The sequence below is a fragment of the Pinus tabuliformis genome, chromosome 9, assembly GCF_031772625.1.
Source record: "Pinus tabuliformis cultivar Carrire ecotype Pingquan chromosome 9, CPIR1, whole genome shotgun sequence".
In the NCBI taxonomy this organism is placed as follows: domain Eukaryota; kingdom Viridiplantae; phylum Streptophyta; class Pinopsida; order Pinales; family Pinaceae; genus Pinus; species Pinus tabuliformis.
This window is the reverse complement of record NC_142307.1, coordinates 226,015,661-227,107,993: the sequence shown is the minus strand read 5'-3', so window position 1 is coordinate 227,107,993 and position 1,092,333 is coordinate 226,015,661. Positions and strand designations below refer to the sequence as shown.

Here is a 1,092,333-nt window from a genome sequence, read left to right as displayed (position 1 = left end):
ATCTCTATGCATGGGTGCCACGACTTCAAGTTTGGGCTACATTTGTTGAAAGCAGTATCACATAGAAGACACATATGTCCATCTCACTCGCTCCGCTCCCTCATTATATATAAGGGACTCTGCTACTCATTCTTCTCAACGCAAATGATCACATTACATTACTTGTATTAGTGTTGAAGAAATCGATCGATCTATTAACAAAGATGGCGGAGCAGTGCAAGCAATATGGGCAGGAGAAGGCTGAACAAGCCCAGCAAACAACTCAAGTAATTTTTGTGTTTAGTGGTCATATTTCAACTCCTTTGATTTATTTTTGAAAGGACTATTTTTTTAAGGACTAGAGTGTATCAGTTACTATTGATGTTATTGCTGCTGGTGATGGTATTTTATATTCGTTATTGATGTTATTGCTGCTGGTGATGGTATTTTATATTTTGCATCATGAAGGGGATGAAGGATATGACTGAGGAGAAGGCTTCTCAAGGGACTGATGCGACCAAGGGAATGGGTCAGTCCATCATGGGAAAAGCCCAAGAGGGCAAAGAACAAACTGGCTCTTTCTTCCAACAGGTTGTTTTTTATTTCATGATTAAACAGGTAATTATTAATTGAATATGAAAGTGTATTGGATTTAATTGAGTTTGGATGATGTTAATGCAGGCGGGGGACAAGGCGAAGGGTACTACGCAGAGCTTCATGGACGCTGTAAAGAGCCCCTTGGGTGGTGAACAAAACAAATGATGACGACTGTGGTGCGGTGCTATGCTATGGCGTTATGTTGAGAAGGCAGATTGTAATAATTCTCCCATTTTTTTGTGGATAATAAATATTTGATGCACTATTTGGTAATAATTCCAAACAAATGTATTGGAATCTGAGAATCTGGCTATGAGATTCCGAATATTTGAGGCTCAGAAGTTTCGCAATTATGGAATGTCTCCCCTTTCTTTTGCATTAAGGAGCTATATATTTAATATTGCAATTATGGAATGTCTGCCCTTTCTTTTGCATTAAGGAGCTATATATTTAATAGGGGAATTATGCAGATTTTGCTTTAATGTATTTGTGGAGCTATATATTTAATATGGGAATTATGCAGATTTTTCTTTAACGTATTTGTGGAGCTATATATTTAATAGGGGAATTATGCAGATTTTTCTTTAATGTATTTGTGGAGCTATATATTTAATAGGGGAATTATGCAGATTTTGCTTATTGCAATTGTGGTTTTGGTTTTTGCAGTACTCTTCTATTTTCAAAAATAATTTCATAAATATTATATTTATATTTATATTTATATGTAATATGGGAATTATTTAATAGGGGAATTATGCAGATTTTGCTTATTGCAATTGTGGTTTTGGTTTTTGCAGTACTCTTCTATTTTCAAAAATAATTTCATAAATATTATATATATTTATAATTATATGTCATATGGGAATTATTTTCAAAAATAATTTCATAAATATTATATTTATATTTATAATATTTATAATTTATATGTCATATGGGAATTATGCAGATTCCCAGTTTTTTACGCCGTAAGGCGTTCCCTCTGAGATCAACTCCCCTCTCTGCCTACTTGTCATCTTCTAAGCCACAGGATTATATGTTAGACGATTGCAACAATTTCAGCGGTTGATTGTTGATTCAAAAGGGTTGCCCAAACGGTTTGGGCGTTTCATTTGGCATCTGTAATGCCGGCCAGCATGGCACCCCTCTGTCCATTGCTGTCACCACCTCCTTCTGCGTAACCGCGTCCTCGCTTCCACAACCCCCCTACTTAAACCTCATCCCTTTACTCTGCTCTTCAATCTCACAACCATATTTTCTTCCCTACCAGTAACTTCTTTCTTGACTGTAGCTTCTTTCTTCATTGTTTGATTCCTTTGGATCTCTTCTGATCGATCCATAGTGATAGTGAAGGTTGCAGGGTATTTTATCAGCTTGCCTTCAAATGGCTGCTTGTGGTTCGCGGCTTCGACTGACTGTGATCCTGCAAATGGGCGTGTTTTGTATGGCGGTATTGTGGGCATCCGCCGCTGGTGGTGGTGGACAGTCCAGGAAACTTGTTGCGTTGGTGGAAGAGCCATCTATTGTTTTGACTTACCATCTGTAAGGCGTTCCCTCTGAGATCAACTCCCCTTTCTGCCTACTTGTGATCTTGTAAGCCACAGGATTATATGTTAGACGATTGCAACAATTTCAGCCGTTGATTATTGATTCAAAAGGGTTGCCCAAACGGTTTGGGCGTTTCATTTGGCATCAAATAGTTTCATCTTCTCGAAATATCAGGTGTTTGAAATAGGCGTACGGGATACGAGGCGTAATGTGTTTTGAAAAAATTTCTCCGTCAATTTTTTTCTCTGAGTCTGAGTACTTGTAGCAGAAGGCATGAATTCTCAAGGAAAGGGTTTTACTAGTGCTTTACGAGATTCAAACCTGTGGCCTCACGTGTTGCTTCTATTGATTATTTGTGAACGAAGTAGCTCTTTCAACATATTAAATTTACAGGTTTTCTGAGCAAAGATTTGGAAGGTCTGCTGTGCACATTTTTGCTCGACGTTCAGATAAATCCGTTTACTTGGGATCATGTGAAAGGTCTGGTCTGCACATTTTACCTTGAAATTCATCCAAATCTTTTTACGTTGGTTTTGTAAAATTTTATAATAATTTTATCTTCAATTTATTTATATATTTTGCATATATATATATATATATCATATGTATATATATATAAATATATATATATATTATATGTATATATATATATATATATATATATATATATATAATATATCTATATATATATATATATATATATATATATATATAGTCAAATCATATATCATTTATCCTCACCCCAATGATGAAGGTATCAATTAACTAATTATGGTTATAAAGCTATTCAATCATTTATTTCAATAAAATGTTTGAGTTTTGTGATTATTTTGGTGTTATTTACTTATTTCGAGTGGTTTATTCTATCACAACGGGTATAAAAAGGTTAAAAAGAAGATTGTTTATTTATTGTTTTGATTGGCGTTCCCTCTGAGATCAACTCCCCTCTCTGCTTACTTGTCATCTTGTAAGTCACATGATTATATGTTAGACGATTGCAACAATTTCAGTCGTTGATCGTTGATTCAAAAGGGTTTGGGCAAACGTTGGGGGCGAATGGCATCGAATTCATCTTCTCGAAATATCAGGTGTTTGAGATAGGCGTACGGGATACGAGGCGTACTGTGTTTTGAAAAATTTTCTCCGTCAATTATTTTCTCTGACTATGAGTACTTGTAGCAGAACGCATGAATTCTCAAGGAAAGGGTTTTACTGGTGCTTTACGAGATTCGAACCTGTGGCCTCACGTGTTGCTTCTATTGATTATTTGTGAACGAAGTAGCTCTTTCAACATATTAAATTTACAGGGTTTCTGAGCAAAGATTTGGAAGGTCTGTTGTGCACATTTTTGCTCGACGTTCAGCTAAATCCGTTTACTTGGGATCATGTGAAAGGTCTGCTCTGCACATTTTACCTTGAAATTCATCCAAATCTTTTTACGCTGGTTTTGTAAAATTTTATAATAATTTTATTTCTTCAATTTATTAAAAATTATATATTTTGCAAAATATATATATATATATATATTATTCAAGTCATATATCATTTATCCTCACCCCAACAATGTGGGAAGAAACATGAGATTGGATTCGTTTGGAAAAGATCTGTCCAACAATTCAAGCCCTAGGGGAAAAACAAGATAACTAAGATGTTTCAAGAAGATAAAACACCAATAGGAGAAGATTTCATCAGACATAGGTTCGAGTCAAGTAGAAAGGAGAGTAGATGTGGTGAACAACATCCACGAATGTTCCCCCACACAACGTAAAAGCCGAAAAATCAACCAAGAGGCAAGAAACGATACCAAGGTACGTGAACATATTAATTATGCTACTTTGCTATTTGAAGTTAGAATATAGACACTATTTGAATAGAGTTTATAGAGTTTTAATACCTTTTTATTTATACACTCTTTAGTAGTCCTTTTCTTCTTAGCTATCTGAATTTTGTTATTTATATTTTTATTAAGTTGAAGATTGAGTTTAGGTTGGGCTAATTTCATGTCCGGTTCAGCTTTATGTTGGATGGAAGAATAATCTATTCAATTGTGTGATGTTGTCATTAAAAGTATTTAATGTTTGATCGAGTTTGGATGTTCCATAGGAGAGTTTCAATCCTCAACCCTTCACCAAGAAATTTAAACCTAGAGCCTGATAAAGATTAAACCCTACAAACAAACAAAAATAATTTTCACATTTAAATATGTCCTGTGCTTTAAATTTACATAAACATGGTGAAGTTTTCCTTCTATTTGTATATTTTTCAACATCACTTGATAGTCCCGTAATGCTAGGGAAAATAGAAAACCATTAATCAGCATTTGTAAAAGTCAGTCTCCAATATAAGAACAGGGTGGTTCCATGAAGATAATGAATGAGGGAACTAAACAATTGCATAGACAAGTCAGTGCAGCTTGACAAAATGACTCTCCATGCCCTTGAATGTGGTAGAAGATTATATTTTTCAACATTACCTGATAATCACATGATGATATGGAAAATAGAGTACCATTAATCAACATTTATAAAAGTCAAAGCCTGCAATAAAAGAACAGGGTGATTCCACGAAAACAACAAATGAGGGAATGAAAATTTGTCTAGACAATTGAATGCAGCTTGAAAAAATGACTTTTTTTGTCCTTGATTGTGGAAGAAGACACCATAATCAAATTCACCATGAAGTCATTTTCCTCTTCAAATACACTTAAAAATGCCTATTATCTGCCGAAACTAGTGATGTGGATGGATTAGAGTACATGCATCACTTCAAAGTAACAGTGTAGCAATCCTCATTTCATACTTCAGAATATAACTGCTCTCTATCATCTCTTTCAGTGTCTTGCCACAAGATTAATCTTGTGAATAAACATCTCTATATAACATGAGAGGATTAATCTTTTGAAAAATAAACATCTCTGTATAATACAAGATATCACATAGTAAATTATAAAGGGTTTGCTTTATCTACCTTCCTTAAACTGTTTTTAATTGAATCTACTGAACCTCCTCAAAGTTTAATCTGATCTTCAGCTTGTGAAGCCTGCAATTTATGGGTAAAACCAGCAATATACTAAAGTGGTTCCAGTTAATGGGGCATTGATTTCAATGTTTAATATATTTTTATTCCTTATCAAAGTATTTTTTGATCTATTTGCTTTTGTCAATTTATGCCTTACGGCGTTTCCTTTGCAACATCTGGTGCAAATGCTAGTTAGTAACCTATGGAAAACTTTACAATGTGGCTCTCCCATTAGAGGGAAAAACTATTATAGATGTTGTCATGCACACAACTTATCTGATCCAAGTTGACCATAATCACATTAGTTATCATCATTAGAAAAATTTCAAGTTTCTCATTTCCATTTCTCCTTAGACAACTTTATCCAACATATGCAATTAACCTTGAATCATGAAACCTCATGTAACATCATACTCAACATCATAACCGTTAATTAAACTAAACTGAAATCATAGTGTACGATTTAGATGTATCATAAAGTTTAAACAATAAAACATGCTTTTATATGCTCCATAAAAGTATCTGTCTTAGCTAAGTAAGCAATCCATCAATGGAAATTTTGATAAATTTGATAAGCAATCATCATTTCGAACCTCAGAAATCATACTATTGTTGGACTGTATACTTTCAGTGGTGTGTGCACTTTTAAATTTAATGCAAGGTGTATATCAATTGTTCTCGAATATCTCTTTTATGTATGCTTAGTACTGTGTATGTTATTTTAATCACAATTTGGAAGAGAAACACCTACAATATATTGTCTACCAACTGTTATAATACCACAATGAACCAACAAGTAAACTCATATGTCTTTGTGGAAATTTCTAAGATATTCTAAGTGGGTATCTTTTGACTATGACTGATATAAATGAGTATTTTTGGGGCTGGACCATTTCTGGGCAGAATATATGTTTCATGCTTGTGATTTAAATAGTCTACAATGTTCCTAAACTCCCATCTAAATAACTCGAGAAACATGGATGCTTGCTGTAAAGAAGACTTTGCCCTTAATATTAAACCAATTATTCAACCAGAAAATGCAACACTGAAATGCAATGAAAATGCTCTAATGAGACAATGTAGATCAAGAGTATTGAATAACCTGCTATCCAAGATTACAATATTACAAAAAAACTTTTCCAATGAATCAATAAGTTACAACAAAACTATATACCTTTAATCATGTGACTCATTTAGAATTTTGCTTTGTTATATGGTTGTAATGGAATATAAAGTGTACAAGCACAAGTAGCTAGAGATAAACAAGTTGTCCACAAAGAGCTATGTGAGCAACACCTTGGATTAATAAACTTTTAGATTAGTGAAGCACTGTCACACCTTTAGTTGTTGTAGTTGATTATAACACTGTTCATTTTGTGAAACAGCGTTTAGAAAATGGTAAGAGGATGCAAGCACAAAAAACTCAAGAAAATGAGATTTCTATCAGTGGTTTTACCATGCAATGAGATTCTAATAAGAGCAGATAACCACAGAGGAAAAGGCCGGTATCCAAACCAGAGAAGAAATAAGAAAGGAGGCTCATTCCAATACTAATGCAAATATCAATCTGTTGTCTATAAAATGGCACAATAATGCATGAGAAAACCAATGAGGAGCTAATGAATGCACCAAACTTTAAGTTATAACAACGTTAGTCTGCTGTCATGAAATCCGATTGTTGTAGCTTATTGCCAAGAATATATTAGTCCTTAGATACCAAAAATCAATAACTAATTAAAGCAAAACTGCAATGTGATGTGAGTCACTAGATGATCCAATCAGTCCACCAAATCACTTCTCAAATGATCACTGAATGCAAGATAAGGAGTACTAATGATCTAGATTCAAGCTTAGTGCCAAATGCAAAGGTAATGTATCATTATAATGTCAAGATCAGACCTATATGAGATCTCTAAGAAAAATCAGATTTCTAACAGTGAAATCAAGTCACCCGCATATGCATGCAATGATAGCCAAACACTTACAGTTGATCTTCCAAAACAGATGGTGATACCCCTGGAATTTCAGGTCTCACTTCCATAATTTAATATCAAACTTTTGTAATGATTCTAAAGAAATAAGCTGGCTGTAGCTAGTTTAACAAGTATATTAGTCTACCAAAGCCAGATCAATTATCAAAATGTGATGAGAAAGAGATTTGAAACTTGAACAGTAAGTAGGAGGTGCTTACTATGATGAGAAAGGTTCAAATCTTATGGACACCTTGTCCACCATTCATGAATGTGGCACAGACCAATAAAGTAAATTTTAACTTAGCACCAAGTGAAGGTATGCTAAAGTTTTGACGAGTGAGAAAAAACGATGCCACCGAAAATAGTAAACGATATACGGTAGAATTAATCGAAATGGCATTATAACATCACATGAGCAAGATGACGAGATCTATCATCCTGGGAAAGAAAAGGCCTGATCCATCTTAAACATGAACATGTTGGAAGTGAAATAAAAAAAAAGTATTGCAAGAAACAAACGTAATAGGTAGTTATAAAAGTAACTGAGCTTATTTTAAGTGGGACTCTCAGACCTTGCACAAGGGAGATTTGGGTGGCTGGAAAATGAGGAAGGAATGAGACTAAATAGCAATCTTCATTAAAAGATAACATAGGGACGTCCGAGGAAGCAATAACAAAGTGTTTTATGGTGCTCTATTCAATTGGACAACCAACAATCAGAAGGAAACACATTATGTGCTCTTTCCCTGTTTTTTTTTGTATAAGATTCCTTTGAATTTTTGTTGTGAGTGTTTGTTTACTTTTTGCAATATTTCTTCTTGCTTTAGGATTTGACCTACTGCAATCTTGCCATAAAACATCTTCAGCATAGAACCAAAAATAGATTAGGGTGAAAATCAATTTCAATAATGAAAACCTCAAAAAGGAATCTATCTTTAATCAAATCGCATTTCCTATTAATCTTGATCACAGAATAAGATCTTAAAAATCTAGCTTCTTTTATCAAATTCTTGATTAATTCCCCTTATACTTTTCTTTCTCCTCGACCAATTTCGGATTTAATTCACTTTTCTATCTATTTCAATTTTGATTCAAGAAGAGATTAAAAAAAACATGACTGGATAAGAAAAGAAAATTCTGACTTTAAGAGGCTATCTGGGTCCGACCTGTATAATTAGGGTAAATAATGATCACGGTGGAATCAAATTTGAAAATGAATTGTATGTAATTTTTTTTTTTAATCGCATAACTATGACATAATGAATAACACTAGATTAAAATAAAAATAAAAATTACATGTGAAAATAAGCTGATAGACAGAAAATATACCGATCTTTAAGAGAATTATACATCGTCAATTATGGGTAGATTATGACCATCCATGAGTTTATTAAGTGTGACCATAACTATAGAGCAAGAATTTATAAATATTGTCAAATCACACTGCTGAATTGATAACTTGCATGATCAACCAAACAATTTCAAATTTGGTAATGGTCTAATTGCATGCCATGCATTAGGGGAAAAATCTACAAAACAGGAGATTGAAATGAATCAAGAATCTTCAAAACTTTGTTGAATAAATTTGGCATGGTTAAAACATATCTAGTTAAAAATTCACTGCATAATTATCACAACAATAATCTAAGTATCTTGGCTCTTATTTTATGCTTCTTCAGTGATGAATCTTGATATTGAGTGACTGATAGTATTATCACAGTGTTTGGTTGCATTATTCCAATGGTGTCTTTTGAGCATACAAGGTCTCTACATCAACCTTTTTTTTTTTTTTACAGTTCATCAACTTTCTTTCTCATCACATTTTGATAACTGATCTGGCTTGGTAGACTGATATACCTATGAAACTAGCTACAACCAGCTTATTTCTTTGATCTTACAGTAGAATCATTACAAAAGTATGATATTAAATTATGGAAGTGAGACCTGAAATTCCAAGGGTATCACCATTTGTTTTGGAGGATCAACTGTAATCGCATGCATATGTGGGTGAAAGTCGGAGAATACTTGACAACAATAAATATTACAAGGTTGTATAATGTCAAAATACTTGACAACAAGAGAGTTTATAAATGTGCTGTATTACTTTTGTCTAAACTGTAAATGATATTATGAATTTCAAAATTTACATAATACACACACACACACACACACATATATTATGTAAAAGGCCATAAAAGATATAAAATAAAATTAGCACAAAATAGCATAAGTTGGCGCAAGCATACTATCATAAATCAAAAGGGCATATCATGCATAGCTACCCTGCTACATGTATAGCATGTTAACAAATAAGATACAATGAACAACAGACTACTACTAGCCTACTAGGCTTCAACCCCCTATAAGAATGGGAAATTGAGAGCACACTCAGAAAATAGAGCATTAGTCCCACAAACATGAATGAACTACATTGGCAAGATCTGGTATAGATGACTCATAAATCCCATGGTGGATTGTATTCAAGTAGCATTTGGCAAAGTGGCAGTAACCCCACTACAGGCATACAATGTTAACAAATACAATACAATGTGAAATAAACCACCAATAGGCTTTAACCCTTATTAAAATGGGAAATTGCAAGCAAAATAAGGAAATAGTGCAGTAATACCACAATCATGCACTGGTGAGCAATCATAAACTAAATGGTGACACTACAACATACAAAATACAAAATCACAAAAAGACATACTTATTACACGCAGACAATGAATGATTGCTTCACTCCAATGTAGTGCAATAACCTTGTAGCATCATTAGTTGCTCTGCATATGAGACACTATACAAACCTCGACAAAATTAATGGACCATGCACAAATTTAATTGCATCATTCCACAGTCAAAATTCATGAAGGGCTTGCTGGAAAGCTAGAGTAGGAAATCCACGTCTAGAAAGTTCATTTTTAGACACTATTGCATGCCATAAGGTCCAATATCAGAAACTTGGGATAGCCAAAACAATCATCAATTAGCACATAGGTACTGCAAATTTTATAAACCCACCAAGGATTTCAGTTTCATAAGCAGCTCCAAAATATTTCTAATACTGTTAATGTGAAGCAAATGAAAACAACTACTTCACTGATAGCTCAAAGCCTCAAGCAACCATCTAAGAGAATCTGGATACTTGAAATTTAATGAGTATAACGAGAATCTTACAATGGACAAGTGAAATAGCTATTTAAAACAACAGTTTTGGTAATTAATATCTACAGCCTATGAAGACACTTGGGCCAAAATGCCATCCACAATAATATAGATTCTTAAAATTCTGTAAGCTGATAAAAAAAAATCAGGAAGACCAACTAAAATAGCCTAAGTGTGGGAACTCAAAACTTTGCAATCTCACAAAATATTGGGAATTCAAAGAAGAATGACGAACCATGTAAACAGAGATTTGGAATTTAATAGCAGATTAGCAATTCCAACATTAATCAAAATCAATTGCAATTGTAGTCTACCAAATGAGCCTCGCAGAGATACGAAATATGTTGTTCAAATATCAGTATTTCAAGGATTATTGAGAGACATAAATAATGTCGTTGTAACATTAATATTCAACATCATAACAATTAATTAAACTAAATTGAAATCATAGTGTATGATTTACTTTGGTGGGTTTGTAAAATTTGTAGTACCTATGTGCTAATTGATGGTTGTTTTGGCTATCCTGAGTTTCTAATATTGGACCTTATGGCATGCAATCGTGTCTAAAAATGAACTTTCTAGAAGTGGATTTCCTGCTCTAGCTTTCTAGCAAGCCCTTGATGACTTTTGATTGTGGGGTGTGTGGAATGATGCAATTAAATTTGTGCATGGTCCATTAATTGTGTCGAGGTTCGTGTAGTGTCTCAAATGCAGAGCAGCTAATGATGCTACAAGATTATTGCACTGCATTGGAGTGAAGCAATCATTCATTGTTTGGTTGTAATAAGTATGTCTTTTGTGATTTTGTATTTTGTATGTTGTAGTGTCGCCATTTAGTTTATGATTGCTCACCAGTTCATGATTATGGGATTACTGCACTATTTCCTTATTCTGCTTGCAATTTCCCATTTTAATAGGGGTTAAAGCCTATTGGTGGTTTATTTCACATTATATTGTATTTGTTAACATTGTATCCCTGTAGTGGGGTTACTGCCATTTTGCCAAATGCCACTTGTATACAATCCACCATGGGATTTACGAGTCATTTGCACTAGATATTTCCGTAGTTCATTTATGACTGTGGGACTAATGCTCTATTTTTTGAGTCTGCTCTCAATTTACCATTCTTATAGGGGGTTGAAGCCTAGTAGGCTAGTAGTAGTATGTTGTTCATTGTATATTATTTGTTAACATGCTATACATGTAGTAGGGTAGCTATGCATGATATGCCCTTTTGATTTATGATAGTATGCTTGCGCCAAATTATGCTATTTTATTTTATATCTTTTATGGCCTTATATATATATATATATATATGCTATATATATATATATATATATATATATTATATATATATATATATATATATATATATATATATATATATATATATATATATATCTATATATCTATATATATATATATATATATATATAGATATATAGATATATATATATATATATATATATATTATATATATATATATATATATATAGAAATTCATAATATCATTCACAGTTTAGACAAAAGGAATACAACACATTTATAAACTCTCTTGTTGTCAAGTATTTTGACATTATACAGCCTTGTAATCTTTATTGTTGTCAAGTATTCTCTGACTTTCACTTAATTAGTTATCAAGCTCATGTATTTACTGATTCACAATATACAGGTTTTATCTTTTCTCCTCTCTTGACAAATATGGTATGTTTATCTAGGTTAGTGATTATAATTTACAAGTCACAACCTAGGATTGAATTTCAGTTTACTTGAGGAGTCATAATGATGACTTACAAAATTGAAGTGTCAACATTGGAATTTGTGAATACTTGTAAACTAGGTGGATTAATGAGAAAACATTGAACAAGAAGCATAAGAACATATGTTGTTGGAAATTATAAATGATACTTCAATAAGAATATGCACATTTGAGGATGTATAATGGATAACCAAAATATGAATAGTGATCATGAAATTTTAATTTTGGTGTTGAAGATTTAAAAAATAACTGTGCAACAAATAATATCTTAATGATGAATTTCACTAAATTTCATTGAGAAAGAAGAATACATGGATAAAAGTTATAGGCCATTTAAAGTTTAATGATGTACTTAAAATGAGTATACCTATGGGGTAAATGGGCAACTTAGTAGTTGGAAAAAGTGGGAATGATTATCAAAAAGTAATTAGTATCTTGATGAAAACATGACACTAATAAGATTGGTGAAATAACCTAGATCCTAGGGAGACGTTGAATAACCTTATTTCATAGTTGGTATTCAGAATTGATTCATGATAAGAATGATTATAGTATTATTGTTCTATATTTTATGTGTATTGAGATGATTCTCATATTTATGATGAGGTTTCATGATATGATGGTATCAGGATAATGATGCACATGTGATTCTTATAGTGATGATGTATCCTTATGATGATGCTGATATGCATAGGCATTATGATGTTATGTCGAGGTATATTGACATATTCATTTACTACGTGATGATAGGTATTTAATGTTGAATACTCATGATGGATATGATATGCATAACGTGGCATAGGAATTATGATGCTATAATATGAGGTTTATTGACATGTGGTTCATTTATTATGTGAAGTCATGATATGTCTTTGATTCAAATATGTTGATGTAATAACTTATGATGATATTTCATGACGTAAAGCATATGATAGTTGAATACAAATTTATGACATGCATGAGCATGGAGTTCGTTATTATTCATAATGTTGCAATTAACAATGATGAATGTTCTCATGATGACATGCAAAACTTGGCATGTGGATTAATTTTATGATACTATGATGGTATAGCTAATGCATTGATTGCATATTGAGATGTGGTGATTGGCAGGAAATCACAAATGGGCTGAGAGGGCTAGTTTATTTGATGATCTCGTAGGAGCCCATACCTGCGAGGGAGAATATGTAACACCATATGGGATGGGGACAAACTCAATCAACACTACATATGCCAGTGGTTCCTTTGTCTTGTGTAGCTCTTGATGGATAGCTCTTGAAGGGCTATGGGACCATCTTGAGGAGGCCAAGTGCCTGATGTTCTAGGCTAGGTGCCTGTTATTGGATTGGGATGCCGAAGTCTAGTGGGGGTGTAAGGACTTCGATGCCTGGGGCTGTGCACCTTAGTAGTTGTGGAGGGAGTGGGCCAGCCTTGCGAGATGCCCAGAGTCATTGAGTACCGTACTGGATGCCTGCCTTGGGGCAGATGAGGTTTAAGTCAGGCGCGAGCCTTAGGGCCAGCCTTGGACTAGGATACAGACTGGGGAGGCTTATGTCTGGTTCCTAAAGTGGAAAAAAGGACAGAGGTTCCTTGAGATTTCCCGAGTGTTGTGAAACTTTCGATGCCTGCTGGTTATACTAGTTCAACAGAGGGTGTAGGGCAAACATGAAGTAATAAATAACTAAATAAATAAATATTAAATAATTCAACTTAACTTCGGGACAAAGTTCCTTAAAGTGGGGAAGTATGTAATGTCCCTTAATAATAAATAATAATAATAATAATAAATAAAAAATAAAGAAATAGTAATAATAAAATAATAACAGACAATACTAAAGCTCTAAATAAATATAAAAAGAAATAAAACAAGAAAGCGGTAAAATCAGTAAAGCTATCAAAAAGTAAAAACAAAAAAAGTAATAAAGTTGTATGTAGACACATGGAGTGTGTGCATGTGGTTCCCCTTCCAATGTTTTCTCTATTTAATAGATGGTGAGGAAGATGATAGGCATTCCATCATTCCATGATTTCATCATCCATTCTCTTGGGAGAATAGTGTTATGAGACAAAGGATCCCTGACAGTAGTACGTTGATTGAGGGCTCGAGGGTAGCCAGTTATAGCAAGATTTTGTGCAACTGAGCTCACGGTTGGGTGGAGAGTCATCCCTAAGACTTTGTTGCAGGTAGCAAAATTCAACTAGCGTTAAAGTAGCGTTTCGCAGGTAAGTTGTCTCTCTCTTCACTCATATTTTTGTAATTTAATGTTAACTAGCTGATAAAGTGCTTTTGATTATAAATTGCTTGAATAATCCAATTAATTATATCTTGTTATTTCGGGGCTGTTACATATGATATCAGAGCACTTTATGTAATAATGGAGATCAAATAACTTTTATGCAAAAACAAATTTCCGAGAAGAATTGCAACTACAAAACAGAGGATTGACAGTTTAATAATGAGATTAACATAGTAATTTCGAAGAATTGCATTTTGCATTTGCTAAAATTAAGTGTTTCTTCTGAAATATCATAATAATTCAGTACGAATAAGATTTTGATAGAAGAGTATGGAGAAAAAGAAAAGAAGATTAAAATTAACGAAAAATTGAAAATTTTGGTAGTTAGCATACTAGAGTATTAGAATAATAAAAAAATGTCTTCCATTAAAAACAGAGTTATTTAAAAGAAATCGTACAAGATTATATTTAATTTGACACCAATAAAAGGAACTAAATATAGAACAAGCATGTTTATGGGTTAAACCCCCGAAGCATGAATTGTTTATGAAAGTGAAAAGCGAATTCAGTGTGCAGTTCCCTCCCCTCAATTACTAGCACCTCCAATGTTCTTCCTTCAGTGAATTAATCATCAAGTTTAGTGGTATTAAAAATCATTTTTGACGATTTGGGTACATTGGAGCAACTGACTGTATATTTGGGTATGGATATGATAAATGCCTTTCAATAGATAGGTCAGTTGGATATAAAAAAAATGCAAATGCATGCGTATAATATTATAATGATTTACCTCAATCAAGAATTATACTTTGGGAAGGAAGATTACATACCTAGTAACAAAAATTACTTTCACCATGTTATAAAAAAAAGGAATGACATTAGTACATTTTTTCCAATATTAGAGCAAATACCCACTACTAGCCATATTAGCACAAATAGAATACACAGAAATAAAAATGATCTAACGCTAAAATTGAGAGCTCAAAGTCATTTCTTCTGCAACCAGAAAAGTAAAGAACTTCAAAAGGCTTCTTCTGTACTAGTTGGTGTCACACAGTGCACTAACTTCCATGGAAATTTCCTCTGCACACGTTGGGCATTACATAGGGCACAAACTTCCATAAAGCTTGATCATGACAGATGCTAGTCTTTCCTCCAATGCCTAAACAGACTTAATAAATTATACGGGCTGCCAAACTTTTCTCAAATGTTGTGAGTACACATCCAATGCATTCTCAAATTAGGCATGTCAAGTACCTTCTTGAGCAGAGCTTTCTACTCATGCACCACTGTACACCCCTCATTATAAATATATTTGATTCAGTCCTTGCCAAAGTATTCTCATCATATTTAAATAATCCTCACATCACAAACTTCAAATTGCACACAAGTTGATATGCAAGGAATGGTAGTCTTGGTTTCACAGCCACCAAGGACTACAGTAAGAGACAAAATCTTGGTTGACATCCACCAATGCCATTTAAACCAGTCTAAAAACACAAAATAGTGCGCCTTGAACATGATTGAATGTCGGCTCTTGAGTGAAATACAAAACCTGAGAATTTGTAAGAATGACATTAGAAAGTGGGACACTGGGAAAAATGCCCTTTTTCCCCTTTTGAGAAAGGTAGGGCAATGTAGTTATCAATGCCCAAGAGACAACCAGGTTAGAGGTTAGTAGAATAAATATGTTGAAAGTTGAAACTAAATATTTACGCATTGAAATGGATGCATGTTATCTGTAAAGTAAGATTCTAAACTTTTGCTGCAAGACTAGGTTCATAAGGCATTCCAATGTGATTGTTTCACCCATTCAACTGTGATCTAGTTTGCGTGTAAGCCCTGTTTTCTGGCAACCACTTCCAACTCGGGTTCCTCATGTCGTAGATCAATGATTGCCACCCACGGTTCAAGTTCAAAACTATGGGTAGAACTCTTAATGTGATTTTGGTTGAGGTCTGCTAACTGCAACAAGGTTTTGGGGATGACTCTCCACCCAACCGTGGGCTTAATTGTGCAAGGTCTTGCTACAACTGGCCACCCCCGAACCCTCAATCAACGTAATACTACTAGTGAATCCTCTGTCTTAGAACACTATTTTCCCAAGGGAATGAATGATAGAATCTTGGAATGATGGAATGCCTCCAATCTTCCTCACCATCTAATAAATAGAGCAAACATTGGAAGGGAACCACATGCACACACTCCATGTGTCTACATGCGACTTTATTTCTTTCTTGTTTTATTTCTTTTTGATAGCTTTACTATTTTTTTTACTGTTTTCTTGTTTTATTTCTATTTATTTTTATTTAGAGCTTTAGTATGGTTATTTATTATTTATTACTATTTTTATTTTTATTATTCATTGTTTATTATTTATTTTCTCATATTTTTTTAATATTATGGTTATTTATTATTATTATTATTATTATTTATTATTAAGGGAGGGACATTACATACTCTCCCGCTTTAAGGAACTTCGTCCCGATGTTTAGTTGAATTATTATTATTATTATTTATTGTTTATTATTTATTACTTCATGTTCGCCCGACACCCTTTGCTGAACTAGTATAACCAGCAGGCATCGAAAGTTTCACAACACCTGGGAAATCTCAAGGAATCTCTGTCCTTTTTCCCACTTTCGGAACCAGACATAAGCCTCCCCGGTCTGTATCCTAGTCCAAGGCTCGCGCCTGACTCAGACCTCATCTGCTCCAAGGCAGGCATCCTATGGTTGGGTGGAGAGTCGTCCCCAAGACTTTGTTGCAGGTAGCAAAATTCAACTAGCGTTCCACAGGTAAGTTGTCTCTCTCTTCACTCATTATTTTTGTAATTTAATGTTAACTAGTTGATAAAGTGCTTTTTGATTATAAATCGCTTGATTAATCCAATTAATTATGTGTTGTTATTTCAGGGTTTTTAATACAGAAAAGCTCACTAAATCATTAACAGACCTCCAATATATCATCTAAAGGGTACCTTACTTTGGAACTTATATTTATTTGCTTATGCGCAATTGTGGAGATTTATGTATTCGATGTGTCAAAGAAGCTGGACTTAAAAGTATGATTACAAAGCAGATCCTAAAATATGTGAAGTTTGAAGATTCTCTAATTCACTATTGATATATCAGATTGAATTCTTGTACGATTAAGGCGTTTCTTGACAAATTGGATAGCAAAACCTAATTAAGCAGTAAGGTATAGTTAATATAGAAATGAGTGCAAACTAAGAATTGCTACTGAATTTTGCATAAAATAGACCCGACCAAAAAAATCAATTAAGACCACAGTTAATGCAAAAACAACTTACGAATCAGCTATTTAGCTTAAGTTTATATTAAAAAAAAAACCTAAAGCAAGCCAAAAATGGCTGGACTGACACAAGACATAAATAGGGATATCTATGATATAAAAACAATTTAGTGCTTTGGCTAGAAAATAACAATAATAGAAGATGAGACATCGGATAAAAAATATTGACCTGAAACCCGCGATGAAAAATGGGTATAGCAAATATTATGGGTTGAAATCCAAGATCAAGAAAAGAGATATTGGTCTAAAGGTGAAAAATATGATGGATGGCAGAGATGTTAGAGATGTGATAAAGCCTGTAAGAAATTTACTATTCACTCCTTACAACCCTTTCGGTTATGCCAGAGAAAATTCTTAAAACTCCTAATACGATGATATTCCGCTAGATCTTGGTCAATTAAGAGGAAGAAGAACCGTTGGCTTCACTAGAAAATTAACTAGTCTTGCACTCCTGGAAAATTTTGCAAAGGATTTTATTTATTAAATTCCTCACTAAAGAGCAGATCAGATATTTTAACGACTTTTAGCTGTTAGATTGGATTTTAGTTTTTTATTTTTTTTGAAAACCCTGAAATTAAAAATTACATGTACAATGAGGATTTGTAGACCAAAAGGGACATGCGGCCTCCCTGAAGTAATGATCCTGAAACTTTCAGAACAAGTTGAGTTAAAAAATCCCAACAAAAAAACTTTTTTTTTTTTTTTAAGATGCCTATAGGCCCTAAGGGTTGAGCCTAAGCCTCTGATACAATATGTAATAGCCCAAAACAAACATGTAATTAATTAGATTAATCAAGTAATCAACATGCAATTATCCACTAATTAACATCAAAGTTCAAAACTAAGAGTAGAGACACTTACCTATAATTTCAGTTGAAATTTGTTAACGGCAACAAGGTTTTGGGGACGACTCTCCACCCAACCGTAGGTTCAATTGTACAAAATTTTGCTACAACTGGCCACCCCCGAGCCCTCAATCAATGTACTACTACTAGGGTATCCTTTGTCTCACAACACTATTCTCCCGAGATAATGGATGGTGGAATCATGGAATGATGGAATGCCTCTCATCTTCCTCACCATCTATTAAATAGAGCAAACATTGGAAGGGGAACCCCATGCACACAATCCATGTATCTACATGCAACTTTATTGCTTTCTTATTTTATTTCTTTTGTTTTTACTTTTTGATAGCTTTACTGATTTTTACTGCTTTCCTGTTTTATTTCTTTTTATATTTATTTAGAGCTTTAGTATTGTTATTTATTATTATTATTTTTTATTGTTTATTATTTATTTTCTTGTATTTTAATATTATATTATATTATTTATTGTTTATTATTATTTATTATTTATTATTAAGGGACATTACACATCAGATCTAGCACATCACCATGTGGGTCTCCAATTGTCTTGGTGAGAAAGAAAGATGGCTCGTGGAGAATGTGCATTGATTACCGAGCACTCAATAAGATAATGATAAAAAATTGTTATCCCCTTCCTTGCATAGATGATCTATTAAATCAATTGAAAAAAGCTGTTTATTTTTCCAAGTTAGACTTGCATAGTGGATATCATCAGGTTAGAGTTGCAGAACAAGATGCATGGAAGACTGCTTTCAAAACAAGGCATGGATTGTACGAGTGGCTGGTTATGCCTTTTGGCTTAATAATGCTTTTGCTACTTTCATGAGAATAGTGAATGATGTACTCAGAGCTTTCCTTGATGATTTTGTTATTGTATATTTGGATGACATTCTTATATTTAGCAAAACATGGAAAGAACATTTAAAGCATGTTAAGAAGACACTAGATGTTTTGAAAAGAGAGAAACTTTATGTTAAACTCTTAAAATGTGAATTTGGTAAAACATCTTTGAATTGTTTGGGTCATATAGTAGGGGGTGGTGAATTGAAGATAGATCCCTCTAAGGTTGCAGTCACTGTAAACTGGCCTAAACCCAAATTTGCTATGAAAGTTAGAAGCTTCTTAGGAGCAGCACAATATTGGAGAAGGTTCATTTATAACTTTTCCTTAACTACAACTCCCTTACATGCTTTAACAGGATTGAACAAGGTGTTTCAGTGGGGAGGCAAACAGCAGAAAGCCTTCGACACCTTGAAAGAAAAGATTAGTACAACACCAGTACTAGCACTGCTTGATCTTCAAAGACCATTTGAGATCCAAACAGATGCTAGTGACTATGTCATGGGAGCAGTGTTGATACAGCACGGTAAACCCATATGTTATCATTAAGAGACATTTAATTCTGCAATAGGTAACTATCCCACATATGATAAAGAATTGTATGCATTCGTACAGAGTGAAAAAGTGGAAACATTACTTAATGGGCAAAGAGACAGTTATACATACTGATCATCAACCACTTCAATATGTACACTCCCAAACTAAGTTGTAGCAATCAAGACACTATAGATGGATGGGTTTTCTACAACAGTTTCATTTAGTCATCAGATATAAAAAGGGCATACACAATAAAGTTGCAGATATGTTATCTAGACTAATTATAAATGCATCCACTATACTTAAGAATAATTTGGTACTGCAAGAGAGCTATATTGAACAGTATGCTCAAGATATAGGGACCGACTCTTGTATCATTTGGGAAAGTTATGCATTCCACAAACTGAAAGAGTAAAGATAATTCGAGAAGCACACACTTCTCTAATATCAAGTCACTTTGGTGTAAGTAAAATGGTTGCGCAGCTGCAAAGATTTTGTTATTGGCCAAAAATGAATGAGACAGTTTCTAGATATATAAGAGGGTGTACCATGTGTGCTAAAAGACAGCCCAGCAATAGAAAATTAGGCTTGTACACTCCACTACCAATTTCTTCTCATCCTTGGGAAAGTGTTTCCATGGACTTTGTTGGAGGACTGCCTAAATCTAGGAAAGGTCATGACTATTTATATGTTGTTGTGGATAGGTTCAGTAAAATGTGTATTTTGATACATTGTAATAAACAGTTTACAGCTGAACAAACTGCAAAGTTGTTCTTTCAGCATGTATGGGTTCATTTTGGATTACCCACTTCCATTATATCCGATCGAGATACCCAATTTGTTGGGAAGTTTTGGTCAAGTCTGTGGGAACTGATGGACACCAAACTGAAGAAGACCACAACTTTTCATCCTTAAACAGATGGCCAAACAGAAGTGGTCAACAGGACAGTGATCCAGTTGCTCAGAGGCTATTGCAGCAAGCATCCCAAACTTTGGGATGAACATTTACGTTATGTGCAGCATGCTTACAACCGAGCTAAGCATTCTTCTACACAGAGATCTCCTTTTGAGACCTATTTTGGTTTCACACCAAGGTCTCCCTTGGATTTTGTCTTCGGTAAAGACATAACAGTTGATGGACATAGTGATGTGGACAAGGCAACCAAGTTCATTGAAAAAATCCAGGAGATTCACCAGGCAGCACATGAACAACTGGAAAAGAGCCAAGCAAAGTATAAGGCAAGGCATGACAAGAATCGGATGGAGCATAGTTTCCAAGATGGTGATCAAGTCTGGCTATATATCGGCAAGGACAAAATGCAAAGTGAAGGTAAAAAGTTAAAGCCAATAAGGTATGGACCTTTCAAGATACTTGAGAAAATTGGTGAGAATGCTTTTCACCTTGATTTACCAGCTTACATGCACATCTACTCAGTCGTTAATGCAGACAGCTTGAGGCTATTTGAACCTTCACTAATTGAAGATCCCAAAGAGCAAAGTCAATTGCCTTCTATTGATGATCTGTTACCTGAATATCTCAATGAATTACAGGAAATCACAGTTTTGGACAAGAAGGTGAGGACGACGTGCAGGGGAGATGTTGAGTACCTCAGGATTGGACTCAAGGGTTCAAAGCCAAGCAGTGCAAAATGGATGGAGATTGGACAAGTGAGACAGCTATACCCTCACTTAGTCAATGCTTGAAAACCAACTTTTGGTGGTCCAAAAGCTTTCTCAATGGGAAGGCCGTGATCCGAATTGGATCCTCAAACACTCTTACAGTTTCCTGAACACTGTAAAACTCATACTGAAGTTTCAAAGTGCTACGGAAGTCGAGCTTATCAAAAATAACCTCTGAACAATGGAAATTTGTGGTTAGCACGGAGCAACGAGGACCCTCAGTCAAAGCGCGCAAACCGTTAGCCCATGGTAACCGCGCGCTGGCGCAAATTGGCAAACGGGAGGTCAAATCCAAAAACAGAGGCGGTTGCCGATGAGTGATATCGCAGGGCGTCCCCCTCAGTGAAGGAAAACCCTGAGTGCTCGGTCACGCGGAAAGTATAAAACTGTACAGAAATCGTTGATTCCGTCAGAAAGCGGGCCTCAAGCTAAAACCGGCAAGATATCAGAAGGACCTCAAGTGGTAAGCGGGTTCGATTGAGTCCTTTCCGATGCCATACAGTGGGTGACACGCGTTCGATGGATGAGAGAGAAAACCGCTCACATCACGTGGGTAAAGGGCATGCTACTTACCCGCCCAATATAGATTGGACCATAGGATCTGGAGGCCCCAGATAACCGGTGGAGAAGCAATCCAATGGATGATCGGATTCAATAGGGAAATAGGCTGAGGTGGATAAGATTTGAGCTCTAGCATGACCGATGAGTTAGCAAAGGAAACAGTTTTGTGGGTGCTCTTCGTGCAATGGAAATAACGATCGTTCAAAGAGAACTGACACTAAGTTCGTGAGGAAATAGGTGACCACCTCTCTGTGAAGCGTTACAGTGATGATGACGCAGAGCAGGGAAATTCCAGCGGACAGAGGTAGGACATCCAGAGAGCTGGGAAGCATAAATGAATAGTCAGGGAGCAGATTGGCTTTAAGCCATGAACAAACAGAGGAAGCAGGAAAAGAGAGCAAAGAGAGAGAGAGAGAAGCAAAATTACAGAGAACAGAGAAGCCGAGCTGACCTGCAGAGCAAAGACAGCATCGAGCAGATAGAGATAGAGAGAGTCTGAGAGTTTATGAACTCCAGGGAAGGCTTGAGAGGTTCAAGCAACTCTTCTGTGTATATATGTTAGGTATTGAGTACCAAATTGGACTAATACCACTAAGACCAAGTTGAGGTCGAGTTTCAGTAAGGGGAGTCTGTGTACTCTAGAGACTTGGAGGATCCAAGTACAGTCCCACTGATCATCAATGTTGAGTTAGACTCAATTTGAGCTCACTGTTGTAAAACTCTTCATTTTAAGACACAATAGAAAGGCCACCACTGAAGGCTGGACTAGGAGATGTAGCCCAGGAGGATTAGGTGAACTCCTTATTAATCTTGTTGTGTTTTATGTGTTTGCTTATTGTGTTCTCTTATTGTTTTAGTGTTTGTGTATTTCACAATCTTATCAATCCGTTACATAAAATAAGATAGGCACACCCCAGCACATAAGTCTATAATACATTCATTAATTAACGAGTGATTTTAAATCATTTTTTCCATAATATTCTTCTCTAATGGTAAAATTACATTAAAAAAATTAAAACTAAAAATAAAATAAAGTAAAATTAATAATTTTAATAACAATGAGATAAAATAATTTTTGGGCTCTAGGTTTTCACAACTAATGGATTTTCCAATGGTATTCTTATGTAATGCTTAAATTACATTTAAAAACAAAACAAAATTAATACTTAATAAATAATAAATAAAATAAAATATAGTAAAAATAAGGATGGAGGTTTTTGGGCTCTAGGATTTCACAATTGGTGTCAACAAGTCGAAACCCTCAAATAAATGACCATACATTAACACCAAAAAAGATCAAACAAACACACACCTTAGATAAAATAAAATTAAAAAGCACACTTTTTTATTCACTTTAAAATATGTAAAATTTGGCCAAATTCACAATACAGACATCATTTTGTGCTTGACTACTTGCTTACACACTTTCTCTTATTCTCCACTCTAACATGCCTCATAGACTTACGTAGAATTATAAAAGTAAATCTGAAACTAATTTTGGTTTTAGATCCTAAACTAACTCCTACAATCTCTCTAGATCCTAAAAATTCTCTCATGATACACAAAATCCTCACCTAATCCTACCCTAAACTAACTCCAAGAATCTCTCTAGATCGTAAAAATCTTCCCATTATCCATAAAACCCTCACCTAATCCTCAAATCTCTCCAGCTCTCCCAAATATTCTCAAGATATCTCCTAAAGAGTAGATCTAATTACAATAATTATCATTCTCATACAATTCTCCTAGAACATAGGAAAATACATTCAAACTAAACAATTAAAAGCATAGAAATATAATTAAATTTGCAACATCATTCACTAAACATAAAAAGAACATAAAAGTTTTTATTTAATTTAATTTAACAAAATTAAATACATTCATAACATAAATTAATTTATTAAGACATAATAATGAATTGGGTTAATCATTATTAGTCACTAAGTATTAATTATTATTTATTTTTAATCATTCAAACATAACTTAAAATTAAGATAATCATATAGTTAATAAGAATTAATCAATAATACACACAATGATTAATTAGTTCATAATCACTAATTAATATTAATTATGGGTGTTAATAATTATTAATCACTGGGTATTAATTATTATTTATTATTTTTATCATTCAAACATAACTTAAAATCAAAATAATCATATAATTAATAAAAATTAAGTAATAATACACATAATTATTAATTAGTTTATAATCACTAATTAGTATTAATTATGAATTAATAAATTTCTAATCCTAATTTTAATCTTAAAGAAGAAAAAAAAAACTAGACATTTAATTAGGAACTAAAAATAAAACCAATAATTAAAATAAAAATAATTATGTAATTAACAACAAAATAAAAATAAAAATAATTATATAATTAACAACAAAATTAAAAATAAACAAATTTGAATTAAACCTGTGGGCTAGTATTCATTTCCAGACCAACCCTAACCTTATTTAGCAACCCTATTGAGTTCTGACTTATTCATTCTTGGATCTATTCCTGAAGATGAACCACTAAGGTTGGTTCGAAACATCGATTCCAACAAACATGATTGCGATGACTCCGGAAAATAACACTACACAAAACACAGATCACAGAAGCCTTAAATCATTAATTCAATCAAACTTTAGAAGCCACTCCCTCAGTGAAATGAAACCCTAGGTTAGATGCTCCTACATCATACTCCCCATGTAAAAGAAAGGCATGGTCTCCTGACCTTATGTCTTCATAAACAGATTAAACTCCTCCAAGATCCCACACTATAATTTGTCGTTGAGCATTTGTTCGGTCATGTTGTTGTTGTTCTATTGTTGTCTTCTTCTGCCTTCTAGGCTTCCAAAATTTATGTTGCAATTCCCATCTTCCTTCAGTCATTTGGAATCACTGTCATCCTTCCTTTTTATCTTTTTAATAAAGCTTTTTTGAGGCCCTTTCAATATCATCTTCCTCATTACTTCAATTTTTATGTCCAACTTCTCCTCTCGCTTGTATGAATTACTGCTTCCTTGTAACATTGTTGTTGTTATTTTCCACTAGCATCTTGATGCTTGAAGCTTCCTTAGTCATTTCATGCATTCCTTCATCTTTTTAAAAGGTGTTACATCTATGTTGGGATTGATTATTGTTGTTGTCACTAAGTGTTCTATTTCCTTCATGGAAAACTTGTCTTTATTTTCCTTTGAATTGTTGTAATCGACTATAATTTTGTTTACTTCACACTCTGTCCTCGATTGTCCAACCATTTTTCTAACATTCTCAATTTTGCATTTAAATATGCATTTCTAAGGTTGTCACTTCTTGCTTCACATGCTGGACTCTTCTCATTTATGTTATCACCCTCTTGTGTTGAATGAAAGAAAATGTCATTCTTGGGTTCTTTCATCAACTTCTTTAACAAGTTAACCTTGCTTCAAGCATAGTGTATGATTGATTCTCTTCATATCTCTGATCCTCTTTCTGACTATCATCATAAGGCAACTTTTCTCTGTTTACTACAACAATATATGTATGCATACGCAAATCCTCCTTTGATATATTCGTCTTAAGGTATTTATGCTGATTTCAGTCCTCCTCATCATTATATTCCCCAAGCAATGGTCCTTGATCTGGTTCTGAATAGTAAACTTTGTCTTCCTTGTACTCAGTTATTTGGAGTTCCTATTCCTTCAACCAGATTCTCATCACGCGCCTCATCTTCTTCCTTAGTTTCCTTGCAATTTTTTTTAATAGCCCATTTCACCTTGTTCTTCATTTGCCATCCACATATTCTTGCATTTTCTTGTAACAACTCCATTAGTACGCTAAGTTGTACTTTCATATCAAATATTCGTCATTCAATTTCCTCTTAAGGCATCCTCTTCATCTTCGTGCCATTTTCCTTGACATCTTCCTCCATCCTACTATAATTTTCACTAAAATCCTTGCCGTGAATATCAATAGCCATCTTCACTTTTCCCTATGTGAACTTCACCTTGTTCACTTGTGAACCACACTAAGCCTTTGCAATAACAAGTTTGTTTCACCCTGCTACAAGTAGCTCACCAAACTTCTCTCTAAACTTGGCCTTTTGGTAACACTAGTTCTTCCGTTAATCCTTCTTAGCTTTCTCTGCTCCTTTAGCCTTTGACACTCTCAAGAGCTTCACCTGCTCTTTCCCTAGACAATTCTCTGATATTTTCAATTTCTACTGCAAGGGTTACCATGATATCTCTTCCTCTTTCAACAGTCACTTATGGATAGTTCCTTTAATAGAGTTTATTTCCCAATGATTCTTCTTTCTTTGCTCCAATTCACGGCAAGGTCCTTTCCACTACCGATCTTCTCAAGTTTCCTTCAAACTGTCATTACAGTTGCCTAGTTTGATTTTGATAGATTTATTCTATGAGAACCCACATTCATGCTTGGAATATGGCACGGGGGTGATTGGATGAAGCGAGACTTGGTTCATCCAATCTATGGTCAGGTGGAACATGAAAGTCCCAGACTTGTTTGGCCTTTGCATTCATCGATAAGATCTCTCTTTCTCCTTGATATTTTATGGGTAAATATATTTGTTTATATGTGGCTTGTATGGCGGTTAAATCCTTGATATTTATGTTGTTGATATGTTGGTTTTGAATGAGTTTTATGACAGTAATAATGTATGGCTGTCATCATGTTTTGGTTAATCATTGAATGTACAATGAATATATGACTTAATAGATGGTAATTGAGTTATTGTGATGAGGCATCAATGATTCTTAGTGATTCTCAGATAAGTATCAGACCCCCATGTTCATATGTTGTTTAAATGTGTAGAATGCATATTTGTGACATGTTTGATGAAATGCTTGTCATGGCTAGTAAGGGTCCAATCAAGTCCTTGTTGAAGTATTTGCATTTGTACCATTGTTTTGATGTTACTTTTCATTTCTGAAAGTTTCATGGAGTTCTGTGAAGTTACCTGAGTCCTCGCCCTAAAAAAGTGTCACAAAATCTGGAGTCGCTGGCACAAAATTACCTGGAAAAGTCCCCAATCGCATGCATGCCCATGTTAAGGGAGAGACTAAGGCTTTAAGGCAGCAAAATGTCAGTTTGTCTCAGGGATTGGTCACCTAGATGGCTCGTGCGAGTTATGTTGCATGTGTGGAAGGTCAGCTTGTCTATGTTCCATCGGTTCCACTTCCTTAAATATTGCATAGGAAGTTGAATCATATCATGGTAACTCTTTGTCACATGTTTACCCCAGTTGACCAGTTGCGAGGAGGCTATTGCAAAGATTGAGTCAAGTCAGTTGAATTTGGAAATTAGAATTTGCTTATTAATAGGATTCTTTAGCCTTAAATGAATAAGCATGAGGAGAATAAAATACTTAGAAAATGGATTTATGAATTTGTTAGAGATTTTGGCATCATATTTGAAATGAATTGGTTACTAGAAATTCATTTCTAAATATTAAAGTTTAAAATAACCTTTTGTTTTGCCTTGTAACCAATTTGACATGTGTACGGTAGATAGAAAAATGCTAAAGAATTATTTATGTAATATTTTTATAAGCAAATTATCTTATTTAAAATAGAAACAAGATTATCATAGAATTTTGAAGGTCCCACTGTTCAAGTTCACAACTTTTATCTCGCAATATGTCATTTGCACATAGTATAAGAGTTTCGTAGTGAAATTTTCTTGGATAAAATTGAGAGTGCTCCATGCAAATCAAAGGATGGGCTGACCCGTTCTCATCCCTACCACTTTAATAATATTACAACTACCTTAATGGAAGAGGGATACATGCACAAAGGTAGTATTTCAATACTTCCCTAAGGGAGTATAGTTCAACATACCTAGTATTGCAAAAAATGTTAAGACAATCATTGTCCAAACTAGTGAATAATAAATGAGAAATAAAATCTCACTCTTTCAATATTAAAGAGATTAAGCTTAGAAAACCATATTTATGGGGGTTACTTAGCTTTGAACTTATGATTCTATAAATTCACAAAGATTAACTAAAACTTTGAATCTTATGAATCTATAAATTTACAAAGTCTAAGATATTGAGCTTACGAAACCATATTTATGGGGGTTCCTTAGATTTAAATCTTATGATTCTATAAATTCACAAATACTAACTAAAACAATGAATCTTATGATTCTTTAAATTCACAAAAAATAACTAAATTAAAAACCACTTCATCCACATGGTAAGATCATCTTTTATTTTCACATGCATGTCCTTTTAGGGTTAAAATAAAAAATACTAACTAAAATTTTAAATCTTATGATTCTATAAATTCACAAAGACTAACTAGATTAAAAACCCTTTCATCCATGTCCATGAGGTCTTGTATTGATGGCGATCGAGTGCTCTGTTAAGGCACTCTTTGATGTAAATTCCCTGTTTCAATTCCCCACCCCGATTAAGGTGATATATTGGACATGTTGAATATGTAGTCGTGTTAAGCTTACAAAAAAACCCTCTGTAGTAAAATTTATAGTAACCACATGATGTATGATGGAGAGAAACCCAACTAGCAACCAATGCTTGAGCTACACACTTTTAAATTTCAACTTAAAGAAAAATTGAAAGAAAATTAGACTAATGAATTTAAAGAAAAATTGAAAGAAAATTATATTACACAACCCAAATAAATGGGGTTGAAGTTCAATATGGGCTACATAGCCACCATGTGAAAAGAGAAAGTATACCATTTCATTTGTTAGTGAGATGAAGTATTGGAAAACAAATGAAATTTGATTTGAAATCAAATGTTAATGTAGCCAGAATAGCATGTGATTAATTATCAAAACTAAATAAATACAAAGAGCACATAAAATATAGAAAAATTTGATTTTTTTCTTTCTATCCTATGTTTTTAGCTCTTCCTTACCATCTCCTATGTGTAAATAGGTCTTCAAATTTTCCCTATCACTTGGGAGATGTAGGTAGGGAAACTAGTTAATTTCCTATCAAGGTAGGAAATTTTTTAAATACTTAAAAAAATGAACTTGATAATTTTCCTGAAGAAACTTAGACTTTCTAGCTAACAACTACCGTGGGTATGCAATACTCCAAGATATATATGCAAAAGTTATAAAAATATAAGAAACAACTACCAATAAGTAAAATAAAGAAGCCAAACTAAAGGAAACAAAAAATTAACCTAGCTAACCAATCCCTCAATGGAGATAACCGACATAATTAGAAAATACTATTATCCCTCCACCCTTAATAAACAATTATGCATTCCTAATAGACAAACATGAGAACAAGTGAGCACAAAATTAGTAGACACCTTGAAAAAAATCAAATGGCTTATATTCTTTTGTTTAACAAGTTTTTCAAAATAAAAAGGTTTTCATCTTATTTAAAAGGAAAGAGTTTTTTGGACCTCCCAAAAGAGGGACATCTTGAGCTCATTGTGATAGCATCAAATCTTACTAAGTATGATATCACAAGCTATGGGACACTCTTTTTGTTATAGTAGTAGTAGCTAGATTGGATCTTGGACCTCACCTAGATTACTCACATAAATTACCATTTCACAATGATAAAATGAAAAGAAAGACAAATAAATGACTGCAAAATATGTTGATTTCAATGTCAAGATGACAATTAATGATTGGATTAACTGAGATTGGTTTTGAATGAAAGGGGTTGTTGGAGCTAGTCAACAAAATTATGTAACTTTTCAATGGCCTCATATGTTAAAAATGTTTATTTTTGGTTATTTCACATTTTTATTTTATAATTTTTAATAAAATTAAAAAGTTAATCGATTTACATAATAATGCATTAATATATTTTATTTACCAAAAAAATAAAAAAAAATTATGTAATTTACACATTATGGACCAAGCCTATAAATTGGAGGGTGCGCTTATAGATTTGATTATAATTTCTTTTAAGTAAATAAAGAATATTGCATAATGACAAAGAGATGAGTTGAAGATGTATGTGAAATATCACATTGGAAAATTGAGAAATATATTCAATTTTTTCATATTAAGTGGTGTGGTATAGTGATCATTTTACTTCTAAGCTGGTGGTTTAATTGGCAGATAGGCTCTCCAAAGAAAACATTCAGAATATATCAAAAGTTAGTGTTAGGAATATGTGAATAAATTGTGTGAAATATCACATTGGAAAATTGGGAAATATATTCAATTTTTTCATATTAAGTGGTGTGGTATAGTGATCATTTTACTTCTAAGCTAGTAGTTTAATTGGCAGATAAGCTCTCCAAAGAAACCATTCAGAATATATCAAAAGTTAGTGTTAGGAATATGTGAATAAATGATGTGAAATATCACATTGGAAATTGCTAAATATATTCAATTTTTTCATATTAAGTGGTGTGGTATAGTGATCATTTTACTTCTAAGCTAGTGGTTTAAGATAGGCTCTCCAAAGAAACCATTCAGAATATATCAAAAATTAGTATTAGGAATATGTGAATAAATAGTTAATTGGATGTATTTTTTCACTTTTAACCTTTATTTTTATATAAAGGAATTTTATATATTTTCAATAGCTATATATATTTATGAGAAAATTGTACCTATTAAATATATATATATATTATCTATTTTTAAATTATAAATCAAATTTATAATAATCTTCTTAATATATATATATATATATATATATATTCTATCATAAAAATATATATAACAAAATTATCATATATTACCATTATATTTCTCTCTCACATATATATAGTTAACCAAAACATAATGAGAATAACACATGCTCGTATTATTGTAATACATAGTAATCCTACATGATGAAATACTGCATAATCAAGCAAATATGGCCATTCTAAACGAAAGCTTATATGAATCTAAGTCCATTCATTTAATTCACTATTCATAAACTGAAAATTATAAAAATGTCAACCATCTATTTCAACTATAATCATGCTATTAGTAACTTCTTATGTTACTTGTTATTTCATAATTTTATTTACGATTTGTAATAAAATTTCAAAAATTAAAACATAGATTATATTCATTATTAATTATAAACAAACAAATAAATGAAAAACACAATTACACTTGATATTATAAATAAATTTACTATAATATTAATAATAAATTTACTAAATAATAGAGCAGAGTAATCTCATGATAACATCTTCAAGTCCCCCCAAATAGCCTTGAAGAGCAGGAAAACGTGTAGCGCAAAATCGGAATCGGTACCTTTGAATATGCCTCCCCAGTCTCTTAAAATCGACAAGATTGAGAGCGGAAGTTCGAATTTTTTAACTAAAATCTAGCCTTGTCCCCGAATTGCAAGACGTGTAGGATCGGATCCACATTCGTTGTAAAAACACGCTCTCTGCAGTTTACTCAGGTTTAGTCTTTGGTTGTTTGGGGAAACGGAATGTTGGCGAGAGGAGACCCTCTGCCTCGGTCCCAATTGAAAATCAAAACAGATTTCAGGTAAAGCGCGACAATTAAAAGAATTCAAATTTCATGGACAATGTATCCATACATGAATGGCATGCTATGGGGTTTACATGAATGACATGCTATGCTATGGGGACTAAACCGCCTGGAGGGCGTAGCGGCGGTCGACTGACGGCGACGGACAAGAGACATCTAGTGACCAGAGAGAAAACCCCAAGCAATGTCACATCAGCCGGGAAAAAAGAAAAATCCGTTTGCCGGATTTCCAAAAAGTAGCATTATAGACTATGCCTTATTAAACACCTTATTATACCCTGCAGCAGCACAGCAGGAAGTGTTGTTCTGCTACCTTCACTTCAGATTTTCTCTGCATTTCAACGCGTTTTCTTTGCTGGTTGTACCTGAGTGCAGCTGTCATGTCAGCTCTGCTGAGACGTACCCTACACCTTTACCACTTTCAGTAACCCCAGTTGAACTGATCTGACTATACAATTATATTACATTCTGCTTTGACCTGTAATTTGTTTTCAGAATCGTCCAGCGCATAATCTGAACATCAAAGGGAGTTTAGCATAATTAAAGCACATCCCCCCATAATAAAAGTTGGTAGCCTACATTTCTATATTTGCCAAAATTATCTTGTGACAAAAGTGTGTTTTGGATAACTCTGAATTTTAGGGCTAATCTTAGCGACTTGAGTGGAACCCTGTGGCTTTAACCATACTCACTGTAACAGAATCATCTAAATTTCTAATATTGCATATAATGCTCTTAACGTGACTGTATATTTTTGTTCAAAGATGAAGGATTTGATATGATATGGATGATGCTAACATATCAACTAAGATGATTCCGACATCGACATCATTATCAACTTGATATATGCACACCATAGCGACGTAAAAAATTATTCCAAAAGCTCAATAAAAAAAGAATTGATATCTTTTAAAGTAAAAACATATTAACTTAACAACGCTAGGACACAGGAGATTGTTTACTTTCCCAACGGAAAGGAAAGAATTTTGAAAGAGAAACTAATAATGAGATCGAGGAAAGAATTTAGAAAGAGAAACTAATAATAATGAGGTTGAGACTTTGGCCGTATAAATGGGATTAAATCTAATTCATTAGGTTTCTAAGCTCATTTATATGCAATTAAATTTATTACAGTATTATGATATTATGTTTTGGAAATAATTTTCAAGTTAAATAATTTTATTATAAATATATGGAAAATAATGAAAAAATAAATAAGATTTGAGATGATGAAAAGGGTAAAGAATAATTTTATTAAAAATGTATAGAGAATAATGAAAAAATAAATAAGAATTGAGACGATAAAAAGGGTAAAGAAGTATGTGGCTCGACCAAACCACATTAAGGTACATCGGTTTTTGAAATAAAATTTCATGCGTACTTTGACATCTACAAATATATATTTCTTTATATACAAATGGTAATTTCTTTAAATAGGAATGGTAAGATAGAGGGATTGAGATTGTTTATTATCTCAAAGGAAAGGAAAGAATATCATTTGCATGGGATTTAGGATGAGTAACTAATAATGAGATTGAGGTTTTGCATTTATATATGGGATTAAAATTAATAGGAAATTTCAAATTTATAATTAAAAGTGCAGTAAATAATATTGATAAAATTAGAATAATTTTATTAAAAAATATATAAAGAATAAGGAAAGAAAAAACAAAATTATATAAGATGAAATACTATCATATCTTAAGAATCTTGGATAGGAAGGCATATTCTACCCCAAAAAGCATGTGTTTTGAAGGAGACACGTTAAAAAACAAGTCTTTGAAACAAAACTCTATCCTCAGTTCATATCTAAAGGCCCATTAATACCTTTATACAATCAATTGTCCTTTTCCTTCATCTTTGTAGGAGATTTCTCCTTAATACTAGTGTTTGGGCTTCCATAATGTTTGGAGATCTCAATACTTTGAAGGACTTTAAATTCGGCTTGATGGAGCTTGTTCTTTGGTTTTTGGTTTTGTTGTGGATTTTTGTTTTTGTTTTGCATGTTTAAATTTTTTTTGCTGGAAGTTTTTCATGTTGGTGTTTATAGGAGTTAAGAAATTTGCCTTAGTTTGGAATTATAACTTTTCATCCTTTGTTGTTTTAAATTATTATTATTATTAGAATTACTTGAGTTTAGTAATTTACATTAGACTTTAAGTCAGAAGTCAAAGCTTTATGCGTGGACTAATAAGACTCCTTTATCAAATAGGTATTGTTTGGGTGTAAGCATGATGACAAATATTTTACATGTGAAATTTAAGAGGTCAAAAAATAATTGAAGATTCAAAAGATTGGACTTATACAAAAATGCCATTGTCACTGTGAAAGCCTAGAACTCAAGAAGATACACTAGATAGGGAATCTTCCGTAATAATGGAATCACCTTCTCTAAAAGACTATAGATGAGATATAGAGCTTTCAAAGCATGATTCAAAACTAGATGCATTTAATTGCATGGTCAATTGTATAGAGTGATGGTGAATTGGTTCAAACAACTCCAAATTTCAGGCATTGACATAGTCCATTAGAACAATATGGACATAGATATCAAACATGTGTAGCTTTGTTTTTACATGATTTTTCAAAATATCTATATGCTTAGGGACTATGTTAAAATTGATACTTGCAAATTTGTAATATTTTTTTTGAAAAAGAATAGCACTATGTTAAAATTGATACTTACAAATTTGTATTTTTTGAAGAAAAAAAAACCCAATATAACTAGTAAAATCTCTACTTGAGTGTTCGTTTCACTTGTGTAAAACATATACTTTTTGTTCATATTTAGTATATATATATATATTTGTGATGTTTATCTTGAGCATATTTATATGTATTCAAACAAATGTAATATTGTGTAAAAATAGAATTCGATAAGAAGTTATATATATGTATATGTATAAGAAGTTTGTTTTCCGTTGCATTGCTAGCCTTGCCTGTTTATTATTCTCCCACTTTTCTTTCTTCGGTCACACTCACGTGCCTTCATGGTTTTCAGCTCTCCTGCTTTTTCTTTTCTTTGGTCACACTCATACTGCTTCCTTCCTTCCTTCGATATTCGTTCTGCTTTTGCTCTGTTTGCAAGTTTGTTTTTCGTTGCATTGCTAGCCTTGCTTGTTTATTATTCTCCCCCTTTTCTTTCTTCGGTCGTACTCATGTGCCTTCATGGTTTTCAGCTCTCCTGCTTTTTCTTTTCTTTGGTCACACTCATATTGCTTCCTTCCTTCCTTTTATTCTCACTTTTCCTTTTTCCCATCACATTCTGCCCAAAGAAAATCAGGAGAAACGACCACTGCTTGCTTTATATTAATTGGATTCATTGTTGTACTTATTCACCTCACCTTCCATACATATTATTTTGTTTGCAAATATCTACTGCTTTTTCATATTGCTTGTGCTTTTTCTCTATTTGCAAAATTTATTTTCCATATTGTTTCTGCTTTTTCCCTCTGCTTGCTTTGTCGTTGCAAAAGCCATGGAGGCCGTTTGCACTAGAGAAATAGCCAACATCATAAGCAACGTTGTTAGCGTTGTTATTTCTCCACCAGTTCAAACTATAGATGATGTTATTCGCTTGGAAAGAAACACACAGTTTTTGCAAGAAAAGCTAAGTAGTGTCAAAGTCTTCTTAGATGACATGGTCAACCAATTTCAACATCATCAAAGAATTATCCCTCCCCCTCTGAATGATGGGTTGGAAAGGCTCCAACTTTCCCTGCAAGATGCGGAGAGCATCATACAACACTCCCAACAACGGAAAGGTTGCTTAGATTGCCGCTTTTGCAAGCCCAGATTGTGTGGAAAAATTAGCGAATGCAAATTAAATATCATTGAGCGCCGCAACAATCTTGAAAATGCCATTTCAACCAGAAGTTCTACTCAATGGATTGTTTCTTCTAAGCCACTGGAAGCAGGGGCATTACTTCAGCCAGTACCGGAGTCTGGCTTTGTGGGATCTGGGATAAAAGAAGCGGAGATGTGGCTGAATAGAAGGCTTGAAGATGTGGAAGATCATCAATTTCAGGTAATAGGCATCACTGGCATGGGTGGCGTTGGCAAGAAGGCATTGTTGAGAATGGTCTTTAACACCCACAAGAAAGGTAATGTGTTTGAAAACATGATTTGGTTAACTGTTTCAGAAAAGTTTAACATTCAGGAGTTGCAGAGTGTTATTGCGAAAGAAATTAGTTTAAACTTGGGGATGGACAGTTCTAATGCTGAGAGGAATTCTATTGTTCTTAACACGCAAAAGAGGGAACTTTCTAATTATCTCAAGGAGAAGAAATTTCTACTAATTCTGGACGATGTGTGGAATCAAATCCACCTAGAAGAAGAACTGGGAATCCCTTTGGGAAATTATAAAGGTAGTAGAGTGGTAATCTCTACCTGCAGCAAAGAAGTGATTCGAAAAATGGTGGCAAATGATGACTACTCCATACAGATAAAACCCTTATCCATGGAAGAAGGATGGGGATTGTTTGGCAGAGTTGCCTTCAATGCAGGCCATGCTCCTACAAAAATTGTAGAGGATATTGCTAGAGAAATTGCAGAAGAGTGTAAAGGTCTACCTTTGGCGATAAATGTTGTTGCAGCAACAATGAAGGGTAATACTTCTGCTGATGAGTGGAGTTTTGCTCTAACTCAAATGAAAAATGTAGATCCTGATTTTTTAAAGTTGTACAGTGGCATTGATGAAGACCTCTATGGGCGACTCAAACGGAGTTACGATCGTAACTTACAGAACTGTTTTCTATATTGTGGTGCCTTTGCCGAAGACGCAGAGATTGAGGTGGAGCAATTGGTGGAGATGTGGATAGGGGAGGGATTGGTTAGTAGCATAGACAAAAGCCAATTAATGGTAGTAGGAGGCAGGTATGTAAATCTTTTAGTAGAACATTGCTTGTTTGAGCACGTTAGCAATGATACTGTTATTGGCCAAAAGAAGTGGATAAAAGTTCATGACATTCTTCGTGATATGGCGCTCCATATTGGTGAAAAAGAAGAGAAATGTTTATTTAGAACAAGTCAAAAGCTGGACCGGTTTCCTGTAGAACAAGTGATGGACGATTGTAAGAGAATAGCAATTCGCTATTATAATAATACTGCATTTATGCCCACAGATTTCAGATGTCCAACAACACTTGAAACTTTGATCTTAGCCCAAAATGAGGGTTTAAGAGAAGTTCCAAATGGCTTCTTACTCAATCTCCCCTCTCTAAGGGTTTTGGATCTTAGCGACACTAATATAACATCGTTGCCAGAGTCTATGTGGCAACTCAAATAGCTTTAGTTTCTAGGGTTGAATGTCACCAAAATCAGTACTCTGCCCGCTGAGGTATGCAATCTTTCTCGATTGCAATTTTTGCATCTTTGAGACTGTCGATGGCTAAAATCCTTGCCATGTACAATAGGAGAGCTGAAAAATCTCAAGCATTTAGATCTAAATGAGTGTGAGAGATTAGCAGGGATTCTACGTGGGATATCTCAACTTATGTCATTGAAAAAGCTAGGCTTGTTGATGGGAAAGGTTGTGCTGGGAGTGGATAAAGGTGAGAGTGGTATGTGCAGTTTGAAGGATTTTACAAATTTTCCAAATTTGATGGAGCTTCATATATATGTCAAAGCGGGAAAGACAATAGACGGAAAAAGTGGGTCCAATGGGAACTTGGTTACAAATGAAGCATTTGGTATTGCAATTTGATAGGAATGAGCATGAGGTAATGGAGGATCTTCCCCCAGACATGTAAAACATGAAGAACCTACAGACATTTGGTCTCTTCCGTTATGGACGGATAAGTTTGCCCAATTGTATTTGTGACTTTGAACGACTAAAGTAGCTGTGCTTGTTGAGTTGTGACCATCTGGAAGAGCTTCCACCATTGGAGAGATTGCCAAATTTAAGGGTATTGAGATTGTAGATGTTAAATAAAGTAAGGGAGTTGGGGATTAGGGGAAGCGTTGTGGATTTCCGATGTTGGAGCGCTTGCAGATGTGGAACATGCCAGTGTTAGAGAATATATCAAGCTCCTCCTCATCATCAAATGTTGCATGGACGGAGGGTACAATGCCCAAGCTTCAACTCTTGAATATATAGTATTGCAGGGCACTCAAGAGATTGCCGGTAGGAATCGAGAATGTTCCAAATTTAAAAGACATAGAAATTGAAGCTGGTGTATGGGAAAGATCCATTCAGGCAGATCATAACATAAAAATCTGCTTGGAAGAAAAGCTCAAATTATTGTAATAATAACATTTATAGTAAATGTTATTAATAGTTACAATTAAAGAAAATATGAGAATGTCATATGTAAATGAATAATTAAAGAAAGAATTATTATTACAACTCATTTATTTTTGGCCTGGAATATATTCCATTTTCACAATTATCCTTAATGTTATTAAAGAAAAGGGTTGTTAAAAAAATCACTATTAAGTTTTTCATTTAAAATTTTTAATAAATATTTTTAATATTATATTTAATATTAATTTCTATTTTTACACTTTATTTTATATTTTAATAAAATAGTTTAATTATTTTATACATAAATTATATTACTTTTTATTAATTTATCTATTTTGATTAATATTTTATAACTTTTTTTTTAATATGTTATCAACTGTCAAAATGATTTTATTAATTTTTCTATCTTAATTAATATTTTATAACCTTTTTTTAATAGGTTATTAACTCCATAAAAATGATTTTATTTATTTATGAACATTTATTTAATCTAAAATGAGAGAGGAATTAATATGCCGAAATAAAATTTAATGTGTATTTAAATTTTTCACGTTGCATTCAAAATATAAAGAACTTATTTATATTTAGATGTGTTATTGACATAAGGAATTTATTTAATATAGAATGTTAGAATACTTAATATTTGGAAAGGAAATTGGATTCAAATTTTTATACGTAAAAAATATAAAGAAAACATGTTTATATTTAATAATTTCTTAAATAATAAGAGATAAAAAAAATTAATTAGATTTGTGATTTTCATCCATTAAAATAATGATAGAATTTTTTTTTTAATTTTAATAAAGTGAAGTATTGTTTTTTTATTATATAACTAAATAAATATTTGAAAACGAAATTTTATTTATTTAAATGATTTTATAAATAATAATATATTAATCAATCTTTATTTTAAAATTATATTTATTTTATATTATAATTTAAAATGTTGATGTTTTTATATCTTGCATTTTATTTAAATAATAGTGAAAGGAATTTAGCTCAAGTGGTATGGTTCATGACTTGTGTTCCATGTAGTGTATTGCATTTGGGGCAATTCTCTTTGACATCTACATGTATTGCTAGTGTTTTCTTCGTCGAAGATGAAAGCATTCGAGTGGAGCAATTGGTGGAGATGTGGATAGGGGAGGGATTGGTTAGTAGCACAGACAAAAGCCAATTAATGGTAGTAGGAGGTAGATATGTAAATCTTTTAGTAGAACGTTGCTTGTTTGAGCATGTTAGCAATGATACTGTCATTGGCCAAAAGAAGTGGATAAAAGTTCATGACATTCTTCATGATATGGTGCTCCATATTAGTGAAAAGGAAGAGAAATGCTTATTTAGAACAAGTCAAAAGCTGGACCAGTTTCCTGCAGAACAAGTGATGGACGATTGCAAGAGAATAACAATTCGCTATTATAATGATACTGCATTTCTGCCCACAGATTTCAGATGTCCAACACTTGGAACTTTGATCTTAGCCCAAAATAAGGGTTTAAGAGAAGTTCCAAATGGCTTCTTACTCAATCTCCCCTCTCTAAGGGTTTTGGATCTTAGCGACACCAATATAACTTTGTTGCCAGAGTCGATGTGGCAACTCAAACAACTTGAGTTTCTGGGGTTGAATGGCACCAACATCAGTACTCTGCTTGCTGAGGTATGCAATCTTTCTTGATTGCAATTTGTGCATCTTCGACACTGTCGAGAGCTAAAATCATTGCCATGTACAATAAGAGAGTTGAAAAATCTCAAGCAGTTAGATCTAGATTATTGTGAGAGGTTAGCGGGGATTCCATGTGGGATCTCTCAACTTATGTCATTGAACAAGCTAGGCTTTTTCTTGTTAATGGGAAGGGTTGTGTTGGGCATGGATGAAGCTGAGAGTGATATGTTCAATTTGAAGGATTTTACAAAATTTTCAAATTTGATGGAGCTCAGTGTACATGTCAGAGTAGGAAATATAGTAGACGGAAAAAGGTGGGGAATAAAAGTGGGTTTAATGGGAACTTGGTTGCAGATGAAGCATTTGGTATTGCAATTTGATAGGAATGAGCTTGAGGTAATGGAGGATCTTCCCCCGGACATGCAAAACATGAAGAACTTGCAGACATTTGGTCTCTTTAGATATCAAGGGATAAGTTTGCCCAATTGTATTTGTGACTTTGAACGACTGGAGCAGCTGTGGTTGATCAATTGTGACCAACTGGAAGAGCTTCCACCATTGGAGAGATTGCTAAATTTTAGGGTATTGAAATTACAAATGTTAAATAAAGTGAGGGAGTTAGGGATTAGGGCTTAAGCTTTAACGCAAGGAACTTAGCAACAAGGTAGGTAGGACCTCCAATGGAGTTGACAATGGGCCTTAAGGGAGCTCCATCCTTGTGAATCTTGGGGAGACCTTAGATTCTAGGAGTGATAGGGTTGCTTTCAATGAGTTTATGGTGCAGGGAACTCATTGAGCTAAAGGATTTAATGGAAAGTGCCACATTCCTAGCAACCTTCTTTAAAGGATTCTTGGGAAGCTTTTTGTAGCTACCACTATTATGGAGATGATCCAACATCTTGCTGTGGTAATCAGGTTTCTTCAACTTGTCCATTGGAGGTCCTACCTACCTTCTTGCTAAGTTCTTTGCGTTAAAGCTTAAGCCCTTGGTTGGTCGTACGAAGTCCTTCGTTAAAGACTCTGCTTCCTTTATTGAGGAGCTCAAGGACATCAAGCTTGACCCTGGGGACATTCTTGTTAGTTTTGATGTTGTTTCCCTGTTCACTTGCATCCCTATTAATGAGGCCATGGAGGTGATCAACCGCCTAACAGATCCTGACACTGCTAAGTTAGTTGAGATCTGTCTCACCTCTACCTTTTTTTGTTTTGAGGGAGAGTTCTTCGAGCAAACCTGTGGGGTTGCCATGGGCTCACCCCTTTCCCCTGCCGTTGCTGTCCAAGGCTCTAAACACTTCCCGGCTCTTGCCAAAGCTTTGGAAAAGATATGTGGATGACACCAATGTTATCTCGTCTCACAACCAAGAAGAATTAGGTCTCTTCTTCGATCATCTCAACAATCAATCCTCAACCATTAAGTTCACTATGGAGCAGGAAGTTGATGGTTGCCTTCCGTTCCTCGATATTCTTATTTCTAAGAATAGTGATGGTTCCCTCGCCCACCAAGTTTTTCGGAAGAAAATGCATACTGAGTAATATCTTCATGCCAGTTCCCACCATTTCCTGGCTCAAAAGATGGGTGTTCTAAATACCCTTGCTAATCGGGCCCTAAGGATCTCAGATAAGAAGAGTTTTGAGAAGGAAAAATCCCATCTCCTTGATGTCTTTGTTGAGAATGGTTATAGTAGATACATGGGTCAGAAGGCTTTCCTTAAAGCTTCCAAGAATTCTCTGGCTCAAAGGGAACGGAAGGAACGAGTACTAGGTGTCCATCTTCCATATGTTCAGGGGACTACTGATAAGATTGGAAGGATTCTCAGGATGCATAGTGTCCCTGTGACCTTTAGGCCCCTGAACACCATTCGCATGTCCCTCAGATCAGTGAAGGATCCTATCGACCCTAAAGATATGAAAGGTGTGTACATGATCCCCTGTTCCTGTGGGACCCCCTATATTGGGGAGACTGGTCGCTCCATTAATCAAAGGATTAGTGAGCATGCAACAGACCTTAAGCATAGGCAAACTAAGTCTTCCGCTTTAGCTGAGCATGCTGAGAAAACCAATCATCATGTTTGTATTGAGGAGGCTAGTGTTATTGCTAAGGTTTCGCACTTCCATCATCGGAAATTTAGGGAAGCGCTTGAGATTGAAAAGAGGCCGAGCAATCTCAATAGAGAAGATGGCTGGAAAATCAGTAGGTGTTGGGTCCCAACACTCTCTTCCTAGTCATTTTTCTCGCTCCCTTCCACACCGCCCACCCCCCACCTTTTTTTTAGTATATTCCATCTACTTTCTTAATTAATTTTTATTATTATTATAACCATCTACTTTCTTAACTAATTTATCTATTTTTATTTAGATCAGCTTAATATATTTATTTATTAATTTAATTTTTTAAGGGCTTTTAAGTTAACTTAATGTTAGTTTCTCGATTTTATTTATTCTTATCTACTACTACTACTACTATTATTTATTTATTTTATTTTTCTCGTTTTTATTTTTGTTTTTTATTATAATTTATTTTTAAGTTGACTTATATTATTTTTCTCATTATTATTTATTTATTTATTCATTTTTTTTTAACCATCTCTTTCTTATTTTTTTATTTACTTTTTTACATTTAATTGATTTATTTAATTATGTATTTTTCTAGCTAACTTGTATATACATATAATTTATTCATATAAGAAAAGGTCCTTTTTATAACAAATTTCCATTTAAATACTAATTTAACTTATAATTTTTAATTATTTATTAATACTTTTTAACTAACTATTATCATTAATTTAAATCATTTTTATATATATTTTAAGGGATTGGTCCCCTAAGATAACTTATTTCTCTTAAAATTATTAAAAAAGTTTTGATCCCGGTCCAATAGTCAAAAGTAGTTGTTGGTCAAGTTAGCCGTTGGAGGCTCTGCTCAGTCTATTTAACTTGCTAAGCTGGATCTGTTTCTTCAACTTGTCCTGACAATGAACCACACTGATTGGTTCGAAACGCGTCGACAAATTGTATCTCATGTGTTCTTCGCCGAAAAATCTTTTGTAAATCTTCAATTAGTTAAAGAGTATCCAGAAATATTTTGTTTAAATAGAATAAATGAAAAATGAAATTAATTTAATATAAATGTTTTTTTATTTTTATTTTAATCATTATTATTATAATTTTTTTAAATATAATAAATGTAGTTTTAAAACAGTATGTTTTAAATATAAACATAAAATTTAAAAAGTTAAAAATCAATTTAATTTTAATTAAAAATATTCTTTTTTATTATATATATGAAATAAGAAAAATAATGTTATGTTCTATTTTTATAAAAAATAAAAAAAAAATTATATATATATATATATATATATATATATATATATATATATATATATTATAAGGTTTTGTATTAATTATTTTGAATTATTTTAATTTAATTAAAATAATTCAAAATAATTAATACAAGAACTTATAATATTTAAAAAATTATATATATATATATATATATATATATATATATATATATATAGATATTATTTTTTAAATATTATAAGGTTTTGTATTAATTATTTTAATTTTTATTTAGAGAGTTTTTAATTTTTTATCATTTATTTAATTTTATTATTATTATTATTATGGTTATAAACTAAATGTTTCTTCAATGTCTTTTTACCAATATTCAATTTAAAATATTTTTGTAAAGTAAAAACAAATTTTTAAATTGAAAATTTAATTGAATGAGTAAAGTCTGTTTAGCTTAATTGCATTTTTGGAACTTTTAAATTGAATATTTTAATTCAATGAAAATTTAATTTAATTGCAATTAATCTAAACCCACCTTACACATTTTAGAAAACCATGATTTTGTGATCTGAATTGGATCCTCAAACACTCTTACAGTTTCCTGAACTTTGTAAAACTCATACCGAAGTTTCAAAGTGCTATGGATGTCGAGCTTATCAGAAATAACCTCTAAACAATGGCAATTTGTGGTCAGCATGAAGCAACGAGGACCCTCGGTCAAAGCGCGCAGACCGTTGGCCCATGGTAACCACGCGCTAGCACAAATTGGCAAATGGAAGGTCAAATCCAAAAATAGAGGCAGTTTCTGATACATGCAGGGCATCCCCCTCAGTGAAGGAAAGCCCTGAGCGCTCGGTCATGAGGAAAGTATAAAACCATATGGAAATCATCGATTTCGTCAGAAGGCGGGCCTCGCGCTAAAATCGGCAGGATATCGGGAGGACCGCAAGTGGTAAGTGGGTTCGACCGAGTCCTACCTGATGCCACACAATGGGTGACACGCGTCCGGCGGATGAGAGAGAAAACTGCTCACATCGCGCGGGTAAAGGGCATGCTACTTACCCACCCTATATGGACGAAGACCATAGGATCTGGAGGCCCCATATCAATGGCGGAGAAGCAATCCAATGGATGATCGGATTTGACAGGGAAATAGGCTGAGGCGGATAAGATTTGAGATTCGGCATGACTGATAAGTTGCCAGAGGAAACAATTTCGCGGGCGATCTTGGAGTAATGGAAATAACGACCGTTCAAAGAGAACTGACACTCAGTTTGTGAGGAAACAGGTGGCCACCTCTCTGTGAAGCGTTACAGTGATGATGACACAGAGTAGGGGAATTCTAGTGGACAGAGGTAGGAGATCCAGAGAGCCAAGAAGCAGAAATGAACAGTCAGGGAGCAGATTGGCTTTAAGCCACGAACAGATAGAGGAAGCAGGGGGAAGCAGGAAATGAGAGCAAAGAGAGAGAGAGCAAAGCAAAATTTCAGAGAACAGAGAAGCTGAGTTGACCTGCAGAGCAAAGGCAACATCGAGCAGACAAAGACAGAGAGAGTCCAAGAGTCTATGAACTCCAGGGAAGGCTTGAGAGGTTCAAGCAACTCTTCTGCGTATACCTGTCAGGTATTGAGTACCAAATTGGACTCATACAACTAAGACCAGTTGAGGTCGAGTTTCAGTAAGGGCAGTTTGTGTACTTTAGAGACTTGGGTGATCCAAGTATAGTCCTAGTGATCATCATCTGTTGAGTGAGACTCAATTTGAGCTCACTGTTGTAAAACTTTGCTTTTTAAGACACAATAGAAAGGCCACCACTGAAGGCTGGACCAGGAGATGTAACCCAGGAGGATTGAGTGAACTCCTTATTAAGCTTGTTGTGTTTTATGTGTTTGCTTACTGTGTTTTCTTACTATTTCAGTGTCTGTGTATTTCACAATCTTTTCGATCCATTGCATAAAATAACATAGGCACACCCCATCACATAAGTCTGTAATACCTTCATTAATTAACTGAGATCATTCACGAGTGATTTCAGATCAAGTGGTATCAGAGCTCCTAGGTTGTTTAAGGTTAGACAAGCTTGTGTTGGATTTTGTTGTTGAATGCTAACTAGATCAAAGCTTAAATTAGGAGAAGGGGAGTTGGTCGAAACTAACTTGGAAATTGGAAGAGTATGTCCTAAGAAGAAAATGTTGGAAGAAAGTCCCTTGGGACTAGACCCCCAATTTATAGATAGTTTCTTGGCCATGAGGTCCATGGTAGAGGAAATTTATAGGGAGTTTAAGAAAGGTAAAGATGTATATTCATCACACTCCAAAGAAAAAGGAGAAGAAGAATCTCTCTTCCATGACCACTCAATCCTATCAATGCATGTAAAGGAGCTGCAATTAAGGAAAAGTTAGCAATAAACTTTCTCCAATATTGTGCTGCCCCTAGGAAGCTTCTAACTTCAGTAGAAGATTTGGGTTTAGGTCAGTTTACAATGACTACAACCTTAGAGGGATCTATCTTCAATTCACCACCCCCTACTATATGACCCAAATAATTTAGAGATGTTATTCCAAATTCACATTTTGATAATTTAACATAGAGATTTTCCCTTTTCAAAACATCTAGAGTCTGCTTTACATGCTGCAAATGTTCTTCCCATGTTTTACTAAATACAAGAATATAATCCAAATATACAATTACAAAATTGTCAATAAAAGGCCTGAGTACATCATTCATTACTCTCATGAAAGTGGCAAGAGCATTAGTTAAGCCAAAAGGCATAACTAGGCATTCATACAGCCCTTGCTTTGTTTTGAAAGCAGTCTTCCATGCATCTTGCTATGCTACTCTGACCTGATGATAACCACTACGTAGGTCCAACTTGGAAAAGTAAACAACTTCTTTCAACTGATCCAATGGATCATCTATGCGAGGAAGGGGATAACGATTCTTGATCGTTATTTTATTCAGTGCTCGGTAATCAATGCAAATTCTCCATGAGCCATCCTTCTTTCTCACCAACGCGATTGGAGATCCACATGGTGATGTGCTAGGTCTTATGATCCCTTTCTTGAGCAACTCCTGTACCTACTTCTTGATTTTTGCATTCTCTAAAGCGGATAACCTGTACATTCCGATGTTAGGCAATGGAGCATCTTGCTGCAAATTAATATCATGTACAATTTCCCTTTTTGGTGGCAGACCTCTAGGTTCTTGAAATAATATATCATATTCTGAAACAACTTTTTCTAAATCAGCTTGCTATTTAGCATCACAACCCTCAAATATATTGGTTCATTCAGGTTTCTTTTCCTTTACAACCATCAGTGAAAATTGCTTGCATGAATTTACAATCCTTTTCATCTGCCTTGAGTTTATGAGAGTGTAATTATTTTTGATCTGATGAGCTCTTACAATATATTATATTCCCTCTTTTGTGAGTTGATACTTATTTTTGGCTCTATAGAAAATAGCTTTTCTATCATACAAGTAAGGACTTCCTAAAAAAATTCCACATATATCCAAGGGAATGACATCTAACTCAACCTCATCTACAAATACTGAACCAATGGCAAACCTAAGTTTACATTGTCTAGTCACTTGTAGCTTTGTTTTATCACATAACCAACCTAATGGATATGGCTTCTTGTGAGGTGTGGTTAGCAATCCTAGTTTCTTTACAAATGCTTCAGAAATTAAATTTACTTGTGAGCCACTATCAAACAAAGTATCAATCTTTTGATGCTTAGAAATAACTCTAGTATGAAAAAGCTCATGTCTTCTTCTCTCATTTTCTTCACTATCAATATTTTGGGTAGAATTACTAGAAGATGCTTCAGAATTTTTACCTTGTATACTTGTGGCTGCAATTGTTGTTTCATCACTTCAGTCTGACCCCAAATATTTTTGTACAGCAGTAGCAACTTTCTTCTTCTTGCCATCGAACTTTTTGGGTCTCAGATCCGGATGCAAAATCCAACAGTGTTCATCATCATTCCCATCCTTCTTGTAGTGAGTGCAAGAAAGTTTAGTATTTTGTACAACATTAGCCTTCCTCTCTTTCCATTTCTGCTTCCTCTTTTCCTTGTTCTTACTTTCAGTGGGTTTGGATGATCCCTCAATCTCTGGGACCACATTCTTGCCTCTAGCCTCTAGATGGGTGGCTTGGACAGATACCTCATCTATGCTAGTAGGGTTAAACATGAGAATGGTATGTATCAAATAACTATGTAGACCACCTATATACTTCAACAAAGTTTCAAGTGAGTCTAACGGAATGCCTAGAATCAAATCTCTTTTTCGAAATTCCTGGGTGTATCTTTGTACACTTTGCCCTTTTAATTGGCGAAGAGTTTGCCAAATCATCACAGCTTGCTGCATATAAGCTAGTGGATAGAATTGCCTAAACAAATTCACTTCAGACAGAAAGAATTTTACCATGATTCTTCATGTTAGCTTGTGTTCGGCCTTCCCACCATACTAAAGCAATTCCTCCAAGACATAGGCTGGCCAGTTGAATCTTGCTTTTGTCTGAGTCAATGCTCTATACCTTGCAATACACATCAATCTGTCTAATCCAGTTATCCAGCTTCTCTGCATTCAACTCTCCATCATATATTGTCAAATCAAATTTAACATCTAATTTAATCAAAGATGCTTTCTTCTTTTTATTTTCAGGACTATCAGGAGGTGTGGGAAGCTTTTCTTCTTTCCCTTTGCCTTTAGAATGGTCATTTAGGGGAGATTCTTCTACTTCTTTGTCATGGGAAGTTGAAGAATCTTCTCTCTGACCCTTCTTAAATTCTCTATACATTTCCTCTACCATGGCTCTCATAGTCAAGAAACTATCCATGAACTGAGGGTCTGATTCCAAAGGAGTCTCTTCTGACATTTTCCTCCTAGTATAGACTCTACCAATTTCTGGGTCAAATTCAACCAATTTTCCTCTTCCTAATTTAATCTTTGATCTAGTTATCATTCACCAACAATCCAGCACAAGCTTGTCTAACCTTAGCACCTAAAGCTCTGATACCACTTCATCTGTTATTGATCTAAGACAATTAATGAGGAATTACAGACTCATGTTCATGGATGTGCCTATGTTATTTTTTGCAATGGATCAATAAGATTGCGAAATACACAGGCAACGAAGCAGTAAAGAAAACATAAAAGGCAACACATATAAACACAACAAGTTTAATAAGGAGTTCACCCAATACTCATGGGCTACGTCTCCTGGTCCAGCCTTTAGTAGTGGCCTCTCTATTATGTCTTCAAAGCAGAGTTTTTACAACAGTGAGCTCAATTTGAGTCTCACACAATAGGTACAAACCAGTAAGAATTTACTTGGATCCCCCAAGTCTCTCAAGAGTACACATACTCTCCTCACTGACTCTTTGTCTCTGTTGGTTACAATAGAATGAGCCCAATCTGAGACTCAATACATGACAGGCGTGTAGAGGAGTTAGCTTGAACCTCTCAAGCCTTCTCCCTCTGTATCTGTCTTAACTCTGGCTCGATGCTGCTTTTGCTTCTGCAAGTCAGCTTGGCTTCTTCTCTCTGCTTTCGGCTTACTGCTCTCTTACTGCTCTTGTCTCTGCTCTCTGTCAATCTGTGGCTTTAAAGCCATCCGCTTCCTGACTGTTCATTTCTGCTTCTTGAGTTCCTGATTCCCCGCCTCTGTCCGTCTGAATCCCTTCTTTCGGCGTTTACAGTCACTACATAACGCTTCACAGGGAGGTGACCACCTATTTTGTAATGGATGAGTGTCAGTTCTCTTGGACATGTTTGAATGGTTGTTATTTCCATTTGCTCCAAGAATGCCCGCAAAACACAAATCTTCTGCTAACACATCGTCCGTATCAGACTTCAAATCCCATGCGATCTTGCTCTATAACCTTGTCAAATCTAGTCATCCGTCGGGACACGTCTCTGCCGTTGATCTGGGCCCCCAAATCCTACGGTTGTCGCTTATATCGGGCGGTTGAGTAGCTTGATGGTTATCTGTCTGATGTGAGCGATTTTCTCTCTCTTCCGTTGGACGCATGGAAATTGCCATGTGGCATCTGGGGGGACTCGGTTGAAACTAGTTACCACCTCGAAGCCCTTCTGATATCTTGTCGGTTTTGTGGAATCCCACTCTGACGGAACCAAAACAATATTTTTCCGCGTTTCATAATTATTTCGGGTCCAGGTGCTCAGGGCTTCTCTTCACTGAGAGGTTTGCCCTACGATATGCGATTAGCGACTTGTCGCTAATCGTATATCGGAAACTGCCTCCATTTCTTAGATTTGTCCTTGCATTTTCCAGTTGGTGTTAGTGCATGTTACCATGGTACACCGCTCTATGCGCTAGATCGATGGCCCTCATTGATCCGCACTAATCGTCATTCACAACTGTCATGAGGATTCCTCCGATAGCTTGATCTTTATAAGAATTTGAATTTTTGGCATGATTTAAAGAGTTCATGAAAACGTTAGAGAGTGTTTTATGATCCTTTTGGATCAAGAGGGCTTGCTCTTGAAATATGAGAAGTTTTCCGAGTGAAAAGCCGACCAACTGACTGGTGCCCTGGCTGGGAAATGACACAATTTTTTGAAGGAGAGAGTGACAAGCACTTGGTGTCTGTCCAGCCTGTCTGTGGAATTTTCTCGGTAAGCAGAGTGGGCATGGTCCGCAGCCTCTGTGCAGTTTTTGAGGGGAGTCAGTCCCGGGGTGACTACCCAGTCAAAATCTCTAGTTGAGCAGCAAGAGGGTTGATTGATCGACTTGCGAGCAACACAACCTGAAGTGGCTTTCTGGGTGCTTATGCGCTTTTTTAGGTGACAGTTGGTTGAGTCGATGGTGGGGTCAAGGTTTGGTTGTTAGAGGGTGATCTGGTCATCAGAGCTTCAACAATACGACTAAGTGTGTGAGAAAGTGAAAATGCACATAAGTAATCTTGTAAACAAAAACTCACATGACTTGCCAACGAGACGACTCAAACCATCGAGACACACATGCTCAACATGACTGAGTGACGGTGTGAGTCGACAATTGTGTCATTTGTGATTGATCGCTAGATAACCGTGATGACACTTGTCCAGCAGTGTGTACGACTCTGTGTGTGAGAAAAACAGATGTTTACATAGCGAACACAACATTTGCACACGAAGCATAGACCTTGTGTATGACCAAAACATGGTCGCAAGCGAGACATTGTTACCAACATGCAAAAGCTACCCATTGAACAGTTAAGTAAGGCGGGTGCAAAGACTTACACGAGCCCACAAGGTGAGCCTGAGTGCATGCAATCATCAAGTAGAAACTCAAGCAAGGCTTTGAAATTGAATGCAAGCCAGAATTTTGGAGGGCATTGCAGCTGATACAATAGATTCCATAGAAAAATCCCATAAAAAAGGGAGTACATAAATTTAAAATCCTCGTAAATAATCCATCAAGTCTATAAAATTAGTTTTATTGAGTCTAATAATAAACAGTTGATGGAAACTAGCCGTACAAGGAAGTGAAACCATTGACTAAATGCAAATGGGATAACAAATCATTGAAGAAGGCTTAACACCAACGGGTTGTTATGAACTTCTCACACCAAGAAACTGGTAGTTAGAGATGCGTAATGGGTAAATGATGGTAACTCAGCTTACAAGGAAGTAAAAATTGTCAACAAAATCAAGATGGGATGGAAAATCATTCAAACATACCTAATGCCAATGGGTTATGAACTTCTTACGCCATGAAATTCATAGTTACGAGAGCCCGTAAGTAGATTCTTAGTAAAATCCACACACAGGGCAGAAGAAAAATGAAAATGTCCTTGACAGAGATAAATTTTGCATTTCTTAGGTAGAACTGTGAGAAAAAATGCAGAGATGGGTTTTGGAATTTTTGTACCAAGAATCCATACATCCATTTTGAATTTCTTAGTTAGAACTGTGAGAAAAAATGCGGAGATGAGTTTCTAAATTTTTGTGCAAAGAATCCATATATCCAACTGTAAGCTGCTGGTTGACTTCATAGGGCCAAGTATAGGAAAAATTATTTAAATAATAAAATTTATAATTTAATTGGTAATTAGATGATAGTTTATTAACATTATGTTAAAATTAGTATAGATTTATCTTAAGTCTAAAGATATAAGATGACCAGAAAGAAAATAATTTAACTTATTTTAGAATACAAAATATAATTTGTAATTTTTCATTGTTTAAATTATATATATATATATATATATATATATAGATAGATAGATAGATAGATAGATAGATATATATATATATATATATCTATCTATCTATCTATCTATCTATATATATATATATATATATATATATATATATATATATATATATATGAAGTTGATATCTTACATAAATGAGTTAACATACATTTCATTTAAATTTCTTGTTTAAATATTTTTGAAAGTTTAAACGTCTTACTCACACATTTTTTAAATTCTAATTATTTTACTTGAAATTATATTAATTGATACAGAAAACTAACTAAACATGCATATCATATTTATTTTTGTTTTTTTTATTATTATAGTTGACATATGATTTTCTATTTACAAAATATTTTATTTTTATTTTATAAAGGACACCAGTCAACTCCACGTTGGAGAATGGACTCAATTACACATCACCCTCACACTCGATAAACAATTTTTTTGTCCAACTGTGTGGGTTGAAGATTGAGAACAATTTGTTTTTCCAACTATATGGATTGAAGATTCAAGACACATTTTCTAAAATTTCATGTTCTAATTAAAAAAGAAATAATAATATTATTAGAAAAAATCTTCATGTTTATAGTACATTCTTAAAATAATAATAATAAAAAATAATTATCCAGATTCACAATACAAAATTAAATGTAAGAATAGGAAGGATCTCAGAATGAACATATGTAGACAGATTGTTTTGTATTTAGAAATAATAATAATTAGTGATCAAGATTTACACTAAACTAGTCATCCATATAAATGAAAAATATATGTAAAAATATGAGGTGTATGAGGATGAGCCTATTCAATCTAATGTTTTACATTTTGAAATAATAATAATAATAAGTGATATAATTCACTAATCATTGATATAAATGAAAATTAAATGTAAGAATAGGAGTCTTCTCCAATGAGTACATGTAGTTTGATTGTTTTACATTTTTGAGATTTTGTTTTTGATATTTTTTAATTAAAATTTGGCTAAATTTATTAAAATCACCAAATATAAAATTCCTATAATCTAATTACACATCACTGGGGTCTTAATTGTCTCAACTTTATTTTGTTGGAAAACTAAACATTCTACCACAAACTTTTGAATATCATATTTAAGGCCATCCCAAAAAATTCCTTCTTAACCCTGTGGTAAGTTTTTAAAAATCCTGAGTGCCATCCTATGGGAGAGGGTTGCAATTCTATAAGAATCTTGTGTTTGAGTTGGGAATTCTTACAGAGATATAAGCGATCTTTGTACTATAACAAATTATTTTTCCAGCTAAATGTATCAGATGTACTGGGATTTTCCTGCAACTTTTGAATGAGTGACCACACTTGTTCATCATTCTTCCATTCATCCCTTGCTTCGGTTATTCATTCTAGTTGGATAATAGAAATGGCACAAAGCAATGCTTCCACATCCTCATCCTCCAATACTCCAATGAAACATTCCACCTCCTATACTCCAAAGAAACATTTGGAAGTTTTTGTAGATAATTGTTTCTCCTCCAATAGCTTGAGCACCCTATCAACATGTTGAACACGATCCTTCCAAGAATTGTTGTAGATTAGTATATCATCAAAAAATAATAACACAAATTTTCTAAGGAAGGGTTTGAAAATGGAATTCATGAAACCTTGAAATGTAGAAGGTGCATTGGTAAGGCCAAAAGGCATGACCAAAAATTCATAATGACCCTCATGAGTTCTAAATGATGTTTTAAAAACATCTCTGATATTCATTCTTATTTGATGATATCGTGAATGAAGATCCAACTTGGTGAAGTAAATTGCTCCATGTAATTCATCCAACAATTCATCAATGAGAGGAATGAGAAATTTATCTTTAATAGTGAGCTTGTTAAGCTCCCTATAATTCAAACACATGCACCAAGATACATCCTGCTTGTGCACCAATACTCTTGGAGCAAAAAAATAACTTTGACTAGGTTGAATTATACCAACCTCTAGCATTTTTGCAACCATATGTTCAATTTAACTCTTTTGGGCATAGGGATATCTGTAAGGTCTGATGTTTGGAGGAATACTTCCAGAAATCAAATGAATAACATGATCATGATCAAGAATAGGTTGGAGGAATTTGGGAGTCTCAAATACCTTGGAATGATTGTCCAAGACTTTTTGGAGGTCTAGAGAAATTGATGATTTCGATTTTTGAACCTCTAGTGAACATAATTGTGCAATTATGCCCCGTTTTTCTTTCTTTAAAATATTTGTCACGCTATTAGAGCTGATTATATTTCATTGTTTCCTTGCGATACTCCTTAAATCAACTTCCTTTCCTTACCAAAAAAAATTCAAGAAAAGTTCTTGGAAATTAAAGACTATCATACCCAAAGATTGTAACCATTGGACTCCTAGTACAACATCACCACCACCCATTGGAATGGAAGGAATTGTACCATTCAATACATATACTCCCATGGATAGCTTGATATTATGGAACTTTCTAGAGAAATTTATCGTTCCTCCTTTTGCAACCATCACTTGACAATTTGGTGCTGGATAAAAGAAGCAATTTTATTCCTTAGCTATTTTAGAATGAATAAAATTATGGGTACTACCCGAATCAATCAACATTATTACCTTTTTCTTCTCAATATGTCCTTCTATCTTTAGAGTTGGAGGAGTGGTAATTCCTATTAATTCATTACAAGATATGGTCAAATTCATTTCTTTTTTCCTTGGGGTTGGTTCTTAGTGTATATCCTCTTCTTTTGACGTTTATTGTTCCTTTTCTTCCTCCTCTTCACAATCAATGTAAAATAATTTCTTCTCAGCAAACTTATGAACTTTAGTGTATTTTCTATCACAACTGTAACAAAGCCCTTTTGATATTTTTTCTTCCAATTATTGTGGTGTGAACCTTGTAGGTTTTGGAAGGCCAAGAGCAACCACACATCCATATTTATAGTTGTGAGTGGTAGGCTTCCTTGTTGCCATAATATTGCTTTCAATTTTTCTTTCCAACCTGAATTCCTTCTCCAATGAATTAGGTTTCGAAAGGCATACCTCATGTTTGATTTTATACTTTAGAGTTCCTATGAAGACATCAATCCTATGCTCCTCTGAAATATCATTTACCCTTATATTCAATTTTTGGAAGTGCTCAATGTGCTCCACTATTGAACCCTTCTGTGTGAGATTTATTAATTGGCTAAAGAAGGTGTTACTCTTTATATCCTCATAATGTGCTATCATTTGCTCCATAAAAATTGACCAAGTGACAATATGTTTATGAGAGCAAAGCCATTGATACCATACAAACTGATTGGGTTCTAAATATAAAATTGCAATGTGTACCTTTTGTGTGTTTTGCACATTATAAACTATTGTTCCATTTGTAGTATCCATGTTATGAGGTCCTTGCCATCAAAGTTCCTCATATCGATCTTTGGAATATGGTGGGTCTTCAATCCAACATTAGAGTCTATGAAATCATGATTAACATTTCTTTTGTTCTCATCATGAGTTTTGTGTACTACTTTTCACAATTAGGAAGCATTTCTTGTAGCAACTTTGCCAAACCTCTCTTCAAACCTTCCATGTATTTCTTCAAATCTTCAATGTTTCCTTTTATTTTTTCTTCTATACCATCCATCTTAAATTCCATGCCATTCTTCAAACCATTCATCTTAGCTTCTGTTACTTTTTGTGAGAGTGAAATTTGTTGCACTTGGTCTCATAATTTTGAAATATCATGTTGCATTTCGTCCTCTTCTTCATGAGTCATAGTAGAGATTTTGGGTTGTTACTAGGCGTTGCCATTTTCTTTCTTCGGGCATCAATTGATGATAATTTTCTTCACCATGTCCTTTTAATTACTTCAAACTAATTCTTCAAACAAAACTCATGCAAATTTTTTAAAGGACTGCACCTTTTTTCTACTTTGTAGGAGATCGATATTGAACATGTTGTATCTCTGTAATTGCAGATCTCTAAGGTCTAAAATTTTATCTTGTAGTATCCCTCTGAGTCCTCTTTCCAACCCCACAAGTCTAATCAATATTGGATTTTCCAAGAAATAATTATGCCCAATCTCCCACAATAACCTGATTATAGACTCATTCATTAGAGAAAACTTGTATGAAGTTCCACATGTCACTATTTCGTCCTTTGTTGGCTTGTTGGGGCTTGACCTAGTTTTATTAGTGAATTAGCTGAACAAATCCCGAAACTACCGGCCCTTTCGGCAACAGTCCGCGGTGCGCGGACTGAGGTCTCACTTGAGGTAGTATGGGAGGGTGCTGGAACTACATTTGTGCACCCTTGGGATATATTGATGAGTCTTAGAAAGTTCGCGATCTGAATCTGCGCGCTGCGCTGCTTCCGCGCAGCTGTCTATCTTGTGCAACTACCTTTATGTGGCTAAATGAAGAGTGCGAAGATCCTTTACTCTTATTATGCTTAGTATTATAGCTCTTAATTAAATTATGTAGGCCCAATATTCTTTCATTTACCATATGACATGTACATAGATGCGCGCAATCATAAAATTGTAAAGAGATGCATAAACATAAATACATGAACACAGATACATAGTATTTTAGAATCAACTAATCTTATTAATGCTTTTCCTTCGATTCAACTCGACACCGCCCTGCGCACTCAACTGCAAGGGTCCGTGCACACGCTGCGGACTCTACTAGGCCTTTGCGCACTCAGTTGCAGAGCCTCTACCTACTCCTACGACCTAAGACTCGGACTTACAGACTCTGAATTATTCAATCATCCATTACAACTTTTCATTGAACTACTTACTCCTTTACATTGTAGAGCCTCGCTCTATTTATACGCTCCCATGGTTTGGATACCATGGGTAGGCCGACTCACTTTACATTAAATTACATTATTTTAGGGCAGACAATCCTTTGACCTATCTTTTCATTTCACACTCCGCGCACTTTGCGGAGTCTTTACAATAAAATTTGACCCAAAACTCGGGCTTTAAGCCCCAAAACCATTGTGCAGGGGATTCGATGCCCAACAAGCCCCCAACAGAAACATCGTGACTCACCCTCGAGTCACTATGCGACAATCTTAGCATGGAGCCCCTTCAACTATTCCTGAGCTACGGGAAGGTCCACAGGGGATTGTTCTACTGTCTACTGGATTTTCTCTACTTGCTCGGCTGAATACTCGTTATCAGGTGTAACTCCCTGTCTGAGAGCTTGCAATTCTTTCATCTGTGCGATCTTTTCTTTGATGGCGGCAGTGATGAGGATGACCTCATCAATCCAAGGTTGGATGTGTGCTTTAAGTACAACCTCTTTCTAGCGTGCTACATCCACTTGCTCCTTCAATGCCTTCGCTTGTTGAAGCCTCGCGAGCCGCTGGGTCAAGACTATTATCTGTGTTGTCCCGTGCACATTATCATACTGCATTTGAAGCTCCCACGCCTCCGTTTCTAATCGTTGTATGGTGGGGTCCTCCTATAAGACTATGAGGACCTCAAAGGATTCTTCCAACAACGTGGTACAGCTCTGAACGAACTGTGCAATTTCTTCTAGTCCTTTGTAAATCTCGATGGCATGTTGTTACCAAACTTCCAGGGGTGTGGACGTCTGTGCCTTTAGCTGCAGCTCTGCAATTTGCAGGTTCAGCTCCAACTGAACCTTTTCCGTTTCCTCCCAGGCTTCATGGACTCCAGTTGCAACCTATAGACCCGCTCTACTGTTGGGAGCTCTGTTGACACGCTAATTCTATAACGCTCTTGCATGCATCTTTTACAACCTGTTCCAGTCCGCGAGCCTACACAACCCACTCATCTCATTGGATGATGAGCTGGTCAATGTGGATTTTCTACTCTTGTAGGACTTGGATCGCTTGGCCTTCCTAGGCGCAAAGCTCTGTAATTACCCCATCCTGCAGATGATTCATGCGGAAGAGTGGCCAAGTTCAATCCAACATCCTTCATGCTGTTGATCGCAGCCTAGTCCTCCTCGCTTGCTATTGCCAGCGCATCATCTGTTCAGCCTCAGCAGTTCCTGCTGCGACATACTAGGCCATGGTGTCTGTTTGGGGGTGCTATACCTGTAGACCTTGGATCTACGCGTTGAGTGCCCCAACACAGTAGTCTGCTCCATCGACAATCCCTGGAGCGTGTCCTGTGCAACTTGATGAATCATTTTGCTGAAGTAGATCACCCTTCGTAAGCGTGATCAGATCAGCGGACATCTTCTTGGCCTTTCCCTTCTTCCGGGGAGCTATTTTCTTAGGTCTGCGCGGTCACTTGAGCTGGGTTGATGTGGAACCAGGATCCATGCGTTTGTTTGTGTTTTCCCCTTCCCCGGTCTGCTGTCCCATGGATATCTCGTGGTCCTCCTTGGGCTCTCGGGGTGGCGTGGTTGTAGTTTCTGCCATCTAGATTGTTGCTGCTACATTAGTCGCCTTCTACTACGTGACTGCTTCTTATTCCTGGTGCCTTCTTTCAGCCAGTTGTGCGAGGCGCAGCTTGGTGTCCTTTTTTCATTGCTGAGTGGTGATCTTCTCCATTTCTGCTAAATATAGGGCGCAGCATTTCGAAGGCCATGATTCCATTACCCCAAAGATCACATGATTTGTTACGATGAACAGAAGCTTCATCTAGGTCCATGTGGGATCCTTGCACACCCAGATATACGGGTTATGCATATCTGCCTTGAACTCTTCCACACTTTGCAAGCTGTTATGAACTGTAGGGGATAAGCGCAGCCTGTGGTTGGTCTATGTTCGTATGCTCACCTCCACAAACACCCAGAACACCTTTATCTCGCAAATCCTAGTCTCGTCTTTCGTAGCCCAGAGCGAGGTGTACCTCGTGGCTTCAGGTAGGTCACCCTCAACAACAGGAAATTGGTTGTCCGTCGATAGCTCCCCTGCAACCAATAGGATGGATAAGAGCACTCACACATAGTGGAATGTCTTACCCTCCTCTTGGGCCTCCCTACAATTCGTCAAAAACTTGTCATAGAGGAACTGCACCCCCTCAGCGCATTGCTCAACCAAGGAAATTATAGAAGCTGGCACTTCATCGGCACAACATTTCCTCATTAGCTTTCCGGCTAGCATCTGGGTGGCTATGCGCACCCCTCGGTGCTTGATGCTTGCTATCACGTACCCTCGCTTTCTCTTTTCTAACTTATACTTGGCCTTCATAGCTTCTGTGAGGGTTGAGTCACTGCTTTTTCCTGTGATGGCCATGGGGTCATTGCCTTTGACTAGTAATCGAGAGATTCGATGAATTAGATCGATCGTGATGGGAATCAGCTCCTCTAGCTAGAGATACCCATCATGCACCAGGCACAACAACTGCCGGATGACAAAAATGGTGATGGGCGCGTGGTGGTTGAGGGGTATCCACCGCAGATGGAGTAACCCAGCCTTCTCCACACTACGCAACCATTTCTGCTTCAGTAACCTCTCTGAGCCAACTGTGGGAACTTCTCACTGTCCGCAAGGTCCCAATCCTCGAACTTCATAGTGGGTACGCGTCCCAGCAGTGGAGTGTCAAATCTTGTCTTTTTGTATCTTGGCTTTCCCCTTCCACGAGGGGATGTAAGGAGGTAACTTTATCACGAAGGGAAATTGGGAGACATTTTCTGCCTCATTATCATGCACCTCAATTTGGGTGATCAGAGCTTGCAAGTCTTCCTCTTCCTCCTCTGTTGCGATAGTGGCGACTTTGTCTTTCTCTGCTGTTACACAGTAATTTGTCACCATCCCTGTTACTCCTCTTGTCATACCTTGGAGGACCCATCCCAGGAGTTATAAGAAGTGACAAAGTCTAAAAACACTTGCATTATGATTCCAAGTATTCCAAGTTCCCTGAAGACATTTTCTGCTGATTACCCCTGGAAAGTGATCTTTTTCCATTGGCGCCAGTTCACAGTATTATACCCGCGCCAATGATGAAAATCCTCAAAAGAGGGCGCGACCATTGGCGCCCTGTCTTAGAGCAACAGTCGCGCCAACCAAATTTAGTCATGCTTTTTGCCTTAATGCACGTCCGACTATTGTTTCCTTCATTACATGGAGCTTTTTTAGGATAAAAAGTCAGTCTTTTGTCGAGCTTTATCCATCTTTATGGTTTTTGAAGCTTTTCATGGATTTTTCCCATTCACAGAAGTGTGTCCTTGTACATCGAACCCTTCTACCACCTTCAACTATAAAAGCTTGTCATTGTCCATTAAGACAAGCTAGTTTGGAATAGAGTTTGTGATGGAGTTTGTGAGACTTCTGGAGTAAGAGTGCTGTAGATATTGAGTTGTCAGAATCATGCTAGAGAGGTTATGCTGCCGAGATTCTGAGAGAGGGAGAATGCTGCTGCAGGACATATAGCTGCTCGCCCAGTCAAAGGGAAAGTTCACAGCGTCGGAACTTGGTTGTAATTTTTCCTTTCTATCATTAATAAATGAGCGACTGTTATTATAGTTCCAATCTCGTTATTTATCATAGTAACGTGATTTATTTCCTTTCCGACTGAAGTATACTTGTTATTATCAGTGAATTGTATGCTTGTATCTGTCTCTTCGTTTGCCTGTGCAGGCGCTCACCTACAAGGATCGTGAGGACTGTGACTTGTCGGAACGAGGAAGAGGGGATACGAACTCAACTGCTTCAACCATAGCGTGGACTACAGGTTGGTCCCTTCAACTCACTTTTAATATATAAGTAGGAACTTGCGCGGCAGCGCGGACTGTTTGTGGCTAGTTCTGCATTAGGCTAGTGGGATCGCCTCTATCCGCAGAGGGGATTTACCTCACCAACAAATTGGCGACTCCACTGGGGAGATCGTTCCGTGTCTCGCATGTCAGTTGTTCTATGCCTTGCATGTCAGTCTTTCTCGCTTGTCATAAACTTTCTGGGTCGATTCTGAGATTTCTACTTGCTGTGTGAATCTTCTAGTCATTATCAGTCAGACCCTAGGCTGTCCTATTTTCAGTCAACTCTCCTGGCGCGGTTTTTCTTCTCACAGTCGCGCCAGTTGGCGCAGGTTGCTCCACATACACCAGCGCCAATTCCCTCTTAGCGCGAGTTGCAGGTTCACAGTCGCGCCAACCCTGTGAATTTTGCCTGTTAGTACTTGACAGCCCTTCAAACTCTGCTTTTCATATATTTTCCTGCTTCTGGGAGTGTGCTGGACCTTAGTGTGGCTTTGCATCGAGTCAGTTGGTCATTTGTTTCCCGCGCACATCTGGTAGTTGTTGGAATTTGATATCCTATATTTTCGAGTGAGTTACCTCTATCTTGCTTGGATCTTACTTGACTTGATTGAACGTCTTCGTGTTCCTTTGCTTGACAGTTTGTCTTCTTGTTTCTGAAACGTTTCTGTGTCCATTGACTAAGTTGTGTTTGTGTTTGTGGATATCTCCTAAAAAGTTTGTTTACATGCATCATGCCATTTTGAAAAAAAATAAAAACAAAACGAAAGAGCTTTTTGCATTATTAGTTAGCTTTTCTTATTGTTTATCGCTTTTGAAAAAGGAAAAAGAAAAACTTTTATTTCCCGTTAGTAGATGCATTAGGATCTGTGGTGCTTGTTTGTCATTTTGTTGGAAAAAGATCTCTACCCTTCTGTACGTAGGATTCATCGAACAAAATGGTATAATTACAGCATATAGATTGCATTTAGGAACTTTGGAGAGACCACATACGGTAGGACCAGAAACAGAGACATAATTAAAGATAAACTTTAAAATGAACTCAATGAACATAACAACGCATTGGAACATAACGCAAACACTCTAGAGGTCTAGGTTAGGGACGTGTTCCAGCGTCGTTAAACCTGGTAGTTTATCGTCGAGTGGTTGGGTGATTCCTCCACGGTGAAACGATAAGTGCCAATACGGACTGTGCTCCCACGTACCGTCGAGTATATAGGGAGACCCCTATAGGAATAAAGCCTTTATCCATAGGAAGCCGTGTCAGCCGCCCTACGATTCGCAATGCAGTGAACACAACATTCACGAAGATCGACCACCCGTACCCTAAAAAGTATTCTGTGGTTTTGCGAAAAGTTTGGCACACCCTCTACCTAGAATTCCAGAGCAGTCACTTTTGATCCTTTTCGGACTCCCTAAACGAAAAGGTGCCCGTGAGCTTCTTGTCACTTCGTGCTCATTAAACATTCGAAGGAGACTAGAGTCATCTTTTCGCCCTTTTCTCGACTCTTAAAAAGTGAAAAGGACAAGTTTAAGTCGGTGTCTTAAAATTTATTTGACCACGATTACACATCCCGGTTAAGATTTGCTTAGCTTGAGTAGGACTCTTTCTTAATGGCTTCCTTCTCCCCCGGCTGGTCCCATTCCTACTGTCAGAAATGTTGGGGTTCAGTACATGGCAACTTTGTCTTTGCCCGGATTCACCATCGGTTTGCCCGTATGGTTGTTTCCAAATACGATGGTCTCAAGTGTGGTAACTCCTGTTCCGCCACCACCGCCTCCGCCGGAACAACATCATGTTCGTTCTAAAATGGATCCCTCCCCTTCTTCGCCTACGGTTGCGTCTTCATCTTCCACTTCGCCTGGTGACAATGTCGATTTTAGTAACCAGGTGGCTAAGAAGAAGAAGAAGAAGACCAAACAGAAGGAGTCTCCTAAGGGAAAGGTCGTATCTACCACGAAGCTATCAGAAGTGGAACCACCTTCTGCTTCTCCACGGAAGCTTCGGTCTCCTTGTCGACTATGCAAAGGGGACCATTTTCTTTCTGATTGTCCTAGTATTTCCAGGGTCTTAGACATATGGTCTCGTGACCCGACTTGCCCCTTGCTTTCGAAAGTCGACGATACCTTACTAGTTGGTAACAGACGAGGGAAGGTTCGTTTCCCTTGTCGACTTTGTGGAGGTAACCATCTCCTTCGCCTTTGTCCACTTATGCCTGAAGCTTCCCGTCTTTTGGCAAGTCCGTCAGATTCCTTACCCCGACTACCTGCTGCATATAAGCGTCTTTTTACAACTACAGAGCATATCTCCGCTAACCAAGTGGTCAAACATGATTCTTCTTTGGTACAACTTCCTCTTTCTGAACCTACTTATACTCCACCTGCCCCCGGCCAGTCCCTGGTCGGGACGAGTGTTGATTTACCTTCATCGTCCACACCCCGCTTTGTTCCCGAAAAGTTTCTCATCCAAGGTGAACCATCTGAATACAAACCGAACGAAAGTCCAAAGGTCCAGCTCACAAGTGACCCGGTCTTTCAAGACGTCCAACTCACGAGTGACTCGGTTATGTCTTCAGATGATGAACCACCTGAGTCCAAACCGAACGAAAGTCCACAGTTCCAGCTTACAAGTGACCTAGTCTTTCTTTTGCCTACAGAAGTTCCGTCTTTAGGTGCTCTAAAACCTGAATCCAAACCAGACGAAAGTCAAGCGGTCCAGCTTACAAGTGACCCGGTTTTGCATTTAGAACTTCCAACCCTAGATGATCTAACATCTGAATCCAAACCAGACAACAGTCGAACGGTCCGGCTTACAAGTGACCCGGTTTCGCATTCAGATGTTACCTCCTCGGATGCTGTTATCACTACCAAGAATGAAGAACTCACTACTCAAATTCTGTTCATTGACATAGACGTTAATGATCAAGTGAGCATCCCTCTCATTTCTTCACAACAGGAAGAAAGCCCATTAGAGGCATATCCGGCTGTCTATCCAGTCCCACCTCCGAGAAACCTAGTTATTTCCTTTAATTGGGATCAACTAGTCAATCCTCGGTTACCAGCCTCCATACCATTTCGAATTATAGTTCAAGTCTATCGCATGGTTATGGCTGGTACAATTATTGATGAAGGATCTCCTGTTAGTATCCTTTCTTCAACAGCTTGGGAAGCACTTGGCTCCCCACTGCTTCTGCCTGAGATGAGAAGCCTTGTAGGTTTCCATCGAGAAATCACTCGACCTTTAGGAATTCTTCCCAATGTACCTATCACGTTAGAAGGGAAGACTACCCAAATGGGTCTCATGGTGGTCCAAGGTCCATTAGATTACAATTTGCTCCTTGGACGAGACTATATTTATCGCATACGTGCTATTGTGTCCTCACTCTTCAGAGTGATGTGTTTTTCGCATGAAGGAAGAACGATCAAAGTCGTAGACCAACTTTCATTCCCCGGTTCACACTTCACATATAGCCATTTGCCATTCCTAAATGGTCTTATTTCCACAGGAAATGCCCCAGCACCAACCCCGTCATTCTGATGACGGCAGCTCACCCGGGCGCGTGACTGAAGCCCGGGGGGCATCCTCCAATCGAGTCTTTCCAAGTAAACCTTCATTCCATCCACTCCGTGAATGCCATGAAGCTTGGGGGGCATCTACCTCGATTCGATTGGTATTATCATGCTGGGGGCATGCAACAATTTTTTTTTTAACAAGCATAGTTTTTCATTTCAAGCTTGTGTAAACATGAAATCGAATCCAAGCATAGTTTTTCATTTCAAGCTTGTGTAAACATGAAATCGAATCCAAGCATAGTTTTTCATTTCAAGCTTGTGTAAACATGAAATCGAAACCGAGCATAGTTCTTTTCCTGTGTCAAGCTCGTTAAAAAATGAAACAAATCCTCCTCTACTTGAATCGAGAGTTTGACTAGATCTCAAATGTTAAGTTGAATTTTTAGGTTAGTTAGTTTTGCATAATTTTCTTATAGTTTAGGTCGGGTCTTTCAAACGATCTCGTTCATGAACCTTCATTTCATCCATCTGGTTGAATGAAATAAAACTAGGGGGCATCAAGCACAGTTTTTCTCTGTTTCAAGCTTGTGTAAAAATGAAACTACTTCCAAGCACAGTTTTTCTCTGTTTCAAGCTTGTGTAAAAATGAAACTACTTCCAAGCAAAGTTCTCCATGGTTCAAGCTTGTGTAAAAATGAACCTATACCTGATTTACATCCCGTGATTGCCTTTTATCTGCTAAATTCTGCTAGATAAGCCTTGGTTGTTTCATTCCATCGCCACCATCTCTTTGGCTGATCATATGCTTTCACTTGGTTGTTTATCCTTTCCTGAGGAACCGCAGCGATGAGTGGTCTTATTAGCCAGCCTCTTGACCTTTACGTGTTTCAAGTAAAGTTCCACCATTACCGGAACCAGTTGCTGTCCCTTATACCACTCGTTCCTTCAGGACGAGTCACCTTTATGCTCTTTTCTGACTCGTAAAATATGAAAAGATTGCTGAGTATTTTTCCCTTTTTGACTCGTTAAAGAAAATAAAAATGGAAGGTCTTCTTTCAGCTCTTTTCCGACCCTTTAAAGAGAAAAAGATTGCCGAGTTTTCCCTCTTGACTCGTTAAATGTTAATAAGGGGCGGTCGTTTTAAGTTCTTTTTGTCGACCGTTAAAACTTAAAAAGATTACCGGGTTTTTTCGTTTCGAACTCGTTAGTGGTCATGAAGCGACGTGGTCTTGACCGCTTTTTTATTTTTTCGGGTCAAAATCACTATTTACGAAAAGTACTCCTCGATTGTAATGATCGGGCGGTTCTTTCGGGTATTATTTTATACTTTTTCGGGCCCGAGAGACACAACTTTACGAAAAAGGACACCCCTGGAGTTTCCTTTTTGCGGTCTTTTCAAACTCTCTAAACGTGAAAAGACGCCGAGTTCTTCCTTTGTCAGACTCGTTAAAACTTAATGACATCGGATTTTGTCCCAACACAAGCATATGCTATCCCCATCAAGCTTGTCAAAAATAACTGGGGTACTCGCCAGAAATGGTGGGGGAAAATAAAATTTTTGGAACCGTAATTATTACCGTAACGGCAGTATGTCGCTCTTGAACATGGCACTTTTTGCTTTCGTGTCCAGGGTGGGGATATCTCATATCGTTCACTTGCTTCCATGGATTTGGGTACCCTATTTGACCTCTCATTCACTCATTGCCTCATCATAATGACCTTTGATACATTGATGTCAAATACTGCCAATTCCGTTAATGTGCCGCCGATATGTTCAAGAGAAGTTGACCTCTGAAAAAACAACCTCCCTCTGATAGCTCACACCATCTTGATTCACAACTTTCTGTCTCTGTCTCGTGTCGATGATGTGGGAAACATTATGGCCCACCTTCGATCAAGGTCACTCCCTGTCGACTTCAGCTCATTATCCAGGAAGTTGACCTAGAGACTCCCTTTCGGTGCCTTGGAGCCTGCATGCCTCAATGGCAGGTTCTTCGTGTTCGACGTGAGGTTTTCATCATTGGCCTCCGATCGAATGATTCTACAGGTGTTCGACTTCAGCTCATTAATTCACACGCCGTAGATTGTACCTATAGTACCTTGAGGGCCATTGTCATTATTGGTGGTACCTCTCGCGTCTGTTAACGGTTTCCATTATTGACTGGTAATCAGACGATGTCCATACATGTTCGACTTCAACTCATATATTCACATGCTTGGACTTGTACTCTTGTTCGGGTCGAGATGGAGCGCAAGACCCTGGATTGTGTCTGTTGTAATCCAGGCGTGATTCTTGGTACTTGACTCATTCACTGGATGGCTGCGACCATACCTGAGTCAGTTCATTGATCCTCATCAGATGGCTGCGTCCATACTTTGGATCTATTTTGTTATGTACTCTCCTATGGATGGCTGCGACCATGCCACGTACATCATATGTTTGGGTTATCAGTACAGGTTCTCGGCAGCGGCTATATATGTTCTTGCAAAGCTCTTCACCCCTCTCTCTCGCTCGGGCCTCATGCTTTGGGGGGCATCTGTTACACAGTAATTTGTCACCATCCCTGTTACTCCTCTTGTCATACCTTGGAGGACCCATCCCAGGAGTTATAAGAAGTGACAAAGTCTAAAAACACTTGCATTATGATTCCAAGTATTCCAAGTTCCCTGAAGACATTTTCTGCTGATTACCCCTGGAAAGTGATCTTTTTCCATTGGCGCCAGTTCACAATATTATACCCGTGCCAATGATGAAAATCCTCAAAAGAGGGCGCGACCATTGGCGCCCTGTCTTAGAGCAACAGTCGCGCCAACCAAATTTAGTCATGCTTTTTGCCTTAATGCACGTCCGACTGTTGTTTCCTTCATTACATGGAGCTTTTTGAGGATAAAAAGTCAGTCTTTTGTCGAGCTTTATCCATCTTTATGGTTTTTGAAGCTTTTCATGGATTTTTCCCATTCACAGAAGTGTGTCCTTGTACATCGAACCCTTCTACCACCTTCAACTATAAAAGCTTGTCATTGTCCATTAAGACAAGCTAGTTTGGAATAGAGTTTGTGATGGAGTTTGTGAGACTTCTGGAGTAAGAGTGCTGTAGATATTGAGTTGTCAGAATCATGCTAGAGGGGTTATGCTGCCGAGATTCTGAGAGAGGGAGAATGCTGCTGCAGGACATATAGCTGCTCGCCCAGTCAAAGGGAAAGTTCACAGCATCGGAACTTGGTTGTAATTTTTCCTTTCTATCATTAATAAATGAGCGACTGCTGTTATAGTTCCAATCTCATTATTTATCATAGTAACGTGATTTATTTCCTTTCCGACTGAAGTATACTTGTTATTATCAGTGAATTGTATGCTTGTATCTGTCTCTTCGTTTGCCTGTGCAGGAGCTCACCTACAAGGATCGTGAGGACTGTGACTTGTCGGAACGAGGAAGCGGGGATACGAACTCAACTACTTCAACCATAGCGTGGACTACAGGTTGGTCCCTTCAACTCACTTTTAATATATAAGTAGGAACTTGCGCGGCAGCGCGGACTGTTTGTGGCTAGTTCTGTATTAGGCTAGTGGGATCGCCTCTGTCCGCAGAGGGGATTTACCTTCGTTTTCCTGTGCAGGAGCTCACCTACAAGGATCGTGAGGACTGTGACTTGTCGGAACGAGGAAGCGGGGATACGAACTCAACTGCTTCAACCATAGCGTGGACTACAGGTTGGTCCCTTCAACTCACTTTTAATATATAAGTAGGAACTTGCGCGGCAGCGCGGACTGTTTGTGGCTAGTTCTGTATTAGGCTAGTGGGATCGCCTCTGTCCGCAGAGGGGATTTACCTCACCAACATCTGCCATTGACAATTTACTAAATTGTGGGTTTCATGGTGACACAAGAACTGACCCAATTTTTTTCTTATCTTTCTGTGGCCGTGGTGTGCGTGGTGATTTTGGAACTTCTAGCACAATTGTAGCCTCTCCAAGCTCCTCATGGGCCATATGAGTGTCCACAGTAACTATGACGAATCACACTCTTGTTCTTGCGGCTGACATTGTGTCTACACTTGAGGGTGGTAAGAGTAGACGACGCTCAATGCTCGGTACTTGTTTAATTCTCAAACAACCAAGTGTTGCCTTGTGGCTAGCCTTGGTGGTTTTATAACATCTTTTGAATTTGAATTCGACCCTTCCCCCCTTTTTGTATCATTAATGCATTCTTGGCGGCAGATTGTACCAAATCTAGCTCTTAATTCGTGTCTTAGTTTCCCGTCGCCCGCTCCTTTTTGCCTTAAATTGGACCTCTTCTCATGAAAAGTGACACCAATGGTCACTTTCCCGCCTATTCGCGTAGCAATGCAGCCCCCTCTATGCGGCCACGATCCCTATGACATACCGACTCTACGTGCACCCCTGTTGTCGTGCAGCTCCTGAACAAACTGTTTTATAGTCCCGCACTCTCTTTCAATTGTCTAGAGCGGTGAGACTGTCCCTTCTCCAATTAGTCAGGTGGTCGCACCACCATGGATGGTGTAACTCTATCACGCCCCCTTGGATGGTCCACGAAACATCTTCTCTCTCGTGTCCTTTTGGTTGTAGCGTGCTCTCCTGATTTTGTCGTAGTGTGAGATGTGGTCCAAACCACGACATTAGACCGACTAATCTTCGTCGATATTCCTTCCTTTCATCAGGAAGCGAGCGCGCATCCACCTCTACTAGTCGACATTTTCCACCAAGAAAAACTTTCTTCAGTTCATTCCCTAACTTTGTGATCTTTGCTTCCAGCAACATACTCTTCATTCTCAGCAGTACCCTGTCTCTTTCCAGTTCGCGAAGTTGTTCGTTCCCTTGCTGAATGGCTTTCTGAAGTTTTTCATACTCCTCTTCGCGCGGCTTTGTGATTTCTTATGTTAGGTCATTCCGCGTTGTTCTTTTCACCGGCATTATTACAACCAAGGCCTTCTGTGGAGGTTCTTCAGGGAGACCAGTTCCTGCGTCATTCCACAACCTCGGAATCGACTTTGTGGCCAGGCTCTTACAAGAATGCTGTATACACCCATTTGACCGCTGGGACATGCAGATCCCATTTTGTACATTGTATCTTATGTCCCCTATTCATGACTTCACATATCTTGGTGAATGCTTCTGTCCTAATAGTTGGTAATGCAAACCTTCTTTTCTACCAACGTGCCCTGTTCCGGCTTTCTATTTTGATATTGGTGTGCATTGGAACAATCTGTCTGTTATATGTCTGTACCCATCGGGAGAGTTGTGCGCATAAGTTATTTTTCCTCTTATAACCGGATTCTATTACGAATTGAGGTTTTCCAAATTGCATGAGCATCAATTTTCTACATTCGCGCTAGCTCTCCAAATTTCCTTGATGCGTATCTCACCATCTTGGGAGTGTAGCATGCAGAGCCCATTTCAATGCATCAACATGTTGTTGTTGAAGCACTGCATTTTCAAATTCGTGCAGGAATTCCCCCACCGTGGTTAACCCATCATATATCGGCAGGTCGCGTACCTTTGTAGTTACACAACGCAGTGATCTTATCAGCGTATTGCAATGAAGTGTTGTCACCTCATGTAGTTGATTCTGCCATCTTTCTATTCCGTCATCTGAATCCGAGGTACAGGAGTTGTCGTGCTCCCACAAAATTCTACCATCAGATTTAGGATTCACTGAATCTTGTTCATGCGCAGTGATCTGATACACGCAATCAAGTTCATCCTCATTATCTTTGTCGCGCACCAGCTCAGTGTATCACGTGCTCTCAGCTGGGTCCAATTGTACGACCACACGCAACACCTTCTTTTTGAAAATCATCTTGCGCTTGCTCAAATTAATAATTCCATTCATATCAGTAGCCCAATCGACGCCTAGTAGCGCGAGATAGGGATTGCTATCATAAAAAATCTCTATCACTTCAAAGTCCGCCAACACACTTGTGCCTTCAATATCAATATCTACTCCCTGCAATTGCCCCATTGGTATGATTTTCTACTGGTTCGCCATTCGCAACTGAATGGGAGACCACTGCAATGCGGGCTTCCCCATTTGTTCCCAAGTCTATTTCGGGTAGTACATTTGCATCTGATCCTAAGTCCAGAATTACCTAGTCCATTTCGTATTCTCCTATTTGCGTAGTCAACTACATTTCCCTTCTTGTTCGCGAGGCATGCATTCCTAATTTTTGGACCATCCACGATTCTCTGGACCCTGCGCACCTAGTAATAAGTTCCTGTAACCCTTTTACCGCCCTACTGTCGCGCAACAATTTCATACATGTTTCCAGAAAGGTAGTGAACATGGAAGGATCCATTCCTGCCTCTGTTTGATCTTGACTACCTTAAGTGGAGGCCTCCGCGAAGCTCTTTGTAGCTTCCATAAAGGTTTCCTTCCCGCTCTCCAAATCGAATTCTGGTTCCTTTGCAAGAGCCTTGTGAACCTAATGATTTTCTTCAGGTTGTTTACCCTTATCCTCCCCTATCGTGAGACCACTTCTAAGCATCATATTCACCATTGGTTCTTCTTCGCGCGGTTCCGAAATCATCATCTGTACATTATGGATAGGTGGTGGCTAAAGGACCCCTTTCTCGTGCATCTGTGCTATCAACGTAGGACAATCTATCATTTCATGATCAAACTGAGAGCAATATGAATAGGATATTCTTGTCGGGTTGGTACAATTGCAGGTGTAGTGCCCAGGCCCTTCGCAATTATAGCAAATTAACTGTCTGCGACCCCTTCCGGGTCCCATTCCTCCTCTTCGTCGTCCACGTCCTTGGAATCCACCGCACACTACTGCATTTGAGTCCAGCGCTCACGTTTCTGTATGCATTCTATACAATAGGGTTCAGTCCATCATTAATTCATAACTCCTGCAAGTGCGCTCGTCATTCCCTACCGACCTACAGAAATTGCAAAACAACTGTTGTGATGTCGGCGTATATTTCTGCAATAAATGACAGTTGTTCGTATTATGTTTTCCTCCTATCTGACATATCGTGCACCACAAGGCAGGTGTTGCGCTGGGCCCTGCTTGCGCCTTGGGCCTTATTGGCATAGGCCCCCCTCCTACTATATAGTTCGCAAAAACAAGATAGTGATCCTTGTCATGGCCTTAACCTTTACACTTTACGCACTAGACTTCTTTGCGCACTTCTGGTCATGATGTCCTTTCTTGCTTCAATATTTGCATCTCCAAACATAAATTTTGTAATTGCGCATGAATTTGTTGGACTCCCAATGCCAGGTCCTAAATAGGGGTCTTGTGCAGCCTCATTTCCATTTCTAAAGCCTCCGCCTGCATGGAAAGTTTCATTGTAACAGTGTTGTTCTCAAATGTGGTGATAATGATGCTGTAAACCAGGCGCGGTGCTGCACATCGGTCAATGTCATATTTGTTTCGCGAATCATGCTTTTCAAACTTTGATTCAAGTCATAGGGGGTCTCGCCCAGGAGCATTGCGCTTTCCTTAAGTTCGATAATCGACTATGTTTTTGATTTTGATCGGTTGAACTCCCTATTCAGCGCGGCTTGCACTTCCGTGATCCCTGCGTTCGGGTGATAATTAGAATGTTTGATATGCCATGTTAGCACACGGTCCTGTAATGCGCTCACCAGAGTTGCCTTATTGAAGTTATCGTCTACTACAACGTCTGCTTCCCATACTACGTGTACCATGAACCAGAACAGGTCTAGATCTGCATTTCCTACTTCCTTGAACACTAGCAGTTTAATTGTGCTTGCCATACTGAACGGTGATGGTCGCGGAGGCGGAGTGGGTGGAGATATCGATGAAAACGGTGAGGTGGGTGGTGGTGGCAATTGCAGGATCCCCTCCCTTATCAAACTTACCGCGCTCCTCGGCGAAACTGCCGCGAGTTCTTTTGCGCTTTCCCTTCGTGGTGAAATCAGAGGACTATTCTCTATTCCTTCGCTTCTATATGGTCTTTCACTTCGCATAGTCCCCAACATTTATTTACTCGCATAACCCATTTTTCACACAACAACATTTTAATCCAAGTATTCAAAGACCTGATGTACTTACCTGGCAGACCCTTGAGAAACCATCGCTCTGCCTCGCTGTAGTTGACAGTCGTATCTACTGTGAACTCAGTGATGAATCCGCCTATAATTCGATCTAGCCAATGATCTACATCGCACACGATCTTATCTTCCGAGGCTTTGAGTCTGCACACTAACTCTAGAGTCCACAATATTGGTTTATCCAATTTGCACCTCCCTTGGCTGTCTGCTAACTCCGCGATCCACTCATATAGCTCAACTGGGAAGGAAGCGAAGGAAATTTCGTGCACTTTTGTATATAGGTAGCGATCCAACCATTGCTCGTTAGATATTCGTGAATTCCTGTTCTCCTATGTTGTGAACTCGTGAATATTTTTAACTAACCACTCTTCAACTTCTTTCTTCGTTGGATTCCAATGTTCCGACATCAAACATCCCTTAGGCAGATCCTGGTCCTAGCAACGGAACCATTTGTTGGCTTGTTGGGGCCTAACCCAGGTTTAATAGTGAATTAGCCAAACAAATGCCGAAACTATCAGCCCTTTTGGCAATAGTCCACGGTGCGTGGACTGAGGTCTCACCGAGGTAGTATGGGAGGGTGCTGGAACCAGGTTTCTGCACTCTTGGGATATCTTGATGAGTCTTGGAAAGTTCGTGATCTGAATCTGTGTGCTGTGCTGCTTCCGCACAACTGTCTATCATGTGCAACTACCTTCGTGTGGCTAAATGAAGAGTGCGAAGATCCTTTACTCTTACTGTGCTTAGTATTATAGTTCTTAATTAAATTATGTAGGCCCAATATTCTTTCATTCACCATACAACATCTACATAGATGCACACAATCATAAAACTGTAAAGAGATGCATAAACATAAATATAGGAACATAGATACACAGTATTTCAGAATCAACTAATCTTTATTAATGCTTTTCCTTCAATTGCAACCCAACACTGCCCTGCGCACTCAGCTGCAAGGGTCCGCACACACAGTTGCGAACTCTAGTGGCCTCTGCGCACTCAGCTGCAGAGCCTCTACCTACTCCTACGATCTAAGACTCAGACTTACAGACTCTGAATTATTCAATCATCCATTACAACTTCTCATTGAACTACTTACTCCTTTACATTGTAGAGCCTCACTCTATTTATACACTCCCATGGTCCATGGACCATGGGTAGGTCGACTCACTTTACATTAAATTACATTATTTTAGGGTGGATAATCCTTTGACCCATCTTTTCATTTCACGCTCCCCGCACTTTGTGGAGTCTTTACAATACAATTTGAGCCAAAAATCGAGCTTTAAGCCCCAAAACCATTGCGCGGGGGATCCGATGCCCAACACCCTTTGACCCTGAACATGATACCCAACAAACTAAAGTCTGTCCTCTTTCTGTCTCTTTTTATGAAATTGGAATCTAGTGCTTAGAGAAAACGTTATGAATATTTTTCCAAGGTCACCTGTTTGAGATGGAATTTAGGAACCTACCAAAACCCTAAATTCCTCGGTTCATATATCCGAAAATATAATGATAAACAATCTTAAATTTAGACATGAAGTTTGTCAAGATTTCTTCTCAAATGGGTTATTTTTTTGAGTCTGGAGCTTTGTAGAAAAAAGTTATTCCACGATGACCGGTTTGAAGCAGTGAAGCCCTATAATCCAAAGCTCTGATACCAAATGTTATTCAACTAGCTCGCAAAATAGAAGAAAATATAGATCAACGACTTCAAAATCAGCCTCTTCGAGGGGGAAACCTCATTTACATTACACAAATTAATAATTCTTGGATAATGAAAATGACAAAAGCTCCTTTTCTATATAAAGGGGTCTAAGGGGTCACAGTATAATCAAAGCTGACATAACAATAATAATGTAAGGGAACAACAATAACAATAGGAAAATTCTATGGGGCACACTAATAACAATATGGGGACAACATGGGCACAAGAATAACAATAAGGGCTACAATGACAATAATAATGGGGGCATACACTAGTATTATAGGGACCTAATAGAGAGAGATTGGGGGAAGATAAAGGGATAGAGACGAAGGACAAGATAGAGGAGGAGAGAGGGATGGAGATAGATAAGGAGAGAGGGAGGGACAAAGAGATGGAGTCGAAGGGGAGAGAGGGAGGGAAGAAGAAAGACATAGAGAGAGGGAAGTGGAGAGAGAGAGAGAGAGAGGTAGTGACAAGGGAGAGATGTAGAGAGTGTGTGCATATTTGGGATGAGATAAAGAGACAAAGAAGGTGAGATGGAGGGAGATATAAATATAGATGGAGGGGGAGAGAGGGAAAAATATTTCTTACACAAGTACATTGATTTTAACATACATTGTGATTTCTAATAATGTTTCATTGCTTGCACTAGATGCGTTAATTTCAGTGTTAATGTTGATTTTTAATGATATTTGATTGCTTGCACTAGATGCATTGATTTCAATTTAGATGTTTTCTAATTCTATTTTATTGCTTGCACTAGATGCATTGACTTGAGTGTAGATGTTGTTTTCTAATTATATTTGATTATTTGCACTAGATGTATTGATTTCAGTGTAGATGTTGATTTCTTATTATATTTGATTACCTGCACTAGATGCATTGATTTCGTTATAGATGTTGATTTCTAATCCTAATTGATTACTTGCATTAGATGCATTGATTTCAGTGTAGACGTTTTTTTCTAATCATATTTGATTCCTTGCACTAGATGCATTGATTTCAGTGTAGATGTTGATTTATGATTTGATGTAACTAGATGTATGATGGTACATTAATTTTAAAGTGACTAGATTAATAGTGTGATTTATTTTAGTGTAAGCACAAAAAAATTATTGACAATGTGCATTGATTTTTGTGTTTTTTCCCCTAGGAAAAAATCGTAATTTTATTCATAATTGAAAAAATTACATTTTGTAGATGCCGAGGCATATGCAAATGGCTGATCCTGCAATGGCAGGCAGCGAAACAGAGACAATAACACTAGGTAGCAAAAGAACTATACCTGTAAATACAGGTAAACACAGAGTAACAGTAAAATGTAAATAATGTGTTCCAGCGAGCTTATACTTTCCTCCCCTTCTTCTTCTCCACTCGACGCCATCCTCCTGAGTCAGCAGTGGGTGTGATGATTGCTAGCTGGTTTTCCATTGTGATCATTTGAAGTTCTTTGTTTGATTCTGAGCCCTCTGAACTGTGGGTTCTCTTTATACCACTTGTTTCCATTTGTAACTCCTGATGTGGATCTGTGATGATCAGTCCCGTATGAGTAGATGGGGTATTCGCTTCCGGGGTTTGTTTTTGTCCCATTGGAGGGGCTGGTTCCGCCTGGTTCCCTGTGGGCTCCTCATCTAAGTCCTCATCTTCTAATGGTTCTGTGTGCTGCCATCCTTTGGGCTTTTTTTGTGTTTTCTTATTTTTCCTGGGGTCCTTTCGAGCCAATGGACAGTTGTATTGTAGGTGCCCTGTCTGCATACAAATCCTGCATCGAAATGCTGTGTTTTCGTAGTCACGCTGCTGTATCCATTGTGTATTGTTGTAGTTCAGCGTGATATGATAAGGTAGTCCCTCACTCAAATCCACTTCTACACAAATTCTGGCGAATGTGAAGATTCCTCTGATAGTTCTTTCTTCGTCCATCTTTAGGAATTTCCCCAAAGAGTTCCCTATGGCGATTAACACTTTTTGGTGCCAGAAGTGTAGTGGGAGTCCATGTAGCCTCACCCATACAGGCATTTTTGAGACTATCATTGTAGCTGCATCGAAATCCGAGAACCAGGGGGTGATGAATAGACCGACACTGCCCCAGAACCAAGGGCCCTGGTTGATTATGCTGTCTCTTTCCTGTTCTGTATTAAATCTAACTATGAAAAACCCTTTAGGGCAGAGGTAAATTTCAGAGTTAGGTGACCATGTTGAGTAGATCCATTGGTGCAGGGTATCTGATTTAGGCCAGAAGCCGTTGAATCTACAAATAACTGCAGTATTAGATAAATCTGTATATATGCTGTTTACCTCTGGCATAGTTACTTGTAGAGTTGGTGATTCTGGTTTTTGTTCAACGATGTAGGGTCCTGGCAGCTCTGCTGGTGGTACTGTTTTGTTGTCTATTTTTTTCCCCCTTACTGCATCCCGGAAAGAGCTGGTGTTTTTTGAACTGGTTCCGCTGCTTCCACCACGCAGTCGTAGATTAAGAGTGATGGTTGAGTCGTTGGTAATGCCGTAGTGCTGGAGTGTTTGGCTGTCCTGTAAACTATACCCAGAATATATAAGGTTTTGATATTGTGTTGGGGTTCCAAGGTGTTCCTGGATCCACATCTTTAACTCGTGTACGTTCATCCCCTTACTGAGTCTGATACAATTGTGTTTGCCTTCAGTAGATCTAATGAAAATTTGGAGCAGATCTGCATTCTTGGTGTGTAGACCCTGATTCACTGGGTTAAGAGCCAGATCTGGCGGAAGTATAGTAGATCTGCGGTTCACATGTCTTCCCACTGTGGGAGAGGGAAGGACGTCTCCAACCGGCGGTTTATCCAATGCAGTTTCCGCAGATTCGACGCCGGTTGCTGCAGATCCAGCTCTTCCAGCAATGACGTTCATAAGAGAGCCCCAGATCTGGCCGTCCCCATTCTGTTGGGCTCCCGCACATGTATTATTCCCCAGCCATTCCGCCTTTCCCTTGTCCAGCAGCACGCTTTGCGGATCTGGTCGTTGGTAGTCTCCGAACCCTCTGTTTGAGCGATGCATCAAGATGTTGAATGCCCAGATCTGCATTATAGTGTGCAAAAGAACCCCAAAGTACCAAGGAAACTCCATGCTCCCAACCCATACTGTATCTTCAACCATGAGAAAAGGCCCTATCTCAATAGATCGGCTCCACGGCATGCCCAATAGGGATATGGGGTCCTTCATATGCCTCGGCTTCCCATTCACGCAGGCAGATCTGCCGGTGTTATGCAAGGCGTATGCGTAGGAGAATGCTTCCAGACGGAACCTCGTCCAGAAAGAAAAACGTTCCGGCTTCTGTTCGTATTGATTCGGATCTTGTTGATCTTTTCCATCTGACGATTCCGCCCTGGGCCAGAGGAATGCAACGATGCCTGAGGGTCCTGCCATCAGTGTTCTGCTCGCTCTACAGCGAAGCAACTCTTTAGGGCCTGCGGCTGCGGAGAGCTGTTTTCCTGAAACCCTAAATCCGCCTGCTACCTCCATCGCTCCTCTCCCTTTTCAAGGAACAATTCAAATGCTCCCTATCCTATCCTCTTGATGAAGCAAGTTTTTTCCCCATTGATTTTTGTGTTATAGTAATTCAACCTATTAATATTGGAGAACAAGAGAGAAAAGGTAAGATGTTTACTATAATAGCTCGAGTTAAAGATTTGAATGGTTTACGATTTCAATTACGGCTTTCATATAATCGATATGAAAATATGGAAAAAATAACAGGGATGAAAATAAGAATAGTAGAAGAAAATAGTTTAGATTGATCACAATGAAGACTATTTGTGATTTAGTACATTCTTATTATTCACATCTTTTGCCATTCAACACTATTACATTGTCACTTTGCATTCAAAAACTTTATTTCATTGTTTTTCATAGTTAAAATTATTAACAATATTTATCATCTCAAGAGATTAAGGTAACTCAAAAAATTTAACATTAAAATTACCCTTCAAGATATGTTTAGTAATACTTGAAGGGACACTATTAAGAACTAATTAGTTGTAAAAAATTGTGATACCTAAAATTAAATGAAATGGATGTGCAATATCAATCCTCCTACAAGCTATTGACAAGATTGTCTTCCTTCATCATCACCAACTAATTACTAATAGACAATTATATACACATGTAGAAATATAACACAAAAATTATAAAAATCACAAACATTACCATCCAAATCCAAACACACAAACCACTCAGAGCATCCAAATACAGACACACACAAACCACTAAAAACATCTAAACAAAGACACACAAACCATTCAAATAAAGAAACATAGACTAAATTAAAAGGAAACATAATGTAAATTTCAAAGTACGAAGTTTATCTCAAACATATACATAATAATGATAATATAAGAATATGACATTGCTAACTAAACCTTTCCTCAAATTCTACACTCCAAAAAGAAGTTTTTCACCTCGATGGATCGCGGAATGATAAATCCAGGGTTAGATAAATCTAGACTAGTAATTTAGAATAATGCATGCTTACTTATTTAAAACGCAGACGAACGAATTAGATATACTCTTCCGTTCAAACTGAATCCTACTGCATTCACATAGAAAAATACGAACTCACAGCCATTGAAGAAATTAAATTCAAAGCATTGATTCTCTTTATCTATTTGAAAATTGTACCATATTATCGATTATGTCAAAATTATTCGTGAAATTTGATTTTCAGTTACATAAGACAACTTTAAACATATTGTTTATTTTGGAAATTTAAGTTTGATTTAAAATTTGATTAAAACATATTATAAATATGAATGGTTAATTAATATTAGAAAATTTAATTAATTAAAAATGTGAAATTCATTTAAATGTTAAAAAAATATTTAATTAATAAATTTTATAATTTTATTGGTAATCACATTTTGATAATTTATTAACATTGTGTTAAAATCAGTATAGATTTATCTTGAGCCTAAAGATATGACATGACCACAAAGAAAATAATAATAATAATTAGTGATCAAAATTTACACTATACTAGTCATCCATATAAATGACAATTAAATGTAAAAATATGAGGTGTATGAGGATGAGCCTATTCAATCTGGTTGTTTTACATTTTGAAATAATAATAATAATAAGTGATACAATTCACCAATCATTCATATAAATGAAAAATAAATGTAAAAATAAGAGTCTTCTCCAATGAGCATATGTAATTTGATTGTTTTAATTTTAGAGTTTTGTTTTCATATTTTTTAATTAAAATTTGCTCAGATTTATTAAAATCAACAAATATAAAATGCCTATAATCTAATTGTTTTAAAAGAATTTCTTTACTTTAAATTCACTTATATATTCAAAAATATATTTTAAAAAAAATCACTAAATTATTTTGTTATTCCAAAAAAATAATTACACAATACCTCAAAAAAAATTGCCTAAAATCGTAACCAACAAGGAATAGGTCACAGATAAAAGAGGCTAGCAATTATCTACGTAAATATTCTGCATAGAATCAGAAGGTTATTGATATGGCAAGCTAGCAATTATCTACATAAATATTGTGCATAGAATCAGAAGGTTATTGATATGGCAATTTAGAACTAGGAAATGTATTAATATTTTTTAAACATTTTATTTATTTTTTAATTTCAGATTTGATTTAAAATTTGATAAAACATATTATGAACATTTATGCCGATTGAAATTACATAATTTAATTAATTAAAAATTCTAAATTCATTTATATATTCAAATATTTTTAAACAATAGAAAATTATAATTTTATCATTAAAATAATATTTTAAAATTTTGTCAAAATAAAAAACTATGGAATGATTTGTTTTCCAAATACATAGATTAAAGAGACATTCTCCAAAATTTCCAATTCTATTTATATATTTCTTTAAAAAAAAATCCATCATATTTACACTTTTCTTTATAAATAATAATAATAATAATAATAATAATAATAATAATAATAATAATAGATGATTTAGATTTAAAATACATTAGGCATCTATATAAATGAAAATTAAATGTAAGAATAGAAAGCTTATAGCAATGACCATTTATAGTCTGATTGTCTTACATTTTGGAGTTTTTTTCAGAGATATTTTTCAATTAAAATTTAGGGGAATTTATTAAAATTAGAAATGTAAACTTTGTATAATTTAAATGTTTCTAAATTTTCTCATTAAATTGAATTTATTTATATATTTAAAAACATATTTTAAATCATTTAAGAAAAAACAAAAAAATTGTCTTGTAATTTAAAAAATAAAATAATTACAGAATACTTTGAAAAAAAATTATACAGGGACAAAACAATTTGCAATTTGCGTGGAACAGGTCACAGAGAAACAAGTTGGAAATTATCTTAAACAAATTATCTGCGTGGAGTCTCAAGGTGATTGAAGTGGCAGGTTATAACCCTAAAAAGTTATGATCCCTCAACATGCATCTGTGATTTTATCTTATTAAAATAGTTAATTTTAATGATAAGGAGAAAAGTTGTTAACTGATATTTACGATCAGTAAATTAAATTAAAAAGATAAATTTACATTAGTGTCTAATCTCTTATATATATATTTTAAAAAATGCATCTAATTATTTTCAATGAAGAATCCTTAAGATCTAAACGCATCATAACTCAACCATAATAGGATACGTATGGTTGAAAAAACAAAAAAAACTATCATTCTATAGATATATCTTGAGTTCACTATTTCCGATTAACCACACATTATAAAACATCATGTAGTTCACTATTTCCGATTAACCACACATTATAAAACATCATGTAACTTTCGCATTAATAGTATGCTGATGACGTAATGGATATACAACATTACTTGCATGCTTTTGTTGCTTTCGATTGCAGGAATGCTCACCAAAGATAGGAAAGTTGCATTAATACTCTAACTTTCTCTGCTCTGCTCCACAAATAGATGGATGGAGTATATTGTATAAGACCTCAAAATAGTAGTGAGTTATGCCCTTCGAAGTTGACGAGGACAGCAGTTTTCCATGAACGAATAATGAGGAGACAGCTGATATGACATTCTATTCTCACAAGCAAGTTGGGAAGGAATGAAGTGTCCAGGTACATTTCTGGTTCGTTCTCATGTTCAGTGGTCTTTGAAGGATAAACTGGTCAACAATATGCTGTACAGATAAATGCAAAAATCCGGGATTGAACGGTATTCAATTCCAGTGAAATTGAAATTGAATGAAAAGGACAGGGACGGAGGTGGTAAGACATAGTTCATCTGGAGAGTAATTGCGGGCAAGCCCAGCCAAGAGTAGGAGATTGAAAGGGAGGGGTGGTTGAATTCAGATAGCGGGAAAAAACACGATCATCGTGATCTGCATCCCCCTGCCTTGCTTTACTTGATGACAGAATCCCTGACTCTCCTGACTCGTATCTGGGTATCTAAAATAGTATGCAACGTATTTCACTTGCAACTAGTACCAACCCTAATTGGTTTGGCTAGTCCTTTTCAGGCATCAAACCCTAATTGACGGACTGTCGTTTCCTCTTTCAGCTTACCCACAAAGGCCCCTCTGGCAAGCCATGATAATGAGACTAGGGTGGACTGGTTCAAAGCCCATTAACGCTGTTCTGCATTAAAAGTAACAGTAAAATTGGAAAATTTAAAACTGGAACACGTCAGGAACAGGTCAAAGCCACGGTGAAGACTCTATGAAAAGAATTTGAACCAGATGACATTATGAATTGGGATTTGTAGATCAGTGGGCAACAAGGCATTGCTGGTGTTGCTGTTTCTGTGCGCGTCTTCTTTCTCCCCAGGGTAATTAACCCACATGACATGAGGCTAGCTGATCCCCTATGTCTATGCCTAGGCCCATAATTCCTCTTCTCTTTTCTTCCTTCCTTATTTTGAAACCCTGGATTGTCCTTTGATCTCGTCAATTAGAATTTGCAGATAGTGCACGGATTGATTCATCCAAGAAAAGTTATTACAGCCTCCTAAAAGTGTATAGCTGAATCAAGCAAATCGGCAGCATTGGGCGCGGAAAGATGGAGATCAAGAGGATCGAAAATACCACCAACAAGCAAGTCACTTTTTCTAAACGCAGGGGTGGTCTGCTCAAGAAAGCCCACGAGTTATCGGTCCTCTGTGATGTAGAACTTGGGCTCATTATTTTTTCAAGCACCGGCAAGCTCTTCGAGTATTCCAGCGCTTCTTCTAGGTTGGTGGACATTAACCACTTCCTTCAAGTTAAATCTCTGAATAAATTCATGTCAAATGTTATATGTTCCTTTATTAATTGTGATTGTCATTCATGATGAGATAATAATTGCTCGCTTTTTCAATTTCTGATAATTGGCAATGTCTAGGCTGGTTCACTCTGATTAGATAATAAGATTGATTTTCTTTGATAACATAGTGTTTTTCTTACGCTCTTGTCTTTCACCGCAAAATTCTCTGAAGAGGCAATATGCTGCTTGAAGAGCCTTTTAATTTGTCCATTGAGATATATGTTAACTAAACTAACATGCCTAACTGATGTCTGTTTCCACGGTGAGATTTAATCTGTTTCCCAACAACAAATTGTGTGATCAATTATAGTCATTTAATACGATTTACTCTTTAGGCGAGCAAATAAGGTTTTAGATGATGAAAAGCTCTGGTGGTATATTGTGTGATCGCGTTGACATGTTCGATTTTTTGGGTGAACACCCATCACATATATTTTTAACTATGAAAATCTACCTGCTAAAGTTTTAGATACTTGTTTTCCATGGAGTTTTAGACTTTCTAAGGACTTCTGCTAGGTACCAGTATAAATGGCAGCCTTTCATCCACATGATACCGCAACTAAAAAAAAGAGCCTGGAGTTTTCTTAACACTGGAACCTGATCAGAATACTAGGTGATTGTTGTAGTAAGACGCGGAGAGATATGAAAACCCTACAAGTGGTGCAACCCAAGATGGCTGGACAATTTTGACTAATATTCATTTAATTAACTTGGTTTGGTTCAGTTGGAAAGGATTGTCATTTTGATGAGGAAGATTAATGTCTATTAAGATCAATAAGAAATCAATATGTCTATTAAAACCAATATCGATTATGTCTAATAGGGGATCTGACCTTAAATCAGTATGAAATACTCAATGTAAATTAAAACTAATATCACTAGAGTTTCGTATGTGACCTAGTCGTACTGGCTGACAAACTGACCTGAGTATGTTAGGTGAGTCGAGCAAAATGAAGAGTGCACGGATTGAGTTTTGCAATCATTACGAGTGTACAATGAAGGCCCACTTAGAGTTAGCTAAACGCGCCTATGAAATTGGCCACGAACAGGTTCTACCCGTCCAATAAAAACACGACCGCTCAACTAACTGTGGCTTTGTATGTTTATATTTATTGACGTGAGTTGCATGCGATCGGGGCAGTATTCCATAAATAATAAAGGTGGGACTGGGCAATACTTCAAGATCGTATGAACGGTTGGAAGCTTAAAAAGTGACGCAGGAGGACAAAATGTTCTGAGAGTGTGTAAGACGTGCCAACCCATTATTTACACAAAAGCGAAACAGAAATAATATAACTTTCTATAATTCACAAATTCCCGCCGTAATTTCTAAATTATAAAAAAAATATATTCACAAATTCCCGCCGTAATTTCTAAATTATAAAAAAAATATATTATTTATTTGTCCAGAGGTTAAACATGTTTAGTGATATGTGCAAAAAAACAGATTTAGATTTATCTTATGAACATAAAATTACATTACTATGAAAACCATATTCTGTCAGCTTCACTTCACTGTGGGGTAGCTGAAAAACTGGAAAACATGGTATTGACAGAATCAGTTAGCTTTACTGTGGAGTAGCTGAAAAACTGGAAAACATGGTATTGACAGAATCAGTTAGCTTCACTGTGGAGTAGCTGAAAAACTGGAAAACATGGTATTGACAGAATCAGTTAGCTTCATGTTTCGTAACGTGAAGAAAATTGAATTCGACGCCGTTAGCGAACCAACTTACTTAGAATTAGAGATTTATGAGCTGGTGTGATAGTGTAACAAAGGGGAGAGAGCTGTGAATGGACGAGCCCCTCCCGCCGCCCGTCCGGGAATCGACGAGCCCCTCCCGCCGCCGGCTGGTGGGGAATCGACGAGCATTAGAGATTTATGAGCTGGTGTGATAGCGTAACAAAGGGGAGAAAGCTGTGAATGGACGAGCCCCTCCCGCCGCCCGCTGGTGGGGAATCGACGTTTTTTTTTTTTTTTTTTTTTTTAAAATTAAAACATTAATATTTAATAAAAAAATTAATAAATAAAAAATAAAAAACTTTAATAATTTTTTTATATACAATTATAATTAAATTTTTAATATATTAATTTAAAAAAAAATTATTAATTTTTTAAATTTTAAATTAAAAAACTAAAATTTGTTTTAAAAAAATTAATTTTTTTTATGATTTATATTTTAAAATAAATAATATATTGTTTTGAAACAAAAGTTATAAAAAAAAATAAAATTTAATTTTGATTAAAATATTTTAATAAATTTTTTATAATTTTGTTTTTATTAATTTTTTAATAAATTAAAATTTAATAATTTTTGTTGCTACTGTTTAATGAATTTTTTTCTTTCAAATTAAAAAAAAATTACATTTAAAAAAAAAATTATCTTTAATTTTTTTTGTTTGTTTTTAAATAAATAAAAAAAATTTATTTATTTATTTATTCTTAAATAAAAAAGACTACCTATATTTTTAATAATTTGAGCTTATTTTTGTCTTTTTATTTTAGTCTACATGTTTTTAATATTAATTTTACTAGTTTTTAATTTTATTTTTTTTTGTTAATTTTCTATTTTTGTTTAATCTAGTTTGTTTTTTTTGGGCTAGTTTTTGTTAATGACTTTCTTAATCTTTATATTTTTACTTACTTAAATTTATATATATAAATTTTTTTATTTTTTATTTTATTTTTTTTCCAAATTCTTTTATTATTAAACATTTTTTTTTTAATATTTTTTATTTATGTTGTCTCATATATATGTATTTTTACATTTATTTTTTAACTAACCATCATTTTAATCTTAATTTCACTAATTTTTATTTTTTATTTTTGATTAATTTTTCATTTTTTTTTTTTAAATCTAGTTTGTTTTTAATTTTAATTTTTTTTAGTTTTTTTGTTAACGTTTTTTTTTTTTTTTTTTTTTTAATTTTTCTATTGTTACCTATTTAATTTTATATTTTTTTAAATGTGTTTTTTCTTTTTTTCCCAAATTTTTTTATGGTTTACATATTTGTTTTTACTTCCAATTCCCACCCGATTTTCAAAAGCCGCTGAGCATTGCAAACTTGATCAACCATTCATCGATTAAGTGGAAGTGGTAAGAAACTTGAGAGACGACTTTAATCTTCCACTTTATTAATAATTTTTTTTTTTTTTTTTTAAATAATTGAAGTGATTATAAATTTCCAGAAATTTTTAATCACTATACAAAATTATCTCTAATTTCATATCAAGATTTTGTAAATATATATAGTTTAGTACTTTTATTTTCTTGAGAATTAGACCAGTGATAATGACGCATCATAAACCCATAAGAAAAAAGTATATTGGCATTCATATATCAAAGCACTAAACTTCACACAAACTTGGAAAAAACAAGTACATTATTTTTTCACATTTACTTTTAGATGGAATCTCAATATATTAGTTAGTAATTTTCTTTCCTCTTCATTTTTTTACAAAATATATAATTTTATACCTTTGTATGTGGATAAAGGGTTTTGTGAAATCTAGGATGATGTTAAAATGTAAAAGTGTAGTTTAATTATCTAATGTTTTGATTTTTTTTTAGTAAATTTTGTGGTTAATGGATTTGTTGGATTGTAAGTTTTAGTTATATATTCCACACAATTTAAGTGCTCTAAAGGTTTCTTTGGACATTCAGTCCATTTATGCATTCAAAACAAAATATAAATAATGGAAAATTATTTTTTTTTCAAAGAATTTTATCATCAAATTTTGACAAAAAGACCAAAATATAGAACAATTAAACTACATCAAATATTAAGAGACAAAAGCATATATACATACTTTCCATCATAAAAATCACAAGTCTGGCTTAGGCACCATCTCCATAAGACCTATGAAAGGGTAATAATATTAATGGCTCTCATGAGACCTTGAGCTCATGATATAGAAGCTAAGATTAATGGCTCTCACGACACCTTGAGCTCATGATATAGAAGCTAAGTAAGAGAATGCCCCCCAACAAAGAAGGAAGCACTAGAAAGAAAACACCAATTAATAAAACTGTTAACAAACACACTTGTTCTTGTTCTCTTTTTAGTGGAGGTGAATAGACATGGAAAAGTTTTTAGTAGAGTGTTTTTCGAGCACATAAACTTTTAAAGTCTCAACAATTACATTTTCATAACACCCCTCTCTCTCTTATAGTTATACATCCTCCCACGCTCAATTTTTGTAAAATACATACATTGAAAAAGATGCAACATGGTAAGGAAAACATATAATTTTCCTGATGCTTGTTATTAAGTACAACACACATGTACATTATGTTACCAAACATGCTAGTTTTAGGGTTAATACAAAACCTAAATTTTGCTAAAATGACAATTTAAAAGGAAGAGGCACCCATTTGTACAATGCCATGGACACTACATTAGGCTAACATTTGATAATAAAAAAATGTTAATGCACTAAATAAATAGCTACATTGATTCAAGTGATACAATGCCTAGTATAATAAGTTTTAAAATGATTGTTGTGCAATGTGCACTAAACATACCATTGCTCTAGTGTGCTCTAAATAGACCATTGAATTGATGTATCTTTATACAAGGAGCATTGCATAAGGTCCCATTAAATTATTTTATTTAGAAAATGGATTTTGAATTGTACTAAACATAGCTACACATTGGTGCATAACACAAACATATCTAACAAGGTAGGTTAAGATATTTTATGGAGCAAAACATGTTAGGGATATGAGGCACATTGGAGTAGAGTAAAATAAAGCACCGACCAAATTATTGTTTTAATTTTCCTTTAGTACTTCATACATGTTCAAGCTTCAATGTTGTGTGAGAATGTAATAATGAAGGAGAAAAGCATAACATAATCCTATGACATGATGTTAGGAGATCCACAAGGTCAATTTATTAAAAGTTTAGTTTTTTATTTTTTTAAAGGTTTAGATACTATGCATTCAATTTTATTAATATTCGTATGGTCAATTTATTATAAGTTTAGTTTTTTTAATTTTTAAAAGGTTTATATAATATGCATTCAATCTTATTAATATTAGTGTATCTTACAATCCAAAGCAATGAAAAAATATTTATAGTAAAATGTATATTTTATCTTTATATCCAATAGTATATATTAGATTATGTAGACCATAACATAAACCATATTAATTAATCTACTTTGAGTTTTTATTGATAACAATGAATAGTTTTACTTTGTTAGTCATCTTATATATCTCATAAGATCTTCTTAGTCATATGTCATGTACGTTTTAACCCCATACAGAAATTACCTGCATATGAATTCTAAAACACAGAAAATAAACAATGCGAGAGCATAACACACAAAACACATAACACACAGAGATTTTCCCCTGGATCCCAAAACTGGGACTACCAACTTGATTTTTCATTATGTTCCTTTCAATATTACAATACATATTTATACATGCCGAAGAATCCAATACCATGGACCGAAAACCATCACGTCCGAAACCATGTGCGAAAATCATGCAAAAAACCATAGGTGGGTCTACCGCGGACCCCATGAAGTGGGGTTACGAGTACACCTCAAACCCCCTGTGATACCCCCGCTCGCTACACAATCGGCGCAACGAAGGGGGTTCTTTGCCCCCCCTCTAACCCCCCGGTTAACTATGTGGGCTAGTCGTGGAAAGAATATAACACAACCCAACATTCTCCCACTTGTTGTTTTCTTTCCACAGGGGGCCACAAGAGAGCTTAGTCATTTTTCCAGCCCTGAAACACCCATTGTTTCTCTACACCAAGAGAACTTCTCAGAGCTCACAGATTTTGTCAATGCATCTGCAATATTCTTCAAAGTGTCCACCTTTACCATCAACACCTTTTTGTCTTTTATCATATCCCTCACAAAGTGATACTGAACATCAATGCGCTTTGTCTTTGAATGAAATGCAGGGTTCTTTGCCAAGAAAATTGCACTTTGGCTGTCACAGTCTATCCTTATAGCTTCCTGTATTAACCTCATACTTGAACACAATCTATGCAACCAAACTAATTCCTTGCTTGCATGAATGGCTGCCATGTATTCTACCTTTGTAGTTGATAATGCCACTATAGATTGTTTCTTACTCATCCAACTGACTACACCTCCAAATAGGTTAATCACATACCCACTTGTAGATCTTCTCTGATCCAAATCTCCAACCCAGCCTGCATCAACAAAGCCATGAATATCCAACACTCTGTCCAATCCTGGTCTTCCTTGGTAGCATAAACCATAATCAATAGTGCCACGCAAATACCTGAAAACCCGCTTCACTGCTGTCTAGTGCTCCTTCCCTGGTTTTGACATAAACCTGCTCAATACTCCCACTGCATGTGCAATGTTTGGTCTAGTACAGACCATTTCATACATTAGGCTACCAACTGCACTTGCATATGGAACACGGGACATGTCCTCTTCCTCTTCTTGAGTCTTGAGACACTGTTCAGCAGATAACCTCACACCTACAAGAATAGGAACCTTCACCGGTTTACTATCCTGCATATTAAACCTCTGCAGTATTGTCTCGACATACTTCCTTTGGTTTAACTAGAGCTTCCTCTTTGTACGATCTATTTTAATTTCCATGCCCAAAATATAGTTTGCAGCACCAAGATCTTTCAAGTCGAATTTGGAGGACAATTGGGTCTTCAATCCTGGATAATTTCTTTGTCATTTCCAACTAGCAACATATCATCCACATACAAGACCAAATAAATAACACGGTCACCAATTAATTTAAAATACACACAGTGATCCACTTTGCTTCTGGTGAAGCCAAGTCCCCATATAAATGTATCGAATTTTTGAGACCATATCCTTGGTGGCTGTTTTAACCCATACAAAGACTTCTTTAACTTGCATACCCATTCTTTCTTACCCTTCACCGCAAAGCCTTAAGGTTGCTTCATGTATATTTCCTCTTCTAGATCCCTGTGAAGGAATGTTGTCTTCACATCCATCCATTCTACCTCAAAATCAAAAGTAGCAACAACAGATAAAAGTAATCTAATAGAAGTTACCTTGGCAACATGAGAAAAAAATATTCCCAAAATCAATTCCCGACACTTGGGAATAACCTTTTGCTACCAACCGAGCTTTGTATTTCTCCACCTTTCCTTCTGCATTTGTCTTCTTCTTGAACACCTATTTGCTGCCAATGGGTTTCCTTCCAGCCGGCAACTCCACCAGAGCCCAAGCTTCATTTTTGTGCAAAGATGCCATTCTATCAACCATGGCCTCTTTCCAGAGTTTTCCATCTTCTGAATCTATTGCTTCCTTCATAGTTCTGGGATCATCGTCAGTAATAGATAAAGCAAAATTTGAACAAAAAGCAGATGGACTATACTTTACTGACTGCCTTGTTTCTTGAACTGATCTTCTCATAGCCGGAGTTTGTGGCTCTTCCTCTTCTCATTCCTCCTCTGCTGTAGAGTCTGATTCTTCCTCCTTTAGCTCAAACTCTATCTTATCAGCTTCCTTTGGTTGGAATTCATGTTTAATAACATCTTTTACCTCTCTGAACACCACATCTCGGCTGTACACAACCTTCCAAAGCTTATAACCCTTTAAACCATCCTTATACCCAATAAAGATGCACTTTTCAGGTTTACTATCCAACTTGGTTCGTTTCTCCTTTGGAACATGTACATATGCATCACATCCAAATACCCTCAGATGTGAAAGAGAGGGTTTCTTACCAGTCCATACCTCTTATGGAGTCTTATCCTCCAACGCTGATGAAGGTGACTTGTTGACCAGGTAACATGCAGTATCCACTGCCTCTGCCCAGAATTCCTATCCTAACTCGACACCACTGAGCATGCTTCTTGCCCTTTCCATCAACGTCTTATTCATTCTTTCTGCAACTCCATTTTGCTGAGGTGTATATGGAGTAGTCTTCTGTCATGCTATACCACATTTCTTACAAAATTCTTCAAATTCCTTGCTGCAAAACTCTCCACCATTATCTGTCCTTAGCTCCTTTATCTTCTTCTCTATCCGATTTTCCACGAGAGCCTTAAATTCTTTAAAACTGTCAAAGGCTTCAGATTTCTTCTTAAGGAAATATATCCATGTATTCCTTGAGAAGTCATCTATAAATGATACATAATACACAAACTTACTCAGTGATGGAATCCTCATAGGTCCAAACACATCACTGTGCATAAGGTATAATATATGTTTCGTCCTCTTACCACTAGAAGGGAAACTCACCCGACTCTACTTCCCGTATACACAATTTTCACAGAAATCAAAATCCAGAGAGCTATCACTCATACCTTCTACCATACCTTTACCATGAAGTATTCGAATGCCCTTCTCTCCAATATGTCCAAGCCTTTGATGCCACAACATGGTCTTCTCTCCAGAGACCACTAGATTTCCTGCTCCACTTTCAGGAACAACAGAATTGTTGCACCCATCAACCATAGTGCTACCTTGTAGCTTGTACGGAGTTACAATCCAAACTCCCCACATCAATACTAGTGCTCCTTGAACCATCTTGCAGGTATCCTTCTCGAACACTATTTTTACACCTACCTCATCTATCTTGCTAACAGAAATCATATTTCTGGCTAGTGCAGGAATAAGTAGAACACCCGGAAGTGTTCTAACCCTTCCACCTTGCAGCTTCAACTTTACTTTTCCACGACCAATGATTCTAGCCTTCCTGTCATCCCCCAAGAAGACATCGCCACCATCATATTTCTCATACTCGCAAAACCACTCTTTGTGGGGAGTGAAGTGAAAGGAGGATGCACCTGAGTCAATCAACCATGCCTCATGATCTACATGTGTACTTGAAGAAGCCAAGTACACATCCCCACCTTCATCTGAGGTGGTTTTCACCTCTGCAGAAGGAGCATCATCAGATCCCTTTCCTTTATCAGGAGCCTTAGATTTACAGTCCCTTTTGTAGTGCCCTTCCTTTCCGCATTTCCAACACACCACCTTTATAGGTTTTCTTGGAGATTTAGATCTCCCTTTAGATTTAGATCTCCCACTCGATGACTTATTTTTGTTTATGTTTTGGGACCATCCTCATATAGACAAGGCATCACTATTCTGGCTCTTCGTATTTTTTTGTCTCATCTCCTCCATCAGCAAGGATGAGACTATTTCATCAAACTTCAAGGTAGTTGCATTACTACCTATTGCAATAACCAGACTATCCCACGAATCTGGTAGAAAACACAACAAGCTGATGCACTTATCTTCATCTGAAATTTTAATATCAACAGACGCTAACTGACTTACCACAGTATTAAATGCGTTCAGATGCTTTGTCACCGAGTCTCCATCTTTCATCCTCAGGTTATACAACTTTTTCTGTAGGAACAATTTATTCACCAGAGACTTAGATTGATACAAAGTCCCTAACTTGTCCCACAAAGCCTTCGTCGTAGCTTCCCCTGATACATTTAGCAATACTGAATCTGAGACACACAATCGTATTGTGCTCTTTTCCTTCCGATCCAAAGTCTTCCATTCTTCATCGGACACTCCTATTGGTTTAGTTCCCGGATCTACCACGATCCCTTGATCTTTATCCACCAACAAATCCTCCATCTTGAGTTTCCACAACTCAAAACTTTGACCATTAAATTTCTCGATCTCTATATTTCCACTGCTCGCTATCTTCTTTCACCACCATAATCGATCTCGCAGATCTCCCACTGAATAGGGTCTACCACAGGCCCGAGCGAAACCCCTCAGCAACAAAGGCGTCCCCTTGAAGCCAAAACAACTCTGATACCAAATGTAGGTTTTAACTCTGTACAGATATTACCTGCATACGAATTCTAAAACACAGAAAATAAACAATGCGAGAGCATAACACATAAAACACATAAACACAGAGATTTTCCCCTAGATCCCAAAATCGGGACTACCAGCTTGATTTTTCATTATGTTCCTTTCAATGTTACAATACATATTTATACATGCCGAAGCATCCAATACCATGGACCGAAAACCATCGCGTCCAAAACCATGTGCGAAAATCATGCACAAAACCATAGGTGGGTCCGCCCAACCTAACATAGGGTCCAAAACCAAAATTTTCCTGGGCGTTGCCTCGGACCCCATAAAGTAGGGTTACGAGTACACCTCAAACCCCCTGTGACCCCCCCTGCTATAGAATCGGTGCAACGAAGGGGGTGCTCCACCCCCCCTCTAACCCCCCGGTTAACAACGTGGGCTAGTCGTGGAAAGAATATAACACAACCCAACATGTCATATATACAAATGCAATGGCATGTCAAAGTCAAAGACATTTGGTTTCAGGTTCCAAAGATTTTATTGTGAGTGTTCTATGCAATTTCAAACCAAGATTCAATATTTAATAAGTCATTTGTCTATTATCTTAATTTTGTTTGTTGTGATATATATGTGAAATTTTTTAGCATAATTATGTTATTAAAGGTTAAATTTTTAATTGAAATTTTATTGGTGAGGGGTTAATTTATTATGAGAACATCACTTTTGAAGGGAAAAATTTTAAACATAACATTTCTTGATGACATCAGGACCCAAAACATAAAAAAAATATTGTATGTCGAGTTAAGAGAAATCCAAATTCCATTATATGACGGGTTAAGAGAAATCCAAATTCCAACCTTGATGCCAAACATCAAATTGGTGTATGAGACCCCCTCGTTTGTGGGACAAGAGGTCCACCTCCACGCAATTCTAGTTAAGTGAAATCCAAATTCCATTATATGACGGGTTAAAAGAAATCCAAATTCCAACCTTGATGGCCAGACATCAAATTGGTGTATGGGACCCCCTTGTTTGTGAGACAAAGGATCAACCTTTGTGCAATGATTTCACTACTAATTCTACGAAGGAATACATACTCTAGCCCCTCTGGTTTCGAATCTGTGATCTCTTAAGAGGAAACACATAATCTTAACCATTAGACCCACTTAAGCTATAAAATAAAGTAATTAAAAATATAAAATTGTTTATTGTATAAACAAATATTTAAAAATAAGAAACAAAAACAATTAAAAGGGAAACAAAATTATTCCTTATAGTATCTTAAAATACATATGTTCTTAAGTACTCACCTTAAATTAACCTATGTCATTTAAACTCATATATATATATATATTATTTTTAAAATTATTTTATATTAAAATTATTTCTTATTTTTAATTAAAACATTTTAATAGTGTATATATAAAAAATTTATAATTTTCATAGAATTGATATATTGTATATTGTGTATATAAACAAGTGCTATGTAGTAGCTAGTACTTGCCTCTTAATTTAAATATAATTAAATTGAAGTGAAAAACAATGATTTGGCATAAGACAATTAGGCATATAAATTTTTAAAAATGAAACAAATTCTTGAGTATGTTTTAAGAATCCCACATGTCCATGAAGTTCAATTGACTACACAACATGAATGTATAATTTTCTAAAATGTGCTCTGTTCTCTAATTTGTGATATAATATATAATAATGTGTAGATATAAGGTTTCGAACTAGTACCAACCAAACCTAATTGCCAATTTTTTTAGACCAAAAATTGAATAAAAACAAATAAATTTTTTAACTAAATATCAACTAAATTAATATGAAAAGAATAATATAATTTTAAAATCTTCTTAAATAAAATAGATATTGATTATCTACTTCAATTTTTTTTCTAGAAGAACTTTAAACTTTCAAAAAATTGATGAACAATCTCAAATTAGTCACATCTTAGTTTGGATTTTCTCATTGGTGGGCAATTTGTTAAAAACTTTAATGAGTCTTTTACTAAATGCTCACACTTTGAATGTTAATATGAAAGATCAAACTCCTTCAAATCAAAAACATTTGATATATTTTACTCTTTGTATATGGAAAAAGGAAATTGAAATATGAATTAAACAATCATGTTCAACTTTTTCAAATAAAACATTTTCTCAAATTGTTTTCAAAAAATTGTTCAATGGACAAGTCTATAAAATTGAAAATTTAAAGATTGAAAAAATTGACATGATATATGAATTTTAAGAACCTAAATAATAGAAAAATTTGACATGATATATGAACTTTGAGAACCTAAAAAAATTGACATGATAGATGAACTTTTAGAACCTAAATAATAGAAAATTTTGACAACTTTAAGAACCTAAAAAATAGCTAGTGAAACAAAAAACTAAATGCTTAATAGCATGCTTGTGGAAAGTATAATAATATAACTATAAAACATGACCAACACAAAAAATTTAAACACTAATTTAGGAAAATTTCAGTTACAAAACACTAGCTTTTACTCTGAAATGAAATTTCCTATTACAAGAACTCCTAATACACTAGTTTCTTAAATATTTAAAAGTAAATTTATATTGTTAAAAATTATATCTCACTACACCTAATTATTTTCTAAATAAATAAAATTAAATTAACTTTTAAAAAACTACGTTATTGATTAAAAACTGTAACCAGAAAACAAGATCAATTTTAAGCACCGACACAGAAAAGATTCACTTACAAAACACTTACTCTAAAATGAAATTTCTTACTATAAGAACTCTGATGTGACCCAGCCCACGCTTCCACGTAGCCTCGGCTTTACACCTGTTTCGGGCTTTATGATGTGGTGTGTTTGGTTGTTGTTTCGGCGGTTGTATGCAATATGGATAACATATAATTTTTTTGGAAACTGGGAATAATTAAATGCATTAATAAATGCTCACCTACGATCCTCGGGTCTGGTTCCCTCCGTTTGGTCTTTGCCCAAAACGTTTTTGCCTTCCGGTCATTCGCGATGGTTCTGTTCTGTTGGGCGACTCTGCAAGGGTTTATTTGTCACAACATATGGTTTTTGCTCCGGCACATATGGCAATCTCTGGTTTTTCTTTGGGTATGGCTGTAAGTGAATGTCGGCCTTCCAAACTTGTTTGTGTAGTTGTCAATGGACTTCTCCTGTGGCACGAGTCTGTCTTGGCTCTAGAGGTGCGCTTGCTCGAATTCTTTTCACACAGTAAGTTCTTGGTCTCGTTCTGTCATTCTTCTGCGGTTTGGTTTCGGAATCTGGTCTCTCGTCCGATGATTGTCACTTGTTGTTGTTGTTATTGTCCTTTGTCTCTGCTACGATGTGTAAATCGATTAACTTTTGGTGCCCATGAACTCAGGTGACAGCATGATGGTCTTCCGTAGCTACAAACTAGGTAAATAGTTGATTGTGGGGTGTGTGGAATGATGCAATTAAATTTATGCATGGTCCATTAATTGTGTCGAGGTTTGTGTAGTGTCTCATATGCAGAGCAACTAATGATGCTACAGGGTTATTGCACTACATTGGAGTGAAGCAATCATTCATTGTCTGCTTGTAATAAGTATGTCTTTTGTGATTTTGTATTTTGTATGTTGTAGTGTTGCCATTTAGTTTATGATTGCTCACCAGTTCATGATTGTGGGATTACTGTAGTATTTCCTTATTCTGCTTGCAATTTCCCATTTTAATAGGGGTTAAAGCCTATTGGTGGTTTATTTCACATTGTATCACTGTAGTGGGGTTACTGCCATTTTGCCAAATGCTACTTGTATACAATCCACCATGGGATTTATGAGTCATCTGTACCAGATCCTGCTAATGTAGTTCATTCATGACTGTGGGACTACTATTTTCTGAGTCCGCTGTCAATTTCCCATTCTTACATGGGGTTGAAGCCTAGTAGGCTAGTAGTAGTATGTTGTTCATTGTATATTATTTGTTAACATGCTATACATGTAGTAGGGTAGCTATGCATGATATGCCCTTTTGATTTATGATAGTATGCTTGCGCCAACTTATGCTATTTTATTTTATATCTTTTATGGCCTTTTACATATATATATATATATATATATATATATATATAGATATATATAAAAATTTTGAAATTCATAATATCATTTACAGTTTAGACAAAAGTAATACAACACATTTATAAACTCTCTTGTTGTCAAGTATTTTGACATTATACAGCCTTGTAATTTTTATTGTTGTCAAGTATTCTCCGACTTTCACTTAATTAGTCATCAAGCTCATGTATTTACTGATTCATAGTATATAGGTTTTATCTTTTCTCCTCTCTTCACAAATATGGTATGTTTATCTAGGTCAGTGATTATAATTTACAAGTCACAACCTAGGATTGAATTTTAGTTTACTTGAGGAGTCATAATGATGACCTACAAAATTGAAGTGTCAACATTGGAATTTGTGAATACTTGTAAACTAGGTGGATTAATGAGAAAACATTGAACATGAAGCATAAGAACATATGTTGTTGGAAATTCTAAATGATACTTCAATAAGAATATGCACATTTGAGGATGTATAATGGATAACCAAAATATGAATAGTGATCATGAAATTTTAATTGTGGTGTTGAAGATTTAAAAAATAATTGTGCAACAAATAATATCTTAATGATGAATTTCACTAAATTTCATTGAGAAAGAAGAATACATGGCTAAAAGTTAGAGGCCATTTAAAATTTAATGATGTACTTAAAATAAGTATACCTATGGGGTAAATGGACAACTTAGTAGTTGGAAAAAGTGGGAAAATTTATTAAAAAGTAATTAGTATCTTGATGAAAACATGACACTAATAAGATTGGTGAGATAACCTAGATCCTAGGGAGACGTTGAATAATCTTATTTCATAGTTGGTATTCAAAATTGATTCATGATAAGAATGATTATAGTATTATTGTTCTATATTTTATGTGTATTGAGATGATTCTCATATATATGATGAGCTTTCATGATATGATGGTATCAGGATAATGATGCACATGTGATTCTTATAGTGATGATGTATCCTTATGATGATGTTGATATGCATAGGAATTATGATGTTATGTCAAGGTATATTGACATATTCATTTACTACGTAATGATAGGTATTTAATGTTGAATACTCATGATGGATATGATATACATAACGTGGCATAGGAATTATGATGCTATAGTATGAGGTTTATTGACATGTGGTTCATTTATTATGTGAAGTCATGATATGTCTTTGATTCAAATATGTTGATGTTATAACTTATGATGGTATTTCATGAGGTAAAGCATATGATAGCTGCATACAAATTTATGACATGCATGAGCATGCAGTTCGTTATTATTCATATTGTTGCGATTAACAATGATGAATGTTCTCATGATGACATGCAAGACTTGGCATGTGGATTATTTTTTATGATACTATGATGGTATAACTAATGCATTGGTTGCATATTGAGATGTGGTGATTGACAGGAAATCACAAATGGGCCGAGAGGGCTAATTTATTTGATGATCTCGTAGGAGCCCATACCTGCGAGGGAGAATATGTAACACCATATGGACCAGTGACAAACTCAATCGACACTACATATGCCAGTGGCTCCTTTGTCTTGTGTAGCTCTTGATGGATAGGTCTTAAAGGGTTATGGGACCATCTTGAGGAGGCCAAGTGCCTGATGTTCTAGGCTAGGTGCCTGTTATTGGATTGGGATGCTGAAGTCTGGTTGGGGTGTAAGGACTTCGATGCCCAAGGTTGTGTGCCTTAGTAGTTTTGGAGGGAGTGGGCCAGCCTTGTGAGATGCCCAGAGTCATTGAGTACCGTACCAGATACCTGCCTTGGGGCAGATGAGGTCTGAGTCAGGGGCGAGCCTTGGGCCTAGCCTTGGACTAGGATACAGACCGGGAGGCTTATGCCTGGTTCCTAAAGTGGGGAAAAGGACAGAGATTCCTTGAGATTTCTCGGGTGTTGTGAAACTTTCGATGCCTGCTGGTTATACTAGTTCAGTAGAGGGTGTAGCGCAAACATGAAGTAATAAATAACTAAATAAATAAAATATTATATAATTCAACTTAACTTCGGGACGATGTTCCTTAAAGTGGGGAAGTATGTAATGTCCCTTAATAATAAATAATAATAATAATAATAATAAATAATAAATAATATAATATAATATTAAAATACAAGAAAATAAATAATAAACAATAAATAAAAAAATAGTAATAATAAAAAAAATAAAAAATAACAATACTAAAGCTCTAAATAAATATAAAATGAAATAAAACAAGAAAAGCAATAAAGTTGTATGTAGACACATGGAGTGTGTGCATGTGGTTCCCCTTCCAATGTTTGCTCTATTTAATAGATGGTGAGGAAGATGAGAGGCATTCCATCATTCCATGATTTCATCATCCATTCTCTTGGGAGAATAGTGTTATGAGACAAAGGATCCCTGGCAGTAGTATGTTGATTGAGGGCTCAGGGTGGCCAGTTGTAGCAAGATTTTGTGCAACTGAGCCTACGGTTGGGTGGAGAGTCATCCCCAAGACTTTGTTGCAGGTAGCAAAATTCAACTAGCGTTCAACTAGCGTTCCACAGGTAAGTTGTCTCTCTCTTCACTCATATTTTTGTAATTTAATGTTAACTAGCTGATAAAGTGCTTTTGATTATAAATTGCTTGATTAATCCAATTAATTATGTGTTGTTATTTTGGGGCTGTTACATATGGTATTAGAGCACTTTATGTAATAATGGAGATCTGAGAACTTTTATGCAAAAACAAATTTCCGAGAAGAATTGCAACTACAAAATAGAGGATTGACAGTTTAATAATGAGATTAACATAGTAATTTCGAAGAATTGCATTTTGCATTTGCTAAAATTAAGTGTTTCTTTTGAAATATCATAATAATTCATTACGAATAAGATTCTGATAGAAGAGTATGGAGAAAAAGAAAAGAAGATTAAAATTAAAGAAAAACTGAAAATTTTGGTAGTTAGCATACTAGAGTATTAGAATAATAAAAAATGTCTTCCACTAAAAACATAGTTATTTAAAAGTAATCATACAAGATTATATTTAATTTGACACCAATAAAAGGAACTAAATATAGAACAAGCATGTTTATGGGTTAAACCCCCAAAGCATGAATTATTTATGAAAGTGAAAAGCGAATGCAGTGTGCAGCTCCCTCCCCTCAATTACTAGCACCTCCAATGTTCTTCCTCCAGTGAATTAATCATCAAGTTTAGTGGTATTAAAAATCATTTTGGACGATTTGGGTACATTGGAGCAACTGACTGTATATTTGGTTATGGATATGATAAATCCCTTTCAATAGTTGGGTTAGTTGAATATAAAAAGAAAAATGCAAATGCATGTGTATAATATTATAATGATTTACCTCAATCAAGAATTATACTTTGGGAAGGAAGATTACATACCTAGTAAGAAAAATTACTTTCACCATGTTATAAAAAAAAAGAATGACATCAGTACATTTTTTCCAATATTAGAGAAAATACCCAATAGTAGCCATATTAGCACAAATAGAATACACAGAAATAAAAATGATCTAATGCTAAAATTGAGAGCTCAAAGTCATTGCTTCTGCAACCAGAAAAGTAAAGAACTTCAAAAGGTTTCTTCTATACAAGTTGGTGTCACACAGTGCACTAGCTTCCATGGAAATTTCCTCTGCACACGTTGGGCATTACATAGGGCACAAACTTCCATAAAGCTTGATCATGACAGATGCTAGTCTTTCCTCCAATGCCTAAACAATCTTAATAAATTATACGAGCTACCAAACTTTTCTCAAATGTTGCGAGTACACATCCAATGCATTCTCAAATTAGGCATGTCAAGTACCTTCTTGAGCAGAGCTTTCTACTCACGCACCACTTTAGACCCCTCATTATAAATATATTTGATTCAGTCCTTGCCAAAGTATTCTCATCGTCTTTAAATAATCCTCACATCACAAACTTCAAATTGCACACAAGTTGATATGCAAGGAATGATATTCTTGGTTTCACAGCCACCAAGGAATGCAATAAGAGACAAAATCTTGGTTGACATCCACCAATGCCATTTAAACCAGTCTAAAAACACAAAATAGTGCGCCTTGAACATGATTGAATGTCGGCTCTTGAGTGAAATACAAAACCTGAGAATTTGTAAGAATGACATTAGAAAGTGGGACACTGGGAAAAATGCCCTTTTTCCCCTTTTGAGAAAGGTATGGCAGTGCAGTTATCACTGCCCAAGAGACAACCAGGTTAGAGGTTAGTGGAATAAATATGTTGAAAGTTGAAACTAAATATTTACCCATTGAGATGGATGCATGTTATCTGTAAAGTAAGATTATAAACTTTTGTTGCAAGACTAGGTTCATAAGGCATTCCAACGAGATTGTTTCGCCCATTCAACTGTGATCTAGTTTGCATGTAAGCCCTGTTTTTTGGCAACCACTGCCAACTCTGGTCCCTCATGTCGTAGATCAATGATTGCCACCCACGGTTCAAGTTCAAAACTATGGGTAAAACCCTTACCTATGATTTCGGTTGAAGTCTGCTAACCGTAACAAGGTTTTGGGGACGACTCTCCACCCAACCGTAGGCTCAATTGCGCAAGGTCTTGCTACAACTGGCCACCCCCCAGCCCTCAATCAACGTAATACTGCCAGTGAATCCTCTGTCTTAGAACACTATTCTCCCAAGAGAATGAATGATAGAATCTTCGAATGATGGAATGCCTCCCATCTTCCTCACCATCTAATAAATAGAGCAAACATTGGAAGGGGAACCACATGCACACACTCCATGTGTCTACATGCAACTTTATTGCTTTCTTGTTTTATTTCTTTTTGATAGCTTTACTTATTTTTTTACTGTTTTCTTGTTTTATTTCTATTTATTTTTATTTAGAGCTTTAGTATGGTTATTTATTATTTATTACTATTTTTATTTTTATTATTTTTTTATTCATTGTTTATTATTTATTTTCTTGTATTTTTTTAATATTATGGTTATCTATTATTATTATTATTATTATTTATTATTAAGGGAGGGACATTACATTCTCTCCCACTTTAAGGAACTTCATCCCGATGTTATGTTGAATTATTTATTATTATTATTATTTATTACTTCATGTTCGCCCGACACCCTCTGCTGAACTAGTATAACTAGCAGGCATCGAAAGTTTCACAACACCTGGGAAATCTCAAGGAATCTCTGTCCTTTTTCCCACTTTTGGAACCAGGCATAAGCCTCCCTGGTCTGTATCCTAGTCAAAGGCTGGCCCCAACGCTCGCGCCTGACTCAGACCTCATCTGCCCCAAGGCAGGCATCCTACGGTTGGGTGGAGAGTCGCCCCCAAGACTTTGTTGCAGGTAGCAAAATTCAACTAGCATTCAACTAGCGTTCCACAGGCAAGTTGTCTCTCTTTTCACTCATTATTTTTGTAATTTAATGTAAACTAGTTGATAAAGTGCTTTTGATTATAAATTGCTTGATTACTCCAATTAATTATGTGTTGTTATTTCGGGGTTGTTACATATAGAAAAGCTCACTAAATCATTAATAGTCCTCCAGTATTTCATCTAAAGGGTACCTTACTTCGGAACTTATATTTATTTGCTTATGCGCAACAGCGGAGATTTATGTATTCGATGTGTCAAAGAAACTGGACTTATAAGTATGATTACAAAGCAGATTCTAAAACATGTGAAGTTTGAAGATTCTCAAGTTCACTATTGATATATCAGATTGATTTCTTGTACGGTTAAGGCATTTCTTGACAAAGTAGATAGCAAAACCTAATTAAGCAATAAGGTATAGTTAATATAGAAATGGGTGCAAACTAAGAATTGCTACTGAATTTTGCATAAAATAGACCTGACCAAAAAAATAAAATAAGACCACAGTTAATGCAAAAACAACTTACGAATCAGCTATTTAGCTTAAGTTTATATTAAAAAAAAACCTAAAGCAAGCCAAAAATGGCTTGTTTGACACAAAACATAAATAGGGATATCTATGATATAAAAACAATTTAGTGCTTTGGCTAGAAAATAGCAATAACCGAAGATGAGACATCGGATAAAAAATATTGACCTAAATCCCGCGATGAAAAATGGGTATAGCAAATATTATGGGCTGAAATCCAAAATCAAGAAAAGAGATATTGGTCTGAAGGTGAAAAATTTGATGGATGGTGAAGATGTTAGAGATGTGATAAACCCTGCAAGAAATTTACTATTCACTCCTTACAACCCTTTCGGTTATGCTAGAGAAAATTCTTAAAACTCCTAATATGATGATATTCCGCTAGATCTTGGTCAATTAAGAGGGAGAAGAACCGTCGGCTTTACTAGAAAATTAACTAGTCTTGCACGATGAATGTTAGAAGAACTCCTGGAAAATTTTGCAAAGGTTTTTATTTATTAAATTCCTCACTAAAGAACAGATCAGATCTTTTAACGACTTTTAGCTATTAGATTGGATTTTAACTTCAATGGGATGGAGTGGTAAAGGCTGCAACTTTCTCTTACCTTGAAAATCTGACATTCGTGGCAGCTGGTCACTGTTTTGTACACATCGGCAAAAAGAGTTGGCCAATAATACCCCGCTCTCAAGATTTTATTGGCTCTTGTCTTCCAGAAAAGATGGCCTCCACAATCTCCCTTGTGAAAGTCTTCCATAACCTGTTTTGCCTCTTCTTCTACTAAAAAATTCAACAAGACACCACCGGGGTCTTTCCAATAGAGTGCATCATTCATAATACAAAATTTTGCAGCCTTCAATTTTAGTGTCCTACTTTTATTCTTAGCCATTCCAGGTGGTGATGACAGATTTTGGAGTACATAAACAATGTTCGAATACCAAGGAGAAAGAAGGAAAATTGTTGATACTTGAGAGGGTAGATTCTCTTCATCTTCCTCAGACATAGCAATAATTAGATTAATGTCCAAGGCATGCAAATTTGAATCAGCCATTAGTTTAGCCAGCCCCTGTCCTTCAATGAGTTTTGTCGGTTTGATTTCCATGTCATACTCCAGCAAGGCAGCAATCCATTTGCCTCTTCTCCCTTCCGGATTTGTTTGCACTAAGACATCCTTAACAGCAGCATTAGGGACATAAGCAAGGATGTGAGAATGGAAGATATAAACAGAAAAATCTTTCAATTCTTTTACCAAAGCAAGGGCCTCTTTTTCAATAATATTGTACTTCAATGTTGCATCCCTTATGGTTCTGCTGAAAAATGCAATTGGTTTCTCAAGCTGGTCTCTTTTCTGCATCAAGACCGTCGCGATAGCATGATCCGAGGCAAATGAAAACAAAATAAAATCCTGAGTATAGTCCGGGCTGATCAAAACTGGAGTTGAAGAAAGAACTAATTTCACCAAATTGAAAGACCTAACTGCTTCCTCAGTCCACCTTAATGCACTATCTTTTTTGAGCATGTTTGTGATTTCTCTTAAAAGTTCTGCAAGATTGGGCACAAAGCGACGTAAGAAATTTATCTTACCATTGAAGGAGTGGATTTCTTTCTTACTTCATGGGAAATCAATCTTTTGAATGGCCTCCACCTAAGCTGGATCGATGCAGATGCCCTCCTTTGAGATAATATGCCCGAGAAGCTTGCCTTCATCCATGGCGAACAAACTTTTCTTTGGATTGAGAGAGATGCCATACTTCCTACACCGCTGAAACACAATCTTCAAATGATAAAGGTGCTCTTCATCTGAATTAGAGAAAACGGTTAAGTCATCAAGATAAACAACTAGAAAGACATCTTTTTCATTAGAAAATGTTATATCCATCGCCTGCTGAAAGGTTGCACCAACATTTTTCAATCCAAAAGGTATCTTCGCATAATGAAAAGTTCCCCATGGAGTGGTGAACGTTGTTTTGTCTCTATCATCCTCATGGACCAGAATTTGGCTATAACCCGAATAAACATCGAATAGCAACATGCGGGATGCTCCAACTACTCTCTGAAGTATGTGATCCATCTTAGGCAATGGATAGTTGTCTTTCAAGGATACTTTTTTCAAATTTCTAAAATCAATGCATAACCGGATCTCACATGTTTTCTTGCAGACGGGCACCAAGTTTGAAATCCAATCTGAAAATCTTATGGGGACTATGATACCAACTTTATACAACCGATTCACTTCCTTCTCGATTGAGGGTAGCAGCTTCAGATTTATTCTTCTTAGCTTCTGACAAAAAGGCTTTTGATTTGGCTTGATCAGAATGACATGCTGAATTATGCTTGTGTCATATGCCTTCAAATCTGAATAATCCCAAGCAAATACATCAGTAAAAGAGGATAACAAACTGATATACTTCGCTTTTACCTGTGGAGGCAATGTCTTTGATAATTTCACCATCTTAGGATTTTCAGCTGATCCAATGTTCACATCCTCAACTCCTTTCTCGGTTGGCAGCAAGCTCGGTTTCCGGGCCACATCATCCTGATCGAACAACTCCTCTAAAGGTATTAGACCTTTAGGAATGATGTTGTCTTTGAGCTGCAAAACTTCCATTTGATTTACTTCTATATCCGCTTCACCATCATCGTACTCCAAATCAATAGAAGTGTCTTTGAACTTACCTTTATTTTTCAGAAATTCATCAATCTCATCATCATCTTGAAACACTTGCCAATACCTTTGATTGTCGGGGACAATTGGGCGATGCTTCACGTGAATCTCAAACTTGTTGTTTAAGTTTATCGGAATTTTCAAATTACTTGCTGCTGTTGCAAGTGAATCTGCAATGACATTTTGTGCACGGGGGACACATGTTAAAGTATAATCAGAAAATACTTTCAAGATATCCAACACCGCATTGTGGTAGGCCCGCATTCGAGGATTCTTAGCTTGGTTTTCCCCTTTCACCTACTTGATAACTAACTCGGAGTCGCCATACACTGAAATCCTCTTAGCATTCAATTTTCTAAGAACTTTCAAACCAGCAATTAAAGCTTCATATTCAGCCTCATTATTTGAACAATCAAAAGCTAGTTTATAAGAACAGACCCTTACATTGCTTGGCACTTTGTTTGGGGTGAAAATAGGGCTGCGTATCCAAATACCAATTCCAGCACCTTCCCTTCCTACTGTGCCATCAAAATCCATGCTCCACAGGCCTGCTTCATCCTCTTCCAAATGCTGAAATTCTGTTTGTTTTGTTTCTCTTCCTTGCTGTCCATTAATATGTTGCTACTGTCAGAAGGCTGATTGCTTAGCGGTACTATCAAGTCTTTGCCTTTCTTGTTTTAAGACTTCTTTGAAATTTTCAGTGATCTCGAGAATGTCTTCTACTTCAACTACTTGGCTATTTACATCATTAAAGCTATCTGAATACAAAACAAATGATTCTAAATCAGTATGTACATAGTTGATTGGATGATTTACCGGCTTCTCCTTGCTAGTGATCATGTACTTCATTTTTTGTTCCCGGTATAGTTTCCTCATCTGACCAAACACAGGAATGGTAGCATAGGAGAAATCAAGCTGCATTGTCCCTTTAATATTTGCTCCCAAAGATCTGGAAAGAAGCATGCAAAGTCTAGGAGATATATCCGCCACCACCACATCCATCAAAACATTTTATCCATAATCTGATCCAAACTGACAACCAAATCCTTGATAAGACCAATGCACCTTACTCTACCAGAATCAAAAGAGTAAAGGTCATGATACTTTCTAGTGATATCCAATCCCAATTTCTCCATGATGACCTCAGGCATGAGATTATGAGAGGCTCTGGAATCAAACATAGCATTATGTAACACAAATTCATGCACCCTGAGACTGATATAAAAAGGAATGACATCACTATCTTGAGACTGACCTTCCAATGCTAGCCCAAAGATCAGCTCGGGACTGTGATCCTCCATATTTACCATGTCGGATGATGGATCTAAATTCAAAATTTTAGACATTTGACCTTTATAATCGCTGTTCTTCATCAACTCAGTTAAAGGAATGGATATTTTCAACTTAGCAATTTCATTTTTTAAGTTAAAAACTGAGACTTTTCTACCTCTTTCGCTGAAACATCCTTCTTTTCTTTTTTCTCCTTTGACACATTTGGATGATTGGGTCTTTCACTTGCTGATGGCGTTTTGTTGGTGTTAGGGTTAGCTGTCTCTTTTCCCTTTTTCTGCACAGTGGGAGGATCATTCTTTGACGCTGCTGCCTCCTTCCTTTCTGAATTGGATTTATGGGCACATCTCTACTTCGGAGTGAATATTGTCGCTGCTGAGCTGACAAAGCATTCATGTATCCTCTTTGGTATTCATCGGACTCTTCCTCAAGAACTGTTTCATTTGCTAGAATGAAATTTTCATCCCTCTGTTCAACTGAATTCTCGGAGTACTCCTCATCTTGAGTGATGAAAATTGGCATATCATCGGACGTAAAGAAATGATTCTCTTCTCCAATTACATTCTCCTCCTCATTTGATTCCGGACCATGTACAAAATTCTGTTGCAAGGGTGTCTTCACCTGCTGCTGCGTTGCTTGATCTTGTGCTCGCTGCTCTCTTTGTTTTATCCTAAATTGTGGCTACTGCTGGCCACGGAAGTTAGGATTTCTGACTTGTGGTTCAGATTTGTCAATTGTCAATCTGTCGAACATCTTCTCCATCTTCCGAAGCACTTGATCTAAAGTGGAAACATTTTCCTTTATTGTTACCTTCTTTTCAGCCTTTGCTTTAGCTCTCTTGGCAAGGAGATTAGCTTCAACGCTGATTGCAATTTTTTGCATGTCTTCCAAAGTAGCCGGATCTCTCTCTCTTAATTGATAGGCCATATCAGTATCAAAACCGTCCAGAAACTTAATCAAGGCCAGCCCCATAGGTGGCTTTATGCGGTCAGGAATTGCATTGTAAACTGAATTGAATATAATACAGTAATCTTGAACAGACTCACCAACATTTCGCTTGATGTTCTCATATTTGGAAAGGATTTGAAGAGGATTTTTCTTCACTTCCCAGCGATCCAAGAATTGTCTCTGCAGATTAGCCAATGTAGTGATACTTGCAGCCGACAAAGCTCTAAACCATTTCCTCACTTCACCACCAAATGTTTGTACAAATAGTCTCATGGTCACATTTTCTGCATCAATCTCATGGAGGTCAAAGAAATCTGTCATCCTATCCACATGTTGCTGAGCTGTAACACTGTGAGGAGTGCCGTCAAACAATGGAATTTTACTTTGATAATCAGCGGGCATATCATCCAAATTTTGAGGCAGCACGAGGGGTGAAAAACGAGCAGCCATTGCTCTTGGTGGATTTGCAATCGGTCTTGGGGATGTTGGGGGAGTGGGTGGAGCTGATGTATGGGGTGTATGAGGAGGTGTGTGTGGAGGCGAAGCAATTTTGGATGTTTGAGGAGTAGAAGGAGTGGATGGAGGCGACACTACTGCAGATTTTTTATCAGAGACAGTAGGCTGCACAGGAATGGTAGGAATGAAAGGAGGTTTGGTGGGAATTCTTGAGCTAGATGCTATTGCAGATGACCCAAGGGTTGCAGATGTAGTCTCTAAGAAATCAACAATATTAGAAGCCACAATTGAAGTCTGGAGCTGATTCAAGATATAATCATCAATAGATTTATTGGCCCTTTCAGTTTCAAGATTTCTAACAAACTCTGGATTTAAGGCAGTTGAAGCAACAACGCTTTCAGATTTGGTTTCAAACAAAGACAACTCGAACTGCTCATCAAACTCAAGATCCTCGAGATACTCAAAACCAACAGGACATGAATGAGATTTGAACACGGGAATCACAGAACTTCCTTGACAAAGGATTCTCGGAATAAGATTGGGATTTAGTACACAAGAGGCGGATCTGGATCTGGATTAGCTCTGGTGTATCTTCTGGAAGCCAGTGTGCTATCATTTCCAAGAAATCAAATGGACATTAACAACTTGTTCAACCTATCAAATCCTAAACTTATCATCCAAAATCTTAGAATTATGAGATGTACTGGGGTGATTTGCAAGTTATATATTCCGTTTATAAGACTAGATCGGAGATTGACTGAAGTAGCATTTATCTACTTGTGCTAATGCAAAGCAAAAGCGTTTTGAAGGCTACCTGGCTAATCTTCAGACTTCATCTGTAGTTTATAAAACGAAGAACACTAACAAACAAACAATCTCTTCCCCAGTATGGTCGCCACTATGTTAGTGCCTAGATTTACCTCAGGCTGAGAAAGGTAGGATCCAGGGCCAACATCAAACCATGCTTAACCTGGTAGCTAGCCCTACCAGGTCGGGAGAAGGCTCTCTCCGGGTCAATCTCAACAAATTATGATCACTAAGGGCTTGAGATATGATTGATTTAACTACTGATCTTAGGCTAGGTATATGTGAAAAGAATTTGATTGGATAAAATGATGTGTTTGTTGGCTCTAATGGAAACACAGATTTTGGATGCGGGGAATGAGGCTCAGTCTTGTAGAGGTCTCAATGGGGAAAGGTAGGCAACTGATTTTGGCACTTAAAATCGAATGAGATGGAGGGATTAGACAGGTGAGGAGTTGAATAGGGCAAGAGAAACCATGAATCCTCTCCAAACAGCTGAAAACATCAAGAAACTAAAGCAAAGCTCAAGTAGAGCACTGCAATTTCAATGGATTCTACTTACACTCTTGTTTGATTTAGTTAGGAAGAAACAAGATAGATAATGTCATACATAACACATAAGTAAATTCAAAATTACAAACAAAAGCACTGTACCAAAACAAAATGCCACAGGGATCCCAAAGAGTGCTGCAAATCCTGGTCTCAATTCCTTAGTCAAAATGCTGATATAAGTGTACAATGAAGCTCAAGGCTTTCTCAAAAGTACAACCATGCTAATGACTGAAAAACTACATAATATAGACAAACCATAGCTCATCCTAGCCTCTAGGGGTCGAGCTCACATGTTTAGGAGCTGTTTCAACTAATTCTAAACTGAGAACTAGAAATCAGGCAATAGAACAACATGCCTCTAGAAACAAGGGAACTGATTCATTCAGTTTCAAACAACTTTTAAACTGATGAATCTACCTCCATAAGTGAAAATTTGACATATTTACATCATGATCCATCCATGTACATTGAATTACATCACAAATTTGACACAAAGAAGGTGAAAAAGTCAAACTGGCAAAAGATAGGCGAAAAACAGAGCATTCCTGGTCAAACTGGTCCAAATTTCCTCTATGTGCCGCGCCTGATTCTCTATGCGTAGCACCTGTTTGGAGCCACTTTTGAAGGCCTTCCCGGTGTCCAAATTTGCTCCAAGTGTGCTTGTTTGAAAGGTATACTTGTATACTTTCCAACCCAAGTGGAATATTCCAATTTGGCCTCCATTTCCCCTCCAAAATTCAGTTCTCCCAACACTGCTTCCTGTGTGTCAAAATAGGGGCAGTGAGGTGATTTTTTGAGTGTTTTTGACCTTTTTGAGGGCTCAAAACCCGTCAAAATTTCTTGGCCATTGATAGGCAAGCATATTTTTTCATGCCAAATCCAAAAATGCTGAGTTTTTGTCATTTGGAGGCTCCTATCAAAAGCGAGCGCCAGGTGGCGCGACGCATAGAGCAAAAAATCCTGTTTTTTGTGCCAAAAATTCCAAAAATGCAAAAAAGTGCCCCAATTTTTTTGAAATTTGGGCTGAGACTTCTTCAAAATAAAAAATAAAATAAAATAACATTAGCATGCATGCCCTGTCAGTGAAGTCTTGAGTAGACCTAAGTGATAAGGGAGAGCCTATGTAGATTTCCTCGGTGAAGTTTAAAGGGGGGAATGTTACTGTAAGTTTCAAAGTTGTTAGGTTCTTGTCTGACACATGTGGGGAATGTTACATTAAGTTTCAAAGTTGTTAGGTTCTTGTCTAACACCTAAGTGATAGGGGAGAACCTATGTAGATTTCCTTGGTGAAGTTTAAAGGGGGGAATGTTACTGTAAGTTTCAAAGTTGTTAGGTTCTTTTCTGACACATGTGGGGAATGTTACAGTAAGTTTCAAAGTTGTTAGGTTCTTGTCTGACACATGTGGGGAATGTTAGAGTAAGTTTCAAAGTTGTTAGGTTCTTATCTGGCACATGTTTCTGGTGGCTCGTGGTATTAGAGCTCATGGATTACATGTGATAAAGTATTTAAAAGGCTTGGGGACTCTCCATTGTAATGTACCCAAATTCAATAGAGGGTTCCCATGGATTACATGTGATGAAATATTTAAAAGACTTTGGGATTCTCCATTGTAATGTACCCAAATTCAACAGAGGGCTCACTTGGCCACTTATGATGTTACTAGCTTAGATTTTTTTTAGTCTTAGGCATGACATGAGGAATATTAGATTTATTATTCACAATTGTTTTATCCAAGGGTTTCCATGATAAAAATATCATTTTTATGCTTTATTTTTATTATGTATTTATTTCTTACTTGTTTTTATTAACACTATTTCCATGAACAACTCATAATCAAAAGTAAATTATTTATTATTGTAATTCTATTTATAATAAATAATCTTTTATATTAAGTTATGATAGAAAAGATTATTTATTATAAATAGAATTACCATAGAATGAGACAGAGAAGGGGAGAGTCCAGTTATCAAACTATCGGGTGGGATTTTTTAACGGAGCATGTGGGAGTGGCTTTTGCTTAAAATTGACAGAAGAGCAGGAATTCTGGAGTCACTAGTTTGGGGGAGAAGGAACAAGTATGAAAGCAGAAGCTGTAGCTTTATGGGGTCTATTATGGTTTATTAAGTTCTTGGATATCCCTCAAGTACAATTTTTTTTGGATTCCAAATGTATAATAGACCATGTTAATGGGAAGAACAATATTCAACAAACTTCACTACAAGGTTGGCTGAGACGTATAAAATGTATTTGGAGTTCCTTTCAGAATTCTTCCATTGAGCACATTAGCAAGGCACATAACAAAGCAGCGGATGAATTATCGAAAAAGGGACTACATGACACATAAGAAGGTATGCACATCATGATGAAAATGGGAACAAAGGAGACAGAAGTAGAAAATCTGAAAGTGTCAGGATAAATCACTCAAGCGAGATCAAAAAAGCAGAACCTCATAGCAGGTAAGTCCAAATCAGATTTTTGTCTCTTTTTGTTTTAAGTTTTGTATAAATTTTGTATCTAATTTTGTATAAAAATCATATAAGAAAAGAATACTTTAAGTATGTGATCTTCCACATTTTAGCCCTTGTGTAAATTGCAAAAATGGTTGAGAGCAAATAGTACCATAAAGTTGTAACTTCTAGACAATAGAACAAATTGATGTAAGCGGAGAAGTTTTTCCCAAGGTAGTTTATCAACTTGTGTATTTCTTAAGGTTTATGAGGACAATTTGTCCATGATAAGAATGTATTATTTTATCCATAATATTAAAACACACGGTTTTTTTCCTATTGGAAAAGATAATCTTTTCTATTCATAATTCTATTTCAAAACATAAATCTTAAATCAATTGTATCTTTTATATTTAAAGTCAACTTGTGTTTTTTTAATGACACAATGTAATGATCTTTCCCCAAAATATGCCGATACAATTTCATGTAATTATGACTTATTGTTATATAAAATGTGATTTTGACTGCCCAAATAGATTCAATACCTTGTAAACCTCTAGGCACTTGAACTTTGCAAATTAAAAACTTAAACTTATGAATCTTAAAAATTTCTACACGTTTTTGGCAAAATTGACTAGAAAAAATGCCCAAGAAAAAAACCATTTTGTTTATTAGTCAAATTACCTTTTTTTAATATAATGTTATCTAATATTAATGTGACAACATCTCCCCTATATTGGAATGTAAAGAGCTTCTTTATTCCAGGTGCAATGAATTATGAATTAATATTTTTTAATTTTAATTATTATTATTATTTAAGTTCCGTCAATGATTTATGAACAAAAAAAATAAGTCTCTAGTATTTTTCTTATTCCAAATTAACTAAAAAATTATGGAGTTGTTTTTAGTGCAATTTTTTGGACTTTATGTTGCCGCAATCGGTCGGAAAATTTTTAGGTGAAATCTTGATTTGTGTTATTTAAATTGGTTTTTTTACTGTATATATGAAAAAAACCATAAGTTTGTGTTTTCAATATGGAAAAACTATAAGTCTATGTTTTCAATAAATTCCTACCTGATTTTAGAGAAATTAGACCGGAAAAACCCACCAGAAAAGCTTCCAAAAAATCTCACTAAAAACAACTCAAAAAATTATTTTATTTCCCCAATAAATTTAAAACTCAAAATAATAATAATAATTATTATATAATAAATTAATAATTTTATTTCTAATTATAATTAAAAATACAAATCTAAATTTAATTTAAAATTTAATTATATAATTTTACTCTAAAGCATTCAAAAACCCTTGATGATGGATCCCGATTGAGATTTGAAACATGGGCAGAAAACGGTTTTTACTGTGGATTCTCCTGAAACTGAATCAAAATATATTTTTACAAATTTATATAGAAATATATTATTATTATTATTTAATATAATTTTCCCTATAAAAACATATACTCTAAAACAATTATATGTTTTTATACTCTATAATAAAATTTTGGTATTTAGTTGGTTTTACCGACCTCCAGCCTTCGCCACCATAATAACTCTATAATGAAATCTTGGTATTTAGTTGGTTTTACCGACCTCTAGCCTTCGCCACCATAATTTATAGAATCTGTCATTGATGGCGCCTGCGCAAAGGCTCTCGGGAACCCAAAGGTAGGTTTTGGGTTTATGTAGAGGATTTTTACGAGCAGGCCGAACCAAAGGTTCCCATTTAAAATAGGTAAATATCTATTATGTTAAATTTATTAAATTTTTTTATTTATTTTATTTTATTACTAAAATATATAGTTTAATTAAGTTTTCTCGATTTATTTTAAGAAAATTTAACAGATTTTTTTGGAAATCTTAGTTACCATGGTTAAATTTTAGGGTTTTGGGTGTTACCTTACCAAATTTATTTAAAAAAATAATAATAATAATAATAATTCAAATACTCCCACCATTAAATTTGTTAAAAACTTTCTTACCTGAACAAAAAAATTATAACCTCACTGAACAACTTTCTAAAATACGCCGAATTTTGTCCATCAAGATCACCTTTTCTCATTTGCATTGGTATATTTGTTGAAATACACAACACAAATGTGAACATAACCTCTGCTTTTGAACTTTGCAATGTGACACAATGTAATGATCTTTCCCCAAAATATGCCGATACAATTTCATGTGATTATGACTTATTGTTATATAAAATGTGATTTTGACTGCCCAAATAGATTCAATACCTTGTAAACCTCTAGGCACTTGAACTTTGCAAATTAAAAACTTAAACTTATGAATCTTAAAAATTTCTACACGTTTTTGGCAAAATTGGCTAGAAAAAATGCCCAAGAAAAAAACCATTTTGTTTATTAGTCAAATTACCTTTTTTTAATATAATGTTATCTAATATTAATGTGACAACATCTCCCCTATATTGGAATGTAAAGAGCTTCTTTATTCCAGGTGCAATGAATTATGAATTAATATTTTTTAATTTTAATTATTATTATTATTATTATTTAAGTTACGTCAATGATTTACGAACAAAAAAGACTTTCTGTTGCCGCAATCGGTCGGAAAATTTTTAGGTGAAATCTTGATTTGTGTTATTTAAATTGGTTTTTTTACTGTATATATGAAAAAAACCATAAGTTTGTGTTTTCAATATGGAAAAACTATAAATCTATGTTTTCAATAAATTCCTACCTGATTTTAGAGAAATTAGACCGGAAAAACCTACCAGAAAAGCTTCCAAAAAATCTCACTAAAAACAACTCAAAAAATTATTTTATTTCCCCAATAAATTTAAAACTCAAAATAATAATAATAATTATTATATAATAAATTAATAATTTTATTTCTAATTATAATTAAAAATACAAATCTAAATTTACTTTAAAATTTAATTATATAATTTTACTCTAAAGCATTCAAAAAGCCTTGATGATGGATCCCTATTGGGATTTGAAACATTGGCAGAAAACGGTTCTTACTGTGGATTCTCCTGAAACTGAATCAAAATATATTTTTACAAATTTATATATAAATATATTATTATTATTATTTAATATAATTTTTCCTATAAAAACATATACTCTAAAACAATTATATGTTTTTATACTCTATAATGAAATCTTGGTATTTAGTTGGTTTTACCGACCTCCAGCGTTCGCCACCATAATTACTATATAATGAAATCTTGGTATTTAGTTGGTTTTACTGACCTCTAGCCTTCGCCACCATAATTTATAGAATCTGTCATTGATGGCGCCTGCGCAAAGGCTCTCGGGAACCCAAAGGCAGGTTTTGGGTTTATGTAGAGGATTTTTACGAGCAGCCCGAACCAAAGATTCCCATTTAAAATAGGTAAATATCTATTATGTTAAATTTATTAAATTTTTTTATTTATTTTATTTTATTACTAAAATATATAATTTAATTAAGTTTTCTCGATTTGTTTTAAGAAAATTTAACAGATTGTTTTGGAAATCTTAGTTACCACAATTAAATTTTAAGATTTTGAGCGTTACTTTAACAAATTCATTTAAAAAAAATAATAATAATAATAATTCAAATACTCCCACCATTAAATTTGTTAAAAACTTTCTTACCTGAACAAAAAAATTATAACCTCACTGAACAACTTTCTAAAATACGCCGAATTTTGTCCATCAAGATCACCTTTTCTCATTTGCATTGCTATATTTGTTGAAATACACAACAAACCTCTGCTTTTGAAAATGTCTCCACAATTAATGTCTCCATTTACTATTATAGTATGAGATGAGCATGCTTCCTTACATCATCATTCTCTTTTCTTTTGTATTACCAAATTTTCCGCAAATGATTTTTCTTAATACTCATTTTACATGCTTTGTTTATTTGAATATTTTGTAATTTTATATTTATTTTTGTTTTTAGAAGAAATATATATATTCTATGTTTATAAAAAATTATAGCAAAGGCGTATTAATGGTTTACATAAATAAATAATTATTTTTTTATTCATGATTTACAATTCAAAACCCCGTATATTGATTTAAGAGATACAAAGAAATTGAGACCCTCCAAATCAAAGAATTGATTTGTTGCTCATTAATTAAAAACAATCTCATTTATTTTGGAATAAGATTTCTAAAAATTTAATTGTATTTATTTTGGAACATGTTTTCCATCATTTTAATGTCATTATTAAGTGATTGGAATTTAACCTCTTTGGATTATTTTAGAATATTCTTTGTAATAGTGAGGGATGAAATGTTCAAATTTAACTCAAAAGTTGTTATGCTTGCCTTTTTAATTAAATTGATTAATTAAAAAAAATGTTGTATGAACAAGTGTCACATGAAATGAGTTATGGTTTTTTTGGATGTGGTATTTGATAAGCTATGGTATCCACCCATAGTATCATAACAAAACCAATTTACATTTCAAAAATCTCCACAATAAAGGGTGAGTATTGTTAAGAATCTTGTGATATGTTTTATTAAATGTATACATGTTTAACTATATATTAATAGAGCAGTCTAACTTATAGATGAAATGACTTTTTTCCAAAGCATTTTTCTGGTTAATTTTAATCAAAATCCGACAGAGATTTTAAAAAACTTTAGTTTAAGTTATTTAATCTGAAAAATTAGAGGGAATCACAATCTTGCTTGAGATTTCCGTCTATAAGTTAGACTACTTCTATATTAATTATTTATATTTAGTTAATTATTATTATTATTTTTGGCCATGGTAATGTAAGATGTATCATGAAGTAAGTGTTTTGATGTTTATTATGAATTGATACATATTGACATTTATCAACTATTTATAGACGAAATGACTTTTTGGATGCTATACAATTTTGAGTAAGATTTTGATTTCTTATTGTTTAAAATGCACTTTTGTATGTACCATGAATTGATACATATTGACATTTATCAACTATTTATAGACGAAATGACTTTTTGGATGCTATACAATTTTGAGTAAGATTTTGTTTTTATTATTATTTAAAATGCACCTTTGAATGTTAAATTCGACACCCTAAAAAACTTGAGACACTCTATCTTTGTAGATTAAACAACTTAAACTTATAATTTTTGAAAATCTCTTTAGGATTTTGGACAAAATTGACCAAAAAAATGTTTAGAAAAATGCCATTTATCTATAAGTTAGACTACAGGTTTAATTTATATGGGGTAGCTAAATTGGCTCGGGAGTTATCCAATTTATTATTATGCTATCACATGTGAAACTATTCAATGTAAATGACGAACAATGTAAATATACCAACTTTTATCAATGAAAGGTGTTTTTTTCCTATTCAATTCATTTTTCTACCAAAATTCTAATTCCATTAAGAATGGTTTCTAATTTGAACCTTTGTTCTAAATTACATGTGTTTCAAGATAATATATAAATCCCTTAAAATAAAAAGAAGGCTTGGTTGGAATGTACGAGTTACAATAATACTTTGTAAAAAGTACTTTTTAAAGGATGTCTTTTGCTAAATTGTTGATAAAAATTCATAGTTACCGTAAATACTATCCTCGGATTATTCTTATGAGATAAAAACACTGCCTTATAATTATTTATCTATAATTTTTTTCATTATTACATATAGATGAGACAAAACTACACATGGATGTAAAAATGGAATATCTATTTCAATGTGTGTCCCATAATAGCAATAGCAAGGAGCTAAAGAATTTTGTTATGGAGAAGTTTTATAAATGGGTATGGGGAAAAGAGTTGGGTAGAAAGAAGAAGTACTACATTAAGGAAACCCTACGTGCGATCTCCAACAAAAAGAGTACATTCGAGCTAACATTCCATGGAGGGCAAATGTTCTTATTACTCAATTAAGAACCAACTGGCTTTGTTATGGAGAAGTTTTATAAATGGGCATGGGGAAAAGAGTTGGGTAGAAAGAAGAAATACTACATTAAGGAAACCCTACGTGTGATCTCCAACAAAAAGAGTACATTCGAGCTAACATTCTGTGGAGGGCAAATGTTCTTATTGCTCAATTAAGAACCAACTCACTTCAACTTCGGTGTGAAACATGATGGTGGAAAAGGCCTAAAGAAGCTTGGGAAGAACGAGTGTGTACATTTTGCGTGGAATTAGTAAAACATTTCATTTTGGAATGTGATGGGTCCAAAGACGTCATAGGAAGTTATGAGAATACGTTAGTATCGATTTATTGACATTGTCTTTTTAGCAACCGAGATTCAATAGAATCAGAGGTTGTGCTAATGAGATGGGACAAGAGTGGCAATGCGTCGTGTGATGCTTCGGCTGTAAGCCTTGTCGGAGCCCTAAGATAAGAGTGGAAATTCTGGCTTTATTGTTGTACGATGATCTCAAAATCATCCCTTGAAAGCCGTAATAGGGGGCTTCACTCGTTTCTTCCCCCTAAAGGTCGCCAAGGGTCGGCGTGCCCTGCCGGCATGTTCCTGGAAGACCGCTTGGGTCTTCTTGAATGAATCCATATCTCCTGGTAAGATGCTCCAAGGGTCGGCGTGCCCTGCCGGCATGTTCTTGGAAGACCGCTTGGGTCTTCTTGAATGAACCCATATCTCCTAGTAATATGCTCCAGGAATATCCGCCAGAGGCTTAAAAAAATTTAATGTTCCGATAAACATTAAAATCATATTTCATTTACAATTTCAAATTTAATTCTAAACATTATACATATATATCTCAAAATATAACTCAATCTCATGGAACTGCCACTGGCTGAATGGTAACGTGGAGGTCCGAGAAGGGAGCGGGGAACATAATGTTGACCAACGTTTTGAAATTTCAGTTTCGCGTGAAGTGGTCAGTGAAATGCTTCTAAGATGAAATTTCCTGTAATATTAAAAATTTGGAGCGTGAAGACAAAGTGAAAAATGAATTCAACAATTTATTTATTTGCGCTTTATTCGATATGGTATACAAAGGCTACAACAGTAACAGCGCTCAGACGAGCAATTTGCTGAACGGAGTTATGATCGGACGTCTCACAGATTCTTAACCCTTAAACGGCTCGTACTGACCGTACGATTGGGTAGTAGCACTGTTCATAAATGCCATTCACACACCACATATAGCAAATATCTGTGTGCTTACAGTTTGTGGAAGGAGGGCAGTGACAGACACACAGAGCATATTCAGAGCCCCGTAAAATATCTGTTCAGAAAGAAAGGGAATACATCAACAAGGAGGAAGCGGAGCGAAGCCACCGCCTGCGTCAAGGGCAGTGACAGACACAGAGAGCATATTCAGAGCCCCGTAAAATATCTGTTCAGAAAGGAAGGGAATACATCAACAAGGAGGAAGCGGAGCGAAGCCACTGCCTGCGTCGTGTCCACCGCATGAAATCTTACAGTCTCCAAGCGTCCAACCACCCAGTCGAGTCCTGCGAGGAGTAAGCCATCCAAAGCGCCACCATTCGCGAACGCCTGACAGGTAAAGGTCATGCGGTAAGCGTTTTGAGACATTATAATAACATCTTTCGCAGTGATAGACACAGAGAGCATATTCAGAGCCCCGTAAAATATCTGTTCAGAAAGGAAGGGAATACATCAACAAGGAGGAAGCGGAGCGAAGCCACCGCCTGCGTCGTGTCAACCGCATGAAATCTTACAGTCTCCAAGCGTCCAACCACCCAGTCGAGTCCTGCGAGGAGTAAGCCATCCAGAGAGCCACCATTTGCTGGTCTTCGCGAACGCCTGACAGGTAAAGGTCATGCGGTAAGCGTTTTGAGACATTATAATAACATCTTTCTGTCTGTGCCACGCTTTTGCACTGGTTTATTGGCTCATTGCTTGGAAACGAGCTCTGTATCACTCTCCGAACCCTAATCTTCCTTTTCCATGCGAATACCAGCAGTTACTTGCTACCTCCTGCATCCGTTTAGGCTACGCCTTTTTCCTGGAAACCATTATCTTGGCCACCTTTTCCTTTTGAGTTCCAGCAGCTAATCTGCAAAACGATCTTTGCTGAACCATCTTCCATACAGAATTCCCACTTTCTTTAACCAGTTTTAATGCTTTTGTTCTGGCCGGGTGGATGATGGATGTATGGTTTTTGTCGTGTGTACGCGCTAGGCGTCGTGGCTTCGACTCCAAGTCAGTTTTATCTTCAGCTTTAAATCATTTCTGTGTTTCATAAAAATCAAAGCTCTTATTCTCTTCATAGATGAATTTTCGATATCCTGTGCTTATATTATCTGTTTTCTTTCAATAAAACCCACGGTTTCTGAATACAGTAGTAATGATAAAGATATAGCTCGTCTTATTCCCATGCCAAATTTATAGTCTGCCTCAGGATGTTGAAATCTCTCTACCACAAACTCAGGAATCTTACAGTCTTTTACAAACCTTGCAATGATGTAAGGTTCAAGATAGGTTACTAGTGGTGCACAGTGAAAGTTTACTGCTGCTGTCTGTAATGTGACGAGTCCACTGCTCAACCCTAGAGTTTTTTCTCACAGGTCCCGATTTCAAATTCTGGTAATTCCGGGGTTCCATTGTTTATTTTTAACCAGTTTTCCTGCATGCAGCACATCTGAAAGGTATACCCCAAAAATCCAACGTTTGGTTGATGATCTGATTCTTCCAGCTGATCTCGATATGGTCCGGATAGCCCCCCCCTAAAAGACCTTTGAATAAGAATCCAAGCTATTCGTTTGTCTCTTTCACCCATAGACCATGGGTCCACATAGACAAAACGACCAATAGCATTGCCTATCATCTCCAAGGATTCATTTGACCAAAGTTCCAAGGGCAGATTTGGACACTTTACCCAAATTAAATTGTTTACAGAAGTGTTTTTCAGCGGGTTGAAACCTATGTACCATCTATACAGAGCTAGAAAGCTCCTTCTGAGTACCCAAGGCCGATTCTGTATGGCTTCAGCATCAGCAGCGCTTAAGAAATGGAAGCAGTACCAGTCCTTCATTAGGCTGGAGATTACCGGAACGTAACCAATAACCGGTTTCCAAAAGTTTGCTAGCCAGTTCCTCATATCACTGTCAGACATTTCCGGGAAATGCCATTTCCCGATCAGGGCCATTTTCTGAAGACTTTCTATTCTTTCGTCAAGTTGGGCTATGTCTATCCTCAATGCCTGAGGCGGGTGGGATGTTTTAGCCGGTTTATGCTGTTTGTTATATTTTTGGTCCTTTTCCATTATGGATGGGCCCCCTCTTGACGAGGATGGCTTGATTACCAACTCGTCCAGCGTGGCCAAGGTGGCTGCTGACCAAGCATGTTCAGCGGCCTCGGCAACATTTACAAGGTCTTCTGTTTCAATGGAATCGTAGATCCCTTCCATGCTCCACCAAAGATAACACTCCCGAGGAGATATGAAATCTCGAGAGATCCAAGACTCAAGTACGTTCAAAATATCAGAAAGACCTACCCCCTTTCTCAGTCATCCCGTGCGATATAAATGGAAAGCAGATGAAGAGAGGATAAAGGACATAGGCTGTAGAAATCGAGAAACAGATATGTCAGGGAGATCCGCTGGGATATTAATGGATATGGATAGAATAATGGATTGAGGACAGGAAAACATGTACGTATGATGACAGAGCTTCTACAGACGGGCGTAAATGGCCGTGGCTATACCTTCCAAAATTCCAAAACAGGTATGTTCCAGGATTCAGATGTAAGGTCCCGTACCGAAATTAAGCCAGTTTCGCTTCCTCCTTGATGCCCGTTGAAAATTGAGCAAACAGAAAATGACGTTACTAAAGATTGGAACCCCGGAATTATCGGAATTTGAAATCAGGACCTCTGTGAGAAAAAACTCTAGGGTTGAGTAGTGGACTCGTCACATTACAGACAGCAGCAGTAAACTTTCACTGTGCACCACCAGTAACCTATCTTGAACCTTACATCATTGCAAGGTTTGTAAAAGACTGTAAGATTCCTGAGTTTGTGGTAGAGAGATTTCAACATCCTGAGGCAGACTATAAATTTGGCATGGGAATAAGACGAGCTATATCTTTATCATTACTACTCTATTCAGAAACCATGGGTTTTATTGAAAGAAAACAGATAATATAAGCACAGGATATTGAAAATTCATCTATGAAGAGAATAAGAGCTTTGATTTTTATGAAACACAGAAATGATTTAAAGCTGAAGATAAAACTGACTTGGAGTCGAAGCCACGACGCCTAGCGCGTACACACCACAAAAACCATACATCCATCATCCACCCGACCAGAACAAAAGCATTAAAACTGGTTAAAGAAAGTGGGAATTCTGTATGGAAGATGGTTCAGCAAAGATCGTTTTGCAGATTAGCTGCTGGAACTCAAAAGGAAAAGGTGGCCAGGATAATGGTTTCCAGGAAAAAGGCGTAGCCTAAACGGATGCAGGAGGTAGCAAGTAACTGCTGGTATTCGCATGGAAAAGGAAGATTAGGGTTCGGAGAGTGATACAGAGCTCGTTTCCAAGCAATGAACCAATAAACCAGTGCAAAAGCGTGGCACAGACAGAAATATGTTATTATAATGTCTCAAAACGCTTACTGCATGACCTTTACCTGTCAGGCGTTCGCGAAGACCAGCAAATGGTGGCGCTCTGGATGGCTTACTCCTCGCAGGACTCGACTGGGTGGTTGGACGCTTGGAGACTGTAAGATTTCATGCGGTTGACACGATGCAGGCAGTGGCTTCGCTCCGCTTCCTCCTTGTTGATGTATTCCCTTCCTTTCTGAACAGATATTCTGGTTAAAAACTGTCCTATGTGGAAAACTATTGGGAAACAGAAGGTATAACAAAAAATCATTCGTTAACGGCAGTCAATCCTCTCCAATCTCATCGTCATTACAGCTCCACAGTCCTTGTAGTCCAAAGTTCATCCAGATCTTCATACCCACATGGAAGATCATTCTCAGAGCTTGGAACCTGTTTCTGGGCGCCCATGTTCAGCCGACAGCCCTTCCACCGTTAAGAAGTCAGGGATCCTTAGGTCTCCCTTTACAGAGCCAAAGGAGGATAGCCCTATTCCCCCCCGCCTCCCATGCAAAAGGATGATTTCATTGCGGACTCTACTCCCGGGCCATCGAAGGGGGCTAACTTTGCGGTTGGTTCTATTCCCATATCAATTTCCTACTCCACTCCAGAACAGGCTGACCAGCATATCCACAAGGGGAAAAATAAAGAAGGCGGCTCGACCCCCTTTAATTCCCCGTCGTCGTCTCCGCTAAACCTCTTTGACAGCGACTTAGACCATTTGCTCAACAGAGAATCTCTTGAATTAGAACCGCTCACGATTCATAAGCCTGGTCCTAGCCACATGCCCTCCATAAGCTCGAACTCGGCTAGAAATATTACGGTTCGGAAAAAGTCAGAGGAGGGAGCCGTCATTTTAGAGGTAGGACTACTGTTTCAAATGAAGGCATCACAAACTTGTCCCTGGTCGAGATTCCTATCCTTGAAGTCTCTGAATCACAACCCCTTAGAGCGAGTTTGGCTGCAGAATCATCCAAATGATCCCTATCATTTCTTTCAATATTCAGGGTCTTGGCGTTGATCCCAAATTCATAACGCTAAAAGACTTATTTTTTCATTCCAGGGCCGCTATCATTCTAATTCAAGAAACAATGCACAAGAAGGAGGACACAATCTCTTATTTCAGAAAAATGCTTCCTAATTGGTTCATCGTCGCTACAGAAGCTAATGGATTGTCTAGAGGTACGGCTACACTGTGGGATCCTTTCCGGGTAAAAGCTAAGGCATACAAATGCTACGCGGGGATTATAATTTCGGCCTCTATCAGGGGATATGATTTTCCAGTAAATGTTCTCAATCTATACGCTCCATACAAATCCCGCATAGCTTTCTGGAATAGACTATTTGATTCTGAGCTGCTAGATATCAATAATCTCCTTATGGCTGGTGACATGAATGTGGTCTTGAAATCTAATGAAGTATGGGGTAAAGGGAAGATAAACAATGGCCTCGCGGATTTCATTAATGCTGAGATGCTCAACAGAAACATGATCGACATAACCCCAGTGGTCATGAAACCGTCATGGTCTAATGGCAGAGTGGGTGAGGCCTACATAGCAAAAAGACTTGATCGAGTCTTTATTCACTTTGATATTATCGATAAGATTGGTATGCCACGCCTTTCCGTGGAAAATGTCCTGATCTCGGATCATAATCCCATCCTCCTATCTTGGTTTGCTAATATCTTTAGAAGAGGTTATTCCTTCAAGTTTGATCGGGGCCTCCTACAGGATTCCGCCTAAAATGAATATATTCAGAATGCTTGGAAAAGGATAAAGGACAGAGACAAAGATTTTATTTTCTCCTCCTTCAGAGAAAAATTGGTAGAGATAAGGGGTCTGATAAAAAAATGGCAATTTCAAAAACATGAGAAGGATAAAAAAGACCTTCTATCGATCCAACAGGAATTAGATCAGCTTATGGCATCTACAGACTACTCCACATGCTCTCTAGAGATGAAAAATCGCATCAGGATCTTGGAGAAAGATAAACACCGTTTGCTGCAACAAGAGGAAGCCAAATGGAGGCTAAAAAGTAGAGCTCTGTGGATGAAGAATGGAGATAAAAATACGAAATTCTTTCACAAATATGCAAACGCAAGGAGAGCAAGGAACTTCATATGGAGAATAAAGGATGACCAGGGCAACTCTGCGGTCTCACAGGAGGATATTACTAAACAGGCCGTGGATTTCTTTAAAAAACAATATAGCAGGAATGATGAGATTGCCTTCAACGACATAAGATGGGGCTTAGATTTGGTGCCACAGATGTTTGATCAAGCGAAAAATGAAGCCCTGTTCAGCCCAGTAACAGAGAAGGAACTCCTTGAGATAATGAAATCATTTAAAAAGGATAAATCCCCTGGCCCCGATGGATGGTCAATTGACTTCTTTATTCATTTCTTTGACCTATTCAAAAGGCACCTGCTCAGCATGGTGGAAGCATCCAGACTCTCGGGCAGTATTCATTCATACACCTCTTCTACTTACATTGCTCTTATTCCTAAGAAGGAAGAGCCAAAAACTTTTCTGGACTTTAGGCCCATATCCCTTTGCAACATAACTTTCAAGATTATTTCTAAGATTATTGCAGAGAGAATCAAGGGGACATTGGCATCTTCTCTCTCCCCTAACCAACATGCATTTTTAAAGGGCCGAAATATTCTTAATGCTGTTGCCAACACGCAAGAATGTATCCATTCCATGGCTATGCACAAAACAAATGCAGCTATCATGAAAATCGACATTCAGAAAGCATACGATGTCCTGGACTGGGGATATCTGCAATGCCTCCTTACGAAAATAGGCTTAGAACGGGGTCCGATCCGATGGATTATGGCCTGTTATGAAAATGTAAACTATGCTGTTTTGATTAATGGTTTTCCCTCTACGTTCTTCCAGGCGGAAAGGGGCTTACGACAGGGATGCCCGCTGTTGCCACTTCTATTCATATTAGCCATTAATACTCTGAGTTTGCATATCAATCGTGCTGTGGAGACAAATGAGTATGCTCCGATTAGAATATGCAAACACATTCACATGTCTCATAACCTCTTCGTAGATGACGTTCTACTTTTTGCTATGCTTTCTAAAGTCACCTGGATATGCATCAAGTCCATTCTTGACCGGTATCAAAAAGCATCTGGGCTCGCCATCAACAAATCAAAATCGGTCCTGTTCCATAATGACACTGATGAGGTTCTTACAAGCTGGATCTCCCAGCGCTTTGGGATTTACTCCAGGTCGCTATCCGAAGGAATTAAGTATCTTGGATTCCGCCTAAAGCCTAAGCCATATTCAAAGGATGATTGGAGATGGCTAATTAATCGATTTCACAGTAAGATTTCACTATGGGAGTACAGGTCTTTATCTCTGGGAGGAAGGGTAGTTCTTGCCCAAGCAATATTGATGCAGCTATCAGTCTTCTAGGCTCACCTTTTTCTTCTTCCGGCTAGCATTTTACAGGCCATGAATAGGGTCTCTGCCAATTTCATCTGGGGGGCAAAAGCGGCAAGGAGCAAAATCCATCTTTCAAAATGGGATTTCATAACACTGCCAAAAAATTTGGGTGGCTGGGGTCTGAAGGATATAAGGATTTTTGGGAAATCCCTTCTCTGTAAATCCTTATGGAGAGGCCTTTTTGATTCAAATCCATGGAGTGCTATTATTCGCCATAAATACCAAAAAGGGAGGAGCGTGGAGTTCTGGTACAGGTTTGGCGCCATCGGTATCAAACAGGGGTCCGCCATTTGGCTAAGCTTTAGGAGAATAGAACATTACTTCCTAAACAGTCTCAAATGGAGGATTTTTTTTGGTTGTAAGATCTTCATTGGCCTCGACCCTCTTGCTGATTACAAAGGACTTCCCCAGATTCCAGATTCTCTTCTTTTTCATCTCCACAGGTCTGGTTTTTTTACGTGGAACAGGATCATTGATAAATGGAATGGGCTCTATCCTGTGATCAAGAGTGCAGCTGATCTCGACATCCCGCAGGCATTGTCTTCGCTATGGGATAACCTCAAATTATCTATTGAACAAGTAGGTTTGAAGTGTGCTGGGAATGACGATCATCTGGTCTGGTCTTTTTCCTCCTCAAGAGCAACTGTCAAGGATATTTACTCGGATCTCATTTCCAAGAAAATAATCCCAGCTAGAAAGATCTTCCCATCGAAATGGTGGAAGCTCGCTTGCCCCCTAAAAGTGATCATATTCTCTTGGCTTGTCTTCTACAACAAGAATTTAACTTGGGAAAACTTAAGAAAGCGATCTTGGTATGGTCCCAGCAGATGTGTATTTTGCAATATGGAGGAGGAAACCAACTTCCATATGTTCTTCTCTTGCAGGCCATCCCAACAAATCTGGTATGAACTTGCCATGCATTTTTCTTTTCAACTCCCTAACTTCTCTTTTGTGGATGCAGCTTTTCAATGGTGGGGACGTCAAGATGTAAACAAGCGCCCTGTCCTCCCTACAACAATCTGGTGCCTGTGGAAATGGAGGAATTTAATTTTTTTTGAGAATTCAAACATTTCCTTCAAATATGTGTTGTCGTCTGTCACAGCACTCTATCCTCCTATCACATGACCGCAGATCGTCCGGAGGGTACAATGCTTATAATTTTGATTCTGAAGTTTGTTTATAGTTTGGCTGTGGGATTCTTCCCTCTCCTGATGTTTTAAAGGAGACAATGGTGGTGAAATCTTTTATCGGATTTTAAATCTCCTCTTATGTGATGCTTCAGCTCATCTTTTTCTGAATGCCATACTGTCTTTCCTGGACAGTCAAGTTTTCCTGAGAACTCATCAAGTATATGTTGTATATATTGCCTCAATATAAATATAATGCTTTTCTTTCTGAAAAAAAGTATGGAACTCGTAACCTCTTGGATTATTTATGCATTTGCATTGAGAATTTTTTCGGCTGAACATGCATGTTATGTTGTCTGGATTCTTTTCTTGCATTCCATGACAATGTTTTGTTTTTCCTTCGGAGTTTAACGGTGAGTTCTGCAATATTTGGTTGCTTTGGATACGAATAATGCAACTCTTTGAAGATTATTTGCTTCAAAAGATGTTATTTCTTGTTTTTTGGATAAACCCGGGAGTAAGGTTTTACCTATCAATTTCTTTTTTGCATAACATTATTAGGTGCTGCTTTAAAACCTGCCATCGTTGTTGTTAAAATCAGCTTAATAATATGTGAATCCCTGTTCGTTGCTAAGAGAGCATGTTAGCAAGTAATTAGGCAATACGACAAAACGCCGTAAGGGCCAAGGGTTTGTCCGCCTAGGGTTTTATGTTCTTGGCAGTATTTAACATGCAAAGGATACCGTGGCTAATCTTAAGCTTGTAATGTTTTGCTTAGTGACTCCTTTCTGGGCGAAGAAGCCAAAACTTAATTTGTAACAAGTGCATGCCTCGTGTTTAGCTCTGCGATGACTATGGTGCTTGCCATGTTGTAGTGGCTGGGGGGTTGCATATAAGTTGAGCTAAATAAACTGAAAATTGAGTTTATTTTTGCGCTTCTGGGAGGTTTCTGTTCAGACCAAGTTGACCAATTTCTGTATTTGAGGGTGCTTCTGGCCATCTACGTTTTAAAGAAATGTTTCATGTCAAAATATTGGTTAATAATTTAATAAACGAATGAATTTGCATTCTCGGTATTCATGGCATCAGTGTTCATTTCGAGGAAAGCCTGCAATAAATTCTGAAACACGGAACTCTTCCTACTGTATTTCCAGTGTTGGTTAGAGAAATTAGTGTCAGGAAACTAAGTTCCATGTTTTGTCAAAGTCTGGCAACATTCCAAAGCTGTAAAACTTATCTTAATCAACAAAAGTAAAATGTAGAATCATAGCTGTTGAAATAAGGAGCCAGCAGAGGTTATCTATTGCACCAAATTCACTCAGTATCAGTAGGGCTTTCTGCCTGGTGTGGGATGCAATTGTTATCCGTCCGTGTGGATGCACTAATTAATTCCATTGGTTGCATTCACACGACAACATGCCTTCGGGGGCTTTGGAACTTCGGTTTAAGTTTTAACAACTTAGGCACAGCCCGCTTTACTTACAGTTTTGGCGGGTCTTGAGGAGAACATAGTGGTGGTCTCGGGTCATAATATGCATTCATGGGTTCATCCGCGGCCTGTCAATGTCAAAAGTACAACGCTTACCTCCAGGTGCTTCCATGGTTGCGTTGATGTGGCAGGTGAAGGCCTGGGAAGGCAATGTGGGCAATGATGTTCACGGTAAGGAGCATTTGGGGGTGGGTTTGGGCCCCGATAAGTACATATGGGTCTTCATCCTTTGGTTTCAAGTTCTAGTCTCATGGGAATGAACCTTGACCATCAATGGTGAGAAACTGCTCACTCGGCGCCATTTTTTCTTATACATGCAAACACTTTTGTTTGATCTGTTGGGAGCTATGAACCCACCATACTAATACCCACTTTAACATGGGGGAGAGAGATTTGAACCTTGCACTTCTCCACTGCACAAGAGCAATGACTTTACAAATTTATCATGGGGTAATTCTGTCTTGCTTGCCATCATTAGTCCCCAGTGTGTTGGGTTAAATTTCCTTAGGTGTTAAGGAGAACATGGGGCTGGCCCAGGAGTTTTAATATGTTTACAAGGGTCATCACATCTTGGTGTCATAAGTTCAAGCCCTACCTCTGGGTGCCCCGTGGTTACTTCAAGGAGCTGTGTGAAGCCCGTGTGAATGGAACCTTGTCAGTGGTGTCCATCTAAAGGAGAATGTGGGGTTGGGCTTGGATTCATAGTTACCTGGGATCATAGCTTCAACCCCTGCCTCCAAGTGCTTCCACAACTACCTTAAGTTAGTGGGAAAAACTTGGGGAATAGAACCTTGACCAATGGTGTTAATTCTTGCTCCCCATTATTAGTTTCAAACCTGTTGGGCATTGAACAATAAATTGACTTTTATATGTACATTGAAAAATGTATTGAAATAGAACAAAACATTTTGGCACTTATTGGAACAAAGTTAAAGCTTTTCTTGATAAATGCTAGAAAACATTGTACCATGGGAACCAGTATACATGTGAGTCATTATTACCTGGGATCATAGCTTCTACCCCTACCTCCAAGTGCTTCTACAACTACCTTAAGGTTGTGGGAAAAACTTGGGGAATAGAAGCTTGACCAATGGTGTTAATTCTTGCTCCCCATCTCTAGTTTCAAACCTGTTGGGCATTGAACAACAAATTGACTTTTATATGTACATTGAAAAATATATTGAAATAGAACAAAACATTTTGGCACTTATTGGAACAAAGTTGAAGTTTTTCTTGATAAATGCTAGAAAACATTGTACCATGGGAACCGGTATGAGTCTTGGTCAAGAAAATGCTGATTGACTTCAAAACGTTTTCTAGAAACTGCAATAAACCGTAAGGTAGCTGACAACCTGCCTTGTAACTATTGTAAGGAGCATAAGAGTGTTTATTATGCTAGGCAACATAGCTGTCACAGTCCTCTTGTAAAGGTCCCGTAGGGGGTGCCCCAAAGGTACTTGTAAGTAGCCTTGAGAAATGCACCTTTTGCATTTTATGTTTTGGAGTTATGTTTTATGCTAATTATCAATGATTTATCTTAGTCATAGGGCATTTGATATTAAGCTGTAGTTGGTGGATTTGGTCAATGGTGGTTAGTGGTAGCTGGTGAATCTTCTGGCCCCAGTTCAATGAATGGTGTGGTCTCTTTTGTGATCTGGCAGTAGTCCAAGAGGTCTGAAAAGCTCAAACTCTAGTTGCTCCAGAGTATCATCTGTCTGGGCCAAATAATGGACTGCTACAGCCTGCTCTACTTTTCTTTCCTTCATAGCCAAGGAAGGTCTTAATTTTGCATCATTGACATTAGCTTTTGTTTCAAGACTTGGAGTCTTCATGCCTTCACCAATTTTGTAGAGTTTGTTGCTAGTTTGCTTGAACAAGAAGAATGAACAAATATGTTTTTAATATCAATACAATCTGCAGCAATACGGCAAACATTCTTCCACAAACTCCTGTCTCTAGTTGATAAAAATGTACCATTTTGAGATGCCACTATATCATCAAAATCTGTCAGCATGATCACCTCTTATGCTAGCAACCCTTGAATAGGCGATCTGTACACAAGAATCTCTGCAATTTTTTTTACTTGCAGTGAATACAGACACTGATGTTAGTGCTACCATTGCATTCAAATCTGGCAATGTTGACTGCATGGTACAGGATGATGTACACTGTTGACTGCTATTAAGAGGACCTGCACATGAAGTTTTCTGTTCCTCTTAAGCAATGCTGCACTATCAAATGAACAGGTCCTTGGCTTTCACTGACGTACTACAAATAGTTGCAACAAGGCATAAACAAATGGCTTTACTAGCACCAAATTTCTGGTCATGACTTGTAGATCCCTTCTTTTACTTCTTAACATTATTTGTATGAATTATTTTCTTTTCACTAGGCACTGGCTTAGTTTTTGTTCCAGTGAAGCCAAAATCACAGTCCTAGAGTATCGAGTTTGTATCAGTGATTGCAACATTTTGCTTAACAGCATCATTTCCAGTGTGCAATGCAATAATCCTTGATTATTTGGCAGAATCCTCTTCTCCATCTCGTTAACAAATCCTGAAGAAGCATTGAGAAAGCACTCACAAATTTCTCGAGCATGTGAGGTGCGAACTAGGATGTTGACTTCATCTTTATAATTCTCAAGATGACCTGAATGTTCCTTGTCACCTACTAATTTCGCTGTAGATTTTTCAAGTTCATAGAACCATCTCCTCTGATCTTCTTCATAAAGCATTGTCCAATTCTGGAGCATTTGACTTGTGAACTAGGGTGTTGAATTCATCCTTATATTCCTCAACATGATCTGCATGTTCCTCATCACCTGCAGATTTCCTTTCTGTGTAATCTTCTAAGTTCTTAGAGTCATCTCCTCTGATCTTCCTCTAAGAGATAAGATAAGATAAGATAATTATATTTATGTCCAACTAATGACCACAAAGTAGGTCAAAGGGACTGTTGAGTACACTGATGTATATACAAAGCGGGAAAACCAAACGGTCTCCTATAAAAGATACAATGCATGAAGTAAATCAACATCTGGCCCTAGCGGAGAAGATCCAGGAGCTAATAGGTCTGAGGATCAGACTCATCTCTCCTAACATCTGAGGCTGAATGCCGAAGATATTCTGAGAAACTTTCTTCATTATAAGATTTAGATAAGCTTGAATATTCATCGATGAGGGCTAATAATCCGTCTGCCTCTCCTCTTGTAACTTCTTTGCATCTAGAAAAGCTGCCATCGAAGGTGTGCACCTGTGAGGCCAAGAAAGGTTCTAATAGCATTGTTATGAGCCTAAAATTGTTACCAATGAATTAATATCATTGACAACAGAATCACAGATTCACATAAGAGCACTAGGAACAACAGCTAAATCATAGAGATTTCAGCACAGAAAAACTTCAAAACTGAACATTTGTAAATCTTAACAGAAAATTAATGTGCATTTGATTATGATATAGCTTAGAAAACCATGCATATAATAGAGGAATTTTCCTGAGAAGAGATGGTCATCAATTCAGGCCAAGATTATCCAAGGGAACATAGACTCTGCAGTTGGCCCAGCTTTGTCTCTTAAGCAATATGTGCAAAACCCTAAATCTCTACAGCAGATCGCTTAGTCAAATGCCAAGCCTTTTATTTATACTTGCTCTTCCTACTCAACGCTATGATTGCTTCAAGGGCAAAGCAATTCAAGGAGGGAACACTGTTATGATGCTGAAAGGTTATGCACTCTGTGCAGTTTATGTTATGTAGTTATTTGTTTTTTGAACTAATCTACCTTTGATCACAATGGTGCTAATACACCCAAATTTTCAAAACAATTGGGTTATCTATCGTGCCAAAGTCACCCAAGACTTGCACCCTGCCCCAATCTCTATTGCGTGCATTGTGGTGCATCCACATGTGCAAGCACAAGCACAAGCACGAGCACAAGCACAAACACGAGCAAGTGTGTTACTTGGTAGGACTTACCCTCTCTTGATTGACCCGACAAGCCACCATTGATGTTTTATGAACTAAATAGTATGCTGTGTTAGCTTATTATTGTTTTATGTTGCACATTATGTTATTCATAGGGGTTCTATGTTATGCTTAGAGAAAATAATATTTGGAAAGTATCCTAATTGCAGAGCAATAACAATGTGGTACCTTTTTATACTTAGCAGGTACCTTGTAGTTGTGTTTAGAGTCTAAAAACTTAAAGGGAGAAGATTAGTGAAACCAGAAGCTATTTTTATTAAAACTTTTAGCATATTTGGTTTCAGAATCAGGAATAAGTGGTAGAAGTGGCAGTAACGTTCAAGTTAATATTCCAAACGAATGCACTTGGAAGTTGTTTATTGAAAGATGTTAGCTAGATTGCTTGGGAAAACAGTTTTTGTCAGCCAAATCGCCTACTCTTTGGCTAACAAATTTCACTTTGAGGGATAAGTACCGTATTCAAGCATATTGTGACCACAAGTGTATATGTAAATATGTTAACATCTACTCTAATCTATTGATATTTTTAGTAGCTAATTGGTGTGGGTCTTGTTATTGTTCGTTGTGTGACTTCCACAACCAGTGTTGGTGCAAATTTCAATGTGACAATTGCTATCTTTTCCTTGTTGGCAAAATGATCCACAATGAAGTAGCTTCAATCTATTGCAACCGTATGTTTAGAGACTCTATGCTGATCTTACCTTCAAATTGCATAATGCCAATATTGATTTGAGCCTTGAATGGGTTCTGTGCCCCAAAGCTGCATTGTCTAAATTATTTGTAAGTTGCACGAGTAGTTGGGGGTCAAACTACTTCAATAATTGTGCAAATTGGTCAAGAATTTGACAACTTTTGTTACAATATTGTAGGCTATCATTCAACCACCCTCCTTAGGGAGTGTAACACACCCAGCCCTTTAATGCCTGATTAAGGCTATGGGGTACCTAGAATCGACCTCTGAGATCACCTTAAGGAAGTGGGGTTGCCAAAATCCTCTTTCTTTAGCCACCTCAAAACTTATTTTCGATGCCACCGTTGTCTTTTGCTCGTTGAGAGCATTCAAATGATCTACGTTTTATCTTATTTTGAGCTATGACCAGAAAGTTATGCCCACTAGAAGATTTGCCCCTTAAAGGGCCACATCAGCATCCATATAGAGCCACGTTGGAAACATGTGGCAAACCTGGCACATGTGTTACGATCACATTGGTCCATGGCTTGTCAGCTGCCACAATGCCCTTCACAGACCAATAATTGTTACATTGGCTGCCGGCCCACCAAGCAATACTTCATCGAATTAGCCTCATCCATTTCCAATTCTGCCCAACTTGATACTGGGTTGGTTGACGGAACCTGGCCTTCTGTCATTTGTTGCTTTGTCGACCGTGCAAAAAGTTTTTGTATGCTGTAGCTCACCCAGTGTCAGGTTTTTGCATGTAGTTTAATGCCCAAACCCAACATTACATGTAGCTGATATAGATGTTAGACATGCATTCAATCATGAAACATAAGACTACTCTACCATTTTTACTTTTACACAGATGATACAAGATATAAATGCAAGCGCACACTTGAAAATAGACACAATATTTTTGGTCTAATGATCTTGGAAAAACCCACAAGGGGAAATCTGGTTCTAACTTCTAAGGAGGATTTTAATTGCTCTTGAGAAAATAAATGCACAGCTGAGATCAACAACTTATCTCCCTTTTTGTGTATACTGATGTCACTGTCAGATTGCATAGAAATTAGAGCCTCCACACAGTCACAACTCAGACTGATTTTTTTGCCTCAAATTCTGTGCCTAAACTCTCTGACAATGCCTCAATTTATGTGCCAAACACAGCAGAAATTCTCCTGGAAATTCGTGCCTCAACTTCTGCCCAGAATGCTTTGATTTATGTGCTGCTAGAGTCTCAAAAAACTCACTAACAGACCCAGATTTAAATGCAGAGACAGGCCTTGATTTTAGTGCCAGACTTCCTGCCTCGAAATGCAAGTTCTGCTTGCTGAAGATGCCCTCGAATTTCAGGCCAAAACTACTCCTGAAACTGCCTTGAAATTTGTGTCACACAGTCCAATTTCTGTGCCTAGAAACTTGTACTGTCTTGGGATTTGAGCCAGCAAACTTCTTGGGATTCGAGCCACCAGTCTCCTTGAAATTCGAGCCCCTTCTAATGCTGAAAGTTTCTCTTGCAATTAATGGTTGCTCCTCCTCTCAAGTTCCCCTTCTCCTCTTCTCAAGTCTCATTAGAATACTGAATGAGCTTCTCCTTTCCCTTTTCTCTTTTTGTCTCTCCCAAAGATGAGAACCCTAACCTTAGAAATCAAGGGCTGAGATTAAATCTCAGCCGATGAGATCAATGGATGAGATCATGTCCCCATTTGACCCCCTCCCTCATGTTCTCCCCCTCAATTAATGAACCTCCTAGTACTTTTTAATGTTTTGTACCATGTGCACATTTTTTCTCATAAAGTCACTATTAAAACATAAAAGTCACTTTAGTAATATAAAATGTACTTAGTACTTTGTCACTTTTATAACACACGTGACTTTAGTAAATTAAAGTACATAGTACAATAGTACATATCTCATAAAAGGTACTTTGCTCTTTGACATTAATAAAACTCATAATGTCTCTAGAGAAAAGGGTCATTAATGTGTCTTCCTAGGCCAAAAGGATAAATGTGCTAGGAAACACCTCTTTGGTACCCTTATTTTCAACACTCCCTCTTATTGAGGAAGGTGTTTCTCACCACTCCCATCCTGTCTTTGAAGAATACATGTTGGGCCCTTGGCAATGATCTAGTGAGAATGTCTGCTACCTGTTCATCAATGGATATATACTCAAGCTTCACAACTCCCCTCTGAACCTAATCTTTGATGAAGTGGTATATGATCTCGATATGCTTTGAGTGATCATGAAACACTGGATTCTCGGAGAGTTTGATAGAACTTTGATTATCTTACGAAGCCAAAGTGCCTTGCAACTAGCCTGACCAATTGCCACATACTCTACTTCTACGTTGCTCAGTGCCTCTGACCTCTGTTTCTTGCTGAACCATGACACAACTGCTGAGCCCAACGAGAAACAACATCCATAAGTACTCTTCCTGTCACTAGCACTGCCAACCCAATCTGAGTTCGTGCAACCAATCAATCTAACTCCATCACCCCTGACATAGTCCAAACCATAGTCCACTGTGTCCTGTAGGTATCTCGATACATGTTTCACAGCCACCCAGTGCACTTTCCTGGGCTCCATCATAAACTGACTGAATGTATTGAATGCAAAACAAATATATGGTTTAGTGTTGACCAAATACATTAAAGAATTGTTCAACTGACAGTACAAGGTGGGGTTCACCAACTCGAAATTTGAAGCATGCAACTTCTTCCAATTGGTGATCATAGGCCTGCAAGCTTCCATACAAAATCTGTTATGAATATAATTAATAACAAATAAAATAAATAATAAATAATCAAATAATGATTATGTTAAATAGCTATTAGGTTAAGTGAAAAGGCATGTCTAAAAGACATGCCCAATAATGAAAATACACCTGCCTAGGTGATGCCCAATCATGAAAATACACTTGCCTAGATGATGTAGGAGCATTCAGACTTAGCCAGCGATGTGATTGTATATTCACATGTTGTGGCTAACATGAGATGAATTTCATTGACCTGAGTGGTCCAAAATTAGTTTTAGAAGAGAGGTTTGGATCTTTCCAATTGATCTTTACTTCAATTATTGTAATAATTATTGTATTATTTTTAGAATAGGAGATAAGTGTTAGAATAGGTGTGTCTCAGAGCTTGAGAATAGGAATTTAATTGTTAAACTGATAAAAATAGAGATTGAGTTGTCAATGTTGTTAGGATAGGATTTGATCCATAAAAGAAAGGAAAAAAATGTAATGAGAGATCGAATGGAATAGGAGAGTAAGTAAGCGAGAGATTGAGAGAGAGATAGGGTTTGTGAGTGAAACAGAGGTCAGACAAATTGTTGTAATCAAGCCGAGAGGGCCAAGACTTTGTAATTTCTATTTTATTGAAATAATTGATTAAGTGTGGCGTTGCGTATTATTCCTGGTGTGAAATTCTCTTGAATCTGTGTATTGGTGTTCTGGACCCTAATCGGGTATTATTTTTTGTTTGTGCATTTTATTGATAAGTGTTACCATTAAGGGTTATTTCAGGCTTAAGCACTAAACCTTTGTTAAAACGTATTTACTAAAAGCGCGTATTAATCACGTGAGCATATTCCCAAGTGGTAAGCGGTATCTCGTGCACTTAAAGAATGGTAAATGGTATTTCTCCAATGCACGCGATTAACCTAAGCTGGTGACATGTAGCACGAGAAAACCACTTTTCTCGCGCGTTCCCAACCTGATATCGGTTGTGCAAGAATTCACGCGAGATTGTGCAATAACCATTGGATCAAACCAGACAGATCGACAATGGAGATCGTTCGGGCTAGTTGGCGCGTGACACGACGTGATATTCGTTGGATCTGAAGGAGCCAGATCAACGATGGAGATGGAAGCGCTCAGGTGGTAAGAAGTCAAAGTGGGACCGACGGTGATTGGTCAGCTTAGCGGGACCCTCGGGAAGAATACACGTATAAAATATGCTTAACACGCAACTGATTGGTATTTAAGTGAACCATTAGTCTAATTGTAGACTACCACATCAATTTTGTCAACGTCCCACATCGTTTGGTATCAGAGCCCAAGGATTAAGTTTGCTATAGTAAACATGCCACCTAGGAGAGGAGCTGGCATAGGTCGGGGGAGACCTGTAGCGAATGCAGTTCTGCTAGAAGAGATTCGAAATCTGCGTACAAGGATGGAGACAATGGAAATTGCTCAAAGGAGAGCACCTGATGAAGGAGATGCTAGTGCTGTAGAGGAATTTTCTGAGGAAGAAGAGGATGAAAGCAAAGCTACCAAAGTTCTCAAAATGTTGGCCAAAGTAAGTGGAAGACCAAAGGTGGAAATACCTTTGTATGACGGGAATCTCAATGTAGAAGAGTTGATGGACTGGATCAGTTCATTGGACAAGTATTTCGACTATGAGGAGGTTGATGACAAAAAGAAGGTGAAATTTGCAGTTACCAGATTGAAGGGTCATGCAACTATCTGGTGGGATGAACTACAAACATCCAGAGCAAGAAAGGGGAAGCCCAAGATTAAACAATGGGATAAAATGGTGAGTAGGTTGAAAGGTAAATTCATGCCAAAAGATTATCAGTTAAATCTTTTCAGACAATTACAGAATTTGAGACAAAAGGGGATGACTGTCAAAGAATATATAGAAGAATTTTATAAGCTGAGCATTAGAGCAGGACATGCAGAGGATGACGTAGAAAAGGTATCCAGATACATCAATGGCTTGAGATATGACATACATGATGAAATCAGCTTGCTGAGTCTGAAGACAATTGAAGATGCCTATCAAGCAACTTTGAAAGCAGAGGAGAAGATGTTGAGAAAACAAAATCAGAGGAACAGAGGGAAAAGTTCAGCAAGAGGTAGAGGAACTACCAGATCAAGATTTTAGCACCCTCAGGGTGAAGTAGGAGGTTCAAGTAGTAGACCACCACAGAGAGGAGACTTTAGTAGAGGAATATTTGCACCCAGAGGAAGAGGTCGAGGAAGAGAAATTCGGTGTTATACATGTGGAGAATGGGGACATGGATCATGGGACTGTCCTCATAATAAAGCAACAAATCAGCGGAATGTGAATGTGGCTGAGGCAAAGGAAGAAAAACCTCAAATTGCAAATAAGGAAGAATCACCCGAAGTAGGAGAATCTTTGTTATTGAAAAGAGTATTGCTTAAAGCAGAGAAAGATATAGGAGAACCAGCTTAGAGGAAGAATCTATTCAGAACTACATGCAAGTCCAAAGGAAAATGCTATAAAGTGATAATTGATAGTGGAAGCATTGATAACCTGGTTTCTACAGAAATGGTGGACAAGTTGGGATTTGTAAAAACAGTACACCCTACTCCTTACAAAGTGTCATGGCTGCAAAAAGGACATTAGCTTATTGTGATAGAACAATGCAAAGTAGAAATCCAGATTGGTACTTATAAGGATGTGGTATTATGTGATGTAATGCCAATGTATGTATGCCATGTATTGCTGGGAAGACCTTGGCAGTTTGATAGAAAAGCCATCATGATGGTAGTAGAAACACCTATACTTTGGAGAAGGATGGAGTGAAGCATACATTGCTGCCATTAAAGGATGGAGCAGACAAAGGAACAACTGTAAATAGTGTTATGCTGATGAGTGGAAAGGAGCTATTGCAAGAAGTTGGAAAAGGTGAAGAAATGCATTTTGTTGCCATAGGGAGACCTAAAGTAATTTTGACTTCTACAAACTTGGATGATTTACCTGAAGAAATCAAAACTCTGTGTAATGATTTTGCTGATATTATTATGGATCAGTTGCCAAATGCATTGCCACTAATCAGGAGTATTAGTCAAACAAATCAGCATACAAATTGACTCCTTAGGAGAATGCAGAAGCTGGGAGGCAAGTGCAGGAGTTGTTGGACAAGGGGTTGGTTAGAGAGAGTCCATGTGCTGTGCCAATAGTGCTGAGCCTGAAAAAAGATGGTGAGTGGCGCATGTGCACAAACTCCGGAGCCATCAACAAAATCACAATCAGGTATCGTTTTCCTTTACTGCACATGGATGATTTGTTGGATTGTTTAAGTGGGTCAAAGTATTTTACTAAAATAGATCTGAAGAGTGGATACGATCAAATAAGGATTAGAGAAGGAGATGAATGGAAGACTGCATTTAAAACAAACAGTGGGTTGTATGAGTGGTTAGTGATGCCTTTTGGACTTACTAATGCACCTAGCACGTTCATGGGATTGATGAACAAAGTCTTGAAGGAATATGCAGGCAAGTTTGTCATTGTTTATCTTGATGATATTCTAGTTTTCAGTAGAAGTAAAGAAGAACATCTGCAGCATCTTAAGTTGGTTCTAAGAACTCTGCAGAAAGAGAAACTGCTTATAAATTTGAAGAATGTAGTTTCATGAAAGAAGAATTAATCTATTTAGGGTTTGTAGTTTCTAAAAAAGGTCTGAAAATGGATCCAGAGAAAGTCCAAGCAATTTGAAACTGGCCTATTCCAAGAAACATATTTGAGGTAAGAAGCTTTCATGGTCTTGAAAAATGTAAAAAGTTGTCTATATTCTGTGCATGTGTGATTTATTGATGTTTATATTCCGCTGTGCAAAGTAGTATCATTGAGATTCTTGGTTTGGTTGCATTAGAGTTTTTAAGATTCTATTCTAGACCCAAGATCATGGAAATTCAACATGGTATCATAGCGTATCTGAGCTACTTTGAGGACAGTGAATCCGAGTGTGCACAACAAAGCAACTTAGAGGGAGTTGTGGGTGTCGAGATCATGGAGCAGAGGGTTCAATTGAAGACATGGACATGTGGCCTTTACTGGCTTGGCAACGAGATTGGCTGGTAGTTATGGTGGAATGGTGGTGAGCTTGGTGAACAACAGTTTGTTGTAGGGCAAATCGTTGATCATGGAGTTCCATTGACTTGTCATGGATGGTTGGGACAACTCGAGGGTTTCTTTGGCATGGACGAGATCAGGTTGATCAAGATGGCTTCATGTGATGGACTAGATATTGGTAGGCTAGAATCTTCATCGGATCGTGATGTTGCATATCCGAGATTGGTGGGATTTGCATGAGTGGTATTTGATCCAGGAGGATGAGTGCTTGCAGGATTGAGCCAATGGAGATCGTGTAGTCTCAGAGGGAACAACCCTATGGAGGTTCGGGATCTTCAGGTTCGGATGTGATGAGGAAGAGGCACTACCGAGATTCCCAAGTTCATTCTACAGGGTATGCTCTAGTGATGGACGCCAAATGGGCTAGTGTCGTCGGAGATGATGATGGTTACTTCTTAGTCTTGGAAGTACCTCCCTCTCTAAGAGCGAGTGTTGATTTTTGTGTAGCTTGGGAGGTACTCCAAGCCCTAGGGTTCGAGGATTGGAGGGCAAAGCGCCATAAGTAGGCTTGTGGAGTTGGAACCCAAGCTTGGGGTTTTGCACCAAATTGTGTTTTGGGCATTTTCGGGAGCACATTTCTACATGTGATGGTGTTAAACATACACATGGCAGAGACAAAATAGGAAAGATAAACATGAGATACCATTTCTCATTCACAATGATACATATTTATAATACATAGGAGTGACCCTTGGTTTCATATTCCAAGTGGTCCCTTGGACTCCTTTTGGCTGTTCAGCTTCCACAACAACCCTTAGAGGATTAGGTGTCCAACATTCCCCCCTTAATCCGAAGGGTTATGTATGAGTCCAAGAAGAGAGCTGTAATACAAAAATTGCAAAAATGCATGGTGGCACTAGGCTGAATGTGCTCTTTGAAATGTTGGTATAAGGGAGGTGGTTTAAGGATGACCACCAACACTGGAATGTTTAGTGCAGTTCCCAGAACTCGTCCAAGTCTAGCATGAAGCTCAGGTCTTCTGCTAGAGGAAGTGTTCTTGATGTTTTGAAAGAGGGAAACCTTCAACCATGAAAGGGAGGTCTCACCCCGCATAAAAGGGAGAACCTCAACCTGAAAAGGGAGGCCTCAACTGTGATGGTTTAAGGATGACCAACAACTCTGGAATGCTTAATGCAATTCCTAGAACTCTTCCAAACTTGGAAAGAAGTTGAAGTCTTCTGCTAGAGGAAGTGTCCCCAATTCTTTGAAGAGGTATCACTGACTGAAGGCGTGCTTAGGGGCATAGTTGTCTCAGGCTACAACTCTGAATCTCATATGGCAGGTTGTGGCTCAGGCTTGCTTGATGTGGCTTTCAAGCTTGTAGATGACCATCATTTCCCCTCCTGTCAGATACAAGGTGAGATGATGGAGAAAATTCAATTGCAATACTGTCCAATACTCTAGAACAAGTTCTGACATATGACTAGAATATCTTCTTGGCTGTTTATGCCCATTGCCAAGAAGCGATCCATCCAAGATGAATCTTTGTTCTTGCAGGAGCTTTGTTTCTGGAGCATTTGTTTGAAGAATGAATGGTTTTACGACAATGCTTACATGGATGAAGATCAAAACAATGATCTTTCATATGGCCAACTTGGTCACAGTGTTGGCATTTCACAATCTGTTGTTGTTGCTGTGGAAGAGGAGCATAATTTGGAACAACTGAAGGTGAACTGTCATGAAGGAATCCAACACTCTGAAACTGAATGGGCTTTGAGTAATCTGGAATATGAAAGGAAACCTCCTTATCATATCCAAGACCTGTTTTGTGCTTGTTATGGATAAGCTCTTCCCAAGGTCTGATGATCGACTTGGGAAGTGCAGACTGAACTTTTGCATTTGCATGTAACATTGTTGCTTCATTGGGCACTGGATTTGAATCAACTGCAAAATTATTGATTTGTTGTTTATGGGAGTTTGTTTGAATGTTTTGAATAGAAACAAGGCCAGAATAATGACTCCACTGCTGTAATTCTTCCTGTTGTAGTTGAGATTCAAGTTGCAAAAAATCAATCTGTTCTTGTGCATTTTTCACGCAGATTCGAATGTTCGTGAGAGTGATTTTGCCAATTTGAATTGTATCATGAACATTGGAGTGGATTAAAGTATTTAGCAACTCTAATAACTCGGTAATTCTGGCCATTTTCTTAACTGCTCAAACTTATGAAATGAGGTTTTTCAACTTCTCAATGGTGCATATATTAAACACCAATTCATTAATAGACTGGCTTTGATATAAGTCTCTAGACTGTCAAAATATGTAGCGATGAGGTGATGTCTTTATAAAAAGACAAAACCGTCAAATCACACTATTAAAACTAACACCGATGCAAACACAAACAATTCGATCACTGTCTTACCTTCTAGCTTTGGGTTCTTTCAACGTAGGAGCAATCTCAAATATTCAACACATATCGGATACCAAGGAGTCTTCAAATGTATGCACAATGACCGTGGATGGAGTTTAACTCACCATTCGCAATGCCTCAACTCAGTAGGAGTTTAACTCACAGTCGCTTGTGAAACAACAACACATAAATAATTCCATGCATAAAATTGAATGGAGACCTTCATCCACATGAACTCAATCAATGATTGCACGATTCGGCAAACAACGCACGTTAGAATACAGTGTTCCACGGGGACGCGTACCCCAGGGTCAGGTGCATGCACCCCTCGCACCCCATGCACCTGGGATGGGGGTACCTCTGGGGAAACGTTTCCCCATGTCCCCCTTTTGGGGAGACGTGGGGAGACGCAAGGGGGGCGTTTCCCCAGTGTGGGGGACGCGACTCCCCAAAAGGGGGATGCCCCCTTAAATTGGCTTGTAAACAATGATTAATGACGAGGGAAACCTAGTATTTGATCATATTGCCTATTAATGCTATGCAATTCATGGTAATGTTAAATTCTTAAAGTAAAAGTGACATTCTCCTTTATCTTTCGTTTTCATCATTTTACTTAAATTTTTAAAATTACCATGAAATGACTCAGGATGTTTGAGAGTGGTTCCGACCTCATTGGATTTCATATGGAGAAAGTAGAATTTTAGATCTCACTCAAAATCTAGCAAACTTTAACAATTTTTTAGGAATTCAGGATTCGATGGATTGCAATGTTTCCATTGCATTTTATCATGTACAAGGGTATAGAATTAGTATTTAATCAAGAGCACCAAGCCCTCTGTGTACTTTAGAGGGATTTTTAGACTCCTCACTCCACTGTTTTTGAGTTTAGTTATATCAATTTACTATTCCAGTCTTCAGATTTCAGTATCTATTATAGTCTATTTTGCTTAGTACTAATTAGATTCTAGAATGATGAATGATCAATTTTAATTTTAAATCAATTTAGAACCTAGAGTGATGAATGATGAATTTAACTTTTAAATCAATGTAGATTCGAGAATGGTGAATAATGAATGATGAATATGTATCAGAGTATTTCATTATTGAATCTCATGGTCTATGGATGAATCATGTATGTTTTAGTAAGGATGATGAGTATGGATCAATGTATTTCATTACTTAATTCAATTGTGTATGTATCGTTGTATTTATGCTTTCATTATTGAATATGAATTTGAAATATATATATATTAAAAAAAATTATATACCTCAACGTCCCCCCGTCCCCCCTAAATTTCCCTAAAATTTGAGGGTGCTCCCACACGCCCCCCTTGTGCATGTCCCCGCACTCGCGTCTCCCCGTCCTGGAGTCCTGGTGGAACATTGTTAAAATATATATCAATGTTAATATACCATATAAGTTCAGTATTAATGTTAATGCAAGGCGTGGTGCTCAAGTGGTATGAGAGAATATGAATGTTGTATTCTGGAACCGAAGCACTTAACCTTGGAACTATGACTCATTGTCTCACATTCAGATTCTCAATAAAACCCAAAACCATGTGCATCGCGCGGTTGCATTCAGACTATTTAACACAGTGACCACTCCAACCATATTTTCTGAAATGTTGTCACCTGTCCAACATTACCGTGGGGCCCGAACCCACCTATTCTGCGTTTGCGTGGTTTGTATGACCGTCTCCAAGGAAAACAAGAGATTTTTGTTTGTTTGTTTGTTTGTTTGGTCCGGTTCCAATCGCCCTGTATCATCTAACATTTTACAACAGCCATAGAATGCAAAATTCTGTAGCTCACCGATCAGGGAGTTGTTGAAGCATAGGAATAATTACATTTATTGTCTTGCACAATGTGATTGATAAGGCTGTTGCATATGGTGCGGGGTTCCTGCTTGCCCACATCGACTTAGAGTTATGTCGCTTGCTCTCAGAAGATGCAATGATCACAATATAGAGCGAAATCATTGAGGAAGTTTGAGCGGGAGTAGAAAAATGGCAGAGCGAACATTAAGGTCACAGAGCGTTGGATCATGGGCCAACGCCAGTGTTGGAGCAAGGGAAAGAAAGTCCAAGGGTTGCAGGTGAAAAGCCTGACAAATTCTGAGCACCCAGGTCTAATTTAAAATAGGAGTTACAAAAAAATAGAGTTTTGACATCTCAGAGAAATGGCAGTGAAATGCAAGGTTTAAGCAACGTAGTTCTCAGACATAGGAAAACTGAGCAGGTGGTATAGGGGTTTTGGTGGCCTACATCCAAACATAGATATCACAAGCTCAGGAAGACAGAGGCCTTTTGAGTCAAGTAGCTTTGATGGTTCTTGTTCACTGGCTTCCTTATGCAACACAAACAACATTTCTCATCTGAAGATGAAAAAAGGCGAAAAAAGGACGTTCAAAACTCAGAAATATATCTCAAACACTGCTTCCACAACGAACATCTACTTTTTCTCATTTTTTTTGCCTCTGCAACCTTCTTCATCCAAACTCCTACCAATCGCTTGTTCATTCTTTCGACACGCAATTTAGCATATGATTTAAAGTTCTTTTTTTTGGTTCTTATTAATTCTTTCATCTGTAACCTTGATAATTTCGACTGATGGCTTTTCTTGGCTGATCGGAAAATATACTCCTTGAACTTGAGTAGTTGTAGCCAACTTTTCAGGACTAGAATCACCTGCTTTAAGCTTGCGAGCACTCCTTGGGAAAACAACCAACTTCGCTTTGTATGTTTTTAGCCGCTGAACATTGGTTTGAAGACCCTTTAGGGAGCGATTTCTCTGGCGATGATCTACTGCAATACCTATTGTAGGTGCATTTTCTTAGGAATGCCTGCAACCTTGAGCTCTTCAAGTGAAAATCCTGTCCCCGCACAAATTTTCAGAAAGAAGATATGGAGGCTCGACCGATGTTCAAATCCAGCAGCCAAAGGATCATTTCTTAACATTTCAGCAGGAGGAGAGAATATGAAACGTTGTTGACATATAAGGCAAAGAATATGCACTGCTCAGAGTGGCACATCTGACCAATTTAGAGGCAGATTTGACAGGCTTGAAAAAGAACTCAGCAAGATTCATGTTGAGAGGTCAGAGCAATAGGCGCGTGGCAAGGAAAATATCTATTTCAGAGAAGTTGCTTGAATGTTGGTGCACATCCTAGGAAATCCAACGGTCAAGAAATACGTTATAACGGAGGCCTTATATGGTATGGTAGAGTATACGTTATAACGGAGGCGTTATGAGAGTTTCTTCTGTAGCAACCACCAAATCGCTCTGCAACTTCAGAGATGTTATCAATTAGAGTGGTGCAGAGATTTCAGCTTGAGTCTAGCTGAGATGACATTCAAAAGTGTAGCACTAATAGCATAAAATTGATGGATATAATGTCAAATTCATGCAGCAATAAAATAGGTAGGGTAGCAAGATGACCAGGAATGCAGCAAAATTGATAGGTAAAGAAAGACCACAAAAATGAGTGGCTCAAATTTAAGCAGGGTAGGAATCAACCTGCAGCTTTGATACCATGTTAAACATACACATGGTAGAGACAAAATGGGAAAGATAAACATGAGATACCGTTTCTTATTGACAATGATACATATTTATAATACATATGAGTGACCCTTGGTTTCATATTCCAAGTGGTCCCTTGGACTCCTTTTGGCTATTCAGCTTCCACACCAACCCTTAGAGGATTAGGTGTCCAACAGATGGCATGAGACGATAGAGGGCAGAAAGGAGAATCCAACGCTTCAAGAATCGTTGAATTCCGAGTTGTAGAAGTGAAGATATGAATTTTTGAATGTAATTTTGGGGTTGTCACCATAAGTGTCAAGGTTGACCTAAGGTTATGTTAGGCTCATTACAGCTGGACAACCCTAAAATGTGACATTTTGGAGCCTCTCGCTTTGGTATAAATAGAGGGTGAGTATGAGGCTTATTCCTCGTCCATTTGTGCAACGCATGCCTTGAGAAAGCAACTTGTTGATGGAGGAAAGCTTTGGTTTGAGGCCGTAACAAGGGAGGCTAGGGCAGCGAGAATTGGAGGTCTGTTCAAAGGGTGGATAGGGGTCCGAGTTTGTTGTTTGGAGGCCGAGTGTTGCTGGTGGAGAGGCCAGGGCCTGAAGAGCTAAACGCTGGCTTGTTTGAAGCCAGAAGAGGTGCTGTCTTAACTTCTTAAGGGTCGTAGGCCTGTGCTTGGAGCTGTAGCCAAGGCGTTTGGAGGCTCGCTGGAGGGTGGACAGTCCTCCCAAGAGGTTTCTGCAGTCCTAGTTAGAGTGCTGTAGGGTGCTGCAGTACTTTTAGGGAGACAATCCCTTGTTTTGGGTTGAAACTACCCTAAAAGAGTAACATGAAGGGCAACATATACTTGGAGGACAACCGCAACAAATAGGAGCAATTCTGGGCTAGTTTGTTGGGTTGTTAGGGACTGTGGTTAGTGCCCTAACTAGTCCCAAAATTGCAGTATTGCAGCAAGTTCATAACAACAACATTTGGAGGTGCGTTGGGTCAAGGAGTTGACCGGATTTGGATCAGTCTACATTGCAGGTTGTTGGGAGCCATTTGTTGGAGTTGCCTTAGGCATGAAGGAACTCCAACTAGGAGCAGTTCTCGCTATGGAGTGATGTAGGTGTCCTAGTGTGGATAGAGTTGTTGTAGCCTGTGGAAGCCAAGGAGGTGGGGCTGACGTGACATGTTAGAAGCCCTAAGCAATGGGCAGTTTCAAAGTGAAGATTGGAGCCTAGATTTGTGCAATAGCTCCTCTATTGCAAAGCAAAGGGAAAATGTGGAGAATTATGTGGTCATCCGTGTGTAAGGGTCTCCTATGTGTGAGAATGCTCTGACTAGGTGCAAATGCTACAATGTGGACTTGGTCACTTGTGGACTGTTGTAGGGCAGCGTGAGAGTGGACAAAGTGTGGACGTGATTGGGCACTTATGGTTTGCTGGAGGACAGATTGATAGTGTCCAAGTTGGAGCCCGGTGAGAAACACCTTGATGGATTAAGGTATTTGCGGGAGAGCCAATTGTTGAGCTCAAGGGTCTGATGAACCAAGAGCAGTTTGTGGAGCCCGAGACTTGTGTGTGGAGAAGGACTTGTACAACAGATGATTGGTAGTCCTCCTAGCTTGTGTTCATTGTGGGAGATAGACATCTTGTAGTGATAAATGGCAACCCTTCGTGCCCTATGTTGGTCTTCATCAACGCAGTGCATGAAGACCATAGTGGGTTGAAGTCGCTGAGGAGCAACAGTGGGCAGTTGAGAGTTTTTCACAAGTGGAGTTGTGAACAACTCGACAAGAGTCTCGATGGACGAACGATCAACTAGTGAGCATATTGATAGCTGAGATTCAATGACCAGATGGACTTGGAGCATTGATAGAGGCAGGAGCTGCAGATTGGGAGCCGAAGGATTGAGCAGGTATAGGGTACGACCAAGGGGAGTTGAGAGAGTCGACTTCATCAACCAGATGGTGAGCGTATCTTGTTGAGGGCAGATTGGTCGTCGATGTACTGACACCAAGCCCCAGTTTGTATCTTGTACTAGTGGATGTATGAGGGCCATTATCCCTTGTACGGGAGCCCTAGACTGTTGTATTATAGGTTGTTTATATAACGAAGTTGGATTGAAAAACGTAAAAAGTTGTCCATATTATGTGCATGTGTGATTTACTGCTGTTTATATTCCACTATGCAAAGTAGTATCGTGGTTTGGTAGCATCAAAGATTTTAAGATTCTATCTTAGACCCAAGATCGTGGAAATTCAACATTACATGGCTTTATAAACATACTAGAACCATTTTTACAACGGCCACTAAGGGTTGTAGAATTTGGATTGCCTAACTTTGATAATCTGTTGAATGATGATGATGAATTTTGGATGTCTGAATGCTCGAACATGATGGAATGCCTTCAAAAAATGTATTTTGCTATAGGGTAGTTGACATTAAGTGGTCAACACTACCCTTGTCGTGCATTCATACTTGAATTTTCTTGGGGGATGCTTTTGTATCACCATGTGAGTTGGGGTATGCTCTTGCATCACCATGCGAAGAGTGGCTTTTCAGATCCACATGGGGTCTTTTTTTGAAGGCATTCTTCTAATTATAGTTCCTCATGCCTCATTATCCTTGATCAAAGTTTAAACCAAACTTATGGTTATTCAACTTGACCTCGTAGGAAATACTTGCATTTATCTGTGAACCATTGCCTACTTCTTTTGATTGGGATCTTAATTTGTGAGCAAATGCTTCCACATCTAGCCATGAACTTTTAGATGTATTAATGAGGCAGGGAATGCAAATTGTTGGATTGTAATGTGCAAAACACATAATTAATGGAAGTAGAAACTAAAGGGCACTTCTTGTGATCACCCGAGGATAAGAAATAATAGTCTTTGATAATATAATTAGACTATTTGTACAGAATAACATTGCTAAAATACAGAAAATGGTGTTGCAATAAAGGGACTTGTACAAGGAAAGGATGCAAAACATGCAAATTATTGGATGAGACGTATTTTACTGCAACATTATTGTTTGCATCTCAGTGTACATGCAAGTTGTTTTAAAAAATATCTATGTTGCATGAGGTCTTGGAATAGGGGAACGTTTGGAACTTTGGTACAGGTGTCGAGAAGGGATAGAAGTTTTCCCAAAATTTATAGGAAACGATTGGTCGAGATCGACAATATTATATAATAAAATATTAAAAAATATAAAAAATAAATATATCATTTAAAATTCTTATATTTTTAAAATTTTAAAATATCAAAAATATCAAAATATCATTGTTAAATTAGTTTAGAAAAACATTATATTTTTGATATCAATAATCAAAATTAGTTTAGAAAAAAACATTATGCTTTTATTTTTGATATATACAAGCAAAAAGTATCAAAAATATCATCTACCCTGCAGGTTTTCTGCGTAAAGGAGAGACACACCAACAACATTGTTGAAGTAGAAAACTCAATAATTTATCATAAAAGATATATATATTATTAATAATGAATGACTTGATGATTTACAAAGTGAGAGGCTCGGGCTTAAATACAACCCTACGTGCCTCTTGGTGAATGGGCATGATCTTTGATCATGCCCTATGCCCTAATTAACTAATAGTTTTACAGAATACTAATTTTTTTATATAACATTGCCTTCCTCCCAAAAAGATGCTTTGTCCTCAAAGCATACGTAACGACGGATGTTGTTGACGAAATGCTTCAGTCTCCCAAGAAGCTTCTTCTTTTGGTAAGTCCTTCCACTTGATCAAGTATTCTTTGATTACTCGTGATTGAAGCTTCTTTTCCCTCATGGATATGATACCTTCTGGTTCTAAAATGACCCTTCCTTCATCATCTAAGGATGGAAGCATTGTTTGTGCTGATTGATGGTCACCAAGTGCCCTTTTAAGGTAGGATACATGGAAGACGTTGTGGACATGACTTTTATCCAGAAGGCTTAAACTATATGCAACTTGGGTGATCCTTTTGTTGGTTTGGTATGGTCCATAGAATTGGTGCCAACTTATTTATCATTTTTGTTTTAAGGATAATTGTTTGTATGGTTGGAGCTTGACAAATACCCAATCTCCAACTTCAAATTCTCTCTCAGTTTTATTTCGGTCAGCGTGTTGTTTCATACGATTCCTTGCATTATTCAGATTTTCTTTTAGAGTTGCACGACTTTTTGGGTTTTTTCTAACTAGTTTTTAACAGTTGGGGCCTTTGTCTCGATGATAGAAAAGTCCTTCCATTTCGTAGGTTCATAACCGTACAAAGCTTGAAAGGGAGTCATTTTTGCAGATGTGTGGTAAGTGGAATTGTACCACCATTCGGCAAGATGTAACCATTGAGCTCACTTGTTTTGTTTGTTTGTGGCATAACAACACATGTAGGCTTCCACACATTTATTGACATACTCGGTTTGGCCATCTGTTTGAGGGTGGTAAGCGGAAGAACTCATGTTGAGGTAGGTTCCTATATGATTGAAAAATTCCTTCCAAAAGCTACCCTTAAATTTAGCATCTCTATCGCTCACAATAACCTTGGGAAATCCATGTAATTTGTAAACATTTTTGCAAAATATTTCAGCGATTTGTTTTGCTGAATCTGCTTTCCTCATTGCAATAAAGTGAGCATACTTGGTGAGTCTGTCGACTACTACAAGAATCTTATCCTTACCATCAGATATAGGTAAACCTTCAATAAAGTCCATTGATATTTCTTCTCATTTTTGATTTGAAATGTTTAAGGCATGAAGTAGTCCGGATGTCATAATATTTTCACTTTTATTCTTTTGACATTTATCGCATTCTGCAACATATCTTTGAATATCATTGCTCATTCCCTTCCAAAAGAATGACTGGCGTGCGTTGTAGCAGGTTTTAAAGTATCCTACATGTCTGGCCGATAGTGAATCATGCGACTCTTTAAGAACCTTGGCTTTAAATTTTGAATTTGCATTCAGATAAATTCGTCCCTTGTACCATAGAATATCGTTCTTCCATTCAAATTTTGAATTCCGAGGAAGATTATTGATTATAGCACTTGTTTCTGGATCTTTTGCATATTCACTTCGAATCTCATTAAGCCATTCGGGAATAACCACTGCCACTACGAGTAACGATGGTTCTTCGTCTCTCCTCGACAAGGCATCAACTACTACGTTATCTTTCCCTTTCTTGTGTAATATATGTTTGGTCAATTTAGTGATGTCTAAATTGCAACTTTTAAATGTCAACCCGGGGCTCGTAAGCTGATGAAGTGAGGTGTACTATATATACCTAGGTAACCGTTCTCTTAGTCTTTCGTCGTTTTTAGCTTTTTTTAAGTTTGTTTTCGGATGTATCTTTCCTATTGTGATGTGATGAAAGTAATAAAGCAAGTGAAATGTGGATGATTGTGGTGGTCTCTAAATGATTTCTCAAAACTTAAAAAGTATTCTACAAGAAAGCTTGAACAACAACTGCAATAAAATCAACTCTTGAAGAAAAATAAAGACATCAAATAAAGGACTAATGACATCGGCCCAGTATCTCTGCTGCTGAATGAAAATGAAAATGAAATCTATATTAAATCCAACTAAAAGTAAGAACAACTATCTCACACTATTTCAACTCTTCAACTTAATCTTCTCTATGAAAAGATATCATGAAATGTTAAGCAATGTGAAATCTAAGCGAAACTACATAAAAGAGACTAGTCACAACACTTTAACTTTCTCTTAACTTTTTGCCTTTCAGCTGAATTTATCATGTAAGAAATAGTTATGAATAAGTCAAGTAATGTGAGTTCTAAAGCAAACTAAATCAAGCTATACTAAGTGATATTTTGGCTCCCAATAAAGTTATTTGATTTATGGAAAAGGAACCATCAATAGATGAACAACTTGATATCTAAGAGCAGAAAGTAAATATGCAAGTTAAAGAAATGACAGTAAGGAAAATCAAAACTGCAAAACAATGAATGTCAGCAACATAGACAAGATGATCACGCATGCCACTAGTTATGAAAAGAAAAGAAGGAAAACTGTCTCGGGCTTGCCTAAGAAACCTGCATAACACACTGATCAGTCATGAACATAAAAGTGCAGAAATGTAAATCAACAGAAATCAAAGTTTATGTACAGCTAATATACATGTTGAAAAGAAATAAAAACGCAGCAATTTTAAAAGACATCTGTACAGCTATTATACATGAAACAAGAAAAAGAAATGCTGGAAATTAAAGGTTACTATACAGGGCTTCAGCAAACAGGGGCCCTCTGCCTACTTCAGCCGGTTCAAGGAGCAGTTATACGCTTAAATGCAAAACAGTCTTCTCATGTATTGACAACGAATGTAAAAGTACAGTGGGGAGCTCAAAATTACATACAAAAATGATTACCAAACGACTAACTCTACAGCGTTCAAGGACGCTTTATTTATAAGGAGAAAAGCAAACTACTTTAACGAGATCTATGCTATTCAACCAGCTGTTTAAAAACACGTGAATCCTCTGCGTCCCCGGATCTAGGTAACTGTCATCGTGTTCATTCAATCTGGGGAATATGGCTGTTGGATTCGTGCTTCTATATTGTCTCCGTGGCTGAGGATGATGCCACCTAGCTTCACGTGCCCAAAAACAGAGCAACGCAGAGCCGTGCCACCGCTGAACACTGTTGTTCACCGGTATTTGCCTCCTCGTTGACCACGGGCTTTTATGGCTGTTCTGGGTGATCTGGAGGGACACGTACCATGTCCTTGACCCCTGGAACTTGCCCATGTGGCTCATCTTCTCAGAGGACACCTGCAACATATCGTTTAATAAAACAGCTGCGGAATCCTGTGCGAGCTGCAGAAACCTGGATCAGCTGCGGAAACCTGTGTTGGCTGCGGAAACGCAGCACTCTGAACCAAAATTCTAAACCAAACAACAGTCACTTAGCATAGTTAGAAAATCATGTAAAAAGCCCTAAAATACAATGATTTAATCAATTTGGTGGATGAAATGAGTGGGAAAAGGAGGCTGAGAGGTATATGGGAAGGTACAGGTTCAAGGCTCTACATACCCCCACTGTGAAGGTGTTGCATGTCCTCATGCAACCAAAACTTAGTTCTTTTCCTCAATCCATGTGCTCTGATGCTTCTGCAAGAACATCCAGCCTTCTTCTCTTTCTCCTTGATGCCAAAATGGTCCTTGGTTTCTTGACTAGACACCTGAACTTCAAATTAATCAATGCCCTGCTCAGCTTCTTACACTTTTTCTTCAACTTTCTATTCTTCTTCTGCCACAGTCCTAAGTGAAGCATGGTATTGTCATGGACAATCTTGTCCACTTTACTTTGCTCTTTTAATGCTTCATTTTCTTGTTTAATGTGCCTGTTTAGGACTTCTAGCTCAAACACTTCCTGTTTTAAAGACTGCACTTGTGCATCAAGTGGCAAGGTAGTGCTTGGTCCTGCAGCTGATTGTTCCAAGGACTCTAAGTAGTTATATGCTTCTTGCTGGGTGGAATCTACCTCAGGTGTTTTTCTCGGCCTGAACTCAAATTCTGGTAAAGGAGGACTGTTTTCTCTTTCCAGCTGAAAAGGACTTTCCTCACGTGGAGGACTTGCCTCTATGTCTTGCTGAGCTGGACCTTTTTCAGGTGTTCCTTCACCTAAATCAATGAAGTGTGATTGTTTTTCTTGGGTCACTTTCTTCTTTCCTTTGAGCCTACTGCTTCTTCTCACATATGGACTAGTGCTTACTTTCTGGGCACTCTGTTTTTCTTTTTGTTTCTTTGCTGAGGCAGCAGCTTGAAGATGTGCTAACCTCTCTGCCAGGGTTTGAGACTCTTCTTCTACAGATGGTTCAGGGGATGGATATGTCTCTTGAACAGTTATTTTACCTTTGTCCTTTTTCTGCTTCTTATTTCTAGCTCCCTCTTCTTCTTCCTCCTGAACAGTTTCCTGAGTGTCTTTTGTAGGAGAGTCCTGAGTTGTAACATTTCTTTCTTTCCTCCTACTTCTTTTTGGGATTTTTGGGGAACTACTGGCAGAGGCTTCAGTCACTTCTTGGAAGTGATTTCTGATTAAAAACTTTTCCCAAGTATCGTTATTATTTTTCAATTGATCTTCAATGAGAATTCTAATGAGCCCGTGATGGTAAAGGTGGGATTCAATATGGCCTACATGTTTCTGAACAGTAGAGCTCATTTTCTTTAGGCTTGCTAACAGAAAGTAAGGTAAATTAAGGGCATGGCCCTCCATAAAATTCATCATAATCCTTGCATGATACATGTACATAGTGCCAAACCGACCCTCGCATGTAATAAACTTCTGAACAAGTAATAACAGCGTAGACCATTCTTCTTTGATTATATTCACAGGAATTCCTTTGGTAAATATGGAAGTATCCATACCTGGGTTCTTGAGCATGTCTTTCCATCCTTGATCATCCAGACCTCTGTTTTTAAACCATCTGTCTCCCTGTTGTGGTAAACTGGTTGCTGCTGCTATTGTGGCCTCTGTTATTGTAAATTTCAAATCCCCTACCTCCACTACGTGTCCATTAAAGGACCGAGCAAAAGCTTTAGTGACTTCCTTATTATAACCTCTGAACTTTTGAATAAATTTCAGCCACTTTGCTTTCTTCAATGACTCCTTTGTCTGCGGATACCCCTCCAGATATTTTGGGCCCTCAGGTTCAGCTCTGAGTAACTTTCCCATTCTCGGCTTTCAACCCCGGCTGAGAATTTTACTGTGTGTGGACGTTAAAGGGAAAACGAGCTGATTACGGGATGCTTAAGGGAAATGGAGTGGCCGTAATCGAAATGCAAAGCGTATGCAGTGACTGTAATCAGGGTTTAGAGCAGAGCTATGGAGGTTGCAGCGGAAATGGAGAGCGGAGAATGGTATGAGCACGAGGGAAGCAACAGTCACGGGTTTAGTATCAAATGCATGCGGGAGTGAAGTGATAACTGGGCAGTATAACGGCTGAGTCCTTTCGAATCGGTTTGTTTACGCCACGTCTCAACGTTGGCTGCGGAAATTATGGTGGAGGAGAGCCGTAGTACAGTAGGTCACTTCTTCTACGTACGGCTAATAAATGAAAGAGCAACCCCATTTCGAGTTTGAATTAAGAGCGATTATGGGACCGTTAGAAAGGAATGAGGTGGATGGATTATCATCGTGGAAGAGGAGTGATATGAATCTTGCCGTATCAAATCATTGTATTTAGTGGAATTTCCATGATCTAATAACTATGCATACTGTTAGTGTCGGTCTTGAAAGCCCTCCATCAGTGATCAAAGCTCTTTGCATTTGCATTAGTAGGTGTCTCATCAGTGTCAAAATTCGCATCCCGTTAGGCATGCCATAACCCTGATGGAGGAGCTGGTCTATTCATATCCCTTTTCGCTTTGCTGGATCAGGTCATATCAGGTCATTGAGTTCGTCAAAATGCTCTTGTTTGGTCTTAATGTCAAAGTTCTAGGTCTAGGGTTTTGGTCAGTTGTCTTAGCAAGGTTAGCAAGGTCATGCTTCTGAGAGTCCTTGAGTGACCAGCAAGCCAGAGGGAGGATGGTAAACATGTTCCTTTGAAATTTTCATCATGTATAGCTCATTTTTAACCTTGGATTTAAAAACCCTGTTTTTAAAGCCAAGGTCATGATAATTTTTGTAAAAAGAATAAGTGTCCAAGAAATCTTCAGAAAGGCAGCAACAACCCTGGTCCCCTTGCCACAGTCCTTCAGATGATCTCTCTGCAAAAAGAATCAGGTGAAAGCACTCAAAAAATCAACTTCAGGATAAAGGAAACCAAGAAAATCAGTGTTTTTAAAAAGTGACCAAATAGACTTTATAAAGTGGGTTTTGGATGAAATTTTTTCAAAAGTGAGATTATAAAAGGTAATTCTCCCTCCTTTAACTCTCATTGTGCATTTCGAGCTTCCAAGAGTGATTGTGAGAGCTTGCAAGGAGAAGGAGGCGAAAATATAAGGGTTTCAGGCAGTTTACAGGTGCGCGACCCGTCCAAGCTCGTGCGCGACCTGTTGGGCGGTGCGCGACCCGTCCAAGCTCGTGCGCGACCTGTTGGGCGGTGCGCGACCCGTCCAGCAGCCTCCAGCAGTGCAAAAACACAACAGGCGCGACCCGTTGAGCTGTGCGCGACCCGTTCGTCTGCCAGCTTCCAAAACTGCAAACAAATTCCCTCATTCCTCTTCAAACTTGCTAAATCGATCGAGGTAGGCACTCAATTCATGAATGTTGATATGGGTGGTGAAAATAATGATGTGTGTCATGGTTTTATCATTTAAATTTGCAAGTGAATGGATTAATATGGTTGTTGCTAATGTTTGTAAAATGCTAGGGTTTTGTGACTGTTTCAAGTGTTTATTGTCCCATTGATCCCTTCCTTTTTCCCCTCTTTCATTAATAATCATGCTTGCATCTCTGTCCCATTTCATTTGCACATAAAATGTTGCCCTACCCCCATCCCTAAGTTATAAACCCTACCCCTCTCACAAGCACTCAAACCCTAATTCCCTCTACCATACACATGCAAAACTAAAACAAAAAAAGAAAAGATACATTTGTAAAGAAAGAAAAGAGTCATGTGAAATTTAATGTTGCTGTATATTTAAAAAGCATGCACAAACCCCTATATATCCTTGACATCCCCTTGTACATGAAACACTTTCCCTTGATGTGAAAATGATGAGTATGTACCCCTTAATGTGCATGTACTCCTTAAGAACAGAAAAAGAGCAAAATTTGCCTTATGACACACATGAACTCCTAAGTGAATTTGGTGTATGGTAGCCCTATGTCCCTATTGATTCATGTATGCCCCTTCTTGTTCATTATTATACATGTTTTATCCCATATGAGATATTCTTTGCAAATGATTTCCCAATGTTAAAATTGTGTTCCTATATGCATGACAATTTGTAAAGTTTCCCTTAAAAAATTCCCTGTTATTATCATATATTCCCATTCCTTGTTAAGAAATTCCCTCCCCTAACATTCCCCTCATGTTTTTCCCCTTGAAACAGCATAGAGTTCAGTACTTTTGCAGGCAGAGGCAGCAGTTCATTTTCTCCTTCAGTTTGCCCACCTTGCTCCAAAACCATGTCAGATACCGAGACTTATGAGCAAGGTGATGACCATTCATCATCTACAGAGATTGAGGAACAGAGGAGGCCTCGTAGAGGGGGTAAGGGAGGTCACCATAAGAGGGAGGAGCCTACTTCATTGGCAGAGTTACAGGCTTGTCCTTTGGCACTGAGTTGTTTCCAGTATATGTCATGCTACCAGTTTTGTGAGAGGCTCTCTCAGATTCAGCATCATAGAGAGTTGGCCCGCTTATTTGTCTTGCACCTCCATGATGGACATGTCACTCTTGCAGGGGTGAATTTCATATTGACACCTGAGGTGATCTCAGAGGCTACAGGTATACCGAATGTGGGTGAGGTGTGGTCGAAGCGCAGACTTCTTGATTTTGTTCACTTTGAGCCCTATGTCCGGCCAGCATTTGTGAGACTGTTGACGGGTGTTTTCCCATTCAGATTTCTTCGGAGTGAGTATGCCCCCCTCATGAGACTCATCATGCATTACTTCACATGTGAGGGCAGATTTTCACAGGTGTATTCATATCACATTCGCCTGTTGATGCATTTCACCCGGGTGAGGATGATGAACCTCCCGGTCTTCCTGTTTCAGAACATTCAGAGGATGGTACCCATGTTGCAGAGGAAGACCCCGGCCCAGCAGTACAGGAGTCTTTGTCACTATGGTTTGATTCAGCTCATTGTTTTGCATCAGTTGACACAGCAGGGCATCTCATGGGAGGAGTTTATCTCTCGTGAGTTTTTCACAGTGCCACCTCAGCCACATCAGGAGGCTATTCATGAGGAGGGAGGACCATCTCAGCAGCCCGATGCTCCCATCACCCGACATGTCAGCTCTACTCCCATGGTCACCTATCAGAAAGGCCCAAGGGCCTTATTTGCAGCAGCTAGGCGAGTACTATCTCCACAGCAGGTGGAAGGGGTCTCGCCTTCATCGTCAGAGCAGCGAGTGTTATCTCCACAGCATGTGGAAGGGGCCTCGCCTTCATCACCAGCAGATGTATTGCAGAGGGGAAAAGAGCCCATGGTTCATGAGGATCCAGTGATCGATCTTGAGGTCAGTTCTCCTAGCCAGGAGGCAAAGGAGATCATTCAGCAGCTCAGGGCCGAGAATGATACTTTGCAGCGGAGACTTGAGGGTGCTCAGTGGACCATCACATATTTAGAGCAGCGGAACACACAGCTGGAGGAGGAGAAGGCCCTTGATGAGATTTGGAGGATTCGTAGTGATCGAGTCCTAAACCGTAGGAGGCCCGGTGATCCATTGCCTGTTGACCGGGAGTCTTTGCTTATTCAGGAGAATGCCCATTTGGAGAGGCTGTTGGCTAAGGCCAACCAAGAGAAAAGGTTGTTAAGGAACATGAAAAACCACTATTGGGCTAGGATGCACGTTTGTAAAGCAAAGATGAAGGTGTTCCAAAGAAGATTGACCGAGGCTCTTAGGAGGAAGAAGAAGGCCAACCCACTCCGCATCTTGGCCGAGGCTTCTCTCACTCATCATGACACCCACTAGCCTCTTCACAGCACCAAGTACAAATTTTTTTGGAAGTTTTGGCTCATTTTTGGCATTTTTGGGCAATTTACAGGTTTTGGCCTCTCAACGGGTCTCACCCCCGGTGAGACCCTTTGTCATCGTAGCCCCGTTTTGCGGAAACTCAGCATTGATGGATTTGTCATGCAAAGTTACATATGCCCATCCATTACCTTGAGCTTTCATGGAGTTTTGGGCCTCCAAAAGGTCAAAATACAGTCAAATTTTGACTTTCTGCCCCTTTTTTGAGCTGCAGAAGTAGTCTTGGGAGAATTGACTTTTGACTGGGCAAATGACCTCCAAATTCAAAAATTCCGGTTGGGTTGGAAAGTAGACTCAGAGACCTTTCCAACGAGCTATCCTGCACCTCATTCTGACATCGGGAAGGCCTCCAAAGTGCGCGACCCGTTGAGCTGGATGTGCGCATCCTGTTGAGCAGATTTGACCAGTTCAACCCAGAATTTGCAGATTAGCACCAGTTTGACTTGCTGAGGTCGATGATGATCCTTTTGACTGTACTTGTGGCACTTTTTGGGTACTTTTACTCTTGTTTTACTCTTCTAGAAGTTTCTCTCATGTAAAAGGGTAAAATTGACTGTATGAACTGGTTTCCAAGTTTTTAGAGGCAAGTTGTTTTGACTGCCTATTTTGTAGTGCTTAGATTAGAAGTTGTTCAAACAGCTCCTAGGATAGTGAGCTCGACCCCTAGAGGTGGGGAAAGATGTTAGATCATCTATATTATGTACTTTCATGCTCATTTTCATGGTTGGACTCTTGAGGGAGGAACTATCATTGTATTATTCACTTGTATCTCTGCAATTTTTGGCTAAGGAGGAGTCAGGACCAGGGTTTTGCAGTCATCATTGGGATTCTTGTGGACTCATTGTGTTGATGGTGTGTCTCTTCACGTTATTGTAAGCTTTGTTATGTGATTCATTTCCTTTCTATACTGCTGCATATTAAACAAATGAAGTGATAAAGTTAGAATTCATGCTTGCCATGCTCTGCTTTCAAATTTGTTTAATTTCTATGTTTTCTGTTGTCTAAAGAGAATTCAAATCCATTGTTTGCTCTCTTTAGCTTTCTTATCTTTCTTCCTGATCACCCACTCCAGCTAAAGACATCTACACAAGCTCCTACCTTGCCCCAAAGACCTCCCTGCAGAAACTGTGTCAAATCCCCGCACCCTAAATTGCAGATCCTCAACTTGCCACCAAAAACCCCAAAAACCTCCAAATCAACCTTTTAATCAGTTTACTAGCCTAATATCAGTGTTACCTTTGATTGGTCATCTCATCCCATTGAAAATTTGCCGAGATAGACCGGAGAGAGCCTTCTCATACCCCGTAGGGCTAGCTACGAGGTGAAATGGTTTGATGTAGCTTTGAGATTTGCCTTCTCAGCCTGAGGTGAAATTTCAAACGCTAACACATACAATGACATTAAATTGTTATTTGGTAGAGATTTTGATCATACCTTTGGAAGTTTGCAACTTGTTGATTAAGGCTTCTGACCCATTATTGCTTTTTGATCTTGCAGATGCCTCATATCTTTGCTGCCTTTGGTGATGATGATGCTAACCTTTGGCTGTAAATTTTTTTTGAAACAGAGTGCTGCTGGTTGTAGAGACAGAGTGATGCTGGCTGCAGAAATCGTTTCGAGCTGCGGAAACTGGTGCTAGCTGCGGAAACTGAGATAACACCCCTTTAACTGCACAAAATAGTTAGAAAAAGAACTAACTGAATGAAATAGTCCTGAGAGGGACTTTTATTGATGGAATGGAATGAAATGAGTGGAATGAGATGGAAGTGAAGTGGAATGGAGATGAAGATGAGATGGAGGTGAAGATGGAAAGGAAGAGAGATTTTTTTTTTGGAAAATATAGAGTGTCAGGTGTCCCTGATTTTCACTCTACATTTTCTGTATAAGACTGCCAATCTATGATTGGTTTTCAGGCTTATACAAAAGATATTTTTTTTTTTTCTTTTTTTTTTCTTAACTGAAAGAAACAAAGATTAGGCTGATGGAGGAGAAGAATTCTTCTCCACCAGCCTCATTGCAGAATTTTCTTGAAACATTTTGACAAAGTCCTCTTTTGAGAGTGGCTTATGATAAATTTTCAATCGGTGGCCATTCACAATGAGAGGAGTTTGAAACTCATCAATAGTCTTGACTCGAACTGCTCCATTGCTAAAAACTTCATCAATCTTATATGGTCCAAGCCAATGAGTCTGAAATTTTCCTTTGAAGTCTTTAAAATTGGAATCAAACAGTAACGCCCAATCTCCCTTTTGAAACTTTCTCTCTTTGATATATCTGTCATGCCACTTAGTTCTTTGGTGCTGAACTAGATCAGTCCTTAAAATTGCATCTTGTCTTATTTCATCTAGCTCATTCAGGCGCTCCATTCTGTGCTTTTGAGCTTCTGATAGATTCATCCCCAACTGAACTGCCATCTTGAAGGTCTTGACTTGAAACTCAATGGAGAGCAAGACTTCTTTCCCATAAACAAGTTCATAGGGAGAATGTCCTGTTGTGTTCCTCCATGTAGTTCTATAGGCCCATAAGGCTTCAGGAAGCCTTTCTGCCCAATCTCTTCTGTGGAGATGAACAGTTTTGGTGATGATACTCTCAAGAACTTTATTTGTAGATTCCACTTGACCATTTGCTTGCGGATGGTATGGAGTAGATTTTCTGTGCTTGATTTTGTATTCTTCCATCAGCTTCTCCATCAAGTTAGATGTAAATTGACTTCCCTGATCTGTCACAATTTCTCTTGGGACACCAAAACGAGTAAAAATATCCTCAAAAATAAATTCAACAACTGAATTTTCAGTGGCAGAAGGCAATGCCTTGGCTTCTACCCATTTAGTAACATAATCAGTGCAAACCAATATATACTTCTTTTGTCTAGATGGTGGATTAATAGGTCCAATGAAATCTAAAGCCCATTTTTCAAAGGGCTCGATGAGTACCTGTGGCTGTAATGGCATTTCATTTGAAAGAGTTGGTCTCTCAACTCTTTGGCAGCTGTAACACCTTCTAACATATTGTTTTGCATCTTTGAAGAGAGAAGGCCAATAATATCCTAAAGAAAGGATTTTATAGGCAGTCCTCTTGTCAGCAAAGTGTCCACCGCACGGTTCATCATGACATGCCTTAAGGATGTCAGGCATTTCATCTTCCCGAACACATCTTCTGATCACACAATCTAGCCTTGTTTTGAACAATTCATTAGAAATCCATGAATATTTTGAACTCTCCTGAATGATTTTCCTTTTCTCATTAGGAAATAAGTGTGGAGGTAGCTTCCCTGTAACCAAATAGTTAGCAATATCTGCATACCAAGGAGTTTTAGTAGTTACTGCAAACAAATATTCATCTGGAAACTTATCCTCTACAGGAGAATCTTCGTTAGTATTTTGGATTCTAGACAAGAAATCAGCTACTGTATTTTGTTTTCCTGGTCTATCTAACACAGTAATATTGAATTCTTGTAAAAGTAAAAGCCATATTGTAAATCTGCCATTAGTAACAGGTTTGTTCATGAGATATCTAATTGCAGAATGATCAGTATGGACAAAAGTTTCATAGCCTGTTATATAATGTCTAAACTTGTTGATTGCATGAACAACGGCTAAGAACTCTTTTTCAGTCACAGTATAATTTAACTCAGTGGGAGTCAAATTTTTACTGGTGTAGTAAATGGCGTAAGGAATTAAATCCTTTTGACCCAACACAACTCCTAGAGCTGTATCTGAAGCATCTGTAGAAATATGGAAAGGAAGTTTCCAATTTGGTCCTCTCAAAATGGGTGCTTCAGAGATTCTTGTTTTTAAAGTTTCAAATGCAGATTGACAGTCAGGATCCCAATTGAATTCACAGTCTTTTGTAAGTAATTTGAAAAGCGGAGATGCTATCTTAGTGAAGTTTTCAATAAATCTTCTATAATATCCAGTAAATCCAAGAAAACTTCTAACATCTTTTTGACAATTTGGAATAGGTAACTTGGAGATGACTTCAACTTTTGATTTATCAACTTTAATTCCATCTCCTGAAATATGATGTCCTAAAACAATCCCTTCAGTAAACATCATAAAACATTTTTCATGACTTAATGAAAGATTTGTTTTTTTACATCTTATAAGGACTTTTTCCAAATTTTCTAATGCCTCTTCAAATGAATTACCATAAACTGTAAAATCATCCATATAGACCTCTACACAATCATGAATTAGATCAGAAAAGACCCCTAGTACTGCCCTTTGAAATGTTGCGGGTGCATTACATAATCCAAAAGGAAGTACTCGGTAAGCAAAAGTTCCCCATGGACAGGTAAATGTGGTCTTGTCCTGATCTTCAGGTGCTACCTGAATCTGATTGTAACCGCTAAAACCATCCAGAAATGAGAAATACTTTTTGCCTGCTAAAGTATCTAATACTTGATCAATAAAGGGTAAAGGAAAGTGATCCTTCAAAGTTGCTTTGTTCAATTCCCTGTAATCAATGCAAACCCTCCATTTACCATTCTTTTTAGGTACTATAACCAAAGGAGAAACCCACCGGCTATCTGAAATGGGGTAAATGAAGTTTACATTAAGTAACTTTTGGAGCTCTTCTTTCACTATCTCCCTAAGGTTTGGATTCATCCTTCTTTGAGGTTGTCTGATTGGTCTACTGTTTTCCTCAATGTAGATGTGATGAATGCAAGTCTTTGGGTCAATACCTTTCATATCAGTATACTCCCATGCAAATGCAGTAGAATGTTTTTGCAAGAATTTGGTTAGCTCTTCCTGTTGTGATTTTTCCAAGTTTTTGTTGATATTTAATGTTTTTCCTGGAAAAATCTCAATCGCAGAACTACCAAACTCTTCCATAGAGAAAAGAGACATTTGTCTAGATGATAGACACTCAATGTCAGAATCCAACTGAAATTGTGTGTGGTCATATTCTAAAGATGGTTCAAAATTTTCTAATGTGTTCAGAATTTGACTATCTTCACTGATCTCAGAAATGGTAAAGACAGGTTGTATAGTATCTTCATCATCAACCCACTCATTATCCCCTATTTCTGTAATTGCTTTTGCTGGAGGATACAGATTGAACTTCTTTGTTGAATTATCATCAGAAATATACATATCCCCGGACCTACAACTTATGAAAGCATCAGCTGTGGCTAGCCAAGGTCTTCCTAAAATAAGAGGATGTCCTCCTAGATTACTCTTGGGAGTTAAAATCATGAAATCCACTGGATATTCCCAAGAGTCTAGGGAGACTAGAATGCCTTCTAATACACCATCTGGTTTAATAATTGATCAATCTGCAAGTTGCAATAAAGTAGGTGTAAAAAGAAGATTAGGAAGTTTTAGTTGTTCCATAGTCTGTCTACTCATGATGTTGATAGCAGCCCCTAAATCAATCAAAGTATTTGGTATTTCTACCCCATTGATATGTGTTTTGACAATTGGACTAGCGGGCTCTACATATTTCTGCATAGTAATTTTTCCCATCATGATATCTGCAATTTTCCCTACCAGGTGGATCCTTCTGGTATCTCTTGGTTTCCTTCCTGGTCTTTTAAGACTCAACTCCTTTATTGTTTTTGCTAGAATAAGAATCTCTTTAATGGCTTGTAACAATGAAATCTTGATACAGACATTCTTCAATTCATCTAGAAAATTATAGTCAGGCAACCAAATTTGTTTTTCCACTCCTTTGTCAATTTGTAATCTTTTAGGAAATGGAGGTGTGGATAAAGATTCAGGTTGCTCAACTATGAGAGTTGTGGGGGTTAACTCTTTTTCTTTTTCTTTTTGAGTGTTTGGGTTTTGAAGAGATGCTTCAGAACCCTTATTGGCTTCAAGAGACTCTTCCTCAAAAATGCTTTGCTCTTGAGCATTTATAGAAGGTTTATCTAGGACTCTACCTGATCTGAGTTGTACTTCATTGAGAGGAACAATCATATAGGTAGGAAATTGTTGACCTTCCATCATGTAGGCATTTTGAGGGTTTTTATTATTGGGGTTTGGCAATGGCTGAGAAGGAAGTTGATTTGACTTCTGTTGGAATGGAAGCAAGAGTTGAGAGTTTGGATTCTGTTGAGAAGGTTGTTGTTGTTGTGGAAATGGCAATGATAGTTGTGGATTTTGATTTGGAAGTTGTGGAGCTTGTTGGTTTTGAAAAGATGGAGGATATTGGTAAAATTGAGCAAATCTCCCATAAGGATTTTGCATACCTTGTACCCATGATTGAAAAGGATTTTGAGGTTGGGACCAAGGTTGTTGCCAAGGATTCCAATTTTGTGGGGGTTGAAAATTCATAGAGTTGCTAAAACCTTGATTTTGTTGCCCCTGCCAAGGTCTCCTTGCAACAAAATAGAGAGATTCGCTTGTATTTGGATCTTCTTGAAAGACAGCTTTGAGTCCAGGAATTGAAGGACAATCCTTGGTCTCATGATTCTTTGAACAAATTACACATGTTTCTACAACTTTTGCATCCAAGGGACATTCCCTTAGAGCATGTTTCTTCCTACACTTTGGGCAAAAGATGGCCAAAGCCTCAGCTTCTGCTTTCTGCTTATTGTGAATCTTAAGGGTGTCTAGTTGCTCACTAAGACTCCCTAAGATATCAGTTTTGAATTCATCAAGCATGTTGCCAATCTCAGCCCTACTTACCGATCCAGTTGCAGATTTATTTGCTCTGATGAGAGAAGGATTTCTAGGCCCTTTTTGAGTTTTAGATTTCCCCCTTGAGAGATGGACACATAATTCTGCTATGTCAGAAAGTGGAAGTTGAGATATATCTCCTTTTCCCATCATATTCAAAATATCTATCCATTCATCTCTAATGGCTTTTAATAAAAGGGCTTTCAAGGTCTCCTCATCCAGGTTACTTATTTTTGCTCTTTTCAGATTATATTGAAATCTTTCAAGTAACTCCTCCAAGTTTTCATCTTCTTTTTGCATCATTTTGAATACCTCATCCTTGTGATTGGTGGGCATACAATAGTCCAGGTACCTATCCAAAAATGCCTGTTTCATATCATTCCAAGACCTAATGGATTGAGTGAGTAATCCCATGAACCATTTCAAGGCTGCTCTTTTCAATGTTTAAGGAAACAATTTGAGTTTTTGAGAGTCTTCCAAATAATCATAAGTTCGACACACTACCTCAAACTCAAATAGAAATGTTTCAGGGTCCTCATTCCTAAACCCATGGAAGTTTGGGAGGACAGATGGTGAGATGTTTTTCATTGTAGCTCGGGAGTCCTCATCAACTATAGGAAACCCGAATGAGTTATCCCCATCCCTATTTCCCCCAATGTTACCTCTACCTCCTCCATTGTTTCCTCCTCCTCCTCTACCTCTACCTCTACCAAATCCAGTTGCTCCTTCCTCTGTCATGGTAGTTTCCCTGGAGACTTCAGAGTCTTCTGGTTCTTCTACTAAGGGTGTACGAGAAGGAATTTCTCCCTCTTCTTCAGATGATTCTACTTCTTCAATTACAATTTGTCTCTCTGTAGAAGGAAGGAAAGAATCTCTTTCTATTTCAGATTCGATGGAAGGTGTGGGAGAGTCGACTCCTGCCTCTTGAATTCCAGGAATCCTAGGGCTAGGAGTGTAAGTTGGAGATGATAGAGGTGTCTCTTGTCTATTCCTTGAAGTAGATGGAGTTGTAAAAATCGAACTTTTGGCTCTAGCTAAAAACCTTCCCCTAGAATCTCTTGCTCTATGCATGTCATTTTTATTTTTTCTTCAAGTCGGGCTAATAATTCTCTTTCTGATCTTCCAGGTCACTCTAGGTGCAAGAAGAGAGCATACTCAAGAAACTATTAAACCAATAACTCTCTCTTTTCTGATCCTCCAGATCACATTAAGTGCAAGAGGAGAGCATACTTTGAGATGTTATCAATTTCCTTCCTTGAAATTTTCTTGTTTTTTTTTTTTTAAGAATTTGGCTACCTAATTTCACTTCCCCGGCAACGGCGCCAAAATGTTTGGTCAATTTAGTGATGTTTAGATTGCAACTTTTAAATGTCAACCCGGGGCTCGTAAGCTGATGAAGTGAGGTGTACTATATGTACTTAGGTAACCGTTTTTTTAGTCTTTTGTCGTTTTTAGCTTTTTTTAAGTTTGTTTTCGGATGTATCTTTCCTATTGTGATGAGATGAAAGTAATAAAGCAAGTGAAATGTGGATGATTGTGGTCGTTTCTAAATGATTTCTCAAAACTTAAAAAGTATTCTACAAGAAAGCTTGAACAACAACTGCAATAAAATCAACTCTTGAAGAAAAATAAAGACATCAAATAAAGGACTAATGACATCGGCCCAGTATCTCTGCTGCTGAATGAAAATGAAAATGAAATCTATATTAAATCCAACTAAAAGTAAGAACAACTATCTCACACTATTTCAACTCTTCAACTTAATCTTCTCTATGAAAAGATATCATGAAATGTTAAGCAATGTGAAATCTAAGCGAAACTACATAAAAGAGACTAGTCACAACACTTTAACTTTCTCTTAACCTTTTGCCTTTCAGCTGAATTTATCATGTAAGAAACAGTTATGAATAAGTCAAGTAATGTGAGTTCTAAAGCAAACTAAATCAAGCTATACTAAGTGATATTTTGGCTCCCAATAAAGTTATTTGATTTATGGAAAAGAAACCATCAATAGATGAACAACTTGATATCTAAGAGCAGAAAGTAAATATGCAAGTTAAAGAAATGACAGTAACGAAAATCAAAATTGCAAAACAATGAATGTCAGCAACATAGACAAGATGATCACGCATGCCACTAGTTATGAAAAGAAAAGAAGGAAAACTGTCCCGGGCTTGCCTAAGAAACCTGCATAACACACTGATCAGTCATGAACATAAAAGTGCAGAAATGTAAATCAACAGAAATCAAAGTTTATGTACAGCTAATATACATGTTGAAAAAAAATAAAAACACAACAATTTTAAAAGACATCTGTACAGCTATTATACATGAAACAAGAAAAAGAAATGCGAGAAATTAAAGGTTACCATAAAGGGCTTCAGCAAACAGGGGCCCTCTGCCTACTTCAGCCGGTTCAAAGAGCAGTTATACGCTTAAATTCAAAACAATCTTCTCATGTATTGACAGCGAATGTAAAAGTACAGTGGGGAGCTCAAAATTACATACAAGAATGATTACCAAACGATTAACTCTACAGCGTTCAAGGACGCTTTATTTATAAGGAGAAAAGAAAACTACTTTAACAAGATCTATGCTATTCAACCAGCTGTTTAAAAACACGTGAATCCTCTGCGTCCGCGGATCTAGGTAACTGTCATCGTGTTCATTCAATCTGGGGAATATGGTTGTTGGATTCGTGCTTCTAGATTGTCTCCATGGCTGAGGATGATGCCACCTAGCTTCACGTGCCCAAAAACAGAGCAACGCAGAGCCGTGCCACCGCTGAACACTGTTGTTGACCGGTATTTGCCTCATTGACCGCAGGCTTTTATGGTTGTTCTGGGTGATCTGGAGGGACACGTACCATGTCCTTGACCCCTGGAACTTGCCCATGTGGCTCATCTTCTCAGAGGACACCTGCAACATATCGTTTAATAAAACAGCTGCGGAATCCTGTGCGAGCTGCAAAAACCTGGATCAACTGCGAAAACCTGTGTTGGCTGCGGAAACGCAGCACTCTGAACCAAAATTCTAAACCAAACAACAGTCACTTAGCATAGTTAGAAAATCATGTAAAACGCCCTAAAATACAATGATTTAATCAATTTGGTGGATGAAATGAGTGGGAAAAGGAGGCTGAGAGGTATATGGGAAGGTACAGGTTCAAGGCTCTACAATATATCCATGTCAAAGGTAGCGATTTTTTCTATCCATTTTTGTTGTTCTGTAGATAGCGTTTTCTGCTAGAGAAGATGTTGAAGACTATTATGATCTGTTCGTATTAAGAACTTACTTCCCAAGAGATATTGTCTCCATTTGGCTAATGCGTGCATAATAGAAAGCATTTCCTTGTTGTATGTAGACTTGAGACGTTCGTGCTTATTGAGCTTTCTGCTTTCGAACGTGATTGGATGACCATCTTGCATTAGTACTGCTCCTATGCCAAAACTCGAAGCATCACATTCAATTACAAATGGTTTTGAGAAGTCTGGAGTTGCTAATACAGGGGCATTAGACATAACTTCCTTCAAATCTTCAAAACACTTTCCTGCTTCATCATTCCATCGAAATGAGTTCTTCTTTAGAAGGTTTGATAGGGGTGCGGTTATATGGGCGTAGTTTTTAATAAATCTTCGATAATATCCAGTCAACCCTCAGAATCCTCTTAGATTGGAGATATTAGCTGGTATGGAAACTCCCTTATAACCTTGATCTTGTTAGGATCTACTTTAACTCCTTCCTTGGATATTATATGTCCGAGATATTCTACTTCTTCCTTCCCAAAGGTACATTTGGACTTCTTGGCATAGAATTGATGCTCTTCCAATAATGTAAGAACTTTCTTCAAATGTTGTCGTTGCTCCTTCCAAGTTTCACTGTAAATTAAAATGTCATCAAAGAACACTAACACAAACTTCCTTAGATATGGACGGAATAACTTGTTCATGGTAGTTTGGAATGCTGCTGGTGCATTGGTTAACCCAAAAGACATTACTTTAAATTCATAGTGACCTTCATGTGTTCGGAATGTAGTTTTTGGTATGTCTTCCAACCTTATTTTGATTTGATAATACCCTGACCTTGAGTCCAATTTTGAGAAGCATTTAGTGCCATGTAGTTCATCCAGCATTTCATCGATGAAGGGAATTGGGAACTTGTTTTTAATTGTTATTTTGTTTAGTCCTCGATAAGCGATGCCCAACTTGAATGATCCATCTTTCTTCTGCACCAACACAACTGGAGCAGCATACAAACTTTTACTTTTTGAGATGATGCCACACTTTAAAAGATCTTGGATTAATCTCTCAATTTCTATTTCTTGATGAGGTGGATATCGATATGGTTTGATGTTGACAGGGTTTGATCCTGGTTTGACTTCTATTGTATGTTCGATTTCTCTATTAGGAGGCATTTTCATGCGTAGGTCTTGGAATACTTTTTCGTGCTTCTGAATTAGCTCTTGTACTTCTGGTGCATCTTTGTAGGTCAATTTTGAAGTTAACATTTCTAATTGGTGGCATTGTACTACATAGGCTAGTGCTCTTCTTCGAATTATCTTCATCATTTGGGATGATGATACAATTTTATTCTCAGGTGCTTGGAATCCATATAACTTGTATTTCTGCCCTTCCCATTTAAATTCTATAAACTGTTTTTGATGGTTGGTAGAGTAAGTACGGAGGGTTTGTAACCATTGGATACCTAAGACCACATCTACTCCTCCTAAAAGTACAATGTAGAATTGAGATTCTAAATTAAAGTCTTCAATTTGCAATTTGACTTTATGGCATTTCCGTACCTTTTCAATCTTCTCACTGTCCGCTACCATCACCTTCATGTTGGGCATGGGAAATGTGAAATGTTGAGTCTCTTTGCCATGGCTGAGTCCCAAAAATTGTGGGTGCTACCGGTGTCGATGAAAACCATTACACTGTTCTTGATATGTCCTTTTAATTTTAATGTCTGAGGTTGTGATATACCTATCATAGCCGATAGTGACACTTGCGGAATGCTTTCGTCGTCTAGTTCTGGAGAGAATTCTGGGGCATCTTCGATTTCTTCTACGTCTGATTCATCACTGTCTGAATCATTAGTTGCTTCACAATTATATAGATTCTTGGTCTCTTTTCTTTTAGCACACCTATGTTTAGGGTCCCACTTTTCACCACAACGTTTGCACTTGCCCTCTTTCATCCTTTGCATTTCCATGTTAGATTTTTCTCCTTCATGAAGATGTGGTGGAACATATTTTGTGTTATTCGTATTCGCAAACTGGGGAAATCTTCGTCTCGAATATACTTTTTTAGCCTTTGACCACAACATCTTTTCAAATTTCTTTTCAGCAACTTTTGCTTTTTGTCTTGCTACTTCTATCGACGTAATGTCATGAAGCTCAAGTTCTGCTTGTACACGGGTTTTAAGTCTGGGGGTGTACGATTGGATTAGACGAGTTTTTGATAATCCATGGACTCATGTTGCTTAAGTCTCCCATTCTCGAGTGTATTCGTCCACATCTCCTTTTCGTTGCAATCTGGTGAGTGTTGAAAAAAACTCTTCTTCCTTGACACCTTGGAACCTTTTAAAGAACACATCCTTAAATTTTCTCCAACTGATAGCAAGTGTCATCTTCTTCCACCACATATACCAATTATATGCTTCGCCTTCCATTTTCATGGAAGCATGCCTAATCTTTTCGTCATCATTGTCAATATCGTAAATCTTGAAATATTCTTCTGCTTTATTGAGCCAAGCAATGCTGCATTTTTCGTTACCGTCAAATTTGGGTAGCTCGATTTTTGCTCTTCGTTGATATGTTGCTAATGGTGGAGCGAAAAAGGGGTATTGATTTGAAAACGACATATTGGTGTATGGATTCCAGAGTTGCTTATTTTGAAAGTTCGTGTTACTATTTTCTTGATTAAGCGTGGAAGATGTCTTCGGAGACTCAAGTTTCTCATGTGCGTCTAATGATTTTGACGAATCTGGAGAATTGAGATGTTGAGTTGCTTCATTATTCTGGGGTATTTGATCGGGTGTAATCTTTATGCTGGTACAAATACAACCCAACATCACTATAGCTTGATCCACTTTAATTGAAAGGTCTGCCTGATCTTTTTTAAATTCATTCTTGTTCTCCTTGAGCTAACTCTTTATTCCATTTGTTTTGTCCTGCAGTGTCTCGATTTTGTCGCTATGTTCGGTCACCTTAGCCTCAAGTTCTATCAATTTTTTATTGTAATCGGCCATCGACATTGATGCAGCCATTGATTTGGTATGCTCATCAAGTGCTCAAAATTAGGCTCAAAAATCAGTGTCAAAATCTTGATAAACTTAGCTTCAGATTGAAGAGCTCGTCATTCTGATTCCAATGGTGCAAACGACACTCAAATTCGAGCTCATATGCAGAAGTTAGAGCAAGTCAAAGTTCAGGTTTGACTTGGACACATGGCAGGATTGGATGATGTGGCAAGGTCCTTCAACGAATGAGGAGGCGCCAAGTGGCAAGCTGCCATTGGCCCCCGCATGTCGCAAATCGCAATTGCAGGCGGGTCAGTGTTAAAAATCGGCCCCAGAACAACCAAGGTGTGATGTGATAAGGCAGGCGAGAAGGCTTTCAAGAATTGGCCGGAGGCGCGATGCGATGGATCGCAATCGCAGATTGGCGAAGGGAAGGCATTACGGAAAATCGGCCCCAACGTACCCGGGTTGCGATGCGATAAACGCAATCGCAAATCGCAGGAAAACAAAGTCCTGCATTAGGTTATCCGCCGATTTCGAAATGCGAAAGGATCCTGGATGCGATGCGATTGTAGGTTCTAGTTAATACTCCCGTTGGGTCCGCCACATCGCAATCGCACATTGCTTGCCGTGTTCACAAGACCATAAGACCACCGGGTTTTTACGCCGATTGCGATTTGCTATGGACCGTCAGTGCTGACGGATTATGGCCCGCTGCACGGCAAAATTCTCGCTTGGTTAGTGGATTTTTGGAGCGAAATTGTGGGTTCTTGTCGGATGTGGAGCAATTTGTGGAATGAATATTGGGAGAACTAGGAGAAGTCATAACTTCTTCAGTTTTCCACCAATTTGGAGACAAAAAAAGGCTAGATAGCCATTTTTGGACATTCTGAACAGATTGGAGCAGGTTTCAGAAGCATTTGAGCATTGTAAACACTTATTTTTACACTTTTGAGCATAATAGAGAGCCCCAAGCCATTAGAAGCTGAACCAAGGAGACGTAGCCCAGGAGGGGTGAACTCCTTTATCATGTGTTTGTTGTAATGTGTTTTTGATGATGTTTTAAATTGTTTTGAACTTTTAAAATTGTTTGTAAACCATTTTAAAGCGCTTTAAATTGTTTTGAGTTGTTCTTAGAGCATTTTAAATTGTATCGAAAACATTTTAAATTGTTTTGAAAACATTTTATATTGTTTTGAAAGCATTTTAAATTGTTTGTAAAGCATTTTGAAAACATGTTAAAGCTGTACATGTTTATGTTGCTGTGTAGTTTCTGGTTTATGTTAAATTGCTCATAAAATTAACATAAAAACTCTTCATTTCACTTGCAAAAATTCATGAATCCTTAAGCACAATGAAAGCATTTTGTTAATAATCCGAGGAAGATCTTAGCACTGCAAACTAATATTCTAAATCAGATCAAATTTGGTATTAGAGCACTAGGTTTTGTTTTGTGAAAGAAAGATTTAATTGTTTACGAGTTTATGTCATGCTTACAAGGTTAAAAAGCAAAAGAGGTGAAGGAAAGCTGGTTGGAAGCCTTGAAGTTGGGTCAAGGGGAAGGAGAGCAAGGTTGCCACAATCTCCAACACCAGTTCAACCTCAAGTTGCAGTTGAGACTCTAGAGATCATGTCTCATGAAGGAGAACCTACAAATATGACAGAAGATGAGAAGACCTTCATAAAGGATTTCTTTGATATGACAGGGATTGTGAAGGTCCTGTATGAAGAAAGGAATAACAGGTTGCAAGGAGAAAGTTCCAAACCTCCCAAAGGAAAAGGCTCTTCAGGAGGAGGTAATTGGAATGGAGACAAACCTCCACCCTCTCCACCATCTTCTTTATCTTCTTTTTCACAAGCATCTTCACACTCTTCCACTAATAAAACCCTTATTCATATGCATCATCATTTTTCAAAAGGAACTGTTAAATCACCTTTTTTAAAACTTGATGTTAAATTCGAGCTACCTATGTATAATGGTGAAGTGAATGCAGAGAAGCTTGATAATTGGATTCGTCAGTTGTAGGTCTATTGCAAGACTCAAAACCTTCAAGAGGATGACATAAAGATTCAGTTAGCTTCCTTGAGAATGGAGGGTGCAACACTGATATCATGGGAATCAAAGACTCAGGAGGAGATTAAAAAACACTGTAAGATCTCAATTTCTTGGAATGATTTCATTGTTGCAATCAAAAGACAATTCTACCCTCTAGCTTATATGTAGAAAGCCATCATGAATTGGCAAAACATTAGACAACAAAAAGGTCAAAATATGCAAGATTACACCCAAGAATTCAAAAAAAGGTCTTTGATGTTAGGTGTTGATTTACAATGACAAGACACTTTGCTGAAATATATAAGGGGTTTACGCAGTTACCTTAGGCGTACTATCTTAATGTTTAATCCCAGTAATCTAGATGATGTGTGTGTGCAAGCCACTCATCTCGAGGCAAGAGGCAAAAACACCCCAAAAGAAGGTAGTAAAAAGCCATTTAAGGGTAAAGAGAAAGAAAAGGGTTTCAAGGGGAAGAAAAATGCATCCATTAAAAAGGAAGGAGCAAAAAAAATATGTAAACATTGTTCCAGAGAGGGTCACGATGAAGCTCACTATTGGAAGCTTCATCCCGAAATGAAACCAAAGAAATTCAACAACAAAGGAAAAGAAAAGACAGCTGCCATCACTCAAGAGGATTTGGGATCCGAATCGGGTGATGAAACAAAAATCACAGCCATGGGGTTTCAAGGAAAGGAATCCATTGCCAACACTATTTCTTCAAACTCGTAAAATGAAAAGAGGAGAATAGAATTGTTTCACATAAGGGTGATCTCAAAACATAACAAGATTGATACGTTGTTTGATAGCGACTCTCAAGCCAATCTTATCTTAGAAAACATTGTCAAGAGTTTAAATCTGGAAACTGTTCCACATCATAAACCGTATCCACTTGGATGGGTATGTGACAATGCGCAATTGCAAGTTACGAGAAAGTGTAAACTGAAATTCACAATCACTGCAAAATTCATAGATGAAGTGGAGCTTGACATTGTGCTGTTAGATATCTGTGGCATCGTTTTAGGCAGCCTGTACCTTTATGACAGAAAAGCTATCTTCCATAGATATGAAAACAATTATCATTTATTTAAAAATGGAGTAGAATATTGTGAGAGCTCACAACACAAAAACAAATATTTCGATTGTTAATGCAGGGTAGATGAAAAGACTGGTGAATTCGAGCAAGAATCTTGTGCTTCTCATGATCAAACCCGAGAATGATATTGATTATGAAGCATTTGATGGTTGTAATTCGAATTTGAAAACTGATTTGGTTGACGCTGTTAACCAATCTGATGAAATGTTTCAGGAATCAAAGGGATTACTTCCCAAGAGGGGAATCCAACCTGAGTTATAGTTGCAGCAAAAGTGTCTTCTTCCTAACATTGGCATGTATAGGATGTTAGTGATGGAAAGCTGCAAAAATTAAGACACAAATCCAGGGATTGTTGAATAAAAGGATCATTCGACCTACTCCTTACTGTGTGGTGCACCTCTTTCTTTGGCGCCCAAGAAAAATGGTAAGCATTTCGTTGAATGGGATTCAAAAAGTGGTTTTCATCAAGGTAGAGTTGTTAAAGGAGATATATGGAAGACGATATTTAAAACCACACAAGGTTTGTTTGAATGGCTTGTTATGCTTTTCAGTGTTTGCCATGCTCCTACTACTTTTACGCATATGAAGAAAGATGTGCTGAAGCCATTTCTAGACATGATAGTCTACTTGGATGACATTTTCATTTTTAGAAAATTTCATTATGAACATGTCATGTATGAGAAAAAAAATACTTGATGTCGTATGTCAAGAACATTTGTTTCTGAAGATGTCAAAGTATATGTTGGATAAAACTTCTTTGATGTACTTGAGTCATGAAATTGGTTCTTCCAAGCGTGTTTAGGTTCCCAAGGGACTTTTGGCAGTCTATGTGGCACGTGGAGAAGGTGAGCTGAAGTTAGACCTCTCTAAGATTGAAGCTGTAACAGTCTGTGGTGGTATTGACTCCATTCCTGCAGACACAGGTGAAGGAATTATACATCCTCGTGAAGCCGCAAACGCCTTTGCTCTACTTGCAATTTCCACAGGTAGGCTCAAGATAGTGATTTGGATAAGAGGTTTTTGGGGAGCAACCTAATGTTTGAGGATAAATTTTGTTAATTTTTCTTCAATTGTAGTTCATTTTCATTCGTTGGCAATTGTGAAAAAGGTTTTCCAGTGGGGAGGCAAACAACGAGAGGCATTTGATGTTTTAAAACAAAAGATCAGTATAGCTCCAGTACTTGCTTTTCCAGACTTGAGACAGTCATTTAAGTTTTAGGTTGTTGTATGTGACTATGCCATGGGCGCAGTCTATTTGCAATGTGGTAAGCCCATTTCTTTTCATTTAGAAATTTTCAATGATAAAGTGTTTAAGTTGCATTGACAAAGGTACTTCCATTGGATGGGTTTTCTTCTATTCCACTCGTTCAAAAGGTATAAGAAAGGTATAAGCGACAAGTTTGTTGATGTACTTTCTAGGCCTATAGTTTGTATAACTATTTTTCTCAAGCATCATTTTGTTTTACATGAAAGTTATGTTCAGAAAAATACATACTTTCAAGATGTATATTCAAGCTTGAGTCAAAGGAATCAAGTGGAAGAATTTGTTTACCATTTGCATCATAATGTATTGTATCATCTTGGTAAGAAGGATGTTGCTACTAATAGTAACATGGACAAGGCCAAAGAGTTCATTGAACGACTCCAAACGATACATCAAATAGTGCAAAAACAACTTGAAAAGGTTAAAGGCAAGTACACATAAAGGCACGACAAGAATCGTGGAGATCACAAGTTCCAATTCAGTGATCAATTGATCGAGATTGGAAAGGTGAGGGAACTGTACCCTCGCTTGCTGGTCAATTGAAAGTGATCTTTTGGGGTCCAAAATTAGGCTTAAAACTCAAAATTAGGCTCAAAAATCAAAGTGTTAGAATCTCGATAAACTTAGCTTTAGATCGAAGAGCTCGTCACTCTGATTCCAACAGTGCGAACGACACTCAAATCCGAGCTCATATGGAGAAGTTAGAGCAAGTCAAAGTTTAGGTTTGACTTGGACACATGGCAGGTTGGATGATATGGCAAGGTCCTTCAGCGAATGAGGAGGTGCCAAATGGCAAGCCGCCAATGGCCCTCGCATGTCGCAAATCGCAATCGCAAGTGGGTCGGCATTAAAAATCAACCCCAGAGCAACAAGGTGCGATGCGATAAGGCAGGTGGGAAGGATTTCAAGAATTCGCTGGAGGCGCGATGCGATGGACCGCAATGCAAATCGATAAAGGGAAGTCATTATGGAAAATCGACCCTAGTGTACTGGGGTTGTGCTGCGATAAACGGAATTGCAGATCGCAATCGCAACTCGCAGGAAAACAAAGACCCGCATTAGGTTATTCGCCGATTGCGAAATGCGAAAGGATCCCGGATGCAATGCGACTTTAGGTTCCGGTTAATACTCTTGTCGGGTCCGCCACATCGCAATTGCACATTACCCACCGTGTTCATAAGACAATAAGATCGCCAGGTTTTACGCCGATTGCGATTTGCGATGGACAGTTGGTGTCGACGGATTATGGCTCGCCGTGCGGCAAAATTCTCGCTCGATTAACAGATTTTTGGAGCGAAATTGTGGGATCCCTGTCGGATGTGGAGCAATTTGTGGAACGAATATTGGGAGAACTAAGAGAAGTTATAGCTTCAGTTTTCCACCAAATTGGAGGTAAAAAGAGTCTAGATAGCCATTTTGGACATTCTGAACTGATTGGAGCAGGTTTCAGAAGCATTTGAGCATTGTAAACACAAATTTTTACACTGTTAAGCATAATAGAGAGGCCCAAGCCATTGGAAGCTGGACCAACGAGACGTAGCCCAAGAGGGGTGAACTCCTTTATCATGTGCTTGTTGTAATGTGTTTTTGATGATGTTCTGTACATGTTTATGTTGCTGTTTAGTTTCTGGTTTGTGTTAAATTGCTCATAAAATTAACATAAAAACTTTTCATTTCACTTGGAAAAATTCATGAATCCTTAAGCACAATGAAAACATTTTGTTAATAATATGAGGAAGATCTTAGCATTGCAAATTAATATTCTAAATCAGATCATATGCTGCAGAGTATACTTATCCAGCCTTTACTATTTATTTATTTATTTATTTTTTGTTTATCTATATATATATATATATAGATATAAAATTAGATATATAATATAGTTATATAAACATTAATTAAAATTTATATAACTAATCGTATATCATTTGAATTGAACCGGTGGTCAGACAGACGATCAACCAAATGGAACGAACACGTCGGATGGTGATTTGATTGTGAAAAGACTTGGTTGTCGGGATCGGAATTCGAACGCTACAACGGATAGTGATTGCGGCCAAGAGGCAGCCTGACGGACGGGTCACGATATGGACGGGTGGACAGTGCAGGTTTACGGTGGAGAGAGGGAGGTCGAATGACACAGCGGAAAGAACAACGTACAGGGGGGTTGACAACAGACAGTGACGGTAGGTAACCAGAGTGCAGCGGAAGTGTTGGAACGCTGCACTGGATGACTGAGTAGAAGAGGTCATATGCAGCTAGAATGCCAGCAATCGAACCCACCCTGATACCAAATGAAGTAGAAAACTCAACAATTTATCATAAAATATATATATTATTATATTATTTCGGATTCGCTCTTAGAAGGCCACGTGTCCGAATCTGTCAAATCCGATACGATTCGACCTAATTCGTGTTTGAATTTCATGACACGTCGTGTCCGATTGGGACATGGTCGAATCCGGATCGTGTCCCGATTGGGCACATCGTGTCTTGAAATTGGGACACGAATCCAGAAATCTAGGACCCGCACGACCAATAAAGGGCGGAAATGACTCTTTTTTTCCTCATTTGCTGTCATTTCTTTTGCAATAGTTGAGCTGTGGGTTTGCTATGAGGAGTTTGGAGCAAGGAGCCAAGGGTTTGAAGCGTTTTCAAGGAGATTCAAGCAACAGGTAAGTGCATTTCCTCTCTATTTTTTTGCATTTGTATTACAATAGTTTGTATATGGATTTCTTTTACAAATTTGTGCATGTTTTGTTTATCTTTTTACAGTATTCGTAGCTCAATCAAGGGCAGTGGGTAGGGGGCAAAGGAAGGGGAAGAATGTCCCCTTTGGAGATGCCCCTTCTCCCCCAATTTCATCATAGTTTGCTGCAGGTAATGTTGAGGGAAGACTTCCTCCTAAAGGTAACATTGAGAAATATCCCTTGTGGAAATATGTCACAAGAGAGGATGGGCCAAGCAGCAAGGTGAAGGGAGGAGGCAATGTGAATTGGAGATGCAACTTTTGCCATAGTACTTTCACAAGCACATATTTTTGTGTGAAAGGCCTTTTGTTGGCTTTACAAGGTTGTGGAGTTGGAGCTTGTACACAAGTTCCTTTACAAAAGAGGAAAGAAATGGAAAAAGAGTTCACTGTTGGTATGGCAAATGTGGTTGTAAAATAAAAAAACCAAGAATGATGACCCCCTTTCATTTTTGAGGAAAGGCAACAACAAATTTTCATTTGAGAGTTCTAGTGGGGGACAACCAGCGAAAAGATAGGCAATTTCACTCGTTCCAATGGACAAGATTTTTCAAAAAGATAAACTGGAAGGGCTTGATCTCACCATTGCCTTTTTTCTATCAAAACTTCATATCCTTTAATGTTGCACGCTCACCTCTATTTATTGAGATGTGTCGAACTCTAACTCATGGGGCTCTATATCATGGTATGTGCCTCCTGGTTCAGAGAAGCTTAGAACCTCATTTTTGACGAAGGAAAAAAAAGAGGTGCAAAAAATGCTTGAGCCTATTAGAGCATCATGGCCAACATATGGGGTTAGCATTGTTTCTGATGGATAGACAGATCTAGCATGACACCCACTCATCAACTTCATGGTGTCCCTTGAATGGTCCAGTTTTCTTGAAAGCAGTGGATACACTTGGAGAATACAAGGATGCACAATATATGGGTGAGTTGTTTATTAAAGTTATTAAAGATGTAGGTGTTGATTCTTGTGTGCAAATCATTACAGATAATGCACCTGCTTGCAAGGTTGTTGGCATGATTGTGGAAGTTGAATATCCACAAGTGTTTTGGACACTTTGCATTGTCCATTCATTGAACTTAGCACTGAAATCCATTGCTTCTGATGTGCTTTGGATTGGTAACATTATTGAGGATGCACTGCATATCCGTAACTTCGTACAAAATCATACAAATGCCCTCACTATCTACAAAGAGTACAACAATCTATCATTCTTGAAGATTGCAGATACACGGTTTGCCTCTTCATTCATCATGTTGAAGAGGTTGAGGGAGGTCAAGATTGCTCTTGGGGCCATGGTTATTTCAAAGTTTTGGTCTTTTTGGAGAAAGACAGATCAAGTAGCCTCTAAAAGAGTGAAGGACACAGTGCTAGATGATGCTTAGTGGGAGAGGGTAGATCTAATTATTCAGAGCATGGACCATATCATTTATTTGCTTCAATTTGCAGATACAGACAAACCCATCCTAGGAGAGGTTTATGAGGGATGGTATTCCATGATTTAGTCTGTGAGGAGCATTATTCTACAGAGTGAGTGCCCTGGGTATGAGACATCACCAGAGGCCTTCTGTGGTACTATACAGGATATTCTTGTCAGCAGATGGGACAAGAATTGCACACTTTTACATTGTTTGGCTCACTCATTGAACCCAAAATACTACAACCATGAGTGGCTGATTGATGGACCTTCTTGCAGATTCACTCCTCACATGGATGGTGAAATCTCACAGGGGAGGAAAGATGCATTCAGGTGAGTTTTTTAGGATAGAGCATTGCTTGATGAGGTGGATGATGCCTTTGCAGAGTTTTCCATTGGCATTGGTCAATTTGCAGGATATGATGTGATTAGAGACGGGGGCTAAGAAGCCCTATTCTTGGTGGGCAAATCATGGGGCAACAAGCTCTCCTCTACAGTAGTTAGCCATGAGGCTCCTCTCTCAGGTGACTTCATCCTCTTGTTGCGGGAGGAATTTGAGTACACATGGGAATTTGTATATTGTTAAGAAGAGCAGGCTTGAGCAGTCCCAGGCAAAGACATTTGTGTATGTGCACACCAACCTTTGTCTTATTTACAGGCAGAGGGAAGAGTGGTTGAAGGGAAAGACAAAGATGTGGGATGTCTTTCCCGATGATATGGGTTTGGACAACAGTGTTGAGTTGACATTGGCCAACATGGATCTCAATGATCTAGTGCTAGAGCCTGTTAGATTTGATGATGGTGATACTGTAGAGGGGTCATCCTCCACACCAACAGATGCAGAGACGGCCTTGGATACAGGGGAAGGGGAGGATGCAGAGGAGAGCAGTGGTAACCATGATGGTGACGACAGTGATGCTGATTTTGATGATGACTCATGAGTCATGGGCTACCTACTGCCTTGAGGCTTGTATACTTGTAGTTGTTTTGTATTTTCTATTTCTATTTTCCATTGGCATTGCACTACCTATGTAAGACATTTTGATTTTGATGACTTAATGAGAAAACTACAGTTGTCAATGTCTTTATCTTACTATCTTGTCTTTCTCCTATTGGATCATTGATGAATTGAATATGTATTATGACTCATCATTTATGAATTTAGAATTTATGATTCATTTATTTATCATTTATGTGACATGAATTTGAATTTTGTATGTACTATGCATGCTATAATGTTCCTAACTTACTTTGTAGACAATAAAACTTACATCTAGATGAAGATCTATGTTTGAAATCAGTGAATTTCTTTCACTATTGAGAATTTGTATTTTTTTTAATAAAATAATATATAACGTATCCGAACGTGTCTTGTTCCGGGGGGTCAACGTGTTTGAATCTGACACTCGAATCCCCATATCCGACAAATCCTAAATCCACGTGTTAGGTTACTTAGTTAATAATGAATGACTTGATGATTTACAAAGTGAGAGGCTCGGGCTTAAATATAGCCTAGCGTGCCTCTTGGTGAATGGGCATGATTTTTGATCTTGCCCTATGCCCTAATTAACTAATAGTTTTACAAAATACTAGATTTTTTATATAACAATAGTCACTTAGTCGCTTACACTCACATGTCCATTACCCTCGATTTTGCTAGCCCTCAGATAATGACCGTACACAATTTTTCTGTCCTCTAGTTATACGTCGCTCCTATCTTCTATCGTGCCCGACACGTTATCAGCTGGAGTTCGTTCCATTCCATTCTATTTAATGACCAGACAAAGACTGAACTCATTGTTTCATCCGTCCTTGTAGTCTTCCTGGATCCATTCAGAGACGAACCATGTGAGCTTGAGGAGATGAAGAGTGTCTTTGGTATCTTCGATTTCGATGGAAATGGGCTCATCTCTGCCGATGAACTTCTAAGGGTTTTCCACAACTTGGGAGAGTGGTGTTCCCTGGAAGACTGGCGGAAGATGATAGCAAGCGTCGACTCCCATTCTCGTAGTGGAACATGTGAACTCCAAATTAAATATAAAAGAAATAATACATTTCTTTTGTATTAGGCTCATACTACACTGTAAGAAAATTTCCTACACAGTGTAATTTAGATGTTCATTGAATGTGACAAACTATAATGAAAATAAATTATGAAATAATGAAATTGCTCAGATGATTTTTCTCAAAAGCAGATTTCCACATTTTCCAATATTTTAACCAAAATCCCTGTGAACAAAATTCCCAACTTAAAAATGGAACTATAACTTAAAGCGTATTTCCAACAGGATTTAAGACTAAATTTTACTTTAAATGCTATTATAATGTATCTATCACCATAATTGATTTATTGGCTCAATGAATCAATTAAATTTGGTTGCACATTCCCCTATAACACTGGCATACACAACGAATTGATCCATGAGGTGGCATGGCCTGGCTTTGACGCGCAACACTTCTCGGTGCAAGCATGTATTACATCCCTCCACATTTTCACGCTGCCTCGTCTCTTGAAGCTGCATCGATGGCAAGTGACCGACTGAGCGCCTTACCAGATAACGTACTCTCATCTCACATTCTCTCAAAACTTTCTTTACGAGATGCAATGCGATGTACTGTGCTTTCTCGACTCCCACAGCTGGAAACGCAAAAAAAATGCTCCCACATTCTTGAATCAATGACTTTCATGTGCTAGAAACATTCCCTCTCTCCCCTCATCGTTCCCTGGGAAAATGGAATGTTTCACTGCTATTTCGAAGCTCCCAGAAATGCAGGAACTGGTGGAATGGGTTCCCTACATGTTAGGAGTGGTTCCTATGTAACTAAGAAAAATATATATTTTGTTGGCTATTTAAAAAATTTGTGATTTTAATGTCATGGTTCATTAGTCACTTTTACTTGGGGAACATGTATAAAACTTTCAAATTTTATTTTTGATCGTGTGTTTCTAGCTCATTGAATAGTTTTGGTGAATCTTAAAATTTGATCGGGCACATGATAAAAGACCCTGTCAAATTCACAGTCAAATTTGTGATGCCTTCATCCTAGAATATGCACTATATAGATTATCAATTTGTAATCGGTACTTTTCAAGGATTTATTTTGTCCATGCTTATAGTCATAGAATCATTATTCATTAGTTACATTGGTTTTTTTTTTGAAAACAATAATGGAATGAGGGTATGTCCTTAATACTGTGTGATGCACTAAACTGGTGGCAAATCATAAAAGCTGCTACCAGGTGGTGATAAGATTGATTTTCACAATACTTTGGGGTCAATTGTGAAGCGAACAAAGTTCCTTCTTCAGATTAATTACTCCAGAAGACTTGGAATATAAAGATATCCATTGAGGATACAAATACTATATATTAAATGTATGAAGAATGATGATACAAATGAGAGTGAGAGGCCTGCTTATATACGAGGCAGGTGCCTCTTCATGGAGAGTCATGTCTCATTAGGCATGGCTCATCAACCTAATTACCAGTTAACTAATCATTATCATTTACATTATTTCCTATATATTTATTCATAACATTGCCTTCCTCCTCAAAAAGCTTTGTCCTCAAAGCTTACTGATGAAAGGCTTGATCTATTTTTTCTATTTCGGATGTCTTCTTGTCTCGAAATTGTCATCTTTGTCGAAGCAAGACGATATGATCCTCTAAGTGACAAACAAAACTGTTGCACTGAGAAGGGATTAGACCATCCTAGATTAATCTTCTGCGGAATATTCTGATCATTGGAATTTTGTAATGACTTGTCATCATAGGACTAGATTGAGGTTACATCATTATTCTCTGGAACATCAGTTTGTTGTTTCTGTTTTGAATGGTCCCAATATGTAGCTTGATTGAGTTGTCTACTCTCATGATTTGGATGTCGATAGGGAAATTTTTTGGTTTGACTTTCCCTTATTAAGTGTGGAAATTTTTTGATTTACTTCAGGTGACGATGTTGTTGAATTGGTTACAGAACCTTCACTTGGGGTGTTTATCATCTAAACTGCAACATCTAAGTGCATCTTTTCTTCAACTAGTTTGCATTCTTCTTGAGTTATGATATTCACTGGATTGGTATTCGTTCCCTTATCTTCAACTTGGACTGTTACCACTGGAGATTTCGAAACTTCTTCACGAGAAACTTGTTCTAACTTGTCTTTTAATGCTTTCTTATCATCCTTAAGTCTCTTAATTTGAGTGAGTAGATTTTGATTATGGTTTCTCAGACGTAAAAGTTTTTTGATCTCTGATTTATCAACCTTATTTTCAGTGTTTTGATTTTTAAGCTTCTCATCTTTTAGATCTCTGATTTGTTCTAATAAATTTTTATTAAGGTTTTTTAAAAATAAATTTTCTTCTTCTTGTTCTGATAAGTGCTTCTCGAGTTCCTTCTTTGTGACCTTAGTCTTCTTGACTTGTGCAATTAATTTTTCAAATTGGTCCTTGAGGCGAGAAATTTCTTCGTCCTTTTCCATTACTTGTTTGTAATGTATATCTGAAAGATCTTCATATTCCTGTTGTGACCTTAGTCTTCTTGACTTGTGCAATTAATTTTTCAAAGTGGTCCTTGAGGCGAGAAATTTCTTCGTTCTTTTCCATTACTTGTTTGTAATGTATATCTGCAAGATCTTCATATTCCTATTGTAACGCTTCTTTGTTTTACCGAAGTTTGGTTATTTTGTCTTTCTCTTGATCTTCCAACTACACTTTCTTGTTACGCTGGATTACATCGTTTTGTAAGAGTGATGATGGGCTTTCAACTTGCAATGTGTATTTTGTTTTCTTCATTTCCTTATTAAAAATATGTAGGTTGTCGCCTATATATTGCCATTAATTGTTTTATATCTTTTGCTATTGATTGTTTTTGTGCATCACTTAGAAATTCGACCAAGGTAAAAGTTTTGTAACATTTTATGCAAACCACATTTTGATTTCGGAATGGCTCTTGACAATTAGAATATTACTCTGAACAAAACAGTGATTTTGAAAAAAAATCGTTGCTTTTGGTGGACATCATCTTTTTGTTTTTCTTCACTTATTTTATCTCCCTTTTTTATTATTAATTTTTATTGTTATTCCTTCTTATTTTTATAAAAAAAAAAATTAACTTTTTCTTAACCTTTTTAATAATTTTTTCTTATATATATATATATATTTTTAATATAATATATATAACCCTTTTTTTCCAATCTTTGACTTATCTTTTTCTTGTCTTTTTAATAATTTTTTTCTATATATATATATATATTTTCTAATAATTTTTTTTTAAAATATATATTTTTTTTGAAAATATTAATATAATTATAATTTTTTTTATACTATATATATATATATATATATATATGATCAAATTAATTACTTAGTTAATTTATGATTATATAATATAATCGTATATATTATAGTTGTATTGCCTTGTTGTAATCATATTAACATAATATGAGACTGTGATTCACCTCACAGGCGTGACGTTTCACATCCATACACCCTGCGTAACGTCTTCCCCACAGTCAAAAGTCAATGGAGACCACTGCCTGTGACAAAGAGTCGTCCCAAAGTGTGCTGCTGTCAACGTGTAGGTGATGGTGTAACAAGTATATGGGGTCGAGCAAGCGACGAGTTCCTAGTAAGTTCGATAGTATGGGGTCGAGCAACGTGAGGTTGCTATGGGATAGGGGTACCAGTGCAACGACGAGAGGGTTGTGCAGAGACGGGGGAATTGTGTAGATAGCAACACAAGTCAGCGGACAAGGAAATATGGAATAGGCAGACGGTGTTGATTTTTGGTAGCATCGGATGTGCTCTAGCCTTGAAATTTGGAGGAGAGGCTAAGGCACATGAGATCTCCAAGACCCATAAATCGTTTCAAGAAATTTCATCTGGATGAGGAGTTATTAAAATAATTAATATTTTTAATGGGTTCCTAAGTCTAAACTTAGGAAAATAAAAATATTAATGGGTATTAATAAAGATAAGGATGAGAAGCTTCTAAGAGACGAGGATCAATTCTGTTTTAATCTTAGCCATTGATTAGGGACTTAATCTCGGCCGTTGATTCATCAACAACAAAATCATAAGAGAAGACTTGAGGGTCATTTGGAGACACACCGACAAATACTAAGTATCTCAAGGAAATTCAATTCTCAAGGAAGAGGAGATTGATTTTAGAGGGAGTTGTAGGGTGGAGGAAGAGGAGGGCTTCAACAGTGAGCACTAATCAAGGAGAAGGTGGCGCAGGGGCAGTGGAAGGTAGTGCAAAAAGAGAGACACAACCCAGAGGAGAGACGCAGGGGCCTATGCTCGCTGACGCAGAGGAACGCAGAGCCACTCAGAGCCACGCTGGGTTAATCAGAGTGACGCAGAAGTGGGAGCAGGGTCTCCTAAGTGTCAGATGGTCTCAGAGGGAAAGTCTCAGGTGTTTTCTTTTACTTTCTCTATATGTCAGATGGTCTCAGAGGGAAAGTTTCAGGTGTTTTCTTTCACTTTCTCTATAAAATCATTCCTTGTAAAAGCAATTGCCGTGAAGATTAATAAAGCCCTCATCTGCTATATCGGTTTTCCCGCATTGGGTTTTTCTGGGGACAATTGTCCCAAAATAACTGTGTCGATGTGATTGATTCTTGTTTTTCCCTGGGTAATTGTGTGATAACTGCAACAGAATTTCTTATAATATTTGCTGAAGGAATTTCGTAAATAACTTATTGAGAATAATAAGTAGGTGAAATAAATTAGTTGCTGCACTGATAGAATTTCAGTTTAGAAATTTTCACATGGTATCAGAGCAGAGATCCGACAATAGGAAAGGAAAATCGATTATGGGTCAAGAGCATGATGCAAAGGCATCCACTCAAGGGACTTGCGCAGATTTCAAGAAGAATGCACAAGGGACGGATATTCGATATTAGCTTCCAGATTGGAAGAAGCTGCTCGTCTTGCAAGCTCTGCCTCCTCAGAGGTTTTGTATATAGAGAGTGGACCTTCTTGGCATATGACAGGAATCCGAGAATGTTTTTCAGATTATCAGAAAGAAAGAATGAATTTTCAGATCACCATGGGGAATAAGGCAAAGTGTACTCCAATAGGAAGAGGTACCATAGTTTTTCAAACCGAAGCAGGAGAGAGACTTCGGGCAACCAATGTGCTGCATGTGCCGGGATTGGGGATGAACTTACTTTTCGTATCTCAACTTCAAAACAAGGGCTATGTGGTTTTCTTCATTAAGGAGAAACTATATGTCAAACACCCAAGTTGGAAGAAGAAGGCTCAAATTGGAATTAGAAGTAACAGATTGTACAGGTTACAGTTAGAATCACCAATGGCACTGATAGACAATAATGGAGACAAAGACTTGAATGTGCTATGGCGTTGGAGGATGGGACACTTATACCATCGGGCTCTGAGAATTCTCAAGAAAACAGTATTAGGAGTTCTAGAACTGAGTACTGAATGGGATGATGTATGCAGAGGGTGCGCTCTGGGCAAGTATGCCAAAGCTGCATTTTCCAGAAGTAACAATAGGGCGAAGAGCGTGCTGAGTACTTCGTCAACTTCATCGATGACCATTCCAGGAAGACTTGGATCTACTTTCTGAAAACCAAGGATGAGGTTTTCGGTCGATTCAAAGAGTTCAAGGCTCTAGTGGAGAATCTGACAGGAAAGAAGATAAAAGTGTTGCACTTAGAAAATGGTGGAGAGTATGTTGACAAGGACTTCACCGATTTTTGTGCTAAGGAAGGCATCAGAAGAGAGTGGGCAACTCCCTACAATCTGAAGAAGAATGGAGTAGCAGAAAGGAAAAATAGGACTATTGTGTAAGCAACTAGGGCAATGTTGTATGATTAGGATATGCCTAAATTCCTGTGGGCAGAAGCATGCAACACGACAATTTATGTCAAGAACATGACTCCTCACAGGGAATTGGGCAAAATCACTCTGCAGATGATCTTCACTGAGAAGACACCTGAAGTCAGTCATTTTAGGATATTTGGGAGTTTAGCATATTGTCCTATACCCGAAGAGAAGAGAAAGAAATTAGATCAAATTGCTGAAAAAGGATATTTTGTGGGATATAGCGAGAATGCTAAGGCATATAGAGTATATCTTCCAGGGAGTAGGAAGGTCGTAGTTCGGCGGGATGTAAAGTTAATGGAGGATAGAACTTTCAGAAAATCTCAAGAAATGCCTTTTGAGGAGCAATTGAAAGACGAACTGTTGGTCAGACCACTTCAACCAGTGGAAACTGGTACCAGAAATCCTCCTGAAGACAAGGCTTCAGAATAGGAGGAATCTCAGGAAGAAGAGGAGTTGATAGATGTACCTACTACCAATGGAAGAACGAGCCGGGAACTCCGACAGATTCTATGGGATGCAGAAGACTTCATTGGTGCACCCAGAAATAGTAAAAGGGAGCGAAGACAACCAGACAAATACCAGGCCTTAGTAGCTCAAGTTGGGGAACCTTCTAGTTTTCAAGAGGCCGTTCAGCGTCAAGTATGGGTAGATGCTATGGTGGAGGAATACAACTCTATAATGGTCAATGATGTCTGCGAAGTGGTACCTAGGCCTCAGGACAGATTAGTGGTAGGTTCGAGATGGATCTATAAGGTCAAATATGCTGTAGACGACAGTGTGGAGAAATACAAAGCCAGGTTCGTGGCTAAGGGGTATGCTCAGAAGGAAGGGATAGACTACGAAGAAACCTTCGCCCCAGTAGCCAGGTATACTTCTATTAGGACTGTGATATCTCTTGTAGCGCAAATGGGGTGGGAGATTTATCAGATGGATGTCAAGACGACATTCTTGAACGGGGTAATAGAAGAGGAAGTATACATCGAACAACCAGAAGGTTTTGAGACACATGAGAAGAAATCTCATGTATGCAGATTAAAGAAATCCTTGTATGGGCTGAAACAGACACCTAGGGCATGGTACGGTCGAATTGATGGCTACTTGCAGAAGATGGGGTTCGTCAAGAGTGACACAGACCCTAATCTCTACTATTTGGTTGTAGAGAATGAGCCTCTAATCCTAGTGTTATATGTGGATGATCTCTTCCTGACAGGATCATCCAAGCTCATTAAAGACTGCAAGAAGAACCTAGCCACAGAAATTGACATGAAGAATTTGGGACTGATGCATTATTTTATGGGGTCGGAAGTTTGGTAGCACAAGGGTGAGATCTTCCTGGGACAAGGGAGATATGCTACAAAAATCTTGAAGAGATTCCGGATGCAGGACTGTAGACCTATGGCTACTCCAATGATCACCAACTTGAAGAAGATTGATGCATCAGAAGATAAAGATGTTGATCCCACCTTGTACAAGCAACTCATAGGGTCCTTGATGTATGTGGTCAATACCAGGCCAAACATTTGTTACGCTGTGAACACCCTCAGTCAGTTTATGGTAGAACCTAAGAGGGCACATTGGGCAACAACCAAACATGTTCTCGGATATATACAAGGAACAATCGAGCATGGATTGTTGTACACCAGAGGCAATGACATCAGGCTGAGTGGGTTCACTGACGCAGATTGGGTTGGAAGTTCAGTAGATCGGAAAAGTACAATTGGGTATTGTTTCAACATTGGATCAGGAATGACCTCCTGGTGCAGTGGGAAACATAAATCCATGGCTCTGATCTCAGCTGAAGCAGAATCTATTCAGGAGAAGGATGGAAGCGACTAGGAGCATGTGTGATAATCAAAGTTGCATCAAGCTCTCTGAGAATCCAGTATTTCATGATCGGTCGAAGCACATTGATATCAGGTGTCATTTTGTCAGAGATTATGTCCAACGAGGGTAGTACAGTTGAGGTATACTCCTATAGGAGAATAGGGGGCAGACATCCTCACCAAGGCTCTAGGAAGGACAAAGTTTGTTCATTTCAGGGAGAAGATGGGGATGGTAAAGAATCCATTTCAATAATGGGTAAGTATCAGAAGTTGCAGTGCATCGATTAGCAGTGACAGTGCTATGGGCAGCAAGTTTAGAGGGAGCAACAGTACAGGAGCAACAGTGGCAGTGGCAGTGTCATGGGCAGCAGTACAGTAAGCAACTGTGCAGGGGATGTGAGGCAGCAAGCCAAGCACCCGTACAGGTATCGAGCATTTCTCACTAATAGGGAGTGTTGATTTTTGGTAGCATCGGATGTGCTCTAGCCTTGAAATTTGGAGGAGAAGCTTTGGCACACGAGATCTCCAAGACCCAGAAATCGTTTTGAGAAATTCCATCGGGATGAGGAGTTATTAAAATAATTAATATTTTTAATGGGGACTTAATCTCGGCTGTTGATTCCTCAACAGGAAAAGTATAAGAGAAGACTTTAGGGTCATTTGGAGACACACTGGCAGATACTCAGTATCTCAAGGAAATTCGATTCTCGAGGAAAGGAAGACCGAATTCAGAGGGAGTTGTAGGGTGGAGGAAGAGGATGGCTTCAACCATAGGCAATGATGGAGGAGGAGGTGACCCAGGGGTAGTGTAAGGCAGTGCAGAAAGAGAGACGCATGGCATACATTGGCTGACGCAGAGGGACTCAGAGCCACGCTGGGTCAATCAGAGTGACGCAGGGGTGACACAGAAGTGGAAGCAGGGTCTCCTAAGTATTAGATGGTCTCAGAGCGAAAGTCTCAGGTTTTTTGTTGTTGTGTTTTCAGTTTCTCTGTAAAATCATTCCTTGTAAAAGCGATCGCTGCCGAAGATTAATAAAGCCCTCATCTGCAACACTGATTTTCCCTCATTTGGTTTTTCCGGGGACAATTGTCCAAAAATTACCATGTTGATGTGATTGATTCTTGTGCATGTATTTTTCTCTGGGTAATTGTGTGATAACTGCAGTAGAATTTATTTTAATATTTGCTGAAGAAATTTCGTAAATAACTTATTGAGAATAATAAGTAGGTGAAATAAATTAGTTGCTGCAGTGATAGAATTTCAGTTTAGAAATTTTCACAGAAGGAAATACAGAAGCTGGGAGAACTATGCAATGGCCCAATAATTGTGACAGAGAAGGCCGCTGCGGTGAAGAATGGAAAGCGGTCGAGGGTGAGTGTGATTGTACGAGTGGTAGTGGCGGCAAGGGCAAAGCTTTGGAACTTGGACTGCCAAGCGGCTAGATGACCAGTTACTGTCGAGGCTATCAGGCTGTGGTGGTTTGTTGGCGCAGGTAAGTTGTTCGATAGCAAAGGTAAACAATTATTTATTTATTTATTTATATTTATTTTAGTTTTTTTATTTTTAATATATATATATATATATATATTTAAACGAATGTATTTATTTTTATTTATTTAATAAGCAATTTTTTTCTTAATTTTTTGTGTCTTTTTTTAAAGTAATGGCGAAAGGCCTGACAGTAGAATGGAGAACCTCTAAATACTTCTATGGCTAAAACCCTAAATTCCAATGGCAACGAACTTGACAAAGGGTTGATGACCAAAGGCCGGGATCTGCCAACATGGCTCTGATACCAAATGAAGTGAACAAAGTTCTTTCTTTGATTAGTTACTCCAGAAAACTTGGAATATAAAGATATCCGTTGAGGATACAAATATTATATATTAAATGTATGAAGAATGATGATACAAATGAGAGTGAGAGGCCTGCTTATATACTAGGTAGGTGCCTCTTCATGGAGAGTCATGTCTCATTTCTATGCGTATTTTTTTTAGCTTATAGTTATGTTTGCAGTAGCCTAGTGCAGTCTTATCTTTATCACCTATTGTACGCCTAGATCCATTGACCTGCCTTTTTGGACATTTGTTGGACTTGAATAAAATGATCTTATCTCATTAATGTAATCTTTTCAGGTATGTCCAACCCAGTTATGTTCAAAAACCAGTTGCAGGAGTATACGCAGAAGCATTCTCTTTCTGCGCCTATATATGAGCATGTAAAGGAAGGACCTTCCCATGAACCAAATTTTACAGCCACTGTAATTGTGAATGGAATAAGATATGATTCTCCAACAGCTTTTCGTAACCGCAAAACTGCAGAGCATGCAGCAGCTCAAGTTGCTCTTCAGGAATTGGGAAAGGCAGCAAATGTAGCAGGAGGCATTCCCAACCCAGTGGTAAAGTTTGTTTTTTCTCCTATCCACTCTTGAACATTTTTCTTTTTTTCTTTCTTATTTATTGGAAGTGAATATTTCCATATACATGTGCCATTGAGGACATAAATGATGATTATTTGAATAGGATTTTTTAACAGTGCAGTTTTTCCTAATGACTTCGAGTAGTGATTAGATGAAAGTTATGGATTGTTTGTTGCTTTTTTTTTGAATAGATGAATGTCCATTCTTGAAGAGTTTTCTCTTCTTATTTGTGGGAAGCGAGTCTTTCCATAAACGTGTGTCACTTAGATGCTTATGTACTGTTTTCGCTTTTTCTTCTTTTGCCTCCTAGTGTTATCTCTTAGATGAAATGTTCGTGTAACTAGCTCAAGAGCTGGTTACACACATGTACCATATATTTGTATCATTGGCGCGAATATAATTGAATGGGTTATGCATTCTTTTCCATTTCTTGAGATTCTTCTTGTTTGTGTGAATGCTAGGTGTTACTTAGAGCTTCGTTTCTTTCAATTGGTATTAGAGATATACACTATATCACTGAACAATGCAGCCCCCTGTAATGTAGAAGTGAAATTTTGCCCTAGTTTTCCCCTAGGGATTTAAACCAAAATTCATATATATGTATGCAATCAAGAATAAATAAACAAATGGCCAATAATTCGTCAATTTTTCTATTGTAGCAACAATATTATAATTCAACGATTCCACAACAGCAACTTCAACCCACCAATTACAGTAATCCAATTATAACTTCACTTATGCAGCAGCATCATTATTAGACAGTTCATTGCAAACAGTTTATAATTCAAATGCTTCTATTCTATACAGATTTCGTGACCTATAGATATCCCCAAATCTCTTACTGGTCTATTTGATGCTCCTGTGTGGGATCCAACTCATATGATCTGCAGACAGAAACCCTCGCTGTCCTGTATAAACAGTGCTTTTCAATGCAGATGGATTGGAACACTCACTATACGCTGTGACTGACCTCCACAACAAGCTGCCAGAATTGGATCATGCATCTGCAGGGTGTCTTCACTGTCTACTGAGTTGTGTTTTCTGTGCTAAGCTTCAAACTACTTCCACATGAACTTGTGTTCCTCCTGCAACTGCGTTTCCTGCCCAGAACAGACTCCGCTTCCCAATCAAATTTGTTCTTGCTCTTTCCCTGGCCCATTTCAATATTTGCTCTAGCAATACCACTTATTTTACTGACAGAAACTTTCTTGTGACCAATTTTCCTGTTCTTTATCTCATCTTTTGTCACCTTCAAGCTCAAATTATCAGGTGCAGAACAATCCTCCAAGGTGGAGTTTAGGGTCAAATTCAATTTCAACTCCTCTAGCTCTTGATTATCTTCTGGGATTGAGATTTCACCTTCACTGGGCAAGACATTACCAGTATGACACCCCTCTTGAGAAAAATTCTCAAGGAAATCATATATAATGGATTCTGAAGAATCATTATATCCACCATAATCAACACAGTATTTGTCAAGAAAACCAACTCAAAATGTATCTGATCATCTTTCAAGTTCAGCATTTATATCGCTTGCTTTACGGTTCCCTCATATTGAAAACACTGAAGTTGCTCCATATGATGGCAAGGAATTGGAGAGATTCAAGCCAAAGGACGCATTTTGCCGGACTGAAAATGAAATGATATCAATTGGCGATGAAGTAAACCATGAACACTGTTCTACCTATTATGATGTAAGCCATGGCGTGGATTGCCACAACAGGGCCTTGTCATATCCAAAAGCAGGGCCTTTGGATGGAGCCAAAATTAGCGTTGGTTTTCTTGACAAATACTGTGTTGATTATGGTGGATATAATGATTCTTCAGAATCCATTATATATGATTTCCTTGAGAATTTTTCTCAAGAGGGGTGTCATTCTGGTAATGTCTTGCCCAGTGAAGGTGAAATCTCAATCCCAGAAGATAATCAAGAGCTAGAGGAGTTGAAATTGAATTTGACCCTAAACTCCACCTTGGAGGATTGTTCTGCACCTGATAATTTAAGCTTGAAGGTGACAAAAGATGAGATAAAGAACAGGAAAATTGGTCACAAGAAAGTTTCTGTCAGTAAAATAAGTGGTATTGCTAGAGCAAATATTGAAATGGGCCAGGGAAAGAGCAAGAACAAATTTGATTGGGAAACTATATCGAAGAATACAAATGTAGAAGATTGTAGATTAAAAAGAGAAAGGGACTCAAATACCAAGGATGCTGTGAATTGGGATGCAGTCAGATATGCTGATCTTGAAGATATTGCAGATGCCATCAAGGAACGAGGGATGAACAATGTTCTTGCAGGGAGAATAAAACGGTTTCTTGAGATGCTTCACACAGACATTGGCAGCATTGACCTAGAGTGGTTGAAGGATATTCCACCTGATGATGCAAACTGGCCTTTCCTGCCGATAATGATATGGACTCCTTGATGCTGTGAATTCCTTGATGATATGGACTTCCTGATGATGATAATATGGACGAGATTAACTCCTTGAAGAGTTGAACGAAAAGGAGTTGACGTATTCTCTAGAGATAAGTACTTTCTTGAATATTTTGATATTATGCTTTTAATTATTATTAGTCTCTTGTAATTGTAAATTTTGCCTGGATGTATTCGTTTTTATTATTATTTATGCTCCAATAACAAACAATTGGTAATGATGTTTATATTCTTACAAACTTCTAGATATTCATTTTAAATGTTTAGTCATCCTCCTTTATAATTACTAGGGGACTCACTCCTCTGATACCATATGTAATGGCCGTACTAAATTAAGAGCCATTACTGAACTGTGAAACTGTAAAGATTGCTGAAACTGTCTGAAATGGTATTAATAAATTTGATGAAGTACTTACCTGGTCTGCTACGGCTGTTGCGATGAGGATGCTGCAGAACTTCTCCAGCGCTCTCGTTACCGAATGACCAAAAACCACCCAGCCAAACCGAGTATACCTAGATACTCAATCCAGTATGCTTCTCAACCGATGCATACCGTTCCCCCGTGCCCAGAGACTTCAAAACAAGTAAGGCTCAATAGTTCCGAATTATAAGCAGTATGGATAAATTTCCTCTCCTTCTTCCTTCAACAACACCCGGTTCAGTTTTTCCACTTACAGCAAATACAATCTTCCCCATGCATAGGCAAAGAACACCCCCCCTCCCCTCCAAACTCCTCCTCGCCATCTCCTTATGTACTGTTCATCAGTGGTGGTTGCTCTCTCTCCACCTACGAGCCCACCGCTTCCTTTCCCAGCGACACCTCCTCAACATGCTCAGTCGAATCTTTCTTTTAAGGATAATTTGACATGTGTGATTTTATTTTGATTAAAATTTTATTTATTTAATTAATATGTCCTAAGTTCATACATAGGAACTTTACTTTGATTTAATTTATCCCTTTAATAATTTATTGACATACTTTATTAAAATTCTGAGATAGATAATTATATAACCTGATTTTTAAGAATTTACATAATTCTTTACATTTATTTTCTTTATAACCCTTCTACTTTATACTTTTAAACTTAATATCATTGGTAATCGCTCATTAATCATGAGGCATTAAGTAATATGTGCTGATGGGTGAATATGACTTTTCTATTTGAAGGAGTGTCAGGATATTTAATATTTTAGGTAATTTAGAATATAGTTACTAGTGCAGTGCATGCGATACATGCATATGTAGCTATCATATGCATGCATCGTATGCATGCTAATATTCTTGAGCTCTCTATATTAATGATGGGTCACTACACACAGGGCCTTGCTTATCCAAACAAGACTCTTTACTCCAAATCACAGGCCTCATTCTCAAGAACAGAGCTTTGCTGCTCCTCGCTGTCACAAACAAGGGTGTAGAATCTAGATGACCTCGCGGCCTCAGGGAGAGTAGATCATGTAAATTGCTGCCATAAATGGAAACCAAATGATTCTGCTGTACACTGAATGGATCTCGTTGTCACAGGGAGAGGCCTAGATAGATCCACAGCCTTAGGAAATGTGGACTGTGTACACTTGCTGTCCCAAATGGAGCCCAAATGAACTCGTTGTCACCAAAAACCCTGTACAGTTACCTCACTGCCACAAGAGGACTCACTGCCTTCTGCACTGTGTTAAAAAAAACAGAGTCGTGTTGCTCTTTAATCCAGCTTCAAATCACCACAAGAACTCGTTGTCTCAAGGATTTGCGTTGCTGCCACAGAATGAGATCAAAGAGGGACCCACAACTTCAAAATGAAGAACTCACATCCTCAAGAAGTTGTACCAAGCCTTAGAGAGGTTTTTCTGCCTTTAGATGCAAGCCAATAAACCATAATTCAATTTCCCAGCCAAATACCCTTTGCCCAAAACAGAAAGAAGAGAGAAGAGAGGTGTCAACTAGGGTGGAATCTTTCACCACTGAAATTGACAAGGAAAAAGGGGTCCTAAAACCTTAGTTACCAGGATGTGGATCCGGATACGGATACGGATTCACCATTTTTTTTAAAGCTAGGATCCGGATATGGCAAAAAACCAATGTCCCAACAAGTTTCCGAGACATGGCGGCGAGGGAGCGGGGATATGCAGGGGCAGCCTATGCAAAAGCTCCCCACCAATTTTTAGGAAACGTGGGGGGATGTCAGGGTCTTAAAAACTTATAAATATAATAATATATCATATATCATTGAAATTCTAATATGTATAATGTAATTGTCTTTATCATTATATAATATATAACACTTGCATCATGAAGGATAAATGATAAATCGATGAATCATATAACTGAAGTCTGAAACAAATTTAAAATGAAAAGCATGATATCATATAATCATAAATCATACATGTAAATTTGTAACTGTACAGTGTAACTACTGACAATTTACAATGAAAATAAATGTTTAAAGTTTTAAAGTTTAAACCATATTGAAGTTCCAACTATGAACACTGAATATTGAAATAAAAGTTAAGTTTGATACATCAAGAGTCAAATTTTTATAGTCAGGACTCAAGTCTAATACATCATATATCAAGATTCAAAATAAACTGAAGTCTACAACTGAAGTCTGAAACATAAAAGCAAATGTGAAAGGATGACTGAGCAGATCGATATCATGAAAAGATGAAACAATGTGAAATGAACATTGAAAATAAAGTTTAAACCCTTCCCGGTTCATAAAAATTAGGGATTTTTTGTTTCATTAAAAAAATTTCCGAACTTTGTCTAGGGAAACGCCCCTCACGACCCCACATGCCCCCTTTCGCCTAGGAAACGACCCCATTTGGAGGATTTGACCCAAAAAAATCGAGGAAACACTCCCTTAGAAGTTTCCAAGCATACCCTGCTTTTTGGGAGCATGGGGAAATGACTCTAAGTCGTCCCCGAGTCCTCGGGGCGCGAGGGAGCTAGGAAACTTGACCCCGAGGTGGGGGGACGCGACCCCGTGGAACACTGAAAAAACAACAAGCACAAATAGTATAAATATATTTTTGTAGTTTTTGAAAATAAAAAACATATATAAATATCTATATCTATTATTTGAATATATTATATAATGTTTATAATAAATTTCATGTATATCATTATTCATACAACCTTTGTTTATATAATAATAATATTATTTTATTTATAAAATAATATATATTATGAGACAAAGTAATTAATTTCATATATATATATATATATATATATATATATATATATATATACATATATGAAATTAATTACATTATCTCATAATGTATTATGAGGAACATTATAATAAGGAAGATTTTGTTGACTGAGATTTTGATACATACCTGCTCCGCGTGGTTGCCAATGTCTTCGGGGTGCAATGTTGTAAAGTGATTTTGCATTTCCAGAGTCTCCTTGGTAAGTTGCTTTTAACTTAGGTTATGTCGGACATTCCTCAGTTTTATGTGGTTCTGCACAAATCAAACAAACTTGAATGTTATCTAGAGGGCACTTTTTTAATGGATGCTTCTTTCGACATTTAGTACAAAAACTAGACAAAATTGATTCTTGCACTGATTTCTTTTTCCTAATTTTCAAATCATCTATTTGAGAAGTAATAGCATTTAAAAGATTAGTTTTGAAACCCTCTAACAAATTTCCTAATTCCGCTCTCCTGACACCTCTAGTAGCCGATTTAGTAACTTTGGTAAGATGATTTCTTATCCCTGCACCAGTTTTAGCTTTCCCTCTTGAGTATTTTCTAGACAAATTACTAATCCTGTCAAATGTTAGATGAGAAATATCACCAACAACCATTAAATTGAGTATAACAATATATTCATCACAGATGCCTTTTAGGAATATTGTGCGGACTGTGTCAGGACTCAAATCATGTTGTTTTGATTTCTACAAATTATTCAAGAATCTTTTTAGGTAATCTTCTAGGCTTTCATCTTCTTGTTGCACCATTCGAAATATATTCTCTTGAGAATCTCTAGGTTTGCAATAGGGTTGGTATTTCTTCAGGAAAGCTTTCTTCATACCATCCCAATATGCAATAGTACCTCCACCTAATCCCATGAGCCAACGTAATGAAACTCCTTTCAATGTTGCAGGAAATGAATGTAATTTCTGTGCATCAATATTATAAACATAACTACTACATAAAATATCAAATTCAAATAGAAAGAAGTTGGGGTCTTTAGTTAACCTACCATACAATGTTAGCAATACAGATGGTGGAATGTTCTTCATTCGGAGTACAACCCTTGGAATCTCCACAATAGGTAAACCAAATGTTGCTTCTCTATGATTGTCATCACCTTCTTGTGGTGGTCCATTTCTTCCTCCATTTCCTCATCCTCCACTATTTCTTCCAATCCTATGTCCATTACCTTCACCTCCTCCTATATTAGATCCTCTTTCCTTGTCTGCCATATCTTTGTTCCAAAACAAAATATATATTGTATTACAACTGTCAGGAGGAAGACGAGATGTAGTTCTAATTGGACCCTAGATGTATCACTTGATGTACTTGATCCATTTTGTGCTTCCACTGAACTATCAAATTCCCTTTCTTCTCCTGCAGTCAAGTCAGTATATGGGGGAATTATATCTTGAATTCTTTGAATTCTACCTCTACCTAATGATGCTATAATAAATCTTCCTCTTTTATATCTTAATCTATACATACAATATTAAACACAATTGGTTTTGTAGGACACACTATGGTGGTGGTACAGGTTCTTACCTCCCGTCTTATATTCCTACTCCCCCATATTATTTTTTATATTTTAAGCCAAAGTAAAGAGAATTGCTAAATATTTTTGTGTTTTTCTTTTTAATAAAACAAGCTGAATTCCCAGGCACCAGTTAGTTTACAACTCCCTGATAACTGCGCCAAAATGTCAAGTTGTAAAGTGGAGTAAATAATTTAACATTTGTTAGTCAACCCAGGTAGGTAAACTGTGAGGTGAAACACAATATATGTAAACTGGCTACTTGGTTATTTCCTATGCAAAAACAATGAACAAACCAATCACAAGTAAATCTCAGAGTTGATTCTAGCTTACAGTGGTTTTCATAATTCTAAATTCAATTTGTGACCTTGTTGGAACAAGATTGCAGATTCAGAGAAATGCATTGCACTTTCTCACCAAATGCTCTTCTTGAAATAGCAATTGTTTGGTCAAAATTGATTTAAGAATTGTAATGGAAAATAATTCTAAGTGAAATCAACGTTCCAAGATTATAAGCAAATTCACTCAAATACAATGAATAATTATTTTAATTCAAATGAAAACTTCACTAATTTATCACTCTAATCACTATTTCAAGCACACAAAACTTAACTAATTTTGATGATTTAAATTTAAAATACAATAAATTCTAATCAAGGAAACAAATCTAACTAAATCCTACTCGCTACGTTTTTATCAAATTGGACTACTACAGGAAAAATAGAGCACACATTACAAGAATTCTGTGTGATTACAGAATCACTACAGGAAAATTACAGGAATTCTATGTGATTACAGGATCACTACAAGAAAATTGCAGGAAATTATTACAGGAAATCTGTGTATTTACAAGAAAAAGTATGCACATTTTTGAGATATATAACAAAAATGATAAACAAAAATCACTCAAAACATGGTAGAACTGATAAAATACATGACAAAAGATATGCAACAGATACCAAGGGGCCCTCCTGGTGTACGTTGCCAATGAAACACCCAGAAACTACATAAAACTGTGCACAATATTAGAAAAGTCCTTGTATTAATGAAAGTCACAAGCTTAATACATAATCGCCAGTTTGTTAAGAGATAATAACTATAGTATATGCTGCTAACCTATATCTTCTTTATGCATCGACTTTTATACAAAAAATGTGAAACTTAAATTGACTTTCCCAAAACACAGGGTCAGTTCAACGCTTCAAGCTAAGCTAAAATGATTACAAAGGAAAAATAGTGATCTTGCATGGTCTCCTTGATCCTTCATGACTCGTATGCTAATGTCCAAGTACAGATGACCGAATTCCAACTGATGGTGAGGATTCAGGCAATTTCTTAAAGGGCTTGCAAGATTTGCTGAGTGGATATGATGCATTAACCAACCTTTGACTTATGGGTTGCAAGCAACTACGAGAAGGTCAGATAGATACTCCTCCATTAGATGAACATCTTGATCATGCTCCATGTGTTAGAATCGTGTTAGATGACATGGACCTCCACAAAACTTGAACGAATTACAAGAATTATGCATTTGTTAATTTCCTGTAATTACAGAAATTCCTGTAATTTACAGTTTTACCCATTAGTACATGAAATAAATGTATTTAATAAATATTATGAATTAAAAAGAAAAAATATTTTCCATGAAAGACTATTATCTTCAATTTATCCTTTTTATGACATTTCCTTCATCAAATTGGTAAAGGAGAAGGATTGAAGGTTCAAATGGAGGATGAAAATGTCAAAAATGAAGTGGACAAGGTTACCAAAAATTGTTCCCTACACTTTTCACTGTGCAAGAGGTCGAGATGGGTATTAAGAAGTTGGGTGTTTGAAAAGCAAAAGACTTAGTTGAACTTCAAGCGGAGAATCTAAAGTGGGGTTTGAAAATTCTTGCACCTCACATTACAAAATTTTTCAAGAACATCATGCAGTAGGGGTTTCCAACAAATTGAACAACTAGCCTAGCAATACCTCTTTTCAAGAGTGGTGATGTCTATAATCCCTCAAGTTATAGGTCCATAATGATAAACCCCTTGTTTGCAAAGCTATTTGGAAGCATGCTAGAAAATAAAATTAGCAAGTGGCTGGAAGAAAGAGACGAACATGCTAAAGGGCAACCGGGTTTTAGACCTAATCATTCAATGGTTGATCACAGTATAACTTTAAGGCACATCATTGAAAAAGTTTGGGAGAAAAAGGAGGAAGCCTTTTGTTGCTTTGTTGATTTCAAAAACTCTTTTGAGATGGTCCCTAGGGATAAGCTTTGGCACAAAATGGAGGAACTTGGGGTTCCTAAGCATCTTGGAGTATTTGTTCATATGATGTATGAGGAGGTGAAAGTCAAAATACGAACTTGAGTTGGCATCTCCTAAAGTTTTAGGAGTGATATCGGGGTCAAGCACGAGTGTCGATTGTCCCCTACCCTTTTTGGTTTATATGTTGACAAACTTGAAGAGTGGTTATACTTACAAGGTGGTGATGGTGTCCATTTGGGCGAGTTTGTTATAATGCTTCTTTTGTATGCGGATGGCCTTTTTTTGATTGCTTAATTTTCTCTTGCAAGCCAAGAGAACTTACTTTCCCTTGAATTTTTTGGTAGAAGGGTGGAGATGCAAGTCAATATTAGCAAAGACAAAAGTGGTGGTTTTTGTTGGAAATATTGAGAGGGGGGTGAATCAATATTTCACTTACAATTAGTTAATTTTCTTTTGCAGAGCATTAATTAACTTCAAAACCATAGATTAGACCAACCACTGTGGGTTCCCGTACCAGGGACAATGACCCACTTACAAAAGTTTTCAACAAAACCCTTACGGTAAACCCTTGTTGCAAATAAAATCTCTACTGCCAATGAAGCCATTACTGCAAATAATCTTTGGATGTACAATGAGACAATCAAACTTTTACAATGACACCTGAACAATAATGAATACCGTGCTGGACTCTGTAAACAACTGATGCCAGAACTGCCTTCACCTCTTATTCTGTCTTGAAGCTTGACTTGATAGTTGAAGGTTTTTGAAACCCATACTGAACCCTTACTGTTGCAAACTGGTAAAGAGACCACAAAACCCTTACTGCTACAAATTATTACCTCAAGGCTAGGCTATTGAATGATGAAATGCTTGCTCAAATTGAACTCAAGAATATGCTTCAAAATTACATAGACCAACTTAAAATGTGATTAGGGCGTACCTCCACATCAATGCTTCTTAGTGTCTACTGTAAGACACTGATTTGGATTTCTTAGAGAGACAAAACATGCCTCAACCTATAACCCAAGGAGAATAATACCAAGACTGAACTTCTTTACTATCCAATTAAATGGCAATCAAAATCCAATAATCTTGTCAATGGATCACTATAATGTAAATCTGTTAGTCAAGGTTGTCATTGATGTCAATATAGCATTGGCTGAGGTGGCAAATATTCTTGATATGCCTAATGAATATCATGAAACCCTAGAATGAGATGATAAGGTTGAAGACAATAGATGCCTGGTTCCAAATGATGATGTCATAACTCTTGTTTGATAAGAATGCCATCAATTAATATGTCAAGCCACTAATAAAGAAGTCTTGAGAAGTGCCAAGTGCCAGGTGTCAATCATATGCCAGGCAAGATGAAAGGCTCTCTAAGAAGGGCTAAGAGGGTCTTAGGGGCTAGGTTTAAGGAATGAGACTTCTTGAGGAGGGACCTAATCCTAGAAACCCTTATGAAGACTTGGTTTCTAAATGGTCTTTGAAGAATTACCTTCCAAACGTTATGGGACCACACGAGACTAAGTGGACCCCAGGTTAGGTCAAGGGGATAGGATTGAGCAACCAATGATGTGCTTGAATTAATTAGGGAGGAGAAGGGGATCAAAGAAAGAATTTTCAATGAAAGGTAATGCAATGATCCCAATGAGGTCACTAACCAAGGGAAACCTAGGGCAGGAAATGGTCCTTGAGCTAGGGCTCGCAATATCTCAAGATCCCGCTGTCTTATTTGCTTCAAACTCAGAGTGCCTCTAGAGCAAACTCTAGCGCAGTTAAATCGAAGTATTTGGATCGCTGGATTGTGAGATAAGTGTTGCCCAATGCAACCTATGTAGGCCAGGCCTAGAAAGAAAGGGAGAAGGTGAGAAAAATATGCTTTAAGGCGATCACCTATGGAAGACTAGTGCCTTTTCCTTTGGGAGAAATGGAGTCAAGAAGATTTCAATGAATCAAGGAGGCCTCTAGAACAATTTCGCATGACAATTAGGGCATGATGAAAATTGCTTCAAGGTCTTTATACTTCAATGTGCAATATGTGATGACTTATCGAGATAAATTTCAATGAAATATCTCTAGGAAGATTCACTTATTCAAACATGGCCCACAACATGATGCAATGCTAATATAATACAAATTTATACCCTTTCACCAAAGAAAAGCAACCAAATTTCGGCCTAGTATAGTGAAAATCCTAGCATCATTTATGTGAATAGAAAAAAATGACAAAATGGCATTAAAAGAGCACTTACATGTGATAACAAGTATATCCAATCATCAACATATGCCAATATAGAAGCTCCAAGACTAAAATGAAGATATTCAAATATCAAAATTCATCCATCCATCCAATTTCGTCCTCCAAAAAGAATAATGAAAATCTCTTAAGAGAGAATGATTAATCCAAGTGATGATGAGAGAATGAATTAAGTGATCATCTATTTGTACAATGTGTAATGAATCTGATTTAGCTTATTTTGGCCTAATTTAGCCCTTAGAATAAAATAATGTGCAAAATAACAAGTACTTTTGGTGACAAGCCCACCAAATAGCTCAATAATACATGAATAAGCCTCTCAAGAGGGTTGAATGATGAATTAAGTGAGTCGTTGGACCTTTGAGGAGGCCTAATGAAGTCCAAAGGGTGCCATGATGTAGAAATGGACTCCCAACATAGTGGACAAGGGGTTGGCCCTTTGTTTTCCAAGCAAAACCTTGTGGTGCTCCCAAGTGGATGTGGGGGGCACGAGGTTATCCTCATGGGTATCCAAATGGATCAGAAATGCTTGCAAACCATCTGTAAGGGCTGGAATGATGACATAAGCCTTGTCTCTGTAGCGGGGAACAATCCTTTGGGCCCTGGAACATTTGCCAAGTGTATGGTGCATTTGTGGAACCCACTGCGCATGGTGATCTAGGTTTATCAACCTCGTCCAAAATGTGGAATAAGAGTAATCATCAAACGCTGCTGGGGATCCAAGAAGTAATCTCGGCTATGGTGGAGGCGCATAGCTCTCAACACCAACCCTACAAGTGCCAAAGTGTGTTATAGACATTTTTGTGCCTTGCAGCTCCAAGCATGAAATGTCCATAAACCAAGGGCTCCTAAGTCCCTAAAAGTGTTGTTCTAACCCCTAAAGGAACAAGGTCAACAAATTACAGCTTCTCCCAGAAGTTCTCCACCAGAAACTACTCAGAATAAGTCAAAACAGGATCATTTCAGCTGCTCCACTGGCTAGCTGCGTTGCATAGCACCTAAACACACTAGCTAGGTGCGTTGCAACGCACCTAAATACACTATGAGGGTGCGTTGGGCGAGAAATGACAAATGGCAGTGTCATTCCGCGAGGTGGAGAGACAATGGAAGCTTCCAGAATCTTCTCCTATGACACTTGCCTCACTGAATTCGACCAAGGATGAGTAAGAGGCCTTCAGTCTCCAAGTGGAAGCAAGAACTGACAGAGAGAAGACACTAATCAAATCACAAGCTGACTCATCCTCCTTGCATACATCTATATATGGATCCCTCATCCTAGAGATCCAGAGGTTGGAATTTTGCACATTGTAAGGAATTGTTGTTGGTTTTGAGACAAATATCAGAGTATTGGGTCATTTATGCTTTGTTGGAGGTGAAGAGGGGCTTCTTTGCTGGGAGGTTGATGCTGGGTCAGGAACCATCGGTTGTAACTCCTCCTGGATCTTCTTGTTTATCAATAAAAACTATTTGAGTTTTTCCTCCATGCTTGTGTTTCATTGATGCTTGTTACATTTGTATGGTTAACTTAAATCTAATCCTAAGTTGTTTATGAATATAGATCCATGTCTTTGTATAGTTTTCTTTTTCTGTGATCTTACAGGTACTTGGTGAAGCTGGGCAAGTAAGGCAGCAAGGAGTTGGAAACTGTCAAAGAAGAGAGAGATTGGATCAAAGGATTAGCGCAAGACACAAGTTGGTTCTTTCTATTCCTCTCTGTCTATAGTTCATAAAGGAAATACAAAAGTAGTTTTTCTCTGTTTGTTTCTAAGGCAGCTATCACACCTTAGTGGGATAGAGCAGTTCTAAATAGACACTTTTCCCTGTAACAAAGTGGCCCTTCGAAGGGCTAGGACTTCGTATAAGGAGACCAAGCCCCAAATGGCAATCCACCTACAATCCTACATAAGATCAAATGCATCCCCTTGCCCTCCAATATAACAAATCATTTGAATAATCAAGTAGAAGAGTTTACAACTCATGGAACCAGTGGGGCAGTTCATGGTGGCATGCCCTTCCATAGTGGGCTTTCGCATGTATAAGTGTCTCCAAGCTCAATAGGGGGTTAGCCAAGGACCCTATAAGATGGTTTCAACCTCTAAAGGGGATGACATGTCCATAGTGCATCCTTCAAGTGGAAGGTGGCAAATGATATAGTAATGGAATAGAGTGGGGATCAGGGGAAACATCCGGGTCACATGTCAAGGTGCTAGGGTAGCTATAATAGGGGAATCCCATACTTGGGTATATAATTGCAGGAGGGAGCAAATCGTGGTACATGAGTTACCTTGACCTTTGTTTTTCCACCCTTCATCATATGCCTTTTGCCTTTTATTGATTTTTCTTCATAACTGCTCGGGGCTCAAGGGAATGAGAGCATGATGTGTAAAGTATAGCAGTGGACACCCCTTTTAAGGTGGGGCAGTTCATCGCCCACTAGGGGTTGGGATAATCATGGGTTTATGAATGATAGAGGAAGCTCATCTAGGGCCTATAGGAACCAGAGTGATGGGCATGGAAGGGGGTATAGCTCATGTATTGGCTTTTGCCCAAGTGCTAAATATGTTTGTCCCGGCCATCTTTTGCATTTTGTGGTACAATTTCCTGTTGAATGTGGCCAATTATGCTTTGTCTTTTATTTTTAGTTGCATCAACCTTCGGGGCATCGTTCCAGGCTCGACCTAAGGTGTGGACAAGGGGAGACGAAGGCTAACTCCATGTGGACCAAGTGGACACATGTGGACCCAAATGGGAAAATGGATGAATGGGGGTAAAATGAGTGGAAGGGGAGTGATGTATGTGGTATTGGGAAGCGGGACCACGCAACCAAAATTGGGATTTCCTGTGAAGTGCCAATCCAAAAGCCAAATGGTCAGTAAAGGAGATCCCACGGGACTAGAATACAAGGGTAACCATGAAATCAAGCAATGGAGACAAGAATATAAGCTTAACCCACTCTTTCTGCCAAATCCCCCCACCAATCTGTGTCCAAAAGTGCCATGACAAGTAAGGAAAATTACTCAACTATACTAATGAAAAGCCATACCTTTGTAAGGCCCACCTTCAAACATACATTCATGACAAGTGGTTGAGGGACCACATAACCGGCTCAGGTGGCGTAGAAAATGGCACATCGATCTATCTAGTGTCTACAAGGGGTTGTTTGCTGTCGATTGAGGACCATCTAGGAGATTTTTTTTCTCCCATACACACTACCCACAGGTGGTGGGTAACAACCCTTACTTGTAACTTGCATCCTCATGAATTCTTCCTCGATCAATTGTCTTACTAACAATCTCATGTTTTGCCTAACTAACCTTTCTGCTAATTCATAGGCAACAAGTGAGACAATTTGTTCCTTCCTTTAAATGGGCAACAACTTGGACTGTTGTAGCTTACAAAAGGCATCATGGATACCCATAACTTTGGCCATGATTTCTAAAATCTTGAGCCTCTTTCCCCAGGTAGGACCCATGGTGTTATGCAACCCTTGCAAGATTTCTACTATCATTTGGAAAACATCCCTGATAATGACATCATTGTAAGAAGGTATAGGTGAAGTTATCCACATGATCTCACGAAGACATGAGGCAACCATAAGTATTATCACTTCACAAAGGTGTTCTAAGAACTTTTTCTGTATCAAGGTAAACATTGATGGTTTTAGGGCCCAATTTAAATTCCTCCAGTTTTATTGTTTTACCTCAAAAAGAAGTGAGTCTAACTTCTCCAATTAAAGAAGGGATTTCACGATCACCTTCATGATCTTCAAATCTGACCCTTGTGCAAAGAGCAAATTTCCCACATCCCTTTCTTTCTGCAGATCCCTTCGCTGCTCTAACTGTCGAATAACATGGACTCTTCTTGAGAAGGGTTTGTTGTTTTGCCTTTTTCTCTGATTATAGCAATCCAAAAAACCAACAGATGCGATGTTGCGTTGTTGCCTTCTCTCTAATTTTTTTCATGGCATTTTAAGCATAAAAACCGATAGCTTGTAGACTTGAATGTAAAAATACACAAGAGGTATTTGTAATAATAATTTATTATATATATATATAAATGTATAAGTGATGATTGCTACAATGAGGACCCTCATATATATATCCAAGCAGGTGTCCTTTTGTGACAGGGCATACCTTAGACATGCCTTTTCACTTAACTTAATGACTAATTAACCTAATCAATATTTGATTATTCACTATTTACATTTATTTTACTTGTTATGAATTATATTCATAACATAGCCCCTTCCTTTGGGAGCTTTGTCCTCAAAGCTTTAATGCTGTGGATTTTCTTCACTTAGTGTCTGTCGTCTTGATGTCTATAATCTGGCCAACCTCTCGTCATGTAGCTCATCAGTAATATTCCCTTGGATTTTTTTTTAAAAGCTGTCTTAAAGCTAGGATTTCTCTATCTCCACTTTATTTTTATTTTTATTTTTTAATACTGAACTCTTTTCTTTTTTTACTGTTTTTTTTACACTTGTTTTAACTGTTTGTTTTTTTGTTTTTGTAAATGTTACTACACAATAAGAAATATATATGTTATGGGCTGATAATCATAATTATAACATTTGAGAGTTCATTTATGAGTTATTGAAAGCCCAAGGTACTTCACGCGTGATATCCTCCAGCTCTGGTGGAGTAAGATCATTTTTAATGTTGAAAACTCTTCGGCAGACCATGTCGAAAAGACTCCTGATATGCAAATATTGGGCAGCGAGTGCAAGTTGAAACAGAGTCGAACAATCCACCTTGACAAGGTCCACATCCCACGGGTCAACATCGTCTGGGGTCTCCATGGGACATGGGGGGTGATCGACATGATGTGTGCAATATTTGATAATATTTTCTAAAATCTCGCTGGACATAGACAACAGAGGAATGGGATTTTCAGAGCCGAAGTCCTCCACCATCTTCTTTATTATCACCGACTACAACGCCACTGCTTCTTGCACATTGAATACTTTTCTATTGGAGGTCTTCAGTTTCACAATCTGACCATTGCGTATGTCCCCCCAACACAATTTACTCTGTATGCACAGGTCAAAGGTGTGTTGGGTGTGGGGTTTGTCTGCAACATGGTTGACGCTGACGGGCTCGATAGACCACGCAGCAGAGACAACAAGTACCCACCGAACATATATATACATAGAGCCCAATGAACCTACGCAAGACATGTTGTTTGACCTTTGATAGAAGACACACCCCTCGTCACACCTGCCGACAGAGAATTTACAGCAGAAGAATGTGAAAGAGAACGATGTGCTAGTGTAGATGCAGACATACTCAAGTCCAGTCATTTCCGTCCACTCTATTCGTTGTACCTCCAGCCCATTTGTTGCGATGTTTTCTTCTCTTGTCGTGGAAAGACTAGAAAGACTCGCCCGTGGACATTTGACGGGTAGCGGTTTGGAAAGCTGCATTGGAGTGGATACTGTCGAAATGTTGGGCGGATTGAAGACGGGATTGAGAGCAGCGCGGAGTGGGAGTGGCAGAGTTTCGTGGGCAAGGGTTGAACATCGGATAGGGTAGCGGATGGGGACACGAGCGACGGTGTGATTGGAACGATGTTAGCCGACTGAAATACGCAGCAGATTGAAATGTCAGCGGGTAACCCACGTGGATGGTTGACTAGCTTGTTATTTAAATTTGCTGTAAAACTTGCTTGGATTTCCTTTGAAGCAGCGAAACCATTTAGCATGCCCTGCATCTTTAATGTCAATTTATTACCACACTGCTTCTTCAACTCGAACAATATGTTTTGTTTACCTCTCCCATTTTCGCTTGTAGGACGGGCAAGGATTGATTGCAGTTGATTTGAATTCAAAACATTCTCGGAGAGAAAAGTTGCACAGTGAGGCATGAAAAATAGCGTTGGTCTATCCACTGCCCATCTGCAATTTTCGTTGACAGAGAGACAAGTACAGTCGAGGGCATTTATGGCAATTTCGTCGAATGAAGACACAAGCGGATCATACACAACGATATCATTAATCCATTCAAATTTCTCCCTCATTAAAATGGCAAAAGCCAACTGCATGCAACTACACTGTACCTCATACTCTCTCACGTAATATTCTTCGATAGGCTCGAGCCCTCCAAGGCCATAGAGAACTAGTTGTAACTGTAATATTCTTCGATAGGCTCCAGCCCTCCATGTATGCACGTTATTTTTTAACCCAAAGTCAATGCCAAACACTTTAAGGTTTTTGGCACCCATTTTGTCTGCAAAATTGTGTATTTTTGGTAACTTCTCTTTGTGAATCTGATCTTCATGGCTGTTGTTGGTGAAGGTGATCTGATCTTCTTTCTTTTTCTCCAATTCTTTCCCACTGCTCTTAATTTTTTGTGTGATCCAAGAGATTGCTTCTTTCAGCTCGAGGAGTTTTGGTTGCTTATCAAGTTTAGCTTTTTTCCTTGCTGTCTTCTTTTCATAAAGCAAGACCTCCTTGAGATATGCAACTTGCTCTTTTTTATCCTTGATTTGAAGTTCAAGGTTCTTTAGTGATTTTGACACATTGTCAAGGTTTTCTTTCTCCACTTCAAGCGCTCTTTCATCTGCCAACTTTGGATCAAAATCTTCTTGTTGTCCCAAATCTTTCTTTTCTTTCTGTGCCTTTTCTTTCTGAGTCGCCTTCTCTTTCTCCTCGTCTAGAATATCCATTGGTTCTAGCTGACTTGGAGGTGGGCGTAATGGAAACTCCAGCTCTAAGGGAGGGACTACTGGTTTCTCCTTTTTCCTTTGCTCATATTGTTGTTCTTCTTCTGATTCATATTGATCCACTTCATCATGTATTATATCATCCTGATGTAATCCCCTTTGTTCACTTCTTCCCTCCTCTGAAGTAACCCTACCAACACTTTGCTCTGGACTATGTTGAGAAGCATATTCAGGTTGTTCTTCCTTGCCAGAATAACCAAAAACATCATGCATATCTATTGTTGAACGAGTTACATGGTGATCATCACCTTGATCACTTAGTTCTCTAACTAGCTCGGTATCTGCTCCTTCTCCTTTACTTTCAACATCAACTTCATCTGAATCATCATCTTGATCTTTTTTAATTTCTTCATTGTTATTATCATCTTCCTTATTATTGATTTCCTTTCGACATTCTTTAACTTCTGCATATGATTTTTCTAAACGCTAAAATGCTTCTTGAATTTTACTAAACTGCTCAACGCATTCAGGACATGAACGTAATGGCACATTGTGCGGCGAACAATGTTCAAAGACCCACATGATTATATTGTGTGCCATGGCTCTGATACCACTGAAGCATAAAAACTGATAGCTTGTAGACTTGAATGTAAAAATACACAAGAGGTATTTGTAATAATAATTTATTATATATATATAAATGTATAAGTGATGATTGTTACAATGAGGACCCTCATATATATATATTCAAGCAGGTGTCCTTTCGTGACAGGGCATGTCTTTTAGACATGCCTTTTCACTTAACTTAATGACTATTTAACCTAATCAATATTTGATTATTTACTATTTACATTTATTTTACTTGTTATGAATTATATTCGTAACAACATTTTTCGGGCCTTCTAAGGCCTATTTCCATCTCTCTGACTCAACAAATCTCAGACAGACAATAAAAAATATGTATGCATTGTACTACACTTTCAGCAACATATACCATGACATCAAGACACAACTATACAGAGCCTTTGATAATAACCATGACTAACATATACAGTGACAGCAAGCAAGACTCTGCTGCAAGTGTCTGTAGAGGTAAACATATATGTATATGCTTGGTCACCAATCTATGGTCAATCCAAGGGTAAATTACACAACAAAACATAATGCACCATATTCTGGCTCCAATAGTTATACACACTGTCACTTAACCCTGGTCGAACCAATAGTTGCACGCACTTGGTTTCTCTCTTTGCTACAACAACACTATACCATTTTCTATGTCTGCTACAACAACACTATTTCTTCTCTGGTCGATCCAATGCTTAAATAAAGATCAACGCCCAACCGATCTGTTGTAGGTATACACGATTGCTGCCATTGGTCATAATGCTATGCCTTTGGGTTTTAAACCTCAACTTGTAATAATAAACACTCAGTTGCCACATAGAGGGGATAATAAGATATTAGTTTTGATGTTGCCGAAAGTGACCACCTTGACCTTCAGTAGGAATGAATCAGCCTTCTGAAAAGGAAACCAATGTTTCTTAGGTAAGAATAATTATGTTGCTATTTGAATGATGACTGGCACAAGGGATGTGATTTCAGATATGTGACCTTTTGGACAATATCGCACTAGATGACATTACACCGCTCCTAGCATTATTTCCTAGAGATTACTGTGCAATCAAATCCGAGCTACCATACTGTTGCAAGGAGGTTTGATAGGCAAGAACTATAACATTATGCCCAACAATCAATCGAAACCCCATACATCGACATAGGTATAGAAACACAACAATGTGTTAGAAAATCAGAAAAGCAGAAAGATAGTGCAACAACAATCAATCGAAACCCCATACACTGACATAGGTATAGAAACACAACAATGTGTTATAAAATCAGAAAAGCAGAAAGATAGCGCAGATTCTTGTCCAAGCGGATTTGAAATACCCTAAGGGATTTCGTAGGGTGCCCTAGCTAGGCCGTCTATGATAGGAGGCCGAAAATTTTGGAGGAGAAAAAGAGAAGTAAAAGAGGGGTGATCACTATTAGAAAATTAGAAAGGCAGAAATATTTTCTTGATATATATAATTACTTGTGACTTTCATATCTTTATGTTCTTCTTTTATCTTTTAGTTCATCAAGCAATTACCAAAACAATAGCACAAAGCTCACAGACACCAGATATAGGCGGACAACCATGGAAAAACCCCTTTCTAGGGGAAAGCCCAGTCAACAACTCTTCCTTAATAACTTCTTGAGATAATCCAAGACTTTTGACCTAGACACAGACTTCCTCCACACCAAGTCAGCCCTTTCTTCCTTCTTGCAGATGATATTTCTTTAACAACAACTTGCACTAGTAAATTTCGACCCAGCATCTGGCAGCAACAACAACTACAACTTCGATTTGACAAGAGAGACTTCGATCTCCTAGAGGAATCCACATGAGAGAGAGATAGATAGCCCAAAATTTCGATCTTGACCTTTTCTTCTTTCTTTTCCAACTTCAGACTCCTTTTAGCCTCCTTTTTCAACTTTGCACTTTTCCAGCGCTTCTTCTTGGATATCGAACTTGAGTGAGAGAGTGTGTTCCAAATGAATTCGGATCGCTTGTATTTATAGGCTTCTGGTGAGGTCGAATTACCCAGATTGAGGCCGACTTGATCTCCTTGAGGCCGACTTGGTGTGGAGGTGACAAATAGCTTATTTGACTCAATAATAAACATTTTTACATGATTCAAAGGCCCAAGTAGGGTCTCTTTTAATGGATAATGACTCTAATGACTCAAAATAAATCCTAAAAGTCCTCAATGGGGATTTTGACCTAAAACATGATGACCCCAACATGGAATTCATGCTTTAATAAGTCATATTAATAATAATAAAAATTTCTTTTTCTTTCTTTTGATAAATACAATTCATTATGACTCAAATACAATTCATGAAGATTGAACTTGGTTACTTTTTTCAACACAATGCACAACTAAATCACATTAGCTTTCCATCGACCAATTACACATGAATTACCTGATCAATCCCACATGCTGGATGTAATCCTTAGCCCGATGCACAACATATGCTACAAGCATATTTTCTTTTGCACTTTCGATCCCTTGTTCCATACACAGGCAAAAAACAAAGCGTACTTTGTCCATCAACATACATTATTCAGACACATCAATACAAATCGTAGAGCATCTTAAACCTTCCTTGCTCCCATGCATTCCTCGATGGCACGTAACCACACAATTACCATCCATGCACGTCTCTTAACATTGTAACAATACACAATCTGAACCACAATCATTGCGAAGGGGCAATTGGATTTCCCTTGATATGCCCTAATCCCTCATGACACTATTTTGGCTGGGATTGAGTTGCTGAGAATGGATATCTGCATGTTCTCTGATGCACTTGTTTAATTGCTAACATTGCTCGTCTCGGTAGGTGCTACTATGACATGCATGTCTAGTGTGAAAACATATCCCAAACGCTATCCAATCTTAAACTCCTCTCGCAACTAGAGCGCAACTTTGCTCTATGGGTTACTTAACCCTTCAACTATCAACTCGATCCTGCTAAAATTGGAATGAAACCCTTCATTCCCCAGTCTAAATGAGTTTCGATCTACGAATAGACCCTCATGCATCTTGAACTTGACATTAGTTTCCTTCAAATCCACAATTGGCAAAGATCATGCTTTGATACCACTGTAATATTCCTTTTGGAATTTTGCTTAAAATTTTTGCTCTGATTCCATTGTAATATCCCGAATAATAATTTGACAAAATTTTCTAGAAATTTTCTTCAAAAAAACACACCATAAAATTTTATTTAAAACACAATGAATTAATGGTACAAGTAGTAAATTTGGCCATCTTAAATATGACAACTCAAAATAATCAAAGACACATGCAACAAATCTCAACCTTATTATATATTAATATGGAATCTGATATTACATGCCAATATAAAATAGCTAGAAAATGGCTGTGATGGCATCCAAAATTACTCGGGCAATATAGCTCACGGCCTCCCAAAATTGAAACTGGAAAGGGAGTCCAAATTGTAGATCTGGGTGATCCCCACTTCCAACCCACAAATCTACTCTAGATTGAGTCATCAACTGATGCCGATGAAGCTTAATGAGATTTCTGAATGAAACCTCCACAATAGTGAGTCGGGGTTTCGTCCAACACACCAAGAAACCCAAGGGTTTTCGTTCTAGGGCTCTCTGAACCTGAAAACCAAGTTCTCAAAAGAACTCTCCAATAGAAAATATCCAAATCCAAGATGACCCCAAATGACTTGCTTCCTCCCTTTTTAAAAATCTGATGGATCTCTCCAATCTTCTAGATGCACCTTTATTTTATTATTTCATTTCCATTCTAGAGGCTTCTCCCTTTTATTTTATTTAAGTGACTCTTTTAATTTTATTTTATTTAAGTCACTTTTAATAGTGGAAAATGGTTAATCTGCCTCCACGATTTTTTTGGCCACTGAAAGTCATTTTTACCATCTGATCCTATAGATCTCTTCATCCTGGTTCCAATGAGCGACTACACTAAGGTGTTTCTCCAAATATTCTGTTCCAAATAACGCTTTTAGAGAATTTAATTAAAATAGGTTGATAATAAACCAGTTTTACTGGAATTGTCGGAATGCGACAAAACCGGGAACGAACTGTGCAGAATTGACCTTGATGATGAAATATAAGCAAGTGAACCCCGTTGGGCCCCATAAAACTCCTCCAAAACCCTCTGGGCCCACTTATGACGTAATCTCGCTCCTGTGACCTGGCCGTTCATAAATGGGGATATTACACAATTCCAGACAGATAAGTGTTCATAAATGTATCTAGGAAATGTGTTGAACTAGTACTGAATTGTTAATGTTTCTGCAATGGTTGAAGTAGTTACCAGTTTGTTCTTCTAACTGCCTGTTTTTCCCTGCATTTATGATTTATGGTTTCGTGAATAATTGAATGGTTACATCTATGATGCATAAATCTGTTCTGTCATGCTTGCTTATGGTAAATAGTTAATAACAAAACAATGAATTCGGTTTCTTAGTATATTGGTGGGAACTTGGGTGGTTAAAAGCAGTGTGGAAAAAGTCGCGATTAAATCGGCAAAGTCCATTTTTTTGGACTAGCCGATTTAATCGGCCGACTTTTTGGCAATTTTTTCCCAGTTGAAAAAGTCGGGATTAAATCGGGACTTTTTCCAAACAATCGTGAGCGAGGTAGTTTCTTTAACGACTTTTTTTTTGTTGTTGAAAAAATGGGGATTTTATTGAAAAAGTCGAGATAAAATCGGGAGTTTTTCCAAAAAATCGTGAGCAAGGTAGTTTTTTTAACAATTTTTTTAATATATATTTTTAAAATGAATATTTTTGTATTTTTTTTTTTTAATTTTGCCGACTTTTTCAAAAACCTCGTGACTTTAACGACTTTTTCAATTTCTGGACCCTTGCTGATTTAATCCCGACTTTGAGTTTTTCCACATTGGTTAAAAGTACCCAATATCCTCACAGTGCACATTGGGCATTGGGTACATTACACAGCACATATACCTATCTGAGGGATCCGAGAATCTGTTTCTAACAATGTAATTTCGCCAACATGACACAAGAATACAAGAGCCAAGCATCACCTATATGATGCGAACAGTACCACGCCAGTGGCATCCCCAGTGTCATGTTTACAAGGATATCTACTGTTTTCCCAAAAGAATATCTTCTGCTGACAATGTTGATGTTATTAGTTGGAATTTATATGTACATTTTGATCGTTCCTCTATTTTTTTTAAAGAAGTGTAGGTGACTGTTATGAAGTTTTCGAAAAAGCAGCAAAGCTCCCGCCTTACGCATTATGTTGTCATCCCAGTTTGAGTCAGGACTTTGTAAAAACCTACTTCAGGAGTACGCACAGAAACTGAACTTGCCAGTTCCTTCTTATTGTTGCAAAAAGTCAAGGGAGGGACATACAGGCATCTTTATTTCTACTGTCGAGATTGCAGGGATTTCCTATGTAGGAGGTCCTGCAAAAAACAAGAAGATAGCAGAAATTAAGGCTGCCCGAACAGCACTGTCAGAAATCGAAACAAAGTATTGTAAGTTTCTCTCTATTGCTGATTATTTTTCATTCTCTTGAAACTTCTGATAATGCTCTGTTTTACTTCTTTACCAACTGTTGTAAATACGGAGCAAAGTACTGATGATCTGCCGTGGTGCTTCATCTGGTGAAAGCTAAAAAGCGGAAGAGTGAGGATCAAGAGATGGTGGTGAGTGCCGGGGAAGAAGTGAAGCAATTAGGGGTTGTGATGGTTGATGCTCTGGGGGAGTCTGAACAACATAATCAAGGAGACATCATAACAAATGGCCTGGGAAAAAATGAACAAGATAAGCAGGAGGTAGACCATGAAATTCATAAATTTCCATCAAATAAAGAAGAAAAGAAGAATGGAACCCCAGATTTTCCAGGGAGTGATGAACAAAATAAGCAGCTGTCAAACCAAGGGACTGAGAAACTTCCAGTGGAGAAAGAAGTGCAGAAACTGAAAGAAGAGCACGAAGAGCATGGGACTCAAGAGGAGATCTCTCCTCTTGAATAGAATGGTCATTCTCATTAGCCAGGCTTGGTCGTCTTGGTATGTTCAGGTATATTGCCTTTTGATATTCATAATTTCAGATATATGCCAGTAGTTATCTTTTATTTCCATGCTAATCTCTAGCACAGAATGGACATTCTCATTTGCCAGGTTTGGTCATCTTGGTATATTCAGCTAGGTTGCCTTTTGGTATTAATCAGTTCATATTTATGTCAGTAGTTATTTTTTGTTTCCAAGCTATCTGAGGAGTTTAAACTGGTAGTCCATAAATGTAATTTGTGGCTTAGGGAAAACAAATATATGCACAGATATTCAATACTCCTTAAACAATGGTTCAATTGCAAGAATCATGGGAAAAAGGTATTTTAAAAGAGATTGTTCTTGTGGGAGTAACGAGGTAATTTGGCATGAATCTCCAAGAAGATTATTGAATCATAGTGGTCCATGTCTAAGATAGGTGGAAATTTATCTTGAATCTCTGCATGTTTGGCGATTGGTGGTTCCCAAACTTGATCTGTTGTTCCACATGTTTTTGTATGAATTAGCCACATCGGAACCTTAAGCATACGTTCATGATAACTTTCTTCAGGATTTTATGGAGAACAAAAGGTACAATGTGTCAAAGCAGATTACTTGTAATGAAGATTTGCTGACTGTTGTAGCTTCCCTTTTCGTTCTACCTCCAATTTGTTTCTTATGGAAAATTCTTGGTAAACTCTCGAAGATGAGACACCTGATGATGTCTTACAGAATCACCACTGTTGGGGTGAACCCCAAATCAGTACTACTGGTTTGTAAGTCTAATTGGATTTCATTAATGATTCAAAGACAAGTGTGCATAGACAGCAAAGTTGCCTTATTTCCATCTGGCAATCTTCGTTTCTGATTATTGTTGGTAAGGTGTCTTAATCTTGTGTATCTTTGGTTCATTTACTTTTTATCTTAGAAGCTGTCAACCTGTGGGTGAAGTAGTTTGTAGTGGCCGTACTAAATAAAGAGCCATTACTGAACTGTGAAACTATAAAGATGGTGAATCTGTGAAACTGTAAAGATGGTGAAACTGTGAAACTGTAAAGATGGTGAAGCTGTAAAAATTTACCGAACTGTTTGAAATAGTATTAATTGATTTGATGAAGTACTTACCTGGTCTGCTACTGCTGTTGCGATGAGGACGCTGCAGAACTTCTCCAGAGCTCTCGTTACCGAATGACCAAAACCACCCAGCCAAATCGAGTATACCTAGATACTCGATCCAGTATGCTTCTCAACCGATGCATACCGTTCCCCCGTGCCCAGAAACTTCAAAACAAGCAAGGCTCAATAGTTCTGAATCAATAGTTCCGAATCATAACCAGTATGTGTAAATTTCCTCTCCTTCCTCCTCCAACAGCACCCGAATCAGTTTCTTTCCCACTCACAGCAAATACCCTCTCAAGGCAAAGAACACGGACCCCCTTCCCCCTCCCTTCGGCCTCTCCTTATGTACCCTTTATTAGCGGTGGTTGCTCCCTCCACCTATGAGCCCACCGCTTCCCTTCTCAATGACACCTCTCAACATGCAGAGTCGTATCTTATCTTCAGGATATTTTAACATGTGCCATTTCACTTTGATTAAAATTTTTATATGTTTAATTAAAAGTCCTAAGTCCTATGTTTAATTATTTGTTCTATGCTTTATTTTGATTTAATTTATCCCTTTAATAATTCATTCACATACTTTATTAAAATTTCTCAAATAGATAATTATATAACCTGATTTTTAAGACTTTACATAATTCTTTACATTTATTTTCTTTATAACCCTTTTTACTTTATACTTTTAAACTTAATATCATTGGTAATCGCTCATTAATCATGAGGCATTAAGTAATATGTGCTGATGGGTGAATGCGACTTTTCTATATGAAGGGGTGTCAGGATATTTAATATTTTAGGTAACTTAGAATATAGTTAATAGTGCAGTGCATGCGATACATGCATATGTAGCTATCATATGCATGCATCGTATGCATGCTAATATTCTCGTGCTCTCTATATTAATGATGGGTCATTACATACACCCCTCCTTCAGAAAACTTCGTCCCGAAGTTAGAGTTCAATACTTATAATAGTGATTAGTACATTCTTGTTCGGATTGAGTATTGAGGTTAAATTTTTACTTAATGTGAGAACACTATAAAATTGGTGTTTTGAATACTTTTAGGTTTATAACTTAATGATCATGTTTTACTTCATCAGGCCCCCCCCAGGCTATCACTACATCATCCTATCCTTCCTAATCTCTTCCGCTCCCATCCTATCCGTCCTCTACTTGCTGTTCAACCATAGGCCAATGGACTGCTTATGTAAATCAGTTGTAAAGCAATATAAACCATCTCAAATAAATTGATCAACTATACCACCACATGTTAGCATGCTGATCTCCTTTACCCAACTATCGGATTCCTTTGTAATTCCAACAATCCATCAATAAATCTAACATCCTTAACATCATATATAAAATCTTTTATTATGTTCACTTCGAGTTCTCCGTTCACTTTTCTTCATTATTCCAAACCTTACTCCTACAAAATATTATCCAAAAGCGATACCTCCCCTGTGATCAAAGTAGTACTTTATGATCATTGTCACCATAAAATCAGCACACAAACAACATTAGCCGAGAATATATTACTAACTATGCAACTACGTAAAACATCGTTTTAAAAAGGATCAAGTGAGTGCAATCACCATAGAGTTTAAGGAATAAACTCACGCAAAAGATAATAGAATCAAACAGAAGTGCAATATAGAACTGTACAAATAAAGTTATCTTTGTAAATGCTAGGATTGATTCATCCAATGATAGAGTCAATTTATGTTTTAAAACACTTGAGGGAACTATTAATGTTCAAGCTAAAAGCATTACATCATCCTAAAGTTTTAAACTATAACTGGTACTTGCTCTCAAATTTATAGCCTTTTTCAGTAGAGAAAGCAACATACGAAGCATATTATTCTGCTTTAGGAGCGGCACGAAATACTTGACAGCATTTCTGAATCATTCACATTAACATCTATTCCACTTGCCATCCAAACTAATTCGTATGATTGTCATCTAAACTATTTCATTTCTCTACAACCATTGGTTGCATTGTCTAAATAAATTGTCATAAATAATCAACCAAGTTCTTGTTGGATTTTGGAGCTATGTTCGGTCTTCAGAATTGGTCTTAGCCCTCCAAAATAAAGAGAAATAACAAATATGGATTGTATTTCAAGCCACCCTAATTAATTTTCTTGGGGTTATAAGGTATGCTGTGTTTGCCCTCTGCTGGTTCTAAATGTCATCCCTTTAACGGTCAATGACAATTCCATTTTACTTTTTCTAATTATTCCTCTCTTCTAGCTAGTTTAAAGAAAATAACTTTACCTGATTTATATTGTACTTAGTAAGGGGTGGCTTACCACATCCAGCAGATTAAGATATTAAGTTCAATTTAGAATTTGTCCAGCTTATTATGTGAACACTCTTTTATGATAAGTCTATAAAGTTTGATTCAGTCCAACTAATTTTAACCTGAAAAAAAAAAGTAACAAAGTGTACTTTTTAAAAACATATTCTTGCAGCAACATTAAATCCTTGGCAAATCTGTATTGCCTTCGAAATATTATACACTGTAAATAATAATAATAATTTTATGGAAAATGTTTGACCTTTTTATGTTTTATCTATTTTATGGAGTATACGCAATATTTCTAATTTAACTCATTAATTTTGCACCCATAAGGCATGTCTCCCTTTTCAATTGATGAATCTTTCTCTAGAAGTCTGCCAAATGGAGTACTTTAATTTAGCAAGGTAGAAATTTATTAAGCATGTCAAATTGATACAAGGCTAACAGACCTCAATTTCAACAAATTCACCTGTTTAAAAAAGGTTGACCAAAATGACCCTAAACCAGGTGAATTAATTTTCCAGGAGGCTAAAAGTAGACCCACAGTAGCTAGTTCATCATGTCCTTCAATACACTAATAAGTCTGCAATTTCAGTCTAAATATAGTTCAACCACACTTACAGAATGCAATGTGAAGCTACAAACAACCCAGACAAATGATGGTAAAATCTGGATGTACCCACTGAGGAATTACAGAAACATAGGTGAATCAAGAAGAGATAGCTATTACCTCATACTATCTGTATCTTTCAATATGATAAGACATAGGAACAAGGGAACAACTAAAATGAACCCCTTAATTTGCTCTAAGAGAATGAAGATGACTAATTTGAAGCATGCATCTCTAGATACAACAGAATCATGTGTCAATAACCATCGCTATGTCACAACGGTGCCACCCTTTATGACAGGGAAATCATTGTCGATGAAATACAACATTCATTCATAAAACTAACACGACCTAAAATCTATAGACTATGAGTGCATCAATCCACAATAAAACCAGTATTTGCAGGGAATAGAAGAGTACATATGGTTAATGTCTAGAATTCAGGAACGAACAGTGTGCTCTAACCAATGTTTCTCAGTAAGACTGGCATAAATTATACCCACAAGGCAAATGAAAATGCACGAATACATACCTCACTAACCCTGGAAGGGTGAAAGACGGGAGTTTCAGATGACCCAAAGTCAGCAGCCATGCATTTTTCCGGCCATACAAAGACCACTTCAGGCAGAGAAGGGCACGGGCAAAAGGCCAGTGTGGATCCTCCGAGAACGATACCAGGAGCCAGACCAAGGACGAAGAAGATAAGGCAAGCAGCAGCCATGTCAGTCCAAAACAATCAACTGTAAAAATTATAAAGATGAAGACCCCACTTAACTTCGATCCGGTGCCCTCGTCATCAGCATAGTCCTCGGCATCCTCATAGTAGCACTTATATTGTGGGTAGCTGATTCCCGACTGGTAACGGTTGGATTTCAACGTCCGGAGGTTAAAATGCCGTATATACAAAACAAGAAAACGCTTTCTCCGGAAAAAATTTATTCAATTTCAAGGGCAATCCATAATATTTAGAGTCTGACGAAGAAAGAGCAGGGTACTGGAGTCCTCTTCCTCCATAAGAGACCAAACGGAGGCAGTTGGCAGGTAACATTTCGAAAAATATAAGACAGACACCTTCAAAATAGCATATACGCCCTAAAGATTCGCGTCCCGTTTTCGGTTCTCGCTGAAACCTTGTTTCTCGCCATTCTTAAAGCACGCACGCACGCCCGTTCCGTGTGCAATCCTGCCAGAACCTCCTTCATCGCCATTGTTGGGGTTTTAACGTGTTGGCATGTTAAGATGTTCTCTCTCGAGGACGGTGATAGAAAATTGTTGGCCGTCCATCTGCCACTGGCCATGAAAATTGCTGTTGAATGTAATTTGATACATGTTCCAGACGAAGAAGCTCATCTTCAGCAGATAAGTGATGCATAAAAAACTTCAGGAACATACTGTCCAGCAGCTGTGGCTGCTGTGGCTGCAGTTTCATGACTGATTGTCTTTAATTCAGGAGTTGTGATGAAATACTCCGATGAAAGAATCCTGTTCAGTCTCTCCCTCAAATTTTTATAAGAAAGAGATGAGTTTGTGTGAATGGGCTGGTCCGAGTCGCATAACCACTGCCTTGCATGATGCACACAAATCTGAAAGGCATCCTTGTGTGAAATAGTTGCATTAGGTGGCCTCGATGTCATAAATGATCCAATCATCGATAATGCATCAAGATCTTCTTCTCGGAGATGATCTGTAGCATCCTTCGTGACATAATCATAGGAAAGACAAGAAATTCTTTCATGCGTTTTTGTCCACATAATTGATGCGAGTCTATTAAGAGAACAGACATTGAATAATTTTGCAAAATACAGAACCTTCAAGAGGTCTGCAACGGCAATTATATCGGGAGCCTCTTTGTCCATTGCAGAGCTCTCCTCGTGGTCCTTTCTAGATTCTTCGGAGCATCCATTTGCCATAATTCCTTTCCCGTCAGAGTCCTCATTATTTAAGCCTCCATCATCGGCGAAGCTGTGTTCTTTATCGGTTACAGAACTGTGTTCTTTATCATTTGTAGAACCGCCGTCTTCATCTGGTCTCTTGAGAACAAAATCCACGAATTCCTCCTGCTCTTTGTTGATAACCTTTCCGTGTGATTTGTTCTCTTCAATTTGCAGAATCCGATTATACTTTTTACGGAGGGCTCTTATACGCTTGTTTAACAAGCAGACAACAGAACTTTCTTTGTGAAGGGATGAGGAATTCACAGAACCTTCGGGTGTTCCAGGAATTACTTCGGAATTCGCCATAAAAATACCTATCTCATCAATTGCAAATTTCACCCACTGTTACGCGAAAATATCATCCACTGTTACGCGCCTTTGTGTAAAGCTGGTTCACATCTCTGCAATATCATGAAATTTGAGAAACCGGAGAAATATTTACGTTCTTCTTAGCAGCGAACCAGCATAATTACACAATTAGTCCTTTTAGGGCAAATATTTATTTTTTTTTTTCCGCCCTAAACATTGTTTAGGTACGTTTTCCTATTCTTTCCTCCAAAGTTCGCCTTATCTATGCACAGCGCCTCTTCTTTTCTGATAATTTCTTGAAGCTAGCAGATTCTTAAAATAATTGCTGCCGTGCTCTCCTTTTCTGAATTTCTTGCAGTTTCTTCGCCTTTCACATATATGGTAAAATGCTGCGCAAAATTGCGGAGATTGCCGCGTTGCGAAATTCAGGAGAAAACAAATTTACGGCTAATTTACAGAAGATGACTATTTGTGCAGTGAATCGAAGCAACCACAAAATTGCGTAGGGCCTCTGAGGTCGCAGGGTTTGAACGAACGCTCTGATACCATATGTAGTGGCCGTACTAAATAAAGAGCCATTACTGAACTGTGAAACTATAAAGATGGTGAATCTGTGAAACTGTAAAGATGGTGAAACTGTAAAAATTTACCGAACTGTTTGAAATAGTATTAATTGATTTGATGAAGTACTTACCTGGTCTGCTACTGCTGTTGCGATGAGGACGCTGCAGAACTTCTCCAGAGCTCTCGTTACCGAATGACCAAAACCACCCAGCCAAATCGAGTATACCTAGATACTCGATCCAGTATGCTTCTCAACCGATGCATACCGTTCCCCCGTGCCCAGAAACTTCAAAACAAGCAAGGCTCAATAGTTCCGAATCAATAGTTCCGAATCATAACCAGTATGTGTAAATTTCCTCTCCTTCCTCCTCCAACAGCACCCGAATCAGTTTCTTTCCCACTCACAGCAAATACCCTCTCAAGGCAAAGAACACGGACCCCCTTCCCCCTCCCTTCGGCCTCTCCTTATGTACCCTTTATTAGCGGTGGTTGCTCCCTCCACCTATGAGCCCACCGCTTCCCTTCTCAATGACACCTCTCAACATGCAGAGTCGTATCTTATCTTCAGGATATTTTAACATGTGCCATTTCACTTTGATTAAAATTTTTATATGTTTAATTAAAAGTCCTAAGTCCTATGTTTAATTATTTGTCCTATGCTTTATTTTGATTTAATTTATCCCTTTAATAATTCATTCACATACTTTATTAAAATTTCTCAAATAGATAATTATATAACCTGATTTTTAAGACTTTACATAATTCTTTACATTTATTTTCTTTATAACCCTTTTTACTTTATACTTTTAAACTTAATATCATTGGTAATCGCTCATTAATCATGAGGCATTAAGTAATATGTGCTGATGGGTGAATGCGACTTTTCTATATGAAGGGGTGTCAGGATATTTAATATTTTAGGTAACTTAGAATATAGTTAATAGTGCAGTGCATGCGATACATGCATATGTAGCTATCATATGCATGCATCGTATGCATGCTAATATTCTCGTGCTCTCTATATTAATGATGGGTCATTACATAGTTGGCCATTGTGCTTTTCAATTCCAAAGGTGATTCATGATTATTCAGCCCTCTTGTATTTGGTCATTGTGTGTACTGTTATTTATTCTAGGTTTATGAGTCTTATAGGAACAAGGATACAAGAAGTGCATATTTTCTGAACTTTAGAAAAAGTTCTGAAAGCTTATCTTAATCTGATTTAAGGTTTTATCCAACTATTGTGTGTTAACTCGAGTGCTTTTTTGGATGGGTATGTTATTTTGTTCCATCGAGCTAAAATGTTGTTTGAAGCTTTATGAGAAGCTAAGGAAAATATCGCCATTTTTTGAGAAACCAAGTGCTAGATAGTTTAATGCTTTGATTCTTCTTTCTTGATAATTACTTGTGAATTTTAGATATCTTATTATTTTAATGTTCTCTTCATCAAGCAATTATACAAATGTTCAAAGTATAAAGATCACAAAGAGACAAAGAGTACCTGTCACTCCCTTAAAGGTTGAAACCACCTAATAGGGTCCTTGGTTAACCTTCTTCTTGAACATGGAGACACTTGTACAATCTAAAGCCCATTATGGAAGGGTATACCACTATGAAGTGTGTTGATTTGGGGTAGCATTGCATGTGCTCTAGGCCTCAAATTTTGTAGGGGGGCTTGGGCACATGTAATCCAAAGAACCCAGAAAGCGTTTTGGGAAATTCCACCCAGAAATGATTTTATTAAAATAATTAATATTTTTAATGGAGTTTCTAAATCTAAACTTAGGAAAATTAAAATATTAATGGTTATTAGTCTAATTGCGTGTGTAACTTCTAGAAGAAGACAGAGATCAAGCCAAAACGATCTGAGCCTTTGATTAGGAGTTAATCTAGGCCGTTGGTTGTCCAATAGAAAGATATAAGATGGGGCTTGAGGGTCATTTGGAAAATACACTAAGAGATCAAGAGATCAAATTTCTGAAGTGAGAAGTTCTCTGGAGGAAATTCGATTGAGGAGATTTCTTGTAGTTGAGGGGCAGGGATAACATCCAGAGAGAGTGATTTTCTCAGCCGGAGAATCATCAACAGAGAGAGGCAGAGAGTAATCTAGCAGTGGTAGCATTGAGCCAGAGGGGTTGACGCAGAGCCACGCAGAGGCAGCGCAGAAGCCAAGAGGGAGTCCAAAATTTGCAGAGGGAATTTGAGTTTCAGAAGCCGGGAGCCGGGGTGTGAGACTGGGAGGCAGAAATCGAATCTCATGGGCAGAAAATCGACCAACGAGAGGATTGACGTTGTCCCCAGAGAGCTTGACGCTGGGTTGACACAAAGGTAGCGAGAAAGCGGGTAATCATTCTAGGGCTGGATCAGCCAGGATTTCCAGTGATAGTGCGAGGTAATCTCACAAATCTTTCTACCAATATTTCTCTCTCTGTAATTGAATAACTTGAGAGGTATTCAGAGATGTATTTAGAATTTGCTACTGCTTAATAATAATAAACCCTCAGAATTGCTGCACCGGTTTTCGTGCATTGGGTTTTTCCGGAGACATTTGTCCAAAAATAACGATGTTTATTGTGTTGTATTTTCTTTCTTGTTCAATATCTTGTTTCCACTTCTAATTTAATTAAGTGAAGGTTGCTGTGTATGTATTACGATATTTGCCGTAGCAAACTGGAAGTAATTTGTTTAAAGGAATTTAAAAAATAGGAGTAATATTATCAGTTGCTGCAGTAGGAGTTTTGTTGAAGAATTTTCATAAAGTGTCCACTTGGTTCCATGATTTTTAAACTCATTTACTCAATTACACTGATGATTGGTTGCACTGGAAGGTAAGGAGATGCACTGGATCTTATACAGGATCACAGATGGGTCTTCATCTGGGGTTTGGTCTCCCTATACGGGGTCTAAGCCCTCCAGAGAGTCATATTGGCATTTGTAGGGCAAGCGTTGAGAGCCATGGGTCTCCACTATAGTAGAGAGCAAATTGCCACACCATGGGATCCAGTACTACTGTCCATTGCTTGCTCGTGTTCCACTTATTTGATGATGATGATGCACCCGTCCATAAATTCTCCTTGCATGGCTTGCATATAACAACTTAGCAATCATTGATATTTTCCACGAAGAAAAACATCTGCAATCTTAACTGTCACTATTATTTGGTTGAGTCACACGTCATCATCAACACAAACTCATAGACATATAGATATCCTTGAAACTGGCCAATCAAATTATAGCAGTACAAAGTATTTCTAATAACGACGACAAAATGAGCGTTGTCTGCAATGTAACTCAACATGCTTCAGTGAGGCGATTAGTTTAAACAGGTCGTGATCTCATATTGACTACTATAGCAACCAAACCTACTTACATTAACAACTGTTAATTTTAGTTAACAATGGTATGTTCTGTGCTTAAGAACAATTTACTTCAATTTTTCTTATTAGCCCAATATCAATTTCCAGATTAGCAATCACATTAACATTGATAGTAAATGCAGATAGAACATAAATAATAAGAAGAAGACAAGCCAAGACAAGAGGACACAATATTTGGCGGATGCCCGGGAAAAACCCCAATGTGGGGAAAACCCTCTGATCAAATCTTCTTATTATTCTTCAAAAGTTCAACAGAGAGAGAAGTTCAATATACAAAATTTACTTGCCCAAACACTATCAGAACTGTCCAGTCAAACTGCAGTCAACAAGATGCCTTAACCAAAATGTTAACATTGGTCAAACCAACAGAAAAACCCAATCAACTTGACCTCCAAAAATGGTCCAAATCAGCCCAAAACAGTCCCGAAATTCTTGGTTAAACCTGATCAACACACAATCAAATCTGCGGTCAACAACTCTGCAATCAACGTTGGTCAAACAACTGCAAACACCTTGATTTTGAATTCCAACACTAAATATATTTTATACTTGAAGTATACACATTGTCTTGATGACTTTTTCGACATTTGTTGATATTATGCAATGTTTGGACATGGATTTATTTGATATCAATGAAAAATGTTTTCTTTTAATTCAATATACATGTATATCTTTATTTATTGCATTCACCGATTGTTTCCCTTTTTTTCCTGATCCCATTTAAACCCTTTGCTCTTTTGCGTTGCCGATTTATTGTCGATTCCGAGTCTGGTAACATTGCTCAGAACATACTAAAGACCTAATCTTTGGTCTTTGTAAGATAAATTTAGGTTTATATAGAAGACTTACTAGTGAAAGAAACATATAGATCTTACTTGTCAATGAAGATGATGACGTGAGTCCCCATACATCCAAATGTAGCAGATCCAAATCCCCTCTAAATCTATATGCACATTGCTTGAAAAAGTAGTCTTGGCATTATTTTAGAGTGCACATCTCTTGCAGGCTCTTGTCCTCAATCTGAAAATCCTTGCATGATCTGTAAGCTATTGCAAATATTCCACTGAAAAGTTTGTCACAACATATCTAATAAAAATAAATCGAAACATGAAATTTATACTATGAGGGTTAACTTTTCCTTGGATTTCTGGATTTATGAATTAATATTTTTTGCTTATGCATGCAATAGATAAATTGTGGAAAATAGAGGACAATGAAATACAAACACACACCAAACACCATGAACACCATGATATGATCTGGGAAACCCTTTTAGGAGAAAACACAACTAGAAGGTGATGTCGCTCTGCTTACTTTTTTCTGTAGTAGAAATGAGGCAAATGCAAAGAAGTAGATACTCTCTATGGAGTTCCTTGAGACTTGTGGGCTGTTAGATAACACAAACTCCTTTGTTTTAATTCTCTCTATCCATTGCCAACTACTTTGCTTTATTATGGAACAAAATGCACTTGAATAGAATCGAACCACTTTCCCTCTTAGTGGCCCAATTATAATACAACTCTAGCCAACTAGGGGTTAAATTTCATCCATTCAAACCTCAACATGAGTTACAACTCGACCCTTCTAGAGTCTTCTTCATAGTCACCATGTGGCTAGCTCCTTTTCCATGAGTAATGGGGGTTGACGTGGCATCCTCTCGAATTATGGTACTTAATCATGATAGGTCAACTTCTGGGGGGCATAGCTTTTGAATTCAATTTTCGATTGATGTTTTTCATGGACCATTGGAAGGTCTTTGTGTGTATAATAGCATTTGGGGCGCAACATTTACTAACAAAGTTTGAGCACCAAAAAACATCATTTAAGGCATCAAACTGGCCATGGAAGGATTTTGACCCTAATTCTCCAAACTGTTTCCTGCAACTAAACTACTACTGTAAGTTGTTTTCTCTAATTTTTCCACCCTAGAAACATCTAGATGGATGAAAAACAATATAATAATCCAATACAGTTTATTGTAGCATGTTTTTCAAGAGAGTCAACTACATAATGTAAGTGACCTAATTTTTTATGCCAAAGCTTTGAGAAATTGTTATTGCTATGTGCCAAAGCTCCATGCCTAATAGTATTTGCTAGCAATTTGTAAAGGCCATCCTCATGGGCTCCTCTAGCCAAAACGCGACTAGGATTAGGGTTGTTCTTTTTGATGATCACTCGTTGATCATCAAACTCAACGATACACATTAGATATGTTAGACAAGAAACCAAATGATTCTTGGTTAAACCTGCAACATACAATATCTCATGTGAATCAAGAGCCTTCCATTTTGGCATGTAGAATGAGATAAAACCTATCCCAATCATCGAGTTCCACTGGTTTGATATAATCTTGTTCTTCTAATTTGATAGACACTGATTTGTTGATTGTAATGTGTCTAGATGCTCCACTCTCCACATATCATTTGACTCTAGAAATAGTGTTAATTGAAAGGCATGACACTATGGAGAAGTTTATTTCTATTCTAAATGCAAGTTCATCTACTCTCAAGGAAGCTTCTACACTTTTACAATTTCTTTCTGCTACTATTGCTTGCCCTTCCTTTTCTTCTTCTCAGGACATTAAGTGTTGATTTGGGGTAGCATCGAATGTGCTCTAGCTATGAAACTTGGTGGAGAGGCTAAAGCACATGAGATCTCCAAGACCCAGAAATCGTTTTGGAAAATTCCATCCGGATGAAGAGTTATTAAAATAATTAATATTTTTAATGAGTTCCTAAGTCTAAACTTAGGAAAATAAAAATATTAATGGGTATTAATAAAGATAAGGATGAGAAGCTTCTAAGAGACGAAGATCAAGTCTATTCTAATATTAGCCGTTGATTAGGGACTTAATCTTGGCCATTGATTCATCAACAGGAAAAGTATAAGAGAAGGCTTGAGGGTCAGTTGGAGACATACTGAGGGAGACCAGTCAGTTCGATTTCTGGAGCGGGGCTTGCTGAGAAATTCGAACTAGAGGTCTGGATTGCAGCAAGAGGTAGCGAGTACATAACAGAGAGGCAGGAACAATGCCGGAGGACCAACGCAGAGTTCAGAGAGGCAGACGTAGAGCTACTTAGGAAGACGCAGAGGCAACTGGACTGCGCAGTCACTGGAGGGCTTGTGTGGGTGACGTAGAGAGGCCAAGTGTTGACACAGTGAGGTAGATGCCAACGCAGAGGGTCTAAGAGCTGCATTGAGGCTAGATGGACAGATGTTGAGCCTAGGGGAGGCGCTAGAGGATTTGTCTCTGTTGGGTGAGCCAATTTGGCACCCTAGTTGTACTCGAGAAAAGCTTAATAATAAAATCCTCTTCTGTCACACCGATTTTCCCGCATTTGGTTTTTCCAGGGACAATTGTCCAAAAATATTTGTGTTGATGTGTTTGATTCTTGTGCATGTATTTGTTTCTATATTATGGTGCAATATCTGCAGTTGAATTTATTTTAATATTTACTAAAGGGTTTTCGTAAATAACTTATTGGAAAATAAGTAGGTAAAATAAATCAGTTGTTGCAGTACTAGAATCTTCACATGGTATTAGAGCAAGTAATCAGAGACAGGAAGGGAAAATCAATTATGGGTCGAGATCATGATGCAGAGGCATCCACGTTAGAAGACTTGTGCAAATTTTTAGAAAATTGCACAAGAGACAGTAATTTCGATTTCTCTATGCTGGCTTTCAGATTAGAAGAAGAAGTTGCTTGTGTGACAAGCTTTGCATCATCAGAGGTATGGTATATAGACAGTGGAGCCTCTTGGCATATGACAAGAATTCAGGAATGTTTTTCAGATTATCAGGAGGAAAGGATGAATTTTCAGATTACCATGGGGAATAAGGCAAAGTGTACTCCAGTAGGGAAGGGTACGATAGTTTTTCAAACAGAAACAAGAGAACGATTCTGTGCTACCAATGTGCTGCATGTGCCAAGACTGGGGATGAACTTACTTTCCATATCGCAACTTCAAGGCAAGGGCTATGACGTTTTCTTCATTAAGGAGAAAGTATACGTCAAACACCCGAGCTGGAAAAAGCAAGTACAAATCGAAATCAAAAGTAACAAGTTGTACAGGTTACAACTAGAATCACCAATGGCACTGATAGGCAGTAATGGAGACAAGGATTTGAATGAACTATGGCACATAAGAATGGGACATTTGCACCATGGGGTTTTGAGAATTCTCAGGAAAACTATAATAGGAGTTCCAGATCTTAGCACAGAACGAGATGATGTATGCGGAGGATGTGCTCTGGGCAAGTATGCCAAAGCAACATTTCCTAGAAGTAAAAATAGGGCCAAGAGTGTATTAGGATTGATACACTCAGATATCTGCGGACCTATGTCCACTAAAGCTCTTAGTGGTGCCAAATACTTTGTCACCTTCATTGATGACTACTCAAGGAAAACTTGGATTTATTTTCTGAAAACCAAGGATGAAGTTTTCTGTGGATTCAAAGAGTTCAAGGCTCTATTGGAGAACATGATAGGGAAGAAAATAAAAGTTTTGCGATTAGATAGTGGTGGAGAATATGTCGATAAGGACTTCACTGATTTTTGCACTAAGGAGGGCATCAGAAGAGAGTGGACAACTCCTTACAATCTAGAGCAGAATGGAGTAGTAGAAAGGAAGAACAGGACTATCATGGAAGAAACTAGGGCCATGATGTATGTTTAGGATATGCCAACATTCTGGTGGGTAGAAGCATGTAGCACGACAGTCTATGTCCAAAATAGAACTCCTCATAGGGCATTGGGCAAGATTATTCCAGAGAATGTCTTCACCGGAAAGACACCTGAAGTCGGCCATTTCAGGATATTTGGGAGTTTAGCATATTGCCGTATACCCGAGGAGAAAAGGAAGAAGTTAGATCAAACTGCAGAGAAAGGATATCTAGTGGGATATAGCGAGAATGCTAAGGCATATATAATCTATCTTCCAGGGAACAAGAAGTTAGTAGTTCGACGAGATGTGAAGTTCATGGAAGATAGGGCCTTCAAAAAAACTCGAGAAATGCCTTTCGAGGAGTAGTAAAAAGATGAGTTGTTGGTCAAACCACTCCAACTAGCGGAAAACAAGAATTCTTCCTCAGAACTAGAAGAATCACAGGAAGAGGAAGAGCTAACAGAAGCACCTGCTCCCAGAGGAAAAACTAGCAGGGAACTTTGATAGATTCTGTGGGATGCAGAAGATTTCATCGGTGCACCAAGAAACAATAAAAGGGAGTGAAAACAACCAGATAGATATCAGGGATTAGTAGCTTAGGATGGGAAGCCTTCCAGTTTTCAGGGGGCCGCTCAACATCAAGTTTGGTTGGATTCGATGGTAGAGGAATACAACTCTATAATGGTGAATGATGTTTGGGAAGTAGTGCCTAGGCCTCAAGACAGATCAGTGGTAGGTTCGAGATGGATCTACAAGATTAAATACGCTGCAGATGACAATGTGGAAAAATACAAAGCCAGGTTTGTGGGTAAGGGGTATATTCAGAAGGAAGGAATTGATTACAAAGAGACCTTCGCCCCATTAGCCAGGTATACATCTATTAGAACCGTGATATCTCTTGCAGCTCAGATAGGGTGGGAAATTCATTAGATGGATGTCAAGACGACATTCTTGAAAGGAGTAATAGAAGAGGAAGTATACATTGAACAACCAAAAGGGTTTGAGACACATGAGAAGAAGTCTCATGTATGCAGATTGACGAAAGCCTTTTATGGGCTCAAACAGGCACCTAGAGCATAGTACGGTTGAATTGATGGCTACTTGCAGAAAATGGGGTTCGTCAAGAGTGATGTTGATCCCAATCTGTACTATTTGGTTGTAGAAGGTGAGCCTCTAATACTAGTATTATATGTGGATGATCTGTTTCTGACAAGTTCATCTAGGATAATCGAGGACTACAAGAAGAATCTAGCCACAAAATTTGACATGAAGGATATGGGACAAATGCATTATTTCCTAGGGTTGGAAGTTTGGCAGTAGAAGGATAAAATCTTCCTTGGACAAGAGAGATATGCTATAGAGATCTTGAAGAGATTCAGGATGTAGGACTGTAGTCCGATGGCTACTCCACTAAGTCACCGGATTTGTCCTAAACCCCCTACGAATCCCGAATCCAACGAATCCGACACGATTCGGTCCGGATTCGTGTCCAAATCATATGACACGTAGAATCCGAGGTCGTGTCACGATTTTCAAAAGCGTGTCGCGATTTTGGGACACGTGTCCTGTTTCTAGGACTCGCTAAGCTTAGTGCGGGAAAGAAAAGGGCGTGTTTGCTCATTAATATTTTCATTTGGCAAGTGATTTGTGCTATTGCAGCAAGGAGTAGAGCATTTTGGCAGCTTCATGATCAAGTCTAGGCCCTAGAAAGCAAAAGTTGCTGAAAAGAAGCACGAAAAAATGCAGTGGCCAAAAGTTGAAAGAGTATATTTGAGACAGAGATTTCCCCAAACTGCGAACATGGATAATACAAAGTATGTTCCACCACATCTTCGTGAAGGAGACAAAACTAATTTGGAAATGCAAAGAATGAAAGAAGGTAAGTGCATATGTTGTGGCGAAAAATGGGACCCTAAACATTGATGTGCTAAGGGAAAAGAAACCAAGAACCTGTATATATGTGAAACAACCAATGATTCAGGTAGTGAAGAATCATACGTAGAATTTGAAAATTCTCCACAATTTTCTCCAGAACCCGATAACGAGAATATTTCGCAAGTGTCATTATTGGCCATGATAGGTATATCTTAGCCCCAAACATTAAAGTTAAAATGACATATCAAAAAGAGCAACGTAATGGTTCTAATCGATACCAATAGCACCCACAACTTTTTGGACTCAACTATGGCAAAAAGGCTCAACATTTTTCCATTTCCCATGCCCAACATGAAAGTTATGGTCGTTGATGGTAAGAAACTTGTAGAAGTAGGGAAATGCCATAAAGTCAAATTACAAATTCAAGACTATAATCTAGAATCTTCGTTCTACACTGTACCATTAGGAGGAGTGGATGTGGTCCTAGGTATTCAATGGCTACAAACCTTAGGCACTTACTCTGCCAACCATCAAAAGCAATTTATAAAATTTAAATGGGAAGGGCAGAAATACAAGTTATATGGGTTCCAGTGCCTTGAGAATCAAATTGTATCATCATCCCAGATGATGAAAATGATTCGAAAGGGAGCACCAACTTATTTAGTGCAGTGTCATCAATTAGAAATGCTAATTTCGAATTTGGTTAACAAAGGAGTCCCATGAAGTTCAAGAACTAATTCAAAAGCACGAAAAAGTGTTCTAAGACCTTCCAATGAAGATGCCTCCTAAAAGAGAAATCGAGCACATAATAGAAGTCAAATCAGGACCAAATCTCGTCAACATCAAACCGTATCGATATCCACATCATCAAAAATTTTAAATTGAGAGAATAGTTTAGGATCTTTTAAAATGTGGTATTATCACAAAAAGTAGAAGTCCATATGCTGCTCCAGTTTTATTAGTTCGAAAAAAAGATTGATCGTTTAGACTATGTGTAGATTACCGAGCGCTAAACAAGATAACTATTAAGAATAAATTTCCGAATCCTTTTATCGATGAAACGCTGGATGAACTACATGGAGCTAAATACTTTTCAAAATTAGATTTGAGATAAGGGTACTACCAAATAAAGATAAGGTTGGAAGACATAGCAAAAATTGCTTTTCGAACACATGAAGGTCATTATGAATTTAACGTAATGCCCTTCGGATTAACTAATGCTCTGACAACCTTCGAAGCCACCCTTAATGAGGTATTTCGTCCGTATCTAAGGAAGTTTGCGTTAGTGTTCTTTGTCGATATTATAATCTATAGCAAAACATGGAATGAGCATCTACAACATTTGGAGCAAGTTCTCACTATATTAGAAGAACATTAGTTCTATGCAAAGATGTCAAAGCGCACCTTCGGAAAAGAAGAAGTAGAGTACCTCAGACACATAATATCCAAGGAAGGAGTAAAAGTAGATCCTAATTAGATCAAGGCTATTAAAGAATGGCCCAAACTAGTTAACATCTCCAAGTTAAGAGGATTCTTAGGGTTGACTGGGTACTATCGAAGGTTTATTAAAAACTTTTCCCATGTAACTACACCTCTAACAAACCTTCTAAATAAGAACTCATTTCGATGGGATGAGGAAACTGAGAAGTGTTTTGAAGATTTGAAGGAAATTATGTCTAATGCACTTGTATTAGCAACTCCAGATTTTTTAAAGCTGTTTGTAATTGAGTGTGACACTTCAGGTTTTGGCATAGGAGCAGTGTTAATGCAGGATGGTCACCCAATTGTGTTTGAAAGCAGGAAGCTCAACAAGAAAGAATGTCTCAAGTCTACATTATAACAAGGAGATGTTTGCCGTTATGCACGCATTAGCCAAGTGGAGACAATATCTTTTGGGAAGTAAATTCTTAATATGAACACACCATAACAATCTTCAACAATTCCTCCAATAGAAAACACTATCTATAGAACAACAAAAATGGATCAAAAAAACTGTTGGATTCGACATGGATATATTACATAAGAAAGGGAAAGACAATGTAGTAGCAAATGCTCTATCCAGGAAAGACGAAGAATCATCATTACTTGCAATTTCAGTTGTCCTAGAATGGCTTAATGAAATTCGAAGTGAATATGCAAAGGATCCAAAAACAAGTGCTATAATTAATAACCCTCCTCAAAATTCAACATTTGAATGGAAAAATGATATTCTGTGGTATAGGGGGAGAATTTACCTAAGTCCAAATTCCAAATTTAAAGCCAAAGTACTCAAAGAATCCCATGATTCATTGTCAACCGAACATGTAGGTTGCTTTAAAACCTACTATAACACACGTTAGTCTTTTTTCTAGAAAGGAATGAGTAATGATATTAAAAAATATGTAGCAGAATGTGATCAATGCCAAAGGAATAAAAGTGAAAGCGTTAAGACCCCTGGCCTACTCCATCCCTTGAATATTCCTAATTAAAAGTGGGAAGAAGTATGGATTTTATTGAGGGATTATCCATGTCAGACGGAAAGGGCAAAATTCTCATAGTAGTCGATAGACTCACAAAATATGCACACTTTATAGGGATGAAGAAATTAGATTCAACCAAAGAGATTGCTGAGATGGTTTGTAAAAATGTCTACATATTACATGGTTTTCCCAAAGTCATTGTTAGTGATAGAGATGCCAAATTTAAAGAGAATGTCTAGAGGGAACTCTTCAAACATGTTGGGACATACCTCAACATGAGTTCAGCATATCATCCTCAAACAGACGGACAAACCGAGACTGTCAATAAATGCTTAGAAGCTTACCTTCGTTGTTATGCAACAGATAAGCAAAATAAGTGGGCTCAGTGGTTACACCTCACTAAGTGGTGGTACAATTCAACGTATCACACCTCTGCAAAGATGACCCCATTTCAAGCTTTGTACAACTATGAACCTCCTAAATGGAAAGACTTGGCCTTCACCAAAACTAGAGTTCTGATAGTTAAAGACCAGTTGGAAGAGACCCAAAAAATCCTTCAAGCATTGAAAGAAAATCTAAGTATTGCAAGGAATCGCATGAAACAACAAGCTGACCAGCATAGATCAGAAAGAGAATTTGAAGTTGGAGAGTGGGTATTTGTTAAGCTTCAACCTTACAAACAAGTATCCCTAAAGCAGAAGGGTAAAAACACGTTGGCACTGAAATTCTACGGATCGTACCAGATCAACAAAAAAATCAGCCAAGTGGCATATAGGTTAAGCCTTCCTGATAATAGTAGAGTTAACAACGTTTTTCATGTATCTTCTCTTAAAAAGGCATTGGGCAAGCACCAATCAGCACAAACTACCCTACCAATGTTAGATGATGAAGGCAAGCTCATTCTAGAACCAAAGGGGATCATCACCACCAGAGAGAAGAAGTTATGTTCACAAGTAATTAAAGAATACCTTATCAAGTGAAAGAATCTACCAGAAGAAGAAGCCTCTTGGGAGACAAAAGCATTTTGCCAAAAACACTTGTCGTTACGTATGCTTTGAGGACAAAGCATCTTTTCAAGAGGGAGGCAATGTTATGTAAAAATTATTTAGTGTAATTAGACGAAAGGCCACGATCATAACTTTGTCCTCAAAGCTCACTGATGCAGGGGCTTGATCTCTTTTCCTGTTTTGAGTGTCTTCTCGTCGTGGAATTGTCGTCTTTGTTGACACAAGACGGTAGGATCCTTCAAGTGATAGATAAAATTGTTGGTCTGAGAATGGATCTGGCTGTCCTAGATTAATCTTTTGTGGAATGTTTCGATCATTGGAAATTGGTAATGAATTGTTATCATACGACTGGATTTTGCAAACTTCAGTATTCCTTGGAACATAAATCTGTTGCTTCCATTCTGATTGGTTCAAATATGTAGATTGATTTAGTTGTCTACTTTTGTGATTCAGACGTCAATACAGAGTTCTTCTAGTTGGACTTTCCCTTATCTTGTGTGTGGCTGTTTCTTGATTTACTTCAAGTACTATGGTTGTTGAATTAGGTACACAATCTTCGTTTGGAATTTTCATCATTTGGATTGTAACATGTGAATGTGTTTTTCCTTCAACTGATTGATCCTCTTCTTGAGTTTTGCTATTGACTGGTCTGATACCAATGTAATGAGCAAAGTTCATATACTCAAAGGAATGCTCTGATACCAATGTAACGAACAAGGTTCATATTGATCCGTAAACTGCCGTGGATATTCCACTGGACAATTCGTCACAATAGATCTGATAATATTATATTAAAAATCCGAGATTCTACACTATTATAGTTCTATTTAATTTCTAGATCTGTAGATCTTACTGTAATTAGTGCATGCATGTAAAAGTAAATTATGCAGAAAAGAAGAGAATGACAAAATAAGCTCACACACACATAAGACACAAGATATGGTCTCTGGGAAACCCTTTCGGGAGAAATCCCAGCTCGAAGGTGAGGTCGTTTCGCTCTCTTTCTCTGTCTGGAAATATGGTTGCAAGTACAAAGAAGTAATGCCCGTGGGCTGCTATAGTGTACAAATCCTCTCTGTGTGCTCTACCTCCTATCTCTGCTGGCTATCTTTGCTCATCTATGGAACAAATGCTCTCGAAAGAATGGAATGCCTCTTCCTCTCTAGTGGCCCGGTTATAACACAACCTGATAGCCTACTAGTGGTTAAGTTTGACTACATCAACTCTTAACTAGAGTTACAAAATAGACTCTTATAGAGTCTTTTACATCACAAACATGTGGCTAGCTCTTTTTCCATGAATAATAGGGGCTGACGCGGCATCTTCCCGAACTATAGGTGTGAAAACATGAAGGTCAACTTTTGAGTGGCATAACTTTTGCATACAGACTCCGATTGACACGATTCTTGCGTTGTTGGAAAGCTTTATGTGTGTAGAACATAGTTTTCAAAACCGTTTTAAAAAACCGGTTACCGGTCTAACGGCCGGTTAGCAAGGCCGCCGATCTAAACCGGCCAGAAAACCCGGTTGGAAAGGCCCTTTCGCCTATTTTTTACCCTAACCGGTGAAAAACCGGCCGGTTTAGGACGGAACCGGTCGGTTTTAGGCATGCCCACCGAAACTTGCAAAAAGCGTATTCCTGATTGTGGTTTAGGGGTTTTGGGGGGAAACTAAGGGTGTTTCAACCCTAACAATGTTGGCAATTAATGGTAATGCTAAATTCTTAAAGTAAAAGTGACATTTCCTTTAATTTTTATCTTCATCCTTTTACTTAAATTTTTAACATTACCATGAAATGTCTCAGGATGTTTGAGAGTGGTTTCGACCTCATTGGATTTCATATGGAGAAACTAGAATTTTAGATTTCACTCAAAATTCAGCAGACTTAATGGTTTTCAGGATTTCATGGTTTGGGGGTAAACAATAAATGCAATCAGAGCTCCAAATGATGAGCAAAACTCCTGATCTAGATCCCATTGTGTTGGACGATATTGATCCAACATCAGAATGGGTGGAGGAGACTGAAGAACCTGTGTTTGAGGCTGATTTTGATATCGACATGGCTTTAGCAGGGGTTGAAGCAGATTATGTGGTGGCATCAGAACCAGGATCAGTAGCGGCATCAAGGAAAGGCAAAGAAGCAATGGAAGGCACTAGTCATGCAGGTCGACAAACTCGTGCTTTCATTAGGTCCACTCCTATTGTCATTGGTGGCATTGATACTGAGGTTGCAGATCAGGCTGAGGCATCCTCAGACTCTGAACCAGATGATGTCTATGTAGCTCCTGATGATGATCTTGTGTCTAGTAGTGGTTATGAACTTGATGATTGATCATGTGTACACTGTAGGCTTGTAGTAGGCCAATGGCCTCATAGCTTACAACATTGTTTTTAGACTTTATAGGCCATTTAGAGCCTCATTTCTTATGTATTTTTCTATTTTGTCGATGATATGTATTGCACTCGGTGCCATTTTGATATATTCACCTTTACATGGTATATAAATGAGCAAACTTTGCATATTTTGTCTCTATTGGCTTGGAATCATGGTTTTACATCATAAAAATAGTTTTGTTTCATTAAAAATTAATTATTTAATGTATTTTTTTAAAACCGGTTCGTTTAGACCAAAGCAGTCCCGGTTAGACCGGTTCCGGTCGGTAAACCGGTTCATTAGGTGGACTGGTCCGATCACTGGTTCCGATTTTAAAAACTCTGGTGTAGAATAACATGAAAGGTGCTTTGCTAAAGCGACCAAGTTTTACCCTAAAAAAACGTCGTTTGATGCCTCAAAACGCTCTTGGAAGGTTTCGAACCCCGTTTCGCCGAATTGGGTCCCGACAGTAAAAATGGTCTCGTGAGATGATTCCTCCATATAGTGATCCAATTTGGATCACACCTCCCCATTTTGGGAGGCTTTTGGTCCCCAAAAGCTTTTACTGAATGAGGTGAGGAAAATTTTCCTCCACCTTCTTTCTGGTGTACCATTTAGCTTTTCCTGGAGGTTGTCCCTTCAACCCAATCTGCCAAAGGTCAAGCTGCCCCTGTCTTGTAGTTCTGGACCTCTTTTGCAAAACCGTATCTTCTATCAACTTTCCCTGAGCATTTGGTGCCAAATCCTCCACAGAAGGTACGACTTGTTCCTCTTCCTGATCTAGCATGGAAGGCTCATAGAGTTTCAAATTCTCCATATTTACAACTGAGTAAATGCGCATATATGGTGGTAAACTGAGTCGATAGGCATTATCACCCACCTTTTCCAGTATCTTAAAGGGACCATACCTTAGAGCCTTGATTTTCTTAACATGCCCCTGCAACCTCTCCTTGTTCAACTGTAGCTATACTCTGTCTCCCACCTTGAATGTTTTCTCTGTTCTTTGCTGATCATGCCCAACCTTATACTTCTCCTGCGACTGCTGTAGTGTTTCCTATACTTGTATATGGATCTGCCTGATCTTCCCTATATATTTTTCAGCCCTCAAAGCATCTCCTGTAAGATCTTCCCTCACTCTTCCTTGTTTCCCATATGCAATATCCAAAGGTGAAGGTGGAAAATATCCAAAACAAGTTTCAAATATGGACTTTCCTGTAGAAGTGTGGACCACTCTGTTATAAGAATGTTGTATATATACCAGATTTTCGTCCTAGGTCTTCGGATGCTTCTGTTTGTAACCCCTTAGAAGCTGCACCAAAATCCTATTGACTACTTCTGTCTGCCCATCTGTCTGTGGATGGAATGTTGTAGATCTCTTCAACTTCGTATCCATCTTCTCCCACAATGTAGTCCAGAATGAACTGAGAAATCTTGTATCCTTGTTTGAAATGTTGCTCCTTAGTATCCTAAAGTGTACCCAGAGCTGTCCAGAGAACAAGTTTGCTGCTTCTTGTCCTCTGATGGTCTTTTTACAGGGCATTAGAACACACATCTTGCTGAACCTGTCAACATCCACGAACATGTAGTCATGTCCCTTCCTAGTTGTCGGTAAACCTCCCACAAAGTCCATGGAAATGCTTTCCCAAGGACGAATAGGTACAGGCAAGGGATGATACAGACCCTGTTTCTTGTTGCTAGGCTTGTTGGTACAACAAAGCATGCATCCTCTTATGAACCTAGCTACTTGTTCTTGCATCTTGGGCCAATACAAATACCACTGCAAGTTAGCCACGATCTTCTCTACACCAAAGTGCCCTGCAACCCTGGAGGTGTGAGCCTCTCTAATCAGCTGCAAACGTTCACCTTTAGGAACACATAGCTTATCCAGCCTGGAGAGTAACCCATCCTGGAGATGGTAGTCAATGGTGTTGTAGCCGTCATGCACGTCTCTGACTTTGCAACTATTGATACACTTCCTTGAAGTCCTCATCTTCTGAATATGCCTCTTTGTATGCATCATGGGTGAATGGCTCCATGTGCATAAGCATCCCCAAAGTTGTAATCTTTGATGTGGGTGGCGTTGAAAGCATATCAGCCAACTTGTTTGTGTTGTCCTTCTTATACTTGATCACCAAATGAAATTGCTGTAAAAACCCCATCCACTTGTAATGCCTGGTCTGTTGTAGCTTATTCTGGGCCTGCAGGTATTGTAACGACTGGTGATCGATGTGGATTATTGTCTCCTTTCCCATCAGATAGTGCTTCCGCTTCTTCACATCTTGCACCATGGCATAGAGCTCCTTATCATAGGTAGGGTAGTTAAGCACTGACCCATGAAAAAATTCAGAGTGGTAACATACAGGCCTTCCTCCTTGCATCAAGACAGCTCCCATAGCATACCCACTCGCATATGTCTCCACTTAAAAGGGTCGTTGCAATTTTGGTAATGCCAGAACTAGTGCTTCACTTATCTTCTTCTTTAACTCATCGAAAGCCTTTTGCTAACCTTTTCCCCACTGGAAACTTTTGCCACTCACTGTTATGGCGTGAAGCGGTGCTGCTAATTTTGAAAATGAGGCTATGAATTTCCTCAAGTACTGTGCTGCTCCAATGAGACTCCTAACTTCAGTAACATTAGTAGGCACTAACCATTTCATGATGGCCTCCATCTTGGAAGGATCTATCTTCAATTCTCCTCCACCAATCACATATCCCAAATACACCAAGGATTGTTGCGCATACTCGCACTTCTTGAGATTTGCTAGCAGCTGGTGCTTCTTCAATGTTTCCAACACCTATGTCAAATGTGAAATATGCTCCTCCCAGGTAGCACTATATACCCATATATTATCCAAATAGACAATAACAAATGAATCTATAAAATGGCACAATACATCATTCATTAATCTCATAAATATTGGTGGTGCATTACATAGGCCAAATGACATAACTAACTACTCATACAAATCTTGCCTGGTTTTGAAGGCGATCTTCCATGTATCTTCTTCTTTGACTCGAACTTGGTGGTATCTAGACTTCAAGTCTAGTTGGGTGAAATACTTTGCTTGCGGCAACTGATCTAGCATATCGTTTATCCTGGGCAGGGGGTATCTATTCTTGAGCGTGATTTTATTCAACGCCCTGTAATCTATACACATCTGCAAAGTCCCATCCTTCTTTGGCACAATGATGATGGGTGAACCACATGGTGATGTACTCGGTCGAATGACACCTTGTTCCAGCAGCTGCTGCAACTGTTTCTTCACCTCACTTGCTTCTATAACACACTGCCTGTAAAACCCAATATTTGGCAATGGGAAGTTTGGCAATAGCTGGATCTCGTGCTTCACTTCTCTCTTAGGGGGTAGCCCTTTAGGTTCTTGGAACAGGTCCTTGTATGCCTGTAACAACTCCTCCAATTGTTGTTTTTGTTTCTTAGTACACCCCTCTAGGGATGCCTTGCCTCTTATTGACTCCTCCACAGACTGATTTTCTCTTAAAAACAATAAAACATATTTCTTGCTGGAACTGATAAATTTCTTGGCTTGGTTGACACTTACCAGTGAAATTTTCGACTTGCCTTTGTGTGCATTGATGATGAATGATTTTCTATCCTTGATGAGTCGGCACTGGTTAGCTCTCCTCATGAATATTGCTTCACGCATGTACATGTATGGACTCCCAAACATGACTCCACATACATCAAGGGGAACCACATTTAGATCTACTTCATCAATAAAATCAACATTGATAGCAAATCTAATTTTACACTGTTTTGTTACCTTCAGTTCTGCATCCTTATGTACCCATCCCTGTGGATATGGGTTTGGATGATCATGAACTTCCAGCCCCAACTTCTTGACTAGATCTGTTGCAATGAGATTTTCTTGCGATCTTGAGTCAAACAGAGCATCAAGCTTCGTCTTCTTGACCTGTATCTTTACATGGAAGAGTTTGGTCATTTCTTTTTCTTCCTGTTGCTGAAGGCTACTCAGATTCACCTCCTTCTGCACTGATGTACAAACGATCTTCTCATCCACGTCCGAGCTGCTTTCAACTTGGTTGCTCGAATCAGTGGCCATGAGATTCTTCTTCTTATTATCTTTCTTCTTGTTCTTCGGGTTTAGCTATGGATGCAACTTCCAACACTTCTTCTCTGTATGGCCATCAATGTTGCAATGGTTGCTAGGATCTTTGCACTTGTGTGCTGTGGCTGCCATCTTTTTATCTTTTCCCCATTTTTACTTCTTCTTCCCATCCTTAGAAGCGTCTTGTTGCTCCTATTGCTTCGATCCAATTGATTGCGCTCCTTTCAGGCCTATGTTCTCCAGGTACTGTGCCTGCACACAAGCCCCGTCCACTGTTTTGGGCTTGAACAACATCACTTGCTTACGCAGATGGCGGTGCAAACCCCCCAAATACTTGAGGAGTACATCTGGGTTCTTGAAGAGATACCCAACATTATAGCCATCTTTCTGAATTTTGTGGTGTACTCCTGCACGCTTTGGCCCGACTTTTGCCTGAAGTAATGCCACCGGATCCACTGGTCTTCCACGATCTAAATGGGATAAAACTATGACTTAATGAGGGTTTTGAAATCCTCCCACTTAGTCACTGGAGGTTCTCCCTCCAACCTCAGGGTTTCCTTGTGGCTCTCCCACCAAGTCAGTGCATGGCCCTCCAATTGCAGCCGCGTGAATGAGATCTTCTGCCCTTCCTCGATGTGATGGACACTGAAATAAATTTCCAGTTGCTGCAATTGGTGGTTCAACTTTAGAGCGTCGATCTCGCCATGGTATGGCTTGATATTGACTTTTGCTTTCACTTTAAACAGGGATTGGTTCACGACACTCGAACTGGGTTGATCTTTTCTGGGTTCTTTCTTCAGCTGGTTAGCTACGTCTTCTCGATCCCCCTTCTGATTTGTCCTCTGCATTTGAACCCCCTTCTTCTCCAAATATCCCCAACTTATTGCTTAGGGCCGCCATGAGGAGGTTTACATTGCAGTTTATATCGCAACTTGTTTTTCGAGCCGCGAAAACCTCACCTTTGCAAGATCACGAGGTTCATTTACAAATTCGTCGCCCATGATTAGGGTTTTATGATTTTCAGCCTAGCTGATCTAGATCCCTGCAATCTCCACAAAATATCCAAAGAAACCTGCTCTGATACCAAATGATCCGTAAACGACCGTGGAGATTCCACTGGATAGTTCTTCACAACAGATCTGAGAATATTATATTAAAAATCCGAGATTCTACACTCACAATTTTATTTAATTTCTAGACCTATAGATCTTACTGTAATTAATGCATGCATTTTAAAAGTAAATTATGCTAAAAAGAAGAGAATGACAAAATAAGCTCACACACACATAAGACACAAGATATGCTCTCTGGGAAACCCTTTCAGGAGAAAACTCAGTTGGAAGGTGAGGTCGCTTCGCTCTCTTTCTCTCTCTGGAAATATGGCTGCAGGTACAAAGAAGTAATGCCTCTTCCTCTCTAGTGGCCCGATTATAACACAACCCGATAACCTACTAGGGGTTAAGTTTGACTACATAACTCTTAACTAGAGTTACAAAATAGACTCTTCTAGAATATTTTACATCACAAACATGTGGCTAGCCCCTTTTCCATGAATAATGGAGACTGACGCGACATCCTCTTGAACTATAGGTGTGAAAACAAGAAGGTCAACTTCTGAGTGGCATAACTTTTGCATATGGACTCTGATTGATGCAATTCTTGTGCTGTTCGGAAAGCTTTCTGTGTGTAGAATAGCATGAAAAGGTGCTTTGCTAAAGCGGGCAAGTTTTACCCCCAAAAAACGTCGTTTGATGCCTCAAAACGCTCCCGGAAGGTTTCAAACCCCATTTCGCCAAACTGGGTCCTGCTGGTAAAAACGGCCACGTGAGCTGATTCCTCCACTTTTTCCACTCCAAATGTATCGAGATGGATGACAAACAATATAATGATCCAATTCAGATCACATATATGTAGCGGAGTAATCTTCAAAAGGCTTGGAAGACGTTTACATCCATAATAGGATAATAATTGTACATTAAATATTATATAAAAATTGATGAGATATGAGATGATTACAATGAGGGTGAGGGTCTGCGTATATACCTTAGGCATGTACCTTTTCACCAACGTTTATGTCCTTAGGGACAAACCTTTTCATTAACTAGTTATTAATTAATCATTATTTATTTATTATTATAGTTTTACATCATTTATATTATTTTATATGTATTTTTATTTATAATACCCTTTCCCGAAAAGGTACCCATGGCAGTATATAAGCCCCAGGGACCCTCATTGTAAAAAACCATCATTCAGTTCATTAATAGTATATATACATTTATTTAGTAAAAATCAGAGTTATTCTCTCCACATTTATTGTCATTAAATTTTATGCCAAATTTTGGAACCAACAATAGTGCAGCCTTTACCAAGACTTCGGGACTTCAATTTCAGGAGGACATATCTCCTCAACAGTGAGGAACTACGTGGAGTGCTACCTACCATTGGAAACGACATGATGAGTACTATTAGATGATGATGGTCTAGCATGCATTATCATGTTCATTTTCCATAACAGAAGCGGGAAATGTAGGGCTTCTTCTGTCTTCTACTGGAGTTGACATCAATGACAACCAATTTTCAACATTGTATCTATATGAAAATGTTACTGTAGCCTTTTGATCTGATATCTTTTACATATTGTTTCATTTATTTTATGGTTGCAGATTACTTGGGTAAAGCATATATTTGTATTATTTTAGTTGCAGCAACTAGCTTACATTGAAATATGGTTGCCCATTTATGTACAGTCTCACCCTCCCTCTTTATCGTATCCCATGACCTAACTTCTGTCAATGCAAACTCATTGTATGAGTTTTCGGCACGGTGCAAAGAGTGAGCAACATACGTTGCTTATGTCGCTTGCAGAGTTCTCGTCATTGGTCTCATCTGTTTACACTTGTATGTATGACATGTTTTTCATTTGTCTCCTTTCAGTTTTAACATCGTTCTTTCATATATTTTTGATCAGCGTTAAATTTAATGTGAGTACATGAGGGAAGAAGTGAAAGGTATCATTCTTATGTGACTGATATTATTTTTACATGGTATTGTGTTTTGCCATATTTCTTTGGATGGAAGATATTCGGTTTGAACATCTTTCTTTCATCCTTTTTTTAATCAATGTTAAAGTTTGTAGTAAAAGAATACGCAGGGAATGAGTGAAAGGCATCATTTTTGTTTGTCTAATCTTATTTTATATGATATTGTGTTTTGCCAGATTTCTTTGGATGGAAGGTATTGGACCACAGGTCTATTGAAAATGCTTGAAGATGTAATTTCTGAAAGTATTTGTGGATGGTTAAGTCCTTTTGCTGCACATGGTTTCTGCTTCTCCCATGTCCAATGGAGTAACAAGCATCAACTTGCACATTTCAGCAATGATATTGGGTGCTGTTACATTTCCATTCAAGGATGTATATCATAATGAGGTTTAGTGGCAGAGTGTCTGTTAGGCCAATAGACCTGTACATCTGTTATTACATTTTAAATCTTGCAAGTGCAATATCTGTAATTCATTATGTATGGGAGAATAAGCTATACTATAATGAAATAGTTTTAATCTGGCACTATGTTTTTTTCTTGAACTTATACAAGCTTCGGATTTTCCATTGGTTTTGTAATAAAGTTTTGAGTTTCTAAATTTTCTTTGTGCTATTTGTCTTGATTTTTCCTTAAATAGCTTATCCAAAGATTATGTTCTACAAAACATATTGGAGTCTTTTAAGCAACATAAATATTTTGTCCATTTAGATTGTTGAAATAGTGGAGGATTAGAGTTTACTTCCTGCACCAGTGCTTATATTGTCGTTTCAAATGTCTTCATATACATGTTTATTGGCATTTAGGTTAGAAAATGACGAATATCTCCCATCTAGAATTTTGTCACTTCCACAGCTATCTAAAATCTTCCACATGGGTTGATGATGGTTGGTCCTAGATGTATGTCTTTGATATCCAGGGGTTTGGTTTTTGAAGCGTTTGCTGAATCACTATCACGTTTCCAAGTGTTTTTTTGGGTGTAGTTAGGCTTCACTATGTTAGTCAAGTAACTTTTATTTTCCAGGTCACTCATCTTAATTGTTTGTTAGTCAAGTAACTTTTATTTTCCAGGTCATTGTTTGTTAGTTGTTTCTGGTTTCCCTTTTTCTTTGCTCCGTTCTAGGAAATATCCTTTTCTTACATCCTTCACTGGAACTTCTCAATATATATGCCATTGTTCCAATGTCTTCATATACATGTTTATTGGCATTCAGGTTAGAAAATGACGAATATCTCCCTTCTAGAATATTGTCACTTCCACAGCTATCTAAAATCTTCCACATGGGTCTATGATGGTTGGTCCTAGATGTATGTCTTTGATATCCAGGGGTTTGGTTTTTGAAGCGTTTGCTGATTTGCTATCAGGTTTCCAAGTGTTTTTTTGGGTGTAGTTAGGCTTCACTATGTTAGTCAAGTAACTTTTTTTTTGCCAGGTCACTCATCTTAATTGTTTGTTAGTTGTTTCTGGTTTCCTTTTTTCTTTGCTACGTTCTAGGAAATATCCTTTTCTTACATCCTTTACTGGAACTTCTCAATGTATATACCATTGTTCCATGGGGATGTCCCCCAGTGTGGGGGTGTGCCCCCCACATTTCCCATGCCCGAGGGACTGGGGCACCGAGGAACACGTTTCCCCACATCCTCCTTTGGGAACAATTTGGGGAAACACATGAGGAAACATTTCACAAGTGTGGGGGATGTGTTTCCCCAAAAGGCAGATGTATGGGCTCCCCCCCCCTGAGAAGGGGGTTTCTTGGATGCTCCCCCTTAGATTTTTGTCCAACAAACCTGAAAATAGAACAAAAGAGGGAATAAAGCTTTGAGGGGCACCAACCTATAGTTAATGCACTTTGATGAAATTGTCAATTCTTGAAATAAATGAAGAAAGCATTGACTCAAAAATAAAGGTATTGTTTAGTGTAGATATTGGGTTGGTGGGTGTGCACCCATGCCCATTCCATTTAATTCCCATGACCCTTGACCTCCCCTCATTGTCAAAACCCTTCAAGCCCGCATTTGACATTAGATTTGTGGCAAAGAGTTGCCTTGATGGGCATGTTCCCGAGCCACTTCCCCTTGATCCCTGCAGAGAAAGGTGAAACAAACCAATCAACTTTACCTAAACAACATACACATGTATATATTTGCACATGGAAGCATGGAACTTAATGAAAATAATGGAAATAACTCATTAAAGGAACGTGCATCCCAAGTATCCCAAATTAAAGTGCCATACATTGTATGATTGGGTGATTTATGCCTTCATTTAGAAATCAATTCAACATTCAAGCATCTTAATTGTCTTCCTAATTACAAGCGGTTGTGGCATTATATGAGGCCCAGGGTAATTTCCAACTCATAGGATAAATACCTAGAAATAGCTTGTTAATGTATATCTGAGAGTGAGGACAGATTCAGAACAGGGTTGGACCTTCAATCACATATTCTAGAGTTATAAGGATGCAAGGGAAAAATATAGTTCCCATAGACCCTAACGCACGTGCTGAGGTGAAGGATCTATCAAGGACCTGAGGAAAATGTGCTGCTATGAATCCCACGATGATGCCATGTGATTCCGATGGGAGCGCACCCCTAGAGGCATGCAGATATGGTGACAACAGGGAGGGGATCACTCTTCTAACAATCTAGGGTTTCTCCTAAACCCTAATATTGTCACTCTTACAGGAAGCCACCTTGAACACATGCTTTTTCAAATATAACACATCCACTGAACATGATGCGTATCATCCGAAGATGAGTTTTAAAATCAAGAAAGACTCTTAACGCATCAATGAATCCATTAACCTTCAAAACCCTAATGCGATTTCTGAGGACTATATCTGAGATAAAACATGATGCATAAATGTGATACATGAAACGTGAGTGGGCATACCAAAGGGGTTGAATAGATGAGGTCACTGGGAGAGCAACTGGTTGGGGCCCTATCAAAAAACCCTAGAAGCTCGGGGTGAGTAGTGGGGTACCAAAAATTTTGAATATGCCCAAAAATTTGGGTGGTGTTGTAGCAGCTACAACAAGAGCTTTGTAAGAGAATCTACTGACAATGGCTTAGCTGAATCTAGGATTGTTACCAAGAGAATTTGGGCATTGGCATCAGTTGTGATAGTTATAAAAAATTCACCATTGAGACTTGTGATATCTCTCTGGGAGGGGACATAACTCAATTGGCACCAGGAAACTAACTAAAGGAAAAAATGGCTCTGTGGGAACATGACCTGAGGTAGGGTAAAATCCCACATATTAATTTCATCGCTTTGGTCAAGGAATTTCTGTTTTAGCCAAATATGAAGTTCGAACAAGTCAAATTCACAGTTGGTTTCAGAGATTTTATATTGCGGGTCCAATAAGGGTACATTACCTAAGTCTACATGTGGGGGAACATTGGGTTCTCTTCTGGTTTCTTTCCCTTTTCTTTGGGGAGCTTCATTTGAAGCAGCATGATGACTTTGATGAGATGAGAAAAGGTCACGGGTTACCTGGAGTAGGAAAATGACAGTGGAATGTTGAACTGGGTCCCTGGTGATAGTTTGAAATAGTAATGGATGGGAAATTTAACTGGCCAATGTTGTGGCTTAAGAATCTATAACAGGTTGTTGATCATACGACATGGTGAAGGAAAGAAATTTTATGGTTTTAGATCGTTTATATAGAATGATTTCCCAATTAACCATTAATATACCGTTAACGGGCAGTGAGTTTGTTCCATAGGGAGAAGAATGGAGCTAATATAGTAATAGCTTGCTGACATGGCGAGAGGGGTGCCAGATGGTAGCATGGGATTTAGAGGAAGTGAATCGTCAGGAGAAGTTTAATGGTTGGGATTAGTCGTGAGAGTGGGTTCCACGAGGGTGAGGTGGCAGAGAGCACGTGGAGGGAAGGTGTGCTGAGGTGGTAAGTATGGTGGGGTCTGAGATATGTTGCGGCATGTAGGTATGATGGAATGTGGGGACAAGAGGTCCATGTGGAGGGCAATGAGTGGAAGTGGAAGGGGCGGAAGTAAACAATGGAAGACTTTTCGGAAGGGGGGAGGGCGCACGATGAGAAGAAAGTGAGGAGGCAATGTGAAATTCTAAGAGGTCACCATGAAGCAGGAGCTTCGGACCCCACCCCCCCCGCCCCGCCCATGGAAAATCGAAGTTGAGCTTAGGGGGCCGGGGGGCTAAAAACCTTCCCTCGTTGTTGATTCGGGCGAGGGGGCAATCTAAGCCATTTATTTTATTCTAAAGACCAAACTTAGGCTAAATAACTATTCCCATTGAACATTATTACAAGCACATTAAAGTGTGATTAATCTTTACTTAAGGTAAAGTTAATCAAAAACTATTTTTTTCCTAAAAATTATTTAGAAACAATTGAATGCTACATTGGAACTAGCAGAGCATATTTTTACTAATTTTTTCCCATCGTTTAATCACAATTAAACCAAATGACTAATTTATTCACTAATCTAACCTATTGTATTCCTATCCTAATCACGGTTAAACAATGTGATTAGCCCAAATTATTTCTAATTTTCTTATTTACCAAGTGGCGTTTAAACAATTTGCACACTTTATTCAAAAATTTTAGATGTAAACTGATGCAATATTGATTTTTCTTGGTGGCATTTATATTTTCTCACCTAGGGGGACATTTTCACACATATTTTTTTCTATTTTTTGTTTTTATTTTCTTTATTCTGTTTTTTTGTCCCCTAAAATTTATTTTCTTTTTTCTTTTTCTATATATATATATATAATTCTTTTGGAAATAAATTTCAAACATGAAACATTATTTACATTTTTCAAATATAAAATCATCAGGTAAAAACAACTCCTCCTATGAATTATAGGACCCTAATAGTGGCTCCAATGGGGATGGAATCCTCCTTGTGAGGTGCCAAGAACACCATAGATTCAGTAGCTTTGATCCAATTGGCATGCTGCAAAAATCTTCCAACTAAACTGTCTAACACATCTTTTATTCATATCTATGGTAACACATCGAATAGAAGCTTAGGGTCTTCACTACGGGCTTCAACTTCTGCTGATAGTCATGTGCACTCTTGCAATATAAAAGTAAAATGGTATTTCACAATGGTGATGAATGAATTGACTTACTATGATGGGAAATAATGCTTAAGATGCCTTCCATTCACTAATTCACCTGGCAGCTCTTCGTCGTTCAAATTGATTAACGGAAATGCATTATTGCCCCTGAAAGCTTCAATCTTAAAAATTCCTTTCCATAAGTTGTCAAATTTTCCATGTTTTCCTTTATACTCATTCCTGGAATCCCATTTCAAAAGAAGATCATTGAGTTGAAAATCATATGCCTTAGTCCTTCTATCATAAATCCTTTTGATATTTTCTTGGGTAACTTGGGTTTTATGATAGACTTCTTCCCTTGGTTGTTGTAACTGAATAGTCTGGCTTATCCTTCTTTGCATGTCATTGGTCTCCACCTGATCTTCTTGTAGAAGTTTTAACATTGGAATTCCAAAAGAAGTTGGCAAAACAACATCTGTCCCATACACTGTCTGGAATGGTGACATTCCAATGGATTTCTTGAAAGTAACTTTGTTTTCCCATAGTGCATTGATTATTTTTTTGTGACATGACTTCTTGTTCTCCAGCAATAATTTCTTGATAATGTTAGCCAAACTCTTGTTTGAGAAATCAGCTAACCCATTCCCCCAAGGGTAATAAGAAGTAGAGTGCCCTAACTTAATATGATATTTGTTATAGAAACCTATCATATTTTTAGACTTGAAAGCAACAACATTGGCAGTTATGATTTTATGTGGGCAGCGAAACCTAGACAGCATATTTCCTTCTATAAATAGGGTAATATGGTATCAATGGCTTGTCTAATGGGAATTGCTTCTATCCATTTAGTAAAGTATTCTGTTGCTGTCAAAATCCATTTCTATTGGCTTGAGGAACTGGGGTGGATTTCACCAATGAAGTCTAAACCCCATTGCTGAAAAAGGAATTCTACTGAAATTGGTTTCAAGGCTAGAGGTAGCATCTTTCTTTTACCTTCAAATATTTGGAATTGATGACAAGAGGTGACCCTTTTATGTACATAAGAGAATAGGGTAGGCCAGTAAAAACCAGCTCTAAGGATTTTATTGGTTGTGGATTTCCAATATAGATGGACACCATAGTTTCCTTGATAAAATTCCTCTAAGACCCAGTGTGATTCATCTTTCAAAAAACACTTTAGTAACATTCCTCCAACATATTTCCAATATAAATTGTTGTTAATAATGCAGAATTTCAAAGATTTCATTTTAAGGAACCTTGCTTTGGTTTTTATTAAACAAGGAGGATCATATAAGTTCTGTAAAACAAAAATTATGTTAGCATACCACAGTGATGTGGTGAAAACATCTGAGATCGATGTAGTCACTTTTTCTTCCTGTTCATCTAATTCTGCAATAAAATTTATGTCTAATATATTACAATTGGACCCTGCCATGAGTTTTTCTAACCCTTGATCCTTGATATTATTTGTTGGTATGATTTCAATATTGTATTCCAGAATGGTGGAAATCCATTTGCCCCTTCTACCATTTGGATCTGTTTGTGTGAGTATGTCCTTGACAACTGCACTTGGGACCAAAGAAATAATGTGTGAGTGAAAAATATAAACCTTGAAATATTTAAGGGCCTTTACCAATGCAAATTCCTATTTTTCCATGATGTTGTATTTCAGCGATGCATCTCTCAATGCTCTGCTAAAAAAGGCAATTGGTTGTTCATGTCCTTCAACATTCTTCTGCAACAACACAACTTATATTGTATGATCAGATGCAAAAGATAATATCATAATTTTTTTTGTAAAATCAAGACTTATTAAAATGGGTACAGTTGTTAAATCTTTCTTGACCTTAGTGAAAGAATTTGTTGCATCATTATGCCATTTTATTTTGGTTTCCTTCTTTAACATGTATGTTATTTCTTTTAGGATTTCAACCAAATTTGGTATAAATCTTTGAAGGAAGTTTGTTTTTCCAATAAAGGATTGGACCTCTTTCGTATTCCTAGGGGGGTCTATTTTCATTATTATGTCCACTCTGCTAGGGTCAATTTTTATGCCATCCTTTGAGATGATGTGTCCTAGCATTTTTCCCTCTTATGAGCCAAATAGTCCTTTCCTAGGGTTAAGAGAGATACCAAATTTTCTACATTTTTCAAAAACTCTCCTTAAATGGAGCAAATGTTCCTCATATGTCTTTGATAAGATAGTGATATCATCTAAATAAATGACTATAAACCTACCTAATTCATCTACAAAGGAAAAATCCATTTCTCTTTGGAATGTAGCCACAACATTCATTATATTGAAAGGCATTTTTACATACATGAAAGTGCCCGAGGGTGCTGTAAATTTTGTTTTCTCTTGGTCATAAAGATGTACTAGAACCTGGTTATAACCAGAAAATTCATCTAATAGATAAACGCTAATCCAACTACCTTCTACAGGATGTTGTCCATTTTGAGCAAAACATAGTTGTCTTTTAGAGAAGCTTTATTTAGATTTCTAAAATCAATACATAGTCTAATCTCCCGAGTCTTTTTCCTAGTAGGAACTAAGTTTGATATCCATTTTGAAAACTACAAGGGTACAATGATTTTGGCATCATATAGTTTTTTAACTTCTTTCTCAACTAGGGGAAAAATCATTGGGTTGATCCTGCTAAGTTTCTGTTTAAAAGGTTAATGGTCCTCTTTAATAGGAATTTTATGTTGTATAATGTTGGTTTCATAGGAATTTAAATCCTCATAATGCTAGGAAGATACATCTATGGATCCTTTGAAAAGCTCTATATACTTCTTCTTTTCAGCTGAAGGCAAAGATTTGGATAAATTAACTATTTTAGGCTTTTATTTGGTTCTTGTGCTACATTCTTCCACATCGACTCCAGTAGGTAATATTTTAGGTTTTTAAGCCACATCATTAAAATCAAATAACTCTTCCAAGGGAACTAACCCTCTAGGCAAAACATTATCCTTCAATTGAAAAATTTATGACTCTTCTTGAACTTTATCCAATTCATTCAATTCTACTTGATTCATTATTTTATGTACATTATCATCAACATCACAATCTATGTCTATATTGGCACACTCAAGTTCCTCTTTTGACTGCAAAAAAAAAATTCAATATGTTCATCATTACCAAAAACATGCTAGTACCTGATGTTATTCAGGACAGCTGGTCTATTTCTAACTTCGACTATGTACTTGTAACTTGGGAGATAAGGCATTTTACACGTACTAGCTGAAGTAGCCAGACCAACAGCCATGATGTTTTGACCTCTTCGAAATATAGATACCTCATACTCAAAAAAAATTCAAGGAAATCTATAACAATATTCCTATAAGCCCTTAACATTGGATGTTTACTTGAATATTGCCCTTTGATTGGTTTAATTATGAGTTCAAAATTTCCATGAACTGAAATTATTTTAGCACCTAATTTTTTCAAAAGCTGCAATCCTAGGATTAAGGCCTCATACTCGGCTATATTATTTCTACATTGAAAATTCAGTTTATATGAATGTCCTCTGGATTTTATAGTTTGTGAATTGAAAACCCACACACCTATTCCTGATCCTTCCTTTCTTATAGCCCCATCAAAATCCATGTTCTACAAAGGCTCATTTTCTTCATCCAGTTTTACAATGTCTGTTTTTTTCTTCCAGCTCACACAAATCAATTTCTAGGTTAGGGATTTTTCCTTGTATACCTCCATCATTATACAAGATGAAAGAGTTTAGGTCTGAATGGACTGAATACAAGGGATGGTTGTTTGGTCTATCTTGACTACTAACCATGTATTTCATTAGGGTCTCTCTATAAAAGTCTCCTAGGCTAACCAAAAATAGTTATGGTAGCATACCCCATATCCATTTGCAAGGTACTTTGCAACTCCCCCCCCCCCACACCCCCCGATGATCTAGAGAGTAGCATTCCATACTTTGGGGTTATGTCTTCCACTATAATATCCATGACTATGCTTTTGGCAAGAATTTGAGCTAGGGTGACACAGAGGTCTTTAATGAGACCAAGGCACCTTACTTTGTTGGAATCAAAAGAATACAAGTCTTTATATGGCCTAGTAATGTCAAGATTCAATTTCTCCATTGTGGCATTGGGAATTAAATCTATGAGAAACTAGAGTTGAGCATGGCATTATAAAGAATTTTATCAAGGATATTAACACTGACAAATAAAGGGGGAACATTTCCATCTTGGGGTTTACCTTATACCTCTAGACCAAACAGCAGTTCATTCTTGTCACCAGCGAGGTTTACAATATATGTTCCTTCTCCTACTTTTAAGTCTTTCATTACTTGTGTCTTGTATGCATTCTTATTCATCAGTTCAGTGAGGGGGGTTGAAATTTTAACTTTACCCAGTTCATTTTATATGACGAAAAAGGTTTGTGGCTTCTCTATTTCCCTGATGTTCTAATCCTATTTTTTAAGGTTTTCTCTTTGAGTATCTTATTTGGATTGAGTAGAGGAAGGAATATATTTAGTTTGACTAGAAGAAGGGACATCAGTATGAGTTTTATTTGGTTTTTTATCGATATCCTTTTTGGAAGGAGTATCAGATATTTTCTTAGGAGAAGCATTAGAAGTTTTCCCATTCGTGACGTTGTATTACCTATGCACTTCCATTATGGAATTCTGATAACCTTTTTTGTATTCTTCAAACTCTAAAGGAATTGTCTCCAATTATGAAAGAAGAAATTGATCTTGCTCTTATTTACTCAAAAATATATGATCAATTTTTGTCTCCCCAAACATATTAATTTGGTTTTTCTTTGTATATTCTTCTAGTTCGACTTCTTTTTTAGCATAGTTTTCGTAGAAAGGAGACCTAAGTTGTTAATCATTAGGGCCCTCTGTTCCCTATGTTTTATCAGAGGTGGATTTCTTCTGAGATCATGATTTCTGTTTTGAGAGTTTTCTTGGTTATCCCTAGGAGGGGTTCTATCAACCACTATCATCCTCTCCATCATTCTTTCCATGGTTTTGACTAAATTATCTATTTTTAATTCTGATGAAGAGGAGGAAGGATCCTTGATGGTAACCCTTCTTTTGGTTTTAATATTGGATATTTTTGCTAATAAATTAGCCTCTAATTTGAGAGTGTTACTTTGCATTTATTCAAGTGTGGTAGGGTCTCTTTCTCTTAATTGGTAGGCCATGTTAACATCAAATCCTTCAAGGAAATGAATGAGGACTAACCCTAGTGGGGACTTTATAGTAGCTGGAATGGCATTATAAACTCGATTAAACCTATCACAATATTCTTCAACAGTTTCATTCAGCCCTCTTTTTAGATTTTTATATTCATTTAAAACCTGGAGGGGATTCATTTTAGTTTCCCATATGTTGAGGAAAGACTTATGAAAGGAAGCAAGATCATTAATGGTAGCTATTCGTAAATATTTAAACCATTTTCTAACCTCTCCATTAAGGCTTTGAAAAAAAGCCTCATCTTTACATCGTCTTCATCAACCTCCTGAAGGTCAAAGTAGTCATTCATTTTATGTACATGTTGTTATGCATTGATGGCCACAGTGCCATCAAACTAAGGAATCCTACTTTGACTATGTTGAGGCATGTTATGTAATTGGGCAGGTAAAACCAGGGGATCATATCAAGCTTCCATGAGTGATATATGGGGATGGACAACAGATGAACTTGTGTGAGGTGTAGATGTGGAAGGGATTAAGATAGTATGTATTACACTTTTTGATATCAATGGAGAGGTAGTGGAAATTGTTGAGGAAGTGGAACTAGTGGAAACAAGATGTAAAGATTGTGTGATGGGAGAAGAAACCAAGAATGATAAGGATGAAAGTTCAACTGATTGCTGGATGTAGTATTTGTGGATAGCTTGATCTAGGTTTGTCACTAGGTCTTCTAATTTTTCAAACTGCTGGAGAGATTTTTTGTCAAAATTTTGGTCTACAGAATGATGTTCAGATATGTATGGTCTTAACACCCACTCATCAATGAAAGTTTCATCTGCAAAGCTTTCATACTTGCTTCTAAACAAACTGATTTCAAAGGGTAGGTCAAATTGAATATTTTCTATGGTAAGAAAAGGCTCTTGGAAGAGGATTTTTACTCCCTTGACATTCAATCGAGATTTTCTTCCTTGTCAAATTCTCAGATTATCTAGGATATTGCAAGGATTCAGATCTGGATGAGCTCTGATATGAATTATTTTAGGAACTAGATCTATATAGTATTTAACACACAATTGAAGTATGTACAAAAATTACTACCTCAAGAACATTTTTTATGAAAAATAAATCTTAAATTTTTCTAAGAAAAAGTTTTTGGAACGAGGGAAATAAAATTTCAACCAAAGATTCTATGTTCGATCCGCAGTATGGTCACCAGGATGTTATCACTCCATAATTTTTGAGGTTGCATAATAAATTATAAAGGTACCCTTAGAACCACTTTTGAAACTAGGAATCCAGCCCTTCCAGTTTCAAAGAGGGATCTCTCTTTATTATTTAGCTTTGTTTTACAGATGATCGTAGCCTAGTTATCATGTTCAAGTTTGAGTTTTTTGTGTTGTTAGGTTGAGATAGTGGAATTAGGGGATCAGGTAATGTAGTCATGGTTTTATATTAATCAAATGCAGAGTATACAAAATAAAATTACAAGGCAGGGTAGGCAAGTTGACTAGATCCTTTAAGATCTATGGTGTGAAGGAGAAGAAAAATATTAAGAAATCCAATTAAAAACAGAGAAGTTAAGAATTATTTTTTTTAATTTTCATAAGAAAACATGGAAATTATTCATAAGTCAGATACAGAGTGTACTTTTAAAAAAATTATGTTTGTACTTTTCTTAGAATAATTTAGATTTCAAAAACATATATGAAAAAATGATGAAAACATTTAATAGAGAAAGATGCACTTCACCAATGAAATTGACAGAAGAATCATGTAATGCTTGCACTGTATTACTGAAATATGACCAATAATATCTCTGTGAGCTTCTTTACAACATAATTCCTTTCTTCAAAACTAATCCCAACACTAATACTTCGATTTTTGAAGTATTTATACAAAAATAATTACAAAATATCTTGATTCAAAAGATCAAGATGGAATCCTATTAATGTCTAAATTGATAACAAAATTAGAGAAAAATAATATGAATCTTAAAAGATTTGCATGTTGGCTCTGTTTTATAGGAAGACTGTTGGTGACTGGGCCTCAAAATCTACTATGTTGTTTTGCCTTGTTGTCCAATTACGAATTACTCCAGAAATTCGCACAATTTATCCCAACTATCTTCACTTGGGATTGAAAACTTAATCAATTTCATGTAGCTTTCATCCACATCTGTGTATTTCTGGAAATTTGGCTTGATGATGAATAGGTGCTTGACCTCATGACTGATAAATAAATCAAAATCTAAGGCCTCCATGAATTCCTTCCTTGTGATATGCCCTTTGATCCCTACAAACATTGATTTGTCTTGGGCCCTCTTGCTTAATATGTCCTGGTACTCTATTAGGATCATGAGATCATTCTCTGCATTAATTAAATTTGGAAGACCTTTCATATTTAGCACCTCCAACTTCTTATGGAATATGTCTATGTTGGTTTCTAAGTTCTGTCATTTTTTATCCAATTGATTCATAAGATTCCTTTTGGTCTGCATCCTTTTCACCTCCAGGATGGTCTCTGTTCTGTCCTAAATTCCTATCTCCTGTAGTTCTTCTCTGTTCCTGGAATTCAAAAATTTGAATATGGTTGTAGCTTCCCCAGGTTTCTGCCCCAAGTCTATTTTAACCTACCTGATCACCTCCTCAGATTTCTCCACTAACTCCTGTTGTTTAAAAATAATCTATATAGAAGGCCATATTTCTATGATGGCTTCACTAATTTCTGTCCATATATTTTCCCTGTCTTGGACCAGAGTTTGACCCATAACTGATTCACTATGCAACTGCTCAATTTTTAGATTTAACTTATGGGTTTTAGGCAACTCTGCCACATAAAAATTATTAATTTTTAACTTCTGTTCTGATAATGTCTTAAGTTGAGATTTTATCTTAGCATTTTCTTGCTCCTGGATAGTTAGACTCTCCATGGCTCTGACTAATTCACTTTTTGAATCTGTTGTTGTTGCTGATGTAGATGCAAATGCTCCTGTAGTTGTGGTCACTACAATTGGAGCTGTAGTAAGAGGAACTATGGCCAATTGCTCCATCTGCTCTTTTTATTTGAGAAGTTTCTCTAACTCTATCTCCATGTCTCTTATTTGGCTATTTATCTCGATGACTATCCTAAACATATCCTCTTTCTGATTCTCACTCTCTCCTAGATCCTTGGCCTTGGGATCCTTTGTAGTAGGCAGCTTTAATTGTTTTCTCAAGGCTGCTATGTCAGCATCCTTTTTCTTCAGGAGTTCTAAATATTCCTTGATATTTGTGGGATTATATCCCAACTTGGTCACCAAGTCCTCCAGTGACTTGATTCTAGTATCCTTGGCTAAGGATGAAATCCTCTCTAACTTAAGTTGGGAATATACATTTGTAGTGTCTTATCTAGGGTGCTAGATTAGGCTATATTTATTATCGACCAGGATAAGTAAACTTCGAGGCATGCGTCTATAATCTATAGACATAAAGGGTTCCTAACTAAGTGTTCGTGATGGTAGGTTACAGAACTTCTTTACGGAAGGTTGAGGTATGCTCCCTATCACCTTAACACTCAGGTCACTCAACTCATCTAACTATTCTAAAAACATTGTGTATTACTTAAACCAAGATTTCAATCCCCTTACGAGGATGTTGTGCATAAAACCCCTGTTCAGTGAACACTCAGCATTCAATGTTTATCATTCATGAAAGATTGAGACATACTGAAATCATAAGCACACTTAAAATTCAAATACATGGGAAGCAGGGTTCATGAAGATGCTCTAAAAAGATAACAAAAGATCAGATCCCTTACAAGATACAGTTCGATGATCTCAGCGATGAATCCTTCAAGCCACCATCATAAACATTACTTCATAAGAATTGCTAATTAAATCAACGAAAGCATAAACCAAACTCTAATCATTGTGCATACTATTGAATATTCAGAAGTTGCAAATGAAATAAAATGACAGTATACCCATTCCACGCAGGGCCCGTCCGTGTTTCAAAGGTATACTGGAATGCGCTCAAGCAACTATAGAATCAACGCAATAAAAAAGTCGTGACTGCAACTGAGTTTTGGTATTGAGTTCAAAAGCTTTGTTTTTCAAAACGATATACAGATCGTAACAACTAACTCATAACTGTGTTTACATATGTCTTTTTTAAAAAACTAACACCGTTTACATTTTGGAACGAATGTACATTCGTTATGCGGCTGTTGCCGCTTTTGTTATGGAATAATTTTTAAGTTGTTTCCATTCTGAACCGATTTCACAAAGGAACAAAACAAAACTAGTTTAGAACCTTATGTTGTTGCTGCTTTTGTCACCAACATGCTAAGCTTTGACCATCATTGACCGCACGACCAGGAGTGTTGGTTCTGCTGTAGGATAGATTTTCGTCCATGCTTGTACATTCAATTTTTCGTCCCTACCCTTTGCTTTAGCTTACTTGTCATGCCATATGTCAAACAATAAACCATTTACAGGATGTTGTAACTTCCTGTAGTCTTTTTATCAAAAATCCCTAATTCTTTAACATAAAACTCATAAATCAATTTTAATGCATTTAACAACTATAATACTGTTAACTAATCAATTTCAAGGGGTCTAAGAGATTTATGAAGGAAAAAGGTAGGCAAACGATGTGTTTCAGGAGGAAAAAGGAGGTCATGGAATGGTACCAACATCTCTCCTCGGCTTAATGAATTAGCATGTCCTCATGCTAACCTTGATGTGCTTCCTCTGAACTCTGTCCCTGCCTGTACCTCTGCTGCCTTCAACAATGTATCCACATTCTTCTTCACTTGGGCATCTTTCTGACCATGGAGCTCATGCTTTAAACTTTTGTACTTTTCCTTGAGGGCCTTCTTTTGGTTCTACCATGTAGTGGCCCACTTACAAATATCTGTTTGTTCAGCTTCAAGTTCATTGATTCGTTCCCTTAACTTCTCATTTTTCTGTTGAGTTTCTTTACTCTGTGCTCTTAGCATTTCATTTTCTTTCTTGATGACTTTTTCCAGCATATTGGCCTCCATTAGTTCTTCCTTTAACTTCTCAATTTGCTTCTCCAGTTTCTTCTGTTTCTTAATGGCAGGTTGTGAATCTTTTTCTTGCCTATTGTTGCTTTCAACTTCCATCTCAGCTCCTGGTCCAGGTTGTGAGTGAGCACTACTCTCAATATCCATCGGTATAGGTACATTTGATTCGGGTTGGTCTTCTTGTAGCTAGGCTTTTGATGCTCTCCTGGTTCTTCTTGAATAGGTGGTAAAAATTTTATCTTTCTTTGCTTTCTGAGCATCCTCTTTTCTCATTTTCCTCGTCCTTACACTGCTAACGGGTGGAGGTACCTTGCTTGCTTTGTGTATAGGAATCTCTTCATCGATATCATTCATAAATCCTGAGTTCTCCTGCGGTTCTTCCTTGTCCTCTTCATCTTTAATTTGGTTGGCAGCCAAGAATTCCTTCCACGTTTTTCCTCTTCTTTGTAACTCATATTCAATAAGAATTTTAACTAGCCCAAAGTGATATAAGCTCTTGTCTTCGTTACCTTTCTGTTTTTGAATGGTCTTCGACATTTTGGTTAGGCTTTGCAATAGGAAGTATGGTAGACTGATAACACACTACCCTTTCAAATGTAACAGTAGTTTGATATGGTACAAGTAAACAATAATTGAGTCCATGACTTTTCTTTGAATTGCTTTGTCTTGAAGTATTTCTCCCCTTCTGGGCTGATCCCTAGGGACTGAGCTATGGTGTCTTCCGAAACCCTAAATGAAAAATTACCTATCAGAGCTTTCTCTCCATTGAATGTAAAAGCGAATTGTTTGGTGACCTCCTCATTACTTCCACGAAACTTCTCTAAAAAGGGCAGCCACTATATTTCTTTGAGAATTGAAATGCAGTCTCCGTGGTACTGGGAACTGTCGAATATGCTTGGCTCGACCCTATTGGTCATTTTGGCAGAGAATTTTGCTCTAACTCTTCTTTGTTTATACTTTGCAAATTCAACAAAGAAGTTTTGATTTGTTACCTTTTGTCTTCCGCCCCAACACTGCTGACCTGGTGGCGCCCTCGGCTCTTCAATGCTAGCTCCTTTAGTAACTCAAGTGATGCCCAGATGACTGTCTTGTAATTATGGTGGAGGTCGAACCCAAATGACTATATTTTCCTTTCGTAGCACTTGCTACTTTCAGTCCTTACTGTTGAAGTCACAGGAGTTGAATGCTAACATAGAATAACTGAGAATGATAATGAAATAACCGGCTTAACTTAATTCATAGCATATTCATCTTTTGAAATAGAGGAATGGCTGTATTGGTCGTATGGATACCATCATAAAAGCGCTAGAAGCATACATGGAGTACTGGGACATGATTTCAGGTAGTCGTTTGCATCATTTGGCTTCGTCAGGTGGTTAAATCATAATTCGGTCGTTTCAAACATAATGAACAAGCCCGCATAGCATTTGGTTTTCAAATAATTCACCACGTGTCCTGCTTTTGTTGGTACCCGGCCAAATAGAGATGTTGGAACGGCTGTAGGGTCTAATTGGTGTGACAGAGGTTGAAAAGTTGGATATGAGAGGGGATTAACAAAATCATATAAGTATGAGATAGGATGGAGTATTGGGAGATGATAGGAATTAACAATAGGATAAGGGGTGATAGGTATGGAGGTGTCTCTGAAATTGATCATAACAGTCACAGTTATTAAATTTAACATTAAAAATTAATCTAAGAATTTAAATGTTAAGAACAAGGAATACATTACACTTTTGTTGGTTGTTCAAGCGTTGCATTGGCATGCTAGGTAGGACTAGTCTCTTTTGACTACTCTTTGCTGTTTATACAGGTCCCCCTGGAATAGATTCGAATGCAACTGGTCCCTCTGAGATCTGGAAAATGTTCATGCAGCTTCTTTGAAATCCGGAAAAGAACTATATGTATACAGGTTCCTTGATCTTTGGTATTTGATGAAGTCTTGGTGACTAGCAACCTGTGGATCCTTGTTGAAACTTGATGAAGCTTTGTTGAAGTAATCTTGAAGTAACAATCTCTTAACAGATCCCTTTTATGTGTCTTGAACAGGTCCCATTACTGCTGGTATTGGTAACATGGTCTTCTGGACAGAACAGATCCCCCTGCGTAATGTTTTTAACCAGGTCCCTCTGAGATAAAACAATGACAAAAACAACTTCTTTAATGAAATCTGGAGTGCTGAAACAACTTCTTTGGAAATTTACAGTGAGGAATTGAAACAAGAAATTTACAACGAGGAGGTAAGATGAAAATACTGATGCTTCTCCCCCACAAAAATGTTGACTTGTCCTCAAGTCATGAGTGAATTGAAACAGAAAAGAAATTCTTACCAGCCAACGAATTGGTTTTCAAGTAAAAATTTTGGTAATCATTTTTTTTATTTTTTATTTTTTTTTATTTTTTTATTATTGTTTTTTCCTTTTTTTCTCTTTATATATATATATATATATATATATATATATATATATATATATTGAATGGCTAAATTGAAATAAAATGAACTAAGGCAGAGATACTGCAGCTGAAGGCTGCAATATCTCAACCTCTCTTTGTTGAGATACTGTTTGGAGAAAATTTTGCTTGTTGATGGGCTTATTGTAAAGTTTCAGGTGATGACCATTGACAGTAAAGGAATGACCTTCTCCATCAATGGTGAAGAGTTTGACTGAACCATTGTCGTAAGCCTGAATAATTTAGTATGGGCCCATCCAATGTGTGGTAAACTTGGATTTATGATCTTTGAATTTAGAGTCAAAGAATAAAACCCAGTCTCCTTCCTTGAACTGTTTCTTCTTGATATGTGCATCATGCCACTGCTTCCTTTGTTTTTGCATGAGGATTGTTGTTTCCTCTGCTTGCTGCCTCATTTCATCCAGTTGATTCAACTGTTGAATTCTTTCTTGTTGTGCTTGGTTCAAATCAATTTGCAAATCTGCAGCCATTTTAAAAGTATGTATTTGAAATTCAATAGGAAGCATTACCTCTTTGCCATACACCAACTGGTATGGTGTAAATCCTGTAGTATTCTTCCACGTAATTCTATAAGCCCAAAGTGCATCTTTGAGCTTCTCTTCCCAATTCTTTCTATTCATTGCCACAGTTTTAGTGATAATCCCTTCCAAAGTTTTGTTTGTGGACTCCACCTGGCCATTGGCTTGTGGATGGTAAGGTGTACTTCTTCTGTGCTTGATTTGGTATTTTTCTGTGATGTCCTTCACTAACTTTGAAGTAAATTGAGTACCTTGATCAGTCACTATCTCCCTTGGTACTCCATACCTTACAAAAATCTCTTCAAAAAGGAAGTTTACCACTGTTTGTTCGGTGGCTCTAACTAGTGCTTTTGCTTCAGCCCATTTTGTTACGTAATCAGTACATACTAAGATGTATTTCTTACCATTGGAGGTTGGGTTAATGGGTCCTATAAAATCCAGAGCCCATTTTTCAAATGGCTCAAGGTGTACTTGGGGCTGAAGTGGCATCTCATCTGTAGTTGTTGGCCTGCCCATTCTTTGGCAGCTATCACAACTCTTCACATACTTCTTGGAATCCTTAAAAATGGATGGCCAGTAGTATCCAAGACTAAGAATTTTGAATGTTGTTCGCTTAGCTGAAAAATGCCCACCACACGGTTCATCATGGCAAGATTTTAAAATATCAATTATCTCATCATTTCTTACACATCGTCTAATAATCATAGCATAACCAGTGTAAAATAAATCGCCATTAATCCATGAGTATCGAGCACTTTGTTTGACTAGTCTCTTCTTTTCCTTTGGAGTAAAGTATGGAGGTGTCCTTCCTGTAGACAAATAATTGGCCAAGTCAGCATACCAAGGATTCACTATGGAAATATTGCAAATAAATTTTCATCTGGAAAAGAATCTTCAATCGGAACAGTCTCACCTGGATTTTGCAGTCTAGAAAGAAAATCGGCCACCTGATTCTCTTTACCTGGTCTATCTAACATTGTGATGTTAAATTCCTGTAACAATAATAACCATCTGGTAACTCTGCCACTAGTTATTGGTTTATTCATTAAATGTCTAATGGCAGAATGGTCAGTATGTACAAAGACTTCATAACCAGTTATATAATGTCGGAATTTATTCACAGCATATATGATGGCAAGTGTTTCCTTTTCTGTGACTGTGTAGTTTAATTCTGCAGGTGTTAGATTTTTGCTAATGAAATAAATGGCATAATTACAAGATTCCTCTTTTTGGCCTAATGAGGCACCTACTACAGTGTCAGATGCATCTGTAAAGATATGAAACGGTAGGCTCCAGTTAGGCCCCTTTAAGACTGGTGTGGTTGATAACTTCTTTTTGAGTGTTTCGAATGCTCGCTGGCAATTCTCATTCCAGTTGAAAAGTATGTCTTATGTTAGAAGCTTAAACAAAGGTAAAGATATTTTGCTAAAATGTTCAATAAACCTTCTGTAATAGCTTGCATACCCAAGGAAACTTCTTACCTCTCTTTGATTCTTTGGAATTGGCAGATCAACAATGATCTGTATTTTTGCTGGATCAACTTTAATGCCTTGAAAAGAAATATAGTGGCCTAATATTATCCCCTCGTTTAACATCATAAAGCACTTTTCATTGCTCAGGGATAGATTAGCTTCAATGCATCTTTTCAAAACTCTTTCAAGGTTTTCTAATGCATGTTCAAATGAATTGTCGTACACTGAAAAATCATCCATGTAAACTTCAACACAATCATGAACTAAATCAGCGAAAATAGCTAATACAGCTCTCTGAAATGTAGTTGGAGCATTGCAAAGTCCAAATGGCAAAACATTATAAGCATAAGTGCCCCAAGGACAAGTGAATGTGGTTTTGTCCTGGTCTTCTGAGGCTATCCTGATCTGGTTGTAGCCACTGAAACCATCAAGAAAAGAGAATGATGATTTCCCAGCTAATGTGTCTAGCACTTGGTTAATAAATGGTAGTGGGAAATATTCTTTGAGCGTTGCTTTGTTCAATTGTCTGTAATCAACACAAATTCGCCACTTACCATTTTTCTTGGGCACTATTACCAATGGGGATACCCACTGACTGTCAGAAATAGGATATATGAAATTAACTCTCAACATTCTTCTCTGACAATATCTTGGAGCATGGGGTTCATTCTTCTCTGCGGTTGCCTCACTGATTTGATAGTACTATCAGTATAAATATGGTGAGTGCATGTGTCGGGGTGAATCCCATGCATATCGGTGTAGTCCCAAGCAAATGCTTTCTAGTATTTTCTCAATAGTTGAATCAATTTCTCTTGCTAAGTTGAGTCTAGGTGATTGCCAATGTTCAGAGTTTTCCCTGGACTAATCTCTATGATCTGACTCTGTGTGTTTGTGATGGATTGAACGAGAAAAATATCATGAAATGTCGTTTGCAAAGATTGAATAGTGCATGTTTCTTGAAAATTTTGGGCTAAAAGCACATCTGCAGCATGATATTGGTCGTTTCTCAAATTTTCGGAAATATCAGGTAGAGAAAGGAACAATTCTACCAAATCATTATTATTTTGTTCTTGAAAATCATAGATTTGGTCGATGCTAAAAACAGATTGTACTTCTTCTTTATCATTGTATTTATCAGCAAGCCATAAATTGTGTGCTACTGCTGGTGATTATGCCGGTGGATAAAGAGTGAGTTGTTTTCTTTCAGTTCCTCGTGAAATGATCATATTGCCCGATCGACATCCTATGAATGCATCAGCAGTCACTAACCATGGTCTACCAAGGATGATAGGGTGCCTTCCTAAATTGGATTTGGGTTGAAGAACTAAGAAGTCCATTGGATACTCCCAAGAGTCTAGTCCAAAATCCCTTCAGGAATCACTTTAGACCTATCAGCTAGTTCTAGAACAATAGTTGTGTGTTGCAAATTTATGAGCTGGAGTGTTCTTATGGTTTCAAGAGTCATGACATTTATTGCGGCCCCAAGATCTATTAAAGTGTTTGGAATATGTATGTTGTTAATGATTGTAGTAACTCTAGGGATACCAGGATCAACATACTTTTCCATTGAGATGGTATTTGTCATAAGGCCAGCTAAATTTCCTATAACATGAATGGTTTGTGGTCAATCCTTTTCCTAGTGGGCTTCTTAAGGCACATTTCTTTGATTGCTTTAGTGTATATGGGAATGTCTTTTATGGCTTGCAGTAGCGGAATCTTTATATAGACATTCTTGAGCTCATCTAAAACATCAAACTGTGATATAGACATTAGAAGTTTCATTTGGACCAATCGGTCTGGAAAAGGTGGATGCAATGGTTGCATTTGTTTATCTTTGGTGTCATCGTTTAGTTTTCTTTGATTTGTCATTTCGTTTTCATTTTCTGTGTTTTCCTCTTGTTTATCAGTTGTTGGAGAATCTTTGTGGAGTACCTCACCAGACCTCAAGTTGATATTTTGCAAGGGGAGTGTGGGATATGAGGTTCCCTCTTCTACATTGTAGGTTGGCCTCTCTGCTCTGTTATTTGGATTTGGGACAGTTTGAGAAGGAATTTGAGTAGGTCTGGGAGGTTGTGAGTTAGATGGAAATTGCAATTGTGGTGGATTTATTGGTGGAGGAGCAAGCAGTGCTTGTTGATTAGGTTGAGGTTGATGTTGGTAAACAACTTGCTGTTGAGGGTATTGCTGATATGATTGAGGATGTGACGAGTATGGCTGATGATATTGTTGATATGGCTGCGAATATGGTTGGTATGATTGAGGATATGTATGATATGATTGAGAGTATTGTTGAGATGGTCTCCATTGTCGCTGTGGGTGATTTTGGTGCTGCCATGGCAAGGGTACATTCCATGAATTCTGAGCATACATTTGATCATTCACAGGAAATTGCAAATTCTTAGTACCTCAAGTGTCGACATAGTGGACGGCGATTGGGCCAGATCTTCCACTATATTATAATGTTGTGCCGCTCTGGCACGAGGATTAAACGTCGATTTGTGTACTACTCCCTTTGGTAGTTTTATCGTCAGTTCAGGAGTGATGGGTGGTACAACTTCGGTCGAAGTTGTTGTCGAACTACTAGTTTGATCATTATCCTTGTTGTTCGACATCTGTGCATTCCCGTAATCTTTGCTCCTTGTCGATATCAAAGCATCATTTTGCTGCTTCGAAATAGACAACATTAGCACTTGGGACGGGGAAGCATTATCACTAGCAACCATATTTGTTCCTGGATTCGGAAACGGATCAGTCAATACTGCCAAGGCTTTTGTATTCTTGAAGAATTTTCTAAGCTCAGCTTTATATGGACAATCTCTCGTCCAATGATCCTCATCACATATAAAGCATGGATGACTCGGTTTCCTATCTCCAGAAGGGTTTGCAGAAGATTTTTCAAGAGACGACTCCTCCTGTTTCTTCTTTTTCCCTTTCTTTTTCTTCTTGCCTCTTGGTTGCTTGGGTTCTTTGCCCTTGTCAGTCAATACGGCATTTACTTCCAAGGCGAGAAGTTCTTCATTTGCATTTTCACTTGAAACCGTACAGGCCTTCTTTAATGTAGCCTTTACGGTTTTCGTGCTAGTCGTACCTATCACGCCATCGCCAGCATGAGAGTCTTTGTTTGATTTAAGAGGGGGAGGAACAGAATATTCCGGTCTAGGAGCATCAGGGATTTTAGAGCGTGCCAGACAGAGTATAGATCAAGTCTAGATATTGTGCACGAGCAATAACTTGCTCTTCAATGACGACTCCTCCCTTTGCCACATCTTCTGTAATAGAAGGTAACAATGACTTAATAAACCATTCAACCAACAGCTGATCAGGAACATATGTTTTTACCATTCTACGACAACGTCGCCACTCATGAATATGATTGGATATGTGAGTGGCCATCATTTATTTGAAATTGGTAAGAATCTCTATTCTTGTTTCGTACCTTATGATAACTGAAAATGGGTTTAAAAGGTTGTGGCTAGGGCACTGAAGTTATCAAATGAAGCTCTAGGCAATTCGATATACCATTTTGCTATCGGTCCAGTTAACGTTCGCTGAAAAAGACGAAGCCTGATCAAATCATCGTTAAGAGTGTTGGACGAACACCATAGATGAAAGGTCATCACATGATTCAACGGGTCTTCACCCGGATTTCCATTAAATTTAGGAATATTTGACGGAAGTTTATGCGAAATCGCTGACCACCAAGGGGCGTAAGCAATTGGATCGTTCGTTAGTCGATTTAGATCTGGTAACTCTAAAGTTGCCACGAAAGGCAACTGTTGATTCAGGTTTGGCGAAGCATACCCAGGATAAGATGGGATCGCCTGAGCAGTTGGTCTTTGCATACCAGCATAATGCATTTGATGTTGGTAACTTTGGTAAGGTTGATGGGCATGACCATTATGATATGATTGGTGCTGACCGTTTTGAATATACGGCTGCCCATTACTTGCAAAGACTTGTTGCTCAGGTCCTTGGTAAGCTTGTTGGAATTGCGGTTGTTGGTATTGCACCAGCCACGGTTGTGAAGCCATGAGCTGTTGTCCAGTACTGACTGTTTGACCAAGATGAGGGGTAATGGTCCCCGTTTGAACCTGGGTCATCCCACTTTGGTGGTTGCGGTTGCGTCGCAGGGACAAGAGGTTGTTGTATTATGACTTGAGAAACTTGAGGTTGGCATACAACAGGCAACGCTTGTACTTGCGACACCGTCACAATAGCCGGCGTAGTGGGGATATTTGACACAGGTAAACTTTGTTGCATTGAGTATACAACTCTTGGTTGTTGAGGCAGGATTGCACCCAACCACTCGATGTAATTCCAACATAACCTGAATTCTGTTGTGAACTCTCGCATACTACCCTCCATATGGCGGTAATCCAGTGCTCAAAGGAATGATTTTCCTTTGGGGACCGGATTGCCCAAATTGACACTGCAAAGGATCAATTTGTTGAGACTCAACATAAGAGATTCCAGATATTAATCTGGACGAACAAATGGGAACAGACCATACTGTCGAAACAGCCCCTGGATGGACTCCATCCAGCGATTGAGAGCTAGTTGGGACAGATGGTATGCCAGCGAACATTGTCAGAGTAGCAGCAGGAAGTTATGCCGCTGCTGTGTTAGATGACACAATCCTAGATGTCAACGGTTGTTCAGACCTATTTAGTCTATCCAAAAGATTCCTCAGCGATTCTTCAGGAACTTCCGATGGCGGGAGACTAACTTCTGATGAAGAAGGATATAGGGTGATCCCGGCTCCGAATTGCGATGGAGCGCTAGATGGAGGATCCTCCACAATCTCTTCTATGGCAATCAATCTAGGGGGAAGAGGTAGACCGTCAGGTTCGTAAAATATTTCCGGTGCCGGAGAAGGTATAGGTTCTGTAGCGACAGATGTTTGGGGAATAACACCTTCTGAATCAGCTGTAGATGGAGCCGATGCAGGAATATAAGTGTTTACCATCACACTAGGATCAGTTGTAATGGCCTTTTGTGGCTGCGGGATTTCTTCTGTAGAGGCAGGGATACCAGAAATGTTCGGAGTAACCGGAGCCTCTGAGGATGTTGGAGTACTTGTTCCAACCAAACTAGGGGACTTCGATCTGGTTAAACGAGTTTGCTTTGTCCGGAATAGCTTCGTTTCCGGAGTCAACGACAGTTGACTCATAAGCCTCCACAAACGTCAGGGTTTCATTGACTTTCTTCCACGATTGCGGATTACTTGATCAACTCAAATAAAAGGGGAAAATGATTCTGAATTAAATGAATTTTAAACGCTTTGACACAACTTGTTTTTTCAATTTTTAAGAGTCGAGAAAAAACAAAAGATGACTCTAGTCGCCTTCGATTTTTAATGAGCCTGAAGTGACAAGTACTCAGATGGACCTTTTCCTTTAAGGAGTCTAAAAAGGAACGAAAGAGACTACTCTGGAAATCTAGGCAGAGGGATTACCAAACCAATTGCAAAACTGCAGAATACTTTTTACGGTACGGCAGTTAATCTTCTCGAATGTTGTGTTCAATGCATTGCGATCGATAGGGCAGCAGACATGGATTCCTAAGGATAAAGGATATAGCCTATTATGGTCTCCCAATATATACTCGATGGTACGTGGGAGCACAATTCCGTACTAGCACTTGTCTTCTGAAAGAGGAGGAATCACCCAACGAGCAATGAGAGTGATAGTTGCCCGGCCTTTATGACGCCAAAATACGTCTCTAGCCTAGACTTCTAAATGTTGTGCGTTAAGTTCCAAAGCATTTTTATGTTCATTTAATTTATTTTACAGTTGATCTTGCTTAAGAATTTTCCTTTCAGGTTCACCGCGTGATGTAGATGTATAATTCCTAAAATGCAGCCTAAGATGATAAACAATCGTTTAATCTTCTTTTTGCAATGAAAATCCTAGCTACTAAGGAAATAGAAATGAGATTCTTTCAATCATAGAGCACAGAGCACACACTATATGCACTGTCCTAAATCAAACCAACAAGTACTCTAAATGCAAATGCACATGCATGTATTTGTTTTTCTCTTTCTTAATGTGTGAATGACATAAAGAACGCTGAGTACAAATCTGAATTATCTTTTCAAAGCGACAGTACTAACAAATTTCTCTTCAAAACGAAAGGAAGATAATGACGACACCTTGCGATTTTTGAATTGAAAATTGCTTTCGACACTTGAAAAACCACTAATTCAAATCAAATACAAGAGTAACAGTATAATCAACCATTAAGAACAATAGGATTCTTTTCTTTGACTAGAAACGACACTTGCGACACTTTCAAACCAAGAAACGACAGTTCGATCACGCTACTTCTTTGTAAAAGAGAACTGAAAATGGCGCACAATCCATAAAAACATTCACAGTTCTTTGCACAATGGAGGTGGAATGATGGAAAGGAAGGGGGTTTCCACAGAGGTATATTGATCACAGACAACAAAACTCCTGAATAGCGCTGAAGAGAGTGAAGAAAAACCAAAGTCTAAAGGCAAAATTAGCCTTACCTGATCATCGCACCTGTTACATAGGGAAACAGGGATGCATCTCACCTACTGCACACGGGAGGTACGATGCACACTGATTTCCTTGAAGAGAGGGTGCGATGGTACCAGTACAAGACTTTAACTTGGTTCTTGATCACAGTTTGAAGCTCAGTTCAAGTATTTAGACCGAGAAAGTGATGTTTAGTAAATATAAATCACAGGGGTTGATCTAATGAGGTTACTAGAGCCAGCCCCAGGGCAATTAGAATGTTTACAAATCGACTGTTCAGTTTATAAACAAAACCCGGAGATAGACGGAAGCAGCATTGATCTACTTTGCACTTGCATAGCAAATGCAGTTCGAAGGCTAGCTGGCTTAACTTCAAGCTCCATCTATAAGTTTATAAAACAAACAAATATAAACAAGCAAACAAACTATTCTTTTCCCAGTGGAGTCGCCATTTTGTTATCGGGAAATCTAGTGTCCACTCAGAGCTGCTAGTCCCACTAAGACGGGTAGCTATCTTAAAAACAAACAAACCAAAGCTACTTTTGCTTTCCTTTATGAGAAGTAGATAAGAGGGAAACAGAAGATACCAACCTCAGTCTTGCGCTTGGTTCCTTGCTTGGTTTCTCTCCCTTCTGATAGATATTTGCCGCTCCTTCCTTGCTTACCCAGCTTCAAAGAGCACCTGTAGAGTCAAAGCAGCACAGTACTATCAAAGAACAGAGATCTACAATCATAAACAATATAGGACCAGATATATATTGACCTCAAGGGCATTAGCCCTCCCCCTGCAATATAATTCACGAAGACGGGGCAGTGCTCTTTATCATTCCCCTAGCTCTTACACTTGAGGCACCAGACTTCCTCGCGCACCTCTGACCTAGCCTCCCCATTTTCAAGCTTTGCAATTCCAAGTAGAGCTTCTGCAACTGCGAGTGAATCTGTTGAACTACCAACATCGGGTCCTGAATAGGCATTTCATGCAACCTCATCACGATTTCCAGGGCTTCTACCTTGGTTCCTATCTTTTGTTGTGACAAAGAAATTCTCAGGTGAGGCAGAAGCGAGGCTATAAACCATTCGTGGTGCTGACCATCCGTGAGTTGCATATTAGCTTCATGGATTACACATTTCATCCTTTGATTTAACTCCCAGGGTGTCTCACCAACCATCATTGTGATTTCCTTGAATCCAATTATTGATTGTGAGTCAGACTTAGGATTGCTAAATTCTTTGTTCAAAGCAGCCTTAATGTCTGCTAATGATGCCAAAGGGTTATCGATGCAGTACTTAATGTACCATTTCAGCGCGCGATCCTACAGAGCAGTAACCAACTATGTCTTCTTTATATTATCATCTGTAATCTATTGCATTGTCCACACAACTGATGAGCATTAGTATTGTAGCAACAATGCTACAACTCCTGGGCTACCAGCTTTACTTTGTCAACCTGGGGTTCGTACAAACTTGGAGGTGACAGTGTTGTATACACAAGTAACAGTTATGGTTCTACCTTTTGTCATGGTTCAGCTGGCAAAGGACCACTGGGGTTTTCAAGCTAGACTTCTATGGAGTTAGAAGAAGCTTGGTTTATTGATGGAATAAATGGAAACCTGCTCTAAGGGAGAGTTTCTCTACTGCAATAATGGAAAACACCGAAATTCAATGCTAAATCACACCATTTCCTAATTAACTGCCAAGAAACTATGCTTTGCAATAATGCTAAATTATCATGAACCAAATGCTACTATCTAAGCGTGGAAGTAAGAAGCATCAAACATCACTAATGTGCAAGTAAAGGGATTGAAATAAATATGTTTTTGTCTTTTTGTCTTTTCATGCAAAATCAAGTATGAAAACTAATTTATTTTGGTGATGTGGCAGGTGAATTAAGGATGTTGGAGGATGGCTGGAAAGGTTAGGAGATGGTTGTATGGTGCGGGAGACACTTGGGAGGCTTTTGGTGACTTCCTAGAGGGTTTCCCTCAATTCGGCCTCAAAACATGTCATTTCAAGAAAACCTACAGGATTCCCCGTAAACCTACAGGATAAGGCCAAGAGAAAAATTGAAGGTGTTGGAGGTGATGGAAGGCTTAGGGAAGGTGGTATATGGGTGGAATGAAGTGAGGAAAGGTCTAGGATCACTTAGAAGTCAACAGCAAAGATAGAGGATGGATGGATTCGCTCAATGTGCTTGGAAGAATTTCTATGAAAAATGATGAAAACTAGTGAATGCAATGGTGAAAACAAGGAATGAATATGTGGTGAGCACCAATATTGCAGCAATAATGCTGCAACTTCTGGGCTGCCTACATTAATCTTATCAACCCGGTAGTTCCTAACAAACTTGGAAGCGACGATGTTGTATGCACAAGTACTAGTTCTTACTGCAGGTTATCACTTGGTCAGCCGGCGCAAGATCACTAAGAGCTCAAGCCAACTTCTATGGATTCCAGAAGAAGCTCTATTTGTGATGAAAGGAAAAATAGATTACTCTACTGATGTTATTCTACTTGCAGAAAGGAAGATTGAAATGTAAAGCAAACCAAGGAAATCCTAGTTAACCACTAATCCTACTTTTGCAGAAAGCGTTATGAAAACCATGAAAAGAATGTCATTATCTACTCAAGGAAGTAAACAACATCTACCTAAGCTATTTCTGAAAGTAAATGAGCAAAAAGCATCTTTTTTTATTTTTATGTATTTTTATGTGAATTTGTCGTGCATGTAATTTATTTGTTTGTGAATGTGGCAGCGAATAGGTGGCGATGGAGGGCGGTTTTGGGACTTGAGAGGATGTAGGATGGTGTGGATGGGTCCTATGAGGTCTCGGGTGGCCTACTGGAGGCTTTTCTCAAACTCGGCTTTCAAAAGAAAGCCTACAGGAAAATCTACAGGAGGACACAAGAAATCTACAGGAGGAAAAACAGCGTTCTACAGGAGGCCTACAGGAGGAGGCCGAGAGCAGTTTTCACTGTTTGAAGGTGTGAGAGTGGGTGGAGAAGGTAGATGAAGGTTGGAATGAGGTGTTAGGGCACCTAGGGTCTACCAAGAATCATTAGGAGAGAGAAATATGATTGGATTTTCTCAAGGATAGAGGAAGAAATTCTATGGAAAATGCATGAAACTAAGGCAGAATTAAGGGGAGACTTGGGCGACCTGTAGGGAATGAATCAGATGGAGGATAGAATGGCTGATAGGCTGGCCTACTGCTAGAAGATATCTGCTGCATAAACAACTAACAGTCAACCAATGAGATTAAGCAAGCAATGAAAGAAGTGCATCTAGAAAACAAAGTTTTTGCATCAAAGTAAATGATAATCTATGAAAGGAAATGTTGATAACCATTGCATGAAAGGAAATCATGAAAGAATACTATTGCAAATAAGGAAATGAGCATGATGAAGAAGTTTTGAAGCAAAGCAAACTAGACTATGAACCAACTAGAAAGATGCAAACACCAGAAGTCCTATGAAGGAGGAAAATCTGTGTTTTTGGGGCAGAAAGAGGGTCTTTGCCTCAAATCATTGTCCCAAATGGAGGAAGAGAGGCCAAGGCACTGTTGCTAGCCTTTTGGATCTTTTATTTATCACTGCTTAACCTGCTATAGAAAGCACAAATGGAAGCAACCTACTGAATCATCAAAATAAAACTTTTCTTAACCATAACAGAAATGCATCTAACAGCAACCTAATCTACAAACTGAAATGAAATATACAAGTCCAAGTAAAGAGGAGCTTAGCTACTTGGATTGGGCCCTAACCCAAGAGCTTCAACCCTTTGAGGTAACTCAGTGCTAACTCAAAAAGGATTTCATCTTTATTCTCAAAACAATAACAAGATTACATGAACTATCAAGATAATAAGCTCGAAGTTGAGCAGAGTTTACATAAGCAAAACTAAAGCAAAAATCCAACAAAAATCTAACCCTAGTGAGGCCCTAGGCCTCTCTACTCATACAAATGAAGCTACCAACAGCGTCCTCAAAATCAGGGAGGCTTGGCTCCCAAAACTCAAGATAAACATCAGTTATCCTCCACTTGCTTGGCTGCCTGCTAATGCATGACTTGGTTGCTTGTACTCCGAGCTGAATGAAGGGGAATTCGAAGTGAGGAGTAATAAATGAGGGGGATTCCCTCCTATAAGTCCTCTCCTTTGTCCACTTCGAGTTATTGCTGTCATTTCTCGACTGGATCCCTGACTTTGACCACAAGAATCATCAATAATCTGCATTAAACACATATTAGACCACATGGCATCATAACTAATTCAACTCACTCTATAAGCATAAATATAATTAGAAAATCATACAATAAGCTAAGAGAATGGTTGATTTGACTAGGTTAGGAGGTAAAATGAGCCCATATAATTACCCATTTATGAGGCTCATCATCACCCCCTACTGAAAGTGTTGCTCATCATCTGAGCAACTTAGTCCATCTCCTCATCTTTTATGGCCCTGTTAGCCTCCCTAGCATCCCATGCTTCTGATATGGTTTTTTCTTCTTTGTCATAGAATCTTGCCTACCTGTCTACCTCTTCCCACTTTTGTTGCTCTTCTTCTTCTTTTCTACCTTCTAGCATGCTTAGTAGCAGTGGGGAACTCAATTTGAGGCCAATCCAATTGACCTTCAACCTCTGCATGGAGCACTTGTACATTGGAACTCTCCTTAATGCCTCTTTCATCCTCATTGGGAAATGATATTCCCTGATCTGCAGACTGTGTGGTAAGGTGTTCCACCTCCTCATACATGCATGCACACAGTCATCCCTAAGTAACCTTTCCATATCCTCAAAATGTGCAATGGCTTGAGCCTGATCACTGATATATCTAGGGGCAATCTGAGGATTATGTGCAAGCAAGTTATGTGTGTTGATGAGTGCCATGGGGTCTGATGGCTCAGCTCTGATCATTAAGGGCTCATTCTGTTCCTTTATCATCAACCTTATTATTTTTGTTGCCCTTAACTCTTCATGGTTCATCCGTGAGGCCATGGCCATTAGTTGCAGGTCCCCTAGCCTAGCATTGGGGTCCCACACATTCATGCCTGTGAGGGCCATGTTATGCAGATAGAATTCTGCCATCTTTGCCTTATCTTCTGATGTGCCATGGTCACACAGGTCCATAAATTGCCTGTAATCTTGGAAAGGCATTATGCCTCTTTGTGCCAAGGTCTTTATCTGAAATTGCAACCATTGGTCCTTGAGATATAGACCATAAGACTTTGTTGGTGTCCTACATTGCAATGCCTTCATGGACCAGCTGGCCATGCATGCCAGTTGGGTCTCTTTCTCTTGCAGTTGTCTTCTTAGCAATTCATTTTTAGTTTCAAGGTAATTTCTTGTGATTGCTTCCCTGTGTTTGACAACACTTAACTCTCTGCCCATTTCTCTAAGTTTGTTATCCATATGGCCAATATCCTCAACTCCTTTGGATTTGGCTATTTGCATCCACCTATGGGTCCTTATTCTTTCTTTCTCCAATTCAAAGAATAGTGGAATTGAAAATTTTTATGGAATGACTCTTCCCCCCCAAGAAGATTGTAGTAAGAGCCAAGACTAGGCTGGGGATCAGGTTCTTGTGCCTCTTTTGCTTCCTCCTTTCCCTGTGGATGTCCTTCTACCCTTTTTTCAAGTTTTTGGGTCTCCTGTAGTTTTGACAGGGTCTCTTGTAGGACAGTTTGTGCTTCCTGTAGAACTATTTTTGAGTCCTGTAGTTCTACTTTTTCTTTCCATGTGGGTTATCTAGGAGATCCCCTTTCATAAGTGATAGATTCCTTGGAAGGGGATTCTTTTCCTTGGATAGAGGGTGAATCTTCAATAATGATTGGCACTTTAGAATAAGGTTGGGGTTTCCCTGTTTTGATCCTTGTGCTCTTCCTGGCCCTGAAATACATTGAAGTCTGCCTCTTCCTCTTTTGTTTTGGTTTAATTGGTGTGCTGAGGGCAGTGAGAGTAGCTGCTGCCTCTCTTTCTAGGGTCTTAACAAACACTTATGTCTTTTCTGCCCCTTTTTCTCCTCCTTTCTCTTTCTATGTCTCTGTTTCTCCCCGCTCTATTTCTTCAGCTTTCTCCTCCTCTATCTTGGTTTCTTCCTTCTTCCCTTCTTGTTCTTCTAACTTCCCAGCTGCTTCACCTTCTCCCACTTGCTACTCTTCCTCCTCACTACCAGTAGGGCTAATATCATAGGTCAAGGCCTTTATGTCATCCTCAGCAATCATGTTTCAGAAAATTTCCCATGCTATAGGGATTATAAATGTATGGAGGACTTCTTCCACTCAAATTTTGATAACCCATGATGAGATAGCTGCTCTAGATTTCCTGCTTTTACTTTAGTACTGGAGTCAATGAGGGACTGCAGGAGGAAGTAGGGAATGTTGAGCTTCTGAGGGGCTGGAGTATCCATGCCATACCTTAATTCATGCATGATTCTAAAGTGGTAGCCATAGACAATGTTGTACCTCCCCTCACAGGAAATATACTTGATTATTTGGTAGCTAACCTCATCCCAAGGATATGGTATGCTAGCCCTTCTTATGCCATTCTTATCTTCTATAGGGGTTTCATTGTTTTGGAAGAAGTTTTTCTTGGCAGCCTGGCCAATTGGTTTTTCATCCTTACTCCAAGGCAACCCAAGAGGAAGGGTAGTGACCCTACTGATAAACTCGGGGGTTATCTCCATGGAAAGGCCTCTAAAGGTGACAGTAGCATGTGTTCTAGAGTGAGGGACCAAAGAGTGGGAAAATTCTTGAGCAATTTCCTCATCAAACCCTCGAAACTTCTCAAAAAATTTCATCCAATTGGCTCTTGTGAATATGTCCACTACTTGGGGATGTGCATGGAGCCTAGAGGAGTTGGTGGGCTCCTTCCTCATAAAATCTCCTATCATTTTGTTTATGTTTCCTTGGAAACCAAATATGGAAGTGGAGAGAACAATTTTTCGGAAGAAAAACGGAGAGACAAAGAGACTGTTGTTTTTTTAAGAAATAAGCAGCAATTCTTTTATGAATTTCCTCCACCCAAAAGTTTTATTTCCTCCTCAAAATTAAACCACTGCTTGCATATTTCAATATTCAATGGAGGTATGCCAAGAACCTACCTCTTCAGCTCGAGAATTGTGCTAAAACTAGTGTTTTCCCTCTCCAAAACATCTTACTGGCCCTCCTGTAGAAGACTGCTAGCCCTCCTGTAGGATTCCTGTAGGTTCTCCTGTAGAACCTGTAAGTGCTCCTGTAGAAAATGCCGAGAGCAAGGATATGGGAGAGATCAGTGGAGAACAATGGTTATGAGGCTGTGGGGGTACGAGAAGGTAGCAGGAGTGGAGTTTCGAGGACAGAATGAAGGAAAAAGATGGTGAGTGTGCTTCGGGGAGGAGTACTTATTGCTTGTTATGGATTTTTCCAGTGATGGAGGGTGAGCTGGCCAAGTGTACATTAGCCCCATTCAAACCATTGGTCCTCACCTGCCTTGTCATCATGGCCCTTTCCTCATAATCATCCCTCATGATTGCATCAGAGTTCACACCACCTCCACTACCTGTCCTTAACATCTCCCTTGAGTTTGACTAAGCACACGTGTGGGTGACATCTTCGGATGAGTGAAGTCAACTAGATGAAGGTGGACAAGTTAACTGGCCACCTCAACCTCAACCAACCTCAACCATCTCGTTGTTGTTGCATGCCCTCAAATTATACAAATGCAAACAGAGGAGCGGGTTAGTTACTTACCTGAGATCCAAATGCGTTTTGCTGTGAGGTGTTATGGCTTTTTCCTTCTGCTGCATGCCTTTATTTCCTTTGATGCATGCTTGTCTGCTTGCTGATGTGTGGTTGTGCTTTGTGCAGGTTCCTCTCTAGCTGGATCGGATCTTCAGGTATCTGCTTCAACCTTCAGATTTGCACCCTCATGCTGCTGATGCTAGATTTTAATGGGATCAACTGCTACAGGAATTCCTACAGGAGCTCCTGTAGCTGCTTCTCCCTTTGAAACATTATCTTTTCTGTGCTTGGAGCTGTGAGGATGATGCCAAAAATGCAAATAGAGATGGATAGGTAATAGGTAGGCTTCAGGTGAGGTGGATGGTGTTGTTCCCTTTCTTATTTTTTCTTTTTTCTTTTTTCTAAAAACTGTTTTTTTTGTGTTTTTTTCTTGGGCAGGAAGAAGAATAGTGCTTGGGATGTCATGCAGGTCTAGAAATGATGGCAAGGAGGTTTGAAGATTGCAGGGGGATTTATAGATCCCTTATGAAGCTTCCCTATTCCTCAAACTGCCTTTTAAATCCATTTCTGGCTCTCTGTAATTCCTACAGGAGCCTCCTGTAGAAAACACAGTTTTTGGAAAAGAAGCACAGTGAGGTGAAAAGAATGCCAAAAATGTTGGAGAAAGGTGTGGGAATGTAGGATAGGTGTTGGTATTGGTTTCAGAGCTCCCTTGGCACTTTCTGCTGCTTTCTGTAGTCCTCCTGCAAACCTGCAATGCAACTGGAAATTCATCTTTCTTTTTCTTTTTTCTCTCTTTATTTTTTTTTGAAAAACAACCAGGGCACCTCAGGGAAGTTTTCAGCCTAGCTACCTGCCCTGCGCACCTCCAATGGAAGTTTTCACCTAGGGATCTTATTTCCTTTCTTCTCTTTTTTTTGACATCACTGGGCCGCCTCAGAAGTGGTTTTCAACCCAATGATGGGACTCAAGCTCCTCATGGAGGTTTTCACTTGAGTCCTTTTTTTTTTCTTCAGTGAGTGGGTGAAGTGGAGGCTAAGACATGCTCCACTACCATCATTGTTTTATCCAATCCTTCAATGAACTCTTGCTTAGAGAGGGGTTTCTTGTAGACTTTCAAACGACGTCTATTGACAAGCATGGGGATGGCTTCATCATCAATGGTTCTGATCAAAACTGAACCATTGTCATTGCATTTTTCCACAGTGTAGGGTCCCAACCATCTTGTCCTTAGCTTGCCCTTGAAATCTTTGTATCTTGAATCATAGAGTAGTGCCCAATCTCCCTCTCGAAATTGCTTCTCCTTGATGTTTTTGTCATGCCATATCTTTCTCTGAGGCTGAAATACCTCTGTATGGAGAAGGGCCTGCATTCGGTGTTCATCCAATCCATTGAGCTAGAGTAATCTTTCTTTCTGTGCATGGCTGAGGTCTAGGTCCAGCTGAGCTGCCATCCTCAGGGTATTGAATTCAAATTCTATTGACAGCAAAGCCTTCTTCCCATAGACCAGCTCATAGGGTGTGAACCCTGTAGTGGTCTTCCATGTTATGTTGTAGGCCCAAGTGGCATCAACTAATTTGTCTACCCAGTCTTTTATGCTGTTGCTCACTACCTTTGTTAGGATCCCTTCCAATGCTCTGTTAGTGACCTCCACCTGCCCATTGGCTTGTGGATGGTAAGGGGTGGAAGTACTGTGCTTGATTCTATGATGTGTGAGCAGGTCTTCAATCAAATTGGAAGTGAACTGGCTGCCTTGATCTATGACCAACTCTCTTGGATACCCGAACTTGTAGAATATGTTCTCTCTCAAAAATTCAGCTACTTTTTCCTTTGTCACTGCTTTGATTTCTTTTGTCTCTGCCCACTTTGTCAGGTAGTCGGTGCACACAATGATGTATTTCTTCTGTTTTGAAGGAGGGCTAATAGGCCCCACAAAGTCCATGCCCCACTTCTCAAATGGCTCAAAGGTCACTTGAGGCTGCATGGGCATTTCATCCTTTGGAGTGGGTTTCCCCATCCTTTGACACCAATCACACTGGCTGACATATCTCCTCACATTCTGATGAAAAGTGGGCCAATAGTAGCCTACTTGCAGTATCTTGAAGGTAGTTCTTTTGGCTGCAAAATGACCTCCACAAGGCCCATCATGACAGGTCAGGAGGATGTCAAAAACTTCCTCCTCCCTGACACATCTTCTCAAAATCTGATCTGGGCCAAGTTTGAAAAGATTGCCCCCAATCCAAGTGAAAGGGACACTTTTCCTTACTATCTTTCTCTTCTCTTTTGGGGATAAGTGTGGTGGGAACTGTGCTGAAACCAAGTATTTTGCTATATCAACAAACCATGGAGAGAGTACTGAGATAGCAAACAGGTGTTCATCTGGCATTTCATCATCCACCATTCCTTCTTCACCTGCAGGCAAATTTACTCTAGACAAAAAGTCAGTAAAAACATTTTGTTTACCAGGCTTATCAACAATGGTCAAATCAAATTGCTACAGTAAAAGCAACCATCTAATAATGTGAGCATTTACATCCGGTTTGTTCATTAAATATCTAATTGCAGCATGATCAGTGTGCACAAAGGTTTGATAGCCTGTGATATAATTACTAAATTTGTTTAAGGAATGCACGACAGCTAGGAGCTCCTTTTCGGTGACTATATAGTTTAGCTCCGCCTTTAACAAGTTTTTGCTTATAAAGTATATGGCATAAGGTAACTTTTCATCAATTTGTCCCAAGGCTGCTCCTATTGCTTTGTTTGAGGCATCGATGTGAATGTGGAAAGGTAGGGACCATTTGGGCCTCTCAAGATTGGGGCACTCACGAGTTTGCTTTTCAAGGTATCTAGGGCTTCTTGACAGTTTTCCGACCATATAAATTCAACATCTTTTCCTAAAAGACCAAACAACAGAGAGGCTAGCTTACTGAAATATTTAATGAATCTCTGGTAATAGCCATCTAAGCCTAGGAAACTTCTGACATCTCTCACCTTTAACGGATGTGGGACCCTTTGGATGATGGAAATTTTGTTAGGGTCCACCTGCAATCCTTGTTGAGATATTGCATGACCTAGCATAGTCCCTTCAGTCATCAAAAATTCACATTTTTTCGGACTGAGGGACAGGTTCATCTCAATACTAGGACCTAGGTTAGATAAAGCTTCCTGAAAGTCAGAGCCATAAGGAGTAAAGTCATCCATGTATATCTCTACTACATCATGAACTAATTCGGAGAATATACTCAGTACCGCTCTTTGGAAAGTGGCTGGAGCATTACACAAACCAAAAGGAAGGACCCGGTATGCAAAGGTACCCGAAGGACAAGTGAAAGTGGTCTTATCTTGGTCTTCTGGGTTGATTTGAATCTGATTTTACTTGCTGAACCCATCTAGGAAAGAGAAAAACTTTTTCCCTGCCAGACCATATAACACTTGATCTATGAAAGGTAAAGGGAAATGGTCATTTTTAGTGGCTTTTTTCAATTCCCGATAGTCGACACAGATTCTCCACTTACCATTTTTCCTTGGCACTAGCACCAAAGGAGAGACCCATTCACTATCAGAGATGGGATAGATGAACCCTGCATCAAGAAATTTCTGTAGTTCTTCCTTAACAATATCTTTAAGTGTTGGGTTCATCCTCCTTTGAGGCTACCTAACTGGCTTACAACCCTCCTTGATGTATATATGATGAGTACAAACTGAAGGGTGCACTCCCTTCATCTCTTTATAACTCCAGGTGAAGGCATCTAAGTGCTTTCTCAGCAGGCTACACAATTCCTCCTCTTGGGAAGTGGATAGGGATGGATTGATTTTCAAGGTTCTTTCTAGACCGAACTCTATATTCTTAACATGGAGAGAAGTGGAGTCAGACGCACAGAGATCAGTTGGGGGGTTGTTTTGGGTTTCTCTTACTATGTCCTCTAAGGGCGATACACTGGGAGGTGGATTCTGAATCAGATTTTCAATCATATCATCCTCATCTTGTTGTTTTCCCCCCATGGTGATTCCTAATGTACAAAGTGGTGCAGAATAAACTTCATCCTCATCTTCCTCCTCCAACCAGAGTGGTATATCATGTTCTAACAAGGGTTGGGCAGGAGGATATAGGATTAACTGCTTGGAAATATGCCCGTTCTTTATGGTCATGTTCCCAGCTCGACAGTTGATGCAGGCATCGGCGGTAGCCAACCAGGGTCTTCCCAGAATGAGAGGATACCTAGTGAGCTTTGCCTTGGGCTGGAGAACTAAGAAATCAGCAGGGTACTCCCAAGAATCAATGGAGACCATCACATCTTCAACAATCCCCTCGGGGGTCATGGTGGAGCGGTCTGCTAGTTGTAGCATGGTTGTGGTCTTCCTCAAGGAACCCTGAAGGTTGAGTTTGAGCATTGTGTCCTTTTTCATCACATTAATGGCAGCTCCCAGATTAATCAAAGTGTGTGGGATCATGGTGCCATTGATGTGGACATCAACTACTGGGATTCCAGGGTCTAGATATTTTGGACATACTACCTGCCCCAACATCAGGTTGAACAGTTGCCCTATGACATTGATGGTTGGGGCATCACTCTTGCACCTTCCTGGATGCCTAAAGCACTTCTCTTTAATCAACCTATTGTAGATAGGCACATCCTTTATGGCTTGGAGAAGTGGTATCTTCACACAGATGTTTCAATTCCCTCAGAAGCTCGGTTTCTTCTGGGGTAGGCTGAATTGTCACGGATAGTCTTTCAGGAAAGGGTGGAATTTCTTTAGGTTCACTTTCCTCTTTATCTTCCTCAACCTCCCAAGGTGGAGGCTGACTATCTAGGAGAACTTTCCCTGATCATAAGTTAATTTCCTGGATCTCCATAGCATAGGTTGGGCATGATGGTTCCCCACTATAAACTTGTTGAGCCTGTCTATTGTTCGGGTTCGGGTTCAGCTGGGTAGGCATTTGGGGTTGCTTTGGAGGCACAGGAGGTAATGGTTGTGGTTGGGAAGATGGCGGAGGCAAAAGAGTGGGAAGAGAGTTGTATTGGGGCCTCCACCCCTGATGAGGTGCATTCCACTGAGGTGGTGGCTGAGCATAGGATTGAAATGAATGGTTGGCTGGTTGGGCATGATATTGAGATGTGAAGGACCAAGGAGGAGGTGTGGACCAGGAAGGATAAGCAGGGGGGCCCAAGAAGGTATGGAAGTGACAGTGTTGAGATTGTAATATGCTTGGGATGTCCCTTGCATCCCCTGCTGGTATGGTCTAGGTCCATGAGGCATTTTTTGGTTTATGTAATAGAGTTGTTCAGTGACTCCCTCGACCCCCTGATATACAGCTTTAAGTCCAGGCAAGGAAGGGCACTTATCTGTAGAATGATTCTCCTCACAAACTGAACAAACCTCTATGAAGTTCAATGGGCATTCATTCCTAGGATGCCTCCTAGTGCATATAGGTCAAAATATGGCCAAAGCCCTCTCTGCTTCCTCTTGTTTCCTTTTGATATGCAAGCTATCCATTTGCATGGCAAGAGTCTGCCAGCATGGTTCCAATTTCCCCCTTAATGGATAAGTTAGAGGAAGAGGTATTGGCTATGGGTTGACTCCCCCTACCTTTCTTTCTGGTTGCTCTAGAATGGTTTCTAAATCTTCATAGGAGAGTTTGTAGATGTCTCCCCCGGCCAGTAGATGGAGGGTTTCTAAAAGATCTTCCCGAATTCCCCTGAGCAGGACCATCTTCAGAGACTCAGAGTCAAGTGTACACCCGGCCCTTTTGTAACTGAGTTGGAACCTTTCCGCATAGTCTTCCAGGGACTCATCACTTCCTATAATCATTCGGAAAATTTCCTCTGTAGTATCTTTTGACCTACAATAGTCTCGATACTTGTTGTTAAAGGCTTGCTGCATCTGAGCCCAAGTTTTGATACTATTGCCAGGTAATCCCATGAACCAGCACAATGTTGCATCCTTGAGAGTAGAAGGGAACAGTTTCAACTTTTGCTCATCTTTTGCATAGTCATAGGTTCGACAAATAACAACAAACTCAAACAAGAAGGTGTCAGGATCTTCTGTAGTCAAACCATGGAAATGAGGTAGGGCATAAGGGCTTATATTCTTCATTTTGGTGCCCCCATTGGTCTCCCGAATAGGAAAGGTACCCTCGATTCTTTCTCCATTCCCCCTAGCATTTCTGTGTTCAGCCATTGGCTCTAAAGGAATGTCTTCTTCTTCTTCTTCTTCCCCTACAGGTTCTTCAAATATGTCTGGATGTTGTCCTAAAGGTTCTTCTTGGTCGCAGCCACCAAAGAAGAGAGAAGGTTGGCTATGTGAAGCAATGGGGGTGTTGGGCAAAAAATTTTCCGGAATTATCTATATTCCTACGATGCATGAAAAGAAATCTTTTTGGTTGGTTTTTGTTTCTTTTTCCCCACACTGATAGTACCTGCAAAACTGAAATTGATTGAACAAAACAATTTGCACTAACTGAAATGAACTTGCTGAAATGAAATTGCAGAATTGAAGAGGAAAGAAAAAGAAATGCAGAACTGAGAGCAAGGAAATGACTACTCTACTTTTGCTGAAATGGAAATTGCAGAATTGAACAGGAAAGCAAGGAAATGCAGAACTGAAAGAAACGAAATGACTATTCTACTTTTGCTGAAATAAACTATTAGCAGAATGTTGCAAGAGAAAATAGAAGAAAGCAGTGATCACAAAATACTTTGACGCTTCCCCAGCAATGGTACCAAAAAGTGGTGAGCACCAGTATTGCAGCAATAATGCTGCAACTCTTGGGCTTCCTACTTTACTCTTATCAACTTGGTAGTTCGTAACAAACTTGGAAGCGATGGTGATGTATGCACAAGTACTAGTTCTTACTATAGGTTGTCACTTGGTCAGCCGGCGCAAGATCACTAGGAGCTCAAGCCAACTTCTATGGATTCCAAAAGAAGCTCTATTTGTGATGAAAGGAAAAAGAGATTACTCTACTGATGCTATTCTACTTGCAGAAAGGAAGATTGAAATGTAAAGCAAACCAAGGAAATCCTAGTTAACCACTAATCCTACTTTTGTAGAAAGCACTATGAAAACCATGAAAAGAATGCCATTATCTACTCAAGGAAGTAAACAACATCTACCTAAGATATTTCTGAAAGTAAATGAGCAAAAAGCATCTTTTTGGATTTTTATGTATTTTTATGTGAATTTGTAATGCATGTAATTTATTTGTTTGTGAATGTGGCAGCAAATAGGTGGCAATGGAGGGTGGTTTTCAAACTTAAGAGGATGTAGGATGGTGTGGATGGGTCCTAGGAAGTCTCAGGTGGCCTTCCAGAGGCTTTTCCCAAACTCGGCCTTCAAAAGAAAGCCTACAGGAAAATCTACAGAAGAACACAGGAAATCTATAGGAGGAAAAACGACATTCTACAGGAGGCCTATAGGAGGAGGCCGAGAGCAGTTTTCACTGTTTTGAAGGTGTGAAGGTGGGTGGAGAAGGTAGATGAAGGTTGGAATGAAGTGTTAGGGCACCTAGGGTCTACCAAGAATCATTAGGAGAGAGAAATATGATTGGATTTGCTCAAGGATAGAGGAAGAAATTCTATGGAAAATGCAGGAAACTAAGGCAGAATTGAGGGGAGACTTAGGCGACCTGTAGGGCATGGATCAGATGGAGGATGGAATGGCTAATAGGCTGGCTTGCTGCTAGAAGATATCTGCTACATAAACAACTGACAGTCAACCAATGAGATTAAGCAAACAATGAAAGAAGTGCATCTAGAAAACAGAGTTTTTGCATCAAAGTAAATGATAATCTATGAAAGGAAATGTTGATAACCATTGCATGAAAGAAGACTGTTGCAAATAAGGAAATGAGCATGGTGAAGAAGTTCTGAAGCAAAGCAAACTAGACTATGAACCAACTAGAAAGCTACAAACACTAGAAGTCCTCTGAAAAGGGAAAATCTATGTTTTGGGGGCAGCAAGAGGTTCTTTGCCTCAAATCATCGTCCCAAAGGAGAAACAGAGGCCAAGGCATTGTTGCTAGCCTTTTGGATCTTTTCTTTATCACTACTTAACCTGCTATAGAAAGCACAAATGGAAGCAAGCAACCTACTAAATCATCAAAAGCAACCTATCTTAACCATAACAGAAATTCATCTAACAACAACCTAATCTACAAACTGAAATTAAATATACAAATACAAGTAAAGAGGAGCTTGGCTGCTTGGATTGGGCCCTAACCCAAGAGCTTCAACCCTCTGAGGTAACTCAGTGCTAACTCAAAAAGGATTCCATCTTTATTCTCAAAACAATAACAAGATTACATGAACTGTCAAGATAATAAGCTCGAAGTTGAGCAGAGTTTACATCAGCAAAACTACAACAAAAATCCAACCCTAGTGAGGCCCTAGACCTCTCTACTTATACAAATGAAGATACCAACAACTTCTTCAAAATCAGGGAGGCTTGGCTCCCAAAACTCGAGATAAACATCAGTTATCCTCCACTTGCTCGGCTACCTGCTAATACATCACTTGGTTGCTTGTACTCCGAGCTGAATGAAGGGGAACTCGAAGTGAGGAGTAATAAATGAGGGGAATTCCCTCCTATAAGTCCTCTCTTTTGTCCACTTCAAGCTATTGTTGCCATTTTTCCACTGGATCCTTGACTTTGACCACAAAAATCATAAATAATCTGCATTAAACACGTATTTGATGACATGGCATCATAACTAACTCAACTCACTATATAAGCATAAATATAATTAGAAAATCATACAATAAGCTAAGAGAATGGTTGATTTGACAAAGTTAGGAGGTAAAATGAGCCCATATAGTTACCCATTTATGAGGCTCATCAATATGCTGGATGGAGTGGAATGTGATTGTTGGCTATGAAGTATTTGTCTCCTCCTGAAGCACCCGCTCTACATAAAACATGTATAATTCCCAAAAATCTAGGTAAACAAGAATAATTCTCATAAGCTAGAAAATCAGAATTAATGAACTAACTTCCTACATGATGCATGAGGAAAGTTGTTGAAAGGAATTGAAAGCATGGATGAGATTGACTACAAGAGTGAAGATAGAGGAGATGGCAATGAAAACCTACTTTGCAAAACTGATCAAATGCTAACATAAATACAGTAACCTCTAAAGCTTATGCAAGAAATAGAAATCTTTGTTTTTGGGGCTGCATAAGGGTCCCTTCCTGAAATCATGATCCCAAAGGGAAGAAATGAGGCCAAGACATGCACTGAATACCTTGTGGTACTCCTTTTATCCCTACTAACCTGCTACTGAAGTAAGGGACAAATGGAAGCAAACTAATAAACAACCAATCCAATCTACATTACTTGCAATGAAAACACACCTAAAAGCAATTTAACAATGAAGCTATGAGACTAATATAAACATACATATACAAGAAAGACTTCTAGGGTTGGGCCTTAACCCAAGAGCTTCAACCCTTTGAGTTAACTTAGTGCTGGCTCAAAAAAAAACTCATTCTTATTACCAAAACAAAAAATTACATCAATAAAACTTTCACAAGTCTAGAGCTCAAAAATAGCTTAGAGTTTTACAACAAAAATTCGAATCCTAATGAGGCTCTAGGCCTCTCTACTTATACAACTGAAGTCCCCAATGACTTCCTTAAAATTAGGGAGGCTCGGCTCTCAAACTCAAGATAAACTAGCTCTTTATCTCTCACTTTCTCGGCTGCCTTCTAATCCTCATGGCTTGGCTACTTGCACTCTGAGTTGGTGTGATGGATGGAGGAATATTCGAATGGGGAAGAAGTAAATGAGGACGATTTACCTCCTAGAATTCCTCTCCCTTGTCCCATTCGAGTTTTAACCTTAGTATTTGCCAAAATTCCTTGATTTTCTCCCTCAATCTTGCATTCAATGCATATTAGTCTATTAGGCATAATATCCAACTCTAACTCATCTCATAAACAAAATATAATCAAAAACATGTAATAAGTTGTGATAAAAGTTGATTTGACTAAGCTAAGAGATGAATTAAGGCCCATATAATTACCCAATGATGAGGTTCATCATCGCCCCCCCTACTGAAAGTGTTGCTCAGCCTCTGAGCAACTTAATCAATATCCATATCCTCATAGCTCTAGTGGCCTCCCTGACATCCCATGCCTCTGTTGTGGTTTCCTCTTCTTGTTCACAGAAGCCTGCTTTCCTTTCTACCTCCTCCCACTGCCTCTTTTCTTCTTCTTCTTCCTTCCTTCCTTCTAGAATTCCTAAGAGTAGTGGTGGACTGAGTCTCAGGCCAATCCAATTGACTTTCATCCTTTGCATAGATTTCTTGTACATGGGTGTCTTGTTTAGTGCTTCTCTCAATCTTTGAGCAGAGTGGTACTCTATTATCTTTAAGTTGTATGGCAATGTCTTCCATCTCCTCCGGAAAGCATGTATTCTATAATCCCCTAATAGCCTGAACATGTCCTCAAAATGTGAAATTTCTTGCTCTTGGGAAGCAAGATATCTAAGTGTAAGTTGAGGATCATTTGCAATCAAATTATGGGTACTGATGAGGGCCATGGGATCTGACTATTTAGCTCTGATCATAAGAGGTTTAGTTTGCTCTCTTGCCAATATCTTCTTCATCTCTACAACCCTTGATTCCTCATGGTTCATCCATGATGCCAAAGCCATCAACTATAAATCTCCTAGCTTGGCGTTAGGGTCCCATACATTCATGTATGTTAAGGCCATGTTATGCAAATAAAAATTAGACATCTTCACCCTATCTTCTAGTGTGATATGATCACAAAGATTAATGAACTGCATGTAGTCTTGAAATGGCATGGTACCTCTCTGTGTCAGGGTCTTGATCTGGAACTACAACCATTGTTCCTTGAGGTATAGGGCATAAGACTTAGCTGGAATCCTACACTGGATTGCCTCCAAAGAGAGACTGGCCATACATGCCAATTGATTCTCTCTTTCTTGCAGTTGTCCTCTCAACCATGCATTTTCTGTTTCTAGTTGATTTTTCATTATGGCCTCTCTGTCTCTTAAGCTACTTAGCTCTATGCCCATCTCCTTGAGCTTCTCCTCCATGTGCCCAATGTCTTCCACCCCCTTGGATTTTGCAATTTGCATCCATCGGTGAGTTCTGGCTCTCTCCTTGTCAAACTCGAAGAATAATGGAATAGCAAATTTTCGAGGTATGACCCTACCTCTTTCAATAAACCTGTAATAGGAGTCAAGGTTAGGTTGGGGGCTAGGTTCTTTTGACTCTGGGTTCTCTTCTTTAGTTCCTTGTTGTTGGCCTACATCCTTTTTCCAATTTTTGTGTCTCCTATAGGTTCAGCAGAGTATCCTGCAGGACTTCTTCTATTTCCTGTAGATTCTGTTGTGTATCATGTAGGATTGCCTTTCCCTTGGAGGAGGTTGATCTAGTCATAGGCCTTCTCACATAGGTGGTAGGAGACTTAGGGAAAGGAATTTTCTCCTTTTTTGTAGGTGAGTCTTCAATCACAATCGGAATTGTGGTTGGTGTTTGTGGTTTCCCTTTCCTTATTCTTGTGCTTTTCCTTGTCCTAAAATATAAGGGGGTCTGTCTCTGTCTTTTGCCTTTTTTCTTGATGGGGGTGCGAAGAGCAGTGAGGGTAGTTGCTGCCTCTCTCTCAGTGGGCTCTGGAGACACCCTAGGTGACTCCTCCCTATCTTATTCACCCTCTTTCCCATTGCTTTCTTCACCTATGTCTTTCCTTTCTTCTTCCTCTTACTCTTCACTGACAGTAGGACTAACATCATATGTGAGAGCTTTGATGTCTTCCTTTGCCTGCATGTCTCTGAAAACTGACCATTGTATAGGAATTCTGAGGTTTTGGAGGGCATCTTCTATAAGGATTCTAATTAACCCATGGTGAGCTAACTATTGGGAATTTCCCTCTCGCACTTTGATGCTTGAGTCTATCAGTGATTGCAGTAGGAAGTATGGTATGTTGATCCTATGGTGAGGGGATGTTTCTGCTCCAAATCTCAATTCTTCAAGAAGCCTAAAATGATAGTCATAGACCACACTATACCTACCCTCACATGAAATGTATTTGATAAGTTGGTAACTTACCTCATTCTAGGGATATGGCAGACTTTCTCCCCTTTCTTAATTTTTGTCCTCAGTGAGTTCCTCACCTTATAAAAAGAATTTCCTTTTGGAAACCTGGCTATCTCCTTTGTCTTCCTTCCTCCATGGTACTCCTAGGGGAAGTGTGGTAACTCTGTTGGTGAATTTAGGGGTGAGTTCTATGGATAAACCTCTTACCACAACAGTGGCATGGACTCTGGTGAGTGGAATGAGGGAGAGAGAAAAATCTCAGGCCACCTCATCATCATACCCCCTTAATTTTTCGAAAAACCCCATGCAATTATGCCTTGTGAATATTTCTAGTACCTGAGGGTGTTGTTGGATTCTCACAGTGTTAGTGGGCTCCCTCTTATTAAACCCTCCTATCATCTTGGTTGGTGAGGTTTTCAGGAGATGAGATGGTTGATACAATTTTCAAATGTAGAAGTAAAAAATGAGATGACTGTGTGGACAATTCTCTTGCACAATTGTCAAATTCACTCAAACTAGAGGATTTTTTTGTTCAATTTACTTAGAAAGAGGAATGTAATTATAGAGCCTACCTCTTCATAATGTTTGTTGTGGTCAATCCCTGTGTTTTCCCCTCTGAAACTCCTCTTGACCTATCTTGTAGACTGTCTTTGTGTATCTACAGGAATCCTATGTGCAATCCTATAGGATTTCTTGTGCAATCCTGTAGGAATTCCTGTGCAGAAAAATGATGGTGTCTTCCTTGCTGTAGGTTGCCTGGGTATGAGAGCGACTTGTGAGAGCGAGCCTCGAGGAATTGAATGCATGAATGCATGGGGACAACGATTATTTCCTCTTATGGTCATTTGGGGTGAGGTGGTGTGCTGGCACTCGAGGTATGGTTTCCATTTTTAGATCATTGGTCCCCACTACCACCTCATCATTCCCCACTTCCTCGTAATCAACTCCCACTTCATTCTTCCATAGCCTTAATTTCTTCTATCCTCTTTTCTGTTTTTTGAGTTTATTGTTGCCACGTGTGAGAGGACAAATTGTTTTGTCTTTGTTGACTGATTGAAGGTGGCCAAGTTAACTAGCCACCTTTCGCTTACAAACCAACTTACTCATAACCTTTACATATTTTGACTACATTATGCACATGATAGAGCGAGCGGGATACTTACCTGTGGTGCTTAATACCTTGCTACAATGGTTGAAGACCCGAGGTGCTTGCTATGTGTATTAGCTGCATGCTAGTCTTCTTCCCTTTTTTTTTGTTCTCTGATGATTTTTTGTGATGTAGGTACCTGGTGTTGAAGATGATGGTGTTGTTGTTGCTTTGGAGTCCCTTCTGCTCTTAGATCATCATGTTGGAAGCTTGTTGTTCTTATGATTTGTATTCTGTGGGATAGGCTGCTACAGGATTTCCTACCAAATGTCCTATAGTTGCTTCTCCCTCAAAACTCTTAGTCATACCTTATGCTGGGAGTTTGAGGATGGTGACATGGATGGAGAGGGAGACTAGGAGTGTGGAGGAAAAGGAATACTCAGGTGATGCTCCCCATTTCTCTCTATTTCCTTCTTTTTCAAAGACTGTGAATTGTTTTTGAAAGTGATATATTTTTTTAAAGGTGAATGCAGGGGTGTTGAAGGTGGACATAGGTATGGTCATGGAATGATGATGTAGGGGTGTTATTTTATTGACATAGCAGGTCATTTTTTCCTTTAGGGTCGCTTTCTGTAGGATTTCTAGGTCACTACGATTCCTACAGGATCATCTTGTAGGTTTTCAAGGGATCCTGTAGGTTTACAGGGGATCCTATAGAAAACATAGTCCCCTTGTAAACTGAAGGAAAGGAGTGGAAAAAATGAGAGAAATGGTAGAGTGATGAATTAAAATGAGTGGAAAATAAAATGTGAGTGAAATAGCTCTCTTGGTGATCCTCCTTTGCTCTCTGATCGTCCTTTTTGCTGACCTGCAAAATAGAAATTTTCATGATTTTTCTCTTCTTTTCTTTTTTTTCTTTTTTGAAAACAACTAGGCTGCCTTTGAGAGGCTTTCATCCTAGTTGTTTGCCCTGGGCGCCTCAAGAGAGGTTTTCACCTAGGGATCTTTTTATTCTCATTTTTTCTCTCTTCTTTTTTTATATTGACACCATTGGGCCGCCCCAAGATGTTTTCAACCCAATAGTGGGACTCAAACACCTCATGGATGTTTTCACCTGAGTCCTTATTCTTTTTCTTTTTTCTCTCAATGATTTGATGAGGTAGGAGCTGAAACTTGCTCCACTACCATCACTGTTTTATTGATATCATCAATGAATTCTTGTTTTGACAATGGTCTCTTGTAAATTTTCAGTCAGTGCCCATTAACAAGTAAAGGAATGGCCTCTTCATCTATGCTTCTGATCTGTGTTGAACCATTATCATGGCATCTTTCTACAACATAAGGTCCTAGCCATCTTCTCCTTAACTTGCCCTTGAAGTCTTTTCACCTAGAATCATATAACAAAGCCCAATCACCTTCTTGAAATTGTTTTTCCTTGATGTTCTTATCATGCCAAATCTTTCTCTGAAGTTGAATTACCTCTGTATGTAGGAGGGTTGGCATTCTGAATTCATCCAAACCATTCAACTAGAGAAATATCTCTTTTTATGAACTGCTAAGATCCGGATCTAGTTGGGCTACCATCCTTAATGTGTTATACTCAAATTCAATGGACAGCAAGGCCTTTTTCCCATAGACCAGCTCATAGGGTGTGAATCTAGTGGTGGTCTTCTGGGTGGTATTATAGGCCCAGGTGGCCTCAACTAGTATATCTACCCAATCTTTCCTTTTGATGCTTACCACTTTGGTCAAGATGCCCTCCATCGCTCCATTGGTCACCTCTACGTGTCCATTAGCTTGTGGATGATAGGGAGTGGAGGTTCTATGCTTGATCTTGTGCTGGCTGAGCAAGTCTTCAATCATGTTGGAGGTAAACTAACTGCCTTGGTCTGTGACCAGCTCTCTAGGGTACCCAAAATTGTAAAATACATTCTTCATTAGGAACTCAGCTACCTTCTCTTATGTTTCTACCTTAATTTCCTTGGTTTCAACCCACTTAGTCAGATAGTCATTGCACACAATGATGTACTGATTTTGTTTGGAAGGAGGGTCAATAGGTCCAATGAAGTTCATGCCCCACTTTTCAAATGGCTCGAAAGTCACCTGAGGCTGCAGAGGCATTTCATCTCTTGGAGTAGGCCTTCCTATCCTTTGGCACCAATCACACTCGCTAGTATATATTTTCACATCCTGATGAAGAGTGGGCAAATAATAACCTACTTGTAACACTTTGAATGTTGTCCTATTTGCTACGAAGTGACCTCCACAAGGCCCATCATGACAGGTCGAAAGGATGTCAAAGGCTTCCTCCTCCCTGACACGCCTTCTCAAGATTTGATCTGCGTCAGGTTTGAAGAGATTTCCCCCAATCCAAGTGAAGGGGGCGCTCTTCCTCACTATCTTGCTCTTCTCTTTCGAGGACAAGTTTGGTGGGAACTGTATAGATTCCATATAGTTTTTTATATCAGCAAACCATGGAGAGAGAACTAAAATAGAAAATAAGTGCTCATCCAATAACTGGTCATCAACCATTCCTTCTTCGCCTGCAGGAAAATTTAATCTGGACGAAAAGTCTGCAACAACATTTTCCTTACCAGGCTTATCAACAATAGTTAGATCATACTGTTGTAATAAAATTAACCATCTTATAATCCGAGCATTCACATCTGGTCTATTCATTAAATATTTGATTGCAGCATGGTCAGTATGCACAAATGTTTGATAGCCTATAATATAATTCCTAAATTTTTTCAATGAATGCATAATAACTAGGAGTTCCTTTTCGGTCACTGTGTAATTTAGTTTAGCTTTTGACAGATTCTTACTGATAAAGTAGATAGGATAAGGAAAATTTGCATATATTTGACCTAGGGTTGTTCCTATGGCTTTATGTGAGGCATTAGCATGAATATGAAAGGGAAGGGCCCAATTTGGGCCTCAGAGAATTGGTGCAGTGGTTAACTTGTTCTTTAGGGTGTCTAAGGACTCTTGACAACTTTTTTACCATATAAACTCAGAGTCCTTGGCCAACAAACCAAATAAAGGAGAGGCCAACTTGCTGAAGTCCTTTATGAACCTTCGATAGTATCCAGCTAACACTACGAAACTTCTAACATCTCTCTACTTTTGAGGAGGTGTGACCCTTTGGATGATAGTTATTTTGTTTGGGTCCACCTACAATCCTTGCTGTGATATTGAATGACCTAGCACGGTCCCTGCAGTCATCAAGAATTCACATTTTTTGGGACTGAGAGACGGGTCCATTTAAATGTATTTGTGCAATAATTTTCCTAGGTTGGACAGAGCCTCTTGAAAATCATAGCCATAAGGTGTAAAATCATCCATATAAATTTCCACGGCATCATGGACTAACTCAGCAAAAATACCCATGACTACTCTTTGGAAAGTGGCAGGAGCATTGCATAGGCCAAAAGGAAGGACCCTATAGGAAAAGGTACCCCAAGGACAAGTGAAGGTGGTTTTATCCTAGTCTTTTGGGCTGATCTGGATTTGGTTGTACCCGCTGAATCCATTTAGGAAAGAGAAAAAAAAATTCCCTACCAGGTGTGGTGAAGTAAAATTATAAGTGCAGACACAAACAAATTCCTCTAGCCCGATAATGGTTCTAACCACAATAGGTACATTCTATGGAAGATTTCCTTTGGTTATAACCAATTAAGAGGGCCTACTTCTTTGTACTCTTATCCCGTTTGATGATGTCCTTACTTGCTCGCTCCAGTTATCTCTCGCTTCCTTTTTCAAGCACCTGAGACAAGTAAACAAAAGCAAACAACAACCATGATAATAGACAAATTGTAATTCAACCTACTTAACAAGTCAAGAAACATTAAGCCATGCCCACGGGGCTTTGGATTGACGGTGAATGGGTGCCTTGTTAAGACACTCCTTGCGATAGGTCACTGGTTCAAATCCCCCGTGGGTACTTAGGTTAGTCTTAACATAGAAAAAAAAAAAAAAAACATTACGCCATGAATATGTAAGATGAAAAATCATGTAGGAAACCAATCGATAGTTGCATATATTAACATCAAAGAGAGATTACAACCATTGTCTTGACGTTGCAGTCCTCCTCTGGCAACACCAGGTTCCCACACACTTATGCTAACATTCCATGATGGCCTCAATCCACAATAGTTTTAAGGCTCTTCCCTTTAGGCTTCACTCCAAACCAAATCACACTTCTCCCTCACACAACTAGATAGCTACAACTACGAATACCTTGTTGTTTACTCCAATCCAAAATAGCACTAGCACACCAACATTAACACTAGCTTGTGATTGGGAAGAAAGAAGGTTTATATAGGATGAATGGATGGGAGATGGATCCTTTTCTCATAAGAGATGGTCTTATCCCTTGAGGTAGTTCCATCATTATAGCGGAAAGGAGCCCAAACTAACATCCTCGACCCCATCCGACCAAACCATTTACCATACTTTCGTTACAAAGCTTCTAGAGCTGGAAGCTTCGGCTCCTAATTTAAAAAACTTTCCATAACAGGACCAGCACGACTGGAACACAGCTCAGTCGCTCTGTTTAGCGCTAGGGATAGTGCTAATCTCTGCACATCGGCACGGGAAAGAGAAAGGTAATTAGCGCTGGTCTTGTAAACTGGGAAAAACAAAAGTTTTAGGGGAAATGGTGCAAAAGGGAATTGATATGCTCATGAAGAGGGACACAATGGGAGTTTCTTCATGAAGGCAAAGCATGCAGGGTTCACTATAGAGGTCCTCTAGGATCAAGAAAAGGGGAGTACAGGGACAATGACAAAATTTTGTGTAACAGATGCCCCCTAAAGTGTGAAGGCCGAACTAGAGTGAGGGATGAAATGCTTTATGAATCAGTGCGGGGAACCGTAGTCTGCCACCGAAAACCTGCAAGCAAGTACATATATGTATACATCACTGAGAACTCTGTCAAATGATACATGAATCGTGGCATGGACGCAACCATCCAAAGAATGATCATGTAAATGGATCTAGGTATGGGCGCAGCCATCCGTCAAAGAGGACCATAATGAAACCAAGGTATGGTCGCAACCATCCAAAAATGAGAAGGATCACATATGATAACTCATGGTATGGTCGCAGCCATCCATATGAAAGAGACATGCATATCATCATAACCATGTCACATCACTTCACAACCTTGACTTGTGTAAGCTGAGTCCAGGGTCTTGCGCTCCAGCATGACCCAATCAAAGTACAAATTCTAACATGTGAATAGATGTGTTAACGTCGAACATGCTAGAAAGTCACTTTATTATGTAGAAATTTTGAATAATTTAACACATATTCAACAGAGATTATCCTGATCATGTACTATTGCGGAATACATACACAATACATAAGCTCCTCTACGTTGATCATCAATATAGCAGCATCAATAACAATAAAACATCAAGAGCATTCACACATTAACACAGTATGTAACCCGAGGAAAGCATCTCGCTAAAAACCCCAACTATCTGTATATTAATGATTGAGACCATGTAACATTACAAAGTAAAATGCTTATCACAAGCAATCCAGTACCAGCTCCACCTATTACACAGAATACAGCTAAGATCTGATCTCCAAATCTATTCCACTGCTTGCCTGCCTCCACTGCTCAATACCTGCTCAAGAATGAATGAGAATGGTTTACCAAACTCGTATTTCACCTCCAAAGAATCACTCACACTGTGTAAGACGTGAGCAGAGGCCATAATACTGGGCAAATACATGAGCAAACGCATTGGCATACTCAATCCCTTGATTGTGCAAGATCTGATGCACAACTATAGTCACAACTGATAGCAATCTGATTCTCTAACACCTGTCCCTGCTGAACTGAACATGCACTGACATGCAACTGAGTAAATTGATATATTCTATAGTTGTATTATGAGTTAATAATTAGTTTAACAACTCATCATTAGTCTATTTGCAGTTAGACTAACTACAACTAGTTTAACCAAGTCAAACTGAACACAACTCCATCAACTCCACAATCAACTCCACCAAACTCAACTGATTGAGTTCTAACTGAACTCATGCATGCAACAACTCAACTAACTCATTAGAAAAGCATACTTCCTTCTGACAGCTGCATGGGCCACATCTGTAGCTCAAACTGAAGTGCTCCAAGAGAATAAGATCAAGTTGATAGTCCAAATATTATTATGAGACAATAATATTTGACTTTTCTATTTTTGACAACCAGTCTAAAAATAGACTTTGATCACTCATACTGTAATCACCCACACTGTGGTCACCCACACTGTGATCACCCATACTGTGATCATCCACACTGTGATCAAAAATAGAAACTTGCACCATAATTTTCCTGCGGGCCCACTTAGTGAAGGCGACTCTTTTCACTAAGCTCCATCATCTTGTTGCAATCTCAACACTCCCTCTCGACAAGATATGGATTATCAGCAACCCCTATCCTGCCTCGGTGGTACTCGAATTTGCTCCTGGTGAGAGCCTTCGTCAGAATATCAGCATCCTGATCCTCCATTGGAATGTATGAAAGCAACATGATCCTCCGCTGCACAAAATCTCTGATATGATGGTACCTGATGTCAATATGCTTAGATCTATCATGAAATACAGGATTAGCCGAGAGTTTAATGCAACTCTGGTTATCACAGTAAATCACAGTAGGATCCAAATGAGAACCGAACAAACCAACCAGGATCTTCCTCATCCATATAGCCTCGCATGCAGCCAAACTTGCTGCCATATACTCTGCCTCCGCTGAACTGAGTGCCACGGATCTCTGCTTCCTGCTGTACCAAGAAACTGTTGTCGATCCAATACTGAAGACCCCTCCTGATGTGCTCTTTCTGTCCGTTGGGCTCCCTGCCCAATCTGCATCCGTGAAGCCACATAGCTTCACCTCATCCTCCTGTCAGTACCACAAACCATATCCCGATGTGCCTCTCAAGTAGCGCAATACATGCTTGCCCGCCTTCCAGAAGAGCTTGGTAGGCTTAACCATAGCTTGTGAAAGTTGGTTAACTGCATAGCATATATCGGGTCGTGTATTGACCAAATACATCAGCGATCCCACCAACTGTCGATAAACAGTAGCATCCACTTCTTCTCCCGTGGCATCCTCGTTCCTTCAACCTCCAGAAAGAGGAGTATCAACGGGCTTGCAGCCATGCATGTTGAACTTCTCCAGTATCTCCCGAGCATACTTGCCCTGAGAAACAAACAGTCCACCACTGCGCTGCCATATTTCCAATCCTAGGAAATAGTGAAGGAGGCCCAAGTCCTTCATCTCAAACTCTGTAGCAAAATCCTTCTTGCATGACAGTATCAACAGCTCATCACCCGTTAGAATCAAATCATCAACATACAGTACAATGATAAGTAACTTACCCTCCACCACAATCTGGTATAGGTTAGGATCCGCCTCGCTCTTGGAGAATCCAAGTCCTATGAAATAGATGTCTATCCGTGTGTACCAAGCACGTGGTGCTTGCTTCAACCCATACAGCGCTCTCTTGAGCCTGCACACATGCGACTCGCTACTGAAGACCTCAAAGCCTTCGGGCTGCTCAATGTACACCTCCTCCTCAATGACTCCGTTGAGGAACGCAGTCTTCACATCCATCTGATGAATGTGCCATCCCATCTGCGCTGAGAGAGCAAGAATCGTCCATATGGAAGAATACCTTGCGACAGGTGCAAAGGTCTCCTCATAATCGATCCCCTCTATCTGTGAAAAGCCTCGGGCAACAAATCTTGCCTTGTACTTCTCCACACTCCCGTCAGCTGCCTGCTTGACCTTGTAGATCCATCTCGAACCCACCACTGATTTCCCTTCCGGTCTAGGAACAATCTCCCATGCACTGTTTCTGACAATAAAATCATACTCTTCCACCATGGCGTCTACCCATGCGGGATCCCCACAGCTTCCTCGAAAGAGGATGGCTCAGTCACAACACACTTGCTCATCAGAGCCATGTATCCAGTCTACCGATCAGGTGACTGTCTCTGCCTGCGTTGGGCTGTAGGTGGTCCTACAACTTTCTCTGCATCTTAAGCCAGTCGCTCAGCTTCTGTCAAGCGCTTTCGCCCTCTGATGGTTGGTGCTGCATGAGTGGTCTCTTCCACTCCATGAACCTCATCCTGTGGCTGATCCACGTCTTGAAGCTCATCCTTAGGAACTAATAGCTCCTCATCTGCATGCAAGTGTAGCTCCCTCTCAAGCGAACACTTCATGGCTTTCTCCTCCTGAAATTTTATATCCTGTCGTACGACAATTTTACCACTGTCTGGCAAATACACACGATAGTTGTGGAGCGTATCAGTGTACCCCACAAATATCCCAACCTCTGCGATCGGTTCCAACTTCTTCCTGGCATCCTTCGTCACATGCGTGTAAACGTTAGCACCAAAAATCCTCAGATGAGAAAGGTCAGGCTTCTTACCAGAATAAGTCTCCTCGGGTGTACTCATGCCAAGTATCCTATGAGGACAACGGTTCTACACATAAATTGTTGTATTGCATGCTTCCGCCCACAAGTGAAGGGGTAGGCCCTGATCATGCAACATTGCCCGTGCAGCACCCACAATCGTTTTGTTCTTCCGCTCAGCTACCCTGTTCTGTTGTGGGTTATGGGGAGCTATGAGCTCTCTACGAATCCCTTCTGCCTTGCAGAAATCCTTGAACTCGTCCGAGATGTATTCACCACCATTATCGCTCCTAAGAGACTTCACCTTCTTCCCCGACTCCTTCACGACCAGTGCTTTGAATTCACAGAACTTTGAATATGTCTCGCTCTTCTTCTGCATGAAGAAGATCCAGCACTTACGAGAGAAATCATCAACAAAAGTCACATAATACCTGTGTTTTGCTGTCGAAGCAACTAAGAAAGGTCCACACACGTCTGTGTGAATTCTCTCAAGGATCGTCGTGGCGTGACTATCCTTCTCGTGAAAGGTGGCTTTCACAAACTTCCCCAAAGTACACCCCTTGCACTGATCTGACTGCGCAAGTGTGCCTTTAGGAAGCCCTGTAGTGATCTACTGCAGTATCTTCAAGGCTCCATGGTGAAGGTGACCCAATCTCCTGTGCCACAACTCACCATCATCCCGGCTCACCAATCCTTCTGCCTTGCCCGCCATTGCTGCGCATCCATCTACATGCAACTGATAAAGGTTCCTCACTCGAACCCCTATCTTCCGGGTCTCACCAGTTGTTTTGCTACGCAGGAAAGCCTTTCCCTCGTTGAAAACAACATCATACCCCTTGTCTTCTAACATCGCCACTGAGATGAGATTCTTCTTCAATCCTGGAACATGCATGACTTCCTTCAATACGAAGGGTTTACCAGACTCCCTCTCAAAGGAAATGGTACCGATACCGGTCGCACTGTATCTACCATCTTCGCCCATCTCGATGTGCACTCCAAGATCTTTGTCCTCCAGATCAGAGAACAAATCTCTATCTCCCGTCATGTGAAAAGGCGCACCACTGTCGAAGAACCACACCGATCCCATCACACTTGAAACCAAGCATGCGATCAATGAAAAATCAAGCTCAAACTGTGAGGCTAGAGCCTCTCCTGCTGAAGATCTAGCAGCCTGCTTGTTCTTCTTCTTCTGCGGACAATTAGTGGCATAGTGTCCATGCTGGTGACAGTGAAAACACTTCACCTTGGACATATCCTGCTTCTTACCTTTCGCACCAGACTGAGAAGCTTTAATTCTCTTCATCAGCTCCCTTTGACAAAGATCCGTCCCTGGTACTCCGCCTGATCTCCTCCTGCACAAGATCTGACCATAGTCTTTCCCATCCTGGCAATTTCTCCCGACCATTGACAGAGTCCTGATAGGAATGCCAACTCTTTGGAAGACCAAGGAGAGCCAAGCTCACCAAGTCCTCATCATCGACAATAACCCCCACACTTCCCAGCTCATCTCGACACTGAGTGAACTTCGTGAGATACTTGGGTATACTGTCACCCTTCTCGCATTTGATGTTTCTGAGTTTATCTTTGAGCACCAGCTTCCTCTGATCACTCTTGCTTTGGAATAATTCTGTTAATGATTTCCACATCAAATATGGAGTAGCCTTTCCATGGAGGCTGGACACAATCTGATCCTTCACGCCTTCCAACAGAATCCTTCGACATTTTGCGGTCTTCTTTTGCCAAGCATCAGCTTGAGTAGCATCAGTAGGCTTTGGGATATCCGTATCTATGAACTCCTTCAGCGCATTATCATCCAATACTGCCTCCATCCTGTCCTTCCATGCAATATAGTTTGAGCTACCCTCAAGAGCATACTCCAATCGCAATCCGTTGAAAGACATTGTTGCGTTGTCACCAAGAAAACACTGCTGCAAATTCGAATTCCACCAGCAACCAACTCAACCGCCTCGGATCTAAGATTCGTGAGAACACAATATTTCTCGTACAGAGATTAACTGTATGGGCATTCACCGGATATCTCACCTTCCAAAGGAAGGATGAATCCAGAGGCTACCTGGCCCGATTACAGACTCTGCCTGAAGAAATAGAATGTAAACACTTCCTGAATAGTAGATCTGATGATCAACAGCTCTGATACCATGTAGAAATTTTGAATAATTTAACACATATTCAACAGAGATTATCCTAATCATGTACTATTGCGGAATACATACACAATACATAAGCTCCTCTACGTTGATCATCAATATAGCAGCATCAATAACAATAAAACATCAAGAGCATTCACACATTAACACAGTCTGTAACCCGGGGAAAGCATCTCGCTAAAAACCCCAACTATCTGTATATTAATGATTGAGACCATGTAACATTACAAAGTAAAATGCTTATCACAAGCAATCCAGTACCAGCTCCACCTGTTACACACAATACAGCTAAGATCTGATCTCCAAATCTATTTCACTGCTTGCCTGCCTCCACTGCTCAATACCTGCTCAAGAATGAATGGGAATGGTTTACCAAACTCGTATTTCACCTCCAAAGAATCACTCACACTGTGTAAGACGTGAGCAGAGGCTATAACACTGGGCAAATACATGAGCAAACGCATTGGCATACTCAATCCCTTGATTGTGCAAGATCTGATGCACAACTATAGTCACAACTGATAGCAATCTGATTCTCTAACACCTGTCCCTGCTGAACTGAACATGCACTGACATGCAACTGAGTTAACTGATGTATTCTATAGTTGTATTATGAGTTAATAATTAATTTAACAACTCATCATTAGTATATTTGCAGTTAGACTAACTACAACTAGTTTAACCAAGTCAAACTGAACACAACTCCATCAACTCCACAATCAACTCCACCAAACTCAACTGATTGAGTTCTAACTGAAATCATGCATGCAACAACTCAACTGACTCATAAGAAAAACGTACTTCCTTCTGACAGCTGCATGGGCCACATCTGTAGCTCAAACTGAAGTGCTCCAAGAGAATAAGATCAAGTTTATAGTCCAAATATTATTATGAGACAATAATATTTGACTTTTCTATTTTTGACAGCCAGTCTAAAAATAGACTTTGATCACTCATACTGTGGTCACCCACACTGTGATCACTCATACTGTGATCACCCATACTGTGATCATCCACACTATGATAAAAAATAGAAACTTGCGCCATAATTTTCCTGCGGGCCCACTTAGTGAAGGCGACTCTTTTCACTAAGCTCCATCATCTTGTTGCAATCTCAACAGATTACTAGTCAATGATGTAAATTGTTAACAAGCATGAGAGAAACCACCAATAATGACAATGGCCCTCAAGGTACTATCAGCACAATCCACAGAATGTGAATAGAGGAACTGAAGTCGAACACCCGTGAAATCACTCGATCGAAAGCCAATGATGTGAACTTGTCGTCGAGTGTGAAGAACTTGCCATTAGGGCATGCAAGCTCTAAGGTACTGGAAGGGAGTCTCTCGGTCAACTTCCTAGATAATGAGCTGAAGTTGATAGGAAACGACTGTGTCGAATGAGGGCCATAATGTTTCCCACATCATCGACACGAGACAAAAGGATGCAAATTGATTCTGGATGATACAGAGAACCAGAGGTAAGTGTAACTATAGAAGGACAACTCTTGAACATATCAACAACACAACTGGAAGTTTAGCAGCTTTTGGATCCATGGGATCGGTGGTCATGATGACATGGCAGAGATCAAATGGAAGGCAAAAATGAACGGCCCAACCCAAGAAGGTCAATGATACAAAGGAGGATATTCCAACCCGACACGAAGCAAGGAGTGTCATATTCAAGAGTGAGCTGCCAACACGACTGATAGATTTCCAAATTTTCCCCCACCATTTCTGGCATGTACCCCAATTATTTTTAAATGCAAGCTTGAAGGGGATAGCATATGCTTGCACTGTAAGTTCATCCTTCGAACGAATCTAACCTAGTAATTTTAACGAGCCCTAGCAAGGAGAAGCTCATGTTCATCATGACGATGACTCCCATGTCGTTTTGATAGTTTAACGAGTCCGATAAAGGTGTAACTCGGTATATTTTTCATGTTTAGAGAGTTTCAAAAAGACACCTAAAAGAAAACTTCACATGGTCCCCTTTCGTACATTTGTGTCTCTCGAGCTCGAAAAGGTATAAAACAATACTTGAGAGAACCGCTTGACCATTTCAGTCAAGGAGTACCTTTTTCATAAATAGTGCATCCCAGCCTGAAAAAAGGGGTAAACTTATAATGGGCACACAATGTTTCGCATCCTTAACGAGTTCGAAATGACAAGGGCTCGGCCATCTTTTTGCTTTTAAAATTTCAAAAAAGATCTTGAAAGCAGACCACCCATTTTATTTTCTTTTACGAGTCAAAAGGGAAAAACACTAGGCAATCCTTCCATATGAGCTTAACGAGTCGAGAAAAGTGCTAAAACATGACTTGTCATCATCGTCGAACATCCAACACCTGTCGCTGCGCAAAAAGGTAAAGTGTATTTTCTAGTTCTTGAGGCAAAATAGGTTAAAATATTTACAAAAACCTGATATTTTCATGAAAAAATGAATAAAAAGGAGAAAAGTAAATATATTTTTACCATTTACCATTTTACCTTGTTGTGAAAACTTTTACTCACTTTTGCCCTAATTGTTCCGGAGCAAATTGCGAGAGATCCTAGAGGTCAATCGACGAGTCGCCAGTTCCAGGTAAAATCCAAAGTCCTGAGCTCCATTTTCATGTCCTTTATTTCTGTTTTTAACCATTTTTTTAGTTTTCTGAGGGGGTTTTTGGAAAACATTTTCGCCCTCGGTCGATGCGACTTCCGAGCACGGAATCACGCCAGCCGAGGGTGATTAACAAAGATAGCCATGCCATTTAGCGCAGCTGTTTTTAAAATAGGCGTGATGGCACCGTGAATAGGGCAAAACCCTATTTCCTCAAAAAATCACCATTTAAACTCAAATTTTATAAGCCAAGCATGATTGTTGACTCAAATAATGGCTTTTGCAGGAAAGAATCGCTGAAAATGGTGGACTGGAAAGAATGGGAACATGAGGATGTTGACACCTAGGCAATGAATGACCCAAATTGGCTAGAAGCTTTGAGGGCTTGCGGGCTCCTCAAATTCTTTTGCACGCCAGGGATGCGGGCCCAACCCGACTTGCTTCGGTACCTTATTAGTCTTTGGGACATTAATCGGGAAATATTTTTCATTGGTGACCAGGAGCTAGAGTTGGAAACTTCATATATATACTTCATCACTGGACTTTCCCGTGGAGGGGAACTAGTGAACTTGTATGGGTCACGATCGATTGGGGAAAGCATATCTTCATTTCTTGTTGAACATTGCCTTGGGCCCTAAAATCCAAAAGTGGGAAGATTGAGATTTCCAGTGTTCAGGATTTGACACTGAGAGTGCTTCTGTTGACAATCAATAGAGTGGCGGGGTCTCAGGTGGAACATGAGACCAACAAGTCAAAGTTCCTTTATGCTATCGACTATACAACTCCTACAATTTTCAACTAGGCAGAGGCAATGAAGACCAACATCAAGCGCCAGTGTTCAAAGCTAAGGCGTGGAATCTGAATCAATTTTTCTTTGGATCTGTGCTCGTGACCTTTTTCTTGGAACAGGTACCACTGTTCCAGTATCAGCTGACTAAGGTAGATCCTCCTATGCCACGCGATCCACGGATGGCCCACTCGAGTCGTTTGATGCCTAGGATCATTGAGGGTCAGCACATGTCATACCAACCTGCATCCTTTTCATGGATATGACAACAAAAAATCGTCATGGGGGACTAGCCATACAGTAGAACCGATTTCCATGACGATCCAGATATGTCCTTACGATATGGAGAGGACTTCGATGATGAAGGTAAAAAATAAACTTTTTGATTTTGAGATTTTTTAATTGTTTTTGGTATATATGTGCTTATAACATTTCTCTTTTTAATGCAGACGTCGGACCAGAGCACCATGCTGGGATGTCCCCAATAGCCAGGCGCATCCCCTGCCCTATTGATGTTGTCGCTCCTTATCAGGAGGGGAGTGACAACAAGGAGGAGATCACGAGGAACCTTGAGGGGTTGACTCGTGGCATCCCGAAGTATGCTCGGGTAGGAGACATTCCTTGTTAGTACCAGAGACACACGGTGGGAGTCTCAGATCGGATTCGTCGATTACTGACTCGTGTTGCACGAGCCGTATCATGCTACCACGATCACCATGTTGATTAGTTCCTAGGTCCAACACTTACATTTTTTGAGGCCTGCATACCACGGATATATGAGGCCTGCGAGCCGTCGATGTTATTTTTGACATACATATTATTTTTTGGGTTCTGATGTATCAAACATTATCACCATATATATATATGCTATATTTTCTTGTCTACTATTGTACAAATGGTTTGTTTTATCTTTTCACATCTTTCATAAATGTCTATCCAACACATTATTAGCTAATGCATTTGTCAATGTATTCATGTGTCTAGGAATATGATGATATGTAATGTAATCAAAATGTCTTTCCAATAGATGGATACGGAGATACATTCTCAATATTTGAGGGTTTCTGACAAAATATTGCATGTTGAGTTGAAGGACGATAAGCTTTGAATCCAGGTTAACAACCAACTCTCTGATGTCTAGAGAGATGGCTTCTGACAACAATTCGATGACCGCACTGTATTGAGCAATGTTGTTAGTTGTGCGACCTAGATAGATACCTTGAAGGTAAATCAACTTACCGTTAGGGTCATAAATAGCCCATGCCGCGGATGATAGGTTCCAAGTACTATGGCAAGCACCAGCAGTGAAACCAATGTGGGGAGTCGCAGACATCTGCAAAGCAAGAAAAGCATAGTAAACAAGAACGTTGTGTGAAAACTACCACACAAAACCACACTACACAAAAATGAATGACACACTAATGTACATGAGTAACCATGCAACATGAACTAAGCATAGTACTTCTTGAGGTAGAGCCTGTTTCAGGGCTTATCGAGAGGATTTCCTTCATAACCAATAAGCTCATAGGATCCTTTCTGCAAAATGCATTTCACAATGTAGGGCACATGCCACATGCGTTCAAACTTGCCTACCCCCAGCTTATCATTAGCTTGGTCGTATAGTAAGACAAAATCACCCTCATAGAATGCGTGAGGGGAGACCAACTAATCGAAATGGGATTTGACCCGTTTCTTTTGTGCTTCGATGACCAAGTCGGTGAGACGATGAGTCTCGTCCAGTCGTTCTAAATATAAGAGGCGTTCCTCTTGAGGTGACATTTCACGGAGGAGTGCAGAAACTAACTTGAGTGAAGGAATCTCGCATTCGATCGGCAATGTTGCTTCCAGATCATAAATCAGCTGGAATGATGTGAAACATGTTGCGTCTTTGGTTGAGGTTCGGTAGGCCCACAGAGCTGAAAAGAGCATGAGATGCCAATTTGACTTGTACATCCCAATATTACACTGAAGTATTGTGACCAAGACCTTGTTCATGACTTCAACTTGGCCGTTGGCCTGAGGGTAATATGGGGTTGAGCCATCATGGCGCAAGCCCAATGCAGATGCCAGCTCAGCCATCATGTAATCTCTGAAATGGGAGCCATGGTCTGTGATAATGGCTTGAGGTACGCTAAACCTAGAAATAACATGGTTGAAAAGGAATTGAGTCATCGTCTTATCGTCTGTCGAGTATGTAGGCATCACTTTGGCCCATTTGGTTACATGTCATATAATCTAGCCATGCCCCCCGGCTGAACGAGGGTTACATGTCATATAATCTATGCCCCATTTGGCAAAAGGACCAACGTTAATGACAGGGTGTAGGTGAGCGGGTGGGGCACGCATCTTGCGTTGGTAAATTTGGCATTCGTGGCACTTGCGAACAGCAAGAATGCAGTCCTTGAAGATAGACAGCTGAAAATAACCAGCGCGAAGGATTTTTTGAGCTGTAGCATAACTAGACAAATGACCACCACAGGCCCTGGAGTGGCAATCATTGAGAACTCTTTTAGCTTCCTCAATCGTAAGGTATCGGCGAAGAACTGAATCAACACCGACACGGTATAAAGTATCGCCAATAATACGGTAGGGCTGGGAGTGATGCCAAATCCTTCGGCGATCATCCTTAGTCAATGCGGACCAAAACATGGACATCTAGAGATACACGATGATATCACCGTACCATGGATCAAAGGTGCTAATCAGAAAGAGGGTCTCATCTGGAAGCTATTCATCTGCACTAGTAGGAAGAGACTTGGAGGGAAGGGAACAAATCAATTCAGCGAAAACAAGTGACTTCTTAGATTTGGCAGTAGTAAAGACCAAATCGAATTCTCAGGATCATGATCCATTTAGAATATTTTCCCCCCATCAACTGACAAGTCAGGATATAGGTCATTGGGTTACATTCAGAAATCACCGTAGTCATGCGCAAAAGGATATAGTGCCAAAAGCATTGAACAGCCTAGACGGTAGCCAAAGCCAACTTCTCGGCATGTGCATAACGTGTTTCAGTGTCGAGGAGATTCTGACTAAGGTAGTAGATCAAATGTTCATTGCCTTCATCGTCGTCTTGGACCAAGACCATAGCAATGGTGCTAGGGGTCACGGCTAGGTAAAGGAAGCAATCTCGATAATAATCCGATGGGTGCAACAGAGGAGCATTTACGAGAACAACCTTGAGATCGTCAAAATATTTTTGGGCCACCTTGTCCCATACAAAGGGCGTTCCTTGTTTTAGCAACCGGGTAGATCTTGTGGCTAGTTGAGCATAATTGGGTATAAAATGATGGATAAAGTTGGCCTTTCCTTGCAGGCTCTAGAGTTGGTGCAATGAAGATGGAGGGGGTAAATTTACAATGGCCTCTACTTTTAGCAGATCAAGGCGAATATCATCCTTGGAAACGATGAAGCCAAGGAGTCGTCCTGATTCGACTCAGAAAATGCTTTTGTGCGGGTTTAATAGAATGTTATAGTGTCTGCAGGGCAGAAAAATCTGTCGAAGATGGTCTGGGTGGTCTTGGCGCTTACGAGAATGGGCGGGAATTTCATCCAAGGCTCGACAATGTTGTGAATATCATGAAACGCATAGGACATTGCCCACTGAAATGTAGCTCCATCATTTTTGAGGTCAAAAGGGAGCTTCTTGTACACAAACGTACCCCAAAGACAAATGTAAGCTATATTTTCTTGATCGGTCAGTGCGATGTTGATCTGATTGTAACCAAAAAAACCTTCCATAAAGGAAAAGATCTCGCTCCCGGAACATTCATCAATGATTTGATCAATGGAGTTGGATAGTTGTCTTTAGGACAGGCACAATTGAGATCTCAATAATCAATGCAAACGAGGATAGTGCCCTATTTTTTAGTAACCAGGACAATATTGGACACCCAATCTATAAGGGGGATGGGATAGATGAACCCAGCATTGAAAAGCTTTTCAACTTCACCCTTAATAGCGGCGGCATTCCTAGGGTGCACCAGGCGAAGCCGTTGGCGAACAGGCTTCGCATGCGGATACGTTGGTATTTCGTGCACTACAATGCTAGGATCAATGTTGGGCATTTCTTCATAGGACCACGCAAACACATCATGGAATTCCTGAAATAGATGAGTATATGTCTTGATCTCATCTGGAGAACAAGATACCCCGATATGAACATGTTCAACAATGCCGAGTTTGATAGAAATATCAATCAGCATCGTTTGGGTAATATTACCCAAATTTCCTTCCAACCATACTTCGCGAGTGAAGATCGGTAGCAGAAACAGAGAAGAGGATTCTTTGAAAATGGTGGACATGACCACCGGACGAGGCAGGAATGAGGAGTGATGATGAGTATTGATCCGGGTTCTGGCTCTTTCCTGCGGTTTTCTTGGGCTCCTCCTTATCCGCAGGCGGTTTTTTATGTTCCGGTTTTCGTTAACCTTTTGTTTCCCCCAAGTGGTTTCTTGGTCCCCCACTGACTCTCCCTCTGGCAGCTGTCAGCTTGTTTTTTATAGTCGGTTATGGAGGCTAACGTTTTCTCCACGGCTTCTTCGGAACATACGCCGATTTGGCCTCAGACCGGATCCTCTGTGGATGACTTTCTTTCCTTCGAGCAGGAACTAGCTTCTGAAGTGGAAGCCTTTCCCCCTCTCTCAGCAGCACATCCCCACCATTTCGGTTGCTCCTGAAGCAGCGGCGATTCGCGATTTTGTTGGCCCTCTTCCGCCTAGGGTACCTTTCTCGCAGGTTTGGGGAGGCAGTGCGTCTGGCTCTCAGGTTCTTGAGCCGAGCACTGGACCTCAATCTGAGGGGCATGCTTTGTACAAACCCTCGGTTGGGTCCCATATTGTTCCTAATAGCAGTGCTTCGATACCAACAGCGCCTCTAGATCAGGGAACCCTCCCTCAGGGAAATTTCTCAGATATTAGCATCATTTCGGGTTTCTTCGACGACTTACAGGATAAAGGACCTCTACCGGAGAAAGAACAGGCAGCGGCTGGGGACGCCCAGGCGGATAGGACGACGGCAGCTCTAAACAAGAGACCTTCAGGGCCCTCTAACAGGAAGAAACGCCTACCCTCGTGCAGCAACGAGCTCTTCTTGAAACTTGCCGAAGACACTCCTTTCAGTGACGCAATGGACTCGGCTGAAAGAGTTCTGGTTGGTCGGGTCAGGGGCAGGCACTATAGTGTGGAACATTTGCAGAAGTGGACGATGGAGGTCTGGGGACATCACCTCTCGGAACCCCCTCGCGTCCAGACCTTTGTGAGGGGTTGGTTTGCCCTCTGTTTCAAGACCATTGCCCAAACTAATTGGGTCCTTACAACTATTTGGCACATTGATCAGGCACCGGTCCTCCTTCGTAGATGGACCCCGATGTTCGACCCTGAGACTGAAAAGGCAGGGACTGGACCGGTTTGGGTTCATCTCCCAGGTCTTCATGTACATTTCTGGTCGGAGCAGATTTTTAGTCAGATTGGGAACGCCATGGGAAAATTCATCACATATGACAAATCTTATATCTCCACAGGCAAAATGGCTTATGCCAGGATTTTAGTTCACTTGGACCTCTCAGGTGGACTCCCGGAATACATCAACATACAATGGAGGAACTCGACTCGGAGACAAATGCTGGATTACGAGGGGGTACCCTTCAGGTGCAGACGCTGCCACAAGGTGGGGCACCTTTTCAAAGACTGCCCACTGAACAAGTGGAATATCAGGCACTCAGAGAGGCTTTCGCCCCAAGTTTCGCCAGTTCAGGACGCTCTGTCTCAGGGAGACCCCGCCAGAGATGATTTGCCTCGTGCCACCGAGGATCTTCACCGTCTTTCTACTCCTCTCTCTGGGGGCACTGACACTTTTTCGAGTCTGGGTCAGCGTTCAACGGAGTTGGCAGATAACACTCCGAGGAAGCGTGGTCGTCCGACGATTCGGCCTCCTCCACCGGCTCTTGGTTCAGTTGTGACGGCCTCGGGTGACTGCTTTTCTTCGGGGAGCGGAACACTGAGGTTGACCGCCTTTCCAAAGAAGGCGCGAACAGGGGGCAAGGCAATTGGCTGATTACGGAGCAGATCGACGGAGCTAGTTACCAGTATTATCATAGACCATTTATGGACATAATGGTCTAATTTTTGGACAGTTCTTTTTATCAGACTTTGTACATATTTTTTTCTACTATGCTGCTTATATATTGTTCAGTGGCCAATGGGATTGGCTCGATCACTCTATTTTGGTATTATCCCCCTGCGTGGACCAGATAATACATATTTTCACTGTTTATGATCTCATCCTGGACTTTGTTGGGTCTACTTCTCATATGTTTTTCTGGGAGTAGCTTTTTGATATTTTCATCTTCTGTTCGATGAAAATATTGGCATATGCATATGCATCTACAAAATGTAATTTCTTCCATAAATGAAATTACAAATTTTTCCATGGGAAAAAAAAAGTTGGAACGGTTTGGGGTTCGACTAGGCTACATTGGAAACTTATGTTTACCTGTGTTGTTCTTACCTGTTACTCGAGGACTGGATTTGTTCTTACCTTTTACCTGCCAGCGTCATTTCTTACCTGCTCTGGGTTTTTCTTGACCGCCATAACTGTTTATGGTTACCCTCTCCCACTCTGGTTTATTGAACTCCCCGACGAACAAACCACGGTTTATTGTTGCTTTGCTGTCCTCGTCTGGCAGCTATCATAACTTCCCCCGACAATCATGGATGATCTGGACAATTTTCTGGACCCTTTGGAGGATGTGCCCTCATGGTCCCCCACCAAGACCATTGCTGCCGGTCTCTTCCCCTTCTTGTCCGAACTGACTGACGAGGTTGAAGCCTTACCTCCGATAACTCGACCTCTCATCTCGCCGGTTACCCTACCAGAAGAAGCGGCCTCTCCCCCTGTGCTCATCTCTCAGTCCATCTTACCGTGTACACAGGCACACACTGCTTCGTCGCTTAAACCAGTTTTACAAACCCTAGCTCCTAAAATCGTTCCGACCTCACTCCCGGCGGTGTTCGGATACATTACTCCTGATCCCCATCTGGGCATGAAGGCGGTGGTTTCAGGTCATTCTACTGCACGGACCTCCTCGGTTCCCTCACAGGGACATTTCACAAGCATTGGGCCCATCACTGGTATTTTCGCAACCATCCCGCAAGAGGCGTCGGAAAACCCTAGGGTTTCTCCGAGACCTACATTCCCCTTTTCAACGCAGGAGGCGACGAATGCAGGGGTTACAGGACAGTCGAGGAAGAAACAGGGTCCAAAGATTCGACCCTGTGCAGCGCCACTCAATATTGTTGAAGACATCAAATTGCTCGATGCCATGGACATTGCTGCGAAGGTCTTGGTCGGCCGGGTGAGAGGTAGACATTACAGTGTAGCCAAACTACAACAATGGGTTTCGGATGTCTGGGGAGATAATCTAAAGGAGACTCTGAAGGTTCAAACCCTAGAGAAAGGGTGGTTCACACTTCACTTTAGCAGCTTGGAGCACACTAACTGGGTGTTGTCCATGGTTTGGCACTTAGATATGGCCCCGGTTCTTCTCCGCCAATGGACTCCCCTTTTCGACCCAGCAAGGGAGAGGGTGGACGCAGGACCGATTTGGGTTCGTTTACTCGGCTTACCATTACACTTATGGACAGAGGATGTTTTCAGACTCATTGGCAATGCACTCGGTATCTACCTCACCTTTGATGAATCTTATCAGACCTCAGGGAAGTTAGCATACGCAAGGGTTTTGGTACATTTGGACCTATCTGAGGGATTGTTGGAGTTTATAGATATTCGCTGGAGGAACCACACCAGACGGCAATTGCTAGACTATGAGGGAGTCCCCTTTAGATGCCATCGATGCCATAAGGTCGGGCATCTTTTCAAGCACTGCCCTCTGCTGAAAAGGAAGAAACATCAAACCACTGAACAGGAGGTGGCCTCCCATCAGCGTATTCATCAGGAAGCACAGCCCAGAAGTCAGTTTCCATTGGCCACATTGGACCCGGTTGTAGCAGAGATCTCGGAAAAACAACATAAGATCTCAACAGTTGAGGCAGTGGCACCTCCACAGCCGAAGAAGCGTGGGCGGCCTCAAAATCGTCCACAGGCATCAAAGTCTCGTCCACAGTCGCCAACTGAGGGCCTGCCCTCATCAGGTATGAACTCTTCCATTCCTGTCCCCGCTTGCAGCTCCTCTCATACCTGATGAGGGCAGGCCCTCAGATGGCGACTGTGGACGAGACTTTGATGCCTGTAAACGATTTGGAGGCCACCCACGCTTCTTCGGCTGTGGAGGTGCCACTGCCTCAACTATTGAAATCTTATGTTGTTTTTCCAAGATCTCTGATGCAACCAGGTCCAATGTGGCCAATGGAAACTTACTTCTGAGCTGTGCTTCCTGATGAATATGTTGATGGGAGGCCACCTCCTGTTCAATGGTCTGATGTTTCTTCCTTTCAGCAGAGGGAAGTCCTTGAAAAGATGCTCGACCTTATGGCATCGATGGCATCTAAAGGGGACTCCCTCATAGTCTAGCAATTGCCGTCTGGTGTGGTTCCTCCAGCGAATATCTATAAACTCCAACAATCCCTTAGATAGGTCCAAATGTACCAAAACCCTTGCGTATGCTAACTTCCCTGAGGTCTGATAAGATTCATCAAAGGTGAGGTAGATACCGAGTGCATTGCCAATGAATCTGAAAACATCCTCTGTCCAGAAGTGTAATGGTAAGTCGAGTAAACAAACCCAAATCGGTCCTGCGTCCACCCTCTCCCTCGCTGGGTCGAAAAGGGAAGTCCATTGGCGAAGAAGAACCGGGGCCATATCTAAGTGCCAAACCATGGACAACACCCAGTTAGTGTGATCCAACCTGCTAAAGTGAAGTGCGAACCACCCTTTCTCTAGGGTTTGAACCTTCAGAGTCTCCTTCAGATTATCTCCCTAGACATCCGAAACCCACTGTTGCAGTTTGGCTACACTGTAATGTCTACCTCTCACCCGGCCGACCAAGACCTTAAAATTGGATGAATAAGAGCTAGGGAAGTTAATTATTTGAATTTGATTTTTTTTAATAGGGGGATTTATTTTAATTGAAAATTTTGGAAATATTGTGGAATCTGATTAACTGTAAAGTCAGTTGCAATAGAGAATATTTGAGAATCTTAAATAAAACAATTGCGGTGGCTGCTGAGATATTCACCCATTCTGAGATTCAGATAGATATATTGGATGTTGCTAGATATTCACCCAATTTGAGATTTAGATAAAAATATTGGATATTGCTATCAACTTATTTCTAAAATATTCCAAAATCTACAATTAAATTAAATACCATCATCTACTTATTCTTGTTTTACTTTATTTTCTTTAAAAATAACACAATAATCTGCTTACATGCGGTCCTTTCCTGACTTCAACACCTACTTTGGAGATAGATATTTTGCTAAAGTCATTGGAGACATAACTATATAATGTCCATACCATTAGTCCCACGAATATAATGAGGAGTTCAGCTGCAGATACAAATCCCGACGGTTCTCGAATGAAAATTAGACGACGAGATAACTTAACTTGAACCTTCTTTTTGGCTCTGCAGCTCAAACGTCTTGATTAACATAAAAACTATATTAAAAATTCTTCTCGTGGATTGAACGAAAAGCAATATAACTTACCGGCTTAAATCCTGATAACCATGGGCCTGCAGATATATTGCACCCAGCCCCGCTCGCAGTATCGATGAGAACGAATAGAGGAAAATATCAGGGCCTGTGCGCATAGCATAGATTTATGTTAAATTGGATCGAAGGCAATATAACGAATTCTGACTAATACTGGTCGTTGTTTTGATAGGGTGAACTTATTTGACTAATAAGTCTAAAAAACCATACATACTCTATCCTTGGTTTTTAAACTTGTGACCTCTTAAAAGAAAACACATACTCTTAAGAAAAAAACACCCAATTTATAAAAAAAAAATTACCCACAAATACAAAGTCTATCAAATTTACAATTCCTTTAGCCCCACACACACACACACACACACACACACATATATAGATATATATCAATTTAAACTCCATTGGCTTGACTATGCTAAGTTCCATGTACTGCTTTTATATATGTACGTGATAATTACTTTTGATGTTGATCTTCTTTCAAATTATTCCAATATAGCAATTATACTTCAAAAATTCAACCATACAAGAATAGTAGAACAATAGAGATCATAATGCAGAAAGAGAACACAAAATTTACCTTGGAGAAACCCATAAAGGGGAAAACCACAACAACCTTTTCAATAGAGAAATTCTTTTGTTCAACAAGAGAGACACCCAAACCTTCTAGATATCAACTAGGTCACGCCTGGTCAAATCCTCTAAGTCAAACCTCCCAATCTGATCCAACACTTTTCTCTGCATGATCTGACCCAAAATTCTGACCCTCCTGCAACTCACAGAATCCCAAAATTTCACACCCTTGCAATTGCCCAAAAATTTCATCCTTTGTAATAGAAATTGCCCACAAATATGATAACTGTAGAGAGAGAGAGTCCATCCATGCACACAAGCTTGAAAGAGATGCAATTCGTCTTTTTTTTTATCTTCCTTGTCCTTCTTGATCTTCACTAAGATCCCAATAGAATTTTTTCTTGAGAGAGTGTGAATTGGTAGTGAGAGAACGAGGTTGAACCATATTTATATAGTGATCTTCCTTGGTTGAAAGGGTGTGACTCTGCTTGGGTTGAGTTGACTTGGAGGGAGACCTACTTGACAAACTTGGTGCCAAAAATTTCAATTTCAAAAATTCAAAATTTTTTCTTTCAAAACTCAAAATGGGACTTGACTTAAAATATAATTTTCTTTTAAAATTAAAAAATATGTTTTACAATAATCAATATAGGCATTTAAAATATGGGCATTTAAAATATGTTTTACAATAATCAATATAGATACATCAAAGGCCAAATATACATTATGAAGACTCATCGTAGTTACAAAATTCAATACTTCTTACCTTCAATATTGCTATGTTGTAAATCACAATCATGTTCAAGTTGACCATGCATTTTAGCCAATAAGATGAGATTGGATTCAAGAAGAGTGTATCACCTCCACTTATGTCTAAAACTCTTCACAACATTCCAAATCCAATTAGGATCAGCCTCTAGAGAGACGTATTCAATTTTTGGGTTGACTATGTGATTGAGAGATCTTCACCTAGTTGAAAGTATCCCATAAGGATTGATCCAACCCCAAGTTCCACCTTGGTCCACTCTACAACTAGAGTGATAAAGATGACTAGTGCACTCTTCATCCTCTTTATGTGGCTATGTAGCCCTTCAATGTATCATCCCTCCAAAATTTGTGTAATCCTTCCTAGTTATGAATTATTTTATTTGATAGCCCCATTAGAAAGTGTGGTAAGTAAACATTAAATAAAAAGAACCAAACCACACAATAGAAACAAAATATTTGAAAAATGAAAGTTCTAATTTATGGCATAATAGTCTTTTCACAAATTAATAACAACTTCAACTAGAGGAGAGGCTAGCTTTTTATAATATTTTTTAAATTTTATATAATGACTAATTGAACCTCTCTCTAGGAAAATAATAGTACTTGTCATCCACATGTCAGATATTGAGGTAAAATTAAATAAAATATTACATTTCATTTCTTTGCACACTTATCGAGTTTAATTTGATTCGCACATGACCCTTAGAAGTCCAATATTCCCCTTTTCATTGACCCAGGAGATGAAGAGATGAATAAAGATGGTCCAAAAATACCTAATTATCCACTTTAGAGGTTCAACATTCCATTAGTGGTTAGTTAGGAATCTCGACTTGGTCCTCTTGAAGTTCAATTGTTTGATTGAATAATTCTTTGACTCTCCACTGGCTACTTTTGTGTCCATGTTGTACCAAATGGTTTTTTTTACCCTGACAGTTCACCTCTTAACCTTGTGATGAATACTTTTGATCTCCAAAAGACTACTTTCCTTGACCATAATAGCTAGCAATAAGTTGACTTAGCCATCTTGACTAGTGCTCTAATGTCCTTAGGTAAATTGACTTGATTTCACCTTATTTACCTGCTATTTTACCTTGACTCTGATAATCCCTAACTCTCCTAAGTTGATAAACTTCAAGGAGTAGTGGCATATTCTAATGGGCTACATGCACAGAAAAGGGAGTGCACTACTTGGGTTGTGTAGGCTAATGGGGGAGGAAATACTATTAGTTAGAAGTTGTTGGAGTCATCTACCTTGACATGTTACATTTTTTTATGGATTTGTCGACTATAATTGGCTTTATGTGATAATTTACCCTAGTGGAGTCATGGCCCCAACTTGAGGGTGACCCATTGCTGAGAGACTATGAAAAATGTGGTCTATGGTGGGGTGGAATGTCTAAGATCTATAGCTAGTTTGTGCTATATTAATAAGATAAGTTTTTCTCTTGTGTTTATTTATTTTCTGGTATGTGTATTTCATGAATTTACATATATTTCACATGGATAAATGGTTTGAATGTGCCTAGTATTACTTTACGTTAGATACATGTTTGCATTGCATAATAGAATGTCTTAGAGTTGCATGATAGAAATTGTATGTGCAAAATAATTGAGGAAAATTTTCGGAGCACAAGTTTGTAAAGGCGGCAATATGCCTACTATGTGATTGGGGTGCTACAAAGTGGTATTACAGAAAATATTACAACACTAGGGCCATATGGACCAAACTTCATTTGCCGACGAAAATTTAGAGGTTATATGGCAACCGTTTGAGAGAATTCCATGGGGAGTGGAAATTGGAAAATTCTCAAAGATTTTATTAGATTTGTAATGAGTAGATAATATGTGGAAGATAAGTTGCCATAGGAATATATATGAAAAATGCATCACTTTAGGAGTGGTATATCAGAATCAATCATGGAGGAGGAGTTTCAAAATGGAATGAAATTCTCAATTCTAGATAGAATTCAGAGGAATAGAATTTGAAATTTGAAAATTTTGTATGACAGTGAGGTAGCAATGCAAAGCAATATTCAAGTTGGCACATGGAGGACAAGTAACAAACAAGTGTCATGATTGAATGCAATAACAAGTTGATGGATTCCTAAATCTCCTCTATCTTCTAATCTAAGATTGATTTGGATTGTTGGATTAGGAGGATATACACCATTGAATCATCAAGTGCACAAGTAAAAATTAAGTTCTTCACAAGTCCACACCTAGTATTGATCTAAACCATCAATCTTATGGGATGTCGAACATTCGATCCATTGGGCATACACATAAAATTTAGATATCTTGCATGTCCACATATGATATGCATCTGGACTGTTGGATTGAGTCAATCATGGTTGTTTAGTCCATTGAGAATGAAAATTTCTATAAATCATTGCACATGTTGCCACCAAGTATGGGTCTAGACCACATGATCAAGATAATCATGGATATTTGATTCATTGGGAATGCAAGTTTATATAAACCATAATGCATGTTGCCATCCAATGTGAATTTTGGGTCGTTGATCAACTTTTGGATCAACCTTCACATTTGCAAGTATGCAAGTTGCATGCTATTGAAAGAAGTGAGAAATTAACCATATATGTCATCTTAACCAATAAAAGAATACTACATGGAAATATGTGAAATGAAGTGGGACCCTCCCATCTTGGAAAAGCTCCGTAAGGCACCACGTGAACCACAAGGCCCAATTGAGGACTAAAAGATAGATAAAACAAGTCACATGGGTGCTAAGTTGATGAGCACCAGTATTGCAGCAAGAATGTTGCAACTCCTGAAGCTACCAACTTTACTTTATCAGCCCAAGGTTCATACAAACTTGGAGGCGACAATGCTGTATACACAAGTACAAGTGATGTTTTTGCCTTTTGTCACTATTCAGCTGGCGAGACACCACTAGGGTTTTGAAGCCAAACTTCTATGGATTTAGAAGAAGCTTGATTGTTGATGAAAGAAAGAGATATCTACTCTAGGAGAAGGCTTATCTACTGCAAATAATGAAAATAATTGAAATTCTATGCTAAAAATACACCCTTATCTAACTAACTGCTAAGAAACTATGCTTTACAAAAATGCGAAACCAACATGTATGAAATGCTAGTATCTAAAGCATGGAAGTTCAAGAAATCAAACATCACTATTGTGCATGTAAAGGACTTAGATAAATATGTTTTGTTCTTTTTATTATTTTTCTAGAAATTCAAGTGTAAACCCTAATCTCTTTTGGTGATGTGGCAGGAGGTTTAGTGACGATGGTGGATGGTTGGGAGGTTTAGGAGATGATTGGGAGGTTTGAAAGACCCTTGGGTGACCTAGTGTGGCTTCTTGGACATTTTCCTCAATTCGACCTCAAAACAGACCACTACAAGAAAACCTACAGGATGTACTAGAAACCTACAGGATTCCTTATATTTCTACAAGATACAACAGAGAGAAAAAATATGGTTGCTGGAGATGATGGAAGGCTTAGGGAAGGTGGTGGATGGGTGGAATGTAGTGAGAAAATGCCTAGGATCACTCAGAACTCAAAACCAAAGTTAGGAGATGGTTGGATTTGCTCAACATGTTTGGAGGAATTTCTATGTAAAATGATGAAATTGGTGAAGGTCTTGGTGAAAGCAAGGAATGCTTATGGATGGATGAAGTTGGAAGGTAGTTGCCATATATGAGATCCCTTTAGATTTTTGAAGCACCTGCTCTGCATCAAACATTTATAATTGCCACAAAGTCATGTAAACCAGAACAATTCTAACAAGCTAGAAAAGCAGAAGTTAATGAACTATCTGTCTACTTCAAGCATGAGGAAATTTGCTGAGCAAAATGAAATCATGGATGAGATCTAGTGAAAGACTGAAGATGGAAGAGATGGAAACTAAATCCTACATTTGTAAAAATGATCAAATTCTAGTTTAAGTACAGTAAACTCTAAATCTTACGAGGAAATGGAAATCTGTGTTTTTGGGGCTGCGTAAGGGTATTTTCCTCAAATCATGATCCCTGAGCGAAGAGGTGAGGCCGAGACACCTACTGACAGCTTTGTGGTGCTCCTTTTATCTTTTCTAACCCGCTACTGAAGTAAAGCACAAAGGGAAGCAAGCTAATAAACAACTAATCAAATCCACAGTACTTGCAATGAAATACTTTTAGAGACAATTTAGCCATGAATCTATGAAACTAAACTAAGCATACAGATACAAGAAGAGGAGCCTTTGCTGTTAGGGTTGGGCCCTAACCCAAGAGCTTCAGCCCTCCGAATTAACAGTGTTGGATCAAAAAAAAGCTCATTTTCATTATAAAAACAAAAAATTACATCAATGTCTTCCACAACTCTGGAACTCGAAAATAACTAGTGTTTTTACAACAAAAATTCAAATCCTAATGAGGCTCTAGGCCTCTCTACTTATACAACTGAAGTCTCCAACAACTTCCTTATATATAGGGAGGCTCAGCTCCCAAACTTGAGATGAAATAACTCTTTGTCTATCACTTGCTCAACTACCTTTTGATCTTCATGACTTGGCTGCTTGCACTCCGAGCTGGTGTGACTAATGAAGGAATATTCGAATGGGGGAGGTGTAAATGTGGAGGATTTACCTCTTCCAATCTCTCTCCCTTGTCCCATTCGAGTTTGAAACCTTAGTCTTGCCAAAATTCCTTGATTTTCTCTTCCAACCCTGCATTCAATGCACATTAGTCCACTAGCCATAATATCTCACTTTAACTCATCTCATTAAACCAAATATAATAAAACGTGTTATAAGTTGTGAGAAGAGTTGATTTGATTCAGCTAGAAGGTGAATTAAGGCTCATATAATTATCTAATGATGAGTCTCATTATCACCTCCCTACTAAAAGTGTTGCTCATCCTCTGAGAAACTCAATCAATATCTATGTCTTTCATAGCTCTGGTGGCCTCCCTAACATCCCATGCCTCTATTGTAGTTTCTTCTTCTTGTGCATAGAATCCTGCCTTCTTTTCTACCTCCTCCCACTTCCTTCTTTCTTCCTCTTCCTTCCTTCTAACATCTCCAAGAGTAGTGTGGGACTGAGTTTCAGGCCAATCCAATTGATTTTGAGCCTTTGTATGGATTGTTTGTACATGGGTGTCCTATTCAGTGCTTCTCTCATCCTTTGAGGAGAGTGGTACTCTCTGATTTTCAAACTGTATGGCAATGTATTCCATCTCCTTAGGAAAGCTTGCATGTTTCCATCCCCTAATAATTTGAACATGTCTTCAAAATGTGTAATTGCTTTCTCTTGGGCAGAAAGATACCTGGGTGCAAGTTGAGGATCATAGGAAATTAAATTATGTGTACTGATGAGTGCCATTGGATTGGAATACTTAGCTTTGGTCATAAGAGGCTTTGTTTGTTCTCTTGTCAATACCTTCTTCATTTGTGCAACCTTTGCTTCCTCATGGTTCATCCATGATTCCAAAGTCATCAACTGTAAATCCCCTAGCTTTGCATTAGGGTCCCATACATTCATGTCTCTCAAGGCCATGTTGTGCAAATAAAACTTAGACATCTTGGCCCTATCTTCCAATGTGCTTTGATCACAAAGATCAATGAACTGTCTATAATCCTGGAATGGCATAGTGCCTCTTTGTGATAGCGTCTTGATTTGGAACTACAGCCATTGTTCCTTAAGGTATAATGCATAGGACTTAGTTAGCATCCTACACTGGATTGCTTCCAAGGAGAGACTGGCCATGGATGCCAGTTGATTTTCTCTTTCTTACAGTTGTCTTTTCAACCGTGTATTTTCTGCCTCTAACTGATTTTTCATGATGGCCTCTTTGTCACTATTCAGCTAGCGAGACACCACTAGGGTTTTCAAGCCAGACTTCTATGGATTTAGAAGAAGCTTGATCATTGATGAAAGAAAGAGAGATCTACTCTAGGAGAAAGCTTGTCTACTACAAATAAGAAAAATCACTGAAATCCTATGCTAAAAACACACCCTTCTCTAACTAACTGTTGAGGAACTATGCTTTACAAAAATTCCAAACCAAAATGTATGAAATGCTACTGTATAAAGCATGAAAGTTCAAGACATCGAACATCACTACTGTGCATGTAAAGGACTGAATAAATCCGTTTTGTTCTTTTTATTATTTTTCTAGAAATCCAAGTGTAAACCCTAATCTCTTTTAGTGATGTGACAGGTGGTTTAGCAATGATGGTGGAAGGTCGGGAGGTTTAGGAGATGATTGGGAGGTTTGGGAGACCCTTGGGTGATCTAGTGTGACTTCCTAGAGGTTTTCTCTCAATTCGGCTTCAAAACAGGCCACTACAAGAAAACCGACAAGATGTACTAGAAACCTACATGATTTTCTATATTTCTACAAGATACAACCAAGAAAAAACAATGGTTTCAAGAGGTGATGGAAAGCCTAGGGAAGGTGGTGGATGGGTGGAATGCAGTGAGAAAATGCCTAGGATCACTCAAAATGCAAAACCAAGGTTAGGAGATGGTTGGATTCGCTCAACATGCTTGAAAGAATTTCTATGTAAAATGATGAAATTGGTGAAGGTCTTGGTGAAAGATGATTATGGAGGGATAAAGTTGGAAGGTGGTTGCCTGATATGAGATCCCTTTAGATTTCTTAAGCACCTGCTCTACATCAAACATTTATAATTGCCACAAAGTCATGTAAACAACAGGAATTCTAACAAGCCAAAAAATCAAAATTTAATAAACTAGTTTTCTACTTCATGCATGAGGAAAATCGTTGAACAAAATGGAATCATGGATGAGATCTACTGAAAGACTGAAGATGGAAGTGATGGAAATTAAATCCTACACTTGCAAAAATTATCAAATGCTAATTTAAGTACAGTAAACTCTAAATCTTATGAGGAAATGGAAATATGTCTTTTTGGGGCTGCCTAAGGGTCATTTCTTCAAATCATGATCCCTGAGAAAAGAGGTGAGGCAAAGACACCTACTGACAGCTTTGTGGTGCTCCTTTTATTTCTTCTAACCTGCTACTGAAGTAAAGCACAAATGGAAGCAAACTAATAAACAACTAATCAAATCCGCGATAATTGCAATAAAATACTTCTATAGACAATTTAACCATGAATTTATGAAACTAAGCTAAGCATACAAATACAAGAAGAGGAGACTTTGCTACTAGGGTTGGGCCCTAACCCAAGATCTTCAACCCTTTGAGTTAACTTAGTGTTGGATAAAAAAAAGATCATTTTCATTATCAAACTAGAAAATTACATCAATGTCTTCCACAAGTCTAGAGCTTGAAAACAACTAGTGTTCTTACAACAAAAATTTGAATATTAATGAGGCTCTAGGCCTCTCTACTAATACAACTACAGTCTCCAATGAATTCCTTAAATCTAGGGAGGCTCTGCTATCAAACTTGAGATGAACTAAATCTTTGTCTATCACATATCCAGTTGCCCTTTGATCTTCATGACTTGGCTGCTTGCACTCCGAGCCGATGTGACTAATGGAGGAATATTCGAATGGGAGAGGAGTAAATGATGAGGATTTACCTCCTACAATATCTCTCCCTTGTCCCATTTGAGTTTCAAACCTTAGTCTTGCCAAAATTCCTTGATTTTCTCTTCCAAACCTGCATTCAATGCATATTAGTCCACTAAGCATAATATCTCACTTTAACTCATCTCAATAAACAAAATATAATCAAAACATGTAATAAGTTATGAGAAGAGTTGATTTGCCTAAGCTAAGAGGTGAATTAAGCCCCATATAATTACCCAATGATGAAGCTCATCATAACCCCCTACTGAAAGTGTTTCTCATCCTCTGAGCAACTTAATCAATATCCATGTCTTTCATAGCTCGGGTGGCCTCCCTAACATCCCATGTCTCTGTTGTGTTTTCTTCTTCTTGTGCATATAATATTGCCTTCTTTTCTACCTCCTCCCACTGCCTTCTTTCTTCCTCTTCCTTCTTGTTGAGGTGAAACATACCCCCCCCCCCCATTTTTTCACTTTTAAATCTCACATGGGGACCCTTTTAATTAATCATTTGGTAATATTACTATCAAATTATGAAAATGTGGATGGCCTAAATGAGTTCGACATGTTTTTTCCTATCTAGCTAAATTTGTTTGACCTCATTTGGATTAGTTGTTTGCGAATTATGCTTGTTTCAAGATTGGAGGTGTTTTAACCGCTTGACTTGGAGGCTTTCTCAGGGGTTAATCATCACTGGGTTGTTGCAATGAGCTCCTTGTTTGCTTGGTGTTTAGCTTTTATAATCATGACCATATTCCATTACTGGTCACGATAAAGTGATATGGCACCCGCTTGACTTGGAGGCTTTCTCAGGGGTTGATCATGACTAGGTTGTTGCAATGAGCTCCTTGTTTGCTTGGTGTTTAGCTTTTATGATCATGACCATATTCCATAACTGGTCACGATAAAGTGATATGGCACCTTCAGTGGCAACATCACCACACATTTCACATTTGATCATATGTGTTGCTTGGCTCTCCTCAACTACATGACTTAATACATGCATTGATTAAAATGACTAATCATTACTTAATCATTTTTGTAAATAGATTTTAACACAAATTGTATATATTAACATATATTGTAAATCTAATATAAAATAAATTAGAGCTTTTTGTAAAAAATATAAAATAAATTTATTGTAATATAATATACATAATAAATCAAATTTAATATAAAAAAATAAAATAACAAAGTTATTGTTAAAATGTATACATATTAAAACACATATGTAAAAAACTATATTGTATATAAAATGCGACTAAACAATGTGTTGACTCCAGCACAAATCGTATAACATTGATGGCGATGTAGGAGAATCTAGAATCCTACATGTGATTCATGAATTTGGCTTCACACTAACATTCTCCCACTTGAAGCCAAATAAGAGTCATCAAGTCACACTGAGTCCTACCATGCCTCTACATAACTTATGTTTATTTCATGGTAGAATCTTAGTGAGCATATCAGTAGGGTGAGAATGGGAATGACTCCATCTTGACTGTTTATTGGCTGCCTGCCCATTATTTTATTTGATCCAATATTAATATCAACACCTCCCTTGGGGACTTTAGAGGAGTTCCGAATCATGAAAAGAATAGCTCTTTTGCATAAACGCCAAATTTTTGAAGAGTCTCTAATAGGGATATCTTGATCTAGAAGTTGCTACCTGGGGAAGTTTAAGTATTTGACTTCCGACACCTATTTCCAACAAGTAGAAAGGGCCAATGATAAGCCTCCAAACAATCTTGCTTCCGAAAGCAAGGTTAAGAAATTTGAGAGATCTAATTCCAAGACCACCTCTGTCTTGGGATTGGATGACCTGTTTCCAATTAACTAGATTGAATTTCTTTTTGTCATTTTTCCCTTCTTGGCAGAGGAATTGGCAAAGGATGACTTCCATTTTATAATGAAAAGAGGCCGGAGCTTGAAGGAGAGAGAATTGATATAGAGGCAAGGAGGAGATCCTTGATTTAAGGAGGATGGGGTGGCCAGCTGGGTTGAGCCAAATGGTGCCCCAACATTGCACCTTTCTCTTCATCTTGTCAATAACAGTGTCCCAAACTTCTGCCTTCAAAGGTCCTATACTTACTGGCAAGCCCAAGTAAGTGAAGTGAGTCCAATCATAGTTGCAAGAGACTCCAAAGATATTAGGAATGCTGTGAAGAATCTGAGCTATGGTATTCCATCCATAAATGCAACTTTTTCACTGATTGACCAGTCCACCCGAGTATCTCATATATTTGTCTAAAAGAAGCTTAAAGCGTCGGGCTATTATTGTGGAAGCTCCTCCAATTAACAAGGTGTTATCAGCGAATTGAGAGTTGTTAATGTTCTTTACACCATTCCCAAATTCAATTCCTGTAATGAGGCCAACTCTTCGATTGAAGTCCAGAGCTTTGCTAAAGGATTCGGCCATCAGAATAATGAGATAAAGTGAAAGGGGGCAACCTTGTCTAAATTCCCCGAGACGATTGAAAGGCAATTCCAGGTCGACCATTAACAAGAGGGGAGATCTAGGGCCCAGAGATGCAAGCTTTGATGAAACTTAAAAAAACTGCATCAAATCCCATTTTTTTTAAATAGCTAGGAGGAAGGAGTGCCTTACTCTATCAAAAGCATTGGCTAAATCAAGTTTAAGAATAAATCATTTCCCATTTCTAGATTGGCTCGAGTGAACAGCTTCTTGTATGAAGATGATAGAATCAGTAATTTGCCTATTAGCCAAAAAAGCCCCTTAGAGATGAGAGTAGGGAGAAAGGATTCAAGACGAGAAGCAAGGACTTTGGATAGAATCTTATAAGACGAGTTGCAAAGGGAGATGGGCCAAAATCGAGCACAGGAGGAGGGTCGATTTTCTTTGGGAATGAGGGCTAAATGCGTGGCATTGGTGTAACCACCGATTTTGCCTTTTCTCTGGACCCATTTAAGCATTTTGACCAGATATCTTTTGATGATTCCCCAGAAGGCTCGATAAAAACATATGGGGAAGCCATCAGGCCCCGGAGCTTTATCCAGCTAGAGAGTCCAAATAGTTCTTATCTCATCCTCCTTAATTTCCTTATTCAAAGTGTCGTTCGTTTCCTTAATGATTCCATTAGGAAGATGGCTTCTTGGGTGTTTTGAAGTATGCCATTAGCATCCAAAATAGAACTTACAGTTTTTCTTATTTTTCGAACTGTAGTCTGCTTGTGAAAAAATGTTGTATTCTTGTCCTCTCCTTACAACCAAAGTTGCCTCAACTTTATCCTCCATTTTGATTCCTCTTCTCTATTTACACGGCAAAGTTGTAAATATAGGTCGCTTTCTTGCTCTTTGTTCTCTTGAAAGAGAGACCCTACTCTTCTATTGTTTTTTGGATGTTGTTTAGAGGGATTTTGATCTCCTTTTTAATCTCTTCGGGCTCCTTATAGTTGGTTTTCACCTAATCTTTTATCGCCTGTTTGGTGTTTCTCAACTTGGACACCCAAATGTATCCAGTAGAACCTTCTACATGCAGACTCCACGATTTTTCCACAATGTCTTTAACTGTTGGAATACAGTTCCAGAGGGAACTGTACTTAAACGAAATGGGTCCAAGTGGGTAGTGCATTTCCAGATTTAGAGATATTGGGTAATGATCGGAAGCTGAGCAAGGAAGAATGTTTGCATACCCAACAGAGAAGGAAGAAAGAAGTGTGACGTTGATTAGAATTCTGTCCAATCTCTCCATAATGTTGCCTGTGCCTAGCCTGCGATTGTTCCAAGTATACCTCCTGTTTTTTGGAATGATATCAATGAGGTCATGGTCATGCATAATGTCTTCCAGCTGAATTCTGAAGGGATCAGGGGAGAAACTACCTCCTCATTTCTCGTTAGCATGAAGAATAAGATTGAGGTCTCCTCCTAATACAATATTAGGGTTTTCTTCTGCATCTACGCTGGCTTTGAGGTCCTCCCGGCAGCGCTCCTTATCTCTGTAATGATTAGGAGCGTAAATGTTGTATATGACTATAATTTGCTTATCTTCTTTGTTTTCTAAAACTGTTTTGACCCAGTGCTGGTTGACAATTTCCGATTTGTAATTCTATATGTTATGATTCCAGAGTGTAGTGATTCCTCAGGAGGCTCCTCTGGATTCAGTGATGCTTCCATTGTACGGCCTGTTCTGGTCAATGATTTTAATCATTTCCTGTTGGCCTTGCTTTGTTTCCTGTAACAAAAAGATTCCTGGTTTTTCGCAATGAATAAGAAATCTCAGGGCTGTAACTTTGGAAGGGTGCCCTATACCCCTACAATTCCAAAACAAGATTTTCATCATTGGGAATGTGGGGTGCGGAGAGGTGCTCACCCCCCTTGGTCCTTGTGTGTTATCTCTTTTTCATGTTGTCCTAGGATGTAAGATTCTATTAGGTTTTGTATACCCATTGCATTGTCTTTCTGGGCATTCTCATCTCTATGTTGCTTTGTTGATTTCCTACCCGGTCCGAGTTTCTTGAGAGAGTCACTAGCGGCTCCATGATCTTTGGAGGAGCTCCTAGTAATCCTAGAGAGGGGAGGTTCAAGGGAAATCTGAGAGGAGATAACCGGGGGAGGGGAAGGATCAGAGGCAGCTGATAGAATCTAGGGAGGGAGGAAGGGATCCAGGGAAGGAGCTTCATGGGGGGATAAAACCGAGAAGGGATTGGAGGTAGAAGGGGCCAAAGGTGGGGAGAGGGAGGGGACGGAGGATAATGGAGGGGAGGAAGAGGAGGGGCGGGTCACTGGAGGCTCCATGATCTTTGGAGGAGCTCCTAGTAATCCTAGAGAGGGGAGGTTCAAGGGAAATCTGGGAGGAGATAACCAGGGGAGGGGAAGGATCAGAGGCAGCTGATAGAATCAAGGGAGGGAGGAAGGGATCCAAGGAAGGAGCTTCATGGGGGGATAAAACCGAGAAGGGATTGGAGGTAGATGGGGCCAAAGGTGGGGAGAGGGAGGGGACGGAGGATAATGGAGGGGAGAAAGAGGAGGGGCGGGCAACCTTAGAGACAAGAGGGTCAACTTCAGGAGGGGATTTGGTTGAAGGAGCCGACTTCCTTTTTTTAACTGTTTCCCATTGTTCTTCTTGTGGGCCGTTTTGAACATCAACAAGAGAAGGACAACGATTGGTGAAATGGTCGTATTTGTGACATACCTTACATTTGAATGGTATTTGCTTGTAGTCCAGCTGCTGAATATGACTCCAATCGTCCACTTTGAGCTTGATGGCTTCGGGGAGACCTTTGCCAAGGTCCACTTCCACACAAATTCGCACACAGGGTTGCATATTATCCTTTGCCTCGCTGTGATCAATGTATTTGCCAACAACGTTACCGATTGCACGAACCGATTCGTCTCCCCAGCAGTGAAGAGGGAGGTGAGGGAGTCTGAACCAAATTAGGACAGCGCTGGGAACATCTTTGGGTCAGGATCAAAATCTGGAATCCATTTATTTAGGTACAGGCCTCTGAAATCCATGAAATAAGGCCCATTCAAGCTTGCATATTATCCTTTGCCTTTGTTGTGATCAATGTATTTGCCAACAACGATCCCGATTTCACGAAACGATTCGTCTCCCCAGCATTGAAGAGGGAGGTGAAGGAGTCCGACCCAAATTGGGACAGCATTAGGAACATCCAGTGCTGGATCAAAATCTGGGGTCCATTTATTTAGGTACAAGCCTATGGAATCCATGAAATAAGGCCCGTTCCTAAATTTAAATACTTATCTTCTTTAGATTCAAAGTGGAAGGTAAAGTACCCCTTCCCACAAGATCTGATGGAGATTTTACCTTGGATTTTGTCGAACCAGTTCCTTTCAACCCATCGTTGTACAGTGTTTGGAGATGGCCAGAGGCCCGTGAATTGTTCGATGAGACCTTTTTCAGCAAGTGAGAAGGCTGCCATGCGAGGAAGGGTGGGAGGTAAGTTAACTTCTTGTAAAATATCCAACATTTTTACAAATGTGGATACTGATGGATGGGGGCACTGCGGGAACAGAGAATTAACAAGAGCTGAGAAGGCTTGCTAAGGATCGGCCCCCTTCGGTGAGAAGTCTAGAGGGGCCATGGCAACAGGTCGAGGGCCAAGGATCTCACGCAGCAGAAACTAGGTCAAGGCGCGAACGCAGCAGCAGTGGGGGTTCACCTACTGTTATATATTATTATCAAAGGTATATTGTTGAGTAAGATATAGCAAGAACATTGTTGGACATCCAAGATACTATGAAATAATTTTGGCTATAAAAGGTTAATATTTTTGGATAGTTGATTATATTTCTAGGTTTTAAAATGCCACAAATTTAAGTTTGAACATAGAAATATAGCTAGATTTCTATAGCTAATAGCCATTCTTGATTTGAAAGGGGAATTGTTTCTATTAATTTTATTACAAATTTGCCCACGAATATGAGGCAACATGATTCTATCATGCTAGTGGTGGATAAGCTCACTAAAGTTTCCCATTTTATTATAATGAAATCAACACACAAGACAATAAATATTGTTGAAATATATATGAAGGAAATTGCAAGGCTACATGGTTGAAATATATATGAAGAAAATTGCAAGGCTACATGGTGTCCCTAGGGAATTATTTTGGACAGGGATCCCAAATTTACATCAAACTTTTGGATAGGTTTATTCAAGGAATTTTGAACAAATTTGAATTGTTTCTATTAAAGGTTAATATTTTTGGATAGTTGATTATATTTCTAGGTTTTAGAATGCCACAAATTTAAGTTTGAACATAGAAATATAGCTAGATTTCTATAGCTAATAGCCATTCTTGAGTTGAAAGGGGAATTGTTTCTATTAATTTTATTACAAATTTTCCCACGAATATGAGGCAACATGATTCTATCATGCTAGTGGAGGATAAGCTCACTAAAGTTTCCCATTTTATTATAATGAAATCAACGCACAAGACAATAAATATTGTTGAAATATATATGAAGGAAATTGCAAGGCTACATGGTATCCCTAGGGAACTATTTTGGACAAGGATCCCAAATTTACATCAAACTTTTGGATAGGTTTATTCAAGGAATTTTGAACAAATTTGAATTGTAGTACAACATATTATCCAACCTGAGATGGGTAAATGGAGAGACTTAATTAGATGATTGAAGATATGTTGAGGATTTATTTGATGAATAAACCATGAAAGTGGTAGGAGTATTTGAACTTGGTGGAGATTGCATATAACAATGGGTGTCAATGATCTTTGAAGATGAGTCCATTAAAGGCCTTGTATGATAGAAAATGAAATGCACCTATGAGTCGGGTCATTCAGTTGATGGGGCCATTGTTGGGCTAGGTTTTCTCAAAGAAATGGTAGAGAAAATGGTGAAAATCAAATAGAACTTAAAGGTTTCCTAGGATAGGAAGAAAATATATGTAGATAAGAACAATATAAACAAATAATTTAGAGTTGAGTCATTCAGTTGATGGGGCCATTGTTGGGCTAGGTTTTCTCAAAGAAATGGAAGAGAAAATGGTGAAAATCAAATAGAACTTAAAGGTTTCCTAAGATAGGAAGAAAATATATGTAGATAAGAATAATATAAACAAAGAATTTAGAGTTGGTGACCATGTTTTCTTGAAAGTATGGGAAATACGAGCTCATTGTGATATGCAACCAACTCACAAAATAGAAGAAAAGATAGATCAATGACTTAAACATATCATTTTTTAGGGGGGAACCTCATTTACATTACATAGATGAAAAATTCTTGGATGATACAAATGATAAGACTTCCTTTGTATATATAGTAGTCTAAGGGGTCACAATATAATCAAAGCCTACATATTAATAATAATTAAGGGTACAACAATAAAAATGATGGGATTCTATGGGGCACAACAATAACAACGTGGGTGATACATGGGCACAATAATAACAATAAGGATTCCACTAAAATGCTCCTCTCCTTTAAAAAATTGTTGTCCTCAATGCTTCAAAAGATTTGGAATCTTATGTATAAAATTCTCATCCTCCCATGCAGAATCTTCAACAGGTAATTTCTTCCACTTAACGAGATACTCTAAAATTAATCGAATATGTAGCTGTCGAGTTCTTGTTTCTGTGACTGCTTTAGGCTCAAATATGATTTTTCTTTCTTCGTCACGTTTTGGAAACATTGTTTGAAATGGGTGAGTGCAGTGTTGAGTGAGTTTCTTAGAAGAAAAACATCATGAAATATTTTGTAAAGCTTGCTTAAACCCAAATAAATTTAATTTGCATAGATACCTTCTTTAGAATCACCTAAATTTGAGTACTTAGAGGAAGGAGGAGTTAGATCAAGGTGGGTTGGTCCTTCCTCCAGATGTGCATAAACTACACAGAGGGAAAGTTTCCAATTGCGATGGCACCTTTGGTGCTGGTTCTGCAACAATAACTTCCTCTTATCCATAGAAAGAAAACGTGTTAAGGGTTATAACAATCTTCCTTCATACACTATCATTTTGCTTGATGCCATCAATGGCCACCTCCAACTTGCATGTTATCTACATGACAAGTTTACTCCTACTACAGACATTGCATATTGTCTAGCTCCTTCTCGTTAGGACCATTTATTGTTGCTTAACGTGTATCTAGTTGGGAGGAGGCTCCCATGTTGCATCTCTTATTTTCTAAACAAATTTGAAGCCTTTGCTAAATACGGACAATGAGAATACATAATGATGGGTTTGTACGTCTCACTTTTAATTATTATAAAATTCCTACGTCTACTAAATTATATTATTCATACTTTATCATGTATGGTGAATGTCACGATAAGTCCTTTTCCAGGAAAAAGTACTCCAGTGATGTTACACGTCTCATTTATGATGCCTCCATTACACTTTGGCGTTGGCATTGTCTATTGAGGTACAAAATGAATTTGACGGGCAAATTACCTGTCAATGGGTGATTGGACCATTATATATAGGTAAGAAATTTACAAAATCGTCAAATTTTTTTGTTAAAATTGTAAATACTGGTAGCAAAAACCGTCAAATTTGAGAAGTGAGTAGTCTATAATGCGACTTTTTGAGATTCCCGGTCGCCATTCTCTAGCTGATTCTCCGGTCGATGTGACATCGTCGTCATCCCTTCCACCATAAATAAACATGGTATGCCAATGACCATATCCCTGCATCCGAATACAGACAATGTCAATGACCATAGACCTGCATGCCAATACGGACGAGGAACTAATTATGGATGTGCACAGAGGAATTTTTTGTCACCTCGGTCATTCCTGCCCTCTATAAAGGTTTGGTATGAAAATAATGGAAGAGGCACGATTCGGACATCTTGTCTATGGTTTCGTTGCACACATTTACGCCATGCAGCAATAGGTAACTTAAATGTTCACTGCTTTTTGAGAAAGTTTATACAATGTGTACATGTCGATAGCGTCTGCACATGCATTTTTTGTTTTTTATATTTGCAAAAATTTTCTTGCAGATGCATTTTTTGTTCTTTATATTTGCAGAGATTTTCCTGTTCTTTATATTTTTAGAAATCGGTTCTGAAGGTGTCTCAGGACTCAAGATATGTGTCATCAATGTATTACAGGCTGCAAGTTTGCAGGTGGGGTTGGCATTAATGCAAGCACAACTCGTGAGCCATGTGTCATCCGGATTAGCATCTGCCTCCGCGATTTATCATGTCATGTCTGCTTCATCGTATAGGCAACATCCACATCAGCTCCCTGCATGCTACCATATGATCCCCCAGCCATATAACCCTCGAGTCCTTGGTGTGAAGCAGGAGAACGCCTGTGGTTTCGCTAATTCCATGGACTGTGAATTTTCCGTGTCTCCCAATGATAATTCCTCGCCACAAATGGAGGTCCTCTAAAGATACAGAAATCTTGACAAAACGAGAGAAAATAGCGAAGAGTTGGAGGCTCTGGCCTGTGCTCTTCTTCTGAGAGGTTAAGCCCCCCCCCTCCCCCCCCCCAAATTGCGTCAAGACACATTTGGATTTGCTTTGGTTTAGCTTTTTTATGGCAAAGGAACTACAAAGAGTGCCAATCTGGGGATGAATTTGGAGGAAGATACTTCGATGGTAGGTGGTTTTGTAAAAGGAATATGGATAGATGGCGACGAATTTGGACGACTTTGTAAAAGGAATAGGGATAGAGGGAGTAAGTTTATAGGTAATGAAATGAAGGGATGTACATTTAAAGCCATATACCAACCGTGCAAAGGAGCGAGAGATAGAATTCCGCATTACGTTTATGTGTAATATATTTTAACCCAATTAACATTTCGGTCCCTATCGTCTTTCACGACAATTATTCATTCCTCTAATTCAATAGCATTCAAAAATATCTCCTTTTCTGTTTGTGCCCATTGAAATGAAATTATTGTCATAGTTTGTTTGTTATAAGTTTTTTCATATTTTTAATTAAATTTGTTAAAAATTTTGGGGGAATTTTTGAATATTTTGTAGATATATTTTTTAGTTTAATTTGTTGAGAATTTGAAGAGATTTGTTGAAATCACAAATTTAAATTGTAAATTTTTAGAAATGATGGTGAATATATATATATATATATATATAATAAAAATAAAAAAGATATTTTAAATAACAAAATATTACAATTAAAAAAAATTATTAAGCCACAATTAAAAACTCCAAAACTTATAATATTTACACAATAAAAAACCAAAATTTACTTTAAAAACCTTTGTCCAATAGATGGTCAATTTTCTTGGATAACTATAAAGTTAACTATTACCAAGCTATTAACTCTGTGGTTGACCCTTGGATGAACGAGAAAGAAAATCAATAATATAATCAATAAAATATTCCATGCATCTTCCATCAAAAATAGATCGACCAATAGAAATTTAATGAATGGCTTTAAGCTCTCCTTGAAGATTTTGATGGATGGCTTTAAGCTCTCCTTATAGTGATTTTGTTCAGGTGTTTGTATACCTAACCCAAGTTGAACACAATCAAACTCAACGTTGATTGGGTTACTGGGTAATGATTTAAGACATTCGTTAATATACTACACAGCAACAAGCTGGATACAGTCTCAAACTTCTGTCGCAGTGTTTTCGGAGAAAAATAGAACGAAATCGCATAAATCAAAAACAGCATATTCCATGGCCCTAGAAAACATTTTAGGCATTTGGGTGGAAGTCAATCTTTTTTTAAAGTGGATATCCAACCCCAGCTTATGCAAATCTTCAACCGCTACCTGAGCGGCGGCGTTCTCTGCTTCCTTCTTATATTTAAATCCTGGAGGCGAATCACATCCGGCGGCATTCTCTGCTTCCTTCTTATATTTAAATGCTGGGGGCGAATCATATCGTGCGTCGTTCACTGTCACACTACACTTGAACTCAGGAAGATGGTCTTGGCCTTCATTTACAGTGGTGGCAATGGCAAAGAAGTCTTCTGGGCGTACTCTTGTAACCTGTTTTTGAACATTTCCGCAGCAAGGCAAAGGGATCGAAAAGCAGAAATGAGGTCGAGAGAAAAAAGGAGAAAAGAGTGTGGAACAGAGAAGCTAGGGTTAATACGGGCTCCCAATATCCTAATCTAATTTCTCCCAACCGTGATAAATTCACTGGGGTTTAACAAAACTGAGAGGATTACGGCCCATATGAATTCACGAAATTAGATGAACACATGGACATTAATTTTGGAAAAACTGTATTTCTACTAGCAATTACCTAAAAAGGTGCAAAGAGAGGCCGATAGAAATGTTAAATTGAAAGAATTGTATTTTGGTTCAAAATAGTAAATATTATAATAATTCAATCATTCAAACTAAACCTAGTCAATAAAATGCCCAAAATAAAATAAATCCTTAATCAAAATTATACAAATTATTATTCTTGGTTTCTCTCAATTATTTATATAATAAAATCCAATCAATCACTCAAAATTTTGTAATAATAACAATCCATATGGTTCACATGTGACTGTTGAGAAAATTTGAGCCACTAAATTACAATTCAAGTCCAGCATAACCTAGAACTTCAATATAATCCAAACATATTGAATCCAAATATCATCTATATAGCAGTTAAATGCACTTTGTAGCATAGGTGTTTTTCTATATAGCAGGTCAAGGGAGTCTAAAGCAACATCTTGAAATGTATACACTAACTAGAATGCACGATGTATAATGGTAGTTCAATGCTATCATTTGTTAAAGTCTTGAATGAGTAAACATTGATCAACTGTTACGACCCTTTAGCCAATGTAAAGGATCATTTGTGCAAGTAAATGGTACGTGGGTTGATTGTGAGATTAGTATATATAAGAGATACTCTCCTTTTAATTAGGATTTGCAGTGCGATGCATCGTCATTATTCTAGTTTCCTGTCAGCAGGTACCAAGTTCAAATCTCTGAGCTAGATGCACTAATCTACACCAACAAGTTTATTAGAGATGCCATGCATCCCTTGGGTTACCTTACAGGTTTTTCCTTGGAGAAAAAAAAGCCCATTATCATCATTCTGCTGGGAATTCCCAATTCACATTTAATTTTAGCATATTCAGAATAAAATATGTTATTTTGGGCTTATAAAGCATTAAAAATGGTAGCAGAGAATTGGTGATTGATTACATCTACTCCGTAGCAGAGTTTCCACCAAAGTTCTTTGACATATGTTTTCTACTTGACCTTCGGGGTTTAATTGAGGTAAATCCAGAGAAATCTGACGAAAAAAAAGGTTTAAAATTTAAATTGGTACAGTGGAGTCTGAGATTTATATGAGCAAGTGTTTAAACCTCCATACAACCGAAAATATACAACAGTAAACAGAGAGAGAACTACTTACGAAGTCGAGGGGTTTCCCTTAGCTCGTATTTCATACGTGACTGCCTGGCCAGCATAGCATCATCAACATCTTGCGACTGCGACATGACATCAATCTCTATTTCTCTCTGCACTTTAGGAACCTCGTGTCGAGAGGTTGCCGTAGCCTTCACAGGATCCAGATCGTAGTCAAGGAGATACTACATAACCAGTGTTTGAGATCAATTGAAGTAAAACTAAATCAAACATTGATGTCATGTAAATTCAACTTGAATAGATTTTCTACACCTAATTCCCATTGTTTTTGAAATACAAATGCACATACGTGTGTTTCTACTTCCAAAACAGTTTAACTTAACAGGTAGACACTTATTTTTGAGCCAATCTGGTCAATTTTCAAAGCACTTAACTGAAAAAATAATGAACTCTAGTAAAGTAATGAAGGCTACTAATAAGCACCCCAGAAAATCATTAAATGATTTTGTTTTATTTTATTGCAGTACTTAGTAAACTGATACATTTTTAGGCATAGCTCATGAGTAATAAGCATGAAATTCTGAATAACAACTCAAAACATTATTCATGGGGATGTCAGCAATAAATTTTGATATGAAGTTGTATACATCTTAACCTGATATAGATGTAAGTAATTTCCCATCGACCAGTTTCAATAATTAGTAGAACAAACTGATAACCAGTTGCAGAGAAAAACAGGGCTAGCTTATCCAAAGAAGAGAACTTACACAGTATTAAAGAGATATGCCTTCCCATGCCTACAGTGAAATGTCTGGCAAAATAAAAAACAATAAATAGTGAGTTTGTCTTAAACTACAGACAAAAACAGGAAAAAATTCACGTATGGCAAAATTGTAATCCGCAAGCTTGAAATGTTTATTATCACACCCACATAAAACAACAATGTGTATTAGCTGAAATCTTAATGCATATGCAACGCTGCATCTTAGGTCGATTTAGCAATACGTTGATGTTAGTTACAATTATTTCTTCACAAAATGCCAGATCACTTGCTAAGGCTCGTTCCATCCTTGCCTAGAAAAGCACGGAAGACATCGAAAATGTTAAAAACAATCTATCAACAATTTAAACTAGTAATTAATACAAGGATCTTTCTAGGGTTTCCTGCTGCTTTCAGAAATTCAACTTGAACATTAGGACTTTCTATGGCAGCTTTCAGAGAGAATAGTAGGCATAAAAACTCTAAGTGGTCAAATATTGATAATAAGTTGTGAATTTGTGATACGTTATTAGTAATTATATTAGTAATAGGTAGGTAAAGTAGCTGTCAATTGTGTTATCTAGTGTGGTTGGGCGAAATGGCTATTATCTTCCCCATTAGTGACATGATGAGCTATAATGCCTTGACAAATATTGTTGTAATGGACTTGTGCCTATGAATATTGTTGTACTGGTTTTGAACCTTGTGAACTCTTAAGTGAGTATACCTATGGCCTGGCCTGGTACCATAGGTATCAGCAAGCTCACTCTAGCCCTTGGACTAAGAGGGAAGCTGATTCCTTTCCTCGGAAGAAAAAAAGATAGGCAAAGTACCTGTACTTCCAGGAAAGAATCTATATTTTTATACATGAAATAAAAAGGTCAAGCAACCTTAGGAGACATTGCATGAGAATGCATACTATCAAGTTGGGGAAGCCCAGCAACCCTTGTACTCTATTACTCTTTGAACAAAGAACCCCACTCGCTTATTTATCATTTCTGATATTAAAGTGTCTGAACCCTCTCCCAAAATATGGCACTACTGCAGTTACAGATTTGGGTGATCACTGAAAGAAGGAACAATCTCATTCATGTGACTGGGCAACAACAGCATATCGAATGATGAAAACATTGAAGACTTAAATAATTCTGAATTCAAGGCCAATTGCATGAAATAAATGAAAACAACTGAACTACTTATTGTCGGTCCATGTTTTTTTGGGAAATCTATCAAAATAGATAATGTGTTGTAATTGTGCAAAGTAAGGGCTTGAAGAAATTCATAGCTGAGATGGTAAAATTGGACAATGCTGGGATTACCAATGCCCTGTCTCAATCATGAACATTCATGGATTCTTTGTTTAGCCACTTTTCAATATCTCCCTGCACTCTCAAACCCATGCTTGGGTACAATAATACAACATTAAGAATTTTACATTTCAGGTTTCATATGCAGTGTTATCTTGGAGGTATGGCTTTAGAAAGCAATAATATTTAGCAGTTTCCAGCAACATTTTCAGTTTTTTATATTTACATTTTTAGTGAGAAATAACAGTTGATTGAAATGGTTGCAGTTTTTTATATTTACATTTTTAGTGAGAAATAACAGTTGATTGAAATGGTTGCTAAAAGGGCCACAACTAACATAGGGGCCTCTCAAATAGAATACCTGGTGGCCTCTGAAGAAAAAAGGAAGCTATCTCGGCACCTAAAAGCATTGGGCCTTCATGTGCACAAAGCCCCGGTGATTGTATTAAAGCCATAGCCACTTACAGTCTTACATATCCTACTGACAATCTTCGAAGTCCAGATTTGATCTATTTAATCATGGGCATTTAGCCATTGGTTGAAACTTGGGACTATGTGCAAATGGAATAAACAAAACTAGAAAGTGCAAAATGGCTTATTCAACTATCTTGAGAGGGCACTTAATATTGGTTTTTCCTCTGAACCGTAGAGATAAAGAATGAGATAGTGTTAAAAAGGGGGTTGCTGGATAGCAAGATGATTAGGACTTACATAAAACTTTGGACCATGAGCTTCAACACATTTTCACAGGTAGGAAACCATTTGGCACATATGTGCCCAAATCAACATAAATTGTTGGGCAGCATTCTCAAAGCTTATAGGAAAAAAAATTATCATCCATAACTTAAAAAACAAGCAGCAGCTTCCTCAGATTGGTAGGAATGAAGGAATAAGTCTTCAAAAGCTCTAAGGGAGCCAGCAAAAAAGACTACTGCAAACAAAGCTCTAAGGGAGCCAGCAAAAAAGACTACTGCAAACAAAGCTCTTGGTGGACCACACAGCCCAAACTGTTCTGAAACCAAAGAGACCTCAAAAGGCTCAGTTGCATGGAAGCAACTTGGAAGGGGGGAAAGAGACTCACAGATCAACCACCGGTGCAGTTCAAACCAAAGGGTCAAAGTTTGCAGCTGCACATAGCAATGCTAGATGCCACATGCCAACACATTCCAAGTCAATCTTTCTCAAAAAGCTACCGAAGTATAACAAGATCTTTCAACTCCTTCACAAGAAGAGGATCAACAGATGAAAGATGTAAGCACCCCAAAGAAAACCTGTTTCTTTTTGGGTCTTACATCCAAAATGGGGGACAGATTTCAAGCTGAGAGTAGAAAATCAGCAATGTATATCAAAGAAGTCCATGACCACTTGCCATTCATCTATACTTTTATGCTCTTGGGAGAGCAGTTTCCATTGTGTGTTATTTCAAAAACATATCATATAATTATTTTTTACCGGGAAAAGGGCTTGAAGGAATTGGTTACCATATTAATTCATTTCATCCTCCTTCACCGCAAGAAATAAGAATGGAATGATAGTTGTTAAGCTGGAATAAGTAATCTTTGGTAATTCTTTCCATATTAATATAACAAGTTGGAAAGAAAGTCATTGTCCTGGGCATCCTCCGAAATCTGAGATATGGGGGCATCCCCTAATTCCCAAATGGTTGCCCAACCAACCCTTCAACTGCCATTAACATTGAGAAAAATGGCATCAAAAGGGAAACTTATTTTGTCATCCTAAAGAGAATCCGGACTCTCTTATGTCAAATATGCTTATAACCCACCCCCTCAAAAAACCATCAACCGCATCCTCCCATCTGGGCCCTATTATTTCTAAATATGCTTAAAACCCACACCCCTCCCAAAACCATCATCCCATACAATTGAAGACTTTCAAGAACGGCATTCCCTTGCTAGTCACTACATTTTATGAAAGACTTACCCTAGAGTTTCCACTGTTATTGCAAGCACAATCAAGGGTATTAAGACACTAGATCATCATGCAAATAACCCTAAATTGGGATTGTAGCAAATATTGTCCATGTGTCATAGTCACAAAGAGCAGTGATTTGTCTAGAGAAAAAAGTGTAAATTTTCCAGCCATACCATACTCATCCAGAAAATTGAAAATAAATAAATAAATAGTTTGAAAGCTGGTCAAATTTTGACTTGTTCACCAAGAGCAGTTTATCGATAGTCCCGTGGACTATAGTCTAACTTCTCTTGCCTCCGAATCCATGCCAGCCTTGCATTTACATGTTGGTTTCGTCATCACTCAGTTGTGGTGGAAGTAGATGAAAATAGCCATTTGACAGAATAATGTGGAACATCAAAAGCTCAAGTCTCCAATTTCAACTCAGCTGAGCATTGAATATTAACATAATGTTGCACTCTTTTTGGAACTGATTCAAGAAACATGCTTCAGGAACTGCACAAAAAGGAGTGCACTTCCTTGTGATCAATCGCCCATAATCACCAGAGATACATTCCGCTATAATCACCCATGACTTGCAACCAACCTCATCATTTTCAAACGCATGCCATCTACCACCGTGATAATGGAGCTTTTGTGGATGGCACAACAACTCAACATCATCAGTGAACCAATAATGCCCTGTTTTGACATAAATTTGATTGTGAAATTGTGTTGTGTATCAAACATTCTTTACTGTCCTTTTTCAACAAACCACAAAATAGGTAATCCGAATAATGTATGGGACTACTTCCTCACAGCACACTGTAAAACAATAAAAATCTGGAGCAAAAGCACAAGCATGCACTTCAGATAGGCCCGGCATTGCCCTAACATAAAACTCTGGCAAAAACTGAAAACCAAGCTAAAAAGCATCCCAGTCATAATGCAACAAAAACGATCACGCCACCTACCTTGGACAGGATCTGATCAATATTTGCAAGATGGCTATGCCATGATCAGTAGCAGTAAATCCGCCCACTTAACTGAACCAAATATAACCTCCCCATTTGAGATGCTGCTTTCCCAACAATTTTCTCTCGGTACTTAATGTTAGCCAGACAATTCTCCTCTACCAGAATTCACAATATATGATAACCCCAATCAATCTGCCAAGCAAAAAACAGAATTCAATTACAAAACAAGAAAACCAAAAACCCATAGATGCCCGCCATATTCAACAGTGACATTGGCAAGCCCGGTTTCTCTGGCTTTCTGTGCAACAGATTTTTTGCAACTATTTTTTAGTTATTTCTATATTTTGCAATATGATGCCATTTTGAATACAAAGACGTGCATGAATGATCGAGGGATGCTTGACAGATGTTAATAAGAGAATGAAAGTGTTGACGAAGAAGTTGATGCATAGGAAGGCCTATCGGCCTAACTAGCAATTGCACCACATGTTGCAACGGAAACGCCGTAAGGCTGTAGCATGTTATAAGAAATTTTAGAAACTAGATAAATATTGAAAAGAAAGTATTTAATTAGATCATCCATATGAAGTTTTCTTTGACTTCTTACTAAGAGAATATTTTTACAAAGTTGCCAGGGATATAGCGAAGATTTTTATTAGTATTAAAAATGATGAGGAAAGCCATTATGGAGTAAATTACTATGTTTTTTACTCGATTACATCATTTGCTCATATACTATGTATTAAAAATGATGAGGAAAGCCATTATGGAGTAATTTACTATGTTTTTTACTCGATTATATCATTTGCTCGTATACTAAGTAATAATAAAGCTAAAACAAATCATAAATGTGAGCACATGACTTTTGTGGCCCATGGTCTTAGAGCCTGTCGATTATATGTGATGAAGTTGTTAAAATATTGAGGATTCTCTATTGTAATATTCCTGAATTGATTGGAGGGCTCACTTTGGCTAGTTTGGATTCTTTTAAGCCATGGAAAATAGTAGATATATTATTCAATTTTCTCGTAAGGGATTCTAGGGTAAAATATGGTGTTCGTGTATTGTTAATTGTTTATGTGTTTTTTTTTTGACAGAAACGATTATGGAGTATTTATATTCATCTTGGCCTGAATGCCGAAAGTCTGATTACATTGAGGATGTCTGTTTCCTGTTGCATTTCCCTGCTAAGAATGAAAATGCAGCTAAAACTTGAAGACTTCTTCCTTGATAAGGAATCTATAGTTTCAATTTCAGAAATTTTTCCCCACTTGAAGATACAAACAAATTTATTTAAGAGCAAGCAGTAAAACATGGCAGTAATCAGCTTAAGGGATGGGTTCCCATGATTCTTCTTCGTCTTTCATCTTGACCCCGGTGGAGAGGAGGGCAGCTTTGTTGGCTTCAATGTCCGCCTCTTTATTATGAGTTCTCAGCACATGGTAGTAATTCCACTTCTGAAAAGCGTTTTCCAAGCCCTTGATTCTGGATATCAGCCTTGCTAGTTTAAGATCCAAAGCTGGGGAGTTGGAAATCATTGCGTTTATAATGATCTAGGAGTCACCTATAACATTAGCTTCACTTATATTTAAATATTTGAAGATCTTGAGGCCTTGGAAGAGGGCCAAAGCCTCAGCTTGAATGCTGGATGAATGTCCAAGCCCCCAAGCATAGGAATGAATTTTTTCCCCAAATGGATTTACAACAACAACTCCTGCACCAGCTTTGCCCGGAGTGCCCTTTGCTACCCCATCAAAAAAGAGAGAGTGCCTTGAGTGCGATTTGAGCCAGTCTTGAAAGTCCGTTTCAGATTTCCTTATTTGCCAGTCTTTAAGAGAAGGGGCGTTTCTAACTGCTAGTTGAAATTGCAAGTCAAGGAATGATCCCCAAGCGATGTCCTGTTGGCTGAGATTAAAATCATCTTTTATATCAGTCAAGCACTCCTTTAAATGACATTTAAACTTGATTTCTAAGACCTTGTCATTCTGATTAGTATTTCTGAAAATTCTTCTGTTTTGTTCTAGCCATATCTGCCAACAAATAACCTTTGGAAGAACAGCCCATGCAATTTTGATTACCTGATTTTTAGGAGTTGGGCCAGGATATCTGATTGCCCAATTAGAAAAAAGATCAGCAGTGGAACAAGGAAGCGAAAAGTTGGGATCCAAATTGTGAATAAAGGAGAACCAGAACTGCTTAGAGAAGTTGCATTCAAGGATTAAATGGACTGTTGTCTCTACATTTTCTTTGCACAGCGAGTAGATGGAGAGACCGTGGAACCCTTTCCTCTGCAACATGTCATACGTTAGGATTTTGCCATGGCAGAGAAGCCAAGCAAAGAAGTCAACTTTGGGCCATGAGGGAAAAAGCTAGACACCCTGCCATGGTGCTGGATCGAGGGGGACGTATGGCCTCTCATTCAGCTTGGCATATCCCATGGAGACAGCGTAGCCTCTGTCATTCGGCCCCCAGCCTTTCGAATCTCTTTTCCTCATGTGCGTGGGCGCCAAGCCGTGAAGAAGATCAAGCAACGTGATCCATTCATTGAGCAGATGAGCCAGCACCTCAATACGTTTCCAACCTGCCCAAACAGAATCGCACCAAAGCAAAATATCCCACAGCGAACTCAGCCCCTCTCTATCCATCCAGCATCACAGCGCTCTAATGGAGGCTCTATCTTCAATTGGGTCCATATTCATGATTTTATCAGTCCAGATGTTGATCTTTTTGCCATTTCCTGGGATCCAGTAGAAGTGCGCATTGATTAAGGGAGCAGCTTTAACATATAGTTTAAGGAAAGACGAGTTAGGCAAATGAATCACATTGCCTAAATAGCTTGAACGAGGACCTCTGAAATACTATTTCCAGAGAGCCAGTTGGGCCCAGCCCGGCTTGGGCGCAATGATCCTCTAGATAGTCTTAGTTGCCATAGCCACATTCTGCTGATAGAGATTTTTGAACTTCAAACCACCCTCCCACAGTGGCTTGGAGATTGTTTCCCAGCTGATAAGGGGAAGCTTGTTTTCGTTCTGTTTTCCGCCCTTCCAAAAGAACCTCCGCATGAACTCTTCCATTTTTTTAATATGATTGCCGGAGCAAGAAGCCCACCAAATTGAAATAGAGGGAGGCTGGTGAGCACAGATTTTATTAGGACAGATTTGCCAGCAGTGTTGAGCCAGGAGTAACCCCAAGCTTGGTTCCTAGTCTTGAATTTTTCAAGCTGAGGGAGCCAGTCTTTGCTTGTAAGTCTCTTATGAAAAACAGGAAGGCCCAAGTATTTGAAAGAGGTTCAAGAAGAGGAGGCTGCAAAACCCAAACATCTAGAAATAGCAGAGAGCAATCTGGGCAAAGTGTTCCAACTGAAGATGTGACATTTGTTCTTATTTACAACGTTGCCTGTGGCCTCACTGAATTCATCCAGAACTGCTTTAAATTTAGAGGCAGAGGAAAGAGAGGCAGTACCCAAAAGTAGAGTGTCGTCTGCAAATAAGTCGTGATTTATGTTTTTGACCCCTCTTGCAATACACAGCCCATTAATATCTTGATCTTGCATCTTTTTGTCTAATAGGAAGCTAAGAACAGAGGCTTGGATGACAAATAGCAGAGGGGAAAGAGGACACTCCTGCCTAAGTCCTCTCGAAGCTTTGAAAAAATCAGTGGCTCTTCCATTTACAAGAAGAGCAATTCATGGCTCCAAGATGCATGCCTGGATCCATTTGATGAAGTTTGCTCCAAAACCAAACTTGCTCATGACTTTTAAAAGAAAACTATGATTTACTCGATCAAAGGCATTTGCTAAATCAAGTTTAATCACCATACCTTGTTCTTTTCGAAGAAGACTTGAATGGATTGCCTCTTGAACGAGGGTGAAGTTGTCCACGATCTGCCTTCCTTGGATGAAGCCTCCTTGATTCTCCGGAATTATTTTGGGAAGAATGAGCTTCAGTCTATTTGCAATTACTTTGGTGATTAACTTGTGCCCAGTATTGCATAAGAAAATTGGACGGAATCTACTGAAGTTGTTGGTGCCTTTTTCCTTGGGTATGAGGGCTAAAAAAGCAGAGTTTGTGCTGCCTCCTATTTTCTATGTATTTTGAGACTTTTGAACCATTTTGAGAAGATCCTTTTCAACAATCGACCAATAAACTTGGAGAAACCTGGCAGAGAAGCCATCTGGCCCAGGGGCCTTGTTCGAATCCATATCAAAAAGGACCTTTTTAACTTCATCTTTAGAGACTTTGGCCTCAAGGATCTCGTTCATATGAGGGGAAATTGCTGAAGGAATAATGTCTAACAGATCTGAGTATTGGAGCAGATCCTTATCATCACTATACAAGTTTTGGAAGTGAGAAAAGGTTGATTTCTTAATATCTGCAAAATCCTTGTGAATGTCGTTATCCTTCTTAATCTCAGAAATAGTGTTGAAGCATTTCCTGGCCTGGGTTTGTTTGTGGGAAAAAGCAGTGTTCTTGTCCCCTGCTTTGAGCCAGATATTTCGAGATTTTAATCTCCAGTATTCTTCTTTAGCTAAGCAGGCCTTATGAAAGCACTGTTGTAGATGAGCCTCTTGATCTAACAGCTCCTCAGTGACTAAAGCGTTCTCCATATGAATTTGATGAGAGGCAAGAGAGGCTTTGATGGCTTTCCTTTCTGTAACAGGGTTGGACAGGGTTTTGGCCCAACGTTTTAGAACTCCTTTTACCCTTCGCAGCTTTTCCTCCTAGATGAAGAAAGGAGATCCTTTGACAGGCTGGCTCCAACAATCCTTGACTGATTGCATGAAGTTTGGCTCCTTGACCCAGAGAGGACTAAATCTAAAGGGAATAGGACCCAGATCTAGATGGGCTAGGAGCTCTAGCTTTAAGGGCTTATGGTCCGAGACACTGCTAGCAAGAATGTGCATTCTGGGTTCTAAACCTAGTAACAGAAAGGAGCTTTGAATGAAAAATCTATCTAATCTGACAGCAATATGACCTGGGCCGACTCTTTTGTTAGACCAAGAGTACTTACCAGAAGAAGGTTTGATATCCAGCAAGTCCCAGTCCTGCATAAGATCCTCCGCCCATTCCCTTGCCGGATCTCGGACTGCGCTGCCTCCGCTTTTTTCGGACGAATGAAGAGTGAGGTTGAGATCTCCAACAATAATTATATTTTACAGGTTTATCAAGTCTGCTTGGTGCCTTATAGAATCCCAGCAATCCTTTTTTTCCCCAACATTGACTGGAGAGTATACATTGAAAAGACAAAAGATTTCCTTGGTATCCAGATTCTACATTTTCAGCAGCAACCAATGAGTATTACTAGCCTCAAAGATGACTGCAAATTTGTTGGTGTTCCATAGAGTGCCAATCCCTCCCGAGGCGCCCCAGGCAGAGGTTGCTCTTGCTTCACTTTTAAACCAAAGTTTCTTGCTTGCTTGCAGGAAGACTATGTCTTCCAGCTTAGTCTCCTGGACGAGAAGTATGTCTGGAGTTTCTATTCTTATTAAGCTTCTCATGGCTTCTTCCTTAACTTTACTCCCCATACCTCTACAATTCCAGGAGATGACCTTCATTATTTATGTTTCTGGTGGGCTCCCTTGGAGCCTTGGGGCTGATTTTTCAACATCTTAGGCTTTGAGGCAAGTAGTTTTTCCAGAGTTGGCTGGCTGCCTTGTAGCTTGTCTTTGTAAGTCTTGTTAGCTCTGCTATGCAAAAGGATCAAAAATGGATTCTAAACGCTCTCAAAGTCTACAAACACACCTAAATTCATGCCAAAGGATCCATTGTTGTTGTTGAAATCCTCAAATTTCGGTTAAAAGCCTTCCACCGATCGAAATGGTTGCAAAAGAAAAGCCCTTAGGAGGGAGGAAATACACTATCGGGAGGCAAAAAACACTCGAAAACCATCAAAAACCCAAATCGCAGGCTTAAAGGTCCGAATTCACAACAGCCATTGGATCTAGCCGATCAACGGTCCAGATCGCGTCGGCAAATCGCAATCGGCGCAAATAGGCAGTGGCAGCGGTGCAAGACCCCGCCGATCAGCGATCGCCGATGATCGGATCGACGGTGTCGCAATGAAGGACTTACAAAGAGGTCGAGGCCTTTATATCTTGCGATATGCGATCGCCGATGATCGCATCGGCATATCGCTATCGGCGTTTTCAAAGGGGCGGGGCCTTTTGCACATACATATTGTCGATGCGATAACCCGACCCGACGGTTATATACGCTCCAGTGTATATTTTTTCAGTTCCGCCAGCGGCCTTTTTCCCATATTTGCAATGTTTTCCAAGTATAAGGCCAAAATCCATCGCATCGGCAGGTCTCAAATCAGCATTTCGCTATCGGCGCAACCAAAGGGGCAGGACTTTCATTTAAGTCATGTGTGCAACCCGATGAGCCGGACCCGATGGCGCTATAAGTGATCTTTTATAAAATTTCAGGTCCACGCTCAGGCAATTTTCAATGTATTTTATGTGTTTTCAATGTATAAAGGAAATACACGAATCCGCAGAGAATCGTGTCGGATTCGCTCGATTTGCGATTCGTCAAGGGTTTTGGACGAATCCGGTATCTTAGCTTGAGTTATTGTCATTAATATCCTTTTCATTCTTGTAAGTGTTGAAGAAAACCTTGGTTAATTGTTTTAAGTAGCATTTTGGATAAGTGCTCTAATCTCTTTTGCTTGCCATCATTGTCATTATTGTTTCATGGTTAAAATCTATTGTGGGTGATAATTTTATCCTTGGCATATTGGTGATTTGTTGTTAAGAGCATTTATCTCATTTCTTGAGCAATTACCTCTTGGTTAGATTTGATACATCTGGTGGGCATTAGTAATTGAGCACTTTATCTTGTGTTTAAGATTGTCTTTCATTTATTATTAAGTGCTCTTTGTCATAAGATAAATCATAACTAAGTACTTAAGAACATAAACAATCTTAACTCAAGATCACTCAAATCAATTTTGTATTCGCATCCTAGGCCTAGTCTTGCATTAATTAAACTTACCTCCAAGCATAAGCTTGGTTGATAGAAAGATAGGAACACCCTTCATCTCTTGCTTGCGAACGCTAGACCCTCTCTAGTGGTTAAAACAGTGACCTTGCAGCCGTTAGAGCCACAGTCTCTGCAACGTCGGAGGCACCGGGTATGTTAGATTTCAAGGGGAGGTATCGTTAACCAAGTCTTTGCTTGCTTCGCATTGACTTCTCTTTACCACTTACTTTTGAGACTAGCCTCGAAATAGATAAGGATCAAGGGATACACTTAGCTAGGCATGTAATTAATATCAATCAAGATTGTTGCATCTCACCTACATCATACGATTTGCATAGCATATAAGATAGTGAAGCATCTAAGTAGTGGTTTTTCATCTGGTCACCTGGTATTTAATTGATCTAAAGCAAGCAATTGACTCCATAAGGCACTGATCTGATAAATAATTTAATCTAATCCTTCAACTTGCTATAATCAGCCAAGTGACTAGGCCATTCAATCGTGTCTCACGGACTTGTTGGTTGCCAATAAATATTGCATTTCCATCTTCCATAGGGACTACCCCCCATAGCATGTTGTTGGGAGACAGCTAGAACGGAGAGATCGAGGATCAGGGTGACCTGAGTCATTGTTGCACTATGCTTGTACAATCTGAGCGACAACAGGTCCATCTGGGCACATCATCAAATAAGCCAATGCCTTGGATTCCTGGTACAACGTTTCAACCTCTAGGGGTGTAGCAAGAGGGGTACAACCATGTAGAGGCTCCTTAAAGCCCAACGTCCATCTCAGGAAGGCGCTATTGGGGCTACAATGTCATATCCGCTCTCAAGGATGGGAAAAATGTCCTCTAAATGGTGTTGGATAAGTGTCAAGTCTCCCTTGAAAGAATTTTTGTTGCATGAGTGATGAACCACCTAAAACATACCCTCAAGATCGAGTGAGATCAACATCATCAAGAATAAAAACCTAAATTAAAGTATCATTGTGAACCATATTCAATGTTAGGGGCACAAAAATAGTTCACACAAACCCTACCTTCTAATGTCTTTCTTAGGAATCGTAAGCAAGTTACCAGACTTGTGTTGGATATGATTATACCTTCAGCCCTATTAGGTGCTTCCAATCCCTAAGGGGAAGGACATTTCACAGGTAAACCGATCAATCCATATGTGCATATGATAATGGTGGTGATGGAGTAAGGAATACTTCAAGGAAGATGGCCATAGCCATGCTACCAGCTAGAGGGCATCCAACATCTCTAAGTACTATAATGAGAAGAGGGAGAAATCATGGAGGCATGAGATACCCCTTTCCTCAGTCTACTTTCTCCACCCCACTAGTGTGCCTTTTAGTTTTACTTTAGTAATTTATCTTTCTTTCTTACATAACTTAGGAGACCAAGCTTGCTTTATGTTTTTCCAACACCCCTTAAAGACATAGTAGTTTTTCGCTCATCAAGGTTGGGACATTCAAGGGTTCCTTTATGATGGAGCATTGATATGCTAAGGAACTAGGTAATGGCCAATAAGGGGCTAGAGCTCATGCTAGTCTTTTTCCCATATGCTTACTAAGTCCCAACCATCTTTTGCATTTTTCTTTTCTTTAATTGTGATTTCATATGCTTTAATCATTCTTTCAACTGCATCAACCTCTTAGGGAAAGTTTCAATCCGTGACTCATAGCTAAGGATATAAGTTGTCAATGCCAATTACAAATGACAATCAACCAAAGAATGGATGTGAATAATAAAGGAAACATGGAAGGTGGTAAGTATGGATTACCTTGGGCATGCTACTTCAATCAGTCCATCATATTAGCACCCCTCTTGAAGGAAGGACCTCAAGGGAGATCACATTGGACTAGGGGAAAACAATAACCTCCCAAGTGAAGTATGGGAACAACATTACAATCAAGAGCAGTCAATCTTACAGCTTGGCTTGTGATCCATATTGGTATGCCCCAAAACATTAAATGAAGGAACATGATTGCAAAAATGGTTAATGTTCCTTTTGATAAATGACCCACCTTCCTTCAAGAAGAATTTTAGTTGGGAGAGAGCATTGACTGAAGCATAAGTGAAGAGCTCCATGTAAAGTTATCTATGGACCATCATAGGGTTGCTGGCTAACTTGTTGACAAATGAAGAGAAAAAATTTCTCCTATGGGTTACCCACTTTTGGTGGGTAACAGTACCTAGGGCATTCCACCATTGCAAGGCTCTCAAGAAGTAAACCTTGTTGATTTCTGGTAGCATCGGATGTGCTCTAGCCTTAAGATTTTGCAGGGAGGCTAGGACACATGCATTCCACAATACCCATAAATCATTTTGCGAAATTCCACCCGAAAGAGGTTTAATTAAAATTATTAATTATTTTTAATGGATGCCTAAGTCTAAACTTAGGAAATTAAAATAATTAAAGTGTATTAATTAAACTGGGTGTGAATCTTCTAGAAGAAGACGAGGATCAAGCCAAGATGATTTGAGCCATTGATTAGAATCTAATATGGGTCGTTGATTGATCAACGAAAAGATTATAAGAAGAGGCTTGATGGACAATTGGAAAATACATCGAGTGAGATCAAGAGATCAATTTCTCAAGAGAGTAGTGCAACAGTTGCAGGAGAAGTCATCGAGGAGATTTCTTGCAGTGAGGGGCAGGGATAGTTTTCCGGTTCGAGAGTTCCCTGATCTGGGGATACATTTCAGAGGAGGCAGAGAAAGATCTGGGAGAGGCAATGTAGAGCCACGCTGGGCAGCGTAAAGCCATGTTGAGGCAGCGCAGAGGCCTTGAGGAGATTCGTAAATTTGCTGAGGAGCAAATCAAATCCAATGCCAGGAACCGGAGTGTGAGACCAAAGGGCCAGAGGATAGAGCATCCAGCCCAATGTGCACGAAGCGGGGACGAAACGCGGATGTTTTTTGGAAGCAGGTCCCAAAATTCTAGGAAGCGAAGCATCTCAGAAGCGTCTACTATATATATAAAAAAAATTATATTTTTTTTCATTTATATTAAAAAAACATCCAAAATACCAAATTAGTTGTAGAAGATACGGAAGCATGCATATTTTTACATAAATCAAGATAGATATAGCATCCATTGTACATTAATGATTAATTATTCGAGCATCAACCATTTAGATGCATCAACCATCTAGAATCTAGATTCTTCTCCTCTTGTCTAGCCTTTGCCTCTACCTCGATTGTCTAGGGATATTAGTCAACATTGCCCAATTTTGATCAAACTACCTAATCCAAGACTTAAAATATGGTAGAAAAAGCTTAACATGCTTGATCGATGATTTTGACTTGATTGAAAGGTAATTTTTTGCTAAGGGCGTGACAAAGGAGTTCAACAATTAACACCACCAAAACTAGGGTACATATAGGGCTTGGTGCTCTTGATTACATGCTAATCGCATACCTTCATACATGATATAATCTAATGAAATGCCACAATCCCATTGATCCTGAATTCCTGAAAACTATTAAGTTTGTTGAATTTTGAATAGTATATGAGATTCTATTTTCTCCATATGAAGTCCAATGAGGCTGAAACCACTCTCAAACATCCTGAATCATTTCATGGTAATGTTAAAAATTTAACATTAGAACCCTGTGAAACCCTGTGGAACCGCCTGTCTCCCTTCGGATCTGCTTGGGATCTATGACCTATCCGTCGTGGATCCAAGGAGGATCCGTCATCAGATCCACAGTTCGGGCTGGCACGGTTCCGAATTTCCAGGAACCGTCTTCGCCGATCCGATCTGCGGTTTCGAAATTCCGAACCGCGGATCCGATGGTGTATCCCCCACGGATCCGTATGGGTCGCAGGTCCCAGTTTGGATCCTTGGGGGGGATGTTTCGTGCAACACTGATCCAGCCAACAGATCGATCAGACAGAGGGAGTGACGCAGTCCCTATTAGTTGTGACGCAGAGCAGCGCAGTGACTGCACAAAGGCAGCTTGGGGCTAGCAATTCAGTGGCTGGATCGATGTTGGATCTCCAGTGATAGTGTGAGGTATTTCTCACTAATTCTCTGCCAGTCAAATTCTCTGTATCAGATAGCCAGTAAGGCATCCAAAGACTGTATTCAAAAACTTCTGCATAATAATTAAAACCCTCAGCTGCTGCACTGGTTTTCCCACATTGGGTTTTTCCAGGGACATTGTCCAAAAACAATGGAATCAATTGTGTGTGTGTTATTTCCTTCTTGCTCAGTACTTGTTTCCGCGGTATTTTATGTTGTGAAAACTGCAGTAGATTTTATTTCGATGCTTACTGTGTAACACTGTAAATAACTTGATTCAGAAATTAACAAGTAGGAGAAATCTAATCGTCACTGCAGTAGGGAATTGGGTTTCCGATTTTTCACAAACCTCAGTCAACAAGGAGAACTGAAGGTCTCTACCAACAAGCAAACCTTCACCCAGGAAGCAATTTTAAAAGAGGTCCAAGCAATGGATAAAGAACAAGTGCTAGTGATGGAACATCTTCATACACCAGGAAACCTAGAAAACATTTTGTAATGGGGAGAGCAACCAATCCCCCAATCAGCTGATGTAGTTGCATATGTTGAGTTTATTGCTTATGATCGCAAGGGACAATCCATAGTCAGGAGGACACAAACAATAGGGAAAATAACCATAAACAGCGGCATACTTTGCACTTCAGAAGAAGTTTTATTTGATGCTAAAAGAGCCAAAATGACTAAGCTTGTTTCAGCTTGGTCTTGACATCTCTCATGCCTCATTAGACAAAGCAAAGAAGCAGGAAAAAGAATCGGAATATGCAGCATCAGTCCAAAACCAAGTACAATATTATAAGGGAGCTATAGACGCTGCCAATTTTGTAGAATATCTACTGGAGGAACATCAGAAGTACAGAAAATGTCAATATATTTTTGCAAAAAATGTAGATTTCCAGGAGGGAACACTTCAGTTGTCATTTGAGCACAAAGAGATACTCCAATGGAAGGAAACAGGGGCCAGAGTGTTGAACTAGACCGATTTTATTGCAGAAATTGAAAAGGCTAAAGGAGATGAGGATCACGACATTCTTCAATTGCATGAGGATAACCTGAATAGGATGTGTGCAGCCACAAAGTATTGGGTTGCTTTAACAGAAGAACCAACCCTGATCATGGATGAAGAGTGGTCGGCATGTCAGAAAACCTGGGAAAGAATTAATAGAATGATGACTAATCTTCACTTACCTGTTTTCAACTCACCTGATGACTTTCAGCCCATTGAAGCAATTTCGACAAAGTTCAAGTGAAGTGCCAACCAACAAGAAGATGAAATCAAGCAAGTGATGTCAATTGAATGCAAGCATATACAGAAGTTCCTGTGAACTACATTAGACCGAATGATGGGCTGGAACATTTAATTCCCAAAATAGAAGCTTACACTCAGGGATACAGTGCCAATGAAGAGAACTTGAGTTTACCGATGGATCAACACAAGTTCCCTCACAGTAAGAAGTGTGAAGAGTTGTTTAAACAATGGGTCATCTTTGATGGCGAAGAGGCAAACCATGGGACACCCAAATCACCTGAGTTACCTTAACTCAACTACTGTTTACTTTTATCAGTTTCTGTTTCTACTAAAAGTTCTATTTTTAGCAAATGTAGGGAAATAAATGGATGTTTTGCCCATTGTTAAAGGGGCTTTTTGGTTGAGAAGGTTTTATTGTCCTGAAATCTGAAGAAACTGTAGAATTATTTTGAAAAGTTAATTAAGAAGCTCCTCGGGGGCCAGGGGTTTATTGAGTCTAGTGTGGATATATTGTCTAGTGGATTGCTCTACATGCAGAACTTGATATGTCTAACTCATCTAGTAAGTTCTGATTATTCTTTCTTTGCATCTAAAATTTACGTGAATGATTCAAACTTCATTAAATTTAATGTGTGGTATGCTATAGGATTAATTCTGTGTATATCTCATATGAATATTTTTTGCATTAAGTTAGATAATCTCCACAGCTCACCTAGTTAGTCATCTTCTAGCTGATTATGTTGTGGAGTTTTCCTTTTAAATTTGTTGTCTGTTTTAAGCCACTGTAGCGGGCTATCCCTCACATGGTGTAATCATCGGAGTAAAGATTGACTTCTTTAGAATAGTTAATAAACTTAAAAAAGAAAAGAAAGGGCGGAAAAGAACAATCAAATCACCAAAAGGGAATGACTAAAAGTTAAAGTCCATCAAACAGGTAGCCAGACCTTTACCCCAGAGGATCATTTTACTTAAAACAAGAAAGAGTTTAATTGGGGCTCATTGGATCTGACCCTATTGTCAAGTTGGGAATCCAGCCCCCTCAACACCTTGGGATCGTTTTAACTTTCAAGTGAACCATCGCAGAGATTTTAGCAAGCAGGCAAGGGTTATGGCTCTAATCTGGTGCCAGTTAGCTGGATCATTACATTCATGGAAATCCCCATTCCCTGCAAATTCACGAAATCTGTGGTGCACTATCACTGTATGTCAGGATGTGTACTATCCGACCTAACATAGGTCAAATGAGGAATTTGTTGGTGTGAGAAGGAAGTAAGAGGCAAGGGAGGCAATTGAATCTTGTCAATCAAATGCAGCGACTAGAAGATAACTGGAATGGAAGGTGGCTAGTAGAACATAGGGAAATAGACAGGGGAATGATGGAAGTAAACGTTTTCATGCACGCTTCACAACAAAAGCAGTATGAATTGGAGGATTCCCTGTGGTTCCTTGACTCAAAGGTTGACAAGATTATCTAATACCTGAGCATCCCAGTTGACAAAGGTGCTCAGCCTGCCACAGCTGCAATGGAAAATGCCTCTCTTCAGGTGACTATGAACGCTGTTATGGATGCAAATAAGACCCCTACAAGAAAATAAAAGTAGAGGATGGCAACAGTGGAATGAACTCCATGGAGAAAAAGACAATAGAAGCTGAGACGGTAGACCTATCTCTTTAATCCTTGATCAGGTAGCTTATGTACTGTTGCTTTGTATTACTTTTACAGTAGTATGTAAAAGTAAATATTCATACCATGTTGGAACTAGTAGTCATAAAATAGGATGGGGGGTAAAAGAGAACTGGAATTTCATTGTAGTTTTGTCAGAATGGCTTTAGCCAAGACAGTTCAAATTTTGTATTACATAGCTGTACAGTACAGCCGAAGCCTTTTTTCTAATACAATTGTAATTTGTAACCATTCTTGTAAAAAAAAAGCAGATAAACAATCAGAAGAAAACAAATTCAATCATGGGGGGTGGCAGGAGTGGGAGGGGCAATTTTTTGCCCCAATGAACAAATAAATATCCACTATGCTTGGGGCCTGGGGGTCACCTCCATTAACCAGGCGGAATATCTAGCTTTGTGGGGCCACCGAAAGAAAATTTTCCAAAATCTCAGTGTTTGGTGACTCCTTGATCGTAATTCGACAAGTCATTAAAGCTCAGAAAAAATTGAATCCAGATCTCCCCTCAGTTCTTCAAAGATATCACAGCAATTCGAGCACATTGAGTTTTTTCATGTATAGAGGCAAATGAACACCAATGCAGATCAAATGGCCAAAAAGGAGCATCCCTATCCCAAGGAACCATAGAAATAAATGATGTAATTTTAAGCATCCCTCATATATCATGATATTCCAAAACATATTATTGAACACTAGCCACATTAAGGCTGAATCATGTCTGTCAGTTCAAGGATGTCTGCCACTGGTGGATGACTGTCAGTTCATTAAGAGTAGACATGGAAGGATGGTTGATATTAAATTTGTGGCCTGGATGTGACAGGGGAAGGACTCGAGGAGCTCACACATTCTCCATCTGTAATAAGCAAGATGCCTTCATTCATTGCAGGTGGAATGCGAACCTTGATTCGCAAGATTTAAAGGCTCTCCCCTTTGGAAGATCGGCAATCTAATTTCTCATCAAATGAATCCATTGTTGCACCCTAACCGTATCTGTAGGTTGGCAGCCCAAGGAATGTTCAGTACTCAAAGCCTGGAAGTGGAATGTTTGGAATTTTATGACTCAGGTGGGCACATTCAGGGTCGGGTTATATTTATATGGGAAGATGGCAAGCCTCTTTGACCTCATCATTTGTCGCTGTGTCAATCTCGGCTGTTAAGAGCTCTGTTGCTTGGCATTAATTGTGAAACTATGAGGGGCCTTCATACGGAGATTTCCAGGGAATCGTCCCGTGAAGGAGAGCTGGTCAGGTTAAACAGTCTCCTGGAGAAGTTATTTGAATCCCTTGAAGGTGTTATGCAGGCTCAGTTAAACAGGGTTGTCGTGAAGGAGAAGGACAGGTTGGCATTTCAATTGCTGATGGCCAACAAACTGGAACTCCTCCAGAGCAAGATGGACAAATTGCAGTTGGAACTGCACACTGATATGGCCATAATGAATGTAAGGTTGGCGGAAATTAACAGTCTGGTCAGCATGGGAGCAAATTCAGTGGAGATCGCAGCTGGAGCTAGTGAGGATCAGCCTCAGAAAAAGCACCGTACCAAGTGAAGCATTAGGAGCGCATCAGGACCTGGGCTTTGCAGCTATGGACAAGTTGGATCTCTTCTGACTTTCAACTTTTACTATGCTATGTAAATATCAACTGTTTCTGGGGTTTTTTTGTCAGGTTTACAGTAGATTATACCACAGAATTTTGGGTAAATTTTGTTCTAGGCCCAGAAGCTTCTTTTTGTGGGCAGTAATATGTAGCAGTACTCAGATGGAAGATGCAAAATGTAAGGGTTTTGGCCCGGTCTCCAGCTTTATTTTCTAATACAAATGATAACCATGTCTTTGAAAAGAAAACAAAACAAATTCAATCATACACAATATCATAAAAAGCACAGCTTGAACAAACACCCCATGGAAAAAAAAAATCTATAACATGCTTTTATGTCCATAAGTTCCAATCACTATTACTAGAGCTGAAATGCACAGTACTTACATTGTTACCAGAAACCATGCCCTGAGGAGGCCGTTTCCGGCAAAAAGATCCCAAAACCAAAACTTCACCAGAAACCCATTTCTAACATTTATTTGTCGTTTTTGGAGGGGAAACCCATATTTGGAGAGATGAACAACATTTCTGCTATCCATTTTTTGCAGGTTTCTGGTCTACAAGAAACAGCCAATAGAAAAAGCCCTGGTTCAAATTTCTATCATTAAAGTTTCAACCAAAACATATCCATTTCCTTACGCATGTCACTTGTTCATCAACATGTTAGCTAAATTGGACTGAGCGTCACTTTATCTATTCTGTGAAGAGCAGTCGCCTAACCTCGCAAAAGGTTCAAGATTTGAAATGTTCGCTTAAACCTTTGCCTTAATAACACGATAACAAGCAGACCACCATTTTGCACCCAGTAGAGTGTGGGATTATGGAAGTTCTCGGGACGATGGTGACGATTACTTGTCTTTAAAGGGATTGCAGGTGAATGCAGAAAAGACGTTAGAAGGCCGCAGTCATATTAATACTACTGTTCTGGAACAAAGATGGATTCCGTACATCAGTCTGTTTGTGAGCTGATTTCTCGTTTATGAACCAAATAGAGAGCGTTTAGATAATTTGCATTTTTCCAAAATTCCTGTTATGAATATGAATCATGCTGCTGTTGAGCATGGCCCGACTTGGATTTCGTTACACTGTGATTATGATATCTCCTTTTAATTTTACAAATTTGAATAATTTACCCCGAAGAAAAATCGATGGTTGAGAAATTTAATTATGTTTGCGTGAGTATCAACAAAAACGCTAAAATGTTTCTTGTAACAAACTCGATTATTCCAATTTCATATGTTCAACCCATTTCTCGCTTCGTTTCGCATTTCTCAATTAAAAGGCAAATAGGTGCATTTAATATCATGACAGGCCGCCTTTCCTGTTTGAATGAATGTATGAGTAGACATGTCTAACTCAATTGTTGTGTTGTTGTTTTGTCTTGTATTTCTATGGGGTTCGCTAAAGCATAAAGACTTGCCTACCATGCATCACATGTGCAACTTCTCAACAAATTTGGTCAACTATGGGGTACATCATTAATGAGAGGGGTGTGCATGTGGACCCACCCAAGATACAAGTTATTTGAGATTGGCCATCCCCAACCACTCTAACAGAGCTTCGCAACTTTCTGGGTCTTGCCAATTTCTATCGTAGGTTCATGTTGGGATTCTCTCATATCACTTGGCCTTTGAGTCAAGTCACCAAGGGCGAAGAGAAAGCAAAGTTCTTTTGGTCTAAATCCCAATAGAAGGAATTTTTCGAGTTGAAGCATCGTCTCTGCTCTGCACCAGTTTTCACATTACCATACCTACAACAACCATTTGAAATTGAGATAGACATCTCCGACTATGTTATTGGTGCAGTTATTACCCAGCAGGGGCATCCGGTGGCATATCACAATGAGACACTTTCAGATACAGTCTAAACCTATCCCACTTTTGATAAAGAGATGTATTTTATTATGCAGTACTACTGACAATGTAATCATTACATTTTGGAGAAGGAAACGGTCATCCACATAGACCACCGACCCCTGCAGTTCATACAAACACAAGGGAAGTTATATAATGATCGCCATCAGAAATGGTCCACATATCTGCAACAGTTTCATTTGAACATCAAGTAAAATAATGGTAACACCAATAATGTTATAGACTATCTCAGCTGACCATCAGTCATGTGTAACACCCTCCTCCCACATCCACCCAAATAACCATGCCAACTGAGGTAAACATGAGACGAGAGGCTACTATGATCAAATTCGACCTCCTAGGTAACCTTAAGAAAGTGGAATCGATGAAACATCACACACATTCATCCAACATCATCAACAGAACCCTCAAGAGACAAGTCAACCACTTAGATAGCTTGTCCCTGGGTCCCACTGTTGTTCTGGACCTCTGAGGCCATAGTCACTCTCATGCTATGGGCAAGGGAGCGACCAGAGACCTAAAGTCGCTCTCATAGGCCTACCTACCAACGACTGTGAACTAAAGTTGCCAAATTTGTGCCAGCGACCCCAGGATTTAAGCCACTTTTTCAGGCCCAGAGCCCAGGCCACTGCCCATAATGGAATGAAAGCTCATAATCAAGTAAAGTACAGGGAAACAATGATGCAAAAGCAATAAGTTGATCAAACCTTAGCCAGACCCCTACTAGCCATGACAGACATTTCATCAAACATATTGTCAACATGTAACCTATAGGTGTAAACAACAGAATTAAATGTAGGGATCTCATACTTAACTGAGAATCGCTACGAACCATTGTTCCCTCATGCCATTAGTTGCCTTATCACTTATTAGGTCATAGATACCATATCCATTCAAAGACAAGTACAAACATGCTAAGAGCCAAACATAGTTGTTGTCATAAAATATACATCTAACCAACATAATAGGGACAGAAATACAATAGATATATCAGTCATCAAAATCCATATATACACTAGTAAATTTACACATGAAAATCAATGGAATGAATTTCTCATTAATTAATGTAATGAACCAACCGAAGATGTGACTACCAGGTTCCACCTGACCATAGATTGGATAAGCCAAGTCTCTCTTTAGCAAATCACCTTTGTGCCATATTCCAAGCATGAATGTGGGACTCATAGAACACATCAAAAACATCAATCAATGTGGATGCCACCAGAGTCCTCCGTCTACACCGTGAGGAATTTGAGTGCCTCTTATTCTCTTGGGCTTTACCATGCATCCGTAGTCCAATCCAGGGATCACTAGGCCCTACACCGAGACATACTCTCTAGGCTTTACCATGCATTCCATCCCGGAATCACTAGGCCCAATGGAGAGAAAATCCACCTCTTGGCTTTACCGTATATCCCGCCATTCACCGGCAAGGATTCCTAGGCCCACCGAGGCACACAATCTGGCTTTACCGCAACCCACAGTCTAGTTCAGGGGTTACTAGGCCAGTGGCTTCGTGCATCCTCAATCCGGTTCAGGGACCACTACACCATGTGTTTGTCAATTTGAAGATCCACCCCACTCAGCTTCGAATCCAATCCAGCCATCCCACATAAACCGAATGAGAGAACCCATCTCATCAAAGCTATCAGGAAATGGCAAGGCTAGGCTAAAAATACTGTCACACCTGGCAAAACCCATGCCATGGTAGAAAAGAAACACATGCAATCCCATGCATGCCAAATCTAGCAAGGAAAATACACATGCAAGTCAATACCTGCAATGAAGTTTGTGGTAGCTGCTTGATCCTGCCTTTCCCTGCTTGATCTTTGCTTCCTCTTGCCTTCTTTGCCTTTCTTGCTCTAATGCCAAAGTTATCCAAGAAAACTACAAGTGTCCAAGAGTATGAGAGAGAGAGAATAATGAAAGAGCTCCAAAGCTAAACTAACAAAAGGTTACCAATTGATCCTCGTAAGCCTTTTTATGGATGAGGCCTCTATTTTCTTCATTTTCCATTATTTTCCATTATTTTCCTTCATTTTCCTCCTCACATGCAACCTGTGACCTTTCACCTCCTTTTTCTCCTAGTTTCCATTATTTTCATAAATAATTTTGCCAAAAATGCCATTTTGCATTTTCAAAACCTTAGCCATTGTCTTTGCCAATTTCCTTGGCCATAAACAACCAAATGAACACCCCCTAGGATGCCTTGCCCAACATTCAGCTTGGAATAAGTGTCCCATTCATATGTGGTTATTGTTTTTAACTTTTATTACATGAAATTTTCACTAGGGATGTTATAGAACCCTTCCCCTTGGGGGACACCGTCCTCGGTGTTCAATCACACATATACCTCAGCAACCCGTTGAAAGAAGACATACTGCTCATGGAGCTTTATAACACAGCTCGATGCAGTATTTACAATGAAATATTTTCTCAAGAGAAAAACATCATGACAACATACCGCATAGTGGAGCTTTATAATACGGCCCATTACGATATTTACAATGATCATCCTGCCGAGTGCCAACTCATATAACACCATAACATCATGATAACATAACCACATGATAGCATAATAGCATGACACCCGTACCGCATAGTGGAGCTTTATAACATAGCTCATTACGGTATTTACATCCATACTGTACATATAACAACATCATCAAAAATATAGATACCAAAACATATGCCAAACCATATACCAAAACATATATTGTTGAAAGTGTGCAACAAGAAATGCTAAAAATAGCACTGTTATAAATAGCAGTTCAGCCACTAGAGGTCTTAGCTACAATGGGTGAAAAGTGAAAGTGCTAAAAATAGCACTTCGGGATCCCTTCTTATTTTAGTCAGTCCCTAGACTAAACATAGGAAGTAAAATTCGAATTTGATATCAACAGTAGTTTGGAAATTAATTAATTAATTCATCTTGAGTTAATTAGTTAAGGAAATTCATTCTTGAAGTCTATGTGAGGACATGCAACAATTTCTTCATCAATTGAGGAATTTAACCTTCAGTTAAAGAGATAAGGATGAGTTGTAATCAGTTGACTTAGTTTAACTTAGTCAAGTCCAGTTAGATTAATTTAATAGTTTGTTAAATTAATGAGAGTTCAGTTAGTTAATGCTTGCATGCATGTAACTACTGTATTTCAGATAACTGAGTGTCCACTCATGGATAACTCATGCATGTCAGTTCAATCAGAGACCCACTTGAGATCATATGGAGGGACAATGTACTATCAGTTGCTAGGATATTCCTTGGTGAATATTCCTTACATGCAGAAGGAATATTATTCCTTATGGATTGCGCAGTTGGACCTGAGGTTACAGTGAGTGTGATGAGGCCAATTCACACATGTGATATCATTGGACCCCAATTAAAACTGCGCAAGGAAATAGGAGGCTTGGAGGGCTTGAGGAAGATATATTCTATGTCTATTGTGTCTATGAGCTGTATTGTTTGAGTGCAAAGAGATCAGGATAGCTTGAGAGCTAATTCTTTTTGTAACTTGAACAAAATTTCCACTTGTATGATAATATAGAGTTGGGGTTTTAGGCTGGTGCTTTCCCCAGTGATATATCTTCTATGTTATGGTTGATTACTTCTCATTCTCAGTTATATTTGTTCATGCTTGATGATGCTCGTATTTGTTTAAGCTTCCGCAAAGTTTATGGTAGAAGTAGATCAAGTATTATGCTTTAGGACATTGCATATATTAGGTTGATCTACATGTGAAAATTCTACATGGTATCGGAGCAAAGGTGATCAAATCAGAACAGTATACAAGCAGGAGAAGTACGAAGTTTGGTTTCTGAATATTGAATTGAGTTCTTATCACATGTATTTCACCGATGGCATTCAGTGGCTTAAGACTCGAATATGCCCTTGATGGTAGTTCGAATTATATAGCCTAGAAGGATCGCATGGAGGCAATATTGGAAGATATCGGTCTCAAGGACTTCATTGATCAAGAAATCCAAAAGCCGACCGATGCTACTCAACTAGCGGAATGGAAAAAGTGTGTGGCTAGAGCAAGGAGAATCCTCCTGGAGGGAGTTCGAGATCACATTGTCTCGAGCTTCCATGGGAAGGAGACTCCGTTTTCGATGTGGAAAGCATTGAAGGATCTTTATCAGAATAGCAGCGATTAGAGTAAGCTGGCGCTAAAGGACAAACTTCACAAGATCAAGTGCAAAAAGGGCAACACAATCTCTATGTTCCTGAACAAGCTCACCACCTGCAGGGATGAGCTTGCAAGTGTAGGGGTTGTGACTGCTGATGATGACATGGTGAGCCTAGCACTCCTCAGTCTTCCAAAGAGCTGGCATAGCTACCAGGACTCGATTAATGGAAGAGAGAAACTGCCAAATTGGGAACGACTTTGGTCGGACCTAATGCAGGAGGAGATAAGGCGGAGCACCAGGGATGGATCTTCATCAAAACAAGATGATGAAGAAAATCTAGCTTTAGCGAGTAAAGCTAAGAAAGGGAAAGGGAAGGCGTCCCAATCCAAATCTTCTCATGGTGGGAAGAAGGTTGACAAGTCGAAGGTGTGATGCTTTCACTGTCATGAAGTGGGCCATTATGCTATGCATTGCCCACAGAAGAAATCCAAGAAGGGTTCCTCAAAGGGATCTGATGGTGATGCACTAGCTTCACAATTTGAGTTGGATTTTTCACTTATCACATGCATGGTTTCATCCATGGTGGGATGTGTTTAGTACTTGGACAGTGGAGCTTCTTTCCACATGTCGAGTGACAAGAATCTTTTCAGTACATTGGAGGAGAAGGATCTCCAGATGCGGATTGAGATGGGCGACGATGGAAAATATTGTGTCTCAAGTGAAGGTACAGTTGTGTTTCAGAGGGAGCATGGTGCTCCTCTCACCCTATCTGCTGTTAAATATGTACCAGGTTTGAAAAAGAATCTTGTGTCTATTGCTATGCTAGAAGATAAAGGCTATGATGTAGTCTTTAGTAAAGGAAAAGTGTTCCTGAGGCATATCGGCACCGGACAGACCAAGCGAATAGGGATTCGAGTAAAGAATCTCTACAAGCTGGAGGTAGATGACTGTGCTGCACTGAGTTCCAAAGCAGAGGTGGTGCAAAGCCAAGATGTTGGCAAGCTATGGCATAGGAGACTGGGCCACTTGCATCACGGGGCCTTGAAGATCATGCAGCAAATTTCTACCGGCTTACCCAAGGGAAAACTAGAGCAAACGGATACATGCAAAGGATGCACCCTGGGTAAGTATGCGAAAGCTTCCTTTCAGGATTGGGATAGTAGAGCTAGAGCAATCCTGGAGCGAGTTCACTTAGATGTATGTGGACCATTCTCTACAGCCTCCACTACTAAACAAAGGTACTATGTTATTTTCATTGATGATTTTTCTTGTAGATGTTGGATCTACTTTATGCAAAAGAAGGATCAGACCTTCTTTGGGTTTTGTGAGTTTAAAGCCTCGGGATAGAAAGAATCTGGGAAGAAAGTAAAAGCCTTGCATAGCGACAATGGTGGAGAGTATGTTTCCCAGCAGTTTAAAGACTTCTGTGTTGCAGAAGGAATTAAATGGGAACTGACGGAACCTCATAACCCACAAGAGAATGGGGTGGCTGAAAGGAAGAATAGATCTATTGTGGGAGCTGCTCGAGCAATGTTGCATGACCAAAGCCTACCACTTCATCTGTGGGTTGAGGCATGCAATACAGCAGTGTATCTTCAGAACAGAAGTCCTCATCGTATTTTGGGGATGAAGACACCTATGGAGGCTTTTTCGGGGAAGTGACCAGATGTGAGTCACTTCCGCATCTTTGGATCACCAGTTTTTTGTCATGCGAGCAAAGATGCTCGGAAGAAGCTAGACCCAACAGCTGAGTGGGGGATACTTGTGGGGTACACAGATACACCCCAAAACTATCGTGTGTTTCTACCTGCCAGTCAGAGGACCATAGTGCGCAGGGATCTGAAGTTCGACGAGCAAAGAGCCATGCGAGTGTCACTTGAGAGGGAGCTCAAGTTGCATGGTGATGAGGAACTTTTAGTTCGAAAGGAGGAGGAGCCTCCTGATGATGTGGATCAGCCACATGCAGAGGATCTAGTAGTGGAGACCACCACTCCTGGAGAGTCTTCCAGAGACGGGCGGAAATATTCACGGGAAGCTGACAGATTGATGCAGGATGCAAGAGAGAATGTGGGGCAGCCATCCTCTCAGCGCAAACAGAGGAGATCTCCCGCGAGATACACTGGCTACATGGCCCTGGTTGGGGAGTGTGTAGCGTCTGAACCTTCTTCTTTTCAGGAGGCTGTGCAGCAACTAGTCTGGGTTGATGCAATGGTAGAAGAGTACGATTCTATCATGTGGAACACTATGTGGGATGTTGTCCCTAGACCTGCGTACAAGTCAGTGGTTAGTTCCCGATGGCTTTACAAGGTAAAGCAGGGAGCTGATGGCAGTGTTGAGAAACACAAGGCAAGGTTTGTTGCCTGAGGTTTCTCACAGGTTGAGGGGATCGTCTACAATGAGACCCTTGCTCCCATAGCAAGGTACTCATCTATCAGATCGATGCTAGCTCTATCAGTTCAGATGGGTCGGAAGATCCATCAGATGGATGTGAAGACGACGTTCCTCAATGGGAAGATTGAGGAAGAGGTATACATTGAGCAACGCGAAGTATTTGAGACCTTCGATCGCGAGTCGCATGTCTATCGACTCAAGCGAGCATTGTATGGGCTGAAGCAAGCACCCCGTGCTTGGTATACCAGGATCGACAACTATTTCACCGGGTTTGGATTCACCAAGAGTGAAGCAGATGTGAACCTTTACCACATCATGGTAGAAGGTAAGCCATTGATTATTGTACTTTATGTCGATGATCTGATTTTGACAGGTGATGACCAACTGATACAGTCTTGCAAGGAGGACCTTGCAAGAGAGTTCGAGATTAAGGACATGGGCCTCATGCACTACTTTCTAGGCATGGAAGTGTGGCAGAAAGATGGGGAAGTATTTGTGTCTCAAAGCAAGTATGCCAATGAGATACTCAGGTGCTTTCACATGGAGAAGTGCAAGCCCATGCAGACTCCTCTAGCTGGGAACTGGAGGAAGGAGGATGTTACTTCAGGTGAGGTAGTAGTCGCTACTGTTTATCAGTAGCTGGTGGGTTCACTCATGTATTTGGTGAACACACGACCGAATTATGCTTTGCGGTGAACCAGCTAAGTCAAGCTATGGTTCAGCCTACCGAGTTGTTTTGGAAGGCACCAAATCATGTGTTGAGATATCTCAGAGGCACTACACAGTACGGATTATGGTACAGACAGATAGAGGGAGTGAAGATGCAAGGCTTCACAGATGCGGATTGGGCAAGTAGTCCATCAGACCAGAAGAGCACTTCTGGAGGAATCTTCAACCTTGGTTCAGCTGCAGTTTCTTGGTATAGCAGGAAATAGAGATTAGTTGCACTTAGCTCAGCAGAGGCTGAATACATGGCTGCGAGTCAGGCAACATGTGAGGCGATTTGTATGCAGAAGATTCTAGTGGGATTGTTTGGTCAGATGATGGATCCAACAGTGATATACCGTGATAATCAGAGTTGCTTAAAACTCTCTGAGAATCCAGTGTTTCATGATAGGTCCAAGCATATAGATATCTGTTACCATCATCTACGGGACTGTGTGATCAAGAGGATCATGATGTTGCAGTATGTTTCGACCAAGAAACAGGATGCAGATATTTTGACAAAGGCATTGTCAAAATGCAAGTTCGAGTTCCACAGAGACAGGATCGGGGTTGCTGATAATCCCTTTCTTGTTGAGAGGGAGTGTTGAAAAGTGTGCAACAAGAAATGCTAAAAATAGAAATTGCTAAAAATAGCACTGCTATAAATAGTCGGGCTATAAATAGCAGTTCAGCCATTGGAGGTCTTAGCTACAATGGGTGAAAAGTGAAAGTGCTAAAAATAGCTTTTCTAAAAATAGCATTTCGGGATCCCTTCTTATTTTAGTCAGTCCCTGGACTAAACATAGGAAGTAAAATTCGAATTTGATATCAACAGCAGTTTGGAAATTAATTAATTAATTCATCTTGAGTTAATTAGTTAAGGAAATTCAATCTTGAAGTCTATGTGAGGACATGCAACAGTTTCTCCATTAATTGAGGAATTTAACCTTCAGTTAAAGAGATAAGGATGAGTTGTAATATTGAGTTGTAATCAGTTGACTTAGTTTAACTTAGTCAAGTCCAATTAGATTAATTTAACAGTTTGTTAAATTAATGAGAGTTCAGTTAGTTAATGCTTGCATGCATGTAACTACTGTATTTCAGATAACTGAGTATTCACTCATGGATAACTCATGCATGTCAGTTCAGTCAGAGACCCAGTTGAGATTAGATGGAGGGACATTGTACTATTAGTTGCTAGGATATTCCTTGGTGAATATTCCTTACATGCAGAAGGAATATTATTCCTTATGGATTGCGCAGTTGGACCTGAGGTTACAGTGAGTGTGATGAGGCCAATTCACACATGTGATATCATTGGACCCCAATCAAAACTACGCAAGGAAATAGGAGGCTTGGAGGGCTTGAGGAAGATATATTCTATGTCTATTGAGTCTGTGAGCTGTATTGTTTGAGTGCAGAGAGATCAGGATAGCTTGAGAGCTAATTCTTTTTGTAACTTGAACAAGATTTCCACTTGTATGATAATACAGAGTTGGGGTTTTAGGCTGGTGCTTTCCCTAGTGATATATCTTTTGTGTTATGGTTGATTACTTCTCATTCTCAGTTATATTTGTTCATGCTTGATGATGCTCATATTTGTTTAAGCTTCCGCAAAGTTTATGGTAGAAGCAGATCAAGTATTATGCTTTAGGACATTGCATATATTAGGTTGATCTACAAGTGAAAATTCTAGATATATCAAAACATATACTAAACACCATGTCTAAGCATATATCAAAACATCACATATAATATATCAAATCATCATAAAGCAAATACCAAACCACCATAAGCAAATACCAAACCACCATAAGCAATTACCAAACCACCATATCAAGTTGCTTTGCCTCAACCGACAAACAAGGAAGGATACATGGCCCGCATCTAATCTGCCATCTCCTATGTAGCTTCATTGGGCCCAAAGTGCTTCCATTGCAATTTAACTTGCTCGATTGTTCGGTTCTGGACAATGAGCACCTTTTTCTGTAATATACACTAAGGCTTTAGTTGGAATTCTCCATCTGGTTCCACCTGCAATACAGACCAGTCAATTACATGATCAACATCCTTAATATATTTTTTAAGCAAAGATACATGGAAAACGTCGTGGACTTTCACTGTCGAAGGCAGTGCAAGTCGATAGGCTACTAGCCCAATCCTCTCAATGATACTAAAGGGTCCACAAAATTGTGGTGCCAGCTTGGCACATGAGCCAATCCGCAAGGAGCTCTTCTTCGGTTTGATGTGCAAGTACACCCGTTCCCCAACCTGGAACTCCTTGAACAACCTGTTCCTATCTACATAACTCTTTTGCCTATCCTGTGCTTCCTTTATATTCTTCTTGATTACCTACATTACATGTTCCATGTCTGCCAACATATTTGGTCCAATCAATACCCTTTTAATTGGATCACTCCAACAGATAGGAGTGTTACAACTCCGCCCATACAATGCCTCAAAAGGACTCATCCTTAGTGACTCCTGATAATCGTTGTTGTATGTGAACCCTACCAAAGGGAGATACTCTTCCCACTTCCTTTGTTGATGCATCACATACATCCTCAACATATCCTTTAATATCATGTTGACCCTCTTTTTCTGCCCATCCGCTTGCAGATGATAAGTTGTGCTAAAGGCCAACTCTATGCCCAATAACTTCGTGGCTCTGGTTAGTGCCTTTGCCTCAACCCATTTCGTGACATAGTCAGTGTAGACCAAGATCTACAAATAACTCCTTCCAAAACTTGGAAGTGAACTTCGCATCCTTGTCCAACATAGTCTTCTTTGAAACACCATGTAGTCTAACCACGTCTCTGATGAACACCTGTGCCACATCACTAGCTGAGAACATAGACTTCACCGGAATGAAGTGTGCAACCTTTGTTAACATGTCCACAATTACCATGATGGAATCATGTTGATTCACTGTCTTTGGCAACCCTATGATGAAGTCCATGGAAATGACCTCCCATTTCCATTCTGGAATTGCAATCAGTTGTAGCAGTCCACTTGGATGTTTACACTTTGCCTTCACTCGCTGAGAATCAAAACATCTAGCCACAAACTTTGCTACATCCCTCTTCAAATTCAGCCAATAGTAATATCTCTTCACCGTTGTTAGTGTCTTCTGATAACCTGGGTGGCCTGAATATGGTTTCGCATGAAATTCCCTCAATATCACCTTCTTGAGCTCACTTCTATCCAATACATATATCTTGTCTTAGTACCTGACACATCCATCTATTGTAAGACAATCGTCCATGCCCTGTGCACCTATACCTGTACCTGTACCACTACATGTGCATGTACATGTACTTGTACTATCACCCTGCTACAACCTATGCACAATCTCCATATACCTGACATCCTACTGACCTGCCTGCAAGATCCTATCTTGCAAGTCTGTCCCACAGGAGCTCATAGTTGCCAAGTGATGTACATGTACTTGTCTATTGAGAGTATTTGCCACCCTGTTCTCTTTACCTTTGATGTACCTAATCTCAAAATCAAACTCTTTGATCATGGCCAACCATCTAGCCTACATGGCATTCAAATTCGGTTGGTCATACAAATACCTCAACCCAATGTGATCACTCATAAGCATAAACCTCCTGCCAAGAAGATAGTGCCTCCACATCTTCAGTGCATGTATAATCGATGCTAACTCAAGATCACGTGTCGGGTAGTTCTGCTCGTGCTCGTTTAGTTTCTGGGACTCATAACATACCACCTATCCATCCTACATAAGGACTCCACCAAGCGCTCTCTTGCAAGCATCTGTGCATACCACAAAATCTTTGTCTGAATCTGCAATCTATAGTACTGGTGCATGCGTAAAAAATTGCTTAAGCTGCTCAAAGCTAGCTTCACACTCCTTTGTCCATTCGAACTTCTTACCTTTCCTTTGCAATGATGTAATGGGATAAGCAATATGTGAGAAGACCCTGATGAGCCTCCTATAATATCCTGCCAAACCCATGAAAGATCTCACCTCATCCACAGTCTTAGGAGCTACCTTCTCCATGATGGCCCGTATCTTCTTTGGACCTACTACAATTCCGTCCTTGGAGACCACATGCCCCAAGTAATGTACCTCAGTCAAAAAGAGATTACACTTCCTGAAATTAGCATACAATTGATGCTCTCTCTACTGCTAAATGTTGGGCATGCTCTTCCTCATATTTAGAATATACCAGTACATCATCAATGAACACAATAACAAACTTATCCAAATACGGATGCAACACACTATTCATCAAACACATGAATGTAACTAGAGCATTAGTTAAGCTAAATGGAACAACAAAAAACTCATAATGCTCATACCCGGTCTTGAACGCAATCTTTCATATGTCCTCCTCTTTGATGCGTACTTGATGGTATTCGGATCTCAAGTCAATCTTTGAGAACATTGTTGCTCCCTTCAGTTGATCGAACAAGTCATCAATCCTCGACAAAGGATATATGTACTTGATAGTCACTTTGTTCAACTGCCTGTAACTAATGCATAATCTGAGGGTACCATCTTTATTCCTCACAAACAAGACTGGTGTGCCCCAAGGTGATACACTTGGCCTAATGTATACCTTGTCCAACATTTCCTTTAGCTGCAATTTTAACTCAAACAATTCAGGTGTGCTCATCATGTAAGGTGCTTTCAATGTTGGAGCTGCAATAGAAAAGTCTGCCTTCCTGAGAGGTGGAAACTCTTTAATGTCCTCAGGGAATACATCCTAAAACTGCTGCAACACTGGATATCTAGTCAACACATCTACATCCTCAACCTCCTTACCCTTATCACTAGAAATGTGCACTGCGAATAGCTTGCACCCTTTCCTACGGCTACGCTTTGCTTGCATAGTTATCACCATCCTAACTGATGTGTCTTTCTTCTTACCTTGCAAGACTCTTGGTTCTCCATTGTCATCAACACACTCAATAGCTTTGTCATAGCGGTCAACCTTGGTTCTATGTAGATACAACCAATCCATGCTCAATAACATATTGTATGATCCCAATGGTAACACATTCAAATGTGTTGTTGTAGGCATACCATTTAAATCAAATGCACAAGCTATAACCCAATGATGAACTCGCTTCTTTGTACCTGTAGCCAATTGTACGAACCAAGACTCTACATGCAATTCCTTATTCAAACCACACTTATCCACCAAGTCAGGACTAACATAACTATAATTAGATCCAGGGTTAATCAAAATAGAAATAAATTGATCACAAAGCTTATTGTCTATATCAATGTTATATGCATGTTGTTCTGCTTGCCCATTGTCCACTGCTGCATAGATACGTGGAATACTTTGACCAACATCCCTAATAGTCTGTGCCTCTTGTGCACTATATATCTTAGGCCTTCCACCCTGATGTTGTGGACAATCTCTCCTAAGGTGTTCCTCACCACATGTCCGACACTCCAACTGCCCAACTCCCTCACCTCTATGTTGTTGTTGCTACTGTTGTGACCCATGTCCCTGTCTCATTGCACTAAATCTATTTTGCGGAGCCACATTTTCTTTCCCATCTGCATGTTGAGGCCTTGTCCTCTTAGGCTACCATTTACCTCTATCTTTGTCTTTTCCCTTCCATCCATGCTGAGATTCATTCTTATGCTTTCATTTTTCATATCAATGCTTCAGTTTCCCAATAACTTCCTCAAGTGACTGAGGCTCATCATACTCAATCTGATCTCTAAATGCTAATGGCAAACCACTGACAAATCTCTGAACTTTAGCCTTCTCATCAGTAAGATACGGTACATACCTCAATAGTTCCAGAAACTTGGTCATGTACTCTTCGTCTGTCATTGATCCCATCTTTAACTCATAGAATTCTTTTGCCTTACTGTCATAGTACCTTTCTAACAAGTAATTCTTCCTTAAAAGCCTCTTGAATTCCCGCCAACTCAAGTCATCTATCCTGATGTCTCTAACCTGCTTAACATCTTCCCACCAAATGTCTGCTTTACCTTCAAACTAAAGATAGCTATTCTAGCCTTCATGTTATCTGTGCACTCATGCAACTCAAAGAATTTGTTCATCCCAAGTATCCAAGCCTCTGCATCTTCTGGCTTCTTCACATCTCCATCAAAAGTAGGTTGTTTTTCTTTCTTGAATTCATCTGGTAAGTACTCCCTATTATTCCTCTTGTAAGGATGATAACGACGATGATCATGATGTCTATCATAAACAGAACTGGAATAATACTTATACTCATTGCCCCTCCTTTCTGGAGTGTCCAACAACTTGCCATCTCTCACTGTGTCAAATCTGTCCAACATGTGTCTACCAAGAGATATACTTCCATATGCTCCATTAGTCCCATCCTCATGTTCATGGTTGATCCGAAGCGACCCTTGTCACTATAGTTGTGACAAACTCTGAAGAAGTATAGCATTGACCTCTACTTGCTTCTCTTATGCCTGTATGATCCGATCATTATCTACCTTACAAATCCTTATCTCTTCCTTCAAGCTTCTCAATGTATCAGCGAAATCAGAAGTATACCCCAAACCACGTTGCTCATTTAATGCATAGGGAGATTCTACATAATCTACCACCTTGCTAGCCATTTGATCTTTTTGTTCCTCAATGCATAACATGTCAGATAAACCAAATCACAATAAACAAATGTACCTTAGTATAGCTTGGGGAGGATACCCTGTCTGCAAGATCACCAAATTAGCATGATACATGCATAACATAATCATAACAACATATCGACATATGCAAGTAAATGTATCAACTCATAAACATCACTCTAACTAGGATCCAGTCATCAATGCAAGGCCATATCAACAATGCATGCTATGACCTCATGCATGACAACAACCATTACTCCATTATACACATTGCTACATGCAACTGACAATATGCATAAGCAATTTCTAGCCAACTACAAATACGCATAAATGCATGTAGTTGAACATAATCGATCAATTCTTGCAATCAACCTACAACATTGATACAAGTAATCAAAATATTCAAAATGTAACCTATCATACAAGGATGTAAGTAGGCGCCATAAAATCAACATGTAAGCGACATATAATCCATATGCAACCAGTCACATGCTCATGACAATTACTCTTCATGAAATCAATATAAAATCCTCCATGATAACCATATTACAACCCTAATCCAACATCAATCAATTGCAACAAGTATATAAGTGTAAGAGACACACACACAACTGACATGCATGCATGACCAACATATTCAACCCATCGAGTCCGAGAGTTGAACCATGCTCTAATACCACTCTATAACACCCTCCTCCCACATCCACCCAAATAACCATGCCAACTGAGGTAAACATGAGACGAGAGGCCACTATTATCAGATTCAGCCTCCTAGGTAACCTTAAGGAAGTGGAATCGACAGAACATCACACACAGTCATCCAACATCATCAACATAATCCTCAGGAGACAAGTCAACCATTCAAACAGCCTGCCCCTGGGTCCCACTATTGTTATGGACCTCTGAGACCATAGTTGCTCTCATGCTATGGGCAAGGGAGCGACCAAAGACCTAAAGTCACTCTCATAGGCCTACCTGCCAGCGACTGTGGACTAAATTTACCAGTTCTATGCCAACGACCCTGGGATTTAAGCCACTTTTTCAGGCCCAGAGCCCAGGCCACTGCCCAAAATGGAATGAAAGCTCAGAATCAAGTAAAGTAAAAGGAAACAAGGATGCAAAAGAAATAAGTTGATCAAGACCTTAACCAAACCCCTACTAGCCATGACATGCATTTCATCAAACATATTGTCAACATGTAGCCTATAAGTGTAAACAACAGGATTAAGTCTAGGGATCTCATACTTATCTGAGAATCGTTATGAATCATTGTTCCCTCATGCCATCTGTTGCCTTATCACTTATTAGGTCATAGATACTGTATCCATTCAAATACAAGTACAAACATGTCGAGAGCCAAACATATTTGTTATCATAAAATATACATCTAACCAGCATAATAGGGACAAAAACACAATAGACATATCAACCATCAAAGTTCATGTATACACCAGTTAATTTACACATGAAAATCAATGGAATGAATTTCTCATTAATCAATGGAATGAACCAACTGGAGATGGGACTACCATGTTCCACCCAACCATAGATTGGCTGATTCAAGTCTCTCTTCAGCCAATCAACCCCATGCCATATTCCAAGCATGAATATGGGACTCATATAACACATCAAAAACACCAATCAATGTGGATGCCACCGGAGTTCTCTGCCTACACCGTGAGGAATTTGAGTGCCTCCTATTCTCTCAGGCTTTACTGTGCATCTGCAGTCTGATCCAGTGATCACTGGGTCCTACACCGAGACATACTCTCTAGGCTTTACCGTGCATTCCATCTCGGAATCACTAGGACCAACGAAGAGAAAATCCACCTCTTGGCTTTACCGTATAAACCCGCAGGTGAATTTTAGAAAGTAAAAATAAAAAGTACATTCTAGAAACATAGTTGGTCAAATATTTCCTAACTGAAAGCTTCCAAGTGATGACTATTCAAACTATAACCCTTAGATGATGCATCTCCATCCCTTTTTTCATGGTAACCTAATCCCTCAATGAAGGAGTCTCATCCTCCTCTTGTGGATCTGAAACTTCCTCCTCTTGTCCTATAAAATGACTAGAGGGTAGAGTGATTAAGAAGGTCAGAACTCAGAGAAGACAAACTTATGATGTTGGTTTGAGATTGGAAATATTGTCATCTAAGGAGGAGATTGAAGGCATTTGGGAGGGACCTCACGACATCAAGGTGAAGTTTGTAAGGCTCCTCTTAATATTTGATTAATACAAATGAACACTTTCTCCCATTGATTTGTCTTAATGGAATGATGAATGGTTTACAATTGTTTATAATGTTTATTGAGGCAAATTCAATTCCGAATTTCCTTGATCATTAGGTTAAGTTGTTTGGATTATTATATCGCATGTGCGTTTGATCCTTTTATGGTCTATGTTTCCAGGTCTTATCAAGCATTAAAGAGCTTCATTGAATCACAACAAGGGATCTTCATCGAGCATTTCGTGAAAGAGGTAAGAGGCTCATCCATTAGCTTTAATTCTTATAATTCAAACGAGTTTGACTTAGGGAAAAATTAAGTTCAATTGTCTTGCTTGTTTCTAGTTTCCATCAAGGATCTAGGGAGATCGCTCTTATCCGCAAGAGGGATTGTTCGGTGTAACAAATTGGCGACCATACTGGGGAGCGTCTTTGTTCTCGTTTTTTTCTTAGTTTTGTTTTCTGATTTTTCTGATTTATCCAAACCTGAGTCTTTATAAATTAATGGCCTTTTAGGTCTGAGTGGTTGAATTTTCAAAATTTTTATTTTTCTTGAGTTTTCTTCCCCTGCATTGTTTCTGTTTGCTAACAGAGTGCAGCTCTGTGCCCTTTTTTCCGTAGCAACAGAGTGCATGCTCTATATTTTCTACTGTAAACTCGCGCAGGCCTCAAATTTTTTTGAAAATATTACTTTTGCTTCAACCCAAATCTGAATTTGTTTTTCTGAAAGTGTCATTACCTTTGTTTGGATTGTGTTGTGTCTCTTCTGAACTCAGTTGACTGCTTTGTTAATGTTTTTTGAGAATTATATCTATTTTAAAAGAATTACTTAGGGTTTTTCCTGGTTGATTTGTTGATTGATCAAAACAAGATAGAGTGTTTTTTTGCTTATGATATTCTTATTTTGTTCTATCAAATACACTGGTTAAGCCTTAGTTGTTGCTTATTTGTGGTCAAATTCACTTTGAATTGCAAATTAGGGTTTCTTAAGACCTTGTGCTTTTGTGAAAGAATTGTAGTTATTTTTGCTTGATAAAAGAGGTTGTTGCTTTCATCTTGGAATTTTTTTTTGCAATTGCACTATTATTATCATTAAATCAAAGCATTCATAGGGGAAAATGTCTTTTCTCCAACTCTCTTGATTGATTTCTATGTGCTTGAAAGTTTTGAGTGATTAGAGAAAAAGAGTATTTTGGCTTATTTGATGATTAGGGAAATTTGGAAAATAGTTTGTTCACTGCATTTTCATTACATAAGAGTGAAATTGGTTGCTTAAGAAAATTGGAAAAGTTGTGAGTTTTTGTATTTCATTTCTCAAAAAATCAAAGAAACTCTTCCTCTTCTCTAATTAGGATTTCATCGAATTTGAAAGTTGCTATTGCATTTTAGAGTGCATTAAGATTTCGAGTCGTGTCGTAGCATCATGCGTTTCACCTTCATCACCCATTGAGTAAAGAACAACTTAATAATATGACGTTAATTAAAATTCATCTAGAATTTTACATTTTTTAGGGCTCTTGTCACCTACAGTAGCTTAAGTGTAGGGCTTTGGAATAGGGAAGTAAGTAAACTTTCTAAAGCTACAAACAAACAATAGAATCTTGAGTTAGGGAGATAAAATCCAATTATTTCCATTTTTCTCTAGGAAGCTCTTGTTATACATGAGTTAAGCATGAGATCGTGTCGAATCTGGTGAAGTGATCGTACCCACTTCATCGACCTAGATATAGTGGTTTGCACGTATTACAACGTACCGAAAGATACTTGGGGTGACTTGAAAGTAAACCTCGAATTGATCATGTCGAGGAGTCTTCAAGGGGATTGAGCTTATTACTCTGCCTTTGCATGTACATGCGATATGCGACTATCCCCCAGGTAAAATTGTTGTATTTGGTAAACTTAGTGACTATAATCCTAGGGCTCTACCTAAGGTGATGGTAGAGGGAAGGTCCTGTTGTACCTGGAACAGACGTTGACTAGACTCACTTGGACTTTTTGGAGGGTAATCTTTGCTCGAGATGGTTTATAGCAGAGTTACTTGCACCAGACTGTTTCATTAAGTAGGTTGTCAGGTTAACGAGTTCCAAACACTCATTTCTATAAAGATTTTCACCTTGATCTCTGTGATGTTGGATTTCATCACCAACAAGTAATTATTGGTCTCTGTGAAGAGTGAGTTTGTATGGTTTGAACTCTTAGATTTTTAGCGCCTGTAACTTTATGTGTTGTTTTTAATTTTTAGAAATTTTAGGTGTAATTTAGATATTGTGTAATTGATTAATTGAAAATTTTCCATTGTGGCAGAATTACCAAGACAATCACGTAGGATACTTGGGGATCCCCTTGAGTATACGCTGAGTCAGTTAGAAAAGAAAGGGTCGAAAAATCTAAATCATCTGGATCAGCAACTACAACAAAAACTGAAACTTCTACTATAATAGATTCTGATGTAAGAGGAATTGAAGATATTCAACCAATAACATCTACTATTTTAGACCTTGAAGTAATAGAAACTGAATTTGGTCAAACTCAGAGATTATTGTCACAGTTAGAAGCAACTGATTTACAAATTACTAAACTCGTTCAAACTAAATAAGATATTGGAGACTTTTCAGATAGAAACTCCATTTCTGAACTAGATATTGATGAACCTGAGTTTGATATTTCCAAGCCTGAGATTCATACATCTGCTACAAAGCATATTCCAGATCCTCCACTTTCACCACGTGTGAAACTCATTATTATTGATAGTCTCCCTCCTAGTCTCATTGCCATTAAAGAACTTGTTTCGGACGAAGAGGAAGAACCCATAGTTTCTACCAGTGAACCTGTAGATATCTCAGAGCTTTTGTTTAGATCTCTTCACCCCGAACCTTGGTATTTCACACCCTTGAACTTTTTAGGACAAGGTATTCCGCGATACACGACTTCTTATTCTACCATACAAGGTTTTTACTGGTCTATGATGGCTTCTAGAAGTACCTCATCAGATACATCTATGTTTTCTACTTTTCCATAGTCAACATCATATGGTGGTTTTCTACCACCAGGATATCACTCTCTCGTAGGAGCTTATCCAGGAGCTTCTTCCTCGAACTCATCTTCAAACATGTCAACTGGTGTAATTAACCCTACCAATGAAGGTTTGACATCTGAACAATATATTAATATGATTTCCGGTAATGTTGGTAATCCACAAACCAACCCAACAGGTGGTTATTACCCGCCTGGGGGGAAACTGTCATATCCCCCACTTGGAGGACAACTTTTTGGTGGATCTTACCCCACAGCTGGGGGGAAACCCTCTGTCGAGAATTACCTTAATTATGCTCAAATGCCTCAAACCAGTTTTGGTCGGCCTGTTATGCCTCAACCCACCGTTGGAATGCATTACCCTGGAATGAATAAAATCTGGAACCCTTTGTTAAATCAACAGTCAATTCCAGTTGCTTCTCAAGTGCCTTTGTACCAACCTGTTCAACCTCTCGGAAAACCCATACAACAAATACATTTTCAAGGTATGCCTTTTCAAGTCCAACCAATTGTCCAGGTTAATCCATTGACACCTACCCAACAACCACTTCAGCGTCCTGGCCTGAGTACTCCTCAAACATTGGTGCAGTTTATTGTCTCAACGACTGTTCAGAATCCAAGTTCAGGTTCGCCTCAAACTCCCATTCCAGGAGTATCGCAGGTAATTGTCCCACTTACATCACAAGTTATTATGCAACCCCTTGTTCAGTCTTTACCTCAGGTATCTGGTGTTCAATCCATTCCTATAATTCCGTCAACACCCCAAATACCTGTTGTACAACCTAACGTCCCATATATGCAAGTACCGTTTCAAGGGCTACCTTTCCAAGTTTTACCCCAAAGTCATTTTGTTCAAGGACCATCTTTTCAAACTCAATTTCTCCAAGGTCAACCTTTACAAAATCAACCCTTTCAAGGACAATTCGTCCAAGGTCAAATGGGTCAGGGTCTCCCTTTTCAGAATCAACCATACCCAGGTCATACGTTTCAACAACCTATATAACCAAAATACGGTATGGCTCATCCTGGATATCCAGGAGGTATGTAGATTCCAACTGCTCAGGCTATCTGAGGATATCCTAGATATCCTCTTCCCGGTACGGGGCTCGTACCTCAGGGTTATCAGTATCCACCTCATGATCCTAACCGCCAGTTGCCCTTCATTGCAATTTTGGATTTGCTTGACCTCTCTCGACTAACTAATGATCCACTTTTTTATTTACCATTTTGGCCAGCCATTCCTACTAAGTTGCCCAGTGATATTCCTAAGTTTGAAAGTAAGTCGAGTGAAGATCCATCCAACCATGTTATGACCTATCATCTTTGGTGCACGTCCAACTCATTAATCGACTATTCTATTATATTACAACTTTTTCAACGAACCTTAACCGGTTCAGCAGCCAAATGGTATGTAGAATTGTCGCACACTTCCTTCGGTACATTTAATGCCCTTGCTACAGCTTTTTTGACCCATTTTCAGTTACCCGTTCGATATGATAATGGAACTGAACTTTTAACTTCTTTGAAACAGTCAATGTCAACCCATATCTCAGATCACATTCACGAATGGAGACGAAGACGTCGCCTAGTTAAACTTTACATTCCATACCAGATTCTAGACGAATGGTTCCTAAAATCTCTTTTACCAATAATAACTGAAGATGTGGCCAAAGGGGGTGTTGTAACTGAAGAGTAGGTAATTGCTCATGCTCAATACCTTGATCTTGTTTATACTCAGTCTGGTACTTTGTATGAAAAGATCCCATACTTACCCCAATCTAGTCAAACTAATCCAGCTCTTACAAGATCACATGCCGTAGATGGCATGATTGGTTCTGTCAGCCATAAATCTAAGAACAAAAAGAAAAATTCTAAGAAAACTCAGATTTCAGCTCTACCTGATTCACCTGAAGAAGATTCTTCTCTTGAAATTACTTCAGAAATTGACGTCGTAGAGTCATCTACCAACAAGGGTAAGTAATCTGGAGATAGGAAAAAGGGAAAAGGAAAAAATAAGCAAGACACTTGTTCAATGGAGAAGTCAATCAAGACCTAACTATCTGACGAAAAAAGGAAACCTCAGTATCCTTACTTAATTTGTGAGGAAGATCATTACACCAAGGAGTGCCCACATTGTGCCGAAGTTTCCAAGTTCGTCAAAAGTTCACCCACACCTGCTGTTTTGAAGGATCCTTTTCCTTCCCAAGAAGTAAAATGGTTTATCATGACCAATCCTCCTCATCCCCATCAACAGATATCATGATGATGTCTTCTAGAGTTATGGTAGCAACGAGATCCAAAGATTACACGTCAAAGAGTCCTGTTGAATATGGAGATGACTCCAGTTCACCTGGTCAAGCCTCCACATCTACTCCTCCTTCTTCTGAACCGTTACATATTGAAAAACCAAACCCTAATATGATAATTTGTCTGCCTCCTAAGGGTATGCTTCGAAAGTCAACCTTTAATCCTCATGCGAGGGTTTCTCAAAACTATAACATTGTCGAAGATTTAGCTATGTCACCTTCAACAATGTCTACCCTTGAAGTGTTGCAAACTTGTCCACCACAAAGGAAATAAGTATTATCACCCATAGGAGCAGTAGATCCTCAAGACTCCAATTTGATTGTTTTCGATCTCAAAAATCATGTCCTGCGTCTCCCACACCAACTGGCTTTTCAAATACCAGTTCACGTCAAAACTCGACAAGTTTTTCGAACATTTATTGATGAAGGAGCGTCGACATGTATTATGTCCATTGCCTATTGGAAAGCCTTGGGATCTTCAACAATCAATCAATCTCCCATGACTTTGAAAGCCTTCGATGGAAGAGGTTTTCATTCATATGGAATTTTAAATGATTTGCCAATTGGATTAGAGGGAAAAATGGTTGCTATAGTGTTAAGCCCCTATACTACTAGTGTAACCCCTTATTGTTATTAGTACAACCCCCTTATTATATTGTTGTACCCATGTAGTCCCCATATTGTTACTATTGTGCCCCATAGAAGCCCACTATTGTTATCATTGTGCCCTTACAGTATTATTGTTATGTCGGCTTTGATTATATTATGACCCCTTAGACTCCTATATATAGAAAGAAGGTCTTATCATTTGTATCATCGAAGAATTGTTCATTCGCGTAATGTAAAGGATGTTTCCCCCTCGAAGAGGCTAATTTCTAAGGCGTTCATCTATATTTTCTATCTTTTTTTGAGCTGGTTTCATAACATTTGGTATCAGAGCTTTGGATTCTAGGGTTTTGCTGCTCCAAACAGGTCATCGTGGAAGTTTAGCTATAACTTTTTTTCTGCGATGTTTCAGAAGCTACAAAAAAACCCATTTGAGCTGAAATCATTTTGAACCTGAGGTCCGAATTTCAAATCTTGTCTCACTATATTTTCAGATATATGATTTGAGGAACTTAGGGTTTTTGAAGACTCCCGAATTACATCTTAAACAGGTGACCTTGGGAAAATCGTCATAACTTTCTCTCTGAGGATCAGATTGAAATTTCATAAGAAGTTATAGAAAGAGGATGGACTGTAGTTTTTTGTGTGTATTTTTCAGATCCGAAGGTCAAAACAGTGACACGTGGCACATCATACAAGTTCGCTATTCTGAAAAGGTGTATAATCAGGTCATCTTGGGAGATTGTGCATAACTCTTTCTTGGAGAATCCAATTTCGATCAGACTGGTGGCACTAGAAAGAAGACACAGAGGACTACTACAGGTTGCCATTTTAGAACTGGGAGATCCTAAATTACAGATTTACAGTCATTTCAAGATCAAACTCCTAAAATCAAGAAAAAACGAGATGAGGAAATTTGATGGCAAGGATCTGGTAAATTGGATACTACAGATGGAGAAATATTTTGATCTACATGGTGTACCACTGTTACAAAAGGTATGTATGCATTTAATTAGAACCGAATTAATTTTTATGGTATAAAGGGCTTTGTTCTTATAAAACACTTGTCACGTGGTCAATTTTCATGGAGGAAATGATATCACATTATGAGGATACAAAGAGAAACACCTTCTTTAGCTAATTGATAAATCTCAAGCAAAAGTGTTCAATGGCAGAGCACATTGAGGACTTCAAAAATTGAATATAAGGGAAAATGATATTCTAGAGAAGCAGAGGATTGATGTCTCCATAAGGACTTTAAAGGATAACATTCAACATGAAGTTCGTCTTTGGGAACCTGATCCATTGGAGAAGGCATTCAGGTTGGCAAGAAAAGCGGAAAGCAAAATTATGGAAACAAGGAATTCTACCCCTCACAACTATAAACATGGAAGTGTTGTTTCTCTTAGTCGTCCACAACCTACAAAGGGTGACACCACAACAATTGGAAGAAAAAAGAGAAAAAGGGCTTTGTTACAATTGTGATAGCAAATGCACTAAAGGTCATAAGTGTGCTGAGAAGAAATTATTTTACATAGATTTTGAAGAGGAGGAAGAAAAGGATCAAGAAACATCAAAAGAAGAGGATATACACCAGGAACCAACCCCGGAGAAAGAAGAAATGAATCCGACCATATCTTGTAAAGCATTGGCAAGAATTACCACTCCTCAAACTCTCAAGATAGAAGGACATATCAAGAAGAAAAAGGTTCAAGAAGTGAAAGATCACATCGAGAAAGAAGAAATGAATCCAACCATATCTTGTAATGCATTGGCTGGAATTACCACTCCTCAAACTATCAAGATAGAAGGACATATCAAGAAGAAAAATGTTCAAGAAGTGAAAGATCACATCAAGCATCAAGAAATGAATCCGACCATATCTAGTAAAGGATTGGAAGAAGTTACCACTCCTCAAACTCTAAAGATAGAAGGAAATATCAAGAAGAAAAAGGTTCAAGTAGTGAAAGATCACATCGAGCATCAACAACAAGTTCTCCAACATTTAAAGGATAACACCACTTTGGTGCAGAATCGAAGGAAACAACAAGTAGATCAACATCGCAGTGAAAAATGTTTTGATGTAGGTGATTGGGTATTTTTACGACTACATCTCAAGCAAGCTATTTATGAGAAGGAAATGTTGGCAATATTACATGCACTCAAGAAATGGCGACCTTACCCAATGGGAAGTCACTTCAAGGTAAAAATGGATCGTGATAGTCTTAAATACTTTTTAGAACAAATATTATCTTTAGAAGAACAGAAAAAATGGGTCACAAATATGTTGGGTTATGACTTTGACATAATCTATAGAAAAGGGAAGCAAAATTTTGTTGCAAATGCACTCTCAAGAAAGGATGAGGATGTGGAAGCATTGTTTTGTGCTATTTCTATTATCCAACCAAATTGGATAAACGAAGAAAGGGATGAATGGAAGAAGGAAGAAGAAGTGTGGCCACTCATTCAAAAGTTGCAGAAGATGCCAATTCAAAAAATATTGCCAGAACTTGAAGAGGAAGGAAAAATCATATTGGAACCTGGAGCAGTCACAGAAATAAGAACCCGACAGCTACGAAATCGATCAATTTTAGAGTATCTCATCAAGTTGAAGAATTTCCCTGCTGAAGATTCCACATGGGAGGAAAATAATTCTATACAGAAGCATCAATAACTACTCAAGCGTTGAGGACAACACTTTTTGAAGGAGAGGGGCATGTTAGGCCCCTATACTACTAGTGTAACCCCTTATTGTTATTAGTACAACCCCATTAGTATATTGTTGTACCCATCTAGTCCCCATATTGTTATTATTGTGCCCCACAGAAGCCCACTATTGTTATTATTGTGCCCTGACATTATTATTTTTATGTCGACTGTGATTATATTATGACCCATTAGACTCCTATATATAGAAAGGAGGTCTTGTCATTTGTATCATCCAAGAATTGTTCATTTGTGTAATGTAAAGGAGCTTGCCCCCTCGAAGAGGCTTATTTATAAGGCATTCATCTATATTTTCTATCTTTTTGTGAGCTGGTTTCATAACATATAGACATTGAGGTTATTGATGCTCAAATTGACTATACCTTTTGCTTGGTCGGAGCTGGACTTATGCCATGGCGACAGTAGTCTCGTCATATTTTAGGATGATTATGTTTCTTCACAAAGGAAGAATTGTGAACGTAAACCAATTATCCTACTGTACCTCAGACCCTAATTCCACAGCTAGTATCCCATTTGTTGGAAAATGAACCACTCCATATGAAGAAGTTGGTTTTGGTCTCCTCAAAGACTCATCTTTGATGGGAACTTTTGCTTTCCCTGCACCCATTTTCCTTCATAATGAAGCACAAATTAACATGATTACGTCAAGTACTTTCGAATCGGGAGATCCGTGGAAAGTACCTTCAGAATCAGAAATTATCTTATATGGTGATGAAATGCCTCATAACCGTTTTGTGTTAGCCTATGAGGCAACTCAGTCTTTTTCCAACTCATCAACGTCTAAAAACAATCAAATGAATACGATTATTGATGAATACTCTCATTTGTCATGTATGGAACCAATCTTTATTCCCGATCCTTTTAACACGGTTTTTTAACTGATGAAGGGATTATGTAAGTTATGACCTTGGATGAAATGCCATGGAACTATACTCATCATCATTCAACTTTCTTGCCATCCTTTGAAAAAATTGAGAATAATTTATCGTCTATGTTTTCATCTGACACCCTTAGTGATCCTCAATGTTCGATATCTATCCTTTCTTCCAATTCTGAACAGAATTTAGGGAACATATCAGCCACGATACCTATAGACATCTCAGTGAAACCCGGGATAACTGAAGATATTCATATAGGAGCTTCTTGTTCCTTAGAAGAGATTCAGACTTACAAATCCTATTTCAGGAATTTCGTGACATCTTTTCCTGGTCCTACGAAGAAATGCCAAGAATCGACCCTAGCATAGTTGTACATGAAATAAAAACTTATCCGTATGTTAAGCCAGTTAGATAACGATTGTGTCCTATACATCCACGAAAAGCTGCTGCTATCAAAATTGAACTTGAAAAATTGCTAAAAGCAGGATTTATTTACCCAATTCCTTTAACCGATTGGGTATCAAATATTGTGCCCTTTAATAAAAAACAAGGAACTATTTGAGTATGTGTTGATTATCGAGATATTAATAAAGCCTGTCCCAAGGACAATTATCCAACTCCATATATCGACCAAATTGTCAATGGCTGTGTTGGAAATGAAATTTTTTCCTTCATGGATGGATTTTCTGGCTACAATCAAATAAACATACTCCTTTCCGATCAATATAAAACCACGTTTATATGCCCATGGGGAGCTTTTGCTTATCGCAAACTCCCATTTGGCCTAAAAAATGTTGGCACAACTTTTCAGTGAGCCATGTCTTTTGCATTCCACGATATCAAGCATATTTTCTAGCCTTATTTAGATGACCTACCGACTCATTCAATGGAAAAGCAGGATCACCCATTACACTTTAAAACAATTTTCATTAGGTGCAGACACTACAATATTAACTTGAATCCGCACAAATGTGTGTTTTATGTGCAATCAGGTCGAATTCTAGGTATCATCGTTTCGAAAGAAGGCATTTGTGTCAACCCCCTCAAGGTAGAGGCAATTTTGAATTTTCCTACTCCTTCTAGCCTTACTCAACTCCAAAGTTTGCAAGGGAAGGCAAACTTTTTGTGTAGATTCATCCACAATTATGCTGAACTAACCCAGGGTTTTACTCGATTGTTGAAAAAGGGCATTCCATTTTTTTGGGATGAGCTTGCTGATAAAGCTTTTGTTGCATTAAAACATGCACTGACCAATGCGTCGTTACTACATCCACTTGATTATGATCGAGATTACTTTATGTACTTAGCTGCATCCGATGCCACCATTGGCATGGTGTTAGTACAAGAGGAATATTCTAGCAACAAACATGTGATTTACTATTTGAGTAGGAGTCTCACTAAAACTGAGATTAAATACACACATGTGGAGAAGCTAGCCTTGGCAACTGTGCAAGTTGTTCAATGATTTTGTCACTATATACTTCTCCGAAAAACAACTGTCATTTCATATTGCAACCCTATGATGTACATTCTCACTAAACAATTGCTAGAGGGGCAATAATCCAAGTGGATAGTTATCTTACAAGAGTTTTATTTGGAATTTGAAAAATCCAAATCAAAGAAATCTTTGGTTTTCATCAAACTATTGTGTGATTTTCCTCATATTGATATAAGTTGTAGTAGAAGATTCTTTTGCTGATGAATCTCTCTTTCTTATTAGTACGTCTGTGGTATGGAGACATCATTATATATCTCCAAACACAAACATTTAGGCCTGAGTTATCCAAAACTGATCATCGTTGAATTCGATACCAATCCCAACAATACAATATTATTGGTGACACTCTTTATCGTCGTGGTGTCGATTATATATTCCGACGTTGTTTAACTTTGCAAGAGGCCAAAAAAATATTAAACAACTGCCACTTTGGAGCGTGTGGCTGTCACATGTCTGGGTATGTTACTGCCCAAAAGATATTACGTGGTGGCTATTTTTGGCCATCAATGTTTAAAGGTTTCATTACTACAGTCCGCAAATGCCATAATTGCCAAATCTATGATCGCAAAATGTGAGCACCTCTAGCTCTTGTTCACCCTATCATAGCTATCGGTCCTTTCGCCAAATGGGGCATCAACTTCGTTGCATGTAACCCTCACTCGGCAGGGGGGCATGGATACATTATCCTTACAGTTGATTACTTTACAAAATGGGCTAAGGCGATGCCTACATATAGATACGGTGATGAAACTGCAACAATTTTCATTTTCAATCATGTGATTGCTCAATTCGGTGTCCCACAAGCTATTGTTACAGACCATGGTAGTCATTTTCGTAACTTTATGATGGTTGAAATATCCACACAACTCGACCTTTGCCATGATATCTCTACTCTGTATTATCCAAAAGCTAATGTCAGGTTGAAGCTGTCAATAAAGTTTTAACCAATATGATTAAACGGATAGTTGGTATGCATAAAGGAAACTAACATTCTATGCTTTTTTTAGCATTCTAGGCTTACTGTACTACTGTAAAAACATCGACCGATTTTACTCCTTTCCAACTTGTTTATGGTTTGGAAGCAGTATTACCTATTGAATGTGAAATCCCATCCCTGAAACTAGCTATCGAATTATTACCTACTACCTCTGTGGATGAAGAACGCTTTGTACATCTAGCTCATTTAGATAAAAATCGTCGTAATTTCATACTCGCTAGCGAGGCTCACCAGAAATGTGTCAAAGCCCAATATGATCAAAACATTAATCCTCGTTCATATTCAGAAGGTGACCTAGTCTTGGTTTATGATCAAGCTCATGACAAGTTAGGTGCAGGGAAATTTGAGCCCATGTGGCATGGCCCTTATATCACAAAACGCATATTAGCTAAAGGTGCCTATGAGCTGGTTGATTACGATGATATTCCTTTGGGAAAACCCAGAAATGGTATTTACCTAGAGAAATATTTTGCATAAATTTTTGGTGAATATCTGTACATTATTTACCATTTTTTAGGTATGTGTGAGAGGTAATGCTTTTTACATTTTCTACTACTTCTTGTGCTTATCTCGTTTTTACACTTGATTTGCAGATGTTGATCATGATGTTCTCTTAAACTTACATTGGCTTTGATGATGACGCTAGTCATAGTACCCAGAATTTATCTTTCGCAGCTTGGGTTATCTATTCACCCAGTGATGAGCTAGTCTCGGTTAAAAAACAAACAATATAGTGGAATATAGCACAGTCATTGAGCTATTAGCTGATCCCATCACACGTGGTATCTGGTCTTTGATCGTTACGCTAGATTCACAGCTTGTGGTATTACATTTAAATGGTATGTATACATGTTACACAGTAATTTCTCACCATTGGTCACCGTCCCTGTCACCCTTGTTTCCGTACGTTGGAGGACGCATTCCGGGACCTGTGAGCAGTGACATAACCTAAAAACACTTGCATTATGTTTCCCTGAGTATGTACTTCATGTTCCCTGAAGACACCTTCTGCAAATTATCCCTGAAAAGTGCCCTTTTTCCATTGGCGCGGGTCCACAGTGTCTTACCCGCGCCAATCAATGAGATCCTCAAAAGGGGGGTGCGACCATTGGCGCTCTGTCTTAGAAAAACACCCGCACCAACCAAGTTTGGTAATGATTTTTGACAAACGCGCACCCATATGTTTTTTCCCTTCAGATCACGAAGTCTTTTGAGGATAAAATCCATCTGATAGAGGTCGAGAGTCATCATCTATCCTTGACATCTATCCACAGCGGCTTTTCGGAGATAATGTCAATCCACAATGGGTGTCCTGGTGCATTGTATCTTCCTCCCTTCTCCATCTATAAAAGTTTGTCCTCATGCATTAGACAAGCTAGTTTTTTAGTAATGCTAGTTGTGATTATGCTTGTCTTGAGTGATAGTAAGAGTCTTGAAGCATAGGGAGGTTATGCTGCCGGAAGTCTGAGAGAGAGGAGGTCTATTGCAAGACATACATAGCTGCTCGCTCAGCCAGAGGATAGGTTCAACGTCAGAACCTTGGTTGTATCTTTCTCTGCTTATTATTCATTAATAAACGACTACTATTATGGTTCCAATCTCATTGTTCATCATGATAATGTTTGATTTATTTCTTTTCTGACTGAAATATAGTTGTATTTTAGTGGATTTTATGCTTGTTCTCGTTTCGTTCTTTGCTTGTGCAGGTATCCATACGCGGGGATCGCAAGGATTGTGACCTGCCGGAGCAAGGGAACGGGAGTATCAACTCTTCTTCGACATTAGCGTTGGACTCCAGGTTGGTTATCGTAATCCACTTTCAGTATGCAACTAGGAACTTGCATAGTAGCGTGATTTGATTGTTGCTAGACCCATTTTGGGCTAGTGGGATCACCTCTGTCCGCAGAGGGAATTTACCTCTTCAACAATTTGGCGACTCCATTGGGGAGGAGCTATTTGTTGTTTGATTCATAAACCTTGGACAGAGTCTGAAGCACGGCCAGGCAGCCTTTGAAACGCTATTGCTTTGCATTAGCGGAGTAGATCAACGCCACTTCAGTCGATCTCCGGTTTGGTTTATGAACCGAACGGCTTGGAGTTTGTCTTGCATGTTAGTTTTTTCTTGCCTGCTTGTATGAATGAGCTTTCTGGGTCAGCTTTGAAGTTGTTTTCTGCTGTTCGATCTGTCTCAGTACTATTGACCAGACCCTGGGTTCCTTTATTTATTTTTTGGGCCAGCAAACGCGGTTGGCGCGTTTTTTCCTCTGACAGTCGCGCCAGTTGGCGCATGTTGCACAACAGCAACTCGTGCCAATTCCTTGATAGCGCAAGTTGCAGGCTGACAGTCGCGCCAGCTCTGTGAATTTTGCCAGTTTGTTTGTTGGAAGCTCTTTAAACTCAGATTTTTGTCTTTGTATATCTTTTGCAGCTTCTGGAAGTGTGTTGGACCTCTGTTTGACTGGTTGTTACCTTTATCCTTCACTTGTTTGCTTATTTCTATCGATTTTGTATCCCAGCCCTAGAGCATCTAGTGGCTTTGCATGTCGAGCCTTCTGTGGGAAGTTTTTGCTTTTTGATTATCCAGTCAACTTTTTGGTTGTTTTCCGCACCTGTCTAGTAGTTGTTAAAGCTTGTTATTATGTGCTTCGGTCAATTCACTTCTATCTTTTTTGGATTTTGCTTGACTTCATTTGAACTTAGATCACATGGTTCATTGAAGGTTTGTGCGCTTTTCCTTGTTTTGATAGTTCATCCTGGTGTTTCAGATTTGGTTCTCTTTGCATGGAGTGAATTTTGTTTGTTTATGCTTGTTAATATCTCTTGAAATTTGTTTAAATGCATTATGCCATTTTAAAAAGAGAAAAACAAAAGATCTTTTTGCATTATATTAGTTAGCATTTATTGTTATTTGTTGCTTTTAAAAAGAAAAGAAAAGAAAAAGTTTCATTTCTTGTTATTAGCTGCATTAGGATCTTTGTTGTTTGTTTATTGTTCATTTTGTTTGTTTGAAAATCTCAACTCTCCTGTAGTTAGAATTCATTGAACGAAATGATATAATTTTCGCATATAGTGTGCATTTAGGAAGTTTTGAGATATCACATACGGTAGGACCAAAAAACTGAAACTTAATTGAAGATCACTGTAAAATAAACCGAATGAACCTAACAACGCATTGGAACCTAACGCACATATTCTAGAGGTCTAGGCTAGAGACGTGTTCCGGCGTCGTAAAACCTGGTAACTATTGCCTCGCTGATGATTGGGTGATTCCTCCTGAGAGACAATAAGTACCAGTACGGACTGAGCTCCCACGTACCGTCGCGTATATACGGGAGACCCCACTAGGCTATCATCCTTTATCCATAGGAAGCCGAGTCTGTCGCCTTACAAGCCGTAATGCACTGAACACAGCATTCGGGAAGATTGACTGCAGTACGGGAAGTCCTTGGTTTTCATCTGATTGCCAAGGTGTATAAGCAGTTTTACGGATTGTTTGGTAAACCCCTTGCCTAGAGTCTCCAGAGTAGTCACTTTTGATCCTTTTCGGACTCCTTAAAAGAAAAGGTGCCTGTGAGCGTCTTGTCACTTCGTGCTCATTAAACATTCGAAGGAGACTAGAGTCATCTTTTGTCCTTTTCTCGACTCTTAAAACATGAAAAGGTCAAGTTGTGTCTTTGCGTCCTAAAATTTATTCGGCGACGATAACATTTACCCGGTTAAATTTTGTTTGCGTTAGTTTGAGTAGGGATTTTATCTCGATAGATTCCTTAGGTTTTGTGAAGTTTCATCCTGGCGGAATTACCAATTTCGTCTTCTTCCGAGATACCAGTTGTGAGTCTTCCTGTGGTTCCGAGTATACAACCAATTAGTTCTCGCGCCCCAGGCGACGAGACTTACCAGTTTCATTGGAACCCTACTTGGGAACCTTCTGAGGACGGTGTCCCTTTTTGGGACTATACTTCTCCTCGTGTATCAGTCCCACCTCCTTCCTCTGACATGGAGGATCTGTCCCCTACAACGACTGATGAGTCCGTTGCGACGAGCGGTGAAATTCCCACCGCAACGGACCCTATATTTGTCAGTAGCACTCCCACTATTGCAAACCTACCACCAGGCTATAAAGCTTTAAGGGATACTATGCCCTCTGGAACTCCTTTCACGGGTTCTATTTGGTCACCACTCACTTTTCCAACCACGGAGCCTTTTACTCCGCAAAATCGCAGTACATCTGTTACCTCAATCACAACCGCTCCAACGGTCTGTGCAGCCTCTTCGACTCCTATTTTTAGTCGTCCTTCGGCTTCCTTATTCGGAGTCTTTGATCCCACGTCAAATGCCCCAACACAGGGGCCATACGATCCGTATTTGTCATCTCAACTGGTTGTTGAGGTATCAGTTCCGTTGTCAATTGAGTGGGGCTCCACCTCTTTTCATGGTGGTCAAGTTTCATCTGCGCAATCTCCAAGACAACCTCCTCAAGACCAACAAGGGCAATCCTTCCATGGAAACCCTTTCGCTTCTGGTGGTCCGTTTTTCTCTTCTTATGTTCAACCTTCTGGTAACTCAGGTCAGTCTTCTGTTCAACAAGCCCAACCTGGTATCCAGCAAGGTTATCCTACTGGACAAATTGGTCAATCAACTGTTAACCCAATCCAACCCAATGTCCAGTATGGTCCAATATCTGGACAAGCTGTTCAACCACAGGGACAGCCTACCGTCCAGTATAGTCAACCTTCTGGGCAAGTCGGTCAGCCTCAAATCCAATCAGGCCAACCAACTGCCCAGCCCACTCAGCCATCTGGTCCGTCAGGACAACCTTCAGTTGTGCAAAAACAACAACTCCATTCCCAGCAGGTACAACCTTCTGGGCAGGGAGCTCATCCCCAATATCAACAAGGTTATCCTTCCGGCCAGATAGCCCAACCTACAGGACATCTTTCTGGTACTGCTCAACTTGGATTTTCGCCCCAGGCTGGACCCCAGCCCCCGTCTGGTTTTCAAATGCAAGCTGGGGTTCAATCCCAACTGCTTTATCAACCTCCGCCTACTCCTCAAACTCAGTTTGGAGTCCAGCCACCCTATGGTTACCAGCAACCTCAAGGGCAACCTTTGTTTGCCCCGTATCAAAATTACCAACAACTGCAGATGAATCCTTATTATCCACAACCATATGGTGCTTCTGCAGGACCGATTGGTAATCCATGGAGTGCTGGGGGGCAAAACCCAAATCCTTATGGACAAAATCCTATGGGGCCAAATCCGTCCGGACCAAGCCCTTGGGGGCAACCGCCAGTTGGTTGGAACCCTGGTGCTCCATCCCAACAGCAGCCCCAGATGTCCTTTAATCCTCAATTACCTTTCTTAGCGACTTTAGAATTACCGGATGTGTCTAAATTGACCAATGATCCTATTCTACATAATCCATATTGGCCTCCGGTTCCAACGAAAATTCCCGGTGACTGTCCAAAATTCGATGGTAAGCCTAACGAGGATCCACAAGCTCATGTCATGACCTATCACCTATGGTGCTCATCCAATTCATGGCTTGATGATTCAATTCGGCTTCGCCTTTTTCAAAGGACTCTCACCGGCTCTGCCGCTAAATGGTATATTGAGCTCAATCGCGGATCCTTTCAGGATTTTAACTCTTTGGCTATGGCATTCCTCACTCATTTTCAGTTGCCCGTTCGATATGAAACGGGTACACACCTCCTCACATCCTTAAGACAAACGACGGCTACGCATATCTCTGATCATATTCATGAATGGAGACGGCGTAGACGTATGATCAAATTTTGGATTCCCGACCAGCTTCTTACCGATTGGTTTACGACTTCGTTCGTTCCTCCAATAGCTCGGGACATCGCCATGGGGGCGTGTGTCACTGAAGAGCAAGCTATCGCGCGAGCTCAGTACCTTGACTTGGTTTATTCTCAGTCAGGTACATTGTATGATTATTTGCCTGATGCCCCTAGACCAGGAACATCCAAAGCCCTGCCAACACCTACTGTTGACGGTATTATTGGTTTTAAGAGATCTGTGGTTTGTGTCTTTTGAATTAGTGATCGGAGAATCCACAGTTTGAACATCTTTATACCAACGTTTCAAATCCCAAGTGGGATCCATCATCAGGGTTGAAGAATGATGATACAAGAAGAGCAAAAAGGGCAGAATAAATACTAAGGAGGAAGAAGCTTAAGGAAAAACACAGAGTCGGCTAGAAATATTAATTTATTTTATATAATTTTATTAGAATTTATAACTAATTAATATTTAAAATAAAATAATTATTATAAATAATTAATAATAATAATATTTTATTGTTATACATATTAATTATTATAAATAACTAATATTTATAATAAATTAATAATTATAAATAATTAATAATAATATTTTATTGTTAATCATATTAATTATTTTTATTTTTATTTTACTATACATAATTAAATTTTTTTATTTATAATACATTAATATAATAATTAATATATTAATTAATAAAAATTGATATAATACTAATACAATAATGATCAATTATTGTATAATAAATAATTAATTATTATTGTATACTAAATTATTAATTATTATTGTATATTAATAATTAAATATTATAATTAATTAATTAATATAATTATTATATAAAGAAAATTAATCTAAATAAATTAATTAATATAATAGCTAATAAATAAATTAATAAACTATTAATCTAATATTAATCAATTATAATAATTAATTAATTGCCATTATATAATAATAATTAAATAAGTATTATAATAATTATTAATTAATTATTATAATAATTAATATAATAATAATTATTTATTAATCTAATAATTATTAAATAAGTTAAATTAAATTAACATATTTGAATTATATTATAAATAGTTAATATTTATAGCTAACTAATATAATTTTTCAAGTATTAATTAATATAATAGTTAATAAATAAATTAATATAATATTAATCTAATATTAATCAATTATAATAATTAATTAATTATTGATATATAATAATTAAATAAGTATTATAATAATTATTAATTAATTATTATAATAATTATTATTTATTAATATAATAATTATTAAATAAATTAAATTAAATTAATATATTTGAATTATATTAGTAATTATAAATAGTTAATATTTATAGTTAACTAATATAATAATAAATATATTAATTAATTAATTAAATTATAGAACTCTAATGATGTAAAATTGGGTAAAAAATAGAGAAAGAAAAGGAAATGGGACAACATACCAAAGGGATGCCTTACCTGGGGATGGGTTGGCGACTTTTAATTTCTTTGATCAAGGGGAGCCAGCTTCCGCTAATTTCCATGCCATTGTCTCTATTCAGGTTCTGAGGATGCTTCATAATTTCAAGAGCTTCTCTGATCTTGCGTCTTTGATGATGTTCCTCTCTTGCGATGATGGATGCGTTTTCCAGGCAAATATGGTGTTTAGTCTTCAAGGAGTGTTCTGCCAATGCTGAGGTACGAGATCTTCCATTCCTGATATCGATTGCCATGTTAAATATGTTGGTGAATTTCAAGTATTTTCGATTGCCATGTTAAATCTGTTGGTGAATTTCAGGTTCAGTGAATTCATCGCAAGCCAGCAATCCAGTTGTCCGATCCGATCACCTCTTTATCCACCCGAACGAACTCCGACCATGTGCTGCTGCGGTTTAATATTACGTTTTTTCTTTTCTCTTTCTCGGGCCAAGGCCAGGGGGGCGTGGAGGGAGGACCAGGGTGAAATGGAGTTAATGGAAGTCAAGGTGAGTGGCTCCCTGCGTGCAGAGAACACTATCACCCCCGGGGAGTCCGAGTCCGAAAGTTGAAGTTGCTGGGCAAAATGCTAACGCTCTTAACACTTGAAGTTTTTAATGTTCTGTAATTTTTTTAAAGACTTATGTAAGATCGAAGTAGATAATCCAACTTGTGACCGACAATGAGAAAGGATTGTAATGGTAAGGTATTAAGGTATTAATGAGAAAGGATTGTAATGGTAAGGCAAAGGTTCTTCTTAATACCTTACCATTACAATCCTTTCTCATTGTCAGTCACAAGTTGGATTATCTACTTCGATCTTACATAAGTCTTTAAAAAAATTACAGAACATTAAAAACTTCAAGTGTTAAGAGCGTTAGCATTTTGCCCAGCAACTTCAACTTTCGGACTCGGACTCCCCGGGGGTGATAGTGTTCCCTGCACGCAGGGAGCCACTCACCTTGACTTCCATTAACTCCATTTCACCCTGGTCCTCCCTCCACGCCCCCTGGCCTTGGCCCGAGAAAGAGAAAAGAAAAAACGTAATATTAAACCGCAGCAGCACATGGTCGGAGTTCGTTTGGGTGGATAAAGAGGTGATCGGATCGAACGACTGGATCGCTGGCTTGCGATGAATTCACTGAACCTGAAATTCACCAACAGATTTAACATGGCAATCGAAAATACCTGAAATTCACCAACAGATTTAACATGGCAATCGAAAATACCTGAAATTCACCAACAGATTTAACATGGCCTTCGCCCCCCTTGCATCAGTGTAATCTGCATAGGTTTCAAAATTTAAAACAAAACACATTACAATTTGTATTTAAAATGAGACAAATGAAGCAATCATACCTGCTCGAAAACATAAATAAAACTTAAAACATTTCTTATACTAGTCATAAATTCAAATGCATATAAGTGTAAAGATAACTTTGGAGAATTTTCCTACCATTTATAAGTGATTTGTTCATATGGTATCTAATGATTGATAGATATATATGAACAAACAGAGGAAACCCAATAATATATTAGCAAGTTTTATTAATAGCATAAAATACTGATAAGAACTCCTTCTTAGTCATAGTGTAATTCAGTTATGCAGAAGCAAGATTTTTGTTAAGGTAATATATTGCATGCATTGCTGTATTATCCTTCTATCCTAACACAACAACCAAACTCTAATCAAATGCATTAGAATAAATATGAAAATTTAAATCTCAATTAAGTCATTGTAGAATAGGAGCAATAGTTAGCTTGTCTTTTAAAGTTTCAAAAGATTGTTAACATGCTATTGTCCAAATACATTCTACATCTTTAGAATGTAGAACAAATAATGAAGAAGTTGGTTTACTAAAAGTTTGAATAAATCTTCAATAGTAGCCAACATGACTTAAGAAGCTTCTCACATCTCACTGTTTTGTAGGCACATACAAGTTTTTAATAACAACATTTTTTGCAATATCAACTTCAATAGATTTTGAAAAAACATGGCATCCTAATACAATCCCTGTAATCATCATTAAAGCACATTTTTCATTACTTAAGGAAAGGTGATTTTCTTCAGAGTTTTGAAGAACATCCTACAATCTAGATAATGCTTCATCAAATTCATTTCCAAAAGTTGTAAAATCATCCATATAAACTTCCATGAGTTCAAGAATTAAATAAGAAAATATACTCAAAACAACTCTTTTATACGTTTTTGATGCATTCTTGTTAATTTTAAGTATGTTCTATGCTTAGAGCAATTTACTTCAATTTTTCATATTAGCCCAATGTCAATATTCAGACTAGCAATCACATCAGCATGATAGTAAAGTGCAGATAGAACATAAACACAAATCACAGAAAACAAGCCAAGACAAGAGGACACAAGATGTGGCACCAAACAGGGACAAACCCCAATGTGGGGGAAACCCATGATCAATTCTTGTTATGTTCTTCAATAGTTCAACACAGAGAGAGAGAGAGTACAAATACACAAATCAAATATTGTATGACAACAACATTAATTTCATCATTATGATAACGATGATTGTTCTAGGATGCAGCACCGACAGACTTCAAGTCACAAGGAGTATTGTAACTTATCCTTTTAGATTATCATTAATGCAACAACAATATTCCTCTAAATGCCTTCTCCTGCAATTCTAGATAGGGCACAAGGAGAAACTCGGTAACCTTCCACGTTGTAAGACAACTAGCTCCTTCAAGGGTTGCAATCCACCTAGGAGAGACTTTCCTAATTTATGCTGCCACCTGAAGTCAATACACACTGCAATGTTACCTTAGGACAAGCTTAACTGCTTTCTATGGCTTGCAACATAGCAAAGCAACTAGCTGTAGCTTATAGATTCTTCCAACAAGCCTAGTTAAATCTTGAATTCATGCTTATTCATGACCTTGATACAACGTTGTCACCTACTGTGATTCTGGTTGCATTTATGGCTCATCAACAATGTCTTGAAGCCTCTCTGTTGACTGTGTTATTATGGCCTTCTTCTATCTATGGAGTGTCTCATACCACTCTTACTGATCCAAAATCAATTCCAAATAAGAGTGTCCCATACCACTCTTACTGATTTGAAATCAGTTCCAAATAAAGAGTGTCTCATACCACTCTTACTAACCCGAAGTCAGTTCCAATTGATCCCAGATCAATATCATCCTAGCATAGGGAGTGTGATAGTACATGATGCGTCCATCAGTAGTACTATGGTCCTGATCCTCATTTCCCTGCTCATTGGCCAGATGAGGGGTACTTCCCATGAGTCCTAGACTGCATGGGTAGGATGTCTCAGCAGGAGAAGGATGAACCAATCATCCTGTCTACATGTCACCATGGGGTATCCCAGGGGAAGGCTGAACCACTCACCCTCTAGACAAAAAATCACTAGGGGAAGGCTGAACCACTCACCCTATGGTTTCTCATCACTCCAAGAAGTACCCCAAGCCCCCCAGAGCTCCTAGAGCTCAATATCCATATCATACAGGACCCTCGGGAGAGGGTCCCTCCACGAATCCTAGTCATTCTCGGAAAGTTAAAAAATGGACCTTTCCCAGGGGCTTCATCTTAATATCAACGACCTGCATATCAGTCCCAGAGTGATGGAGCCTTCTTGCTCTGTGTTGTACCATATCCCAAATAAAGTGGTACCTGATGTCTACATGCTTGGAGCGATCATAGAACACAAGATTCCTCAACAATCGAATCCCACTCTGGCTGCCACAAAAGATCATTGTTGTATCCATCACGTGTCCAAACATCTGAAGAGCTTCCACAACCAGACAGCTTCACAAGAGGCCATACTCTTAGCTATGTATTCGGCCACAGCGGTGCTCAAAGCAACCGACTTTTGCTTCCTTCTCATCCAGGATATCGAAGCAGAACCCAAAGAGAACCAACACCCAAAAGTTCTCTTGTGATCCTCCACACTGCCTGCCCAATCAACATCAGAATAATCATGCAATCTTACATCTTCGGCGGTGTCTCTCAGTCCATGAGTGATTGTGCCCTGAAGATATCTCAAAATATTCTTGGCACCAATCCATTGAGGCTCAACCATATATGAGCTCAACATGCTAATTGCAAAACATATATCCGAACGAGAGTTCACCAAGAACATCAATGCTATTATGAGTTGACGAAACTCAGAGGCATTTCCCAAATTAGGTCTGACAACACTACCGCATAACTTCTTAAATTCAAGCTCCATCAGGGTAGACACGGCCTTCCATTCCAAATTCAGAATCCAACTCCCTCTTACTTTTGCAAATGATAGGGTTTGTACCTGTCAGAAAGAGGGTGCCTTCACAGCGTACCAGTATGTGTGGTCTATCATCCACAACCCTCAAGTAAGGGTTTGGATCAACGTCACTCCTAGTTAATCTCAACTTCATTAGATAGCTATCAATCCTCTCATACCAAGCTAGGGGTGCTTGCTTCAAACTATAGAGATATTTCTTCACCCGATCATGAATCTCAAACCCCTCAGGGTGTTCCACATCTGTGTTCTTGCTATTACATGAGGGGAATAGTCCCCTTGTAAGTTTTCCTTCAGTACATCTCAGACATGTGCCTTTGTGCTCTTCTTTGAATTCAGGCACCCCTGTCACCATCTGTTTCACATCGGGTAGGGCCTTATAATGAAGATGGGCAAACCTCCGGTGCCATTGAAGAGATAAGTCACCCGTCATGGTCCCCAATGGAATTCCTACAACTTGATACAAATTTCCAATCCTGAACCCAAGAGTAAAATCATCTTGAAAATTCCTTTTCCAAACACTTACCTTTCCATCAATGAACGCCACCTTGTAACCTTTGTCTTCCATTGCCGAAATGGACACCAGGTTCTTCTTAAGATCAGGTACATAAAGAACTTCTTGTAAATGAATCGTGTTACCCTGATTCAATTGAAGGGTAACATTTCCTACACCCTTTACGGGATAGGTGGCATCGTCTCCAAGAATAATCTCCAAGTTTGTTTCCTTCTCTATCAGATTAGGGGGAGTTTCCTTATATCCGGCGAAGTGCCTTGAAGCACCACTCTCAATAAGCGAATTTCCCAAAGAGTCCAGAGGAGAGGTAGTGGAGAGGGTCGATATAAGATAATACTCCTTTTTCTAATCAGGAACAACATTTGATTCTTCATATCTAGAGTTCCTTGCTTTTGGAGGGTCGACCATTTCCTTGATGTCTTGCATTCCTTTTTCCTTTGCCATTGAACCTGTCATTCCTTCAATCATTGTTGTTGAAGTTGCCCCTGGAATGATTGTGATCATCATCATGTGATGTGTCCCTTCTATTTGGACACTCCCTCGCATAGTGGCCAAACTTATTGCAATCAAAGCATCTGCCTTTCCTTCCACCCTCAGATCCGGGCTTTCCATTGAAATGACCTTTAGACCCTACATCACTTCTCCTTTTGGCATGAGCAGAGAAAGCAATAGAGTTGCCTCTATTAAAATGCATTTCTTGCTCCACCACCCTGGTTTCTTCTTGAATGCATCTTGACATCAATTCTTCAAACCCCTGGAATTCGATCATTATTGAGAATAGTGGTTCTAAATATGTACCACTCGGGAGGGAGTCCTCCAAGGGTAATGATAGTAAGTTCCCTGTTAGATATGATTTCTCCAATCGATAGAAGATCATTCTTGATCTCAGTGATCTTTAAGAAGTAGGATTGAATATCCTCATTCTTGCCCTTCTTAATATCCTTCAACTTATTTTTGAGGAACAAAACTTGATTTGCATCACTAATCTTAAACATGCTTACCAATCTGTCGTAGATCTCTTTGGATGTGTTCAAATTGGAGATGTAGGCCACCAGACGCTTGTCAATGGAATCTCTAATAATCTTCTTCGCTTTGACTCCACCCTTAGTGTACTTGTTCTTTGTATTACTTAGTTCATTTGGTGGAGGCTCGGGGATTTTACCCTTCACACAATCCAACACTTTTTGCTCTTCTAATGTCAGATCCAAAGACATCTTCCGTCAGTGATAGTCAGAATTTTCACGGAGCTTATCTTCAACTGGGAAGTGGGATGATGAACCCATTGAGCCTTTGACCTTGTCCAACTGTCTTCAGTGATTTCTCTTTCACTCTTGCTTAGACTTTGTATTCACCTCAGCTATGAAACCATGTTAATTTTAGGTATATTCTATGCTTAGAGAAATTTACTTCAATTTTTCATATTAGCCCAATGTCAATATTCATATTAGCGATCACATTAGCATGATAGTAAAGTGCAGATCGAACATAAACATAAATCGCAGAAAACAAGCCAAGACAAGAGGACACAAGATGTGGCACTAGCCAGGGAAAAACCCCAATGTGGGGAAACCCTTGATCAATTCTTCTTATATTCTTCAATAGTTCAGTAGAGAGAGAGATAGTACAAATACACAAATCATATATTGTATGACAACAACAGTAAGTCCATCATTCTGATAATGATGACTATTCTAGGATGTAACACCGACAGACTTCAAATAATCACAAGGAGTACTATAACTTATCCTTTTAGATGATCATCAATGCAGCAACAATATTCCTCCAAATGCCTACTCCTGTAATTATAGATAGGACACAAGGAGAAACTCTGTAACCTTCCACGTTGTCAGACAACTAGCCCCTTCAAGGGCTGCAATCCACCTAGGAGAGACTCTCCTAATCCACGTTGCCACCTGAATTCAATACACACTGCAATGTTACCTCAGGACAACCTTAGCTTCTTTTTATGGCTTGTAGCCTAGAAAAACAACGAGTTGTAGCTTATGGATTCTTCCAACAAGCCTAGTTAAATATTGAATTCATGCTTATTCATGACCTTGATACAACGTTGTCACCTACTGCGATTCTGGTTGCATTTAGGGCTCCTTAACAACGTCTTGAGGCCTCTCTATTTCACTGTGTTATTATGGCCTTCTTCTAGCTATGGAACAAAACCTCACTAGCTGTGGATAGGTCACTTCTAGATAATGTTCAAACTTCCTTGACTGCGGCTAGGTGACCTTGCACATGTTGCGGATAAGTGTTGCACTTTACAGCGGATAAGGGCTAGACATGACAGCGTTAAAGACTCCTTGTTTGGACTGTGAATGAGGACTCTACAATAGTTGTGGATCAGGCATACGGTTAGAGCACTTAGGGCTGCGTATCTTCAGCTGAGAATAGGCCCCCTTCACTATGGTAAGGACAGTGGCTAGATGCCCCTCTTGGTTGTGGATTAAGGCCTCCCCTTTACTATGTATAAGTGCCTCCTCTTGCTGCATAAAAACCCTCATTGACTGTGGCCTAGGGCACCCTTAAATGATGCGGCTAGGGCACCCTTAAATGTTGTGAATAGAAGCCTCCTCTAGCTGCATATAGAACCTTCCTTGACTGCGGCTTTGGACAGTGTATGAGTCTCCTTAGACAGCGTATGAAGTGTCTCCTAAGACTGCATAGAGCCTTCTCCTTTTGACTGTGTCTAGGGCTAGGGCATCTCCTCTAGGGCAACGTATTCTCCTTTAGATCTCTCCTACCACCAAAACTCAAACAAGTGGAGAGAGATCACAAGAGATGAGTGTGTAAAATGACTTGAAGAACTCTTCTATTTATGGTGAAACATTGAGGATAGGTTGGGGTAATTTGGTTGTTGGATGACCTTGACGAATTGTCACATAACACAAATAAATTCATATCTCCATGAATACATGTCAGGATCGGATGATCTTTAGATCAATCCTACACCTCTCGACGAGAGGAATCCAAGAAAAATATCAGCTGCCATAAATAGGAAGACCCACATGGAGTTTGGCCCTAGTTGCCAATTTTAACAATTCCATAATCCAAAAGGCCAAACTCTATAAGTAGATGTTCCTTAGGGATAGGTGAACGTAGTTTTATCTTGATATTGGAGTGTAATTTAGATTTGATTGTAAACACTAAAAAAAAAAAAAAAAAAATTATTTACCTACCAATGAAACGAAAACTTAGGAAAAGTGATATTTTTTAATAATCTTATTAATTTCTCTATAGTCTACGCAAATATGTCATTTAACCCCCTCCTCCAGAATCATTATAAGTGGAGAAATGCAGTCACTCTATGAAGGAGGGTAAATAAGTCCAATTGTTAAGAGCTTTTCAAGTTCTTCCTTTACAACATTTTTAAGTATTTTGATTCATTCATTATTGTAGTTAACAAATAAGAGTTCCCCCATCTTAAATACAGATATGATGCATACAAATTGATGTATCAATCCCTAACATGTCCTTATAGTCCCAAGTGAATGTTGAAGAATATTTATGCAATTGTTGATGCTAAAATGGTTGTAGTTGATTATTAGTTTTAGGAATTCCCCTAAAAAGAGTTTTAACTCTGCTATTAGTTTATTCTTCCAAAAAATATTCATTTAGATATCAATATTGGAATTTGTAATAATAATTTGTGGATATGAATCATAAAAATTAGTAGATTTTAAGTTTGTACTGGAACTTGCTTCAGTTTGATTGATTTTATTTTATTTTTGAAATGTTTTTTAAACAAAGTGGCTATTTATATTATATTAAAAGATTGGTTTCCATGCCCAGTTCCATTTACGTTTAGAGTTACATCAAGAGATTCAGAATTCTAGTACAACCAGATCTTGGTTTTCCTAGTGCTGTAGTTTTTCTATTTTACAATATTACATTGAAAATGTCTATATATTCTACAAAATTGCCTCAAAAAAATTTCATATCTGCGAAATATACCACATTATCGTCTAATATTCCCTAGAAGGGCCAAGGTCTAACTTGTTCTCAAGTGTCACCTTCTTTCCACAAGTTACTCCATCATCTCCCTTTGCTCTTGCAACAACCACATCGTGCAAAGAAAATATTGGTTCCAGGGAGCCCTGTTTTTCTTTATCCTCTGAGCTCCATGTCGACTCTCTCTGCTTAGTATTCAGTAGCAGAATTTCCATCTCCATATGTATGAGCCTACATTCCATACAAGAATGCATTGAATTCAATTTATTGTCCACCATCTTTGCATGATCATCCCTCTCCTTCTCCATAAAGTCCAACCTCCTGCCCAATAGTTCATACATGCCTATCGATTTTTTAAAGATATTCCCTACTACTTTCTTCTAGTAGTCGAAATCCCCAGGAGCGTCATGATTCTCCATCATCGTAAGTGACCAATGTTGGCATTATGGCTAATGTGTTTTCCTTGATGACAACCTACTCGATAAAGATGTCAACATTGTGATAACAAGACGTTTATGCAAAGTGATACAAATGCTACAGATGATATGGACAAAGGAATGTTAAGTTCAAAGAAAAGTGGATGGTAAAAGTAAAGTTTGAGAAAGTATACGCGGATCTTGAGAAACAAGGTTGCGTACATACACATGTATTGTGAAGAAAATTCGCACACAAAATCCGCACCATGGTAATTTGGATACCAGGGGTCTTTACCATGGTATTGACCCATAGTAGTGGAATCAACAACGATTATTTGATCTTGTCAAATAATACTAACAATATTACCAGGGGATTTGACTAAGTTATTAGCTAAGGCTAAATTTATATAAGGAGATGGAGATCAAGGTGTTAGGTGTGCATGTAATGGGTTATTCATGTGTGGTCTGATCTGAAATAGGTGTGCATCAGGGAGTAAGGAGAAGTCTCAAATCTGAAAGATTTGAAATATGTTGACATATATGTTTGATTGATTTACTTGTTGCAAATGTCTAAGTAGCTGACATTGATGAAACTATGATGATGGTAATACCATGGTCTAAATGAATTATTCATAAGTTTGATAGTAAAGGTTGCGGAATGTGAAATTGTCCTTGCAGTGAAGGTTTTTTTCAAATTTGTATGTAGGTATTGTTAGCGCTTGGAATTCACCTAGGCTGAGATAGACAAACTCTCAGGGCTACATCAAACCATTTCACCTCGTAGCTAGCCCTACGAGGTATGAGAAGGCTCTCTCGGGTCAGATTTGATAGATCTTTCAATATGATTAGGCTGACCAATTAGGATCAAAGATATTAGGCTAGTAAATTGATAAGGGGGGTTGATTTAAAGATTTTTTGGGTTTTTGGTGGCAATTTGGAGGGAGTGCAATTTAGGGTGCGGGGATTGAGCTCAGTTTTTGCAGGTGGGTCTTTGGGGCAAGGTAGGAGTCTATGCTGATGCCTTTAACTGAAAGAGATGATCAGGGAAGAAAGAAGAGAGGCTAAAGAGGGCAAACAATGAATTCGAATCCTCTCTAGACAGTGGAAAACATAAATTTTAAACAAAATTGAAAGCTGAGCATGGCATGCATGAATTCAAACTTTATCACTTCTTTTGTTTAAATAGCAGCAAGAGATTAAGAAATGGAACACATAAACACACTTACAATAACAGTAGGAGACACACCATCAACATAATAATCCACAAGAATCCACAATGAAGTCTGCAAAACCCTGGCCTTCCTTTTCCTCAAATTGCAGAAAATACAAGTCAAAAATACAATAGCACTTCTCCCTCTAGAGTCCAACCATGAAAATGAGAAAAAGAAGGCATAATATAGAAGGTCAAACCTCTTTCCCCACCTCTAGGGGTCGAGCTCAGCTTCCTAGGAGCTGTTACAACTAATTCTAAATCAGTCACTAGATAATAGGCCAGCACAACAACTTGCCTCTAAAAGTTAGGAAGCCTATCCATGCATTAAATATTAACTATTTACATCAAAGAAGCTTCTAGAAGAGTAAAGAAAGATAAAGCCTATCAAAGTACCATGAAAATATTACATTCATCCATCATCTACAAGTAAAAATGGTCAACCATAGTCAAAACAGTGTTTTTTGACCGAAAATGACAAATTCTGGCAATTCTGGAGGTTCTGGTCGCGCCCCTGGAAGTTCTGGTCGCGCCCCTTTACAGCTGCTTTTGAGTGGGTTCCACTGATCCAAATCAGGTGCAAGATGGCTCATTGGAAAGCTTGGTCTGTCTACTTTCCATCCCAAGTGGAATTTCTGAATTTGGTGTTGATTTGACCCCTCAAAAACCATTTCTCCCAAGGTCACTTTCTGCAACTCAAAAAGTGGGCAGAAAGTCATTTTTTAGGTGTATTTTAAGCTTTTGGAGGCTCAAAACTCAAAATTACGCTGCCCCCAAGTACTGGTAATTTTTCTTTTTGCATGCCCTTTCCAAAAATGCCAAGTTTGCAAAATTCCGAGCAGCCCTTCAAAATGGTCTCACCCGGGGTGAGACCAAACCGTGGGCAAAACCTGTAATTTTACCAAAAATTTGCAAAATGCTCCAAAATTCTCAAAATTTTCAGATTTTGATGCTAGATCAAGGCTGATCAGTACCATGATGAGTGAGGGATGCCTCAGCCAAGATGCGGAGTGGATTTGTCCTTTTCTTCTTCTTCCGGGCCTCTGACAGCTTTCTTTGGAGAATTTTCATTCTCGCCTTGCAAACATGTAATCTTGCCCAGTAGTGTGTCTTCATGTTCCGGAGCAGCTCTTTATCACGGTTTGCCTTGTCTAACAGTCCCTCCAAGCGCCAATTTGCTCGGATGAGCAATAACTCTCTATCCTTGGGCAGTGGGTCCCCAGGCCTCCTGCAGTTGATGACTCGGTCGAATCGAATCCTCCATAACTCATCCAACTCCTTCTCGGTCTCCAGCTGTTTGGTCCGCTGCTCTAAATAAGTGATAGTCCACTGAGCCATCTCAAGCTTCCGCTGCAACACAAGGTTCTCTTCCTTGAGCTCATAGAAATCTGAAGAGGAAGGAGAATGAGCATCACGACCAGTGAAATCATCATGTGCCTCGCCAACCGCCTCATCCTCAACCATGGGCTGCTTGCCCTCTCGTACTGCCTGTGCCGATGAAGAAAGCGAGGCCCCTTCCACCTGGTGTGGAGATAACACTCGCTGCTCTGATGATGAAGACGAGACCCCTTCCACTGGCTGTAGAGAAAGTACTTGTCGGGCTACTGCAAATAAGGTCCTGTGACCTCTCTGATATGTGACCCGAGGAGAAGAAGCCATGTGTCTCGGGATGCTGGTCTCGGGCTGATGTGATGGCCCTCCCTCCTCATGAACTGCCTCAGGCCCTGAATGTGGCTGTGTGAAAACATCTCGGGAGATGAAATCCGCCCAAGGGATGCCCTGCTGGCTCAGCTGATGGGAAACTACTAGCTGTATAAGACCATGATGGCATAGGCTCCGGAGCTGCTGTACTGGAGTCTGTCTCCGAAAGGTAGTGGCTATCCTCTGAATGTCGTGAAATAAGTATGCCGAGATGTTCATCATCCTCACTCTGGTGAAGTGCATCATCATGCGGATATGACAAGAAAATACTCGTGAGAATCTCCCCTCACATGTGAAGTAGTGCATAATGAGTCTCATGGTGTCTATATACTCTGCTCGGAGGAACTTGATAGGAAAGTTCCTTGTCAAGTGATGCACATAGGCAGGCCTAACATATGGCTCATAGTATACCAGGTCCACCCACTTGCGCTTCGGCCACACCTCACCCACATTGGGTATCCCGGTAGCATCTGTGATAGCCTCTGGAGAAAACACAAAATTCACCCCTGCAAGGGTGACCTACCTGTCATGGAGATGGAGGACAAACAACCGGGCCAAGTCTCTGTGATGCTGGATGTGTGACAGCCTCTCACAAAACTGAAAACAAGCCATCTGCTGAAAGAAAGATACTGCCAATGGGCAAGCCTGCAACGCTGTCAGTGATGTAGGCTCTTCCCTCTTGTGGTGACCACCCTTGCCTCCCCTACGAGGCCTCTGCTGTATCTCAATCTCAGTAGATGATGATCAGTCATCACCTTGCTCATTAGTCTCAATGGTTGACATGGTGTTATTGAGCAAGGTGGAATAAATAAGTCAAAATGACCGCTGCCCTGCCTGCAAAATGCTGTGAAGTATGCTGTTTTCAAGGGGAAACATCATGAGGGATATGTTAGGGGAGGGAATTTACATATAGGAAAGGGAAAAAATATATATATAAGCAGGGAATTCTGAAGGAAAACATCACATAATGTTAAACATGCCATCTCATCTTTCATCATTTGCAAATCAATACTTTATTAAGGGAAACTGTGATTTTTAATCACCAAGGGAAAGGACAATATAGAATTTTCATCATGATGGAAGGAAGGATGTCATGGGCATAGGGGGATAAGGCAGCATCAACTATCAACATTTAACAGGCTGCTCATTTCATTTTGTCTTTGAATGTCTATTAAGAGCATACTCTGTTTTTTATAACTTTTAAAATGGTCATTGATGCTTTTGGGAAACAGGGACTTTGTATGCTTGATCACCAAGGGAGGGAAGGGTTACTGTAATAAATTTGCAAGAAAAATGGGATATGATGTGTCAATGGTATTTAGGAAGATGAGGGTGAAAGGGAATTAGGGTTTAAGGGGACAATGAAACCCCTTTATCAATCACTACCAACTACTTTACATAACAGCAGTTCTTTTTTAATGCTGGCAGTTTCCATCATGCTTTACCATAGGGAATTAGGGTTTCTGATTGTAAGAGGAAAGGAAGGGGTTGTTGTGATCATTTTACAGTGGAAGGGAGAGGGGATCGTAACATAGGAATGAGGGAAAATAGAAGATATTAGGAATTAGGTTTAGGGGAAATAATGGAACCCATCAACAAAGTCTGCTGCCAATCAATTTTTGTAACAGCAATTCATTAAAAACAGAGGCAGCCTTATTTTTTCATTTGCCATGAGTAATCAGGGTTTCACTGTGTGATTTGATCATAGGGAGGGATATTCAATTGCCTAGAGAGTTTAACTGAAGGGACAAGCAATTAAATTAGGGTTTACATAGGGAATTAGGTAAGGGAAAAAACAGAGTTTTAAGGAGGGGAAAAAAATACCATGTTACTACAAACCCTAACCACAGCAAGTCTGATTTCTTTGATGTCTATGCAAATGAAATTTTGTCATGACCTTATTGAGCTTTAAAGCCTTTGACATATACCAAGATGACCCTTTTCCTTTGTTTTTTCTGAGGCTATGCAAAATGGCAAATTTCACTGTTTTTACAATTCTTTGAGTGCATGCCTTGTCATCACTGTTTTATTTGTTTTTTATAATGTTTCTTTTCATTCACTGCTGTACATTTACATAGGCATTTTGCTGTGTTACTAGTGCTTTAGGGTTTGATCATTATACATGGGGAAAAGGTAGGGTTTATAGGGTTTGAAAGGACTAGGGTTAGGGTTTGATAGGATTAAGGGGCAGGTTTGGTATGACTAATTTGCAAATGAGATTAACAAATATAACATGTTAACATATGTAATTTAATTTTGGGAAAATGAATGGAGGGATATAAGGAAAAAATTGCCTTGAAAAACAAACAAACTGTCAAACATATGCATGCAAAACATCAAGTCATTTCAACCTATTTTCTATGGATTCCTTGCATAAAATCATGACCATAACCTTCCTTTTCAATCCTAACCCATCATCAAACATGTGAATGAGGCATACCTGAACAGTTGGAGAAAATTCGAGGGTGAATTTGGCGTTTGAATAAATTTTACAGCAAACTGATTTTTTGGTCGCGCAAGCTCCCAGTTTGGTCTCACCCCTCCGTTTGGTCACGCCTGTGTAATTTAACACAGCGCGTTGGCCTTTTTTTGGTCGCGCTCCTCCGTTTGGTCGCGCTCCTCCAAAAGACTGAAACTTCTGCAATTTGCCCAATTTCGCCCTCTAATCGCCTTTTGCTTGTAATTTCTTGCTCCAAATGCACAATGAAGACCTTGCAAGAGGGAATTTGCTTTTATAGGCTCATATTTAAAAAAAATTGACTTTAAAAACCCACTTTATAATGTTTAAACCTTTACATTGTCTTTAACACTATTTTAGAGTCTTTTTGTCCTGAAATAAGCTCTTTGGATGCGTTTGACTTCGTTCTTTTTGCAGGTTGACCGCCTGATGGACTGTAGTGAAAGAACCAGGGTTATTGCCGGCACTTTTACAAATTTTTGGGAATTTCTTTATTTATTTTTTTTTTTTTTAAATTCCACATGGCCTTGGACTTAAAAACAGGGTTTTTAAATCCAAGGCATAAAATGAGCTATAGCTGAAGAAAATGATAATGAAACTTATGTACAAGACTCCTTCCGGCTTGCTGGGCACCTATTGACCATGACTCATGACCTTGAAATGATTTTGACTCAAAACCCTAGACCTAAGACCATGGGACCTTAAGACAAAAACAAGAACAAGCCTGACTCAATTACATTGTTGTATGACCTGATCCAGCAAAGCCAAGAAGGGAACAAAGACCAGCTCCTCCATTCAGTGTTATGGCATGCCTAGCGGGATGCAAAACTGACACTGATGAGACACCTATAAATGCATATGCAAAGAGTTATTGATCACTGATGGAGGGCTCAAGACCGACACTAACAGGAGGTAGATCAGCATAGATCCATCTTAAATAGGGATTTAACATGAGCTAAGAGATCCAATTTCTTCACATGCAATTTTTTTTTATAAGAAAACATTGTTTAAATGAGCCTCTAGGTTCTATGATATTTTTCAAAGCAGAGATTTTGTAACCATTTCTTTCTCTTAAAAACTTGTAAGTTTTGGGTCTTTGGTAAAGGGTCAAGATAATCAAATCATGGAAGAGGCGAGCAAAAGGGCTAAAATGACCTAGCAGGAACAAAGCATCCCTGGAGGTGGACAATTTGTAGGGGTTGTCAGGAAGAGGAACACCCAAACATATTTCAACAAGATTTGAAACCCAAGTTGTAACCATTCTAAACCGCCACTGGAATGGGAAAACTAGTGAAACTAAAAGGGGGCCAGGAAAATCAGAAGTGGTTCATGCATTTCTCGGTTCATGCATTTCTCACTCAAGAGAAGAAGGATTCAAAAATCTAACAAGGCACTGGGGAAAGCCAAAATCATTGAATAGATCAATGCTAGTTCAGTGGGAGAGGAACACCAAAACAAATTTCCCACGAGATTTGTAACCCAAGTTGTAATTGTTTCAAAGAGAGCCTCAAATGGAAAACATAGTGCAACTTAAAAGGGGGCGGACAAATCGGTTGACATTTCTTTCTACTTCTTTTTGTCTATCATAAGTGTTGTGGCCCAACTAGTTATAAGATTCAAAAAAAATTCTCTCAGGAATAGGGAAAGTTCAGATATCATGAGTGTTATGGCCCAACTAGTTATAAGGTTCAAAAAATTCTCTCTCATGAATAGGGAAAGTTCAGATCTTAGGTGGCAAGAAAAAAGAGATCAATCCTAGTTCAGTGAAAGAGGAACACCGAATCAAATTTTCCATAAGATTGGTAACACAAGTTATAATTGTTCTAAACAAATACTCAAATGGAAAAAATTGTGAAACTTAAACAGGGACGTAAATCAGTCCAGATTTCTTTCTGCTTCGTTCTGTCTATCATTACTATTGTGGCCCAACTAGTTATAAGATTCAAAGAAATCTGTTTCAGAAATAGGGAATGTTCGGATCCTAGGTTGCAGGGCAAAACTATGAAACATGCCCCTCAACATGTTTATAATCTCTTTCAAGGACGGGGAAAGTTTGGCTCTCATTACTGTTGAGGCCCAACTAGTTATAAGATTGAAAGAAATCTGTTTCAGAAATAGGTAATGTTCAGATCCTAGGTGGCAGGAAAAAACTATGAAACATGCCCCTCAGCATGTTTATAATCTCTTTCAAGGACGGGAAAGTTTGGCTCTGAATTGATAACAAGGACAGGAAAGTTTGGCTCTGAATTGATAACAAGGACAGGGAAAGTTCGGCTCTCAAGTGACAAGAAAAATATTAGATGGTTCGAAACATAAAATTCAGATGATATGATTTTTACTGAAATTTTTCGTACTTTTCATAATAGAGACACGGAAGCTTAAATTCAATTAAAACACTATTGTTAACATGCCCTTCAAGATGTTGATATTGAGCGAAAATGTCTTAATTTCCTAATCAATGGGCTATCTTGACTTGTTATTTACCCATCTGGGCAGCGATAGTCCCTGTACCTCCCCTTTTTGATAATTTGTATCTTACTTTCATCCGATCTATTAGAACTATCAAAAACCAATCTGAATCTAGATATGCACCGATGCCATGTAAGGCTAGCAAAGCTTGAGGTGGCATATCTCAGGTTCCATATCTAGTAAGCCAACCATTGGTGTTCTGCAGCCACAGATAAAACCGCAAGAAGTTGGGAAATTTGGGTTCAGAATCCAGATGGATTGTGCTAATATCACACCCTCACCAAGCCTAAAGAGAAGCAAGAGGTTCAGCTTAAATTTTCTTGCCTTGTGCTAATATCACACCCTCACAAAGCCTAAAGAGAAGCAAGAGGTTCAGCTTAACTTTTCTTGCCTGCCATAAATCACCCGCTGACAGATATTTCGGGGACTGAGTAGCAGTAGGATATAACCAGGAAGTCTCACAAATAATACCACCTAGAAGACTGAAACAACAGATAAAACAAGCGGATGGATTTGACCCCTGACCTTCCAGAGTCTCAAAGCTTCAAGAGAAGGCCAGTTGCCATCTCACAAAGAACAAAGAGAGTTATGGATTCCCCCTGTCCCCACCCACTCCATAGAAGCATCCATATTTTTCACCTTACTAACAATCTACCTGTAATCTATGGTCTTCAAGCAGCCATAAATCCTTACAGTGGAGGTTCTCAAATTTCAAGATAGTGGTTAACTGAAGTCCCTTTAGCGTCCAGTTATTTATGGCCCAATTACAAAGATACACAAACAATTTCATGAATACAGCTAACCAGCCTGGGATTGGAAGATGAAATCAATTTAAACAACCATACTTTAACATACCCTCCCTGTAAATGTAACTAAAGCAATAGATTTTGGTTAATTCAAAATTTTGCCAAAGGACAAGGTTTAATTCAACTTGCAAGGTAACTGAAACAAAAATTAAATTCAGCATAAGTGAAAAGATTTAGATGTATGTGCAAGACCACCAAGAATTTCTGCCAGATAACAAAGTTTCTGGCAGAATTCCATAAATCTAAGTCCCATGAAACTAAAGGCATTATTGTGGCAGAATAAAGGTAGTGAAGATACTTATAAAATCAAAACGCACATACATACCTTGTAAACTTCATCGAATTTGTCATACATGAAGCGAGTGATAATGCTGGTCTTGCCCACGGACTGGTCTCCCAAGAAAACAAGCTTGTACTTCACCAGAGGCGAGAGAGAAGCGGTATGCCTCACCATCTTCCTGATTCGACTCTCTTTCTCCTTGGTGCTTTTCGAACCCTCGATGCGCAAACCCAAGTCTTCAAGGAAGTCTTGCAGGAAGGTGCAGGCAGAGCTCTGCCGGTCTGTTTGCTATTCTTGTTCGTCGTGAGGAACGCGCGCTGCATTAGATTAGGAAAATTTGAATATTTATATCACGATTCGAGATCGTTTAGCTTTCAGTTTAGAGACAATCGAATCATGTACGATGATCGGGCACGTGGCGGTCTCTAAGTAAGTAATCAACTTTGAAGCTGTAGCCTAACCATTATTTTTTTTGTTTTTTTTGGTAATTATGGAAATTTCAGTTATATTTATAAAAAAAAAAAAAAATGGTAGGGATTTTTGTAAATGTAAATAAAGGTTGTTAAAATTTATAATTTTAATTGTTTTGAAAGTTTTTGATGGTGCTGAATCTATTTCCATCACAAATATTTTGAATTTTTTTTACGTCGATATTGTTTGGGCAATGCTCCTAGCTTCTTGACAAATACCTCTTTAAATAGATTATCCCAACAACTGACAGAATATTTGCATAATTTTGTCTATTGTACTTGAAACTCCTACATTCTAAAATGAATTTTTTAGTTAAAAAATATATACTCCTTCCTCCTACACTTCTTTTAGCGTGTTTTAACACCTATTAATAAGTAAAAGTAACAACTAACTTTAAGTTTATATAATAGTTCAAAGTAATGGATAAAATGTGTTTTATTAATTAAAACTATAGATATATAATTGTTGTATTAGCTCTATATAAGGATAGTATCTGAGATAAGGGAGTATTTATATAAAAGAATATTATAAGATATGTTTTCTTTATTTTAATGGGAAAGAAATTTTAATATTATAAAAAATTGTGATTTTAAAATAAAATGTTAATTTTATTTAAATAGTTTTTTCAAGTGTTTTATATTGAATATTTTAATTAATTTGTTTTTTAAATTTGAAAATATTTAAATCTAATAAATACTTTGAACAATTTGACTTTTATGGTTGAATTGAGGCTTCTATAATCCATAACAATTATAAGAAGAAATTTCTGGGTAAATCACACTTAGAAGTAATTTGATTTTTCTTTTTTATTGAAAGTTTTTTGGAAGTTTTTTCTGTGGGTTTTTTCAGTCTAATTTCTCTAAAATGGAGCAAGAATTTATTGAAATAACATGCTTGATGGGTAACCCCTGCATAATCGAAGTGCCGTAGAAATAGTGTTGAATCCATGTAAAGTTTAAAAAATCACACCAAAAACAACTTAATTTGAAAGTATTTACATTTTAAAACCAAAATAAGTTATGGTTAAAAAAGAAAGTGAAATACTACACTTTAGAGTGTCATTATACCAAATTAATATGCCCATCCATTATCTTCCTCTATTATTTATAGAATAATGTTTTAGAAAAGTAAATTTTCATTCTCAAGTGTAAGGTTTTAACATATATAAAAATTAAATATATAAAACAATTTTTTTAATGGAATTTTTATTTTTAAAAACAAATAAATATTATATAGATTAAAACAAAATAAAATAATATCTAAATTTCATTGTTAATTTTTAGAGTTTTAAATATAATTAATTTTAGGATATATTTATTGAACCAAATTATTAACTAATTCAAATGTAATCGATTAATATGATAATGATGATGATAATTAACGTTTATTGAGAACAAACTTTAAGAAACAAATTATTTAGTTTGATTTAAGATTTTATTCCTATGTTGAAAAAGCTTGGAGAGAAGCCTCCCGATCTCACTGTAAAAGGCTAGGAAGGTCACTATTGCAACAAAGATTTTGAAACTAAAATCTAATGTGGTTGTAAGCGGGGCACTCTAAGAGGAAGTGATTTTCATCCTTGATGTCTCACAAAGATGGCAGAACCTTTCCATCCATGGTGTTTTAGGAACTACCCAACGACCCGTTTCACTATGGACCTCATGGGAGTTCGTTCTAAATTTGGCTATACTAATTTTCTTCTTTGAGATAGCTGAAACAAAGAGATACTTTTGATCTTCTACAGTGGGGTTGATGACCTCCTTATAATATCTTAATTTTCTTTTAGCTGTTAAATCTTTCTCACGCCACATTTTTCCTTTGAACTTAGAAGTAACAATATTTTTAATGTTATTCTGGTCATCTCCCAATAGTTTAACCAAGCCCTTGTGTCTTTATACCAACCTCGTTTAAACCTTAAGTGGTCTTTATAATATCAAATTCATATAACATTATTAAATTCATTTACATTTAAAGCTTAAAATTTCTTAACCAAAAAAAATATAATGTATTGAATATTTAAATTATTATTTAATTGAAAAATAAACATAAAACTTTAATATCACATTGTTCTATAATCTAAAAAAATACTTCATCATTACATTTACTAACATTCCCTCTCACCAAACATAGCATTCATTTCCCAATTTAACAATATTATATTAAATATTTTTCATATAATGGATTTACACTAAAATTCTTTGGTTTAAAATATACAATTAAAATATATTTATTTTATAAAAATCGTTTTAAATCAATTCTTAATTCTTATTATTTATATTAAAAATCATATAATTTATTTAGCTTTTAAACAAATTTAGGTTAATAAAAAAAAATATAATTTTTTCATAAATTTTTAAATTTCTTATAAAATAATTATAATAAAATTAAAAAAAAACCCTTAAATATAATATTAAATTATAACTCTTATTAAATCATAAATATATGTCATTACGTTATAACCCTTATTAAATCATACATATCTAAATAATATTAACATGGGAATGATTAAAAGAAACCTTTCAAACCAATCAAACCAACTTCAATTAACACATTAAAGTTTAGCATCAACTTCAATTAACACATTAAAGTTTAGCATTGTCATGATGTTTAATGGAGTCGGGGATACTCAACGGCGACTCCTATTTTTAACTCTATAGCAAATGCTATTTGAAATGTGAGAGAAATAGTCATGGAATGCCCTCTCTGTCATTTACAAAGCAATAACTATTTCACTAGCATGTCAGATAGCATTTATATTGTTGTAGAGTTGAAATAAGGATCGCCAATCCTCAACCCTCGTGATATCATTTTCAGGTGCAATGAAGGGTGCTTGGCTTTTTGCTTTAATTATAAATGAAACACACCACAATCTTCTAATAGGGCTTGCATAAAGACAATAGTGACTTGAAGAATGTTGTGCAGGAGCTCCATGATTTCACGAATAACAACACCACTGTACCAAAGGACAAGACATTAAGTATAGTGCACTTGAGAAGATGAGGAACGCAATTATGTAATTTATTGCTCTCTGAAATATTGTATAAGTAATATTTATAATTTTATTTTATTTTATTTACTTAATTATTTATTTTGTAATTAAAGGAATTGATAATTAGATTAATTTTGTACTAGCTTCAAGTATAGTCAAACTTAAACTAGGTCATTTTCAATATACTATTTACCAAGGGATTTGAACTCAATTTTTTTTTAAATACAATATTTTATTTTTATTTTTATAATCATTATCAATTAAATTATTTTAAAAATTTTATAATATTTATAAATAGTATTTATTAAATATAAAAATAATTGAACTTTAAAATTAGAATTATTTATATAATAATAATTTAAAATAAATAAATTAAAGTAAGAAAAAAGAAAATAATTAGAATTATTTGTATAATAATAATTTAAAATAAATAAATTAAAATAAAATGGAAAATAATTAAATTAATTTCATTTAGATTGAAAGATGTAATATTTTCGGAATGTTTAAATGATCATTATAATATGCCACCAATTATCTACATCATATTATATACTATAAGTGAAAAATATATTTTTACACCATGTAGAATTTCTATTGATTTCAACTTATTTGATATAAGATTGTTTGATTGAGCTATGTCATCCGAACAAAAGATTGTATATCAAATACATTGAGTGGATCTAATTTTTATGTGGTTTAGATATGCTAGTAAAAAATAATTGCATGGTGTATAATATTTTTACTATATTATAGCATATAGCATTGCATTTTATTGAATTGAAACAATTAAAAATTTATCATCCTAAATTTTATTACTTGGATTTTTTTAACTTTAATTAAATTATTTACAATTACATATTCATAAAATCAATATGATAAATCAATTGGATATTTGATAAGGATTCCATTCTTCTTTAACCTTTTGTAAAAATTAACCATAAAAAAAAACATACTATATAAATCTATATATATAAAAACACATAAATCTATACATATAATTTAATTATTTAATTATTTTTTATATATTTATAATTAATTTTATAACTCTAACTTTAAAATGGGCTTCATATTACTCTTATTGAATAATTTATACAAATTATTTATAAGTTTGAAAACCGCCCATTAAAAAATCCCATACTACACAAATATACACATAGAATTAAATAACATAATTACTTTTTATATAATCATTATTAATTTTATAACTCTAAATGTAAAGTTAACTTCATAATACACCTATTGAATAGATTATACTAACTATTTATAAACTTATTATTATTTCAATTATGTCATATATCTAATCACTAATTATGTCACGTCTCTAATCAACAAAAGTAACCAAAATAAAATTCCCCCATTCTATATATATATATATATATATATATATATATATATTCTTGTGCATTTAGAAAACAAATTAAGCTATATAAAAAGATTATTGTTACATTAAACTAATTTAAAAAAAAAAAAAAAAGTGAATGATTGAGAATTCATTCCATTTAGAATGAGTAATGTTATCATATTTTTATGAAGTCGGTTTAAAAACACTCTACAACTTAGGGTTTGAGTAATACATATTTTTCTCTCTAATATTAGAAAATAGAGAGATCAGAGAGCGATTGATTGCACACAACAAATCACACTTGATACTTTTATTTATCACTACATATAGAAATATATAGGACATAATTTACCGACTTCAACACATATAGATCATCATTACAACTCATACATTCGAAACAACAACTTCTAGACTGACTCCTTGTAACTCCTAATGACAACTACATATGACATGGAAGCATTACTTCCAACACCCTCCCTTAATTCTTACATGGAAAAACACTGAAAACACATAATACAACAACAATATGATATATGTCTTGTTATCACTCCAATATTTCTCTAGAATTGTTAAGAAAGAAATGATTAGAGGTAACCACAAACCAACTTTGGATATTAGGATGTAGCCATCCTAATTCTCAGAGAGGACTCTCTCTTTATGATTTAACTTTGTTTAGTTAATTGATTTTAGGCTAGTTATGATTGTACTTGGGTTTTGATTTAGATTTGGTGGGATCACTTACTTAAATGGATAGAGGGATGTTTTTTACCATTGGGCTATGCAGTCAAATGTCAAGAAAACAGGACTGAATCAAGTTCTAAAAATAGTGTCTACAGGGCAAGGTAGCTAAGCTATTTCAGATCTTAAGGCTGGATGGTGAAGTTGGTTTCAATCGGATCCAAAGAGAAACTAAGGGTTCCTTAGGTGAGATTATGAAAGAAGTGAAAGAGGTCAACGGAGATGGGAGAGCAATTAAGGATTCTCAAATCCGGATATCAGAAGAAAACATTGAAATGATCAACTGTTCAAAACAATGTGTACTTAAACAAATTCTGAGATAAATTTCCAATTAATTCATTCACTTTAGATAACATGTAAGTTTGTGAAATACATAAGAAGATAACAAATTTGACAAAGAAAATACTTCATTGTAATAGATCAACACATGAATCCTGCAATGCAATCTCTTTATTACTTAGTCCAGTCTATTGAATTGAAAATTTGGTACAATAACCCTCAGGTTTATGATCAATACAACTCTACAAATGTATAGCAATCCACATTCACTAATTTGAATTATGAAGTATTTATACAAAAATAGTTTACAAAATATCCCAAATTGTCTTGGGAAGTAATCTAGGAGAAAGAATTAGCTTCATGCAAGAAGATAGAGGCAGATGTTCAACAGCTGTATGTTGTCCTTGTTTATTAGGGTGTGTTGTTCTTTATGATCTGATATTTTTCTTTTTATTCTCTGCCTTGTTGTTTGTCTTCACGCCGACTCTTCTTTGTACTTTGACCTTTCAACTAATACTCTTTTACTTAGTCGATTTGTCATTTTCCTTTTACTATGTCGTTTTCACCCTTAATGTACATTTTTACATTTTGACTATGTATCTTTACAATAAGTCATTCAATTTCTCCCATGTTTCTACATCTAGTAATTGGATATTTACCATTTTCTTGTATATTTCATCTACTTCAGTTTATTTGGCAAAAGTGGGTTTATTTACAAAAAGGTGTTTTACCTCATGTTGGAGGTAAAACAAGTTCTCAAAGGTCTGATACAGGACCTTGCCAGTAGGCATCCCCTTCACAGAGGAAGTGTTTACCTGATCCCTGGCTACTTCTCTAATTCTTCGGTTGTAGTCTTCGTGTGGCATCAATTTTTCATTTATCACCAAGGGATTTGGTAGACCTTTCTGCCTCAAAACATCAAACTTAACCATGAACCTATCTATAGCCAGCTGCATGGTTCGGCATTTATATTCAAGGTTCATCATCAAATTCCTCTTGGTGAGGACCTTTTTACGTCTAGTATTGTGCCAGTCCTGTCAGGTATCTCCAGCTCTTGCAATTCATATTTGTTTGTCGAGTTGAAGAAATGAATTATTCTAGTGGCTTCCTTTGGCACGTCTCCCAATTCTGCTTTAACTCTCTATATGGATTCTGTAGCCTCTTTCACTAAGTCACTTTGCTCAAAAATTACTTGGATGGATTGCCAAATATCATTGACAAAGTCAATGATATTGGCTCGTAACTATTCCTTGGCTTGGTGAAGTGGCTCCTTTAATGTTAGCTCTTTCTCCAAGCTCTTTATCCTTTCATTCATTTTGGTTGCCTTCTGTACTTCTTCTTTGTGCATAATCTCGGAAAGCTTATAGTCATTCTCCAGACTGGTTATATTTTCCTTAAGCTTGTTTATTTGTGTGGTTTGAATGGACATGTCTTCCATTGCCTTCATCAATTTACTAGCCTCATCTCCTGGCTAGGCTGTTGCTGATGTCGAGCCTGTTGCTGATGCAGATGCTGTGGCAACTGGTAGTGTTGTAGCCATTGGAGTTGTAGGAGCCAATGATGCTGCCAAAGTGGATGGTACTGTTGTGGTAACTATTGGAATGACAGTGGCAGGGGTAGTCTCAAGGCTGGCCTGTTTCAGCTATATCAAGTTGTCCAACTCCTTCTCCATCTCTTTCAATTGATTATTCAATTGTAAAACGAGTTCCATCATTTCCTCCTGATGTGTTTGGCTCTGTGGATGCTCTGAATGAGGAAGTTCCAGTTTTTTTTTAGAGCAACAATGTCCTTGTTCTTTTTCTTTATTAACTTCTCAGCAGCCTTGATATCATTGGGATCATGTCCCAACTCAATCACCAAGTCTTCTAGTGACTTGATCCCGTTGTCCTTGGCCTGTGAGGAGGGCTTTTCCAATTTGTATTGTGCTTTAATGTTGTCCAATGAACTTTGAAGCTTATATGCAACCATATCTTTACTTGTCAAGGTGGAATAGATCATCTCACCTGCCTGTTTGTGAAAATCAATTTGGTTAATGGGATGAACATCCTTGGCCAGAACCTCAAAATGCGTTTTCTTGTAGTCAGCTGATGTTTTCGGCTGCTGGATTGTAGATTGCATGAATGACATCTACATTTTTCCTATTTTGATGTCAAAGGTTGACATCAACCTGCTTTGATTTGCTAGTGTCTGCTTGAAGTATTGGGCATAAGTTTTAGCCTTCAACTTCTCATTCCTCAACTTGATTTCCTTGTATCTATCTTTGATGTCCTTTTCTTTATCCACAGGCCTAGTGAATGAAGAAACCTCAACACTGAGCTTTCTCTTAATAAGTTGAGTGTTTGATGTTAAGGGATGGTGAGTTTCTCCTGAAGTTGTTGTGCCTTTGCTTCTTTCCACCATTGTATCAGTATCAATGATTTCCACTGAGTCAATGGTGTCTTCTGCTTCGGTTATAGGATTAATCTTGGGCCTCTTCCTATAACTGATCTCAAATTGTTCACTTGTGGTTTCCATAGCTGAACTGAAACCTTATTCCCTGTTTCTCTTTTGATTCCCATCTTCATTTGCTGGAGTCTATAAAATAGTATGAATATTCATTAGTTCTCCTGGTTCTGGAACCTACAGGAATGAACCTGTATCAGTCTGTTTCTCTACATCAATCAATGTACTCTCTACATCAACTATAGTACTGTCCATGTCTATTAGAGTGTTTTCCAACCTTTATGATTGGTTAGAAAACCTCTCAATGTTTGGTTTGCGATGATGGACGAAAGGTCCCAATTTGACCTTTATCCTTAGCTTGTTTATGACTCCATGAGGGTCATACTCCCACATAAAGTTGTTATTGAAATTCATTTGTTGCAAAATCCTATCTGCCTCTGGTCCAACTTCTCTCGTATTACAAATGAAGGGGAGCAATTGACTTCTCATTTTGAATTGGGTATTCTTCCCAACTGATAGGAAGTTGACTTCATGAGAATTTATAATCTGCTTAAAGTATTCTAGATGACTGATCTTGGGTTTCCTTTGTTATCCAACTTCTGAATGCTGACAGGAAACTTGTCTAGCTAGTTGTATAAAAACATATGGAATAAGACTAAAGAATACTTGAAAACTCTCTCGGTTGGTAGTCTGGTAAATTGTTCGTGCATCCTATCTGGTATGAACTGAGCATAGTTGTAAATTACAACAAGAGGCTTGCCTGGGCTAAAGATGGAAGGGAAAGCAAGGACAACCTCATCCACATGTCCATCTGTTGTGTATCATAGAATGCAGGAGACCATGGTTATGATTTATCTGCCTCTCTCTGAAAAAATGGTGGCAGCATATGGAGGAGTTTCTGTAGGAGTATGACACTCCTCTATGATGAAATTTTGGAAAATTTGAGATATCCTAGGAGGGTCTAACTTGGTGTAGAGGTCAAGCAAGCCTTAAATAGAAAGGGGGATCTCATTTTGGCTTGGTTTGACTTGCAACATTTGGTTAATGGATTTTGCAGTGATGGTTAATAAAACTTGCTGGTCGGGGGTGATAATGGCTATTTGGCTGGGAATGTAGCAAACATGACAGGAGTGGATGATTTCTGGGAATGGGTGCACTTCTGGAAACAAATACTTGTGAAAATTAGACTCCTAAAGGTGAATGTCATCATTCAAGAATTTTTCCTTACTCCAGCAGTGGAGCTTTAGAAGGTAGACAGGGGAAGCTGTGTCCTTTATTTGGAAATCTTTGTCTGCTAATGCAAGGTGGTCGATGTCTAGGTGAGGGGTTTGCAGAGGCCTCACATATAGAGAGGTTTGGGAAGCCATAATTGGGTATACATTTATGAATTAGTCTTGTAGTGGATTAAAGAGTGAGGTTTAGAAGCTATGGTAGAGTGGGAGGGTAGTTACAGTCTGTAAAAGAAAGGTTTTGGGTATACAAATAATTTTTTCTTCAATTCAGGCAAGTTTCTTAATTAATTTTAATTAATTAACCATTCAATTTTAACTGTGCATTTTCAAATTCAGAGAGTCGTTCTAGTTTTTCCAAGAATACCTGGAAATTGATGGTTTGACGTGCAGACTGGGTTCAGTGGTGAATGCAGAAGGTACTCTAGATTCAATTGTCAACTGGTTGCTCCAATTGGGTATCCGGAGCATCTTCAGTGGCAGAGGGTGGTCAAATCGGTCACAGAGGTTCAGGGTGTCACAAATGGCCGCAAATGGCTTAACATCAGTTTACAGTGAAAATGCAAGAAAAGAGCGAATTGGGGCTTTTTCAGCCTTTTAATTGGTAACGATCACATTTTGGCACGGAAATTATAAATGAATAGTGGGCAGCTTTTGGATTGGGCGGGGACGTGGTCTTCTCGGCCATCCCACCGCTTTTGGATGGCGGGCTGTATTTTTCCCAACCACACGTTCTAGCCTGGTGCCTCCATGTAGCAGAACACTACCCAGGTAAAACCACAAATCTTGTGTGCTCTCGGGCTGTTATCGGTCGGATAATGAATCCAAGTGATATGGTTGTACATCATCAGATCTACGGGCAGGAGATCAGAGGGCTATCACATAGTTGAGTTGCACGGAGGGAATCGAGAAAGGGATTTACGAGGCCCCGGATTTAATTACAGTTAATTGTAATTATTTAACCAATAATGTCGGGATTTTTAATATAAACATATGATTAATTAGGTGGGACCATGGGTTATGTAGCGGGGTTTTTTAACTACCCCAAGGGTTGGTGGGTTAATATGAAATGAGGAAGTTAATTAGATAAAGCGGGGGCATAAAAACTTAGGATAAGGTGGTTTTTATGGGTTTTTGAGGGGAAAGAAGGGAAATTGACAAGGGGGAAAGTGATATTTGTAATGGGGAATGGGTTTCACACTAGGGAAAGGGGTTTTGGGAAGGGGGGGTGATTTTTGAAGGGTAATTTCTAGGGAATGTGTGAAACCAAGGGGTAATGGTCAAAATGAGGGAAAATGAGAAATTTATAAGTAATGAATGGATAATGTTGAAATTAGCAAATAAATATGTGGGGGTATAGTTCAATGAGGGGAAATTAGTTAAACAAGATTGGTGGATATCCTTTGCTTTCTCATAAATCCTCCTGCACGTGAAACATAGGATTAAGCATGATAAATGTGCTTTTGACTCAGCAACCTTACGCATTTGCAACCTTTCTTCTACCTACCCTTTATTTATCCTAACATTTTCTCTTGATTTATTGGGTGCATTTGAGCTTGCTGACCCTTTATTTCCTTTTCTTTTGACAAGCAAACTATCTAATTCTAACCTTATAACTTCCAATGGCTCAGATTAAACTGATGAGATCATTTTTATTCTCTTCCTAACTACTGACTTGCCAAGGTTAAATAGTTTGGCTAGATTTTATTCTCTATCTATCAACATGAAATTTAAAGCATGAACGAGTCAAGATTAAGGTATTTCACCGTCATGGATTGTGGCATTTCTGACAAGTTGCACACAACCTTATTTTTCATAGTAAAGTAAAAATTAGTGGCATTTGAATTTGCACACTTTCATGATCTATTTTATTTCTTTTTGGGGTTCATATTTTTCACTTTTTTTTTAATATATTTTTTCCTTTCTTTTTGTCCTTTGATTATTCTTTTAAGTCATACCCTCTTTACATTTTTTAATTTTTAATATGGAAAAAATTTTGCAGAAAGAAAAAGTATGTACAATATTACAAGACTAACCATAGCCAATTCAAAAGTATGAATCTTATTATTATAGGACCCTAACAGTGGCTCCCCATGGGGATGACATTTCTTGGTGAAATGTCAAGAACTTTAAGATTATTAACCTTTGAAACTGTAACTATAATTACCTTGTAAACTGCTCTTCTGTGATTCTTCTTTATTCATACTTATGATGGTAAACCTTTCAAAGCTTAGGGCCTTCTCTCCGGGCTTCAACTTCAAAAGATTACCATCCAATCCAATCTAAACTATGCAATGTTATATACAATGACTAAAGTAAAGTGAACTACTGTTAATTTGTGGATAAATAATGCTTCAGTATCCTACCATTGACTGGTCCTCCTGGTAGATCTGTTCCATCTAACTGTCTCAAGAAAAATGCATTGTTACCTCTGTAACCATAAATTATATAAGGGCCTTGCCATGGGAAATCAAATTTGTTGTTTACCTTTGTCTTCTCTTCTAGAATCCCATTTGAGAACTTTATCACCTATGTAAAAATCATCAGCTTTGGTCTTTTTGTCAAAAATCTTTTTGATTTTATCCTGGATAACTTGTGATTTGACATAGAATTCTTCTCTGGTTTGCTGCAAGTGTATTGTTTGATTTATCCTCCTTTGGATATCATTTGGTTCTACCTGCAACTCTTGAATGATCTTCATTACAGGTACTCCTAAAGAGGATGGAAAAACATCATCCATACCATATACTGGCTGATAAGGAGATGTTCCAATGGAGTTTTTGGTAGTTAGTATGTCTGCCCATAAGGCATTGACCAACTTTTTGGTCCATGTCTTTTTATTGTCTTCTTGCAGTTTCTTGATGATATTGACAAGGATTTTGTTTCAGGATTCTGCAAGTCTATTACCTTGAGGGTAATAGGCAGTGGAAAGGTCAAGGGTAATGTGATATTTGTTACAATAGTCTACCATTTTCTTGGATTTAAAAGCAACTGCATTATCATTAATGAGCTTTTGGGGGCATCCAAATCTTGAAAGGATATTATTTTCAAGGAATGAGATAATGACAGATTCTGTGGCTTGTCTAGAAGGGATGGATTCTATCCATGTAGTAAAGTAATCAGTGGCTATCAAAATCCATTTATGTTGGGCTGAGGAGGATGGGTGAATTTCCCCAATGAAGTCTAAACCCCATTGTTGAAATGGTACTTCTGTGGATACGGGTTTGAGAGGTAAAGGTAAGAGCTTCCTTTTTCCCTCAAATATCTAGCACTTGTGATAGGAGGTCACATATTTCTTTACATCTGCAAAAAGGGTGGGCCAGTAAAAACCTGCCCTCGGGATCTTGCCAACAATTGTTTTCCAATATAGGTGTCATCCACAATCTCCTACATGAAATTCTTGCATAATTTTGTTAGCTTCATCTTTCAATAAGTAATCTAATAGAATGCCACCATTATCTTTCCAAAATAAAACATTATCTATGAGACAATATTTCATTTATTTCATTTTCAAGAATCTAGCTTTAGTTCTAGATAAACAAGGAGGAGCTTGTAATTTTAGTAAGACAAATATGATATCTGCATACCAAGGTGAATTTGTAATAGGTTCACTAATCTATGGAGTCGCCATCTCTTCCCGGTCATCTAGGGCACCAATGAAATTTATATCTAAGGCCTGACAGTTTGATTAAGCCATGAGTTTAGCTAAACCTTGGCCTTTGATAAGTTTTATGGCTTTATTTCTATGTCATATTCCAAAATAGTGGTAATCCATTTGCCTCTCTTTCCTTCAGGCCCATCCTGTGTCAAAATGTCCTTTACTACTGAATTTGGAACATAAGTAATGATGTGTGAATACAAGATGTATACTCTAAAATCTTTAGTAGCTTTCACTAAAGCAAGTGCGTTTTTTTCCATTATAATGTACTTCAGCTTAGCATCTCCCAAAGATTTGCTGAAAGATAAAATAGATTGCTCATATCCTTGATCGTTATTTTGCAACAAGACTGCTACAATAGTATGTTCTGAAGCAAAAGAAAAAATTATAAAGTATTTTCAGAAATCAAGACTTATGAGGACTGGAGTTTTGGTAAGGGATTCTTTGATTGCTTCAAAGTATTGTTTAGCATCTACTGTCCACTTAAGTGTTGAATCTTTCTTTAACATTGTGTTTAGTTCTCTAATTAATTCTACTAAATTTGAAATCTCCTAAGAAAATTTATTTTGCCTAAAAATGACTGTAATTCTTTGATTTTTCTAGGATGAGTGATGATCAGCATTGCATCTATTCTAGTTGGATATATTCTAATTCCATCCTTGGATATTGTGTGTCCCAAGAGTTTACCTTCTTCTTGAACAAAGAGTGTCTTTTTGGGATTTAAAGAAATACCAAATTTTATGTATTTAATGAAAACTCTTCTTAGGTGATCTAGGGGTTCATTATCTGATTTTGAAAACACTATAATATCATCATAGTAGACTACTAGAAATTCATGAATTTCTTTGGAAAAGGCTATATCAATAACTCTTTGGAATGTAGCTCCTGCATTCATTAATCCAAAAGGCATTTTCAATACATGAAAGTACCCCAAGGAGTAGTAAATGCAGTTTTTTCTTGATCCTCTAGTTGAACTAAGATCTAGTTATATCCAGAGAATCCATCAAGTAATGAAATTCTGGATGAGCCTACTACCCTCTAAAGAATATGGTACATTTTTGGGAGAGGATAGTTGTCTTTTAATGAGACTTTGTTCAAGTTTCTGAAATCAACACAGAGTCTGATTTCTCTGGTTTTTTTTCCTAATAGTGACCAAATTAGAGACCCAATCTGAATATCTAATGGGAGCTATTATTTGGGCATCATACATCCTTTTTACTTCCTTTTCAATGAGTGGCATAAGAACTGGATTAATTCTCCTAAGCTTCTGTCTAAACGGATTATGGTCTTCTTTGATAGGTATCTTATGTTGAATTATGTTGGTTTCATAACACTTAAGGTCTTCATAACTCTAGGCAAAGACATCTTGAAATTCTTTGAATAGGTTTATGTACTTTAGTTTTTCATTTGGAGGTAATGCTTTGGATACTTTGATAAGCTTGGGTTTTTCTTCAGTTCCTATGTTACATTCTTCTATGTCTGCTCTTAAAGGCTCCATTTTTGGTTTCCTAGCTACATCATTTGAATCAAACAAATCTTCTAGCGGGACTAATCCCTTGGGAAAAAAGTTATCTTTAAGGTTTAAAATTTCAAGATCATCATTCATTATTTCTTCCGTTTCTACCTTTTCTAAGTTATCTATTTCTACTTTAGTGAAATTAGTGGGTTTATTCATATCTAAAGCAATTATATCTATTTCACTATCTATGTCATTATCTATTGTACAATATGTATCTATATTACAATTTTGAAACTCACCTTCAGCATTCACGAAATTATAAATTTGTGAATCTTGTGAGAAAATCTGTCAATATTTCAAATTGCTAGGTATTACAGGCCTATGTCTCACTTTTGTAGTGTACTGGTGGTTGGGTTGAAAAGGCAATTTGCAGGTACTAGCAAAAGTGGTTAGACTGTGAGCTTGCATATTCTGTTTCCTAGGAATGGCAGTAAAATCAGTTTCCAGAAGGTCCATAATCAAATCTAGGACAGTCTCTCTATATTGGCTACATCTGGGATTATTCATAGAGTATTCACCTTTGATTTTCTTTATAATCAATTCTGAGTCTCCCATGACAGAAACTCTCTTGTCTCCAAGTTTTCTAACCATGTGTAGTCCTAAGATTAGAGCTTCATATTCTGCCATGTTATTTTTGCATTTAAAGTTTAATCTAAATGCATGACCTTCAGAATGAAATTCTCCATGTTGTGAATCCAAACTCCTGCACCTGCTCCTAATCTATTCAAAGAGCCATCAAAATCTAAATGCCACAGAGACTCATGAAAAAAGTTTTCACTATCAGGTGTTTTGTATTTTTCTTCTACAACTATGATTTCATTTTTTGCACTGTCTAAATTGTACAAGATAAAAGAGTCCATATCAGAATGCATTGAGATATAGGGAAATTCTGAGGTTTTTCTGCACTACTCACCATGTATTTCATGAAGGTCTCTCTGCAAAGTTTCCTTTGTTGACCAAAAACATAGATAGTGGCATATGGCATATCTAACTGTAAAGATCCCTACAATTTTTCTCCCCATGAGCGAGATAATAGCATTCCATACTTGGGTGGGATATCAGCAACTACTATGTCCATGGCAATACTCTTTGTTGGGAATTGGACTAGAGTTACACACAAATCCTTAATCAGGTCGAGGTATTTAACTTGGCTGGAATCAAAGGAAAAGAGGTCCTTGTATGGTCTGGTGATATCTAAGTTTAGTCTCTCCATGATTGCTTTTGGCATTAAGTTAAGGGATGCCCTTGAGTCTAGCATAGCATTATGCAAAATTTTGTCATGAATGTTCAAGCTAATGTAGAAAGGAGGGATACCCCCTTGCTGATGTGTGTCATTTACTTCAGGACCAAACAATAACTCAGGTTGATCATCATTCAAATTTACAGCATCCTCTCCTTCACCTATATTTAATGATTCAGTGATTTGTTCTCTATATGATTCATTTTTTAGTAGCTCGGTCAAAGGAACTGATATTTTCAATTTTGCTATCTCAGTATTAATGTTGAAAGGCAATTGAGTTTTGCTTGATTGAATGATATCTTCCTTAGCAAATGTGGTCTGTGTATTTTTATCTTCTTTTTCAGTACTTGGCACTTCAGTCTGTGTTTGAGCAGTTTTGTTTGAATTATCTTATTTTGAATGACTTGAGTAACAATTTCATTTTGAGTTTCAGATGAAGTTATATCTACAATTTTTGGGCTGGAAGTCTCCTAAGTTCCCCTAAGGAGAATTTGTAGAACTTTGGTCACATAAGCTTCTGTTATCTTTTTAGTGTGGGTTTGGATTAATTTCTTAGTGGGAATTTCAGTATTCCTTTTGCTTCTAAGGTTGTATTGTTTGTGAACCTCATATATAGCAGATGCATAGCCTTGTTTGAAATCAAAGGATTCTCCAGATTCTAAATTGCAATTGTTGCAACATGTACAATTCTTGTTCTTCCTGAGTAAGAAAAACAACTTCTTCATTTTTAATCCCTAATAGGTTTATCTGGGTGTCATCCTCTTCTTCATGGTTTTGTGAACCCTCAGCATAGCTTTCCTAGAAGGGTGGTCTAATTTGTTGATCTGGTATAGCATTCTTTCCAGTGTTAGGATTCTTCCTAAAATTGGGGTTTCTTATTGGGGGTGGATGTTGATTTTCCCACTGAGTTTTTCTTTCCATGTTTTCTAATCTATCCATTATTCTTTCTACACTCTTTGTTAAACTATCTATTTTACCATCAGAAGTGGAAGTTTCCTCTTTAATGAAAAGTCTTTTTTTATTTCTCATCCAGGCTTTCTTAGCTAATAAATTTGCTTCTACACTAACAACACTACTACATTTGTTCTAATGTTTCAGGGTTTCTTTCCCTTAATTGGTATGACACATCAGTGTCAAAACCTTCAGGAAATTTGATCAATGCTAGGTTTGGTAGAGGTTTAATATTGCAAGGATTGCGTTGTAGATGTTATTGAACCTAGTACAATAATACTGAACCGATTCATTAGGAGCTCTTCTAATGTTATCATATTCAGATAGTATTTGCAAATGGTTTTTATTTCTTTCACATCTATCAATGAATAATCTATGAAAAGCAACTAAATCTGCAATATGATTAGCAGGTAAACCTTTGAACCATTTCTTAACATCTCCTGTCAATGTCTGGGAAACTAACATCATTTGGACAATAGAATCATCAATCTCATGCAATTCAAAGTAATCAGTCATTTTTTTCACATGTTGTTGATCAATATACTACCCAATAGCATCAAACAAAAATATTTTGCTTTGGTAATCTTGTGACATGCAATGTAGTTGGGTTGGTGAAACCAAAGGTTCATATCTGTCTGCCATGGCTGAGACTTTGTTTTGACTAGGGGGCAGAGTAGTGGTGCTAGAAGAAGGACTTGAGATGGTTGGAGATGAACTAGATGAGCTTGAGGTGTTTGGTTGAAGATGAAGATGAGGAATAATTGGTTTAGGGGAATGAATTGTGGTGGATATTATAGGTGAGGTGGTAGTAAATGAAGGTGTATTTACAGTATTTGAAGATTCTGCAGAAAGTTCAAAGACATCAGCAATGAGGGAATCTAATTCAACTAATTGTTGAAGATAGGCATCATCTATATGGCTTATCAATGTAGAGGTTAAAGCTTCTAGTTTGTCAAAATTTTCCAACACAAGTTTATCTAAATCTGGATGTATAGGCACATTTTTTGACTCAATGAATTGAATAAAATTAGGTTCTAATACAGTTTCATGAATTGAATTTTCTGATTTAGTTCTAAACAATGAAAGGTAAAATGACAAATCAAACTAAATGTCCTCTAAAGTTGATAATTCCTCAGAGAGTGAATTTTCTTTAACGAACTGGCTACTACTTGCTTGAGTTTCTACCTTTTCTGATTTCCTTAAAATTCTGTTAGGGTCATTAACTATTGTAGCAGGGATTGGATCTCGATTTTCCCTAGTATAATGAGTCATTTTGGGAGCCATAATTTTAGTTTTCTAATTGTTTTTTCAAACTTTTTAACCATAATTCTAAAATGACCTTAAGGGGCAAAAGATGAGAATTAAGATTTCCTTAAAGTTTTCTGGATTTGCGGTTGTATCTCGTCGAGCTTGCTGTCATTGCATTCATCTGCTGCTGCTTCGATTTGATTTCCTGGGTGATTTTCTGGATCTGCGGTTGTATCTCGTCAAGCTTGCTGTCATTGCATTCATCTGTTGCTGCTTCGCTTTGATTTCCTGGGTGATTTTCTGGATCTGCGGTTGTATCTCGTCGAGCTTGCCGTCATTGCATTCATCTGCTGTTGCTTCGCTTTGATTTCCTGGGTGATTTTCTGGATCTGCAGTTGTATCTCGTCGAGCTTGCCGTCTTGCATCATGATGGTTATCTGAAGCTTTTTTAATTCCTTCTTTAAATTTGGGATACCTTGGTAATATTTTTATGTTTTAAATACGAATATAAAACCAGCGATAATATTTTTATGTTTTAAATACGAATACAAAGCTGGGCGAGATTTAACAAATGTACGAAGATCAAACTTACCATCTAATGGGCAGGAGCACATTAGATATTAGATGTTAAGTTATTAGAAGATCAAACTTATTGTCATCGTTTGTAAATCTTCGTTCTGTGTGTTACGAAAAGAGATGAATCATCAAACCCAATCAACAAATATTGTTACTATAATGTTTTATGCACATCATAACCACTTTGTTGTCTGAATAAAAATTTTAACAGCAAAACCATATCCTATTATACTGTAAAGTCCTATAAAGATATCAAACACATGAAATCAGATAAATTTAAGTTGCAAAGCACAACATAACAATTAACACGCCATTAACAATACAACACATACTCAAAATCCCAAGTCTATTTAAATTCAAGTTTTTATTTAGGAGCTCAGCTCATGCCTGGCTTGTTTTCTTTGCTTACTTATATTTGTAAGCAAAGAAAAACAAGCCACGCATGAGCTGAGCTGGCCTGCTCAGGTTCTTGGCCAGCGCTTAGGTGGCCTGCTCAGGCCCACCTCCCGCACGGCGCTAACCACTATAAGATGGATTCTTAGGGCTCAGTTGCGACAACCTCAAATTGTTCCGGAGAATCAAATTGTTTGAGGGAAGATTTCTGGAGGTGTGTTGAGTGAACATGTGCTTTTTGATAATATGTATTTTGTTGTATCGGGCGTTGTCCCGGGCGGCTTGGAGGGAGCACTATTGCCCTCCCCACCCGGGTCCGCTTCACAGTGAAGTTGAAGTTGAAGTTGTTGACTTGCCTGCGCTCCACCTATGAACGTTACTGGGTTGGGTTGCTGTTGTGCAGATGTATATATATTATTGTAATATAAGGGGATCCCGATCCCCATTTTACGAAGTCAATTTTTCCATAAATCTGATGTATATATATATATTGTAATATAAGGGGATCCCGATCCCCATTTTAAGAAGATGATAGTTTCTTGTATCAGTTTTTTCCATAAATCTGTAAAATTGAGGCAACATTCTAATTTATGTCGCATAATTTTACTATGTGTTTATTGTATCAATTTTTCCTAAAATTGAGGCACCATTCTAATTTATCTCGCATAATTTGTTGTCTGGTTCAATACCACCATACCTTGGCGACATGGTAACTCTGCACCATTAGTAAAAATATCTGAATACTCTTTAAAAAATGGCCATGTCAACTGAAGGATATTTATAACTTGACGAGGATGGTAAAATGGCTTGTAAATCACATCCACAATCTTCGCAACAATGTTTTCAGTAAATGGTCCTACTTTGCAATTACAAATAAGCGCTAAGGTTTTCTTTTATGGTGCAGCGCAGTTTTTATGCCCAAAAGTTTTGACCACATAATGTTTCTGTGCCCTGTTATGCACTTTTCCTTTCATTAACCCGTTAATTCTTCGATTATAAGTACTTACATAAGGATGAAAGATTATAGAACTTAGTTATGGACAAAAATACAATGGGAAACATACTCCGCAATCGGGAGATATAACTGTGTGGAATTTGACTTCCTTACTCAATTTGGATCAATGGGATTTCATTACACGTTATACTTTTTTCTAGTTCCATGCATGAATGAAAAAAGAAAAATCCGAAGACAGGCCGCAGTCGATGTTGTGTTTGGAACTGAGGGAGTTGAGTGGCATCGTGGATTTGAAAATGAACAAGGCATGTCCTAGTCCAGGATTAAACAACCAATCGTGCACATCCCATAAGATTTGAACACGAACTCCTTCTACATAAATGGTATCGTTGCCCCTGAATTTCCAAGGCAATTGATTCACTTCCACCAGGGTTGGAATTTCGATTTGAAATTTATATATATTAGTGTTTTAAATATTTTTAATATTGACTTTATTGTTTTAATTATTTTTTTAATTTAATAAAAATTGTAATAATTGATTTTTTCTAACTTTAAAAAAATATTAATAATAATAATTATTAAAATTATATATATATATATATATATATATAGATATATATATATAGATATATATATATATATATATATATATTGTTTATAAATAGTATATAGAAAATAATATAATCAACCTAAATTATATTTTGCTTTAGAGAAAATAGGGGGTGGTTCAAAAAATATGGAATTGTTATATATTATGTTTTTTTTTTTTATATATATATGAGGATCTAATAAAATGTTGATAATTCTATAAAAAAAAATATTTCAAATTTAAGATTACAATTATACATAAGATTTAACAATATTATTAAGATGTTGAAATGCTAAGAAAATTTAAAAGTTTAACTATATAGATTAATATTCAAAATCAAAGTTCAAATAAATATTAATGTAGATATGAGGATTTCAACATATAACAACTTCCTTAATTTGATATGCCTTTGTCTTTACTTCTTCTTCAAATAAATATTAATATAGATATGAGGATTTCAATATATAACAACTTCTTTAATTTGATTACCCTTGTCTTTACTTGTTCTTCTTATTTTTCCATTCGAGTGCTTCCATCCTCTTCTAAGTCTTCACATCTTAGCTCAAACCTCTTCCTTAACCATTGCCCTTGTCTTTACTTGCTCTTCTTATTTTTCCATTGCAATGCTTCCATTCTCTTCTAAGTCTTCACATCTTAGCTCAAACCTCTTCCTTAACCATTTCCCTCGTCTTTACTTGCTCTTCTTATTTTTCCACGCCCAGTTCAAGATTGACTCCAAGGAAACTGCCAGGAAACTGCAAATTTGCACTTCAGGTTAGTGATTGATTTTTTTTTTCTTCAAACACTGTTGGTCTGATTGCTGCTATGTTTTAATTTTTGATTTAATAAGTAATTTAATTTTTTATTTCACAAGAGATTTGTATGTGTAACTGCTCACAACTCTTCAAAACAAGGGTTTATCATTATGCAGAATATGGTTTCTTGGGCTGGAAATTGACATTCCACTCAAAGTTTCTTTTGGTTTTTAAAAAACTTCTGGGTTTTTAAACTTATTTTACAGCGAATAAATCTGTTAAAACTTCAACCATCAGTGATAAAAACAAAAATTAATTTTTGTTTTTAAAAAGATTCTTGGCTAAATTATGTATGAGTGTTAATCGCCTTTGAAAATTACGAATAATATATGAAAATTTTCAACATAATTATTTATTGAATGGTAATTTTTTAATCAAAACTTTATTAGTGAAGGGTTCATTTATTATGAGAACATCACTCTTGAAGGGCAAAATTTTTAATATAACGTTTCTTGACGGGAAGCATAAGGACCCAAAACGTCAAAAAAAATTTGTATGACGGGTAAAGAGAAATCCAAATTCCAACCCTGATCCAATGCAGTCTTTATATTTATGTTTAAAGAATCGAATTTAAAATTTTCTATATTTTTTATTTGTTGATAAAAAATTGTTTTGAAGTATCTTATTTAATTTTAATAAATAGAACATTAAAAATAAATTAGAGCAAAGCTTTAAAAAAAATTGAAAAAGATTAATTCATTTTTATTTTAAATATATAAAATGTAAAATGAAATAATATTTAAGGATAGAAAAATATTAAAATTAAAAATTTATTTACAAATTATGTTATGATGCTAATACAATATATTTATAGAACTCATTTAACTATTTTAATAATAATGATTAAAGTGCATTAAGAGTTACATGGTCTAAATGACTTTATGCAAATAGGATATTAAGTATTATGTCTAAAAAAGAAGTGGGAGAACCTCTCCTAAATCATCATAATTTTGTTGAGTTACAAGTCAAGAAATTTGGTAGTGTGACAAATATTTAGAAAATTAAATGAGTGTGAATTTAAGATGGACAATATAAAAAAAATGTGTTTTTTAACTCTCCTAGGATTGCACAAGCCACAAAGTCAAGACAAAGAGATAATTTTGGTTTCGATACTGAGTTGGTCACTTCTTTATATTATTATAGTCTTATTTTTCTTTCAACTCGTTAGTTGCCCACAATATCTCCTTAAATATGGAAATAATAATATTTTGAATACTATTTGAATTTTGCAACATCATCTCCTCCTTTATTCCCCAATGTTCTGACCAAAGTCGGCAGTCCTTATGCCCTTCATTTAAAGTGTGGAATTTTGTACTAGAGTTAGAAGCAATTGTTAGGATATTCCGACACATAGGATATAGTTAAGTTCAACTTGGTCTAGTATAGAGTTAGGTAAAGTGTGTTTCTTTACCGTTGTACATTTTGTAACTTACAGTCCGACGGTCACGATATGTAGTGATCCGACGGTTTACTCTCACCTCGGTATTACCGACACTTGATCCGTGGCTTGACACCCGATTGGTCCATGAGTTCTATTTAAAGCGCATGTAGGGTCATTGTTTGGGTAATCCGTGCATGAGAGAAGCTTATGTAAATTTTCATTCTTTGATTAATAAATTGCCTGTAGTACCCACGTTGGGACAGGCCGTGGACTGTTTCCCTCCTTGCACTTTGAGGGTTTTAACCACATCAAAAATACTGGTGTATTGATTTGAGATCTGGTTGTGAGCGGTGTCCTTTTGGTATTCTTTCTGAGGAACTTACCCTGTAAATTCCTACATGGTATCGGAGCTATTTGAGGGCCGCGTCCGTTGGTGATCCAAATCTGAAGCCGGTAGAACTGCATGCGGCTGTCGTTTCCTAGATCTGCTGTTTCTGACTGCTTTCGGGCCGAGAGGACTGCTCTGTTGCGTTCGGAGCATCTGTTCCAGTGAGGAACCCCTTTCGTTTCACGCGAAAAGGTTTCTGGTAGCCCTAGCTGCGTCATTTTTCAGATCGGGAGGTATACAGTGTTTTTTTTTTGCAGTTTACTGTTATTTTCTCTCTGCTTATTTCGGTTTCGGTTTATTTAGCCTTTTTTTTAACCGGATCTATACCTTTCATTTCTGCGTATGCTCTTTACCCTGCGACTCTGTGCGATCTGGGCAAATCAGAAACAGAAAGGAAGGATTTTTCTCATGCGTATGCTCTTTTCCCTGCACCTTAGTGTGATCTCGGAAAATCAGAAACATTGAGAAAAATATTTAGTTTTTTCGGCTAAAGCTAACTTTGAGATTTTTTTTAAAATTTCTAGTTTTTTGGCTAAAGCTAACTTCGAGCCGCAAAGTTCGTTTTTCTTTGCATATTCGTGTTGGGTTTTGTGTTTTGTGTTTTGTAGGGAAAATAAGGTTTTTCAAGGCAAGCACGCAAACCAAGGCCCCCCTCCCCTCTCTCTCTCTCTCTCTCTCTCTCAAATTTTTTGTATAGATCAATTGGTTCAAAGCTATTTTAAGAGAGTAGAGGTCTTGGGTTCAAGTCTCCATTTTGTGGGGGCGGATTTTTTTCATTCCCGCACATTCACGCACTTTGCCGGCAACTTCAACAATTATTTTTCAAAAAGCCATAACTTCATCCGGAAGCCTTTTTCAGAGCCGTTTTTTTTAAAACCGCCTATTTTTTAGAGATCTATCCATTGGAACACTTACTTTCAACATCTTCAGCTTCAGTTTTTTTTTAAAATGGAAAGCCCATGCCAAGTCATTCTTGACAGCACTAACTACTTCAATGGGTAGCCTACATCGAAGATTTACTTAGAAGTAAAGGTCTCTTCAGAATAGCCACAGACCAAGAGAAGAAACCAAAAGATGAAGACAAGGCGAAAAAATGGGAAAATAGACAAGATCAAACACGTGGTTTGATAGGGATGTCTATTTCTCCTGATCTTAGATTCCACATTGCAGAACTTGAGACTCCTCATGAAGCATTAGAAAAACTTGCTAAAATTTTTGGGATTAAAAATGAAATTAGAGCCCATCAACTTGAAAATGAGCTGCTTAGTTTGGATCCTAATAATTTTTCTTGCATTGAAGATTTCTTGTCCAAATTCAAGAACCTTAGATATCTCCTGGAAGGTGTTAAAGTTAAGAAAGACGATGGTAACCTTATTTATTCCATCCTTACTAAGTTGGGACCAGCCTACTCTGTATTTGTTTCCACTTTCCATTCTACAAGAGAAGCTTTCATTTGTCAAGGACAAGACTACAAGGCCCCTTCCTTTGACTCCTTTTTTGATTCCTTAATAAGAGAACAAGAAAAAACACCTTGGTCTTCTTAATCTTGGAAACTCTTCCACGAAAGCGTTAGCCGCCCAGCAGCAACCAAATTCAAAGAATCCTAAGAAGTCATATCCTCAAAAGAATGGTCCTAAACCATCTCAGCCTCAAAATGAAAGATCATTTCAGCAAAATGATAAGACCAATAAAAACAAATGGAAGAAGACTGATAGACATTGTAACTTTTGTAATCGAGATGGCCACTTAGAATCTAAATGCTTTAAGAAGATGGAAGCCTTGGAAGCCGCAATGAAGAAACATAACATCCATGTGGAGCCTACTTCAACTTCAACTTCCGGAATGGCACTTTCTGCATGTCATTGTCAATCATCTCAGTCTGGTTATGCATTAAATGTATCTTCTTCTTCTTCTCATTCTCATGAGTGGCTCATTGATTCTGGAGCCTCTTGTCACATGGCCAAAAACCAAGCCATGTTTTCTTCTTTAAATGATTGTAACACCAAAAATATATATATTGGTGATGATAGATCTCTTAATGTTGTAGGGACTGGAACTGTTCATCTAGACAATGGTTAGTTTAATGATGTATTATGTGTTCCAACCTTATCCTGCAACCTTCTATCTGTCTATCAGATAACTCATTCAGGTGAAGGTAAAATTGTTGAATTTTCACCTCATGATGTTGTAATCAAGGATCTAAAAGATCCTAAACAGATTCTAGCTACTGGTCTTGCTGATGATTCCAAAAGGTTGTATAAGTTTCACAACTTTGGGTCATCAAAACTTCCCTCAGTATTTGTTGCTCATAATGATGAAGTGAGCAAACTTTGGCATGAGCGATTTGGTCACTTAAACTATCGCTCCCTTCAGCATCTATGTAAAGAAAATATGGTGACAGGTCTTCCTATGGTATCTTGCAGAGATGGTGTTTGTTCCAGATGTGTACTCGGAAAACATCATCGGGACAGTTTTGACAAACGTGCCTCTTGGCACGCCTCAGCCCCTTTACAGCTTGTGCACAGTGATTTATGTGGTCCTCTTCCTGTTGCTTCATTCTCTGGCTGCAAGTACTTCTTAACTTTCATTGATGATTTCTCCAGACGCACTTGGGTATACTTCTTAAAACTCAAAGCGAAGTATTTAACACTTTTTTGGCCTTCAAAGCCTTTGTTGAAAAACAATCTGGACATCAAATTCTTAAGCTAAGAACTGATAATGGTGGAGAATATGTTAAAAACACATTCATCAACTTTTGCACCGAAAATGGAATTCAAATGCAACATACTGTTCCATACACTCCACAACAAAATGGTGTAGCTGAAAGGAAAAATCGCACCTTAAAGGAAATGGCTAATTGTATGCTGCAATCTAAAGGACTCAGTCTTAGTTTTTGGGCCGAAGCAATTAATTGTGCAAATTATATAATCAATCGCACTCCTACTAAGGTTCTAGAGAATATCACTCCAGAAGAAGCTTGGAGTTCCATTAAACCAGATGTAAGTCACTTTCGTGTGTTTGGAAGTGAAGCATGGGCCCATATTCCAGATGAAAAGCATAAAGCTTTAGAACCTAAGAGTGAGAAATGTACTTTTGTTGGATATTCTGAAGATGTAAAAGGTTATAGACTTATTCCATTTAAGTCCAAAAATGTTATCATTAGAAGAGATGTAAAGTTTGATGAAAATAAATCGGCCTGCGAGCCTAGTCCGGCAAATGTGCCACCTCTTCCTATCTCTTCTACTTTTGAAAACATTTCTTCTTCAGATGATGAAAGCGAGGATGATAATCCTCCCCCACCTTCTCAGGATCCTCAACTTCCACGATGGGTCCGTGCTACTCGGGATGCAGCAGGTGATCTTGCCGGTGATCCTACAGATCAGCGACGTACACGTTCTCAGTTTGAAAGAGCCTCTTCTTTACTGGCTCAAGCTCCAGCAAATCATGATCTCGACACTTTTGCAGAAGCTTCAGGCCATCCACATTGGGAAGAAGCTATGAATGAAGAATATCATTCATTGATGACAAATGATACATGGGATCTTGTTCCTCTACCAAAGGGACGCAAACTTGTTAGATGTAAATGGGTTTACAGAACCAAGTATGGACCAGATGGGAAAGTTGATAAACATAAAGCTCGTCTCGTTGCTAAGGGCTTTTCACAGGTTGAAGGCATTGACTACACTGAAACCTTCTCCCCTGTTGCCAAAATGAACTCTATCCGCCTTGTTCTTTCCCTTGCTGCCTCTTTAAAATGGGAAGTCCATCAGATGGATGTTAAATCTGCCTTCTTGCATGGGGACTTGCAGGAAGAAATCTATATGGAACAACCCATTGGCTTCATACAAACAGACTCCAGCCTTGTTTTTCGACTTAAGAAATCCCTTTATGGCCTCAAGCAAGCTCCTCGGGCTTGGTATGCCAAAATGGATAGCTTTCTTTTAGAATCTGGCTTTTCTAGGTGTCATTCTGACAATACTGTCTACACCAAGAAAGTGGGCAACTCTCTTATCATCCTTGTTCTTTATGTTGATGATCTTATTCTTACTGGTAGTGATCCCAACCTTATAAACCATGTGAAGACCAGCCTTAAAAAGAAATTTGAAATGACAGACTTAGGACACTTACACTATTTTCTCGGTCTTCAAGTCTTGCAATCCCAGGAGGGTATTTTCGTTTCCCAGTCCAAGTATGCTTGTGATATTCTTCGTCATTTTCACATGGAAGACTGTAAGCCAACCCCTTCTCCCTTTCAGTCTGGAGTCAAACTTTCAGTCTCTTGTACTTCTCCTGAAGTTGATGCTACCTTATACCGTCAACTTGTCGGAAAACTCTTGTATTTAACCCATACTCGTCCTGATCTTTCCTTTGCTGTTGGCCTTGTTGCTCGTTTTATGCAAAACCCCCGTGAAAGTCATTGGAAAGCAGCTAAAAGAATACTTCGTTATGTTCGAGGTACAGTACAGTTTGGGATTCATTATAGTGCCAAAGCAGCTCCTCTGTTAGTTGGTTTCACTGATTCTGATTGGGCTGGTGACCCTGATGATCGGAAGTCTACTATCGGTTATGTCTTCACTCTTGGTTCAGGACCTATTACATGGGCTTGTAAGAAACAGGCTGCCATTTCTCTTTCATCAGTAGAAGCAGAGTATCGTGGTGCCGTGGAAGCTAGTAAGGAAGCCTTGTGGCTTCGTCAGATCCTATCAGAATTTGGCTTTGAGCAGCAGCATCCAACCACACTTTGGTGTGATAATCAAAGTGCCATTCAGCTATGCAAAGATCCAGTTCAGCATCAGCGCAGCAAACACATTGAACTACACATGCACTTCATCAGAAAGCTCATTCATGACCATGTTCTTGAAGTGCAATATTTTCCAACAGATGATCAGGTTGCAGACATCTTCACAAAGGCTCTCACAGAGGCGAAGTTCACTAAACTTCGATATATGCTTGGAGTTCAGGAAGTTGTCACTAAGGGGGGATAGGCTCTAGTGCCTCCTTCCTTCTCCTATTGTGTCATATTTGTAAATCCTTCAATCCTATCCCAAGTTGTTCTTAAGGGGGGATGTTAGGATATTCCGACACATAGGATATAGTTAAGTTCAACTTGGTATAGTGTAGAGTTAGGTTAGAGTTAGGTAAAGTGTGTTTCTTTACCGTTGTACATTTTGTAACTTACAATCCGACGGTCACGATATGTAGTGATCTGACGGTTCACTTTCACCTCGGTATTACCGACACTTGATCCGTGGCTTGACACCCGATTGGTCCATGAGTTCTATTTAAAGCGCATGGAGGGTCATTGTTCGGGTAATCCGTGCATGAGAGAAGCTTATGTAAATTTTCATTCTTTGATTAATAAACTGCCTATAGTACCCACGTTGGGACAGGCCGTGGACTGTTTCCCTCCTTGCACTTTGAGGGTTTTAACCACGTCAAAAATACTGGTGTATTGATTTGAGATCTAGTTGTGAGCGGTGTCCTTTTGGTATTCTTTCTGAGGAACTTACCTTGTAAATTCCTAGAGCAATTTTAATTAAAATCTTGGCATCCATGTTGTACAACTTCTTCTTATACTAGCCATACTCACGTTTTCATGGATTTGTTCAATCTTCATCCATGACTCTCTCAATATACTACAACTTCAAATTTCAAATCCATATAAAATAATAGAAGTTACAAGGCTCTCAAAGAAGAGGTATTTTATTCCTAATCCAAAGACCCAATTGTTTTCAAGCCCATCATTACCTTTCTAACCTCCGTTTATCTTTTTGTCAATGCTATAATTTCAATTGAGCTTATATGGATATCAATTCCAGATATTTGTATGAAGGAACTTCCTGTAAGGAACTGTTGTTCTAACTAAAATGATCATAGGTGATATTTTTTTATTTAATTATAATGAATTTAGTTTTCTCCGTATTTACATTCATATCATTATTGGAGTAGAAATTTTGGAGAATTCTAAGTTGTTTTCCATAATCGTAATGGTTCTTTGTCAAAAGAACAACATCATCAACTTAAAAGAAAAGAGTTATGACCATACAAGTGAGTGTAAGGTCAATGCAACCTTTATCCTCCAAATATTCTTCTAGCTTATTAATATACATACCCAAAAATGAAAGATAAAATATACCATGACTTCTCCAATAATAACATGAAAAAGTCATGAACAAAATTTATGTAGATTAACATTCTTTTATTAATATTAGAGATATCAATTTCTTTTAATTAAATTGGCACTATTTATAAGGAAGTTTGAATGGTAATTTAAATATGTTATGAATTTTGTGAAAAGGAAAAAAGCCTCTTTTTTAATCAAATCTTTAAAAAAATAATTAAGATAATATAAATAAAATTGTAATAACATGAATACATGGAAGTTAAGGTCATTTTCAACTAAGAATATAGTTGAAGATGAGCTAAGATGGAGAACGAGAGGAATGGAGGCAGAGGCGATGAGGGTTAGGGTTTGAGGTTGAACCACTGCGAGCAGATCGAAATCGAAGACCAGGTGCAGGGGAGGCCTGCTCCTCTTGCACTTGACCAAATCATAGATTGTAGATACGGGCGAAGGGTAGGAGGCAAAAAACTAGGGGATCTGATGGTGAAATGGAAACTGAAGCGGGGAGGGGAGAGATCCCCTCCTACAAAAACATAGCAGCAGGGGAGTCAAACAGAAACGGAGCGCAAAGCGGTTTAGGGAAAAACAACAGAGATACTCCGGTAATGGGAGCCCGATGGCAAGCGGGATTAAGCAGTAAGTGTCTACCAAGGGCATCGAAAAACCCAGGTTTGTAATTCCGAACAATAAACTCGAAGAATATAGAAGCTACATGAGAGATCATACTTTAATTTGTAAGTTCGTAGGGTTTTGGTCGTCTGAGAAGAATTTTTCCAAATGGATACAGTAGAGGTGGAACCTAAGGGGCATATAGATTTAAAATTGGGGGCAAAGGGTTTTTTCACAGTCATATTCTCTAATCTGGAAGGTAAGGAAAGGATTTTTGAGGGAGGAACCTACTTTATAAACAATGCTGGTCTATTCATGCGGCACTGGGAGGACTGCTAACCCAGACAAGGAAAAAATGTTAGCAACACCCATTTGGATCAGACTTTTTGGACTACCAAGGGAGTTTTGGGACCCAAAGATCCTAGAAGGAATAGGCAATACAATTGGGACATTTGTTAAAGTAGCTAAGACCACCAAAAGAGGGAGATACACATCCTATGCAAGATATCTATATACATGAATATAATAGAGCCGTTTCCGGAGTTCATCGAGTTAGAATACCATGATGAGGTTTGGCAGCAACCGGTGGATTAAGAACACATCCCATTTCGTTGTAGAATATGCTATGAATATGGCCACCTCTTCAAACAATGCCCTTTAAATACCGCAGAGGAATCAACTGAAAAGAAAAAAGAAGAGAAGAAGGCATCAGAGGCAACTGGAGGGACAGACGAGGGATTTAAAGAAGTGCCCACGAGAAGGAAATCTGAAAAAGGATCGCCCCTGCTGCAACCACTCGTCAAAACAGCGCCATTGGAAAATCAAAACAAGTTTAAGGCCCTTCAGGAAGAGGAAATGGAGATGGAAAAGGAAGATAGTGATGAAGAACCTATGGAACTATCAAAAGAAACAAAAGAACATGACACAATTCAAATAAACATGGAACAAGGAGGGGTAGAAGATAACATGGACTTGCTAAAAGACCAAACCCAAATGGAGGTAGATCCTCAAAAAGACAGAGGAAGCGAAGAGGAACGAATAATGAGGAGACTGTTACAGGAATTGAGATATCTAGATGAGAGATTTATACCAGAAGAACAAAAGAAATTATATAAAGAGTCGTTCCAAAAATACAACGAGAAGGTAGGAGTACTTTTGGCAAGTCAACCAGAACAACTAGGAGTGCAAGGAACTCAAAGTATCAGAATGGGCAGTACTGGCAAAGGAGGAAGGAAATGTGGTAGGCGCCCAATGAGTGAGACCATCCAAGTGGTAGGGGAGATGCTGGTGAATTCAGGAAGAGTTATACCTCTCTCATAGGTATTTCAAAAACTGTCAAAAATATTAAAATGATAATCACAAGCTGGAATATCAGAGGTCTCAATAGCAGGGGAAAACAAATATATCTGAGGGACAGGTTGAAAAAAGATAAACCCAGTATAATGATAATTCAAGAAACTAAGATTAGTACTCAGAAAATGGAAGAAATAATGAGAAGATTTAATACTCACTATGAGATAATGGGTCAGGATGCGGCAGGCAGTGCAGGAGGTCTAGCAGTCCTATGGAATCCTGAGGAAGTTCAATTCGAAAATTGGGTTAGCTTCCCTTGAATTCTTTCAGGAACTTTTAGAATGATAGGTTCGTCGGAATGGATAATCCTTACAGGGGTATATGGCCCGCATTTATCAAGTGAGCGCAGAAGCTTTCTTCAAAATATGAGAACAATTCGAAGGCTGTTCCCAGATATGCCATGGATTGCAGGAGGGGACTTTAACATGATTACAACCATAACGGAAAAACGAGGAGGATTGAGAAGAACAGACCAAGACATGGAAGCCTTTGGTGACATGATATCGGAGCAAAGACTAGTTGATATTCCCATAATAAACAGGATCCATACATGGAACAATAGAAGAGGGGGAAAAAATCAAATTGCTTTGAGATTGGACAGATTTTTAATATCGGATCAAATCATAAATAGAGATATATTCATAGAAATAATGATCCTTCCAGCAATGGGCTCAGACCACTGACCAATCAGGCTAGAAATTGACATTAAAACGAGCCCAAAAAGATGCCCTTTCAGGTTTGAAGCATTCTGACTTAGGAATCCGCAGTTCATGCCAAAGGTAGAGGAGTGGTGGACCTAGAGCCAACGAAGAGGATGAAGCAAGATGCAAACTTTCTAGCTAAAACTAAAAGAACTTAGAGAAAAAATAAAAAAATGGAACAAATATGAATTCGGGAATATATTCATGGAGCAACAACGTTTAGAACAAAAAATGAGAGTACTGCAACACGAAATTATAATAGAAGGCAGAAGTGAGGAAAGAAGCAGAGAAGAGGGCATAGTGATAAGCCAAATTGAGGAACGAAGAAAACAGGAAGAGATATTATGGAAGCAAAAGTCTCGAATAAACTGGCTTCGTGAAGGAGAAAGGAATACGAAGTTCTTCCACCAAGTCATGATCCAGCACCGACAAAGGAATATAATATTTTCCATCTAAAATGAGGAAGGGCAACATCTAACCCAACATAAAGAAGTATAACAGGTTCTAGTCGGACACTTTAAAGACATCCTTACTGAACCCCAAGTGAATAAGGAAGAAGCTATAGGAAGGATATGCAACGAAATCCCAAGAATGATCACCAGGGTCCGGAATTTAGCTCTGATGAGGGCAACTACCCTGGAGGAAGTGGAGGAAATAGTGAAAGGGATGAAAAGAAATAAAGCTCCAGAACCAGACGGATTTATAGTGGAATTTTACCAAGTAGGCTGGCACTTCCTAAGGCAAGATATCTTGGAGGTGGTAGAGGAATCATGTAGACACCAGAAGGTATGGCCTGGCCTAAACTCAACCCTTTTATCTCTTATTCCTAAATCTGCTCATTCAGAAACAGCTCAAGGTTTTCGTCCTATTGCTCTTTGTAATGTAATATATAAGATTATTGCTACTCTAATGGCTAAGAGATTGAAACCAATTCTATCTAGTATTATCTCCCCGAAACATACTGGGTTTGTGGAAGGGAGACAAATTCTAGATGGCCTAGTGGTATCTCAGGAAGTGGTTGGTTCTTTGAAACAAAAAAAGGAAATAGGAATGGTGATAAAATTGGATCTTTCAAAGGTGTATGACCGTATAAATTGGAATTACCTTAAAACAATTTTAATGGCATTTGGCTTTTGCAATAGATGGGTAAACTGGATCTATGATATGATATCCATCCCTAGTTTCTCCATTCTCTTAAATGGATCACCAACTTCAACTTTCAATGACACAAGGGGATTGCAATAGGGGGATCCTTTATCCCCATTCTTGTTCATCATAGCAGTGGAAGGACTGGGACGATACCTCAAAAACGAACCGAGGGAGAGAAAAATCAAAGGATTGAGGCCATGGGGAAACAACTTACCAATTACTCATTAGGAATTCGTTGATGACATTATGCTTTTTTGTGTTGTTTCACTAAGAGAAGTTAAAAGGGTTAAATGGATTCTTGGATTCTGGACCTCTCTATGGAAGCATCAGGCATAGAAATTAACAAAGACAAATCACGCACATTCCTCTTCAATACACCAGATGCGGTCAAAGCCCACCTAACCAGCACTCTGGGTTTTCGCTCTGGATAATTACCTACAAAATACTTGGGAAATCAATTAGCTTTAAATCCATTGAGGATAGCAAATTGGTAGCAAACCATTGAGAAACTCAAGAACAGACTGGCTAATTGGTCCTTCCGATCTCTGAATATAGCGGGAAGACTAGTGCTTCTTAAATCAGTTCTTCAAGCAATTCCTATCTACCCTCTCTCGGCAATGGCAGTCCCTAAAGGAGTATGCACAAAAATGACGAATATATTCAGAAAATTCATCTAGGGAGGACCAAAACAACAAAATATTTGGGCTTTAATATCATGGAAGGGCCTAATAAAAAATAAAGAGGAAGGGGGACTAGGTCTCAGAGACCCGTATACTTTGAACCAAGTTCTAGGAGCGAAGTTGTGGTGGAGATGGATGAGGGGTGGAGAGGATCTATGAAAAAAGATATGGACCCAAAAATACAATATGCCCTCAACTACTAAAGGCATTCTTAGACTGGAGGAAGTTCCAAGAGGATCCATAATATGGGACATGATTAGTCAAAACAGAGATATTATAGGCAAACATGCATTCTGGGAAATAAGGAATGGAAATGCAGCTAAATTTTGGGAGGAACCCTGGCAGAAAAAGAGAGAGAATGATAAAAATACAAGACCTGAAAAATAAATATTAGAAGGCTACAGCGGAGGGGTTAAATTATGTTACTGAATACTGGAAGGAAGAAAGGCAATATGAGACCTGGCGAACCTGGAAGAAGCTGGAAGAATGGGATAGCAACATTAATCCTGAACATAAATCTCTATTTGTAAAGGAAATGGAATCTAGAAGAATTAAAATCAGAACAGGTCCGGATATACTTCGATGGGGTAGATCCACAAAGGGAACTTTTACGGTACGTGAAGCCTATTATCTAACCACCTGACAGGAGCAAGAGGAAAATACACTCATGTGGAAACAAATATGGCAGAACAATTGGTGGCCAAAGGTAACCTTGTTCATTTGGTTAGTAGGAAAATGACGAATTTTGACTTGGGATCAGATACAGAAGTGAGGATTCCATGGACCTTCCAGATGTAGCCTTTATAAACAGGATAAAGAAACGTAAGAACATCTCTTGAACTCATGCCCTGTTGCCCAGTAGCAATGGGAAGAAATCAGGAACCTTTTTGGGAGGACAAACAGGGATTCTCATGACATTAAACAAACCATTTACCAATGGGGGAAAGGTCAATTCTCAAGCCCAGTGGTTAAGAGAGCCTGGAGTCTAGCAATGGGGTTGAATATATGGCTAATATGGAAAGAGAGAAACCAAAGAATATTTCAAGACAAAGACAACCCTCCAGAGATGATTTGGAAGCGAACCCAAAAATTTATAAGGGAAACTATCCTAGTGGAAGCCTAGGCGCAAGAAGACTGGAAAACAACCTCAGAAGAAGGTCGAATCCTAACAAATCTAAAACTGGAACAATGCATGGTTTATCCTCAAAAGAAAAAAAATTAGAGCATTCATAACTAGAGCTCAACCAAGTTCAAATGTCCTCGCGAAGACTTCATCAAACTAAATTTTGATGGGGCATCTAAAGGAAATACGGGGCCAGCAGGGTTGGGTGGCATTTTTAGAGATAATCAAGGATGGACCAGATGGGTTTGCGCTGATCGGGGAGGTATAATGAGCAATAACGAAGCTAAATTAATGGCAGTCTACCAAGGCATTAGAATAGCAATCCGGAACGGGTATACCAAGTTGGAAATTGAAGGAGATTCGAACCTAGTAATAGAGATGCTTAGAAAATTGAATAACGGTAAGGATTGGGAACATGTAGCAAAGAGTTGGAGGACGGCTGGACTAATTCAGGACCTGGTAGAAATAATGAAACACATTGACTACAAGATCATCAACCATGTTAGAAGGGATGGTAATAAGGCCGCGGATTTCCTAGCTAACTGGGGTTGCAATGAACGAGATGGAAAGATAGACAATATATGGGCAATTCATTTGGAAAAGTCACGATGGAAGACCTTCAATTTAATCATTACTTAGGATAATGATGAGATTACAGGTTCAAGATAAAGGTTACAGATGGTCCCTAATCGGGGTGGACGAGGTGGCGACGTGTGAAAATATGATGAAGGAAGGAAGATGGCAATGCAAGCCACCACTCAACATAATAATTCCACAGGATGTCGGGGTGGCCTGCAGGCATGGTAGAATCTCGAGGTATGGAGGCGACAGGGAAGTGGAGGAAGAAGTAGGAAGGAACAATGGCGATCGGACGATGGGATGTCGGGTAGGTGGCATAAGCTTAATAGGGGTAGGAGAGGGCAAAACCAAAGTTAGCATGCTACAAAGGAAGGAGACGAAGGGAGCTCGAGGCAGTCTGGAGTTCTCTGCAACTCGTCATAGAACGTGGTATGTATTTGTAAAACAATTCCTTGCCTTCTTTGCAATCTCCAGCAATATTAAGGAAAAGGGAAGGGGGTTAGTCGTTGCAGAAGGTAAACGAAGGGAAAGGGACGTAGAATCCTCCCCTGTTATTACTAGTCAGAAGATAGAGGGCGGGAGAATGAGAAAACCTAGGGTAGAATCCAGCAAGGCAGGGAGCTGAGTAGGTCAAGACAAATTCATGCAAGGATCAGGGTTAGATACTGATCAGGGACAATTGGAGACAGAAAAACAGATGTTTTGGGAGGAAGAGAAGACCCCCGAAAACATTTACCAATTTCATTCCAGGAGAGGAGGGTCAGAGAAGGCCAAATTTTTTGAAAAAGAGCAGCAAGGGGAGGGCACGAATTTGGAAAAGAAAGCCAAGGAGCCTGGAGGCGAGGAACTCACAGAGAATGCATCTTTCGCTATTGGGCAGGGGAGTCAGGCAGCAGCCAAGAACAAACCAGCTTGCCTAGGTCACAGAAGATGACGTAGAGGCAGAGGAAGAACTCGATAATAAAGCAGACATGAATTAAGAACCCCCTCTCCTGTATGTTAGAGACGAGGCCGTAAAACCATGAGACATATGGTGCAAGAAGCTAAAAAATCCTACAACGAAGGAACTGACGCAGATATCCGCGGGATTATTCAAGAATTAGAAGCAAATGCAATGCAGGAAGACTCGAAACCAGAGATGGAAGATTGGGGCAACCTTATTCCTGACCCGGGCAAAACCAGGGGACGCCTGTCCTTATACAAGCAGGCTTTACATGTATATTGGGTGTTGAGGAGATATCTTGCAAAGGCAATGGAGCAGGTTGCAGTGGAAATGGCAAAGATGGTTCAGGGTATACCCAATTTAAGGCGAGAAATGAAAAATCTCCAAATCACTATGCTCATGCAGGACAATACGTTGGAGGAAATTCAACAAGAGATGAAGACACTCCTTCTGAAATCATGTTAGATTAATCTTTCTAGTTGTTCCAATGGTTTTCCTTGTTAGTTCTTTGAGAACAATCTCCCCGCTTTCTTTTTATAGTTTCTAATGACGGTAGGTGTTGAGCCCTGAAAATACATCTCTCCTACACACTTTCCTAGACTTTTTCCCCTCAGTAGTACCTCATAAGCTATCAAACATCATTAGATATTGATTCTAAAAGAGCATTTAAGTGGTTTTCTAACTATGTTTTTGTGTTTGCTGTTTGACTTAGATTTTGCTCATTAGCTGCGGAATGCAGCCACTTTTCGCAGCTGATTTAACTTTCCGCAGTTGTTTTTGTTGATCTCTAGGTTACAGGTGTCGTCAAGCAAAATGAGGCACGTGGGCAATTTAGGAATGATCTGGACATGGATCAGGTCCTATTGGTTCAGCCAAATTCGCAGAGGAAGCCCTTGGTCAAACGGTGGTCAAACGAAGAGTTCTACGGCAAGCAAGACTCTGTTTTCAAACAAGTGAAGTATCCGGAACCGTTTCTAGATCCATGAGTTCATTTTGACAACTGTAGACTGTCCCCACGACGCAAATCCAATAACCACTTTTGATAGACTGAATGATCTTGACAACCATCATGCTGAGCTTACGGATGCTGTCTTTTTACGTGTCCTTAGTTGAAGATGTTTCATAGGAAAACAGTTATGTAATCTCCCTTATAAATAACGTGTTTCCACACGCATAGAACTAGTTAGTTTTTGCTGTTGTTTTGCTGTTAGTCATTGTATTGTGCCGTGAACTAGTCCTGCTGCTGTAACGAGAGGATTCTTCCTCTGTTTGCAATATAACGAGACTCTGTTTTATATGGCTGTGTGAGCGTAATTCCAAACTGATAGTGTGTTGACCAAGGCTGTGCAGAGGGCCCCTGCTGGCTGAGGTTTTGTTTTCTTTATTTTTGTAGAGTTTTTATGTGTTGTTTCCTTATTTCCGTTGCACATATTTCATAGTTTATCCACCTATGTATATTTCCCTAGTTATGATGTTAATATTTCATTTATGTACATGATTTTTCAAGCATTGTATATTGTTGCTAACACTGATCAGTGTGTGTGTTTCAAGATAGGCTAGGCCTGGGCATTTTCATCCAATTTTTGCAATAACTAGTGACATGAGATTAGCCTCTATGCTGACTTTGCTTTTCTTAGTTTTTTTTTTTCAATTTCAGTTATGCTTTGATTTTAGTCTTATTCACTTGCTTTGTTAGCTAGTTTAGATATCAAATTCCTCATATCATTGACGTTATCTCCAAAGCCATAGCTTAACCCCGAAAAGACTACCTGGCGAGCTATATGACTATGAATGATGTGATTTGATTTTAGTTTTATTTTTCTGCAATTAGATATCGAATTCCTCATATCATTGACGTTATCTCCAAAGCCATAGCTTAACCCCGAAAAGACTACTTGACGAGCTATCAGACTATGAATGATGTGATTTGATTTTAGTTTTATTTTCTGCAATTAGATATCAATTTCTCATGTTATGACGTTATCTCCAAAGCCATAGCTTAACCCCGAAAAGACTACTTGGCAAGCTATTGGACTATAAATGAAGTGAATTGATTTTACTTTTATTAGTTTGCAATTTTTGACTTGTTTGAGTGCAGTAGCTTAACTTATTTTTTCTGTATTTAGATGAGCAGTAGGGATAGTGATTTCATGATCAGTAGTTCACCATTTGTTTGATTTCAATAGCAGTACATTTCCATTCTTGTTTAAGTGTTAGTTTCATTACATAGCAGCACATTTCCGTTCTTTTTTAAGTGTTAGTTTCATTACTAGTATGTTTTGAGATCCTATGAAGTGTTAAGCCTTGGAAATCATCATAAAGGACATAATTGCCTTAAAATCTATATCCATACTTACCTTCTAAAGTATTCTTAAAACTCAGGAATAGGATTTCCATTCACATTAAGAGATAAACGAAGATAAAACCCCCAAAACAAAACAAAAATTGAAAACAATAAAAAGTAAGAAAGAGGTTGTCTTGCACATATAATGCGCCACACTTCATTAGTTTATGAATCCCAGATTGATAATTAATGTAGCAATTTAAAACATACTAAATTGGCTAAACATTTTGGCGCTGTTACTGGGGAAGTGTAACTAGGGAGCCGATCTCTTACATAAAAAAAAAAAGGAAAAGAAGGGAAAAATTGATAACTTCTTGAAGTATGTTTTCCTCTTGCACCTAGTGTGATCTGGAGGATTAGAAAAGAGAATTATTAGTTCAATAATTTCTTGATTATGCTCTCTTCTTGCACCTAGTGTGATCTGGAAGATCAGAAAGAAAATTATTAGCCCGACTTAAAAGAAAAATAAAAAATTAAAAAATGGCATGCATAGAACAAGAGATTCTAGGGGAAGGTTTATAGCCAGGACCGAGAGTTCGATTTTCACAACTCCAGCTACTTCAAGGCATAGACAAGATTCACCTCTATCTACTCCAAGCCTTAGGATTCCTGGAATTCAAGGAGCAGCAGCTGAATTAGGAGATTCTCCCACTATCTAATAAATTTGATCTAGGAGAAGAATCTTTCTTCACTTCTACAGGGGAACATATTGTAATCAAAGAAGTAGAATCACTTGAAGAAGAGGAAAAGGGAGAAACTCTCTGTCATCCACCCTTGGTAGAAGAACCAGAAGACTCTGAGGAAACTATCATGACGGAGGAACTAGTAGATGGATTTGGAGGAGCGGGTAGAGGTAGAGGAAGAGGAAATTATGGAGGCAATAATGGTGGAGGTAGAGGTAATAATGGAGGAAATAGGGAAGGAGATAACTCATTTGGGTTCCCTATAGCTGATGAGGAAACTCATACAACAATGAAAAACATTTCACCATCTGTCCTCCCAAACTTTTATGGGTTGCGAAGTGAGGATCCTGAAACATTTCTATTTGAGTTTGAAGTCTTGTGCCGAACGTATGACTATATGGAAGACTCTCAAAAACTCAAACTGTTTTCTTCAACATTGAAGGGAGTTGCTTTGAAATGGTTCATGGGATTAGTCACTCAATCTATTAGGACTTGGAATGGTATGAAACACATATTTTTGGATAGATACCTGGACTATTGTATGCCCACCAATCATAAGGATGAGGTATTCAAACTGATGCAAAAAGAAGATGAAAACTTGGAGGATTTACTTGAAGATTTCAATACAACTTAAAGAGAGAAAAAATGAGTAATTTAGACGAGGAAACCTTGAAAGCCCTTGTATTGAAAGCCACTAGAGATGAATGGATAGATATTTTAAACATGATGGGGCAGGGAGACATTTCTCAACTTCCACTTCGTGACATAGCAGAACTATGTGTCCATCTCTTGAGAGGAAAATCTAAAACGGGAAAAGGGCCTAGAAATCCTTCTCTTATTAGAGCAAACAAATCTGTAACTGGATCAGTAAGTAGAGCAGAGATTGGCAATATGCTTGATGAGTTCAAAACTGATATTCTAGGGAGCCTTAGTGAACAACTAGACACCCTTAAAATACAAAACAAGCAGAAAGCAGAAGCTTATGCCTTGGCCGTCTTTTGTCCAAAATGTAGGAAGAAACATGCTCTAAGGGAATGCCCCTTGGATGCAAAAGTTGTAGAAACATGTATGATTTGCTTAGAAAGTCATGAGACCAAGGATTGTCCCTCAATTCTTGGGCTCAAAGCTGTCTTTCAAGAAGATCCAAATTCAGTAGAGTCCCTTTGTTTTGTTTCAAGAAGACCTTGGCAGGAGCAACAAAATCAAGGATTTAACAACCCTATGAACTTTCAGCTTCCGCCAAATTGGAATTCTTGGCAAAAACCTTGGCCCCAACCTCAAAATTCATATCAATCATGGGCACAAGGGATGCAAAATCCTTATGGGAGATTTCCTCAATTTTATCAATATCCTCCATCTTTTCAAAATCAACAAACTCCACAACTTCCAAGTCAAAATCTACAACTTTCATTGCCATTTCCACAACAACGACCTTCTGAACAAAATCCAAATCCTAAACTTTTGCTTCTATTTCAACAAAAGACAAATCAACTACCAGCTCAGCCATTGCCAAATCCTAACAATAAAAATCCTCAGAATGCTTACATGGTAGAAGGACAACAATTTCCTACCTATATGATTGTTCCTCTTAATGATGTACAACTTAGATCTGATAAAGTTTTAGAAAAACATTCTATAGATGTTCAAGAGCAAGATACCTGTGAGGAGGATTCTCTTAAAGTTAATAAAGGTTCTGAGGAAGCATCTCTTCAAAACCCAAACATTCAAAAAGAAAAAGAAAAAGAGTCAACCCCCACAACTCCTATAGTTGAGCAACCTGCATCTTCATCCACACCTCCTTTCCCTGAAATATTACAAATTGACAAAGGGGTGGAAAAACAAATCTTGTTGCCTAACTATGATTTTCTAGATGAATCAAAGAATGTCTGTATCAAGATTCCCTTGCTACAAGCCATTAGAGAGATTCCTATTCTAGCAAAATCAATAAAGGAGTTGAGTCTCAAAAGACCAGGAAGCAAACCAAGAGATACAAGAAGACCAAGAGATACAAGAAGAATCCACCTGGTAGGAAAAATTGTAGATATCATGATGGGAAAAATTACCATGCAAAAATATGTGGATCCAGGTAGTCCGATTGTCAAGACACATAAATGGGATAGAAATTATAAATACTTTGGTTGACTTAGGGGCTGCTATAAACATTATGAGCAGACAGACTATGGAACAGCTTAAACTTCCTAATCTTCTTTTTACACCTACCTTACTGCAAAATGCAGATAGATCAATAATCAAACCATATGGTGTATTAGAAGACATTCCAGTCTCCTTAGATTCTTGGGAATATCTAGTAGATTTCATGATTTTGACCCCCAAGAGTAATTTAGGAGGGCACCCACTCATCTTAGGAAGACCTTGGATAGCCACAGCTGATGCTTTCATTAGTTGTAGATCTGGGGATATGTACATTTCTTGTGGTAGTTCGACAAAGAAATTCAATTTGTATCCTCCAGCAAAAGCAAATACAGAATTAGGAGACAATGAATGGGTCGATGATGAAGACATTATACAACCCGTCTTTACTATTTCTGAAATTAGTGAAGATAGTCAAATTCTGAACACATTAGAAAATTTTGAAACATCTTCAGAATATGATCACACACAATTTCAGTTAGATTCTGATATTGAGTATTTATCATCAAGACAAATGTCTCTTTACTCTATGGAAAAGTTCGGCAGTTCTACCATTGAGATTTTTCCAGGTAAAACATTGAATATCAACAAAAATTTGGAAAAGTCACACCAGGAAGAACTAACCAAAATCTTGCAAAAACATTCTACTGCATGTGCATGGGAGTATACCGATATGAAAGGTATTGACCCTAAGACTTGCATCTATCATATCTATATCAAGGAAAACAGTAGACCAATCAGACAACCTCAGAGAAGGATGAATCCAAATCTTAGGGAGATAGTGAAAGAAGAGCTCCAAAAACTATTCAATGTAAACTTCATTTACCCAATTTCATATAATCGATGGGTTTCTCCTTTGGTTATAGTACCTAAAAAGAGTGGTAAATGGAGGGTATGCATTGATTACAGGGAATTAAATAAAGCAACTTTAAAAGATCACTTTCCTTTGCCCTTTATCGATCAAGTTTTAGATACATTGGCAGGTAAAGAGTACTTTTCATTATTGGATGGTTTTGGTGGTTATAATCAAATTCAGGTAGCACCTGAAGATCAGGATAAGACCACATTTACCTGTGCATGGGGAACTTTTGCTTATCGAGTGCTTCCTTTTGGATTATGTAATGCACCCGCAACATTCCAAAGAGCAGTACTAGGAATTTTTTTCTGATCTAATCCATGATTGTGTAGAGGTATATATGGATGATTTTACAGTTTATGGTGATTCATTTGAAGAGGCATTAGAAAATTTGGAAAAAGTCCTTATAAGATGTAAAGAAACAAACCTTTCATTAAGCCATGAAAAATGCTTTATGATGTTTACTGAAGGTATTGTTTTAGGACATCATATTTCAGGGGATGGGATTAAAGTTGTTAGATCAAAAGTTGAAGTCATCTCCAAGTTAGCTATTCCAAATTGTCAAAAAGATGTTAGAAGTTTTCAGGGATTTACTTGATATTATAGAAGATTTATAGAAAACTTCACCAAAATAGCATCTCCACTCTTCAAACTGCTTACAAAAGACTATAAATTCAAATGGGATCCTGATTGCCAATCAACATTTGAAATTTTGAAAACAAGAATATCTGAAGCACCTATCTTGAGAGGACCAAATTGGAAACTTCCTTTCCATATTTCTATAGATGCTTCAGATACAACTCTAGGGGCTGTGTTGGGACAAAAAGATTTAGTTCCTTATGCCATTTACTATACCAATAAAAATTTAACTCCCACTGAGTTGAACTATACTGTGACTGAAAAAGAGTTCTTAGCTGTTGTTCATGCAATCAATAAGTTCAAACATTATATAACAGGCTATGAAGCTTTTATTCATACTGATCATTCTGCAATTAGATATCTAATGAACAAACCCATTACTAATGGCAGAGTTACAAGGTGGCTCTTACTTTTACAATAATTCAATATTACTGTGTTAGATAGACCAGGGAAACAAAATACAGTAGCTGATTTCTTGTCTAGGATTCAGAATACTAAAGAAGATTCTCCTGTAGAGGACAAGTTTCCTGATGAATATTTATTTGCAGTAACTACTAAGACCCCTTAGTATGTAGATATAGCTAACTATTTGGTTACAGCGAAACTACCTCCACATTTATTTCTTGGTGAAAGAAGAAAGATTATTCAGGAGAGTTCAAAATATTCATGGATTTCTAACGAATTGTTTAAAACAGAGCCAGATCTTGTGATCAGAAGATGTGTTAGGGAAGATGAAATACCTGACATTCTCAAAGCATGTCATGATGAACCATGCGACGAATACTTTGCTGACAAAAGGATAGCCTATAAAATCCTCTCTTTAGGATATTATTGGCCATCCCTCTTCAAAGATGCAAAACAATATGTCAAAAGGTGTGACAGCTGCCAAAGAGTAGCGAAACCTACCCTCTCAAATGAAATGCCATTGCAGCCACAGGTACTCATCGAACCCTTTGAAAAATGGGCTTTAGACTTTATTGGACCTATTAACCCACCATCTAAACAAGGAAAGTATATATTGGTTTGTACTGATTATTTCACTAAATGGGTAGAAGCCAAAGCATTATTTTCTGCTACTAAGCATTCAGTTGTTAGTTTTCTTTATGAGGATATTTTTACTCGCTTTGGTGTTCCAAGAGAAATTGTGATAGATCAGGAAGGTCAATTCACATCCAAACTGGTGGAGAAGCTGATGGAACAATACAAGGTCTACTCCTTACCATCCGCAAGAAAATAGTCAAGTGGAATCTACAAACAAAGTTATTGAAGGCATCATTACCAAGACTATTCATCTGCACATAAGAGATTGAATAGAAAGACTTCCCGAAGCTTTATGGGCCTACAGAACTACATGGAGGAATACAACAGGACATTCTCCCTATGAGCTTGTTTATGGGAAAGAAGTCCTGCTTCCTATTGTGTTGCAAGTTAAAACTTTCAAGATGGCAGTTCAGTTGGAAATGGATCTATCAGAAGCCCAAAAGCATAGAATGGAGCAGTTGAATGAACTAGATGAAATCAGACAAGAGGCAATCCTAAGAACTGATCTAGTTCAATATCAAAGAGCTAAGTGGCATGACAAATACATCAAGGAGAAAAAGTTTCAAGAATGGGATTGGGCATTGCTATTTGATTCCAAGTTCAAAAATTTTAAAGGTAAATTTCAGACTCATTGGCGTGGGCCATATGAGATCGACAAAGTCTTTAGCAATGGAGCAGTAAGAATCAAAACCATTGATGAATACCAAACTCCTCTTATTGTGAATGGTCACATATTAAAGATCTATCATAAGCCACTCTCAAAGGAGGAATTTGTCAAAATCTTTTAGGATAATTCTGCAATAAGGCTGGTGAAGAAGAATCTTTCACCTGGAGTTGTTAAACATCATCAGTGATAGGAACCTTCACCATGGTTTTTTAGGATCAATTGCAGGAGTGAAATCCCAATGTATCATGCGGCTTCTGAGATGCATCTGGCTGCAATTATTTTGCAAATTGGTTACACCCGGACTTTGACACAACGCATTCCGTCGAATACAATATTTCCACAAACCCATGGTTATACAAGTACAAAGATTAAGATTCATGGAGTAGAGGGTTTTTGTTGCCTGGTTTTGTGTGAAAAAGTACAAAGATTAAGATTCATGGAATGAAGGGTTGTTGTTCCCTGGTTTTGTGTGAAAAAGTACAAAGATTAAGATTCATGGAGTGGAGGGTTGTTGTTGCCTGCTTTTTTGTGAAAAACAAATAGTTGATCCCAAATGTATACCCACGGGCTCTATATTACAAAAAAATAATAACAGACCACAGCTAGTCCTCTCTCGCATAAATTTAACATAAAGAAATACAAAATCCCCAATATCGAAGAGAGAAAAAGAGTAGATACAAGAAACTCTTACAAAACCGAAGAAAGAGAGAGAAAGAACTTCAGAAGCAGGAGGTTAGGGTAAATACTAAAAACCATCGGGCACAAGCGGTGATCCTGAGAGGCGAGGGTTGTAGGGGTTGAGGAATGTTGCAGGGAACCTCGGTGGCTACTTTGTAGAGGTCGTACAATTCGAAACTTTCTGAGACAAGTTATGGATGCCATGTAAGAAGTGGCCACACCAAACCATTTCGCTTAACTCCATTCTCTCCACATCCTTGTGGCTCAAAAGGCTTCCACTGAAACCATTCGTTTCATTGCCGTTGACATCGATTTCCTTTACGGCATATCCGGGTTCGATAATCTCTTCTTCTACCTTGCACTCGGCTTCACTTTCAGCAAATCTCTAGGGTTTTGTCTTCATTCTTCTACGTGAATTCAACCTAATCGCAAAGTTCTTCGTTTTCCGATGAAACCCCAGAAAACAACTCCTCGGGTTTAGATTGCGGAACACCGCTATCTTGCCATAGAGTTGTATTTAGCGAGAATTTTAATTTTTTTTAGAAAAATTTGAAGTGAAATCTTTATTTATATTATTTAAATTGTATATATAGATTCAGCTCTGTGAAAAACCTTAGTATATTTCTTGCCCATCCATAAACTTGTGATTTCTTGCCCATTTTAAAGAAATTAGATCCAAAAAACCCATTAAGAAAAAAAACTTCTAAAAAAACTCCTTATATTTTCATCAGCTTCTTGCGCAACAAGGGCGAAGGGGTCGTCTGCCAGATGAAGCATCTTGCGCAACAAGGGTGAAGGGATCGTTCTCCAGATGAAGACCGTTCACGGCCAGAGCAGCGGGGGTGTACTTTGTCAGCGGAATGATCAGATCCAGGCAGACAAGCGACGTGAAAGTCTCTGCGCGAACGAGAGTGTTAAAATGGAATATGTTTAGAAATATCGGTGGAAACAAATTTATCGCTGTGTTGACTTACCCTGTCGTATGTGTTGTTAGTCTTTTCGTTTTCGTTGTTTACATTTTATCTACTCAATTTCGTAGAGATTGCATTTTTGGAATTGTAAATTTAATTCGTAAAATTTAATTAATGCAAAGTTTTTAAAAGAATTAAATTTATTTACATAATTTAAAAACACATTTTAAAAAATCGAAATTTATAAACACTATTTTATTTAATAATTTATTTTCTTATTTATAAATACTATATTTTGTTGAACTACATTTTATTAAAAATTGTTGTTGCACAATTAGGGCTTTATATTTATATTTTATAATTTTAATTATTACATAAATATAAATATATTTTTATTTTATAATTTTCAATTTTATTATTTTAATTATTATATAAATATATAGAAAATTAAATAAATTTTTTATATTTATTAAAGCAATAAATCCAGTAAACTTAGATACATATGGAACACAATTTTCGTTATAATTCAAACAAAACAGAAAAGGTATGTACATATCTAATCCAAAATAGAATTTATTTTAGATGTAGTTTAAAAGAAGGGCCATTCCCCTCTTCAAAGAGGGGCCATCATTTTGTTTATTCGTCAAATCTCTGTCAGAAATAACGAGAAAACATCTGCAAAAATGAACATTTCAGCTAACCCAGGGGCCTGCCTTTTCTTTATATTTAAGAAAAACGTGAAACATACATACTTCACATTTATCTAGAAAGTAGTAAACCTTGATACCGATACAGACTTCACATTTATTTAGAAAGTAGTAAAAACCTTATACCGACATATGTTTAGGAAGTAGTACAAACCCTAATACCGACACATATTGAACGACCAGACGTACGCATTAAAATGTCATGGGCATCGAAGAAAGGTCCAGGTGGTGAAGATGCATGCTGAGAAAACGAAGAAGATGAACATAAATAAACATCGTAGTAGCCACCAATACGACGAGTCCGTACGATGTCCAGATATCGCGAACCCTCTTCTATAGTTGGACAGCAATCGCCTACTCCTTCCATCTTGAACACAGTTGTTTAGTACCAAATTCCATTCCTGTTGATACTACCATTCAAGTTCGAGCAGCTTGAATTGCTGCACGAACTAGAAAACGACAATGACAATTGTTGTCGATGAAACAAGGGTTGACAGAACAAGGGCCGACAAAATAAGCCTATTCCACCACCCATCACACCCAACTGACTCCTTTATTTTCCTTGCGCAAGAAAGCATGGCACTCACAATCAATGCCAGGAAACCGACAGAAATAGTAAATGTCTTGTATATATAATCGCCATGGTTGTTGTAGTCGACTTTTACCTTGGAAATCTGTCGATCCCAATACTCCACACCTTGAATAACATAGGCCACTGTTTCATTCTCCGGGACATCGAGTACTACCATGGATCCCAAGCGAGCCGTAGGCATAGCCGTGGCCGCAGAATGGCGCCGACTCCCTAATTGGGTTGATTCGCCATCAGCAATTGATGACATGGTGAATTGATCTGCCATAACAACAGTTGACACAATTTATTACCCGAAAAATGCATTTATCTAATTCCAACTCAACTATCAATTAAAGCAAGGTGTTGTGGATGGAAAATCATGAACATAATGAGCTACATAAACTGGAATCAACATTATCTGTAAATTTTCTCTGAAAAAACATTATCTGTAAATTAAAAACCTTTATGATGAGCTCAACAATACCAACAAAATGACGAATTCTGAACCGGACTCTACACTCTGAAACAGCTTGGGCACGAGGATGTATTTGATCACTCTCTCGAAGCAGCTTGGGCGCGAGGATGTATTTGATAACTCTCTCTGAAGCCGCTTGAGCACGGAGCTTTATTTTTCTTAATGTTGTCTTGAATGGATCCACTCCTATAAATAGGCCGCCACACAGAAGTCATCTCCTCGCACATTCCTGTCCCGATATATTATTATATTAATAACACTCCTATAAATAGGCCGCCACACAGAAGTCATCTCCGGGACAGGAATGTGCGAAGAGATGACTTCTGTGTGGCGGCGTATTTATAGGAGTGTTATTAATATAATAATATACTGGGACAGGAATGTGCGAGGAGATGACTTCTGTGTGGCGGCCTATTTATAGGAGTGGATCCATTCAAGACATCATTAAGAAAAATAAAGCTCTGTGCTCAAGCAGCTTCAGAGAGAGTTATCAAATACATCCTCGCAGCCAAGCTGCTTCAGAGAGAGTGATCAAATACATCCTCGTGCGCCAAGCTGTTTCAAAGTGTAGAGTGGGGTATCTGGAATTCAGAATCCGTCGACATTTTGTTGGTATTGTTGAGCTCATCATAAAGGTTTTTAATTTACAGATAATGTTTTTTTCAGAGAAAATTTACAGATAATGTTGATTCCAATTTCTGTAGCTCATTATGGTCATGATTTTCCATCCACAACACCTTGCTTTAATTGATAATTGAGTTGGAATTAGATAAATGCATTTTTCGGGTAATAAATTGTGTCAACTGTTGTTATGGTAGATCAATTCACCATGTCATCAATTGTTGATGGCGAATCAACCCAATTAGGGAGCCGGCGCCATTCCACGGCCACGGCTACGCCTACGGCTCGCTTGGGCTCCACGGTAGTACTCGATGTCCCGGAGAACGAAACAGTGGCCGATGTTATTCAAGGTGTGGAGTATTGGGATCGACAGATTTCCGAGGTAAAAGTCGACTACAACAACCATGGCGATTATATATACAAGACATTTACTATTTTTGTCGGTTTCCTGGCATTGATTGTGAGTGCCATGCTTTCTTGCGCAAGGCAAATAAAGGAGTCAGTTGGGTGTGATGGGTGGTGGAATAGGCTTATTCTGTCGGCCCTTGTTCTGTCAACCCTTGTTTCCTCGACAATGATTGTCATTGTCGTTTTCCAGTTCGTGCAGCAATTCAAGCTGCTCAAACTTGAACGGCAGTATCAACAGGAACGGAATTTGGTACTAAACAACTGTGTTCAAGATGGAAGGAGTAGGCGATTGCTGTCCAACTATAGAAGAGGGTTCGCGATATTTGGACATCGTACGGACTCGTCGTATTGGTGGCTACTATGATGTTTATTTATGTTCATCTTCTTCGTTTTCTCAGCATGCATCTTCACCACCTGGACCTTTCTTCGATGCCCATGACATTTCAATGCGTAAGTCTGGTCGTTCAATATGTGTCGGTATTAGGGTTTGTACTACTTCCTAAACATATGTCGGTATAAGGGTTTTACTACTTTCTAAATAAATGTGAAGTCTGTATCGGTATCAAGGTTTACTACTTTCTAGATAAATGTGAAGTATGTATGTTTCACGTTTTTCTTAAATATAAAGAAAAGGCGGGCCCCTGGGTTAGCTGAAATGGTCATTTTTGCAGATGTTTTCTCGTTATTTCTGATAGAGATTTGACGAATAAACAAAATGATGGCCCCTCTTTGAAGAGGGGAATGGCCCTTCTTTTAAACTACGTCTAAAATAAATTCTATTTTGGATTAGATATGTACATACCTTTTCTGTTTTGTTTGAATTATAACGAAAATTGTGTTCCATATGTATCTAAGTTTACTGGATTTATTGCTTTAGTAAATATAAAAAAATTATTTAATTTTCTATATATTTATATAATAATTAAAATAATAAAATTGAAAATTATAAAATAAAAATATATTTATATTTACATAATAATTAAAATTATAAAATATAAATATAAAGCCCTAATTGTGCAACAACAATTTTTAATAAAATGTAGTTCAACAAAATATAGTATTTATAAATAAGAAAATAAATTATTAAATAAAATAGTGTTTATAAATTTCAATTTTTTAAAATGTGTTTTTAAATTATGTAAATAAATTTAATTCTTTTAAAAACTCTGCATTAATTAAATTTTAGGAATTAAATTTACAATTCCAAAAATGCAATCTCTATGAAATTGAGTAGATAAAATGTAAACAACGAAAACGAAAAGACTAACAGCACATACAACAGGGTAAGTCAACACAGCGATAAATTTGTTTCCACCGATCTTTCTAAACAGATTCCATTTTAACACTCTCGTTCGCGCAGAGACTTTCACGTCGCTTGTCTGCCTGGATCTGATGATTCCGCCGACAAGGTACACCCCTGCTGCTCTGGCCGTGAACGGTCTTCATCCGGCGGACGACCCCTTCGCCCTTGTTGCGCAAGATGCTTCATCTGGCAGACGACCCCTTCGCCCTTGTTGCGCAAGATGCTTCATCTGGCGGACGACCCCTTCGCTTTTTTGGATCTAATTTCTTTAAAATGGGCAAGAAATCACAAGTTTATGGATGGGCAAGAAATATACTAAGGTTTTTCACAGAGCTGAATCTATATATACAATTTAAATAATATAAACAAAGATTTCACTTCAAATTTTTCTAAAAAAAATTAAAATTCTCGCTAAATACAACTCTATGGCAAGATAGCGGTGTTCCGCAATCTAAACCCGAGGAGTTGTTTTCTGGGGTTTCATCGGAAAACGAAGAACTTTGCGATTATGTTGAATTCACGTAGAAGAATGAAGACAAAACCCTAGAGATCTGTTGAAAGTGAAGCCGAGTGCAAGGTAGAAGAAGAGATTATCGAACCCGGATATGCCGTAAAGGAAATCGATGTCAACGACAACGAAATGAATGGTTTCAGTGGAAGCCTTTTGAGCCACGAGGATGTGGAGAGAACGGAGTTAAGCGAAATGGTTTGGTGTGGCCACTTCTTACATGGCATCCATAACTTGTCTCAGAAAGTTTCGAATTGTACGACCTCTACAAAGTAGCCATCGAGGTTCCCTGCAACATTCCTCAACCCCTGCAACCCTCGCCTCTCAGGATCACCGCTTGTGCCCGATGGTTTTTAGTATTTACCCTAACCTCCTGCTTCTGAAGTTCTTTCTCTCTCTTTCTTCGGTGTTGTAAGAGTTTCTTGTATCTACTCTTTTTCTCTCTTCGATATTGGGGATTTTGTATTTCTTTATGTTAAATTTATGTGAGAGAGGACTAGCTATGGTCTGTTATTATTTGTTTGTAATATAGAGCCCGTGGGTATACATTTGGGATCAACTATTTGTTTTTTGCAAAAAAGCAGGCAACAACAACCCTCCACTCCATGAATCTTAATCTTTGTACTTTTTCACACAAAACCAGGGAACAACAACCCTCCACTCCGTGAATCTTAATCTTTGTACTTTTTCACACAAAACCAGGCAACAACAACCCTCTTCTCCATGAATCTTAATCTTTGTACTTGTATAACCATGGGTTTGTGGAAATATTGTATTCCACGAAAAGCGTTGTGTCAAAGTCCGGGTGAAACCAATTTGCAAAATAATTGCAGCCAGATGCAGCTCAGAAGCCGCATGATACATTGGGATTTCACTCCTGCAATTGATCCTAAAAAACCATGGCAAAGGTTCCTATCACTGATGATGTTTAACAACTCCAGGTGCAACATCTTCATGACGTTTTGTCATGTTTATTTGATTTGTCAATGAATGGTTTAGGATCTGCCGTTAAGCGTTTTTTGGATTTTAATATTAGTCAAAGACTTTGTGGATCTCAAAAATATGAAAGGTGTTTATTTGATTTGATGTTCTTGTGAAACACCATTCCATTTTTAAGAGAATCCAAGAGCACGCGACAGACCCTAGACACAATGTAGGACTCACACCAAACACCATATTCTTTTAGAAGATTCTAAGGTCCTCGTTGATCATTTCCATCACTATCAATTAGACACATTGTAGGACTCGCCCCAAACACCATATTCGTTTAGAAGATTCTAAGGTCCTCATTGATCATTTCCATCACTATAAATTAAGGGAAGCCATCAAAATTGAGAAGAGAATGAGTACTCTTAATACGAACAATGGATGGAAGATGAGCAATTCGTGGGTCCCTTCCATTTATTCCTAAGCCCTTGGTTTTTCTTCCCTCCTTTGTTTCGTTCTCCTCTCTTGGTTTGCCCATCTGTATGGGTTTGTATTTGTCCATGGTCTCCTTTCTTTTCTTTTATATGTTTTGATTTTTAATTATATTGTGAAATTTGTTTTTATTATTGAATTTATGGGTTTTATTAATATTTTTAGTATATATTATTTCCTCTTTCTTAATATAAAAATATAGCTTTTAATCAAACAATTATTTAATATTAATATAATTTTAATATATAGAGTTATAAATGGTTATAAAATATTACTAATTGTAAAAAATGCTGGATAAATAAAAATAAAAATTAAACAAATTAAAATTAAATTTATAAGTAATTACTTAAATAAATTATTTATTTTAATTATTTATTTGGATCCTATTAGCCTTGTGGGAAAACGGTCCAAAAATGGATCCAAGTATGCCCTTTTAGAGTCTCCAAATTTGCTCAAAATCACGCCAAAGGATCCAAGTATGCCCCAAAAGTCTTCAAAATCCTCTTAAGAATCATTCAAAGACGAAATGGTCGTAGGAGGAAAGCCCTTGGAAGGGCGGAAATACACTATTAGGAGGCTCAAAACACTATAAAACAATGAAAAACCATTATCACAAGCTTAAATTGGGCATCACACAGCAGTCGTTAGATCTGGCCAATCAACGGCTTAGATCTAAGAGGTAAATCACATATCGGTCAGGCAGAGGGGACAATCTAATCGCAGGCGCATGACACCGCCGATCAGCGATCGCCGATGATCAGATCAGCAGGGAGCATATGTTCTGTTATATTCTGGACCGGTGAACGAGCGACGCATGATTGCGATTTATCGCATCGCAATATCGCTATCAGCGCCAACCAAGGGGTGGGGCCTAAGCACAGGCATATGTACGACCCGATGGGTTGGACCTGACAGAATTATATGCAATAGTTGATAAGTTTTTAAGTCAGTGTGAAGGCCTACTTTTTATGTATTTTGTTGTTTAAACAAAATACAAAGGAACACATGACAACGTTGATAGCGATACAGCTTCGGGATTGACATTATATAATATTTGAAGTCCGCGGCTTGGCCATTTTTAATGCATTTTTTATATATTTTGCTATTTATCGAAATACACAAAAACCTTGGCAGCGCCGATAGCGATGAAGTCCGAACCCGATGGGTTTCAAAGTTCAAATATATACTGTTTCAGGTCCGCCAAATCCGATTTCACGTGTTTTTCAGTGTTCTTGGCGGATTTCCAAATACAAGGAAAACACACAGAATGCATACTTTTGCGAATTGCGATGGCGACTGGGGTAGACTCGAGAAAAGAATAAACCATTTTTGAAGACCTTTAAAGTCCAAAAGGACAGAGAAGGTGGGATTTAGTAGTGATGGTTGTGTTTTCTGTTTAGAGTAGAAATATACATCATTTTCAACGGAGGTCCACCACAGGGGCAGCGCTGTTCCGCCATAACAAAAGCATGCATTTTTAAATCATTGGAAGGGCCATAGCATGTTGCAGCCTGAAACAGAAAGATCAGGGAGCTTAGACGGCGCAACAGCCACACCAACAAACATTATGGAGCATCTTTGGCACAAGAAAACTCCCAAACATCGCAACAAGCCACCAAAAATATCTGAAAGCGGTTACTCTGCTGTCAGAAGTAGAAAACTCCACTCCCATGCTTGCCTAGAGGGCATTAAATCAGTTAGGAATGAATTTCACATAGATTATGACTCCAAGCATCTTAGAGCTCAAGAGCATTGTAAACAGGCTTTAAGTAACTATTCGTAAGATGTAATAAAGGTTCAACCTTTGGAGACTGTGGAGACTCTACTCCTCTAGCTTCTCAGCTGCATTCTTTAGTAACACAAGCTTCTTTTGTTGTTATATGTTCAATGTCCATTTCTCTTCTGTTATAAGCTTGCACTTGGATAGTTTATTCATGTTTCTTCTGTATCTAATGCTAGATAACTGTCATCTTATCTCTGTGTTGATAAATTAGACTTGCAAGCTTCTTTACTACCTGTAGCTAGCCATTTATATGTGTTATTATATATGCATCTGCCAGTATAGTTAGTAAGCTCATTTGCTTCCTGTAGCTAGCCATTCATATATGTTCATGTATGCAATCTGTTGGTACTGTCAGTATTCTCCATCTATCCATTAAATCTACAAACTATTGAGCATTAGTGGTCTAAATCCTTGTGTTGTTGAGGGTGTTCATGCATGTCTTGAGTGAGAATAGAGCTGAAATGGTTATCTGACTTGAGCCAAACCATCATCCATTCCAATAGTTCTTAGAACATTATTGAAGATCATATGTTACCACGCATCTCTGATATGTAACCTAGGAGAGTTTCCTGGAGTGCTAACATAATTGGCATTGTTGTCGGGGAGAGGAAACTAAAGCTTAGCTTCCCTGGGAAATGACATAGATCAAACTTTAATGATAGAAAAAGTCTGGGAACTTTTCTGGTTGGAATCATTTATCTAGCAACTCTGCTGGAGGTCGAACCTCTTGGCGACTCCACTTCATAGTTCTGGCTCAGTTTGTGAGGCATACTCGGAGAAATCCTCAAAAGCTACAAGATGAACCAGTACCTGACCCTGAAAAAATCATCAAAGAGAGAAAGGTATTGCAGAAAGGAGCATTAGGTTTAGGTAAACCTAAACAATCTCCCATATCTCTTCAATAACGGCTTGTAATAGAACAAATACATGTTGAGAGTATAGCATCTAATACTATTAGTGAAGAAAAACTCCCAGAGATTCATAAAGCTGCTTATTCTTTAGGTTCTCCTTTTGCTTTAAGCCCAAAGGAAGCCTCACCTCCTATCCATCATACTCCTTTAGTCCTGTCAGTCACTCCTCAGCCCTCTATCATTCAGACTATCAGTACTCTTTTAGCCACCATAGCTATGGCAGGTCCACAAGCACCTTCCAAAATGGAAAGAATCATAACTGCTAGGTATGGACCTCTAATGCTGCCCACTCCTTTGAATGCCATTCTTATTGGAGAATATCAGAAATATAGTCTTAAGTTCACTGGGACTGAAGGTGTTACTGCTGAAGAACATCTTGAGTCATTCTATAGCTATGCTAATAATCTGGACATTAGTAAAGATGATGTGTGGATGAGAGTCCTTATCCAAAGCCTAGATGGAGAGACTAGCAAATGGTTCAGGGAACTAACCCCAAGATCTATAGCAGATATTGAAGCTTGAGATGATGCATTCCTAAAACATTGGGGGGATAAGAAGGATCTCCTTTACTACCACACTGAGTTTGGGAACTTAAAGAGGGAAAATGATGAGCTGTTGTCTAATTTTAATAAGAGGTTTAACAGTATGTACAGCAAGATACCAGCTGAAGTAAAACCTACTACTACCTCTGCTAAATTCACCTATGCCAGTGCTTTTGATTATGATTTCTACCTACTGTTGAGAGAGAGGCAATGTGCTACTTTGGCTGACATGCATGATGCAACCTTGGAAGTAGAATCAAACATCATGGCTGCAGAGAAGCTTAAGGAAAATGTTGATAGAAGAAGACAGAGGGGTGAGTCTTCATCATCCTCTGATCCTAAGATAGATAAAATGACCAAAATGATCGAGTCATTAGCCTCTGAAATCTCTAAATTGAAGGTTGAGCAGCACCCAGGGAAAGGAATAATGCCTAATACCTTTGCCCCAAGAAATCCAAATCCAAATCCATATAGAAGAATTAATGAGCAGTTGCAAATTTTTCAAAGAAACAAAGATGCAAATGAAGACCAAAGGGTGAAGGCTCCTTTTTAGAATGAAGTCATGGAAGAAGAGAAATTTGAAGAAGATGATGAGATCCATTATCTGGAAGACAAAGGCAATGCTTCCTTTTTTACCTCAGCTGCCTATGAAAAGTCATTATGCAATGACCAGATCAGCCAAAAATTGGATGGTGAAGCTATTCTACAAACTGTAGATTAGCAAAGATATAATTTGAGGTCGAAGATAAATAATGCTAAGGAAACTCATGTTCAAAGAGTTGTTGTCCCTATAGTACAAAAAGCTAATAAGCAAAAACAAATGGCAGTTGATCCCATCATCCTCAAAGCTCCAGCTCATGAGGTAAGAGGCCTTGACAAGTCTCCTTATCCTTTCAGTTTTCAATCAGAAATTCAGAAGCTAAGAATACATATGCCCCTGATTGAACTAGTGAAGAATGAGTCCTTCAAAAGATCCATTCTTGACGCCCTTGAGCCTAAAGCCATCCAAGCCTTCACTAACTATGTAAATCCGCAAGATGATAAGCCAGTTGTTATTCTCAGCCCAATGATTGAAAATTGTGAAGATAACTCACCATCGTTCTATGTCTCCCTACGTATTCATGATAAAGTCCTTCAAAACTGCCTTCTGGACACTAGAGCTAGCCCTAATCTAATGCCCAAGGCTGTCATGGATGAGTTGGGTCTTGACATCACTAAGCCTTATCATGTCTGTTTTTTTTTTACTCTAGGAAAGTGAAATGTGTAGGATTAATCAAGGACCTAGCCATCACTTTGTCTCAGCTGCCTATGAAAATCATGATGATGGATATTGTGGTAGCAAATGTACCTCCCAAGTTTGGCATGTTACTTTCCAGAGGTCGGATCAAGAGATTAGGTGGATCATTACAAAATGATCTGTCCTATGCTCTTATCCTAGCTTTCGGAGGTGAGAGCAAGAGATTATATAGAGAAGCGTAGTTGGCTTATATAATCAGCGATGAAAAGAATCCCACCAATCATCCCATACATGTTGTTGACACTAATTTTGGAGCCTGTATCCTTCATACTGAAGAATTTCATTTGGCCTCCACGCAGCTCAAGAAACCAGTTTGCCAGATCGTTGGGGAAGAAAACCCACAGATTTGGGATATGTTTTTTGATGGGGCTTGCTCTAAAGAAGCTATAGGGGTAGGTGTAGTCCTTGTGTCCCCAACATAGGAATACATTCATTTATCTTTCAAATTAACCTTTTAGGTCACAAACAACATCGTAGAGTATGAAGCTTTGATTCTGGGCTTAAGCGTTGCTAAAGAAATGGGTATCAAAGCCCTGAAAGTGTTTGGAGATGCAAACATCATTATTCAGTAGGTAAATAAAACTTTCCAAGCTAAGCATTCAAGGCTAAAGGCATACAGAGATGAGGTATGGAGACTCAAGGATTCTTTTAATGATTTTAGCATTTCTTATATTCCAAGAATGAAGAACCAACTTGCCGACTCCCTTGCTATCTCTGCTAGCATGTTTATTCCTCCTTTGCCTCCTAAATTGACATATGAAGTTCAAGTAAAATGCAAATCGTCTCTGCTTGACAATGTCAAATATTGGAGGGTTTTTGAAGACGATGAGGAAATTAACAGGTTTATGCAAATCGTGGAAATTTTTTTTGAAACGCACATCGATCAAGAAAATGAAGCCATGGGAGAATGCAGTCAACCCAAGATAAAAGGCAAGATTGGCCAAGGAAGCATCATCCAACTGCCCAGTAATCACATACCAAAAGGATTGGTGCCTCTAGAGAAGCTTTTAGATCATAATGACGTGCCGTATAAGCCGGCAAAAATAGAGAATGAGTTTGTTGTCCGTAAACATAACATAGAGAGCCGAGCCCATCCGAAATTTATCAATCTGTCCACTCATGTGTCTTCTACCGAGAATTTTGAGTATTGCGCCCTCATGAAGCAATTCGCTAATATTTTTTCTTGGGAATACAATGATCTTAAAACTTATGACGCAGATGTCATACAGCATAAGATTCCACTGGAAAATAATAGCACCCCTTTTAAGCAGAAGCTAAGACCTATCAACCCTCTCTTATTGCCTTTGATTGAGAAAGAGATCAAGAAGCTGTTAGATGCCAAAATTATAGTGCCCATAAGGTATTCAAAGTGGATAGCCAACCTTGCGATAGTAAGAATGAAAAATGGAGAAATCAGGCTTTGTGTTAATTTCATAAATCTAAACAAGTGCACTAAAAAATATAACTACCCCCTGTCCAAGAGTCTCTAGGTATCACAGGTGTTCATCGGCCTCTCAACAGTTTCGGTACAATGGTTTCCAAGAGACCAAAGACGAGGGCACCATTTAGAGCACGCTTGGGGATGCAGTCGATCAAATGTCTATGAGCTTAACTACTCATGAAGACATCAAGTTGTTTGTAGACAAGGACATCAAGCAGTAGCATCACAATGAGAAACATCATGAACAACTGCTGAAAACAACATATCAAATGCAACGAATGGAAGAGGGGGGTTGTTAACAACACAGAGGTAGAACAAGGTTGCAAGCTCAAATAGGTTCATTGATGATGAAGGCAACTTTGGAGACTTCGGCTATGGAGTTAAGGTGCAACATGAAGATCGCGCTAAGGCGGAAGATGTAACAAAGAAGGATTTGCATGTGTTTAAACAACAACTCAAGAAGAACATGAAGTTGCGTAGACATACGAATAAGTTGCAACAGGATCAAGAACAAAGTGGGTGCAACGTGCACTCATGGATGAAACTGCACCTGGAGAAGTTAAATATTCATCCCAGTAGCTAACAAGGAGCAGACATGGTGACAGTGTGGTTGATTGCATGCAAGGGATTCAGCAGCATGCATGTCATTGTGCACACTCATGCAATCCAACCCATTCAACACACTCACCAAGGTGAAGACAAGAAGCATGTCCAACTGGAGCTGAATGGGTACTTCGGAAAGTTGATGTGCATGACCACCAACACACACTTGAAGATCAACATGGACACTATGCATCAGCGTGCTTCTGGTTCAGTTGTACCTAAGAACACCATGCACATCTTAGTAGACGAGTTGGATGAAGGGGCCAAACCAATGAACTAGTTGCAACAGAAGCAAGAATTTGCTTCAACAAGAGGTCACCATGAGATATATGCACACCATCCTAGACAACCAAGCTTGGCATAAACTCACCAGCTTCACCATCACAATCATGTCAAAGAGTTGGTATCACCAAAGCGGACTGAGTGCCAATGATGTCTTGCAAGGCTTGCTCAATCCATGTTTTTCACATGGGTACATGTGCATTGTAATGTTGGTTCATGTCAAGTGTAAGTCAAGTGTCAATAGTTGGATGTAACAGTCATAGAGTAGGTGAAGGGTCATGAGGATAGTTGAACTGTCAAAAAGGAGAATTTCAAGGGTCACCCCACCCTTTGCTATAAATAGGCCCTCACAACTCATTGTATAGGCTTTTGGTCAGCCAAGCTTCTACTGAGATTATCTCAAACAAGGCTTGGACAATATTTTAGCGTGCCTTGGCTTCTCTACTACATAGAGCTAGTACATCTCCTTAGAGGAGTAGGTGGATGTGGCTGTAATGTTCCACTATTGGGGCTAGCAGGTTTACATGGATGTATTGTATGATTGTAACTTACACTTATTTATATAATAAGAGCCAACACATTTTCATGCGTGATCCGAATTGGATCCTTAAACACTCTTAAAGTTCCCTGAACTCTATAAAACTCATACTGAAGTATCAAAGTATTATGGATGTCAAAGCTTATCAGAAATTACCTTTGAACAATGGAAATTTGTGATCAGCATGGAACAATGAGGACCCTCGGTCAAAGCGTGCAGACCGTTGGCCCATCGTGACCTCGCACTAGCACAAATTGACAAACAGGAGGTCAAATCCAAAAACAGAGGTAGTTTCTGATATGTGATTGCGTATCGTAGGGCGTCCCCCTCAGTGAAGGAATGCACCAAGCACTCGGTCACAAGGAAGAGGATAAAACCATATGGAAATCGTCGATTCCATCAGAAGGCAGGTCCCACGCTAAAACCTACAGGATATTGGAAGGGTTCGACCAAGTCTCGCCTGATGCCATACACTAGGTGACACGCATCCAGTAGATGAGAGATAAAACCAATCACATCACACGGGTAAAGGTCATGCTACTCAACTGCGTGATATGGATGGAGACCATAGGATCTGGAGGCCCTAGATCAATGGCAGAGAAGCAATCCGATGGGTGGCCAGATTCGATAGGGAAATAGGCTGAGGCGGATAAGATTTGAAATCCGGCATGACTGATGAGTTGGTAGAGGAATTAGTTTCATGGGAAATCTTGGAGCAATGGAAATAATGACCGTTCAAAGAGAATTGACACTGATTCATGAGGAAACAAGTGGCCACCTCTCTATGAAGTGTTACAGTGATGATGACATAGAGCAAGGGAATTCCACCGGATAGATGTAGGAGATCTAGAGAGCCGGGAAGCTTAAACAAATAGTTAGGGATCAAATTGGCTTTAAGCCATGAACAGATAGAGAAAGCAGGGGGAAGCATGAAAATAGAGTAGAGAAAGAGAAGCAGAAAGTCGAAAGGCAGTAAAGAAGTGAATTGCAGAGAGTACAGAAGCTAAGCTTACTTGTAGAGCAAAGGCAACATCGAGCAGACAGAGACAGAGAGATTGTGAGAGTCTGTGAACTCTATAGAAGGCTTGAGAGGTTCAAGCAACTCCTTTGTGTATACCTGTCAGGCATTGAGTACCAAATTGGACTCATACCATTGAGACCAGTGGAGGTCGAGATTCAGTTAGGGGAGTATGTGTACTCTAGAGACTTGGGGAATCCAAGTACAATCCTACTGATCATCCTTTGTTAAAGTGAGACTCAAACTGGGCTCCTTATTGTAAAAACTCTACTTTAAGACACAATAGAAGGGCCACCACTGAAGGTTGGACTAGGAGATGTAGCTCGGGAGGATTGGGTGAACTCCTTATTAAATTTGTTGTGTTTATGTGTTTGCTTACCATGTTTTGTTATTGTTTCAGTGTCTGTGTATTTCGCAATATTATCAATCTGTTGCATAAAATAGCATAGGCACACCCCAACACTTGAGTCTTTAATACTTTTATTATTTCTCTGAGGTCATTTACGGGTGACTTCAGATCAAGTGGTATCATAGCTGTAGGTTGTTAAGGTTAGAGAAGCTTGTGCTGGATTTTGTTGTTGAATGCTAACTAGATCAAAGCTTAAATTAAGAGAATGAGAGCTGGTTGAAACTAACACGAAAATTGGAAGAGTCTGTCCTAAGAAGAAAATGTCACAAGAAAGTCCCTTGGGACTAGACCCCAATTCATAGCTAGTTTCCTGGCCATGAGAGCCATGGTAGAGGAAATGTATAGGCAATTTAAGAAAGTAAAGATGAAGATTCATCACACTCCAAAGAAAAAGGAGAAGAATCTCTCCTGCATGACCACTCAAAAGGCGAAGGGAAAGAAAAAAACTTTCTCACACCTCCTAATAGCCCTGAACATAAAAAGAAGACATATTTGATTAAATTAGATGTTAAATTTGATTTACCAATATATGATGGAGAATTGAATGCATAGAAGCTAGATAATTGGATCAGACAAATTGATGTTTATTGCAGAGTGCAGAGTATCCACTCAGACAAGAGTAAGATTCAGCTGGCTAGCCTATGCCTTGGAGGCACTGCCTTGGTATGGTGGGAAGGCAGGACAAAAGCTGACATGAAGAAACATGGTAAGATTCTTTTTGTCTGGAGTAAATTTGTTCCTGCAATCAAAAATCAGTTCTATCCACTAGCTTACATGCAGCAAGCCATGATGAGCTAGAAAACTCTTCGCCAATTGAGAGGGAAAAGTGTACAAGGTTACACCCAAGAATTTAGGAAAAGAGATTTGATTCTATGAATCTATTTAGACTCACGTGAGACTTTGTTAAAGTACATAGGTGGTCTACATAGCTACATGAGGCACACTATCCTCATGTTTAATCCCACTAGTATAGATGAGGTATCTGTTCAAGTTACGCATCTAGAAGCTAGAGGAAGGAATGGGAACTCAGAAGTTGGAGGATCATCCAAGCCCATTACAAGCAAGAATAAGGAGAAAATGAAAGAGAAATGGAAAGAGAGGAAGGCAAACACTGCACAAAAAATCAAGTCTTCATGCACTCACCGTAAGAAGGATGGGAATGATGATGAGCACTGTTAGATTCTGCATCCAGAGATGAGACCTAAGAAGTTTGAGGGCAATAAGAAGAAGACTCTTGCAGCTATTGAGAAATATTTGGGGTCAGACTCAGGGGATGAAACAACCATTGCAGCCATAGGTATAAAAGGTAAAAATTCTGAAGCATCTACTAGTAATTTTGTACAATATGCTAATAATGAAGAAAAGGAGAGAAAAAGACATGAGCTTTTCCATATTTGAGTTATTTACAAACATCAAAAGATTGATACTTTGTTTGATAGTGGCTCACAAATAAATTTAATTTCTGAAGCAATTGTAAAGAAGTTGGGATTACTCACTACAACTCACAAGAAACCATACCCATTAGGTTGGTTAAGTGATAAAGCACAACTACAAGTGACTAGACAATGTAAACTTAAGTTTTCTTTTGGGACTCTTGCAGCTACTTAGAAATATTAGGGGTAGGACTCAGGAGATGAAACAACCATTGCAGCCATAGGTATAAAAGGTAAAAATTCTGAAGCATCTACTAGTAATTCTGCACAATAAACTAATAATGAAGAAAATGAGAGAAAAAGACATGAGATTTTCCATATTTGAGATATTTCCAAACATCAAAAGGTTGATACTTTGTTTTATAGTGGCTCACAAGTAAATTTATCTTCTGAAGCAATTGTAAAGAAGTTTGGATTACTCACTACAACTCACAAGAAACCATACCCATTAGGCTGGTTAAGTGATAAAGCACAACTACAAATGACTAGACAATGTAAACTTAAGTTTTCTTTTGGGTCAGCGTTTGTAGATGAGGTTGAGTTAGATATAGTTCCTTTGGATATATGTCGAATTTTTTTGGGAAGTCCCTACTTGTATGATAGAAAAGCTATTTTCTATAGAGTTGAGAACAAGTATCTCCTCATTAAAGATGGAATCGAATATATTGTAAGAGCTCATAAGCTCAAGAATAATTATACTCTCATAAACTCAGGGCAAATGAAATGAATTGTAAATTCATGAAAACAATTTTTATTGATGGTTGTAAAGGAAAAGAAACCTGATAAAACCAATGTATTTGAGGGCTATGATGCTAAAGAGCAAGTTGATTTAGAAAAGTTGTTTCAGAATATGATATCTTGTTTCAAGATCTTAAAGGTCTGCCACCCAAAAGGGAAATAGTGCATGATATTAATTTCTAGCAAGATGCTCCATTGACTAAGATTAGAATGTACAGGTTGTTCACTTTAGAGAATGTAGAAATCAAGAATCAGGTGCAGGAGTTGCTCGAGAAGGGGTTCATCAGACCTAGCACATCACCATGTGGGTCTCCCATCATTTTGGTGAAAAATAAAGATGGCTTGTGGAGAATGTGCATTGATTACCGAGCACTGAATAAAAAAACAATCAAAAATCATCATCCCCTTCCTCACATAGATGATCTATTAGATTAGTTAAAGGAAGTTGTTTATTTTTCCAAGTTAGGCTTGCATAGTGGATATCATTAGGTCAGAGGTGCAGAACAAGATGCATGGAAGACTACTTTCAAAACAAAGCAGGGATTGTATGAGTGGCTGGTTATGACTTTTGGCTTAACTAATTCTCTAGCTACTTTCATGAGAATAATGAATGATGTACTCAGACCTTTTCTTGATGATTTTGTTATTGTATATCTGGATGACATTCTTCTATCTAGAAAAACATGGGAAGAACATTTAAAGCATATTAACCAGACACTAGATGTTTTGAAAAGAGAAAAACTTTATGTTAAATTCTCAAAATGTGAATTTGGAAAAACATCTTTGAATTATTTGGGACATATAGTAGGGGGTGGTGAATTGAAGATAGATCCCTCTAAGGTGGCAATCATTGTAAACTGGCCTAAACCCAAATCTGCTACAGAATTTAGAAGCTTCTTATGAGCAACACAATATTGGAGAAAGTTCATTTCTAACTTTTCCTTAATTGCAGCTCCCTTATATGCGTTAATAGGATTGAACAAGGTGTTTCAGTCGGGAGGAAAACAACAGAAAGCCTTCGACATCTTGAAAGAAAAGATTAGTATGACACAAGTACTAGCACTACCCGATCTTCAAAGACCATTTGAGATCCAAATGGATACCAGTGACTACGCCATGGGAGTAGTGTTGATACAACACGGTAAACCCATATGTTATCATTCTAAGACATTTAATTCTGCAGTAATTAACTATCCCACATATGATAAAGAATTGTATGCATTAGCACAGAGTGTGAAAAAGTTGAAACATTACTTAATGGGAAAAGAGACAGTTATACATACTGATCATCAACCACTTCAATATCTACACTCTCAAACTAAGTTGCAGCAATCAAGACACTATATATGGATGGGTTTTCTACAACAGTTTCATTTAGTCATTAAATATAAAAAGGGCATACACAATAAAGTTGCAGATATGTTATCCAGACCAATTATAAATGCATGTACTATACTTAAGCATAACTTAGTATTGCATGAGAGCTACATTGAACAATATGCTGAGGATATAGATTTTAAAGATGTATATGCAACTTTAACTCAAGGCAGATGAGTAGAAGAATTGGATTATCACATTAAGAACCAACTATTGTATCATTGTGGGAAGCTCTGCATTCCACAAACTGAAAGAGTAAAGATAATTTGAGAAGCACACACTTCTTTAATATCAGGCCACTTTGGGGTAAGTAAAATGGTTGCACAGCTATAAAGATTTTGTTATTGGCCAAAAATGAATGAGATAGTTTCTAGATATGTAAGAGGGTGTACCATGTGTGCTAAAAGCAAGCCTAAAAATAGAAAACTAGGCTTGCACACTCCACTACCAGTTCCTTCTCATCCTTGGGAAAGTGTTTCCATGGACTTTGTTGGAGGAATCCCTAAATCTAGGAAAGGTCATGACTATTTATATGTTGTTGTGGATAGGTTCAGTAAAATGTGTATTTTTCTACCTTGTAATAAATAGATTACAGTTGAACAAACTGCAAAGTTGTTCTTTCAGCATGTATGGGTGCATTTTGGATTACCCACTTCCATTGTATCTAATCAAGACACTCAATTTGTTGGGAAGTTTTGGTCAAGACTGTGGGAACCGATGGACACCAAATTGAAGAAAAGTACAACGTTTCATCCACAAACAGATGGCCAGATAGAAGTGGTCAACAAGACAATGATCTAGTTGCTCAGGGGCTATTGTGGCAAGCATCCATACTTTGCGATGAACATTTTTGTTATGTGGAACATGGTTACAACCGAGCAAAACATTCTTCTACACAGTGATCTACTTTTGAGACCTGTTTTGGTTTCACACCAAGGTATCCCTTGGATTTTTTCTTTTGTAAAGACATAACAGTTGATGGACACAGTGATGTGTACAAGGAAACCAAGTTCATTGAAAAAATCCAAGAGATTCACTAGGCAGTACAGGAATATCTGGAAAAGAGCCAAGCCAAATACAAGGCAAGGCATGACAAGCATTGGATGTAGCATAGTTTCCAAGTTGGTGATCAAGTCTGGTTGTATATCAACATAGACAGAATGCAAGGTGAATGTAAAAAGCTAAAGCCAATAAAGTGTGGACCTTTCAAAATAATTGAGAAAATTGTTGAGAACGCTTTTAGCCTTCATTTACCATCTTACATGCACATCTACTCAGTGGTTATTTCAAATAACTTAACACTATTTGAACCTTCATTAATTGAAGATCCCTAAGAGTAGAGTCAATTGCCTTCTATTGATGATCTGTTACTTGAATATCTCAATGAATGGCAGGAAGACATAGTTCTGGACAGGAAGGTGAGGACGACATGCAGGGGAGATGTTGAGTACCTCAAGATTGGACTCAAAGGTTCAAAGCCAAGTGGTGCAAAATTGATGGAGATTGGACAAGTGAGACAACTATACCCTCACTTAGTCGATGCTTGAAAACCAACTTTTGGTGGTCCAAAAGCTTTTTCAGTGGGAAGGCCGTGATCCTAATTGGATCCTTAAAAACTCTTAAAGTTGCCTAAACTTTGTAAAATTCATACCGAAGTATCAAAGTATTATGGATGTTGAAGCTTGTCAGAAATTACCTCTGAACAATGGTAATTTGTTGTTAGCACGGAACAATGAGGACCCTCGGTCAAAGCACACAGACCGTTGGCCCATGGCGACTGCGCACTAGCACAAATTGACAAACAGGAGGTTAAATCCAAAAACAGAGGCAGTTTCTGATATTCTAAAGTGCTAATCGCCTATCGCAGGGCATCCCCCTCAGTGAAAGAAAGCCCCAAGCACTTGGTCACCAGGAAAAGCATTAAACTATACAGAAATCGTCGATTCCGTCAAAAGCCAGCTCCTGCACTAAAACCGACAGGATATCAGAAGGGCTTCAAGCGGTAAATGGGTTCGACTGAGTCCCACCCGATGCCATACACTAGGTGACACGTGTCTAGCGGATGAGAGAGAAAATCGCTCACATCTTATCGGTAAAGGTCATGCTACTCAACCGCGCGATATGGACGGAGAACGTAGGTTCTGGAAGCCCCAGATCAATGAGAGAGAAGCAATCTGATGGGTGATAGGATTCGATAGGGAAATAAGCTGAGGTGGATTAGAATTGAGATCTAGCATGACTGATGAGTTGGCATAGGAATTAGTTTCAGGGGAAATCTTGGAGCAATGGATATAATGACCTTTCAAAGAGAATTAACACTCAGTTCATGAGGAAACAAGTGGCCACCTCTCTGTGAAGCATTATAGTGATGATGACGCAAAGCAGCGGAATTCCAGCGGACATAGGTAGGAGATCCAGAGAGCTGGGAAGCAGAAACAAACAATTAGGAAGCAGATTAGCTTTAAGCCACTATTGAGGAACAAAGTCCCCTAGGCTCTTGTGTCAATACCCTAGCAGAGCAGGGGTTATCTACAATGAAAAACAAACATTCCACACAACCATGATACTAATATAAGCAAACTATGCGAAGAGAGGTGCACCTTGGGATCCTTCATTCAAGTAGATCCAGCCAGTGTCCCAACCCTCTTAGAGTTCCTTTCGATCCTTTAACCTACAAAACAACCAATTCAAAGAAGCATAACATTATATGGACCAAGCATCAAAAAGAAATTAACTTCATAGCATATTGAAAGGAAGTTAGTTATATAATTAAAACAACTATTCATATACAAATCATAACATTAATATCATAAGCATGAAGAATATTAATATCAGGAACAAGACAAGTGTTTCTTTTATTGTAGATAACTAAAATATAGTAAGGAATGATTTCACCTAAGTCTTTCCCTTGCAGGCTCCAAGCAGAACCATCCTCCAGATTCATATAATCTCAAACCTTCAACAAACTCCTTCCATGACTCATACCTAAGTATCTCAACTAGTGAAATAACATCAAAGCTCAAGGAAACAAGGGTTTCCTATAATGGGGGGAAGTGCTGGAAGCAAAAAGATCTTCAGACCTGGTCAGGGATAATCTCCGCAAAGTGATTTTTCTCTCTCTTCTCTCCTCCTTTAGGCCTTCCCATTGAAACCTTTTTATACTTCTCCCAAAGTAGTTTTTTAGTTGGGAATTCATTGGGAACAGTTAGACCATGGGCACGAACATCAACAGGTAAAACCTGTGATCTTGGCTCGAAACTAAGGAGATTTAATTTTTTTAAGAATTTTAATTCATATATGTGGGTTGGGTATATCGCAGACCCACGTACCCATGCATTTACCTCAGGGGAATGTCGCGTATAGGGAGTAAAACACTGTTTTTTAAGTATTTGGACCAGGTCTAGGAGGAGGGGTTGTCCTAGGCCATGAGTGTAGCATCACAAACATCAAGAGTGAGATTTGGAGCTATAACAAATTCCCCCTAATATATGAGGTCATAAGGGGTACATGATGGCTGAAATGTATTAAGTGCATGGAAAGCAAACTTGTCGAAAACTGAGAAGGACTTCACTAGAGTTCAGCCTGCCAAGCCACAAAAGGAGATCAGAAATAAACACTGTCTAAAGCAAGCATACCCATGCTTAGAGAAAGTAAAGCATGTCCGCATATCAAGCACAAGTGGATCCACTAAGTATACAAGTATAAAAGACTAGAAATTACATAATGGATCATTTGATCACGATCAAACAAGTACATGTCTGATGATGCTGAAAGATGAAGCTAATCACTGATATCAAACGCTGATCCCAAAAGTACCATATGAATATGATGGAGTAAGGTGGTACTACATTGAAAACTCACTTAGAGAATTTCCCCTTTGAGTGGAAACCTCAAATTTCCTTTCAACAAAGTCCACAAGTCACCCTGCAACTTGCCTTAATTTTGCAGCTCGGCTACCCATCGTGTTGGGTTTCCCACCGGGTCGGGTTGCCCATCGAGTCAAGGTAGCACCTATCGTGTTTGCGTGCCCAACTCTCGCCCTGCAGCCTCCACCTTGTCGGGTCGCCCAACCTTCGTGTCCACGCGCCCAACCTATTTGCGTCTACCCTTCGGGTCGTGTGTGCCCAACTCTGTGTCGTCACGCCCACTCTGCACTCGTGTTTGCTCATCAGTTCATGTATGCTTGCCTGTCTGGGTCGACGCGCCCGCACTCACCCGCTGAGTCCGTGCGCTCAACCTGCGTCCGCCTGCCAGGTCATGTGCACCTATGATGTCCGTGTCAAGGCGCCCACACCTGCAGTTCTTCAAAATTTCTAGTTGTGGATGCTTCGAACCTCGACCTTGTCTTATGCCCGCCTGCGCCTTATCCTCTTGCTTGTTCGCCCTTCCTTTGATGGATTTCTCACTTGCTTGAGTTCACTTGGATTGTGCCTTCTCTCCAAGTTTCCCTCCTCTATATATACGACGCCCATGTGTATGAGGGGCTCGACCCTCCTCCAAGCTGACCACGCTTCCATCATGTCACACCACTTGTTCACATCAGCGCAACCATATGTTTTCCTATCCACACGTCAGCCCAACCATATAAACTCTCCACAACCGCCCATCTGCCCAACACTTAGCCGATTTCACCTTTTCGATTTTCTGACCGCCGTGTTGACTCGCCCACCGTGTCGACTCGTTGCCTTTAACTAATGTTGCCAACTATTGCATAAAACCAAGCTCGGGTCCGCACAGCTCGTTGCATAAGACCAAACCACACAACTCATTGCATAGTTTGCATGACTCGTCGCACAAAACCGAGTTTGCCTCTAACTCATGTTGTCACACATAGCCGTGTCAGCTCGTGAAATTGACACACCCTATACAACCATGGCGAAGCGAAGTGGGGGCTCGATCGACGGGGGCAGGTCGTTAGCCTTAGCCCCGGGTTCGTGGCCCCCCATATGTCCGAAAATTTCGGAATTAAGGCCTTATAGGGCAATTACTTTGTATGACAATTTCACCTGGAATTAGGAAAAATTGACGCTTAGTTAGCGGAATTGGAGATGAATTTGTAGGATGGTACCGAATTTTGGAGAAATTAAGGTGCGATTAGCAGAAAGACTTGGGGAAGCCATATCTTCTTCAGTTTTTTACCAAATCAGGAGCAAAAAGAGGCTATACATGCATTTTTGGGCATTTTGGAGCCATTGGAATAGGTTTCAGAGCTATTCGAGCATTATAAACTGGTGTATTCACACTTTTGAGCATAATAGGGAGGGTTAAGTCATTGGAAGCTAGACCAAGGAGATGTAGCCTAGGCAGGGTGAACTCTTTCATCATGTGTTATCGTGATACTGTTTTGGTGATGTTCATGTATGTTATATGTTGTTGTTCAGTCATTTGTTTATGTTAAATTGTACATGCAATTTACATAAAAAAACACTCAAAATCTCATGTTAAAACTTGCAATTAACCTCGTGAATTCTTAAGCACTTTTACATATTCTGAAGAGGAATTTAGCACATCAAAACTAATTTTCCCATTTAGATCAAGTTTGGTATCAGAGCCCTTAGTTTTCTGTGTAAGGAGGATTTAGCAAGATGGTGTTAGACATCACTCACATGGCAGACGGATGGCAGATGGGATACAACACTGACATGGCAGACAAAGCCTTTTTTGCATGGTGTTTTATATGGTCCATCTTTAACATATATAATGCATGTGCATCACATGGCAGATCAAAGATTGACATGTTCTCTTGAATATGTCGTAAACTATGTTGAACATATAAAAAAATACATATTAGGTTGGACAGTGGAAAAAGGTTAATCTCGGTGTCCCCAAGATGAAGAAAAATAGGTGTTGTGATTAACCTACGTGTCAATTATTCTAGCAAAGGCAGCACACAAAAAATATCGATTCAAAATACATATATTTAATGTTTAATGAAAACATACAAGTCGGCTTCCCCATGGTCATGTCGGCCCTCCAGCCCAACTGACGTGTCTATTCATTAAAGGGTAAAAACTAGTATATATTGGAGTTTAAGTTCCTCATTCAAATTATCTAACTTGGTGATCTATTCGTAGCAGAAGACACAGAATTCAGACAAAAGGCAGAGAAGCGGGACAGAGGCCGAGGAGGACTAAAAGGTTACTGTTTGGGGTAAATTTTCTTTCTAGCTTGGACTATTGCAGCTCGGTGGCAGCAACCTGTGGAGACGTGTTTCAGGGCTCGGATTTGAAGGAAAGTCACCTGTTGGAGACTAACTCAAGCTTGGATTGTGATCAGTCTCTTGGAGGCACAGTTTTGGAGCTCGGGACAGTCCCCTTACCTCAGAATTCAGTTCAGATTACAATCCTATAGCTTATCTATGTTGTGGACTATCACAACAAACAGTGAACAGAAAGGCTTGGACTACAGCAATGGAGAAGTGTGAGTTTCCTGTGGGTGTTTTGGAGCTGTTGTAGGGTGGTACAACTGTAGGAGGAAGGCCAAGCTACTACAGCCTGTTGGGAAACGGTTGAAAGGCCTTGAAACAAGGTTGTAGGGTCTTCTAGGAGCAGTGAGTAGAAACAACATCATCTTGGAGCAAGGCTGCAGCTGTGGAAGGAATGGTAGGGCGGGTTTAAAAGGGTTGTAGCAGTAGGTTACTAGCTCTAACCAGCAACAACAATTATAGCAATAAAAGTGACCTACAAGCCTACCTTATGAGCAGATCTATTTAGATTTGGGGCAGACATAATTGACCTCTTGTGAAGCAAATTTGTTGACACTTTTGAGCATATTTTTTAGGGGATTCTTAAAGAAGCTTATTGAATAATTGATGTGCAGACTTGAGAGCAGCCTTTGGGCATTGGAGCAATTATTAAACTTGTAGCAGTCCTCTTGAAGAAGCCTTTGAAGAATTGATTAAAGGCCTTGTTGAGTCACATTGAAGATCTAAGATTGCAGAGAGTACTTGGGGCAGCCTGTCGAAAACCTTCTTGAAGCATAGCTTGAAGATTTGTAAAAGAAACTTGACTATTTGAGAATATTTTGAAGCAGTGAAGATACCTTGTAGTAGTTGATCTTGAAAGCATTCTTGGAGACATTGTTGACCATGATGTATTGCTGAAGTCGTCATGGAATAACCTTGGAGATTTTGTTTGGGTGACATGAAGAGCAGTGGCGATACCTTCTAAGAAGATAAGGTTGTCATTGATGATGTAGAGTGGAAGACTATAGTGAGCTGAAGATTGACAGGGCTCGGTGAAGAAGATTTTGGGAACCGTGAGTTACTACCAAACATATCTTGACGATGTATTGCAGTGGGTTGGAGCCCAAGAGGTTGGAGCCTCGAAAAGACAAGGTTGGTGCCTTGGAGAATAGGGTTGGAGCCCTAGAGGATTGGTGTTCTAATGAAACAAGGTCGGAGCCTATACCAGAGAAGGGTTAGTGCCCTAGGGGTTGGAGCCTCTAAACGCAAGGTTGGTGCCTTGAGAAGATGGGGTCAGTGCCCTAGAGGTCGGAGCCTCACTAAGGTCCAAGTTGGTGCTTGGCAACAGGTTGGAGCATGGGAGATTGAAGATCGGTGTCTTCATCTAGGATTGGAGCCCTACCTATATTGTACTTGATTCATTGGAAAGAATATATTAATAAAAGAATTTATTTCTATTGTTCATGTTGTGTTATAAATATAAGTGATCTAACTGGTAAAAGTAACAATTGAAAAGAAATACTAATTCACCTCCCCTCTTAGTATTTCCAACAGCAGCAAATCTGAATCTATTTCACCTACTTGATTTTTAAACTATATTCATCAAGTTATTCTTTTGAATACTAAAGCAAATTACTTCTGCAGCCTACACTAATTAAATTTGATCTCATGAAACAGAAAATAGAGCAAAGAACAAGATACATAGGACACACTTATTTTTTGACACAATAGTCCCCGTAAAAACCCAATGCGGGAAAACCATTGCAACAGCTCTGAGGGATTATTATTATGCAGGAGAAATATCTTAATACAAATCTACGATGATCATATAGCAATCCTTTACAGAGAAAATATTGGCAGAAAATCAGAGTGAGTTTTATCTCACTTCACCCGGCAAAATTTTGGCTAATCCGGGACAAGGCTGGCTAACTCCAGCGATTTTTGTGTTGCCTCTGCATCAGCCTTGAGTCACCTTCTCTGTCATCTGCGTCAACTCTCCCAGTTGTTCTGGCAGTTTCAGTTGTTCCGGCAGTTCTGGATTCTGCGTAACAGGCAGCTTTTCTGCGTCAGCTCTCTCCACCTCTTTGTTAGTATTCTCTGGAAAGTCCTTTCGGATTCTCACTGCCCCTCTGCTACAGAATGATCACTTAGTTTGAATTTCTCAATTTCCTAGCCCCAGAAATCGAACTCTGGATCAATTCTCTCCCTCTATGTGTATTTCCAAATAAACCCCAAGCCTCCATTTTATACTTTTCCTGATGAGTCTTCAACGGCCGAGATTAAGTCTCTAATCAACGGCTAAGATTAAAACATGACTTGATCTGCCTTTTAGATCATTCTCACCCATATTTTGATTAATATCCATTAATATTTTAATTTCCCTAAGTTTAAACTTAGGAATCCCGTTAAAAATATTAATTATTTTAATAAAATACAATCCGTGGAAAATCTCACCAAACGATTTTTTGGTTCTTTATAACTCATGCGCCTTAGCCTCTCCACCAATTTTCAAGGCTAGAGCACTTCCGATTCTACCAAAACTAACAATAGTGTCCTTCCACTCTGTAATAAGTTGTACCCTGCAACTGGGCCTTTTTTCCTCTGCATTGAATTGTCGTTGTTGTAGTCCACATGCCCATGGTGCCCTTACACTCTGCAATAAGTTGTACCATGCAATTGGATTCTTCCAACTCGATCTATGAGATGATTGCCTATATTTATCATTGTTTCCTAGTCCACATATGACAATGTGTCTTGCTTGGCAACTCTGCTATCCAGAAGGTCAACAATGTCAAGTCAATAAAGACATGTTAGTGTGTCTAATATTAAGTAAGGAATTGTCATTAAGGTCTAGGTAGTTAGGGAAAAGTGGGTAGCCCACCTAACAACCACATGAATATAATGATATCGAACTCAACTCAAAGTGACTCCAATAAATAAAAAGTTTATATTCCACATCTCTTGTAGCATGTGTATAACTAGAGTCATGGCATTAGACCAATACCACTATTGTGTGAAGACTGAAAGAAATATGTTCCAGAGTAGAGAAGCTTCAAGGGTTGTGATCATGGCAATTCCATGGAAAGAAATTATCAAAAAGGCAAGTCCAAGTTTCAAAGTTCAATTCGATTAATTAAAGTTTGCTTTTAGAAAAACATTTTAAGGGGAAAATTAGACTATGGGCAATGAACTCATCCCGGTGACTTCAATGGTGATCATTGTGCCCATAGCAATGAGGATGTGCACAAGGAAATGAACATCCAATGACTTTAGCGATGATCACCATGACCATGGCAATAAGAGTTAGAATTTCAATAACCCACTAAACTTACTTGCGCTCCCGTCCTAGGTAAATGGCCCAACTAAGAAAATACAAAACTGATCACCAGTCTCACTACACTCTCTCGGACCCAAACACATGCTCACTAAGAAGCCTCTCTCAACCTTGTGCTATTGTTGTGTCTTAGCTCCTCTCTTAGTTCCTCACTTTAGGCTTGATTTATAACTTTCCTAAGCTAAGATTGATGGCCAAGATTAGCTCGTCAAGTTAACTGAAGATAAGTGACTTTACATTAGTTAACTATCTTATCTTTAGCTTTTTCTACTTGAACTCAAGTACAAATCATAAATTTAGCTTTCTTTAAATGCACATGTCACATGCAATACATTCACATGCGTGCAACTCACTTGCACACTCTGCATATCGCATGCAAGCTCCTAAAGAGAAAATTCAAGGTCCTTCTAGTCAAAACACATGACTAGAAACATCATTTGAGCTACAAGGCTCAAAATTCCCTCTTAGCGAGGGAGATACTTCTGGAAGAACCTCCTACACCTGAATCTGTCTCTAACATCACCACACCATCTGTTGTTGTAGCTGCTCCCTCTAAAGTAGAAGACATCATGCTGCCTACTTCAGAATCTAATATGACGACCTCCACCTTCCAACCATGCTACTAGGATCCTTCTCTTGAGCATCTAACAATGTCATATCATACCAGTTGAGTCTCCTAACAGTACCTGAAGAATCACTCTTCCTTGCCACTTGCTCCCTCTCAACAAATGACATTGATCCTATATCCAAGATCCCCTCGGATATACCCACAGGTTGTCCCAGAAACCTATATGACTGCCCCTGTCTGATGCCAAGCACTACAACTGCATCCAAGGTCACTCCCTTTGAATATAGAAGCACTTGTCCATCTAGGAACAAAACTCTATATCCAGCATCTTCCAAGGCTGATACTAAAATCACATGTACCATCAACCCTGGAACAAATAATATCTTTGTCACCTCCAGAAATCCTCTTGACTCTAGCTGGAATCTGACAAATCCAATCCCCTTCGTTGCATGCATGGTACTAGTCCCACTTAACACACTACAATTTGAGCCATCTCTAAAACACTGCAAAACATTGACCTCATCCTCGTCATGTGACTGAACACTCTATTTTCCACTAGCCATAACCCACTGTCCTCATACACAACAATCTCACTGTTAGAAACACAAGCAACTAGAGAAATTTCTTCTCAAATTTCTTCGTAAGTCATCAATCTCACTTAATGTTGATGCAACCACCTGATCCTCCTTCTTCTTCTTGTATGGACACTAGCTCGCATAGTGATCAGTCTTGTGACACGCAAAGTACTTCACTTTGCTCATATCCTTCATGGAAGCAGATCCCCCACTTCCCTTTACTTTTCCTTTTTCCTTTACAACAAGAGAAAAATTCTCCTCATCATCCTTTTCACCATGTTGGCTTTGTAATTTTGGAACATCTTTGTCTCTTCCTATACAAAATCATCCCACAATCTATCCTAACTGGGTAGATTTCCCATGCAACAATCCCATATATAAAGGCATCTCATTTTGAATGAAAGCCACTCAGGGCTAATCTGACCAACTCTTCACTACCAATAGTTTACCCCACTGCTCCCAAGTCATTTCTAATCTGAGTCATCATGATTAGGTATGATGCAAATATGTCAGTTTCAGACATCTTGGTGTTTTCTCAGTTTCTCCTTCAACACCTTCTTTCTGTTTTGGTTTGTACTCTGGTACAACTTGGTTAAGGATGCCCAAACCTCAAAGGCATACTTCTTCCCTGTCACATGAGGTATAACAAGGTCTCTAATGGAGTCCAGGATTATTCTCTTAGCCTTCACGTTCTTCTTTTTAAACTCAACCAAATGAGTAGGATCCGCCGCAATTGGGACAAGCTTCTCCACAATTTCCCACAACTCCTGCTCCTCCAATCGCAGAACAATATATTCCTTCCATGGGTTGAAATTTCTCGCCCTGTCCAACATGTCCTCATAATGTAACCCCATAGTCATCCTTGTCAAACTAACCAAGAGTTAGTTTGTCAGTTGTTGCAGTCTACAAACACCTACCAACGCTATCGTGTTGCCATTGCCTGTCACTGCCACACCCTATCTTCTTTTCACGTTGTCTACAATTGCTTAAACTCCACAGCGTTTCCTCTTACAGTGTCAACTTCTCAACTCCCGACACCGCAGTCTAGCGACTACTTGCCAACAGCTTCCTAGCTCTTGACCTAACACTGCTAGCTCTGCGACTAGTCCTTTCTCTCTACAAACTGGGTTTGTGCAACCAATCGTTGCTCCATGTCGCCATCCAACACTTCGCGTCTGGTCAACTCCTATGATCCCCTATACTTGGAGGCTGGCTTGTTGACCACTTAGCTGCTAACCTCGCACTCTGCTTTGTAGCTGATTTGGTGGCCCGACAACCTTGTCGGCCACCAACCTGTTTGTTTCCTTCTCAGACTCTGCCTGAATCTCCACAGCTGCCTCTGCGCGATCTGCTCCACCCTCATGCCCAGCTCTGTCGACACCCCTTGTGCGTGTCTTACCTGTCTGAGTGCTTATCTGCAGCCGCAACCCGATGGGTGGTAGTGTTGTGTTGTGGTCCAACCTACTCGTTGCCCTGGGGGCGGTTGGCTGGGTCGGGCTGTCGGCCAACCACCACGAGCTCCCACCCCCTTTGTTATTTTTTATTTTTTTTCAAAAGAAAAAATATAAAAAAATTCCCACCCTTATTTTCCTTTATTTTTTTATTGTACCTTTTTCTGACTCAAAATTGCCCAAAAAATACTAAAATCAAATAAATCTCTCCGCACTGAAAAAAAAAATTCTTGTCGCTAATCAAATATCCGTTCATATGGTTCAAGCCAACTTGGCTTCGACAATCTGATATGAACTCAACAGCTATAATTCCGAGATCGATTGAGTAGGTGCTCTGGTACCATGCTAGAATTTCCCAAACCTAGCACCCAGTATTCAGTTCCCAGCAATTATTAATTGAACAAATACACAGCTAAGTTCTTAACCAAAATATTTGGTAGAAGCAAAATCACTCAATCTGAGTCACACAAACAGATTTATGCCCAATCAACAATTTTTCATTAATAAATTAATCACGGAACTTACTTTGGTTCCCATCCTGGGATAATGGCCCAATTGAGAAAATACCAAACTAATCACCAGCTTCACTACACTCTCTCGAACCCAACACATGCTCACTGAGAAGCCTCTCTCAATCTTGTGCTGGGGCACATATCAGTAGACATCTAAATGATCTTATCTCTGACCTGTAACAGGCAATTGCTTTAACACAAGGAAGTAAAGATTTTTTTAGACAGCAGCGAGCGAAGTGTGAACTGACCAAAAAGAACAGAGGTTTTGAAGCCATTACAAAGCATAGGTTTAGAGTCCAACACATAGCTCGCAAATTTGTTGGCCCATGAAATCAGAGCAGCCAGCGGACAACTGGCTAGTGCAAAAACAAAAATCCTACTTGAAATGCCTTCAATAAGGACACCCAGATAGCAAGGATTTTAAAAGCCATGAAATGTAAATATGGAAACAATTCAATCCCTGCACATACAATGATTTATAAATAAAGCGCCGATTAGGGAAAATCTTCACTCAGACAAACTTTTCTCATAAAATATACCATTAGCAGAAAAATCATAGCACATATCTTGCCACAAAAACACAGATGTTGCAGATTTTTTACACAGATATAGATGGACTAAATTTCTGTGGATTGTTTTAGACAGCAGCAAGCGAATTTTGAACTGACCAAAAAAACAGAGATTTTCAAGTGATTGCAGAGCACAGGTTTACAGTACAACACATAGCTCGCAAATCAGTTGACCCATGAAATCAAAGCAACCAGCAGACAACTAGCTAGCGCAAAAATAAAAATCCTGAATGAAATGACTTCAGTAAGGATACCCAGATTACAAGGATTTCAAAAGCCACGAAATGTAAATATGGTAACAACTCAATCCCTGCACATACATTGCTCTATAAATAAAGCATCCATTAGGGCAAATCTTCATTCAGACAACCGTTTCTCCTAACATATATCATTAGCAGAAAAATAATGGCATGTATCTTGCCACAAAAACACAGATGTTGCAAATCTTTTGAACAGCTATCGGTGGACTAAATTTCTGTCAAACATCAAGAAGACCATCCAGCAGCAGAGAAAGACACCCATACACAGACGCAGAGGGAGCCATAGTCATCCACTCAAGAAAACACAGATATTGTGGCAGCACCAATATTGGCATGGCAGGCAGACCTGGATGTATTTATTATTTTTGTTTCCCTGAAGCTCTCAGACATATCCAGTAGGAAAGTTCCTTTTGTTTTCTTCATGAAAATGGATTTTGTTTTATTCATGCAAATGGATTTTGTTTTCTTCATGAAAATGGAGAAACATATGTTAGGAAAGTTCAACGGAACAAACTTTCAAACCAGGAAAATCAAATTATAAAACTATACTTACTGAATTTAAATATATGGAGCATTGTCAGTGGGTTAGAACTTGGAACAAAAGCCCCCACAACAAGATAACATTTAAACTTCAAACTTGTCTAATGGACTAAAAGGATTGATAAAGCTAAATCCATCATCAGACTAGGAATCCTTGATATGTGATTACATCATCTCAACTTGGCTAAGAGTTTAAAAGAAATCTGGGATGAATTAAATCAGTTATGTAACTCAAAAGCACAGAATGCCCCCAATGAAGTATTCTGGAGACATGAAATTGATTGGGAGAACCTGTTGAGACTGATCTTGATGACCCCTTTAAGACATCTGTTGGAGCAATCTCTAGAATTTACTCAAAGAAGACTTGGAGCAGCAGTGAGGACACTCTTGGAGACATTCTTTGAAGACTTTGTGGGAGATATCATTCAGGACTTGTTGAAGAAGATATTGGAAGTCTTGAAGCAACATTTAAACCACCTTGAAGGATTGAAGCAGATTAAGAGGGTTGGAGCCCTAGAGGATTGGAGTCCTCACACAGGTTGGAGCCTTCTGGAAAACCAGGTCGGAGCCTAAACTGTTGAGGGGACTGGTGTCCTCAAGTAGACCGAGTTGGAGCTTGGATTGTACAAGTTGGTGCCTAGTCTGTAATTGAAGATTGGAGTCTTGATCTAGGTTTGGAGCCCTAAAGGAGTTATAGGTTTCATTTGTACATGAACCTGAGTTTTTGTCAGAGGATCGGAGTCCTCATCATTGTTATTAATAAAATTATTCGTTTGTGGTACATCACCTGTCCTAGTTTAAATTAATGATCTTAATTGGCATAATTTAACAACTAAAAAGAAATATTGATTCAACCCCTCTTAGTATTTCCAACAATTGGTATCAAAGTCAGTACCTTCAGTCTCAGCCTAACAACTGGTAGGTAGCTCCTAAGAACACAAATGGCAAAATCAAGGAATAAGGCCTCCAAACTTTCTGAAGATGTCTCCTCCTCAGTCAAGAAATCAAAAGGCAAACAGATGTGCAATGCCCCTATTGACCACACTTTGTCAACAGTACAAGATGCAGAGTACAAAGCACCAGACAAATTTTTCAAGGATCATTACCACCATTCAGCATCCAATTTCATTATTGTAAACCGAATGTCCGCAAAATTTATTGTAAATGATGCTAGTATCACCATTAAGCCATGTAATAACACCTAGGTAAGCCTATGATGCTTCTCAAATTGTTTCATCCAATTAAGCTCCCCAAATTATGTGTGTTTGTAAACACGGATAATCGGCAAAGTTTTTCTCCCACTTATAACCCCAAAGCTAGGATGGAATTCTTTGACGAGGTCTTAGATGAGTCCTAGTGTTTATCGAGTAAATGTAAAAGTGTGTTTAGGAATATTTTGGTGCATGGTCACTCATATTTAGACACTATGGCTAAATTATTTTATTATAGACACACTCGGTTTCATACTAGATCATATTGTGTCACAGAATTTGGTAGTATCTTGAGGGTCTATGTCTAAATGTGTATTTCCTCTTCTAAGGGTTAAATTATTTTGTAATATTTTGACGTAAAAAATATTTTAGTACATGGTTACTCATAGTTAGACACCATGGCTAAAATATTTGAGGGTGGAAAAAATTATTAATCCCCTCTAGTCAATTAATTAATTTTTCTGGCAAAGTTGAATAAAAATCCTAAGCCAAAGCAATAATTAATTCTAAGTCAAAAAATAATTTGAGAGAAATTAAATTCTCTCCAGGTGGAAAATAATCAAAAACTCGTGGGTCAAAGAAGAATTAATTTTTTGGGGTCCTCCACCAAAAGAAAAATGGATTTTTTAAGAGCCTTGGTGGTTAAGTCAAAGTGAACTTTTTGAGGATATTAGTCCAAAATATTATTTTTGGATTAATAAAAAGGGGGTTTTAAGATAAATTCGAATTTTTCCTCAAAAATAAAAAATCAACGGTGGAGATCAAGTTATTTTCAAAAGAAGATCAACAAAAAATATTATTTTGACAAGGATCAAGCCAACTAGTCGTCATTTCCACCAGGAGGGGTTTCATTCTCTCATTTTCTATATAAGGAAGCAATCAAACTCCTCATCTCATCTTTGGATGATGTAATCTGTAATGCATATACTAAGCCTTGCTCTGCTGGAAATGTATTTCTCATAATAGAAAGACTTTGGGGTTTCAATTCATGGTGTTCTTTTATCTGTTGATATGTGGCATGTGCTAGTAATTTTTCATGCTCTATATTATATGCGCTTTATAATTTTTATTTCATTTGTTGCATGACAGAACATCTATTGGTGCAAATATCTTGCCTTACGTGTTGGGTTTAGATCTACAGATCTAAATCTCTTATGATCTAACAATTCATCTTTTAAGTTTGAATACAGGTCTACAGGTACACTAGCCCTTGGTCTCCAAGTTCACACACTATGGGGACGAATAGATCGTGTTTGGATTCTGAGCTTTCATTGTGCAGGGTACTTTGCAAAAGGGTGTTGGCTGGTGATCACAACTTCATTACCATACCTCTCTCCACCTTGATCACCCCTGCATTTATCATTAAAAAATTAGTTTTCAAAAAAAAAAATCACAGTTTTAAAGAGAAAACACAGAGGAGAAAGAAATAGAGAGTAGAAGGGAACAACACCTAAGTGTATTTCTCATTATTCACACTCCAAGACCTCCTCTCTATCCATGTCATCATTGTCAAAGTCTCAGCAGAGGAAACGATTAAAAATTCTGAGGGAGAAGTAGCCACAGGACATCCTGTAGGAAATCTTGTTGCAACCTATCCCATAGAAAAAAATCATGAGTTGCAGCAAGCTTCCAGCATAAATATCCAAGGGCAGAAGAAGCTCCAGAACAACAGAAACACCATCACCTTCAACACCAGGTACCTACACATCAAGGGAATCATCAAAGGACAATAAAAAAATGGAAGGAGAAATAACAGACAACCAACACACAACAAGCACCTCAGGTCTTCAACAAACTGCAACAAGCTATTATCACCATAGGTGAGTATCTCGCTTCACTCTCTCATTTGCATAATGTAGTTAAAAGATGTAAAGGTTGTGAGCAAGTTGGATTATAAGAGAAAGGTGGCCAGTTAACTTGGCCACCTTCGTTCAGTCAGCAAAAACAAAATAGTTGATCCTCCCACAGGTGGCAACAGTCAAGTCAACAAAAAAGAGGAGGAGGATGAAAGCAGTTAAGGCTACGGATGCTCGAAGTGGGAGTTTATTATGAGGAGAGGAGAATGATGAGGTGGTAGTGGGGACCAATGGTCCAAAAATAGAAAAATGAACCTCGGCTACTAGCACACCACCTCACTCAACTCGACCATAAGAGGAAATAATTGTTCATCCCCATGCACTCATGCATTCATCTCCTCGAGGCTCACTTTAGCAAAGTCGCTCTCATACCCAAGGAACCTACAGAAGAGAAAAATTCCATCTTTCTCCTGTGCAGGACTTCCTACAAGATTACATAGGAAATCCTAATGATCACACAGGAATCCTACAGGATACAGTCAAACAGTCTACAAGATTGGCCGAGAGAAGTTTTTGAGGGGAAAACACAAGGGTTGGCTACAACAAACAACATGAGGAGGCAGGCTTTACATTTCCTTCCATTTTTCCAAGTGAATAGAACAGAAAATCTCCTAGTTTGAGTGAATTTGACAACTGTGTAAGGGAATTGTCTCCACAATTATTTCAGTCCCATTTCCTTTTGCACTAAAATTTGTATCAATCGTCTCTGCTCCTCAAAATTCACCAGACTAAATGACAAGGGGGTTTAATAGAAGGGAGACCATTAACACTATGAGAATTCACCAACACCCCCCTATGTTAGAAATATTCACGAGGCATAATTGGATGGGGTATATTGAGAAGTTGAGGGGGTATGATGATGAAGTAGCCCAAGATTTTTCTCTCCCTCATTCCACTGACTAGAGCCCATGCCACTATTGTGGGGAGAGGCCTCTCCATATAGCTCATCCCTGAACTCATACACAGAATTACGACACTTCCCCTAGGATTTCCTTGGAGAAAGGAAGACAAGGGAGATAGCCAGAATACCAAGAATAAATTCATTTTAGAGGGAGAGGAGCCCATTGAGGACAAGAATGGAGTAAGGAGAACAAGCCTACCATATCATACTTTAGGCTTCTTGAAGAATTGAGGTTTGGAGCAAAAACACCTCCTCACCACAGGCTTAGCATACAATACTTCTTTCTGCAATCACTAATAGATACAAGCATAAAGGTGTAGGGGAAACCCCAAACTCCAACCAAGGTTCCCATTGTTATTGAGGACTCACCTAAATAGTAGGAGAAAATGGCTCCTCCTATAAAAAATCAAGTAGAAGGATCCTCAACACAAACCTCCCCTAAGTTTCCTATCACCTATGTGAGAAGGCCTGTAACTAGATCTACATCATCCAAAGGAAAAGACATCCTACAGGATAAACAACAGGACCTACATGAAGTAGAGGTAGTCCTACAGAAGACTCTGCTAAACCTATAGGAAACTCAAAAAATGGATAAGGAGGGAAGTATACATCAAGAAAATAAAAGAGAGGAGCTAGGTGAAACTAGTCCCCAACCTAACCTTGACTCATACTACATATTTATTGAGGGGGGCAGGGTCATTCCACAAAAATTTGCCATTCCATTATTCTTTGAGCTTGAGAAAGAGAGAGCCAGAACTCATAGATGGAAGTAGATTGCCAAGTCGAAGGGAGTGGAGGACATTGGTCACATGGAGGAGAAGCTTAAAGAGATGGGTAGAGAACTAAGTAGCTTGAGAGGCAGAAAGCCCATAATAAAAAATCAGTTAGAGGCAGAAAATGCATGGTTGAAAGGACAGTTGTAAGAAAGAGAGAATCAATTGGCATCCATGTCCAATCTCTCTTTGGAAGCAATCCAGTGTAGGATGTCGGCTAAGTCCTATGCACTATACCTTAAGGAACAATGGCTGCAGTTCCAAATCAAGACCCTAGCATAGAGTGGCACTATGCCATTCCAAGATTATAGACAGTTCATTGATCTTTGTGATGAAAGCACATTGGAAGATAGGGCCAAGATGTGTGAGTTCTACTTGCATAACATGGCCTTGAAAGATATGAATGTATGGGACCCTAATGCAAAGCTAGGGGATTTACAGTTGATGGTTTCGCATCATGGATGAACCATGAGGAAGCAAGGGCTGCATAAATGAAGAAGATATGGCAAGGGAACAAACAAAGCCTCTTATGATCAGAGTTGAGCAATCTAATCCAATGGCTCTCATCAATACACATAACTTAATTACAAATGATCCTCAACTTGCACCCCAGTATCTTGTTGCCCAAGAGCAAGCAATAACACATTTTGAGGACATGTTCAGATTGTTAGGTGTTGACAGCGTGCAAGCTTGCCTAAGGAGATGGAATACATTTCCATATAGTTTGAAGATCAGAGAGTACCACTCTCCTCAAAGGATGAGAGAAGCACTGAACATGACACCCATGTACAAGAAATCCATCCAAAGGCTCAGAGTCAATTGGATTGGCATGAGGCTCAGTCCCCACTGCTCTTGGGGATGTTAGAAGGAAGGAAGGAAGAGGAAGAAAGAAATCAGTGGGAGGAGGTAGAAAATAAGGTAGGATTCTATGCACAAGAAGATGAAACCACAACAAAGGCATGGGATGACAAGGAGGCCACTAGAGCTATGAAAGACACGGATATTGATTGAGTTGCTCAGAAGATGAGCAACACTTTCAGTAGGGGGGTGATGATGAGCCTCATCATTGGGTAATTATATGGACCTTAATTATATTTTGTTTAATGAGATGAGTTAAAGTGAGATATTATACCTAGTGGACTAATATGCATTGAATGGAGGCTTGGAAGAGGAAATGAAGGAATTTTGGCAAGACTAAGGTTTGAAACTTGAATGGGATAAGGGAGAGAGATTGTAGGAGGTAAATCCTCCTCATTTACTCCTCCCCCATTCGAATATTCCTCCATTAATCATACCAGCTCAGAGTGTAAGAAACCAAGTCATGAAGATCAAAAGGTAGTTGAGCAAGTGATAGACAAAGAGTTAGTTCATCTCGAGTTTGGGAGCCGAGCCTCCATAGATTTATGGAAGTCGTTGGGGACTTCAGGATTTGAATTTTGACTATAAGAACTCTAGTTATTTTCGAGCTCCAGACTTGTGGAAGAGCTTGATGTAATTTTCTATTTTGATAATAAGAATAATCTTTTTCTTGATCCAGCACTAAGTTAACTCAGAGGGTTGAAGCTCTTGGGTTAGGGCCCAATCCTAGAAGTAAAGGCTCCTCTTCTTGTATCTGTATGCTTAGCTTAGTTTCATAGGTTCATGGTTAAATTGCCTTTAGAAGTATTTCATTGCAAGTAGTGTGGATTTGATAGTTGTTTATTGTTTGCTTCCATTTGTGCTTTACTTCAGTAGCAGTTTAGAAGGGATAAAAGGAGCACTAGAAAGCTGTCAGTAGGTGTCTTGGCATCACCTCTTCCTTCAGGGATCATGAATTGAGAAAAAGACACTTATGCAGCCCCAAAAAGACATATTTCCATTTTCTCATAAGATTTAGAGTTTACTATACTTGAACCATCATTTGATGAGTCTTGCAAGTGTAGGATTTAATTTTCATCTCTTCCATATTAATTCTTATAGTATATCTCATCCATGATTCCATTTTATTCAACAATTTTCCTCATGCATGAAGTAGACAGCTAGCTCATTAAATTCTACTTTTCTAGATTATTAGAATTCTTTTTGTTTACATGACCTTTTGGCAATTACACATGATTGATGCAGAGTAGGTATTTCAGAAGTAGAAAGAGATCTCATAGCAAGCCACCACCTTCCAACTTCATCCAACCATAATTATTTTGATTTCACCCAGACCTTCACCAATTTCATCATTTTACATAGAAATGCCTCCAAGCATGTTGAGCAAATCCAACCATCTCCTAACCTTGGTTTTGAATTTTGACTAATACTAGGAATTTTCTCACTCCATTCCACCCATCAACTGCCTTCCCTAAGCCTTCCATCACCTCCAACACCCATCGTTTTTCTCTCGGTTGTATCTTGTAGAAATAAAGGGAATCTTGTAGGTTTCTAGTACATCCTGTAGGTTTTCCTGTAGTGGCCTTTTTTGAGGCCGAATTGAGGGAGAACCTCTAGGAAGCCACAAAAGGTCTCCCAAACCTTCCAACCATCCACCAACATCCCTAAGCCACCTGCCACATCACAAAAAGAGATTAGTTCTCACACTTGATTTTTCATGGTAAAAATAAAAAGACAAAAATAGATTTAATTTAGTCCTTTACATGCACAGTAGTCATGTTTGATGTTTTGAAATTCCATGCTTAGGACAGTAGCATTTCATCCATGTTAGCTTAACATTGTTGTAAAGCATAGTTTCTTAGAAGTTAGTTATGGAATGGTGTGTCTTAGCATTGAATTTCAGTCTTTTTCATTATTTCAGTAGATAAGCTCTCCCCAAGAGTAGATTCCTCTTTTTTTTTTATCACGTAATCAAGCTTCTTCTGAATCAATAGAAGTTTGGCTTGAAAACCCTAGTGGTCTCTTGCCAGCTGAACAGTGATAAAAGGAAGAACCATCACTTTTACTTGTGTATACATCACTATCACCTCCAAGTTTGTACGAACCCCGGGTTGATAAGGTAAAGCTGGTAGCCCCAGGAGTTGCAGCATTTTTGCTGCAATATTAGTGCTCATCAACAAGCCTATATTGAGCTCCCCGAGCTCCAAATTAAGGCAGAAGTTGCCCTTATGGATAAGATTCAGAAGCTCACCGTTGCATTAAAGGAGTCACAAGTAGAAATCGACAAAGTTAGGTTTGAGCTGCAACTGCAAATCTCGGAGCTATAACTTAAGATGCAACCTGTTGGCATTATGACACAGATTTGTCACTATGACACAGGTGTTGTCCTTGATAGCAACTCACTCATATGATAGATCACATAGGTTCCCCACTGACCAAGGCGCGTGTACACGCGGGTTATCAGACCAAAAAGAGCGTATAACGTTAACATGCACTTTCACAACAGGAAAGGCGCGTAAATGTTGGAAAACTAAGTTTTGGTCTGTGGTATTTGGTCCATGGTATTTTGATCCATGGTATTGGTCCAAGGTATCTGGTCCGAATTGTTGACCGCAGGTATTTTGTCCAAGGTATCGGTCCTAAGTGGTTTTTGTTCCATGGTATTGAGTAAGGCCTAAGACTATAAAAGGAGGAGAAGATCATTAGGCAAAGGTACTCAAGTATTGAATACCTAACAAAGAGCAAGATCTAGTATACATGTTATTGGGTTATGGTGCATAGCTGGATCTGAACCAAGGATGAACCTTAGCGCTTGATAAAGGATAATATCTAATGATGGGTCAAGATCTTAAGGCTTGAAGAGAAGTATCTTTCTGTGATTTGATCATTTATCTGAATAACTAGTGCATGTTGTAGTCTGTAAATATGATGATCTGGGTATAACTGAAGTCTGGAATTGTTGTAAAGTTTAAATCATCATTTACAGATCTGTACGCAGGTTCACTTTAGAAAAGACGAGTATACATGCTAGTTCTGCATATCAAAACAACGTATACATCTTAAATTTGTTTTGCAGATTTGTACGCAGGTTCGTCTTGAGAAAAGTGCGTATGCACACAGGTTTGACACATTGAAGTAGCGTATACCTCATAAAATATGTTTTAGCTTCTTCTATTTGTTGTTGCAGTGTTCTGGATTCTAGTTACTGTATTCTGGTTACAGCATTCTAAAAGATTAGATAGAAGGGTTTTCAAAGTGATTGGTTGATTCAGTTGTGGTTGGTGCAAAGGAGATTGGTTGATTTGATGATTGAATGATGCTATTGATGGATCCAGTCTGAAAATTTATGAAATGTGGTCCTTGGAAGAAAAGAGAAGGTTGTAGCCTTCTATAGACTAGCACCTACGTACTAGTAAACATATCAACTAGTACAAGAGCTAGGGGGTTGTAGCTCCCTTCCAGAAGAAGCTGGAGAATGAGAGAATGTTGTAGCCTTCTGCAGGTGGAAGCCTGTCTACTGGTATAAGACTGCACCAGTACAAAAATTGTAAAAAGAAGTTTCCAATTCAAAAAAAAGATAGAGACGATTGCAACAGGTGGTTTTCAGCCACATTGGGTTTCCACCTTATATCTTGTGTTCATTTGTGTGACTGTCTGTTCTGTTTTTACTGCACCTGGTTACTGTTTATATGGTTTTGATGCATTGATTAAAGATCAACATATGATGAATTAATTGAATCATAAGTTTGTAGGATATACGCTAGTTACCTTAAAGACAATTGTGTATACACGCGAGTTCCATTAACTGAAGTAGCGTATATGAATCTGATTATGGAAATGAAAAATTATTGACTTGATAATACTGATTCCCCCCCCCTCAGTATTATCACCAACAATTGGTATCAGAGCAGGTCCTTCAAAAGAAACTTGATCGCTTGAAGGAAGATCCATCATCATGAGTAACCATGAAAGAGAGGGATCCATCAGACCACCAATCTTTGATGGGAGCAACTTCGTTTATTGGAAGGTAAGAACCACAGCCTATCTTCAATCTCTTGGAACAGATGTATGGGAAATCGTAGAAGGAGGATATACATTTCCATCAGCAATTCCTACAAATGCAACAGGTAAAAAGCAATATGAAACCAATGCCAAGGCTGTCAATACATTATTAGGGAGTCTGTCACAATCAGAAATTGTCAAAGTTATGCAGCTCAAATCTGCCAAAAAAATATGGGACAAGATCGTTCTAAGCTATGAAGAAGACACTCAAGTAAAGCGTGCAAAACTGCAAACTCTCATAATTCAATATGAAACTCTCAACATGCACAATGATGATAGCTAGTTACTTCTTACGTATAGGTGAGATTGTTAATTGCATGAAGAATTTGGGTGAAGAGATAAAAGAAGTTACTTTAGTTGAAAAGGTTTTAAGATCCTTGTCTACAAAGTTTGAATCAAAAGTATCTTCCATAGAAGAAAAGTAGGATCTTCAGACTATTACTATGACACAACTGCACGAAATCTTAACTGCCTTCGAAATGAGAAAAGGAGGTCCGTCAGATATGAGAGAAGCCACAATTAAAGCTTCAGGAAGAGAATAACTCAATGAATCAGGACATATTTCAGAAGGAGAGGAAGAAGCAAACTTTGTCAAGAACCTTCAACGAAGTTCCGGAAGATTCAGAGGTAAACTACCTTTCAAATACTTTGCTTGTGGAAGAGTCGGTCATTATGCTGCCAAATGTCCTCATAAAGATAAGCTTGATAAAGGTAAGGAATCAGCTAAATGGAATAGAAAACAAAGTGTAAGTAAGAAGAGCTATTATACGCATGAAGCAGTGATGGTTTATCAATTAGTGATGAAGATGAAAATAGTAATGACTATAGACTTATGATGGCTTTTGAAGATGATGATTTCTTGGATGCTTTAGATGAAGATGACCTTTATGAAGAAATATCTAAACTCAAAATCTATTTAGAAGAAAAGAATATGATTATAGAAAATTTGACATTCCAACTTGCTGAAAGAGAAAAACATAATGAAAAACTAGAATGTGAAATTGTGGGTCTAAGAAAGGATATTGAGAAAACAAAAGCTCTCAATCTTAGATTTGCTAAAGGATCAGAAACACTAAATGAAATTACAAAGTGCAACGTTCTCCTCTGATAAAGACAAGTCTTTGATATACTGAAGAAGCATCTCAAGCACAGAAGTCGTCAACCTCCACTAAATGCTATCTTGATGCAGCAAAGAGCAGTGAACAGTTTGACAATCATCTGCAAAGGCAAAAAGCAGATCACTAGGTAAATCAATCTCAATTTACTTTAAAGATCAACAGAAGCTACAACCAACCTCAGGTAAATCATACTCAATCTGCTTCAAGAAGGAATATCAATATAAACTACAATCATCAGGTCAGTAGTTTCGATAATCGCAGGAACTTCTTTAATGGCCAATGTTTTTCATGTCATAACTTTGGACACAAAGCTACTCAATGTGTTGCTTACAAGACCATCATGACTAGAGAAGCACGAAATCAAAGGAATGCGACAGGGATCATGAAACGGACCTACAATAACTTTTCTCTTCTTGAAAATGAAATAGAATGCTCTATCTATAACAACTTTGGTCATGAAGAATCTGAATGCAGGAGTAAATTTCGGCAAACATCTCAGAAGGAGCAAACTTCACTAAGTCCCAAAATATAGAGAAAGAAAGAACCACAAACAGAAAGATGTGGTATAGCCTTGTATGCATAAGCACAAGAAAATCAATGGTACATTGACAGTGGATTCTCAAAACACATGACAGGTGACAAAGAAAAAATTTATTCATATAATGCCTTAGAAAAAGAAAGGAAGGTCTCATTTGGAAATGACACTCATTCTGTCATAAAAGGTAAAGGTTTTGTTCTCTTAAAATAAAAAGTTAAAGCTCGGAATGTTATTTATGTTGATGGTCTAAAGCATAACCTGTTGAGTGTCAGACAAATGTGTCATCAAGGAAATGAAGTAATATTTCGATCAAATAGATGTATTGTTCGTGAGCTTGATACAAGAGAAAACGTGATCAAAGGCATAAGAACTCCAAACAACTTATACATACTCAAGAGAGGACAACAACAGTGCTATCTAAGAAAAAATGATGAACATTGGCTATCACATAGAAGATTGGGGCATCTAAGCTTCTCTCAAATAAGACAAGCATGCAGATGCCAGGTTGTTCGTGATCTTCCTAATATTAACATCCCAGAAAATACGATATGAAAATCATGTCAATTTGGTAAGCAAACCAAAGTGCACTTCCCTGAAAAGGAAGGATCAACTAGTAAGCCTCTTGAACTTGTTCATACTGATTTATGTGGATTGTTGACCACTACTTGTCAACTACCCATAGTTGTACACCCCCTTTTTTCGCAAAAGGGATAACGCTTGATTGATGTGTTTGTGCCATTCGATAATCATCGTCGACTTGATAAATTTATGTTGTAAACCCAGTCTGCATGTGTAAATTGTAAATAATCTTAACAGAGTTGAGTCATGTATGTAAATTGCCTAGGTGGACCTAATTTTCTAGTGATAATCTACATTCCGGAAGGCTTTTTGTCTCACCGATCCATGATCGACAAAGTTTTCCTTCAGCCTAACCCCAAAGCCGAAATGAATTTTGTCATTAGAATCTTAGAGAAATCCTAGTGTGTTGATCTGCTAGATTATATATTTGGTCGCAGAACTGGGTGTTCTATGAGGGTCTATGTCAAATGGGGTTTCCCCTTTGAGATGTAAAATTGTAAAAGTCATGATGTAAAGTGTCTTGAGGGTTAGAAAATGTTTTAATCCCCTCATAAGTCCTAAGTCCTAGGTCCTAGGTGATTTTTCCAAAGGCTAAGTTCGAGGATCCATTTAAAAAGAAATTAAAAATTAAAAAAAAAAAAAAATTGAAAAGATAAAAAACAATAAAAAGGAATATATATATAAAATAAATAAATAAAAATTAAAAAAAAATATTTAAAAATTAAAAAATAATAATAATAATAATAATAATTTAAAAAAATAAATAATAATAATAATAATAATAAAGTAAAAACTTAAAAATAATAAAATAATAATATTCTTGAGTAAATAAATGCAGAATTATCATTTTTTAATGCATGAAAAAATTCGACGGATGAGATTAAGAGATCTCTTGATCCTCATCGACGGTCGAGATCATTTTGACATGGATCACTCAAACTAGCCGTTAGGATTTTTTCCTTTAAATAGGGTGCGAGGGGTCATTTGAGATGAGATTAGATCTAAGAGTCTAGTGCTAAAGAAATCTCTCTTGTAGTCATTTTTTTTTGTGCAATAAAGAAAGACTTTGGGGTTAAAAATCTTGCTAGTGTTACTCTTCTGAAAATGGGGTAAGATTGTTTTATTTTTTTGCATAATTTTATTTTCAACCATTGATGATAGCTTAATGAAGATTGATCTAGGCACAGGTATCTTGTATGATCTTTGGGGTTTGAATGATAGTTTAGATTCTGAAATATAGTGGCAGGTATCTCCATTTGATCTGGGTTTCACTATTGTTTTCTCACTCCATGTTAATGGTTGATTTTAAGCTATGCAGGAAATCCTTTTTTTTAGATTACCGGGCGTTAGGGGAAGTTCTCGGCTGAACCAGCCAACTCCCGGATTGTGTTTGCTGAAAGAGCCCAGCCAGTTCTTGATCTCGGGCTTATCATTTGAATTTTCTTATGAATGCATGCAGGGATCTCTGAAGTGTCTCACATTAAAACTAAATTCTGAAAATATAACTGTGGATTATTGACAAATTTGGCTGCTAAAGAGCCTTAGATATGTAAATATTGTAAATTCGTAGCTGATTTGTAGGGTTTTATTTTTAATCTTTGCATATATTTTCTGGATTTTTGTTTTCCATTTGCAGGTTGCAAGTACAGGTTTTGAAATTTTTCTCAGGATCTCCACCAGGCAATCTGAAGCAGATTGATTTAAATTTTTTTACAATCTTTGAAGAACTTCAAGGGTTTTCTGCTGCTACCCGGAGGGTTTCTTTTATGCAGAAGGATTTTGAAATTTTGTTTCAGTGTGCACTGTTCAAGCTGCAGCACTAGCCATTCTCCCTTCGTTGCTCATTACCTGCCCGCACCTTGAAACTCAATCAACCCGCATCCACGTCCAGCAAACCCACCTCAACCTCACCGCATTTCCTTCTACGCCTCTCTTGCAGCAGTCACGTCCAAATCTTCAATACCGCTGTCTCTTCCTTCTACCATCGATCATTTGCAAAAAAAATAAAAAACACATCTGCATTCCTCACACCGCCGCCCACGTTTATCTGCTCTTTCCCGCAATCCCTCCACGCTGCAACCATTGCGTCCATCATCGAGCTGCGGATCTCCTCCGTTTGCCTTGATCGATTTCTTCAGCCGCCGCCCTCAAACCTGCAGTTGCAATCAAAACAAATCACTCGATTTTCTGTTCTGCTATACGTAAGTAAGGGTAACGTATTTTTTTGTTTGATTTTAGTATTAGGATTATAATTTTTGTTTTAGCGTTATTTACTTTAGGTTTTAGATTTGAATAGTTTAGAATTTAAATTAAATAAAAAATAAGATTTTGGGTTATGTTTTAGTTTTCCATTTTTTTTATCCATTTTAATTTAGTTTGGGGTTTAGATATATTCGAGTTTCATTTTATTTTTCTTAGTTAGATCTTTATTTGCTTTAGTTTTAGTTTAGATTTTAATTTTAAGTTTTGTTTTAAAAATATAACAATAAAAAGTCCATAAAAATTATAAAACTTTAAAAAGCATAAATATTTTCTTTTCTTATAGTTTATAGAAATAAATACAAGAAGAGCACCTACAGCAGTGTGTTTATAGACTGTTTGAATCAAACAGTTTATAAACACACTGTTGTAGGTGCTCTTCTTGTATTTATTTCAAATTTCAATGTATTACACTGACAACACTTAATGAAAACATAGAAAAAAATTGCAAGCACATAATTACATGTCTTAAGCTGGCCGAGTTCACACCATAAAGAGGCTGAGTTCACACCATAAAGAGGATGAGTTTGTGACCATAAGGAGGGCCACATTCTTCCTGTGTATAGCTGGGTGAACGCACTTCAGTATGGGACTGAGTTGAAGAGTTGCCTAGTGTATTTGGACGCAGAACAAGGAGACACATTTCTGTGCATAATGTCAGACTGATGAGGGGCTGAGTTTATTAATCCGCTCCTCATTTACTCTTAGAAGTCTATGATTTGATTAGGGTTGGTTCTATGCTTCACAAAGAAGAATCCATGATAAGTTATTTTAATAGATTTTATAATTTTCAAGCAGGTGAACTTATGGCTTGTACAAACATCTGTCATTCAATAAAATTGCAATCTCATTGGAATTTTGTAGTTGGTGTTGTTCCTGCACGGCTACTTTTTCGTCATAGTGGTCAAGCCTTTCTCGAACTTGCCTTCTAGCAGGCTGCTCAGCATTTTTATTTTTGTGCAGTTATCACTATAATGATACAGGGTTACACAATGCAATCGATTCTATGTACACGAATGTACAATTGACAACCTACTAATTAGTCACTATCAAAAGATATCGAATCTTTTTTTTATATGAAACATGGATTCATGTAACTGATAAATTACAGGGTTACACAATGCAATCGATTCTATTTATTTTTATATGAAACATGGATTCATTAACTGATGAATTACAAGGTTACACAATGTTATAAGTTGAGTTCACAATACAAGCTAGTTTGACCGCTTCTAAGTTAAACATTAAAGCAGTGAGACAAAAAGTTAGAATAGCTTCCTAGCACCTAAACGAAAACTAGACTAAAAGTACACTAGGAAAACAACTTTAGCAGTGATTCTTGACACGCACTGGAAATTCGCAGTGATTATGTCGAGCTCTAATATATTAGAAGTGATATATATATTATCAATTTAGCAGTGATTGTGTCCATCCTCAGCATAGAAATGCATAGCACCACCTTCAAGATAAGTTTTGGATCTGATAATGTTTCTCATACATGGTAAACACCAGTGGTCAAAGAGATTTATGAAAAGGCCTCCCAACAATTGTAGGCACGAGGCAAACTACCACTCAGTAGCCCAAATAACCAGTATAACTGGCACCGCTGATACAAAGAGATAGGACGCTGGAGCCTTCATTGCTGGTATAAACTATTAAACTCAGAACTGCGTTATCTGGTGGACTACTTACCTCAGAAGTTAGAAGTTATCTGGTGGACTACTTACCTCATTGCTGGTAGACTGTGGATGTTGGGTGGTCGATTCTCCTTGCTGAGAGTCCGCTCCTCGCTACAACAGCATAATCCCTTGCCAACTGACTTGCAAAATGAGCCGTCAACCGAGCAGACACGCCCCTTTAACCTAGCAGCAGTTCCGAGTCCTAGAAACGAGTCCGAAAAACAAGACACGTCATAAAAATCACGACATGCACTGGAAATTCAAGACACGTTACCGGACACGACGTGTCCTGAAGTTTGGACACGAATCCGCAGAGAATCGTGTCGGCTTCGCTCGATTTGCGATTCGTCAAGGGTTTTGGACGAATCTGGTATCTTAGCTTCAGTTATTGTCATTAATATCCTTTTCATTCTTGTAAGTGTTGAAGAAAACCTTGGTTAATTGTTTTAAGTAGCATTTTGGATAAGTGCTCTAATCTCTTTTGCTTGCCATCATTGTCATTATTGTTTCATGGTTAAAATCTATTGTGGGTGATAATTTTATCCTTGGCATATTGGTGATTTGTTGTTAAGAGCATTTATCTCATTTCTTGAGCAATTACCTCTTGGTTAGATTTGATACATCTGGTGGGCATTAGTAATTGAGCACTTTATCTTGTGTTTAAGATTGTCTTTCATTTATTATTAAGTGCTCTTTGTCATAAGATAAATCATAACTAAGTACTTAAGAACATAAACAATCTTAACTCAAGATCACTCAAATCAATTTTGTATTCGCATCCTAGGCCTAGTCTTGCATTAATTAAACTTACCTCCAAGCATAAGCTTGGTTGATAGAAAGATAGGAACACCCTTCATCTCTTGCTTGCGAACGCTAGACCCTCTCTAGTGGTTAAGACAGTGCCCTTGAAGCCATTAGAGCCACAGTCTCTGCAACGTCGGAGGCACCGGGTATGTTAGATTTCAAGGGGAGGTATCGTTAACCAAGTCTTTGCTTGCTTCGCATTAACTTCTCTTTACCACTTACTTTTGAGACTAGCCTCGAAATAGATAAGGATCAAGGGATACACATAGCTAGGCATGTAATTAATTTCAATCAAGATTGTTGCATCTCACCTACATCATACGATTTGCATAGCATATAAGATAGTGAAGCATCTAAGTAGTGGTTGTTCATCTGGTCACCTGGTATTTAATTGATCTAAAGCAAGCAATTGACTCCATAAGGCACTGATCTGATAAATAATTTAATCTAATCCTTCAACTTGCTATAATCAGCCAAGTGACTAGGCCATTCAATCGTGTCTCACGGACTTGTTGGTTGCCAATAAATATTGCATTTCCATCTTCCATAGGGACTAACCCCCCATAGCATGTTGTTGGGAGACAGCTAGAACGGAGAGATCGAGGATCAGGGTGACCTGAGTCATTGTTGCACTATGCTTGTACAATCTGAGCGACAACAGGTCCATCTGGGCACATCATCAAATAAGCCAATGCCTTGGATTCCTGGTACAACGTTTCAACCTCTAGGGGTGTAGCAAGAGGGGTACAACCATGTAGAGGCTCCTTAAAGCCCAACGTCCATCTCAGGAAGGCGCTATTGGGGCTACAATGTCATATCCGCTCTCAAGGATGGGAAAAATGTCCTCTAAATGGTGTTGGATAAGTGTCAAGTCTCCCTTGAAAGAATTTTTGTTGCATGAGTGATGAACCACCTAAAACATACCCTCAAGATCGAGTGAGATCAACATCATCAAGAATAAAAACCTAAATTAAAGTATCATTGTGAACCATATTCAATGTTAGGGGCACAAAAATAGTTCACACAAACCCTACGTTCTAATGTCTTTCTTAGGAATCGTAAGCAAGTTACCAGACTTGTGTTGGATATGATTATACCTTCAGCCCTATTAGGTGCTACCAATCCCTAAGGGGAAGGACATTTCACAGGTAAACCGATCAATCCATATGTGCATATGATAATGGTGGTGATGGAGTAAGGAATACTTCAAGGAAGATGGCCATAGCCATGCTACCAGCTAGAGGGCATCCAACATCTCTAAGTACTATAATGAGAAGAGGGAGAAATCATGGAGGCATGAGATACCCCTTTCCTCAATCTACTTTCTCCACCCCACTAGTGTGCCTTTTAGTTTTACTTTAGTAATTTATCTTTCTTTCTTACATAACTTAGGAGACCAAGCTTGCTTTATGTTTTTCCAACACCCCTTAAAGACATAGTAGTTTTTCGCTCATCAAGGTTGGGACATTCAAGGGTTCCTTTATGATGGAGCATTGATATGCTAAGGAACTAGGTAATGGCCAATAAGGGGCTAGAGCTCATGCTAGTCTTTTTCCCATATGCTTACTAAGTCCCAACCATCTTTTGCATTTTTCTTTTCTTTAATTGTGATTTCATATGCTTTAATCATTCTTTCAACTGCATCAACCTCTTAGGGAAAAGTTTCAATCCGTGACTCATAGCTAAGGATATAAGTTGTCAATGCCAATTACAAATAACAATCAACCAAAGAATGGATGTGAATAATAAAGGAAACATGGAAGGTGGTAAGTATGGATTACCTTGGGCATGCTACTTCAATCAGTCCATCATATTAGCACCCCTCTTGAAGGAAGGACCTCAAGGGAGATCACATTGGACTAGGGGAAAACAATAACCTCCCAAGTGAAGTATGGGAACAACATTACAATCAAGAGTAGTCAATCTTACAGCTTGGCTTGTGATCCATATTGGTATGCCCCAAAACATTAAATGAAGGAACATGATTGCAAAAATGGTTAATGTTCCTTTTGATAAATGACCCACCTTCCTTCAAGAAGAATTTTAGTTGGGAGAGAGCATTGACTGAAGCATAAGTGAAGAGCTCCATGTAAAGTTATCTATGGACCATCATAGGGTTGCTGGCTAACTTGTTGACAAATGAAGAGAAAAAATTTCTCCTATGGGTTACCCACTTTTGGTGGGTAACAGTACCTAGGGCATTCCACCATTGCAAGGCTCTCAAGAAGTAAACCTTGTTGATTTCTGGTAGCATCGGATGTGCTCTAGCCTTAAGATTTTGCAGGGAGGCTAGGACACATGCATTCCACAATACCCATAAATCATTTTGCGAAATTCCACCCGAAAGAGGTTTAATTAAAATTATTAATTATTTTTAATGGATGCCTAAGTCTAAACTTAGGAAATTAAAATAATTAAAGTGTATTAATTAAACTGGGTGTGAATCTTCGAGAAGAAGACGAGGATCAAGCCAAGATGATTTGAGCCATTGATTAGAATCTAATATGGGTCGTTGATTGATCAACGAAAAGATTATAAGAAGAGGCTTGATGGACAATTGGAAAATACATCGAGTGAGATCAAGAGAGCAATTTCTCAAGAGAGTAGTGCAACAGTTGCAGGAGAAGTCATCGAGGAGATTTCTTGCAGTGAGGGGCAGGGATAGTTTTCCGGTTCGAGAGTTCCCTGATCTGGGGATACATTTCAGAGGAGGCAGAGAAAGATCTAGGAGAGGCAATGTAGAGCCACGCTAGGCAGCGTAAAGCCATGTTGAGGCAGCGCAGAGGCCTTGAGGAGATTCGTAAATTTGCTGAGGAGAAAATCAAATCCAATGCCAGGAACTGGAGTGTGAGACCAAAGGGCCAGAGGATAGAGCATCCAACCCAATGTGCACGAAGCGGGGACGAAACGCGGATGTTTTTTGGAAGCAGGTCCCAAAATTATAGGAAGCGAAGCATCTCAGAAGCGTCTACTATATATATATATAAAATTATATTTTTTTTCATTTATATTAAAAAAACATCCAAAATACCAAATTAGTTGTAGAAGATACGGAAGCATGCATATTTTTACATAAATCAAGATAGATATAGCATCCATTGTACATTAATGATTAATTATTTGAGCATCAACCATTTAGATGCATCAACCATCTAGAATCTAGATTCTTCTCCTCTTGTCTAGCCTTTGCCTCTACCTCGATTGTCTAGGGATATTAGTCAACATTGCCCAATTTTGATCAAACTACCTAATCCAAGACTTAAAATATGGTAGAAAAAGCTTAACATGCTTGATCGATGATTTTGACTTGATTGAAAGGTAATTTTTTGCTAAGGGCGTGAAAAAGGAGTTCAACAATTAAGACCACCAACACTAGGGTACATATAGGGCTTGGTGCTCTTGATTACATGCTAATCGCATACCTTCATACATGATATAATCTAATGAAATGCTACAATCCCATTGATCCTGAATTCCTAAAAACTATTAAGTTTGTTGAATTTTGAATAGTATATGAGATTCTATTTTCTCCATATGAAGTCCAATGAGGCTGAAACCACTCTCAAACATCCTGAGTCATTTCATGGTAATGTTAAAAATTTAACATTAGAACCCTGTGAAACCTTGTGGAACCGCCTGTCTCCCTTCGGATCTGCTTGGGATCTATGACCTATCCGCCGTGGATCCAAGGAGGATCCGTCATCAGATCCACAGTTCGGGCTGGCACGGTTCCGAATTTCCAGGAACCGTCTTCGCCGATCCGATCTGCGGTTTCGAAATTCCGAACCGCGGACCCGACGATGTATCCCCAACGGATCCATATGGGTCGCAGGTCCCAGTTTGGATCCTTGGGGGGGATGTTTCGTGCAACACTGATCCAGCCAACAGATCGATCAGACAGAGGGAGTGACGCAGTCCCTATTAGTTGTGACGCAGAGCAGCGCAGTGACTGCACAAAGGCAGCTTGGGGCTAGCAATTCAGTGGCTGGATCGATGTTGGATCTCCAGTGATAGTGTGAGGTATTTCTCACTAATTCTCTGCCAGTCAAATTCTCTGTATCAGATAGCCAGTAAGGCATCCAAAGACTGTATTCAAAAACTTCTGCATAATAATTAAAACCCTCAGCTGCTGCACTGGTTTTCCCACATTGGGTTTTTCCAGGGACATTGTCCAAAAACAATGGAATCAATTGTGTGTGTGCTATTTCCTTCTTGCTCAGTACTTGTTTCCGCGGTATTTTATGTTTTGAAAACTGCAGTAGATTTTATTTCGATGCTTACTGTGTAACACTGTAAATAACTTGATTCAGAAATTAACAAGTAGGAGAAATCTAATCGTCACTGCAGTAGGGAATTGGGTTTCCGATTTTTCACAAACCTCAGTCAACAAGGAGAACTGAAGGTCTCTACCCACAAGCAAACCTTCACCCAGGAAGCAATTTTAAAAGAGGTCCAAGCAAAGGATAAAGAACAAGTGCTAGTGATGGAACATCTTCATACAACAGGAAACCTGGAAAACATTTTGTAATGGGGAGAGCAACCAATCCCCCAATCAGCTGATGTAGTTGCATATGTTGAGTTTATTGCTTATGATCGCAAGGGACAATCCATAGTCAGGAGGACACAAACAATAGGGAAAATAACCATAAACAGCGGCATACTCTGCACTTCAGGAGAAGTTTTATTTGATGCTAAAAGAGCCAAAATGACTAAGCTTGTTTCAGCTGGTCTTGACATCTCTCATGCCTCATTAGACAAAGCAAAGAAGCAGGAAAAGGAATCGGAATATGCAGCATCAGTCCAAAACCAAGTACAATATTATAAGGGAGCTATAGACGCTGCCAATTTTGTAGAATATCTACTGGAGGAACATCAGAAGTACAGAAAATGTCAATATATTTTTGCAAAAAATGTAGATTTCCAGGAGGGAACACTTCAGTTGTCATTTGAGCACAAAGAGATACTCCAATGGAAGGAAACAGGGGCCAGAGTGTTGAACTAGACCGATTTTATTGCAGAAATTGAAAAGGCTAAAGGAGAGGATCACGACATTCTTCAATTGCATGAGGATAACCTGAATAGGATGTGTGCAGCCACAAAGTATTGGGTTGCTTTAACAGAAGAACCAACCCTGATCATGGATGAAGAGTGGTCGGCATGTCAGAAAACCTGGGAAAGAATTAATAGAATGATGACTAATCTTCACTTACCTGTTTTCATCTCACCTGATGACTTTCAGCCCATTGAAGCAATTTCGACAAAGTTCAAGTGAAGTGCCAACCAACAAGAAGATGAAATCAAGCAAGTGATGTCAATTGAATGCAAGCATATATAGAAGTTCCTGTGAACTAAATTAGACCGAATGATGGGCCGGAACATTTAATTCCCAAAATAGAAGCTTACACTCAGGCAAACCATGGGACACCCAAATCACCTGAAATATGTATGAAGGAAATTGCAAGGCTACATGGTTGAAATATATATGAAGAAAATTGCAAGGCTACATTGTGTCCCTAGGGAATTATTTTGGACAGGGATCCCAAATTTACATCAAACTTTTGGATAGGTTTATTCAAGGAATTTTGAACAAATTTGAATTGTTTCTATTAAAGGTTAATATTTTTGGATAGTTGATTATATTTCTAGGTTTTAGAATGCCACAAATTTAAGTTTGAACATAGAAATATAGCTAGATTTCTATAGCTAATAGCCATTCTTGAGTTGAAAGGGGAATTGTTTCTATTAATTTTATTACAAATTTTCCCACGAATATGAGGCAACATGATTCTATCATGCTAGTGGAGGATAAGCTCACTAAAGTTTCCCATTTTATTATAATGAAATCAACGTACAAGACAATAAATATTGTTGAAATATATATGAAGGAAATTGCAAGGCTGCATGGTATCCCTAGGGAACTATTTTGGACAAGGATCCCAAATTTACATCAAACTTTTGGATAGGTTTATTCAAGGAATTTTGAACAAATTTGAATTGTAGTACAACATATTATCCAACTTGAGATGGGTAAATGGAGAGACTTAATTAGATGATTGAAGATATGTTGAGGATTTATTTGATGAATAAACCATGAAAGTGGTAGGAGTATTTGAACTTGGTGGAGATTGCATATAACAATGGGTGTCAATGATCTTTGAAGATGAGTCCATTAAAGGCCTTGTATGATAGAAAATGAAATGCACCTATGAGTCGGGTCATTCAGTTGATGGGGCCATTGTTGGGCTAGGTTTTCTCAAAGAAATGGTAGAGAAAATGGTGAAAATCAAATAGAACTTAAAGGTTTCCTAGGATAGGAAGAAAATATATGTAGATAAGAACAATATAAACAAAGAATTTAGAGTTGAGTCATTCAGTTGATGGGGCCATTGTTGGGCTAGGTTTTCTCAAAGAAATGGAAGAGAAAATGGTGAAAATCAAATAGAACTTAAAGGTTTCCTAAGATAGGAAGAAAATATATGTAGATAAGAATAATATAAACAAAGAATTTAGAGTTGGTGACCATGTTTTCTTGAAAGTATGGGAAATACGAGCTCATTGTGCTATGCAACCAACTCACAAAATAGAAGAAAAGATAGATCAATGACTTAAACATATCATTTTTTAGGGGGAAACCTCATTTACATTACATAGATGAAAAATTCTTGATGATACAAATGATAAGACTTCCTTTGTATATATAGTAGTCTAAGGGGTCACAATATAATCAAAGCCTACATATTAATAATAATTAAGGGTACAACAATAAAAATGATGGGATTCTATGGGGCACAACAATAACAACGTGGGTGATACATGGGCACAACAATAACAATAAGGATTCCACTAAAATGCTTCTCTCCTTTAAAAAATTGTTGTCCTCAATGCTTCAAAAGATCTGGAATCTTATGTATAAAATTCTCATCCTCCCATGCAGAATCTTCAACAGGTAATTTCTTCCACTTAACGAGATACTCTAAAATTAATCGAATATGTAGCTGTCGAGTTCTTGTTTCTGTGACTGCTTTAGGCTCAAATATGATTTTTCTTTCTTCGTCACGTTTTGAAAACACTGTTTGAAATGGGTGAGTGCAGTGTTGAGTGAGTTTCTTAGAAGAAAAACATCATGAAATATTTTGTAAAGCTTGCTTAAACCCAAATAAATTTAATTTGCATAGATACCTTCTTTAGAATCACCTAAATTTGAGTACTTAGAGGAAGGAGGAGTTAGATCAAGGTGGGTTGGTCCTTCCTCCATATGTGCATAAACTACACAGAGGGAAAGTTTCCAATTGCGATGGCACCTTTGGTGCTGGTTCTGCAACAATAACTTCCTCTTATCCATAGAAAGAAAATGTGTTAAGGGTTATAACAATCTTCCTTCATACACTATCATTTTGCTTGATGCCATCAATGGCCACCTCCAACTTGCATGTTATCTACATGACATGTTTACTCCTACTACAGACATTGCATATTGTCTAGCTCCTTCTCGTTAGGACCATTTATTGTTGCTTAACGTGTATCTAGTTGGGAGGAGGCTCCCATGTTGCATCTCTTATTTTCTAAACAAATTTGAAGCCTTTGCTAAATACGGACAATGAGAATACATAATGATGGGTTTGTACGTCTCACTTTTAATTATTATAAAATTCCTACGTCTACTAAATTATATTATTCATACTTTATCATGTATGGTGAATGTCACGATAAGTCCTTTTCCAGGAAAAGGTACTCCAGTGATGTTACACGTCTCATTTATGATGCCTTCATTACACTTTGGAGTTGGCATTGTCTATTGAGGTACAAAATGAATTTGACGGGAAAATTACCTGTCAATGGGTGATTTGACCATTATATATAGGTAAGAAATTTACAAAATCGTCAAATTTTTTTGTTAAAATTGTAAATACTGGTAGCAAAAACAGTCAAATTTGAGAAGGGAGTAGTCTATAATGCGACTTTTTGAGATTCCCGATCGCCATTCTCTAGCTGATTCTCCGGTCGATGTGACATCGCCGTCATCCCTTCCACCATAAATAAACATGGTATGCCAATGACCATATCCCTGCATCCAAATACAGACAATGTCAATGACCATAGACCTGCGTGCCAATACGGACGAGGAACTAATTATGGATCTGCACAGAGGAATTTTTTGTCACCTCGGTCATTCCTGCCCTCTATACAAGTTTGGTATGAAAATAATGGAAGAGGCACGATTTCGACATCTTGTCTATGGTTTCGTTGCACACATTTACGCCATGCAGCAATAGGTAACTTAAATGTTCACTGCTTTTTGAGAAAGTTTATACAATGTGTACATGTCGATAGCGTCTGCACATGCATTTTTTGTTTTTTATATTTGCAAAAATTTTCTTGCAGATGCATTTTTTGTTCTTTATATTTTTAGAAATCGGTCCTGAAGGTGTCTCAGGACTCAAGATATGTGTCATCAATGTATTACAGGCTGCAAGTTTGCAGGTGGGGTTGGCATTAATGCAAGCACAACTCGTGAGCCATGTGTCATCCGGATCAGCATCGGCCTCCGCAATTTATCATGTCATGTCTGCTTCATCGTATAGGCAACATCCACATCAGCTCCCTGCATGCTACCATATGATCCCCCAGCCATATAACCCTCGAGTCCTTAGTGTGAAGCAGGAGAACGCCTGTGGTTTCGCTAATTCCATGGACTGTGAATTTTCCGTGTCTCTGAATGATAATTCCTCGCCACAAATGGAGGTCCTCTAAAGATACAGAAATCTTGACAAAACGAGAGAAAATAGCGAAGAGTTGGAGGCTCTGGCCCGTGCTCTTCTTCCGAGAGGTTAAGCCCCCCCCTCCCCCCCCAAATTGCGTCAAGACACATTTGGATTTGGTTTGGTTTAGCTTTTTTATGGCAAAGGAACTACGAAGAGTGCCAATCTGGCGATGAATTTGGAGGAAGATACTTCGATGGTAGGTGGTTTTGTAAAAGGAATATGGATAGATGGCGACAAATTTGGACGACTTTGTAAAAGGAATAGGGATAGAGGGAGTAAGTTTATAGATAATGAAATGAAGGGATGTACATGTAAAGCCATATACCAACCGTGCAAAGGAGCGAGAGATAGAATTCCGCATTACGTTTATGTGTAATATATTTTAACCCAATTAACATTTCGGTCCCTATCGTCTTTCACAACAATTATTTATTCCTCTAATTCAATAGCATTCAAAAATATCTCCTTTTCTGTTTGTGCCCATTGAAATGAAATTATTGTCATAATTTGTTTGTTACAAGTTTTTTCATATTTTTAATTAAATTTGTTAAAAATTTTGGGGGAATTTTTGAATATTTTGTAGATATATTTTTTAGTTTAATTTGTTGAGAATTTGAAGAGATTTGTTGAAATCACAAATTTAAATTGTAAATTTTTAGAAATGATGGTGAATATATATATATATATATATATATATAATAAAAATAAAAAAGATATTTTAAATAACAAAATATTACAATTAAAAAAAATTATTAAGCCACAATTAAAAACTCCAAAACTTATAATATTTACACAATGAAAAACCAAAATTTACTTTAAAAACCTTTGTCCAATAGATGGTCAATTTTCTTGGATAACTATAAAGTTAACTATTACCAAGCTATTAACTTTGTGGTTGACCCTTGGATGAACAAGAAATAAAATCAATAATATAATCAATAAAATATTCCATGCATCTTCCATCAAAAATAGATCGACCAATAGAAATTTAATGAATGGCTTTAAGCTCTCCTTATAGTGATTTTGTTCAGGTGTTTGTATACCTAACCCAAGTTGAACACAATCAAACTCAACGTTGATTGGGTTACTGGGTAATGATTTAAGACATATTCGTTAATATACTACACAGCAACAAGCTGGATACAGTCTCAAACTTCTGTCGCAGTGTTTTCGGAGAAAAATAGAAGGAAATCGCATAAATCAAATACAGCATATTCCATGGCCCTAGAAAACATTTTAGGCATTTGGGTGGAAGTCAATCTTACTTTAAAGTGGATATCCAACCCCAGCTTATGCAAATCTTCAACCGCTACCTGAGCGGCGGTGTTCTCTGCTTCCTTCTTATATTTAAATCCTGGAGGCGAATCACATCCGGCGGCATTCTCTGCTTCCTTCTTATATTTAAATGCTGGGGGCGAATCATATCGTGCGTCGTTCACTGTCACACTACACTTGAACTCAGGAAGATGGTCTTGGCCTTCATTTACAGTGGTGGCAATGGCAAAGAAGTCTTCTGGGCGTACTCTTGTAACCTGTTTTTGAACATTTCCACAGCAAGGCAAAGGAATCGAAAAGCAGAAATGAGGTCGAGAGAAAAAAAGAGAAAAGAGTGTGGAACAGAGAAGCTAGGGTTAATACGGGCTCCCAATATCCTAATCTAATTTCTCCCAACCGTGATAAATTCACTGGGGTTTAAACAAAACTGAGAGGATTACAGCCCATATGAATTCACGAAATTAGATGAACACATGGACATTAATTTTGGAAAAACTGTATTTCTACTAGCAATTACCTAAAAAGGTGCAAAGAGAGGCCGATAGAAATGTTAAATTGAAAGAATTGTATTTTGGTTCAAAATAGTAAATATTATAATAATTCAATCATTCAAACTAAACCTAGTCAATAAATTGCCCAAAATAAAATAAATCCTTAATCAAAATTATACAAATTATTATTCTTGGTTTCTCTCAATTATTTATATAATAAAATCCAATCAATCATTCAAAATTTTGTAATAATAACAATCCATATGGTTCACATGTGACTGTTGAGAAAATTTGAGCCACTAAATTACAATTCAAGTCCAGCATAACCTAGAACTTCAATATAATCCAAACATATTGAATCCAAATATCATCTATATAGCAGTTAAATGCACTTTGTAGCATAGGTGTTTTTCTATATAGCAGGTCAAGGGAGTCTAAAGCAACATCTTGAAATGTATACACTAATTAGAATGCACGATGTATAATGGTAGTTCAATGCTATCATTTGTTAAAGTCTTGAATGAGTAAACATTGATCAACTGTTACGACCCTTTAGCCAATGTAAAGGATCATTTGTGCAAGTAAATGGTACGTGGGTTGATTGTGAGATTAGTATATATAAGAGATACTCTCCTTTTAATTAGGATTTGCAGTGCGATGCATCGTCATTATTCTAGTTTCCTGTCAGCAGGTACCAAGTTCAAATCTCTGAGCTATATGCACTAATCTACACCAACAAGTTTATTAGAGATGCCATGCATCCCTTGGGTTACCTTACAGGTTTTTCCTTGGAGAAAAAAAAGCCCATTATCATCATTCTGCTGGGAATTCCCAATTCACATTTAATTTTAGCATATTCAGAATAAAATATGTTATTTTGGGCTTATAAAGCATTAAAAATGGTAGCAGAGAATTGGTGATTGATTACATCTACTCCGTAGCAGAGTTTCCACCAAAGTTTTTTGACATGTGTTTTCTACTTGACCTTCGGGGTTTAATTGAGGTAAATCCAGAGAAATCTGACGAAAAAAAAGGTTTAAAATTTAAATTGGTACAGTGGAGTCTGAGATTTATATGAGCAAGTGTTTAAACCTCCATACAACCGAAAATATACAACAGTAAACAGAGAGAGAACTACTTACGAAGTCGAGGGGTTTCCCTTAGCTCGTATTTCATACGTGACTGCCTGGCCAGCATAGCATCATCAACATCTTGCGTCTGCGACATGACATCAATCTCTATTTCTCTCTGCACTTTAGGAACCTCGTGTCGAGAGGTTGTCGTAGCCTTCACAGGATCCAGATCGTAGTCAAGGAGATACTACATAACCAGTGTTTGAGATCAATTGAAGTAAAACTAAATCAAACATTGATGTCATGTAAATTCAACTTGAATAGATTTTCTACACCTAATTCCCATTGTTTTTGAAATACAAATGCACATACGTGTGTTTCTACTTCCAAAACAGTTTAACTTAACAGGTAGACACTTATTTTTGAGCCAATCTGGTCAATTTTCAAAGCACTTAACTGAAAAAATAATGAACTCTAGTAAAGTAATGAAGGCTACTAATAAGCACCCCAGAAAATCATTAAATGGTTTTGTTTTATTTTATTGCAGTACTTAGTAAACTGATACATTTTTAGGCATAGCTCATGAGTAATAAGCATGAAATTCTGAATAACAACTCAAAACATTATTCATGGGGATGTCAGCAATAAATTTTGATATGAAGTTGTATACATCTTAACCTGATATAGATGTAAGTAATTTCCCATCGACCAGTTTCAATAATTAGTAGAACAAACTGATAACCAGTTGCAGAGAAAAACAGGGCTAGCTTATCCAAAGAAGAGAACTTACACAGTATTAAAGAGATATGCCTTCCCATGCCTAGGCCCTACAGTGAAATGTCTGGCAAAATAAAAAACAATAAATAGTGAGTTTGTCTTAAACTACAGACAAAAACAGGAAAAAATTCACGTATGGCAAAATTGTAATCCGCAAGCTTGAAATGTTTATTATCACACCCACATAAAACAACAATGTGTATTAGCTGAAATCTTAATGCATATGCAACGCTGCATCTTAGGTCGATTTAGCAATACGTTGATGTTAGTTACAATTATTTCTTCACAAAATGCCAGATCACTTGCTAAGGCTCGTTCCATCCTTGCCTAGAAAAGCACGGAAGACATCGAAAATGTTAGAAACAATCTATCAACAATTTAAACTAGTAATTAATACAAGGATCTTTCTAGGGTTTCCTGCTGCTTTCAGAAATTCAACTTGAACATTAGGACTTTCTATGGCAGCGTTCAGAGAGAATAGTAGGCATAAAAACTCTAAGTGGTCAAATATTGATAATAAGTTGTGAATTTGTGATACGTTATTAGTAATTATATTAGTAATAGGTAGGTAAAGTAGCTGTCAATTGTGTTATCTAGTGTGGTTGGGCGAAATGGCTATTATCTTCCCCATTAGTGACATGATGAGCTATAATGCCTTGACAAATATTGTTGTAATGGACTTGTGCCTATGAATATTGTTGTACTGGTTTTGAACCTTGTGAACCCTTAAGTGAGTATACCTATGGCCTGGCCTGGTACCATAGGTATCAGCAAGCTCACTCTAGCCCTTGGACTAAGAGGGAAGCGGATTCCTTTCTTCGGAAGAAAAAAAGATAGGCAAAGTACCTGTACTTCCAGGAAAGAATCTATATTTTTATACATGAAATAAAAAGGTCAAGCAACCTTAGGAGACATTGCATGAGAATGCATACTATCAAGTTGGGGAAGCCCAGCAACCCTTGTACTCTATTACTCTTTGAACAAAGAACCCCACTCGCTTATTTATCATTTCTGATATTAAAGTGTCTGAACCCTCTCCCAAAATATGGCACTACTGCAGTTACAGATTTGGGTGATCACTGAAAGAAGGAACAATCTCATTCATGTGACTGGGCAACAACAGCATATCGAATGATGAAAACATTGAAGACTTAAATAATTCTGAATTCAAGGCCAATTGCATGAAATAAATGAAAACAACTGAACTACTTATTGTCGGTCCATGTTTTTTTTGGAAATCTATCAAAATAGATAATGTGTTGTAATTGTGCAAAGTAAGGGCTTGAAGAAATTCATAGCTGAGATGGTAAAATTGGACAATGCTGGGATTACCAATGCCCTGTCTCAATCATGAACATTCATGGATTCTTTGTTTAGCCACTTTTCAATATCTCCCTGCACTCTCAAACCCATGCTTGGGTACAATAATACAACATTAAGAATTTTACATTTCAGGTTTCATATGCAGTGTTATCTTGGAGGTATGGCTTTAGAAAGCAATAATATTTAGCAGTTTCCAGCAACATTTTCAGTTTTTTATATTTACATTTTTAGTGAGAAATAACAGTTGATTGAAATGGTTGCTAAAAGGGCCACAACCAACACAGGGGCCTCTCAAATAGAATACCTGGTGGCCTCTGAAGAAAAAAGGAAGCTATCTCGGCACCTAAAAGCATTGGGCCTTCATGTGCACAAAGCCCCGGTGATTGTATTAAAGCCATAGCCACTTACAGTCTTACATATCCTACTGACAATCTTCGAAGTCCAGATTTGATCTATTTAATCATGGGCATTTAGCCATTGGTTGAAACTTGGGACTATGTGCAAATGGAATAAACAAAACTAGAAAGTGCAAAATGGCTTATTCAACTATCTTGAGAGGGCACTTAATATTGGTTTTTCCTCTGAACCGTAGAGATAAAGAATGAGATAGTGTTAAAAAGGGGGTTGCTGGATAGCAAGATGATTAGGACTTACATAAAACTTTGGACCATGAGCTTCAACACATTTTCACAGGTAGGAAACCATTTGGCACATATGTGCCCAAATCAACATAAATTGTTGGGTAGCATTCTCAAAGCTTATAGGAAAAAAAATTATCATCCATAACTTAAAAAACAAGCAGCAGCTTCCTCAGATTGGTAGGAATGAAGGAATAAGTCTTCAAAAGCTCTAAGGGAGCCAGCAAAAAAGACTACTGCAAACAAAGCTCTTGGTGGACCACACAGCCCAAACTGTTCTGAAACCAAAGAGACCTCAAAAGGCTCAGTTGCATGGAAGCAACTTGGAAGGGGGGAAAGAGACTCACAGATCAACCACCGGTGCAGTTCAAACCAAAGGGTCAAAGTTTGCAGCTGCACATAGCAATGCTAGATGCCACATGCCAACACATTCCAAGTCAATCTTTCTCAAAAACCTACCGAAGTATAACAAGATCTTTCAACTCCTTCACAAGAAGAGGATCAACAGATGAAAGATGTAAGCACCCCAAAGAAAACCTGTTTCTTTTTGGGTCTTACATCCAAAATGGGGGACAGATTTCAAGCTGAGAGTAGAAAATCAGCAATGTATATCAAAGAAGTCCATGACCACTTGCCATTCATCTATACTTTTATGCTCTTGGGAGAGCAGTTTCCATTGTGTGTTATTTCAAAAACATATCATATAATTATTTTTTACCGGGAAAAGGGCTTGAAGGAATTGGTTACCATATTAATTCATTTCATCCTCCTTCACCGCAAGAAATAAGAATGGAATGATAGTTGTTAAGCTGGAATAAGTAATCTTTGGTAATTCTTTCCATATTAATATAACAAGTTGGAAAGAAAGTCATTGTCCTGGGCATCCTCCGAAATCTGAGATATGGGGGCATCCCCTAATTCCCAAATGGTTGCCCAACCAACCCTTCAACTGCCATTAACATTGAGAAAAATGGCATCAAAAAGGAAACTTATTTTGTCATCCTAAAGAGAATCCGGACTCTCTTATGTCAAATATGCTTATAACCCACCCCCTCAAAAAACCATCAACCACATCCTCCCATCTGGGCCCTATTATTTCTAAATATGCTTAAAACCCACACCCCTCCCAAAACCATCATCCCATACAATTGAAGACTTTCAAGAACGGCATTCCCTTGCTAGTCACTACATTTTATGAAAGACTTACCCTAGAGTTTCCACTGTTATTGCAAGCACAATCAAGGGTATTAAGACACTAGATCATCATGAAAATAACCCTAAATTGGGATTGTAGCAAATATTGTCCATGTGTCATAGTCACAAAGAGCAGTGATTTGTCTAGAGAAAAAAGTGTAAATTTTCCAGCCATACCATACTCATCCAGAAAATTGAAAATAAATAAATAAATAGTTTGAAAGCTGGTCAAATTTTGACTTGTTCACCAAGAGCAGTTTATCGATAGTCCCGTGGACTATAGTCTAACTTCTCTTGCCTCCGAATCCATGCCAGCCTTGCATTTACGTGTTGGTTTCGTCATCACTCAGTTGTGGTGGAAGTAGATGAAAATAGCCATTTGACAGAATAATGTGGAACATCAAAAGCTCAAGTCTCCAATTTCAACTCAGCTGAGCATTGAATATTAACATAATGTTGCACTCTTTTTGGAACTGATTCAAGAAACATGCTTCAGGAACTGCACAAAAAGGAGTGCACTTCCTTGTGATCAATCGCCCATAATCACCAGAGATACATTCCGCTATAATCACCCATGACTTGCAACCAACCTCATCATTTTCAAACGCATGCCATCTACCACCGTGATAATGGAGCTTTTGTGGAGGGCACAACAACTCAACATCATCAGTGAACCAATAATGCCCTGTTTTGACATAAATTTGATTGTGAAATTGTGTTGTGTATCAAACATTCTTTACTGTCCTTTTTCAACAAACCACAAAATAGGTAATCCGAATAATGTATGGGACTACTTCCTCACAGCACACTGTAAAACAATAAAAATCTGGAGCAAAAGCACAAGCATGCACTTCAGATAGGCCCGGCATTGCCCTAACATAAAACTCTGGCAAAAACTGAAAACCAAGCTAAAAAGCATCCCAGTCATAATGCAAAAAAAACGATCACGCCACCTACCTTGGATAGGATCTGATCAATATTTGCAAGATGGCTATGCCATGATCAATAGCAGTAAATCCGCCCACTTAACTGAACCAAATATAACCTCCCCATTTGAGATGCTGCTTTCCCAACAATTTTCTCTCGGTACTTAATGTTAGCCAGACAATTCTCCTCTACCAGAATTCACAATATATGATAACCCCAATCAATCTGCCAAGCAAAAAATAGAATTCAATTACAAAACAAGAAAACCAAAAACCCATAGATGCCCGCCATATTCAACAGTGACATTGGCAAGCCCGGTTTCTCTGGCTTTCTGTTCAACAGATTTTTTGCAACTATTTTTTAGTTATTTCTATATTTTGCAATATGATGCCATTTTGAATACAAAGACGTGCATGAATGATCAAGGGATGCTTGACAGATGTTAATAAGAGAATGAAAGTGTTGACGAAGAAGTTGATGCATAGGAAGGCCTATCGACCTAACTAGCAATTGCACCACATGTTGCAACGGAAACGCCGTAAGGCTGTAGCATGTTATAAGAAATTTTAGAAACTAGATAAATGTTGAAAAGAAAGTATTTAATTAGATCATCCATATGAAGTTTTCTTTGACTTCTTACTAAGAGAATATTTTTACAAAGTTTCCAGGGATATAGCGAAGATTTTTATTAGTATTAAAAATGATGAGGAAAGCCATTATGGAGTAAATTACTATGTTTTTTACTCGATTACATCATTTGCTCATATACTATGTATTAAAAATGATGAGGAAAGCCATTATGGAGTAATTTACTATGTTTTTTACTCGATTATATCATTTGCTCGTATACTAAGTAATAATAAAGCTAAAACAAATCATAAATGTGAGCACATGACTTTTGTGGCCCATGGTCTTAGAGCCTGTCGATTATATGTGATGAAGTTGTTAAAATATTGAGGATTCTCTATTGTAATATTCCTGAATTGATTGGAGGGCTCACTTTGGCTAGTTTGGATTCTTTTAAGCCATGGAAAATAGTAGATATATTATTCAATTTTCTTGTAAGGGATTCTAGGGTAAAATATGGTGTTCGTGTATTGTTAATTGTTTATGTGTTTTTTTTTGACAGAAACGATTATGGAGTATTTATATTCATCTTGGCCTGAATGCCGAAAGTCTGATTACATTGAGGATGTCTGTTTCCTGTTGCATTTCCTTGGTAAGAATGAAAATGCAGCTAAAACTTGAAGACTTCTTCCTTGATAAGGAATCTATAGTTTCAATTTCAGAAATTTTTCCCCACTTGAAGATACAAACAAATTTATTTAAGAGCAAGCAGTAAAACATGGCAGTAATCAGCTTAAGGGATGGGTTCCCACGATTCTTCTTCGTCTTTCATCTTGACCCCGGTGGAGAGGAGGGCAGCTTTGTTGGCTTCAATGTCCGCCTCTTTATTATGAGTTCTCAGCACATGGTAGTAAGTCCACTTCTGAAAAGCGTTTTCCAAGCCCTTGATTCTGGATATCAGCCTTGCTAGTTTAAGATCCAAAGTTGGGGAGTTGGAAATCATTGTGTTTATAATGATCTAGGAGTCACCTATAACATTAGCTTCACTTATATTTAAATATTTGAAGATCTTGAGGCCTTGAAAGAGGGCCAAAGCCTCAGCTTGAATGCCGGATGAATGTCCAAGCCCCCAAGCATAGGAATGAATTTTTTCCCCAAATGGATTTACAACAACAACTCCTGCACCAGCTTTTCCCGGAGTGCCCTTTGCTACCCCATCCAAAAAGAGAGAGTGCCTTGAGTGCGATTTGAGCCAGTCTTGAAAGTCCGTTTCAGATTTCCTTATTTGCCAGTCTTTAAGAGAAGGGGTGTTTCTAACTGCTGGTTGAAATTGCAAGTCAAGGAATGATCCCCAAGCGATGTCCTGTTGGCTGAGATTAAAATCATCTTTTATATCATTCAAGCACTCCTTTAAATGACATTTAAACTTGATTTCTAAGACCTTGTCATTCTGATTAGTATTTCTGAAAATTCTTCTGTTTTGTTCTAGCCATATCTGCCAACAAATAACCTTTGGAAGAACAGCCCATGCAATTTTGATTACCTGATTTTTAGGAGTTGGGCCAGGATATCTGATTGCCCAATTAGAAAAAAGATCAGCAGTGGAACAAGGAAGCGAAAAGTTGGGATCCAAATTGTGAATAAAGGAGAACCAGAACTGCTTAGAGAAGTTGCATTCAAGGATTAAATGGACTGTTGTCTCTACATTTTCTTTGCACAGCGAGTAGATGGAGAGACCGTGGAACCCTTTCCTCTGCAACATGTCATACGTTAGGATTTTTCCATGGCAGAGAAGCCAAGCAAAGAAGTCAACTTTGGGCCATGAGGGAAAACGCTAGACTCCCTGCCATGGTGCTGGATCGAGGGGGACGTATGGCCTCTCATTCAGCTTGGCATATCCCATGGAGACAGCGTAGCCTCTGTCATTCGGCCCCCAGCCTTTCGAATCTCTTTTCCTCATGTGCGTGGGCGCCAAGCCGTGAAGAAGATCAAGCAACGTGATCCATTCATTGAGCATATGAGCTAGCACCTCAATACGTTTCCAACCTGCCCAAACAGAATCGCACCAAAGCAAAATATCCCACAGCGAACTCAGCCCCTCTCTATCCATCCAGCATCACAACGCTCTAATGGAGGCTCTATCTTCAATTGGGTCCATATTCATGATTTTATCAGTCCAGATGTTGATCTTTTTGCCATTTCCTGGGATCCAGTAGAAGTGCGCATTGATTAAGGGAGCAGCTTTAACATATAGTTTAAGGAAAGACGAGTTAGGCAAATGAATCACATTGCCTAAATAGCTTGAACGAAGACCTCTGAAATACTATTTCCAGAGAGCCAGTTGGGCCCAGCCCGGCTTGGGCGCAATGATCCTCTAGATAGTCTTAGCTGCCATAGCCACATTCTGCTGATAGAGATTTTTGAACTTCAAACCACCCTCCCACAGTGGCTTGGAGATTGTTTCCCAGCTGATAAGGGGAAGCTTGTTTTCGTTCTGTTTTCCGCCCTTCCAAAAGAACCTCCACATGAACTCTTCCGTTTTTTTTAATATGATTTCCAGAGCAAGAAGCCCGCCAAATTGAAATAGAGGGAGGCTGGTGAGCACAGATTTTATTAGGATAGATTTGCCAGCAGTGTTGAGCCAGGAGTAACCCCAAGCTTGGTTCCTAGTCTTGAGTTTTTCAAGCTGAGGGAGCCAGTCTTTGCTTGTAAGTCTCTTATGAAAAACAAGAAGGCCCAAGTATTTGAAAGAGGTTCAAGAAGAGGAGGCTGCAAAACCCAAACATCTAGAAATAGCAGAGAGCAATCTGGGCAAAGTGTTCCAACTGAAGATGTGACATTTGTTCTTATTTACAACGTTGCCTGTGGCCTCACTGAATTCATCCAGAATTGCTTTAAATTTAGAGGCAGAGGAAAGAGAGGCAGTACCCAAAAGTAGAGTGTCGTCTGCAAATAAGTCGTGATTTATGTTTTTGATCCAGGTGGATATTGGTGGCCACCTGCCAGGTCCACCTGGACCCCCACCATTGTCTTTCTCAGCATTTTCAGTTTCCTTAATTGTAGCACAGTTTACTATTTTTAGCAGTTTTTCGGGTCCTGAACTTCTGGAGCCGTTTTGAGGCCCTAAACGACGTTTTTTTGGAATTCTGGGGCGACCGAGCCCTATATTGCCTCCCAAAGTGGTAGTACTCGGATAGATCTTTCTAACGAGCTATCATACGCGTCAAACGGAGATCGTATGCCAAAGTTACGACCCCGGGAAATTGATGTACCAATTTACCTAAACGGGGCCCACAATTTGGCGTTTCATCTTCTAGGGTTAGGTTTCGGTATGTGAAGGGTTTTCCATTGTTTCTCAACAATAAATAGGCCTTCGAGCCTCATTGTAATAGAGTTCGGAACAGTTCAGAGGCATGTAGCCGCACATCTCTTCTCAGAGATAGCTACCATCGCCCTAGCTGGTTTATTCCCATTTCTGGTTGTATTCAGTATTTTCCATTAATGAAATGAATCATTATTTCCGCTGCATATATGTGTTTATGGTTATTGCATCTCTGTATTTATGGTTATCTCTGTAATCTATTGCGTTCCTGTTTAAATCCGGATCAGTGGTATCAGAGCGGTCTGCTTTTTCTCTGTTTTTCTTTGCATGTCCCCAACGAGGTCGGGATATAAGGAGTTAGGGCTTGAACTGGTCGAACCTTTGCAAGACCAGCCTCGCAAATCCCGACGGCCTCCCATGGCGGATGAGAAGAAAGACGAGGGGGCAGGAGATCCTATCAAAATCTTGCTCGAAGAAGCGCTCGAGCGGCAAAGGAACGCGATGATGGATAGCTTTGCACAGATCCTTCAGCGGCTACCCAGAGGCGACGCATCGACTTCCAACAGCGACTCTAGAAACGCCACGCCGTTTAAGGTACAAGTTAATTTTGAAATCCCCATATTCGAGGGTCAGATAGACGCAGATGCCGTAGATAAATGGTTAAATCTGCTAGAGGGTTATTTTTCTGTTCATGAATTTTCGAGCCGGGAAAAGATTGTTTTCGCTCTTCTCAAAGCAGCCCCCCACATCAAGGACTGGTGGGAAACCTACTGCGAGCAGAAGGATGAAAGTACAGGATCACTATTTTCAGCCGCACCCACTTGGAATGACTTCCGGGATGCCATCAAGGAGCAGTACTACCCTGTCGGAAGCTATGAGGACAAATACATCAAATGGACCACATTGCGACAGGAACGAGACCAAGATGTGCCAGAGTTCACAAACATTTTTCATACCCTTCGCACACAGTTGGGTATCAAAGATTCTGAGCTGCATCTGGTACTCAAATACCGCGGCTGCCTGCATAGATACATCCAGGAAGAGATGGTGTTCTTGAACATCTCCTCACTCGGCACAGCATACCGATACGCTGTCAAAATCGAGCAAAAGTTCAAACAGAAGAAGCGAGACTTTGGATCTGCAAATCCGAAGCCCAAAGGACAAAGCCAAGGCGGGGTGACCCAAGACAACCCGTCGAAGCCGCAAGAAAAGAACAACACCACGAAGCCGAAGAAGGACACAGGAAAGTGGTGTGAGTTCCACAAGAGTCCCACTCATAACACAAGTGAGTGTCGGACCAAGCAGTCGCTCGTGGCGGAGTTGAAGGCTTCCGAATCAGATGCATGTTCCGACCCTGAGCCAGAACTCGACAAAGGGAATGGCAAAGGGAAGCAGATCATTGATGCGGATCCCAGCGCCATTGTTGCCACCGCCAAGATCCAGAAAGATGAGCCCGAAAATCCAGAGGAAGGCGAGCGTCTTTTCCACTCACAGATGTGGGTGAAGGGTTCACCACTGCGATTCATTGTCGACAGTGGTAGCCAAAAGAACCTGGTTTCAGCAGAGGTCGTGAAGCAGTTGGGCCTACCGACTACACCGCACCTGCAGCCGTACAGTATAGGGTGGCTTCACGAAGGACGAGATCTGAAAGTTCGCCAGCAGTGCCGCCTTCCCTACAGCATCAAGCCCTTCACTGACGAGGTATTATGTGATGTTACACCTCTGGATGTTTGTGATGTATTATTAGGCCAACCATACTTGTGGAGGCGACATGCTGTGTATGAGTCCAGGCCTCGTGCTGTCATTATTTCTTTGAATAATTCATTATACAGGATACCGGAGGTAGCCCCACCTACCGCCACATCTTTGATTACTACCAAGAAAGGCAGCAAGCTCATATCACAGACCAGGAAATTCATCTGTCTGGTTCACTCCCAAAGTAAGGGGAAGATCGTTGCTACATCCATGACTCCTACAAAGGGTTCCTCCACGCAGCAGCAGCAGCAAAAGGATACGGTCATGACAAAACACAGGAACAACTTCTCCTCACCCACATGGGTACCACACAAGTTTCAGGTGGGCAACAAAGTCTGGTTGCATCGACAGAAAGAACGCCTTACCAGAACCCATCAGAAGCTCAGATCACTCGGACATGGTCTTTACAACAGTACCAAGGCTATGGGGAACAATGCTTTGGAGCACATCATTCCTCCATTCCTTCACTGGCACCAAATGTTCAATGTGGACCATCGTCAACCATGCTTCCCATCATCACTGGACACATCAGAGATTGCAGGACAAGTTCAGCAGATGGAGGAACTCAACGCAATGGGGACCATTGCTTCCTAAGGGGGGAGGAATGATCCAGGTGGATATTGGTGGCCACCTGCCAGGTCCACCTGGACCCCCACCATTGTCTTTCTCAGCATTTTCAGTTTCCTTAATTGTAGCACAGTTTACTATTTTTAGCAGTTTTTCGGGTCTTGAACTTCCGGAGCCGTTTTGAGGCCCTAAACGACGTTTTTTTGGAATTCTGGGGCAACCGAGCCCTATGTTGCCTCCCAAAGTGGTAGTACTCGGATAGATCTTTCTAACGAGCTATCGTACGCGTCAAACGGAGATCGTATGCCAAAGTTACGACCCCGGGAAATTGATGTACCAATTTACCCAAACGGGGCCCACAATTTGGCGTTTCATCTTCTAGGGTTAGGTTTCGGTATGTGAAGGGTTTTCCATTGTTTCTCAACAATAAATAGGCCTTCGAGCCTCATTGTAATAGAGTTCGGAACAGTTCAGAGGCATGTAGCCGCACATCTCTTCTCAGAGATAGCTACCATCGCCCTAGCTGGTTTATTCCCATTTCTGGTTGTATTCAGTATTTTCCATTAATGAAATGAATCATTATTTCCGCTGCATATATGTGTTTATGGTTATTGCATCTCTGTATTTATGGTTATCTCTGTAATCTATTGCGTTCCTGTTTAAATCTGGATCAGTTTTTGACCCCTCTTGCAATACACAGCCCATTAATATCTTGATCTTGCATCTTTTTGTCTAATAGGAAGCTAAGAACAAAGGCTTGGATGACAAATAGCAGAGGGGAAAGAGGACACTCCTGCCTAAGTCCTCTCGAAGCTTTGAAAAAATCAGTGGCTCTTCCATTTACAAGAAGAGCAATTCATGGCTCCAAGATGCATGCCTGGATCCATTTGATGAAGTTTTCTCCAAAACCAAACTTTCTCATGACTTTTAAAAGAAAACTATGATTTACTCGATCAAAGGCATTTGCTAAATCAAGTTTAATCACCATACCTTGTTCTTTTCGAAGAAGACTTGAATGGATTGCCTCTTGAACGAGGGTGAAGTTGTCCACGATCTGCCTTCCTTGGATGAAGCCTCCTTGATTCTCCGGAATTATTTTGGGAAGAATGAGCTTCAGTCTATTTGCAATTACTTTGGTGATTAACTTGTGCCCAGTATTGCATAAGAAAATTGGACGGAATCTACTGAAGTTGTTGGTGCCTTTTTCTTTGGGTATGAGGGCTAAAAAAGCAGAGTTTGTGCTGCCTCCTATTTTCTATGTATTTTGAGACTTTTGAACCATTTTGAGAAGATCCTTTTCAACAATCGACCAATAAACTTGGAGAAACCTGGCAGAGAAGCCATCTGGCCCAGGGGCCTTGTTCGAATCCATATCAAAAAGGACCTTTTTAACTTCATCTTTAGAGACTTTGGCCTCAAGGATATCGTTCATATGAGGGGAAATTGCTGAAGGAATAATGTCTAACAGATCTGAGTATTGGAGCAGATCCTTATCATCACTATACAAGTTTTGGAAGTGAGAAAAGGTTGATTTCTTAATATCTGCAAAATCCTTGTGAATGTCGTTATCCTTCTTAATCTCAGAAATAGTGTTGAAGCATTTCCTGGCCTGGGTTTGTTTGTGGGAAAAAGCAGTGTTCTTGTCCCCTGCTTTGAGCCAGATATTTCGAGATTTTAATCTCCAGTATTCTTCTTTAGCTAAGCAGGCCTTATGAAAGCACTGTTGTAGATGAGCCTCTTGATCTAACAACTCCTCAGTGACTAAAGCGTTCTCCATATGAATTTGATGAGAGGCAAGAGAGGCTTTGATGGCTTTCCTTTCTGTAACAGGGTTGGACAGGGTTTTGGCCCAACGTTTTAGAACTCCTTTTACCCTTCGCAGCTTTTCCTCCAAGATGAAGAAAGGAGATCCTTTGACAGGCGGGCTCCAACAATCCTTGACTGATTGCATGAAGTTTGGCTCCTTGACCCAGAGAGGACTAAATCTAAAGGGAATAGGACCCAGATCTAGATGGGCTAGGAGCTCTAGCTTTAAGGGCTTATGGTCCGAGACACTGCTAGCAAGAATGTGCATTCTGGGTTCTAAACCTAGTAACAGAAAGGAGCTTTGAATGAAAAATCTATCTAATCTGATAGCAATATGACCTGGGCCGACTCTTTTGTTAGACCAAGAGTACTTACCAGAAGAAGGTTTGATATCCAGCAAGTCCCAGTCCTGCATAAGATCCTCCGCCCATTCCCTTGCCGGATCTTGGACTGCACTGCCTCCTCTTTTTTCGGGCGAATGAAGAGTGAGGTTGAGATCTCCAACAATAATTATATTTTACAGGTTTATCAAGTCTGCTTGGTGCCTTATAGAATCCCAGCAATCCTTTTTTTCCCCAACATTGACTGGAGAGTATACATTGAAAAGACAAAAGATTTCCTTGGTATCCAGATTCTACATTTTCAGCAGCAACCAATGAGTATTACTAGCCTCAAAGATGACTGCAAATTTGTTGGTGTTCCATAGAGTGCCAATCCCTCCCGAGGTGCCCCAGGCAGAGGTTGCTCTTGCTTCACTTTTAAACCAAAGTTTCTTGCTTGCTTGCAGGAAGACTATGTCTTCCAGCTTAGTCTCCTGGACGAGAAGTATGTCTGGAGTTTCTATTCTTATTAAGCTTCTCATGGCTTCTTCCTTAACTTTACTCCCCATACCTCTATAATTCCAGGAGATGACCTTCATTATTTATGTTTCTGGTGGGCTCCCTTGGAGCCTTGGGGCTGATTTTTCAACATCTTAGGCTTTGAGGCAAGTAGTTTTTCGAGAGTTGGCTGGCTGCCTTGTAGCTTGTCTTTTTAAGTCTTGTTAGCTCTGCTATGCAAAAAGATCAAAAATGGATTCTAAAGGCTCTCAAAGTCTACAAACACACCTAAATTCATGCCAAAGGATCCATTGTTGTTGTTGAAATCCTCAAATTTCGGTTAAAAGCCTTCCACCGATCGAAATGTTGCAAAAGAAAAGCCCTTAGGAGGGAGGAAATACACTATCGGGAGGCAAAAAACACTCGAAAACCATCAAAAACCCAAATCGCATGCTTAAAGGTCCGAATTCACAACAGCCATTGGATCTAGCCGATCAACGGTCCAGATCGCGTCGGCAAATCGCAATCGGCGCAAATAGGCAGTGTCAGCGGTGCAAGACCCCGCCGATCAGCGATCGTCAATGATCGGATCGACGGTGCCGCAATGAAGGACTTACAAAGAGGTCGAGGCCTTTATATCTTGCGATATGCGATCGCCGATGATCGCATCGGCATATCGCTATCGGCGTTTTCAAAGGGGCGGGGCCTTTTGCACATACATATTGTCGATGCGATAACCCGACCCGACGGTTATATACGCTCCAGTGTATATTTTTCAGTTCCGCCAGCGGCCTTTTTCCCATATTTGCAATATTTTCCAAGTATAAGGCCAAAATCCATCGCATCGGTGGATATCGCATCAGCAGGTCTCAAATCAGCATTTCGCTATCGGCGCAACCAAAGGGGCAGGACTTTCATTTAAGTCATGTGTGCAACCCGATGAGCCGGACCCGATGGCGCTATAAGTGATCTTTTATAAAATTTCAGGTCCACGCTCAGGCAATTTTCAATGTATTTTATGTGTTTTCAATGTATAAAGGAAATACACGAATCCGCAGAGAATCGTGTCGGATTCGCTCGATTTGCGATTCGTCAAGGGTTTTGGACGAATCCGGTATCTTAGCTTGAGTTATTGTCATTAATATCCTTTTCATTCTTGTAAGTGTTGAAGAAAACCTTGGTTAATTGTTTTAAGTAGCATTTTGGATAAGTGCTCTAATCTCTTTTGCTTGCCATCATTGTCATTATTGTTTCATGGTTAAAATCTATTGTGGGTGATAATTTTATCGTTGGCATATTGGTGATTTGTTGTTAAGAGCATTTATCTTATTTCTTGAGCAATTACCTCTTGGTTAGATTTGATACATCTGGTGGGCATTAGTAATTGAGCACTTTATCTTGTGTTTAAGATTGTCTTTCATTTATTATTAAGTGCTCTTTGTCATAAGATAAATCATAACTAAGTACTTAAGAACATAAACAATCTTAACTCAAGGTCACTCAAATCAATTTTGTATTCGCATCCTAGGCCTAGTCTTGCATTAATTAAACTTACCTCCAAGCATAAGCTTGGTTGATAGAAAGATAGGAACACCCTTCATATCTTGCTTGCGAACGCTAGACCCTCTCTAGTGGTTAAAACAGTGACCTTGCAGCCGTTAGAGCCACAGTCTCTGCAACGTCGGAGGCACCGGGTATGTTAGATTTCAAGGGGAGGTATCGTTAACCAAGTCTTTGCTTGCTTCGCATTGACTTCTCTTTACCACTTACTTTTGAGACTAGCCTCGAAATAGATAAGGATCAAGGGATACACTTAGCTAGGCATGTAATTAATATCAATCAAGATTGTTGCATCTCACCTACATCATACGATTTGCATAGCATATAAGATAGTGAAGCATCTAAGCAGTGGTTGTTCATCTGGTCACCTGGTATTTAATTGATCTAAAGCAAGCAATTGACTCCATAAGGCACTGATCTCGTAAATAATTTAATCTAATCCTTCAACTTGCTATAATCAGCCAAGTGACTAGGCCATTCAATCGTGTTTCACGGACTTGTTGGTTGCCAATAAATATTGCATTTCCATCTTCCATAGGGACTACCCCCCATAGCATGTTGTTGGGAGACAGCTAGAACGGAGAGATCGAGGATCAAGGTGACCTGAGTCATTGTTGCACTATGCTTGTACAATCTGAGCGACAACAGGTCCATCTGGGCACATCATCAAATAAGCCAATGCCTTGGATTCCTGGTACAACGTTTCAACCTCCAGGGGTGTAGCAAGATGGGTACAACCATGTAGAGGCTCCTTAAAGCCCAACATCCATCTCAGGAAGGCACTATTGGGGCTACAATGTCATATCCGCTCTCAAGGATGGGAAAAATGTCCTCTAAATGGTGTTGGATAAGTGTCAAGTCTCCCTTGAAAGAATTTTTGTTGCATGAGTGATGAACAACCTAAAACATACCCTCAAGATCGAGTGAGATCAACATCATCAAGAATAAAAACCTAAATTAAAGTATCATTGTGAACCATATTCAATGTTAGGGGCACAAAAATAGTTCACACAAACCCTACCTTCTAATGTCTTTCTTAGGAATCGTAAGCAAGTTACCAGACTTGTGTTGGATATGATTATACCTTCAGCCCTATTAGGTGCTTCCAATCCCTAAGGGGAAGGCCATTTCACAGGTAAACTGATCAATCCATATGTGCATATGATAATGGTGGTGATGGAGTAAGGAATACTTCAAGGAAGATGGCCATAGCCATGCTACCAGCTAGAGGGCGTCCAACATCTCTAAGTACTATAATGAGAAGAGGGAGAAATCATGGAGGCATGAGATACCCCTTTCCTCAGTCTACTTCCTCCACCCCACTAGTGTGCCTTTTAGTTTTACTTTAGTAATTTATCTTTCTTTCTTACATAACTTAGGAGACCAAGCTTGCTTTATGTTTTTCCAACACCCCTTAAAGACATAGTAGTTTTTCGCTCATCAAGGTTGGGACATTCAAGGGTTCCTTTATGATGGAGCATTGATATGCTAAGGAACTAGGTAATGGCCAATAAGGGGCTAGAGCTCATGCTAGTCTTTTTCCCATATGCGTACTAAGTCCCAACCATCTTTTGCATTTTTCTTTTCTTTAATTGTGATTTCATATGCTTTAATCATTCTTTCAACTGCATCAACCTCTTAGGGAAAAGTATCAATCCGCGACTCATAGCTAAGGATATAAGTTGTCAATGCCAATTAAAAATGACAATCAACCAAAGAATGGATGTGAATAATAAAGGAAACATGGAAGGTGGTAAGTATGGATTACCTTGGGCATGCTACTTCAATCAGTCCATCCTATTAGCACCCCTCTTGAAGGAAGGACCTCAAGGGAGATCACATTGGACTAGGGGAAAAAAATAACCTCCCAAGTGAAGTATGGGAACAACATTACAATCAACAGCAGTCAATCTTACAGCTTGGCTTGTGATCCATATTGGTATGCCCCAAAACATTAAATGAAGGAACATGATTACAAAAATGGTTAATGTTCCTTTTGATAAATGACCCACCTTCCTTCAAGAAGAATTTTAGTTGGGAGAGAGCATTGACTGAAGCATAAGTGAAGAGCTCCATGTAAAGTTATCTATGGACCATCATAGGGTTGCTGGCTAACTTGTTGACAAATGAAGAGAAAACATTTCTCCTATGGGTTACCCACTTTTGGTGGGTAACAGTACCTAGGGCATTCCACCATTGCAAGGCTCTCAAGAAGTAAACCTTGTTGATTTCTGGTAGCATCGGATGTGCTCTAGCCTTAAGATTTTGCAGGGAGGCTAGGACACATGCATTCCACAATACCCATAAATCATTTTGCGAAATTCCACCCGAAAGAGGTTTAATTAAAATTATTAATTATTTTTAATGGATGCCTAAGTCTAAACTTAGGAAATTAAAATAATTAAAGTGTATTAATTAAACTGGGTGTGAATCTTCTAGAAGAAGACGAGGATCAAGCCAAGATGATTTGAGCCATTGATTAGAATCTAATATGGGTCGTTGATTGATCAACGAAAAGATTATAAGAAGAGGCTTGATGGACAATTGGAAAATACATCGAGTGAGATCAAGAGATCAATTTCTCAAGAGAGTAGTGCAACAGTTGCAGGAGAAGTCATCGAGGAGATTTCTTGCAGTGAGGGGCAAGGATAGTTTTCCGGTTCAAGAGTTCCCTGATCTGGGGATACATTTCAGAGGAGGCAGAGAAAGATCTGGGAGAGGCAATGTAGAGCCACGCTGGGCAACGTAAAGCCATGTTGAGGCAGCGCAGAGGCCTTGAGGAGATTTGTAAATTTGCTGAGGAGCAAATCAGATCCAATGCCAGGAACCGGAGTGTGAGACCAAAGGGCCAGAGGATAGAGCATCCAACCCAATGTTGCACAAAGCGGGGACGAAACGAGGATGTTTTTTGGAAGTAGGTCCCAAAATTCTAGGAAGAGAAGCATCTCAGAAGCGTCTACTATATATATATATATATATAATTATATTTTTTTTCATTTATATTAAAAAAACATCCAAAATACCAAATTAGTTGTAGAAGATACGGAAGCATGCATATTTTTACATAAATCAAGATAGATATAGCATCCATTGTACATTAATGATTAATTATTCGAGCATCAACCATTTAGATGCATCAACCATCTAGAATCTAGATTCTTCTCCTCTTGTCTAGCCTTTGCCTCTACCTCGATTGTCTAGGGATATTAGTCAACATTGCCCAATTTTGATCAAACTACCTAATCCAAGACTTAAAATATGGTAGAAAAAGCTTAACATGCTTGATCGATAATTTTGACTTGATTGAAAGGTAATTTTTTGCTAAGGGCGTGACAAAGGAGTTCAACAATTAACACCACCAAAACTAGGGTACATATAGGGCTTGGTGCTCTTGATTACATGCTAATCGCATACCTTCATACATGATATAATCTAATGAAATGCCACAATCCCATTGATCCTGAATTCCTGAAAACTATTAAGTTTGTTGAATTTTGAATAGTATATGAGATTCTATTTTCTCCATATGAAGTCCAATGAGGCTGAAACCACTCTCAAACATCCTGAATCATTTCATGGTAATGATAAAAATTTAACATTAGAACCCTGTGAAACCCTGTGGAACCGCCTGTCTCCCTTCGGATCTGCTTGGGATCTATGACCTATCCGTCGTGGATCCAAGGAGGATCCGTCATTAGATCCACAGTTCGGGCTGGCACGGTTCCGAATTTCCAGGAACCGTCTTTGCCGATCCGATCTGCGGTTTCGAAATTCCAAACCGCGGATCCGATGGTGTATCCCCCACGGATCCGTATGGGTCGCAGGTCCTAGTTTGGATCCTTGGGGGGGATGTTTCGTGCAACACTGATCCAGCCAACAGATCGATCAGACAGAGGGAGTGACGCAGTCCCTATTAGTTGTGACGCAGAGCAGCGCAGTGACTGCACAAAGGCAGCTTGGGGCTAGCAATTCAGTGGCTGGATCGATGTTGGATCTCCAGTGATAGTGTGAGGTATTTCTCACTAATTCTCTGCCAGTCAAATTCTCTATATCAGATAGCCAGTAAGGCATCCAAAGACTGTATTCAAAAACTTCTGCATAATAATTAAAACCCTCAGCTGCTGCACTGGTTTTCCCACATTGGGGTTTTCCAGGGACATTGTCCAAAAAAAATGGAATCAATTGTGTGTGTGTTATTTCCTTCTTGCTCAGTACTTGTTTCCGCGGTATTTTATGTTGTGAAAACTGCAGTAGATTTTATTTCGATGCTTACTGTGTAACACTGTAAATAACTTGATTCAGAAATTAACAAGTAGGAGAAATCTAATCGTCACTGCAGTAGGGAATTGGGTTTCCGATTTTTCACAAACCTCAGTCAACAAGGAGAACTGAAGGTCTCTACCAACAAGCAAACCTTCACCCAGGAAGCAATTTTAAAAGAGGTCCAAGCAATGGATAAAGAACAAGTGCTAGTGATGGAACATCTTCATACACCAGGAAACCTAGAAAACATTTTGTAATGGGGAGAGCAACCAATCCCCCAATCAGCTGATGTAGTTGCATATGTTGAGTTTATTGCTTATGATCGCAAGGGACAATCCATAGTCAGGAGGACACAAACAATAGGGAAAATAACCATAAACAGCGGCATACTTTTCACTTTAGAAGAAGTTTTATTTGATGCTAAAAGAGCCAAAATGACTAAGCTTGTTTCAGTTGGTCTTGAGTCTTGACATCTCTCATGCCTCATTAGACAAAGCAAAGAAGCAGGAAAAAGAATCGGAATATGCAGCATCAGTCCAACACCAAGTACAATATTATAAGGGAGCTATAGACGCTGCCAATTTTGTAGAATATCTACTGGAGGAACATCAGAAGTACAGAAAATGTCAATATATTTTTGCAAAAAATGTAGATTTCCAGGAGGGAACACTTCAGTTGTCATTTGAGCACAAAGAGATACTCCAATGGAAGGAAACAGGGGCTAGAGTGTTGAACTAGACCGATTTTATTGCAGAAATTGAAAAGGCTAAAGGAGATGAGGATCACGACATTCTTCAATTGCATGAGGATAACCTGAATAAGATGTGTGCAGCCACAGAGTATTGGGTTGCTTTAACAGAAGAACCAACCCTGATCATGGATGAAGAGTGGTCGGCATGTCAGAAAACCTGGGAAAGAATTAATAGAATGATGACTAATCTTCACTTACCTGTTTTCAACTCACCTGATGACTTTCAGCCCATTGAAGCAATTTCGACAAAGTTCAAGTGAAGTGCCAACCAACAAGAAGATGAAATCAAGCAAGTGATGTCAATTGAATGCAAGCATATACAGAAGTTCCTGTGAACTACATTAGACCGAATGATGGGCTGGAACATTTAATTCCCAAAATAGAAGCTTACACTCAGGGATACAGTGCCAATGAAGAGAACTTGAGTTTACCGATGGATCAACACAAGTTCCCTCACAGTAAGAAGTGTGAAGAGTTGTTTAAACAATGGGTCATCTTTGATGGTGAAGAGGCAAACCATGGGACACCCAAATCACCTGAGTTACCTTAACTCAACTACTGTTTACTTTTATCAGTTTCTGTTTCTACTAAAAGTTCTATTTTTAGCAAATGTAGGGAAATAAATGGATGTTTTTCCCATTGTTAAAGGGGCTTTTTGGTTGAGAAGGTTTTATTGTCCTGAAATCTGAAGAAATTGTAGAATTATTTTGAAAAGTTAATTAAGAAGCTCCTCGGGGGCCAGGGGTTTATTGAGTCTAGTGTGGATATATTGTCTAGTGGATTGCTCTACATGCAGAACTTGATATGTCTAACTCATCTAGTAAGTTCTGATTATTCTTTCTTTGCATCTAAAATTTACGTGAATGATTCAAACTTCATTAAATTTAATGTGTGGTATGCTATAGGATTAATTCTGTGTATATCTCATATGAATATTTTTTGCATTAAGTTAGATAATCTCCACAGCTCACCTAGTTAGTCATCTTCTAGCTGATTATGTTGTGGAGTTTTCCTTTTAAATTTGTTGTCTGTTTTAAGCCACTGTAGCGGGCTATCCCTCACATGGTGTAATCATCGGAGTAAAGATTGACTTCTTTAGAATAGTTAATAAACTTAAAAAAGAAAAGAAAGGGCGGAAAAGAGCAATCAAATCACCAAAAGGGAATGACTAAAAGTTAAAGTCCATCAAACAGGTAGCCAGACCTTTACCCCAGAGGATCATTTTACTTAAAACAAGAAAGAGTTTAATTGGGGCTCATTGGATCTGACCCTATTGTCAAGTTTGGAATCCAGCCCCCTCAACACCTTGGGATCGTTTTAACTTTCAAGTGAACCATCGCAGAGATTTTAGCAAGCAGGCAAGGGTTATGGCTCTAATCTGGTGCCAGTTAGCTGGATCATTACATTCATGGAAATCCCCATTCCCTGCAAATTCATGAAATCTGTGGTGCACTATCACTGTATGTCAGGATGTGTACTATCCGACCTAACATAGGTCAAATGAGGAATTTGTTGGTGTGAGAAGGAAGTAAGAGGCAAGGGAGGCAATTGAATCTTGTCAATCAAATGCAGCGACTAGAAGATAACTGGAATGGAAGGTGGCTAGTAGAACATAGGGAAATAGACAGGGGAATGATGGAAGTAAACGTTTTCATGCGCGCTTCACAACAAAAGCAGTATGAATTGGAGGATTCCCTGTGGTTCCTTGACTCAAAGGTTGACAAGATTATCTAATACCTGAGCATCCCAGTTGACAAAGGTGCTCAGCCTGCCACAGCTGCAATGGAAAATGCCTCTCTTCAGGTGACTATGAACGCTGTTATGGATGAAAATAAGACCCCTACAAGAAAATAAAAGTAGAGGATGGAAACAGTGGAATGAACTCCATGGAGAAAAAGACAATAGAAGCTGAGACGGTAGACCTATCTCTTTAATCCTTGATCAGGTAGCTTATGTACTGTTGCTTTGTACTACTTTTACAGTAGTATGTAAAAGTAAATATTCATACCATGTTGGAACCAGTAGTCATAAAATAGGATGGGGGGTAAAAGAGAACTGGAATTTCATTGTAGTTTTGTCAGAATGGCTTTAGCCAAGACAGTTCAAATTTTGTATTACATAGCTATACAGTACAACCGAAGCCTTTTTTCTAATACAATTGTAATTTGTAACCATTCTTGTAAAAAAAAAGCAGATAAACAATCAGAAGAAAACAAATTCAATCATGGGGGGTGGCAGGAGTGGGAGGGGCAATTTTTTGCCCCAATGAACAAATAAATATCCACTATGCTTGGGGCCTGGGGGTCACCTCCATTAACCAGGCGGAATATCTAGCTTTGTGGGGCCACCGAAAGAAAATTTTCCAAAATCTCAGTGTTTGGTGACTCCTTGATCGTAATTCGACAAGTCATTAAAGCTCAGAAAAAATTGAATCCAGATCTCCCCTCAGTTCTTCAAAGATATCACAGCAATTCGAGCACATTGAGTTTTTTCATGTATAGAGGCAAATGAACACCAATGCAGATCAAATGGCCAAAAAGGAGCATCCCTATCCCAAGGAACCATAGAAATAAATGATGTAATTTTAAGCATCCCTCATATATCATGATATTCCAAAACATATTATTGAACACTAGCCACATTAAGGCTGAATCATGTCTCAGCATAACGGCGCTGGTTCCCATGGCGATGGGTGTAGATTTCATATCGCATAACTGGTGGATGACTGTCAGTTCATTAAGAGTAGACATGGAAGGATGGTTGATATTAAATTTGTGGCCTGGATGTGACAGGGGAAGGACTCGAGGAGCTCACACATTCTCCATATGTAATAAGCAAGATGCCTTCATTCATTGCAGGTGGAATGCGAACCTTGATTCGCAAGATTTAAAGGCTCTCCCCTTTGGAAGATCGGCAATCTGGAAAAACTCGGGCATCTAATTTCTCATCAAATGAATCCATTGTTGCACCCTAACCGTATCTGTAGGTTGGCAACCCAAGGAATGTTCAGTACTCAAAGCCTGGAAGTGGAATGTTTGGAATTTTATGACTCAGGTGGGCACATTCAGGGTCGGGTTATATTTATATGGGAAGATGGAAAGCCTCTTTGACCTCATCATTTGTCGATGTGTCAATCTCGGCTGTTAAGAGCTCTGTTGCTTGGCATTAATTGTGAAACTATGAGGGGCCTTCATACGGAGATTTCCAGGGAATCGTCCCGTGAAGGAGAGCTGGTCAGGTTAAACAGTCTCCTGGAGAAGTTATTTGAATCCCTTGAAGGTGTTATGCAGGCTCAGTTAAACAGGGTTGTCGTGAAGGAGAAGGACAGGTTGGCATTTCAATTGCTGATGGCCAACAAACTGGAACTCCTCCAGAGCAAGATGGACAAATTGCAGTTGGAACTGCACACTGATATGGCCATAATGAATGTAAGGTTGGCGGAAATTAACAGTCTGGTCAGCATGGGAGCAAATTCAGTGGAGATCGCAGCTGGAGCTAGTGAGGATCAGCCTCAGAAAAAGCACCGTACCAAGTGAAGCATTAGGAGCGCATCAGGACCTGGGCTTTGCAGCTATGGACAAGTTGGATCTCTTCTGACTTTCAACTTTTACTATGCTATGTAAATATCAACTGTTTCTGGGGTTTTTTTGTCAGGTTTACAGTAGATTATACCACAGAATTTTGGGTAAATTTTGTTCTAGGCCCAGAAGCTTCTTTTTGTGGGCAGTGTTGGGTATTTTTGATGGGGAAAATACCAAAAACCAAGAATTCAAACACACAGAGGCAATGCTCTGTTTCTACCTTTCCAGGATCTTTTGTGCTCAGGCAAGATTAAAATTTTTTACTGAGAGACATAGTATTTCACCACCATAAAAGATTTCTATTCATTAAAACAAAAAGAAACATTCACCCTCTGTCTCCATATGAGAATTTACACTGCTGGAAAAATTCCCATTAACATTTACTGCTGTAAAACCTCCGTTCACATTTACTGGTGTAAAACAATTTTACATACTGCTGTAAAAACAAAACTTACACAGACTTACAAAAACTCGCTCCACCATTTTCTTTATGCACTGCTGTGCAAAACCACACATGGTTTTTCTTACACCTCTATTTTACAAAATGCCACACAAAAACATTACAACCTGTTCATTAAAATTTCTTCGCACTGCTGTGCATACATCTCTCTCATTCTTTCTCGCTGCTGCGAACACACACACTGTTTTCATTGCCTCCCGTGTGCCTTACATACATTAAAAAAAAGTCAACACGCTCAAAAAACAAATATACGACTTCCCTCTTTTAAATATTACATTACATAAAAACGACCATACCTATCATTAAATGTGCCATACCTTTTACATACAAAACTTACGTGCTATATAAAAAATATTGAAACGTGCCCATAACATTATTAAAAGCATCTACCTAAAAACTACGAACAGCACATAAATTCATTAATTTCTTTCATTCGACGGTCAAACCATAAGTCTTTTACTCCACGCAATGCATTGATTTGACGTTTGTTGGTATGCAGCTTCAATCGATCAACGGCGGAGAACACGGGAGTAGATCCGACGGTGGAGAAAGATATCGGAAGGCCTCACGCTACAGAACTTTTTCTTCCGATAAATTACGTTGGCTGATGTCAGGTGAATGACACGCATCTGCACCAAATCGCATCGGAGCCAAGAATACGGAAACAACTTTTCGCTGGAAGGTGGTGCGATATCCTCTGGGCGGTTTTGTGGTTTCACTGTGGTGGTTTTGGAGTAGTACGTGCGCGTTGAAATTACATTTTCAACACTCCCCTTTAATTTCAACAGCTGGGCATTCGGTCATACCGAGACACTTCCTCAAAAATTCAAAGCTCTTCTGATCCAGTGGCTTTGTCAAGATGTCTGCTACTTGTTCTTGAGTCCTGCAATGTTCCAAGACAATTTCTCCATTGTTCACCAATTCTGTGATGTAGTGAAACCTTGTATCAATGTGTTTCGTTCTCTTATGAAACACTGAATTCTTTGACAATGCAATAGCTGAGCTATTGTCACAAAAGATGACTGTCGCTTTTGCCTGCTCTTGGCCTAAGCTTCTCAACATTTTTCTCATCCACACTGCTTGACATGCTGCTGCTGTAGCTGCCACATATTCAGCCTCTGCTGTAGACAATGCTACAATAGACTGCTTCTTAGAAGCCCATGAAATGGCTCCTGAACCCATATGAAATACATAACCGGAAGTGCTCTTCCGATCATATACACTTCCAGCCCAATCGCTATCTGTGTACCCAACCAAATCTGAATGTTCTGAGGCATGATATAGAATTCCAAACATTTTAGTGCCTTTGACATACTTCAAAATTCTCTTTGCTGCCTGCCAATGTGCCTCCTTCGGCCTCTCCATGAACCTGGAAATTAAACTAACAGCATACATTAAATCAGGCCTAGTTGCTGTTAAATACATAAGGCTGCCCACAATGCTTTTATACAAGCTAGGATCAAAATCCTTGCTGCTGTCCTCTCTACTGAGTTTTAATCCCATCACTGTGGGAGTGATGGCTGCCTTGCATTCTTCCATCTTAAATCTGCCCAAAACTTGATTTACATATCTTGCTTGAGATATAAAAATTCCTTTTTCATTTTGATCTACTTCTATGCCTAAGAAGTATCTCAACAAACCCATGTCAGTCATTTCAAATTCATCCTTCATGACTGATTTAAAATTCTCAATAAGATAAATATCATTTCCAGTGAAAATAACATCATCTACATACAAGACAACAATTAAAATTTTACCATCCTTTTCCTTGATGTAGACTGTGGGTTCTCCTTCACATTTGTCAAATTCATTATCTAATAGATATGAATCTATCCTGCTGTACCATGCTCTTGGCGCTTGCTTCAGCCCGTAAAGAGCTTTCTTCAACTTGCACACTTTGTGCTCTTCACCTTTCTTCTCATATCCGAGAGGCTGTTCCACATAGACCTCTTCCATTAACACTCCATTTAGGAATGCTGATTTCACATCCATTTGGTAGACTTTCCATTTGTTTTGTGCTGCTATGGACAACACTGCTCTCACGGTTTCCATTCTTGCAACCGGTGCGAAAGTCTCCTCATAATCTCTCCCATACTGCTGCTTATAGCCTTTGACAACCAGCCTTGCCTTGTGCCTTTCTATCTTGCCTTCAGCATTGCTCTTGGTCTTGTAGACCCATTTCACACCAATGACTTCTTTGCCTTTTGGTAACTCAACCAAATCCCATGTTTTGTTTCTCTCTATGGCATTCATCTCCTCATCCATAGCTTCTATCCATTTCCTATCTTTAATTGCTTCCTCGAAATGAATAGGATCATCAACATGACAATACAAGGCAAATAAGGAATTCATTCCTTCATCATAAATATCACTTAGATTTCTAAACTTCTTACCTCTTTCACTTGGTGTGCAAGTGCTTGAAGATGCACTTGAATTTCCTCCTTGTGGTGTGCTTGGAGAAGCACTCTCATTGATCCTCAATGGTGTCCCTTGCTGTCCTTGTGTTGGCGCTGCTGTTTGGGGATGCATTTCAGTCAATTCCTCTTCATCTTCATCATGAGAGAAACAGCTCTTGACATTCACTGTTTTCTCTATGCTTCCATCCCAAGCTTCTTCCTCAATGAATTGAACATCCCTGCTGACAAAGAACTTCTTGGCAGATGGAATGTACAGCCTGTAGGCTTTGGATTCATCATTGTATCCAATGAATATGCATTTCTCCCCTTTGCTGTCCAACTTCCTCCTTAGCTGATTTGGTATGTGTGCATAGGCCACACACCCAAAAACTCTCATGTGGGTGACTCCTTGCTTTCTCCCACTCCATGCCTCTTCTGGCACTTTGTTCATGACTGCTTTTGTAGGACACCTGTTCAATATATAAACTGCACAATGTACAGCTTCAGCCCAATACTCATTTGGCAAATGCTTTGCCTTCAACATGCTCCTTGCCATCTCCATGATGGTTCTGTTTTTCCTTTCAGCAACTCCATTTTGCTGCGGAGTGTACCGAGTTGTGAACTGTTTATGTATTCCATTTTCTCTACAAAACTTTAGGAATTCATTTGAGATATACTCACCTCCTCTATCAGTTCTCAAAACTTTAATGTGCAGCCCGCTTTGGTTTTCAACAAATGCCTTGAAGTTTTGGAATTTCTCAAACACTTCACTTTTGTTTTTAAGGAAATATATCCAAGTCTTTCTTGTACAGTCATCAATGAATGTCAAGAAATATAGGCTGCCAGCTAATGATGGAGCTTGCATTGGTCCACACAAGTCTGAGTGGATAATCTCTAAGGGTGTCTTTGCCCTTATGCTCTTCCCTGATGGAAAACTTTCTCTGTGTTGTTTTCCCAAAATGCAGCCTTCACATAGGCTGTCCGGCTTCTCTATTAATGGTAATCCTCTTACCATTCCTTTTCTGCTCAACAAATTTAGACCTCCAAAGTTTAGATGCCCGAATCTCAAGTGCCATAACCAGTTCTCATCCTTTGGCACGCTTTGGAAGGCCTCTTGGGTGACTGCTGCCATTTCCCTTTTGTTCTTCATGTCTGCCCTGATCCAGAGAGGGAACATCCTGTTCCTTGTCATCTTCACTTCAGCAATGCATCTTTTGCTGGGTGGTATATCCATGATGGTGCACACATCATTTACAAAGTAAACATTGTAACCCTTTTGGACAAGCTGTCCAATACTCAAGAGGTTACATCTCATTCCGGGGACATAGTAGACATCTGCTATGGTTTTCCTTTCTCCTTGTTTTGTAAATATTTTTACCTCCCCTTTTCCCATAACAGAGACTTTACTATCAGTTCCTAGTGTGACCTCTGATTTCAAATTCTGATTTAAGGCTGAAAAGAGGGTTATATTCCCTGTCATATGGTTGCTGCAACCTAAGTCTAAAAACCATATGTCCTCACTATGTGTTTCAGCCATGTTACAAGCTAACAGGACATTTTCTTGACTGTTGTTTTCTCTTGTAACATTTGCATTTTGTCTGTTGTTCTTATCATGTTGTTTCTTTCTACAATCACTAGCATAATGTCCATACTTTTTGCAATAATAGCATTGAACATTAGATTTATCATACCTTTGTCCTTGAGCCTAATACTGATCTCTTTGTTGGCTGCTGCCTTGACCTTGGTTCTGATTTGGATTGCTGCCTCTTCCTTGTGCATTTGATGGGATGTTCCTTCCACCTCTGTTCTGGCTTCTGCCTCTTCCTCTCTTGTTTCCTCTTCCTTGGCCTCTTCCTCTTCCAAAGGACATCTGGGTCTTGAAGGCTTGCTCAAGAGATGAGTTTTCATTCCTACTCAACCTATGCTCATGTGTTATCAGTGATGCATGTAGCTCATCAACTGAATAGTTTGAGAGATCCTTTGTCTCTTCAATGGTGGTGACTATGGCATCGAACCTTGAGGGTAAGACCCTCAATATTTTCTCCACAATCCTCCTATCTTCAATGGTTTCTCCATGAGTTCTCATTTGTGTGATTACACCAATCACATGAGTGAAGAATGAGTCAATGTTATCTGACTCCTTCATGTTCAAGTTCTCAAAATCCTTTCTCAGCAATTGTAGTTTTGCTGTCTTCACTCTCTCCATGCCTTGATAGGCTGTCTTAAGGGTTTGCCATGCTTCATTTGATGTTTTAGCTGCTGCTACCCTTGGAAATATACTCTTGTCTACTGCTAGATGCAACAATAAAATGGTCTTTGCATCCTTCTTCCTATTTCTCTTTAGGAGATCTCTTTCTCCCTGAGTTAATGCATTGAACTCAGTTTCATCTGCTGGTTCTTCAAAACCATCTTCAACTATTTCCCATAAATCTTGAGAGGCAAACAGGGCTCTCATAGTTATTGACCAGTATTCATAGTTCTTCCCATTAAACTGTGGGAGCTGGGTATTAAACATACTCATACCAGTGCTTGTGCTGGCCATTCCTTGACTGTGTATGTTTAAAAACAACTGACTGTTTCTTCAGCAACACAAAAAAAAAAGTTTTGAAATACCTGAATCCTTTGATGTCTGAGTCTTCTGTCTGCCTGAGAAGTTTTGCTGCAGCTACAAACCTTCTCCCTTCAGCTTCTTTAACTTCTTTAAAGAGCCTGGTCCTGCTCCGATACCACTGTTGGGTATTTTTGATGGGGAAAATACGAAAAACCAAGAATTCAAACACACAGAGGCAATGCTCTGTTTCTACCTTTCCAGGATCTTTTGTGCTCAGGCAAGATTAAAAAAATTTACTGAGAGACAGAGTATTTCACCACCATAAAAGATTTCTATTCATTAAAACAAAAAAAACATTCACCCTCTGTCTCCATATGAGAATTTACACTGCTCGAAAAATTCCCATTAACATTTATTGCTGTAAAACCTCCGTTCACATTTACTGGTGTAAAACAATTTTACATACTGCTGTAAAAACAAAACTTACACAGACTTACAAAAACTCGCTCCACCATTTTCTTTATGCACTGCTGTGCAAAACCACACATGGTTTTTCTTACACCTCTATTTTACAAAATGCCACACAAAAACATTACAACCTGTTCATTAAAATTTCTTCGCACTGCTGTGCATACATCTCTCTCATTCTTTCTCGCTGCTGCGAACACACACACTGTTTTCCTTGCCTCCCGTGTGCCATACATACATTAAAAAAAGTCAACACACTCAAAAAACAAATATACGACCTCCCTCTTTTAAATATTACATTACATAAAAACGACCATACCTATCATTAAATGTGCCATACCTTTTACATACAAAACTTACGTGCTATATAAAAAATATTGAAACGTGCCCATAACATTATTAAAAGCATCTACCTAAAAACTACGAACAGCACATAAATTCATTAATTTCTTTCATTCGGTCGTCAAACCATAAGTCTTTTACTCCACGCAATGCATTGATTTGACGTTTGTTGGTATGCAGCTTCAATCGATCAACGGCGGAGAACACGGGAGTAGATCCTACGGTGGAGAAAGATATCGGAAGGCCTCATGCTACAGAACTTTATCTTCCGATAAATTACGTTGGCTAATGTCAGGTGAATGATACGCGTCTGCACCAAATCGCATCGGAGCCAAGAATACGAAAACAACTTTTCGCTGGAAGGTGGTGCGATATCCTCTGGGCGGTTTTGTGGTTTCACTGTGGTGGTTTTGGAGTAGTACTTGCACGTTTAAATTACATTTTCAACAGGCAGTAATATGTAGGAGTACTCAGATGGAAGATGCAAAATGTAAGGGTTTTGGCCCGGTCTCCAGCTTTATTTTCTAATACAAATGATAACCATGTCTTTGAAAAGAAAACAAAACAAATTCAATCATACACAATATCATAAAAAGCACAGCTTGAACAAACACCCCATGGAAAAAAAAAATCTATAACATGCTTTTATGTCCATAAGTTCCAATCACTATTAATAGAGCTGAAATGCACAGTACTTACATTATTACCAGAAACCATGCACTGAGGAGGCCGTTTCCGGCAAAAAGATCCCAAAACCAAAACTTCACTAGAAACCCATTTCTAACATTTATTTGTCGTTTTTGGAGGGGAAACCCGTATTTGGAGAGATGAACAACATTTCTGCTATCCATTTTTTGCAGGTTTCTGGTCTACAAGAAACAGCCAATAGAAAAAGCCCTGGTTCAAATTTCTATCATTAAAGTTTCAACCAAAACATATCCATTTCCTTACGCATGTCACTTGTTCATCAACATGTTAGCTAAATTGGACTGAGCGTCACTTTATCTATTCTGTGAAGAGCAGTCGCCTAACCTCGCAAAAGGTTCAAGATTTGAAATTTTCTCTTAAACCTTTGCCTTAATAACACGATAACAAGCAAACCACCATTTTGCACCCAGTAGAGTGTGGGATTATGGAAGTTCTCGGGACGATAGTGACGATTACTTGTCTTTAAAGGGATTGCAGGTGAATGCAGAAAAGACGTTAGAAGGCCGCAGTCATATTAATACTAATGTTCTGGAACAATGATGGATTCCGTACATCAGTCTGTTTGTGAGCTGATTTCTCGTTTATGAACCAAATAGAGAGCGTTTAGATAATTTTCATTTTTCCAAAATTCCTGTTATGAATATGAATCATGCTGCTGTTGAGCATGGCCCGACTTGGATTTCGTTACACTGTGATTACGATATCTCCTTTTAATTTTACAAATTTGAATAATTTACCCCGAAGAAAAATCGATGGTTGAGAAATTTAATTATGTTTGTGTGAGTATCAACAAAAACGCTAAAATGTTTCTTGTAACAAACTCGATTATTCCAATTTCATACGTTCAACCCATTTCTCGCTTCGTTTCGCATTTCTCAATTAAAAGGCAAATAGGTGCATTTAATATCATGACAGGCCGCCTTTCCTGTTTGACATTAAAATAGCTACCCTGAGTATAATGATAAGGAAAAAAGAGAAAAACTTACTTCCTATCAGATTTCCGAGATGCGGAACATTGTTCACATAAGGAAGTGCACTCGTTATTAACACATTCCTCTTCCCCGGTATTGGCAACTTGGGAGCAGCAGCATCTTCATTCCCAATTTCTGAAATATCACCCATGCTTCCTGCTGATATGCTCGAAAACACCCGTAGCAAAACCAGAGACCTGATCAGAAAAACCAACGATAAAAAGAGCACAATTTATTCCCCTGCAACTATGGTTTGCGAGTATCTGATGGCAAAAGATGAAGAAGCAATCAAAAAAGCTGTGAAGATGCTACCTTCGAACACACAATGAAGCAAATTGGGCGCCCGGAATCGCAAAGGAAAATGGAAGTAGAGAGAACAGATCGCTCTTCCCGTAAGCGCACGCCACCTTCGTGAAGATATTTCAAAAGCATGTTTTGGAATGAGACAATACCAGGAAAGGGCAGGAAAAAGTGCAAATTCTGCGGTTAATGTCAGATCACACTCTTTCGCTGACAACTATTTTATATTTAAATTGAAAATACTCAGCTTTTGGTATCGTATATATTCATGCCGTCCACTCGCTAGTGGAAGGTGTGCTGTTTGTGTCCCTGGTCATCATTCCAATCTTCTTGTTGACGTTGAAATATTTATTTTTTATTTGGAATATTTACATAACAATGAATGTTTTTTAAATTTACATTTATTTTGATTAATTCAAAAAAAAAATTATATATTATATTATACAAGGTCGATTTTCATATATATATTATTATTATTATTATATATATATATAGATTATTTATGTAATTGTAAAAATTATTTTTATTAATATAAAATTTAAATGATGAAGTTGATGTTTATTGTTGATAAATTTTGGTCGGTAAAATTAAGTTTTGTATTTTATTATAGTTTAATTTTTATAAATAATTTTTTGTATTTTATATGGATTATTTTTTTGTTTAAGTGAATCATTGCAAGTTGGTGCAAAAGCATTGTAATGAATTTCTAATTAGATACATGTAGAGAATGCACGAGGAGAGTTGTAGATGTCAGAGAACAGGGAAAATGGTAATGCAAAGATGCAAATGGATGGTTGGTGTCGAGAAATGTATGCACAAGAGGACAAACTGTGGGGTGGTGAACAAAGTTAAAAGGTCATGTGTTGGAAGTCAAAGAAGCAGACGTGTGGCAGTGAAGCTGAACCAAGAAATGATGGAGATAGACTATTACAACAAGAATAAGGAGTACACTAGTTTGCCAAGATATGAAGACGAGGAGTTCAAAGTGCAAAAGGGTTATGGTCAAACTAACATCAATAGAGAGTGATATTATGGTGAAGATAGCTTCAAAGCACAAAAACTATACCTTGAAGAGACGCAATGAAAAATATTAAGAGCATTGTCATCAAGAAACAAGAAAACATAAGCATAGGACATAATAGTTGGTTGATGCAAGAAGATACTTGGAACTTCATTCTCTAGACAAAGGTTGAAGAGTACAAATGACTTATGAAAGCCTCAGAGCAAACTTGATGTGTAGTCTTACTGTAACCCTTAACATAATGAATGAGTAGACATGTCTAACTCAATTGTTGTGTTGTTGTTTTGTCTTGTATTTCTATGGGGTTCGCTAAAGCATAAAGACTTGCCTACCATGCATCACATGTGCAACTTCTCAACAAATTTGGTCAACTATGGGGCACATCATTAATGAGAGGGGTGTGCATGTGGACCCAGCCAAGATACAAGTTATTTGAGATTGGCCATCCCCAACCACTCTAACAGAGCTTCGCAACTTTCTGGGTCTTGCCAATTTCTATCGTAGGTTCATGTTGGGATTCTCTCATATCACTTGGCCTTTGAGTCAAGTCACCAAGGGCGAAGAGAAAGCAAAGTTCTTTTGGTCTAAATCCCAATAGAAGGAATTTTTCGAGTTGAAGCATCGTCTCTGCTCTGCACCAGTTTTCACATTACCATACCTACAACAACCATTTGAAATTGAGATAGACATCTCCGACTATGTTATTGGTGCAGTTCTTACCCAGCAGGGGCATCCGGTGGCATATCACAATGAGACACTTTCAGATACAGTCTAAACCCATCCCACTTTTGATAAAGAGATGTATTTTATTATGCAGTACTACTGACAATGTAATCATTACATTTTGGAGAAGGAAACCGTCATCCACATAGACCACCGACCCCTGCAGTTCATAAAAACACAAGGGAAGTTATATAACGATCGCCATCAGAAATGGTCCACATATCTGCAACAGTTCCATTTGAACATCAAGTAAAATAATGGTAACACTAATAATGTTATAGAATATCTCAGCTGACCATCAGTCATGTGTAACACCCTCCTCCCACATCCACCCAAATAACCATGCTAACTGAGGTAAACATGAGACGAGAGGCTACTATGATCAAATTCGACCTCCTAGGTAACCTTAAGGAAGTGGAATCGACGAAACATCACACACTCATCCAACATCATCAACAGAACCCTCAGGAGACAAGTCAACCACTTAGATAGCCTGTCCCTGGGTCCCACTGTTGTTCTGGACCTCTGAGGCCATAGTCGCTCTCATGCTATGGGCAAGGGAGCGACCAGAGACCTAAAGTCGCTCTCATAGGCCTGCCTACCAACGACTGTGGACTAAAGTTGCCAATTTTGTGCCAGCGACCCCAGGATTTAAGCCACTTTTTCAGGCCCAGAGCCCAGGCCACTGCCCAGAATGGAATGAAAGCTCATAATCAAGTAAAGTATAGGGAAACAATGATGCAAAAGCAATAAGTTGATCAAGACCTTAACCAAACCCCTACTAGCCATGACAGACATTTCATCAAACATATTGTCAACATGTAACCTATAGGTGTAAACAACAGAATTAAGTGTAGGGATCTCATACTTATCTGAGAATCGCTACGAACCATTGTTCCCTCATGCCATTAGTTGCCTTATCACTTATTAGGTCATAGATACCATATCCATTCAAAGACAAGTACAAACATGCTAAGAGCCAAACATAGTTGTTGTCATAAAATATACATCTAACCAACATAATAGGGACAGAAATACAATAGATATATCAGTCATCAAAATCCATATATACACTAGTAAATTTACACATGAAAATCAATGGAATGAATTTCTCATTAATTAATGTAATGAACCAACCGAAGATGTGACTACCAGGTTCCACCTGACCATAGATTGGATAAGCCAAGTCTCTCTTTAGCAAATCACCTTTGTGCCATATTCCAAGCATGAATGTGGGACTCATAGAACACATCAAAAACATCAATCAATGTGGATGCCACCAGAGTCCTCCGTCTACACCGTGAGGATTTGAGTGCCTCTTATTCTCTTGGGCTTTACCGTGCATCCGTAGTCCAATCCAGGGATCACTAGGCCCTACACCGAGACATACTCTCTAGGCTTTACCATGCATTCCATCCCGGAATCACTAGGCCCAATGGAGAGAAAATCCACCTCTTGGCTTTACCGTATATCCCGCCATTCACCGGCAAGGATTCCTAGGCCCACCGAGGCACACAATCTGGCTTTACCGCAACCCACAGTCTAGTTCAGGGGTTACTAGGCCAGTGGCTTCGTGCATCCTCAATCCGGTTCAGGGACCACTACACCATGTGTTTGTCAATTTGAAGATCCACCCCACTCAGCTTCGAATCCAATCCAGCCATCCCACATAAACCGAATGAGAGAACCCATCTCATCAAAGCTATCAGGAAATGGCAAGGCTAGGCTGAAAATACTGTCACACTTGGCAAAACCCATGCCATGGTAGAAAAGAAACACATGCAATCCCATGCATGCCAAATCTAGCAAGGAAAATACACATGCAAGTCAATACCTGCAATGAAGTTTGTTGTAGCTGCTTGATCCTGCCTTTCCCTGCTTGATCTTTGCTTCCTCTTGCCTTCTTTGCCTTTCTTGCTCTAATGCCAAAGTTATCCAAGAAAACTACAAGTGTCCAAGAGTATGAGAGAGAGAGAATAATGAAAGAGCTCCAAAGCTAAACTAACAAAAGGTTACCAATTGATCCTCATAAGCCTTTTTATGGATGAGGCCTCTATTTTCTTCATTTTCCATTATTTTCCTTCATTTTCCTCCTCACATGCAACCTGTGGCCTTTCACCTCCTTTTTCTCCTAATTTCCATTATTTTCATAAATAATTTTGCCAAAAATGCCATTTTGCATTTTCAAAACCTTAGCCATTGTCTTTGCCAATTTCCTTAGCCATAAACAACCAAATGAACACCCCCTAGGATGCCTTGCCCAACATTCAGCTTGGAATAAGTGTCCCATTCATATGTGGTTATTGTTTTTTTAACTTTTATTACATGAAATTTTCACTAGGGATGTTATAGAACCCTCCCCCTTGGGGGACACCGCCCTCGGTGTTCAATCACGCATATACCTCAGCAACCCGTTGAAAGAAGACATACTGCTCATGGAGCTTTATAACACAGCTCGATGCAGTATTTACAATGAAATATTTTCTCAAGAGAAAAACATCATGACAACATACCGCATAGTGGAGCTTTATAATACGGCCCATTACGATATTTACAATGATCATCCTGGTGAGTGCCAACTCATATAACACCATAACATCATGATAACATAACCACATGATAGCATAATAGCATGACACCTGTACCGCATAGTGGAGCTTTATAACATAGCTCATTACGGTATTTACATCCATACTGTACATATAACAGCATCATCAAAAATATAGATACCAAAACATATGCCAAACCATATACCAAAACATATATTGTTGAAAAGTGTGCAACAAGAAATGCTAAAAATAGAAATTGCTAAAAATAGCACTGTTATAAATAGCAGTTCAGCCATTAGAGGTCTTAGCTACAATGGGTGAAAAGTGAAAGTGCTAAAAATAGCACTTCGGGATCCCTTATTATTTTAGTCAGTCCCTAGACTAAACATAGGAAGTAAAATTCGAATTTGATATCAACAGTAGTTTGGAAATTAATTAATTAATTCATCTTGAGTTAATTAGTTAAGGAAATTCATTCTTGAAGTCTATGTGAGGACATGCAACAATTTCTTCATCAATTGAGGAATTTAACCTTCAGTTAAAGAGATAAGGATGAGTTGCAATATTGAGTTGTAATCAGTTGACCTAGTTTAACTTAGTCAAGTCCAGTTAGATTAATTTAATAGTTTGTTAAATTAATGAGAGTTTAGTTAGTTAATGCTTGTATGCATGTAACTACTGTATTTCAAATAACTGAGTGTCCACTCATGGATAACTCACGCATGTCAGTTCAATCAGAGACCTACTTGAGATCATATGGAGGGACAATGTACTATCAGTTGCTAGGATATTCCTTGGTGAATATTCCTTACATGCAGAAGGAATATTATTCCTTCTGGATTGCGCAGTTGGACCTGAGGTTACAGTGAGTGTGATGAGGCTAATTCACACATGTGATATCATTGGACCCCAATTAAAACTGTGCAAGGAAATAGGAGGCTTGGAGGGCTTGAGAAAGATATATTCTATGTCTATTGTGTCTATGAGCTGTATTGTTTGAGTGCAAAGAGATCAGGATAGCTTGAGAGCTAATTCTTTTTGTAACTTGAACAAAATTTCCACTTGTATGATAATATAGAGTTGGGGTTTTAGGTTGGTGCTTTCCCCAGTGATATATCTTCTATGTTATGGTTGATTACTTCTCATTCTCAGTTATATTTGTTCATGCTTGATGATGCTCGTATTTGTTTAAGCTTCCGCAAAGTTTATGGTAGAAGTAGATCAAGTATTATGCTTTAGGACATTGCATATATTAGGTTGATCTACATGTGAAAATTCTACATGGTATCGGAGCAAAGGTGATCAAATCAGAACAGTATACAAGCAGGAGAAGTACGAAGTTTGGTTTCTGAATATTGAATTGAGTTCTTATCACATGTATTTCACCGATGGCATTCAGTGGCTTAAGACTCGAATATGCCCTTGATGGCAATTCGAATTATATAGCCTAGAAGGATCGCATGGAGGCAATATTGGAAGATAACGGTCTCAAGGACTTCATTGATCAAGAAGTCCAAAAGCCGACCGATGCTACTCAACTAGCGAAATGGAAAAAGTGTGTGGCTAGAGCAAGGAGAATCCTCCTGGAGGGAGTTCGAGATCACATTGTCTCGAGCTTCCATGGGAAGGAGACTCTGTTTTCGATGTGGAAAGCATTGAAGGATCTTTATCAGAATAGCAGCTATTAGAGTAAGCTGGCGCTAAAGGACAAACTTCACAAGATCAAGTGCAAAAAGGGCAACACAATCTCTATGTTCTTGAACAAGCTCACCGCCTGCAGGGATGAGCTTGCAAGTGTAGGGGTTGTGACTGCTGATGATGACATGGTGAGCCTAGCACTCCTCAGTATTCCAAAGAGCTCACATAGCTACTAGGACTCGATTAATGGAAGAGAGAAACTGCCAAATTGGGAATGACTTTGGTCGGACCTAATGCAGGAGGAGATAAGGCGGAGCACCAGGGATGGATCTTCATCAAAACAAGATGATGAAGAAAATCTAGCTTTAGCGAGTAAAGATAAGAAAGGGAAAGGGAAGGCGTCCCATTCCAAATCTTCTCATGGTGGGAAGAAGGTTGACAAGTCGAAGGTGTGATGCTTTCACTATCATGAAGTGGGCCATTATGCTATGTATTGCCCACAGAAGAAATCCAAGAAGGGTTCCTCAAAGGGATCTGATGGTGATGTACTAGCTTCACAATTTGAGTTGGATTTTTCACTTATCACATGCATGGTTTCATCCATGGTGGGATGTGTTTAGTACTTGGACAGTGGAGCTTCTTTCCACATGTCGAGTGACAAGAATCTTTTCAGTACATTGGAGGAGAAGGATCTCCAGATGCAGATTGAAATGGGCGACGATGGAAAATATTGTGTCTCAAGTGAAGGTACAATTGTGTTTCAGAGGGAGCATGCTGCGCCTCTCACCCTATCTGCTGTTAAATATGTACCAGGTTTGAAAAAGAATCTTGTGTCTATTGCTATGCTAGAAGATAAAGGCTATGATGTAGTCTTTAGTAAAGGAAAAGTGTTCCTGAGGCATATCGGCACCGGACAGACCAAGCGAATAGGGATTCGAGTAAAGAATCTCTACAAGCTGGAGGTAGATGACTGTGTTGCACTAAGTTCCAAAGCAGAGGTGGTGCAAAGCCAAGATGTTGGCAAGCTATGGCATAGGAGACTGGGCCACTTGCATCACGGGGCCTTGAAGATCATGCAGCAAATTTATACCGGCCTACTCAAGGGAAAACTGGAGCAAACGGATACATGCAAAGGATGCACCCTGGGTAAGTATGCGAAAGCTTCCTTTCAGGATTGGGATAGTAGAGCTAGAGCAATCCTGGAGCGAGTTCACTTAGATGTATGTGGACCATTCTCTACAGCCTCCACTACTAAACAAAGGTACTATGTTATTTTCATTGATGATTTTTCTTGTAGATGTTGGATCTACTTTATGCAAAAGAAGGATCAGACCTTCTTTGGGTTTTGTGAGTTTAAGGCATCAGCATAGAAAGAATCTGGGTAGAAAGTAAAAGCCTTGCATAGCGACAATGGTGGAGAGTATGTTTCCCAGCAGTTTAAAGACTTCTGTGTTGCAGAAGGAATTAAATGGGAACTGACGACACCTCATAACCCACAACAGAATGGGGTGGCTGAAAGGAAGAATAGATCTATTGTGGGAGCAGCTCGAGCAATGTTGCATGACCAAAGCCTACCACTTCATCTGTGGGTTGAGGCATGCAATACAGCAGTGTATCTTCAGAACATAAGTCCTCATCGTATTTTGGGGATGAAGACACCTATGGAGGATTTTTTGGGGAAGTGGCCAGATGTGAGTCACTTCCGCATCTTTGGATCACCAGTTTTCTGTCATGTGACCAAAGATGCTCGGAAGAAGCTAGACCCAACAGCTGAGTTGGGGATACTTGTGGGGTACACAGATACACCCCACAACTATCGTGTGTTTCTGCCTGCCAGTCAGAGGACCATAGTGCGCAGGGATCTGAAGTTCGATGAGCAAAGAGCCATGCGAGTGTCACTTGAGAGGGAGCTCAAGTTGCATGGTGATGAGGAACTTTTAGTTCCAAAGGAGGAGGAGCCTCCTGATGATGTGGATCAGCCACATGCAGAGGATCTAGTAGTGGAGACCACCACTCCTGGAGAGTCTTCCAGAGACGGGCGGAAATGCTCACGGGAAGCTGACAGATTGATGCAGGATGCAAGAGAGAATGTGGGGCAGCCATGCTCTCAGCGCAAACAGAGGAGATCTCCTGCGAGATACACTGGCTACATGGCCCTGGTTGGGGAGTGTGTAGCGTCCGAACCTTCTTCTTTTCAAGAGGCCGTGCAACAACTAGTCTAGGTTGATGCAATGGTAGAAGAGTACGATTCTATCATGTGGAACACTGTGTGGGATGTTGTCCCTAGACCTGCGGACAAGTCAGTGGTTAGTTCCCGATGGCTTTACAAGGTAAAGCAGGCAGCTGATGGCAGTGTTGAGAAACACAAGGCAAGGTTTGTTGCCTGAGGTTTCTCACAAGTTGAGGGGATCGTCTACGATGAGACCCTTGCTCCCATAGCAAGGTACTCATCTATCAGATCGATGCTAGCTCTATCAGTTCAGATGGGTCGGAAGATCCATCAGATGGATGTGAAGATGACGTTCCTCAATGGGAAGATTGAGGAAGAGGTATACATTGAGCAACGCGAAGTATTTGAGACCTTCGATCGCGAGTCGTATGTCTACCGACTCAAGCGAGCACTGTATGGGCTGAAGCAAGCACCCCGTGCTTGGTATACCATGATCGACAGCTATTTCACCGGGTTGGGATTCACCAAGAGTGAAGCAGATGTGAACCTTTACCACATCATGGTAGAAGGTAAGCCATTGATTATTGTACTTTATGTCGATGATCTGATTTTGACAGGTGATGACCAACTGATACAGTCTTGCAAGGAGGACCTTGCAAGAGAGTTCGAGATGAAGGACATGGGCCTCATGCACTACTTTCTAGGCATGGAAGTGTGGCAGAAAGATGGGGAAGTATTTGTGTCTCAAGGCAAGTATGCCAATGAGATACTCAGGTGCTTTCACATGGAGAAGTGCAAGCCCATGCAGACTCCTCTAGCTGGGAACTAGAGGAAGGAGGATGTTACCTCAGGTGAGGTAGTAGCCGCTACTGTTTATCAGTAGCTGGTGGGTTCACTCATGTATTTGGTGAACACACGACCAAATTATGCTTTGCGGTGAACCAGCTAAGTCAAGCTATGGTTCAGCCTACCGAGTTGTTTTGGAAGGCAGCAAAGCATGTGTTGAGATATCTCAGAGGCACTACACAGTACAGATTATGGTATAGACAGATAGAGGGAGTGAAGTTGCAAGGCTTCACAGATGCGGATTGGGCAAGTAGTCCATCAGACCAGAAGAGCACTTCTGGAGGAATCTTCAACCTTGGTTCAGCTGCAGTTTCTTGGTATAGTAGGAAACAGAGATTAGTTGCACTTAGCTCAGCAGAGGCTGAATACATGGCTGCGAGTCAGGCAACATGTGAGGCGATTTGTATGCGGAAGATTCTAGTGGGATTGTTTGGTCAGATGATGGATCCAACAGTGATATACTGTGATAATCAGAGTTGCTTAAAACTCTCTGAGAATCCAGTGTTTCATGACAGGTCCAAGCATATAGATATCCGTTACCATCATCTATGGGACTGTGTGATCAAGAGGATCATGATGTTGCAGTATGTTTCGACCAAGAAACAGGATGCAGATATTTTGACAAAGGCATTGTCAAAATGCAAGTTCGAGTTCCACAGAGACAGGATCGGGGTTGCTGATAATCCCTTTCTTGTTGAGAGGGAGTGTTGAAAAGTGTGCAACAAGAAATGCTAAAAATAGAAATTGCTAAAAATAGCACTGCTATAAATAGCCAGGCTATAAATAGCAGTTCAGCCATTGAAGGTCTTAGCTACAATGGGTGAAAAGTGAAAGTGCTAAAAATAGCTTTTCTAAAAATAGCATTTCGGGATCCCTTCCTTTTTTAGTCAGTCCCTGGACTAAACATAGGAAGTAAAATTCGAATTTGATATCAACAGCAGTTTGGAAATTAATTAATTAATTCATCTTGAGTTAATTAGTTAAGGAAATTCAATCTTGAAGTCTATGTGAGGACATGCAACAGTTTCTCCATTAATTGAGGAATTTAACCTTCAGTTAAAGAGATAAGGATGAGTTGTAATATTGAGTTGTAATCAGTTGACTTAGTTTAACTTAGTCAAGTCCAATTAGATTAATTTAACAGTTTGTTAAATTAATGAGAGTTCAGTTAGTTAATGCTTGCATGCATGTAACTACTGTATTTCAGATAACCGAGTATTCACTCATGGATAACTCATGCATGTCAGTTCAGTCAGAGACCCAGTTGAGATTAGATGGAGGGACAATGTACTATCAGTTGCTAGGATATTCCTTGGTGAATATTCCTTACATGCAGAAGGAATATTATTCCTTATGGATTGCGCAGTTGGACCTGAGGTTACAGTGAGTGTGATGAGGCCAATTCACACATGTGATATCATTGGACCCCAATCAAAACTACGCAAGGAAATAGGAGGCTTGGAGGGCTTGAGGAAGATATATTCTATGTCTATTGAGTCTGTGAGCTGTATTGTTTGAGTGCAGAGAGATCAGGATAGCTTGAGAGCTAATTCTTTTTGTAACTTGAACAAGATTTCCACTTGTATGATAATACAGAGTTGGGGTTTTAGGCTGGTGCTTTCCCTAGTGATATATCTTCTGTGTTATGGTTGATTACTTCTCATTCTCAGTTATATCTGTTCATGCTTGATGATGCTCATATTTGTTTAAGCTTCCGCAAAGTTTATGGTAGAAGTAGATCAAGTATTATGCTTTAGGACATTGCATATATTAGGTTGATCTACAGGTGAAAATTCTACATATATCAAAACATATACTAAACACCATGTCTAAGCATATATCAAAACATCACATATAATATATCAAATCATCATAAAGAAAATACCAAACCACCATAAGCAAATACCAAACCACCATAAGCAATTACCAAACCACCATATCAAGTTGCTTTACCTCAACCGACAAACAAGGAAGGATACATGGCCCGCATCTAATCTGCCATCTCCTATGTAGCTTCATTGGGCCCAAAGTGCTTCCATTTCACTTTAACTTGCTCGATTGATCGGTTCTGGACAATGATCACCTTTTTCTGTAATATACACTAAGGCTTTAGTTGGAATTTTCCATCTGGTTCCACCTGCAATACAGACCAGTCAATTACATGATCAACATCCTTAATATACTTTTTAAGCAAAGATACATGGAAAACGTCGTGGACTTTCACTGTCGAAGGCAGTGCAAATCGATAGGCTACTGGCCCAATCCTCTCAATGATACTAAAGGGTCCACAAAATCGTGGTGCCAGCTTGGCACATGAGCCAATCCGCAAGGAGCTCTTCTTTGGTTTGATGTGCAAGTACACGCGTTCCCCAACCTGGAACTCCTTGAACAACTTGTTCCTATCTACATAACTCTTTTTCCTATCCCGTGCTTCCTTTATATTCTTCTTGATTACCTACATTACATGTTCCATGTCTGCCAACATATTTGGTCCAATCAATACCCTTTTAACCGGATCACTCCAACAGATAGGAGTGTTACAACTCCGCCCATACAATGCCTCAAAAGGACTCATCCTTAGTGACTCCTGATAATCGTTGTTGTATGTGAACCCTACCAAAGGGAGATACTCTTCCCACTTTGTTACACTAAAAAATGTCACCTTGACTACTTACAGTTAGTATGGCTCAAATCAACAGTCATGCTACCCTCTTAGGCAAGTCTTATGCCTCTGTTATCCATCTCAAACTCAAAGAAGAGAGAAAGTCTTGTAAAAACTATGTTTATCTCTGGGGTCGCAGGTTCTCTCTAGCCTTACCTGCGGGGACGCTGACCATGTTCACAAAATCTGCGTCCATGGACGCTCTGTATGTTAAGGGACAGGTGCGTCCCTCTGTAAAAGGCAAAATGCGCGAGTTTTATCTTGAAAAAGTTACTTGTGGTTACTTCTAGAACATTCTAGAGGTCGGTTTGATGAAATGGATGCGCCTCCAGTTGGTTCATGTATCTCTATTAAGGGGGAACTTATCCCATCAATAAGGGACCTATCCCACCCAAAGAGGGGGATGATCCCATTGATAGTGGACCTGAATAACCTCTTTACAGCACTATAAATAAAGGCATTGAGCCAGAAGGAGAGGAGGTTGGAGCTATACATTTTCTTTGGGTAAATGCTGCAGGATTTAGGTCTTCCATTTAGAACCTTTGTGAGGAGAGATTGTCTTTGCTTGATTCTACTTGGAAGTGGGTGAGCTTTGTCAAAGTAGAGGAAAACCCTTGATGGACCCTGGGAGGAACTTGCACAACACCAAGGCCAGGTTGTAAGAGTTTCTTTGTTTCGTTATTAATACAAACTGGTTTATTTTTCTCAATAGCTTGTGTTAATGAGTTATTTCATGTGTTCCTTGGTCTGCATGTTGAATATATGTTTTATTATATGAAATGCAAGTGCTTGGTAATTGTTTGATTGTTTGTGGTTGCAGGAATTGACATGAAGGAGGAGCTCATCCGGATCGGCAAGGACGGACTACAACAACAGCGTTTTGGAATAAGGTAAGCCTAAACACTTGTAGTTTTCATGTTTTAAAAGGTATATTTAGAGAAAGATCACTCCATTTTGTCTTGTTTGTCGCTAGAGAGTTTAGACTCCTAGGGAGGTCAGTTGTGTCCGCACAAACGACTTTTTCCGCCACGACAAATTGGCGACTCCACTGGGGATAGATTCCATTGATGAGAAAAGTCTTTTCCTTTATGTGAACTTTGCTTTGAGAAAATTGGTTTATTTTTCTGGTTTTGGCTCTGTGATTCTGTCTCTGGGTGGGTTAGCTTAGGATTAGTTTTATTTTGGTTTTTCTTGATTTTTTCAGACGGACGCACCCTCTGAGTACTGCACAGTGCGTCTTTGGACGCGCTTTTGCCGTTTGCACAGAGCGGGCCCGCGCCTGTTCTAACGGGTTGCCTGCGTCTTCCTGTAAAAATTTAGGAAAACTCTATTTTTGCTTTAATTGCTTTTAGATTTTGTTTTTCTTAGTTTTTTCTGCCCAGATTCATTAGTCCCTTGTCCAGAATCTTCATCTAAGCTTGTTCCTGCTCTTAGTTTTCATCAATTGGGTGTTTTGAGTCTCTTTCTTGAGAAATTCTTGATTTGATTTCCTTTGATCATTACTTGGAGGTTTGTCTCAGTCTTTTCACAATTTTGCATCTTTTTGCTTTTGTTTTTGCAAAAAAATTTCCCCCTCATTCGCCGGCGGGGGCTAAATTGTGTATGAGTGTTAATCGCCTTTGAGTGTTTTTATGTTTTGATCTTTGGAACTCTCACCCAATTTTCTCGACTTGCACTTGATTGGTTCTTAGATTACATTAGAATCATCTTGTGTTTGAGAATTCTCTTGCATAGATCACATTTGCATAATTAGAGTTCTCAGTTTCAGAATATGAATGAAAAATGTGCATAGATTACATTTGCATACTTTTCATGTGAATTGTGCATAGATTACAATTGCATAGTTTACATTCTGAAAAATCAATCGTAGATTTAGATCAGCTTTCTTTGATTTGAATTTACACAAAAATAAAAATAAAAATTGGTTTGGAATTGATTTGCATTAGTTTTTCTTGATGAAATTAGTGCATTAGAGAATTTGTTAAATTTTCTCTTAATGATCAATTTTTTGCATTGTTGGAAGTGAATGGAAACTCTCTCCTTACTTTAGTTAGGATTCATCGAATTGAAAGGATTGCATTATCATATTCGATTGCATTCAGTTGAGTCGGGTCATAACACCATTGGTTTCATCTCCATTTACCCATTTGAGTAATAACAGCCTTAATAACACAGCGCTTAATTAAAATTCATCTAGTAATTTTTACATTTCTAGGGCTCTGAAACACCAACATAGCTTAGGCTAGGGTCTTGGAGTAGTTGAGTACTTAACTCTCCAAGACTACAAAACCAAACAGATAGTTTATCTTGAGTAGAATAAATCCAATTGTTTCAATTGCACTCTGGGAAAGCTCCTCTTAAAGGAGAAGCACGAGCTCGTGTCCGAACCAGTGAGGGGATCATTCCCCCCTCGTTGGGAACGACGCCAGACAGTACGTATTACAAACGGTAAACCTCGGATTAACCATTGTCGAGGAGCCAGGGGTCACTTATCGGTAAACCTTGGATTGTTGTCAAGGAGCCGGTAAGGGGATTGAGCTTGCTACTCTGCCCTTGCGTGCTGTCGGAGTTTAGACTGTTCCCCCAGGTGTATTTGTTACTGTTGGTGACCTTAGTGACCATAATCTTTAGGGTTCTACCGAGGTGACGGTGGAGGGAAGGTCCCACTGTACCTGGAGCAGACGTCGGTTATACTCACTTGGATTTTCCGGGGGGTTCACTTCACTTCGAGACGGTTAAAGTGGAGGAACTTGTGCCGGTCTATTCATTAAGCAGGTTGCCGGGGTAACTGTTCCACCCGCCATTTCTGTACTGAATTCTGCGAGGTTGGGCTTCATCACCAACTAGTGTTTTCGGTCCGGAGAGCTTACTGTTTGTGTGTGGTTTGACTCCTAGATTTGATAGCGCGTGTTAATTTGTTTGTTTTTACTTTTAGAGACCATAGGTGTGAATTGTGAATTTTAGTTGTTAAGTGTGAATTGTGAATTGTGAATTTTAGTTTTAAATTGTTAATAAAATTCACTGAAGTTGAATATAATGGCAAATGTTCCGGAATTTATCAACCTAGGAACCCCTCCTAATGAGAATCCTAGTACTTTTCCTTACTTTGGAAATGTTGGTCCTCCTTACATGGCTACTTTGTCATTACCTGGATTTACAATAGGTTTACCGATATGGTTATTTTCAACTTCGTTGGCCCAAAGTACTCCAATTGTTCCACCTCAACCGGATGCTTCACCTCAACAGAGTTCACCATCTCAACATCACCAACCTTCTGTTGACCCTTTACCTTCTTCGCCTAATTTTTCTTCCTCTTCGCCTGGTAAAAGCCTTGATGTTAGTAACCAGGAGGCTAAGAAGAAGAAGAAAGGGAAGAAGAAGAAGAAGAAGAAGAAGCAAGATAAGAAAGAAGTCAACCAACCAACCATGGCTGTAAGTGTTAGTTGTGTTGAGGAAAATTCCGACATGCATCGTAAACCCAAATACCCTTGCAGGCTTTGTAAGGGTGACCACTTCCTTGTCAATTGTCTTGGTATTCCAAAGGTCTTGGAAGTATGGTCAAAAAAATCTCATCAACTTTCCATTGATCCATCAACCAGTGATAGTCAGATTCCTGGGAAAAAGGGTAAAGTTAGGTTTCCTTGTAAGTTATGCAAAGGGAGTCATCAAACTCACATTTGCCCTCACATGGATGAAGCCTCAACATTGTTGGAAAACCTTACTGTTCCACAGCAAGAATTTCCAACTGGTTACCGTAAACTTTCTCCCAACCTACCGTCAACTGACGGAGTGATTGATCTAAATTCAAGTACAGTCGATCACACTCTCCCATTGGAGAGTGAAACTCATGTCACTCAGGTTGATGATCCATTAGTTGATCAAGTGGTCGATTCAATTTCACATTCGGTCGATCACACTCTCCTTTTCGAGAGTAAATTTCATACCGCTGATGTTCTTCTTGTTACATCGGATTCTTCTATGCCGGGGGGCATTTCACCTGTTTCTACAGAACCCCCTCCAAGTACTGAGGTCTTTTCCTTTGATTGGAATAGACTGACAGAACCTCGTCTTCCTTCCTCCATCCCTTTCCAAATCATTGTCAAGGCTGGTGGTAGGGACATACATCATACTCAGGTAGATGAAGGTGCTTCTGTTAGTATTTTATCCTCAGCTGTTTGGAAAGCTTTGGGTTCCCCTCAGCTTGCGCCTATTACGCAGAATCTGAAAGCTTTTAACAGAACAATTAGTGAACCTTTAGGGATCCTTCCTAAGTTTTCTATTACCTTGGAAGGTAAAACTGTTTGTGTTGATCTTATGGTAGTTCGAGGTCCCTTGGATTTCAATTTACTCCTTGGGCGAGACTATGTTTATGCAATGAAAGCTGTCGTATCGACACTCTTTCGCGTGATGTCTTTCCCTCACAATGGCAGTATTGTGACTGTAGACCAGCTTTCGTTCCCTAGTCTTTTTTCAACTACCAATAATATGACACCCCTAAATGTTCGTGATTCTAAAGTGGTATCTACCCTGCCACGGGTTAATTATGTGGCAACCGGACCCATGATTTCAGTTACCGATGTAAGTGAGCCTCTCACTGTTTGCTCATCTTCCTTTGATTTAGCTCCGGTAATTGACATGGAAAACTCTATGGGATTACTTGAACACGATGTTCTTATCCCTTTTGAGTCCCTTGACATGTGTTCCTTCCCAAGAAGTATTCTTCCTTCGGATGAAGACCTCTTGGAAGCCATGATCAAGGTGTGTCCATTGACATGTCTTTCCTCCAGTTGGAAGCCATGATCAATGTTACGAGGATAGTTTGTTCCTCTCTCAACCTCGTTAAAAAATGAAATTGGATGGTAAGAGGAAAGTTCCTTTTACTGTGTCGACCTCGTTAAAAAATGAATCAGTGAGTACGAGGATAGTTTTTTCCTGTATCAACCTCGTTAAAAAATGAAATAGGCTGTAATGAGGACAGTTCTTTTACTGAGTCAACCTCATTAAAAAATGAATCAGCTAGCTTTTAGGATATGTAAGTAGGGTTTTGAGGACAGTTCCTGTTACTGAGTCAACCTCATTAAAAAATGAATCAGGTATGAGGATAGTTCCTGTTTCTGAGTCAACCTCATTAAAAAATGAATCAGGTATGAGGATAGTTCCTGTTACTGAGTCAACCTCGTCAAAAAATGAATCAGGTATGAGGATAGTTCTTTTCTTGTGTCAACCTCCTTAAAAATGAAACAACTCCTTTTTCAAGTTAAATATTGAAAGTAAACCTTCATTTCATCCAGCCGGTTGAATGCAATGAAGCCTGGGGGGCATGTGCCTCGCTTTGCATCATTATGCTGGGGGCATGCGAACTTCTTGAGCATAGTTCCTTGTCTTGTGTCAAGCTCTTTAAAAAATGAAACAAGGATAGGTTAGTTAGGTAGATTTTAGTGATTAGTCATGAGCATAGTTCCTTGTCTTGTGTCAAGCTCATTAAAAAATGAATCAAGGATTTTTGAGCACAGTTCCTTGTCTTGTGTCAAGCTCATTAAAAAATGAATCAAGGATTTTTGATCATAGTTCCTTGTCTTGTGTCAAGCTCGTTAAAAAATGAATCAAGGTTTTTAGAGTATAGTTTTTTGTTAGGTAGATTGTAGAGAGTAGTTATGAGCAAAGTTCCTTGTCTTGTGTCAAGCTCGCTAAAAAATGAAACAACTCCCACGAGTCTTTCCAAGATATTGAAAGTAAAGCTTCATTCCATCCACCTCATTGAATGCAATGAAGCTTGGGGGGCATGTACCTTGATTTGCATCATTATGCCGGGGGCATGTGAACTTGTAACAAGCATAGTTTTTCGTTTCAAGCTTGTGTAAACATGAAACCGAATCCGAGCATAGTTCTTTTCCTGTGTCAAGCTCGTTTAAAAAATGAAACAAATCCTCCTCTACTTGAGTCGAGAGATTGACTAGATCTCGTAAATGTTAAGTTGTATATTTAGGTTAGTTATTTCAGTTTTTTGCATAATTTTCTTACAGTTTTAGGTCAAAGTCTTTTAAATGATCTCGTCACTAAACCTTCATTTCATCCAAATGGTTGAATGAAATGAAGCTAGGGGGGCATGCACTCTAGCAGTTATGCTTAGGGGGCATCAAGCACAGTTTCCTCTCTGTTTCAAGCTTGCGTAAAAATGAAACTACTTTGAAGCATAGTTTTTCTCTGTTTCAAGCTTTTGTAAAAATGAAACCTATCTCGAGTCAATTTCAGTTATTTTCAAGACTCGTTAAACTCATGAAAATACCGAGATTATTTTGCTATCTTTGATTCTCGTAAAACAAATGAAAATGCCGAGATCTTTCCGTCTTTTCCTACTCGTAAATTAAATTGAAAGTTGGCCATATGAGTACATTTTTATCATTTTTTCGAACTCGTTAAAACTTACGAAAAAGTGAAAACCATGAGTACATTTTTATCCCTTTTTCGAACTCGTTAAAACTTACGAAAAAGTGAAACCTTGGAGTTCTCTTTTAAGCCCTTTTCAGACTCTTAAAACATGAAAAGATTGCCGAGCGTTTCTTTTACACTCGTTAAAACGGAATTAAAAGACGGTCCCCTTTTAGCTCTTTTCTGACCGCAAAATCAGGAAAAGATTGCCGGGTTTTTGTCGTTTCAAACTCGATAAGGAAATAAAACGACGTGTCCTTGATCGCTTTTTACTTTTCAGGTCAACGACACTATTATGAAAGTACTCCTTGGTCGCAAGATCAAGCGGTTCCCCCAGGTATTATTTTATACTTTTTCGGGCTTGAGGGACACAAATGTACGAAAAAGTTCAACTTGGAGTCTTCTTAAGTTTTTCAGACTCTCTAAAATTGAAAAACGCCGAGTTTCTCCTATACTGGGCTCGTTAAACTTTTACAGTAGAGGACCTGTTCAATTACAAACAGGAACGAACCACTCCTTCCTAGGGTTCGAATTTAAACTAGGTTGGACTCGTCCGAAGGATGAGCTTACAATCAAGCATATGTTATCCTCCTCAAGCTTGTTAAAAATAAAGAGGTACTTGCCAGAAATGGTGGGGGAAAAGAGAGAAGAATGAACCTGTTTGTTACCTTTTGTCTCAAAAGAAACTTTATTACCACTCTTGAACACGACACTGTTTCATTCACCTGGGTTGGGAAATCTTTTACCTCACAGTTGATCAAACCACTTTGAAAAGTCTTTAACCGGGTTCCGGGGATTAACTTTGAGTTATTCGTCACCAAGCCATCTGTCGTGTCGTTATGTGTTCAAGAGGTCTGCAAGCAAAACTTTCATCTGCAAAATACTTGTCATCCATTTGACCATCCCTGAGTCAGTCCTTACAGCAACATTTCTTCAACTTGAACAATGATTTCGTGTTGCGGGCTTGCCTGCAACGGGTCGCTTTCTATCGACATCGACACATTATCTAGAAAGATGACTTAGGAATCGACAGTACCTTGAAGTCTGCATGCATCAATGGCAGGTTTCTCGCCTTTGACGTCAGTTTACATCATTGACTTTCGATCAAAGGATTCCGTGAAGTGTTCGACATCAAAACATCTATTCACATTTCACGGGTTGTGCTTGGTACTTTGAGAACCATTGACATTACTGGTGGTCTCTCTCATGCTTGTTAACAGTTTACATCATCGACTGGTAATCAAGTGGTTTCTAACATGTTCGACATCGAATCATTTAATCACATGGCTAGAATCGTACCAATTCGGGAAGTAGAAGTGAAGACCCTGGATCTAGTTTCTACCATCCAGGCTGCGAGGAGTTTTGTATTCATTATCTATGTAGACTAATCATAAACAGATGGCTGCGTCCATACTGTGTCTACAAAAGTCTATAAAAATGATGTACTGCAAGATCATTCCTGTATCAGAATAGTTAGTCCATTAGTTAAAGTTTTGAATCTGAGTATGGGAATGCCTACCTCAGTGATGATATAATCTTATCCATGTATTTTGTGTTGAAAATTGCAGGTTCCAACCAGGCCATCCACAAGACAATCCTTGAAATGATAAAGCGCTTCACCCTTCCTAGAATTACAAAACCCTACTCTATTCCAGGCTTCGCACTTTAGGGGGCAATCTGTTACACTAAAAAATGTCACCTTGACTACTTACAGTTAGTATGGCTCAAATCAACAGTCATGCTACCCTCTTAGGCAAGTCTTATGCCTCTGTTATCCATCTCAAACTCAAAGAAGAGAGAAAGTCTTGTAAAAACTATGTTTATCTCTGGGGTCGCAGGTTCTCTCTAGCCTTACCTGCGGGGACGCTGACCATGTTCACAAAATCTGCGTCCATGGACGCTCTGTATGTTAAGGGACAGGTGCGTCCCTCTGTAAAAGGCAAAATGCGCGAGTTTTATCTTGAAAAAGTTACTTGTGGTTACTTCTAGAACATTCTAGAGGTCGGTTTGATGAAATGGATGCGCCTCCAGTTGGTTCATGTATCTCTATTAAGGGGGAACTTATCCCATCAATAAGGGAGCTATCCCACCCAAAGAGGGGGATGATCCCATTGATAGTGGACCTGAATAACCTCTTTACAGCACTATAAATAAAGGCATTGAGCCAGAAGGAGAAGAGGTTGGAGCTATACATTTTCTTTGGGTAAATGCTGCAGGATTTAGGTCTTCCATTTAGAACCTTTGTGAGGAGAGATTGTCTTTGCTTGATTCTACTTGGAAGTGGGTGAGCTTTGTCAAAGTAGAGGAAAACCCTTGATGGACCCTGGGAGGAACTTGCACAACACCAAGGCCAGGTTGTAAGAGTTTCTTTGTTTCGTTATTAATACAAACTGGTTTATTTTTCTCAATAGCTTGTGTTAATGAGTTATTTCATGTGTTCCTTGGTCTGCATGTTGAATATATGTTTTATTATATGAAATGCAAGTGCTTGGTAATTGTTTGATTGTTTGTGGTTGCAGGAATTGACTTGAAGGAGGAGCTCATCCGGATCGTCAAGAACGGACTTCAACAACAGCGTTTTGGAATAAGGTAAGCCTAAACACTTGTAGTTTTCATGTTGTAAAAGGTGTATTTAGAGAAAGATCACTCCATTTTGTCTTGTTTGTCATTAGAATGTCTTAGACTTCTAGGAAGGTCAGTCGTGTCCGCACCCTTGACCAATTCCGTGTGACAAATTGGCGACTCCACTGGGGAATCCATTAATGCGAAAGTCTTTTCCTTTGTGTGAACTTTGCTCTGAGAAAATCATTTATATTTTCTGGTTTTTGACTGTGAGAATTAGTATTTGGGTGGCTTAGCTTTAGATTTAGTTAGATTTTGTTTTTCTTAACTTTTCCAGAAGGACGCACCCTCTGAGTACTGCACAGTGCGTCTTTGGACGCGCTGTTGCCGTTTGCACAGAGCGGGGCCGCACCTGTGACAACGGGTTGCCTGCGTCTTCCTGTAAAATTTAGGAAAATTCCATTTTTTGCTTTAATTGCTTTTAGATTTTGGTTTTTCTTAGTGTTTTCTGCCCAGATCCTTTAGTACCCTGTCAAAAATTTTCACCTAAGCTTGTTCCTGCTCTTAGCTTTCATCAATTGGGTGTTTTGAGTCTTTTTCTTGAGAAATTCTTGATTTGATTTCCTTTGATCATTACTTGGAGGTTTGTCTCAGTCTTTTCACAATTTTGCATCTTTTTGCTTTTGTTTTTGCAAAAAAATTTCCCCCTCATTCGCCGGGGGGGGCTAAATTGTGTATGAGTGTTAATCACCTTTGAGTGTTTTTATTTTTGATCTTTGGAACTCTCACCCAATTTTCTCAATTTGCACTTGATTGGTTCTTAGATCACATTAGAATCGTCTTGTGTTTGAGAATTCTTTTGCATAGATCACATTTGCACAATTAGAATTCTCATTTTCAGAATATTATTGAAAAATGTGCATAGATTACATTTGCATACTTTTCGAGTGAATTGTGCTTAGATTACAATTGCATAATTTACATTCTGAAAAATCAATCGTAGATTTAGATTAGCTTTCTTTGATTTGAATTTACACAAAATAAAAAAAAAAAAAAAATGGTCTGGAATTGATTTGCATTAGTTTTTCTTGATGAAATTAGTGCATTAGAGAATTTGTTATATTTTCTCTTAGTGATCAATTTTTTGCATTGTTGGAAGTGAATGGAAACTCTCTCCTTACTCTAGTTAGGATTCATCGAATTGAAAGGATTGCATTATCATATTCGATTGCATTCAGTTGAGTCGGGTCATAACACCATTGGTTTCATCTCCATTTACCCATTTGAGTAATAACAGCCTTAATAACACAGCGCTTAATTAAAATTCATCTAGTAATTTTTACATTTCTAGGGCTCTGAAACACCTACATAGCTTAGGCTAGGGTCTTGGAGTAGGTGAGTACTTAACTCTCCAAGACTACAAAACCAAACAGATAGTTTATCTTGAGTAGAATAAATCCAATTGTTTCAATTGCACTCTGGGAAAGCTCCTCTTAAAGGAGAAGCACGAGCTCGTGTCCGAACCAGTGAGGGGATCATTCCCCCCTCGTTGGGAACGACGCCAGACAGTACGTATTACAAACGGTAAACCTCGGATTAACCATTGTCGAGGAGCCAGGGGTCACTTATCGGTAAACCTTGGATTACTGTCAAGGAGCCAGTAAGGGGATTGAGCTTGCTACTCTGCCCTTGCGTGCTGTCGGAGTTTAGACTGTTCCCCCAGGTGTACTTGTGGCCGTTGGTAACCTTAGTGACCATAATCTTTAGGATTCTACCCAAGGTGACGGTGGAGGGAAGATCCCACTGTACCTGGAGCAGACGTCGGTTATACTCACTTGGATTTTCCGGGGGGTTCACTTCACTCGAGACGGTTAAAGTGGAGGAACTTGGTCCAGTCTATTCATTAAGCAGGTTGCCGGGGTAACTGTTCCACCCACCACTTCTGTACTGAATTCGGCGATGTTGGGCTTCATCACCAACTAGTGTTTTCGGTCCGGAAGGCTACTGTTTGTGTATGGTTTGACTCCTAGATTTGATAGCGCGTGTTAATTTGTTTGTTTTTACTTTTAGAGACCATAGGTGTGAATTGTGAATTTTAATTGTTAGGTGTGAATTGTGAATTGTTAATTTTAGTTATAAATTGTTAATAAAATTCACTGAAGTTGGATATAATGGCAAATGTTCCGGAATTTATCAACCTAGGAACCCCTCCTAACGAGAATCCTAGTACTTTTCCTTATTTTGGAAATGTTGGTCCTCCTTATATGGCTACTTTGTCATTACCTGGATTTACAATAGGTTTACCGATATGGTTATTTTCAACTTCGTTGGCCCAAAGTACTCCAATTGTTCCACCTCAACCGGATGCTTCACCTCAACAGAGTTCACCATCTCAACATCACCAACCTTCTGTTGACCCTTTACCTTCTTCGCCTAATTTTTCTTCCTCCATTTCTTCCTCTTCGCCTGGTAAAAGCCTTGATGCTAGTAACCAGGAGGTTAAGAAGAAGAAGAAAGGGAAGAAGAAGAAGAAGAAGAAGAAGCAAGATAAGAAAGAAGTCAACCAACCAACCATGGCTGTAAGTGTTAGTTGTGTTGAGGAAAATTCCGACATGCACCGTAAACCCAAATACCCTTGCAGGCTTTGTAAGGGTGACCACTTCCTTGTCAATTGTCCTGGTATTCCAAAGGTCTTGGAAGTATGGTCAGAAAAATCTCATCAACTTTCTGTTGATCCATCAACTAGTGATAGTCAGGTTCCTGGGGAAAAGGGTAAAGTTAGGTTTCCTTGTAAGTTATGCAAAGGGAGTCATCAAACTCACATTTGCCCTCACATGGATGAAGCCTCAACATTGTTGGAAAACCTTACTGTTCCACAGCAAGAATTTCCGACTGGTTACCGTAAACTTTCTCCCAACCTACCGTCAACTAACGGAGTGATTGATTTAAATTCAAGTACAGTCGATCACACTCTCCCATTGGAGAGTGAAACTCATGTCACTCAGGTTGATGATCCATTAGTTGATCAAGTGGTCGATTCAATTTCACATTCGGTCGATCCCACTTTCCATTTAGAGAGTGAACTTCATACTGCTCAGGTTCTTCTTGTTACATCAGATTCTTCTATGCCGGGGGGCATTTCACCTGTTTCTATAGAACCCCCTCCAAGTACTGAGGTCTTTTCCTTTGATTGGAATAGACTGACAGAACCTCGTCTTCCTTCCTCCATCCCTTTCCAAATCATTGTTAAGGCTGGTGTAGGGACATACATCGTACTCAGGTAGATGAAGGTGCTTCTGTTAGTATTTTATCCTCAACTGTTTGGAAAGCTTTGGGTTCCCCTCAGCTTGCGCCTATTATGCAGAATCTGAAAGCTTTTAACAGAACCATTAGTGAACCTTTAGGGATCCTTCCTAAGTTTTCTCTTACCTTGGAAGGTAAAACTGTCTGTATTGATCTTATGGTAGTTCGAGGTCCTTTGGATTTCAATTTACTCCTTGGGCGAGACTATGTTTATGCAATGAAAGCTGTCGTATCGACACTCTTTCGCGTGATGTCTTTCCCTCACAATGGCAGTATTGTGAGTGTAGACCAGCTTTCGTTCCCTAGTCTTATCTCAACTACCAATAATATGACACCCCTAAATGTTCCTGATTCTAAAGTGGTATCTACCCTGCCACGGGTTAATTATGTGGCAACTGGTCCCATGTTTTCAGTTACCGATGTAAGTGAGCCTCTCACTGTTGATTTAGATCCGGTAATTGACATGGAAAACTCTATGGGATTATTTGAACACGATGTTCTTATCCCTTTTGAGTCCCTTGACGTGTGTTCCTTCCAAAAAACTATTCTTCCTTCGGATGAAGACCTTTTGGAAGCCATGATCAAGGTGTGTCCATTGACATGTCTTTCTTCCAGTTGGAAGCCATGATCAATGTTACGAGGATAGTTTTTTCCTGTATCAACCTCATTAAAAAATGAAATAGGCTGTAATGAGGATAGTTCTTTTACTGAGTCAACCTCATTAAAAAATGAATCAGGTAGATTTTAGGTTATGTAGGTAGATTGTAAAAAATAGGGTTTTGAGGATAGTTCCTGTTACTGAGTCAACCTCGTTAAAAAATGAATCAGGTTTGAGGATAGTTCCTGTTACTGAGTCAACCTCGTTAAAAAATGAATCAGGTTTGAGGATAGTTCCTTTTACTGTGTCAACCTCGTTTAAAAAATGAAACATTGTGTATGAGGATAGTTCTTTTACTGAGTCAACCTCATTAAAAAATGAATCAGGTAGATTTTAGGTTATGAAGGTAGATTGTAGAAAGAAGGGTTTTGAGGATAGTTCCTGTTACTGAGTCGACCTCGTTAAAAAATGAATCAGGTTTGAGGACAGTTCCGGTTACTGAGTCGACCTCGTTAAAAAATGAATCAGGTTTGAGGACAGTTCCTGTTACTGAGTCAACCTCGTTAAATAATGAATCAGGTATGAGGATAGTTCTTCTCTTGTGTCAACCTCCTTAAAAATGAAACAACTCCCTTTTCAAGTTAAATATTGAAAGTAAACCTTCATTTCATCCAGCCGGTTGAATGCAATGAAGCCTGGGGGGCATGTACCTTGCTTTGCATCATTATGCTGGGGGCATGCGAACTTTTTGAGCATAGTTCCTTGTCTTGTGTCAAGCTCGTTAAAAAATGAAACAAGGGTAGGTTAAGTAGGTAGATTGTAGAGAGTAGTCATGAGCATAGTTCTTTGTCTTGTGTCAAGCTCGTTAAAAAATGAAACAAGGATTTTAGAGCATAGTTCCTTGTCTTGTGTCAAGCTCGTTAAAAAATGAATCAAGGTTTTTAGAGCACAGTTCCTTGTCTTGTGTCAAGCTCGTTAAAAAATGAATCAAGGTTTTTTAGAGTATAGTTTTTTGTTAGGTAGATTGTAGAAAGTAGTTATGAGCATAGTTCCTCGTCTTGTGTCAAGCTCACTAAAAAATGAAACAACTCCCACGAGTCTTTCCAAGATTTTGAAAGTAAAGCTTCATTCCATCTACCTCATTGAATGCAATGAAGCTTGGGGGGCATGTACCTTGATTTGCATCATTATGCCGGGGGCATGTGAACTTGTAACAAGCATAGTTTTTCGTTTCAAGCTTGTGTAAACATGAAACCGAATCCGAGCATAGTTCTTTTCCTGTGTCAAGCTCGTTAAAAAATGAAACAAATCCTCCTCTACTTGAGTCGAGAGATTGACTAGATCTCGTAAATGTTAAGTTGTATATTTAGGTTAGTTGTTTCGGTGTTTTGCATAATTTTCTTACAGTTTTAGGTCAAAGTCTTTTAAATGATCTTGTTCATGAACCTTCATTTCATCCAGCTGGTTGAATGAAATGAAGCTGGGGGGCATGCACTCTAGCAGTTACGCTTAGGGGGCATCAAGCACAGTTTCTCTCTGTTTCAAGCTTGTGTAAAAATGAAACTACTTTGAAGCATAGTTTTTATCTGTTTCAAGCTTTTGTAAAAATGAAACCTATTTCGAGTCAATTTCAGTTATTTTCAAGACTCGTTAAACTCATGAAAATATCGAGATTATTTTGCTATCTTTCATTCTCGTAAAACAAATGAAAATGCCGAGTTCTTTCTGTCTTTTCCTACTCGTAAATTAAATTGAAAGTCGGCCATATGAGTACATTTTTCTCCCTTTTTCGAACTCGTTAAAACTTACGAAAAAGTGAAACCTCAGAGTCATCTTTTAAGCCCTTTTCTGACTCCTAAAACATGAAAAGATCGCCGAGTGTTTCTTTTTCACTCGTTAAAACGGAATTAAAAGACGGTCCCCTTTTAGCTCTTTTCTGACCGCAAAATCAGGAAAAGATTGCCGGGTTTTTGTCGTTTCAAACTCGATAAGGAAATAAAACGACGTGTCTTTGATCGCTTTTTACTTTTCAGGTTGAAGACACTATTATGAAAGTACTCCTTGGTTGCAAGATCAAGCGGTTCCCTCAGGTATTATTTTATACTTTTTCGGGCTTGAGGGACACAAATATACGAAAAAGTTCAACGTGGAGTCTCCTTTAGTTTTTTCAGACTCTCTAAAATTGAAAAACGCCGAGTTTCTCCTATACTGGGCTCGTTAAACTTTTACAGTAGAGGACCTGTTCAATTACAAACAGGAACGAACCACTCCTTCCTAGGGTTCGAATTTAAACTAGGTTGGACTCGTCCGAAGGATGAGCTTATAATCAAGCATATGTTATCCTCCTCAAGCTTGTTAAAAATAAAGAGGTACTTGCCATAAATGGTGGGGGAAAAGAGAGAAGAATGAACCTGTTTGTCACCTTTTGTCTCAGAAGAAACTTTATTACCACTCTTGAACACGACACTTTTTATTCACCTGGGTTGGGAAATCTTTTACCTCACAGTTGACCAAACCACTTTGAAAGTCTTTAACCGGGTTCCGGGGGTTAACTTTGAGTTATTCGTCGCCAAGCCATCTGTTGTGTCGTTATGTGTTCAAGAGGTCTGCAAGCAAAACTTTCATCTGCAAAATACTTGTCATCCATTTGACCATCCCTGAGTCAGTCCTTACAGCAACATTTCTTCAACTTGAACAATGATTTCGTGTTGCGGGCTTGCCTGCAACGGGTCGCTTTCTATCGACATCGACACATTATCTAGAAAGATGACTTAGGAATCGACAGTACCTTGAAGTCTGCATGCATCAATGGCAGGTTTCTCGCCTTTGACGTCAGTTTACATCATTGACTTTCGATCAAAGGATTCCGTGAAGTGTTCGACATCAAAACATCTATTCACATTTCACGGGTTGTGCTTGGTACTTTGAGAACCATTGACATTACTGGTGGTCTCTCTCATGCTTGTTAAAAGTTTACATCATCGACTGGTAATCAAGTGGTTTCTAACATGTTCGACATCGAATCATTTAATCACATGGCTAGAATCGTACCAATTCGGGAAGTAGAAGTGAAGACCCTGGATCTAGTTTCTACCATCCAGGCTGCGAGGAGTTTTGTATTCATTATCTATGTAAACTAATCATAAACAGATGGCTGCGTCCATACTGTGTCTACAAAAGTCTATAAAAATGATGTACTGCAAGATCATTCCTGTATCAGAATAGTTAGTCCATTAGTTAAAGTTTTGAATCTGAGTATGGGAATGCCTACCTCAGTGATGATATAATCTTATCCATGTATTTTGTGTTGAAAATTGCAGGTTCCAACCAGGCCATCCACAAGACAATCCTTGAAATGATAAAGCGCTTCACCCTTCCTAGAATTACAAAACCCTACTCTATTCCAGGCTTCGCACTTTAGGGGGCAATCTGTTACACTAAAAAATGTCACCTTGACTACTTACAGTTAGTATGGCTCAAATCAACAGTCATGCTACCCTCTTAGGCAAGTCTTATGCCTTTGTTATCCATCTCAAACTCAAAGAAGAGAGAAAGTCTTGTAAAAACTATGTTTATCTCTGAGGTCGCAGGTTCTCTCTAGCCTTACCTGCGGGGACGCTGACCATGTTCACAAAATCTGCGTCCATGGACGCTCTGTATGTTAAGGGACAGGTGCCTCCCTCTGTAAAAGGCAAAATGCGCGAGTTTTATCTTGAAAAAGTTACTTGTGGTTACTTCTAGAACATTCTAGAGGTCGGTTTGATGAAATGGATGCGCCTCCAGTTGGTTCATGTATCTCTATTAAGGGGGAACTTATCCCATCAATAAGGGACCTATCCCACCCAAAGAGGGGGATGATCCCATTGATAGTGGACCTGAATAACCTCTTTACAGCACTATAAATAAAGGCATTGAGCCAGAAGGAGAGGAGGTTGGAGCTATACATTTTCTTTGGGTAAATGCTGCAGGAATTAGGACTCCCATTTAGAACCTTGTGAGGAGAGATTGTCTTTGCTTGATTCTACTTGGAAGTGGGTGAGCTTTGTCAAAGTAAAGGAAAACCCTTGATGGACCCTGGGAGGAACTTGCACAACACCAAGGCCAGGTTGTAAGAGTTTCTTTGTTTCGTTATTAATACAAACTGGTTTATTTTTCTCAATAGCTTGTGTTAATGAGTTATTTCATGTGTTCCTTGGTCTGCATGTTGAATATATGTTTTATTATATGAAATGCAAGTGCTTGGTAATTGTTTGATTGTTTGTGGTTGCAGGAATTGACTTGAAGGAGGAGCTCATCCGGATCGTCAAGAACGGACTTCAACAACAGCGTTTTGGAATAAGGTAAGCCTAAACACTTGTAGTTTTCATGTTGTAAAAGGTGCATTTAGAGAAAGATCACTCCATTTTGTCTTGTTTGTCATTAGAACGTCTTAGACTTCTAGGACGTCAACCTCGTTCCTGTTATTGAGTCAACCTCGTTAAAAAATGAATCAGGTTTGAGGATAGTTCCTGTTACTGAGTCAACCTCGTTAAAAAATGAATCAGGTTTGAGGATAGTTCCTTTTACTGTGTCAACCTCGTTTAAAAAATGAAACATTGTGTATGAGGATAGTTCTTTTACTGAGTCAACCTCATTAAAAAATGAATCAGGTAGATTTTAGGTTATGAAGGTAGATTGTAGAAAGTAGGGTTTTGAGGATAGTTCCTGTTACTGAGTCAACCTCATTAAAAAATGAATCGGGTTTGAGGACAGTTCCTGTTACTGAGTCAACCTCGTTAAAAAATGAATCAGGTATGAGGATAGTTCTTTTCTTGTGTCAACCTCTTTAAAAATGAAACAACTCCCTTTTCAAGTTAAATATTGAAAGTAAACCTTCATTTCATCCAGCCGGTTGAATGCAATGAAGCCTGGGGGGCATGTACCTCATTTCGCATCATTATGCTGGGGGCATGCGAACTTTTTGAGCATAGTTCCTTGTCTTGTGTCAAGCTCGTTAAAAAATGAAACAAGGGTAGGTTAAGTAGGTAGATTGTAGAGAGTAGTCATGAGCATAGTTCTTTGTCTTGTGTCAAGCTCGTTAAAAAATAAAACAAGGATTTTAGAGCATAGTTCCTTATCTTGTGTCAAGCTCATTAAAAAATGAATCAAGGTTTTTAGAGCACAGTTCCTTGTCTTGTGTCAAGCTCGTTAAAAAATGAATCAAGGTTTTTAGAGTAAAGTTTTTGTTAGGTAGATTGTAGAGAGTAGTTATGAGCAAAGTTCTTTGTCTTGCGTCAAGCTCGTTAAAAAATGAAACAACTCCCACAAGTCTTTCCAAGATCTTGAAAGTAAAGCTTCATTCCATCCACCTCATTGAATGTAATGAAGCTTGGGGGGCATGTACCTTGATTTGCATCATTATGCTGGGGGCATGTGAACTTTTAAGAAGCATAGTTTTTCGTTTCAAGCTTGCGTAAACATGAAACCGAATCTGAGCATAGTTCTTTTCCTGTGTCAAGCTCATTAAAAAATGAAACAAATCCTCCCCTAATTGAGTCGAGAGATTGACTAGACCTCATAGATGTTAGGTTGTATGTTTAGGTTAGTTATTTCAGTGTTTTGTATAATTTTCTTACAGTTTTAGGTCAAGTCTTTCAAATGATCTCGTACTTGAACCTTCATTTCATCCACCTTAGTTGAATGAAATGAAGCTAGGGGGGCATGCGCTCTAACAGTTATGCTTAGGGGGCATCAAGCACAGTTTTATCTCTGTTTCAAGCTTGTGTAAAAATGAAACTACTTTGAAGCATAGTTTTTCCTCTGTTTCAAGCTTTTGTAAAAATGAAACCTATCTCGAGTCAATTTCAGTTGTTTTCAAGACTCGTTAAACTCATGAAAATACCGAGATTATTTTGCTATCTTTCATTCTCGTTAAACAAATGAAAATGCCGAGTTCTTTCCGTCTTTTCCTGCTCGTAAATTAAATTGAAAGTCGGCCCCATGAGTACATTTTTATCATTTTTTCGAACTCGTTAAAACTTACGAAAAAGTGAAACCTTAGAGTCATCTTTTAAGCCCTTTTCTGACTCCTAAAACATGAAAAGATTGCGGAGCGTTTCTTTTACACTCGTTAAAACGGAATTAAAAGACGGTCCCCTTTTAGCTCTTTTCTGACCGTAAAATCAGGAAAAGATTGCCGGGTTTTTGTCGTTTCAAACTCGATAAGGAAATAAAACGACGTGTCCTTGATCGCTTTTTACTTTTCAGGTCGACGACACTATTATGAAAGTACTCCTTGGTCGCAAGATCAAGCGGTTCCCCCAGGTATTATTTTATACTTTTTCGGGCTTGAGGGACACAAATGTACGAAAAAGTTCAACGTGGAGTCTCCTTTAGTTTTTTCAGACTCTCTAAAATTGAAAAACGCCGAGTTTCTCCTATACTGGGCTCGTTAAACTTTTACAGTAGAGGACCTGGTCAATTACAAACAGGAACGAACCACTCCTTCCTAGGGTTCGAATTTAAACTAGGTTGGACTCGTCCGAAGGATGAGCTTACAATCAAGCATATGTTATCCTCCTCAAGCTTGTTAAAAATAAAGAGGTACTTGCCAGAAATGGTGGGGGAAAAGAGAGAAGACTGAACCTGTTTGTTACCTTTTGTCTCAAAAGAAACTTTATTACCACTCTTGAACACGACACTGTTTCATTCACCTGGGTTGGGAAATCTTTTACCTCACAGTTGATCAAACCACTTTGAAAAGTCTTTAACCGGGTTCCGGGGATTAACTTTGAGTTATTCGTCACCAAGCCATCTGTCGTGTCGTTATGTGTTCAAGAGGTCTGCAAGCAAAACTTTCATCTGCAAAATACTTGTCATCCATTTGACCATCCCTGAGTCAGTCCTTACAGCAACATTTCTTCAACTTGAACAATGATTTCGTGTTGCGGGCTTGCCTGCAACGGGTCGCTTTCTATCGACATCGACACATTATCTAGAAAGATGACTTAGGAATCGACAGTACCTTGAAGTCTGCATGCATCAATGGCAGGTTTCTCGCCTTTGACGTCAGTTTACATCATTGACTTTCGATCAAAGGATTCCGTGAAGTGTTCGACATCAAAACATCTATTCACATTTCACGGGTTGTGCTTGGTACTTTGAGAACCATTGACATTACTGGTGGTCTCTCTCATGCTTGTTAACAGTTTACATCATCGACTGGTAATCAAGTGGTTTCTAACATGTTCGACATCGAATCATTTAATCACATGGCTAGAATCGTACCAATTCGGGAAGTAGAAGTGAAGACCCTGGATCTAGTTTCTACCATCCAGGCTGCGAGGAGTTTTGTATTCATTATCTATGTAGACTAATCATAAACAGATGGCTGCGTCCATACTGTGTCTACAAAAGTCTATAAAAATGATGTACTGCAAGATCATTCCTGTATCAGAATAGTTAGTCCATTAGTTAAAGTTTTGAATCTGAGTATGGGAATGCCTACCTCAGTGATGATATAATCTTATCCATGTATTTTGTGTTGAAAATTGCAGGTTCCAACCAGGCCATCCACAAGACAATCCTTGAAATGATAAAGCGCTTCACCCTTCCTAGAATTACAAAACCCTACTCTATTCCAGGCTTCGCACTTTAGGGGGCAATCTGTTACACTAAAAAATGTCACCTTGACTACTTACAGTTAGTATGGATCAAATCAACAGTCATGCTACCCTCTTAGGCAAGTCTTATGCCTCTGTTATCCATCTCAAACTCAAAGAAGAGAGAAAGTCTTGTAAAAACTATGTTTATCTCTGGGGTCGCAGGTTCTCTCTAGCCTTACCTGCGGGGACACTGACCATGTTCACAAAATCTGCGTCCATGGACGCTCTGTATGTTAAGGGACAGGTGCGTCCCTCTGTAAAAGGCAAAATGCGCGAGTTTTATCTTGAAAAAGTTACTTGTGGTTACTTCTAGAACATTCTAGAGGTCGGTTTGATGAAATGGATGCGCCTCTAGTTGGTTCATGTATCTCTATTAAGGGGGAACTTATCCCATCAATAAGGGACCTATCCCACCCAAAGAGGGGGATGATCCCATTGATAGTGGACCTGAATAACCTCTTTACAGCACTATAAATAAAGGCATTGAGCCAGAAGGAGAGGAGGTTGGAGCTATACATTTTCTTTGGGTAAATGCTGCAGGATTTAGGTCTTCCATTTAGAACCTTTGTGAGGAGAGATTGTCTTTGCTTGATTCTACTTGGAAGTGGGTGAGCTTTGTCAAAGTAGAGGAAAACCCTTGATGGACCCTGGGAGGAACTTGCACAACACCAAGGCCAGGTTGTAAGAGTTTCTTTGTTTCGTTATTAATACAAACTGGTTTATTTTTCTCAATAGTTTGTGTTAATGAGTTATTTCATGTGTTCCTTGGTCTGCATGTTGAATATATGTTTTATTATATGAAATGCAAGTGCTTGGTAATTGTTTGATTGTTTGTGGTTGCAGGAATTGACATGAAGGAGGAGCTCATCCGGATCGGCAAGGACGGACTACAACAACAGCGTTTTGGAATAAGGTAAGCCTAAACACTTGTAGTTTTCATGTTTTAAAAGGTATATTTAGAGAAAGATCACTCCATTTTGTCTTGTTTGTCGCTAGAGAGTTTAGACTCCTAGGGAGGTCAGTTGTGTCCGCACAAACGACTTTTTCCGCCACGACACACTTCCTCTGTTGATGCATCACATACATCCTCGACATATCCTTTAATATCATGTTGACCCTCTTTTTCTATCCATCCGCTTGCGGATGATAAGTTGTGCTAAAGGCCAACTCTATGCCCAATAACTTCGTGGCTCTGGTTAGTGCCTTTGCCTCAACCCATTTAGTGACATAGTCAGTGTAGACCAAGATCTACAAATAACTCCTTCCAAAACTTGGAAGTGAACTTCGCATCCTTGTCCAACATAGTCTTCTTTGAAACACCATGTAGTCTAACCACATCTCTGATGAACACCTGTGCCACATCACTAGCTGAGAACATAGACTTCACCGGAATGAAGTGTGCAACCTTTGTTAACATGTCCACAATGACCATGATGGAATCATGTTGCTTCACTGTCTTTGGCAACCCTATGATGAAGTCCATGGAAATGACCTCCCATTTCCATTCTGGAATTGCAATCAGTTGTAGCAGTCCACTTGGATGTTTACACTTTGCCTTCACTCGCTGAGAATCAAAACATCTAGCCACAAACTTTGCTACATCCCTCTTCAAATTCAGCCAATAGTAATATCTCTTCACCGTTGTTAGTGTCTTCTGATAACCTGGGTAGCCTGAATATGGTTTCGCATGAAATTCCCTCAATATCACCTTCTTGAGCTCACTTCTATCCAATACATATATCTTGTCTTAGTACCTGACACATCCATCTATTGTAAGACAATCGTCCATGCCATGTGCACCTATACCTGTACCTGTACTGCCACCTGTACCTGTACCACTACATGTGCATGTACATGTACTTGTACTATCACCCTTCTACAACCTATGCACAATCTCCATATACCTGACATCCTACTGACCTGCCTGCAAGATCCTCTCTTGCAAGTCTTTCCCACAGGAGCTCATAGCTGCCAAGTGATGTACATGTACTTGTCTACTGAGAGTATTTGCCATCCTGTTCTCTTTACCTTTGATGTACCTAATCTCAAAATCAAACTCTTTGATCATGGCCAACCATCTAGCCTACCTGGCATTCAAATTCAGTTGGTCAAACAAATACCTCAACCCAATGTGATCACTCATAAGCATAAACCTCCTGCCAAGAAGATAGTGCCTCCACATCTTCAGTGCATGTATAATCGTTGCTAACTCAAGATCATGTGTCGGGTAGTTCTGCTCGTGCTCGTTTAGTTTCTGGGACTCATAACATACCACCTGTCCATCCTACATAAGGACTCCACCAAGCCCTCTCTTGCAAGCATCTGTGCATACCACAAACTCTTTGTCTGAATCTGCAATCTATAGTACTGGTGCATGCGTCAAAAATTGCTTAAGTTGCTCAAAGCTAGCTTCACACTCCTTTGTCCATTCGAACTTCTTACCTTTCCTTTGCAATGATGTAATGGGATAAGCAATCTGTGAGAAGACCCTGATGAGCCTCCTATAATATCCTGCCAAACCCATGAAAGATCTCACCTCATCCACAGTCTTAGGAGCTACCTTCTCCATGATGGCCCGTATATTCTTTGGACCTACTGCAATTCCGTCCTTGGAGACCACATGCCCCAAGTAATGTACCTCAGTCAAAAAGAAATTACACTTCCTGAAATTAGCATACAAATTGATGCTCTCTCTACTGCTAAATGTTGGGCATGCTCTTCCTCATATTTAGAATATACTAGTACATCATCAATGAACACAATAACAAACTTATCCAAATACGGATGCAACACACTATTCATCAAACACATGAATGTAACTAGAGCATTAGTTAAGCTAAATGGAACAAAAAAAAACTCATAATGCTCATACCCGGTCTTGAACGCAATCTTGCATATGTCCTCCTCTTTGATGCGTACTTGATGGTATTCGGATCTCAAGTCAATCTTTGAGAACACTGTTGCTCCCTTCAGTTGATCGAACAAGTCATCAATCCTCGACAAAGGATATATGTTCTTGATAGTCACTTTGTTCAACTGCCTGTAATTAATGCATAATCTGAGGGTACCATCTTTCTTCCTCACAAACAAGACTGGTGTGCCCCAAGGTGATACACTTGGCCTAATGTATCCCTTGTCCAACATTTCCTTTAGCTGCAATTTTAACTCAACCAATTCAGGTGTGCTCATCATGTAAGGTGCTTTCAATGTTGGAGCTGCCCCTGACACTAACTCAATAGAAAAGTCTGCCTTCCTGTGAGGTGGAAACTCTTTAATGTCCTCAGGGAATACATCCTAAAACTGCTGCAACACTGGATATCTATTCAACACATCTACATCCTCAACCTCCTTACCCTTATCACTAGAAATGTGCACTGCGAATAGCTTGCACCCTTTCCTACGGCTACACTTTGCTTGCATAGTTGTCACCATCCTAACTGATGTGTCTTTCTTCTTACCTTGCAAGACTCTTGGTTCTCCATTGTCATCAACACACTCAATAGCTTTGTCATAGCAGTCAACCTTGGTTCTATGTAGATACAACCAATCCATGCCCAATAACATATTGTATGATCCCAATGGTAACACATTCAAATGTGTTGTTGTAGGCATACCATTTAAATCAAATTCACAAGCTATAACCGAATGATGAACTCGCTTCTTTGTACCTGTAGCCAATTGTACGAACCAAGACTCTACATGCAATTCCTTATTCAAACCACACTTATCCACCAAGTCAGGACTAACATAACTATAATTAGATCCAGGGTCAATCAAAATAGAAATAAATTGATCACAAAGCTTATTGTCTATATCAATGTTATATGCATGTTGTTCTGCTTGCCCATTGTCCACTTCTGCATAGATACGTGGAATACTCTGACCAACATCCCTAATAGTCTGTGCCTCTTGTGCACTATATATCTTATGCCTTCCACCCTGATGTTGTGGACAATCTCTCCTAAGGTGTTCCTCACCACATGTCCAACACTCCAACTGCCCAACTCCCTCACCTCTATGTTGTTGTTTCTACTGTTGTGACCCATGTCCCTGTCTCGTTGCACTAAATCTATTTTGCGTAGCCACATTTTCTTTCCCATCTGCATGTTGAGGCCTTGTCCTCTTAGGCTACCATTTACCTCTATCTTTTTCTTTTCCCTTCCATCCATGCTGAGATTCATTCTTATGCTTTCATTTTTCATATCAATGCTTCAGTTTCCCAATAACTTCCTTAAGTGACTGAGGCTCATCATACTCAATCTGATCTCTAAATGCTAATGGCAAACCACTGACAAATCTCTTAACTTTAGCCTTCTCATCAGTAAGAAACGGTACATACCTCAATATTTCCAGAAACTGGTCATGTACTCTTCGTCTGTCATTGATCCCATTTTTAACTCATAGAATTCTTTTGCCTTACTATCATAGTACCTTTCTAACAAGTAATTCTTCCTTAAAAGCCTCTTGAATTCCCGCCAACTCAAGTCATCTATCCTGATGTCTCTAACTTGCTTAACATCTTCCCACCAGATGTCTGCTTTACCTTCAAACTGAAGATAGCTATTCTAGCCTTCATGTTATCTGTGCACTCATGCAACTCAAAGAATTTGTTCTTCCCAAGTATCTAAGCCTCTGCATCTTCTGGCTTCTTCACATCTCAATCAAAAGTAGGTTGTTTTTCTTTCTTGAATTCATCTGGTAAGTACTCCCTATTATTCCTCCTTTAAGGATGATAACGACGATGATCATGATGTCTATCATAAACAGAACTGGAATAATACTTATACTCATTGCCCCTCCTTTCTGGAGTGTCCAACAACTTGCCATCTCTCACTGTGTCAAATCTGTCCAGCATGTGTCTACCAAGAGATATACTTCCATATGCTCCATTAGTCCCATCCTCATGTTCATGGTTGACCCGAAGCGACCCTTGTCACTATAGTTCTGACAAACTCTGAAGAAGTATAGCATTGACCTCTACTTGCTTCTCTTATGCCTGTATGATCCGATCATTATCTGCCTTACAAATCCTTATCTCTTCCTTCAAGCTTCTCAATGTATCGGCCAAATCAGAAGTATACCCCAAACCACGTTGCTCATTTAATGCATAGGGAGATTCTACATAATCTACCACCTTGCAAGCCATTTGATCTTTTTGTTCCTTAATGCATAACATGTCAGATAAACCAAATCACAATAAACAAATATACCTTAGTATAGCTTGGGGAGGATACCCTATCTGCAGGATCACCAAATTAGCATGATACATGCATAACATAATCATAACAACATATCGACATATGCAAGTAAATGTATCAACTCATAAACATCACTCTAACTAGGATCCAGTCATCAATGCAATGCCATATCAACAATGCATGCTATGACATCATGCATGACAACAACCATTACTCCATTATACACATTGCTACATGCAACTGACAATATGCATAAGCAATTTCTAGCCAACTACAAATACGCATAAATGCATGTAGTTGAACATAATCGATCAATTCTTGCAATCAACCTACAACATTGATACAAGTAATCAAAATATTCAAAATGTAACCTATCATACAAGGATGTAAGTAGGCGCCATAAAATCAACATGTAATCGACATATAATCCATATGCAACCAGTCACATGCTCATGACAATTACTCTTCATGAAGTCAATATAAAATCCTCCATGATAACCATATTACAACCTTAATCCAACATCAATCAATTGCAACAAGTATATAAGTGTAAGAGACACACATGCAAATGACATGCATGCATGACCAACATATTCAACCCATCGAATCCGAGAGTTGAACCATGCTCTAATACCACTCTATAACACCCTCCTCCCACATCCACCCAAATAACCATGCCAACTGAGGTAAACATGAGACGAGAGGCCACTATTATCAGATTCAGCCTCCTAGGTAACCTTAAGGAAGTGGAATCAACAGAACATCACACACAGTCATCCAACATCATCAACATAATCCTCAGGAGACAAGTCAACCATTCAAACAGCCTGCCCCTGGGTCCCACTATTGTTCTGGACCTCTGAGACCATAGTTGCTCTCATGCTATGGGCAAGGTAGCGACCAAAGACCTAAAGTCACTCTCATAGGCCTACCTACCAGCGACTGTGGACTAAATTTACCAGTTCTATGCCAACGACCCTGGGATTTAAGCCACTTTTTCAGGCCCAGATCCCAGGCCACTGCCCAGAATGGAATGAAAGCTCAGAATCAAGTAAAGTAAAAGGAAACAAGGATGCAAAAGCAATAAGTTGATCAAGACCTTAACCAAACCCCTACTAGCCATGACATGTATTTCATCAAACATATTGTCAACATGTAGCCTATAAGTGTAAACAACAGGATTAAGTCTAGGGATCTCATACTTATCTGAGAATCATTATGAATCATTGTTCCCTCATGGCATTTGTTGCCTTATCACTTATTAGGTCATAGATATTGTATCCATTCAAATACAAATACAAACATGTCGAGAGCCAAACATATTTGTTATCATAAAATATACATCTAACTAGCATAATAGGGACAAAAACAGAATAGACATATCAGCCATCAAAGTTCATGTATACACCAGTAAATTTACACATGAAAATCAATGGAATGAATTTCTCATTAATCAATGGAATGAACCAACTGGAGATGGGACTACCATGTTCCACCCAACCATAGATTGGCTGATTCAAGTCTCTCTTCAGCCAATCACCCCCATGCCATATTCCAAGCATGAATATGGGACTCATATAACACATCAAAAACACCAATCAATGTGGATGCCACCGGAGTTCTCTGCCTACACCGTGAGGAATTTGAGTGCCTCCTATTCTCTCAAGCTTTACTGTGCATCTGCAGTCTGATCCAGTGATCACTAGGTCCTACACCGAGACATACTCTCTAGGCTTTACTGTGCATTCCATCTCGGAATCACTAGGACCAACGAAGAAAAAATCCACCTCTTGGCTTTACTGTATAAACCCACAGGTGAATTTTAGAAAGTAAAAATTAAAGGAACATTCTAGAAACATAGTTGGTCAAATATTTCCTAACTGAAAGCTTCCAGGTGATGACTATTCAAACTACAACCCTTGGATGATGCATCTCCATCCCTTTTTTCATGGTAACCTAATCCCTCAATGAAGGAGTCTCATCCTCCTCTTGTGGATCTGAAACTTCCTCCTCTTGTCCTATAAAATGACTAGAGGGTAGAGTGATTAAGAAGGTCAGAACTCAGAGAAGACAAACTTATGATGTTGGTTTGAGATTGGAAATATTGTCATCTAAGGAGGAGATTGAAGGCATTTGGGAGGGACCTCACGACATCAAGGCGAAGTTTGTAAGGCTCCTCTTAATATTTGATTAATACAAATGAACACTTTCTCCCATTGATTTGTCTTATTGGAATGATGAATGGTTTACAATTGTTTATAATGTTTATTGAGGCAAATTCAATTCCTAATTTCCTTGATCATTAGGTTAATTTGTTTGGATTATTATATTGCATGTGCGTTTGATCCTTTTATGGTCTATGTTTCCAGGTCTTATCAAGCATTAAAGAGCTTCATTGAATCACAACAAGGGATCTTCATCGAGCATTTCGTGAAAGAGGTAAGAGGCTCATCCATTAGCTTTAATTCTTATAATTCAAACGAGTTTGACTTAGGGAAAAATTAAGTTCAATTGTCTTGCTTGTTTCTAGTTTCCATCAAGGATCTAGGGAGATCGCTCTTATCCGCAAGAGGGATTGTTCGGTGTAACAAATTGGCGACCATACTGGGGAGCATCTTTGTTCTCGTTTTTTTCTTAGTTTTGCTTTCTGATTTATCCAAACCTGAGTCTTTATAAATTAATGGCCTTTTAGGTCTCAGTGGTTGAATTTTTGAAATTTTTATTTTTCTTGAGTTTTCTTCCCCTACATTGTTTCTGTTTGCTAACAGAGTGTAGCTCTGTGCCCTTTTTGCCGTAGCAACAGAGTGCATGCTCTATATTTTCTACTATAAACTCGCGCAAGCCTCAATTTTTTTTGAAAATATTACTTTTGCTTCAACCCAAATCTGAATTTGTTTTTCTAAAAGTGTCATTACCTTTGTTTGGATTGTGTTGTGTCTCTTCTGAACTCAGTTGACTACTTTGTTAATGTTTTTTGAGAATTATATCTATTTTAAAAGAATTACTTAGGGTTTTTCCTGGTTGATTTGTTGATTGATCAAAACAAGATAGAGTGTTTTTTTGCTTATGATATTCTTATTTTGTTCTATCAAATACACTGGTTAAGCCTTAGTTGTTGCTTATTTGTGGTCAAATTCACTTTGAATTGCAAATTAGGGTTTCTTAAGACCTTGTGCTTTTGTGAAAGAATTGTAGTTATTTTTGCTTGATAAAAGAGGTTGTTGCTTTCATCTTGGAATTTTTTTTTGCAATTGCACTATTATTATCATTAAATCAAATTCATAGGGGAAAATGTCTTTTCTCCAACTCTCTTGATTGATTTCTATGTGCTTGAAAGTTTTGAGTGATTAGAGAAAAAGAGTATTTTGGCTTATTTGATGATTAGGGAAATTTGGAAAATAGTTTGTTCACTGCATTTTCATTACATAATAGTGAAATTGGTTGCTTAATAAAATTGGAAAAGTTGTGAGTTTTTGTATTTCATTTCTCAAAAAATCAAAGAAACTCTTCCCTTTCTCTAATTAGGATTTCATCGAATTTGAAAGTTGCTATTGCATTTTAGAGTGCATTAAGATTTCGAGTCGTGTCGTAGCATCATGCGTTTCACCTTCATCACCCATTGAGTAAAGAACAACTTAATAATATGATGTTAATTAAAATTCATCTAGAATTTTACATTTTTTAGGGATCTTGTCATCTACAGTAGCTTAAGTGTAGGGCTTTGGAATAGGGAAGTAAGTAAACTTTCTAAAGCTACAAACAAACAATAGAATATTGAGTTAGGGAGATAAAATCCAATTATTTCCATTTTTCTCTAGGAAGCTCTTGTTATACATGATTTAAGCGTGAGATTGTGTCGAATCTGGTGAAGTGATCGTACCCACTTCATCGACCTAGATATAGTGGTTTGCACGTATTACAACGTACCGAAAGATACTTGGGATCACTTGAAAGTAAACCTCGAATTGATCATGTCGAGGAGTCTTCAAGGGGATTGAGCTTATTACTCTGCCCTTGCATGTACATGCGATATGCGACTATTCCCCTAGGTAAAATTGTTGTATTTGGTAAACTTAGTGACTATAATCCTAGGGCTCTACCTAAGGTGATGGTAGAGGGAAGGTCCTGTTGTACCTGGAACAGATGTTGACTAGACTCACTTGGACTTTTTGGAGGGTAATCTTTGCTCGAGATGGTTTATAGCAGAGTTACTTGCACCAGACTGTTTCATTAAGTAGGTTGTCAGGTTAACGAGTTCCAAACACTCGTTTCTATAAAGATTTTCACCTTGATCTCTACGATGTTAGATTTCATCACCAACAAGTAATTATTGGTCTCTGTGAAGAGTGAGTTTGTATGGTTTGAACTCTTAGATTTTTAGCGCCTATAACTTTATGTGTTGCTTTTAATTTTTAGAGATTTTAGGTGTAATTTAGATATTGTGTAATTGATTAATTGAAAATTTTCCATTGTGGCAGAATTACCAAGACAATCACGTAGGATACTTGGGGATCCCCTTGAGTATACGCTGAGTCAATTTGAAAAGAAAGGGTCGAAAAATCTAAATCATCTGGATCAGGAACTGCAACAAAAACTGAAACTTCTACTATAATAGATTCTGATGTAAGAGGAATTGAAAATATTCAACCAATAACATCTACTATTTTAGACCTTGAAGTAATAGAAACTGAATTTGGTCAAACTCAGAGATTAATGTCACAGTTAGAAGCAACTGATTTACAAATTACTGAACTCGTTCAAACTAAATAAGATATTGGAGACTTTTCAGATAGAAACTCCATTTCTGAACTAGATATTGATGAACCTGAGTTTGATATTTCCAGGCCTGAGATTCATACATCTGCTACAAAGCATATTCCAGATCCTCCACTTTCACCACGTGTGAAACTCATTATTATTGATAGTCTCTCTCCTAGTCTCATTGCCATTAAAGAACTTGTTTCGGACGAAGAGGAAGAACCCATAGTTTCTACCAGTGAACCTGTAGATATCTCAGAGCTTTTGTTTAGATCTCTTCACCCCGGACCTTGGTATTTCACACCCTTGAAATTTTTAGGACAAGGTATTCCGCGATACACGACTTCTTATTCTACCATACAAGGTTTTTACTGGTCTATGATGGCTTCTAGAAGTACCTCATCAGATACATCTATGTTTTCTACTTTTCCATAGTCAACATCATATGGTGGTTTTCTACCACCAGGATATCACTCTCTCGTAGGAGCTTATCCAGGAGCTTCTTCCTTGAACTCATCTTCAAACATGTCAACTGGTGTAATTAACCCTACCAATGAAGGTTTGACATCTGAACAATATATTAATATGATTTCCGGTAATGTTGGTAATCCACAAACCAGCCCAATAGGTGGTTATTACCCGCCTGGGGGGAAACTGTCATATCCCCCACCTGGAGGACAACTTTTTGGTGGATCTTACACCACAGCTGGGGGGAAACCCTCTGTCGGGAATTACCTTAATTATGCTCAAATTCCTCAAACCAGTTTTGGTCGGCCTGTTATGCCTCAACCCACCAGTTGAATGCATTACCCTAGAATGAATACAATCTGGAACCCTTTGTTAAATCAACAGTCAATTCCAGTTGCTTCTCAAGTGCCTTTGTACCAACCTGTTCAACCTCTCGGAAAACCCATACAACAAATACATTTTCAAGGTATGCCTTTTCAAGTCCAACCAATTGTCCAGGTTAATCCATTGACACCTACCCAACAACCACTTCAGCGTCCTGTCCCGAGTACTCCTCAAACATTGGTGCAGTTTATTGTCTCAACGACTATTCAGAATCCAAGTTCAGGTTTCCTCAAACTCCCATTCTAGGAGTATCGCAGGTAATTGTCCGACTTACATCACAAGTTATTATGCAACCCCTTGTTCAATATTTACCTCAGGTATCTGGTGTTCAATCCATTCCTATAATTCCGTCAACACCCCAAATACCTATTGTACAACCTAACGTCCCATATATGCAAGTACCGTTTCAAGGGTTACCTTTCCAATTTTTACCCCAAAGTCATTTTGTTCAAGGACCATCTTTTCAAACTCAATTTCTCCAAGGTCAACCTTTACAAAATCAACCCTTTCAAGGAAAATTCATCCAAGGTCAAATGGGTCAGGGTCTCCCTTTTCAGAATCAACCATACCCAGGTCATACGTTTCAACAACCTATATAACCAAAATACGGTATGGCTCATCCTGGATATCCAGGAGGTATGTAGATTCCAACTGCTCAGGCTATCTGAGGATATCCTAGATATCCTCTTCCCGGTACGGGGCTCGTACCTCAGGGTTATCATTATCCACCTCATGATCCTAACCACCAGTTGCCCTTCATTGCATTTTTGGATTTTCCTGACCTCTCTCGACTAACTAATGATCCACTTTTTTATTTACCATTTTGGCCAGCCATTCCTACTAAGTTGCCCAGTGATATTCCTAAGTTTGAAAGTAAGTCGGGTGAAGATCCATCCAACCATGTTATGACCTATCATCTTTGGCGCACGTCCAACTCATTAATAGACTATTCTATTATATTACAACTTTTTCAATGAACCTTAACCGGTTCAGCAGCCAAATGGTATGTAGAATTGTTGCACACTTCCTTCGGTACATTTAATGCCCTTGCTACAGCTTTTTTGACCCATTTTCAGTTACCCGTTCGATATGATAATGGAACTGAACTTTTAACTTCTTTGAAATAGTCAATGTCAACCCATATCTCAGATCACATTCACGAATGGAGACGAAGATGTCGCCTAGTTAAACTTTACATTCCATACCGGATTCTAGACGAATGGTTCCTAAAATCTCTTTTACCAGTAATAACTGAAGATGTGGCCAAAGGGGGTGTTGTAACTAAAGAGTAGGTAATTGCTCATGCTCAATACCTTGATCTTGTTTATACTCATTCTGGTACTTTGTATGAAAAGATCCCATACTTACCCCAATCTAGTCAAACTAATCCAGCTCTTACAAGATCACATGCCGTAGATGGCATGATTGGTTCTGTCAGCCATAAATCTAAGAACAAAAAGAAAAATTCTAAGAAAACTCAAATTTCAGCTCTACCTGATTCACCTGAAGAAGATTCTTCTCTTGAAATTACTTCAGAAATTGACGTCGTAGAGTCATCTACCAACAAGGGTAAGTAATCTGGAGATAGGAAAAAGGGAAAAGGAAAAAATAAGCAAGACACTTGTTCAATGGAGAAGTCAATCAAGACCTAACTATCTGACGAAAAAAGGAAACCTCAGTATCCTTAATTTGTGAGGAAGATCATTACACCAAGGAGTGCCCACATCGTGCCGAAGTTTCCAAGTTCGTCAAAAGTTCACCCACACCTACTGCTTTGAAGGATCCTTTTCCTTCCCAAGATAGTAAAATGGTTTCTCATGACCAATCCTCCTCATCCCCATCAACAGATATCATGATGATGTCTTCTAGAGTTATGGTAGCAACGAGATCCAAAGATTACACGTCAAAGAGTCCTGTTGAATATGGAGATGACTCTAGTTCACCTGGTCAAGCCTCCACATCTACTCCTCCTTCTGAACCGTTACATATTGAAAAACCAAACCCTAATATGATAATTTGTCTGCCTCCTAAGGGTATGCTTCGAAAGTCAACCTTTAATCCTCATGCGAGGGTTTCTCAAAACTATAACATTGTCGAAGATTTAGCTATGTCACCTTCAACAATGTCTACCCTTGATGTGTTGCAAACTTGTCCACCACAAAGGAAATAAGTATTATCACCCATAGGAGCAGTAGATCCTCAAGACTCCAATTTGATTGTTTTCGATCTCAAAAATCGTGTCCTGCGTCTCCCACACCAACTGGCTTTTCAAATACCAGTTCACGTCAAAACTCGACGAGTTTTTCGAACATTTATTGATGAAGGAGCGTCGACATGTATTATGTCCATCGCCTGTTGGAAAGCCTTGGGATCTTCAACAATCAATCAATCTCCCATGACTTTGAAAGCCTTCGATGGAAGAGGTTTTCATTCATATGGAATTTTAAATGATTTGCCAATTGGATTAGAGGGAAAAATGGTTGCTATAGTGTTAAACCCATATACTACTAGTGTAACCCCTTATTGTTATTAGCACAACCCCCTTATTATATTGTTGTACCCATGTAGTCCCCATATTGTTACTATTGTGCCCCATAGAAGCCCACTATTGTTATTATTGTGCCCTTACATTATTATTGTTATGTCGACTTTGATTATATTATGACCCCTTAGACTCCTATATATAGAAAGAAGGTCTTATCATTTGTATCATCGAAGAATTGTTCATTCGCGTAATGTAAAGGAGGTTTCCCCCTCGAAGAGGCTAATTTATAAGGCGTTCATCTATATTTTCTATCTTTTTGTGAGCTGGTTTCATAACATTTGGTATCAGAGCTTTGGATTCTAGGGTTTCGCTGCTCCAAACAGGTCATCGTGGAAGTTTAGCTATAACTTTTTTTTCTGCGATGTTTCAGAAGCTACAAAAAAACCCATTTGAGCTGAAATCATTTTGAACCTCAGGTCCGAATTTCAAATCTTATCTCACTATATTTTCGGATATATGATTTGAGGAACTTAGGGTTTTTGAAGACTCGCGAATTACATATTAAACAGGTGACCTTGGGAAAATCGTCATAACTTTCTCTCTGAGGATCAGATTGAAATTTCATAAGAAGTTACAAAAATAGGACGGACTGTAGTTTTTTGTGTGTATTTTTCAGATCCGAAGGTCAAAACAGTGACACGTGGCACATCATACAAGTTCGCTATTCTGAAAAGGTGTATAATCAGGTCATCTTGGGAGATTGTGCATAACTCTTTCTTGGAGAATCCAATTTCGATCAGACTGGTGGCACTAGAAAGAAGACACAGAGGACTACTACAGGCCACCATTTTAGAACTGGGAGATCCTAAATTACAGATTTACAGTCATTTCAAGATCGAACTCCTAAAATCAAGAAAAAACGAGATGAGGAAATTTGATGGCAAGGATCTGGTAAATTGGATACTACAGATGGAGAAATATTTTGATCTACATGGTGTACCACTGTTACAAAAGGTATGTATTGCATTTAATTAGAACCGAATTAATTTTTATGGTATAAAGGGATTTGTTCTTATAAACCACTTTTCACGTGGTCAATTTTCATGGAGGAAATGATATCACATTATGAGGATACAAAGAGAAACACCTTCTTTAGCTAATTGATAAATCTCAAACAAAAGTGTTCAATGGCAGAGCACATTGAGGACTTCAAAAATTGAATATAAGGGAAAATGATATTCTAGAGAATCAGAGGATTGATGTCTCCATAAGGACTTTAAAAGATAACATTCAACATGAGGTTCGTCTTTGGGAACCTGATCCATTGGAGAAGGCATTCAGGTTGGCAAGAAAAGCGGAAAGCAAAATTATGGAAACAAGGAATTCTACCCCTCACAACTATAAACATGGAAGTGTTGTTTCTCTTAGTCGTCCACAACCTACAAAGGGTGACACCACAACGATTGGAAGAAAAAAGAGAAAAAGGGCTTTGTTACAATTTTGATAGCAAATGCACTAAAGGTCATAAGTGTGCTGAGAAGAAATTATTTTACATAGATTTTGAAGAGGAGGAAGAAAAGGATCAAGAAACATCAAAAGAAGAGGATATACACCAGGAACCAACCCCAGAGAAAGAAGAAATGAATCCGACCATATCTTGTAAAGCATTGGCAAGAATTACCACTCCTCAAACTCTCAAGATAGAAGGACATATCAAGAAGAAAAAAGGTTCAAGAAGTGAAATATCACATTGAGAAAGAAGAAATGAATCCAACCATATCTTGTAATGCATTGGCTGGAATTACCACTCCTCAAACTATCAAGATAGAAGGACATATCAAGAAGAAAAATGTTCAAGAAGTGAAAGATCACATCAAGCATCAAGAAATGAATCTGACCATATCTAGTAAAGGATTGGAAGAAGTTACCACTCCTCAAACTCTAAAGATAGATGGAAATATCAAGAAGAAAAAGGTTCAAGTAGTGAAAGATCACATCGAGCATCAACAACAAGTTCTCCAACATTTAAAGGATAACACCACTTTGGTGCAGAATCGAAGGAAACAACAGGTAGATCAACATCGCAGTGAAAAATGTTTTGATGTAGGTGATTGGGTATTTTTACGACTACATCTCAAGCAAGCTATTTATGAGAAGGAAATGTTGGCAATATTACATGCACTTAAGAAATGGCGACCTTACCCAATGGGAAGTCACTTCAAGGTAAAAATGGATCGTGATAGTCTTAAATACTTTTTAGAACAAATATTATCTTTAGAAGAACAAAAAAAATGGGTCACAAATATGTTGGGTTATGACTTTGACATAATCTATAGAAAAGGGAAGCAAAATTTTGTTGCAAATGCACTCTCAAGAAAGGATGAGGATGTGGAAGCATTGTTTTGTGCTATTTCTATTATCCAACCAAATTGGATAAATGAAGAAAGGGATGAATGAAAGAAGGAAGAAGAAGTGTGGCCACTCATTCAAAAGTTGCAGAAGATGCCAATTCAAAAAATATTGCTAGAACTTGAAGAGGAAGGAAAAATCATATTGGAACCTGGAGCAGTCACTGAAATAAAAACCCGACAGCTACGAAATCGATCAATTTCAGAGTATCTCATCAAGTTGAAGAATTTACCCGCTGAAGATTCCACATGGGAGGACAATAATTCTATACAGAAGCATCAATAACTACTCAAGCGTTGAGGACAACACTTTTTGAAGGAGAGGGGCATGTTAGGCCCCTATACTACTAGTGTAACCCCTTATTGTTATTAGTACAACCCCATTAGTATATTGTTGTACCCATCTAGTCCCCATATTGTTATTATTGTGCCCCACAGAAGCCCACTATTGTTATTATTGTGCCCTGACATTATTATTTTTATGTCGGCTCTGATTATATTATGACCCCTTAGACTCCTATATATAGAAAGGAGGTCTAGTCATTTGTATCATCCAAGAATTGTTCATTTGTGTAATGTAAAGGAGCTTGCCCCCTCGAAGAGGCTGATTTATAAGGCATTCATCTATATTTTCTATCTTTTTGTGAGCTGGTTTCATAACATATAGACGTTGAGGTTATTGATGCTCAAATTGACTATAACCTTTTGCTTGGTCGGAGCTGGACTTATGCCATGGCGACAGTAGTCTCGTCATATTTTAGGATGATTATGTTTCTTCACAAAGGAAGAATTGTGAACGTAAACCAATTCTCCTACTTTACCTCAGACCCTAATTCCACAGTTAGTATCCCATTTGTTGGAAAATGAACCACTCCATATGAAGAAGTTGGTTTTGGTCTCCTCAAAGACTCATCTTTGATGGGAACTTTTGCTTTCCCTCCACCCATTTTCCTTCATAATGAAGCACAAATTAACATGATTACGTCAAGTACTTTCGAATAGGGAGATCCGTGGAAAGTACCTTCAGAATCAGAAATGATCTTATATGGTGATGAAATGCCTCATAACCGTTTTGTGTTAGCCTATGAGGCAACTCAGTCTTTTTCCAACTCATCAACGTCTAAAAACAATCAAATGAATACGATTATTGATGAATACTCTCATTTGTCATGTATGGAACTAATCTTTATTCCTGATCCTTTTAACACGTTTTTTTAACTGATGAAGGGATTATGTAAGTTATGACCTTGGATGAAATGCCATGGAACTATACTCATCATCGTTCAACTTTCTTGCCATCCTTTGAAAAAATTGAGAATAATTTATCGTCTATGTTTTCATCTGACACCCTTAGTGATCCTCAATGTTCGATATCTATCCTTTCTTCCAATTCTGAACAGAATTTAGGGAACATATCAGCCACGATACCTATAGACATCTCAGTGAAACCCGGGATAACTGAAGATATTCATATAGGAGCTTCTTGTTCCTTAGAAGAGATTCAGACTTACAAATCCTATTTCAGGAATTTCGTGACATCTTTTCCTGGTCCTACGAAGAAATGCCAAGAATCGACCCTAGCATAGTTGTAAATGAAATAAAAACTTATCCGTATGTTAAGCCAGTTAGATAACGATTGCGTCCTATACATCCACGAAAAACTGCCGCTATCAAAACTGAACTTGAAAAATTGCTAAAAGCAGGATTTATTTACCCAATTCCTTTAACCGATTGGGTATCAAATATTGTGCCCTTTAATAAAAAACAAGGAACTATTTGAGTATGTGTTGATTATCGAGATATTAATAAAGCCTTTCCCAAGGACAATTATTCAACTCCATATATCGACCAAATTGTCAATGGCTGTGTCGGAAATGAAATTTTTTCCTTCATGGATGGATTTTCTGGCTACAATCAAATAAACATACTCCTTTCCGATCAATATAAAACCACGTTTATATGCCCATGGGGAGCTTTTGCTTATCGCAAACTCCCATTTGGCCTAAAAATGTTGGCACAACTTTTCAGTGAGCCATGTCTTTTGCATTCCACGATATCAAGCATATTTTCTAGCCTTATTTAGATGACCTACCGACTCATTCAATGGAAAAGCAGGATCACTCATTACACTTTAAAGCAATTTTCATTAGGTGCAGACACTACAATATTAACTTGAATCCGCACAAATGTGTGTTTTATGTGCAATCAGGTCCAATTCTAGGTATCATCGTTTCGAAAGAAGGCATTTGTGTCGACCCCCTCAAGGTAGAGGAAATTTTGAATTTTCCTACTCCTTCTAGCCTTACTCAACTCCAAAGTTTGCAAGGGAAGGCAAACTTTTTGTGTAGATTCATCCACAATTATGCTAAACTAACCCAGGGTTTTACTCGATTGTTGAAAAAGGGCATTCCATTTTTTTGGGATGAGCTGGCTGATAAAGCTTTTGTTGCATTAAAACATGCACTGACCAATGCGTCGTTACTACGTCCACCTGATTATCATCGAGATTACTTTATGTACTTAGCCGCATCCGATGCCGCCATTGGCATGGTGTTAGTACAAGAGGAATATTCTAGCAACAAACATGTGATTTACTATTTGAGTAGGAGTCTCACTAAAACTGAGATTAAATACACACATGTGGAGAAGCTAGCCTTGGCAACTGTGCAAGTTGTTCAATGATTTTGTCACTATATACTTATCCGAAAAACAACTGTCATTTCATATTGCAACCCTATGATGTACATTCTCACTAAACAATTGCTAGAGGGGCAATAATCCAAGTGGATAGTTATCTTACAAGAGTTTTATTTGGAATTTGAAAAATCCAAATCAAAGAAATCTTTGATTTTCATCGAACTATTGTGTGATTTTCCTCATATTGATATAAGTTGTAGTAGAAGATTCTTTTGCTGATGAATCTCTCTTTCTTATTAGTACGTCTGTGGTATGGAGACATCATTATATATCTCCAAACAAAAACATTTAGGCCCGAGTTATCCAAAACTGATCATCGTTGAATTCGATACCAATCCAAACAATACAATATTATTGGTGACACTCTTTATCGTCGTGGTGTCGATTCTATATTCCGATGTTGTTTAACTTTGCAAGAGGCCAAAAAAATATTAAACAATTGCCACTTTGGAGCGTGTGGTGGTCACATGTCTGGGTATGTTACTGCCCAAAAGATATTACGTGGTGGCTATTTTTGGCCATCAATGTTTAAAGGTTTCATTACTACAGTCCGCAAATGCCATAATTGCCAAATCTATGATCGCAAAATGTGAGCACCTCTAGCTCTTGTTCACCCTATCATAGCTATCGGTCCTTTCGCCAAATGGGCATCAACTTCGTCGCATGTAACCCTCACTCGGCAGGGGGGCATGGATACATTATCCTTACAGTTGATTACTTTACAAAATGGGCTGAGGCGATGCCTACATATAGATATGGTGATGAAACTGCAACAATTTTCATTTTCAATCATGTGATTGCTCATTTCGGTGTCCCACAAGCTATTGTTACAGACCGTGGTAGTCATTTTCGTAACTTTATGATGGTTGAAATATCCACACAACTCGACCTTTGCCATGATATCTCTACTCTGTATTATCCAAAAGCTAATGTTAGGTTGAAGATGTCAATAAATTTTTAACCAATATGATTAAACGGATAGTTGGTATGCATAAAGGAAACTAACATTCTATGTTTTTTTCAACATTCTAGGCTTACTGTACTACTGTAAAAACATCGACCGATTTTACTCCTTTCCAACTTGTTTATGGTTTGGAAGCAGTATTACCTATTGAATGTGAAATCCCATCCCTGAAACTAGTTATCGAATTATTACCTACTACCTCTGTGGATGAAGAACGCTTTGTACATCTAGCTCATTTAGATAAAAATCGCCGTAATTTCATACTCGCTAGCGAGGCTCACCAGAAATGTGTCAAAGCCCAAAACGATCAAAACATTAATCCTCGTTCATATTCAGAAGGTGACCTAGTCTTAGTTTATGATCAAGCTCATGACAAGTTAGGTGCAGGGAAATTCGAGCCAATGTGGCATGGCCCTTATATCACCAAACACATATTAGCTAAAGTTGCCTATGAGCTAGTTGATTACGATGATATTCCTTTGGGAAAACCTAGAAATGGTATTTACCTAGAGAAATATTTTGCATAAATTTTTGGTGAATATCTGTACATTATTTACCATTTTTTAGGTATGTGTGACAGGTAATGCTTTTTACATTTTCTACTACTTCTTGTGCTTATCTCATTTTTACACTTGATTTGCAGATGTTGATGTTCTCTCAAACTTACATTGGCTTTGATGATGACGCTAGTCATAGTACCCAGAATTTATCTTTCGCAGCTTGGGTTATCTATTCACCCAGTGATGAGCTAGTCTCGGTTAAACAACAAACAATATAGTGGAATATAGCGCAGTCATTGAGCTATTAGCTGATGCCATCACACGTGGTATCTGGTCTTTGATCGTTACGCTAGATTCACAGCTTGTGGTATTACATTTAAATGGTATGTATACAGTAAGGAGTCCAACCATGTTAAGAGTATTTTTACGAGTCCGTCTCTTGGAAAGGAAATTTGATTACATCAAATATCAACACATTCCAAGATATTTAAACACATTGACAGATGCATTGGCGAATCATGTGTTAAATAGACATTTGCAACATTTGTAAATTAAAAACAATATTCATTCATACATTGATCGAGATAAACATAGGTAAAAAGTAGTAGATATTTCATTAAAATAGAGTTTGTATAAAAGTGTGTGTCTACAAAATATGTCATCCGAGGACATAAGGCCACGTGGCCTTTTATTTTCTAAATATGCTGACACCAAAAATTCAAAATGTGGTCCTAGAAACTAGAAAAACTAAGCATGACGATGCTCATGATAACAAACGATAGCATGAACAACTCGACACAGCAAACGTCTAAGAGGCCCTCGAACCCCAACTACATGTCTTTGATAGGCGTGTGGAATGTCATCTGTCCCAGTCTCTCGGATGTTGGAAGTCAACCTCTCAAGGTTATGCTCCAACTCTGTCAGGATATCCTCTACCTTTGGGTTCGTTGCCGCAGCTATTATAGGCTGCTCACCTCGTCCATTGTATCGTCTCAGCCCGGCTGGTCGGGTTGGACCCACATATGCACATGCATTTCGGTTAATTAGCCTTTGAAGACCAAAAACACATAAAAAATATATTTTTTTTTTAAATATATCAAAAATGAGAAATTCTCACCTAGATCACCCAACTGAGTTCCGACTAGAAGTGGGATATCAAGATCACCTCTGTAATCCATCCCGGCATAAGAAAAGTCCTCAATCAAAACAATCTATTGGCCGAACCAATCAAAAAACTCTGTCGTATACATCACTACTGGTCCATCACCTCCATGGTGTGCCATCAATGCAACCCACCTCATCATGCGTGGATCCCTGGAACCCCCCTCGCTTGCTAAGATCTGTTGTGGTCGAAGGATAGGAATCCTCTCTAGGGAAAAAGCAACAAGAATGGCACCATAACCGAAATTCTTCAGTTTTCCATTCTTGCACCTAGTTAGCTGGCCCTTCATATTCACCACCACTGCCTCACACCAATTGTATACCGTGGATTCCCAGCATTCCACGGTTGTCTGCATGTGTGCTCATTTGGCTAGATGAAGGGCAGCACTGCCACATAGTTTGCAAATAGTGAAAGCAATGGTCCTTAAGGGTAAAAGCTCGATGGTCTGAATATCAATTCTTCCATCCTTGGGTGGTGTACCCGTGCAAAAGCATCGTAGATACCCATCAATGGTATCTCCCCCCGTCCTCGATCTGAATAGTGAAAGATTGACTCCTTTATGAGACAACCTAGTCAAGAAGTAGATGTCATCAACATCAATGGTAAGGTGATGATCGATAATCACAAAGCACTGTTCCTAGACATTCCAGGTCTTTACCAGCCACATCATCAGATATACCTGAGCTTTCATCCTAGGAATGACCCAGTGTTTCAGGAGGCCAAAAGTCCTGATAGGCTGCATGGTGGTCGGATCTACCAAAGCTGCCAAATCATTGGCTTCATGCTCTCTTTCCCTCCACTCCATTTTGAGCAATCAAATGACCTGAAATGACCATTTTAAACCAATTAGAATCATCTTAAAAACTCATCTTATGTTTTTTCTAGCTCAAAATCTGTTAAAAAATAAACCCCCAGTGCCTGTGCAACCGCCCTTTTACAGACAGGGTGCAACTGCGTGGTTTTTTCCTGCAGAATTCCACGCAGGCCGTGATTTTCTGTGTGGAAAATTTTATCAGCTTGCACGGGCCCGATTGAACAAAACCTGCGTAGGGTCGAGGGCGCATTTTTAAACAAAGTTTTGCTCTAAAAAATCAAATGAAAGATCAAAATGAAATTCTAAACCGGTAAAAAGCTAAGTTATGGAGAGATCTTCTACCTGGAAGAAACAGTGCGCGATTTCGTCGACTGGTTGGCTCAGAATTCCTGATGTAAGACTTGCTTGGGTAGGAAATTTAGAAATTTTTGTTACAAGCCTGTTAAGAGGTAGGCTCGGCCTGGAAATTAGTGCCAGAAATGTTCTGGCTACAAATAGAGGTCCTGAGATGAAGGAAATTAATGATTTTGGACTGACCATATGTACAAGGAAATCTGAAGATGAAAAGGAATATGGAAATGATGTTGTTGTAATGTTGTGAGGTTCACATCCACCTTTCTGTACCTAAAGCACGTGATATAAATTCTTAAAAAAACTTCTGATATAATAATGTAGTAGAATAATGTAACAGAATATGAGTTAAATTTAACCTTACATATCTCCTCTTGTAGTAGAATAATGTAGCAGAATATGCTACAAATTTAAGCTTACATATTTCCTCCTGGACCTTCCCCTGTTCCCACTATACCTTCTCCTTCACCTTTCTTTACCTACATTACAAGGGACGTGATATAAATTCTTAAATTCTTAAAAATGCTTCTAATATAATTATGCAGCAAAATAGGAGTTAAATTTAACTGAAAATACCTCATCCTTCGCCTTCGCCTTCCCCTGCCCCACTGTACCTCCTCTTTCTTCCCCCGCCCCACTGTACCTCCTCCTTCGCCTTCCCTGCCCCCACTGGACTTGTGACTTGTGAAATCTTCATCAGCCTTTGCTATGGCCGGAGATAATTTTCCAGCGCATTGAACCTAATGAAAAATAAAACCAAAAAATCTTGAAAAAATATTAAAAAATTTCAAAAATTCTCTTGAACCAAAACAGCACTGACGTTGTGTCTCAAAAGAGGACAAAAATATTAAACAGCTCCTTCCTTCACCTTCCTTGTTCTAAACTTTAAAACAAATCGCATGATAATTCAAGCATACCTTCGCCATCTGGATAGGCTCCAAAAGCAGGAGGAGATGGATACCTTCCCCCAATCTCTACAGAAGGGAATAACAGAAGACGTCTCCTGCGACAGATCTCTTTCTAGCTTTGGTAAATATCTAAGAGATAACTTCCCCTGAAACGGAAGAGGCAAAAGTCGGCCCATCCTCCTCTCTCCTTTTTCCATGCAAACACCGGACCCTTCTCTATTCGACTGCGCATTTGAGTGGGTTTAAACGGATGTTGTACTAACGACGTTGTGCGAAAACGGTGGATAGGTCTGCGAGGCCCTCGCCTTCGCCCCCCTTGCATCAGTGTAATCTGCATAGGTTTCAAACTTTAAAACAAAACACATTACAATTTGTATTTAAAATGAGACAAATGAAGCAATCATACCTGCCCATTGCATCAGTAGTATCAGTAGATCTTGTATCAGCTAGGTTATTTGTACCGCTTTCATTTTCCATCCATTAACCCCAGAGGATAAAAACTGTGAAAACAATAGATAACAGAAAAGACAAAAGGAGAAAGCAAACAGATACAACAAGATATCAAACCAAAAATCGGCATGGCCATGCTTAAAATTCAGAACAAAATAACTAGAGGGCCCGCAACACCAAAATCCTTGGAAACAGAAAGCCAAAAATGAAATTAAAAGAAACACAACAACACAGTAGACACCATAAACAACCAAGAAATGCCGCCATCATATTGCAGGAACTTTTGTGGTTTGTCAGCGGAACGGTACTCCATTCTTCGACCTCCTTGCCGGCTATATGAACCAGAAAATTGACCCGTCACAGGATAAAATGGATGGAGTAGGTTCAGGAGCATTTTATTCTTTTGGTCGGAGGAGATAGAATTACCTGTGAACAAGACCATTTATTCCCTGCAGCATCATCAGAGATACGATTCAAGCAGGAGGCAGAGCCATTCCATTGAGTATGTAACTTCTAAGTCTAGATGGTAGAGCCCTCTATATACCTGATGTTTCAAGCTGAATGCCCCAGTGAGTGCACCAAAGAAATTGATCTCGGGAGCTCAAGACTCATATTGGAAATATCATTTTTCTTGCAACTGAAGTGAATTTTGTTCTATTCATTCATTTCCCCATCCAAACTTAGGAGCATCGTATGCCGGAGTAGCTAGAGCGCTTCTCTCTGCATTGTGTCCCGGCCGACCATGAACACATCGTTGCATCGTATGCCGGAGTAGCCAGAGCGCTTGTTCATCGCTGCATCATATGTCGGAGTAGCCAGAGTGCTTCTCTCTGCATTGTGTCTCGGCCGACCATGGACACATCGCTGCATGGTATGCCGGAGTAGCCAGAGCGCTTCTCTCTGCATTGCGTCCCTGCCGACACCTCAAAACTCGATTATGTCACGTTGGGGAAAGACGGCAAGGATTTGGCATGTTCAATCAACTGGGCAAAAGATGAACCGAATTTGACATGTTAAATCAATGGCTGAAAACACTCCAATCGTCTAACGATTCATCAGACGAAGGGGAGAGATGACACGAGGGCAGGGAGGGGAATTCATTTTCATCAGACGGAGGGGAGAGATGACATGAGGGCAGGGAGGGGAGGGGAATTCATTTCAGAGGGAACGCCTTACGGCGTAAAAATCTCAAAAATATGTTAAAGCATCTATCGCGTCACCAATTGTTGGTCTTCTTTTTCTTGTCTCAGGACATAAAATTCTCGGTTGTATTATTGTAGCGTTAATAGCTCCTGAACTCTCGAGCCAAGACAAAGACTTTGATAACAGTAACATTTGAAATTTATGTTGAAGCTTTTCCCGTCTCGTGACATATATCTTAATGGATTCACAATTACCCATTTTAAAACACCAAGGTACAGATCGATTCACGGCACTTGATGTGTACAATTCCCGTGGAGTTTTCCCTTCTCTGAACATATAAAATCCTATCATTTTCTTAGCTATTCCCTTTCGTTTTCACCAATATGATTGCAATTCCAACCAGATAAAGAAGGGGCTAAAGGGAATCTCAATAGGTCACTCTTAAGACGCTGCAAAATATTTAATTGCTCATCCCGGAATACTTCCTTACACTCATATGATACGTTGGGCCATTGAAATCGTGGATACCACCAGGCGTTTAATGCATACACCTAAAGGAACAGTTGTCGGTTCTTTTCATTTCAGAGGGCAGGGAGGGGAATTCATTTGAGAGGGAACACCTTACGGCGTAATAATAATTATAGCCAGCCTCTGTATTCTTCCCTGAAAAACAGGCAACCTGTATATTCTTTGGTCTGTGTAATTTGGTATTTTGACAGGTCACATGGAATGCATTTGTCAGGTCACATGGAATGGGCGATTCCTATTTCCGTCACAGTTTTTTAATTAATGCCCCATTTGTCAGGTCACACCTAATGGGCGATTCCTATTTCCGCTACAATTTTTTAATTAATGCCCCCTGACATGGGGGCGCGATAGGGAAATATAACGCGAGACTGTTTTTTTTCCTCCTCCAATTTTTTTTCTCGCGTTATATTTCCCTATCGCGCCCCCATGTCAGGGGGCATTAATTAAAAAACTGTGGCAGAAATAGGAATCGCCCACGGAATGCATTTGTCAGGTTTATGTGTTCATCTTTGGAGTATTGATTTTCGAGATACAGATAATCAAAACCCAATCCAAAAGATCATAAATCCTTTTGATTTCAATGGGCTGGTTTCCGTTTTCTCCCATCGCAGGTAACTCTACTTGTAACTCACAATGAGCTATACTATTGTCATTTATCGTAACTCTGCCTGTAACTCATAATGCGCTATTCACAATAATATAAATCATTTTTAATATTGCCATCTATCGTGATGCTATTTGCAATACATGCCATAAATTTTAATAATTTGATCATGAGAGTTAAACAAAACAATTGGTTTCTTTTCTATTCTTTATTTAAAAAGATTTCCCCGAACCCTAATCAGATTAAGGTGAGTTCATTTAAGCTAAATGTTATTAGGAAATTGTATTGCAGGTTTAGAATTTCTATAATCAATTAATGGTATGCTTTTTCAATTTCAATTTTCCGTCAGTTAAATAGTATCTAGAAGTGTTTTGTTTAAATAGAGTAAATGAAAAATGAAATTAATTTAATATAAATGTTTTTTATTTTTATTTTAATTATTATTATTATTTTTTTAAATATAATAAATGTAGTTTTAAAGCAATGTGTTTTAAATATAAACATAAAATTTAAAAATCAATTTAATTTTAATAAAAAATATTTTTTTATTATATATATAAAATAAGAAAAATAATGTTAGGTTCTATTTAAAAAAAAAAAATAAAATAAAAAAAATTATATATATATATATATATATATATATTTTTAAATATTATAAGGTTTTGTATTAATTATTTTAATTTTTAATTTAGAGAGTTTTTTATTTTTTATCATTTATTTAAATTTATTTTTTTATTATTATGGTTATAAGCTAAATGTTTTTTCAATGTCTTTTTACCAATATTCAATTTAAAGTATTTTTGTAATGTAAAAACAAATTTTTAAATTGAAAATTTAATTGAATGAGTAAAGTCTGTTTAGCTTAATTGCATTTTTGGAACTTTTTAATTGAATGAAAATTTAATTTAATTGCAATTAATCTAACCCACCTTACACATTTTAGCAAACCATGATTTTGTGATCCGAATTGGATCCTCAAACACTCTTACAGTTCCTTGAACTCTGTAAAACTCATACCGAAGTTTCAAAGTGCTATGGATGTCGAGCTTATCAGAAATAACCTCTGAACAATGGCAATTTGTGGTCAGCACAGAGCAACAAGGACCCTCGGTCAAAGCGCGCAGACCGTTGGCCCATGGTAATCGTGTGCTAGTGCAAATTGGCAAACCGGAGGTCAAATCCAAAAATAGAGGCAGTTTCTGATACGCGCAGGGCGTCCCCCTCAGTGAAGGAAAGCCCTGAGCGCTTGATCACGAGGAAAGTATAAAACCATACGGAAATCGTCAATTTCATCAGAAGGCGGGCCCTGCGCTAAAACCGGCAGGATATCAAAAGGACCTCAAGGGGTAAGCGGGTTCGACTGAGTCCCACCTAATGCCATACAACGGGTGACACGCGTCCGACAGATGAGAGAGAAAACTGCTCACATCGCGCGGGTAAAGGGCATGCTACTTACCCACCCGATATGGACGAAGACCGTAGGATCTGGAGGCCCCAGATCAATGGCAGAGAAGCAATCCAATGGATGATCGGATTCGACAAGGAAATAGGCTGAGGCGGATAAGATTTGAGATCTGGCATGACTGATGAGTTGGCAGAGGAAACAATTTCACAGGCAATCTTGGAGCAATGGAAATAACGACCATTCAAAGAGAACTGACACTTAGTTCGTGAGGAAACAGGTGGCCACCTCTCTGTGAAGCGTTACAGTGATGATGACACAGCAAGGGAATTCCAGTGGACAAAGGTAGGAGATCCAGAGAGCCAGGAAGTAGAAATGAACAGTCAGGGAGCAGATTGGCTTTAAGCCACAAATAGACAGAGGAAGTAGGGGGGAGTAGGAAATGAGAACAAAGAGAGAGAGAGAAGCAAAATTGCAGAGAACAGAGAAGCTTAGCTGACCTGCAGAGCAAAGGCAGCATCGAGCAGACAGAGACAGAGAGAGTCCAAGAGTTTGTGAACTCCAAGGAAGGCTTGAAAGGTTCAAGCAACTCTTCTGCGTATAATTGTCAGGTATTGAGTACCAAATTGGACCCATACCACTAAGACCAGTTGAGGTTGAGTTTCAGTAAGGGGAGTCTATGTACTTTAGAGACTTGGGGGATCCAAGTACAGTCCTACTAATCATCATCTATTGAGTGAGACTCAATTTGAGCTCATTGTTGTAAAACTCTGCTTTTTAAGACACAATAGAAAGGCCACCACTGAAGGCTGGACCAGGAGATGTAACCCAGGAGGATTGGGTGAACTCTTTATTAAGCTTGTTGTGTTTTATGTGTTTTCTTACTGTGTTTTCTTACAGTTTTAGTGTCTGTGCATTTCGCAATCTTATCAATCCGTTGCATAAAATAACATAGGCACACCCCATCACATAAGTCTGTAATACCTCCATTAATTAACTGAGATCATTCACGAGTGATTTCAGATCAAGTGGTATCAGAGCTCCTAGGTTGTTTAAGGATAAACAAGCTTGTGTTGGATTTTGTTGTTGAATGCTAACTAGATTAAAGCTTAAATTAGGAGAAGGAGAGTTGGTCGAAACTAACCCGGAAATTGGAAGATTCTGTCCTAAGAAGAAAATGTCAGAAGAAAGTCCCTTAGGACCAGACCCCCAATTTATAGATAGTTTCCTGGCCATGAGGTCCATGGTAGAGGAAATTTATAGGGAGTTTAAGAAAGGTAAAGATGTAGATTCATCACAGTCCAAAGAAAAAGGAGAAGAAGAACCTCTCCTCCATGACCACTCAAAAGGCAAAGAGAAAGAAGAAAACTTTCTCACACTTCCTAATAGCCCTGAACATAAAAAGAAGACGTCTTTGATTAAATTAGATGTTAAATTTGATTTACCAATATATGATGAAGCGTTGAATGCAAATAAGATGGATAATTGGATCAGAAATATTGATGTTTATTGTAGAGTGCAAAGTATCGAATCAGACAAGAGTAAGATTCAGTTGGCCAGCCTACGCCTTGGAGGCATTGCCTTGGTATGGTGGGAAGGCAGGACACAAACTGACATGAAGAAACATGGTAAGATTCTCTCTATCTTGATAAAATTTGTTTCTAAAATCAAAAAGTAGTTCTATCCACTAGCTTACATGCTGCAAGCCATGATGAGCTGGCAAACGTTTTGCCAATTGAAAGGGCAAAGTGTACAAGGTTACACCTAAGAATTTAGGAAAAGAGATTTGATTCTAGGAATTTTATTAGACTCACCAAAGACTCTGTTGAAGTACATAGGTGGTCTACACAACTAAGGAACTTCATTCCGAAGTTAAGTTGAATCATCTATTATTTATTATTTATTATTTATTATTTATTATTAAGGGACATTACATATAGTTATTTATTACTTCATGTTTTCCCTACACCCTATGTTGAACTAGTATAACCAGCAGGCATCGAAAGTTTCACAACACCCGAGAAATCTCAAGGAATCTCTGTCCTTTTTCCCTCCTTCGGAACTAGGCATAAGCCTCCCGGGTCTGTATCCTAGTCCAAGGCTAGTCCCAAGGCTCACGCTTGACTCAGACCTCATTTACCCCAAGGCAGGCATCCAATACAATACTCAATGACTCTGGGCATCTCGCAAGGTTGGACCACTCCCTCCACAACTACTAAGGCGCACAGCCCCAGGCATCGAAGTCCTTACACCCCCACCAGACTTTGGCATCCCAATCCAATAACAGGCACCTAGCCTAGAACATTAGGAACTTGGCCTCCTCAAGATGGTCCCATAGCCCTTCAAGAGCTATCCATCAAGAGCTACACAAGGCAAAGGAACCACTAGCATATGTAGTGTTGATTGAGTTTCTCCCCAGCCCATATGGTGTTACTTATTCTCCCTCAAGCATATGGGCTCACATAAGATCATCAAATAAACCAGCGCTCTCAACCCATTTGTGGAGTCCTGTGAATCATCACACCTCAACATGCAACCAATGCATTAGCTATACCATCATAGTATCATAGAAAATAATCCACATGCCAATTCTTGCATGTCATTATGAGAACATTCATCATTGTTAATATCAACATTGTGAATAATAACGAACTGCATGCTCATGCATGTCATAAATTTGTACACAACTATCACATGCTTCACCTCATGAAATACCATCATAAGTTATAACATCAACATATTTACATCAAAGATATATCACGACTGCACATAATAAATGAACCACATGTCAATAAACCTCATATTATAGCATCATAATTCCTATGCCATGTTATGCATATCATATCCATCATGAGTATTCAACATTAAATACCTATCATCACGTAGTTAATGAATATTTCAATATACCTTGACGTAACATCATAATACTTATGCATATCATCATCATCATAAGGATATATCATCACTGTTGTAACAACTATATAAATATGAACCACATGTGCATGATCACCCTCATACCATCATATCATGAAACATCATCAATATGAGAAACATCTCAATACTCATCAAATATAGAATAATACTCTATAAGCATTCTTATCATGATTCATCAGAAAAATCAATTTCATTTACTTTACAAACTTTCAACTATGAACTAAGATTATTCAACATCCATCTAGGATCTATATTATCTCATCAGTGTTATTAGTGTTATGTTTTCATCAAGATACCAATTACTTTTTCAATAATCATTTCCACTTCTTTCAACTAGGAAGTTGACCATTTACACCATAGGTATAATCATCTAAGTACATCGTTAAATTTCACATGAGCCTCATCATCTTGAGTCTTAATCTCTCATCATATATTCTTCCTTCCCCAAGGAAATTCTGGTGAGATTCATTGTTAAGATGTTACTAGTCATACAATCATTATTTAAATCATCTATCTCAAAATTAAAATCCCTTGGTTTTACATCCATTTACCCTTCGACTTACTGATTCCAATACCGCTATATGTAATTGCATATAAACACTAGGTCATCATGATTTAATTTTATAGCACACTTAATTTACTTGCATGAGGGTTTGTTGATCCATGTTGACTTATACATACATCACTTAACAATTATCATTTTCATCTACAAAAATATTTCTTATCTCGTCAAGTTCCTATCTCAATACCACTTGATTGCTTTATCGTAAATTCACCCTTCTTCAAGTTGGACAAGAGATTCTTGCTCATTAAATAGTATCTTTATTTTAGATTTTGAAACAGTTGGAAACACTACTACCATCATTGTCCATGAAAAATTTAAATGTGTGGTGTTCTGTGGGAACAACCTATTTTAATGCTATGGGAACAAAACTTGATAAGTTTCTCTATGTGAAGTCCCACTCATGAAATAATGAGTGCAAATCAGTCAAGTACAACCTCTATTAATTGACTCTCACTTCTTTTGTCAATATGTACACAATCCCTCTCAAGGTATCCTTATAAAATTTCTAGCAACATTCCTTCTATACTTCAACTATTAAACTATGTAGATCATCACCATGACCATTACCAATCATGTTTCTCGGTCCACTCATCAATACCCTTAAAAGAACTTTCTTCTTAATAAAACATCCCTTCATTTCCTCCTACCCGATATTCATAGATATATTTTTATTTTTTTCTTCATCTTAATTTCCTAATATTCCATGTCTACTAGCTTCAAAAATGGAAACTTCTTCACTTCATTCTATTTTATTAAATTGACTTTAATTTTTCACCTCCAGTCATTGTGGTTTCTTTTCCTTCTCTCTTAGAAGCATAGCATTGATACACTTTGGAAATGTTGTTACTATTCCCCAACTTGGGTAATACCCTATAAATAAATTCATTAAGATGGCTACCAAATGTAATCTGCTTATCATTTCCTATTTTAAGACATCAACATAATAAAATTGCCTGATCATACATCTTGTTATCCATAATTCATAGTTAGTAACCTATGGAAAACTTTACAATGTGGCTCTCCCATTAGAGGGAAAAACTATTATAGATGTTGTCATGCACACAACTTATCTGATCCAAGTTGACCATAATCACATTAGTTATCATCATTAGAAAAATTGCAAGTTTCTCATTTCCATTTCTCCTTAGACAACTTTATCCAACATATGCAATTAACCTTGAATCACGAAACCTCATGTAACATCATACTCAACATCATAACCGTTAATTAAACTAAACTAAAATCATAGTGTACGATTTAGATGCATCATAAAGTTTAAACAATAAAACATGCTTTTATATGCTCCATAAAAGTATCTGTCTTAGCTAAGTAAGCAATCCATCAATGGAAATTTTGATAAATTTGATAAGCAATCATCATTTCGAACCTCAGAAATCATACTATTGTTGGACTGTATACTTTCAGTGGTGTGTGCACTTTTAAATTTAATGCAAGGTGTATATCAATTGTTCTCGAATATCTCTTTTATGTATGCTTAGTACTGTGTATGTTATTTTAATCACAATTTGGAAGAGAAACACCTACAATATATTGTCTACCAACTGTTATAATACCACAATGAACCAACAAGTAAACTCATATGTCTTTGTGGAAATTTCTAAGATATTCTAAGTGGGTATCTTTCGACTATGACTGATATAAATGAGTATTTTTGGGGCTGGACCATTTCTGGGCAGAATATATGTTTCATGCTTGTGATTTAAATAGTCTATAATGTTCCTAAACTCCCATCTAAATAACTCGAGAAACATGGATGCTTGCTCTAAAGAAGACTTTGCCCTTAATATTAAACCAATTATTCAACCAGAAAATGCAAGACTGAAATGCAATGAAAATGCTCTAATGAGATAATGTAGATCAATAGTATTGAATAACCTGCTATCCAAGATTACAATATTACAAAAAAACTTTTCCAATGAATCAATAAGTCACAACAAAACTATATACCTTTAATCATGTGACTCATTTAGAATTTTGCTTTGTTATATGGTTGTAATGGAATATAAAGTGTACAAGCACAAGTAGCTAGAGATAAACAAGTTGTCCACAAAGAGCTATGTGAGCAACACCTTGGATTAATAAACTTTTAGATTAGTGAAGCACTATCACACCTTTAGTTGTTGTAGTTGATTATAACACTGTTCATTTTGTGAAACAGTGTTTAAAAAATGGTAAGAGGATGCAAGCACAAAAAACTCAAGAAAATGATATTTCTATCAGTGGTTTTACCATGCAATGAGATTCTAATAAGAGCAGATAACCACAGAGGAAAAGGCCGGTATCCAAACCAGAGAAGAAATAAGAAGGGAGGCTCATTCCAATACTAATGCAAATATCAATCTGTTGTCTATAAAATGGCACAATAATGCATGAGAAAACCAATGAGGAGCTAATGAATGCACCAAACTTTAAGTTATAACAACGTTAGTCTGCTGTCATGAAATCCGATTGTTGTAGCTTATTGCCAAGAATATATTAGTCCTTAGATACCAAAAATCAATAACTAATTAAAGCAAAACTGCAATGTGATGTGAGTCACTAGATGATCCAATCACTCCACCAAATCACTTCTCAAATGATCACTGAATGCAAGATAAAGAGTACTAATGATCTAGATTCAAGCTTAGTGCCAAATGCAAACGTAATGTATCATTGTAATGTCAAGATCAGACCTATATGAGATCTCTAAGAAAAATCAGATTTCTAACAGTGAAATCAAGTCACCCGCATATGCATGCAATGATAGCCAAACACTTACAGTTGATCTTCCAAAACAGATGGTGATACCCTTGGAATTTCAGGTCTCACTTCCATAATTTAATATCAAAATTTTGTAATGATTCTAAAGAAATAAGCTGGCTGTAGCTAGTTTAGCAAGTATATTAGTCTACCAAAGCCAGATCAGTTATCAAAATGTGATGAGAAAGAAATTTGAAACTTGAACAGTAAGTAGGAGGTGCTTACTATGATGAGAAAGGTTCAAATATTATGGACACCTTGTCCACCATTCATGAATGTGGCGTAGACCAATAAAGTAAATTTTAACTTAGCACCAAGTGAAGGTATGCTAAAGTTTTGACGAGTGAGAAAAAATGATGCCACCGAAAATAGTAAACGATATATGGTAGAATTAATCAAAATGGAATTATATCATCCCATGAGAAAGATGACGAGATCTATCATCCTGGGAAAGAAAAGGCCTGATCCATCTTAAACATGAACATATTGGAAGTGAAATAAAAAAAATGTATTGCAAGAAACAAACGTAATAGGCAGTTATAAAAGTAGCTGAGCTTATTTTAAGTGGGACTCTAAGACCTTGCACAAGGGAGATTTGGGTGGCTGGAAAATGAGGAAGGAATGAGACTAAATAGCAATCTTCATTAAAAGATAACATAGGGACGTCTGAGGAAGCAATAACAAAGTGTTTTATGGTGCTCTATTCAATTGGACAACCAACAATCAGAAGGAAACACATTATGTGCTCTTTCCCTGTTTTTTTTTTTGTATAAGATTCCTTTGAATTTTTGTCGTGAGTGTTTGTTTACTTTTTGCAATATTTATTCTTGCTTTAGGATTTGACCTACTGCAATCTTGCCATAAAACATCTTCAGCATAGAACCAAAAATAGATTAGGGTGAAAATCAATTTCAATAATGAAAACCTCAAAAAGGAATCTATCTTTAATCAAATCGCATTTCCTATTAATCTTGATCACAGAATAAAATCTTAAAAATCTAGCTTCTTTTATCAAATTCTTGATTAATTCCCCTTATACTTTTCTTTCTCCTCGACCAATTTCAGATTTAATTCACTTTTCTATCTATTTCAATTTTGATTCAAGAAGAGATTAAAAAAAAACATGACTGGATAAGAAAAGAAAATTCTGACTTTAAGAGGCTATCTGGGTCCGACCTGTATAATTAGGGTAAATAATGATCACGGTGGAATCAAATTTGAAAATGAATTGTATGTAATTTTTTTTAATCGCATAACTATGACATAATGAATAAGTTAATAACACTAGATTAAAATAAAAATAAAAATTACATGTGAAAATAAGCTGATAGACAGAAAATATACCAATCTTTAAGAGAATTATACATCGTCAATTATGGGTAGATTATCACCATCCATGAGTTTATTAAGTGTGACCATAACTATAGAGCAAGAATTTATAAATATTGTCAAATCGCACTGCTGAATTGATAACTTGCATGATCAAACAAACAATTTCAAATTTGGTAATGGTCTAATTGCATGCCATGCATTAGGGGAAAAATCTACAAAACAGGAGATTGAAATGAATCAAGAATCTTCAAAACTTTGTTGAATAAATTTGGCATGGTTAAAACATATCTAGTTAAAAATTCACTGCATAATTATCACAACAATAACCTAAGTATCTTGGCTCTTATTTTATGCTTCTTCAGTGATGAATCTTGATATTGAGTGACTGATAGTATTATCGCAGTGTTTGGTTGCATTATTCCAATGGTGTCTTTTGAGCATACAAGGTCTCTACATCAACCTTTTTTTTTTTTTTTTTACAGTTCATCAAATTTCTTTCTCATCACATTTTGATAACTGATCTGGCTTGGTAGACTGATATACCTATGAAACTAGCTACAACCAGCTTATTTCTTTGATCTTACTGTAGAATCATTACAAAAGTCTGATATTAAATTATGGAAGTGAGACCTGAAATTCCAAGGGTATCACCGTTTGTTTTGGAGGATCAACTGTAAGTGTTTGGCTATCATCGCATGCATATGCGGGTGAAAGTTGGAGAATACTTGACAACAATAAAGATTACAAGGTTGTATAATGTCAAAATACTTGACAACAAGAGACTTTATAAATGTGCTGTATTACTTTTGTCTAAACTGTAAATGATATTATGAATTTCAAAATTTACATAATACACACACACACACACACACACACACACACACACACACACATATTATGTAAAAGGCCATAAAAGATATAAAATAAAATTAGCATAAAATAGCATAAGTTGGCGCAAGCATACTATCATAAATCAAAAGGGCATATCCTGCATAGCTACCCTGCTACATGTATAGCATGTTAACAAATAAGATACAATGAACAGCAGACTACTACTAGCCTACTAGGCTTCAACCCCCTATAAGAATGGGAAATTGAGAGCACACTCAAAAAATAGAGCATTAGTCCCACAGACATGAATGAACTACAGTGGCAAGATCTGGTATAGATGACTCATAAATCCCATGGTGGATTGTATTCAAGTAGCATTTTGCAAAGTGGCAGTAACCCCACTACAGGCATACAATGTTAACAAATACAATACAATGTGAAATAAACCACCAATAGGCTTTAACCCCTATTAAAATGGGAAATTGCATGCAAAATAAGGAAATAGTGCAGTAATACCACAATCATGCACTAGTGAGCAATCATAAACTAAATGGTGACACTACAACATACAAAATAAAAAATCACAAAAAGACATACTTATTACACGTAGACAATGAATGATTGCTTCACTCCAATGTAGTGCAATAACCTTGTAGCATCATTAGTTGCTCTGCATATGAGACACTATACAAACCTTGACACAATTAATGGACCATGCACAAATTTAATTGCATCATTCCACAGTCAAAATTCATCAAGGGCTTGCTAGAAAGCTAGAGTAGGAAATCCACGTCTAGAAAGTTCATTTTTAGAAACTATTGCATGCCATAAGGTCCAATATCAGAAACTTGGGATAGCCAAAACAATCATCAATTAGCACATAGGTACTGCAAATTTTATAAACCCACCAAGGATTTCAGTTTCATAAGGAGCTCCAAAATATTTCTAATACTGTTAATGCGAAGCAAATTAAAACAACTACTTCACTGATAGCTCAAAGCCTCAAGCAACCATCTAAGAGAATCTGGATACTTGAAATTTAATGAGTATAACGAGAATCTTACAATGGACAAGTGAAATAGCTATTTAAAACAACAGTTTTGGTAATTAATATCTACAGCCTATGAAGACACTTGGGCCAAAATGCCATCCACAATAATATAGATTCTTAAAATTCTGTAAGCTGATAAAAAAAAATCAGGAAGACCAACTAAAATAGCCTAAGTGTGGGAACTCAAAATTTTGCAATCTCACAAAAGATTGGGAATTCAAAGAAGAATGACGAACCATGTAAACAGAGATTTGGAATTTAATAGCATATTAGCAATTCCAACATTAATCAAAATCAATTGCAATTGTAGTCTACCAAGTGAGCCTCGTAGAGATACGAAATATGTTGTTCAAAGATCAGTATTTCAAGGATTATTGAGAGACATAAATAATGTTGCTGTAACATTAATATTCAACATCATAACAATTAATTAAACTAAATTGAAATCATAGTGTATGATTTACTTTGGTGGGTTTATAAAATTTGCAGTACCTATGTGCTAATTGATGGCTGTCTTGGCTATCCTGAGTTTTTAATATTGGACCTTATGGCATGCAATCGTGTCTAAAAATGAACTTTCTAGAAGTGGATTTCCTGCTCTAGCTTTCTAGCAAGCCCTTGATGACTTTTGATTGTGGGGTGTGTGGAATGATGCAATTAAATTTGTGCATGGTCCATTAATTGTGTTGAGGTTCGTGTAGTGTCTCATATGCAGAGCAGCTAATGATGCTACAAGATTATTGCACTGCATTGGAGCGAAGCAATCATTCATTGTCTGGTTGTAATAAGTATGTCTTTTGTGATTTTGTATTTTGTATGTTGTAGTGTCGCCATTTAGTTTATGATTGCTCACCAGTTCATGATTATGGGATTACTGCACTATTTCCTTATTCTGCTTGCAATTTCCCATTTTAATAGGGGTTAAAGCCTATTGGTGGTTTATTTCACATTATATTGTATTTGTTAACATTGTATCCCTGTAGTGGGGTTACTGCCATTTTGCCAAATGTCACTTGTATACAATCCACCATGGGATTTACAAGTCATTTGCACTAGATCTTGCCAATGTAGTTCATTTATGACTGTGGGACTAATGCTCTATTTTTTGAGTCTGCTCTCAATTTACCATTCTTATAGGGGGTTGAAGCCTAGTAGGCTAGTAGTAGTATGTTGTTCATTGTATATTATTTGTTAACATGCTATACATGTAGTAGGGTAGCTATGCATGATATGCCCTTTTGATTTATGATAGTATGCTTGCGCCAACTTATGCTATTTTATTTTATATCTTTTATGGCCTTATATATATATATATTGAAATTCATAATATCATTTACAGTTTAGACAAAAGGAATACAACACATTTATAAACTCTCTTGTTGTCAAGTATTTTGACATTATACAGCCTTGTAATCTTTATTGTTGTCAAGTATTCTCTGACTTTCACTTAATTAGTTATCAAGCTCATGTATTTACTGATTCACAATATACAGGTTTTATCTTTTCTCCTCTCTTGACAAATATGGTATGTTTATCTAGGTTAGTGATTATAATTTACAAGTCACAACCTAGGATTGAATTTCAGTTTACTAGAGGAGTCATAATGATGACTTACAAAATTGAAGTGTCAACATTGGAATTTGTGAATACTTGTAAACTAGGTGGATTAATGAGAAAACATTGAACAAGAAGCATAAGAACATATGTTGTTGGAAATTCTAAATGATACTTCAATAAGAATATGCACATTTGAGGATGTATAATGGATAACCAAAATATGAATAGTGATCATGAAATTTTAATTTTGGTGTTGAAGATTTAAAAAATAACTGTGCAACAAATAATATCTTAATGATGAATTTCACTAAATTTCATTGAGAAAGAAGAATACATGGCTAAACGTTATAGGCCATTTAAAATTTAATGATGTACTTAAAATGAGTATACCTATGGGGTAAATGGGCAACTTAGTAGTTGGAAAAAGTGGGAATGATTATCAAAAAGTAATTAGTATCTTGATGAAAACATGACACTAATAAGAATGGTGAAATAACCTAGATCCTAGGGAGACGTTGAATAATCTTATTTCATAGTTGGTATTCAGAATTGATTCATGATAAGAATGATTATAGTATTATTGTTCTATATTTTATGTGTATTGAGATGATTCTCATATTTATGATGAGGTTTCATGATATGATGGTATCAGGATAATGATGCACATGTGATTCTTATAGTGATGATGTATCCTTATGATGATGCTGATATGCATAGGCATTATGATGTTATGTCGAGGTATATTGACATATTCATTTACTACGTGATGATAGGTATTTAATGTTGAATACTCATGATGGATATGATATGCATAACGTGGCATAGGAATTATGATGCTATAATATGAGGTTTATTGACATGTGGTTCATTTATTATGTGAAGTCATGATATGTCTTTGATTCAAATATGTTGATGTAATAACTTATGATGGCATTTCATGACGTAAAGCATATGATAGTTGAATACAAATTTATGACATGCATGAGCATGGAGTTCGTTATTATTCATAATGTTGCAATTAACAATGATGAATGTTCTCATGATGACATGAAAAACTTGGCATGTGGATTAATTTTATGACACTATGATGGTATAGCTAATGCATTGATTGCATATTGAGATGTGGTGATTGGCAGGAAATCACAAATGGGCTGAGAGGGCTAGTTTATTTGATGATCTCGTAGGAGCACATACCTGCGAGGGAGAATATGTAACACCATATGGGATGGGGACAAACTCAATCAACACTACATATGCCAGTGGTTCCTTTGTCTTGTGTAGCTCTTGATGGATAGCTCTTGAAGGGCTATGGGACCATCTTGAGGAGGCCAAGTGCCTGATGTTCTAGGCTAGGTGCCTGTTATTGGATTGGGATGCCGAAGTCTAGTGGGGGTGTAAGGACTTCGATGCCTGGGGCTGTGCACCTTAGTAGTTGTGGAGGGAGTGGGCCAGCCTTGCGAGATGCCCAGAGTCATTGAGTACTGTACCGGATGCCTGCCTTGGGGCAGATGAGGTTTAAGTCAGGCGCGAGCCTTGGGGCCAGCCTTGGACTAGGATACAGACTGGGGAGGCTTATGTCTGGTTCCTAAAGTGGAAAAAAGGACAGAGATTCCTTGAGATTTCCTGGGTGTTGTGAAACTTTCGATGCCTGCTGGTTATACTAGTTCAGCAGAGGGTGTAGGGCAAACATGAAGTAATAAATAACTAAATAAATAAATATTAAATAATTCAACTTAACTTCGGGACAAAGTTCCTTAAAGTGGGGAAGTATGTAATGTCCCTTAATAATAAATAATAATAATAATAAAAAATAAAAAATAAAAAAATAGTAATAATAAATAATAATAAAATAATAACAGACAATACTAAAGCTCTAAATAAATATAAAAAGAAATAAAACAAGAAAGCAGTAAAATCAGTAAAGCTATCAAAAAGTAAAAACAAAAAAAGTAATAAAGTTGTATGTAGACACATGGAGTGTGTGCATGTGGTTCCCCTTCCAATGTTTGCTCTATTTAATAGATGGTGAGGAAGATGAGAGGCATTCCATCATTCCATGATTTCATCATCCATTCTCTTGGGAGAATAGTGTTATGAGACAAAGGATCCCTGGCAGTAGTACGTTGATTGAGGGCTCGAGGGTGGCCAGTTGTAGCAAGATTTTGTGCAACTGAGCTCACAGTTGGGTGGAGAGTCATCCCTAAGACTTTGTTGCAGGTAGCAAAATTCAACTAGCGTTAAACTAGCGTTCCGCAGGTAAGTTGTCTCTCTCTTCACTCATATTTATGTAATTTAATGTTAACTAGCTGATAAAGTGCTTTTGATTATAAATTGATTGAATAATCCAATTAATTATATGTTGTTATTTTGGGGCTGTTACATATGATATTAGAGCACTTTATGTAATAATGGAGATCAAATAACTTTTATGCAAAAACAAATTTCCGAGAAGAATTGCAACTACAAAACAGAGGATTGACAGTTTAATAATGAGATTAACATAGTAATTTCGAAGAATTGCATTTTGCATTTGCTAAAATTAAGTGTTTCTTCTGAAATATCATAATAATTTAGTACGAATAAGATTTTGATAGAAGAGTATGGAGAAAAAGAAAAGAAGATTAAAATTAACGAAAAATTGAAAATTTTGGTAGTTAGCATACTAGAGTATTAGAATAATAAAAAAATGTCTTCCATTAAAAACAGAGTTATTTAAAAGCAATCATACAAGATTATATTTAATTTGACACCAATAAAAGGAACTAAATATAGAACAAGCATGTTTATGGGTTAAACCCCCGAAGCATGAATTGTTTATGAAAGTGAAAAGCGAATGCAGTGTGCAGCTCCCTCCCCTCAATTACTAGCACCTCCAATGTTCTTCCTTCAGTGAATTAATCATCAAGTTTAGTGGTATTAAAAATCATTTTTGACGATTTGGGTACATTGGAGCAACTGACTGTATATTTGGGTACGGATATCATAAATGCCTTTCAATAGATAGGTCAGTTGGATATAAAAAAAATGCAAATGCATGTGTATAATATTATAATGATTTACCTCAATCAAGAATTATACTTTGGGAGGGAAGATTACATACCTAGTAACACAAATTACTTTCACCATGTTATAAAAAAAAGGAATGACATTAGTACATTTTTTCCAATATTAGAGCAAATACCCACTACTAGCCATATTAGCACAAATAGAATACACATAAATAAAAATGATCTAGCGCTAAAATTGAGAGCTCAAAGTCATTTATTCTGCAACCAGAAAAGTAAATAACTTCAAAAGGCTTCTTCTGTACAAGTTGGTGTCACACAGTGCACTAACTTCCATGGAAATTTCCTCTGCACACGTTGGGCATTACATAGGGCACAAACTTCCATAAAGCTTGATCATGACAGATGCTGGTATTTCCTCCAATGCCTAAACAGTCTTAATAAATTATAAGGGCTGCCAAACTTTTCTCAAATGTTGTGAGTACACATCCAATGCATTCTAAAATTAGGCATGTCAAGTACCTTCCTGAGCAGAGCTTTCTACTCATGCACCACTGTAGACCCCTCATTATAAATATATTTGATTCAGTCCTTGCCAAAGTATTCTCATCATATTTAAATAATCCTCACATCACAAACTTCAAATTGCACAAAAGTTGATATGCAGGGAATGGTAGTCTTGGTTTCACAGCCACCAAGGACTACAATAAGAGACAAAATCTTGGTTGACATCCACCAATGCCATTTAAACAAGTCTAAAAACACAAAATAGTGCGCCTTGAACATGATTGAATGTCGACTCTTGAGTGAAATAAAAAACCTGAAGATTTGTAAGAATGACATTAGAAAGTGGGACACTGGGAAAAATGCCCTTTTTCCCCTTTTGAGAAAGGTAGGGCAATGTAGTTATCAATGCCCAAGAGACAACCAAGTTAGAGGTTAGTAGAATAAATATGTTGAAAGTTGAAACTAAATATTTATGCATTGAAATGGATGCATGTTATCTGTAAAGTAAGATTCTAAACTTTTGCTGCAAGACTAGGTTCATAAGGCATTCCAATGAGATTGTTTCACCCATTCAACTGTGATCTAGTTTGCGTGTAAGCCCTGTTTTCTGGCAACCACTGCCAACTTCGGTCCCTCATGTCGTAGATCAATGATTGCCACCCACGGTTCAAGTTCAAAACTATGGGTAGAACTCTTAATGTGATTTTGGTTGAGGTCTGCTAACTGCATCAAGGTTTTGGGGATGACTCTCCACCCAACCATAGGCTTAATTGTGCAAGGTCTTGCTACAACTGGCCACCCCCGAACCCTCAATCAACGTAATACTGCTAGTGAATCCTCTGTCTTAGAACACTATTTTCCCAAGGGAATGAATGATAGAATCTTGGAATGATGGAATGCCTTCAATCTTCCTCACCATCTAATAAATAGAGCAAACATTGGAAAGGAACCACATGCACACACTCCATGTGTCTACATGCAACTTTATTTCTTTCTTGTTTTTTTTTCTTTTTGATAGCTTTACTATTTTTTTTTACCGTTTTCTTGTTTTATTTCTATTTATTTTTATTTAGAGCTTTAGTATGGTTATGTATTATTTATTACTATTTTTATTTTTATTATTTTTATTATTCATTGTTTATTTTCTCGTATTTTTTAATATTATGGTTATTTATTATTATTATTATTATATATTATTAAAGGATTTATTATTTATTATTTTTATTACTTATTATTTATTATTAAGGGAGGGACATTACATACTCTCCCGCTTTAAGGAACTTCGTCCCGATGTTTAGTTGATTATTATTATTATTATTATTTATTGTTTATTATTTATTACTTCATGTTCGCCCGACACCCTTTGCTGAACTAGTATAACCAGCAGGCATCGAAAGTTTCACAACACCTGGGAAATCTCAAGGAATCTCTGTCCTTTTTCCCACTTTCGGAACCAGACATAAGCCTCCCCGGTCTATATCCTAGTCCAAGGCTCGCGCCTGACTCAGACCTCATCTGCTCCAAGGAAGGCATCCTATGGTTGGGTGGAGAGTCGTCCCCAAGACTTTGTTGCAGGTAGCAAAATTCAACTAGCGTTCCACAGGTAAGTTGTCTCTCTCTTCACTCATTATTTTTGTAATTTAATGTTAACTAGTTGATAAAGTGCTTTTGATTATAAATCGCTTGATTAATCCAATTAATTATGTGTTGTTATTTCAAGGTTTTTAATATAGAAAAGCTCACTAAATCATTAACAGACCTCCAATATATCATCTAGAGGGTACCTTACTTTGGAACTTATATTTATTTGCTTATGCGCAACTATGGAGATTTATGTATTCGATGTGTCAAAGAAGCTGGACTTAAAAGTATGATTACAAAGCAGATCCTAAAATATGTGAAGTTTGAAGATTCTCTAGTTCACTATTGATATATCAGATTGAATTCTTGTAAAATTAAGGCGTTTCTTGACAAATTGGATAGCAAAACCTAATTAAGCAGTAAGGTATGGTTAATATAGAAATGAGTGCAAACTAAGAATTGCTACTGAATTTTGCATAAAATAGACCTGACCAAAAAAATCAAATAAGACCATAGTTAATGCAAAAACAACTTACGAATCAGCTATTTAGCTTAAGTTTATATTAAAAAAAAAAAACCTAAAGCAAGCCAAAAATGGCTGGTCTGACACAAGACATAAATAGGGATATCTATGATATAAAAACAATTTAGTTCTTTGGCTAGAAAATAACAATAACAGAAGATGAGACATCGGATAAAAAATATTGACCTGAAACCCGCGATGAAAAATGGGTATAGCAAATATTATGGGCTGAAATACAAGATCAAGAAAAGAGATATTGGTCTAAAGGTGAAAAATATGATGGATGGCAGAGATGTTAGAGATGTGATAAACCCTGTAAGAAATTTACTATTCACTCCTTATAACCCTTTCGGTTATGCCAGAGAAAATTCTTAAAACTCCTAATACGATGATATTCTGCTAGATCTTGGTCAATTAAGAGGAAGAAGAACCGTTGGCTTCACTAGAAAATTAACTAGTCTTGCACGATGAATGTTAGAAGAACTCCTGGAAAATTTTGCAAAGGATTTTATTTATTAAATTCCTCACTAAAGAGCAGATCAGATATTTTAACGACTTTTAGCTGTTAGATTGGATTTTAGTTTTTTATTTTTTTTTTAAACCCTGAAATTAAAAATTACGTGTACAATGAGGGTTTGTAGACCAAAAGGGACATGCGGCCTCCCTGAAGTAACGATCCTGAAACTTTCAGAACAAGTTGAGTTAAAAAATCCCAACAAAAAAACATTTTTTTTTTTTTTAAGATGCCTATAGGCCCTAAGGGTTGAGCCTAAGCCTCTGATACAATATGTAATAGCCCAAAACAAACATGTAATTAATTAGATTAATCAAGTAATCAACATGCAATTATCCACTAATTAACATCAAAGTTCAAAACTATGAGTAGAGACACTTACCTGTAATTTCAGTTGAAGTTTGTTAACTGCAACAAGGTTTTGAGGACGACTCTCCACCCAACCGTAGGCTCAATTGTACAAAATTTTGCTACAATTGGCCACCCCCGATCCCTCAATCAATGTACTACTACTAGGGTATCCTTTGTCTCACAACACTATTCTCCCGAGATAATGGATGGTGGAATCATGGAATGATGGAATGCCTCTCATCTTCCTCACCATCTATTAAATAGAGCAAACATTGGAAGGGGAACCCCATGCACACAATCCATGTATCTACATGCAACTTTATTGCTTTCTTATTTTATTTCTTTTGTTTTTACTTTTTGATAGCTTTACTGATTTTTACTGCTTTCCTGTTTTATTTCTTTTTATATTTATTTAGAGCTTTAGTATTGTTATTTATTATTTTGTTATTATTTATTATTACTATTTTTTATTGTTTATTATTTATTTTCTTGTATTTTAATATTATATTATATTATTTATTGTTTATTATTTTTATTATTATTTATTATTTATTATTAAGGGTCATTACACATCAGATCTAGCACATCACCATGTGGGTCTCCAATTGTCTTGGTGAGAAAGAAAGATGGCTCATGGAGAATGTGCATTGATTACCGAGCACTGAATAAGATAACGATAAAAAAAAATTATCCCCTTCCTTGCATAGATGATCTATTAAATTAATTGAAAAAAGCTATTTATTTTTCCAAGTTAGACTTGCATAGTGGATATCATCAGGTTAGAGTTGCAGAACAAGATGCATGGAAGACTGCTTTCAAAACAAAGCATGGATTGTACGAGTGGCTGGTTATGCCTTTTGGCTTAACTAATTCTTTTGCTACTTTCATGAGAATAGTGAATGATGTACTTAGAGCTTTCCTTGATGATTTTGTTATTGTATATTTGGATGACATTCTTATATTTAGCAAAACATGGAAAGAACATTTAAAGCATGTTAAGAAGACACTAGATGTTTTGAAAAGAGAAAAACTTTATGTTAAACTCTTAAAATGTGAATTTGGTAAAACATCTTTGAATTGTTTGGGTCATATAGTAGGGGGTGGTGAATTGAAGATAGATCCCTCTAAGGTTGCAGTCATTGTAAACTGGCCTAAACCCAAATTTGCTATGAAAGTTAGAAGCTTCTTAGGAGCAGCACAATATATAACAAAATTATCATATATTAGCATTATATTTCTCTCACATACATATATACATATATATATTCTATCATAAAAATATATATAACAAAATTATCATATATTACCATTATATTTCTCTCTCACATATATATAGTTAACCAAAACATAATGAGAATAACACATGCTCATATTATTGTAATACATAGATATCCTACATGATGAAATATTGCATAATCAAGCAAATATGGCCATTCTAAACTAAAGCTTATATGAATCTAAGTCCATTCATTTAATTCACTATTCATAAACTGAAAATTATAAAAATGTCAACCATCTATTTCAACTATAATCATGCTATTAGTAACTTCTTATGTTACTTGTTATTTCATAATTTTATTTACGATTTGTAATAAAATTTCAAAAATTAAAACATAGATTATATTCATTATTAATTATAAACAAACAAATAAATGAAAAACACAATTACACTTGCTATTATAAATAAATTTACTATAATATTAATAATAAATTTACTAAATAATAGAGTAGAGTAATCTCATGATAACATCTTCAAGTCCCCCCAAATAGCCTTGAAGAGTAGGAAAACGTGTAGCACAAAATTGGAATCGGTACCTTTGAATATGCCTCCCCTGTCTCTTAAAATCGACAAGATTGAGAGCGGAAGTTCGAATTTTTTTAACTAAAATCTGGCCTTGTCCCCGAATTGCAAGACGTGTAGGATCGGATCCACATTCATTGTAAAAACACACTCTCTGCAGTTTACTCAGGTTTAGTCTTTGGTTGTTTGGGGAAACAGAATGTTGGCGAGCGGAGACCCTCTGCCTCGGTCCTGATTGAAAATCAAAACAGATTTCAGGTAAAGCACGACAATTAAAAGAATTCAAATTTCATGGACAATGTATCCATACATTAATGGCATGATATGGGGTTTACATGAATGACATGCTATGCTATGGGGACTAAACCGCGTGGAGGGCGTAGCGGCGGTCCACTGACGGCGACTGACAAGAGACATCTAGTGACCAGAGAGAAAACCTCAAGCAATGTCACATCAGCCTGGAAAAAAGAAAAATCCGTTTGCTGGATTTCCAAAAAGTAGCATTACAGACTATGCCTTATTAAACACCTTATTATACCCTGCAGAAGCACAGTAGGAAGTGTTGTTATGCTACCTTCACTTCAGATTTTCTCTGCATTTCAACGCGTTTTCTTTGCTGGTTGTACCTTGTAGCTGTCATGTTAGCTCTGCTGAGACGTACCCTACACCTTTACCACTTTCAGTAACCGCAGTTGAATTGATCTGACTATACAATTATATTACATTCTGCTTTGACCTGTAATTTGTTTTCAGAATCGTCCAACGCATAATCTGAACATCAAAGGGAGTTTAGCATAATTAAAGCACACCCCCCCATAATAAAAGTTGGTAGCCTACATTTCTATATTTGCCAAAATTATCTTGTGACAAAAGTGTGTTTCGGATAACTCTGAATTTTAGGGCTAATCTTAGCGACTTGAGTGGAACCCTGTGGCTTTAACCATACTCACTGTAACAGAATCATCTAAATTTCTAATATTGCATATAATGCTCTTAACGTGACTGTATATTTTTGTTCAAAGATGAAGGATTTGATACCATACTCACTGTAACAGAATCATCTAAATTTCTAATATTGCATATAATGCTCTTAACGTGACTGTATATTTTTGTTCAAAGATGAAGGATTTGATATGATATGGATGATGCTAACATATCAACTAAGATGATTCCGACATTGATATCATTATCAATTTGATATATGCACACCATAGCGACGTAAAAAATTATTCCAAAAGCTCAATAAAAAAAAGAATTGATATCTTTTAAAGTAAAAAAATATTAACTTAATAGCGCTAGGACACAGGAGATTGTTTACTTTCCCAACGGAAAGGAAAGAATTTTGAAAGAGAAACTAATAATGAGATCGAGGAAAGAATTTAGAAAGAGAAACTAATAATAATGAGGTTGAGACTTTGGCCGTATAAATGGGATTAAATCTAATTCATTAGGTTTCTAAGCTCATTTATATGCAATTAAATTTATTGCAGTATTATGATATTAGGTTTTTGGAAATAATTTTCAAGTTAAATAATTTTATTATAAATATATGGAAAATAATGAAAAAATAAATAAGATTTGAGATGATGAAAAGGGTAAAGAATAATTTTATTAAAAATGTATAGAGAATAATGAAAAAATAAATAAGAATTGAGACGATAAAAAGGGTAAAGAAGTATGTGGCTCGACCAAACCACATTAAGGTACATCGGTTTTTGAAATAAAATTTCATGCGTACTTTGACATCTACAAATATATATTTCTTTATATACTAATGGTAATTTCTTTAAATAGGAATGGTAAGATAGAGGGATTGAGATTGTTTATTATCTCAAAGGAAAGGAAAGAATATCATTTTCATGGGATTTAGGATGAGTAACTAATAATGAGATTGAGGTTTTGCATTTATGTATGGGATTAAAATTAATAGGAAATTTCAAATTTATAATTAAAAGTGCAGTAAATAATATTGATAAAATTAGAATAATTTTATTAAAAAGTATATAAAGAATAAGGAAAGAAAAAACAAAATTATATAAGATGAAATATTATCATATCTTAAGAATCTTGGATAGGAAGGCATATTCTACCCCAAAAAGCATGTGTTTTGAAGGAGACACGTTAAAAAACAAGTCTTTGAAACAAAACTCTATCCTCAGTTCATATCTAAAGGCCCATTAATACCTTTATACAATCAATTGTCCTTTTCCTTCATCCTTGTAGGAGATTTCTCCTTAATACTAGTGTTTGGGCTTCCATAATGTTTGGAGATCTCAATACTTTGAAGGACTTTAAATTCGGCTTGATGGAGCTTGTTCTTTGGTTTTTGGTTTTGTTGTGGATTTTTGTTTTTGTTTTGCATGTTTAAATTTTTTTGTTGGAAGTTTTTCATGTTGGTGTTTATAGGAGTTAAGAAATTTGCCTTAGTTTGGAATTATAACTTTTCATCCTTTGTTGTTTTAAATTATTATTATTATTAGAATTACTTGAGTTAGTAATTTACATTAGACTTTAAGTCAGAAGTCAAAGCGTGGAATAATAAGACTCCTTTATCAAATAGGTATTGTTTGGGTGTAAGCATGATGACAAATATTTTACATGTGAAATTTAGGAGGTCAAAAAATAATTGAAGATTCAAAATATCGGACTTATATAAAAATGCCTTTGTCACTGTGAAAGCCTAGAACTCAAGAAGATACACTAGATAGGGAATCTTCCGGAATAATGGAATCACCTTCTCTAAAAGACTATAGATGAGATATAGAGCTTTCAAAGCATGATTCAAAACTAGATGCATTTAATTGCATGGTCAATTGTATAGAGCGATGGTGAATTGGTTCAAACAACTCCAAATTTCAAGCATTGACATAGTCCATTAGAACAATATGGACATAGATATAAAACATGTGTAGCTTTCTTTTTACATGATTTTTCAAAATATCTATATGCTTAGGGACTATGCTAAAATTGATACTTGCAAATTTGTAATATTTTTTTTGAAAAAGAATAACACTATGTTAAAATTGATACTTACAAATTTGTATTTTTTGAAGAAAAAAAAACCCAATATAACTAGTAAAATCTCTACTAGAGTGTTCGTTTCACTTGTGTAAAACATATACTTTTTGTTCATATATATATATATATATATATATTTGTGATGTTTATCTTGAGCATAATTATATGTATTCAAAAAATGTAATATTGTGTAAAAATATAATTCGATAAGAAGTTATATATATGTATATGTATAAGAATTTTGTTTTCCGTTGCATTGCTAGCCTTGCGTGTTTATTATTCTCCCACTTTTCTTTCTTCGGTCACACTCACGTGCCTTCATGGTTTTCAGCTCTCCTGCTTCTTCTTTTCTTTGGTCACAGTGATACTGCTTCCTTCCTTGCTTCCTTCCTTCCTTTGATATTCGTTCTCCTTTTGCTCTGTTTGCAAGTTTGTTTTCCGTTGCATTGCTAGCCTTGCTTGTTTATTATTCTCCCCCTTTTCTTTCTTCGGTCGTACTCATGTGCCTTCATGGTTTTCATCTCTCCTGCTTTTTCTTTTCTTTGGTCACACTCATATTGCTTCCTTCCTTCCTTTTATTCTCACTTTTCCTTTTTCCCATCACATTCTGCCCAAAGAAAATCAGGAGAAACGACCACTGCTTGCTTTATATTAATTCGATTCATTGCTGTACTTATTCACCTCACCTTCCATACATATTATTTTGTTTGCAAATATCTACTGCTTTTTCATATTGCTTGTGCTTTTTCTCTATTTGCAAAATTTATTTTCCATATTGTTTTTGCTTTTTCCCTCTGCTTGCTTTGTCGTTGCAAAAGCCATGGAGGTCGTTTTCACTAGAGAAATAGCCAACATCATAAGCAACATTGTTAGCGTTGTTATTTCTCCACTAGTTCAAACTATAGATGATGTTATTCGCTTGGAAAGAAACACAGTTTTTGCAAGAAAAGGTAAGTAGTGTCAAAGTCTTCTTAGATGACATGGTCAACCAATTTCAACATCATCAAAGAATTATCCCTCCCCCTCTGAATGATGGGTTGGAAAGGCTCCAACTTTCCCTGCAAGATGCGGAGAGCATCATACAACACTCCCAACAACGGAAAGGTTGCTTAGATTGCCGCTTTTGCAAGCCCAGATTGTGTGGAAAAATTAGCGAATGCAAATTAAATATCATTGAGCGCCGCAACAATCTTGAAAATGCCATTTCAACCAGAAGTTCTACTCAATGGATTGTTTCTTCTAAGCCACTGGAAGCAGGGGCATTACTTCAGTCAGTACCGGAGTCTGGCTTTGTGGGATCTGGGATAAAAGAAGCGGAGATGTGGCTGAATAGAAGGCTTGAAGATGCGGAAGATCATCAATTTCAGGTAATAGGCATCACTGGCATGGGTGGCGTTGGCAAGAAGGCATTGTTGAGAATGGTCTTTAACACCCACAAGAAAGGTAATGTGTTTGAAAACATGATTTGGTTAACTGTTTCAGAAAATTTTAACATTCAGGAGTTGCAGAGTGTTATTGCGAAAGAAATTAGTTTAAACTTGGGGATGGAAAGTTTTAATGCTGAGAGGAATTCTACTGTTCTTAACACGCAAAAGAGGGAACTTTCTAATTATCTCAAGGAGAAGAAATTTCTACTAATTCTGGACGATGTGTTGAATCAAATCCACCTAGAAGAAGAACTGGGAATCCCTTTGGGAAATTATAAAGGTAGTAGAGTGGTAATCTCTACCTGCAGCAAAGAAGTGATTCGAAAAATGGTGGCAAATGATGACTACTCCATACAGATAAAACCCTTATCCATGGAAGAAGGATGGGGATTGTTTGGCAGAGTTGCCTTCAATGCAGGCCATGCTCCTACAAAAATTGTAGAGGATATTGCTAGAGAAATTGCAGAAGAGTGTCGAGGTCTACCTTTGGCGATAAATGTTGTTGCAGCAACAATGAAGGGTAATACTTCTGCTGATGGGTGGAGTTTTGCTCTAACTCAAATGAAAAATGTAGATCCTGATTTTTTAAAGTTGTACAGTTGCATTGATGAAGACTTCTATGGGCGACTCAAACGGAGTTACGATCGTAACTTACAGAACTGTTTTCTATATTATGGTGCCTTTGCCGAAGACGCAGAGATTGAGGTGGAGCAATTGGTGGAGATGTGGATAGGGGAGGGATTGGTTAGTAGCATAGGCAAAAGCCAATTAATGGTAGCAGGAGGCAGGTATGTAAATCTTTTAGTAGAACATTGCTTGTTTGAGCACGTTAGCAATGATACTGTTATTGGCCAAAAGAAGTGGATAAAAGTTCATGACATTCTTTGTGATATGGCGCTCCATATTGGTGAAAAAGAAGAGAAATGTTTATTTAGAACAAGTCAAAAGCTGGACCGGTTTCCTATAGAACAAGTGATGGACGATTGTAAGAGAATAGCAATTCGCTATTATAATAATACTGCATTTATGCCCACAGATTTCAGATGTCCAACAACACTTGAAACTTTGATCTTAGCCCAAAATGAGGGTTTAAGAGAAGTTCCAAATGGCTTCTTACTCAATCTCCCCTCTCTAAGGGTTTTGGATCTTAGCGACACTAATATAACATCGTTGCCAGAGTCTATGTGGCAACTCAAATAGCTTTAGTTTCTAGGGTTGAATGTCACCAAAATCAGTACTCTGCCCGCTGAGGTATGCAATCTTTCTCGATTGCAATTTTTGCATCTTTGAGACTGTTGACGGCTAAAATCCTTGCCATGTACAATAGGAGAGCTGAAAAATCTCAAGCATTTAGATCTAAATGAGTGTGAGAGATTAGCAGGGATTCTACGTGGGATATCTCAACTTATGTCATTGAAAAAGCTAGGCTTGTTGATGGGAAAGGTTGTGCTGGGAGTGGATAAAGGTGAGAGTGGTATGTGCAGTTTGAAGGATTTTACAAATTTTCCAAATTTGATGGAGCTTCATATATACGTCAAAGCGGGAAAGACAATAGACGGAAAAAGTGGGTCCAATGGGAACTTGGTTACAAATGAAGCATTTGGTATTGCAATTTGATAGGAATGAGCATGAGGTAATGGAGGATCTTCCCCCAGACATGTAAAACATGAAGAACCTACAGACATTTGGTCTCTTCCGTTATGGACGGATAAGTTTGCCCAATTGTATTTGTGAATTTGAACGACTGGAGCAGCTGTGCTTGTTTAGTTGTGACCATCTGGAAGAGCTTCCACCATTGGAGAGATTGCCAAATTTAAGGGTATTGAGATTGTAGATGTTAAATAAAGTAAGGGAGTTGGGGATTAGGGGAAGCGTTGTGGATTTCCGATGTTGTAGCGCTTGCAGACGTGGAACATGCCAGTGTTAGAAAATATATCAAGCTCCTCCTTATCATCAAATGTTGCGTGGACGGAGGGTACAATGCCCAAGCTTCAACTATTGAATATACAGTATTGCAGGGCACTCAAGAGATTGCCGGTAGGAATCGAGAATCTTCCAAATTTAAAAGACATAGAAATTGAAGCTGGTGTATGGGAAAGATCCATTCAGGCAGATCATAACATAAAAATCTGCTTGGAAGAAAAGCTCAAATTATTGTAATAATAACATTTATAGTAAATGTTATTAATAGTTACAATTAAAGAAAATATGAGAATGTCATATGTAAATGAATAATTAGAAATTTTGGCTTGGAATATATTCCATTTTCACAATTATCCTTAATGTTATTAAAGAAAAGGGTTGTTAAAAAAATCACTATTAAGTTTTTCATTTAAAATTTTTAATAAATATTTTAAATATTATATTTAATATTAATTTCTATTTTTACACTTTATTTTATATTTTAGTAAAATAGTTTAATTATTTTATATATAAACTATATTACTTTTTATTAATTTTTCTATTTTGATTAATATTTTATAACTTTTTTTTAATATGTTATCAACTGTGAAAATGATTTTATTAATTTTTCTATCTTAATTAATATTTTATAACCTTTTTTTAATAGGATATTAACTCCATAAAAATGATTTTATTTATTTATGGACATTTATTTAATCTAAAATGAGAGAGGAATTAATATGCCGAAATAAAATTTAATGTGTATTTAAATTTTTCACGTTGCATTCAAAATATAAAGAACTTATTTATATTTAGATGTGTTATTGACATAAGGAATTCATTTAATATAGAATGTTAGAATACTTAATATTTGGAAAGGAAATTGGATTCAAATTTTTATAAGTAAAAAATATAAAGAAAACATGTTTATATTTAATAATTTCTTAAATAATAAGAGATAAAAAAAATTAATTAGATTTGTGATTTTCATCCATTAAAATAATGATAGAATTTTTTTTTTTTAATTTTAATAAAGTGAAGTATTGTTTTTTTATTAGTATAACTAAATAAATATTTGAAAACGAAATTTTATTTATTTAAATGATTTTATAAATAATAATATATTAATCAATACTTATTTTAAAATTATATTTATTTTATATTATAATTTAAAATGTTGATGTTTTTATATCTTGCATTTTATTTAAATAATAGTGAAAGGAATTTAGCTCAAGTGGTATGGTTCATGACTTGTGTTCCATGTAGTGTATTGCATTTGGGGCAATTCTCTTTGACATCTACATGTATTGCTAGTGTTTTCTTCATCAAATATGAAAGCATTCGAGTGGAGCAATTGGTGGAGATGTGGATAGGGGAGGGATTGGTTAGTAGCACAGACAAAAGCCAATTAATGGTAGTAGGAGGTAGATATGTAAATCTTTTAGTAGAACATTACTTGTTTGAGCATGTTAGCAATGATACTGTCATTGGCTAAAAGAAGTGGATAAAAGTTCATGCCATTCTTCATGATATGGTGCTCCATATTAGTGAAAAGGAAGAGAAATGCTTATTTAGAACAAGTCAAAAGCTGGACCAGTTTCCTGCAGAACAAGTGATGGACGATTGCAAGAAAATAACAATTCGCTATTATAATGATACTGCATTTCTGCCCACAGATTTCAGATGTCCAACACTTGAAACTTTGATCTTAGCCCAAAATAAAGGTTCAAGAGAAATTCCAAATGGCTTCTTACTCAATCTCCCTCTCTAAGGGTTTTGGATCTTAGCGACCCCAATATAACTTTGTTGCCAGAGTCGATGTGGCAACTCAAACAACTTGAGTTTCTGGGGTTGAATGGCACCAACATCAGTACTCTGCTTGCTAAGGTATGCAATCTTTCTTGATTGCAATTTGTGCATCTTCGACACTGTCGAGAGATAAAATCATTGCCATGTACAATAAGAGAGTTGAAAAATCTCAAGCAGTTAGATCTAGATTATTGTGAGAGGTTAGCGGGGATTCCATGTGGGATCTCTCAACTTATGTCATTGAACAAGCTAGGCTTTTTCTTGTTAATGGGAAGGGCTGTGCTGGGCATGGATGAAGCTGAGAGTGATATGTTCAATTTGAAGGATTTTACAAAATTTTCAAATTTGATGGAGCTCAGTGTACATATCAGAGTAGGAAATATAGTAGACGGAAAAAGGTGGGGAATAGAATTGGGTCCAATGGGAACTTGGTTGCAGATGAAGCATTTGGTATTGCAATTTGATAGGAATGAGCTTGAGGTAATGGAGGATCTTCCCCCTGACATGCAAAACATGAAGAACTTGCAGACATTTGGTCTCTTTAGATATCAAGGGATAAGTTTTCCCAATTGTATTTGTGACTTTGAATGACTGGAGCACCTGTGGTTGATCAATTGTGACCAACTGGAAGAGCTTCCACCATTGGAGAGATTGCCAAATTTTAGGGTATTGAAATTACAAATGTTAAATAAAGTGAGGGAGTTAGGGATTAGGGCTTAAGCTTTAACGCAAGGAACTTAGCAACAAGGTAGGTAGGACCTCCAATGGAGTTGACAATGGGCCTTAAGGGAGCTCCATCCTTGTGAATCTTGGGGAGACCGTAGATTCTAGGAGTGATAGGGTTGTTTTCAATGAGTTTATGGTGCAGGGAACTCATTGAGCTAAAGGATTTAATGGAAAGTGCCACATTCCTAGCAACCTTCTTTAAAGGATTCTTAGGAAGCTTTTTGTAGCTACCACTATTATGAAGATGATCCAACATCTTGCTGTGGTAATCATGTTTCTTCAACTTGTCCATTGGAGGTCCTACCTACCTTCTTGCTAAGTTCTTTGTGTTAAAGCTTAAGCCCTTGGTTGGTCATACGAAGTCCTTCGTTAAAGACTCTGCTTCATTTATTGAGAAGCTCAAGGAAATCAAGCTTGACCCTAGGGACATTCTTGTTAGTTTTGATGTTGTTTCCCTGTTCACTTGCATCCCTATTAATGAGGCCATGGAGGTGATCAATCGCCTAACAGATCCTCACACTGCTAAGTTAGTTGAGATCTGTCTCACCTCTACCTTTTTCTGTTTTGAGGGAGAGTTCTTCGAGCAAACCTGCGGGTTTGCCATGGGCTCACCCCTTTCCCCTGTCGTTGCTGTCCAAGGCTCTAAACACTTCCCGGCTCTTGCCAAAGCTTTGGAAAAGATATGTGGATGACACCAATTTTATCTCGTCTCACAGCCAAGAAGAATTAGGTCTCTTCTTCGATCATCTCAACAATCAATCCTCAGTCATTAAGTTCACTATGGAGCAGGAAGTTGATGGTTGCCTTCCGTTCCTCGATATTCTTATTTCTAATAATAGTGATGGTTCCCTCGCCCACCAAGTTTTTCGGAAGAAAATGCATACTGAGTAATATCTTCATGCCAGTTCCCACCATTTCCTGGCTCAAAAGATGGGTGTTCTAAATACCCTTGCTAATCGGGCCCTAAGGATTTCAGATAAGAAGAGTTTTGAGAAGGAAAAATCCCATCTCCTTAATGTCTTTGTTGAGAATGGTTATAGTAGATACATGGGTCAGAAGGCTTTCCTTAAAGCTTCCAAGAATTCTCTAGCTCAAAGGGAACGTAAGGAACGAGTACTAGGTGTCCATCTTCCATATGTTCAGGGGACTACTGATAAGATTGGAAGGATTCTCAGGATGCATAGTGTCCCTATGACCTTTAGGCCCCTGAACACCATTCGCATGTCCCTCAGATCAGTGAAGGATCCTATCGACCCTAAAGATATGAAAGGTGTGTACATGATCCCCTGTTCCTGTGGGACCCCCTATATTGGGGAGACTGGTCGCTCCATTAATCAAAGGATTAGTGAGCATGCAACAGAACTTAAGCATTGGCGAACTAAGTCTTCCGCTTTAGCTGAGCATGCTCAGAAAACCAATCATCATGTTTGAATTGAGGAGGCTAGTGTTATTGCTAAGGTTTCGCACTTCCATCATCGGAAATTTAGGGAAGCGCTTCAGATTGAAAAGAGGCCGAGCAATCTCAATAGAGAAGATGGCTGGAAAATCAGTAGGTGTTGGGTCCCAGCACTCTCTTCCTAGTCATTTTTCTCGCTCCCTTCCACACCGCCCACCCCCGCCTTTTTTTTAGTATATTCCATCTACTTTCTTAATTAATTTTTATTATTATTATAACCATCTATTTTCTTAACTAATTTATCTATTTTTATTTAGATTAGCTTAATATATTTATTTATTAATTTAATTTTTTAAGGATTTTAAAGTTAACTTAATGTTAGTTTCTCGATTTTATTTATTCTTATCTACTACTACTATTATTATTATTTATTTATTTTATTTTTTTGACTTATTTTATTTTTCTCGTTTTTATTTATTATTATTATTATTATTTATTTTTAAGTTGACTTATATTATTTTTCTCATTATTATTTATTTATTTATTCATTTTTTTTAACCATCTCTTTCTTATTTTTTTATTTACTTTTTTACATTTAATTGATTTATTTAATTATGTATTTTTCTAGCTAACTTGTATATACATATAATTTATTTATATAAGAAAAGGTCCTTTTTATAACAAATTTCCATTTAAATACTAATTTAACTTATAATTTTTAATTATTTATTAATACTTTTTAACTAACTATTATCATAAATTTAAATCATTTTTATATATATTTTAAGGGATTGGTCCCCTAAGATAACTTATTTCTCTTAAAATTATTAAAAAAGTTTTGATCCCGGTCCAATAGTCAAAAGTAGCTGTTGGTCAAGCTAGCCGTTGGAGGCTCTGCTCAGTCTATTTAACTTGCTAAGCTGGATCTGTTTCTTCAACTTGTCCTGACAATGAACCACACTGATTGGTTCGAAACGCGTCGACAAATGGTATCTCATGTGTTCTTCGCCGAAAAATCTTTTGTAAATCTTCAATTAGTTAAAGAGTATCCAGAAATATTTTGTTTAGATAGAATAAATGAAAAATGAAATTAATTTAATATAAATGTTTTTTTATTTTTATTTTAATCATTATTATTATAATTTTTTTAAATATAATAAATGTAGTTTTAAAACAGTGTGTTTTAAATATAAACATAAAATTTAAAAAGTTAAAAATCAATTTAATTTTAATAAAAAAAATTCTTTTTTATTATATATATGAAATAAGAAAAATAATGTTATGTTCTATTTTTATAAAAAAATAAAAATAAAGTATATATATATATATATATATATATATATATATAAAATAAGGTTTTGTATTAATTATTTTGAATTATTTTAATTTAATTAAAATAATTCAAAATAATTAATACAAGACCTTATAATATTTAAAAAATTATATATATATATATATATATATATATATATATATATTATTTTTTAAATATTATAAGGTTTTGTATTAATTATTTTAATTTTTAATTTAGAGAGTTTTTAATTTTTTATCATTTATTTAATTTTATTATTAGTATTATTATGGTTATAAATTAAATGTTTCTTCAATGTCTTTTTACCAATATTCAATTTAAAATATTTTTGTAAAGTAAAAACAAATTTTTAAATTGAAAATTTAATTGAATGAGTAAAGTCTGTTTAGCTTAATTGCATTTTTGGAACTTTTAAATTTAATATTTTAATTCAATGAAAATTTAATTTAATTGCAATTAATCTAAACCCACCTTACACATTTTAGAAAACCATGATTTTGTGATCCGAATTGGATCCTCAAACACTCTTACAGTTTCCTGAACTTTGTAAAACTCATACCGAAGTTTCAAAGTGCTATGGATGTCGAGCTTATTAGAAATAACCTCTGAACAATGGAAATTTGTGGTCAGCATGAAGCAACGAGGACCCTCGGTCAAAGCGCGCAGACCGTTGGCCCATGGTAACCACACGCTAGCACAAATTGGCAAACGGAAGGTCAAATCCAAAAATAGAGGCAGTTTCTGATACGTGCAGGGCGTCCCCCTCAGTGAAGGAAAGCCCCGAGCGCTTGGTCATGAGGAAAGTATAAAACCATACGGAAATCACCTATTTCGTCAGGATATCAGGAGGACCGCAAGTGGTAAATGGGTTCGACCGAGTCCTGCCTGATGCCACACAATGGGTGACACGCGTCCGGCGGATGAGAGAGAAAACTGCGCACATCGCGTGGGTAAAGGGCATGCTACTTACCCACCCTATATGGACAAAGACCATAGGATCTGGAGGCCCCATATCAATGGCGGAGAAGCAATCCAATGGATGATCAGATTTGACAGGGAAATAGGCTGAGGTGGATAAGATTTGAGATCCGGCATGACTAATAAGTTGCCAGAGGAAACAATTTCGCAGGCGATCTTGGAGTAATGGAAATAATGACCGTTCAAAGAGAACTGACACTCAGTTCGTGAGGAAACAGGTTGCCACCTCTCTGTGAAGCGTTACAGTGATGATGACACAGAGTAGGGGAATTCTAGTGGACAGAGGTAGGAGATCCAGAGAGCCAAGAAGCAAAAATGAACAGTCAGGGAGCAGATTGGCTTTAAGCCACGAACAGATAGAGGAAGCAGGGGAAGCAGGAAATGAGAGCAAAGAGAGAGAGAGCAAAGCAAAATTTCAGAGAATAGAGAAGCTGAGTTGACCTACAGAGCAAAGGCAACATCGAGCAGACAAAGACAGAGAGAGTCCAAGAGTTTATGAACTCCAGGGAAGGCTTGAGAGGTTCAAGCAACTCTTCTGCGTATACCTGTTAGGTATTGAGTACCAAATTGGACTCATACAACTAAGACCAGTTGAGGTCAAGTTTCAGTAAGGGCAGTTTGTGTACTTTAGAGACTTGGGCGATCCAAGTATAGTCCTAGTGATCATCATCTATTGATTGAGACTCAATTTGAGCTCACCGTTGTAAAACTCTGCTTTCTAAGACACAATAGAAAGGCCACCACTGAAGGCTGGACCAGGAGATGTAACCCAGGAGGATTGAGTGAACTCCTTATTAAGCTTGTTGTGTTTTATGTGTTTGCTTACTGTGTTTTCTTACTATTTCAGTGTCTGTGTATTTCACAATCTTTTCGATTCGTTGCATAAAATAACATAGGCACACCCCATCACATAAGTCTGTAATACCTTCATTAATTAACTGAGATCATTCACGAGTGATTTCAGATCAAGTGGTATCAGAGCTCCTAGGTTGTTTAAGGTTAGACAAGCTTGTGTTGGATTTTGTTGTTGAATGCTAACTAGATCAAAGCTTAAATTAGGAGAAGGGGATTTGGTCGAAACTAACTTGGAAATTGGAAGAGTCTGTCCTAAGAAGAAAATGTCGGAAGAAAGTCCCTTGGGACTAGACCCCCAATTTATAGATAGTTTCTTGGCCATGAGGTCCATGGTAGAGGAAATTTATAGGGAGTTTAAGAAAGGTAAAGATGTATATTCATCACACTCCAAAGAAAAAGGAGAAGAAGAATCTCTCTTCCATGACCACTCAATCCTATCAATGCATGTAAAGGAGCTGCAATTAAGGAAAAGTTAGCAATAAACTTTCTCCAATATTGTGCCGCCCCTAGGAAGCTTCTAACTTCAGTAGAAGATTTGGGTTTAGGCCAGTTTACAATGACTGCAACCTTAGAGGGATCTATCGTCAATTCACCACCCCCTACTATATGACCCAAATAATTTAGAGATGTTATTCCAAATTCACATTTTGATAATTTAACATAGAGATTTTCCCTTTTCAAAACATCTAGAGTCTGCTTTACATGCTGCAAATGTTCTTCCCATGTTTTACTAAATACAAGAATATAATCCAAATATACAATTACAAAATTGTCAATAAAAGGCCCGAGTACATCATTCATTACTCTCATGAAAGCGGCAAGAGCATTAGTTAAGCCAAAAGGCATAACTAGGCATTCATACAGCCCTTGCTTTGTTTTGAAAGCAGTCTTCCATGCATCTTGCTATGCTACTCTGATCTGATGATAACCACTACGTAGGTCCAACTTGGAAAAGTAAACAACTTCTTTCAACTGATCCAATGGATCATCTATGCGAGGAAGGGGATAACGATTCTTGATCGTTATTTTATTCAGTGCTCGGTAATCAATGCAAATTCTCCATGAGCCATCCTTATTTCTCACCAACGCGATTGGAGATCCACATGGTGATGTGCTAGGTCTTATGATCCCTTTCTTGAGCAACTCCTGTACCTACTTCTTGATTTTTGCATTCTCTAAAGCGGATAACCTGTACATTCCGATGTTAGGCAATGGAGCATCTTGCTACAAATTTATATCATGTACAATTTCCCTTTTTGGTGGCAGACCTCTAGGTTCTTGAAATAATATATCATATTCTGAAACAACTTTTTCTAAATCAGCTTGCTATTTAGCATCACAGCCCTCAAATATATTGGTTCATTCAGGTTTCTTTTCCTTTACAACCATCAATGAAAATTGCTTGCATTAATTTACAATCCTTTTCATCCGCCTTGAGTTTATGAGAGTGTAATTATTTTTTATCTAATGAGCTCTTACAATATATTATATTCCCTCTTTTGTGAGTTGATACTTATTTTTGGCTCTATAGAAAATAGCTTTTCTATCATACAAGTACAGACTTCCTAAAAAAATTCCACATATATCCAAGGGAATGACATCTAACTCAACCTCATCTACAAATAATGAACCAATGCCAAACCTAAGTTTACATTGTCTAGTCACTTGTAGCTTTGTTTTATCACATAACCAACCTAATGGATATGGCTTCTTGTGAGGTGTGGTTAGCAATCCTAGTTTCTTTACAAATGCCTCATAAATTAAATTTACTTGTGAGCCACTATCAAACAAAGTATCAATCTTTTGATGCTTAGAAATAACTCTAGTATGAAAAAGCTCATGTCTTCTTCTCTCATTTTCTTCACTATCAATATTTTGGGTAGAATTACTAGAAGATGCTTCAGAATTTTTACCTTGTATACTTGTGGCTGCAATTGTTGTTTCATCACTTCAGTCTGACCCCAAATATTTCTGTACAACAGTAGCAACTTTCTTCTTCTTGCCATCGAACTTTTTGGGTCTCAGATCCGGATGCAAAATCCAACAGTGTTCATCATCATTCCCATCCTTCTTGTAGTGAGTGCAAGAAAGTTTAGTATTTTGTACAACATTAGCCTTCCTCTCTTTCCATTTCTGCTTCCTCTTTTCCTTGTTCTTAGTTTCAGTGGGTTTGGATGATCCCTCAATCTCTGGGACCACATTCTTTCCTCTAGCCTCTAGATGGGTGGCTTGGACAGATACCTCATCTATGCTAGTAGGGTTAAACATGAGAATGGTATGTATCAAATAACTATGTAGACCACCTATATACTTCAACAAAGTTTCAAGTGAGTCTAACGAAATGCCTAGAATCAAAGCTCTTTTTCGAAATTCCTGGGTGTAGCTTTGTACACTTTGCCCTTTTAATTGGCGAAGAGTTTGCCAAATCATCACAGCTTGCTGCATATAAGCTAGTGGATAGAATTGCAGAAACAAATTCACTTCAGACAGAAAGAATTTTACCATGATTCTTCATGTTAGCTTGTGTTCAGCCTTCCCACCATACTAAACCAATTCCTCCAAGACATAGGCTGGCCAGTTGAATCTTGCTTTTGTCTGAGTCAATGCTCTATACCCTGCAATACACATCAATCTGTCTAATCCAGTTATCCAGCTTCTCTGCATTCAACTCTCCATCATATATTGTCAAATCAAATTTAACATATAATTTAATCAAAGATGCTTTCTTCTTTTTTATTTTCAGGACTATCAGGAGGTGTGGGAAGCTTTTATTCTTTCCCTTTGCCTTTAGAATGGTCATTTAGGGGAGATTCTTCTACTTCTTTGTCATGGGAAGTTGAAGAATCTTTTCTCTGACCCTTCTTAAATTCTCTATACATTTCCTCTACCATGGCTCTCATAGTCAAGAAACTATCCATGAACTGAGGGTCTGATTCCAAAGGAGTTTCTTCTGACATTTTCCTCCTAGTATAGACTCTACCAATTTCTGGGCCAAATTCAACCAATTTTCCTCTTCCTAATTTAATCTTTGATCTAGTTATCATTCACCAACAATCCAGCACAAGCTTGTCTAACCTTAGCACTTAAAGCTCTGATACCACTTCATCTGTTATTGATCTAAGACAATTAATGAGGTATTACAGACTCATGTTCATGGATGTGCCTATGTTATTTTTTGCAATGGATCAATAAGATTGCGAAATACACAGGCAACGAAGCAGTAAAGAAAACATAAAAGGCAACACATATAAACACAACAAGTTTAATAAGGAGTTCACCCAATACTCATGGTCTACGTCTCCTGGTCCAGCCTTCAGTAGTGGCCTCTCTATTATGTCTTCAAAGCAAAGTTTTTACAACAGTGAGCTCAATTTGAGTCTCACACAATAGGTACAAACCAGTAAGAATTTACTTGGATCCCCCAAGTCTCTCAAGAGTACACATACTCTCCTCACTGACTCTTTGTATATGTTGGTTACAATAGAATGAGCCCAATCTGAGACTCAATACATGACAGGCGTGCAGAGGAGTTAGCTTGAACCTCTCAAGCCTTCTCCCTCTGTATTTGTCTTAACTCTGGCTCGATGCTGCTTTTGCTTCTACAAGTCAGCTTGGCTTCTTCTCTCTGCTCTCGGCTTACTGCTCTCTTACTGCTATTGTCTCTGCTCTTTGTCAATCTGTGGCTTTAAAGCCATCCGCTTCCTGATTGTTCATTTCTGCTTCTCGAGTTCCTGATTCCCCACCTCTGTCTGTCCGAATCCCTTCTTTCGGCGTTTACAGTCACTACATAACGCTTCACAGGGAGGTGACCACCTATTTTGTAATGGATGAGTGTCAGTTCCCTTGGACATGTTTGAATGGTTGTTATTTCCATTTGCTCCAAGAATGCCCGCAAAACACAAATCTTCTGCTAACACATCGTCTGTATCGGACTTCAAATCCCATGCGATCTTGCTCTATAACCTTGTCAAATCTAGTCATCCGTCGGGACACGTCTCCACCATTGACCTGGGCCCCCAAATCCTACGGTTGTCGCTTATATCGGGCGGTTGAGTAGCTTGATGGTTATCTGTCTGATGTGAGCGATTTTCTCTCTCTTCCGCTGGACGCATGGCAATCGCCATGTGGCATCTGGCGGGACTCGGTTGAAACCAGTTACCACCTCGAAGCCCTTCTGATATCTTGTCGGTTTTGTGGAATCCCACTCTGATGGAACCAAAACAATATTTTTCCGCGTTTCATAATTATTTCGGGTCCGGGTGCTCAGGGCTTCTCTTCACTGAGAGGTTTTCCCTGCGATATGCGATTAGCGACTTGTCGCTAATCGTATATCAGAAACTGCCTCCATTTCTTAGATTTTTCCCTGCATTTTCCAGTTGGTGTTAGTGCATGTTACCATGGTACACCGCTCTATGCGCTAGATCGATGGCCCTCGTTGATCCACACTAATCGTCATTCACAACTGTCATGAGGATTCCTCCGATAGCTTGATCTTTATAAGACTTTGAATTTTTTGCATGATTTAAAGAGTTCATGAAAATGTTAGAGAGTGTTTTATGATCCTTTTGGATCAAGAGGGCTTGCTCTTGAAATATGAGAAGTTTTCCGAGTGAGAAGCTGACCAACTAACTGGTGCCCTGGCTGGGAAATGACACAATTTTTTGAAGGAGAGAGTGACGGGCACTTGGTGTCTGTCCAGCCTGTTTGTGGAATTTTCTCGGTAAGCAGAGTGGGCATGGTCCGCAGCCTCTGTGTAGTTTTTGAGGGGAGTCAGTCCCGGGGTGACTACCCAGTCAAACTCTCTAGTTGAGTAGCAAGAGGGTTGATTGATCGACTTGCGATCAACACAACCTGAAGTGGCTTTCTGGGTGCTTATGCGCTTTTTTAGGTGACAGTTGGTTGAGTCGATGGTGGGGTCAAGGTTTGGTTGTTAGAGGGTGATCTGGTCATCAGAGCTTCAACAATACGACTAAGTGTGTGAGCAAGTGAAAATGCACATAAGTAATCTTGTAAACAAAAACTCACATGACTTGACAACTAGACGACTCAAACCATCGAGACACACATGCTCAACATGACTGAGTGACGATGTGAGTCGACAAGTGTGTCATTTGTGATTGATCACTAGATAACTGTGATGACACTTGTCCGGCAGTGTGTACGACTCCGTGTGTGAGAAAAACAGATGTTTACATAGCGAACACAACATTTGCACATGAAGCATAGACCTTGTGTATGACCAAAACATGGTCGCAAGCGAGACATTGTTACCAACATGCAAAAGCTACCCATTGAACAGTTAAGTAAGGCGGGTGCAAAGACTTACACGAGCCCACAAGGTGAGCCTGAGTGCATGCAATCATCAAGTAAAAACTCAAGCGAGGCTTTGAAATTGAATGCAAGCCAAAATTTTGGAGGGCATTGCAGCTGATACAATAGATTCCATAGAAAAATCCCATAAAAAAGGGAGTACATAAATTTAAAATCCTCGTAAATAATCCATCAAGTCTATAAAATTAGTTTTATTGAGTCTAATAATAAACAGTTGATGGAAACTAGCCGTACAAGGAAGTGAAACCATTGACTAAATGCAAATGGGATAATAAATCATTGAAGAAGGCTTAACACCAATGGGTTGTTATGAACTTCTCACACCAAGAAACTGGTAGTTAGAGATGCGTAATGGGTAAATGATGGTAACTCAGCTGACAAGGAAGTAAAAATTGTCAACAAAATCAAGATGGGATGGAAAATCATTCAAACATACCTAATGCCAATGGGTTATGAACTTCTTACGCCATGAAATTCATAGTTACGAGAGCCCGTAAGTAGATTCTTAGTAAAATCCACACACAGGGCAGAAGAAAAACGAAAATGTCCTTGACAGAGATAAATTTTGCATTTCTTAGGTAGAACTGTGAGAAAAAATGCAGAGATGGGTTTTGGAATTTTTGTACCAAGAATCCATACATCCATTTTGAATTTCTTAGTTAGAACTGTGAGAAAAAATGCGGAGATGAGTTTCATAATTTTTGTGCCAAGAATCCATATATCCAACTGTAAGCTGCTGGTTGATTTCATAGGGCCAAGTATAGGAAAAATTATTTAAATAATAAAATTAATAATTTAATTGGTAATTAGATGATAGTTTATTAACATTATGTTAAAACTAGTATAGATTTATCTTAAGTCTAAAGATATAAGATGAACAGAAAGAAAATAATTTAACTTATTTTAGAATACAAAATATAATTTGTAATTTTTCATTGTTTAAATTATATATATATATATATATATATATATATATATATATATATATATATATATATATATATATATATATATATATATGAAATTGATATCTTACATAAATGAGTTAACATACATTTCATTTAAATTTCTTGTTTAAATATTTTTGAAAGTTTAAACATCTTACTCACACATTTTTTAAATTCTAATTATTTTACTTGAAATTATATTAATTGATAAAGAAAACTAACTAAACATGCATATCATATTTATTTTTGTTTTTTTTGTTCTTATAGTTGACATATGATTTTCTATTTACAAAATATTTTATTTTTATTTTATAAAGGACACTAGTCAACTCCACATTGGAGAATGGACTGAATTACACATCACCCTCACACTCGATAAACAAAATTTTTTTGTCCAACTGTGTGGGTTGAAGATTGAGAACAATTTGTTTTTCCAACTATATGGATTGAAGATTCAAGACACATTTTCTAAAATTTCATGTTCTAATTAAAAAAGAAATAATAATATTATTAGAAAAAATCTTCATGTTTATAGTACATTCTATAAAATAATAATAAATAATTATCCAGATTCACAATACAAAATTAAATGTAAGAATAGGAAGGATCTCAGAATGAACATATGTAGTCAGATTGTTTTGTATTTAGAAATAATAATAATTAGTGATCAAGATTTACACTAAACTAGTCATCCATATAAATGAAAAATAAATGTAAAAATATGAGGTGTATGAGGATGAGCCTATTCAATCTAATGTTTTACATTTTGAAATAATAATAATAAGTGATATAATTCACTAATCATTGATATAAATGAAAATTAAATGTAAGAATAGGAGTCTTCTCCAATGAGTACATGTAGTTTGATTGTTTTACATTTTTGAGTTTTTGTTTTTGATATTTTTTAATTAAAATTTGGCTAAATTTATTAAAATCACCAAATATAAAATTCCTATAATCTAATTACACATCACTGGGGTCTTAATTGTCTCAACTTTCTTTTGTTGGAAAACTAAACATTCTACCACAAACTTTTGAATATCATATTTAAGGCCATCCCAAAAAATTCCTTCTTAACCCTGTGGTAAGTTTTTAAAAATCCCGAGTGCCATCCTATGGGAGAGGGTTGCAATTCTATAAGAATCTTGTGTTTGAGTTGGGAATTCTTACAGAGATGTAAGCGATCTTTGTACTATAACAAATTATTTTTCCAGCTAAATGTATCAGATGTACCGGGATTTTCCTGCAACTTTTGAATGAGTGACCACACTTGTTCATCATTCTTCCATTCATCCCTTGCTTCGGTTATTCATTCTAGTTGGATAATAGAAATGGCACAAAGCAATGCTTCCACATCCTCATCCTCCAATACTCCAATGAAACATTCCACCTCCTGCACTCCAAATAAACATTTGGAAGTTTTTGTAGATAATTGTTTCTCCTCCAATAGCTTGAGCACCCTATCAACATGTTGAACATGATCCTTCCAAGAATTGTTGTAGATTAGTATATCATCAAAAAACAATAACACAAATTTTCTAAGGAAGGGTTTGAAAATGGAATTCATGAAACCTTGAAATGTAGATGGTGCATTGGTAAGGCCAAAAGGCATGACCAAAAATTCATAATGACCCTCATGAGTTCTAAATGATGTTTTAAAAACATCTCTGATATTCATTCTTATTTGATGATATCGTGAATGAAGATCCAACTTGGTGAAGTAAATTGCTCCATGTAATTCATCCAACAATTCATCAATGAGAGGAATGAGAAATTTATCTTTAATAGTGAGCTTGTTAAGCTCCCTATAATTCAAACACATGCACCAAGATCCATCCTGCTTGTGCACCAATACTCTTGGAGCAAAAAAATAACTTTGACTAGGTTGAATTATACCAACCTCTAGCATTTTTGCAACCATATGTTCAATTTAACTCTTTTGGGCATAGGGATATCTGTAAGGTCTGATGTTTGGAGGAATACTTCCAGAAATCAAATGAATAACATGATCATGATCAAGAATAGGTTGGAGGAATTTGGGAGTCTCAAATACCTTGGAATGATTGTCCAAGACTTTTTGGAGGTCTAGAGAAATTGATGATTTCGATTTTTGAACCTCTAGTGAACATAATTGTACAATTATGCCCCGTTTTTCTTTCTTTAAAATGTTTGTCACGCTATTAGAGCTGATTATATTTCATTGTTTCCTTGCGATACTCCTTAAATCAACTTCCTTTCCTTACCAAAAAAAATTCAAGAAAAGTTCTTGGAAATTAAAGACTATCATACCCAAAGATTGTAACCATTGGACTCCTAGTACAACATCACCACCACCCATTAGAATGGAAGGAATTGTACCATTCAATACATATACTCCCATGGATAGCTTGATATTATGGAACTTTCTAGAGAAATTTATCGTTCCTCCTTTTGCAACCATCACTTGACAATTTGGTGCTGGATAAAAGAAGCAATTTTATTCCTTAGCTATTTTAGAATGAATAAAATTATGGGTACTACCCGAATCAATCAACATTATTACCTTTTTCTTCTCAATATGTCCTTCTATCTTTAGAGTTGGAGGAGTGGTAATTCCTATTAATTCATTACAAGATATGGTCAAATTCATTTCTTTTTTCCTTGGGGTTGGTTCTTAGTGTATATCCTCTTCTTTTGACGTTTCTTGTTCCTTTTCTTCCTCCTCTTCACAATCAATATAAAATAATTTCTTCTCAGCAAACTTATGAACTTTAGTGTATTTTCTATCACAACTGTAACAAAGCCCTTTTGATATTTTTTCTTCCAATTATTGTGTTGTGAACCTTGTAGGTTTTGGAAGGCCAAGAGCAACCACACATCCATATTTATAGTTGTGAGTGGTAGGCTTCCTTGTTGCCATAATATTGCTTTCAATTTTTCTTTCCAACCTGAATTCCTTCTCCAATGAATTAGGTTTCGAAAGGCATACCTCATGTTTGATTTTATACTTTAGAGTTCCTATGAAGACATCAATCCTATGCTCCTCTGGAATATCATTTACCCTTATATTCAATTTTTGGAAGTGCTCAATGTGCTCCACTATTGAACCCTTTTGTGTGAGATTTATTAATTGGCTAAAGAAGGTGTTACTCTTTATATCCTCATAATGTGCTATCATTTGATCCATAAAAATTGACCAAGTGACAATATGTTTACGAGAGCAAATCCATTGATACCATACAAACTGATTGGGTTCTAAATATAAAGTTGCAATGCGTACCTTTTGTGTGTTTTGCACATTATGGAGATCAAACTATTGTTCCATTTGTAGTATCCATGTTATGAGGTCCTTGCCATCAAAGTTCCTCATATCGATCTTTGGAATATGGTGGGTCTTCAATCCAACATTAGAGTCTATGAAATCATGATTAACATTTCTTTTGTTCTCATCATGAGTTTTGTGTACTACCTTTTCACAATTAGGAAGCATTTCTTGTAGCAACTTTGCCAAACCTCTCTTCAAACCTTCCATGTATTTCTTCAAATCTTCAATGTTTCCTTTTATTTTTTCTTCTATACCATCCATCTTAAATTCCATGCCATTCTTCAAACCATTCATCTTAGCTTCTGTTACTTTTTGTGAGAGTGAAATTTGTTGCACTTGGTCTCATAATTTTGAAATATCATGTTGCATTTCGTCCTCTTCTTCATGAGTCATAGTAGAGCTTTTGGGTTGTTACTAGGCGTTGCCATTTTCTTTCTTCGGGCTTCAATTGATGATAATTTTCTTCACCATGTCCTTTTAATTACTTCAAACTAATTCTTCAAACAGAACTCATGCAAATTTTTTAAAGGACTGCACCTTTTTTCTACTTTGTAGGAGATCAATATTGAACATGTTGTATCTCTGTAATTGCAGATCTCTAAGGTCTAAAATTTTATCTTGTAGTATCCCTCTCAGTCCTCTTTCCAACCCCACAAGTCTAATCAATATTGGATTTTCTAAGAAATAGTTATGCCCAATCTCCCACAATAACCTGATTATAGACTCATTCATTAGAGAAAACTTGTATGAAGTTCCACATGTCACTGTTTCATCCTTTGTTGGCTTGTTGGGGCTTGACCTAGTTTTAGTAGTGAATTAGCTGAACAAATCCCAAAACTACCGGCCCTTTCGGCAACAGTCCGCGGTGCACGGACTGAGGTCTCACTTGAGGTAGTATGGGAGGGTGCTAGAACTACATTTGTTCACCCTTGGGATATATTGATGAGTCTTAGAAAGTTTGCGATCTGAATCTGCGCGCTGCGCTGCTTCCGCGCAGCTGTCTATCTTGTGCAACTACCTTTATGTGGCTAAATGAAGAGTGCGAAGATCCTTTACTCTTATTATGCTTAGTATTATAGCTCTTAATTAAATTATGTAGGCCCAATATTCTTTCATTTACCATATGACATGTACATAGATGCGCGCAATCATAAAATTGTAAAGAGATGCATAAACATAAATACATGAACATAGATACATAGTATTTTAGAATCAACTAATCTTATTAATGCTTTTCCTTCGATTCAACTCGACACCGCCCTACGCACTCAACTGCAGGGGTCCGTGCACACGCTACGGACTCTACTAGGCCTTTGCGCACTCAGCTGCAGAGCCTCTACCTAGTCCTACGACCCAAGACTTGGACTTACATACTCTGAATTATTCAATCATCCATTACAACTTTTCATTGAACTACTTACTCCTTTACATTGTAGAGCCTCGCTCTATTTATACGCTCCCATGGTTTGGAGACCATGGGTAGGCTGACTCACTTTACATTAAATTACATTATTTTAGGGCAGACAATCCTTTGACCTATCTTTTCATTTCACACTCTGCGCACTTTACGGAGTCTTTACAATACAATTCGACCCAAAACTCGGGCTTTAAGCCCCAAAACCATTGTGTAGGAGATTCGATGCCCAACAAGCCCCCAACACAAACATTGTGACTCACCCTCGAGTCACTATGCTACAATCTTAGCACGGAACCCCTTCAACTATTCCTGAGCTACGGGAAGGTCCACGGGGGATTGTTCTACTGTCTACTGGATTTTCTCTACTTGCTTGGCTGAATACTCGTTATCAGGTGTAACTCCCTATCTGAGAGCTTGCAATTCTTTCATCTGTGCGATCTTTTCTTTGATGGCGGCGGTGATGAGGAAGACCTCATCAATCCAAGGTTGGATGTGTGCTTTAAGTACAACCTCTTTATAGCGTGTTACATCCACTTGCTCCTTCAATGCCTTCGCTTGTTGAAGCCTCGCGAGCCACTGGGTCAAGACTACTCTCTGTGCTGTCCCGTGCACATTATCATACTGCATTTGAAGCTTCCGCGCCTCCGTTTCTAATTGTTGTATGGTGGGGTCCTCCTATAAGACTATGAGGACCTAAAAGGATTCTTCCAACAATGTGGTACAGCTTTGAACGACCTGTGCAATTTCTTCCAGTCCTTTGTAAATCTCGATGGCATGTTGTTCCCAAACTTCTGGGGGTGTGGATGTCTGTGCCTTTAGCTGCAGCTCTGCAATTTGCAGGTTCAGCTCCAACTGAACCTTTGTCGTTTCCTCCCGGGCTTCATGGACTCCAGTTGCCAACCTATAGACCCGCTCTACTGTTGGGAGCTCTGTTGACACGGTAATTCTAGAACGCTCTTGCATGCATCTTTTACAACCTGTTCTAGTCCGCGAGCCTACACAACCCACTCATCTCATTGGATGATGAGCTGGTCAATGTGGATTTTCCACTCTTGTAGGACTTGGATCGCTTGTCCTTCCTCGGCGTGAAGCTCTGTAATTACCCCATCCTGCAGATGATTCATGCAGAAGAGTGGCCAAGTTCAAGCCAACATACTTCATGCTGTTGATCGCAACCTAGTCCTCCTCGCTTGCTACTGCCAGCGCACCATCTGTTCAGCCTCAGCTGTTCCTGCTGCGACATACTAGGCCATGGTGTCTGTTTGGGGGTGCTATACCTGTAGACCTTTGATCTACGCGCTGAGTGCCCCCAACACAGTAGTTTGCTCCATCGACAATCCCTGGAGCGTGTCCTGTGCAACTTGATGAATCATTTTGCTGATATCTAGTAGATCACCCTCCGTAAGCGTGATCGGGTCAGCGGACATCTTCTTGGCCTTTCCCTTCTTCTGGGGAGCTATTTTCTTAGGTCTGCGCGGTCACTTGAGCTGGGTTGATGTGGAACCAGGGTCCGTGCGTTTGTTTGTGCTGCCCCCTTCCCCGGTCTGCTGCCCCATGGATATCTTGTGGTCCTCCTTGGGCTCTCGGGGTGGTGTGGTTGTAGTTTCTGCCATCTAGATTGTTGCTGCTACATCAGTGGCCTTCTACTACGTGACTGCTTCTTATTCCTGGTGCCTTCTTTCAGCCAGCTGTGCGAGGTGCAGTTTGGTGTCCTTTTTTCATTGCTGAGTGGTGATCTTCTCCATTTCTGCTAAATCCAGGGCGCACCATTTCGAAGGCCATGACTCCATTACCCCAAAGATCACATCATCTGTTACGACGAACAAAAGCTTCATCTAGGTCCATGTGGGATCCTTGCACACCCAGATATACAGGTTATGCATATCTGCCTTGAACTCTTCCACACTTTTCAAGCTGTTATGAACTAGAGGGGATAAGCGCAGCCTGTGGTTGGTCTATGTTTGTATGCTCACCTCCATAAACACCCAGAACACCTTTATCTCGCGAATCCTAGTCCCGTCTTTCGTAGCCCAGAGCGAGGTGTACCTCGTGGCTTCAGGTAGGTCACCCTCAACAACAGGAAATTGGCTATCCATCGGTATCTCCCCTTGTTGTAGGGAAAAGTATCCGACTCGGATGACCCTATCCCACTCTAAGGGTGACAGTTCCTTAGCAACAACTGTAAAACAAACTACTAAAGGTTTACTTCTTTATGAAAGCAAAAGAGAATGGAGAAATGCACTAACCGTTGCCTTGCGCTTAATGTCGAATCCAAACTCTTCTCTTTGGCCGCTTGCTCCTAGCTCCTTGATCTTTTGCTTGCCCAGCTACAATGAGATCCTGCAAAACAACAAAGAAGGAAACTACAAGAGGCATGCAATCATAACTGGTTCATGGATTAGTGTAAACCAAACATGCAATCATCACAATATATTATTGAAACAAGAGCACATAGAAGAACCTCAATAGCTTTTATTAATGTAGAAGAAAAGGTTCTGAGAGTATTACAACCATTGAAGGCTCCAACCCAGCAACACCTCCCAGCAGAAAGAATTGCTCTTCTTCACCTCTCTCAAACAATCACCCAATAATTCAATAGTAAAACCAACAGCATATCATTACTTTGCACAAAATTCCAGCCTCTTGAGCTCATAGGAGAGAGCTCAATATATAGATGAATTGAGAAAGGATGAGTCAGCTTGCAACTGATGTGTAGTTGCCTTGTGTCCTCTCTCTCTTCAGTTAATCTTTAGTTGATCTTCAGTTCTTGAGTCCACTTGGAGAACCTTGCTTCCACTTGGAGAAACAGAGCCTCTGACTCATCACAAGGCAAAATACCTGAACCAAGTGTCATTTTTGGAAGATTCCAAAGCAATGACTCATTGTGCCACTTGTCCCATCTCGCTCAGCGCAGGTGGCCTTTGTTCCACTTGCTTTGCAACGCAGGTACACCATGGAGCAACTGAGTTTCAGCGTAGAAACCTAGTGGAGCACCTGCTTTGATTTCAGGATTGCTTGTTTTTGAGTGTTTTCAGGTGGAGAACTGATTTGAGAGGTGTTGGTTTGCTGACCTTGTTCCTCTAGGGGTAGGAACATCATGTTTAGGGAACTTTGGATCCCTTGGATTATTGACAATTCATGCTTGTTGCTGTAAGGCACAAAATTGTCTATAACAGATGCCCCCTAAAGTATGAGGTCGTTTATCGGGTGAAATGCTTTATTGAGAGGATCCGAAGTTCATTCAATTTGCTGAGAAGTGTCCTGTAATAAGATACAATACAATACATTATTTTTTCATACATTTTCATGATCTAGCTGAGGCGGGCATTCCCATGCTCAGCTTTATAAATACATTTCGGTACATAGAACAGACGATCGTCTGATTGTAGACTGATAATTCTCTGCTGAAATTATCATCCTTTGAGAAGGATGATCATCTGCTGTAATGATGTACATATCAAATGTTTTTATGTCCTGAATATATATCGCAGCCCGGATGGATGAAACTAGATCCGGGGTCTTCAATCTCTTCTGATCTTCACTCGATGTACAAGTCGATCCATGTGAGAATTTCTTGAAGTCGAACATGGAAAGACATCGCTTGATTACCGGTCAATGATGTAAACCGTTAACAAGCGCGAGAGGAATCACCGATAAGGATGATGACCCTCAAGGTACGGCAGTACAATCTACATGGTGGGAATAAAGGACTTGGCGTCGACCACCATGCAAAATCTTCTGGTCGAAGGTCATTGATGTATACCTGTCGCCGGAAGTGAGAAACTTGCCATTGAGGCATGCAAGCTTCAAAGTACTGAGGGGGGTGTTCCTAGATCAACTCCTTGGATAATGAGCTGATGTCGACAAGGAGCGATCCGTCAAAGGAGGGCCTTAATGAATCCCACATCAGTGACATGGAACGGAGCTAGTGATTGTGATGAGGTGAAAACAAACTGTGATGTATGATTCAGGGTGGCGGTCATGAAGTGGATGAAGGATAATGTATGGCAGTGGGTGGAACACGGTTGACTCTTTTACAGAACCACATCTCTTGAACATATAACGACACTAATGTGATGGATTGGTAGCATTACCCCAATTGCGGATGGTGTGGCGAGGACCATGGTTATGAGACCGGTGAATGAAACAACCCAACCCGATGTGATACGGAGGACAAAGTGTCATGTTCAAGAGCGACTTGCTACCATTAATGCTGTGAGGTTCTCCCAATTTTTCCCCAGTCATTGTTGACCAGTACCTCTTTATTTTTGTCAAGCTTGAGGAGGATAACATATGCTTGTTCTATAACCTGCCCTTCGGGCAAGCCCATCGCTATGTTTTAACGAGCCTAGCGATAGGGAAACTCGTTCTCGTCTACAGACAAGTTTGTCGCTATTTAATCATTTTAACGAGTCTAACGACAAGGAAAACTCGGTCCTTTTCATTTTTAGAGAGTCTGAAAAGGTACGAAAAGTTAACTCCACAATCCCTTTTCGTCTTCTAATCCCTTAAGTCTGAAAAAGTATAAAACCATACAGAAGGGATGAATTTTCGATTTCTTTAACGAGCCGAACAAGACAAGCGCTCGATCTTTTTGTGCAATAATCCCTCAGGTCCAAAAAGATTAAAATCTAGAGGAGGGATGGCTCTTCTTGTCCTTTAACGAGCTGGAAGGCCAAAACTCGGCAAACTTTTCATATTTTACGAGTCAGTGAAAAGAGCTCAAAGAAGACTCGTCTTTTGTGGAACGAGTGATGAACAGGGATAGCAGCAGATTCCAGGTACAGGTTGGAATTCTCCAATCACGGCAGTGTCACAAGGATGGCTAAGTGAAATCACTCTTCGCAGCTGTTCCTCAAAATGGGTAAACACACATATGGAGGTGAACGATTGGCCAAATGAACGGATGGAGGTGATGGCATATAAACACGACCAGGGACTTTTAATATGGCTTTCAAAGGTTAAATTTCTCCAGGTTATTTACCGGTTCATTTTTTCTGGATGAGCTTGAACTACTAGGGAAAGATTGCTCACAACTTGTGTTTATTTTTTAACGAGCATGAACTCTGTACAAAACTGCTCGATTCTTGCGTTTATTTTTTAACGAGCATGAACATTGCTAAAACTGCTCGATTCTTGATGCCCCCAGCATAAAAATGCGGACGAGGCATATGTCCTCTAATTCTTAAGGGGACATTTCATTTTTTAATGAGGTTGACATTGTGAAGAACTATCCTCTTTACTCTTAGATCCATTAAAAATAGAAGGCTTCATATTCCGTTGCACCCATCTCCGCAAGATTACTTGGCGATGGTGGGGCCAAAGTGCCCATTAAAGAAGGGCCTTTTAGGAAAATTACTCCGATATATTGGAGAGGATGATTGCCTCCATGGATCGTTGGAATGCCTCTCGTGTTGGATGGTGGCACAACTTCTGTCGAAGTTGTTGTCGAACTGCCTGATCGACCTTTTCTCTCGCCATTCAACGACTGTGAATTCCCATGGCTTTTGTTTAATGTTGAAATTGAAGCATCATCTTGGCGCTTAAAACTTGACAACATCATAACTTGTGATGGGGAAGCATTTCCACTGTCAACCAGATTCTGACTTGGGTCGGGAAATGGATCAGTCAATACGGCTGGAATGTGCGGATTCTTTACGAATCTTTTAAACTCAGCTTTGTATGGGCAATCTGCCGTCCAATGATCATCGTCACATATGTGACATCTCCTAGGCATTTTCTCCTTTTTACGAGGATTTTTTCGAGGAGATGACTTTCTTTGATCTTTCTTCCCTTCGTTTTGATTCTTCTTGCTTCCTGGTTGATTGGTTTCTTTGCCCTTATTTGTCGATATGGCATTTACTTCCGAAGCAAGAACTTCTTCATGCGCATTTTGATTCGAATCCTTACGGGCCTTCTTTTGTTGGGTCTTTTTCGGATTCGTGTTTGCCGTGCCAATCACGCCATCACCGGCATGAGAGTCACTGTTTGATTTAGGAGGAGGAGGGATTGAAAACTCTGGTCTAGGGGCGTCTGGTATTTTGTCATAGAGCGTGCCGGACTGAGTATATACTAAATCCAAGTATTGTGCACGAGCGATAACTTGCTCTTCTGTTACGACTCCTCCCTTTGCTACATCTTCCGTTATGGCCGGAAGTAACGAATTTATAAACCACTCAGCTAAAAGCTGATCAGGAACGTATGTTTTAACCATTCTTCGTCGACGTCGCCACTCATGTATATGATCTGATATATGAGTTGCGGTTGTCTGTTTGAAGTTAGTCAATATCTCTGTTCCTGTTTCATACCTTATTGGTAATTGAAAGTGGGTCAAGAATGTCGTGGCAAGGGAGCCAAAATTGTCGAACGAAGCTCTAGGCAATTCTATATACCATTTTGCCACTGGACCTGTCAATGTCCTCTGAAAGAGGCGAAGCCTTATCGAATCGTCATTTAAAGTGTTCGACGAACACCATAGATGAAATGTCATCACATGATTCGACGGGTCTTCACCTGGATTTCCATTGAATTTAGGGATGTCAGATGGAAGTTTGTGTGGAATCACTGGCCACCAAGGGGCGTAAGCAATTGGATCATTAGTTAACCGATGTAAATCAGGCAACTCTAAAGTCGCCACGAATGGTAACTGCTGGTTCAAGTTAGGCGAAGCGTAACCAGGATACGATGGAATCGCCTGAACAGTCGGTCTTTGCATACCAGCATAATGGAGTTGATGTTGGTATGATGAATACGGTTGATGGACTTGACCACTATAAAGTGGTTGATTTTGACCATTTTGAATATATGGTTGTCCAGTATTCGCAAATATTTGCTGTTCAGAACCTTGGTACACTTGTTGGAATTGCGGTTGTTGGTATTGCACTATCCACGGTTGCGACACCATGGGTTGTTGCGCTACACTAACCATTGGACCAAGATGTGGGGTGGTTGTACCCAACTGTACTTGTGTTGCCCCACTAGTAGGCGATTGCGGTTGGGTCGCAGGGTCAAGGGGCTGTTGCATGAGAACCTGAGAAATCTGAGGTTGACATACAACAGGCATTGTTTGAACTTGCAACACGGTCACAATAGCCGGTGTAGTTGGGATGTTTGTCACAGGTACACACTGTTGCATAGAATATACAACTCTTGGTGGCTGGGATAGCACAGGTACCCAACTACTCGTTGCAACTCCGCCATAACTTGAATAAGGTTGAGAACTCCCGTATGGGTACCCTCCCGGAGGGGGTAATGAAAGGGCATACTGCCCCCCATACGGTAGCAACCCAGAACTCAAGGCAATTGATTGTCCTAGAGGACTGGATGGCCTAATTAGATTCCCAAAAGGGTCAATTTGATGAGTCTCACCATGAGAGTGACCAGACATTACTCCGGAACAAACAGGAACAGACCATACTGTCGAGATAGTCTCTTGGTGGACTCCTTCTAGCGACTGAGAGCTAGTTGGGACAGATGGTATGCCGGCGAACATTGTTGGATTTGCAGCAGGTAATTCTGCCGTCGCCGTGTCATTTGACACAGTCCTAGATGTCGACGGTTGTTCAGTCATTTTTAGTCTATCCAATTGATCACCTAGTGATTCTACAGGAACTTCCACTGGTGATGGACAAACTTCTGTTGTAGCAGGAAATAGAGTGACCCCTACTCCAAATTGAATTGGAGTGGATACTTGCGGTTCCTCTATAATTTCCTCTATCGCAATCAGACCAGGTGGAAGAGGAAGATTGTCAGGTCCGTAAAAGATTTCCGGTGCCGAAGAAGGGGTTGTATCGACCGCGACAGATGTTTGAGGAACAAAACTCTCTGGACCGGTTACAGATGGAACTGGTTCAGTCATACAAGTATTTGCCCCCAGACTAGGATCAGTATTACTGTCCCTCTGTGGCGATTGAACTTCTTCTATGGAGGAAGGGTTTCCAGAAATGTTTGGAGTGACCAGAATCTCAGATGTTGTTGGAACACTTGTTCTAACTTTTAAAGGAGATTTTGAACTGGTTCGACGAGCTCGCTTTGTCCGGATTGTTTTCGATTCCGGAGACAAAGACGGTTGACTCGCAAACCTCCGAGAATGACGTATATTCAATTGACTTTCTTCCACGATTGCGGATTACTCGATCAACTAAAATATAAAGGGGGAAAATTTGTGTTTCTGATTTGAATGAATTTTATTAGACGCTTTTAAACATAACTTTGCTTTTTCATGTTTTAAGAGTCGAGAAAAAGCTAAAGATGACTCTAGTCTCCTTCGATGTATTAACGAGCCTGAAGTGACAAATGCTTGGTCAGACCTTTTCAGTTATAGAGTTTGAAAAGGGCCAAAAGAAACTGCTCTGGAGATCTAGGCAGAGGGTGTGCCAAACCTTTCGCGAAACCACAGAATACGTTTTACGGTACGGGTGGTCGATCTTCGTGAATGCTGTGTTCACTGCATCGCGATCAGTAGGGCGGCCGACACGGCTTCCTATGGATAAAGGATAATTGCATATAGGGGTCTCCCAATATATACGCGACGGTACGTGGGAGCACAAATCCGTATTAGTGCCACCGACTCTCAGGAGGAATCACCCACCTTCGTAGAGATCAACAGTCACTATGTTTAACGACGCCGGAACACGTCTCTACCTAGACCTCTAGATGTTTGCGTTATGTTTCAAATGCGTTGTTAGGTTCATTCAGTATATTTTAAGTTGATCTTTTTAAAGTTTGCCTTTCAAGGTTCACCACGAGATGTATATGACAAATTCCTAAATGCAGCCTAAGATGAGAAGCAAGCTTTTTCAAATCTTTTTGACTGATGAAAATCTTAACTACTGAGGGAGAAGAAAGGCAAATTCTTTTCACACAGTTCATACAGCACAAACTAATGCACTTTCTCCTAAATCATCATGCAAACTTTTTCAAATGCAAAATGCACAATGCATGTATTTTCTTTTCCCTTTCTTAATGTGGATGGATTACAAAAAGAAAGTGGTTATATAACTTTGATTTCGATTTAGAGTGAAAACAAACAGGTTTGTCCAAAATCAAAAGACACCTTAAGATTCACTTGCTTAATCACTGGAAATACATGAAATCAAACCATACTAACGAAAGTAAAATGACCAATCAGCTATGGACAGCAAACAAGCTAACTCTTTAGACCAGCAAAACGCCTAACACAGGTTCAGATCTAAGAGGCCAAAAGCAAGACTAGTTTACTTTTCGTTATGGGAAATTGTAAATGAGTAAGAAATACAAAGAACAAGTACAATTTCGTTATATAACAGAGGCAGAATGATGGAAAGTAATATTGGTTTCAGAACAAGTACAAGACTGACACTTAGCAGTAAATCTAAGTGAAAATAGGCAAGAGAAAGGAGGAAACCCCAAATGCACTAGGCAAATTTGGGCCAACGCAGGCTCTCCACAACCAATCTAGCTCTCAGCGCAGGTAGCCCCTTCGGGACCTGCGTTGCAAAGCAGGTAGCCTGTGTACTACCTGCTTTGGAAAACGAGAATTGCGTTTTCACAGTTTCCGGGTCATAATTTTCTCAAAAATGCACGGTTTTTGCTCAAATCAGAGACAATCAGTCAAGCACACTCAAAGGGATGATTAAGAAGGTGCAAAGCTATCACTAAGAGCTTACAAGGATCTTTGTAGATCAGCTCTTCAAATCATGAATTTGCTTAGAAATGAGCCAGAGTAGCTGCCCTCTACTTCGCTTTTGATATAGTCAAAAGCTTTTCGATTTGGTACTCTTTTGTTCAGGAAATGAATAGCAAAAATACTACAAACACAATCAAACGGATACGATCCCCAGTGGAGTCGCCAGTTTGTTGTAGGGAAAAGTATCCGACTCGGATGACCCTATCCCACTCTAAGGGTGACAGTTCCTTAGCAACAACTGTAAAACAAACTACTAAAGGTTTACTTCTTTATGAAAGCAAAAGAGAATGGAGAAATGCACTAACCGTTGCCTTGCGCTTAATGTCGAATCCAAACTCTTCTCTTTGGCCGCTTGCTCCTAGCTCCTTGATCTTTTGCTTGCCCAGCTACAATGAGATCCTGCAAAACAACAAAGAAGGAAACTACAAGAGGCATGCAATCATAACTGGTTCATGGATTAGTGTAAACCAAACATGCAATCATCACAATATATTATTGAAACAAGAGCACATAGAAGAACCTCAATAGCTTTTATTAATGTAGAAGAAAAGGTTCTGAGAGTATTACAACCATTGAAGGCTCCAACCCAGCAACACCTCCCAGCAGAAAGAATTGCTCTTCTTCACCTCTCTCAAACAATCACCCAATAACTCAATAGTAAAACCAACAACATATCATTACTTTGCACAAAATTCCAGCCTCTTGAGCTCATAAGAGAGAGCTCAATATATAGATGAATTGAGAAAGGATGAGTCAGCTTGCAACTGATGTGTAGCTGCCTTGTGTCCTCTCTCTCTTCAGTTAATCTTTAGTTGATCTTCAGTTCTTGAGTCCACTTGGAGAACCTTGCTTCCACTTGGAGAAACAGAGCCTCTGACTCATCACAAGGCGAAATACCTGAACCAAGTGTCATTTTTGGAAGATTCCAAAGCAATGACTCATTGTGCCACTTGTCCCATCTCGCTCAGCGCAGGTGGCCTTTGTTCCACTTGCTTTGCAACGCAGGTACACCATGGAGCAACTGAGTTTCAGCGCAGAAACCTAGTGGAGCACCTGCTTTGATTTCAGGATTGCTTGTTTTTGAGTGTTTTCAGGTGGAGAACTGATCTGAGAGCTGTTGGTTTGCTGACCTTGTTCCTCTAGGGGTAGGAACATCATGTTTAGGGAACTTTGGATCCCTTGGATTATTGACAATTCATGCTTGTTGCTGTAAGGCACAAAATTGTCTATAACACCCCTGCAACCAATAGGATGGATAAGAGCACTCACGCATAGTGGAATGTCTTACCCTCCTCTTGGGCCTCCATACAATTCATCAAAAACTTGTCATAGAGGAACAACACCCCCTCAGCGCATTGCTCAACCAAGGAAATTATAGACGTTGGCACTTCATCGGCACAACATTTCCACATTAGCTTTCCGAACAGCATCTGGGTGGCTACGCGCACCCCTCGGTCCTTGATGCTTGCTATCACGTACCCTCGCTTTCTCTTTTCTAGCTTATACTTGGCCTTCATAGCTTCTATGAGGGCTGAGTCACTGCTTTTTCCTGTGATGGCCATGGGGTCATTGCCTTTGACTAGTAATCGAGAGATTCGATGAATTAGATTGATCGTGATGGGAATCAGCTCCTCCAGCTAGAGATACCCATCATGCACGAAGCACAACAACTGCCGGATGACAAAAATGGTGATGGGCGCATGGTGGTTGAGGGGTATCCACCGCAGATGGAGTAACCCAACCTTCTCCACACTGTGCAACCATTTCTGCTTCAGTAACCTCTCTGAGCCAACTATGGGAACTTCTCGTTGTCCGCAAGGTCCCAATCCTCGAACTTCATAGTGGGTACGCGTCCCAGCAGTGGACTGTCAAATCTTGTCTTTTTGTATCTTCGCTTTCCCCTTCCACGAGGGGATGTAAGGAGGTAACTTTATCACATAGGGAAATTGGGAGACATTTTCTGCCTCATTGTCATGCACCTCAATTTGGGTGATCAGAGCTTGCAAGTCTTCCTCTTCCTCCTCTGTTGCGATAGTGGCGGCTTTATCCTTCTCTGCCATTGACAATTTACTAAATTGTGGGTTTCATGGTGACACAAGAACTGACCCAATTTTTTGCTTATCTTTCTGTGGCCGCAGCGTGCATGGTGATTTTGGAACTTCTAGCGCAGTTGTAGCCTCTCCAAGCTCCTCATGGGCCATATGAGGGTCCACAGTAACTTCGACAAATCGCACTCTTGTTCTTGCGGCTGGCATTGTGTCTACACTTGAGGGTGGTAAGAGTACACGACGCTCAATGCTCGGTACTTGCTTAATTCTCAAACAACAAAGTGTTGCCTTGTGGCTAGCCTTGGTGGTTTCATGACATCTTTTGAATTTGAATTCGACCCTTCCCCCCTTTTTTGTATCATTAATGCATTCTTGGCGGCAGATTGTCCCAAATCTAGCTCTTAATTCGTGTCTTAGTTTCCCGTCGCCCGCTCCTTTTTGCCTTAAATTGGACCTCTTGTCATGAAAAGTGACACCAATGGTCACTTGCCCGCCTATTCGCATAGCAATGTAGCCTCCTCTATGCGGCCGCGATCCCTATGACATACTGACTCTACGTGCACCCCTGTTGTCGTGCAGCTCCTGAACAGACTGTTTTATAGTCCCGCACTCTCTTTCAATTGTCTAGAGCAGTGAGACTGTCCCTTCTCCAGTTAGTCAGGTGGTCGCACCACCATGGATGGCGTAACTCTATCACGCCCCCTTGGATGGTCTGCGAAACATCTTCTCTCTTGTGTCCTTCTGGTTGTAGCATGTTCTCCTGATTTTGTCGTAGTGTGAGATGCGGTCCCAACCACGACATTAGACCGACTAATCTTCGTCGATATTCCTTCCTTTCATCAGGAAGCGAGCGTGCATCCACCTATACTAGTCGACATTTTCCACCAAGAAAAACTTTCTTCAGTTCATTCCCCAACTTTGTGATCTTTGCTTCCAGCAACATACTCTTCATTCTCAGCAGTACCCTGTCTCTTTCCAGTTCGCGAAGTTGTTCGTTCCCTTGCTGAATGGCTTCCTGAAGTTTTTCATACTCCTCTTCGCGCGGCTTTGTGATTTCTTCTGTTAGGTCATTCCGCGTTGTTCCTTTCACCGACATTATTACAACCAAGGCCTTCTGTGGAGGTTCTTCAGGGATACCAGTTCCTGCGTCATTCCGCAGCCTCGGAATCGACTTTGTGGCCAGGCTCTTACAAGAATGCTGTATACACCCATTTGACCGCTGGGACATGCAGATCCCATTCTGTACATTGTATCTTATGTCCCCTATTCATGACTTCACATACCTTGGTGAATGCTTCTTTCCTAATAGTTGGTAGTGCAAACCTTCTTTTCTACCAACGTGCCCTGTTCTGGCTTTCTATTTTGATATTGGTGTGTGTTGGAACAATCTGTCTGTTATATGTCTGTACCCATCGGGAGAGTTGTGCGCATAAGTTATTTTTCCTCTTATAACCGGATTCTATTACGAATTGAGGTTTTCCAAATTGCATGCGCATCAATTTTCTACATTCGTGCCAGCTCTCCAAATTTCCTTGATGCGTATCTCACCATCTTGAGAATGCAGCATGCAGAGCCCATTTCAATGCATCAACATGTTGTTGTTCAAGCACTACATTTTCAAATTCGTGCAGGAATTCCCCCACCGCGGTTAACCCATCATATATCGGCAGGTCGCGTACCTTTGTAGTTACACAATGCAGTGATTTTATCATCGTATTGCAATTAAGTGTTGTCACCTCATGTAGTCGATTCTGCCATCTTTCTATTCCGTCATCTGAATCCGAGGTACAGGAGTTGTCGTGCTCCCACAAAATTCTACCATCAGATTTAGGATTCACTGAATCTTGTTCATGCGCAGTGATCTGATACACGCAATCAAGTTCATCCTCATTATCTTTGTCGCGCACCAGCTCAGTGTATCACATGCTCTCAGCTGGGTCCAATTGTACGACCACACGCAACACCTTCTTTTTGAAAATCATCTTGCGCTTGCTCAAATTAATAATTCCATGCATATCAGTAGCCCAATCGACGCCTAGCAGCGCGAGATAGGGATTGCTATCATAAAAAATCTCTATCACTTCAAAGTCCGCCAACACGCTTCTGCCTTCAATATCAATAGCTACTCCCTGCAATTGCCCCATTGGTATGATTTTCTACTAGTTCGCCATTCGCAACTGAATGGGAGACCACTACAATGCGGGCTTCCCCATTTGTTCCCAAGTCTATTTCGGGTAGTACATTTGCATCTGATCCTAAGTCCAGAATTTTCTAGTCCATTTCATATTCTCCTATTTGCGCAGTCAACTGCATTTCCCTTCTTGTTCGCGAGGCATGCATTCCTAATTTTTGGACCATCCACGATTCTCTGGACCCTGCGCACCTAGTAATAAGTTCCTATAACCCTTTTACCGCCCTACTGTTGCGAAAAAATTTCATACATGTTTCCAGAAAGGTAGTGAACATGGAAGGATCCATTCCTGCCTCTGTTTGATCTTGACTACCTTAAGTGGAGGCCTCCGCGAAGCTCTTTGTAGCTTCCATAAAGGTTTCCTTCCCGCTCTCCAAATCGAATTCTGGTTCCTTTGTAAGAGCCTTGTGAACCTAATGATTTTCTTCAGGTTGTTTACCCTTAACCTCCCCTATCGTGAGACCACTTCTAAGCATCATATTCACCGTTGGTTCTTCTTTGCGCAGTTCCGAAATCATCATCTGTACATTATGGATAGGTGGTGGCTGAAGGACCCCTTTCTCGTGCATCTGTGCTATCAACGTAGGACAATCTATCATTTCATGATCAAACTGAGAGCAATATGAGTAGGATATTCCTGTCGGGTTGCTACAATTGCAGGTGTAGTGCCCAGGCCCTTCGCAATTATAGCAAATTAACTGTCTGCGACCCCTTCCGGGTCCCATTCCTCCTCTTCGTCGTCCACGTCCTCGGAATCCACCACACACTACTGCATTTGAGTCCAACGCTCACGTTTTCGTATGCATTCTATACAACAGGGTTCAGTCCATCATTAATTCATAACTCCTGCAAGTGCGCTCGTCATTCCCTACCGACCTACAGAAATTGCAAAACAACTGTTGTGATGTCGGTGTATATTTCTGCAATAAATGACAGTTGTTCGTATTATGTTTTCCTCCTATCTGACATATCGTGCACCATAAGGCAGGTGTTGTGCTGGGCCCTGCTTGCGCCTTGGGCCTTATTGGCATAGGCCCCCCTCCTACTATATAGTTCGCAAAAACAAGATAGTGATCCTTGTCATGGCCTTAACCTTTACACTTTACACACTAGACTTTTTTGCGCACTTCTGGTCATGATGTCCTTTCTTGCTTCAATATTTGCATCTCCAAACATAAATTTTGTAACTGCGCATGAATTTGTTGGACTCCCAATGCCAGGTCCTAAATAGGGGTCTTGTGCAGCCTCATTTCCATTTCTAAAGCCTCCGCCTGCATGGAAAGTTTCTATTGTAACAGTGTTGTTCTCAAATGTGGTGATAATGATGCTGTAAACCAGGCGCGGTGCTGCACATTAGTCAATGTCATATTTGTTTCGCGAATCATGCTTTTCAACCTTTGATTCAAGTCATAGGGGGTCTCGCCCAGGAGCATTGCGCTTTCCTTAAGTTCGATAATCGACTATGTTTCTGATTTCGATCGGTTGAACTCCCTATTCAGCGCGGCTTGCACTTCCGTGATCCCTGCGTTCGGGTGATAATTAGAATGTTTGATATACCATGTCAGCACACGGTCCTGTAATGCGCTCACCAGATTTGCCTTCTTGAAGTTATCGTTTACTACAACATCTGCTTCCCATACTACGGGTACCACGAACCAGAACAGGTCTGGATCTGCATTTCCTACTTCCTTGAACACTGGCAGTTTAATTGTGCTTGCCATACTGAACGGTGATGGTCGCGGAGGCGGAGTGGGTGGAGATATCGGTGAAAACGATGAGGTGGGTGGTGGTGGCAATTGCAGGATCCCCTCCCTTATCAAACTTACCGCGCTCCTCAGCGAAACTGCCGCGAGTTCTTCTGCGCTTTCCCTTCGTGGTGAAATCAGAGGACTATTCTCTATTCCTTCGCTTCTATATGGTCTTTCACTTCGCGTAGTCCCCAACATTTATTTACTCGCATAACCCATTTTTCACACAACAACATTTTAATCCAAGTATTCAAAGACCTGATGTACTTACTTGGCAGACCCTTGAGAAACCATCGCTCTGCCTCGCTGTAGTTGATAGTCGTATCTACTGTGAACTCAGTGATGAATCCGCCTATAATTCGATCTAGCCAATGATCTACATCGCACACGATCTTATCTTCTGAGGCTTTGAGTCTGCACACTAACTCTAGAGTCCACAGTATTGGTTTATCCAATTTGCACCTCCCTTGGCTGTCTGCTAACTTCGCGATCCACTCATATAGCTCAACTGGGAAGGAAGCGAAGGAAATTTCATGCACTTCTGTATATAGGTAGCAATCCAACCACTGCTCGTTAGATATTCGTGAATTCCTGTTCTCCTATGTTGTGAACTCGTGAATATTTTTAACTAACCACTCTTCAACTTCTTTCTTCGTTGGATTCCAATGTTCCGACATCAAACATCCCTTAGGCAGATCCTAGTCCTAACAACGGAACCATTTGTTGGCTTGTTGGGGCCTAACCCAGGTTTAATAGTGAATTAGCCGAACAAATCCCGAAACTATCGGCCCTTTTGGCAACAGTCCGCGGTGCGTGGACTGAGGTCTCACCGAGGAAGTATGGGAGGGTGCTGGAACCAGGTTTCCACACTCTTGGGATATCTTGATGAGTCTTGGAAAGTTCGCGATCTGAATCTGTGTGTTGTGCTGCTTCCGCACAGCTGTCTATCATGTGCAACTACCTTCGTGTGGCTAAATGAAGAGTGCGAAGATCCTTTACTATTACTGTGCTTAGTATTATAATTCTTAATTAAATTATGTAGGCCCAATATTCTTTCATTCACCATACAACATCTACATAGATGCGCACAATCATAAAACTGTAAAGAGATGCATAAACATAAATATAGGAACATAGATACACAGTATTTCAGAATCAACTAATCTTTATTAATGCTTTTCCTTCGATTACAACCCAACACTTCCCTGCGCACTCAGCTGCAAGGGTCTACGCACACAATTGCGAACTCTACTAGGCCTCTGCGCACTCAGCTGCAGAGCCTCTACCTACTCCTACGATCCAAGACTCGGACTTACAGACTCTGAATTATTCAATCATCCATTACAACTTCTCATTGAACTACTTACTCCTTTACATTGTAGAGCCTCACTCTATTTATACACTCCCATGGTCCACGGACCATGGGTAGGCCGACTCACTTTACATTAAATTACATTATTTTAGGGTGGATAATCCTTTGACCCATATTTTCATTTCACGCTCCCCGCACTTTGTGAAGTCCTTACAATACAATTTGAGCCAAAAATCGAGCTTTAAGCCCCAAAACCATTGCGCGGGGGATCCGATGCCCAACACCCTTTGACCCTGAACACGATACCCAACAAACTACATTCTGTCCTCTTTCTGTCTCTTTTTATGAAATTGGAATCTAGTGCTCAGAGAAAACATTATGAATAGTTTTCCAAGGTCACCTGTTTGAGATGGAATTTAGGAACCTACCAAAACCCTAAATTCCTCAGTTCATATATCCTAAAATATAATGATAAACAATCTTAAATTTAGACATGAAGTTTGTCAAGATTTCTTCTCAAATGGGTTATTTTTTTGAGTCTGGAGCTTTGTAGAAAAAAGTTATAGCAAAAATTCCACGATGACTGGTTTGAAGCAGTGAAGCCCTATAATCCTTGAAATCTCTGATACCAAATGTTATTCAACTAGCTCACAAAATAGAAGAAAATATAGATCAATGACTTCAAAATCAGCCTCTTCGAGGGGGAAACCTCATTTACATTACACAAATTAATAATTCTTGGATAATGAAAATGACAAAAACTCCTTTTCTATATAAAGGGGTCTAAGGGGTCACAGTATAATCAAAGCTGACATAACAATAATAATGTAAGGGAACAACAATAACAATAGCAAAATTCTATGGGGCACACTAATAACAATATGGGGACAACATGGCCACAAGAATAACAATAAGGGCTACAATGACAATAATAATGGGGGCATACACTAGTATTATAGGGACCTAATAGAGAGAGATTGGGGGAAGATAAAGGGATAGAGAGGAAGGACAAGATAGAGGAGGAGAGAGGGATGGAGATAGATAAGGAGAGAGGGAGGGACAAAGAGATGGAGTTCGAAGGGGAGAGAGGGAGGGAAGAAGAAAGACATAGAGAGAGGGAAGTGGAGAGAGAGAGAGAGAGAGGTAGTGACAAGGGAGAGATGTAGAGAGTGTGTGCATATTTGGGATGAGATAAAGAGACAAAGAAGGTGAGATGGAGGGAGATATAAATATAGATGGAGGGGGAGAGAGGGAAAAATATTTCTTACACAAGTACATTGATTTTAACATACATTGTGATTTCTAATACTGTTTCATTGCTTGCACTAGATGCATTAATTTCAGTGTTAATTTTGATTTTTAATGATATTTGATTGCTCGCACTAGATGCATTGGTTTTAGTGTAGATGTTGATTTCTAATGCTATTTGATTGCTTGCACTAGATGCATTGATTTCAATTTAGATGTTTTCTAATTCTATTTTATTACTTGCACTAGATGCATTGACTTGAGTGTAGATGTTGTTTTCTAATTATATTTGATTATTTGCACTAGATGTATTGATTTCAGTGTAGATGTTGATTTCGTATTATAATTGATTACCTGCGCTAGATGCATTGATTTCGTTATAGATGTTGATTTCTAATCCTAATTGATTACTTGCATTAGATGCATTGATTTCAGTGTAGACATTTTTTTCTAATCATATTTAATTCCTTGCACTAGATGCATTGATTTAAGTGTAGATGTTGATTTATGATTTGATGTAACTAGATGTATGATGGTACATTAATTTTAAAGTGACTAGATTAATAGTGTGATTTATTTTAGTGTAAGCACAAAAAAATTATTGACAATGTGCATTGATTTTTGTGTTATAGTAATTAAACCTATTAATATTGGAGAACAAGAGAGAAAAGGTAAGATGTTTACTATAATAGCTTGAGTTAAAGATTTGAATGGTTTACGATTTCAATTACGGCTTTCATATAATCGATATGAAAATATGGAAAAAATAACATGGATGAAAATAAGAATAGTAGAAGAAAATAGTTTAGATTGATCACAATGAAGACTATTTGTGATTTAGTACATTCTTATTATTCACATCTTTTGTCATTCAACACTATTACATTGTCACTTTGCATTCAAAAACTTTATTTCATTATTTTTCATAGTTAAAATTATCAACAATATTTATCATCTCAAGAGATTAAGGTAACTCAACAAATTTAACATTATAATTACCCTTCAAGATATGTTTAGTAATACTTGAAGGGACACTACTAAGAACTAATTAGTTGTGAAAAATTGTGATACCTAAAATTAAATGAAATGGATGTGTAATATCAATCCTCCTACAAGCTATTGACAAGATTGTCTTCCTTCATCATCACCAACTAATTACTAATAGACAATTATATACACATGTAGAAATATAACACAAAAATTATAAAAATCACAAACATTACCATCCAAATCCAAACACACAAACCACTAAGAGCATCCAAATACAGACACGCACAAACCACTAAAAACATCTAAACAAAGACACACAAACCATTCAAATAAAGAAACATAGACTAAATTAAAAGGAAACATAATGTAAATTTCAAAGTACGAAGTTTATCTCAAACATATACATAATAATGATAATATAAGAATATGACATTGCTAACTAAACCTTTCCTCAAATTCTACACTCCAAAAAGAAGTTTTTCACCTCGATGGATCGCGGAATGATAAATCCAAGGTTAGATAAATCTAGACTAGTAATTTAGAATAATGCATGCTTACTTATTTAAAACACAGACGAACGAATTAGATATACTCTTCCGTTCAAACTGAATCCTACTGCATTTACATAAAAAAATACGAACTCACAGCCATTGAAGAAATTAAATTCAAAGCATTGATTCTCTTTATCTATTTGAAAATTGTACCATATTATCGATTATGTCAAAATTATTCGTGAAATTTGATTTTCAGTTACATAAGACAACTTTAAACATGTTATTTATTTTGGAAATTTAAGTTTGATTTAAAATTTGATTAAAACATATTATAAATATGAATGGTTAATTAATATTAGAAAATTTAATTAATAAAAAATGTGAAATTCATTTATATGTTAAAAAAATATTTAATTAATAAATTTTATAATTTTATTGGTAATCACATTTTGATAATTTATTAACATTGTGTTAAAATCAGTATAGATTTATCTTAAGCCTAAAGATATGACATGACCACAAAGAAAATAATAATAATAATTAGTGATCAAAATTTACACTATACTAGTCATCCATATAAATGAAAATTAAATGTAAAAATATGAGGTGTATGAGGATGAGCCTATTCAATCTAGTTGTTTTACATTTTGAAATAATAATAATAATAAGTGATACAATTCACTAATCATTCATATAAATGAAAAATAAATGTAAAAATAAGAGTCTTCTCCAATGAGCATATGTAATTTGATTGTTTTAATTTTAGAGTTTTGTTTTCATATTTTTTAATTAAAATTTGCTCACATTTATTAAAATCAACAAATATAAAATGCCTATAATCTAATTGTTTTAAAAGAATTTCTTTACTTTAAATTCACTTATATATTCAAAAATATATTTAAAAAAAATCACTAAATTATTTTGTTATTCCAAAAAAATAATTACACAATACCTCAAAAAAATTGCCTAAAATCCTAACCAACAAGAAATAGGTCACAGATAAAAGAGGCTAGCAATTATCTACATAAATATTCTGCATAGAATCAGAAGGTTATTGATATGGCAATTTAGAACTAGGAAATGTGTTAATATTTTTTGAACATTTTATTTATTTTTTAATTTCAGATTTGATTTAAAAATTGATAAAACATATTATGAACATTTATGCCGATTGAAATTACATAATTTAATTAATTAAAAATTCTAAATTCATTTATATATTCAAATATTTTTAAACAATAGAAAATTATAATTTTATCATTAAAATAATATTTTAAAATTTTGTCAAAATAAAAAGCTATGGAATGATTTGTTTTCCAAATACATAGATTAAAGAGACATTCTCCAAAATTTCCAATTCTATTTATATATTTCTTTAAAATATAATCCATCATATTTACACTTTTCTTTATAAATAATAATAATAATAATAATAATAATAATAATAATAATAGATGATTTAGATTTAAAATACATTAGTCATCTATATAAATGAAAATTAAATGTAAGAATAGAAAGCTTATAGCAATGACCATTTATAGTCTGATTGTCTTACATTTTGGAGTTTTTTTCAGAGATATTTTTCAATTAAAATTTAGGGGAATTTATTAAAATTAGAAATGTAAACTTTGTATAATTTAAATGTTTCTAAATTTTCTCATTAAATTGAATTTATTTATATATTTAAAAACATATTTTAAATCATTTAAGAAAAAACAAAAAAATTGTCTTGTAATTTCAAAAATAAAATAATTACATAATACTTTGAAAAAAAATTATACATGGACAAAACAATTTGCAATTTGCGTGGAACAGTTCACAGAGAAACAAGTTGGAAATTATCTTAAACAAATTATCTGCGTGGAGTCTCAAGGTGATTGAAGTGGCAAGTTATAACCCTAAAAAGTTATGATCCCTCAACATGCATATGTGATTTTATCTTATAATGTCACTTCACTGCTCCGACATAAATATGTATCATTATCCATTCTTTTGTTTTTCTATATTATTATTACCACTTTTCTATATATTATTACTAACATTTAGTAATTATTAAAATAAACAATATCATTAACCATATAATTATTATCAAGATTGAGTAATTATTAAAATAGTCAATTTTAATGATAAAGAGAAAAGTTGTTAACTGATATTTACTATCAGTAAATTAAATTAAAAAGATAAATCTACATTAATATCTAATCTCTTATATATATATATTTTAAAAAATTATCTAATTATTAAATTATTTTCAATAAAGAATCTTTAAGATCTAAACGCATCATGACTCAACCATAATAGGATAAGTATGGTTGAAAAGACAAAAACTACCATTCTATAAATATATCTTGAGTTCACTATTTCCGATTAAGCACAGATTATAAAACATCATGTAACTTCGCATTAATAGTATCCTGATGACGTAATGGATATACAACATTACTTGCATGCTTTTGTTGCTTTCGATTGCAGGAATGTTCACCAAAGATAGGAAAGTTGCATTAAAACTGTAACTTCCTCTGCTCCACAAATAGATGGATGGAGTATATTGTATAAGACCTCAAAATAGTAGTGAGTTATGCCTTTTGAAGTTGACGAGGACAGCAGTTTTCCATGAATGAATAATGAGGAAGAGACAGCTGATATGACATTCTATTCTGGGAAGGAATTAAGTGTCCACGTACATTTCTGGTTCGTTCTCATATTCATTGGTCTTTGAAGGATAAACTGGTCAACAATATGCTGTACAGATAAGACATAGTTCATATTCAATTCCAGTGAAATTGAAATTGAATGAAAAGGACAGGGACGGAGGTGGTAAGACATAGTTCATCTGATAAGACATAGTTCATATTCAATTCCAGTGAAATTGAAATTGAATGAAAAGGACAGGGACGGAGGTGGTAAGACATAGTTCCTCTGGAGAGGTGAGGGACATTTAATTGATTTGGGTTAAGCAATTATGGTGAGGGACATCCAAGATTTTGGTCACTTCCCGCAGTCATGTAAGCTCTATGTTAGAGCGTTGGTGCTAAGATTTATCTAGTCCGTGTGGAAAATATATATTATGTATTAAAGAACAACCGCATTGCTGGCTTTTAATAAGGTATTCTCCCCTATTCCTCTTAGCGTATATTATATCTATCACAAGTCTGGAACCCGGTAGTTTTGAAAGCCTTTTGGCTTAAGTGGTTGTGGTTTTATAAATAATGTTGTTTCCTTTTCTTTTGAATATATATATAAGGTTTGAATAGGGTGGTTTTGTATGGAATTTGGGGTTTTTATTTAAAATTTGTCCTAGTACTTATTGGTGATGATGACATGGAGCTTAGTTATTTTTTTGGCAAAGCGAGTTGAGCCTTTAAACAAATTCTCGATGGAGTCATTTTCTAACCTAAGCTAAAGTCTCAATCAAGAGTTATGGCTCGATTGAGCTATATTTTTCGATCTAGTGTTATTTCTTATTAAAAACCTAAGTGGGGACCTTCAAAAGTCATTTTTCTCAAATCGCAAGAGGAAAAGGAATTCGACGAAATATTTCTAATCTCGACAGAGATGGAGGAACTCAATCCAACTACCCATCAACCCCACCAATTACCCAAAGGCTCAAGCTGAGGTAGGCTTCCTATCATTTTTGCCTCTTTTATTTATTTATTTTTTGCAAAATAACATAAATTAATTTGAAAAAACAATTGACCATACAAAAACTACAAAAATCAATCACTAAAACCACCATGGAAACCACTAAAAAACACCAAGAAACCCTTGAAAAGCACCAAAATTAACTACAATTTAGGTTTTAATTTATTTTTTAATTTCATTGTATAAATTATCTGCAATGGTAACATGTTTGTCATAAATATTTTCTATGGTAAAAAAATATTTTTTAATTATTTTATCTTTTAAAGTTTTTTTAGGAATTTAGTGAAATAAATTTTCAAACTCAATTGATTTTTTGTTATTAAAAATGCATTTTAAATTTCGAACAACTTTGACAAAAAATATGCCCAAAAAAATTCTAAAATAGAAAACAATTAAACTATAACCAATAAATAAATAAATTAGGAGCTTTAAATTGACATAATGAATATGGTTGCTCATGGTGAACCTCTATTAAATCAAATAAGAAATTTTATTTTATTTTAAATTTTAAATAATTTTTAATACCATTTTTTATTTTAAATTTATGTTTTAAATCATTTTTATAATAAATATAGTAATTATTGTTTTTAAATTAATTGTACCTAAATTAAAATATTAACTAAATTAAAATTCCAAAACGATTATTTATTTATTTAATTAAAGTTTATGATGATGATGGTGATGATGATGGTTAACGTCCGGTGAGACCAAATAATGATCTATCGGACCTAAAAAGACAAAATTATTTATTTTGATTTAAGATTTTATTCCTATGCTCAAAAAGCTTGGAGAGAAGCCTCCCAAGTTCACTATAATTTTGGCATTGTAAAACGCTAGGAAGATCAGTATTGTAACAAAGGTTGTGAAATTGAGATCTAATGTGGTTGTATGCAGGACACTCTAAGAGGGAGTGGTTTTGATCCTCGATGCTCCTATTCTCACAAATATGGCAGATCCTTTCCATCCATGGCGTTTTAGGAACTAACCAGCGGCCAGTTTCATTATTATATATATATATATATAATAATATATATATAATGATGATGATGATACAACAACTAATATTACAAAGTTGTAGCCCCAAAAAAAGATTTGGGAGAGGACGGCGAACCTCTGCAGCAAGGAAGGTCTTTCGCAATAAATATTCGAGGATATAAGACTATGGCGTTGGAGAGTCAGCGAAGAAGGGAATAATTTTCAATGCTCTAACACAAGGTGACCAAAAACAGATCCAAGACAGTTTACAAGGCATCAAGAACACAAGGGCTTTGCTACTCCCTACCAATAAGGGTTTGATTGTCTTCAGGTCTGCATCTTGTGGCCAGTACACTAGATCATGTATCCATTACCATACCTTTGTGCCGGAAGGACTAGGGAAGCGTGGCGTTCATTTTCTATCGATTCTCTATAATTGATCTGAATCCTCTGTTACTTGCGCAACATAATGAATTTTACTGTCGTTATCGATTCTCTATAATTGATCTGAATCCTCTGTTACTTGCGCAACATAATGAATTTCACTGTCGTCTATCCTACTCTGGATTCGGCCCACATCTCCTCCAATGATGCTTGTTTATCCCTTCTACTTTGGGTATGAATGGATCATGGCATTTGTGAACAAGATTGATAGGATCTCCCATCCAAACTCTACAGACCCTCTGTATATTGAAGCTTCAGATAATTCTTCCCAGATCTCATGGGTGGAGGGGTATATCATTTCAAAGATCAATAATATTATCCTAGATCTCTCTATACAGGGCTAGACACAAGTAGATCTAAGGATCCTGCTTCCCTCTATGCCGAATCTGGCATATTCCCACCTCTGGAGCGCAAAAAACCACAATCAAGGCAGATCTGGTATTACTCAGAGACTATTGAAACTCGATCCATCATATCTGTCCTCAAATTACAAGGAAATATGGATACGGTAGATGCAGAAGATGCCCACATAGCCGCAAACTCAAAAACTGTCAACTAAAGCGTCAAATGACACTGATTCAAACATCGTTTCTTTCGACAATTTGGCTCAGGAGGTAAAGAACACTTTCCAATTTTTTATTAAATCCCCAATTGGTAATTCCTCATCTCTATGGGTTCGAGATTCTGATAAGATCCTACAAATGAAACTAAACATCATGCACAAGCTGGGTTACCCCCTCAAACCTGTAAAATTTGATCTGTAAGGTAGATCCCTGCAAGACAATCGTAGCCTACATGAATATAAAATTCAACCTGCAACCATCATCATCCTCAACCTAAGATTGAGAGGAGGTACAGTGGGAGCAAGTAAATCAAAATAAATAGGAAGCACCACTTGATCCAATCTACCTAAAGGTACAGTACCAAGCTAAGAATTCATAAATGATGGAGTCTCCTACAAAAACATTCTCTAAGGGAAATCAACAGCTACAACAAATCTAGAAATCACACATAATACTCCCAACCCCTACATAGTGGAGCAAGAAAATTATGAATGAGAACTCATAATAGATATACCAGAAACAGATGAACATCACACAAGCTATGAAGCCCAAGCCATCATAAGAAGATTCATTAGTTTATGGCCAAAACCAATGGATCTCTTTAACTGGATTTTTATCAATTGGACAAAAAATTGCGAAATACACCTCTATTCCAAACAAGGAAAATTTTAGGGGCTAATATTAGTAGGTGGGCTAATTTTCCATGTTTTTTCCAAAAAAAAGATTCGCCAATTTCCATTTTTTACAAATGATGCACCCACTTGTTATAATATAAATTTATTTTACTTAAAAAATCGCCAAAAATTTATATAGAATAATATAAAATCATTATAAATCTAATTTTTTTCACAAAAATATTTCCAAAATTTTTACAATTTCCATATTAGGGACTCATAAGATCCGCTAATGTTTCTAAACTTTAAGATAAACTTCCATCCTTAAAATTTTCCTTGGTTCCAAAGGATTCTTTATTGTAAATTCTACATCATCAGAGGAATGAGATATTATACTACATGAAGGTCCATGGTTCTGGGGATCAAGAGGTCTATTCATTACTCCATGGTTCCTAGATTTTGATGCTAATATCATGATTGTATCAAGAATGCTCATATGGGTTAGGATACATAACCTCCCACTTCATTTATGGCATAATAAAGTGTTGGGAGGCATAGGGAACATATTAGGATGATACATAAAAATAGATATTCAAAGAATGGAAGAATCAACCTATACTTTCGCATGAATATGTGTGGAGGTGGATCTTAGTAAAGGCCTGTCGGATCACATTTAGCTGACACACAACCAGCAAAGTTGGACTCAATCCTTAGACTTCGAGAATACAACTTTCAGAGGTCGCATATGATGACAAACATGACACCTACAAAATACATGCCCTGAAGCAAAAAAGAGTCACGAAGGAAGAAGAAACTAGAAAAGAAACCCAAAGGATGGAAATTTCCGCCAAATGAGCCAGAAGAGGAAGAGGAAGAGGAAGAAGCTTCCACAAATCCCATGCCACATATGGAAGAAAAATAACACAATAAAAAGAAGGAAAGAAGGAAACTACTCATGAACCAACGGATTTATGGGTCACTACGGTATAAAATAGGACACTATCTCAAGAAAAGGACATAAGAGGAAACAAACGTTACTATGCATCTGATCATTTGGATTCAGACAAGGAAATCTCAAGAATAGAAGAAAATCATCTAGCACTTGTCTCATCCACGTCATCTCAGGGAGAATGGCGAAAGGTTGAAAAGAAGAAATGGAGGAAATTTAACTTTCCTCAGCATTTTTTAGTTGATTATGATAGGAACTTATGATCACCAATCTTTGACTTGGTGATGGAACATTGGTCAAGCATCTACAACATGTAATTTTGTTTTCACTAATAAAATTACGATTTTCTCCTTTGGAATATGTATATATATATATAAAATGTTGTAAGGTATATCATAACTATATAAAATTATATAAAATAACATAGCATGTAACATAACTATATAACTATATATAACATAGTTATAGCTACAATATCTCTCTCTCTCTCTCTCACACACACATAACATTTAACATAGTTTTATAACTATTTAACTTAATGTGCTCTTCATAATAACATAAGATAGGTGATTCTCAATAACTTTTTAAGACTCGAGTTGATCTATAAACTGCAATTTTCCTTAAAATTTATGTTACTCATATTTGTATAATTATTTAGTATAATTATATGACAACTATATATCTCTTAGTTCCCACCCTTATTAAATTTATTCATTGAGTAATGATTTTGTAACTTACGCTTCCTATATTTTTATTTAACTGTATAACACAACATAGCATAACTATAACACAAACACACACACACACACACACACACATATGTAAGTTCAAGTTTCAATAATGCATCATTGATACATAAATTAAATCCACGATGAAAAGTGCATTTAAATTGAATATATAAGCATTTTGACTCTTTTAAATTTTGTACCATATTTTTTCATTACGTAGTATGTCGTACGATAAACATTGTCTTCATGTGCTTGCACCTAGTACATGTCAAGTGTCAAAATAAAAAATTATAAGAACTTGTTTAACTCTGTAAAACCCATTGAAAGAGAGGGGTGGTTGAAACTTGAATTCAGATCTTGACCCGTATCTGAATATCTAAAATAGTATGCAACGTATTTCACTTGCAACTAGTACCAACCCTAATTGGTTTGGCTAGCCCTTTTCAGGCATCAAACCCTAATTGACGGACTGTCTCCTCTTTCTTACCCACAAAGGCCCTCTGGCAAGCCATAATAATGAGACTAGGGTGGACTGCTTCAAAGCCCATAAGGTATATTTTGTTGATAAGGCATAATTTAGTTAAGATGGCATGGAATACATGATATGAATCCATACATGGCATCCTTGTAGGCAGTGGTCCCATGAGATATTCCAGGCAATCATCATGGTAAATGAAACATCTTTTTACTTCCAATTCCCACCCGATTTTCAAAAGCCGCTGAGCCTTGCAAACTTGATCAACCATTCATCGATTAAGTGGAAGTGGTAAGAAACTTGAGAGACGACTTCAATCTTCCACTTTATATATATATATATATATATATATATATATTTTTAAATAATGGAAGTGATTATAAATTTCCAGAAACTTTTAATCACTATACAAAATTATCTCTAATTTCATATCAAGATTTTGTAAATATATATAATTTAGTACTTTTATTTTCTTGAAAATTAGACGAGTGATAATGGCGCATCATAAACTTTGATCCTCTGCTATAATGATGGAGATTAATGCGGAAGCAAATATAATATAACATATAAATATATGTAGTTGGGTGGGTGATTTAGTTTGTTTAATTATTTTATGCATTTTCTGGTTTGAATATGTTTTGAGTTTAATATGAAGATAAAAGAATAAGAGTGTAATAATGTTATTTATGGAATATAAGAAATGTGATGATTATATAAAGAATTACAGAAACTATGAGTGAGTCAGTTGGAATCGTTTTAAAAAATAATAACGTGATAGTTGTAGTAAATTGTTTTTCTAAAAGATAAGTTGTAGTAAATTGTTTTTCTAAAAGATAACAAAATCTGCCTTGTTTTCTTTGTGAAAATTGAATAATTCAATCAATCTGTTACATCGTTAAAATAACAATAAAAGAAATTTGAATGTGGTTGTGTATAATAAAACTTACTTTTACTATACAATATATTAATTTAATTTTTTTGTTATGAAAATTTTTGAGATCTTTTATAAATGCTGTTTTTATTTATGTTGATAGGTAATTTTTAGGGAAGATTCTTATATTTATTTATATTTTAATCTAAATCTTTATCTAATGGTCATAAATGAAATATATTGATATATTCTAGTTATCTCTTATTCCAGTTATCAATTTGTATCCTTTTACATTTACCTAATACAATGATGAATTCACCACACAAATTATCAAATAACAAATAACACCATGTGAATCAACCCATTAATTGTAAAAGATAAAAAAGAATGATAAACCTATATCAATCATCTTTACTAATATAACTTTATCGATCCTAAATTTGTGAGTTCCTCATATTTAAATTATTATTAGTTATAAAAATAAATTTATTTGTATTTTAAATTAATTAAACATTAATGATTAAAAAATAATCATTCATATACAATTTAACTTTTTTCATTAACCCATAAGAAAAAAGTATATTGGCATTCATATATCAAAGCACTAAACTTCAAAAAAACTTGGAAAAAACAAGTACATTATTTTTGCACATTTACTTTTAGATGGAATCTCATTATATTAGTTAGTAATTTCCTTTCCTCTTCTTTTTTCACAAAATATATAATTTTATACCTTTGTATGTGGATAAAGGGTTTTGTGAAATCTAGGATGATGTTAAAATGTAAAAGTGTAGTTTAATTATCTAATGCTTTGATTTTTTTTCACTAAATTTTGTGGTTAATGGATTTGTTGGATTGTAAATTTTAGTTATATATTCCACACAATTTAAGTGCTCGAAAGGTTTCTTTGGACAATCAGTCCATTTATGCATTCAAAACAAAATATAAATAATGGAAAATTATTTTTTTTTTCAAAGAATTTTATCATCAAATTTTGACAAAAAGACCAAAATATGGAGCAATTAAACTACATAAAATATTAAGAGACAAAAGCATATATACCTACTTTCCATCATAAAAATCACAAGTCTCGCTTAGGCACCATCTCCATAAGACCTATGAAAGGGTAATAATATTAATGGCTCTCATGACACCTTGAGCTCATGATATAGAAGCTAAGATTAATGGCTCTCATGACACCTTGAGCTCATGATATAGAAGCTAAGTAAGAGAATTCCCCCAACAAAGAAGGAAGCACTAGAAAGAAAACACCAATTAATAAAACTTTTAACAAACACACTTGTTCTTGTTCTCTTTTTAGTGGAGGTGAATAGACATGGAAAAGTTTTTAGTAGAGTGTTTTTCGAGCACATAAACTTTTATAGTCTCGACAATTATATTTTCATAACACCCCTCTCTCTCTTGATAGTTATACATCCTCCCACGCTCAATTTTTGTAAAATACATACATTCAAAAAGATGCAACATGGTAAGGAAAACATATAATTTTCCTGATGCTTGTTATTAAGTACAACACACATGTACATTATGTTACCAAACATGCTAGTTTTAGGGTTAATACAAAACCTAAATTTTGCTAAAATGACAATTTAAAAGGAAGAGGCACCCATTTGTACAATGCCATGCACACTACATTAGGCTAACATTTGATAATAAAAAAATGTTAATGCACTAAATAAAATAGCTACATTGATTCAAGTGATACAATGTCTAGTATAATAAGTTTTAAAATGATTGTTGTGCAATATGCACTAAACATACCATTGCTCTAGTGTGCTCTAAATAGACCATTGCATTGATGTATCTTTATACACGGAGCATTGCATAAGGTCCCATTAAATTATTTTATTTAGAAAATGGATTTTGAATTGTACTAAACATAGCTACACATTGGTCCATAACACAAACATATCTAATAAGGTAGGTTAAGATATTTTATGGAGGAAAACATGTTAGGGATATGAGGCACATTGGAGTAGTGTAAAATAAAGCATTGACCAAATTATTGTTTTAATTTTCCTTTAGTACTTCATACATGTTCAAGCTTTAATGTTGTGTGAGAATGTAATAATGAAGGAGAAAAGCATAACATAATCCTATGACATGATGTTAGGAGATCCACAAGGTCAATTTATTAAATGTTTAGTTTTTTATTTTTTAAAAGGTTTAGATACTATGCATTCAATTTTATTAATATTCGTATGGTAAATTTATAATAAGTTTAGTTTTCTTAATTTTTAAAAGGTTTATATAATATGCATTCAATCTTATTAATATTAGTGTACCTTATGATCCAAAGCAATGCAAAAATATTTATAGTAAAATGTATATTTTATCTTTATATCCAATAGTATATATTAGATTATGTAGACCATAACATAAACCATATTAATTAATCTACTTTTGAGTTTTTATTGATAACAGTGAATACTTTTACTTTGTTAGTCATCTTATATATCTCATAAGATCTTCTTAGTCATACGTCATGTAGGATTTAATCACGTACAGAAATTACCTGCATATGAATTCTAAAACACAGAAAATAAGCAATGCGAGAGCATAACACACAAAACACATAACACAGAGATTTTCCAGTGCGTCCCAAAACCGGGAATACTAGCTTGATTTTTCATTATGTTCCTGAATCCTTTCAATACTACAATACATATTTATACATGCCGAAGCATCCAATACCATGGACTGAAAACCATCACATCCAAAACCATGTGTGAAAATCATGCAAAAAACCATAGGTGGGTCTACCCCGGACCCCATGAAGTGGGGTTACGAGTACACCTCAAACCACCTGTAACCCCCCCCCCCGCTACACAATCGGCGCAATGAAGTGGGTGCTACGCCCCCCCTCTAACCCCCCGGTTAACTACGTGGGCTAGTCGTGGAGAGAATATAACACAACCCAACATTCTCCCACTTGTTGTTTTCTTTCCACAGGGGGCCACAAGAGAGCTTAGTCATTTTCCTAGCCCTGAAATGCCCATTGTTTCTCTACACAAAGAGAACTTCTCAGAGCTCACAGATTTTGTCAATGCATCTACAATATTCTTCAAAGTGTCCACCTTTACCATCAACACCTTTTTGTCTTTTATCATATCCCTCACAAAGTTATATTGAACATCAATGCGCTTTGTCTTTGAATGATATGCAGGGTTCTTTGCCAAGAAAATTGCACTTTGGCTGTCATAGTCTATCCTTATAGCTTCCTGTATTAACCTCATACTTGAACACAATCTTTGCAACCAAACTACTTCCTTTCTTGCATGAATAATTGCCATGTATTTTGCCTCTGTAGTTGATAGTGCCACTATATGTTGTTTCTTACTCATCCAACTGACTGCACCTCCAAATAGGTTAAACACATACCCACTTGTAGATCTTCTCTAATCCAGATCTCCAACCCAGTCTGCATCAACAAAGCCATGAATATCCAACACTTTGTCCAATCCTGGTCTTCCTTGGTAGCATAAACCATAATCACTAGTGCCACGCAAATACCTGAAAACCTGCTTCACTTTTGTCCAATGCTCCTTCCCTGGTTTTGACATAAACCTGCTCAATACTCCCACTGCATGTGTAATGTTTGGTCTAGTACAGACCATTTCATACATCAGGCTACCAACTGCACTTGCATATGGAACACGGGACATGTCCTCTTCCTCTTCTTGAGTCTTGAGACACTGTTCAACAGATAACCTCACACCTACAAGAATAGGAACCTTCACCGGTTTACTATCCTGCATATTATACCTCTGCAGTATTGCCTCGACATACTTCCTTTGGTTTAACTAGAGCTTCCTCTTTGTACGATCTATTTTAATTTCCATGCACAAAATATAGTTTGCAGCACCAAGATCTTTCAAGTCGAATTTGGAGGACAATTGGGTCTTCAATCCTGGATAATTTCTTTGTCATTTCCAACTAGCAACATATCATCCACATACAAGACCAAATAAATAACACGGTCACCAATTAGTTTAAAATACACACAGTGATACACTTTGCTTCTGGTGAAGCCATGTCCCCATATAAATGTATCAAATTTTTGATACCACATCCTTGGTGACTATTTTAACCAATACAGAGACTTCTTTAACTTGCATACCTGTTATTTCTTACCCTTCATCGCAAAGTCTTCAGGTTGCTTCATGTATATTTCCTCTTCTATATCCCTGTGAAGAAATGTTGTCTTCACATCCATCTGTTCTACCTCAAAATCAAAAGCAACAACAACAGATAAAAGTAATCTAATAGAAGTTACCTTGGGAAAATGAGAAAAAAATATCCCCAAAATCAATTCCCGACACTTGGGAATAACCTTTTGATACCAACCGAGCTTTGTATTTCTCCACCTTTCCTTCTGCATTTGTCTTCCTCTTGAACACCCATTTGAAGCCAATGGGTTTCCTTCCAGCCGACAACTCCACTAGATCCCAAGCTTTATTTTTGTGCAAAGATGCCATTTCATCAACCATGGACTCTTTCCAGAGTTTGCCATCCTCTGAATCTATTTCTTCCTTCATAGTTCTAGGATCATCGTTAGTAATAGATAAAGCAAAATTTGAACAAAAAGCAGATGGACTATAATTTTCTGACTACCTTCTTTCTCGAACTGATCTTCTCATAACCAGAGTTTGTGGCTCTTCCTCTTCTGATTCCTCCTCTGCTGTAGAGTTTGATTCTTCCTCCTTTAGCTCAAACTCTATCTTCTCAGCTTCCTTTGGTTCGAATTCATGTTTAATAACATCTTTCACCTCTCTGAACACCACATCTCAGATGTACACAACCTTCCAGAGCTTATAACCCTTTAAACCATCCTTATACCCAATAAAGATGCACTTTTCAGATTTACTATCCAACTTGGTTTGTTTCTCCTTTGGAACATGTACATATCCATCACATCCAAATACCCTGAGATGTGAAAGAGAGGGTTTCTTACCAATTCATACCTCTTGTGGAGTCTTATCCTCCAATGATGATGAAGGTGACTTGTTGACTAGGTAACATGCAATATCCACCGCCTCTGCCCAGAATTCCTGTCCTAACCTGGCACCACTGAGCATGCTTCTTTCCCTTTCCATCAACGTCTTATTCATTCTTTCTGCAACTCCATTTTGCTGAGGTGTATATGGAGTAGTCTTCTGTCATGCTATACCACATTTCTTACAAAATTCTTCAAATTCCTTGCTGCAAAACTCTCCACCATTATCTGTCCTTAGCTCCTTTATCTTCTTCTCTATCTGATTTTCCACGAGAGCCTTAAATTCTTTAAAACTGTCAAAGGCTTCATATTTCTTCTTAAGGAAATATATCCATGTATTCCTCGAGAAGTCATCTATAAATGATACATAGTACAAAAACTTACCCAGTGATGGAACCCTCATAGGTCCAAACATATCACTATGCATAAGTTCTAATATATGTTTCGTCCTCTTGCCACTGGAGGGGAAACTCACCTGACTCTGTTGCCCGTATACACAATTTTCACAAAAATCAAAATCCAGAGAGCTATTACTCATACCTTCTACCATACCTTTACCATGAAGTATTCGAAGGCCCTTGTCTCCAATATGTCCAAGCGTTTGATGCCACAACATGGTCTTCTCTCCAGAGACCACTAGATTTTCTGCTCCACTTTTAAGAACCACAGAATTGTTGCAGCTATCAACCACAATGCTACCTTGCAGCTTGTACGAAGTTCCAATCCGAACTGCCCGCATCAATACTAGTGCTCCTTGAACCATCTTGTATGTATCCTTCTCGAACACTATTTTTACACCTGCATCATCTAGCTTGCGAACAGAAATTAGATTTCTGGCTAGTGCAGGAATATGTAGAACACCTGGAAGTGTTATAACCCTTCCACCTTGCAGCTTCAACTTTACTTTTCCACGCCCAATGATTCTAGCCTTCCTGTCATCCCCCAAGAAGACATCGCCACCATCATATTTATCATACTCGCAAAACCATTCTCTGTGGGGAGTGAAGTGAAAGGAGGATGCCCCTGAGTCAATCAACCATGCCTCATGATCTACATGTGTACTTGAAGAAGCCAAGTACACATCCCCACCTTCATCTGAGGTGGTTTTCACCTCTACAGAAGGAGCATCATCAGAGCCATTTCCTTTATCAGGAGCCTTAGATTTACAATCCCTTTTGTAGTGGCCTTCCTTTCCTCATTTCCAGCATACCACCTTTATAGGGTTTCCTGGAGATTTAGATCTCCCACTCGATGACTTATTTTTGTTTTTGTTTTGGGACCATCCTCATACACACAAGGCATCACTATTTTGGCTCTTTGTATTTTTTTGTCTCATCTCCTCCATCAGCAAGGATGAGACTATTTCATCAATCTTCAAGGTAGTTGCATTACTACCTATTGCAATAACCATAATATCCCACGAATCTGGTAGAAAACACAACAAACTGATGCACTTATCTTCATTTGAAATCTTAATATCAACAGACGCTAACTAACTTACCACAGTATTAAATGCGTTCAGATGCTCTGTCACCGAGTCTCCATCTTTCATCCTCAGGTTATATAGCATTTTCCGTAGGAACAGTTTATTCACCAGAGACTTAGATTGATACAAAGTCACTAACTTGTCCCATAAAGCCTTTGTCGTAGCTTCCCCTGATACATTGAGAAATACTGAATCCGAGACACACAATCGTATTATGCTCTTGGCCTTCCGATCCAAATTCTTCCATTCTTCATCGGACACTCCTGTTGGTTTAGTTCCGAGATCTACCACGATCCCCTGATCTTTATCCACCAAAAAATCCTCCATCTTGAGTTTCCACAACTCAAAACTTTGACCATTAAATTTCTCAATCTCTATATTTTCACTGCTCGCTATCTTCTTTCACCACCAGAATCAATCTCACAGATCTCCCACTGAATAGGGTCTACCACAGGCTCGAGCGAAACCCCACAGTAACAAAGGCGTCCCCTTGAAGCCAAAACAAATCTGATACCAAATGTAGGTTTTAACTCCATACAGATATTACCTACATACGAATTCTAAAACACAGAAAATAAACAACGCGAGAGAATAACACATAAAACACATAAACACAGAGATTTTCCCCTAGATCCCAAAATCGGGACTACCAGCTTGATTTTTCATTATGTTCCTTTCAATGTTACAATACATATTTATACATGCCGAAGCATCCAATACCATGGACCGAAAAACCATCGCGTCTGAAACCATGTGCGAAAATCATGCACAAAATCATAGGTGGGTCTGCCCAACCTAACATAGGGTCCAAAACCAAAACTTGCCTGCGCGTTGCCTCGGACCGCATAAAGTAGGGTTACGAGTACACCTCAAACCCCTTGTGACCCCCCCTGCTATAGAATCGGCGCAACAAAGGGGGTGCTCCACCCCCCCTCTAACACCCCGGTTAACTACGTGGGCTAGTCGTGGAAAGAATATAACACAACCCAACATGTCATATATACAAATGCAATGGCATGTCAAAGTCAAAGACATTTGGTTTCAGGTTCCAAAGATTTTATTGTGAGTGTTCTATGCGCTTTCAAACCAAGATTCGATATTTAATAAGTCATTTGTCTATTATCTTAATTTTGTTTCTTGTGATATATATGTGAAATTTTTTAGCATAATTATGTTATTAAAGGTTAAATTTTTAATTGAAATTTTGTTGGTGAGGGGTTAATTTATTATGAGAGCATCACTTTTGAAGGGAAAAATTTTAAACATAGCATTTCTTGACGGCGTCAGGACCCAAAACATAAAAAAAAATATTGTATGTCGAGTTAAGAGAAATCCAAATTCCATTGTATGATGGGTTAAGAGAAATCCAAATTCCAACCTTGATGCCAAACATCAAATTGGTGTATGAGACACCCTCGTTTGTGGGACAAGAGACCCATCTCCGCACAACTCCAGATAAGAGAAATCCAAATTCCATTATATGACGGGTTAGGAGAAATCCAAATTCCAACCTTGATGGCCAGACATCAAATTGGTGTATGAGACCCCTTGTTTGTGAGACAAAGGATCAACCTCCGTGCAGTGATTTCACTACTAATTCTACGAAGGAATACATACTCTAGCCCCTCTGGTTTCGAACCTGTGATCTCTTAAGAGGAAACAAATAATCTTAGCCATTAGACCCACTTAAGCTATAAAATAAAGTAATTACAAATATAAAATTGTTTATTGTATAAATAAATATTTAAAAATAATAAACAAAAACAATTAAAAGGGAAACAAAATTATTCCTTATAGTATCTTAAAATATGTATGTTCTTAAGCACTCACCTTAAATTAACTTGTGTCATTTAAACTCATATATATATATATATATATATATATATATATATATATATTTTATATTAAAATTATTTCTTATTTTTAATTAAAACATTTTAATAGTGTATACATAAAAAATTTATACTTTTCATAGAATTTTTATTTTCACTTAAGCGGGTATGTTTTATTAATTTGAGGAATAGATTGGACTCACGCCATGGTAGCCATCATTACATTACTTCTATTTCTATTTCTTATGTTGTTACAATATTTAGGATCCTCGTGGATTACATAGGTGATAAGAGCTTTCGCCATTTATGAGGAGTTGTCCTTTACCAAGCGTGCAACCTATGTTCGCCATCAGATCTGCTTCACTATTCAAGCTTTTGAGAATATGGAGGAATTTGTAGGAGTCAAAGTCAAGCAAGACACTCTTTAATCTGTTTAGAGATTTGTTGAGACTTGCATTGTTAAACACTTTGCCTGTGTTTAAATTTTTTATTAAGATCTTTGAGTCTCCAAAGGCTTGGAATTCTTTGTCACCTCTATCTTTGGCTATTTTACAAGCAATAAGGAGACCTTGAATCTCTGCTTGGTTGTTGGTTTTCTGTCTGATGCCCCAGCAAAAATTGTCCCTTCTTGTGCCATCCGGGGCATCGCTGACCCCTCCAGCTCCTGTTGTCCCAAGGTTGCCTTTGGAGGCTCCGTCGAAGAAAACTGTGGTTATCTTTTGTTGTCACCACCATTCTTGGAAGCTGACTTCAGAGTCTCTTTTGCGCCATTCCAGATTCACTGAATGAGGGGCTGTTAACTGCTTCCGAGAATGGCGGTAGAGGGGGCCCATCCACCTCTCTTCTTCGTGGAGGAGCAAAGAGTCTTCTGGAAAATATTGTTGTTGGACTGCTTCAAGGAGAAGGTATTTGGCCTTTACCACTGCCATGAAAGGAGTTTGCAGCTTATCATTGAATATCAAGTCATTCCGGGTCAACCAAATATGCCAGCATACAAACTTGCGGATAGCGTTCCAGACTTTTCTCCAAATGGACTTGCTGGGAATTTTGTGGGGTTAGCATTGATTCCATGAGTCGAATAGATCAACAATAGAGTTATGAGAGAGGGCTGGGATTTGTAACTCTTGTAGAATGAGACCCCATACTTCTTTGGCAAACTTGCATTCCATAAAGAGATGTCTGGCTGTTTCTGAGCTACTTCTACACAACTCGCATCTATATGGCCCAGCTATGCTTTTTTTCATCAAATTGTCTTTAGTTAACAACTTTTTGTGGATCAGCGTCCAAAAGAAGAAGTTTACTTTAGGTAGAGCTAGCAGTTCCCAAACTTTCTTCCAGAATTCTGGCGGTTTACTACTGTTCCTGTTTGGTTGAAGGGCATTATAAGCTGCAACTGTTATATAAATTCCAGATCGCCCCCATCCCCAACTATCCTTCATCTTTCTGTTCACTAGGGCTGCCTCCTCTAACAGTTCTTCGAGGACGCACTTCTGCTGATATAGTCGCTTTGGAACTCTAAAAAAATCCCAGCGTTGCCAGTCATCATGGCAATCCCAGTTTGACAGATCGTAAAGACTTTTTATAGCTGCGCGTTCACGCCAACATTTTAACTCTGCTATTTCATCTATTTCCGCAAGGTGGTCATGATTCATTATTTTGTCGTGCCACAAGTTTATGTGCTTGCTGCTCCCTAGGATCCTGTACGCGTTGCGCATGTAGAAACTCAAAGCTTTACTACATAATTTCCAGACCTGGGAGCTGTAATTTGAATGGGCTGTCTGAATATTTCTGAGCGGCACATTTTGAGCGTATTTTTTTCAGCATGACACAAATAGGGTGTTTGGGCTCTTTGAAAAGCTTCCAAATAATTTTGCCTCCCAACACCAGATTGGCTAATGCTAGATCACGAATTTGGAGGCCTCCTTTAGAGATTGGGCGCTTGAACATGCCCCATTTCACTAAATGAAATTTGTTTTGATTTCCTTTCCCCCCTTTCCAGAGGAAGTCCCGAAGAATTTTAGAGATTTGGTCTGTTACGCTTTTAGGGGCGAGAAGGAAGGCTGCTTGGTAGATTGGGAGCGCCGATAAGACAATCTTGATCAGGATGACTTTTCCTGCTTTTGTGAGCCAATATCCTCCCCAAACTATAAATTTTGTTTTGATTTTGCAGATGATTTCAGACCACAACGACCTCTTGTTGAAGCCGTTTGTGATGGGAAGACCAAAGTATTTAATCCTTTCCCATTTAGCATGTCCTTTAAAGCCAAGCAGATTGGAGATACTTGTGAGCTCTTGCTGCCCAATGTTCTAGCCATAGACTTCGCTTTTTTTTTCATTGATAGAGGCTCCCGAGACCCTGCAATAGCAATTGAGAACAGAGTCAAAGGCTTTGGCTATTCTAACTGAGGCACCTCCCAGGAGGAGGGAGTCGTCCGCGAAGAGAGAATGGTTCTGAGCTGGGGAAGAAGAGGAGGGTTTGAGGCCAGGGAGGGAGCTTGAGACTTTTTCAGCTGATAGCTTTCTCCTGAGGGAGTCCGCCATTAGGATGTACAGGAAAGGACAGAGTGAGCATCCTTGCCTGAGACCTCTCTGAGCTTGGAAAAAGGAGGTGGGTCGACCGTTTACAAGAGGGGCAATCCAGGGGTTGTGGGTGCAGGCATTGATAAGATTGACAAAATGAGGGGAGAAGCCAAAGGATAGGAGGACTTTGTAAAGGAAGGAGCGATTAACTCGACCAAAGGCATTGACCATATCAAGTTTTATCAACATACCTTTTTCTTTACCCTGATTGCTTGAATGGATTATCTCCTACACTCGGATGACATTATCCAAGATGTGCCTGCCTTCTACAAAGCCACCTTGATTGCTAGAGATCAGCCTGTTGAGCAGTGGTTTGATCATGTTGGCTAGAAGCTTTGCCAGAATTTTGTATGAGGTGTTACAGAGTGATATTGGCCTGAATCTGGTGAATTTTTCTGGATTGGTTTCCTTTGGGATGAGGGCGAGATAGGTGGAGTTGATTCCTCCCCCTACCTTGGCTTTTCCCATGAATCCTTTTACCATATTTAAGAGATCAATTTTGATAGTGTCCGAGCAGGTCTTATAAAAGTGTATGGTGAATCTGTTAAGCCCTGGGGCCTTGTCCGAATCCATAGACCAAATGACTTTGCTGACTTCTTCTTCAGTGATGTGGTTGATGAGAATGAAATTATCTTCAGGGCTGACCAGAAGAGGGATGTTGGAGAGGAGGTCATCAGTTTCCTCCTCATTGACATGGTGATCCAGATTTAAACAGGAATGCAACAAATTACAAAGATAACCATATACACAAAGATGCAGCGGAAATAATACTTCATTTCATTAATGGAAAAATACTGAAATATGCTTACAACCAGAAATGGAAATAAACCAGCTAGGGCGATGGTAGCTTATCTCTGAGAAGAGATGTGATGGCTACATGCCTCTGAATTGTTCTAAAAACTGTATTACAATGAGGCTCGAAGGCCTATTTATTGTTGAGAAACAATGGAAAACCCTTCACATCCCGAAACCTAACCCTAGAAGATGAAACGCCAAATTGTGGGCCCCGTTTGGGTAAATTGGTACATCAATTTCCCGGGGTTGTAACTTTGGCATACGATCTCTGTTTGACGCGTACGATAGCTCGTTAGAAAGATCTATCCGAGTACTACCACTTTGGGAGGCAACATGGGTCCATGGACCCATGTTGCCCTAGATTCCCAAAAAAAAGTCGTTTAGGGCCTCAAAACGGCTCTGGAAGTTCAGGACCCGAAAAACTGCTAAAAATAGTAAGTTGTGCTACAATTAAGGAAACTGAAAATGCTGAGAAAGACAATGGTGGGGGTCCAGGTGGACTTGGCAGGTGGCCACCAATATCCACCTGGATCATTCCTCCCCCCTTATGAAGCAATGGTCCCCATTGCATTGAGCTCCTCCATGAGATGAGGAAACTTCTGCTGAACTTGTTCCCTGGTGAGCCACTTGCCCTGCTGAAGGAGTTGGCCTGCTTTGACAACTCGATACAGTTGGATATTCTGTTGGCGAGTGTTCTTGATCTGTGTGTCCATGATCCGATTAGTTGCAGCTTGTTCCATGCAATTTGGATTTAATTCTGTGGGTTTGAGCTGTTTTGCAATGTCGGATGTGTCTAGCAATGGTGGAAAGTATGGCCGAAGGCGGTCCACATTGAACACTGGGTGCAGGCCAAGGAATGGGGGAATGCTGAGCTCAAATGCATTGTCTCCCATAGCCTTAGTAATGGTGTAAGGACCATATCGGAGTGGTATCAATTTCCGATAGGCTCCAGTAAGGCGTTCCTTTTGCAAATGCAACCAGACTTTGTCACCCACCTGAAACTTGTGTGGCACCCGGTGTTGATCATGTCGCTGCTTGAACTTGGCATTTGATTTCTCAAGAATGTCATGGACCTGCTGGTGAATATGTTGGATGCGCTCAATGAAGCTGGTGGCCTTATCTGTTTCGGACTGGACATGAGCTGAATTCATGTGAGTAGCTACAAGGGGCATGGCCACATCAATGGGGCATAGTGGCTGGAATCCCAAACCCACCTGAAAGGGGCTATGGCCAGTGGAGTTGTGAAGAGCTCGGTTGTAGTTGTGATGAACATAGGGGAGGCTCTCGTCCCATGTGCGTGGATGCTTTGAGTTATACATGCGCAGAATGTGCACAATCATCCTGTTGACAACCTATGTCTGGCCATCAGTTTGAGGATGGAAGGCTGTGGACTTCGTGAGTTTGGTGTCCAGCATTGACCAGAGACTGGACCAAAATGTGCTACTGTCCCGATCTGAGATGATAGACTGTGGGATCCCAAAGTGCACCCACACTCGTTCAAAGAAGAGTTTAGCAGTGGCTTCTGCTGTGATATTCTTCTTGCAGGCCATCATAATGGCCATCTTCGAGAACCTGTCGATGACCACAAAAACATAGTCATTTCCATGCTTAGTGGAAGGAAGGCCTGACATGTAATCCATGGAGATGGATTCCCAAGGTTGACTAGGGGTAGGCAACGGGGTATAGAGGCCGTGCTTCTCTATGGTCGGTTTGGCAATGGCACAGGCAGTACATGATCGGATTTACTTCCCAACATCCTGTCGAAGATTCGGCCAATGGAAATAATTTTGCAGTACTGCCACTGTTTTCTCGACCCCGAAATGCCGAGCAGCCCGACTGTAGTGTGCTTGCCAAATCATCTTGGCACGCTCGCTTGAAGGAACACAAAGGTGACCGAGGTGGCATAATAGGGCGTCCTGGAGGTGAAAATCTGCAACATGCCGACCCTCCAAGAGTGTCTGGTATGTGTGGCCAAATTCTGGGTCGCTTTTGTAGAGAAGTGGCCAATCAGAAGTCTCGTGCCCACAAGAGTTGAGCACGATGGTTAGCGCCATGATCGGTGGCCGACTAAGGCAATCTGCAACATTATTGGTGCTGCCCTTTTTATACTTGATATTCAAGTGAAACTGTTGCAGGTATGTAGACCACTTCTGATGGCGATCATTCTGCAATTTCCCTTGGGTCTGTATGAACTGCAGAGGTCGGTGGTCTGTGTGGATGACCGTTTCCTTCCCCAAAATTTAATGCTTCCATTGTCGGCAGGCCTGTACAATGGAGTACATCTCTTTATCATAAGTGGGGTACTTCCGGACTGTGTCTGAAAGTGTTTCACTGTGATATGCCACTGGATGTCCATGTTGAGTAAGGACTGCCCCAATAGCATAGTGAGAGGCATCTGTCTCGACCTCAAATGGTTGTTGTAAATCTGGTAACGCGAGCACTGGTGCCGTGCAGAGGTGATCCTTTAACTCCCTGAATGCCTTCTGTTGAGATTCAGACCAAAAGAATTTTGCTTTCGCCCCGCCCTTGGTGACTTGACTCAAGGGCCAAGAAATATGAGAAAACCCCAACACAAACCTGCGGTAGAAGTTGGCAAGACCTAGAAAGCTACGGAGCTCTGTTAGAGTGGTTGGAGAGGGCCAATCCCGAATGACTTGGATCTTGGTTGGATCGACATGCACCCCCTGTTCATCAATGATGTATCCCAGATACTGAACCTGGGTCATGCCAAAAGTGCATTTCTCCAAATTGGCACATAGCTTGTGTTGCCGCAAGGTTTGGAGAACCTGTCGGATGTGGTGGAGGTGCTCTTCCCAACTCTGGCTGAAGATCAGAATGTCATCCAAGTATACTACTACAAAGGAGTTGGTGAATGGCCGTAAGATGTCATCCATTAGCCTCATAAAGGTTGCAGGAGCATTCGTCAATCCGAAAGGCATCACCAACCATTCGAAGAGGCCCTCCTTGGATTTGAAGGCAGTCTTCCACACATCGGAGGGTTCGATTGGTACCTGGTGATATCCTGACTTCAGATCGATCTTGCTGAAATATTTCGCCCCCTTTAGTTGGTCTAGGAGGTCATCAATCCGCGGGATCGGGTACCTATTACAGACAGTGATCTTGTTCAGCGCCCGATAGTCAATACAGAGTCTCCACGTCCCATCCTTCTTCTGTACCAACACGATCGGGCTCCCACAAGGCGATGAACTCGGACGGATGTGACCTTTCTGCAGGAGCTCCTGAATTTGCCTCTTGATTTCATTGTTCTCCAGAACGGAGCGCCGATAAATTGGTCCATTGGGTAGCGGCGCACCAGGGGTCAGATCGATGGAGTGCTTGACTTGACAGTGCAGAGGAACCCCTGCCGGGGAGGTGAAGATGTCCTCGTACTCTTCCAAAACCTTGTCCATCTGTAGTTGTCATGCCGAGGGACCCCGTTTGGAGACCGCGGCCACTGTCTTCTTCTTTCCTTGAGGGCGTATCATCACGAAAACAAATTTCCTGGTTTTGGAAATGATCTTACTGCATTGTTTTGCAGTAATAAAAGAGATGGCGGCAGGTGGTGCTACCTCTGGTATCCTGAACAACTTATTTCCCAATGTAATAATAACAGCACGGGGCCTTGATTCATACACAGCATGTCACTTCCACAAGTATGGTTGTCCTAGTAATACATCACAAACTTCAAGGGGAGCAATGTCACACAATACCTCATCCGTGAAGGGCTTGATGTTGTATGGAAGGCGACACTACTGGCTCACGCGAAGATCTCGTCCTTCCACCCAATGGTGTATGGTTGTGGATGTGTTGTGGTCGGTAAGCCCAACCGCTTCACGACCTCTGCCGAAATGAGGTTCTTTTGACTCCCGCTATCAACAATGAACTGTATCGGGGAGCCCTTTACCCACATCTGGGAGTGGAAGAGACACTCCTCCTCCTCTGGATCTTCGGGTTCATTTTTCTGGATCTTTGCGGTAGCAACAGTGGCGCTGGGATCCGCATCAATGATCTGCTTCCCTTTTTCATACCCCTTATTGGGTTCTGAATCAGAGTCGGAACATGCATCTGATTCTGAAACCTTTAGCTCAGCCACCAGTGACTGCTTGGCCTGACACTCACTTGTGTTGTGAGTGGAGCTCTTATGGAACTCGCACCATTTTCTAGTGTCCTTTCTCGGCTTCGCGGCGCTGTTCTTTGCTTGCAGCTTCGGCTGGTTGTCTTAGGCTGTCCTGCCTTGGCTTTGTCCTTTGTTCTGTGGTTTAGGGGCACCTTTCCCCTGCTTTGGATTCGCAGATCCAAAGTCTCGCTTCTTTTGTTTAAACTTCTGCTCGACCTTAACGACATATCGGTATGCTGTGCCGAGCGAGGGGATGCTTAGGAATTTTATTTCTTCCTGGATGTACTTGTGCAGGCAGCCACGGTATTTGAGTATCAAATGTTGCTCCGAATCCTTGATACCCAACTTTGTGCGAAGGGTATGGAAAATATTGGTGAACTCCGGCACGTCTTGGTCCCTTCCCTGTCGCAGCGTGGTCCACTTTATGTATTCATCCTCATAGCTTCCGACAGGGTAGTACTGCTCCTTGATGGCATCCCAGAACGAATCCCAGGTGGGTGCGGCTGAAAATAGTGAGCCAGTACTTTCATCCTTCTGCTCGCAGTAGGTTTCCCACCAGTCCTTGACATGGGGGGCTGCTTTGAGAAGAGCAAAAACAATCTTTTCCTGACTCGAAAATTCATGAACAGAAAAATAACCCTCTAGCAGATTTAACCATTTATCTACGGCATTTGCGTCTATCTGACCCTCGAATATGGGGATTTCAAAATTAACTTGTACCTTAAAGGGTGTGGCGTTTCCAGAGTAGCTACTGGAAGCCGATGCGTTGCTTTTGGGTAGCCGCTGAAGGATCTGGGCAAAGCTGTCCATCATCGCGTTCCGTTGTCGCTCGAGGGCTTCTTCGAGCAAGATTTTGATGGGATCTCCTGCCCCCTCGTCTTTCTTCTCGTCCGCCATGGGAGGCCGTCGGGATTTGTGAGGCTGGTCTTGCAAAGGTTCAACCAGTTCAAGCCCTAACTCCTTATATCCCGACCTTGTTGGGGACATGCAAAGAAAAACAGAGAAAAAGCAGACCGCTTTGATACCACTGATCCAGATTTAAACAGGAACGCAACAAATTAGAAAGATAACCATATACACAAAGATGCAGCGGAAATAATACTTCATTTCATTAATGGAAAAATACTGAAATATGCTTACAACCAGAAATGGAAATAAACCAGTTAGGGCGATGGTAGCTTATCTCTGAGAAGAGATGTGATGGCTACATCCCTCTGAACTGTTCTAAAAACTATATTACAATGAGGCTCGAAGGCCTATTTATTGTTGAGAAACAATGGAAAACCCTTCACATCCCGAAACCTAACCCTAGAAGATGAAACGCCAAATTGTGGGCCCCGTTTGGGTAAATTGGTACATCAATTTCCCAGGGTCGTAACTTTGGCATACGATCTCCGTTTGACGCGTACGATAGCTCGTTAGAAAGATCTATATGAGTACTACCACTTTGGGAGGCAACATCGGTCCATGGACCCATGTTGCCCCAGATTCCCAAAAAAACGTCATTTAGGGCCTCAAAACGGCTCCGGAAGTTTAGGACTCGAAAAACTGCTAAAAATAGTAAGTTGTGCTACAATTAAGGAAACTAAAAATGCTGAGAAAGACAATGGTGGGGGTCCAGGTGGACTTGGCAGGTGGCCACCAATATCCACCTAGATGACATGGTTACTTGTGGTGTAGAGCTGTCTGAAATGTCTAACGGCTACTTCTTTTATCTCGCTGAACCCTTTGCAGATTTGCCCCTTTGTGTTTGTTATTTCAGAGATATGGTTTATGGTGGTCTTGCTCGATATTGGCGATGGAAGAAGGTGGTGTTCCGGTTGCCAGCCTTCAGCCATAGACTTTGAGATTTGGTTCACCAATACTCTTACTCCATCTGGAGAGATCGATATGTTGAGCATTGAGTTTTAACTTCTTTATCTAGGAGCGTTGGGGTGATATCTCTTCTTTCCATATCTACTTGCAAAGCCTCAAGGGACTCGACAATTTCTTTTCTTTGGCTGGTTGGATTTGGAGCCGATTTGTTTATCCAATCCTTCAAGGCTTGCTTTGTGGCTTTGATCTTTTGTTCCCACACGTAACTGGATGACCCAGTGACTGGTTTTGCCCATGCGGTTTTCACTGTATCTATGAAGCCTTCCCTTTCTATCCAAAGAGAGCTGAATCGAAAGGGGATTGGGCCAAGGTCTTCTTCATCTTCCAGAATGAGCTGGATTGGCTTATGATCTGAGGTCAATTTGGGCAAAATTTTGGTGATGATTATCTTCTTATTCATCACCAGTGTACCCTGTACTAAAAAATGGTCCAGTCGAGCAGAGATATGGTCCTCACCCACTCGGTTGTTGGACCATGTGTAGAACCCTTTGACCGGTGCGAAATTGAGAAGATCCCACTGCTGGATCAGGTCTTCCACCATGGGGAGCATGGGGTCTCTGTTATTAGTTCCTCCCCTTTTTTCTTTAGCTTTTAAGACTATATTTAAATCCCCGGCAAGAACGATGTTACTAGGGGAGTGCTGCTCAAGAAATTCAGTGAGAGATTTCCAATAGTCCCTCTTTTCAGAATACAGGACAGGTACATAAATATTGAAAAGGGAGATGGTTCGCTTTCTTGTGTAGTGCGTTAGTTCTGTGTAGATCCATTGCTGGGTCTCATGGTATTTGTTCAGCTAGAAGAGATCTTTTGTCCAAAGAGTTGCCAACCCTTCGGATGAGCCTCTTGCGCTGACTGCTCTTCCTGTGCTTTTCTTCCATTTCTTCTTGCTAATGTCTATCAGGACTTTCCCCTCTATATTAGTCTCTTGAAGCATTAGAATGTCTGAGGGTTCTATTGTGAGGAGATCCTTGATCGCTTCTACTTTCTAGGGGTTTTCGAGACCTCTACAGTTCCAAGGGATGAGGCACATTATTTACCAGGGGTAGGATGGGAGCCTCCCTTAAGGGGCCTTTTCCTGGAATTTCTCTCGATTGACATCTCTATTGTAGGCTGGCTCCCTTGAGTTTTGAGCCTTTTCGCCTCATCTTCCCTTTCTTCTCTACGAGATTTACTTCCAACTTTTCTTGTGGGTTGCTCGAAGGTTTCCTCCTCTCAGGAGTCAGAGCTTTCCGCTGGTTTTTTCCTTGTTACTTCTGCATATGAGGGGTTGGAGGGGCTTCCAGATGAGTCATTTCTACATCTTCTATGTTGGTGATAGGAGGATCGATCTGATCCACATTTTCCGGGGCTACTTTGGCTGACTTGCTCTGGCTGTTTTCTTTACCATTTGAGATCATTTCTTGGGTGGGATTGGAGCTGCTTGGAGTGTCTTTCGGAGTGCCTTTCTCGTTTCCTTTCTTGTGATTGGTGGTTTTTTGTACTTGGGTCCATTTCTCGCCGTTCTATTTGTCTAGCTATTCTTCCGCCTTTTTCTTGCAATGTTAGGTGAAGTGCCCATAGCCATGGCAGTGTCTGCATTTAAATGGCAGTTGTTCATAGTCCAACTCTTGGACATGCGTCCAGCCTGCGACTGTAAGTTTTATGGCTTCCGGCAAACCCTCTTCCAGGGCAACTTCGACACACATGCATGCACATGAATATTGATCTTTTATTACCGCCTGATCTATATATTTTCCTAAGCCATTGATGATGATCTGGAGAGATTTCTAGTTCCAGCAGTGTAGGGGGCGGTGGGGGAGGCGCACCCACACCGGTACAACTGATGGGACATCTTGGGTAGGGTGGAAATCTGGCGACCATTGGTTTAGGTATAGACCTTTGGGGCCCATAAAATAAGGTCCGTTTCTGAAGATTAAGCTTCTATCCTCTACACTTTCAAATACGAAGATGAAAAAACCTTTGCCTATGAAGTACCTTTTTATACCTTCTTTGATTAACGACTTCCAATTCCTTTGTGTCCAGTCCTATACCGACTTGGGCGATGGATAGAGGCCTGTGAACTGACCTATGAGGCCTCTCTCAGCGAGGTTCAAAGCTGCTTTACGGGTTTCTTCTTCAGGAAGGGCTACCGTGGGGATGAAATCCATCTTCTTGACGAACTTTTGCTGATTGATAGAGGGCGGGCGCTTGCATATTGATGCGATCATTGCTTGAATGCACTCACCTCCGGGGGAGGGGGTAGGGGAGGGTCCAATGGGTATGGGCCACCTGTGGACAACATGCCTAGGCGCAGCTGATCAAGTCTGGCAATCGCGTAGCAGGGAACAGCTTCGAACAGCTACAGTAGGCTGTCAAGGGGGATGGTGGCCCATGTCAGATGGAACGGGATGGGGCAAGCCCATCAGAAGGAGGCTGCCAAGCGGGGAGGCCGCTTGAGGCGGCTCAGGAAGGGAGGGTGGGCCGGCTAGGTCAAGCCAGCGATGCTGCGTAGCTTAAAAATAATAATTTGGATTTCGCCCACATTAAAAGGTGAGCGGGCTTGGCCTAGGAAACGAGTAACACCCGTGACTAGTCAATGCCCTCGCTCAGGTTTGAGCACAAGATCTGACCGTCTTTGCAAGTCCGACTTTACCAACCATCCGCCTCCGCTGACCTTATAGAATTGATATATTGTATATTGTGTATATAAACAAGTGCTATGTAGTAGCTAGTACCTATTAATTTAAATATAATTAAATTGAAGTGAAAAACAATGATTTGGCATAAGACAATTAGCCATATAAATTTTTAAAAATGAAACAAATTCTTGAGTATGTTTTAAGAATCCCACATGTCCATGAAGTTCAATTGACTACACAACATGAATGTATAATTTTCTAAAATGTGCTTTGTTCTCTAATTTGTGATATAATATATAATAATGTGTAGATATAAGGTTTCGAACTAGTACAAACCAAACCTAATTGCCAATTTCTTTAGACCAAAAATTGAATAAAAACAAATAATTTTTTTAACTAAATATCAACTAAATTAATATGAAAAGAATAATATAATTTTAAAATCTTCTTAAATAAAATAGATATTGAATATCTACTTCAATTTTTTTTATAGAAGAACTTTAAACTTTCAAAAAATTGATGAACAATCTCAAATTAGTCACATCTTAGTTTGGATTTTCTCATTGGTGGGCAATTTGTTAAAAACTTTAATGAGTCTTTTACTAAATGCTCACACTTTGAATGCTAATATGAAAGATCAAACTCCAAATCAATAACATTTGATATATTTTACTCTTTGTATATGGAAAAATGAAATTGAAATATGAATTAAACAATCATGTTTGTTTTTTTCAAATAAAACATTTTCTCAAATTGTTTTCAAAAAATTGTTCAATGGACAACTCTATAAAGTTGAAAGTTTAAAGATTGAAAAAATTGACATGATATATGAATTTTAAGAACCTAAATAATAGAAAAATTTGACATGATATATGAACTTTGAGAACCTAAATAGTTGAAAAAATTGACATGATCGATGAACTTTTAGAACCTAAATAATAGAAAAATTTGACAACTTTAAGAACCTAAAACATAGCTGGTGAAACAAAAAACTAAATGCTTAATATCATGCTTGTGGAAAGTATAATAATATAACTATAAAACATGACCAACACAGAGAATTTAAACTCTACGCTCCCATGGTTTGCAGACCATGGGTAGGCCGACTCAATTTACATTAAATTACATTATTTTAGGGTAGACAATCCTTTGACCTGTATTTTCATTTCACACTCTGCGCACTTCGCGGAGTCTTTAAAATACAATTCGACCCAAAACTCGGGCTTTAAGCCCCGAAACCATTGTGCAGGGGATTCGATGCCCAACAAGCCCCCAACACAAACATCGTGACTCGCCCTCGAGTCACTATGCGGCGATCTTAGAACAAAGTCCCTTCAACTATTCCTGAGCTGCGCGAAGGTCCGCAACGGATTGTTCTACCGTCTACTGGATTTTCTCTACTTTCTCGGCTAAATACTCGTTGTCAGGCATAACTCCCTACCTGAGAGCTTGCAATTCTTTCATCTGTGCGATCTTTTCTTCGATGGCGGCGGTGATGAGGAAGACCTCATCAATCCAAGGTTGGATGTGTGCTTTAAGTACAACCTCTTTCTAGCCTGCTACATCCACTTGCTCCTTCAATGCCTTCGGTTGTTGAAGCCTCGTGAACCGTTGGGTCCAGACTACTGCTTGTGCTATCCCGTGCACATTATCATACTGCATTTGAAGCTCCCGCACGTCCGTCTCTAATCGTTGTATGGTGGGGTCCTCCTATAAGACTATGAGGACCTCAAAGGATTCTTCCAGCAACATGGTACAACTTTGCATGACCTGTGCAATTTCTTCCAGTTCTTTGTAAATCTCGATGGTGTGTTGTTCCCAAACTTCCAGGGGTGTGGACGTCTGTGCCTTTAGCTGCAGCTCTACAATCTGCAGGTTCAGCTCCAACTGAACCTTTATCATTTCCTCCCGGGCTTCATGGACTCCGGCTACCAACCTATAGACCCGCTCTGCTATTTGGAGCTCTGTTGACACGCTAATTCTAGAATGCTCTTGCATGCATCTTCTACAACCTGTTCCAATCCACGAGCCTACAAAACCCACTCATCAGATTTGATGATGAGCTGGTTAATGTGGATTTTCTTCTCTTGTAGGACTTGGATCGCTCGGCCTTCTCGGGCACAGAGCTCTGCAATTACCCCATCCTACAGATGATTCATGCGGAAGAGCGGCCAAGTTCAAGCCAACATCCTTCATGTTGTTGATCGCAGCCCAGTTCTCCTTGCTTGTTGCTGCTAGCGCACCATCTGTTAATCCTCAGCAGTTCCTGCTGCGACATACTAGGCCATGGTGTTTGTTTGGGGGTGCTATACCTGTAGACCTTGGATCTGCATGCTGAGTGCCCCCAACACAGTGGTCTGCTCCATTGACAATCCTTGGAGCATGTCCTGTGCAACTTGACGAATCGTTTTTTTGATATCTATCAAATCACCCTCCGTAAGCGTGATCAGGTCGGCGGACATCTTCTTGGCCTTTCCCTTCTTTTGGGGAGATGTTTTCTTAGGTCGACGCGGTCATTTGAGCTGGGTTGATGTGGAACCAGGGTCCGTGCATTTGTCTATGTTGTCCCCTTCCTCGGTCTCCTGCCCCATGGATATCTCGTGGTCCTCCTCGGGCTCTTGGGGTGGCGCGGTTGTAGTTTCTGCCATCTGCATTGTTGGTGCTACATCAGTTGCCTTCTACTACGTGACTGCTTCTTGTTCCTAGTGCCTTCTTTCAGCCAGCTGTCCGAGGCACAACTTGGTGTCCTTTTTCATTGCTGAGTGGTGATCTTCTCCATTTCTGCTAAATCCAGGGCACGCCATTCTGGAGGCGACGACTACATTACCCCAAAGATCACATCATCTGTTACGATGAACAAAATCTTCATCCATGTCCATGTGGGATCCTTGCACACCCAGATATATAGGTTATGCATATCCGCCTTGAACTCTTCCACACTTTGCAAGATGTTATGAACCGTAGGGGATAAGCGCGGCCTGCGGTTGGTCCATGTTCGTATTCTCACCTTTACGAACACCCAAAAAACCTTTATCTCACGAATCCTAGTCGTTACTTTCGTAGCCCAAAGCGAGGTGTACCTCGTCGCTTTATGTAGGTCACCCTCAACAATAGGAAACTGGCTATCCATTGGTAGCTCCCCCGCAACCAATAGGATGGAGAAGATCACCCACGCATAGTGGAATGTATTACCCTCCTCCTGGGCCTCCCTACAATTCGTCAAAAACTTGTCACAGAGGAACTGCACCCCCTCAGCGCATTGCTCAACCAAGGCAATTACAGACGCTAGCACTTCATCGGCACAACATTTCCTCATTAGCTTTCCGGCCAGCATCTGGGTGGCTACGCGCACCCCTCGGTCCTTGATGCTTGCTATCACGTACCCTCGCTTTCTCTTTTCTAGCTTATACTTGGCCTTCATAGCTTCTATGAGGGCCGAGTCACTGGTTTTTCCTGCGATGGCCATGGGGTCATTGCCTTTGACTAGTAATCAAGATATTCGATGAATTAGATCGATCGTGATGGGAATCGGCTCCTCCAGCTAGAGATACCCATCATGCACCAGGCACAACAACTATCGGATGACAAAAATGGTGATGGGCATGTGGTGGTAGTGGGGTATCCACCGCAGATAGAGTAACCCAGCCTTCTCCACATCGCGCAACCATTTCTGGTTCAGTAACCTCTCTGGGCCAACTGTGGGAACTTCTTGCTATCCACGAGGTCCCAATCATCGAACTTCATAGTCGGTACGCGTCCCAGCAGCGGACTGTCAAATCTTATATCATCAAGGAGGAGCGGGGTCTGGATCACATTCTTCGTGGCCTCCAGGTCTTTTGGTATCTTGGCTTTCCCCTCCACGGGGGGATGTAAGGAGGTAACTTTATCAAGGAAGGAAATTGGTAGACATTTTCTGCCTCATTGTCCTGCACCTCCATTTGGGTGATCAGAGCTTTCAAGTCTTCCTCTTCCTCCTCTGTTGCTATAGTGGCGGATTTGTCCTTCTCTGCCATTGACAATTTACTAAAATGTGGGTTTCATGGTGACACACTGACTGGCCCAATTGTTTGCTTATCTTTCTGTGGTCACGGTGTGCATGGTGATTTTGGAACTTCTGGCACAGTTGTAGCCTCTCCAAGCTCCTCATGGGCCATATGAGGCTCCACAGTAACTTCGACGAATTGCACTCTTGTTCTTGCAGACGAGATTTTGTCTACACTTGAGGGTGGTAAGAGTGCACGACACTCAATGCTCGGTACTTGATTAATTCTCAAACAACCAAGTGTTGCCTTATGGCTAGCCTTGGTGGTTTTATAACATCTTGTGAATTTGAATTCGACCCTTCCCCCCTTTTTGTATCATTAATGCATTCTTGGCGGCAGATTGTCCCAAATCTAGATTTTAATTCGTGTCTTAGTTTCCCGTCGCCAGCTCCCTTTTGCCTTAAATTGGACCTCTTGTCATGAATAGTGACATCAATGGTCACTTCCCTGCCTATCCGCGTAGCAACGCAGACCCCTCTGTGCAGCTGCGATCCCTATGACATACCGACTCTACGTGCACCCCTGTTGTCGCGCAACTCCTGAATAGATTGTTTTATAGTCCCGCGCTCTCTTTCAACTGTCTAGAGCGGTGAGACTGACCCTTCTCCAGTTAGTTAGGTGGTCACACCACCATGGATGGCGTAACTCTATCACGCCCCCTTGGATTGTCCGTGAAACATCTTCTCTCACGTGTCCTTCTGGTTGTAGCGTGTTCTCCTGATTTTGTCGTAGCATGAGATGGAGTCCCAACCACGACACTAGACCGACTAGTCTTCGTCGATAGTCCTTCCTTTCATCAAGAACCGAGCGCGCATCCACCTATACTAGTCGACATTTTCCACCAAGAAAAACTTTCTCCAATTCATTCCCCAACTTCGTGATCTTTGCTTCCAACAACATACTCTTCATTCTCAGCAGTATCCTATCTCTTTCCAGTTCGCGAAGTTGTTCGTTCCCTTGCTGAATGGCTTCCTAAAGTTTTTCATACTCCTCTTTGCGCGGCTTTGTGATTTCTTTTGTTAGGTCATTCCGTGTTGTTCCTTTCACTGAAATTATTACAACCAAGGCCTTCTATGGAGGTTCTTCAGGGATACTAGTTCATGTGTCATTCCGCAGCCTCAGAATCGACTTTGCGGCCAGTATCTTACAAGAATGCTGTATACGCCCATTTGACTGCTGGGACGTGCAGATCCCATTTTGTACATTGTAACTTATGTCCCCTATTCATGACTTCACATACCTTGGTGAATGCTCCTTTCCTAATAGTTGGTAGTGCAAACCTTATTTTCTACCAACGCGCCCTATTCTAGCTTTCTATTTTGATACTGGTATACGTTGGAACAATCTGTCTGTTATATGTTTGTACCCATCGGGAGAGCCATGCGCATAAGTTATTTTGCCTCTTATAACCAGATTCTATTACGAATTCCGGTTTTCCAAATTGTATGCACATCAGTTTTCTACATTTGCGCCAACTCTCCAAATTTCCTTGATGCGTATCTCACCATCCTGCAAGTGCAGCATGCGGAGCCCATTTAACTGCATCAACATGTTGTTGTTCAAGCACTGCATTTTCAAATTCGTGTAGGAATTCCCCTACTGCGGTTAACCCATCATATATCGGCAGGTCACGTACCTTTGTAGTTACACAACGCAGTGATCTTATCAACGTATTGAAATTAAGTGTTGTCACCTCATGCATTCGATTCTGCCATATTTCTATTTCTTCATCTAAATCTGAGGTACAGAAGTTGTCGTGCTCCCACGAAATTCTACCATCAGACTTAGGATTCATTGAATCTTGTTCATGCACAGTGATCGGATAAATGCAATCAAGTTCATCCTCATTATCTTTGTCGCACACTAGCTCATTGTATCACGTGCCCTCAGCTGGGTCCAATTGTACGACCACGTGTAACAACTTCTTTTTGAAAATCATCTTGTGCTTGCTCAAATTAATAATTCCACTCATATCAGTAGCCCAATCGACACCTAGCAGCGCGAGATAGGGATTGCTATCATCAACAATCTCTATCGCTTCAAAGTCCGCCAGCACACTTGTGCCTTCAATATCAACAAATACTCCCTGCAATCGCCCCATTAGTATGATTTTCTACTGGTTCGCCATTCGCAACTGAATGGGAGACCACTACAACGCGGGCTTCCTCATTTGTTCCGAAGTGTATTTCGGTAGTACATTTGCATCTGATCCTAAGTCCATAATTACCTTGTCCATTTCGTATTCTCCTATTTGTGCAGTCAACCTCACTTCCCTTCTTGTTGGCGAGGCATGCATTCCTAATTTTCGGAGCATCCGCGGTTCTCTGGACCCTGCGCACCTAGTAATAAGTTCCTGTAACCTTTTTATCGCCCTACTGTCGCGCAACAATTTCATACATGTTTACAGAAAGGTAGTGAGCATGGAAGGATCCATTTTGCCTCTGTTTGATCCTGACAACGTTAAGTGGAGGCCTCCGTGAAGCTCTTTGTAGCTTCCATAAAGGTTTCCTTTGCGTGCTCCAAATCGAATTCTGGTTCCTTTGCAAGAGCCTTACGAACCTAATGATTTTCTTCAAGTTGTTTCTCCTTATCCTCCCCTATCATGAGACCACTTCTAAGCATCATATTCACCGTTGGTTCTTCTTCATGCGGTTTCGAAATCATCATCTGGACATTATGGGTAGGTGGTGGCTGAAGGGCCCGTTTCTCGTGCATCTGTGCTATCAACGTAGGATAATCTATCATTTCATGATCAAACTGAGAGCAATATGAATAGGATATTCTTGTCGGGTTGGTACAATTGTGGGCGTAGTTCCTAGGCCCTCTCCAATTATAGCAAATTAACTATCCGCGACCCCTTCCGGGTCCCGTTCCTCCTCTTCGTCGTCCACATCCTTGGAATCCACCGCACACTACTACATTCAATTCCAACACTCACCTTTCTGTATGCATTCTATACAACGGGGTTTAGTCCATCATTAATTCATAACTGCTACAAGTGCACTCTTCATTCCCTACTGACCTACAGAAATTGCAAAACAACTGCTGTGAGGTCGGCGTATATTTCTGCAATAAATGACAATTGTTTGTATTATGTTTTCCTCCTATCTGACATATCGCGCACCACAAGGCAGGAGTTGCGTTGGGCCCTACTTACACCTTGGTCCTTATTGGCATAGGCCCCCCTCCTACTATATAGTTCGCAAAAATAGGGCAGTGATCCTTGTCATGGCCCTGACCTTTACACTTTACGCACCAGACTTCTTTACGCAGTTCTGGTCATGATGTCCTTTCTTGCTTCAAGATTTGCATCTCCAAACATAAATTTTGTAACTGCGCATGAATATGTTGGACTCCCAATGACGGGTCCTAAATAGGGGTCTTGTGCAGCCTCATTTCCATTTCTAAAGCCTCCGCCTGCATTGAAAGTTTCTGTTGTAACAGTGTTGTTCTTAAATGTGGTGATAATGATGCTATAAACCAGGCGCGGTGTTACACATCGGTCAACGTCATATTTGTTTCACGAATCATGCTTTTCAGCCTTTGATTCAAGTCCCAAGGAGTCTCGCCCAGGAGAATTGCGCTTTCCTTAAGTTTGATAATCGACTGTGTTTCTGATTTCGATCTGTTAAACTCCCTATTCAACGCGGCTTGCACTTTCGTGATCCCTACGTACGGGTGATAATTAGAATGTTTGATATACCATGTCAGCGCGCAGTCTTGTAATATGCTCACCAGAGTTTCCTTCTTGAAGTTATCGTCTACTACAACGTATGCTTCCCATACTACACGTACCACGAACCAGAACATGTCTGTATTTGCATTTCCTACTTCCTTGAACACTGACAGTTTAATTGTGCTTGCCATACTGAACGGTGACGGTCATGGAGGCGGAGTGGGTGGAGATATCGGTGAAAATGGTGAGGTGGGTGGTGGTGTAGGTGGTGGTGGCAATTGCAGGATCCCCTCCCTTATCAAACTTACCACGCTCCTCGGCGAAACTGCCGTGATTTCTTTCGCGCTTTCCCTTCGTGGTGAAATCAAAGGACTATTCTCTATTCTTTCACTTCTATATGGTCTTTCACTTCACGTAGTCCCCAACATTTATTTACTCGCATAACCCATTTTTCACACAACAACATTTTAATCCAAGTATTCAAACACTTGATGTACTTACCTGGCAAACCCTTGAGAAACCATTGCTCTGCCACATTGTAGCAGACATTCGTATCTACTGTGAACTCGGTGATGAATCCGCCTGTAATTCGATCTAGCCAATGATCTACAGCTCGTGTGATCTTATCTTCCAAGGCTTTGAGTCTGCACACTAACTCTGGAGTCCACAATATTGGTTTATCCAATTTTCACCTCCCTTGGTTGTCTGATAACTTCACGATCCACTCATATAGGTCGACAACGAAAGAAGCGAAGGAAATTTCGTGCACTTCTGTATATAGGTAGTGATCCAACCACTGCTCGTTAGATATTCACGAATTCCTGTTCTCCTATGTCATGAACTCGTGAATCTTTTTAACTAACCACTCTTCAACTTCTTTCTTCATTGGATTCCAACATTCTAACATCAAACATTCCTTAGGCAGATCCTGGTCCTAGCAATGGAACAATTTTCTGGCTTGTTGGGGCCTGACCCAGGTTTAGAAGTGAATTAGTCGAACAAATCCCGAAACTATCGGACCTTTTGGCAATAGTCTGCGGTGCGTGGACTGAGGTCTCACCCGAGGTAGTATGGGAGGGTGCTGGAACCAGGTTTCCGCACCCTTGGGATATCTTGATGAGTCTTGGAAAGTTCGCGATCTGAATATGTGTGTTGTGCTGCTTCCATGCAACTGTCTATCCTGTGCAACTACCTTCACGTGGCTAAATGAAGAGTGCGAAGATCCTTTACTCTTACTGTGCTTAGTATTATAATTCTTAATTAAATTATGTAGGCCCAATATTCTTTCATTCACCATACAACATCTACATAGATGCGCACAATCATAAAACTGTAAAGAGATGCATAAACATAAATATAGGAACATAGATACATAGTATTTCAGAATCAACTAATCTTTATTAATGCTTTTCCTGCGATTACAACCCGACACCACCCTGCGCACTCAGCTGAAAGGGTCCGCACAAATAACTGTGGACTCTACTAGGCCTTTGCGCACTCAGCTACAGAGCCTCTACCTACTCCTACGACCCATGACTTGGACTTACAGACTCTGAATTATTTAATCATCCATTACAACTTCTCATTGAACTACTTACTCCTTTACATTGTAGAGCCTCACTCTATTTATACACTCCCATGGTCCACGGACCATGGGTAGGTCGACTCACTTTACATTAAATTACATTATTTTAGGGTGGATAATCCTTTGACCCATCTTTCTATTTCACGCTCCCCGCATTTTGTGGAGTCTTTACAATACAATTTGAGCCAAAACTCGAGCTTTAAGCCCCAAAACCATTGCGCGAGGGATCCGATGCCCAACACCCTTCAACCCTGAACACGATACCCAACAAACTACAGTCTGTCCTCTTTCTATCTCTTTTTATGAAATTGGAATCTAGTGCTCAGAGAAAACGTTATGAATATTTTTCCAAGGTCACCTGTTTGAGATGGAATTTAGGAACCTACCAAAACCCCAAATTCCTTAGTTCATATATCCGAAAATATAACGATAAAAAATCTTAAATTTAGACATGAAGTTTGTTAAGATTTCTTCTCAAAATGGGTTATTTTTTCGAGTCTGGAGCTTTGTAGAAAAAAGTTATAGCAAAAATTCCATGATGACCGGTTTGAAGCAGTGAAGCCCTATAATCCAAAGCTCAGATACCAAATGTTGTTCAACTAGCTTACAAAATAGAAGAAAATATAGATCAACGACTTCAAAATCAGCCTCTTCGAGGGGGAAACCTCATTTACATTACACAAATGAATTATTCTTGGATGATGAAAATGACAAAAACTCCTTTTCTATATAAAGGAGTCTAAGGGGTCACAATATAATCAAAGCTGACATAACAATAATAATGTAAGGGAACAACAATAACATTAGCAAAATTCTATGGGGCACACTAATAACAATATGGGGACACCATGGGCACAAGAATAACAATAAGGGCTACAATGATGATAATAATGGGGGCATACACTAGTATTATAGGGACCTAATAGAGAGATTGGGGGAGATAAAGGGATAGAGAGGAAGGACGAGATAGAGGAGGAGAGAGGGATGGAGAGAGATAAGGAGAGAGGGAGGGACAAAGAGATGGAGTTCGAAGGGAGAGAGGGAGGGAAGAAGAAAGACATAGAGAGAGAAGTGGAGAGAGAGAGAGAGAGAGAGAGAGAGAGAGAGAGAGAGAGAGAGAGGTAGTGACAAGGGAGAGATGTAGAGAATGTGTGCATATTTGGGATGAGATAAAGAGACAAAGAAGGTGAGATGGAGGGAGATATAAATATAGATGGAGGGGGAGAGAGGGAAAAATATTTCTTACACAAGTACATTGATTTTAACATACATTGTGATTTCTAATACTGTTTCATTGCTTGCACTAGATGCATTAATTTCAGTGTTGATGTTGATTTTTAATGATATTTGATTGCTTGCACTGGATGCATTGGCTTTAATGTAGATGTTCATTTCTAATGCTATTTGATTGCTTGCACTAGATGCATTGGTTTCAATGTAGATGTTTTCTAATTCTATTTTATTGCTTGCACTAGATGCATTGACTTGAGTGTAGATGTTGTTTTCTAATTATACTTGATTATTTGCACTAGATGTATTGATTTCAGTGTAGATGTTGATTTCTTATTATATTTGATTACCTGCACTAGATGCATTGATTTTGTTATAGATTTTGATTTCTAATCCTAATTTATTACTTGCATTAGATGCATTGATTTTAGTGTAGACGTTTTTTTCTAATCATATTTGATTCCTTGCACTAGATGCATGATTTCAATGTAGATGTTGATTTATGATTTGATGTAACTAGATGTATGATGGTACGTTAATTTTAAAGTGACTAGATTAATAGTGTGATTTACTTTAGTGTAAGCACAAAAAAATTATTGACAATGTGCATTGATTTTTGTGTTATAGTAGTTCAACCTATTAATATTGGAGAGCAAGAGAGAAAAGGTAAGATGTTTACTGTAATAGCTCGAGTTAAAAATTTGAATGGTTTACAATTTCAGTTACGGCTTTTATATAATCGATATGAAAATATGGAAAAAATAACAGGGATGAAAATAAGAATAGTAGAAGAAAATAGTTTAGATTGATCACAATGAAGACTATTTGTAGTTTAGTACATTCTTATTATTCACATCTTTTGTCATTCAACACTATTACATTGTCACTTTGCATTCAAAACCTTTATCTCATCGTTTTTCATGGTTAAAATTATTAACAATATTTATCATCTCAAGAGATTAAGGTAACTCAACAAATTTAACAATAAAATTACTCTTCAAGATATGTTTAGTAATACCTGAAGGGACACTATTAAGAATTAATTAGTTGTCAAAAACTGTGATACCTAAAATTAAATGAAATGGATGTGCAATATCAATCCTCCTACAAGCTATTGACAAGATTGTCTTCCTTCATCATCACCAACTAATTACTAATAGATAATTATATACACATATAGAAATATAACACAAAAATCGTAACAATCACAAACATTACCATCCAAATCCAAACACAAACCACTGAGAGCATCCAAATACAGACACACACAAACCACTCAAAACATCTAAACAAAGACACACAAACCGTTCAAATAAAGAAACATAGACTAAATTAAAAGGAAACATAATGTAAATTTCAAAGTACGAAGTTTATCTCAAACATATACATAATAATGATAATATAAAAATATGACATTGCTAACTAAACCTTTCCTCAAATTCTACACTCCAAAAAGAAGTTTTTCACCTCGATGGATCGCGGCATGATAAATCCAGGGTTAGACAAAAATAGACTAGTAATTTAGAATAATGCTTACTTATTTAAAACATAGACGAATGAATTAGATATACTCTTCAGTTCAAACTGAATCCTACTGCGTTCACATAGAAAAATACGAACACAGCCGTTGAAGAAATTAAACTCAAAGCATTGATTCTCTTTATCTAGAATTGTATTATTCAGTTCGAACAACTAATAAGTAAACAGACGTGTTTCTCATGCCATGTGAAATATGGTTCACAAATTCCGTTGTGCGAGTGGAATACATTTGAAAATTGTACCATATTAACGATTATGTCAGAATTATTCGTGAAATTTGATTTTTAGTTACATAAGGCAACTTTAAACATGCTATTTATTTTGGAAACTTAAGTTTGATTTAAAATTTGATTAAAACATATTATAAATATGAATGGTCAATTAATATTAGAAAATTTAATTAATTAAAAATGTGAAATTCATTTATATGTTAAAAAATATTTAATTAATAAATTTTATAATTTTATCGTTAATTAGATTTTGATGATTTATTAACATTTTGTTAAAATTAGTATAGATTTATCTTAAGCCTAAAGATATGACATGACCACAAAGAAAATAATAATAATAATTAGTGATCAAAATTGGTGTATGAGGATGAGCCTATTCAATCGGGTTGTTTTACATTTTGAAATAATAATAATAATAAGTGATACAATTCACTAATCATTCATATAAATGAAAAATAAATGTAAAAATAAGAGTCTTCTCCAATGAGCATATGTAATTTGATTGTTTTAATTTTAGAGTTTTGTTTTCATATTTTTTAATTAAAATTTGTTCAGATTTATTAAAATCAACAAATATAAAATGCCTATAATCTAACTGTTTTAAAAGAATTTCTTTACTTTAAATTCACTTATATATTCAAAAATATATTTAAAAAAAAATCACTAAATTATTTTGTTATTTCAAAAAAATATTTACACAATACCTCAAAAAAAAGGGCCTAAAATCCTGACCAACAAGGAATAGGTCATAGATAAAAGAGGCTCGCAATTATCTACATAAATATTCTGCATATGGCATTTTAGAACTAGAAAATTTGTTAATATTCTTTAAACATTTTATTTATTTTTTTAATTTCAGATTTGATTTAAAATTTGATAAAACATATTATGAACATTTATGCCTATTGAAATTACATAATTTAATTGATTAAAAATTCTAAATTCATTTATATATTCAAACATTTTTAAACCATAAAAAATTATAATTTATCATTAAAATAATATTTTAAAATTTGTCAAAATAAGAAATTATTGGATGATTCGTTTTCCATATACATAGATTAAAGAGACATTCTCCAAAATTTCCAATTCTATATATATATATATATTTCTTTAAAAAAAATCCATCATACTTACACTTTTCTTTATAAATAATAATAATAATAATAATAATAATAGATGATTTAGATTTAAAATATATTAGTCATCTATATAAATGAAAATTAAATGTAAGAATAGAAAGGTTATAGCAATGACCATTTATAGTCTCATTGTCTTACATTTGGGAGTTTTTTCCAGAGATATTTTTCAATTATAATTTAGGGGAATTTAATAAAATTAGAAATGTAAACTTTGTATAATTTAAATGTTTCTAAATTTTCTCATTAAATTGAATTTATTTATATATTTAAAAACATATTTTAAGTCATTTAAGAAAAAACAAAAAAATTGTCTTGTAATTTCAAAAATAAAATAATTACAGAATACCGACAAAACAATTTGCAATTTGTGTGGAACATCTCACAGAGAAACAGGTTGGAAATTATCCTAAAAAAGTTACGTGCATTATCCTAAAAAAGTTATGTGCATGGAGTCTCAAGGTGATTGAAGTGGCAGGTTGTAACACTAAAAAAATTATGATCTGAACATGCTTGGGTGATTTTCCTTACACAATACCTTGAAAAAAAATTATGTAGGGACAAAACAATTTGCCTGGAACAGGTGAAAGATGAAATTATCTAAAAAAGGAAATCTGCATGGAGTCTCAGGTGATTGAAGTGGCGGGTTATAACCCTAAAAAGTTATGATCCCTCAACATGCATCTGTGATTTTATCTTATAAATGCTCCAACAGAAATATGTATCATTATCCATCCTTTTGTTTTTCTATATTATTATTACCACTTTTCTATATATTATTACTAACATTTAGTAATTATTAAAATAAACAATATCATTAACCGTATGATTGTTATCAACATTGAGTAATTATTAAAATAGTTAATTTTAATGACAAGGAGAAAAGTTGTTCGCTGATGTTTACTAATTAAATTAAAAAAATTAGTGTGGAATCTTTTATTTATATATATATATATATATATAAATATAAATTATATATATATATATATATATAGATATATATATATATATAGATATATATATAGATATATATATATATAAATTATATATATATTTTTGAAATTTAAAAAGTTTATTTTTATTAAGTATTAATAATATTATTTTAATGATTTTGAGATAATAATATAATACATGTGGAAAAAATTATCTGATTATTAAATTATTTTCAATGAAGAATTTTTAAGATCTAAACCGAAAAAAAACTATCATTCTATAGATATATCTTGAGTTCACTATTTCAGATTAACCACATTATAAAACATCATGTAACTTCACATTAATAGTATACTGATGACGTAATGGATATACAACATTACTTGCATGCTTTTGTTGCTTTCGGTTGCAGGAATGTTCATTAAAGATAGGAAAGTTGCATTAATACTGTAACTTCCTCTGCTCCACAAATAGATGGATGGAGTTATGCCCTTCAAAGTTGACGAGGACACCAGTTTCCCATGAATGAATAATGAGGAGACACCTGATATGACATTCTATTTTGGGAAGGAATTAAGTGTCCGGGTACATTTCTGGTTCGTTCTCATATTCAGTAGTCCTTTTTGGTTGAATGAAGTATAAACTGGTCAAAACAAATTTACAATATGCTGTACAGATAAATGCAAAAATCCGGATTTACCAAGTTAAACAATATGCTGTACAGATAAATGCAAAAATCCGGGATTGAACGGTATTCCAGTGAAATTGAATGAAAAGGAGAGGACATAGTTCATCTGGAGAGGGACATTTAATTGATTTGGGTTAAGCAGGACTGGAAAGTAATTGCTGGTTTAACTCTGTAAAACCCATTGTGGGCAAGCCAAGAGTAGGAGATTGAAAGGGAGGGGTGGTTGAATTCATTCAGATAGAGGGAAAAAACACGATCATCGTGCATCCCCTGCCTTGCTTTACTTTATCTGGGTATGCAACGTATTTCACTTGCAACTAGTACCAACCCTAATTGCTTTGGCTAGTCCTTTTCAGGCATCAAACCCTAATTGACGGACTGTCGTTTACTCTTTCAGCTTACCACAAAGGCCCTCTGGTAAGCCATAATAATGAGACTAGGGTGGACTGGTTCAAAGCCCATTACTATTCAAAATATTTTTTATATGTATATTTTGTTGATAAGGCATAATTTAGTTAACATGGCATGGAAGGCATGATATGAATCCATACATGGCATCCTTGTAGACAGTGGTCCCACGAGATATTCCGGGCAATCATCATGGTAAATGAAACATCTTTTTACTTCCAATTCCCACTCGATTTTCAAAAGCCGCTGAGCTTTGCAAACTTGATAACCATTCATCGATTAAGTGGAAGTGGTAAGAAACTTGAGAGACGACTTCAATCTTCCACTTTATTAATATATATACATTTTTTTAAATAATGGAAGTGATTATAAATTTCCAGAAACTTTTAATCACTATACAAAATTATCTCTAATTTCATATAAGTATATAATTTAGTACTTTTATTTTCTTGAAAATTAGACCAGTGATAATGACGCATCATAAACTTTGATCCTCAGGTATAATGATGGAGGATTAATGTTGAAGCAAATATAATATAATATATAAATATATGTAGTTGGTGGGTGATTTGCTTTGTTTAATTATTTTATGCATTATTTGGTTTGAATATGTTTTGAATTTAATATGGAGATAAAAGAATAAGAATGTAATAATGTTATTTATGGAATATAAGAAATGTGATGATTATATAAAAAATTACAAAAACTATGAGTGAGTGAGTTGAAATCGTTTAAAAAAATAATAACATGATAGTTGTAGTAAATTGTTTTTGTAAAAGATAACAAAATCTGCTTTGTTTTCTTCGTGCAAATTGAATAATTCAATCAATTTGTTTTTAGTTACATCTGAAATAATAATGGTCTTTAATTACATCGTTAAAATAACAATAAAAGAAATTCAAATGTGGTTGTGTATAATAAAACTTACTTTTACTATACAATATATTAATTTAATTTTTTTGTTATGAAAATTGTTGAGATCTTTTATAAACGTTGTTTTTATTTATGTTGATAGGTAATTTTTAGGGAAGATTCTTATATTTATTTATATTTTAATCTAAATCTTTATTTAATGGTCATAAATGAAATATATTGATATATTCTAGTTATCCCTTATTCCGGTTATCAATATGTATCCTTTTACATTTACCTAATACAATGATGAATTCACCACACAAATTATCAAATAACAAATAACACCATGTGAATCAACCCATTAATTGTAAAAGATAAAAAATAATGATAAACATATATCAATCATATTTACTAATATAACTGTATCGATCCTAAATTTGTGAGTTCCTCATATTTAAATTATTATTAGTTATAAAAATAAATTTATTTGTATTTTAAATTAATTAAACATTAATGATTAAAAAATAATCATTCATATACAATTTGATTTTTTTCATTAACCCATAAGAAAAAAGTATATTGGCATTCATATATCAAAGCACTAAACTTCAAACAAACTTGGAAAAAACAAGTACATTATTTTTTCACATTTACTTTTAGATGGAATCTCAATATATTAGTTAGTAATTTTCTTTCCTCTTCATTTTTTTACAAAATATATAATTTTATACCTTTGTATGTGGATAAAGGGTTTTGTGAAATCTAGGATGATGTTAAAATGTAAAACTGTAGTTTAATTATCTAATGTTTTGATTTTTTTGAGTAAATTTTGTGGTTAATGGATTTGTTGGATTGTAAGTTTTAGTTATATATTCCACACAATTTAAGTGCTCTAAAGGTTTCTTTGGACATTCAGTCCATTTATGCATTCAAAAAAAAATATAAATAATGGAAAATTATTTTTTTTTTCAAAGAATTTTATCATCAAATTTTGAGAAAAAGACCAAAATATAGAACAATTAAACTACATCAAATATTAAGAGACAAAAGCATATATACCTACTTTCCATAATAAAAATCACAAGTCTGGCTTAGGCACCATCTCCATAAGACCTACGAAAGGGTAATAATATTAATGGCTCTCATGACACCTGGAGCTCATGATATAGAAGCTAAGATTAATGGCTCTCATGACACCTTGAGCTCATGATATAGAAGCTAAGTAAGAGAATGCCCCCCAACAAAGAAGGAAGCACTAGAGAGAAAACACCAATTAATAAAACTTTTAACAAACACACTTTTTCTTGTTCTCTTTTTAGTCGAGGTGAATAGACATGGAAAAGTTTTTAGTAGAGTGTTTTTCGAGCACATAAACTTTTATAGTCTTGACAAGCACATTTTCATAACACCCCTCTCTCTCTTGATAGTTATACATCCTCCCACGCTCAATTTTTGTAGAATACATACATTGAAAAAGATGCAACATGGTAAGGAAAACATATAATTTTCTTGATGCTTGTTATTAAGTACAACACACATGTACATTGTGTTACCAAACATGCTAGTTTTAGGGTTAACACAAAACCTAACTTTTGCTAAAATGACAATTTAAAAGGAAGAGGCAGCCATTTGTACAATGCCATGCACACTACATTACCCTAACATTTGATAATAAAAAAAATTTAATGCACTAAATAAAATAGCTACATTGATTCATGTGATACAATGTGTAGTATAATAAGTTTTAAAATGATTGCTGTGCAATGTGCACTAAACATACCATTGCTCTAGTGTGCTCTAAATAGACAATTACATTGATGTATCTTTATACAAGGAGCATTGCATAAGGTCCCATTAAATTATTTTATTTAGAAAATGGATTTTGAATTGTACTAAACATAGCTACACATTGGTGCATAGCACAAACATATCTAACAAGGTAGCTTAAGATATTTTATGGAGAAAAACATGTTAGGGATCTGAGGCACATTGGAGTAGGGTAAAATAAAGCACCGACCAAATTATTGTTTTAATTTTCCTTTAGTACTTCATACATGTTCAAGCTTCAATGTTGTGTGAGAATGTAATAATGAAGGAGAAAAACATAACATAATCCTATGACATGATGTTAGGAGATCCACAAGGTCAATTTATTAAAATTTTAGTTTTTTATTTTTTAAAAGGTTTAGATACTATGCATTCAATTTTATTAATATTTGTATGGTCAGTTTATTATAAGTTTAGTTTTTTTTAATTTTTAAAAGGTTTATATAATATGCATTCAATCTTATTAATATGGTATCTTATGATCCAAAGTATATATCCTATAGTATATATTAGATTATGTAGACCATAACATAAACCATATTAATTAATCTACTTTTGAGTTTTTATTGATAACAATGAATAGTTTTACTTTGTTAGTCATCTTATATATCTCATAAGGTCTTCTAAGTCATATGTCATGTAGGTTTTAACCCCGTACAGAAATTACCTGCATATGAATTCTAAAACACAGAAAATAAACAATGCGAGAGCATAACACACAAAACACATAGCACACAGAGATTTTCCCCTGGATCCCAAAACCGGGACTACAACCTTGATTTTTCATTATGTTCCTTTCAATATTACAATACATATTTATACATTTCGAAGCATCCAATACCATGGACTGAAAACCATCATGTCCAAAACCATGTGCGAAAATCATGCAAAAAACCATAGGTGGGTCTACCTCGGACCCCATGAAGTGGGGTTACGAGTACACCTCAAACCCCCTGTGAACCCCCCCCCCCCCCCCACAATAGACACAACGAAGGGGGTGCTTTGCCCCCTCTCTATCCCCCTAGTTAAATACGTGGGCTAGTCGTGGAAAAAATATAACACAAGCCAACATTCTCCCTCTTGTTGTTTTCTTTCCACAGGGGGCCACAAGAGAGCTTAGTCATTTTTCCAGCCCTGAAATGCCCATTGTTTCTCTACACCAATAGAACTTCTCAGAGCTCACAGATTTTGTCAATGCATCTGTAATATTCTTCAAAGTGTCCACCTTTACCATCAACACCTTTTTGTCTTTTATCATATCCCTCACAAAGTGATATTGAACATCAATGCGCTTTGTCTTTGAATGAAATGTCGGGTTCCTTGCCAAGAAAATTGCACTTTGGCTGTCACAGTCTATCCTTATAGCTTCCTGTATTAACCTCATACTTGAACACAAACTCTGCAACCAAACTATTTCCTTGCTTGCATGAATGGCTGCCATGTATTTTGCTTCTGTAGTTGATAGTGCCACTATAGATTGTTTCTTACTCATCTAACTGACTACACCTCCAAATAGGTTAAACACATGCCCACTTGTAGATCTTCTTTGATCCAAATCTCCAGCCCAATCTGCATCAAAAAAGCCATGAATATCCAACACTCTATCCAATCCTGGTCTTCCTTGGTAGCATAAACCATGATCAATAGTGCCACGCAAATACCTGAAAACCCACTTCACTGCTGTCTAGTGCTACTTCCCTGGTTTTGACATAAACCTACTCAATACTCCCACTGCATGTGCAATGTTTGGTCTAGTACAGACCATTTCATACATCAGGCTACCAACTGCACTTGCATATGGAACATGGGACATGTCCTCTTCCTCTTCTTGAGTCTTGAGACACTGTTCAGCAGATAACCTTACACCTACATGAATAGGAACCTTCACCGTTTTACTATCCTACATATTAAACCTCTACAGTATTGTCTCAACATACTTCCTTTGGTTTAACTAGAGCTTCCTCTTTGTACAATATATTTTAATTTCCATGCCCAAAATATAGTTTGCAACACCAAGATCTTTCAAGTCAAATTTGGAGCGCAATTGGGTCTTCAATCCTGGATAATTTCTTTGTCATTTCCAACTAGCAACATATCATCCACATACAAGACCAAATAAATAACACGGTCAACAATTAATTTAAAATACACACAATGATCCACTTTGCTTCTGGTGAAGCCAAGTCCCCATATAAATGTATCAAATTTTTGATACCACATCCTTGGTCACTGTTTTAAACCATACAGGGACTTCTTTAACTTGCATACCCGTTCTTTCTTACCCTTCACCACAAAGCCTTCAGGTTGCTTCATGTATATTTAATCTTCTAGATCCCCATGAAGAAATGTTGTCTTCACATCCATCCATTCTACCTCAAAATAAAAAGCAACAACAACAGATAAAAGTAATCTAATAGAAGTTACCTTGGCAACATGAGAAAAAAATATCCCCAAAATCAATTCCCGACACTTCGGAATAACCTTTTGCTACCAATCGAGATTTGTATTTCTCCACCTTTCCTTCTGCATTTGTCTTCTCCTTGAACACCCATTTGCTGCCAATGGGTTTCCTTCCAGCCGGCAACTCCATCAGATCCCAAGCTTCATTTTTGTGCAAACATGCCATTTCATCAACCATGGCCTCTTTCCAGAGTTTTCCATCCTCTGAATCTATTGCTTCCTTCATAGTTCTAGGATCATCGTCAGTGATAGATAAAGAAAAATTTGAACAAAAAGCAGATGGACTATACTTTTTTGACTGCCTTCTTACTTGAACTGATCTTCTCATAGCCGGAGTTTGTGGCTCTTCCTCTTCTCATTCCTCCTCTGCTGTAGAGTCTGATTCTTCCTCCTTTAGCTCAAACTCTATCTTCTCAGCTTCCTTCGGTTGGAATTCATGTTTAATTACATCTTTCACCTCTCTGAACACCACATCTCGGTTTTACACAACCTTCCAAAGCTTATAACTCTTTAAACCATCCTTATACCCAATAAAGATGCACTTTTCATATTTACTATCCAACTTGGTTCGTTTCTCCTTTGGAACATGTACATATGCATCACATCCAAATACCCTGAGATGTGAAAGAGAGGGTTTCTTACCAATCCATACCTCTTGTGGAGTCTTATCCTCCAACGCTGATGAAGGTGACTTGTTGACCAGGTAACATGCAGTATCCACTGCCTTTGCCCAGAATTCCCATCCTAACTTGGCACCACTGAGCATGCTTCTTGCCCTTTCCATCAACATCTTATTCATTCTTTCTGTAACTCCATTTTGCTGAGGTGTATATGGAGTAGTCTTCTGTCATGCTATACCACATTTCTTACAAAATTCTTCAAATTCCTTGCTGCAAAACTCTCCACCATTATCTTTCCTTAGCTCCTTTATCTTCTTCTCTGTCTGATTTTCCACGAGAGCCTTAAATTCTTTAAAACTGTCAAAGGCTTCAGATTTCTTCTTAAGGAAATATATCCATGTATTCCTTGAGAAGTCATCTATAAATGATACATAATACACAGACTTACCCAGTGATGGAACCCTCATAGGTCCAAACACATCACTGTGCATAAGTTATAATATATGTTTCATCCTCTTACCACTAGAGGGGAAACTCACCCGACTGTGCTTCCCGTATACACAATTTTCACAGAAATCAAAATCCAGAGAGCTATCACTCATTCCTTCTACCATACCTTTACCATGAAGTATTCGAAGGCCCTTCTCTCCAATATGTCCAAGCCTTTGATGCCACAACATGGTCTTCTCTCCAGAGACCACTAGATTTTCTGCTCCACTTTCAGGAACCACAGAATTGTTGCACCAATCAACCACAATGCTACCTTGTAGCTTGTACGGAGTTACAATCCAAACTCCCCACATCAATACTAGTGCTCCTTGAACCATCTTGCAGGTATCCTTCTCGAACACTATTTTTACACCTGCATCATCTAGCTTGCTAACAGAAATCAGATTTCTGGCTAGTGCAGGAATATGTAGAACACCCGGAAGTGTTCTAACCCTTCCACCTTGCAGCTTCAACTTTACTTTTCCACGACCAATGATTCTAGCCTTCCTGTCATCCCCCAAGAAGACATCGCCACCATCATATTTCTCATACTCGCAAAACCACTCTTTGTGGGGAGTGAAGTGAAAGGAGGATGCACCTGAGTCAATCAACCATGCCTCATGATCTACATGTGTACTTGAAGAAGCCAAGTACACATCCCCACCTTCATCTGAGGTGGTTTTCGCCTCTGCAGAAGAAGCATTGTCAGATCCCTTTCCTTTATCGGGAGCCTTAGATTTACAGTCCCTTTTGTAGTGCCCTTCCTTTCCGCATTTCCAGCACACCAGCTTTATAGGTTTTCTTGGAGATTTAGATCTCCCACTCGATGAATTATTTTTGTTTCTATTTTGGGACCATCCTCATACAGAGAAGGCATCATTATTCTGGCTCTTCGTATTTTTTTTGTGTCATCTCCTCCATCAGCAAGGATGAGACTATTTCATCAAAATTCAAGGTAGTTGCATTACTACCTATTCTAATAACCAGACTATCCCATGAATCTGGTAGAAAACACAACAAACTGATGCACTTATCTTCATATAAAATTTTAATATCAACAGACGCTAACTGACTTACCACAGTATTAAATGCATTCAGATGCTCTGTCACCGAGTATCCATCTTTCATCCTCATGTCATACAGCTTTTTCTGTAGGAACAGTTTATTCACCAGAGACTTAGATTGATACAAAGTCCTTAACTTGTCCCACAAAGCCTTCGTCGTATCTTCCCCTGATACATTCAACAATACTGAATCTGAGACACACAATCGTATTGTGCTCTTTGCCTTCTGATACAACTTCTTCCATTCTTCATCAGACACTCCTATTGGTTTAGTTCCTGGATCTACCGCGATCCCCTGATCTTTATCCACCAACAAATCCTCCATCTTGAGTTTCCACAACTCAAAACCTTGACCATTAAATTTCTCGATCTCTATATTTCCACTGCTCACTATCTCCTTTCACCACCAAAATCGATCTCGCAGATCTCCCACTGAATAGGGTCTACCACAGGCCCGAGCGAAACCCCTCAGCAACAAAGGCATCCCCTTGAAGCCAAAACAACTCTGATACCAAATGTAGGTTTTAACTCCGTACATATATTACCTGCATACGAATTATAAAACACAGAAAATAAACAATGCGAGAGAATAACACATAAAACACATAAACACAGAGAGTTTCCCCTAGATCCCAAAATCGGGACTACCAGCTTGAGTTTTCATTATTTTCCTTTCAATGTTACAATACATATTTATACATGCTGAAGCATCCAATACCATGGACCAAAAACCATCGCATCCAAAACCATTTACGAAAATCATGCACAAAACCATAGGTGGGTCCGCCCAACTTAACATAGGGTCCAAAACCAAAATTTTCCTGGGCGTTGCCTCGGACCCCATAAAGTAGGGTTACGTGTACACCTCAAACCCCCTGTGACCCCCTTGCTATAGAATTGACGCAACGAAGGGGGTGCTCCACACCCCCTCTAACCCCCCGGTTAACAACATGGGCTAGTCGTGGAAAGAATATAACACAACCCAACATGTCATATATACAAATGCAATGGCATGTCAATGTCAAAGACATTTGGTTTCATGTTCCAAAGATTTTATTGTGAGTGTTCTGTGCAATTTCAAACCAAGATTCAATATTTAATAAGTCATTTGTCTATTATCTTAATTTTGTTTCTTGTGATATATATGTGAAATTTTTTAGCATAATTATGTTATTAAAGGTTAAATTTTTAATTGAAATTTTATTGGTGAGGGGTTAATTTATTATGAGAACATCACTTTTGAAGGGAAAAATTTTAAACATAACATTTCTTGACGGCGTCAGCGCCCAAAACATAAAAAAAAAATTGTATGTCGAGTTAAGAGAAATCCAAATTCCATTGTATGACGGGTTAAGAGAAATCCAAATTCCAACCTTGATTCCAAACATCAAATTGGTGTATGAGACCCCCTCATTTGTGGGACAAGAGACCCACCTCCGCGCAGTTCCAGTTAAGAGAAATCCAAATTCCATTATATGACGGGTTAAGAGAAATCCAAATTCCAACCTTGATGGCCAGACATCAAATTGGTGTATGAGAGCCCCTTGTTTGTGAGACAAAGGATCAACCTCTGTGTAATGATTTCACTACTAATTCTACAAAGGAATACATACTCTAGCCCCTCTGGTTTCGAACCTATGATCTCTTAAGAGGAAACACATAATATTAACCATTAGACCCACTTAAGCTATAGAATAAAGTAATTAAATATATAAAATTGTTTATTGTATAAATAAATATTTAAAAATAAGAAACAAAAACAATTAAAAGGCAAACAAAATTATTCCTTATAGTATCTTAAAATATGTATGTCCTTAAGTACTCACCTTAAATTAACTTGTGTCATTTAAACTCATATATATATATATATATATATATATATATATATTATTTTTAAAATTATTTTATATTAAAATTATTTCCTATTTTTAATTAAAACATTTTAATAGTGTATATATAAAAAATTTATACTTTTCATAGAATTGATTTATTATATAATGTGTATATAAACAAGTGCTATTTAGTAGCTATACCTGCCTCTTAATTTAAATATAATTAAATTGAAGTGAAAAACATTGATTTGGCATAAGACAATTACCCATATAAATTTTTAAAAATGAAACAAATTCTTGAGTATGTTTTAAGAATCCCACATGTCCATGAAGTTCAATTGACTACACAACATGAATGTATAATTTTCTAAAATGTGCTTTGTTCTCTAATTTGCGACATAATATATAATAATGTGTAGATATAAGGTTTCGAACTAGTACCAACCAAACCTAATTGCCAATTTCTTTAGACCAAAAATTGAATAAAAACAAATAATTTTTTTAACTAAATATCAACTAAATTAATATGAAAAGAATAATATAATTTTAAAATCTTCTTAAATAAAATAGATATTGATTACCTACTTCAAATTTATTTCTAGAAGAACTTTAAACTTTCAAAAAATTGATGAACAATCTCAAATTAGTCACATCTTAGTTTGGATTTTCTCATTGGTGGGCAATTTGTTAAAAACTTTAATGAGACTTTTACTAAATGCTCACACTTTGAATGCTAATATGAAAGATCAAACTCCAAAAAAAAAACATTTGATATATTTTACTCTTTGTATATGGAAAAAGGAAATTGAAATATGAATTAAACAATCATGTTCAATTTTTTCAAATAAAACATTTTCTCAAATTGTTTTCAAAAAATTGTTCAATGGACAAGTCTATAAAATTGAAAGTTTAAAGATTGAAAAAATTGACATGATATATGAATTTTAAGAACCTAAATAATAGAAAAATTTGACATGATATATGAACTTTGAGAACCTAAATAGTTGAAAAAATTGACATGATAGATGAACTTTTAGAACCTAAATAATAGAAAAATTTGACAACTTTAAGAACCTAAAAAATAGCTAGTGAAACAAAAAACTAAATGCTTAATAGCATGCTTGTGGAAAGTATAATAATATAACTATAAAACATGACCAACAAAAAAAATTTAAACACTAATTTAGGAAAATTTCAGTTACAAAACACTAGCTTTTACTCTTAAATGAAATTTCCTATTACAAGAACTCCTAATACACTAGTTTCTTAAATATTTAAAAGTAAATTTATATTGTTAAAAATTATATCTCACTACACCTAATTATTTTCTAAATAAATAAAATTAAATTAACTTTTAAAAAACTACGTTATTGATTAAAAATTTTAACCAGAAAACAAGATCAATTTTAAGCACTGACACAGAAAAGATTCACTTACAAAACACTTACTCTAAAATGAAATTTCTTACTATAAGAAATCTGATGTGACCCAGCCCACGCTTCCACGTAACCTCGGATTTACACCTGTTGCGGGCTTTATGACGTGGTGTGTTTGGTTGTTGTTTTGGGGGTTGTATGCAATATGGATAACATATTTTTTTTTTTGGAAACTGGGAATAATTAAATGCATTAATAAATGCTCACCTATGATCCTCGGGTCTGGTTCCCTTCATTTGGTCTTTGCCCAAAACTTTTTTTCCTTCCGGTCATTCACGATGGTTCTGTTTTGTTGGGCGACTCTACAAGGGTTTGTTTGTCACAACGTATGGTTTTTGCTCCGGCACATATGGAAATATCTTGTTTTTCTTTGGGTATGGCTGTAAGTGAATTTCAGCCTTCCAAACTTGTTTGTGCGGTTGTCAAAGGACTTCTCCTGTTGTACGAGTCTGTCTTGGCTCTGGAGGTGCGCTTGCTCGAATTCTTTTCACATAGTAAGTTCTTGGTCTCGTTCTGTCATTCTTCTGTGGTTTGGTTTCGAAATCTGGTCTCTCGTCCGATGATTGTCACTTGTTGTTGTTGTTATTGTCCTTTGTCTCTGCTACGGTGTGTAAATCGATTAACTTTTGGTGCCCATGAACTCAGGTGACAGCATGATGGTCTTCCGCAGCTACAAACCAGGTAAATAGTTGATTGTGGGGTGTGTGGAATGATGCAATTAAATTTGTGCATGGTCCATTAATTGTGTCGAGGTTTGTGTAGTGTCTCATATGCAGAGCAACTGATGATGCTACAAGGTTATTGCACTACATTGGAGTGAAGCAATCATTCATTGTCTACTTGTAATAAGTATGTCTTTTGTGATTTTGTATTTTGTATGTTGTAGTGTTGCCATTTAGTTTATGATTGCTCACCAGTTCATGATTGTGGGATTACTACAATATTTTCTTATTATGCTTGCAATTTCCCATTTTAATAGGGGTTAAAGCCTATTGGTGGTTTATTTCACATTGTATTGTATTTGTTAACATTGTATCCCTGTAGTGGGGTTACTGCCATTTTGCCAAATGCTACTTGTATACAATCCACCATGGGATTTATGAGTCATCTGTACCAGATCTTGCTAATGTAGTTCATTCATGACTATGGGACTAATGCTCTATTTTCTGAGTCTGCTCTCAATTTCCCATTCTTACAGGGGGTTGAAGCCTAGTAGGCTAGTAGTAGTCTGTTGTTCATTGTATATTATTTGTTAACATGCTATACATGTAGTAGGGTAGCTATGCATGATATGCCCTTTTGATTTATGATAGTATGCTTGCGCCAACTTATGCTATTTTATGCTATTTTATTTTATATCTTTTATGGCCTTTTACACACACACACACAGAGATATATATATATATATATATTGAAATTCATAATATCATTTACAGTTTAGACAAAAGTAATACAACACATTTATAAACTCTCTTGTTGTCAAGAATTTTGACATTATACAACCTTGTAATTTTTATTGTTGTCAAGTATTCTCCGACTTTCACTTAATTAGTCATCAAGCTCATGTATTTATTGATTCACGGTATATAGGTTTTATCTTTTCTCCTCTCTTCACAAATATGGTACAGTTATCTAGGTCAGTGATTATAATTTACAAGTCACAACCTAGGATTGAATTTTAGTTTACTTGAGGAGTCATAATGATGACCTACAAAATTGAAGTGTCAACATTGGAATTTGTGAATACTTGTAAACTAGGTGGATTAATGAGAAAACATTGAACATGAAGCATAAGAACATATGTTGTTGGAAATTCTAAATGATACTTCAATAAGAATATGCACATTTGAGGATGTATAATGGATAACCAAAATATGAATAGTGATCACGAAATTTTAATTTTGGTGTTGAAGATTTAAAAAATAATTGTGCAACAAATAATATCTTAATCGTGAATTTCACTAAATTTCATTGAGAAACAAGAATACATGGCTAAAAGTTAGAGGCCATTTAAAATTTAATGATGTAATTAAAATAAGTATACCTATGGGGTAAATGGACAACTTAGTAGTTGGAAAAAGTGGGAATGATTATTAAAAAGTAATCAGTGTCTTGATGAAAACATGACACTAATAAGATTGGTGAGATAACCTAGATCCTAGGGAGACGTTGAATAATATTATTTCATAGTTTGTATTTAGAATTGATTCATGATAAGAATGAATATAGTATTATTTTTCTATATTTCATGTGTATTGAGATGATTCTCATATTTATGATGAGGTTTCATGGTATGATGGTATCAGGATAATGAAGCACATGTGATTCTTATAGTGATGATGTATCCTTATGATGATGCTGATATGCATAGGAATTATGATGTTATGTCGAGGTATACTGACATATTCATTTACTACATGATGATAGGTATTTAATGCTGAATACTCATGATGGATTTGATATGCATAACGTGGCATAGGAATTATGATGCTATAATATGAGGTTTATTGACATGTGGTTCATTTATTATGTGAAGTCATGATATGTCTTTGATTCAAATATGTTGATGTTATAACTTATGATGGCATTTCATGAGGTAAAGCATATGATAGATGCATACAAATTTATGACATGCATGAGCATGCAGTTCGTTATTATTCATAATGTTTCGATTAACAATGATGAATGTTCTCATGATGACATGAAAGACTTGGCATGTGGATTATTTTTTATGATACTATGATGGTATAGCTAATGCATTGGTTGCATATTGAGATGTGGTGATTGACAGGAAATCACAAATGGGCCGAGAGGGCTAGTTTATTTGATGATCTCGTAGGAGCCCATACCTGCGAGGGAGAATATGTAACACCATATGGTCCGGCAACAAACTCAATCAACACTGCATATTCCAGTGGTTCCTTTGTCTTATGTAGCTCTTGATGGATATCTCTTAAAGGGCTATTGGACCATCTTGAGGAGGCCAAGTACCTTATGTTCTAGGCTAGGTGCCTGTTATTGGATTGGGATGCCGAAGTATGGTGGGGGTGTAAGGACTTCAATGCCTAGGATTGTGCACCTTAGTAGTTGTGGAGGGAGTGGGCCAGCCTTGTGAGATGCCCGGAGTCATTGAGTACCGTACCGGATGCCTGCCTTGGGGCAGATGAGGTCTGAATCAGGCGCGAGCCTTGGGGCCAGCCTTGGACTAGGATACAGACCGGGAGGCTTATGCCTGGTTCCTAAAGTGGGAAAAAGGACAAAGATTCCTTGAGATTTCCCGGGTGTTGTGAAACTTTCGATGCCTGCTGGTTATACTAGTTCAGTAGAGGGTGTAGCGCAAACATGAAGTAATAAATAACTAAATAAATAAAATATTATATAATTCAACTTAACTTCGGGATGATGTTCCTTAAAGTGGGGAAGTATGTAATGTCCCTTAATAATAAATAATAATAATAATAATAATAAATAATAATAATAAATAAAAATTAATATAATATAATATTAAAATACAAGAAAATAAATAATAAACAATAAATAAAAAAATAGTAATAATAAAAAAATAATAAATAATAATAAAATAATAAATAACAATACTAAAGCTCTAAATAAATATAAAATGAAATAAAACAAGAAAAGCAATAAAGTTGTATGTAGACACATGGAGTGTGTGCATGCGGTTCCCCTTCCAATGTTTGTTCTATTTAATAGATGGTGAGGAAGATGAGAGACATTCCATCATTCCATGATTTCATCATCCATTCTCTTGGGAGAATAGTGTTATGAGACAAAGGATCCTTGACAGTAGTATGATGATTGAGGGCTCAGGGGTGGCCAGTTGTAGCAAGATTTTGTGCAATTGAGCCTACGGTTGGGTGGAGAGTCATCCACAAGACTTTGTTGCAGGTAGCGAAATTCAACTAGCGTTCAACTAGCGTTCCACAGGTAATTTGTCTCTCTCTTCACTCATATTTTTGTAATTTAATGTTAACTAGCTGATAAAGTGCTTTTGATTATAAATTGCTTGATTAATCCAATTAATTTTGTGTTGTTATTTTGGGGCTGTTACATATGGTATTAGAGCACTTTATGTAATAATGGAGATCTGAGAACTTTTATGCAAAAACAAATTTCCAAGAAGAATTGCAACTACAAAATAGACGATTGACAGTTTAATAATGAGATTAACATAGTAATTTCGAAGAATTGCATTTTGCATTTGCTAAAATTAAGTGTTTCTTCTGAAATATCATAATAATTCATTACGAATAAGATTCTGATAGAAGAGTATGGAGAAAAAGAAAATAAGATTAAAATTAAAGAAAAACTGAAAATTTTGGTAGTTAGCATACTAGAGTATTAGAACAATAAAAAAAGTCTTCCACTAAAAACATAGTTATTTAAAAGTAATCATACAAGATTATATTTAATTTGACACCAATAAAAGGAACTAAATATAGAACAAGCATGTTTATGGGTTAAACCCCCAAAGCATGAATTATTTATGAAAGTGAAAAGCAAATGCAGTGTGCATCTCCCTCCCCTCAGTTACTAGCACCTCCAATGTTCTTCCTCCAGTGAGTTAATCATCAAGTTTAGTGGTATTAAAAATAATTTTGGACGATTTGGGTACATTGGAGCAACTGACTGTATATTTGGTTATGGATATGATAAATGCCTTTCAATAGTTGGGTCAGTTGAATACAAAAAAAATGCAAATGCATGCGTATAATATTATAATGATTTACCTCAATCGAGAATTATACTTTGGGAAGGAATATTACATACCTAGTAACACAAATTACTTTAACCATGTTATAAAAAAAAAGAATGACATTAGTACATTTTTTGCAATATTAGAGCAAATACCCACTACTAGCCATATTAGAACAAATAGAATACACGGAAATAAAAATGATCTAATGCTAAAATTGAGAGCTCAAAGTCATTGCTTCTGCAACCAGAAAAGTAAAGAACTTCAAAAGGCTTCTTCTGTACAAGTTGGTGTCACACAGTGCACTAGCTTCCATGGAAATTTCCTTTGCACACATTGGGCATTACATAGGGCACAAACTTCCATAAAGCTTGATCATGACAGATGCTAGTCTTTCCTCCAATGCCTAAACAATCTTAATAAATTATATGGGTTGCCAAACTTTTCTCAGATGTTGTGAGTACACATCCAATGCATTCTCAAATTAGGCATGTCAAGTACCTTCTTGAGCAGAGCTTTCTACTCATGCACCACTTTAGACCCCTCATTATAAATATATTTGATTCAGTCCTTGCCAAAGTATTCTCATCATCTTTAAATAATCCTCACATCACAAACTTCAAATTGCACACAAGTTGATATGCAAGGAATGGTAGTCTTCGTTTTACAGCCACCAAGGACTGTAATAAGAGACAAAATCTTGGTTGACATCCACCAATGCCATTTAAACCAGTCTAAGAACACAAAATAGTGCGCCTTGAACATGATCGAATGTCGGCTCTTCAGTGAAATACAAAACCTGAGAATTTGTAAGAATGACATTAGAAAGTGGGACACTGGGAAAAATTCCCTTTTTCCCCTTTTGAGAAAGGTATGGCAGTGCAGTTATCACTGCCCAAGAGACAACCAGGTTAGAGGTTAGTGGAATAAATATGTTGAAAGTTGAAACTAAATATTTACCCATTGAGATGGATGCATGTTATCTGTAAAGTAAGATTCTAAACTTTTGCTGCAAGACTAGGTTCATAAGGCATTCCAAAGAGATTGTTTTTCCCATTTAACTGTGATCTAGTTTGAGTGTAAGCCCTGTTTTCTGGCAACCACTGCCAACTCCGGTCCCTCATGTCGTAGATCAATGATTGCCACCCACGGTTCAAGTTAAAAACTATGGGTAGAACCCTTACCTGTGATTTCGGTTGAAGTCTGCTAACTGTAACAAGGTTTTGGGGACGACTCTCCACCCAACCGTAGGCTCAATTGCACAAGGTCTTGCTACAACTGGCCACCCCCCAGCCCTCAATCAACATAATACTGCCAGTGAATCCTTTGTCTTAGAACACTATTCTCCCAAGAGAATGAATGATAGAATCTTCGAATGATGGAATGCCTCCCATCTTCCTCACCATCTAATAAATAGAGCAAACATTGGAAGGGGAACCACATGCGCACACTCCATGTGTCTACATGCAACTTTATTGCTTTCTTGTTTTATTTCTTTTTGATAACTTTACTGATTTTTTTACTGTTTTCTTGTTTTATTTTTATTTATTTTTATTTAGAGCTTTAGTATGGTTATTTATTATTTATTACTATTTTTATTTTTATTATTTTTTTATTCATTGTTTATTATTTCTTTTCTTGTATTTTTTTAATATTATTATTATTATTATTATTATTATTATTATTTATTATTATTATTATTATTTATTATTAAGGGAGGGACATTACATTCTCTCCAACTTTAAGGAACTTCATCCTGATGTTATGTTGAATTATTATTATTATTATTATTATGATTATTTATTATTTATTACTTCATGTTCGCCTGACACCCTCTGTTGAACTAGTATAACTAGCAGACATCAAAAGTTTCAGAACACTTGGGAAATCTCAAGGAATCTCTTTCCTTTTTCCCAGTTTCGGAACCAGGCATAAGCCTCCCGTGTCTATATCCTAGTCAAAGGCTGGCCCCAACGCTCGCGCCTGACTTAGACCTCATCTGCCTCAAGGCAGGCATCCTACGGTTGGGTGGAGAGTCGTCCCCAAGACTTTGTTGCAGGTAGAAAAATTCAACTAGCATTCAACTAGCGTTCCACAAGTAAGTTGTCTCTCTCTTCACTCATTATTTTTGTAATTTAATGTAAACTAGTTGATAAAGTGCTTTTGATTATAAATCGCTTGATTAATCCAATTAATTATGTGTTGTTATTTCGGGGTTGTTACATACAGAAAAGCTCACTAAATCATTAACAGACCTCCGGTATATCATCTAAAGGGTACCTTACTTCGGAACTTATATTTATTTGCTTATGCGCAACTGTGGAGATTTATGTATTCGATGTGTCAAAGAAACTGGACTTAAAAGTATGATTACAAAGCAGATTCTAAAACATGTGAAGTTTGAAGATTCTCAAGTTCACTATTGATATATCAGATTGATTTCTTGTACGGTTAAGGCGTTTCTTGACAAATTGGATAGCAAAACCTAATTAAGCAATAAGGTATAGTTAATATAGAAATGAGTGCAAACTAAGAATTGCTATTGAATTTTGCATAAAATATACCTCACCAAAAAAATAAAATAAGACCACAGTTAATGCAAAAACAACTTACGAATCGGATATTTAGCTTAAGTTTATATTAAAAAAAACCTAAAGCAAGCCAAAAATAGCTAGTTTGACACAAGACATAAATAGGGATATCTATGATATAAAAACAATTTAGTGCTTTGGCTAGAAAATAGAAATAACCGAAGATGAGACATCGGATAAAAAATATTGACCTAAAACCCGCGATGAAAAATAGGTATAGCAAATATTATGGGCTGAAATCCAAGATCAAGAAAAGAGATATTGGTCTGAAGGTGAAAAATATGATGGATGGCGGAGATGTTAGAGATGTGATAAACCCTGTAAAAAATTTACTATTCACTCCTTACAACCCTTTCGGTTATGCTAGAGAAAATTCTTAAAACTCCTAATATGATGATATTCCGCTAGATCTTGGTCAATTAAGAGGAAGAAGAACCGTCAGCTTCACTAGAAAATTAACTAGTCTTGCACGATGAATGTTAGAAGAACTCCTGGAAAATTTTGCAAAGGATTTTATTTATTAAATTCCTCACTAAAGAGCAGATCAGATCTTTTAACGGCTTTTAGCTATTAGAATGGCTTTTAGCCTTTTTTTTAAACCCTAAAATTAAAAATTACGTGTACAACGAGGGCCCTAAGGGTTGAGCCTAAGCCTCTGATACCATATGTAATAGCCCAAAATAAACATGTAATTAATAAAATTAATCAAGTAATCAACATGCAATTATCCACTAATTAACATCAAAGTTCAAAACTATCAGTAGAGACACTTACCTGTAATTTCAATTGAAGTTTACTAACCGCAACAAGGTTTTGGGGACGACTCTCCACCCAACTGTAGGCTCAATTGTACAAAATCTTGCTACAACTGGCCACCCCGGAGCCCTCAATCAAATTACTACTGCCATGGTATCTTGTGTCTCACAACACTATTCTCCCAAGATAATGGATGGTGGGATCATGGAATCATGGAAAGCCTCTCATCTTCCTCACCATCTCTTAAATAGAGCAAAAATTGGAAGGGGAACCAGATCCACACACTCCATGTGTCTACTTGCAACTTTATTGCTTTCTTGTTTTATTTCTTTTGTTTTTACTTTTTGATAACTTTACTGATTTTTACTGCTTTCTTGTTTTATTTCTTTTTATATTTATTTAGAGCTTTAGCATTGTTATTTATTATTTTATTATTCTTTATTTTTTTATTTACTATTACTATTTTTTTATTGTTTATTATTTATTTTCTTGTATTTTAATATTATATTATATTATATTATTTATTATTTATTATTCATTATTTTTATTATTATTTATTATTAAGAGACATTACACATCAGATGTAGCACATCACCATGTGGGTCTCCAATTGTCTTGGTGAGTAAGAAAGATGGCTCATGGAGAATGTGCATTGGTTACCGAGCACTGAATAAGATAACGATAAAAAATCTTTATCCCCTTCCTCGCATAGATGATCGATTAGATCAATTGAAAGAAGCTCTTTATTTTTCCAAGTTAGACTTGCATAATGGATATCATCAGGTCAGAGTTGCGGAACAAGATGCATGGAAGACTGCTTTCAAAACAAAGTAGGGATTGTACGAGTGGTTGGTTATGCCTTTTGGCTTAAATAATGCTCCTGCTACTTTCATGAGAATAGTGAATGATGTACTCAGACCTTTCCTTGATGATTTTTTTATTGTATATTTGGATGACATTCTTATATTTAGCAAAACATGGGAAGAACATTTAAAGCATGTTAAGAAGACACTAGATGTTTTGAAAAGAGAAAAACTTTATGTCAAACTCTCAAAATGTGAATTTGGTAAAACATCTTTGAATTATTTGGGTCATATAGTAGGGGGTGGTGAATTGAAGATAGATCCCTCTAAGGTTGCAGTCATTATAAACTGGCCTAAATCCAAATTTGCTATAGAAGTTAGAAGCTTCTTAGGAGCAACACAATATTGGAGAAAGTTCATTTCTAACTTTTCCTTAACTGCAGCTCCCTTACATGCTTTAACGGGGTTGAACAAGGTGTTTCAGTAGGGAGGCAAACAGCAGAAAGCCTTCGACACCTTGAAAGAAAAGATTAGTATAGCACCAATACTAGCACTGCCTGATCTTTAAAGACCATTTGAGATCCAAATAGATGCCGGTGACTATGCCATGGGAGCAGTGTTGATACAACATGGTAAACCCATATGTTATCATTTAGAGACATTTAATTTTGCAGTAGTTAACTATCCCACATATGATAAATAATTGTATGCATTAGTACAAAATGTGAAAAAGTGGAAACATTACTTAATGGGCAAAGAGACAGTTATACATACTGATCATCAACCACTTCAATATCTACACTCCCAAACTAAGTTGCAGCAATCAAGACGCTATAGATGGATGGGTTTTCTACAACAGTTTCATTTAGTCATCAGATATAAAAAGGGCATACAAAATAAAGTTGCATATATGTTATCTAGACCAATTATAAATGCATCCACTATACTTTAGCATAATTCAGTACTGCAAGAGAGCTATATTGAACAATATGCTCAAGATATAGATTTTAAAGATGTATATGCAACTTTAAGTCAAGGAAAACGAGTAAAAGAATTGGATTATCATGTTCAGGACCGACTCTTGTATCATTTTGGAAAGTTATGCATTCCACAAACTGAAAGAGTAAAGATAATCCGAGAAGCACACACTTCTCTAATATCAGGTCACTTTTGTGTAAGTAAAACGGTTGCACAACTGCAAAGATTTTGTTATTGGCCAAAAATGAATGAGATAGTTTCTAGATATCTAATAGGGTGTACCATGTGTGCTAAAAGCAAACCCAACAATAGAAAATTAGGCTTGCACAATCCACTACCAGTTTCCTCTCATCCTTGGGAAACTGTTTCCATGGACTTTGTTGGAGGACTACCTAAATCTAGGAAAGGTCATGACTATTTATATGTTGTTGTGGATAGGTTTAGTAAAATGTGTATTTTGATACATTGTAGTAAAACAGATTACAACTGAACAAATTGCAAAGTTGTTCTTTCAGCATGTATGGGTTCATTTTGGATTACCCACTTCCATTATATCTGATCAAGATCCCCGATTTGTTGGGAAGTTTTGGTCAAGTCTGTGGGAACTGATGGACACCGAACTGAAGAAGAGCACAACTTTTCATCCTCAAAAAGATGGCCAAACAGAAGTGGTCAACAGGACAGTGATCCAATTACTTAGAGGCTATTGTAGCAAGCATCCCAAACTTTGGGATGAACATTTATGTTATGTGCAACATGCTTACAACTGAGCTAAGCATTCTTCTACACAAAGATCTCCTTTTGAGACCTGTTTTGGTTTCACACCAAGGTCTCCCCTGGATTTTGTCCTCGGTAAAGACATAGCCGTTGATGGACATAGTGATGTGGACAAGGCAACCAAGTTCATTGAACAATTCCAAGAGATTCACCAGGCAGTACAGGAATGGCTGGAAAAGAGCCAAGCCAAGTATAAGGCAAGGAATGACAAGAATCAGATGGAGCATAGTTTCCTAGTTGGTGATCAAATCTGGCTATATATCAGCAAGGGAAAAATGCAAGGGGAAGGTAAAAAGTTAAAGCCAATAAGGTATGGACCTTCAAGATACTTGAGAAAATTGGTGAGAACGCTTTTCGCCTTGATTTACCAGCTTACATGCACATCTACTCAGTAGTTAACGTAGATAGCTTGAGACTATTTAAACCTTCACTATTTGAAGATCCCAAAGAGCAGAGTCAATTGCCTTTTATTGATGATCTGTTACCTGAATATCTCAATGAATTGCAGGAAGACATAGTTCTAGATAGGAAGGTGAGGACGACATGCAAGAGAGATGTTGAGTACCTCAGGATTGGACTCAAGGGTTCAAAGCCAAGTAGTGAAAGATGGATGGAGATTGGACAAGTGAGACAACTATACCCTCACTTAGTCGATGCTTGAAAACCAACTTTTGGTGGTCCAAAAGCTTTCTCAGTGGGAAGGCCGTGATCCAAATTGGATCCTCAAACACTTACAGTTTCCTGAACAATGTAAAACTCATACGAAAGTTTCAAAGTGCTATGGATGTCGAGCTTATCAAAAGTAACCTTTGAACAATGGAAATGTGTGGTTAGCACGTAGGAACAAGGACCCTCGGTGAAAGCGCGTAGACTGTTGACCCATGGTAACCGCGCGCTTGTGCAAATTGGAAAACGGGAGGTCAAATCCAAAAATAGAGACAGTTTCCGATTAGCGATATCACAGGGTGTCCCCATCAGTGAAGGAAAGCCCCGAGCGCTCTGTCACGCGGAAAGTATAAAACCGTACAGAAATTGTCGATTCTGTCAGAAGCTGGGCCCCGCACTAAAACTATGAGGATATCGAAAGGACCTCAAGTGGTAAGTGGGTTCGACTGAGTCCCGCCCGATGCCATACAACGGGTGACACGCATCTGATGGATGAGAGAGAAAACTGCTCACATAGCCTAGGTAAAGGGCATGCTACTTACCCGCTCGATATGGACGGAGACCATAGGATTTGGAGGCCCCAGAACAACGATGGAGAAGCAATCCGATGGATGACCGGATTCGATAGGGAAATAGGTTGAGGTGGATAAGATTTGAGCTCTGGCATGACCAATGCATTGGCAGAGGAAATAGTTTCATGGGCAATCTTAAAGCAACGGAAATAATGACCATTCGAAGAGAACTGACAATAAGTTCGCGAGGAAATAGGTGGCCACCTCTCTATGAAGCGTTACAGTGATGGTGATGCAGAGTAGGGGAATTCCAACGGACAAAGGTAGGAAATCTAGAGAACGAGGAAGCAGAAATGAATAGTCAGGGAGCAGATTGGCTTTAAGCCATGAACAGACAGAGGAAGTAGGGGGAAGTAGGAAAAGAGAGCAAAGAGAGAGAGATCGAAGAAAAATTACAGAGAACAGAGAAGCCAAGCTGACCTGCAGAGCAAAGGCAGCGATGAGCAGATAGAGACAGAGAGAGTTTGAGAGTCTGTGAACTCGAGGGAAGGCTTGAGAGGTTCAAGAAACGCTTCTATGTGTACCTATCAGGTATTGAGTACCAAATTGGACTCATACCACTAAGACTAGTTGAGGTCGAGTTTCATTAAGGGGAGTCTGTGTACTCTAGAGACTTGGAGGATCCAAATATAGTCCTACTAATCATCATCTGTTGGGTGAGACTTAATTTGAGCTCATTGTTGTAAAACTCTACTTTTTAAGACACGGTAGAAAGGCCATCACTAAAGGCTGGACCAGGAGACGTAGCCCAAGAGGATTGGGTGAACTCCTTATTAATCTTGTTGAGTTTTATGTATTTGCTTACTGTGTTCTCTTACTGTTTTAGTGTTTGTGTATTTCACAATCTTATCGATCTGTTGCATAAAATAACATAGGCACACCCCAACACATAACTCTATAATACGTTCATTAATTAACTGAGATCATTCACGAGTGATTTTAAATCATTTTGCCCACAATATTCTTATCTAATGGTAAAGTTACATTAAACAGAATTAAAACTAAAATAAAATAAAGTAAAAATTAATAATTTTAATAACAATGAGATAAAATAATTTTTTGGCTCTAGGTTTTCACAACTAATGGATTTTCCAATGGTATTCTTATGTAAAGCTTAAATTACATTTAAAAATAAAATAAAATTAAGACTTAATAAATAATAAATAAAATAAAATATAGTAAAAATAAGGATGGAGGTTTTTGGGCTCTAGGATTTCATAATTGGTGTCAGCAAGTGGACACCCTAAAATAAATGACCATAAATTAACACCAAAAGGGATCAAACAAACACACACCTTAGATAAAATAAAATAAAAAAGCACACTTTTTTATTCACTTTAAAATATGTAAAATTTGGCAAGATTCACACTATAGGCATCATTTTGTGCTTGACCACTTGCTTACACACTTTCTCTTATTCTCCACTCTAACATGCCTCATAGACTTAACGTAGATTTATAAAAGTAAATCTGAAACTAATTTTGGTTTCAGATCCTAAACTAACTCCTACAATCTCTCTAGATCCTAAAAATGCTCTCATGATCCACAAAATCCTCACCTAATCCTACCCTAAACTATCTCCAAGAATCTCTCTAGATCGTAAAAATCCTCCCATTTTCCACAAAACCCTCACCTGATCCTAAAATCTCTCTAGCTCTCCCAAATATTCTCAAGATATCTCCTCAAGAGTAGATCTAATTACAATAATTATCATTCTCATACAATTCTCATAGAACATAGGAAAATACATTCAAACTAAACAATTAAATGCATAGAAATATACTTAAATTTGCAACATCATTCACTAAACATAAAAAGAACATAAAAGTTTTTATTTAATTTAATTTAACAAGATTTTTTTTTTTCTCTAGTTAAGACTAACCTAAGTACCCACGGGGGATTTGAACCGGTGACCTATCGCAAGGAGTGCCTTAACAACGCACCCATTCACCGTCAATCCAAAGCCCCGTGGGATAATTTAACAAGATTAAATACATTCATAACATAAATTAATTTATTAAGACATAATAATGAATTGGGTTAATCATTATTAGTCACTAAGTATTAATTATTATTTATTTTTAATAATTCAAACATAACTTAAATTAAAATAATCATATAGTTAATAAAAATTAATCAATAATACACACAATTATTAATTAGTTCATAATCACTAATTAATATTAAGTATGGGTGTTAATAATTATTAATCACTAGGCATTAATTATTATTTGTTATTTTTATCATTCAAACATAACTTAAAATCAAAATAATCATATAATTGATAAAAAATAATTAACAATACACATAATTATTAATTAGTTTATAATCACTAATTAGTATTAATTATGAATTAATAAATTTCTAATCTTAATTCTAATCTGAAAGAAGAAAAAAAATAGACATTTAATTAGGAACTAAAAATAAAACCAATAATTAAAATAAAAATAATTATATAATTAACAACAAAATTAAAAATAAACAAATCTGAATTAAACCTATGGGCTAGTATTCATTTCTAGACCAACCCTAACCTTATTTATCAACCCTATGGAGTTTTGACTTATTCATTCTTGGATCTATTCCTGAAGATGAACCACCGAGGTTGGTTCGAAATGTCGATTCCAAAAAACATGAATGCGATGACTCCGGAAGATAACACTACACAGAACACATATTGCAGAAGCCTCAAATCATTAATTAAATCAAACTGTAGAAACCAGTCCCTTAGTGAAATGAAACCCTAGGCTAGATTCTCCTACATCATACTCCCCATGTAAAAGAAAGTTATGGTCTCCTGACCTTATGTCTTCGTAAACAGATTAAACTCCTCCAAGATCCCAAACTGTAATTTGTCGTTGAGCATTTTTTCGGTCATGTTGTTGTTGTTCTGTTGTTGTCTTCTTCTGCCTTCTAGGCTTCGAAAATTTATGTTGCAATTCCCATCTTACTTCAGGCATTTTGAATCACTGCCATCCTTCCTTTTTATCTTTTTAATAAAGCTCTTTTGAGGCCCTTTTAACATCATCTTCCTCATCGCTTCAATTTTTATGTTCGACTTCTCCTCTGGCTTGTATGAATTACTGCTTCCTTGTAACATTGTTGTTGTTGTTTTCCACTAGCATCTTGATGCTTGAAGCTTCCTTAGTCATTTCATGCATTCCTTCATCTTTTTAAAAGGTGTTACATCTATGTTGGGATTGATTATTGTTGTCATTGTTTTCTAACATTCTCAATTTTGCATTTAAATATGAATTTCTAAGGTTGTCACCTCTTGCTTCACATGCTGGACTCTTCTCGTTTATGTTATCACCCTCTTGTGTTGAATGAAAGAAAATGTCATTCTTGGGTTATTTCATCAACTTCTCTAACAATTTAACTTCGTCTCCAAGCATAGTATATGATTGATTCTCTTCATATCTCTGATCCTCTTTCTGACTATCATCATAAGGGAACTTTTCTTTGTTTACTACAACAATATATGTATGCATACGCAAATCCTCCTTTGATATCTTCGTCTTAAGGTATTTATGCTGATTTGAGTCCTCCTCGTCATTATATTCCCCAAGCAATGGTCCTTGATCTGGTTCTGAATAGTAAAATTTGTCTTTCTTGTACTCATTATTTAGAGTTCCTCTTCCTTCAACCAGATTCTCATCACGTGCCTCATCTTCTTCCTTAGTTTCCTTGCAATTTTTTTTAATAGCCCATTTCACATCATTCTTCATTCGCCATCCGAATATTGTTTCATTTTCTTGTAGCAACTCCATTAGTACGCTAAGTTGTACTTTAATTTCAACTATTCCTCATCCAATTTCCTCTTGATGCATCCTCTTCATCTTCATGCTATTTTCCTTGACATCTTCCTCCATCCTACTATAATTCTCACTAAAATACTTTCCATGACTACCAATATCCATCTTCACTTTTCCCTATGTGAACTTCACCTTGTTCACTTGTGAACCACACTAAGACTCTGTAATAACAAGTTTGTTTCACCCTGGTACAAGTAGCTCACCAAACTTCTCTCAGAACTTGGCCTTTTAATAACACTAGTTCTTCCATTAATCCTTCTCAGCTTTCTCTACTCCTTTAGCCTTTGACACTCTCAAGAGCTTCTCCTGCTCTTTCCTTAGATAATTCTCTGAGACTTTCAATTTCTACTGCAAGGGTTACCATGATCTCTCTTCCTCTTTCAACAATCACTTATGGATCGTTCCTTCAATAGATGTTATTTCCCAAAAATTCTTCTTTCTTTGCTCCAATTCACGACAAGGTCCTTTCCGCTACCGATCTTCTCAGGTTTCCTTCAAACTATCATTATAGTTGCCTAGTTTGATTTTGATAGATTTGTTCTATGAGAACCCACAATCATGCTTGGAATATGGCACGGGGGTGATTAGATGAAGTGAGACTTGGTTCATCCAATCTATGGTCAGGTGGAACGTGAAAGTCCCAGACCTGTTTGGCCTTTGCATTCATTGATAAGATCTCTCTCTCTCTCCTTGATATTTTATGGGTAAATATATTTGTTTATATGTGTCTTATATGGCAGTTAAATCCTTGATATTTATGTTGTTTATATGTTCGTTATGAATGAGTTTTATGATAGTAATAATGTGTGGCTCTCATCATGTTTTGGTTAATCATTGAATGTACAATGAATATATGACTTAACATATGGCAATTCAGTTATTGTGATGAGGCATCAATGATTCTTAGTGATTCTCAGATAAGTATGAGACCCCCATGTTCAGATATGTTGTTTAAACGTGCAGAATGCATATTTGTGACATGTTTGATGAAATGCTTGTCATGGCTATTAGGGGTCCAATCAAGTCCATGTTCAAGTATTTGCATTTGTACCATTTTTGTGATGTTACTTTTCATTTGTGAAAGTTTCATAGAGTTTTATGCAGTGGCCTAAGTCCTCGCCCTAAAAAAGTGGCACAAAATTTGGAGTCACTGGCACAAAATTACCTGGAAAATTCCCCAATCACATGCATGCCCATGCCAAGGGAGAGACTGAGGCTTTAAGGCAACAAAATGTCATTTTGTCTCAAGGGTTGGTCACCTGGATGTCTCCTGCGAGTTATGTTGCATGTGACGAAGAGTTACTATGAATCATATCATAGTAACTCTTCGTCACATGTTTACCCCAGTTGACCGGTGCGAGGAGGCTATTACAAAGATTGAGTCAAGTCAGTTGAATTTGGAAATTAAAATTTTCTTATTAATAGGATTCTTTAGCCTTAAATGAATAAGCATGAGGAGAATAAAATAATTAGAAATGGATTTGTGAATTTGTTAGAGATTTTGGCATCATATTTGAAATGAATTGGTTACTCGAAATTCAATTTCTAAATATTAAAGTTTAAAATAACCTTTTGTTTTGTCTTGTAACCAATTTGACATGTGTTGGGTAGATAGAAAATGCTAAAGAATTATTTATGTAATATTTTATAAGCAAATTATCTTATTTAAAACAGAAACAAGATTACCATAGAATTTTGAAGGTCCCACTGTTCAAGTTCACAACTTTTATCTCGTAATATGTCATTTTCACTTAGTATAAGAGTTTGGTAGTGAAATTTTCTTGGGTAAAATTGAGAGTGCTCCATGCAAATCAAAGGACGGGCTGACCTGTTCTCATCCCTACCACTTTAATAATATTACAACTACCTTAATGGAAGAGGGATACATGTAGAAAGGAAGTATTTCAATACTTTCGTAAGGGAGTATAGTTCAACATACCTAGTATCCCAAAAAATGTTAAGACAATCATTGTCCAAACTAGTGAATAATCAAATGAGAAATAAAATCTCACTCTTTGAATATTAAGGAGATTAAGCTTAGAAATCCATATTTATGGGGGTTACTTAGTGTGGAGCACCTGGAAGGTATGCTTTTTGACAAGAAATCTAGTGGTTTTTCAATACTATTTCTAACCTTTTCTGCATTATGAGTCTAAAAATATAAGGGTTTTGATAAATTGTGTGAAAATGGACAAACGAAGCTCAATCACTAATACTTGATGTTTTCTATGCAGAAGGACGCGGAAATAGGGAATTATCGAGTAAAAACGAGAAGCGAAAGGAAAGTAACTGCTGTCCCGTCGACAGGGAACCGGATGCGGACAAGATCAAGTAAAATTGGAGCTGAATAATCCAGGAAAAGAACGCAGGATACCGTGACGGAGAACGCAAGAAGGAAAGAGGAGAATTGAACGATTAGCGAATCCCTCAGGATCTTCGATCCTGAGGGGTCGCTGCTTTAAGCTTATCTTTTGTATTTAGACATCTCCGTCATTTCTGTTATATAAAGGTACCACGCCATCGAGCGTGGGGGATGACCGTTGTTATAATTATAAACTCAGAACAACTTTGATCACTGAGTTTTGTAAGATCTGATTTTGTATACTTTTGTTAATGCAATCAATATAAAGGATTTGGTGTTCACTTCGTTTCTGCATCTGAAGTAACTCTAAGCAGTGTACCATTGGTAGCCAAGGGCCCAGCTCCGACGGTCACTTGCTGTTGTATCATACGGTGATTTGTGTGGTTTGCTTATTTCTTTTGTTTCAGTAATCCGATACATCTTTTCTATGATAGACTATGCTTCTTAATTAATATTTGAATCTGAATAAGTTCTTTAATTCACATCTCTGTATTACACAAACTGAATCTATTCAAATTTCATTCATTTCTACAGCAAGTTATTGGTATGAATGTTATCATTATTGGATTCATATAAAATAAGTATTTGTGAGGCTTGAAGATAATATCACTTTGTTCAGAAACATAGTCACATCATACATTACTCTCGGATCGCCACAGTAGTATAGACCGCGTACATACTTCGGGGTTGCTGTTCCATTTGGGTTTGCTGTTCCATTTGGGTTTGCTGTTCCATTTGAGTTTGCTGTTCCATTTGAGTTGCTGTTCCAATTTATATGATTGACGTTTCCTGTTTATGATAGTTTGCTGTTCCATTTCATTACTGCTGTTCCATTTGATTACTGCTGTTCCATTTTAAGAATTGTTGTTCCATTTTACTTTCGCTAATCTGCCTTTATTGCTTTCGCGTGATAGCAGGCCTAAGGCTGTCGTGAGCCCAGCAAGACGCTGCCTAGCTCCCTGACCTATAAGCCCATGCTTTGGTTTTCTTTCTTTATCGGTTTCTAAAGGGAAGGGTTATTGGTTCCGTACCCTTGACTAATCAACTTCCTTGTGTGATTTCATTTTCTGAATTGGTTTAGTTACAGCTTAGTGTTTGTTTCCTTTCAAGTCATTAGAACGCTATACTACCGAGCACTACTTGGACAAAACAGCCTCGGATTGAGTTACTCCTTGAAAGAACAAAACGATCCCGGATTGACTTAATAATGTGGAATAATTGGTGGTGTGAGAGACCCTAGTTATTGCTCTACATTTTGGCGCCGTTCCCGGGGAAGGGGTAATAGCCATTTGTCCTTTATAGAGTAGTGCGCAAATCTGCTAGGAGGGAGTTGGATTTTAAAAACGGAAGGTAAGAACCTGCGTACGGAGCATGTAAAAGCCCTGCTCCACCGTCCGCTCTCTTAGTAGAATTGCTGGTTAAATAGGATTTAGCAGTTTAATTGGAGTGCATGACTAAGCAGAAAAAGTTAGAGAAAGATCAAAAGCCTCCATCCAAAGCTAAGGGGCCGGTGACCCTTGGACGAATGACCTTCATAGACGAAATCTATAAGAAAGCCGACTCTCAGCCATCAGTAGGTTATAAGAAAGTCAATTCTAAACAGCCTACTAGTTCCCTTCAGGTCTCGGGATCACCATCCGAAGCCTTTGCTGAGGTGCACAGTCGAATAGAGGAGCAGGATTTTTAAGAAATTGAAAATTTGACTCCTGGACCATTGCACGAAGGGACCCAAAGTAACCTTTGTGAAGGAGAAGGAGAAATAGGGGAAATTGAGGAACCTAGATCTCCTATTGAATTAAACCAGCCTTTGAATAGCCCGGACGAGGGAAGCGCTGTGAAAATCCTTGCTGAAGGAATTCATTCACCGCAGACAGTTGGGGCCATTATCATCCCTGATCAAGGGAGTGGTGTCAAGACAATCCCTGTTAAGACTACCCCTCCTCAACCAAGGAACACTCTCTTGGAAATTCCTGAAGATTACTGGCATATATTCGATCCCATGGCGCAGAACCAGCCAAACACCCAGACCTCCACATTGCAATATCCGATAGTAGATTCTGCAGCAAATGCGCCCATGAAAGCCATCCCTCTCCAGCATATTCCCACATTTCATGGCCTCACATCAGAAGATCCGGACGCATTCTTGTTCGAATTTGATGTATTATGTAAAGGATACGATTACACCATCGATCCCCAGAAAATGAAATTGTTCCCCTCTACATTAAAAGGGGCTACGTTAAGATGGTTTATGGGCTTAGGTGGTGGGGTTATTAACAATTGGGATCAAATGAAAGAAGCCTTTTTAAAGAAATATCAAGATTACTGTAGGTCAAGAGAACTAAAAGATGAAATCTTTCAAATGTCAGCCAGACCAAACGAAACCTTAGAAGAATATGTGGAACGTTTCCAATATAACCTGCAAAGATCCCCTTATGCATCGCTACCTCTACTTGATAACGTGTTGAAAACTGCATTAATTAGAGGTATGAAAGAGCAATGGATCGAAACGTTAAACATTATGGGGAAAGGAGACATTTATCAGGAAAATTTTGCTGATATCATTGATCTGTGTATCAGGAGCTCAAGAGGCAGCACGAGGATAAAACCAGCGGAATATGATCGCTTCCCCAGAGATAACAGAACATTAACAGAGGGAGTAACACGGGTGGAACTTGGAAATTTGCTAGAAAATTTTAAGACTGATATCCTGGGAACATTAACTACATAACTTGACATTGTGCAGGCTAAACAGAAGCAAACCGAGGCAGAGCAGAATCTAGCCATTTTTTGCCCACGATGCAGGAAGAAACACAACCATAAGGAATGCCCGCTGGATACAGTCCAAATATGTGCTATTTGCACCAAGGACCACCTGACCGAAAGCTGCCCTTCACTTCCTGGTTTGAAGGCAGTATACAAAGAAGCAGAAGAGGAGTCAGAACCAGAATATTTTGTTAACCAGTGTCGTCAATGGCAGCCTAGGCAATCAGGTATGTTTTCAGACCCCTCCTCTTCTTTTCAACCCCCGCAGTTCAATACTCAGCAACAGAACATGTGGCAAAACCAGTCTCAACCCCCGTTTTCAAATTGGTCACCTCAAATGTTTCCTACTCTGAATCCTTGGATGTCCCAATTTGGTTGGCCAAACTGCCCTTATCCTCCACCATATTGGCAGAATAGTTCCTATCCTCCACAGTGGACCCCTTCCACTTCGCAAAGCTCATCCTGGTAGACAAGCTGGCCAAGATCGACATATCAGCCAACAGGATCAATCCCACTCCCTCAACCAACTCTGCCAGCTTTACAACAAAATCCCCAGTCTAATCTGAGACCGCAACTCCCAGCCCAACCCAATCCCAATCCTAATAATAGGCCAGTCCAATCCATCCAAATCATAGACACATCAGAGATTGAGTCTGACCTAAGGGAGTGCAACGATCTTTAGTTAAGATCTGGACAAATAATAGAAACAGAGGGAGACAAAACAATTCATATTGAAAATCAGTTACCAATAGAACAACCCCCACAACGGGAGGATGAAAACAAAGAGCAAAACAATAAACAAGCAAGTACATCCTCTCCTCCTTTCCCAGAACGATTAGTCATATCTCGACCTATACAACCTCCAGAATTTGATATTTTGGGAGAATTACAAAATTTGTATATAAAGATTCCATTCCTCCAAGCCATACAAGATATTCCTATATATGCAAAAACCATAAAAGAATTATGCATCAAAAAATCAAGGAGGAATACAAATACTAACCCTAGAGTCCAAGTAGTTGGTACTTTATCCGGCCTATTATCAGGAAAAGAGACACCTATCAAATATGAAGATCTCGGGAACCCAATTGTAACCGTTCAAATCTATGGCCAAACCCTGACTAACGCTCTAGTCGACCTGGGAGCTGCAATCAACATTTTGACAACCTCCACCTGCCAAAAGCTTGGCATCACGTCAGTAGAACCTACCTCTACTCTGTTAGAATTGGCAGATCGATCTGTAGTTCGATCAGAAGGTACTCTGAATGATGTCATGGTTTCCGTAGATTCCTGGGAGTATCCCACAGATTTCCTGGTAATTAATCCTAAAACCCGACTAGATGGACATCCGTTAATCCTAGGCAGACCTTGGCTTGCTACTGCCGATGCCTACATTGGCTGCCGGCAGGGAAACATGACTATAGCTAAAGGACCAGATGTTAAAAATTTAATTTTATATCCTCCAACTCAGCCAAGCCTGCCAATGATTAAAACTAACTCTTATCCTATATCATATCTTGCTAACAACATCAGATCTCCATTAACTATACAGAAGGCTTTAGACTTTAAAGATCAAACAGAAGACGACGCCATTAACAATTTTATTAGTCAAACTGAAGCTAGAACACATATGCAGTGTTTTATGATAGAGGTAGCATTTGACAGTGAGCTAGAAGAAGATCCCTTAAAAAATCCGCATGATCAGACAATACCAGTAACTGTTGTTGCTAATATTAAAGTAGTGGAAATTGAACCTGGTAAAACTCTGAATATTAACGCCAATCTTACACCAGATCAAGAAATAAAACTTGTTAATCTGTTACAAAAATACAAGGATGCATTTGCGTGGGATTACCCCGACATGAAGGGGATTGATCCTCAATTATGCAAACATCACATCTATATAGAGAAAGATGCAAGACCTGTCCGACAGCCACAAAGAAGACTCAACCCTCACCTAAAAGAGATAGTAAAAGACGAACTTCAGAAGCTCTTAGATGTTAACTTTATTTACCCTATCTCTGACAGTAAATGGGTCTCTCCCCTTGTGGTGGTACCCAAGAAAAACGGTAAATGGAGGATTTGCGTCGATTACAGGGAGTTAAACAAGGCTACACAAAAGGATCACTTTCCCCTCCCATTTATAGATCAAGTATTGGACACGTTAGCAGGGAAGAAATTTTTCTCCTTTTTGGATGGCTTCAGTGGATATAACCAAATCCAAATTGCCCCTGAAGACCAGGATAAAACTACCTTTATGTGCCCCTGGGGAACGTTTTCCTATCGTGTATTACCCTTCGGCCTATGTAACGCCCCTGCTACATTTCAAAGGGCTATTCTCAGTATTTTTGCAGATCTAATAAACGATGGACTTGAGGTGTATATGGACGAATTCACACTGTATGGGGATGAATTTGATCCAGCTCTGGATACCCTGGAAAAAGTTCTACAACGCTGCATTGCTACCAGACTCTGCCTGAGCCACGAGAAGTGCTACATGATGATGACGGAAGGGCTCATTCTAGGGCACTACATTTCAGCAGCTGGCATCCAGGTAGACCCTGCTAAAATTCAGATTCTTTTGCTCATCCCTACCCCCACTACTCAAACAGAGGTACGTAGTTTCCTTGGATTTTTTGGATATTACAGACGCTTTATAGAACATTATTCACGAATTCCAGCACCTCTATATGCTTTGACAGGTAATGCCGATTTTTTGTGGACAGATAAATGTGACCAGGCTTTTAAAGAATTGAAAACGTTGCTGTCAATAGCTCCAGTCCTTCGAGGACCAAATTGGAATTTGCCATTCCAGATCTCATCGGATGCCTCGGATACAGCAATCGGTGCAGTCCTAGGACAAGAAGAGGATAAGAAGCCATACGCTATTTACTATATTAGCAAAAATTTATCCTCTGCCGAACTCAATTATACTGTTACTGAAAAGGAATTCCTGGCTGTAATTCATGCTGTTAATAAATTTAGGCATTATATTACAGGTTATCCTGTTGTGTTATATACAGATCATTCTGCTATTAAATATCTAGCAAACAAACCTGTCACGAATGCTAGAGTAACTCGATGGTTGATCCTGTTGCAGGAGTTCGACATCACGATTAAGGATCGACCCGGCAAGGAGAACCCTGTAGCCGACTTCCTCTCAAGAATACCCAAATCAATCGAAGCAGCAGCCGTGGAAGATCAATTCCCTGATGAACATCTGTTTGCCATTGCCATTCGAACACCCTGGTATGCTGACGTCGCCAATTACCTTGCAGTGGGTAAGTTACCACAACACCTAACCACCCCTCAGGAACGAAAGCAAATTGTTCAAAGAAGCACTCGATTTTCGTGGATTGGAGACCATTTATTCCATACAGGGGCAGACATGCAAATCAGGAGGTGTATCCGAGAGGATGAGGTCCTAGACATCTTAAAGGCTTGTCATAATGGACCATGCGGGGGGCACTTTTCCGACAAGAGAACAGCACATAAAATACTACAGGTGGGGTACTATTGGCCTACAATCTTTAAGGACGCGAAAAAGTTTGTGCAGCCCTGTGATAGCTGCCAGCGAGCAGGAAAACCTGGTCAAGCTGATGAAATGCCTCTGAGACCACAAGTGGTTATTGAGACATTTGAACGATGGGCTCTCGATTTCGTCGGGGCCATTAATCCACCATCAAACCAAAGGACATACATCCTGGTAGCAACAGACTATGTTACTAAATGGGTTGAGGCTGAATCATTAGCTAGGGCTACAGAAGATTCGGTAATACAATTTTTGTTCCATTTGTTTGTACGTTATGGACTTCCGAGAGAAGTAATTACAGATGGTGGACCACAATTTGTTGGAAATAAACTAGCTGCAACATTTAACAATTATCATATCCAACATAAGATTACAACCCCCTACCATCCGCAGGCAAATGGACAAGTAGAAAACAGTAACAAGATAATTGAGTCAATCTTAACAAAGACTATCGCATCACACAGGCGTGATTGGGCTGCTCGGCTACCTGAAGCACTGTGGGCTTATAGAACCACATGGAGAAGTACGACAGGCTATTCACCTTATTAATTGGTGTTTGGGAAACAACCAATCTTTCCTATCGAATTTGAGATCCAAACACTACGAACTGCACAAGAGGTTGGCCTAGATTTGAATGAGGCACAGATCAATCGACTACGACAAATCAACGAATTGGATGAGATTAGGATCTCTGCATTACAAAACACAGCATTAATCCAACAACAGCGAGCTAAGTGGCATGATGCACTTATAAAGAATAAAGTCTTCCATGAAGGGGACTGGGCTCTGTTATACGATTCTCGGTTCCAGGACTTCCCGGGGAAACTCCAGACTCGCTGGCTAGGACCATATGAGATCCAGAAGGTGCACGACAATGGGACCCTCACTCTGATCACGATTGACGGTTCTGGACATACGTTCAAAGTAAATGGCCACCGAGTTCGTCTCTATCAAAGACCTCTTACTCGGGAATCCTTTTGTCAACAGCTTCAGCAAGATACTGATTTGGAGATCTTAGGAGAGGAAGTGAAATCTTCCTCACCCATAACTTAAGCAAATCGTTTTTCATAATTTGTACATAACATCCTGTACATATGTTCTTTTCATCTTTGTTTGTAGTATTTTGGTTACCTTATTTTGCACAGCACTGGTTTGATTTTGCTGTTCCTTTTCAAAAGGAACAACACTTTTGGTGTTTTGCTATTCCTTTGCAAAAAGGAACAGCACTTGTTGCTTTGTTGTTCCTTTGCGAAAAGGAACAACACTTTTTGCTTTGCTGTTCCTTTGCAAAAAGGAACAGCACTTGTTGCTTTGTTGTTCCTTTGCGAAAAGGAACAACACTTTTTGCTTTGCTGTTCCTTTGCGAAAAGGAACAGCACTTTTTGCTTTGCTGTTCCTTTGCGAAAAGGAACAACACTTTTTGCTTTGCTGTTCCTTTGCGAAAAGGAACAGCACTTTTTGCTTTGCTGTTCCTTTGCGAAAAGGAACAACACTTTTTGCTTTGCTGTTCCTTTGCGAAAAGGAACAACACTTTTTGCATTGTTGTTCCTTTGCGAAAAGGAACAACACTTTTTTCTTTGTTGTTCCTTTGCGAAAAGGAACAGCACTTTTGCGTTTTGGAATTTTTGCTGTTCCTTGGCAAAAAGGAACAGCACGTTTGTGTTTTGGAATTTTTACAATTCCTTTGCGAAAAGGAACAGCACTTTGGCGTTTTGGAATTTTTGTTGTTCCTTTGCGAAAAGGAACAACACTTTTTGTTTTGTTGTTCCTTTGCGAAAAGGAACAACACTTTTTGGCTTTGTTGTTCCTTTGCGAAAAGGAACAACACTTTTTGTTTTGCTGTTCCTTTGCGAAAAGGAACAGCACGTGTGGATTTTTGCTGTTCCTTTGCGAAAAGGAACAGCACTCTTTGTGCTTTGCTGTTCCTTTGCGAAAAGGAACAACACTCGCATATTTCTTTTTTTCAAGATGCAGAATTTGGTTAATTTCGCTATTTCTTTTTCGCAAGATGAGTCATTCACATGCTTCGTGCAGAGAAGACACCATCAGAACCTTTCTGCTCCTATTTGGACGTTTTGCGATTATGCTCTCCTAAATCCTTTAGAGATAGCAATGACATTATGCAATGAACATAAAAGCATGATATACCGAAACCTGCATATCATAAATCGTTATTATTTTGACAGTCAGCATATATAAGAAGACAAGAGGAGGGACATTAACTTTCGTCTTTACTATCATTATCTTGTTCCCGAACCATGGTTTGGTAATTTTTATCATGTCGATCTCCCTAAAAACTTTCTTGATCATTACGGAGGAATATGAGCAAACGATTTACATCTGTCTGTTGGGATTGTAAGACTTCTTCCACCATTCCCTGCTCTTAAGGAGTGCGGAACCACCCTAATGTGTAATTGAACAAAGAAAAAATAAGTGTGCTGCAAAAGAAGAATAAAAGAAAAAATAAAAACAAGATATGAAATTGTCAAATGCAGGATAAGGGGTCTCATTCAGAGCCAGCCTACCATGATCATAAGGATGGAAGCGAAGTGGAATTCCCATTATGGCCACCACACCAGGTATATGGTCCAAAGGTAAAATAACAAGCAAACCTTGGAACAGGAGGTCTCATCACGAGCCGGCCTGACCACGTTTCGTGCCTACCTTGTGAATGGCATTATGGTTATCTGGTCACCAAGCCAGCATAATGGCCTGCATTTTGACAAAGCACTCTTCAGTAGATACACAAAGGATAATGGTTCCGGAGGGTGAGATAAACAACTTTGCCAAGGTTATGAACACCTGTTGGCAGCAGAGCTCTGTTAATGGCATTGGAGTCGTAATATTTACACCAATAGGTATGATATTAAGTCTGTTTGTCTTTTATATCCTTTGCATGTATCATATGTCACACCCTGATATAATTATCGCATGAACATTATCACCAATCATGGCAACAGAATTGACAATGACTACTGGAGACTTGGTACAGTTGACAGACGTCCAACCCTCGGTTCCTCATTATATCACACTGGCTTATCTTAAAAGTGATCCATTTTTCTGCCTCGATTTCGGTACTTCATTGTCCTTTTACAACATGGCATAATTTCTACCTGCTGTACTTTATGATTTGACTCCCGATTGGCTGCTCCTCCTCTCTTTGACGGCTGGGGGCAGCCTATCAGATCGTGGGGGGGGGGGAGGTGACCTCATTACTCCAATGGTTACGTGGCTGCACACCATTCGGGCAAAATAATGACATGATTTAACGGTATGATGATCTCATTCTACGGATTGCCATCCACGATCTTTCTCTTTGCTGCATGCTCTGCGAAAATCCTTCCTAAAAATAGCATCGAGTATCCTCTCTGTTCGGTAAATACTGCGGACAGTTGCTGTTTCATTCCCGAGTTTATTTCTGAGAGTAAGCTATGGGCGGGAAAATAATCCGAAGTGAACCACACAAGCTGACCGCGTCCGCTACTGCCCGCGAAATTCTGGAAAATGCAGGATGGTTGAATTACTTCAACCGCCTGCAAGAATCGAATGAGGCTGTAGCATTGGAATTCCTGCAAAATTTACAGGAAAACCACTCTATAGTCGGAGGAAAGCGGATAGAAGTTATGGAGGACATTATTGCAGAAACCTCAGGATTACCAGCTGTTGGACCCAGATGGGAGGTGAAGAAGGAAAGACTGCAGAAAGCAATGGAAATTTTCCAAAGCGAAGGCCAAAGTCTGACAGTCAAAGGGAAAGGAGTTCTGCCGACAACACTAGGGGAACCCTGGACCGAGCTGGCGAAGATAGTGCAGAGCTATATCACTTGCGAAGGGAGAAAAGATGTGGTAAGGGCTCGTCACTTAAAACTTCTAGCTGTTTTGAAGGGAAAATGTTTTGTAAATCTCCCTGCCTTTTAAATTTGTTATTACATGATGCGGCCTGAAGTCTGAAGAAGGCTCAGCACACAGAGACGGTTGTTAGCCACCACAGACTAATTCGGCTAATAATAAGCCACAGTCTGGCCCAATAGCAAGACACCTGGGAGGAATTGGTCGAAACAGTTAAAGAGGGACTGGCTTTACCACGAACTTCTAGCACACTAGAACGTTCAAAAGAACACAAGAAGCCAGCAGCAGAAAAGCATGCTGTTTCAAAACGAAAGAAGTCCTCCAGCACGCCGGAAAAATCAGAGAAACGTAAGAAGTCGGCGGCAGAAAAGCATGCTGTTTCGAAACGGAAGTGACCCTCCGATACGCCAGAACGACCAGAGGAACCTAGAGAACCTGTTGGCACTCCCAACCTGCCTTAAAGACCCAGAAAGTCAGCTCGATTGGTTCGAATACGGGGGAGGTTGGAAAAGATTCAGAAAACTACGGCCCAACCAATTGAAATCGAGGACGAACCTTCGGAAGAGGAAGGTGAATTACCCGAAGGAAATGCTGAGCAATCAGAGGCTGGAACTAACCAGCCAGAAGGAGGAATTGGAGAAGAAAACGCACAATCTATGGGTAGCCCGTTGCAAGACCCTCCAGGAGAAGAGGAATTGGCAGCAGTTCTGGCCAATATGGGAGGATACGGCCAAGCCTCCAGTCCAGGAGGCGTCCTTGATGGCCCCGCAGAAGAAGAATTACCTGAGGAAAGGCATGCAGAAAAGGCAGGGGAAGAAAACCTGCCTGGCTATGGTAATGAAGCAGAAGACATCAATTCGGGACAATCTGTCCCCAGGGCGCCAGAAGATGTTCCAGGAGAGGAAGAAGAAGTAAGATTGAAGGCCAAACCCTCTGCCGAGGCTAGGGAAATTGCAAAATTGAGGAAGAAGCACCAGAGGATGCTGGGCACGATAGCCAGACTTCGGCAACAAATTAGAATGTTGAAAGCCAGTCTGAGAATACAAAAAACTGCAAGGAAAAGGAAAAGGACCACGGCAGTAAGAACCCCGAGGGTTAGGGTTCGTTTTGATGGACGAAACCCCATCAGGAGACCTACTGTTGAGGAATAGTCTGTTGTTCCGAATGATAATGAAGAACAAGGTGTTGTTCCAATAGAAACTGCTGTTCCATCTGGCCCGGAGGAACGAATGGACATTCCAATGGAACAGTAAGAGGCTCCGGTGATAGGAAGACCGCAGCAACCCTTTGTTCGCATTAAAAAGGAAACAGATAGCAAAGAGGTTCAAACAGAAGCACCCCCCTCAGGTGTAATTCGGGTCCAAAATTCCAAACAACGTAATAGGAAGGTTCAGGTTAAACTTCCAGCTTCTACGGCTGTCTGGAAGAAAGACCCAAAAACCAGAACCTTGCATAAAATGATGAAGGAAGCCCAGCAGGAGGCCGAGCAGTTGCGAGAACAGACGGTCCCCAAGGAAAGATACGAAGAGCTCCAACAGCAACTTCGAAACATCAGTCAGTCTGAGAGCCAGGCCTTTGAAGGATGGCAGAAGGAGCAGGAAAAGGTTGTTAAGGTAACTCGTCGACTAGATAGTGTTGTTAAGCATATGGACACCTTGTGTTCCTTGTATACTGATGTTTTGACTTGTAGAGCCCCTGCTAAAAATTATGCTTTGTTTTCTCTTGAACGTTATTTGAGATTAAAAATAAAAGTTGTTAGGGCAGGAGCACCTATCCATATCAACACTGTTAATGATTTTATAGATTGCTGCAAGCACTATGGAGTTAAAGTTCAAAGGTTGTTATGTGAATTCTACCTGCACAATCTTGTCTTAGACCAGGAAACTGATTTGAATCCTAACCCTTTCATTGGCGATATACAATTTCAAGCCTTTATCTCATTTGGGGTGAATTAGTTAAAATGGCTTAAAGCTTACAACATCTTCCAGAGGCAAGAAAATAGTTTAGACCTATGGGTACGAGCTGAACCTAGGGACCCAGCAGCATTATGGAGAGAGCATAGGAGTATGATGAGGATCCCAGGTGTCATGAAGATATTAGGTCCCATGCATGGAGACTTGATCCGAAATGGTCTGGAGTATTTCCTGACTATTAAAGACCATGCCCTCCATGCTGCAAAATTTCGCTACCGAACCTCTAACCCAAACATTCAGGTCAGGGAACCCTTTAACTTTGAGAATTTTGAATTGGCTGCGAGTCGATTGAGTCTCTATGGGGAACGGATTCTGCGAGCAGGACCATTTTGGTTGGGGTATCGGTTTCGCAGCCCAATTATTTGGCATCCTGCAGCTGGATATCAGGCCCTATATGAGATGCCTGCAGATCAGTTAGATCAGTTCTTTGACCATCTAGTTGCTAATCATGGTTGTCGGCCTCTTCGTGAGATCCCTTCTCCTGCCTACTCTCTCACAGACCTGCATGTCAATTACAACGTTTTCATGAGGACATGAAACAGGGTAAGCAGGGGGGTGTGTGGAGCACCTGGAAGGTATGCTTTTTGACAAGCAATCTAGTGGTTTTTCAATACTATTTCTAACCTTTTCTGCATTATGAGTCTAAAAATATAAGGGTTTTGATAAATTGTGTGAAAATGGACAAACGAAGCTCAATCACTAATAATTGATGTTTTCTATGCAGAAGGACGCGGAAATAGGGAATTATCGAGTAAAAACGAGAAGCGAAAGGAAAGTAACTGCTGTCCCGTCGACAGGGAACCGGATGCGAACAAGATCAAGTAAAATTGGAGCCGAATAATCCAGGAAAAGAACGCAGGATACCGTGACGGAGAACGCAAGAAGGAAAGAGGAGAACTGAACGATTAGCGAATCCCTCAGGATCGAAGATCCTGAGGGGTCGCTGCTTTAAGCTTATCTTTTGTATCTAGACATCTCCGTCATTTCTGTTATATAAAGGTACCACGCCATCGAGCGTGGGGGACGACTGTTGTTATAATTATAAACTCAGAACAACTTTGATCACTGAGTTTTGTAAGATCTGATTTTGTATACTTTTGTTAATGCAATCAATATAAAGGATTTGGTGTTCACTTCGTTTCTGCATCTGAAGTAACTCTAAGCAGTGTACCATTGGTAGCCAAGGGCCCAGCTCCGATGGTCACTTGCTGTTGTATCATACGGTTATTTGTGTGGTTTGCTTATTTCTTTTGTTTCAGTAATCCGATATATCTTTTCTATGATAGACTATGCTTCTTAATTAATATTTGAATCTGAATAAGTTCTTTAATTCACATCTATGTATTACACAAACTGAATCTATTCAAATTGCATTCATTTCTACAGCAAGTTATTGGTATGAATGTTATCATTATTGGATTCATATAAAATAAGTATTTGCGAGGCTTGAAGATAATATCACTTTGTTCAGAAACATAGTCACATCATACATTACTCTCGGATCGCCACAGTAGTATAGACCGCGTACATACTTCGGGGTTTGCTGTTCCATTTGGGTTTGCTATTCCATTTGGGTTTGCTGTTCCATTTGGGTTTGCTGTTCCATTTGAGTTTGCTGTTCCACTTGAGTTGTTGTTCCAATTTATATGATTGACGTTTCCTGTTTATGATAGTTTGTTGTTCCATTTCATTACTGTTGTTCCATTTGATTACTGTTGTTCCATTTTACTTTCACTAATCTACCTTTATGGCTTTCGCGTGATAGCAGGCCTAAGGCTGTCGTGAGCCCAGCAAGACGCTGCCTAGCTCCCTGACCTATAAGCCCATGCTTTGGTTTTCTTTCTTTATCAGTTTCTAAAGGGACGGGTTATTGGTTCCGTACCCTTGACTGATCAACTGCCTTGTGTGATTTCATTTTCTGAATTGGTTTAGTTACAGCTTAGTGTTTGTTTCCTTTCAAGTCATTAGAACGCTATACTACCGAGCACTACTTGGACAAAACAGCCTCGGATTGAGTTACTCCTTGAAAGAACAAAACGATCCCGGATTGACTTAATAATGTGGAATAATTGGTGGTGTGAGAGACCCTAGTTATCGCTCTACACTTAGCTTTGAACTTGTGATTCTTTAAATTCACAAAGATTAACTAAAACTTTGAATCTTATGAATCTATAAATTTACAAAGACTAAGAGATTGAGCTTACAAAGCCATATTTATGGGGGTTCCTTAGATTTAAATCTCATGATTCTATAAATTCACAAAGACTAATTAGATTAAAAACCCTTTCATCCATGTCCATGAGGTCTTGTATTGATGGCAATCGAGTGCTCTGTTAAGGCACTCTTTGATGTAAATTCCCTGTTTCAATTCCCCACCCCGATTAGGGTGATATATTGGACATGGTTAATATGTAGTCATGTTAAGCTTACAAAAAAACCCTCTGTAGTAAAATTGACAGTAACCACATCATGTATGATGGAGAGAAACCCAACTAGCAACCAATGATTGAGCTACACACTTTTAAATTTCAACTTAAAGAAAAATTGAAAGAAAATTAGACTAATGAATTTAAAGAAAAAATGAAAGAAAATTATATTACACAACCCAAATAAATGGGGTTGAAGTTCTATGTGGGCTACATAGCCACCATGTGAAAAGAGAAAGTATACCATTTCATTTGTTAATGAGATGAAGTATTGGAAAACAAATGAAATTTGATTTGAAATCAAATGTTAATGTAGCTAGAATAGGATGCGATTAATTATCAAAACTAAATAAATACAAAGAGCACATAAAATATAGAAAAATTTGATTTTTTTTCTTTCTATCCTATGTTTTTAGCTCTTAATTACCATTTCCTACGTGTAAATAGGTGTTCAAATTTTCCCTATCACTTGGGAGAAGTACGCAGGGAAACTAGTTAATTTCCTATCAAGGTAGGAAATTTTTTAAATACTTAAAAAAATGAACCTGATAATTGTCCTAAAGAAACTTTAGACTTTCTAGCTAACAACCACTATGGGTATGCAATACTCCAAGATATATATGCAAAAGTTATAAAAAATATAAGAAACAACTATCAATAAGTAAAATAACGAAGCCAAACTAAAGGAAACAAAAAATAACCTAGCTAACCAATCCCTCAATGGAGATAACTGACATAATTAGAAATTACTATTATCCCTCCACCCTTAATAAACAATTATGCATTCCTAATAGACAAACATGAGAACAAGTGAGCACAAAATTAGTAGACACCTTGAAAAAAATCAAATGGCTTAGATTCTTTTGTTTAACAAGTTTTTCAAAATAAAAAGGTTTTCATCTTATTTATAAGGAAAGAGTTTTGTGGACCTCCCAAAAGAGGGACATCTTGAGCTCATTGTGATAGTATCAAATCTTACTAAGTCTGATATTACAAGCTATGGGATACTCTTTTTGTTATAGTAGTAGTAGTAGCTAGATTGGATCTTGGACCTCACCTAGATGACTCACATAAATTACCATTTCACAATGATAAAATGAAAAGAAAGACAAATAAATTACTGCAAAATATGTTGATTTCAATGTCAAGATGACAATTAATGTTTGGATTAACTGAGATTGGTTTTGAATGAAAGGGGTTGTTGGAGCTAGTCAACAAAATTATGTAACTTTTCATTGGCCTCATAGGTTAAAAATGTTTATTTTTTATTATTTCACATTTTTATTTTACAATTTTTAATAAAATTAAAAAGTTAATCGATTTAGATAATAATGCATTAATATATTTTATTTACAAAAAAAAAAATTATGTAATTTACAAACTATGGACCAAGCCTATAAATTAGAGGGTGCCCTTGTAGATTTGATTATAATTTCTTTTAAGTAAATAAAGAATATTGCATAATGACAAAGAGATGAGTTGAAGATGTATGTGAAATATCACATTGGAAAATTGAGAAATATATTCATTTTTTTCATATTAAGTGGTGTGGTATAGTGATCATTTTACTTCTAAGTTGGTGGTTTAATTGGCAGATAGGCTCTCCAAAGAAACCATTCAGAATATAGCAAAAGTTAGTGTTAGGAATATGTGAATAAATTATGTGAAATATCACATTGGAAAATTGGGAAATATATTCAATTTTTTCATATTAAGTGGTGTGGTATAGTGATCATTTTACTTCTAAGCTAGTGGTTTAATTGGCAGATAAGCTCTCCAAAGAAACCATTCAGAATATATCAAAAGTTAGTGTTAGGAATATGTGAATAAATGATGTGAAATATCACATTGGAAAATTGCTAAATATATTCAATTTTTTCATATTAAGTGGTGTGGTATAGTGATCATTTTACTTCTAAGCTAGTGGTTTAAGATAGGCTCTCCAAAGAAACCATTCAGAATATATCAAAAATTAGTGTTAGGAATATGTGTATATCAAAAATTAGTGTTAGGAATATGTGAGTAAATAGTTAATTGGATGTATTTTTTCACTTTTAGCCTTTATTTTTATATAAAGCAATTTTATATATTTTCAATGGTTATATATATTTATGAGAAAATTGTACCTATTAAAAATAATTATTTATTTATTTATTTTTATTTTTTATATTTCTATTTTTAAATTATAAATCAAATTTATAATATCTTCATAGTTAATATATATATATATATATATATATATATATATATATATATATATATATATATATATATATATATATATATATATATATATATATTTCATCATAAAAATATATATAACAAAATTTTCATATATTACCATTATATTTCTCACACACACACACACACACACACACACACATATATATATATAGTTAAGCAAAACATAATGAGAGTAACACATGCTCGTATTATTGTAACACAGGGTAATCCCACATGATGAAATACTGCATAATCAAGCAAATATGGCCATTCTAAACAAAAGCTTATATGAATCTAAGTCCATTCATTTAATTCACTATTCATAAACTGAAAATTATAATAATATCAACCATCTATTTCAACTATGATCATGCTTTTAGTAACTTCTCATGTTACTTGTTATTTGATAATCTTATTTGAGCCAACAAATGGTTTCGTTTTTGGGATTGAGATGTGCTTGATGGAGATGTGTGATGTTGCATCATTGGAATTCAACCAATAAATAAATTGAAAAGTGGTTGGATCAGAAGATTCACAAGTTTGCAGCGCAAGAAAATAGGAATTCGCGCCTATCGAGGGAAGAGTGGTTGAACAAGTATCTGTATACAAAGATACACGAGATATTCTTATGCACTTTTCCCATTGAACTATATGAGTTGTTAGCTAAATTAATAGATAGTCAAGGGAGTTGGAAGCTCAATAGTATTATAGTTTGGACTCCAGTATTAGTGTGCCATTTTAGAAGCTTCTGAAAACAAGAGCGTGCGGGTTGTTGATCATTGGATGAATCAGATTTTGGGAGGATTTCTTACAAAATTTGTAGTTGATACCTCGGTCAGATATAGCGAAGTGAAGTTGCAATTTTTCAAAGGATCGTGAAGTAAGTATTTAAGATCATTGAATACTTGGCTTAAAATGTTGTTATGTGAAAAAAGGGTGATGTCATTACCTTGATGTTCAAAGCTACGCGAAGTGGACGACTCTTTATAAATCGCGAAGGATCAGGACCAGAGTATAGTCCATTGATTGGACCTCCCTTAAGTGACGATGAAGGGGTGGAACGGACCCCGCCGCAAAACTCTATTCAGTTAATCACTCAGGGGATTCCTCGAGTAAATCATCCTTCCACTCCACCTCCGCCCTCACCTACATTGCATACACCTTCGCCCACACCTCCACCTCCACCACCACCACTCAATATGGCGAACGCGATGAAGATGTTGATTTTCAAGGGCATAGGGAATGAAGATACATAGCAGTTTTGGTTTGTTGCGAACGTTGTGTGGATAACGCAACAGATTACTGATGAAAAGACAAAGAAGGCACAATTTGTTACAGCTCTGCAGGATAATGTACTAACTTGGTATATTAAGTATTGTTCTGATAATCCTCTTGCATCAATAGTAGAGACTAGGGAAGCTTTAGACAAAGAGTTTAGTAAGCCTAAGTCTGACTCACAGTCAGTAATTGGATTCAAAGAAATCATGATGAGGATCGATGAGATGCCTTGGGAATTAGATCAAAAGATTGAAGTGTGAGATTCGAGAAGCTAACATGCAACTCAAAGATATGCAGCATCGTGAATGGTTTATAGCTTCGCTTCATCCTCACCTGATAATTTCTCTGTCACAATAAAGATAATCATATAGGCAGGAGCCTTGGAAATCACGATGAGGTTGCATGAATTAGCAAATAGAAAATATTAAGAAAACCTAGATGAACTCACACAGACCTTAAATAAACTAATTGTCTATGGTTTCATCTTGAATTGAAAAAACCAAAATTGTAGGCTCTAAACAATTACCGTGGAAAAAATCGTGGTAAGATTGAAGAAGTAGGACTTTTGAGCTAGCTGTTTTTATCGGTTGATTTTTTGACGACATTTTGGAAAAAGAAAAATTGGGATTTTATCAAAAGAAAAGTTCAGATAAAAAAGATTTTTTCCCAAACAAACTGAGTGACCTAGTTTTTTTTAACTATTTTTTAATTTTTATCTGAAAAATTCCAGATAAAATAGGAGTTTTTCCAAAAAAGCGTGAGTGAGGTAGTTTCTTGAATATTTTTGTATTTTTTTAAATTTTGTCTATTTTTTGCTGATTTTTTCAAAATCCTCCCGACTTTAACAACTTTTCCAATTTTTGTACTTTGCCGATTTAATCTCAACTTCAACTTTTTCCACATTAAAACAATACACTATGAGAATTTTCATAGTACTTTGTGTTGGAGGTACTACACAACTACATGTGGACACTTAGTTAGGGCATGAGACTACATGCAAGATTCCTTCTGTATGATTTACTCCCTGATTTGCTCCTTCCTTAACTCCGCAACTGGCTAGTTCTTCTGCATGATTTACTCCTTGATTTACTCCTTCTGTAACTCCGCAACTGGTTAGTTCTTCTGCATGATTTACTCCCTGATTTTCTCCTCCTTTCACTCCGCAACTGGCTAGTTCTCTCTGGAACTTGTTGTAGGTGTTGAGTCCTCTCATTGATCACCACTATAGTGCACTACCTTGGGATCTTCACCCAGTAATGCTATATCATGAGCGTTGTAACCTATTTTCTAATGAATCATTCTTTTGTTATTTCGATTTTCTTTTAGTGTTTTTGCTCTGCAAAGCTGTGCGTTCAACCTTTACTAGCTAGATTCATATGTGCAGGTTTTCTAACACATTTACATGGTATCAGAGCCCACAGTTTGCTAGATAAAAGGAGCACCAGTACTTTATTTTGTAGGTATTACAGCTTGGAGATTGAATATTGACAGAAAAATGGAGTTTCACAAAGCATCGATCCTAACACCATACAACTATCACGAATGGAAGGGCCAAATGGCTTAATACCTTCGTAAAAAATGGTTGTACAGGATTGCCATGATTGTAGAAGTGGAACCCACTTCAGCCATAGATAAATCCAACTACCTCAACCGCATGGATGAAGCCCACGGATTCATATGCATGTGCATCTCCCGAGAGTTGCAGTTTCGTCTATTTGCCTGGAATAATCCCATTGAGATTTGGAAAAAGGATGAAGAACTCTACGGGAGACAGGATGAGATGAAAGGACATCTTCTCAAACTGGAGCTGATGTCATTGGATCCATGGAACTATGATAGAATTCAAGACTTCTTCACCAAATATAATGATCTATTGCTGCAACTCAAGGGTTGTGGAATTGACAAATCCAAGGAGGAGAGTCGCCAAGTTCTCTCTATTATGTCAAAGCTTGGACTGGAATACTTTGTCTTTGTGTCTACATTTCATTCAGTAAGGCTCGCAACAGGTAAATCCTACACTATGCCTTCTCTCAAAGAGTTCATGGAATCCCTTACTTTTGAGCAAGATAAACTCATTGGCATGGAGAAAATCAAACCTCCAAAAGCGGATGCACTTGCTGTGCATGATGGCAGCCACAATAAAAATAACAGATCTGATTCAAATCAAAAAAATCAACAGAAAAAAGACAAGGGAAAAGCGCATTCCCATCCAAATAAGGAAGGGTACACCAAGCCCTTCAACGACTCCTCTGGCTCCAGAAATGAGAAAGGGAAGAAAGGAGACAAATGCACCTACTATCACCGAGGATTCCATCCAGAATCCTCCTGCATGAAGAAACAAATTGACCAAATGGCAGAAATCCTTGAGAAGCACAAACTTTGGGACCACATCCCTCAGGGCGCCAAGAAGAAAACTGAGGATCCATTACAGGGGAAAGGTAAAATTTTCCATGCTTTAGTTGCAATTAATTCTTCCCCTGATGCATGGATTATAGATTCTAGTGCATCACATCGTATGGCTACTACAAAGGATGTCTATTCCTCTTTGGATGCATGCAAAGGACCTCCCATCTTCATGGGAGATGCCTCACCTATTGAGGTCATCGGAAAAGGTAGAGTGGAACTTTTACACAGAAGCTTTGAAGATGTGCTTCATGTTCCAAAACTTTCAGTAAACCTGCTTTCAGTTTATTAGATCACTCATTCCAGCACCAGAAAGAGAGTGGAATTCACTCCAGATGTAGCAAACATATATGACCTGCAAAACAGCTTCAAAATTGCAACTGGTGAGGTAAACAATGGAGCAAGATTGTATACATTTTCTGAATTTATTGAATATGAATCCTCCTTATTTCTTACACATGCTGATGATAGTAGTAGGCTTTGGCACAATAGGTTTGGTCACTTAAATTACAGATATATGCAGCAGCTAAGCAAGCATGAGATGGTGGAAAGCTTGCCAAATATCAATTTCTCCAAAGGAGTTTGTGAAGGGTGTGTCCTTGGCAAACATTCTTGAGAAAAGTTTGACACCGGAAAGATTCACAGAGCATCCTCTCCTCTAGATCTGATCCATAGTGATCTCATGGGGCCTTTTCCTCATCCTTCCATCAATAAAGCAAGGTATGTGCTTACATTTATTGATGATTTCTCATGGTATACTTGGGTGTATCTTCTCAAGGATAAATATGATTTTTTTGCGCATTTTGAAGATTTCAAAGCACTAGTTGAGACACAGTCAGAGAGAAAGATCAAAGCCCTTCGTACAGACAATGGGGAGGAATATGTTAACACAACACTTCAGAACCTTTGCCTTGAGTCCGACATACAGTTGCAGTACACAGTTCCATACACTCTACAGTAGAATAGAGTTGCTGAGAGAAAGAACCGATCTCTCAAAGAGATGGCTTCCTACATGTTGCATGATAAGTCACTGCCTCATAAGTTATGGGCTGAAGCACTTAATTGTGCTAACTACATCCAGAATAGATCTCCTCATAGGTCTGTCAAGGATCAAACACCCTTTGAGGCTTCGAGCGACACTAAACCAGAGGTCACCCACTTCCATGTTTTCGGCTCCTGAGCATGGGCCAGGATCCCCCCTGAAAAGAGGAAAGCTCTTGATCCACAGAGAATTGAGTGCATCTTTGTCTTATACCCTGATGGTGTGAAGGGATACTGACGCTTGATTTCCTCTACGGATAAGCTCATCATTGAGTGAAGTGTCAAATTTGAGGAAAGTCTCTCGCATGCACCTCAATTGCCGCATGCAGACACCTTTTATCTACCTCATGTCCAAGATGATGACTCAGTACACTCAGATGCAGAGACAGAGTCTTCAGATACAAATTCATTGCATGCATATGATGATCCACATCCAAGCCTAGATCAAGCTTCCAACAGTGAATCAACTTCCCCTCTCATAAATAAGAGAACAAGGAGCTTACGTGAGATATATGCACAAGACCACCCAGCTGCTAGAAATGGTCTTGTGGGGGATAATTCTGATTCACGAAGGACTAGCTCAGAGTTTATTGAGCCTCATTTTGCCCTCACTGCCACCAAACCAATGCCATCCTGGCACTCTCATTTGGTTCAGTCTTTTGATCCGCAGTCTTATGCTGAGGCTGCTGGGCATCCATCTTGGGAGTCAGCCATGGAGGAGGAGTATAACTCCCTCCTTGAGAACCAGACCTGGGATCTGGTCCCCCTTCCTTCAAGAAGGAAACTTTTCTGATGCAAATGGATCTATAGGACCAAGACTGTTGCAGATGGGCAAATCACTAGACGGAAAGCTAGGCTAGTAGCCAAAGGCTTCCAGTAAGTGCATGGCATTGATTATGATGAGACCTTTGCTCCAATAGTAAATATGGATTCCATATGCCTTGCACTTGCCATTGCGACTACCCAGGGGTGGGAAGTACATCAAATGGATGTGAAGAATGCCTTTCTTCACGGAGACCTATCTAAGGAGATCTACATGGAGCAGCCACATGGTTTCATTCAAAATTCATCTTTAGTCTGTAGACTGAAGAAATCTCTCTACGGCCTTAAGCAGGCCCTGAGAGATTGGTAGGTGAAGATGGATTATTTTCTCTTATCACAAAACTTTGAAAGATGTAAGTCTGATTCAAATGTTTACATGCTCAAGACACATGATTCTCTTCTTATCTTAGTTTTATATGTGGATGATCTCCTGATCACCGGTAGCTCGGCTTCAGCCATTGCTGTAGTTAAGAGGGCCTTGCATGATAGGTTCTTGATGAAGGACATGGGTCCATTACACTTCTTTCTTGGTCTTGAGATCAGCCAGGATCCCACATGCATCAAACTCTCTCAGGCTAAGTATGCACAGGATCTCCTCGAGAGATTTCACATGATTGACTGCAAGCCAACACTGACTCCTTTCTTATCCGGGGTCCACCTTGATGATGGAGGTGACACTTCATTACGTGATAGTACTCTCTACCGACAGTGAGTGGGGAGCTTATTGTACCTCACCAACTCCAGACTAGATCTCTCATATGCAGTAGGGGTAGTTTCTAGATACATGCAAGAGTCGCATGAGCTACACTGGAATGCCGCCAAGTGTATCCTCCGATATGTGTAGGGCACAATCACCTTCGGGATTCACTATGCAGCAGGCACTGCATTGAATCTCCTTGCCTTCACTGATTCTGATTGGGCGAGCGACGACATTGATCACAAGTCCACCTCTGTATATTCACTCAGTCTAGGGTCTGGCCCTATTTGTTGGTCGAGCAAAAAGCAGGTTGCTATTGCTCTCTCTTCAGCCGAGGCCGAGTACAGAGGAGTAGTCAACATCACTATTCAAGCTCTATGGCTACAACACTTCCTCACTGAGTTGGTTGTCCAGTTCCACCAGCCCATTATCATCCGGTGTGATAATCAGAGCACTCTCAATTTTTATAGGGATCTAGTACAATGGCAGTGGACGAAGCACATAGAGATCCATATGCACTACGTCAGAGACTTAGTACATGATCAGGTCATCGATTTGCAGTTCTCTCCTTCATCAGAATAGACTGCAGAAATCTTCCCCAAGACATTCACTGAGCAGAAGTTTCGTTCTCTGCGCGATCGTCTTGGAGTTATTAGCCTCCTACTACAGCAGGTTAATCATCTTTCATGATCAACATTTTTACATGCCAAATATGTCATACTTTACTTGCTGCAATGCTCCATATTTTCTACAGATGGCTAGAGAAGTATCCATGAGAGTGCGCTAGTCTAAATGCCACTGCTGTGTTCCATTTTTTATGGGTTGATCCATTTTTTATGAGTATTCAACTAAGAGAGGTCCAAACAGCTTAATCTTGGCTTCCCTAGGTTTCAATTTCCTGTTGTAGAATATAGAGAATGAACATCTGTCCAAACAGATTAATCTTGGCAGATTTGTAGATAGGTAGAGAAACAAGGGTGCTCAACAGCTTAATTTGAACCCCTGGATGCAATAAGTCTAGTTGTATATAGGAGCACAAGCAAGAAGAAAAGAATGAAAAGCTGGGTATGCTAGTTCAAGTGCACCCAAACCAAAAAAGAAGAGAAAATGCTAGGCAAGTAGGTCGGGTAGGTAGCTTTGTGGTTGCAGAATCATGGATTGTGATCCATTTCATATTGTCAAGTGTTATATCTATCATATCACAAGTTTGAGGCAATTTTCCATTTGAAGGACTTCAAGCGAGGCATGACTAACTTCCCCTTCTTCCCCTTTCCCCAAATCACTCACTAACTTTCCCTAGAGAGGTCAAGATCTGCTTGCTACCTCTTAATTTCATCATTTTTCATATCATTTGCCTTGGTGAAGATCTGCTTCACTCAAGGAATGTTCACACTTCTTCTATCAGTCATTTTTCCCCATTAATAGCCTAAGACATCATACATAATGCTTTTCTCATCATTGTCATATGAACTACTAACACTACTATGTAACTCCCTATCTATTTCCCCTTCCCCTACTAAAACTATGTATATAACTCCCCTATATATTTATCCCTCCCCCTCGTTGAAAATAACCATATACATCCTTGGAAATTCCTAAGTTTATCTGAAACTCAGCAAGAATCCTCACTTCACCCCCCTAACTATCTTCCAAATGCATTAGGACTCATTCCTAAGCATAAAATCCCCCTCTGATTCCACAAAAGCCTCCCTTTAGTGTTAAAACCCTCCTCCGAATTCATTTGCCCCCCTCCGACGTGATATCGATGTCAGAGGTCGCAACGATCATTGTAGGCCCCCTTTTTATACCTCCGATCCATCCCTCGCCGATGCGATTTCGCAATCGGTGTATCGCAACTCATATGTGTACATATATATGCCCCCGACCCCTCCGCCGATGCGAGTTAGCGCCAGCTGTTGGATCGGCCCGCGCCAGATCCAACGACTATGATTTAATCTAATGAATAGTGATCGCTTCTACCCTAGTTGTGGTTAAATTTCATGTTTTAAGGCATTTTTGTCTTATAAAAGGAAAATGACCATTTTTCACAGGGTTTCTTCTAGCGCCCGCGCCCGGCTCCAGTTAAAGAAATTCATGCATCCTTAAGCCATTATGGATTGCTCCAAAGCCCTATTTAGCTCGAGAAGCCAGTCTCGGCCTCAGCACGATCACTAGCATGAAATTCCTCCTTTTTGCGGCATTTCTTCAGAGTTTAATACTATTTTGGATCGGCCAGCGCCGATAGCATCCCAAAGGCCACGGAAGTCTTTACAGCAGTTTTTTTTGCATTTAATTGGCAGATAAAGGGTCGATGGGACAGTCTAAAGAGTATTAGCGGTGAGAAAAGGCCCATATTCAGAGCCAAAGTGTATCAGGATGCAGCAAAGAGTATCAGTCCAATTTTTCAAAGCAGATGAAAGCAAAGCAAGCCCATCAAAGTCAACAAAGCATCATTCAGTCATTAAGGCTCACCAACACTTCTTTTGTTGCTTTAAAGCCACCTAAAGGCATAGATGAAGGCTTTCAAGGCAGAGTTATCGCAGAAACATTGTTCCTAGTCATATTTTTGGAGCAGCGCTGCTTCCTTAAATGCACAGTTATCAAACAGAGGATAACGCATGGCTCAAGGAACTCTTTTGATCCATTTATGAGGCAGCTGCCCCAGCGCAGCACTTAGATAAATATTTTAAGCATTTACTTCAAGATAAAATAGATTAAAACACTCATTTTCCTCAGATCTGCCTAAGATCTACTGTAATAGATATTTTGAGATGCCAGTTACCCCAGCGCAGCTGTTAGATAGATATTTCTGCCATTTACTTCTGTAAAAATTAGGTTAAAGGCATTTATTTGAGGAGATCTATCCCAGATCTGATGTTTGTAAATATTTTCTATTTAAACCACCCTCTGTAGTGTTTTAAGGGTTGGTTGGTCGATAACTTCCTCTCTAGACTTGCACTGTATTTTCTGAGAGTCTTTATAATCAAAGATCGCTGGAATGTTTGGGAGATGAACTGGTTGTTGTGTTTTAATGACTGAAGAGTGACTATGGAATCCTAACGCTTCTACATAGCCCAATAAGTGTTTCTTATCTCTGTTTATAGTTTATATGTTTTATGCCATCATTGTTTCACTATCTAAATAGCAGAAAGAAAGAATAGTTCAGAGCTCACTTAGTTGTATTCTGTTCTCAATTTATGTTATTTATCTATGTTCTCCTCTGAATTAGTCCTAAATATGAATATTGATTTGCTCATATTTACACTATTTCCTTCATATATGAATGTTGTTCAGGAATCCTTGATTTCTCCTATATAATGTTCATTCACCTTCCCTCTGTTAGCATAATGAGAGCTACTTAGTTGCCTTTCATTCACTGACCTCCATTCCATCCTTATTCCAGCTTGATATTGTTTTATGTGTAGCTATCCTGCTCTGTATTCCTCTTGTGACCAAGAAAACGCAACAGCAAGCCTAATCCATGACTCCATGCCCAATGGTTTGAACTTCTCACAGTATGCATCCCAACTCTGTTTGAAAGAATCCTCCATCCCACCAAAATCAAAACAAAACCCAAGGAAATCATAACTAGCCTAAAATCAACCCAAAACAAAGCTAAAGTATAAAGAGAGAGCCCTCTCTTATTGCAGGTAGGCTAGGACCTACAGTCCAAAGATTGGTTTGTGGTTACCTCGGCCGTATCCTTTAAGGAGCTTTAAGGACAACCTGAGTGATAACAGGAGTGAGGGACACAGTTGCTTAGAAGCTATCTTTTCTTCCTCTTTTCTTTTGATTACATTGTATTTTGAGGGGGGGTTTTCCCACGAGGTTTTCCTTCTTTCCTCAATTTTAGTACAAGTTGCACTGTATTTTGGGTGACCTTTGGCCTTAGTTTCCAAGGCCCATTTTCTATTTTTTCCCATAGTGGTGTTCAGGGGGGGTGTTGGAGGTACTACACACCTACATGCGGACACTTAGTTAGAGCATGGGACTACATGCAAGATTCCTTTTGCACGATTTACTCCCTGATTTGCTCCTTCTTTAACTCCACAATTAGCTAGTTCTTCTGCATGATTTACTCCCTTATTTTCTCCTTCTTTAACTCCGCAACTGGCTAGTTCTTCTGCATGATTTACTCCCTGATTTGCTCCTTCTTTCACTCTGCAACTCGCTAGTTCTCTCCGGAACTTGTTGTAGGTGTTGGGTCCTCTCATTGATCACCACTATGGTGCATTACCTTGGGATCTTCACCTAGTAATGCTATATCATGAGAATTGTAACCTATTTTCTAATGAATCATTCTTTTGTTCTTTCGATTTTATTTTAGTGTTTTTGCTCTGTAAAGCTGTGTGTTCAACCTTCACTAGCTAGAAATATTTTAAATATTTTATAATTCTAGAAAAAGTGATAATATCAACTTATGTTTATGAATTTAGTTACATGAGCTTTATTTACTATAAAAAAATTATAAGGTAACAAGTTCTGAAAACTGTGGAGGTTTTCCGTTACACCAAAACTACAGGTGTTGATAAACGTTACAAACCAGTAACTAGGATCCCCAGGGTGAAAATTACGGATTCCATAGAGGTGAGGTGATTCTTCCAACACTCCTCCTCAAATGCAACTCGGGGGAATTGTACCTAGGTCCAAGCTCTGATACCATGTGGAGGTTTGTCGTTACACCAAAACCCGTAGGTGTTGGTAAACATTACAAACCAGTAACTAGGATCCCCAGGGGGGGGAAATTACGGATTCCATAGAGGTGCGGTGATTCTTCCAACAAAAACAAGAAATTTATAATAGTGATAAGTTAGTGTTGTTGGAGTTTAGGTAGAAAAAAATCTCAAATTTTTTAAATAAAATGATTTTACAATTACAATGCTACCTTGAATAGTTTGAATGTGTTTTATGATTCAAAAACATGAATTTCTTCTTTAAAAATCACAACAAGTTCAAATCTAAAGAAAATATGGTATATACATTTTCACAAATTTTACAATAAAAACATGAAAATATATCTAATATATCACAATATTTACAACACTTAGATTATATCATTTCATCATAAAAGTCCTGTTTACTCCCCTCAAATGGGTCACTACGGTTGAAATTTAGTTTAATGAAGTTAGGTGCCACTGACAAGTTTTCAAGTTGAGCTAAATCTACAATATAGACTTGTAGTGGACTATTACCGAGTCTTAATATTTGATATATACAGTGCACTATAACCAACATCTACTTATCTTATTGTTAAGATTTTTTTAAAATGGAGATATAGCCAACTCTAAATTCCAATCCTAATATACCTGATTAAAATATAAAGTAATATTATCCAACAATCCTATAATTTAAATTTATGTATTTGATAGTGTATTACGGTGAAATTCCATTCCATTATAGTTAGGAAATACTTCAACCTTCCCAGTGTATTGAACATGAGTACTCCTATTTGAATTTAGAATATTTATAATTTACCATTGTAAAAACAATGTTAAATATAACTAAGTTGCAGGATTCAAACTTCACTGTAATTTGGTTTGTTATTGCTTGTGTGCTCCTTCACTGAAATAAACTTCACCATGTGGTTGAATGAATATGCAAGTAGCAAGAACATCATCTCTGAGTCTTTTCAAATGAGTTTCACTTGAATATTTGAATGGGACAAGTAGGGGTTTTAAGTAAGAGGTTATTTTGTAAATCGGGTTACCATCTGGGGCAAGGTGTTATTTGAATGATGTCACTATTTTATTTCGAATGATGTTACCAGAGAGGATAATGCATTTCTCGTATACGTTATTTTCGTTAAAATTATTATTTTATTTTGGAGTCAGATTTTTAATTGTTTTTGATGGGTTTATAATTTGTTTTAAATAACTTAATTGTTGAAGTAAATTTGATTTGGTGAAAAAGTCAAAATTGTTAAATCCATAATGATGGTTTTGAGCACATAGTTTTGGTGGCTAGCCATATTAAAGCCCATAGATTATATGTGATGAAGCCTTTAAAAGACCTACAGATTCTCCACTATAATGTGCCTCAGTTGAGTAGAGAGCTCACTTGGCTAGAGCAGGGTGTTGGCTGGATTGGCTACTTTTAAGCCATGAGCAATAGTAGATCTATTATTTCTATACTTTCTATTAAAAGTGGTATAAGAGCCAAGGGGTAAGGGGATGATGGTTCCAAATGTTAGTATATTGTATGTTGAGGTTGAAGCTAACAATGAGATGCTTTATTGTGATTTGAACTACAAATGTGAAGATTCCTTGAGATGAAATAGAGGTCTAGCATGGTAATATGCAACCATAGAAGTAATATTTGTGGAGGAGAGCATTTGGTGTGAATAGTTGTGCAAACTTGAGGCATAAGCGATGGAAAAAAGTAGCAAAAAATTTACTTTGAAGATTAAATTTGTAAATTACATGTACATGAACATACTGCAAAACCCAGTTAGGCATGCATACACCTGCTAGTAAAGTTTGGAGTAAACCTAGGTGATATGGGAGGAGAGCTTGTTGATTTCCCTAACCAAGTTTAAAGAGGGAATGTTAGGGTAAACTTGAGTTAATGAAAGAGACAAAGTTGCTAGGTCCGCAAAGGTGGTTTCAGGTACATGGTTTTTGTAGCCCTTGGTATTAGAGTGCAAAGGTGGTTCCACCTACATGGTTTTGGAAGCCCTTGTATTAGAGCCCATGGATTACATATAATGAAGCCTTTAATTTTTAAAAGGCTTGGGTATTGTCCATTATAATGTGCCTAATTTGAGTAGATATCTTACTTGGCTAAGTAGGATGTTGGACTCCTTGACTGCTTGTAAGTCAAAGCATGTCTGCTTTAAATTTCAAGCCATAAAAAATAAATTTATTATTAAAAACTCGTTTTCCCACAAAATTGTTATGTTAGAATATGTTGCTCTCTGCTCTTATGGTTAACAATACAATTTTTTTTTTTTTTTTTATCTAATTAGTGAACAAATTTTCTTTTTATGCACTAATACAGCAATAAATTGGATTACATCTAAGAATTCAATTAGTCTAGTACCTGAGTAAGAAAAATTTTTCCTAATTTGACAGAAAAATATATTAATTGCCATTACATATATCCCATTTTGTTAGTCGTACCTAAGCAAATGTATACATTTGATTTTTTTTTGAGAATTTGTTAAATTTGTGTCATGTTTTTTGCTTTTGATGCTCAATGGACCCACAATAATTGGAATTTTTTTTTTTTTTTTTTATATTGTTCTTTTTTATGCATTCTTTCAAATTAGAAAAACAAGCTGGGCTTTGTGAGTAGATTGTGCAAGTTTGCACCTATCAATGTTGCTAGTTTGTTCTTGTAAAGTTGAATCCTTCAGACAACGATAAGGGAACTATTCTTACCCATCTACCTTTTTTTTTTAATTTCTTTCTCTGAGAAAACTTGCCGAGCAAATTGTGCACGTTTGCACCTAACAATGTTGCTAATTTTTTCTTGTAAAGTTGTATCCTCGTACAAGGATAAGGGAACTATTCTTACCCCTCCCTTTCTTTTTTAATTTATTTCTCTGAGAAAACTTGCCTGCCTAGAAGGTCCTTGTGGTGGATACGGTGTTGTTTCAAGGACTATTCTCTTACGAAGCAAGCAAAATATGGTTGTTAAAATCAATAATGTTTTACCGTAGTTGTGATTTCTATAACCTCACAAATATGGTAAGCATCATATGAAAGTTTAATGATTATTTGGGAAATGAATTGTGGTACAGTAATGGAATTTTAAGGTTCTATATCCTTATTGCAATGGTTGTCAAGCTCATCTCTCAAGAAAATCTCGGAAGTTATGGAGTTAAAGAATTATAGTGAGTAATATCAATTTCAAATATCATATGTTTTTTCTATTAAAGTCACTTTTTTATGTTTTAATAAGTTTTAGTTTTTTTCCAACTTGATATTTGAGATTAAACTTTATAATATTTTTCCTTCTGGCTTTGCATTTCAAAATATCTGCTTGCTTTTGATATATATTGCTAATTACTACAGATAAGGGTGACTACCTTGTTCAAAAGGGTGAAGTTGGCAATGGTGTTTACTTCATTTGGAAAGGGGAGGTATGTTATATTGTTATTAATTTTATAATAGAAAGAGTTTGTACATTTTAGAATAATTTAAATGGACACCATTATATAAAGAAATGAGATATTAGATATATATAATTTTCTCAACAATTTAAAATTTTATAATTAATTTGATATGTAACTAATATTTTATTATTTTTATTTGATAATTATTTAGAAAAATATAATTTATAGAAATTCATTTTTTAGATTATGATTGTAAACAATATCCAGAGCAAGTTCAAAAATGGTATTAATGTAAGTGAAACATTAGTGAATTTATGTCATATGCTCTCTCTCCCAAGGGTTACTAGCTATATTATGATAACATCTTAAAATGCAAGTGATCAAATTAATCTATAGAAAATATTTTTTTTGGATTTTTTAAAGAGATTGGTTTTTAAGAAATGACTCACCTTGGACACAATTTCTTGTTGATTTTCTAAGTGCAATAGAGACTAACACAATATTTTTGAAAAAATGATAATTACTTTTGATGATGATCTTCTTTTATATTATTCCAATATAGCAATTATACTTAAGAAATTCATCCATACAAGAATAGTAGAACAATAGAGATCATGATGCAGAAAGAGAACACAAGATTTACCTTGGAGAAACCCATAAAGGGGAAAACCATAACAACCTTTTCAATAGAGAAATTCTTTTGTTCAACAAGAGAGACACCCAAACCTTCTAGATATCAACTAGGCCACGCCTGGTAAAATCCTCCAAGTCAAACCTCCCAGTCTGATCCAACACTTTTCTCTGCATGATCTGACCCAAAATTCTGACCCTCCTGCAACTCATAGAATCCAAAAATTTCATGCCCTTGCAATTGCCCAAACATTTCATCCTTTGTAATAGAAATTTCCCATAAATATGATAATTTTAGAGAGAGAATCCATCCATGCACACAAGCTTGAAAGAGATGCAATTTGTCTTCTTTTTTATCTTCCTTGTCCTTCTTGATCTTCACTAAGATCCCAATAAAAAATTTTCTTGAGAGAGTGTGAATTGGCAGTGAGAGAACAAGGTTGAACCATATTTATATAGTGATCTTCCTAGGTTGAAAGGGTGTAACTCTTCCTGGGTTGAGTTGACTTGGAGGGAGACCGACTTGACAAAGTTGGTGCCAAAAATTTCAATTTCAAAAATTCAAAATTTTCTCTTTCAAAAGTCCAAATGGGACTTGACTTAAAATATAATTTTCTTTTGACTCTAGAATTTAAAATATGTTTTACAATAATCAATATAGTTACATCAAGGGCAAAATATACATTATGAAGACTCACTGTAGTTACAAAATTCGATACTTCTTACCTTCAATATTTCCATGTTGTAAATCACAATCATGTTCAAGTTGACCATGCATTTTAGCCAATAAGGTGAGATTGAATTCAAGAAGAGTGTATCACCTCCACTTATGTCTAAAACTCTTCACAACATTCCAAACCAAATTAGGATCAACCTCTAGAGAGACGTATTACTTTTTTGGGTTGACTATGTGATTGAGAGACCTTCACCTAGTTGAAAGTATCCCATAAGGATTGATCCAAACCCAAGTTCCACCTTGGTCCACACTACAACTAGAGTGATAAATATGACAAGTGCACTCTTCATCCTCTTTACATGGCTATGTATCCCTTCAATGTATCATCCTTCCAAAATTTGTGTAGCCATTCCTAGTTATGAATTATTTTATTTGATAGCCCCATTAGAAAGTGTGGTAAGTGAACACGAAATAAAAAGAACCAAACCACACAATAGAAACAAAATATTTGAAAAATGAAAGTTCTAATTTATGGCAAAATAGTCTTTTCACAAATCAATAACAACTTCAACTAGAGGAGAGGCTAACTTTTTATAATATTTTAAAATTTTTATATAATGACTAATTGAACCTCTCTCTAAGAAAATAATAGTACTTGTCATCCACATGTCATATATTGAGGTAAAATTAAATAAAATATTACATTTCATTTCTTTGCACACTTAGCGAGTTTAATTTGATTCGCACATGACCCTTAGAAGTCCAATATTCCCTTTTTCATTGACCCAGAAGATGAAGAGATGAATAAAGATGGTCCAAAAATACCTAATGATCCACTTTAGAGGTTAAACATTCCATTAGTGGTTAGTTAGGAATCTCAACTTGGTCCTCTTGAAGATCAATTGTTTGATTGAATAATTCTTTGACTCTCAACTAGCTACTTTTGTGTCCATGTTGTACCAAATGGTTTTTTTTTTACCCCGACATTTCACCTCTTAAGCTTGTGATGAATACATTTGATCTCCAAATGAGTACTTTCCTTAACCATAAGAGCTAGCAATAATTTGACTTAGCCATCTTCACTAGCGCTCTAATGTCCTTAGGTAAATTGACTTGATTTCCCCTTATTTACCTACTATTTTACCTTGATTTCACCACGATTTCACTTTCTACTAGCCTCATTGGATATATCTATTCCTTTGTTGCCATTCCTTTGAACACATGTGCCACATCATCATGCATAGAAGAAATATCTCCAATGCCCTAAAGGAACCTTGGAATATGGCACCTAGGCTTTGTTCCTGTAATTGTGTAGACCACTTTTGACGTATTGCGAACAAAATTATGTTAAGTTTTGCCCCTATTTTTCCACCTGAAACCCCATTGTGCAATTAGGCCAACTTTGACTATCTGTTTTTTATTAATGCCTTCACTTTTTCAAAAAATTTCAACATGAAATGTCATCTTCTCTTCATTCTAAGCATTTTGAGACCAAGTTGACTTTTTGACTTCCAAGATAAAATGCATCGGAAAACATGAACTTCCTTGGTAAATGTGAACTGTTGAATTTGTGAGAGTGGCATGTGCACACTGTTTGAGGAATATTGCACCATGGTAAAGGCCACATAATGACTCAATGACATAGACCATGCGATAAGGCATAGGTGCATCATGACGTAGGTTGGAGTAGTCCATACACATTTATCACTCCTACATAACCAAGGATTCCACAAACCATGAGTCCCAATGAAATCCATCTAGGAACATAATGTAGTTTGACTAGCTATGGTCGACAATCACAATGCCTAAGACACCTAAATACAAAGACTCACATCGTTTTTGTAAGGATTTACTTGTGATTTTAGGCTTACAATGGTGATAATGCAAGGTGAAAAGATTTATGTACCCATACTGGCATGAGAAGAGATGCCAATTTCATATAGACAAAAGTTATTGAAAGAATATTTATTCAAGGAATATTTTTAAAAAGGTATGAAATTTGAAATTTGAAAATTTTGTATGACAGTGAGGTAGCAATGCAAAGCAATATTTGAGTTGTCACATGGAGGACAAGCAACAAACAAGTGTCATTATTGAATGCAATAACAAGTTGATGGATTCCTAAATCTACTCTATCTTCTAATCTAAGATTTATTTGGATTGTTGGATTAGGAGGATATACACCATTGGATCATCAAATGCACAAGTAAAAATTAAGTTCTTCACAAGTCCACACCTAGTATTGATCTAAACCATCAATCTTATGGGATGTTGAACATTCGATCCATTGGACACACACATCAAATTTAGATATCTTGCATGTCCACATATGATATGCATCTGGACTGTTGGATTAAGTCAATCATGTTTGTTTATTCCATTGAGAATGAAAATTTCTATAAATCATTGCACATATTGCCACCAAGTATGGGTCTAGACCACATGATCAAGATAATCATGGATTTTTGATTCATTGGGAATGCAAGTTTATATAAACCATAATGCATGTTGCCATCCGATGTGAATTTTGGGTCATTGATTGACTTTTGGATCAACCTTCAAATTTGAAAGTATGCAAGTTGCATGCTATTGAAAGAAGTGAGAAATTAACCATATATGTCATCTTAAGCAATAAAAGAATACTACATGGAAATATGTGAAATGAAGTGGGACCCTCCCATCTTGGAAACGCTCAGTAAGGCACCACGTGAACCACGAGGCCCAATTGAGGACTAAAAGATAGATAAAACAAGTCACATGTGTGCTAAGTTGATGAGCACTAGTATTACGACAAGAATGTTGCAACTCCTGGAGCTACCAACTTTACTTTATCAACCCGAGGTTCATACAAACTTGGAGGTGACAGTGATATATACACAAGTACAAGTGATGGTTCTGCCTTTTGTCACTATTCAACTGGCGAGACACCACTAGGGTTTTGAAGCCAGACTTCTATGGATTTAGAAGAAGCTTGATTGTTGATGAAAGAAAGAGATATCTACTTTAGGAGAAAGCTGATCTATTGCAAATAATGAAAATGATTGAAATTCTATGCTAAAAATACACCCTTATCTAACTAACTGCTGAGAAACTATTCTTTACAAAAATGTGAAACCAACATGTATGAAATACTACTATCTAAAGCATGGAAGTTAAAGAAATCAAACATCACTACTATGCATGTAAAGGACTAAACTAAATCTGTTTTGTTATTTTTACTATTTTTCTAGCAATTTAAGTGTAAACCCAAATCTCTTTTGGTGATGTCACGGGAGTTTTAGTGAAGATGGTGGATGGTTGGGAGGTTTGGGAGATGATTGGGAGGTTTGGGAGACCCTTGGGTGACCTGGTGTGGCTTCCTGGAGGTTTTCCCTCATTTCGACCTCAAAACAGGCCACTACAAGAAAGACTACAAGATGTACTAGAAACCTACAAGATTTCGTATATTTCTACAAGATACAACAGAGAGAAAAAAGATGGTTGCTGGAGATGATGGAAGGCTTAGGGAAGGTGGTGGATGGGTAGAATGCAGTGAGAAAATGCCTAGGATCACTCAGAACTCAAAACCAAGGTTAGGAGATGGTTGGATTCGCTCAACATGTTTGGAGGAATTTCTATGTAAAATGATGAAATTGGTGAAGGTCTTGGTGAAAGCAAGGAATGCTTATGGATGGATGAAGTTGGAAGGTGGTTGCCATATATGAGATCCCTTTAGATTTTTGAAGCACCTACTCTGCATCAAACATTTATAATTGCCACAAAGTCATGTAAACCAGAAGAATTCTAACAAGCTAGAAAAGCAGAATTTAATGAACTATCTGTCTACTTCAAGCATGAGGAAAATTGCTGAGAAAAATGGAATCATGGATGAGATCTACTGAAAAAATGAAGATGGAAGAGATGGAAACTAAATCCTACACTTGTAAAAATGATCAAATTCTAGTTTAACTACAATAAACTCTAAATCTTATGAGGAAATGGAAATCTGTGTTTTTGGGGCTGCGTAAAGGTATTTTCCTCAAATCATGATCCCTAAGCAAAGAGGAGAAGCCAAGACACCTGCTGATATCTTTGTGGTGCTCCTTTTATCTTTTCTAACCTACTAATAAAGTAAAGCACAAAGGGAAGCAAGCTAATAAACAACTAATCAAATCCACAGTACTTGCAATCAAATACTTCTATAGACATTTTAACCATGAATCTATGAAACTAAACTAAGCATACAGATACAAGAAGAGGAGCCTTTGCTACTAGGGTTGGGCCCTAACCCAAGAGCTTCAGCCCTCTGAGTTAACTTAGTGTTGGATCAAGAAAAAGCTCATTTTCATTATCAAAACAAAAAATTACATCAATGTCTTCCACAAGTCTGGAGCTCGAAAATAACTAGTGTTTTTACAGCAAAAATTCAAATCCTAATGAGGCTCTAGGCCTCTCTACTTATACAACTGAAGTCTCCAACGACTTCCTTAGATATAGGGAGGCTCAGCTCTGAAAATTGAGATGAAATAACTCTTTGTCTATCACTTGCTCAACTGCCTTTTGATCTTCATGACTTGGTTGCTTGTACTCCGAGTTGGTGTGACTAATGAAGGAATATTCGAATGGGGGAGGTGTAAATGAGGAGGATTTACGTCTTACAATCTCTCTCCCTTGTCCCATTCAACTTTAAAACCTTAGTCTTGCCAAAATTCCTTGATTTTCTCTTCCAAACCCGCATTCAATGCATATTAGTCCGCTAGCCATAATATCTCACTTTAACTCATCTCATTAAACAAAATATAATCAAAACATGTTATAGTTGTTAGAAGAGTTGATTTGATTAAGCTAGGAGGTGGATTAAGGCCCATATAATTATCCAATGATGAGGCTCATCATCACCTCCCTACTGAAAGTGTTGCTCATCCTTTGAGAAACTCAATCAATATCCATGTCTTTCATAGCTCTGGTGGCCTCCCTAACATCCCATGCCTTTGTTGTGCATAGAATCCTGCCTTCTTTTATATCTCCTCCCACTTCCTTCTTTCTTCCTCTTCCTTCCTTCCTTATAACATCTACAATAGTAGTGTGGGACTGAGTTTTAGGCCAATCCAATTGATTATGAGCCTTTGTATGGATTGTTTTTACATGGGTGCCCTGTTCAGTTCTTCTCTCATCCATTGAGGAGAGTGGTACTCTCTGATCTTCAAACTGTATGGTAATGTATTCCATCTCCTTAGGCAAGCTTGCATGTTGCCATCCCTGAATAATTTGAACATGTCTTCAAAATGTGTAATTGTTTTCTCTTGGGCAGAAAGATACTTGCGTGCAAGTTGAGGATCATTGGAAATTAAATTATGTGTACTAATGAGTGCCATTGGATTGGATTGCTTAGCTTTGGTCATAAGAGGCTCTGTTTGTTCTCTTGTCAATACCTTCTTCATTTGTGTAGCCTTTTCTTCCTCATGGTTCATCCATGATTCCAAAGTCATCAACTATAAATCCCGTAGCTTTGCATTAGGGTCCCATACATTCATGTCTCTCAAGGCCATGTTATGCAAATAAAACTCAGACATCTTGGACCTATCTTCCAATGTACTTTGATCACAAAGATCAATGAGCTATCTATAATCCTGGAATGGCATAGTGCCTCTTTGTGATAGGGTCTTGATTTGGAACTACACTGATTGGTCCTTAAGGTATAGTGCATAGGACTTAGCTAGCATCCTGCACTGGATTGCTTCCAAAGAGAGACTCGCCATGGATGCCAATTGATTTTCTCTTTCTTACAGTTGTCTTTTTAACCTTGTACTTTTTGCCTCTAACTAATTTTTCATGATGGCCTCTTTGTCACTATTCAGCTGGTGAGACACCACTAGGTTTTTCAAGCCAGACTTCTATGGATTCAAAAGAAGCTTGATCGTTGATGAAAGAAAGAGAGATCTACTCTAGGAGAAAGCTTGTCTACTGCAAATAAGGAAAATGACTAAAATCCTATGCTAAAAACACACCCTTCTCTAACTAACTGTTGAGAAACTATGCTTTACAAAAATTCCAAACCAAAATGTATGAAATGCTACTATCTAAAGCATGGAAGTTCAAGACATCAAACATCACTACTATGCATGTAAAGGACTGAATAAATATGCTTTGTCCTTTTTATTAATTTTCTAGAAATCCAAGTGTAAACCCTAATCTCTTTTAGTGATGTGACAGGTGGTTTAGTGATGATGGTGGAAGGTCGGGAGGTTTAGGAGATGATTGGGAGGTTTGGGAGACCCTTGGGTGATCTGGTGTGACTTCCTAGAGGTTTTCTCTCAATTCGGCCTCAAAACAAGCCACTACAGGAAAACCTACAAGATGTACTAGAAACCTACATGATTGTCTATATTTCTACAAGATACAACCGAGAAAAAAATGATGGTTTCAAGAGGTGATGGAAGGCTTAGGGAAGGTGGTGGATGGGTCAAATGTAGTGAGAAAATGCCTAGGATCACTCAAAATTCAAAACCAAGGTTGGGAGATGGTTGGATTCGCTCAACATGCTTGGAAGAATTTCTATGTAAAATGATGAAATTGGTGAAGGTCTTGGTGAAAGCAAGGAATGATTATGGATGGATAAAGTTGGAAGGTGGTTGCCTGATATGAGATCCCTTTAGATTTATGAAGCACGTGCTTTGCATCAAACATTTATAATTTCTAAAAAGACATGTAAACAAGAGGAATTCTAACAAGCTAGAAAAGCAAATTTTAATGAACTAGTTTTCTACTTCATGCATGAGGAAAATTGTTGAACAAAATGGAATCATGGATGAGATTGTTGAGATTGCAACAAGATGATGGAGCTTAGTGAAAAGAGTCTCCTTCACTAAGTGGGCCCGCAGGAAAATTATGGCGCAAGTTCTATTTTTGGACACTGCAGGAGTGACCACAGCAGGAGTGATCACAACAGGAGCGATCAAAGTCTATTTTTAGACTGGCTGTCAAAAATAGAAAAGTCAAATATTATTGTCTCATAATAATTTTTAGACTATAAACTTTATCTTATTCTCTTGGATCACTTCAGTTTGAGCTACAGATGTGGCCCATGCAGCTGACATATGGAAATACACTTTTCTCATGTGTCAGTTGAGTTGTTGCATGCATGAATTCAGTTTGGTGGAATTAATTGTGGAGTTGATGGAGTTGTGTTCAGTTTGACTTTGTTAAACTAGTTGTAATTAGTCTAACTGCAAATAGACTAATGATGAGATGTATAATTAATTATTAACTCATAATGCAAGTGATGAATACATCAGTTAACTCAGTGCATGTACATTTCAACATGGTCAGGTGTTATAGGATCATATTTCTATCAGTTGTGACTATAGTTGTGCATGAGGATTTGCACAATCAAGGGGATTGATTATGCCAATGATTTTGCCCAGCATAATGCCCAATAGATAGCATGTGCTCATGTGATTTATAGTGTGAGTGATTCTCAACAGGTAGATATGAGTTGCATTAATCCATTCTCATTCATTCTCTGTGGAGGCAGGCAAACAGTGGAGAAGATTTGAGGCTTCAGATCTGAGCTAGTTTGTGTGTAACAGGTGGAGATAGTACTGAGTACTTGGGAGGAGTATTGTAGTATGTATTGTTACATGTTCTCAATCATTAATATACAGATAGTGTGGGGTTTTCAGCTGTAAGCCTTCCCCGAGTTACATACTGTGTTAATGTGCGCATGCGATTGATGTTTCATTGTTTTTAATGCTGCTAAATTGATGATCAACGTAGAGGAGCTTATGTATTATGCATGTATTCCACAATAGTGTATAATCGGGATAATGTCTGTCAATAAGTGTTTATTATTCGAAATTTCTACATGGTATCAGAGTTGTTGATCATCAGATCTACTATTCAGGAAGTGTTTACATTCTATTTCTTCAGGCAGAGTCTGTAATAGAGCTAGGTAGCCTCTGGATTCATCATTCCTTTGGAAGGTTAGATATCTGGTGAATGCCCATACAATCAATCTCTATACAAGAAATATTTTGTTCTCACAAATCTTAGATCTGAGGCGGTTGAGCTTGGAGCTGGTGGAATTCGAATTTGCAATAGTGTTTTATTGGTGTCAAAGAAGCAATGTCTTTCAACAGATTGCAATTGGAGTATGCTCTTGAGGGCAGCTCAAATGATATTTCATGGAAGGATAGGATGGAGGCAGTATTGGATGATAACGGGCTAAAGGGGTTCATAGAGATGGATGTACCAAAGCCTAATAATGCTACTCAAGCTGATGCTTGGCAAAAGAAGATCGTAAAATGTCGAAGGATTCTGCTGGAGGGTGTGAAGGATCACATTGTGTCTAGCCTTCATGGAAAGGCTTCTCCATTCTTGATGTGGAAATCTTTGACAAAATTATTCCAAAGCAAGAGCAATCAGAGGAAGTTGGCGCTCAAAGATAAACTCATAAACATCAAATGCGAGAAGGGCGACAGTATACTGAAGTATCTCACGAAGTTCACTCAGTGTCGAGATGAGCTGGGAAGTGTGGGGGTTACTGTTGATGATGAGGACTTGGCGAGCTTGGCTCTCCTTGGTCTTCCAAAGAGTTGGCATTACTATTAGGACTCTATCAATGGTCAGGAGAAATTGCCAGGATGGGAAAGACTTTGGGCGGATCTTGTGCAAGAGGAGATCAGGCGGAGTACCAGGGACAGATCTTCATCAAAGGGAGCTGATAAAGAAAATTGCACTTTGGCTGCCAAAGAAAAAAAAGGGAAGAGCAAGAAAGCTTCTTAGTCTGGTACGAAAGGCAAGAAGCAGGACATGTCCAAGGTGAAGTGTTTTCACTGTCACTAGCACGGAAACTATGCCACTAATTGTCCGCAGAAGAAGAAGAACAAGAAAGCTACTGGATCGGCCATAGGAGAGGCTCTAGCTTCGTAGTTTGAGCTTGATTTTTCATTGATCTCATGCTTGGTTTCAAGTGTGATGGGATCAGTGTGGTTCTTGGACAGTGGTGCATCTTTTCACATGACCGGACATCGAGATTTTTTTCTGATCTGGAGGACAAAGATCTTGGAGTGCACATCGAGATGGGAGATGATGGTAGATACAATGCGACCGGTATCGGTACCATTTCCTTTGAGAGGGATTCTGGTAAACCCTTCGTATTAAAGGAAGTCATGAATGTTCCAGGATTGAAGAAGAATCTTATCTCAATGGCGATGTTAGAAGACAAGGGGTATGATGTTGTTTTCAGCAAGGGAAAGGCTTTTATGTGCAGTAAGGCAACTGGTGAAACTCGGAAGATAGGGGTTCGAGTGAGGAACCTTTATGAGTTTCATGTAGATGGATGCACAGCAATGGCAGGCAAGGCAGAAGGATTGGTGAGCCGGGATGATGGCGAGTTGTGGCACAGGAGATTAGGTCACCTTCACCATGGGGCCTTGAAGATACTGCAGTAGATCACTACAGGGCTTCCTAAAGGCACACTTGCGCAGTCAGATCAGTGCAAGGGGTGTACTTTGGGAAAGTTTGTCAAAGCGACCTTTCACAAGAATGATAGTCGCGCCACGACGATCCTTGGGAGAATTCACACAGACGTGTGTGGACCTTTCTTAGTTGCTTCGACAGCAAAACACAGGTATTATGTGATTTTTGTTGATGATTTATCTCGTAAGTGTTGGATATTCTTCATGCAGAAGAAGAGAGAGACAGATTCAAAGTTCTGTGAATTCAAAGCACTGGTCAAGAAGGAGTCGGGGAAGAAGGTGAAGGCTCTTAGGATCGATAATGGTGGTGAATACATCTCAGATGAGTTCAAGGATTTCTGCAAGGCAGAAGGGATTCGAAGAGAGCTCATAGCTCCCCATAACCCACAGCAGAACGGGGTTGCTGAGTGGAAGAATAGAACGATCGTGGGTGTTGCACGGGCTATGTTGCATGATCAGGTCCTACCCCTTCACTTGTGGGTGGAAGCATTCAATAAAGCAGTTTATGTGCAGAACCATTGTCCTCATAGGATACTTGGCATAAGTACACCCGGGGAGGCTTATTCTGTAAGAAGCCTTATCTTTCTCATTTGAGGATTTTTGGTGCTAACGTTTACATGCATGTGACGAAGGATGCCATGAAGAAGTTGGAGTCGATCGCAGAGGTTGGGATATTTGTGGGGTACACTGATACACCCCACAACTATTGTGTGTATTTGCCAGACAGTGGTAAAACTGTTGTGCGACGGGATATAAAATTTCAGGAGGAGAAAGCCATGAAGTGTTCGCTTGAGAGGGAGCTACACTTGCATGCAGATGAGGAGCTATTAGTTCCTAAGCATGAGCTTTAGGACGTGGATCAACCACAAGATGAGGTTCATGGAGTGGAAGAGACCACTCATGCAGCGCAAACCATCAGAGGGCGAAAGTGCTTGATAGAAGCTGAGCGATTGGCTCAAGATGCAGAGAAAGTTGTAGGACCACCTACAGCCCAACGCAGGCAGAGACAGTCACCTAATCAGTACACTAGATACATGGCTCTTATGATAAAGTGTGTTGTGACTGAGCCATCCTCTTTCGAGGAAGCTGTGGAGGATCTCGCATGGGTAGGCGCCATGGTGGAAGAGTATGATTCTATTGTCAGAAACAGTGCATGGGAGATTGTTCCTAGACTAGAAGAGAAATCAGTGGTGGGTTCGAGATGGATCTACAAAGTTAAGCAGGCAGCTGACAGGAGTGTGGAGAAGTATAAGGAAAGATTTGTGGCCAATGTTTATCACAGATAGATGGGATAGATTATGAGGAAACTTTCGCACTTGTCGTAAGGTATTCTTCCAAACGGACGATTCTTGCTCTCTCAGCGTAGATGGGATGGCACATTCATCAGATGGATGTGAAGACTGCATTCCTCAACGAAGTCATTGAGGAGGAGGTGTACATTGAGCAGCCCGAAATCTTTGAGGTCTTCAGCAGCGAGTTGCATGTGTGCAGTCTCAAGAGGGCGCTGTATGGGTTGAAGCAAGCACCACGTGCTTGGTACACACGTATAGACAGCTATTTCACCAGACTTGGATTCTCCAAGAGCGAGGAGGATCCTAACCTATACCAGATTGTGGTGGAGAGTAAGTTGCTTATCATTGTACTGTATGTAGATGATTTGATTTTAACGAGAGATGAGCTGTTGATACTTTCATGCAAGGATGATCTTGCTAAGGAGTTTGAGATGAAGGACTTGGGCCTCCTTCACTATTTCCTAGGATTGGAAATATGGCAGCGTAGTGTTGGACTCTTTGTTTCTCAGGTTAAGTATGCTCGGGAGATACTGGAGAAGTTCAACATGCATGGCTGCAAGCCTGTTGATACTCCTCTTCTTGGAGGTTGGAGGAAGGAGGATGCCACTTCGGGAGAAGAAGTGGATGCCACTGTTTATCGACAGTTGGTGGGGTCGCTGATGTATTTGGTCAATACACGACCCGATATATGCTACGCAGTTAACCAACTTTCACAAGCTATGGTTAAGCCTACCAAGCTCTTCTGGAAGGCAGGCAAGCATGTATTGCGTTATTTGAGAGGCACATCGGGATATGGTTTGTGGTACAGACAAGAGGATGAGTTGAAGCTATGTGGCTTCATGGATGCAGATTGGGCAAGGAGCCCAACAGACAGAAAGAGCACATCAAGAGGGGTCTTCGGTATTGGATAGACAGCAGTTTCTTGGTACGTCAGGAAGCATAGATCCGTGGCACTCAGTTCAATAGATGCCAAGTATATGGCAGAAAATTTGGCTACATGCGAGGATATATGGATGAGGAAGATTCTGGTTGGTTTGTTCAATTCTCATTTGGATCCTACTGTGATTTACTGTAATAACCAGAGTTGCATTAAACTCTCAGCTAATCCTCTATTTCATGATAGATCTAAACACATTGACATCAGGTACCATCATATCAGAGATTGTGTGCAACGGATGATCATGTTACTTTCATACATTCCAACGGAAGATCAAGATGCTGATATCTTGATGAAGACACTCACCAGGAGCAAATTCGAATATCACCGAGGCAAGATAGGGATTGCTAATAATCCATATCTTGTCGAGAGGGAGTGTTGAGATTGCAACAAGATGATGGAGCTTAGTGAAAAGAGTCGCCTTCACTAAGTGGGCTCGCAGGCAAATTATGGCGCAAGTTCTATTTTTGGACATAGTAGGAGTGACCACAGTAGGAGTGACCACAGCAAGAGTGATCACAGCAGGAGTGATCACAACAGGAGCGATCAAAGTCTATTTTTAGACTGGTTGTCAAAAATAGAAAAGTCAAATATTATTGTCTCATAATAATTTTTAGACTATAAACTTTATCTTATTCTCTTAGAGCACTTCAGTTTGAGCTACAGATGTGGCCCATGCAGCTGACATAAGAAAATATACTTTTCTCATGTGTCAGTTGAGTTGTTGCATGCATGACTTCAGTTTGGTGGAGTTGATTGTGGAGTTGATGGAGTTGTGTTCAGGTTGACTTTGTTAAACTAGTTGTAATTAGTCTAACTACAAATAGACTAATGATGAGTTGTATAATTAATTATTAACTCATAATGCAACTGATGAATACATTAGTTAACTCAGTGCATGTACAGTTCAACAGGGATAGGTGTTAGAGGATCAGATTGCTATCAGTTATGACTATAGTTGTGCATGAGGATTTGCACAATCAAGGGGATTGAGTATGCCAATGATTTTGCCCAGTATAATGCCCAATAGATACCCTGTGCTCATGTGATTAACAGTGTGAGTGATTCTCAGTAGGTAAATATGAGTTTGGTTAATCCATTCTTATTCATTCTCTTACAGGATTGCGCAGTGGAGGCAGGCAAACAGTGGAGAAGATTTGAGGCTTCAAATCTGAGCTAGTTTGTGTGTAACAGGTGGAGATAGTACTGAGTACTTGCGAGGAGTATTTTACTATGTATTGTTACATGTTCTCAATAATTAATATACAGATAGTGTGGGGTTTTCAGCTGTAAGCTTTCCCCGGGTTACATACTGTGTTAATGTGCGCATGTGATTGATGTTTCATTGTTTTTAATGCTGCTAAATTGATTATCAACGTAGAGAGGCTTATGTATTATGCATGTATTCCGCAATAGTGTATAATCAGGATAATCTCTGTCAATAAGTGTTTATTATTCGAAATTTCTACAGAGATCTACTGAAAGACTGAAGATGGAAGTGATGGAAATTAAATCCTACACTTGCAAAAATGATCAAATGCTAATTTGAGTACAGTAAACTATAAATCTTATGAGGAAATGGAAATATGTATTTTTGGGGCTGCCTAAGGGTCTTTTCCTCAAATCGTGATCCCTGAGGAAAGAGGTGAGGCAAAGACACCTACTGACAACTTTGTGGTGCTCCTTTTATCTCTTCTAACCTGCTACTGAAGTAAAGCACAAATGGAAGAAAACTAATGAACAACTAATCAAATCCACAATAATTGCAATGAAATACTTCTACAGACAATTTAACCATGAATCTATGGAACTAAGCTAAGCATACAGATACAAGAAGAGAAGCCTTTGCTACTAGGGTTGCGCCCTAACCCAAGATCTTCAGCCCTTTGATTTAACTTAGTGTTGGATAAAAAAAAGCTCATTTTCATTATGAAACTAGAAAATTACATCAATGTCTTCCACAAGTCTCGAGCTCGAAAATAACTAGTGTTCTTACAACAAAAAATCGAATCTTAATGAGGTTCTAGGCCTCTCTACTAATACAACTGCAGTTTCCAATGCATTCCTTAAATATAGGGAGGCTCAACCCTCAAACTTGAGATGAACTAAATCTTTGTCTATCACTTGCCCAGTTGCCTTTTGATCTTCATTACTTGGCTTCTTTCACTCCGAGCTGGTGTGACTAATGGAGGAATATTCGAATGGTAGAGGAGTAAATGATGAGGATTTACCTCCTACAATATCTCTCCCTTGTCCCATTCGAGTTTCAAACCTTAGTCTTGCAAAAATTCCTTGATTTTCTCTTCCAAACCTGCATTCAATGCATATTAGTCCACTAGGCATAATATCTCACTTTAACTCATCTCAATAAACAAAATATAATCAAAACATGTAATAAGTTATGAGAAGAGTGGATTTGACTAAGCTAGGAGGTGAATTAAGCCCCATATAATTACCCAATGCTGAAGTTCATAATCACCCCCTACTAAAAGTGTTGCTCATCCTCTGAGAAACTTAATCAATATCCATGTCTTTCATAGCTCTGGTGGCCTCCCTAACATCCCATGCCTCTGTTGTGTTCTCTTCTTCTTGTGCATATAATATTGCCTTCTTTTCTACGTCCTCCCACTGCCTTCTTTATTCCTCTTCCTTCCTATTGAGGTGAAACACAACCCCCCCATTTTTTCACTTTTAAATCTCACATGGGGACCCTTTTAACTGATCATTCGGTAATATTATTATGAAATTATGAGAATGTGGATGGCCTAAATGAGTTCGACATGTCTTTTCTTGTCTAGCTAAATTTGTTTGACCTCATTTGGATTAGTTATTTGCGAATTATGCTTGTTTGAAGATTGGATGTGTTTCAACTGCTTGACTTTGAGGCTTTCTTATGGGTTGATCATGACTTGGTTGTTGCAATGAGCTCCTTTCTTGCTTGGTGTTTAGCTTTTATGATCATGACCATATTCCATTACTGGTCACGATAAACTGATATGGCACCTTCAATGGCAACATCACCACACATTTCACATTTGATCACGTGTTTCTTGGCTCTCCTCAACTACATGAATTAATACATGCATTGATTAAAATGACTAATCATTACTTAATCATTTTTGTAAATAGATTTTAACACAAATTGTATATATTAACATATACTGTAAATATAATATAAAATAAATTAGAGATTTTTGAAAAAAATATAAATTAAATTTATTGTAATAGAATATACATAATAAATCAAATATAATATAAAAAAGAAAATGACAAAGTTATTGTTAAAATGTATACATATTAAAATGCATATGTAAAAAAATATATTGTATATAAAATGAGACTAAACAATGTTTCGACTCCAAATTTAACTTCTCCAAACGCTTTAATCCATGGGATGCACATAACATAAAATGATACAGGAATACAATAAATAATGTTGAAAGTTCCTCCAACTGAAAACACAACAAACGTTAAGGAATATGCTTCAAATCCCACACACAACGGATTCATACTCAGATACTTAGACGACATTAGCAGAGAATAATTCACAGAGAGACACATGGAGAAACAACAAGATTACTCAGTGAGAAACAACAAAATAGATAAAACAATCACCGAAGAACAAAATCACTTTGCATTACATAACAGGCTTGAGCCTTGGCTTGCTTTCCTTGGCCAAAGCAATTACAAATTTATAGAGGCAGAAGAAGGATCTATAATCCTGTATGTGATTCAGATGGAGATCTGGGATGATATAGAAACGAATGGCAGTGTAGAAAGATCTAGAATCCTAGAGATCTAGAAACTGATGGCGGTGTAGGAGAATCTAGAATCCTACATGTGATTCATGAATTTGGCTTCACACACAACATTCTCCCACTTGAAGCCAAATAAGAGTCATCAAGTCACACCGAGTCCTACCATGCCTCTACATAACTCATGTTTATTTCATGGTAGAATCTTAGTGAGCATATTAGTAGGGTTCCTATCTTTATGGATCTTTTCCAAGGATAATTGTTCTTCCTCCAACACATGACGGATCCAATGGTACCTTAAGTCAATGTGCTTGGTTTTGAATGAAATGCTAGGTTTTTGGCCAAGTTAATGGCACTATGATTATCACAATATAACACATACTTGTCCTGCTTTATTCCTATCTCTCCTAGGAATCATGGCATCCACAACATCTCTTTACAAGCTTCTGTTGCAGCTATGTACTCTGCTTCTGTTGTAGAGAGGGCTACTATTCTTTGTAGCCTTGACACCCAAGATACTATTGCACCTACAAAAGTATACAAATAACCTGTAGTGGACTTTCTGGTATCCATATCTCCAGCCATATCCGCATCTGTATATCCTTCAAGCATAGTCTCATCATGACCAAAACTTAAACAATAATGACTAGTACCATTGAGATACCTCAAAATCCATTTTACTACTTGCCAATGTTGTTAGCTTGGATTGGCAAGGAACCTAATCACTACTCTTGTTGAATATGCAATGTCTAGTCATGTGCATACCATGGCATAAGGAATATTGTTCATATCTTCTTTCTCCTTGTCATCACTAGGACATAATTCAGTACTCAGTTTGAAGTGGGCTGCAAGGGGTGTACCAATTGGCGTGGAATCCTTCATATTAAACCTGTCAAGAACCTTCTTGATATATTTTTCATGTGACAACCACAACCTTTTTTTTCCTGTCACGCATAATCCGCATGCCCAATATCTGTTGTGCTAGTCCCAAATCCTTCATTGAAAATTTGCTTCCTAGATCTTTCTTCAACCTATTGATCTTATTCTTATCATGCCCAACAATCAACATGTCATCCACATATAACAATAATATGATATACTTTCCTTGATCATACCTCTTGATATAGACACAATGGTCAGCTTCCAACCTCTGAAAACCATGTTCCAACATGAATGAATCAAATTTCTTGTACCATTGTCGAGGTGTCTGTTTCAACCTAGAAAGACTCTTCTTCATCCTACAAATAAGTCCTTCTTTGCCTTTTTCTATGAAGCCTTTTGGCTGCTCCATATATATTTCTTCCTCCAATTCACGATGAAGGAATGCAGTTTTTACATCTAACTGTTCACATTCTAGGTCTAAAGCAGCAACTAGACCAAGAATGACTCTAATGGATGACATTTTAACAATATTCATTTGTACAACGCTATATATGTTAACAATTCTACAAAACAAGGATATCGCCTTAACCTTTACGCAATATTTAATATTTAACCATGAAATAAATTGTGACCCGGATGTGTGGCAGAGTTATCGTTTTCGTTCTCATCATCTATTGAGCTTGCTTGGGGATATTGTTTTCATTTAAAGAAATATAATAACGCAATAAGTTGAGGATTTATCGCAATATTTATGGTGTGATGTGTTTGGATTGTAATTTCATTTGGCGTTATGTTTTAAAAAAATGATGCGTAGATACCTTGCTCTCGTATGAAATTTGTGTATTAAAATTGAAGACAAATTAAATTAAGAAGATTTGTTCCCATTCACATGGCTTCAATCATGGCACACATTTCTTCCGCAAATTACACAATGATATTTGGGTGTTTATATTGCCACCAAAACGGACTTTAAACCAGGGATTTTAATTATATTCCTTAGCATTTGTTGTGTTTTCAGTTGGAGGAACTTTCGACATTATTTATTGTATGTCTGTAGCGTTTTATGTTATGTGCATCCCATGAATTAAAGCGTTTGGAGAAGTTAAATTTGGAGTCGAAACATTGTTTAGTCTCATTTTATATACAATATATTTTTTTGCATATGTGTTTTAATATGTATAATTTTAACAATAACTTTGTTATTTTCTTTTTTTATATTAAATTTGATTTATTATGTATATTATATTACAATAAATTTAATTTATATTTTTAAAAATAGCTCTAATTTATTTTATATTATATTTACAATATATGTTAATATATACAATTTGTGTTAAAATCTATTTACAAAAATGATTAAATAATGATTGTTCATTTTAATCAATGCATGTATTAAGTCATGTAGTTTAGGAGAGCCAAGCAACACATGTGATCAAATGTGAAATGTTTGGTGATGTTGTCACTGAAGGTGCCATACCACTTTATCGTGACCATTAATTGAATATGGTCATGATCATAAAAGCTAAACACCAAGCAAACAAGGAACTAATTGCAACAACCAAGTCATGATCAACCCCTTAGAAAGCCTCAAAGTCAAGCGGTTAAAACACATCCAATGTTCAAACAAACATAATTTGCAAACAACTAATCCAAATGAGGTCAAACAAATTTTGCTAGACAGATAAAGACAGGTCGAACTCATTTAGGACATCCACATTCTCATAATTTGATAATAATATTACCAAATGATCAGTTAAAAGGGTCCCCATGGGAGATTTAAAAGTGAAAAAATGGGGGGGGGGGGGAGGTTGTATTTCACCTCAACAATGGCGACATACGAGAGAAGAACCAATTATCTACGATTGAAGATAATGAACTTTGATTTACCCAAAGATTAAAAATAATGGAGTTCATGAAACCATCTAACAGTAAAAATTCTCCATAGGTCCCGCATAAATAGATTAAGTAATATGATTTCGTAAAGATAAGTACTCAAAACAGATTTGAGTATAAGCCATGAATCGAAATTTGGGAATTTTTTTTTTAAATCACCTCATATAAACATAGAAGAAGGTAGAGAGAGGAGTTTTTGATAAAGTGTATATCCATTTTATGATTGTCTCTAACATCGCTTCGCTGCCAGTGAGCCTGAAAAGTACCCCGACGAAGTTGCCTTTTATGCCATACAAGCCTAGTCCCACTGCTAGCGAGCGTCTATAGCCTCGACGGGTTTACTTGTATTTCCCATGCTCCCTCTTTAATCACTCTTTTGATAAGCGCAATTGCAAGCTTTTAGTTTATGACGTATTTGAGTGAAAGAGGTGGGATGGTAATAGAGATTTATGTTTAATGGACATAATACTTTTATAATGTTTACTCCAAATTCTTTCCCTAGAACTATCAATTAGAGGTTTTTATGTGGAGGGGTGGGAGGGATTCATTGTGTGAAACTCAAATCAATTCTTTCGTTGAAAAAGTAAACTCAATCAATTAGTAAGGATGTGTGTTTCCTCATGAAAAATATTTGAAGCAAGGTAGTCTTATGATTCGATAAGAATATGCCTTTAATGATAAAAGAAATTCACTGGAATACATAGAGTTAAGAGATTTCCCATGTATGAAACCAGAGTTGGATTGAAATTCCTCTTAGTAACAGTTGATAATATTACTAAAAGAATATGTATGAGGATTTTCAAAGTAATTGAAAATAATCTATCGTGAAATGCACTCTATTGAAAGGGGCAAAAATTTAAATTGAAAGAACTAAGAATGAAGACAAACAAGCTTTTAATAAAACAACTCAAACAAGATGCTGATGTTTTGACTAAAACATTAAGTCTGTGTTTTCAAATATTCATCAGGCTAAGTTATTATTATTATTATCTTTTTTTAAAGTCATCCTATTCCTGATTTTATTAAAATCGAATCAAATTAAATGAAAGATAGCAAACCAGAAAGAAGATGATCAAGAGAATAGATCATAAGAAAATCTTTACAAGATAAAAAGTATAAAATGATGAGTATGTTTTAGAAATTAAATGTTATGAAACCAGCTCACAAAAAGATAGAAAAGAGAGATCCACGCCTTAGAATTCAGCCTCTTCGAGGGGGCAACCTCCTTTACATTACATAAATGAACAATTCTTGGATGATACAAATGACAAAACCTCCTTTCTATATATAGGAGTCTAAGGAGTCACAATATAATCCAGCCGACCTAACAATAATAATATAAAGCCACAAAAATAACAATAGAGGGATTCTATGGGGCACAGAAATAACAATATGGGGGTAATAGGGGCACAACAATATAAATAAGGGGTATAACTACAATAGTAATGGGGTAATCACTAGTATTATAGGGACCCAACATGCCCCTCTCCTTCAAAAAAGTGTTGTCCTCAACGCTTGAGTAGTTCTGGATACTTCTGCATAAAATTCTCATCCTCCCATGTGGAATCTTCAGCGGATAAGTTCTTCCACTTGATAAGATACTCTGAAATTGATCGATTTCGTAGCTGTCGAGTTCTTGTTTCTGTGACTGCTTCCGGTTCCAATATAATTTTTCCTTCCTCGTCAAGTTCTGGCAATATTGTTTGAATTGGGAGCTTGTCACCTATAACCTTCTTTAAACATGAAACATGGAAAACTGGGTGCAATCGAGAAGCTGCAGGAAGCTCCAATTTGTATGCCATAGTACCAATCTTTTGCAACACCTTGTACGGACCATAATACTTTGGTGATAATTTATTATCCTTCTTAGCTTGCTTTAGGGACATTTGCTTATATGGTTGTAGCCGTAGGAATACCCAATCACCTACATCAAAACTTCTTTCACTGCGATGTTGATCTGCCTGTTGTTTCATTCTATTTTGTGCCAACACGAGGTTATCCTTTAAGAGTTGGAGGACTTGTTGTTGATGTTCGATGTGATGTTCCACTGCCTGAACCTTAGAATTTTCTCTTAAATATGATGTGATGGATGGTGGTTGATACCCATAAAGTGCCATAAATGGGGTCATTTTTGTTGCTGTATGGAAGGAAGTGTTATACCACCATTCAGCCAGAGGCAACCATTTGACCCATTGTGTCTGTTTATCAGATACAAAGCAACGAAGATATCCTTCCAAACATTTGTTTACTATCTCAGTTTGCCCATCAGATTGAGGATGATAAGATGAGCTATGAGCTAACTGAGTACCAAGACAAGAAAATAATTCTGTCCAAAAATTTCCAGTGAAAATGGGATCTCTGTCACTTACAATAATCTTTGGGTTTCCATGTAGCTTTTGAACTGTTTCCATAAATGCAGTAGAAACTGTACTGGCTTTAAATGGATGTGATAATGCACAAAAGTGTGCATACTTGGTAAGTCTGTCAACTACCACCATGATGACACTCTTTCCCTCAGACTTGGGTAAACCTGTGATAAAATCCATTGAAACCTCCTCCCAACGTTGGCTTGGAATGGATAAAGGTTGTAATAGACCCGGTGTCTTAATTGTTTCAACTTTATTTTGTTGGCAAACCAAACATTCCGCCACAAACTTTTGAATATCTGATTTAAGGCCATCCCAAAAAAATTCCTTCTTAACCCTGTGGTAAGTTTTTAAAAATCCTGAGTGCCCTCCTAAGGGAGAAGTGTGCAATTCCATAAGAATCTTTTGTTTTAGCTGGGAATTCTTACAGAGGTATAAGCGATCTTTGTACCATAACGAATCATTTTTCCAGCTAAATGTATCAGAAGTACTGGAATCTTGTTGTAGCTTTCGAATAAGTGCCCACACTTCTTCGTCATTCTTCCATTCCTCCCTTGCTTCGTTTATCCAATCTGGTTGGATAATAGAAATGGCACACAACAATGCTTCCACATCCTCATCCTTTCTTGAGAGTGCATCTGCCACCACATTTTGCTTCCCTTTTTTGTAGATGATTTCAAAGTCATAACCCAACATCTTTGTGACCCACTTTTGTTGCTCTTCAGAGGATAATCTTTGTTCTAAAAAGTATTTAAGGCTATCATGATCCGTTTTTACCTTGAAGTGTCTTCCCATTAGGTAGGGTCGCCATTTCTTAAGTGCATGGAGTATTGCCAACATTTCCTTCTCATAAATAGCTTTGCTTAAAAACTTTCCCTTGATTGGACGACTTTCAAAAGCAATGGGTCTTTCATCTTGCATTAGAACAACACCAATTCCATTTCCTGAAGCATCACATTCCACAATAAAGGTTTTTGTGAAGTCCGGTGTAGCTAAGACCGGTGCTTGGCACATTGCCTCTTTAAGATGTTCAAAGGCCTTTGTTGCTTCCGGAGTCCATGAAAATGAATCTTTCTTCAATAATGTTGTTAGAGGTGCTGCTATTCTCCCATAATTCTTAACAAACTTGCGATAATACCCTGTCAACCCAAGAAATCCTCGCAGATGCTTTATGGATGTGGGGATTTTCCATTCCTTAATGGCTTTAATTTTGCTAGGGTCTACCTTAACTCCTTCATGAGATACAATATGACCCAAATATTCCACCTCCTGGACTCCAAAGAAACATTTGGATCTTTTTGCATATAATTGTTTCTCCTCCAATAGTTGTAGCACCCTGTCAACATGTTCAACATGATCCTTCCAAGACTTGCTGTAGATTAGTATATCATCAAAAAATACTAACACAAATTTTCTAAGGAATGGTTTGAAAATTGAATTCATCAAACCTTGAAATGTTGAAGGTGCATTGGTAAGGCCAAAAGGCATGACCAAAAATTCATAATGACCCTCATGAGTTCTAAATGCCGTTTTCGGAATGTCTTCAATCTTCATTCTGATTTGATGATATCCCGAACGAAGATCCAACTTGGTGAAGTAAATTGATCCATGCAATTCATCCAGTAATTCATCAATGACAGGAATGGGGAACTTATCTTTAATAGTGAGCTTGTTGAGCTCCCTATAATCTGGACACATGCGCCATGATCCATCCTTCTTGTGCACCAATACTACTGGAGCTGAGAAAGAACTTTGACTCGGTTGAATTATACCAGCCTCTAGCATTTCTGCAACCATACGTTCAATTTCACTTTTTTGGACATAGGGATATCTGTACGGCCTGATGTTTGGAGGAACACTTCCTGGAATCAGATGAATAGCATGATCATGATCACGCATAGGTGGGAGACCTTTGGGAGTCTCAAATACCTTGGAATGATTGTCCAAGACTTTTTGGAGATCTGGAGAAATAGATGATTCCAATGTGGAAACATCTAGCGAACATAATTGTGCAATTACACCTCTTTGCTCCTTTTTTAGAAGCTTTGTCATACCATTAGAGCTGATTATCTTTCCTGGTTTCCCTGCAATACCCCTTAATTCAACTTCCTTTCCTTCCACAGAAAATTTGATGAAAAGTTCTTGAAAATTAAAAGCTATTGTACCCAAGGATTGTAGCCATTGGACTCCTAGTACAACATCAGCACCTCCCATTGGAATGGAAAGCATTGGGCTAGTCAATACATATTCTCCCATGGATAGCTTGATATTATGGCACTTTCCAGAGCAATTTATTGTTCCTCCATTTGCAATCATCACTTGACACTCTGGTGCTGGATATAGGAAGCAATTCAATTCTTTTGCTACCCTACAATGAATAAAATTGTGGGTGCTTCCTGAATCAATCAACACTATTACCTTTTTCTTCTTGATTTGTCCTTCTATCTTGATGGTTTGAGGAGTGGTAATTCCCGCCAATGCATTACAAGATATGGTCGGATTTATTTGTTCTTCATCTAGGCTTTGTTCCTGGAATATATCCTCTTCTTTTGACCTTTCTTGCTCCTTTTCTTCTTCCTCTTCACAATCTATGTAGAATAATTTCTTCTCAGCACACTTATGACCTTTTGTGTATTTGCTATCACAATTGTAACAAAGCCCTTTTGCTCTTTTTTCTTCCAATTGTTGTGGTGTCAACCTTGTAGGTTGTGGAAGACTATGGGCAACAACACTTCCGTCTTTATAGTTGTGAGTGGTATGCTTCCTAGTTGCCATAATTTTGCTTTCCATTTTTCTTGCTAACCTGAATGCCTTCTCTAATGAATCAGGTTCCCAAAGGCGCACATCATGTTGGATATTATCCTTTAAAGACCCTATGAACACATCAATCCTATGCTCCTCTGGAATATCTTTTACCCTTATGTTCAATTTTTGGAACTCCTCAATGTGCTCCATTATTGAACCCTTTTGTTTGAGACTTATCAATTGGCTAAAAAAAGTGTTGCTTTTTGTATCCTCATAATGTGCTATCAATTCTTCCGTAAAAATTGCCCAAGTGATAAATTGTTTACGAGAACAAAGCCATTGATACCATACAAACTGATTTGGTTCCAAATATAAAGTTGCCATACGTACCTTTTGTGTGTTTTGCACATTATTGAGATCGAAGAATTGCTCCATCTGTAATATCCATGTGGCGGGATCCTTGCCATCAAACTTCCTCATATCGATTTTTGGAACATGGTGAGTCTTCGATCCAACATTAGAGTCTATGGAATCATGATTAACATTTCTTTTGTTCTCATCATGAGTTTCCTTTACTACCTTTTCACCATTAGTGACCCTTTCTTGTAGCAACTTCTTCAATTCTTCCATGTCTGTCTTCAAATCTATCTTCAAATTTACCATCGAATCCTCCACCTTAGTTTCCATGCCCTTTATCTTAGATTCCACACCATTTATCTTAGATTCCAGGCCATTTATCTTAGATTCCACGCCACTTATCTTAGCTTCTGTTAGCTTTTGTGAGCGTGACATTTGTTGCACTTGTTCTTGTAATTTTGATATATCATGTAGCATTTCTTCCTCTTCTTCATGAGTCATGCTAGAGCTTTCAGGTTCCTTACTAGGTGTTTGCATTTTCTTTCCTCGGGGCATCAGTTACCGATAATAATGCTTTACTATGCCCTTTGAATTCCGTTAAACAAAGCTTACATAAAAATTTAAAAAAAACTACACACCTTTTTTCACTTTATAGAAGCCTGATATTGAATCTGATGTATCTCTGTAATTTCAGATCATCCAGTTCTGAAATTTCTACCTGTAGTAGCCTTCTGCGTCCTCTTTCCAATGCCACAAGTCTGAGCCAAATTGGATTCTCCAAGGAAGAGTTATGTGAAATCTCCCACAGTGACTTGCTTTTAGACTGGTTCAGTAGAGCGAACTTGTACGACGTGCCACGAGTCACTGTTTCAACCTTTGAATCTGAAAAATACATACAAGAAACTACAGTCCGTCCTCTTTCTGTACCTTTTTACGAAATTTCAATCCGATCCTCAGAGAGAAAGTTATGACGATTTTCCCCAGGTCACCTGTTTTGAATGTAATTCAGGAGTCTGCAAAAAGACCAACTTCCTCAGATCATATCTCCGAAAATATCGGCGAAAAGCTCTGAAATTCGGACCCAAGGTTCAGCGCCAATTCTTCTCAAATGGGTTTTTTTTGCGACTTCTGAAACGTCACAGAAAAAAAGTTATAGCGAAAATTCCACGATGACCTGTTTGGAGCAGCGAAACCCTAGAATCCAAAGCTCTGATACCAAATGTTATGAAACCAGCTCACAAAAAGATAGAAAAGAGAGATCCACGCCTTAGAATTCAGCCTCTTCGAGGGGGAAACCTCCTTTACATTACATAAATGAACAATTCTTGGATGATACAAATGACAAAACCTCCTTTCTATATATAGGAGTCTAAGGAGTCACAATATAATCCAGCCGACCTAACAATAATAATATAAAGCCACAAAAATAACAATAGAGGGATTCTATGGGGCACAGAAATAACAATATGGGGGTAATAGGGGCACAACAATATAAATAAGGGGTATAACTACAATAGTAATGGGGTAATCACTAGTATTATAGGGACCCAACATTAAACATTTTATCTTTTAAGATGTTTGTTAAGTGCTACTCCTGTTTAAAAGCATTGATGCAGTTTTAAAACTTTTATTCGAACGCTTCAATAGGAATTTTCAATCTTTTGTCAATTTTGCTTAAAAAGTATTTTGCAAGTCTTTTAACGATCATGTTTTAAGAGTAAGACTAACAATTAGTTTCAAAAAGGATTGTAAATGAAGTAGGAAGCAAAATTTGGACAAGGAAAAGGAATTCCCTTTATGTATCATGGTGATTTTCTTTTTTGAATTTCTTTTTCTAGAAAAATCAAATCTTCAAATTGCACTCAGAAAAACCTACAAAAGAAAGAAAGCAAGGATAATAAAATATAACTAAAAAGAAAATAAAAGAAAGGAACAAAGGAGAAATGAAGATCAACATGTACACAGACCTGAGAAATATGCATAGCAATTTACCTTCTGAATCTTGAAATATTCATATGAAGAGTATATGAAAATAGGCAAGATTAGTCATATATATCTCTAAGTTTGGATATGTTGAAAATCTTGAATTATTGAATCTAAAAACTAAGCGATGCTATAAGAATTCTTCATATGATATAAAAATGAATTGACATATGAACAAAGTGGGATAAATATTGTATGTCATCATTTGAAATTTTATCTTGTGAATTTCCTTTATTAAACATTATTTAAAATGTAAATGAAATCCTATTGCAATTATATGAGTACAAAGTAGGAATGGACCCTATATTTGAGTTAACATCATAGAATGTGGGGTTTATCATTTCTTAAATGTAAAAAATTGTTTTACCAATGAAAACCTCAAAAATGAGAAAGATGCCAACTAAATGTTTGATAAGGTCCCATCCTTATTCATCATAATTGCATTATTTTGGAAAACAACAAAAATATGAAACAAAGTTAAATTTATTCCTACTCTAAACCTTTTGAAGGAAAACGACTAGGTATAGTCATATTTCCAATGTAACCAAGCACTAATATTTTTATTTTCTCAGTAAATACTAATTCTATTAAAAGGAAGTAAAAATACATTTACAAGGAGGTTGAGACCTCATAGCAGAGCTGAGACTGTCCATCAGCATATTGCAACTATCCCATGTATGGGAAGACTAGATACAACATTCCAGGACACCAGAAACAACATTCCAAAACACCAGATAATGAGAATTGTGCATGTTGGAAAACCATAGTAAGGTAAGGAGGTCAGCAATCAGGTTGTCTAATCTAACCAGATGCCCAAAGAAAAAAAACTGCATAGACGAAGACCTTTTGCCAAAAAAGAAACATTGTCAAAACTAGATAAACATAAGCAGCGACCTGGAGAACAGAGAAGAAAACTGGGGATGAAATCATGGCTGAGAAGGCAGCATACGACCGTGTCATGGTCTTTAAGTTCCTCCACCACTGGGCATGCAGGGCCCAAATAGACATCTCCAACTGTGGTCTTAGCCTTCAAACCGCTAGTATCAGGAAAAGCCACCGAACGCCAGATGCCATAGGAACAATTTGTTGGGTCAACAGAGCCTGAGATGCCCTAGAGGATGCCATCAGGTTGCTTGATGTCCTCAGGCATACCTCCCTCTGCCTGCATATTATCAGAATTGAAAATATTGCCTACGTCTTCTTCGTTCTGCTTGCCATCCTGAGACAGCGACGCCAAAGAATGCACCGAAGCGCTAGACTGAGCTTCTTCCTCCGAAAAAATGACAGTAATACTGGCCGAGAGGATGGGCTTGTTGAGACGACTATGAAATTTGAAATGGGTGGTCTGGAAGGAGTTATGCGGGAAGGGCCTACCAACAGGACAGTTCTGTTGAGGAGTTTCTGCAGGAGGGGAAATAGGAGCCATGGGGATAACAGGTGATGGAGCAGACTGAGATCTCCCACGACCTCCATGCCTACCACCGTCGCGACATCGACCACGTTCGCGCACCATACTCCAACAACAAAGACAACAAACAAGTGAATTGAGGCAGGCGGAAGCGAAGCGGGAGCCGAAGTGAGGGAGACACTTATAGTTCAGAATACAGAGATGCAAGGCAGCCTCCGAAGCACTACAAGGATACAGGGACTGATGCGAGCAACTGCAGGAAGGCCAGGGGAAAATGAGGAATGAGAGAGCCAAGGTCCCCATAATTAAAATCTTGGACGAAGTTTCTCGATCGACATGAGCAGTAAATGCAGAATGCCAAGTGAGCTGCCAGTACCCAGAGTGAGCGTGAAGAAGTGTGTGATCCTGCCACCTGCAGGACCATACGCCGGTGCATGAAATCCTCTCCATTAATGAGGCAATTAAACACCTGCATCCAGGTGTGTTTCTCCAGTCTGTTGCATTTCATTCTTCACCAAATTGTTGTAATCCAATAATTGGGAGTCGGAGACAAGGCCGATGAATGATCTTGTATGAAGTTCCAGCCCACATTCCACTCCAAGATTTGCAAGAAATTCCACCACTTTGTTTCCTTCTTCGCTAGTATGCTTAATAGATATAGCCCTGTGACTGGAAAGCCAAATATGAATGAGCTCCAGCCTTTTCACCATTCTCCATTTGTTGCTCACCTTGTGCGAGGGGGTACCTTGCATGATTTTGGAGACCATATTTGTGATGATCTGAGAATCCCCTTCTATGATAAGCGGAAAGAATCCTTTGTCATGAGCTAAGATAAGACCTTGCCACAAGCCTTCCAATTCCACTGAGTTGTTTGTATCCCATCCTTTTGAGCCAGAAAAAGTCAGAAGAGGAGTCCCCTGATGGTCTCTGAAGATTCCTCCAAAGCTTGAATTTTCGGGATTACCTTTTGAGGCTCCATCGAAGTTTAGTTGTATCATATGATTGGGAGGAGGGAGCCATATTTTGGGCAAACGGCCTAACGAAGGCGCTTTTCCTCTGGTGTTAAGCTCTAGAGTCCATTGAATACTCCAATTCGCCCAAATGGATTGTTCCTGCGGCAAAGAGGGAAGATCATCCTGAGACCAAGAATGGAGAGACATGGATTCTCTGATGTTTTGGCAGATGATGGACCAGAGATTCTCCATAGGCATAGATTGATCCTTGAATATCCTACGATTTCTTTCTTTCCATATGTTCCACATAAGGAAGCCTGGAATGAGCTTTCATAAGAAGTTTAGAAGTTTGCTTTGATAAGGTGTCTAGTCTCAATTGTGCACTGTAGTTGTGATATCTCCAATAAATCTTCCCTCCTTTTGACATCGAAAGCTAACTTTTTTCCAAAGTTTGCACGCAATACGGCAAGATTGCATAAGATGCTTAATGGATTCCTCTTCTTGCCTGCAATTGGGGCACATGGAGGGCCCATAATAATTTCTTTTTCTGAGATTATCCCATGTGAGGATCCTGTTTTGACATAGGAGACAAAGAAAGGTAGAGACTTTCGGCCAGTTGGAATGGTCCCACACTTTGCTCCATGGCACATCTTTGACCATATGCTGCTTGATGATTATATTATAAGCTTCCTTTGTGGTGAAGGTGCCTTTTTCTTCATACCCCCACCTGAGGATGTCCATTTCCTCCGAACAATGTATTTTCCTTTTCAGTAATTCTGAAGTAAGGGATTGCTGAGCCTGTTCTGTTCCATGTTTTAAGATCTGGTCCGCTTTAATCCATCGCCTATAATCCTGAGTGGAGGAGTTACTCCAGAAATTTCTGACCTTGTCATACACTTGCAAGTCCTGCTCCGGTAGCTGCATATGAGAAAGAAGGTCCTTAAGCTTTGGCAGTTGCTGCCAAGAGTCCCCCCAGAACCTAGCAGTGATGCCATTCTTGACTTCCCAAAAACTGTGCTGCTGAATTAGATTCCTGTGTTGTTTGGCCGAATTCTTGATTAGGGATCCCATGCTGACTTCTGACATATGAATTCACTCTTCTAATGGGTAGTTGCTTGCATATTTGGCGGTCCGTAGAGAAACCTAGGGGGTGAATGGCTCCGAAAGCCATCTCCACCAAATTCTAGCTCCCATAACTTCGCTGCTGTGAGATGGATCTCTCAACCCAATGCCACCAATGCGTTTTAGAAGGCAAACTTTGTCCCATTCGACAAGAGCCCATTTACAGGTAGGACCAGAGCTTCCCCATAAGAAGGAACACTAGAGTTTCTTGGTTTCTTTGAGAACCCATTTGGGAGCAGCCATTATAGAAAAGAGGTAGAGCGGCATGGAGTGAAGAACAACTTTGATTAGGACCAATCTACTCGCCATGTTAAGAGCTCTGTGAGTCCAAAGGAAGAGGCGTGCCTCCAGCTTTTCTAAGAGGATTTTCCAAGAAGAGTGCTTAAGAGTTGAGGCTGTCAGAGGCGCTCCTAAATATTTGGAGGGGAGAGCAGCAATGGTGAAGCCAAGAATACGCGCAATAGCTACTTGGGTATCTACAGGAGTGTTGAAAAAGAAGATTTGAGATTTAGCCTTATTAATGTTGGCTCCTGAGGCATCTGAGAAATCCGATAGCAAGGATTTGAGTTGATGAGCTTCCTGAACATACGGATGACCGAAAAGCATATTGTCATCAAAAAATTGTTGGTGAGAGAAGGGAGAGGTATTGTGAAAGGATAAGCCTTTTAGGAGCTGAGATTACAGGGCTTTTTTGATACTACGGCCTAATCCTTCTGCCATAATAACGAAGAGGAAGGGAGAGAGGGGATCTCCCTGCCTGATTCCCTAAGAAGGACGAAAGGTGGAGGAGGGAATACCATTAATTAACACAAAAAAGAAAGAGGAAGATAACAGACTCATTACCCATCTCACCCACGAAGGAGCAAAACCAAAAGCAGTTAAAATTTTCCGGATGTACATCCAACTTAAGCTGTCAAAAGCCTTGGATAGATCTAATTTGAAGAGAATACATGGCTTCTTGGATTTCTTCAACGAGTGGATTATTTCATGAGTGAGGCTAATTCCATCCATTATCTTCCTTCTTTCAACATATCTAGATTGCTTGGGCAAGATGATGAGAGGAAGCAACAGTTTCAGTCTAGATGCAATGATTTTTGAGACAATCTTATATATTATATTGCATAGAGTGTGTTATAGACATTTTTGTGCCTTGCATCACTGAGCATGAAATGTCAATAATCAAGGGATCCAAAGTCCCTAAACATGTTGTTCCTACCCCTAGAGGAACAAGGCCAGCAAACCACAACAATTCAAAAAAGTTTTCCACCTGAAAACACTCAAAAACAAGGCAATTCTGGATCATGTCAACTGCTCCACTGAGCATCTGCACTAAATGTCAACTTCTCCACTGTCTACCTGCGTTGAATGTCAACTGCAACAAAGGCTACCTGCACTGAGCGTAACTAGACAAGTGGCAGGCTCATTTCTCAAGGTGTCAATGCTCAGGAAGCTTCCAAAATGACACTTGCATCAAGGAATTCGACTAGTGATGAGTAAGAGGTTCCAAATCTCCAAGTGGAAGCAAGAACCTCCAAGTGGACTCAAGAACTGAGAGAGGGAGAGGACACTAGTCAGATCTCAAGCTGACTCATCCTCTCTCCAAACATCTATATATGGATCTCTCCTCCATGAGATCTAGAGGCTGGAATTTGGTAATTGCAAAGAATTGTTGTTGGTTTGTGGCTAGAAACATTGGGTGTGTGATGCTTTGAAGGGAGCTGAAGAAGGGATTCCATTCTGCTGGGAAGGAGATGCTGGATTGGAGCCCTATGGGTTGTATCTCTTCCTGAACCCTGTTACTTATTAATAAAGCTATCTTGATTCTTTCCTATATGCTGGTGTATTTCGTATGATTGCATTAGTGTATTTGATTTGCTTCTAATCCTGAACCATTTATGAATATGTATATTTGCCTTTGTATTGTGTTCTTCTCTTGCCGCAAGTAGCTGTTCTCTTGTCACAGGTAGCTGTTCTCTTGTGATCTCATGGGATTCAAGTAGCTGTTCTCTTGATCAAGCGAGGAGGCAAGTAGCTGTGGACACACAAAGAGAAGAGGATCTAGTTCGAGGGACAACCGGAAGACAACGGTAAGTCTGCCGATCTCCCCTCTTTCACATTTCATAAAGGAAGAAATCATAATAGCTGTATTCGTTTGTTGCTAAGGCGCTCTCACACCTTAGGTGGATAGGATCGTCCTACATAGGCATTTTTCCCCACAACAAATTGGCGACTCCACTCGGGAAAACTTTTTTATTCATTTCATTTGTGTTTCCGTCATTTGTTTACTTCATAGACTTGACAGCAACTATTGAACTGCATCCTTCCCGGATGCAAAGTAAAAGTTGCTGCTTTGATCCAGTTTGTTGGGCTTGTCTATGATCTAAACTAGATCCACAAATGATTTGATGATCCTTGTGATAGTCCTTAGTACCCTATCAAAGCATCCCTCTGTTTATACCTTGCTTGTGTTTCTGATTTGGCCTGAAACAGTTGATTTTTGAGCATTTTGTGACCCAGAAACCAAGGGAAATGAGAGTTTCTCCTTTCAGCGCAGGCACTGTGAAGGCAGTCTGCATTTCAACGCAGGTCCCGAAGGGGCTACCTGCACTGAATGTCAAACTGACAGTGTTAGACCTGCGCTGAACCAGTGTGGCCTTGTGCAGCTGGGGTTCTTTGTCCTCTGTTGCCCTGTTTTGATCTCTGTTTTTGCAGCCTTTAACCAGCATAGGTGCCAGCCTGATAAACCCTTTTCTTTGCTTGAATTCTGCCTCATTTTTGTACAAAAAGATTGTGAATGTTTTTATGTGTTTGTGGCGTCATTTACAATCTTCCTTCGCATGAGTAAAGTAGTCTTTCTGTAGCCTTTGATTCAGTTCTGATTGAGAGTGATCTTAGAAGAGAGTTCATTGGCTGTTTTCAGATCGGTTATAGATTTACTTTTGCTTATTGGTTTGAATTTGTCTCTTTCAAAGTGTCAAAACAAGTCTTTATTTCGAAAATCGCAAAGTGATTGTAATCTCTTCTACCCTTGTTGATTTCGAAGAAAGTGAACTTGTTTGTATTGATCATTTTAAAAGAAAATTCAAAGTTGTGCAAAAAGCTTTCTTTGTAGGAATTTATACTAAGAAAGTGGAAAACCAACACCTGCATTGTGCATTTTGCATTTGATAGTTTGCATGTTGGATTTAGGGAAAGTGCATTAGAGTGTGCTGATTTCTCTTTGAGAAAAGATAGTGTTATTCTTTTCCCTTAGTAGCTAGGATTTTCAAAGTTGAAATATAATAAAGCTTGCTTATCATCTTACACTGCATTTAGGAAGTTGTATCATACATCTCGTGGTGAACCTTGAAAGGCAAACTTTAAAAAGATCAACCTAAAATAAACTGAATGAACCTAACAACGCTTTGTAACATAACGCACAACATAGAGGTCTAGGCTAGAGACGTGTTCCGGCGTCGTTAAGCCTAGTGACTGTCGATCTCGAAGAAGGTGGGTGATTGCTCCTGAGAGACGGTAGCGCTAGTACGGATTTGTGCTCCCATGTACCGTCACGTATATATTGGGAGACCCCTATAGGCATATATCTTTTATCCTTAGGAAGCCGTGTCGGCCGCCCTACTGATCGCAATGCAGTGAACACAGCATTCACGAAGATCGACCACCCGTACCGTAAAAAGTATTCTGTGGTTTTGCGAAAAGTTTGGCACACCCTCTGCCTAGATCTCCAGAGCAGTTTCTTTTGGCCTTTTTCAGACTCTATAACAGAAAACGTCCATCCGAGCATTTGTCACTTCGGGCTCATTAAAACATCGAAGGAGACTAGAGTCATCTTTAGCTTTTTATCGACTCTTTAAAACTGAAAAAGCAAGTTGTGTCTAAAAGCGTCGTTAACAATTTATTTTAAACGGAACAATCACCCTTTAATCCTGCGTTGATCTTTAGGTTGAAAAGATGGAGCACACCAACCAAGGAGTTCCCTTGGGTGGAAATCCTAGTCCCTTCTCCTCTTGGGGAGATGTTGGTGAGCCCCACATGGCCACATTGTCTCTTCCAGGACTGACAATTGGCCTACCAGTTTGGCTCTTTTCAACCAATGTCGTTCAGAATACCACCATTCCTGAATAGTCGAGTCAACAGTTAGATAAGACAAGAGTTGCCTCCTAGCCTTCAACTTCATCTTCCTCCCCTCCTTCCTCTTCGCTTGAAGGGACTGGTCGAATTAAAAACCAGCTTCCTAAGGAGAAGAAGGAGAAGAAGAAGAAAGAGAAGAAGAAGAAGGAGCCTAAGGCGACTGGGGGAAAACAAATGTCATCTAACAAGAATCCACACACCGCACTCGTAAGGCCTAAATCGCCATGCGTCATATGCAGGGGAGACCACTTCCATAGAGATTCTCCCTGTATCCCGTGGATACTAAGAGACTGGTCCCCCCGTTTGCACAATTCGGTAGCATCGACCTCTGATAGCCATGTCGACTGCTCACCGTCAACTAGTGGGAGTGAAGCTCCAGGACAGAGTGGGAGAGCTAAATTTCCCTGCAGACTGTGTGAAGGCGATCACGCCATCCACCGTTGTCCCTTCTTAGACGAGGCAAAAAGAGTTCTGGAAAATCGCCCGATTTTACGAGTGCATCTCCCTCCTGGATATCAAAGACTCCTTCCAAGTCCCTCACTAGTTGAGAATCCAGCTGAGCCACTTAAGTGGTCAGCCGAAGCACCTGTCATTGAAGAAGAACCGTCTGGATCCATGCCTGACGAAAGTCAGAAGGTTGATACGGAAGTTGACCCGGTTTTGCCTTCAGAGGCTCCATCTTCGAATGACACCATAACAGAGGAGAATAAAGATGACACCGTCCAAATTCTCTTCATCAGCACTGACTCTGATGATCAAGGGGGCAATGCCACCATTCCTTTGTCGCAGAAAGGAAGTTCATCAGAGCGCTATCCGGCCGTATATTCGGTCCCACCACCAAGCAACCAGGTTGTGTCCTTTGATTGGAACCAACTAGGCAGACCCCGGTTTCCAGCCAGTATACCATTTAGAATTATTTGTCAAATATACATAATGGTAATGGCTGGCACTATCATTGATGAGGGGGCATTTGTGAGTATCCTTTCCTCTATTGCTTGGAAAGAACTTGGTTCGCCAGCGCTTTTACCTGAGATGAGAAATCTATCAGGTTTTGATAAAGGAACCAGTCAACCTTTAGGGATCCTCCCCAATGTGCCTATAACGTTGAAATGGAAGACCGTTCAAATGAATGTGATGGTTGTTCAAGGACCCTTGGATTATAACCTACTCCTTGGATGAGACTATATATATTGCATGGGAGCTGTAGTCTCCTCACTCTTTAGAGTAATGTGTTTTCCGCATGAAGGAAGAATGTTCAAGCTCGTGGACCAACTTTCGTTTCCCATATCACACATCGCAAATAGTCATGTGCCATCCCTAAATGGTCTTTTCATGCAAGAAGTGTCTCAACCCACGGTTCGTCCTCCTGATGAGCGTGAGTAATCCGGGAGCATGTGACTGGAACCCATGGGGCATGCGTCCTGGCCTGCTTCGGCAGGGAAACTTTGGGTATAAGGTAGGTTTCCGCGGGAGAATATGACTAGTCCGTACCCCGTCCGTGGTTGGAAGAGGGGTTGTTCTGGAATAGGATTCTTTTGTCAAAGTTATGTGGGTGGAATAATCTTTTTTTCACCCACCTCTGTCTATTTAGGTAGCCATTGATGAGGAAGTGTTTTGTTTGAAAGATTAACGAGACAATCTTTGGGTAACCTGAAAGAGGTAGGCCTCTCCCGGTAAAACAAATGCTTTATCTGCAAATTGAGGGGTAACCTTGAAATCGTGCTTTATACCTGGGGGCATGAAAACCTTTTGGAGTGCAAGCAAGGGGCGACTATTTATTTTTTAAATTTTTAGGTCCTCCCTTTAAACCTGTAGGTCTAACCCTTTAAACTTGTAGGATTAGTCGTTTCCGAACTTTCATAAAGAAAGGAGATGGAGCATAGCTTCGGTAAGGTGCATGCTCGATAAAAAATGGGATCTTCCATGAGACACTCTTATCAAATGACTGGGTAATCAAGCAGTTTTAGCATAAAGTTCATGCTCGTTAAAAAATAAACGCAAGATCCGAGCAGTTTTAACGCGGAATTCATGCTCGTTAAAAAATAAAACATAAGCTTGAGCAATGTTTGGTGCATTCAAGCTCATTAAAAAATGAACCTATTCCGGTAAATAACCATTGTGTTTGCACCTGCCACCTCCACTTTTCATTTGGCCGATCGTTCACCTCCATATGATTGTTTACCCATTTTGAGGAACAGCTGCGAAGAGTGATTTCACCTAGCCATCCTTGTGACACTGCCGTGATTGGAAAATTCCAACCTGTACCTGGAATCAGTTGCTATCCCTGTTTATCACTCATTCCTCAAAAGACGAGTCTTCTTTAAGCTCTTTTCAATTGACTCGTAAAATATGAAAAGATTGCCGAGTTTTGGCCTTCCAGCTCGTTAAAGGACAGGAAGAGCTATCCCTCCTCTAGATTTTAATCTTTTTGGACGTGAGGGATTATTGCACAAAAAGATCGAGCACTTGTTTTGTTCGGCTCGTTAAAGATATCGAAAACTCATCCCTTCTGTATTGTTTTATACTTTTTCGGACTTAAAGGATTAGATGACAAAAAAGGAATTTTGGAGTTGACTTTATGTACCTTTTCAGACTCTCTAAAAATGAAAAGGACTAAGTTATCCTTGTCGTTAGACTCGTTAAAATTATTAAATAGCGACAAACTTGTCTTTAGACGAGAACGAGTTTCACTATCGCTAGGCTCGTTAAAACATAGCGATGGGCTTTCCCAAAGGGCAGGTTATAGAACAAGCATATGTTATCCTCCTCAAGCTTGACAAAAATAAAGAGGTACTGGTCAGCAATGACTGGGGAAAATTGGGAAAAATCAAGAAAACTTTGATGGTAGCAGGTCGCTCTTGAACATGACACTTTTCCTCCGTATCACATTCAGGTTGGGTTGTTTCATTCACCGGTCACATCACCATGGTCTCGCCATACCATCCATATTTGGGGTAATGCTACCAATCCATCGCATCAGTGTCGCCATATGTTCAAGAGAAGTCATTCAGAAAGAGTCAATCGGGTCCCATCCACTGCCATACATTATCCTTCATCCATTCATGACCGCCACCCTGAATCATATGTCACAGATCGTTTTCACCTCCATTAAAATCATTAGCTCCATTCCGTGTCACTAATGTGGGATTCATCAAGGCCCTCCTTTGACGGATCGCTTCTTATCGACATCAGCTCATTATCCAAGAAGTTGATCTAGGAACACCCCCTTCAGTACTTTGAAGCTTGCATGCCTCAATGGCAAGTTTCTCACTTCCGGCGACAGGTATACATCAATGACCTTCGACCAGAAGATTTTGCGTGGTGTTCGACGCCAAGTCCTTTATTCACACCACGTGAATTGTACTGCAGTACCTTGAGGGTCATTATCATTATCGGTGATTCCTCTCGCGCTTGTTAACAGTTTACATCATTGACCGGTAATCAAGCGATGTCTTTCCATGTTCGACTTCAGCGCAATTCTCACATGGATCGACTTGTACTTAGAGTGAAGATCGAACGAGTTTGAAGACCCCGGATCTAGTTTCATCCATCCGGGCTGCGATATATATTCAGGAAAAATAAAGACATTTGACATGTACATCATTGAAGCAGATGATCATCGTACTCAAAAGGATGATAGTTTCGCCAGCATTATCAGTCTATCATCAGACGATCGTCTGTTCTATGTACCAAAATGTATTTATAAAGCTGAGCATGGGAATGCCCGCCTCAACTAGATCATGAAAGCAGTATGAATCATAATGTATTGTATTGTATTTTATTACAGGTCTCCTCCCAGCAGATGGATGAACTTCGGACCCTCCTGGATAAAGCATTTCACCCGATAAACGGCCTCATACTTTAGGGGGCAACTGTTATAGACATTTTTGTGCCTTGCATCACTGAGCATGAAATGTCAATAATCAAGGGATCCAAAGTCCCTAAACATGTTGTTCCTACCCCTAGAGGAACAAGGCCAGCAAACCACAACAATTCACAAAAGTTCTCCACCTGAAAACACTAAAAAACAAGGCAATTCTGGATCATGTCAACTGCTCCACTGAGCGTCTGCGCTGAATGTCAACTGCTCCACTGTCTACCTGCATTGAATGTCAACTGCAACAAAGGCTAGCTGCGTTGAGTGTAACATTTTTGTGCCTTGCATCACTGAGCATGAAATGTCAATAATCAAGGGATCCAAAGTCCCTAAACATGTTGTTCCTACCCCTAGAGGAACAAGGCCAGCAAACCACAACAATTCACAAAAGTTCTCCACCTGAAAACACTCAAAAACAAGGCAATTCTGGATCATGTCAACTGCTCCACTGAGCATCTGCGCTGAATGTCAACTGATCCACTGTCTACCTGCGTTGAATGTCAACTGCAACAAACGCTACCTGCGTTGAGCGTAATTGGACAAGTGGCAGGCTCATTTCTCAAGGTGTCAATGCTCAGGAAGCTTCCAAAATGACACTTGCATCAAGGAATTCGACTGGTGATGAGTAAGAGGTTCCAAATCTCCAAGTGGAAGCAAGAACCTCCAAGTGGACTCAAGAACGGAGAGAGGGAGAGGACACTAGTCAGATCTCAAGCTGACTCATCCTCTCTCCAAACCTCTATATATGGATCTCTCCTCCATGAGATCTAGAGGCTGGAATTTGGTAATTGCAAAGAATTGCTGTTGGTTTGTGGCTGGAAACATTGGGTGTGTGATGCTTTGAAGGGAGCTGAAGAAGGGATTCCATTCTGCTGGGAAGGAGATGCTGGATTGGAGCCCTATGGGTTGTATCTCTTCCTGAACCCTGTTACTTATTAATAAAGATATCTTTATTCTTTCCTATATGCTGGTGTATTTCGCATGATTGCATTAGTGTATTTGATTTGCTTCTAATCCTGAATCATTTATGAATATGTATATTTGCCTTTGTATTGTGTTCTCTTGTCGCAAGTAGTTGTTCTCTTGTCATATGTAGCTGTTCTCTTGTGATCTCGTGGGATTCAAGTAGTTGTTCTCTTGATCAAGCGAGGAGGCAAGTAGCTGTGGACACACAAAGAGAAGAGGATCTAGTTCGAGGGACAACCAGAAGGCAACGGTAAGTCTGCCGATCTCCCCTCTTTCACATTTCATAAAGGAAGAAATCATAATAGCTGTATTCGTTTGTTGCTAAGGTGCTGTCACACCTTAGGTGGATAGGATCGTCCTACATAGGCATTTTTCCCCACAACAGAGTGATAGGCATGTACTTATCAGGAGTGTTGGGCTTAGCTTCCTTGGGAATCAGTGCAATGAAATTTTCATTCAAGCTAGGGAACATCCATCTCAATGTACGTGATTCCTCCACAACTTGCCATACCTCCATTTTGATCAGGTCCCAGAAATTGTGAAAAAAATTGGATGTGAATCCATCCGAACTTGGCGCTTTCCCTGCTTTCAATTGATGGAATGTCTCTTCAACCTCCTGTAGGTCTACAGGTCTGAGAAGGAGTTGATTATGCTCCTCTGAGATTAATTTTGGAATGTTCTGTAGAATTTTTTCAATAGCTGGCAATCTATCAATATTTGGCTCTTGATGTGCGCGCTTGAAATAATTTATGAATTCACTCTTAATTTCTTCATGGGTTTCCACCTTTGTCCTTTGCCCATTTTGTATGTGGGATATGTTATTATTCATTTTGCATTGAACGGTAGTTCTATGAAAGAATTTTGTATTTTTTTCTCCGTCCTTAAGCCATTTTATTCGTGATTTCCGCCTCCATAAGGTTTCTTCCTGTTTTTCCCTTTCTAAGATCTGCGCTTCAAGAATTTTTTCCTGCTTTGACAGGTCCTCCGATCGTCCTTCAGTTATAATCCTTTGCTGTAAAATTTTCATGTCTTGATTGAGAGCATGTTGAGCCTGGAAGATATTACCAAAGGAAGTGTAGTTCCAGTGTTTGATTTTTCCTTTGAGATGCTTGAGCTTCTGCTGAAATTGAAACATCTTGGAGTCGCTAGGTGGAGAGAAGTTGCTCCATTCTGAGTTGATTAGGCTATTGAAGTCCAGATGAGACAACCAGAAGGCCTCAAATCGAAAAGGTCTTCTGACATTATGACCAGCGCGATTCCATTGGAGGGAAATTGGCCAATGATTGGATCTAGAGAACGACAAGATGGAAGCAGCAAATTCTCCTCCCATATGAATTGCGTTGTCTGATAGAAGGAATATGTCGAGACGAGAAGAAATCTGATGCGACCCTTCTCTGTTGTTATTCCAGGTAAAAAGACCATTTTTGGTGGGAATGCCAATAAGCCAATTGTTCTGAATAAAGTATTTTAGGTGACTCCCTTCTCTGTTTCCACTATTCTTGCCTCCCATTTTTTCTTCCAGCCTGGCAATCATGTTGAAGTCGCCCCCAGAAATCCATAGAGGGTACATCCTATTTTTGTTTATCTCTGAAAGGGTGTCCAGGATTTCTATTTTCTGCGCAGTTTCCTGGGGAAAATACACATTAGTTATATGTCCATATATGTTGGTTCCATTGATGTGAAAGCTAGCTTGGATGAAATTCTTATTTGCATGTATGTTGTCAAGCGTAATAGTGCATGCATCCCAAAGAATTGCGAGGCCGCCAGACGCCCCATAAGCATCCATAGTAGTTACCATACCTCCTGGCCAGGCTTTTGCTGCAATCTTTTCCAGAGCAATTGAGTTGCACTTGGTTTCTTGCAAGAATAGGAGTTGAGGATTTTCTTGCATGAGCATGTTATTGAGTAGTCTACCTTTCCTTGGGCTGTTGAGCCCTCTGATGGTCCAAGGTATCAACTTCATTGAGAAGTATTGGGGCTAGTGTTGAAATACTTTGTTAGTTTGGAGTATCTGCCTGACTCCACTAACATTTTCCCTATTCTGATAGTTCGTTGGAGATCTGTTTTCTTCCCACGTTTTTTGTTGCCTTTGGTAATACACTTTCCATCCTAGGGACTTCCAATCTGAACTCCCAAAGAGTGATGCCTTTGAGCCCGAGATAGGACTTCCACCAGGTTTTCTACTTGTCGATCTGGGATTTTCTCAAAGTTCCTTGTTTTACAAGCCTGCTCTAGACCTATAATATCAAGTTCTCCAATGTCTATGCTCTCTGGATCTTCCTCCATGTGCTGGGATTTGTGTAACTCTTCAGATGTTTCTACTACTATTCTAGAATCTAATTTTAGATTATCCACTTCCATTCCTTGGGAGACCCATGCAGGGGTCTTGAGCTGGGTAGGGGAGAAGGTGCTTTTGAGCAACGAATCTTCTGGAGGCGAGGTGAGATCTAAGTGTACTGCCTACTTATCTTTCTTTTTCTCCTTCTTAGGATGAGAGGGGATATCGGAGACTGGAGCATTATCTCGGGCTAAAACTTCAAAACTGTTGTTGGTGGAAGGCTTGGAAGAATTGGCTCGAGGAATCTTGGTGTTGGTTGCCGATTTCTTGTGGTTTCTTTTGCGAGTGGCCACTTTGGTGAATCCATCAGAGTCAGGCTTATCCGAGGCCACTTGGGAAGAGGGTTTTTGATTTAAAGGAAAATCTCTAAATAAATGGCCCAGATCATGACATCTTCTACAACGAAACGCACATGTTCATAATCGATCAACTGAACCCATTCAATATCATCATGGAATAAAATTACCGCATCCGGAAGTGCCTCATTGAGGTGCATGTAGACACATATCCATGCGTAGGAGGTGTATCTGCTAATTTTTGTTTCTTCGGCCACTTTGATGAACTCGCCCAGCACGTTGCCAATTTCTTATAGTGAGTCTTCTTCCCAATATTCCATAGGAAGTGAATAGAGTCTTATCCAGACTTTAGCCCAGCTGAGATCCTCCTTGTCAGGGTTGAAACACTCTACCCAGCTTCTGAGATACAGACTTGCCACGTTGAAGAAGTACGATCCTCCGTCCATAACCTTGTTCCGACCCTCTAGGCAATTGAAAATGGCTGTAAAGAACCCTTTGGGTCCTAGTTGCAATGTAATGTGACCTTTTGGATGCCATTTCGAAGGTATCTAGCACCGCAACCCCTTCTCAGTTGGCCAAAGAACTATAAACTTTCCTATTAGCACATGCTATTTCATAAACTGTATTCTGGCATTGATTCAGTGGCTTGGAGATTCCACTTTCGGGCGCTCAGAAGCCACTAGCTTGCATGTGCTTGAACTAACTTTGGGTTGATCTTGTTTTCCCTATTCCTTTCCCTGTTGTAAGCTTGGATCTGTGCTATCATCCGTCTGCACTTCTATTTTGTCTCTTTCCTCTTTCCTATGTGGATTGTTGTCATCCTTTGGGGGAGGCACAATGCCCTTCCCATGAGGGGGAATCCTTGAGCCTAAAACTTTCCTGCCAAAAGCTTGTAGCCGTAAATCTATTAACGCTGTCAAGCTGCAAAGGTCAAAATGGCTCTGCCGTAGAAGAGGTTACAGAAACTCTAGTGGGTAGAAGCTCCACGCGCTCTCATTCTCCAGTTCGACTTGCTTCATATCCTCTCAACCAAGCACTAATATTATTACCTGAAAAAATATACATTACATGTGTTAGAAAAATATAAATTTGAATTTTTAAATTATATACAAAAATCCTAAAAGCTTTATACATATGAATTCCTAAGAATTAAAATAGAAGAAATTTATAATTAGAAAATTTTATGCTAAAATGATTTTCTAACTGAAAATAAAATTTATCGAAATATTTACAATCTAAAGGGTTAGAGATATCACCTTTAAGGATCCACCAAGGTTCTGTTTTTGAAAATTGTGCAATATGGGAAGTATTAACATCAATTGTTTCTAAGATTTTACTTAAATTGTCATTTTCCCTTATGAGACGTGATCGTCATCATGAAGAGAAAAAGAAGGAAAATCCTTAGATGAATCTATTATATCATAATTAAGGCAACTAACCAACTCATGATTAATATCGAAAAATTGTAATAGAGTTTGATGATCTATATCATAATGGAAGGAGGAAATTTTGAGCTTAAAAGATGAATCAAATGATCTAAGCTCATAAATATCGTGATTATTAAAAATCACATCCTTTTCAAATGATTTGTAAGTATCTTGAATATTGTAGCAAGGATGGATAAAGGTTTCCAGATTCATATTGATAAGTAATTGATCATTTAAAAATACCCCTTGCATTTTATGATGTAATTCATTCTTATGTTTTGAACTAGAAAATATTCCAACAGGTTGACACGTACAATGATTAGGTTGCAAATAGTGATAATCAAAATGTAAGTTAGGTGAATTTTCTTCAAGATGATCATTTTTGTTTCCTTGGATTAATGATGTGTCATTTGTTGTCACAATAGATTTTAGCCCATTTTGAAAAGAAGAATTATTGTTATGATTGTTCATTAAATATTGTTGCTGTATAGAATTTGATCCTATTGAATTTGGGTGATTATCATAGACATTAGGAGGTACCATAAAAACATCTTCAGATGTAAGACTCTCTCCTGATGTTGATGGTTGAGATAGATTAGGATTTTCAATTAAGGATTCAATAGGATCAATAATAGAAACAAGATTAATTGTTGGAGGTTCCTTTTTGTGTTCCATATAAGTTTTTATATTATGTTTTTGAACAGAAGAAGTAAATTTCTCAATCAAAATTTTCTTAGGAAGTAAATCGTCATAATGAAGTCTGTAGCATAATAACATCAATCTATCATAAAGTTCACTAACAGTTTCATTATCAAGATTGTAAATTCATCAAATTCTAAGCACATCTTGTCATAGCTGTAATTTTGATGAGCAAAAAAGAATACCTGCATAAAGTGATTCCAAGAATGAATGCACTTAGCTGGTAGGATCTTGTACCATTCTCGAATCCTTCCTTGAAGTGTGAGAGTGAATAACCTGCAAATTTCGTTGTCTTTAGTGATGTTAAAACATTTTCATTGATGTATAAATTGATCAACATGATCTAAAGCAAAAATGAAGTTCTCACCATCATATTGCAGTTTATATATTGATTCAAGTTGTCTCTTGGGTATACCTGTGGTAGGCTTGCGTGAATTAAAAGCATGACCCAATGTAGGAATGCAAATAGGAGCCATGGCTAGTTTAAAATGTTAAAACAAGATTTCATGCAGATTAACTAGCTTAGGCCCTCCTTCTAGTGCCAAAAATGTTGATGCCTCAAAAATCATTGCAACGACATTGGGGGATAACCACTCGGTCCGGAGCTTAAAGCAGCTCCTTTTCCATTTGGAGTAGTGGCTCCGACTAGTTTAACTAGGTCCAGTTACCTTCTCTCAATCTCTAATGACTTAAAATATGAATTTCATTCATCAATGGAGAAGAGACATCAGATCAGCTCTCTTGCTGATTAGGCAAGAAAGTGATCCTTAAGCAGATTTGGGGCTCAGCTAAGCCACGACTAACATAAAGACTTTAACAATAGTGTAACATTATCATAGTGTATTTAGGATTAGCAATTAATATTAACTTAATACTATAAAGTCAGTTAGGTTATAATAGTTAGGCTAATTATCATAGTGTATTTAGGACTAACAATTAATATTAACTTAATACAATAAAGTTAGTTAGGTTATAATAGTTAGGCTAATTGTAAGTCATAACTTAATCGTGGCTTAGCTAAGCCCCAAATCAGCTTGAGGATCACTTTCTTGCCTAATCAGCAAGAGCATTGATTTGATATCTCTTCTCCATTGATGAATGAAAGTCATATTTTAAGTCATCAAATATTGAGAGAAGGTAACTGGACCTAGTTAAACCAGTTGGAGCCACTACTCCAAAAGGAAAAGGAGCTGCTTTAAGCTTCGGACCAGGTGGTTATTCCCCATTGTTGTTGCAACGATTTTCAAGGCATCAACACTTCCTTCCTTCTGACATCCCCAAGAGCAGTGGGGGATTGAGTTTCAAGCCAATCTAATCGATTTTGAGCCTTTGGATGGATTGTTTGTACATGGGTGTCCTTTTCAGTGCTTCTCTCATCCTTTGAGGAGAGTGGTACTCTCTAATTTTCAAACTGTGTGGAAATGTATTCCATCTCCTTAGGCAAGCTTGCATGTTGTCATCCCCTAATAATTTGAACATGTCTTCAAAATGTGTAATTGCTTACTCTTGGGAAGAAAGATACTTGGGTGCAAGTTGAGGATCATTGGAAATTAAATTATGTGTACTGATGAGTGCCATTGACTGCTTAGCTCTAATCATAGGAGGCTCTATTTGTTCTCTTTCCAATAGCTTCTTCATTTCTATAGCCCTTACTTCCTCATGGTTCATCCATGATGACAAAGCCATCAATTTAAATCCCCTAGCTTTGCATTAGGGTCCCATACATTCATGTCTGTTAAGGCTCTGCTATGCAAATAAAACTCAGACATCTTGGCCCTACCTTCCAATGTGATGTGATCACAAAGATTAATGAATTGTCTATAATCCTGTAATGGCATAGTGTTTCTTTGTGCTAGGATCTTGATTTGGAATTACAGCCACTATTCCTTAAGTTATAGTGCAAAGGACTTAGCTGGCATCCTGCATTGGATTGCTTCCAAAGAGACACTGGCCATGTATGCCAATTGATTTTCTCTTTCTTGTTGTTGTCCTTTCAACCATTTATTTTCTGCCTCTAACTGATTTTTCATGATGGCCTCTCTGTCCCTCAAGCTATTTATCTATCTGCCCATCTCTTTGAGATTTTCTTCCATGTGACCAATGTCCTCCACTCCCTTAGACTTGGCAATCTACATCCATCTATGTGTTTTGGCTCTCTTTCTCAAGCTCAAAGAATAATGGAATTGTGAATTTTTTTGGAATGACCCTGCCCCCCTCAATAAATCTCTAGCAGGAGTCAAGGTTAGGTTGTGGACTAGGATCCTCTAGCTTTGGGTCCTCTCTCTTTGTTTCTGGGTGCTTACTTCTTTCTTCATTCTATTTTTGAGTTTCATGTAGGTTTAGCAGAGTTTCCTATAGGACTGCCTCTATTTCCTGTAGGTCCTGTTGCGTATCCTGTAGGATTCCTTTTCCTTTGGATGAGGTAGACCTGGTTACATGCCTTCTCACATAGGTGATAAGAGACCTAGGCGAGGTTTGGGCTGATGATCCTTCTTGATTTTTTATAGGAGGATCCATCTTCTCCTGTTGTTTAGGTGAGTCCTCAATAACAATGGGAACCTTTGTTGTAGTTTGGGGTTTTCCCTACCTTATCCTTGTATTTTTCCTTGTTTTGAAGTATAAGGGGGTTTGCCTCTGTCTTTTTCCTTTTCGTTTGATAGGGGTGCTAAGGCAGTGAGGGTAGTTGCTGCTTCTCTCTTAGTGGGTTCTGGAGACACCCTAGGTGACTCCTTCTTGTCTTTTGCCTCCTCTTTTCCATTTCCCTTTTCCTCTATGTTTTTCCCCTCTTCTTCTCCTTTTAGATACTCATCTTGTTTATCAGTTTCCTCCTTGACATATTCCTCTAGTTCTTCATCACCTTCCTTCACTTTCTCCTCTTCTTCCTCCTCATCTATCTCTTCTTCATCCCTCTCTGCTTCTTCTCCATCTGTTTCAGTTTCTTCCTCATCTTTTTCATTGACAATAGGACTAATGTCATATGTGAGGGATTTGATATCCTCCTCTGTCTGTATGTCTCTGAAAATTTCTGATTGGATAGGAATTTTTAGGTTGTGGAGGGCATCTTCTATGATGATTCTAATTAGCTCATGTTCGGCTAACTGTTGGTGGTTTCCCTCTTGCACCTTTATGCTTGTATCTATCAGTGATTGCAGAAGGAATTATGGTATGTTGAGCCCGTGGTGAGGAGGTGTTTCTGCTCCAAACCTCAATTCTTCAAGAAGCCTAAAGTGATACCCATGAAGCACACTATACCTACCTTCACATGATATGTATTTAATAAGGCGTTAGATTACCTCATTCTAGGGGTATGGTAGGCTTGTTCTCCTTACTCCATTCTTGTCGTCAATGAGCTCATCTCCCTCTAGAAAGAACTTGTTCTTGGAAATATGGTTATCTCCCTTGTCTTATTTTCTCCAAGGCACTCTTAGGGGAAGTGTGGTAATCTTGCTTATGAGTTCAGGGGTGAGATCTATGGAGAGGCCTCTCACCACAACAATGGCATGGGATCTGGTCAGTGGAATGAGAGAGAGAGCAAACTCTCGTGCCACTCCATCATCATACCCCCTTAATTTCTCAAAATATCCTATCCAATTATGCCTTGTGAATACATAATCAAGGGGTAGACAGAGGAACCCGAATCTTGAGAGGAGGATGGAACACAAAGAAAAAAGACAGTGAAGCAGAGGGTTGAGCTAACCATAGGCAGTATTGAGAACCAGAGAGCTTGAGGGATTCAAGCCATCCTAGAGAGGATCTATCTGGACTGAGCATCACATTGGGCTCTTTCCATTGTAGACCAGAAGGTCACAAAACTAGTAGGCAAATGAGTCTGTGCACTCTAGTGGCTTGGGGAATCTGAGAACCACCCTGCCAATCAAATATGTTTTAGGTGACTAGTATTGAGCCCCTGCATTGTAATTCTCTGCTTAAAACACAATAAAATAAGGCCACCACTGAAGCTGGACAGGAGATGTAGCCCTGGAGAATAGGGTGAGCTCCTTATTAATTTATTGTGTTCTTGTATTTGATTATTGTATTTCTCTGTTGTCTTTCCATTCAATTGTCTGTGTATTGGTAATCTTATCGATATGTTGCTTAAATAACATAGACACAAACCAACATATGAGTCTGTAATACCTAAGATCACTCATAGGGTGATTATCAATGGCGGTTTTCTCTCTCCTTCACTTGCCACGCGTCGATCATTCTATGGGATCGCTCCAATTTCTCCAAAACCACTTACTGTTTGAGGGCGCCTCGATCAATACCACTGGTTTTTTGGAGCGTGGGTCCTGCCTTGTCCTTTAGCGTTTTTTTCGCTTTTTCGCCTGCAGTTCTCCGACTCCCCACGCATTTGAGTGCTCGAGGCTTCTCCATTTTGGCCCTTTTCACCCGGCGATGTGCGATTAAATCCACCTTGCATCAAAATCCACCTCTTTTTCCCGATCCGGGGCTCCCAGGGGCTAATTCGGCCTCTCGCGCAGTCTCCATGGGCCTCGGTCAGCGCGCTTTGACTGGGGTCCTTGTCATTCCACGCTGGCTGCCATTGCCACTGGTTCAGGGTGTTTTTGATCGCTGTTTTGGAATTTTTAGAAGTTTGTCCCAACCTGATACAGTCATGGTTCTCTTTGACATTCTTTGTGGATCCAATTCGTATAGCTTGATTACTGTCATGTGTGGGAGGACCAACTGTTTTGTCTTCGTCGACTGAACAAAGGTGGCCAAGTTAATTGGCCACCTTTCACTTATAAACCAACTTGCTCACAACCTTTACATTTTTTTACTACATAATGAAAATGAGAGAGTGAAGCGAGATACTTACCTATGGTGCTAATACCTTGCTACAGTTTGTTGAAGACATGAGGTGCTTGTTGTGTGTTGGTTGCATGTTACTTTTCCTTCCTTTTTTTTATTTCTCTCTGATGATTTATTTGATGTGCAGGTACCTGGTGTTGAAGATGATGGTGTTTCTGCTGCTCTGGAGCTTCTTCTTCCCTTGGATCTTCATGCTGGAACCTTGCTGCTACTCATGATTTTTATTTTGTGGGATAGGCTGCTACGGGAAATTTTCCTACGGAATGTCTTGTAGCTGCTTCTCCCTCAAAAATTTTAAACATTTCCTCTGCTATGATTTTGAAGATGATGACATGGATAGAGAGGAGGTCTAGGAGTGTGAATAATGAGGAATATACTTAGGTGTTGTTCCCTTTTGCCATCTGTTTCATTTTTTGTCTGTGTTTTCTCTTGAGGATTGTGAATATTTTTTAAAACTGATTTTTTTATGATGAATGCACCGGTGATCAAGGTGGAGAGAGATATGGTAATGAAGTTATGATGTAGGGATGTTATTTTTTGACATGGAAGGTCATTTTATCGCCCTAGGGTCACTTCCTACAGGACTCCTGAGCCACAGTAATTCCTACATGATCATCATGTAGGTTTTCAGGGGATCCTGTAGTTTTATAGGGGATCCTGTTGGTTTACAGGGGATCCTATAGAAAACACAATCCCCTTCTAAACTAAAGTAAAGTAATGAAAAAAATGAAAGAAATGGTCGAGTGATGAATGATGATGGGTGGAAAAATAAAAATGTGAGTGGAATAGGTCCCTTTTCTACTCTCCTTTCTTCTTTGATCGTCCTCCTACTGGCCTGCAAACATAAATTTTTCATGATTTTTTTTTTGTTTACTTTTATTCCTGTTTTTCCTTTTTTTATATAATTTTTTTTTAAGACAACTAGTATGCCTCTAAGAGGTTTTCATTCTAACGGTTTTCTCTGGGCACCTCAAGAGAGGTTTTCACCCAGGGATCTTTTTATTTATTTTTTTCTTTTCTTTTTTTTCTTTTTGACACCATTGGGCTCCTCCAAGAGGTTTTCAGCCCAATATTGGGACTCAGGCGCTTCATGGACGTTTTCACCTGAGTCCCTTTTTTTTTTGTTATTTTGTTTCTCTTAGTGATTTGATGAGGCAGGAGCTGAAATTTGCTTCACCACCATCACTGTTTTATTGATACCATCAATGAACTCTTGCTTTGACAATTGCCACTTGTAACATTTCAGTCTGTTCCCATTAACAAGTAAAGGAATGGCCTCTGCATCTATGGTTCTGATCTGCACTGAACCATTATCATGACATCTCTCTATAACATAAGGCCCTAACCATCTTGTCCTTAACTTGCCCTTAAAGTCTTTATATCTGGAATCATATAACAAGTCCCAATCACCTTATTGAAATTTCTTATGCTTGATGTTCTTATCATGCCAGATATTCCTCTAAAGTTGAGTTACCTCTGTCTATAGGAGGGCCTGCATTATGAATTCATCTAAACCATTCAACTGAAGCAATCTCTCTTGTTGTGCACTGCTGAGATCTAGATTTAGTTGGACCACCATCCTCAATGTGTTATACTCAAACTCAATGGACAACATGGCCTTTTTCCCATAGACCAGCTCATAGGGTGTGAATCCAGTGGTGGTCTTCCAAGTGGTATTATAGGCCCAGGTGGCCTCAACTAGTCTATCTGCCTAATCTTTCCTGCTGCTAGTAACCACTTTGGTCAAGTTTCCCTCCAGCGCTCTGTTGGTCACCTCCACTTGCCCATTAGCTTTTGGGTGATAGGGAGTGGAGGTCCTATGCTTGGTCTTGTGCTAAATGAGTAAGTCTTCAATCATGTTGGAGGTAAACTAGCTGTTAGGGTACCCAAATTTGTAAAATACATTCTCCGTTAAGAACTCAACCACCTCCTCTGTTGCTGCCTTTATTGCCTTGGTTTCAACCCACTTAGTTAGATAGTCAGTGCACACAATGATATATTACTTTTTCTTGGAAGGGGGGTCAATAGTTCCAATGAAGTCCATGCCCTACTTGTCAAATGGCTCAAAAGTCACTTGAGGTTGCTGAGGCATTTCGTCTCTTGGAGTGGGCTTTCCCATCCTTTGGTACCGATCATGCTGACTGGTATATATTTTCACATCCTGATGAAGAGTGGGCCAACAATACCTTGCTTGTAACACTTTAAATGCTTTCCTCTTTGCTGCAAAGTGACCTCCACAAGGCCCATCATAACAGGTCAAAAGGATGTCAAAGACTTCCTCCTCCCTGCAACATCTTCTCAGAATTTTATCTAGGCCAAGTTTGAAGAGGTTTCCCCGAATCCAAGTGAAGGGGGCGCTCTTCCTCACAGTATTTCTTTTCTCTTTGGAGGACAGATTCGATGGGAGCTATGTAGATACCAAATAGTTTGCTATGTTAGAAAACCATGGAGAGAGAACTGAAATGGATAATAAGTGCTTATTTGGTAACTGATCATCAACCATTCCCTCTTCACCTGTAGGAAACGTTAATCTGGGCAAAAAGTCTACAACAACATTTTCCTTGCTAGCCTTATCAATAATAGTTAGATCAAACTGTTGTAATAAAAGTAACCATATAATAATAATAACTGTTGTAATAAAATTTTATTTGTTAAATATTTTATTGCAACATGGTTAGTATGAACAAATGTTTGATACCTTGTAATATAATGCCTAAATTTGTTCAATGAATGCACAACAGTGAGGAGCCTCTTTTCAGTCACTGTGTAGTTCAGTTAGGCCTTTGACATATTCTTACTGATATACTTGCAAATCATTACAAAATAGAGTGAAAAAACATTATTTCTAGATTCAAGGAGTTACATTCGTATAAAAACCGATAATTTTTTTTAATTTTTGTCACATTTTCAGGTAACTAACTTGCAAAGCATTTTCCAGGCCCTCAATGATGTTTTTGGATGAAAGAATCCAACAAAATTATGTGTACCCTTGGTACACTTAGTGTCTTTAGCTAAAATGAAAGAGCTCGAAAAGATCTTTCGAATGGTATAAAAATAGAGTATGTATGAGGAAGTTATGATTGAAAGAGTAAATGGGAAAAATTAGGCAACAAGTTTCTTCTAGGAGACACAACTCTCTAACTAAAGTTCAGATTGCGGCACAAAAGCAGGCAATAGAAAAAACAAACAGAGAGTCAAATTTGAAACAGGGTTATAACAATCTCAAGGAAATGAGTAGAACAATGATGTGGCATAATAAGGAAATTTGGGAAAAATTGGCCAACCTTTTACAGGCCATCACTTTCAATCCATAACTTAGATTTGGGAAATTGGTAATAGTTAGCTAAAAGTTATTGAGGAGGGAAATAAACTTGTCAACCCATAGTTCTTAATTGGTTATCATTTTTTCTTAGGAAATTAAGATAAGAATGGTGTAGGACGTAGGCCACATGAGTTTGAAGTATTGTAGATGTTAAGAGGTCGTACAACCATGAAGAGGAGGTTAGCGGTATGAATGTTAGCATGGGTAATGTTGAGATAGGGTCAAATGGACATGGAAAACTTATATGCCATAAAATGGAGACTTAGAAGAGACCATGAGGAGCTCAACTATAAGGATGATAATGACAGGTTGATAAAGGAACAACGACAACAAATATTCTGATTCTACAAAGCTTAAATTAGAGGAAAATGGAAAAAATATGATTTAAGATAGATAGAGGAATAATATTCTCAAATTAAGAGGGAGAATGTTGGAAGTTCAAGGTAATATAGGAGCGCTGGTAGGAATCAACATCACTTACCAAGACATTCAACCAAGAGGGATTATGTTTCTTCAGAATATGGGAGTTGTCCAAGTATATCACCAGTGAAACAACAAAGGAAATCTGAATTGGAAAATTTGCAAGGAGAGTTTAGGAAGATTAAACCTCCTAACTTTGACGATGAGAAATATAAGGGTGAGGAAGTTGAACTTATTGGAGATCAAGAATTATCTTCAATTGTATAATTACTCATCCAATTCAGAGGCCTAAATTGCAACTTATCACTTGAAAGGAAAAGAAAACATGTGGTGGGAGTAGCTAAAGGAAGATAAACACTTGCATGAAAAGAAGATCTTATGCAAACAATTCAATAGGTACTTCAAGAAGACATATTTGTCAGAATAATACTATTAAAGGAAAATGCAGGAGTTTTTTGAACTCAAGTTGGGCAGGATGACAATGAAGGAGTGCAAAAGGAAAATCATTGAATTGTTTAGGTATGTTGGTTTTATTAAGGATGAAAAGATGAAATTTGAAATATTTTCAAGTGTTTTACCATGATAATATGGTGAAAAAATTAAATTTGATGATCTCTAGACTTTATATGAAGCTATGAGCAAGGCATCCTTTATGAGTAGGATAAAAATAAACCAACCTTCCAAAAAATTGGGATGGAAAGATGATCTAATTTAGAATATTAGTTTGCAATGCTAAGATCTTCCTCATATTATAAACAAAATGCTTTCATTGTGCTTAAGGATTCATCAATTTTTGCAAGTAAAATGAAGAGTTTTTATGTTAATTTTATGATAAATTTAACATAAATCAGAAACTGAACAATAATATGAACATGTACAAAACATCATCAATAACACATTGCAAAAAGTACATGATAAAGGAGTTCACCCCTCGTGGGCTACGTCTCCTTGGTCCAAATTCCAATGGCTTGGGCCTCTCTATTATGCTCAAAAGTGTAAAAAATTGTGTTTACAATGTTCAAATGCTTTTGAAACCTACTCCAATCAGTTCAGAATGTCAAAAAATGGCTATCTAGCCTCTTTTTGCATCCAATTTAGTGGATCACTGAAGAAGTTATGACCTCTCCTAGTTTCCCCATTATTCGTTCCAAGAAATGCTCCACATCCACGTGATCCTACAAATTAGTCCCAAAAATGCGCTAACTGGGCGAAAATTTTGCAGCACTATGAGCCATATTCTGTCAGCCGACTGTTAATCTCAAATTGCAATTGGAGAGGATTAGTAAGCTTTATCATCTATAAACGTGGCGGGTGATTGTGCGATTGTGATCTGGCGAACCCGACGACACAATTAACTCTAACTGATAGTCGCATCACATTTGAGAACCTATCGTACATCGTCATCGACGGTGAATCGTTGGGTAACATAAAACGGCCTTATTTTTTTCCCACGCTATGCGATTGTGATATGTTATCCATCGCATTGTAACCTGAGTATGTTGGGGGCCGATTTTTTGTAAATCCTTCCCTTTGCTGATCTGTGATTGTGATCCATCGTATCGCAGCTCTACCTGATTCTTGAAGGGATTTCTGCTTGCCTTATCGCATCGCCCGCTTCCTTGCTCGGGGGTTGATTTTTAACACTGATCTACCTGTGACTATGATTTGTGAATATGTGGGCCAATGGTGGCCTGCCACTTGGCACCTCCTCATTCTCTGAAGGACCTTGCCACATCATCCAATCCTGCCACGCGAGCAAGTCAAACCTGAACTTTGACTTGCTCCAACTTTTACATACGAGCTCAGATTTGTGTGTTTTTTGCACCATTAGAATCAGAATGATGAGCTCTTCGATCTAAAGCTAAGTTTAATAAGATTCAGAAACTTTTATTTTTTAGCCTAATTTTGAGCACCTAATCACTCCTCTCCACTAGAAGTCTTTGGGAACCCAAAATATAACTTTCAATTGACCAGCAGGTGAGGGTACAGTTCCCTCACCTTTCCAATCTCGATCCATTGATCACTAGATTGGAACTTGCGACCTCCATGATTCTTGTCGTCCCTTTCTGTGTACTTGCCTTTAACCTTTTCAAGTTGTTCTTCCATTGTTTGAAGTAAAATTTGGAGTGTTCAATGAAATCTTTGGCCTTGTCCATGTTACTATCAGTAGTAACATCCTTCTTACCAAGATAATACAATACATTATGATGCACATGGTAAACAAATTCCTCCACTTGATTCCTTTGACTAAAGCTTGAATATACATCTTGAAAGTATGTATTTTCCTGAACATAACTTTCATGTAAAACAAAATGATGCTTGAGGAAAGTAGTTATACAAACTATAGGCCTAGAAAGTACATCAACAAACTTGTCGCTTATATCTTTCTTATACCTTTTGACCAAGTGGTATAGTAGAAGAAAACCCATCCAATGGAAGTGCTTTTGTCATTGCAACTTAAACACTCTATAATTTAAAATTTTTGAATGAAAAGAAATGGGCTTATCACATTGCAAAAAGACTGCACCCATGGCATAGTCACATACAACAACCTGAAACTTAAATGATGTATGAAGTCTAGAAAAGCAAGGACTAGAGTTGTATTGATCTTTTGTTTTAAAGCATCAAATGCCTCTCATTGTTTGCCTCCGCACTGGAAGACCTTTTGCACAACTACCAATGAATGAAAATGAACTACAATAAAAGAAAATTTAACAAAAATTATCCCCCAACATTGGGCTGCTCCCAAAAAACCTCTTATACAAATTACTATCTTGAGCCTGCCTTCGTAAATTGCAAGCAGAGCAAAGGCAACTGCGGCTTCACAAGGATATATGATTCCTTCACTTGTGTCTGCAGAAATGGAGTCAATACCACCAAAAATTGTTATGGCTTCAATCTTGGAGAGGTGTAGCATCAACTCACCTTCTTCACATCCCACGTAGACTGCCAAAAATCCTTTGGGACCCTGAAAATGCTTGGAAGAACCAATTTCATAGTGCAAGTACATCAAAGAAGTTTTATCCAACATATACTTTGACATATTCATAAACAAATGTTCTTGACATACGACATCAAGTATTATTTTCTCATACATGACATGTTCATAATGAAATTTTTTGAAAATGAAAATGTCATCCAAATAGACTATCCTATCTAGAGATGGCTTCAATACACCTTTCTTCATTAGCATAAAAGTAGTAGGAGCATGGAAAATACCGAAAAACATAACAAGCCATTCAAACAAACCTTGCCTAGTTTCGAATGTCGTCTTCCCTATATCTCCTTCAAAAACTCTACTTTGATGAAAACCACTTCTTGAATCCCATTCACGGAAATGCTTACCATTCTTCTCTAGCTCCAAAAAAAGAGGTGGACCACATGGTAAAGGAGTCGGACGAATGATCCTTTTATTCAAAAATCGCTGGATTTACGTCTTAATTCCCGCGCTTTCTGCCACTGACATTTTGTACATGCAATGTTAGGAAGAAGAAACTTTTGTTGCAACTGTAACTCAGGTTCGATTCCCCTCTTGGAAGTAATCCCTTTGATTCCTGAAACATTTCATCAGATTGGTTAACAACGTCAACCAAATCAGTTTTCAAATTCAAATTATAACCATCAAACACTTCATAATCAATATCATTCTCAGGTTTGATCATGAGAATCATAAAATTCTTGCTCGAATTGACCAGTGTTTTCATCTGCCCTACATTAACAAACGAAAGCTTTGTTTCCTTGTTGCGAAATCTCACAATATATTCCACTCCATTTTTGAATATGTGATATTTGTTTTCATGTTGATGGAAAATATATTTTATATCATAAAGTTACGAGCTGTCCAAAATGATGCCAGAGATATCTAACGACACAATGTAAAGCTCCGCTTCATCTATGAATTTTGTAGTGATTGTGAATTTTAGTTTATACTTTCTCATAACCTACTATTGTGCATTGTCACATACCCATCCAAGTGGATACAGTTTATGATGTGGAACAGTTCCATCTTTAAACTCTTCACAATGTTTTATGAGATAAGATTCGTTTGAGTGCTGCTATGAAACATTGTATCAATCTTGTTATGTTTCGATATCACCCTTATGTGAAACAATTCTATTCTCCTATTTTCATTTGGAGTTTCATTTTTTGAGTTTGAAGAACTAATGTTGGCAATGGATTCCTTTCCTTGAAACCCCATGCCTGTGATTTTTGTTTCATCAACCGATTCAGATCCCAAATCCTCTTCTTAAGTGATTGTAACTGTCTTTTTTTTCCTTTGTTGTTGAATTTATTTTGTTTCATTTCGGGATGAAGATTCCAATATTGAGATTCATCGTGACCCTATTTGGAACAATTTTGATAGATTTTTTTCTCTCCTTCATTTTTAATGTATGCATTTTATTTTTCTTTACCCTTAAATGGATTTTTACTACCTTCTTTTGGGGTGTTTTTTCCTCTTGCTTCAACATGAGTGGCTTGCACACACACATCATCTAGATTATTGGGATTAAACATTAAGATAGTGTGCTTAAGATAACTTTGTAAACCCCCTATGTACATCAACAATGTGTCCTATTATTGCAAATCGACACCTAACATCAAAGACCTTTTTCTGAATTCTTGGGGGTAAGCTTGCACATGTTGACCTTTAAGCTGTCCAAAGTTCTGCCACTTCATGATTTCTTTATGCATATAAGCTAGAGGGTAAAATTATCTTTTGATTGCAACAATGAAATCATTCCAAGAAATTGAGATCTCACCGTATTTTTTAATCTCCTCTTGGATATTTGATTTGCACCATACCATTGTTGCACTCTCCATTCTCAAGGAAGCTAATTGAATCTTTATGTCATCGTCTTGAAGGTTTTGAATCCTGCAATAGACCTTCAACTGAAGAATCCAATTATCAAGCTTCTCTACATTCACTTCACCATTATACATGGGCAACTCGAATTTAACATCAAGTTTTAAAAAATGTGATTTACCCGTTCCTTTTGAAGAATGATGATGAGTATGCATAAGAGTTGTATTAGTAGAAGAGTGTGAAGATGATTGTGAGAAGAAGATGAAGAAGATGGTGGATAGGGTGAGGTTTGTCTCCATTCCAATTACCTCCTATTCCATTACCTCCTCCTGAAGAGCCTTCTCCTTTGGGAGAGTTGGAACTTTCTCCCTGCAACCTGCTATTCCTCTCTTCATAGAGGACCTTCACCATTTCTGTCATATAAAAAAGAGCCTTTCTGAAGGTTTTCTCATCTTTTGTCATGTTTGTATGTTCTCCTTTATGAGACATGATCTCTAGAGTCTCAACTGCAACTTGAGGTGGAACTATTGTTGGAGATTGTGGCAACCTTTCTCTTCTTCCCCTTGACCCCACTTCAGGGCTTCCAACCAATTTCCTTCACCTCTTTTGAGTTTTAACCTTGTAAGCATGACATAAACTTGCAAACAATTAAATCCTTCTTTCACAAAGAAAAACCTAGGGCTATGATACCAAATTGATCTAATTTAGAATATTAGTTTGCAGTGCTAAGATCTTCTTCAGATTATAAACAAAATGCTTTCATTGTGCTTAGTATTCATGAATTTTTACAACTAAAATGAAGAGTTTTTATGTTAATTTTATGAGAAATTTAACATAAATCAGAAACTGAATAGCATCATAAACATGTACAGAACATCATCAAAAACACATTACAATAAGCACATGTTAAAGGATTTCACCCCTGTTGGGCTACGTCTTCTTGGTCTAGCTTCCAATGGCTTCGGCCGATCTATTATGCTCAAAAGTGTAGACATTTGTGTTTACAATGCTCAAATGCTTCTGAAACCTGCTCCGATCATTTTAGAATGTCCAAAAATGACTATCTAGCCTCTTTTTGCATCCTATTTGGTGGAAAAATGAAGAAGTTATGACCTCTCCTAGTTTCCCCATTATTCGTTCCATGAAATTCTCCACATTCGGCATGATCCTACAAATTAGCCCCAAAAACGCACTAAGTGGGAGAAATTTCGCCGCATGGCGGGCCATATTATGTCAGTCGAATGTTCATCACAAATTGAAATCTGTGACGAACAACGAGATTTATTGTTTGTGAACATGGTGTGCAATTGTGTGATTGTGATTTAGTGATCCTGACGACACAATTAACTGTAGCCCATAGTCACATCGCATCCGAGAACCTATCATACATCGCAATTTATGGGGAATCGTCGGGTTAACATGAAGCAGCCTTTTGTTTTTCATGCGGTGTGCAATTACGATTTGTGATCCATCGCATCGCAACCCGAGTATGCTGAGGGTCGATTTTACGTAAAGCCTTTCGTTCGCCAATCTATAGTTGTGATCCATCGCATCGCACCTATGATCGATTCTTGAAGGCCCTTCTACCTGTCTTATCATATCTCACTCTTCCTTGCTTGGGGACAATTTTTAGCATCGATCCATCTGTGACTATGATTTTTGAAATGCATGTGCGAATGGTGGGTTGCCACTTGGTGCCTCCTCATTCACTTAAAGACCTTACCACATCATCCAATCCTGCCATGTGAGCAAGTCAAACTTGAACTTTGACTTCCTCTAAATTCTGCATACGAGATCGTATTTGAGTTATGTTCGCACCGTTAGAATCAGAATGACAAGCTCTTTGATCCGAAGCTAATTTTAACAAGATTATGACACTTTGATTTTTGAGCCTAATTTTGAGCACTTGTCACAAGAAGAGGGCCAAGGTGGAGCAAAAAAAGAAGGGATATAAATATTCATCTTTTAGGGGTAGTTCTCATACAAATCAAGAAGCCCAATTAGCCCTAAGTGAACTAAGGAAAGTTGATTCAATGCTAAAAACACAAATATTTCAGTCCATCATGTGCTAAGGTTTGTGAGGGTGAACACATGTACAAATATTGACCTCAAAGAGGAGACAAAATGAGAAATTTACACCATGTTCAAGAAGATGATACAATGAATGATGTGGGTAGAAGCATGCCTAGAATTTATACATTGTTGGATAGCAGGAAAGTTGATCAACAATATCACATGATCAAGTTGAAGACAAGATAAATAGTAAACCCATTACCATTTTAATTGATTTTGGAGCTACCATAGTTATATTAATATTAAACTTGCTGAGATATTTCATTTGAAGAAAATCAAGCATGGAAGGACTTGGTTGGTTCAACTAGCTATAGGGACAAAGATAAGGATCATTGAATTATTGAAGGAATGCCAAATTGACATCGAATGGTTTGAGTATAATTGTAGATTTAAGTAGATTTAAATATTTTACCTTTGGGTTAATATGTTTCCTAATTGGTGTGGATTTGTTGCGTAAGCACTATGCTATCTTGGAATACTATCATAAGACCTTCACTTTCCTTGATGAAGAAATAAACAAAGACTAAGTGTTGTGGGGAAAAGTATCCGACTCGGATGACCCTATCCCTACTCTAAGGGTGACAGTCCTTAGCAACAACTGAAAGTAAAGCTTCGATTATTTTCCTTTATGAAAGTACAGAGAAGGAAGAAAAGATTAACCAACCGGTGTCTTTCGCTTTTGTCGATCCTGTCCTCTCTCTTTGTCTCTTGTTCCCAGCTCCTTGCTCCCTTTGCCGGCCCAGCTACACACAGATCCTGCACAAACAAGAGAAGGAAACTACAAGAAACATGTACTCATAACTGATGCATGGATTAGAGTGAATCAGATATACAAGTAAATACAAAACATCAATGCAATACAAGTATATAGGAGAACATTCAAAGCTTTATTGATAGAAGTAAAAGGGTTCTGAGAAGGTTACAACCATCAATGGCTCCAATCCAGCAGCACCTCCCCAGCAGCAAGAAATCTCCTCTTCACCTCTAGAAAGCAATCACCCAATAGCTCTAACTGTAAACCAACAGCACCTCCTTGCTTTGCACAAAATTCCAGCCTCCTTAGACCTCATAGAAGAGCTCTATATATAGGATAGAAGAAGAGAGGATGAGTCAGCTTGAGACTGACATGAAGCTACCTTGTGTCCTCTCCCTCTTCAGATAAACTTCAGTTCTTGAGTCCACTTGGAGATCCTTGCTTACACATGGAGATCAAGTACCTCTTACTCATCACAGGGCGAATCTCTTGAACCAAGTGTCAGTTTGGAAGCTTCCTGGGCAATTGACACCTTACAGAATGACTGTGCCACTTGGCCAATCTTGCCCAGCGCAGGTAGCCTTCATTAGATTTGACTTACAGTGCAGGTACAAGGAGGAGCAGCTGCATTCCAGCGCAGATGCTCAGTGGAGCAGCTGACATGATCCAAAAAAGCCTGTTTCTGAGTGTTTTCAGGTGGAGAACTGATGGGGAGTGTTGTGGTTTGCTGACCTTGTTCTTCTAGGGGTAATAACAACATGTTTAGGGACTGAGGATCCCTGTAATTATCGACATTTCATGCTCCATGCTGCGAGGCACAAAAATGTCTATAACAGTTGCCCCCTAAAGTATGAGGCCGTTTATCGGGTGAAATGCTTTATCTAGAGGGTCCGAAGTTCATTCCAGTGCTGAGGTGGCGCCCTGTAATACAATACAATACAATACATTATTTTTCATTCTGCTTTCATGATCTAGCTGAGGCGGGCATTCCCATGCTCAGCTTTATAAATACATTTTGGTACATATAACAGACGATCGTCTGATGGTAGACTGATAATTTTTCGCTGAAATTATCATCCTTTGAATAGGATGATCATCTGTTGCAATGATGTACATGTCAAATGCTTTTATATTTCCTGAATATATATCGCAGCCCGGATGGATGAAACTAGATCTGGGGTCTTCAAACTCGTTCGATCTTCACTCTAAGTACAAGTCGATCCATGTGAGAATTGCGCTGAAGTCGAACATGGAAAGACATCGCTTGATTACCGGCCAATAATGAAAACCGTTAACAAGTGCGAGAGGAATCACCGATAATGATAATGACCCTCAAGGTATTGCAGTACAATTCACGTGGCGTGAATAAAGGACTTGGCGTCGAACGCCACGCAAAATCTTCTGGTCGAAGGTCATTGATGTATACCTGTCGCCGGAAGTGAGAAACTTGCCATTGAGGCATGCAAGCTTCAAAGTACTGATGGGGTTGTTCCTAGATCAACTTCTTGGATAATGAGCTGAAGTCGACAAGAAGCGATCCGTCAAAGGAGGGCCTTAATGAATCCCACATCAATGACACGGAACGGAGCTAATGATTTTAGTGGAGGTGAAAACAAACTATGACATATGATTCAGGGTGGCGATCATGAATGGATGAAGGATAATGTATGGCAGTGGATGGGACACGGTTGACACTTTCAGAATGACCCCTCTTGAACATATAACGACACTGATGCGATGGATCGGTAGCATTACCCCAAATGTGGATGGTTTGGCGAGGACCATGGTGATGAGACCGGTGAATGAAACAACCCAACCCGATGTGGTACGGAGGAAAAGTGTCATGTTCAAGAGTGACTTGCTACCATTAAACTTTGATGTTCTCCCAATTTTTCCCCAGTCATTTCTGACCAGTACCTCTTTATTTTTGTCAAGCTTGAGGAGGATAACATATGCTTGTTCTATAACCTGCCCTTCGGGCAAGCCCATCGCTATGATTTAACGAGCCTAGCGATAGGGAAACTCGTTCTCGTCTAAAGACAAGTTTGTCGCTATTTAATCATTTTAACGAGTCTAACGACAAGGAAAACTCGGTCCTTTTCATTTTTAGAGAGTCTGAAAAGGTACAGAAAGTTAACTCCATAATTCCTTTTTCGTCATCTAATCCCTTAAGTCCGAAAAAGTATAAAACAATACAGAAGGGATGAATTTTCGATTGCTTTAACGAGCCGAACAAAACAAGCGCTCGATCTTTTTGTGCAATAATCCCTCAGGCCCAAAAAGATTAAAATCTAGAGGAGGGATAGCGTTTCGGTTTTTAACGAGCTGGAAGGCCAAAACTCGGCAAACTTTTCATATTTTACGAGTCGGTGAAAAGAGCTCAAAGAAGACTCGTCTTTTGAGGAACGAGCGATAAACAGGGATAGCAACTGATTCCAGGTACAAATTGGAATTTTCCAATCACGGTAGTGTCACAAGGATGGCTAGGTGAAATCACTCTTCGCAGCTGTTCCTCAAAATAGGTAAACACACATATGGGGGTGAACGACCGGCCAAATGAAATGGAGGTGACGGATGAAAACACGACCAAGGCTTTTAAGGCTGATAAATTTACGATCGCAATGGTTATTTACCGAGATAGGTTCATTTTTAATGAGCTTGAACTCTGGTGGAAACTTTTGCTCACGCTTTTCTATTTTTTAACGAGCATAAATTCTGCGGTAAAACTGCTCGATTCATGGTCAAATTTGATTTTTTACTTTTACTAGCTTTTCTCTTTTCAAATGTAGTACTTCACATTCAATTGCTGCAACAAACTTTGTTAGAAATGGACAATATTTGCATGAAAAGGAGATTATAACCCTAATATTTAACTTTAAACTGTGTAAAAAGTCATAAAAAGGTGTTTTTACCTCTCATTTACCATTTCATTTGCATTTTGCTTGTTGGAGCTCTGGAGGTGCCTCTTCTTCCTTGATTTTCACCAGCTGATTCCGGGAGATTCTGTGGACGATTTTCGGCGCCGTTTGGACCAGGTAGGAGCTAAACCTTAGCCCTTCACTTTCATGGTTTCCTTTTTCAGTTTCATGCACATTTTTTAGGGTTTCTGGGCCCCAGGGGTTTCATCAGGGCGCCCTGGCATCAGCGCAGGTTTCCCTTTCGAAACTTGCGCTGTATTTCAGGTGGTCTTAAGGCAGACTGCCTCTCAGCGCAAGGGGGAGCCTCTCTGCCTGCGCTGGGCCTAGAAAAACTTATTCTGCATGTGTTTTTTGATGATTTTTCGCCAGTTTTTCATCAAAATTAGGAACTTACTCCTTCTCTTGTTTGCTTGCAGGGAACTTTGAACAAAATGTCCCTTACATGGCGAGAACGAGAACATGAAGCAGAGGACATGGTTGCACTCCATGACCCGGTCACGGTGAGCGCGCTTCGGAACTGTGGCCTACTGAAGTTCTTCCGTATCTCTAGCATGAGAGCACAGATTTCTTTACTGCAGTATATGCTTGATGCTTGGGATCCTGTTAACCAAGTATTCCAGATTAGGGGGAAAACCATCTCCTTGACCATAGAGGACATGTACTTCTTGACTGGGTTGTCAAGGCGGGGTGCCCCCATTTCTTTGTCAGGTACGGCTCGAGGGACTACTTCCACCAGAGACTATATCCGTCAGTATTGCCGGGAAGGTTCACAGCCGAGCAAAGACGGCAAGATCAATATCCGTGACATCACTGACAGGTCTCTTAGGTCCATTCTGTTTACTATTGGTAGGATGGCCGGTAGCGCAGCTTTACATGTTGCCAACAGATCTTATATGCAGCACGCCTTGGAGTGTCTCCAACCGAAAGTGTTTAACTGGTGTGATACAGTACTTGTTCAGATGAAAAGTCAATTGACCAAGGTAAAGGACGGAAGGCTGAAGAACTTTGGATTTGGTTCTATTCTGACTGCCATTGCCTTGGAGAAAATCCCATTGATGCAGCCTCAGTACATTATACTTGACTTGCCTTCTCCGACCGAGCCACGCATGCAGAGGTGGGTTGACCACATGTCCCGTCATGCTGGTCAACCTCAGATTACTTTCACTGAGGCCTTCTTTAGGTGGTTAGAGCGTCAGGAGATGGCGTTTTCTGAGTATCCATATGTGGGTATGGACTACCGAGGTGATCCGGACTTGGTGCTACCGGATGGCGAGCAATGGGGTGTTTTTGGTAAAATCTCTGACCATATTACTGTTTATTGTTTCTACTCATGATGTTACTGTGCAAAACTGATCAAACTCTTGGGTGCATGCAGATGTTGGTCCTGTTCGTCCAGCAGCTCGTCCACGATCGCTAGTTGCTGCCCCAGCAGCAGAGCCTGCTAGGCGAGTTGTTATTCGCGACCTTGGTGATACTGAGATACTTGCAGCTGTGCAGGAGCAGGTTGAGAGCCTTACTCGTGGTCTTCCGGATGTACAGATTGACGAGCTACCTTTACACTTGCAGCGGCACACTATTGGCGTGCCTAGACGATGGACTCGTCTCTTGCGCATGATCGCACAGACCGTGACGTACTTTCATGAGCACCACTAGGCTAGGGTGCCCCCTAGCATCTTTTTGAGTTCTAGGTCATATGACCAATTTTGTTTTGATCACAGCACATTATGTTCAAACTATAAACAGCTTTATATATTTTGATTTTCGGGGTTTATTCTGGTTTATTTGCGATCCACTTGCATAGCACCGATGCATCTCTTTTTATATATGTTGCAAATGTCTATCTAATACATAGTTTGCTAATGAATCTGTTAATGTGTTCAAGTTTCTGGAAATATGTTGTTATTGAATTGAATCAAACTCTCTTTCCAAAATCTTAACCCTTAGAAACATTCGATAGATAGCTGGATTGCGGACTGAATATATACCAGTGAGTTGTAGTATCACAAGCTATGAGTCCAGCCTAACAATTAGTCGGCGTATACCATGAGCGATGGTATCAGAGAGGAGTTCAATCAACGCGCTATACTCAGCGATATTGTTCGTTGACTGTCCAATACACACACCTTTGAAACTCACTAACTCGCCGCTTGGATCAAAAATGGCCCATGCCGCGGAAGACAAATTCCGCGTACTACGACTCGCTCCGTCGGCATATCCCACATATGTCTCAGAATAATTCGACATCTGCAACAAACGAGAAGGGTGGATTACTAAACCGAAACAAACACTTTAGCGAAAACAAACTACAACAAAAGCACTCAGGTTACTATTCAGGCATAGTAACGCTTGAGGTACAACCCGTTGCGGGGTTGCGCCAGTGGTATCCCGTCATAATCCATTAACTCGTAGGCTCCTTTTGCTAACACCCTTTTAACAATATAGGGACCCATCCATAAGGACTTAAATTTTCCTGCTCCTAATTTGTCGGATTCTTGGTCGTAAAGCAAAACCAAGTCACCCTCAGAGAAGATACGAGGTTTGACATTCTTGTCGAACTGTGCTTTGACTCGTTTCTTATGGGCTTCGTTCGCCAAAGCGGCGTCACGACGGTTTTCATCCAACTGGATCAATTCCAGGAAACGAGCCTCCTCTTCTGAGGTTCCGGGGAGGAGGTCAATTGCGAGTTTAAGAGACGAGATTTCGCACTGGATCGGTAAGACTGCCTCCAGGCCATACACCAATTGGAATGGTGTGAACCCAGTGGCGTTCTTTACCGAGGTTCGGTAAGCCCACAATGCTGAGTACAGGAGTAGGTGCCATCTTCTTTTGTGAACCCCGATCATCCTTTGCAACATACGCTTCAGGACCTTGTTGATTGCCTCAACTTGTCCGTTGGCTTATGGATAATATGGGGTAGAGCTGTCGTGCGATAGCCCTAGTTTGGCAGCTAACTCAACCATCATGTGATTGCGAAAATGCGATCCATGATTTGTCACTATAGCCTGCGGAACGCCGAACCTGGCGACTACATGATTAAAAAAGAAAAGGGCAGCTGTTTCACCAGTGTTATCCAATGTAGGCATCGCCTCGGCCCATTTGGTAAAATAGTCAACAGCGACTATAATATACCCATGCCCCCCGGTCGAGGTGGGGTTACATTGCATGAAATCGATGCCCCACTTGGCAAAAGGCCCAACAGCAACTATAGGCTGCAAGGGTGCGGGTGGTCTCCTGGTTTTGCTATCAAATATCTGACATGCATGGCAACTTTTGACAGCTATTATGCAATCTTTAAACATAGTTGGCCAGAAATATCCTGCTCGTAAGATTCTTTGTGATGTTGCATATCCAGATTGATGCCCCCCGCACGCGCCTGAATGACAATCATTCAGGGCTTTCTCGGCCTCCTCATGGGTAAGGCACCTCCTCAGAACCGTATCGACGCCACGATGGTAAAGTGTATCACCGACGATCATGTAGTCTTTAGATTGGTATCGTATACGCTTCCGTTCCGAGTGTGAGGTATTAGGCCTAAATTTTTGGGTTTGGAGATAAACAATGATGTCTCCATACCACTCATCGCTTACTGATATCAGAAACAAATTTTCATCCACGATTGACTCTTCTGATGTTTCATCGTTGGACGACGATGGGAGATCGCATAATAATTCCGCGAAAACTAGAGCTTTCTTCGATTTGGATTTTACAAAATCCAAATCAAACTCTTGAAGGATGGCTGTCCATTTTGAATATTTGCCCCCAAGCAACTGTCGCGACAGTATATATGTCATGGGGTTGCAATCTGACAGAACGGTAGTTTTCCTAAAGAGGACATAATGTCGAAACCTTTGAATCGCTTGAACAGCAGCAAGCGCTAGTTTTTCAACATAGGAATATTTACTTTCTGTGTCATTTAAGTTTTTACTTAAATAATAAATAGGATGTTCAATTCCATCGACTTCTTGCACTAAGACCATCGCAATGGTCGTATCTGCTGCAGCTAGATACAGGTTAAAATCTCTTTGATAGTCTGGGGCGTACATTAATGATGCTCTTACTAGAGAATCTTTCAGAGCGTCAAAGGAAGCTTGCGCAACCTGGTCCCAGACAAAAGGCACATCCTTTTTCAAAAGACGAGTATAACCTTTGGCAAGTTCTGCGTAATTTGGAATGAACCTCCTCAGAAAGTTTGCTTTTCCTTGGAGTTTCTGAATCTGAAGCAAATTTGAAGGTGGAGGCAAATTAATGATTGCCTGAACCTTACAGGGGTCGAGACGAATCCCATCCTTAGAGACTACAAAGCCAAGTAAACGACCAGAACCGACGCAAAACACACACTTGTGCGGATTGAGTCTTATCTTGTAGTGTCGGCAACGTAGAAATATTGCTCTCAAATGCCGCGGATGATCAGTCCGCTTCCGCGAATGAGTCGGAAGATCGTCGAGGTAAGGTTGAACGATGTTCTTGATGTCATGGAAGGCATAATTCATTGCCCTCTGAAATGTCGCCCCTGCGTTCTTTAAACCAAAGGGTAATTTTCGATAAGCGAATGTGCCCCACGGACAAATAAATGCAGTCTTAGACTGGTCCTGTGGGCGGATATTTATTTGATTATACCCGGAAAATCCATCCATAAAGGAAAAGATTTCACATCCGGCGCATTCATCAATTATCTGGTCGATGAAGGGTGTAGGGTAGTTGTCCTTTGGACAAGCTTGGTTTACATCCCTATAGTCGACGCACACTCTTATCGTCCCTTGTTTTTTCATAACAGGGACAATATTTGATTCCCAATCGGTTAGAGGAACCGGGTAGATGAATCCAGCATGGAGAAGTTTTTCAACTTCTGCCTTAATGGCAGCGGCTTTCTTAGGATGAACCTGGCGAAGCCGTTGTCTTACTGGTTTGACATCAGGATACATTTTAATCTCATGTTCAACTATGTTCGAGTCAATGCCTGGCATTTCATCATATGACCATGCAAAGACATCTCTAAATTCGCGAAAGAGAGCACTATATATTTCCAGTTCTGAAGGGGAACAACTTTTGCCGACATGAATATTCTCTACAACATCAGATTTTGTCGAGATGTTTACGGCTACAGTCTCTTCAATATTGGATAGGTTTCGCTCTGAATCCACCGTATTTACAGTATTTGTTAGGAATTCAAATACTGAAGGGTGATATAGGTCGTGTTGAGTTTCTTCTTCACATTCTGGAAGAAGGGAACGATGGTGGTGATCATTCCATGGTGCCCCCTCAATCATCATTGATTGTAAGATTCCTTCGTCAGTCCCATGAACTTTTGACCATGGATCTAATGGGGTACCATATTCTCTAGACCTATCTACCCAAACGCTTGATGAGCGTTGATTTGGGCTCGCCTCCCATGCCTGAAATATTGATTGCTACAATATTTCTATGGGGCTAGGTGGCAAAACCACTTGATAATCCATGACGACCTTGTCTTTTGCGACTTTCGAAGAAGATACCATGTTGCATGTTGCTACAAACGGGATGTTCCCTACATGGAAAGGAGGTGGCAACGCGAAAGTTCCCATCATTGTGGGATCTTTTAGCAAGCCTACTCCGATATCTTGTATTGAATGGTCGCTCCCATGGATTAGGGGAATGCTTCCAGTAACTTGTGAACCATTTGGGAGGAAATTCTGTTGATCAACGACCATAATCCCTCCTTCAAATGGGAATGTGATCTTCCTAAAATATGTCGACACTACAGCTGCCATGGCATATATCCATGGTCTTCCCAGTAGGATGTTATAGTCAAGATTGCCATCAATGGCTTCAACATCAATTTCCATTGTTTTTTCTCCTAGTTCAACCTTGAAGTTATTTAGGATTCCGTACGGAGTGTACGTCCTACCGTCAAATGCTTTTAATGTCGTCGAAGATCGCGACAAGATTGGAGATCCAAGAGTTTTCCAGCAACTCATCGACATGATACATGTCGACGCTCCCTCATCAATAATCGTTCTATGAACAGTTTTGTTGAGTGCTTTCACTTGAATAAGGAAAGCTAATTGCGCTGGTAACTGAGGATCATATCCTTTGTGATCAAAGGATACAAGATTGGAATCTTTAGGATCCACTCCACCAATTGCTGATAACAATGCCTGCCTTTGGGATGGACAATTTTGCAGTACCTCAAGAGTCGACATAGGAGATGGCGATTGGGCCAAATCTTCCACTATGTTATAATGCTGCGCCGCTCTGGCGTGAGGATTAAATGTCGACTTGTGTACTACTCCCTTAGGTGGCTTTATTGTTAATTCATGCGTGAGGGGGGGTACAACTTCTGCTGAAGTTGTTGTCGAACTACTGGGTTGATCTTTCCCTTTGTCGTTTGACACCGGCGGATTCCCATAATCTTTATTCCTGGTCGAGATCAAAGCATCATTTTGCTTAGAAACCGACAACATAAGCACTTGAGACGGGGAAGCATTTCCACTATCAACCATATTCTGACCTGGGGTGGGAAATGGATCAGTCAACACAGCTGAAGTTTGGGAACTTTTAAAGAACCTCTTTAACTCAGCTTTGAACGGACAGTTCTTTGTCGAATGATTTTCATCACATATTTGACATGGATAAAATTTCTTCCCTTGCCCAGGAGGATTTGAAGAAGTTTTTTGAGGGGATGACTCACCCTGTTTCTTCTTCTTCCCTTTGTTTTGTTTCTTCTTGCTTCCTGGTTGATTGGAGTTTTTGCCTTTATCCGTAGATACAACATTTACCTCCGAAGCAAGAATCTCTTGATTTTCTTTTTGATTCGAAGTCTTACGGGCTTTCTTATTTGAATCCCTTGTCGACTTAGCATTTGCAGTTCCAATCACGCCATCACCGGCATGAGAGTCACTATTTGATCCGGGAGGAGGAGGGATTGAAAATTCCGGTCTTGGGGCATCAGGTATCTTATCATAGAGCGTGCCCGACTGAGTATATACTAAGTCCAAATATTGAGCACGAGCAATAACCTGCTCCTCCGTTACGACGCCTCCCTTGGCCACATCTTCTGTTATAGCAGGAAGAAGCGACTTTATAAACCACTCAGCCAATAGCTGATCTGGAACATAGGTTTTTACCATTCTGCGACGACGACGCCACTCATGTATATGATCTGATATATGTGTGGCCGTTGTCTGCTTGAAATTGGTCAAGATCTTTGTTCCAGTTTCGTACCTTATAGGTAACTAAAAGTGCGTTAAGAAAGTCGTGGCTAGGGAACTAAAATTGTCGAAAGAGGCTCTAGGTAATTCAATATACCATTTGGCCGCCGGACCAGTCAATGTCCTCTGGAAAAGACGAAGCCTTATCGAATCATCATTCAAGGTATTCGACGAACACCACATATGGAATGTCATCACATGATTCGACGGGTCTTCGCCAGGATTTCCATTGAATTTAGGAATGTCCGAAGGAAGTTTGTGAGGAATCGCTGGCCACCAATCGGCATAGGCGATTGGATCATTCGTTAATCGATGTAAATCTGGTAATTCTAGGGTCGCCACGAATGGCAACTGCTGATTCAGGTTTGGCGAGGCGTACCCAGGATACGATGGAATCGCCTGAGCAGTAGGCCTTTGCATACCAGCATAATGCAACTGATGTTGATATGACTGATACGGTTGGTGGGCTTGGCCACTGTAAAGTGGTTGATTTAACCCGTTCTGAATATAGGGTTGCCCACTATTCGCAAAGATCTGTTGCTCAGATCCCTGGTACACCTGTTGAAACTGAGGTTGTTAGTATTGCACCATCCATGGTTGTGAAGCCATGTTTTGCTGTGCAACACTAACCGACGGACCAAGATGCGGGGTTATGGTTCCCGTTTGTATCTGTGTCGTCCCGACAGCTGGCGATTGTGGTTGTGTTGCAGGGTCAATAGGCTGTTGCATTACAACTTGGGGTTGACATACAACATGCATCGATTGAACTTGCGACACGGTTACAATTGCTGGCGTCGTCGGGATACTAGACATAGGTACACACTGTTGCATGGAATATACAACTCTTGGTTGTTGGGGTAACATAGGTACCGAACCACTCGTCGTTACTTCAGTCAAACCTGAATGTTGTTGAAAACTGCCGTATGGGTATCCTCCCGGAAGGGGAAGTGAAAGGGCATATTGCCCCCCATACGGTAACAATCCGGAGCTCAAGGGTATGGATGGCCTTGGAGGACTGGATGGCCCAAACTGATTCCCAAAGGGATCAATTTGTCTAGTTTCAACGTAAGAATTACCGGGTATTATACCGGATGAACAAACTGGAACAGACCAAGTTGTCATAATAGTCCCTGGGTGGACTCCTTCTAGCTGATGAGAGCTAGTCGGGACAGCTGGTATGCCGGCAAACATCGTCGGATTGGCAGAAGGAGCTTCTGCTGTCGCTGTGTCGTTTGGCACAGTTCTAGATGTCGACGGTTGTTCAGACATTTTAAGTCTATCCAATAAACTGCCTATCGATTCTACAGGAACTTCCTGTGGCGATGGACAAACTTCTGATGCAGAAGGAAAAAGAGTGGTGCCTACTCCAAAATGAGTTGGAGTATTTGCTTGCTGGTCCTCTACGATTTCCTCTATTGCGATCAGACCAGGAGGAAGAGGAAGACCGTCAGGTCCGTAAAAGATTTCTGGTGCCGAAGAAGGGGTTGCTTCGACAGCGACAGTTGTTTGAACAACAAGACTCTGTGGACCGGTTTCAGATGGAACTGGTTCAGTTATGCAAGTACTTGTCTTCAGACTAGGATCAGTACAACTGTCCCTCTGTTGCTGTTGAACTTCTTCAATAGAGGCAGGGATTCCAGAAATATTAGGAGTGACCAGAATCTCAGATGTTGTCGGAACTGTTGTTCTAACTTTAATGGGAGATTTTGACCTGGTCAAGCGAGTTCGCTTCGTCCGTACTACTCTCGGTTCCAGAGACAAAGACGGTTGACTCGCGAGTCTCCCCGAACGACGGAGTTTTAATTGACTTTCCTCCACGGTTGCGGATTACTTGATCAACTAAAATACAAAAAGGGGAATTGTGTTTCCGTATTGAATGAATTTTATTAGACGCTTTTAGACACAACTTTGCTTTTTCATGTTTTAAGAGTCGAGAAAAAGCTAAAGATGACTCTAGTCGCCTTCGATGTATTAACGAGCCCGAAGTGACAAATGCTTGGTTGGACCTTTTCAGTTATAGAGTTTGAAAAGGGCCAAAAGAAACTGCTCTGGAGATCTAGGCAGAGGGTGTGCCAAACCTTTCGCGAAACCACAGAATACGTTTTACGGTACGGGTGGTCGATCTTCGTGAATGCTGTGTTCATTGCATCGCGATCAGTAGGGCGGCCGACACGGCTTCCTAAGGATAAAGGATAATTGCCTATAGGGGTCTCCTAATATACACGACGGTACGCGGGAGCACAAGTCCGTATTAGTGCTATCGTCCCTCAGGAGGAATCACCCACCTTCGTAGAGATCGACAGTCACTACGTTTAACGACGCCGGAACACGTCTCTACCTAGACCTCTATTGTGAGCGTTATGCTACAATGCGTTTTTAGATTCATTCAATATATTTTAAGTTGATCTTGTTTAGCAGTTTGTCTTTCAGGATCACCACGAGATGTATTGGTACAAATTCCTAAATGCAGCTAAAATGATAAGCAAGCTTTACAATCTTTTTAGCTTTGAAAATCCTAACTACTGAGGGGAGAGAAAAACACTATCTTTCCACACAGAGCACAAAGCACAAACTAATGCACTTTCTCCTAGATCAGTCACGCAAACTTATCAAAATGCAAATGCAAGATGCATGTATTTCTTTTCTTTTCCCTTAATGTTGATGTAGACAAAAGGAAACTGTTGTATAATTTTCGAATTCAATTTGAAGCGTAAACAAACAAGTTTTGTCTAAAATGAAAAGACGCCTTACAGGTACTTGTTTCAACACTAAAAATGTATGAATTCAAACCATAAAATGAAAAACAAACAAACTTAAACAACCATGAACAGTAATAAAACTAGCTCCTAAGATCACAAAGACACTTTTACAGTTCAGGATCTAAGAGGCCACAGCTATACTGGTTCGCTTTTCACAATGGGAAACTGTAACTGAAGCAAGAAATACTGAAAGAACACTCACAGTTTCATCACACAACTGAGGCGGAATAATGACAAGGAAAGTTGGTTTACAGCAAGTACAATGACAAGCAATCAGCAGCCAAAAATCAGTGAAAACAGGGCTAAGACATTGTGGAGAACCTCAGGAAGACATAGCCTAACTGGATCAGCGCAGGCTCTGGTCTGTCAAGTTTTCTCTCAACGCAGTTCCTGAAGGGAGTACCTGCGCTGTAATGCAGACTGCCTGTGGACAGCCTGCACTGAGACACGAGAGTTGCGTCTACAAGGATTTTCGGGTCATAAAAAGCTCAAAAATGAACTGTTTTTGCTGAAATAAAAAGCTATAGGTCAAGTACAGGCTAAGGGATGATCAAGAGGATGAAAAGCTATCACAAAGAGTGCAAGAGTATTTTGTAGATCAGCTCTTCAAATCATGAATCTGCTCAGTGAATGAGCAAGAGTAGCAGCCCCTCTACTTCGCTTTTGATATAGTCAAAAGCTTTTCGATTTGGTACTCTTTGGTTCAGGAAATGAATAGCAAAGATACTACAAACACCAACAAGATACTAGGCTCCCCAGCGGAGTCGCCAGTTTGTTGTGGGGAAAAGTATCCGACTCGGATGACCCTATCCCTACTCTAAGGGTGACAGTCCTTAGCAACAACTGAAAGTAAAGCTTCGATTATTTTCCTTTATGAAAGTACAGAGAAGGAAGAAAAGATTAACCAACCGGTGTCTTTCGCTTTTGTCGATCCTGTCCTCTCTCTTTGTCTCTTGTTCCCAGCTCCTTACTCCCTTTGCCGGCCCAGCTACACACAGATCCTGCACAAACAAGAGAAGGAAACTACAAGAAACATGTACTCATAACTGATGCATGGATTAGAGTGAATCAGATATACAAGTAAATACAAAACATCAATGCAATACAAGTATATAGGAGAACATTCAAAGCTTTATTGATAGAAGTAAAAGGGTTCTGAGAAGGTTACAACCATCAATGGCTCCAATCCAGCAACACCTCCCCAGCAGCAAGAAATCTCCTCTTCACCTCTAGAAAGCAATCACCCAATAGCTCTAACTGTAAACCAACAGCACCTCCTTGCTTTGCACAAAATTCCAGCCTCCTTAGACCTCATAGAAGAGCTCTATATATAGGATAGAAGAAGAGAGGATGAGTCAGCTTGAGACTGACATGAAGCTGCCTTGTGTCCTCTCCCTCTTCAGTTAAACTTCAGTTCTTGAGTCCACTTGGAGATCCTTGCTTACACATGGAGATCAAGTACCTCTTACTCATCACAGGGCAAATCTCTTGAACCAAGTGTCAGTTTGGAAGCTTCCTGGGCAATTGACACCTTGCAGAATGACTGTGCCACTTGGCCAATCTCGCCCAGCGCAGGTAGCCTTCATTAGATTTGACTTACAGCGCAGGTACAAGGAGGAGCAGTTGCATTCCAGCGCAGATGCTCAGTGGAGCAGCTGACATGATCCAAAAAAGCCTGTTTCTGAGTGTTTTCAGGTGGAGAACTGATGGGGAGTGCTGTGGTTTGCTGACCTTGTTCTTCTAGGGGTAAGAACAACATGTTTAGGGACTGAGGATCCCTGTAATTATCGACATTTCATGCTCCATGCTGCGAGGCACAAAAATGTCTATAACACTAAGGGAATCCAAGTCAAATTTATATCAGAGTACTATTAGCTATACAATTGAAGAGGAATTTTGTAAACAGTTGCCAAATTTATGTAGTCCATATGGAAGAGGTAGCCAAGGACAAGGTATCAAGCCTTGAATAATTTCCTGTACTTAAAGATTTTGAAGATGTATTTACTAAAATACTAAGTTGAGGCCTTAAAAGGGATATTTACTCCATATATTTAGTAGTTGGAGCTACCCTAATGCCAAAGACACCATATGGGATCAGCACATCAGAAATTAAGGAATTAGAAATGCAGTTCAAAGAACTTTTGAAGAAGGCGTACATATTATAACGTGTGTCACCTTGGGGTGACCCAATTCTCTTTGTTAAAAGGAAATATGACACCCTGAGGTTGAATATATATTGCAGGAAGTTGAACAAGGTGATAATGAAGAATAACTATCTTTTACTTACTATAGGTGACTTCTTTGATCAACTAATGGAACTTAATATTTTCTCCAATATTAACTTGAGGTCAAGGTACCATTCGGTGAGAATTATGTTGGCATTATGATACATATGTTGTACTTGATGGTAACCCACTTATTTGGCATTATGATACATATGTTGTAATGGTGGCAACCCACTCATCTCAGATAATAAATTATAATGTAGAGAAAAGTTCACGCACTTTTATGCAGAGAAACGTTTATTTCATGTAGATAAAAGTTCACGCACTTTTATGCAGAGAAAAGTTTATTTCATGTAGAGAAAAAGTTCACGCACTTTCATGCAAGGAAAAGCGCATATATGTTGGAGAACTTACCTTTGGTCCATGGTAGTTAGTCCTTGGTATTTGAACCTATGAGGAAAATCGCGTATATGTTGGAGAACTTACCTTTGGTCCATGGTAGTTAGTCCTTGGTATTTGAACCTATGAGGAAAAGCGCGTATATGTTGGAGAACGTACCTTTGGTCCATGGTAGTTAGTCCTTGGTATTTGAACCTATGGTTATGGACCATGGTACCTCGTCAAAAGTGTTGATCTCACGTACTTTCATGGTTGGTTCATGGTATTAGTCCAACAGTTTTTTGATCCTATGGTTCTGGCCCGTGGTATTGTGAAAGGCCTAAGCCTATATAAAGCAAAGGAGATCACTTGGCTAATTCATTCTTGCAAATCGAATATCTTAAGATCTGAAATATTGGGATATTGTTTTAAAAGTTTGATCTATGAAAGGGAAGTTGAAAGCGAATCTGTGAAGGGTGATCTCTCAAGCGCTGTAGCTGCGGAAGTGCAGAGGCGCCACAGAAGGCGCAGTGCGGAGGCGCCACAGAAGGCGCAGTGCGGAGACGCCACAGAGGCACCACAGAAGACGCAGTGCGGAGGTGCCACAGAAGGTGCAGTGTAGAGGCGCCACAGAAGGCACAGTGCGGAGACGCCACAGAAGGCGCAGTGCGGAGGTGCCACAGAAGGCGCAGTGCGGAGGCGCCACAGAAGGCGCAGTGCAAAGGCGCCACAGAAGGCACAGTGCGGAGGCGCCACAGAAGGCGCAGTGCAAAGGCGCCACAGAAGGCGCAGTGTGAAGGCGCCATAGAAGGCGCAGTTCGGAGGCGCCACAGAAGGCGCAGTGAGGAGACGCCACAGAGGCGCCACAAAGGCGCAGCACAGAGGCGCCACAAAAGGCGCAGTGCGGAGGTGCCACAAAAGGCGTAGTGCGGAGGCGCCACAGAAGGCGCAAAGCGGAGACGCCACAGAGGCGCCATAGAAGGTGCAGTGCAGAGGTGCCACAGAAGGCGTAGGTGCGGTGGTCGCGGTGCCACAAAAGGCGCAGGTGTGGAGGTAGTACTGATATCCGCAGATCTATACCAGTGAAGTTGCGATCCCTGCTTAAAATTTGTTTTAACTACCTTTGACTATTCTGCAGGGTTTTGGGTGCATAACTGATGTTTGGTTACTGGTATTGAGTTCAGATAACAGCATGATTAATGACTTATCTTTATGTACTAGATCTGGTTGATAACTCTCATAATATCATTGTATATGTATGGATCTGGTGATTGGGTGATTCAGAAGGTTGTTTGATTATGAGCTTCAATGTTGTTGTTGGGTCCAGTATGAAAATTGGATGAAAAGTGGCCTTTCAGATTATGTGTTGTGCTTCAGTGTATTCAGTCTGAAAATGGATGAAACGTGGTACCTGGAGGAGAGAAGATTGTAGGCCAGTGCCTATGTACTAGTATCTAAGCTAGTACAAAAGCTAAGGGAGATCTTTGGAGCATTGTAGCAGGTAGCAGCCTGCATACTAGTAAATGGATCGGCTAGTACAAGAGCAAAGGGGGTTGTAGCTCCCGTACTGGTATAAGACTGCACTAGTACAAATATTGTAAAATGATTTTCTTATTAAGAAGAAGATTGAGATAACTTGCAGCAGGTGGTTTTTCTCCCGCATTGGGTTTCCACCTTATATCATGGTGTTCATGTGTCTGCCTTATGTGTGATGATCTATTCTCTATTACGGCATCTGTTATCTGATAATATGGTTGATAATGTTCTAATGCACTCATTGAAGATTAATTAACTTAATCATAAGAAGTTGTGGAAGTAGCATATATGAATCTGATTATGGAAATGAAAAAGTTTTATTAATGTGATAATACTGATTCACCCCCCCCTCTTAGTATTATTTCCAACAATTGGTATCAGAGCAGGTCCTTTGATAGAAGCTTGATCGCTTGAAGGAGATCCGTGGAACAATGGGAAAGAAGCTTAAGAAGAAAGCACCTAAGAGAAAGAAGTCATCTCAGAAGAACTATGAGAGTGGGAGAATCGATTGGGGATTAGGTATAAGAAGCTCTTCAGATTCAGAATCATTATCAGGTATGAATATATTATCCTCTGATCTTCCAGCTATCTTTCCTTTTGGAAGAGATGAAAGTGATAGCGAAACTACTGAATTTGCTCTTATGGGTGAACAAGAAAGATATCAAATAGAGGCAGAATTTAAAAGGCTGACAGACAAAATTAGAGATCAACAGGATCTATTGAACAAAATGGAATGTGATTTCAAAGAAGAAGATACCAAACTAAAGGCCCAACTAGAAGAAGGAAACAAGGTAAGAAAGCTACTCAAGGACAAGGAAGACCGATGTCAAAAATTGCAGCATGAAGTGACATCATTAAGAAAAGAAGTCAACAAAAGAAGCACAACCATCAAGAAACTCAAAGATAGATCCAGCTACTATGAAAATCGTGAAGCTACAATCCTCTCACTAAAAGGAGATCTTGAAGAATCAAAGAAGCAGAATACAGATCTACTCCAAGCTATTGCAAAACAAGAAAACGAAGTCACCGGCTTAAAATCTCAACTAGAATGTGCCTTCTGAGTTCGTCAAATGCAGCAGGATCTGAATGAAGAACAAGAAAAGGAGATTCTCAAACTAAGGGAACAAATGGAAGAAGGAAGGAAAGCTGAAGAAGATTTGAAAAAGCAATCTCTTGAAAAGGAAGAACAACTTCAGGTTGAGGTAAATATCTTGAAAGGTAAACTAGATGAAAAGGATAAGCTTTTACGATTTCAAGATAGTTCTAAAGTCTTGGATGATATTCTTAGTAGTCAAAGGTCTCCTGCTATAAAGACTAGTCTTGGTTTCCATGAATCTGTTGAAGGTGAATCTAGTTCACAAGGTGAGGCAAGGAACTCTAAAGAGAAATCTAAAGTGATCAACGAAGAAATGAAAGATCAATCTCATCATCAACCAAGAAAAGGGATTCCTCAAAGAAAATCCTTTAATCCTCCTATGAATAATGTTGAATGTTATGTATGTCATAATCTTGGACATGTTGTAGCTAGATGTAGAAGAAGAAGGGTTCAAGACCATTATGCAGAAAGATCATCACATTCAAGGTACTTTTATGGATATTGCTTTGCTTGCAATATGTTTGGTCACAAAGCTGCTGATTGTTACAGGAGGAATATGAAACATGTAAGATGTTATGCATGTAACAAGCTTTGACATATAGCTAAGGAATGCAGGAACAAAGTGTGGGCACCATATCAAAAGGAGAAAATGTCATCATCACGCTTGAAGATATGGAGGAAAAAGGAAGTACAGTCAGAAAAAGGCGGCACTGCACAACGTACAGACATACCAGAATCAGAGGGAGCTGAAAGTACAAAACTTCAGTGTCCTGAATCTCATATGCAAACTCCATAAAGGAAAGTTGCATATATACGCGAGTTAGTTACTGCACAGTCGCGTATATGATTGTTTAAAGAAAGGCAGTAGGGACATATTCAAGAGAAGGATCAGTTTTGCTCTAGTTAATAATAATGATGTGTGGATATGATGGTTAGAAGTGTTTTGGTTCTAACTTGATATTGATGATGTCTTGATACTTCTTATTGATATGCATGATCAGACAGATGGCACAGATTTAGAGGGAGCATATGGACTTAATGCATTATTGGCATTATGGTTAATAGTCCTTGGTGATGATACTTATATGGATAAATGATTCTTCTTGCTATGGTTATGAGTTGTTCACATGGTTCTTGGATCAGATTTATGGTTGATTCTCTAATGATGCTTGCATGGGAAGCACTAAGCTTGAATTCACATCTTCTTGATGTTGAGTCACTCATATGCTGTTGTCGTCATATGCATAAAGATCATATATTACAGTTATGATTCCTTTCATTCTTGGCACAAATGGATGAGGATTGTTGGCTGGATACAGGGATGATTATTCAAAGTTGCATTGTTGGAGACATGATGATAATGAGCTCTTATCTATATGATGATAGGATTGTTTCATACATATGTTGATTAATGCAGATGATACTTGATTCATGTAGATCTGGATGGCTATGATGTTTCTCACATAGAATGTGAAATTCTGTTGATGCGGACATACCTTGATGATTCATGCACTAATACAAGTTGCTGGTCTAGTTGTTGTTGACAGATACTATGGAGCAGATCATAAAGTTTTGTTGCTGATGTTCATCTTATTTAGGTGATGTCATATCAAGACTCATGATGTAATAGTGTCATCTCTTCAGGTCATGTAACGACCTATGGTGGTTTCCCCACTATGCCTGGGATGAAGATGTAATGTATTTGGTTTTCATTTTTCTTATATATCCCCACTTGGTTGGGTGATGGATGTATGTATCGAATCTTTTAGGAAGGTCATTTGTGATGTAGAACATCCTTTTGCAGACCTTGCTTACAGTCAGGGGGAGCCTGAGCATGAACAACACTATATAGCAGAGCAGACATTTCAACTTTTTCTCAGAAAGAGCATGATCAGATTGGTGCACCATGACATATACAAAGGGGGAGCTCATTCAGAGATTTCAACAGGTACTCAGGGGGAGCTTATAATGCATTGTTGGCATTATGGAGGACGTACAGAAGGAGATCTTGGATGTTGGTCTGATTATTACTGCAAACTATCTCTTTCATGGTCATGGATTATGGTTCTTCTTTGCAGATCTGATTTATAGTCAGGGGGAGCATAACCCTTTGCCCTTGATGTCAAAGGGGGAGAGTGATAGGTTGTTGTTTCCATCAAGTCCAAATGGGGAGATTGTTGGAATTATGATACATATTTTGTACTTGATGGCAACCCACTTATTTGGCATTATGATACATATGTTGTACTTGATGGCAACCCACTCATCTCAGATAATAAATTATAATGTAGAGAAACGTTCACACACTTTTATGCAGAGAAAAGTTTATTTCATGTAGAGAAAAGTTCACGCACTTTTATGCAGAGAAAAGTTTATTTCATGTAGAGAAAAATTTCACGCACTTTCATGCAAGGAAAAGCGCGTATATGTTGGAGAACTTACCTTTGGTCCATGGTAGTTAGTCCTTGGTATTTGAACCTATGAGGAAAAGAGCGTACATGTTGGAGAACTTACCTTTGGTCCATGGTAGTTAGTCCTTGGTATTTGAACCTATGAGGAAAAGCGCGTATATGTTGGAGAACTTACCTTTGGTCCATGGTAGTTAGTCCTTGGTATTTGAACATATGGTTTTGGACCATCGTACCTCATCAAAAGTGTTGATCTCACGTACTTTCGTGGTTGGTTCATGGTATTAGTCCAACAGTTTTTTGATCCTATGGTTTTGGCCCGTGGTATTGTGAAAGGCCTAAGCCTATATAAAGCAAAGGAGATCACTTGGCTAATTCATTCTTGCAAATCGAATATCTTAAGATCTGAAATATTGGGTTATTGTTTTAAAAGTTTGATCTATGAAAGGGAAGTTGAAACCGAATCTGTGAAGGGTGATCTCTCGAGCGCTACAGCTGCGGAAGTGCGGAGGCGCCACAAAAGGCGCAGTGTGGAGGCGCCACAGAAGGCCCAGTGCGGAGACGCCACAGAGGCACCACAGAAGACGCAGTGCAGAGGCGCCATAGAAGGCGCAGTGCGGAGGCGCCACAGAAGGCGCAGTGCAGAGGCGCCATAGAAGGTGCAGTGCAAAGGCGCCACAGAAGGCGCAGTGCGAAGGCGCCACAGAAGGCGCAGTGCAGAGGCGCCACAAAAGGCGCAGTGTGGAGGCGCCACAAAAGGCGCAGTGCGGAGACGCCACATAGGCGCCACAGAAGGCACAGCACAGAGGCGCAGTGCCGAGGTGCCACAGAAGGCGCAGTGCGGAGGCGCTATAGAAGGCGCAGTGCGGAGACGCCACAGAGGCGCCATAGAAGGCGCAGTGCGGAGGCGCCACAGAAGGCACAGGTGCGGTGGTCGCGGCGCCACAGAAGGCGCAAGTGCGGTGGTCGCGGCGCCACAGAAGGCGCAGGTGTGGAGGTAGTACAAATATCCGCAGATCTATACCAGTGAAGTTGCGATCCCTGCTTAAAATTTGTTTTAGCTGCCTTTGACTATTCTGTAGGGTTTTGGGTGCATAACTGATGTTTGGTTACTGGTATTGAGTTCAGATAACAGCATGATTAATGACTTATCTTTATGTACTAGATCTGGTTGATAACTCTCATAATATCATTGTATATGTATGGATCTGGTGATTGGGTGATTCAGAAGGTTGTTTGATTATGAGCTTCAATGTTGTTTTTGGGTCCAGTATGAAAATTGGATGAAAAGTGGCCTTTCAGATTATGTTTTGTGCTTCAGTGTATCCAGTCTGAAAATTGACGAAACGTGGTACCTGGAGGAGAGAAGATTGTAGGCCAGCGCCTATGTACTAGTATCTAAGCTAGTACAAAAGCTAAGGGAGATCTTTGGAGCATTGTAGCAGGTAGCAGCCTGCGTACTAGTAAATGGATCGGCTAGTACAAGAGCAAAGGGGGTTGTAGCTCCCGTACTGGTATAAGACTGCACTAGTACAAATATTGTAAAAGGATTTTATTATTAAGAAGAAGATTGAGATGACTTGCAGCAGGTGGTTTTTCTCCCGCATTGGGTTCCACCTTATATCATGGTGTTCATGTGTGTGCCTTATGTGTGATGATCTATTCTCTATTACGGCATCTGTTATCTGATAATATGGTTGATATTGTTCTAATGCACTCATTGAAGATCAATTAACTTAATCATAAGAAGTTGTGGAAGTAGCATATATGAATCTGATTATGGAAATGAAAAAGTTTTATTAATGTGATAATACTGATTCACCCCCCCCTCTCAGTATTATTTCCAACAAATTATAGAGGACATTAGAAAAACAACATTTAGAACTTGGCATGACATTAATAGTTTTTTTGGTGCCATTTGGCTATCCAATGCACTGGGTGTTTTATGTGCCTTATAAATTCATTTTCCATAATTTTTTAGACAATTTTATTATTTTCTTTTTTGAAGACATCCTGGTGTGCTCAAACTCTGAAGAATAACATGAGCAAGATTGAAGGATTGTGTTGCAAGTACTTAGAGAGCATCAATTTATGCCAAGTTGAGTTTACCAAAATGAGATTCACTCTTTGGTCCATATCATCTCAGAGGAAGAGGTGGCAGTAGGCCTCGAGAAAATCAAAGCAATCATAGAGTGGCTTGTTTTCATAAAATAAAGTAGGCCTTGAGGAGGGGTACCCTACAAGACAATCACTAGTCTAACTGAGAAAAATAAGGTAGTAGCCCATTGTCACCATAGCTACCTAACTCCTCTTTATAGACTTTCACTAGTGGGAGGAGTCCCGGTATGAGGTCTCCTAAAATGGATATTATAGGTTAGGGTTAGAAGGTGACTCAAAGTGAATCTAAGGGAAAATTCTACTAATATATAAGGCTCAAGCAATGGAGGGGAGCAATTTCACATTCCTTAGAGAGGCCAATACTAGGGCATGTTTAATCTCAGGTTTGATTGGTAGGTTATGAGTTGGAGCAACCTAAGGTCATAATGCAAAGAAACGGTTTCCCATAATGGTTTTCAACAAGACTATTGCACATGAAACCTTCAACAAGCCCTCAACATGAAGCTCGACCAACTAGGGTTTTCTCCTAAGGAAAAAAACTAGGGTAACAGAGTTTAGGGATGAAATTTAGAAGGAATGGCCACCAAAGGAAATGATTTTGAGGAAGCCTATATACCCCTGATGTTTGGGCCTTCTACTACCAAAAGTACCTCTCCCTAGCCAATTCGCTCCATGCCCTGATTGGTCTTCTTGCTTTTAGAGGGCCCGAGTTAGAATAAGAGAGAGAATGATTGAAATTTTGGATAAAATATGACTTGATCATGAACAAAGGATGGTCAATTCCTAGCCCTTGGGTTGATGGAGTCTATGAATGCTCAAGATTAGTTATATTTTGGAAAGGCGTAAGTATATTATGATGCCCTAGCAATAAAAACCCTAACTATAACCTTTTGAGGGATAAAAGTCACTTGGGATACCTACAAAACGAGTTCTCAAGGGGATTATAATCCACATTCCACGTATGAGTAATGCACATAATGAGAATACCTAGATCCTATGTAATTTATTTTCAACAAAACTAGGGCACAATAGAAAAACCCTAGATAATCATTACATTCCATACATTAGACATTAAATGAAAAATTATTCAAGAACAATGTTTATTTACAATATGAAATGCATGAATAATCCATCACTGATCCAAGGTAACTTCTCTAAAGATGACAAGAAAAATAGTTCCAATATGTAAATTCCATTCCATAAATCACATCTTGCCAAGATACAAGAGGCAAAAATTCTCCTATGAGATGTTTAATTCTCCAAGTGATGATGATGATCTATAAATAATCCTCTTCTCTACTTATATGAGGAGGAAAACGTATAATTTAGCCCAAAAGCCCCTAAATGTCAATTTAAATCACAACAATGCATTGGGTTACAATCCAACCCAACAACTTTCAACATAAAAGCTAAAACGATCCTGCATGTGTGAGGCATGAGGTCTTATAGGCTGGTGTCATGCATGCAAAGAGCTCCAAATGCCAAGTGTTAAGGATTTTGAGTGCCAAATGTGATGTAGAAGCCTCTGAAAATAATCCTTTGAGGGTTGGTCCTCAAATATCCCATCAATTGATATCTATGGTCCCTAAAGTGATCTAAGGCACCACAAAGGGGGCTCCTGGGTCTCCAAATATGAAATAAATGCCCATGTCTGCTCCAATGTTAATGGATTTATAAGTTATAGTTGCCCTCTGAAGTATTTGAAGGTGGGACTAGGCTCTGAATCATTTGTCATCCCTCAATTGGTGCTAAGGCCGACCTAGTGTTGTTCAGGAAATCCTTTCTGCAGACGGAAACAATCCCTCTAGTCTTATGGGAGGATCTAGCAACAAACAAAGACAAATATGTGTAAACTTTCCTAGTTTATACCAAATAACACAAATGAGGATAGATGACCTACCTCACTCTGATGCTAACATCCGTTGGTGTCTTCCTTTACTCTTTCGCTTCCACACTCAATCTCCTCTCCGCCCTTATGGATGAATACCTGCAAGGAATATCATGTGGAGACAACAAACGCATACATAGCAAAATTCATTGCAATATAAACCATGTAACAAATCAAGGAGTATTACACTAAATGAGTAATAATTGACTCATTTATGGAAAGAAAACACATAATGTATTATGAATAGGTGGTAAAGGGAGCATTACAACCACTGAAGCCTTGATGTTGGAAACCTCCTTTAGGTGGGTTTCCAAGTCCTTGCCTTAACCTTCAAGAACTCCTTTCTACTTAGCAAACTGGGTAGTATTTGGGCATAATTCAACACTAGGAAGACAACTGATCAATAGCCAACCAGTACTGGATAGTAGGGATCTCATTTATAGGGAAGGAGAGGGAGTTGAGGATCCATAAAAGGAGGGATAGGTTCCACATCCAAAGGTAAAGATCTATGAATGTAGGATCAAGGACTAGGAATGGAAGGTCTCATTTCAATCCTCATTCACGTGTAACTAGTTCGTCATTCTCGGGATTTATAATAAGAGAAGCTTCTCCTCCACTTTAGGAAAAACTTCCTGAAGAGGTTCAACACGGGGTTTCGTAATAAAAAGGCTCACTGGAAGTGCTAGGAATGTATAATGCAACTAGTTACCAGCACTAGTCACCATTTATGAAAAATGTGTTGATCCTGAAAACAAGGTTTTTTGACAAGTTTCTCTAGAATTATTTCAAGGTAAGTCTTCTTCTTTTCTTCAGGGATGCTTCTGAACATGTTTCATGATGAATACATTAACAACTTTCGTCATTTTTTGATATTTGTGGTATTAGTGACACAAGGTGCAACACTTCAGGATACGAGACAGATTGTGACAAAATATTGTATAATAGATGCTCCTTAAATCATGAAGGCAAAACGAGAAGCGATGGCTAAAGTGCTTTACAATCTAAGGCAAGGGCTTAGAGAAACACCATCGGAGACCTGCAAATAAAACATAATACAATATATTTTACACCTCTAATGTAAGTATGCCTAATAATACATCTTTGAGTAGGCATCTAACAATACATGAATCCACGGTATGGACACAACCATCCAAATAGAAAGGATTATGTTTATGGATCCACAACATGGACGCAACCATCCCAATAGAAGGGATCATGTGTACAATCATGAATACTTAATAGCTCCACAAAGCCTGGATTTATTAGAATAAACCTAGGGTCTTCATCTTTGTATTGATCCAACCAAAGTACGAATCCCAGCATGTGAATTGATGTGTCAGAGTCGAACATGGTAGAAACCAGTTGAATATTGGTCAATGATGTAAGCTGTTAATAGGCACGAGAGAAACCACAAATGATTGTGATGACTCTCAAGGTAAAACAAGAGAATCCACGAGTTTGAACAACGAAGTTGAAGTTGAACACTCGTAGAATCATTCGATCAAAGGCCAATGATGTAAACTTATCGTCGAATGCAAAAAACCTACCATTGAGGAATGAAAGTTCTAAGGTAGTGGAAGGGATTTTCTAGACCATATTCTTGTATAATGAGCTAGATTCGACAGGAACTGATCCGTCGAAGGAGGGCCATAATGTTTCCCACATCATCGACACAAAACATGAGATTTTGCAGAGTTGGAAAGAGTGATTCAGGCTTATTGTAGAAAAGGAAACAAGTTGTAAGTGGTTTGAATTGGAGATGGGACTTCTCTTGAACATATCAATGACACAACTCCAGAATTTGGAAACATTTTTCTCAACATAGGATCAAAGGTCATGGTGACAATATAATATAATGAGATGAAAAACAAATGGATTCCCAAAACCTAGTAAGGCAATTGATTAAGTGAGAATAACCCAAACCTGAGAGGAGATATAGATAAGTGTCATATTCAAAAGCGACATGTTTCATTTTATAAAAAATACATGATATATGTTTCCTTCCATTTTCCCCACTATTTCTAGGGAGTACCTCATTATTTTTTATCTCAAGCTTGAAGAGGGCACCATATGCTTGTCGTATAAGTTCATCATTTGGATGAATATATCCTAGTAATTTTAACAATCCCTAGGAAGTAGTAGCTCGGTCTCTTCATGGTGACAAGTCCTCTATCGTTTTAGTTTTACGAGTCTGACGGAGGGGTAACTTCACATCCTTTTCATGTTTAGAGAGTTTGAAAAATATGCGGAAATGAAACTCCAGATGTCCCTTTTCGTAGATAGTCTCTTAGGTCCAAAAAGGTTAAAAACAATACTCAACAGAACCTCATAGCCATGTTCGACTAAGTTATTCCTTTTTCATAGCTAGTCTATTTCAGTCTGTAAAAGGGTTAAACTTGTACTGAGTAGATGTATTTTCATTTATTTTAACGAGCTCGAAAAGACAAGTGCTCAACAATATTTTGATATTTTTGGAGTCTGGAAAGAGCTGAAAGAGGACTCAATTGGAGGAACAAGTGGTGTAAAATGATGGAAACTACTTCTGTTCATGATGGAATTGTTCAAAACATGTAAAGGTCAAGAGGTTGGCTAATTAGTCCACTCATTGCATATGTTCCTTGGGCAAGGTTAAAACAACCAAGTGAAATCATATGATCGACCAAAGAGATGGTGACGATGGAATGAAAAAACCAAGGCTCTTCTAGCAAAAATAGGTTAATAAAAATGACAATCACAAGAGGTAAAGTGGGAATGGTTTCATTTTTACACAAGCTTGAAACATGGGAAAGTTTGCTTGAGGATACTTGAAGATGGCTTCATTTGTTCAAAAGCTTGAAACATGAGAGAAAACAATGCTTGGATTTGGTTTCACTTTTACACAAGCTTGAAAGAAAGACAAACTATGCTTGAGATTAGTTTCATTTTTACACAAGCTTGAAACAAAGAAAAACTATGCTTGAGATTGTTTGCATGCCCCTAGAATAATGACTCAATTCGAGATATATGCCCCCCAAGCTTCATTTTATTCAGCTAGGTAGACCACTGGTTACTAATGGGTAGAGGGAATGAAAGTTCATTTACAAGATCATGTGAAAGGCTTGACTGGGAATTTACGCGATTTAATAAAAACTCAAATTGGAAGGGGATTTATTTCATTTTTCAACGAGATTGACACATGAAAAGAACCATGCTCATGAAACCTTGTTTCATTTTTTAATGAGATTGACAAAAGTAAAGGAAATGTTGTCTTGGAACCTTGGTTCATTTTTTAAGGAGCTTGACACAAGACACAGAACTCTACTCTGAGAAAATTGATTCATTTTTTTAAGGAGCTTCACACAAGACAAAGAACTCTGCTCTGAAAACCTTGATTCATTGTGGATTTCAGAGATCTGTGGCTTGAATCTTTTGAGTCAATGATCGGAGAATCCACAGTTTTAATATTTTTGTACCAACGTTTCAAATCCCAAGTGGGATCCATCTTCAGGATGAGAGAATGATGATGACAGAAGAGCAGCGGAGAAGTAATGTAAATCTGCTGCTCTTCTTGCTATCCTCACTCTCGATTTTTCGAGTAAAAGGATATCACTCCAAGTATCCCCTCCGTACTGGGACAAGATTATGGATTTCAGAGATCTGTAGCTTGAATCTTTTGAGTCAATGATCGGAGAATCCACAGTTTTAATATTTTTGTACCAACGTTTCAAATCCCAAGTGGGATCCATCTTCAGGATGAGAGAATGATGATGACAGAAGAGCAACGGAGAAGTAATGTAAATCTGCTGCTCTTCTTGCTATCCTCACTCTCGATTTTTCGAGTAAAAGGATATCACTCCAAGTATCCCCTCCGTACTGGGACAAGATTATGGATTTCAGAGATCTGTGGCTTGAATCTTTTGAGTCAATGATCGGAGAATCCACAGTTTTAATATTTTTGTACCAACGTTTCAAATCCCAAGTGGGATCCATCTTCAGGATGAGAGAATGATGATGACAGAAGAGCAGCGGAGAAGTAATGTAAATCTGCTGCTCTTCTTGCTATCCTCACTCTCGATTTTTCGAGTAAAAGGATATCACTCCAAGTATCCCCTCCGTACTGGGACAAGATTATGGATTTCAGAGATCTGTGGCTTTCAGAGATTCATTTTTTAAGGATCTTGATACAACTAAAGGAACTCTTTTACGACACTTTGTTTCATTTTTTAAGAAGCTTGACACAAGACAGGGAACTCTACTATGGGAACCTTGATTCATTTTTTAAGGAGCTTGAGACAAGACAAGGAGCTATGATCTGGGAACATTGATTCATTTTTTAAGGAGCTTGACATAAGTAAAGGAACTGTGCTCCAAAAACCTTGATCATGGACCATAGGTGGCCATGGATTCTAAGAGGTTCTCATCATATGGGCGAACAATGCTCTATAAGGGATACATATCAAGGGATCCAATGGAAAGATCAAGCTCCAATGCCCCTAGTACATGATGCACTATATGACTGAAAAGATCATCAACAGATACGGGCATGGAATAGGTGGCCACATAATTAACCTGTGGCAAGGGCGATACCACTTTCATACAAGGACCATTTAGGGAACATGGTTGATTGGGAGTCAAATTAGGACCAACAAACGAAAGATGATCAATGGTCACAATTCTTCCTTCATGTTGGAAACACATGACACAAAAGAGAGAAGAGACAAGAGCCCCCATGACGTAAACATAGTCATGGCCAAGGAGTAAATTAAAACCAAAAGGGCCTTGGACAACCATCACATTGATATAGACAATTTTTCCTCCCAAAGTAATAGAAAAATGAGGAAGGATCCCTAACGGTTGACTGGTTCCTCTGTAAAAAGCCAATAGGTTCTGGTTAACGGGCACAAGCTATGGAGAACCTAATTTTTTCCAGGTAGTTGAGGACATAATACTAATCGATGCACATTCATCTATGATTGTGCCAGGTACAGGTATATTATACACATGTTCTATGATATGAAATGGCATGTAAGAAGGAATACAAATTCCTTCCAATCGACTCCAATCAAAGGAAGTGACCATACTACTTGTAGGGGTTGCCATGGGAATGGGAGAAATACCCCCTTGTGCTATGGGAATGGAAGGATCGCTCCCCTGTACCATGGGATTGGGAGGATTTACCCCTAATTCATTGGAATTTGAAGAAACAAGGAGAACCCAACCGATATGAAGTTCACTCTATGGGAAAGGTACGATCAACGAAAGGTAGAATCGAGTCAAAATTTTCTCAACCAATGGTTGTTCAAGAACGGGCTCATGGGATTCACATTTAGAGAGATTGGGATTGACTAGTGATGAATTTTGATTGGTCACTTGATAAAATAGAGGAGGATCAGGGGAAATCTTTCGATAACTAGTTAGAAGACACGACTGAGAAGTTGTAAGGTTATCCAACACTTTTAAGGCTTCATCCATGTAAGTAAAAAAGTTAATATCATGATTCCCTTCACATAACCTACAAAGAAATTTGATTTTACCCTTTTTCCCATGAACCTTACTATCGTTAGTTAAGGGTTTGTCACCGGCATGATTTCTAGAGGCCGATGACATAGGCTGATGTAAACATGAGGACCATACTTCTAACACCTTGGGAATACCAAGACAATCTCTAATAAGGTGGTCACCCTTACATAACTTGGAAGGGAATTTGATTTTGTGAGGTTGATTGGAAGACTTTTCAACATCAATTGCATCTCTAGCAATGGTTTCTTGGTTGCCCCCTCACTTATTTATCTTATTATTAATCCTCCTTTTCTTCTTCTTATCCACCTCGTTACTTACTTGCAGGCTTTCACGAGATGATGAAGAAGAAGAGGAATAAGACCGAATAGGCAAAGAAGGAAAACAATCAAATTTAGGATCAATTGGAGATTGATATGGTGCAGGTGGAGGAGAACCCAATTAAGAAGCAGTTTGGACATTTGGAACCATAGGGGTCGAAAATAACCAAATTAAAAAACCAATGGTAAATCCAGGAGGGACAATGTTGCCATATAAGGAGCACCAATATTTTAAAAAGAATGAAAAGGACCAGAATTTCCGTCAAAGTGGTTTCCTTGATTGGTGAACTCAGGAACTATTTCCATTAGTGTCAACCTAATATCTACTAAGGAGTATTTCCACAAGAAGAATTTTTTTCCCTTGTCAATTAATTTATTTTAGAAATCAAGGACAAACAAAAAGCAAAGAGGGATAACTAGGGAAAAGTGTTTACCAAGCAACCGTTAACTACGATATACACCTTGGTGAACCAAGGACTTATTGGATGACAACAAATATCCCTGAATGTTGTGTTCAATGTATCATGATATATAAGGAGGTAGAATTTGTTACATATGAATGGATAAAATCCCATAGGAGAATCCCAAAATATACTTGACGATACGTAGGAGTGTAGTCCGTAGTAGTGTTTTATAATGCATAACCATTCGATGAGAGTGTTCCTTTATACTTTCATGCGTGGAGCATCATTTGATATACTTGAAGGTATGTGGAGAACGATCCTATACACTTATGTACGTGGAACGAGATTTCACCCCCAAGATGCAACACTGGCAAATAGCGGCAACTCCTACGTTTAATGATGAAGGAACATGTCTCTAGCCTAGACCTCTAGATGTTTTCGTTAATGTTCCAAACGCTCCTTAGGCTAATTGAGATAATTTTAAAGTTGATCTTGGATATGTTTTGGTTTCAAGGCTAAAAAATCGATGTCACCTTAACACACCTATGATGCAACTAATATGAAAAAATGACTCTTTTCATTTCAGTGAAGGATATCTATCATAGGGAAGAAGTTCGAAAATTGATACAACAACCAAGTACGCAAGAAACAAAGATTCCTAACTAGATCTTTTACTTTCACTATTCTGATGCATCCACCAAAAGTAAAATTAATTTCAATTCACTTAAATGAACATACATGCATTTTTTCACTTTTTTTTCAACGAATGAGAATGCCAGCTAAGAAAATGCAAATGCCATTTCTTTTATGGTTTTCAAAAGAACTAATAATTCTTTAACCAACAATAAATCAATATTCCTTCCACACATACAGGTAGCAAACAGTAAATTCAATTGACCCAAAGAAATAAAGACTCAACTAAAATTCACTTTCACTACTTCAAACAATGGGATGGACTTTCACAAAAAAATTTAAGAAATCAACAAAAAATAATGAAAATTCTATGCACTCAGAGCAGGAGGACACTTCAGAGATTAATACACACTAGGCCTTTCTCGTATAAACCCTAAAAGGTCTTGATTTCTATATATCATTGTGACTGTAATGGTCAAAGTCTGTGTTGATAAGGTTTTCAGCACGACTGTAAAGGCAAAACTAGTGCTAACATCGCAACTATTTCTGGACAAAATGCGATGATGAGAAAAACTTAGGAAAATGAAAAGAAATTCAAAGAGAGATCCAAACTTGACACTCTAGAGAACATACTACTCAGAATGTGGACCCATAAAGAACCTAAGTTACAGATCACTAAGAGGTTGGCCAAACTAAACTAAACAACCAAACATGAAAAGGAGCATTGAAGGGGTTATGAGCTCCCTAGTGGAGTCACCATTTTGTTGTGTAGGCAATCCTTTCTGCAGACATAAACAATCACTCTATTCCTATGAGAGGATATAGCAACAAACAAAGACAAATATGTGTAAACTTTCCTACTTTATACTAGAAAACAAAAAGGAGGACAGATGACCTACCTCACTCTGATGATAACAATGGTTGGTGTATTCCTTGATTCTTTCGATTCCAGGATCAATCTCCTCTTACTCGTTATGGATGAATACCTGCAAGGAAGATCATTCAAAGACAAAAAGCACATACATAACAAAATTCATTCCAATATAAACCATGTAACATATCAAGGAGTATTACACTAAATGATAAATAATTGACACATTTGTGGAAACAAACACAAAATGTATTATTAATAGATGGTAAAGGGAGCATTACACCCACTTAAGCCTTGATGTTTGAAGCCTCCTTTAGGTGAGTTTTCAAGTCCTCACCTTAACCTTTAAGAACTCTTTTCTCCTTAACAAAATGGGCAGTATTTGGGCATAGTTCAACACTGGGAAAGCAAACAATAAATAGCCAACCAATAGTGGATAGCAGGGATCTCACTGATAGGAAGGAGAGGGATTTGAGGATCCATAAAAGGAGGGAGCAGCTACACATATGAAGGAAAAGATCCATGAAGGTAGGATCAAGGACCAGGAATGGGAGGTCTCGTTCCAATCCTCATTCACCTGTAACCAGGCTGTCGTTCTCGAGACTTCTAGTAAGAGAAGCTTCTCCTACACATTAGGAAAGCCTTCCTAAAGAGTTTCAGCGTGGTATTTCCTAATAAAAGGTACGTTGGAAGTGCTAGGACTATATAATGAAACTAGTTACCAACACGGGTCACCAGTTATGCAAAACATGTTGATCCTGAAAACAAGGTTTTTTGATAAGTTTCTCTAGAATTGTTTCAAGGCAAGTCTTCTTCTTTTCTTCAGGGATGCTTCTGAACATGTTTCATGATGAATACACTGACAAATTTTTTCATTTTGTGAGATTTGTGGAATTAATGACACAAGGTGCAACAGTTCAGGATACTAGACGAGGAATGTGACAAAATATTGTATAAAACCAAGGCACATGTCAGTTCAAGTGCATCACCCTAAAGAATCATCAAATGTAGTGCAAAGTGGCCAAACGCTCTGGTGTAGGAGGTGTTCAGGGTCATAAGGGACGTGTTTCTATTTCTTAGAGACCTAAGGCCCTCAATTCTTCACATGTTAGTGCTAATATAATTATTTGGGGCCATGGGTACCTGTGGGAAAAGGTGCCCAGGACATGGGTTGTTGAACCACTTGATAATCACAACATAAAGTCTTGTGAAAGGAACCACTCATCATGGACAATAATCCTTTTTTCATCTAAGTGAACCAATATTGAATGTAAAGGGATACTCAATACTTCAAATAAGGATTCCCTTGCAAAATTGGGGCCTTGAGATTGCAATGGTGTTTCCTCCCTAAGGAGTAGTGACCAAAGGACAATCCTATTAGGTGCTCCCAATCCTTAAGGGAAGGTAACAGTTCCTTAGTCCACCCTTCAATTGATAGGTGTTATAGAATAATAATGATGGTATAGAAAGGAGAAGACCTCATGGTCAAGTGCCATGGTCAAAGGGACTAGCATGATGGGGCTCCACATCCCGAGTGTATAGATGTGAGGAGGGAGTAACTTTTTATGCATGAGTTACCATCATGACCATTATTTTTCCACCCCTGGTGTGCATCTTTTAATTTTTTTTTTAATTCTTTTTATTATTACTCATAGATCAAAGGGTTAGAGCTTACTTTGTATGATGTGGCAGTTATATTAACCCTTAATTATGAGATATTTCATTGCTCATCAGTTTTGGGACATGAAAGGGTTATTTTTCATGATGTAATAGAGTAACATGTGCCTAGGAATTGGGTGATGGCCATACCGAGTGAAGTAGAGCTCTTGCTAGACTTTTGCCCACGTGCTAGTGTGTATGTCTTGTCCATCTTTTTCGTTTTGATATTATTTATTTTATTTTGTTTGTGGTTATGTTATTATCTTTACTTTTCTTTAGCTGCATCAACCTCCTAGCTGAAAAATTTCGGGCCCTACCCAAATATGTGGATGTATGGGTGCAAAATCACCACGAACCAATGGTTAGTTGAACCCGAAGAATGGATGTGAGATAAGGGTTTGTAATGCATGATGGAAAGTGATAAATATGATATAGGGATAGATGGAACTTCACCATCTTAATCTAGGCTTCCAAACCAGTTCCCCTCACATACCCATTAGGCAATTATGGGAGGTCCCACTACACTAAGGTCAAAGTATAGCCTCCCATTTAAGGCGAGAGAAAAAAATCATGGTCAAAACCCCTCTTTCTTCCAGGTCACCCCATAATCCATATAAAATGCCCAAAACAAACAAGCATAAGCACTCAATTGCAAAATTATTAAAGTACATTTTGATTGGAAGCCCACATTTGTCCATGTGTTATTTTTGGATACTTCAAATGGATTCGATGATCCATACAATTCCTCTGAACCGTTCCTCTCCTTTGCATATTTCTTCAGAACTCCACCTTCTGTTTCCATTGCTCAACTTCTTCTGAGTTGAATTTCTCTGCGAATTCCCACTTCGCAACTTCTATAGAGCTTCACTCTAATCTTCCACTGGATTCTAAGATCCCTTTATGATTCCTCTGAATCATTCTACTCCTCTACACGTCCTTCAGAATTCTGCCTACAAGCATGTTACAGAACCTACGAATTCACATGTAATTCAGTGATTCAATATAGAATTTACACATTCACACAGTCCTAGAATAGACCTCTGTATAAACAAGTATAAAGAAATGAATACATTCAAGACCCTCTGTCTCTTACGAGCCTTTTATTTTATATCGGTGGCCTCCCCTGAGCTCTGCCCATAGGCTTACATTTTTTCCAGGAACTTTTGTTGAACTAATCCTGGTTCGACTCCTAAATCCTCTGAACTGACTCCTAAATCCTCTGCCCACTTCAAATTCTTTAAATTCCTAAAAGCTCTCCCTCTAGTTCCTCGAATCATGCAACTGTTTAAGAGTTGTAATTTACTTTGAACTCTTGTCATTTATTTACAACTCATCTTCTCATTTATTTGAGAGCATTTACATCTTCCTCCATTATCTAATTAAATCACTTAAAATACTAAATATTACATCATCTTGAGACCTAGGAAACTAACTCTCTAAAGATACATGACCCCCTATGTCTACTTATTTACGATGATTTTCTCTTGGGTTTAATTCTCCTGCATCAATCTTGGAGAATAAAGATAATATTAAAAATATTATTACTTCTAAATTTAAGGACAAGTTGTGGGATAATAAGGAGTTGGAGGGAAAAAAGATGTTAAGGTATTATAAGAATGTGATCAACACCAATCTTAATAAACATAATTATTTTTCTATCTTGAGCAATGCTAAGAAGGAAATGAACATTGCCAAGATAAGAACTAACTCTCATGAGCTTCAAAGTAAAATTAGGAATTTGTCAATTTCGAAAATACCTTGGGACAAAGATTTTGTCACCTTTGTGATACTGATGCAGGAGCATCAAGGGTTTTTTTTTTATTTTGTAAATATGTTAAAAGGGGTTGTGATGATTTTTGATATTTTATTAATTAATTTGCATAAAATAGGAGAAGGTGAGGATTTTTGTAAATATCTTTTTATTTAAAGGATATGAGGGAATTTAATTAGCTGAAAGATTTTAGGGATAAAGATCTATCCTTTAGGGATGTTTAGAGATTTAGGGGTTTGTTGAGGAATTGAAGGGATTGAGCATTTAATTAAATGATTATTTTTAATTATATAAATAAGAGGGGGTTTGAGAGAAAAAAAACATGGAGGTAGAATAGAATAGGGAGATAGAAGTGTAGATATGAGTGTGAAAAATGAGAGGCCATGAATAGGCCATGATTTCTCATGTAAATATTTTATTCTTTAATTAATTATTCTCATATTTTTATGTGCATGTGGTTGGTGTGATCTTTTACTTCAGTTTTATTGTTTTTATGAAGAACTATGATTAAAGTTGCTGCACAATTTTTGGTATGAGGACCTAGCATAGGCTTTATGCTGCCACATTCATATTCAGCATTGTGTGTGGTTGTATTTGTGTGTGAATGTGTACAAAAGCAGCACTCAGTGCTAGGTATCCATGAACAACGCTGCATCAAATTTGACAACAAGTGTGGCAGTCCAAATTGGATAGTGTCGGCTTTTGTTATTGTTTATCTGACATAAATAAATGAGAGGACTGTCAAAAAATAAAATTGTCACCAAATCAGTAGGAAAGCTGAAGGTTGCGGGCAAATTTCTGTCTAGTGAAGGTTGTCATCGTCGCCAACGTGTGACAAACAAATTCTGTTGACCGAGCCTTGTAGAATTGCAGTCGAATTTTGAGTTCAGTTATACAGCGTCATATCTTCTTTGACAGCTATGAATAAGGGAAGAGAAAAATCGATCAGTCTTGTAGAGACTGGATCGAATATCAGTGTATGAGAAAGTATACAAAGGAATTGTGCATATCCATTAACCGATCAACACATGCGGAAGGAAAGGTACAGTTTGACAGCGTTGACAGAATGCTGTTGGGGAAAAACGCACAATTCAATGTCAGTGGCATTCAGAATGTGTAGAAAACAAATGGAATTGTTCCAAAAATGCGGAGGTCATTACACAGCAAAGTAGATTCTCAGCGAAGATGAACGCAGTTTGTGAAGACGCATTCCATAATTTGGTCAGAACCACGTTGCAACGATCAATTGGGAAGATATAGAAATCAATGGAAGCGTAGAAGAATAAACAATAAATCGGTTTGAAATGGACCCGAGCAGAAACAATCTAACTCTGTCTAAATGTTTAAGGAGATGGCGCAATTGAAAGTGTGGAATGTTATGTTATAATGGTAAGCACGTTGATGTAAGCGATGTGTTCGATTGCTGAAACCTAGAATCTAAAGGCGCAGTCCAGAACGAGTTAGTTGAAATGAAAACTTCAAGCAGTTTGATGTTTGATATAGCAAACATATGAAAATTAAGCACTGGGGTTTAAAAGGTAAGGCGCACTCTTCAATCGAATCCAGTCATAATGCCAATGACATTTGTAAACAGGAGAAATTGCAGTGTAGTGAGTTAATTCTTAATTTCAAGAATTCATATACAGAATGAAGATCTTTATGCAACGAAACTGAACTCTAGATGTCTTGAATATGAGTAGAATGCTGGTATTAAAACAGTCAAGTCCGAGTCTTATTTAGACGTAGTATCATTTGTCCATGAGCTTTTGTTTGGTTGAAATTGGTTCTGACATAAAATTTGTATAAAGCCGCTACAAAGAATCGAGGTGAAATTGGGATAAACGAATGTAGGTTGTATGGGCCAGATTTCCCATAGGGAAAGTAAGTACATTACATGAGCGTAGATCGATTTGCCATATGAGTGACCATATTGTGTTATTTGGCATTTGAATTCTGGGTGTGTAGAAAAGTAAGGGCGCATTCTTGAATCAAGCCATATGTGAATGAGAAGTATTCAGATTGCTTATGGAAGCATTGACAGTTTGATGTGATTTGAATGATGATAAGTTTTCTTTGTGTAATGATTGTTGGGTCCTGATGTTAAAACATAAAATGAAAACAGTTTCCACAAGATAATGGCAAAGTGTGAGTTTGCCAAGTATTGAGGATTTTGATTTGGGGAAAAAGCTGTGATGTAAGTTGATAGGCAACAAATGTTTAAGATCCTGGTATTTGCAGGCCTAGCCCTGCGTCAGATATTGAGAGGGTTGAAGATGAAAAACACTTTCTCTTGGATTGCCTAATGTTTAATCACATCAATTCTAATTTTCAAAATCTTTGCCACACTACCAAAATTCTTGACTTGTTATGTCAACAAAACTATGGTGATCTAGGAGCATTTATCTCCCTTCTTTTTGATCACATAAATAAAATGTTAAAGTTTCTCAATTCATATATTTCTTTCTTAAGATCATATTGGCCATATTGTTCATAGTGAACCTTTTTTCTCATCATCATCATCATTGTCACTACCAACTTTCTTGACTTATTAACTCAACAAAACTATGGTGATCCAAAAGTGCATCACCCAACATTTCATGGATCACCATAGTTTTGTTGAGTTAATAAGTCAAGAAAGTTGGTAGTGACAATGATGAAGATGATGATGATGAGAAAAAAGGTTCACTATGACCAATATGGCCAATATGATCTTAAGAAAGAAAGATATGAATTGAGAAACTTTAACATTTTATTTATGTGATCAAAAAGAAGGGAGATAAATGCTCCTAGATCACCATAGTTTAGTTGACATAACAAGTCAAGAAGGTTGGTAGTGTGGCAAAGATTTTGAAAATTAGAATTGATGTGATTAAACATTAGGAAATCCAAGAGAAAGTGTTTTTCATCTTCAACCCTCTCAGTATCACAAAGGTGACAAACGCTTTGTCCCAAGGTGTTTTGGAAATCGACGAATGCTTAATTTTACTTTGAAGCTCATGAGAGTTAGTTCTTATCTTGGCAATGTTCATTCCCTTCTTAGCATTGCTCAAGATAGAAAAATAATTCTGTATATTAAGATTGGTGTTGATCACATTCTTATAATACCTTAACTTCTTTTTTCCCTCCAACTCCTTATTATCCCACAACTTGTCCTTAAATTTAGAAGTAATAATATTTTAATATTATCTTTATTCTCCAAGATTGATGCAGGAGCATTAAACCCAAGAGAAAATCATCGTAAATAAGTAGACATAGGGGGTCATGTATCTTTAGAGAGTTAGTTTCCTAAGTCTCAAGATGATGTAATATTTAGTCTTTTAAGTGATTTAATTAGATAATGGAGGAAGATGTAAATGCTCTCAAATAAATGAGAACATGAGTTGTAAATAAATGAAAAGAGTTCAAAGTAAATTACAACTCTTAAACAGTTGCATGATTCAAGGAACTAGAGGGAGAGCTTTCAGGAATTTAAAGAATTTGAAATGGGCACAGGATTTAGGAGTCCGTTCAGAGGATTTAGGAGTTGAACCATGATTAGTTCAACAAAAGTTCCTGGCATAAATGTAAGCCTACGGGTAGAGCTCAGGGGAGGCCACTGATATAAAATAAAAGGCCTGTAAGAGACAAAGGGTCTCGAATGTATTCAGTTCTGTATACTTGTTTATATAGAGGTCTATTCCAGGACTGTGTGAATGCATAAATTCTATATTGAATCACTTAATTACATGTGAATTCGTAGGTTCTGTAACATGCTTGCAGGCATAATTCTGAAGGACGTGTAGAGGAGTAGAATAATTCAAAGGAATCATAAAGGGATATTAGAATCCAGTGGAAGATTAGAGTGAAGCTATATAGAAGTTGCGAAGTGGGAATTCGTAGAGAAATTCAACTCAGAAGAAGTTGAGCAACGGAAATAGAAGGTGGAGTTCTGAAGAAATATGCAGAGGAGAGGAACGATTTAGAGGAATCATATGGATCATTGAATCCATTTGAAGTATCCAAGTACTCAAGCCAGAACTGTCGACTTATGACGATAGCCTGTCTATCGAAGTTTTATTGGATTGGATCAGTGAGATGGATAAGTACTTTGAGTGCGAGGAAGTCAACAAAGACCACAAAGTTAAGTTCAATGCAACAAAATTGAAGGGACACGCAGCCCTATGGTGGGATAGTGTCCAAAACGAGAGGAAAAGATTTAGCAAGGCACCGATTAAAACCTGGTCAAGGATGGTGGCGAAGTTAAAGGGTAGATTTCTGCTGAGGGACTATCAGATTGCATTGCACGGGCAGGTGCAGAATCTGAGACAGAAAGGATTGATGGTAAGAGAGTACATGGAGGAGTTCTATCCTATGAATTTGCAAGTCGGATATACAGAGGATACAGTAGAAAGAACAGCCAGGTATGTTAATGGGCTAAGCTTAGATATTTTGGATGAAATCAGTATTTTGTCTCTGAACAACACTGAGGAAGCGTATCAAAGTGCGATGAAGGCTAAAGAAAAAATTAATAGAAGACAGAATGCTCGGAGAGGGCGAGGAGCCAGCAAAGGAAAAGGCGAGTCCTATGGCAAAGGCCGGACTGCTAACATCAACAAGGAAGGCAGCAGTTCTAAAGCTTCCGGATCAGCAGACAGAGGTGATAGTACAAGAGGCGACAGGTCATCCCAGTGAGGCAAGGGAAATGGCCGAGGTAGAGGGGCTGGTTATCAGTGTTATAGGTGTCATAAATGGGGGCACTGATCGTTTGAATGTCCAGAAGTAGATCAAGCTGGACAGCGAGGTGCGTATGTGGCGCAACCGGAGGAAGCAGCAGCACCTCCCCAAGAAGCAGAGAGTGCTCCAGACACAGGAGAAGCTCTAGTCATGCAAAAGGTTTTGTTAAAACCAGTTAAGAAGGTCACCGAACAGATGCAGCGGAAGTCTTTGTTTAAAACAATTTGTAAGTCGCGAGGTAAGTGTTGTAAGTTAATTATTGATAGTGGTAGTACTGATAATTTAGTGTCCACAGAGATGATGGAAAAATTGGAGTTGAAACGCTCGAAGCATCCCAACCCTTACAAAATTTCATGGCTGCAAAAAGGCCATCAGTTGCTGGTGGATGAACAGAGCGAGGTCGAGTTTCAAATAGGCAGATATAAGGACAAAGTTGTCTGTGAAATCATGCCGATGGATGTATGTCACATATTGTTGGGTAGGTCTTGGAAGTACGATAGGAAAGTAGTACATGATGGATTGACGAACTATTATAAATTTGTGAAGGATGGAATCAAGCATACACTTGTGCCCATCAAGGAAGAAGGGACAACAAAGACTAGTGAACCAAGAATGTTGTTGGTTAGCGGAAAACAATTTTTGAAACAGGTTGAGGACAGTGAGATAGGTTATGCGGTTGTAAAGAAATCAAGGACAGTATTGTTGCATACAGAGGTATCAGATTTACCTACGGAGATCTAGCAAATGTTGCAGGAATTTACATACATAGTTACAAATGACTTGCCAGACAAGTTACGCCTAAAACGGAGCATAAGTCATCATATTGACTTTATACCAGAGCCAGTTTGCTGAACAAAGCGGCATACTGAATGAGCCCCAAGGACAATGATGAAATTAGGAAGCAGTTGCAAGAGCTGTTGGACAAGGGACTGATAAGGGAAAGCTTAAGCCTTTGTGCTATTCCAATGGTCCTCGCTCCCAAGAAGGGAGGAGAATGGTGGATGTGCATAGACTCAACGACCATCGATAAAATCACCATCCGGTACAGGTTTCCACTGTTATGGATGGATGATATGATGGATTGTTTAAGCGGGGTAGCTTATTTCTCTAAGATAGACTTGAAAATCGGGTACCATCAGATTCAGATGCAAGAGGGGGACGAATGGAAGACAACCTTTAAGATGAATGAGGGGCTGTACGAATGGCTGGTCATGCCATTTGAGCTGAGTAATGCGCCCAGTACATTCATGAGGTTAATGAATGAGATGCTGAAGGAGTACATTGGGAAGTTTGTGATAGTATATTTGGATGACATACTTATTTTCAGTAGGATGAGGGAAGAACACCCTCAACATGTGCGTAAGGTGCTGGAGAAATTATAACAGAATAAACTACTAATAAATTTGAAGAAATGTACTTATCTGCAGAAGGAATTGATTTGTTTGGGGTTTGCAATAGTAGAGAATTAACTGAAGATGGATCTGGAGAAGGTGGCAGCGATAGTGAATTGGCCATCTCCGAAAAATTTACTTGAGGTAAGTAGCTTTCACGGATTAGCAAGTTTTTACAGAAAATTCAGCAAGATTTGTGCACCTATGCTAGACACCATCAAAAAGGCCAGCTAGCCTTTTCGATGGACAGAGGCAGCGGAGAAAAGTTTCTAGTTGTTAAAGAGAAAGATTACTGAGAGGCCGATCTTGAGATTACCAGATTTCAAGAGGTTATTTCAAGTTCGCTGTGATGCCAGCGGGATAGCAGTTGGAGTTGTACTCAGTTTGGAGGACAAGCCTGTAGCGTTTTTCAGCGAGAAGCTGAATGAGAGTCGACAGAAATACTCATCGTAGGATGAGGAGTTCTATGAAGTTATACAGGCATTAAAACACTGGAGGCATTATCTATTGGGAAATGAATTTGTGTTGTTTTCAGATAATTCAACACTACAGTATGTAATGCAGTAGCACAAGCTGAACAACAAACACACCAAATGGGTGGAGTATTTGCAAAGTTTCAATTTCGTATTGAAGCATATTAGCAGGCAAGCAAACAAGGTAGGGTATGCACTGAGTAGGAAAGTTCTACTTCTACAAGAAAGCACTATGCAGGTGCTGGGTTTTGAGAACTTACAGGACATATACCAGACGGATACAGATTTTAAGGAAGCCTATGAGGCATGTCAGAACCCTTTAGTGAGAGATAATAGTCCTTGTTTGGACTACAATCTACAGGAGAAGTTGTTATTTAATGGAGGACAGTTGTGCATACTTGACTGCTCGATGAGGGAGAATATTATTCGAGAGAAGCATAGTGGAGGTTTGGCCGGACATTTTGGCATGGACAAGACCCTCGAGCAGCTTAGTCATTTTTACTTTTGGCCAAAGATGCGGAGAGATGTACAAAGATTTGTGGCCAGATGCAAAGTGTGCCAGTTAGCAAAGGGTCACAATCAAAACACAGGACTATATACACCGTTACCTATTCCAGGTAGATCGTGGGACTCAGCCAGCTTAGACTTCGTCTTAGGTCTACCTAAGACACAATGAGGATATGACCCGGTAATGGTAGTAGTGGACATATTCTCAAAAATGGCGCATTTTATTCCTTGTAGAAAAACCAGTGATGCCACCCACGTGGCCCACTTGTCTTTCAATGAGATTGTCAAATTACATGGATTGCCTAAATCTATCCTTTCGAACAGGGATTTCAAGTTCACAGGACACTTTTGGCGTACCTTATGGAAAAAAATGGACACACAGCTAAGCTACAGTTCTACATATCACCCGCAAACCGAAGGGCAAACAGAGGTTGTAAACAGGAGTCTGGGAAGCCTGTTACGAAGCTTGGTCGGAGAGAGTTCGCGGATGTGGGATCGAGCACTCGCACAGGCAGAGTTTGCTTACAATGACTCACCTAACTGCAACACAGGTTTCAGTCCATTTCACATCCTGTACGGCATGCATCCTCGTGGAGTGCATGAACTACGAGACCTTGGACTGCAGGAAAGACGAAGCACAGACAGAGAAGATTTCGCTAACACGATGAGATATTTGCATGAACATGTAAAAATTAAATTATAGGATAGCAACTTAAAGTACAAATAGAAAGCAGATTTGAAGAGAAGGGAAGTACAGTTTGACATGGGGGGCGAAGTCCTCATGCATTTGCGCAAAGAACGCTTCCCTGAATTATAAAAAGATAGGACCTTGCAAATTCCTTCAGAAGTTTTCAGCGAATGCCTACGAGATACAGTTGCCACCAGGAATAGGCATTTCACCTATCTTTAACGTAGCAGAGTTGTTTCCTTACACGGCTGACCCAGAGGAGAAGGAAGAAGATGGAACCACGTGACCTGCACGGAGTACCCAGGAAGACAGAGAAGCTTGGAAGGGACAGATGCCTTACGTTCAACCTATCGAGATCAAAAGCATTCTCAACACTTAGGTGGTTAAACGAACTCGACAAAAGGAGTATGTGCAGTACCTGGTCAAGTGGAAGAACCGTCCTATTGAGGACAATTCGTGGCTTGATGCTAGGAAAATTGAACAGACAGGTACCTCAGTCGAGAAGCTCATGGACCGGAGCCATGATTTTTTTTTTTGCCCTGGAAGCTTGATGCAGGAGCATCTAGCTCACCATGACCGGGTGAAGTCTCTGCCAGGTTGGAAAATTGTTTGATTATCTGGATTGTTTTTTTGAATTAGTTTATGAAGTCATGAGATAGGATTTTAGTTTATGTTTAGTCGCTATGTGGTCAAAGTTAAATGTCGGTTAGGGTTGTTATGGTTCAACAATAATAAATAGTAGTTTAGGAATTGATCTGTCAACATTAGAAAAGAAAAGACAAAATTGTCTAAATGTAGATCTTGTAATGACAACCGAACTGTAGTTACACAACCATATCATTTCTATTCAACTGACAAACAATTGCAGTTTCAATTAACTATAACTAAAATGTATAAAAGCAGCAATATAAGACAAGAGAAAGGTTCAGCAATTCCATAATAGAGAAATAAAAAGAAAAGACAGATCTTGTTTCAAAAATAGTGCATTTGTATCATTGTCTATCACTGTAATGTTATATTTTTATCTATTGTATGATTAAGAACAGTTCGAGCTGACCAGGATCGACCACTGCGGGTCGTATTTCTAAATATTCCCATGAAACAGTAATTCAAGAACGAATTCGCATAACAAAACAGAACAAGAACACGCAGTTGGAGAGCGTAATGAGAACAACCAAGCAGAGTGGGATTTCTAATGAAATTATAGCAGAACAGAGTGTTAGAGGTAACAAAATACAACATAGGTAACTTCTGATAAACCTTCTAATTCTCACAAGTAAACAAAGATTCGCAGAACTGTATCCATAACATTATTGTTCAAACCATACTTATATTATAGTCGCTTATAAACAAAAAGACGAGTGTCAGCGTCCAGAGAGGACAAACCCTAGGTTAGGGTTTCATAACAGGGTTCATTTCTTTTAACCAAACAGAATAGCTAACCAAAAACAAAAGTCGGAGCTAGGTTCAAGTCTCATCCTTGACAACGGTTCGAACTGAATATGACTATCAGAGAGCAAATGACAAACCCTACAAGGACCAAAACAAAACCCCTAACTGTAAATTGACGAGTCCCAAGCACCAGAGCCTACCGAAAAAGGGTCGTTGCATTTGAAGGCCGAATCATAAGGAACTGTGTGCCCAGGTCAAAGCACAAATTTGCATAATCCAAACAAAGTTATGTTAATCTACTACTACAGCAAAGCCTAAAATACGAAACTGAATGGAAGTGGAAGCCCTAACATACTTGAGCAAGCCAGACCAAGGAGTAGTGGAATAGAGTCGCTAACAAATTGACAGAACTTGAGACAGAAGGAGCATTCTTGGTCGGATTGAATGCCAGACGAAGGTGGAATTAAATTAGGGAGAGGAGAATTTACCTGTTCGCAGTTACAGAAGTATTTTACCCTATTACCTGTGTTCAAAAGCACGAAAAATTAAACAGGTTTACAAATCGAGCAGAGACCAGAAGCAGTGAGAACAACAGCAAGGGGAAAACACCAAACGACAGATCAAATTCTGGAAACTAAACGTCTGGACAAGGCTAAGGAACTTACTTCCTGGAAAGAACTTGAACAATCGCACCTCCAGAGCCCTGGCAGATTCGTGCCACAGAAGGGGTCCGTAGACAACCACACCGCCAAGCTGAGAAGGCCAGCATTCATTTGCAACCATAACCGAAAGAAAAACAGAGACTGCCATATGCGCCTGAGGCGAAGCCATACAGAGTAGCTATCAAACCCTCACCGGACCGCACAGCAGCATAGAAGAGTCGCGAATGACCAGACAACAAAGGAATTTTGGCAAAGAGTGAATGGAGGGAACCAGGCCTGAGGCTTGTAGCTGGGCATTAAATGTTGCATTAAAACGTTCCCATTACCAATGCAAAATAGCTATTACCCACACCACATACAACCGTCGGTGACAACAAACAAAATCTGCCACGTCATAAAGCCTGAAACCAAGTGTAAAGCCAAGACCAGGTGTAAAGTGTGGCTCGTGTGGGCTGGGTCACATCATAAAGTTTTTGCTGCATATGATACCTTCAAATCTCTGTGATAAACACCCTTGTTGTTGCAATATCGTATGGCATCAATAAGTTGCTGGAAATATTTTCTTGCTAGGCTTTCCTCCAGCTCATCGTTACACGATTGCACATGCCCGGAAAAGGGAGATTAACATCACATGACAAGAAAAAACTATAGACAATTATTGTAATACCCTTGGAGATCACACTCTCAATTTTGTCGAGTAATTCACGACTGTGAGAAATTCAAGAACCATGTATATTTTCTCCTTATTTGCCAATACCTCTTTGTTTCAGACACAAACCCCTAGTTAAATTAAGCTCAAGAATAAACCTTTGCAGACAATAATTTCCTGATCTGAAGTGGCGTACCTCGTATAATCTCACGAGATATGGATGGATGATGAGCTTCAAAGTGCTTATTTCACACTTGATCTGCATATGAATGATATTGATCACCAAAATGCCGACAAAACTGTGGAGACTTATTATAATAAAATAAAGAAAAAAAATAATGTTTTATTTTCCCTGTTACACGAGGGGAATCGACATATTCAACTCTCTTACATGATCACCAATCTTGTAATGGAACACTTTTTGCTTCTCCAATGTTTTCACGACATAGCTCTGTCATGTTTCCACGTCAATGGCGCACTTGGTTTTGGCGAAATTCCCCTCCCATAGTCCATCCTAGCTCATACTTTTCAATCCGGTTCTTAAACTGCATTCCTCCTTGTTCCTTTCATAATCAATATAGAATGCTCCCTTCTCCTAATCACTTTTCAAGCCGAGAAAGTGCAAAGTCCACAACCCTGATGATAGAAGAATATAAACTCTGATGATAGAAGAATATAAACTTTGTAAAATTGAGATTCTTGACGATTGAAAATATAAATCAAAAGGGTTTATGCTTGGTAATGAGATATACCAAGCACTCAATAAAGCGTGAAAATTTGTACATGTTATAGAATTTTTTCACACTCTTCACATAAAATTTTCGCAAATTTTGTTGTCACCCTTTACACATGACCCTGGCATACACACTGAAATATCATAATCTATTTTGCGAACGCAGTAGCTTTTGATCGAGATTCACAGTACCTTACATTCAAGATTCCTACTCAGATTCTCAAACTCCCATGCATTTTAACAAGCCTTTCAGACAAACAATGTTGAAAGCGGCTCGATGTTTTAAAGCAACTAAAGTCTGTGAGAGGATGGATATTATCAAAATAATTTCTGATTTGGTAACGTCAATTAGGTAATAAACATCATAAGTTCTCCATGGCGCGCTCCATTGTTTATGTATCAGAAAATAATATAAATAGCAGATTAATAGCTATGGCTCACCTTACATCAAAAGCCCTCCTCCTTAGTCATGAATATAAATAGCATATTAATAGATTAATAGTTGTGGCGCACCTTACGTAGAAATCCTTCCTTAGTGAGGAGGAGAAGTTTCTAGCTATATATAATAAATAAAAACAGTAAATGTAGTCAACGTAAAATCATACGTTCCTGTGGGCATGGTTTGAGATGTGAATCCTGTGGACATGCTTCTTCTGTTTTTCTCTTCGCCACGCCTTTCATGCCGACATCTAGAAAGTTGATTTGAGTGGTAGCCACTTGCTTATATAATAATTTTATATTCAATTGAGTGGCCTGGTCATATTATTCTAAATATTTTATGCAACATGTCATTGTTAGCATATATATATATATATATATATATATATATTTATTTATTTATTTATTTTTGAAACTGGTCATTTTCCGATGTGCCCGTCATTATGACACTTTTTAAAATTATTGACAAGTTACCAATGATGTGTTTATTTTGAAATAAAATGTATATGACGGCTAAAAACAGTGAAAATGTGTATACGGGCATCAACTTTAAAGCTTGGGTGCAGCATGAGATAGTAGATACTTCCGACCATATAACCAAAACACAACAACAACAAAAACACCAAATGCATTATAAAAGTTTGAACTTCATGGATGACATATTACAGTAGACAGCCGATTAAAAATTCCCCAAAAGAGTCAGCTTGTAAGAAAAGATCACATTTACCACAGTTCCAATAGTGAATTTCAGTGATACTCACAAAACAATTGGTCAATTTTTGTCTAATTTTACTTATTTTGACCCAACTTGGTTAACATGCATTTTCAAAATAGACTACTCACCTTAGAAAAATCTAATACAGGCTTACTCACCTCAAACCTTTGTTTTCCTACATTTGTGCCAAATGAATTTTGGTAGTAAATTCCTCACCTATGTGATTGTACTTTGAGGTTCTTTGGATTGCAACCACGGTGAATATAGTACTGAGATGGATGCTCGAATCCCATTGACTGAAGAGAGAATCTTACCTCAATCAGCTTTCAAACCTAGTCCCAACTTCCAACCAAGGTGAAAATAGTACTAAGATGGATGCTCGAATCCCATTGGCTGAAGAGAGAACCCTACCTCAAGCAGTTTTCAAACCTAGTTCCAATTTGAACGCATATCTAGAATGTCTGTTCTTGTATGATTTGCTCAAGCTGGTTTGGAAAATCCTCTTACACTATTCCTTCTTTATAAAACATAAGAATCCTCTCTCCCTTCAATGATTTGCTCAAGCTGGTTTGGCAAATCCTCTTACACTATTCCTTTTTTATAAAACATAATAATCCTCTTTCCCTTCAAGTAAAGTTCTTGTTCTTAAGTCACTTTTGAAGATTCCTACGCTCAAACTAGTTAATTCGATTGTGAAAATTTTCTTTACGTCTAAAAATGAAAGGGCCTCTACTAGTGACGGTCTCCAGATAATTAGTTCCTTTGTCGAAGTCAACTCATTAAACACAAGCAACCCCACCAAATCCATCGACAATAGACATATCCATTATAGCTCAACATGTGATACACATATCTTATTTCCCTTGAAAACAATGATGTCGTATTCATCGTCCGTTACAGTTTGGTCAATCACAGGTTGGAGCGCCCGCAACAATGATTACTCGAGTTCAAACCTAGCAAGCATGCTCCCGACGTAATGTGGTTGATCAAGTCTTTCGAGATATGGGATGTGTTAATGTGGCAACAATAATTCATGTGACAATGCATAGTGTGCTCTTAAGGTAGTCCACTGCCAGAATTATGGGAGTTCTACACTCGCGAGGTGTGCATCTTAGCTTTCACAATTGATGTTGCCCATCCATTTCCGAATTCTCTAGTCTATTAAGAGGAACATCATCAAAACCCAACCAGACAAACATGGGTGGAAGGTAAACTATTACTTCTTCGCTTGCAGGCCTTTGAAGTCCACAGGCATGGAAGCCAAGGGAAAGAATGTTGGAAATTTCTGGTAATTTCAAACAAATATTGAACGGAGGAAATACTCTGTTTCTGCCATAGGATCTTTAACACAGGGAAGCTAATAAAATTTCTGAGAACAGAGATTTTTTACACCCATAATAAACTTGTATTAATTTATAAAAGGCCTGATACAAATTTCTTCCTCTACTAGAGGGATTCACCAAGAACTTTCACCAAAACAAAATACTTTGTCTCTCTTTTACAAATGATTTTTACACTGCTATGTAAAATCTTCATTCACATTTTACTACTGTAAAAAAAACTTTTACATTTACTGATGTAGAATAAAAATTTACATGGATTTACTACTATAAAAAAAAATCCTTCACATTCACCCCTCTGTGAAATTTTCATTACATTCAAGCGGCTAATCATTCATATTTCATATTCAATTAAAAAAAACAACTACATTTGCGCTACTGCGCCACACCATACATTTCGTTTTAATGCATTTCAATGCATATGCTCCACAAGTTTATTCGCACTGCTGTGCGTTGGATTTCTTGTTCTTTTCTTTGTTGCCGCGAGCCCTCTTTTCATCCCTTGTTATATATTCACACTTTCGCACTGCAGTGCTCTATATTTTTTTATCCCCGTGTGAAATTACATTAAAGGGTCAACACCTCAAAACAAAACATATCACATACGATACCTTACCCATACTTCCGTAAATTAAAAAAAAAAAAAAAAAATTAAAAACGTTTACCAACTTTTACCTATGACTATGACAGTGCATTAAATACATTAAATAAAAATGGCGGTAAAAACAAAAACTAATGTTCTGGAAGGTTAAATAAGATCTATGTTCATTGACCTGATCAGGCGCATTTTGCACACCAACCTCACACAAGCCAAACGATGTTTAATGTCCGGGGAATTGGTGGTTTCAGAGTTGTACACTGCATGCGTGTCAATTGATCGGGGTGTTCAGAGCCTTTCTTACGGATACTGCTTTTTCCAATAGGTGGTGCAGGGAAGTCTGGGTGGTTTTGCCAAAACCATGCTGCAATGAATGTGCAGTTGAAATTAATATTTCAACACTCCCCTTTAATTTCAACTGCTGGTTTATCAGTCATACCCAGACATTTCCTCAAAAATTCAAAGATTTTCTGGTCCAATGGCTTTGTCAAAATGTCTGCAACCTATTCCTGAGTCCTGCAATGTTGTAGAACAATTTCTCCATTGCTCACCAATTCTCTGATGTAGTGAAACCTTGTGTCAATGTGTTTCGTTCTCTTATGAAACACTGAATTCTTGGATAATGCAATAGTTGAGCTATTGTCACAAAAAATCACCGTTGCTTTTGCCTGCTCTTGGCCTAAGCTCCTCAACATTCTTCTCATCCAAACTGCTTGACATGTTGCTGCTGTAGCTGCCACATATTCTGCCTTTGTTGTAGACAATGCTACAATGGACTGCTTCTTAGAAGCCCATGAAATGACTCTTGAACCCATGTGAAAAACATAACCGGAAGTGCTTTTCCGATCATCTACACTTCTAGCCCAATCACTATCAATGTATCCAACCAAATCTGAACATTCTGAAGTAGTATATAAAATCCCAAATCTTTTAGTACCTTTAACATACCTCAAAATCCTTTTTGTTGTCTGCCAATGTGCTTCCTTTAGCCTCTCCATGAATCTAGAAATTAAACTAATAGCATACATTATGTGAGGCCTAGTTACAGTCAAATACATTAGGCTGCCAACTATGCTCTTGTACAAACTAGGATCAAAGTCCTTGCTGCTGTCCTCTTTGTTGAGTTTTGATCCCATTATTGTGGGAGTGATTGCTGCCTTGCACTCCTGCATATTAAATCTGCCCAACACTTCATTTACATATTTTGCCTGTGAGATAAAAATTCCATTTTCATTTTGATCTACTTCTATTCCTAAGAAGTATCTCAGTAAACCCATGTCAGTCATTTCAAATTCTTCTTTCATAACTGATTTGAAGTTTTCAATGAGGTAGTCATCATTACCTGTAAAAATAACATCATCAACATATAACACAACAATTAGCAATTTACCATCCTTTTCTTTGACGTAGACAGTGGGTTCTCCCTCACATTTGTCAAATCCATTCTCCAGTAGATAGGAATCTATCCTACTGTACCACGCTCTTGGTGCTTGCTTCAGCCCATAAAGAGCTTTCTTCAATCGGCACACTTTGTGCTCTTGGCATTTCTTCTCATAGCCTGGACGTTTCTCAACATAAACCTCTTCCATTAACACTCCATTTAGGAATGATGACTTCACGTCCATTTGATAAACTTTCCACTTGTTTTGTGCTGCTATGGACAACACTGCTCTCACCGTTTCCATTCTTGCAACCGGTGCGAAAGTTTCCTCATAATCTCTTCCATACTGCTGCTTGTATCCCTTGACAACCAGCCTTGCCTTGTGCCTTTCTATCTTGCCTTCAGCATTGCACTTGGTCTTGTAGACCCATTTAACTCCTATGACCTCTTTACCTTTTGGTAGTTCTACCAAATCCCATGTCTTGTTTCTCTCTATGGCATTGATCTCCTCATCCATAGCTTCTATCCATTTCTTATCTTTAATTGCATCTTCGAAATGAATAGGGTCATCAACATGACAATACAAAGAAAACAAGGAATTCATTCCTTCATCATAAATGTCACTTAAATTTCTGAATTTCTTACCTCTTTCATTTGGTGTGCAAGTTCTTGAAGATGCACTTGAATTTCCTCCTTATGGTGTGCTTGGAGAAGCACTTTAATTTCTCCTAAAGGGTGTCTCTTGCTGTCCTTGTGTTGGCGCTGCTATTTTGGGATGTATTTCAGCCATCTCTTCATCATCATCATCATGAGACAAACAGTTTTTAACATTCATTGTTTTCTCTATGCTTCCATCCCAAGCTTCCTCCTCAATGAACTGAACATCTCTGCTGACAAAAAACTTCTTGGTGGATGGGATATACAACCTGTAAGCTTTGGATTCCTCACTGTATCCAATGAAAATAGATTTCTTCCCTTTACTGTCCAACTTCTTCCTTAGCTGATCTGGAATGTGTGCATAAGCCACACAACCAAAAACTTTCATGTGGGTGACTTCTTGCCTTCTCCCACTCCATGCTTCTTCCGGAACTTTGTTCATCACCACTTTTGTAGGACACCTATTCAAGATATATATTGCACAATGTACAGCTTCAGCCCAATAATAATTTGGCAAATGCTTTGCCTTCAACATGCTCCTCGCCATATCCATATTGTCTTGTTCTTCCTTTCAGCAACTCCATTTTGTTGCGGGGTGTACCTAGATGTAAACTGCTTGTGTATTCCATTTTCTCTAGAAAACCGTAGGAATTCCTTAGAGATATACTCACTTCATTTGTCAGTTCTCAAAACTTTGATGTGTAGCCCACTTTGATTTTCCACAAGTGCTTTGAAATTCTGAAAATTTTCAAACACTTCACTCTTGTTCTTTAGAAAATAAGCCCAAGTCTTTCTGGTGAAATCATCAATGAATGTTAGAAAATATTGGTTGCCTGCTAGTGATGGAGTTTGCATTGGTCCACATAAGTCTGAGTGGACAATCTCTAAGGGTGCCTTTGCCCTTATGCTTTTCCCTGATGGAAAACTTTCTCTGTGTTGTTTTCCCAAGATACAACCTTCACAAAGGCTGTCCGGTTTCTCTATCAATGGTAATCCTCTTACCATTCATTTTCTGCTCAACAAGTTAAGACCTCCAAAGTTGATATGCCCAAATCTCAAGTGCCACAACCAATTTTCATCCTTTGGTACGCTTTGGAAAGCCTCTTGGGTAACTGTTGTAGTTACTTCTTTGTTTTTCAAATCTGCCCTTATTCTGAGAGGGAACATCCTGTTCCTCATCATCTTCACTTCAGCAATGCATCTTTTTTTGGGTGCTCTATCCATGATGGTGCAGACATCATTCTCAAAGAAAATATTGTACCCCTTATGGACAAGCTGTCCAATACTCAAGAGGTTACATCTCATTCCAGGGACATATTAGACATCTGCTATGGTTTTCTTCTCACCTTTCTTTGTAAATATTTTTACCTCTCATTTTCCCATAACAGAAATTTTGCTATCAGTCCCAAGTGTGACTTCTGATTTCACATTTTGATCTAAAGCAGAAAACATGGCTATGTTTCTTGTCATATGGTTGCTACAACCTGAGTCTAAAAACCATATGTCTTCACTGTTTGTTTCAGCCATGTTACAAGCTAACAACACATTATCTTGACTGATGTTTTCTCCAGTGACATTTTCATTTGGTTTATTACTCATATCATGTTGCTTCTTCCTACATTCATTTGCATAATGCCCATATTTTTTACAATAATAACATTGGACATTTGATTTTTCATACCTTTGTCCTTGAGCATGATGTTGTCCTCTTTGTTGGCTGTTGCCTTGGCCTTGGTTCTGATTTGGATTGCTGCCTCTTCCTTGAGCATTTGCTGCACTGTTCCTTCCACCTCTGATCTGGCTTCTGCCTCTTCCTCTCTTCTTTCCTCTGCCTTGACCTCTTCCTCTTCCAAATGACATCTGGGTCTTGAAGGCTTGCTCTAGAGATGAGTTTTCATTTCTGCTCAACCTCTTCTCATGTATTATCAGTGATGCATGGAGTTCATCAACTGAAAAGTTTGAGAGATCCTTTGTCTCTTCTATGGTGGTGACAATCACATCAAACTTTGAGGGTAGGACCCTCAATATTTTCTCCACAATCCTCCTTTCTTCAAGAGTCTCTCCATGAGTCCTTATTTGTGTGACCAGACCAATTACATGTGTGAAGAATGAGTCAATATTCTCTGACTCTTTCATGCACAAATTCTCAAAATCTTTCCTCAGCAAATGTAGTTTTGTTGTCTTCACTTTCTCCATGCCTTGATAGGCTGTCTTGAGGGTTTTCCATGCTTCTTTGGATGTCTTAGCTGCTGCTATCCTTGGAAACACACTTTCGTCCACTGCTTGATACAAAAATACACAGTCTTTTGAATCCTTCTTCCTATTACTCTTCAATAGATCCTTCTCTACCTGAGTTAATCTATTAAACTGATTTTCATCTGCTGGTTCTTCAAAACCATCCTCAACAAGTTCCCATAGATCTTGTGAGACAAACAGGGCTCTCATGGTTATAGCCCAGTAGTCATAGTTTTTCCCATTAAACAGTGGATTTGAGTATTAAACATGCCCATGCTAATGCTTGTGCTAGCCATTCCTTGCATTCTCAGCTATGCTTCTAAATACATGACTGTATATTAAAAAACAACTAACTGTTTCCTCAGCAGTAACACAAAAACTGGTCTGAGAAATACCTGGATCCTTTTGCCTGAGACTTCCCTTTGCTAGAGAGGATTTACTGCTGCAACAAAAGGAACCTTCCTTCAGCTTCTTTACACCTTCAAAGACCCTGGATCTTCTCTGATACCATGTTGGAAATTTCTGGTAATTTCAAACAAATATTAAACAGAGGAAATACTCTGTTTTTGCCACAGGATCTTTAACACAGGGAAGCTAATAAAATTTCTGAGAACAGAGATTTTTCACACCCATAATAAACTTGTATTAATTTATAAAAGGCCTGATACAAATTTCTTCCTCTGCTAGAGGGATTCACCAAGAACTTTCACCAAAACAAAATACTCTGTCTCTCTTTTACAAATGATTTTTACACTGCTGTGTAAAATCTTCATTCACATTTTACTGCTGTAAAAAAACTTTTACATTTACTGATGTAGAATAAAAAATTACATGGATTTACTGCTGTAAAAAAAAATCCTTCACATTCACCCGTCTGTGAAATTTTCATTACATTCAAGCGGTTGATCATTCACATTTTGTATGCAATTAGAAAAAACAATTACATTTGCGATACTGCGCCACACCACACATTTCATTTTAATGCATTTCAATGCATATGCTCCAGAATTTTATTCGCACTGTTGTGCGTTGGATTTCTTGTTCTTTTCTTTATTGCCGCGAGCCCTCTTTTCATCCCCTGTTATATATTCACACTTTTGCACTACAGTTCTCTATATTTTTTTATCCCCGTGTGCAATTACATTAAAAGCTCAACGCCTCAAAACAAAACATATCACATACGATACCTTACCCATACTTCCGTAAATTTAAAAAAACAATAAAATTAAAAAAGTTTACCAACTTTTACCTATGACTATGACAGTGCATTAAATACATTAAATAAAAATGGCAGTAAAAACAAAAACTAATATTCTGGCAGGTTGAATAAGATCTATGTCCGTTGACCTGATCGGACGCATTTCGCACACCAACCTCACACAAGCCAAACAATGTTTAATGTCCGGGGAATTGGTGGTTTTGGAGTTGTACACTGGACGCATGTCAATTGATCGGGGTGTTCGGAGCCCTTCTTACGGATACTTCTTTTTCCAATAGGTGGTGTGGGGAAGTCTGGGTGGTTTTTCCAAAACCACGCTGCAATAAATGTGCGGTTGAAATTAATATTTCAACAAACAAGAGGTCAATTGATCAAATTAGAACCATATAAGAGAGCTCGAGCCTAGTCCAATCAAGAAATGATACCAGTAAAACTCCAAAATCATGGAACTCTCTCCCTGGAATCTCTACTCCTGAAAATAGAAATATAAGAGAAAATAAATCATAGGTTACAACCTTTCAAGGTGGTGGTTTTCAATTAGACACCTTCAAGAAACCCAGATCAAGCTCAACTAGGAAAGGAAATGATGGAGCAAGCCCTATACAATAGGGAAGAGGTCACTTATGACCAATAAAATGATATAATGGAGATAAGTACACTGATTGAAGATCACCTGACAAAAAGGAACGGTGAGAAATTAGAATCGAAAATCAAAAGTTGGAGGTCCTCTACCCTGACAGTCCCCCACTTGATCTGAAATTTTTTGGAACTATGTTTTTCTCTGCAATAAAGGAGGCTTTTTTCCTCTTCTCTCACGAGGGAATGGCTAGAAATAAACAGAGTAATAAGGGTTTGGAAGCGACACATAACGATTCTTGAAGAATATAGCTCATACGAATTAGAAGCAGATATAATAGTACAAAGAATTTGAAATGGAGGCTTCTTTGCTTTATCTAGGTATATTGTTGCCAATAAAGGAGTTTTAGTGGTGTATCCCATTTTAGATCCCTGGTGGATATGGAACGTCATTGCATAAAAAGCACATTCTAGAACAATGGTAGAGTCCAAATTGAGAGTGTCAAGCAAAAATAATAAAATGAGAGAGGTATTGTTAGATGAAGAAGGATTGAACTCCTTTGGCCTCACAAAAGAATGAATATTGGCAATGTGATCAACAGTTCACTTGGTCTAACAACAGGAAACAATCAGAGACAGAATTTGTTTCTCTCCAGAAATTGATGCAAGAAGTAAAAACGTTAGTTGTTATATAGATAAGAATCTTAACAGTAATATAGGTTCCCAACAATTTTACTCGTCAAATTCTAAACCACATAATGTCAATAGCATGGACAAATCATGCATACAGAGAATGACTCGCAGTGGAAATATTGGTCGCAGAATGCAATGTTAAAAGATAGCATGTCTAATGGTAAAGAATTGATAAGATTTAAGGTTGTGCTAAAATAATATAATATATACTTGGACTTCAGCAATCTGATTCTGTCCACACATGGTCACAATGTTATTAGAACTAGAACCAACCAACAGTAAGAATGGTACAGAACCAGAACGGGACCGTGAACCAGTCTACTAAAAAAACAAAAATATGTAGAATTTAATTATTCTCTCACACACATAGGTATATCTGAACCATTAGGCACCAATATGTAAAGTTTGTGCATTTCAGGTTTTTGGGAGTGAGGTGAAAGAGTTTTCTCTTTTCCCGTTATTTTTCATTCTCCCTCCCCGGAACCACTGGTGGTCCAACAGTCCACTAGTGTGTGAATTGGTGTGAACCAGCTCATGTAAGTACCAAACCAGTTGTGAATGTGTCTGAACTGCCCCCCTGATATGGTTCAGCTACTGGTTTGAAGACTGAACATCTGTACCAATGTGGGCCCCCTGATATGGTTCAGCTACTGGTTTGAAGACTGAACATCTGTACCAGTGTGGATAAATTGATCCTGATAACACTCCTTGGTAGTGCAATCATGACAAGGACTAAAATAAATTAAGTCTTGAAGAATCCTTATGGGTAATAGCTGCGCCAGTATGGTTCTAACAAAAATGCAGTTGTCTATAATGCGACTTTTTGGAAGCTTTTCCGATGGGTTTTTCTGGTCAAAATCCGGCAGCAATTTATTGGAATTGCATGTTTGATAGCTAGTTTCTGCACAATCAAAGTGTCCCAGGTTTTTTCCAGGGTGCTGAATCCAAATATGCAGTTAAAAAACCATTTTCACTGCAACAAATCAAGATTTAACCTCAATTTCTTCCCCCGGATTCCGTCACCGGAATCTCCAAAAAATCGCATTATAGACAACTCCAACAAAAATAACTTGTCATCATTTCAGAGTTTCAATATCACAAACAGTAAATAGTTCATCAATTATCGTAACTATCAAGTGCCATATTTGCTTCTATTTTTTTACGCTGATTTTTCTCTCTATATCCTGCAAAAACTTTCTCGCTGCTGTCCCTACATTCGATAAACATAAACTACATGGATTATATGCACAACATACATTCCAATTGGGAATCAGGCCAAAACTCCTTGCATACAGGATCATCATTCCACTCCCAATTCTGTGTCAATTCATTCCATTCCACCCATGTATAGTTACATAGTAGATATTTGAATTAGTACGTCACACAGATACATAGACGATGCCCACTTATTACTCTTGTTTCGTCTTCCTCATTATAACAGCCACAGAGGCGTGTCCTGACTTTCACTTATGTCCACACTTGTGTAATCTAACCAACGGTTTATAGCCTTATCCTAGAGCTTCACTCCCATATTTTGGAATGGAGAGAAAAGGAAATTTTCATGATAAAACTATAATTCGTACTGCATATTTTTTTCTCAATATTGTGAAAGCTAAAGCAGAAAGTTGTGAAACAAAGAATTGCTACATAATCAACATGAATTTGACTATTTTGTGTTGAAGCATTGATCTTGTAAAGGAAAAAATCGCCAAAAAAAGAAAACAACTTGCAACTCAATAAACTATAAAAACAGAAAATTTCCTTTCTTTCAAATGTATTTTACAAAGATTTGCTGAATATTTAATATGCATTTGAATTTTCTGTATTGAAGCATTGATATAATACAGTAAAAAGAAAAATAGAGTAGTAAAGAATAGCCCACAACTCAATAAACTAAATAACAAGAGATTCCATTACTTCAAATTTATTGTAAAAAGAATTGCTGAATAATTAACATGCATTTGAATTTTCTGTATTGAAGCGCTCATATAATAATGGGAAAAAAAATAATAAAGACTATCAAAGAATAGCCCACAACTCAATAAACTAAATAGCCAGAAATTCCATTACTTTAAATTTTATTTTAAAAGGGAATTGCTGAATAGTCAACATGGATTTGATTCTTTTGTATTGACGCATTGATATTGTAAAGAGGAAAAAATACCAGGAAAAGAGAATGGCTTACAACTCAAGAAACTATAACCTCAGAAATTCCATTTCTTTAAAATTTCTTTTAAAACCATGGAATCAGAAGATCAATTTATTTCATATTTCTTTCGATATCTAATTGGGAAAATTTTCAAATGTTCAAGATGTCTTGTGTGATAATCATGTATATATTTTCAAAGCATGTTTTCATGTTATCATCATCCCAAATATTTCTTTGGGGTGATCTTTCATGCAATTTGTCATTCCCAAGATGGAAAGTTTCACCATTTGCATTGGCAAAGTTTGATAATGCCCTTGTCACAGTCTAACATGTGCAAGTTATAAAGACCTCTCTAACATGGAAAACTGCCTACACTTCTGAACTCCATATGCAGCAATCTCCTTCGTTGGTGACACTGGACAGTTGAGCAATGATCTCCAGAGGTTGAAGCTCACAAATGCAATTGACATTGGAGAGCAGTACCACATAATGATTATGGTAAAATCTCTACAGATTCTTCATATTTTATATTTCCAATACCGTCAATAATGTGACTCATGTGGCAGTTTGGATGACCGTTTCCCAGAAGTTGAAATTCCAGACTTTCAATGATTTGTTGGTGAAACTAATATTTTCTGATATTGGCTGATACATACACCTTAATGTGAAAGAAAGAACTATGCAGCTCCTCTCTACAGATAAGGGTGTGCGAGTTGTTTCTTTGCAGCCACTGAAATTTTGGAGAATAAACTCTAACGGATGGAAAATGCTGATAAAGTATTGTGTTTGCCATCTACAGCTTTCATGAAGATACCTATCACATAGTTTGCCCAATTTTAAGGTATCTGCATAAAAAATTAACGGGAGCGGAAGGGTTGGTTAACAACAGATAGACAAACTATTCAATTAGCTTAAGCTCAATGTGCACATGTTTGCTATTCAATGGACTTGAGCTCAATGTGTACATTTCTGCTGTTAACCAACCCTTATTCAAGGCACATTGACATCTATTCATCCACTTTAAGTTTTTGTTGGGTTGTGTTATATTCTTTCCACGTAGTTAATAGGGGGTTTTAAGGGCACCTGTAACCCCACCTTATGGGGTCCGGGGCAGCGCCCCGGAAAATTTTGGTTTTGGACCATATGTTAGGTTGGGCGGACCCACCTATGGTTTGGTGCATGGTTTTCACACATGTTTTTTGGACGCGATGGTTTTCGGTCCATGGTATTGGACGCGATGGTTTTTGGTCCATGGTATTGGATGCTTCGGCATGTATAAATATGTATTGTAACATTGAAAGGAACATAATGAAAAATCAAGCTGGTAGTCCTGGTTTTGGGATCCAGGGAAAAATCTCTGTGCATATGTGTTTTATGGGTTATGCTCTCGCATTGTTTATTTTCTTTTTTTAAGAATTCGTATGCAGGTAATTTCTGTACAGGGTTAAAACCTACATTTGGTATCGGAGTTGTTTTGGCTTCAAGGGGATGCCTTTGTTGCTGAGGGGTTTCGCTCGGGTCTGTGGTAGACCCTGTTCAGTGGGAGATCTGCAAGATCGATTCTGGTGGTGAAAGAAGATGGCGAGCAGTGGAAAGATAGAGATTGAGAAGTTCAATGGTCAGAATTTTGAGTTGTGGAAACTCAAGATGGAGGATCTGTTGGTGGATAAAGATCAGTGGATCGCGGTAGATCCAGGTACTAAACCATCGGGAGTGACCGATGAAGAATGGAAGAAGTTGGATCGAAAGGCAAAGAGCACAATACGATTGTGTGTCTCGGATTCAGTATTGCTGAATGTATTAGGGGAAGCTACGACAAAGGCTTTGTGGGTCAAGTTAGGGACTTTGTACCAATCTAAGTCTCTGGTGAATAAATTGTTCCCATGGAAAAAGCTGTGTAACCTGAGGATGAAAGATGGAGACTCAGTGACAGAGCATCTGAATGCGTTTAATACTGTGGTAAGTCAGTTATTATCTGTTGATATTAAAATTTCAGATGAAGATAAGTGCATCAGTTTGTTGTGTTCTCTACCAGATTCGTGGGATAGTCTGGTTATTGCAATAGGTAGCAATGCAACTGCTTTGCAGTTTGATGAAATAGTCTCAGCCTTGCTGACGGAGGAGATGAGATGGAAAAATATGGACAACCAGAATGGTGATGCCTTGTCTGTACGAGGACGGTCCTAGAACAGAAACAAAAATAAGTCATCGAGTGGGAGATCTAAATCTAGAGGGAGATCTAAATCTCCAGGAAAACCTACAAAGGTGGTGTGCTGGAAATGCGGAAAGGAAGGGCACTTCAGAAGGGATTGTAAATCTAAAGCTCCTGATAAAGGAAAGGGATCTGATGATGCTCCTTCTGCAGAGGCGAAAACCACCTCAGATGAAGGTGGGGATGTGTACTTGGCTTCTTCAAGTACACATGTAGATCATGAGGCATGATTGATTGACTCAGGTGCATCCTTTCACTTCACTCCCCATAGAGAGTGGTTCTGCGAGTATGAGAAATACGATGGTGGTGATGTCTTCTTAGGAGATGATAGGAAGGCTAGAATCATTGGTCGGGGAAAAGTAAAGTTGAAGTTGCAAGGTGGAAGGGTTAGAACACTTCCGGGTGTTCTACATATTCCTGCATTGGCCAGAAATCTGATTTCTGTACGCAAGTAGGATGATGCACATGTAAAGATAGTGTTCGAGAAAGATACCTGCAAGATGGTTCAAGGAGCACTGATATTAATGCGGGGAGTTCGGATTGGAACTCTGTACAAGCTGCAAGGTAGCACTGTTGTTGATGGGTGCAATAGTTCTATGGTTCCTGAAAATGGAGTAGAGAATCTAGTGGTCTTTGGAGAGAAGACCATGTTGTGGCATCAAAGGCTTAGACATATTGGAGAGAAGGGCCTTCGAATACTTCATGGTAAAGGTATGGTAGAAGGTATGAATAATAGCTCTATGGATTTTGATTTCTGTGAAAATTGTGTATATGGGAAGCAGAATCGGGTGAGTTTCCCCTCTGGTGGTAAGAGGACGAAACAAATATTAGAGCTTGTGCACAGTGATGTGTTTGGACCTGTGAAGGTTCCATCACTGGCTAAGTCTATGTACTATGTATCATTCATAGATGACTTCTCAAGGAATACATGGATATGTTTTCTTAAGAAGAAATCTGAAGTCTTTGACAGGTTTAAAGAATTTAAGGCTCTGGTGGAAAATCAGACAGAGAAAAAGATAAAGGTGTTGAGGACAGATAATGGTGGAGAATTTTGCAGCAAGGAATTTGAAGAATTTTGTAAGAAGTGTGGTATAGAAAGGCAGAAGACTACTCCATATACACCTCGGCAAAATGGAGTCGCAAAAAGAATGAACAAGACGTTGATGGAAAGGGCAAGAAGCATGCTCAGTGGTGCCGGGTTAGGACAGGAATTCTGGGCGGAGGCGGTGGATACTGCATGTTACTTGATCAACAAATCACCTTCATCAGCGTTGGAGGATAAGACTCCACAAGAAGTATGGACTGGTAAGAAACCCTCTCTTTCACATCTAAGGGTATTTGGATGTGATGCATATGTACATGTTCCAAAGGAGAAATGAACCAAGTTGGATAGTAAATCTGAAAAGTGCATCTTTATTGGGTATAAGGATGGTTTAAAGGGTTATAAGCTTTGGAACCCAGTCACATGGAAGGTTGTGTACAGTCGAGATGTGTTTTTCAGAGAGGTAAAATATGTTATTCAACATGAAGTCCAACCAAAGGAACCTGAGAAGATAGAGTTTGAGCCAAAGGAGGAAGAATCAGACTCTGCAGTAGAGGAGGAATCAGAAGATGAAGAGCCACAAACTCCGGTTGTGAGAAGATCAGTTCGAGAAAGAAGGCAGCCACAAAGGTATAGTCCATCTGCTTTCAATTGAAATTTTGCTTTTTCTGTTACTGATAATGATCCCAAAACTGTGAAGGAAGCAGTGGATTCAGAGGATGGAAAACTCTGGAAAGAGGCCATGGTCGATGAAATGGCATCTTTGCACAAAAATGAGGCTTGGGATCTGGTGGAGTTGTCGGCTGGAAGGAAACCCATTGGAAGCAAATGGGTGTTTAAGAAGAAGACAAATGCAGAAGGAAAGGTGGAGAAACACAAAGCTCGGTTGGTAGCAAAAGGTTATTCCCAGGTGTCGGGAATTGATTTTGGTGATATTTTTCTCTTGTTGCCAAGGTAACTTCTATTAGATTACTTTTATTTGTTGTTGTTGCTTTTGATTTTGAGGTAGAACAGATGGATGTGAAGACAACATTTCTTCACGGGGATTTGGAAGAGGAAATCTACATGAAGCAACCTGAAGGCTTTGCGGTGAAGGGTAAGAAAGAACTGGTATGCAAGTTAAAGAAGTCTCTGTATGGGTTAAATCAGTCACCAAGGATGTGGTATCAGAAATTTGATACATTTATACGGGGACTTGGCTTCACCAGAAGCAAAGCAGATCATTGTGTGTATTTTAAATTAATTGGTGACTGTATTATTTATCTGGTCTTGTATGTGGATGATATGTTTCTGGTTGGAAATGACAAAGAAATTATCCAGGATTTGAAGACCCAATTGTCCTCCAAATTCGACATGAAAGATCTTGGTGCTGCAAACTATATTTTGGGCATGGAAATTAAAAGAGATCGGTCAAAGAGGAAGCTCTTGTTAAACTAGAGGAAGTATGTCGAGACAATACTCCAGAGGTTTAATATGCAGGATAGTAAACCGGTGAAGGTTCCTATTCATGTAGGTGTGAGGTTATCTGCTGAACAGTGTCCCAAGACACAAGAAGAGGAAGATGACATGTCCCGTTTTCCATATGCAAGTGTAGTGGGTAGCCTGATGTATGTAATGGTTTGTACTAGACCAGACATTGCACATGCAGTGGGAGTATTGAGCAGGTTTATGTCAAAACCTGGGAAGGAGCACTGGACAGCAGTGAAGCAGGTTTTCAGGTATTTGCTTGGCACTAGTGATTATGGTTTGTGCTACCAAGGAAGACCAAGATTGGATAGAGTGTTGGATATTCATGGCTTTGTTGATGCAAACTGGGCTGGAGATCTAGATCAAAGAAGATCTACAAGTGGGTATGTGTTTAACGTATTTGGAGGTGCAGTCAGTTGGATGAGTAAGAAACAATCTGTAGTGGCACTATCAACTAGAGAGGTAGAATACATGGCAGCCACTCATGCAAGCAAGGAAGCAGTTTGGTTGCAGAGATTGTGTTCAAGTATGGGGTTAGTACAGGGAGCTATAAGAATAGATTGTGACAGCCAAAGTGCAAATTTCTTGGCAAAGAACCCTGCTTATCATTCAAAGACAAAGCACCTTGATGTTTAGTATCACTTTGTGAGGGATATGATAGAAGATAGAAAGGTGTTGCTGGTAAAGGTGGACACTTTGAAGAATACTGCAGATGCATTGACAAAATTTGTGAGCTCTGAGAAGTTATCTTGGTGTAGAGAAGCAATGGGAATCTCAGGGCTGGAAAAATGACTAAGCTCTCCTGTGGCCCCCTGTGGAAACAAAACAACAAGTGGGAGATTGTTGGGTTGTGTTATATTCTTTCCACGTAGTTAATAGGGGGTTTGAAGGGCACCCGTAACCCCACTTTATGGGGTCCGGGGCAGCGCCCCGGAAAATTTTGGTTTTGGACCATATGTTAGGTTGGGTGGACCCACCTATGGTTTTGTGCATGATTTTCGCACATGTTTTTTGGACGTGATGGTTTTCGGTCCATGGTATTGGACCCGATGGTTTTCGGTCCATGGTATTGGATGCTTCGGCATGTATAAATATGTATTGTAACATTGAAAGGAACATAATGAAAAATCAAGCTAGTAGTCCCGATTTTGGGATCCAGGGAAAAATCTCTGTGCATATGTGTTTTATGGGTTATGCTCTCGCATTGTTTATTTTCTTTGTTTAAGAATTCGTATGCAGGTAATTTCTGTACAGGGTTAAAACCTACAGTTTTTCATCCTAGTAGATGGATCTAAAAGTCCATCAATAGTCTCAAGTTTCAACAATAAATCCAATTTAAACCCACATGCACTGATAAGGAGGCAATGTGCAGTACAAGCCACATGGTCAGCACGTCACATGATGAGGGATGTGTGCATGTACGGTTTGTTCATGGGGAGACAGAAGGGGGCAAAGAAGCAGAAGGCAGCGTGATCCTGAGCTCCACCATTCTGCAATACCTATTATGATATCACATCCCATCATAGCACTGCCATTATCTCTAAGTATTATGTGTGATGTAGCGTTGGAAGTTTGACAACGAACTATGTAAATATGAGTAATAATTGTATTAGTTACTACTAATTAGTTTTATACCAAAACAACAGGTTATGTAACATGAGTAATAATTGTATTAGTTACTACTAGTTAGTTTTATACCGAAACAGCAAGTTATGTAACATGAGTAATAATTGTATTAGTTACTACTAGTTAGTTTTATACCGAAACAGCAAGTTATGTAATGGAGGAGGCTTGTATAAAACTAGTGAATGCCCGAGAAATGTAATCATGGAGAATCATTGTTGATTGAATAGAGATTCTATCATGGAGAATCATTATTGATTGAATAGACATTCCAATCCCTTGCTCCGTGGATGTGTTTCTTTCCTCATTTCCCCTATTCAAACAACAATTGGTATAGATCACAATTGGTATCAGAGCTAACGAATTGAGTTTGAGTCTACGTGTGGAGGCAATTGAGCGTTAATTGTTTTTTTAATGCTGCAGTCCTGCGTGATCTGCATACTCTGCGTCCTGTATACTTCAATGCTGGACGTGAAACCCTTTGTAGTGCTGTGTGTTAAGCTGTTGTGAGTTGTTGCATGTTGGGGAGGAGGAGCTAAACGTGGAACGAAGAGGAGTCTGGAACGGTGAAGAGCCACAAACCCTGTCTGCGTGAAGCCCTCTGTATTTTTTCCTGCGTGCAAGAGATGCTGCCAGACCATGCTGCCAGACCACCATTGCTGCCTTTATACATTGACCAAGAAAAGCTCATAATTAACTGGAAAACTGAAACCAAACATACAAATAACAACATAGGACTTACGTGGTAAAACCTTGACAGGGTATTAAAGAAACATCCACGGAGCAAGGGATTGGAATCTCTATTCAATCAACAATGATTCTCCATGATTACATTTTTCGGGCATTCACTAGTTTTATACAAGCCTCCTCAGTTACATAACTGATGTTTCGATATAAACTAACAAGTAGTAACTAATAAAATTATTACTCATATTTACATAATTCGTTGTCAAACTTCCAACATGTAGGTGATGATATGCAGGTCATTACAACACAGGTTCATAGACGTACAAGGGGCATCCTGAAGAATTGTGAGAACTTGTCACCAGGTCTTGATGCTACTCAGCATTGGGCGATGAATTCAAAGCAATCAGGAACTGGTCTGGAATCCGATACTTGGATTGAAGCCACCAGCAATCCAGTTGGTAGTTTGGCTAACCACAATTGCATAAGATAAAGACTGTTGGTCAGATTGGGAGATTCTTGATGCCAACCAAGGTGTGTGAAGAGGTAGGCCATGCAGGAGCACAGAAATAAACACTCCGCCGGCCCTAACACCTGTGGTAGCAGACAAAGAAGCATATCACAGGAAACTCCCTGAAGCATCGATGCAGGAGGTGGAATATCTGGAAAATAGGATTTGTGAAACAGGGAAGATCCCCAACAGCAGACTTGATTAAGAAATGAGCCCTTGGATTCCAGATACAGGTTTCTGCTGGAGTAGTGACACCAAATACCTGAAAACTGTGGACTTATATTGGCACGTGAAAACTGTAAATGCATGTACCATAGAAGAGAATGGTTCTCAGCACAATGATATTCTCAAGAAGCTTGACCAGTTAGACCAAAAATATGAAAATCTTATTAATACCATTTGGAGGTCAAATGCTAGTAGTGAGGAAGCCTGGGGCGCAGAGCATGACACACACTTAGGAGAAGAGGATCAGGTTGACAGGACAGGGACAATTTAGACTGAAACAACTACCTAGGCTCCAGAGGCAGGGACAACAACTTAAAATTTCATCAGTGTTGATTCTGACTGCGGTCATGAGAAAATAGCATCTGATCTTTCGTATCATCTAGCTTAGTCTAAATTTTTTGGTTTATAAACAATTAAAGAACTCAGCCTGAGGGTTTTCCAATGGTAGAAAGGTTGCATCTTTACTAAAACTCAAGAGTATGTCAAGAGCAGCATTGCCAATGACAATGGAAAAGCTAACCAAATTAGGATGGTAGTCTTCAAAGCAGGCCACTCCATAAACACCACTTTTGACGACGGGAGTTTGTTTGCATATTCGTACGTCTTGGCTTATCCTGCAAAAACCGAGTTAGATGAGTGACTAAGAAAAAAAAAGGTTGAAATGCCAAAAAAAACCAGAAGAAGATGACAATTGAATTTTCTAGAGAATTAATTGGAATATTCAACTGAACTGTGTGCCATACCATATGATGCAAGAAGATGGAATTGTGTAGTGGTATTATACACCATATGTCATACAGATTCCCTCTTTCTTTTGACAATCGAAGCATAAATTAAATCTATTTTCTCTTTTCTGCCACATTCGTATCGTCCTTCTGTGTGTGGCAAAGCGACCGCCATCGTGCACACGTCCGGATTGGGATTTCAGCCACTCTTCGATCCCATAAACTTCGGCTATTGCAGATCGAACCACAACTGTTCAAAGGGTTTCACATGAATGTTCTAATTTCTCTATTGTTAGTTACTGTTCATAGGGTTTCAATAACAATAGAGCGATTAGAACATTCAAGTGAAACCCTTTGAACAATTGCGGTTGGATCTGCAATAGCCGAAGTTTATGGGATCGAAGAGTGGCTGAAATCCCAATCCGGATGTGTGGACGATGGCGGTCGCTTTGCCACATACTGAAGGGAGATACGAATGTGGCAGAAAAGAGAAAATAGATTTAATTAGGCCGATAGGCCTTCCTATGCATCAACAATTGTCTACACTTTTACTCTCCAATTGACATCTGTGCGTCGAGCTTGCGGGAGAGTTCATGGAGTTTATGGCACAATGTTCGGACTCCATATTCAAATCCGCATCCATATTCAATCCAACAAGTTCGCGTTCACAGGTTCCAAATCGTCTCCTTACCCGACCGTAAACCGCTATTGGACTATCTGCAGGGAAAAATCAACTCCACCGATGCCATACAGCCCGTTCTGAAACCTGCCATCGAGGAATACCGCCCCGAGGATCCTGGATTGTTCAACAAAAGGCCCAGGGAAGAGACAGACGGAAAGGGGTCTCCAGAAAACCAGATTAACGCGGATAACCACGCTGGGATCGACTGGATTGAGCTGATTAGGGTTTTGGAGAAACCCTTGAAGGACAGAGAAGCCCTTCTGGAGTGCAGGAATAAGAATTTTCAGCACGTTATTGCGATGGCAAATAAGAAGGACGAAGAAAGAAAAGTGCCAGAAAAGGAAAATTTACAGACACCCAATAAGGGCATCAAGAGACCCTTTGAAGAAAAAGGGTTTGAGAAGGATCTTGGGATTGATATTGGGGGAAAATACACTAAGCAGAACGATGGGTTGCAGGGAAATCCCAGGCTATCCTCAGCATTTAATGTTGGCATTAAATGTAACAGCAGTAGTGTTGGTGAGGGTGTGCCTATAATTCTTGTTCCCAGTGCCTTCCAGACCCTCTTGAATATATACAATGTGAAGGAATTTTTGGAGGATGGGGTTTACCATACCCTTGATGCCAAGGTGAAGGAGATGCTCAAGAAGCCAGAGTGGCCAGCCAGACTTGAAGGAAGGAATATTTACAGTACCTAGTCAAGTGGAAGGGTCATCCCATTGAAGATAGTTCTTGGTTAGATGTTGCCAAGATTCAAAACACCAAGTACTCTATTGAAGAGCTCATGGATAGGAGCCATGAATTTCATTTACCCTGGGAGCCTCATGCAGGAGCATCCAATGAAGAGGCCACAATTAGGAAATATTTTTGTTTTGTTTTGTTTTAGCTTGTTTCATTTAAAATTAAGGCTGGCACAACCATTGTTAGTTCTTAAATTAGGCAAACAGATTAAGTTAGGATTAGTTAAGAATTGTTAGAGGAAATTGTTGAGAAACTGAAAAATAGTTGAGGAACAGTTCTTCAACTGTAAAAGAAACTGCTAATAATGTATTGAAAAGAAAAATGAAGAGGAGGGAGAGGGGTTCTTCTTCTTTGGCCAGATTAGGATGTGTTTGTAATCCTATGGGCAGAATGTGGAATCAAGGCCACTAATTAGCAGAGTCTGGTAAGAGAGACAGAGAAAGTGAATTTTTAATCATTCATTTATGAATATACTGTGATTTAATATCAAACTATACAAATGTGTGTTTGGTGTATTGACTGATAAATTGCAATGAATCAAATATTTGCATAATATATATGTATGAAGGTGGAACTCAACAAATATACGGAGAGGACAAGAGTGAGACAGAGTGTTGGAAACGGGCCGTTGAACAATTGGAGAACCCAGAAATTACTCTGGAATGACAGTGAATAAAGACACAGGCACAGTTAAGCTTAGGAGGGAGTCGCATCGCAGAATGGCGGAATGATGAGGAACCCTAGAATAAACCAACACCATAGAGAAAACATTGAGGAGTGGCATAAACCTAAGTGAATAGAAGAGGAGCATTAATGCTCAGTAGCCGCTGGATCTTTACGACCAATGGCTAGGATTAAATCGCGAAGAGTGGAGCGTAGTTTTAATATCGCATCGGAGGAAAGCAGTGGAGCCAAAGAACCCTGGCCTGAAGCCCTAAGCGATTGCGATCTCATGACTAAACGAGGACCATTGGATCGGAAGTTTAGATCAACGGTGGAGGATGTACCTTGAGCCACCAACCTAGCCATAAGCGATTGCGATAAAGCGAAGTTGTCGCATCGCCAACAGTCAATGGAGCTTTATCGGTGGAGAAATAATGCAATGAGTGATTGAGCAGAATTGATAAGGAATTAGGCGTCATTTATTATCTTAGAATTCTGGCATTATCGCGTATCGGAAGTGGAAGGGTTCATGTGTAGTGTGGCCGCTGAGAGTCGATAACCCGATTGCATTAAAGGTATGCATCGATAACTGTGCAGTGGTCATGTTAAAAGTGGAAAAGGTATGTTTACAAAGGATTCTATTATAAATGGTTTGTAATAGAGTTAAGCGCAATAGGAGAGGGTAAGTCCAACATTATCAAAGTAAAGTGTGGGTTTTTATTTATATATGCGGGGTAGCCCCGCGTCATACAATATTTTTTCAATTGGCCACTCTTGATCCAAACCTAGTATCTTAAGAGGAATATTCAATCAAGGTTAGTAGGGCTAATTACAAGGTAGAGGTATGAAGAAAACTCTCCTTCATATGCACACTACCATTTCGATTCAACTAGCTAACTAGATCACATACCAAAGTCGGGAGTTGAGTTTTGGAGGTTAATTAGCTAAGATATTTTCTTGCACAAAATTATTTGGGTTGAATGTACTAAAATATGGCAGAACTCTCCACCAAATTCCTAAGTGGATAGAACCCGTCCTATTCACACCACCCAACGACACAAGGTTGGCCTAAAATTCAACAACCAAGATTATGTTTACAAATCTACGTTAGTACATGACAGCAAAGCATTAACATTCTACCTTGACACAAGAACTTCTAGGCTCCTGGTAGCTTATCACTTTCAGATCTCGTGGGTTGTTTCAAACTCAAATGCTCTATCCCCTCTGAATATTTGAATTATTCCCAAACTATGGGATTTTGGTTTTAGAAAAATTTGAATTCTTCAGCCTTGGACCTAAGTGAGCATTTCCTAGCTCTGTTCCTTCTCCTATGTCTCAAGGATCGCGTTCTCCCAAGAACTTCACACATTCACTATGAGATTATTACCTAAGGTTTCCGAGTCTTTCCATTCCCTTTGGCCCTTTAATCTCATTTTCGAGATTAGACTCAAGATTAACATACATATTTTTAAACTATCACACTCTTTTTTCTACTAGACAAGGTATTAGTTATATTAACAACCAAGATATTAGTTTACATGCAAGGTTTGGTCATACAAAGAAGCTTCAAACCTATATACATGATGGAAATTCAAACTTCTTCATTTTCCAAGAACGAAATATTCATGTCAACATTGGAGACTATTTGATTGGGTGCTACTCCAACTCTCCTCTATGGACTCCTATATATAATGTGTAGAGACAGACATGATTGAAGAACATTGAAAATGTATGAGATAGTCTCTTTTGGACTTGTGCCCATTTTAAATTTATTTAACACCTCAACTCATGAAACTGACTAACACCCTGCCAGTCTCATATACTTGTAGAATTTAGACACTTGGCTCTAAATTAAATTTTTCTAATTCTAATTTATACAAGTTTACAATTAGAAGATATTTGTTTCCCCTTTTGAAATTTACATAACTTGTTTGGGGTTGAATCAAAATGTGTTTTGTGAAGATGGGTGCTCCTAGCTCCACCAGTGTTCTTCTTGTTTTCCTTTGTTCAATTAACAATCTAGATCTAAGTGACAAGCATACTCGTGCTTCCTTGGATTGTCTAATTCCCCAAATTCAATGACCTCATCAATAAAAAATAATTGTTTATTTTTCAACATTTTTTTCGAATAGTGAAATGTTGAATATACAAAAAAAAATCTTTTAATAACATGTGCAACTAAACTCTTCATAATTCTAGGGTCTAGATTAATATCTCCTTTACAATTGCTGCATTTTCAAAAATGGTCTGAAGTACCTTTCAAAAAGTCTTCCATGAATAATCTTTGTGCAATTAAATTTGTCAACCATATAGTCTGCAAATATTATTGTAGGCATGTTATGGAAACTGTCAATCAAGTAAAACAAGAGTGCACACTTAACAATATGTAAATTGCTGCATTTTCAAAAATGGCTCCGAATTACCTTTCAAAAAGTCTTCCATAAATAATCTTTGTGCCATTAAATTTGTCAACCATATACTCTGCAAATATTATTGTAGGCATGTCATCGAAACTGTCAATCAAGTAAAACAAGAGTGCACACTCAACAATATCTTGTTGTACCAAAGAACTCTTTCAAAAAGAGTTTGACAATCCAATTTACTTCTCTCCCAGATAATTGGTGATTGATATGGTTAATTAACTTAATTGATTACCATTAGTTTTAGTTAATTATATTTAAGAATTATAAAATAAAATAATTTATTTCAAGTTATATATATATTTCTATATATATATATATATATATAATTTATTTTATATTATATTATATTATATTAGAATTAGGTTTAAGAATTTTCATTTTTAAATAAATAAATAGATAATATTTAATTGAAAAAGAATATTAATATATCATTTAGATAATAATATGAAAAGCATTAAAAAAGTTTTCAATTTCAAATTAAAAAAATAACAAAATTCATTTAGTTAGCCATGTTACGTTGGATTGGTCTCCAAGCGTCGTCGTGTAGTAACCGCTCAGGCAATTTGTTTGACCATTGTCGCCCACAACCGCTAAAGCTATGCGTTGAAGCTTCCCGAATAAAATTCAATATTTAATTATGTAACAATCCACACACTGGATTTCACACGAGTATGGTTCTTCGTTGGGTTGGTCGTTCTTCCATTGGCGTTGCTCACTGACGCTAATTAGATCTGTAAATGTTCACATGCTCTGTTAGGTTGGGTGTGAAATTAGGATTTTAACGGACATTTTAAAAATATTTTAATATTTTAGTGGTTCAATTCAATTAAATTAGTATAGATTTATGTTAAATAGGGATTTAATTTTTTTACTTATAAATAAATAATACTATTTAAATGTCTTGTATAATTATTTTTTTAGATTTTTATTTTAGCAAATATGATTAAAATTTTAATTTTGATAAGAGATAAATAAAAAATTATAAGATGGTAGAATAAAACTCTAAACTTAACAAATTAGCCTTAGAAATCTACTTTTATTTCTTTGATATCAAAGTTAGAATCTACTGATTACACATCACCCTCACACTTGGTTGAGAATGGACTGAATTGCACATCACCCTCACACTAAGTTGAGAATAGACTGAATTACACATCACCCTCACACTGGGTTGTAGAAATGAGGGTGTACACTCAAAAAATTCAAGTCCAATAATTTGATAAACACTTCTCAGTGTGGTTTGAAGATTGAGGACAATTTGTTTCTTAACTGTGTGGGTTGAAGATTTAGGACAATTTGTTTTTCCAACTATGTGGGTTGAAGATTCAAGGCACATTTTCTGAAATAATAATAATATTAGAAAAAAATCCTTCATGTTTACACTACATTCTATAAGATAATAATATTAAAAAATGATTATCCATATTGACAATACAAAATTAAATGTAAGAATAAGAAGGTTCTAGTGGGATTGTTTTACATTTTGAAATAATAATAATAATAAGTGATACAATTCAATAATCATTCATATAAATGAAAATTAAATGTAAGAATAAGAGTCTGTAGTTTGATTGTTTTACATTTGGAGTTTTTGTTTCTGATATTTTTTAATTAAAATTTGGCCAGATTTATTACAATCACTAAATATAAAATAACTATAATCTAACTGTTTTAAGAAATTTTCATTACCTTAAATTCATTTATATATTCAAAAATATATTTAAAACAAAAAAAATCACAATTTATTTTGTTATTTCAATAAAATATTTACACTATCTCTCCAAAAAATAAATGGATGGAACAAGGAACACCTTATCTACATAAATATTTTGCATGGAAGGTAAAGGTGATCGACCTGGCGCTTGCCAAGCATGGTTCACAAATTAGCTGTGCCAGTGGAATGAATTTGAAATTTGTAGCATACTGTAGATTCTTTGAGAATTATTGGTGATTTTTTATTTTAAGTTACATTAAACATGACAAGACATTTTAAACTTTTTATTTATTTTTTAATTTCAAATTTGATTTAAAATTTGATAAAACAATATTTATGGGGATTGAAATTACAAAATTTAATTAATTAAAAATTTTAAATTCATTTTTATATTCAACATATTTTTAAATAATAAAAATTATAATTTTACTAGTAAGATAATATTTTAAGCTTTTGTTAAAATAAAAAATTATTGAACAATTTGTCTACCAAATACATAAGTTAAAGAGACCTTTTTCAAAATTTCAAATTCTAATTAAAAAAATAATAATAATATTTTTTAAATAAAATCTATCATATTTACACTCCCATCTATAATAATAAAATAATAATAATAATAATATATTTAGATTTACAATATATTAATCATTCATATAAATGAAAATTAAATGTAGAAATAAGAGGCTTATAGGAATGAGCCTTTGTAGTTTGGTTGTTTTACATTTCGGAGTTTTTAATAGTTTTCTATTAGCAGAGATAAAACAATTTGGGTGGAACAGGTCAAAGATGAAACAAGTTGGAATTATCTAAAAAATAAATCTGCATAGAGTCTCAAGGTGATTGAAAGTTATGATCCCTCAACATACATCTGTGATTTTGATAATGTTAGTAGTCCCTGCAGTGTTTTCAACCTTCCAAAGAAATAATAGTAAATGATTTGTCATCAGTTGCAATAGCTATAGGATTGAACTTTGGTTGTAAATGTTTAGGAGCCTTCCCATTAGTTTAAGTGATGTTTATTGAGTGTGAGATAGTTTAAGTGATGTTTATTGAGTATGAGATAGGAGAGGGAGTTTTGTGTTGGAGATATTATTTTTGAGTATAGTATATGGAGCTTTGTGTTGAAGATATTGAGGTTTGTGGTGACTGATGTTATTGTAATTGTAATGTTTATGTGGAATGGGATGATTGTTTAAGAAGAATTTAGGTTGAAATATTATTTTAATTTTTTGAGTTTTAGGTGTGGTCTAGATATATTTTCACAATTTTTTGGATTATCAACTTAAAATAATTAATTTAGTTTATGAATTTAACTTTAAATAAATAATTTATCTTGAAATCTCATTTATTTGTAAGTAAGAATAATATACATAAAATAATTTGTATGTAGACAAATTATTTTGTCACAAGAGGGAAAAATAACTTTCTTATGGAGGGAAAAATAATTTTTATGTGCACAAATTTTATTTTGAGTTAAGAGATGTAAATTTAGAATAATATAAGTATGTAAGTAATAATAAAATACATAAAATAATTTTTTTGCGGTAATTTTCTTATGGAGGGAAAAGGAAAAATAACTTTCTTATAGAGGGAAAAGTAACTTTCTTATGGAGGGAAAAATAACTTGTATATGCACAAATATGAAATTGATTTAGTATAATGGTGGGTAATGTATCTTGTTAGATAGAGTATTTGAATAGAATGGTTAGTATTTTAGATAGAGTATTTGAATAGAATGGTTAATATTTTAGTAATAATAAATATGAAATTGATTGAGTAATGTAAGGGAATTGTATCTTCAAGGAATTAAGTGGAAGTACAACTCAATATGTGGATAGTTGTGACGAAGCTCAAAATACAAAATTTAAAAATAGATGAAGACGCTAATGAAGACTAGAGTACAATAAGAATATGAATTTCTTATTTTCTTTTGGTTGATTTGCAAAATGTATTCATTGTTTTTCTTTGTAGGTGTAGGAATGGAGTTGTATTTGTAGGGTTCATCATTTTCATTTGTAATGTGAGATTTTGTTCTTTTCATTTGGCTGATTTGAAAAGTGTATTCATTGGTTTCTTTTGTATGGATATACTAAATTGTCCTTCTTCTTTTTTAAGAATTTGTTCTTTTTATTTAGCTAGCTTGAAAAATGTATTCATTCTTTTTTAAGTATAAGAATCTATTTTTTCCATTGTATTTACCTGAAATGGTTAGTGTGAAAGATATGTATAATTTATTGTTTAATATGTATATAAAATTCCTTAAAAAAGATATTAACTAAAAATTTCAAAGTTAATTATAAATAAAATATTTTAATACTTGATTTAACTTAAAGTATGTACAAAATAAAGTAATTAAAATATTAAATTGTTTATTTGATAAATAAGTGAATAAAAATAAGAAACAAAGGTAATTAAAAAACTATATTTAATTTTTTTCCATATAGTATGTTTAAATATGTATCTTGAAATTTTATATATGTTGAAGTTAATCTGTGTAATTTAAAACTATATTACTATTCAAAATATTATATTATATTATATTATATATATGACATAAATTAGTTAACATATTTTCAAATGCTTCATTTAAATTTTTGAAAAGTATAAGATTTAAACATCATGGTCACACATTTTTCTTACTTCTAATTATTTTACATAAAATTATATTAAATGATATGGACAACTAATTAAACATAATATGCACATCATATTCATTTTTATTTTTAATTATAGCACACATAGGCTTTTATATTTACAAAATATTTTATTTTTATTTTAAGAGAGGTATATATCACTTCCACTTTGAGAATAGAATGAATTACACATCACTCTCGGAAATTTTAGGTCCAATAATTTGATGAACAATTTGTTTCTCCAAGTGTATAGTTGAATATTCATGACACATTCTTTAAAATTAAAAAAAAAAAAAAAAAATATTATTTAAAAAAATCCTCATTTTCACACTATACTCTATAAATAATAACAATAGAAGATCCAGATAAATCATACACTAGTCATTCATATAAACTAAAATTAAATGTAAGAACACTAGGGTTCACAAAATAAGATTGTTTTACATTTTGAATTAATAATAATTAGTGATCAAATTTTACAATACACTAGTCATCCATATAAATGAAAATTAAATGTAAGAATATGAGGTTAAGGTTATATAATCATATTACTTTACATTTCGAAATAATAATAATAATAATAACAAGTGATACAATATACTAGTCATTCATATAAATCAAAATTAAATATAAAAATAAAAAGTTTATAATATATATATATATATATATATATATATATAATTTGATTGTTTTGTATTTTACAGTGTTATTTTAGATAATTTTTCGTGAAAATTTGACTAAATTTATTAAAATCACTAAATATGAAGTAATTAGAATAATTACAGAATACCTAAAAAAAGTATTTCCTAGAATCTTAACATGCAAGAAAAAGGCCACAGATAAAACAGGTTGGAAATTATCTACATAAAAAACTTATGGCCATGTAAGGATGATTTAAATAATGCCACTTGTATCTGTAGGAATTCATTGTATGGCTACTAATTTGTTCTTTTCATATCAACCCGTAGGGTTTCATGATCTTCACTTTTAGGGCATGAATTTGTTTTTTGCGTTTGTCTTACTCTTCAAATGATAAACATGTGTTCCTTTCATTTAACATTGAAAGTATGCATTATGTAACACCAGTTTTGTATGATTTATTGTTATCATTTGTAGGATTAGGAATTTGTTTTTTAAAAAGTGTATTTATTGTTTTCCTTTGTAGGTGTAGTAATCTAATTGTGTTAGTAGGATTTATTATTTTCATTTGAAGAATGAGTTCATTTGTTTGTGTTTTTTTTTCCTATATAGATAGAGGAAATTGTTAATTGTTTTTTTTTTTGAAAAAAAAATATTTTACATAATATGTTAAAATATATGCCCCCGAAGCTCAAATGGTCGAGTTCCCGTTGATAGTAATAACGGGGTCAAATCTCCTCGAAGGCCTGAAGGCCGTGCAGCTAACGTAGCGGCCACCTCAGGTGCCCCCGTGAACCACATTGAAAAAAAAAAAAAAAATATGTTAAAATATATATTCTTAAGTACTCAATTTAAGTTAAACTACATCATTTAAACCTATATTACTATTCAAAATATTATATATATAGATACATAATTTTTTTATTTTTTATATTAATTTTATTTCTTATTTTTAATTAAAATATTTTGATAGTGTATATATAAAAGAAATGTATACTTTTCATGGACTTGACATATTGTGTATATAAATAAATTAACAAAAAGAAATATAATTATAAAGTTATAGGTAGGTTAAAGGAAATTTATTTTTTTATTTTGCAATTTTTAATACAAACTTTAATAAAGAATTGTATATTGACTATTTTTGATGGCTAATAAATTAAGAGATAACATAAATAGATTGAGCTTTAATTTCTGTAGGTGGAGGATAACGCGAAGGTATGGGTAAGAATTTCTTTATTTTATATGTTATTTTAATAAAAACTATGGTGATTAGTATATAGCAACAATGGTATGGGTAGAATCAATTATTTTATAATTTGGATATGTAGGAATTCTTTTATTAAATTTATAGATGATTTTTATTTAGGTAAGAATTTATTGTTTTGATTTGTATAAGTAGAAAAAAAAATTCTTATTAAGTTGATAGTTCTTTTTAAGTTAGAAAAGAATATATGAGTTAGAACTAATGTAGATTCATTTTAAATGTAAATTTTTATTTTAACTTAGATTTATCATGAATTTCATGGGATCAGATTCCTTCAAATTCTTTTCTCAAGTTTTAGATTTTAAAAATAGGTTTGCACTTTGATGGAGAAGATCCTTGCCCATGATAAATCCAACTTGCTGTTGAGAATGAAAGAAATTGCACATATCCATCATGTCAATACCAAGTTGAGTATGGAAGGACCTACATATCTCCCTCCCTCATATTAAATAACACACAATTGAAATGTGTTTGTGGAAATATTGTGTTTGAAATATCTTTTTTGTTGTTGGTATTTTTTTTAAATACAATGAATTCACTTATACATCTTCTTCATATTGGGATCTAGAGAGAACTTATGAGTGTAATGAGAAATCCTATTTCAATTTATCTTTATATATTATGTACAATTAATTTTGAAATATTTTACCATACTTGAAAGATTTTATTTATGGCTCAACAATAAATACCTTTTAGTTATTAATATTAATTTTAAATGTTAGTCATTGATTCCAAATTAAACATCAAGTTGTTGGCATCATGGCTAGTTTGTTGACCTTGATGTCAACTGTAGAAAATCATGTAGATTCACAAGCTCATGCAATGTACTAAAGCATAGGACAAGAATCTACTTCTACTTTCAATGAGTGGAAACCAATAGATCGATGAAAATAATAAGAAAAAGAAGAAGATAAATCAATGGCACATAACACGATAAGTATTCGGGGAAAGCCTCAGCTGAAAATCCCCTACTATCTATATTGCATTAAATTAGAAATCCAAGATGATAATACAATGCTTGTTCTCACAAGAACAATCCCAACACTCGGTATGATCAATCTCCCTACTCACAAGAAAGCTCAAGCCAATCTCTAGTCTCTTTTGTTGCTCTCCAAGCCCTTGATTCCTTGCGCTCTTGGTCAAAGAATTTGGATGAATACAATATGCCCTGATTAACCTTGAGGTTAACCTACACAAGTATTTCCTATCCTCTGCCTAATGACATCATTTGGCCAATACTTTGCCAAATTTCCAAGCCTCCAAGCTTCCAATTCTTTGCCAATTCCTGAGAGAATTAGCCCATATTTAAAGGGAAATTCATCATCCGTAACTGCACAATCCAAAAATACGCCCTTCTCTGATTTCATGCATGATATTTACAACTCAGTAAATCATACAACTGATAGTAAATTGTCCCTACACTCTAGTCTCAACTGGGTCTTTCTCTGAACTGACATGGACGAGTTTCTGGTGAGGGAATCTTCAGTTAACTCGAGTAACATTTTTCGATGCACCAGTGCACCAACTCACTGCTAATCCTTTATTAGTTCCACAAATAGTTAGAACTAATTTAACTAACCATAACGCAGTAACCTGATTTATCTAATTACAACTCATAGATAAACTCATTTTGGACTCCTAAAACTTAGGGACAACATATACATGACTTCCAAAATAATTCCAATTCGAAATTCCTAAGTTAATTAAGTAAATTAAACTCCATTAACTATTTACAAGTTGTTATGAGAACAGAATTCAATTTTTATTCACAGTTTAATTCAAGGACAAATTAAACTGGATCTCAACACTGCCTCTTAATAAGAAAGGGATTATCAGCTAACCCGGTCGTGTCTCTATGAAACTCAAATTTGCATCTTGACAATGCCTTTGTCAAAATGTCAGCATCTTGCTCCTCCATGGGAATTTACTCTAACAATATAATCTACCTCAATAAACAATCTTTGAGATGATGATATTAGATATCAATATGCTTGGACTGATCATGAAAAACTGGATTTTCAGAGAGTTTGATACAACTCTGATTATTATAGTCAATGACGGTTGGATCCATTTGTTGACCAAACAAACCAACCTCATCCACATGGCCTCACATGTTGCCTAACTCAAAGCCATGTATTCTTCCTTTGTCAAAATTAGTGCAACCAATCTTTGTTTCCTGTTGTACCAAAAAATTGTTACTAATCCAATACTGAAGATCCCTTTTGATGTGTTCTTCTGGTCAGATGGACTCCCTACCAATCTGCATTGGTGAAGCCTTGAAGCTTCACTCCTTCTGCATGTTTGTACCATAATCCATACTAAGAAGTGCCCCTCAGGTATCTCAACACATGCTTTGTCACCTTCCAAAACATCTTGGTAGGCCTAACCATCACTTAAATAAGTTGGTTAACTGCATAGCATATATTCAATCGTGTGTTGACCAAGTACATGAGTGAACCCACAAACTGCCTGTAGGTAGTAGCTTCCACTACTTCTCCCAAAGTAGCATCCTCCTTCCTCCAGTTACCAACTAGAGGAGTCTCCACGGGTTTGTTTCTCTCCATGCAGAATATCATGAGTATCTTGTTGGCATACTGGCCTTGAGACAAAAACAACTCCCCATCTCACTTCCATACCTCCATTCCAAGAAAGTAATGCATGATCCCCATGTATTTCATCTCAAACTCTCTTGCAAGGTCCTAACTCCTCCTCTCAAGACTTGATCAGCTGATCATCACCCGTGAGTATGAGATCATCAACTTGCTTAAGCATACCTTTGGGAAGATTGTTAGAGATCTGCTGCAATATCTTCAAAGTGCCATGATGCAAGTGACCTAATCGCTTGTGTCATAACTCGCCAACATCTTGGCTCTGCACCCTTTCTTCTTTTGTGCTTAAGTGAGCACACTCCTCTACCTCCAGCTTATAGAGATTCTTCACCTGAATCCCTATCTTCTTTACTTTAACTGTGGTTATGTGTTAAAGGAATGCCTTTATTTTCGAGAATATCACATCATAGCCTCTATCCTCAAGCATGGCAAAGGATACCAAGTTCTTCTTCATCCTGGGCACATACATAACATTCTTCAAGGTGAGTGGAGCCCCATGCTCCCTCTGAAAAGTAATCGTGTCTAATCTAGGAACACTATACTTCCCATCGTCACCCATCTCGATATGCATTTAGAGATATTTCTCCTCTAGATCACTCAATAAATCTTTGTCACCAATCATGTGGAGTGAAGCTGCACTCTATAAGTACCATTCACTTCCCATCATTTATGACACCATGCATGCAGAGGGAAACATCCAATTCGAATTGGGAGAAGAAAGCCTCACCCGTCACTCCTCTCGAGGACTTCTTCTTGGACTTCTTGAGTGGACAATTTGTAGCAAAATGGCTCAACTCATGACAATGAAAACACTTAAATTTCGTCATGTCTTTCTTCTTACCTCCATGATAAGAATCTGATTTAGATTGGGAAGATTTCCCTTTCCCCTTCTTCACCTTAATTGCTAAGGCACAATTCTCTTCATCATTTGTCTTTGATGAAGAACCATCCCTGGTGTTTCTCTTGATCTCCTCCTACATCAAATATGACCATAGTCCTTCCCAATTTGGAAGCTTCTCTGGACCATTGAAAGAGTCCTAATAATTATTCAAACTCTTTGGGAGTCCTAGAAGAGTAGGACTCGCCATATCATGCTTAGAAACCATGATTCGAACAGTTCCAAGTTCACCACAACACTGTGTGAACTTGGTCAAGTATTTTGGAATAGTCTCGTCTTTCTCAATTTTGATTTTACGAAGTTTGTCCTTTAGTGTTGATTTCCTTTGGTCATTGTTGTTCTCATACAAGTTTTTCAATGCTTTCCACATAGAATATGGAGTTTCCTTTCAATGGAGACTCGAGACAATGTGGTCTCTAACTTCCACAAGGATTATTCACCTCGCCTTCGCCACACACTACTTCCATTCGGCCAAATGTTGTGCATACGATGCTGTTGAATCAGGCATTTCTTGATCAATGAATTCCTTCAAACCATTATCCTCTAGCAGAACCTCCATTCTATGCCTGCAAGCTATAAAATTTGAGTTTCCCTCCAAGGCATACTCTAGCCGCAAACCATAGAACGCCATCTGTCGATCATGAAGTATGTATTGCAAATTCAAATTTCACCTGTAACCCAAAACTCAAAACTTCGAAATCTCCTCTAGTATAATGTTCTCGGCTCTGATACCATGTAAAAAATCCTATAGATTCACAAGCTTATGCAATGTACAAAAGCACATGACAAGAATCTACTTCTACTTTCAACCAACGGAAGCCAATAGATCGATGAAAAAAATAAAAACAAGAAGAAGATAAATCAATGGCACATAACACAATAAGTATTTGGGGAAATCCTCAGTTGAAACCCCCCTATTATCTGTATTGCATTAGATCATAAATCCAAGATGATAATACAATGCTTGTTCTCACAAGAAAAATCCTAGCACTCAGTATGATCAATATCCATGCTCATAAGCAAGCTCAAGCCAATCTCTAGCCTCTTATGTTGCTCTCTAAGCCCCTGGTTCCTTACACCTTTGGTCAAATAATTTGGATGAATACAATAAGCTCTGCTCAACCTTGAGCTTAACCTATACAAGTATTTCTTATCCTCCTCCTGATGACTTCCTTTAGCCAATACTTAGCCAAATTTCCAAGCCTCTAAGATTCTAATTCTTTTCCCAATTCATGAGATAATTAGCCTATATTTAAAGGAAAATTCCTCATCCATAATTGTACAATCCAAAATTAGGTCCTTCTCTGATTGCATGCATGATATTTACAACTCAGTAAATCATACAATTGATAGTATACTATCCCTACAATCTAGTCACAACTGTGTCTTTCTATAAACTAACATGCATGAGTTTTTGATGAGGGAATCTTAAGTTAATTGGAGTAACACTTGTGGATGCACCAGTGCACCAACTGGCTGCTAATCCTCTATTAGTTCCACAAATAATTAGAACTAATTTAACTGATAACTTAGTAACCCGAGTTATCTCATTACAACTCATAAATAAGCTCATTATGGACCCCTAAAGATTAGGGAGAATGTATACATGACTTCCAAAAGACTCCCAACTCGAAATTCCTAAGTTAATCAAAATTAATTAACTATTTACAAGTTGTTATGAGAATATAATTCAATTTTAATTCACACTTTAATTCAAGGACAAATTAAACTATAATTTCTTGTTTCCATTTCTCAACATCAACCTGGATCATGTTCTTATCACACTCTTTTGTGATTTGGAGTAGAATTGTAGCATGATGTAGAGGTGACTGGCAAGGTGACAAGTCCTTGAAAAAGTGATGATTTTCTATAGCCTACTTATCGATGTAACATGCCCTTTGTTCTAAGCAACACTTTAACATCACCCCTTACCCAACACTAGAGTGGGAGGTGGTCACTATGCATACCCAATCTTCAATTGACATTATGAAAATGGGGTATAAAAACTTTGACCTTCCCTAGACTTCTCTAAACTCAGAGTAACCATCACCATTGCATTTATCTTGTCGAGACAAATATGCTGCTATAATTTATTTTTCTCAATCTGACCCCCATATTGTGAGATATTTCCTCCCAAAGGTTTTTACTGTACCACCTCATCAGGCTGTCTCGTGGGAATCCACTATTAGCGTATGGAGCAATTGAGATTTTTGACCATTTGGGATTAGCCTCCTCCACTTACCTATTAAAGCCCTTCATTTAGTCAGACTGACTTGGCTGGTGGGAGCCCTTCTCCACTAATTGGATATGTGCTTCATCAGCGTGGTATGAATTACGTCATCTCACTAGTCTCCTCCCGACATTTATAATTGACTCTTTACTTTAATAATTGAGGGTGAACTCATCAAGCTGACTTGATAGGTGGGCTAGATCCTGAATAATAGCACCACGACAATAGTGCGGCCCTGCAACACACCCGCCTCACATCAACCAGTTGGGTCCCTTACAACCCATTCCTAAGGATGGGCCTTTTCTAACCACTAGGCTTATGTGGCTGGTGGGACCACTCCTCGACCAATGGAGAAGTAGTCGAGACACATCATAATATGGGATCTATCTCAACGCTCTCTTCCGCAACACTTCTTAATACCTCTCGAGTAAGACTTCTAGGGTGGCGTCAAGTGATGTCATCTTGCTCCTATGCTCCTTGCATTTTCTCTTGCACCACTTCTTGAAATTTTTGTGTTGGTCCCTTTGGGACACGCCATCTTGTTGACTTCTATCCCAATGGTTCCCTATTTCACTTACACTTTTTCTTCTAGGTTGGATCTTTCAGGCCACCTACTTAGTGGGTTACCTCTAACCAATTGCATGACTTTTGGTTTGGTGTGTCAACCATCTCATCCTGACTGACATCATCTCACCAACCCTATCACAATTCTTTATTCAATCGCGTTAAAGGAAATTGGGTCACACCAATGCGAAGCTTCCACAACTAGAGCTTTTCCTTGATAAAGATAAGGTTTAGTTGGACTATGCTATAATTTTATGGTGATCCTTTATGCACCTCATCGAACTAGCACTTGAACTTTTCCATGGCTCGAATAAGGGTTTATGACCCTTCCTTACACAATGCATAAGACATGGATCTTTACGACTGTCATAAGAGAAAGGCTAGACCCTGCCATGATTTTCTTGAGCTTGTTATTTTGATCATGGCTCTCTCTTAGAGGCCTTGTAGACCTTTGTATCAATTCTAATAGTTGGTGTCGGCATCGATGTTTTATTAAGGCGCCCTATGGTGCTACCCCTCCTGCGTTTGAGCCAATAAAACTCCAAGGAGTTCCTACCCATCTGCATTCCCCATTCTTAGACAAGGAATTCCAAGCATGTTGGCGTAGGCGCTCTTGCCACCCTTACCTACCATGGGCTTGGTGTGAACTCTTAAAAGGTCTCCACCTCACCTACCACATGTCAAGAGTATCATAACCATGTCAAGGCTATAAGTACTGTAGAAATTTCACCTGTAGATCAACTAATATATGCAATGTACTAAAGCATAAACTAGATCTACTTCTACCATACACTTTGCGAAAGCTTAATCACATATGAGCAGTATCAACCAAGAATGGATATAACTAAGAATGAGAAGCAATCACACATAACATAGAAATATAATCCGGGGAAAGCCTCAGCCTAAAACCCCACCTCTGTATTATCATACAAGTGGAAAATAGTCATAGAATTACACAAAGCCTTAGCTTGGAAGCCAACCAACTCTCAGTATAATCCATCTGTTGTTGATAGACAGTCAAATGCCTCTCACAAACCTTCTCCTCTACCCTCCAAGCCTCCTATTTCCTTGCACAGTTTTCCCTGGGTGATCTAGCTGTTACCCAGTCTAACCCTGATCTCAAACACTGCTCCAACACATTATCAGAACTACGCAATCCTGAAGGAGATAAATCCTTCTCCATGGATGAGTTTCCTTTATAGAAAAAAAAATCATCCAATTGATAGTACATTGTCCCTCTTCTGATCTCAACTACGTCTTTCTCTAAACTGACATGAATGAGTTATTTATGAGAGAATATTCAGTTATCTGAAGTGCAACAGTTACATGCATGCAAGCATTAACTAACTGAACTCACAATTAATTTAAACAAACTGTTTAAATCAATCTAACTGGACTTGACTCAGTTAACTGAGCCAACTATTTACAACTCAAATCAGAACTCATCCTTATCTCTTTAACTGATGGATAAATTACTCAATCAATGGAGAAACTGTTGCATGTCCTCACATAGACTTCATGTTTGGTTTTTCACAACTAATTAACTCATGGTGAATTAATTAATTAATTAATTTACAAACAGCTCCTAAGATCAAATTCGAATTTTACTTCACCACTTTAGTTCAGGGACTGACTAAAATAGGAATCCATCCCGAACTACTAAAAATAACAATGCTATTTTTAGCACTTCCATTTTTCATTCCTTGTTGCTCAGTCTAGCATTGATACCAGAACTACTATTTATAGCAACTATTTTTAGCACTTCTATTTTTAGCATTTCTTACTGCCATTTTCAACACTCCCTCTGAACAAGAAAGGCTTCAACTTGAACCTGATCCTGAACCTTTGGAATGTTTTGAATGCAACACTTCTCCCAAGTGTTATTGCTCCAACAACTCTAGAAACAAAAAACTCCCAACTGACCTCTCTGTTGGGCTAGAAACATACTCTGATGTTGAAGCTCCATCTGCGGCTGACAAGTGCTCCCTCTCTGACCTCTGAGCTACTGCAACACTCCATGCATCTCGCACCATTGCACATTTCTTTGTGCCATCCTGCACTGGTGCAACACTCATGTGCCTCTCGCATTGCTGCAACTTGCTAGCTCTACACAATCTCGGGACTCCTGCAATGTAGCTCTCTCTTCCATTCCATTTGCATCTGTCTCTACCCAATCAACCAATCCTTCTACTCCTCATCGGGGCTCCTGTAGCAAAGTAGAATTAAAGAGGTTGGGTACCTCAAGGATCCTGCCCCTATTTCAGCCTTCATGGGACGATCACTCCACATCACCCCACCTCCCACCTGGAGGTATGGCTACATGTGATCCCTCTACCAACTTGGCTCGAAATTTCCCCCTACTAGAGGTCTCTGGATGAAAGGATGTCTCCACTCGATCTCCTCTCAGCTTCTCTAGTTGTGGCTACTCCACAAACTCCTGAAGCTGCTTCACCAACTGTGGCTCCTCCGTAATTGTTTGAGACTTCTTCTGGTGCTACATGTTGAGAGGTAGTGTACTCTCCCTCTCAACCACCAAGTCTCCAATATTTTCCTTGCTCCTCAAGGCTTTGCATGCATCTTGAACCTCAAGAACATACAGGTTCTTGACTCGTGAACCGATCTGCTTCACCTGTCTCGTGATGATGTGTCTAAAGAAAATCCTTCCCTTACTGAAGACTACATCATAGCCTCTGTCTTCGAACATCACGATCGACACCAATTTTTTCTTCAGTCCTGGTACATACTTGACATCTGTCAAGGTAATGAGAGCTCCATGCTCCCTCTAAAAAACAATCGTGCCTACACCTGAGACATTATACTTTTCATCATTACCCATCACTATGAGTATCTGGAGATCTTTCTCCTCCAAGATACTAAACAAACTCTTGTTGCCAGTCATGTGGAAAGAAGCTCCACTGTCAAGAAACCAATGAATTCCCTCCATGGATGAAACCATGCATGCAAAGAGTGTGAAATCCAACTCGAACTGTGAGGCCAATGCCTCACCTTCTGATCCTTCTAAGGATCCCTTCTTGGATTTCTTCAGTGGACAATTTGTAGCAAAATGGCCCACCTCATTACAACGAAAGCATTGCACTTTCGATTTGTCAAACTTCTTCCCACCATAGGAAGAGCTCGAATTGGAATGAGAATCCTTCTCCTTCCCTTTCTTCGCCTTAATCGCTAAGGCACATTTTTCTTCATCCTTCGTGGATGAAGAACCATATTTGGTGCTTCTCCTTATCTCCTCCTGCATCAAATCCGACCAAAGTCGTTCCCAATCTAGCAGTTTCTCTGTTCCATTAGCCGAGTCTTGGTAGTTATGATAGCTCTTAGGAAGACTGAGGAGAGAAAGACTCACTATGTCATCATTGGCTGTTGTGTTCCCTACACTTCCAAGCTCATCCCAGCAGTTGGTGAGCTTGTTTAGGAAAGTAGAGATCGTGTCGCCCTTTTCACACTTGATTTTCCAAAGCTTGTCTTTCAACACCAGATTCCTCTGATCGCTGCTATTCTGATATAAATATTTCAATGTTTTCCACATCAAAAACGGAGTCTCCTTCTCATGGAGGCTCGAGACAATGTGGTCTCGAACTACCTCCAAGAGGGTTCTCCTTGCTCTAGCCACATATTTCTTCCATTCTGCCAATTCTTGGGCACTAGTTGCTGTAGGCTTGGGGACTTCTTGATCGATGAAGTCCTTCAGCCTGTTGTCCTCTAATACCACTTCCATGTGATCCTTCCAGGCTATATAATTTGAGCTGCCATCAAGGGCATACTCAAGTCTCAAATCATTGACCGCCATTGATGAAATCTGAGATGTGATAAGAACTCGATATCTATATCAAGAACACTAAACTTCTAACTTCTCCCTTCTTTGTATTCATTTCTTCGCTTGATTCACCTTTGCTCTGATACCATGTAGAAATTTCACTTATAGATCAACTGATATATGCAATGTAAAAAAGCATAAAACTAGATCTACTTCTACCATAAACTTTGTGGAAGCTTAATCACATATGAGTAGTATCAACCAAGAACAGATATAATTGAGAATGAGAAGCAATCACACATAACATAGAAATATAATTCGGGGAAATCCTCTGCCTGAAACCCCACCTCTGTATTATCATACAAGTGGAAAATAGTCACAAAATTACACAAAGCCTTAGCTTGGAAGCCAACCAGCTCTCATTATAATCCCTCTGTTGCTGATAGACAGTCAAAGGCCTCTCACAAACCTTCTCCTCTACCTTGCAAGCCTCCTATTTCCTGCGCATTTCTCCCTAGGTGATCCAGCTGTTACCCAATGTAACACTGATGTCACACACTGCTCCAACACACTGTCAGAACTACGCAATCCTAAAGGAGATAAATCCTTCTCCATGGATGAGTTTCCTTTATAGAAAAAAAAATCATCCAACTGATAGTACATTGTCCCTCCTCTAATCTCAACTGGGTCTTTCTCTGAACTAACATGCATGAGTTATTTATGAGAGAATATTCAGTTATCTGAATTGCAACAGTTACATGTATGCAAGAATTAACTACTGAACTCACAATTAATTCACACAAACTGTTTAAATCAATCTAACTAGACTTGACTCAGTTAACTGAGCCAACTAAATACAACTCAAATTAGAACTCATCCTTATCTCTTTAACTGATGGATAAATTCCTCAATCAATGGAGAAACTGTTGCATGTCCTCACATAGACTTCATGTTTGATTTTTCACATCTAATTAACTCATGGTGAATTAATTAATTAATATACAAACAGCTGCTAAGATCAAATTCGAATTTTACTTCACCACTTTAGTTCAGGGACTGACTGAAATAGGAATCCATCCCAAACTGCTAAAAATAACAATGATATTTTTAGCACTTCCATTTTTCGTTCCTTGTTTCTCAGTCCAGCACTGGTACCAAAACTGCTATTTATATCAGTGCTATTTTTAACACTTCTATTTTTAGCATTTCTTGTTGTCATTTTCAACAAGTAGCTCTATGGCATTCTGTAGAATATTCAAGGTTCAATCTAGCTATGCCTTGATGTTAGTGGAAGACATCCAAGCTACTGATAATACATGGATGGAAAGCCTGCCTTAGGGGTTTCGGTTATCCATACACTTGAAGGAAGAATAACCCTTCCACCATTACCACAATGCCTTTTGCACAAGTTCAAGGGTTTATATCCCAATGAAGGAACATCCATGTATATCCACATACTCTGCTAAGCAAGCAGTTTCTTATGTAATTATTTCATGTTAATAAAATGTTCCTTTGTGCCCAATGTTCCAAGTTTCATTCCAATTTCTTGTGGCTCCTACTACGATCTATAACATGGCATGATATTTTATCCTATTTATTTAACTGTTATAATCATTCCAATTGAATCATAGTGCATAGATTAAGGTTCAACACAGGGATACAACTCAAGCTAACTAATGTATATGGCACATTACTTTATGTTGCATGTTAGTTTTCATGAACTGTGTTAACGAACAATTTAACACAACACCTCATTCTAATGTACATAAGTATATATACATTTTCCCTGTTCGATTATCAACATTTTCCATTTCAGAGATGCCATATGCACACATGTTTATATGTAATTTCCGTAGCTATAAGTTAGCATCTTTGCACATAAGTGTGTCCACATGTACATCATATTAATAGCACAAATACAGTCCCAAGTCCAAAACCATTGCAACCATAAATGCATCATGACTCACTAACAAGTAAGTAGACATCAATGGATACTTATCCTTAAATTTGTAGGGAAACTGAATCTGGGTTAAGGACTCTCCACCCAACCATAGACAACTACAACTACACTTAATTGTAGTTGTCACCCCCAAGCTAGATTCGAGAGTCTAAGGGCGGTTCTTGCTTTAGGGAATCGATCACCAGTTTCCAACTGAAGACAATAAATTCCATAGGACCTCTTCCTTAATCCCATCAGTTGACTGCTAACATCTTTTTCAGCACAAGGAGTCCAAATATTCTCTACCTCACCCCAGTGCGCAAATAGTGATTCACTCCCTTCCAAGAAGTCCAAAATCCATTGTAACAATAAGGAAGTAACCATAGGTCTTCAATCAAGTCTTCATTTGATGCTACTTCAGAATTATCATCTTCCCAAGTTGTCCAAGGCTCTAGAGCTGGCTATCTCAACCTACAACCTTCAGGGAACCCAAGCTATTATAGGGCTACAAAGATTACATCCTAACCCACAACCTCTAGGGACCCAAGCTATTACAGCGCTCTAAAGACTTTGTCTCAAGCCACAGCCTCAAGGGACCTAAGCTATTATAGGGCTTTATGGATCCTATCTCAACCCATAGCCTCCAAGGAACCCCAAACTATTACATGGCTCCAAAGAATAATATCTCATCCCACAACCTTCCAGGGGACCTAACGACCAATCCCCTCATCTTCTCTTCTCTTCCTATTTTCCTCATAAAAACCACATATATACTCATACACATTTACTTCAACTACCAAATAATCATACTACCTATGGAACTTTATAAATCAATCTCCATACAATATTTACATTAATATAAACATGCACATTTTGTCAAGCAACAAATAAAATGATATGCGTCTGTATTAGAAACATGGGCATCCAAAGGCTCACACATCCACCCTCAAGTAATACCGAGATTCACCTCATTCCTGTGAATTACATAATCCACTTCCAAAGTCAAAGATGCATCCAATGTACAGTGCTACAATCCTGCACCACTTGTCCTCTCAATGAACAGCTAATGGCTCATTGTTCTAGGGCACACTCCTAATGTGCATTTGATTCCATATGACAATGCTAATGGCCAAAACAAATCCATCCTCAGCCTTCCCTTCTTTTTTTCAGAGACCCTCTGACAATCTCGTCACCCCCTTTCGTGCAGTCACACACCTTCCAAGTTCCACAAGCATCGCTTTCTCTGCTATATAGTCCCTCGGGAAACCCATCCCTTGGCAAGGTTTCCTCGCATCGAAAGGTCTAAAAACCAAGACATATCCCTACCTCAAAACCATCATACCAATCATATCATTCTCATGGAAATCAATGGACGCTATTGGGTACCAGTGTCTTACAATGGCCCTGCTCCTGAAGCGATTTACTAGCATACTTTTTCCTATTCCAATTCCTTTCACTAATGCTACTAATTCTTGTAGTCAGTTCCAACCACCCAACTAGGCATTTCCATGCTTTCTTGTACCAAGCATATAATTTCCATTTACTCAAAATGAATTAAAATAAATTCAAATAATACCTCATCAAATGATTGTCAATAAGGTACACTTGTAATCTTGTTTACTTCATGTACACAACAAGTCAAACTATAATATTTGACCAAATCATCATGTATAAACATATCTCATCCAGATAGTTGAAGACGCAACCATCATAATCAAAATCATAGATCACATGTAACCATTATAAACCAAAATCATATATCAAATATAATCAACATAAATCAGAATCATAGATCATATGTATAATAAAACTGAAATAAAATAATGATACTTATCCTTTAATCGATCCTTAGCTTCTACCTTTATCCTTTATCCTTTTCGTTCACAAACTAGATTGGTCACCACATTTAACAAACACCCAATGCCTTTTCTTATCTTCAATCATGTACACATACACACATTTTACATCACAACAAATACATCCACACACAACATATACCACCACACAATACATACACCCACACCCAACACACAACACAACACATACACCTACATCTGGTGTACAACACAATACATATATGTACATAGAGTACAACAAAACGAATACACATGTCACAATACCACAACTATACAATACACGTACATTGTACTGCATGCTTGCAACACAACATGTACGACATGCACACAATACCACATGTACACTAGTACCATATGTACAACATGTACACAGTACCACCTGTACATAGAACCACTTGCACAATGTGTGCACAACCTCACATGTAGACGATACCACCTGCATAAGTTATACATAGTGCCATATGTACACCGCGGCAACACCTGTACAACATGTACACAATACCACATGTACACAACACCACATGCATGAAATGTACATGACACCACATGTACACAGCACCACATGCATGACATGTTCACAACACCACCTGCACACAACACCACATGTACAACATGTACACAACACCATATGTACATAACACCACATGTACAATATGAATGAAACACCATATGTACATAGTGCTACATATACAACATGTGCGTAGCACCATATGTACACAACACCACATGTCCAACATGTGCACAACACCATATGCACACAACATCGCATATCCATCATATGCACAGTACAATATGTACAGAACACTTCATATCCAACATGTACATAACACCATCTATACCCAACACTACATATGAAATATGCACACAACACCATATATAAAATAGACACAAAACACCATAGGTACAATCACTGAATATACAATATGCACAACAAATACACAACAGTAGCACTGCACATCCAAAACCACAGAATGACTCTACCAAGCAATGTTTCTTCTAGTGTCTTCCGCTATTCATTCTTGTTCCAACATGCCGTAGATCACACTGCTTTCATTCCACTGATGTATCCCTTACCATTACTTGTCCATAACATAAACATAGACATAGTATAATCACATAATATCAATTCATAACCACATGATACTTACCTCATATAATTGTTAGGGCTACTCTTCCTGCTTGATCCCTCATAAGACCAGGAACCTCTTCATGTCATTCCCCAACATAAGAAATAATTCCTCCGTAAGAATGATCCCTGACAACCCTATCAGACAGTGACATAGATACATAGATACATACATATATATAATCATTAGCATAAAACAATCATGATCATGTTAGACAACGAGATACATACATACATACATATATACATATAAACATTAGCATTAAACAATCATGATCCATGACGACCCTGACATACATGACACACATGACATACATGACATACATACATACATACATACATATATACATATAAACATTAGCATTAAACAACCATGATCAATGATGACCTTGTCAAACATGATATACATACATACAAACATACATAAATGTATACATATATAGACAGTAACATAATCATGATCAAAACATAATTACCAGATAGCATAAAGTCAAGGTTAAGAGAAATCCCTTTATCCATGCACAACATGCACAACATTGAGAACAATAGTTCTCAAGACAAGGCATTTGATGCCTCAAATCCATTTACTTTACCTTTCTGGTTACCTTTCTCATGTCTATACTTCCACCATCCATTTACCACAATGGACCCAACCAGTCCAACCGAATGTCATATTCTGACCTCCAACTACCCTTGTACATGCATTGGACTTCATTCGAGTCTTACATCACCTGTTGCGTTTCATTCATCTCTTCCCGAGATTCATCAACTTTCCTCTTTCCCAAACCAATTCCCAAGACCCTCAAAACAAAAAAGGCAAGAATAAGAAACAAACGAGGAGAAAACCATGAAAACCAATAACAATATGACATGGCCATGCACCAGTCATACAAAAAACTACAAATCAAGCACAAGCAAATCACAAAAGACCGAAAGCATTAAACTAGCAACAAAAATTGTGACTCAACCCCCATGGTTCCCAATGCCTCTGAGGGAATCTCAAATCGAACCTTCTTTAAGATTTCATGGCAATCTCTGTGTCATGCAATTCCCTACATCATATTGCTAAAAGAACATAGTTTTCACTGTATAAACAAATATAACAATATACCTGTTATCTTACCTTGTTCTACCAAGCATGTTGCCTTGTAGTTGAATACACATGTGAGCCACATGCTCCAAATATCAAGACATCTTATCTATTAATTTTAAATAAACCTTTACCAAATTTAACAACCATGTCATATTCAACAATAAACTCACATTCATCTGTCATATTACATAATGCTACAACTATCACCTACTTACACTCAAGTACATTTAACATGTCTCGACACATAATGTGTTAATACAACCATCTTAAAACAAGATCATTCCTTCATGCAATCCTATAGACACATACTTATATCATGTAATTAATCAAGCATTCAAACAACTTTCAAACATACCATGTTAAATAAATCAACTAGATGATGTAATCAAACACTCAAACAACAAATAAATGACATAATCAAACTCATACCTTGATGTATCTTAGGGAAGGTTATCTTGTTTGCACAATAAATCTAGTTTAGCATGATACAACTTCACAACACATCAAGTCAAGCATAAATAAGGCCATGATATGCATAAAAGTAACTAGCTAAAATGTTCAACTCATGAGTTGATAAACAATTGTCATTCATGCATAATAATCACATCTGCACAGTCAGTCCAAATTAGTATGACACAATATCACAAATATGTCGGTTCATACATAAATATCGTAACCAGAACCATTTGCATAGGCTAATCTAGATTAACACGATACATATAACATCAAGATCTTAAATGAATTAACCCTAATCATCAAGTTAACTAACATATAACAACAACAAGTTAATCATATAACATAATCATCAAGTTAATACCATGCATGACTAACCAGAGCATGTACATATGATCAAATTGGTTTACTAACATCTATCATGTATGCAACCATAACATCAATAGAATAAAAGTCATACTAATGCATATAACAACCCTTAACCTACATGCCCACCATACAAACCTGTATGATGATATGCTCTTACCTCGAGATCCAGTGCTACAAACTCGCTTTGATGATCTACATCTTCTGCTCTATCTTAGGCAACACATTAGCATCATAACAACCAAAAACATCATGATGACACAAACTACATACAAATCTATGTCTGACCTACTATACATGCATAACTATAACCATGAAAATGCATGCATAACAACATATAGACATTGACATGCATAACAAATGCATATAAAACTCACATGCATTGATGATAAACACATCCCAACAACAAAATCATCAACTTCCACATGGTGACATAATGACAACAATGACCATCATCATGCATACACAACAAGCACATAAACCCCAAGCATAAGGACACATATGAAACTGACATGTATGCATGACGAACACATTTCCCATCCAGTACAAGGGTGAACCATGCTCTGATACCACTTCGTAACACCCTCCTCCCACATTTACCCAAATTAACCAATCCGCTGGGGTAAACATGTGACGAGAGACTACTATGATCTCATTCAACTCCCCATGTGTAGTTAAGGAAGTGTAACCAAAAAAACAAAACCAAAATGACTTCCACACATTCTATAGAACCTCTGGGAGGTGTTACCTCTGCTATAAATGATGATTTTCTAAGGTCAGAGATGAGCTCGGTCCGCTTGGTTATGCTCAAAAGAAAGCTCATAATGGTCACTTTCTCCTTTTTCCTTCACCCCACTCATTCTCTGCCACCTTTGTTTCCCTCTGTTTTTCCTCTAAACCCAACAAAACCCCTTTTACTTTAAGCCCCAAGCGTAAAGCACAAACCCTCATAAAACCCCGCCATATGCCCTCGTGTGCTTGCTAAAAACTTTATCGTTTCCTCATCATTGATTTCCTCCCACAGATCCGACGGTTCTCGTTGTGCCTGATAAAGCAACCTGCACAACCATTCCTCCACTGTCTGATCATCTCCGCCGAGATCTGACGGCCTTCGCACTTATCGTGCTGGTGATGTGATCGAACGTTAGCGCGCGATGAGAGTGGCTTTTCTCTCTCATCTACCGCTACATGTCGATTGCTAAGTGGCATCACACGGTCCTGTCATTTTACTGCTCAGGGCTCGAAAGCGGTGTGATCAATACCGTTTATCGCCCGGTCAAACCGCTCACCCATTAAACTCCCACGCAACTCCATCTCCCGATCACCGTTCGATTTGGCCGCCTAAGATCTAACGGCTCAAATTCAACCTGCTCCCACCTCAGCCGATATCCTCCGTCAAGCCATCTCTGTCGTCCATTTCCCCGATCCGACAGCCATCCTTTCCACTCGTCCATATCGTCCACTTGCCCATGCAGTCCACATCCTTTGACCACTCCATTTGCCTGAAGGAGGAAGGTGACCAGCTTGTCAATACCACTCACAGTCACCCCCCTAACAACCATCTTTAACAAACAGCATGGCCAAGGAAGAAAAGGACAGAGCACGACCCTGTAGCTTCATTTATCAGTTATGGAATTTCACTGGTACGAACACTCCAACTGCCTAAGAGGACAGCACAACACCTGAACAGATTGGATTCATCCTCTGAAGCAAGCAAACATAGTCAGAGACTCTATCAGGTAGTTAAATGCAGTTGGTGGTCAATTATGACCCCTCCATAATTAAATGGCTAAGAACCCCTGTAATGTAAATCTATAAATACCCAGAAACAAGATGTAATCAGGGTTGGTGGTTGGTATTTTGATGTAAGGTTTGACTTCTGGAGACTGTATATATTTTGTCACTTGCAGCATCTCGTCTTCATTTTTAGCTAATAGAAGCTTCTTTTGTTGTTAATTGCTCACTTTCTCCTTTCTCTGTTCTAAGCTTGTGCTTGATATGTTGTGTTCCTGGTCTTTTGAAGTTTAGCACTAGATAGTTGTCATCCTATCTCTGTGTTAGATTGTTGAATGTATCACTGAACAAGTTAATCAGGTTTCTTTCTATTTGGTGCAAGAGAGATTTCATCCTGTCTGTGCATCAGTAGAATAGATTTACAAGTTTCTTTACTAGTTGCAGCCGACCATCACAAGAACTTGTGCATCTGCTGGTGTGGTTAGTATTCTCCATATTCACCCAATATCTAAACTGTGAGTAATTGCTGGTCTAAAGCCTTGTAGTCTGGGGGTGTTCACGCATGTCTGGAGTGAAACAAGGTAGAAGCGGTTATTTAGCTTGAACAAGTGTCATTCCTTCCATTCATCCATTGCAACAATAAGTTGAATTTATATGTTACCAGGCATCTCCGAGATACAACCTAGGAGAGTTTCTTGGAATCCTAACATAATTGGCGTCGTTGCTGGGGAGAGGAGATTGAAACGACATAGATCCAGCTTTGATGATAGACAAAGTCTGAACACATTTCTGGTTGTAATCATCTATCTGGCGACTCTACTAGAGGACCAACCTTTTGGTGACTCCACATCCCAGTTATGGCTTAGTTTGTGAAGCATACTCGAAGAAATCCTCAGAAATCACCAACTAATCCAGTGCCTGACCTTGAGAAGATTGTCAAGCAAAGAAAAACATCACAGAAAGGAGCATCAGGATCGGGTAAGCCCAAACAATCTTATGTATCTCTGCAAGAAAGGCTTGTAACTAAGCATGTACATGTGGAAAGTATAGAGCCTAGCACTACTAGTGAAGAAATATTTCTAGAGATTCATCATGCTCCTTGTTCAATAAGTTCCCCTTTGGATCTCAGTTCGAAGAAAACCTCCCATATAGTCCATCAGTTTCCTTCAGCCCTGTCATTCATTTCTCAGCCTTCTGTCATCCAAACGACCAATACCCTTCCATCTACCCTAGTCATGGCAGGCCCACAAGCATCCACAAAAATGGAAAGAATCATAGCTTCTAGGTATGGACCCCTCGTCCTACCTGTTCCTTTGAATGCCATGCCTGCAGGGGAGTATCAGAAATACATGCCTAAGTTCACTGGTACAGAGGGAGTAATAGCTGAAGAACACCTTGAGTCTTTTTATAGTTATGCTGATAACCTAGATATCAGTGAAGATGATGTGTGGATGAGGGTATTTGTCCAAAGCCTGGATGGAGAGGCTAGAAAGTGGTTTAGAGAGCTGACCCCTAGGTCTATATCAGACATTGAGGCATTAGATGATGTCTTTCAAAAGCACTAGGGAGATAAGAAAGACCTGCTATATTACCATATTGAGTTTGGCAACCTCAAGAGGGAAAATGGGGAATCATTGTCTGATTTTAACAAAAGATTCAATCGTATGTATAACAAGATACCAAATGAAGTAAATCCCACCCCCACCTCTGCCAAACTCACCTATGCCAATGCTTTTGACTCTGATTTATGCCTGCTATTGAGCAAAAGAAGATGTGCCACTCTAGCTGAAATGCAAGATGCAACTTTAGAGGTGGAATCTAATATCATGACTATAGAGAAGCTCAAAGGCCATGCTGATAGAAGAAGGTAGAGAGGTGAGGCTTCTTCTTCCTCTGCTTCATCTTGAGAGCCTAAAATAGACAAAATGACTAAAATGATAGAGTCATTGGCTGCTAAAATATCCAAACTGAAGGTTGAGCAGAACTTTGGGAAAGCAAGGCTTCCTAATACATTTGTTCCTAGAAATCCAAATCCATTCAGAAGAGCAAATGATCAATTGCAGATCATTCAGAGGGGCAAAGAGGCCAGTGAGGAACAAAGGGTTAAGACTCCTTTCCAGAACGTAGTCATGGAGGAGGAACCATTAGATGATGAGGATGAGATTCACTACATGGAAGACAAGGGTAGTGTTGTCTTTTTAACATTGGCTGCCTATGAAGAATCATTACTCAAAGACCAGACCAGCCAAGAGTGGGATAGAGAAGTTGTCCTACAGACTGAAGATTAGCAAAGATATAACCTGAGGTCAAGAACAAGTAATGTCAAAGAGAATCCTACCCAAAGAGTTGTTGTCCCCACAGAGCAGCAGAGTAGCAAACAGAAAAGACTAGCAGCTGATCCTATCATCCTCAAAGCACCAGCTCAAGAGGTAAGAGGCCCTGACAAGTCCCCTTCCCCTTTCAGTTTTTAATCAGAAGTCCAGAAATTGAAAATATATGTACCTCTAATAGAACTAGAAAAGAGTGAGGTCTTTATAAATCCTATCCTTGATGCCCTTGAGCTGAAGGCCACACAAGCCTCCATTGACTATGTAAATTTGCAAGATGATAAACCTGCAGTTGTGCTTAGCCCCGTGACTGAACCTGCTGATGATAATTCTCCATCATTTTATGTTTCCTTGACCATTCATGACAAAATCCTCCATAACTGTCTGCTAGACACTGGGGCCAGCCATAATCTGATGCCGAAGGCGATCATGGAAGAGTTAAGCCTTGACATCACCAGACCCTATCATGATTTATTCTCTTTTGATTCAAGGAAGGTGAAATGTCTGGGGTTGATCAAGGACTTAGCTATCACCCTAACTCAGCTGCCCATGAAAGCACGATGATGGATATTGTGGTAGCAGATGTCCCCCCAAGTTTGGTATGCTGTTGTCTAGAGGATGGATTATGAGATTGGGTGGGACATTACAAAATAACTTATCTTATGCCACTATCCCAGTTTTTGTAGGGGAAAGCATAAGACTATATGGGGAGGCCCAGTTGACCTATATCATTAGTGATGTGAAGAATCCCTCCAATCATCCTATTTACACTGTGGACACTGATTTTGGGGCATGTATTCTCCAAATTGAAGAATCTCGTAAGGCCCCGGTGCAGCTTAAGAAACCACTAGGCCAGGCCATGGAAGAGGAAAGAACACAAGTCCGGGATATGTTCTTTGATGGAGCCTGCTCAAAGGAAACTGTAGGAGCAGGAGTGGTGCTGGTGTCTCCAAATCAAGAAAGCACACATCTGTCTTTTAAACTGAATTTTCAGGTCACCAACAATATAGCAGAGTATGAGGCTCTAATATTGGGCTTAAACGCTGCCAAAGACAGAGGAATCAGAAGTATAAAGGTGTTTGGAGATGATGATCTCATCATTCAGCAAGTGAACAAAATGTTCCAAGCAAGGCACCTAAGGCTAAAGGCATACAGAGATGAGGTATGGAGACTCAAAGAATCTTTTGATAGTTTTGTATCTCATATATCCCTAGAGTAAAAAATCAGCTTGCTGACTCCCTTCTTGTGTCTGCTAGCATGTTTATCCCTCCCATGCCCCCTAAATTGGTTTATGAAGTCCAGATAAAATATAGACCATCCTTGCTTGATAATGTCTAGCATTGGAAAGTCTTTGAGGATGATGATGAAGTAAATAGGTTTTTGCAAGTCATTGATGAATTCTCTAAAATGCAAATTGACCAAGAGAATGAAACCTTGGAGGAGAGTCCCCAACCCCAGCTTAGAAACAAAATTGGCCATGACAACATTGTACAATTTCCTAGTAATCATATACCTAAAGGGTTAGTGCCTCTAGAGAAGTTGTTTGACCATAATGATGTGCCTTATAAGGCTACCCAAAAAGAAGATCAGTCAGCAGTCCATAGGCATAACATAGGGAGTCCAGAGCATCTGAAATATATAAATCTGTCCACCCATCTATCTGTTGCCCAAAGTTCTGAATATTTCACCTTGATGAAGAAATTTGCTGATGTCTTTGCCTGGGAATACATTGACCTCAAAACTTATGATAAAAAGATCATCCAGCATAAGATTCCCTTGGAGAAAGACACCATTCCTTTCAAGTAGAAGCTAAGACCCATAAATCCTTTGCTCCTCCCCCTGATTGAAAAAGAAATCAAGAAGTTGTTGGCTACCAAAATCATAGTCCCTCTAAGATATTCAAAGTGGGTAGCCAACTTGGTAGTGGTGAGGAAGAAAAGTGGAGAAATCAGGTTGTGTGTTGATTTCAAAAACCTGAACAAATGCTCTAAGAAAGACAACTATCCTCTGCCCAAGATGGAGCATTTGCTGCAGAAAGTCTCAGGAGCTAAAGTCATGTCTTTCCTAGATGGGATTTCAAGGTATAACTAAGTCGTTGTACATCCAGATGACCAAGAAAATAATGCATTCACCATTCCTTGGGCACTTTCATGTACTCCAAGATGCCTTTTGGCCTGATGAATGCTGGAGCCACCTTTCAAAGAGCTATGGATATAGCATTTTTAGGAGAGAAGGATAAATTTGTCCTTGTCTACCTAGATGATATAACAACATACTCCAACGGCCATCAAGACCATTTGCAGCACCTGAATAAAGTGTTTCTGAAGTGCAGAAGATTTGGGATATCATTAAATCCTAAAAATTCACAGTTTGCTTTAGAAGAGGGCAAGTTGTTAGGACACATTGTCTCTATTGTAGGTGTCAAGATTGATCCAGAAAGAGTGAAAGCAATACAGACTTTGTCTGTCCCAAGATCAAAAAAGGACATCCAGTCCTTTCTAGGCAAAATAAACTTTGTAAGGAGGTTTATTCCTAATTTTGCAGAACTTGTAAAACACATCACCTCCATGCTGAAAAAGGGATCTGATATTAAATGGACTGAGGCAACAAGAAGATATTTTGAAGCCATAAAAAGAGCCATTATGGAAGCTCCCACTTTTATTAGCCCAGACTATAGCAAGGAGTTCTAGATATTTTCATTCGCCTCAGGTGACACCCTTGCAGCGGTTCTATTGCAGAGAGATGATGAAGGTTCAGAACATCTAGTGGCATTCTTCAGCAAAACATTAAGGGATGTTGAACTAAGGTATGATATCATCGAAAAGAAGGCTTATGCTCTTATCAAATCTTTAAAAGCTTTCAGAATATACATTCTGCACTCCAAGGTAATTGCATATGTGCCCTCTGCTTCAGTAAAAGATATCCTAACGTAACTTGACATTGATGGAAGAAGGGCTAAATGGATTACAAAGCTTATTGAGTTCAACATAGAATTGAAGCCCACCAAGCTTGTCAAAGGTTAGGGTCTTGCCAAACTGATGGTTGAAGAAAATTGTAGGATGCTGGACATAAATTTGATAAGCACAATTTTAGAGGATGGACAGGGAGAAGAGCCAACAGAAGGACAGAACCAGTCATTGGCAGAAAATATAGCTTCTTGTGAATGGTATTCTACCATAGCCCATTTTTTGCTGAAGCTAGAAGTCCCTCCATGCCTCAGTCCAAGTCAAGCCAGGACTACTAAGCTCAGAGCAGCCAAATACTGCATTCATGAAAACCTGCTCTACTGGAGGGACCCCTCTGGAATTGTTTTTCGATGTCTAGACAAAGAAAAATCTATGGAGGTCATGCACTAGTTCCATTCTACCATCTGTGGAGGACATCACTATTGGAAAACCACAGCCCACAAGATTCTCAGAGTTGGGTATTATTGGCCCACCTTATTTTCTGATGTATTTTCATTTGTAAAATCTTGTGATAGGTGTTAGAGATTTGAAGGAAAACAACAGGTGAAATCCCTGCCCCTGAAGCCAATACATGTGAGTGGCCCTTTCCAACAGTGGGGGTTAGATTTCATAGGAGAAATCAATCCACATTCCAATGGCCAGCACAGATGGATCTTAGTAGCCACTGACTACTTCACTAAATGGATTGAGGCCATCCCTACTAGGAAAGTTGATCACCATGTAGTCATGAAATTCTTGACAAAAAATATCTTCACCAGGTTTGGTTGTCCACACAAATTGATTACAGACAATGCAGCAGCCTTCAGGGAAAAAGAGTTGGTGGACATGTGTGACTCAAGGTAATGGTCTAGCAGAATCATCCAATAAAAGACTGATAAGGATAATCAAAAAGATGTTGGAAGACAACAAGAGGAATTGGGATTCCAAGCTGAAGTTTGCATTATGGGCTGACATGGTTACCACCAAGAAATCCATAGGGAATTCTCCTTTCAAGATGGTATATGGCACTCAGGCCGTATTCCCAGTTCAGTTGACCCTCCCTATTGCAAAATTCTTGCAGGAAGAGCAGAATGAGGAATATGATATGGAAAAGAGGATTTGTGACTTGGCAGAAGTGCATCAAGTCAGAGATCAATTGGTTGAAAAGTCTGCAGCACATTAAAAAAGAATCAAGGAAGCCTTTGAAATAAAGGCAAAGATAGACAGTTTTCAAGTTGGAGACTTGGTTCTTAAGTGGGATGCACTAAAGGAGAAGAAAGGCAACCATGGGAAGTTTGATGCCATGTGGACTGGACCTTTTATCATCACTCAGATCCAGGGGAACAACACTTTCATGCTGCAAAGTATGGAAGGAGAAGCAGTTTTTGATGGCCTAGTTAATGGGCGGTCTTTGAAAATTTATGCTATTTGAGGCCTTCAGGCCTCAACATTGTAAATATGTTCTTTTTTATAGTTTTAGTTTCGGCTTAATTTGACTACATGCCCAATGGAACACTAGGCAATGTTTTGATCTTGTTCTTATGCAGAAGGCAATGGTCTACAGTTCTTGAGACCTCATAGGGAGGATCTCATCCCTAGAAGGAGCCAGTGTTAGCTCTGCTATATAATGATGATTTTCTAAGGTCAGAGATGAGCTTGATTCGCTTGGTTGTGCTCAAAAGAAATCTCATAATGGTCACTTTCTCCTTTTTCCTTCACCCCACTCATTCTCTGCCACCTTTGTTTCCCTCTGTTTTTCCTCTAAACCCAACAAAACCCCTTTTAATTTAAGCCCCAAGTGCAAAGCACAAACCCTCATAAAACCTAGCCATATGCCCTCACGCTTGATAAAACCTTTTATCGTTTCCCCGCCATTGATTTCCTCCCACAGATCCAACGGTTCCCATCGCGCCCGATAAAGCAACCTGCACGACCATTCCTCCATTGTCCGATCATCTCTGCTGAGATCTGACGACCTTCGCACTTATCATGCCAGTGATGTGATCGAATGTTAGAGCACGATGAGGGTGGTTTTTCTCTCTCATCCGCCACTACGTGTCGATTGCTGAGTGGCATCGCGCTGTCCCATCCTTTTCCCGCTCAGGGCCCGAAAGCTGTGCGATTAGTACCATTTACCGCCGAGTCAAACTGCCCGCCTGTTAAACTCCCGCGCAACTCCATCTCCCGATCATTGTTCGATCTGGCCACCTAAGATCTAATGGCTCAAATTCAACCTGCTCCCACCTTGGCCGATATCCTCTGTCGAGCCATCTCCGCTGTCCATTTCCCCAATCCGATGACCATCCTTTCCGCTCATCCATATCATCCACTCACCCATGCAGTCCACATCCTTTGACCACTTCGTTTTCTCAAAGGAGGAAGGTGACCAGCTTGTCAGTACGAGTCGCAGTCGCCCCCCCAACAACCATCTTTAACAAATATCATGTCCAAGGAAGAAAAGGATAGAGCACGACCCTGTAGCTTCATTTATCAGTTATGGAATTTCATTGGTACGCGCACTCCAACTGCCTAAGAGGACAGCACAACACCTGAACAAGTCGAATTCATCCTCTGAAGCAAGCAAACACAGTCAGAGACTCCATCAGGTAGTTAAATGCAATTGGTGGTCAATTATGACCCCTCCATACCTAAATGGCTAAGAGCCCCTATAATGTAAATCTATAAATACCCAGAAACAAGATGTAATCAGGGTTGGTGGTTGGTATTTTGATGTAAGGTTTGACTTCTGGAGACTGTAGATATTTTGTCACTTGTAGCGTCTCGTCTTCATTTTCAGCTAATATAAGCTTCTTTTGTTGTTAATTGCTCACTTTCCATCTTTCTTTGTTCTAAGCTTGTGCTTGATATGTTGTGTTCCTGGTATTTTGAAGTTTAGCACTAGATAGCTGTCATCCTATCTCTGTGTTAGATTGTTGAATGTATCACTGAACAAGTTAATCAGGTTTCTTTCTATCTGGTGCAAGAGAGCTGTCATCCTGTCTGTGCATTAGTAGAATAGATTTACAAGTTTCTTTACTAGTTGCAGCTAGCCATCACATGATCTTGTGCATCTGCTGGTGTGGTTAGCATTCTCCATATTCACCTAATATCTAAATTGTGAGTAATTGGTGGTCTAAAGCCTTGTAGTCTGGGGGTGTTCACGCATGTCTAGAGTGACAAAAAGTAGAAGTGGTTATCTGGCTTGAGCAAGCATCATTCCTTCCATTCATCCATTGCAACAATAAGTTGAATTTATATGTTACCAGGCATCTCCGAGCTACAACCTAGGAGAGTTTCTTGGAATCCTAACAGGAGGCAACAAACCTTTTCAAGCGACCAACCCCTGAGGAAACTTAACATTTTACTAACGTAGAGCCTCAGTTTCTCCCATGACATGGTCATGCATGCGAATAGGACCCTCCAAACACTCTCACAACAAGGACATGAGAATGCCTGGGCTCCTTTTCAACTAGTTCTGAGCTTGTGATCCTGGATTCTGTGCCACCTTTTCAGGGGCAGGACTCAAGCCACTAGTCATAACTTCATGGAACTTCCAAAAATGAAAAGTAACATCGAAACAATGATACTAATACAAATACTTGAACAAAGACATGAATGGACCCCTACTAGCCATGGCAAGCGTTTCATCAAACCTGTCACAAATATGTAATCTACAAGTCATAACAACATATCTGAGCATAGAGATCTCATAGTTATCTGAGAATCGCTAAGAAGCATTCATGCTTTATCACATTAACTGCATTGTCATCTATTAGGTCATATATTCCTTGTCCATTCATTTACAAATCAAAACATGATGAGAGACATACATCATCATTGTCGTAAAACATACCCATAATCAGTATATAAACAACAAAATTGACAAGGATACAACAACCATAAATTCCACATATAAACCAATACATTTACACATGAAATACCAAGGAGAAGGAAATCTTATTAATGAATGCATAAGCCAACCAGGTATTGGACTTCCACAAACCACCCGACCATAGATTGGGTTAACCAAATATTTCTTTCATCCAATCACCCCCATGCTAGATTTCAAGCATGAACGTGGGACTCATAACTAGAAATGCAGGGCTTCCTAAGGCTAAACCATCTCACCCTCATCAATAGAACTAGGTTTTACCGCAATCCACACTGGATCATTAGGCCCTAAACAAGCATGGATGCCACTAGATTTCTCCTCCTACACTGTGAGGAATTTTCTTGTCTCCTAGACTCTAGGCTTTACTGTATATCTTCCCATTCATGAGTCGAGGATTCCTAGGCCTAATCGAGACACTGGTCTCTGGAATTTGGTGCAGGGTAAACCCTCGCACATACCCACAGTATGCAAGAGTCTACATAAACTACACCGTCCCAATTATTTGACTCTACAATGGAGTCAAATCTTCATACATAAAATGGTTAAGGCCCTCTTATCATCAGTTCCTTTGCATTGGAGCCAATCACCCCACCAAACCTCCTATCGGGACTTATATGAACCCTCAAACCTTTGGTTATGACTTGAATTACAGTCTTTTCGTCTAAATACTTCTATTGGGAATTAAAACCCTTCAAAACCTTAGTTCAAGCCTTTAGCCAGCATATATATAACCAGTCCTCTCAACCTTTGGTTAATACATATATTATTACACATAAACCCTTCCATCAACACTTTCCTTATAAAGCCCGTTAACATAGGAATTTACTACAAAACATACCTTTTACGCTTACCATACAGTCTTTTCATGACACCCGAGGGTTAACCTCATCACAATCGGCCTTCGCATTCTTTCCTTGACCATGCATACATATATGCCTTCCTCTTCCCCATATGTGATTTCCCTTCAAAACCGAGAAATACACTATCGACGCTTAATTCTTCATATTCCTGTTTACAAAGGAAAACACTGTCGAACATATATATCAGACTTCAAATGCATTGAACCCCCGTTTATAAATGCATCGGGTCCACCTTTTAGTCTATCACCTTTCTGCTCCTCCGATCTCCATTCATTGATTACTCGATACCTCCAATCAATCGATATCTCCAATCAACCGATTAGCGCTTAATGGCTATCAGCATATCGGTCCTTAACGATTCCACTGTCGCTTAAGCCTTTGGCTTTTCCAGTACGCGATATGCTGATATTTAATCTCTGCTATCCATTTCAATCGCTGATCCAACGGCTATCGATGTGTCGCTGATCAGCCTGTCAGTGTTCCACTCCCCTACACTTGGCTTCTGCGATTACTCTGATATGCGATCAAATCTCAGCCATTGATCTATGAGATCTAACTATTGTTGAGCATCTAACACTTCAATCCTCTGCGCGACACTTTTACTTGGCTTTTTCACATTTCTTCAAGTTTTCTCTATGGTTCAGGTTTTCTAAAGGTCATGTTCTTCTATTCTTTCACTGCTCGCTCTTCCTCCTGGTTTAAATTCGCTTGCATCCTTGATTACTATTACTTCAAAGCAATTCTTGATCCTTCAAGTGGATTCAACCATCCATTATGATTCCTTCTAATCGTTCTTCTCCTCTGTAGTTCTTCAACCTTTGCCTTCTGCTTCCACTGCTCAGCGTCTTCTGAGATGAACTCCTGAGCAAACTCTTGCTTCACAACTTCTCTCCAAAGATACACTCTGACTCTTCACTTGGATTCAATGATCCCTTTATGATTCCCTTGAATCATTCTCTCCCTCTGCATCCTTCAAAATTATGCTTGTACATGTACAGAGCCTACGAATTCACAAGTAATTCACTTATGAAATACTCTTTTAACACATACTGACAAATTCAGGATAAAACTCTGTATATATATTAATGTAAAAACACAAGATTACATCTGAGACTCCTCGGTCTCGCAGAGGCTTGATTCTCAACATTAGTGGCCTCTCCTCCTTTGACTCTACCCATAGGCTTACATATATTCTATCTGTCCCTCTATCTCTCCTATTGAACGCGCAGGTTCATCACGCACACACACACACACACAAACACACACACACACACAGATATATATATATATATATATATATATATATATATATATATATATATATGGAACATTGGTTCCTCATTACAGGAATATTGGATCGGATCACTATGAAGGATCCGATCAAGTCTCTCTAACAAAAGCCCTAAAGCTCGCTATATGCATACATATGTGGCAGATTAATAAGTCTCCTCGAGACTTTATCCATTCCATCCTTTTCTCTATTTTAAAACAGAAAAATCCCCTTATTCAGCTAAATGGTCCACGTTTATTCTCCATTTAATGCCTAAAAGCTCTCTCTCGCTCTTAGAATCATGCAATTGTCTAAGAGTTATGATTTACTTTGGACTCTTGTCATTTATTCCCACTCATGTTCTCATTTATTTCAGAGCACTTACAATTCCTTCAATTATCTAATTGAATCACTAAAAGGACTAAATTACATTAATTTTGAGACTTAAGAAAACTATTTCCTAAAAATACATGACCCCCTATGTCTACTATTTACAATGATTTTCTCTTGGGTGAATGCTCTTGCATCAGAATTTACCATATATCCTGCCATTCACTGGTTGAATATTCCTAGGCCTAATCAAGACTCCAGTCTCTGGGCTTTACTGTATATCCCATCCTAATATTCCTAGGCCCAATCGAGACTCCAGTCTCCAGGTGTTGGGTCCCTATAATACTAGTGATTACCCCATTAATATTGTAGTTGCACCCCTTATTAATATTTTTGTGCCCCTATTATCCCCATATTTTTATTACTGTGCCCCATAGAATCCCTCTATTGTTATTTTTGTGGCTTTATATTATTATTGTTAGGTCGGCTGGGTTATATTGTGACTCCTTAGACTCCTATATATAGAAAGGAGGTCATGTCATTTGTATCATCCAACAATTGTTCATTTATGTAATGTAAAGGAGGTTTCCCCCTCGAAGAGGCTGAATTCTAAGGCGTTGATCTATCTTTTCTATCTTTTCTTGAGCTAGTTTCATAACACATTTGGTATCAGAGCTTTGGATTCTAGGGTTTCGCTGCTCCAAATAGGTCATTGTGGCATTTTCACTATAACTTTTTTCTGCAACGTTTCAGAAGCTAAAAAAAATCAATTTGAGAAGAAATCACACTGAATCTTGGGTCCGAATTTCAGATCTTTTCGCACTATATTTGTAGAGATATGAGCTGAGGAAGTTGGTCTTTTTGTAGACTCCTGAATTTCATTCCAAATAGGTGACCTGGGGAAAATCGTCATAACTTTCTCTCTGAGCATCGGATTGAAATTTCGTAAGAAGGTACAGAAAGAGGATGGACTGTAGTTTCTTGTATATCTTTTGCAGAGCCAAAGGTCGAAACAGGGACACGTGGTACGTCATACAAGTTCGCTCTACTGAACTGGTCTATAATCAAGTCACTATGGGAGATTTGACATAACTATTCCTTGGAGAATCCAATTGGGATCAGACTAGTGGCATTGGAAAGAGGACATAGAGGGATACTATAGGTCACAATTTCAGAATTTGATGATCCAAAATTACATAGATACATCAGAGACAATATCGAGTTCCTACAAAGTGAAAAAAAAGGTGTGTAGATTCTTTTAAATTTTTGCTCAAGATTGGTTTGAAAATTTATTTTGAAGGAATTTAAAGGACATAGTAGAGAATTATTATCGGTAATGGATTCCCCGAGGAAAGAAAATGCAAACACCTAGTAAGCAACCTGAAATCCCTAGCATGACTCATGAAGGAGAGGAAGAAATGCTACATGATATATCAAAATTACAAGAACAAGTGCAACAAATGTCATGCTCACAAAAGCTAACAGAGGCTAAGATAAATGGCGTGGAATCTAAGATAAAGGGCATGGAAGCTAAGATGGATTATTTGAGGATAGATTTGAAGATAGATTTGAAGACAGATTTGAAGAAAGACATGGCATATTTCAAGACATGTTTGACAAATTTTCTACAAGAAATACTTGCTAATGGTGAAAGGGTTGTAAAGGAAACTCATGATGCGAACAAAAGAAATTTTAATCTCAATTTCATAGACTTTAATGTGGGATCGAAGACCCACCATATTCCAAAAATCGATATGAGGAAGTTTGATGGCAAGGTTCCCGCAACATGGATATTACAGATGGAGCAATTTTTCGATCTCAATAATGTGCAAAACACACAAAAGGTACGTATTGCAACTTTATATTTGGAACCAAATCAGTTTGTGTGGTATCAATGGCTTTTCTCTCATAAAAAAATTATCACTTGGGAAATTTTTACGGAAGAATTGACAACACATTATGAGGATACAAAAAGCAACACATTTTTTAGCCAATTGATAAGTCTCAAACAAAAGGGTTCAATAATGGAGCACATTGAGGAGTTCCAAAAATTGAACATAAGGGTAAAAGATATTCCAGAGGAACATAGGATTGATGTGTTCATAGGGTCTTTAAAGGATAATATCCAACATGATGTTCACCTTTGGGAGCCTGATTCATTAGAGAAGGCATTCAGGGTAGCAAGAAAAATGGAAAGCAAAATTATGGCAACTAGGAAGCATATCACTCACAACTATAAAGATGGAAGTGTTGTTTCCCCTAGTCTTCCACAACCTATAAGGTTGACACCACAAAAATTGAAAGAAAAAAGAGCAAAAGGGCTTTGTTACAGTTGTGATAGAAAATACACTGAAGGTCATAAGTGTGCTGAGAATAAATTATTCTACATAGATTGTGAAGAGGAAGAAGAAAGGGAGCAAGAAAAGTCAAAAGAAGAGGATATACTCCAAGAACAAAGCCTAGATAAAGAAGAAATGAATCCAACCATATCTTGTAATGCATTGGCTGGAATTACCACTCAAACCATCAAGATAAAAGGACAAATCAAGAAGAAAAAGGTAATAATATTGATTGATTCAGGAAGTACCCACAATTTTATTGATTGTAAGGTAGCAAAAGAATTGAATTGCTTCTTATATCCAACACCAGAGTGTCAAGTGATGGTTGCAAATGGAGGAACAATAAATTGCTGTGGAAAGTGCCATAATATTAAGCTATTGATGGGAGAATATGTATTGACTAGCCCAATGCTTTCCATTCCAATGGGAGGTGTTGATGTTGTACTAGGAGTCTAATGGCTACAATCCTTGGGTACAATAGCTTTTAATTTTCAAGAAATTTTCATGAAATTTTCTGTGGAATGAAAGGAAGTTGAATTAAGGGGTATTGCAGGGAAACCAGGAAAGATAATCATCTCTAACGGTATGACAAAGCTTCTAAAAAAGGAACAAAGGGGTGTAATTGCACAATTATGTTCGCTAGATGTTTCCACATTGGAATCATCTATTTCTCCAGATCTCCAAAAAGTATTGAACAATCATTCCAAGGTATTTGAGACTCCCAAAGGTCTCCCACCTATTTGTGATCATGATCATGCTATTCATCTAATTCCAGGAAGTGTTCCTCCAAACATCAGGCCGTATAGATATCCCTATGCCCAAAAGAGTGAAATTGAACGTATGGTTGCAGAAATGCTAGAGGCTGGTATAATTCAACCAAGTCAAAGTTCTTTCTCTGCTCCAGTGGTATTAGTGCACAAGAAGGATGGATCATGGCGCATGTGTCTGGATTATAGGGAGCTCAACAAGCTCACTATTAAAGATAAGTTTCCCATTCCTGTTATTGATGAATTACTTGATGAATTGCATGGATCAATTTACTTCACCAAGTTGGATCTTCATTCAGGATATCATCAAATCAGAATGAAGACTGAAGACATTCTAAAAACAGCATTTAGAACTCATGAGGGTCATTATGAATTTTTGGTCATGCCTTTTGGCCTTACCAATGCACCTTCAACATTTCAAGTTTTGATGAATTCCATTTTCAAACCATTCCTTAGAAAATTTGTGTTAGTATTTTTTGATGATATACTAATCTACAGTAAGTCTTGGAAGGATCATGTTGAACATGTTGATAGGGTGCTACAACTATTGGAGGAGAAACAATTATATGCAAAAATATCCAAATGTTTCTTTGGAGTACAAGAGGTGGAATATATGGGTCATATTGTATCTCATGAAGGAGTTAAGGTAGAACCTAGAAAATTAAAGCCATTAAGGAATGGAAAATCCCCACATCCATAAAGCATCTGCGAGGATTTCTTGGGTTGACAGGGTATTATCGCAAGTTTGTTAAGAATTATGGGAGAATAGCAGCACCTCTAACAACATTATTGAAGAAAGATGCATTTTCATGGACTCCAGAAGCAACAAAGGCCTTTGAACATCTTAAAGAGGCAATGTGCCAAGCACCGGTCTTAGCTACAACAGATTTCACGAAAACCTTTATTGTGGAATGTGATGCTTCAGAAAATGGAATTGGTGCTATTTTAATGCAAGATGAAAGACCCATTGCTTTTGAAAGTCATCCAATCAAGGGAAATTTTTTACACAAAGCTATTTATGAGAAGGAAATGTTGGCAATACTCCATGCACTTAAGAAATGGTGACCCTACCTAATGGGAAGACACTTCAAGGTAAAAACAGATCATGATAGCCTTAAATACTTTTTAAAAAAAGATTATCCTCTAAAGAGCAACAAAAGTGGGTCACAGATATGTTGGGTTATGACTTTGAAATCATCTACAAAAAAGGGAAGCAAAATGTGGTGGCAGATGCACTCTCAAGAAAGGATGAGGACGTGGAAGCATTGTTGTGCGCCATTTCTATTATCCAACCAGATTGGATAAATGAAGCAAGGGAGGAATGGAAGAATGACGAAGAAGTGTGGGCACTTATTCGAAAGTTACAACAAGATTCCAGTACGTCTGATACATTTAGCTGGCAAAATGATTCTTTATGGTACAAAGATCGCTTATACCTCTGTAAGAATTCCCAACTAAAACAAAAGATTCTTATGGAATTGCACACTTCTCCCTTAGGAGGGCACTCAGGATTTTTAAAAACTTACCACAGGGTTAAGAAGGAATTTTTTGGGATGGCCTTAAATCGGATATTCAAAAGTTTGTGGTGGAATGTTTGGTTTGCCAACAAAATAAAGTTGAAACACTTAAGACCCGGGTCTATTACAACCTTTATCCATTCCAAGCCAACATTGGGAGGAGGTTTCAATGGATTTTATCACAGGTTTACCCAAGTCTGAGGGAAAGAGTGTCATCATGGTGGTAGTTGACAGACTTACCAAGTATGCACACTTTTGTGCATTATCACATCCATTTAAAGCCAGTACAATATCTACTACATTTATGGAAACAATTCAAAAGCTACATGGAAACCCAAAGATTATTGTAAGTGACAGAGATCCCATTTTCACTGGAAATTTTTGGATAGAATTATTTTCTTGTCTTGGTACTCAGTTAGCTCATAGCTCATCTTATCATCCTCAATCTGATGGGAAAACTGAGATAGTAAACAAATGTTTGGAAGGATATCTTCATTGCTTTGTATCTGATAAACAGACATAATGGGTCAAATGGTTGCCTCTAGCTGAATGGTGGTATAACACTTCCTTCCATACAACAACAAAAATGACCCCATTTATGGCACTTTATGGATATCAACCACCATCCATCACATCATATTTAAGAGAAAATTCCAAGGTTCAAGCAGTGGAACATCACATCGAACATCAAAAGAAGTCCTCCAACTCTTGAAGGATAACCTCGTGTTGGCACAGAATAGAATGAAACAATAGGAAGATCAACATCGCAACGAAAGAAGTTTTGATGTAGGTGATTGGGTATTCCTACGGCTACAACCATATAAGAAAATGTCCCTCAAGCAAGCTAAGAAGGATAATAAATTATCACCAAAGTATTATGGTCCGTACAAGGTGTTGCAAAAGATTGGTACTATGGCATACAAATTGGAGCTTCCTGCAGCTTCTCGATTGCACCCAGTTTTCCATGTTTCATGTTTAAAGAAGGTTATAGGTGACAAGCTCCCAGTTCAAACAATATTGCCAGAACTTGATGAGGAAGGAAAAATTATATTGGAACCGGAAGCAGTCACAGAAACAAGAACTTGACAGCTATGAAATCGATCAATTTCAGAGTATCTTATCAAGTGGAAGAACTTATCTGCTGAAGATTCCATAAGGGAGGATGAGAATTTTATACAGAATCATCCAGAACTACTCAAGCGTTGAGGACAACACTTTTTTGAAGGAGAGGGGCATGCTGGGTCCCTATAATACTAGTGATTACCCCATTAATATTGCAGTTGCACCCCTTATTAATATTGTTGTGCCCCTATTATCCCCATATTTTTATTACTGTGCCCCATAGAATCCCTCTATTGTTATTTTTGTGGCTTTATATTATTATTTTTCGGTTGGCTGGGTTATATTTTGACTCCTTAGACTCCTATATATAGAAAGGAGGTTTTGTCATTTGTATCATCCAAGAATTGTTCATTTATGTAATGTAAAGGAGGTTGCCCCCTCGAAGAGGCTGAATTCTAAGGCATTGATCTATCTTTTCTATCTTTTCTTGAGCTGGTTTCATAACACCAGGATTTACCATATATTTTTCCATTCACCAACCAAGGATTCCTAGGCCTGATTGAGGGCACCCACCTCTAGGATTTATTGTATATCTCGACATTCACTGGTTGAAGATTCTTAGAGCCATCGAGGTAACACAAAATCTAGATTTACAGCAACTCACAGTCCATTCAAGGGTTACTAGGCCAAGGTTTTACCGCAATCTATAGTTTGATTTAGGGATCACTAGGCCATGTATTCTTTCTTTCAGAGAACATCTCACTCAGTTTCGAATCCATCGAATGTAATGGCAGCTACATTACACATACGTGGTACAATAGTGATGTTAAATTCTTGGAAGTTAGAGATCAGTCACCATACCTCTTGCTGGTAAATTTTGAGATGCGGTAATAAACAGTGAATGGTCTTACGTACCTGTCGTACCACTATCTTCAAATCACCTACCACTTTGAGCGCGACCACATTGAGGCTAATGGCTTTCTACAAGCCCAACACGAGTGCTTTGTACTCATTAGTGTTGTTCGTATAGTCGAACTCCAAGTGACTCAAAATCAGATGTTTCCTGTAGTTTGGGTCGATTATATCACACTCGGCTCCTGAGTCATCTTGTGTCATTGATCCGTCGAAATACATGTTCAACAACTCATTTGTACATGAACGATTCGACGTGCTTACACTATTTGTATAGCACCATTTACCACCCTTGGTATTTGTGATGGTTGGTTTATGGCCTAGGGCAACCCCTCCTTCCAGACTTGGTCCAAATATATTAAAAACAGTGTTTTATTCCCTATACACTACTTTCCCTGAGATAAAATCATGTAGACGTGGGTTAGTCAATACCCAACCCAAGTATATGTGTTATACCACTTAAAAAAATTAAATTTTCTTAATTATGAGTGGAGTTCACAGGTTTTACCTGTTGACTACCTCCTATTTCCTGTGGCCCAACTGTTAACCAACTAAAAAACTAATTGGGAGAAGTATAAATAGACTTCTATGGGAAGGCCTTAAGGAGGAGAAGAGATAGAGTTATTATACTGAGATTATCCCTGACTGAGTCTAAAGTATCCCTGTGCTTCATGAACTTCCCCAATTTTTAGGAAACCCTTGTTTCCTTGATTATAGATATTCTCCCTCTTGCTTGATATATCATGGTATTGGTTATGGAAGGAGGTTGTTGGAGACTAGGACTAGAGGGATCCGAAGGATGATTCTGCTTGGAGCTAGAAGAAGAAGACTAAGGTGAATTCTTTCTGTGTTAGTTATAGCTTACTACAATAAAAAGAAGCATTGCCTTATTTCCGAGATTAACTGTGTTTATGCATAAAATAGTGTTGTAATTCATATATGAATGTTATTTTGATGTATGATTAATCATTTTCTTATATGATACAAAGTTAATTTCATAAAAATGCTTTACCTCTATACTGCTATGTATATTCGGATATAATGATTTACAGGTTTGAATAACATTGGGAGTTGTAGAGGGTCTAAACCCTGTGGGATCTACCCAAATGAAGGACATCCGTGTATGGTCACTCTCATGTAGTTTGTTTATATAAGCATTTTGCCTTAGTTGTATGAATGTTTCTTACTATAGTTTGCTCCTCCTCTGTTGGGTTTCCAACCCAAAGCCCTAGGGTGCTTATTCCCGTAACAACTATTTCTACTATTGTTTCTACTGCTACTGCTACTATTGTTACATTGTACTCTACATACTTCATTTCCATCAGTTGGGAAAGGAAGGAGACCCAACTACATGTCTGGTGGGGTTGGGGCTAGCCGTGTAGGATAACACCCCAATGTTTTTTCCAGGAGGCAGTTTCCAAACATGAGTTCTGCAAATGCCAACGGTTCATTTTTGCCATTGATGGGAGTGACATTGTGCCTCATATACCTCTCGGATAACACCCAAATTTTATTATTTTTACCCTTGCACGAAAGCCACATGTGTGGCCAATCTATAGAGAAGTATCAATTCAACTTTCTAGACTAGTCTCTAGTGAGTAGTAAGCCATATGCTTCCAGTATGTCCACAACAACAATGTTGATGCACTGGTGAACTCAGCCATTGTGGGATAGTCAGATGATCACATCTTGAAGTTCACTAATACCTGGTACAGATGTGCGATCAAGTTGGATGATTTGCATGGATATCTTGCTCCATCATGAATTGATCTTTTTGGCAATGGAGAGCGACATGACGTTGGCTACCGTGCCAGAATCAACCAAGTAGTTGTGAACATTATAGTTGAAAATACTGAGTAGTAAGCCATATGCTTCCAGTATTTCCACAACAACAATTTTGATGCACTAGTGAACTCAGCCATCGTGAGATAGTCAGATGATCACATATTGAAGTTCACTAATAGCTCGTACAGATGTGCGATCAAGTTGGATGATTTGCATGGATGTTTTGCTCCATCACGAATTGATATTTTTGGCAATGGAGAGCGGCATGACGTTGGCTACCGCGCCAGAATCAACCAAGTAGTTGTGAACATTATAGTTGAAAATTTCGAATGAGAGAAGGAAAGGAGGGCTACCTGAGCTCACTTCTTCGATCCAGAGTATGTTTTGCACAGTTGAAAGTGATCCAGGAGGAGTGCTTTCTCCCTTTTTGGTAGAGGTCATTGTCCATTATTGTCTATCCCAGTGCACGAAACAGGATGTCTCTCTAACTCTAGATCTTAGATAACTCAAACAAATTTATGTTCACACGAGTTCTTTTCATGTCATCCATGATGTTGTAATCCAAAGGGGGTAGACTCACTGTGGTGTCTAGGGTAAGACTAGCGATCATGTTGTCTGGCAGAGTATTTTGCAGTTTACTGCTCATGGACGTACTCTTGTCTGTCGCTATCTTCCTTGGCTTTCTTTGCGTTTTCTGCTTTGGGACAGCTGGTGGATTAACCTTCCTCATCAATAATTTCAATTTTTCTTCCACTTCCCCAACTATATGGGGGGCCCCCTTACTTCTGGGATTGTAACAATGATTTTTCTTTCGGGATAGTTTCTCGGTGTTCGTCTTCAACGCTTCTTGCGAGCACTAATACATGTTTACAACATGCCGAGGGCTTGATGCCTCATCTAGTGCAACATCTACATCATTATCCGTATCTCTCGATTGTTCATGAATACTGTTGTCCACATCAAGTGCACGATTGTATACTGAGTCTACAACTCGCTTCTAGTCTGAACAAGAATTCTATGAGTGACCATCTTCATGAAATGAACAGAATTCGAGGTTCGTACACCATTCAAGCTGAAACACAGAACTATATGTAGTTTTCATTGATAGACGGTTGTTGCCTGATGACATGCTTCCTTGTCTCTGTCTGGGTAGATGGTTGATCGCAGACATGTCCATTTTTCATTGTTTAAGCTTGGCCACTTTTGATGTCAAGTTCTTTACGAGGTGAGTGAGGGTTTCAATATAACTTGTTTCCTTGTCTCTACATTTTCTCGCCACTGCCTGGGACTTCCTCCTCATGTCCCTGGAGTCCTTTTCTAGTTCATCGTCCTTGATGACTCCAATCATGCGTAGGTCTTTCTCAACATCAATTACCTCTCCGCAGTTTTCCAATAATGTTGGTTTCACATCTCGCTTGACGAACTATGAATGCTGGTTGGCAGTGCGGACGTGTAGTAATAAACAGTCATGGAGTCATGAGGCTTTGTGTCCACTGCAAATTTGTGCAATATGCACAGAAACCTCTGATTGAATTATTTTACCATTTCTTTCCCCTCCATCTTTAGGCTTCCCAATTCTTTGAGAAACATGGCTAGGGTCTTTTCATGAGAAAAGTTTTCTAGAAACATGTGTTTGAATGCACCCCAGTTCTGTATGGAGTTGGCCTGAAGGCTGCGATACCATAAAGCTACATGACCATCTAAGGTACATGGAATCAATATACGTGATATGTCATCGTACCGTACTTCAAGGGTCTATAGTTGTAGGTAGAAGTTGTCGAAATGATCTTCTGACTTCATTGTGCTGTCAGGGTCAAACTTTGTGATCATCCTCTCTGACCGCTTCGGCATCTTGTGCAAAGCACCTGGGAGGGCCAATGGTCCCTGAGTCATCCATTCTATATTTGGGTCAGCCATGTCTTCTTCTTCTTCGTCCTACTCCTATTCTTCATAATCTGATGGTTCTGGCTCTATGTCTATTGGTTCGTCTCCACCCCCACCTCCTCCACTACTACCTTCCCCTCCACCTCCTATACCTGAGTCTGAGCCCAAGACCATGATGGTGCCTTGTTCCCCCTGCTGGAAGACCAGAGGTTCTTCTCTGTTCTCAATAGCTTCTACTAGACCATCTAGTGTAGTGAGAACCACTTCTTCTACTAAAGACACAAAAACCACTATAAGAGTGGTTTTATTCTTTCTTGATGCGTGTCGAAGGTGATGTATTCCTGGGGTTAGTCCAACAACTTTCGTGAAATAACGTGTGATGGGACGAACAAAGTGAAGGTGGTGATATGGAATTTCGTGTTCATGTGTGGGGAGTGAGGAGTAACCAACTTCAGAGTCATGTGTAGGTAAGAGGGAGTGTGAGTTACTGCCTTCACTAGATGATTGATGAGTGAGTGTGAGAGGATGTTTAGCCATAAACAATTGGCATCCCTCCTTTTAAATCTAGAAATTTTGATGGTGCTAGACCTGCCAACATTCAGGGGACCACCCCGGTATGAAGTCACAACAAGACCTCACATTGTTTGTTGTGGGAGTCCCATACGGTATGATGGCCCAGTTTCCATTATCTTAAATGTTTTCCTTAGCTCTTGTTTTTCAACGCAAAATAGTTGTATTCTTTGTTTTCGAATAGCGAGGTTCGCATGCCTGGTGATTGATAGTGTTACTTGTGTCAAGGTTCTTTCACCGTAGAGAGAGAGGGTGGGAGTGAGTCCCAATTCGGATGGGAGGAAGCCTAACTTTGTTAGGAACACACAACACAATAGGACGCACAACTTCTGGAGGAGCAATCCACACAGATGTGGTAGTCACAACACACAAGGGAAGATAGCATGTACAACACTCAATGGGCAATTCGCGCAAGCGCGATGGTCATTACAACAAGTTTACGTGAAAGTTATTGTCTGATATCTAGGAGGTTACCAACACAGGTAGGGCAACTTTAACAACTTATACAACACATTTTCATTAATATATGTATTAGAATAGTTGAATGAATTCACGTGTTAAACACAGGTAAAAGCAACATGTATTAGAAGTGTTCAAGAGAAATCTTACAACAGCTACAACACGTGTGAAAATGTGTTGGCCTGTTAGTAGGCTTATAAATTAAGAGAAAGTTCCAAGACACATCGATACACCATACATCACTAACACTGTGGATGAGGCATTGGGGCCAGTACTTACTCTTCAAAGAAAATATTACAGACTATCAAGGCTATGTGGGAGGAGCCAAGGTAAAAATTCCTTTGCATGTACAATTGAGGGGGTATTTATAGCCAAGGGTGAAATTGGCCATTGCGCTTGTTCGACTTCCCTCATGACCATTTGACTTCCATGACTTTTAAGATTACATGACTCTTAAGATTACAAGTGGGTCTCTTGGACTTCCACGTTACATTAGATTAATTGACAATAGTATGGCCCATAGTAGTGATGTGGCTGACACGACTCATGACAAGAATCGGCATGACAGTGCTGGTACCTTCGTGCTGCTACTAGGTGATGGATGCCCTCGTGGTGTGTCACAACTTCACCTCGACATGGCAAGGTGCATGGAGTCTTCGATGGTCGTTGGGTTTTCTTGATGTTTCATTCACACACCACTCCTTGCGTGTATGTTGGCATGCTTAACATGTTCGTCCATTTGCAAAAATTATATGTTCATCTGTTCATCCGTTTGCGAACACATCTTCGCATGTTCGTTCATCCGTCCATCCACGAACACAGCTTCGCATGGTCATCCATTTGTGAACACACCTCTTTGTATGCATTGTTTGTTCATCCATTCGCAAACATGTCATTTTTCATGTACTCCCCTTGTTCATCCCATCCGTCGTTGCACCATGTTTAGTTGTATGTGCAATGACTCATAATGAGACAACATCAAATCCATAAACCTACTAGTCTACCATGATGCATGATCATTTTAGATGCAAGTGATCGGAGAGAAGACAAGGTTACAAAACTGTTGGGATGTGGGCTCTGGGTACTACTGGTGAAAACTAAGTAGAAGTCACTAGGAGACAGTGATGGGAAATCTGAATCAGTAGTGATTTTCTGTGGGATATGGCTCGGCTGGAGGAAAAATATGCATAATTTTTGGGAGTAGAAGTGTGGGTTGTAGGAGGGTTGGGCAGGAAACATCTGCGTAATTCCTGGAGGGAGCGGGCGGCGGGAGCTTGGTAGCAAAAATTTCACAGAAGCCACTGGGAGATGGTGAAGAGAAATCTGAATCGGTAGTGACTGTCCATGGGATCTAGCTCGACTGGAGGAAAACTATGCACAATTTTTGGGAGCAGAAGTGTGGGCTACTAGAGGGCTAGGCAGGAAACATTTGCGCAATTTCTGGAGGGAGCTCGCAATGGGAGCTTGGCAACAAAAACTACACAGTTCCTAGAGGGAGCTCGCAGTGGGGAGATTGGCAACAAAAAATTGCACAATTCTTGGAGGGAGCTAGTAGTGGACTGTTGGGAGCTACTGGTGGGAAAAGTTGCGCTGATGCTGGCTGGCTGACCTACTGACCACCTCTGCGCAGTTGCTGAGTTGAGATGACTGCTGGGCTATAGAGGTGATCTGTTATTGATCTAAGACAATTAATAAGGTATTACAGACTCATGTGCATGGATGTGCTTATGTTATTTTGTGCAACGGATCGATAAGATAGCGAAATACATAGGCAACAAAGTAGTAAAGAAAACATAACAGGCAACACATATAAACACAACAAGTTTAATAAGGAGTTCACCCAATACTCCTGGGCTACGTCTCTTGGTCTAGCCTTCAGTAGTGGCCTCTCTAATATGTCTTCAAAGTAGTGTTTTTACAATAGTGAGCTCAATTTGAGTCTCACACAACAGGTACAAATCAGTAAGACTATACTTAGATCCCCAAAGTCTCTCAGTAGTACACAAACTCTCCTCACTGACTATCTGTCTCTGTTGGTTACAATAGTATGAGACCAATCTGAGACTCAATACATGATAGGCATGTAGAGGGGTTCGCTTGAACCTCTCAAGCCTTATCCCTCTGTCTTTGTCTTAACTCTAGCTCGATGCTGCTTTTGCTTCTGCAGGTCAGCTCAGCTTCTTCTCTCTGCTTTCGGCTTACCGCTCTCTTACTGCTCTTGTCTCTGCTCTCTATCAATCTGTGGCTTTAAATCCATCTGCTTCCTGAATGTTCGTTTCCCCTTCTCAACTTCCTGATTTCCTGCCTCTGTCTATCTGAATCCCTTCTTTCAGCATTTACATTCACTGCATAACACTTCACATGGAGGTGGCCACCTATTTTGTAACAAATGAGTGTCAGTTCTCTTGGACATGTTTGAATGGTCGTTATTTCCATTCGCTCCAAGAATGCCCGTGAAACACGAATCTTCTGCCAATGCATCGTCCGTATCAGACTTCAAGTCCCATGCGATCTTGCTCTATAACCTTGTCAAATTCGGTCATCCATTGGGACGCATCTCCGCCGTTGATCTGGGCCCCCAGAATCCTACGGTTGTCGCTCATATTGGGTGGTTGAGTAGCTTGATGGTTACCCGTCTGATGTGAGCGGTTTTCTCTCTCTTCCGCTAGACGCGTGGCAATCGTCGCGTGGCATCGGGCGGGACTCAGTTGAAATTTCTTACTACCTCGAAGCCCTTCCGATATCCTATCGGTTTTGTGGAATCCCGCTCCAATGGAACCGAAATAATATTTTTCTGCATTTCATAATTATTTCGGGTCCGGGTGCTCGAGGATTCTCTTCACTGAGAGGTTTGCCCTGCGATATGCGATTAGCAACTTGTCCCTGCATTTGCCGGTTGGTGTCAGTGTGCGTTACCATGGTCCGTCGCTCTACACGCTTGTTACTGGGAAAAGTGTCTATTTAGAACTGCTCTATCCCACTAAGGTGTGACAGATGCCTTAGAAACAAACAGAGAAAACTACTTTTGTATCTTCTTTATGAACTATAAACAAAGAGGAATAGGAAGAACCAACTTGTGTCTTGTGCTAGTCCTTTGATCCAATCTCTCTCCTCTTTGACAGCTTCCAGCTACCTGCTCCCTTACTTGCCCAGCTTCACCAAGTACCTGTAAGATCACAGAAGAAGGAAACTATACAAAGACATGGATTTATATTCATAAATAACTTAGGATCAGATTTAAGTTAACCATACAAATGTAACAAGCATCAATGATACAAAAGCATGGAGAAGAAACTCAAATAGCTTTTATTGATATACAAGAAGATCCAGGAGGAGTTACAACCGATGATTCCTGACCCAGCATCAACCTCCCAGCAAAGAAGTCCCTTATTCATCCCCAACAAAGCATAGATCACCCAATTCTCTGATATGTATCTCAAAACCAACAGCAATTCCTTACAATGTGCAAAATTCCAGCCTCTGGATCTCTGGGATGAGGGATCCATATATAGATGTATGCAAGGAGGATGAGTCAGCTTATGATTTGATTAGTGGCTTCTCTCTGTCAGTTCTTGCTTCCACTTGGAGACTGAAGGCCTCTTACTCATCCTTGGTCGAATTCAGTGAGGCAAGTGTCATTGGAGAAGATTTTGGAAGCTTCCATTGTCTCTCCACCTCGTGGAATGACACTGCCACTTGTCATTTCCCGCTCAACGCACCCTGGTAGTGCATTTAGGTGCGTTGCAATGCACCTAGCTAGTGGGTTTAGGTGCTATGCAACGCACTTAGCTAGTGGAGCAGCTGAAATGATCCTGTTTTGACTTATTCTGAGCAGTTTCTGGTGGAGAACTTCTGGGAGAAGCTGTAATTTGTTGACCTTGTTCCTTTAGGGGTTGGAACAACACTTTTATGGACTTAGGAGCCCTTGGTTTATGGACATTTCATGCTTAGAGCTATAAGGCACACAAATGTCTATAACAGTTGCCCCCTAAAGTATGAGGCCGTTTATCGGGTGAATTGTTTTATTAGGAGGATCTGAAGTTCTTTCAATGCTGGGAGGAGACCTGTAATAAGATACAATACAATACATTATCTTCATACTATTTTCATGATCTAGCTGAGGCGGGCATTCCCATGCTCAGCTTTATAAATTCATTTTCATGTACATAGGACAGACAATCGTCTGATGGTAGACTGATGATTCTGATAGAGCCATCATCCTTTTGGTTGGATGATTATCTGTGCTGTAATGTTGTACATTTGAATGTCTTTATTTCCCTGAATATATATCGCAGCCTGGATGGATGAAACTAAATCCGGGTTCTTCAATCTCATCCGATCTTCACTCGAAGTACAAGTCGATCCATGTGAGAAATGTTTTGAAGTCGAACATGGAAAGACATCGCTTGATTACCAGTCAATGATGAAAACTGTTAACAAGCACGAGAGGAATCACCGATAATGATAATGATCCTCAAGGTACTGCAGTACAATTCACGTGGTGTGAATAAAGGACTTGGCGTCGAACACCACACAAAATCTTTCGATCGAAGGTCATTGATGTATACCTGTCGCCGGAAGTGAGAAACTTGCCATTGAGGCATGCAAGCTTTAAAGTACTGAATGGGGTGTTCCTAGACCACCTTCTTGGATAATGAGCTGATGTCGACAAGAAGTGATCCGTCACAGGAGGGCCTTAATGAATCCCACATCAATGACACGGAACGGAGCAAATGATTTTGATGGAGGTGAAAATGATCTGATGATATATGGTTCAGGGTGGTAGTCATGAAAGAATGGAGTATAATGTATGGTAGCGGGCGGGACAAAGGTGGCCTTTCTGGATGACTTCTCTTGAACATATCGGCGACACTGATGTGATGGATTGGTAGCATTAACCCCAAATGTGGATGGTATGGCGTGACCATGGCGATGTGACCGGTGAATGAAACAACCCAACCCGACTGTGGCACGGAGCGGAAGTGTCATGTTCAAGAGCGACTTGCTACCAATAAAGATTCTTTGAGTTTTCTTCCCAATTTTTCCCCAGTCATTGCTGACCAGTACCTCTTTATTTTTGTCAAGCTTGAGGAGGATAACATATGCTTGTTCTATAATTTTCCCTTCGGGAAAACCCATCGCTATGTTTTAACGAGCCTAGCGATAGTGAAACTCATTCTCGTCTAAAGACAAGTTTGTCACTATTAACCTTTTTAACGAGTTTAACGACAAAGATAACTCAGTCCTTTTCATTTTTAGAGAGTCTGAAAAGGTACGTAAAGATAACTCCAAAATTCCTTTTTCGTCATCTAACCCCTTAAGTCCGAAAAAGTATAAAACAATATAGAAGGGATGAATTTTCGATTAGCTTTAACGAGCCGAACAAAACAAGTGCTCGATCTTTTTGTGTAATAATCCCTCAGGTCCAAAAATATTAAAATCTAGAGGAGGGATAGCACTTCCCATCGCTTTAACGAGCTGGAAGGCCAGAACTCGGAAATATTTTCATATTTTACGAGTCAGAAAATAGCTTAAAGAAGACTCGTCTTTTGAGGAACGAGTGATAAAATGGGTAGCAGCTGATTCCAGGTAAGGTTTGGAATTTTCCAATCACGGCAGTGTCACAAGGATGGCTAGTGAAATCACTCTTCGCAGTTGTTCCTCAAAATGGGTAAACAATCAAATGGAGGTGAATGATCAGCCAATGAAAAAGTGGAGGTGACGGTGCAAACACGACCAAGGCTTTGATGGCTGAAATACTACATTCACGGTGGTTATTTACCAGGGGATAGTTCATTTTTTAATGAGCTTAAACGCGGGTGGAAACATTTGCTTGGTGCGGGTTTATTTTTTAACGAGCTTGAACTCTGCGGTAACACTGCTTGATTAATCCAGTCATATGATAAGAATGTCTCATATAAAAACAGAAACTTTTAGAGTTTTGCCCCACATCCTTTCTTCATGCAAGTTAGGTGATGATTAATCCTACGAGTTTAAAGGGTTAGAGGTCCTAAAAATTTTTAAAAATAAATAGTCGCCCATCGCTTGCACTCCAAAAGGTTTGCATGCCCCCAGGTATAAAACAGAGTTTCAAGGTCACCCTCTATTCGAGCTGACAAAACATTTGTTTTATGAGGAAGGGTACCTCTTACAGGTTACCCAAAGATTGTTCTATTTGCGGCGCAAACAAAACACTTCTTCGGCAATATCTACCGAAGTAAACAAAGGTGAGTGGCGGTGCTCGCCAACTCACATAACTTTGACAAGAGAATCTTGTATTAGAATAACCCCCTCTTCCAATCACGGACGGGGGTACATACTAGGAATATTCTCCCGCGGAAACCTACTCTATACCCGAAGTTTTCCTGCCGAAGAAGACCAAGACGCATGCCCCCTGGGATTCAGTCATATCCCTCCGAATTACTCGCGCTCATCGGGAGGACAGACTGGAGATTGAGACATTTCTTGCGTGAAAAGATCATTTAGGGACGATATATGACTATTTGCTATGCGTGATCCAGGAAATGAAAGTTGGTCTATGAGCTTGATCACTCTTCCTTCGTGCGGAAAACACGTTACTCTAAAGAGTGAGGAGACAATCGCTCCCATGCAATAATATAGTCTCGTCCAAGGAGTAGGTTATAATCCAAGGGTCCTTGAACTACCATTACGTTCATGCGAATTGTCTTCCTTCTCAATGTCGACTGGTTCCTTTATCAAAGCCTGTTAAATTTCTCATCTCAGGCAAAAGCGATGGCGAACCAAGCGCTTTCCAAGCAGTTGAGGAAAGGATACTCACAGAAGCCCCCTCATCTATGATGGTACCAGCCATAACCATTCTATATATTTGAACGATAATTCGGAATGGTACGCTTGCTGGTAAACGGGGTCTGCCTAGTTGATTCCAGTCGAGGGAGACAACTAGGTTGCTTGGAGGTGGGACCAAATAGACGGTCGGGTACGGCTCTGACGAACTTCCTTCCTGCGGTAAAGGAATGAGTAAATTGCCCCCATATTCATTGGAGTCTATGTTTATGAAGAGAATTTGGACAGTGTCATCCTTGTTCTCTTCAGTGACTGTATCATCTGAAGACGAAACCTCTGAAGGCAAGACCGTGTCAACTGCCGCCTCGACCTTTTGACTTTCGTCTGTTATGGATCCAGATGGTTTATCTTCAATGATAGGCGCTTCAGCCGACCACCTGAGCGAGCCAGCCAGATTCTCAACTAGTGACGGACTCGGCAAGAGTTTTTTATATCCAGGAGGAAGTCGTAACGGTGAAACCGGACGATCATCCAAAACTCTTTTAGCTTTGTCTAAGAAGGGACAACGGTGGACGACATGATTGCCTTCACACAGTTTACAAGGAAATCTAGCTTTCCCTTTTTGTCCTGGGGCTTCACTTTCACTAGTTGACGGTGTGCTTTCAACATGATCATCAGAGGTTGACGACACCAGGTTGTGCAAATGAGGAGACCAGTCCCTTAGTATCTGGGGGATGTAAGGACAATCTCTGTGAAAGTGGTCTCCTTTGCAAATGACACATGGCGATTTAGGCCTAGTCGGTGCAGTGTGTGGATTTTCGTTAGACGACACTCGTTTTCCCCCATTCGCCTTTGGCTCCTTCTTCTTCTTCTCTTTCTTCTTCTTTTCTTTCTTCTCCTTAGGAACTTGACTTTTAGCTTTACAGCTCCATCAAGCGAAGAGGAAAGAGGAGAGGAATAATTAGAGGAAGTAGAAGGCTGGTGGGCAACTCTGGACTCGTCTAATTGTTGATTCGATTGTTCAGGAATGGTGGTGTTCTGAACAACAAAGGTTGAGAAGAGCCATACAGGCAAACCAATTGTCAGTCCTGGAAGCGACAATGTGGCCATATGGGGCGCACCAACATCTCCCCAAGAGGAGAAGGGACTAGGATTTCCACCAAGGGGAATTCCTTGGTTGGTAGGCTCCATTTTCTCAACCCAAGATCAACGTAGGAAAGGGGTATGAATATTCCGTTTAAAATAATTTTTAACACGCTTTGACACAACTTGTTTTTTCAGTTTTTAAGAGTCGAGAAAAAACAAAAGATGACTCTAGTCTCCTTCGATTTTTAATGAGCCTGAAGTGACAAGTGCTGAGATGGACCTTTTCCGTTAAGGAGTCTGAAAAGGAACGAAAGGGACTGCTCTGGAGGTCTAGGTAGAGGGAGTACCAAACCAATCGCAAAACTGTAGAACACTTTTTACGGTACAACGGTCAATCTTCCTGAATGCTGTGTTCAGTGCATTGCGATCAGTAGGGCGGCCGACACGGCTTCCTATGGATAAAGGATTTAAGCCTATAGGGGTCTCCCAAAATATACTTGACGGTATGTGGGAGCACAAGTCCGTGCTGGCACTTATCGTCTCAAAGTGGAGGAATCACCCAACCATCAGTGAGGACAACAGTTACTAGGCTTTACAATGCCGGAATACGTCTCTAGCCTAGACCTGTAAATGTTGTGCGTTAAGTTCCAAAGTGTTGTTAGGTTCATTGAATTTATTTTAAGTTGATCTTTCTTATGAAGTTTTCCTTTTGGGTTCACCGCAAGATGTAGATGTAATTCCTAAAATGCAATCTAAAGATGATAAACAAACTTTTATCTGTTTTCAGCAATGAAAATCCTAGCTACTAAGGGAAAAGAAAGACACAATCTTTTCACAAAGAACAAAGAGCACGCTGTAAATGCACTTTCCTAAACCAAGCCAAACAGACTATCAATATGCAAATGCACATGCATGTATTTGTTTTTCACTTTCTTAATATTGATGCTAAAAAGAAAGTTGTTGTACAAATCTGAATTTGCTTTCAAGCGACTAACATAAACAAGCTTCTTTTCGAAATCAAAAGGTAGAGATGATTACGACACTTTATGATTTTGAAATAAATACTCGTTTTGACACTAGAAAGTCACAAATTCAAACCAAAGGCAAAAGTAAAAGCATAATCGACTATCAACAGCAAATAAACTTTATCCTATGATCAAACTCGACACTTGCGACAGATCTAAATCAAAGGACGACAGTACGATTATTATACTTTTGCAATGGAAAACTGTAAACGACTCAACAAACACATAAAAACATCTACAGTTCTTTTGTACAAATGAGGCGGAATATCAGTAAGGAAAAGGGGTCTGAAACAGTCATATACTGATCACAGGCTGCAAAATACAAAGACAAAACTGGAAAGAATGAAGCAAAGAACCTCAGCTGCACAGGGCTAGGCTGATCAGCGCACCTGTTACACAGAGAAACTGCATTGCAGCGCAGGTTGCCCTCTCGGGAAGTGCGTTGAAATGCAGAACCTCTTCACAGTGCCTGCGCTGGGGCAGAAACGAGAATTCTATCCAGGTTCTGGGTCACAGTTTGCAGTTTTATCTTTGGTTTTTGGCCGAGTAAAAGCAATCAGTAATGCACAATCAGGGGTAGATCTAAGGAGGGTCTAAGAGCTATCACAAGGGCAATCAGTTAGTCTATGAATCAGCTGTTCAAATCATAAACAGATCCAGTGAATGGACTAAAGCAGCAGATGTCTACTTTGCATTTGTTATGGCAAATGCAGTTCAATTGCTACTTATAAGTTTATGAAACAAACAACAAGAGATACACAAACAAACTAATTAGACAATGTCCCCAGTGGAGTCGCCATTTTGTTACCGGGAAAAGTGTCTATTTAGAATTGCTCTATCCCACTAAGGTGTGACAGCTGCCTTTGAAACAAACAGAGAAAACTACTTTTGTATCTTCTTTATGAACTATAAACAAAGAGGAATAGGAAGAACCAACCTGTGTCTTGCGCTAGTCCTTTGATCCAATCTCTCTCCTCTTTGACAGCTTCCAGCCACCTGCTCCCTTACTTGCCCAGCTTCACCAAGTACCTGTAAGATCATAGAAGAAGGAAACTATACAAAGACATGGATTTATATTCATAAATAACTTAGGATCAGATTTAAGTTAACCATACAAATGTAACAAGCATCAATGATACAAAAGCATGGACAAGAAACTCAAATAGCTTTTATTGATATACAATAAGATCCAGGAGGAGTTACAACCGATGATTCTTGACCCAGCTGTTAACACCCAGGTTGTTCCCTTTGACTCTAAGGGAATACGGTCGGGGTAACCACTAACCAATCTTTGGATTACAGTGCCTAGCCACACTGTAATCAGAGAGGGCTCTCTCTTTATAATTTGTCTCTGTTCTGTGGAGATTTTAGGCTAGCTATGAAATAAGGGTGTTTAGTTTTATGCTTTGGTTGAAGGATATCTTTCTGTATTTGAAGTGTGCAATCTGCAGATGAGTTTATTTCATCGGGCAATGGAGTCTGTGGCTACAAGTGTTTAGAAATCTTGAGGTGATTTACTGAAATTACAGGGCCATTTAAATACTTCATATAACAAAGTTAGATTATGATGGTGACATGTGAACAACTAGTGGAAAGAATTTAAGAATTTTCCACTAAAGCTTGGGTGTGGAGAAGAGATAGATGCCTCAGGAGCAAACTTGAATTCCTGAAAATATTTATCACCGTGAGAGATATAGCTTGAAAGGGTAGCAATTAAGAATTACACCTTATTTACTGTATCTGGAAGAAAACATTTATAACAGCTTAGATTGAGTTCAGGGTAATCTGTGATTAAATCCTGAAACTATTCTTTTACTTTGCCATTAAGTGTAAAACTCAGAAACATGAAAGAAAATGAAAGACTAGAAAACATTTAACGCAGAGGTTTAAAGAAGACTTATTGTGCTATGAAACATGCAGGAATCCTGTAACATTCAGCCAGCCACCACAGTGCATCAAGGGACACAGAGCTTTGGAAATTCCATCCACCTTTTGTATTATTTCTCTTAGAGTTGTACAGCAACAGAAATATAGAAGTGAAATCAACAACAACCCTTTGCCAACTCATGCGAAGGGGATTTTATAGAAATGTTTATACAAAATATCTCAGGCATTGAGTCATCTGAGAGAGAAATATCTTCATTAGTTCGTACAGCAAAGTAGAAAAGAAGTTATTACAGCTTTGAATACAACATAACTGCTCTTTAAGTCTGTCAGAGGATATTTTGACCTTTGGAGGTCACTGAGTCGGTTGGAACACTTTGCTTTAATGCTGGAAAATGTGCCTTTGCATTGCTGTGCTGTATCTTCTCGGCCCTGCCACTTGTGACTGTGCTTGCTGTTGTGGTGACCGAATAGCCCTGCTGAGTTGGCTCAGCCTTTCATCTTTCCTTTGTATGCTGAACTACCAAAATTTTCCCTGTGTATGATCACTTATAAATTTGCAAAAACTTGATATTACAGGTTCTGGTTTGATAATATTAGTTGTGTCAATCTATCCCAGACTTCTTGTGTGGGCAATTGGTGCTTCACAATTGCCTCTATGGTTTCATCTGCTTCTGTATATTTATAGAAATTTGGAGGCACATCGAACAGATGATTGATCTCGTTCATGATGAAGAACAGGTTTTCCACCCTATTGTAGAGAGTCTACCCTGATGCTGGCCCTGATTCTGCTGAAGTGCTGGGCTGTCCTGCAATTTGACTTGCAGCAAAGGCATTGACCCTTTTAGCATAATTTTCATGGGTAAGCAGTCTTCCCACACTGCTTAGTATGCTGGGGAGGCCTCTGTTTTGTAATACCTGAAACCTGTCCATGAACCTGTTGATTTCGGTCTGCATATCTTGGGTTCTCCTTTCTAATGTTCCAACCAGGTTTCTTAATGTCAGGACCCTTTTAACCATTGAGATTGTCTCAGTCCTGTGAGCAATTCCCATGGTGGTCAGTTGAGAGCTTGTCCTGTTATTTAATATGTTGATCATCCTATTGGCAGCATCAGGCATGTTGCCAAGGCTTGCTCTTGCTCTGTGTATCTCCCTATTTGCCTTTGTAATGAGCGCTGACTGCTCATCTATGGTCTCAATGAATTGCCACTGATCAGTAATGGACTGGCCAATATTGGCCCATAGGACTGTTTTGAGCTCTGCTGTCACCTTATCAAGTGTGAGCTCTTTCTCAAGCTCAGTTATTCTCTTTTTGAGAGCTTTTATATCTCTTTCTTTCTCAGCCACATTCTGTTTGCTCTTATCATACCTTTCATTTACTTTAGCAAAAGATTCTTTGGCTTGATTAAGCTCTAACATTTGAGCTTCTAGGACTTGAATTTCATTTTGAAGCTTCTGCATATCCAGACTATGAGTCTGCTCTGTTGTTGGTGCAGCTGTCGATGTAGTTGGTGCTGTTGGTTCTGTTTGTTGAGGAGGAGGAGTAGTAGTTGGAGTAGTTTCCTCAAGGTTGATTACTTCAGGAGGAGGTTGGGAGGTTTGACCTTCCTCTCTTTGCTTCAAGGCTGCCTGTAATGCTGCCTTTGCACCCTCTGATTCTCCCAGCTTTTCTTGAGTTTGGATTAGCTGCTTGTACAGAGATACCAACAAGGTTGTGGCCTCTTGATCATGTCTTTGCTGGGCAACATCATCTGTTTGAGGGTGAATTGTGGCTGGGAGTTTGATCTTTCTCCTCAAAGCTGCCATGTCTGCATCCCTCAACTTTAATATCTCTTGTATGCCCTTGATATCTTTGGGATCATGCCCAATCTCTATGATGATGTCTTCTAAGGACCTAATTCTGTTGTCCTTTGCTTGAGAGGATGCTTTCTCCAACTCAAGCTGAGCAACTGTGTTGTTAAGGCTATTCTCTAGTATATAGTTATCAAATGTTTTGTCTGCCAAGGAGGCATACACCATCTCACCCGTTTGCTTATGCAGTTCTATTTTGTCCATTGGGTGGATATCCTTGGCAAGGACCTCAAGGTTGGTCCTCAAGTAGTCAGAGGCAGATTGGGGCTGCAATGCTGTTGGCATAAAATGACTCATGATCATTTTGCCTTCCTGCACATCATATGCAGACATGAGTCTTTGTTGATTGGTGGGAGCCATTTTCAACAAATGGTTATACAGCTGTATTTTGATGGGCTCACTTCTCCTCTTAATGTTCATGAACTACTGTTTAATGCTGAGTTCACCTTCCCTTTGCTGACTTGAGGAACTCACTTCTCCTCCCATTGCTCTGTCCTGTTCCTGTTGAAAGGAACTTGCTGATGCTTCCTTGCTGGGTGGGACCATACCAAAAGACTGTCCCGTTGGCATTTCTTCCTCTGAGAAGGGATTGATTCTCTGTCTTTTCTCCCCATGAGTTGTTGATGTTGTAAGGTGAGTATCTCTATCCCTTTTCCTGCTTGTATCCTCCTTTTGCGGAGTTTGGAGGATTGATGCCTCAGCTGAAGTTTCTTGCCTTGGAGGCACAGTTTGTTTAGTGGATTTAGGGGCTTCCACTGTTTCCTCTTGTTGGACAGGCTGCTCCTGTCTTTGTTCTTCTTGCTGTTGGTGTTGTGTTTGTTGTTGCACTTCCTGCTGCATCATTTCTTCTTGTTGTTGCACTAGTGTTTCCATTTTCTCTTTAGTCATAGGAGGTGGATGTTCCATCTGCTTTTCTTTGCCTTTGCTGGATGTCTGTGGAGTATTCATGGCAGCTTGCTGATGTGTTGTTGAGGATGAGGCAGCTGCTCCAAGTTGTCTTTGATATGAGAGGGGGACCTGTTGACAAGTTTCCAAGTCAGCTTCTTTTTGAATATTTCTAGCCTCTCTTTCTAGCAGCTCTTCACTAGTAATTTCCTCTTCTAGGGTGCCCCTTTTCTAGCTCAATGCATTGGCATACTGCTCAATCTCAGGCAGCCTCATATGTGCATAGGTACCCAATTTGTATTTTATCCTCCTGAGGGAAACAAAATGATTGGGGTCATAGGGTATCCATTCAAAACTAGTTTGCAGTTTGAGGGCCTCTAGGATCCTATCTGCCTCTCTCCATCCCTCCTCTCTTTTTTTATATAGGAAAGGGCCCAGCTGGCTCCTTACCTTCAACTGTGCCTTCTTATTCTTGCTTTGGAAGTGGAGGTAGTCGGCATTCCCAAATTGCCTGAAGTATTCTAGGGCAAAAAGTCTCATAGGGACATACCTTGGTAGCCTATAAGGATTCAACTCACAACCATAAAATCTGATTACTGTGTGGTGTTGGTAAAAGTACCAATTACCAATGCTGTAGGTTTTGGAGAGATGGAGAACTCTCCTCATGTCATCAGTCAACCTTGGAGGAGAAACACCATACAACAATGTCATAGCTGGATGAATGAACAAGTCTATGAACTCACAGTATGTGTATGGTGATACAGAGGTGCAATGAAAAACTGAGGTCCAAAACACAACTGACCTTGGATTCCCCTGGGCATTAACTTGCTTCAGGGGAATGAGGAAGCTGTCTGGTTGATAAAACAAGAATAGATGGTAAATGTATGAAGTGTATCTGAACAGTCACTCCCTTTGCAGATTCATTAGCTGGTCATGGATCCTATCTGCAATATATGTGGCATAGTCATAATGTACAGCTAGAGGCTTTCCAGGAGAAAATATAGACAGCATTGCCATTATATTATCATCCACATCCTCCACTCCCCTGAACCCTAGGACATAGCTGATCAAATCCACTAGCATTCTGCCCAATTCATTTAAGTATGCATATCCAATAGGAGGAGTTCTGATGGCTTCAGCGCTTGGTTGTATGAACAGCTGATTGATTTTGATGATCTGGTCATTTGACAACTTAGTCCCCTTCTTTATCAAGTTCTGCATGTAGAGGGGGGTCAATGATTTTGCAGTGTGGAAATGCAGCATCTCATTTATGCTCTCTGGGGTGATATGGAATAGAATTGAGCCTGTGGGGCTAAGAACAGTTCTTTGGCATGGATCATAGCACTCCTGGCATCTGTGGATCAATTCTGGCATAGGATTTACCTGAGGGAGGTTGTAGATGGGCAAGTTTGAGTCCCAAATCCCTAGGATATCAGCTCCACTAAGGTGTTGGGCTTTCAACTCATTTAGCATCTGGATATTATATTTAGAGCCTAACGGAAAATAGTCTAACATCTGATAATCCACATCTCCCAGAGCTTTCCATTCTAACTCCCTTTGAGGGGTATTGAGAGGCTTGATGTTCAGTGCAATTGGAGTTTCCATGGTTTCCTAAGCTTCTGACTTGCAGGTGAACTGGTTGAAGTAAGAAGAACAACACAGAGGTGATTCCTTACAATGGAAGTGTGAATTTTAAGGACCAGAGGGCAAATTGAGCACACAGCAATTGAAATACTGTTTAGCAGATTGATAAAAACAAATAGCAGGGCTGACCAGAACTTTTCTACGGTGAATTTAGCCAGCAGAGGTTTCTAGCTCACGATTGCGCGAGCTACCTATGAATTCAGGTTGATTAAGTCAAATGCAGGTTTTGCAGACTGTTTGTTGCCTTGCCAGAGGGAAATAGGTACATGTTACTGGATACCAAATGGTGAATTCAGTTTTTTAACACTCCCTTAATAGTTTGTTTGTAGAAATTTGGATAAAAACCAGGTGCAGAGAATGATTTCGAGAAATACCTTGCGGATTGCCAATGACAGTCGCAAATGCAGGTACGACGGAGGCGCCCGCGGTTTCAGAGATGAATTGTCCAGGTTGGCGCTGGTATGGTCGTCAAATACATGCAGAAACAACAACAGTCTCTTTCGGCAAAAGTAGAAAAAAGACGAAATTTTGGCCTAAAAATAGATTTTTGGCAATATTGGCGCGTTTTTGGGATGACGTCAGCATGATGTCATCGGGTGGGGTCGGAGTCGGATGACGTCAGCATGATGTCACCGGGTGATGTGGCAGGTCCTGGTTGGTCCATGGATATGCTGAAGTGGTGGACATGTCAGCGAAGGGACGGACGAATGAGGTGATGCGACGACAGGGTGGTAGCGACGTGGCTCTGATGTGGGCATGACATGGGACCAGCAAAACCGGGCGGTAAGTGAAACAGTGGTAACGGTTTTCTCGGACCGCTTACAGTACGGCCCCGGTTTTGTCAGAGGCCGACCCGAGAGACTGAGAAGGTGACGCGTGGCCGAGGACTGACGTAACCCTTCGTCATTTTCTCGGGTGCTAACTGTCGGGCGTCGGGACCAACCCGATATGCATAAGGGCTGTCCGATCAGAGGCGCTCGATCGAACGGCTGACGGGTTGATGAAGTGATCGAGCGATACGGAAGGGGGGTAGGATTTAAAAAATATATTTTTTGGGATGCGCACTTAGCGGAAGATCATTGGGGTATGAAGGATTTCGATGGTTTTTTAATATATTTTCAATAAAACCAATATAGCGCCCGAACCATTGGATAACATAAAAATGGGTTTTTTATGAATAGTTTTGTCAAAATGCGCCCAGTGCTTAGACTTTGGATAAAGGAGAAAAGTGGGTTTTTAGAGTATTTTTGCCAATGAAGCGACTTAAAGGGACAAAAGGGGTTTTTTAGCAAGGTTTTTGGGGATTTTTTGGGTTTTTTCTGAGCAGAGGGAAGGTGAGAGCTTAGGGGAAAGGTTGTTGCTCATAACCAGAGGTTAGAGCAGCCCCAGGACAGGGTTGACCACAGTCCCAGGTGGACTAAAGTCTCCCTTTAGACAGACATATTTAGCTATAATGCTAAAAGGAGGATATTTATAGAATGCTTTGGGGGTTTATACACCATGGTGTTAATAATACTAGGGAAAGGGTAACATAGGGGAATTACATAATAGAGTTAGAGTTAATATGGGGGAATATGTGAATGAGGGGGAAAATCACTAAGTTTACTTGAAACTTACTTAGTTTAGGGAGTAGATCAAAATGAAAAGAATTTTTAGACAAGAAATGTGGCTTTTCAATGAATAAAACCACCATCAAACCTCAAGTTTTCTAAGCAATTCAATTGATGAGGGGATGTTAGTAATGAGTGGGAAAAGGGATAATTGGGAAGTTAGACATGCTTCTTTGTTTTTCTTTTCTCATCTTGACCATCAAGGTTATATCTGAAATAAATACCACTTCTGCAACCCCATCTACTTACCCAGCTACTTTGCCTAGCATTTTTTGTTTCTTCTTGGAGGGTGCACTTAGGCTTGCAGACCCTTACTTGCCTTTTCTTTTCTTTGGCTTTTTCTTCTGTTTTTCTATCTACTTCTACCCTTATTTCTTCCAAGGTCCCAGATTAAGCTGTTGGGAGCCTTTTCTTCTCTACCTGAACTACTTGTCTGCCAAGATTAAACAGTTTGGACAGACTCCTTTCTCTATTCTACAACTGAAAATTTAAAACATGACATGATCCAGTTTAGACTGTTGGACCATCCATCAAAATTTGAGTCCATACCAAGCTATAAGCACAGATTGTATTCTTATGGAAATATGTGATCTTTGCATCATCAAAGCAGAGCATATTTGGACCTTTTCAGTGCCAATCATGAAATATGAAACCTATTGGTATAGGTAGCTAACAATGGCTCCACATGGGGATGGTGTTTCATTTGAAAGACCAAGAACAGCAGGTCAGATTGCCTTGCTCCTTGACTTCTCTTGCCAATCTTGAAGTTTGCTGCTTTGAAATGCCAAAATTGTGTGCTTCTCTTCTTGGTAGACCTCTGATTCTATTCACCTTTTGCTGGCAGTTTTAAGAAAACTTTGAGAAATTGCATTTTTACATGTTGACAGAAAATAATATATACATCTGGATATGTACAAGGGAAGACTCAGGCTGCACTTATGGGTGATATTCAAAATAGTGCTTCAGCATCCTGCCATTCACAGGACCTTCATCCAAATCAGTTTCATTTAGACTCTTAAGGAAATAAGTGTTGTTTCCTTGTACTGCTTGGACAGCAAATGGTCCTCTCCAAAGGGAATCAAATTTTCCATGTTTTCCCTTATCCTCTCTTCTTGAATCCCACTTGAGGACTTTGTCACCAATGTTGAAATCTTCTGCCTTAGTTCTTCTATCAAAGGCCTTCTTTAATTTTTCTTGTAGAACTTGAACTCTGCTGAAAACTTGGTCTCTAGTTTGCTGTAAACATATGATTTGATTGATTCTTCTTTGCATATCATTTGGTTCAGCTTGGCTTTCTTGAAGAAGTTTCATAACAGGCACTCCTAGTGATGAAGGAAATTTGGCCTCTAATCCATAAACCAACTCATATGGGCTGGTCCCAATTGATCTTTTGGTTGTTAGTCTATCTGCCCATAGGGCATTCACAAGCTTCTTATGCCAATTCTTTTTGTTCTCTTCTAGTACTTTCTTTATGATGTTTACCAGACTTTTATTTGATGACTCAGCAAGGCCATTTCCTTGGGGATAGTATGCAGTAGAATGGCCCAAGGTGATGTGAAATTTATGGCAGAAGTTCACCATTTTCTTGGATCTGAAAGCAGCAGCATTGTCTGTTATTATTTTATCAGGGCAGCCAAATCTGGCCAGTATGTTGTTCTCCAAGAACTAAATGATAGTGGAATCATTTGCTTGTCTGCATGGAGCAGCTTCGATCCACTTGGTGAAGTAGTCTGTAGCTGTTAAGATCCATCTATGTTGGCCTGAAGACGAGGGATGGATTTCCCCAATGAAATCCAAGCCCCATTGTTGAAAAGGTCTCCCTGTTGCAATAGGCCTCAAGGGAAGTGGCAGCAACTGTCTCTTTGCCTCAAACACTTGACATTTATGACATGAGGTGGTAAATTTCTTGACATCAGAGAAAATGGTGGGCCAGTAGTACCCAGCCCTCAGTATTTTATCCACAGTGGACTTCCAGTACAAGTGTCCACCACAGTCACCTGCATGGAATTCCTTTATGATATTGTCAGTTTCATCCTCAACTAGGCAGCTTAGCAATATGCCTTCATGGTTTTTCCACAATAGATTTCCATCCATAACACAGAATTTAGAAGCTTTCATTTTTAGGAACCTACATTTAGTTATGGACAATCCTGGGGGAGCACACAGGTTTTGCAATACATAACATATATCAGAGTACCAAGGGGATTTTTCAAAGGCTACATTGATCTTTGGAGTTGGCAGCTCCGGTTCACTGTCCAGCTGGTTGATGTCTGAGGCTTGGAAATTTGCTTCTGTCATTAATTTGGCCAAGCCTTGCCCTTTTATTAGTTTTGTAGGTTTTATCTCAATATCAAATTCCAAGATGTTGGCAATCCACTTTCCTCTTCTGCCCTCTAAATTTTCTTGGGTGAGAATGTCTTTGACAATAGGACTTGGCACATATGCTATAACATGGGAATAAAGGATATAAATCCTAAAGCCTTTAATGGCTTTGAACAAAGCATAAGCTTGCTTTTCCATGATTTGATACTTTAAAGGTGCATCTCTAAGAGCTTTGCTGAAGAAAGCAATTGGCTTCTCATTTCCTTGGTCATCTTTTTGCAACAAAACAGCAGCAATAGTATGCTGGGAGGCAAAAGAGAAAATGATAAATTCTCTGTCAAACTGAGGATTGGTCAACACTGGGGTTTGGGTAAGGGCTAGTTTTATACCTTCAAAGGCTTGATTGGCTTCAACAGTCCATTTGACTTTTGAATCTTTCTTTAGCATGTTATTTAATAATCTGATTAGTTCTGCTAAGTTTGGGATAAACCTTCTCAAGAAATTGATTTTTCCCAAGAATCCTTGCAACTCTTTGACATTTCTTGGGTGGGGCATTTGTAGGATAGCCTATATCCTATCTGGGTCAATTCTAATGCCATCTTTAGAAATGATGTGGCCCAATAGCTTACCTTCCTCTAAACCAAACAGGGATTTCTTGGGATTCAAGGAAATTCCATATTTTCTGCATTTTAGGAAGATCTGTCTCAAATGTTTTATATGTTCTTGGTGTGATTTTGAGAAAGGTGTAAGGTCATCTAGGTAAATGACTAAAAAGTCATGAATCTCTTTGGAAAAAGCAATATCCATTGCTCTTTGAAAAGTTTCCCCTGCATTTTTCAATCCAAAAGGCATCTTTACATATTTGAAAGTTCCCCATGGGGTAGTGAATGTTGTTTTGTCTTGATCATCAGGGTGTACCAGGATTTGATTGAAGCCTAAAAATCCATCCAGTAATGAGATCCTTGAGGCCCCTACCACTCTTTGGAGAATGTGATCCATCTTGGGTAAGGGATAGTTGTCTTTGAGGGATACTTGGTTCAGATTTCTTAAGTCCACACACAACCTTATCTCCCCAGTTTTCTTTCTTGTAGGGACTAAGTTGGAGATCCATTCAGAGAATCTGATTGGTGCTATGATGCCAGCCTTGAACATTTTTTGTACCTCTTGTTCCATTGCTGGGAGAAGCATAGGATTGATTCTCCTCAATTTTTGTTTAAAAGGCTTTTGATCAGGTTTGAGAGGGATTGTATGTTGGATAACAGAGGTGTCATAGGACTTTAGGTCCTCATAACTCCATGCAAAGACATCCTGGAACTCTTTAAAGAGGTCAATGTATTTAGGCTTTTGGTCAGGAGGTAAAGAAGCAGACAATTTAATTATTTTGGGCTTGTCAATGGTACCAATGTTGCATTCTTCAATGGCTGCATTTAAGGGCTGCATTTTTGGTTTTCTGGGAATATCATTTGAATCAAAGATGTCCTCTAGTGGAGTTAAGCCTATTGGTAGAAAATTGTCTCTTAGCTCTATGATTTCAGTTTTAGCATTGGCCACTTCCTCACAATTGATTGATTGAATTTGCTGAATGTTGTCCTTGTTGAAAATAGTTGGATTTAGTATTTGTTTTGCTGTTCTAGGTGATATTGGGTGAGCAATCTGTTGAAACTCTATTTGTGATGGACTTGCTCCATCAAGTATTTGTGATTGACTTGCTGTATCAAGTATTTGTGATTGACTTGCTGTATCAGTATCAATATTTAATCCTGCAAATTCTTGTTGCAGAGTTAAAAAATGGTTTATTTTCTTGTCATCCTCAAATACTTGCCAATCATTAACATTGTTTGGAATGGAGGGTCTGTGTTTTACCTCAGCTGTAAAACAATGATGGGGCTCAAAAGGCAGCTTGCATGTACTTGCAAATGTGGCTAAACTATGAGCATGCAGATTGTGGGTTCTAGGAATTTTAGTGATTTGGAATTCAGAGAAAAAGTTTAGTACCTCAGCAACAGCAGACCTATAAGTCCTTAGTCTTTTGTCATTGGTGACAAAATTTCCCTTCACTTGTTGGATAACTAAATCTGAATCACCCATGATTGAAACCCTGGCAGCTTGTAAGAACTTTACTAACTTGAGGCCTAGTAAAAGAGCTTCATATTCTGCCATGTTATTAGTACATCTGAAGTTTAATCTATAGGCTCTGCCTTCTGCATGACTATTTTCTTTATTGTGTACCCAAACTCCAGCTCCTGCTCCTAACTTGTTGACTGAGCCATCAAATTCAAGGAACCATAGAATATCCTGTTGGGAAGGAGATTTAATGATCTGTTCATGGGCTGGCACAGTAAGTTGAAGTTGTGGTTTTTCATCTGGCTTGTATTTTAGGACAGTCTCATCGTTTGATTGGATATTCTTGACACTTAGAACGGCAGCAGTATCTAGTGTTTGATTGACTGTTGTTTCATGGGTGGTAATTCTTTCATTTAAGTCTTCCTCCTGTATGATTATCTTGGTTTCAACCTCACCTTTTGAGGGAGTTGTGTTGTCATTGAAGAGAATGTATGAGTCTATGTCTGAATGGACAGCATATATGGGAAAGTTTTGAGGATTTTCTTCACTGCTGACCATATATTTCATGAGTGTTTCTCTGTACAGTCTTTTTGGTTGCCCAAAAACAGAGATGGTGGCATATGACATGTCTAATTGTAGGGAACCTTGGAGTTTAGCTCCCCATGATCTTGATAACAGCATCCCATACTTAGGTGGGATATCAGCAACAACCACATCCATTAGGATTGTTTTGTTTGGGTATTGAACCAGAGACACACATAAATCTTTTATGAGACCCAGACACTTGACTTGGCTGGAGTCAAAGGAAAATAGGTCCTTGTATGGTCTTGTTATGTCTAGATTCAATCTCTCCATGACTGCTTTTGGCATGAGATTGTGAGAGGCACCTGAGTCAAACATTGCATTATGTAATATTTTATCATGAATATGTAAACTGACATAGAAAGGTAATACCCCTGTGACTACCATTTTTCCATCCACTTCTGGGCCAAACAGGAGTTCTGGGGTGTCATCCAGCACATTGACATCATCTTTGTTGCTAGTGAGTTGAAGGGACTTCTTAATTTGTAGTTTATAGATGTCATGCTTGGCTAGTTCTGAGAGAGGGATTGCTATTTTTAGTTTGCCAATTTCAGTTTCTAGGTCAAAAGGTTTTTCAGATTGGGTCTTGGGGTTATGGATAACAGTCCTTTCCTTGTTCATTAAATCTTCTTCTTGATTTTTATCTTGACTTTGGGACTTGCCTCTTTTACTCATCTCTTGGGGAGTAACATTCAAATTAGGCTGAGAAGGTGAAGTGGCCACAGGCTGCTGTTTTAAGGACAGTGGTTCAGTGATCTCTACAATAATCACTTCTTCTGCAGGTGAATTTGTTTTGTCATTAGGCTCTGTGACTATGACTCTTTCAGGCTGCTGATTATCCTTTGTCTTTTCAGGCTGGTTTACATTCACAGTTCTGCTCCTCAGCTTGTATTGTTTATGGACCTCATAAACAACAGTGTCATAGCCTTGCTTAAAGTCAAAGGATTCACCTGATTTAGTTTGGAACAGTTTGATTTCATCATCCTCATGATCTTCTTGTGTTAAGAAAACTTGACTTTCACCATCTAGACCCATTAAATTAATCTCGGGATCTTCATTGGGCTCTGTTGATGTGGAAGTTTCTGCATAATTTTCTTGGAAAGGGGGTCTTATGTCTTGGTCAGTACTGGGCTTGCCAATGCTTGGGTTTTGAGTTCTCCTAAAATTTGGATTCCTAGGAGGGTTGTTTTGTGGTGCTTCCCATGATGATTTTCTTTCAACCGATTCCACTCTATCACCCAATCTTTTCATTCCAGTGAGAATTGCATCTAGCTTTTGATCAAAGGCAGAGGGTTCCTCTTTGAAAGCAGTCCTCTTTTCCAACCTTGCCCTGTTTCTTTTGGCAATTAGGTTGGCTTCCACTGTAACAGCAACCCTTTGGGCCTCTGCAAGGGATTGAGGATCTCTTTCCTTCAACTGATAGGCCATGTCAGGGTCAAAACCATCAGGGAATTTGTACAAGGCTAAATCAGGAGGTCTTAAATTTTGTGGAATCGCGTTATATACATTGTTAAATCTTGCACAATACTCCAAAACAGTCTCTTGGGGACCTCTTTTGATAGTGTCATACTCCCCAAGTATGTGCAGAGGATCCTTCTTCTTCTCCCATCTACTAGTAAAGGCTTGATATAGTTCATCAGGAGTTGTGATGGAATTTGCATTCAGGGACCTAAACCAAGTTCTTACATCCCCAGTTAGGCTTTGAACAAACATCCTCATTCTGACACTGTCATCATCTATTTCATAGGTCTCAAAATGGTCTTGCATCCTCTTAGCATGTTGGACAGCTGTCAGAGGGCCATTGGAGTCAAAATATGAGATTTTGGTTTGGTAATCTTGGGGTAGAGCTGCAGCATTAGCTGGTATTTGCAAGGGTGCACACCTGTTAGCCATATTTACAGGGTTTAGAGGATTAACAGGGGTAGCTGGGATAATAGGAACAGTGGGTATCACTGGGGTGATAAGTAGGGGTGAACCTACAGTGTTGGTCAAGGGGATATGTGCAGTGGATGAAGATGTGAGAGGAGGACTCTGAGATGTGGATGGTGAACTAGGGGAACTAGGGGTAGACCGGAAAAGGACTTTGCATGGGGTAGAAATAAGGCTAGGATGATCTGAATCTGAGGTTAAATCAGCAGGCTGCTCCTGCCTTTGCTGCCTCTTAATGTTTCTAGGGATGGTATTTGGATTATCAACAATGATGGGTGGATTAGGGTCAGGATTTGCCCTGGTATGCCGTGGATTTTTCTTGGGAGCCAGCTTCTAACTGTTTTTTAGGATTTTATAGGAAGTTTTTATATCTGCAAGGACTGGATAAAGATTTTGGAATGGCTATATATATTTCAAAACTGAGATGAAGACTTACTGAAAAAGCTCTTCCCTAAAACTGTCAATGTGACACAAAAACAACTTTGAGGCCTCCTGACTGATTCCAGGCTTGATTTACAGCTTTGAGAGATGTATAGAAATGGGAAAATCCTAAGAAGTCCCCAGTGGAGTCGCCAATTATGTTAACACCCAGGTTGTTCCCTTTGACTCTAAGGGAATACGGCCGGGGTAACCACTAACCAATCTTTGGATTACAGTGCCTAGCCACACTGTAATCAGAGAGGGCTCTCTCTTTATAATTTGTCTCTGTTCTGTGGAGATTTTAGGCTAGCTATGAAATAAGGGTGTTTAGTTTTATGCTTTGGTTGAAGGATATCTTTCTGTATTTGAAGTGTGTAATCTGCAGATGAGTTTATTTCATCGGGCAATGGAGTCTGTGGCTACAAGTGTTTAGAAATCTTGAGGTGATTTACTGAAATTACAGGGCCATTTAAATACTTCATATAACAAAGTTAGATTATGATGGTGACATGTGAACAACCAGTGGAAAGCATTTAAGAATTTTCCACTAAAGCTGGGGTGTGGAGAAGAGATAGATGCCTCAGGAGCAAACTTGAATTCCTGAAAATATTTATCACAGTGAGAGATATAGCTTGAAAGGGTAGCAATTAAGAATTACACCTTATTTACTGTATCTGGAAGAAAAAATTTATAACAGCTTAGATTGAGTTCAGGGTAATCTGTGATTAAATCCTGAAACTATTCTTTTACTTTGCCATTAAGTGTAAAACTCAGAAACATGAAAGAAAATGAAAGACTAGAAAACATTTAACGCAGAGGTTTAAAGAAGACTTATTGTGCTATGAAACATGCAGGAATACTGTAACATTCAACCAGCCACCACAGTGCATCAAGGGACACAGAGCTTTGGAAATTCCATCCACCTTTTGTATTATTTCTCTGAGAGTTGTACAGCAACAGAAATATAGAAGTGAAATCAACAACAACCCTTTGCCAACTCATGCGAAGGGGATTTTATAGAAATGTTTATACAAAATATCTCAGGCATTGAGTCATATGAGAGAGAAATATCTTCATTACTTCGTACAGCAAAGTAGAAAAGAAGTTATTACAGCTTTGAATACAACATAACTGCTCTTTAAGTCTGTCAGAGGATATTTTGACCTTTGGAGGTCACTGAGTCAGTTGGAACACTTTGCTTTAATGCTGGAAAATGTGCCTTTGCGTTGCTGTGCTGTATCTTCTCGGCCCTGCCACCTGTGACTGTGCTTGCTGCTGTGGTGACCGAATAGCCCTGCTGAGTTGGCCCAGCCTTTCATCTTTCCTTTGTATGCTGAACTACCAAAATTTTCCCTGTGTATGATCACTTATAAATTTGCAAAAACTTGATATTACAGGTTCTGGTTTGATAATATTAGCTGTGTCAATCTATCCCTGACTTCTTGTGTGGGCAATTGGTGCTTCACAATTGCCTCTATGGTTTCATCTGCTTCTGTATATTTATATAAATTTGGAGGCACATCGAACAGATGATTGATCTCGTTCATGATGAAGAACAGGTTTTCCACCCTATTGTAGAGAGTCTGCCTTGATGCTGGCCCTGATTCTGCTGAAGTGCTGGGTTGTCCTGCAATTTGACTTGCAGCAAAGGCATTGACCCTTTTAGCATAATTTTCATGGGTAAGCAGTCTTCCCACACTGCTTAGTATGCTGGGGAGGCCTCTGTTTTGTAATACCTGAAACCTGTCCATGAACCTGTTGATTTCGGTCTGCATATCTTGGGTTCTCCTTTCTAATGTTCCAACCAGGTTTCTTAATGTCAAGACCCTTTTAACCATTGAGATTGTCTCAGTCCTGTGAGCAATTCCCATGGTGGTCAGTTGAGAGCTTGTCCTGTTATTTAATATGTTGATCATCCTATTGGCAACATCAGGCATGTTGCCAAGGCTTGCTCTTGCTCTGTGTATCTCCCTATTTTCCTTTGTAATGAGCGCTGACTGCTCATCTATGGTCTCAATGAATTGCCACTGATCAGTAATGGACTGGCCAATATTGGCCCATAGGACTGTTTTGAGCTCTGCTGTCACCTTATCAAGTGTGAGCTCTTTCTCAAGCTCGGTTATTCTCTTTTTGAGAGCTTTTATATCTCTTTCTTTCTCAGCCACATTCTGTTTGCTCTTATCATACCTTTCATTTACTTTAGCCAAAGATTCTTTGGCTTGATTAAGTTCTAACATTTGAGCTTTGAGGACTTGAATTTCATTTTGAAGCTTCTGCATATCCAGACTATGAGTCTGCTCTGTTGTTGGTGCAGCTGTAGAAGTAGTTGGTGCTGTTGGTTCTGTTTGTTGAGGAGGAGGAGCAGTAGTTGGAGCAGTTTCCTCAAGGTTGATTACTTCAGGAGGAGGCTGGGAGGTTTGACCTTCCTCTCTTTGTTTCAAGGCTGCCTGTAATGCTGCCTTTGCAGCCTCTGATTCTCCCAGCTTTTCTTGAGTTTGGATTAGCTGCTTGTACAGAGATACCAACAAGGTTGTGGCCTCTTGATCATGTCTTTGCTGGGCAACATCATCTGTTTGAGGGTGAATTGTGGCTGGGAGTTTGATCTTTCTCCTCAAAGTTGCCATGTCTGCATCCCTCAACTTTAATATCTCTTGTATGCCCTTGATATCTTTGGGATCATGCCCAATCTCTATGATGATGTCTTCTAAGGACCTAATTCTGTTGTCCTTTGCTTGAGAGGATGCTTTCTCCAACTCAAGCTGAGCAGCTGTGTTGTTAAGGCTATTCTCTAGCCTATAGTTATCAAATGTTTTGTCTGCCAAGGAGGCATACACCATCTCACCCGTTTGCTTATGCAGTTCTATTTTGTCCATTGGGTGGATATCCTTGGCAAGGACCTCAAGGTTGGTCCTCAAGTAGTCAGAGGCAGATTGGGGCTGCAATGCTGTTGGCATAAAATGACTCATGATCATTTTGCCTTCCTGCACATCATTTGCAGACATGAGTCTTTGTTGATTGGTGGGAGCCATTTTCAACAAATGGTTATACAGCTGTATTTTGATGGGCTCACTTCTCCTCTTAATGTCGATGAACTGTTGTTTAATGCTGAGTTCACCTTCCCTTTGCTGACTTGAGGAACTCACTTCTCCTCTCATTGCTCTATCCTGTTCCTGTTGAAAGGAACTTGTTGATGCTTCCCTACTGGGTGGGACCATACCAAAAGACTGTCCCGTTGGCATTTCTTCCTCTGAGAAGGGATTGATTCTCTGTCTTTTATCCCCATGAGTTGTTGATGTTGTAAGGGGAGTCTCTCTGTCCCTTTTCCTGCTTGTATCCTCCTTTTGCGGAGTTTGGAGGATTGATGCCTCAGCTAAAGTTTCTTGCCTTGGAGGCACAGTTTTTTTAGTGGATTTAGGGGCTTCCACTGTTTGCTCTTGTTGGACAGGCTGCTCCTGTCTTTGTTCTTCTTGCTGTTGGTGTTGTGTTTGTTGCTGCACTTCCTGCTGCATCATTTCTTCTTGTTGTTGCACTAGTGTTTCCATTTGCTCTTCAGTCATAGGAGGTGGTTGTTCCATCTGCTTTTCTTTGCCTTTGCTGGATGTCTATGGAGTATTCATGGCAGCTTGCTGATGTGTTGTTGAGGATGAGGCAGCTGCTCCAAGTTGTCTTTGATATGAGAGGGGGAACTGTCCACAAGTTTCCAAGTCAGCTTCTTTTTGAATATTTCTAGCCTCTCTTTCTAGCAGCTCTTCACTAGTAATTTCCTCTTCTAGGGTGCCCCTTTTCCAGCTCAATGCATTGGCATACTGCTCAATCTCAGGCAGCCTCATATGTGCATAGGTACCCAATTTGTATTTTATCCTCCTGAGGGAAACAAAATGATTGGGGTCATAGGGTATCCATTCAAAACTAGTTTGCAGTTTGAGGGCCTCTAGGATCCTATCTGCCTCTCTCCATCCCTCCTCTAGGAAAGGGCCCATCTGGCTCCTTACCTTCAACTGTGCCTTCTTGTTCTTACTTTGGAAGTGGAGGTAGTCGGCATTCCCAAATTGCCTGAAGTATTCTAGGGCAAAAAGTCTCATAGGGACATACCTTGGCAGCCTATAAGGCTTCAACTCACAGCCATAAACTCTGATTACTGTGTGGTGTTGGTAAAAGTACCAATTACCAATGTTGTAGGTTTTGGAGAGATGGAGAACTCTCCTCATGTCATCAGTCAACCTTGGAGGAGAAACACCATACACCAATGTCATAGCTGGATGAATGAACAAGTCTATGAACTCACAGTATGTGTATGGTGATATAGAGGTGGAATGAAAAACTGAGGTCCAAAACACAACTGACCTTGGATTCCCCTGGGCATTAACTTGCTTCAGGGGAATGAGGAAGTTGTCTGGTTGATAAAACAAGAATAGATGGTAAATGTATGAAGTGTATCTGAACAGTATCTCCCTTTGTAGATTCATTAGCTGGTCATGGATCCTATCTGCAATATATGTGGCATAGTCATAATGTACAGCTGGAGGCTTTCCAGGAGAGAATATAGACAGCATTGCCATTATACTATCATCCACATCCTCCACTCCCCTGAACCCTAGGACATAGCTGATCAAATCCACTAGCATTCTGCCCAATTCATTTAAGTATGCATATCCAATAGGAGGAGTTCTGATGGCTTCAGCGCTTGGTTGTATGAACAGCTGATTGATTTTGATGATCTGGTCATTTGACAACTTAGTCCCCTTCTTTATCAAGTTCTGCATGTAGAGGGGGGTCAATGATTTTGCAGTGTGGAAATGCAGCATCTCATTTATGCTCTCTGGGGTGATATGGAACAGAATTGAGCCTGTGGGGCTAAGAACAGTTCTTTGGCATGGATCATAGCACTCCTGGCATCTGTGGATCAATTCTGGCATAGGATTTACCTGAGGGAGGTTGTAGATGGGCAAGTTTGAGTCCCAAATCCCTAGGATATCAGCTCCACTAAGGTGTTGGGCTTTCAACTCATTTAGCATCTGGATATTATATTTAGAACCTAATGGAAAATAGTCTAACATCTGATAATCCACATCTTCCAGAGCTTTCCATTCTAACTCCCTTTGAGGGGTATTGAGAGGCTTGATGTTCAGTGCAATTGGAGTTTCCATGGTTTCCTAAGCTTCTGACTTGCAGGTGAACTGATTGAAGTAAGCAGAACAACACAAAGGTGATTCCTTACAATGGAAGTGTGAATTTTAAGGACCAGAGGGCGAATTGAGCACACAGAAATTGAAATACTGTTTAGCGGATTGATAAAAACAAATAGCAGGGCTGACCAGAACTTTTCTATGGTGAATTTAGCTAGCAGAGGTTTCTAGCTCACGATTGCGCAAGCTACCTGTGAATTCAGGTTGATTAAGTCAAATGTAGGTTTCGCAGACTGTTTGTTGCCTTGCCAGAGGGAAATAGGTACAGGTTACTGGATACCAAATGGTGAATTCAGTGTTTTAACACTCCCTTAACAGTTTGTTTGTAGAAATTTGGATAAAAACTAGGTGCAGAGAATGATTTCGAGAAATACCTTGCGGATTGCCAATGACAATCGCAAATGCAGGTACGACGGAGGCGCCCGCGGTTTCAGAGACGAACTGTGCAGGTTGGCGCTGGTATGGTCGTCAAATACATGCAGAAACAACAACAGTCTCTTTCGGCAAAAGTAGAAAAAAGACGAAATTTTGGCCTAAAAAATAGATTTTTGGCAATATTGGCGTGTTTTTTGGATGACGTCAGCATGATGTCATCGGGTGGGGTCGGAGTCGGATGACGTCAGCATGACGTCACCGGGTGATGTGGCAGGTCCTGGTTGGTCCATGGATACACTGAAGTGGCGGACATGTCAGCGAAGGGACGGACGAATGAGGTGATGCGACGACGGGGTGGTAGCGATGTGGCTCTGACGTGGGCATGACATGGGACCAGCAAAACCGGGCGGTAAGTGAAACAGTGGTAACGATTTTCTCGGACCACTTACAATACGGCCCCAGTTTTGTCAGAGGCCGACCCGAGAGACTGAGAAGGTGACGCGTGGCCGAGGACTAATGTAACCCTTCGTCATTTTCTCGGGTGCTAACTGTCGGGCGTCGGGACCAACCCGATATGCATAAGGGCCGTCCGATCAGAGGCGCTCGATCAGACGGCTGACGGGTTGATGAAGTGATCGAGCGATACAGAAGGGGGGCGGGATTTAAAAAATATATTTTTTGGGATGCGCGCTTAGCGGAAGATCATTGGGGTATGAAGGATTTCGATGGTTTTTAAATATATTTTCAATAAAACCAATATAGCGCCCGAACCATTGGATAACATAAAAATGGGTTTTTTATGAATAGTTTTGTCAAAATGCGCCTGGTGCTTAGACTTTGGATAAAGGAGAAAAGTGGGTTTTTAGAGTATTTTTGCCAATGAAGCGAGTTAAAGGGACAAAAGGGGTTTTTAGCAAGGTTTTTGGGGATTTTTTGGGTTTTTTCTGAGCAGAGGGAAGGTGAGAGCTTAGGGGAAAGGTTGTTGCTCATAACCAGAGGTTAGAGCAGCCCCAGGACAGGGTTGACCACAGTCCCAGGTGGACTAAAGTCTCCCTTTAGACAGACATATTTAGCTATAATGCTAAAAGGAGGATATTTATAGAATGCTTTGGGGGTTTATACACCATGGTGTTAATAATACTAGGGAAAGGGTAACATAGGGGAATTACATAATAGAGTTAGAGTTAATATGGGGGAATATGTGAATGAGGTGGAAAAGCACTAAGTTTACTTGAAACTTACTTAGTTTAGGGAGTAGATCAAAATGAAAAGAATTTTTAGACAAGAAATGTGGCTTTTCAATGAATAAAACCACCATCAAACCTCAAGTTTTCTAAGCAATTCAATTGACGAGGGGATGTTAGTAATGAGTGGGAAAAGGGATAATTGGGAAGTTAGACATGCTTCTTTGTTTTTCTTTTCTCATCTTGACCATCAAGGTTAGATCTGAAATAAATACCACTTCTGCAACCCCATCTACTTACCCAGCTACTTTGCCTAGCATTTTTTGTTTCTTCTTGGAGGGTGCACTTAGGCTTGCAGACCCTTACTTGCCTTTTCTTTTCTTTGGCTTTTTCTTCTGTTTTTCCTATCTACTTCTACCCTTATTTCTTCCAAGGTCCCAAATTAAGCTGTTGGGAGCCTTTTCTTCTCTACCTGAACTACTTGTCTGCCAAGATTAAACAGTTTGGACAGACTCCTTTCTCTATTCTACAACTGAAAATTTAAAACGTGACATGATCCAGTTTAGACTGTTGGACCATCCATCAAAATTTGAGTCCATACCAAGCTATAAGCACAGCTTGTATTCTTATGGAAATATGTGATCTTTGCATCATCAAAGCAGAGCATATTTGGACCCTTTCAGTGCCAATCATGAAATATGAAACCTATTGCTATAGGTAGCTAACACCAGCATCAACCTCCCAGCAAAGAAATCCCTTCTTCACCCCCAACAAAGCGTAGATCACCCAATTCTCTGATATGTATCTCAAAACCAACAACAATTCCTTACAATGTGAAAAATTCCAGCCTCTGGATCTCTAGGATGAGGGATCCATATATAGATGTATGCAAGGAGGATGAGTCAGCTTATGATTTTATTAGTGGATTCTCTCTGTCAGTTCTTGCTTCCACTTGGAGACTGAAGGCCTCTTACTCATCCTTGGTCGAATTCAGTGAGGCAAGTGTCATTGGAGAAGATTCTGGAAGCTTCCATTGTCTCTCCACCTCGTGGAATGACACTGCCACTTGTCATTTCCCGCTCAACGCACCCTGGTAGTGCATTTAGGTGTGTTGCAACGCACCTAGCTAGTGGGTTTAGGTGCTATGCAACGCACTTAGCTACTGAAGCAGCTGAAATGGTCTTGTTTTGACTTATTCTGAGCAATTTCTGGTGGAGAACTTCTAGGAGAAGCTGTAATTTGTTGACCTTGTTCCTTTAGGGGTCGGAACAACACTTTTAGGGACTTAGGAGCCCTTGGTTTATGGACATTTCATGCTTAGAGCTGTAAGGCACAAAAATGTCTATAAGAACGCTAGATCGATGACCCTCGTTGATCCGCACTTATCGCCATTCGCAACTGTCATGAGGATTCCTCCAATAGCTTGATCCTTATAAGACTTTGAATTTTTGGCATGATTTAAAGAGTTCATGAAAATGTTAGAGAGTGTTTTAGGATCCTTTTGGATCATGCCTTCCCATTGAAAAAGCTTTTGGACCACCAAAAGTTGGTTTTTAAGCATCAATCAAATGAGGATATAGTTTCCTCGCTTACTCAATTTCTATCCATCTAGCACTGCTTGGTTTTGAACCTTTGAGTCCAATCCTAAGGTACTCAACATCCCCTCTGCACATAGTTCTCACCTTCTTGTCCATAATTGTATCTTCATACAATTCATTGAGATATTCATGTAACAGATCATCAACAGAAGGAAATTGACTCTGCTCTTTGATATCTTCAATCAATGAAGGTTCAAACAGTCTCAAGCTTTCTGCATTAACTACTGAATAGATATGCATGTAAGTTGGAAAATCAAGGCGAAAAGCATTCTCACCAATTTTCTCAAGTATCTTGAAAGGTCCATACCTTATTGACTTCAGTTTCTTACCTTCACCTTGCATTTTGTCTTTGCTGATATACAACCAAACTTGATCACCAACTTCGAAACTATGCTCAATCTAATGCTTATCATGCCTTGCCTTATACTTGGCTTGGCTCTTTTCCAGCTATTCCTACACTGCCTAGTGAATTTTTTGGATCTGTTCAATGAATCTGGTTTCTTTGTCCACATCACTATGTCCAACAACTGCTATGTTTTTACCAAAGACAAAATCCAAGGGAGACCTTGGTATGAAACCAAAACAGGTCTCAAAAGGATATCTTTTTGTAGAAGAATGTTTAGCACAGTTGTAAGCATGTTGCACATAACACAAACGTTCATCCCAAAGCTTTGGATGCTTGCTGCAATAGCCTTTGAGCAACTGGATCACTATCTTGTTGACTACCTCTATTTGATCATCTATTTGGGGATGAAAAGTTGTGCTCTGCTTCAGTCTGGTGTCCATTAGTTCCCACAAACTCGACCAAAATTTCCAAACAAATCGGGAATCTCAATTAGATACAATGGAAGTGGGTAATCCAAAATGAACCCATACATGCTGAAAGAAAAACTTCGCTATTTGTTCAGTTGTAATCTGTTTGTTACAAGGTATTAAAATACACATTTTGCTAAACGTATCACAATAACATATAAATAGTCATGACCCTTTCTAGATTTAGGCAATCCCCCAACAAAATCCATGGAAACACTTTCCCAAGGATGAGAAGGAACTGGTAGTGTAGTTTACAAGCCTAGTTTTCTATTGCTGGGCTTGCTTTTAGCACACATGGTACACCCTCTTATATATCTAGAAATTGTTTCATGCATTTTCGGCCAATAACAAAATCTTTACAACTGTGCAACTATTTTACTTACACCAAAGTGACCTAATATTAGAGAAGTGTGTGCTTCTTGAATTATCTTTACTCTCTCAGTTTGAGGAATGCATAGCTTTACCAAATGATAGAAGAGTTGGTCCTTAATATGATAATCCAATTCTTCTACTTTGTTGCCATGACTTAAAGTTGCATATACATATTTAAAATCTATATCTTGAGCATATTGTTCAATGTAGCTTTCATGCAATATTGAGTTATGCTTAAGTATAGTAGATGCATTTATGATTGGTCTGGAAAACATATCTGCAAATTTATTGTGTATGCCTTTCTTATATCTGATGACAAGATGAAACTGTTGTAGAAAACCCATCCACCTATAGTGTCTTGATTGCTACAACTTAGTTTGTGAGTGTAAATATTGAAGTGGATGATGATCAATATGTATAACTATCTCTTTACCCATTAGATAATGTTTCCACTTTTTCACACTCTATACTAATGCATACAATTCTTTATCATATGTGGGATAATTAACTACTGTAGAATTAAATGTCTCAGAATGATAACATATGGGTTTACCGTGTTGCATCAACATTGATCCCATGGCATAGTCACTGGCATCTGTTTTGATCTCAAATGGTCTTTGAAGATCGGGCAATGCTAGTACTGGTGTTCAGTACTAATCTTTTCTTTCACGGTGTCGAAGCCTTTCTGCTGTTTGCCTCCCCACCGAAACACCTTGTTCAATCCTGTCAATGCATGTAAAGGAGATGCAATTAAGGAAAAGTTAGCAATAAACTTTCTCCAATATTGTGCTGCCCCTAGGAAGCTTCTAACTTTAGTAGAAGATTTGGGTTTAGGTCAATTTACAATGACTGCAACTTTAGAGGGATCTATCTTCAATTCACCACCCCCTACTATATGACCCAAATAATTCAGAGATGCTTCTCCAAATTCACATTTTGATAATTTAACATAGAGATTTTCCCTTTTAAAAACATCTAGAGTCTTCTTTACATGCTGCAAATGTTCTTCCCATGTTTTACTAAATACAAGAATATCATCCAAATATACAATTACAAAATCGTCAATAAAAGGCCTTAGTACATCATTCATTACTCTCATGAAAGTGGCAGGAGCATTAGTTAAGCCAAAAGGCATAACTAGCCATTCATATAGCCCTTTCTTTGTTTTGAAAGCAATCTTCCACGCATCTTGCTCTGCTACTCTGACCTGATGATAACCACTACATAGGTCCAACTTGGAAAAGTAAACAACTTCTTTCAACTATGGATCATCTATGCGAGGAAGGGGATAACGATTCTTGATCTTTATTTTATTCATTGCACGATAATCAATGCAAATTCTCCATGAGCCATCCTTCTTTCTCACCAACACGATTGGAGATCCACATGGTGATGTGCTAGGTCTTATGAACCCTTTCTTGAGCAGCTCCTGTACCTGCTTCTTGATTTATGAATTCTCTAAAGTGGATAACCTGTACATTCCGATGTTAGGCAATGGAGCATCTTGCTGCAAATTAATATCATGTACAATTTCCCTTTTTGGTGGCAGACCTCTAGGTTCTTGAAATAATATATCATATTTTGAAACAAATTTTTCTAAATCAGCTTGCTATTTAGCATCACAACCCTCAAATATATTGGTTCGTTCAAGTTTCTTTTCCTTTACAACCATCAATAAAAGTTGCTTGCATGAATTTACAATCCTTTTCATCTACCTTGAGTTTATGAGAGTGTAATTATTTTTTATCTGATGAGCTCTTACAATATATTATATTTCCTCTTTTCTGATTTGATACTTATTTTCGGCTCTATAGAAAATAGCTTTTCTATCATACAAGTAAGGACTTCCTAAAACAATTCCACATATATCCAAGGGAATGACATCTAATTCAACCTCATCTACAAATACTGAACCAATGGCAAACCTAAGTTTACATTATCTAGTCACTTGTAGCTTTGTTTTATCACATAACCAACCTAATGGATATGGCTTCTTTTCAGGTGTGGTTAGAAATCCCAGTTTCTTTACAATTTATTCAGAAATTAAATTTACTTGTGTGCCGCCATCAAACAAAGTATCAATCTTTTGATGCTTGGAAATAACTCTAGTATGAAAAAGCTCATGTCTTCTTCTCTCATTTTCTTCACTATCAATAGTTTGGGTAGAATTACTAGAAGATGCTTTAGAATTTTTACCTTGTATACCTGTGGCTGCAATTGTTGTTTCATCACTTGAGTCTAACCCCAAATATTTATGTACAGTAGTAGCAACTTTCTTCTTCTTGCCATTGAACTTTTTGGGTCTCAGATCCAGATGAAAAATCCAGTAGTGTTCATCATCATTCCCATCCTTCTTGTAGTGAGTGCAAGAAAGTTTGGTATTTTGTACAACATTAGCCTTCGTCTCTTTCCATTTCTACTTCCTCTTTTCCTTGTTCTTACTTGCAGTGGGTTTGGATGATCCCCCAATCTCTGGGACCACATTCTTGCCTCTAGCATCTAGATGGGTGGCTTGGACAGATACCTCATCTATGCTAGTAGGATTAAACATGAGAATGGTATGTATCAAATAACTATGTAGACCACATATATACTTCAACAAAGTTTCAGGTGAGTCTAACGAAATGCCTAGAATCAAAGCGCTTTTTCGAAATTCTTGGGTGTAGCTTTGTACACTTTGCCCTTTTAATTGGCGAAGAGTTTGCCAACTCATCATAGTTTGTTGCATATAAGCTAATGGATAGAATTGCTTTTTAATTGCAGAAACAAATTCACTCCAGATAGAAAGAATTTTACCATGCTTCTTCATGTCAGCTTGTGTTCGGCCTTCCCACCATACTAAAGCAGTTCCTCCAAGGCGTAGGCTGGCTAGCTGAATCTTGCTTTTGTCTAAGTTAATGCTCTATACCCTGCAATACACATCAATCTGTCTAATCGAGTTATCCAGCTTCTCTACATTCAACTCTCCATCATATATTGGCAAATCAAATTTAACATCTAATTTAATCAAAGATGATTTCTTCTTTTTATTTTCAGGACTATCAGGAGGTGTGGGAAGCTTTTCTTCTTTCCCTTTGCCTTTAGAATGGTCATTTAGGGGAGATTCTTCTGCTTCTTTGTCATGGGAAGTTGAAGAATCTTCTCTCTGACCCTTCTTAAATTCTCTATACATTTCCTCTACCATGGCTCTCATAGTCAAGAAACTGTCCATGAGCTGAGGGTCTGATTTCAAAGGAGTCTCTTCTGACATTTTCCTCCTAGTATAGACTCTACCAATTTCTGGGCCAGATTCAACCAATTTTACTCTTCCTAATTTAATCTTTGATCTAGTTATCATTCACCAACAATCCAACACAAGCTTGTCTAACTTTAGCACCTAAAGCTCTGATACCACTTGATTTGTTATTGATCTAAGACAATTAATAAGGTATTACAGACTCATGTGCATGGATGTGCCTATGCTATTTTGTGCAACGGATCGATAAGATTGCGAAATACACAGGGAAGGAAGCAGTAAAGAAAACATAAAAGGAAACACATATAAACACAACAAGTTTAATAAGGAGTTCACCCAATACTCCTAGGCTACATCTCCTGGTCCAACCTTCAGTAGTGGCCTCTCTATTATGTCTTCAAAGCAGATTTTCTATAACAGTGAGCTCAATTTGAGTCTCAAAAAATAGGTACAAATCAGTAAGAATGTACTTGGATCCCCCAAGTCTCTCAGGAGTACACATACTCTCCTCACTGACTCTCTTTCTCTATTGGTTACAATAGTATGATCCCAATCTGAGACTCAATACATGACAAGCGTGCAGAGGAGTTAGCTTGAACCTCTCAATCATTCTCCCTCTGTATCTGTCTTAACTCTGGCTCGATGCTACTTTTTCTTCTGCAAGTCAGCTTGGCTTCTTCTCTCTGCTTTCGACTTATTGCTCTCTTACTGCTCTTGTCTCTGCTCTCTGTCAATCTGTGGCTTTAAAGCCATCTGCTTCCTGACTGTTCGTTTCCACTTCTCAAGTTCTTGATTCCCCGCCTATGTCCATCTGAATCCCTTCTTTCGGCGTTTACAGTCACTGCATAACGCTTCACAGGGAGGTGGCCACCTATTTTGTAACCAATGAGTGTCAGTTCTCTTAGACATGTTTGAACGGTTGTTATTTCTGTTCGCTCCAAGAATGCCTGCGAAACACGAATCTTCTGCCAACGCATCATCCGTATCGGACTTCAAATCCCATGCGATCTTTCTCTATAACCTTGTCAAATCTAGTCATCCATCGAGACATGTCTCTGCCATTGATCTAGGCCCCCCAAATCCTACGGTTGTTTCTTATATCTGGCAGTTGAGTAGCTCGATGGTTACCCGTCCGATGTGAGTGATTTTCTCTCTCTTCCACTGGACGCATGGCAATCGCCATGTGGCATCGGGTGGGACTTGGTTGAAAGTGCTTACCACCTCGAAGCCCTTCTGATATCTTGTTGGTTTTGTGGAATCCCACTATGACATAACCGAAACAATATTTTTCCGTGTTTCATAATTATTTCGGGTCCAGGTGCTCAGGGCTTCTCTTCACTGAGAGGTTTGCCCTGTGATATGCTATTAGCGACTTGTCGCTAATCATATATCAGAAACTACCTCCATTTCTCATATTTTTCCTTGCATTTGTTGGTTGGTGTCAGTGCACGTTACCATGGTCCACTGCTCTACGCGCTAGATCAATGGCCTTCGTTGATATGCACTAATTGTCATTCACAACTGTCATGAGGATTCCTTCGATAGCTTTATCTTTATAATACTTTGAATTTTTGGCATGATTTAAAGAGTTCATGAAAAAGTTAGAGAGTGTTTTAGGATCCTTTTGGATCAAGAGGGCTTGCTCTTGAAATATGAGAATTTTTCTGAGTGAGAAGCCGACCAACTGACTGGTGCCCTAGCTGGGAAAACGACACAATTTTTTGAGGGAGAGAGTGACGAGCACTTGGTGTTTATCCGGCCTGTCTGCGCAATTTTCTCAGTAAGTAGAGTGGGCATGGTCCGCAGCCTCTGCATAATTTTTGAGGGGAGTCAGTCCCGGGGTGACTGCCCGGTTAAGCTCTCTAATTGAGCAACAAGGGGGTTGATTGATCGGCTTGCGAGCAGCACAACCTGAAGTGGCTTTTTGGGTGCTTCTGTGCTTTTTTAGGTGACATTTGGTTGAGTCGATGGTGGGGTCAAGGTTCGGTTGTTAGAGGGTGATCTGATCGTCAGAGCTTCAACAATATGACTAAGTGTGTGAGTGAGTGAAAATGCACATAAGCAATCTTGTAAACACAAACTCACATGACTTGACAATGAGACGACTCAAACCATCGAGACACACGTTCTCAACATGACTGAGTGATGGTGTGAGTCGAAAAGTGTGTCGTTTGTGATTGATCGCTAGACGACCATGATGACACTTGTCCAACAGTGTGTACAACTCTGTGTGTGAGCAAAACAGATGTTTACATAGCGAACACAACATTTGCACATGAAGCATAGACCTTGTGTATGACCAAAACATGGTCGCAAGCGAGACATTGTTACCAACATGCAAAAGCTACCCATTTAATAGTTAAGTAAGGTGGGTGCAAAGACTGACACGAGCCCACAAGGTGAGCCTGAGTGCATGCAATCATCAAGTAAAAACTCAAGCGAGGCTCTGAAATTGAATGGAAGCCAAAATTTTGGAGGGAATTGCAGCCAATACAATAGATTCCATAGAAAAATCCCATAAAAAAGGCAATACATAAATTCAAAATCCTCGTAAATAATCCATCAAGTCTATAAAATTAGTTTTATTGAGTCTAATAATAAACAGTTGATGGAAACTAGCCGTACAAGGAAGTGAAACCATTGACTAAATGCAAATGGGATAATAAATCATTGAAGAAGGCTTAATGCCAATGGGTTGTTATGAACTTCTCACACCAAGAAATTGGTAGTTAGAGATGCGTGATGGGTAAATGATGGTAACTCAGCTGACAAGGAAGTAAAAATTGTCAACAAAATCAAGATGGGATGGAAAATCATTCAAATATACCTAATGCCAATGGGTTATGAACTTCTTACACCATGAAATTCATAGTTACGATAGCCCTTAAGTAGATTCTGAGTAAAATCCACACACAAGGCAGAAGAAAAATGAAAACGTCCTTGACAGACATAAATTTTGCATTTCTTAGGTAGAACTGTGAGAAAAAATGCAGAGATGGGCTTTGGAATTTTTGTACCAAGAATCCATACATCCATTTTGCATTTCTTAGTTAGAACTGGGAGAAAAAATGAAGAGATGAGTTTCGGAATTTTTGTGCCAAGAATCCATATATCCAACTATGAGCTGCTGGTTGACTTCATAGGGTCAAGTATAGGAAAAATTATTTAAATAATAAAATTTATAATTTAATTGGTAATTTTTTTCCCCTGGAAAAATCGTAATCTTTCATTAATGATTGAAAAATTACATGTTGTAGATGCCTCTTGGCATATGCTGTAAGCATATTTCCAAAAAAGATGCTCAAAATGATGCATAGATCCTTTCACACCACGCAGGGTGTATGGATTTCATGAAATAAACTGGTAAATGCAAAAAATAGCTTGTACAGGTGGGGAAAAGTCAGGCTTTTCTCCCTTTTTTCTTCTCAACCTTTCTCCAATCCCCCTGTGATTCTGTGGGAGTAATGAGTGCTAATGCATTTTCAGCCACAGGTTGTGGGTTATCAGAATCTGATGTGTCTAATGTGTCTGATGTGTGTAGGCGTTTATTTCTGCCCATATCCATTTCTGATCTTCTTGCCAATGCTATCTCTATATTTTCCTGTGGATTTGTATCTTCTACAACTGGTTCTTTATTCATCTGATTGTTCTCATTTGGGTTGGCATAATCCATCATTTCTTCCTCCTCGTCATCCGGGGGAGGTGGTGGAATGTACCATCCCTTTGCTTGTTTTTCCATTTTCTTCTTTCTGTGATTGTCTTTTTTGACTGCTGGGCACGTGTTTTGTAAGTGTCCTGTTTGTCTACATGTTCGGCATATGAATGCATAATTTAATTGGTAATTAGATGATAGTTTATTAACATTATTTAAAAATTAGTATAGATTTATCTTAAGTCTAAAGATATAAGATGACTAGAAAGAAAATAATTTAACTTATTTTAGAATACAAAATATAATTTGTAATTTTTCATTATTTAAATTATATATATCTCTCTCTCTCTCTCTCTCTCTCTATATATATATATGAAGTTGATATCCTACATAAATGAGTTAACATACATTTCATTTAAATTTCTTGTTTAAATATTTTCAAAAGTTTAAACATCTTACTCACACATTTTTTTAATTCTAATTATTTTACTTGAAATTATATTAATTGATATAGAAAACTAACTAAACATGCATATCATATTTATTTTTTCTTTTTTATTATAGTTGACATAGGATTTTCTATTTACAAAATATTTTATTTTTATTTTGAGAATGGACTGAATTACACATCACCCTCACACTTGATAAACAATTTTTTTGTCCAACTATGTGGGTTGAAGATTGAGAACAATTTTCTTTTCCAACTATGTGGATTGAAGATTCAAGACACATTTTCTAAAATTTCATGTTCTAATTAAAAAAGAAATAATAATATTATGAGAAAAAATCTTCATGTTTACACTACATTCTATAAAATAATAATAATAATAATAAATAATTATCCAGATTCACAATACAAAATTAAATGTAATAATAGGAAGGATCTCAGGATGAACATATGTAGTCAGATTGTTTTTGTTAGAAATAATAATAATTAGTGATCAAGATTTACACTACACTAGTCATCCATATAAATGAAAAATAAATGTAAAAATATGAGGTGTATGAGGATGAGCCTTTTCAATCTGATTGTTTTACATTTTGAAATAATAATAATAAATGATATAATTCACTAATCATTGATATAAATGAAAATTAAATGTAAGAATAGGAGTCCTCTCCAATGAGCATATGTAGTTTGATTGTTTTACATTTTGGAGTTTTTGTTTTTGATATTTTTTAATTCAAATTTGGCTAAATTTATTAAAATCACCAAATATAAAATTCTGATAATCTAATTACACATCCTTGGGGTATTAATTGTCTCAACTTTATTTTGTTGGAAAACTAAACATTCTACCACAAACATTTGAATATCATATTTAAGGCCATCCCAAAAAAATTCCCTCTTAACCCTGTGGTAAGTGTTTAAAAATCCTGAGTGCCCTCCTATGGGAGAGGGTTGCAATTCTAGAAGAATCGTGTGTTTGAGTTGGGAATTCTTACAGAGATATAAGTGATCTTTGTAATATAACAAATTATTTTTCCAGCTAAATGTATCAGATGCACTGGGATTTTACTGCAAATTTTGAATGAGTGGCCACACTTGTCCGTCATTCTTCCATTTATCCCTTGCTTCGGTTATTCATTTTGGTTGGATAATAGAAATGGCACAAAGCAATGCTTCCACATCCCCATCCTCCAATACTCCAAAGAAACATTCCACCTCCTGCACTCCAAAGAAACATTTCGAAGTTTTTGCAGATAATTTTTTCTCCTCCAATAGCTTGAGCACCCTATCAACATATTGAACATGATCCTTCCAAGAATTGTTGTAGATTAGTATATCATCAAAAAATAATAACACAAATTTTCTAAGGAAGGGTTTGAAAATGGAATTCATGAAACCTTGAAATGTAGAAGGTGCATTGGTAAGGCCAAAAGGTATGACCAAAAATTCATAATGACCCTCATGAGTTCTAAATGATGTTTTAAAAACATCTCCAATATTCATTCTTATTTGACGATATCGTGAATGAAGATCCAACTTAGTGAAGTAAATTGCTCCATGTAATTCATCCAACAATTCATCAATGAGAGATATGGGAAATTTATCTTTAATAGTGAGCTTGTTAAACTCCCTATAATTCAAACACATGCACCAAGATCCATCCTTCTTGTGCACCAATACTACTGGAGCAGAAAAATAACTTTGACTAGGTTGAATTATACCAACCTCTAGCATTTCTGCAACCATACATTCAATTTAACTCTTTTGGGCATAGGGATATTTGTAAGGCCTGATGTTTGGTGGAATACTTCCTGAAATCAAATGAATAACATGATCATGATCAAGAATAGGTTGGAGGAAAATGGGAGTCTCAAATACCTTGGAATGATTGTCCAAGACTTTTTGGAGGTCTAGAGAAATTCATGATTTCGATTTTTAAACCTCTAGTGAACATAATTGTGCAATTATGCCCCGTTTTTCTTTTTTTTAAATATTTGTCACGCTATTAGAGCTAATTATATTTCATTGTTTCCTTGCGATACTCCTTAATTCAACTTCCTTTCCTTACCAAAAAATATTTAAGAAAAGTTCTTGGAAATTAAAGGCTATCATACCCAAAGATTGTAACCATTGGACTCCTAGTACAACATCACCACCACCCATTGGAATGGAAGGAATTGTACTATTCAATACATATTCTCCCATGGATAGCTTGATATTATGGCACTTTCTAGAGAAATTTATCATTCCTCCATTCGCAACCATCACTTGACAGTTTGGTGCTGGATAAAAGAAGCAATTTTATTCCTTAGCTATTTTAGAATGAATAAAATTATGGGTACTAGAGGAATCAATCAACATTATTACATTTTTCTTCTCAATGTGTCCTTCTATCTTGAGAGTTGGAGGAGTGGTAATTCCTATTAATTCTTTACAAGATATGGTCAGATTCATTTCTTTTTTCCTTGGGGTTGGTTCCTAGTGTATATCCTCTTCTTTTGACGTTTCTTGTTCCTTTTCTTCCTCCTCTTCACAATCAATGTAAAATAATTTCTTCTCAGCACACTTATGAACTTTAGTGTATTTTCTATCACAACTGTAACAAAGCCCTTTTGATATTTTTTCTTCCAATTATTTTGGTGTGAACCTTTAGATTTTGGAAGGCCAGGAGCAACCACACTTCCATATTTATAGTTGTGAGTGGTAGGCTTCCTTGTTGCCATAATATTGCTTTCAATTTTTCTTTCCAACTTGAATTCCTTCTCCAATGAATTAGGTTTCGAAAGGTGTACCTCATGTTTGATTTTATACCTTAGAGTTCCTATGAAGACATCAATCCTATGCTCCTCTGGAATATCATTTACCCTTATATTCAATTTTTGGAAGTGTTTAATGTGCTCCACTATTGAACCCATTTGTGTGAGATTTATTAATTGGCTAAAGAAGGTGTTACTCTTTGTATCCTCATAATTTGCTATCATTTCCTCCATAAAAATTGACCAAGTGACAATATGTTTACGAGAGCAAAGCCATTGATACCATACAAACTAATTGAGTTCTAAATATAAAGTTGCAATGCGTACCTTTTGTGTGTTTTGCACATTATGGAGATCAAAATATTGTTCAATTTGTAGTATCCATGTTACAAGGCCCTTGCCATCAAAGTTCCTCATATCGATCTTTGGAATATGGTGGGTCTTCAATCCAACATTAGAGTCTATGAAATCATGATTAACATTTCTTTTGTTCTCATCATGAGTTTCGTGTACTACCTTTTCACAATTAGGAAGCATTTCTTGTAGCAACTTTGCCAAACCTCTCTTCATACCTTCCATGTATTTCTTAAAATATTCAATGTTTCCTTTTATTTTTTCTTCTATACCATCCATCTTAGATTCCATGCCATTCTTCAAACCATCCATCTTAGCTTCTGTTACTTTTTGTGAGAGTGAAATTTGTTGCACTTGGTCTCATAATTTTGAAATATCATGTTGCATTTCGTCCTCTTCTTCATGAGTCATAGTAGAGCTTTCAGGTTGTTACTAGTTGTTTCCATTTTCTTTCTTCGGGGCATCAATTGATGATAATTTTCTTCACCATGTCCTTTTAATTACTTCAAACTAATTCTTCAAACAAAACTCATGCAAATTTTTTAAAAGACTACACCTTTTTTCTACTTTGTAGGAGCTCGATATTGAACATGTTGTATCTCTGTAATTGCAGATCTCGAAGGTCTAAAATTTTATCTTGTAGTATCCCTTTGAGTCCTCTTTCTAACCCCACAAGTCTAATCAATATTGGATTTTCCAAGAAATATTTATGCCCAATATCCCACAATGACCTGATTATAGACTTGTTCATTAGAGCAAACTTGTATGAAGTTCCACATGTCACTGTTTCGCCCTTTGTTGGCTTGTTGGGGCTTGACCTAGTTTTTGTAGTGAATTAGCTAAACAAAAACTACCGGCCCTTTTAGCAACATTCCGTGGTGCGCGGACTGAGATCTCACCCGAGGTAGTATGGGAGGGTGCTAGAACTAGGTTTGCACACCCTTGGGATATATTGATGAGTCTTAGAAAGTTCGCGATCCAAATCTGCGCACTGCGCTGCTTCCACGTAGTTGTCTATCCTGTGCAGCTACCTTTGCACGGCTAAATTAAGAGTGCGAAGATCCTTTACTCTTACTGTGCTTAGTATTATAGCTCTTAATTAAATTATGTAGGCCCAATATTCTTTCATTCACCATACGACATGTACATAGATGCGCGCAATCATAAAATTGTAAAGAGATGCATAAACATAAATACAGGAACACAGATACATAGTTTTTTAGAATCGACTAATCTTTATTAATGCTTTTCCTTCGATTACAACCCAACACCGCCCTGTGCACTCAACTGCAGGGGTCCGCGCACATAGCTGCAGACTCTACTAGGCCTCTGCGCACTTAGCTGCAAAGCCTCTACCTACTCCTACGACCCAAGACTCGGACTTAGAGACTCTGAATTATTCAATCATCCATTACAACTTTTCATTGAACTAATTACTCCTTTACATTGTAGAGCCTCGCTCTATTTATACGGTCCCATGGTTTGCGGACCATGGGTAGGCTGACTCACTTTACATTAAATTACATTATTTTAGGGCAAAAAATCCTTTCACCTGTCTTTTCATTTCACACTCTGCGCACTTCGCGGAGTCTTTACAATACCATTCGACCCAAAAATCGAGCTTTAAGCCCCAAAACCATTGTGCGGGAGATTCGATGCCCAATAGGCCCCCAACAAAAACATTGTGACTCACCCTCGAGTCACTGTGTGGCGATCTTAGCACGAAGCCCCTTCAACTATTCCTGAGTTGCGTGAAGGTCCGCAGCAGATTGTTCTACCGTCTACTGGATTTTCTCTACTCACTCAGCTGAATACTTGTTGTTAGGCATAACTCCTTGTCTGAGAGCTTGCAATTCTTTCATCTGTTCGAGCTTTTCTTCGATGGCAGTGGTGATGAGGAAGACCTCATCAATCCAAGGTTGGATGTGTGCTTTAAGTACAACCTCTTTATAGCATGCTACATCCACTTGCTCCTTCAAAGCCCTCGCCTGTTGAAGCCTCACGAGCCGCTGGGTTAGGACTACTGTCTGTGTTGTCTCGTGCACATTATCATACTACATTTGAAGCTCCCGCGCCTCCGTTTCTAATCGTTGTATGGTGGGGTCCTCCTATAAGACTATGAGGACCTCAAAGAATTCTTCCAGCAACATTGTACAGCTCTGCATGGCCTGTGCAATTTCTTCCAATCCTTTGTAAATCTCGACGGCGTGTTGTTCCCGAACTTTCGGGGGTGTGGACATCTGTGCCTTTAGCTGCAGCTCCACAATCTCCAGGTTCAGCTCTAACTGAACCTTTTCCATTTCATCCTGGGCTTCATGGACTCTGGCTGCTAACCTATAGACCCGCTCTATTGTTGGAAGCTCTACTAACACACTAATTCTAGAATGCTCTTGCATGCATCTTCTATAGCCTATTCCAGTCCGCGGGCCTACACAACCCACTCATCTCATTGGATGATGAGCTGGTCAATGTGGATTTTCTGCTCCTGTAGGACCTGGATCGCTTGGCCTTCTCGGGCGCGGAGCTCTGCAATTACCCGATCCTGCAGATGATTCACGCAAAAGAGTGGCCAAGTTCAAGCCAACATCCTTCATGCTGTTGATCGCAGCCTGGTCCTCCTCGCTTGCTACTGCTAGCGCCCCATAGGGAAAGACGAAGGTTTTTTCCATACAGCCGCGCAGCATCTATTCGGCCTCAGCAGTTCCTGCTGTGACATACTGGGCCATGGTGTCTGTTTGGGGGTGTTATACCTGTAGACCTTGGATCTGCATGTTGAGCGCCCCCAACACAGTGGTCTGCTCCATCCACAATCCATGGAGCGCATCCTGTGCAACCTAACGAATCATTTTGTTGATATCTAGCAAATCACCCTCCGTGAGCGTGATTGGGTCGGCGGACGTCTTCTTGGCTTTTCCCTTCTTCCGGGGAGCTATTTTCTTAGGTCTGCGCGGTCGCTTAAGCTGGGTTGATGTGGAACTAGGGTCCGTGCATTTTCTGTGCTGTCCCCTTCCCCGGTCTGCTGCCCCATGGATATCTTGTGGTCCTCCTCGAGCTCTTGGGGTGGCGTGGTTGTAGTTTCTGCCATCTGCATTGTTGCTACTACATCATTCGCCTTCTACTACACGACTGGTTCTTGTTCCTGGTGCCTTCTTTCAGCCAACTGTGCGAGGCGCAGCTTGGTGTCCTTTTTTCATTGCTGAGTGGCGATCTTCTCCATTTCTGCTAAATCCAGGGCACGCCATTCCGAAGGCCATGAATCCATTATCCTGAAGATCACATCATCTGTTACGATGAACAGAAGCTTCATCCATGTCCATGTGGGATCCTTGCACACCCAGATATACAGGTTATGCATATCCGCCTTGAAATCTTCCACACTTTGCAAGTTGTTATGAATTGTAGGGGATAAGCACGGCCTGCAGTTGGTCCATGTTCATATGCTCACCTCCATGAACACCCAGAAGCGAGGTGTACCTCATGGCTTCGGGTAGGTCACCCTCAACAACGGTAAACTGGCTATCTGTCGGCAGCTCCCCTGCAACCAATAGGATGGATAAGAGCACTCATGCATAGTGGAATGTCTTACCCTCCTCCTGGGCCTCCCTACAATTCGTCAAAAACTTGTCACAGAGGAATTGCACCCAATTCAACTACACCCCCTCAGCACATTGCTTGACCAAGGCAATTACAGACGCTGGCACTTCATCGGCACAGCATTTCCTCATTAGCTTACCGACCAGCGTATAAGTGGCTACGCGCACCCCTCGGTCCTTGATGCTTGCTATCACGTACCCTCACTTTCTCTTTTCTAGCTTATACTTGGCCTTCATAGCTTCTATGAGGGCTGAGTCACTGCTTTTTCCTGTGATGGCCATGGGGTCATTGCCTTTGACACCACACAACCATTTCTGCTTCAGTAACCTCTCTGGGCCAACTGTGGGAACTTCTCACTGTCCGCGAGGTCCCAATCCTCGAACTTCATAGTGGGTATGCATCCCAGCGGCGGACTGTCAAATCTTATATCATCAAGGAGGAGCGAGGTCTGGAGTGCATTCTTTGTGGCCTCCAAGTCTTTTGGTATCTTGGCTTTCCCATTCCATGGGGGGATGTAAGGAGGTAACTTTATCATGGAGGGAAATTGGGAGACATTTTCTGCCTCATTGTCCTGCGCCTCAATTTGGGCAATTAGAGCTTGCAAGTCTTCCTCCTCCTCCTCTGTTGCGATAGTGGCGGCTTTTTCCTTCTCTGCCATTGAAAATTTACTAAACTGTGGGTTTCATGGTGACACACGGACTGGCCCAATTTTTTGCTTATCTTTCTATGGTCGTGGTGTGCGTGGTGATTTTGGAACTTCTGGTGCAGTTGTAGCCTCTCCAAGCTCCTCATGGGCCATATGAGGCTCCACAGTAACTTCGGCGAATCGCACTCTTGTTCTTGTAGCCAACATTGTGTCTACACTTAAGGGTGGTAAGAGTACGCAGCGCTCAATGCTCGGTACTTGCTTAATTCTCAAACAACCAAGTGTTGCCTTGTGGCTAGCCTTGGTGGTTTTATAACATCTTTTGAATTTGAGTTCGACCCTTCCCCCCTTTTCTATATCATTAATGCATTCTTGGTGGCAGATTGTCCCAAATCTAGCTCTTAATTTGTGTCTTAGTTTCCCATTTCCCGCTTCCTTTTGCCTTAAATTGGACCTCTTGTCATGAACAGTGACACCAATGGTCACTTGCCCGCCTATTCACGTAGCAATGCAGCCCCCTCTATGCGGCCGTGATCCCTATGACACACCGACTCTACGTGCACCCCTGTTGTTGCACAGCTCCTGATAGACTGTTTTATAGTCTCTTTCAACTATCTAGACCAGTGAGACTGTCCCCTCTCCGGTTAGTCAGGTGGTCGCACCACCATGGCATAACTCTATCACGCCCCCTTGGATAGTCCACGAAACATCTTGTCTCGTGCGTCCTTCTAGTTGTAGTGTGTTCTCCTGATTTTTTTCATAGCATGAGATGCAGTCCCAACCACGATATTAGACCAGCTAATCTTCCTCGATAGTCCTTCCTTTCATCAGGAAGCGAGTGCGCATCTGCCTATACTAGTCGACATTTTCCACCAAGAAAAACTTTCTTCAGTTCATTCCCCAACTTTGTGATCTCTGCTTCCAGCAACATACTCTTCATTCTCAGCAATACGTTGTCTCTTTCCATTTTGCGAAGTTGTTCGTTCCCTTGCTGAATGGCTTCCTAAAGTTTTTCATACTCCTCTTCGCGCGGCTTTGTGATTTATTCTGTCAGGTCATTCCGTGTTGTTCCTTTCACCAACATTAATACAACCAAGGCCTTCTGTGGAGGTTCTTCAGGGATACCAGTTCCTGCATCATTCTGCAGCCTCGGAATCGACTTTGTGGCCAAGCTCTTACAAGAATGTCGTATATGCCCATTTGACCGGTGGGACATGCAAATCCCATTATGTACATTGTATCTTATGTCCCCTATTCATGACTTCGCATACCTTGGTGAACGCTTCTTTCCTAATAGTTGGTAGTGCAAACCTTCTTTTCTACCAACGCGCCCTGTTCTGGCTTTCTATTTTGATGCTGGTGTGCGTTGGAACAATCTGTCTGTTATATGTCTGTACCCATCGGGAGAGTTGTGCGCGTAAGTTATTTTTCCTCTTATAATTAGATTCTATTATGAACTGAGGTTTTCCAAATTGTATGCGCATCAGTATTCTACATTTGCGCCAGCTCTCCAAATTTCCTTGATGTGTATCTCACCATCCTGCGAGTGCATCATGCAGAGCCCATTTCAATGCATCAACATGTTGTTGTTCAAGCACTGCATTTTCAAATTCGTGTAGGAATTCCCCTACCGCGGTTAACCCATCATATATCGGCAGGTCATGTACCTTTGTAGTTACACAACACAGTGATCTTATCAACGTATTGCAATTAAGTGTTGTCACCTCATGTAGTCCATTTTGCCATCTTTCTATTTCTTCATCTGAATCCGAGGTACAGGAGCTGTCGCGCTCCCATGAAATTCTACCATCAGATTTATGATTCACTAAATCTTGTTCATGCGTAGTGATCTGATAAACGCAATCAAGTTCATCCTCATTTTCTTCGTCGAGCACTAGCTCAGTGTATTACGTGCCCTCAGCCGGGTCTAATTGTACGACCACACGCAAAAAAAATCATCTTGTGCTTGTTCAAATTAATAATTCCATTCATATCAGTAGCCAAATTATGCCTAACAACGTGAGATAGGGATTGCTATCATCAACAATCTCTATCACTTCAAAGTCCGCCAATGCGCTTGTGCCTTCAATATCAATAGCTACTCCCTACAATCGCCCCATTGTTTTGATTTTCTACTGGTTCACCATTCGCAACCGAATGGGAGACCACTGCAATGTGGGCTTCCCCATTTGTTCCCAAGTCTATTTCGGTAGTACATTTTCATCTGATCCTAAGTCCAGAATTACCTGGTCCATTTCGTATTCTCTTATTTGTGCAGTCAACCGCATTTCCCTTCTTGTTTGCGAGGCATGCATTCCTAATTTTCAGACCATCCATGGTTCTCTGGACCCTGCACACCTAGTAATAAGTTCTTGTAACCATTTTACCACCCTATTGTCACGCAACAATTTCATACATGTTTCCATAAAGGTAGTGAGCATGGAAGGATCCATTCCTGCCTCTATTTGATCCTGACTACCTGAAGTGGAGACCTCCACGAAGCTCTTCGTAGCTTCCATAAAGGTTTCCTTCGCACGCTCCAAATCGAATTCTGGTTCCTTTGCAGGAGCCTTGCAAACCTAATGATTTTCTTCAGGTTGTTTCCCCTTATCCTCCCCTATCGTGAGACCACTTCTAAGCATCATATTCACTGTTGGTTCTTCTTCGCGCGGTTTTGAAATCATCATTTGTACATTATGGGTAGGTGGTGGCTGAAGGACCCCTTTCTCGTGCATTTGTGTTATCAACGAAGGACAATCTATCATTTCATGATCAAAATGAGAGAAATATGAATAGGATATTCTTGTTGGGTTGGTATAATTGTGGGTGTAGTGCCTAGGCCCTCCGCAATTATAGCAAATTAACTATCTGCAACCCCTTCCGGGTCCCATTCCTCCTCTTCCTCGTCTGCGTCCTTGGAATCCACCACACACTACTGCATTTGATTCCAACACTCACGTTTCTGTATGCATTCTATACGACGGGGTTTAGTCCATCATTAATTCATAACTCCTGCAAGTGCGCTCATCATTCCCTGCCGACCTACAGAAATTGCAAAAAAACTGCTGTGAGGTCGGCGTATATTTCTGCAATAAATGACAGTTGTTCGTATTATGTTTTCCTCCTATCTGACATATCATGCACCACAAGGTAGGCATTGCACTGGGCCCTACTTGTGCCTTAGGCCTTATTGGCATAGGCTCCCCTCCTACTATATAGTTCGCAAAAACAAGACAGTGATCCTTGTCATGGCCCTGACCTTTACACTTTACGCACCATACTTCTTTGCACACTTCTGGTCATGGTATCCTTTCTTGCTTCAAGCTTTGCATCTCCAAACATAAATTTTGTAACTACGCATGAATTTGTTGGACTCCCAATGTCGAGTCCTGAATAGGGGTCTCATGTAGCCTCATTGCCATTTCTAAAGCCTCTGCCTGCATGGAAAGTTGCTGTTGTAACAGTGCTGTTCTCAAATCTGGTGATAACTGTTATAGACATTTTTGTGCCTTACAGCATGAAGCATGAAATGTCAATAATCTAAGGGATCCAAAGTCCCTAAACATGTTGTTCCTACCCCTAGAGGAACAAGGTCAGCAAACCACAGCACTAAATATCAGTTCTCCACCTGAAAACACTCAAAAACAAGCTAATTCTGGATCATGTCAACTGCTCCACTGAGCATCTGCGCTGAATGTCAATTGCTCCACTCTGTACCTGCGCTGAATGTCAAAAGAAATGAAGGCTACCTGCGCTGGGCGAGATTGGCCAAGTGGCACGGTCATTCTGCAAGGTGTCAAATGCCCAGGAAGCTTCCAAAATGACACTTGGATCAGGGAATTCGCCTTGTGATGAGTAAGAGGATCTAGATATCCAAGTGGAAGCAAGAAACTCCAATTGGACTCAAGAACTGAAGAATAACTGAAGTGGGAGAGGACACTAGTCAGCTCGATGCCAACCTTAAGCTGACTCATCCTTTCTCCAAAACTCATATATATAGAGCTCTCTCATGAGGTCTATGGAAGCTGGAATCTTGTGAATGTAAGGAAGTGCTGTTGGTTTGTACATAGAACTATTGGGTGATTTGCTTGAAGGAGGTGAAGAGGAGATTTCTTTCTGCTGGGAGGTGTTGCTGGATTGGGCCTCTTATGGTTGTAACACTCTCAGAACTTTACTTCTTCCATTAATAAAGCATTTGAGGTTCTTCTATATGCATGTGTCTCAATGGCGTGTTGATGCTTGTATATTTGATTTATTCTAATCCTTGAATCAATTATGGATGTATGCTTCTTGTAGTTTCCCTTTCTTGTGCTTTTGTAGGATCCTTGTGTAGCTGGGCTAGTGAAAGAGAAAGGAGCTGGGAACAAGCAGCAAAGAGGGAAGATTGGATCAACCATTAGCAGAATATAACGGTTAGTGGATCTCTTTCTCCTCTCTCTTACATCTCATAAAGAAGTAATCTTGAATAGCTTTGCATTCGGTTGTTGCTGAGGTACTATCACCCTTAGAGTGGGATAGGGTCATTCCGTATTGGATACTTTTCCCAACAACAAATTGGCGACTCCACTGGGGATCGTATCTTGTTGGTTGTTTGTGTTTTTTTCTATTCATTTCATAAACACAGGGAGCACCGAATCGAACTGCATTTGGTCTTTCAAATGAAAAGTAGAGGGCAGCTGCTCTAGCTCAGTTTCTGGGCAAGTTTATGATTTGAAGAGCTGATCCACAAGGACTCTAATAAGCTCTTAGTGATAGCTTTTCATCCTCCTTGTCATCCCTTAGTGTGTACTTGACTGATAGCTTCTGATTTGGCCAAAAACTGTGAATTTTTGAGCAATCTGTCACCCGGAAACCAAGAGAAACGAAAGTTTCGTTCTTCAGTGCAGGTTGTGTGAAGGCTGTCTGCATTTCAGCGCAGTTCCCGAAGGGTCTACCTGCACTGAAGGTCAAACTGCCTGTGTACCACCTGCGCTGGACCAGTCTTGCCTTGTGCTGCTGGGGTTTCCTGCTGTGCCTTGCCCTGTTTTCACTCTTGTTTTTGCTGCCTGTTACCAGTCAATGTACCTATCTGAAACCAACTTTCCTTGCCACTATTCTGCCTCGGTTGTATAAAGAAATTGTGTTTGTTCTTTGTGTATTTCTTATGCCATTTACAGTTTCCCATAACGAAAAGTGAACTAGTCTTGCTGTGGCCTCTTAGATCTAGACCTGTGATTAAGTGTCGTTTTGATCTTAAGAGTTAGTTTGTTTGTTGTTCATAGCTGATTGAGCTTTTTCTTTCGTCATATGGTTTGAGTTTATATATTTCTAGTGTCGAAACAAGTAAATCTTAAGGTGTCTTTTGATTTTGGACAAGCTTGTTTGCTTTCACTTGAAATTGAATTCAAAGTTATACAACAGCTTTCTTTTTGTGTCGCACAAACATTAAGAAAGAGAAAAGAAATACTTGCATTGTGCATGTGCATTATGACAGTTTGCATGTTGATTTAGGGAAAAGTGCATTAGTGTGTGCTCTATGATCTGTGTGAAAAGATGTTATCTTTCTTTTCCCTCAGTAGTTAAGATTTTCAAAGTTGAAAGATTGAAAAGCTTGCTTATCATCTTAGACTGCATTTAGGAGTGTTACTATACATCTCGTGGTGATCCATAAAGGTAAACTGCTAAACAAGGTCAACCTTAAAATAAATTGAATTTACATAACAACGCATTGAAACATAACGCAAACACATAGAGGTCTAAGCTAGAGACGTGTTCTGGCGTCATTAAACATGATATCTTAGCATTGAGTGGTTGGGTGATTCCTCCACGGTGAAGCGATAAGTATCAATACGGACTTGTGCTCCCACGTATCGTCGCATATATATTGGGAGACCCCTATAGGATCAAAGCCTTTATCCATAGGAAACCGTGTCGGCCGCCCTACTGATCGCAATGCAGTGAACACAGCATTCACGAAGATCGACCACTCGTACCGTAAAACGTATTCTGTGGTTTTGCGAAAAGTTTGGCACACCCTCTGCCTAGAACTCCAGAGCAGTTTCTTTTGGCCTTTTTCAAACTCTATAACTGAAAAAGTCCATCCGAGAATTTGTCACTTCGGGCTTGTTAAAACATCGAAGGAGACTAGAGTCATCTTTAGCTTTTTCTCGACTCTTAAAAAGTGAAAAAGCAAGTTGTGTCTAAAGCGTCGTTATAAAATTTATTTTAACCGGAACATAATCACCTCTTATTCCTGCGTTGATCTTTAGGTTGAGAACATGGAACGCCCCAACCAAGGAATTCCACATGATGGAAATCCTAGTCCTTTCTCCTCTTGGGGAGAAGTTGGTGCGCCCCACATGGCCGCATTGTCGCTTCCAGGACTGACAATTGGCCTACCAATTTGGCTATTCTCAACCAATGTAGTTCAGACCACCATGGTTCCTGAATAGTCGAGTCAACAGTTAGATGAGTCTAGAGCGACCCACCAGCCTTCTACTTCCTATAACTCTTCCTCCAATCCTTCATCTTCGCAAGGTAGAGCCGGCAAAAGCCAAGCTCCCATGGAGAAGAAGGAGAAGAAGAAGAAAGAGAAGAAGAAGAAGGAGCCTAAGGCAACTGGGGGCAAGCAAAAGACATCTGACAAAAATCCACACACAGCACAAACCGGGCCTAAATCGCCATGTGTCATATGTAGAGGAGACCACTTCCATAGAGATTGTCCCTGTATTCCCCGGATACTAAGGGACTGGTCCCCTCGTTTGCACAATTCGGGGGCATCAACCTCTGATAGCCATGTTGAATGTTTACCGTCAACCAGCGAAAGTGAAGGTTCAAGACAAAGAGGGGGAGCAAGATCCCCCTGCAAACTGTCTAAAGGCGATCACGCCATCCACCGTTGTCCCTTCTTAGACGAAGCGAAGAGATTTTTGGAAGATCGCCCGGTTTCACCGTTGAGACTTCCTCCTGGATACAAAAAACTCGTGCCAAGTCCTTCATTGGTTGAAAATACAGCTGACCTGCTCAAGTGGTCAGCTGAAGTGTCAGTCATTGAAAATGAACCTACTGAATCCAGACCAGACGAAAATCTAAAGGTCGATACGGCAGTTGACCCGGTTCCGCCTTCGGAGGTTTCATCTTCAAATGACACCGTCATTGAAGATTCATCTTCAAATGACACCCTCACTGAAGAGAACAAGGATGACACCATCCAGATTATTTTCATCAACAAAGATTCTGATGAGCATCAGGGCAATGCGCCCATTCCTTTATCGCAGGAAGGAACATCGTCAGGGTCGTATCCGGCCGTGTATTCGGTCCCACCACCAAGCAACCTGGTTGTGTCCTTTGATTGGAACCAACTAGGCAGACCCCGGTTACCAGCCAGTATACCATTCAGAATCATAGTCCAAATTTATAGAATGGTAATGGCTGGAACTATCATTGATGAAGGGGCATCTGTGAGTATCCTTTCCTCTATTGCTTGGAAAGCACTGGGTTCCCTGGAGCTTTTACCTGAGATAAGAGATATCTCGGGTTTTGATAAAGGAACCAGTCGACCGTTAGGGATCCTCCCCAATGTACCTGTTACATTGAAAGGGAAGACCGTTCAAATGAACATGGTGGTTGTTCAAGGACCCTTGGATTATAACCTACTCCTTGGACGAGACTATATATATTGCATGGGAGCTATAGTCTCCTCACTCTTTAGAGTAATGTGTTTCCACACGAAGGAAGAATGGTCAAGCTCGTAGACCAACTTTCATTTCCGGGATCACGCATCGCAAATAGTCACATACCAACCCTCAATGGTCTATTCACCCAAGAAATGTCTCCACCCCCAGTCCTCCTTCCCAATGAGTGCGAGTGATTCGGAAAGATGGGACTGGAACCCAGGGGGCATGCATCCTGGTCTGCTTCGGGCAGAGGAAACCTTGGGTATAAGGTAGAATTTCCGCGAAAGAATATGACTAGTCCATACCCCATCCGTGGATGGAAGAGGGGTTGTTCTAGAACAGGATTCTTTTGATAAGGTTACTTGTTTGACAAAGGTCATTCACCATTGTCTACTTCGGTAGACAGTGCCGAGGAAGTGTTTTCGTTTGATGGTGTTAACAAAACAATCTTTGGGTAACCAGAAAGAGGCGAGCCTCACCCTTTAAAATGAATGTTTTATCGGATAAGTAGGGGCAGCGTTGAAATTGTATTTTATACCTGGGGGCATGCAAACCTTTTGGAGTGCAAGCTAGGAGCGGTTATTTATCTGTTTTTGGGATTAGCCGTTTCCGAACTTGCATAAAGAAAGGATGAGAGGGAGCATAGCTTATGTGAGGCGCAAGCTCTATAAAAATTGGAGTCTCACAGGAGACATTTTTATCTTATGACTGGTATTATCGAGCAGTTTTAGCAAAAAGTTCATGCTCGTTAAAAAATAAACGCAAGATTCGAGCAGTTTTACCGTGGAATTTATGCTCGTTAAAAAATAGAAAAGCGTGAGCAAGATTTTCCTCCAGAGTTTAAGCTCGTTAAAAAATGAACCTATTCCGGTAAATAACCATTGTGATCGTAATTTATTAGCCGTAAAAAGCCTTGGTCGTGTTTGCACCCGCCACCTCCATTCCATTTGGCCAATCGTTCACCTCCATATGATTGTTTACCCATTTTGAGGAACAGCTGCGAAGAGTGATTTCACTTAGCCATCCTTGTAACACTGCCGTGATTGGAAAATTCCAACCTGTACCTGGAATCTGCTGCTATCCCTGTTTATCACTCGTTCCTCAAAAGATGAGTCTTCTTTGAGCTCTTTTCATCTGACTCGTAAAATAGGAAAAGTTTGCCGAATTTTGGCCTTCCAGCTCGTTAAAGTGACCAGAAGAGCTATCCCTCCTCTAGATTTTAATCTTTTTGGACCTGAGGATTATTACACAAAAAGGTCGAGTGCTTGTTTTATTCGGCTCATTAAAGTTATCGAAAACTCATCCCTTCTGTATTGTTTTATACTTTTTCGGACTTAAGGGATTAGATGACGAAAAAGGAATTTTGGAGTTAACTTTCTGTACCTTTTCAGACTCTCTAAAAATGAAAAGGACCGAGTTTTCCTTGTCGTTAGACTCGTTAAAATGATTAAATAGCGACAAACTTGTCTTTAGACGAGAACGAGTTTCCCTATCGCTAGAATCGTTAAAACGTAGCGATGGGCTTGCCCGAAGGGCAGGTTATAGAACAAGCATATGTTATCCTCCTCAAGCTTGACAAAAATAAAGAGGTACTGGTCAGAAATGACTGGGGAAAAATTGGGAGAACCTCAAAGCTTTAATGGTAGCAAGTCACTCTTGAACATGACACTTTGTCCTCCGTATCACATCGGGTTGGGTTGTTTCATTCACCGGTCTCATCACCATGGTTCTCGCAAAACCATCCACATTTGGGGTAATGCTACCGATCCATCACATCAGTGTCGTTATATGTTCAAGAGATGTTGTTCAGAAAGAGTCAACCGTGTCCCATCCACTGCCATACATTATCCTTCATCCACCCATGATCGCCACCCTGAATCATTTTTCACAGTTTGTTTTCACCTCCACTAAAATCATTAGCTTCGTTCCGTGTCACTGATGTGGGATTCATTAAGGCCCTCCTTTGACGGATCGCTTCTTGTCGACTTCAGCTCATTATCCAAGAAGTTGATCTAGGAACACCCCCCTCAGTACTTTGAAGCTTGCATACCTCAATGGCAAGTTTCTCACTTCCGGCGACAGGTATACATCAATGACCTTCGACCAGAAGATTTTGCGTGGTGTTCGACGCCAAGTCCTTTATTCACACCACGTGAATTGTACTGCAGTACCTTGACGGTCATTATCATTATCGGTGATTCCTCTCGCGCTCGTTAACGGTTTACATTATTGACCGGTAATCAAGCGATGTCTTTCCATGTTCGACTTCAGCGCAATTCTCACATGGATCGACTTGTACTTAGAGTGAAGATCGAACGAGTTTGAAGACCCCGGATCTAGTTTCATCCATCCGGACTGCGATATATATTCAGGAAATATAAAGACATTTGATATGTACATTATTACAGCAGATGATCATCCTACTCAAAGGATGATAATTTCAGCAGAGAATTACCTGTCTACCATCAGACGATCATCTGTACCAAAATGAATTTATAAAGCTGAGCATGGGAATGCCCGCCTCAGCTAGATCATGAAAGCAGAATGAAAAATGATGTATTGTATTGTATTTTATTACAGGGCACCTCTCAACGATTGAATGAACTTCAGATCCTCCTGATAAAGCATTTCACCCGATAAACGACCTCATACTTTAGGGGGCAATTGTTATAGACATTTTTGTGCCTTACAGCATGAAGCATGAAATGTCAATAATCTAAGGGATCCAAAGTCCCTAAACATGTTGCTCCTACCCCTAGAGGAACAAGGTCAGCAAACCACAGCACTAAATATCAGTTCTCCACCTGAAAACACTCAAAAACAAGCTAATTCTGGATCATGTCAACTGCTCCACTGAGCATCTGCGCTGAATGTCAACTGCTCCACTCTGTACCTGCGCTGAATGTCAAAAGCAATGAAGGCTACCTGCGCTGGGCGAGATTGGCCAAGTGGCACAGTCATTCTGCAAGGTGTCAAATGCCCAAGAAGCTTCCAAAATGACACTTGGATCAATGAATTCGCCTTGTGATGAGTAAGAGGATCTAGATCTCCAAGTGGAAGCAAGAAACTCCAAGTGGACTCAAGAACTGAAGAATAACTGAAGTGGGAGAGGACACTAGTCAGCTCCATGCCAACCTCAAGCTGACTCATCCTTTCTCCAAAACTCCTATATATAGAGCTCTCTCATGAGGTCTATGGAAGCTGGAATCTTGTGAATGTAAGGAAGTGCTGTTGGTTTGTACATAGAACTATTGGGTGATTTGCTTGAAGGAGGTGAAGAGGAGATTTCTTTCTGCTGGGAGGTGTTGCTGGATTGGGCCTCTTATGGTTGTAACACTCTCAGAACTTTACTTCTTCCATTAATAAAGCATTTGAGGTTCTTCTATATGCATGTGTCTCAATAGCGTGTTGATGCTTGTATATTTGATTTATTCTAATCCTTGAATCAATTATGGATGTATGCTTCTTGTAGTTTCCCTTTCTTGTGCTTTTGCAGGATCCTCGTGTAGCTCGGCTAGTGAAAGAGCAAGGAGCTGGGAACAAGCAACAAAGAGGGAAGATTGGATCAACCATTAGCGGAAGATAACGGTTAGTGGATCTCTTTCTCCTCTCTCTTACATCTCATAAAGAAGTAATCTTGAATAGATTTGCATTCGGTTGTTGTTGAGGTACTATCACCCTTAGAGTGGGATAGGGTCATTCCGTATTGGATACTTTTCCCAACAACAATAACAATGCTATAAAATAGGTGCAGTGCTGCACATCGGTCAACATTACATTTGTTTCACGAATCATTCTTTTCAACCTTTGATTCAAGTCCCAGGGGGTCTCTCCCAGGAGCATTGTGCTTTCCTTAAGTCTCATAATCGATTGTGTTTCTGATTTCGGTCTATTAAACTCCCTATTTAGCGTGGCTTGCACTTCCGTTATCCCTGCGTTCGGGTTATAATTAGAATTTTTGATATACCATGTAAGTGCACGGTCTTGTAAGGCGCTCACCAAAGTTGCCTTCTTGAAGTTATCGTCTACTACAATGTGTGCTTCCCATACTGCATGTACCACGAACAAGAACAGATCTGGATCTTCATTTCCTACTTCCTTGAACACTGGCAGTTTAATTGCGCTTGCCATACTGAACGGTGATGGTCGCGGAGGCGGAGTGGGTGGAGATATCGGTGAAAATGGTGAGGTGGGTGGTGGTGTATGTGGTGGTGTAGGTGGTGGTGGCAATTGCGGGATCCCCTCCCTTATCAAACTTACCGCGCTCCTCGGCGAAACTGCCGCGAGTTCTTCCGCGCTTTCCCTTCGTGGTGAAATCAAAGGACTATTCTCTATTCCTTCGCTTCTATATGGTCTTTCACTTCACGTAGTCCCTAACAATTATTTACTCGCATAACCCATTTTTCACACAACAACATTTTAATCCAAGTATTCAAAGACCTGATGTACTTACCTAGCGGACCCTTGAAAAACCATCGCTTTGCCTCACTGTAGCTGACAATCATATCTACTGCGAACTCAGTGATGAATTCATCTATAATTCGATCCAGCCAATGATCTACAGCGCGCACGATCTTATCTTCTGAGGCTTTGAGTCTGCGCACTAACTCTGGAGTCCATAGTATTGGTTTATCCAATCTGCACCTCCCTTGGTTGTCTGCTAACTTCGCGATCCACTCATATAGCTCGACCGGGAAAGAAGTGAAGGAAATTTAGTGCACTTCTGTATACAGGTAGTGATCCAACCACTACTCGTTAGATATTCGCGAATTCCTGTTCTCCTGTTTCGTGAACTCGTGAATCTTTTTAACTAACCACTCTTCAACTTCTTTCTTCGTTGGATTCCAACATTCCGACATTAGATATCCCTTAGGCAGATCCTGTTCCTAGCAACGAAACCATTTGTTGGCTTGTTGGGGCCTGACCCAGGTTTAGTAGTGAATTAGTCGAACAAATCCCAAAACTAGTGGCCCTTTTGGCAACAGTCCACGGTGCGTGGACTGAGGTCTCACCCGAGGTAGTATGGGAGGGTGTTGGAACCAGGTTTCCGCACCCTTGGGATATCTTGATGAGTCTTTGAAAGTTCGCGATCTGAATCTGTGCGTTGTGTTGCTTCCGCGCAGCTGTCTATCCTGTGAAACTACCTTCGTGTGGCTAAATGAAGAGTGCGAAGATCCTTTACTCTTACTGTGCTTAGTATTATAGTTCTTAATTAAATTATGTAGGCCCAATAGTCTTTCATTCACCATACGACATCTACATAGATGCGCACAATCATAAAACTATAAAGAGATGCATAAACATAAATATAGGAACATAGATACATAGTATTTCAGAATCAACTAATCTTTATTAATGCTTTTCCTTTGATTACAACCCGACACCGCCCTACGCACTCAACTGCAAGTGTCCGCGCACACATTTGCGGACTCTACTAGGCCTCTATGCACTCATCTGCAGAGCCTCTACCTACTCCTACGACCCAAGACTCGGACTTATAGACTCTGAATTATTCAATCATCCATTACAACTTCTCATTGAACTACTTACTCCTTTACATTATAGAGCCTCGCTCTATTTATACACTCCCATGGTCCACGGACCATGGGTAGGTCAACTCACTTTACATTAAATTACATTATTTTAGGGTGGACAATCCTTTGACCTGTCTTTTCATTTCGCTCTCCCCGCACTTCGCAGAGTCTTTACAATACAATTCGAGCCAAAACTTGGGCTTTAAGCCCCAAAACCATTGCGCGGGGGATCCGATGCCCAACACCCTTCGACCTTGAACACGATACCCAGCAAACTACAGTCCGTCCTCTTTTTGTCTCTTTTTATGAAATTGGAATCTAGTGCTAAGAGAAAACGTTATGAATATTTTTCCAAGGTCACCTATTTGAGATGGAATTTAGGAACCTACCAAAACCCTAAATTCCTCGATTCATATATCCGAAAATATAACAATAAACAATCTTAAATTTAGACATGAATTTTGTCAAGATTTATTCTCAAATGGGTTATTTTTTTTGTGTCTGGAGCTTTGTAGGAAAAAGTTATAGCAAAAATTCCACGATGACCAGTTTGAAGCAGTGAAGCCCTATAATCCAAAGCTCTGATACCAAATGATATTCAACTAGCTCACAAATAGAAGAAAATATAGATCAACGACTTCAAAATCAGCCTCTTCGAGGGGGAAACCTCATTTACATTACACAAATTAATAATTCTTGGATGATGAAATGACAAAAACTCCTTTTATATATAAAGGAGTCTAAGGGGTCACAATATAATCAAAGCTGACATGACAATAATAATGTAAGGGAACAACAATAACAATAGCAGAATTCTATGGGGCACACTAATAACAATATGGGGACAACATGGGCACAAAAATAACAATAAGGGCTACAATGACGATAATAATTGGGGCATACACTAGTATTATAGGGACCCCCTAGAGAGAGATTGGGGGAGATAAAGGGATAGAGAGGAAGGACGAGATAGAGGAGGAGGGAGGGATGGAGAGAGATAAGGAGAGAGGGAGGGACAAAGAGATGGAGTTTGAAGGGGAGAGAGGGAGGGAAGAAGAAAGACATAGAGAGAGAGAGAAGTGGAGAGAGAGAGAGAGGTAGTGACAAGGGAGAGATCTAGAGAGTGTGTGTATATTTGGGATGAAATAAAGAGACAAAGAAGGTGAGATGGAGGGAGATATAAATATAGATGGAGGTGGAGAGAGTGTTAGGGTCCCACCCTAACCCCCTTATTTATGTCATGGGATCACGTCATAGTCAAGAGTCAATAAAGCCCATATTAATATTTGTAAGTGGTTAACCCGCAATTAATGACGGGACCACAGTTAGTTGCAAATGCGCGGTAGTATTAGATAGATGGTAAATGGGCGGTAGTATTAGATAGATGGTATTAATAAAACCCACGATATTGGCCTGTGGTATTGCATGTATGAGTCATATATAAAGGATAGAGACTCCCTGCGAGGAGTATCGTGTCTTGTTTTGTAATCGAGCTCTGCTCTATTGGAGGTTGCCCCCTCGAAGAGGCGTGTGAACATTTCTCTCTGAGTAATAAAATCATTGCTATTCTGTGTTCTGGGTATAATTTCTTCGCATATTCTGTGTTCTGGGTATCTTTTATTCGCATATTCTATGTTCTGTATTACTTTGCAGGTTAAGAGCATAACAAGTAGTATCAGAGCACTTTCCAGGGCTCGGTGGGATCTCCAAATTTTAGCAAATTTTTTTTTTTGGCTAGAGACGTGTTCTGGCGTCTTTAAACCACGGGATCTGTCATTAAGCGCATAAACCTGCGGATTTGGGGAGGCATGCACGCAGGAAATACAAGAGGTGGTCACGTCTGTTGGACTCCCTTGTAACCCCTGTGGGTACCCCTTCGAGTATTAGCGCATTAGACAGAACCGCGCACGGACTGTCTTCCATGTACCCTCTGGGTATATAGGAAGCCCCCTAGCTCCCTTGAAACCTCGCCATAGAAAAACCTTCGGCCGTCTTTTGGCTACAGTACACCGAGAACAGCACTCAGAGAGATTACTCGCCCGTACGATAGGGTAGTCGGGTTGTACGGCTAAGGGTACGGTCGATCCTCCTTAGTTAGAGCCCTGAAACATTGGGCCGAGTACTACTGTCAGACCCTTATGTATATTGCGATCTGTAGCACCTGACAATCCTCAAGACCATAGTTCCCTTTCTATCGGAGGATCACACATCACCTATTCCAGATCAGCAAGTGCAGCAGCGGCCGACATCAGTCCTGCAGCTCCATCAGATCAGCAGCAGCAGGTGTTCCACCTCTCAGATCCACCAGATCAGAGTAGTTGTGAAGGGTTCCTGTCCCTGGATATAATTTTTGTAGGACTTTTGGCAGCATTGACATTCTGAGGATTTGGCGACTGCAGTATTGATCAAGAAGGAGTAAAAAGCCCATCAGAATCAGGACGACGAGCTGAGCAAGGTGGTACCATTCAATTTCTTAGTAAAAAAATTTTTAGGCGGTCCCAATTTTTTTCCTCAGGTTGGTGTTTGGTAGAAACTCGCGCTCAAGCGATGGCCAATGAAAGGATCGACAAAATTGAAGACCATGTGCACTCCCTCCAAACTGCGGTGAAGAATATCGAACTTGAGCTTAAAGGAATAAGTAACCAGATACATGATGCACTCCCAAAGGGCAAGGAGCCAGCCCACGAGGAGGCGTATAATGGCCATGAATACTATGAGGGTGAGTCTAGCCACTCTCATCATGTCTGGCACACCCATCACCACCTAGTCAGCGACCTCCCAAGTTGGATATGCATAAATTTGATGGTTCTCACACGTCCGCATGGCTAGCACAAATGGAGCAGTATATCCAATTGAATTAGATCGTAGATGAGGGGACTAAGCTTATGGTGGGCACCATGTACTTGGACAATGAACGATGGCAATGGAAGGACTGGCATCAGCGTTGCAATGGACATTTTCAGAATTGGGCCCAATTTTCCAAAACTCTTCGCAGTCGCTTTGAACAGGAAGACTCTTTTTTGGGGCGTCTCACTAAGCTGCGACAGACGGGTACAATGGAGGAATATATTACTGCTTTTGAAGCCTTAACCTTCCGCACTAGGGGTCTCACAGATGAGTTCTACATCGAATGCTTTATCAGCGGTCTTAAAGAAGCCATCAAAGCTCAGGTTCTACTCCACCACCCTCCCACATGGACAGAGGCTTGCCAGGTAGCCCGTAAGGTGGAACGTTTCGTCCGGGCAGTTTCTAACTTCCAAGTCCAGATTGCAGATGGGGGCACAATGAAATGTGAAGGTCGCTGTGAAAATGTCAAAATTCAAATGGGGGATTATCAATTGAAAACCCACATGTTTGCAATACACATGGGGGGTTGCGACATTGTCCTCGGCGCGGAATGGCTCCGCACTCTTGGGCCAATAACAATGGATTTCCAGGAGTTATATATGAGTTTTAAGCAGAACAACTCCACACATACCCTCCGTGGACTACAGGCGGGAGCCCACTCTATCATCAGCTCGCATAGGATGGAAAAATTGTTAAAAAAGGGCCATCATGGAGTGGTAGCTCAATTTAATGCCATCCAGGTAGTAGACACCATGTCTCCACCAATTCATCCTGAGATGCAACAGATTTTAAATAAACATCGAATGGTCTTTGACAAGCCTCATGAGCTTCCACCCTCACGAGGGGAACATTATCATAGCATCACATTGGTTCCAGGGGCCCAACCCCCAAATGTGCGGCCATACATATATCCGTTCACCCAAAAGAATGAAATAGAAAAAATCATCAAGGAATTGTTGGAAGCAGGTGTCATTCGTCCCAGCATTAGTCCTTATTCATCCCGAGTGGTCATGGTCCTCAAGAAAGATGGGGAGTGGCGGATGTGTCCCGACTTCAGGGCCCTCAATAAGTTAACAGTCAAAGATAAATTTCCCATCCCAGTGGTTGACGATTTGCTGGACGAACTCAATGAGGCTCAATTCTTCACTAAGTTGGATCTTCGCTCAGGCTACCACCAAATTCGCATGAAGGAAGTCGACATTCCCAAGACAGCTTTCAGAACTCATGAAGGCCATTACGAGTTCCTGGTCATGCCATTTGGTCTTTGTAATGCCCCCTCTACTTTTCAGAGCCTTATGAATCACCTCCTCAAACCATATCTCAGAAAATTTGTCCTTGTCTTCTTCGATGACATCCTCATCTATAGTGGCACTTGGGCGGCACATCTTCAGCATGTAGATCTACTCTTGCAACTGCTCCACACGCATAAATTATTTGTCAAGATGTCTAAGTGTTTGTTTGGAATGGAAGAAGTTGAGTATTTGGGCCACATTGTGGGGCGTGAAGGTGTCAAGGTGGACCCCAAAAAGATCCAGGAAATGCAAGAATGGCCTCAACCTAAGACCTTGAAAAGCTTGAGAGGATTTTTGGGTCTCACAGGCTATTATCGTAGATTTTTCCGCAACTATGGCCGCATAGCGAAGCCCCTAACGCAACTCCTAAAGAAAAATTCCTTCTTCTGGAACGAGGAAGCACAACAGGCATTTACCGTTCTCAAAACCGCCATGTGTTCCACTCCTGTCTTAGCACTACCGGACTTCACCAAATCATTTGTCATTGAATGTGATGCTTCGGGAATAGGTATTGGAGCGGTCTTAATGCAGGAAGGGAAACCATTGGCCTTCACCAACCAACAGCTAAGTGGGAGGAATCTGGGCCAATCTACCTACGAGAAGGAAATGATGGCCATCTTACATGCAGTCGAGACCTGGCGACCTTACTTGTTGGGGTGACGTTTCCAAATCTGCACAGATCATCACAGTCTTAAATATTTTTTGGAGCAACGCCTATCTTCCCCACAACAAATAAATGGTTAGCCAAAATGCTGGGATATGATTATGAGATCATTTACAAGAAAGGGAAAGACAACATGGTAGCAGATGCATTGTCGCGCCAATTTGAGGAGGAAAGTACTCTGCTCGCAATTTCCCTCCCCATTCCCGACTAGATTGAAGAGGCTCACAGGGAATGGTTTTCACATCCCGGGCTCTCCCAACTCATTTCTCAATTACAGGTAGATCATAATTCCAGCAAGGGCTACTCGTGGCAGAATGATATTCTTCGCTACATGGACAGAGTCGTAATATCGCCAACATCCACCCTCAAAAGTCGCATTTTGGCAGAATTGCACTCATCTCCCATTGCAGGACATTCAGGCTTTCAGAAGACGTATGCTCGCACCAGAAGATCATTTTTTTGGGCCGGCATGAAACAGGACATCCTTACTTTCGTAGCAGAATGTGACGTCTGTCAACGCCACAAAGGGGAAACCGTCAACACACCAGGCACATTACAACCATTGCCCATTCCGGTGTCAATTTGGACGGAGGTCTCCATGGATTTCATTACAGGTCTTCCAAAGTCTGGGAACAAGTTAGTCATCATGGTGGTTGTGGACCGACTGTCGAAGTATGCTCATTTCTGCGCCCTACCCCAACCATTTACACCAACTTTGGTTGCTCAAACTTTCATGGATCAGATCTTCAAATTGCATGGCATGCCCACTTCTATTGTGTCCGACCGCGACCCAATCTTCACCAGTAATTTTTGGCAGGAGCTCTTCAGAATACAAGGCACTCAACTCAAACTCAGTACTTCATATCATCTGCAAACAGATGGTCAAACCGAAGCCGTCAACAAATGTCTAGAAACCTACCTTAGGTGTTTCACTTCAGAAAAGCAACACCTTTGGGTACAGTGGTTACCTCTGGCGGAGTGGTGGTATAACACCAACTATCATGCCACCACCAAAATGACTCCCTATGAAGCAGTCTATGGACAACTTCCGCCTTCCCCTACTTCTTATCTCACGGGGTGCTCCAAAGTACAAGCCGTGGATCAACTCCTACAACACCGCGCAACCATGCTTGCCCATCTACGCGAGAATCTTCATCAAGCTCAGAACCGTATGAAGCAACAGGCTGACCAACATCGCTCAGAGCGCCAATTTCAAGAAGGGGATCAGGTCTTTTTGAGGCTGCAACCATATAAGCAAACATCACTCAAAGACAAGGGTTATCAAAAGCTCTCTCCAAAATTCTACGGACCATACCAAGTACTTCAGCGCATTGGATAAGTGGCTTACAAGTTGGCTTTGCCACCTACAGCAAAAATCCACCCATTTTTCCATGTATCGTGCCTCAAGAAAGTGATTGGGAACAATTGTCGAGTTCAAACCAGTCTACCTGAATTGGACGAAGAAGGGTCAATCTGGCTTCAACCTGAACAGGTTCTAGACACACGAGACAAGCACCTACGCGGCCGCATGATTAAGGAGGTCCTCGTCAAATGGAAAGACACCTCTCCGGAAGATGCAACTTGGGAACCAACCACTATTCTTCAGAAGTTTCCGCAGCTTCACCCTTCAGGACAAGGCTAGTCTTAAGGGGGAGGGCATGTTAGGGTCCCACCCTAACCCCCTTATTTATGTCATGGGATCACATCATAGTCAAGAGTCAATAAAGCCCATATTAATATTTGTAAGTGGTTAACCCGCAATTAATGACGGGACCACAGTTAGTTGCAAATGGGCGGTAGTATTAGATAGATGGTAAATGGGCGGTAGTATTAGATAGATGGTATTAATAAAACCCACGATATTGGCCCGTGGTATTGCATGTATGAGTCATATATAAAGGATAGAGACTCCCTGCGAGGAGTATCGTGTCTTGTTTTGTAATCGATCTCTGCTCTATTGGAGGTTTCCCCCTCGAAGAGGCCTGTGAACATTTCTCTCTGAGTAATAAAATCATTGCTATTCTGTGTTCTGGGTATAATTTCTTCGCATATTTTGTGTTATGGGTATCTTTTATTCGCATATTCTATGTTCTGTATTACTTTGCAGGTTAAGAGCATAACAGAGAGGGGAAAATATTTCTTGAACAAGTACATTGATTTTAACATACATTGTGATTTCTAATACTATTGCATTGCTTTCACTAGATGCATTAATTTCACTGTTGATGTTGATTTTTAATGATATTTGATTGCTTGCACTAGATGCATTGGTTTTAGTGTAGATGTTGATTTCTAATGCTATTTGATTGTTTGCACTAGATGTATTGATTTTAATGTAGATGTTTTCTAATTCTATTTTATTGTTTGCACTAGATGCATTGACTTGAGTGTAGATGTTGTTTTCTAATTATATTTGATCATTTGTGCTAGATGTATTGATTTCAATGTAGATGTTGATTTCTTATTATATTTGATTACCTGCACTAGATGCATTGACTTCGTTATAGATGTTGATTTCTAATCCTAATTCATTACTTTAATTAGATGCATTGATTTCAGTGTAGATGTTTTTTCCTAATCATATTTGATTCCTTGCACTAGATGCATTGATTTCAGTGTAGATGGTGATTTATGATTTGATGTAACTGGATGTATGATGGTACATTAATTTTAAAGTAACTAGATTAATAGTGTGATTTATTTTAGTGTAAGCACAAAAAAATTATTGACAATGTGCATTGAATTTTGTGTTATAGTAATTCAACCTATTAATATTGGAGAGCAAGAGAGAAAAGGTAAGATGTTTACTACAATAGCTCAAGTTAAAGATTTGAATGGTTTACAATTTCAATTACAGCTTTCATATAATCGATATGAAAATATGGAAAAAATAACAGTGATGAAAATCAGAATAGTAGAAGAAAATAGTTTAGATTGATCACAATGAAGACTATTTGTAATTTAGTACATTCTTATTATTCACATGTTTTGTCATTCAACACTATTACATTGTCACTTTGCATTCAAAAACTTTATTTCATCGTTTTTCATAGTTAAAATTATTAACAATATTTATCATCTCAAGAGATTAAGGTAACTCAACAAATTTAACATTAAAATTACTCTTCAAGATATGTTTAGTAATACCTGAAGGGACACTATTAAGAATTAATTAGTTGTCAAAAACTGTGATACCTAAAATTGAATGAAATGGATGTGCAATATCAATCCTCCTACAAGCTATTGACAAGATTGTCTTCCTTCACCATCACCAACTAATTACTAATAAACAATTATATACACATATATAAATATAACACAAAAATTGTAACAATTACAAACATTACCATCCAAATCCAAACACATAAACCACTCAGATCATCCAAACATAGACACACACAAACCACTCAAAACATCCAAACAAAGACACATAAACCATTCAAGGAAAGAAACATAGACTAAATTAAAAGGAAACATAATGTAAATTTCAAAGTACGAAGTTTATCTCAAACATATACATAATAATGATATTATAAAAATATGACATTGCTAACTAAACCTTTCCTTTCACCTCAATGGATCGCGGCATGATAAATCCAGGGTTAGATAAATCTAGACTAGTAATTTAGAATAATTTTATTGGTAATTAGATTTTGATAGTTTATTAACATCGTGTTAAAATCAGTATAGATTCATCTTAAGCCTAAAGATATGACATGACCACAAAGAAAATAATAATAATAATTAGTGATCAAAATTTACAATATACTAGTCATCCATATAAATGAAAATTAAATGTAAAAATATGAGGTGTATGAGGATGAGCCTATTCAATCTGGTTGTTTTACATTTTGAAATAATAATAATAAGTGAGACAATTCACTAATCATTCATATAAATGAAAATTAGATGTAAAAATAAGAGTGTTCTCCAATGAGCATATGTAATTTGATTGTTTTAATTTTAGAATTTTGTTTTCATATTTTTCAATTAAAATTTGCTCAGATTTATTAAAATCAACAAATATAAAATTCCTATAATCTAACTGTTTTAAAAGAATTTCTTTACTTTAAATTCATTTATATATTCAAAAATATATTTAAAAAAATCACTAAATTATTTTGTTATTTCAAAAAAATAATTACACAATACCTAAAAAAAATTGCCTAAAATCCTGACCAATAAGGAATAGAAGAGGTTAGCAATTATCTACATAAATATTTTGCATGGAATCTCAAGGTTATTGATATGGAAGTTTAGAACTAGGAAATTTATTAATATTCTTTAAACATTTTATTTATTTTTTAATTTTAGATTTGATTTAAAATTTGATAAAACATATTATGAATATTTATGCCGATTGAAATTACATAATTTAATTAATTAAAAATTCTAAATTCATTTATATATTCTAATATTTCTAAACAATAAAAAATTCAAATTTTATTGTTAAAATAATATTTTAAGATTCAGTGAAAATAAAAAACTATTGAATGATCTGTTTTCCAAAGACATAGATGAAAGAGACATTCTCCAAAATTTCCAATTGTGTATATATATATATATATATATATATATATATATATATATATATATATATATATAGATATATATATATATATATGATGATGATGATGATGATGGTTAACGTCCGCTGAGACCAAATAATGATCTATCGGACCTAAAAAGACAAATTATTTATTTTTATTTAAGATTTTATTCCTATGCTCAAAAAGCTTGGAGAGAAGCCTCCCGAGTTCACTACAATTTTGGCATTGTAAAAGGCTAGGAAGGTCAGTATTGTAACAAAGGTTGTGAAATTGAGATCTAATGTGGTTGTATGCAGGGCACTCTAAGAGGAAGTGGTTTTCATCCTCGATGCTCCTATTCTCACAAATATGGCAGATCCTTTCTATCCATGGCGTTTTAGGAACTGCCCAGCGGCCAGTTTCACTATGGAGCTCATGAGAATTCGTTCTAATCTTTGCTATATTAATTTTCTTTTTTGAGCTAGTTAGAATAGAGAGATACTTTTGATCTTCAAGGGTGGGGTTGATGACCTTCTTATAATAACTTAATTTTCTTTTAGACGCTAAATCTTTCTCACACCACAATTTTTCTTTGAAATTAGAAGTAAAAATATCTTTAATGTTATTTATGTTTTGCAAAGCATCATTCTCATTGATCTCCCAATAGTTTAACCAGGCCCTTGTGTCCTTATGCCATCCTCGGTTTAGCCTTAGGTGATTTTGGCTGGAATTTAAAGCTAGCTTAGGAAGTCCATGATTGTCTATGTTATTGAGCTTGTGCTTGTACATCAGAAGCCTGAGCATAGCTAGGCTCTCAATAGAAGAAAGACCTGCTTCTATAAGGAGAATAGGATAGGGTGTATTACTTTTAATTTTCAGGTTATAGGTTATAAAACGCTTCTGGATTTTCTCAATCTTCCTCCATGATTCTCTGGAGATGCTGCAGCCCCAAACTTCACAGCCATATAAGATAATAGGAGTGACTAAAGTTTCAAAGAGGAACTTCTTTTTATCCCACATTACGAGGTTTGTTGTTTTACAATTATTTTCAAGACCAAAGTAAGCTTTCCATCCCCCATTGATCCTTTTCTCGATGCTATGGTTCCAGTTGAGCTTGTGATGGATATCAATTCCTAGGTACTTGTAAGAATATACTTCCTCCAAGTTATTATTGTCATACGTAAAATTAGCGCAAGTGTCCTTCTTAGATTTGATAATTATAACTTTTGTTTTGTCTGTGTTAACAGTCATACCCATGGTAGAGCAGAAATCCTTAAGAAGCTTGAGTTGCTTATCAAGATCAGAAGGGCACCTTGCCAAAAGGACGATATCGTCAGCATAGAGAAGAAGGATAATGACTATCCTAGCTAAGATTGTGCCACCACGTCCTGCTTCTTCTAAATAACCTTCGAGCTTATTGATGTAAATGCCAAATAGAGTAGGGGAGAGGGGGCAACCTTGTTTAACTCCGATGTTACACTTAATATCTTTTGACCACCCTTCATTGTTCTTTAGCTTGGCAATTACATTCTAGTATAGCCTAATAGCAGCAGCTCTTAACTCAAGAGGAACCTTTAGCTCTTCTAACCTATTCCAAAGGTTATATCTAGGAACCGTATCGAAATCCTTTCTAAAGTCTACAAAGCAGCAAAATAAATTGGATTTATATATATATTTCTTTAAAAAAATCCATCATATTTACACTTTTCTTTATAAATAATAATAATAATAGTAGATTTAGATTTAAAATACATTAGTCATTTATATAAATGAAAATTAAATATAAGAATAGAAAGCTTATAGCAATGACCATTTATAGTCTGATTGTCTTACATTTTGGAGTTTTTTTCAGAGATATTTTTCAATTAAAATTTAGGGAAATTTATTAAAATTAGAAATGTAAACTTTGTATAGTTTAAATGTTTCTAAATTTTCTCGTTAAATTGAATTTATTTATATATTTAAAAACATATTTTAAATCATTTAAGAAAAAAACAAAAAAAAATTGTCTTGTAATTTCAAAAATAAAATAATTACAAAATATCTTGAAAAAAATTACACAGGGACAAAACAATTTGCAATTTGCCTGGAACAGGTCACAGAGAAACAGGTTGGAAATTATCTTAAAAAAATTATCTACGTGGAGTCTCAAGGTGATTGAAGTGGGAGGTTGTAATGCTAAAAAAATTATGATCTGAACATGCTTCCGTGATTTGCCTTACACGATACCTTGAAAAAAGAACTATGCAGGGACAAAACAATTTGCCTGGAATAGGTCAAAGATGAAACAGGTTGGAATTATCTAAAAAAGGAAATCTGCATGGAGTCTTAAGGTGATTGAAGTGGCAGGTTATAACCCTAAAAAGTTATGATCCCTCAACATGCATCTGTGATTTTATCTAATAATGTCACTTCACTGCTCCAACAGAAATATGTATCATTATCCATTCTTTTGTTTTTCTATATTATTATTACCATTTTTCTATATATTATTACTAACATTTAGTAATTATTAAAATAAACAATATCATTAACCATATGATTATTATCAACATTGAGTAATTATTAAAATAGTTAATTTTAATGGCAAGGAGAAAAGTTGTTATCTCATGTTTACTATTAGTAAATTAAATTAAAAAGATAAATCTACATTAGTGTCTAATCTTTTATATATATATATTTTAAAAAATTATATATATATTTTAAATTTAATCATATTTATAAATATGGAAAGTTTATTTTTATTAACTATTAATAATATTTTTTAATAATTTTGTGATAATATAGTATATGTGGAAAAAATGTATCTAATTATCAAATTATTTTTGATGAAGAATCTTTAAGATCTAAACGCATCATAACTCAACCATAATAAGATACGTATGGTTGAAAAAAAAAACTATCATTCTATAGATATATCTTGCGTTCACTATTTCCAATTAACCACACATTATAAAACATCATGTAACTTCACATTAACAGTATACTGATGACGTAATGGATATACAACATTACTTGCATGCTTTTGTTGCTTTCGATTGCAGGAATGTTCATCAAAGATAGGAAAGTTGCATTAATACTCTAACTTCCTTTGCTCCACAAATAGATGGATGGAGTATATTGTATAAGACCTCAAAATAGTAGTGAGTTATTCCCTTCATGTTTGACGAGGACAGCAGTTTTCCATGAATGAATAATGAGGAGACACCTGATATGACATTCTATTCTGACAAGCAAGCTGGGAAGGAATTTAGTGTCCAGGTACATTTCTGGTTCTCATATTCAGTGGTTTTTTTTGGTTGAATGAAGGATAAACTGGTCAAAACAAATTTACCAAGTTAAACAATATGCTGTACAGATAAATGCAAAAATCTGGGATTGAACGGTATTCAATTCCAGTGAAATTGAATGAAAAGGACAGGACATAGTTCATCTGGAGAGGGACATTTAATTGATTTGGGTTAAGCAGGATTGGAAGCCAAGAGTAAAACCCATTGCGGGCAAGCCAAGAGTAGGAGATTGAAAGGGAGGGGTGGTTGAATTCAGATAGAGGGAAAAAACACGATCATCGTGACCTGCATCCCCCTGCCTTGCTTTACTTGATGACAAAATCCCTGACTCTCCTGACTCGTATCTTGGTATCTAAAATAGTATGCAACTATTTCACTTGCAACTAGTACCAACCCTAATTGGTTTGGCTAGTCCTTTTCAGGCATCAAACCCTAATTGACGGACTGTCGTTTCCTCTTTCAGCTTACCCACAAAGGCCCTCTAGCAAGCCATAATAATGAGACTAGGGTGGACTGGTTCAAAGTCCATTACTATTCAAAATATTATATATAGATATATATATATATATATATATATATATATATATATATATATATATATATATATATATATATATATATATATATATATATATATATATATAATTTAGTTAACATATTTTCAAATAGTTCATTTAAATATTCACACATTTTTCTTATTTAAGATTATTTTACAAGAAATTATATTAAATAATATGGACAACTAACTAAACATGATATGCATATCATATTATTTTTTGCTTTTAATTATAGCACACATAAGCTTTTATATTTACAAAATATTTTATTTTTATTTTAAGAGGGACATGTGTCCCTTCCACTTCGAGAATAGATTGAATTACACATCACTCTCATACTCAATTATAGAAATGAATAATGAATGCCGGGTATGGACACCAATGACAAAACATCTCTTTGCATTATTTGTTGTGTCATACAGTTGAGTTGAGGACAAAGTATAGTGAACGCCATGTGCTACAGAAGGACCGCTTCAGGTAAGGACGATTTAAACAACAATGGGTTCTTGCGTTTTGTCTCAATGTATATAACATCCAAGTTATGCCTCATATAACACCAGTTGTATCCATAGGATTTCCGTGTTTTCATTTGTAGGGGTACGAATTTGTTCTTTTCATATCAACCCGTAGGATTTCATGATCTTAACATTTGGGCGCAGGATTTTTATTTATTTATTTGGCTTTCTGCACTCTTAAAATTATAAAGATGTGCTTTTTTCATTTAACATTGAAAGTATACATGATATAACATTAGTTATATAGATATAGATATAGATATATTTCTTTAAAAAAAAATCCATCATATTCACACTTTTCTTTATAAATAATAATAATAATACCAATAATAATAATAATAGTAGATTTAGATTTAAAATACATTAGTTATCTATATAAATGAAAATTAAATGTAAGAATAGAAAGCTTATAGCAATGACAATTTATAGTCTAATTGTCTTACATTTTGGAGTTTTTTTCAAAGATATTTTTCAATTAAAATTTAGGGGAATTTATTAAAATTAGAAATGTAAACTTTGTATAATTTAAATGTTTCTAAATTTTCTCATTAAATTGAATTCATATATATATTTAAAAACATATTTTAAATCATTTAAGAAAAAAAAAATGTTTCGTAATTTCAAAAATAAAATAATTACAGAATACCTTGAAAAAAAATTATACAAGGAAAAAACAATTTGCAATTTGCGTGGAACAGGTCAGAGAGAAAATCTTAAAAAAATTATGTGCGTGGAGTCTCAAGGTGATTGAAGGACAAAACAATTTGCAATTTGCGTGGAACAGGTCACAGAGAAAATCTTAAAAAAATTATGTGCGTGGAGTCTCAAGGTGATTGAAGTGGCAAGTTGTAACGCTAAAAAAATTATGATCTGAAAATGCTTAGGTGATTTGCCTTACGCAATACCTTGAAAAAAGAATTATGCAGGGACAAAACAATTTGCCTAGAACAGGTCAAAGATGAAACAAGTTGGAATTATCTAAAAAAGGAAATTTGCATGGAGTAGTCTCAAGGTGATTGAAGTGGCAGGTTATGTCACATGCCCCGGTAACCTCGCATGTCAAAGTAGGGAGTTAGAATTTTTTTTATACAATTACCACAAGTAATTAATCAATTCACAACTCCACAAACCATCACTAACCATTAAATATACTATTCATTAGTACATCAAGTAAATTTCCATCAAAGACAGTAAGTTTCATAACCATTGCGTAAGCTTTAACCATCACTGTAATAACACACACTGTCTTATGAATCCATGCATCCATTTCTTGATATCCTTAACCATTTTAGATAATCATGTACTAAGACATTTATGGTTGTCACATCAAATAAAGAGCCATCATCATAAAGGATCCATCAATATCAATGGACACATAAAGCAATCACATCAATCACACCATTGAACACAGATATACCCTGGAAACCCCGTAGGGTGAAAACCAACAAACGTTTAATCTTATTATTAAACGCTCATGAGGGTTTTCACCCCTCACTCAATGGTTTATAAGGGATTCCATCCCTTAACCATTGTCTCAAAATCTTTACAATGAATTATCATTAAGCTGTCACATAACTAGCTAAAAGCTAATACAATTTACATGTAATCATTTATTTACATACCGCCACATGCAACATTCTTTGTGGCATAATTGTTCTAGCAATGGAAAATACTGCAGCTTGAACTCATCTGCATGGACGAATAATCCTTTTCATGCCATAATGTTAAACATCACTTTCCTTTGGCACAGTCTGCCATCGTTACCTGTCAATGCAGTCATCAACAATCTTGGCAACAAGATTAGTTACAATATTATTCAAACATTAATCAACCTCTAAAGAGATCTTATAACATCATATGCATGAGCACGCATAACATACTAGCTAACTAGCATATATATATATATCCAAATAATACTGTTTGACCTCCACAATGTTTACTAATGCATAACTCTCTTTAAGAGTTCTAACTCGTTAGCTCATGTAAACCGAGGAAAGAATCAAGACCAGGTTCCTATTTTCCAAGATACATCTTCGTGAATAGCAGCCATAATGATAATCCTTCACCGCATGCATTATCATATGTTTTCCTCACCAAGAAAATACATCAAATAATCATTTCTATCTGCATGCATCAACAAATTTTCTACTAAGAAAACATGTAATTTAAACATTCTCTTGCTGCACATAAACAAAGAATATTACACGAGGTCAACTTATCTTTCTATCCTTCGACATCCTCATCGCCATAGCGCATGCTGAGGTCTTATCTTGTTGGTCGCAACCACTTTGCTTCCATCCCCGATTGTCTTGGAAGCCTAATCCGCCAAAGACGCTGAAATCAATTTGGGAAAGCCAAGAAAATATCCCATTAAGGGTTTGAGTAGCAGCAACATGTGAACATCAAGTGGATTCTGTTGACTGTATTCCACCACGCAAAGGATCACCGGATCCACAGTGGCTTTGAGAGTTCACGCCCATTCTGGAATAGCGTTCCCAACCCAACTTTACATTTGCGTCCACATTCATGTGTTCAGGAAAGATTGATATCTGGAAGGACTGTCTCGTCATTGTTTTCCTTGACGGATAAACTGATAGAACCCCAATCGGCCCCATTCAAAACGCTGGTCAGCCTATCATGGAGAAAGATCACGTAATCACCGGGCAGCGGTAACTAACCACGGCCCTTTTTACTGCGGAGGCACTGTCGTCGCTCAGAATTCATTGCTATGGCGAACTTTCGATGAGCGCCCCTACTGATCATGTTGCTGTTGTAGCCAGCAAGAAGATGAAAGCCCAAAGTGTAAAACGTTCGCATGTCTTTTACGAGAGATGCTGTAGTTTTCCAACGGCACAGCTAACAACTCTCTGCGTAATGACTCCAAGAAGGCCGAGAGAAACCTTAGCAGCATTCAGGTCTGGATGGGATTCATCGAAGCTCACAACACTCACAGAACCCGGAGGCGAAAGTACCACCAATCTCATGCCAACAACATACTCGTGAACTGCACTTTTGTTATTGAACAGAGAGCTGCTATGTACCCCGGTGCTGAGCAGTCCTCCGATGGTAATCCCCTCCCCCGAGGGCAAGTGAGGGAAAACCAAATTATGTTCAGCAACAGCATCCATAACTTCCCTCAGAGACGCTCTCTCCCCTACGGTAATCGACATTGATCCTTTTTCGTTCACCCCAATCCAAGAATCAGTTCTCAATACCAAACATCAGTACCGAATCCAAGAATCAGTTATTACCCGTGGAGAGGACGAATGGGTTCCATGCACCATTCCCAAAATATTCTCCATAATTAGTTTCATGAATACCAGGAATTAGTTTTTAAACTAATTCGTAATCTTTTTAAAAGAATTACTACTTACTGTCTAGTTTTCACCGAGTTATTTAGGGACATTACATACTCCCCCCCTTAACAGGAACACCGTCCTCGGTGTTCATCTTTCATTGAGAACTTGAGATTTTACTCATTGATATACCATCTAAACCACAGAAAATGTGATCCTTCCTCTTTAAAATCAAAGTTGTCATTCCAGGGAATGACAACCAACAAAATAGTAATGATATAGTCATAAGAAATATCATTAGTTATAAGCATCAATAAACATAAGCATTCGTAATTGCAAAAATATGCAACTTCTAATCGCCACCACTTGGCCCTTATTCATTCATGATAACAATTCTCTGTGTCAACTTACCATTACTTACCATCTATTTTGAAAACCATGAATACTTTCATGTAAGCATTTTAATAGTGGTTGGAAAACTCTTCATTCCTCCACGGTAAGTAATTCCTGGAATATATGACTAACAGATTCAATCGCATTAGTCAATATATTTTGAGTCAAATGAAATATGTTTGACTATCAATCAATTGTGCAATGTTAGATGATTTCTAAATCTCAGTACTTTTACAAGTACTTAAAGAGCACTAATGCTAATCATCAATTGATAAATCACTTCGCACGTGCACACTGAACGAATTCTCACTAAAGACATCCGCAAAGTGCTTCTAGATGTACCAAAAGAGCACCTAGCTCTCTAATCATCAAAACAGTCAATCACTGCATTATTTGAAAATGGTCTTAGCCCCTACGAAGACGTTTACAAGATTAATAATACAATAAAGGAATTATAATTTCCAATTACTCCTTATTGAGCACTAAGCTCATTTTCTGTTAAATGTACATAACATATTTTACACAACTATATGTAAAATTCATTTTTAACATAACATACAGTTGATTAGTTAATTCCTTTAGCCATGAGACCACAATGGACTAAAGAATTCCCAACCCATGGGAACTGGTTTCCACAACCAAATCGAGTCATTCTCACATCCAGACAGTTTCTTTGATAGAGACCTTACCAGGTCTAACATGGAATTCCACTGGCCAACCAGCTCAAGAATTCCAAGGAGAGTAAATCTGGGCAGACAAGTACCATCAACCCCTCCGGGAAGGTAGCTGCCATCAACCCAAGGCATTCCAGCCTTTCACAATCCGGGCAGACAAGTACCATCAACCCCTCCGGGCAGGTAACTGTCATCAACCCAAGGCATTCAAGCCTTTCACAATCCGGGCAGACAGGTACCATCAACCCCTCCAGGCAGGTAACTGTCATCAACCCAAGGCATTCAAGCCTTTCACAATCTGGGCAGACAGGTACCATCAACCCCTCCGGGCAGGTAACTGTCATCAACCCAACTATCCGCAACTGTCTGGCATGTTAAATTTCTCTTTTATTACTCTTTCTCACAGTAATTTACACAATGAACCATATGAACATTATCATTAGCACAACAAACATGCAGGTATACCATGCATTTACACTTAACCCCCAACATGGGTCCACAACATCAAGATTGATGGGAACATATCCATCATACACGTTGTATGCATGCAAATTTTCCAAATAACATAATTCATGCATATCATATAACATCATTCTTTCTCATTTATAATTGCATTTCACATTGCAGCAATTTATGTGATGAGTTTTCTTGTTGCCGTTAAGCTACCACTACTTAATCCCATCAGCAACGGTAGTTATAAATATGCATCAGATAACACGTATTCAATTCCCAAGAATGTGCATGCATACAATATTGTCATGTATAAGAGCATATGCAAATACTCATTAATGTATAAATGTCAACAACAGTTGAGTTAATACTCTCAGCTTTCCCAATTTTGCCATAGTCTGTTGTTCCAATTCAAATCATCATTAATGGAGTATTATCTCACGTTTACTATGGCTAGCTTGGGTCATGCATTGTTAATGTAATTAATCATAATCTCTCTAACATACAAAGATCATAACTCTATGTCATAATGACTAATCTTTGCGCATACCAATGCTTATCATATAAGCCTTTCACTAGAATACTACCATCATCTCATACAACAAACTACATACCTCTTTCTTAAAGGAAGTGATTTTAACCTCATTCTTCTATTCCCCGATGTGAGGGTTCTCAAGATTCCCTTTCAAGAAATTATTAAAGATATCTATCTTTAGGTATAAAAATCAAGATACAAAAACAAGGATTACTTATCCTTTATGCATCAAAATCAAGCAATCAACACAGCTCATCCAACAAAACAATCTCTCCAAGAGATTATTTTTTTTTCAAGGAAGCTAACATGACCACTTGCTCTAAGCACACACAGACTCATAATTCCAAAGTCACAATGGCTACCAATATGCAACATGTGTTCTCCTAACACAACTACTTTACTTCAATGCACAGAGTTCTTTTCATGAAACAAGTAAGGATTTTGGTTCTTGTATGAACACTATTCTAATGTGTCTTTAAAGGAAAGAACCTCTATTTCCATTTTCAAGAACTCTCATAAAATACTTTATCTTCATACATGAAGTATGCACACTCTTTTAGAGTAAAACTATATTTATGTATATGTATAATATACTCTTTCTTCAAAAAAAGTTAGAAATGAATATCTATGTGCCTAGAAGCACATCTTTAGCTATCTTTATTATGCATGTAATGCATAATCATTTCACTAGAGCTTAGAACTAACTAGAATCATAATGCAATTAGCATATATATATTTTCCAAGAAGCTTTTATCAAATAAAGATACATATTTTAATTCAAGAAAACTTGGCCACCTTCCATGTTATGTCCTCAGGACATTTATGTGCCTCATCCTCTTTTCTCAAGAAGATACTTTGGCTATATTTAGCAAGGATTTTATAGACAAGAGACAAGCATTTCACACACAAGACTCACGTGGAGTCTTTCTAATAGGAACTACCTATTTTCTTTATTAAGAAAGTATATAAAATAATCAATCTTTAACTGCATGCCTTAACACATTTCCTTTACCAAGAAAATCTATAAAAGAACTATTCTTTTATTGCATGCATTCAAATACTTTCTCTACTAAGAAATCATATAAAACATTCATATGTGTTCTTCAAGAAAGTGAGCAAGATACTTATCTTATCCTTGGATCAACATGCATAGCTAACAAATTAACCCACCCTTACCAGGAGCAATTACTCTACTTATGCATTTAGAAGCATGATCTCCTAAGTGTCACACATGCACCAGAGTTACCACTTGATGCTAGATGCAACAACTATCATAACTCTACTATGTGACCATTTCAGAATAATGAGTTCAAGGAGACATTACGAAAATCATTAACATCAACACACATTTTCCAACTCCTTAAGCATGGTCAAAGGAATACTCATATGCACATCGAGCGCTATCTAGTCAACCCCAGACTTAGCGTCTTCTGCAAGATTCTGACACTCAAAGCTTGCGCTATCTGGTCACCACCAGACATAGCGATTTCTTTTTCCTATCTCCGTCTGTCCCTACAGCACGGTCTTCCTCCTTCTCCTTGCTTCCATTTCCTTTGGAAGCATCTATAGTTGGGGAAGGTAGTTAGAGTTTACTGACAACTGTATTAACACAGGTAGTCTATTTATGTATAATTATCACATGTAATTATACCATGGATGGGTCCTAGAAATGTTACTCACTGTACATGCCTCTACCATTAACTTCACACTGGAATGCAACATGCATAAGAAATCCATCATTCCCATAGTAGAGATAAATTCAACCATCATTAAATCGAGGCTCCAATGGTTTTTATCTCCCAACAAGTAATGATTAACATAAGCACATACCATGCTAATGGATTTCAATTAATTAGAGGGTAATCATTATTAAATCTATTAAGACATAAGCATATACTATTCATCATGCATTCTCATGGTGAATAAAATTAAGAACTCTTCTCATGAACAACTGGAATATAGCACACAGAGAGTAAAAATCTTCATACACACATTCCATGCATGTGACATCAGTCAACCTTCACTTGTTTACGCATTGTAACAATCTTAGTCCAATTGAATTAATGCATATAAGTTCTATGGGTTAGTCATACACCACTAACCAATCTCAACTACCAATCGTCTTCATGCATCCATGACAAGACTGAATCAAAAGTTAGTTATGACAATCAAGTCTCGCTGCTTGACTCATTGCATGTTTTCAATATCTAAAGGGGTTCTTCTAATGTCCTTTTTAAAACAATTTTTCATCCTATTCAGGGATGTTCCCCTAATTTATATTCATGCATTGGCTCATTAAGTTATGTTCATTGTAACTTCAATTTTGTTCATTAAATGCATCATTGTTATTGCCATATTTGCAAATCAAAACTTGGTAGTTGACTGTCACTTCCCTCACTGAGTGTTCAATATTGTTCATGAATGTAATGAGTACTCAATATTGTTCTTAGGTGTGACAAAAGTTTCACTGTCTTTTATCCTCATCAGGAATTTAACGTTATGAACGTAGTTATGCAACAACTTATTATTTACTACTTAAAGCAGTTATAAACATGAATCACACCTATCATGCCAAAAGTAGTGTACTACATAAATGAATATGTGAATGATTAAACTCATACCTGAGTTAATGCCTACTGATGGCGTACCTCAATATCCTTTCTGCTTACCAATTCCCAAAGGCACCAGTACTGCAATTTGGCTCTCATACCACTTGTCACATGCCCTGGTAACCTCGCATGTCAAAGTAGGGAGTTAGAATTTTTTTTATACAATTACCACAAGTAATTAATCAATTCACAACTCCACAAACCATCACTAACCATTAAATATAATATTCATTAGTACATCAAGTAAATTGCCATCAAAGACACTAAGTTTCATAACCATTGCGTAAGCTTTAACCATCACTGTAATAACACACACTGTCTTATGAATCCATGCATCCATTTCTTGATATCCTTAACCATTTTAGATAATCATGTACTAAGACATTTATGGTTGTCACATCAAATAAAGAGCCATCATCATAAAGGATCCATCAATATCAACGGACACATAAAGCAATCACATCAATCACACCATTGAACACAGATATACCCTGGAAACCCCGTAGGGTGAAAACCAGCAAACGTTTAATCTTATTATTAAACGCTCGTGAGGGTTTTCACCCCTCACTCAATGGTTTATAAGGGATTCCATCCCTTAACCATTGTCTCAAAATCTTTACAATGAATTATCATTAAGCTGTCACATAACTAGCTAAAAGCTAATACAATTTACATGTAATCATTTATTTACATACCGCCACATGCAACATTCCTTGTGGCATAATTGTTCTAGCAATGGACAATACTGCAGCTTGAACTCATCTGCATGGACGAATAATCCTTTCATGCCATAATGTTAAACATCACTTCCCTCTGGCACCGTCTGCCATCGTTACCTGTCAATGCAGTCATCAACAATCTTGGCAACAAGATTAGTTGCAATATTATTCAAACATTAATCAACCTCTAAAGAGATCTTATAACATCATATGCATGAGCACGCATAACATACTAGCTAACTAGCATATATATATATATATATATATATATATATATATATATATATATATATATATATATATATATATATATATATATATATATATATATATATATATATATCCAAATAACACTGTTTGACCTCCACAATGTTTACTAATGCATAACTCTCTTTAAGAGTTCTAACTCGTTAGCTAATGTAAACCGAGGAAAGAATCAAGACCAGGTTCCTATTTTCCAAGATACATCTTCGTGAATAGCAACCATAATGATAATCCTTCACTGCATGCATTATCATATGTTTTCCTCACCAAGAAAATACATCAAATAATCATTTCTATCTGCATGCATCAACAAATTTTCTACTAAGAAAACATGTAATTTAAACATTCTCTTGCTGCACATAAACAAAGAATATTACACGAGGTCAACTTATCTTTCTATCCTTCGACATCCTCATCGCCATAGCGCATGCTGAGGTCTTATCTTGTTGGTCGCAACCACTTTGCTTCCATCACCGATTGTCTTGGAAGCCTAATCCGCCAAAGACGCTGAAATCAATTTGGGAAAGCCAAGAAAATATCCCATTAAGGGTTTGAGTAGCAGCAACATGTGAACATCAAGCGGATTCTGTTGACTGTATTCCACCGCGCAAAGGATCACCGGATCCACAATGGCTTTGAGAGTTCACGCCCATTCTGGAATAGCGTTCCCAACCCAACTTTACATTTGCGTCCACATTCATGTGTTCAGGAAAGATTGATATCTGGAAGGACTGTCTCGTCATTGTTTTCCTTGATGGATAAATTGATAGAACCCGAATCGGCCCCATTCAAAACACTGGTCAGCCTATCATGGAGAAAGATCACGTAATCACTGGGCAGCGGTATCTAACCACGCCCCTTTTTACTGCGGAGGCACTGTCGTCGCTCAGAATTCATTGCTATGGCGAACTTTCGATGAGCGCCCCTACTGATCATGTTGTTGTTGTAACCAGCAAGAAGATGGAAGCCCAAAGTGTAAAACGTTCGCATGTCTTTTACGAGAGATGCAGTAGTTTTCCAACGGCACAGCTAACAACTCTCTGCGTAATGACTCCAAGAAGGTCGAGAGAAACCTTAGCAGCATTCAGGTCTGGATGGGATTCATCGAAGCTCACAACACTCGCATAACCCGGAGGCGAAGGTACCACCAATCTCATGCCAACAACATACTCGTGAACTGCACTTCCGTTATTGAACAGAGAGCTTCCATGTACCCCGGTGCTGAGCAGTCCTCCGATGGTAATCCCCTCCCCCTAGGGCGAGTGGGGGAAAACCAAATTATGTTCAGCAGCAGCATCCATAACTTCCCTCAGAGACGCTCTCTCCCCTACGGTCATCGACATTGATCCTTTTTCGTTCACCGCCAATCCAAGAATCAGTTCTCAATACCAAACATCAATACCGAATCCAAGAATCAGTTATTACCCGTGGAGAGGACGAATGGGTTCCATGCACCATTCCCAAAATATTCTCCATAATTAGTTTCATGAATACCAGGAATTAGTTTTTAAACTAATTCGTATTCTTTTAAAAAGAATTACTACTTACTGTCTAGTTTTCACCGAGTTATTTAGGGACATTACAGGTTATAACCCTAAAAAGTTATGATCCCTCAACATGCATATGTGATTTTATCTTATAATGTCACTTCACTGCTCCAACAGAAATATGTATCATTATCCATTCTTTTGTTTTTCTATATTATTATTACCACTTTTCTATATATTATTACTAACATTTAGTAATTATTAAGATAAACAATATCGTTAACCATATGATTTTTATCAACATTGAGTAATTATTAAAATAGTTAATTTTAATGGCGAGGAGAAAAGTTGTTATATGATGTTTACTATCAGTAAATTAAATTAAAAAGATAAATCTACATTAGTGTCTAATCTTTTATATATATATATATATATATATATATATATATATATATATATATATATATATATATATATATATATTTGAAAAATTATATATGTTTTTAAATTTAATTATATTTATAAACATCGAAAGTTTATTTTTATTAAATATTAATAATATTTTTTTAATGATTTTGTGATAATAATATATATGTGGAAAAAATATATCAATTATTAAATTATTTTCAATGAAGAATCTTTAAGATCTTAAACGCATCATAACTCAATCATAATAGGATACTTATGGTTGAAAAAAAAACTATCATTCTATAGATATATCTTGAGTTCACTATTTCCAATTAACCACACATTATAAAACATCATGTAGCTTCACATTAATAGTATGTTGATGACGTAATGGATATACAACATTACTTGCATTCAGGGTTGGAATTTGGATTTTCATACAATTTTTTTTTGACGTTTTAGGTTTTTATGCTCCCCGTCAAGAAACGTTATTTTTAAAATTTTGCCCTTCAAGAGTGATGTTCTTACAAAAAATTAACCCTTCACCAATAAAAGCTTGATTAAAAAATTACCCTTAAATAACATAATTATGTTAAAGTTTTCACATATTTACCATAAGGAATAAAACAAAATGACCATAACAAACAAATGACTTATTAAATCTTGAATCTTGGTTTGAAATTGCATGGAACACTCACAATAATTTTTTTGGAACTTGAAATCAAATGTCCTTGCCCCGAACATGCCATAGCATTTGTATATATGAGATATGACTAAGGATATCTTATAGGACATATAAGATGACAAACATAGTAAAACTATTGAATGTTATCAATAAAAACTCGAAAGTAGATTAATTAATATGATTTATGTTATGATTTGCTTAATCTAATATGTACTAGTGGATCTAAAGATAAAGTACATTTTACCTTATATATTTTAGCATTGCTTTAGATCATGGGATATACACTAATGTTAATAAGATTGAATGCATAGCATTTGAACCTTTTAAAAATTAAAAGACTAAAATTATAATAAATGGACATTGTAGATCTCTTAACATCATGTTATCCGATTTCCTATATTATTACATTCTTAGAGAGAAAACACTTATAAGTATTAAATGTGGAAAAAACATGCTCTGATAAAATCCTTCCTTCTATTTATCACTAAAATGTAGTGAAATCAATATATAAAAATAAAAAAACCAACTTGTATTAAAGTGACATTGAATACAATATTGTATCTAACTAGCTTATGCTTTTAGGCAAAAGAGTTTTATTGAAAATTAAAAATAATTTTCACCTTGGTGTATTATTTAGAGATTATACACTTTAATCTAACTTGTAGGCATATCAACTAAAAATTAAATATTTTAAAAATATAATACTTTGACAACTACAATTATGGAGGTTTCAACAAAAATTGTTGAACATTTGAAACATGTTTATTTTTTTAATTAAAAGTATATAATTAGTCCTAGGTAGAGTACTTACCATAACATACCACCAACGTCCAGTTTTTAGATCCATCTAATAAGTGAAATTCATTTGACAACAAATTATTAGTTGATACATATACATACTATTCCAAATAATGGTTTACTCCAAAATCCAATTACACCAAATTGATGTCACAACATACAAGTTTCTAAATTCCATTGGTCTCAAGTTGTCCATAAGCTATGCGTTACATCCAAAGAAAGAGGGGGATTGGATATATGTGCAAAAGAATATGCTCATATTTAAATGCATCTTGAGAAGCATAAAGAGAGATGCTATGTCATAGTAGCAAAATTCTCCAATATAAATGTGTCATATATTTTATTGCATTGTTAAAAAGGTTGGCAAGATGTGGGGCACCTACCGATATGAGATGCAAATGGATAAAAAAAATCAACATCTCAGTCTCCAATATGTCGTGTGGTGGCCTTCACTATTATAGAACTTTATTCTTTTAAGATTAATTTTACATAAAAATGTAATACTTTAAGCTTAATTATACTGATATCGTGTTGGACTTCAAATTTATTTTGTCATACAAATGTTTATGCTTTGGATTCTTTATATTTTTAATCATTATCTATGTTTAATAAGTTTGAGATTAAAATAAATATATACTTTTTAAAATGTTGGGGAAATAAGATTTGAAAGGATTTGTATACTCTTGTTTGCACCTAAACAAATCAAGGGACACTCTATAATATACTCAAATATGGATTAAGCATAATGTGACTAGTTTATATTATGTAACATTAATAAACTTAAAACAATATAAATTTAGTTTAGATTAAAACAAATATATCAAAATAATAAATAATTATTGTTTTTATAATTGAATTATCTTCCTTTCAAATATTATAATAAGAGAATTTTTGGATTTGAAGTTTTTGGCCACTTGGTAGATCCCCATTTAAGATGGATCTAAATTAGTTTAATTATTAATTATAATTTGTTGTTAATTAATTATTTAATTTTATTTTGACTAAATCAAATGTTATAAAGGAAATTATAACTTCTCTACCATATTAGAGAGTGCTTTGCTCACAAATATTTTAGAAAAGAAGGAAATCTTCATTTTCTCAAAACTTATAAATGATAACAAAAAAAATAGTATTTATATCGAAACCAATTTATTAAATGAAAATTTCATTACTCAAATACAATATTTAAAAAATATCCCCATTTAATTGAAGTATGTTGTTTTATTGATTATTTAATTTAGGAAAGTCCATCTAAATATGTTAGAATCATTATTATTAGTAGTTAAATTATTTCTTATCCATGAAATTACTTTTTTTCATGTTTTTTTTGTTAATTTTAATTGAAATTTGACAGAGATTTTTATTTTTTAGACTACTAAATCTATTTATACATTAAAAAAAAAAAAAAAAAATTGATCTTACTTGAAATTGTATGACATAGTGAAAAAAACCCTTTCATATATAAATTAAAGTGCACTTTTTTTCATGTACAATTTAAAAAAAAAATAATTCTCTTATAATAAATTCAATTAAAATCATAATTATTTTTTAATATAAATATTAAATTTTAAAAATATGATTTTAAATAAAAACTAATAAACCTCATTATATTGATTAAAAACACTAATTCTTATTATTATTTATATAAATATTTTAGTTTAAATATATTCAAAATTGAAATTATGGTATGAATCTTAGATAACAACACCACAAACGTTGCGGGAGGCCGGACGAGTGGCCATATCAACGAGAACAAGCGTCCGACAACTCAGTCTAGTACCTTTGCTTCCGCTTTCTTTCTTTCGTGAATTGGTTGGTATTAAAGACGGTTTCAACAAAAAGTTAACCATCAAAAATACGTCTTGAACCATTCCAAACACGTCCAGGAAAACGGGTTTTAAATATTTCTGACCATCAAATACGGTTAAAATGACTTATTACGGGCAAAATGCCCGTCAAAATCCATCCCTGCTTGCATGCTTTTGTTGCTTTCGATTGCAGTAATGTTCATCAAAGATAGGAAAGTTGCATTAATACTCCAACTTCGTTTGCACCACAAATAGATTGATGGAGTATATTGTATAAGACCTCAAAATAGTAGTGAGTTATTCCCTTCGAAGTTGACGAGGACAGCAGTTTTCCATGAATGAATAATGAGGAGACAGCTGATATGACATTCTATTGTGACAAGCAAGCTGGGAAGGAATTAAGTGTCCAGGTACATTTCTGGTTCTCATATTCAGTGGTTTTTTTGGTTGAATGAAGGATAAACTGGTCAAAACAAATTTACCAAGCTAAACAATATGCTGTACAGATAAATGCAAAAATCCGGGATTGAACGGTATTCAATTCCAGTGAAATTGAATGAAAAGGACAGGGACGGAGATGGTAAGACATAGTTCATCTGGAGAGGGACATTTAATTGATTTGGGTTAAGCAGGATTGGAAAGTAATTGCTTGTTTAACCCTGCAAAACCCATTGTGGGCAAGCCAAGAGTAGGAGATTGAAAGGGAGGGGTGGTTGAATTCAGATAGCGGGAAAAAACACGATCATCGTGATCTGCATCCCCCTGCCTTGGTTTACTTGATGACAGAATCCCTGACTCTCCTGACTCTAAAATATGTGGGTATCTAAAATAGTATGCAAGTATTTCACTTGCAACTAGTACCAACCCTAATTGGTTTGGCTAGTCCTTTTCAGGCATCAAACCCTAATTGCCTGACTGTCGTTTCCTCTTACAACCTTGGCTAGCACTGCTATGCTGCAGGGCGTGACAGATGATGCAAATCAGAAAAAGGTTGCAGTAGAAAAACTGAAGGCCTTGTATGGTTGGGCTGATGAGAGCCTGATAGAGGATGTTTTAGTGGCTGTTAATTATGAGCTTGAACAAACCTCTGCTTCCCTGGAGTCTATGGCTGTGATGACGTTGCTGGAGAATTCACATCCCTCTGATGCATCTGAAGCTGAAAGAGCTTATTTGCGAGGCGATCACAGCAGATGAAAAGGCCTTGTTAACTAAACAAAGGGTAAAAAGAGGCAGAGACAGGCCAACAAGGATGTAAGTTCCACGAGATCAAAGGAGAAGCACTCAGGTCTTGGTCCAACTCGCTCCTCTCCCCGGTTTCATGTGGTTTCCAGTTGCGAAAATCAGCAACCGCTTGGAAGTTTGCAGAGTGTGGAGATGGAGAAGAATGAAGAGAATAATGGAACTTGTGTGGCAAATACGGTCACGGGAAGGATTTCCAGAAAGGTAATGCTATCCTCACTTTATCTTTTCAATTGACCCCTTTAAATTTGCAAAGTCACAGTTCATGCCTCAACATATTATAAAACATTTTTAATCATTTTATTAACACTATTTTAAGTACCTTTTACTTTCCATGGAGTAATCTTTGCTGCTCCTAGAAGCTGTTAAATTCTGTTTCTACCTAAAAGGAAGAAATCCGGTCATTAATTAATTAATGATTTCCATCTGAGTATATATATAACATAGTCCGCAAACCATATAGTGCTCTAAGACATATTCCTGTGTCCTAGAATGGTTTCAGAGGTTCCCCTCGCATCCAGCGTCCATCAACTTTTCCTTTGACCACTCAAAGTTGTCTATCACTGGTGTAAATGCTGAAAATATGGATAAATAGCAGAACACTGAAGGGATTCGTGGTGATTTTGGGTTTTCTTATCATTATGAAGTATAATTGTAATGTTTAGTTTTTAGGGTGTCTATTTTGCTATTCAAACAAAAAAATGTTTTACTGTGAGGTTCCACTTAGGTGACTTTATTATCGGTTTTGGGATGGCTAACTTTATTTAATTGTACTTTTGCTGTGTAACAGGGAAAAAAGCAACCTCAAACTACAGCAGAGGAACCCGAATATACTGTTGTGTTAACAAATCCTCTGCAGGTGAAAAATTTGTTAAATGATACTACCAATGAGCATCATCTCAAAGAAGCCAAGGAAGGGCCAGAAGAGAATGGCTTTAACGGTACTAAAAATCATTCCAAGGTAGCATCGATAGGGCCAAACAAGAATAAGCATTTATTGAATGATGATTGCGAAAATATCACTGAACCAACTGTAGAGGGCCTAAAAGATCATGGCTCTAACAATGAAAAGCTTGCTTCAGGTAACATATCATTGGATGGAAAAAGAATAAAAAGGCCAAAGATCATGGGTCCTAACCATGTGGAAAGGTAAAATCTTGAATTTTCAGCATTTCAATCTTCAGTTTTCAATATCTAATTTCAGGGAAAAAGCAGAAACCTAGCCGGTAGACATGTATGAACCTATTTGTCTCACGAAAGGTTATGTTTTATGTCCTAATCTTGATTTTGCAGACCGATACGGCGTCCGTTCTTTTTGAACCCATGGGATACATTAAATTCCTGCAAGATCAGGTTCAGGTACGAAGTCTGCATTTTTTACAAGTTTTATGGAAAATTTTCCGACTTTTTGTAATTTCTATAAGATTGTCACATGAAAACAAATATTTTTCCGTTTCAATATTAAACAAGCTTCGGAATTTGTTTCCCACCAAGCATTGATTATCATAAAATATAATGTTTAGAGAAATTATTTGTGACAAAAATGATTTTTTTTTTCCAGGAAGCAACGGATTCGTTGAAGCATCAACTCCATATTTTGTTAGTGGCACCGTTGACCGTCTGAGATATATCCATCAATGACTGCAGGTCATGTCTGCAATTAGCAACAAAAAGCCTCTACAAATGTTGTTCTCTGAAGCGAGGAGCTCAAGCACTGTTGGGAAGCTGTAGGGTCCGATACGAAATACACCGTTTTTACGGTAATAGTCCACCTGCATCCTCTGGGCTAAACCCTTCCAAAGAACCTGCCTAGACTACTCCGGGTACAGTTACTTAACCAACCATGTCAAGTACTGTACATTAAATCTCTTTGTGCTGAATTGATATTTCCAAATTCATATGGACGGCTTTTTTTGTTTTTGTTTCGGTAAAAGAACTCAGATCATTCTATTTCTGCAAACCTGCAATTCTGATAAATCTGAAATACATTTCCTCAAGTGGCTTGTCGGTAGCAATCGCATCAAATATTAAAAAAATATAGAGTCCTAACACCATGGCTATATATGCTATACTGTAATTAACCTGTGTTTTTTGAAGTTGGGGATGATTGTGTCTTTGACTCCTTTATGACTGTGTAGACATTTATTTGACGTGTTAATACCTTGTTTTGGTAAAATTAGTCACACCATTGTGAATGTACAAACCCCACTTCGAAGTTGTTTGATTATTGCTGGAGCATCTAGAAAAAGTCCAAATTTTGTTTTCTGATAAATCTGAAGTCAGTTTTGTCTGGTGGTTGGGTAGCAACTGAATCAAGTTGTGTACAATTTAAAATTCTAATAACGTTGCTGGATAAACTATGCAAACAGAAATCTGTGACTGTAATTAGCTTCCCATTTGTAAGGTTGTGAATGGGTGTGTTTGTTTTGACTTGTTTACATTTTTTTGAAGTATTGATGGTTGTTTTTAATGACATCTTCCTGTTTATGCAAATCCAATTTTTAGAAAAATATAATGGAGGATATAAAACAAAATGTCAGTCCTGTGACACGAAAATGATCCACTCCCAAAAAGTAATTTAGAAACTGATATGTTTGTCACCCCGATAAGTTATCTATCTTCCCTTGGAACCATCATTATGAAAGTAGAGAAGTTAACAGCGTTCCCTTTGCAGGTGAAGATTCAAGAAAAGATAATGTTATTGCTGATAACAACCTGAAAGCACAAGCACGGGATAGCTTTGAAAAACAGAAGCAGGCATCTAAAACTATTGTAGTGCGATCATCACCCTGTCTTAGGTCACTACAGTGAACTTGTTCCTAGAACTAGTGGCATTTGGGACATGAGGAAGTGACTCAGCTACACAGGAGGAGAACATGTTCAAGCACATGTTTATGCTGACGATTATGTAGGCAGCTTTGCTTTGCAGGCAAAGCAAAAGGCAAAGCTGCAAGAGCATTATCACTAAGAGCAGAATAGTTTCTTTGAGTAATCTTCATTTTGCTATAGTGTGTTTTATGAGTGGGAATAATTGAGGTATTAGAGATTAGTGGTGGGGAGGAGGGGGATAAACATCATATTTTTCAGTATTTAAAGAAGAAAATATATGGTGGTGGCCAAAAATAATCCCTTAGTCATTTAAAAAAATCCCTTAGATCAGAGATAAAATAAGATTAAATCAACATAACGGAGCCATGCATAACTATCATGGGATTTTTGATTTTTTTTCCTGTAAAACCGAATAGGTTAACAGAGTAGTTTAAGTGGCCAAACCTCAAAGAGCATCTTTATCTTTGACATGCAAACCATTTCCTCTTCTAGATTTTCATTTCAATCAGAAACAAAAATGTATTTTTTGTTTTTTTGAAATAAAACTTGGGAGGAGAAAGGCTTTTATTTCGTAACTCACTTTGAATATACAGAGAAAATCCCATGCCATTTCCATTTTGATAAATGAGATGAAGTGAATTCATTCCAGTCACCTTGAATACAACACCATTCGGTATCTCCTTCTGCACCATCGCCCTCTACGGTATTGTCCAAAATGTTTCCGAGTTCAATCTACCCATGCAATTGTGCTAAAAGCTAGGTTTGTCCATGAAAAAATACACCTGTATGGGCCTCATGCAGCAGAAGCGGTGCAGGCCTTGGAATTGCAATTGGAAATGATTGAATACAATACTTCTGCCCCATCTGGTCCAGGAACAAACCAGCGAAGCAGTTTCAATACAGAGCAACAATCTTTGGGATTATTATCCTTGCGAACTTGGAGGCCATCTGAACTTCAAGTCATAACAGGTAAGAAGTTACTTCACTGTTTCATCTGAAATCAGTTGTTGGTTGTTCTAAAAATTTGCAAGATACTGTCACAAGGGAAAATATAGAGCAATTGGACAAGTCCTTATATTGGAAATATGCAAGGGAAAAACAATTATATCAATGAAACTGTGATTTCTTGTTTTGTCTGTTGTCAAATTTTGATGTGACTAACTATAATCTAGTGATGAGCATTGTATGACGTGACTGACTATAATCTCGTGATGGGCATCGTCTAATTATGGATATCAGATTCCTATCTCAGCAAATATACAGTTTCAAACACTCCGTTTTGCTGTTTTATGCTATATTTGCAAGATTTTGTCACAATCTGCTATATTTGCAAGATTTTGTCACAAGGAAAATATAGAGCAATTAGATAAGTCCTTATATTAAAATATGCAGGGGAAGAACAATTGAATCAATGAAAATGCAACTTCCTGTTCTATCTGTTATCCGATATGATGTTACTTAGTCCAATCTAGTGATGACCATCATCTGATTATGGATTTAATTCGAACTTGCTACTCCCGCGCTATCTTTTTTATGAAATGAATAGAAATGTGTAATCACCATTTCGATGCGAGTAGGGGAAACAAAACTTGAAGGCGAGTAGGTTTTATTACTCACTGTGGGTGGAACTCTACACTTGAAGACATCTCCATGGGCGTTCCTCTCATCTGTTGGCCATTGTTTGCAGATCAGTACTTCAACGCCTACTTTAGAAGTATTGTAGAGCTTTATAGTGAGCCTGTTGTAGAACTCATCGGCTTCGGTGACCAAGATTAGTCCTTCCACAGACTCTGCGCACTAGATTTCGGCAAGGGCATGGTCTTGGGCTTATGGTATCCAATCCTCTCAGAAAGAAAAGTTGAGTAGGGTTTACATAAGTGTAGAAATAGAAAGCCATAGATGGCATTTTGGGATTCCAATGGCACAGAACCAGTCGTGGCTGCCTTCCATTGGAAGGGGCTTCAGTCCACTTTGTCAGGACGTAGTTTGAGGAAAGAAAATCATTCCATTGTTTGGAGATGAAGCGATAATGGTATACAAACTCCACTGGAAGACGAGCTAATATCCCTGTTTGAAGATCGAGTGATTCGCTCCGCAATGAACCCACAACACCCACCCATGCTTCTTGCATCTCTATGTATATAACCTAGAAAGAGCAAAGTGAACTTGAAGATTTACGGAAAAAACCAAAACGAATTTGAAGATTTGCGAAATCATGTAAGACCAAAACAAAGTTGAAGATTTGCAAAATCATGCAAGGCTAATTGAATATTTCTTTAACCACATTACAAATTTATAGGACTGTAACTGACGTAGGTATGGATTGTGAGCATTATTAAAAACATGTATGACATGTCGGCTTTATATTATTATCTACCAAATGATTGAATGTAGCGATAAAAACATTTATTGTGCTACTTAACCAGAAAATAATATCTAAAATATATTGTGTTACTTAATGAGAAAATAATATCTAGAAGTTGATAAAATGTTAGTGTAAAAAATTAAATAAAAGAATTATAAATAAATGAAATGGTATAGGTTAATATTTTGCAATTACATATTGATTGATAATACAATATAGATTATTATTTTAATGTTAAATAGTGACAATATAATATAGAATATTAATAAGTAATGAAATAAATATATAGAATATTATTAGTATGGATGAGGTGTTACATATTATATATTATGGGCTTTTCAAGAAAAAGAGAAATTTCAAATGCTATTTGGGATTATAATCATAGATTATAAAAACTTGTTTCCACTTTGCCTATTGGTCCAAACTAAATAGAAAGGTTTTTTTTGTTTTTAGAAAACATATTATTCGAAATGATAGTGGTTGGATTCAAAAGGATAATTATGCTTCTTATTAAAAAAAATTAATCCACCACCATCATTTTTTTTACTATTTCTCTAAAGAAAATAAGACAAAATTTGTAAAAAATAACTAAGGAACATGGCTTCTTCTAACACAAGAATGTATATATATTTAAATTTTACCATTTTTTGGTAAAAGTCTTTCCATGCTCTTACCATGAATACCTCTAAAATTCCATGAGATGATTGTTATTGTAAATTATGGATAATGAAAGGAGAGGAAGAATTTGCCATCAAAGCATTATGTTAGAAGGTAACCATAAAATCTTTGATTTCTTATAGTAACTATAATTTACTTATTTAGTCGAGATGCTTGTCCTCTTTGGGATTCCTTTTAAGATTATTAGGTTCTTTATGTACAATATCTAGGCTTAGGGTTGTGCTTGATGTTTGTAGATCCTCTACTCAAGGCTTTCTTTTGCGTGGGAGGGATCGTTGGACTAGTTGGATGTGTTCTCCAAGCACATATTAAATTTAATGATTTTGGTAGCTTTCTACAATTCTTTGAAGGTTAATGTTGTCTATATCCATATCCCCACTCTCCTCATATTCTTAGATGTCTTTGTCCTTTTGAATTTTTCCTCCTCATTATCTACAACAATTTGTTGTGATTCCATCATTTTCCTACATTTGCGCTAATCATACTCTTCTGGGGAGCCTGAGGTGGCATTTGGTACTTGGGTTGTACAACTAGGATTCTTATATCATTATTTAGGTGAGAACCCTTAATGGTCCCATTTTGTTATAGTTGTGCCCTCTCTCTCCTATATACACAATATGGAGACTTGGTCTCTGGATTATAACATATGGTCATGTACATTATATTCATCATGAGGGAGATTTCTCTCTCAGAGAGGGATATAATTGTTTGTTTCTTATAATTTTTAAGGTGTGCGTATCGTATCATTTGGCATCAGAGCTCATGATCCTATGGTTTTTCTACCTCAAACAAATCCTTGTGGAATTTTTTCTATAACATGTTTTCTAGGAGGTTTTAGATTGTGGAACATGGAGAATATTGAGAAGGAATCCTTCTACATCCTTTTCCCCCTCCGTTTTCAATAGATTTTAGAGCGTTATTTAGTTGAAAATATCTTAAAAGATGGCCATGATGATGGATTTTTGGCACCTAAAATGAATGTGTTCATAGTTGAGCATTTGTATGAAGTATGAATCTTGGAAGGTTAGATACATTTGTCTCTGTTTGACGTTCATCATCATGAAGAGTTACTTGATCAACAATGAAGGCTTTGGTCTCAGCTAACCTTTGTTGTTTTATTCTCATTTCGGCTTGAAATATTTTCTTTTCAAGGGCCTTGGCTTTAAGCCTTTCCTCTTCATCAATGGCCTTTCAAAGGGCCTCCACTTTTGAAGGGCATTGCTTTCTTTATTTTTCCCTTTGCCTTATTTTTGGGTAGTGGAGAAGAAGCAAGTCATAATATTCTCTCTATTGCATTTTGTTCCATAACTCTTCATATGTGAGAATGTCTTGGAGCATGAGTTCTTAGGGAGAGACTAATGTTCATATGGATGTGAGAGTTTCATATGCTTGTAATGCTCTTTAACTATATGATGGGGGTTGTGTCTTTTCAAAATTCTTGTGAGGAGCTCAAGCTCCTCTTTTTTCCTGCCCAAGGAAACTTTTCTATATCATAGTTTTCTATTTTGATAGTGAAGCCCAACCATGACCTTGTATTGATGTTTGCTAAAACTAATGTTATCCCAAATTCCATAGTCTGATCGACATATTTTAACATATAAGTATTTGAAACTTATTTTATGCATGCCCATGGTTTATCTTTTATGGTTTTTGTTGGCTTTGTGGGGCATGACCCAAGTTTAGTGTTAGTTAGCCAAATAAATCCCTACACTACTGGCCCTTTCGGCGTCAGCCCGCGGAGCGCGGATTGAAGTCTCACCAGAAGCAGTATGGGGGGATGTTGGAACCAATTTTCCACACCCTGAGATAGTCGTGATGTTGGTTTATACCCTCTATTCCTACTTTCGTACAGGTCACTAAGCTTTAGGGATCTATTAGTCTACCCCTTTATTCCACCCTTCAATACCTTCGCAAAGGTGTACGATTAACCTTCGTGCAACCTTAACCCATGATCCAAGTACTTTCGAACTTCTATGACAACGTATTGTATAGGTTCCCAAGTTATCTTAAGTGTTTTACTTATCTTACTAATCAACCACAGTTAGCATCGCGTAAATAGATATTCTTACTTGCATTCGATTAACCAATACAGTCACATACATTCGCGCATCACATAACCACTGTAAATTAAACCCAAAATGCAATATAAGCATATGCATTAACAAGAAATAAATAAACATAATTTGCAGAAGATCTTGGCTCGAAGACCTCCCAGTTCGACCTGTATGACGGCAACCTTGGCAGTGCATTGTGTTGTCGCTTGCTTCACTTCTTCAACCAACTGCTCAGTCGTTGGTCCTGAACTGTCAGCCTGAAGCTTCTGCTAAGTTGCTTGTAGATTAGCAAGCTTACCTTCATTAGAGTTTGTGACCGAATAAGCCTCATCCAACTAGGGGTTCAAGTCCACCTTCAACATTGCCTCCTTATGTTGTGTTGCATCTACCTGTTCTTTCAATTGTTTGGCCTCCTGCAGTTTCGCTAGTGTCTATTGAGAGCGAAGGTTCACGTTGTACCTTTTACTTCATCATAGCGTTGTTGTAGTTCTCGTGCCTCTATCTCCAGCTGTTGTACATTAGAGTCCCCCTCCAGGCTCGTCAAGACCTCGAACGATTGTTCAAAAAGTTGTGTACAGTCTGCTACTGCACTGTCTACCACCGCTATTACCTCTGTGACAGCGGTTGCACACTGCTCCTTTACTTCTGGCAGAGTTGAAGGTTGGGCCTTCAACCGTAAATCTGCAATTTGTAGGTTCAGCTCTAGCTGAACCTTAGCCAACTCTGTGTGAGCATCGCACACCCCTATAACAAGCTTATGAACATGCACCTTGACCAGTTCTTCCTCAGAAATGGCCAACTCCAGGACCATTCGGCATGCCTCCTCCATGACCTGAACTATGCACTTGTTTCGGTCGGTTACCTCGCTCATGATGGTGATGGCAGAGTCTCACTATAGGGCCATCTGTTCATTATTAATCTTCTACTCACTGATCACCTGCAAAGCACGGTGTTCGCGGGCCCTTTGCTCCATGATCACTCCATCCTGCAATAGGTGGAGCGCCTCGCCAGGGAGCACTGCCAAGTTCAACCCCACTCCCTTGAGGGTGCTGAAAGTGGGCATGTTAGCTTCCTTTTCTATGGTCAGTGCTCCATCCAGCAGTACTATCGCGTGGGAGACCTTTGCACGCAACATCTCGGCAGCTTCTAAAGTACTGATAGCGAGGCTGGTGGACATTGTGCCATCCTATGATGTGTGGGTCTGTAGCTCCTATAGACCTATCTGGATGGCCCCCAATAGTAGTTGCTACTGCTGCTCAAACTGATGTAGTGCCTCCATGATAGCATCCCACATCGTGTCTCCAATGTCATGTAAATCTCCTTTTATGAGGGTGATTGGGTCCAGCAACGCCTTACTAGCCTTGGATTTCTTCCTTGACCCCACTTTTTCTTGTTCCCTTGGACACTTGATGCGGTCCGACATCGTCTGTGGGTCCGTGCCATGCTGCTCTGTTTGTTCGTCTATTTCTTCCTCTATTTTAGGCGAAGATGAACTCGCGCCTTTGTCAGAGCCACGGTCTATTTTGCCTATCTCCTTTTATGTCTACTAGGCGACATCATGCTCCACCTAGACCTTCTCAGCGGCCTCCTTCTTCCTCTTCTTAGATAGATGTGCCATCTTGAGCTCGGCCTCCTTTTTGCGTTGTGCGGTAGACTTGCTCGACCCCACAACAAGTTTGCCCTTAATTTGAAAATGACACAAAATATTCAAGGTTTTTTTAGGACTAACCCACAACCAGGATGGTTTCAACATTCTCCTATATTACAAGGCATTAAGTATGCACATGGTACAAATAGGCTGTCAAAAAAGAAAATGGAAAAACCATTTGCAAAATATACAAATTACCCTCTCCAACGTGTTCACCAAGAAGGCCCAAATCCAAGGAAATTTTCTTTGTTTTTTCTTTTGATTTTGATAAAAATTAAACAAGTAAATTAATGGCAGTCATCACATCTGGGTCTTCTTTACATATTTATATGGTTTCTCTATTTTATTTTGACAACTTGTTTGTACCATGTGCATCCTTAATGCCTTGTAAGTTAGGAGAATGTTGAAACTATCCTGGTTGTCCTAATGATAGTAGCTCCTTCTCAAAATGTGTTATATAAGGGGAAAATTTTACAGGACTCCAATGGTGTAAATATATGAGTTTTTCACCATTGGTAAAGTTTCAATGCCAAAGAGTCTTCCTTAGACCCATGGGACACCTTGACTGGTTGAACTTGTGGTTACACCCAAAGAGAGGATGAAAAATTGAAATGATCTTAGCTCAAGTGGCTTGGTGAAAATTTGGTTTCCCAAGTTTCATTAGTTATTAATGGATATGTTGTAACTGACATGTTTGTACATTTATGAAGTAGTTATATCTAGTGTATAGAATTGATGAAATAGTTGTATATGGTGTAATTGAAACATATCTAATTGATACTGCCTATTCTCCAAAAAATTTAGCTCCTATTGAAAAAAGTAATAAGACATTTTCCTCAAAGGTTTAAACCATTAAACATAATTCCAAATTTATTTTATCCATATTTATAAAGATTCTAACACCAAAACATAATTATAAGGGAAGCATGCGTTAGGTGCATCGTGCAATATTTAAGTATAGGGCATATAAATGTCTTATTTTAAGATAGTTTAAAGACAATGACAATATGTTGATTCTTTCATAGGATTTACCCTTGAAATATAATACACTAGAAGCTTTGTTTCAACAATATTGGTTGTACATTGGGGACTTGAGAGTGCTTATGTGTATCTTCTCTACCCCTTACTTGATAGCAATAGGTCATCATCACCAAAACAATATGTAGTTGCAGTTCTTAGTCTGTCTACAAAAAAACAATGATGGAGAGAAAGATATACATAAGTTTCACATATACAGTGGATGCACATATGCATAAGTTGTGCATATACAGTATATTCACATATACGAAATATATGCACATATACAAAAGCTGCGCATATATAGAAGATACGCATATACGAAAGTTGCACATATATGGAAGATACACATATACGGAAGTTGTGCATATACAGAAGATACACATATATGCATATGTGCACAACTTCCATATATGCGCATATCTTTCGTACATGCACACATATTTTGTATATGTGTATCCTTTGTATATGCACATATCTTCTGTATATGCACAACTTATGTATATGCGTAGTGATGTAGATGCATCTAACCTAGGTCAAATGTTTACTAAGGGAGTTTGTTTATAAAGTTAGGATTTAATTAATTAATGTATTTTTTCTATAGTTTTAGGAGAAAATGATAATTCTTGTAAATAGGACAAGATTTGAGAGTATTTTGGAAGGTTTGATAGAATTTTGGATTAGTTGGAACTTATCTAGGGATAAAGTATTAGATGAGAGATTTTATGGATCATGAGAGATATTTTAGGAGTTAGTTTAGGATCTAGAACCTACTTGTGTTCTAATCCATTTGTATAAATCTAGGTGAGCCCATGAGGCATGTAAGTATGTAGAGGTGTGTAAGTAGGTATGAGAGTTTTTTTTTTTTTTTTTTTTTTTTTGAGTAAAGACTATTCTATTATGTATAAATAAAAGAGGAAAATATTTACAAAGAGGTTGGAACCTCTGAGGGGGCTAAAGCCAGCCCTCTGTCAAGAAAACTTCTGCCATCAGCTCTTAACTGTTTGTTTACATAGATAAAAAACGAGAGCCCAGGACTCTGTAGAACTAGACACCATCACCAAAAAGAAAAAACAAGAAGACGATGGAGAATTACACTGAAAAAAACTGACGTGGACATCAGCGGCAGCATTAAACCGCTTAACAAAAACCACCAGTTTATCAGACCGTCGTCGACCAACGAGCGGTTTCCGTATGAACGAGCCCGATAAAGTCTCCTGTTGACGCGTGGCTCTCGACTGACGTCATCATTTCTGACTTTTCGGGACGTAAAGTTCCGACAAAAAGAGCCTTCTGAAATCCTCCATCGTCGTCCAATTTGCTCCATCAATCTCCGCCGTTGATTGATTCTGCCTGAGGTGGTAACTCTGCATCTTCGTTGTTGGCTTTGCACGGAGAGCTGACCCATTCAATCATCACATTGTCTTCAACATCCGTAATATTGCGACCAGGAGGCATCACCGGATACAGAACAGTGCCAGAGAACTGCGCCGGTGCACAAATAATGACCTCCTCGTGTGAAGAAGTTTGCTGAAGATGCGCATCCTCTTCATGACCTTCATCCTGCTGCCCCTCTGGAAGAATGGGGATATCCTCTACCCTGCCTCCTTGAGAGTCCTTAGAATTCTGAGAGAGAGTCCTGTCCATGGAATGTTCATCAGAGCCAGGGAGGTCATCTTCTTCCTCTGAGAAGATGACCGTGATAATAGCAGAGATAGTAGGCTTGTTTAGCTTGCTTTTAAAAGTGAAACGGGAGGAGTGGAAAGAACTGGAGAGGGACGGACCAGAGTGGTCGGATGATGGAGAGGCTGGCAAGACAGAAGCAAGCGGGGAGATGCATCGTGGAACATGACCTTTCCTTCCTCTAACACCCCCTCGTGTGCCTGAACTTTTGCCCCTCCGGGAAATTCCTCGAGGTCGAGCCATACCAGCAATGATTGATAAACTGAGAGGACAAAAGGGTTGGATGAGGAAGAAGAATGCCCCACCCCAGTTTGAAATAAATCGTGGATAACAGTACTCAGAGTAGAAAGTGCCCAGACAAAGCACCACACAGATAAAAAATAGAACCCCGAAATAAATACTAGAATTGTCTGAATGATTCCCACACCCAGCCCAAACAGCTTCAACAGACTCCGTGACTCGACCAATTGCAGCTATATACCCAAGGAAAAAACAATGACAATACTAGATGCGAGCCAGAAGAACCGTGATTAGATGCTTGAGGCTGGTCTGTTGCAGTCTTCGATGGAGCCCTGATGGCTTCCAAATGCTTAGTACTGCACCTAACTCCTGTGAACCAAATCGACCTGGAATGTCTCTGCTAGAATGAGCCAGAGAGAGTGTCGAGCTCTGGGCAATTGAAATAGATCGTATGCTCATCATCCTGAAGTACTTACTCTGCATGCTGTACACCCAATTCCTCATTAATGGGACTTAATGCGCTGCCAAAAGTCGCCTACTTGCTCTACGATGGTGCCCAATGCCGGCATCGCTCGTATGGGCATTAACTGCTCATAATATCACCCGCATCCGGGTGCGAGTTCTCCTGCGGCTGCATATCACTAGTAACTATAGTCTTGAAGATGGAGAGTTGATTCTCTGAAACTATGCTGGAGATTGAGCCTTCAAAGAATTCCCTTCCACTTTCCACCCCTATGTTTGCAAGAAAGTCAGCCAATTTATTCCCTTCCCTTCTAATGTGTTTAAAGGAAATTGCTTGGTGATTGGTAAACCATTGTTTGAGAAGCTCTAGTCTAGTGGCCAATCTCCAACTGCTACTGACCTTATATACCTGAGATCCCTGCATAAGCTTTGAGGCCATGTTGATGATGATTTGGGAGTCCCCTTCCACTATAAGAGGCAAGAGTCTCCGTTCCTGTGCCAAATTTAGTCCTCTCCATAGGCCCTCCAATTCTGCCGCATTGTTGGTATTCCAATCAATTGAGCCAAAATAGGTTATTAGGGGGAGTCCCTGGTAGTTTCTGAGGCTTCCTCCGAATCCTATTTTTCCTGGATTCCCTTTCGAGGCTCCATCGAAGTTAAGCTGGTATGCATTTTTGGGGGAGGTGTCCATCTTGATGGAGATTCTAGATGCTTTGAAGAGTTATCCTTTGATATTAACGAATGTTGTAATTGAATCTGCCAGTTATCCCATATGGCTTGTTCCTGCGGGAGAGATGGGAAGTCCTCTTTAGACCATCCTTTAACAGACAGAGTTTCTTTAATGTTCTGGTGCAGTCCTTGCCAAATTTGTTCAATTGGTTGAGCTTGATCTTTAAATATCCTTCTATTTCTTTCCTTCCAAATATTCCACATAAGTAATCCTGGTATGAGCTGCCATAGTGTGTTTAAGAGTTTACTTTTATACGGCTCTTGGGGCCAGGTGCGGAGAGTCCCTTTGATGTCTCCATTCACTCTTCCATCCTTCTGACATCGGAAGGCAATTTTTTCCCAGAGTTTCCTTCCCATTGGACAGGATTGCATAAGATGTAATGCTGATTCCTCTTCCTGTTTGCAGTTTGGGCAAATGGAAGGTCCAGCAAAATTCCTTTTCCTGAGATTGTCCCATGTGAGAATTCTGTTGTGAGAGATAAGCCATAAAAAAGTTGAGACCTTCGGCCATATGGATGGGTTCCATATCCGATCCCATAATTGATCTTTCATTATCTTTTCTTTGATGAGTATTTTATAAGCTTCCCTGGTGGTGAAAGTGCCTTTTTCCTCATATCCCCATCTAAGGGTGTCCCGGCCTGCCGAAGTGAGTATTTTCCTTTTTTGAAGCTCAGTGGAGAGGGAGAGTTGAGTTTGCTCCGGGCTATGTGGTATTATGTGCCTGGCCTCTTTCCACTTTCTATGTTCTTGAGTGTTGTGTGAGTCCCAAAATCGACTCACCTTCTCATGTTGTTGTATGTCTTGATCAGCAATACCTGGAATTGTGTCTCTGAGGTTAGGGAGCTGCTGCCATGAGTCTTCCCAAAATCTAGCCGTGTGACCATCCTTCACCTCCCAAAAACTGTGTTTCTGAATTATATCCCTGTGTTGAATGGCTGAGTTCCAAATCACGGATCCTTTACTAGTTTCTGACATTCTAAGTCTCTCCTCCATGGATTTGTTGCTTGCATATTTCGCTGTCCAAAGGTAGGCCCAAGGTGTTGTGGGATTGGTTAGCCATTTCCACCAAATTTTGGCCCCCATAACCATATTACTATGTTCTGGGTCTCTTAGTCCAATTCCCCCTGCCTTTTTGGGAAGACATGCTTTCTCCCATTTTACTAATGCCCATTTTCGATTAGGTCCCGAATTACCCCAAAGGAAGTTTCTCTGAAGTTGTTTGATAGCTTTAAGGACCCATTTGGGTGCTGCCAATATGGAGAAAAGGTAAAGAGGCATGGTTTGAAGCACTGCTTTGATTAGAACTAGCCTACTTGCCATATTGAGCGCTCTATGCGTCCACAGGGATAATCTGGCTTCCAGTTTCTCTAAAAGATTGTTCCATGAGGCATGCTTAAGAGCCGTGGCAAATAAAGGAGCCCCCAAATACTTAGACAGAAGGGAAGCAATGGAAAAACCAAAGATATGGGCAATAGTTCTTTGGATGGATGGCGAAGTGTTGAAGAAGAAGATCTGGGATTTGACTTTGTTGATGAGGGCACCAGAGGCCTCCGAGAAGTCTGCAAGAATAGATTTAAGGGCTCGAGCTTCTTGAACAGACGGGTGACCAAAAAGCAGGTTGTCATCAACGAATTGCTGGTGTGAAAAAGCAGGGACTTGGTGGAAGGCTAGACCTTTGAGATGATGAGAGCGGAGGGCTTCTTTAATGCTACGACCTAAACCTTCAGCCAAAATGACAAACAGGAAGGGTGATATAGGATCCCCTTGGCGGATGCCTCTGGAAGGACGAAAAGTGGGTGAGGGGATTCCATTGATGAGAATAGAGAAGAACGAAGAGGAAATGAGACTACTGATCCATCTAATCCAAGAGGGGGCAAAACCAAAGGCTTGAAGGACTTGTTGCAGATATTCCCAACTGATACTATCAAAAGCCTTAGATAAATCGAGTTTGAGCAACATACCTGGTTTTTTTGTGTGCTTGAGAGAGTGGATTATCTCATGGGTTAGAATTATCCCATCCGTAATCTGCCTTCCTTCAACGTAACCAGTTTGTTCTGGAGAGATGAGAAGTGGAAGCAGGGGCTTCAATCTGGAAGCTATCACTTTGGAGACAATCTTGTATATGATGTTGCGTAAGGCAATCGGACGGAATTTATCCGGAGTGGATGATTCCTCTTCTTTAGGGATTAAAGCTATGAATGTTGCGTTCAGTCCTGGATACATCCATATGAGGGTACGCGATTCTTCCACCACTTGCCACACCTACCATTTGACGAGATCCCAAAAGTGATGAAAAAAATTTGAAGTAAAGCCATCGGGTCCCGGAGCTTTTCCTGCTTTGAGTTGATGAACAACATCATCAACTTCCTGGAGGCTTATGGGTTTGAGAAGGAGAGTGTTATGCTCATCCGTGATTAGTTTGGGAATATTGCTGACGATTTTCCCGATAGCTTCTGTTCTGTTTATATCCGGCTCTTGATTCATCTTCTTGAAGTAGTTGAGGAACACTTGTTCTATCCCTTCATGTGTTTCGATTTTGCCTCCTTGTTCATTGGTCACCCGGGAAATTTGATTAATCATTCTCCTTCGCACTGTAGATTTGTGGAAGAATTTCGTGTTCTTCTCACCCTCCTTCAGCCATCTAACTCTCGATTTTTGTCTCCAGAGAGTTTCCTCCTGTGACTCTCGCTCGAGGAGTTGATTCTCTAAGGACTACTCTTTCTTGCTAAGTTCTTCTGAGCATCCTTCAGTTATCATTCTTTGTTGAACCACTTTCATTTCTTGATTGAGGATTTCCTTAGCCTTAAAAATGTTGCCAAAGACAGAGTGATTCCATTTTTTAATTTCCCCTTTGAGATATTTCAGCTTCCTTTGGAATGAAGCCATTTTTGTACCATCCGTAAAATTGCATTTTTCCCAGGTTGCTTTAACAAATTCGTTGAAGTCCAGGTGAGACATCCAAAAAGCCTCAAATCTAAAGGGACGTCTAATATGGCAGCCAGGACGATTCCACTGGAGGGCTATCGGCCAATGATCGGAACCAGAGTAAGGGAGAATAGAAGCTGTGAATTCTCCACCTACATGAACTGCATTGTCAGAGATTAAAAAGTGATCCAGGCGCGATGCTATTTGCATTGGACCTGTCCGTTTGTTGTTCCAGGTGTAGAGGCCATTATTAGTAGGAATATCTATAAGCCAATTTTTCTGTATGAAATTCTTTAATAGAGATCTGTCCCTGTTTGTTCTGCATCGGCCTCCCTTTTTTTCCTCCACCGAAGCGATCATATTATAGTCTCCTCTAGCTATCCATAACGGGTATTGCCTATCTGTGCTAAGATTTGTTAAAGCCTCCAGAATTTCATTCTTCTGCTGGGATTCTTGGGGAAAGTACACATTAGTGATGTGCCCATAGATGTTGGTTCCTATTATATGGAACATTGCTTGGATAAAATTTTTATTTGCATGTATGTTGGTTATTTGAATCTTTCTTGCATCCCAAAGCACTGCAAGTCCTCCAGATGCGCCCTGAGCATCAACAGCTGCTACTATCCCCCCTGGCCAGGCCTTAGCTGCTATTTTTTCCAAAACTGTCGAATTACATTTTGTTTCTTGTAGAAAAAGAATTGATGGTTTTTCTTCCATTAACATGTTTTTTAAGAGTTTTCCTTTCCTTGGGCAGTTAAGCCCTATGATATTCCATGAGATCAACTTCATTGGGAAGGTTTGGGATTGATGTTGTAATACTTGGTTAGCTTGGCATATCTGCCAGAATCTACCAGCACTTCTCCAATCTTGATGGTTTTTTCTAAGGTAGTTTTCCTTCCCCTTTTTTTGCTGTCTTTTGTAATGAATTTGCCATCCCATTGGCTGCCAATTTGAACCCCTAGTGAATATTTTTTCCGGGCTTTATTGAGGACTTCCACTAGATTGTCCACTTGTCTGTCAGGTATTTTGTCGAAGTTCCCTGTTTTACAAGCCTGTTCTAATCCCAAGAGATCTAGCTCACCAATGTCTATTGATTCCGACTCCTCCTCCATGATTTGTGGTTCCTGAGAGTGATTATCACGTTCCTTCTCATTTTCTATGCTGGGATTTATGCCATCTATATCCATTTCAGGAAGGCTCCAGTCTTTGGAGGCTTTCTTGGGCTGATTACCTTCTAGATCTATCTCCTTTTCTTTTTCTTTCGATTGGGATCGATCCATTTTTTCCTTTTCCTGAGTAGGCCCTCTTTTATTATGGGTTGAGTCGTCTGGATCTTGCGAATCCTGATTATCTAGTACTGCAAAGCTATTACTAGTAGATGGCTTTGATTGATTTCCTGGGGGTGTCTTTATAGTAACAGCTGGTTTTTTACTCGCTCTTCTGCGATTTGTCACTTTGGTGAAACCATCTACCGATGGGTTTTCCTGTTCAGATTGAGTCGTAGGTTTGCTATTTAATGGGCAGTCTCTGAAGAGGTGACCTAGGTCATGACATTTCCTACATCTGAAGGGAACATGTTCATAATCGATTAACTGAATACATTCCACATCTTCATGAAAGAGACTTACCGTATCTGGCAGAGGTTGTTTCAGGTCCATGTAGACGCAGATCCTTGCATATGAGGTATATCTCTGTGTCTTTGTATCTTCAGCTATTCTGACAAAGTCGCCCAGAACCTTGCCAATAGCTTTGAGGGACTCCTCTTCCCAATATTCCAATGGTAGAGAGTACAGCCGGATCCACACCGGTGCCCAACTTAGGTCCTCTTTATCCGGGTTGAACCGCTCAATCCATTCTCTGAGAAATAGCCCAACAGAGTTAAAGAAATAAGGCCCTCCTTCAAAAACTATGTTCCTATCCTCCAAACAGTTAAAAACTGCAGTGAAGAAACCCTTCGGCCCTAGTTGCAAGGTTATGTGCCCCTTTGGATGCCATTTGACATTTATCCATGTTCTCAATGCTTTCGCGTTTGGCCATATTCCGATAAATTTGCCTATGAGAGCATGATCTCTCATGTATTGAATTCTGGCATTTATACAGTGACTGGGTAGTTCCACTTTTGGTCTGTGTGCAGCTACTGGCTTGCATGTGGACGAGCTGACTTTCAGTTTATCTTGCTGTGCCTGTTCAGTCTGTTGTTGCTGAATTTTGCCTGTGCTTCCATCATTATGTTCCCGTTCTCTGTCGGGACCCTCAGGATTCCCTTGTTGGTTGCCGTTTGAGGGAGGCGTCCCTCCTTCCCCCGGAAGGGGGTTCATTGTACCTGCCAGTCAAAACCCCCAGTCTTTTGTTATCTGCGTTGTCGCGATCTGATTCTGGAGTCCTCTGTTCTGCAGACCTGCCGTTGCAGGTGAGTACAGGAACCCTAATCCGCTTCTCAGAGCTCAGAGCCAAAAAGAGAGCCCAGTAGGTATGAGAGTTAAGTATGAGAAGTTCTCCTATAAATATTTAATGTCTTAAACAAATTATATATACAGTGACTAAAGTTATGCATAAACTATCTATATACACATCTTCCATATATGCGCAACTTTTGTATATGTGCATCTACCGTACATGTTCAACTTCCATATGTGTGCATATACAGAACTTACACATATGCATAGTTCTGCACAACTTTAACGTACGTACATACATAGCCTTTGTATATGCACAACTTTCATATATACATATATGAATGTTTTGCACATACAAAAGATATGTGATGCAAAAAATGTGCATATCTTTCATATATGTGTAACTTTTATATATGCACATATTTCTCGTATATACGTTTATTTCATATATGTGAATTTATTTTGTATATGTGCATATTTGGAAGTCGTGGATATACAATAGATGTGCATATATAGAAGTCATGTGTATATACAGAAGTTATGCATATACAAAAGATATGCGCATAGACAGAAGTTGTGCATATACAAAAGATGTGTGCATATACGGAAGTTGTGCATATATAGAAGATGTGTGCATATACAGAAGTTGCGTATATATGGAGGTTATCACATATGCATATTACATAATTTGTAGACTAATTTTATGTATGCACAACTTTTGTATATGGTTGCAAATTGTTTTTATGTATGCACAACTTTTGTATATGTGCATATACAGATGTTGCACATATATGAAAGCTATCCGCATATACGGAAGATATATAGAGAAGTTGCGCATATACAGAAGTTGTGCAAAACATCAACATCTATATAGGCGCAACTTCTGTATATGCACATTTTATGTATATGTGCATATCTTGCATATATGCATATATACGGAAGTTGCACATATACAGAAATTGCGCATATACGAAAATTGTACATATATCGAGGTTGCATATATATAGTGACTAAATTTCTGCATTAATTATTTATATATGCATCTTCCATATATGCAGAACTTCTGTATATGTGCATCTACCTTACATGTTCAACTTCCATATGTGTGCATATACAGAAGTTACACATATAAATAGGTGTGCAAAACTTCAACCTACGTACATACATAGCCTTTGTATATGCACAACTTTCGTATATGCACAACTTCTGTATATACATATATAAATTTTCTTTAGTCAATTGCTAAATCTCAAACAAAAGGGTTCAATGGTGGAGCACATTGAGGACTTCCAAAAATTAAATATAAGGGTAAATGATATTCTATAGGAGCATAGGATTGATGTGTTCATAGGGACCTTAAAGGATAACATCCAACATGAGGTTCACCTTTGGGAACATGATTCATTAGAAAAGGCATTCAGGTTGGTAAGGAAAATTGAAAGCAAAATTATGGCAACAAGGAAGCATACCACTCACAACTATAAGATGGAAGTGTTTGTACCCCTAGCCTTCCACAACCTACAAGGCTGACACCACAATAATTGGAAGAATAAAGAGAAAAAGGGATTTTTTATAGTTGTGATAGAAAATACACTAAAGGTCATAAGTGTCCTGAGAAGAAATTATTTTACATAGATTGTGAAGAGGAGGAAGAAAAGGATCAAGAAACGTCAAAAGAAGAGGATAGACACTAGGAACCAACCCTAGATAAAGAAGAAATAAATCCGACCATATTTTGTAATGCATTGGCAGGAATTACCACTCAAACTCTCAAGATAGAAGGATATATCAAGAAGAAAAAGCTAATAATGTTGATTGATTCGAGTAGTACACATAATTTTATTCATTTTAAGATAGCCAAGGAATTGAATTGCTTCCTACATCTAGCACCAGAGTGTCAAGTGATAGTTACAAATGGAGGAACCATAATATTATTTGGAAAGTTCCATAATATCAATTTATCCATGGGAGAATATGTATTGAATAGTCCAGTGCTTTCCATTCCAATGGGTGGTGCTGATGTTGTACTAGGAATCCAATGGCTACAATCTTTGGGTACAATAGCTATTAATTTTCAAGAACTTTTCTTGAAAGTTTTTTGGGAAGGAAAGGAAGTTGAATTAAGGGGTATCGCAGGGAAACCAAGAAATATAATCAGATCTAACAACATAACAAAGCTTCTAAAGAAAGAAGAATGGGGCGTAATTGCACATTTATGTTCACTAGAGGTTCCCACATCGAAATCATCTATTTCTCTAGATCTCCAAAAAGTCTTGGACAATCATTCCAAGGTATTTGAGACTCCCAAAGGCCTCCCACCTATTCGTGATCATGACCATGCAATTCATTTGATTCTAGGAGGTGTTCGTCCAAACATCAGGCCTTACAGATATCCCTATTCCCAAAAGAGTGAAATTGAACATATGGTTGCAAAAATGCTAGACGCTGGTATAATTCAACATAGTCAAAGTTCTTTCTCTCCTCCAGTAGTATTGGTGCACAATAATGATGGATCACAGTGCATTTGTTTGGATTATAGGAAGCTCAAAAAGCTCATTATTAAAGATAAATTTCCCATTCTAGTCATTGATGAATTATTGGATGAATTACATGGAGCAATTTACTTCACCAAGTTCGAACTTCATTCAGGATATCATCAAATCAAAATGAAGACTGAAGACATTCTGAAAACAACATTTAGAACTCATGACGATCATTATGAATTCTTGGTCATGCATTTTGGCCTTACCAATGCACCTTCTACATTTCAAGGTTTGATAAATTCCATTTTCAAACCCTTCCTTCGAAAATTTGGGTTAGTATTTTTCGATGATATACTAATCTACAACAAGTCTTGGAAGGATCATGTTCAACATGTTGACAGGGTGCTCAAACTATTGGAGGAGAAACAATTATATGCAAAAACCTCCAAATGTTTCTTTGGAGTACAGGAGGTGGAATATTTGGGTCATATGGTATCTCATGAAGGTGTTAAGGTAGATCCTGGCAAAATTAAAGCCATTAAAGAATGGAAAATTCCCACATCCATAAAGAATCTGTGAGGATTTCGTAGGCTGACAGGGTACTATCACATGTTTGTTAAGAAATATGGGAGAATAACAGCACCTCTAACAACATTATTGAAGAAATATGCATTTTCTTGGAATCGACTATGTCTATAACTTAACAACCCGTCCTAAGACTTACCAAATAACAACCCATCCAAGAACTTATCAAATAACAACCCATCCCAAAAAATAAGGGTCAATAATACTAAGCCTAAAACTGTGAAGTAGAAACTTACCTAAGAGTTCTCCTGATCTCGAACTAATTCACTTTCTCCACCAAGTCGTTGAATAATTATGGAATCTCTCCTTATCCACCATCCAACAAAACAATAACTCGACAAGCAACCAACGTAGTTGAGTTGCTAGTCCACTTAATATTTTTCCTTAAATCCACCCGTGAAATCGACGTGCAGTGCATATATATAGAAGTTATGCACATATAAAAATATATGCATATACGGAAGATATGCACATATACGAAAGATGTGCATATACAGAAGATATGCACATATACTGAAGATATGCATATATGGAAGATATGCACATATACATAAGACATGCATATACAGAAGATATGCATACAGAAAGATGCATATATACGGAAGATATGCATATATACAGAAGCTATCCATATATACAAAAGATGTGCATATACAGAAGATATGCATATATGGAAGATATGCACATATATATAAGACATGCATATACAGAAGATATGCATACAGAAAGATGCATATATACGGAAGATATGCATATATACAGAAGCTATCCATATATACAAAAGATGTGCATATACAGAAGATATGTATATATATAGAAAATTCTATTATGCAAGAAGTGCATATACAAAAGTTACGCATATATCTTTATTCTTTCTTTTATTTGTAAATTTTTACATAGTAAGTGGCCAAATTCCACACATATTTTTCAATCTAGTTTGCTAGTTTTTGAAAATCACATAGCTTAATTAGTAAAAGAGTAAGATTTCCACCTCCCTTTAGTCACACTTAGTGTAGTAGGAGAAAGAGTAAGTGGCCTATTATCCACACATAATTTCTTTTTCATGCAAGGAATAAATGAAATATAGTGTAATTAGGAGGATATTGCAACGGATCATCGAACATCTGCATCTTATCACACTTTGCATGCTCACTTGATCACTTTCACATAGTTACACACCACACACTAAGCTTCTATAAGCTTTGTATTAGAAGGTATCCAGTTTCCAGAGCTTTTGATACTTATTTTATTTTAGCTTACATATAACACCCTAAAGAAAAGTAAGACCCTTAAAAGCTACCATAACTTGAGCCAACTAAATTCCCCATAGGGGCCACCAAAGAATTTATAGTTCAAGTTAGGACCATTCAGAGTAGGCATCCCATAATCTGCCACGGTCATGTTACATATTTGTGCCCTCTATATATGCACAAATTCAATATATACACAGATATGGAGGTCATCTTTTGTATAGAATATCCACATAAACATAAGCCATATATTAAAGTTGTGCATATATGGAAGCTATATTTCATATATGCACGCTTCCACACACACACACACACACAGATATATATATATAGATACATATAAAAAATCTGCACATATACGAAAGATGAATTCTATATATGTGTGGCTTTTGTATATGAACATATGTATGGAAGTGTGCATATAGGGAAGATGGTCTCCATATATGCACAACCTCTATATATGCACATAGATATATAATCATGCATATATAGAAGATGGCTTTTGTATATGCACAACTTCTATATATGCACATAAATATGGAAGCCATCTTCCATATATGCATGATTCCATATCTATGTGCGTATATAGAAGTTGCGCATTTACAAAATATGACTTCCCTATATGTGCATATTATGTATATGCACACACACACATATGGAAGAGGGTATATACATAAGATGGCTTCCATATATACATACTTGCATATCTATGTCATAGAAGATGCAAATATAAAGAAGACATATATTGCAGTTGCACATATATGGAAGTTATATTTCGTATATGCATGCTTCCATGTGTGTGTGTGTGTGTGCATGTGTGTGTGTGTGTGTGTGTGTGTGTGTGTGTGTGCATACACAAAATTTGCACATATACAGAAGATAAATTCATTATATGTATGGCTTTTGTATATGAACATATGTATGGAAGTGTGCATATATGGAAGATGGCCTCCATATATGCACATAGATATCAAAGTATGCATATACAGAAGATGACTTATGTATATGCACAGAGATATGGAAGCCATCTTCCATAGATGCACACTTCCATATATATGTGCATATATAGAAGCTACTTATATACGAAAGCCATTTTCTGTCTATGCACTCTTCCATGTGTGTGTGTGTGTGCATATACAAAATATGCACATATACGGAAACCAAATTCATTATATCCGAAACTTTTGTATATCCACGCTTCCGTATTTATATGCATAGAGAAAGGTTGTGCATATATGGAGACCATGTTCCGTATATGCACACTTCCATACATATCTTCATATAGAGAAGCCACACAAATAAAGAATGCATCTTCCTATATGTGTAAATTTTTGTATATGCATATGTGTGTGTGTGTGTGGAAGTGGAAGTGTGCATATATGGAAAATTTCTTCCGTATATGCAGTACTTCAGTATATTTCTTTTATATATGCCCAACTTCTGTATATGCGAATATATATGGAAGTCATTTTGTGTATATGCACGCTTTTATATATATATGAGTGTATATGCAAAAGTTGTGCATATACAGAAGTTGGATTTTGTCAATTCACATATTTTGCACGTGGGCACACACACACACAAATATATATAGAAGTGTGCATTTATGAAAGATGGCTTCTGTATATTTGCAACCTCTGTACATGCACATAGATAAGGAAGTGTGCATATATGGAAGATGGCTTCCATATATATGTACATATACAGAAGTTGTGTATATATGGAAGCAGTCTTCCATATATGCACAATTCCATATCTATGTTATAGAAGATCCACATATACATAAGCCATATACTGAATTTGCGCATATATGGAAGCAATATTCTGTATATGAAAAGTTATATTATATGTGTGTTTGTGTGTGTGTGTGTGTGTACAAAATCTACATATTTACGGAAGAAAGCTTTTGTATATTCACAAATTTTGTATATGCACAACTTCTATACGTGCACATAGATGAATATGGCTTCTGTATATGCGCAACTTCAATATATGGCTTCTTAATATGTAAAACTTATGTATATGCATGCTTGCATTGATATACACAACATCTATGGTTTTTTCTATCTATTATTAAGAAGCAATGAAGAGGGAATCTATTTTTTTTTAGCAAAACAGTGGGAAAAGTTGTAATTGATGTATTTAATTTTAGAAAATGGTGGGTAGTGAAAGTTTATTATGCCAATAGGTATGGCTATTTTGGAATTAGGCTTGCACAATTTTTAATTTAAATATCAATAATTATTAGGTGGATGGTAAGGATTTAACCCCCAAAGGATATTTTAGAATACTCTTAACAATGTACAAAACTCAAAGGCTTGGATTTATTTCCAAAGTAGTTATGTTTTTTTTCCTTCTTAATTAAATTCATTGATTAAAAAAAATTCCATCTAAACGAGTGCTATATGAAATGAGTAATGGTTTTTTGAGCCTGTGTTATTGATAAACTATTGTATTGTCCCATTATATTGTAACAAAGCCTATTTATAGATTAAGAATATCTATGATAATGTAGGGGTGAATCTCTATGCTTAAGAATCTTGTTATATGTTCTTTTAAAATTATTTAACTTATATAGTAATTATTTTTATCATTAATAATAACAATAATAATAATTTAGTTAATTTTTATGATTTTTTTTTAATTTTAATAATTCAAAATATCTCATGAGTAAGTGTTTTAATAGTTGGTTAGAATTAAAATATCTTATTGAAATCCCTATGTATAGTTACAGAAGTGGAACCGACATAACACAACCAATCTGATCTTCTTCACATGTCACAAAACCTACAGGAGCCAACCAACCCTTCCAAGTGATCAACAAGAGCCAATCGACCCTTCGTGACCTTAAATAAAAGAGAGGATATGTTTGTAGGTTGAATTAGGCCTCAACCCTCTTTAATGACACAATCCATGATCTTCAATTAATTGACATTGAGACTCGCAATGAGATCCACACATAGAACAACCATGGGGGTGGACAACATCAAATTGCAAGCAAGTTGGACCACTTTCTTATATTAGAGGATATTCTAAATCGAGATTCTTTTATAGAAGTCATGATTCTACCTAACATGGGCTCAGATCACTCGCCCATCTAGTTACAAATTAACTTACAAGAAGTTCCCAAGAACTACACATTCAGATTCGAAAGTTTTTGTCCAAGAAGTCCAATATTTGTGAATAATCTTTACCAATGATGTGGAGAAATAGATGTTGAAGGAAATAGTTTGATGCAATGATTGCAAAATAAATTAAAAGAATTGAATTTGAAAATCAAATCATGGAACAAAGAGGAATTTGGCAATATGATATAGTAAAAGAAGAATCTGGAGGAAAAAATGGAGGAATTTCAAAGTCGAATCATGAGATAAGGAATATAAGAGTATATGACCATAGAGGGAAGAAGAATCATCCATGACCTAGAAGAAAGGTGAAAACAAGAAGAGAGACTATGGAGATAAAACTCACATATCCAATGGTTGAAAGAGAGTGAAAGGAACACTAGATTCTTTCATCGTTCAATGCTCAACCACATATGCCAAAACCAAATCAACTCCTTATCCACTAGCTATGGGGAGAAAATCTTTGATCACAGGGGCATGGAAGAGGAATTGCTCTCATATTTTTTGAATATTTTGAAGGAGAGGTACCAATACCATAGAGAAGCTATCAATCAGATCAGAGATGTAATACCAAAGCTAATATCTATAGAGAAAAATGAAGCCTTAATGTGACCAATATAAATGGATAAAATAGAGTCCATAATAAAGGAGATGTCGAATAATAAATAACCTAGACTAGATGGGTATACTGTAGAATTCTACAAGGCCTATTGGTCATTCCTTAGGGCAAATATTGTAGCATTAGTTAAAGAAGCACACAAGAAACAACATATTTGGTCAAGGATGGATGTAATGGATGTAAATTTTCTGACACTAATTCGAAAATAACATGAGCCTGAAAACCGAAGTGGTTATAGAACGATAGCCTTATGCAACATCATATACAAGATTATCTCTTATTTCATGGTGTGTAGATTAAAACCCCTTTTGAACCTCATAAATAGGTCGAAACAAACAAACTTTGTAGTGGGTAAAAAAATCCTTGATGGCATAATCTTGAGTCATGAAATACCTCACTCTTTGAAAGTTCGACGAAGGCAATGGATGCTGATGAAAATGGACTTATCGAAAGAATATGATCACTTAAATTGGCAATTCCTCTTTCAGATGTTGGCAATCATTGTATTTTCTAAAGATTAGATATGATGGATAAAATCCATGGTAACAACCTCTTTCTTTTCTATTCTTCTCAACAGATCTCCCTCAAGGAAATTCTTCTCCATCCAAGGCTTGAGGTAAGGCGATCCATTATCCCCATTCTTGTTTATTATCACAGTAAAAGACTTGGGCCATTTTCTTCAACAGTAAAAGTGAAAGGGTCACATAAAAGGAAAATGATCCTTGAAACTGATCTCTCGGTGACACACCAACAATTTTTGGACCATAACATGCTCTTTGGAGAATTGACAATTTGAGAGGCTAAAGCCTTGCATGCTATTTTGGAAAAGTTTTAGCTGGCCACAAGCATGTCTCTTAATAAATAAAAATTAAGAATACATTTTTTAACACCCTTGTGTAAATTCAAAGAGATTTGGCCTGAACCATGGATTTATCGATTGGATCCCTCCCCACAAAGAATCTAGGAGTTCCTTTGGTGGTGAATCCCCTATCAATCACATGCTGGAATGAGTTCTATAGTAAATTAACTCAGATGCTATCATCATCGACCTTCCACTCTCTTAATCTTCTAGGCAAAGGTACCTTGCTAAAGGCAGTTGTGCAAGCCATCTCAATATATCAAATTTCGATGATGCATTCCCCTGGGAGTGTCTGTAAGGAATTGGTGTCAATATTTAAAAATGTTTTTTGGTAGGGAACAAACACACATAGAAAATAGGCACTGGTATCATGGGAGAAATTATGTTTGCCAAAAATACATGGTGGGATGGGGGTGAGAGATCCATAAATTATATATAAGGTAATGGGTGCAAAACATTGGTGGTGCTGGATCTAGGTGGTTTTGAAGTATAGAAACAAATATGGAACCAAAAATATCAGAGAGGTGACAGCCAACAAGGGATTCCTCGATTAGAACACCTTCACCTAGGTTATCCAATATGGCATTTAGCCTACACTAACAGTTATATGGTCAAAGATCACCTTTTTTGGGAAATCCATGATGATAATTCATCCTTCTTTTGGAATAACTCATGGAAAAAATTCCCTAAACCTTAAATAAATCCAAATTTGGATCCCTTCCAAGCCTTTGATGTGGTCTCCTAATGTCACTAGAGTAAAGGATTACTAGAAGAACACAAGCATAAATGAGGAGCAGAGACAGTGGAAAATAGAGGCAGATTGTTAAGGTTTGGAAGCCATATCAGAGTGGAAACTTTTCAGAGATGTGTTAAAGGAACATTGAGTCTTTCCCTCTCAGAGTCAAGATAAGTGCCGATGGGGGTATAAATTGGTGGGGATGTTTACTACCAAGGAATCCTATTCACTAGTTGCTGATCACCACCCTTGGCCCAGAGATCCTGTGTGGAGGAAACTTTGGACGTACAAACTCTACCCTAAGGTTTCTCATTTCTTATGGTTTTTGTGTAGAAAACATCTTCTTACTTGGGACCTCCTGCTCAAAAAGGGATTCATTGGGCCTTCTAGATGCCCATTTTGTTCGCAACAACAAGAGAATATGGGACATCTTCTAAACTCTTGCGAAATAGAAAGCACTCTCTTGGAGTGGCTTTTACACACCTTTGGGCATTTGGATCAATCCCCTAATAGCCTGGTTGAAACAATAGAAAACTAGTGGATGGCTCTCTTCAAAAAATTTGATTGTTAATTAGGCATGGGTCCTCAACCTAGGCTTCCTCCTTTGGAACATTTGGAAGGGTCATAATAGAGCCATATTCAAAGACCAACAAACTTTTATATAGTAGATTGGGAAGACTACCAAAGACAATTTTAGGGAAATTGTCTTATCTGAGTCCTAGACAGAGGATGACTCGAAAGCTACCAGAGAGGAGGCTTCGATTTTGGCAATTATAGACCTTTCCCCAGCTGTGTTATTCCCTATGATTCCCCCTCATTCCAAGGATTTATAAAAGAAAAAACATTGATGGGGCCTCAAAAGAGAATCCAGGCCCTACAAGGTTTGGTTGAATTCTAAGGGATAGATTAGGCCATCCAATGGTTAGATTCATGGGGCCCTGTGGACACACAAAAAATAATGTGGCAAAAGTAAATGCCCTTGAAAAAGGGCCGTATATGGCTAAAAGAATGAACTTCAACAAGATTTCGATTTAGATCAAGGTGATGCAAAAGATTCTCAATGGAGCACCAGTGGATAAAATAATATGAAGTTGGAGACTAGAAGCTTAAATTTATCATATCAAAGACCTTGTTTTATCTTTCCCATACGTGATAAAAACTCACACTAGACAAGATGGAAATAAAATAGTGGATTGGCTAACTAATCAAGGCACCTTGGAGGACTCCCAAGACCTCGCATTGGGCTGACCATTGAATGTGGATTCAAATATAGTGCACTCTTCAGAAGAAATTGTTCACAAGGAGAAGGTCTCCCTGATTGGGATGAGTGTTGCTAATAATCAAAGGACAGGGAGTATTACTCCCCTCACACATGTTGATTAGAATGCAAGCAAGGGATAACAAACGAGCATTGGAAGGAGGCCAGGGAAACATTCTAATGTAGTGATTGGTATAATTACAAGGGTCGTGAGAACAATAGAAAATTTGGCGAGACAGGAGATGAGTTTAGGAACTGCAAGGGAAATTGCATTTGTTGTGGAGAGTATCCTTGGAACCATTGTCTAGTTCTCTAATGGAGGGGAGCATCGTCCCATTGGCACAACAGACAATAAATCACATAGAGAACCAAGAATCTAAAACGTGCCCATCATTTGGGACCCTAGAGTGAATTATTTACGGAAACAAGTAGGGTTGGAAGGTTCTTGGTCTATCATTTCCCCTTCAAAGCATGGATGGTGGTGGAAAAATGGAGTTCATGTTGTTTTTCGAGGCCCATGGCCTTCTCTGCTAGTCTTTTAGGTAACAAATATCTCTCTTTTATGTATTACTTAGTTAATTAAGATTTTCATACACTATATTGAATCCTCTCCCACAAGCTCATTGAGTTCCTCATCCTCCTCGCTCTGTCGTTGGAGGGAAGGATTAGTGGTGCATTTGATTTTTGGTTTCTCTGAGAAGGTGAGAAATGGAAGTAGGCCCGATCCGTGTGTTATCTCTTGTCTCCAATTTTTTACAATTCTAAATTCGTTTAAATTCAACACATTTGTGGTGGAATTGGACTTTGGAGCTAGAATAACCTCTCTTTTTCACTACCTAGGTGGTAGGTCGAACAATTAAGGGGTGAAGAGTATGTGGTGCCACGATATTTATTTATGGGGAGCATCCATTAGAGACTTTCATTATATTACTGGAATCTTTACGATGCTCCGTGAATAATGCTATCCTTGGTGGCGAGGTGGCCATCAGAGGAAATCAAGAGGAGGAAGGGGAGCTAGTATCCCCTCGAAGAGATTCGCCCATAAATGTACACTCTCAATCTTCAAGCATCCCTCTATAGGAACCAACAACGGCTTCAAGCTTGTTTAGACAAATTTGAGGCTCAAATGACTCACATGGAATCCCACATTAATGATGCCTTCCAGCATCTAGCTAATAGAGGTACCATGGTAAATTACCCCAATGCAAAAAATACCCCATGATGAAACCGAATTCCATAATATTTGAATGTGTGTTGTGTGCATTTCATAGTTAAGATGGTTGGGCAGAAAGAAATTTTTTGACATGTTTACGACTTCTAATAAGACTAAAAAAATCCATTCCAATGAATTATCATAGTTAAGTAATTATATTTGTATATGATTGTGTCAAACATACTGTAGCAAACCTATCTTATCACCTTTATAAATTCAAATTCTGTTACGTCAAAAATGGTAATGTCCTACATAAAACCTGTCCTGATTTCCTAGAGTGAATCTTGGGATCTTCGAGATCATACAAAATTCCCAAATTTACTAACTAACTGTGCAATTATTTGGAATCTGAAACTAGGTTTTTCTCGTTATTTTGTAGTGACATAATGTCTTCTACAAACATATCTAAATTCTTATAAACATATCTAAATTCTTAGATTAAGATCCATCTTCAGACACAGATTCTTCCAATCAAATTATATCAATTATATAACTATGTCATGTCAGTCTTATGACACCTAGGGTAAAGCACGTGAAACCACGCTCGTTAATATATAATGTATGTTCACTAAATATAACCGAAATATAGTTTCAAACGTACTATGAACAAATGTCACTTGTCGTTCCTGAGTACCATTCAGTGAGTGAGAGCCCAAGTGCAAGCGTTTAACAATCCATTACCGGATTAATTCACTCCACCATTTTTATGCGTCATCTAAATTATAACTATAGTTAATATTTCAAATGAAACATATTCCTAGTATATTAAATCCTCACGGTTGAGTTAAAAAGTCAACACGCCCTCATCTATTATATAAAACCCTTTGCCTAGTTAAATTTTGATATTAAATTGAGCGAGTTTAATTGAACTTTCTGAAATTCAAGAAACAGTATCGAAATTAATTAAGCTTGACTTTTGTCCTTTTAATTCCAAATTATTTGAAAATAAATTAATATAAAACAAATAGACATAAATTAATTTTATATAAGTTAGAGAAAAATTTCGGCAAAAATCACATGGAATGTCATTTGTCGACGCGTTTCGAACCAACCAGTGTGGTTCATCGTCAGGACAAGTTGAAGAACAGATCTAGCATAGCATGTTAAATAGACCGAGCAGAGCCTCCAACGGCTAGTTTGACCAACCGCTAATATTGACCAAACGACCAGGACCAAAATACTAGTTTAACGGTTGGTCAAACTAGCCGTTGGTCAATATTAGCGGTTGGTCAAACTAGCCGTTAGAGGCTCTGCTCGGTCTATTTAACATGCTATGCTAGATCTGTTCTTCAACTTGTCCTGACGATGAACCACACTGGTTGGTTCGAAACGCGTCCACAAATGACATTCCATGTGATTTTAGCCGAAATCTTTCTCTAACTTAATATGGATCACAGAAGCCTAAACTCTATTAATTTTATATAAATTTAACTTTTGGATATCTGTTCTGTTCTATTTCCCTTTGCATCTGGAAGTTAGGACAGCTCATCTACAAGTTATGATAGGTCATCGACCCCTCAGCATCCAAAAATTTCCTAAGTCAACCCTCTCACTGCAACTTGTGGAATATCACCAAGAAAGAGAATGATGAAACTAATGGAATAGTGATGACTCTTCATAAGGTGAGAAGCGAAGAAGGATTTATCTCAGAGACTACCTAGAATATCAGCGACTGACCAAGATGGTGAGAAATTGCAAATCTCTGAGTATCACAGTGAATGCCCAAGTATTTGGGATTGTGAAGATGGGTATTAATCAGTAGAAGCAACTCATGTTGTCAAACATGGCTCACATTGCAATTAGATTCTTACGGATCTTCTGCAAATATGAAACGCCAACTTCAGAACAGTCGGGGAATCTTTGAGTTCGACCCCAAAGCAACGAGCGACATGATCTGAGTGCCGGGGCTTTCACTGTTGAGCCCCGAAATGGTGAGAGCGGTGAATTTTCCCACATTGAAGAGAAAGTGCAGTTGAGCACTGGGGAACACAAACACATCCCCGACCCCCGAAGTGAGTGAATGTTTTGTTCGACGTGTCCACGAAGCCCACCAGGGACTTTCCTTCAATGACGGAAGGCAATCTCGGAGGCTCTAGGATGGAACCTAAGGCAATCTCGGAGGCTCTAGGATGGAACCAACCCTCTCTTCGCGAAATCGGAAGGCAATATCAGAGGCTCTAGGATGGAACCGAAGGCAATCTCGGAGGCTCTAGGATGGAACCAGCCCTCTCTTCGCGAAATCGGTGCGAGCTATGGCCATTCCCTCAGTGTTGAATCACGACAGGTTTATGGCAGTGGTCAGCCTGATGTTGAAGCGGAAGGGGTCGACACTTGTATTACCGGGGATGCCCAGAGGTGATGTCTTAACAGGGTTACATGCAGGATGGTCTCTAGGATGGAACCAGCCCTCTCTTCGCGAAATCAGTGCGAGCTATGGCCACTTCCTCAGTGTTGAATCACGACAGGTTTATGGCAGTGGTCAGCCTGATGTTGAAGCCGAAGGGGTCGACGCTTGTATTACCCAGGACGCCCAGAGGTGATGTCTTAACAGGGTTACATGCAGGATGGTCTCTGTTAGCTCCCATGGCCAGCGAAAGCTTTTAGAAAACGTCAATCCGTTTCTGAGGCAGAGCTGGGTCGGACGTTTCGCATTCCCGTGTGGACCGGTTCAAAGAAGGGTTGGATGAGAATCACCCCTCTGATTTGCAGCAGCCTCACATTGTTTGCCCCCTTCGAAATGGATGTGTTGAATCTGAAACCGATTGGATTCAAAATGGATGTGTTGAATCTGAAACCTACTGGAAATCTATGTGGCAGCTGCTGAGAAACGGATGGTCTCCTCATTCGTTTCGTAGGTCTCCTGGAATCTGAAAGTTTAGAGTTCCACCCACAATGAGTAATAAAACCTCCTTGCCTTTAGTTTTTGTTTCTCCTGAATTCTGGCGGGACTACCAAATTTGAATTCAAAATTTTGGGCGGCACTGTCTAATTTGAAATGTTGGACGGGGACTCGGGGATTGAATGAATGTACATGGACACATTAAATGAAGTTTTGAAGTCCGAGCAGTGCAGTCATATAAGGCCATGAACACTGCTGGAGAAAGAAACCATGCCGGAGTCGAGCCATGAACTCTGCCAGAGAAACCATGGTGATGCATGGACATGTATGTTAATCCTTCTATCCGCTAAGTCGATCATTGGCTTAGTGACTTGTTTTTAAGAATTTCCGTCATTTAAACCTCTGGTCGTTGGGCACTCGCATATTTATTGCATGATGGCTGAATTTTCATAACCTTTTCATAACGGAATCTTGAACAATGTCTCCCCCCACCACGTTTAACGTCATCTGGATGTCGTCACCTGCATACGAGTGGTCATCCAGGTAAAAGGTCTGACAAAAAACCAATTGAAATTGACACTCCACAACTATGGATGGTAACTGGTTTTCGTGAATCTGATATTGCGGACGTAGGTTTTTATTGAATGGAAAAGGGACATTCATCCCATCTTATTGAATGACAGCGCCTTCACCTCATTAATTAATAACTTCCTCATTCCCCGATTCATGAATTGAGGAGCGAGTTATTAAGAATTCCAGGTTGAGGTTTAAGCTAAGCTCACTCCAAAAGAACAAACCCCAATAAGGCTTTCTCTTGAGCAGTGACTTCTGCAAACTGAAAAACTAGATGATTCATCCCCTCTACCTTTGGAAACAACGAGCAAATGGAGGAACCCATTTCTTGCATCACATCAACTGCAGAACTAACAACTTCCTTCACTGCTTGAATATCAGCCCTTGCAACACCAGTGATTGGAAGTCGAAGAGTTGCAATTTCCAAACCTTCAACAGTTGCAGCTTCCACAGCTTCAACAACTGCTGATAGAGATCATGAATGATCTCTTTTTAGCAATGCCCATTCTTAGATTGGAACTAAACTTGTTTAAAAAAAAAGATTACCAAGAGATTACCATGAGATTATATGCATCATGAGTGAAAAAATCTTGAACAGATGTCCCTTCCCCTCCGTTTAATGTTCCTTCCCGTCCATTTAATGTAGATTTTTCTTTGCATAGTAATGTCCAAATACTAGTATATTTGGAAGATTGCGATGGGATCGTTTAAGCTAACTGATGAATGATTATTGATGGAAACACATAAGGTAAACGGGACACCATGTATTATGTGTGACATAATGTGTTATACAACTTGATATTTTAATTACGATTATTTACATCATATATTATTTATATAAAATAACTTATTTGTAATCTGAAATAATGTTATTTTTTATAAATATGAAAAACCTAAATAAAATGCGATGGATCGCACAGTGGATGTTAGAAGTATGGGCGTTGAAAACGTCTATTCGAGTAAAGGGCGTTCTATTGTTCAAGTGAATTCTACTCTCACCCCATGTGACCTCTATTTTCTCACACAACATACTAATCCATGTACAAACAAAAGGATCAATTCATATGGCCAGACGTGGATTCGCTAGGATTATAATAATATATACATGTTTAAAGTTAAATTTAAACTATTTATACTAGTATTTGCACGTTATGTTGCAGAGGAAACGGCGTAAGGCATAGAGTGGAGAAGAATAGCGACATGTGAATGGACATTGTTGAAAGCAAGGGTGGATGATAATGAGTTACAATTGCAATAGTTAGTTATGTGTACTTTGAAAATGGATATTTTTATATGGTCAATCTAATGCATTCATTAATTAGATGACAACGAAAAAGTTTCGAGTCCAAGCTGAACCAACACGAATCTTTTCTACAAGACTGAAATTGCCTAAATGATTCCTCAAAAATACATTGTAGGAGAATGATTTTTCAAGTAACTTAATATAACTAGCAATTGCCCCAAAAGGTGCAAAGAGAGGCCGATAGAAATGTTAAATTGAAAGAATTGTATTTTGATTCAAAATAATAAATATTATAATAATTCAATCATTCAAACTAAACCTAGTCAATAAATTGCCTAAAATAAAATAAATCCTTAATCAAAATTATACAAATTATTATTCTTCGTTTCTCTCAATTATTTATATAATAAAATCCAATCAATCATTCAAAATTAAGCACATCAAGCAGGCCAGTCCGCTTTGCCCACAATAAAACTCATTGGGCTTTCAGATCCATAGGTTGAGATTGAGCCCTCGCTTTGCCCACAATAGAACTCAATGGGCTTTCAGACCCATAGGTTGAGATTGAGCCCCACCTGTTGCTGTTTGCTGGTAATTCAAAGGTCTTCTGAATAACATGATGTGTGGCTCAGGACGATGAATGGCATAGTGCACCCATCCATGAGATTGTTGAACTCCAATGGCTCGCCATTCCTTCTGGACCAAAAAGAATATCAATTTGGTTAAAATTATTAATATGTTTATAATAATAAAAAATAAAAATAAAACAAACAAACATATTAGCGCATTAAAAATGGCATTTGAAAACAAATTAGCTGTTGATTACCACATTGAGAAGTTGGCAAAACAGATGCATTTGCATTAAAAATAGCATTTGAGAAAAAAAATGTGGTGGTTACCTCATTGAGAAGTCAGTTCTTGGGAAGCAATTTGGTAGTGTCAAGAGGGAGAACCACATGTCAGGAGATGACACATAACGCCCAATCATCAAAATAATCCATTTGGGTGAAATAAAACCCTAATTACACATATTCAACTCACCACCTAGACAACCAACAATCAAGCATACCCACACTCAAAGATAAAAATATAAGTATCTCAAAGAAACTTTGATATGCATATTGTCACTAACCAAAAGGCATTTATTTAATATGTGTCCAAACTTCCAGGAAATTATTTGCAATGTAAGAACAACGTGGACACATCGTCTCCTTCTCTGCATTTATTTAATTACGTGGCATTCTAACTTTAAAGGGACCTACATAAATTCATGGAAAACCTTCAATCTAGACATCAATAGGTTGTCTTGGGTGGAGGGCCATGATGACAAAGAATTTCGAATACATCTTATAAAGAGATTTCTAAGTTAACAGATATGATTGCGAGATTGGAACGGTCGTCGCAAAATCAAATTTCTTAATAAATTTAAGATATCATGGGCAATGATTCCTTCAATTTTATTAAGAAATTTGACATTACATCCTTTTATATACTAACTGTGAGGTTCTTATTTTCACTTGACAAAAATCAAGCAGGTCTAAAACCAAAGGCTTGTCCAACAAAGAATGAAAAGCTCAAAATTGGATGCAGGGTCTGCCCCTGGCTTAAGGCCTATTCCACTACTAAAAATACATGTTAATTCATGACAGGCATCACTAACACGGTTTGAATACTTGAAATTTTGTGTTGCTTTTATAGCTTAAGTGTTTGGAGTAAGTTTGTTCTTTGTCACATTAAAATGGCATTTGAAAAGAAATTAGGTGTTGATTACACATTGGGAAGTTGGAAAAACAGATGCATTTGCATTAAAAATGGCATTTGAAAACAAACTAGGTTCTCATTACCACATAGGGAAGTTCAAAGAAGGGTTGGATGAGAATCACCCCTTTAAAATAAAAACGATTCGAAATGGATGTGTTGAATCTGAAACCGATTGGATTCAAAATGGATGTGTTGAAATCCATGTGGCAGCTGCTGAGAAACGGATGGTCTCCTCATTAGTTTCGTAGGTCTCCTGCAATCTGAAAGTGTAGAGCTCCACCCTTTAGTTTTTGCTTCTCCTGGAATCTGAATCTGAAAGTGAATGAGTAATTAAACCGCCTCGCCTTTAGTTTTTGTTTCTCCTGATTGCATCAAAACTGTGATTACACATTTCTAATCATTTCATAAAAGAATTCTGGGGGACTGCCAAATTTGAATTCAAAATTTTGGGCGGCACTGTCTAATTTGAAATGTTGGACGGGGACTCGGGGAATGAATGAAGTTTTGAAGTTCGAGCAGTGCAGTCATATAAGGCCGTGAACACTGCTGAGAAAGAAACCAGGCCGGAGTCGAGCCATGAACTCTTCCAGAGAAACCATGGTGATGCATGGACATGTAGGTTAATCCTTCTATCAACTAAGTCGATCGTTGGCTTAGTGACTTGTTTTTAAGAATTGCCGTCGATTAAACCTGTTAAACCTGTTGTCGTTGGGCAGTCGTATATTTATTGCATGATGGCTGAATTTTCATAACCTTTTCATAACAGAATCTTGAACAATGTCTCTCCCCCACCACGTTTAACGTCATTTGGATGTCGTCACCTGCATACGAGTGGTCGTCCAGGTAAAAGATCTGACAGAAAACCAATTGAAATTGAGACTCCACAACTATGGATGGTAACTGGTTTTCGTGAATCTGACATTGCGAACGTAGGGTTTTATTGAATCACATCTTACTGAATGACAGTGCCTTCACCTTATTCAAAATTAATAACTTCCTCATTCCCCGATTCATGAATTGAGGAGCGAGTTATTAAGAATTCCAGGCTGAGGTTTAAGCTAAGCTCACTGCAAAAGAACAAACCCCAATAAGGCTTTCTCTTGAGCAGTGACTTCTGCAAACTGAAAAACTAGATGATTCATCCCCTCTACCTTTGGAAACAACGAGCAAATGGAGGAACCCATTGCTTGCATCACATCAACTGCATCCAAAGCTTCAACAGTTGCAACTTCCAGCAATAAAGATCATGAATGATCTCTTTTTAGCAATGCCCATTCTTAGATTGGAACTAAACTTGTTTTAAAAAAAGATTACCAACAGATTACCATGAGATTATATGCATCATGAGTGAAAAAATCATGAACAGATGTCCCTTCCCCTCCGTTTAATGTTCCTTCCCGTCCATTTAATGTAGATTTTTCTTTGCATACTAATATCCAAATACTAGTATATTTGGAAGATTGTCTTATATTTGGAAGATTGTGATGGGATCGATTAAGCTAAGTGATAGAATGATTATTGATGGAAACACATAAGGTAAACGGGACACCATGTATTTATTGTGTGACCTAATGTGTTATACAAATTGATATTTTAATTACGATTATTTACATTATATATTATTTATATAAAATAACTTATTTGTAATTTGAAATAATGTTATTTTTTATAAATATGAAAAACCTAAATAAATGCGATGGTTCGCGAGAGTGGATGTTAGAAGTATGGGCGTTGAAAAAGTCTATTCGAGTAAAGGACGTTCTATTGTTCAAGTGAATTCTACTCTCACGCCATGTGACCTCTATTTTCTCACACAACATGATAACAAAAATAAAATTTAATTAATTTCACAATTTTATTTATTGATAAAAGCATATTATAATTGAGTGCAATGATAAAATCTTTTATTAATAGATATAAAGATTTATTCAAAAATAAATAAAAGAGTTCAACAAGGTATCCATTTTTATTTATTTGCGTGGTAACATAGTAGTATTAATAATAATAACTTGATTTTAAGGTTATCACTAAGCCTACACCAAATTGGCTTATGAGACTCTCTTATGTATGAGAGAAGGGACCTACCTCTTTGCAACTATTTGACTACTAAATCTAGGAAGGTGTACATACCTAACCACTCTAAATTTGAACTTGCTACTTTTGATGAGGAAAGCACATGTTCTTAACAATTAGGCCCACTCAAGTATTTTTGTGACACAAAGATATGTCACTTGGAGAATCAAATGTAAATATTTTTTTAATGGACATGGATCCCTAATCAAAAGTTTAGATAATAACATTTAGAGGAAAAAAACTTCCATTAGTTTTGTAAAGCATACATGGGAAACATTGCTTGGAGAATCAAACACAATTTTTTTCCAATTAGAATGGATTCTAAACCAAAAAATTAGACTAGAATTCAAATATAAATACTAGATCTTATTCAAATATAAAAACTAGATTGTATTCAAATGTAAAAACTAGATCATGTTCAAATATAAAAAAAAAACTAATTCATAACTTTCAATACTTAATAATTAAACTAAGCCGGGAATGCTAACTATACATCCTTGTTTATATTTATATTGCATTTTCTTTTAATAATATTAAAGGGTTAAAATGCTAAAGGTTTCTGTTCCTTTTGATTAAAAAATGTAGCCAGGCATAATTTGTCTTGTTATGCTTCGAATTCGCTCATTCCTCGTGGCAATCCAAAATGAACGTACACCGACATGACAAGACAACGGTTGCTATCACAAAAGAAGGAAATTCAGCAGATCTGTGGCATAAGTGTTTGGGTCACATGAGCGAGAAGGGCTTAAAAATCCTTGTTGGTAAAAATTTATTGCCAAGTTTGAAATCCTACAATCTTGAACTTTGTGAGCATTATATATATGGTAGACAAAGAAGGGTTTCGTTCCTTAGAAGTGGCCATTACAGAAACAAAAATGTGTTAGAATTGGTACACTTAGATGTGTGTGGGCCTATTAACATCAAATCATTAGGAGAAGCATCATATTTTGTAACATTTATAGATGATGTATCTAGGAAGGTTTGGGCATATCCTATGAAAAGTAAAAGTGAAGTGTTTGGAATATTTCAAAAATTCCATGTTGTTGTTGAAAGAGAGACTAACAAATTGCTGAAGTGTTTAAGAATATATAATGGTGGAGAATATTGCTCAAATGCATTTAAGGAATATTGTAACAGGTTTTGCATAAAGCATGAGAAGACTGTGCCTGGTACTCCTCAATAGAATGGTGTCGCAGAAAGTATGAATCGCACCATAATGGAAAAGGTGTGAAGTATGTTGTCCAATTCTGGTTTGGAGAAGAATTTTTGGGCTGAAGCAGTCAAGACTACTTGCTACCTCATAAATAGATCTCCAACTGCAGCCTTGGATGGCGGTATCCCTGAAGAAGTTTGGACTCGTAAGAATTTGAATTATTCTCACTTGAAAATCTTTGGATGTGAAGTATTCGTACATATTCCCAAAGAAAATAGAACTAATCTAGATGATAAATCTATGAAATGCCTTTTTTGGGGATATGCGGATGAAGATTTTGGTTATCGTTTATGGGACCTAGTCAAACATAAAATTATTAGAAGCAGGGATGTTATATTTAATGAGTCTGAAATGTTCAAGAGGACTGTAGGTGAGTTAGAGGTCAAGAAGGTTATTGATAGGTTTGAAGAGCAGCAAGAAAACATCCCACCAATGCAAGAAAATGAACATCAAATTTAGGAGCATCAAGAACAACAAGTGGAAAATGATGAACAACAAGAAGAAGGAATCTTGCAGGAACCCTTGTAGGAGATTCAACCTGATAATGCACCACCACAATTGGTTCATAGATCTTCTAGGCCTCATAATCCTTCACAGAGGTATCCTCCTTCAAACTATATTTTGTTGACTAATGAAGGTGAGCCTAATTGTTTTCAAGAAGCTTGTAAAGTTAAGTACAATGAAGAATGGAAGAAAGAAATGGAAGAAGAAATGAAATCTTTGCTGGAAAATAAAACTTGGGAGTTGGTAAACCTCCCAAAAGGAAGAAAGGATATACAAAAAAAATGGGTTTACAACATTAAGCATGAAGGTGACGAAAAGAAGGAAAGGTATAAAGTAAGGCTAGTGGTGAAAGGTTTTGCCCAAAAAGAAGGTATTGACTTCACTGAAATTTTCTCACCTATTGTTAAAATGTCATCCATTAGAGTCATTCTTGGTCTAGTTGCTTCTTTAGACTTAGAATGTCAATAGTTAGATGCAAAAACTGCTTTCCTTCAGGGTGAATTGGAGGAAGAAATTTATATGGAGCAGCCAGAAGGCTTCATAGAAAAGGGCAATGAAGGCCTTGTTTGTAGGTTGATGAAGAGTCTCTATGGGTTGAAATAGGCACCTCGAGAATAGTACAAGAAATTTGATTCATTCATGTTGGAACATGGTTTTCAGAGGTTGGACGCTGACCATTATGTCTATATCA

General features: G+C 38.3%; 7 protein-coding genes, 1 long non-coding RNA gene and 1 pseudogene across 28 annotated transcripts; 4 read left to right on the top strand and 5 right to left on the bottom strand.

The window, feature by feature from the left end:
• The first annotated feature begins 157 nt into the window (after positions 1 to 157).
• On the top strand, positions 158 to 741 carry LOC149148008 (uncharacterized). The gene is made up of 3 exons (XM_089439500.1): positions 158 to 266; positions 448 to 570; positions 661 to 741. Exons 1-3 carry the CDS (start codon positions 204 to 206, stop codon positions 739 to 741), a joined length of 267 nt encoding a protein of 88 aa, XP_089295626.1. The 5' UTR covers positions 158 to 203.
• A 34,243-nt stretch (positions 742 to 34,984) lies between these two features.
• On the top strand, positions 34,985 to 36,793 carry LOC149148007 (disease resistance protein RPS5-like). Its single transcript, XM_089442043.1, has one exon. It carries the CDS (start codon positions 34,985 to 34,987, stop codon positions 36,791 to 36,793), a length of 1,809 nt encoding a protein of 602 aa, XP_089298169.1.
• Positions 36,794 to 117,534: 80,741 nt separating this feature from the next.
• Positions 117,535 to 245,228, top strand: LOC149148005 (double-stranded RNA-binding protein 1-like). 3 transcript variants are annotated; one of them, XM_089441569.1, is made up of 5 exons: positions 117,535 to 117,722; positions 189,914 to 190,176; positions 214,434 to 214,659; positions 214,796 to 215,206; positions 245,077 to 245,228. In XM_089441569.1, exons 2-4 carry the CDS (start codon positions 189,916 to 189,918, stop codon positions 215,158 to 215,160), a joined length of 852 nt encoding a protein of 283 aa, XP_089297695.1. In that variant the 5' UTR covers positions 117,535 to 117,722; positions 189,914 to 189,915; the 3' UTR covers positions 215,161 to 215,206; positions 245,077 to 245,228. The 3 variants fall into 3 exon arrangements, with proteins under 3 accessions (XP_089297695.1, XP_089297696.1, XP_089297694.1); XM_089441570.1 differs by lacking the exon at positions 117,535 to 117,722 and adding an exon at positions 119,548 to 120,697 and having other exon boundaries at positions 214,796 to 215,196; XM_089441568.1 differs by lacking the exon at positions 117,535 to 117,722 and adding an exon at positions 120,519 to 120,697.
• LOC149148004 (ras-related protein RABH1e-like) lies at positions 127,686 to 607,202 on the bottom strand. Of its 17 annotated transcripts, none has more exons than XR_016263152.1 (6): positions 607,065 to 607,202; positions 606,848 to 606,967; positions 338,008 to 338,051; positions 337,287 to 337,464; positions 195,971 to 196,096; positions 195,340 to 195,623 (listed from the first exon to the last, which is right to left on the bottom strand). XR_016263152.1 is itself a non-coding variant. In XM_089441572.1 (6 exons), the coding sequence occupies exons 4-6, from the start codon at positions 520,262 to 520,264 to the stop codon at positions 395,948 to 395,950; spliced, it is 315 nt and encodes a 104-aa protein (XP_089297698.1). In that variant the 5' UTR covers positions 520,265 to 520,324; positions 520,901 to 520,951; positions 551,871 to 552,052; positions 552,168 to 552,404; the 3' UTR covers positions 395,742 to 395,947. The 17 variants fall into 17 exon arrangements, 5 of the variants coding, with proteins under 5 accessions (XP_089297700.1, XP_089297698.1, XP_089297697.1 ...); XR_016263150.1 differs by lacking the exons at positions 606,848 to 606,967; positions 607,065 to 607,202 and adding exons at positions 551,871 to 552,052; positions 552,168 to 552,399 and having other exon boundaries at positions 337,287 to 337,431; XR_016263153.1 differs by lacking the exons at positions 606,848 to 606,967; positions 607,065 to 607,202 and adding exons at positions 342,193 to 342,387; positions 394,979 to 395,739 and having other exon boundaries at positions 337,287 to 337,431.
• LOC149148006 (uncharacterized) lies at positions 219,743 to 221,631 on the bottom strand (annotated as a pseudogene).
• Positions 607,203 to 1,037,739: 430,537 nt separating the features above from the next.
• On the bottom strand, positions 1,037,740 to 1,038,087 carry LOC149148003 (L-gulonolactone oxidase 5-like). Its single transcript, XM_089442042.1, has one exon. The coding sequence runs from the start codon at positions 1,038,085 to 1,038,087 to the stop codon at positions 1,037,740 to 1,037,742; it is 348 nt and encodes a 115-aa protein (XP_089298168.1).
• An 11,946-nt stretch (positions 1,038,088 to 1,050,033) lies between these two features.
• On the top strand, positions 1,050,034 to 1,053,019 carry LOC149148002 (uncharacterized). Of its 3 annotated transcripts, XM_089439283.1 has the most exons (5): positions 1,050,034 to 1,050,486; positions 1,051,073 to 1,051,431; positions 1,051,576 to 1,051,641; positions 1,051,930 to 1,052,105; positions 1,052,957 to 1,053,019. In XM_089439283.1, exons 1-4 carry the CDS (start codon positions 1,050,418 to 1,050,420, stop codon positions 1,052,093 to 1,052,095), a joined length of 660 nt encoding a protein of 219 aa, XP_089295409.1. In that variant the 5' UTR covers positions 1,050,034 to 1,050,417; the 3' UTR covers positions 1,052,096 to 1,052,105; positions 1,052,957 to 1,053,019. The 3 variants fall into 3 exon arrangements, with proteins under 3 accessions (XP_089295409.1, XP_089295410.1, XP_089295411.1); XM_089439284.1 differs by lacking the exon at positions 1,052,957 to 1,053,019 and having other exon boundaries at positions 1,051,930 to 1,052,184; XM_089439285.1 differs by lacking the exon at positions 1,052,957 to 1,053,019 and having other exon boundaries at positions 1,050,035 to 1,050,486; positions 1,051,844 to 1,051,980.
• Positions 1,053,020 to 1,053,896: 877 nt separating this feature from the next.
• Positions 1,053,897 to 1,055,233, bottom strand: LOC149148001 (uncharacterized). The gene is made up of 2 exons (XR_016263273.1): positions 1,054,729 to 1,055,233; positions 1,053,897 to 1,054,064 (listed from the first exon to the last, which is right to left on the bottom strand). It is a non-coding gene; the product is annotated as an uncharacterized LOC149148001 (long non-coding RNA).
• An 11,466-nt stretch (positions 1,055,234 to 1,066,699) lies between these two features.
• LOC149148000 (uncharacterized) lies at positions 1,066,700 to 1,069,230 on the bottom strand. Its single transcript, XM_089442040.1, has 2 exons — positions 1,067,844 to 1,069,230; positions 1,066,700 to 1,067,574 (listed from the first exon to the last, which is right to left on the bottom strand). The coding sequence occupies exons 1-2, from the start codon at positions 1,069,228 to 1,069,230 to the stop codon at positions 1,066,700 to 1,066,702; spliced, it is 2,262 nt and encodes a 753-aa protein (XP_089298166.1).
• Positions 1,069,231 to 1,092,333: the final 23,103 nt, after the last annotated feature.

Bases quoted from the DNA above. Each gene is read 5' to 3' on its own strand.
- LOC149148008 (XM_089439500.1), top strand. From the start codon at position 204: ATGGCGGAGCAGTGCAAGCAATATGGGCAGGAGAAGGCTGAACAAGCC. The intron at 267-447 runs GTAATTTTTGTG...TGCATCATGAAG, and splicing joins AAGCCCAGCAAACAACTCAA to GGGATGAAGGATATGACTGA. The intron at 571-660 runs GTTGTTTTTTAT...ATGTTAATGCAG, and splicing joins CTGGCTCTTTCTTCCAACAG to GCGGGGGACAAGGCGAAGGG.
- LOC149148007 (XM_089442043.1), top strand. From the start codon at position 34,985: ATGGAGGCCGTTTGCACTAGAGAAATAGCCAACATCATAAGCAACGTT.
- LOC149148005 (XM_089441569.1), top strand. From the start codon at position 189,916: ATGTCCAACCCAGTTATGTTCAAAAACCAGTTGCAGGAGTATACGCAG. The intron at 190,177-214,433 runs GTAAAGTTTGTT...TTGTCATCCCAG, and splicing joins GAGGCATTCCCAACCCAGTG to TTTGAGTCAGGACTTTGTAA. The intron at 214,660-214,795 runs GTAAGTTTCTCT...ATCTGGTGAAAG, and splicing joins AGAAATCGAAACAAAGTATT to CTAAAAAGCGGAAGAGTGAG.
- LOC149148004 (XM_089441572.1), bottom strand. From the start codon at position 520,264: ATGTCGCAGACGCAAGATGTTGATGATGCTATGCTGGCCAGGCAGTCA. The intron at 396,260-520,179 runs GTAAGTAGTTCT...AAACCTATGCAG, and splicing joins AAGGGAAACCCCTCGACTTC to ATTACACTGATGCAAGGGGG. The intron at 396,123-396,204 runs GTATTTTCGATT...GGTGAATTTCAG, and splicing joins AATCTGTTGGTGAATTTCAG to GTTCAGTGAATTCATCGCAA.
- LOC149148003 (XM_089442042.1), bottom strand. From the start codon at position 1,038,087: ATGTCGATTACCGTAGGGGAGAGAGCGTCTCTGAGGGAAGTTATGGAT.
- LOC149148002 (XM_089439283.1), top strand. From the start codon at position 1,050,418: ATGGAGAAGAATGAAGAGAATAATGGAACTTGTGTGGCAAATACGGTC. The intron at 1,050,487-1,051,072 runs GTAATGCTATCC...GCTGTGTAACAG, and splicing joins CGGGAAGGATTTCCAGAAAG to GGAAAAAAGCAACCTCAAAC. The intron at 1,051,432-1,051,575 runs GTAAAATCTTGA...TTGATTTTGCAG, and splicing joins GGTCCTAACCATGTGGAAAG to ACCGATACGGCGTCCGTTCT.
- LOC149148000 (XM_089442040.1), bottom strand. From the start codon at position 1,069,230: ATGAACCCCCTTCCGGGGGAAGGAGGGACGCCTCCCTCAAACGGCAAC. The intron at 1,067,575-1,067,843 runs GCAAATTCATTA...GTAATTCGACAG, and splicing joins AATTGGCAGCCAATGGGATG to TTTTGGAAAAAATAGCAGCT.